The 1,153,433-nt window shown below is 45.3% G+C and overlaps 2 protein-coding genes across 2 annotated transcripts; both read right to left on the reverse strand.

The window, feature by feature from the left end:
- Positions 1-55,326: 55,326 nt before the first annotated feature.
- LOC144770295 (heparan sulfate glucosamine 3-O-sulfotransferase 3B1-like) lies at positions 55,327-107,288 on the reverse strand. Its single transcript, XM_078654694.1, has 2 exons — positions 106,146-107,288; positions 55,327-59,684 (listed from the first exon to the last, which is right to left on the reverse strand). The coding sequence occupies exons 1-2, from the start codon at positions 106,643-106,645 to the stop codon at positions 59,066-59,068; spliced, it is 1,119 nt and encodes a 372-aa protein (XP_078510820.1). The 5' UTR covers positions 106,646-107,288; the 3' UTR covers positions 55,327-59,065.
- A 175,452-nt stretch (positions 107,289-282,740) lies between these two features.
- On the reverse strand, positions 282,741-876,718 carry COX10 (cytochrome c oxidase assembly factor heme A:farnesyltransferase COX10). Its single transcript, XM_078650861.1, has 7 exons — positions 876,592-876,718; positions 783,642-783,778; positions 774,178-774,496; positions 738,039-738,163; positions 444,075-444,145; positions 311,556-311,788; positions 282,741-283,676 (listed from the first exon to the last, which is right to left on the reverse strand). The coding sequence occupies exons 1-7, from the start codon at positions 876,620-876,622 to the stop codon at positions 283,264-283,266; spliced, it is 1,329 nt and encodes a 442-aa protein (XP_078506987.1). The 5' UTR covers positions 876,623-876,718; the 3' UTR covers positions 282,741-283,263.
- Positions 876,719-1,153,433: the final 276,715 nt, after the last annotated feature.

Genomic DNA, 1,153,433 nt, shown 5'->3' on the forward strand with positions numbered 1-1,153,433 from the left:
CTCCTCTCTCACGATGACCAAGCAAGTCAACGCCATCTCATCTCCATGCTTCAACACCCTGCGAATGCTCCGTAAGATCTTCCGGTGGATCCCTACCGGAACCAGAAAGACGGTCACCCAGGCCCTCGTCACCAGGAAACTATACTACGGTAACGCCCTATACGCAGGAACCACAGTCAAACTTCGGAAAAGACTCCAACGCATACAGAAGGCATCTGCATGACTCATCCTCGACATCCCCCGCAACAGTCACATATCAGCCCACCTGAGAGACCTGCACTGGCTCCCCGTCAACAAAAAGATCACGTTCAGGCTCCTCACCCACACACAAAAAGTGCTCCACGACATAGGTCCCGAATACCTCAACAACCGCCTCACGTTCTTCACTCCAACACGCAAACTCCGCTCCACCAGCCTGGCCCTCGCCACCGTCCCACGGATCCGCAGAACCACCGCCAGAGGAAGATCATTCTCCTACCTGGCGGCCAAGACATGGAACTCTAGCCCCACCCACCTACAACCGACCCAGGACCACCTCAATTTCAGGAAACACCTCAAGACCTGGCTCTTTGAGCAGTAGCGGCACTCACCCCCCCCCCCCCTCCTCTCCCCCCCCAGCGCCTTGAGACCCTCACAGGTGAATAGCACGCTCTACAAATTTATTGATTGATTGATTGATTGATTAAGTAATAGTTTTATGTCCATGGCCTTACCACACTTAAACACATATATCATGATCCCCACTCACCTCTTCATTTGTCCCTGCCTGCCGCACAGCTCTCAACATTTCAAGGTTTTAATGAATCCTCACTTCTGACATAAAATTGGTGACGCTACTTATACTTTCCATTGAAAAACATTAGAGTGAGGAATACACGTGAATTTTTGTAGAGTAACAACTGTCATATTAAAATGAGTGGGACCGTGCCTATGTCTCTCCTTTTGAAAAGTGAACGTATATGGTCTCCAGTGACTATTTTCGTGGACATTTCTGCACAACGCTCTACCCGACATCCCCCTTTATCGGAAGAAGTTCCCAAGCCTCCATGATTTGTTTATATTGTTATTTTCCTGATTGTTATTTGCAGTTATATATTAACATTTTCTCTTTCGCTTTAAATGTTGCCATGTTTAATATGCAGCATTTAATGTTTGATGTTCTCTATAGTATATAACATTTTTCGCATATAGTTAAGAACTTTGCTGTTATTTCCCTTACCCATGTTTCTCTTTCCGTCATTATTATCATAACCTCCTCATGCAACTGTTTTCCCCCTTTAATTCTTTCAGTTTCTTTTATTGCTTTAATTATCATATGATATTTATTTGACTGTTTATACCTCACTGCATATTTTCAAAATAAAATGTATGTTTAAACACTATATTAAAATGAGTGTAAAATGCTGTTCAGTCTCCTGAATTTTGCACTTCGTTTCCATTCCCAGTTGATCATTTTCCAGCCCTGACTCTTTTAGTAATGCTTTCTAAACCCGCTGTTTGCTCTTTGGGACTTCAGAGACTCCGAAGGCCTCTCGCCAGCAAGCCTCTGCGTGTTGAATGCTCCCCCAAACCGCACTGTCCATACAGAGATGAATCGACGCCAGCAAAAACAAAGCAACGCTAAGAGAGTATCAAACAATTTTGTGGTCAGACATCAATCTGCGGAGGGAATCCTGAAATACCCACAATTCACACAATACCTTCTCAGATTGTTTACCCTTTGCCTTCTGACAAGCGTGTGTTCTTAGGCAACCGCAGATCTCGTCAAGCAGTAATGTCCTACAAAAATAAATAGAAATACTAGTTTGGAGCGAAGTCTTTCATCTCCGAGAGCACGGCATCCACCGACTGCACCTGTTTCAATTCGTGTGTGTGCGTGACGAAAGCAAAAAAGTATGACGCTTGTCGCCATGGTCAGTGCTAATTGGAAATGGACGGTGGCCTGAAAGGAACAGTACAAGTACAGGAGTACGGGAGATATCCACACGAAGCCCCAGCGGGAAGCTTGAGGTGAGGAGGAAGTTCTGAATAGTAAGAAGCAAGGAAGCCAAGCAATGGTAAGTAATGGTAAGTGTTGGGCATGTTTTAAGCCCTGTTTAAGCTTTTTTATTTATTACAAGAGATTTTGCAAGCCCTGTGCAGGCGAGACCTAAAAACTACTTTATGAAATCCTATCCAATCTGACATGCAAAGATATTTCACTTTCTTCTGTGTTTTGTTACTAAAATTAGTGAACATTTTTTAGTTTTTTTGTAGTTTCTAAAGTAAAGTTTCTCAATGTCTGTAAAGGAAAGAAACTTAAGGTAATAGAAGTCTCAGAATCCCACAGTCATATGAACGGTCATGAAATGTTGTGGCTCCTTAAAGCTGAACATTTTGCCCAATCTTCCATTCTGCGATACTACATGATATCTGTGCACAACTGTGAAATTCGTGGACATTATTGTGGAAAAATGATTCCTGAGTGGGTGAATACACTGTCAGGTAATTCGCCAGACCAAAGGAGGGTGGCACCAATTCCACAGAATATTTTATATATTTCTTCACTGGGTCGGCAAGGAAAAGTTAGAGTGAGATGGTTTTAATGTAACTCTTCCAGATATACCTACCTTTAATCATACTGTATTATAGCATACCATATTGCACTATTTTGTACTGTACCATACCACACCATACCACACCACACCACATAAAGGGGCACATTCCTTAAAAGCTGTGTTGCAATAGGCTCTCCCTGGAGTATGTTGGAGTCTTCAGAACACCGTTGATTCTCCCCAAGTGTGGAGGTTGTAGGATACAAATTGCTAGCCAGGTGTAGGAATGGGAGAGGAAAGGGAGATGGGCATTTAACAATCAAAGCCAAAACCTTTGTAATTGTATCGGTTTTATAAAAAAAAAAAAAAAATTAAAAGCCTCCTACCGTTGCTTAGAAGGAGCAGCAGTAAGTGAGAGTGGTAGTGGATGGCACTGGTTTGAATGGAGGCTTTTAGGGTTGCACATGCAATTGTCTGTCGTTTGGCTGGTGATGTTTCCTCCATCTAGATTCAAGCAAATGATTGGTTGGTTTTGTGTCCTTCATGCGCAGGTTATAGCATTGAACATGGTGACACTAAACTCTAGGGGCCTCATTTATGAGGCTGTGCGTCACTTTTACGCCGCCGGTGCGTCACTTTTTGTGACGCACCTGTGGCGTAAAAAATGCACCTTCTTGCGCCATATTTACAAAGTGACGCATCTAGGTAGATGCGTCACTTTGTAAACCCCCGTGCCACATTATACCTGCTCAGAACAACAACCAAGGGCTTTGACTCATCTACAGTAAAGCAGAGTCTAGTAATGTAATAAACAAAGAAGATGCCAATACTGCGTGTAATTTCAAACGAACCTTATGTTTCCAAAGCTAACAAATGATCAATTATTAGCCATATATTGAAATTAATCCATCAATATTTATTTCTTTTACGGAAAATGTATAAATCAACACAACCACAATGAAAAAAGCTTTCAATATATATATGCAAAAAGAATAATCAAAGAACAAGAAGCAATTTGGGGAAAAGAAATACATTCAATAGAATAGACAAAGTATACAGAAAAATCCATCCACTCATGAAAAACATCCGCCTTCCAATGACTCTTACACTCCTTTCAACTTAAAGTAAAAACATGTAACACAATAGACAATATGGGAAACAGAGTAGTCAATGATTTAATCCTAAAACTGTACAAGATAACCTAAAATGAAAAAACTGTTTCTCTTAATATTTAATATGTAGCAGTTTTTTACAAAGATATATACAATTATTTTGACCAAACCCAAAACAAACAAGGTCGACGCGTTTCGAACCGGACCCTTTGTCCGATTCTCATCAGGACCAGACAGTATCTGAAAGAGGAAAACATACTTCCTTTTTAGAATTAACAAAAATAAGATTTTTGAAAAAGGAGAAAAAGGCATCCAACACCATGCAGAGCTTCCTACCTGAGTGTGAGAGACTATCCAAGCTGTTAAGATCTTTGGAAAAGGAGAGATAGTCGGCGTTTCTCTGCAATTGCTTCCCGCATGATCCAAGATACGAATTACATCTCGTTTTCAACTCTTCCTTTCCAGTCTATGGCACGCGTGCATGGGTGGCAGACCTGCGCCTAAAATAATTCCACGGAGGTTCACGCTGAGCCCTACCAAGCTACGGACGAGGTAAAGAACTACTTTTGTTGGGTTAGCCCTTTCTGTCAATTGACAGCCTCTGTTAAGCAGTTTTCCTTCTTTGTATTACAGCCGCACATTTGATTTCTGATTATTCTTACACACGGCGTCCCGCTGCATTTCTGTGTAAACAGCCTTGACAGGAGACACGCTCTCACACAGCCCAATTTCAGGTACATTTGCGTTCGACATGTTTTCCTCAAAAAAGACGATTAGACATGACTCTTAGTAACTAACCTTTAGTCCACCTTTGTTTTTAGACTATCTCTCCTTTTCCAAAGAACTTAACAGCTTGGATAGTCTCTCACACTCAGGTAGGAAGCTCTGCATGGTGTTGGTCGCCTTGTTCTCCTTTTTCAAAAATCTTATTTTTGTTAATTCTAAAAAGGAAATAGGTTTTCCTCTTTCAGATACTGTCTGGTCCTGATGAGAATCGGACAAAGGGTCCGGTTCGAAACGCGTCGACCTTGTTTGTTTTGGGTTTGGTCAAAATAATTGTATATATCTTTGTAAAAAACTGCTGCATATTAAATATTAAGAGAAACAGTTTTTTCATTTTAGGTTATCTTGTACAGTTTTAGGATTAAATCATTGACTACTCTGTTTCCCATGTTGTCTATTGTGTTAAATGTTTTTACTTTAAGTTGAAAGGAGTGTAAGAGTCATTGGAAGACGGATGTTTTTCATGAGTGGATGGATTTTTCTGTATACTTTGTCTATTCTATTGAATGTATTTCTTTTCCTCAAATTGCTTCTTGTTCTTTGATTATTCTTTTTGCATATATATATTGAAAGCTTTTTTCATTGTGGTTGTGTTGATTTATAAATTTTCCATAAAAGAAATAAATATTGATGGATTAATTTCAATATATGGCTAATAATTGATCATTTGTTAGCTTTGGAAACATAAAGTTCGTTTGAAATTACACGCAGTATTGGCATCTTCTTTGTTGATTACATTATACCTGCGCCAGGTATAATGTATGCAAGGGGGGCGTATTGACGCAAGGAAGGGTCGTAGAAGTGACGCAGTGAAATCTATGAGATTTCACTGCGTCACTTTTAGGACATAGTTGCGTCAAAATCTTACGCCTGCCTCACAGCAGGCGTAAGACTGACGCAGGACCTTTCACATGGGGCTTGCCCCATGTGAAAGGACACATTGCTGGAGTTGCGTCACTTTTGTGACACACTCCAGCAATGCGTCACTTTTGCACCATACAGATACGTCAAAAATACTGACGTATCTGTAACTCCTTGCGACATGATGCGTCATACAGTAAATATGACGCATCAATCATGTCGCAAGGAGCGCGCACTGAGAAGTAACCCATCGCTGCTTTCACGCAGCGATGCGTCACTTCTCATAAATAAGGCCCTCAGGGCCTCATTTATGAGAAATGACGCATCGCTGCGTGAAAGCAGCGATGCGTCACTTCTCAGTGCGCACTCCTTGCGACATTCCTGATGCGTCATATTTAATGTATGACGCATCATGTCGCAAGGAGTTACAGATACGTCAGTATTTCTGACGTATCTGTAAGCGCAAAAGTGACGCATTGCTGGAGTGTGCCACAAAAGTGACGCAACTCCAGCAATGTGTCCTTTCACATGGGGCAAGCCCCATGTGAAAGGGCCTGCGTCAGTCTTACGCCTGCTGTGAGGCAGGCGCAAGATTTTGACGCAACTATGTCCTAAAAGTGACGCAGTGAAATCTCATAGATTTCACTGCGTCACTTCTACGACCCTTCTTTGCGTCAATACGCCCCCCCTGCATACATTATACCTGGCACAGGTATAATGTGGCGCAGGGGTTTACAAAGTGACGCATCTACCTAGATGCGTCACTTTGTAAATATGGCGCAAGAAGGTGCATTTTGTACGCCACTGGTGCGTCACAAAAAGTGACGCACCGGCGGCGTAAAAGTGACGCACAGCCTCATAAATGAGGCCCCTAGAGTTTAGTGTCACCATGTTCCATTCTATAACCTGCGCATGAAGGACACAAAACCAGCCAATCATTTGCTTGAATCTAGATGGAGGAAACATCAGCAGCCAAACGACAGACAATTGCATGTGCAACCCTAAAAGCCTCCATTCAAACCAGTGCCATCCACTAGCACTCTCGCTTACTGCTGCTCCTTCTAAGCAACGGTAGGAGGCTTTTAATTTTTTTTTTTTATTAAAACCGATACAATTACAAAGGTTTTGGCTTTGATTGTTAAATGCCCATCTCCCTCTCCTCTCCCATTCCTACACCTGGCTAGCAATTTGTATCCTACAACCTACACACGGGGAGAATCAACGGTGTTCTGAAGACTCCAACATACTCCAGGGAGAGCCTATTGCAACACAGCGTTTAAGGAATGTGCCCCTTTATGTGGTGTGGTGTGGTATGGAATGGTATGGTACAGTACAAAATAGTGCAATATGGTATGCTATATTACAGTATGATTAAAGGTAGGTATATCTGGAAGAGTTACATTAAAACCATCTCACTCTAACTTTTCCTTGCCGACCCAGTGAAGAAATATATCAAATATTCTGTGGAATTGGTGCCACCCTCCTTTGGTCTGGCGAATTACCTGACAGTGTATTCACCCACTCAGGAATCATTTTTCCACAATAATGTCCACGAATTTCACAGTTGTGCACAGATATCATGTAGTATCGCAGAATGGAAGATTGGGCAAAATGTTCAGCTTCAAGGAGCCACAACATTTCATGACCGTTCATATGACTGTGGGATTCTGAGACTTTTATTACCTTAAGTTTCTTTCATTCACAGACATTGAGAAACTTTACTTTAGAAACTACAAAAAAAACTAAACAATTTTCACTAATTTTAGTAACAAAACACAGAAGAAAGTGAAATATCTTTGCATGTCAGATTGGATAAGATTTCATAAAGTAGTTTTTAGGTCTCGCCTGCACAGGGCTTGCAAAATCTCTTGTAATAAATAAAAAAGCTTAAACAGGGCTTAAAACATGCCCAACACTTACCATTACTTACCATTGCTTGGCTTCCTTGCTTCTTACTATTCAGAACTTCCTTCTCACCTCAAGCTTCCTGCTGGGGCTTCGTGTGGATATCTCCCGTAGAACATGGACCAAATACAGCTTCCGGTCTGTGGCCAGTGTCCTTCTACAGGCCACAAGTTCCCGTAGACTCTTTTTTTACTTTTTAACATACACTGTTATAGATTGCATATATCTGCAGTCCGTCTACCCCCCTCCACCATCCTCCTACTTTTACTGCTCCCTCTCTCATGTTGCTTTCCCATGCCCACCTCCTGCTATTGTTATTTCTTCCCCTGACCTCTCTCGATATCTGTTGTTCACCACCTCCACCCTCTTCCCGCTGTTAGTGTTTAACTCTCCCCGTCCTCATCCCACTGTCTGTTTTTCAATACACCCCTCCAGCTGTCTGTTGTTTCCCGTCCTTCTCCTAGTGTTATTGTTCCCCACCTCGACCTCCTCCGCTAACCGTTGTTTTCCACCCCCTGCGTCCCTCTTTCTGTCCATTCTTTACCACCCCACCCTACTACTCCTGGCTGTTGTTTAACCTCTCACTGTCTGTTATCTCCCACCCCGCCCCCCTCTAGCTTGCGCTGCTTTGCAACATGTCTAAAAGAAATTGGCAAAGCCAATAGATCTCGCATAGCCAAATTTGATTGCATTCGCCAATGCTTGTATTTTTTCTGTAGCTCACAACAAAACTCGGAATTAGCGGTTATATTGGAGAAAACCCATTATCAAAAGACTAAAGTTATTAGCAGAAACGGCTCTGCCTATATACCATCCAACCTATATATAACCACATGGTGTTTGCATCTCTGTAATTATAGTATGAGTGTTTATTATGGTTAACCATACTACTCCATAGGAAATTCCATTTTTGATTTGGTAATACATTTGGTACAGTCAGGTGAATCTGCATGATATTTGGTAGTCTCCTGATGTGCCCAGCTTATTTTTGCAATTTCAAGCCCCTTGCAGATTGATAAATGGGGAGTAGATATTTGCAGCAAACCAACAGTAAGGTTCCCCATTTTAAGTCTCCACTGAGTTTTGGCAGTATCCTCCAAAAAAACAATGTCTGAAATCGCATGGAACTTGAAAGACTGGCATAAATGTATACACAGGTTTTAAGTTAATTCTCAAGATATTTCAGTTACAAAAAGATTAGTGGATTCTCAAGAAGGACCCATAGTTGTCTGCACTACTGTTATGAAACAGTGCAAACAAGAATAAAGGTAGCTAAAGTCCTTGAGATATAAAGATCTGCTTGGTCAGATATATCCAAATCAGAATTTTGGAAAACAACATCTTGAGAGCTAGTGTGCTCTTCTTGGTTTTCCATATTAGCTCCATCAACATCATGTCAAATGTACTAGACATCATCCACCTGGATGTCATCAAATAAATGATCGGAATGAACCACAATGTGAGACTACTTGGCAACCCTCCCAAGGCTCCACTAGTTCCCATCTTTGACATTTGACAACACAATTTGTCTTGACAAAACTTTCTTGGGTAATGGGTTTTAACCTTAGCGAAAGGCGCAACTACAAAACTACTTTTTAACACCTGATTTGCTATCATACCAGGCTTTCATCCTTCTTTGACCTGTTACAGACATTTTCATCCTCTGCCTCTTATTTTCCTTTCTTCAGTGCTCAATTTGTAACAAAATAAGGGGGTCATTAGGATGGCGGACGGACTTTGCCCGCCGCCATCCTCATGGTGATTGGGACCGCCCGCCATAAGGGCGGCGGTCCCGTGGTGGGGATTAAGATGCGCCCGGCACAGTGGAAGGCGCATCCCTCATTTTTAACATTGTGGTGGGCGGTGCTCTCAGCACCGCCCGCCACAATGCTAAAAATGCATTTATGCATTTGCATACACAAAGCGGCAGGCACAGCGCGGTGCCTGCCGCTTTGTCTATGCAAATGCTAGGGGGTACGCTAGGGGGTACCACAGGTACCCCCGTGTGCACCCCCACCTCTCCTTCACTCTGGGGGCCCACAGGGGGCCCCCAGAGTGAAGACCGCATGCCTTTCCGTGGCGGCGATAAAGGCCCATTGTAATATGGCTGGCGGTGTCTAATAGACACCGCCACCAAATTAAACCTTTTCCGCACCGGCCGCAAGGCGATCGGGGCGGAAAAGCGGCGGACGGTCTTTCCGTCCACCGCGGTCCCCCGCCATACTAAAATAGCGGGGGGTCATTTATGTGAGGATGGCGGGCGGATTGCCCCCGTCAGGCCGGCAGTGGCTACCGCCAGCCTGGCGGGGGCAATCCGCCCGCCATCCTAATGGGCCCCTAAGTGTCAGGGCCCTCGTCAGAAGGCCACTGCGGCTTGCACCACTCTTGACACTGCCAGCACTGCCAATGATAGTACCAACATAACTACTAACCATCACACTGCTACGTGTGTGACAATTCAGACTGTTTGAGGCACACAAAGCTATACTGATGAGTTGGTCGGCAGGTAGTAGTTGTTTTTAATGTATATTGCTTTAACAAACAACTATTGTTCTGTTCATCTCTAAATTACACAAACAACATTACCAGGTGGCAGCAGTCATAAGTGGTGGTGTTGACAATTACCATACGGTGCCGAGCACTGGAAACCACAGGCTCAAATTAAGCACTGCCTTTCCTAGAACAACCAAATTAGACTAAAATCCAAAAAAGGAATAAGAGTCCTAATTAAGCCAAAAGGATAAATATAATTTGAAAAGCAAGGGTTGTGGTGATATGACCAAAACATCTCTTGTAAGAATTTGTTAACACCGCGCCTATTGGAAAAGGCAAATTGTACCCCTTCTGTAATTATTCTATTGAGTTTCTCACCCAAACTATAGAAAAAAAAATATATATATATCAATGTCCATGGTATTACAGGTTGCAAAGCCCTCCCTAAAAGAAGCAGTTTCAGTTTTGATTGAACTCACAAACCTTCATTCCACCAGATTGGAGCAGTAATCTGCAGGTTTGAAAATGAATCTTTTATTTTTTTCTGACATATGATAGGGGCCAAAGACGAATAAAGCCAAATGCAACCATTTAACATTAAGATGGTGTCAGAACTAACAGAGATTTGGAACTAAAAAGGGTTTTAGCAGACACCGCACAGTCAGCAAATTCTTCACATGATTAGCGATCATACCCTTGATGAATGGCCACCCATATATAGATCTAAAGAATTTCTTAGTGGAACTCTCCCCTAAGTGTCGTATGTGGGATGTCTCAAATATTTTACCTCTCACATACTCGGGTGGAACAAATATATCTCCTCTGAGCAATTCTCCACTTTCAACTGTCAAGTCATCTTTGACCTTCCAAAATGACTTGTAAACCTTTGCATAACAAACTTTCTCTGGGCCACTGTTTGGTTAAGACCCAACCACATCATCTTTCAGAAACAAATCCTAATGCTCACATGCAGCACAATGTAATTGTGATAAACAGCTCTAAAATTGTTCTTCCCTGACATACTCAATATCAAAATTGGACTCAAAGAGTTTAGCTACAATTCTCATCATCCTTGAAGGGGCCTTTCCAGTATCATTCCTGTCATTAAGAACAAAAGTGGCTTGTGATGTGCTCTAAGGATAGAACATCTCCTCCAAAGGAAAGTTTCAAAATGCTCCACTGTCCAGGTACACCCCAGGGCCTCTCTCAATTTTAGAATATTTCTTTTCTATATCAGTTCTATCTCTTGAGTCAAAAGCAACAGAATGATATCCTTGAACCCCTTCCTGAGCACCCTGTATAAGAACTGATCCTAGCCCCATCTCACTGGCCTCCACTGGAACCATGCACTCCCAACATTCACCAAAAGGTCTGAGAGCAAGGACACTGATGATTTTGTTTTGGATTCTATCAAAATCTGACGTCTCATGTTGAGACCGTTCAAATTTGGCATTTTTTTCATCAAAGTTCTCATGGTTGCGGATAGGGACGAGAAATCGTCAATGAACCTTCATTAATACGTCCAGGAATGATGACATCTGCGCCCTGGCTTTTTGGTACCTCAGTCTCTTTAATGGCTTTGATGAGCCGTTCTTCAGGTTTGATTCCCTCAGACAATATACTGTAAACTACATTGTTTTCTTCCTCCCTCAAAAATCTACACAACTGCAACGTCATGCCTCTGCCTTGATTGATGTTCAATAACAATTCATCCATTCAAACCATGCTGGGTAGGCAAGCATTGTGTCTCAAGGTACAGGCTTATTTGGCAGGGCTACACTCAAAGAACGATTGTGTTCTCAGGGAGACCCTCCTGGCGGACACCAGTTTGGGTTTGTGAAATACATAAACTCGTGAATGTTTTCCCGCATTACGGGGATTATTCTCCACTGAACAACTAGAAGATTAGGAAGAGTACGGATCTGGCTGACCTACTCTCCTCTGAAGGCCCTGTGACCGCATTACGGAAGGGCGGACAGTGGCACTGATCGCGACAGTCCTGACGGAGACCGGGGTGACCTTTATAGGCACAATTCAAGCGGTCGAAACATGTTGACTTCAGCAGCGGTAGGAGGGAAGTCTTGAGGAACCTCATTTTCTCAACAAGACATTTCCCATCCTTTTCTTATTTTTAATCCTGGTAGGGGTACCTAACTGTGTCTAATAAAGTAATTCTTTCTATAGGCACCCTTAATCAATTTTAATAACATCCCTATACTGCACTTTTTTGTCGCACTATCAGTTTAGCCACAGGGTGTTCATTGCACGTCTTGCACCTCATTTGTGTTAGTCGTTGTACGTATTGACATTATTTGGTTGTACGTCTTGTGGTGTGGAATTTATTATTTTTTTCCCCTCCCTAATGCTCCGCCCTGGATGTGGCTACACCAGGGCGTCTGTAGCAGGCCCTATGATGAAGCATGTCACATACCTTGGTATGTGAGTGAGGGCAGTTTTTTCAAACTGAGAAATTTTCTTGGTTGTGTCTCTTGTGTACTCTACACATCCCTTATGTGTGAACATTTGATCGTATTTGGGGGACAGGGGTAGTGGAGTTTAAACAATAATGGCCCTCTCCCCTCCTTTGTGTTGATAAGCATTGATGACAGCCATGCAACGCAAGGACTTAGGGCCTCATTTATGAAAAGTGACGCATCGCTGCAAGAAAACATTACTGCGTCACTTTTCATTGCACCCTCCATGCAACATGATGGATGCGCCATCTTTACTGTATGACGCATCATGTCGCAAGGAATGACAGATACGTCAGTAAAACTAACCTATCTGTCGGCGCAAAAATAACGTATTGCTGGAGTTGTGTCAGAAGCGTGACACAATTCCAGCAATGCAGGGGGAGGGATATGGATATAGCACCGCATCACCCTTACACCTGCCATGAAGCAGGCGTAAGGTTTTGACGCATTTGCGTCTTAGAAGTGCCATAGTGATATCTCATAGATTTCTCTGCGTCACGTCTACGGGGCATACTCGCATGGGAACGCCCCCCTGCATACATTACACCTGACGCAGATATAATGTAGAGCATCAGTTTACAAAGTGACGCATCTGCTTAGATAAGTTACTTTGTAAATAGGGCGCAACAGGGGGCATGTTTTACGCCGCCGATGCATCAAAAAAGTGACGCAACGGCAACGCAAACCTGTCTCACGGCCTCATAAATAAGGCCCTTAGTCACTAGACATACATAAGGGAAAATGTATGCCAAGACAGACAGGGAAAGAAAAACGCACTAAACTAAAACATATGGTAAATAACTTCAATAAATGTAGTAAGGTCCTTCTCCGTAGACCAAGGTTAACATGAAAACCATTATGTTTTTTCGAACTGGAAAACGTTTATTGAAAGCAGTAAGTAAGGTACTGTAATATAATGTTTGATTGTCTGTAGGAGTAAACAGAAGAGAAAAGTATTTACCTATGTAGTTGAGAATCTCAGATTACAGATGAAATGGACTTTGCAATCTATAAAAATACATTCGGGTTATAACAATCAAAGATTGTTTCAGCTTCTGCCAGCCATCCAGGCAGAGCTAACAATAGGCCCTGATTGCAATTAAATTGTTCAGATTTCATGATTAGACTGTTGTTTGAACAATATGCTGTGGTTATGCACAGATATTTTTCATTTTAAAACTTCAAAGATAACCTTTACCATTTGTAACCATTGTGTGCAGCATACTGAACATTACGTGCTGATCCCTGACCCTTCACTATGTGCCTGGTCCAGGGCGTGCCAGTGGCGTCTCATTTCTTTTCCATGCTCCCCATCATGGTCTTTCTCCACACATCAGTCGACTTTGGTGACATTGCCATGTCTTCAACACATGTAGTTCCTCCATCCAGCTCCCACTTATGAATATGACGTTGAACCTCAAGCTGTAGATCAAGTCACTTTCACTGACATGGGCTCAGGAATATTTTCTTGGTCGTAAAAAAAAGTGCAAGTGGCCTCAACGTATTGTCTTCAAATTTGCATGGGAAAGTGCCTGTATTTTAAACTGCTTTTGCTGCATTTCTTTTTTAGTGGCATTGAATGGCCTCCTTTGCCTTGGAACATTTTGTCTATAGTCCTTTACAGTTTAGCACCATTTTCCATATTGACACCTACAGGATAACATTCCTGTCTCTGCAATCAATTTGACGGAATATTACCATTGATGGACATCCAGATGCGATAGAAGGATTAGCGCTCTGTGAAGCTTTCAATAGAAAGTGGCTGGAAAAACTCTTCCTCTCCAGTGTTTAGTGATGCACCGCTCTAAAGACAAATCTGTGTCCTCACCTTCAGCTTTTTACACAAGTTCCACCAAGCGCATGTTGTTTTTGTGGGACCTTTTCTCTCCATTCTCATCTTGGACTTCTAGTGCATTTGGGTTGTCTTTGTTATCTGTCTCTCTCCATTTCTTATTTCCTCTCTTGCGTCTCACTGTCTTCTTCTTTCTATTTTGTTGTTGTAGAGGTTGGGTTTTCCTTTTTCTTACTTACACTTTACCTTCTCCTCCTTGTCTTCTCCCATCTATTTCCTCGCTCTGCTCTATTTGCTCTTTTCCTTGATGTTCTCTCTGTCACTCCGTTATTCCTTCCTCGCTATCTGTCCTTTGTTCACTCTCGTTATATTTTATTCATATTTGGATTTGTGCTTCTGTTGGAAGGAAAGGTGACTTGTAGTATCCTGCATTTGTAATGAAATGTATTTTACACCTCCTGCTCAGCCAGTGACTGTGCTCTGAACACAATAGAATGTTGGAGTCATGATGTGCCTCGTGATGTTGGGATACAGAGAGGTGAAGTGACAGCTGAGCATGGGCTGAGCAGCAGACAGGCTGCTCCTGGTGGGGCTCCCCTTCACGGCTTAACTACATGTTATACTACTTGTTACCTGCTTGAATAAATCTTACTTAATTACAACCTTCCTGCGTGGACCTCCTCACTGCAATTTGTTGTTTGCAGGAATTCCATCATCTTTAGTTTCACTCGTATGAATGATTCTGTACTTGCTTTAGCCGGTTCTTGTCCTGGGACACCCTGTAGGCCACACTCCCAAAGTCTTCTAAATTGATCAGTCGATTTATAGAGAGCTAACTTGTCACCCGTGTGGGTATGCAGGTGCTGGCAGGATCCATGGTCTCAGTTGAATAGTAGGCTTTCAGTAGCTTTCAGAACTCCTGAAGAGTGGGGGTTGGGGATGCTCGGGGAGATTGTTCCAGGTTCTGGCTGAAAGAGCATCCTCCTGATCTGCTGCGCCTTATTCGGAGGTGTGGGCCAGCGCGAGGGAGGCGGAGCAAAGGTGTCTGAAGGGTGTGTGGAATCTCAGTCTGTGGTTGATGTAGGCAGGTCCCAAGTCATGCAGGACCTTGAACGCGGGGTGAGGAACTTGAACTGGCATCTTTTCTGGATCAGGAAAAAGTGGAATTTTCTGAGGTCGGGGAGGTGTGGGTGTGACGAGGGGGATCCAGGATGAGTCTAGCTGCTGTGTTCTGGATTGTCTGTAGTCTTTGAACAAGATGGGCCTCGATTCCCACATAGAGGGCATTTCTGTAGTCCAGTCGGCTGGTGACGAGGCCTTGGGTGATGGTGCGTCTTATGCTTTGGGAAAGACACTTAAAAATCTAACATAGCTGAAGAGTCTTTGCCTTCTGACCGTTGGTTGTGGGTCAATTTAGAGGTGGTCGAGACCCCCGTGTGCAGGGTGTGGAGTCCCGCCTGAAGATCCTGCGAGAAGGGGCGTCTGGGCTGGCTAAGCCTCTGCATGTTGTTGTAGGTGGTGGTGCGGTCCAGATTGGACAGTGGTCTACATTCACGTGTCGAGCTGCTGTGCCGCTGCTGCTGGTGGGCCCGGTCCCGGGATTCCTGACAGTTGGTTCGGAGAGTGTGGTTCAGCCGAAAGTGCTCTGCTTGGCCAAGGTTTGAAACTGCGACGATGTCAACGAAGACGGACCCCGAGCGGCAGGGCCTCAGGACCACCAGGGGGGCCCGGCAAGTCCAGTCCAACAAGCTGGACAGATATACCCTGCCTAGGGGTTTGCGGGCTGACCCTAAGAGGGGTCCGAGTGGCGGAGAGAACGATAATCCTGCAGCGGAGGAGCCTATGTTGACGGATTTGATGGCGGCGATCACTGGGGTCCGCACCTCCCTGGGGCAGCAAATGGAGACTCTGGATGCCAAGCTCGACATGGTGTCGATTGAGATGGGGCTGATCAGGGCCGACCTGTCGAAGGTCAATGAGAATGTTAAGTCGCTGGAGCTTAAGACGACTAGCCTTATCGATGATGTGAACCAGCTTCAGCGTGAGGTGGGTGATCTTCGCTCTGCGAGGGATGCTATGGACCGGCGACTAGACGACTATGAAGGGCGGGTTTGACGCAATAATGTCCGCATCCTTGGCGTTCCGGAGAAATCGGAGGGGCAGGCAACGGACTTCTTCGTGGAGAACCTTATCCTTGACCAACTTAAGCCTAAGGGGCTGAGCAAGTTCTTCACCGTGGAAAGAGCCCACAGAGTGCCTGGAGGCAGGCCCCGGGTCGGGGCGCCTCCGCGGCCAATAATTGCCCGAGTGCTGAACTTCCGTGACCGGGACGCTATCCTGCAGGCGGCCCATTCGGCAGATCCCTTACAGTTTGAGAATTCAAAGATCTTGCTCTTTCCAGATTTTACTCAGGCGGTCCAAAAGCAGCGACAACGGTTCATCTCGATTAAAAAGAAACTGAGGGACCGGGGTATCCGATATGCGATGATGTTTCCAGCCCATCTCCGTGTGGAATTTGAAGGGAAGGCCTGGTCCCCCATCACCCCTTTGCAAGACCTCTGCAACTCCCTCGCCTCCTACTTCCAAAACAAGATTGCGCACATACACAACAGCTTCAGCACTCAACTGACGCACGCCATGTCCGAACCACCGCCCCCCACCACCACCCTCCGCGCCTGGACCCCGATCAGCACCGAAGACACCGTCCGCACAATAAACTCCATCCACTCCGGATCTCCGACCGACCCCTGCCCCACCACGTCTTCAACAAGGCCGACGCTGTCATCGCACCCCACCTGCGGGACATCATCAACACCTCCTTCGACACCGCTACCTTCCCGGAGAGCTGGAAGCACGCCGAACTCAGCGCTCTTCTCAAGAAGCCATCAGCCGACCCCACCGACCTCAAGAACTACCGCCCCATCTCGCTCCTCCCGTTCCCTGCAAAAGTCATCGAGAAGACCGTCAACAAGCAGCTGGCCGCCTTCCTCGAGACGAACGGATCCCTCGACCTCTCACAGTCTGGATTCCGGGCCATCCACAGCACCGAGACCGCCCTGATCGCAGCCACCGATGACATCCGAGCACTGCTTGACAACGGAGAAACAGCAGCCCTCATCCTCCTAGACCTCTCCGCGGCCTTCGACACTGTCTGCCACCGTACACTAGTACAGCGTCTCAGCAACGTCGGAATCCAGGAGAAGGCACTGGAGTGGATCACCTCCTTCCTCGCCGGAAGGACACAGAGAGTCCGCCTCCCCCCGTTCAGATCCGAAGCCACCGAAGTCATCTGCGGCGTTCCCCAAGGCTCCTCGCTCAGCCCAACCCTCTTCAACGTCTACATGAGCCCCCTCGCAGCCATCGCACGCCAGCACAACCTCAACATCATCTCCTACGCCGATGACACCCAGCTGATCCTCTCCCTCACCAACGACCCCGCCACCGCCAGAGCCAAACATGACGAAGGGATGAAAGAGGTAGCCGAATGGATGAAGAACAGCCGCCTGAAACTGAACTCGGACAAGACGGAAGTCCTCATCCTGGGATCCTCACCCTCCGCCTGGGACGACTCCTGGTGGCCCCCCGCCCTAAGCAGCGCACCCAAACCAACAGACCACGCACGCAACCTGGGATTCATCCTGGACTCCTCCCTCTCCATGACCAGACAAGTCAACGCCGTCTCCTCGTCGTGCTTCAACATCCTGCGCATGCTACGTAAGATCTTCCGGTGGATCCCCACCGAGACCAGGAAGACGGTCACCCAGGCCCTCGTCACCAGCCGCCTGGACTACGGCAACTCCCTCTACGCCGGGACCACCGCCAAACTACAGAAGAGACTCCAGCGGATCCAGAGCGCCTCAACACGACTCATCCTGGACATCCCCCGTCGCAGCCACATCTCCGGACACCTGAGAGACCTGCACTGGCTCCCGGTCAACAAGAGAATCACCTTCCGTCTCCTCACCCACGCACACAAAGCCCTACACAACCAAGGCCCAGGGTACCTCAACAGTCGCCTCAACTTCTACGCTCCCAAACGCCAGCTCCGATCGACCGGCCACGCCCTCGCCGCCGTCCCCCGCATCCGAAGAGCCACCACAGGGGGACGGTCCTTCTCCTACCTCGCCGCCAAGACATGGAACTCCCTCCCGACTCACCTCCGCCTGACCCAGGACCACCTCGCCTTCAGGAAGCAACTCAAGACCTGGCTGTTCGAGCAGTAGCGGACCCCCCTCCCCTAGCGCCTTGAGACCCTCTGGGTGAGTAGTGCGCTATATAAATGCTCTGATTGATTGATTGATTGATTGATTGGTTCTTTGACAATCCTGAGGTGGTGGCGGACTGGTTGGACACGATTCATCGCCCGGACCGGGAGGCTGCGGACCGCGTGGAGACCGAGGAACAATGATGTGTTGAGTGGAGCTTGTCGGGGGGGCAGCATATCGTAACGGGGTGGGTTCCGTTGGGTTGCCGGGCCTTGACTATGGGCAGATTTTGGGTGTGTGAATTTGAGCAGTATTTTTGATGACCCATTATGTTAATGTGCCGGTGGGCTGGGGGTGGGTGGGCTGGTCGTAGGCCCTCCTCTGTGTTCTATTTTTAGATATATAGTTATTTGGGGGTTACAGGCACACTGCTAGTTGGGGATGAGTGCGATCTTTATGCAGGGGTGCAGGGAGGGGGGTTGGAGGGTTGAGGTTGGGGTTTGTTATTGTGTTTTTGTATGTATTTTTGTTTGGCACTGGGCACTTTGGCACTATAATCTTGGTCGTTTTTCTTTAAATGTCCTCCGTTTAAGGGGCTATGGGGATCTCCACACTGAGTTGGAATGTGAACGGTCTAGGGGACAAGATTAAGAGGGGTATGGTGAGTCAATTGATTCGTAGACACTCCCCAGAAGTGGTGTTGCTGCAGGAAACACATCTCATGGGTAAGCGATGTATGGCACTTCACAGAGGGGGGTACAGGTTGGTGGCGCATGCGGGTTTCACGACAGGGTCACGAGGGGTTGGGATTTTGATTAAGAAGGCCTTTCCACTTGCTATACAGGCTACGTGGATCGACAATAGCAGGAGATATGTCGGGGTCTCTGGCTTGTGGGAGGGGAGAATAGTAACTTTTTTATCTGTCTATGTCCCTCCAGCCCTTCAGTCAGACACATTTTGCGACCTTGGGAAAATTCTTTTGTCCTTGCCGGTTGGATTGTTGGTTGTTGGTGGCGACTTCAATGCAGTGATTGATGGGATGATTGATCGGTGCCCGGCTCGCGACTTGTTGCCCTCCCAGAGGTGGCTAGCTGAGTTTGTTGACACCATGGGTTTGGCGGATAGCTGGAGGTTCAGACACCCCGACGAGGTGCATTATACGCACGTTTCTGCGGCGCACAAGTCTCTCTCTCACATAGATTACGTTCTGGTTCCGGCGGCGCAAGCCGCTTGGGTCCGGGAAGTGCGCCATCTGGCTAGGGGGGTGTCGGATCACTCCCCTGTTTTGCTTACTCTCGATCTTGGCGGAGGTGATGTGGCGTGTGTTGCCCCGATAGGTGCTTGGAGATTTAGGGACCCCGGGGCCAAGAGAGAGATTGTGCGGGTGGCGGACAGGTACTTTCAGGAAAATGTTGACTCTGTGGTTTCTGCATGCTCCCTATGGGAGGCTTACAAGACAGTCCTTCGGGGGGAGTTGCTTTCGTTTATCTCGGGTAAGAAAAGGGAAGCGCGTGCTGAGATGGATAGGGTGGAATCGGAGTTGCATGCATTGGAGTTTGAAGTGTCGCGTGCGTCCACGCCGGAGGGGTTGCATCGCTTGAGTCTTCTTACAGAAGAATATCGGTCATTGGCTCGTGATAATGCTAGATCACAGCTACTGGACACTCAGAGTAGGATTTATGAACATGAGGACAAGGCGGGGAAATTGATAGCTTGGTTGGAGAAGGGAGACAGGGCGTCACGGCTGGTCCCGGTGCTTCAGTCCCCTGGGGCGGATAGGGTCACTGACCCGCAGGTAATCATGGATGTCTTTGCCAACTATTATGAGGGAATCTATTTATTTATTTATTTATTTAATATACTTATAGAGCGCAAGCCTGTCACCCAGAGGGCATCCTGGCGCTTTGATCAGAGAGCCACGCACTAGACTGGAGCAGTCGCGCAACCATTACTTAGGGAAAAGGTGCGTCTATGCAGCTGAGTGTTTGTATTCGGATGCTGAGAACGCGGAAATGATTAGGGACGTTACGATGCCCGCTCTTTCGGATGATGACAGAAGTTTTCTTGACTCTCCCCTTACCAATGATGAGGTGGCCCAGGCAATTAGGGGAGTTCGCTCTGGTAAAGCATCGGGCCCGAATGGGCTCCCAAACGAACTGTATAAAATCAATGCGAACAAGTTGGCTCCCTTTCTGAGGGGCTTGTTTTTGGAAAGTAGGGGCCGGCTTCCCTATGACCAGCGGGTGGCTAATATTATAGTTCTTCATAAGGAGGGCAAACCGAAAACTGAGTGTTCGTCATATCGGCCGATTTCTTTGTTGAATGCCGAACCCAAAATTCTGGCGCAACTGTTGGCAAACCGCCTGGTCAAGGTGATTACCACGCTGGTGCATCCGGACCAGTCGGGCTTTATGCCCCACCGGAACACGGCTCTTAATTTGCGAAGACTGCATGGGGTTGTTAGCGGGGCATCGCAGATACACGAGCCGATGATCTTGCTCTCTCTAGACGCCACCATGGCCTTTGACAGGGTGGAGTGGCCCTATCTTTTTGCAGCCCTGGATAAGTTGGGGGTGGGCCCGGAATTTATTTCTTGGGTTCGCCTTCTGTATTCAGGCCCTCTGGCTCGAGTAGTCGTAAATAATCATAGGTCCGCAGACTTTGTGTTGGGGAGAGGCACCAGGCAGGGGTGTCCTCTTTCCCCTTTGCTTTTTGCGTTGGCGCTTGAGCCGCTTGCGGCCTGGGTCCGGTGGGATAGGTCGATTAGGGGTCTCCAGTGGACATCTGAATGGGAGGATAAGATATCTCTCTATGTGGACGATATTTTGCTGTATTTTTCCTCCTCTCGGACATCGCTTACGGCATTTTTGGATGTCTGGGAAGTGTTCAGTAGGTATTCAGGTTTCGCCATCAATTGGACTACGTCGGTTTTGTTCGTTCTGAGCGGGGACCCCCCGGAAATCCCCCCGCAATGCCCGGTCAAGCTGGAAACTGTTGGTTTGAAATATTTAGGCATTTTCATATCACTAGACCCCCGGTTTCGGTATTCCAATAATGTGTTGCCTCCGCTGGTTCAGCTTAGACGGGATGTTGACCGGTGGAAGGCGCTTCCCCTTTCCCTTCTTGGTCGGGCGGTATTGTTTAAAATGATGGCCCTCCCGCGTTTTTTGTATGCGCTTCAAAACACCATGGACCCGGTTCCGCCGTCGTATTTCAAGGAGATCGAGTCTCTTCAGAGGCAGCTTCTCTGGGAGGGTAGACCACGCATAGCGTATGCTAAGTTGACATTGCCGTGGTACGACGGCGGAATTGGCTTGCCTAACCTTAGGAAATAGTATTGGGCGTCACAGCTGGAGGCGATTAACCAAGCTATTTATGGGTCACCGGTTGACCCCGGCTATATTTAGGACCGTGGTCAGGCTCCTGGGGGAGAACTCACGAGGGCTCTGTACGCTAGGCGGGGGCGTTTTCCACTGGTGGGACCAACGGCGGTGGCTGTTGGGGTCTGGCATGAGGAGAGCAGCTCCCTTGGCTGGGAGGGGAAAATTACATTGGCAACTCCCCTTTGGAACTCGGAACTATTGGGCAGCCTGTGGCAATCTAAAGGATTCGACAAGTGGGACCTCATTGGGATCTCCCGGGTTGGGGATCTCTGGGGGAATGATGGTATCCTCCCCTTCGAGACCCTGCAAGAACGATATCAGATGCAAGGGAGTGAGAGGTTCCGTTATTTTCAGATTCGGCATACGCTGCTGGCTAACATTCCCCCTGGAGGGATGCCCCCGGAGGCCTCCCCTTTGGAGGATAGGGTGCTCGATGGTCACCTCCCGACGAAACTGATTTATTTGGTTTATAAGAAGCTAGTTAATCATACGGAGGATCCGTTGGTGGCCCTGAGAGATCAATGGACGGCCGACGGTTTGTTGCTTGACGATGAGGATTGGAGGGAGGCGGTGGCCTCTCCACGGGTTGTGGCTGTCCAGATGAGGCTTCGCCTGGTTCAACTAAAGATTCTGAATCGCAGTTATGTGACGGGCACTCGGCTAGTGCGAATGGGTTTGGCTGACAGTGGAGAGTGCAGGAGAGGGTGTGGTGAGTTGGGAACATTTTTTCATATTTTGTGGGAGTGCGCCCACGTTCAAAGGTATTGGTCAGCTGTTCATGCCAAGGTGAGAGAGGTGTGGGGAGTGGGATTTGAATTGGAAGCAAGACGTTGTCTTTTGAATGTTTGGGACCCGACCGACCTTAACGCTCATGGAAAGGTGTGGACAACGTTGGCTTGTAGTATAGCGAAACGCAATATAGCTCAGCCGCCGACGGTTGGGAAATGGATGGATGATCTGGATTGGTGCATGTTCCCAGAGCGGGCAGTGTATGTGGCAAGGGGTAGACCCAGGAAATGGGGAAAGATCTGGGGGCCTTGGAATACCTATAGGGGCGACATCTGTACTCCCCCGATGTCTACGGCCGTTCCGAAAGTGTTGGAGGATCCCTGAACTCAAATGTCGTTATTATTGTTGACCTTTTCATGTTTCAGGAGGATGTGCATAGATTTGTGGTGCAGTTTGGCGACTCAGTGCAAGTATTGTACGTGTATTATTTTTAAAAATTAAAAAAAAATCAAAAAAAAATAAATCTAACATAGCATGCGCAGGATGAAGAAGCAGGAGGATGACACAGCAAGGATCTCATGGTGAGTTTGCTGTCCATGGTAAAGTCGAGGTTTCTGACAAGCTCTGCTGGGGTTGGAGTGTGGCCTAGTTCTATCAGCCACCAGGAGGCATCCCAGGGGGAGTTGTTGTTTCCGAAGATCAGGACCTCTGTCTTGTCCATGTTGAGCTTGGAGCAGTTGTCCCTCATCCAGTTGGAGAGGTTCTGGTGGCGGTGTAGATTTCAGAGAGGGATAGTTTAAGTTGCATGTTGTCAGCGTAGGATATAATGTTGAGCCTGTGGAATTTGACTATGTTTGCCAGGGGTGTTATGTAGATGTTGAATAGGATGGTCTGAGCGATGAGCAGAGGGACTCCGCAGATGATCCGTTTGGGTTCGGAGGTGAAGAGTGGAAGGTGGATTTGTTGCGTTCTGTCAGAGATGAAAGAGGCGAACCATCTGAAAGCAGTTCCTTGGATGCCTATGTTGTGGAATCTGGCGATGGGTGTGTGGTGGGAAACGGTGTCGAAGGAATCTGAGAGATTGAGGAGGATGAGGTTGGCAGTATCCCCTTTGTCGAGGAGGGCCCAGATGTCATCAGTGGATGAGATCAGGGCTGTCTCGGTGGTGTGGTTTCTATGGAATCTGTAATTGAGAGTCATCCAAGAGGTGATTGTGTTCCAGGTAGATGATGAGTTGTTGGTTGATGGTTTTTTTATTACTTTGGCTGGGAAAGAGAGCAGGGAGATGGGTCTGTAGTTGCTGAATTCATTGGGGTCTGCTGAAGGTTTCTTCAGGAAGGTTTTTAACTTCTGCATGCTTACAGTCATCAGGGAAGGTGGCTAAATTCAGTGAGGTGTTGAACAGGGTGGCCAGTTTGTTGCCGATCTTGGATGCTCCTAGGTTATAGATGTGATGGTGGGTCATATTGGGCTCCAGAGTGTATGGATTTCATAATGATAATGGTGTCCTGAGTGATGAGCTGGTTCCAGATGGTAAGCCTGGGGAAGGTAGTGGGGGTAGAGGTGTGGTCATTGAAGAACATTTCTGACTTGAGTTGGGTGTTGAAGTTTCTGTAGATTTTAGCATGGGAGAAATATGTGAGGCTGTTGCATAGGTCCCAAGAAAAAGTAATTGTGTTAGTTGCTGCTGCTGGGTTGGTGAATTCTTTGACTATGCAGAAGAGCTCCTTACTATAGTTGGGGTTGCCTTCAAAGCATGATGCCAGTGCTTCGTTTTTGGTCTCATGTAGTTAGCAGTGGTATAGATTGAGCGCGGTTATGTAGGTGGTTCTGTCGGCTGCATCTTTGCTGGTGTGCTATCATCTCTCGAGGTGGTGCTTGGCTAGCCTGAGGTCATCGGTGTACCAGCTTACTTGTTTGGTAGATCTTCTTTGGGTTTTTTTCTTGATGGGGGCAACGATGGTGGGCAGTCCGTGATCCAGGCGTTGAAGTATCTGATGCCCTGGGTCACATTATTGAGGTGTATTGGTGGGTTGATGACAAAGATGTGGTCTATTCTCTTTCTGAGGCCTTGTTGCAGTGGTGAAGGATGGTGTTGGATTGCGCTGGGTAACAGGGCTGTGATGCTGAAGTGGACGATCAAGTGGTCGATCCATGTGAATCTGGTGGTGTGGCTGTATTCGATGCTGTCGCATGATGGAGAGGTGCTAGGATTCAGTATGGGGGGCCTGGCGAAAAAGTAATCAGGTGAAGCAGGTAAGGAGAGGGGAAGGCTGGAGAAAGCACAGGAGGGGGCAAGGTGGAGGAGAAGGGAGCAGGAGAAAGAAGCGAGAAAAAAGGCAGTAAAGTGTGGGAGCAGCAGCAAAAAAGGGCCAAATGAGGGCAGAAAAAAGCAGAAATCAAGTGCAAATCAGGCAAGAAAAGGCTAAAAGAAAAGGCAATAAGTGGATGGAGAGTAAGAGAAAGCAGGCGAAAATGGGTGGGAACAGCAGAAAAAAGATCAGAAAAGAGAGCAGAGAAAAGCTCAAAAGACAGCAAAGAACAAAGGGAGATAGAGTGAAAGCGCGGGGGATGTAGCAGAAGGAGGCCTCTGATGCAGCATAAGAGAGAGAGAGGTCCTGGAGTAGCACGGTTCCTGGAGCGGGCTGCAGAGGTGGGTGTAGAGCTGGACCTGGGCACCTGCCTTCAAATTAAGGATTCTGGTAGTTGTTGCCTCTAAATTCCTCCCCAGGAGCTCTCAATCTGCCAAACTGTATAAGTCACCAGCCTGGTGTAGTTGCCCATTTTGTTGTGTCGAGGTTGCTTAGTGAGCCTTTTTTCACAATGTTGTCAAACTATGACAGTGCACCAGCATTGCACATTGTCTCATCAATGGTTAGTATCACTCCATTATGAGGTCTTTGGAATGTGGGTACCCTTGCTCTGCAACACAGTGTCTCAATGGAACCCATAAAAATCCACTTTTCCGTGATATTGGGGCCAGGGACCAAAGGGACTGATGTTGGACCTTGTTTATTATCCGCAGTTTTAGTGCTGAGTCTGCAGACTAGTAGCCATGGGTTAAGGGGGGTCATATAGGAAGTTGTCAAGCCCACAGACAATAGGTGCAATGTAGATATATCTGGTCCGTTGCCCTGAAAAAGAGACTGCAGGCTAGTTACACCTAAAATTACCCACATGCATCTGCCCTGGTACCACCTTCAACTTTAAGGTGATCATTCTACCAGTAGTCATGTTTTTTAAGCGCATCTCTCGAAAGACCATGGACCCATGCACTTAGCAATAAGGGCGACTTTCTGCATCGTTCTCAAATGCCCAGAGCATTCTGAGTTTATAATTGACTGCCACCTCATGAAACAAGCATTTACAATGCAACGGTTTCGCCTTTGCAAAAGTTAGAGCTATTGGCATTGTAAATGACAAAATTTTTATTTATGTGTTGGTTTTGAAAACAGATAAATAAATGGCATTGTAATTTACATTGCCAACAGCTTAATCTCTCGCAAATGTAAGACCTATTGTACCCTACTGGACGAGCTCAGCAGACAGCAATTACTACCACACACCCACCCCCAGAGCCACACACACACACACACCCAGAGCCACACACACACACACACACCCAGAGCCACACACACACACACACAGAGCCACACACACACACACACACAGAGCCACACACACACACACACCCAGAGCCACACACACACACACACACCCAGAGCCACACACACACACACACCCACCCAGAGCCACACACCCAGAACCACCCACACACCCAGAGCCACACACACACCCACACACCCAGAGCCACACACACCCACACACCCAGAGCCACACACACACACACACACACACACCCAGAGCCACACACACACACACACAGAGCCACACATACCCACACACCCAGAGCCACACACACCCAGAGCCACACACACCGAGGAGAGCAAGCACAGCGAGGGGGCAGGGAAGCAAACACAGCGAGGGGGCAGGGAAGCAAGCACAGCGAGGGGGCAGGGAAGCAAGCACAGCCAGGGGGCAAGGAAGCAAGCACAGCCAGGGGGCAGGGAAGCAGGCACTGCCAGGGGGCAGGGAAGCAAGCACAGCCAGGGGGCAGGGACACAAGCACAGCCAGGGGGCAGGGAAGCAATCACAGCGCCCCCTTGTGTCTCTTCCACAATCTCCAGAGGTGATGATTTCGAGCGACCTAAGGAAAGGTGACTTTTTGGTAGACTTATTTATAGGGAAAACGACTATCACAACATCCATTGATAGACTGCAAAAAATGTGATCATTTTTAATTCAAGATTAATGCTAGGGAATTGCACTCAAATTCGTATCATCAAGTATTCTCATGACTAAAGAGGCACTGCAGAAAGCGGAGCAAGATCGTTTGTTATGGAGGACTTTCACACTCAACAACGGGATGTCAACAGCAAACCTGTTGAATTTCAGCAGAGTGCTCGAGTATTAATAATTCAGCTGGAGGACAGGCTTGGAGGCCTGGAAAATGAAGAGGCATTTAATCTGAAATTGACAGGTTCGCTTGCTGTTGGCAGACCTGGGGTGTTAATTAAACAGGCGGAGGCTTTCCTTTCCTCAAATGTGAATCCTAATGACGAAGACTGTGTACAGCATTCTGAATGTAAATGAGGAACACAGAGAGTGATGAGAATGATGAAATGGACTTTGGCACCCAGTTTGACTGCTTTACACGAGGAATCCCCGAGCAAGGAGATTGTGAGACTGGTAGCCAAAATGTTTGCTGATGTTTCCAGAAGTGAGCGTGCCTACAGCAAGGAGGAGACAGTTACAAAAATCCTGAAATGCTTGAGCCCGTCCTGTTGTCAGTGAAGCAACAGGTAATGCTTGTTCAGAAAACCTTGTAGCTTACACAGGACGAAACAGCTGAGAAGCCTTTTAAGCGTCTCTGAACCAAACTTATTTAAGAAATCTTCTCTTTCCACATTGCTGTCATACCTTTCAGTGATATAGTTTTGGAAACTGGTGTCACATTTTATGTCTACGATTTCACCCTTCTGCTTCCCAATGGGGTCAGAGACTATTAAAGTGTTGTTTGTAAATGTTTATGTTCCGTAAGCACTCATTCCCTTTTACTGTCATTTTTTTAAATATAACAACAATTATGTATGTTCTACACAATAACTGCAAAGCGGTTCCCTCAGTCATTTATGCACAATTTAGGGCTATGATGTAATTTCATAGTATCTTATCTCCTTGATTGGTGCCTCTTGTTAAGCTAATACCAACATTTGGAAATAAGACAAAATTCTCTCCATCACGTTTTAATTCTCTTTCAGGCCATCATGTGCTTCTTTAAAAAAATATTTTCCTGCACAATCTGTCAATTGAATTCTACTTCTCCCTGAGCTAGGTAGACTACCTAAATTAGCAATGAATTTGGCAGAAGTGGGATAAGTGATCCCATACTTTGAAATATATAACCGGACGAAATCACCCAACCCTCCAGATAATTGTTAATATAAATAATCATGTTGTCATACACAACAGTCAATATGAAGACTCTGGATTTCTCATAAAGTTGCATTAGCCCACTTTTTAAAATACACACAATTCAAGGTCTTGCTTTGGATATGTCAAATTTGGCATTCAAAACAACATTTCGGGGCTTCCATGCTTGAAATAGGTTTTTACTACTTAGCCATAATAACCCTTGCCTGTTGGATAAGGGAAGGGGGTTATTGTAAGACTTTGGTAGCTTTATTATGGAACACTTATGGGTCTCTGGTTGGCGCAGTGCAGCACTGGCGACAAGCAGGGACCCTCTCCTCTAAGTCAGGGCAAAAGATTACTCACAGAAATAACCCCTGCTTACCCTCTAGGTAGTGTGGCGCAAGCAGTCTAGGCTAATCTCTGGAGCACATATGGTTAAACATTTGCAGTATCACACACAACAACCACCAACCCACCACACAATGACACTAGACTGTAGGTTGTGTAAAAATATATCTCCTTTATATATATTTTAAGCAGGCTTGTAAATACAGTCTTTGCACGTTTAAAAATGGTTCCAGTTACTTGTTAAATGCAGGGTAGACTTTCAAGTTGCCACAGTTCTTTAACATGCAATGCTTGGGGCCTTCTGCCCAGTTTTGATAAGGTACAGTGCCTGCCAATGCTCCCGTGCGCTTCGTTCCGCTTTAATCTGCGTGCCCCCCTAAACCTCACGCATCTCGCGTGAGCGGCGTACAGTACAGTACAGTTAATGGGAAAGAGACGTACAGGTCGTTCCGAACCGGCCTTACAAGCGCACAGTCCTCAGCGCACGCTTCCGGGTGGGGGCTGCAATGCGATGCGTACAGCCCTGAATCTTGGTGACAGCTGGGGGAGGCGTACGGCTCTCTTGTACGCTGCGAGGGCGGTTTGTTTACGGGGCCGAGTACGAGGAGTACACCGGAGTCAGGGAAATCCGGGCAGTTCAAGGCGCACAGTACGGAGCTCCAGGCAAGCGCACAATACCTTCTTTTGTTGTCTTGGTGATCTCGAGGGAAGTAGATGCGGGGTCAGCCTTTTCACGTCGTGGTGTTTCCTTGGGCGGCAGCTATGGCTCGAGGCGCTGTAGATGCCGCGCAGTTAACGATAGGTTGTGAAGGGGGCAGGCGAACCCGTACGCTTTGACCCATGAGGGGGAGCTGCTACAGGCGATGCGGGTGATGGTACGGTCACAGGGCGCGATGTACCAGCAGTTCTACGCCTCGCAGCGATTCCTCTAAACAGCTGCGGGGTGGATTTCTCAGGGCCCGAACCAGGGGGTATCGCCTTCCTGGGGTCTTTGAATTGGCCATTGTGTTGGGTGTTAAAACGGACCACGCCATGAAGGCTACTGCCCGGCCGCCATCTTCGGAGAAATGACCAAAACAAACCTAAAAAAAATAAATAAATAAACCACCGCCCACCGCCGCAATGACGTTCTAAAAGGCTTCTAAAAGAGGCGGAATGCGAAAAAATCACCGGAACGCCCACGAATCTGGTCCGACAATTACGGACAGATCTCTCTTCCAATGGCTAGCCTCCATTTATGGCTGTAGCCAATGGAAGAGAGAGGCGGGACAAAGCCCCGTACTGGTAAACATAAGATTTCGCCTGCGCGCGCACTGCTGCGCAGTGCTACGCCAGGCAAAACCTAAAAAGGTCATTTACTCAATTTGCACTGTTAGAAACTGAGTTATGGTTCTGGCTCAAACACAAATTTATTGAAAAATTGCTAGTTATGGTGTGTAGCATAAACCATAGCTTACATTATCCCCATGCACTGTGTATAACATTACAATGACGAAATCATTGGCGACCTGACAAGTTATATAATTGATAACATTGTTTATTACATCAACACTGACATCACTGCTGTTTGTGATTCTTTTAAGTGAAAAAGATTTTTATAAGTTAAAAACATATTTTTACAATCATAGTTACTGTGTTGTATGTTATTGTTTGTGAGGATGAGTTCAGTGAGGGATTGGGCAAAAAGTAAAAGGGTTTGGTGGTTGATGTTGTTTCCCTGGAAAAGCTGTCCACTTCTCCAGCAGTGCTATAATTGGCCCAATGAAGGTTCATCTTGTGGAGTGGGGGATGCTGTTTTTAGGGGGTTGCTGGTGGGTGGGTAAAGCTTGTATAATGCGTGGGTCTTACATACTGTATCAGCCTGGGACATATGTGTTGGCTTTCCAGATTGACACTGGTCATGTCACATGTCTCACTCTGTCTGTCCCTTCCTTGTCCTCTGTTGCTCTCTCTCTCTCTCTCTGCCGCCCTCATTTCAGTCCTATCTCTCACTTTCCATCCCTCTTCCATTTCATCTCTCTCTCTCTCTCCCCCTCTCTCTCTCTCTGTCTGTCTCTCTGGGTCTCTCTTCGATCCTCTTTGTTCCATGTTCTCTCTCTGTCTGTTTCCCTCTCTTTTTGTTACCTCTCACTCTCTCTCATTCTCTCTGTCTGTCGCTCTTCCTCAGTCATCTTCCCTCATTCTATCTACCATATAAAGTTCCTGTTTTTCCCCATTAAAATAGGTTTCATTTTATGTAACGATATTTTTGTTTTCTGCAGTGATGTAAGTGATATCATCAAAAAAAGTCACACACAGCACGATGGGGTGGCAGGAGTTATGGATTGTATCGTGAATTATAACTGGTGAATTTCAATGTTTTTTGGACTTCAGTCAGAATCCTAACTTATTTTCTATCTAAATTAGCGTTCGACTTCCATAGAAATGGCATTTTGAATCCGTTTCACAAATCTGCATTAAACGTTTTTAAAAAGTTCATACTTTTTGGGTTGTGCTTGACAAGTTTCGTGTTGATCCTTCAAAGGGATAAGACCAACAAATATAAGGTGTCCCCAAAGTGCCATTTTCCATTTTAATTCCCATAGGATTATTTGCTCTTCTGTTTAGAAAAAAACAGCTGAGCAGAGTTATACTAAATTTGGCATGATGGTAGAACTATAATCATGAATTGTCCTTCAGTTCAGTAATTTTTTAGGAATTAGTGTTTAAAAAAAGGTGTTCAGGTTGGGTATTAAGGGGCTACATTTCAGACAATTTAATGTCTTTCTGCACCATTTACCATCTGCGGGTATCCTAAAATCCAACAATTCAAATAATTCTCAAATCCTAATGGCTAAAGGAGTCTTTTCTTCCACTGGTGATTTCAGTTGTGTAATAATGTGATGTTCTAGCTGCCATTATTAGACAAAGGGACACCACGTGCATGTCCTGAAAATAAAACTAAAGGAGGAAATAAGGGAGTGGCCCATGTGATGGCATCCTTAAGTGACCCCATTTTAATCGACTTATAAAAAAATATTTTTTTCATTTGTCGATCCTCTACAAGTCCCATAGAGGTCCTCTGGTACTGTGGACCCAGAATTTGGTCTGCAGCCCGCTGTGCATGGCAGAAGGCAATACCATCAAACTTCTTCCTACCTAGTAGACCAACACTGGGTCAAGCTTTACAAACTGATGGGTCCCACCCCGCATGGCTCCAGGTGTTACAGTGAAGACTTCATCCCACCTGGTAGACCAACAATGTGGCAAGCTTCATGGACTGAAGGGCCCCGCAGCACATGGCCTTGGGCGATACCCACAAGGTTCAATGAGACGCTCAGTGACAAACACCTCAATAACTCCACCTTTACTGACTCTGTGGTAGTTTAATGGAGGAAAACAGTATGATGTACTAATAGGCACAGCTAGAGGCATGTGTAAGCACACTGTCCCTCCACTCAGGGTCACACTCAAAGACCTGAAGAAACACACTGTCGCTAACTCCTGACAGTCTAATAAACACAAAGACTCTATGATGTACTGAGTGTTACACCAAGGGACATATCTCACCACAATAGCACTCACCCAGGTCCCAGACACTGAGCCACAGACTCATACACCTCAATAAGTCTACCATCACAGACTCCGTGACAGTCTACTTGAGAAAAGAACACTATGACGTTCTTAGATTCACACTACGGCACATGTGTCACCAGAAGAAATACACCCAGAAATCAGTTCAAGCAATCTGTCTCTGAGTCTGTGACAGTGCAATGAAGGCAAAGACACTACGGTGTGTTCACACTCACAACCATGGACGTGTCAGCACAGTGACATTCACCCAGAAACAGAGATATGGATTTGAATATCGCTCCATGTTCAGCATCACATGGCAATCTAATGGAGGAAACCCCACGGTGATGTAGTTATACCCACAGGGACATGTGTCAGCACACTGCGACTCGGAAACACGAAGAAACAAATTGTCACTGACCAACTTGCGACAGTCCAATGAAATCAAAGACACTGTGATGCACTTAGATTTACAGCCAGGGAAACGTGTCATCACCCTGGCACTCACTCACACACTGAGGGACTTACTCATACTAACTCTGTGGCAGTCTAATGGAGTTAAAACCACTATGATGTACTTAAAGTTTCACCTAAGGCCATGTTTCCACACACTGCCACTCCCACAGACACTCAGATGTGCAGTCAGAGAACAACATAAACACACTGCCACTGACTGACAGTTTAATGAAGGCAAGTGCTCTTTGAGTCTAACCACATGCAGGGAACATGTGTCATCCTACTGGCACTCACGAGACACTTAGGGACAGACTCCGGCACCTCAACAAGTCCACCGTCATTGGCGCTGTGATAGTTTAATGCGGGAAAAACCACCATGAGGTACTTAGAGTCACACCTGGGGACTTGTGTAACCACCGGACATTCACTCAAAGATCTGAACAAGCAAATTGTTCCTGAGTCTGTGGCAGCGTATGATGTAGTCAGACTCACTTCTAAGTTACCCACCGTCCTGACTGCTTGACAGTGTAATATAGGAAGCACACTATCATGTACATAGAGTTACACCAATGCCATTCACCCAGACACTGAGGGGCACACTCCGAGACCTGAAGAAGCACACTGTCACTTACTCTGTAACAGGGTGGGCTAGGCGTTAGGGTCATAGGACCATAACCTCCTTTCGACCTCCCCTTTTTTTCTAGTTTTAACATCCCCCTACAACTCTGCTAATAAAGGGATACTTGGAGTCGCAGGAGGACTTTTAATCTTTAAAACACCCTGGCATTTTTCTCTTAAGTGATCCCTGAAATATGGTCATGTCCACCCTGACCTTTGAAGTCAGGGTGAACCCGATGGTGAAGCATGATACTACTAGAGTGTGTGAAGGTTATTTAACAAAAAAGGAACTGTTTCCTTTCCCGCGCTTGAGTGGTTGGTGCTTGAAGGAACATACCATCACTAACTGTAACGTTTAATTAAAGCAATATCACTGTGATTTACTTAGTGTCATACCCAGGGCTGTGTCAGCAGACTGAAACTCATCTAGACAACCAATCGTATACTCGAAGGCCTGAAGAACCACACCCTGTCAATCTATCCTTGACAGTCTAATGAAAGCACAAGATGTCCCTAGAATCACACTCAGTGGACATGAACCAACACACCTCCTAGGTAGGCACTAGACACTTAAAGGCACACTCTGAGACCTGTACAAACACACTGCCATTAAGTCTGTGACACTCTAATGGATGTGAAGACAATATGACAGTCAGAATCAGGAGAAGGACCATGTATCAGCAGACAAACAATCCGTCAGATTCTCAGATTTGAACAAGTGCACTTGCTGGATGAGTGACAGTCAGATCTAGGAACATATGTGACCATGCTGCCACTCACCACACACTCAGAGGTACAGTCACTGACTCAGTGACACTTAAATGAAAACAGAAGCAGTATGACTATAATGTAATGAGAGTCGCACTCAGTGACTTTTGTTATTAGGCTGACACTCACCAGGAGCATCAGTAGGACAATGAGGAGCAGCTCAGAACTGCAAACATTTGTGGTACACCTCATTGCACATGGCCAAAGACTATGCACAGTAGAGGTTGGGAGCCTGCAGTGGGTGAGCCACAGGGCTTGGTAGAGACCAGATTGCAGTCCACTCCTACTTTGCATGGCTGAAAATTGGGTGTGTGGGCGAGGCCCTGTTTCCCACCTGCAGTGCGCACGGCCAAAGGCTGTGTGTAGCAGAAATCTGAAGCTCTCATTGGGTGGGGTGCAGGGTCTGGCCAGAGATCAAGCTCTTCATCTCATTCTCACTGCTCTTGGCTGACTCTGCGATGTTCAGCCATTTATAAAGGTCGTACAGAGAGGCTGTTTAGGCATCACCCACTGTACACAGGTATACTTCATACACATCAAGGATTTCCACCTGTGGTGCATTCTTAGAGAGCTTTTATGCAAACCAGGCCCTGTGGCCAGCACCTATTGTGCAATCTCTCTCACTCTCTTACTTTGGGCCTGATTTAGATATTGGTGGACGAGTTACTCTTTCACAACAGGGACAGATATCATGTTCGATGAAATATAAATCCAATAGTAATCCTCCATATTTCGAATTTCAAATTCTCTTCAATATCTACATTCAACCTTTGATACATCTGGTACACTTCTTTGGACTAGAATGTGTGCCTTATGTAGACAACACTCAACTCAGCTTCAGTTTTGATAAACCTCTATATGAACTTGATAGTACTATTAAGTCTTGTCTACTAGTCATTGCATTTTGGATGAAGACTAATTCATTGAAACCCAATGTTGATTAAATGGAAATGTTGATCTGTGGCTCAGGCTTACCTTGGACTGCATATCTATAGTCTCCAGGAATGGGCCACTTTCCCGTTTCCTCAGGTGAAGTTAGGAATTCGAGGGCCCTCACTTATGAGGTTTTACCATAGGGCAGCTGCACTGCCCTATGGTAAAAGAAAAGGGCAGGAATGTGCTATGTCTATGATATACAGTGCATTCCTGTCCTTTTCCCCTGCGCCGGCGCACAATGGGCTGCCGTGCGCCAACGCTGGCACCTTTGCACCATGGTGCAAGGGTGCCTGCGTTGAGGGGATGATTGTTTTTGTGCAGGAAGGGAAACCTTCCTGTACAAAAACAATTACAAGAGCCTTTTTCCTTTTTCTATGTGCTGCAGCACAGATAGAAAAAGGAAAAAACGAAGAGAAAGATATTTCACCTGGTTGTGCCTCCCTTATGCCTCCCCTGGTGAGGCATAAGTTATGGGTGCTGCCTCAGATTTACGATTTCTCGTAAATTTGGGGCAGTGTCAAAATGCCATGAATATTGATGGGAACGTCCCCAGCAACATCCATTGCATGCCCCTTTAACACAGAAAACTGCGGTAAAGGGGACGATATTTACGAGGAAGCATTAAGCTAAACAAACTGTCAGTTGCATCAAGCAAAATACCTCCCGGTAAATTAGCGATTCGGTAAAACAGGCCGATACCGAACGCTAAACCTGAAAATGCAATGCATCAACCCCATATCCTTCAAAAATAAAGAATCGCTAAATAATCCCCTCAGAAAATTACCGAATCGCAAATTAGCCAATCGGTAATACCGAGAAAGAAATCAGCCTCCGGAAATACCGAACCGCAACGAAATGCATCAAAACTCGCAAATACCGAAAATGCCCAAAATAGCTATTTTGAATTAGCAAAATAAGGGGAATCACAAACTGAAGGTAAAGTTATTGGAAGGAAGAAAGCCTTGCGCTGCTTTTACGCCGCCGTTGCGTCACTTTTGTGACGCAGAGGCGGCACAAAAGATGCACCGTGGTGCGGGGTATTTACAACGTGACGCATCTCCCAAAACCCTACGCCTGCTTGAAGCAGGCGTAAGGATTGACGAGGCATTGTACACATAGGGCCCCCCTGATCATTGCTGGCGCTGCATCGCGCTTGCGACGCAACTCCAGCAATGCGCCACTTTTACGGCACAGATGCGTGGCGCATCTGTGTCGTTTTTTCCCCATGGTGCGTTGCATTGTAAATGCGGCGCATCATGGGTGGCGGAGCTGCGGCGCACATTACTGGCGCATCCTTGCCGATATGCAGGGTTGCGCCAGTAATTGTAAATCTGCCCCTGTATGTCTACCAAAATGGCTGCCCCCCTACGTGCTTGCTAGGAGGAGGAGAATCAACGCTCTTGCACAACGCAGGAGGATGATCCAGAACAGGGTCTTTAGGGTGCGCATCACATTGCTGGGCCAGACAGAGGAACTGATCTACGACAAGTACAGATTGAACCAGGTTATGATCATGCGCCTCATTGCTGAGCTGGAACCACTACTGCAGCACCAGACCCATAGGACCAACGCCATCCCAGCCCATGTCCAGGTCCTATGCAGCCTGTACCTGCTGGCGTCTGGAAGCTCCGAGGGGGTAATAGCAGAAGCCGGAGGTGTGTCGCAAAGCGCACTATCACGCTTATTCCACAAATTCCTAGATGCCATGCTGACATTGATACATCGCCACATCACCTTCCCCACAACCCCACAGCAGTTGAACCGCACCAAACGGGAGTTCTACCAGGTAGCACAATTTCCCCATGTGATAGGATGTGTTGACTGCACTCATGTCCCCATCTGTCCTCCCTCAGCCAACTAATACATCTTCCGCAACCGGAAGTCATATCATTCAATCAACGTGCAGGTCGTGTGCAATGCCAAGCACATCATAACGGACATCGTAGCCCAATTCCCAGGAAGCACACACGACGCATACATATTCCGTCACAGTGGCATCCACAGGCGTCTGATCAACTGTGAATTTGGAGAGGGACACCTTCTAGGTACATACTAATGCCTCATCATTAACTCCATCCTCACATGTATAATTGCATTCATGCTGCTAACCCTTTGCTCCCCAGCCTGCAGGTGACAGCGCTTACGCCTTGCGTGAGTATCTCCCTACCTCAACCCAGCAACACCTCAGGAGCAGCGCTACAACACAGCACACATCAGCACCAGGAATGTGGTGGAGCGAACCTTTGGCATCCTCAAGAGTCGCTTCCGGATACTACACAAGACAGGAGGTGCCTTGCAGTATGACCCAGTGACCTGCTGCCGGATCATAGCGGTCTGTGCCATGCTGCACAACATTGCCACAAGAAGGGGGATACCAATAGAAGTGGATGGAGAAGACGACTTACGTGCACAGCAACCCCCCCCCCAACACCAACAGGCACACGTGCCTAACACAGCAGAAGGCCAAAGGAGGCAGACATACATCACACGGCATCACTTCTGAGACAGGTAAGAATGAGACATCACAACATGATCTAGTTTGCAAATGTTTAATACTCATGAGCACCTGTCAGGTGCAGATAAATGAGACGCCAACATGACGCAGATACAAAAAAATAATGGGATACATGTCCATTGTCATCAGGGGTCTATCATGTGGCAGTATAGTTGGCCCATGGTTACGTCACCATGGCCAGGGAGCCAATGGAACATGGCTATTTGCACTTGCCACGTACCCCCAGCCTCCTGTCTCGTGACTCCTCCACATCGCCGCGATGTGTGTCAGTGGCTGTGGAGCTGCACGCACTGCGCCTCCTCTCGCTGGCCTCCGGTACAGAGATGCCGCTCATGCTTGAAGCAGCCTCACTCCCCTCCTCCCCTCCCAAACTGCTGGCACTGAAAGTCTCAGACTGCAGATGCTCCAATGGAAGTGGTCACTCTTTCTAAGGACTTTGCCACATCTCCACAATAATGCCCCAAGTCGACCTGCAGGGACACAGATCTGCGTGAAAGCACAGCTGTGCTGTTGCACAGCTTAGTGATGGCCCTAATGGAGGCATTGGAACGGAGCATGTTCTGCCGATGCCTCCGGCGCTCGCTCTGTTGGCCTGCAATGGCAGCACATGTGAGTTCCTGCAGGCACTGTTTAATGTCTCTGTTGCCCTCAGCAACGGCTGTGGTCATCTCACGCACAGCGTCAGTCATGGTGCCAATTTTGTTTGCCAATTAGGAAATGTTAATGTTAATAGCACCCATGTGTCTCTCCTGCAGGCGTTGGACACGCAGCATCCGTGTCTCAACCACTCCGTACCCGTCTGTTGGATCCTCAGATCTCTCTGCAGCTCTACCCAGGGGCCTGTCCCGCTGTCGAACTCGCACACGTGCTGGTGTTTGGGCGGTCGGAGTAACGACTGTCTGCTGTGGAACATTTGTGGCTGCTGGCCTCCGCTCTGTCTCCATCACCTGCAGGGAGGGGACAATTGCCCTGCGGCTTTGTGTAGTTGTCCGCGGTGGTGGTGGTGGTGTAGTTGTCCGCAGTGGTGGTGATGGTGTAGTTGTCCGCGGTGGTGGTGGTGGTGATGTTGGTGGTGATGGTTGTGGCGGTGATGATGGTGGTGTTGTGGGTTCACGTCCCTGCGGGGTCTCAGCATCGGCACCACTGGGGTTTCAGAGATGACGAGGCGGCCGCTGTCATCTGAATCAAGAGGTGATGCATCTGTGTGTGAAACAGTGCATTGTTATTATTTTGTCATGATGTATCTGTTTTGCATACTTTCATCTACATAAAGGACATATTTGGACTGACATTTGGCCCTGTGCTGCTGGTTTAATTTCATTCACATCAGGGGTCAGATATGCACTCTTTCATGATATGACTACAACTCCCATGATGCAACACTCTGGTGAGGGGATATGCGTTAGGCACGGCTACATATGCACTGTGTTTGGCCTGGGGGAATGGGCAGGGGTTGACAACACGCTGCATATCTGCACTGGCATGCATCTTACCTTGTCCTCCTGCCGCAGCAACGGAAGCGTCCAATTGGGTGACCCCCACAACAGCTTCAGGCTCAATGGTAGCCTCAACGACGTTCTCGAGGCCTGTGTTTGGTGTGACGTTCGATGTTACCCCACCTATGCCAGCTGCATCCTTCACCCCCTCCTTTGCCCTTTTCCTGAGGTCATACCACCTCCTTTTTAGATCGTCTATGCTGCGGTGGGTGACTCCTACAGCATTCACCTTCTCCTTGATGCGCAGCCACATCTTTCGTTTCTCTGCCTCAGGCACCTTTAGGGACAGCTTGCCAAACAGCCTGTCATGTTTGCTGCTCACCCCCTCAACGAGTAGTTCAAGTTCTTTGTCAGAAAACTTTCGCTTCCTCTTCCTGGGCGTGTCCTTGTCCTGGGATGCATCCTTTTCCATCCAGGAATGCTGTGCAGTATCTGGTTTGTGCTGGCACTGTATCACTCCTCAGCTCCTGTGCTCTGTCTCCTCCTCTGAGCTCCTCAGGGCACTGAATGAAGCATGGGCTGTGTTACTTCCTGGTTGTGATGTCATCAGCCTGCTTCAGATGCGCCGGGTATTTTTGCGATTTCGCTAATACTGAAATCGCAAATACCGATTCGGCATTTGCTCATTCGGTATTTGCTAATCTTTATTTTGGAGTCTCGCAGTCGTGGTTTCGGATTTATTTAGCGATTTTTACCGATTCGGTATTTAATACCGAATCTCTTGATGCATCGCGGTATGCGAGTCCTTATCAGCGATTCCTTATTTATCGCTAATAAGGACTTGTATTACCGATTTTTGATGCATATGCCTGGACATGGTTTATATTTCATATATACTTCAACAATTCTCCCGAAAAACCTTTTTTCACTGAAAAGATACTTTTACTGAAAGGAATATTTAGTGTAAAATAATTTGTACAGTATGCATTTCTTATTGAAAAATGCATTCATGATGAATTAATTATTATATCATTGTATAAACTGCGTGCTCGATTTATAAAGATGAATCACTATGATTAGCTAATGGATTTGAATAAGGCTATGTAAACTAAGAGTCTGTCTTTAGTATTCTTTACACTGTAGTTTTCATGTGACACGCACTGAAGTAATGTTTAAACGTTGGCTGGTAATTGTGCCTCGGAATTGGTGAGCAAGCCTGCTGTGCAGGCGAAACGCATACAATGGAGGCTGACAATTAAAGACCTAAAAGAAACATCCACACGTTGCGTCGTCATCCTTAGAGAGGGACTCTCTGTTGTGTGGTTCGTGAATGCCATCTCGGGGTTCTGGTGACATTTAATAAGCATGTAGCCTATACATGAATTGCTATGCTGTAATTATACTGGTTCGTAGTGGCTCATAAATTGTTTTGGTTTCTGGCTGCTATTTCCTTTGTATGGGGATCAGATGCAGAGAATTAGCAGCCTATTTAAAGATTGTTAAGTTCTAGTTGAAGCGGTATTAAGCAAGTGATAAGCATTTTTGCACACATTTAAACCTTGCATGCTTTTTAAAAATGATGTGACATTTTGACATTAAAAATGCGATATTAGCTCATTGTAGGATGGGAAGCCAGTGCAATCGCCACATCTTTAAAGACAGAAAAAGATGCAAAACAAATTGTGCTTCACATTTAAAGCTGCAATTTTAGTTCATGCCTGCATATACATGCGCTCTCCCATACAAGTGTTACTGTGTTGAATAAACGGCATGGAGCCCGCCCATTGCTTATCATTTCCTGCTTTCTAGTTGGGTGGTGGTGGGAGTTGGCTTTACTTCCTCTTTTTTCGGCTGGTGCATGGACCAAGTGCTGATGGCTTCATCTTGACCCGGGTCCTTCTGCTGCAAGCTGTGGGATTGAGGTGTTTTTTTAATACATTTTGTTTCTTCTTCCCCTGCCTCAATCATAGCACCAGCAGCAGAAGACTCGTCAGTACTGTTGTCCCTGTTGACTAATGGTGGTGAGTGCTCCATTTGTACTCTGAATTCTTGTGTACTGCTGCCACTAAAGTAGCAAACTGAAAAGTTGATGGACAGAATGCAGAACAATGTCATACATTCACCCCAGTACAGAGATCTTGGCCTAAATCCATCCATTTTTAGCTCACTATGCCATTCCAGTTTGGACCCATATGCAAATCAGTTTTGACCCTGCACCCAATGGGAACAGTCCAGCCTGAACTGTCGGGCCAGGTCCTCCCTGGACTGGAAACAAGCATCCTAGGACCGGATTCGGGCTTTCAGCCCTCATCAGCCAGGATAGCTTGACTCCAGGGGCATTGAGAGCACAGGACCAACATCTGGGCATACCCGTCACACTCTGGGTGACAAATGCAAAAAGAACAATTAATGGAGAGAATGCAGAAGTAGCTGCAGTCTGACCTGGTAATAGCTTTCATTTTTTATGGCTTCTTAGTTCTGCTTTAATACCAGATTTGGCTGTGCTGTATGAAAGTCACTGCTTCTGTGGGAGGTAGCCATGATGTTTAAATGAATATCTTCCTCGGATCAGTTCAATTTTTAAAATTTTCTGTTTTACCAGAAGGCTGCCAGGGCACAAGTATTCCTACTTTATCTCCTACTGCGGAGGAAGATGTATCTCAGTGCATACTTGATTCCAGGAGAATGTTGCAGAAGAAAAACCAATTGGTGTCTCAATATCCCGGCTCATTATCTGCTTCCTCAAGACACACCTATTTTTCTAACAAATCAGATGACATATCATTTACATCACTCAGCTGGTCACTAGTACTCTTCTCACAGCCACAGCATATTCAGGAGTTTGCACCTATTTTATCAAAAACCTGCCTTCAGGGCAGAAGCTGAAGACTGGTGGTAAGCATAATACAAGCATTGGCAAAACCGATATGTCTCACCTACAATACCTAATGGCTTTGTCAGTGTTTTGTTACCATGCCGTAGAGCAGCACTGCGGTTGCCCAGCACTGCTGTACAGCATGGCTTGAAGTAATAAAAAGCGCTATGATGCAGCCAGCACTAGCCACAAGCCGCGGCCCATGGAGGGAGTTACGGTGGGGCAGGGAGGCGGGGAGGGGGTGGGGCAGGGTAGAGGGTGCTAAAAACCGGCATATGGATAATTTGAGGTAAGTAAACAATTTAATTAATGAAACTAATTTCTTAGTGAGCCAAATGCAATGCAGTGCGCGCTACGAAATTTGTTTTATTAATTACATTGTTTACTTACCTGCAATTATCCATATGCCGGTTTTTAGACCCCTCCACCCTGCCCATCCCCCTCCCCGCCTTCCTGCCCAAACGTAACTCCCTCCACGGGCCGCGGCTGCTAGCCACATCATAGCGTTTTAAAAAAAAAGTTTATAAATTTTGGCTAGGCTTTGCAGCGGTATACAACGGTAACCACGCATTTTTTACAACGCGGTACCGTTACCACGCTACTTTTACCACGCAAGTCGATACAACGACTTGCGCTGGGGAGGGCTCCAGGATAGTAAATAGATTAATTTACTATCCAACTCCTTTCCCTAGAGTCCACGGGGACTGGAGTTGGAATAGTAAATTAAAAAATTTACTATCCAGCGCCCCTCCACGCAAGTCGTTGTAACGACTTGCGTGGTAAAAGTAGCGTTGTAACGGTACGCGTTGTGAAAGTACGCGTGGTACCGTCATATATCCCTTTGCAGCAGCCACGCTGCTGTACAGAATGGCTAAAAACATTGATAGTCAATAGCTCTCATAGGCGAGACCTATTGGTTTTGCCAGTGCTTGTTGGTACAGCAATTGGCAAATGTTATTAAGCTCTACTACTTTTAGTGTGAACCCCAAATGAAGGCCTAAGTGTGCTGTAGCATTTTTTGTGTGTGCCAGGCCATTCAGCAAAAGTCTTCATTTCACTTTAATTTTAGTCGCTCCATAGCCTCGGGTCACTCAAGTGAAAATCCCCGAAAAGGTTGTTACCCTTAGTCCTACTTCCAACTCAGATTATAAAACACCTCTCTGACATATAGTCCATGCAACCCCACATCTCCATGAACTGCTCTGAACATACATCAACCCCTCAGCAGTGGTGGGGTATGTCCTTTTGTTAATTCTAAGCCCAAACATAAACACAGCCCTGCTTCATGCAGGCACAGACAGGCCACAGGAATGCCCATTTCCAACAGTGCATCCTCTAGACACAGTGGTCTACACCACCCACAGCCTTCACCACTCATGCCACCAGCATGCTGGTCACGAACCGAAAATAGCCCTGAGGTCTGAGAAGACGCCAAGGAATGCTAGCGGAGTGAGCGCCATCACTATCCAGTACACAAAAAAGGACTTGACTGTTTCATGTCTGAGTTTCCGGAGAGCCCTTTTCCATCTTTCTGCCTGATTTTCAGCCAGTAATTGGGCTGGACTCCCAGACTGCTACAGCAATGGGAGACAGGCTGCCATATCCACAACTACAAAGCCAATTTCCATAACCACCTATCCTCTAAAGCAAACCACACCCTGAAGTTATTACAGTAAAAAGGACTTCAGCTCAATGGAATGGGCTAGCCAAGCGACCACGTGGCCAGCAAACCAGGAGACGACAGCACTCAAAAAGGAATGTATGAAAGCTTGGAAATGATAGCTCGACTACTAACTATTCATCGTTATGACACGAGACGGAAAATTGAAAGATGCTTCTTGGAGGGAGTTGTAGAAACTGGTCTTCGTAGACTTCTCGGCGACGATCTTGCCCTAATATAACCTAGGAGGACTTTGTTTTGAGAACGCGTTCCATACCCGTGCAAATAGCAGTTCTCAGCTTATTTGGGATCAAATAAAGCACATATTTACAAACTCCTGAGATTTTGCCCAGTGCAAATTTCGGTAGTTAGACCTGTCAAAATCTAGCTAGGGTAAAGACTTCAATAAGGTGCGCTAATTCAGGCACAACATGTAAAGCCTCATTCTGACCTCCTAATCTTGGAATTGGGGGGCATTACAGACCTGGCGCAATACCACGGTCTGTGGTATTGGTATTTACCATGGCAGAATTACTGCACTCACTGTGAGGCCCAAAGAGATGAACCTCTGAACATCGGTAGTTCACACCACCTCTAAACCAAGAAAGGCATCAATGGTCCTGTGAGGAGGACCAGCTCTCTCTTGCCAAGTATTCTCGGGGTGCTTGCAGTGAAGAGCTTCCTTAAATGAATGACTGTATAAAGATAGACTTGCATGACACCCAGCACCCTTTCAGTGAGAATTTATTATTAGTAAAATGGGGAATCCTTTTATTCAGAATGTCTGCAGTGGGACTACTGTGAGGCAAGATCTTTCTGAAGTGAGCATTGCTCCATTCTGCTGTTTGACATTGCGGAGGTAATAGTGTAGAGAGTGTGAACCGGGAACATAAATATATGGGGGCAGATTTCCAAGCCCCTTGCGCCACTTTTGCATCACTTTTCCCATGTTAAAAGTGACGTTAAAAAATGTGGCGCAAGGGGCTTGTAAATCTGCCCAATGGTGTGCCTGGCCTATGAGTTCTGGAGGCAAAATATTAGTGCTGTCTTTTCAGGTGTTAATTCATTAATCAACATCTCAGAACCTGCTTAGCCTTACAGGTTTAGTTTGGGGTCTGTCTTTATTTAGAAGGTAGAGGTCCTTCGCAGGCTTTACAACTTTATAGACTATTGCCACCACAACTTGACCACAGATAGCAACCTCTATGCAACATGCAAAGGATGCGTGATCACTTTACAGGATTCAATCCCTTGAACCATGGTTCCATAAAGTGTCTATGTGTACGTTTGTTAAATTGAATTATCTATTCTCTTTAGTCCTGTCAGAGGGATAGCGAAAGGAGATACAATTTTTTTATCCACTGTTTACAGAAATGTTGGAAATCCTGATTGAATTTAACACACATTATGCTTTCATTACGTTTGGTATCCTTAATCCGAGGATAAAGACTAAAGGAAATCTAGGTAATTAAAAAGCGTATACCTGGAAGACATACAAAGGCAGTAATGCTACCAAAGAGTAATGTCTGATCTAACATGTCTCTAAAGTAAGGTGCTTACTGAACGGGAGGAGAGCTGCTGCAAGACTTGGTTACACTGAGGCGTTTACATCATTGGTTAGTAGGAGCCTTCCAATTTCTGCCATGTGGACAGTCTACACCTCATTTCTTTGAGAGAACACATTGTGTGCAGTGAGTATTACCACTAGAGGTGTATTTCAGTGACGTTTGCAGCATTTCCACGGGCTGGACTATTCCCATGAGGCACAGGGACAAGACTGATTAGCTGGGTCTGAACTGGGGTGGCGAAGTGAGCTAATGAACAATGATGGAATCAACCCAGATCTGTGACTGGGGGTGAGTGTCTGAAAAGTTTTAGCACTCCTGTCTATCATCTCCTTGTGTTTGCTTTGTTCATCCTAACTTGGCAGGGTATGCCCAGACATGGGTCCCTTGCTCACTTTGCCACTGGATTGAAGCTAGCCTGGCTGATAAGGGATGTTACCCCAAATCTGTTCCCAGGATGCTTGTTTCCAGTACCAGGAAGACTTGGCTAGACAGTTCGGGCTGGACTGTTCCCATGGCACAGGGTCAAGACTGATTTGCATATAGTTGGGTCTGAACTGGGGTGGTGAACTGAGCTAGAGAACAATGATGGATTCAACCTTAGATCGGTGAGTGTCTAAAATGTTTCAGCGCTCCGCCCATCATCTCCTTGTATTTGCTTTGTATGCCCTAAGTTGGCAGGGTACACCCAGACCTGGGTCCCTTGCTCACTTTGCCACTGGATTTAAGATAGCCTGGCTGATGAGGGGTGTTACCTTGAAACTGGCCCCAGCATGCTTGTTTCCGGGCCATGGAAGACCTGGCTTGGCAGTTCAGACTGGACTGTTCCCATAAGGTTCAGGGTCAAGACTTATTTGCATATAGTTGGGTCTGATCTGGGGTGGCGAAATGAGCTAAAGAACCATGATGGATTCAACCCAGATCTGTCAGGGGGGGTTGTGGGGGGGTCTAAAAAGTTTCAGCGCTCCGTCCATCATCTCCTTGTGTTTGCTTTGTTATAACAAAAAATGTCAACAGTTTAGAATCGGGATTCATTACAATATGGTGGTATGCTGATTCTCATCCATTGACATCTTTTGTATCGCCTAAGGGAGCATACAGGTACAAGAGGAGGTTGTTTGGCTTAGCCTCGATGGCTGAAGTATTTCAGCAGGCTATGCACCATTTGTTCATGGCTGACTGGGAGAGGAGCTTCCTCAAGATCTGCAGTAACCCCGCTGCATTTACATAGTTGGTGAGGAGAAGCTCCCCATTTTACGCACCGCACAATGTTACCTCGAAGTAATGTGGATTAGCCTGTCCACACAGCATAATATGGCAAGCTCCTCTGCACCAACGATGTTAACACCGCGGGGTAACTGCAGGTCTTGAGTTGGATCTCCTCCCGGCCAGGAATATGTTCCTCGTAGCCAGTGGAAAAAGCAAGGGAGGTACAGAGGTAAGTTTATTCACAGCGCCTGGGAGGGAGACTTCCTGCAACTGTTGCCAATACACCTTACTTTTTTTTTATTTCAAAGTAGTTTTTGTTTTTATACAACATATAACATATAGTCATCACCGCTTTGTAGTTAAAGGGTGGCCCTTAAATTTAAGAGCCATAGGAGCATAATTAAAGAAGTTTAATTATTTTTCTTTCTTCTTCTCTGTTTATCCAGCTATACAGTGACAAAAAGAAAGGAGATATTTAAAGCAACATTTTTTTTCGCACTCCTTAGGTAATTATAGAAAGGTTAGAATCCTTATATTTCTACACATTTCGAGCTACTGTGTCCCTTTAAAAAAAAGTTAAACTTATTCTTATATCTCATCGGAAAATAGAAAGGGTCCCAAGTGGATAGGAACGGAGAAATCTGGTCAACCAAGAGTTTGATACAAAGGGGTAGACCAGAAATGAGAGCAGATCCACAAGTCTCAGGGATTGAAGGAAGATCGAGCTCCCAAGGAAGTTTGATGGGTTCTTATTGAATTAGACACAATATATTGTATACAGTTATGTAAGCAAATGTATTTTGCTCCTTTCCTTTCTGCTTTCGTTTCGGCATTATTTCTGCTGACTTTTCTTTTTTCTTACATATTTGTCAATTTTACGGGAGGGTGATGTGTTGAACTTATGTATGGATGGAAGGTTGGAGGTTCTAGAATGGAATGTGTGTTGGTGACAGTTGCAGGAAGTGCCTCTCCCCTCCCTGAAGTATGCCTTGCTTCTTTTCACCTCCAGAACCAGACCTGCCTTTACCTTATCTTCTGGCTTTGGCAGCAGCCATTGTAAGATCAGAACTCAACTGTAATAAATTATTGAAATGGGAGTTCTAACGTCATTTCTTTATAATCAGCGAGTCGATCACAAGTCGCTGATTAAAAAGAAATTGGAGGCTGGTTTTAAACAGGTATTGCAGAATCCCATGTATTATAACTGGATAAAATAACTGTATAGTGTTTGGGGAAGATGTCTGTGATTGACAGCAGTAGGAACTATCACATTATAGTGTCTAATAGATATGGCAGTTGTAGGAATTATCACTGCATACGTTCCGATATATTTGCCGGAATTATGGCCGTGCACTGTCTGATAGATCGGCAGGTGAATGACATCAGCAGGAATTATCAATGAATGGTAGGTATTATGGGAGTAGGAGTTAGCACCATCCAGTCAACGATAGATTTATCTGTGAACGACGGAAGAAGGAATTATCACTGTACAGTGTCTGTCAGATCTGTCTGTGAGTGGCTATACAATGAATTATAGCATCTGATAGAGCTGTCTGTGAATTATAGCATAAGGTATTTTCACTGTATAGTGTCTAATCTATCTGTGAATGACAGAAGTAGGAATTATCACTATGTATTCTCTGATAGATCTGTGACTGTACGCATTATCACTGTTTAGTCTCTGAAAGATAAAAGAATGAAGGTGCACCTTTTGAGATGATTGTCTCCCTGAAGCTGTAGAAGAATGAGTTACAATTAGAAAATATTGCCTAATTTAGATGAGACTCAATTAGCCTGACCAGGCCTCAGTCACCTTGTACTAAGCTATTCAAAGTTGCTGAATAATAGTACACATTCATTTAATGTGAGAAAGCCTTTCTTTTCCCGGTATGCTTGTGTGTTTTTCTTTTTCAGGCAAATCATTGAAAAAGAGCCCAAAACTGTGGTGTCTGTATGAATAGAAATGTAATATTTGTCTCATTCGAGGAGGCGAAGTGCAGGATGTTCCTGTAGTCTCTAACTGTCGATGTTCTGTGTATTTCATTCATTAGCTGAACATGACATTGTATTGCTGTGTTATATAAAATGTCAATTTGTTTCCTTAATTTGTTATGCATAACCAAACTAATGAGATGCTTTAATAAGTAGGTGTCTCTAGGAATACCTTGTTTACAAGAATAAGTGTTTGAAGCATTGACAGTTCAACTCTGTCATTTCAGACCACGAAATAAATATGTGTGGCATCAGTGCTCTGAAACATTATAGAAACTGTTTTAATTTGGAGAAGAGACCGTTTTCTCTGGGCCCTCTGTGTGAACAGTCTCTATGTCAGTTTGTCTTTTTAATATATATGTAGACTTTCCTTGATTTTTTCAAGTAAACAGACTGCGCTAGTATACTGATTCGTTCGGATTGTGGGTTTCCTTCTGAGTCTGGTTAGTCTCATTGTGGAATTATACTTTGACTATTTCATTGATGCCGATTTTTAATTGACTAATTACCTTTTTGTATTCTATTATGATCACATTTTTTTATAAACCTGTGAAGTTCTCACCTGGAATCCTTGCCTCGTGCAGGTTAGTTTATTAGCTTTGGAATCTTATGAAGACTCACAAGGTCTTATGAAGAATCAAACAATTCCGATCTTGAACTTCAACCTACTTAATTAGTTCATTAGAGCATAAACAAAGCTCAACTATACCTACAACAAGAAGCAGTTGGTACTGGTTTTTATTCATTCCTGTAGCCAGTGAGCATCCACAAAGTTGATTGTCCTGTTGTCCTCTCACCAACATCCACTGTTTGTGCATGTAAGATGACCTGTGATCTAGGTAATGGAGTTAATCTTTTCGATGAACAAGTGCATTATCAGCAAGCGGAGGAGTCACAGTACCTCGTGACTAAAAAGATTTCTTCAAAACGTTGAAGAAAAACAACTTACTCACTAGATGGCAGGAGTATACACAGCATGTCTATCTACAGCCACACATGCCCTGAACATTCATTTTTTGATCAATTATTGTTGTGGTTCTCCACCTAAAAAACTAATTTCCCCTCCTTTTGAGGTAGTTTTTTAAAAGCATTTTAATTTGGTTACAAATATTATGAGGTGGGTCATTTTCTTCAAGGAATTCCACGAAGTCTATAGAAGACATTTCTCACATCCTCACATAATACCAATCTAAAGGATCACAATTCAATTATTTCCACATCTCTCGATGGTCTGTTAGGGGTCTCGGAGTGTGCTACTGACTTCCTCAGTTCTGGGGCGGTTATGTGTGTGTGTTAGGGGTTACCTAGGTATTTGGGGGCCTGTCTCATACCATAATTAGGTCTGTATGAGGATCTAGAGGGGTGATATGAAGAGTGTGGAAGAGCCTTGAGCAAATACATTTTTCCAAGAATTCACCATTCCCGCCAGTGATTTGACCCCATTTCTCCCTACAGTATATCACCGAGTGAAGAATGAATGTGTGCATGTGAGTGTGTGTGTGTATCTGAATGCAGAGCTATGATTATGGATGGGAATGCCTATGCTTGCATGCATGTCTCTATGCCAGTTTGCCTATATTTGTGACTATCAAAGTGTACTTGTAGATGTACATGTGTAGTTTGTGTAAACTTTCAATGTATGTTTACTGAGACATCGTCGTACCTCCCATTTTTGGAAAATGAAAATTGTGTGCATTATTTGGGCACTTTTGAAATCTGCAGCTCGTGCTTTTTGGGGTGTTATATAGAAGGTAGGCAATGTATGTTCTACCAGGGCGGTAAGGAAAATAACAAACTGTGTGTTCTTGAGCATTGTGAAAGTTAGCAATGTGTGCGGAGGGATATTATGGTTGAATATTATGCACTAATGCAGTGTGGCGTTAAGATATTGCATATGGCAATGTTTTCTCCACTTCCTGGGTCTTTACTGCATAGAGAAATTGCAGTGTACGCTGATCATATTGGACAATTACATGTTGATATCATGGGTAGCATGGCATGTATGGTTCTGTGCAATCATGGGCGATGTGACCCATCGCATTTCAGAGGACCGGTGACCCACCTGCGATATATATAGAGTTTCATAACATATATAATTTAGTTTGAAGTTGTTAATGATGCATCTACCAAAAAATATTTTCGGATTGTATACAAATGTAGGAAGGCAAATTTAGGGGGTGATTGACCTGGTATGTCACAAAACTTTTGTATAGTAAAGAACCTAGAATCATTGATAAATTCCAGTTTACGGTGTTTGTACAGTCTTACTTTAGACTGAAATGGGACTTTACGCTTAATGCAATGTTGATCACTGAGGTAGCTGCACTGGAGAAATCGCATAAGTTGGTCAGTGTGGGGGTTAAAGCACGGACCCTCGTGCTCACAATCTGGTACGAACAGTGAGCTGGTACTTACTGTTAAAAGCTGTAAGTCTAGTGTAGAAAAATCAAACATTATTTGTCTAAGCAGTTGAATTATCCTTTAAAGCTACTTTTAGCACCCATCCACTTTTGCATTCATGCTTTTCGCTGCTGTTTTTAAAGTTACCTTTAACTTCGGTCTGATTTATTCTTACTAGGTAAGAATACTATAAAATGTACAATTTACCATATCTTTTTCCAGACTTCCTTGGAAGGAGTAGGAGACGCCATCTCAAAAAATTCTTGTAAAAGCGTATACAACTACTGTGCAGTTCGGAGAAATGTTACTGACTCAGTAACTGCTCCCTCACACAAAGTTCCCCCAGTTAATTCATCTCTCACACCATCTGCACCCCCAATTCCACAGCCCGACCGCATACAAAGGAACCTCAACAAACCAGAACGAACCAAATCAAGATGGACCAAACCAGTAAATCTCCCCCCAGAGGCAGCACCTTTCGTAGTCATTCTAACAGGGGTCCCAGAACTAAGCAATAATACTGAAGAACCAATTTGGTCCCTGCTAAACAAAACCCGGCACTGGTTGAATACCAACAGACCCAACCATCCCAATAACATCACTGGGATCACCACGGTCAGAAGGGTCCCATGGATAGGTTACCAACCAAAAACCATCCCTGGCGACTGCATAATAGTCAATCTTGTTAATCCTCGGGCAGTGGACTATATTTGCTCCTGGGATCCACTGGAAGGTAGTGGCGGAATAAACACTAAACCCCTATCCTTCTTCTATCCCCAACAAGGTCATCGGGACGAGGACCATAATTGGTCCTGGAATCAGTACGATCAAAGAAGCAGGAACCAAGGTGATTGGGGCTTTGGTAACAATCAAAGGAGCAGAATCCGAGGAGAATGGGGGTACGACCAAAACGTTCGAGATGACTGGAACTCTCATGGTAGTAGGGCTCAGCAAATACCACAGAGGGTACAATGGGCTGGAATACCAACCTTTAATTCCTACAGTTGCCTGGAGATGGTCGACTGACCACCACCACAGATCCTAGCTAGTCTCACTCCATGTAAATCGTCCGATAAAGAACATTACATCCAAAGTTTCAACTCAAATGAACTAATTAAGATGGAAAAAATTCATACGGATGGTACAAAGACACAGGACTCGCAACGTCCCTCTAAGGTTAACACGAGATTCTCATCAATCCTACAATCTCACCAAAATTGTCAGCTAACAGCCTCTAATATGACACCTGATTCACACCCTACTCCTAGCGAAGAAATAACTCCTCGGATCGTGACACCCACAACAACTCCAGGGAACCCCGACAAGAGGGTGCTTTTCTGGAACGTAGCGGGATTAGCGACTAAACAAACAGAAATAAGTTTCCTTGAACTGATAGAATCAAACGATGTTATCTGTTTACAGGAGACATGGCTAAATAACCCAATCCACCTATTGGGATACAAAACGTTCTTCTCCCAAGCAATAAGATCAAACTCTGGGAGAAGCAAAGGAGGACTAATAGTGTATATCTCTAACCTCTGGCCATGTCATGAAACAACTCCGACAATACTACATCAAAATTATCAGATTATCAATCTTCAGGGACTGAATCGTGAGGTCTATACCATCATTAACTTCTACAACAACATGAATACGATGGAATGGTCAAAAACGTTAAATGAAATTTTACACCAGACCAATGATCTCAAAACAAAGTACGCCAAGGTTCCCCACAAGATAATCTGGGGAGGAGATTTTAATCTTCATATATGCAAGGAAAACAACACCTTCATCTGTGGGACTCCCGATGAACATGGAAATTGTTTCACCCACTTCTCCCACACCGTCGAAGGTAATAACATGCAAGCTATCATGGCTGAATTAGATATGGGGTTTGCTAATTTATTAAAACATCCCATGACTCAATTTACTCCCACCTTTCATGGAAGAGGTCTTGAAACTCTGATCGACTACATCTTAATATCTAGCAATAAAGCTACACGTATAAAGACCTTTGAAGTGCTCAATAACGTACTCAGCGATCATTTTCCATTAAGACTAACATACCAAGAACTGATCCATCGAAAGAATAAAGATAAGGTGAAACTCGGAATGCTCAATCAGGAAGCACTGACACTGGACAGACTCAACGGGTTCACCCTCAAATGGAGTACAATAGACCAAGAGGCTATCAGCAAAAGAATAATCACTGCATGTAAAAACCAAATAGAAAGGTGTTTAAATACCTCCACATCACCAAAAGAGATCATGAGCAACTACGAAGTAATCTTGTTGAAGATAAGAAATGAATTAACCATCCCCCGCAAAGCCAATAAAGCCGCTAGAACAGGATGGTTTGATACAGAATGCACTAAAGCATATACTGAACTAAAGAAGGCCTTAACGAAAAAAGATAGAAATAGACAAGAGGTAACTAACTTACGAAAAACTTATAAACTGGCTATCAGGAAAAGAAAAACGGACCTGAAAACAAATCTTTGGACACAACTGTTAAAAAGCAGTTCTCAAAAAGATAGCGCAGCGTTCTGGAAAGTAGTAAAAAAACCCTTCCTAAACGATAATAATAATGAGCCCTCCCTGGATGTAGCAATTAATGCACAGGATTGGGTGGAACATTTTTCTGGAGTATTCGGACAGGACGAATCCGAACACTCAACTGCTCAGGGTTCACTTCCGCCAGTAAACTATCCAATTCCCATTCACTTTACACTGAGTGAAACAATAAAAGCCTTAAAATCGGCCAAAACAGGCAAAGCACCAGGACCTGACTCAGTCCCAATGGATTTTTATAAACTTTTACCTGATCTTTGGTCTCCTCTCCTCAACAAGGTACTAAATGCGGCAAAGAACACTAATCTCCCTGACTCATGGTCCACCTCGATACTGGTCCCTATTTTTAAGAAAGATAATAGGGACAGTCCTTCTTGCTACCGCCCAATCTCCCTCCTGGATTCGATCGGAAAGATGGCGGGCCGCATACTTCTCGATCGTCTCCAGGAGTGGTCAAAAGAACATGGTGCGCTCTCAGATCTGCAATATGGTTTCAGGGCCGGACTGAGTACCGTGGATCAAGTGCTAAATTTAACATTATTGGCCGGAAAATATGTCAAAGCAAAGAGTTCTTGCTTACACATGGTCTATGTCGACCTCACAGCAGCTTTTGACTGTGTCCAACATTCCAAACTCTGGAGAATAATGCTGCAAATGGGGATTGATCCATCAATTGTCGACTTTCTCCGCGAACTATATACTGGCGCCACCGGCAAGGTCAGATTTGGGACAGGAGGACAACTGACAGATAGTTTTCCTATACAGAAGGGGGTCAGACAAGGGTGCGTACTGGCCCCCTTCTTATTCACGCTTTATACCAATGGCCTCGAGAATGCAATGCTGAAGGAAGTAAAAGATCTCCCTGAAGTAGGTCGTCGGCAGATTCCTGCATTATTATATGCCGACGACGCGGTAATTCTCGCTCAAACCCCTGTTCAACTTCAACGGGCTCTAAACAATTATAGCTCTTTTATGTCCAGTTTAAATCAGAAAATTAACATCAAAAAAACGTACGTGATGCACGCAGGTACCAAAGGGAAAAAAATAAAGACTATACACGTGGACAACATACCCCTTGCAAGAACTAAAACGTACCCTTACCTAGGCATCATCATGGACGAGGCCTTTAACTGGAAAGATGCAGTAAATTCTCGAACCTTGTCCCTCATAAGAACTACAGGGGCATTAAAAGCTTTCTCCCTCCGTCTCGGAAAAAGGCCCCGACTGAAATGATCAAGATCTATAATGCCAAATGCATAAGCACTGCCACCTTTGGAGCAGGGGTTTGGGAACAACAAACGTCGAGCAACTGCAAAAAATCGAAAATTCATTTTTCAGATTTTTACTGGCTGTCCCAAGAAGTACAACAACGTATGGATGTCATCTCGAACTTGGGGTGGAATTTATCAGTGACATCATTAAAATTCAACCAATTATGCTATGGCGCAGAATATGGGTTACGGAGGAGTGTCACCTCACAAGGTCAATAATCCAGGACTGTCTGAAATTAGACAATAGGAGAAAGATAAAATGGCTGGCCTACGTGGAATCCTTTTTTGCAGACATTGGTTTCCGGAGGTTTTTTGACGATCCATCCTCAGTTGCAGACATATCAAAAAAAGAACTGAAAACAATCTGTATGTCGCATTTATCCCAACTTCGGCTAATGACAGAAATAGGGAAGCCATCAGTCCAGCACTGTCTAATGATTCAGCTGACCCCTACCATCCAACCCTACCTACAGTTTGACTTTCCTCAATATGAAAAGTTTCTTCTTACCCGTTTTAGGTTTAATCTGTATCACTATTTGGTCTTGTTTCCCAAACAAAACGACTGGACACATAACATTTCAGTATGCCCTTGTGACTCTATGGCACTACAGTCCACTATTCATGTCTTATTCTTTTGCAAATTCTACATACCATTACGTAACCGATGGATTATACCAGTACTTAAAGCTTTAAAAATTCGTAGATGCCGCCCCGCCTATATGGCACTACAATTCCTGGAGAACCATCTAATGTCCAAATCGGTTGTACATTATCTTAAACTCTGTATCAGACACAGACTGAATCTATGATCAAAGATGAAATACTTGATTTCTTTTTACATGTATTGTTTGGTTCAAAATGAATGCATTTTAAAATTATGTACTGTGTTTTTTATACACTTTTATGGTTTTCAAAGAAAAAGGAAACCGAATAAAGATGATTTGATTTGATTTGATACTGACTCAGTGTACTCCAAAATGGGCCGTTCACTGCACATTTTCAAAAATTCATTTAAGGAGACTGTCCTTTCCCTTAAAAATGCGTCTTTAAATAATTTCCAGTTCAGACCAATGTTAATAGAAGGGATACCTTAATCCCTTTACATTTGAAGGTTTGACAAATATTTCTTGGGCAATTTACATTTCAAACATCATCATTGCGAGTATAGTCTTCAGAAATACCTTGGAGGACAACTGCCAAACTCACTTTAAAGTGGTCTTTACATTCTGTTGCATTGTCTATTTGGTAAGGTCCAAATGTGTTGGTAACTCAAATTCCTCAATATTCACTAGCGTTCCATTGTTTAAAACAAGGGCTAGGGGTTGCACGTGCATATTCTCCCTTTGACACCACAAACGCTTCTGACATGCCTGACTGGAGAAGGGAAGAAACAACACCGAACAAGAACTTAACTTGGTAAAATATATATTTATTTGTTCATACAAAGAAATAGTATGAATTATCAGAATTGCATTTCCCTAGAAACATCTTTCTCTGTGTAAAATTAATTTGTGTCATACATACCACAAAATACTTGCTGTACATTTTTCATATATATATATATTTATATATATGTATATATTTTTAGAAACTTGCTATTCTAGAGTACCAGGTTACAGAGAACACATCACTAATAAAGTTTGTTTTTAATACTGGGCTGATTAAAACTCAGCCATAATCACAGCCGTGAGAAATCTAACCACACCTCTATGTCTTCCTTGGAGAATAAAAAGAAAATGATTATAGTGCTTTCTCGGACAGGAAAATAAAGAGTCTCTCAGTCACTCCTTAATGAGCGGTTAAGAAACAAGTGTGGGGCTTACAGGGGCATTGGAATTGGCCCTGGGTTGGCATGGCAAAAGACAAAGTTGCAGACAACTAACATATAACTTTTTACTACACCAACAATCATGCTCAAGTGAGACAACAGAAGAGCCCACAATCGCCGAAAACCAAAAGTGAACAAAGTCTACACTATTATCAGTTCAAAATGTTCATAGCTGGGGTGTTGAAGAAAGTGGAGTAACTAAGTCAGACAGGTGAACACTAATCCAGTTCTGATTTGTAATTTAACTTCCCCATGCAATTTACCAGTGAACATCACACTCACTTTATCAGCCAGGCAGTATCTCTCAAATACTGCGCTCCAGTCTGCTCGATGTGCAGACAGTCAGTAGCAGGAGTGGCCCGTGCAGGTAAGAGCAGTGGGGGGGATGGGGAGGCGGTGGGTCGACAGACGGCAATGAGGGAAAATTAAATATTTATTTAATTTCCCCTCGTCTGTCGAGTCCCCCACCTCCCACCGCTCTTACCTGCATGGGCCGCTTCTAGCAAGTAGTAACTCACCAAATGTCCTGACTGTTCCTTCAAGGAAGCCTGCACTGCAATGCCTCAGATTGTTCTAGAAATATAGACATTGGTGGAAAGTTCTACACTGTTACAGAAAAGCATCCATTGCTGTAAGGTTTCCTTTGATCATTCTCTATTAGAGCAGCCTAATAAAAACTGAGATTTGTCAAATCACCATATTGGCTGAAGGCAGCGCCTGACATATTTGTATATTAACACAACAAAATGAGCTGCTTTTCTTCATCTTTGAACCAGCTATCTTCATAATATATGCCGTTATCGCATTAAGTCGAACATCTAACAGAATCTATTGGTCAAAAAAGGCCATAGACGTCCATTTCTGCTTACTTAAAAATGTACTTAGGGCGAAAAATCAAAGGAAGACATCTTTTTTTTTTTTTAGAGGGGTGAGCTTAGCTGGCCCCACTTGAGGACAGGAAATAAAGTCCGGGCTAGCCAAGTTAGTTGCATCCTGCAATAAGAAGATATTCTCCATAAGCATCTTTCAATCTCTGGCTACCGATATAGACTCTACTACATTAGAACCGGTAATGGAGGTGTCTGAGTTGCTATAATCGATTTGCACTGAGGAACCTAAAAAAATCTCAAGCCTTACATGCACAATTATTTTAATTTTTACTTTGTGGTCTTTTATTGACAAATATAGTCATTAAAGAAGGTTAATTTTGTAAAAAGTAATCATCTTCTTTATCAGCTAAAGCAGACCCATTTATTGGGAAAAGGACCATCTCCAAACCGGTTAATATACCTGAAAAGCCAGTAGGGTTGAACAGAACTAGGGAGAAAGCCCATTCTGTGTGTAGCTCTGCCCCGGTCCTATCAACCTGGGAGAGCTCACCAGTGGCAAAGAAGCCAGTTATCTCAAACATAACCTCTTGAGGAGGGAGAGTGGGGGTCTAGTGGCCTGGTTCTTATATGAGCCCTTTGACTTTCATGGGAAAAAAAGTTGCCTAATCCGTGGAATACGTCATTTCTACCCAAGGACAAACACGTGGAACTTGGAGATAACTGCAGAGGAACGGTGTTTATAAAAAATATGTATGTTGGGAAATTTGAGGTGCTTTGTTTGGTGTTCTGGTCAGCACTGAAGATTCGTTCAGCGATGGAAGGAACCAAAAATCTCCCAGATTAAGATTGATCCATCGTAGCATTTAATCCATTTTACTTTAGCGACTGGCACCAAATCCACACCTTCAAATCTCCCGCTGGCCTAGAGACCAGCACGTTTCTAGTGTGAGCTAAAAAGTAAACTCTAAAACACTAGCATAATCATCAAAACACCCCAACCATGATTCTTCAGACTTTTAATGTTATTGGGAGATTTTCTTTCTTGTTGCTTGACCCAGTTCAATAAAATCCTCCTGTGAATTTCAGGACTCTTTGTTGAATATTTCCTCATCTCTGCAAGAAATAAAGAAGCAAGAGGCAACAGAGTGTGGCGATTCCTTGTTCAATAACAGCCACCCACTACAGGGAACCCTACAAAGGCCTCTACACCACGAGTCTCCAGCATAACCCAGCTAGATAATCAAAATAACAAAGCACACAATTCGTCCCATAGGGTGTCTAGGCACTTTACAAAGCATATAACAGAGCAAACTTTTTATTACCCAACATACTCATCCTCAAAAAAGGATGTATACGGCGGAGTCATCCAAACCTGCTGGGATTTGAGCCTGTTAAATACAGGTTGCACACACATCACTGCAACAAGCACATTATCCTAGTCAGCTGTCCTGCAAGAGAATAACTCCTTTTTTTACCGGTCTAATGGCTGTTACGTTCCAATGGCTTTAAATGTAACGGTATAGTTTCAAACATTAGATAAAACGAATTTCAGATAAGTAAACAAAAACTACTAACGGACAGTCATATTTGTGGTTTTATTACATGGAAGTACTTCACTGTTCTGTGCAGAGAACATTCTTTTATTTTTTTTTTCCTGTTGCAGAAACCCACATTTTTTACATTTACAAACTTGATTGATGCTCGTGAAATCCACTCAGTCAATAAGAAAGAGTGCTCAAGAGCAGTCAACCAAATAGAAAGGAGGATTTAATGCAACAGGGTTCCATATACATTGAAACTGGCATAACATCTCACTCTGTCCACACCAACAGAGGACATTTTGTAAATATGAGGTTTCAACATATTCGGTTGTTCTAAGGCATATGAGGTAACAAGCGGGCTTAACATTCTGCCAAGGAGCTGCTTATCTTTAGCAAGGTCTTCTTGGTGTAACAACTTCCTGAAAATCTTTTCTATATCCTCTCCCATTACACACAATTAGACAATGAAAACAGAAGCAGGAGCAATAAACAGGATGCACTTGGCAGCACAGAAGTCAGCCAGTAAGGAATCAGATTAGCTGTACATGGGCGGTCCAGGAGACCCGGTCTACAAAGCAGATAAGGGTCTCTGGAGAGTCCTAGTACAACTAAAATGAGTTATTAGAAGGCCAAATACCCGTAATTAAAAAAAAAAGGTTAAAAAAAGAAAACAATTGTGCTTTTTTTCTTTTTAAATATGTCCTTTGTCCAGGCATTTGGAAGCACCATCAGTTTCAAAACTGGCAAAGAAATGACACGTAAACATGGTGGAATGATAACAAGTCGTGGGATAAAAACTCTGTGTGGTTAGGCAGCTCAGTGAATTAATTGCTTCAGAATTAAAAATAAATTATTATAAAATAGATTTCTGTACATTTTACAGACATATATATATTTATCTATATATATATTTAGATAATAACTTCATGTGGTAGTACACTGCCAGTCTCAATCCCAGCCAAAGTTGTGTCCGGTCATTTGGTAAAATTTCAGATTAAACGGCCTGTAGAACTCACGAAGTCTCTGTACCACTTCCTGGTCAATGTTCGGATGGGTTCTACCCTTCGTTTTGCCCAGACAATGAGGCTTGCTACTCCCTTCAGCCTTTTTCAGACATGGGAAGCCCTTAGTCTTGTTGAAATAGAAGTGTTTGTCTGTAATGATCCTCTTGAGGCCCAAGAAGTCCTGCACACGGCCAAGTTCTCCCGACGGATCGGTGATGAGACGCTCACCGCTCACAAAGAGGATTTGGTTCATGGGGAAATACTGGAGCCAGTTCTCCAGGTGTTTGGCATAGATGCCAATCTGAATGGCACTCCACGAGGTGTCTATGAGGCCTGTAGTCCTGTTTTTGAAGGTCAGATTCTCAAAGGTGGGGATGTCTGGCCGTTTGGACAAAGTCTGGGTGTAGTCCGAAATCGCTCTTGTCACAGGGTCTCTGACCACCACAATGAGCTTTGCGTCCTTAGCCATGGCCGAGATTCGAGCCGGTGCCTCCTTAGTTACAAAGTAGCTCGGTGTTTTCTCCATGGTGATCTGTCCATCTAGGGTCCTTGGCATTAGGTCCCTGTTAGAAAAACAATGAGAGGAGAGATTATTAAGATTGTAGTAAAAAAGCCAACATTGGAAAATTCTTAGCAAGAATGGCCTTAATTGTGAACCATAACATGTCATTTTATATCATTACAAATCCAAATATTCTACAAAATCTCAAATATAGGCTTCAGAAACACAGAAGGTCAAACCCAAAAAGAAAGAAACTGACATATGTAAACACATCAAGACAAGTACATGTGCATCAGGATAATTTTGGCAAATAAAGACATTATCCAATTAAAAATATTGGAATTACTATTAAAGGTTTGCGCCATTCAACAGCTCCCTTATTTGCTCAAATTTCACAAATAAAAACAATTGTTCCCAATGGAGAATTGGAATTCTACAAACATAATGTATTTGGTATTGAGCGAGTGTTGAAAATGTAGGTTTAAAGTCCATGTTTTGGTGTGCTGTGACTTATAAGCCACAAAATACAAGCACACGAATACCTGGAAAAAGGTAAAAGTGCACCAATGGGCTGAGGTTTTTCTGCCCCTAATACAGAATACTATGAGAAGTTTTCCATTGTGAGTCAATTTTCTTTTATAGGTCAACAGAGTTCATATTTAGGTTTCGACCTGGCGAGGGGGCAAAGCCCCTCCCAGATCGAAATCTTTTGTTTTCAGTAGTGAGGTTCGGACCGCCTCTGTTTCCAATTGGCTAGCTCCATAAATGGAGACTAGCCATTGGGAGACAGAGGCTGTCAATCGCGCTTTCTCACGAAAACGCGATTCGGGGGCGTTTCTGGTGCTTTTTTTAAGCCCCGCCCCTTTGTCCCGGGCCGCGCTGCGATTGGCTGCCGGCCCGGGACACCCCCGTGACGTCATTCCCGGGCCGCGCTGTGATTGGCTGCCGGCCCGGGACACCCCCGTGACGTCAGCCAATCACAGCACGGCCCGGGACCTGACTTGTTTTTAGGTAGAAGGCCTAAAAGGCTACGTTTGTGCCGTGCATTTGCCCCGCTCCTTGGCGATTTTCGGGTCCCCTGGCAGGTGCCCACCCTGCCAGGGACTTCGCTGTTTAATTTAAGGCCGGTGCCCACCCGGCATTGCCAAAGACTTCACCGCCGGGCCCGGGATTCCCACACGCTGCACCCGCCTTCCTGCTCGGGGCCGCGCTGCTAGACAGGCAAGCGGAGAGAGGACGGAGGCCGGCCTACAAGCAAGCCGGCAGTCCCGCTGCGGAGGAGAAGGAGCCAGCGGCCGTCCCATCTGTGAGCAAAGGGCTGGTCTGTGACTTTTGCAGCCGGTTGTTTTCTGCCAGGGATTAGTGTAACTGCCCGATGCTGCGAGACGTTCTGACCCGTGCGGGAAGCCGCCCGGGTCCTCTCTGTGCCCTGAGCTCCAGTGGTCGCCTCTACCTCCGCCGCCCCCTGCATCCCGCTCCTATCTACCCCCCCCTCCTATCTGCCCCCCACGCCGATTAGTGTAACTGCCCGATGCTGCGAGACGTTCTGACCCGTGCGGGAAGCCGCCAGGGTCCTCTCTGTGCCCTGAGCTCCAGTGGTCGCCTCTACCTCCGCCGCCCCCTGCATCCCGCTCCTATCTGCCCCCCCCTCCTATCTGCCCCCCGCTCCAGCAGCTTCAAGTGACGCTGGCGCAGTGTCCACCGCCTGCAGACCGGGCACCGGCGCAGCCTGCGAGCGGAGCTGTGCATGGCAGCGGGCCTTCGCTGCTAACCTGGATCCGGAGCCAGCCTGGTGTGGAATTCGTGCAAAATTGTTAAGGGAGGACAGACCATGCCTGCGAGGGATGGGGTTGGTTGGCCGTGACTATTCTCTTACACTGTGGTCTGCACCCCCGCCCCTAACGCGTGGCACTACCTGCTGCTGCATTGTGTGACTAGCATTGAAAGCAGCAGCGCGGATCCGCGGACATGTAACTAACGTCACCACTTGTTTTTGAAATAATGACTCACTTTCAGTTTTGCGAGAGGCAAAGTGAGAGCCTCGGATCACCCATTTTCCCGCAAAAAGAAACGCAATCCGATTAATAAAATTCACGCACAAATGACTGATAGATCAAGCGTTTGTCACATTTGAAAGAGTGGAAACGGTGGCTTTGCCCTCGGATGTCTGTGGGGCTCGGGCATGGCCGCCACCAAGGGACCGCCTTACTGCTTCCTGGCACTCAGTAACACCTCAGCAGTGCTGCGTGAGAAGGCCACTTGCAGCTCGCTGTGAGCATTTGTAAGGTGCCTCACAAAGCGTTGAGGGCAGCTGCGGTTGCCACGGCCTCTCATGCAATGTTTAATTTGTGATAATAATACTGCACGTAGGGCCTCAGCGCTATCCCTATGAGCCTGTCCCAGGTGCTACGAACCTCCAGGCTGACGAGTCTTCCGTCTCATACTTCCTTTTCCGCACCGTTATACAGTTCTTGGCTCTAGCAGGTTATTTTCCATCCATGCCGCCTTCTTTTGATCTTCTGTTTTTGATTCTTTCTCCTCTACATATGCCTCGTTCTCACTTGCTCTGCGTGAAGACTGATGATGAAAAATACGTCTCTGTTCCCTAAAATGAGTGCCGGTGCCGGATGAGCGACTCATAAGGAATGTGACCGTTTCACCAGAGAAACGGGATACCAAAGATTTGGTATACTGACTGTTGTCCTCTCTCAGGCTACTAGCGCCACAATGCCAGTCGTTTGATTTGCAATTGCCGGTCTTTGTGCGAGAGTCTCTGTCAAATGACCCACTTTGCAGATCTACTCCGTTTTAAGTGGACAGCTGCCAAAGCAGTGTGAACCATACTCGGCTATCCACGTCACGTCATGAATTTTATTCTTTCCCAGTTAAGGTTTTACCAGCAAGACCTCCTTCTGTGAAACACTCTGTGTTGGGTTAACTGGGAAATAAATACACGATGTGACGTATAAAGCAGAGGCCACAGTTGTTTTAAAGTGGGATAAAGAAGGCACGTTCTGGATGACGTCAAAATTGCCCGTCTCATGTTGGATGTGACAGTAATAGGCTGGCTGATGAACTGGTTGAACCATATGTCAGATTCTAAAGCGGGGTGGGATTCGTTGACCATGTTGCCATCTGTAGTACCAGAAAGATTGTGCCACAGTCACAGCTGAGCTGCCTCAATTGTTCAAACGAAGTGCCTCTAGGCACCGAGGCAAGTTCTCCCTCTCTATCTGCCTCGGAAGCCCCACTAAGCCCCATGGACCCACCACGTCGTCACTAGAAGCCAAACACAATTATTTTAAAAAATCGCGCTATCTGCCGGCCGGGAAACCGGGAGACACCCGACCTTCCCCGAGTGCGCAAGGGGGGGGGGAGGATCGGGCTGCTGCAGCTGCGCAAGTGTATTTTTGGGCACAAACATGCCCGCGCATGCGCAGATCGTTTTCTTGTGAATTCCCCCTTAGAGAGAGGACCAGGGGGCGGGCCGCAGCCCCCGGGGTTACACAGGGCGACTGGGCGAGGAGTCATGGTGCCCCCCCCAGCCAATCCTGGCGCAGGATTGGCTGGTCACTACATAGCCCGGTTACATAACCCCTGACGGATAGCACGGCCGACTTTGGTGCTGGGAAACCAGGTTCGAGCCTCTTATCGAACCATAAAAATGTATACATGACTTACTTTGGTGTTAAATAAATAGATATTTTAAAAAACAAATAAAAATGATGTTCCGACTAAGGTGTGAAATTGGTGTTGAATAAATACATGTTTTTAAAAACAATTAATATTAATCATGTATCATTGGTGCTGGAGTACAAGGTTCGAGACTGGTATTAAACACTGACAAGCTGTGTGCAAGTTATATGGTCATAAAAATAAATGAATGATGGATGCAGGATGGGTGGATGGGTGGATGCATGAATGGATGCAGGATGAATGATGGGTGGATGAATGGATGGGTGGATGCATGAATGAATGATGGATGCAGGATGGATGCAGGATGGATGCAGGATGGGTGGATGGGTAGATGGGTAGATGAATGAATGATGGATGCAGGATGGATGCAGGGTGGATGGATGGGTGCATGGATGAATGATGGATGCAGGATGGGTGGATGGATGGATGGATGGATGATGGATGAATGATGGGTGGATGAATGGATGGGTGGATGCATGAATGAATGATGGATGCAGGATGGATGCAGGATGGGTGGATGAATGAATGATGGATGCAGGATGGATGCAGGGTGGATGGATGGGTGCATGAATGAATGATGGATGGATGGATGGATGGATGGATGGGTGGATGCAGGAATGGATGCAGGATGGATGATGGATGGGTGGATGGATGGGTGGATGGATGGGTGCATGAATGAATGAATGATGGATGCTGGATGGGTGGATGGGTGGATGAATGAATGATGGATGCAGGATGGATGGGTGGATGGATGGGTGCATGAATGAATGATGGATGCAGGATGGATGGGTGGATGGGTGCATGAATGAATGATGGATGCAGGATGGGTGGATGGATGGGTGGATGGGTGGACACATGAATGGATGCACGATGAATGATGGGTGGATGAATGGATGGGTGGACACATGAATGAATGATGGATGCAGGATGGGTGGATGAATGAATGATGGATGCAGGATGGATGCAGGGTGGATGGATGGGTGCATGAATGAATGATGGATGCAGGATGGATGGATGGATGGATGGGGGATGCATGAATGGATGCAGGAATGGATGCAGGAATGGATGATGGATGGGTGGATGGATGGGTGGGTGGATGGATGGATGCATGAATGAATGATGGATGGGTGGATGGATGGGTGGATGAATGAATGATGGATGCAGGGTGGATGGATGGGTGCATGAATGAATGATGGATGCAGGATGGGTGGATGGATGGGTGGACACATGAATGGATGCAGGAATGGATGCAGGATGGATGATGGATGGGTGGATGGATGGGTGGATGGATACATGAATGAATGATGGATGGATGGATGGATGCAGGATGGATGGGTGGATGCATGAATGAATGATGGATGCAGGATGAATGCAGAATTGGTGGATGGATGGGTGGGTGGATGGATGGATGGATGGGTGGATGCATCAATGATGTATGGATGGATGCAAGGTGGTTCGGGCTCGCTCGCTGCGCTCTCTCGCTACGCTCGCTGCAATATGCAAATTAGTTTACGCCCCACCACTTTCAAATGTCACCAGCCGCCCCTGCTCTATCCTCTTTTTAAGACGCATGGAGCCCTAAACAAATGGAGTTGGAAGGCTAGAATTTTGCTATTATAAATATATTTTTTTTAAACCTCTTCAATATAAAGGAGATTCAGTTATCAGAATGGAAGTTGTTTTGGTAAAATGTATGTTTCGACCAGCCTACATTTTACCAAAACAACTTCCATTCTGATAAATGTATCTCCTTTATATTCAAGAGGTTTAAAAAAATATATATATATCGCCTGGGGCCTGTGTGTGTGTGCGGCGGTGGAGGGGAGGGAGGGGGAGTTGTAAGAGAACATGAAATGATGTTTAGAAATTGCTGCCTTAAGCAATCATGTTCCGGACAAGGCTAATGCGTAAGGTATGGCATGCCATTTGGAAAAGTGGGGAGGGTATCTTCCCAACTTTGGCATCTCATCCTGGCAGACCCCCTAATGAGCGCTTACTAACTGCTGAATAGCGAAATAACAGCTTACAGACATCCACACACTCTGAGGTGGATGCCATTTGTGCATTATACAATTGTGCTGCTGATGCGTTAATTATGAATCAGCCGCACATGCCACTTAATCCATCCTCTGCGCATAATCGGCAGATTTTAACAGAAATATTGTTTTCAACCGAAACGGTTCAAAAGAAACTAAACATGCAGCAACTTGAGGCTGCCTTTGGAAGGCTCTTTGTGAAGGTTGACTGTTCACCTTTATTTCGCTTATTCCTATATTTGGTTGCTAAACTTGTACAAATGAGTTGCAACCTATGCATGGACTGTGTTAACAAGTGCAAAAATGACAAATTAATGAATAAATACTAAGACGTCGCAATGACTTCTACAGCGCTAGCCATTACATCGCATTACAGTACAAAAGCCATTACATCGCATTACAGTACAAAAGCCATTACATCGCTTTACAGTACAAAAGCCATTACATCGCATTACAGTGCAAAAGTGCTGTTTCACCACACGGGAAAATGCACGCAACGCATGACAGTGCAAAAGTGCACGATCACGAAAGTAAAATGCAAGATATCATATTAAACCAAGCAGAAAGTAAAATGCACGATATAATAGGAAAAATGCACGATATAATAACAAACGCTCACCATATATTCCAGAAACGGTGGAATATTCATAAGGGATGTAATATCGACAGTGCACAACAAAACGGAAATTAAACTAAAAAGGATCTCAGAAACCTATTCAACAAAACGGAAAGTAAACTTACGGAAATTAAAAAAAATTGATCTCAGAAACGATGTCATATTCATGTGCGAGGGCCCCAAATACTAGAAATGATTCACGACCACATAACGGAAAACTATGTGGTCTGAGGGCAACGCTGCCAACTTTGGTGCTGGGAACGTAATGTAATGTCAAGGTGTTGCTGCACAAGCTTCTAGAAACTCTATCCACCTTCAATACACTTTACTCTGAATGTATCTCACGATGCCTAGAAGGCGTAAGTATAAGTGATTCAAGCAGATTTTCTAATCTCTGTCAGAAAACACTATCAAGTGTCCTCTTTACATGACTCAGTTACATTTGTTCAGACTTACTTTTGCATATTGAGATCGGGTTTATTTTGCTCCATTTTAATCTAGTAAATTAGCTTTGTCCCTCGTGGCCTTTTTCATGATAGGCGACCATGACTCCCTGTGCCAGTTGTTCACATAACCAAATCATCAGCGACCACTGGAGTATAATGTTGTGCGGCTGAAATTTGACAACTATCCGTCCGTACTGACGCAGGGGCCATTTTGGTAGCAGGTACCTGTAACCGTGTAACTTGAAGAGACATTGTATTGTAATGCATGGGCAATATAGATCATTGTGCACGCAGTGTCCATAATAGTCCAACAGCCCAGTCCTCACCATGTTGGTATTTTGCGGCAAAGCATTACCAGAACCGGTCCTTCCGGGCTCCCACAATAAAACAGAGGTGTCGGTGAGATCAACTTTACAGCTACATAAGAGACAAGATAACTGAGAAAACGCTACAATACTTTCGCATTTTTTCCGCATTGATTCATGTAATTGATAGAGTGAAAATGTAGTTTGAGGGCAACCAGGACCAGTTACACCTTGCGCACCGAAAAGCCTGTTGCATATTGGCGAGGTTGAAATTATGCCAAAAGGGCAAAAGCGGGTGAAAGCAGCTATTGTGTAACTCCTGTGACGAGTTATGTTGCCACTCACCTCGTACCTTCTGTTCGTTAGACGCTTTTTACGTTGATATTATTCCTTCTCTATCTCACTCCGTAAGCCCCTTATAGAATCGCCTCACCGACGTGATGCACTTTTAGTTACCAAGCGCTTTATAAAGGAGAGCTTAAGTTCTGTTTACTTGGACAATGCACTGTATGGGCAAACCCTCGGGTCACAGCAGTAACTGAGGTGCAAGTCCAGCATGTTAGTGGGGGTCGATATCATTTAAAAGCAGGGGGTCTGTGTGGTGGGTGGGTGCGTGTGGCTCTGTGTGTGTGTGTGGGTGTGTGTGGGTGTGGGTGGCTCTGTGTGTGGGTGCAAATGCAATAGGTCACGCATTTGCGAGAGATTAAGCTATTGGCATTGTAAATGACTGCCATTTATTTATCTGTTTTCAAAAACAACACATAAATAAAATGTTTGTCATTTACATGCCAATAGCTCTAACTTTTGCAAAGGCGAAACCGTTGCATTGTAAATGCTTGTTTTGATATTCGTTTCCATGTTCAATCCATGATGGTCTGTTTTTTTATTGCAGTTCCCTCCAAGAAAACATTTTTTAGTGTGATAAAATTCTAAGAGTGTACAAGTGAACAAAAAGCAGTCCATGCTTAATAAGATGGTAACAATCTTTGCAAAATATCCAAGCCTCAGCAGCAAAAATCTAGGTTTGATCGGAGATGTGAACGTAGATTGCATGAAGAGGCAATTCAATTTCAACAAGAGAACTGTGTGTCTGAAATATTCATTTAGAGGCCCTCCTGCCACCAGTGTTTACACTTGATTCTTTTCTGTTAATATGGAAGGCATCGTGCCTAGGGTGGTGTTAATGTTTTGATGTTGGCTGCATGACATATGCCTGACTCTGTCCTTCAGAATGACCCAGAAGCAAGAGACTTCCCAATGTTGGTACATTTTAGAGCAGTCCAAGATCAGTTGAGGCGGAGGAAGAAAAGGGGTCTGAGGGAGGAAAGCAAAAACGAGGCCTGTAGAGAGGTTCTCGCATTTTCAAAGCGACCTCAAGCAGAGTGAAGGGCAGGTGCTTAGAGGGAGAGCAGACATTCTTGAGATCAAAGGCTGGGAAAAGGCTGCTTTTAGCTTCAGAACCATGGCTGAACACGGGCAAGAAAGAATGGCAGAGAGTAGAAAGAGAAAGAGTTTGGACAACTTTAGTGTCTGGTGCATACTGATGTGCACTACAGACTTATGGAGCACACTTACCCACGCACGAAAACTGGTGCATTCTAACCTGCTCTACAGAACTCTGGCACATACCCGGCCCATGCCAAAGAACTCCAGTACATACTGGGCAGCACTAGAGAACTGTGGTGCATACTCAGGCACTCTGGAAAACTTTGGTGTATATTGACCCACACTCAGGGGCGTAATGAAGGCCCTGCGGTGCTTCGATTCTGCGTTGCTTGGCTGGGGCCCTCCCTACAGGGGCCAAATTGTAAAAAAGCCTCTGCATTTCTGTGGTTTATGGAGTCTCAGGGGCCCCTCACCACCTACTGCAGGAGGGCCTCATCATCTTGCATTACACCACTGTCTGTGGAGAGACTACTGATACTAAATGGGCGATTGAGAACTCGGATACAAATGTCTCGCAGAAGAGAACTCTGGTGCAAAGTGCTTTAAATAGAAATCTAGAGGGGCAGGTAACTTCAAACTACCCGTTTGCTCCACAGAAGTGCTGGTACTCTTCTGTTAAATGTATTGCAGCAGTGCAGAAAAGTGGAAATACTTACCTTACCAGCTTCCACCTCTTATCCTTCCTTCTTGCCACGACACAGAAACAGGAAGTACCCAGGCTTCCAGACTCCTCTAGCGAATCAGGAAGCTGCTGATTGCTCCATGGTTCGGCGCTCAGACGGGGACTGGGGGCCTGTGCATGATCTACACCCAGGCTTTGCCTTACAGCCGGGGGAGAACATGCAAAGTGCGCATGACTGTTTGGCCGGCCAAAGACGGCCGCCGAAAGTGCCATGTGCACTTGAAGAGTGCCTATTAGCCCCCCCCCCCCCCCCCCTGTTCTGTGGGCAGCCCCACCCCACACCTACAGAGCCGCTAGGGAAAAATATAATACTAACATGGCGTTATCATCATTTTATTTTTCTTGTGGGCCGCCGCTCCTCCGCCTTAGCAAAGGAGCCGCCCCTGGTGCAGATACTCTGTATCGGACAATACCTGCCCATTTAAAGCACTGGCGGTACATGCAGCTCTGGTAAAAACCGGTCCACATCAGGACAAACTGGCGTGTCCTCCCCTGGGAAGTGTCTGACAGAAGGCTGAAACCGGCACCCAAAGGAGCGCACCCCTCTAGAACAGAGGTGCGCTGACGAGACTGGACTCTTAATAATAGGATGAAAAGAGGGGAAAAAAATTGCATCTGTGACAAAAGGAAGCAGGCTATGCTACGTGATCATCCGGCCTCCGCAGGTGCACTAGGGGGTGGATGCGCGGGGAGAAAGAAAAAGAGGGGATAACATTGGTGAGATATAGAAACGAACAACTGAGAAGGATTGGGGTGTGGGATTGTAATTATGGAATTTATTTTCAACAAACCTGAGTCTTTAATTTCTTTGGAATCAACTTCTACGCTGTTGCAGGGATGGTTCTTAAAGTAAGTGTTACACGCTTCTTACATGAGTATTTTTAGAGTAGCCATTTCTGATCCCAGGTCTCCAGACCACGGGGGGGGGGGGAGAGGAGAGAGAGGGGGAGAGAGAGAGAGAGACCGTAGCACGGGGGGGGGGGGGGGAGGGGGGCTCCCTCCCTCCCATGAAGTGCTGGGCACGCGTGTCAGCTTGCAGCCGAGTGCGTGAGCCGCGGGCTTAAGCCTAACGAGGGATTGCCCTACTTTACTCGTTAGCCACTTAGAAGCCTTAAACGCCTTTCCCTAAGTAAGTAACTGGTTCTCAGGTTGTTTCTAAACGTAAATACAATCCGGGGTGGGAGAAAACGGCCGCCGCAAAGTCACGGAACACCTCAGTTCACCACAACCTGCGAGAGACAGCTGGCGGCGCTAATCCAATCGAGGGATCTGTAATGCCACTCTGTGGCAGCTTTTTTTCTGCACAGTTTATCTAGCGACACATCTCGAGTCAAGGGGTACATTCTGTGGGGAAGGTGGGAGGGCAGTGGGAGAGGGGAGACAAGCTGCAGCCACTGGTTGTAGAAAAAGATTTGAGGGCACCGATGCCTTGGGGCAAACGATAACCACCGGGCACCATGGTCCCTTCTCGTGTGTGCCACCTACAGACGTGCCTAGTGTCCCGATGTAGCAATGGGCCATCAACTTCCAGCGAGGAGAGGGCAGAGGGTTAAGAAGCTGGGACAGGCAGCAGGCGTCTCAGATGAAACACGGGTACTTGGCAGCTCAGAGGGTTACATGCCAGCAAATTAATTTTCCAACTCGAGGTCCATCGAGATCTTACATTGCCCCCATCTCAAGCACGAGAATCTTGAGCTGTCCCAGTTTCTTCTTTGCATTCTGGTATTTGTAGTTCCAAACTTTACATAGAAATGGTTGAGAACCCCATACACCAGTAATGATAATGAATTACTGTGACAGGCCAGGAGTAAGACACCTTACCGAGAGATGCTGGCAAACAATGCTGTATTGGGGAAACATGTGCACACATTAAGCAATCAGGAAAGCTTTAATACAGGGCACGTGCAAAACTACCACAGTGCCTGGAAGCTGCAAGTAGTCCAAAATTCTGCGGCCAGACTACTGTGCCAGTTACCTAGAAAGGCCTCTATCTCAGGTTCCCCTTGCGATCTTCATTGGTTTAGGATGGAAAATCGCACTAAATGTAAAGCCCTATGCTATATGCATAAGATGAAATCAGGTGCAGCGCCACAGTATCTCAGTGCCTTGGTACACCTGTACCTCCCTACGCATCTTCTTCGATCCTCTACCCAGGCAAAGTTTCAAGTCCCCAGGATCAAACGAGTACTTATGGGTGGTCAGTGTTTTGTTTACTTAGCTCTTTCACTGTGGAATTCACTCCCCTTACAACTGCAGCATGAAACTATTTATTACAAATTCCGCAGAGACCTAAAAACGTGGTTATTTCACCAATAGGGTTTCTCTTTTTTCGTGCGTGGGTCCGATGGCGTGGGTCCGATGGCGCCGGTAAACCTTCGGGTAGCTGTGCGCCGCAAAAATGTAATAATGATCCCTTCTTGTGATATAAACAGCGTAAATGAAAAACGAAATTCTCTTGGAGAGGGAATAAAGAAACATTCACATCAACATTTGATCCACTGTTTGTCTCACCCACAAATGCTCAACTGCAGTTGACCATTTGTGGGTGAGACAAACAGTGGATCAAATATTGATGTGAATATTTCTTTATTCCCTCTCCAAGAGAATTTCGTTTTTCATTTACCTGTGGTACCCCGTCTCTTGGACAGTGGGGTCGCACCCTTCTTTTCTAAATATAAACAGCGTAGCCAGCATCCCACCACAGCAGCACCCTTATGTTTGAACGTTTTAAGGAGGGTTCCTGGAGTGAAACTAACCAGTGTGCGCCTGGAGTAACAGGTTTCCCAAAGTATGGCCCAGTCAATCAAAGTAAAAGCATTATTTACCATGAACACCTCTTAAAATGCTCTGTGCTATGGGGTGGATGGATCAGACGAGCCATGGTAGAGATGACAGATCGGGTTTTTTCTATGTATAAATGATGGATAGCACACAACGTTCTCTAGTGGCTAGCAACTGCACGGAGTCTGAAACCCTCGCCAAGAAATGACAGCGCTGAGGTTCCATGGTAAAGTGATCGCAACAAGACATCGCACGCCTTCCCCCTGACCAGAGGGAGGATCCAACCCACTGATATATCTTCTCAAGCAAACGCAAAGATGTAAGACATTAAACCTTGTGTTTTTTAAAAGGACGCTATTAACTCTTTCATTCATTTTTTGAAGCTGATCCTTCACGAAATCTATGAAATGCAAGCATATTTGGGAACACCGCCTTAGTGGCACTTCAGGCAAGCCACTGCCTATGAAAAGATGCAACTGGTAACAATAGAAAAGAGTAAGCTACATGTCAGGCTAATAAAACGTGATTGGGGCTGGGGCAGAGTCCTTCACGTGACAGATAACCTCTGACTGTTCCTAACCTGAGGAAGCTGACACAGACACACACTGCTTAGATATTCTCTTCACTGCATAGAGCCATGGAAGAAAGCCCCCTCACCCCTTTAAAAAAACAGCAGAGTATCAAACCTGTCCTCCCAGGCAAGGCTAACTGACAAGGAAGGACTTGAAAGGGCCCTACAGGAGCCCCGTCGCGTCCTTTGAACTGAGAGGCCTACCTGCATTGTCGAACCCACGCCCTGAGCAGCTGATCTTTGTAGTCTATTTTCCTTCCAGACATCAAAGAGTTGTGAGCGTTTTATTTTTCGGTAAACAGAATGTGCAAAAGGAAGAGATTCTTCTCAAGTACACTTAACAAGTGTCTGCTGGGAGGGCCTGAGAAGTTCCCTCCCACCCCAGCAGACCTGAGGACTGCCTCCCAAGTAGGCCTTAGTCAGGAGTAGGACTCGATTCTGCCTGGGCACAAATAGGCCTCAATTAGGACCGATCAGAAGTAGGCCTCATTTAGGCCCGATCAGAAGTAGGCCCAATCAGAAGTAGCCCTCAATTGGGCCCGATCAGAAATAGCCCTCAATTAGGCCTGATCAGAAGTAGGCCTCATTTAGGCCCGATCAGAAGTAGGCCTCATTTAGGCCCCATCAGAAGTAGGCCCAATAAGGCCCAATCAGAAGTAGCCCTCAATTAGGCCCGATCAGAAGTAGGCCTCAATTAGGAGCGATCAGAAGTAGGCCTCAATTAGGTCTGATCAGAAGTAGGCCCAATAAGGCCCAATCAGAAGTAGCCCTCAATTAGGCCCTATCAGAAGTAGCCCTCAATTAGGAGCGATCAGAAGTAGGCCTCAATTAGGCCCGATCAGAAGTAACTTTCAAACCTTCAGTCCTATGCAGGCAGCCCTTACTCAGAAGGCATCCTCAAGTAAATTTAAGTCAGAACAACAACCAAAGTAGGTCTCAGCTAATAGTAGGTCCCAAGTATGCCTCAGTCAGTGGTAAAACTTAACTAATTAGAAATGAAGTAGGCCACAAATAGGCCTCAGCAGTGCAGCCCTTCAAAATACACTTTAACAGGTAAGCAGCGTGATGTTTGACAATGTCACTCCACACTTTGAACATTTCCCGTCAACTAGCAAGCACAAGATAACACTCCCAAGAGCGCTATGTACAGGTCGCACATACAACGGAGTGTTTTTGCACTGAGAACAAACACCAGACAAGAAGGTTTTGTGGACTACAGAAGCCGATAATGAAGTAGCTTATATGTGCTCACTGGACTTGCTTTTTCAGAGGCGCACTGCACCAAAGTTTATACCTGAAGCAAATACCGCCTAATTCCCTTGTCCACTCGTAAAATAAAGCAAAAGAAAATTTGTGCCTACTACTCTCCGCTTGAGGGACAATACCACAAATCTTAGGTGAAATCGTTGACTATTTTAAAGGACGTTTCTCTCAAAAGATATTAAAACAAACATTAGATGCACATTAAGAAACATCCTATTAAGGTAACTTTGAAAGTGTAAACAATCCTGGCTAGGTGTATAGTATAGGTTAGTGTAGAGTACTGTATATCAAACCAGTGACATTAAATGCGCTAGTGTGGGAGAGATTCCAAATGCAAGTATATAAAGTAATAAAACACTGAAGGAGAGAATTTTAATTGGGGGAATTCTGCCTGGTGGTGGTCAGTCTGGAAGCCCTAGCCTTCCATAATTACCTCACCAGTTATCCAGATTTCAAGAACACAATTCAATGAGTATCAGGGGCTACCACAGGCATTAAAGCAGCGCGTTTATTTAAAAAAAATTGGAAATGGGAAAATGCCTATATGTAAAGCTTTTTGTGATGTTTTCCACTGTTTTTGTTTTGTATTCATATTTTTTCTTGAGTGATGGGTTTTGGTTGTTTGTAGGGTTTGCTTCTCCTAAAAATGATTCATGAATATGGGTAGTTACATTGTTTGCTCTCCTAATTCACCCCTGTTTTAAAAGGGCAGTTTACACTTCTGTGCTCTGACATGCTTCACGCTGCTGACCACTACTGAGGAATCAGGTGCGCATTATCAGTTCTCACATATTTTGTAAACTTATTTAAAATATTTTAGGAAAAGTGACGCCACAATTCTAGAAAGCAAAGAGCATTTAATTTCAAAAAGTTATTTGTAAAAAGTAATTTTGGCATTAAAGTATTTAAGTGAAAATCAAATTCGATAGCAGTGCATATATTTTTCTGCAAAAAAGAGCCACTGTGGTTCATTTTCAACCAACTAGCGCGTTTACATCAATGGAAGTTCAGAGCTTGTGTGGTTTACAGATTTTTGGTCTCAATAATCGTTGACTCATGTGCCCAAAACTCCAAAGTGCTGCTGTTTAACCCAATGTTCTAATTTTGAGACAGATCCCTCTTAAAGCTGGTCTGTTCAGAATTATTTGAACTATCATGAAACGTTCTGCTCACGTGCAGAGAGAGGTTACTCACTCCACGCCTGTAATGTCTACTCCCCTCTTGACTGAAGCTGAGAGTACTGATCTCCTTTGTACGAAGAATACTCACAAAAGGCCAAACACGCTGTTGCAGCTTCACATGTTAATGCGCCTGCTGCTGGACTTCAAGTCAGAACTTCACGGGGATTTCAGAGCGCTCACTTTGTTTGCATTGCGCACTGTTATGAATGATGGCAGGCGTGACATACTTGGGTTTCTCATAGTGGAGTACATTTCTGTTGTAGTGGATACCCAAGGGCTTATTTACAAGCGCCTTGCATCGCCTCACTTTTCCCCCCATATAAAAAGTGATGCACCAGCGGCGCAAGGGCCTTGTAAATAAGCCCCCCAGAGCCCTCACATCAGCAGCCCTGGACGCCTAGTATTATTACAGCATAGAGAGAGGTCTGGGCCGCACAGTTCAGTAAATAGAGAGACATGGAGGTCACACATCAACATGGCGTCAGCGTTGTAAGCAGAACAGTTGTGTTTTCTCTTTTACTCTAAAGCGGCTGAGGGAAGGTGCCTTGGGGATGTTCGAGGGTAGATCAGGGGCGGAGCCTGCAGCTGAGCATCGTCTGTCTTCTCTGCTTTTACAGATAAACTAGGGACCACTGGGAAGTTGTTAGGGGGATCCAAACAGATTGGTTTGTAGTGTGTGTTTATTACCAGACAGCGCCCAAAGCTGGGCCCTCTCCCCTTGTAGGTCTGGAAGAGTTTTGAATATACAGTGATCTGAAGAGTTCAGAGACTTGGTATGGAACTTTTTACTTTTTAGGATCGTGTGACATCTATATTTTGAAAGTTAACAACTCTACCCTCACACATACTTCGCAAATTCACTATTCCTGGCACATCCGCAGTCTGTATTGCTGGTGCTTTAACCACATAGCCAGACAAATGCAGCAATTTCACATTTAAGGCCATTTTGTAGAGATATAATTCCACTATCAGATATAGTAATTCTAGTATGTATATATTAATATGAAAAGGTGCATAGGATATTTAGGACATCTAAATCAATAAATTCACCATTCAGAATTGCCGTGCATAAGACTAAGGCTGCCTCCCTCCTGCCTTTCAGAGGCAGCGCCGTGTTGGCAAATGATGCGAGTTCCTTCAGGCCGCCTCTGCTCTCACGTGCACCGCGGCGCCGGCGCAGACCGGCCCTGCAGGGCCCGCCACGCGGATGTGGATAAATGTTCATTACAACACTAATTACAGAGCAGGTGAGTAATTAGAGGGCCGGCACCAGCGCTGCAGCCCTCCGCAGAGGCCGTCTTGCACTTGAAGTCTGAGAGAGAGGGTGGGGCAGCGAGACCACCCCGTCTAGGACGACCCATTAGTGAAGAGAGAAGGGGGAGAAGGAGCTCGAGGCAGTGGTCCAAACCAGGAGTGTAGAGATGAGGGCTGAGGCAGAAGGCAGAACTAGGATTCCAGGTGCCACACAACCCCCACTCCCCCCCCCCCCCTGCCTGCCCCAGCCCCCTCCTCCCCCTCCGCTGCACTAGGAGGATACAGGAAGCCTGGTCTGCATTGAAATTAGAGAGTGAGTTTTGAAGTTTCGAGATAGTATTGTAGCACCAGACCACGGATGCGGAAGTACCTATGAGGTGCACCGGAAGTATAAAGTGATGGCAGTGTGTGTACCTGGCCAGGGTGGAGCAGTCCCCACAGAGGTAGTGCCAGTACATAGCGAGGGCTGCACTGGCCAGGTAGCGGTGGTACTGCTAAATTAAGGGATAGGGGTAAAGATAGGGGAGAGGCTTGTTTGAGAGTTTGAAAGGGGGGCACATGTGTGAATGCACAGCTGCTGCCCAATGTGTAGAGTAGCTCATATTTTATCTTTATTGGTCAAAAATATATTGTGCCAATTTGTGTCCTTGAACTTAAAAAATAGGGGCAAATCTCCAAATCAATCATATGCATCACACTTCGAAAGAAAAAAGCATGAGCTCGCCTTACACGGACCCACCCTTTACTCTCTAGGTTACACGTAGACATCTAGAACGGTCAGCTATAGTCCTATGCACTGTTCCAACACCTATTCATTCAAGCAACGTCATGGGGTCAACAACCAAGGGATGAGGTTAAAGGGGTGTCTGCGTCTCAAGATGCAAGTATCCAAGGCAATGTCCCATACATGGACTATTTCACCAATAGAGTACCAAGAAAAAAAACTAAATAAAAAGAAAGAAGCACTTACTTTCCTTTTTTTAGTTTTGAATGTAGGTTTTAAGGACCATTTTCAGAAAGGACGCATATTGGCAAGACAGTTCAGAGAGATAATACCTTGATAATACCTTTGCTACTGAGAGCAACAGTACTGCAAAGCTGCAGCCATTAGCTGTAAGAGCAGCATGACAAAGGAAAAGGAAATCGTCTTTACAACAACATCTTTACCATGTAATGAATTTACTACCCATGCCTTTACCATGCCGGTATTTTTTTAAAATAACTATTATTATGTTCATTAAAAAAAGGAGTGGGTGAGGGTAGAGGGAGGTAGATGCAGGTAAAGGGAGGTAAGGGTAATTTTAGGGTTTGGGGGAGTGGAAAAAGGAGGTAAGGGTAGATTTAGGGATGGGCAGTGGTAAAAGGAGGTATGGGTAATTGTAGGGTTATGGGGTGGATAATGGTAAAGGGTAGAAAGGGTAATTTTAGGGTTTAAAGGTGGGTCGTGGTAAAAGGAGGTTAGGAGTAAATTAAAAACATGGGGGATTTTGGAGAGTATCCCCCCAAAAGAAAAACAAATGTAAATATATTGTGGGATTCCTCGCATCCCCCAAAATATAGCTATATATACTTACCTTATATATGCTTGACATGCGTTGTAAAGGCATGCTTAGTAAAGTCATCTGCGTGGTAAAGGGTGAGTGGAAAAAACATGCTCTGTGAAGGCATAAATTCCAAAGAAGATATTAAAATCTGAGCTAGTTCGGTTTTATGGACTGCTGGTGGTGTTTACGGTAAGTCAGGAGGGCACTGTCTGACATTAGAAGTAGAGAGGTCAGCAGCATGCGTGACCTGTGAGTGTCGTAGTGGTGCCAAAGGAGGATTCTTAAGGTATAGGACAACAAATACACACTATTCTCAGCCCTGGAATGACACCGATTGTGCACAAACTGGAGCCTTAGCCCTAAAAATACCCACCAAAGCTTGGAGGGCGGGTTCAGGATGGTGGGTTTGCATTCCTGGCGGCGCAGAGGCCTGTTTGCTGTTCTTTGGCCACAGAACGGCTCCAGCCAGCCCCTCTGGAGAGAAAGTGGCACATGTCCTCCTTGTCAGTCGCGGCCTTTCACCCACCGTCGCCAGCCAGTATGCAGGCCAGGTCACCGGAGGAGGAAGGTCACTAACATCTGACAGGCCTTGATGGCTCTTTCCAACAAAGTTGGTGGTCTCTGCCCATTTCAAAGTGAGCAGGTGATCAGGTGCACCCAGTGGCGGCCGGAACATTTACCGAGGGCGGGGGCACAAACTCATTCACACACATGCATTCACACATGCGCACACATACACATACCCATTCACAACACTCACTCACCAATTCACATACATTATCGCATGGATGCACCAAACATAAAAAAAAACATAAAAACTTACATTCACTGTAGGGAGGGAAGCCTCAGAGGTCCCAGGAGGGATAAGACTGCTTATTAGGGATAAGACTGCTGCCTTCCCTCACTGGCTGACCTAAAGTTCAGCAGTGGCCGGTGCAGGTAAGCGGGGGAGGGGGATGCCGACTGATGACGGAAAAGGGCAAATTAAATAAATAAATAACTCCTATTCTGTTGTCTTTCGACATCCTGCCCACAGCGCCCTGCCCACCCGCGCTTACCTCCACCGGCTTCTGCTAAAGTCAGCCAATGAGGGAAGGCAGCAGTCCCTCACTTGTCACAGAGTGGGATGGGGTCAGTGAGACTGCTGACCCCACCCCACTCTGTGATGAGGAGTCAGTGATTGACACTCGGCCCGGGGCACTGCCCAGGTCTAAGGCAATCGGTGACGCCCCGCCTCATCACGAGGGAGAGGACCTCGAGGCACTGTGGAGGTCACGCCAACAGGGTTGTGAAATTAGGCTGGCAAAGTTCAGCTCAGGCAGTCAGGAGCATGAGCAGTTAGCGCATTTCTAGCTCCTGAGAAGAGGGCCTGTCAAGCTGACGCCTTGTGGGGGGGGGGAAGGTGGTGGTGTAGCCCCTCAGCCCATGTGGATGTGTCGCGGCTCGGTGCACCCTCAATCACAGATAAAATGCTGCTGATCGGTAATAATACCCAGTAACACCATTAGGGGACATTTGTACTGCTTTGTGAGGTTACATAACTGTCCCCTGTTTTTCTACAGGATGTACTCTTGGGATAAGAATACGACCTGCCATAGTCTTCAGCTGGCTCCTCTTCCTATTCCACTAAATATTCTTTTTTTCTTTGCACACATTATGAGCATCCTTGTGGGCGCCACTCTCCTTATTAAAGATGGCCGCCCGCCCCGATTGTCTGGAGATCGTTAGTGTACAAGTAAGTGCCTTTGCCGAGTCTCGATAGCTCTTATAAATCAGATACCACAATCATCTTTTTAAATATCACCAAACATGTTTTAAAATAAAGCCTCGTTTGCCACATCACTATATTCCATCCCACTTCGTATTCAAAATAGCTCAGAAATTCCCCAACCCATCTCCCAGGCCCCACCCTCTGTGTGCCACATCAATCCCAAACCACACGGTCAGAAATTTTGGGTTGCTTTCGTGCCAGTCATAAACCTTCTATGTTATGCCGCAGAGCATCGCCCCATCAGAGGAAGACCGAAGCCTAGCCACTATCCGCGACCGCCATAAAGCGTGGCTTCCTTAGAACCGACGGTCAACAAATGTGAGTTGCAGCAATTCGACAGGCAAGGGGGTGGTGGCTACCATCTAAATGTTTTTTAGCCAAGGACATGTTGAGGAGGTCTTAACAAGGCATGATCAATAATGGATAACAGACCTAAAGTAACCACACACCAGCAAAATGCAACAGTGTGTTGCTGATCACTGGAACGATTGATGTACTGACTCAACACATATTGGTGCCCTGTTACGAGGCTTTGTGCTCTTGCTGCACAGGAGTTATTCTATGTGCCATATCAAATGAGTTTTGCAGTCTTGGTACAACTACTTGTGGGAGAGCCATTCCTGTTATGGCATTAATTCAGCCCATGCTTACAAAACCACCACCGAACCTGCAGGTTTTAAGTGATGCAGATGGCTTGTGCCTTAATTGGGAGACCAATGAAAATTAGGGCGATAAAATCACTAACCTCCAGTTAAAGAGATCCTACGAATCTAGGTCTCTAAAACAAAATTGATGGGATAAAAAAGTGAGGACACATCATGATAAACAGAGTTGTCTATTAAAACTATTGTACAAGGTACTTCAGCTTCCCAGTCCGTAAAAGCATGATCATGTAACAGTGCATAGTGATGGCAGTGCATAAAATTAACTCCACTAATAAGAGTTTTTTATTTAAAAAAATAATAATTCATAAAATACATGCCATAGACAAAATAACCTGCCACGTGGGGAAGGCCAAGAGTACATCACACCAGGGACACCTCGAAATGCTCTGCCTTTTAAGGTTTAAAAAAAGAACAAAAGTTAGTTTACAGCTGTCCAAAAAACTGTTCTATGACAACCCTGTTTCTTTTCTGTCTGTTGTGGCTTAATCGTGCTTAGCTATTACATTAGGTGAAAGGCAACTATGGAGTGACCCGTGGACAAGTAGAAACCAAGGACAGGAAAACATGATTCCCTGAATAAGTATTTTGGACTGAGACATTGTGCTTTTACAGCTGCTCTATCAAACTGTGCTCTAGGGTTCTCTCTGGAACCAGGTCTCCTCTGTAGGTTTTTGTCTGCAGATATTGAGTCACTGTGGTAGCTCAGGAGTCCTTGTCTGACGTTCTGTGCCTTCTCGGGACTGTTAAAGGCAGAGACATTTTAAGGCAAGTGCAAAGTGGGCAAATGTTGTGTTTCATGCAACAGCCATTAAACAAACGTTTCTTTTAGTTCAAAACAAGACGTTACATATGAGAAATGGGAGTGTGTCACAGAGATTATTTGTAGTAATATTCCTGAATATTAGATGTAAACACATTTAGAATTTGCACGAATGTGCCTGTGTACTCTTAGTCACCTGGCCAAAGAAGGAACAAAAGAGCTAAAATTGGATCATAAATTAAAAACTGTTCCAAACAAGGCCCTCTAAAACACATTTGGCTCAGGGTCCCTCAAATCCTTTAAATGTCCCTGGTTAAAGGTGCAAATCCCAAAACCTTTTCAAGTGCTTAAGAGAGACTACAGTGTTCCTTAGTCGCCGGAAACTATCCGGCACAGCTCGCCGAACACAGACTACCAAACACAAAAGTATTCGGTAAGGAGCACAAGCCAGGCTAAGGAGCTCCTTTCCACGTAAATATGGGATAATCCTATAAAAGAAAGCTAAATATTAATTACTGCAGAACAAACAGGGCTGCGCTGAAGAGTAATCCTTGGATTTGCGCCAGAGGCAGAAATTGGGAATTTAGCTTCTGCAATAGAAGCAATTGCTTAAGTCAAGTACACTTCAGTGGCTCACAGTGAATACAAATGGGTTTAGTTTACACGTTACTTTAACAGGATAAAAAAATCCCTGCAGAATGTGTAAAGAACAGCGGCGCTACCGCCTGCTCCACTTGTGTTTAGTTCTCCTCTAGATCTCTTTAGACTGGGTCACGTGTACTTGGATCATTTTCAAATATCCACCCAAAAACAATCTAAACAATGAGAAATCTAGTAGCAGCATTTGAAAAACGTAACAAATTCTATAGTGCACGCATTCTAAAATAAGGAACGTATCCTGCACGTAATTATTAATTTTATATTACTGAGCTTGATTTATGTTTTAGTTCACTGGATAGAATGCTTTATAAGCTGAAAGATTCTAAAATTGTAGAAACTGATTTTTTCAGGTCTGGGTTTTGACAGCCCGGTTGTCAAACAAATCTACTATTTACCACATGCACACTATTGGCTTTGTTTTGGGCCAGGATTTTGACAGCAGAGCTGTCAAACAGACCTATTTCTTACTCTGTGCACATTGTGGGATTTGACCTTTTCAACTAGCCTCTTTCAGCCAGGGGTTTGATACGATGTGACCAATGTCTTGGCTCAGACCAGTGGAGCATTTAATTTTCCCTCAAATCTATTTGCTGTTTGGGGTATCTTTCCACCTCCAATAGAGTGCTAGCATTAAACTGCAAGAGGGACTAATCTGCATCTCTGGCCCCGTCTGTCCACTCCTGCTGGTTCCCTCCTGTATATCTCACTCAAATGCACTAATGGTGAACGTGTTTGCACATTAGATCCAGATCTCTTGGTTTTGCCAATGCTTTTTTCAACTGGCACTACTTATGTTGACCGCAATAGAAAGACTGCAGAAGCTAAAGAGAAAACAATCTCACGTTGCTGTGAATGCTGGTGATCCGAGACCAGAAAAAAGTTTCTGAATTAGTTGGTGGACTGTTGGCATTATAGCTGGAATTTAGATGTACATTAATGGTGGGAGTTAATTTCTATTCTTAATGTCATTGTTGCTGGGCCAAACTCAATTTAAAACAAAGCGTTAAAATGTAACCAACGTTTTTTAATTGTTGCAATCCACGTTTCTCTCAATTTTCTCCCCCACATGGTCAGGTTGGGAAGGAAAAGCAGGGATCCTGCTGTCCAGAGTTGTCACGAGCCTCCAAACTTACTGTTGTGGATCACAGATGAAGGCGTAGATGGGATGACATGAAGGTAGGTTAAAAACAAATGCTGTTTCAAATTATTAAAACTGAACAGATTAAAGTTTTTGTAAAAATAAAGATCCCAAAAAATGCATGGTGTAGACCAACTTTCCACGTTGTTTGGAAGCTGTTTCAGTCAGCCTATGGGAATCTTTTCCGATTTGAGGCAGGAGCATTGTTGCATGGGTAAGCAGTATTTTAAAATGTTGGTTTGATTTTTGTTAATTTGCCTATAACGTAACCTCTATAGGGTATATGCGCACTCAAAGGTTTGGTGAATAGGCACACCCGTCCAGGCATGAAAGGCATAAGTGGTATCATTCTATTTTCTTTCAGCCATGAGCTCCAGTGAGAGACACCTCCATGAATTACTTCCAAACAGAGTCAACAATTTCACGGAATAACGTTTTCTTGAAGCTCAGTCACCTTAAATTACATATGCAAAACCGCCAGCAAATGTTCCAATACGAGCTCAGAACCAAGATGAGGGGCTCCCATATTTTCTTTTCTTGCAGCCTACAAGTACTCTAGAGTGCAAAAAGGATTGCACCTTAGATACACTGATTATGGAGAAAAAAATCTCCCATTTTGGTAAAGAGCAAGAAGACCCAGGTCAAACTTGTGAGAAGACTAAAGGCAGGAGCGGGATCTGGTGCAAATTGACATGAGAGTAACATTTACATAATTGCTCATTCAGATGTTTAACAGCAGCAAAACACTGACTATATGTTCAAAGTGTATGATCAGACTTTGTACTCCCTGCAACCAGAGGGTGAGTAGGTTTTGAGGACACACAATATTGTGGCAGGCTTAACGTGAATGCATTGGTGTTCTAGTGGCTACCCGGACATGGGGAAAGGGCGTGATTGTGAAGGCGTCTCTCCTGTGAGCAGGTTTAGAGTGGTGGCACTGCCCATCCGAGCACAAAGTAGAAAAATATGACTAGAGGTGCACCTTGTTATTCTAAGTCTGGACAATGTACAGCAGTTACTTTATTTTATGGACACTATCTGACCACTGTCATCCGTCAGTTCATTCACAGTACCGTTGCTGGTTTCAATGGAAAGAGAAGGCTGCACAAGAATATATAAGGGATAACCATGAACAGTGGATAATGATGAACATGCCAACCCATCTCAATATTCGTGTTTATCACCCGCTGGTTACCAATCTCGTCAAGAGAGGGGACGGGGACTCCAATGTACTTCTAGGGACAATGAAAAACAAGTGTCTGTGGTATTTCCAAAATTCATTTTCCACAACAACAAAAAAAGTCAATATCATAAATAAATCATGGTCATCCCTGGTTAGTGTCCACAGCTGACCACGTCGAAAGCATGAATTACCACAGGTACTTGGTGACAAAAAAAAAAAAGAGTACAAACTAATTGTTAATGCTTTTGAAGTAGAGAGTGGAATGCGCATCAACTGGGTGCAAAGTACAGTTATCCAAATTTAACCCAATGTCTATTTCACCTTTCAAAAGAAAAAAGTCTTTTGTATTCTTACATAGCTTTCCACTGCACATTTTGTGATATTAGTCTCACAGGGATTAAACAATCCGCTCATTGATATTCCACTGGAGCAGTGTGGAAAATGCTGCTTTTTATCCCGTGAAAAATTTCCAGCAGAACATTTATTTTCGCAGTGGTGGCAAGTACATCCATTAATGATGTTTTTTTTTTTTTTAACGAATTTGACATTAACCCAAATAGATTCTGTGGCAGTGCTGATAAACTTTATTGGGTCTATCGAAGTTTCAACAAATATTTTACCTGGTTGGTCCAAAACATTTTTCATCAACTCTGTAAAGTCTAATGGTTTCCTAGAACTTTGCAAAAACTGTTTCCATTTCACCTCTATTGAAATAAATTCCCACAATTCAGTCTGTATAGTTTTCATAACTGTTTGCGGCGAATATGTTTCAAATGCTAAAGCCTGCACAGAGATACCTTTGGTCACATTTGAACAATGGGACTTTTCAGCCTCAATCAGATTTTAACATTCCAGAAGAAACCAGAATTATCTTACTTAACCTCTCCAATTTAAGTGATCCGTTTACTTTTCGGGCACCTCGGATAAAAGGGAAACTGGCACAGTGGGTATCCAGTTCTCTTGGGTTTTTGTTGCTGTAATGTCTTTTAGAGGTATTTACTCCCACATGGTGGAAATGGGGTATTTACACCAGTATGAAGGGAAATTTTGATTTGTGTCCATTCCGGTCTCATAGCACAAACTGGGTAATTGCTTTAAAAGTCATCTTCGAAGTATAGTTGTACAAAAAAAGACGAGGCCCTCTTTGCTAAGTATCCTAAACAACTTTAAAAAAACTTTTAATAACGTTCATATATCTTAGTCTACATGGAAGACAGTCCCAGCTGTGCACAGCCTATGCAGATCAAGGGTTAGAAATTAAATGCACAATTAAAAAAAAATCTGGAAATTCACTGGAAAAAAACACTGCGTGAGTTATGTTGTGTGATGCTACTCATAACTCTCGAATTACAATGATTTGTGTGCATTTGAGAAGGAACAATAACTGACTGTTAACAGGTTTTTTTCAGTGGGCAAAAAATAATATACACACACACACACAGGGCCACTGGAATAATGCAACAGGGGAGGACTAAACTATGCGACTGCGTTGACAGTTATGCAGCGAGAAAAGGCAAGTTATGCAGCATAATGCTGCATATTTTTGAGACAGTATTACTTTATTATTTTGACATTTCTACACATACTAGCACTGTCTGGGCGCCGTTTTTTCCACATTTGTACCAGCTGAACACAGGAATACAGCAATAAGCATCAGGTTCTTCCACTGCCGGGCAGCATGTATCATTGAAATTTTAGAACTTATTGATCCATTTGAGCTAGTATATTTTTTGGGGGGTTAAAATGTGCAGATTATGCAGCAGATGGTGGATTATGTGGCAAATGTGGCAAATCCACAACTATGCGGAAAACGCTGGAGCTGTAAAATAGTATAAATCCAGCGGCCCTCCACATAGGACTCTAAGGGCTGCAACTTTGATATTTTTCCAGAGCCCTGTGTGATGGAAGGTTGGAGTGACAGCTTAGGCATGAATGGCCGTCCAACAGGCCTAAGACATCCTGGACTCTGCATTGCATGCAAATAGAACGCAGAGGGCTTGAATGATCCCTGGCCCCGGGGCGTAGGGCCAGAGGTGGCGGTCAGCTTTGGTTCCAGGTTCTGCAATACAGTTAGGGGCTAAGCAAAGCTTTCTATGAACGAGGCACTTCATGGCATGCAACAGGCGCTATACCGCCTTTCAGAGCCACGGGCTAGGCCAGTCCGCTCCTAACAAAAAGTGCCAATAATGTAATTTTAGGAGTGGTCTGCCTCTCCTCGACAGAGAACTTCTGAAGCGACTGTGGTTTTGCCCTGTCTGAATCCGAGACTTCTGTAACTCGCAGCATAATGGAAAAAAACGGAGATCCCGGAAAACACACAACAGCGCTAGCAAAAAAAAAAGCTGATGACGCTGTGCCAGAAGAATGACATTGACCATGTTTTCCCAGAAATCTTGAATGAGTAACAAATTTTAATGTCTGTAAGGTCCTTTACCTTAGCCTTTTGCTCTACTACTGACACATACAGATGTAAAACAGGGCTGCCGAGCCTTGTCTCAGAGGAAGAAATGCCTCCGCATGATAGGCCCAGTGTCACCTGGAGGGAGGCCTGCAGGGCAGGACATTACAGTACAGGGCTGTGGCAATAGTAAAATGATGCACACCCTAGTCGTCGACTGAAATATAAACCCACTTTAGTATTTAAAGTAAAAAACAAAAAGGCCTACATAAAATGCAAAAATCATAATACTTAATTCAATTCTAGAAAAAATGGAAGATGATGATATGTAAGAATACAAGTTCCAGAACGCACTGGGGTGTCACCAACACCCGTTTACAATTTGCAAATTTCAGAATAAACTGGGGTCTTACTAGAGATCAAAGCTGAATACTAAAACTGATTTGAAGTAAAAGACTTCAAGTACCAGAATTCTCTAGCATCTCAACGAGGAAGAGCATATAAATATTGCAAATTAATGTATAGAACTTGGGTGTCACTCTAGACCAGCCCCTGGATTTTAAAACTGGCCTGTTGTGAAATACTGCAAATACTACCATAGAAACTGTAATCTTTACTAGGGATCAACAGATGAATGCTAAAGGTGGTATGATATCAAAGAATACACATACCAGAATGCACTTGGGTCTAATAAGGACCAATATCTGAATATTAAAATTGATTTGATGTGAAAGACTGCAAGTACCAGAATACACTGGAGTCGCTACAGGCGGCCAACGACCAAAAGGCACAAATGCGAGGTGGTGAGTCTGAACATAGCATACCATCTCTGGAAGTAAAATGTAGACTTTATGATGTTATAGTAAACTGCACTTCTGCTTTTCTCTTTAAGTATGTGTATAAGTTTTACCTCATACCTAGTGCCATATGTAGTGCCTTAGAAGCGCACCAGACATTATACAATAAATTTAGGAAATGAGTGTCAAGGCATCATTAAAATTTCAGACCATTGGGGACGGTCTCCAAAGGAGACTGACCTTATCATACCCACGCTTCCATAGAAAGCGTAAACGAAGCTGGATCGTTTGTGAAATATATTGGGAAAATATAACAAAGCACAAGAAATGGAGTTTCTCTAAACATAAGGACAAAAGTGAATTATAGATGACACCATTACCTTTTGTTTAATTATAAACAGGAGTGATGTGGGCGATATGCTGACATTTTATAAACTGCATTTTAAGGGAGGAGATTTTCCACAATGCACTGCACCTAGTCTCACGATAGGGCTCATGCACTATGCATGAAGCACTGCACTCAAGATGCGGTGCATAGTGTCTGAGCCAGGAAGAACTGTGACCCACAGACAAAATGCTCTGTTCCCAAGGCCTATGATTCATTGTGCCTGAGACCCTTGTTGCATTATGCCCAAGACCCATAATTCATTGTGCCTGAGACCCATGGTGCATTATGCCTAAGACGCATGATTCATTGTGCCTGAGACCCATGTTGCATTATGCCCAAGACCCATGATTCATTGTGCCCAAGACCCATGTTGCATTATGCCTAAGACCCACTATACATTGTTCCAGAGGTTCACAGTACAAAGCTCACTGTGCACTCCGTCCAAAATTTATGAAGCACTGTGCCCGACAAACAATCATTATGCCTCCGATAGAAGATACGTGTCCAAGACCATGACAAGTTGTGTATGATACAGGTGCACTGGCCAGGAGAATGCTTCAAAATGAAAAATGTTTGTTGTGCAAGCTGGAAATTAAATACCTTACACAACCGGCACATGCAGTCCAGTTGCTATGCTGTCCTAATCTCTAAAAACGTTACCATCCGCCTTGGCATCATGTTACCTACCAGCCCAGAGGCACCCCCCAACCCAATACATGCCAATGGAATACCACAAAAACTCAACCCCAAGCAAATAAAAGAAAAACATAGACACTACAAAAAAGTGCTTAAAGAGTCTAGATTTTACCGGGAGACCTTTAGAAGAGGCTGATAGTAAATTTCAAAAAGATTCAAATTGGTCCTAAAAATAGTGGGGTGCTAAGTCTTGGCTTAGCATAGCCACTTTCCGTCAAAGACTGTAGCCTAGTGCATACATTAAAGGAGCGGCCACAAGGAACTCCCAAGGAATGAAGCCGCAAAACTTGAGCAGACTTTCTGTTCTGTATTAAAAATAAGCAGGGGAACAAAAAAGCAGAGCGCATTAAAAACTCACAGATTCCATCTGCCGTTCATAATTGTTTCCAATTATGGCCGTATCCAGTGTCTATGCTGTCATGGGAAGTCTATTCTCATTACCAGAAAACTCCAAAACACTTATAGGATTGCTTTCCATGGCATCACAGGCCATCCCCGCCTTCCTCTTCAACTATTTCTAACACATTAAACTATAACCCGACATGGTGCAGTACATTTTCAGAGCTATTCCATTTTTACTAAGCACTGTTCAAACTGTAGTTAGAAAATAAGGTCTAGGCACCTCCTAAAAAAGAAACTTATTTTCAATTAGGGGGCTGTATGAACTGCATTTAATCAAAATTTCTACCTCCTCCAATGGTAGCCTTAAACCACTCCCAAAATTTCCATTAATGATTAATTTGAAATCGCAGATATCACAGAAACTATCAGGCTCTTTCATGTGAGATTTTATCATTCTTTGCCAATACACTTTAAAGCATTTATTATTTCTGTTTAAGATTTTAAAAGTATGAAAATCTAAAAAGTCAAATGAAAATGGCATAATTCGACCAAGAGCTTCTGAGACGCTCTACATTTTGCCTTGTAAAACGTGACCAGCACTGGATTTTTATGCTTAATATATTCGGATATTCCCTAGTGCTGACTTTTATTTCCGCCACTTCCCAGTTCCATGTCCTTGATTCACTTGCTGTCCCATTAGACAGATTTTCTGGAAAGGCCTAAAACTATTTGTTTTTAAGCACACATTTTTATTGACCAACAACGAAATAGGTCACATACAAATCAATTGCCAGTTGATTTTATCCCAAAATTAGGTTTCATTTTCTATAACCTCAGACAATTTATCACTTCTTCAGATTTACCTCTTTTTTTATTTTAAAGTTTAAAATGTATAGTTTAACAAGTGTATTTCTGCATTTGAATGATTTCTTTCTTTCTTGGATTTTTATTAGTGAAATTCTGTGCTTAAGACATAACTTACAAAACTGCGTTTTGATGAACACAGAGAAATTCTCGAGGTTGTTTTTTCAAAGTATTAGATTTGTTTAGCCAAATTAAAACAACATGATAAACTGGAAAATACATAGGCAGGAAGATTGTCTACTAAAGTTTACACCAATAAAATATGATGGATAACCAAACACTGCAGAGAAATATTTTAATTCTGCTTCTTTAAGTTAATTTCTAAGTATATTCACATTTGAATAACGGTTACAATGGCCCTGTAAACGTGTACAAAAGTATTTTTTTCTCAATAATGAACTCTAAATGGCTAAAATCAAATCTCTCCACCCCTGCAACAGAAACTAGAAATAAGAATTCACAAACCAACCCCAGACTTTAGTTCATGCTGAGTCAAGTACATAAATCAGATGGTAATCAAATTTATTAACATGCTGTTGCTTTTGTATTTAAATACTTCGTCTAAAATCTGTCTCCTGTTCTTAAGCACTGGAGTTTAAAGTCTCTTATTCTCCTTCATAAAAATGTCAGAATCCCAAACAACAATTTGGTAACTAACCACAGCTCGTTTCTAAATTTGGCAGAACTAGGATGACTACAAAAAAAGGTAACCCTGGGGTTCACTATTTCATATGATCCTTCCAAGAGCAGCGCAATAAAATCTGGAAAAAATAAAGCACAGGTGCAAAAAAAAAAGTAAGCTACCATTTTATCATGGATGTGTGCCTTCAACTGGTAACAGATGACAAAACATTCTACGCCCCGCGAGCGCGAACTCGCCGTGTTTCTGATTCTCAGAGCGATACTGGTGTTTTTCTTGCAGGTTTTTGCGTATCGCTGTTGTTTTTTATTTCATCTGCCAGTTCATGTTAGGGGGAAGGAGAGCCAGTGGGTATATTTGCACTGTAACTCCAGAAAGGGGGTTTACGGATTTAGAAAAATATCAATGAGATTTGTCTGTCAGATTCCCTGAAAACCAAGGGCTCCAAATGTCCACTTTAAATATTTTCCTTACTTCACTGTGAGGAAATAACGTTTTGCCCACCCTGAGTACTGATCAAAAAGAGCCACCCAACTTGCCTCTGGAGTTTTAACCAAACAAAAAAAAAAACGATTTTGTCAAAGTACTTTAACACTGACTTTTTCCTTTAGGTCCAATATTGCAAGCTTTAAAAGGATAATTTGCTTGTCTATTAAAATGCATGTTGACATTTTTTTAAAGTGCTTTAAGAAATGGTTTCTTTAGAAAATTGTCGAAGACAGGGCCAAAGACATGCGCAATTAGCACAAAGTTGGAGTCCTCTGGAAAGAGCGACAAAGGACTTGGGAGCAGGAAACAAGATATCTGTGTATTTGGAAAGACAGGCAAGTGCAGACTCCAAACGGGGGCCAAGATAGAAACCATCATACAGGAATCTGGAGAAAGGACCAGAGACTTCACAGTTGGGGCCTTCTTGTAAGAATCAGGCAAGAGATTCACAAGCTCCGTCCTTGGGACCAGAGAAGAGGCAGGTTCACAGATATCTAGAGACATAGAGATGTGCAGACTCCACACTTGAGGCCAGGGTGGAAGCCTGGAAAGAGGGCCACAAATTCTAAACAAGAAGCAGAGACCATCTTGACTAAAAAAAAAAAAAAAAAAGCTTGGACCATGTCATAAAAAACTTCTTATGGTTTGTATGTTGGGCCCCAAAACTTGTATCGAGGCATAGGAACTTCCTCAACAAACAAGAATCCTAGGCTATTTTAGAAGGAGTAAACTCACAGATAAATATAAAATATCATTTTCCATTTTTTCAACAGTGTCTAATACTGAAAGGTAAACGGTTTTTCAAGGGCTACCAAGATTGGCAGATAAGGGAATTAATATCCAAGGCAATAAAGCGATGTGCCCGAGACAACACAATTTAAAAACGTGGGAAAGCTGGTAGGGATCAAGACTTCTATTTTCACTCTGCACAACTGGGTTAATAGGTTCCTTCAAAATAAAATTCGTTTTTTTCTCCCAGGAGTGAACTGAGTATTTGCACATTTTTAACCCAGATCCACATGCACTCTTAAATCCCTCAGTCCAATAAAATTTACTTAATTGGGTGATTGTGAAAACTTTAATTTACAGTGCTAGTAAACTGCTTGCATGTAGCAGTAAGTAATTTGTTCACAAAATTAATTGTGGGTGCTTGGATAGTTCAGTAATTTTGAAGGGCCCACATTTGCCAACTATAATCAGACAGAAAATACACATCATTTGTGAGTTATAACGTATTCTGCTCATTTTGATAAATTATAAATACTCAACTTAATTTTTGAGTTGGAATTATAATTAGCATTTTGGTCCTGGGCACCAATCTGGTCCCAAAATAATTACTTTTTGTAAGGTTATTGAATACAGAGGATATTCTTGCTCTGATTCCAAGACACCTGAAGCAAGAAATGACATCACCAGCGTGGGACAGAGTTTACTGATGGGAGGGATTCGATTACATGGGAAAATGTTTTTTTTTTAATTTGGCATATTTTATGTCATAGTCATCGTAAACTGCTGTTTCGTGTTAAAAGCATGACAGTTCACCCTGTAAAAAGGCGTGACAGGGATTTGGAAAGCATCACCAAAGGGGTTACGACCAAACTAAAACACACAACTACCCATAGACAATGCACCCCATTAGGAACGTTATGTTGATATATTCGTGCACCAACCTTCTGTGGTTCTCACCACCGGCTCGTGCGTAATGTGGCACATAAAATAATTCTGGACTCATAGGTTTAGCCAAAATAATCTCCTTTATTTCCTGCTAGGGACAGATGAGATGCATTTGTGTTTAAACGAAAAAAGTTAAAACATCGACTACTTTAAAAAAAAAAAAGCAAATGACACGTCTCAAAGTGATGACATCATAGTTTATGACAATGGATTTAAAGGGACAGACCCATGAAATATTGTCATTGTCCTTTAGAAGCTGTAACTCGGATTGAAAAACTCTGTATATGTTAAATGAAAAATTATGAGTGAAGAAATGTATGTTAATCAGTACTAAATTACAGGGAGCAAAGAAAAAAGCTGCTCATACACTTACTAAAAATCAGTTCTTAGTCCAGCATAACTTGGAAAAGAAAATAAACCGGGGTGAAAACGACTAAAACCAAGTGTAAGAGTCAAACTTTGCAGGCAGTTCATCAAAAGGGTTTCTCTAAGTTCCACACTTAATAGTTCAGAATTATCTGGGATTCCCGTGTACTATAAAAGAAAAGCTATACTTTCTCAACAAAATCCAGATATTATAAAGAATTTGGGAAAGACAGAAGTGTTGAAAGTTGGGTCTTGAACGTTGGCATATTGCAATTGAAGATCCATTTTTGGTACAGAAAAAAACTGATTCCTTGGTGTCCCACGGCATATTACTTTTGTTTTGTTTGATAGACACAAAAAATAAGTAAACGTTCTTTTGCAGATTGACAAACTATTTCATTGCACTTTTTAGAAAAGTAATACATTTCTGAAATGGCTGCAACAGTTATCTACAGTGTGGCAACACACTTATCGGAATATTGTTTATTATTACTATTTGCAAGTTTCTTTTATGGTAGCCTTTCTCCTGAGCTTGTGGTGGAGGAATGGCGGTGGAGCATCTCTCCTTATCCTGCCCAGTCCTACCAGCAACAATTTTTTTCTCCCGGTTTAGCTATTTTCTCATTCAGAATATATCTGGGCTCAAAAGTTACTGCAGGGTGGCATCGAGCGCTTTATAAGACTCAAAAATAATAAACAAATTCATATTAGGAGAAATATGAGCTTGAATAGCAGAAGTTGGTGTAGTGCAACTGGCACTGGTAGTAGTAGCAAGCCCTTTAGTAATGGTCGTAGGTTAGTAGTAATATGTACAAAAATCTTACAGGAGGGGCTAACAGTAGGAGGAAGAGCGCAGTAGCTACTAGCATTAGTTGGGAATATTATAATAGTGCTGTAGTAATAGTAGCAGCACAAGGCACAGTAGCATGTAGTAGTAACAGCAGGAGGGGTGGATGAAGAAGTGTTGGGACGATACTACTAGAGCTAAGAGTAGAAAAGGTTTACAAGTGACTAGGGCTCCTCCCACCCAGGAGAGAGTGAGATACATTTAAATCGCTGACGTGAAGTGCCAGTGGGGCGCTTCTTGGCGCCTTCCAGCACTGACCTAGATTCTGACTTAGCTGCTAAAATGCCTCTGGATTGCAGCCATTGGTGTGTAAAATGCAGGTCCCAAGTTTCAATCCCGACTGGGCAGACTCAGCCTTTCGTTTATCTAAGATTGGTGAAATGTGTTTCAGTGAGTTGGGTTATGGCCACATCTATGATTTCGGGACAAAGATTCAATTCATTTTGTTGTGTGCATTTATTAAATGTAATATACCGTTAATTTTTTTTCCTGTATCTATAACATGAATGTAAGGTATATTTTTTTCAAAATCAATTACTTATTATTAAATACCCCCATTATGATGACACTACCACTATAATATTTAAGAGTGATATAGTAACTCTATAAGTGAACAGTTCTCCCAGCAGTGCCTCTGTGGATTTTTTTTGGTCATCCAATTCTAACAATTACGTAAATCAAGTTAAACTCAGAGAGTCAGTTTCTTCCACTTCCTTAAAAAAAAATCATTAAAAAGCACGTCACTCCCCCACAGGAGCCTAAACCGACAGCTGGGTCCCACAGTCTTTGCTAGGCCCAAAGGAAACCCAACTGTACACATCTAAGGGAGTCAGACGGGTGAAGTGAGTGAAACTCAGAAGTGCAAGGTGAAGTGAGAATGTATTTCACCCACATGCACTTGATATCCTTCCCTTTGAGCAAAAGCAGCCACCGTAGACACGTCTACAACTATAGGTGGCCTGAAGACAGAGGTGTGTTTGAGACTCAAGCACTTTACAATGTAAACTTCTGCAAAGTCCCGAAACGTGAGCATGTCGCTGCAGGGTATAGTTTCTACATTAGTCACTGCTAAACTCCCAAGCACATAATATGCGAGAGAAGCAGGAGCTATACTGGAAAAGTAATCACAAGGCATTAGATGGTTCAACTGGTGGGTTTTATTGGCACTCTGAAGCAGAGGGGGGCTGCTACCCACAGGGGGCATTAGAGGGGGCACGAGGAGAGATGATACAGGCACTTATCTCAGAACTGTGAATGAATTTCAGGAGTGGGAGGGATATCACTGTGATATAAATAATTGAGAGGTGCATATGCAGTAGTGGGGAAATTTGAGAGATATTAAAATTCCTCCAGGGTTATAAATACAACAGCGGATCGAGAGCTTGGATTTAAGCAATGCGGAAACCACGTCAGCGGTATAAATACAGCAAGAAGGAGGGAGATATTTAAATACATCTGGGATATGATCTGGTACAAACAATTGCATAGCTCGTCGATAAATATACTCCAGAGGGTGGAATAGGGCAATAATGTAGGGGCATTAACATTTGCCATCGTATAAGGAATGAATGCCCTTGTATAGGAGTGCTCAGCGAAACAAATCACCAAAAAGTAGTTTCTGGTAGGATCGATGAACAAACAGAATGCATACATCACACATCATGAGATTTTCCTGAACGTGACGTGGTTGGCTTCTACACAAATTGTCATATGGAGCATGATTGGTGGATGGGGATCTCTAAACCGAGAGGCGTCTACCTCATTGCTAGCTGCAGTGTGTTCAAGGGCTCTGGAAAGTGTCTTTTCTGGAGGCGGCTATGGTTCAACGGGGAAGGGATACTGTCTGCTGTTCTTCAGGAAGGATGAAGTGTTGGAGATGAAGATTTTTCTATTGGAGGCTAATTAACTATTTTATGGGCGGAAGATTGAGTCCCAGTGTTTCTTGCCATTGGCCATCTTGCATAAGTAACTCAGCCATCTTAAAGACAGGAGACTTGGTTCTGGTCGGGTTCAGGTTGAGTGCCTCAGGGTTGGAGGTGGCACTCACTGCTGCGATAGAGAGGAACTAGACACGAAAGATGAACCAGAGTAAATAGAGATGAACTTTACTGGCCAAGGGCCCCATCTGGGCATTGAGAGTTAATTGTAGGTATACCTAGGATTTGACCTTGGTGATGAGGTGACTGGCCCAAGCTAAGATGAGGTGACTGAATTAACTCGAGTCTGGTAGCACGTGCTGTGCACGGAGGAACAGCCTTCAATTCTGGTTCCATTAAATTTTGGGAAACTCCTGCCATCCAGGAACCAAAGGAAGACAAGCTTCATTTTCAGGTTAATCCTGCATCAGCTTCCGCTAGTCAGCGAAGGACAGGTAGATACATATATTATAAACACAATGGACGAGCGAAAGTGATGTTTGATGGAGTCATTTATACTTCGCTGTTTAAACATACAGTATAGGAGGTATGCATTCTGAGATTGAGGTTCTAGACCACGGAGACCCCATGAAGACTCCTGAAGGCAGATTTCAAAGTAAGATCTTCACAGAAACGAGGCAAGTGCAAAGACCCTCCTAGCAGCAGGAGATCACAATCCTTTCTCTCATGTTTTCTTATAGGTTATCAATCTTGGAGCTGTTTGCTGTTCCCTAGCTCATTATGCAATTTACTGATACTTGTGAAGTAAGAAAATGTAGAAAGGCCATGGGTTAGACATAATGTTGGAAGGACTGAGCCAGGATGAAGTAAGGCCCACAGTAGCACCGCCGGCACAGAAATGAGAAGTGTGTATGATCCTGGCAAGACTGTGATTCCAGATCAGCATCTATGTACGCATATAGGCCAGAGAAAGGTCCCTCCTCTGGTACCAGGTTGTAGGTGGACACACGTCATTACTCCTATCGCAGGCCATCATTTTTATTGGGCGTAAAGCAAATATAACACAATTTTTTTATTTTTTATTTTAATTTTCCTGTTCTCTTTCAACTGTATATTGAATATGTTCTTGTGCTATCACTATGTAAAGCGCTCTGATACTCTCTGGTCCAGCAGTGCTATATAAAACCTTTTAAATAAATAAATAACAGATATGAATAAGCAGGTTTCTGAAAAGGGACAAGCAAGGTTGTGTCTTCACATAGTAGCAGGCTTAATACATGGGGTTCCAGCTCCTCAGTCCAATATTTAAGTTTACAAAACTTGAGACATAACTTAATTTCAGGCTAATAAAGTCCTGAAAACCTCTGACTGCCTCCCCCCACGCCTCCCACACTTCCTGCAGATTCCCACATATTATTGAACAGCGTAGCTTTTCTTTGCACTAAATAAAACCACATACTCACATAAAGATCTGAGAAACTAGCTTCAGAATCCATACTTTGGCCTTGATGCCAATGCACAGCTCTATTGTCCAACTTACGTTTTCTGTCCCTCAAAAAACATTGCAATCCTCTTAAAACACTGAGAACTCCTCCTGAACCAGCATGGTGGCGAAAAAAATATAGAAAGAATGCACGGCACCCCCCCCTCCTAGCGCCTTGAGACCCTACGGGTGAGTAGTGCGCTATACAAATGTCTTGATTGATTGATTGATTGATTGACTGTACGCCAGAGCTTGAAATGGAAATTATCTTAGAGTACCTGTTTACTGCTGAGAAGTACCAGTACTCTCCCATTAAAAGTACTGCACCTTTGTTAAGACGTGCTGGTACTCTTCATTTCAAATTAAGGACGTGCAGGTACTCGGTACCCGAAGGACCAACACTGTTGAGGCTGAACCCATGGACATGCGCCATAGTCAGGGCGACTGAGTTCTGCACTGACTGGATCATCTCTCCAAGCCGGTGGCAGTCCTTAGCGTCGGTGTGCAGAGCAGCTGATCTGTCAGACCAGCTAGAAGCCCTTGCACCCAGATTCTAAATGTCAGCATCTTTTCTACCATACTCTCTAGTAACACTGGACTGCATAGGGACTGCCATGCACGAGATGCTGAGCCAACCTAAAATTTGACTGACTCTACACTAGTGGATGCTAAGGTGTTAAATTTCTCTCTCAGATAAACTTCTTATAATCCTAACATTCCGCGCATACTGCCAGGAGTAGGGCCTTTCACACTACAGAAAAATAGCCAACCTCAATCCAGCTTTAAAGTCACATGGACAATGATTTTAAAGTTAAATGGCATAGCCTTTCTTAGCAACATCTAGTGCTTTTTGGAAAATAGTGGTACTCACGAGGAAATGCTGCCAGTTTGAGAGGTGATTAAACTATACGAGTGTCTAGACGCAAGTATCAGGATGGTCTGAAAACTACAGGTAGGCCAATAATAGCGACTACAAAACGACTTTGCACATTTAGTTCAAATGTTTCACACCCCAACTCTAACGTAGCGCTTTCAGTGTCCCCGCCTCCTATTTCCAACATAGCCCAGTGCCCCCGAGACTAGAGAACTCCCGAGCCCCCCCCCCCCCCCCCCCCGCCTCAATGTCCGAATTCAAGTCTGAGCCTGGAATGTGGCCACAGAGGCACGGAGGCCATTTGGGGCTAAACTTAAACCACAAGGCCTCAAGTGCTCTCGGAAAACAGAAACAAATCTGCGTCTTTGTCCACTCACAGGTTGCTTCGATTATCACTTCCAGTCTCCATCAGAGGCCGCGGGGCGAACTCGCGACTGAGAGCCCCTAATCCAACTCTAAACAAACCTTGGCTCGTGCAGCTACAGGGAGGATTTCAGAAACGTGTTGATGTTACCCCCCATCTAACGTTACACCAGGCCTAAACCAACAGGGAGCAGGCATATTCCCACCTTAGAACTTCCAAAAACAACACCCAAACAGCCGCCATTTTAGGACGCTGTTGTGTTTGTCTCAGACCCAAACAGACTCCATGTTGTGTTTGTCTAAGTGGCACCTCTTTAATCCTACAGAAACCAGAGTCCTCGCGCTCACAGGTCCTGTCCAGAGATTAGCAGTAGTAAACTGTTCCCACTACACGCCCAACGGGAGGTTTACTCACACTTGCCACGTTCACAGTGACGTACAGCTACCCTGTCGAAGGACAGGAAAATTAAAGAGGGGGTCACCTCTCGTCTATTGGTCCTGTCCAGAGATTACCATCAGCTTCGCTGACTGCAGGCCACACAGGAGGTTTACTCGCAAAGTAGTTAAACTTCCAAAGGCACAGTGGCTGAGAACTTCCTTCCACCCTCACCCCTCCCTCCCCACCCCATTCTAAATTTTATTTTAGGATTTTTCACTTCAATATAGAAACATTCAAGCGACGTTCAACAAGATTTAGAAGATACATAATAAAATAAACCATAGAAAGGGAGCTGCTATTTACTTTCATTTTCGCTAAACTATATACGGGCTTAAATTTAACCTCTCCAAGAGTTTTAAAAATGAAGGAGGGGTTCTAGTGTCCAGGCCAGAGATTACTAGCAAAGCCACGAGCTGCAGTTAGTGCAGACCACGCCGACTCCCGCTGCAGGCCGACTCTTACCTGCACAGGACGGGGGGACAAGGGAAGAGGGTGCTACTCCCCATCACATGAATAGACACACACTAGAGGGTCACAGAAGGAGGCTGGGAGACTCGAGACAGGCTCTGGATGTCCTGTAGGGCTGGGGCAGAGTCAGCAGCACCCTGGGCTTCGGGGTGCATGCTGGGATCAACGCCCCTCTGGCCAGGGGGGGCGCTGACCAGAAACACTGCTGGAAGAGGGCATGGCATGCTGCTGCACACACCCCACCTCCCCCCAAGCCCAACCCCCTCATTCAATGAAGCCGCCACCACACTGCAGTCCCGCTCGCAAACAAACTTTGTGTATTTCTGTCGCGGTTCTAATGTTTCGTTTTCGACAAGCCACTTTATAAGCATGGGGAGCGGGCGAAGATTGGGGAGGGGGGCTGAAAGCAAGAAGCAGTGGTTTTAGGATAGATGTTGAAAAGTCAAAGGTGGGAAATATTTAAGGAAAGTTTATAATGAAGCAGCAGAAACAAAAAAGTTGAATCATTTATGTCGCCATAATTTCTGACTAAAACTCGAGAGTTTCGTTGACCTGTGGAGAAATCCGTCTGTAGCGTGTCTTTTGCCCCCACTTTTGCAAGGCAGAAGCACAGTTTCTGTCAGGAGGGACACGTTATAGAAAAGAAAAAGAAAACACACGACACCCCCTCTCCACGCCCCGCCCTGTAGTAAAGACTGGACACAATGAAGCAATTCTTCTTTTCATGCAGTTTTCTCCTCCACTAATCCCGCCATTCAGCAGTTTAGCTAGCTTGCAAATTCAAGTTGCACGCTGCCTTCCATCCAGCCAAGCCCCCCTACCCACACCCCCACCGACACCCCCTCACACTCGCTCAGAAAAAATCTCGCTATTCACCGATGGACACCATCTCCAGTCCCGAGCAGTCAGGCTTTCAGAAGAGACCGTTTGTCCCAGCGGATAGCTCAGCAGACTAATGCGCGTGCTGCTGCGATCTGCGCGACACCGTATCTACGCACAGAAGGACTCGCTCATTTGCTGTTCCTTCGGAGTACGACACAATGCTCGCCATTTTCTTGGGCTGCAGCAGCTTAGTTCATATTTGTTGGCCGGCAGGTCTGAGGCAGCAGTCCGCAGTCACTGCTCCGACAGACACTTCTGTTCATTGTGCAGGGTTGTAGTTTCGGGAGGTGTGGGTAACACCGTGCCACTCACACCCCTTGCCCCTTCCCTCGCCCACAGCCCACATCCTTGCACCCTAAAGTAGTGTTCTGAACTTTCATGAGGGGACGGCCGGCACCCCGTCTGTTTAAGTTTTGTAAAAACAAAACCGAAACTATAAAAACGTTCTTACAAAAGGCTCTGGCTACGTATAGGAACTTTTTCATGGGGCTAGCGTCGCAAATATACAACCTGTGTTTGTGCTTGTCGGTGCATATAGAGTAACACCCACAGAGATCATCTGAATGACTGCACTTGGATGCTGTTTGCACTCTGAGTACTGTTTCTGTTGCGTCAGAGGGTGAGAAGCAACCAGTGTTTGACCTGGGGGCCTTGGGTACCCTAGAAAAGTAATACTAATGTTATTAGTAGTAATGGGCCTGTCAAATTGCACAGAAACAGCGGGAGCATTAACCCACTGAGCTATCTTTCCAGCACTGATGTGGTTAGTAAATGGAAATAAACTATATTTAGGGTTATGGAAAAGTCTCCCCTTCTCTGCCCAAAATAAAGAACAAATGGAGGGGATACAGGCACATAGAAGAGTTTAGTTTGCCTCTTTCTTGGTTAACTTGAAGATAACAGGATTAGCAAGTGTGAGTGGGGCACTATAATACAGGCTTGATGTTTCAATAGGCCTCCCACTTCGAAGTGCTGCGAGCCTTAAATTATATAGCGCTACATACCTCCGAAAAGCGCAAAGAAGTATGTTTTTGCCTCCCTCTGCCACAATTGTACAACTGGCACCATCGGAGGATTCGGAATGCAAAATAAGTAACTATGAAATGTAGGTAAAAAGAAAAACACGTGTTCCGCTGAGAAGCGCCTAGAAGCGTCTCGAGATGCATCCAAGTGGCGAATGAATTCCCTATCGACTGCCATGGTAGCACTGGGCCCTTCAGTAGAGTGCGGTAACTACGATACTGCGTGCCATAGCAGGAGCAGGGGAAAGGCAATATATTGAAATGTTTGGGAACCTGCGTTGGAAAAACGAACTGCCGGTGACCCGCTCCCTCCCCCAACAAAGTCCTCATAAACAGTCCAAGAGCCCCCGCCATCTACCGGGGAGGCTGTGGTATTATTGTGCAAACCCCGGATAGCCCCTCTGCTTTCTTTGTGAAGCCGCTCAGGCGTGCACGGAGTTCGCAGCTTTGAGGTAGGCAGACAAGCCGCCTTTCATCGCCCCAGATTTCAAGAGTTTAGACTTAATAGCACTAAAGGCACGCAAAAATAATAAATAAAATCAATTTCACTTCCCCGCGGGCAGCTTTGTTTGCATGCATTATGCGGAGGGCGGAATCTTAAACTTGTTAAGCTTCCCTCCACTTGTGGGCAGGCCGGGGCTGAGTTTACTGAACTCGACAGCACTCCACAGCTCCGAACACGAGGGCACAACAGCTCCAGGCAGCGAGCCGTGCCCGCCGCATGCGTGTCCGTCAGTCAACACATGTCAGAGATCAAGTGGACACATTAGGGCACCTTTAAAAACACAAGTAGAACTCGAGCCGTGAAACAAACATTTTATGACCGCTGCTAGGAGGTGGGGGAGAGCGGGGTGGGGGGATGCTGGCGGGACACGTGAATTTGTTACACTTTCATTCTCCAAAGCAAAGGAGCGGATAATTATTTCAACATGGTGGAAACCGCTTCCACGAGGCGAGGTGCCCCCTGTAAGAACGCGTTCTACTCCGGAGTGCAGAAATCGCGTTATTTTCACAAATCACTGGCGTGCAATATATCCTGGGGATGGGTGGCCCTTTTAGTGGAAGTGGCTGGAAATCCGCTTCAGAAAATAAGGCGATCGATATTTTCTGCCGTTTGGGTTCAAATCAGAGTTAAAAGATATGTTCTGGTCAATGTGCACAGCATTATTAAAAATATTTTAACTAATTCGAGATCCCCTGACTGAGATGGAGATAAATAAAATAAAACTTCTTGCAGCATATAATTGGCGCCCGTGGTGTAACACACCCAGTTCCAGGAGAGAGCGAGGGTGTGTCAGTTTATGAACTCAATCTGTTTGTTTTGTAAAGCGCCAACTTGCCACAAGAATAAGCTTGACGTTAAAGCGCTGCAAAGTAACGGTGCCCGGCTGCTTAGCGTGCGGGTAGTTGAAATGAACACGATGAAGCAAATTATATAACGTGTCACTCCTAATGACCCATGTAAGGCGCTCTAGCACCTTTGAATAAAATAAGCGCTATATTAGACTGCACAAATAACAGTATAGATCTAAAACTACAGGCGCTCCAGAAAACAGGTGAAAACTGAACTTTTAAAACTCACTCACGAGTGAGTACTGCTCAGAAAAGAGTTCGTGGCTGATTATCATGGATACTAGCGACCCTGGAGAGCCACCCTGCAGCCCCCTCTCCCCTGTCAAGACCTACAGCGCTGTGAAGCCAAGAAAGCAAACAAGCAGCACGTGCTGTAAATCCAATATGCATTCGAGGAGAGAGATGGAAGAGTGAGCAGAAAACGGAGAGAAAGGGGATATATATATATATATATATATATATATATATATATATATATATATATGCACATACAGAGAGAAAAGTTTAAAGGATGGGAGAGTAGAAAGACAATTTATAAACAAACATGCAAACATACGTGCAGGGAGGGGCAAGATAAAAGGCGATTGTTTCCAGGTCCACGCGAGAGGAAGTATATTTTAACTTAAAGGGCGACCTTGAAGTGGCAGAGTAAGAGGGCAGCTCCTAAGAGGGCGCGTAGACCGGTATTGGCGCTACGCGCTAGCACACGGGCGTGCACCGGGTTGGGACAGTTTTTGAGACAGTAAGCACCATGGGAAGAAGGAGCAGCGACGGGAAGGAGATGCGTTCCCGAAGCCGCCTGGGGGGGGGGGGGGGACAGGGGGACAGAGAGCACCGTGCCGGTGCAGGTGAGACAGGCACAGAAGGAGCACTATGGCAGTGTAGGTGAGACTGGCACAGAGAGGGTTTTAGATGGATCTTTGTAGGAACATTTGGATTGAGACAATAATGGCTGATGCCCGGGCTCCAACGTGAAAGTAAAGCGCTCTCCTCCTCAGACCAGCGAAACCCCCCCCAAAAAAACCATAAACCAACATTAGTTTAATTACGTGTTACCCGTGATTCTTTGATTTGGGGAGAAACCCCCAGGCCTCCCCTCTCACTGCACATCCCATACCCATGTACGCGCGTCCCGTCTGCTCCACCCTACACCCTCCCCCATAAATTTTGGTCAGGGGGTAGATTTTTCACCCCCATGTTCAGTGAGCACAGGGGACACAGATTAGCTGCGAGGGGTAAGACTTTAACGGGAAATGACGGGTCCATCTGGGCACAGGGTCTGCGAGTTGGTGGGCAGAGCCAGCACAGCCCCCCAGCTTCCTCACATGCTGCGATGAGGAAACTGAGCTGCAGCGACTGCAGTACCCCCGTGTTCCCGACAGAGGGCAGTGCTGCTCCCTGAAAGAGGCGCGCTGAGCCTCCCGAGCGTGATGGAGCCTGCGCCGGCCGGGGGAGGGGTCCTCGCAAGTGGGAAATGCATGAATACTTCTGCGGAAGCGCCTGGACCTCGGGTCTAGCTGCCGGTAGTCAGCAGTTCCGCAGCCTTACATTTGCTAAGCAACAACATGTATTGTGTAGACACTGGCCTTCCATGGCACTGTGCAGTGACCTGACACCCCAATCTCCCAGCACAGCCCTAGAATGAATGAATGAATAACTCGCAGGAATATGAAGAGAGCATCATCAAACACATCCACCTGATATTTAGGCAGTTTTATTTATAGCGCCATGTTACCTTACGACCCCCACGGAGTTCTTATGAATACTTCACGATTCCATATTAAAGTAAGCAAAGCGCTCCCTGGCTCGCAGACGCGTCACCGCGTGTTCGAGGGACAGTCTCCAGAAGTGCTATAGTGGACTCGGCCTTTAGCTATAGAAAGACCCCGGGTTCAGAGGCGTGTGCCTGTATGCGGTGTTGGCCTCAGGGGACCCCTCCACGGTGAGTCAGGGGACCCCTCCACTGGAGAGGCAACGACAGTGAATCTCACAGCCCTCTAGATACAGTGGTCATTTTGGACGTGTCCAAGCCAGGGTCTGTCACTGGAGCGTCTCTCTCTAGGTGAGGGCGGAAAGCGCAGCTGATCCCAGGCGCTGCCTATGTGTAAAGGCGCTTTAACGGCGTAAAAATGCGATATTGATTCTTTTTAAAGGGGAAAGCTACAGCAGGCTGCGCCCCTCAGACTCGTCGAACGTGTGTTTTTTCGCCTCGTTACGCACCCCTGCGCTGATTACAAGGAAGATATTCAGTATTTATTTAGCAGCCCGGTTTTAAATCATGCCGAGTGATTTCCCCAGGGGGCCCTGAAAGGGGGAAGAGGGAAAAAAACATCAATGGAATGGCTGTTTAATGTGGGACTGACTACAGTGCGCCCAGCTGGCGGGGCACTCCGGGGGTCCCCCTAGCCCCCTCAAAGTGTGCGATCGGCAGCCTGGAACCACCCCACGGTCTGAACCCTGCGCGAACCTTTCCCAAAACTCAGAAAGGGAAAATGTGAAATCACGTTACACATTTGTACACACAAAAAGGCACGATCCTGCGCGTGCTGCAGAGTGGGAATAAAGCATGATTGTTCAACCACCGGCGGGCTGATTAATCAGACCCCCCGCCCCCACACACACACACACCTACAGTTCCAAAGAACGAAGGGGGTGGGGCAGACATAACAAATGGTGGGGTGGAAGGGGGTATGAAGCATCGATATGTTTATATAATCACGAGTTATCGGGAGAGCTGAGGGTGCAAGCCAGCTCCGAGAGAGGCCAGGCGGGGTCTTGGAAACTGACGGGAAATCCCGATGGCAAATGAGCGGGGGGTGCAAATCCTGTGTGTGCCATGGGGTGGTTGTGCGAATACGTGTGAAACGCTGAAGGCAATCGTAGCTAAAACCATGGAATATCGTCAGGACGCTATGGTGCCTGGAATGAGGCTGCTGTATAACAAAACTCAGTTCTGATCCAGTCACGAGCGAGAGATCCCCCTAGCCCAGGACACCCCTGTGGGGAAAGTGAGTTTCACAGGAGACTGTTGGCGCTCCCTGTCCCACTACCTTCTCACTCTTTCATCGGTGTGATCATACGGTGCTGAAATTCGTGGCTCTCGACTGCAGCGATCGGACGGCTGAACTGCCCCGTAAGCCACCTTTGTCAATATAAGAACTCTTCACAAATATTAAATGAAAGGACTACAGCTTAAACATTGTTAATGTAAATGAGTACTTTGCTGCTCACTATAGTATAGCGTGTTTTGTGGCAGTGGTGGAATTCATAAGTTATAGTTTTACTCTCTTCCAGGAGTGAGAACGCGAACAGCTTCTCGGCGCTAACACCGGAGATGGAACTTTACTGCAAGCTCCCGCAATGAGAGGTACACGCCGAGGGACAGTGGTGAGATGTGGGTGACAAGAACTCTAATTAGCACACATGGGTGTCCCATCAGGTCAGGCGTGACGGATAGCAAGGTGCACCATATGGTACTCGCTCAGTCACACCAACCCCTGCGAGTGCAGAGAAGCATGAGGCGCTACAATGGACACAACTGGAAGTCGATTTACTTTCTAAAAAGTGTCAGGGCACAAGTCCTGACCACAATATGCTGCAAAAAACGTATTAAAAAAAGCAGATCAGAAAAAAACGCACATGCCTGCAGCGTATCCCAACGAAAATGAATGGATTAGTGATTAAATAAACAAAATGTATTCTAGACCCTGGTTTGTATTTCAAAGCTTAGGGGGCTTACTAATGGGGAAACAAACAGTGTCTTGCACACGTGCACCAGAAATATAATTGTTACTCTCCCATGATACAGCAATCTGCACAATGAAGGTTTTGGTACCATGAATTCCCAATTCTGGCATGATGTTTTCCGGTAGCCTAAGAGGGCATCTTGTGAATTTCTCCCTTGCACATCAATACCACATCAATACCAGCTGAAGCCCTTTAAGTGTAGTGCCTGCGGTGCAAGTGCCCGGGCGCCTGCTCTAGAAAGGTCAGAATTCTTTCACCAATTCGTTCTTAAAGCCTAGGACAATAATTCATCCGTATCCACTGAAGTCCATGGATTGAAGAACCTGGAGGTAAGTGGCTACGTGGAGAGTGTCAATTTTCATTCATCTTTGCTTTTAATTCATGGAAAAGGAATAACCCACCCCCACCAGGCAACTATTGTAGCGTTTATAGACGGTACGATTGGTGGCAAGCGCACGGTCAGTTTTAACAGTCATTCAGATAACCATTCATTCATTGCCTGGGCATTGACTCACCTGTACCAGCTGAAGCCCTTGTCGTAGTTCCTGTCGAAGAAGTGGGGCTCGGCGCCCACGGCTCGGATGTCGGGGTGCACTCTCAGGAACTCCAGCAGGGCACGCGTGCCCCCCTTCTTCACCCCGATGATGAGCGCCTGGGGCAGCTTGCGGCTGCCGGCCCCGTTGTAGAAGCTGGAGAGGGGCCCGGGCTCCCGGGGCTCGGGGTAGTCCGGCTCGTCGGGGGGCTCCGGGGACGGGGTCCGATCCTGGGGTACCTCCAGCGGAGGTCGCAGCAGCAGGAGCCGGGCGAGCAGCCCTGCCCGGCCCTTCGAGTCCTCGGGCCCTTGCAGCAGCACCCCCGGGTGCAGGGAGGCGCAGGAGCCGGCGTAGAAGAGGTAGAGGCAGAGGAAGAGCATGGCGAAGAGCAGCAGCGCCTTCCGCCTCACTGGGGGGAGGCAGAGGAGGCCGCAGGGGGCGGCATCCGGGGGGCACGGGCAGCTCAGGGGCGCGGCTTCCATGGGGACCCCCTCATGGCTCAGCACATGCTGGGCGCCGGCCTCAGGCCAGCGGCAGGGCTGGAGAAGATGGGGTGACGGGAGTGGGACCCCAGGACCTGCTACACTGTGGGACCGCAGACCCCCCGCGGAGAGGCAAGGGAGTCTGGAAGGGCGCTGAACTCCCTCGGAGAATGAATGGGACTGCTACGAGAGGGATGGAGAAAGCTCCACGGGGTGGTGCAGCATCCCACGGAGCGCAATGGGGAACCCCAGAATAGTGGTGGGCGCTCCGGAGGGCACGAGGGGTTTAGAGCTGGGTGCAGACTTCAGCAGAGACTCTGCCAACCGAAGTGGGACTGGCCACCCCTACAAGTGGGTGCATGGGGAGGGAGGGGGCTGCGAGCGCTAGGTATGTGCCCAGCAGAGGAGGGGCACTGGGAGAGTTGGGGCGGCTGGGTGGTGGGGGAGGAAACCCTGAGGATGGAGTCCCCACAGTGGGGGCGGCGCTCAGAGAGAAGTTGTCTTGGATGTTAAGATGTGCACAGAGCCCGGAACGTCGCGGGAAACCCCGGCTGCAGGATGTGTAGGAAGCGCGGAGCTTGGAAAGTTGTAGATGACTGCAGGCTGGGGGCGACGAGGTAGATGCACAGTCCGTCCCTCTCCTGAGGGGAACTGTCCTACCACTGCAAAAGGAAGCACTGAGACCCCAGGCGCAGGGGGCACCGGCAAATAAGGTTCACCTTAGCAACCCCGGTCCATGGACATGGTTGCACACATGTCATCACAGACGTCCTGGGCTGAGGCGCTCCGGGGGGCTCGCCGTCCCTGGCGCGGTCTGACTGCCAGTGGGTGATGCTGCCGGGGCGCTGGCAGTGCTGAAAGGTGTCGTTCAGTAATCCAGTGCTGATGCCTGTGCAGAAGCGTCCAATGCAAGTGCTGAAGCCAGTGGAGAAGGGTGCTGGGGCAGCCAATGCTCGAAGCGCAGCGGTCGCTTCTGTGCGCTGCAGTGAGATGCTGAAGCAGACCCTTGGAAAGTGTCTCGGTTGCGGCCGAAGCCGTGGCTGCTGGCTGACGCTGTTCTTCTGCTGCTGGCAGCGCCTCCCGGTCAGTGTTGCGCTCTCAGACGGCGGCGCGGACTCCGCCTGCAGCCCCCGTGCTCAGCTCCGCTCCTCCGGGCTCCTGCGCGGCTCTGGATCCCGCTGCCCGCGCGCCGAGGAAGCCCGGCCGCGCCCACGTGAGCCAGGGGCGGGTTCTGAGCGCAGCCACGCCCACCCGCGTGGGCCTGAGCGTGCGAGCGCGGGGCCAGGCCCTGACTGGCGCCTGCTTCCACCAATCGGGGCGTGGTAAAGGTGAGGCTGTAGGAATACCGCGGGGTGGGAAGTTCATGGCAGAGGCGACGCGGATTGGCAGAAGAACCTATATAAATACCTGTGGCCGCGCTCAGGGTACATTCTGTTCCGATACCTGGGTCTACAAGCTGCTTGATCAATGGATGCACAGTGTGCTGATGTCTTACTTCTGTCGCCGAGGATGCCTACGTCCAAGTAGAAGAAATATATTAGCTAGTAGATTTAAGAAAAACGATTAACGTTACACGGTCCAAAATATTATCCATGTTGGGACAGCGCCTGTGCTGTTTTCCACTGTCAAGTCCACAGAGCACTGCTGCTGTGCACTCGCCCAGCTCGCGTCATGTATGTGCAGTACAGCTGTAAGAGTGCCCAGCTGTCTCTCATAGATGTTTTATTTAAAAAATGGCTTCTATTTAAGATTTGCCAGAAGCATAGCTTTGGCACTAGTAATACGCGTGGGAGAGTCTTGGAAGCCTCTCATTTTGTCAGACTATTGAAAGTCCATAACTTTGCCCAGTGAAATGTTCATAACTTCTACCAAGGGTTGCAACATATTTAAGATGATGTTGGCTAACTATTTCTATAACTAGGTTGGCGTAGGTAAGTTAAACATGCAAGGCCTGCAGTCAAAAATGTACTGGATCTGGACGTTGTGGTGAATGGCATTATCCTTCTATGAGTATCTAACTGTATCAAATTATAACTGTTAAAGTAATAAGCTTTAAGTGTTCAATTTTATATTCATTTTTATATAGCAATTATTATTAGGGTTAATCTCCTAGTAAGTGGCCGTATTTAGACAATTAAGAGGAAAGAGACGCAGGAAGTTTAAGTGTCCTGCCCAAGATCACACAAGGTTGTCGGTTGTCGAGTGGGGAAGGCAGGCTTATAACATATTATTAGACTGAATGAACAATTTACATCCCTTGCATTTATGGCTAGGTGTAACATCCTAGTTAGTCACACAGGCCTGAAGCTGGGTGGCGGCTGCATGAAAGAGCATAATGTACCTTAAGCAACAGTTACTATCCGACTATTAATCGGGTGTGGCATGCTGTTTTTTTTTACTGTTACGTTCGCAATGAAATGGGGCATCAAGATTGGAAGTGTCACTGATGGCTTTGTGCAATGAGAACCAAGCCCAGGAAATAAAGCAGACTCGTAATTATTATTGCATGGCCAAATGTATGCCTGGGCAGTGTTTGCCTTTTCTCGGCCATTAGTGAATGCTGAAAAACTGAGAAATGGAAGAATTAATGATCATCCTCATTGTTTCAGAAATATGTGTCAAATGTCAGAATGAAAAGGCCCACAGTCCGTGTGCATACGAACCACGAGGCCATCGTGAGGCAATTGTGTCTTTATAACAACCACTGCTGTAATTCATTCAACTTCCATTTTCCGCATGCACCCAAGAGGTTATATTTTCTACTTTACGGTGACGTCATTACCATGTTGTGGACTCGTAAGGATCCTCTTGCGTGCATGCAATGCTTAATTTGAGCTGGTGGTTTCGGTGCTAGGCACTGGCACTTAATTGTGAACACCATCACTTATGACAGTCAGCCACATGGTGGCGCTGCCTGTGTAATTTAGAGATACACAGAGCAACAGCTGTTGATTAAGTCAATATATATTAAAACGATTAATTCCTGCTGCCCGAGCCATTCTTATCGCTTTGGGCGCCTGGGATAGTTTGAATTATCACACTTGTAGGAGTGCTAGGGTTAATAGTTGTGCTGGTATTGTTGGCAGCGCTGGCAGGGGCAGTGGGTGGTTATAGCTGCAGTGGCCACCTGACGAGGACCCTGGCGCACATTGTATTACTAATTAAGCACTGCGTGCATGCCTGCTGTGCCCCTCATGCAGGATAGCCAGGAACGCAGCAGTTCTGGTGTTTTTACTGAAAGTGTAAGAAAACAGCCCTACTGTGAAGTCAAAATCCATCTCTGTGATGCAAAATGCACCTTCTCGCGTTGTCTCATAATAGCCCCCCCCCCCCCCCCCCCCCCCCGAGATTCTTATGTAACTTCCACTGCGACAAATTATCTCACACTAGCACTTCAGTTATGCAAGAATATTAGATTTATTGTGATGTCATAACTCACCCTCCATGTCGCCTTAGTTCACAATTGTGATATCATAATAGCCCCCGGCCCACCTGAGATGCCACTGCTGATTCGTAGCAGAGCATTAGCCCTCCCTTTAAGAATAAACAGTGTAGGTGCCGTGATGCCTTATTGCACTGCTGTGAGGCCAACGCCCCCTCCTCTACTGCACTGTGGCAAGCTACACCGCACTGGTGCTGCCACCCCGCAGGATGGTAGAGCTATTGTGATCTCAGATCGCGCATTTGTGACGTCATACGTGATCTTTTTGGAAGTGCAGATGCCAGGCCCTGCGGGCCCATGTTCTATGTACCCCACTGCACTCGGGCAAGCAATACTGCATCAGCACTTACGCTGAACATGAATGGTAGAGTTACTGTGATGTCACAGCTCACCATCTGTGACTTCAAAAATCCAGTTAAGGTGATAGAATAATGGATGTTGCACTCTTTAACGCCTTCCCCCAAAGAGGAATGAAAAAGTTACTGGGCGGTCACTATCTACTTCCTATGACGTCATGATGACCCTCCTTGTTTCTCCCCGTGCCACTTGCACTCGACTTTGAGTACTGTCCAGCTTGCAAGTTTTCGAGCTCTCCATTATTCGTCCGTGACATCACCATGCCAGACTTTGTGATGGCCAATGGCCGCACTGTGATTTTAGAATGCTGGAAATGTGGCGTCATCCTACTCCCACTTTGATGTCATAACGCCCCTTTCACGACTAGTGGCTCTTCTGACAGTTACAGTATTAGACATATTGAGTGTGTAACCAGTGACAGCTCAGAATGCAGGAGTCATCCCTCCTACCCTCGTCCCGGGGTCCCCTCCCCTCTTACCTTTGCCGATCCCTCCCTCCCTCTCCTTCCCACCGCTGCCACCTTGCGGCCCCGGCTCTCCACACAGGCGCTGCGACCAGAGAAAGACTCGGTTAATTCCAGCCTAAACAGCCGAGTGTGTGTATTTATAAAAGCCGATAAGCGCTCCCGGCCTGCTGCTGTCTGGGCGGGGGAGGCTCACTGGAAACCGATCAGTCTCACTCGGCCGTGGAGTGCTTATCCAGACCCCGACCGGGAGGGCGGGGGGATGGAGAGGAGAGAGGGGCTACCGGAGATCCGAGGGCTGTGCGCAGGTCGGGGGAGAGCAGCCTTCGAGGGGAGGCCGTCAGACACCTACAGCCTTCCCTCGAAGGCCGTCAGACACCTACATTTGAAGGCCTCTTCCCACGGATCTTTGCGTAAGAAAACGGCCTGTGCTCAGGTGTCTACATAAGACGCCATGCATTTATGAGTAAAAAGGGACGTGTGACCTTACATTTGCAGGCCCCTTCCCACGGGTCTTTGCGTAAGAAAGCGGCCTGATCAGGTGTATACATAAGACGTCATGCATTTATGAGTAAATTGGTCCGCATATGCCAGGGGCTCGGTGCACAACGTGGGACTGGTGTGGTCCCCTGACTTCTGGCCGTGAGGGTCCCGGTGCACACGGCAGGGACTGGAAGGGCCTTGCTGGCTCGAAAGCCCCTGCAGTGGCATCAGTGCACGCCGAGGCCGGCCCTGGGCAGGGGTCGGGGGTCTGGAAGGTCCTCGCTGGCTCGAAAGCCCCTGCGTTGGCATCAGTGCACGCCGAGTCGGGCCTCTACCAGACTCCTCTAAACTCTTTCAAAATACCAATTTCCTTCCGCACTGTTATCAGCTGGGCACCTGAAAAACACCCAGTGCATAATTATCAGGCATGATAACAGGCCTGCGCGCCCACAGCGCCTCTGCAAATCCACAGGTTGCGTGTGGATTGCATAAGTATACCATGGACCGGCGCCCGCGCAGCCTTCGGAAGCGCTTTAAAAGGGGCTTTAGGCCGCTAAACAGTCATTAGCGTCTTTCCCAGGTGGTGGGGATGGGGAGGGACAGGTATTGGACGGTAGATCACTATGAACCCATATCTCACGCTGTGCACATCAGGTATCACGCACTCTACCACTGTTTTCCAGCAATACCTCCCTGTCTTAAGTTCACTTTAAAGGCCCAAAAGTGTCCTTTTCACATGTTCTGGCATGCATTATGCATATAGCGCTATCTTGTGTGACGCGACATGCTTTAACGCACAGCTGGCTCCAAAGTGCGCTGATACACAAATGGGTCTTCTGTGCGTCCGATGTAAGAAAGAATCGCATAAAGCGAATTAGTCTGTTAATCCACTGAGGATCGTCAATTCATACATTCAGCTATCCAGCCTCTTGGCACCTAGTCATTCCGCCACAAGCTCACCGAATTACTCATTCAAGCTATCATTAATCCATTCAGACATTTAGAGGTGTAGTCGCAAACCCATTATTAAAGTGTACACATCTCTCTTTAAGTCATACATTCTACGCTTTGTTCATATATTCATTACCGCATTAACTCAATCTCGAATTATTAAATTGATGCATCGAGCTGTCGACTCTGTCATTCACACATGTATGCATTTGGAAAATTAAGTATTCATTCTGAGATTCATCCATCCATACATACACCCCTTCAAATGCTCATCCATCCAGACACTCGGAATTGTAGGAGTGTCTTTTCCGAGACGGAGGGAATACTATTGTAAAGGCATTTGAAATCACTGATTTGCACAATGTTGCAATAACATAGACATGAACCAACTAAAATTGAAAACATAGCGCCATGAAGATGAGAAGCTTTGTGTCGCCTCCTCTCCGCATTTCTGCTTCCTGTGTTCACCTCAACACGTGCCACCTGCGGAACGTCTACTTTTTGAGTGTATGCGCCGTTCTGCGTGGGTCTAGGCACTTTGTATGGATGTATGTACGGTCTGGAAACTTTACACGAATGTATGCACTATACAGTGATACTCAAAGTACAGCCCGGGGGCCCCATGTGGTCCTCCTGACCTTTACACCCCCCCTCCCCGCCCCCACCCTGGTCCATAGTAGCACTGGGCTGCTGTTTTTCACCTCAGCACTAACGACACACATGTATTTACAGCTTAACTGACGTTAAAGGAAGTAATTTAGGTGTTGTGAAACACTTGCATGTAGGAACACCTTCATTTTAAAGACATGTTGCAACTGTAAAAATCTGATAGTCTTTAAAATTCAAAAAGAGTTTTTCATTAACATACAGAAGCTTTTCGTCTTAGTACATTAGATTATATCAGTGCATTGAGACTTTGCTTTCCTTTAAAGTGATAGTTTGCAAAGATGAATTTAGAAACCTTTATGCTTCCCGTCCACCCTGGCAACACTGCAAAGAGTGAACTAAGAGGCCAGTCAGTTGTTTAGTTTAACATCTGAGTGGCCAGTGTTCCTATTATACACGCATAACATTATAGCTCAGCAAATAAAACGCAGGAGAAGGTTTCGTACAGTGCTCATTCTGAAGTTGTGCATCTTCGAGGTCCTCTTATATGTGATAAGGAAGAAAAAGAAGGCAAAGTGAAGTAGAACAGTTGTCTAGGATCACACAAGTGGGGAAGCCAGCATTTATCGCACGTTATCTTGCATCATAATGTGCAATCCAACCTTTATATGCGCACTCTTTGCTTCCACAGTGCCCACTTACACCCCCCACCCGCTATCAATGCAGTCTTCGATCACACGACAGGGAAACCTATTGGCCCCTGGAGCATGTTTGCAAGTATCCATGCACTATCATACGACTCTCTGTGCCAGTCTGGAAGCTTCTTAAAAGAGTTCGTGGCTATCTGGGCAACTTGTATGGTTGTATGTGGTGGTCTGGATACTTTATTTGCTAATGTGTGGCGGTCTGGATACTTTACACAAATGTATGCGCTATTATATGCCTATCTGGGCCGAACTTGATACTTTATATATGAGTGTGTGTAGATCTGGATACTTTGTATGGATGTATGTGACAGTCTGGGTACTTTGTGTGAATTTATGCGCCACTATATACCTCTCTGTGCTCGTCTGGATAGTTTATGAGTGTGTTGTGGCCTGGAAACTTTGTATGAATGCATGTGACGGTCTCTATACTTTGTATGATTGTTATGTTATGTCTGGATACTTTGTATGAATGTATGCACCATCTTATGCCTCTCTGTGACAGTCTGGATACGTTATATTGAGTGTGTGGAGGTCTAGATCCATTGTATGATGTATGTGGTGGTCTGGATGCTTTATATGAATGTATGCCCCATTATATTCCTCTCTTTGCTTGTCTGGACACTTTATATAAGAGAGTGGTTGTCTGAATAGTTTAGATGGATGTATGTGGATGGATGTAGGTGGTGGATGCCTTGTATGAATGTATGCACCATTATATGCCTCTCTGTGTCTGCCTAGATACTTTATATGTGAGTGCTTGACAGTGGGCACTCTATATGGATGTACGTGGCGGTCTGGATACTTTGTATGAATGTATGCATCATTATATGCCTCTCTGTGTCTGCCTGGATACTTTATACGTGAGTGGTTGGCGGTGGGCACTTTCAATGAATGTACATGGACGGTCTGGATACTTTGTATGGATGTATGCACCGTTATATGCCTCTCTGTGCCTGCCTGGATACTTTGTACGTGAATGGTTGGCGGTGGGCACTTTATATGAATGTACGGGGCGGTCTGGATACTTTGTATGAACGTATGCACCGGTGTGTGCCTGCCTGGATACTTTATACGTGAGTGGTTGGCGGTGGGCACTTTATATGGATGTATGTGGCGGTCTGGATACTTTGTATATTCGCAGTGATACCCAGAATAAGGAAGACTAGAACAGGCTGTATATCATTAGCATTTCTGGGTGCCCCTGCTTGGAACAACCTCCCGTTAGATCTGCGGGCTGTTTCTAATCTGTTAGCCTTAAAAAAAAAAGAGCGATCACTTGGCTTTTCAATCAGGTTTGAGCTGCGGATACTATCCTCTGATCTTTGGCTACTGTGCCTGGACAATGCTGAGTAGCTGTGTGCACTATACGTCTAATTTTCATCATCATCAACAGTGTGTCTCGGTCTTAGCACTTTATATGAATGTAGGTGGCGGTCCTCATACTTTTTATGAATGTATGCACCAGTTCAGTTCAGTTCAACTTTATTCAGATACAACAGTACCCATAAAAGCACACAAAACACAAATACAATACAGCAATCATCAGATTTTTTTTTTTAATTCATTGTAAAACTCTCCAACGTATCAATACGTATTTAGATGCAAGTATGCACCAAACATGAGTTCGTTACGGTACTCATTAGGGAAGAATAAAATGTACAACATACAAGATTCAAAAGTGCCATGTATGTACCATTATATGCCTCTATGTGTTTGTCTGAATACTTTAAATGCGAGGGTGTGGTTGTCTGGATACATTGTATGGATGTATGTGGCGGTCGGGGCACTTTGCATGAGTGTCTGTGGCGGTTTGGGCACTGTGTATGATCATTACCATGTACTGGTTCGGATGCCTATTATGGATGCGATTATATATGCACGTGCCGGTCTGGATTCTTTGTATACAGCTATATGGCGATATGGATAACTTATATATCTGGATATGTGTATGTAGCTATGCGCCATTGTGTGTTCTTTGTAAATATGTGTACCGGTCTATACATTTCGTACATATGTATGATTTGGAGAGTTGCATTTACTTAGAAGTTTATGCCGGTATGCATATTGCATATGCAAAGTTGTGGCCGGTATGGATAGTTCATGCACGTGTCGTTCTAGATACTGTACACATATATTTGTTCCAGTCAGGGAACTCAGAGGTATGAGCGGTCTGTTAGCCGTATATAGGTCTGTTCCGAAGTGGCTGATCTGGACGCTTCCTACGTACGTCTGAGCTGCGCGGGATGCCTTGTATGTATGTATGTGCCACATGTAAGTAGTGTCGGCCTGCATTCGTAACTTTTGTACGTTAGTGTGTATCGGTGTTGACAATTTGCTGTGGATATGTCAGTATGTGCCGGCTCGGATACATTTTAAGTATGTTGCAAGTACGGCCGATAGTGTATAGTTCTTTCCCGCCGCTGAGTGCCTAGAAGCGGTATGCAAGAGCCGAAGAAGCTTTCTGTGCCCGTTCTCTCCAGCCCCAGTCCCGGGTCCGTCCGTGGGGCGGACAACTCGTGTTTGAAAGCCTCTTTCCACCGCCCCGGTTCGTGCAGCCGGCTAGGTCTGGGGGGTGGGGGGGCTGACGGGACCCCTGGGTGACCGGACGCATGGGTGACCGGACGCATCCTTAGCCCCTCACACCCGCTGTCGGGTCGCAGAAAGTGCAGCACTTTACCGAGTCAGTCAGCGCCGGCGCAGCAACAGGTCCCACTGCCGGAGGCGCAGCAACAGGTCCAGCCGCCGGGGCTTTACAGACCCCGCTGCAGGCGATGCAGTCCCACGGCTGGTTCCAAGGCCGGGGCAGCCGCGGGTCCCGCCGCCGGGCCGACTCTGCCTGTTTTCGTTTCGGGGGGGTCCCGAGAGGTCGGAAGAGGAGAGCCGGGGCGGCGGCCCCTCTAGATCCGAGCGACCGGCGACCAGTCGACCGATCATTATAAGACGTGCGGTGCAGGTCATCCCGCCCTGACCGCGCGGATATCAAAAGATCCGTTTTACCCAATAATAGGGATCGTTTCGGGGGCCCTTGAGAACGAGCGAGAGTGCACAGGAGCAGCCTCGGAGAACGAGGCACGAGGAGGGCGCGTGGGCAGGCAGCGAATAGATGGTGCCACCAGACCGAAAGTATTATGATTATTTTATTAATGGTATTATTAATATTAATGTTGTGATTGTTATTAATATTATTATTGTTTAATGTTGTTATTATTAATAGTAATAATAGCGATGCCGCTGGAAATAAGCGTTTGGATTTTTATTTTCATTATCAATATTAATTGCACAAGTAATAATATAACAGTTAATAATCATACTAATAAAGTCCTTATAAACCGCATAAAAGAAGTATGTATTATTATTAGTAACAATATCAATAATAATGGTCACTATCATAATAATAATAGTAATAATCGTATGTAACTTTTATTATTATTATTATTATTATTATTATTATTATTAGAAATGGTGCGATGCTTGTCTCTACAGACTACAACTAATAATTAAGCGTCTGGGTTCCTCCCACGCCCCAGTGACGTAAGCACGTACAAGGTCATACTAATCACCACCACCCGTTCTACTGAAGTTGAAATCCGGCCGTGGAGCCTGGAACATGGTGAGAAAGGGTGCGCGCTCGAGTTTCAGAAAAGGGCGTAAAACCTGTGGGTGCAACCCCGAGAAGGGGAACAGGTGCCCTCCAAAGAGCCGCCCCCCCCCCCCCCAACCCCCATTGAAACTCTGGGGATTTCAGGGCAGAGCTCGGAACACACCGAGGACCCGCTACAGACGAGGCACAAAAAAGAATGAGCAGGAACCAAAAAAATCAAAGTCTGGGGCCGGGAAACTGCAGAGTATTTGATAAAGGTTGAGGAGCTGACATTAAGCACGGCCTGTGCGCGAGGGTGTCCTACAGAACCCCCCAGGCGACTCATTATATGGAAGGGGCACGTGTGCTCCCCTTGAAACCGTATGGACTCCGCGCTGGTGTTTGAACACTTCATTCATAAATAACAAATCCACACTACACAATAAACCTAGGAACACCGGGGTTTTATTGAAACCCGCGTACACACTGCTGGCCAAATGTTGGAGGGCTGGAGGGGACGACTCAGCCATTCATCCTTCAGAAGCGGGCGGCATGTGTTCCACGGCGCTATCGCGTGAGAAGTGACAGGCCTCTATCGTAGAGATGGCGAAATGCGTGTGTTTTTACACTTTAAATGAACAGCGCTTATCGCCGGACGCAGATAATTAAGTGGCGTTTACTGGGGGTGGAGGGCAAACAACAAACATGCTGGGGTGCAATTACTGCCCTGTAATGGCCCGCCAGCCGTCGCCTCGCTGTGTGTCCTGGGACGGCTCTGCTTTTATTGCCCACTTCCTCTGGAGGCTCCTCTTCCCGGGCATCACCTACAACCCGCCCACCCACCCTCGCTCCTCAGGCCCTGGGGCAGCTCTGGCGGGAGCTCGGGCGGCTCGGGGGCCTTCAGGAGACCCCAGATACCGAGACACCAGCAGCCTGCTACTAGCAGTGAACTGACGAATTCCGCATGTGATATACATGTATGTATGTACATGTGCGTGCACGTGCATCTTGGGCGCACCGGGAAACCATGTGAATGCCGTTCGGCGGCGCGATCACACGACAGTCGGCCATCGAGCAAAGGAGCGGTGGATTTGTGAATAGGACCAGAACCCCGGGAATGCATTACTGGCCATAATACACAAGCGTATGTAAAGTTTATTTCATAGCTGGGCCCGTGAAAGTCCTCCACCCTAGATACTGTCAACAGAGCCTCTAGGACAGCTTCCCTACCCCCCTCCAGTACTGATGCGCCTCTGCCTGAAGCTTTATGCGGTAACAAATTGTGAGGTTTTTTGGACATGTTCGGTGGCTTCGCCCAAGAGAGGGGTGAAGGGGTAGTTAACTCCTTTAGTGTGCCCTGCTGTAGGGTTAGCATTGTTTTTGGGAAGGGGCGGGGAGTATCCTTCAACGTCGTTTCACTGTAGCGCTTTATGATATGTTTTCATGCAGCGCTTTAAATCACAGTGCGGAGTCCTAAGCGCTTTGGGCTGTAGCGCCCATTACTGGTGCACCCAGTGAAGGGCTAAGACCTGCCGGCTCTCTGTGCTTCCAGCACTCACATGGCAGGGCTGGGGGGAGGCGCTCTCCAGTGGAGTCAACAGACAACTGTACCCCCACATGGCTCCCTTTGACGCATGTGTGTCCCCCAGCGGGGGCGTAAAAATAACACTTCAGAAGGCAGATAATGTTCGTCCCTCTCGCCCCTCAAGACCCCCAGCCTCCCGGTTCAATCATTAGTCCTATTAAAAGGGGGCGCCCCAGGAGGGACCGGCCGCCCCTCTCTCCATGTGAAGAAAAACAAAGGGGCAGAACAATGGGGCCGTCCGTCCAAGGCACATGTCCAAAATAAACCCCCCTCCCCCATGCACGTCAATACAAAGGTCCGGCCTGCACCCTCTGTAGGAGGCCTTATGCATTGGAGCACATGTACCTCACAGGCCGCATGCATTACTCTGGCATTGTGCTTTAACAGGCAAAGAGGCAAGGAATGCACAGCGGTCGCTAAAGCCAGCTGGCCTGGCTGGCTTCTTGAGCTCCGAATAAAACATGAAAGTAGCCTGCTGCAGTGAAAAAGAAAGAAACACCGAGTGATTTCTGCAAAGCATCTATGAGATAGAACCTTTCATGGTCCATGAGTATTTCTTAGATGTAAAATAGTGCCTCCTGCAATGGAAACACTCAGTAGAGGGCGGAATGACACGAAGAATAACATAAGGTGGGAGAGTTACACTCAGGGCCACTGGAATTATGCAGCAACTAAGGGTTAAGTTATGCGGTACGGTTGGGGAAATTATTTAGCAAGAAAAGGCAAATTATGCATATTTTACGATAGTATTACTTCAATATTTTGTCATTTTTAAGCTTGTTAACACTGTATGGGCATTAGTTGTACATCATTAGCACCAGTTTAACAGCCAAATATAGCAATAAGTTATAGAAAGGTGACCAGTTAACCTTTGCAAAGGGCCTTTCACTACACCGCATCATTTGTCGCTGGATTTTTACTAACGTTGAAAACGTTTGAGCTAGTAACACTTTTTTTGTGAAAATCTGCAAATTATGCAGTAATGATGCATTATGTGGCAAATCTACAATTATGTAAAAAAACGCTGCAGCCGCACAATCGCATAATTCCAGTGGCCCTGGTTATACTCCTCTACCTGGAGCTAAAGCCCACTCTATGACTTTTAAAGAACTGGTAAGAACAGGTCTTCAGACAGCTATACAATGAGGCCTAAAAAGTAACTACTGGTAAAACAAGAAAAGAAGGAAAAGATGAAAGATTGAGTGAAAAAGAATACAAATAACCTGAAGAGAAGCCACCCAGGTCAAAAAAATTGTCCACTAAAATAACAAGCATTAGAAATGCAATCGGGCTCGGATTTATTTGAGTTTGAGCTAATGGCATTGTAAATGCCGATGTCTTTTTGCCATGTGTTATGGAGTGTGTGCATGTGGTGTGTAGTGGAAGTATGTTTGTTGAATTGTAATTTTACCAATGGTGGCATGCTGTGCTTTATATGAATATGTTTAAAAGTAAAGTGTACCATACTGCGATTGCTTGGTGGAAAAGTGCACTGCCGGCTGGAGGTGTGTGTGCCTGGTGGAAGGGTGCACTGACGGCTGGTGGGTGTGTGCTTGGTAAAAGCGTGCACAGATGGATGATGGTTGTTGGTGTTTGTGCATGGTGAAAGCATTCATTGACGGCTGGGGGTGTGTTGTTGTGTGTGTTGTTTTCTGTGTGCTGGTGAGTGTGTGGTGGTGAGTCTGTGGGGGTGAGCCTGGGGAGTGAGTGTGGTGGTGAGTGTGTTGTGTTGAGTGGTGACAAGTGTGTGGTGTTGAGAGACTGAGGTGTGTGGTTTGTGTGTGCGTTATGTGTGTGTGGTGTATGTGTGTGTGGTGTTTTCTGCACACTCACACACTGCCCCGTAACATTCACACACTGCTCACCCGCACACTCCCAATGTCACCCTGCATAGTCACACACTGTTTACCCTGCACACTCATTCTGCACACTCACACAATGTGCACCCTGACACACTGTCTCCGCAGTCACTCTGCACTCACTGTCACTCTGCACTCACTGTCACTGCACTCACTGTCACTCTGCACTCACTGTCACTCTGCACTCACTGTCACTCTGCACTCACTGTCACTCTGCACTCACTGTCACTCTGCACTCTGCACTCTGCTGTCACTCTGCACTCACTGTCACTCTGCACTCTGCTGTCACTCTGCACTCTGCAGTCACTCTGCACTCTGCAGTCACTCTGCAGTCACTCTGCACTCTGCAGTCACTCTGCACTCTGCAGTCACTCTGCACTCTGCAGTCACTCTGCACTCTACAGTCACTCTGCACTCTACAGTCACTCTGCACTCTACAGTCACTCTGCACTCTACAGTCACTCTGCACTCTACAGTCACTCTGCACTCTACAGTCACTCTGCACTCACTGTCACTCTGCACTCACTGTCACTCTGCTGTCACTCTGCACTCACTGTCACTCTGCTGTCACTCTGCACTCACTGTCACTCTGCTGTCACTCTGCACTCACTGTCACTCTGCTGTCACTCTGCACTCACTGTCACTCTGCTGTCACTCTGCACCGCCACTCTGCACTCTGCAGCGCCACTCTGCAGCGCCACTCTGCAGCGCCACTCTTCAGCGCCACTCTGCAGCGCCACTCTGCAGCGCCACTCTGCACCGCCACTCTGCACCGCCACTCTGCACCTCCACTCTGCACTCTGCACCACCACTCTGCACCGCCGCACCGCCACTCTGCACCGCCACTCTGCACCGCCACTCTGCACTCTGCACCGCCACTCTGCACCCCCACTCTGCACCCCCACTCTGCACCGCCACTCTGCACCGCCACTCTGCACCGCCACTCTGCACCGCCACTCTGCACCGCCACTCTGCACTCTGCACCGCCACTCTGCACCGCCACTCTGCACCGCCGCACCGCCACTCTGCACCGCCACTCTGCACCGCCACTCTTGCACCGCCACTCTGCACCGCCACTCTGCACCGCCACTCTGCACCGCCACTCTGCACCGCCACTCTGCACTCTGCACCGCCACTCTGCACCGCCACTCTGCACCGCCACTCTGCACCGCCACTCTGCACTCTGCACCGCCACTCTGCACCGCCACTCTGCACTCTGCACCGCCACTCTGCACCGCCACTCTGCACCGCCACTCTGCACCGCCACTCTGCACTCTGCACCGCCACTCTGCACCGCCGCACCGCCACTCTGCACCGCCACTCTGCACCGCCACTCTGCACCGCCATTCTGCACCGCCACTCTGCACCGCCACTCTGCACCGCCACTCTGCACCGCCACTCTGCACCGCCACTCTGCACCGCCACTCTGCACTCTGCACCGCCACTCTGCACCGCCACTCTGCACCGCCACTCTGCACCGCCACTCTGCACCGCCACTCTGCACCGCCACTCTGCACTCTGCACCGCCACTCTGCACCGCCACTCTGCACTCTGCACCGCCACTCTGCACCGCCACTCTGCACCGCCACTCTGCACCGCCACTCTGCACCGCCACTCTGCACCGCCACTCTGCACTCTGCACCGCCACTCTGCACCGCCACTCTGCACCCCCACTCTGCACTCTGCACCGCCACTCTGCACTCTGCACCGCCACTCTGCACCGCCACTCTGCACCGCCACTCTGCACCGCCACTCTGCACCGCCACTCTGCACTCTGCACCGCCACTCTGCACCGCCACTCTGCACTCTGCACCGCCACTCTGCACCGCCACTCTGCACCGCCACTCTGCACCGCCACTCTGCACCGCCACTCTGCACCGCCACTCTGCACCGCCACTCTGCACTCTGCACCGCCACTCTGCACCGCCACTCTGCACCGCCACTCTGCACTCTGCACCGCCACTCTGCACTCTGCACCGCCACTCTGCACCGCCACTCTGCACCGCCACTCTGCACCGCCACTCTGCACCGCCGCACCGCCACTCTGCACCGCCACTCTGCACCGCCACTCTGCACCGCCACTCTGCACCGCCACTCTGCACTCTGCACCGCCACTCTGCACCGCCACTTTGCACCGCCACTCTGCACCGCCACTCTGCACTCTGCACCGCCACTCTGCACCGCCACTCTGCACTCTGCACCGCCACTCTGCACCGCCACTCTGCACCGCCACTCTGCACCGCCACTCTGCACCGCCACTCTGCACCGCCACTCTGCACTGCCGCAACGCCACTCTGCACCGCCACTCTGCACCGCCACTCTGCACCGCCACGCTGCACCGCTGCACCGCCACTCTGCGCCGCCACTCTGCGCCGCCACTCTGCGCCGCCACTCTGCACCGCCACTCTGCACCGCTGCGCCGCCACTCTGCGCCGCCACTCTGCGCCGCCACTCTGCGCCGCCACTCTGCGCCGCCACTCTGCACCGCCACTCTGCACCGCCACTCTGCACTCTGCACCGCCACTCTGCACTGCCACTCTGCACTCTGCACCGCCACTCTGCACCGCCACTCTGCACCGCCACTCTGCACTCTGCACCGCCACTCTGCACTCTGCACCGCCACTCTGCACTGCCACTCTGCACCGCCGCACCGCCACTCTGCACCGCCACTCTGCACCCCCCACTCTGCACCCCCACTCTGCAGCCCCCACTCTGCACCCCCACTCTGCACCGCCACTCTGCACCGCCACTCTGCACCGCCACTCTGCACCGCCACTCTGCACTCTGCACCGCCACTATGCACCGCCACTTTGCACCGCCACTCTGCACCCCCACTCTGCACCGCCACTCTGCACCGCCACTCTGCACTCTGCACCGCCACTCTGCACCACCACTCTGCACTCTGCACCGCCACTCTGCACCGCCACTCTGCACCGCCACTCTGCACTGCCACTTTGCACCCCCACTCTGCACTCTGCACCGCCACTCTGCACCCCCACTCTGCACCGCCACTCTGCACTCTGCACCGCCACTCTGCACCCCCACTCTGCACCGCCACTCTGCACTCTGCACCGCCACTCTGCACTCTGCACCGCCACTCTGCACCGCCACTCTGCACCGCCACTCTGCACCGCCACTCTGCACCGCCACTCTGCACCGCCGTCATGGTCAGTAAAACTGGAGATCATACAGCATGGACTGGTGGTGCTGGTCCCCTGAGGGGCTGAGAGTGGAAATACAGGAAATGAAAGAGCCAGAGGAATGGATCAACAGATGGGAAGGGCAAGGGAGAGAATTCACTAAGACTAGCAAACGATGTAGGCATGGGAAGTAGAGGATGTATGGGTGGAGGAAAGGCCAAGGCCACTTGGGAGATAGAAAGTAACTGGGCAATATAAAGGAGGTACAAGAAATGGAGTAGTGGGTTAAGAAAAGGTTGTGAGGTAAAAAGGCTGAGTGGGTGGGACGGAAGGGGTGGTTGGGGCTGGGGGCTGGACGGAAGGGGTGGTTGGGGCTGGGGGCTGCAGAGTGGGAGCGCTAGACGGGAGAGATGGAAGAAAGAAGCCCAGGCTGGAGTCAAGGATGGAGGGAAGAGCAGCAAAAGAAAGAGGACGAAGCCTATTATTAACCGTCCAAGTGGCCTGCCAAGAGAGAGGGGACAGATTGATGTAAATATTCTGGGCACTAATGTACCCATTGCTGGAAAGACTAACATTCCATGCATCCTATGGATTTTATGTGGCAATGCTTGTCATGTACACACAGTGGCTTGTGCAGCAAGACGGGAAGCAGGAATGGGAAGGAGGGCGGGGTGGGGGATGCAGGGAGGGCACGTTGCTCCTGAACATTGAGCTCTGCTTTTAGGACATGTGAGGAGTGGAGAAGAACACAATGTGCTTGCACGGAGCATCAGAGCACAGACAGCATTGGGGAGGGGCGAATAGAGCAAAGAGGAGGGTATACCTGTAGCAACAGAGGAGGGGCACAACTGGCCGCCCTGGGCCATTACATAGAGCAAAAGCTGGTGAACGGGGGGGTGCATCGCCTGCAGCGAGGGGAGGGGGGGGCTGAGGTGATGTAGCAGGGGCAGAAGGAATCGCAGGGAGCATGAATCGCGGTGTGAGGTAGAGGGACGGGGGGTGGGGCGGAGCTAGCTGGCATCGGGTATTACTAGTAGCGGAGAGGAGAGAGTGCAACCAGCGATGGCAAGAAAATAGGAGGGGCGGGGGGAGAGTAGAAAAGAAGGGAGGAGGTGAGACGAACTAAGAAAGGAATGAATTGCACACTTAGGATGGCGAGTCTCTTTATACAAGCTGCAGCCAAAGTGCGAAAAAAGGTATGTCAAGGATTTACAACGAAGTGCAACATTAAAACACACACAATGTGTTCACAGCCTGTGTTTTTTGCAAAGTTCGGTCTTGCCCTCAATTACGAAACCAAAAAAACAAATATAGCTTGGAGTTGCAGTTCGGTTTACCTTACCTGAACTTTGAAATAAGAGTTGCGTGTGGAAGCCCAGTCTGAACTGGAACAGTTTAGATCAGCAAGGGGTGTGTTCCATCATGGTGAGGATCCGAGTTTGTGATCCGGATGAGTGAGGCTGATGAAGCCCTTTCCCGGCCTGGCATGCAGCAGCTGCGCGCTGAGCGCTGCTGAATGGTGAACGCGCCCGGCCATCTGGATTCACTTACGGAGGCACCCTGACAGCTCCTAATTATAATTAATGTACTTCTTTGCGCGCACACGAACGAAATATGCCCAGGATGGCGGAACAAAACTACATTTACCCTATCACTTCAAGCCTATTAAAACGACAACACAACGAAGACGAATCACTGGCCAGATGACAGAACACGCTAAGGAATGTGTGGAATTTGTCTCGCCAAAGCCCTAGGAGATACTTTTTTTTTCTCTTCTTTAACATTAGGATCTCGAAACTCCTCCCACTTACGTGGGCGGAGGCCTCGCCCTAAAAAGGGTACTTTCAGCCCAGTGTTCCACAAAAACGTCTCTTTGTCAAAAAACAGCTAAGAATATTGGATGGATATTTTGTTGAAGCATTGGGGCTACGGATGCAGGTGGTTAGGAGGTAAGGAGCACGGACATGAGGGTTAATGTGTCATCAGACAGGGATGAGAATAAGTAGCCGTTCCCAGCAATATTCAGCAGACCCTTATTATAGCTCTCTCTGTCTTCCCGCAGGCCCTTTGGTACTCTAGTACCAAGGCACTCTGATGATTGGTCTGATGATTAAATATTGTTTTTTGTGTTCGTTTTTGGATATCCAAGCTCCTTTATGGGTCGAGACAAGCAGACACCCGAGCTGTCTGTTTGCGAAAGACCAAATATCAGCTTACCAGACCTTACAGAGGGCTTAAAGCCCGTTCAGTGCTCAACATGTGTTATTAGCTGTCTCATTTACTTATTTCTTATTCAATGGTTTGCCTATTCCAACTTTTGACTGACCTCCCCTTGAGCATAACCCCTTTACTTGTGCCCTTCCACAGTTCACAATTAGAGAACTACTTTTTTCTTTTTGCTTAAGCACCTCTCAATAGAGCCCGGACCTCCTAGGATGCTCCCAGCCCCGCCCCCCATGAAAATCCCCACAATCAATACTTGATACCAAATTGTGGGTATAAACGGCCATGTTTAATTTTTAACATCATCACTCATAAACATGACAAAATGTAATTACTTGTTTACATATCGCACAAATCCATATTCACACTTTTAATATTGGCAATCATAAACAATCATCTTAACAAACTAAATTCATTATTCATAAGACATTCTATCGCTCCAGCACCAAGGAGGCCCTCTGGCTCACGTCCCCTAACTGAGAACCACGCAAGGCGCAACCCACCTGCGTCCTTGAGAGGTGAGCCCCAGCCCTCTGTTCCTTGTCCGCCATTTCTGGGCCCACCCCTCTACCACCAGTCTGACAAGGAGGCTGTTAGGGAATAACCAGGGGCCGCTGCCCCTTGCCCTAGCTTGTGACCTGGCGCCCTTGCCTCCCCAGATGGTGTCCCCATTCTCTCTGTGGAGAGCTTACCATCTCTCCCTCTCAGTGCTGGCCTAGGGAGTATGTAGGAGGACTCCCGTTAACCATGTGGTTCAATCTTCTGTGGCCTCTTTACCCCTACACCTACCCATTACCTAATCTCAGGCACGGGTGGGCGGGAGATTCTTTGGTGGCGACGTGACTGGCGCGGGATGGAGAGAGATCGGAGTCTGGGGCACCCCAGCCTAAATAGGCCTCCAGCTCCTCCCCTTCCCCCTGCCGCTCCCAGCCGGAACTACGTCACCAAGGTGGCCCGGAAGGACTTCCCCCATGCCGCTCGCCAATTGGGCTGCCCCGGCATGCCTGGAGGGCGTGGCTGGATTCGCAGGTGGCCAAGCCCTAATGGCACGCTCCTTGATTGTTCGCGCTTTCCAGAGTCCATGCGATTTCCAGCGGCTCCCTCGTGCTCCTCTCCCCACCAATGCTCGTTTTGCTTTCTCTGTCTCTCGTGTGCTTCTCTCCCCACCTATGTTGCTTTGCCTCGCCCATGTGCAACTCTACCCTCCCAGCTCCACATCACTCTCTTATGTGTGCTTCTCTGCCGCCTTTTGCTACACGTTGCTCTCTTTCCCCAGTGCGCTTCTACCTGCCCTTTGTGTTGCGTTTACCACACCATGTTTCTTCCCTCTGCTCGTACAACCCAGTTGCTTCTCCCAACCCATGCCCTCAATATTGTTTTCCCTAGCTTCACTCTCTGTGTTGCTTGCCCCATTTATTTGGAATGTGGAAGCAAAGGAGTTAGGTCCTAAGTGGGACTGAGGGAGGAGCAGGACCATATAAACTATTAAACATCAAAAGAAGATGCCCCAACCCTCGTGTATTACTACAGAAGAATCTATCAAATAGAGGCCAAGTATAACTGCATGAAACTTGGTCCGGTACTTTTATTTATACCAATTATTCTTGTTTTTTTATCTTATTTTTTAGCACAAAAAAGAACACAATAGAACATTTATGCAATATTTACAATTCATATGACAAGACATTAGGTCAATACAATATCACACTAACACAAGACAATATATACATAATATACACTTTCATCATTGTTTTGGAGATAACTCGATCAATAACTTGAAAAACAAAGCGATGTGAAATCAAGAGTAAGAACAAAAATACAGCATTTTTCGCTTAGTCATTCAATGACATAACTTGCTCTTGAGATGTGCCGACGCGTTTCAGGTTCGAATATTTAGTTTTCGAACCCTCTTCAGGGCTTTGTTATTCGTCTAAATTTTTCAAACAGGCACTTTACAGCAAGAGGTGGATGGTGAAGGTAGCTAGTGATAGCGGTCCGTGAACAGAATAAGTGCGCAAACAGTTGAAGCACTCGGGAGGCAACATCGGAATCGAGCCTACTCTCCAGGAAATTTTACACAGACACGGCGTGCGTGTAACGGATGTAAACACGAACCCGAACAAGCAATTTCAAGGCCAGCCCGATAGCCGCAATCTCTCCTCTCCACGAGACTGTGGACGCTGTGCAGCAAGAACCAAAAGCTCGAAGCCCCGTCCCCAGGTTCCACTCGATAAGATGTCCTGTTTGAAAAATATAGACGAATAACAAAGCCCTGAAGAGGGTTCGAAAACTAAATATTCGAACCTGAAACGCGTCGGCACATCTCAAGAGCAAGTTATGTCATTGAATGACTAAGCGAAAAATGCTGTATTTTTGTTCTTACTCTTGATTTCACATCGCTTTGTTTTTCAAGTTATTGATCGAGTTATCTGCAAAACAATGATGAAAGTGTATATTATGTATATATTGTCTTGTGTTAGTGTGATATTGTATTGACCTAATGTCTTGTCATATGAATTGTAAATATTGCATAAATGTTCTATTGTGTTCTTTTTTGTGCTAAAAAATAAGATAAAAAAACAAGAATAATTGGTATAAATAAAAGTACCGGACCAAGTTTCATGCAGTTATACTTGGCCTCTATTTGATAGATTCTTCTGTAGTAATACACGAGGGTTGGGGCATCTTCTTTTGATGTTTAACCATTTATTTGGAAAACAAAAAGTTTTTAATTTTTTAATTTTTTATTTACAGATCTATCTTAGATCAGTAAATAAAAAAAATGAGCGTGTCAGTGTGGAGGCATATGCATGCATGGCGATACATGCGCTCACCTATAGAATTATTTGCAGCGTCATAGAGACTTTTTCTTCTTTAGCCATGCTGCACAGCATTGGGGATGCTACTTAGCATAGCTATTAACCATTGTAAAGCCTGTAGGTTCAACAGGCAATTGTTTTGAAAACTGCATGCCAAACACCTTTATATAGATTTGCTTGTTTTAAGGGCAGTGAGAAAAAATTACTTGTATATCTAGGGACAACACACCTATACGCTGTGTGAAAAATTTGGATTTTCACCTTGCGAAATAGTAGGTGCCTCTATAGGTTGGTCACTGGTTGAAAGGGGCAGACATGAAGCCCACTCTATTTATATTGTAGGTAATAGCAATGCAACCCAGGCCTAAAACCAACCAACAGAACACGTCAGTCAGAACAATGCACACACCCAACCCAGTTCAGAGGCGCAACATAGTTGAACCTCACCAAGTTCAAAGGCACTTCACTTTTAATAAAACAATACCTCACTCTATGACAACACATGACACATTAAACTAACATCCAGCCAACACCCACCGTTAGTATGATTTCAAGGATTCCATCAACCCTAACTAGATGCCACAGCAGTCTCACTTCACACTTACATATACACCAATCAATGCAAATCATATACTAGTCCATCAAATGGCATATAAACAAACTGTTAAAAATCTCCAGTTACACAAACCTAACATAAGTAACCGCCATAGCAGAGATACAGCAAAACAAATATATGTAAGAAATTGGATTATCATTTGGGGAGGCTGACTAATCACTTCAAAGAATAATCCCAACCCACGTCAGGGTGAACCCTCAAAGTCACTAAATGAACCTGAGTTAAAACCCCTGGTACAAAAGGAGGTGGTGATAGATCTGTTGACTGGGTGTGAGTGTTTGATTGGTTCAGATGCTCCGTCCATCACCACCCCCTTTTGTACCACTTTGTTCGCCATAAATTGGCAGGGTATGCTCAGAGGTGAGTCCCTTGCTCACTTTGCCACTGGATTCAAGCAAGCCTGGCTGAAGACGGCTGGAATGCCAGAAACCGGTCCTCGGAAGCTTGTTTCCGGTCCAGGGAAGGCATGGCTTGGCAGTTCGGGGCTGGACTGTTCCCATGAGGCACAGGGTCAGACTGATTTGCATATGGCCATGTCTGAACTGGGGTGGCAGATTGGGCTAAAGAATGGTGATGGATTAAACCCAGATCTGTTGACTGGGTGTGAGTGTTTGATTGGTACAGATGCTCCGTCCATCACCACCCCCTTTTGTACCGGTTACAAGAAGAAGCAGGGCAGGGCTCCTCTCAGGCCACAAACAGCAGGACCAGCCCTCTTCTGTTCTTCCCCAGGTCCAAGAGTGTCCTGAAGTGAGTGCCTGGAGGCCCAATATTTTTGTCTGGCATAAGCCAGTGGATGGGAATGACCCCTGGGCATGCCTTAACAATGGGGTAAAAGTTCAAGGGGCCAACCCTACCCACTTTGGGCATTTTCAAGATGCCAAAAGTCTCCAACTACACTAAACTCAGGCTCCGAAGACTTGGGGTGTGTGGGGAATGTACTATGGTAATCCTGTGTCCTCCCATATCAAACACTAAATTCAGTTTAGGGCAACCTCTGTAGCCACAAACACAGAGATAGAAATTTGGTAGAAGAAAACAGGGTTCATCGGCAAACAGACAATGGATACACAATAATTGTCTTGCCATCCTGTTCCAGTGCTCCCAAGTATACCTCCAGTGTTTTCTGTTAAACCCAGAGACAGACGTCTAGAGGGACAAAGCAGGGTCCTTCAGCAACCAAACAGTGGATACATAAGAATTATCTTTCTATCCTGTTGTCTGCCTTTCAAGTGCAACCTAATGTGGTATATGTAAACCCGGCAGACCTGTCAAGCAGCCTTCGGCACTCAAGCAGGATTTGACACTGCAATGTCAAAAATGATGCTCATAGCCTAAAACCTGCATATTTTGGGAGGTTCAGAGGAGTCATCTCTGGCCAGACAGGTCAGATTATTGTTTGCTCTTAGGAGAGATTTATCACCTTTTTCACACTCATTCAAATGCTAATCAATGGCTTAGAGAAGTTTGAGAGCAAATTCCTATTACACCCCAGGAACTTCAGGCAGCGAAAACATAACTTTTCTGAAAAGTACTTTTCCTTAATGTTTACAAAAAAATCTGACTTCACTATTAAGTTGAATTTTTGATACCTATTACAATAGTTAATTATTTTTCTAGCTATTCCTGAAATAAAGTATTGCGATTTTTAATGAGTACTCTAGTTTTCTATATAGAATAGCTAGGCCTACAGCAGTGAAAATTATATATTTTTGTGCTTCTCACTATAAGGACATGTCAATATTACATTTCTACATGCCCTACTTTTAAATACTTTTCCGAAATGGGGAGTTAGGTCCTGGGACATGCAGTTGGTTGGACCATTATTAAATACTTAGACACAACATTACCATCTGCACATTTCTTTTGTGTCTCAAGTTTGAGCACTACAAACCAATATCCATTAAGTTTGTAAGGTACACTTTATTCATACCTGTTTTATTTCATTATTTTTTCATTATTTTCATTGTTTTTCAGATTCTAAGAAAAACACTGTACATATTTACACACAAATATACAGGTCGAATCAACATATATATTCAAAAAAATTCGACAATACATAGAGACAATTTCATCAACAGACATCAATTTCTGAAAAGTGTTCTGTAGTAACACCTAGTAACAAAGCTACGTCACATTACACTAAATATTTCATCCTTTACAAACTAATGTAGGAAAAAAACAAAAAGTTCTTAAAGCAAAATGATTCTGAAAGACCACACATAAATTAATTAGTCTACTGGACTTCCAAGTCAATCGCTTCTAAGTGTGCCGACGCGTTTCAAACCCTATAACATCAATTTTCGGGTTCTCATCAGGGCTCTGTTTTTTCTGTCTGTTTTTCAGCTAGTGGCAGTCAACAGGGTCGCTCATTTTCTAAAAAAGAGAGAGGAGGATCCTTCTTCTCTGTTACCTGCCTGTGGTGTCCGTCGCACATGCGGGCTTCTTTATAAATGTGCTCACACCTTGGTCTTGTTCACTTTCAGGAATTTACTTCCTGTTTATTCTTTGGACGGATCCTCAATATTCCTCGTGTAGTTTTTCGGCCCCCCGTTCCAATCTTTTCGACAAATGGCCACTATTTAAACAAACTCCTGTTAGTGAGTTCGCGTGAGCTACCCAATCTTCGTGTTGATTAACGCTTGTTTAACGGCTTCTTTTTCCGGGGGCCATGGTCTTTGCGATTTCGTTCGTCAACTGACCGGGACCCTCTGATTCTATCTCTGGGTCAGAGTTTGTTTAAATAGTGGCCATTTGTCGAAAAGATTGGAAAGGTGGGCCGAAAAACTACACGAGGATTATTGAGGATCCATCCAAAGAATAAACAGGACGGAAATTCCTGAAAGTGAACAAGACAAAGGTGTGAGCACATTTATAAAGAAGCCCGCATGTGCGACGGACACCACAGGCAGGTAACAGAGTAGAAGGATCCTCCCCTCTCTTTTTTAGAAAATAAGTGACCCTGTTGACTGCCACTAGCTGAAAAACAGACAGAAAAAACAGAGCCCTGATGAGAACCCGAAAATTGATGTTATAGGGTTTGAAACGCGTCGGCACACTTAGAAGCGATTGACTTGGAAGTCCAGTAGACTAATTAATTTATGTGTGGTCTTTCAGAATCATTTTGCTTTAAGAACTTTTTGTTTTTTTCCTACATTAGTTTGTAAAGGATGAAATATTTAGTGTAATGTGACGTAGCTTTGTTACTAGGTGTTACTACAGAAAACTTTTCAGAAATTGATGTCTGTTGATGAAATTGTCTCTATGTATTGTCGATTTTTTTAATATATATATGTTGATTCGTATTGTATATTTGTGTGTAAATATGTACAGTGTTTTTCTTAGAATCTGAAAAAAAATGAAAAAATAATGAAATAAAACAGGTATGAATCAAGTGTACCTTACACACTTAATGGATATTGGTTTGTAGTGCTCAAACTTGAGACACAAAAGAATTGTGCAGATGGTAATGTTGTGTATAACTACTTTTAAATATAACACAACCTGATTGGTGAGCAACACGGCCTACATAGGGGTGACTTTGTAATATTTGACAGGGAGGCTTTGACCCGTCAGAAGGGATTATTTTGACAGGTCATTTGCAGCGTTTAGACTGCCACACTCAGGCTACAATGACAGGACTGAAGTCATGTCTTACACTGTCACTGTACAGGTGGGAGACTGCAGTGAGACCACTCATATTGCAAACCAAGAAGACATTATACACACATAAACATATAGGTGATTCTGTGAAAAGGATCTAATCCACATTTCTTGCTTTCCATTCTCTGGCCCTATTTATTACACGTGTTAAACATGACACATTTTCCTGTTCCATATAAAGTTACAATATGGCAGAATAGCATATTAACATATGAACATAAGTAATACATGACTTTTCCTAGCATATAATCCAAAACGAATACAATACATTTCATAGCAAATACGCCAAATGAGATATGGTTGACCACCTCTAAGGTCATTGTGGCATTGACTAATCCAACTGACTTGGACCCGGGAGCAAACCCCGCAGGTACAGCCTTAAGTTGTCCTTTAGAGGGTGAGCTCACTTGCCTCCTCAAGACAGCAGGAGCTTGGGCAAGCATAACAGACGTTCCCCCAAACAACCATACCAGAGCCACTCAATACAGGGATGCCCCCTAACAGCCACGGGGAGATGGGCCTTGGCAATCGGGCCATACTTTGGTCTCCTGGCGCAGCCACCATCCCTATGTATCCCCACAGCTGTGAATGGAGTACTCTGGCCGGTTATGGACAATTGCTATTGTGCTCTTCCTCAACCTTCCAGTAAAGACCATAGTACACCTGCCCTGGCATGAGTTAAAGGCTAACTCACCGAATCCATCTTGAATTTGCCTGCAATAATATTCTTGATGCCACAGTTGCCTACATATTATGTGGCCAACCACAACTCCTGTCCCACCCATCACAAATGATGATCGAAAAAGGTACCTGACTCATTGGAACTAATACAGGGACAGGAGGGTGGGAAAAGAAGAACTCCGGTGCTGGAAAGAGCAAGCGGTGCCTATACGGTCGTCAGGGACAACCAGGCAGCATTGTGGCGATCAGGTAGCCTTGCCTATTATTTAACTTGCCCTGTCACCCCTGATGACTGCCCATGCGATCCCCTCCGATCCCATGGCAACTGATGGTTGCTGACAGCAGGAGATTGTGAAATTCATAAAGCAGCCACTGTTGGTCACTGACCTTGACCAATCGGTTCTGGCCTGCACCTGACTCTGAGGCCTGCAATCTTGTGCCCTGGTTCCTTGTCCAGTGGATGGCAAAGTAGGTGCTGTAGTCCACTCATGGCATTTAATTTACAGGCTATAGGTACATTTTGTACCATATACTATGGACCTACAGGTAAGTTAGATATACCAATAAGAGGTGTGTCTATTTGGCCATGTTTAAAGGAGGAAGACAGGCACTTTATCATTGGTTAGCAGGTTTAAAGTGCACAGCAAAAATAAAGGGTCCAGCAAAAGGCAAAAAATACAGAGTGACCACACGGCAAACACAGATTCCTTACAATACACAAAATATAAAGCACACTGGCAGTACTGATACCCTACTTAATCAGGAAACAGACTTCAGTCTGTGAGGGAATCCTTGAGACTACAGCATGAGAGCACTGCAAGGACCTGTTATACAAATCTCTGTTAACATAATTTATGAACCCGGTGTCACTGCACTGGAAAAGTAGTCATAACATTTTTAGAGTGCCCTCTAATTTTCTTTTCGTAACAAAACAAAACACTATGTATTGAAAAAAAAGTTCAATTTCCTATGATTGTAGACTAGCTGATACCGAAAATAAAGGACACGAATAAACCCCCCCTTCCTCTGGGATGTTAAAGGTGCTCACTGCAGTAAACTGGACCCACACAGTTCAAAGGTCTCTGGAACAATAAGATGGGTTCGAGGGGCAATCTCTGTAGATATGGTTGGAAAAAAACGTATTTCTACGGCACTAGAATCCTATGGAAAAAAGGTATCCGAGTATCAGATTCTATCGTATGCTGCCTCCTTGCACACAGCTGTGATTCAGCTTCAGCGGAATATCAGTGCAGGAAGGGTATTCTGAAAATGTTTCATCATATGGTTCTTATACTCATGTTATTGCATCTTGCTATGGCACACTGAAACGACGATTACTCTCTGTGTGCTAATATCACCCCTCTATCTGTCTCAACTCTATCCCTTCTTCTGCTTCTGTTATTGCAATGTTCTGTACCGAGGTCTGTCATTGAATCACTTTATGCCTCTCCCGCGCTTGTCAATTCAAAGCCTAGTACCGTACCATTGTGCGACAGAAAACACAATATAAATGAAAAATAAATAAACCCCCCCATGGTGCAATTGCCCTGGAATCTGCGATTAATCCAGTTTTTTTACCCCTACTTATTGATAATTGTGTATTTATGTCCTTCCTTCAGTCCTATTGTAAAGCGCTCTGATATCCCTTGGGATCTTGTTTGCGCTACATAAAACTTTATAAATAAATAAAACGGTGCCACTGTGTATCAGAGTCATCAGTTCCACTGCATCATGAGTTACTTAAACCACTATGCCTGTGAGTGAACCAAGCTATAATTCTTGAGCACACTGTGCCACCGCATGCTGGGACACGTAACAGTTGACACCTGAAAGAAAGACCCCTCCCTTTAACCACTACTAAACGATCAGAGCGGTTCAAGGCCGTTACACCTCCCTCTGGGTGAGGAACCCCTGGATTAGCCACACTTTACACGAGTTATGATGCTTCTCTGCTCATGCCCCTCCTAAGAGAATCATCAGCAAAGTCAAATGGACCACAACAAGTCAAAAGAAGTGCCCATTGGATGAGTTGGGGATTTGTCATCCTGGCCAATACTGGTGACCAGAGAAGTCAAAAGCAGTGCCGATTGGATGAGTTGGGGATTTGTCATCCTGGCCAATACTGGTGACCCGAGAAGTAAAAGGCAGTGCCCATTGGATGAGTTTGAGAGGTGCCATCTTGGCTAACACCTATGACCCGAGTGTGTTTTGACCAGTAAACCGTTGTGGGAGAGTTTATTGTTTCTGGGTAATGCTTCATGATATAACAGTATTGCTGATTTGTCTTTACTATACACAGTGACCTCCTATCAGACACTGATCCCTGGGTAACTTTCAGTCCTGTTTTAGGGTAGTCTAAGCAGGGGTACCTCGGCGTTCGGCCCTTAGACCCGTCTTCAATGTTATGCCTGCCCTTTGGCAGACTTGGTTGAGTCATCTGGACTGAAATTCTCCTCTTGGGCAAAAATACACCAATTATTCTCATACTGCACAGAGAAGGGTATCAATTCCAGCAAAAATTCACTAGCTACAGTCAACAAGTGGTCAATTGGATGAAACTCAATTCTTTGGCTCTGAATGCCGATAATACCGAACTTCTTATTTTTGGCAATCGCTCTCTAGTGGTGCCTTGACACTTTAGGACTCCTTCCCGCCCCGGCCCAACAGGCAAGAAATCTTGAGGTCATCTTTGATCGCAGACTTTCCTTTCAGAATCATATCAATCAATATCTTAACTTCTACTTTTTTCATCTGTTTAGAAACAATCTTCCACGCCTGACACCCTCTGTGTCTGTGAAAATATCTGGAACAAACTATATGCCCGGACTGGGCAACTGTAATTCCTTATTTGTGGGTCTTCCTTGTTATTTCACACAAAGATTGCAGGTGGTTCAGAATGCGGCTGCAGGTCTATTCCTGGGGCTAAATAGACATTCATCAATGTCTTTACACCAAGAGCAACTTCATTGTCTTACAGTTCCTACATGGAGTCTATTTAAAGCTTTGTGTCTCTTTCATAAGCTCATTCATGACCTTGCAAAGAGAAGTTACTTGTTTGCAATGTTTTCATGGTACATTTGTTCTAGGTCCCTTCATTATGCAGCGTTTCCCAAAGTTAGAAGGAACAGACTGGGAGGACGTGCTCTCTCTATGGTCACAACGTAGACTTGGAACACTCTTCCCTCCAATTTGCAGGCCAAGGAAACCCTCCTAAAATTCCACAAACAGCTGAAAACCCACCTCTTTGCTACCAGGGTGTAAATATCTCTGGTTTTTGGTTACCTTAGAGTGCCAGGATGCCCGTTTCCAGGGTAACCGCGCACTATACAAATTTTGAAATCATTCAGTCCCGTTAAACCTTTTGTGTACGCTCATGCATGCACAGCTCGTATTTGTGTGCATTGATTTTTTGTTTTACTCCTGTCGATGAAAATGATCTTTAACAACACTCTGGCACTGTTGCAAGCATTCCTTCTCATCCTCGTATTGGTAAAGACTTTCCTTATAGAGAGCAAACAGAGTCCTGAGCACTTAATACAATCAATCCTCAGTTTCCAAAAGTGTCCATAGTTGAGATATTCTTTAGGTTTTCTTATTTCATAAACATTCTTTAGTCCAGGTTATGTCAATACAAGGTACAGGCAGCCACGCTCAAACAGCCAACACGTTTCGTCGTCTGGCGATTATGCCTCTCGACTTCCTCAGGATTGCGTTAAATAGCAGCGTTGCATAATCAAAATTAGACAAATTACCAATCATCCAAACACGTCCCGTTCATCAACAGAACCATAACAGTAACATCATATCTACGCACTCCTCCACACAAACAGAATTGGTGCATCAGTGCACGCTTCAATCTGTGTGTTAGTCTACGTTGTTTCTAATGGTGTGTGAGCACACACCATTAAACACAACTATGGAGACTTGTAGAAACTGTTGATTGATACTGCCCTGCCCAGGACTCTGCTTGTTCATAATTACATTTACTCCGATTGGGGTTCTTGTGTTGGGGTTGCATGGTAGCCAACCTTTGTCCTTGTAGCATCATTCTACTAATTGTTGAGTAACAGATTACTTGGTCCCGAATATCCACTTAGCGCCATTCATAAACGTGGCTACCTTCTTCTTTTGAGCATTCTTTGTAGAGAGCTCTGAACTTGTTTCATCACGTTTCTTCTTCTTGTGTGGTTGCATCTTGCTGTGGGATCCAGGAACAATGGTTACTCCCTGTCTGCTGATGTTATTCTCTGTCCACCTCAGTTCAAGTCCTTCTTCTGTTTCTGCAATGATCTGTACAGAGCTCTGTCCTTGTATCACATTACGCTTCTCTTACACTTGTTAATCCAAAGCATAGTACCATTACACTTTGTGCGACAGGAAACAGTACATAAATTAAATATACAGTAAAACGGTGCCACTGTGTTTCAGAGTCGTCTGTTCCTTTGCACTTTTTCCACGGCATCATGAGCTATCAAAGCCATTTTCCCTGCGAGCAAACCATGTCACAGCATTTTTTGAGTGAAGTTAAATGTTGTTTTTTTTTAAACCAGCAAAGTAAGTCAGAATAGCTCAGCTTCTGGCTTGTCAGTTACTCCAGGGAGGAGGGAGCTGAGTGTGTAAACGAAATCCTATGATTGTTACAGTGGCCACCACTCCACCCCCCCACACCCCACACCCTGCTGCCTACCCTCGTGTAAAGTTTCTCTATTTCCAGCACTGCGGTTACTTTATTATTCATGCACTAAACAGACTAGTGCTTCGCAGGTTTTAATATGCCACAAAGATATACAAAGTAAATATATTTGTGCTTGGATTATAAAATGTGCTTTTAGTTGCTGTACATACAGGCACCCCAAAACATACAACCCCTGGAGAATTTGGACAGCATGCCGTTGCAGTGATGGAGGACCCACAGGCAGATATCCTAAATGTTTTGGAACACAGCATGGATCAACTCTCTACACTTACTCTACCAAAAAATTCGTGGGTAAACCCTAACAAAGAGTAGGATAGCTTTCGCTGCTCTCTCCAGTGGTGGCCTAAATTGGCAATGCTGTAACAGGAATGCCCCCAGCATGGCAAATGGCCATGGACCCCTGCCCGGAATGATCCAATTGCATGTCATTTTTGGTATTCGGACTTTTTGTGGCCCAGCTCACAAATGCGGAACCAGCGTGCACGCTGAGGTGTAGCCCTGTGCTTTGACTCTGAGGTTCATAGCACGGAAGGAGACCTGCAGGGGTGAAGGTACCCTCTAATAAATATGGCACTAATTTTGATTTGGCATTAAGTGTTGGTGGCAACGAACCATTTTTTAGGTGTTGCCTAAACAGCATGCATGCAGTTTCAGCAAAATCTATTGTTTACCCCCCAAAAAAAGCTTAAAACAGGCTAAGAGCCTGTCCATAAGTTACCTTTACTTACCATTGGTGGGATTCCATGTCACTCCTGTTTCCTTGCTGCTTATAGGTCACATCGCTTGCTTCCTGCCATCTGCTCGTTTCCTCTTGCTTTCTCCCGGGCCTTTTATTCTGCCGTGGAATATGAATCGAGCACAGCTTCCTGTTTGCAGCTAGTGTCCTTCCACTGGCTGCATGCTGCACCAGATCGTTTTTTTTCTTTTTGCAACAGTCTATAAAAGTTCATGACACTCTACGGTCGCCCCCTTCCCTCCGCTCACTCTTAATTGTTGCTTCTGCCTCCCCTAACCCCTGAAGTCCCTCATGTTACTTCCCCCCTACTCCCTCCTCCCTCTGTCCATTGATGCTCCCTTTTTCCTCCCACACCTCCTAGGTATTGCTTCCCCCGCCCACTATCTGTTATTTCTGTTTTCCCCCACCTTCTTCCTCCCCGCACTTCCTTTGTGTTGCTTTCTCACCCCACATTTTTTTAGACATATGGCACAGCAGCAGGGGCTGATATGCAACAAGGCTTAAAGAAAAAGAAAAACGAATTCTTTACTTTAAGCCATGTTGCACTGTGCTGCTGTGCAACATGCCTAAAAACATTGACAAAGCAAATAGATTTCATACATGCAAAACCTATTGACTTTGCAATTGCTTGCTATAATTCTAGCCCTGAACAGAGCTTTTTGGGTCCAAGCTTGTGAAAAGACTCCTTAGGGACATTCTGAAAGCCTCCCTGGGAATGCATTCCTCCTATTACTTACTCTTAGCTTTGTGGTTTGTAACTCACATTTGCTTGCTTTCTAGTTGTTGGCTTTATTTGTTTTATGCTGTCCAGCATGTCTTTGTCCTTCCCGTGGAGCATAGACTGTTTACCATCGCTCTTTGTATTCTTCCACTAGTGCTCGCTGTCGGTAAAGAGGCCTTTAAATTTTGTTAAATTGTCACATTTGCTGTGCATTCAAAGACAGAGGTCAAATGTCCAGCTCTGTCTTCAGAGGGAGCTTGATGTTTATTTTTCTTTTACTGACTTCCAAGTGAGAGGATTTAAGTGACAATCTTACTGGACACAGGGGGTGGGAAAGAAAAGGCTTTTTTCTAGCACACAACAGCATTTAAATGCCTGTAAATGAACGATGCAAATATTTCAGCACATATTAGACTTAGGAAAGCACACATCAAGGCAAAGTATTTGTAATTCTGAAGAGTGGTGGAAACAAATATTTTAATACGATCAAAACAAATCAATACACTAAGTGATACCACTTCCACACATCATCGTTTGCATGCTGTGTAGTTTTATAATTAAAACTGTATATGCAAATGTAAAGGCCATTCCAATTGAAAATGTGTTGTCTGTAATGGCAGTTTTCTACCACACCATGCATACTCCAATTTATACAAATCCACTCTATGCCACTCTACTCCAGTCAACGTCACTTCTTTCTGTGCCACTCTACAACACTCCACTCTAACTCTCTCTACTCTATGACACACATATTCTATGGCAGTGGTTCCCAAACTTTTGACTCCTGAGGACCCCCATTGAGTCACCACTGGAAGCCAGGGACCCCCAAGCAATTTGTATGAGTTAAATTTTAAACATTAAAACAGTAATTCGAAAAAATACACACGTGTGCACACAAAACAAATACTCAAAGTACTAAGGGTTTTGGGGCCAGATGTACGACCATTTCATTTAGCGCCTCGCAATTGGCGACACATTGCGAGTGGCAATTTACGAGTCGCTAAATGAAATGTACAACAATGTGTTTAACACTGTTTGGGATTCCCAATGGGGTTGCAAATTGTGAGGTTCATTAATATTAATGAGCCTCCCGCAATTTGCGAGCCCATTGGGAATGCCAGCCCTCCGAGCGAAGGTGGCCTGCTGGGCTCTGCAGGCCACCATGTCTCGGACTGCTTTTAAATAAAGCAGTTTTAAAAAAAAAAATGCAGCCTGTTTACCATGCATTTAAAAAAAAAAAGAAAATTAAACGTTTTCGTTTCATTTTCTAAGGGCAGGCAGAGGTCCCTTGGACCACTGCCTCCCCTTAAAAAATACATTTACGAATGCATTACCATCTACTTGAAGTAGGTGGTAATTGTGACTGTTTTGCGGCTGCAAAACATTTGTACATGGTTTTGAGACTCGCTATTTGGAAGGGAATGCCCCTTCCAAATAGCAAGTTGTAAAACCTATTTAGAGAGTCGGAAACAAATTGCGACTCGCGAAATAGGCTATGTACATGGCCCAATAGGTTTTTGCATGCGCAAACGGGTTCGCGAACCCGTTCGCGCATATAAAAACAGATCGTACATCTGCCCTTAGTATTTTATATTGAAGTAATAGCCCCTCTGTCACATGTATTTAATTTGTTTTATAGCATCTCTCATACCATTGTAGGATGTCAGAGCACTTTACATCACACACTTATAGAGACATTGAATCATAAATGTAAATCAGTGTGTATATAAAATGTTTAAAGAGTGCTTGGTCTAGAAAAGCACAAACTCAGGCTTCAGAACATAACACAGTGGCTAGCATTGACTTTAACATTAAAATGTATTTCCACCCAAATATATCATTTTAGCAGCATCAGGTTAATGAATAACTGGGACAAAATATAAGTTACTAACTGGTACCATGCAGTTTGCAAGCAGCTCTTTGATGACAGTTTATAGGTCCCTCTGCTGGATTACGATTGTCACTTATAAAGTGCACAGTCACAAAAAAAACTCTGTGACAAAAGCAGTAACCACGAACCTAGGCACATAAAATACTGCTTTTTAAGATGCATGTTACACGTTCTTTGCAGTAGGCACATTAACCCTCTGTGCTACATTAGTTAAATCAAAGCTGCCACTGAACAAAACTCTCCTCGCTCTCCAGCAGGTACATTAATCACTGGCATTCTCTTGACACTTTTATTGTTGCTGGAAAGCTGCTAATTATACAAGAAATGTTTCTGTGCTTTTAAAACTGTTGCTTATGGACCCCCTGGGAATGTGTCACGGACCCCTGGGGGTCCGCGGACCACAGTTTGGGAAACACTGTTCTATGGCATTCCACTCCACGGATCTCCGCTCTACTCTATTCCATACCACTTCACTCTAGGCCACTCTACGCCACCCCACTCCACTCTGTGGCACACCACAATACTCTCCAACACTTTAGTCTATGCTATTTCACTCTACGACAGTCTACTCTACCTCATTATGCCACTTTACGCCACTCCATTTTATGACACTTCTTGCCACTTTATGGCACTGCACTCTATGCCTCTCCACAACACCTTACTCCACTTTATGCCACACTACTCTATGAGACTCCACTCTAAGCCCTTCAACTCTATGACGCTCTACTCTACTCCACTTTATAACACTGTACTCCATTCTAGGCTATGTCACTCCATACTATGTCACTCCATACTACACCACTCCACTCACACCACTCTGCGCCAATCTACAACACACCACTCTATGCTTCTCCACTTAATGATACACTACTCAACTCTGCTCCACAACACTCTAATCCACTCTACTCTATGATACTTCACTCCACTCTACTCCACTCTTTGCCCCTCCACTCTACGACACTCTATGCTACTTCAATCTAGGCCACTCTACTCCACTCTACTCTAGAACTCTTCTCCAATCTATGTCACTCCACAGCACTGCACCCTACGAAACACCACTCTACTCTTCTCTTTGTTCAACTCTATACCATTCCACTCTACAACACTTTACTCTGCTCTACACCACTCCATGCCACTCCACTCTATACCACCCCACTCTACAAAACATTACGCCAATCTATGCCCCTCCACGCCGTGAGCTTCCACTCTCGACTCTCTACTCTACTCTACTCTACAACTCTATACTCCAGTCTACTCCACTCTACCTCACTCAATTCTACACCACTCAACTCTATGACAGTCTATTCCACTCCAATCTGCTCCTCCCCATGTTATGCCCTTTGCACTTTACACCCCTCTAAGCCACTTTAAGCCCCTCTGCTCTAAGGTAACTATATTCCACTCTATGCCACTCCACTCTATGACATAGTACTGCACTCTACGCCTCCCCACTCTAAAGCCACTTTATTCCACTCTATGCCACACCATTCCACTCCACTCTATGACACTTTACTCCACTCTGCGCCACTCCACTCTACACCACACCACTCCACACAATCTATTCCAAACTACGTCCTATATACTCTACTCTAAGCCCCTCCACTCTATGACTCTCCACTCTACAACCCTATACTTCAGTCTATGACACTCTATTACACTCTACGCCAATCCACTCTACTCAATTCCCTCTATACCACTTTACTCCACTCTACATCACTCAACACTGCGAGGCTCACCTCTACTCCACTCTAATCTACTCTACTCTACTCTAATCAACTCCACTCAACTCCACTCTATGTCCCTCCATGCCACTCTATGCCACTCTACGATCCTCCACTCTACTCCAGTCTATGCCACTCTGTTCCACTCTACTCTATACAGTTCCTTCTATGCAACTTTAATTCACTCTACTCCACTATACAACACTCTAAGCTACTCCACTCTATGCCACTCTACGTGACTCGACTCTATGCCACTCCATGCAATTCCCTCTACGCCACATCACCCCACTTTACTCCACTCTATGCCACTCAACTCTAATCACTTCTACGACAATCACTTCTACGACAATCCACTTGACACTCCACTCTATGCCACTCCACTCTACAACACTCATCTCTACTCTACACCATTGCAATGTATGATACTCTATGCCACTCCACTCTATGACAGTCTACTCAACTCTATGCCCCTCCTCTCAATGCCCCTCTACCCTACTCCACTCTACGGCACTCCACAGCACTCCATGCCACTCCACTCTATGACACTCCACTCTATGACAGTCTACTCCAGTCCACTACTGAACTCTAAGACATTCCACTGTACAACACTCTAAGCCACTCCACTCTATGACACTCTATGTCACTCTGCGTCACTCCATGCCACTTCATTTTATGCCACTCCACTCTACAACACTCTAATCCACTCTGACACTCCAATCTACGACACACTACTCAACCATACATCATTCAACCCCATCGAACTCTGCCTCACCCCAGGAGGAGCAAGGCCTCTTCTGTGGTTTACGGGCTTTGTGGTGTCTGGGGTCCAGGTCAGGGGCTCAGATTTCCAGCAATTCTGCCGATATTCCGTTTCTGCCACCCCCCCTCGGCACCCCACAGCATGGTCTTCTCTGTGCCCTGCCAGGAGCCTTGGTTTCAGATGTGGCTCGCCGGCCACATGGTCTTCAGCGCAGTTTCCGGCAGCCAGGTTGGGATTTTCTCTGGGAGGAAGGGGGAGGGCTCGCCAATAATTTGTTTCAACCAGTCCCTCTAATCATTGTTCACCTCGGACACCCTGTACACCTGAACCCGGTGGCTAGGCTTCGAGTTCTCCGCCTTGCGGCAACCACAACCGTACCCCTGGCCTCCTGATGTACTCTCAGGGCTCTCCGGAGCAGCTGGTGGTGCCTATTATGGGAGCCCGGTGCTGCAGCAGCAAGATTATGCAGTTGCCACAGTGAATTGCCCAGCCACAAGCCGCCCCCACACTGTTCATGTGCCGGTAGCACCACATACTTTGTCAATGGCACCTTTTACTTTACATGTCTCAAGATCCTCGTCTCTTGCTTTGTCCAAGTCCACAAAGTTGCTCATACTCATTGGCAGAGTGCCCCAAGTATATTGTATGGCGATTCTATTTTTATAGCGCTTTATACCCCTCATGAGCTACCAAAATGTATTAGCAAATGGATAACATGCAATCCCTTGGGGGAGTTGTTGGTTAAATTGCATGGGAAGCGTTTTGGTGCTGTGCCGGAATAAATGCTACATAGGGTTCACCTAGGAGCAACAGAGAAGAAACCCATGGCCATACACGGTTGCAAGCAGGTAGGGTAAGTGCAGTGTGGAGACAATTACACAACACAGTGGGCCATCCAAAATGGGTCCTGGGTCCAGTTGTGCTACAATTCACATTTTACACAACACACACTCTACATGGAGACAAGATGTCATCCCAAGGCTCTGAGCTTCTCCTTCTCATACAACCAGAATTTTACACGAGTGAAGCCAATAGGTGCCACACTCCTTCTGAATCAGGGAACAAGCATTGGCAAAGCCAATAGGTCTCGCCTATGCAAGAGCAATTGACTTTGCCATTGTTTTTTAACCATGCTGTACAAAAGCATGCCTGATGTTCAGCATGGTTAAATGTTAGTGGCATAGAAGAGAGTGGCGTGAAGTGACATAGAGTGGAGTGGCAAAGAGTGGAATACAGCGGCAAAAAGTGGAGTAGGGTGTAATGAAGTAGAATGGAGTAGAGTGGTGTAACGTACAGTGGAGAGCAGGAGTGCACAGTGGATGGGCTTACAGTGGAGATAGATTTCGATCTGGGCTATTGATTGGTAGGCAGGCTGCATGTGCTGCACAGCTTGGCAGTCACATTGCCAGCTGTTGCTAGCGGTCCTGGACTATCTCCCTTGCTCTATATACAGTGACTGCAGTCCCTTGCTGGCAAGTGAACCAAGCATCATGGGGCCTTCTGTTAAGTTAATCCTTCTTCCTGGCCCACTCATCAGCACTGTTAAGTTGTATTGATGACACAGCTTCTGGTTGACTTTTAAAGTATTTATTAAGATAAGCAGCAAATACCACCAACCCTTCCAGGCAGTGATCAACTCCCTACTGCCTGTCTTAACGTCCAACCCCCAGATCCTTCATTTGCATAGAACTTCTCCACATCACAAGACTACATGGTTGCCGGTCCACCTACAAGCAGCTGAATAATTCCAGTACAAGTTGTAACACATCTTCCCCCTTGACAATCAACCAATTAGATGGAAGAACAAAGAAAACAAGAAAATTAAAACTCAACTAAGTATTAAAATTGCATCCAAAAATACACATTTACACACCAAATGCATACAAAGTTTGACATGAAAAGAATAATATTCATTGTACGGTCATACAAAAACAAACATTCACATTAGGGATGAAGAGCAAAATATTTCTAAGTGAAACAATACTGGTTTCATTTTTAACGTACAACCATCACATAATCCTTGTGGCCTTACTCTCATCCTTCTTGTCTCCAGAACCCTAGTACCAGTAGAACCACCATGAGTATGATACCTTTTTGATACATCTTGATGACAGGATCTTTCCGCCTTCACCAATTTAGACACGCTGTACACATCACCAGAATCTAACACGACCACATTTTTCCTTAAAAGGTTGTTACAAAAGGACCCAAAACCATGATCATCCCTGTTTTATCATTCCAGGTTTCCTCATCCAGACTCTAGCTCCTATTTCCCATTCACAGCCTTGCTCACAAAGCTTTGCATCGAAACATACTTTATACTTGTTCTGATAATCCAATCTTCCCAAAGCCAAACAATCTAGAGTATATTGTTCCTCTACTGCAGTATTTCATTTTAACCATGCCAGACTCAATTTACAGTGAGGCTACCTATCACTGAGTGAGGCAAAAGGTGACATATATCACAATGTTGGATGTAACCCGATGTGCCCACCACGTTTCTCTCAAAACATTTTTCAGCGATTTCCTGTTAAGGAGAGAACGCTGTGCACAACTATTCACCACTTTATTCATGCTCTCGGCCAAACAATTAGCTTGAGGTGAGTAAAGAGCTGTCTTCAAGTGCACTATGGACATTTATTTGAGAAAACTTCCCATTTCCTGGTATACAAATTGTACCCCATTATCATTGGTAAGACTTTTGGGACTACACTTCCTGGAAAATTAATCCCTCAAGAATTAAATTACTGCTCTGGTATTTATGACAGGCACACATTTAGTGACAACCCACTTAGAAGTGTAATATACCTGTAAGAAAATATAACATTCCCCCACTATTAGCAACATACGGAGAATATGTTTTTCTCAGATTTTTTGACACTATCTTTGCTTTTAATTCCTCCAGCTTTATCACTGTCTCTATCTGTTTGTCTATCCGACCTGTTCACTTCATTCAAATTTGCATCCACTCCTGAGTTGTCTTTCCCATCCCTCATTTCACGTACCCACATGCTCTTTCAAATTAGAATTTTTTGCAAGCAGCTTTTCCTGAACCTTAACATTATTTGTGCATCTAGCAATTTGGTCTCTAACCAAGGAATCAATAAGATGATCAAACTCACATGTACGAGACAATGTTTTCAAAGCTATAACATAACTGCTAATGTTCTCTAATTTCCATTACATCCTAGTGAATAACTTGTGTCTCTCTAACACCACATTAATATGTAACTTAAAATGCCTTTCCAACACCATTACTGACATGTCATAAACATTATTGGGTTCGCCCTCACCTTCTCCATTGTCCATCTCATTAAGACTTTCATATATACACCTACCCTCAATACCCAAGTTATGTAACAAAATGGCTTGTTTGTGAACAGTGGACAACTTCCCCCCACCCAAAGCACTTACAAGGTATTATGAGTTCACCGTTATCCGAGAGAAAATGGGGCAATTCCAACATATTAGTACCTGACATGGCGTCTATTCCACTCCCTACAACTAATTCAAAATTTAGAACAAGGAAGTGATGCAAATTAGAATGACATATATGTTAAAAATATGGAACAATATTCCAGGAACACCCAGATGTACACAGCTAAATGCCTGTGGTATGGTCCAAATAAAGAAGAGTTTCTGGATGCTGTAGCTGTTTTCCAAATTTAGGTTTTATTCCAGAAAAGGACCCACAACCACTTACCACAGCAGCAGGACAGGCAATGAGCCGTAACAGTTCTACAATCTAGAATTCCCCACCAACATGACACAAGTCAATTCTATAGTCACTTATACCACGATAGTGAATACAATGTATGGCCAGTCATGTACTCTTCTGAGATCACACACCCTGTGTGCACCTCACATGTGAAATTCATGTAATTTAATCTTGCCCAACAAACTCTACAGGTCACCTGGGTGTGCACATCACCGCATGCACATCATGTCACAAAACGCTCAATTGGCACAATCTCTAAGGCAGCATGAGATGTGTACCTCGCCTTACCACAAACATGCACACTCTGCCACTTATTCCTCCCTGCCAACTGCGCAGGCTCTATTGCATTGACCGAAATGCAAAAATCACAAGAGTCACTGGTTTGAATAGTGTGAACATTTTCCACACAGAATTCAAGGTGTGCGCTTCACTGCATGCATAACCGGCTTTGGCCATGATAAGAAGCACTGTTAATGTCGCATCCTCACTGGTCTGAAGAAATGTGAAGGCGCATCTTTCCTTCTCCCGAAATTCAAGGTGTGCGCATTACCGCGTGAGCAACAGGCTTCTGCTGTTATAGGCCACACAGTTGACGTTGCGTCTTCTTCCAGTTGGCCGTCACTGGTTCAAGGACTAGTCGGTCCACTAGGTCTCTCCGTGTTTTTTTTTTTTTTTCCCAAAAACCTTTATTGGAGTAAGCATAGAAAAGTACAAGAATGGGCCTACAACCTCACGGGCTGGCCGCTAATAATAATGCACAAGGCGTGAATTAAAAATATACACCCGTGGTCAGGCACAAATCGAGCTCAAAGCATTACTTCCCACATATCCCAGAGCATTTTGAATTTTATTTTATACATAAAGAAAAAACAAACACTAAAAAGGCGAATGCATAGTAAGGAAGGTCAGCCCAAAGGACGGAGGGGATGGTCCACGACCAGGAGAACATACTCAGAGCCCAGAGGCTCCAACGAGGTCGGGGGGGGGAGGGGAGCAGAGGGGAGAACCGGAAATGCAAAAAAACAGTATGAAAGGGTTCCGGGAACGCCCGCCTAGGGAGACAGGACAACCTCGGCAGTGCCCACAAGGGGAGGAGTACAGATATCTCCACGATATTCATTCCACTGACCCCAAATTTTCGTCCACGCCCTGGGTCTGCCCCTGGCCACATAAACAGTCTTCTCACGAAACATGGACCAGTCCATGTTGTCCTCCCACTTCGAGACCTCCGGGGGCCTGGAGGCGCCCCAGAGTTGCGCTACATCCCGTTTCGCAATCATGTAACCCAGGGTAGCCCATCTGGTCTGGGCCACAGAGTAGTCAGTGGGTTCCCAAACATTCAGCAGACATCGTCGAGGCTCCGGCCGCAGGGCCACACCAGTCACAGCAGTCATCACCTCAAGCACAGCAGTCCAGTAAGCCGCCACAGCCGGGCACTCCCAAAGAATATGTAAAAAGGTAGCACTTAACCCACAACCACGCTTACATAACCCATCCAAGGAAAAGCCCATCGCCACCAGACGCGGACCCGTGACATACACTCGATGAAGGATCTTAAGTTGAACCAAACGGAGACGGGCAGGAATGGCAACCTCTTTGGGAGAAGAGAGTGCCGATTGCCAATCCTCATCGTCCAGTTCCAACCCATCGCCGACCCAAGCCTCCCGAAGTCGGACCAATAAGTCCGCCCGGTTATTGATCAGCTTTTAATAGATCAGGGAAATAGTGCTATCAGGAAGATGCCCATCAAGGACACGGTCTTCGAGGGGGGAAGACTCAGGCGGGGCCTCACCAGGAGCCAAAACCGAGGCGAGGGCGTGCCGGACCTGCAGATAGCGAAAAAATTCCCTACCATGCAAACCATATTCCGCCTGGAGGGCCTGGAAGGACTTCACACTACCCTTCGAGCACACATCACCCACCTTACAAATCCCAATCATATCCCAGCGGTCGAAACCCTTGGAAGACCAGAGTCAGCCCAAACGTTCCGAGGCATAAAGCGGCGTCGCCAGCGTCAGGCGATCCTCCCATCCCAAACTCACATTTGCGGCTCGCCACACAGTTACTGCAGTCCTGGACGGGCCCACAAGATGGCGCCCGGCCGAGCGAGAATAAAGCGCTCTATTAAAGTCCCCACCCGGAAGCTGGAGTCTATCCATCTCGAATGCAGGATTCCGACCCGGTGAAAACATAACGTGATTAATAGCAGACAACTGGGAAGCCCAGTAATATCGCTTGATATCGGGGAGCGCCATGCCCCCGTCATACCAAGGGATGGTGAGTTTCGCGAGTGCAATACGTGGACGCCCATCCCAAATTAATTGCCTTTGAAGACCCTCGACCTCTCGGAAATAGGTCTTGGGGATAGCGTCATAAGAGTTCTGCAGCGCGTAAAGGAACCGCGGTAAGGACATCATTTTAAACAGGGCCGCCCTTCCCAGAGGAGACAAAGGAAGCTTACGCCAACGGGCCACGTCCAATCGCAATCTAAGCAACGGGGGGAGGAGATTACGCTCAAAGCGGAGCGACGCGTCCAACGTAATAAAAATCCCTAAGTATTTGAAGCCAGACTGGACCACCTGGATAGGAAGTCTGCTCGGCAATGGGGGCAATACACCCGAAAGAACATACACACAGGACTTGGCCCAGTTAATAACAAGACCTGAGTTGGCACCAAAGGACGCAAGAACGTCAAATAAAACAGACAGAGATTTACACGGGGAGGTAAGATATAAAAGAATGTCGTCCGCATAAAGCGACACGCGGTCCTCAAATTCCGGAGACCAGCGAATCCCCTTGAGTGAAGGCTCCCACCGAAGCCAAGCAGCCAACGGTTCCAGGGCGAGTGCAAACAGCAACGGAGACAAGGGGCATCCCTGACGAGTACCTCTACCAAGGGCGAAAGGAGCCGAAACCCTACCATTCACCACTACTTGTGCCAGAGGTTCCGCGTATAGTAACTTGATCCAACTAATAAACTCAGGCCCGAAACCAAATTTCTCAAGAGCCGCCCAGAGATAAGGCCACTCCACCGTGTCGAAAGCCATGGAGGCATCCAACGATGCCAAAATGGCCGGCTCCGTCAAAAGCCCCGCCCTCGCAATCGCGCCGTGAAGACGGCGTAGGTTCAGAGCCGTATTGCGATGCAGGATAAATCCGGATTGATCCGGATGGACCAGGCCACTAATGACCGTCAGGAGACGGGACGCCAGGAGTTTCGCCAATACCTTGGGTTCAACATTTAGAAGGGAGATGGGCCTATAGGAGGAACAAAGATCTCGCGGTTTACCATCCTTGGGGATGACAACTATCGTGGCCAGTCGCTGATCATAAGGGAGAATACCCCGTTCCCGGGACTCCAGAAACATGGCGCGAAGATATGGAGCCACCCTGTCGGGACGCAACTTGTACAGTTCAATTGGCAACCCGTTCGGGCCCAATGCCTTGCCCGAACGGAGTGAACGGATGGCAGTAGCTATCTCATCAACAGTAAAGGGAGAGTCCAAAGCCACACGGTCTAAATCTGAAACACCGGGCAGAGCTATATCACGCAAAAGAAGGCGAGAGTCAGCCACATCTCTCACAGACACAGGGGTATATACCACACGGAAGTACTCGGCAAAACGGTCAACTATTCCAATCAGGTCCGTCACACTCTCACCACTCGCAGACTGAATCACGGGCACCACACGATTAGCTCTCTCCTTCTTATCCAGCCATGCCAGCAATTTACCCGCTTTGTCACCCACATCATACAAACGTCCCTGTTGCTCTCGAAACATCACTTTAGCAGCATCCGTGACCATGGACTTATAGGCAAATTGTTTAAGACCCAGGGCATGGAGTTTCTCAGACGTGACACCCGATTCCAAAGCCACCTCCAATGCAGAAATCTCCCCCTCAAGATCCACCACCTCTCTATTCCTCGCCCTCTTAGCATCAACAATAAGGGAGAGGGCCTGCCCACGAATCACCGTTTTAAAGGCCTCCCATAGGGACACAGCCGAGGAAACCGACCCCTCGTTGTCTAGAAAATACGCGTCCAAAGACTTAAGCAAAAGGCTGCGGGTCTCGGGGGAGGTAAGGTACCACGGATTGATAGGAGCCACCCGGCCCACTGCCTCCACCCCAACCTCAAAACGAAGCCAGAGCGGAGAGTGGTCAGAGATACCCCTGGGCAGGTGCACAATCTCACGCACCGCTGGCGACTGAGCCGCAGGCATAAGGAAATAATCCAGCCTAGACAGACTCCCATGGGCCCCAGAATGAAAGGTGTACTGAAGCTGAGTAGGATGCAAAAGCCTCCAGCAATCCACCAAGCCAAAGGTATCCAAAAATCCACCCAACCACTGCTGAGCCGCAGGAGTATCCCTAGGGGGGTGGCGATCGTGGAGACCGGAGAACACCGAATTAAAATCACCAGCCAGAAAGAGAGTACTATCAGGGAGGTCCAGCAAGACTCGGCCCAAATCCGAAAAGGTAGAAGTCTGCAAGCCGGGGGGCACATAAACATTGAATAAGGAGAGGGCACGGCCCTCATATCTACCCAGAAGGACAGCATACCGCCCCCGGTCATCCTGAATCACCTCATCAATAGCCAGGGGGAGGGAAGCCCGAACAAGGATACCTACACCCCTAGAACCCGAGGTAAACCCCGAATGCGCTACGAGGCGATAGCCCCACCTATTCATTGCATGACAAACATTGCCTATCAAATGAGTCTCCTGTAGGAAAACAATGTCAGGAGATAAACGTCGTATACATTTCAGCACCACACTACGTTTGATACGGTCTCCCAGACCGTTAACGTTCCACGAAACAAATCTCAACCCCCTACCCCCCATCCCACCCGACAAAGCCAAAACCCCCCACCGATGAGCATGACCACAGAAACATGTTCAAATACAGGATAAAGTCGCCTTGTAAACAGAACACACAAACAACGAACTTCCCAACCACCCTCCCCCAAAACAACAAGAGAACACCCCCCCCACCCTGCACCCCTGCAAAAAGCTAAAGAGCCACCCCAACCTGCAGTGTGCCTGTCGCCCAAGAACCCCTATTCTACACAAAGACCCCGGAGGAGGAAAGGCTCCGTCCCACCCGCCCCCCGATCAGACCAACGACGAGAAAAAGAAAATAAATCAAACACATAAGTAATAGAGGAATATAGGCATACACCCCTGGAGTAAGTATTCAAAACAAGGCACTAGGCATAGACGAAATGTTCAGCTCTCTACACCACCTTCAGCACCGCCCGGGTGGGCATCTGGCTCAGTCTCAGAAGGTCGGCTAGGCAGGGAATCTAGCCAGTCATTCACAGCATCCGGCCGATCAAAGAAGAAAGTTCGGTCATTATACTCGACCCGCAGCCTGGTCGGAAAGAGCATAGCGTAACGCATCCCCAAGTCCCTGAGACGCTTCTTAGCACCACGAAATCCCATCCGCTGCTTCTGGACCTGTTGGGAAAAGTCCGGATAAAAGTTCACCGTGGCATTCTCAAAGGCCACCGGGCCCTTCACCCGCGAAGCCTGCAGGATAGCGTCCCGATCTCTATAGTGGAAAAGCTTCGCGACAATAGGTCTCGGCGGGGCGCCTGGTTTACCCTGGCCCCCCGGAACACGATGTGCGCGCTCCACTGCAAAGAATTTAGTAAGGCCAGACGGAGAAAGGTGGTTCTGTATCAGGTCCTCAACCAGGAGATCAACCGAGTGGGGTTCTGGATTCTCCGGCACACCAACCACGCGAACATTACAGCGACGTGCCCTGTTCTCAAAATCCTCCAAGCGCCGGGTCATGAAATCGTTCACCCTACGGAGATTGCCAACCTCCGTCTGTATCTCAGAGACGTCCGCCGTGAGGCTGGATGATTTGATATCCAACGACTTCACCTTTTCGTTCGTCTTGGAGAGATCGGCTCGAATCAGATTTACCTCAATCGCCACAGTGTCAAGTTTGTGGGCCAAGGTTTCGTACTGCTGGCCTATGGATTCCCTCATGCCAGAAATGGCGCCCATGATGTCCTGCAAGGAGGGCTCCGTCGACGCATCCAAGACGTGGGCAGACGCAGCGGGACCGGGCAGGGCGGCTCCGGGGGACCCCTTAGAGTGGGTATAACGATCCATAACATTAGATTGGACCGGACCTCCGCGCAGAGGTGTCTTCGTCTTGCGCGTCTCTCGGTCCCCTCTGCCCGCCATTTTGTAGATGCGTCACAAGGAGATCCACCAGGGTCAACGGACCGGGCCCCAGAAATGGAGGCCTCGGGACCAGAGGTCTGCAAGAGGGGTACCACTAGGATAGAGGCGGCCAGTTAGGAGAATAGTCCAACCAAAGGCTCAACAGCCGACGCGTGTCCTGGCACAGCTCTGACCCGACCCTCTCACCAATGTCCCAGTCTGAGGCAGAATCGAAACCGAAACTTAAGAAGGGGACCCACAAGGGCAATCCCCCTGCCGTTGTTGTTCAACTCCAAGACGGCCACCGAACCTCACCCAGTCCCGGGCGCACCTCGGAGGTGGAGCCCAAAAGTTCAATTCGCCATATCTCAGGCACCCGGTGTCCAAATCGGTTTCTGAAAGGTTCCAGGTAGATCAGCCCAACGTCCTCTATACAAATCCTCGCAAAAAATCAGGATTCATGCAGGATATTATGCCGGGAGTGGCGGGGGTCCGGGGAGCGCTGTGCTCACGCGGCCATCACGGATGCCCGCCAAGCTCCTCCAGGTCTCTCCGTGTTGATGTAACTCCAGTGTCCCACACACAGAGAAGATTCGATGCTGATGCCGCTCCGGCCTCACAGCTTCGACTTCAGCCCTTAAAGTTCCATTGGCATCATCATTTGCTCAGCACACTTCTGCAGGGTCACATCTCTTAAGGATCTCTGCTCCAGGGTCCAGTTCTACACATACCATCTGTTTGTCCATCCTGAAAGCATGACCGAAGTCCCACTGCAGTGCACACAGAGTATGAGAACTTGTCCAGACCTGCAAGGTGAAAGTTAGGCCGTTCCAAAGGCGAAATCCTTTTTTCTCTCGTTTCTCGCTAGATCCAGTTGGCGGTAATCCTTCTTCCTGGGCCACTCCTCTCCACTGTTAACTTGTATAGATGACACAGCTTCTGGTTGACTTTTAAAGTATTTACTAAGATATGCAGCAAATAACACCAACCCTTCCAGGTAGCAGTCAACTCCCAAATTCCTGCCTAAACGTCCAACCCACAAAACCTTCAGTAGCATAAAACTCCCCCACATCACAAAATGACATGCTTGGTATTCCACCCATTAACAGCAGAATAATTCCAGTACAAGTTATAGCACCAACGAAACCCCCCAGCCCGGACCAGCACCCAGGCAACTGGAGTTGGACAAATTGAATGAATTTCTGAAGGCGATAGAGACCTTCAGCATTTCCTTAGAGACTAAGGTTGATTCTGTTGCTACTGATCTGACATTATTGAGGGACAACCAATCAGTCAGAAATAAACACTAATTATCTTAGCACCCCAAACTACTGTTTTTCAGACCTAGGTGGGAGAACTCGTGGAACAGGTGTGATTTCTGGAAGAACTTGCAGCAGACGTGGAGGGTCGCTCCTGCCGCAGTAATATCAGAGTTGTGGGCCTCCTAGAAGATGAACAAGGCCGCCATATGGAAGACATCCTGGAGGCATCGCTTTATGAGCAGGTTCCCACACCAGGATCTTACACCATATTTTTCAGTGGAAAGGGTGCACAAAGTACCCTTCCACTAGCACCCACCTGGGGCCCTACCGTGTCCAATAGTCACCAAAATACTACACTACAAGATTCATCACATCATTCTTAGGAGAGCCAGACAATATGCTCTGGAACAATTATCGGATCTTCATACTTCCGGACTACACACCAGCTGTCCAGAGATGACCAGCCTCCTTCTTTGGGAGGCTCAAACAAAAACTCAGAGAACTGGGTCTGAACTATGCTTTTCTTTTTTCAGCAAATCTACAAATTATAGCGGATCAACAGACCTGATCCAGCGGAGGCCTGGTCCTGGGTGGAAAGAAAAGACACACCAATGGACATGACCCCGTTACAGGACCCACCTCTGTGACCCTACAGGCAACAGCGCCACCACTCTAGAGATGGGACTTCCCAGGTAATATCTACTTCTATGTTCTCATTTCTGGAACACACTCAAAAGGCCCTTCAAGCTGCATTGGATGTTGCTGCCGCCTTCCAAGATACTCAGGCACACAAATCCGAATCCTCTAAGATGGCCTCTGATGACAATGTGGCCCGAACCTTGATTTCAAAGAGTAGAGTCCCCTCCAAAGTGATTCCAAGACTGGAGAAGGTCTGGTCTTACATTGTTCCTCGTGCATCAGTGTCCCACTTCTTCTAGACCGCTACCTGGCTGGCTGGCTGTCTTGACCTCATGGGCATCCTTCCCTGTATTTCCCCGTGCCTAGGTAGCGCACTTTACTCTCATTACCTGTTATCTTTGAACACTGCATTTTGGTGCCATCAGTCACAGCAGCTGGGCGTCTATGAGGGCTGGGATTAATTTCTACAGGTGTCCCCTCTGGAACCCATGGATCCTGAATGATGGGGGCCCAGCCCACCCTGCCGCCATATGAAGCCGCTCAGCCCACCCTGGTCCCTGGGGAGGTTCATTTAAGGTTTGGACGATGGCTGTCAAGCTTGTCGCACACTCTATTTGACTTGAATGTTTCTCAGTCTCTGTTTTGTTCATGGTATTCCTGTAATGTTTGGTATATCCCTCCACGCATCCTATTTGCCCTCCCATCCCCTAACCGCCTGCACATCCAGATAAAGGGGACTCACACACTCCTGTGTGGGACTTAGTGCGAACCTTAGAAATCCAGTGACCCTCACACAGGTTTTCAGATCATCCCAAAGCACTTTAACTAAAAAAGTGAATCTGGGTTAATCACTTTCTTTCGGTTTATCACTTGTAGAGTGAAGCAATATTGATTAAGAAGAAATTAAACATAAGGTCAACATCTAACTATTAAAATATGTAGGAGGTTGCAAAGCATCCATTTTAACTGTTGCCAGTTTAATGGTAGAGCTAAGCAAATTCCAATATAAAAACTCTTCCAATCCCTTGTTCAAACCAATGTAATTTACGGCTGTCGATCAGTTCAGGCATCATCATATACGAACAATAAAGCAGAGTAGATGTTTCAATTTTTTCGTATTTCTCAACAACAGTGATAATGAAATCTTGTTTTATATAGCGCTTCTTGCCAGTTTTACAGCTTCGTCACACTGTACATCACAAGTGCTATCATTACTCAACTGTACTTCATCATAGTAAACGCTGAAAGAATGATAGCCGGAGACAATCTGGGAGAGTTTTAAGCCTCTGATCTGCAAACTGCCCACAGATTTCTGCAGTAGCCACATTAAACTAACAAGCTATCATAACACCTTAGCCGTATTTGGCTGAGAAGACGTATAGAATTCAAGTACAAAAGCGCAGCAACATTTCCCCAGACGAAATGTGTTTTCTTTTAACTTTAATGTACTAAACGAAGGCTTCAACTTTTTGACAAACTGTTGATTTTGTATTTTTTGGGAAAAGCTGCCATGGCAAATTCCCGCTGCTGTTTCTAATTTCTCCTTCGCTGAAACATGCCAAAACCCACAATTAAAATTGCTGGTGGAAAAAAAAAATCCACAATTACGGGGTTTCCTGGACCTATTTTTTCACTTCACATACGCCGTGATGTGCAGGAAGAGCTTCTGAAACGGTGCAGGGTTTAATGTTAGAAATAGCAGGGAGAATCCTTAAATGTTAAAAAAGCAGCGGGATATGTGGACAGCAGATTATAGTACAGGAAAACTGCTTAGTAGGTTAGTGCACGTGTGTGAGAAACCTTTCACAGAGACACCTTTTACAATAGCGACCGGTATCGGGGAAAAAAGGGGGGGGGGGGGGGAGGTAAAGACTACCAAAAAAAAAAGAACTTACCTCTTGTGGCTCCGCTGCAGGCATAGACTCCTAGCCTCCCGTGCGTGCGGCCAATCCCGAAGCTGCTCTAATGCATGACAGCAGCTTCAGGATTAGCCTGAGCTTGAGGCTTTGCACTTCCCGGGAGACTGGGAGCCTGTGCTTTGCTGTCTCCAACCCTGCAGAGCAGCTAGGTTGTAAAGCGCTTCAGAGCGCATGACGATTTGGCCGGCCTGAGCCGGAGGGCCAAACCGTCATGCGCACTGATAGCAGTGCCCACCACTCCCGTTGGCGCCCATCAATCCCCTTGGCCCCGCCCCCAATACTCGGCTGGATATAAAATAAAACGCTAAGAAACCGGGGTTTATTATCGTTTTATTTTTATTAACGCTGCTAGCAGGAGGGAGGGAATGGTGACGCTCCTCTGACATATGAGGAGCCGCTGCTGGCCTTTTAGACAGAGAACAGCAAGTAAAGTTGGGTTTACCTTAATCTGCACTGTCATCTGGTGAGCCACTCCCGGTATTCCGAATTATCTTGAACCTGAATTCATGTGCAACTCAATGAGGAACAGCAAAGCCCTTCACCAAACAATTCATACACATAACTCACTACAAAGATTTTTTTAGCAGAATCAAAGTAATTTTGTGTTCACATTAACCAACACGAACTATCAGGAGCAATATACCGCAGACGGATGGAAATTCCACAACCACAAGAAAATGGCACTCAAAGTTAAGAAGGTGCAATGGCAGGCGGAGCTACACAAATGCTCATCATATAACATATGCATGTTGGTACTCATGTCACACGCCATGCACCTGAACCTCTACTTCACCAGCTCACTAACAAAAATCAAATTCACCTCCATTTCAATGTGCACTCAAAAATGTTCACATCATGTCTATGGTGTTCAGGTGGAAATGTCCTCTATAGGACGCAGGAGAGCGTGCACCCATGGCCTGTTTGTATGGTCACACTGTATCTCTGCAAGTCTGAGGGCCTGATGTAGATCTTGGTGGATGGGTTACTTCGTCAAACCGAGGATGGATATCCTGCCCGCCGAAATATACATCCTCTAGGATATAATGGGATTTATATTTTGGCGAACACGATATCCGTCCCTGTTGTGACGGAGTAACCAGTCCGCTGAGATCTAAATTAGGCCCTTTGTTTTTTCCTCAGTAAACACGACAATTATTTGTCTACTGAGGACATCCCTTGTAAATGCAGTCTGACCCCAGAGAGTGTCTAATGTCAGGAGAGGGGGTCCGGGGGGGTGGGAGGGGGTATTGTCATCAATGCTACTACATCACTGAAGTCACGAAAAATGTGAAAATTCCAAGCATCACACATACAACAATTATAACAAATGAGCCACAGTCAGCAGCTTTGCAGCCAAGCACACTGGTCTGTTGCAAATATATTACTAAAGCATGGTGTGGTAGCACACTGTCATTAAAATTTCACACATTTTCCATTGAAATGGCTACAAAATTCCGACAGACGAGCAATTTTACTGATAAAACTATATAGGGCACAAATATGTGGGGAATTTGGCTTTTCAGCAACTATTTATCATTTGTACATCACTAAGTAAAGTGTCTTGGTTTTAGTGATCCTATTAAAACTTTTGTTTCCATCACAGTTCCCTATTAGTGCTTCATTTTATGCTTTCCCAATTGCTGATATATTTGAAATAGTTATACAGGGCATTTACAGGTATTTAAATGTTGTGTGTTAGGAAAAAACGGACACCCTAAAAGCTTTTCTTTTATGCTCCCTGAACCTCAGCAAGATTGTCAGATGTTTCACTGTACAAATCCTCTAACAATATTTAAAGTTTTCTTTATTGTTCAATTACCTTCTGAAGACCAGCATGGTTATTTTGCAAGTGCTGCAGCACCCCTAGTTCCAGCGCCTATGGGTGAGGAACCCACAGTGCACCTTCCTTTGAAGAGTGACTGCTCTTCTCTGACTAGGTTTGGAGAGACTGGGAGTGGTGGCAGCATTAATGCTAGTAGAAGGTGCAAGCCTCTTTTGCCTCTCACCTTTAGGGGATAGACACCTGCTGGCTTCTTCTGTTAGAAGGTCTGTTAGTCTCCCATAACCAGGTCCTCCGCTCCAACCTTTTGGGTGCTGAATGGAGAGTATATATTATAAATGTGAGGTTGGAGAGTGTGGAGTGTGTCTGTATGTGCTTTAATAACTAGCCACAGGAATTAATTGTGGTGTTCCTTTGTGTGTACAGGTATACAAAATGGACTGGAGGGCTTAGCCAACGCAGCTTAGCTCTATGTTTGACCTGCACGTTGTCAAAATGGAATGACCCTTGGATTCTTCCAGCATCCCAGGATTGTCACTGCAGCCATGGTTCAGTAGCTAGTGGGTGGAGATGACTCTTTCTTTTATTTGAAATGTGGCCCCTATTCTCGGTCAAGGATTGTAAACTTCTCCTCTTTTTAGGTCGAGCTGACGTTAGCATTCATGCGAAGCATGAATGCTGTCAGCTCGACAACTAATGTGATCCGTTTTTAGGAGAGTGGACACCAAAGTGTTACGAGCGTTTTCAGTGCCGGATTTCACCTCGGGAGCGCGCAGCATTGTCTGCAGTGGCAGTGTCAGTTTCGCTTTTTTATTACTTTCGTTTTTCCCGAGGCTGGCTGAGGCTGGCTTGGAATGAACAGGCTTGCCCCCGCGCATGCGCAGAGTAACTCACAGCCCTTGCTTTTACAGACGCAGGCAGGCAGCCCCCACCCCTCTGCATGCACGCACGCACGCACACACAGGCGAGCGCATGCACACGCAGGCACACACATACAGGCACACAGACACTCGCTCACACACACACACCCCCCTCCCCCACAGTCACACGCACGCACACATACATACAAAGCCCGCCCGCCCGCACATGCTTTCCCCGCGCCCCCCCCTTCCCCGCGCCCCCCGCCTCCCCCTTCCCCGCGCCCCCCGCCTCCCCCTTCCCCGCTCAGCAACGCACTCACCGGCTTCCTTCGTGCGGCGGCTCTCCTCAGCTGCAGGGCCCGGCAGCAGGACTCTTCTTACCTCCTTCTGCACCGGGGCGCAGGGTAGGCTCCTGCCTGCTCCGGTGCTCCAAACACGGCGGCTCCGTCCAATCGCGGCTCTTCCGTGGGAGGCGGGGTAGGCTCCCGCCCTCCTACTTCCTGTTTCCTGTTGACGCGCCGGCCTGCCTGACTTCCTGGTCGCAGGCCGGCAGAGTGACGGCAGTGATTTGCGGTATGTATTTAGTTAGTTATTTATGCATTTTTATATAGCGCGGACTTTACCCGAAGGCGCTATTTATTTATTTATTTTTTTGGGACGCTACCTTTTTATTTAGTTTTAAACATTGATGGCTGAATTTTATGGCACTGTACTTCTGAAATCCCCTCGAGTTTGGTTACAATACTTTCTATCCAAGCCGATAGCGTAAGGCGTTTGGATATGTACTGATCCTGGACCCCATATCTGAACCGAGTCATCACATAATTCATAAACCGATCGAGCACTCGAAATCAAGACACGGCCCTTTTTTACACCCTTTTTAGTTGAAGTCATTTACTTTGTCCATTACCTCATAAACCGGCTTTAATAATGTTACCGCTCTTTAGGGGCTAACATGCAGAAACCCTGCAGCCTTTCGGGGGGATCCTATTCAGCCCAAGCTCATTACATATCTGCGAGGCATGCTTTATACTCAAGAGCCTCGGGGCCTCTTCGCATTCTGCAGGGGGGGCATCATTTTGCGCTCCGCCACAGCAGGCTGCCTCTCTGTGCCCATTCTGCATTGGCGAAGGCTTGTACCCCAGCTCTCAGGCAATTCACGGGTGCTCGGACAACGGCTTTTTAACTAATTTAAATGATAAGGTTTGCGGCTATCACTTGTTTGTTTAATATTACGGGCATGTGGGTTGTGTGATGCTGCATAAACAGATGCGTTTGGAGTTTATTTACCGATCCGCTATGGAGGGGCTTTTCTTTAATCTGTTGGTGGCTGTTTTTTTTTTTTAATTTATATTGCGTCTTCATGTACACATGATGTTTGACTTTTTTGAGCAATTCGTTACGTTGGGCTTTTGTATAATTTGATACTAGCTGTTATTTTATTTATATTGCGTCTCCCGATGGTTGTGTGATGCTGCATAAACAGATGCGTTTGGAGTTTATTTACCGATCCGCTATGGAGGGGCTTTTCTTTAATCTGTTGGTGGCTGTTTTTTTTTTTTAATTTATATTGCGTCTTCATGTACACATGATGTTTGACTTTTTTGAGCAATTCGTTACGTTGGGCTTTTGTATAATTTGATACTAGCTGTTATTTTATTTATATTGCGTCTCCCGATGCTGTGTTTGCCTGCCCCGCCAGCTCTCCAAGGTTGCTATTTGTTTCTTTCCCATCTGCGTACATCACTTGCGGGATACAGGTAAATCTGCATTCTAGAGTTGCCTTTATTGTTTTGAGGCCGGGCGCAGGGGCTGCTCCGATGTTATCAAGGCTGCTATCCCACTGCTAAGGCGGTGCTGCACTCACTGCCTTGTTTATATTTGTTTTAGTTCCGTGATGCTCCGATCTTTGCCCCTTCCGAGTGGAGCTTCCGAGTGGAGCTTCCGAGTGGAGCTTCCGAGTGGAGCTTCCGAGTGGAGCTTCCGAGTGGAGCTTCAGAGTGGAGCTTCCGAGTGGAGCTTCAGAGTGGAGCTTCCGAGTGGAGCTTCAGAGTGCAGAGTGGAGCTTCAGAGTGGAGCTTCAGAGTGGAGCTTCAGAGTGGAGCTTCAGAGTGGAGCTTCAGAGTGGAGCTTCAGAGTGGAGCTTCAGAGTGGAGCTTCAGAGTGGAGCTTCAGAGTGCAGAGTGGAGCTTCAGAGTGGAGCTTCAGAGTGGAGCTTCAGAGTGGAGCTTCAGAGTGCAGAGTGGAGCTTCAGAGTGGAGCTTCAGAGTGGAGCTTCAGAGTGCAGAGTGGAGCTTCAGAGTGGAGCTTCAGAGTGGAGCTTCAGAGTGGAGCTTCAGAGTGGAGCTTCAGAGTGGAGCTTCAGAGTGCAGAGTGGAGCTTCAGAGTGGAGCTTCAGAGTGGAGCTTCAGAGTGGAGCTTCAGAGTGGAGCTTCAGAGTGCAGAGTGAAGCTTCAGAGTGGAGCTTCAGAGTGGAGCTTCAGAGTGGAGCTTCAGAGTGGAGCTTCAGAGTGGAGCTTCAGAGTGGAGCTTCAGAGTGGAGCTTCAGAGTGCAGAGTGGAGCTTCAGAGTGCAGAGTGGAGCTTCAGAGTGCAGAGTGGAGCTTCAGAGTGCAGAGTGGAGCTTCAGAGTGGAGCTTCAGAGTGGAGCTTCAGAGTGGAGCTTCAGAGTGCAGAGTGGAGCTTCAGAGTGGAGCTTCAGAGTGGAGCTTCAGAGTGGAGCTTCAGAGTGGAGCTTCAGAGTGCAGAGTGGAGCTTCAGAGTGCAGAGTGGAGCTTCAGAGTGGAGCTTCAGAGTGGAGCTTCAGAGTGCAAAGTGGAGCTTCAGAGTGGAGCTTCAGAGTGGAGCTTCAGAGTGCAGAGTGGAGCTTCAGAGTGGAGCTTCAGAGTGGAGCTTCAGAGTGCAGAGTGGAGCTTCAGAGTGGAGCTTCAGAGTGGAGCTTCAGAGTGGAGCTTCAGAGTGGAGCTTCAGAGTGCAGAGTGGAGCTTCAGAGTGGAGCTTCAGAGTGGAGCTTCAGAGTGGAGCTTCAGAGTGGAGCTTCAGAGTGCAGAGTGAAGCTTCAGAGTGGAGCTTCAGAGTGGAGCTTCAGAGTGGAGCTTCAGAGTGGAGCTTCAGAGTGGAGCTTCAGAGTGGAGCTTCAGAGTGCAGAGTGGAGCTTCAGAGTGCAGAGTGGAGCTTCAGAGTGCAGAGTGGAGCTTCAGAGTGCAGAGTGGAGCTTCAGAGTGGAGCTTCAGAGTGGAGCTTCAGAGTGGAGCTTCAGAGTGCAGAGTGGAGCTTCAGAGTGGAGCTTCAGAGTGGAGCTTCAGAGTGGAGCTTCAGAGTGGAGCTTCAGAGTGGAGCTTCAGAGTGCAGAGTGGAGCTTCAGAGTGCAGAGTGGAGCTTCAGAGTGGAGCTTCAGAGTGGAGCTTCAGAGTGCAGAGTGGAGCTTCAGAGCGGAGCTTCAGAGCGGAGCTTCAGAGCGGAGCTTCAGAGTGGAGCTTCAGAGTGCAGAGTGGAGCTTCAGAGTGCAGCTTCAGAGTGGAGCTTCAGAGTGGAGCTTCAGAGTGGAGCTTCAGAGTGGAGCTTCGGAGTGGAGCTTCAGAGTGGAGCTTCAGAGTGGAGCTTCAGAGTGGAGCTTCGGAGTGGAGCTTCGGAGTGGAGCTTCGGAGTGGAGCTTCAGAGTGGAGTGGAGCTTCAGAGTGGAGCTTCAGAGTGCAGAGTGGAGCTTCAGAGTGCAGAGTGGAGCTTCAGAGTGGAGCTTCAGAGTGCAGCTTCAGAGTGGAGCTTCAGAGTGGAGCTTCAGAGTGGAGCTTCAGAGTGGAGCTTCAGAGTGGAGCTTCGGAGTGGAGCTTCGGAGTGGAGCTTCAGAGTGCAGAGTGGAGCTTCAGAGTGGAGCTTCAGAGTGCAGAGTGGAGCTTCAGAGTGCAGAGTGGAGCTTCAGAGTGGAGCTTCAGAGTGCAGAGTGGAGCTTCAGAGTGGAGCTTCAGAGTGGAGCTTCAGAGTGGAGCTTCGGAGTGGAGCTTCGGAGTGGAGCTTCGGAGTGGAGCTTCGGAGTGGAGCTTCGGAGTGGAGCTTCGGAGTGCAGAGTGCAGATTCAGAGTGCAGATTCGGAGTGGAGCTTCAGAGTGGAGCTTCAGAGTGGAGAGTGGAGATTCAGAGTGGAGATTCAGAGTGGAGAGTGGAGCTTCAGAGTGGAGCTTCAGAGTGGAGCTTCAGAGTGGAGCTTCAGAGTGGAGCTTCAGAGTGGAGCTTCAGAGTGGAGCTTCAGAGTGGAGCTTCAGAGTGGAGCTTCAGAGTGGAGCTTCAGAGTGCAGAGTGGAGCTTCAGAGTGCAGAGTGGAGCTTCAGAGTGTCAAGAGCAATGCCAATAGCTCTAACTTTAACAAAGGCAAAACCATTGCATTGTAAATGCTTGTTATTTTACCGAATCACATGCTCATGCTGCTGCCTGGTTTGTCTACATGCACACAGGCAGAATCACTCGGTACAAAATGGCTCCTGTTCACTCGTCAGTACGGTCTTGCGCCGCCCCACCTTCCCCCTGCCAAATACATTCATTCCAAATACTGCTTATTTTCATATCAGACTGACTTCTCACATCTGGGATAGCAGGGGCACCTTCCACAGTGATTAGTGCTTCACAAAAAATAATTCTCGGCTAGCGCTCAGAAGCCTTGAAGCTTTGATTGAATGACACTGCAGTTTGATGCCCCGCTCGTTTTTTGATGCTATGCGTTCCAGACACTGATTTTATTAAGACTCACTTGGAGCTCTAAACTGTCACTTGATCTTTCTTTGGGTCATTTCGTTTGCCCGGAAGGACTAACATATCTGTGAAACCCTCTTCTTTTATAGTTTGAGCATCGTCTTCGTTTAGCAGGATAACATTATACATTTGAAAATACAAATATCCGGGAAGAGCAGAGAGCAAATCTCCGCGATGTTGGGCATTCTCCTATCATAAAGGAAGCGTGTTGGTGGGACCTGTGGCATCTAACGCATCATTTAACCCTATATGCGTGGGCACCTACCACAATAATGTATAGGATGAGTTTGTTCCGTTCCCGTTTTTAATTTGATGTAAAACTCAAATCACTGCACACTCTCTACTACACACTCTCTACTACACACTCTCTACTACAGTCACTACTCTCTACTACACACTCCCTACTACAGTCACTACTCTCTACTACACATTCTGCTACACACTCTCTACTACAGTCACTACTCTCTGCTACGCACTCTACTCTCTACTACACTCTACTACACACTCTCTACTACACACTCTACTACACACTCTCTACTACAGTCACTACTCTCTGCTACGCACTCTACTCTCTACTACACACTCTACTACACACTCTCTACTACACACTCTACTACACACTCTCTACTACAGTCGCTACTCTCTACTACACACTGTACTACACACTCTACTACAGTCACTACTCTCTACTACACACTACTACCCACTCTCTACTACAGTCACTACTCTCTACTACACACTCACTACACACTCACTACTACAGCCACTACTCTCTTCGACACACTCTATACTAGACACTCTCTACTACACACTATCTACTACAGTCACAACTCTCTACTACACACTGTACTACACACTCTACTACAGTCACTACTCTCTACTACACACTACTACACACTCTCTACTACAGTCACTACTCTCTACTACACACTCTACTACACACTCACTACACACTCACTACTACAGCCACTACTCTCTTCGACACACTCTATACTAGACACTCTCTACTACACACTATCTACTACAGTCACTACTTACTACACTCTCTACTACACACTCTACTACACACTCTACTACACACTCTACTACACACTCTACTACACACTCTACTACACACTCTACTACACACTCTACTACACACTCTACTACACACTCTACATTACACACTCTACATTACACACTCTACATTACACACTCTACATTACACACTCTACATTACACACTCTCTACTACACACTCTCTACTACACACTCTACACTACACACTCTACTACACTCTACTACACACTCTGCTACACACACGCTCTACTACACACTCTACTACACACCCTCTACTACTCTCTACTACTCTACTACACATTCTCTACTACTCTACTACACACTCACTACTTTCTACTACACTCTACTACAGACTCTCCACTCTCTACTCCACACTCTCTACTCCACACTCTCTACTTCAATCTCTCTACCTCAATCTCTCTAATTCAATCTCTCTACCTCAATCTCTCTACTTCAATCTCTCTACTTCAATCTCTCTACTTCAATCTCTCTACTTCAATCTCTCTACTTCACATTCTGTATTACACACTCTCTACTACACACTCACTACTCTCTACTACACACTCTCTACTACACACTCTACTACACTCCCTACTACACATTCTCCTACACACTCTACTACACACTCTACTACACACTCACCACTCTACTACACACTCACCACTCTACTACACACTCACTAGTCTCTACTGCTCACTCTCTACTACACACTCTCTACTACACACTCTCTACTACACACTCTCTACTACACACTCTCTACTACACACTCTCTACTACACACTCACTAGTCTCTACTACACACTCACTACTCTCTACTACACACTCACTACTCTCTACTACACACTCTACTACTCACTTACTACTCTCTACTCACTCTCTACTACTCACTACTACTCTCTCTACTACTCACTATTACTCTCTACTACTCTCTCTACTACTCACTCTCTACTACTCACTCTCTACTGCTCATGACAATGCCATTTATTTATCTGTTTCCAAAACCAACACATAAATAAAACATTTGTCATTTACAATGCCAAAAGCGCTAACTTTTGCAAAGGCGAGACCGTTGCATTGTAAATGCTTGTTTTCTACTGTAACTGATTCCCTCCTCATGGTGCCGGGGAGAAACATGATGAGGAATAGGAATTACATGCTAATGTGACTGAGAAGATATCTGTGTGCCGGAGCCAGGATCCTGGATTGCTGGTTTCATTTCTACTTGCAGACAAGCCTAAGACAAGGAAAGCCGGGACACGAATCCTCCTGGAACTCCAGCCAGGATCTGTGTTGAGGGAAGAGGCCAGCTGTAAATGTGCCCTTGCAGAAGGACACTGTCTAGAAGAGAAGGCTACAGCTTTGCAAGAATGACAAAAAAACTAAGATCAATGGTGCGTGGACCCAGAGGAGAATCGCCTCTATGCGATCATTTGTGGTAAGCCCCCTCGAGCATTGACCATCAGGGTGTTCCCCTGAAAGCCCTCAATGGCCCTTGAGTTTGCTTAGTCATCTTTCCTGTCCTAGAAGTGTGAGGATGGATTTGCCATCCGACACTAACTTGAGGAAATCTTCATCAACTACTTGAAAATCTTCCCAGCTTTTTACGAGATATTTACTTTAAAGCCCCTGCAATGTGAGGGGCCCCTGAGCTTCAAGGGGCCCCTTCTGGTACTGTGCACGGGTGGCAGGCCACTGGTCTGAGAGCTCTTAACTGGACTCCTAAAGAACACTTCAATCATGGCTGCCAAAGATAGTCACAGTAACGTGGTGATGCAGACCAGCTTTTTAGCAAGCAGAAGGTGGAACCTTCATGGGCATCAAATGGGGAAACATCCAGGGATGGCAACATCCAAAGGGTTAAAATGCTATAGGGTCTCTGGTGTGCAAGCCACATGGTTGCTCAAAGGACATGGAATCTGTAATGCTATTAATCTAGATGGATGGAAACACATGCAGTGTGTTCTCATAAAGGAACCTTCCATCCCACACTTCTGACTCAAACACTGTAGATATAATGCAGTCACAAAGCACTCTCTCATGGTGAAAGATTCCAGATTTTGTAGCTTGTATCAGCTTTAAAAAAAGGGTAGGTAGACACCTCTATTAGGGCAAAAGGTACAAAGGACTATGACCCTTTGCATAAACTTGGCACCTTCTGTGATTCTTCCCATGAAATGTTGAAGGGATGGATGGTAGTCACCCACCACTAATGGTCGGGAAGCAATTTGAGAATACCCATGGACAGGAATATTCTTCCAAGCTGACAGGGGATCATCTGAAATCCACACAGATCAGTTCATTTCATGTATTTTATCTAAACACCTGTTAAGTGCATGCTATATTGGCACTGAAAAAGTCCATTGCATGGCTCAGAAAAGCATGTGCCGCCTGCTTGAGTTCCCCAAGTCTTTGGATAGTTCTATATTTTAGGCCTCCCAGCCCAAGACAATCATGCGTGTATGCTGAGGACCCACTGTGATGTGGAATATGACCCAAAACAGGGCTCTGTTGTTAATGGACATGTCAAGAGGTATGGCTTAATGCTTAAGACTTGGAGGATGAAGGCAAGTAATAATCCAAACCAGCTCATGTTGAGTCCATCAGAGGAAAGGAAGTGTTGGCATCTCTCACAGCATGTAGACAAGGACTGGCGTGAGGATTTCGAAGTGTGAAGAATACGCTACTTGACGGCACCCTGACAACAAACAACATTTGCCAGTTGTCCCTGAATCTGATAGGTTGAGAAGATTCAGCCATCTTCAATATCTGGGTATAACTTTCCATTAGTTTACGGTATCTGTTCTAGACAATCGTGATACAATGCCGCTGTAGCCAAGACCTTGTTACAAGGTTTAGGATTTTCTTCTGCAAAGAACAGTTCCTTCCTTTGGACTTTGAAAGTCATGGTGTGTTGTGAAAACACATTTTGAACTATTTTGAGCACTTAACTTCAAACTTTTCTAAAGACTGTTAGGATTGCTACTTTACATTTGAGATTTGATTCTCTGACAGAAGTGGAGGAATTCTGAGGTAAGACAATAGTAAACATAAATATATTTGATTATACATACCGTACTCAGAGTTCTAGGAGGAATAGAAGATTTACTCCAATGGCGTTTACAAAATATTAATGCTTGCTAATTTCTTTATTCCGTGGCACAATAGTCAAGTAGAAACCAAAACTCATCTCAGTCATGGAGTTTAAGGTACTTATCTTACTAATAGGGAGATATACTGATGAACATAACGTTAATGAACATATATTTAGGATATTCATGTCATTTAGAATTTAGTTTCAGGAATAGCAGGTTTCGCACCCAGCATAGTTCTCCACTTTATCCATGCGAGTCATGGATATTGCATGTATGTTTAACCTATGTATGTGTGTTAGTGTGAGGGTGAATCACGTGTTCTGTGCTTGACTACTGCAACTCAGGAAGCCATTTTGAATATCCCATGTGTGAGTGGTACACAAAATACCAAAGCACGGGATCTCAGTCTTGAGTGCCCAGCACGGGAACCTGGTCAAAAGGCCTCCCTAGTCTTCCTGGCAGTGCAGATTGATTGAGGTGCTACCACAAGACAACCGCAGTTCTTTCTGCACAGCTCCTCACAGCCTTTCTTTTCAAGATAGCTTTCGTTCCTGAAATGGTACCTGCAAAACCCCTACTAAGCAGCTGATAGGTTCCTTCCTGCATGATAGCCTTCAAGGGAGCTCTTCCAGGAAGGATGCAGAACTTACAAGTTCCTAATGCTGAGCCTTGCAAATGGAAGTTGGCAGTCAGCGACCATCAACCTTCGAGCATAGATGTCTGTCCTGGTCTACACTCGGTGGGACCTCTAGCACACATCAGTGAGAATTCCTGGCACACTTACTGGGGAGGTCTGTCCCATACTTATACCAGCTTTGCAGACAGAAAGGGGCATATTTATGGGAATTGTGGCACAGGGCAGCACAGCAAATCACCTTGCTGCGCTGCCCTGGGTCACAGGGAGAGGGCAGGAATGCTACGTATTTATCCAATGCGGTGCATTCCTGTCCTTTCCCCCTGTACTGGTGCCATTTTGCTGCATAGTGCCAATGCAGGCACCCTCGCACCATGGTTCAAGAGTGCCTGTGTTGTAGGCAGGATTGTGTTAGTGCAGGAAGGGGCATCTGCTCAAAAAGAATCCATAGAGGGTTTTCCTCTTTCTATCTGCAGCACACACAGGAAGAGGAAAAACAAGGAGAAATAAATATATGTATCCCCGTTACACCTTACCTGGGGAGGTGTATCTTTTTGGCGCATTCCCAGGTTTACCAGTTTTGGCAAATCTGGCAATTTGTCAAAAACCATGGGATTTGCATGGGAGAATCCAGCGCGACACCTATGGAACGCCTCCCTTGCGCAGAGTAATGCAACGCAGCGATTTGTGCTGCGTTGCATAGCTCCATGTTTGTGAAGCCATTCAAAGCCACGCAAAGTGGCTTTGCGTGGCTTCATAAATATGACTGAGAGGTTTGCTTCAATCATGTACCATGTTGCGTGGTGGAAGCATGACGCAAAGCCCTCATAAATATGCCCCAGACTGTACATTCCACAAGTTCAGCACTGGTCTCAGTTTATGACAGTTCCTTACTTTTGCGCATTACTCCAAAACTGGTCAAGCTACAGTCTTTGTCCTCTAGTGTCGGCAGGAGAAAAGGATGGGTCTAACAGCTCCCTGCCAGGAGAACCGAAAACAAAAGGCACAAAAGAGAGTGATGGTTCCCAAACAGCTCACGGACATCATTTAGAGATCGCCAGGTGTCACATCTGCGACCCCTGGCTTGCCCCATTGCAACCATTGGCACTTTCTTTTCAACTTTGAACCTCAGAGGTGCCAAAATCCTCGCCAAGAACAGATGGGTGGCTCACTTGTATGGGTCTTGAGGCGCTATCCTCTGTGTTTTCTGTCTATTTTTAACAACACTATTAGTAAATAATAGTCTAGTATTCGATTTTAGTGTAATAAAATCTAGCACCAGCAGCTGGAACAGGCCATCTGCTGGCTGCTGGAGTAAGTAAAGCATGCTATTAAATATATGCTGTGTGTACGTGTGCGGTTGAGAGCATGTTTGTGTGAACGAAAAAGTATGTGTGTGAGCAGGTGTCTACATGTGTGTGCTTGTTTGAGAGTGAAAGTGAGAAAATGGCAGGTAGTGAATAACAATGGATTCGAATAATTAAGATTGGGTGTCATTAAATGAGCATGAGTGAATCAGATTTAGTGAGAGTAAGAGTTACTGCAAGTGAGTGAGAGACAGAATAAGTGTGAGGGATGTTAGAGTGTTAGGAAGCGTGATTGAGAAAGAGTGGGAGATAGTGAGTGAGTGTGACTGTGAGTAATAACGAGTAAGCATAACTGAGAATGACTGAGAGCAAAAGTGAGTGAAACTGTATTTGACAGTGAGAAAGTGTGAGTGGGAGTAAGAGTGAATGTAAGTGTGAACAAATAAGCAAGAATGAGGGTGTCAGAGTGAGTGAGTGTAAAAAATGTGTCTGAGTAAGAATAAGTGCAAGTGAATATGAGTGAGTGAGAAAATAAGAGTGAATCAGCATGAGTCAACATGACTGAGAATGAGTGAGATTAAGAGTGAGTGCAAGGAAACTAGTTAGAATGAATGACTGCATTTAGGTGAGCCTGGTTGAGAATGTAGTGTTATGTCTGTGAGTCTACAGTTTGCCCAGGAACACTGAGGTACATTCCTGACTTATAAAGGCCCCCATAGTAAAATTCTGATGCACTAGAGGCAATTCTTAGCATGACAGGCAGCTGTGTCAAAAGAATGGCCCTGGCATGCTAGATGTAACACCTGATATATGGGACATCCTTGACAAAATGCTGGTACTAGCACATTGGAAGCAATTTTTTGCAATATGGGAGGGCACCTGAGGTATATGGGAAGGTGGCTACCGTAACAAAATGCTAGTCCTGACATACAAGAGTTAATTTTTACAATAAGAGTCACCCTTGGTATAAGGACAGCACGAATTTCTGACCAAAAATTCTAGCACTGGTATGTTGCACGATACAATGCTGGGGCACCCCTAGCACATTCTGACATAAAACAAGCTCTTGAAAATGTAATGAGTGCCCTTTCAGAGCCATTGGTGTTGGAGAAAGTGTGAAAATTGTGCTTTAAAAGACCAAATTTGACCACATTAAATAAAAACAAAGTTTGTTAGGGTAGAAAAGCCCCAAATCTGCCCGCGAAGAGTTTGATCTCCCTTGCTTTGTTTGCTCACCACAATGCAGGGCAAATAAAACCCTACGCCAAATTCAAAGATCATGATACACCACACAAGAACAAAAGCTAAACAGAGTCTTGATGAGCACTGTGTACTGTTGGCAGCTTCCACTGGAATTCAGACATTATGCTTTAGGTTTAGTAAAGTTTATAAACTGAGCAGCACAATCTGCACTCTTCTGATTAAATACAAAACTAAACAAACACATTTTTAAGTAAGTTGTTGCCATGCTTCATTATTGCAAATTCATGCAAAATAATGTGCTTGAATAAAACGTTAATCTCTATGATTCGCACATGTGAAATTACCTTCCCAATAGTCATAAATTAAAATGTATCACTATATGGAATAATTTAAACCAATAATAGTTCATATTCAATACATGCTCCATATCAATTAATACATATGGACATAGCTACCAGTGGTTTTTTTTAAAACCGTTTTCCCTCTTCCTATTATTAATCAATACATTTCTCGTTGCAATATACATTAGGGGAACAATTCAATCATGACAGTTTGAGGTTTAAATAATTTTGATTCCCAGTGCTGTTCTGAATTTTGTGTCACAGCGTATAGTGTTTCATGCTATACAAAGAGAAATGATTAAGGTTAACCTGGCATATCACATCAACATTCTATTATATGTGGATTCTAAAATTCACATTTGTCTGTGTTCCATTGTTATATTAATTATGCAGTCATTATGAAACTTCAGCAATGTTAATTATTGTGATGTCCTCAGGGTTACGGTCATGTGATATTATTTCTTGGGAAGATTCAGGGTCAAAGATCATATGATGTCATTTCCTGTGTTGTCCTCTAAGGCTACCTCCCAACCTGTGCAGGGTAACACTTCTGAGGTAGAATAGAGCATCAAGCGAGCAAAGGCCCTCTCTAAACATCAAAGGAGACCTCGGTTTCCTACTCCCACAGGCTAAAAAGCCTGGTCCACTACAAAACAGGTTAGGAATGTTTTGGAGAAGCCCTGCAATTTACATTGCTCTATAGTAGGCTGACCTGGCCAGCCTGCGGATTCCCATGGGAAGTGATTGGAAGCACCAGAAGCGTCCCTGAAAGAAATACTCACCAAAGAAGCACCTTGATAGCTCAATGCTATTAAACATTGCCACTGCAATGGTTCTTTGTTTTAGACCAGAAAAAGCAGCACCTGTGATGCCGGTCCTTCATTGTTTTTTTCTTACCTTCCGAACCATTACCAGTCTATTCACATGTGCACTTCTGGGTCAAAAAGATCCCTAACACCTGTGGATTCCCCCTGGGCTCCATTCTGTCTCCTGCCGTCTTCAAACCTTTCGATGGAGCTGCTTGCTGCTCTACTAACAGATGAAAAGGGTCCCTAATAAGAACAGATATGAAGAGATATTTAGTATGCAAACATTTTAATGACATTTACTCAAACGAATAATAAATAGCTTTAATAAATGGTGACAGGGAGGAAAACCTGCTTGGTGCTCAAACGTGACATCTGTATTTTTCTGATAATTTATATGCAAGGAGAAACCCCTCTAACTTTGGTATGCTTTACAAACCCTAGAAATTATTACTATGTTACATAGGGTTGTGTACCAAAAAACCTTATGTGCTCCACCAATATGAGCACGTTTGAGCTCATTTGCCTCACTGCCACCATTTATTAAAAGGTATTTATTTGTTTGATTATATGTCATTAAAACATCTGCATACTCAATATTTCTTCATATCTGTTTTTATTAGGGACTCCTGTTCTCTTATAAATACGAATACAACCTCGTTCCCTACCAATTTCAGGTTTGACCATTGTGGAACATTACAGTACTCACATATAACAGCATCAAGATTTACCAATATGCTGATGACACACAAATGTACTCAAAAGTCTCCTGTGCTTCAGACACTCAATGCCTCAAACATCGTTTGCACATCATCCAGTCCTGGAGGTACAGAGCTTACCTGAAGCTAAACCCAACCAAGCCAGAATTCCTGTAATTTGAAAACAAAATGTAACCTGGCTGAATGACATGAACCGTGAGAACTTTCACCTAATGCTAAGTCACTTGGTTTAACCTTGGACACCAACCTCTCCCTCAAGGAAGACCATGCCAAAAAAAAATAAAGTTAGTCTGGCACCAGATCTCTCTTCTAAAGAAACTCCAACTGTTTCTTCCAGAAAGCAACTTCAGAACTGCTATTCAAGCCCTCTTAGTCTTGCATTTGGATGCTACTACTACCTTACTCCATGGCCTCCCAGACTCCACAGTGGCACTCCTAAGGGGCATCCTACTCACCACTGCCTAACTTATCCAGGGCCTGAAGGAATATGATCCCTCCACCCCCATGCTGATGAAACTCCATTTGCTCCGATTGCTGGCCTGCACCATCTTCAAAACAAGTGGCCTTATTTACAACACCATCATGAACAGCACCCAAGGTTATCTTGCAGACCAGCTCACCATCTCTGGTGTTTCTCAGCACACCCACTACCAGGACACAATTAGACTACAGACTAAGAAAAAACAAGACAGCATGCCTATTCCACCCTTGCACCAGGATCTGTGACAACATCCGCGTATCCATCAGGACTGCCCCAATGCTGCTCCAATTTAGGAAAGAGTTGAAGACTCATCTCTTTAAAGAACAATTCACATTGCGCTAACCGTCCACAGCTCAGGTTGCTCTTCTATTATGCATTGACTTTATGCTTGTTTTTGACCATGTACAGCTCTACACTGCCTTTTGGCTAGGTTTGTGCTCTAGAAATGCCATGAACATGCATGCACAAATTGCATTTGGCAGTCCAGTGCATCAGCAAGCTCGCCAATGTGACCCAGGATCGGCTCATCATTTGTGTGGGTGGTGGGCAATATCTATGTAGTTTTCTTTGAACAGTTTGCAGTGCAGCATACATTCAGTCTGTTCTCTGCCTAGGATACCCTACTCCATAATTCAGCCTCTCTGCATATTTTCTGAGCAGGTCAAAGGGCATGTCAAGAGAGTGATTGTATGCTGTAATGTAAGCTGATCAGTGAACATGTCCAGAGACTGACTGTAGACTGCACCGTAACCTGAGCGGGGAACAGCTAAGAAGCTGAGCGCCTCCTTATTGTAAACTGGTCAGAGAACACACCAAGAGTATGCAAGTATAATAATAATAATTTGGGGCCAGATGTAGGTAGCCAAATACCGGTCGGTAACAGCCTGAAATCGGTAAAATTGTCCGTTACCGACCGGTATAGCGAGAACGAGATGTAGGTGACAAAAAAAGACCGAATCGGTAAATATGAATCGGAAAATTACCTACTCGGTATTTACTGAGTACATAATTACCGATTCGTAATTTACTGATACGATAATTACAGAGTCCTAATTCACCGAATCGGTAAATAAGAAATCGGAAAACATGTCCATCGAGATGTAGGAAAGCCGAAAAATACAGAATTCATCGAAATTCGGTATTTAAGAGTCGGTATTTACCATGGACTGAAAGCAGGTGGTAACCATGTGCATGCTATAAAAAGGGCCCAAAATGCAACAGTGTTGGCAACATGGCAGCACTCTATGTGATTGCGAGGAGGCGAAGGCTACAGGCTGCAGGTCTGAGGGTATGGCAAAGGGAGGAGCAGGTTTACAGGCAGAGGATCACTCTGTTCCAATTGACTGAGCCTGTGATACTCCAGAGGTACAGGCTGCACCCCAGGACCATCATGGACCTAATAAGGGACCTCCACCCATACCTGGATCATCCAACACCCAGGGCCCACGCCATCCCTCCCCATGTCCAGGTGCTGTGTAGCATACACCTGCTTGCCTCTGGGAGCTACCAGAGTGTGATAGCTGCAGTAGGAGGTGTATCCCAGAGCTGTCTGTCCCGTTTTTTCAGGAAATTCCTGGATATCATGACTCAGAGAATGGGACATTACATACAGTTCCCTGACACACCTGCGGAACTTGCCAAAACTAAAACAGACTTCTATGGACTGGCACACTTCCCGCATGTGATAGGCTGCATTGATGGCACCCACATTCCCCTATGCCCACCTGCAGCCACCGAACACATATACAGAAACCGTAAGTCGACGCACTCCATCAACGTGCAGGTGATATGCAATGCAGGGAACATCATCACCGACATAGTTGCCAAATTCCCTGGCAGCACACACGACTCCTACATATTCCAGAACAGCGGAATATACACCCGGCTACTGAATGGAGATTTTGGAGATGGATATCTGCTAGGTAAAAATGTTGTACACACCCTGAAATGGATCTCATCTAAAAGTAAAATGTGAATGTAACTCATGTACCTCTCCTTCTCTCCCAGGTGACAGTGCATATGCCCTGCGTTCCTTTGTTCTGACACCGTACCTCAACCCAACCAACAGAGCAGAAAGGCGATACAATGTGGCACACAGGTCCACCCGCAACATAGTGGAGAGAACCTTTGGACTCTTGAAGAGCAGATTCCGTTGCCTCCACAAAAGTGGAGGTGCGACAGTACACCCCCATCCTGTGTTGCAAAATAATAGTCACCTGTGCCATTTTGCACAATCTTGCTACCAAGGAAGGCACAGAGGTGGAGTTGACACATCATGAGAACATAGATGACGACCAAGAACATGCAGGGCCCCAGGCAACAGGACCTGCCGCACTAGATGGTAGATTGAGACGGACAGAAATAACACAACGATATTTCTAGGTAAAGTATGACACATACACAGGTATACTTCATGACATGAGTAGTTTAATCAGCACTACCTCACCATAGTCACATCTGAAGTGGATCGATAAATGTACGTCAATGTCACTGGCTGCACATTCTCAGTTTCAGTCACTGTGTGCAGTTGAGTCTGTCTCCCGCATAGGTCATTGCTTGCGTCCTCGCACTACATTGCGGGATTTTGGTGCCTGTCCTTCAGTTACCCTGCTGGTGCCTGACTCCGCATGGCTGTGCCTGCCGCTCCGGCGCACCTCCGGTACAGGTGTACTGGAGCCACTCCTGCTGGTTGACCCCTCAGTCTCCTCCACACCCGTGTCACCAGCATTGCCTGTGTTGGAGTTTAACATCTGCTCCATCGCAGAGGTCACTCTACCCATGCCCCGTCTTAAGTCCGTGCAGCAGTGCTCTATTGCTTCCTGCATTGAAATGGAGCGTCTGCAGAGGAGTGCTGTATTGGTTGCGAACCTATTCACGGCCTTTGTCTGTTGGCGCATGTCATGTCGTTCCCTGGCACGCTGGAGATGATCCCGGTCCAACTTGTCGGAGAGGACTCCCATGTAGGTTGAGATGTCTGTGATTCCTTGTGCAATCACCTCCAGGCTAGATGCCATTTGGCCTATGCCCTTGTCCATGTTGGACATTTTGGTGTTCAAACAGCAAACCTGCCTATGCATGGCTTGCAGTGATTTGGCCTGCTGGCGTTGTACTTTCACCATCGTGCCCTCTAGGCCACAGAACACGCCCTACCCTTCCTGGCCCTCCCCACCCTCACGTGCCCTCCTGCCAAGGACACTGGTGCGCGCTGCGCCTGCAGCAATAGTTGGTCTTGGCCTGTCACCCACTGGTGCACTCTTTTGGGGGACATCTTCCTCATCCTCTGATTCAGAGGTCTGCAGGATCCTCTGTGGGGGCTCCGCATGGCTACTTTCCCCTCCCGGCATGGACCCTCTGGACATTGCACTGGGTGTGTCTGTGATGTCAGGAGTTCCAAACAACAGAGGGGACATTGGGACAGGTGTAGTGGGTGGGTTTGGAGATGATGGCTCATGGGTGGGATCGTTCCCTCCTTCTCCTGCGCTGTGACAACTTTTCCTCTTTTCTTTCTACCCTCTTTTAGATGGTGCTGCCCTCTCCTCCCTCGGCGGTGCTGAACTGCGTGACGACTCTCCTGTGGAATCAAATTGACATAGGGTCAATGTTGTTGTTTGTCTGTGTGTGGTTCTTAATTAAATAGTCTGCACACCTTTGCACAGTCCACATTGCTTGTTTGGTGATGTGTGTGGCATGCCTTGCTGAGTCATGTGTGTTGTACTTAGCATCTATGTATACATGACTACGTCTACCATGATGCATTGCTGCCACAAAATCTGAACTCTTCTGCAGTGTGATGTGTGTACACAGTGGGGTACAGGGTTGGGTTGCTGGGGGTGGATGTGGGAACATGCCTCTTACCTTGTTTCTTGGCTGCTTTCGCTGTGCTATCCAGGTCTCCTTTCCCATGGATGCATTCTGTCTCAATGGTGGTTTCCACTAGCTCCTCTATTGGTGTCAGTTTTGGGGCTTTGCTCCTGCCACCTCCAGTCAAACCCGCATCCTTTTTCTGTGCAGCTATTTTTTTCTTCGTTACGATGCGCAGGTCATACCACCTCTTACGGATGTCCTCAATATCCCGGTGGGTGACACCAATGGCATTGAATTTTGCCTGAATGCCTATCCAAATGTTCCTCTTCACAGTCTCTGCAACATGCAGAGACTGTCTCCCAAATATTTGGCTGTAGTTGCTCACTATTTCATCCACAGTCACCTGTAGTTCCTCTGGGCTGAACTTCAGCTTCCTTTTCCTCTCACCACCATCCTTTTGTCCTTCCTGTGCCTCCATTCTTTCACTCTGCTTGCCTGTGGATGCTCTGCTCCTCTCTCCTCTGAAGATTTGTTTGTTCTGTTGGTTTCCACCTGCATGGGTGTGGCCACTCCCAGGTACTGGGGTGGGGTGCTTCACTCTCATTGGTTGGATTCATAGGGCCTTGGTTGTGGGGTGTGTAGGCTGTCCCTGATTGGTTGGCAGGCTCACATGGCGTGTTTCAAACTCCCGATTCGGTAATTACCGAATCGGTGAATTCCGAATCAGTAAATTCCGAATCGGCTTTTTCCGAATCGGTGAATCCCATTCATTCCTATGGGCCATGTGGCCCATAGGGATGCTTGGGTTTCACCGATTCGGAAAAAGCCGAATCGGAATCTTCCGAATCGGTAATTACCGATTTTGGTTACCGAGTCATAACGAATCGGTAACTTTTACCGATTTTTTTCTTACATACCATTTACCGATTCAGGAATACCGATTCGGTATGAGTCGGTATTTATGAATCGATAAATGGAAATTACCTACATCTGGCCCAAAGAAGCTTATAAAGCACACAGCTACTTCTAAAGGAGTGTCCCAGCACTAAATTCAAATACTCCGACAGCTCAAGTGTGCTGCTATAAAGAGACCTGGACAGAGCGCCCAACCAAGGGTGGAAATGCATTCTGTACTGTAACCTGCAGAGACTGAGTGTGTGCCGTACTGTAACCTGCAGAGACTGAGTGTATGCCGTACTGTAACCTGCAGAGACATTGTGTATGCCATACTGTAACTTGCAAAGACTGAGTGTGTGCCGCACTGTAACCTGCAGAGTCTGAGTGTATGCCGCACTGTAACCTTCAGAGACAGAGTGTATGCTGCACTGTAACCTGCAGAGGCTGAGTGTATGCCGCACTGTAACCTGCAGAGACAGAGTGTATGCCGCACTGTAACCTGCAGAGACAGTGTATGCCGCACTGTAACCTGCAGAGACAGAGTGTATGCCGCACTGTAACCTGCAGAGACAGTGTGTGTGCCGTACTGTAACCTGCAGAGACAGAGTGTATGCCGCACTGTAACCTGCAGAGACAGTGTGTATGCCGCACTGTAACCTGCAGCTACTGAGTGTATGCCGCACTGTAACCTGCAGAGACTGAGTGTATGCTGTACTGTAATCTGCAGAGACAGAGTGTATACCGCACTGTAACCTGCAGAGACAGTGTGTATGCCGCACTGTAACCTGCAGAGACTGAGTGTATGCCGTACTGTAACCTGCAGAGACAGTGTGTGTGCCGTACTGTAACCTGCAGAGACAGTGTGTGTGCCGTACTGTAACCTGCAGAGACAGAGTGTATGCCGTACTGTAACCTGCAGAGACAGTGTGTGTGCCGTACTGTAACCTGCAGAGACAGTGTGTGTGCCGTACTGTAACCTGCAGAGACAGAGTGTATGCCGCACTGTAACCTGCAGAGACTGAGTGTATGCCGCACTGTAACCTGCAGAGACTGAGTGTATGCCGCACTGTAACCTGCAGAGACAGTGTGTATGCCGCACTGTAACCTGCAGAGACTGAGTGTATGCCGTACTGTAACCTGCAGAGACAGAGTGTATGCTGCACTGTAACCTGCAGAGACAGAGTGTATGCTGCACTGTAACCTGCAGAGACTGAGTGTATGCCGCACTGTAACCTGCAGAGACAGTGTATGCCGCACTGTAACCTGCAGAGACAGAGTGTATGCCGCACTGTAACCTGCAGAGACAGTGTGTGTGCCGTACTGTAACCTGCAGAGACTGAGTGTATGCCGCACTGTAACCTGCAGAGACAGAGTGTATGCCGCACTGTAACCTGCAGAGACAGTGTGTATGCCGCACTGTAACCTGCAGAGACTGAGTGTATGCCGTACTGTAACCTGCAGAGACAGAGTGTATGCCGTACTGTAACCTGCAGAGACAGTGTGTGTGCCATACTGTAACCTGCAGAGACTGAGTGTGTGCCGCACTGTAACCTGCAGAGACAGTGTATGCCGCACTGTAACCTGCAGAGACTGAGTGTATGCCGCACTGTAACCTGCAGAGATTGAGTGTGTGCCGCACTGTAACCTGCAGAGTCTGAGTGTATGCCGCACTGTAACCTGCAGAGACAGTGACAGTGTGTATGCCGCACTGTAACCTGCAGAGACTGAGTGTATGTCGCACTGTAACCTGCAGAGACTGAGTGTATGCCGTACTGTAACCTGCAGAGACAGTGTGTGTGCCGTACTGTAACCTGCAGAGACTGAGTGTATGCCGTACTGTAACCTGCAGCGACAGTGTGTGTGCCGCACTGTAACCTGCAGAGACTGAGTGTGTGCCGCACTGTAACCTGCAGAGACAGAGTGTATGCCGCACTGTAACCTGCAGAGACTGAATGTATGCCGCACTGTAACCTGCATAGACAGAGTGTGTGCCGTACTGTAACCTGCAGAGACTGAGTGTGTTCCGCACTGTAACCTGCAGAGACTGAGTGTGTGCCACACTGTAACCTGCAGAGACTGAGTGTATGCCGTACTGTAACCTGCAGAGACAGAGTGTATGCCGCACTGTAACCTGCAGAGACTGAGTGTGTGCCGCACTGTAACCTGCAGAGACAGTGTGTGTGCCGTATTGTAACCTGCAGAGACTGAGTGTATGCCGTACTGTAACCTGCAGAGACAGTGTGTGTGCCGTACTGTAACCTGCAGAGACTGAGTGTATGCTGCACTGTAACCTGCAGAGACAGAGTGTATGCCGCACTGTAACCTGCAGAGACTGAGTGTATGCCATACTGTAACCTGCAGAGAGTGTGTGTGCCGTACTGTAAAGTATGCCGCACTGTAACCTGCAGAGACTGAGTGTATGCCGCACTGTAACCTGCAGAGACTGAGTGTATGCCGTACTGTAACCTGCAGAGACTAAGTGTATGCCGCACTGTAACCTGCAGAGACAGAGTGTATGCCGCACTGTAACCTGCAGAGACTGAGTGTATGCCGCACTGTAACCTGCAGAGACTGAGTGTATGCCGCACTGGAACCTGCAGAGACTGAGTGTATGCCACATTGGAACCTGCAGAGACTGTGTGTATGCCACACTGGAACCTGCAGAGACTAAGTGTATGCCACACTGGAACCTGCAGAGACTGAGTGTATGCCGCACTATAACCTGTAGAGACTGTGTGTATGCCGCACTGGAACCTGCAGAGACTGAGTGTGTGCCGCACTGTAACCTGCAGAGACTCAGTGTATGCCGCACTGGAACCTGCAGAGACTGAGTGTATGCCGCACTGGAACCTTCAAAGACTGAGTTTATGCCGCACTGGAACCTGCAGAGACTGAGTGTATGCCACACTGTAACCTGCAGAGACTGAGTGTATGCCACACTGTAACCTTCATAGACTGAGTTTATGCCGCACTGGAACCTGCAGAGACTGTGTGTATGCCGCACTGGAACCTGCAGAGACTGAGTGTATGCTGCACTGGAACCTGCAGAGACTGTGTGTATGCCGCACTGGAACCTGCAGAGACTGAGTGTATGCCGCACTGGAACCTGCAGAGACTGAGTGTATGCCGCACTATCACCTGTAGAGACTGTGTGTATGCCGCACTGGAACCTGCAGAGACTGAGTGTGTGCCGCACAGTAACCTGCAGAGACTCAGTGTATGCCGCACTGGAACCTGCAGAGACTGAGTGTATGCCGCACTGGAACCTGCAGAGACTGAGTGTATGCCGCACTATCACCTGTAGAGACTGTGTGTATGCCGCACTGGAACCTGCAGAGACTGAGTGTATGCCACACTGTAACCTTCAGAGACTGAGTTTATGCCGCACTGGAACCTGCAGAGACTGAGTGTATGCCACACTGTAACCTGCAGAGACTGAGTGTATGCCACACTGTAACCTTCATAGACTGAGTTTATGCCGCACTGGAACTTGCAGAGACTGAGTGTATGCCACACTGTAACCTGCAGAGACTGAGTGTATGCCGCACTGTAACCTGGACAGAAGCACACTCCGAGGAACTACACTCTGATGTGCTAGAGTGAGTCCAAGAAGGACATGAGAGGATGTACAAGGTGGTCCCTGCCTCCTAGTCCAGGCTCTGAATGACTTCAGACTGAAAGTAGGGCGACTTACTCCAGGTTATTACAACATTGCCTCCAGGATTATACCTTCCATCTATAAATACCTGACTAGTGTTTAAGGCTAATTAGTTAAAAAATGGTAAAAACCAAGAATACAACACCCAGAACGCATTAGGCTATCACAGAAAATATCAGAACTGGAAACAGCGTTCGTAATGGCTTGGAAGGCGTTGGTCACCCTCAACAGCCAGTGGAGCCTTTAATATCAGATAGAGACCGTACTGTACCCGCTACCACAGCCTACGTTTCTTTGTCTCTGAAGGGGGTCTGAGCGCAGACTGAGGGCCGATAACCAGAATGAATTCCGTCTATGTTCCCTTTTGACAATAAATTACATTTCTCTGCTTCATTTCAAGCTACATTACCCATTTGTCACAAAATATCGATTTCGTTATATTCGCAGCGATTCACCGTCGTCTGTTTGCGTTACTTCTGTGATATTTATTGCTGAACGAAATTGTTTCTGTGCGTTATCCTCTGTTAGGCCTTGTCAAGTGTCATCAACCTATAAACTCTCTCAGCGTGTGTGTGGGTGCAGAAAAACAGGCTGTGGAGGTGGGGGGGGGGCTGCCTCGGGGAGTAAGTGGCAGATTTCCCCCTCAAGGTGAGAGCTCTTGGGAGGAAAAACTCAGCCGCTTGTCAGGAGATTTGAAGATTGAACAGGACTGTAACCGAGTCAACCATTTTAAGGCCACTGCACAGGCCTTATTACAGAAATTTAACTCTGGTGCAAAAAAAACCACCAAAAACATTTTGCATCATGTTGCTGTTGGGTCAAAATGACTTTGCTTCAGTCCATCCCACAAGCAAGATTTATTGCACCAGAACAAAAATCAAATAAAAGAAACTACATGTAAAATATCTATTGCTTTAAAATACGTTTAATGAGTAGTAAAGTGAATAAATATTTGGATAGATTTTGAACTACCTTTTGCTCTTCATTTAAAGCAATGTAACAAACTGATCATGCTTTAAACTCAGACCTGTCTTTCACATTAAAAAGGGATAACATCTATTTTCTTCGCTTCTGATCATGTACACACAGAAAAAGAAACATAGAATCCGCTACATGTTTACGCCAGTGCAAAGACACTATTCCACTGCTTGTTACCCCAGAAGCCACCAAGGGCATGGTCAGCCATGCATCAGGTCTGGAAGCTATCAGAGCTGGTGTCGGGTCAGTCCGGTAATCTCTTCAGCTGGTTATCATTGTTAGAAAAAATGTCTTCCAGTTGTGTTGTACAAAGGGAAGAGGCTCCAGATGTGCAAATGGTTTGTCAAGACTTAATTTTGGCCTATTGATTTTTGGGCACGGGCATAAGCAGAAACATCAAGGGAATTTATACAGGTTAGGTCAAAATACTAATTGGAACAATTGACATATTCAAGTTTCACGTGAAATTAGCTGACATTTTCTTCATTGTGGCTAAGAATATTAATAAATATAATCATCATCATCATAATTTTAGAAATGGCAAAAAAAACCACTTAAAACACATTTAAAAATATTTTGTAATTAGATGTAGTTTGTTATTCATCAATGAAATGTCCACCCCTGCAAGAATTGATGCTAAGGTGTTGCCCCACTTGAGCCTAATAGGGAGGATCCTGCCTAGCCTGCAGACATGTTGACCGGCTGAACCGTGCAGAGGACTGTGGCAGCCAGGATAAACCGAGGAGGATCGAAAACTAGAATTGTGAGAAATTTGGTTATTGCTTGAGGGATGGGAAACCCTTCTCAAGCAACAATGCAATTACAATACAATCACAATCTTCGTCAGGGTGAACCACAAAAAGTCACCAGATTAACCTTGGCTTTACCCTGTGGTAGCTTGGCACAAAAGCAATCAGACTTAATTTAGAGGTAATGTGTAAAATATGTATGCAGCAGTCAAACAGCAATAAGGTGAAAACACAACACAAGAAAGACCCCACAACAATTTAGAAAAATAGAGTTAAATGTAATAAATAAAATGTTATTAGAACAACAAATGTCAAATCAGTAGAACTAGAGATATGCAATTTCAAAGTCTTAAGAGAAAGTGGTACCAACTGTAGTTATCTGGTCGAGAAAGGACCAAGACATGGTCACAAGTTCAAGCCAACTGCGATGGAGCATGGGCCAGGTACAGGACCAAATTTGGCCTGCTGGACAATGTACTTTGTTGTACTTAAATAGAGATGCGAGGTCCGGTGCTGCACTGCGCCGAGTTGCATCGAGATGCGTCGGCCCCGATGAGGCTACCAAGCAGGAGCTGCAAGATGCTGCGATGCGAGGTCCTGCACGATTCCAATGAGACCGCTGATCAGGAGCTGTGTGGTGCTGCATTGTGAGGTCCTGTGTTGAGATACGTTGTGCTGCATTGGTTCTGGAGAAACCCACAGGTGGGTCAGGAGGAGTACACTCAGACGCCAGCCAGGGGTCTAGGTCCTGGGGGCACCTCTTGGGGGATCAAGACTCACTCCAGAAAGAGATAGCATCAGAGTACAGGCCGGTCCACTTTAGTGTTGGCAGCTGGGCAGATGCAGGGCAGGTCTCTGGGGCTTATTATGTCCCATTAGCTCAGAACAGGAGGCCAGTCAGCTAACCCTTGGAGTCACTCTGGTGGTTCTATGTTCAAGGAGCACGTTCAGGGTAGTCATTCTTGCACCAGGGAAGCATGACAGTCCTTCCAGCAGGAGGGTAGCAGAGCAGTCCTTCTGAGTCTTCCACGGGTCCAGGCGTGATTTGCAGAATTGGGTTGAGGGTCCAATATTTATACGTGGTGGCAGCTATGAAGAGGTAGAAATGTCTAGACTTCTCATTTGGCTCTGGAATGTCCTTTCTTGTCCTGCCCTGGCTAAGAGAGGCCTGGGGATAGGCTACAGTGAAGCCCTTTGTGACAGTGCTGAGGCAGCCACTTTGAAGTGCAAGAATGGTGGGGGCGGCTATGCCTATCCCACTAGGTCAGGGTAGCCCAGCCTGCCAACACCCAGTTCCCCCTTTGTAACACTGTCTGGGAGTAATGCACAAAGGCCAAGTGCCAACTACACCTAGTGATGTGACCTAGGACACAGGCTGCAGGCACAAAACGGTTATGACAAAAAAATGCCAGCTTTCTAAAAAGGGCATTTTCAGAATTGGGAATTAAATCTGATTTTACTATCACAGAGGGTTTTAAATTACAATTCATTTGAGACCAAACTTGAGATTATTACCTGCTCTCATCAAAAGGTATCACTTATTAATTGTAATAAGGCAGCCCAATGCTATCCTATAGGAGAGGTAAGCCTTGCAATAGTGAAAAACGAATTTCAGAGTTTTTAACTAACAGGACATGTAAAACCTAAAAGTACATGTCCAATATTTTAAATTCATTTCACCCTACCCTATAGGCTGTATATGGTCTACCCTATATAACTTATATGTATTAAAAAGGAAGGTTTAGGCCTGGCAAAAGGTTTCTTTTTAAGTCGAAGTGGCAGTTTAAAACTACGCACATGCTGCATTGGCAGGCCTGAAACATGTTTTATACGGCTACTTAAGTGAGTGGCACAATAAGTGCTGCAGGCCCACTAGCTGCATTGAATTTACAGGTCCTGGGTACATGTGGTACCACTTTACTAGGGACTTACAAGCAAATTAAGTGTGCCAATTAGATGTGTGCCAATGTTACCATATTTAAAGGAGAGAGCACGCACACTTTAGCACTGGTTAGCACAGAGTCTGAATGCCAAAAAACTAAAATATTCTGCAATACTGGAGGGGTGAAGGCAACAGGTTTGGGGGTTACCCTGCAGGCCAGATCCAATATGAATCATATATTATTGTCACCAATCATTTTGACTTGATCACTTTGCTACCCATTGGCACTTGACATGCAGGTGCCATCATGGTTGTATGTCAATTATTATTAAGGCTAGCAGTGTTCTGTGTTTATTGATCTGTGCATACAAACACATGCAGAGAACAATGTGGTTCCCTGTCTACATTAATCATTAGAAGTGGAAAGAATCAGAAATGAGTGTCTCTCAAACTTGTAAGACATGGCTACCAAGCCAAAACTGTGCAAATTGACATCACAGAAAGTTGAACAAAGAAAGGTATTTCTTATTGAAGCTTAAGTAGCTGCAGATGTGCACGAGCTGGAGCTGCAGCGCTAATTCTTTCAGGTGCTGTATTTTAAAATGTATATGGCTAGAAAGCACACACAGAGTTTAAAATAGCAACTTCTTTGTTCGTTCACCTGTCAATAAATGTGAAACAATACCAAGATAATAATAAAATCAAGAATTATGGCTCAATACTGAGGGAATCGTCCAAAAGCTGAACTACTATGAAACTAGGAGCCCCAACAGTAATAATATGTTGAAAGTGCATTATTATTAAATCGACTTAGGAACTGATGTACCTTATACCTACCTATTCTATACATCATTTTTTTTATTGTTAAATCAAATCAAATCAAATCAAGGACATTTGTGTAGCGCACACATCACTCAAGGAGTCTCGTGGCGCTTGAAGGTGACTCTGAATGGAGATGCTAACTTAGTTGTCAAATAGCCACGACTTCTGCATCTTTTGAAAGCAGTTATGGTCAGGGATGTGTCATGATTTGCCTACCCCTACGCATGTCCCTGAGGATCATGCTACACATGCCCTCTAGACACATGCAGTATTCTCCCTATTGAAACCCGCCCCTGTCCCGTGCGCCCCGCACGCTTCATTGTCAGTGTGATTGAGTGTGTCTGATACTTTTGCACTTCGTACCTCTTGGCATTTTATATTATGATTAACCATGCCTTTGCTGTGCCATGCGATGTTTTTCCATTCAGTTTCAGAGGTTTGAACTTAGCGCGGAGTGAATCCGAGACCTAGCACTTTGAAGGTCTCGTCATTCTCTCCCTGCACCCCTCGCACGCACATTTTGGTGCGCATCCAAGAATGATTGAAGACTTCGTCTTCACGCACGGTCTTGTGCGTAACAGGGAGCGGCTGGGTGCGGTCCAGTATTTAAACCGCACCCAGCCTTCTAGAAGCCGCTTTGCCTTCGGATTTCCTCCAGCGAAGGTCGCGTCTGGTGGCAGCTCAGCTAGGGAACTTACCTGATGGCATTTCGGTTCCGGCTGGACTTTCAAGCTGCTTCTCTTCAAGGCGGTTCCTCTTTCTCATCGGAGCAAGAATCCTGAAAGTCAAGAGTTAGAAAGCTAAGTACTTTAAATATTTAAAGGCGCCCTTCGCAAGAAAGGTCAACAGTAATTTTTGGAACTCTAAACTTGCAGAAGAAAATGCAAAGAAGAGACTTTGGACATTTCTGATTTATAATGGTTATTGTATTTCTAAATTTGAGAGAACATTTGTTTACTGGATACATGTATGTATTATGCTGTGAAATAATTTAGATTGTGAATGTTAGTTTTTTGAGCTCAAAGGATAAGGTAATTGAGGGAAGACGTTTAGGATATTGTGTATTTTGGGTCTGTGCTTATTTTTATTTGAACAGAGGAGGATTCAAGAACCCCAAGACCAAGAAGCAAGAAGTTTATGTCAAGTAAGTGACAGGAATAGTTAGGTGGGTTTGCGAAGAGTCATTTAAAGAATTTAAAGTAATACTTCCTTTTATTTTTTAGTGTGCAACAATTTCATGACTAAACAAGCTGACCAACTATCCTAGAGGAAGTCTGACGACTTCATCATCTCAATCCTCGAAAGAAATACTGGACGAATGCCAACACCTTACTGATCGCAGGTAGGGGAATATCTGAACACCCAGTCTGACTTAGGTTTTAAACAAAGTTAGTTAGAATAGTTAAAAAGGCCACAGAATTGTTAGGAGAATTCCTCTTTGTTTAGATTTCTAAAGTCTTTTGTGCTTGTTGCTTCGCAGGTCGACAGCAAGAACAAAATTCTACACTTCAACGTCCAGTACCGGCCCTCCTCCCTAATTCCTAGTTTAAATCTTGCTGTTAACAATTAGAACCAGTAAGTTTTAGTTAGTGATTTGGGAAGTTGGTCCCTTGCGTCTCTGCGACATCATCTGCGTCATCCAAGAGGGCTTCAAGCAAGGACAAGGTAAGGGACGACGTGGATCGGTTTGACAGAAGGCAAAGCCCACGTTGATAATTTCGCCCAGACGCAATGGATCAAATTACCCTGCAGGACTTGGCCACAGTTTTAGACGCAATTAGACAGGATAATGCTGCTTTACGCAGAGATCTGTCCTCTCTTCAAGACTCTGTTCATCAGAAGTCAGTTTTGAAACCAGCCACTTTTCAGGGTTCATCCTCTAGCTCTGGCTCTCAAACTCAAATCCAAGTTGTAACTCCGGTTCCAACCCCTTTAGCCCCACCTGAGAGATTTTATGGGGATTGTAACAAATTCTCAGTATTTCTCCAACAATGTCATTTGCACTTTATAGCTAAAACTTCAGCCTTTCCTGATGATTCCTCCAGAGTAGCGTGTATGTTATCCTACATGGGTGGAGACGCAGCTCTTTGGTCAGTCCCCTTAGTGGAAAATAATGACCAGATTTTGTACAACTTCCAAAACTTTGAGAGGGCTTTAAAGAAGATGTTTGCAAAACATCTTTTTGTTCAGTCAGCAGACAATGAGCTTTTAGGATTAAAGCAAGGTTCATCTGATTTATTACATTATATTTCTACCTTTAACCGTTTGGTTTTAGAAGCAGAATGGCCTTACGACAAAAGAGTCTCAATCTTCTACAGAGGTTTAAGAGATGAACTAAAGGATATGATAACTCAAATTTTAGAACCTCCTGAAGACATTAGTGCATTCATTGACTTAGTGGTTAAGTTGGATCATCGTATTTCTGAGAGAAAGGGAGAAAAAGGGAAGCTTGAGCATAAGTTAGCTTTCTTCAAAGAAAAGTCAGTACCTAACCGAGAAACGAGCTCAAAATCTGATACTGTAGAACCTATGCAAATAGGTTCTATCCGTGGTCCGTTAACTAAGGAGGAAAAAGATAAGAGGCGACGATTAAATCAGTGCCTTTATTGTGGAAAGACAGGACACTTTGTAAAGGAATGCCCCACAAGACCAAATAAGTTTAAGACTAAATCATCTAATTTAGCCATCACACAAGAAAAGACGGAAAACTAGAAAAACTCGGTAAAGGGAGAGGTCAGTTTATCGGGTTTGTTCTCTAGTTTGGCCTCAACTCTTCCTCCCATCGGTTGTAGACACTTTTCTATTCTAGTAGAACTTCGTGGTCTGCTTCCTGAATCTCACACTAGAAAGGTAGAAGCCATTATAGATTCAGGAGCTACAGGAAATTTTATTGACTCTCATTTCTTCCTCCAGTTAGGTTTCAAGTCTCTGTTTAAGGACCATCCTGAAACTGTTAGAGCAGTGGATGGCAAGGAATTGACTTCGGGTCCTGTAAATAGACAGACTGAATGATTGGAAATGGATTGCTCTCCTATACATAGAGAAAAGATACAGTTTGACATCATTGATGCTCCTCAATTTAAAATGGAACTAGGAATCCCTTGGTTGGTAAAACATAACCCGCTTATAGATTGGGTAACCAAGTCAATAACTTTTAAATCTTCTACTTGTACTGATCATTGCTTCCTTATTAAAAGATCTAAGGACGTGATTCAAGGTTTTGACTTTGGAATAGAATCGCCTAATATTCTGATTTTGGATGGGGTTCCATCGGAGTATAATGATCTAACTGACGTATTTGACAAAAAGAAAGCCAACACCCTTCCACCACATAGGGATTTTGACTGTAGGATTGATTTAATGCCTGGAGCAACCTTACCCTGCAGTCGGATATATGCCCTTACAGAGGTTGAAAATGTCCATCTGAGAGAATACTTAGATGAGTACCTTGCTAACGGATTCATTAGACACTCAAAATCTCCTGTTTCATCAGCTCTTTTTTTTATTCCAAAGAAGGGAGGGGAATTGCGCACGTGCATAGATTATAGAGCCTTAAACAATGTCACCATTAAGAATAGGTACCCCCTACCTCTGATTCCTACACTTTTGGACCAAATAAAAAAGGCTAAGATTTATACAAAACTGGACTTGCGAGGAGCTTATCATTTAGTTAGGGTAAGAAAAGGAGACGAATGGAATACAGCATTCCGCACAAAATTTGGTCTCTTCGAATACCAAGTAATGCCATTTGGTCTTTGTAACGCTCCTGCCGCCTTCCAGTTTTTTATAAATGAGGTTTTACATGAATTCATAGACGTCTGTTGTGTAGTCTACATAGATGATATTCTCATCTATTCAGATTCAGAGGAAGAACATGTACAACAAGTTCGCGCCATTCTTCAAAAACTACTTTCGAACTCACTCTTTGTGAAATTGGAAAAAAGTCTGTTTCATGTCTCTAAGGTGGACTTTCTGGGCTATATTATCAGTCCAGATGGAATAGAAATGGACCCAAAAAAAGTAGAAGCTGTAACAACTTGGCCGAGCCCCACTTCTGTGAAACAAATTCAAAGTTTCCTAGGATTTGCAAATTTCTACCGCAGATTTATTCAGGACTTTTCTCAAATTATAACACCCATTACCAAGTTGTTGAGAAAAGGAGTAAAATTTTTATGGTCTCCAGCTGCTGATGAAGCCTTCCAGAAATTAAAGAAGAGGTTTACTATGGCTCCAATTTTATGTCATCCAGACCCCAGTCAACCCTTTATAGTAGAAGCAGATGCATCCCACTTCGCCTTGGGCGGAATTCTTTCACAACGAAATTCTGATACCGGCCAAATGCATCCTATAGCTTACTATTCGAGAAAGTTGTCGGAAGCAGAACAAAATTATGCTATTGCTGATAAAGAGTTATTGGCAATAAAGGCAGTGTTTGAAGAATGGCGTCACTACTTGTTAGGGGCTCGTCATCCGGTAACTATTTATACAGACCACAGAAATCTTCAAGCTTTAAGATCAGTAAAAGCACTATGTGCTAGACAATTACGTTGGTCTATGTTCTTCAATGATTACAATTTTGTAATGACATATCGTCCTGGAAAAGAGAACCTAAAAGCGGATGCTTTATCTAGAATAGGAGATAAGGGCCCTGATCAACCTGAAATTGTTCATCCTGTAATCCCAACTTCTTGTTTCCAGGGTAGTTTATCTGTTTGTGACATTATCGATGACATTAAAAAAGCTTTGAGTGAAAAGGATTCAGAGTTATGGAAAAAAGATCATCCTTTTCTACTTGAGAAAGACAGTTTAATGATGGTTCATGATTTAATTTTTGTTCCTAATGAAAAGATTCGAAAATCCATAATCCATCTTCACCATGATACTATGTTGTCTGCTCACCCAAGCATTTTGAAAACTATGGAACTTATTAAGAGGAACTTTTGGTGGCCTTCCATGTTCAAAGACATCCAACAATTTGTAGAAACTTGCAGCGTTTGTATTCAGCATAAAACTTCTCATCAAGCTCCTAGTGGTTTATTAATGCCCCTACCAATTCCACCTCAACCCTGGCATACTATATCGTTGGATTTTATTGTCGAACTACCTGAAACCAAGAAGGGATTCAATACAATTTTGACAGTTGTAGATCAGTTCACCCGAATGGCCCATTTTATTCCTTTAAAAAAGCTTCCTACAGCATTAGAACTTGCTCATTTAATCATGATTCATGTGATAAGGCTACATGGGATTCCTTCGGTAGTGATTTCTGATAGGGGTTCCCAATTTATTTCTAAAGTTTGGCAAAAACTGAGTTCTTTGTTACATATGGAAGTTCGTTTATCTTCTAGCTATCATCCCCAAACAGATGGTTTAACGGAACGAACTAATCAAACTATTGAACAATATCTTCGTTGTATGTTGCCTAATGTTTCCGAAGAATGGTCCGATCTTTTAAGTCCTTTAGAATTCGCCTACAATAACTCCGAACATTCTTCCATTAAAATGTCCCCATTCTTTTGTAATTTCGGATTCCATCCAAAAAGTATTCCCGAAGGTTCTAACAACGATGAGTCTGTACCTGCGGTTTCTGATTATGTATCCAAGGTATTCTCCATTCAGGAAGAAGCTAAATTCAACCTGGCCAAAGCAAAAGAATCTCAAAAAGAAGCCAAGGATAAACATCGAACTGAGCAACCTCGGTATGAAGCTGGGGAGAAAGTATGGTTGAGTACAAAAAACTTGAAGTTAAAAGGAAACAGGAAATTTAATCCAAAGTTTATTGGTCCCTTTTCTATTGAAAAAGTAATTAACCCAGTTTGTGTAAGATTGATTCTTCCTCACAAGTATTTGATACACCCTGTTTTCCATGTCTCTCTGATTAAACCTTTCCATCCCCAAACTCGTATTCCTAAATCTCCGCCTTCCATCATGGTTGAAGGTCACCCTGAGTTTGAAGTTAAATCAATCCTTGATTCAAAAAGAGTGAGGGGAAGACTTTTTTACCTCATAGATTGGAAAGGTTATGGCCCTGAGGAAAGATCATGGGAACCTTTAGAACATCTTAAAAATGCTCCTAGAGTGGTCCGACTCTTTCATTTAAGACATCCTGATAAACCTAAACCCGTTTCCACTGTTCTTGGGGGGATCTTGAGGAGGGAGTACTGTCATGATTTGCCTACCCCTACGCATGTCCCTGAGGATCACGCTACACATGCCCTCTAGACACATGCAGTATTCTCCCTATTGAAACCCGCCCCTGTCCCGTGCGCCCCGCACGCTTCATTGTCAGTGTGATTGAGTGTGTCTGATACTTTTGCACTTCGTACCTCTTGGCATTTTATATTATGATTAACCATGCCTTTGCTGTGCCATGCGATGTTTTTCCATTCAGTTTCAGAGGTTTGAACTTAGCGCGGAGTGAATCCGAGACCTTGCACTTTGAAGGTCTCGTCATTCTCTCCCTGCATCCCTCGCACGCACATTTTGGTGCTCATCCAAGAATGATTGAAGACTTCGTCTTCACGCACGGTCTTGTGCGTAACAGGGAGCGGCTGGGTGCGGTCCAGTATTTAAACCGCACCCAGCCTTCTAGAAGCCACTTTGCCTTCGGATTTCCTCCAGCGAAGGTCGCGTCTGGTGGCAGCTCAGCTAGGGAACTTACCTGATGGCATTTCGGTTCCGGCTGGACTTCCAAGCTGCTTCTCTTCAAGGCGGTTCCTCTTTCTCATCGGAGCAAGAATCCTGAAAGTCAAGAGTTAGAAAGCTAAGTACTTTAAATATTTAAAGGCGCCCTTCGCAAGAAAGGTCAACAGTAATTTTTGGAACTCTAAACTTGCAGAAGAAAATGCAAAGAAGAGACTTTGGACATTTCTGATTTATAATGGTTATTGTATTTCTAAATTTGAGAGAACATTTGTTTACTGGATACATGTATGTATTATGCTGTGAAATAATTTAGATTGTGAATGTTAGTTTTTTTAGCTCAAAGGATAAGGTGATTGAGGGAAGACGTTTAGGATATTGTGCATTTTGGGTCTGTGCTTATTTTTATTTGAACAGAGGAGGATTCAAGAACCCCAAGACCAAGAAGCAAGAAGTTTATGTCAAGTAAGTGACAGGAATAGTTAGGTGGGTTTGCGAAGAGTCATTTAAAGAATTTAAAGTAATACTTCCTTTTATTTTTTAGTGTGCAACAATTTCATGACTAAACAAGCTGACCAACTATCCTAGAGGACGTCTGACGACTTCATCATCTCAATCCTCGAAAGAAATACTGGACGAATGCCAACACCTTACTGATCGCAGGTAGGGGAATATCTGAACACCCAGTCTGACTTAGGTTTTAAACAAAGTTAGTTAGAATAGTTAAAAAGGCCACAGAATAGTTAGGAGAATTCCTCTTTGTTTAGATTTCTAAAGTCTTTTGTGCTTGTTGCTTTGCAGGTCGACAGCAAGAACAAAATTCTACACTTCAACGTCCAGTACCGGCCCTCCTCCCTAATTCCTAGTTTAAATCTTGCTGTTAACAATTAGAACCAGTAAGTTTTAGTTAGTGATTTGGGAAGTTGGTCCCTTGCGTCTCTGCGAAATCATCTGCGTCATCCAAGAGGGCTTCAAGCAAGGACAAGGTAAGGGACGACGTGGATCGGTTTGACAGGATGGTACGTAAGGAGAAAGACCTGCCTCCTTTTCTGGCGGTGCGAATTCTAAGAGGGGTAAGCAATGATTCGTTGCTGGATCTGAGCACCCTACATGGCTGGTACCAACATAGTTTTTTGGACCAGTATCTCGGGCCTTTGCCATACATATACTTGTATGTCAGACAAAGGATCTCGTTTTCTCACCAGGAGCCAATGCAGGGATCTTAGGCAAGGAGCGGAGAAAGATCTGGGCGGAAGATTTAAGACCAACCTAGCCGCAGTGTTCTGCAAAATTTGAAGTCTATTTAAAAGGTTTTCATTTATTGAGAACAGTAGGGCATTTCCATAGTCCATTCAATTTATTATAAGTCCCTGGACTAATGGTTTCCTAGCCTCAATAGGAATCCATTTGAAGACTTTTCGTAGGCTGCGCATAACTCTGAAACAAGTGCCGATGATGTGGTTGATCTGGCTTTTCATGGCCAATTGGTTGTCCATGTAAAAACCTTGGTTTCGTACTGTTGTAGTCCTATCTAGGACCCTAAATTCGATAGTCCTGATTTATGCCCTTATGTGGTTATAATAAATAATATCCTTATAAAGGCATAAGAATCATATCCATATTTAGTCATAGCCCATGCTGTCCAAATTAAGCAAGGCTACTTCCCCAGGCTCCTAGAAAGTACAACGAGTTCTGTAAACAAACCAAAACTCCAGCAACCTGGGAATTCCCCATTGCTTTTGTTTTGATTTCGTCCTAGAACTCCTGTGAGCACTCTAAGAACGGCCAGTTCTTAGTGACATCTTCATTGACGTCTTATGTCCAACCTTACGTCAAAACCCGGCACCTTTCAGGTATAAATATACCAACATTGCCTTTAGCAAACACACGGTGGTGGTTTTGGAGCAGAGCGGCTATCTACTTGCCCGAGAGCCCAGCTGATGCGAGAGCCCACGGACGCCGCCCCTCCTCTTTGACACACTGAGAGAGACGCTGTCTTTTCTCCTGCCGAGAAATCCAGCTCCGGTGTTTCCAGATACCCTCGCAGGTTACTGGGATATCGAGTCCTGAGAGAGAGATACCAGACCTCCTGCTTTCTAATATCCAGGTACGGAGCTGACTAAACCCTTTAAGAGAATTCTTGATTCAGATTCCTTGGCAAAACCAACTTAACTTAAACTGCTACTTACTTACTCCTTCCCACGTATTAGGCTTAGGTCAGGTACACCGGGGTAGGCGTATTTAGAAGCACCAGTTGAGTACTTTAGTCAATGTATATTTGTATGTATATATTTTATCTATTTTAAAGAAACATATGGCTGAGAAACCATAGCAATGCTTTTACAGTATTATTTTATAATACTCCTTTTACTGTACGGACTTTACTTTATGCTAAGTATTGCAATTATGGCAATTCATTTCTCTTGCATGAGAAAGAAGACTGCTCAATAAATAACACCTTTTATTGAAAACGCCGTCTCTCTTTTCTCTGCACTCTGGTGAAACTAAGTATGCACACTTGACTGAGTGAAATAGCTGTCTATTGTTTTCACACGGCTCTAGAGATACACTCTTATTCTGAGGGAGCAAAGTTGTCATGTTTTATGGTTGTCAGAAGCTAATCCCTTCTTGTCTATCCAGGGAGGTTAAACTCCTCCTCGTTTATTCGAGAAAGTTTATAGTGACCTCTGAGCTAGCTGGCAAACCTTAAGTCTAATATAGTCAGTAGAGACCTAGTCGACCGCAGTCCTACGTCTACACTGCTGAATATATTATTCCAATGCGCAGAGCCTATTGGGAATATAGGAACTACACTACATGGCGCCCAACGTTTGGTAAGGCGATAAATCTAACGCAAGACGTTAGAGTAACTCAGTCGTGCTTTTTCACACAGAACCCTTTTCCGGTAAATACTACAAAAGACGTCTGGAATCCGCCGGAACTTAGTAGGAAGAGATTCCTGTGTAAAGTTTTTGGTTTAGTCAACGTTGAAGGATACAGTGTTCCAAAATATTGTGCACCTAATCTTTGTTTCCTTGAAACCTGATCTGCAAACAAAAAAAAACCTTCTGTCAGTAAAATGCCTGACAGAGACGAAGAAAGAGATGCTACAGCGTCTCAACTGTTGTTGGATGACACAACTATCCAACAGAATAACCCGAATGTTATACTCATTCCGGTCAACGTAAGAAGAACTATACCTATTAAACTTATAGAAAATGGACTGACATCACGAGGTGGTATAGTCATATTCGTGATAGAGGCCCATGAATATCGGCAGACAGAGGTATTCTATTCATGGATACACTTTCTGGGTGAGACCAGTTTGTAGGGAGCTGGGGGTTAGAGATTTCCGGGTTGCCCTCCACATTATTATAACTAACACGTCTCCCCTTTTTATTGTTTGTGGTGTGGCAAAATACTTATCAAGTGCTTGGCTCATTCGCATGAGGATATGTAATGCTATCAATCCTTAGACCCTCTAGATACGGTTATTAACTAACAATATTTTTAATATTGATATATTTAGTATTGTCATGTAATCTGGTTATGTTTTATGTTTTTAAATGTATATAGTATTTTTAGCAATTTTTAACATGAAATGTACATTTTTAGCTTTAATGTTTTATGAACTAATGTACTTTTATGATATAACAATATCGAATAAAGTATCAATCAATCAATCAAGGATACACTTTCCAGCAGCAAATGCTGTGACACACGACTTCCACTATTACAAAATAGAGGAACCTCGGGATGAATACACTCCTTTCGAGGAGATTGAAATCCCACTAAATTACCAAGAGCACCTGCTCTGGTTTAAAGGCGCCCTAAAACATAACAATCACATCACCAGGCTCGGTCCACTAGGCAGACCAGGAGCAACGTGGCCGGTTCTAGCCAGCTACACACCACATCCAGACATCGAAAAAATGTCAGTACCAGAACTTTTAGCACAGCTAAAACTGATTAAAATACATAGACAATTAGTCCAATATGTAATGCAGACTACAAAAGTCCAACCAGCAATTAACATTCCACAGCTGACCCCTCATCAGGGGAACACAAACAAAATTACACCACAGAACATACAATCATGTCTTGGTAAAGTACCCACAAAACGGGAACAAATTCCATTCTGGTTAGCACATAAAATCACTCAAATAGAGGCAGTATTTCCTGATACTACACCTACTGAGAAACACAGAATTCTGACTATCTGTCTTCCAATGGGGATCGCACCACATGTGGAGGACTGTGACACTTAGGGCACAGTCTTTGCTTCCATTTACACAAAAACACATTGTGTTCCGTCCATGGCGGTAATACCAGATGTGTTAAGACAGATTCACAATGAATACGGTCCAGAACCTGCTTTAACTCTGGGTATGAAATTACTGAAAGACTTCAAGCAGGTCTCGGCTATATTATTAGCCAACATAAAAGGAAAAGCAGCATCTGTGGCGATCCGCCAGAAATTGAAAGAAACAGATATAGCAGAACAGCCATTTGAACTTGCCAGAATCATAGAAAAATCCTATCAAGAACTAGGTAGAGATAGTTTGGGTGGGAAACCAGTAAAACCCCAACTGACTGAAAATCCTGAAAAAACCTTTATTAAAAATAATCTAAATACTCCAAAAAAGAGCTGGGATGGAAATAAACAATCCACTCCAAAAGAAAAAAGATTCAAGTCCAGAGGAAGGTCTCCTCAACGAAGAGAAAGATCCCCTGACCGAGGAAACAAGTCTCCCCAGAGGGAGCCCTCTGAGAAAAGATACAACCTTAGAAATAGGGATAATTTGAAAAAACATGATAGATATCAAGATATTGATACACGTCCCTCTCGATCTTTTCAGACTTCCTCACAGAAATCGGAAAGAAGAGGACGGTCAGAACACAGGGAAGAGCACATCAAGTCCAAAGACAAGGAACCTGCTCATCAAAGTAAAACATTACAATTTCCAAGAAAGAAGGTAGCCAGTATTAAAATAATTAAACATGCCGAGGATATTGAGGACACAACTGAAAAACGGAGAGTGGGCCCAGACAATGCTAGACAGCGCAGCAGAAGTGACCATAGCTCGCAAGATCTTGATGAATCTTCTGGAGACAGTGGACACGAATGAATACATTCAGGTGGAAACTGCGGATACCAGGGTTAGCAAACCTCATAAAATATACGAGATAACTTTACGTATAGAGGGAGATAAGACCAGAAAAGTAAGAGGTCTCTTTTGGGATAATCTTTCGAAAGGCTATGACATCCTTTTAGCTGAGAAAGACTGGCCACCAGAGTTTGTCAGGGAGTGCCCTCATGGCGAAGAAATGATTATGCCTGCCTTCTCAAATCATATTCCAATTCATAGAAAATATACATATGGAAGAAAATGGGCAGTAGCCCAAGCTCCTGCATTATATAAAAATCATGTAGGATGGGATGAGGACTCTCCTCCTCACAAAATCCAGTTAAAATGTCAACCAACTGCACAAAGGCAGTACCCAATTAAACAAGAAGCTAAAAAGCAAGTCAGGGAGATCTTAGATCAACTTGAATACCAAGGGGTGATTGAAACATACACCTCACAAACGAACAATCCTTTGTTTCCTGTCTCCAAGCCAGACGATTCATATCGTCTAGTTTTGTACTACAGACATCTTAATTCATGTTGCAAAACATTTGCAGTACAAAACTCACACAGTGCAGCACTAATGAATAACATCGTGTGCAAAAATACAAAACGACATTAGACATCTCTAATGGATTCTTTTGTCAAAACATTGCACCTGAAAGCAGGTATTTGACCGCTTTCTCAATAATGGGGTCACAGAAAATTTCTGTCGACTCCCACAGGGATTCAAGAATAGCCCAGGATTATTCTCAGCAAGAGTAACAGAGTTATTACAAATATATGATGATGAGGCATTATCCTATGTCGATGACATCTATCTCACAGATGATGACCTGGATACTCACTTGAAAAGAGTGAACATCATAGTACTTGGGTTCGCAGCTGAGGGTTACAAATTCAACTTTAAAAAGTCATGAATTGCCCATCCAACTGTCCTGTTTTTAGGATATGAATTATCAAGTGAAGGTAAAAGCCTAGCAGACAACTTCTTAGAGAAGTGCGCTGTACTCCAAGCACCTAAAACGCTGAAGAACTTACAATCAATACTAGGTTTCCTGAATTTCGGAAGAACATACATTCTAAATTATGCAGAGAGGGTTAAACCTCTCTATGAATTAATAAAACCTGATTTCAAACCAATCAATTGGACTCAGAAACACACAGAAATTTTAAGATCATTGCAAACAGACATGTTAGCTAAAACAAAATTGCAAACACGCGAAAACATACGCAACCTTGTAATCCGAGTCATCCCAGGAAGATGCGGATTCACGTACCTGACCTCTAATGAGGGAGAAACGGTACCAATAGCGTACAAATGACACTTGTACACACAAGCTGAAAAAACATTCAGTCTTACAGAAAATATTGTAAATGCGGTTCAAACTGCTGTAGCAAAAGAAAGAGCCCAAAGCAAAAGGATAACGGTTTTTACAGCAGAATCAGCCTTTGAGGCATTAACAAGCCCACGCAATTTGACTAAGGTGGCATTAGATCCAAAATGGATACAATGGGAAAATTATCTTGCTGCAGTAGACGTGAAATACTATTTTGACCCGGAAATGAAAAAATTAAAAGATCTAAAATATGAATTAGAATATCCTCTGCCAATCGAAATTATGCCTCTACAACTTTACGCCTGTGTAATATACACAGACGGATCAGCACAACCCGCAGTTGGTGGTAAGCAAGCTTACAGTGCTGTGTGCGCGGTTGTTAAATGCCGGTGGCACGGAGGTAAATTGAGACCACTGGTAACTATGTCTCAATCTATAAAAGATAGTTCAGCCCAACAAACTGAACTACTAGCTTTAAAGATGGCGCTCGATATTGCCGATCGCGAATTCCCCACACTAATAGTGTGTGATTCGCATTACTGCGTCAAATCTTACAATAATGACTTGCAGAACTGGGTTCAAAACGATTACAAAGATGACACAGGTGCCACAATAAAGCATAAAAAGCTTTGGGAACAGGTAGTTGTTTTGCAGAAAGAACTACAAAAGACTCACGTGATACATACACTGAGTCATCAACGTGATGGCGTTCACGTTGCAGGGAATTCATTGGCTCACAGAGCCAAAGCGGAAGCAACTAATCCGGCTTCCGTAGCCACAAAAAAGCGTTCAGAAAAATACATAGACGGGGAAACCATGCCGGCGGTAAAAACGTCTTCAAAAGGCGACTGTGCAGCATTACCTGTGAACTATCCACTCAACTATACATACATAATTGATGCAAACTCCGTTCCTTTTGCTCGAATCCCTGGAGTGGGGGATAGAGTGATTCCAAACACGAACAGGAGAATCTTCTTGATTCAAGAAGCACATATGGGATTAGGTCTAAGGCACCAGGAGATCATGAAATCTCTGAAGAATTACAATCAGAACACTGGTGGCCAGGGATGAGCATGCATAACTACAAATTTGCGATGGGCTGTCAGAACTGCAACAGAAATCGCAGTGGCGAACCGGCCGGAGTAATGCCAGGACCCTTCTTTTAGAAAGCACAAGGCTATCTATACGCAAAAATCCAATAGGAGAAATGCATCCCATTTATGTTTAAGACTAGATTCACTTAAAATGCAGACACCAGCGCTCGGCTGACGCCAGAACTGTTATAAAAGATTTGCAAGTCTTTATCGGCACATACGCAATTGGCATGCTACATTCTGACCAGGGTCCTGCTTTTAGCTCTCGAGCTTATAAGGAGGCCATGACCAGCATGGGCATTGCATTGCGGTACTCTTGTCCCTTCCATCCTGAGGAAAATGGGAGAGTGGAAAGAAAAAACTGGGACATAAAGCAATCTATAACGGCGAGGGTATTAGGTTCGGGTGATGGGTGGGTCCAACATTTAACAAGTGTCCAACGTAGTCTTAATAATCTGCCAAGAAATTCTCTGAAAGGTTTCAGTCCGTACGAACTATTGTTCGGGACTAGAATGCATATTCAGGACCTCGATAGCCAGACTTCAGTGGTAGAAGAAAAATGCTTTGATATCAAAGATCGTTTGGCTATTTTACAGGACTTAAATGAAACAAGAAAAGGCCTGAGCAACGTAAAGTTAAAACAGCAGCCAACAGCCACTGAAGATAAACCACCTGTCCCAGCAAGGCCTGTCTGGATTCCAAAGATTGGGGATCTGGTCAGAGAGAAGATCGCGGTGAAGAAGGAATTTGGGCCTTCTTACAGAAAAGCAGTACCTGTCTTAGCTATCAGCGGAATGAGATCAGTTATACTACCGCCCCTTGCTGGTAAAAAGGAGAACCGAGTTATATCCATCGACCTAGTAAAACCACAATCATGTGGCTAATAATAAGTAGTAGGCCCAGTGGACTCCTAAGAAATAGCAGAGTACCAAAACTTGCTACAATACAAGAGGTTCAAACTGAGAGACTAATCACATTTGATAAACCTGCAGTGAATAAAAAAGGACTATGCAACAATGCCATGGAACTTGTGCCTCTTGAAACCCAAATTGCAACAGTTCGTCAAGAAACACCAGTCTACAACGATGTAGCCTCAGACTATGCTAATGAAACAAAAAATGAAAAAGCAACTAAAAATCCGGAAGCGATTCCAACAATTGACAGAACTGCATCTGGCAACTTCATCAATTTCGATGACTTTTCTGAAGATCCAAGCGAACCTGAAGAAACGACAGCAATAAAAACCTTTAAAGACAAAGTAACAGAACTTCTACATCAACTCAAAGAAACCTATCTGATTTCTCCGTGGATTGAATTTTGGATTGTGTTAGGTGTACTTTTCCTCCTGCTTTGGCTCATCATGGTTCTTTGTTTGGGAAAATTCATTGAAGGAAAATACAGTACAATGGACACAGCAAGTCAGAACATCAACTTGGTCCTAAAGCCACACAAGTCATCTCACATCGGGAAAAGAGAACTATCATCAGTGAATGTCACAGCCAATCCAATACCCGGTGGGGTAGCATGGGACAAAACGGATTATGAAATCTATGGCCCGGTTGAGCTCTTGAAATATCCACATCAGTTCAAGGTTTCATTAAATGACTTTGTAAAACCAAGTACATTCTCTGATGATTGGGACTTTGAAAGTATTAATGATATGATGTCAGATTTAGTAATGTCAGCAAAATTTACAAAACATGATTACTTACAGGGTTCATCATATTATGAAGAAATGTATTGTTATAATCACTTTGCACATCACTATTTGCATAAATCTGCTCAGCCTAGAAATGTTTTTAATTATAATCAATGGGAACATTGTGCAACTCCACCTCAAAGCAACACAAATTTGACAACAGTTTCTTAGAGCGCACAGCAAATTTAGGAAAATAGTTCTCTAATAACAAAGTACTTGGTGCTCCAGATAGATATGAGCCTGTTGCCTCAGCTACAAACAAGACCACATGTGTGGTCTGACAAGTTACCAATGATCCACCGAGCACTCAAAACATCAATTAAAGTCCACAAATCTGTATTCTCCTTCTTCAGTTTGTCTTATTCTTTATTCTTATACTTTTCTTCATCCAAAGTAAACCAAAACAGCATTCTTCATCCAAAGTATTTCAATATAACAGCCAACACGTGTTTCGTCTAGACCGTCTTGGACATTAAGACTTCTTCAGGGCTGTAAATAATTACAGTATGTAACTAAATGTCACTTATGTATTTTACATATTAATAACTTAATTTTTGAGTGACGACCACCCAGAATTCGTGGGGTATAGTAAAGTCATCTTTTGTAGACCCTATTACCAAGCGAAACTAGATTCACCGCAGTGCAATACAGTATAAAAATCAAGGAAAGTCTAAACTAATCAGTATAATCAGTGGGAGAACCTATAGATAAATCGCAAAGTAAATGTCATATTTTTGAAAATTTAACATACCAGTACAGGTCCAGTTTAAATCATTTTCATGGGGTTCTGTCCACTGTATCCTATTTGACGTTATAACTGTAATAGCAAACAACAACATGTCCCCCTGTCATGAGCCACAACCCAAAATATATTCTAGTGGATTATAAAGTACATTTCATGTATATCACACTTGCTCACCTTTTAGTAAGAAGTGGAAAATTCGTGGCACGGTATCGTTAGCGTCTCAGTATTTGAGTATCCTTATCCTCCGTTCTTTCTTCTAAAGTAATGAGTTATATGTCTGTTTTATTCTAATTTTACTGATAGTTCTAAGTAGTTAATATCACAGTACATTTATCTTATTGTGAAGTAATTTATTTCCGACATAACTCACAATCACCTCTTACTAAATCAGGTGTAGCCTAATAGTTAAATCCTAACGTCCCTTCGTAACGGGCATTATTATAAAGCTGCAAAATTACACAGTATTACCAACGACTAAACTCGATTATTACTCTATTTCAAACTGTAACGGTTAAGTTATATCAGATCTTATTTTAATATTATAATATTTTTACCTGTAGTTATATTCCTTATCGCAAATCCCGTAAATATCGGTTAATCCTGGTCCTTTGTTCTATGAAGCAAAGGTAACGACAGTAAGAATCTCATCCTTATTTTATATTTAAATCTAATGTCAATATGCGTATCTATTGCCCATTCCGCCTACCGTGTATCTTGGAAACCCATCGATAAATCTTCGCGTGCCACATCAGCGCCATCTTTGAATGGCTATTTATAGTCCTAAAGTATAGGCGCCATCTTTGCCTAGTTATTCCACTTGTAATACAACGTGCGCAAATCTTCGCGTGCCACATCAGCGCCATCTTGGAATGGCTAAGTGTAATCATAGAGTATAGGTGCCATCTTTGCCTAGTTATTTTACTCGTAATATAACATGCGCTATATCAGCACCATCTTAAAGTAGCTTATTATTATTTTCGAATACAGGCACAATCCTAAATTAGTATTTTGTGTTATCGTTTTCATTAGAGTAGCCAATATTTGTTATTGAAACCATAACATTCGGAATTCAAAGTTTATATCGCGACGCAAGTTGTGTCTGCTCCATATTTAAATGGTTTATTAGGCTCCCGGAACTTGAAGTTTATATTGCGACGCAAGTTGCGTCAGCTCCATTTTTAAATGGTTTGTTAGATTCTCAAGTCTCGAGTACCATCTTAACTCTGTATTATAATTAGGTATTCCCATTGTAAGATAGAAAATATCAATTTTAGCAACATTAATCCTAATACTTAGTACAACTACGATTTAGTTAGTAGCTGTACATCTTCTCATTCTCCTTACAAATTTAATCTGTTCACAGAGTAACAAAATAAACCATTTTTTGCGTTATATCTCTGCTAAATGAATAATGGGCAATCCAATTCCTTTATTGCTGCTACCTTCATCCTCATAGTTATTTATAATAAATATGATTGGTTGCGGCTGATGACATGGGGGAGAAAAATCTAGTATTATCTTTAATAGTTATCTTACTTGTATCCAAGTTCTGGGGTGTCAGATAGAGAGGGTATAGGTACTGACAGGATAGAAGAGAATAAGTACATAGCTATTATATACACAGTACACAATATCCAACATATACCGTTAATTACATTTCACTCCTGGCCCAAATAATATTCAAATTCATTATCAATGTTAAGGCCTAGTTCAACGGCTTTAAGTTTCATCAGCCACATAACTTCTCTGCGGCGTAATTGAATTGTTCTGTTGCCACCTCTAGGGTCTCTCTTAACATGATCTATGCCATGGTAGCTAAATGTATGTTTCTCTTTTTCTTCATGATTTCTTACCATATGTGACGCTATCGGGTAACGTGTATCTCCTGTTTTCAGTGCCCTAAAGTGTTCCACCATTCTTTCTTTCAGTTTCCTTATCGTACTACCTACATAGATCTTTTTGCAAGTGCACGTGATAACATAAACCACATGCGTGGTGTCACAGTTTATAAATTGGTCTATGGTATATTCATCAGTGTCATTATAACTAAATTTCTTAACTTTCTTCAATGCCCACCTACATGAGCTACACTTGCCACATTTGTGGAATCCTTTTGTACTCTTTGTTAACCAGTCTGGTTCTATTACTTTTGTAGGATAGCTAGGGCTGACATATTTGGAAATAGTACGCCCTTTTCTGAACGTTACTCCTGGTGTACTACCAACGTACGGAAAAAGATCTCTATCCATGCTGAGTAAATGCCAGTGCTTTTTCAAAATACTAAACAAATGTACACTATCTGAGCCATAGTTTGTAATCAGTCTTAATCTACTTTGTCTGGTAGTATCATTATAAGATTTTTTGCTTAGTGTTTTGTCTCTTTTCAGTTTCTTTGCTCTTTCAATTGCTTTCAAAATCACTTTATTTTGGTAGCCTCGTTTTATAAATCTTCTAGAGAGGTCTACTATGTTGTCCTCAAAATCAGTCTCATTAGTGCAATTACGCCTTGCCCTAACCATCTCACCGTAAGGGATAGCATTCTTTTGGCTGTTGGGGCTACCAAAATAAAGTGATTTTGAAAGCAATTGAAAGAGCAAAGAAACTGAAAAGAGACAAAACACTAAGCAAAAAATCTTATTATGATACTACCAGACAAAGTAGATTAAGACTGATTACAAACTATAGCTCAGATAGTGTACATTTGTTTAGTATTTTGAAAAAGCACTGGCATTTACTCAGCATGGATAGAGATCTTTTTCCGTACGTTGGTAGTACACCAGGAGTAACGTTCAGAAAAGGACGTACTATTTCCAAATATGTCAGCCCTAGCTATCCTACAAAAGTAATAGAACCAGACTGGTTAACAAAGAGTACAAAAGGATTCCACAAATGTGGCAAGTGTAGCTCATGTAGGTGGGCATTGAAGAAAGTTAAGAAATTTAGTTATAATGACACTGGTGAATATACCATAGACCAATTTATAAACTGTGACACCACGCATGTGGTTTATGTTATCACGTGCACTTGCAAAAAGATCTATGTAGGTAGTACGATAAGGAAACTGAAAGAAAGAATGGTGGAACACTTTAGGGCACTGAAAACAGGAGATACACGTTACCCGATAGCGTCACATATGGTAAGAAATCATGAAGAAATAGAGAAACATACACTTAGCTACCATGGCATAGATCATGTTAAGAGAGACCCTAGAGGTGGCAACAGAACAATTCAATTACGCCGCAGAGAAGTTATGTGGCTGATGAAACTTAAAGCCGTTGAACTAGGCCTTAACATTGATAATGAATTTGAATATTATTTGGGCCAGGAGTGAAATGTAATTAACGGTATATGTTGGATATTGTGTACTGTGTATATAATAGCTATGTACTTATTCTCTTCTATCCTGTCAGTACCTATACCCTCTCTATCTGACACCCCAGAACTTGGATACAAGTAAGATAACTATTAAAGATAATACTAGATTTTTCTCCCCCATGTCATCAGCCGCAACCAATCATATTTATTATAAATAACTATGAGGATGAAGGTAGCAGCAATAAAGGAATTGGATTGCCCATTATTCATTTAGCAGAGATATAACGCAAAAAATGGTTTATTTTGTTACTCTGTGAACAGATTAAATTTGTAAGGAGAATGAGAAGATGTACAGCTACTAACTAAATCGTAGTTGTACTAAGTATTAGGATTAATGTTGCTAAAATTGATATTTTCTATCTTACAATGGGAATACCTAATTATAATACAGAGTTAAGATGGTACTCGAGACTTGAGAATCTAACAAACCATTTAAAAATGGAGCTGACGCAACTTGCGTCGCAATATAAACTTCAAGTTCCGGGAGCCTAATAAACCATTTAAATATGGAGCAGACACAACTTGCGTCGCGATATAAACTTTGAATTCCGAATGTTATGGTTTCAATAACAAATATTGGCTACTCTAATGAAAACGATAACACAAAATACTAATTTAGGATTGTGCCTGTATTCGAAAATAATAATAAGCTACTTTAAGATGGCGCTGATATAGCGCATGTTATATTACGAGTAAAATAACTAGGCAAAGATGGCACCTATACTCTATGATTACACTTAGCCATTCCAAGATGGCGCTGATGTGGCACGCGAAGATTTGCGCACGTTGTATTACAAGTGGAATAACTAGGCAAAGATGGCGCCTATACTTTAGGACTATAAATAGCCATTCAAAGATGGCGCTGATGTGGCACGCGAAGATTTATCGATGGGTTTCCAAGATACACGGTAGGCGGAATGGGCAATAGATACGCATATTGACATTAGATTTAAATATAAAATAAGGATGAGATTCTTACTGTCGTTACCTTTGCTTCATAGAACAAAGGACCAGGATTAACCGATATTTACGGGATTTGCGATAAGGAATATAACTACAGGTAAAAATATTATAATATTAAAATAAGATCTGATATAACTTAACCGTTACAGTTTGAAATAGAGTAATAATCGAGTTTAGTCGTTGGTAATACTGTGTAATTTTGCAGCTTTATAATAATGCCCGTTACGAAGGGACGTTAGGATTTAACTATTAGGCTACACCTGATTTAGTAAGAGGTGATTGTGAGTTATATCGGAAATAAATTACTTCACAATAAGATAAATGTACTGTGATATTAACTACTTAGAACTATCAGTAAAATTAGAATAAAACTGACATATAACTCATTACTTTAGAAGAAAGAACGGAGGATAAGGATACTCAAATACTGAGACGCTAATGATACCGTGCCACCAAATTTTCCACTTCTTACTAAAAGGTGAGCAAGTGTGATATACATGAAATGTACTTTATAATCCACTAGAATATATTTTGGGTTGTGGCTCATGACAGGGGGACATGTTGTTGTTTGCTATTACAGTTATAACGTCAAATAGGATACAGTGGACAGAACCCCATGAAAATGATTTAAATTGGACCTGTACTGGTATGTTAAATTTTCAAAAATATGACATTTACTTTGCGATTTATCTATAGGTTCTCCCACTGATTATACTGATTAGTTTAGACTTTCCTTGATTTTTATACTGTATTGCACTGCGGTGAATCTAGTTTCGCTTGGTAATAGGGTCTACAAAAGATGACTTTACTATACCCCACGAATTCTGGGTGGTCGTCACTCGAAAATTAAGTTATTAATATGTAAAATACATAAGTGACATTTAGTTACATACTGTAATTATTTACAGCCCTGAAGAAGTCTTAATGTCCAAGACGGTCCACCTCAAAGCAGTTCGAAAACATTTTACGAGAAATTCCCATATTTCTCAGGGTTTAACACAAGTGATGCAGAAACGTTTTATTTCAAACTGTTAAATAAGACAGGGGTAAAAACAATGCTGACAAATACTAAGTTTATCTATTCGGAAACATTTTATGAAAACATGATTACATTTGGTTTTGAATTCTGGAAAAACAACATTGAAACAAAAACCATCTGTGGTACCAAAGATTGGCAGGTACAAGGTTTAGAAGCATTATTTAGAGCCTGCATGATCCCAGAACAAATAATATTCTTGAATGATACCATTCAACAGACTACTTGTCTTGGCCTAGCCAAGATAAACGATTTAAACAAACCATCTAGTCCAAAGCCAACACCTGACAGTAATAGCACTACAGATGTTGAGATAGACGTATCCCATATTTTTAACCAAAACAGAACACATCCTGATTGGAAAAAATGGTTGATCTGGCCCACAGACACAAATAACTGTCAAGATAGATTCCTGAACAAATTACAGGGGTTAAAAATGACCAGGCCAGACCCTAGATACTCCCAGAGACAACATTCAGGGATAGTCATAACATACAGTGTAGGGAAACTATGCCTCGAATGGCTACAAAAATCCACACTGGCTGAAATTAAGCAACACTTGACTTTACTTAAAGACGGTGCTGACTTGCGTGATTTCATAATGGGACCACGCAAACAGCGTCAAAAACGTTTCATAGCGGCCGGTATATACGCTGCGTACAACGAAGCTTGGAAAGTAATGCAAATTGAAACAGCAGAAAAAATACGAGAAATTGATCGTATTAATTTGGAAAAATCACTTTCTGTTGTGGACAATGGGTTAATGACTCTGTCCTCCAGAATATATTCACTGGACAGTATTGTATCATCTGCTATTGATATAATAGAGCAGGACTTACTAATGTTACAACACGGTCAGTCCCAATTACATTCTATTGTACAGCTTGGCTGAACGTTGCAAAATCTGCGTTCAGGCTACGTGCCCTGGCGTTTAATCAACACAACGTCATTATTCTCTATCTTTAACCTTACTGATAAACAAATCAGCTTGGCACAAAAAGGAGCAGACTATACGATTCTGAGCATTGAAAAACTTGAGAGATTACCATTGACAATGTCAGAAAGACCTGTCATTGAATGGATAATACACGGAATAATTACAATTCCGATAACAACTTTCCAATTTAAATACTGCCAGAAGTATATAGCAGCGGGCCAGTATGAAAGGTTGGGTAAAGGGTACATCAAGTCAACATGGAAACTACCTTATACACATACATGTCATAGTGAAAAGAAACAGAATGTATTTCTTAGCGATAACAATTGTAAACGATCACTAAGTGGTATACTTCTGTGTCAAGGTATTAACCTGCATGGGGCCTGTGAGGGGACTTCAAATAACCTTTCATGTCACCAGCACGGCACACCTGCAACACGAATAGAGCCATTCTTTAGATGGCTTTCTAACAGGAGCTATATTCTAATAGTGGACCACAGCTGTTGTGGCATGGTGCCAGGGAAAGCCTATCTCGTCAGCGTGAGTTCCATGGTCACTTGCTGTATGCAAGTATTGTATCCAAACAGCACTCCAGATACGGAGGCAATAATTTGGCCTTCTTTGAATATCTCTACTATTCAAATTGATACTTTAAGCAGAATAAAGTCTGTACTTTTACAGACAACTGTGCCCTTACGTCATCAAAAGAAACGTATGATCTGCAAGTTGCAAGGACAACGGCAGAGATACATAGCCTTTTATCAACAAATTGCTCCGTGCATTTTGCAGAAATGCTAAGCCAAATCCTAAATATGTCAGATACCAGTGGCATCCCACATGTATTTAAGACAATTTTTTCGGGACTGTTAACACCCTTCAAAACAGTTCTGGGCATTTTTCCTAATTTTGTCCATTCTGTCTTTGGCGGCCTACCACTTCTTTTGGGACTCGTAGCAGGAATTTTATTTTTGATCCTTCTGCTCCGATATGGCAACCAAGTCGCAGATAAGACTCCAGCAACGATGGAAGAAACGATCCTAGCTATACGCTATCGGGACTGCATAACTAAAGTCCTTGGATTAGCCCGGCTAAGAGATCTGAATATGACCTGGTTTCTTTCATTCAGACCCATCTGGCAGAATTGCATCTTACCTGTGCTTCGATGTATGCTATGCGGAGAAGAATGCGTGTTGGACGTTTGTCTTACACTACCATTAGCAGTACCATTGGATACAGATACTTTGCTAAGTCCTGTAACGGCTCATGCTTCGTGTTGTCCCCAGCGGCTACCCATTCTGATGACGGCATTCGTTGAGACTTCACCACTACGATTAGGGGGTAGTGAAGTACGAGGTAAGAGCAGCATCACCCAGGTACGACCTTCTGTGAGCATTGCTGATCCTGACATCGATGATAGCAATCATTCTCACGACTGTACTGTTATGGCATTTTCAAACTTGGTCGAACTTTCACCTGAAGCCTTAGACCAATTTTTTGAGAGTCTGTCTGAAATGATGTTCTCCCCTGAACAGAAAGAATAACTTCTTTAAGCAATAAGCACACAGCGTTCCCTGAACTCTGAGTTCGGCCTTCAGCTTTGATAAACAAAAGCTACTGAAAACTTTTGGAACTGTTTTTTCCCGTGAAAGCGAAATTATTTTTTCTCACTTCCAAAATATTTACTTTTTTTTAAGGCACAAAGTACTCTGCTTAAAGTAGAACTATTCTTAGAGAACAGAGCTTCTATTTTAGGAACTCTAGAGACAATATATTACCTCAGCCTCTAGCATATGTACAGAATTTGTATTATTATGTGATGGAATGGTCTCGGCCTTCTTTTCTGTATTAAGAGCCATTTCATGTGTAATTTTCGCAATTGATTCAGCTGATATATATATATGCATGTTTTTAGGTCTCGCCTGTCGATGCGCATGCGCATCGAGCTTGCGAGACTATTGGGGCTTAAACAGTCTTTAACCAACTTGCAAGGAATCGTGGCGATTCCTTGCAGTGCCCGTGAAATTCAAGCTCAATGCGCATGCGCATTGACATTAAAAGCGCGTGCACATGCCCCCAGCCGCCTGCCTTGCATGTCTTTTCCCTCAGCCGCACTCCTCCCACACCCCCGCTCCGCCCCCTCCCCTGTCTGCCGTGTCGCATATCTTCAGGGCACTTTCTCCACGGCCGCCAGGCCACATCAAAGGCTTCCCCAGCACTGCCCCACCCATCAATCACCATCCCACTGCCACCCCCCTCCCTCTCCATATGGTGCGCTCTGCCTCAGGCCTCTGAGCCGTCCCTACGCTCCCCACCCACCCCCATCCTTCACACCCTTTGTCATTACTTCGGCCCAAGCCTGAGCCATCCCTACGCTCCCCGCCCACCCCCCTCCTTCACACCCTTCGGCACCACTCCGGCCCCGATCCTGAGCCGTCACTTATTCACGGCCGCAGGCCATGACTCGCATGTACTTCCCCGGCTCTGCTCCCCGCCCCGCCTCCTCTTTATCCCTCGCTCTCCTTGTTTTGTTCTCATTCTCGCAAGCTTTTACCAAGTCTCAAGGCCGCACTTTCAAGGCCTGTCTCTTTCACGGCCAATGCTTGTTTACTTCGTCTCCCCCTAACCCCAACACTTCGAGATCGCTGTTATTTTTTATTTTTTATTTAATTAGTCGATTCCCGTGATTTGTGTATTTAAATTAGTAGTTTAGGAGATTAACGTTGAGCCAACGCCTAGGCTCGAACTCTGGTCTCCAAGTCTCTGGTCGGTGAAACTGTTTCAGCACAACAACAGCCACGTCACAACCCACCATTTGGAGCAATGCGCTCCCGCCATGCCCCCCACAGCAGTGCCAAGAGCTTGTTAATTCTTAACTAACTGCGCAAATTGCTCTGTACCACAAACTGCTACCCCCCACGCCTCAACTCTCCACGTCTGCACTTCTACTCTTCCCTACTCTCTAACACTACACCCTCTCACGCAGGCTCTCCACACTTTCGCTCGCTTTCCCTGCTCCTTCACCTGTCGGACTCCTCTTCGTCCTCTCACATTTATACCTGTTTAGTCCCATCTTTCCGGCTTTCCCTTCCCATCTCCTCCCTCTGCCTCATCTCCCTGACTTGTCATTCGACGACCCCCTCACACACAGCCCAAGCCTTCCATCCATCGTACTCGCTTGCTTCCTCCCACCTTCCTCACCCTTTAACAATGTCCTACCCTCCAAGGTATCTCCCACATGCTTTACCTCTTACACTCCCCCTAACACACATGCTCTCCCCTCTTCATCGGCTCTTCTCTCCCTGTTACTTCTTCCCTTCCAACACCTTCTCCTCCCTTACCCACTCCTTCTCTCGGCCCCATGCTCCCTTCACACTCTGCCCCCCCCATCTCTCTCTTTTTTTCTGCCTACGCTGCCTTTACTGCCCCGTCCTCGCCTTTACGAATTTACGCTGTTTACCGTGTGTCTCTTCTTTTACAACTTATTTGAGTGTTTTTTGTGTCTACACTCCAGGCTTTTGGGGTTCTGTTAACCCAGGGTCGTAACGCAGGCACCTGGAGAGGGGCATAATTTGAGCCGGTGGTTACCGGTACGCACATGGGGAAATGCCATTAAAATATAACAGTTACTCCACTGTATGGTCTTAAATGTAAGGTTAGGTGGCTATGGGGGAGAGGAGTCACAAGTGCAGTGAAATAAACTTTCACTTTTAGCTTTCGTGTGGCCGCGCTTGCTAAAGCCTCCTGCCCTACCCCTTCCTTATCCCCTCTCCTTTGTGCCTCTTTCAAGAGCCAGCTGAAACGGGAGGAGATGGACTTGTTTTCGAGGTGCAAATGGGTTTTATTTAAAGGCGGTTCTGTACACTGACTGTCCAGTTGTGCAGTGGGAGAGGTGACATTGTGTACACCGTTGCATCAGCCTTGAAAGTGTGCAGTGTTGAGTGTGCATGTGTTTGTTGCATCCACCACCACCACATCCACCACCACCACATCCACCACCACATCCACCACCACATCCACCACCACATCCACCAACACATCCACCACCACATCCACCACCACATCCCCATCCACCACCACCACCACATCCACCACCACATCCACCACCACCCCATCCACCACCATCACCCCATCCACCACCACCACCTCATCCACCACCACCACCGCATCCACCAACACCGCATCCACCGCATCCACCATCACCACCACATCCACCTCCACATCCACCTCCACATCCATCACCTCCACATCCACCATGACATCCACCGCCACATCCACCACCACATCCACCACCACCACATCCACCACATGCACCACCGCATCCACCACCACCACATCCACCACATGCACCACCGCATCCACCACCACATCCACCACCACCACATGCACCACCACATCCACCACCACCACATGCACCACCACCACATGCACCACCACATGCACCACCGCATCCACCACCGCATCCACCACCGCATCCACCACCACCGCATCCACCACCACCACATCCACCACCACCACATCCACCACCACCACATCCACCACCACCACATCCACCACCACCACATCCACCACCACCACATCCACCACCACCACATCATCCACCACATCATCCACCACATCCTCCACCACATCCTCCAACACATCCACCACCACTTTCACCACCACCGCATCCACCACCACCACCGCATCCACCACATCCACCACATCCACCACCACATCCACCACCACATCCACCACCACATCCACCACCACATCCACTATCACCGCGACATCCACCATGACATCCACCGCCACATCCACCACATGCACCACCACCGCATCCACCACATGCACCACCACTGCATCCACCACCACATCCACCACACCTACCACATCCACCACCACACCCACCACCACACCCACCACCACGTCCACCACCACATCCACCGCATCCACCACCACATCCACCACCGCATCCACCACCACCTCCACCACCACATCCACCACATCCACCACCACCACATCCACCACCACCGCATCCACCACCACCCCATCCAACACATCCACCACCGCATCCACCACCACCACATCCACCACACCCACCACACCCACCACCATCATTTCCACCACCACATCCACCACATCCACCATCACCACATCCACCATCACCACATCCACCACATCCACCACCACCACATCCACCACCACCACATCCACCACCACCACATCCACCCCCACATCCACCACCAACACCACCGCATCCACCCCATCACCACCACATCCACCATCACCACCACCACCACATCCACCACCACCATATCCCCCAGATCCACCACCACCACATCTATATGTGTGTGTGTGTGTGTGTGTGTGTGTGTATGTCGCTCTGTGTGTGTGGAGGTGCAAATGCAAGGTTCTTGGATTTTCGTCACAATAAAATACACTGAACATAATCTTCACAAAAGATATTTACAAACGTTTAAGCTATTGCCATTATAAATTACAATACATTTTATTTCAGTAATAATTATTCACAAAATTAAAAGCCATTGTTATTTGTAATATCAATACATCTAAGTCACGTAAATCCAACACACATTGCATTACAAATGCTATAGGTGTCACATTTGCGAAAGTTAAAACTATTGACATTGTAACTGACAAAGCTATTAATTTTGCTATTTTCAAAACCAACACATAAATAAAAAAAGTCAAACTTTCCTAATGCGAGACCTATTGCATTTCCAATGCTTGTTAACTGAATGATACCACTGCTTGATAAGCGTACAGTACCACTACTCATTCTCGTGTATTACCATATACCATTTCAATATGAAAATTTATGTATTTTGGGGTGGGGTGGAAAACACATGCATCATTATATGTTTATATGTTTACTATTGCCTAGTTTTAAGTAATGAGGGACATTAGATCGTGGAGTGGGTATTGTAGTTCTATCTAGGACCCTAAATTCGATAGTCCTGATTTATACCCTTATGTGGTTATAATAAATAATATCCTTATAAAGGCATAAGAATCATATCCATATTTAGTCATAGCCCATGCTGTCCAAATTAAGCAAGGCTACTTCCCCAGGCTCCTAGAAAGTACAACGAGTTCTGTAAACAAACCAAACCTCCAGCAACCTGGGAATTCCCCATTGCTTTTGTTTTGATTTCGTCCTAGAACTCCTGTGAGCACTCTAAGAACGGCCAGTTCTTAGTGACATCTTCATTGACGTCTTATGTCCAACCTTACGTCAAAACCCGGCACCTTTCAGGTATAAATATACCAACGTTGCCTTAAGCAAACACACAGTGGTGGTTTTGGAGCAGAGCGGTTATCTACTTGCCCGAGAGCCCAGCTGATGCGAGAGCCCACAGACGCCGCCCCTCCTCTTTGACGCACTGAGAGAGACGCTGTCTTTTCTCCTGCCGAGAAATCCAGCTCCGGTGTTTCCAGATACCCTCGCGGGTTACTGGGATATCGAGTCCTGAGAGAGAGATACCAGACCTCCTGCTTTCTAATATCCAGGTACGGAGCTGACTAAACCCTTTAAGAGAATTCGTGATTCAGATTCCTTGGCAAAACCAACTTAACTTAAACTGCTACTTACTTACTCCTTCCCACGTATTAGGCTTAGGTCAGGTACACCGGGGTAGGCGTATTTAGAAGCACCAGTTGAGTACGTTAGTCAATGTATATTTGTATGTATATATTTTATCTATTTTAAAGAAACATATGGCTAAGAAACCATATCAATGCTTTTACAGTATTATTTTATAATACTCCTTTTACTGTACGCACTTTACTTTATGCTAAGTATTGCAATTATGGCAATTCATTTCTCTTGCATGAGAAAGAAGACTACTCAATAAATAACACCTTTTATTGAAAACGCCCATCTCTCTTTTCTCTGCACTCTGGTGAAACTAAGTATGCACACTTGACTGAGTGAAATAGCTGTCTATTGTTTTCACACGACTCTAGAGATACACTCTTATTCTGAGGGAGCAAAATTGTCATGTTTTATGGTTGTCAGAAGCTAATCCCTTCTTGTCTATCCAGGGAGGTTAAACTCCTCCTCGTTTATTCGAGAAAGTTTCTAGTGACCTCTGAGCTAGCTGGCAAACCTTAAGTCTAATATAGTCAGTAGAGACCTAGTCGACCTCAGTTCTACGTCTACACTGCTGAATATATTATTCCAATGCGCAGAGCCTATTGGGAATATAGGAACTACACTACAGTACCGTTGGTTTGGAGATTGGGCAAGGGCCAAGGTTAGGTGGCCACCAGTCGTGGGATCACTGCTCCTGAGCCTTACTAAAAAGCATGATCTTCGACTTGCCTCCGTTCAGTTGGAGGTGGTTGGAACTTATCCACCTGTCGATGTGGGACATGCATTTTTTGAAACTCTGCTTTGTTTCTGCAGGGTCCGGGCCAAATGTGATCAGAATCTGCGTGTCATCCGCATAGGATATGACATCAAAGCCGTAAGATATGATCACCTTGGCCAGCTGCGTCATATACAGGTTGAAAAGAGTCAGGCTCAAAATAGAGCCTTGTGGCACTCCCATCTCGACCGGTCTCTCACATGAGATGATGTTACCTATTTGGACTGTTGTCACTCGGTCGGTTAGGTAGCTCTTGAACCACTTGAGAGTGTTCCCCCTGACACCAATCTCCCAGAGCCGATGTTCTAAAATGCTACGGGAGATGGTGTCAAAGGCGGCGGACAAGTCGAGCAGGACGAGAATGGCAGACTGGTGTTTGTCCAAAGCCAGCCTAATATTGTCTGTTACCTCAACCAATGCTGTATCTGTACTGTGTGCAGCCCTAAAACCAGACCGTGATGGATCTAACAGTCCATGGCTCTCAAGATAATCAACAAGCTGTTGGTTTATGAGAGATTCCAACATTTTCCCAAAGTAGGGAAGTAAAGAAATAGGGTGGTAGTTTAGGAGCAGTTTTGGGTCAGCTGTGGGTTTTTTTTAAGATAGGTCTGACCTTAGCTGCTTTCCACATTTTAGGAAAAGCGGTCTCCAATGGTGATTTATTAAATAAACCTGTTAAACTTTCTAATAGTACTGGTGCAATAGCGGGGAGAAGTTTTGGAGGTACTGGGTCTGTGGGAGAACCTGATTTAATCTTCTGCATGACAGTAGTGACTGACTTAATGTCGCATTGAACAAATTTGTCTAGAATATGAGGGGGATCAGAAGACATACTAGGCACATCTTCAGAGTGGGTGTTATTGTGTTATGGTGGAAACGGTGGGGGATTGTTGTGATTTTAGCTTTAAAAAATTTGGAAAGAGTATCGGTCCAATCTTGAGAATTGGGGATCGGTGTCTGATTGATAGGGGTCCTAAATTCTTTCAGAATTTGATAGAGTTCTGTTGGGACGGGAAGTCTCCTGCATGTCTCTGGAGAGAGTGCTTCCCCTGCCTTATGCAAATCTCCAGGCAAGTCACTCAAAAGCTACTGTATAGTTTCTAGATCCCTACCTCAGTGAGCATGACAATCATACATGTCCACTGAGGGTCTCCCTGTTTACATGGATTGAGACCCTAGAGTTTGGCTCTGAGGTCGAGGGGGCATGCCTAGTGCACCCCTATTTTTCAGAGAGTGGCTACTGCCCTCTCTATTATGGCTGTGGTAGACTGACAGTGGTGGCAGCAATAAATCTATAGTCAGGAGGGGTGAGTCCCTAGGCACCCTCCTGACCAAGTCTGTGCAGTTTGACATGCCTGTGGGCCTGTTGCCGTTGTCTGGCTGATGTGTGTTTGAGAGCCCGTGGGTGTACAGGGGAAGAATGGTGATTTGAGCCAGTGTGAGGAATGCGAGCTGTCCTGCTGGACATCCCAGCTCCCCCGTCCCCCTCCCTATTTCCTTGGAAAGGCCTGGTGGGCTGGGGGAGACCCTCAGCTCTTATCTGGGTTTAGCTGCACTAACTGTGTGGATAGGACCCTCCCTCACTTGTCAGGGCCTCCTGGGCTGGAGTTAATTAAAATTCCTCTCTAGAGGGTGGCGCAGCCTGATACCAGAACACGACCTGCTACATGCTTTACCCATGCATTGCACACGCGGGGAATGGTCTGTGATTGGAGGTGTGAAAAGTAGCAGACCCTCTGATTGGATAAGCCTATCAATCAGAGGTGATAAAAGTCTGGCCTGAGTGGTCAGCTGTTGTTCAAAGACTGGGCTATGACAGAGAAGATAGCCAGGCACGGACCCCGCTGGTGTGAAGATAGATGATAAGACTCTGTTCACTGCGGTCTGGAAGGAAGGTCATTAAGGACCAGCTGTTTGTGAGGCTTGGATGAGCGTTCGCTTTGGACCAAGGAAATTACAGACAGCTGCCCAGTGTGGGAAGGAAGCTTGCGGCACATCACCAAAGGTGTGGGAAGGAAGCTTACAGCACATCACAGAGGCTGGTGGAAAGAAGCTTGCAGCACATGACGAGAGCCAGAGAGGTGGATGCTTGATTCTAGTCTTTGAAGGTGAGATCAAATCCCCTCTAGGCTCCTCCCTTGCGCTGTGGGAGCCTGTACAAGCAGTAACTGGGAAGAGAGGCCAGTGAAGCAGACCCCACCTTTCTTTTTGTGAACTCTGAGGGTATCAGGGTGAACTGGCACTCTGCCCAGCCACTACCCTTCTTCAGCTAGCCAGTGGCTACTGGACTAGTGGGACTCCAGTAAACTGTGCCAAGACATCCGGCACCTTTGATCGGATCCCTGACACCACTAGAGCGGTGTCCTCACTCACAATGGGAGGGCACTTCTGTTGCTTTGGGTGGGGGATTATGGGGATGATCACGAACATTTGACTGTCACATCATATGCTGAAACTATATCCTTTCAATACAAAGTTTGGTATCAAGGCTCTAGTGAATGAGAACAGCCCTGTGTAACATGATCTGTAATATGCAATGCTTACTGTGTGTTTTCATGTTAACTGTGTTTTTATAGTGCTTGGCGTCTAGGCGCTCTAATACTGTTTGGGGTCAGAACTCTGCCCCAGAGGGTTGTAGAGACTTCTGGTTTTCACTGTTTATCCTAGTTTTATGTGTAGAATAATTATCTTATGTGTATTAAAGTACTTTTCTTTTATAAAAAGTAAAGCACTGACTGGACATTGAGTTTATCAGCTGGTGGTACGGTTTACACTGTATTCTGAATGTCTAACCCCACCTCACCTCCTTGAGTAAGCCTAGGACTGCTCTGTCTCGCTACCCTGAGAGAGTCAAGTGCTGGAGAGGAGTACTTGGTTATCCAGTTTTGGGTCCTTTAGTACTGAGGCCCCAGGACATCAGTGAGGGAACACTCCAGTTGATGCGATTGGAGCGCAGTTACCCTTGAGTGCCCTGGTGCCCAGGAAGCCGGGTCTAACAAGTTCCTTGCAGGAATTTTCTGCCTGATTTATCCGATTTCAGAGAAATCATTTTTTTGCCTGTTTGATGTCGGACATAAACCCTGATGGATTTTTTAATATGTTTCACGGTCGGCCATGTTTTTGCTTTTTCGCCACTTTCGCTCCGCAGTTCTACACAAGAGCTTTGTTATCTTTAATTGTTCTGTGAACCAGGGGGCAGTCCTGGGCTTGATTTTAACCTGGGTGAGGGGGGCAATTTTGTCCAGCGTGGTCACGATGGCTTTATCAAAGTCAGGTGCCATTTGGTTTACACTGACATCTTGACCTGGATGGTCGAGGCAGAAATGTTTTGAGAAAAGAGACGGAGTGACTTTGCGTCATGAGCTACTGTCGTGGAGTGAGTGTAGCGGGCCGGAAAAGCAGGCGAGGAGGCCGTATATAGTTGGCAATATTCGGTCTTTATTACTGATGTACAGCACAGATAGTCCCAACAGGTCAAAGGGGTAGCACCAGGCGATGAAGACAGAGGCGCTGCTTCTTCTCCTCGTGATGTCCTCGGACGGTCCGGATATATTCCGATGACGGGGAGGCTCCCAGGAGGACCGGAAGAGAGGAAACAAACAAGGGACCGTTAGTCTGATCGAGTAGACAGAGAGTCTCAACTGTACACCTTCACCCGGGTAGTGCAAGAGCGGGGTCGGAAACGGACAGTGGGGAAAGGACGGTACCGGGAATAAGGAACACAGGTCAGGGTAATAGAGAGGGTGCTGGGGTGGGGTGTGCGAGTAACGAAAGGGCTTTCTACAGTGAAGTGCTATATACGTATAATACAGTGCACGGGTAGTGTGACTATAATACAGTGCATGGGGAGTGTGACTATGGAGAGGGGGTATATATACAGGGGCTTTAACACGAACTCCTAGTGAGTAGGGATAAAGGAGGCAAAAGGCACTCACGCGGTCCGCCGTAACTCTCCTTTGAGTTACGGCCGCTCTCCAGCCACCTCCAAGGGACTCCACCACTCCTCCGTCCACACTTCTTCCTCGCACGTCTGGTCACCTTCTCCGTCTCCAGCCAGAGGGTCCTGCCATGAAACTCCGACGCCTTGTTGTGCTGAATCCGGGCTTTTATCCGGTGCTGACTCTGCCAGGGGGGCGGGACTTCCGGGGTCAGCTTGGTATGGTTCCTCCCTTCCTGTTGCTCGGGTTAGCTCCTGTGGGAGAGAGAAGGGCGGGGTTTCGTTGGTGATGGAGGTTGCTCGGCGTCCTCTCTCGGCGGTGGCGTGTCGGTGAGTTAAACTCAGTCCCGGGGGTGTCGGACAAGGCATGATAGGGGGGTTTTGGTCCTCGGGGAGGGGTTTACGGGCCGTTCCATCACAGCTACCCAGTATTAATTCATTTTTGTGGTCGTTTTTGGTCATATTGGTTGAAATAACAAATGTTATTAGATGGTGGTCGACCATAGTAGTGGGGCTGGGGGTTCAACTGTGATTCCTGGGAAATTAGTAAAAAGAAGGTCAAGTGTATGACCGGCATCGTGGGTAGGGCCAGTGACCAGCTGGACAAGTCAGAGATTATTCATGTTGGTAATCAGCTGGTCAGTGTCTAAGTTTGATAGTGTCTCAGCATGGTAGTTAAAGTTTCCGATTACGAGAAAGTTATCAGAGGCCAGTACATGCGGCGCAATGCTCCCTGAGAAGTCACTTTTGGGGCCAGGGGGTCGATATATTAAGGCCCCTCTCCAGGTACCACTGGATAGGCCTTCTATCTTAAAGATACATAGTTCTATGTGGCCTTAGATCATGGTTTCTAAGGCAGTGATATTAACATCCTCAGTGGAGGCTATTAGTAGACCTCCTCCTCTTGTCTCTTTCCTGTCCATTCTGATTGTCTTGTACTGAGGAGGAAAGGTGGTGTGCACATCTGGGGAGGCATGTTCGTGCAGCCAAGTTTCCGTGACAAAACAGATGTCTGGGGCTGCCAGATTTATGAGGCTCCATATCTGTACTGAGTGTTTTGGGATAGAGCGTGCATTGAAATAGATAGCGCTAAGTTGTTTGGAGATACTGGATTGGTTAAGACCCATGGGGTGTAGGGACAACCATTGCACTATTCTATACATCAATCATTAATAAACGACTGTTGGTCACATAAATGATTACTGCAAACTGGGTTAAAGTTTGCAAGAAAGTAACCACAGAGTGACCAATCTGCCTTGTTTAACTCTCTTTGTGTTTAAAGTACATTATTTCATGGGTTGTCCTGCTATCAAGAGGTTGTCTTTGCATACAAGAACAATGGGCGTCCTTAACCAGACGTCACACTGCATGATACACATACTGTATATGCTCAATTAGCACTGAATAGTTTTCAATAAAATAGTGATTATGTAATTTAACTTTAATATTGCTTTTGCCTTAACAGAAACTTAGTAGGAACATACGTTTGAACAATTCACTTTGAAAAACAGTATCTAGAAATTTTAAATTTGAAGAGATAATACAAAATTTGAATTCTGGCCATTTTCATATGGCAACATTAGCTTGACTTGGCCTTAAGCAGCCACATTGGCTGGGACTGGAGTTATAAAGGTATGTGTGACAAGTTGAAATATTGCCCAGAAGAGGGCAATGGCAATGTTAGTACCACTTCAAAACCATAAAGTTTGATAACAGTTTTAAATGTTTTTTATAAAAACAAATTTGGACTAAAGGTTTCAAATCATATGTAAAGTTCATATGAAAGAAACCATGTCAATCTTTACTTTCAAACAAAGGTGAAAATCACAAAGGTGAAATCTAGGCTTACAAGTCACTTTAGTCTAAAAAAATCCTCTAACTTACTTCTGCTCTTAGTTTTCGCAATTCACAAAGTGTTGTAAGATAGTTTGAAACATCTGGAAAATTGTATTACAAAAAAAACGCAACCTCCATATTTTTGCATAGGTTACGCTATTAGAATTACATACAATGAAAGTAAATAATTTTCAAGCTTCCAGGACAAACTATGAATATATAAGTATCACACATCATGTGAGTTGTGTATGTTATCCCTTACAGCGACTGCTACTATTTAAGAGCAGAGCTAAGCCTAATACATATGCCACATTCATTTTCAAAGAAAGCAGGCTGATCAAATTAAACATATTAGCAGTCATTATTAATTAACTGACCAAATATAGCAATCTACACACATATGCATTCGCTAGAAAACATGGAAAAGTAATTCCAGTTGGTGATCCGGTGGTTGTGGGTGGTGTCAGTTTATTCGAGGGGGGGTGTTGAGGTCGGTGGGATGGGGGTCAAAGTTGCTGTAGATGTCTGTGATTTTGTTGTGGAAGTAGTCTGCAAAGTGTCGCAGAGAGTCTGGGATGGGAGATTTGTGTTTCAAGTGGCGGCTGGGCAGGAGAACTCTCTCACAATATTGAAGACTATGAAATCAACTCACTCTGGGACCTCCACAGACCCGTGCCCCCACCACAGAGCCGCAGACCTCATCGCCTCCGAGCTTCGACAAATCATCAACCTCTCCTTCGAGACCACCCAGACGACTGGAAACAATCCAAGATCAACCACCCTGAAAAAACCCTTGGCTGACCTCACCGACTTCAAGAACTTCCAACCGATCTCCCTACTCCTGTATCCAGCGAAAGTCATTGAAAAAGCAGTCAACAGTCAACTTGCCTCCTTCATAGAAGAAAACAACATCCTCGACTCCTCCCAATCAGGCTTCAGGAGGAATCAAAGCACCGAAACCGCCCTATTCTCCGTGACAGACGATATCCTCTCCCTCCTCGACAGAGGAGAAACTATGGCCCTCATCCTCCTTGACCTCTTCACGGCCTTTAACACAGTCTCACACCCCACCCTAGCCCGCAGACTCCACGACGCAGGAATCTGGAACAAGGTCATCGACTGGATCCACTCTTTCATCTCCGGCAGAACGCTGTGGGTCAGACTCCCAACTTTCCTCTCAGAATCCACACCGACCACCTGCGGAGTCCCCCTAGGATCCTCCATCAGACCCACCTTGTTCAACACCTGCTGGCCTCCCGCCCTCTGGACCCCTCCCTTACAAACCACGCACGCAACATTGCAATCATCCTAGACTCCGAATTCAAAATGGACTGCCAAAACAAGGCTGTCACCTCTTCCTGCTGCCGCACCTTCCACCTCCAACGCAAGACCTTCAATTGGATTCCCCTCAAACACAGGAAAACCATCACCCACGCCATCATCAGCAGCAGACTAGACTACGGCTATGCCAGGATCAACAGGAACCTCACCTGCAAACACCACAACATCCAGAATGCCGCCGACACACTAGTCCTCAACCTACAGCATCACATCAGCCAACACCTACATACTCTACACTGGCTACCGGTCGTGAAGAGAATAACCTTCAAGCTTCTCACCCACACTCACAAAGCACTCCACAATACTGGACCCGCCTACATGAACCACCACCTCTCGTTCTACGCTCCCCAAAGATCCCTCCGCTCAGCCCAGCTCTCTCTTGCAACAGTACCACGCATCATGAAGACCAGAACAGGGGGAAGCTCCTTCTCCTTCCTCGTGACCAAGGCTAAGGGGAACACCCTCCCTCTCAACCTCCGACAGACACCATCTCTCTCCAAGTTCCTGAAGGACCTCAAGACCTGGCTCTTTGACGAATCACCATGAACTCCCAGGAACTGCACCCCCTCTACCCCCCCCCCCCCCCCTCTCCCTTCAGCACCTTGAGATCCTTTCGGGTGAATCGATTGATTGAAGAGTTCTATGGCGTAGTTGGCGCTTGCCTCAATGCCGTTGGGGAGGGCATCCTTCTTGGCCTCCCTGAGGTGGTGGTGGTAGTTGTTGAGGGTGGCTCTGAAGGTGCTGAGGTCCGATGGGTTCTTGCTGGAGCACTAGCGTCTTTCAAGTTTCTTGCAATAGCGCTTGAGGGTTAGTAGTCCAGGAGTGAACCAGCTGGCATGCTTGGCCGGTCTATTCCTGGTGGTGTTCTTCATGGGGAAGATGGTGTAGGCAACGGTGGCGATTCCATTGGAGACATTTTGGATGCTGAGTTTGAGTGTGTTGGACTGGACGAGCCTGGTTTCTTCCAAGGTAGTGATCCAGAGGGATTATGTTACTCTGCTCCAGTTATGGCGGGCTTGGTGGGAGGTCTGGTAGGGGGTCGTGGTGTGCCAGCGAGGGTGAAGTGGATGATGATGTGGTCAGTCCAGGTCAGCTTGGGAGAACTTTATTCTGTTGCTGGATGAGAATATGGGGTCCAGTGTGTGACATGCGATGTGCATAGGGGTGGTGACTAGTTGAGTGAGGCTGATGTTGCTCATGTTCTCCAGAAAGATGGCAAAGATGTCGTCATTGGAATCTTTAAGGTGGAAGATTAGATCACCCAGGAAGATGTACTTATTGGAGTCGGTAGCTAGGGGGGTGATGGAGTCCAGGATAGTGTTGCAGAACACTATCTCCAGGGTCCCCAGGGTCTGTAGACGAGGGTTCCTCTGATGATAGTTTTAGCATCTACTCTGATCTGAAAATTGAGGTGTTCCATGATTGGTGTACTGTCGTCATCTGAGGTAGTGCAATGGAGAGTTTCCTTGTAGATGATGTTGATGCAGTCTCTGCTGAGGCGGTCGTGGTGAAGTATCTTGTAGCCAGGCGGCGTCGCAGTGGAAATGTTGGCGCCGATGAGGGGGTTAGGCAAGTTTCTGTGATGAACATCACGTCGGGGAAAGTGTGTGTTTATGGTGTCCCAGATTTCTGTGGCATACTTGCAGAGGGATCGGACTTTGAGCATGGTGCAGTGGAGTGTTGGTGTCAGTACGGATGTCAGATGCTAGGTGTCGCTGGGGTCTTGACGACACACGTGAAGCGACAATGCTGGCAGCCGAAGGGTCCTTCTGTGGTTCTTCACGAGGAGATGAAGCTCGTCAGGGGTATAATAGTGGGAAAAGGGAGGGTCAGGGATCCTGGCGAAGGCCGCGGTCCAGGTCAGACAGGCTTGACTTTGGTGCGCTAGTGGCACGTACGCACTGTGGCCTCCATTAAGTAGGTCCTAGGGGTGGGAGGAGCACTGGGATGTGGGAAAATGGGGGGAATAGTGGGAAGAATGCAGCGGGGGGGGCACAACGGCTACCTAATCCAAAGAAGAAGGCTCTCTAGCAGAACAGAGGTTAGGGCAAAGCCTCTGTTCCTGAGTCAATGGCCCTGGCAGGGAATCAGCCAGGCACAGAGGTGACAAGGGGAGCTGGTGCAGGACCTGCCAACTTCACAGAACCCTGTGAACTTCATCACAATAAATCAGAATCTACCTGTATTTTACCACGCATCTGCTTTTGAAAGCGACTTACTACAAATGCTTGAAATATATTTGGAATCAATTACAAGATGCATAATGCCATTTTTTCCACAGCACAGACATATGTTATAAGGATATTACAAGTCACCTCGGAGGTCCTTGACTTTCTAAATGAGCTACGTGGGCCATTTAGATGGGCAGGTGGATCACCAGGCAAGAGGAGTTTTCTGCTCCATCAGTGTAGCTGCCGGTGCAAAGGCTTCTCGTTAGGCACTGAATTTTGCTGAGTGGTTGCCACGTTTGTTATGCCCATTTTTTTTTAATTTTAAGGAAAAAACTCTCAAAGCAGGAGTTTCCTTCTTATAAAAAAACAATGGTCCGGATGCCATTGTGTCAACTGCATGAAGCCACAAAACTTTGCTGAACGGGTGCCATATTTCTTGTACCTGCTTAGGGTTTTTTTTGTTTTGTTTTCAAGAAACAAGCTCCCAAACAATGTGCCTTCTTCTTGACAACAAAAAACAGAACCTTGATCAGAAGGAGGCTTTCTCCCTAAGCAGAGGGGCATTTTATGTTTTTCCTGTCCGGGACTCCCATACCTGGCACGGCAGTCCTGGGTAGGGAAAATAAGGGGCGGTATCCCTGTACTGATAAAGGGGGGGACAGGCTTGAGTTTGACCTGATGGACCTGTGGCGGAAAGTCCATTAGGTCAAAGATCCATGTGGGCAGAGCCAGTGGAGGTTCCACCTGTGTAAACCAAGCGCTACCCCTGACTCTACATTCAGTAGGGGAAGCTGGAGTTATTTCGGACGGTGCTCACGCTCAGTCAAACTTTAAATGACGCCCCTCAACTTTTGGTCTCATTCTTTAATATGCTCATTTAGCACCTACATTGTAAAGTGGGGGCACTTTATACCATATATACCACCACTCCCTTATATGTCCCCGTCTTTAAACCCTTCACACTGTCATCTTTTAGTGCTTGGCCTGGTGTACTAGCTCTATAATTACAAATTGTAGGCAATTCCAGCGAGTGTTAAATTTGTAAAAAGAAAAATCTGTGCCAGGGCCCTCATCAGGAATGGTTTGGGTGGCAGTTATTAGTCATTGTTAATGTATATTCAATTAATAAACAGCTGTTGTTGTGCTCATCTCTAATTAGGCAGACAGCGTCACCACGTGGCAGACTGTCATAAGAGCCAGTGCTGACATTTGAGTGCCGGTGCCGAGCACCGGAAACCACCGGCTCAAATTAAGCACGGATTCCAGCTGCCCCTCACTGCCTGTGGCCAATGCTTCTTGTAATTGTCCGCATAGGAGTGCAACTTGCCTAAATATACATATGCAAAAGGCATTTTATCACCAGCTGATACTGACAAAGATAGATCAAATGTTTATCTTTCCCTCCTCTTTATGTAGCTGGTCTACGACGTTGCACTTAGATGGCGCCATCCTTCTCTGATTGAAATATGAACTGGCGGTCCCTTAGAGGACAATATTTAATGTGCTGTCAGGACCCCCAGCCCCCTAAAGCGAAGACAATAACTGCCCCAAATCATTCTCGGTTGTTTGGGGGGTCCCCACTAAACACATTAACTTCAGAAAAGGTTAGGTGACGGGCTGTGCAGGGCCGGCCTTTCTGGCTGACAGCACAGAGACAATTATTGGGGGGCAGGGGGCGTGCCCCGAGAGGGACAGCAGATGTTTGTATTATTTCCGCAGCCCATCTCCTGTGGGGACCTTCAATGGGTTCGCCCCACGACAGAGTGGTCAGATCTTTTTGAAGTGGCCAGTGGAGTCTATCAAAGAGCCCCCGCCCTTCACCCTGAAAAAGGCCAAATTGAGGACACGGCCCACGCTGCACCTGCCGCAGAGAGACGCCCGCAGGGGGAAAAAAATGGATTAAAAAAGGCACATTAATAATGTTTATGCTAACGTAATTTATGGCTCAAAAACTGAATTCGTCACACACAAGCTTACTCGAGTTAATGTTTTCATATGTATTTATTTATAAGCACTATTATACAGCAAGCATTAGCCCAGAGTGCTGCAGACCGCTTTACAGACCGTGTGTTATGAGCGTTTTTAAGGAGCTTTAACTCTTTGCATTCCTCAATAAAACGGCATTTCAATTTTGTTCTCATTTTTTTCAGAAAGATTAATAATCTTAACGACGTTTAAATCGAGAAGGAAACACCATTATTTGGAGTTTTCAATAGATGTCGTTTCTAGTTAAAAGCAGAAAAATAAACATCTAGGTATATCACGTTTTCTAATAAAATATACATTTGAATGCGTAATTGAATGGTATGGCTTGAGGACTCAGGTACAACTGCGAGAGGATGTCTGGTAAAAGGTTTCCTAAGAACGAGAAGGAGGGGTAAAAGATGCCGAAAGTATTAAAACACACCATCCCTACCGAAACAAAGCGCCCTGTAGGTGCTTGCCCAGTTATACTTTTTTTTTTTGGGGGGGGGGAGGTTTTATATAGTGCGGACTCCAAGGTATCAGACCGCTTTGCATGAGCTCTGGTTGTGTTACAGACGGACACATTTTTGTTAGGCACAGGGAGATTATGTGATTTGCCCAGAATCACAGGATGTTGAGCGTCTCTGCCGTGACTCGAACCTGGTTCCACAGCTTCAAGGTCGACTGCTCTAGCCGTTAGGACATTTATGTGTCTGTTACGTTAGCAGGCCCATAGCATTGCATACCCTGTAATGTAATGTAAAAGGTACTTATAAAGCATATGGCTACTCCACAGAGTGTGGCGCCGCTAAAGGACCACGAGACAGGCACCAGCTCTCTATCAGAAAGAAAAGCAGAAGGTTATTGCTGGAAAAGCCACGTTTTTAGCCGTTTCCTGAAAGCAAGCAGATCCTGGACCTGCCTAAGAGACAATGGTAGACAATTCCATAAACGGGAGGCCAGCACTTGAAAGGAGCACCCGCTCAGATGGGAGCGGGAAAACTTGGGGATGGTCATCAAAAGTTGCAGTGAAGACCTCAGGGCTCTTTGCGGCACATAGTGCTGAATCCTATTCCTAATATAGAAGGCCTCAGTATCATGGAGGGTCTTGAAAACCAAGACCAGAGCTTTACATTGAGTCCTCTTCCGGACTGGCAGCCAGTGAAGGGACTACAGATGGATGGACGTACGTGCTCTGGACCCTGAGAATTGCTCTAGCCGCCGCATTCTGGACCACCTGCAGGCGGTTTAATAAGTACTCCGGTCGGCCCAGGTACAAGACGTTGACGTAGTCCAGCCTTGATACAATCAGGGCTTGGACTACCGTCTTCCTGTACGTAACCGGCAGCAGGGGAAGAACATTTTTTAACATTTTTAACAAGCCAAAGCAGGTACCGGCGACTGTTTGGATCTGAGCCTCCATAGATAAATTGTCATCTACTTTGACTCCTATTTTCTTTACAGTGCCTACTGTGGTGAGGGACCAAAGAAAATGATCTCAGATTTCTCCGGGTTACACTTTAATTGGTTCTGCATTAGCCAGAAGAAGACTGTAGTAAGTAGCACCAAATAGAATAAGGTGTATAGTTAGGATTTATTGCGCAGTACAGCAGATAAGGACCCAGCGCCTGCTGACCAGTCAACCAACTGACTCTGCAGAACTTGGAGTCCAGAACATACAACAATTCTAGAACCAAATAATAACCATAGAGAGTTACAGGTTGTAGAAACATTGAAAGCTAATGAATCATAGAGGAGGCAATTTACAACACATCTCCTATCTTTGCAAACAAACAATAAAATTGAAACATGCAAACTTAAAACATGCTAGCAAAAATAATCACTTAAATAAGAAGGAGGTTTGCGATACCTTTGGACTCTGGGAACAGAGAGAGATGGGGGAAGAAGAGTGTGAGAAGTAGAGGTGGTGTCAGGAGTAGGACATGAGGAGGAAGAATCCGAAACATCACCAGCTCCATAACACCGCCTGCCAGAGGAGGAAGAAGAAGAACAACCTTGAGGAAAAGGGGAACACTCTTGAGATATGAACATGTAACCACTACCACCTTCTTCACTTGAGGAAACAGAAGAAAAAGAATTGCAAGGAGTGAACTTTGAGACAACAGAAACGGGCTGGAAATTAGTTTTCCCGTTTTTTTGATAAATGGCAACCCTCCTCAAATTCCATTTCTCACCATTATCGAGAAGCACATAATTGGGAAAAACTTTCTTGACTGAAAAAGGTCCCCTAAATTTGCTTAGCCCTTTGGAACATCTCCCTGGTTTGACTTTAACTAAATCTCCTTCCGAAATCCCGCGACCCACAGAGGAGGAAGACAAAACTGGTCTCGAATCAAAGGTATCACCATTGTTAAAAATCTGCTTGACCCAAGAAGGAACAAGCTTCGAGCCAGGAGACCTTCCACGCAAAATTTCAAAAGGAGATTTTGTAGAATTCCCATGGATGGTTGCGCGATGGGCACAGACCATTTCCTGAACAAGATCAGACACACAACGTCCGCTGGAGACAGCCAGTTGTATTGTTCCTTTGACTAACCTATTGACCCTTTCGCATAGACCATTCCCTTGAGGGTTGTAAAGGGAAGTCCGATGGTGAGACACTCCTGAATGTGACAGAAATTGCTGCATTTTCTGAGAAACTAATTGGGTCCCATTGTCAGTAACAATCACACTGGGATAACCCTCAGAAAGAAACAAGGCCTTCAAAAATAGAATAGTGGTTTCAGTAGTGATGTCTTTGACAAATTTGACCACAATCCATTTTGAAAACACATCAACGCAAACAATGGCAAAACGCTGATTGATACTTAATTCGGACATAGGACCAATAAAATCTAAGCATATGGTATGCCACGGTATATCTGGACAAGCAATACGCCCCATGGTACTATTCATGGCCACCTTTAGACGTTTTTCACCTTCCTTACACATGTTACACTGCTCAACCCACAAAGCAACCTGCGCATCCATTGCAGGCCAGCAGAAATTTTTTCTGAGTTTTTGTTGAGTCAGAGTTTGTCCAAGATGCCCTTCATGAGCTATGTCAAAAAGTTTTCGTCGTAGACTGTTGGGTGGAACAAATTTGTCATTTCTCAAGAGTATGTCATCACCACAAGTAGATAATTCGTCCAAAACGTTAACAAAAGGACGAACAGAAACTTGTAGGCAACTCTCTCTCCTAGAGCCTTCCTTAAGCAGTCTTGTAACATCCTTAAGGACCTCATCAGTCTTCATGGCATCAATCCAATCTTGGTGCGAGAAAGAACCAACACCGAAAGAAACAAGATCTTGCACCCAGGCAATACTTTCATCCAACAAATCCAAAGTAACATCAGATTCCAAAGATTGCTGTGGTAATCTTGAAAAACAATCATCTTGGAGATTTCTCCACCCCTGAATGTGTTCAACCTGAAAATGAAAGTCTTGTAACTTTGCTGCCAATCTTGCCAACCTAGGAGAGCCTCTGACAGCGCCTCCAGGTGCAAGAATCCTGAGCAATGGTTTGTGGTCAGTTTTAATGACAAAGTTAATTCCCCAAAGGTAGGTGCGGAAATAGTATGCGCCCCAAACAGCAGCCAAGGCCTCCTTTTCGATGACACTATAATTTCTTTCAGCCACAGATAAAGTTTTGGAAGCAAAAGCAATTGGACGTTCTCTATGGCCATGCTTTTGGATCAAAACTGCTCCCAAACCATACGCACTGGCATCCACCATAAGGATTGAAGGAAGCCTAGTGTCAAAAGGAGCGAGAACGCCAGCTTCACAAATTTCATTCTTGACTAAACTAAAGGCTGAGTCCTGTTCGGGACCCCACAAGAATTTTGCCCCTTTTTTTAGTAAAATTCTCAATGCAATTGTTTTCTCTGAGAAATTGCTCACAAACTTGGAATAATATTCTATAAGACCCATGAAGGATCTCAACTGGTCTTTGTCACTTGGGGGAGGAGCTGACTTTATTGCTAATAGTAGATCTTTTTTGGGCTTGATTCCTTCCTCTGAAATTTCATGGCCAAGGTATTCAATTTGTTGGACAAGGAAATAACATTTCTCCCTACGCAAGGTGAGACCAGCATCATTAATTCTATGCAATACCTTTCTGAGAAACAAATTGTGTTCAGGAACAGAACTGCCAAATACCAGGATATCGTCCTGGAAATAGACAACCTTTTTCAAACCTCTGAACAATTCATGAACCATACGTTGGAATACGCTTGCTGCTGATATTAGCCCAAACGGTAAGCGTGTGAATTGGAAGATTCCTTCCGTGGTAATGAATGATGTAATATGCTTACAGGAATTATGTAATTTAACCTGATGGTAAGCGCTTTTTAGATCAAGTTTTGAGAAAAACTTCGCTCCCTCAAGTGTGGATACCAATTCATTGATGTTCGGGAGGGTAAAAGTATCAGCAACAACACATTTGTTTACTGACCTGAGGTCAACACAGAAACGCAATTTGTTATCAGGTTTCTTTGAGATTACTACTGGAGAAACCCACTCAGACCCCTCAACAGGTTCTATGACCCCACTCTGGAGCATTACTTCTATCAACTGCTTCACATCACTCCTAATAGCTAAAGGAATTCTTCGGAGTTTGTGTTGAATAGGTATACACCCTTCTTTCAATTTTATCAAGTGTGAATAACCTCTAAGTTCACCCAGCTCACTTCTGAAGACAGAATTGAACTCATTCAAAATGTCGTCTATAGAATCATCTTCTAGCACCATAACCTGGTCAGGAGCCCTCGGATTTATGATAATATATAAGTCGTATTGATGAAACCACCCCAAGATTGGTGGACCATCAATGGACACATATATCTTTCCAATTATAGACCTATTCTTGAAAACGATGTCAGATTCAAAATATCCTAGAATGTCTATAACCTCCCCTTGAAAGCCTTTAGGAGAAATATCACTTTTGAGTAAGGGCATGTTTGACCAAAGTTCTTTGAATGTGCACTGAGGAATGATTGTATGTCGTGAGCCCGTATCAACCATCAATTGGACTTCTTGTCCATCTATAGTAAACATAGCTTTAGGCCTGTTCAACCTTAGATCATCTAAGTTAGCAATTATATCAGACTCACAGATCACTAACAATCTCTCACTAATAGAAGATCTGTCACTGGAATAATCCTCTACTACAGCAATTTTCTGCTTGTTCTTTGTTTTGCACATTTTAGAGAAATGTCCAAATTTCCCACATTTGAGACACTCTTTGTTGGCTGCAAAACAGAATCGTGCCTCCGAAGAATGTGAATTACTGCCACATCTACTGCAAAATCTGTTAGAAGTTGAAACTTTCTTCGGAAATGTTCTGAATTGACTTTTGACGATAGCAACTGCATCATCAGAGTAACATTGAGAGTCGTGTTCTGCCTCTTTGTCTGACACAACTGAAACTTCTTCTGATTGTCTCTTTTTTGCGTTTTCAATAACTCTGATGCATTTCTCCGACTCCTCTATCACTTGTGCTAGTTCAATAACAACTTTAAGGGTAGGATTTTTGGCAGCCCACAGTCTTTCCTGAATTTTGCGGCTGCTACATTGGACTATGAGTTGATCTCGTATTAATTCTTCAGCCATATTACCAAACTTGCACTTTATTGATAATTCTCGTAAACGAGTGACGAAATCATCAATATTTTCCTCTGACCTCTGTTTTTGGGTATAAAATTTATACCGATGCATCACCAAATTTTCTTCCTTTGAAAATTTAACCTCTAAATGTGAAATAGCCTCTTTGAAAAGATCTGGTATTGCCTCCCCATTTGCCTGTAGCGCAATTGGTAAAAACCTAAAAATTCTCTGTCCCTCCTTGCCAAGAGTACTTAATAAAATAGCTTTCTTTCTCTTTGAGGAGAATTCTTGACCGTCTATTGCCTCTAGGTAGTTGTCGAACATCACATACCAGTCCTCCCATTGTACTGGAGGGTTCCCTGGTTCATTTAAAAATGGAGGGGGAAGTGTTATGTTGATGTTCTGTGCTGAAGCCATTCAAATAGTGTCAGTCCAAAGCAAAAATAACCTTTAATGTGAAACAAAATACCTGACAGTCACTGCTTTTCTTGCCTGAATGAGCGCTGTGATGAATGCTACCGAAACGCTGTTCAAAACGGTAAAATTTGACACAGTTCGACTTAAAATGGCCGCCGCACCACAACGAGGCTTGGAAGATGCTACAACGAGGCTTGGAGTAAAGGCAAATGACTTCCGGATGAGAGGTATTTCCCTTAGAAACAAAAGGGAAACAAAATGGCCGCTAACGAAAGAGAGGCTTGACACTCACGTTGCTGCGTTGATTTCGTCAGCTCGCGGCAGGGTTCGCTCGCGCTGACGAGTTGCTAGGAGACAGCGGTACTCACGGTTCCGAGTTGAAGCTCTCCAAAATGTATATTTAAATACCAATAAGAACGGAAGCTTCCCGATGTCCACCAAATGGTCTCCGATGTCGAATCTCTCATGCGCCGAGGATTGAAGACATCACTGGGTTCGGTTTGGCTGGATCCCTTCTCTGCCGATGACCAAAGCTGAAATTCGTTCCTGAAGCGATTTCTGGATACCGGAGGACAGCAGGCTCAAGTCGCCAAAATGTAGTAAGTAGCACCAAATAGAATAAGGTGTATAGTTAGGATTTATTGCGCAGTACAGCAGATAAGGACCCAGCGCCTGCTGACCAGTCAACCAACTGACTCTGCAGAACTTGGAGTCCAGAACATACAACAATTTTAGAACCAAATAATAACCATAGAGAGTTACAGGTTGTAGAAACATTGAAAGCTAATGAATCATAGAGGATGCAATTTACAACAAAGACCTCCGTCAAGCAGGTGTTCATTTTGCCGCCTCTAAAATCAGCGCCCTTGTCACAGGTGAACAGCAACTGAGTATCATCAGCATATGAAACTATTTTAGCGCTGTGTGCCTCAGCTAGCAGCGCAAGGGAGCCATATAGTCATTAAAAAGTGACAGGCTCAAAATAGATCCCTGCGGGACCCCTACCTTCATGGAGGGAATTGGGGCCGCAAAAGGGAGGGGACCAATTTGTTTGCAGACGGTCCCTAAGGAAGAAAGAAAACAACTTGAATACCGTGCCGCCAACGCCACACTCCTGGAGTCTCTGCAAGAGCTGGTCATGGGGCACGGTATCAAAGGCCGCGGAGAGGTCCAACAGTATCAGCACTGCTTTTCCCCCTTTATCTAGTGTCTCTTTGATAGCTACAGAGACTTCCAGTAGGGCTGTTTCTGTGCTAAAATTAGCTCTGAAACCCGACTAACTATGATGGAGTACATGGTTGGCTTCTACATATTTCGTAAAGACTAAATTTACACTTTTCTCCAGAACTTTGGAAAAGAAGGGCAGTAGTGATATCGGCCTAAAATTAGAGGCCACCACAGGATCTGCAGAAGGCTTCTTAAGTAGAGGGAGTATTTCTGCATTTTCCAGCTATCAGGCACCTGTCCCTTTTGCAGTGAGGTATTCAAAATCAGGTTGACAGCTGGATTAGTAATCCCAGCTACAGAAGACAGTACTTAGGCTGGACATGGATACGAGGGATAGCCTGATTTAATGGTTTTCATTATCTCCAGCGATGTTTCCAGGGGAATCGGAGGAAACTGGACAAGACAAGGACCTGCCACAGAGTTAGCAAGGAGTAATGACCCTGAGATTACTTCATTTGTCAGGGGCGAAGTCTCAAAAGAGTTTTGAATAATTTTGGTTTTATCGTGAAAGTAACCCGCAAGATGGTTGATCCACTCATTAGTGGGAGTAAACGGACTTTCCACCATACTAGAGGATGAGAAATCTTTTACAATTTTAAAGATGTCGTTGCTTTTATTCCCGGCTAACTCAATTTTAGAAGAGAGAACATTTTTCTTTTCCTAGCGAATTTTATTATAGTGGGCATTCAGGGCCTGTCTGTAGCTAGCTTTGTCCTCGGGTTGAAATTATTCCACCACACTCTCCAAGCGTTTACAGGCGCCTTTGCTCTTTCTAAGGGCTTCTGTAAACCAAAGGACAGAGGCGCAGCCGGTTTTAGACTCCAGATGTAGTGGGGGGGGGGCGGCTCCAAAGCACGGCGATCAAGCCAGTTCTGGAGGCTAAGCAAGTCATCCTCAAGATTGTCGCTGAAAGGAATAGGGTGCTGACTAAGTGCAGCATTCATGGCCTCAGGAGTGATCTGGCGAAAAGATCTAAAACTGCTGGGGCGGGGTTTGCCGTATGATTGAGGGACACATGAATCCTTGTAGAATCTAAAACCTAGGAGAAAATGGTCAGACACACTAATGGGAGTGGTGCGTCTATTTCTATTCTGGCATTAGAGAAAATCTGATCTAAGGTGTGTCCCTTCTCATGGGTGGGAAGGTGGACATAGGGAACCTAATTGAAAATGTATCTAGAGATTCCCACAGCCTAGTAGACTCCTGTTCAGTGGATTTATCCATATGGATATTAAAATCTCCTAGCACCAGGCAATGCTTGTATTTGGTGGCAATGGGAGAAATTACATGACTAATTGACTCAATGAAATTTACCGGCAGGGAAAGTAGCCCTATAGATAAGTACACCCGCAACAGATTGATGTACAGACGCGACAAAAAGAAGGCTGAGACCTTCAGCCCTATCTGCTTCCTCTGTAGGTAATATGGAGCAAGAAAAAGTATTTTTAGAAATTATGGCGACGCCACCCCTTCTAGCCACTGACTGATCCTTTCTTATGATCCGGTAGCCGGGGAGAATGGCACTCACAATGGTGGGGTTGGAGACTCCATTAAACCACGTTTCAGTTGGAAACATTAAGTCAGGGTTTGTGTCAAGCAGGAGTAGTAGTTCATGTTTTTTTACGGAACGGGTATTCAGGAGCAAAGCCTTAAGCTGGCCACCCTCCCGATGAGGCTGATCTAAGTGGGTGCCCGAGGTACGCTTCCCCTCGCTCCCCACTTTAATCTCCCTGTAGGGGGGAAGCCACCCAATTGCAGTGTATGCAGGCAAGCGTGTTTACATCAAGGGTTAAGAGCAAAGTGGGAGCGACAGCTCACGCATTTACTGATGTCTAGCAGCTTTGCTCTACTGTAGCGCAGGGGGAATCAAAGTTGTGGAGGTCAACTGGCAGCATGACCGGCGCGGGCCTCCTCCGGGATGCTGACGGGCGCAGACGGGCTTGCCTTAGGCACGCCAGTAGCGTGCGTCGGCTGCGCGTTTGCACAGCATCCCTCCTTATGGTGCCCAGGATTAACAACTAGACCGCTCACTCCACAAAATGGTGGTTCAAGTTCTCACACCAGATACTCCCACTCAGGGTTCAATTCCACCCTCCCACCTCACATCAAACCAAACAGTACAGAGTTTTAAGATTAAAGCTTTACACTAAAAACAAATCGTAACTGCTAAAATAACTGATTCTGCTTGAAGCAATTACATTTACTGTGCAAAATAGCAAGAGTCTACTCGAGAGCCGAGCAGAAGTGCAACTGACTGCACTGTCTTCCCTATGTTGTGCCCTGCAGAGTAATACTCCATATTTTCTGGTGCAATCTGGGTACAGAGTATCAAAAGAGTTTTAACTGGTGGGAGGCAAAGGCAAGGTGAACAGGCTTTGGCAAAGCCAATAGTTCTCGCCTGTGCGAGAGCTATTGGCTTTGGCAGTGTGTTTAGCCATGTTGTACACCAGTGTGGCTGCTGTTTAGCATGGTTAAAAGTTAGTGGCGTGGAGTAGAGAGTCGCAGAGTAGCATAGCATATCGTAGAGGGGAGTGTCATAGAGTGTTGTACAGTGGAGTTGCATAGAGTGGTGTAGAGTGGGGTGGATTGGAGTGGACTGGAATAGAGTGGAGTGAAGTGTATTGTAGTGGAGTGGAATACAGTGGATTGGAGTGAAGTGGATTAGGGTGGAATGGATTTGAGTGCAATGGGGTGGATTAGAGTTGAGTGGATTAGAGTGGGGTGGATTAGAGTGGATTGGAGAAACTTGGAGTGGAGTGGATTGGAGTGAATTAGAGTGGAGTGGTGTGGAGTGGAGAGGAGTAGAGTGGACTGGAGTGGTTTGGAGTGGATTAGAGTCTTCTGCTTTGGGGTGAGAAGGGCAACAGGCCGGGAGACATTGTATGCAGAGCCAACATGTGAGAAAAATTCCAGCCACCACAGCTAGGAAAGCAAGGATCTTCCAACCCGAGGATGTAAACATATCCCAAAACCACCCAGATAGGGTCCAAGTGCCATTTTCCTGGTGAATGTCAGATAAGAATCTATGCAATTTCTGTATGGCAGCATATACATTGGGGTGTGGTCAGGTATGTACATACAACAGCTACTGCCAATAACGCGGCAGGCCCCTCCCCAATCAGAAAGGATGACGTCTAACACCATCTGGTTCCGTAAGGTAACGAGCCTCGTGGCCTGGAGCTCAGCAGTGATGTTTGTCAGTATACCAGCTGTCGTATTAATAACCCCTTCAACAACCCTTGTTAACTGACAAATGTTAAGGCTATTAGACATGGGGCCCCAAAAGGGTACCATACCCTTCATGGCATCCTCAAACTGTATCTGTCTGATCTATATCCTTTGTGACAATGACCCTTCTGACTCAGGACAAGTATACACTCCTACCGTGCAACTGGTATTCTTTATGGTAATTTGGCAGAGCGACATACACCGGGTGAAGAAGACAAGAGAGAGTACACCTGCCACACCATCTCTAAGGAAGCCAGACATAAGCTTAGGATACACAGATGAAATAGACATTTGGGGTAAGATCAGAGGAGAACTATTGATCGTACTGAGTGGGCAGGTGAAATTGCATCTACTCTCCCCCACCTCTATCTCCCCCTTTCCCTGGACGCAAAAGGCAGCTGTTGAGCTGATCAGACACTGGTATTGGTTTGTCTTTAGTGACATTATGATCATGGAAAGATTGGAAATACTCAGAGGTGTTAAACTTCCCGAAATCGGCCATTTCCATTGGAAGCCTTGTATTGTTCTTCACCTTATCATATTTGCTCGTACAGTAGTCTGGGGGCAAAGTGCCAGAGATATTTTGACCTGCCATACCTATAGGAGTAAACCCATGATGAAAAAGTACATAACCAACCACAGTGCAAGAATCAGCGGATGTCATAACCTCAGTGGACTGGTGAAAATTGTAGTGTACCATGACAAACAATTCAAACCATCCCTCACAACTTCCTAGGTATGACAAAGGCATGGACAACAAGTTATCGCTTTTGTGAGTAACTGAGGGGAGCAATCCACAGACCCAACAATTTGTTGTATTAGACACATCATGAGCTTGGTGCAACATTTGTATAAAGACATTATCAGAGTAAGTCTTTCGGTGCTCCCCTTTGTGAGGGGCCAAAGTAACAAACGTGTTCAGGGGGGAGCAGGTTCTGTCCCAACCAAAGGATACAGGTACAGGATACTTTTCCTCCAACAGGCAAGATATTCCCAACACAAATATCAATGCAATTGCAATTATTGATGCAAAAACTATTTTACTTTTTGTGGACCAACCCCATTCTGGGCGCGGAGGTGCAAATGGCTTTTCTTCCTCAGTAATGGGCCGACCAAATGGATACATTGTGAAGCAAAGCAAAGGGAATGCAATAGAACTGATGACAAAAAAAGGGTGGGGCAACTGTTCCCAGTGTCCATCTGAGCCTCACTGGTAGACTCCTATTGTTCATCAACGTTGGCGCTCTTGAGCACCGGTAGTGGAGCTGCTCAGTCCTAGCTCGCAATGAATCCCATGTCGCCCAGGAAGATGTACCCCTTTCCAAGTGAGCACCTTCGATCTATCCTGTCCAATGTCCGAACAATGCATCAATCTCGCCTCTCCCTAAATTACTGTTGGTACTATAGGCAAAGTACACCCTGACATGCGCAGTCCATCCCTGCTAATATGACTTCTCCTTTGGTTCACTGTTCCTCCGTTGGGGTGCAAATTGTACCTAGATACTCCAGGCACAGAGGGGTAATTAAAAAGGGGCTCAGACATAGAGGGGCCAGTGGAAAGGGGCTCTTGAATGGCCTTGATCTCCGGTGGCACTGATGCATTTAGTACCTCATTATTCTCTGCCTCCGTTTGGGTCTACGTGAGCTTGGCATCCGAAAAGGGGCCGAATCGTGGGACTTGCTCCCACTCCCAGTCTCCTATTCCTTCCTTGACCCACTGATCATAGGGCAAGGGTAGTGGTACTCTGTGATGATGCTGACTATGAATCAAGTTATTTTGGCCAGTGACCTTTACCGCTGTTCGGTTGGCAAGGAGGACCTGGGCCGGTCCCTTCCACCGGGGCTCCAAACTATTCTTCCACGGAAAGTTCTTTACTAAAAACAAATCACCAGGCCAAATATCATATCCTAGCCCCTCGGGTACTGGCAGTAGGGAGTCTTGGATCTGTTGGTAAATAGAACACATATTTTTAGTCAACTCATACAGGTAGTTTGTCAGTATAGGATACTGGATTTCAGAAAACCTACACAGACGCAGGACGCCCCAGACATTTGCCGGGCGTCCGAACACGACCTCGTAGGGAGACAATCCTGTCCTAGAATATGCTGTTGTTCTTGTGGACAAGAGGGCTAATGGTAAAGCATCTGGCCACTGCAACCCTGTGGTCTCCTGAATCGTTCCTAATTTCAGTATGAGAGTACCATTGTACTTCTCAACCAAACCGGCAGACTCGGGGTGGTTTGCAGCATGAAACTTTTGTCTGATAGGTAGTCCCTCGGAAACTAGTTGAATAACCTTGGCATTAAAATGACTTCCGTTATCACTCCAGATACAACGGGGCAAGCCGAAGCGCGGAACGAATTCCTTCAGAAGTACTTTTGCAGTCGCCATGGTGGTATTTTCTTTTGAGGGATAAGCCTCAACCCATTTACTGAATGCACAAACAAACACCAACACATATTTCAAATTATAGACACGATTCATTTGGATGTAGTTCATCTAAAGGACTTCGAAAGGGAAAGTGGGAGGTGCAAAATTAACAGGTAGCGTAGGGGTACCTTTTCCGGGATTGTGCCTCATGCACACCATACAATATTTTAGAAAATGAGCAGTGGTCTTTGGGATATTATCATTTTTCCATACAGGGTCAAGCAACTTGCAAATACCTTTAGCACTGACATGAGCTGGCCCATGGGCCATAGTGACTACGGGAAGAACATATGCATCTCGTAACATCCATCTCCGTTTGCCTGACTTATCTGTCCAACACCACTCCTCATCCAAGGGTGCTGTGCTTTCCTGCAATATTGCTAACTCCTCTAGCTCAGCAGCAGCTGGTTTTAACAGGCAAAAAGGGCGTTGCCCTACTGGCATCCGAGAGGAAAGAGAGATTTACACCATGGAGCAGTTTTAAATAAAGTGCTCACTGCTTCGAGCTAATTGCAACACAGATTCCATTGATTTTTCAAGGAAAGAACTGAGGAGCGAGACAAGTCCTTGTGCGCATGTGCTGGCCGGGGGAGGGCTATGACTCGCCCTTGAGGCACACACGAGGAGAGTGATGTCAGCATGATAGGAGTGGTCAGTAGAAGCGGCAATGGTTAACTTTTAAATGGGGTGCTTATGCTGTGGCCCAGGCGTTTTCAGCAGAGCACCATTGAAAAAAATGGTAAGGGATAGGGCTGGCCTACATCGATGAAGTGAAGTGGGTGGCAACAACTGAAGGACTCCCTTCATTTTTGTACTCCTGTTTAGCCTCCTGATTGGATGTCTGAAGCTGGGGTAGTAGGCTGTGGAAGAGCTTGTATACGCAGCTCTGATTTTATTTCAGGCATAATCAGATTGAAACAGGTGTGCTGTTTCTACGTGTTGGCTGTTTATTATCCAGGAGGAACAGCGGCTCAAAGTATGAACTGTATAGCATTACAGATTGTTGGCAGGCTGGGGTGTAAACACTTGTTTTAGGTAGGTAGTCTTACATGATATGAAGAGAGCCTTTGGCAGTGACCTCAAGCTCAATTACTGTTTAAAAAGCTGATTTAGTGAGCTTTTGATCGACTAAGAGATATCATAGTTGTGCGAGGTTGTGCATGTGTTTTTCTCACAATACACTGTCAGCATTTCACAATTGTAACTTTTGTTAAATAGATCCTATCGTCGCAGTCGTTGGACTCCTCTTTCCATTGATGTTGCTCTGCTACTGATGCCAATGCAATTCTAGTCAAGAGCAATGTATCAGAACTGTACCACTGGATTGAGGCATACCTGTAGCGCTTAAAATCCACAGAGTCAATGCACAGACAGATATAAATCCAGCTTAGTGCAGACATGGTGTGAACGTGCATGTTCATTCTGTTAACCACCGCGCCTGAACCACAGGACTCACTTGCTGATTACAGCTTATAAAGCGGATTTGCACACCACAAAGACTTAAATGTTGAACATACTTAAAGCAAAGGATATGGGGTATTTTGAAATGTGTTTAACTCTTTCAAGTCTACAGATTCACATTTGCTTTATAAACCTTCTTGCTCTCAATTTTGCCTTAAATGCTCCATTTGCCCATTCATTTCTTCTCAAAAGTGTTGCGCCGTAGCACTTGTCCACGACTTTCACGCCCTACCACTTTTAAATGTCAGCAGCCGCCACTGCTCTAGCCTGGCCTCACTCTGGATTTCCTTAACATTCTACAGTGTATCCTCAAACATGGCGACCTCGGGCAACCACCTAGCAGGACCTGCTACAAACATCCTTTTCATCTTCGTTCGGGCTGTCTCCTTGGCTGTCTGGTCTGCAAAGGTGTTCCCCTTACCCACATTGTCAGTAACTCTCTTAAGAGTGCTGCAATTCACAATTGCCAATTTCGTAGGGAGTGTCAAAGCACACAAAAGCCTATGTATAAGAGGGCCATGCTGGATCTTCATCCCATGGGAAGTGAGGAACCCACTCTCTGCCGAGAGCCGCCCAAAATTATGGGCGACTCAGAAGGCATACCGGCTATCAGTATAAATATTGACAGCCAGTCACTCACTCAACTCGCAGGCTCGAATAAGGGCAAGGCGCTCTGCAGCTTGAGCCGACTGTTAGGGAACTTGTGAGGTCTCAACTACAGTGCGCAGTGTTGTGATTGTGTATGCTGCATTTGTAGTGCCATCTGGTAACTTAACCCCTTCGATGCGTTCGTCGGCCAATGGCCATCGCGAGCACTACCTCCGTAGTGCTATGCACGTCCGTTGGCCAATGCGGCCCCGCCCACTCCACTAAATGGCCGCACCAAGGCGCAATTGTCGCCGTTGTTAAGCGGTTAAAACAAGAGCCATCGACATATAGTTCCCCTTGGGGGTAAGATAAGGGAATATCAGACAAGTCTACCCATCCTTTTGTCTTTTCCTTCGTCCAGAAGATACAATCATGTATGTTAATTTCCTCATTCTCAGTAGGGAGGGGTAGTAACGTGGCTGGTTCAGCATGGCACATCTTTTAATCATGACATGTGGTGCAAAGAGAGTGAGCTCATAACCGTTCAGACATGTACTGGTGAGGTGCTGCGTCTTGATCTTAATCAAAAGGGTATCCACAGCATGGGGCACCATGACTGTGAGGTCAGTATCAAGTACGAGTCCAGCTAATTGTCTTATAGAGAGGGTCATAGCCGGGACCACTCTTAGACAGCTCGGGAGGGCTCTTGCAACAGGGTCAAGAAGAGCAGAGAAATAAGCACACAGATGTTGCTTACTTCAAAAGGCCTGTGTTAAAACAGAACGTGCACAACCAGCCGTCTTGTGTACATACAGCACGAATGGCTTTGCATAGTTAGGCGTGCCAAGCACAGGTGCAGAGCAAAGCGCAACTTTTAATTGCTCAAAAGACTGCTGACATTCAGGCGTCCAAGGCCAGGGTTCATGCACATCTTTAGCGGTTGGTGCGAGCAGAGATTTTGTTAATAACGAATAATTAGGGCTCCATTAACAACAATAGGATGTAATGCCAATAAAAGAGCGCACATCCCATTCAGTTTGAGGGATAGCCATTTTAACAATGGTACTGATTTCGCTTAGGGGTCAATCTCCTACCCTCCTTCGACAGTAGGTGACCTAAGCAGGTGACCTCCTGTTGACAATATTGAAATTTGGAAAGGGACACCTTATGTCTGTGGCGTGCCAAATGCAATACCAGTTTAACCGTACTGTCTTTGCAACCCTTTTCAGTGTTAAAAGCGATGAGAAGGTTGTCTACATATTGGAGCAAAGCATTACCTGAAGGAAGCATAAGAGAGTCCAACTGGGCTTTTAAAGTTTGGCTATATATACTAGGGCTCCCAGTATAGCCCTGAGGCACTCTACAGAATCTAAAGCTTCTGCCAGCCAGTGTAAAACTGAACAAGTACATGCTGTCCGGATGTATCAAAATACTGAAGAATGCATTTTTTAGATCAATGACAGAGAAGAATTTAGCAGTAAAAGGAATCATCGCCAACAGGGCAGTAGTGTCAGGGACCACCGGGAACTGGGGAACTACTATTTTAGTAACCTTGCACAAGTCAATCACAAAACGATAAACATCTGCACGGTCATCAAAGAAACTCAAAGTTGCCCTCTTATGAATGGGAAGAATAGGGCTGATACACACATTAAAAGTCGTTTCTTCAACAACTCCTGACTTAATCAAGTCCTGTATAATTTGCAACAAGGCTCGCTTCCCTGCTTGCGGTATTTTGTACTGAGCAATACAAGGCAAAATGGCATTGTCTTTAACTTTGATGGAAACTGGGGGTATTTGCAATAGTCCTAAGTCCGTGTCACCCGTTGCCCACAAAGTGGGCAGCACATCCTTAACTTCAACAGGGAGGAGCGCATCTTTGGACAGACACTATTTAGCGCTGACTACATCCGGGCCCATTGTCATACAAACACCTGCCGGGGAACAATAAATGGTAGCATGCAACTTCTTTAATGAATCCAAACCCATCAAATTTTCTCCGCAATTGGACGTCAACAAAAATAGCGAATCCACAGTGAAAGGACCTATAGTCAATTTAAGAAGTTTGGAAATGGGGCTCACAACCGGTACACCAGAAAAGTCAACCGAAACATTATTATAACCAGACAGAGCTGCCCTGGGGACCAATGAAAGAGAGCTATTTATTGCATCTGAGCCACAAAAAATTCCTTAGCTGAGCCATGCAAATCTGCAGTAACGTAAGGACCGCACTGATCTACAGGTATCTGAACTGGTCCCTCACTCTGTCCCTGGCTGTCCTAGCTGCAAGACATTCCCGTCACCTCGTCCATGTCATAGTCATATGATAATACTGTCCTCCCCTATTGTCATCCAAGTAGTTACTATCCGGACAATCCTGTTAGGCTGCGGCATGCTAAGCTCTGTCCTGTCCACCAGCTACATGACCCCGTCCACGAGAACCTCGTCCTCTAGGGGCCGTGCCCTTCTGCAACAACACCGGCACTCGCTATGCCAATGTCCCTACGCCTTACAATATGCACACTGATTCAGCCCTACAGGCATAGTATTTCGACTAGTAAGCATAAGCTGCCAGTCCGAACCACCACGTCCTCTACCATTCCCCTTAGAAGTCTGCTGCAACAACACCATCGTCTTCAAGTCTTTATGCTTTCTCTCCATCTTCTCCTTGTCCTCATTCTCCCTATGCTCATAGTACTGTGCTATGTTCAAAATAACAGAAGGGGAAGAAGTGGACCAAATTCTTTCAGAAGCCTGCAACCGAGTCGTGAACTCCAGAAGTAAATTCAATACAAACATATTAACAAACAATCAGACACCTCTGTCAACAGACAAGTCCTGCCCACTGTATTCCAGAAATACACCTTCAAACTGGGTGAAAAAATCTGACACACTTTCGGCTTTCTTCTGACGACAACCTTTCTCGACGGAATGAGAGAATGCATATACATGATAATACGGTCTGACAAGACGAGTATCTCTGCTCTAGACTTCTCACCAGGCTTCCTCTCCTGATCCAAAGCCTTTAATTCCGCAACATGATCTTGCTTGTGCACTTGTCTCCAAATATCAACCTTTAACAACAAACCAAAGAACATTTCAATATCCACATGAGTCATAACGGTCGAATATGCAGCCTAAGTCAATTCTTTATAATATGCTGTTTGGTTTTTCCTATGGTCAGGCAACTGAGTCTTAAGGGATAAAACTTCACTCCTTTTTCATGGAGTGTAAACCCACTGTTCTTGAAACCGGGCCTCTACCCGTGGTCTAGTAACATTATCATGCTGGTCCCGCAGCTCAGGTATTTCGGGGTGATATATGGGGTGGACCTCCCTCATTGGAAACCTTGGATACTGTCTTTGAGCTCTTATTAAGCAGCCTACTCCGATAAGCGATCAATGTCGCAACATTACCAAAAATTTGACCAACTGCCATATCAGCAGCGTATACATGATTCCTAATATCATGAACAATCTGCGGTGCTGCATCATAGAAACACTCATTGAAACACTGCTCCCACAGTCCAATCAAAGTAACCGACATGTGCTTAAGGGCATGCTGCTGCACAAAAGGCTCATAATCCTACATCCTACTCCACACATCTTTTACACTGTAAAAGGGATTAGGAGCCCACTAGCTGCCTGATTACCCACCTTTTTTTCTTCGTCTCCCACATCCGATCGTATCAATGACCACCAGAGTAGCTCCCTAGCTGTCGCCCAGTCTCCGTCCCCTAGTCCACGTACCAGCATACCACTGCTCAATAACATCAGGGTTGGAGGAACAGGGAAGGAGTAGCAACAGAAGTAACAGGCACCAGTGTAGTTGCTGGCTGCGTCGTAGGTGTAAAAGCTGGCACGAGGGATGCTGAAACAATTGGCGTAGCAGGGAGACTGGCAGCCATCGTATCAGCAGAAGGCAAAGTCAAAGAAAGGACAGGTGGCGCTGCAGCTGAAAAAGCTTGATCACTAGCAGAAGAAACAGAAGCAGCAGAGACAGAAAGAATGGATGACTGAGGCTGTGGCATGGCAGAGTATATTCTCTGCGGGCGCATGAAGGTGGAGGTCGAGTATCTAACAATTCCTCCACAAAGGAATCGTTCCCTTCTCGGGCCACATAAGACTTTTCACATTATAATCGAAATCTCCTATCTGCACCCCCTATTCCTTTATCTATCTTTTCTCTATCATGGGCTACAGCTTTCTGAGTCAATGTCTGCAGTCACCCCTTCCAGGCCTCTTTCACTGCTTTCAATCGCCTCTGTTTAGCCTCCTTTTGCCATGTTCTGAGGGAATCAAACATCAACTGCCTACTCCTTTTTCCAAACAATTTCTCCTGTAGAAAATTAATTTTCTGTGCATCAAATGTGCCAGTCAACGGCCACTGCAACTTGGTATTGTCCCTCGTATATTCGTGCCATAACATACTAAACATAATAGGGCTGAGGCAATGCTTCTCATACATATCAAAATTTGGAGTGCCTTCTGGAGGCGCTGGTTAACTTTCTTCCAATTGAGCATCAGCAAAACAACGACGACAGCACAAACAAAACAACAACGACAGCACAAACAAAACATCTTACTAAGACACAGCAATTTCAAAAGATAACAAGTTCACTACTTATGTCTAGCAGATATTTGCAAATATCTTTACCAAAGTCGGTCCTCAGACCTCATCAAATACAAATCAGAGTGGTACCATGTTCATAAAGAACAAATTCAAGCGCTTGTCAAAAGTCAGTCCTCCAGAATGTGTCACATACAAACTAAAATGGCGCCATCCATAAAGAACCAAAGCAAAAACTCACCTGATATATGCAGGTCAAACAAAGTTATTCACCACTGACGACTTTTCGGACCAAATGGTCAAATCCAAGGCTTTCGACGTTTAGGACCCCAGTCGGGATGATCGCTGTGCGAGGCACCTCCCGGTCAGACAGACAGGGCAGGTGCGAGTTCAAGGCCCTATCTGGCAGGGATCCCTGGTCCGCCCGTCCAATGATGGCCCGACCTCCTCATTAGTCCGGGGGCAAGGATGGGTCACCCGATGGAGTCCCTGTTCGGGGGCCAACTGAAGGAAGTGACCCATTTAGGGTCACCCGGGTCACTCGCGACCACCTCTCAGCCTTCCATACAAATGAAGTCGGTCAGACAGTAGAGAATACAGACCAAGTACATGCGTATTCAGTTACACTCGAGTGGAGCCCTGTCTGCCCAGTCTCTTGTGGTGCTGCAGAGAGGTCTGACTTCAGCCAGCGTAAAGATACATTAAGTACATTTCAAACCAACGAAGGCACCGCCCAGAATGGAAAATTCCAGGCTCATACAGCTAAAACAAAGGGGTACAATAGGATAAGTTTCAACTCTAATGCTGGGTACACGCTATCTGTAATTGAAGGTCATCCTGCCTGTGCCCGCAGCTGGGCTAGTGGGAGAAGGCCTCTATCTAGTGGGAAAAGTATGTGCTAGCGAGGACAATATACTCAGTGAAAGACCGGGTTAAACCATGAGAAAAGGAAACAAACGAAGGGAGATATTTCTCAGCATGCTAGGGTTAGTTTCAATCACAGTTCAAAATGGTGGCTCACCTTAAAATGGTGCAGTGAATGCTAACTTTACATAGAATAATATGCAAGCATAACATTTACATTTCAACACCTCCCTCAGTCCTGCCATCAGTTTGTAACTGTGGTAGTGTGAACCTTGCTGAAAGCACTTCAATCAGTCTGCCACACTTAGCAAGCTGTGCATTTGCAGGCTGGATACATAGGCCAAGTATGATGTAAGTCAACATGTTAGTAGGTTAGCCCCAGAGCTTTGGCTTGGATTATCCAGCATATTGCTCTCCTTCAAATTCTTCAAACACCAAGACTGTTTCAATGCAATCCTGTTGGTCAAGCCAGGCCTTTCTCTCACCATAGTGGCCCATATCAAGCCATAACGTATTTGCCCTTATTATAAACTGTATAGGAGACGTGATGGTGGAGCTCTATGCCCCGAAATTAGGTTTCCTGGTTACTATTTTTTCAACTTATTCAAGCATCTGCTTGCCTTCTAGTAGGCTGGGATGATTGGGAACCAAATAAGTTCTGTCCTCCTGTCCCCTATAGGATCCTCCCATATCAATGTGCCCACTGGAAGGCCATAGATTCTAGAGCAGATTAGGTTCATGCTGGCTTGTTGTGTCTGGAATGCAGGCTGGACAGGTCACACGGATCCGAGGTATGATTCTAGCCTATCCTTTATTTAATAGCCCTCTCTGTCACTTTATTCCTCTACTTCCGGGAAGCTTGCCTTCACCCATTCTGTTTCAGTGTTGCCCTACACTGGAATGCCTTGCTTCTCCTCACACTTCCTATCCAGTCCCTGAAACAGGAATTGGTTTCCAGTGTCCTGGGACAATGGAGTTCTCTTTATGATATGGGATCCCCCCCCTTTTTACAGAAAAATGACACATCTATGACATGGCATCTCCACCTTACTAAAGAACGAGAACACATTTTCCCCACTTGGGAATGAAATCCCTTGGTGCATTTCCCAGCATTTGAATCAGTGAGCTTGGAATTCATTTCATCAGCCAATCCGCTCCTGTTGCTGGGGATAGCACGTGGTCATGTTTTCGAGTGTGGTTTCAGCCGACATAGTGTATTCAGGTCAGTGGTAGAGAAGGATCACAGGAATAAGAGATGCTGCTCTCACAGTGGATGACAATCTTCAAATCGCATGTGCCTTTTGGTGATTTTCTGCAGGGGTGGTCTCTTGACCCTGGTGCTTGATTGCGGGGATGTTTTCTTGACCATGATGTTGCAGATGACTGTGTAGAACCCAGAGATTGTCATGACATGCTCTATGAGTCTGACGTGTCTTCTAGTAGAGATTTAGTCAATTCACCAGGACAAAATAGATGGCTCCTTGAGTGTTTAGGTGATTTTTCAGTTGTCTCAAATTTACCATGCATTCTGTTTCTCTCCAAGCCGTGCTTTGCGCTGGTACATTTAGCTCAAATCTGGTAGACTGATAATCTTTCTCATCCCCTTTTGATCACTTGTTGACGTCATTGATGAGCACCTCCCAATGAGCTGGACTTGTCTACATTCCAATAACTGATGACTGCCTCCTTTGTGGTACCCTATTTGTGTACATTTGCAGAGTTGAAGATGTGGCTCTCTTGGTCCGCATTTCTCTTAGGGTTGAAACGTGCACACAATGCTTCTTTGAGTCAGCACTCAATCAGTGCTTGCACCTCATATTGCTGTCCCCTTCATTTGTAATGGGTGCCTGACTGTTAAATGGCCCCTCAAAATAATCTGGAGAGATCAGAGTTCTCAAGATATTGCATCACTCTTTTGTGTTCTGCCGGCATGCCGTACTTTTTATGGGCATGCTACAGATGATCTTATAGCTTGCTCTTGGAAGATTTCGAAAGAAGGATCTGTGTGATCGGACCATTGAGCTGCATGCGCAGTACTAGTACGTGTTGTTGGGCCGTGTCTCTGCACTACAGATTGGTGGGAGTACCTTTTTTTGCTGCTATTGGTGTCTAGTCCATGCCAGTGTCTGATTTTGGGGAGGGTGATTAAAATGGGCGCAATGACTTAGTTGTCCCATTTGGTGATTTGGGAGTATAGCTGGTTGCTGTCCAAGTTAACTCACCTATCTAGCCTACAATCAAACTCCGGTCGCTGATCATCAGAAGGCATCACTTGAAATGACGGTAGGCATGTATATTGGCACTCATTACCCATGGATCTGTTTCTTTCATTTGTCACCAGTTGTGGTGTCTGGAGTTCAGAATGGACAGATCATACAGACACAAAGTATGATTCTAACCTATACATTCTTTAAGAGCCATCCCTATTACTTTGTTCTTCTACGCATGTGGAAGCTCGACTCCACCCACGCTGTTCCTACACTGCCCTCCAATGGAATGCTCTGCTTCTTTCAACAATTCCTGTCCCATCCCTGGAATATGAAGTAGTTTCCAATGTACCAACAGGAGGGAGTCTTCAAGGTACTAGAGCCCTTTTCATGATAAAATGGTGCTAGGAGACCGAACCAGTGTGGGTTCTCCATTCTAACAAAATGATCCAGTGAGGCCATCAGGGTTGGGGCTGCTGGTGTCTCTATATCAGTCATCTCTGGACTGGACAGTCCCCACTCTAGCATTAATTGCAAAAAGAAAAATTAGCTCTTGCATGACGCTAGTGAGAAGAAATCTGCCAACAGGAGACCCAAGCTTTGGAGGACACCAGTGGGGGCAAAACAGTACAAATTAGCTTCACCCTCTCCCAAGCTCTATCCACTACATGGCAGTTCGTGGGCACAGAGGATTGCCCATCAGTAAAGTTTAGTGCCTCACCAGCCACTAGTTATGGCAGGGAGTCTGTACCGAATGACCTACCATACCACACATCAGCCCAGGGTAAGTTAAGGGACCCATGAATGTCAGCCACTCCACTGACGTGTACCTCTGCAGCAGCACACTGGCAAGATAAGCACCACTGAAGCACCAGGGTTCTCTAGTCATCTTCCTTCCTCCCTGGAACTAGGGGTGTGAGAAATGCTGCAGTGCCACCATAAAATTACTTAGATGGAGAATGAGCAATAAAGGGGCCATTCAAATGTTTTTCTTCTGGCAACATTGGTTGGGTTTTCAAAAATAGACTGCCACGCATCCCTATGCCTTTAGTGAAGTGACGCAACAGGTCAGCACCCCCACTTTGTAAAATGTTGCAGCATCACTGCTTCCTTGGAATAAGGGACCTAGAAACTGCACAGGGTAGCACATAGGACAGGTTGCTCTCCTTGGTCTGGGTGTAATCAGCCAAGATGAAGGTAGGCCTCAACAATTCTCATGTGGAAAGGTAAAAGGGACAGAGTGTTATGTTATATCCATTTAATAAAGCACAGCGAATCACCCCCGAAGGTGTATCTCAGCGCTCGACCTCCACAAGACCCACATCTAATAATTAAAATAGCCCGGTTTTCAACAGTTTTTTTTATTTGAAGAAAGTCCAAGCAGCAGTGAATAAAGGATGGAAGCTGATTATATGTCACCAGGGCAGTGTAGGAGAATGCTCTGCCCCCCATATCTTGAGGCAGGAATGCGGGAATGGACAGAAGAGCCTTGTCACTGGATATTAATATGCGAGAAGGACAATAATAGTGTAACTTTTATTTAAGATACAGAGATTTGCTCCACAAAGATTTGTGGGCAAGACCGCATATTTTGAAGATAATGGTCTTTCTAAGCAGAAGCCATTGAAGGGATCTGAGGATGGCGCATAAGGAGAGCCAGCTGTGAAGCTGCAAACTAACCAGGCAGCTGTATTTTGCATCACCTGTAATTTAGTCAGGAGGGTGTTATTCGCTGCCATAAGCAAAGCATTATCGTCCAAATGGCTGATTATCAAAGTTTGGACCAGCGTTTCCCTAGCTAAAGGTGGAATCCAGGGGAAAACGCTTCCCAAGAGTCGCATGGTGGCAAAGCATGTCCCTCTTGTAGCGCCTATGTGGCTTTTCCTAGAAAGTTTCTGGCCAATTTTGATACCTAGGATTTTTGTTTGACTTGGGCAGGGGGTAGACCCCAATGATGTTGTGATTTGCCAAATAGCAGGACCTCCATCTTCTCTCTGGTCAGCTGAAGACAGTTCTTAGACATCCAGGCGGCAATATTTCTAATGCAATTTCGAAATTGGTGCACAGCACTCTCCTACCTGGCGGCCAAGACATGGAACTCCCTCCCCATCCACCTCCGGCGGACCCAAGACCACCTCGCCTTCAGGAGACAACTCAAGACCTGGCTGTTCGAGCAGTAGCAGCCCCCTTCCCCCAAGCGCCTTGAGACACTTCCGGGTGAGAAGCGCGCTATACAAGTGCTATGATTGATTGATTGATTGATTGAATGTCCTGTCCCAAAGAGATCTCAATCTCAATTTTGCCCAACAGATATCACAGCTACACACACTAAAGGGCCCATCTTGGACCAAATGTGGTCGATCAATTTAGCAGTGTCTGGAGTCTCAGTGTTACCATGTATTTGGTCAGACCATTATTTGATTAAATTCACTCTTCTTAACCTTCCTACAAGCAAACAACCTAGTAAAGGGGGAGCTGGGTAAGAAAATGGAATGTCATTGACAAAAATGACCTTTTCACCACACTGGTCAACACTATTCCCCATGACACACGTGACGTCACGCTCCAGGAGGAATCCATCTCCACTTGGCTACTTAAGGCCCGTAACACACATGCCCCATTGAAAAAAATAAGAACTCGTCGCCTCGAGGCCTAAAGGTGGTTCTCCCTTGAACTAAAACTACAAAAACGTGCCCTCCGCAAATAAGAGAGGAAGTGGAGGCAAAGTTACTTACCTAAAGACAAATGTAGTTACTCAACGGCTATGAGGGAATACAAAAAAGGTATTTTAAATGCTAAAGCTGCGCATTTTTCCTCCAGAATCTTATATTCCAACAATCAATCGAAAGAAATCTTCGTGATTGTCGATGAATTATCTAACCCTGATAGAGTTCTAAGTAAGCCCATCCCCTCTCAAATCCTATGTGACTCGCTAAATAACTTTTTCATCGACAAAATCTCCTCTATTAAAGCCAGTATCCCCAAACACATCATTGAGGAAACTTCCACCTCTAGGCACGCAAATACCTATTCCCTTGAATCATTCTCTGCCATGGATGTCCAGGCCCTTCAAGATCTCTTGTCCAAAGTCAAAACGGGCTCTCCGGTGGATTGCTGTCCCCCCCCATTTCTTAAAGGAGGTTTTTACCGCTCTCCTGGGCCCAGCTCTTGCCTTACTGAACAACTCTCTGTGTCAGGGCTGCATACCTCAGATCTTTAAAGAGACCACTGTGATCTCCCTCTTGATGAAACCTGGGGCGGACCCCAAGACACTGTCTAACTACCACCCGATATCACTGCTCCCATACTTAGCCAAGGTACTTGAGGCCCACGTGGATAAATGCCTATCCAACTTTCTAGAACAAACCAGGTTCTTTCACCCTCACCAAGCAGTCTTTCACCCTGCCCACTCCACAGAAACAGTAATCACAGCTGTACTGGATTCCCTTCGGGAGAAGGCTGATAAAGGCATTCCCCAGGCTCTGGTGTTATTAAACCTATCGGCCGCCTTTGACACAGTCGACCATAGGATTCTGGCACTGCGCTTGGCTGGATCCATTCCTTCTTAGAAGATCGCTCCCAGGCAGTCCGTCTGAGTCAGTTTATGGCTCCCAAGGTGAAACCTACGTGTAGGGTACCACAGGGCTCCTCACTATCCCCACACCTGTTCAACCTTTACCTCTTGCCACTGATTAAGTCTTTAAAGGAAAGGAATGTGGTCACTTTTTACTACACTAATGACCTCCAACTGCTTTTCACGATCGATAACTCGCCCCAATCAATTTCCGACTTCCAGTCCCCCATGCGACATATTTGCCACTTGATGGACTGTAATCATTTGAAACTGAACCCAGGAAAGACCGAATTGGTTCTGACGAGTGGTAGCAAGATAGCAAGAATCCTTCGGGCTCACACTACTGACCAAATGAACTGAGCCCCCCTCCTATCCCCTCCTCATCAGCCAAGAGCCTTGGGGTCCTTATATCCCATGATCTATCCTTGAAAACACTGGTAGGCTCGGTGATCTCCTCCTGCTTCTTCCAGCTTTGCAGGATCAGAATATTAAGTAGGCTACTCACCCAAGCAGCTCTAATACATGTTGTGATAGCCATGGTCCTTTCCCGCATCAACTACTCCAATGCAATTTACTTTGGACTCCCTCTCGGTCTTTCAACGTGCCTGCAGATGGTTCAAAACCAGGCAGCTTGATTGATCCACCATCAACCTAGATGGCACGAGGCCTCCCCTCCCCTAAAGAAGTTGCATTGGCTTCCCATCCCTCAAAGCTGTGCCTTTAAATTTTGTTGTCTACTGTCCAACTCTCTCCACGGCCATGGCCCAGGTTTCATAGACAGCCTTATATCACGCTACTCCCCATCATGCAACCTTTGCTCAGCCCATCTCCAACTCCTGACAATCCCCACCTTTACGCTGAAGCGACAAGGGGGCAGTAGGTTTGCTACTTTGGCCCCAAGATTCTGGAATTCCATTCCCTTGGAAATCAAGTCTAGCACTAATTTACTAAAATTCAGAAAATCTCTTAAAACTTGGCTTTATACTCAGGCCTTCGAACAAACTGTGACCGACCCAGTAACAGCCCCTCCTAGAAGCAGCGCCATGAAGCCAACCGGTGTACGAGCACTTTAGAAAACCCTTTTAACATTAACAGAGAGATCATCAGCTGAGTGTCGTCAGCATAAGAAATTACTCCAAAACTAGAAGTTTTAACAATTGGGGCCAAAGGAGTAACATAGATATTGAACAGCGTTGGGCTGAACAATGAGCCCAGCGGTACTCCTTTGGTGATGGAAACCAGATGAGATTTAAATGGACCAACTGTGATTATTTGAGTCCGATCCTCCAAGAAGTCAGCTAACCATTGAAGGGCAGTGCCTCTGACCCTGCTCATCAGTATTGCATGAGAAACGGTGTCAAAAGCCGCAGAGAGATCCAACAGCCCAAGTCTAGCAGGGGCACCCACATTCAAAAAGAGACAGATGGAATCTGTGACTGCAACCAGTGCAGTCTTTGGGCTGTGGGCTGCTCTAAATCCAGATTGAGAGGGCTATGGGATCACATGATCCTCTAGACATTGTCATGAGCTGTTTGTTCACACAGCTGTTGAGCATTTTGCCCAACCCAGGAAGGAGGGATATGGGGAATGAATGAATGAATTAATTTGAATTTATATAGCACATTGCTACCCTGAGGCCTCCCAGCCCTGGGGACGATAGTTAACCATGCTTTTGAGGTCTGCATTTGCTTTTTTACACACTTATTGGTTTCCCTTGTCAGGAGACCCTACTGTCGACACAATGACTCTCTATTAATGGGAGCGGTGCCCCACCAAGGCAAGATTTGTATTAATTAGTCCTAGCAGACTTTCTTCCGAGAAACTGGCTCTGTCCATCAGTTGTCATCTGAGTGTAGGGAGAGATCAATTAATCTTGTGGTATAGAGTTTATGAACAGTCTCAAGGGCATGCTAGAGGGAAAGGCTGTTGCTGAACTCTAACATCGTAGGCCTAGGACCTACCCTAAATCTGGTGATGAACGGTGCCTGTTGAGGGCTGCCTCCCACTACCTACACATTTAGCATTTGCTATCAGTGCATAGTGTCCCCGAATCCACAGCCAGCTCTAAGCCGCTTGTATAAAGGACTGGAAGAACTTGACATTTTAAAATAGCACTGGCAGAGAATGCTCAGAGGAAATCCATATTTACTGACCAGGGGTGGTCAGGAAGTCTACCCCGAGAGGAGGGAACTCATATCCCAGAGACTTAACAGGCTGTTCTTTGCAAAGGGTGACTACAGGGGCGCGTAATTCACATAGTTAGCCATTTCTCCAGGTTTCAGCTCAAGCACTTTGCTACTCCCGGCTGTCTAAGACGCTAGCCTTGGCCTTCAACCCTCTTCTACTGCCGATCTATCTTGAGATTAGGCAGAAGGAATCCCCCCCCCCAAGAAGGGCAGTGACCAAAGACTAGCAGATGAGGTATTTTGACCCTAAGTCTGCTGATTTTTTCTCAGACAAAAGACCATGAGAGTGACTTACAACCATTGAGCTGGGGACACCTTTGTTGACTGTAGTAATTCCATAGTGAAAGAGTTGTCACTTTCTGAAAAGCAGGCATTTAAGTAGAGCTTGATTGGTGTTTATACACACAACAGCTGACAGTACATCTCGTGCCTTGCAAGACAATTTTAATATATATGTTTTTTACATCACTGAATACAGGTAGCAACGGGCCAACCAGGGGATCATATACCAACCCTCTCTTTTAATATGCTAATATATTGTTCACCATACTCTCAGAAGCACCTACAGCTTTAAGAGAGACACGATGTGGCATCAGTGGCAGCTGCCCTCTTCTTCCCTGTCTTTTGGTTTCAGATGAGGATTGGGAATTATGTTTCAAGAAATGTAAAAACGCGGTGCTCCAAAAAGGACGCCTGCCATGGCTTGGCAATGGCAGTGCACATCATACTGAAATAAAGGGTGCTCGGCAGTAGACCTCACTACTCACACAAGCCACGATATGTGACGTTATATTAGCTACCTGCACATGGTGACCCGGAGAAACATAATATCATGCATGAGAACACAAGGTGAAATGGAAATCCCAACACAAGGGGGAGGGGAGGTTTCAAGACTGTGTTTGTAGTTTCTGCTGAACCTAAGTGCATTGCATGTTATGAAACTCCCATGGTTAATCTGTGGAAGCCTTCAGGAGGTGGGAGAGGAAGTATAGAAGTGTGTCTCAGGCATTGCCCGGCAAAAAGACCTACCCCTCTTCATGGCCCCACCTCCACCCAAGAGCTTCTCACTGGTTACTCAGTAACATGATCATGTGGCATAATGGCCAAAGCTGCTGACTTTGGAACGGGGGAACAAGGTCCGAGTCTCAACGGCAGCTCAACACTCTGCGTTTCTCGGCATATCACTTAGGGCTTGATGTACAAAGCATTTTTGCTGTTGCAAAAGGCCAATTCGTTTGCGACTGAATAGCTATTTGGAAGGGGTGTGTTCAGGGCGTCCCTTCCAATTAGGGAATCCAACTGGTATGTCCTAATGATTTGCAACCAAAAAGCAATCACATAACATTTATGCTTTACCACAAATTAAAAGTTGGGGGTAACCCAATCACAAATGGGAAGGTGTCCCTTTGGGAAGCCTTCCCCTTGAGAATGCTTAAAAAAATGTTTATTAAAAGCAGTCAGTGGTTCCACGGACCGCTGCCAACAAAAATGAAACATTTCATTTTTCTTTTGAAATGCATCCCGTTTTCCTATAAGAAAAAAGGGTGTGTTAGAGAAAAAAAAAGATTGATTTACTTAAAAGCAAACACAAGGAGATGATGGACGGAGCAATTGCCAATTTAGGGAGAACAAAGCAAACACACGAACGTTTCAGTGCTCTGTCCATCATCTCCTTGTGTTTGCTTTGTTCGCCCTAAGTTTGCAGGCTATGTCCAGATGTGGGTCCCTTGCTCCCTTTGCCACTGGTTTCAACCTAGCCTGGCTGATTGATGAGGGGTATTACCCTGAAACCAGTCCCAGGATGCTTGTTTCAGGTCCAGGAAAAACCCGGCTTGGCAGTTCGGGCTGGACTGTTCCCACAAGTGAGCTAGAGAACGATGATGGATTCAAACCAGATCTGTGACTGGGGGTGAGTGTCTGAATAGTTTCTGTGCTTCTTCCATCATCACCTTGTGTTTGGTTTGTTCGCCCTAATTGGCAGGGTATGTAAGTGTGGGTCTCTTGCTCACTTTGCTACTGGATTCAAGCTAGCCTGGCTAGTGAGGGGTGTTACCCTGAAACTAGTCCCAGGATGGTTGTTTCCGGTCCAAAGAAGACCTGGCTTGGCAGTTCAGGCTGTACTGTTTACATAAGGAACAGGGTCAAGACTGATTTGCATATGGCTGGGTCTGAACTGGGGTGGCAAAGTGAGCTAGAGAACAACGATGGATTAAACCCAGATCTGTGACGAGGTGAATGTCAGAAAAGTTTCAGTGCCCAGCCCATTGTCTCATTGTGTTTGCTTTGCTCTATTTAAAAGCCATCACAGACATTACAAATGGGGGTGGGGTCGCACACTACGCACACACCAGCGGGATCGCCCCTAAGGACTGTGGTAAGTGTAGTTCGTGTTCCGCGATGCAGCTTCTTTCGATTCTCTGCTATCTTCGCTATCTTCGCCATCCCTGGACAAGTGTTTCGGGGGTATTTACCCCTCATCAGCAGGGATTAGGCCGTGTTCTGGGGTAGCCGGTGGCTGCCAAATACCGCCAGGTTTAGTACCACAAAGGCGCGCAGGTGCGGGGTCCCAGACTCGTCAGCCAACTGCTCAAGGGAGCCTTAACATTACAAATGGGGGTGGGGTCACACACTACTCACACACCAGCGGGATCGCCCCTAAGGACTGTGGTAAGTGTAGTTCGTGTTCTGCGATGCATCTTCTTTCGATTCTCTGCTATCTTCGCCATCCCTGGACACGTGTTTCGGGGTATTTACCCCTCATCAGCAGGGATAAGGCCGTGTTCTGGGGTTGCCGGTGGCTGCCAAATATTGCCAGGTTTAGTACCACTCAGGCGCGCAGGTGAGGGGTCCCAGACTCGTCAGCCAACTGCTCAAGGGAGCTTTAACATTACAAATGGGGGTGGGGTCGCACACTACTCACACACCAGCGGGATCGCCCCTAAGGACTGTGATAAGTGTAGTTCGTGTTCCGCGATGCATCTTCTTTCGATTCTCTGCTATCTTCGCTATCTTCGCCATCCCTGGACATGTGTTTCGGGGTATTTACCCCTCATCAGCAGGGATTAGGCCGTGTTCTGGGGTTGCCGGTGGCTGCCAAATATTGCCAGGTTTAGTACCACTCAGGCGCGCAGGTACGGGGTCCCAGGCTCGTCAGCCAACTGCTCAAGGGAGCTTTAACATTACAAATGGGGGTGGGGTCGCACACTACTCACACACCAGCGGGATCACAGACATAGTGGTCTGCTGACCCCAGCAGGCCACCATTCATGAAAGGGTAGTGAACCCTAGTGGGACACAAATTGCGACCTACGTCATTATTATTCATGTGGTAGGTCTATTTGCGACTCACTACGAATCGCTAATTTGGAAATCAGAGCTAGTTTTTACTTTAGTACATTAGCAATAACTATTATCAAATACCAATTCGCTCACCCCAACTCCCAAAATAAATCGCTATTTAGCAATCGTATTACTAATATATGCACATCTAGCCCTTAATCTCCCTGTGCCTTAAAAATACAAAAATGAACGTGTCCTTGCATAATGTAATGGGTGCTCGTGTAAAGCCCTCCAATACCTTCGGGACGAGTTCGAGTTATCTAAAACAGTTCCCCTTCCAAGACCCCGCCACCTCTTCTCTCACACTGAAATGTGTTTAGAATGTGTCAGGGCTGTGCCAGATGTGATGCTGTGTGTCCCTCTGGATCAGAAAATGAATGCATTGTAGGAAGCCAGGTTTGTCTTGATGCCCTGCTCGTCATGGATAGTGATGTAAATGAAAGCATGGTAAGCTCAGGAAAGTGGCGGGTAATTTGATATGAGGTTTGGGATCCGACAAAGGATGACCTTAAAGTTTTGTTAAGCCACTAGTGTATACTTATTGGGCTGTATACTGGCACGGGAACAGTGATGGACATTATTTTTAAAACTGGGTTATTTCTCGCAGCATAGTTTTTTTAATATGTGATTGTTTCAGTGAACAAACTGTATCAGATAAGCAATGCCTCAGCTGTAACACAAACACATTCTTGCTGTACATCCAATGTTTTCTTTGAGGCATACATTTCTTTATAGGCGTGCATATGATTTTCTACCATGGCTAAATATTGCTTGTGGTTACTGTGGCAGAACCTTTGAAGTTCGATAGACCATATGGTTATACACAAGTCAGTTGCTCGCGGGCTTATGCTTGTGCTATATAAATTCCATAACTTTTCTTTTTTGTTCAATTTGAATGTTTTATTGGCTCTCTTTCAGAATGGCCTTAAACTCGTATAACTTTTTTGAAACTTATTTAGAAAATTGTACGGTAAAATGTGCGGTTTGCTATCATTTTGTCTGGTTCACTTGGTGCAACACGAGGTTAGAATTCATCACAAAAGAGCCCTGAAGTTAGACTGCTTATGACAAGAAGCCAGTTCAGGGCCTATAAGGGAGGGGTCATGTGTATGGTCTAGTGAAGTAACTAAAGGATCACGGTCAAAAATGGGTTTATGTAGTAAAAGCAATAATAAAGATGGAGAAAATATATTTTTACAGTGTGGCACTCACTGAAAGCTCTGCTTAGGTAATGAGTACTCTGCAGTGAAGGCACACCCCTTGAACTTAAAGTACCACAAGAGAGAATGTGAAACCAAGAGAACAGATGAGACAATCAATCCATAAGCACAGGGCATCGCCACATGGATATTCCAAAAGTGAGAGCATTGGTGCGCCGTAATGAACAAATTGCAGTGGTGCCCCTTGCTAGATAGCACCTTGAGGCACAGTACTCCCAGAAACGTGGAAAAGGACCCGACTATACAAGCCTGGCTTTAGAGATGCACTTGGTAAGATTGCTTGCAGAGACAAATGCTCTACTGTCTTAGTAATGAGCTGACCATCATGTATGGTGATCTGGTGCTAGAACTTCCGACTGGAGCGGATACTCCATCTTTAGATCAGCAGGAATGCTTCTTCGTGAAGGGCTCCATCAAGGCATACTTCAACACCAGCAGGATCTGAGTGCCTAGTTTAGCAGGAGAGCCAGAGAGATGACCGATCGAATTCCAAAAATGGCTAATGACTTTTCCCAAGAAGCTTAAATGTGAGAATCAAATTTCGTTGGAAAGTTTCAAAATAATTCAAGAAAGAATGCTGAAGGTCTAAAAGGGTGAAACTGGGCTCACATCTAACATTTTAAAGGTAATTTGAGGGAGGTTTTGCCAGATGTTGTTGAAGATCAGAAGGTGATCGGCCTCACAGAATAAAAGAGAACTGTGAACACAAAAGAATTCAAACTACAATAATAGGAAAGGAGAAGGAAAAAAGTTAATAAAAAAACCTCTGCAGCACACGCAAAAAAAAAATGGAAAACAAATTAACTCAACAAAGACTTTGCATAAGTCACACTGTGATGGTGATCCTCATAAGTAGACACAAGGCCACTTGGTGACTGTGGCTATCCGAAATGGTTGAAGATGTAACTGAATGTGGTGCATGGGCAAACTGTACAAGTAAAAAGTTTCTCTTTGTCGGATACTCTTCCTGGCTTGGAAGGATGAGCAAAGTCACAAAGGCCCTGTAGAGACAAGATGTTGAAGCAGACCTGGATATGCAGGAAGTGTAGTTGAGTTACTTCAAAAATAATAGATAATGTGATTTTGTACAGTGCATGTCACTCCTTTTTGGCATTGCACTGCTGAATAACAGAGGTTTACTCTTCTCTAACTTAATGTTGACCTGAGAAGATTGGAAAAGAAAATAGACCTGTGCGGGCACAATGTACCCCGAGGAAATGTATCTCTCAATAGCACGTCCAAACTGGGGGTGGATCGGGGACAGCGTCAACCTCAAATCATGAGATAATGTGTCCCAGAGACAAGCTTCAAACAGCATTTCAAATACAGTCAATAAGGAAAGGACTTACTCAAAAAGTGAGCTGTATAGCGTAATTTAGAAAATCATGAATGTTTATTACAAAACTTAGAACAGTAAATTCAGATGCAGTAAGAATTTAATTAAATTACAGAGAAATTATTTACCATAAAGACCACCAAATGCAGATAATATAATAATGGTAAAAATCAGAGAATGCAAAGACTCAAATGTGCAGCAAAATCAGTTAGAAAAATTACAGATCCCTAAATATTCAGGAAAGATTTCTGGCTCACCCCTAGATTGAAGGGTTTATAAATAATTTGTCTTTAATCGGAAATTAAAAACCTACAAAGCCAGAGGGGCATGATCACTACACCAACAGATCACAATTTTACATTATAAAATCTCATATAACCCTATCACCTAAGCACTAACCCACTACATGCACACTGATTGCACAATGATGAAAGTGTAGTTCAGAGGTGTTAAAACAAACTAGTTACATAAACAACAGTGAACCGTTGCGAATGAATGTAATATCACATGCAAGTGGAAGGACCTTGGAAATTTTATTAAAGCTTCCTCTAGCAGTGCCATTCAGAAATAAACAAATTCACATCTTGCTGCACGAAGTGACATACAAGAAATATAAATATAGAATAAACATTATGATAAGGCATCCATATTGAACAAGATTGCTTTGAGACCTAAGTCCTAATTAGCCTGAACTAGACAAAAAACACTTTTAATCACATTATAGCAAATTTGTTTCAAATGGAACAGCTCCATGGTAGTATACACATGTGAACTCAAATGTCGACTAATTGTTCTGGACACCGTTATTAAAGCACTTTTTGATTTAAAGCACTCACAACTTCTAGGATTCGAACCTGTGACAACGAGATCAAACACGGATTCCTGGATTTGGCTGATTAGTGTGCTCCTCTGGCAGCAAGAATGCTGGCCACAGTCAAATGAACAACATTGTGCTTTATGGCCACATTTTTCATAGTGCACAGGTACACAGGAACCCGCAGTCAACCTTCATCTGACTAGCCTACAGCCTTAAGAAAGGCGCTGCCACTTCTGTCCCCTCGTGCCCTGCCGGTACCACTACAACACCGTTTTTTTCAATCCCTGTACACGTGCTCACCTTGAGTCCTGTCGTGAAACCTACTGACCTGCTCCGAAGTCGACTGGCCAGCAGGAAGGCAGGTGATTTCCATACAGGCCACTGCTGGGCTGAGCAGTCTCAGAAATATTGTGCAGACTCAGATATTGCGTGTAACACGACACAAACCTACACGCATTGGACCAGCACTGCCTCTGAACCCTGGCAGAAGAAGGGCCTAGTTCTCATTTAAACCCGTGATGTATGCCCCGGCGGGGCCAGCACACCTGCGCCCTTATCTTAACATTAGGCCTTTCTTTGCCATTAGCTTGGCCGAGGGCTGAATGACGCTCTCGATGCAGGAACGCACGCATTACATTTGTGCCTGGGTCATGATCCCGCACTTGCCTGCGCCGAGGCCATTCACCGCAAAATTAAATTCATTTTCAGATTTCATCACCGAGGAAGGACGCCGCTCGATTCCCGGACAAGGGTCGCGGCTGAAAGAAAAGAGCCGGCCAAGCCTCTTACCTTATCAGACAAGGCCCAGATAGCGGCCGGCACACGGTGACCTTCTGGCCTGGACACCGCTTAGCATGAGAGGGGTCACCAGGCCTCCTGAATAGGACCGCTACAGCTCTTATCTGTTGCTAGGTGCAGAATTATTCGTCACGTGACTTGCGCTATAGGGACAATGCACAGAAAAAGGAAGCTCCCGGATGCTCTCTGTGTACATTACCATAGAGTAAAAAATGGAAAAAATTGATTTTGCACCACAATGAACGTTTGCTAAACGACGCAGGCGCAATAAAAGTATCACAGATGGAGACCCAGCTATATGAAATTGTCCCTTTATTAAGGTGGAAACCTTCTTCGCACGCCACAAGCTGACCCCGGGAGGAGAACATCACATTTATAATGAGAAGACCTGGCCACTTTTACCCCTCCGTAGCCTCCCAGCTCTAGTAGAACGGCAGGGCTGGGGCAGAACCAGTGACTTTGAGTTTGTCTGACTCTGCAAGTTCCACCTGCTACCATAAAACAAAAGCTTTGGAGGTAAACAAATCCTCAACTCTAAGGCAACCATGCAGGCCGCCATCCCTTAGATATTTATTTAGAGGCAGGTTTATCAATATGTAATGCAACGCAGAAAGACACCTTGTGGCGCTGCGTGAAAGGGACAGAATCCACATAATTTAACATTAAATGGCACATTCCTGTCCTCTCCCTGCACTTTAGCTGTCTGCACCAATGCAGGCACCCTTGCGCCATGGTGCAAGGGTGCCCGCAGGGCCGGACTGGCCATAGCGGGCACCGGGCGTTTCCCGGTGGGCCGGAAATGTGGGGGCTGAATTTTGGCCGATGGGGGGTGTTTTTGTTACCGAGGGACGGTTTTGCAGCAGTGCTGCAATATCAGCCCTCTGTAGCAAAAGTGACAGCGGTGTAAAGGAGGGCCAGAGATTCTCAGAAGCCCACTCCTTAGGGGGTCAGTCGAGTAGAGCTGCCAGGGCTGGCTTCCGTTCAGAGTCCAGCCGTGGGTGCCAGCCTTGTAAACAGAATTTTTGTGCAGGAACAGATACCTTCCTGCACAAAAACAGTCCTACAAGCCTTTTTCCTCTTTTTATGAGTGCTACAGAATGCAGCACATGTAGAAAGAGGATATAAACTAGGAGAAATAAAGTTATTTCTCCTTGTTACACCTCCCCTAGGAAGGCATAGCATTTTGTCGCTTTCCCAGGTCTATTGCTCAACCAAAGGAATGCCTCCCTAGGGATGAGTATCACAAGGCAGCAACTTGCTCTGACTTGGGTTACTTCAAATTTGCCAAGCACCGTAGGGTCACGCGAGGTGGCCATGCGTGTATTGGCAAATTGACTTTAGTGTTGCATGGCCCTTGTGTTAATTTGGGTGAACTGGCTGCCATCCCACGTATCTGCAAGACCACGGCCGGGGGAAGAGCCTTCTCGTACCTCACTGCAAAGACCTGGAAAACACTGCCTACCCCCCTCAAGCAATCACCGTTACTTCCCCAATTCAGGAAGGACCTCAAGTCCTGGCTCTTCGACTAAGCAACAGTGCCATGCGACAGATCTGCAGACCCCCTCCCCCCAGCGCCTTGAGACCCTTAAGGGTGAGTAGTCACGCTTTACAAGCCACTTGATTGACTGATTGAACACTTTGATAAGTCTGTCCCTTAATTCACAACACATTAAACAATAATTGATTCATTAGTAGTCAAGATCACAAGGGCTGTATAGCATTTCCAGTAGTTCGCATTCACCGGTACATTTTCCATTGTTGTGTTATATTAAAGTTGTAAATCAGAGAAGTGCTCAGATGATATTGACTCAAACAGTGTTAGATTTTGAAATGAACTGTGGTTTTCATTAGCTGTTTCCCGCCACACTGGAATGTGGGACCGGTTCAACGTATGTCGTCGCCGCACTGTGATTAAACTGCCTGAATTACAGCTGGGATTTTAATTTGATATTCCACTAGGGACGAGGTTATGGCCATTGCTCACCAAGCCCGATTTACAACTCAGTAGCATGCTGCTAGGACCGGAAGTAAACCAAACAATTTTCTGGTAGTAGTGGGGGCAAACAACGGATATGAGGGTGGCACAAGATGGCTCACTAACTCATGGAAGGAGAGTTGTGGTGCGAGATTCATGGTGCCAATATGTTGTCAATAGCACCTTCACCACAATCTGTCACTGGAAGTATACACATATTAAAAAGGGAAAGACAATAGAGGAATTTAAAAAAACAGTCATAGAAAAGAGGCTGGATACCTTGTATCAAAAGGCCCAAGTAGACCCAGAGTGGTTCAGATTCTAAGTATGCTCCCAATTTCCCAAGATTCATATAACACTAAGTGATGCTCTTAGCACATTGTGCAAAGCAAATTGTCCCAATGCACTTAAATAATAAGTGCTTTTATCCCACAACTCAATGGCGCTCATTTTACTTCCGTGGTATGCGTAAAATAGAAGCTTCCTTGGCTATTATTACAACCTGTGGACTCCAGGACGATGAGTGGGCGCTTCATCTGCTGATATTTCCTAACTACTAAATGTAAAGTAACTCTATACCACTAAGCTACCACATCGCCAACTATTTTATTAAGCTGGGAAAACAAAACTTTAGTTTCGACTTTAACATGGCTGACCCTTAAATCTCCGTAGTGTTTTTTGGTATGTTTTAGGATTCTCTAAAAAACCCACCTCCTTGCAACATATGCTCATTCATATTTAGCATTTGGGTTACACCTAATGTCAGTAGCCCAGGAGAGATCGATTCATAGCAAGGCTGTCTTCTGCTTGTTCTTTCGGCTACCACGTTCCTGGGATGAGCTCTAAGAACAGAGAACTTAAGGCCCCATTACGATCACGGGCGGATCGCCACCATCGGCCGGGCGGTGGCGATCCACCCATGGCGGTGGCGATCCGCCTGCCATCCAAAGCCCATTTACCCACTGCCACATTAGCATGGTGGTGGGTACCGCAGCAGACGGAAAGTCCAAACTGCCGCTTTTTCGCCGGCCGGATTGCCCGCAGGGCGGAAAAGGCACATAATATGGTGGCGGTGCCTGATGCATGCAGTGCTTATGCCTTTCCATGGCGGAGACTCCGCCATGGAAAGGCATACAGTAAATGGCTATGGGGGCCCGTTGCGGGCCCCTGGGGGGCTAGGGGGTTGGGTGGCTGCACTTTGGGGGTACCCATGGTACCGCTCTACATTGGCATGCATAAGGTGGCAGGCACCATGTGGTGCCAGTCACATTGTGCATGCCAATGCACAACATGCAAATTTTAAATTGTGGCAGGTTCTGCTTTCAGCACTGCCCGCCGCAATGTAAAAGATGCATCCTAATTGGTGATCGGCCCCGTTTTCCATTGCGGTGGTGGGCGGACTTTGCGTAATGGGGCCCTTAATCTGGGCAAGCCCTCACTAGGTTCCTTCCGCTGAATTTAGCTTTTATTGACTCCTTGTGCTTCAAAAAATGTTTGTATGGCCTGGGCTTGGCAAGTTCATGTTCACCTATCAAGTTCCTGTAGCGGCTGGTGTCAAGGAAATGTGGGGGTAGGGGACAGCTCGGTGAGGAAGGCGGTATTTTTTTTTCAAGAAATTTACCTGCGGGTCTTCTCTTTGCTGGTCTTCTCCTCCTCCTCTGGGCACAGGCTGAAGCTCCCAGCTTCCCCTGCAGCCAATCAAGACGATTCTCTCACCATGACAGCAGTGTCAGGATTGGGCGAAACTGGCTTGTTTATCGCTCCATTTGGAGCTGGGAGTCTGCGTCTGCAGGTTTCTCCACCCAGCAACACAGCTGGGTTGGAGCGATATCAGTGCACATGATAGTTTGGCCATCTTAAGATGGCTGGCCAAACCGCCATGCGCACGGACAGCAGGGCCTCTACCTCCTCACTCTGCAGCAGTGCTGTGGCCCAAGACTCAGCAACAGGCTGAAAAATAAAAGAATCTGCATTTAGATCATTTTATTTTTTGTTTGCCACTGCGTTGTTTGCCACTGCGGGCAGTGGGGCGACGCTCCTACGCCATAGCAGAGGAGCCGCTACTGTAAGTCCCATGTCATTCTCGAAATCCAGATATCATATTCTTTTTCCGGAGTCTCTTGCAACTTTATGAGGTGACCTGCAAGCGTTGCTGCCCCTTTTTTGGGGTCTTTCAGTGCGAGTTTACGATATGGGCCTGGAAAATTAAGTACCCTAGATTGGACACCTGGTACAGCATGTAGGCAACCATCGCTAGGTACTTTGAAACTTTATTTTTAGTATTATGAACAAAAGCTCTCTATAAAAGAGAGAATTCGGGTATCACATCTGGCAGACATATGTCCAGGAAGTTAGACTTGTTTTCTTTCCCCCAAGCCCAAATTCAAATCAATTGTCCGCCCAACATCGATCTGAAGTTTTGCCATTATTAAAATGCGGACTTTCCATTTGCGAAGCCTGACAGTCCAATGAATATTTTATGGATGGTGCATGACTTCTTTGAATGTTTCATGGATGGTACATGATTTTTTATTCAACATTAATAAGTAGCGTATAGTTTTCCACTGAATATTAATGGATGGATTGGTGTATTATTTTTCACTGGACATACCTAAGTTTGGGTCTACTATTTCAATGAACATTTATGAAATTTTCAATGGCGTCAATGTTGCAGGCATTTTTATTCAAGAACATATCGTTGTTGCTCCATGGTTCCTAGTGATCATTCTAACGTTTCTGTTTTATTTTCTATTGAACATTATATTCAAACATTCACTAAAGAGGTCAAGTTGTGACACAGAAAAAAATCTGGTCTAATCTCTCTACCCAACAATCTCAAACCACACTCTTGTATCTTCAGCCCATAGATATCCAACTATGGAACTTCCACTATACTTTTATTTCTCTTCTTGTCTCTAGCGGAAGGCTCTATGATTGGTCCAGCAGGGACAGCTATGGTTTGTAAAAGGTGAGGTTGGTGCTGGCTGTGCATTTATCTATTTATTTATTTTACACATTTATTAAGCGCACTGTTATCGAAAAGGTGTCCTGGTGCATAAAAAGTCCATGATGCTTTCATCAAAATTGCTTGGTAAACTGATGAGCTCTTTGGTCTTTGCAAGTCACAGCAGGTTGAGGAACGCTTCTTTTGTGTTCTTGGTTGCAGTATAGAAATACAAAAAATGGTCTGTGGAATAGTTGCAAAATGTCTCCGCAATAGGCAATAATTCAAGACGCATTTCAGTTCATTGTTTTTGCTCAATGTGGTTCTACAGACAGGGAGCAGCCCTGTACAAATCAGACTTGGTTTGGCTCAAACCGGAACGGTCTAGCTCAAACTTACAGACCAAATCCCTCTGCACTTGATTTCCAGCAACTCCAGCCCAGTTTCAACCTTGTTGAGCATCATCTGAGAGATGCAGCTTGAGACCTGTTATACAGTAAGCACAAACCCTACAGCTGACCATCCTCTAGCACTTAGGGCCATATGTATCATTGAAATTCGCAAAGGCCGAAATTCTGCGAATTTCGGCCTTTGCGAATGCGAGTTCCCAATATGGTATGTATTAAGCAAATATGGTTCAAAATAAGGAATCGCACAATGTGCGATTCCTTATTTTGCGATTGCACTTAAGGAATCGCAAAATGTGCAATTCCTTAAATGCAATGTATGATGCAAAAAAATATTGCTAATTGTCCCTAAGGATTCGCAAATTACCACCAACTTCAAGTTGGTGGTAAGTTGCGAATTTCTTTAACCCCTTCGGGGCTGATGACGAGCTCAGCTCGTCATGAGCGTAACCTGCCCTGCGCTCAGCTCGTCATGTAACGCGCTAATTTCAAAATTGCCACGTACAGCGGGAAAAGCCGCCGCATTGATGCAGTTAAAAAAGCATTTTTATTAAAAACAAAAGGTGCCATGTGACGCTCATACATGCCCTTAGGGCATGTATGTGCGCCATATGCGCACACATGTAATTTTCAGGGGTGCAGCAGGGTGTCCTTTGGACACCCCTGCATTCTTGAAAATATTCTCAATTTGCGATTAGCTAATTGCTAATCGCACATTTCCCCTTCATTCCTATGGGCCTCCCGGCCCATAGAAATGAATGGGAAATTATTCCTTAATTGCGATTAGCAGTTTGCTAATCGCAATTAAGGAATATTAAGAAATCGCTAAAAAGAAGCTGATTTCTACATACATACAATTTTGCGATTTCTAAATAGTGATTCCTTAAAAATCGCTATTTAGGAATCGCAAAACGGAATGTTGATACATATGGCCCCAAGACACTTACACTGAAGCACAAATGATCGGAATGTTTTAAAAAGTCTCAGCTACTGGCAATTGCCTTTGTCGCAGTCGGGTCCTTCTTTTTTGCCTTAATACCACTCCAGAAAGAGATCAGCCCTATGTAACCAAGACTTGGGTTTGCTCAAATATGAACAATTTAGCCACCACTTCCACGCGACTTCCCCTATGAAGGGAAACACAAACAGCCCCTTGTTGATATGTTGCATGGTAAGCTGATGTTTGCAGCAAAATACGTTGTCTAAAGTAATTGATGGAGACTGTGGTCATACGATTAGAAATCTCAGAGGGGTACACTTGGTTGGGTAATAGGTAAGTTGACACTCAGGATTTTGGAGAGAAGGATGTGGCAGGAGAAGAGTTCGAAGGAGCTGCTGAGTGGTTGTTGCAAAAATGTGCAGGGCCATGATGATCTGTGGATGACAGTGATGCTTCCACTAATGCAGGTTTGGCGGTCTTCTGTAAGTTGCAGCATACATGCCAACATATAGAAACTAGAAAGAGGGAGATTTTGCAAACAAAACATCAGGGGACATCATTTTCCCCATTGACGTACATTGGAGCACAGGCACTTTTAGGCATGAAACAGCTCAAAGAAAGCAATTTTTGACTTTAAAAATCAAAATTCTCCTGGCTGAATCTGGTCTGTTGACATGTATGTAGCAGTTAGGGAAAACCAGAACATTAACCTGTATGTGTGGAACATAACCAGAGGTAGGGTTCAGTTATGAAGTTGGCATGAAAGGAATGAGCTTACAGTTCTGCTGCATGCAGTATTTGTGTTGATGAGCATGAAATATAATGTGTGTTTGTTGTGCCTTGGGAGACGAATGTTGATGTGGTTGTTTGGGTTGTTGCTGGAGTGATTGTGGGGTATGAATGAGATAGTGAGGATGATGCCCTAAGGCATGCGTAGGAGGCAACTACTGAAATAATTTAATTTGAGAGCTTGTGTGTGTCTTTTTCTGGCCCTTATCAGGTGAAAACAGGCACCATCCTTGAGGATTTGCCCTTGTGGAATTGCACTTGCTAAGTTGCTCTTGTTGCGCGATTCGTTCTCGAAGTGTGTGGATTTGCCTTTGCCAAACTTTAGGTGGGAATGAACTTCAGGCTTTCCAGAAGGAGAGGTCCAGTACTTCCTGTGGCATTCGCTTTCAGTCAGTGGACTGAGATTAGTAATTTATAGTCCTTTCTGTCACTCCCTGATTGGCTGCTTCAGTCCTGGTTGGCTGCTTTTAGAATTGCCATACTAGGCAAGTGTCAAGTGTGCAGCTGTGTGAGGGTAGCTCAGATGCAGCCTAAAGTTGAAGCATGCAAACTAATTGCACCTATATAAACCCGCAAAAACTCATGTGATGTCCAAGAAAAGTAGAAAACAAACATTCCAAGGTAAGTGCACAATTTACCACTCAGCAAACTACATATGGCACATGTTTTTAACGAATACAAGCCTGATTCTCTTATACATGTTAAAAAGGGTAGCAAAGAATAACATTAAGATCGTTGCATGACTTTCCATTGAGTATTAAAAGGTTGCTGTGGTGCTAGATAGTAGGAGAGAATTTCTAGATGCCTACTCCCTTGACCAGATGCGAACAATGGCAGCTGGAGAGATTCGCTGCACCAGATTCAGTGGATCACGCAGGAGGTGTTATGCCACATACAACAGCAAAGGCGGATTTCTGTAGGGTATAAGCAGACCGTGTAGATGACTAGAAATGCAAATCTTTGAAGCTGGTGTTTGGAAAAACTCAACCAACTGGATGCAAAGCTGAATACATGACTAGGGTTTCTGGGGTTTCAATACATGCATTAGAAACAGGAATACATGTAAAATAGACCTTTATCCAAATGTAGATTTGGAGCCTGATCACAAGAGAACTGAGAAGGTGAATGTAGGATGACAGAGCCCGAGTCGCAGTTATAGATCGCAAAAATGAAACTAATTTCCTATTGAGAGATACAGATAGAAACTGCCCACAGGGACCATGAATTTAGGAATAAATACACAACAGAATGTTTGTAAAATTGTGTCTTTCAGTTCCTACACTCTTGCTACTCCTTTACTGGGCTATCCTACCCTGGACCTTATGTCCGCAACTTACCCAAGCACATTCCAAAAAGGCCACAGGAAGTCTCACCTTCAACATAAGACTCCCTCTACCAGCAGTACACCCATAGCTGACCTCCCCTGAACTCTGTGGATCATAAACTTCTGTTTATGTTGTGCGACCTCACTATCAACCATTCTTGTGTGAAATGGACACTCACCAAGCACAGAAGAAAAAACCTTAATGTACTTTTTGATTTGACTGCTGTACAGCTGTTTGAGATTATACATATATAACAACAGGCCAGCAGATATGACAGCTGTAAATGCAAGGCAGAGCCACTGTAGTTGAGATTCTGCACTGTAGGCGCAATTGATGGGCCCTGCCAAGACACATCTGACCGACGAGGACACAGATCCTGCTCTCGCAAGTTTGTCCCACAAAGATCAAAGAAGTAGGATGGGACTACAACAGCAGAGGTAGGAAGAAGTGCACAGCACAAACAACTTGTAGAAGGAACAAAGTAGTAATGTAAGTGCCATTCAGAGGGGGAGGGGTGGGAACAGACCAAGTGGATCATTTCACTCTTCTGGGTAATGCCCGGAAAATGACTGGCAATCGGGTTAACAGATATATTTTCTTCAGTCTAGAGTCTTACAAACATTTCTGGAAATTGCCAGGAGATATTGAATGCTAATACTGCACATGTTCCCTTGAGTTCTAGGAGTCCTCTAGTGTTTCGGACATTTTTCTGCTGTTAGGAGAGAGTTGCAGTAAAGACAGAGAGAAATAATGTTTTCACTGGATAACACCAAAAATCTCTGGAACTGTATACAATATGGTGAGATCGAATGTTGGATATCTCTAAAAATCTCAGGAATTGTATACATTATGGTGGGATCAAATGCTGGATATCGCTCAAAATCTCTGGAATTGTATACACTATGGTGGGATCAAATGCTTGCTGCCACTGCTATCCTACTTCAACACAAGTTCTACATTGGCCCATAGATTTTGATCCAATGTGCTGGAGATGTAAATCATGGCTCAACAAATGAGCAGTGCAATCTGATGCAACAAAAATGTAATACAACTCGCCTGCTACAGTTGGATGAATTCACGATATGGCTGCCTGACTGTCTGAGCTAACACAGACATGGCCACAAGCGAGTTAGACCACTATTGGAGTACGAAGAAAACTGCTGTAAGTCAATTTCTGAGGGGAATGCCAGCACCGTCGATGAATAACACATGCTGACTAAGTTTCCAAAGATGCCACAATGTCTTGGCTGAATCAGGTCATTCTACGTGCAGGAAAAAATCACAGCAGTGAAAACTGTGCATCCAACTCCACAGGTGACAGTGTAGGTAGGGCTCCAATAATAGCTACTTATGTTGTTTCAGCAAAACAAATTAGTCCTAGTCCAAAATACGTTAACAGCTGAAGTAAAGCAGACAGAGCTAGCAGGATCAGTGGCTATTCTTGGGCGACAGTCAAGTTGGCATTGAATGCAGCCATGTTCAGCACTCTTAGCATGGCCATGTCTTAACACTGCAGCAAGGTAGCACAGCTAAGAATCTCATTGTGCCAGTCATGCCAAAATCGGTTGCTGTGTAAGGATAATAAAAATAAGCAAGTAAAGAGTCTTTGGGCAGTTGGTGGCAGGCATAAGATGACAACAATGTTTAGTAAAGATGATTTCTTTATCTATAGTTCTTAAAGATGTATGTAAGTACAACGTCAGAATCTCAAGGTGCTGGTGGTTAGGCAGATGAGGAAAAACTGAAATAGATGAACAAGTTACTTCTCTGTGGTAACACTTTTTCTGGTAGAAATTCTAACCGAATATACCACAGGCGTCAGACTGGATCAGGAAAATCTTTAGCAGTCCCTTTGCGAGCCAGTTTGTGGTATTGTTTAGCTTTGTATCAGCATCTTCTGCGTCGGAAAGGATGTTGCAGTGGCCATATAAGTTCTACAATGGCGCACTGGTGTGCTTCTTTATGGACTATTTCTGCACCAAAAACACACAGCCATGAAAAAAACAATGTTTGACCAGTGTACAGTATCTAATTGGCTCTTTAGGGTGAAGAGCCTCGCTCGCACAACCACGAAGATCGGTGAGGAATCCGCGGTTAGATAGAGTCTCTACCAGAAAAGGATTCCCTTCCACTCCACCGCACAGGTATGTTGCCAAGTCTTAAAATAGCATTACCTCCATGTCATGGGGTATTATACACACTTGCTTTCTAAAGCCACTGTACATTTTTCTTTTTAACTAAAATGATATCATTTTGCTACAATATTCCGAGTATATTGCTTACGTCTCTTAAATTCATTGATGAATTCTACTCGCTCTCACACAATTCCTCAAAGTAGTGTCTACCGATATTATTCAATACAGAACATTCCGTTTCTTCCTTAAGGCTCCTAGTTAATTGAATTCTCCTTGCTTATAACTTGTCACTTACGTTTTCTTTTGTATGCACAATCTCCTCCGGCCCAATAATTTTCTTCTTGCTTCCACCAGGTTCAGCTTAAGTTACTGCAAAATCTTTTGACTTTCATAATCAGTGTCGCCCAAAATGTGGTATGACATTTTGTGAAGCTGTTTTAAAAAAAGAGTGGATATGAGGGTTGGTATAAAGCGAAGGGAAGTGGAGTTATTCCGGGCTCACTTCATGGCAACCTTCTTCAAAAAAGGCAATCGTAAACCAGCAAAACCAAATCACACCACCCCATAGGAGGCATCCCTTTTAACAAAAAAATGTTGTGAGACATTGTTACCAGACAACTCCATGCCCATATTGATGCCAACCAAATTCTACAAAACCACCAATTGGATTTCAAACAACGACATGAAATAGAGGTGGTCCTAGTCACTTTCTAAGATAATAAACTCAAAAAGAACACTAGGCAACCCGCAGCATGCTGATTCTCCTAGTTCTTTTTAAAGCTTTTGCCACGGTGGTGTGCAAAATTCTACAATCAGTGGGCACTGTCTCAAATGGAGCACTCAAGTCATTTCAATACTTCCTGCAGACACAAGGTGACTCGCCATTACCATGCAGGCCCGCCATCTATCGCAAGGCTTTGCACATTCACTCATGCTCTCAAACAGTAATTTTGCAACTTTCATGGACCTTTTCTACACCCACCCTCTTCACTTCGACCCCTATGCTAACCATATACAAATATACATACACAAATGTACCCACACTGGAACGACCAATTCCTAGCTATGTCCAAAGCCCCGGAGTCATTCAAGAAAGGTGAGGGACACAGCATCTAAATATTGAATAACTCAGAAACAGAACCTGGAGTCCTACAATCACCTAAACACGTGACCTGGTTCTGCCCACCACCCCTTTTGTAAATCAGTTCCATTAAGAACAAAGGTGAATAATCATGTGTGATTAAGAGCTCGGTCTCAGCACATAAACTTGTGCTGTAGTGAGGGCCACATTCTTCCAGATGAAACCCAAAAACAGGCCCAGCTATTCACAACACCAGAAAACCACTCCATGGCCGTCAGCAACTTGATCAATCTGTATCTCGACGACGGTGATACTTCATATGCAGGCTTGCCTGCATAGCACAATAAAAACTTCAGAAAGTCCAAAAGGTTGCAGGACGTCTCATTTTCAGACTATAAAACAGCAACCAGGAGCAACCCAACCAAAAAGCCGACGCTGGCAGCGAGGGGTGCAGCTTGGTCATAATAGATTGGGGCTGGGGTGTGATCTCAGATTTCCCAACAATCACGCAGGGGTATCTTGTTAAAACACATTATATGAGAAGCAGAACGATTTGCCAGGGGGCACTTAAAACACTACATTTAACAGGAAAGGACAGCAGAGGGGAGGGGAATGTTTTAGAGGGTGTAACATCTGAAGCTATGCCCCTGCTGGCACCCTGTACAGCGACATAGAGCCAACATATTTGGATTTCTTCATACAGTGATATAAACATGAATTTCTATAAACAGTGAAACAAAATATGGAAAATATTTTGATTCATTTTAATTTCTGAGTGTGCTCTTGAAATTACTGTTACAGATTCCTGTACTCCGTCCTTAATGATCACTAGCAGTAGCCTATGACCTGCTTAATAAACTCTCATTGGAAGAACATTTGCCGTTTCCCCCCTATCTGACAAAAGGCTGACAAGCAGGCCAACTAGCATGAATCAAGGTGTGGCCACTCAGTGTCTCTGTTAATTCTGCACTCACTATTCTTCGTGAAGGGCACAGTGTCCTTGCCAGTTTTAGGGCCCGATTTAGAGCATGGCAGATGGGATACTCTGCCACAAATGTGAGAGACATCCCGTTTGCCATACTACAAGCGCATCATATCCCATGGATATTGTAATTTGGCAGATGGGATATGTCTCTTGCTTGTAAAGAAATATCTGATCTAACAAAGTCTAAATCAAACTCTACGTCTCATCCTCAAGGGGCTGATTTACTCTATGGAATGCTGTCCCTGTGTACTCCGACTTAGGCTGTGTCCTCTAACATTGCCTTTTTTAACTCCTCAGTTGTGGTCTACCTTTCTTTAATCAGCCATGTGGCTGACATCCACTGTTCTTACCGTCACAGCTAGATGCCCATACACCAAAGAACCAGGATGATGCAACCGGATTCCTCCTCTCAGACACATCAATATCACCTGCCTACTGGTGCGCCAGCCCCTTTGCTAAACAGCACAATACCTCAAAGCTCCAAGGTAAACCCTGGACCAGCTAGTAATGGACAATGTTTTCCTCCTGGCTACATCTCAAGCAGCTTGGGGTGTTGTGGAGTCAAGTACAGTGGAGCAGAGTAGAGTGTCAGAGTGGAGTGGTGTAGAGTGTATGTGTGGAGTAGAGTGGAGGTATGGAGTACAGTGTAGGAGAGGAGAGTGAAGTGATGAAGAATGGAGTAAAGTGGCATAGAGGGAGTTGTGTAGAGTGGAGTACAGTGGCATAGAGTAGAGTGTTGTAAAGTACAGTGTCAGAGTGGAGGGGCGTTGAGTGGAGGAGTGTTGATTGGAGGGGCGTTGAATGGAATAGAATGGAGTGGCGTATTGTGGAGTGGTGTAGAGTGGTAGAGTACAGTGTTGTACAGTGGAGTGGCATAGAGTGGAGTACTGTGTAGTAGAGTGGATTATTGCAGAGTTAAGTGTTATAGAGTGGAGTAAAATGGTGTGGAGTGGCATATAAGGAATTGCATAGAGTGCCATAGAATGTCGAAGAGTGGAGGGCTGTAGAATGGAGTGGGGGGTAGGAGTCGTGGCGTGGAGTAAAGTGCCGTAGAGTAATTTGGCGTGGCATGGAATGGCACAGAGTGGAGTAGAATGGCGTGGAGTAGAATGGCCTAGAGTAGAGTGGCCTATTGTGGAGTGGAGGGTCAGAGTGGAGTGGAATAAAGAGGAGTTTTGTAGAGTAGAGTAAAGTGTAGTAGACTAGAGTAGCATAGAGTGGTGTAAAGTATCACAGTGGAGTGGTGTAGAGTGGAGTAAAGTGGCATGCAGTGTTGTAGAGTTTAGTGGCATAGAGTGGAGTATGCTTGATGTGGTAGCGCGCTGCTATTACAGATAAAATATTTTCAATTGAAATGACCATTACTATTGCACATACGGTTGTACTGATAAAACTATACAGCGAACAAACGATAATGTGTAGAAACAGTATCTCCTAGCATACTGGTTTGTGCTAATCATATTTAAAAATTTGTTTCCACCACACTTCAGAATTACAAAACAAAATGTGCTTGATTTGTGCTTTCCTAAGTCTGATATATTCTGAAATATTTGCACAGTTAATATACAGACATTTACATTTTGTTGTGTGCTAAAAAAAGCCCTTCCTTTCCTGTAACCAGCAAGATAGTCACATAAATTCTCTCACAATTAAGTCAAAGAAAGAACAGTAAACACCAAGCTCCCTCAGAAGACGCAGCCTGACATTTGACCTCTGTCTTTCAATGCACAGCACATATAACAAGATATGGACAACATTTTTAGGCCTGTTTGCACATATAACAAGATATGGACAACATGTTTACAAAAAGCGGGTACTCATGAAAGAATACAGTAAGCAGGCTGTCCTCCATGGGATGGACTAACTCAAGCTGAAAAGCCTAGAATATATAAAGCCAGCAAAAAGAAAGAAAGCAAATGCGAGTTACAAATCACAAAGCCAATGGTAAGCAAATTGCAGAATGCATTCCCAGGGAAGTTTTCAGAATGTCCGCAAGACGTCTTTCTACAATTAGACAGCTGAGCTGTTTGGTAAGCCTCGACCTGAAAAGGAGAGCAAGATTAAACCTTATAGTACGGGGCAACAGTTTTGCAAACTCTTAAAAGGAACACCTCTAAAGCAAAATGGATTGATATTTGATTACAGAGGGTCTGAGTTTGCATTGTTAAATTACGTTTGCGAATTAGTTACACATACAAACTGAGTGGTGTGTTTTTGGCTTTCAAAGTAGTAACCTGCTAGTGCTGAACATTGACATTGGAGATGGTTTTCTTATAGTTTTTTATAGAAGCTTTATGAGTTTTTAACAGTTTAGATTCCTCCATCTTCCAACGCCATGCTATTCATGGGGGTTCACATCATTGAGCTATATTGCCAGAACAGGCTTATGTACTCGTTCTTGATCCTATTTTTGGGGTCAGTTGTCCAGTGCAAAACTCATTGAACTCATTGACATGAAGGTCTCATGTAACAGTTAATCAAAAAAGACTGAACATTTTGATCGAGTACTGCACGGTTGCAAAACAATCTCGGTATGGCATTACTGAGGAGTAGCTTAAAATGTGAGTGAACTTTCCCCTGAATAATACCCATCAGAGGTCGGTGTTTTCTGTGCAATACTAAATTCAATATTCCCTTTAATATTGGTAATACAGTTTTTTTTAAAGTGTGGTGCCTAATAATCCTGGAGGCTATTGTGAACTTGAAAATCGACAAACTTTTGTATTTACAAGTTCACACAAGTGAGCCGAAGCATTGTGCGGCGCTTTGAAAAACAGACACAGATTCATTGTTGTACATTCACCATGAACGATGTAGATTTTATTTTTTAGGTAAAAGGTTCCAACAGGGAACACGCTTTGCACCTTCGGAGTTCTTGTACAGTTGCACACTTTATTTCAACTTCACCTGATTTGTAATCGTTTCGCTATCTCAGTGGACAGGTTCACCCAGAAAAGATTGTTTGAAATTCATTCACGTCCCCAATTCTAATCGCAGAAAACTGGGCAAAGTATGTTGTATTCACACTTGTATCCTGGCCTCAAGACTGCTTTGCACAAGTCAGCTTTTTTACAAAAAAAGTGATTTTCACACTCATACTGACAGGTGATAAGTGCATCCTGTTCTACGCCGGTGACACCTGCAAGGAAGCTTCTTGTGCATGAAGTAAATTATCCCACCTATAATTGTCACCACCCATTTCAAACGATGATTTGCTGAAGAGGGTACTGAAATCTACAGATGGCAGTATTTAACCGTTCAGTTGCTACAGCAGCTTTCATGATCTACATTGACAAGAAGTAAAGGCCTCTCCCACGAGCCACCCTTGACTTAGGTTAGTTTCAGCACAGCATTTGGACCTTATGGGATAGACCGACCCTGACAGATTTCTGCTGACCACACCTACCCATACTAACCACCAAACACTGCCCACTTCAGTTTATGATCCCTTTTGATATTTCTGGTGTTGAGGCTTCCAGAATTGACATCCAAATTTCAGTTGTCAATAATTTCAGGGCAAGACCTCAAAATACAGAATAACTTTTTCACAGGCGCCGATACTATCTAAACAAATGTTTCTAAAACTGCTGATTATAATCAGCAGTTTTAGAAACATTCTTTGTATATTTTATTTCATGTTTCCGAATAGCTTAGAAACCCATAATTTGCAGGAAAATGGCAAACTCATCAAGTACTACACCTTGTCATGACAAAATATCAAACAAAACTCAATGATTTATCAGATAACATATCGGGGTAATAGTTTCCTAAAAGGCCATCAGGACCTCTGAGAACATTGCAAGCCATGAGAAGAACAAAAAGAGATTTGTATATGTTACCAGAACCCTCGAGCCTTTATAGAACACCATCAAATATTACCATTATTTACACTTAACGGCGTGATTTTTCTTTCTCTTTTTCTATGTTGCTCCTAAGAAATCAATGGGAGGACATCATGACATTGAATTAAAGGTTTTCAAACTATTGTTATGCTTGAAATAAAACACACCACATGTGCTAACTCCATACAGACTTTAGCGAGCATATACAATTCAACACCACACAACAATGGCAGCAGGGAACGCGGCACAGGATGCTCTAGAGACATGGGTCGGATGAAGTACCGGGTTTGAGATGGCCACAAAAAGGAGACAACTCCTTGATGTATGCAGACAGAGAATGAATATGTTTGCCAAGACATTACTAAACAAATCAAATTTGGATGTGCACATGACCTCCAGTCTGCAAGAGGGTCAACATCTTCATTGTTCAAAATCAATTTAGTGATCTATGGAAATAACAAGGACGTCTCGTGCTGTTGTCAAGGGGTCGAATGTCCATGTGGGACTGGAGAGCGGTGTATGTGGGACTGGAGAGCGGTGTATACATATATCTGTGTATATATATATATATATATACACAGACGTTTAAAAACATGTTTTGCTGCCAAATATTGTGCCGGGCCTCGCCCACAGAGCAGTAAGTATCTATTGCATTGTTTTCCATATATATATATATATATATATATATATATATATATGGAAAACAATGCAATAGATACTTACTGCTCTGTGGGCGAGGCCAGTCACAATATTTGGCAGCAAACCATGTTTTTAAACGTCTGTAGACCTAATACGAGAGCGAGACAGGGCAAGAGAGACATGGAGAGGCCAAAGCGAGACATACGAGAGCAACAGAGAGGACAGAGTGAAAGAGGAAAAGGATGGTATGGAAAAACAGAAGGGTGAAATGTACAAAGTGAGCTGCATTGAGAAAGGGGGGAAATAGGACAGAGCGAGCGCTGGAGAACCAGCCAGCAGGACTAAATAGAGAAGAGATGGGAGAGAGGTGTAGAGGAGAAAAGGGAAAAGTAATACTTAGCAAAGGTAACCGTTTATTGATGCACTGCATTGCCATGTGGACGTTATGGAAACTAGTACAACTATGTTTTTTAGAAAATGTACGAATCCGGGGAGATATGGCATAGTTTGCAAAGATAAAGTGTACCAGTGTACAAACATTCACATACGTGTGATACATACACAGACGTGCCCGACAGATCTGCGCTTCATCAATAACTGTGTTGCTTAACAACGCACATGTGCAGCAAGCCATGTGGTACTTTTGCTGCACATCACCCAGACCCAACTGGTGAAGTGGAACAACTTATAAACAAAAAATAACTTAATTTTTATCTTACAAAAAAAGATGTTTTTTTGTGTTGTTTTTAAAGGAGCCTTTAAAACATGTACAGATGGTTCCTGTACAAGAGAACGGATGTGTTTGTCTTCGGGTAGGGGGCTTGACAGGAGGGGCCGCTGGTGTCACGAGGCGCTAGTCAGTCCTTCCTGTGACCACGCTTCAGCTGGCCGGCGTTGCAGCTGGTGACTCCGCCTTGCCCACCACAGACTTCTTGCACGTGAACATGAGCAGCAGGAGCATGGGCAGGTGCCAGAGGCTGCAGAAGAAGAGCCTGCGCGCGCTGGCGCGGTCCGCGTCCCGGTAGAACCGGAAGCCCAGGTAGGCGATGCAAAGGTTGACGGGCAACGAGATGATGGGGAATGTCCACGTGGTGACGTCGAGGGCTGGCGCCAGCGTGGAGAGCCCGATGAGGGCCAGGCAGTGGCGCAGGGCCACTCGCCGGCAGAGGCCTGGGTTAGTGACGGACATCATGCAGTATCCCCCGCGGGAGTAATCCTCGCGCAGGTTCCAACTCAAGGCGTTGAAGTGAGGGAACTGCCAGGAGTAGAGGATGCCGCCGAGCAGCAAGGCGCCTAGAGAGGAGACAAAAGCACAACAGAGAACCAGGTCAGGGTCTATTGGCAGGACTCGAAAAGCACACATCAGGAAACCCCCAGCACTGAGACCCACACGTACCCCCCCTACACACACAGGTGCACCTCAGCCCTATTCTGCATTATACAGTGCCAGCAATCCAGCACCGAGATCCACACCCGCCCCCCCCGCACCATGAACCTCAGTCCTATCCTTCAGTACCCAGATGTTCAAAATACTGAAATGCACCCCAGTCCTATCAATTCAATTCAAATAAGTCTTTATTTCGACTAGATGTCATAAAAGACAACATGTTTAAAAAAGAGAACAGAAAAGAAACAACAAGAATAAAAACACAGCATCAATTCCATAGTACATTGATAGAATGTGTGAATAATTATTTCAGCTTATGTGTTGCAAGATCAAAAGGATGTTATTGTGAGTTCTACTGAGTTGATCGCGTCTACTGATTGTTCCATACACGTCATTTAAAATCAAAAATATTATATATTAAGATTAAAACATACACCAATTTTAATACAAAAATGTACAGTACATTAATGATATTTAGGCAATCAAAATTTAAAACAGGATTAAACTGGTGGGGTATTCACTGATTTTAATTTATTCCTACGAATTGCCCACATTCAATTCAAAAATTTGGCCACTGCGATTACTAGACTCTCGGAACAGTCCGTTCTTAAAATCCTTAGCGCTTCTGTTCCTCTTTTGATGCCTTTCTGAATGCATATTGGCCTAAACCACTTAAAGCGTGGAGATTTATACGCAGGGCATATAAAGAGGACATGAGCTAAGCTTTCTGGTTGGGTAGTGCAGAAAGGGCACAAAAGACCATTACTGGTTGACCAATTACTGGTAAATGTGTTAATTGGGAGAGTTCCCACCCTATACTGGTGGAACCGTTTCCGATCCTCAGGAATGGTTATGACATCCCAATACTATTCATAGGCCGGTATGTGTTTGTGTTCCAAGAAATCCCTAGTTGTTGAAGGAACAGTACACTTTTGGAAGTCTCTTTGAATTACCATGGCCCAATATAGCTCCTTTAGGGTCTTGCGTGATGGTGTAGTGGATTATCCATAAGTCCCCCAGACCCATAGCTTTATAGATCAACCTAACTTCTCTGAACCAAGGTATTCTACTTCATTTGCCCATGTCTCTAGTTTCTAATAGAGCCTGAGCATATTGAGAGAGTTCTGGGGTAACCCAGATCCTCCTCCAGTATGCAATCGGTCTAAAACGTGCAACGTCCTAAATTCTCTGACAGCCCATATCTAAGTAGAGGGGTATCAGCGGTGTAGATGGAGGAAGCCTCGCCAGGCCCCTCATGAACTTATTTTGGGCAATTGTCAGGGCGGAGATATTATATGGCCCCCACAATTCTGCCCCGTATAGTACAGAAGCCCTTATTTTAGCATTGTATATTTTTAGGGCTGGAGCTATTGGTTGTATAGCCGAGGATCGTAGTTCTCTTAAGAGCACTCCTGCCAACAGTGCATGTTTAGTGGATAAGTAATTCGAATGGGGTTTCCATTCCAGTCGAGACCCCAAAGTAATTCCGAGATAGCTAAAAGATTGGGTCTGCTCAAGGAGCTCTCCATTCAATAATGCCCTTCCTTTCACAATCTTGTACCCGTGCATGACCATGAATTTTGTTTTAGATACGTTAATGGTTAAGCCATAGTCTATACAGAAATCCTCAAAACACCCAATTGCTCTCTGGAGTCCTTGTTGTGTTTTGGAAATTAAAAGGGTGTCGTCGGCAAACATTAACAGGGGTATTGGGACACCATTTAACTTGGGGGCATCTGTAGATGAGTCCTTAAAATAATCAATAACCCTGTTGATGTACAACGTAAACAGTGTCGGAGCCAAGACACACCCTTGTCTTACTCCTCTCAGAGTTGGAAATTTGTCAGTGGTCTGGCCATGGCCCCCCCACCTGACCTGCGCAAAATTATTATCATGAAATTTAATTAAAAGAGTGAGGTGTTCCGGTGGCATGCCTTGCTCCTGAAAAACTCTCCACATCCTTGTACGCGGCACTAAGTCGAAAGCCGATTTCAGATCTCTCCACATCCTTGTACGCGGCACTAAGTCGAAAGCCGATTTCAGATCGACAAAGGCTGCGCATAGGGTGCCTCCTCCAATTCTCCAAGAACTACCCACTTCCAATAAATAATAGCGAATCTAAAACCTGGTCCACGGTACTCGTGAATGGGCGAAAGCCAGCTTGCAGTGGTAACATAACCTCGGCGTCGTCTATCCAATTCTGGATCCTGAACAGCACGAGCCTAGCCACCACCTTCTGGATACAGGCTATCAGGCTAATTGGCCTGTAGTTGGCGGGATCAGCACGATCTCCTTTCTTAAAGATAGGGATTATTTCAGCTCCCTTCCAGATGTCTGGAATTTGGGAGCCTTTGGCGATGGCATTGGCAAGTAGCTGTATATACGGTGCCCAGACCTCTCTGCCATGTAAAAAGAGATCCGCGGGTATCATATCTGGTCCTGTAGCTCTCCCTTTAGGGACAGTAGTTAAGGCATATTCAACTTCGTGCAAGCTGAATTGCAATGGAGTAATAGTTACATCATTAAGGATGGTATTACAGCTTGTCCCTTTTTCCCAATCAGGGCATGCAAACTGAGTCTTAAAATGCGACACCCACAATTCAGGAGGGACAGAATTTTGCGGGTAGGCCTTGTGACACCCCTTACCCCATTTTACCAAGTCCCAGAAACCTACCATGTTTCTCAACTTGCTTGCTTCAAATAGCTCTTCCCAATATTTTTCATCCCAGGATTTTTTAGCTTCCTGCTGGGTAATTTTATAGTTGCGTCTTGCATCTTGTATTAGATCCCTGTTCTTCAATCTTATTGCTGCAGCAAGTAATTTGTATGCAGCCCTACAACTTTTACCGTACCAAGATTCAGCCTGCTTTCTATTGTTAAGTTGTGGGCCAGTTACCTCTTTAATAAAAAATGTACTGAGACTTGTAAAAAGTGTTGTGTGAATTGGAACAACCTTGGACATAAGATCACCATCAGATATACATCCCTGGAGCTCTGTGGTTGCGCTTGCTACTAGTTTGTCCATTTCAATAATATATTCCTGTTTCAGAAGGCATTCAGTCCATTTCAATCTCCTAGTATCATTTGTGGGAAAAATGTCGATAATTATCGGAATGGCTACAGCGTCCTTTGCTTTAAATAATTCTAACTCTAAACTAAGGGGGTTGTGGTCACTCTCTATTCTTTTTATAATAGCCATATCATGAATGAATGACCAGAACTCTAGGTTGACTAGAATATAGACTATCCGACTAGTAATCACCCCGTTATCAAATGTAGGTCTCCCCTCTTTGTCTGTTTTTGTCCTGCCATTTACGGCCCTAAGGCCCTGTTCAAGGCACAAGGCTTTAAGTTGAAGAGCAGTCTGAGTCCACCATTTGATGGGGGGAATGGTCAGTTGAGGAATCTGCCAGCGCGATCTTCTCCCTTGGTGAGTTCAATGTCATTTTGATCCAAGGGCTCAAAGGAACAATTAAAATCACCTGCTACCAATAAGTTTACCTTGCCGTTATATGTATCCAAATGTTGGCCCAGCTTTGTGACTGTCTCGGAGGGTTTACCTCCTAGTTTGCTCCTGGCAAAGACCTTGAAAATAAGTACATCTCTACAGTCAGGACATTGTAGCTTTACAAAAAGAATGTCATTGCAATTAGAGTTTATTTGTTTAATTGTATACCTATCATCCTGCTTAATCCAGGTGGCCAGGCCCCCCATAGGCCTGCCTCTTTTGGTGTGGACTGCAGGTACGAAAAAGTTCAAGTAGCCCTGCCTAAACTGGGGTACCGTCTGCCAGGTCTCCTGGAGTAGTATTACCGTATGCTTGTCAATGAAATATTACCAGTCCAGGGACTCTAGTTTGTTCTTAAGTCCTGCTATATTCCAGGACACCAATAGTTGGGCAGATTTGTTATTACTAATGCACTCCTCTGTCTGTGCGTGCCTCCCTGTGTGAATGTTCCTGAACATAGCTTTAGTCCTTGTGGGTGGAGTGTACTTTATATTTAAACTGTGTTCTGCTCTGGAATTTACATCTGTATCTAAATCTCTCCCATTTTCTGCTTGGGTCGTGGTAGGATAAGGGTCATTTCCTTGCCCATTTTTCCCCCTTCTATCTTTTGTGAGGATTTCATTTGCCCTGTCATGTATTCCCTTGGTGACCACAGGCGAATCGCTGCCTCTAGGCACAAGTCGGTTATAGGATATCCCATTTGTACGTCAGTCCACCCAGTCAAGACCAGACAGCAAGGAAAAACGGTTAAATGTTGGAATATTGAAGCCTGGGGTTCGTGCTTCCCTTACGCCATATTTCCTTGGCTCTCGTGTGTTAGTCATCTGGTACTGGGTGTAGAAGTATGTTAAATCCTTAGTGGATATTCCTCCCTCTCCACTTTCCAAGTACCAATCCCTTAGATACGCAGTTGCCCTACGATCCCTGAAGTTTACAGCTACCACGTCCCCCGGTAAGTCTTTTGGTCTCTGGTCCACCCATCCCAGTCTTCGTACGTGCAGGATCTCCCCGCTTATATTGGGCGGTAAGGGCTATTGTTTGTGAGCCAGTGAACAACCTTATTTTTGAGTTCGTGGTGCCCTTCTTTCCTTCCAGCTGTTAGTTCGGGGACCCCGGTAAGGACTGTGACATAGGCTGCCGATTCGGGTGGCAAATCTATTCTGCGAAAAGTACCTCGTTCGTCCCTATCTTGGGATCGGACGGTTTTTCCGTATTTGCTATCTGGGATAGGGTTCTTTGCGTTAATTGGTCCTCCCACCCTCCCTTCCCTATCTTTCTTGGCTGTATTAGTTGGTTTTGGAGGGGGACAGATTATTTGCCTGTGACTGAGATGTAATGCCATTATTGATTACTTGATTATTTTTTTGCCCATCAGATATTGGCACTCCGAGAACAGGGCTTGCTGTAGAGGCTGCCAGTTCATGTAAGATTTTAGTATGTGATGTGATTACCTCCTCTATACCCCCCAGCTGTTCGTTCATTTTTTTTACCTGCTCCGTTAGTGGTAATATGAGAGATCGAATTAGATGTTCGATGTTTCCCAATAGTTTTAAGTGAACGTCAGTGGGAGAAACTGAACATTGCGGGTGAGTTGGATTAGCGGCTTTGTCCTGCAAGCCCTTGGGGGGACTTATGGCTATTAAAGCCGTTTTTGGAGTCTTGGCACACCTGCCCTGGTGCCTGTTTCCCCCACGTTTCCTTTTATTTATTTGCCCCAAACAAGGTGAGTTTTGAACATTTGACTTCGTAGTAGGCTTGGGGTGTGTGTCCATGTTGGTATCACTTATCATGGGGGATTCTAAGTACGAAACATCAGTGTCAGACACCCCGCTGGTGTTAATAGAAGCACTACGCTCTAATAGTTATTGAGGGATGCCAATATCTCCTGTAGAGTCCCTTTCTGTGAATGTATTGAGGGGCAGAATAGATTGCTGAATGAGGCCCAGAGACGAGCGCTTATTATACAAAAGCTCTATGGATAAGCGACGTTCCGTGAGGGCTATTTCCTGTTCTAGAACACTTGCAGCCCATGTTATGAATAAGTCTAATGTCCCTCGAACAGACCCTCCTACCAGTGATTTTTTACCAGGACTCATTATTATCACCGCAGTATTCTTTCAAGCTCACAGTAGCTACCGTAGTGCCTTTACATAAAGATAAATTATTGTCCTTAACAATACTTAGCAGTGTTCAGGATTTGAGCTTATTCCCAAAACAGGGAGACTACAGCTTACTCAGATCGTTCCAGGTCAGTTGTCCAATGTCCCGTCGCTAATGTCAGAGGGGGGCCCCAGCCCGGCCCTTTTTCGGCCGCAGACGGCCCGCCCTTTGCCCGGGCTTCGCTCGGCATGACCCACGCGCGATCCCGCGACGCGGGTGCTGCATGAAGTTTTAATCGCCTCCGGGCGCAGGTATGACGGCGTCAAACAGCGCCGCAAAGGATCCTGGGTAGTTGAGTCCCCCACTCTGCGGCCGCAGGTGTAGGAAGAGCGGCAGCGGGGGGACTCACAGGGCAGGGGAGAGCGTCCAGCGCCAACAACCAAGCAGATACGAGGGGTAATCTGAGTGTCCCACAAGAAAGACCAGTCCTATCTTCAGCACGCACTTATACTCCCAAACTGGGGCCGAGGTAGTAAGTGCACCTCACACCCGTCCTAAGTACTAGAGTTCCAGCACTGAGGTCCACACAGGGCCCTCCCAGAGCACCCCGGGCCTGCCCTGCATCAGCCACTAATATACAGAATACTGAAGCCAATATCCCAGCCCCCGGACGCGCTCGGACCTTCCAACGCACCCAGTCCTGTCCGGCAGCACACACTGGTATTCCAAGGCTTGGACAAAAATTGACACGGGACTCTGCCAAAGCGCCTCGTTTTGCAAGTCACTGCTTTTCGATTGCTAATCAAACGCCGTTTTGAAAAGCTCCTTAATCCTAACTTTTAGCACATTAGTGCAGCCTTGATACCCACAGTCCAGAGCACAGCCAATACAACTCAACTCTTCCAGAGCAGATGCAGCCCACTTACAGCCGGGGAAATGAAGTTTTTTGTCTGAATTGACGCTTGGACTCTGTTTTGTGACAATCAGAATCCTGCCCCATCTGGCAGGTGCCACGGGGGAAGAGCCGGCGCATCTTACTCACTCGGGGCGTGGAGCCGAGGGGGCCGAGGGCAGGACATCCCGCGTCACTGCTGCTCTCGTGAGGATTCCACTCACTCGATCTTTCTTCGAGGGCTCAATTCGGCCATTAACAGTTTATTTGTAAGCATAACAAAAGAGCTTTAACTCGAGGCTGGGATGAATCAATCGGGTTATTTGTACGGCATCTAATGGGGCATTTTTTTTTTTAGGTGCTAATCAATTGCTCATCCACTCACCCAAGGCCGGAAATAAATGATGTATAGTCGATACTATGAAGTGATCAAGGGGCGGGGGGAAGTGCAAACTCAGGCTACCCCGATCACTATAAACACTATCTTAAGCTGCTATAAGGTATAACAAACTTTCCTGCCTTATAGGGGGACCTGTGGCCCTCTAGCGGTCTAGGCCTCGGCTGCGGAAATGGTTCTAATCCAGGCATTCCTACATGCACACATTGTGTTAGGGTGACCAACCGTCCGTAAATTTCACGGACAGTCCGTAAATTGGACCTCACGTCCGTTGTCCGTGAGGATCCTTTTAACGGACGCCGTTTGTCCGTAATTTTGGCCATCACCGGGAGCAGCGCTGCTCCCTGTGAAAAGCCTCGAGCCCCTTGATGCTGGCGCCTCGCACTCCTCCTCGGAGCACTAGAGCAGCCCCTCCCACCCATTGTAATTCTGTATGGGGCTGATGATTGCCACATACAGAATGACAATGGGCCCATCCGAAGTGTTACCACATGCGGTGGGCCTCCTCCTGCCTCGGTCAAGGACAGCGCATTTTGTTAGATGGAAGGAATGGCAAACACGCACAGGCTGCTGCAGAATCCAGTTCATTCAAAGAAGCTGGTGAAAAAAGTTGAAAAGAAGGGGCCCGGGCTAGAGTTCTTTCAGTCTCATCATTTTAGCAAAGTGCAGTTTCAATATTATATTGAACAAAGCCATGATTGCTGCATTTTTATTTTCTGCATCTAACAACCACTGACAAAGCCAATACTTCTGGCTTGTTGTAGGTGTAACGTTACTTGTGTTATATATCTGGATAAAAAGACAGAAGAGGCAAAATACCAGTCCGGTGGCACACTATGCTAAGCACAGATTTTTAGCTTAGTTGTTTTAAGCCACCCGCCCTTAATTACTCAAACACCCCCTTTTGAGAGACGCCCCCTCCCCCCCTTTTTTCATCCAGCTTAAAGCCCTGGAAACAACACCATATCTCAGTCGCCTCAAGTCCTAGCACTGCATCATGCATGACTCATGCCTTCCACTTTTTCAGATTGCCTATGTGCAGGAGCATAGTGAATCCTCCGCCACCCCACCCCACCCCTTGCTTTAGGAACTACAGCAAGGGTGACATTTTTGATGGGCCTCTTCTGTCTGGAACTCTGCAGATGAAGGCTCAGCTCATAATTATTATGAAAAGGTTTGCAAGTGAGTAAGTGAAGGGATGGATGGATTGGTGAATGGATGATTGAAAAGGTGAATAGATGGATAATGGGCCAAAGGATGGATGGATGAGTGAAAGGGTGGATGATCGGTGAGTGAATGGGTGGATGGATGAGTGAAACGATGGATGAGTGATAGGGTCAATGGATGGATTCACGAGTGGATGCGTAGATGGATAAGTGGCTGGATAGATGGAAGGAAGAATGGCTAAGTGAAAGGGTCGATGGAGAGAGAAAGGGAGGATGGATTGATGACTGAAAAGGTGAATGGGTGAAAGGATGAGTGACTGGATGGATGAGTAAGTGAAAGGATAGCTGGATGGGTGAAAGGGTAAATGGCTGGATGGAAAAGTGAATGGATTAGTGTACGGATGGATAGGCTGAAAAGGTGGAGGGATGGATGAGTGAAATGATGGCTGAAAAGATACACAATGGATAGGTTTTCAAATGGTTGAATATGTTTGGATATAAATGGGATTACTTATATCATATTGCGCGACCTCCTTTGATGTGTCTGTAAAACCTACCCTTTGTCCTGAAGATTTGTCCTGAATTTTGACCCCCTGTCCTGAATTTCGTCCTGAATTTTGACCCTTTGTCCTGAATTTTTACACTCACCGTCCTGAATTTGCACCCATGACAGTTGGTCACCCTACATTGTGTGATTCTGGTCACAGTTCTTACTCTTTCTGTACTCCAGTTCCCTTTCCTAGCTAAATTTGGATAATTTTCAGCTTCTATTTAAGGTGATCTAAACACTTGGTATGTAGATTCTATAGTTACTGTGGCACGGGCCACACGAGGGGTCACGGGTATATGCGACTCTCCTTCAAAAAATAGGAAACACATGAAATTGTAGTTCCTTCCTGCCACTCTCCCTCTCCAGACCCACTATGGGAACGCACTGGCGGAAGGGGAGTTATGCTGAAATTTTAATGTTCCTTTTCATAGGTAGAATACGTTTGAGTGAACAGGCATAAAGTGTTGTTTTTGGCCTAGTTATTGTACTCGAGGGTTGTCTATACTCTCCTTAGTAAGGAGCCATTGTCTCTCGAGGCCGCCAGCTTAACTTTGCCTTTCCTTCAGCGAGCAGCAGTCTCAAGCAAAAGATAAGCCATCTTGGTCAGATTTGGTTACGCTAGACTTAAATATTCATCATATCAAAGATGTAATTGGGAAACTATCGTATCAGACTATTATCCATAATATTTTATCGTAAAAAAATAAATAAACATTAGATGTGCTGGATACTTAGATCGCATGGGTCACGGAAGAGGTATTTACCGAGGGGAAAGCGCTGATGGGATCTTGAGGCTAAGCAGATCCTTGGCATTAGCCCTACTTTAAGGTCTATCTTTAAGTGCCCCTACCTGGGGCTTATCCTGTCCCCTGAGACCACCTTCTACTTCTGAGCCATAAGAGGAAGAAACTAGTTTACAATACCAACTGAAGCTCTGTGCCCCAGCCATCTTGGATGACCTCAGAATGCTGTGCTGTCTGTCGCATGCGCATGTCTGGGTCACATCAACGCCTCATTAGGGGTAGTAAGTGCTATTTAAAAAAATAAAATTTTGAGTATCTTCTGATTATGCTCCAGTCAAGCTCTTTCTCCATGGACTGGTGACATTGCAAGGCTGCCATGAGATGTTGTCAGGTGATACCAGATAGATCTGCCTACCCTGGCTTCCACGCGGTAGATGCCTTCTCTCATCTGCATAGGGGTGCATTTCTGTTCCTGCCTGCACAGGGATAAACGCCACAAGAGAAGTGGGTGCTTTCTCTTCCCTTCACAGCGTGAATGCTTGCAGTTTTCAGAAGCAGAGCGGAAGGTTGCTCAGGCTGGCACAGTGGTGAATGCTAGCTCTGTCTTTCCAAGAGGTGGAAGTTTGCTCTGGCCTGCAGAAAGGTGGATGGATGGACGTGTCTTCTCGACTGCAAAGGGGTGGAAGCATTCCTGTGCCTGCAGTGTGGTAGATGTATTCTCTGGTTTGCAGAGCAGTGGAAGTTTTCTGTGGCCTGCAGAAGAAGGAAAATTCCTCTCACCTGCAGATGGAGGTGGGGGGCATGTGCTCTGGTCGCTGAGGGGGAGATTGCTCTGGCTTGCAGAAGTGTCGAATACATTCCTGTCTGCAGAGGGTTAGAAGCTTTCTCTGAAATGCAGAGCTGCATGTGGTCTGCTGAGGGGTAGAGACTTGCAGAGGGATGGAAGTTTGACCTGGCTCTTTTTCTTTTATTCCTCAATCCCTCAGCACCAGGCCACTCTTTCATATAACACAGTACATGGTTGCTTTGTAGTTTCTCGGACCATCCGCTTCCTGCTGATGCTGCTTTGTACATCTGCAGACCAAATTATATTGGCATTTTCTGACTTCCACTGCAACTCCCTGGTGGATAGAGATCACCATAGCCGTCGGCCACAAAGCAACATATTGACACAGTATATGGACTCACCTTAAAAAGAACATGACTTTGGTATGTCCTGAGCATAAAGAGGACATGAAGAGCAACCCACAGTTAAACTAGAAGAAATTGAAGGTACATCTCACTGTTTAACTGCCATGGCAGCCTTAAATGGCTGTCAAGGGGTCCCAGCAACACTCAAAACTAATACAAAACTCTTAAAGAACACGCTAGACAACTCCTGGTTCCTGTCTTTCTCAAAACAAGGCTCCATACTATCTGGCTGGCTAAGCTTTGTGACACCTCAGTGATACATTTATTCACAGCCACAATCACATAAAATGGCATCAAAGATACAGTATGACAACAGGTGCCTCAAAGCATAACAACTACTTTAGGCCAAGCAGTGACCAACTGTACGCCTCAGCAGAATTAAAAAAAATAGTACTCTTCCCCTGGTGCAATCCTTGCAAATATATCCGGACCGATCCATAACGACATCGTCCGGCTACTATCTAACATTACGTTAGTCTTCACCGACTCTACCTTCTACTGTGCAAATATACAATGCACCTCAAACTATGAAACACAACAAACCAAAGCTGATCCCAACATAACATTCATTCCGGTCACCAAGAAGTCCAGCACTCAATGGAGCCTAAATATAGTTAACGTAAAGCAACATATAATTTAATATATTTTTACAATACGTATAGAACATGGCGTGCACATCCTTTACAGCACGTAAATGCAATGCAGTTTGATCAGTAAAAAAACATGAATATATGGTTCAGTGGTTGTCTGACCAATGCAGCTTCCACCAAAATGTGGATCAGATTAATATCAAAGGCAGGCCTCGAAACACAAAGTATTATCCCAACAAAATATATTGCTCGTTCTATACATCCTAATTTCACTCATTCCTTCTTCCCCTTTTTTTTACTGAATGCATATTGAAGTTTGTAGCCACGTCATCCTAGTGGCTGTGGTACAAACAGTTTAAAATTGTGATTTGCTATTTCTGGACTTCCTCGATTTGTCTGTATTCTTTTGGAGGGAAGCCTTCCAAAGTAGGCCACACAACTGCTCCATATGCGATTTAAATAAATGGCTACAAAACGCAAAGTGTTACAAATGATCACAATTCTATAAATCAGATCTAAGGAACTGAGCACAGTTATCTAGACTACGCCTTCAGAATTGGACACAATACTACAACAGGTAGGGGACCGGATCAAGACCTCATGGGGATAACGGAGTGGTGTGGCTCACTGGTTAGAGGCGGCAGACCCGGGAGCAGAGGACGGCCCGGGACCAGGGTTCAATTCCCGACGCGGCAGGGTCTTGGACCAGGGTCAACGGACTCGGTAATTCTCGCCTCGGTGCCTACTCTAACTAGGAATCACACTCGGCCACTCTGGGCATTAGCTTGCCTCATCTCCACAACGGCCCCCCACATACGCCGGGGATGCCTGGTTTCACCTTGGAGATACCCAGGAGGGACCATCTCACAGGGAAAGCCAGGATGGGTTCCCCAGCGGTCTACAGCGCAGAGATACTCCTTCGGGAGTCGATTCTAGCGCTTTAGAAACCCACAATCAATCAACAATCAAACGTAATACTCCTTCCTGCCACCCACCCCAATTTCAAAACCCCACAACCTCCCGGAAATGCCCAACTTGGTAGGATTTTCAGTCCTTATATAACCACAGACCAGACCACAGACTAGCACATTTAACTTTTCTGCGTTTGAGAACAAAGCTGTTATCAGATCATATTTATTATATTAACACAAGATACATTTGACAGCGAATTTGGAATATGACTTCACGAGGTAATACATTTACATGCTGTTACACAAATGTCTTGATTGAGAAGACCATAAGCAGACCAACTGCTAACACATGTACTCTCCTATCACATTCTACTAAGGAACCCTGGCTGGTCACACATCAGGCCCTTGGCACACAAAACAACTTGCAAGGCAAACTCACCTAGTCCCTCAAGGTAGAGTGAGCATAGGACAGCATGTGATCTGGACCCCCAACTACCATACCAGAGTCAACCCAGAAACTGGTATTCTCCTTGCACCCAGTGGGAGCAGTGGCTGGGCCTCCAGGTGACGATAAGCAAGATCAACCTTTTTTCCATATGACATGGCCGCCCTCGCTTACCTCCCAGGAAGACCCAGCAGGATGCCTTGCTGTCCATAGTTGCAGTGGCCGAGGCTGTGAAATGTGACATTATTTTGGAGGTTTCCTTTGGGTTCGACCACTCCCACTGCTCTCCCCCACTCCCCTACAGATCGGTCTGATCTGGCCCATGCCAGTCTGCTGGGCTCAGAATTGAGCTGCCATCACCCCTGATCCAGAGTGACCTCTAGAACTGGACACAATACTTATGTGGGGCCTTTAGAACAGAGCTAGTCTGCCTTTCAGGCTTGACACAATACTTCAGGTCCGGTCTAAAGAATTGGACAATATTCTTCATAAATCGTCCCCAGAGAGGACTACTTTAGATGTAAAACCCAAGCCTGAACAAAAAAACTACAGTTGTGAAATCCAAAGCTTTTTGTTTGGCACTTGTAAAGCATGTGATCACCTATGAGTCTCTAGGTGCTATACCTAGAGAATGGCACTTACAGAAGTAAAAGCAAGTCCTTTCATTTCCTTAGAAAGTGAATGAGTTTCTCCATTCTTGAAAGGATGGCTGTGGACTAATCTCTACTCAGTTGCTTTCTAGCTAGATGATACACACTTTATAAACAGCCAAACATGTAAACATCCATACAGAGAAAGCCGCTCATCTGAGTTCACTGAAAGGAAGAAACAGTTTATCTATTTTTACATTTCGCAGTGTGTGATAATTGTATAATCTTGAATTGTAGTGTGTAGGAAAGGAGGAGCAAAGCCATCGCAGACCAATTCTTAATTAGTAAAAGAATAAGTGTTGGACCCAAACCTTTGCTCATAAGCCCATCTTTCTCTCTCTTCCCTCCTGTGTGTTTTTCTCTTTTTGATCTCGGTCAAAGTCAGCTAAGAAAAATGAGTGCCATCGGGCACAACCTGCAACCTCCGGCTCAAATTAAGCATTGTCAAAGGCCCATTTACTGTCAAAGACTTGCAGTTTGTGCATTTGTCCACTGGGCTCTGAAGCACCCTCCACAGTACTTTGGTGATGTGGCCTCTTATCACTTTCCCATGATCAGCTCTTGCAACCGCTGAAATATTTAATTGGTCCGGCCTCCAACCACTGATAGATGCTATTGGCATAATCTGCTGATAGTATGTTAAATAACCTGTCAGGCTACCAACCCATGTCCGAATCTTTTGAGGCTAAGGAACTCACATAGACGTTACAAGGAAGCCCCTCTTGTATGACTGGCATTCATGTTAGGCAGGGACTTTGAATCTATGATCATTGTCATATGTCAAGCGCTACTAGGAGCCTCAGATGAAATCCAACAAGTAGCTTTCAGTAGTCTGCGACAATGCTGACTCATCATGTGCTGTTGTGTCCAGAACTGCATTCACATCACGTTGAGAGCCCTAGCATGATATAAAGCTCTTCCCCCAGGATAACCGGCCATGGAATATCAGATGGGGGCTCCCCAAGAATCAGTCCGCCTCCCTAGCGCTCTAAAAGATCTGTGCTACTCTCGTGTTTAATTTTCTTCTTACACGTGAATGACTCTGCCCCAGTCCTTCCAGCCTTTTGAGGGGTACCGGTCTGTGAGGAAATCCCCAGATTCTTCCACAGGCAATTCCGCATCCGACTGGCCATCTCTAAAGGTGATGAGAATAAATGGAACATTTTATCGAGCTCTAGACAAATGCCCCTGTATGCTCTGCACAAAAGACACTGCTGCTTTGTGTCTGCCAGGCAGCTACCAGAGGACTGGGAGTGATTTACAGGAAAAAAAACATTCCTTCGCATCACTAAAGTAGGAAAATTATGAAAATTGGGCTTCAAGCAAAATTGGCAACCTGACGTTGCCAAGCAGTAAACACGGGTTTTGGGGGGAGCAGCGCAATGTTCAACATCTGTTTTGTCGCTAGGACTTTTAACCATGCAACGTTTATTGGATATGACCGGTTGGCTCATGCCCAAACGAGCATATGGCGAGATAAACAGTCGGCGCATCGTTCATTTTTTTTTGTTGCTTTTGTCTCAATAAACCCAAATAGTCCTTCTGCTCTGAGACTTAAGCAGGTCGCTGCAACAAAGACGATGTCTGTTCCTCTTGTTGCATACCAGTAGCGGTGAATTAAGGCTAACAGTACAGATGCAAAACAAAAGTGAATAAAAGATTAATTAGTCCACTTTAAAAACCAGACAAGAGATCGAATTGTCCAGAGGTACAGACGACCGGTCACTTAAGGTGAGCAACATGTTTATTAGGCTTATATCCCCCCCCCCCCGCATCACAGTCTTTAAATTTCAACTCCTCAGACTAGAAGAGACCATGTATCCATATTTGTATCAAGTGTGATCAATCACACACGCATACCTCTCGTAACAGTATGTCAGTGCTGCCCAGGGCCAGCCTCATATGCATTCTGCGCAGCTTCTATTAGTGCATAATGCCGTAACTCGACTGATTTCGTGTAGTAGCGGATGAAGGTTTTCACTTGCAGTGTTCTATGTAAGCTATACCTGTTCCTACAGCCGTATACCTCATATTGAAGTAAAACTGGTTTGTTTGGGGATTTGTGCAGCGCCCTTGTATGCATTCAAGCGTTGATTTCCATTATTAACCCAAAAGTTGACCAGGAGACGAGAGCTAGCACAATTCAGATGGCTAATGCACTGAAACTGCATCATCTTCAACATCTTTGAAAGTTTTAGGTGACTTTCATTGTTGCAGCGAGAAGGTGGTTGTTCTTTCCAGAGGCAGAACACTTGCGTTGCCTAAGAGGGACTTCTATTCATCTACCCCCATCTTCCCCTAATCCTGTCCCATCAACGTGGTAAGGTGGGAGGTTAAAATTCACATGAAGAATTCATGTTAGGACCCTTCAGTGTTGCAGACTATGGCAGGCCAGTATGTTTGATGTCTGAGACCAGCCACTCCTCAATGACAATGCCACAGCAGGGTAGGCAAAACGTGTTTCTTTTTGTTAGCACTTTTTTTTATATAAGTTTTACATAACTACCTTGAGACATGAGTCACATGAATGGCAGAAGTTTTATGACTGGATCTTGGCATATAAGATATTGGTATATGCCTGCAAGTCTTACTCAGTACCCATCCACTTTTTTCGCACAAATGCGATGGTGATTCTTTGAGCAGGCTGGCTGTTTTTCTGCGTGATCCACATACACTTACTCTGTAATCTACCCTCCAACCTGCCGCAATGGAGCTGAAATGTTGATTAAGAATATGTGGCCTACTTTTGTGTACATTCAAATCTTACTTTATGAAAACAAATATTGTACCACACAATGTTAAGATGTACGTTTTTCACAAAGCTCTAGCATCTTGGGACAGTTTTGAAATAATGGATATGGATTCTGTTGCGCAGGGCGTGGGAGTACTGTATCCAGTTCTGAAGTTGTAACCTGGATAGTTATACTCAGTTGGATAAATCCTATATTAAGCATTATGTTACTATGGGACATCGCACCCGGGGCATACATAGTCTACGGAAGACTAGTCTGGAGAGTTGTACAGTTTATTTATGTCACATCTGGAGCACAATAATAAGCCCAGCTGTGGAGAACACAGCTCCAAAAGGATAAAGAAAAATCGAAGACGTCCAGAGATGAGTAATCAAAAAAGCAAAAGATATGATGAACTACAAACCCAATTAAGTGAGGTATAAAACTTGAATAAGCGTATTTAGGAAAAAGGGAGAGGAGTATGAATGAAGATTCTAATTTAAACAGTAAATAAACAATATATTTTAGTGGATAACACTGTTTTGTGTGTTTCGAGGTCTACCCTTTAAATATTAATCTATAGTCGTTATTTTTAAGGACTCTGCATAATTGGTCATGGGCGCAGTGAAGAGTAAACAGGACTAGAGGACACAATATCATATCAGGAAATTCAGAAGCACTATAAAAGATGATGTAAACTGAATGAGTATTGCATTTGTGAAGTGATGGAGACAAACTGAACTCATTAAAAAGGTCTAGGACAGTTACACAGCAGCAATAGTTTGTAAGTAAACATGGGTAGAGCTCTAGAATTTTCAGGGATTTTAAGTGAAGAACAGGCAGAAAACAGACAGTTATGACCCGCACCTTCATTTAAGCATTTTGGACGGATCTCGGTAATAAAGATTTGGGGAATATTTTGGAGGGCTTCTACTTCACCACCCACCCTGCCCAGAAGCTGTGAGAAGGCAGGCAGTGCCTGCGACGCCATCCCGGAACCCCTTACTTCTTTTCTTCGCAGTCGCCGGCAAGGAGGCGAAAGACAAGTTAATTAGAGGAGTCATTCCTTGGGCTCAGACAAAGGGAGCAGAATGGGCCTCTGATTATGGCATTCATAGTGCGAGGGGCTGACTAACCTTGAAAAGGGGAATAATGTGTCAAGGGCCTTTCTGGGTGAAGATTCTCACATGAGGTTTTCAAGCAGTGCACAATGGGGCCTGATTGTGAATGGGAGCCATGCAGAGCCTGTTGGCCCAACGCTTCCTCAGTACCTGCCGCTGATTGTGTCGTCAAGGTTATATGGTTATGAATAACGAGGTTAGGGGTAACCATTCATCAGCAAAAGTCTCTATGGTCATGTGTTCCGATGACTTCATCGTCAACAGAAGGTCCAGTGAAGCACAGACTGGCGGGTGCAGGCACAGGTCAAGAGGTCAGGGTGGACCTCCGCAGCCAACCGCATTCCTTCTCATAAAAAAGGCTCTATGTAGACTCTTATGTCCAAGGTTAGTCATGAAGGACTAAATTTGTCCTGCACATTAGGAGTCTGCTGTTCTTTGCACACCCCAAAAGAAGTGATGCTACAATATCGCAAATGGGTAAAAGAAGACCAATGTCAGAATAACCACACAGAAAAACAACATCAAACTGTGCCCTTGGAAACTCATTCCACTGGGCTAGTCAAAATGTACTCCACAACCGCTGGCCTCGCTGACGCTTAACGCAGGCCACTGATTCCCACTGAGGGCTCAAATTCTAAACTGCTCTTCCTAAGGATATCAGTAGTCACAAATACCTAAAATTAAGAAAGAAATTGAATATCCAACTAGTCTACTTTGTATGACTTCGTTTCTCAATTCACGAAAAACCTATTGCAAATTCAGTTACCTATGCCGGCTAAACATCTTGTTCATTCTTGAACTATTCTCTACATCTTCTCAAAATTGGAGGACAGAAGGGCACGATCATTAAATGGACGTACACGACCCGCCTAAAAGTACCACTGTCCTCAAAAAGACATGCCAGGGCTTTTACACTCACTTGGGTTCATGCAGTGGTAAGGATGAAAGGGTGGGAAAGATTTGCCTGTATACTGAAAGGCAGTACCATCGAGACTCTGAGCGTTTAGTTCCCCATGCTGCCACAGTGTGGGCTTGAGCATCTCTGTATCTCATTTACCAAATAACAACTATGCAGACCTGGTAGCTGACAATGAAAAAGCCAGCGTGAGAGTGCAAGGAGTGTGACATGGTTACTGAATGAATGCCTAAAAATGATTTGCAAAGCACATTATACACCGTTTAGCCTGTTTCTTTGAAATCTGCCAGCTATAGGACCTGATGCTCAGGGAGAGGATGTAACTTGGTACAGGTGACACAATATGGTCAAAGCCTGGAAGTCAGACAGCGTATTAATGAAATGAATGCTACATGCCCGCTGGGAGAGTGCAACTGCTACTTTAGGCCAGCAAGCATCAGTGTTACACAACTGCAGCAAGTGAATAAATTTCAGAGCCAGGATTCTCTCCCGGGTGATAGTGTGCTCTACAAATCTACATTACATAACATAGCTGCATGGGTCACAACATGACACGCTGCTGAAAGTTAGACACTGATGATAGACGCTTGTACAAAAATTATAGTTACCTCGCCACAACATCGCTACAAATTGTGCACTTTATACATGCCTTCACGGTCTCATGTAGAAGAATTACATTTAAACACAAAAGAAAGAAAAACATATTTTCATAAGTTGTCAACTTATTGGACAAAAAATTATATTACATATATTTTTGCCTCTTTAATCGCCTAAAGCAAGATTGTGAGGCATTCTAAATTAAACAAAAATAGCAGTACATGGTTAGGTGGGTTTAGGTGGTGCATCATCGTTGAAGGAATAGGGTGCTTTAATCATCCCAAACATGCTGTGGGTTGATTTTCCCCTAAATGTTCTTCTTGGTTATTGGTTCCTCTTTATTATTCTTACACTTCAGGAGAAAGCTGGTCACTTCATCTTAGCATCACAGAGTGAAAACTGTCAAAAGTCAGTCTCACACTGTGAACCGTTTCCATCACTATGCATTCTCTCGCTTTTGATCTGCATTTTAGCACGAAAGCTGAATGGGGCTGCATTAAAGAAGAGGTGATGCCTACCACTTCCTTGAGGTCAAGGATATAAAGACCTAGAGCTGAAAGTCAGAGAAAACCTTGTGCTGATGGCACAAAATGTTTTATGGTTGAAGTGAAAGAGGGCTGGCATCACCCTTGTGGGCTCTTAAGGCCAAAGACAACTGCTTGTGCTGCTTGTCCCTAAAAAGTTCCTTGTGTGGCGAGTAGGTGACTTTTTGAGGTGGAAAAGGAGTTGGTGCATTTTTTAATTTGAGTCTTTGAGAAAAACTCATGCTGGAATACTTTGACTCTGCATCCGGAAAGTAAGAGCTAGGGATAGAGAAAAGCCTCTTTTATACATCTTTGTGACCACGGCTTCATGCAGAGAACAGTTAGGCAGAACTTCTCAGACACTTTTTTTTTTACTTCTGAGCGCTTTGGGAAAATAGAAACTTTCTCAATTCCTTTGTTGTGGGGGTGGCATACAATGCTTGCAGTGCAACGACCCATTTGTGACAGCCCCCTGGTCTAAACATGTTGGGCAAAAATAAAAAAGAGCAAACTTCATTTTAGCTCCGTTCAGAAAAATGCAGAAAACAAAGGATATATTGGTGGGAGTTCAAAAGGCAAAAATGTGGCACATGATGGCTTTGGGTTCTGCACTGACAACAGGAAAAAAAGGAATTTATGATGGTATCTGGGGATGCCATAGGCTTATGGAAATCTTCAGTGGTCACTCGAGTTCTAAAATGGCCACTCCTGATGAGGTGAATAAAGTACAAATGTTTAATACCCGTATATTTGACATCAGGAGGTAGCTTGAAAGTGAATTTAATTTTGCAGAATAACAGTGTCACAATAGAATGAATACTGATGCTATGGCTGCAGGAACATTAGGACAAATAATGCTGTCATGCAATAATACTGTGAAGACCTGCAGAAAATGAGAAACACTTCTGCATGATGTCAAGAAGTTAACAGCTATGACCATCACAGATAACACAAAGAATGTATATAAGATATTAGAACCGACTATCTTGTCCTTACATGAGGCTCAGCTTAAATACCTACTCCAGGAAAACTAGCATCATACACTGCATCTGTTCACTCACACAAGCACTCCTAGAAAAGGGCAGCAACACGCAGTTCAGTATGACCCTAAAGACAGACCTCACCACACAGCAGGGATGGGTTAGGCAAAGCTCTGCAACGCCCACTGCGACGCATTCCTGACTCAAAATAAAGGGGCATCATTTGCACACAGGTCTGCTAGACAGATAGCAAGGATCTCCCTGCACCTTTCAGGAACACAACGGAAGGGAAAACATGCACCCAATACACCACCACAAACACACTGCTGAGCAACGTCTGCCCAAAGGCAAGGCTCTCAGTGAGGGAACCCACAAATGCAGACACATACTCTACATCAGAAACAATGGAATTAGGATGTGGGTTTATGTCCATTTTGCTTGTATCACACACACTACAAAAATGAACTAGTTACAGCTGCTTACATCACCATTTGTAGCTCAAGAGGTTGCATCATTTAATTGGTGCCAAACTGGTTTTGGTTACATTGCCATGTCATACATCATGAGAGGCCAGATTGTACTTACAGGGAAGGACCTCGTCCAACTGGTGCTAGAGTTGGGAGGTCGGGGTTACATTGACCGAGTCCAGTAGGCGTCAGCGAGGTTAGCGGACGCATACATAGGCAGCAGGCATGGTGGAAGTATTAATGTGGTTAGAACAGGTGTGGCCTAAGCTTTATTCTGATTTCCAGGTTTGTGCTATATAAGAAAAGTGTAAATAACATAGCTGCATGTAATATAACATAGCTGCATGTAATATAACACAGCATGTAACATACCACCACAACGCTGCTGGAATTGAAATGACTTGTAGAAAAGCAATACTACCGGATTAAGAGTACCCACTGAACGCGCACCGTGCCCTTAAGCTCCGGGGAGTGCTGATGAAAGCCTGACACCATGTCCGGACACATTCTATACACCGCACAGCTTCCCTTTGTATGCCTACAACAGCATGTAGGGCAGCAATTCCAGCAGCCTTGGAGATTACACACCACCACTGGTCCTGGCCACAATCTCTCTCTTTTTCCATCCCTCTTTTTGTTACCGAGCCCATTCATCTGCCAAATGTCGCCCCCTGATAAGAACTGCCCCTCTCTAAGTCCTCATTTGTAAATAGATGTTGGCTGACATAATTAATGTCTGTCAGACAACAAAATTTGAATTACAAAGTAAAAGCAATTTAAAAAAAGAGACGCAGCTACATAATTACCGGCGACTGGCATTCTGTAGCTCCCACGGCCTCGGGAATTATTTACATTTCTGGATCGGAATAATAGAAAATAAAGGGGGTGGGGAGCAGCTTGGGTGTGAAGAGGTCCCTTCAGCGCACAAGGAGAGTGGGGATGCTGAGATACAGTAGACAGGTCCTTGAGATAAGCACGCATGTAGGCGCTAATACCTCCACAGCCTGCGGATGTCCATTATCGCAGGGCGGGTATTTGCTGTGTCACCCCCGCCAACCGTGCAGAACAAATCCTTTTAAGTACTGAGCACGCGGATGACTGCAAATTATGCCACCTGGCTGCAGGGTGGCGGTGTTCTGCACACGTCATGCGTGCTGTCACGTGCAGACGACTGACTACCTCAAAAGCACGAGGAAGCGCGTAAGACCCGGAAGCAGTCACTCTGCCAGGCCTGGCGTTCCAACCGTAGAAACTCCTGTGTCGGTCCCTGCGACTCGGAAGCAGTCTTATTTCTATGCCTCCTCTGAAAATTATGGGCGAGGCATAGAAATACACCCACATATGCCAAGTCAGTATAATTTACCAGTCTAAAAGCTGCTCCCAAATATTTGTGTAGAACGTAATTTCAGGTGCTTTGCCATAATGGCAAGGGTGGGAGAGTGAAGATACGGGCATGTCTGTAGATGTGCGCGCTTCTCATATGTAGGCATAGCAGAAGCTGGAGCTGCAACAGATCCAATAGTGGCTTCATAGTGCCAGAAAAAAGGATTCGGGCCTAGCTTGGCGCCTTTGGGCACACATACTTGAGCACACCCTTGTTAAAGATATCGTATAGCCTGTGCAAGCCAGCACGCAACAGAGTTTATTTGAAACCGCCTGCGATATCTGGTGCGGGATAACAGTTACTACCACTACTCTCTTCTGAGTATTGGAGAGACCATTTGGCTTCCGCTGCTATTCTGAGAAGGGGGGAGAGGAGGAGAAAAGAAGGGGTTTTGTAACTTTCTTGTGGGAGCAAGAAAAAGGTGGGTCTTACTTCTAGGCAGGAAAAGCTTACCCTTTCGTTATACTCCCCTGGGCATGGAACAGAAGGACACTGCAGTGACGGGTAGGTCTTTGTGCAGAAGAGAAGTCAATAAACGCATCTGAGTCCGGAAGGAACTGTTTCCAGCAGGAACTCATTATATAAATGTAATTGTTCACTTGTTAACTCAATACTGCTGCTGAATACCGCGTGTGAAGTGCAGAGAGTAGAGGCAGAGGTAATCCCCTGCACCACCCACACACGCATCCCTTTGTGACCATCTTCGCAACTGGACTCCTGTCTTGTTGGCCTTGGCAATCTTTGCAATTTAGGGCGTAGTTAATATTTCAAAGCAACAAAACACAATCTTAAACTGAACCATCTGTGCTTAGCATATTTATTAATGGATGTATTTAAGTGTTTTGTATGGAGCTGTCAACTGCCTGCAACACTCTAAACAAACAAAAATATTGGAGCTGCAGAGTAAAGATGGTGCATTAAAAAATGTACGCAGAGCGGAGAGGTGAGTGCACGTATCTGAGTGATAGAAAAGATAAGTGAGGCTAGGTCAGCGTTACATGTTGTCACATCCTTGAGTCTACCACATAATTTTTTGATGTATGTATTTGGAATACTTATGCGTGGACACAGTGATAAGGGGACATTAACACTGCCAGCGTGAAACTGGATCGGAACAGAACCCCAGCAACAAAGATTATGGGACAAAAGGCTCCAAAACACTTCAGGATTAAGAGGACGACATCTCAGATTCCGATACAAAGAGAGAGGTAGGGAAGAAGAAAAGCCTCCAGCAGCACAGATACAACCCATTTCAGTAACTTAAAACCCCACTAGGTACCAACGAGTCACAAGTACAGAACAACAGATTGGCACACTCACGAAGATCATACAGAATGGCAGAAAATGAAACTCCGACCTGCTGAGGACGGGTTAAATGGAAGGTCAAGTGTTTCACATCCTCCAGTGGAACACCCTGCAGAGGAACCCCAGAACCTAACTCAAACGCCGAAGATTCACCAACACACACAAATTAGCACCACTGCAGGAAACATCCTCAAGCTACAAACTGCATCCTCGACAAGCCTCGGGGTCAGATGAAGATCTAAAGACCTTGCTTCCTCCCATGGAGAGCCTTCACAGGGTAAATCAGCAAATAGCAGACGACAATCTGACTCGGAGGCAACGGACTTAGCTAGTCCTGCGCTGCCCAAAATAAAGCACCCAAACCCGGCATGGCGACATTTAATGCAGAGCGGCAGGCACAGTCCAAATCTTGAATATTAATGTTCAACGGTTTGATATTTTTTGTTTTACAGATACTAGAATATGATATGGTCTTCATTATGAGAAGAGCTGAACAGTTAAAAGTAAGGTCTTGTAGGAGCACCTTATAAGCTTCCTGTTTCCTTGTTGAGGAGGCTGTCGAACATAGGATGCTATGTTCATTGCAATATTTGTGGAATGGAAGGAACTGAGGCGTATCACCACATCGGAAAACCTGCTTCACATGAACTTGGGGCATTTTTTATGATACACAACTATACATCTGGTCGAGTTGTAGGGTCAATGCTAATGAAGTCAAGTGATGTAAACCTGGGAACCTCATTTATCTGCCCTTATACAGGAGGTGCAGATCACTGCTAAATGCCACCCATGCCACACTGACGATCAGTGTAAGGTGAAGCAAATAACCCACTTTTATTGCTTATGTTGCTTTTGTGTCTGTCTAGAACCTGTGCTTTTCCTGTCTCGCAAGAACCCATATAATCTATATAAAGAGTGCTATAAGGTCATCCCAGCTATGGTGTGTTTAACGGCCATTCACATACTGATCAGCTCACACTTAGCCATTCACCACTGTAATACTCAGTGCTGACGTACTAATTTTGTCTGTGCATGGATATAGAGCTAGCAGTCATAATAGTCTGCATAGGGGGTTGCGTAAGAGTGGCTTACCTGATGTGCCAATTCTTCCTGCAGCCCTCATATCTCCCTGCCTGCCTGCATTCTCCCATTAGCCACCCGGCCTATCATCAGCACAAGTTGCTCCATCAGGGAGCAGCACACTCCAGAGGAGAGGTGGGCCTGCTGTATTCCATTACCTGGAGCTGAGCCCTATGCAGACCATGAGGGCTGGTGCAGCCATTAGCTGCCGGAGTTTGCTTATCGCTTTCTGCATGGCTTCACTGAAACAGCAGGCAGCAAGCTCTATGGAGGTGTGAAACATTACAAACTCAGCAAACTGGCCCGTAGTGAAGCACTGAGTTTAAAGGTGGCCGGTGGCTGATGGTGTTCACCCCTCCCCTGCCAGCCCATGGTAACTGTGGCTGCTGTGTGCCAGTGGGCAGGGGCATATCTTAGTCTGAGATTCGGAGGCGAAGAAGGGTTGCAAACTATTTCCCCGCTATAACTGCACTGTACTCAACAAAAAAAGATGCTGCAACAAGCAAGGACGGAAGCTCGGTGAGGGGGGAATGGGGGGATGAGGTCTGGGGAAAGTTAGAAGGACTGCCAGTGGGTGGAGGGTGCACTAGAAAGTAAGTCTTTCAATGGCCTACGGTTCCTTTTGAGTAAATCCTCTCGGTCTCAATCCGTATATGGTTGGACCGCTCCCACGTCGCCTGTCTGGTTGTGTTTTGTATGTGTGATGCATAGTCTGAATCTGCAGTACTCTTTGTATGGGACCATACTAGACGTCTTCTCTTATTCCTCTACTTTCTCTTTTTCCCACTGGTCTGTTTTCTGTCCTTTCCCTCTTCCAACATTCGCCTAAGAGTATACAGTACAGGAAATCAGTGGTGGCCACCAGAGTTGGGTGTCACTCCGATTCCTGCCTCTGGAGTAAGAAATCTAGGCATTTGGCTGGACTCTGCATTCACCTTTATGGATCACACCAAGAAGGTGGCGGCCACATGTTATGGCATCCTGCGGGGTATAAGGCCGGTTTTAAAGTATTTTGACCCCCCTACCAGACAGCTTGTAGTCCAAGCATCAATACTATCCCGGCTGGACTACGGTAGTTCGTTGATGTTAGGGATGAATCAAGCAGAGGCCTCTAGGCTCCAAAGGGTTCAAAACGCCGCGGCACGAGCCATTGTGGGCCTCCCCAGACATTGCTCAGTGTCTGGTACTATCGTGGCCCTACATTGGCTCCCGGTCAGACAGCGAATCAAGTTCAAAGCGCTGTGTCTGGCCTTTAAAATTCTGACGTTTTCTTCGCCGCCGGCACTTGCCAACCTACTTACTCCCTATATCCCTTTAAGATCCTTGAGATCCGAGGTGCTCCACTTGGCAGTATGCCCCCGTTTCAAACTGAGCAGAATGGGTGGCCGCTCCTTCCGGGTGCTTGCGGCAGGATTATGGAACTCGCTCCCGGTCCGCATCCGAGCTCTTGACGACCTGCTTGCCTTCAGGCAGGCGATTAAAACCTTCCTGTTTCCCGTATCTGAATAGCTGCCCCTTTCTTTTACTGTGTGTTATGTTGTAGTGTCTGTCATAGCGCCAGGACGCCCCTTTGCTGGGGCAGCTGTGCGCGATAAAAATATAATTAACATAACATAACATAACATATACCAGTCTACCGCAAGTGATGTATACGACTGATTGTACCACTCATAAAATTCCAATAAAAACGTTATAGTAAAAAAAAAATAATAACCCATGGTTGCACAGCAATCATACATGCTAAATATGCAGGGAGAATGACCTCTGCCTCTCCAGCCCCACCCCAGCTATCAGGCTGTTGAGTCATTCATCATGGCTTCCTTTAGAGACTTTTTTGACCTCTTTTGGTCGGAGGCATTAATACTTTTGGCAAAGGACTCAGCAAGTGTCATGAAGGTAATTTACTATTTGTCATCATCTTCCTTCGAGATCGTTGATACCCGAGCAGGAAGAAGCAGATCTGTAAACCGGGAGCTACAAATCACCCATGAAAATTTGCTTCTGTCGACACTTTGTTATTGTCACAGTTACTGGTCACTAATCAATATTAGTTGAAAGTATTATAAATGAGATCTTGGAAACGGGCTTCTGACGAAAGATGGTAACCCTGAAATGCTGTACCGAAGTGCAACTATTGGTAGGGGTTAAAGGTTAAGAAGCGGCACCTGGTGTCTTCAACCTCATTTCAATGCTGCTGCAGGAGAATCCGTGGCTTTGCTGATTTGAAGCTAGGATGCAGAGAGGTGGAAGAGTATTGATCAGTCTGACACCTCATTACTCTGAGAGCAGGTCATACACGAAGGGACCGTTATGAAAAAGTGTCCAGTGATTGGGCGTTGGTGCTACATATGCTGGCCTGGTCACTCCCTCGTCTACCTGCTCCATTCCGTGTGTTCTTATTTCTCGTCATCAATACCTGAAGGAGAAAAATGTAATGCCTGACTAGGCCACCACATACTGACTTCTTTTAGTGCCAAGCTCCAGCGTTAACCCCTATTCTATAAATTCAATGCCCTTTCAATAAATAAATACCATCTTGTGCCCTATATTCATATTCCTTATTCAGTTTAATAAAAACCAAGGTCCTTGTTCAAGAATTTGTGTTTTGTAGCAAACAAATGGCATCATTTGTAAATATCTCCCCTCATGGTTTTTTACATTCCTCCCTTATTCCTATTTGTTCCCTTGAGGTTATTTCTTAAACGCCTGTGAGTTATCGGCCATTTTTGATGTACTCCAATCTGCACTTTATAGTGAAAATCATAGTGAAATATCGATGCACAGCGAAACGCACACAACATTATTGGCTTCTTGTTGATTAGACCTACCTTGATAATCAAGTCAAGGCCGGGATACTACAGCTCAGTTTATCTGGATCTGTCAGTCCGAATTTTCCAGACTGTTGCATTTGTGCAAGTATGCTCACACGAGGCCTCAACTGGAAAGTCACCACTAGATCTACATATAAGAACAGATCTCTATCTAAACAGGTGGATGAGGTCCAATCGCATGAGGGGTCATCCGACCTATCTCTGACACTCTATGAAAAAGGCATCTTTGTTTGCAGCTTCATCCTGTTTGAAAGTCTTGTTTAAAAAAAATAATCTGAGAGGTTGAGCCTCCTTAGCGAGTGCATAAACATGGAATCTCTCTTCACTGCCACCCTAATTTCACATCATTGCCCATAATTTAGTTATCAACTGAAAAGTCAAGTAAACTTCAAGTAGGTTTTCCACCAGCAATATATTCACTCTTAGACAACTCACGTAGCCCTTTGAAACCTATGTTCATTCCATTTGGCTTCAAGTGCCCTAAGACACATTGAGGCATCTGGCACTACACATTCCCCAATATCTGTTTCATCTATTCAAAACATTCTCTCATTGATTTGTAATCCTTCCCGAGTTTACATGTGATAGTTTGATTTTCTAAAGAGGTCAATGCTCTTAGTACTGGAGGAAAGCAGCTAATCAAAGCATGCATTTTTAACCCATGATTGTACTGCAATGTCCCTTCCATTTACGAAACACACTTACCAGCATCGAGGCTGCCAGTAGCTGCAGTCCAGCCCATGACTGGTGGGATGGCTCCCACAACTGCACCTATCCACGTGTTGGTGATGCTGATCCGCTTCATTGGGGTGTAACAGCATGTGTACAAGAGGATGTTGAAGGCTCCCAAGAACCCAGTGAGTGGGTTGACACCAAACGTCAGCAGAGTGATCCCAGGTACAGCACAGGCAATGGCGAAAGAGACAGCATGCAGTGAGCTAGGAGAAACAAAGAGATCATCTTCATGTCAGCAAACTTGTGAGCAGGCAAGATCTACCAGAAATGTTGGAAATAACCTAGACATAGGCACCATTTTGTTTTCAGCATAGGCTAAATATAGAGTGGTGTGGCTCACTGGTTAGAGGCGGCAGACACGGAAGCAGAGGACGGCCCGGGACCAGGGTTCAATTCCCGACGCGGCAGGGTCGAGGACCAGGGTCAGCGGACTCGATAGTACTCGCCTTGGTGCCTACTCTAACCAGGGATCACACTCGGCAACTCTGGGCATTAGCTTGCCTCATCTCCACAACGCCCCCCCACATATGCCGGGGATGCCTGGTTTCACCTTGGAGATACCCAGTAGGGACCATCTCACAGGGAAAGCCAGGACGGGTTCCCCAGCGGTCTACAGCGCAGAAATACTCTTTCGGGAGTCGATTCTAGCGCTTTAGCAACCCACAATTAATTTTTTTTTTTTAATTAATAGAAGTTGGCGACTTGAATTACACTAAATAAAACTGATTAAAGGGGGGTTCTAAGTGGGGGTCTTTCCATTATTCTTTTACAAGATTGGAAGTGAAGTGAAGAAATAATGGGAGAAAGAATAGGGTGCAAACAGGTGCATCAATATTCTTGTTAACAAGGGGTAGAGGCGCGAAGAAGACCCAGCCAACATCCTTCACCTCTCTTTGGGTCATGTACAACACACATTCGATGAATGTGTTTAAGTGAAAGACATGATTTCTGATTTACGCAACTGGAGAAGCAATGGTTATACAGTTCTATATAACACCAGCATCATGGTGCATTGCACTCCATTTAGGAGCATGTGGCTATTCAAAGCAGGCTCCCCTCGCCTATAACAAATTTACAGGTGGTCAATCTTTTTTGTGATCCATTTGCTGTATGTGAGACAACCAAGTTTATGCAAGTTATTTATATATATATTTTTATATTTCCAATCCAATCCAAAAATTCTTTATTTCGGTCTTTTAGGCCATAAAAGATACATATAAAACACATAATTACAAAAATGCATGTTATGTTTAAAATGTTATGTTAAGACATAGTTTAAAAAGATAAATGAAAAAATACATTGGCAATACAATTTGTAAAAAGCCATCTTTTGGTGATCAGAGTTTTAAGAGCTTCCTCCTAATGTGCCACATGGCCATTAGAAATTTAGCAACAGCAAATACTATATGAGGGGAAGTATTTGTTTTCAATATTCTGTAAGAAGCCGCAAAGCTCCTGATGCCCAAATTCCTACATAAGGGGACTAGCCAGTGTTTCCTCGGTCTAATGTAGGCGGGACAAAAGAACAAAGCATGGATTTCCTCCTCATCATGGTTGCAACAGCCAGGGCATGTTTTGTCATCCCCCTTAGCCCATTTACCTGTAAAGGATTTAAGGGGCAAAGTACCGAACCTCCATTGGATGAATAATTTTCTTGCCAATGTCGGAAAGATGATGTCCATAAAATTTTCAAAGTAGTAGGAATTTTTGGATTCAAGGAAACGTTCGGTTAAAATCCCATTTTGGGGTGCAAGCACAAGGGAAGCAAGACTTCTCTCCTTGTGAATCTCTATAAGTCTTTTCCGCGAAACTTTTTGGCAGCCTAACTCGGGGGCCTCCCAGAGGTCGTGGAGACTCAGCCGGAACAGTTCTTTCTTCACAAAGGCCAGCCACGGGATTCTGTCGCATTGGTTCAGGTTCATTACATCGTTGAGGTCTTGCCTATAATGTACAAGGTCAGCAGTGGTCCATAGCCTGTGCCAGAATCTTAGTGGCTTTGATTCCAGATCCTCACCTATGGGGGGAAGACCCAGATCTAATCTTAGCGGAAGCAGGGGCGTGCCACGGGGGAGGGCCAGGAGGCGTCTCAAGAAGTGGTTTTCTACGCTCGCCAACGCTGACCCTGCTTTATACCCCCATAGCTCACTGCCATATGATGCAGCAGCTTTAGCCTGTGTTTTGTACATTTCAACTGCCAGGGCAATCGGTTTGAAGGAAGAAGTATTCGTGACCTTCAAAATCGCCCCAGACAGTTGAGACAGCCTTATCCGAGAACTTGCTATTTGTGGTTCCCAGGATAGATTTTCGTGCAATGTAACCCCCAAATACTGAAATGTTTTTACCCTCTCCAACCTTACAGAACTCAATAAGGGATTTGGTCTTGTCTTGGATGAGGGGTTAAAAATCATGAATTTGGTTTTCCCTGTGTTGATCTCTAGACCATGTTGTCTGCAGAAAAAACCAAATCCATCCAGGATTCGCTGTATCCCCATCGGGGATTTGGAGAGCAGGAGGGTATCGTCAGCAAACATGATGGCCGGCACCCTCCTGCCTGCCAAAACTGGAGCATCATTATCCCTTACATTACAGAGATGGGATATAATATTATTCACGTAAAGACAAAACAGGGTTGGCGCCAGAACACAACCCTGCCTTACTCCCCTAAGAACTGGAAACCTTTTTGACAAAGCACCACCCCTCCCACACCTTACCTGGGCGAAATTACCATCATGGAGGCGGATTATGGCCTGAAGGAGGTGTGTAGGAACCCCCAGCCCTTTTAAAACCTCCCAGAGTTTCTTCCGGGGGACCAGGTCAAATGCTGACCTCAGGTCCACAAACACCATGTACAGCCTCCCCCCCTCGATCCTCACGGTTTTCCAATAGAGTACGAGGCGGAAGATCTGGTCCATGGTGGACGTGTTTTTCCTGAAGCCAGCCTGGAGGGGGCTTAAGATGTCATTATCCTCCATCCAGTCCAGGAGATGGTCCAGTATAAGGCGTGAGATAAGTTTTTGGGGCACATCGATAAGACTAATCGGCCTGTAATTGGCTGGGAGAAGAGGCCAGCCCTTCTTGAAGATGGGTACTATCTCCGCCCCCAGACAGGTACAGGGGATCTCCATGCCTCCTGCAATTGAGTTAAAAAGAATATGGAGGTACGGGGCCCAAATTTCAGGATGGGTCCTAAAAAGGTCACCGGGCAATCTGTCAAGACCCGGGGCTTTACCCAGCGCCAGCCTCTCTATCGCGTTTACCACCTCCCCAAGACTAAACTCCAATCCGTCGCCAGGTTGGGATAGGACGGCTGCAGCCACATTATTGGTACCTTCATAGATGTCTTCATATAGTTTACCAAAATGGGCTTCCCATACAGGAGCTGCAATAGTAGGCTCTACTGCAGTTTTAGGTTCACCCGTGCCAAAGTTTACCAAGGACCAGAATCTCCTGGAGTCCCTCATTTGCATTTTTATTTATCCTCATTTATTTTGGTCTCAATGTAGTGGTACTTATGTATATTTATTTACAGACCGTTGAATATTTAAGGTGCAACTTGTACATTGGCACTTTTTCCAATTAATGAATGCACACTAACATTTAGATGTCTCTAGTAATTTTGCACACTAAGTACTGATATACTATAAAACAATCCACTCAACCTGAAAGCATTAGTGTAGGGCTGGCAGCTCAATTGACAGCATTAAAAAAATCCCAAGAACTAATTCCTGTTTTCCCCGTTTTTAAAATAAAATCCAGACTGGAAGTAATTTTGATTTTCAACTCTATACATACAATTTTATATAAAAGGAAAAAGGAGAGGCTTTACTATAACCAACACAGTGGAAATATTCCTCGAACCCAATGAGATAAAGCAATTTGACTTTGCTGACAATTGTTACTGTATGAAGGGGAGCATGGACAGGAAATTGAGGTTTAGAGTGAGATGTCGAAAGAAATTGTATACTATTCTTGCATTTCGTTCTTTAGGACTAAATACAGTTGTTCTGCATAAGAGAAATTCCTGGGTATCATGAGACATCACAGAGATTCTGTGGAATGTATACTCAGACTAGGGCAACTATATTTTTGAAACTCAGTTCTCTACACAAGCACCAATTTCACCCTGTGTAAAATCAATCAAAGAGCTTAGAGAGTGCTTTGCACAGTCCGGAACATTTTTTATCTTTAAATTCTGTAAATAAAATTCAAATTTAAATGGCTCTTGTGCCAGGCAGTGGATACCGTATTTTAAAATCTCCAGCTGACTGAGGAAAGGCAGCGGAGCACTTCTAAACACTACGATGTTGAACATTTATTAAAATAAATAAAAAATTATGTATGTTTGAAAGATAGATCTGAGCACTTCTGTAATGTCTAAATATTTCAGAGGGTGAGATCTCCCTTCTGTAGGATAGCCGACATACACCTGATACCAAGATACACACCGCCAAACCCTAAGAGTTATGGGAACTCGGACAGTTTGATAAGATCCTAGTTTGTCAAAAACTACCAGGTAGAACCATATCCTACTCAGCTTCAAGACAGATTCAATCTAAAGATCAATCTACCTTGTTTACATAACACCGGTGTGTGAAGATTGAACACAATGAAATCAAATGATAACCCGTCCAATAGCATGAAACATAATTGTAATTGACAAAGATATATTGAAGTAGAATTGAATAATATTAAATGATAGAAAGTTTTTATTTCTATTTCTCACCTCAATTACTTTCTTACCTCTTAAAAAAACATTTTTGAGGCTCCTTTATTTTTTGCATGTTTGGAACACACGGGGAAAGATTTAAGATCACTGCAGAGTAGCAAAAACAATTGTGTACATAGAGGCAGATTAAGGATAGAGTTGAACCAATTTGACAGTGATGATCCCTTACAACATACAAATGTTTTCGAGGAACAATGCATTGTGGTTCTGATTTTAGGACTGCGGCTTACAAACAAAAAAGACACACTTTGAGGGACAGTTTTAGGGTGGAAAGTATACTTTATTCTTACTGTGTTAAAGTTATTCCAAAATAATCTAAACAACCAGAGACAACGTATTTATGTGCACAAAACAGACACCATGCAAATCATGCTTAGAGACTGTGGGTATATTTGTGTGTATTAAAGTTTCTAAAAGCGCTAACAGTTGCCCCTGGAAAGTCCCAATGCACCCTTGATTACAAGAGTGAACAAACAGGGCAGTGCAAACAATAAAAACAAAGTACAAACAATTCAATAAAATCTTCTTATTACACTGCTTCTTCCTTTTAAATATTACCTCGGAAACAGGCAGCTGCCTAGTCACCAATAACAAAGATCCTCAGTGAACCTTCATGCAACGTTCAGTTTAAACTACTACCATGAAAATAACACCTAGCAATAATATTGTAGATACACCCAACACTTTCAAGTGTAAGACTAACAAAAGCAGTGTTATGCAGGAGGGAGACACGTCCAAGTAGTCAATTTTTTTTTCTTTCAATAATCTTTATTTAGTTGCAATAGCATCATAAAAGATACACAATTACAATCATTTCATTACAATTTATAATTTTCTAAAGCACAGAGTAGTCACTAAGGGGAGTGGAACTAGGGCATGTGGTCCTCATACCATCCCAGTCAATAACAACGTGGGACAACCCACCCCCATAGGATATTAAATATTATGCAACACAACGACACTCTGTAACATCAACTCTGAAGGCTCAAAGACTGAGTCACTGTTGCATGAACTGAAGGTCCTGGAGGTTAAACACAAGATTTTTGCAGCAGAGACTCATGATTCAGTAAATGCTATTTAGGAAAGTAGAGATTGGGAGAAAATTGGCCCTTTTCCGGTAAATCGTGAAAGCTGACACCCAAAGAGTTAAACAAACTACTTTATGTTCTGAGTTCTAAGGCAACACTCCTCAAAGAAAGCACATCTCGAGGTCTCCTCCACTGGTCCCAAACAGCACTGCATGAGCATGGTACATAGTCAGACCAGCAGGAGATACTAGTGTCAAGGGTGTTAACACAAGCTAACAACAGTGCTGTGTCAAATACTACAGAGTTTACACAAAATCACCAGCTCAGGGGTACATGGTGGTATCCAGTCAGTAGTTAGTCACAGACTGCTCTGTTTTTCTTCATCTCTCCATTCTACTGCCTAAAAGGCAACCACTGTCTCATAACCACATCATGTGGAGGTCACAGACCCTATGCAAATCCTGCGAGCCCACCGAGGAATCAACTTACCATCTCACAAGTAACCCCTAAGTATAAAAGTGCCCACCTGACACCCCAGCCGCTTTGTGGAGTGGTATAGATAACCTAATTGCTACCATGATATCTACATGCTACATGCAGCCATTGTGCAGGACACACGGACGTCATCAGACGGAGACTGTTCTTTCGTTTTCAAAAACAGCCCCCACATTTTGGCCAAATGTTACAATTTCTCCTGTAATGCCCTGTGCTGTTTTGTATTTCAACACACACGATACACCGTCATTAAAGATTTTTTCCATCAGAATTTTCAAAAGTTAAAAACTTTTTTTTTTTAAACAAGTCTTCACCTGAGGAACCTCTACACCCACTATCTCAGGTGCTACAGTTGTTTTGGTGGAAGAGAATTCTCTGAATCATATCTGATTATTGAAATCAAGTAAATAGCACTTGCCCGTGTTTATCATTATTACATGAAGCACTTAAGACTTGGTTATTAAGAGTATTTTACGAGTGCTCCCACATATCACACATTTGCTCACTCCACGACTCACTGCCAGGGGATGTACCTTTTCCACTGCACACTACAGTGATGGGATTCCTCCAGTTATTTCATTTGCCACACCACACCAGACAGGTTGCAGGTGCTGCCTAACCAGCAATGCTTGATGTGGCCAGTGCTTAATTTAAGCAGGTGGTTTCCAGTGCTCGGCACCAGCACTTAACTGTCAGCGCCAGCACTTGGGACAGCCTGCCACAAGGTGGCACTGTCTAGGTAACTTAGCGATGACCACAACAACAGTTAATTATTAATGCTATATTCATTAACAAGCATTGGAAATGCAATAGGTCTCGCAGCATTAGAGTTAGTGCTTTTAGAATTGTTTATGGGTTTTTTTGTAAATCTTTAGCATTTTTGTTTCCTGTAGCCAATGCTAAAGAATAAAAAAAAAAAAGCCATAAACATTTCTAAAAGCTCTAACTCAAATGCTCCGAGACCTATTGCACTGTGTGAGGGTGAGGGGTTGAGGGTGAGTGAGGGTGAGGGTGAGTGAGGGTGAGTGAGGGGTTGAGGGTGAGTGAGGGTGAGGGGTTGAGGGTGAGTGAGAGTGAGGGAGGGTGAGAGTGAGGGAGGGTGAGAGTGAGGGTGAGTGAGGGTGAGGGTGAGTGAGGGTGAGGGTGAGTGAGGGTGAGGGTGAGTGAGGGTGAGGGTGAGTGAGGGTGAGTGAGGGTGAGTAAGGGTGAGGGTGAGTGAGGGTGAGTGAGGGTGAGGTATTGAGGGTGAGTGAGGGTAGAGGGTGAGAGAGGGTGAGGGTGAGTGAGTGTGAGGTGTTGAGGGTGAGTGAGGGTGAGGCGTTGAGGGTGAGTGAGGGTGAGTGTGGGTGAGGGTGAGTGAGGGTGAGGTGTTGAAGGTGAGGGACGGACCCATATCATATTGTTTAGTACCTTGTGTATTTCCGGAAGCCATTCATATGCCCTATGTGTTTATTGAATGATCTGAAAAACCCACTGATGTCTTATGCATTCTTTCTTGTCAGTGAGTATCGTGCACCTAAATAGTGGTGTTAGGTTATCTTAAGAGGAAGTTGATTCCTAGGACACAGTAATATAACATAGCTTAACTCAATGGCACACATAAATGTTTGTATTGTCAATGAATTAGAGGCTTTTCACATTAATAAGCGCAATGGGAATCCATCTTTCTCTGTTCTTCCGTGCAGCTGTTCTACCCCATCCTATGAGTATTAAATAATGCGCCATTTTGTAACAATGGCTCACAGGAGGTTCAGTTTCTCTCTTAAATTGAAGCACATGGCACTTTGAGCCAACGAAAATCAGAACGTTCGGGGACTCGTGATTGCTTTGAACTTGAAACACCTGTTGAGTTTGTCATCACGTATGTTTGAATAAAAACAATTTCACAGCTTAGATAGCAAATAAACATCTTTGTATATTAGTTGCTCTTGTCATCATCACTACATACTTGTAAGTAGCGGATGCTGTACGCAGAGGTTAGCGAGTTTGGGAACTTCACGAGGACAGAGCTGTGCAACCTGCAAGAGCGCGCGGATGAAGGAAGAGAGAAAGAACAAAAGACGCAAGGCGTCGGAGCATTAATCATGCTCAGCTGCGAGAGCTCGAGTATGCACCGGCATGCATATATCGTAATTAAAGCGAGGCTTCCCCTGTACACCAATAAATAGAGTCAGCCCGGTAGCACACTTTAGATGAAGCTTCCTTCTGAGAATAGCGAAGAAATATTGCCGGGTGGCATGCGCGAGGCAGGAGGTCAAGCAGAGCTCCCTGTTCCCCACAGTGAATCCTATATCAAAAGTAAACTCGACCTACTTGCAGCGTCCCTGTTTATTTTTAAATGAGGTCGCAGTATTGATCCGGCAGCAGACGGAGAGCAATGGATGTGTGCCGGGCTCGCGGGGCGATCGGCATTCGTTTAGTGCTTTTGTCTCTAAGGTTGTCTTTTTAGGCAGTGTCGTTTTGACAAGCCTCCCTTTTGCATTACTGTCTTACACTTAGGAGGCGGAGGCACCGTGCCAGCTAGGTACTCATCCGGGAGACTAAATCATCTTGAAAGTGTTCTGTATGTGTGTGCTCGCGCCACGGTTGGGTCTGTCGTTGTTAAACTGTTGTTTCCTGCTGCGCGTGTGATGAACGGAGGGAAGAGAGGGGAGGGGGGAGGAGAAATGCGACACGGCGGGAAGGGGAGGGGGCGGAGCGGGTAAAATAAACAAACAAGACGGAGGGAAGAGAGGGGAGGGGGGAGGAGAAATGCGACACGGCGGGAAGGGGAGGGGGCGGAGCGGGTAAAATAAACAAACAAGACGGAGGGAAGAGAGGGGAGGGGGGAGGAGAAATGCGACACGGCGGGAAGGGGAGGGGGCGGAGCGGGTAAAACAAGACGGACGTGCACGCGCTTTTAAGCTCAATGCGCATGCGCATTGAGCTTAAAAGTCACGGGCACTGCAAGGAATCGATTCCTTGCAGTGGATAAAGAGTGGATAAGCCCCCATAGTCTCGCTTGCTCGATGCGCATGCGCATCGACAGGCGAGACCTAAAAATGACTATTACCTGCTGCCCAAGCTATATTTATAGCTTTGGGGGCCTGAATAGTCAGAATTGTGACACTTGTAGGGAGGGGTGTGACCATTAGTAGTTGTGTTGTTGCTATCTTTGGCAGCATAGAAGGGCAATGTGTGGTTGAAGATTTAGTGGCCTTCTGATGAGAGCCCTGGCACTTATATTTTTATAAATTAAGCACTGCTAGGGGCATAGCTTTAGGGGGGGTGTTTGGGGTGCTACAACGCCCTAATACATGTATTTCCTGGTTAATAGTTGGGTACAGCTGCTTTCAGTCGAGTATGGTGTTGTGCCAGTCGAAATTCACCAGGAAATTTTACATACACACAGACAAAAACGCACAAACATTTTCTCCCTCTAAGTTTTGAAAGTCTTCAAAGATGTTGGTTATTTTACAAAATATTTTGTTTTCTTTCACTTAGTACCCCTATCACTGCTCCTCTTCCTTTCCACTGCCCCTTAAGCCCCCCTGCTCTGCTCGTCATGTAATGTATTTTAACATGATATGCCAATATGATTGTTGGAAAATCTGACACTCGGCGCTCCTCCGATCTTACCGACTAGGCTACACCCATGGATGTGCAATGCCGTGTGAGATGCACTGAGAAGGTAGAATTTGAGCATGAGTAAGGAAGAGTTTTACCCGCACTCCAGACTGGTTAGCAGCACATAATGCACTGGAGGAGGGGAGGTTGTGATGTGAGGGAAAATGGCGTAAGACATTCAGAAAATCAATGAGCTGGAGAAAGCCACAGGATGGGTGGAAGCGCAATCACTGAACACTAGAAAGAATTTGGTACAGAATATGTGCAGCAACTTGATGTCTAAAGGGCTGATTCAAACCGGTTCATTTGCGGACAATCACCATGCTAGTGAAGCTTCATCTCAGGATGCAAATATTTGCTGGACCTGTCTCCGCGCAGCCTGAGATTAAATTTAGAAGAGCAGTTAATATGGCAACCAATCCGCAAGTGTGGTGGATTGTCCACAATACTAAGTTTGGTGATGGTGATAGTAAATGGTGTGTTACAGGGTCTGTTAGCCGCGTCAAATCAAGTAAACACCCAGTATCAAACTCGGGAAATGCACATAAAACTTCTCGTGCAGGAGTAAGGGCTTTAAAAGAGTGGTAAAGAGAATGGGGCACAACGCTATTCCATCTGTGCGGTTAGGGATTTCTATAACCTGGGAAAATGTTCATGCAAAAAGAAAAGAGTAATAAAAGTGCAGATGTAAATTTACATTATTCATGTTCCAGCAGAAAACCCACAATTGAGAACAAAGAGGGGAGTAAGAGTATGCACAGTCCTCAAGTGGCCAAAAAAGATCCTATGGAAAGATTCCTTTCTCAGTACTGAGGACGGTGATCCGAGCCTTGTGATTTCTAGACTGGATTATGGCAATGTCCTGTATTTGGGAGCCAACAAACCCACCATCGACAGCTTGTAACTTGTACAGAACACAGCCGCTAGGCTTCTTTATCAACTTCCCAAGTTCAGGTCGGTCTCCAACATTCTTCGTGATCTACACTGGCTGACCGTGGCAAATCGCATTAAGTTTAAAGCAATTTTCTAATTTAGGGTCAAATCTGGTTCTGCTCCGAAGTACCTCCAGGACTTAGTTCATCTCCACCATCCCTCCAGTCCCTTGAGATCCGCTCTGCAGACGCGGTTTGTTGTACCAAAAACCAGACTGGCTCGCATGAAAGGCCATTCCTTTTCCTACTTAGGGCCGTTACTATGGGACTCCTGCCAGCCTCCTTGAGAGACTCAACATCCCTTCTTGTTTTCCTTAGGGGTCTAAAAACCAGGCTTTTCTAATCTGTGATACAATCTCACCCACTATGTTCCTATGTCCGCCCTGCGGGGGGTAGCTGCGCACATTACAAGTCTCGCAATAATAATCATAATAATGTGCAACTTGCATCACCTACCAAGCTTCGTCCCAGGGTATCTTTATGAAACTCCAAAAATACAGAAATCAATGTAAATTGCAGACATATCTATAACGTGTATACTTCAGGCTTTTAAAACGATGTATGTATTTTAGACCAGGCAACGAACAATTAATGAAACTATTACTGGGGTGCACCAGGCTGAAGAAGTAAACTGTTATATTGGCCAGAAATTACTCAAATCCCCACTTGCTTCCCATTTTGAATGGACTTTTTTATAAAGATGACTGTGCTTGAAATTCTTTGCTATTGAGGGAAAATTACAGATAATGAATGGGATTTCCTTTAAGCCTCTAGCTTCTGTTTTGCCCTCAATCCTCAAATTCAAGCAGAGCAAGGCTGGCCTTGAGAGGCACTGGGGGATTTCAGAAAGGCTGAAACTTCTAAAAACAAGCATTGGGAAAGCCAATATGTCTGGCTTGCAGTTTGAAATCGGGTTAAATATTTAAAAAAGTGTGCAGCAGTAAAAAAAAAAAAATGTAAGTTGGTCTTCTATATATATAAACATTTATGAGATAAGGAATTGAATATATAAAGATTCAGCACACTTTTAAGCTGTAATATAGTCCCTCTTGCATGGCGATGCAAGCACTCCACAGGAGGTGGAATGGTACACCAAACAGTAGGTGGCATGTGGTGAGGGAGTGATACTCTTCTGGATGGAGCCAAGGACTACTCTAGGTATGTTTTAGAGATGTGTAGCAATAGGTCATAAGATACTAGCGTTGTCAAGTCAGACCGAAAAACTGCAAGTCTGGGGCAACAGTCAGTCACGTTTAAGAGTTTTGTCAATCCCTTTGGCACCACAGAGTGGAGGAAAAATATGACTTACAGATGAAGTGCACTAGCTTCAAGTCTTCACATCTGTCTAATGTGAACAATTATGCAAGAAAAAAAATTAGAACAATGTGAGCTTAGGTGCAGCCTATGAGGGAGACGATATTGAAAAAAGGTGAAAAAACGTATTTCACCCTGAACTGGTGATTATGTGTTGAATGGAAGCAGAGATAGACATACACTTCAAGTGACACAGAAGGCCACGCTCCTACACCTGCGGTTCAGGTGGGCCGCTTCTTTCCGGGCTTTGATGAAGAATGTACGCATGTCGCATGGATACTGGACTACCATGCATGATGTGTGTGTGACGTGGAACAAGCAGCCTAGCCACCTATCCCGCATGAATACATGCTACCTGTTGAACAAAGGCTGGATAACAACTGATGCGCTGAGGTGGCTTCGGTTTAAAGCAGTCACTTTTCAACAAGAGCACCGCTAGCGTGTGTTTTTTACCTTCAGCCGGTGCCTCGGGGCAGCAGTCATCGGGACTGCACTGGGATATTTCAACCACTGTACACAATATAAGGGACATTTTGACTCCCAACAATATTCTAGGACTGGAGTTAGAACAGTAAATGAGTCTCATGGGTGACCTTGCATTTCCCCAAATATTCTAAGAGAAGAGTTCGAACAGTAGTTTCCCGAAAATCGGCTAAACCTCTGTGGAAGGTACGACATCCACCAACGAGGTGTGGGGGTCGTACCACGTCACATCATCTCATCACAGCACAATCTAGTGGGCTGATGTGCCAGGCAGGCCGTCGTATAACCCAGGGAGGAGAGAGGCGTACACTGACTTCCCTTCCTACTGGTCCCAGGCATAAGGTTTTTAATTGTACGTGTTGGCCTGCAAAAATACCCTGCCAAATCGGGAAACTAAAACGCGTCCTTTCATTATTTCCCCTTATGGCTGGTACCCTCCGCCTCCTGGAAGAGCCTTTACATTTGCCTAAGTGCAGGAAAATGTATGCATGAGCAGCGTTAATAATTAAACAGGCCCAGCGAAGCTCTGAAAGCGGCTTGACATTTATCTATTATGGGGCAGATGAGACAGCCAGCTTTATAATCACAGGCCATCAACGAGGCCCGAAAAACAGCCACAACAACAGGGAAGAGGGGGGAAAGCCCCACCTAGAAACAAAAACAAATTTATTGGCAGGATCCCAAGCGTGGGGTTTAGGGGGGCCAGAGGAACCTTAGCCTGAACGCAGAGCTTGTTTAAGGCAAGCCTCATCCTAAAATCCAAATAAAATATTGTGTTTCGATTCGAAAAACAGAATCCTGCACAATCACCACTGAACCGGAAGTATTCGTGCTCTTCCAGAACCGATTCAGGAAGTGAGCATCTTTACTTTTGTAGGATTACTTTGCTAGCACGGTACAATTGCTGGATTACCTGAATAATTACTATAACTACTGTTTCTATTGTCTCTAATAACAAATTATATATTTCTATGTAAATACGTTTCAAGTAGGATCTCTATCAGTATACCAGCAAACTAACAGCAGAGCCAGGCCACCTGGATCCTAACCATACCGCAACACGTATCTATATCCCTGTATTATAACTCCCATACGTGTCCAAATCAGGAGCCCTCACACACCGACCCAATGGCATTAAGCGCTATGTTGAAAACAGCACCCTCACATTTAGACAAAGAGCTAAACAGATGTTAATCCAAGGGCTATGAACACCAGTTGTTGTTTTCTCTGCCTGACCTCATCTCTGTATCAACCTCGGAAACATGTACGGGGTTGGTGTCATAAGGTATTGGTGTCCTGCTGGGATTTGAATCCGTGACCTCCAAGAACAAATGGACACTGATATTAAAATATGGTGGGAATAGAAATTCCTCCAGTTTGCTTAAGTGCCAACTCCGACATAGAATGTGCTGAAGGAATTTACCAAACTCTACTCACAAGTGGATTATCTGCTAGATTGACCACTCCCATCACAAGTCCGAGGTTGTTCCAGTACCAGCAAAGGGAAATCAGACTCTCACACCTTTTCAGCCTGTGAACTAACTCACTAAACTAGAGCAGTGGTATTTCAAACCATCAGCAAATCTCTCCCACGTCTCTTCGCAACCTATACAACACGAGAAGGAGGTAGAGGAACTCACAGAATTTCAGAATTTGTGTATATACATTTGCTTTACATTTTAATTTATTCTATATCGATCGATATAAATCTCCCAAGTTAACATGTTGGATAGGGAATAATCGCTAATGGTGACTGGTTCTAGCAACCAGATTTCCTAGGCCACGTCGGACGAGCCTATTACAACCTTTTCCATCTCCCACTTCAGTCAGTCTTCCAGAATTCCCTTAACAGGTTACATGTAATTTTAACTGCATAAATACTAAAGGCAGATAGAAAATATTTTCCACTAAAAGGATGGGCACGGGCATATTACTTTTTTTTAACTCCAGTCCTGGAGTTTATGGAGCGGAGTGTTTGTCATTCATTTTAGATAGAACAGAGCAAAAATCTTTTAGTTACAACTATGTAATCTTGCATAATTCTTGAATTTCACATAATGAGAAATGTCCAACATATTTACCATCTAGCATATAAAAAATCATACGAGTTGTGTATGCAGTCAACTGGATTAAGAAGAAAATGTCTTGTAGATATTTTCTCCTTGAACCAGTCTCCTGCCTGTATCTTGTATGATTTTTTGAGCAAAATATAGCCTCATGTATAAGTTACTCAAGATATTGGCGAATTGTATTTCACATGATATGTGTAATTTCACAAACATTACGGGTATTCTACAAAAAAAATTCTCACATTTCACACACTCATATTTTTAGGCAAATTAGGGGTATACACTGAATAAAAAAACTGTATATGGGAAGTCTCATGGGAGGGGTGAAAGACAGGCAGGGAATGAGGGCAAAGAAGAGGTGGCAAGTGGCTGAAGAGGTCGCAGTGGAGAGAATCGCATCCACATGGACCCCGTGAAGAAATCTCCCCTGACTTTAAAACAGAGATGTGCTATGTGCCATGGTCCTCAGATGCACGCTGACACAATTAGCAACCTATGCTTTGCACACCAGTTATTAGTGCTCCGTTTGGTCGTTATCTATCGCTATCAGCGGGCTGTCAGACATTAAGACTACTGTAGCGCCGTTATTCATAGACAAGCTGGTAAGTTTCTATTAAAGTTTAATCCCCCCAAAAATGTACCCACAACTAGAGAGCGGACAGGTCTGAGCAGGAGACTTCCTGCAACTGAGCAATAACGTTGCTCAAAAGCTTCTGCACTGACAATTCCACATAATGAACGTGGCAAATGGAAGGAAGTATGAATACATAAGTGTATCATCGGTTGCCAGAATTGCTAGAGCAGGTATGTAGAATAAGTCGGCCGAAGTGCGACACAGCTCTTATTAGTAACTTTGCTTTTGCTTTGGCTGGTAATTTAAAAGAACTACCTGTCCTCCCGTTGAAATGCAGACATGAAATGCAGGGGGGGGGGGGGGGTCAATCAGGAGACAGGCCTTAAAATAATGGCATCGCTGACAGTTTTTCAAGAGCGTAGATTAAAAAATGTATTTAAGTGGTGCAATCGCATTTGCAGGTAGTGTTTCGTAGGTGCATTGGGGGATAGTGTGTACATAATGTATGTGGATTCACTTACACACTCACCTTGGTTGTGTATCTGCGCACCGGCACTGCTGTGTGTGTATATTTCCTGTGACAGCTGAAAAGAAAATGTTTATCCCCAATAACAATATGGAGGGGGGGGGGGGGGTAAAATAGTCCCTCAGTCGCGCAGGGAGCAGTGGATGGGCGCGGATTAACTTAGACTCAATCTGTGCTTGGTCCCTGCTCCACAGAAATGACCAGAAACTGTGTTTTGCCTGGACTGGCCAATGAGGGGGGCTGGTAAAGAAGAGTGAAGCAAATCCAGAAAATAGTAAGCAATGGGCGGGCTCCAAGCCCATTGTTTGTGTACAATAGTGTCTCGCAAACAAGACGCATGCACTAGCTCATGCTCTCACAGGCTCAACCCCAAAAAGATACCTTTCATCTACCTAGACATTGCAACCTGTATCTCCTAAAACAGGCTCTGCCCCCATTGCACTGTCTGAAGCTTGAGTAGTCAAACTGAACCATGGCTGTGCTACGTAAGGTTCAGGCCAGGCCTAGAAGACAGCAGTGATTTACAAATGCAACCACGTTCACATATATCGTGTAAAATTAAGCCCTACATTTCTGTTGCCTCTTAATCTCCCACCAAGACGTAGGATGTGCACAGAGGTAAAAAAGCAAAACATCAGCTCATTCTGAGATAAAGCAACCCTGATATGGCTCTTAACTCAAATAATAGGTCAACAAAATTGTGTACAATTATGTATATGCTGCTCACTATTGTGAAACTAGTATCAAGCCCATATACCAGACCTCATTGCCCAAAGGGGAAACAAAAACCTGTGAAAGTGGGGGATATATGCACGACTCCCCGCTACAAAGGGATCCTGCACACATACCACCAATACTAGCAATGGAGCCCTACCTCAGCTTTCATGTTGGCAATGTCATGTATCTGAATCTTCAAAACATCACCGGATGATTTATCCTGCACTGAATTCTTTACTATAAGAAAGAGGCACATTTGTAAGGTGCCACATTCTGGCAAGCAGAGCACTGGACTAGTTACACACTGCGAAATACACATAGGTTGGGATGCATCTGAGGGGTCTCATTGACAGAACACATTGATTATGTATTCTAAAATGAGCCTACTCTTTGTAGATACGGATATCCACAGCTGTTTGGTTTAAACTGAGAATCCGGCAGTTTATTATTTTTTCCCTTGAAAGTTCTCTTGTGTTTTTATGGTATGTCCAAATGCCCCCTAATCTAAAGGGTCTTACACATACCCACTTTAGAGCCATGGACTCCTGCTCATAGCACTAGAGACACAAAAGAGTCCTGCATTTGTTTTCAAGATGGCATCGTTCTCAAACCCAACAGACGGACTAGCTGGGGGTACATCTTGATTGTATCCCAGGTGTGAGATACAGTGATACCTACCTGTAAAGACAAGATGCTCTAGCAAAGAGCATAATTCCCTTTGCACCCAAGTATTTTGTGGGGAGATCATATGAATGTGGACTGAAGTGTGATCTGTGAATAGGAGAATCTGAGAGTGACAAAATGGTTCACATGTAAACAGGAAGGCAGTTTTCTATTTCTGCAGGTGACCCCCACCACCACTGGGCTTCTGTTCCTGTTCAGACTGCTATGATGTACACTGGGCTCATGTGTACCACTTTGAATAATACTACCCAGTGTCGGTTACCTTTTCCTGCTGTCCTGTCTTGGGGGAATGAACAAACTTTCTCACCATGGCAGCTGAAATAAGGAATCTGTGTTATCTGCTAAGCATCAGAACGAAGGGAAGCCCTTTTGAGGAGTAGTCTTCCTCCTATCTAGCTAGGATTTGGAATACACATTGGATCACACTCAAGCCTCTGACACTCAGAGAGGGAGCAAGCCTGTTATGAAGCGTTTCAACCCCAGTAACTGAAGCTTGATTGTCTGAAAATTGGCAATAACCAATGGCAGTGATATGCTGCGAACTGCCTAAAATGAGAAATACAAACTGAGCACCACTCCAGAAAGTTGAATAACACACTGAGCTTTGCGTGCGTGAAGGTTTGTGTGTTTCCTAGATTCAAGCAGCTTTCCCCCGAGAGGATCCGAGCCTGGCGTTCTTTCCTTGACCATGTTGCTCTCAAGCCTGCAGTTTAAAAGAAGATCAGTAGCCAGCAACAATTGGGATAGGAGGTAAAGCCCTTGCCCTGTTGACATCATTCTTATCGTAGAGGACTCAATCAGTGCACTTGGACAAATTCAAGTCGGCACCTTTTTCTGTCCCATGTGGTATTCCGCAAGGCTCATCATTGAGCCCCACACTCTTTAATATCTATGTGGCGGAATTAGCACCACTGATAAGAAGCTTCAATTTGATTCCGACATCTTATGCTGACGACACCCACTTGGTGATCTCGACAGTGGATAAGGACATCAATCACTCATCAAAACTTCACAACTGTATGCTGTCCATAAGCCACTGGATGAGCACTCATTGCTTAAAGTTAAACTCGAGCAAAACAGAGGTGATTATGTTCAGAAATCGTTCCCCTCCTTGGTCCCCAGCTTGGTGGCCAGACAATCTGGGCCCTCCCCCTACGCCTGTAGATAAGGCAAAAAATCTTGGGGTTATCATGGATGAAAAGCTCAGTTTTAAAGCCCAAGTCTCCAAGGTTGTTTTGTCCTCATTTTTTTATGATCAAGACTATTAGAAAAATGTTCCCTTTCATTCCCAAGTTGTGCAGAAAATCACTAGTAAGCTCCTTGGTCTTATCTAGGCTTGACTATTGCAATGGATTATACATTAAGGTGCAATCCACCCTTCTTAGGAAGTTACAGGCAGAGCAAAATGCGGCGGCTTGACTGATTTTGGATATTCCAAAATATTAGTTGGTTATATCAGCATTGCGAGAACTCCACTGGCTGCCAATCTGCCAGCAGATAAAATTTAAGACCCTCTGCATGGCATATGAGGCATTACATAAAGAAGGGCCGGAATTTTTAGAGGACCTGCTCAGATGGTACATTCCGAACAGAGCGCTGCGTTCAGCTAATGCCTATTTGATGCAGCCAGTTAGGATCAAAAAGATGAACTGGGGGGAGGAGCCTTACCTTCAACACCGTCAAGAAATGGAATTCTCTTCTGTTACACCTAAGAAAAATTATTCCCCATCTGGAACTTAGGAAACAATTAAAGGCCTGCCTCTTTCAGCAGTAGTGGTATTCAGTACAGTATGATATTCCGTAAGCGCCAAGACACCCGAGGGTATTCGTGCGATGTACACATTTCATTAACAATAACAAAGTGTAGGTGTGCTAAAATACCGGGCAAGGTTGTTCCTCCACACAACAGTATGACCTTTTTTTTATTAAAAAGTGGAGTCAGCCTCATACTCACCACCCGCCTTGATACTCTGGCTCACAAGAGCCACTATTCACAAAGGAGTGAGCACAGTTCTCCACCAGCTTTGGGCCCGAGTATCAGAGGAATCCTCAACAGCCAATGAGGGTGAACAACACCAGACTGTGAAAAGGTATAGCACCCAGCTGGCCACTAAGCACTGACAGAGAGAAATATTTCATACCCATCCAGGCTGGTATTAGAATTTTGGTGGGCTTGGTAGTAGTCTGAACTTCCAGCTTTCTCAAGGTCTCCCACTGAATCAAACCTGTGACTCTGTATGGTTATAGTATTACCATGGCCAAAGATACACACTCCTAAATTCTAATGGCCCTTAAACCTAAGAGGGTCAATGTCCCCCTTGCCAAAAACCGTGGAAAAGAACCTAATGTGATTACAGACTGTGATACAGGACCCTAAATCTAAAATTGCTTGAACAATTAAGTGTAAAGAATTGAGATCGCCACCGTTCTTCCTTTCTTTTAAGTACTGTAATTTTAATGCTATGATTAAATCGCTGCTACTTTTTTAATTCAATAACTCTGGCTGGACAGTTATGTTTGGGAGTAATAATTCAGCTATAGTTTTAACTTGATCAGCCATCAAACCACCTCCAATGAGCAAGGCTGCCAAGAAACCAAGAAGAGTCACAGCTTTGGAGGAGAAGCTTTATCTCTCCAACATACACAGCATCCTGGTGTGGAGGGAAGACATGCAGTCTCACCTTTGACACCACTTGGTGGTACCGCCTTCTGCATGCATCTGAAAAAGGTCCAACACTCTTTCATTCATAAATATTTGTCCATCCCAAAGGTACGTAGCCAGATGGGGAAATTGGGAATGATCGAAAATCCATTAATAACCTCTAGTGCCAATGAAAGGGCGAGATTTTGATCGATACCTCATCACTATTGATCCAAACCTCGATCTGGTCGACTGAACCTTTGTTGCCTGTCTTGGAGGATGAAAGTGCCCCTGTACCAAACCAGTTCACCCAAGAAAGTACTCTGCTCCCAAAGATCACAAACAACTTCTAGCTTTCAAAAGTTTATTGTAAAGATATGATAAGCTGCAAATACAGGCATCTCAGAATGAGATTCACGAGATACACAGGTCCAATTACATACATGTGCTCTCGGAAAGCCCTCAGACGAGCAACGGAAATCACTAACACAAGTTCTAAGAATAATAAAGCTATCAGCATTGACGCATATCTCTCCTTCATTTAAGCTGGAGGAAAACGCACAGGTTAGGCTGTCCCTACCCTGCTCTAGATGGTATCCCTACTTAACCAAAACCCAACCTAACAAAGGTGTCAGCAGTGAATGACCCCCAAGGGAAGTCACTCACTCTAAGTCTCTTGGTGAAAACCTATAGTTCTCCAGTCATGACCCCTCTCTGCCTACCCATCCGCTCTCTAAAGGGTCCTCAGGTATCTGCTCTAACTCCACCCAGGGGTGCTGTCCCTAATACAAAACAGTCAACAACATTTGAGACGCCCCTCGCAAGACGCCTCTCACGTGGTGTAGCTTCTGGCTTTTTCCATGCTGCTTTGTGTTGGGCCTCATACGTTAGAGTTGACCTTGCTTCTCAGACTCTTCTCCGGCCCGCTGATACCCCTTAAACATTCCGAAACCCTCCTCCATGTCTGGGCCGCCTACTGAACAGACCTCTATTCATTCATTTATAATTGGATCCCCCCTTTCCTTTCAGACAGACATCTGCTGCCAAGAACCCAACTCTCATAGACTTCCAAAAAGGCCTGCAACATTTCTTGGCCCAGACATGTACGTGTAAATCAATGTTAAAACATTTCAGGCCTATAATATTTCTCATCATGATTATAGCATTCAACTTCTTCATTAATTAAAGCATGTTAATACTCTTATTCTATTATTCAGTAAACATCTCTATAAATCATGGCCCATTTAATGCAATGACCAAAACATTAATACAATCTATGTCGTGAAAAGAAACACCTTCCCTTTTAGCTCTGGCCCTGAGGCCTACCACATTCTGCGTTTAACCACATACCATCTTATTTTTTAACAGCTACACGACATGGATTCAGAAATAATCACATCTACTAAAATCATATAGTGTCACACATTTCTGTATTAGTTCCACTTCTATTTAAATCTCTACATTAGCTATACATTCAGAATATAATTATAGATACTATTAGCACTCATGGCATTTCTCCTCATGATTTGTGCTTACTACAGGTAAGTGTGATGCACTCATACATTTAGGTCAGTTTGCGCTCTCTCAGTTCCCCCCTTTGATGACCTCTCGGGGTCATCACTAACATTTAAACTGCAGTTATTGGTAGCATAACTTGTCTCTGCGCTTCCAGAGCCCTCAGACTCCTGTACTGATTATCTTGTATGGCAGCCAATCTCTGCAGCTGTTCTCTTTGGGCCCTTTCTGACCTTCTTGCTCTGTACCATTTGAATACCCTCACCAATCCCCACAATATAATCCCACAGATCAATATTATGATGATAGGTTTTAGTATATACCACACAAAGCTTTTGCCTAAGGTGGAAATCCACCCTCCAACTGCACTCATTCCGTGGCCCACCTTTTCCCAGACATTTTCTCTACTCAAATCTTCGATCTCTTTGTGAATATTAGTTATGTTCCTAATAACTTTCTCAAGGGGCTTCGAATTGTCTGGAATGTAAGTGCAGCATTCCTGGACCTTCAAAGCCTTACAGACTCCGCCCTCTTTTGCTAGTAGGACATCTAACGCAAGACGGTTCTGAAGAACCATAGCCCTTATCGATTGCATCTCTCCTTCTACCAGCATTAAGGACTGAGCAGTGCTGGCAGACAACCTGTCGACAACTGTTGCCAGTCGTCTAATTTTAACATCATTAAGGATTACTCCCAAAAGAGGGAACATAGCTCCAAAGACATCTCCAACCATTTCTGCATCTCCTATATCCCTCCTTCCCCTCGATGATGTCTTGCCCTCAATGATCACTAAGTCTTGTGCATGATATATTTTGGGGAAGACAATTGCTAAGTAACATGATCCATACCAGTTGTCAGGTAGTCTCACGTAGGCATTTCTTCCACATACAAAATACACATTTGGAATTACTTGCATTCCCTTCAGGAAATCTTTAGTATAGTACTCTATATTGAAAGCATGTTCACAGTCAACTTCTCCCACGTATACATTTTCATAATACGTTTTGGCTCGGTGAAGACATAGCTTTCCTCTCTGCGTCTTATCTAAAGCTATTGGACCACTACTACCCTTTCTCTTGTGTGCCTTCTCTTCCTCGGTCCAATCTGTTTTCCATTGTCCTGATTTTTTCAAAATCTTTTGTCTCCTGTAACGATCATCCACCTGCCCTATGAACTTCTTCTCGACTTCTGACACCTTGCATGTCAGGTTATTCCTACGGGCATGTGAAGTATCTAAGGTAATCCAAGGAATGAAGAACTTGGCCAATCTGTCTTCACTCTTCCAGTAGTCCCATTTGTTCATCTGCTTATAATTTGGGACTTCTGGCAACACTGAATCATAATTGGAGAAATAATATTCAAAACTATCTCTCTCATAAAATATACTAAGCAATAAGCTACATGTAATGCCATATGTCAGCGGGAGGTGATGATATCGAATGCCCTCATCTACAGACGCCGGCAACTGCATGCAGACGTAACAATCCTTAACCTCCATGGCATCCACGTATTCATATAAGAGTTTAGCATAAGCATTTGACCTAAAGTCTCCTTGGGACTCATCTACGTGTAACCTACGGGCCTCTGCAGCTAATAACGCCTTCTCTTGAGTGTTTTCCCTTTTCTCACCAGCAACAGTAGGTGTAAGCGTTTCTACAGAATTCACATCAGTTACCTTTGCCTCTTCCTCATGTCCCTTTACATAAGAAATTGTTACCACTAAAGCTATTAATATTATCACTCCTACTATTAGTGTACCTATTATACATTTAGCTCTGCGGTTCTGGGTGCCGGCCTCCATTTCGTCAGACAATGTGGCTCTCTCTTATCTTAGCAAAAAGTTCTTTTCCTCCTTTTCCTTTACAGTCTCTTTTTAATCCTTTTGTCTTTAGAGTCCACACAACTGGAAGCTGACAACCTTCTTCGCAAAAGTCCTTTAACAGTTCAATAAAGACAACCCTAGCCCTTCTCCATCAACTCAAGGGAAGTTCCCTAAAATTCTCTGCTTCCTGGGCGCTAGGTAATCTTCTTTTTTCTGTTCACTTTATTTACAAAGTCCTTTAACAGTCTACTATCAAGCCTGTGCCTGCAGCTTCAATAGCATAGTTCAGTATTTCCAAACGAAGATTGTGCTCTTCATGTGCTGTTATCGTTGTACCAAAGTCGGGGAATTGCAATTCTGAAAGGAACATGTGTTTTAACTTGCTGAGGCGGGGAGGTCTGGGGAGCATGAATGTTAGTGACCCTTCTTGTTCGACTCCGGGTACCAACAGTCGTATTTCCACGGTGATAATGGGCTCAGAACTGGACACCACCACCGCTCGGATCCTCCCTGTCTCCGGTTTCACAGACATTTGTCGCCAGATATGTCCACTCAGGTGTGGAGTATCTTCTGTTAGGCACACGCACTCTTCTTGACCTTCTTCGGTCGGGTGCTTCAGCGCCCTGAGCACCTTCTTCTGGGTCTGAGTCTTCTGATATCGGAGGAAGGGTTACCTCTGGAGTTGACCTCAGGCTAGAGCTCCTTCTTTGCGGCCAATTAGCTTCTCCACGTGCCCTTCTACTCCTTCTCCTTCTTGTCTGTTCTCGCTCTCTGTCAGACCTGTCAGTGTCTGACTCGTATTCCCAGCTACTTTCCCCTTCTGTAGCGTCTTCCGTTTCGCTGTTGTACTGACCGTCCTCAGCTTGGTCAGACTCGTTCCCTGCTTCCGCTGGCACCTCTACAGCTTGGCTAGCCCCCTCTATGGCTTCTCGGTCCTCTTCTGGACGTCTATCCGAGAGAGGAGCTGTTTCTTCCCGAGGTGCTGGAACCCTTCGCGTATGTGACGCGTGGATCCAATTGGGCAGGCCTCCCACCTTCACAGCTGTGTTTGTGATCAGGATGATCTGGAAGGGCCCACGCCAACGAATATCCAAACAGCTTCTTCTCACATGTTTTTTCACCAGGACCCAGTCCCCAGGGTACAGGTCATGGCACGGGCCCTGGCACGCTGGAACCTCGGCAGCCTGCACCTGAAGGGACACAGAACGAATGGCGTCAGACAGCCCCTTACAATAGTCCAGGATCATATCATCTGTGATATTTAACAGTGCAGTAGTTGGGACAGATGGCAGCCTCATTGCTCTCCCCATTAACACCTCATGTGGTGATAACCCCGTTCTTCTGTCTGGGGTACTACGAAGGCTCATGAGAACCAATGGCAGGGCGTCAGGCCAACTCAGGGTCGTTGAGGAACAAACTTTGGCTATTCTGGCCTTGATCGTGCCATTGATCTGCTCCACAATTCCTGAGGCTTCTGGTCGGTAACTGCAATGCAACTTCTGATCAATATTCAGAGCTGCGCAAATCATTTTCACAAGCTCGCTGTTAAAATGGGTTCCCCTATCTGATTCCAAAAAGGCCGGCACCCCGAAGCGCGGAATGAGTTCCCTGAGCAGTAACTTGGCCACTGTGAGGGTGTCGCACCTACGTGTAGGGTATGCCTCAACCCATCTGGAGAACACACAAACAACCACCAGGACATAGCGGAGGCGGTTGCACCTTGGCATTTCAATGAAATCTATCTGCATTCGATTGAATGGACCTCCAGACCTTCCTATGTGGCTCAGCGCAACTGGTGTTCTTTTTCCTACGTTCAGCTGCTGGCAGGTTACACAACGCTGGCACACTGCTTCTGCTGCTATTCTAAACTTAGGATTGTACCAAGTCTGTCTAAACACTCTCAGCATAGCATCTCTCCCTAAGTGTACGGGACCATGTATGAGTCTAGCCATTGGACTCACCATCTCATTGGGCAACACTGCTCTGCCGTCTGCTGAGACCCAAAAATGGGACTCACCCATTACACATCCTGCCTTTTCCCATGTTTCTTTTTCAGAATCAGGAGCATTTTCTTGCATGTTTGACAGTTCATCCCAAGTATCAACAGTTTCCAGTATCATGGCTAATTCAGTCCTTACATTTATTCCACCCACTTCCACCTCTGTGAAAGAGTACCCTTGTTCCGCGCAATACCGCGCAACTTCATCGGCATATCTATTGCCTTTTGAAACGAAGTCCTCATTTCTGGTATGTGCGGTGCACTTTACAACTGCGATACCTGCTGGGCATTGCAACGCCTCTAACAACAGGCGCACAAACTCTCCATTGCGAATGGGAGAGCCTGAAGAGGTCATGAAGCCTCTTTGAGACCATAACTGTCCGTAATCATGAACTACCCCATAACCATATTGGCTGTCGGTGTATATGGTGACTCGAATTTGATTGCTTGCCAAACAAGCACGTGTCAAGGCAATAATTTCGGCTACCTGAGCGGAGTGTACTCCTTCCAGGCACCCAGCTTCCACAACTCCAGTAATTGTACACACAGCATAAGCTGCTCTCAACTGCCCAACTTCGTCTCTTACACATGAGCCATCGACAAAGAAAATTTCGTCTGGGTCGGTCAGTGGCTCATCTACGATGTCGGGTCTGGGTTTGGTGCATAGTTCAGTCACATCAAGGCAGTCATGGTCTGTACATTCATCATCATCCTCGATATCATTTGGGAGTGGCATCAAGGTAGCAGGGTTCAAAACAGAGCATCTCTTGAGGGTCACATTCTCTGCAGCAAGAATAACTTGCTCATATCGCGTGAGCCTGCTGTTGGTCAGATGCTGTGTTTTGGTCCTGGTCATCAACAGTTCAACAGAATGGGGCACGCACACCTCTAACGGGTGCCCCATGACGATATTTTCACATCTCTCAATGCTGACACCCGTTGCAGCAACGGATTTGAGACATCCGGGCAACGCTGCGGCTACTGGGTCTAAAGTAGCCGAGAAATAAGCAACTGGTCTACGGGCATTCCCATGGATTTGGACCAACACAGACAACGCGCAACCTTCTCTCTCACAACAGTAAAGAAAAAATGGTTTATTGTAATCAGGCATTCCCAATGCCGGAGCACGACACAGGTCCTCTCGCAGCTGTAGGAATGCCATCAAACAGTCTTTGTCCCATGGTACCGGATCGCTCACCTCCTTGTGTGTCAGTTTTTGCAAGGGCTTTGCTTTCAGTGAAAAGTTCACGATCCACTGTCGGCAATAACCCACCATCCCTAGGAACATCCTGACCTCTCTCTGTGTCTTAGGCGCATTCATTTTCATGATCGCCTCTATCCTGTCTGGTGACACCTTTCGTTTGCCTTTTTCTATTCTGTGTCCCAAGTACTGCACTTCTGTCAGGCAGTACTGCAATTTCCCCGGGGACACCTTGTGCCCATTGGCAGCTAGGTGATTTAACAAAGCAATGGAGTCTTCCCTGCAAGCTTCTTCTGTTTCTGACGCCACGAGGAGGTCGTCTATGTACTGGACCAGAACTGACTTCTGGGGCAGTACTAGACTTTCAAGATTTTTCTTCAAAAGCTGGTTAAAGATCGATGGGCTCTCTGTATACCCCTGAGGGATACGACACCATGTTAGGACGCGATTTTCCAGCTTAAATGCAAAAAGAAAATGGCTTTCTTCGTCCAGAGGGATCGAAAAGAAAGCCTGACAAAGATCGATCACAGTGAACCACTCAGCTTGGAATGGAATCTGAAACAGTATCACTGATGGATTCGGTACCACTGGACAACACGAAACGACTATGTTATTAATCTTTCGAAGGTCCTGTACTATCCGAAATTTCCCATTTGGTTTCTTCAGACCCATAATCGGGGAGTTGCATGGACTACCCACGATTTCTTTCAGTATTCCCTGTTTAATCATGGACTCAATCACGGGTTTTATGCCTGCAATCGTTTCTGGAGTCAATTTATATTGGGGTGTTCTTGGGAACTCAGCATGCGGTTTCACTACAATTTTCACTGGGTCCACCCCTTTGACCAATCCAATCTCCTCCCCAGTGAAATCCCATACTTCTGGTGCCACTGTCCCTCTCAAGTCCCAGGGGAGCTCGTCTACTGTCAAAGTAGGGTACAGCTCCACGCATATTCTTGAGTTTGCAACCTTGAAGTCTGCATCATCATCATTGGTCAATACCTCCACTCCCTGAGGTGTGCAATATATAGTACAATTCAATTTACACAACAGGTCTCTTCCTAGCAGACACACAGGACTTGAATCGCAAACCACAAACTGGTGCTCATCGCTGTACTTCCCTATTTTCACCTGTACTGGTTCTGTCAATTGGCTGGTTATTCTCCTGTTTGCGACCCCCACCACCTGTATGGTCTCTCCAGACATGGGCAGGTCTGGAACTGCAGCTGATCTGATCGTGGATCTAGTGGCTCCTGTGTCCACCAGAAATGTCGTAGGGCACCCTGCTACTTCTGCTTCCACATAGGGTCCCCTCTGGTCCACCTCCAATGCTGCCCCGAGGGTGCAGTCTTCTCTTTCCACTCTCTGTCCGGTTAATGGGTCCACATAATAGCACTCTTCCCCTTCTACAAACAGGGGCATTTGTCTATAGGTCTTACCCATAGTCCCTACTCGAGGAGGTTGCGGGAACTGGGCTCGGGGAGGAGCCCCCCCCCCTTTGAGCACCTTTCCTTGGTATGGCGTCACCCCTCTTGTAGGCGCGCTCTGGACCTCTTCCTCCTCTATCTCTTGTTCTCCTATCTCTACATTGTAGGGGCACTCGCGTTTCCAATGCCCCACCTCGTTACACTGGTGGCACCTCGTCGTTTTCTTCAAGGCAGCTATATCTAATCTGGGTCTAAAGGTGGAACTCTCCTCATTGCCCTTGTTCTGACTGTACTGCTTCTTTCCTCCTGTACCTGTTCCTTGCTGCTGTTGCTGTTGTCCCCCCTTCCCTGCTGCCTGCATCTGTACCACCATCAACTTTTCTTTTAATTTCTTAGCCTTGGAGTCTATCTCATCACAGCAGTACCTGGCATATCTCAGTATTTCGTCTAGGGGTTTACTTTGCCAACAAATCGAGTGTTGCTGAATCATTAAACTAATATCCGGTCTCAGTCCCAGGACGAACTTGGACACAAATTGCCCTATGTCTTTTGGATCCATTACATCCAAGCCGCTATACTGTTTAAACGCCTTCAGCAATCTCTCGTAATATTCGTGGACTGTCTCTTTGGGTTCCTGTCTTGTTCGGTCTATTCTGACCCAATCTATGTCTTGCATTGGCACTTTCTCTTTCAGCCAAGTCATCACTCTCTCGAATTTTGCCATCACAGTCTCGGACGGCCCATTAGTCTTAGCATCTCTCTCTGGCTCCGTTGTGGGCCACTCAGCGCTAACCTTGCATGCGGTCCACAGATCTCCTGGTACTACAATGTCAAACAGCGTGTTCAGATCTATCCATAGGACCTTTGAGATTTTTACAAATCTCTCCACTTGCTTGTACCACTCCACTGGGTTTTCCCGTAATTTGGGGAAGGAGGTGGTAAAAGCAGCTAAATCTCCCCTACTCCAAGGGACATGTACATAGTTCCCATTTGCGACTTCACGCAAAGGGTAAGCTTCTATTCCCTGCTGTCCTCCTGGTGTCATACCAAGCGTGCTTCTCCTGCCGGTCCCTTTCTTGGACCACCTCTCTTCCCACTTATCTAGTGCCCTCCATGTCCTTATTCCAGTGATCAGTTCCCTTATGTGCGTTTTCAGCCCAATCGTTCTCCTCTCATCTAGGTCCCGATCTGTATAATGTAGCCTGTGGTTACCCTGTAATGCTTTGGTTCTTGACAAGTCCACCATATATTTGCCTGCTAGTTCGACTAACTTCTCATGGACTGCTCTCGCTTTTCGAGTAATGTCCTTTGCCATATACAGTATTTCATCCTGTTCATACATTTCCATTCTTTCTAAAGGCAGGGTACCATCTACCATATCATCCAGGTCTGACCTTAAACTGGCGACATCGAGTCTCTTGGCTTTTATCTCAGCTCGCAATATGTCTTTCGAAGGGGGCTCACTGGTCTCCCTACCATCCCAACTTCGAGCTCTACGTTTGGGCTCGGGAGAGTTAAAGGGTGCCCTCCCTTGCTCCCATCTCTCCAGGTCCCATGCTCGGCCATCCGATCTTGGAAGGTGATGGAACACGGGCCTGTTACCCCTACTCTTGCTCTGCCCACTCTCTTCTTCTTCTCTCCTCTCACCGCACACCTCTCTGTTATTTTCCCTCTGGTCGCTACTCTCTCTTTGCCTAGTATCGCTCAGTATCCGATACGATCCTTCCTGGTTCCCCATATTCCCTGGGCTGCGCTCATTTCCGTCATCACAGGGACTATGGTGCGACCTCTCACAACTCCCATTCAGTTCTCTGGTGCCGGGCACACAGTGTGGACACTTAAAGCTGTTTCTGTACTCTTGCGCTCTCCTCTCCCCTTCACTGAGTATTGGGCGCGCCACCCCTCCACTCCCGGGGCCCCCGTTTTCCAGGTCTGTTCTATCTCCCCTCCGGGCCCAATGGGTGACTCCCCTACTCTCTCTCTCTCTACAGTCCCACTCCGGGCTGCTCTCCCCAGCCCCGCAGTGAGTCCGAGCTCGGCTGTCCTGACTTTCCCTTTCAGCTTCCGCAGCTATGATGCTCTTTTGAGCCTTCACTGCCTCATCCCACTGCTTCATGTACTCATTTAGCTCTTGAAAGGATTTTCGTCCAGATCCCCTCAGATCCATTGGCCATCTAGGGCCCCCAGGATCTCCTCCTGGGTCCCCTGCTGTGTGCATCGGGGTGCTCCACTCTCTCGGTATCGGCATCTGACTTGGGGAATTGATCGTATCATCCCTTCTTGCCTTCTCTGCTCTTTCTCTGTCCTTCCGTACCCGTTCTTCCCCTCTTGCTCTCTCTTGGTCATATATCGATATTATAGGACCTATGGTAACAGGTACCTGTAGTGCATCTGGTAATGCGTAGGATGTGGCGCTTTCCGTTTCCGGCGCTCTTTGTACCACAAACCTCCCGACTACCTGTTGCACCTGACTAGGCTGGGACAGCTCTTTCTTTGCCTCAGGATCCCACTCTGAACTGGGAAGCGGTCTATGCTCTCCTGTATTGCCCCCCTTTTCTCCTTCCGTATGCTCGACCTCTCCCCCTGCTCTATTATACGGGGGTGGCCTGTCTGTCAGTAATCTGTTTATCAGGCTGTCCTCTGTTTCGCTCTCATCATCTTCTTCTAGGGGGCTTTTATTTACGGGTACCTCTAACACTGGGTACAGTTTATTTACTTCCAGGTTATGCACTCTCCATCTTTTAGCATCCGCATCCCACCTGGCATCCTGTACTGCCCTTACCGATCGTTTCACCCTTTCTTGTCGTCTGTTCATATTCTTTTCATGCGCTGCCCTAACCCATGCTTCAAGAGCTTCAAACTGGGTCGGTCTAGGCAAGGGTCTCATTGAGGTCATGACTGATTTTAATCGATGTAACACCTCTAATCTGAACGTCCCGTACTTCGGGAACGTCAGTTCCTCATTTCCTTCAGTAATCTTACTCCACTCTGATATCCAAAGGATCGTATGCAGCCCAACATTCACTGCCATATAACGAGCTGGCGTACCCTCCGGCGGGGCTTCTTCCCCTTCATACGATCCCCGCTTCTCTTTTTTAAACACCGCTCTCAGCCATTTAAAACACTTCATAATTATGCGCACAATATCCAGCTTCGCTACTCTGTTTACTTCCTGATGACAATCCACCAATCCTGTCGCGGCTTTGCTAGCTTGGCCTATCGCAGCGCGGTCTTTCTCCGGTCGGCCAATCACGTCGCGACACTTTCTGACGTCACTTTTCTCCGCTTCGCAGCAGCACCCCTCCTTTCTCAACTCGTCTCCCGGTTATGCATGCGTCCCATTCATACACCGAAAAATGACTACTTCCGACCAAGCGGTCACTTCTCTCGACTGTACGTCCACAGTCTATATGTAATTGTCAACACAACTGACGAAATGTCTATCGTCTCTCTGATAGGTTCCTTACGCACACAGTAACTTCCGACCAGCGTCCGTTACTCACGCACTCACTCTTACGGTCCCCCTATCTCGGTCTTTCGGGTGATCAATGGTACCTCATGACCCCCTTCACACTAGTTGACAATTACTCTGGGTGTCCGATACACCCGAACCACTTAAGCTCTCCTTGAACTTAAGATTTCCACCGGTTGCGCGCGCTCACAACCTGTTCCGCAGTCACTCTACAGACATTCAACTCCGCCAGACATTACAACATAGATACAATACAAAACACCGCAATCTAACACGCATAACCCTTTATACTCACTCTCGACCGATACTGCTGCTTTTTCTGTCTCACGTCATCCAGATCTTCTTCGGCGGGCGGTTCTTCCGATCATCGATCTCTAGGGGCCTTGGGGTAAGCTAACCTGGCCTAGGTCACCGTCCTCAAGAAGGCAACCATCCTCTGCTACCAACTGAAAGGGCGAGATTTTGATCGATACCTCATCACTATTGATCCAAACCTCGATCTGGTCGACTGAACCTTTGTTGCCTGTCTTGGAGGATGAAAGTGCCCCTGTACCAAACCAGTTCACCCAAGAAAGTACTCTGCTCCCAAAGATCACAAACAACTTCTAGCTTTCAAAAGTTTATTGTAAAGATATGATAAGCTGCAAATACAGGCATCTCAGAATGAGATTCACGAGATACACAGGTCCAATTACATACATGTGCTCTCGGAAAGCCCTCAGACGAGCAACGGAAATCACTAACACAAGTTCTAAGAATAATAAAGCTATCAGCATTGACGCATATCTCTCCTTCATTTAAGCTGGAGGAAAACGCACAGGTTAGGCTGTCCCTACCCTGCTCTAGATGGTATCCCTACTTAACCAAAACCCAACCTAACAAAGGTGTCAGCAGTGAATGACCCCCAAGGGAAGTCACTCACTCTAAGTCTCTTGGTGAAAACCTATAGTTCTCCAGTCATGACCCCTCTCTGCCTACCCATCCGCTCTCTAAAGGGTCCTCAGGTATCTGCTCTAACTCCACCCAGGGGTGCTGTCCCTAATACAAAACAGTCAACAACATTTGAGACGCCCCTCGCAAGACGCCTCTCACGTGGTGTAGCTTCTGGCTTTTTCCATGCTGCTTTGTGTTGGGCCTCATACGTTAGAGTTGACCTTGCTTCTCAGACTCTTCTCCGGCCCGCTGATACCCCTTAAACATTCCGAAACCCTCCTCCATGTCTGGGCCGCCTACTGAACAGACCTCTATTCATTCATTTATAATTGGATCCCCCCTTTCCTTTCAGACAGACATCTGCTGCCAAGAACCCAACTCTCATAGACTTCCAAAAAGGCCTGCAACATTTCTTGGCCCAGACATGTACGTGTAAATCAATGTTAAAACATTTCAGGCCTATAATATTTCTCATCATGATTATAGCATTCAACTTCTTCATTAATTAAAGCATGTTAATACTCTTATTCTATTATTCAGTAAACATCTCTATAAATCATGGCCCATTTAATGCAATGACCAAAACATTAATACAATCTATGTCGTGAAAAGAAACACCTTCCCTTTTAGCTCTGGCCCTGAGGCCTACCACATTCTGCGTTTAACCACATACCATCTTATTTTTTAACAGCTACACGACATGGATTCAGAAATAATCACATCTACTAAAATCATATAGTGTCACACATTTCTGTATTAGTTCCACTTCTATTTAAATCTCTACATTAGCTATACATTCAGAATATAATTATAGATACTATTAGCACTCATGGCATTTCTCCTCATGATTTGTGCTTACTACAGGTAAGTGTGATGCACTCATACATTTAGGTCAGTTTGCGCTCTCTCACCAACAAGGGTCATTGTAACTCATGCGTCCAACGGCCCTTTATAGGCAGCTCCCCGTCATTAAAATCTTCGGATTCCCTGTAGGTCCAACTTCCACTGTCAAAAAAGGCCTCTAAAATGATAAGTTTTAACAAAACCCCAAAAAAGAGTTGTTTCTTTATTTTTTTTATTTTTTACAGTTAATGAATCAACTGCACAACAAATTGTGGTGATCTATGTAGACTTCTTTTTTTACGAAAAGGCAACTCGGAGTTTGACCAGTAAGTATTTTAAAACTGGTCTTTTGTGGCTACCTGTAAAACACTGTTAGGCCAGGAAAGCGGCGCTGGTCCTTGGTGGGGCTCATAGATACCCTTCCCGGTGAAGCAGTTTGCACATCTCTCGGGTTGGTATATACCCATGTCCATGAGCCATAGCATCTGTATTTCCCAGTTTTCTAGGGGCCGCAGCTCACACTTAGAAGGAGAGTAATTTTGCGGTCGCAAATAAACACAAGGGCATGTTGGCAAATAGAGCTGAAAGTAAGTAATACATTCCCGTATTCAGGCCTATCTATGAAATTCACACAGCCCAGATCACCCCGATGCACGCGCGCGCAGCCTTATCACCGCTTCACAAGCCTCCGACTTTCAGCCTTTCAAGAAAAAATGGATGTGTGGCCCTACAATGGAGCTACGGCGGCAGGAAATGTTCTCCGAATTTCAATTTCCCGTCATATTATTACCGTATTAGTTTTCCTATTAGAAGCCGGCGGTGAGCATGGTTCCTATTACCGACGGTATAAACAGGGGGGCACGGCTTGTCTGGGGTCTGCTTCTGCTGCAGCCGCCCCACCACGGCAGCCCACGATCCCATGCAGCCCTGCCTTTGAAAACTCTGATTATTTTCTCTGGGGTTGGACGTTATCAGCTGTTTCCTTTTATTGTGAAAACCAGCAGAGTATGTTCGGTGATATAAAGCAGCCTGTACACCAAGCCCTCTTTAAATGGCGCGCTTTGCATTCGGAGTATAGGTATGAGCCTACATTCAGGATTAGTAAAAAATCTTAACTCCTGAGCATGGCTCGAGTCGGGGTACCACACGGGTGGACGGTGTCCCCCTACTTATTTTACCGGGCTTTTACCAGTTGAACGCCGTCCCCCCTACCCAAAAGCTGGACTTTCAATTATGGCGTTACTTGCCCGCACGGCCGCCCCATCGATTTCCCTTTACCCAGTGACTCGAGAGATCCGTGCGACTGGAATTTAACCTGCATTATTACTATTATAATATTATGCATAACGCAAAGCAAGGAGAGTTGTAAAACCAGGACTGGCTGACATCACCCACATGACAGTGGAAAACTTGAGAGCTCGATAACTGGAGCCACACATTCACTCTTTGGTCTCTCTGGGGCGAGATCGGAGCTCATTCAGAACGCTGCTCACGCGCTGGCTTCTCTGATGCCATCGCATCTAAGGAGTGAGCGAGGGGAGGCAATGAGTCTGATGGTGCAAGCCACCCTTCGTGATGTCACTTCCTGTCGTGATGTCACTTCCGGTGACACCACCTAACTTGAACCGTCCTCCCACTTCTTTTTTTAGGACTTGTGCCCTGCTCCTAAGGAAAGATCTAGCAACTATTCGCAAGAGTTGACTGACTTCTGTTTGTCACTCGGACAATTTGAGACGTTCTCCCATTTGGAGATCCAGGGTTTATTTTCTTTTTCTTTCTTAAACCCTCCCATTTCAGTTGTGTCCTTTTTTTGAGGAATACCTCATCAAATAAACTTTGTTCTCATTATCTCACCTTAAAGGAGGTGCATTGTGTTGCTGCAGAATGCTTACTCATGCGTGCGCATTAAGGATTGTGATGAAAACTCTTTACACCTTATGATGAGCAAAATGTAATACAACATTATAAGCTAGGTTTCTCTTGTCATTGGGCCCTGGTTTAAATGGCCTAATGACAAGGCACGTACAGAATCAAAAACAAGGCAACTAATGTGCAAATATACATAAAATCTGCCTATAATGTGTTTTATCACTCCAGATGATTGGGTCTGATCCTAGGGACTGTCCTGCCATGCTTCGGGCTGGACAGAAGACCATCAGCAGGAGATTCACTGCTACAGGAGGAGACCATAGACCCTTCCCCACTGCTCTGAACACGGAAAGCAAGACAAACTGGGATACGAGGTTGAAATCAGACTGGAGGAACGTAGGGACCTCAGAGTTTATCACATTTCTGTATTGTTGAGCTGTGGAATGTCCTTGTTAAAAGTTTTCAAGTCAAGCACATATTGTGAGAAAGACCATTAAAGAAATATTACTCGACGAGTAGGAGGTCCTCGAATAACATCAAGGGCATCTTTTCATCATTAGAACCATAAAAGAAAATTACATCACACATGCTATTCTTGACACAACTCAGGCAAGTAAATGGAACCAAGAGCCTTCGATTACAGTGTATAGAAAGAACCCGAGGATACACGTTGGTGAATTCATCCATACAAAAACAGAGAAGTTGCACAGTTTATTTCTGTGAGTAGGGATTCTCTAAAGAGTGGACTTCACATAGGAGGAGCGACTGCTAAAGTAATCCGGTTTCAATTGGCCAACACTGTGGAGAGTTTGGTGAGCCCTCACTATGGATCACAGAGATTCTGGAAACATTAAACACTGAACATACACATACAATACATGTTCACTGGAACCGAGAACAAGAACAGAAGACTGAGGGAAAGAAGCAAAAGTCAAAAGTTACAGGAATTAGGGACATGGGCTGAGGTAGAAGACCCAACGGGGTACCGTCCCAGGCCAAATTTACTGCAGGAAGAAACAAGGAGCTGGATATTGCAATTAACCCCCACAGAAAAGACTGGTCAGCTACTAATCATCCCAGTTCAGAACATCGGATAAAGAACAATGAAACCAACATCACACACATTTTAATTTGTAAACTCACACTCTTCCTGCAACCTACACACAGAACACAATAGTAATCATGCTGTCCAGCTTAAGGCCCGACAAGACACCAAGTGACGGGGCCCACCTCCATGTAGGTTAGGTATATGGTTAGACAATTCACACTACCAATTAGCTGCACCTCACAGACACAACCCACAGACTCGGCAGACGGAACTAAACATCTGGTCGTTCATCCTAACCCTCATCTGGAACAAAACCATAGAAAAAAACCCTTCATCCAACACCCCTCCATGTTGTACCACATTGAACCAGTGTTTGTCTGTATTCTTCTACGAAATTTTCCTCAGCTGCAGAAGGTTATCTGCTCCCTTAGCAATAAGAGGCCAAGTCATTGGAAAATATGTGATCTACAAAAGCTCATGTAACATAAGAAGTCAATTTCAAATTTCATTAATTTAATTGAAGGCAGGTGCAGCGGTTCATGATCAAAATCCACACAATTCTGTCAAGTCTATCAGATTCTCTCAGCCCGTTAAGCATTTCAAAAGTGCCAGTTTATCTCTGAATCCACAATTTCACCACAGCCAGTGCCCGAATGTAACTGATATGACTTACTAAGTATCTGCTTAGATCGCCTTCGAAGTTAGGTACATAATTACTTACATCAGGACCAGGTTTAGAAAAAAAGAAAGCGCAAAGCAAACATAATTTATCAGTTACGTACGGAAGAACACTTAAACCACGCGATAATTAGAAGCCACGATGACAAACAATGCCTTAAAATTCAATTTCCATTTTAATTAGAGATACGGCGAGCATCTAGCAAGTGAGATATTTCTTACTAATTAAAAGAAAAATCACTGGCAGAAGAGTGGAATGAAGATGCTGCAGTCAGGTTCAGTCTTCCTTCGGGAGCCAAGGGGCAGATCTTTTTGTGAGCTTCAACAAGGAGAGATCACAAACTTTACTCAAGTAATAAAGAGATATTATCGTCCCGCATTGCGTTACAGTCCTCTCAACTGGCCAGACTGATGTTGGCTGTTATTATCTTGTATGGCCCACTTCGTAGGTTAATTAAAACTGGGACATACATCAATGAGATAAAAAAAAATTCTCCTCACGTGGCAGATTCTAGTTTAATGATGTCTGCATCGCACCTGGGAGAGAGTTGAGGGGTGTGTTGATCAAACTCACAATAGTCCCTCTTAGGATGCAGTTCCACTCACAAGTGTTGAACCTTTTCATTAGACAGAAGGCCTTTTGAGGTATTTAAAGCTTTCACTCTATGGTGCCAAGCCACTGTAGGGGAATTTATGTACTGGCTTCTGGGTCTGAATTCTAGCTACCCAATGACAAAGCACCGATTTATCTCCAGGGATCGTTTAAAACCAATTCACCAGCTGAACTGCCTCACTGCTGCCAACAGTAGAGATAGCAGTAGGACATCACCACCCCATCCCACCACCACCACCACCACTTGGAAGTAAGTCTCTAGGGGCCTAAACTTGAAACTAATCAGAATCCTTCCGCCATTGCAAACACAGGATTTCTGACTACGGGATGCCTATGGGGCTGAGGGTCTGACAGCTCAAGAGGCTCCTCAACATATTTTGTAAGGGAATCCATTTCGCATTATGATACTGCAGCCAAACTGGCCCTCTGCTGTCTATTGAAATGAACGGTCAAATCTAACCACATAAAATCAGCATGAGGGAGCGGTCACTAAAGTGCAGGCGTTTAAGTCACTCAGCCTACTCCACAGAACATATTGGAAATCCAGCACTGGGCAGTGGCGGCCTCACCAACAGAGAAGGCAGCTGATATCTCACATGGAAGATGGCTGCAAAAGGCCAAGAGTGATGATTTTATTTTATTCAAGTTTTTTAGAGCATTCTTATGCTGGGAGGTGTCTTGGCGCTAACCTATGATCCAAGAGGGAGCCCTAATTAAATGCAGTAAAGCCAGATTTTTAAAGTTTTTCTGAAGGCCAAAGGGACTTTATGGAATGAGGAAGACAGTTCCAGTGTTGGGCAGTACCTTTTAAAACTTTTGCCCATGAGCCCCCAACCCACCCCGCTCCCATCAACTATGCAGAGTCGCTTGTTAAAGACTAACAGGCTGCAGTTCATCAGCCATAAGTCATCATCACTTGCTTGCAGACGGGCCAAAACATATATATAATTTTGCATTAGCAATAAAACAAGCATATTAGAGAATGATCCATTGCTGTTATAACCCCTGCTGGTGACTAGCCCTGGGGTGAACTTTGCAGTTTTGAGGTTTACCTTGCTGGCCATCTGCTTTCCCTTACTAGCCGGCTCCAGCTGTGCCTGGGTTGCAAGTGCTATGTTTGCACTGTGCATACCCATGTCTTCCTTTCTTTTGAGGTGAAGTTCTGCAGTGTGGCTTCATATGGCTCATCGGGTTGAAGACCACCACCAAGTGTCAGACTCTCTCGTGACTGGGGAATATTTTGGTCCACAAGGTGTCTAGAGCCCTGCACCCTTTTGAGCGCCGGGGTCCTGGCCAGGACAGGCTCATTCAAAGGGTGCCAGTCAATTTACCCAGAACTCACTTTTGCGCGAGTTTCACCGGTGTTCCCGCTGCCAATTTAGACAGACTTCTTGGTGCCAAGGCTATCTGTCCCTACCGTCCCAATGCCCCGCAATGTGCTCTCTCCCTGATACACTGGCGCACTCTAGCTTATAGTGCGTGCGCCCAACACACTTCCATGGGCCAGCCCCCAAACCCACAGCCAGGTAAGTACTCTTCGCTCTTCTCATGGTAAGCTCTAATAGTTGTCCTCGCTCAAGAAAATAGTACTCATGTTATTGACCTTTAAGGGGTAAAACTGTGTGGATCCCACAGGAACTCTGAAACAGTGATTTGCTGGCAACACATACTTATCTACAGAAGACATATCAAACCTGCTGGCAATGCTTTCAGCTTATGTTAGACACTTAATAAATCTCATTACAAAGCAATTAACTCTGCTGATTGATTAGCCTGTAAATGCAGGCTTCTGTACACTAACCGTGCCCTCTGAGGTAAGTGCTAGTACTGGACCTGAATTCTGTATTTAGTTTATGCTTCGTGCTCAGTTGTCCAGCCATGTACTGTCCTCACGTGGCAGGGGAGAGGCTTAAAGGCCGATCCCTTCTCTATCTCAAACACCTTAATTACGGATGCAATAACCTCATGATCCCCCTGCCCCCCACCCCCAAAGCTCCCCATTCCGATGGGCTAGCCGCAGACTTGTGCCTGGGGTCCTTGTCAGCATTGATCCATTTCAGAGCTCGTAGCTGGGATTTGACATAATGAACCATCACCATGCGGGCCCTGGGGAACGAAAGGCCTGTACTAGGAGCTCAAGCGGTCCAGGAAAATGTGTACATTTTCACATATTTACATTTACATGCTTACAAGTTCAACCTGGGTCCGGGGAAGGGCAACAGTGGTGTTTGGAAATAATGCGGTAAGTTTATTGATCTTGTCGCTGTAACTCTTTGAGCTTAGAAACCCAAATGAACCCATTCATAGAAGTTTACCCACAATTTTCATTTTCTTAGGTTCTTCTGACCTCCAGCAGTGAGGCTAAATGGCTGCGGATGTGTACAGGGGTACCAGAACTCCCAAATCTCTCTGTTTCCGAAGGAGACGCCTCTATTTCTGATCAAATCACACATTTGGCTGGAGAATTTAACGTTTTTCGTTGTTCTCATCCAGACCACTCAGATTGCAACACTCCAATAAGAGGAAAGTACCCACTTTTGTTTACATCAAAATTATCATTTAATGCTGGTGCAAAAAACACAAGCACGGTAATTATTCACACCTGTTTTTACACTACCGCTGAATAAGAGCTGAGCACAGTGCAAATGGAATAATGAATGCTAAATTATGGAATATAAAAGAGGACTGTGTGTACTACATAAACGGAGACTGAGGGTGCTACATAACATCATGTGTGTACTACATAAATTCAAAGTGAGTGAAATACACAAAAGACTACATAAAATCTTGTATGTACGACATAAATGAAAGATGTCTGAACTACATAAAAGAAGCGTGTACAACGTCCGGTCCTATGTGTACAGCATAAATGAAAGATGTGTGAACTATATAAAACACTGCGTGCACTACATAAAATCCTGTGTGCACCAACTACATCAATGAAAAGTGTATGAACTACATAATAGACTAAGTGTACTACGTAAATGAAAGATGTGTGTAGTTCACACATCTTTCATTTATGTAGCACACACAGGATTTGATGTATTACATACTATTCTTGTATGGAGTTCACACAAGAATAGTATGTACTACGTAAAATCCTGTGTGTGCTACATAAATGAAAGATGTTTGTTCTTTTAAGCAGTTCACATATCTTTACCTTTACCATTTCAGATATATTACTCTGTTTCAGCCATATTTAATTAATTTAGGGTTTTATCTTTACCAAACCTGCTGTGAGGCTGCTCCCAGCATTCCTTACCCTTTCTGTGAAACATATTTTCTTACTCTAGAGCATTAGTCTTCTACTTCATTCCAAGACTCACAATGTCACCTCTACTGGATGCAGTCTTTAGTTACTAAATTCAAACTCTTGTTCTATGTATATCCACTTTGTAGAGGTAAATGACTCTATTATATCCCCTCTCACTCTCTTCTTCAGCGTTCGCATGTTTAGATCGTTAAGCCTTCTGATTTAGAAGTCTATATCACGGAACATCTTGCTCATCCATTTTTGTAAGTGTTCTCATATCTAGCTTTACCCAACATAACATGTAACTTTCAGAATGGCAGACAATACTCGCAGACTTTGGAACTGCCGACTGTACTACAAAATCGCAAACAATAACCCAGAAATAGACAGCAGTATCCAAGGGCAGGCGTTCAGGACAGCAGACAATACCCCAAATGTTTTCGTCCCACATCAAAGGGGCTCGCACCCCCCCACAAGCCGTGTGATTACTTTTTAACTGTTAATAAGTTTCCTCGAAAGAGAACATTTCTTTATAGAAATTGGGTCCACTGCGAAGGGCCAGTACTTCTAGAGAAGGAATACCCAAGATGTGCCCTACAGAACTTAACAAGAAACTCCAGATGATGTCTTAACAATGAAGTTACAGTGCGAGTGTGGGGAGGGCAAGTGCTCTATGAAGGCTGGGCACATTGGCACCAAGTTAAGAAATGAAATACAAAAATACCATAATTCTGAACAATACAGAAGAATATATTTAAAACATCTGAGGACCTCAGTAAGCTGAGCAGTTAAGAAAAAAAGTTATCCTTCAGGTTTTAGGCAACTCCATCATGCAGAACAAGCACTGGCAATGCACAGTCTGGCTCATAAATGAAATAACCTTGTTAATCATTCATGGGTAAAGGCACTCAATAAGTCAGATATGCACTCTGTCACTCATCCTTTTACCGATGCATCTATTTACTCACCCACTTACACAACCACAATAAAACACACACACACAAACTCAACAGCATATGTATGGCAGGCATCTGCTTGCAATACAATATATTATCAAACACGACAGTAGGTGAGTAAGTTGCAATGGTATTGTACATAGTGCATTTACGTTTTAGAGGTCGAGCATTGCCACCATGTTTTGAACCAACACACTAGTCATCTTGGAATGGTAAAACAATGATACACTATAGACAATACCATTTCATGGTCGTTGCCTAGTTTAAAGGCCGTAGCCACGTGGACAACACACTGCACATGAGCAGCAATGAAGATGAAAATTAACACTGTTTGGAGAGATGTAGTATGCGCTAAAAATAACTATAAAAAGGAAAGATGAAAATAAATGAACTGGAGCTCTAAAGGGAGAACACTAAAAACTAAAGAGCTGGCCAACCAGCCCTGGCACTGAAGCGCAAAGATTTTCAGGTGAATGCACATAATTGATCAGAGAAGTTCGGTCACCTTGCAAGAGGGCCAAATGCTGAAGTCGGCTGACCCATTGCTCCATTCATTATGCTACAGCAAACAAATGATGGACGGAATGCAGACAATGCAAACAATTTCCCATAATCAAAAGATCTGGGTTAAATCAATCGTTCTTTTGCCCACTATGTCACCCCAGTTTGGACCCAGTAAATCAGTCTTGACCCTGTGCCTCATGGGAACAGTCCAGACCGCTGCAACGAGGGGGGAATTTTGTTGCAAGAGTCCCGGAGTGGGGCTCTTAAGGCACTGTAGTGCCAAGGCTCATTTTCTCAGCTGCACAGCGAGAGCGCGGGCAGCTGCAATAATGGGGCATTTCTCTTCATAACAAGGAAGGGGTGAGACACCCCCTCACCCCCAGTGAATTGCACACATTCGTTTTGGTTGCATTGGCAGTCGGAGGGCCTGGTGAAAGGCCCTATGTTTACAGCGCCCTGATTTTTGGACAGAGGGCATTTGGGACAGCCCAGACGGGCCCCAAGGAAGGCCAGTTGGCCTTGAGTCATTTAGTGTTGTGGGGTGGCGTAAGGCCCCCAGATGACGTGTGCACCTTCCTAGTGTTACTGGGGTGCACGGCTAGTTAATAGGATGTATGCCTAATGTGATGCGTAATGCACAATGCGTTTATGTCTAAGATGATTCTGCGTACTGTGTTTATGCATAATATGTTTCCACTGAGGTCATTATTTTACCAGGAGTCACTGGTTGTGTTTTACTACCTGTTCTTATGGTTCTGACAGTGGGTCGATTGGCCCTGTCACGTAAATAATCCAGTGTAAATTACTGCCTAGTGCCAGTTGGCACAGTGTATATCTGTGATTATGATTCTAATGTGTTTTGGATAATACAAAGGCTATTTTTGATATAACCTTGTGTGAAGTTTCTTTTGTAGTGTGCCTAGTGTGTCGCGGCTGTGTGAGTATGTTGCGCAAACGCTTTACACATTGCCTCTGGGATAAGCCTGACTGCTGTGCCAAGCTACCAAGGGAGTGAGCAGGGGTTATCTTCAGCGTGTAACTCCCTTGCCCTGCTTAGAGTGGTGGTTTCTGCCAGGCTTAGGCGCATGCTCTAGCCAACCAGAAATCCCATTTCTAACCAACGTTTATTGGATTTAACATAAGCCTTTTATAAAAAATAAATCAGGCCTACTGCCTTTGTTGTAACTTTTCATAATAAAACAGATCAGACCCATGGCATCTGAAAGAACTTTAATCAATGAACCATTCAAGCCTATAGTCTTTATCATTGGCTTATAACATTAACCAACTCAGACCTACTGTATTGAGGTTAAGCATTCCCACAAGGCAACTATCAGGTATACAGTAAAACAATTAAAAATATGTTAACAGAGACAGGAGCCAAAACAATGTAATATCCCTCTAAGAGGATTTAATAAGGTTGATCATAGTGCAAATTTTCTATCCTCATGGTTTATTCAAATGGATCACTAACAGCGAAATCACTGCCTACTATGTTATGGTCAGTGAGATTCCATGTAACAAAATAGCTGCTTACAGGCTTTAGCACAGTTTAATAAATATTCATCCTTAACGCCTTAACCGCGGAGGCAATTCCGCCGCAGTGCGGGCGTTCTAAAAGGTGGGCGGGGCTGCGACGGCCGTTGGCTGTTCGCAGCACCAGGGAGGGAGTGCCCCCGTCGGCCGACGGGAGCACGGAACGGGTTAAGAGCCTATTGTCATAACTTTTCATAACAAATAGATCAGAGCTATTGAATATGACACAACTTTTCTCAATGATTAATAATGCCTATAGCCTTTACTAATGTCCTGACACCATAACCACTATAGGCCTAGTGAAGTGCACATAAACTGGCAGTCATTATACATATAGTTATACAACTACAAATATATACAAAATTACGTTTGCCAAAACAATGCACAACCCCTTTCAAATGCCCTAACAAGGACAATCCTAATAATATCTTCTCCCCATGGGTTAGTCAGAGGAGGTGACCAAAATCAAAACCGTTGCCTACTGCGGTAATCTGTGAAATTCCATGTTCTTTGTGCATAGCCCTTTATGAGAAAATAACACACCCAGGCAAAAATAACTGTGCTGGCGAGGTTCAAGTGGCGACAAATTGGTAAAAGATAATCAGGCACAAAGTTAGCATTTGAGGATTTAGTTTAATAAAATTGATAAAAGGAGTCATGAGGATAATCAATGACATAGAAGCAAATAAAAAATATCAATAAAAATTCTTTCATTTGAAATTCGATATATACAGATTATTGTGTGTACAGATATTCCCAATTATCTGAAGGGAAGATGGTTTTCGTCTATGCGTTTCAACACATGAAAAGTGTCTTCCTCAGGACGCTACCATCTTGTAGCTAAAAATAGATAAAACATATTTGAAAGAACTGTTTATGTTTATGCTAAGAATGTGCACATGATCAATACATCAGCTTAAGCATATAACTTGAACATATTAGCCAGAGAAGAATGATAATATCACATGATGTACCGCTTCATGACAATACATTGTATAAAACTAATTGTGAGATATAGTACAGTGCATAGCCCGTCACACACTGTGATAAAAATCCACCATTAATTAAAAACTTGTCTTTAAAAAGGGCTTTTCAAAATAAATGAACTAGGTTAATTGCCTTTGTGAGAACATTTCATGATAACCAGGCCAGATCTATAGCAGCTGGCATAACGTTTCTTAGTGATACAAGCAGGCCAATAGGCTATAATTGATTTATCACCATAACCACGCAATATGCTGAGCTTAAGCTGTCCCACAAGGCAACCATCATGCATACTGTGATAAAACTGCAAATGTATACACAATTATAGTGTGCAAAGCAAAACACCATCTCTCCTAAGAGCAGCCAACAAGGATTATCACAGTACACATCGATCCCCATGGTTTGTCTGAAGGAATAATAAACACCAGAACCCTAATCTTCTATAGTAATCTGTGAGGTTCGATGTAACAGAAAGCCACTCTACTGTGTTTAATAATAATAAACAGATCAGCCCTATAACCTTGCTTATTGGCATGCCACCATCATGCTGTATGGAGCAAAAGCATTCCCACAAGGAAAAAAGTGCAATATATCTAGTCTTTTTTTGAGGAAGGTTGGAAGTGGGTGCAGTGAAGCTGCACATGGAGGAAGAAGGCTTCAAGTGGGCCAGTCAGGCTGTGTGTGTGGGCATAGAGGGAGAAGATTTATAGCTGCTTAGAAAACAAGCATTTCAATGAAATAGGTCTCGCATTAGGAAAGTTTGAGCTATTGGTATTGTAAATGACACATTTTTTATTTATATTTTGTTTTTGAAAATAGCTAAATTAATAGCTTTGTCATTTACAATGCCAATAGTTATAACTTTCACAAATGTGACACCTATAGCATTTGTAATGCAATATGTGTTGTATTTACGTTACTTACATGTATTCATATTACAAATAACAATGGCTTATTTTTTTTCTCCAATAATTAATACTTAAATAAAAGTTATTGTAATTTATAATAACAATAGCTTAAAGTTTTGTAAATAACTTTTGTGAAGATTATGTACAGTGTATTTTATTGTGAAGAAAATCCAAGAACAGAAGTGAAATATTAACATCTTTTTGTTACATTTGTAATAAAGCTTGAAACATTGAGAGAACATATTTGAACCAGGTGTTGTTGAATGGTTGCAAAGATTGATGCTGTGGTGGTGCTGAGTGATGTTGTGATGGCAAACAAGTGATGCTGTGGCGCTTAGTGATGCTGTGGTAGCACATAGTGATGTTGTGGTGCCCCTGAGTGATGCTGTGGTGGTGCGGAGTGATGCTGTATGCTATGCTATGTTTTGTTTTGCTATCTATGTTTTGTTTTGTTATGCTATGCTATGTTTTGTTATGCTATGCTGTTTTGCTATGCTATGCTTTGTTATGCTATGCTAGTTTTGTTATGCTATGCTATGCTATGTTTTGTTGTGTTTTATTATGCTATGCTTTGTTTTGCTACGCTATGTTTGTTATGCTATGCTATGCTATGTTTTGTTGTGTTTGGTATGCTATGTTTTGCTATGCTATTATATGTTTTGTTTTGCTATGCTATGTTCAGGTCACGAGGGAGGCCAGTTCGAAACCCTGGAGAGAAACAATATAAAAACAAGAACTATACCGGTCTCATCTCTCTCCCCACAGCATCCCGAAAACTGTAACCGGGCGGAAACAACACTCTTCCGACCGGAGGAGGAAGCCGGACCGTGTTTCTTTAACTGGGCCGAGTTTGTCCCCCTGGGACATCACAGGGTTAGATGCACCAAAACCTGGAAGCAAGGACACGGAGGTGTGTCCGACAACCGAAGAAGAACGCGAGCGTGGAGGAGTTGTCGAGCGAGACGAGGAAGGACCGCTGACGGAGTCCTATCGACCTGCGACAGAGACAGGAGGCCAACGATTCAGCTCATCGCCAGCCACATGTCAGGAGACGCGTGGCTCACTCAGGTAGTGGCGCGTATCTCGGGTAGGGCGGGGAGGAAGGGTTTTAAACTCCCATAACTACACCGGAAGAAAAAAAAGTCACTCCCCCTGCCATAGCACTATCGGCACGGAGCACCCACTTACCTATTGTTTCGTTTTGAGCACCGTGTGACTCCTCACTACCCTTCCCTACCACTGATTGTAGTGAGACCTCCGACTGAATCCAATTTTTTTTTTTTTAAATTTGTATTCCAGAACGGCGACTGCCCCGTGAGCACACCGGAGTGGAGGAAGAAAGGAAAACCCCTTCTGAGAGGATGTCTATCTCCCGACAAGGAACCAGAAACAACCTTACCCTATTACAGACTCAGCCCTAGGCAAAAGAAACTGTTAAAGCCAATAAAAGCCGGGTTAAAACCATTTCCTGTCTCCGAGAGTTCCTCTAACCCGCTAACACTGGTGGAGAATGCGGGCATAAAGGCAGCCATCTGTACCGAAAAGATGGAAGACCTGTTGCAGCACCTAGAGAAAGGCCAAGAGCAACTAGGATGGGCCGTTGAGCAACAGTTAACCTCCGCCCAAGCAGACAGAGAAACTTTCAAATCCACGATTTTCGCCCAAATTGAGGGGTTGCAGAAAATGATAGTAGAGCCTCTGACAAACCCCTACTGGGAACCCCGAGCCCCCATCCCAGTCCCTCGGGGTATCCCTCCAAAAATACATACCTAGATACCAACGCTTTCTTATTGAACTTTGAGAGGGCTGCCCATGCTTGCGGTTGGCCCCTGGAGAAGTGGACACTTTTTCTTGCACCCCTTTTGTGTGCTGAGGCTCAGGCTGCATATCAGGTGGCCAACGCCTCGGGGAATGTCACTTAGGCCACCATTAAAACAATCATCCTAGACCACCTGGGCCTAGATTCAGAGGCCTATCGAGTAAGGTTTAGAAAGGAGAGAGGTACCCCAGGAGAAAACCCAAAGACTTTGTTTTTTCGTTTGAAAATGGCTGCTAACAAATGGCTCACCCCGGCAGTGTCCTCCAAAGAAGAAATTATGGACAACATTTATTTGGAGCAATTCTTAGAGGCGCTGCCATATAATACCCAGAAGTGGCTTCGGCAGCACACCGGTTTAACAACAGAACAAGCCGTGGAAATGGCGGTTACATTCGCCAGAGCTCAACCCCGGTTGCCACCCCGGGAGCCAGACAAATCCTCCCAAGGATCCGCGATAAGGGTGGAGAAGAAACTGCGACCTAGCAGTGAATCATACCAACCCCGCCCCCACACACCAGAGATTCCCATCTTCCGGGGGTCGCAATGTTTCGAGTGTGGGACATGGGGCCACATCGACAGACTATGCCCCCAAAGAAAGACGCCGGAAGAACCCATGGAAGTGGGATATCTCCCTAAAACTGTTCTGTACTCAGCGGAATTAGAAGGAGCCTATCACGTGAGAGTAAGGGTGAACGGGGAAGAAGTCAGGGCACTCCTGGATTCAGGCTGCAAACAATCTGTAATAAAAGGGGTATTTGTGGCTAACCAGATCCTCCCCAACTCCTGGGTGTATATCAAGTGTGTCCATGGGGATATAAAAGAGTACCCCATAGCCAACATAACTTTGGAATTGACTGGGGGAAAGGCTTGCTCAGTGAAGGTGGGTGTTCGAGACTCTCCCTGAAGAGATAATTATAGGGACAGATAACCCCAACTTCCTGGATTTGTTCACCCACACCCTCAATCTATCTGCTTCCCAGAATCAAAAGGAAAGCCAAGACCCCCCTCTGTACCAACGTTACTTTCCCCTGAACCCTGGGTCATCGATAGAAGTTTTAAATTTGCCCAGACTAATGACACCACTCTGTTCAATGCTTGTGAACAGGCACATGCGACACAAGATAACCCTGACCCCAGATTTCCTCGTTTTCTTATCAAGGAAGGTCTCCTCTACAGACAGGGTGATAAGGAGGCACCCCATCAGCTTATCACACCAGTGTGTTTTAGGGAACAAATCATGTTCTATGCCCATACACATCTGCTAGCTGGACACATAGGGAGCGAGAAAACAACTCAAAACGTATTGAGGCATTTTTATTGGCCAGGAATATATAAAAACATCAAGATCCATTGCCAATCCTGTGATGTATGCCAGAGGAATACCCACCGTCCACCTGCTGTACCCCTGCAACCACTCCCGATAATAGGCACCCCGTTTGAAATGGTTGGGATGGACTTTTTTAGGGCCCCTACCTAGAACCAGGAAGCGTAATCTGTACGCACTGGTCATCGTAGACTACGCCACCAGGTTCCCCGAAGCTTTTCCCCTGAAGGCCCCTACATCCCTAGTCATAGCTGAGAAGCTAATTGAACTGTTCTCCCGGGTAGGGTTCCCTTGGGAGATCTTAACTGACCAGGGCACGCCCTTCGTCTCCAGGCTGATGCGGGAGGTATGTAAAGTGTTAGACCTCCGTCACATTAAAACATCAGCGTATCATCCGCAAACGGATGGACTGGTTGAGCGCTACAATGTCACCCTCAAGTCCATCCTCAAAAAGATGCTGTCAGTGAACGGGACGGAGTGGGATCGCATACTGCCCTTAGCCCTTTATGTCATCAGGGGGCAAACAAAAAGTAGTCTCGGATGTTCGTTATTTGACTTGTTGTAGGGCCACCAACCACGAACACTCAAGCATGGGAAACCGAAGAAGCTGAAGAAGATCGCACTGTCCTGGAATACAGCCAAACCTTGAAAAACCAACTGGGCAAAATAAGAGAGCTGGCCTATTCCAACTTGGAGAAGAGCCAAGAGAAACAAAAGAAAATCTATGATAAGGGGAAGCTCTGGAGAAGACTAGAAGTGGGTGATTGGGCTCTAGTCTTGCTTCCTTCTAGTACAATAAAATGTCAGGCAGAATGGATGGGGCCATATAAGGTGACTGGAACAGTAGGAAAAACGAGCTATAAGATACAGCTCCGCCCAGAAAAACCAGATCTATCATATCAACTCCCTGAAAAGTGGATAGGTCCCTTACCCGAGAACACTCATCTTGCTATACCCATGAGGTCTCCCTCTACGTCAACACTAGAGATGCTAGTGATAAACGACAAACTTAGAAAACAAGAACAAGATGATCTGCAGAAAGCTCTGCTCCCTTTTCCCCCCTTATTTTCTGATCTCCCTGGGAAGACCTCAATCATTGAACACCGAATAAGGACCCCGACTCGGGCCGTGGTGAAACAGCAGCCATATCGGATACCCGCAGCTAAAAGAGCAGACGTACGTAGAGAAGTGCAGGAGATGTTGCGTTTGGGGGTGATAAGACCATCCAGGAGTGAGTGGTCCTCACCAATAGTGATGGTTCCCAAACCTGATGGGAGTACAAGGGTTTGTATGGACTTTCGGGCCTTAAATCATATATCGTCTTTTGATGCCTACCCGATACCCCGCATCGACGAGCTCATAGAGAAACTCGGAGAAGCCAAATATATAAGTATGTTAGACCTAACCAAAGGTTACTGGCAAGTGCCTTTAAGAGAGAAAGACCGGAAAAAGACGGCATTCATAACTCCTGACGGGCTCTATGAGTTCAATGTGCTCCCCTTCGGTCTACATGGAGCGCCCGCAACGTTTCAGCGCCTCATGAACGAAGTGCTACAGGACCACCAATCTTTCAGCTCCGTGTACCTAGATGACATCATAATCTTTAGTCCATCCTGGGAGAGCCACCTTAAGCACCTACAGACCATTGTAGGGTCCTTGGAAGAGGCTGGCCTTCACGTGAACTCAAAGAAGTCGCGCATTGGCTATTAGAAGGTGAAATATCTGGGGTATATTCTAGGTCACGGAGTCATTGAACCACAGATAGAGAAGGTACGAGCAATTGCAGAAAATCCCTTTCCCCAGAATAAGAAAGAAATGAGGGCCTTCTTAGGCCTTATTGGATATTATCGCCGATTTATCCCACTTTCTCAGAGATAGCAGCCCCTCTAACAGACACGCTAAAAAAAGAGTCCAAAACCACCACCTATCATTCCCCTACCCCTGCCATGTGGAATGCGTTCAATTCCCTCAAAAGAGCCATCACTACTAGTCCTTAACTTCTCCCGACTTTACCCGTCCCTTCATCCTACACACTGACGCGTCAGACTACGGGGAGGGGGAGGTCCTGTCTCAGTTAACGCCCGAGGGGGTAGAACACCCTATACTCTACATAAGTAGGAAACTGTTCCCTCAGGAGTTAAAATATCGAACCATTGAGAAGGAATGTCTTGCGATCAAGTGGGCAGTGGACAAGTTAAGATATTATCTGGAAGGACATCCTTTTACCTTCTACACAGACCACGCACCCCTTAAGTGGATGAGCCAGAACATCTCCCAGAATCCCCGAGTCTTAAGATGGTTTTTATTGTTGCAACCCTTATCCTTTACCGCCTGTCATCGGAAGGGAACCGATAATGTTAATGCTGACTTTCTCTCTCGGTTCCCTCTCCCCAATTGGGAGAATCCAGGGGGGGTGGTGTGTCACGAGGGAGGCCAGACCGGAACCCTGGAGAGAAACAATATAAAACAAGAACTATACAACACTCTTACGACCGGAGGAGGAAGCGGGACCGTGTTTCTATAACTGGGCCGAGTTTGCGGAAGGCCCCGCCCCCTGGAAGCAAGGACACGGATGTGTGTCCGACACCCGAAGAAGAACGCGAGCGTGGAGGAGTTGTCGAGCGAGACGAGGAAGGACCGCTGACGGAGGAAGCCAGCAGAGACGAGTTCTATCGACGTGCGACAGAACCAGGAGGCCAACGATTCAGCGCATTGCCCAGCCACATGTCAGGAGACACGTGGCTCACTCGGGTACGGGCGCATATCTCGGGTTGGGCGGGGAGGTAGGGTTTTAAAGTCCCATAACTACACCGGAAAAAAAACAGTCACTCCCCCTTCCTGAGAAGTATCGGCACGGAGCACCCACTTACCTATTGTTTGGTTTTGAGCACCGTGTGACTCCACACTACCCTTCCCTGCCACAGATTGTAGCGAGACCTCCGACTGAATTCAAGTCTTTTGTTTTTTTTAATTTGTATTCCGGACCGGCGACTGCCCCGTGAGCACCCTGGAGCGGAGGAAGAAAGGAAAACCCCTTTTGAGAGGACGTCTATCTCCCGACAAGGAACCATAAACAACCTTACCCTATTACAGACTCAGCCCTAGAAGAAAGAAACTGTTAAAGCGCCAATAAAAGCCGGGTTAAAACCATTTCCTGTCCCAGAGAGTTCCTCTAACCCGCTAACAGTTTTGTTGTGTTTTGTTAAGCTATGCTATGTTTTGTTGTGTTTTGCTATGTTTTGTTATGCTATGTGTTGTTGTGTTTTGTTACGCTATGTTTTGTTATGCTATGCTATGTTTTGTTATGCTATGCTATGTTTTGTTTTGCTATCCTATGCTTTGTTTTGTTATGCTATGGTATGTTTAGTTTTGCTTTCCTATGCTTTGTTTTGTTATGCTATGCTATGTTATGTTTTGTTGTGTTTTGCTATGCTTTGTTATGCTATGTTTTGTTATGCTATGTTATGTTTTGTTATGCTGTGCTATCTTTTATTGTGTTTTATTATGCTATGCTTTGTTTTGCTATGCTATGTTTTTATGCTATATTTTGTTATGCTATGCTATGATTTGTTATGCTATGTTTTCTTATGCTATGCTAAGTTTTGTTTTGTCATGCTATGCTATGCTATGCTATGCTGTGTTGTGTTGTGTTATGCTATGTTTTGTTGTGTTTTGTTATGCTATGCTATGTTTTGCTATGCTTTACAATGCTATGTTTTGTTAGGTATGCTATGTTTTGTTGTGTTTTGTTATGCTATGCAATGTTTTGTTGTGTTTTGCTATGTTTTGTTATGCTATGCTTTGTTTTGTTATGTTATGCTATGTTTTATCTTATGCTATGTTTTGTTCTGCTATATTTCGTTGTGTTTTGTTATGCTACACTATGTTTTGTTCTACTATGCTATGTTTTGTTTTGCTATGCTTTATACTATGTTATGCTTGGTTTTGTTATGCTATGTTTTGTTATGCTATGCTATGCTTTGTTGTGTTTTGCTATGCTATGTTTTGTTTTATTATGCTATGTTTTGTTTTGCTATCCTATGGTTTGTTTTGTTATGATATGCTATGTTTTGTTATGCTATGCTGGTGAGGGTGTGTGAGTGTGGGTGAGTGAGGGTGAGGGTGAGTGAGGGTGTGTGAGGGTGAGGGTGTGTGAGGGTGTGTGAGGGTGAGGGGGTGTGTGAGGGTGAGGGGGTGTGTGAGGGTGTGTGAGGGTGAGGGGGTGTGTGAGGGTGGGTGAGAGGGTGTGTGAGGGTGAAAGGGTGTGGGTGGGTGAGGGTGGGTGAGAAGGTGGGTGAGGGTGGGTGAGGGTATGAGGGAGGGTGAGGGGTGTGAGGGTGATGGTGTGTGAGGGTGAGGGTGAGAGGGTGTGTGAGGGTGAAAGGGTATGTGAGGGTGAGAGGGTGGGTGAGGGTGGGTGAGAGGGTGAGTGAGGGTGAGGGGGTGAGGGGATGTGAGGGGAGGTGAGGGTGAAGGGGTGTGAGGGTGAGAGGGGTGAGAGGGTGTGTGGGGGTGAGAGGGTGTGTGAGGGTGAGAGGGTGTGTGAAGGTGAAATGGTGTGTGAGGGTGAGAGGGTGAGTGAGGATGTGTGAGGGTGGGTGAGGGTGGGTGAGGAAGAGAGGGTGTGAGGGTGATGGGGTGTGGTGTTGATGGGGTGTGAGACTGAGGGGGTGTGAGGGTGAGGAGGTGTGTGAGGGTGAGGGGTTGTGAGAGGGTGAGGGTGAGTGAGGGTTGTGAGGGTGAGGGTGTGATGGTGAGGGTGTGGGTGAGTGAGGGTGTGAGGGTGTGTGAGGGTGAGAGGGTATGAGGGTGTGTGAGGGTGAGGAGGTGTGAGGGTGAGGAGGTGTGAGGGTGAGGGTCCGAAGTAAATGGTGGCAGGGCAGACATCATAGGACAGAGAGAAGAGACTGCGTTGGTCAGTTTCAGAATCAGGAGGGGCAGAGTCAGCACAGTCTGCGAGGGATCAACGTGTCTAGAGGCAAAGCATAGCGGATGTAGCATTGCAGGTAGCAAGTCAAGTGTTTTCAAGCTGAGTGTCCCTAGAGACAAGGCAACACAGCAACAGCATTTGAGAAGCAAGGCTACTGTAAACAAGCAAGGTAGGCTTTCACTTTCGTCCAGAAAAAAACCGAGAAAGGTGCAGAGAACGCCGAACAAAACACGGCTTCCCCGCAGAATGGATGCAAAAAAAACCAAGCTCTCGGCATTGCTGTGGCGGGGCGGGGGAGCGCATTCCTTTGAAGTCTGATGCCAAGGCTCAGACAAATGGTGGTGTGCGATGTGCACACAGAGGGCGGGGGAGCGGCAGCCTTTGAAGTCTGATGCCGAGGCACAGACAAATGGTGGTGTGTGATGTGGCTGGCTCTGTGCACGCGCATAGCTCAAATGAACTGTACGCGATCCGCAGGCTAGGTAGACTTTTCTTTTCCGCTTACTGTAATCTCGCCTATTTATCCCTGCGGGATATAATAGGTGAGACCTAAAAAAGAAGGGCCGGGGCCCTTGTCAGGAGGCCACTGCAGCTTGCACCACCATTTGCCCCTGCTTGCGCTGGCAATAACGACTACTAACCATGACACTTCTATACAAGTGTAACAATTTGGTCTATTCAAGGCTTCCCAAAGCTATAAGAATGGCTTAAGCGGCTGGTATTAGTCATTTCTAATTAGGGCTGGGCAGAGTTTTCGGAGTTCTGCAAAGCGGAACTTCCTGAACTGCCCGAAAAACTCTCCCACGCTTTAAATAATTCTGCAAGCTACGGAGTAAGGTAAGTAAGTTTGCTCGCACTGATTTTAAGAGCCAGAAGTTTGTCCCACTCTGTTAAATCAGCGTGAACGGCACCACATGCAGCTCAAGAGGGCGCTGCTTCTTTCTGCTGCTCAGGTAAATGTTCTATTTGGGCGGCAGCTTCTGCAGCGCAAGCAGCAGATTTCTTAAAGTGAGCGGTAGCGATCTGACGCGACTGCCCGCATTGACAAATCTCGCCACGAGATGTTTTAGTATACGATTTTCCTCGTTCGCGCTTGCATACTTAACTTAACAAAACACAACGAAACATTGGCGAGTCTCACAAGAGGAAAAACACAGCCATGCTGAGTTTTTTGTGACTCTGTGCTCTACGCAGAGCGCGGAGTTGGCAAGCCGAGCGGAATTTTACGCCCTGGCCTATTTTTACTGTATAAATAATTATTAAACAACTGTTGGGCTCATTTCAAAATTAGACCATGTGGTGGACTCTCCTAAGTACTGATGCTGGCAGGTGCCACCGGCTCAAATTAAGCACTACAGACAGGGAGAGGGTTTGAAGCAGGTATGGTCATGCTATATGTGCACGGAGGAAGAAAGCTTTAAGTAGGTTCAGTCAGGCTATCTGCACATCAACCAAAAATTCTTGAAGACGGATTGCCCGGCTGGGTGTGCATGACGGGCTAAAGGGGGTGGGGTAAAGTCAGGCTATGTGCAAATAGAGGAAGACGCAATGAAACGTGTGAAGTCAGGCTATCTATAAATAGAGGAAGACGGCTTGAAGCGGGTGCAGTCAGGCTTACTGCACATGGAGGTAGAAGAACTGAAGCAGGGGCAGACCGGCTGTGTGTGGATGGAAGACAAAAGCTTTAGATCGTTTAAGGCAGGCTACATCCACATACAGGAAGAAGACTTGAAGCGTAGCACAGAGGCTGTGTGTGCATGGAAGGTGAAAGTTTGAAGTGGGTGAAGTCAGCCTATGTGCACATACAGGAAGACGGCTTGTAGGCAGTGAAGTGAGGCTATGTGCACATACAGGAAGACGGCTTGTAGGCAGTGAAGTGAGGCTATGTGCACATACAGGAAGACGGCTTGAGGCGGGTGCAGTCAGGCTAACTGCACATGGAAGAAGAAGGCTGTTCTTTTTTTTATTTTTTTTAAAGATTGAGTCAGGCTGTGTGCGGACAGGCCCTGTGTTTTGCCTGCTAAACCTACAATCACCCCTCTCTGTTCTTTTAACCACTTGGATGCTAATGACAAGGGTAACTCGTCATGGAGTTTCCATTGATTTCAATGGAATTTACATTGACCCCATGAACATGCCTTAGCATCCAAGTGGAGAGCCTCGGTGGTTTTTGAATAGGAATGTTCCAAAAGTCAGAGTTTGTATGCTTCGCACCAGGCGGATTGTATTTACCTCTGAGGTCAATGTAAAGCATGTAAATCACCAGTACATACATGCTGCACGGTTTGCCTCTGCCTGGAGCCGTCATTTAAACTCCGTGGGATGTTCTCTGGAGAAGGAAGAGGGCCGCATGGCAATGCCTGTGTTTGTTTCAGATTCCGCCGGTGTGTTTTCGTGATCCGTCTCTTCTGAGTGCCCGATGACCGGTTGTTTACACTGGGGCCCTCCGTGGGGGGCTCTCGGGCCGGTCCAGGTGCGGGCCCTCAGAGTGCCGACGGCCGGGGGTCAGCTCAGAGGCACCCCCCCACTGCTGACCATACCAGGCTCACCTAAACAATGTACCCTCCGCTATCATCTGTTTAAAATGCCGACGTGTTGAATTTCTCCTGGTGTTTACAAGCGTAAGGCCATTTATTTGTCTTGGACCAGATAAGACATCTCAACCTCTCGAGGACTCGGCCAGCCTCGCCTGCCACCTCAAGTAGGTGAAAGCATCTCCTTAGTATCTGCTACCAAGGAACGTTTCCTGAAAACAAACTATCCTTCTCTTCCATTGGCCGTGATACCCTCCATAGACAGCCCTCTGTGGGCACCCACAGAAATTTTTGTTGTCAAGATTTTTGTCCGGAAGGCAGTTGCAGCCCGAAAAAATATCGCATTTGCACAGGCCCAAAACAGTGATGGAGATGGGTTTAAAACCAAAAATATAACTAATAACGTCCTTGGTGCTCCAGCACTTCAATAGTTTTCATTGTATATAGTTCTTTCAAGGAAAACGACTTACAAACAACTTTTACACACACATATAACACTATTGAATGTATTTCTAATGTTAATGCCTTCAAAAGGATAAACGCTGAGGCAACATTGCTATGGATCAGACCAGGAACCTGCATGCAGGCGCGTAAAGATCTCTGCAGCAGCAAGTGCTGAACTCACTGCGATATCCCAGCTTCTGTGCCTAACCTCAATACAGCCTGCCTCGCAGAGCATGCGCTGCCCAGGCTCGACCTAATGATATCTCCAAAAAGGAGCTTTTAGCCCGCCCATTACTTACCATTGGTTGGCTTCATTGCAAATCTTATTTTCTTTCGTTCCACTAGTGAGCGCATCTCAATGCCTGTGGACTTCTCTTCATCTCAGTTTATTTTTTTCCCTTCTTTCCTGGAGAATGGACCAAGTAATCCTTGATTTCTTCTTTACTGTTCTTCTGGCCTGCTTGCGCTCGGATTGTGGTACTTTTTTTGGGGTGGGGGTGCGGTGGGGTTTGCTTGAAAGACAAAATTCTTTACCACTTCCCTCCCCTGAACCCTCAAGTCATCTTCAGCCCCTTTACCTCGACCCATCTCTGAACCCTAAACTCCTTTACCTCTCCTCACCCTGAACTCACAACTCACTCTCACCTCCCTTTACCTCTAGCCACTGCTCAGCCCTCAAGTCATCCTCACTTTCCTTTACCTCTACCCACCCCTCAAACCTCATGTCACCCTCATCTCTCTTTATCTCTACCTACCCCTGGATCCCTAAAGTCACCCTTACCTCCCTTTAACTCTAACCATTCCTAAAGTATAAAATCACTTTCTATGATATAAAAATTATGTTATTTAAAAAAAAACTTGACCGCGTGGTAAAGTTACAAATATTTACCTCTGTGGTACTTACTTGTGTGGTACTTACGTGGGCTGTTTCCCTTCAGGCAGGACACATTGGTTCCCCTTCCTTAAACACTCTCCTGCCTTCATGCTAGCACCACTTAATGTTTTATGGGCACTGTCAGATGTTTTATGCCCTTAAAAAAGTTTGCCAAGGACCTTTATCTCTTTGGCAGTTTGCTCATTCCTCTCCCTCATTCCCGCTATCGCATGCAAGATGATTTGTTTACTTTCAGGGGACGTAGAGCCCACCCACTGCTTACCATTGGTTGGCTTCATTGCCACTCTCATTTCCTAGTTTCTCTCTGGCCAGCGAGTGCCAGTTTCACTTTCTTTTCGTATGTTTGTCCTGACCATGGAGCACGGACCATGTATTGCTTCTCTTGCCCCAGTTTCCTTCCACTGCTTGCCACTTTCAGAGGAACTTTTTACCTTTCACTTGCACCCCTTGCTCCCCCCCTCCAGCATTGTCGGTTGCTAAGGCCCCCCACCCTCCTCCTGTGTTGTTGCTTGTCTGGTCCACTGCTCCCCTATTGCAACTTGCCCCGTCCACCCCCACCTCGCCCTCCCACTTTGTTGCTTGGAAAAGCACCCAAAACCCACATCAATGGATTTTAAGATGGTAAAAAAGATGCAAACAATGCAGCGCTCCCTGCTCTGCACAGCCTTTTTGCAACAATCTTCACGTGAGGCTGATTAAAGCTTGGACGTAGGATAATTTAAAAACAAATTGCGAAGACAGAGAATAATCCCATAATAAGAAAATTGATCACTGCCCCTTGCGGTCAGCACTGGCTGCATGACAGCCCTTTATTTTGTGACTTTCACCTACGGTGCACAGCAATGGCGCTGGAGTACTACATGGCTAAAAGAAATTGAAAAAGTCAATAGTTTTTCCATAGGCGAGACACATTGGCTTTGTCTGGGCTATGTTGGGTTGTACCTATGGAAATTCACACACCCAGACATATGGACCTATGGAGAATCACACACCCAGACATGCAGGAATTCACATTTTTTCACATGGCCATTGATCATACTCTCAGATTGAACTCTTATGGGGTACACCAGTCATGGTGGAAAGTACAGAAGTAGTCACACACATTAAGATAACAGCCACAGACCATGCAATGGTGATGTGGGAGGAAAAACGGCAGATGTGTATCAGTAGGCGTCCCTACTGGATATCTGACAAATCCTTACTCACAGATAGCCTAACTCACCAAACCTTGAGAAATACCATCAAACACTGTTTTTACAAGAATTACACAAGCAAGGTTCTTCCTAATGTGGTATGGGATACCTTTAAGGCAGTCTTTATAGGGCAGTGTCTTGCTGAGAGGGTGCGACCAACTTTATCTATGGGGACTACAAAGCATCCCTGGAAGTGGAGTTCATGTTTGCATTGACCCGCCATACAGAAACAAACTTCTTAAAAGACTTGCCTGAGGCTATTTCCCTTAAAGGGAAAATTGATCTCCTTGCTACAGAAAAAGCTGAGACAGCCTCACTGTGCGTTCGGCTGAACTTCTATGAACAGGCCAATACAACAGTCTCACTCGTAGCGCGGTGGCTCAGAGGGCAGGCAGCCTTTAGACAGGTTCCCGCTGTGCCGGGGGATATCAATCACCCTCGATAAAACTGAAGACAAGCTGAGGGCCTTTAGGGACTTTTATGCAGCCTTATACTGGGAGGAACAAGTTCCCCCAAATGAGGTGCAATCCTTCATTGAAGGGGCAAACCTCCCAAAACAGCAACAGAAATAAACTAGAGAAATTGATAATGAGGGAGGAGGTCTCCGCTGCAAATTTAGCCCTCCCTTCAGATACGTTTCCTGGCTAGGATGGACTCACCAGTCAATTTTACAAGCACTTTACCAGAGCAACGGTTTCCTATCTGGCCTCCCTTCTTAACTTCTTTCTTCCTTCTCCTGTGGTGTCCCCCTCCATAGCAGAGGGCAACATAAATTTGAAGCCAGCTGATGAGTATGACTCTTATTGGCCCACTCCTTGCTAAACTCAGACGCAAATATTTTCACAAATACCTTAGCAAAGAGACTCCTACCCCAGATGCCTTACCTCACTGATCCAGACCAATCAGGCTTTGTCCCAAAAAGTCAAGCAGAGGACAACACCAGGAAGGTGCTTTATCTCATAGAGAAGGCCAATTATAGGTCTATTCCCACAGTGGTCCTGATGTTGGATGCCAAAGAGGCCTTTGACAGAGTCAACTGGTTGTTCCTGATCAATGTCCTGGAGGTATAGGTTTTTGCCCCATATGCTAACCTGGATAGAAGCTAGTTATATGTTTCCGACTTAACAGGTTATTATCAACGGAGATGGGTCAGGAGTGTTTCCATTGTTAGGGGAAAGAGGCAGGACTGCCTGCTGTCTCCATTGCTGGTTGAATTTGCTGTGGAACCATTCGCTGTAGCTTTGAAATGGTCCACAGGAACATTGGGCATGCCTGTTGTAGGGGAACAACACCCTATCCATTTATTCACCAACAATATCCTTCTCACTCTGACCGTTGCACTGTACTCCATAGCCAGGGTGATGGAAATCCTTGATATTTGTAAAAAGGTGTCTGGTTTAAGATGAACTTAGACAAATCATACATATGTAGTCTGCACTTGTCATCAGAGACTAGAACCAAGCAGGCAACTATGCTTCCTTTCCGCTGGGCCACCAATTAAAAAAATAAAATAAAATACCTACCAGTGTATATTACACTGCAACATCGCCTGCTTTCCGCAGCAAACTACCCTTCACTCCTTAATGCTATCAGAAACGCCCTTCTGTGGTGGAAACCATTATATATCTCCTGGTCGTGAAGGGTGGCGGTGGTTAAATAAAACACTGCCCGTCAAGCTTCCTAAGGCTGACAAAGAACTTTCAACAGTCTATAGACCATTTCATCTGTGGAGGGAAAGAAGCACAAGTGTTCAGGAAAGCACGGAGGGCATCCAAGGGGTCAGGAGAGCCGGCCCTTCCAGACATTCGAAAATGATATCAGGTAGCGCAGCTCTGAATTTTCTTTGAATGGTCACTTTATGAAACAGAGTGTCACTGGGTACATGTAGACGCGGCAGTGATGGGCTTGACACCCTGGGCCATCCCTTGACTTCCAAAATATGTGTGGCCCTCAGTTTGCTATTTTTGGACATCCTCACGGCTACTTTCGAGATCTGGGATTCCCTCACTGGAAATCACAAACGTACCTATTTCCCATCCCCTTAAAACTCTTTGCAGGGAAATATGGATTTCTCTCAGGACGCTGTAAAGGAAAACGTTCTTCGACGAGGAGATGGGGAATGTAGCATGTAGCAAGACCTTTTTCGGGAGAGAACAATAAACGATTTCATTCAGTCAGTCAAAATCACTTTATTCGGTTACTTTAAAACTATAGAAGTATACTACACAAAATATGAAAGAACCATTTAAAACATATACATATTTCTTTAGGAACATCATTTTGTATACCAAAGACATCAAAATAAAAATCATTTACCATCATTACAAAGGTTTTCACACGATTTTGGAGTCCTTGAAGTCAGAGTAGTCTGCAATACTTCAGGCTATGTCACAGGCTATGTCATCAAAAGACTGAGGAGAGTCGGTGTGGAAGGCTCCGTCCTTACCTGGCTCTCATCCTTTCTGGCCCAACGGACCTACCAGATCTGGGAGAATAACACCTGCTCCTCCGAAACTCCCCTCCAATGTGGCGTGCCTCAGGGCTCATCCCTGAGCCCCACATTATTTAATATCTATATGTCCCCATTGGAGGAGGTCATCACCCCGTTCGGAATGAGCGTCGTCACCTACGCCGACGACACACAACTAGTTGTGTCACTATCCCACCCCAGACATCAACCAGCAGATTTATTTAACTGCCTTACGCAAGTCCAATGTTGGATGAACAGTTCAGCCTTAAAACTGAACGGGACGAAAACTGAGGTTTTGCTCCTCGGCCAGAAAGGACTCACACTCTCCCCGAACATCTGGCCAGCTTGTCTGGGCCCCCCCCCCCCTGATCCAAAGGAAGAAGTAAAAAGCTTGGGTGTGTGGCTCGACACCGATCTTTCATTCACCGTGCAAGCAAATAAAGTAGCTGGGACTTGCTTCGGGCTCCTGAAATCGTTGAGGAAAATCCTGTCCCTCTTGCCCCCCAATTCCCAAAAACTGCTTATTCAAGGCTTAATACTCTCGAGGCTCGACTTCAGCAATGCGATCTACCTGGGTGCCCCCGAAAAGACGCTGAACAAGCTTCAGAGAATTCAGAACATCGCGGCCCGGATTCTTACAAATACCCCAGCCAGAGCCTCGGCCAAACCGGCATTAAAACTCCTCCACTGGCTTCCTATAAGGGAGCGGGTCAAATTCAAGGCCCTGTGCTTAGCTCACAGACTACTACAAAACCAAGGCCCACCTGTTCTCAGGAAACTCATCAAACCCTACAAATCCCCAAGACCCCTCCGTTCTGACATGGAAAACTTTATCACTATCCCCAGATTTAGGAAAGCCCGCTCAGGCGGAAGACGTTTTTCAGTCCACACCGCACGGCTCTGGAACTCACTCCCCCGCGACCTGAGACTCGAACCACAATATCTTCGCTTCAGGAAGCGGCTTAAAACCCACCTTTTTCCTAAATGAATCATGCCTGTCCGTAACCCTGATCTTCTGTTTCCCCCCTATCCTCCCTTTCCTCCCCCCTTTCTTCCGTGCCCCACTGACCCGAAGAGATAGGATCTTTTAGCGCTGGGATACCTCCGGGTGACTACGCGCTCTATAAAAATAAATAATAATAATAACAGGGCCTTATCGCCCAAGAACAAACTGGTGGCCAGCAGACCTTTGATGGGGTGGGAAAAGTTGTTTACTACCGATTCAGGCCCAAAAGACCTAATTTCCAACATATATGTCCTCTCAGCAGAGGTGGCACAGGACACAGATTGGCCCTATATGACACACTGCTCCCAGATTCTAGGTCCTCCTATTACACAGTTAAAAAAACTTCAATTAAAGTGAGGACCATCAGAAGTCCGTGTATAAGTTAATGATGTTGCAGCATGTTACACCTATCCATCAAAACAATTGTATGGGACAGCAGATGGGCAGTTTTGTCGTTTTTCATATTTAGTGGGTATGCCCAAGGTCAGTCATTTGGAAGGAAATCCTTAGCCATAATTGGGGAGTAATTGGATACTCACTGCTACTTGACCATGCTACCACCATTCTGGAGCTCTGGCTGGCAGGCTAAGACCACATGACACATGGGGAATGGAGGATTCTTTTCAATATGCTCCTGGCTACTAAACAGGTAATAGGGCAGAAATGTAAGACCTCAGTTATACTGACAGTCTTCGACTGGGCGGGTAAGGTCTGGGCGCTGAAAGCCATTGAGAGACTAACTTGGGGGCTTCACGGCGTGGACTATAAGCTTACCAGCCAATAGCAGGCCCTGGTGGATTACCTTGACAATACAACAAGTGGTGTGGGTTGTCCTGAGTAATTATGATCCCTCAGACTGACGTCTTAATGGGGGGGCCATGTGTACATTTTATGGTAATTTCTTAGGGTAACCTTTATGCAGGAGTTGGGGGGGTTCTAGGGCGGGGAGGTGGGAAGCGTGATCCTCTTTTTTTTGTTTAAATCACTGTCGCTTTGCTTGTTTGATGCATTCATTTAGAGTTAACTGTTGCAAACTGGCAATCCATATTTATGATTTATCTTGCAATATTTCAATAAAATAAATTTAAGAAAAAAAGAGAAATTCTTTATTGGGTTATTTTTTGTACAGGCACCTTTTTAGTGCAGATAAGCATATTTTAGGAATTAGCTGATTCTCCAAGTTTGGACTGTGCTTTTCCTTGCGATGCCATTGTATCCCTGTTCATTCCACGAATACCTCGCACCAGACCTTTGATACACCAGGTCCTGAAAACTTTCCATTGTTGATCAAATGATCCAATATGTTTCTCAAAATTGTGCTATTCATTCAGAGGATGCTACCATATGTGTGAAGCAGTGTAAGGGAAGGGCTGCATACTATGCGCCATTCTGTCAAGGCAGTATTTTTAGACACAGTTCTTGTGCTCAGGAAGAGTATACACTTCACTACACAATGCTTCTGGGTCGAATGCATATACGTTCTTATTTAGGAAGTTTTAATCCAAGGAGTTGGCATTTTTGAACTTTTTTACATTCTTCTCTAATCTGTTGTCCCAGAGTGCACCCGACACCCTCATCGTCAGTATTTCAGGGACAAGTTTCTATCCTTCATGGCGCTCCCCCTCGCAGCAACGCCAATCTGCTTCTAACTGGAACTAGAGCTCGATGCCAGCAATACTGGATGCCACCCCAAACAAATGCCAAGGAAGCCGTGTGCTCTTTGGGCAAAAAGTTAGAGCTATTCAATTAAACCAATGCCTGTATGACCTTGTTGCATATTTGGGTTTTACTGTCGTCCCTTTGTACTTAACAAAAAACAACTGAATGCGAATGCTATCAATTTCCTCATTTGCTTGTTGCTCTTGAAGAACCAGCTTGTCTTTCAAATCCTGATTTTTTTTTGCAGATTTATATAGCGCGCACTCGACCTGAGGGTATTTGAGCGCTTTACAGTTACGTTACAGTCAGACACATTCAATTTCTGGTAGGCATGGGGAGATTAAGTGATTTGCCCAGAATAACAGGATGTTGAGCGTCCCTGCCGGGACCACTGTCTTAACAGCATTATAGGCCCCCACGCAAAGCAGTGCACCAGACCCCCCGACTAAACAACCACTCACAGGAATAAAAATGTTTAACAGAAAATTTGTGGTAAATTCTAGTCTGCATGGGTCCCCTAGGCACTTGGGGCCCGAGCAACTGCCCAGCATGCCCATGCGTTAAGATGGCACAGCTCGAAACCAGTTCCCCATCTCCACAGTCGGCAGCTCTAGCAATGAGACCACATCCTTTCCCCCTGATTGGCAATCTCCACGACATGGAAAAGTTGGCTTTCCAATCCCTGACTGCCTTATTCCACTCTCAAAACTACTGACTCCTATTTGCCCAAACGTGGACTTGGTGGATGCCTGAGACTTTCACCTGGGTTTCTAGCCACAGCAATCATTTGTACTGCATGTTTCTATAGGCCCGGAGGTGAACCGCGAGGACAAAACTGAAATTAAGTGGACCACCAGCAGAGGGGCTGTAATGTAATGATACAAATCACTCTCTATGCGTCAGGGTCAAAACATCGACACTTTCCCCTAGGGGGCTTGTACCCTACTTCACCCCTTTTTACAGATGATTATACTCTGTACACTATCAAGAAACAGAAAATGACATACAAATCCATGAGAGACAGGCCCCACTGTAAGACTGGTGCTACTGTAAACCACGACCAGTTTACTAAGGACATTACTATACATAATTGATTGTTTAAATTACTCTTCGATTTCCCTCCCTATATATCTGTTCTATTCTCAAGAGCACACTCCTTTTTCACACTCCCCCTGGAGCAACCCTCTTTTCTGTTTTGAAGCATTCTCTACAGTGATCTGTTATAATAACTGTGAAAATAAAACAATAACTATTGGAGCTATTTATAGTGTTGGTGTGTCATTTTGAGCCTATACTTAATAACATTGAGACATAACTGGGGTACATTTAAGATGCAACTTGATTTCTATGTGTACCATGTTTATAGATTTTGACTTAATGAATACCTTCCTAAAGAAAATAGTCTAGGACCATTGTTTTCTATACCGATCATTAACCAGGTCCGTGGACTAGTATGGGTCACGGCACGTAGTGACGCACAACCGTACTGCCTATGGTCATTTATGAGTGACGCCTCTAGCTGTCGGGAAGAAGATACAATGAAATGTAAATATGGAATACAATGGACTCCCATAAGACAGTTGTAATGCATCGTTCAGCAAGCATGCATCTCGGCTTCCGATGCACTCTTATATCCCCTCAAAGTCCGAGAAGCCCGCTTTGTTCAGGAGGCAGCCACGGACGTATTCACCACCCATGACACGCAGCTCTGCACAAAGCTGCGGTGGCCTCAAGGACTGATCACATTACTCAAATGAATGTCTCCAAATGTGGGCAATATTCAGGAGCAGAGCACCTGGACATGACAAAACTGTCTGGATGAACCCTGGTACTCAACTATAACTAAGGCTCCCTGTTTTCCGTTTTTACGGATTTTTACAGATAAATACAGACAGAAAACAATGTTTTTTCTGTCTGCATTTATTTTTAAAAGAGGATAAATACAAAAAATTGTGCTTCTTTTAAGTAATTCTCCGTGCAGTCTTTCATGAATTATAGGCCAGCAGTTGAGCCGATGGACAGCAAGGGAAATTAAAAACCAGGATGAAATTTCATTAAATAACAGAATATGTCAACACATTTATTGTACAATGCTAGTATTTACCAGTAGATGTACTGTTATGTAATATTTGGCAGCTTAAATATATAAAAAACGATAGACATCATAGTGTGAGTGCACGTCTATCAGTTAAATAGATACGGAAATCCACAGTTTTACAACTTCATTTATACGAAAAACACAATATAAATATGGATAACATACAGATAAAATGGGCAAAAAAGAAATATGGATAAATACAGACGTAAATGGCCCAAAAATAAATACCATAAAACTTGGAGCCCTAACTATAACCCACTGAGCTGGACACTGTTCAGATGAAGAACCCTGATATTGGCACACGAGTCCAGAAGACCCCAGAACCGAGCATGCGCTTCCAACAGCACCCCTTACAATACAACAGAACACAATGCTCAAGGTCTGGCCTCCAACTGGACAGGACACGCCAGAGGCATGGAAGAGAGAAAGAGCGAAGAGAAATATAATATCTCATTTAAAAGTCAGGACAGATGAGAGTCAAGTAATATTACACACGATGACATACTAAACCTGTACAGGGAGGAAGAGTCCGTGGATAGATCGCTCAGGAGCAGAAAAAAGGAGAAAATAATATAAACAAACCAAATGAATACAGGTCACCCTCCCCCAAAAATCTGCACTTCAGCTCCTAGTTTCAGAGGGAGAAATCCAGCATTAACAATACATCCCTTCGAGTTCGACACTACCTCCACGCACTGCTCTGACAGCTCTATTATACGCTCTCTGCTGGGGATGCAGAACTACACCTGGAGGGCATTACTGGATGATAATGTCCTGGCTGTCAAACCACGCTGGCTAATTAATGCCCCTGGGATCTAACTTCTGATAGGCCGAGGGGGTACGATGAATCTTATTACAGCAAATAAGCATTACAAAGGCCCAGACAAAGAAAAACATGATGCCGTAAAATTAGATTACAGGCGGAGGGCTTCTCTCCCCTGCTGGGGTGTCCCGAGGACAGACAGAGACTTTATGAACATCCTGGGCTGTCATAGGCGTCTACTATTATGGCTGGGATAGACTGCCTGGAGAACCCATTACAAATGTTTACGTCATTACAATTCTAAGATTAATGCCCATCATAAGGACAACAACTATTCACAATTTTTGTTACAGAAGGCAGGGACGGGTCTTTGTTCTGTCACTGGACTAAGTTATCTGCTTAGAAACAGTGCAACATGCCAAGAGATAAGACAGCTCTGTGGGTTGAGGTCCTACTGCAGATAGATATCTGTGTACTTAGTTTAAACTGCACATCACAGGATTGAATCACCAATGAGTTTGGTTATAATAAAAACCTATCATTTAAGCACACGCATTATTATGCTTTTATGAACTACTCAAATTCTGCCTACTCAAAGTACAACCCTAAACAGGTAGAAGAAAACCCACATTTGATGGATTATGAACCTTCTTAAGAGTCCGATATCAAATGAGAAATTTGTTACAGGAAGTCTTTTTTTTCCCCTTTTTTTTAAAGAAGCATTGATTTTAATTTTCTCCAATTTAAATAATTCTTGATTTTAGGATTGGTTCGAAGCGGACTGTCCCGGATACCATAGCTTTTACTTGATTTGTTATCTGCATTATCTTTATTTTCATATTTTGGCATTCACGATCAAAACAAGCTTTTCCCTGCATCGTGGTAATGAAACATACATTCTACATTGCCATTTTAATTACAGAAAAATAGCTACTCCATTAGAAATAAATTGGATTACTCTTGAATCGCCCTCTTATTGATAAAAGCCTGCGGGGGTTTCCTCAGTGCTTTAGAATAATTTAGTGAGCAGAGAAGAAGAACGAGGGCGAATATTAAATCTGAAATTGTACTTGTGGCGCAGACAGGGATAAGCAAAAGGATGAGGAAGTGGTATGTACAATCAGTCAATACAGTTTATTGCGGTACGACACCAGAAAATCGTACATGTCATATTTCAGTTATTAACAAACACATAAAATAGCCACAAATTCTTCTACAATATTACATCATCAAACGTTACATAATAATAAAAAGGTAAAAATTATCCCCATCCCTACCCAGCAGCTACTATATTTCATCTCCAAATTCTCTTCTCACTTTAAGAGAAGCACTAACACATCTAGAAATACAATAGTTAATAGGGCATTCATCATTAAGAGAATTAAAAAACGCAGCTCTGCAGGATCTATGACCAATTGACCGCAATAATGATCATAGAAATCTCTTCATAGCTTAGTCATATGTCTTACAAAAGAAGAGAAATGCATTTTTTTGTGTATTGACAAGCCATCACAAGCAGAAGGCAGGCACATTTCTTCCGGACAGCTAGCTTATAGGAAACTCAATATACCCGTAACCATACCAAATCGATACCAAACCTAAAGATTGCTCCAACCCCGTCCTGTTGTCAGCAAAAGATTTTACAAATGTTTTCCATAGCTCCTCAATTTATCAATTAGGTTAAACACTTGTAAAATATAACACAACCATAATCTTCTTTTGAGAGGAGGCAATTCTATCGAGGCGAGTTATGCCTCTTCACATCCTGGATTCTATGGAGTTTGTTTGACATAAAATAGCGACGGAATTAACAGTGAATTTTCCAGGTAGGTTAATGTCTTCTAGGATTAATCCAGTAAATTTTAGTGGGACCCAGATTATTATTTTCTCTAAAAAAACAACCCAGACCCATCTCCTGATAACTTTGGAACCCTCCTGAGGCACAGCCGGGAGTAGCAAGGAAAACTGAGCATAACTTCTGTTTTAAAAACTGTAAAACTGTAAAATTTCACTTTGTTTTTAAAATCACTCACCTTCTCTGGTACACAACTACAGTGTGCAGGCACCCTTTCCTGCTGAAAAACGAGCACTGGTAAGGGCAAAATCACCGTTTTCCCGCCAACTTCATTCCCCGCTCCCTGACTGGGACACGCCCACTTCGAGGCCACGCCCCCTTCAAAGTTATAATAGACGCGCTGACTACTAGTGCTTTAGATAACTTTTGAACCCTCCTGAGGCACAGCCGGGAGTAGCAAGGAAAACTGAGCATAACTTCTGTTTTAAAAACTGTAAAACTGTAAAATTTCACTTTGTTTTAAAATCAATCACCTTCTCTGGCACACAACTACAGTGTGCAGGCACCCTTTCCTGCTGAAAAACGAGTACTGGTAAGGGCAAAATCGCAGTTTTCCCGCCAACTTCATTCCCCTCTCCCTGACTGGGACACGCCCACTTCGAGGCCACGCCCTTGCACTGTCCCCTCCCTACAAATATGTGCATGTTCCGGAAGCGCAGCGGACGAGCGCAGCGGGCGCGACGATTGCGCGCCGAAGGCGCGCATAAGGCAAGCTCGTCTGTGCTCGTTCGTGCCGAGACCGGGCCAAGGGCCAGAACCCCTGATCAATCCCCGCGACTGGCTCCCCACATCTACCCCAAATCCACATTGATGGCATTACGCACGCCTAACACCGACTGTGCTCAATACAATCCACACCTATGGTCAGATACCACAAAATTTACATGTCCTCACTGCAACGTGAAGTTACAGATAACCAATGAAAAAATCAAAACGCATGCTGTCACTGCATCTATGTCTACCGACATCACCGCTGCACTAATTAATGCACGATCCCTTGTCAAGCACCGGCAAGAAATACACGATCTTATTATCAATAACAACCTTGATTGTCTCTTTCTCACGGAGACATGGACGGATGGAGCATCCGATCCTGACATGGCAGTTGCGACCCCCCCAGCCTATAACGCCTATCGCCTAGATAGAATGGGGCAGCGCGGAGGAGGACTAGCCATCATCGCCCGCGGCCACATAACGGTCAGAATATCTAACATCCACTCCACCTCCTGCGAAGCCCTTCTTTTCGATCTTAAACTCACCCCATCGTTTCATTTTAAAGGCATCCTCCTATACCGACCACCAGGCTCTCGCACCAACTTTCTAGCAAATCTGGGTGCAATACTAGAAGCTCCATCGCTGGAAGACTCATTTACATTATTGGGCGACTTGAACTTCCATCTTGAGAATACATCTGACAAAGACACCTGTTCCTTGATATCAGACATGCACACCATGAGTCTTCGGCAACTGGTAATCACCCCCACCCATATAGCCGGTCACACGTTAGATGGCATCTTTACTAATATGCAAGGCGTTAATATAATAGATACCTTACCAATGCCATGGACCGACCACTTCGCCATTTTAATAAAAATATCAGTCACATTAAATAGACTCAGACCCCACTCTGTACTGAAACCACAAACCATCAAAGTTTGGAAGGACATCGATCACTCTGAGCTAACGACCTTACTTGAAAAAACCCGTCCTGATTCAACATTTTATCCAAACTTGGCCACCCGACAATTTCAGGAGTGGATAGGTACCGCCACCCACTCCTTCGCCCCAACTAAAAAACTCTCTAGAAATAGAGCAAAGCCATCAGCCCCATGGTTTACAGAGGAGCTCCGTATTAAGAGGCAATTCTGTAGAAACAGGGAGAGACACTGGCGCAGATCCTACAGCGCTGAAAGCAAGACCAGTTATAAGGAAGCACTCAGACAATACAAAGCCCTTATTGTCGAGACAAAAAAATCCTATTTCACTGAACAAATCAATTCTGCTAAAAACTCAAGTAAAAAACTTTTTGAGATAACTAAGGTCTTAACGGGAAACGCACCGGACCTGAATCCTCCAGAATCCCAAGTCTTTTGTGATTCTCTGGCTGATTTCTTTTTCACAAAGGTGAATGATATATATCAAGCATTCTCCACAAAAACAGTAATCAGCTCCCCCACATCTAACAACGGGATCAATAATATCGAACTATCTCAGTTCTCAGACCTTGGAGAAACACAAATCAAGGAAATAACGGCCACAATTAAATCAGGTTTAGCATTGGATCCCTGTCCTCTAAAAGTCATTCGTCCGATCATGGACTATCTCTCCCCTGACATTGTATCAATCTGCAACACAATGTTCAGAACTGGGATATACCCAGACTCCCTTAAAAACACCTTGGTCAAACCCTTATTTAAGAAAGCTAATCTGGACAAGGACCAACCAAAAAACTACCGCCCCATAGCCAGTCTTCCCTTTTTAGCCAAGGTAGTGGAAAAGGCTATGAACTTACAACTCTCGGAGTTCATAGAAAAACATCAACTACTGGACAACACTCAATTTGGTTTCCGCAAGTTCCATGGAACCGAAACTGCCTTAATAAAAGCTACAGAGGACATAAGAGTGATACGGGACCAAGGAGGTACAGCAATACTCGTATTGCTCGATCTGTCGGCAGCCTTCGACACGGTCGACCACAAGATCTTGGTCGACCGTGCCGAAAACCTGGGCATCCGCCACATGGCTAGAAATCTGCTTTTCTCCTTCCTGTCCGGTAGATCACAGGTGGTCACACTGGGGCCCTTCCAATCGCACAAGCTGTCACTACCGTGTGGGGTTCCTCAAGGCTCATCCCTCAGTCTGACACTATTCAATATCTACGTGTCGGACCTGGCCTCTGTCATCAAGGCCTATGGGATGAGCCTTACCTCATACGCGGATGACACCCAGCTTGTGTTGGCCATCAACGGGAATGGAGACAAGGTAGCCGAAAACTTCCAAGAGGGCATGCGGGCGATCGGTGAGTGGATGGCCTCTAACTGCCTAAAGTTAAATGCTGAAAAAACGGAGGTCGTCATATTTAGACATCTCTCCCCCGGATGGTCAAACACCTGGTGGCCCCCTACGCACGGAACACCACCTACACCAGCCATCACCGTCAGAAATCTGGGGGTGATTTTTGACGATAAATTAAATCTCATGGCCCACTCAAATAAAATAGCAGCAACAGCCCATCATAAACTCAGGCTGATCAAGAAAATCATGCCGTTTCTACCAACCTCAGCAGGTAAGACGCTGGTAAGCGCCCTCGTGTTGTCATCTCTTGACTACTGTAACGGCTTATTCATCAATGCCCAAGCAAGAGTGACCAACAAAATGCAGACCATCCAGAATGCTGCAGCCCGTCTCCTGTCTGGAATCCCAAAGTTCTCACCAATCTCTGAGACTATAAGGGACCTGCATTGGCTCAAGATTCGAAACAGGATCAAGTTTAAAGCGCTGTGCATACTCTATAAAGCATTGCACAACTGTGGCCCACATTTCCTAAAATCCCAACTCAGATACCAGTCCTCCATAAGATCGCTCCGATCTAACAACCTTAAAATCCTACAAATACCACGAACAAAAACAGTTAACTGGGGCGATAGACGCTTCCTTGTGGCAGCTCCCAGATTATGGAATTCCCTGCCAGCTTCCATCAAAGACAGCCCATCCCTGATGCATTTCCGCAGAAAGATAAAGACCTTGCTGTTTGATCAAGAATAGTTACCGGCCTAACCTCGGGAATACATTCAAAGTTTCTAGCGCCGAGACACCTACGGGCAATTGTACGCGCTGTATAAATCTAAAAAATAAATAAATAAATAAACAGCAAAGGTCACGCTGTACTGAAGTAAGCTCAAGGCGTGTCACATAAATCTGTCCTTCTCCACTTGAAGTAGGTGCACACTCATGTGACATCATACTGCTGTCCAGCAGATTGCCCCAGTAGCAGGGTCCCAGTGTACACATGGAGCATCGAGAGAATATGACTATCCTCTATGAAACTAAGAATGCCACCATTAATATTTGCAAGATTTGTACGTATACAAGACCCCACTCACCAGCATTATCTGATCACAAGACATCACCGTAATATCCTACTGAGATGACACCCAACTCATCCTCGCCCTAACGGACAACAAAACAACCAGCAGGACCAAATTCACAACTGTATGACTATGATAGCCGACTGAATGCGAACCAACTGCCTGCAGCTCAACTCCAATAAGAATGAAATACTGGGCTTTGGCAACAAGACCTCACTATGAGACTCCCAGTCGGAGAGAGGACCCACACCCACAGACCATGCAAGAAATCTAGGGCTCATCCTAGACGACAAACTCAACATGAGGGCTCAAGTCAAAGCAGAGTGTGCCTTCTGCTTCCACATCCTATGCATGCTACGAAAGACATGTAAATAGTTGCCTCAGAACACCAGACGGACTGTCACGCAAGTACTTATCACCAGCAGATTGGACTACGGCAACACTTTCTATGCCGGACTCTCGACACAACGCGTAGACAGACTCCAGACCATCCAGAACACCACTGCAAGACTCATACTCGATCTCCTATGCCACACCAACATCACACCAAATGTCAAGATGCTTCACTGGCTCCCAATTTACAAAAGCTGTCAATCCAAACTACTCACATACACTATAAATAAAAATACAAAGCCCTACACAACAAAGGACCAGAATTGCTAATTAGCCACATACACTTTCACCAACCCACCAGCCGCCTATGCTCGGTCTCACTATCACACATTCTCGGCATCCACAAAAGCAAAACTGGAAGTCACTCATTCTCCTATATCACACCCAAGACATGGACCGACCTACATCAACATATCAGAGCCTCATCCTCACTTCTTGAGTTCCGCAAAAAGCTGAAGAACCTGTTCTTCGTATAGTCACCTTGGGGACATCACACATACACACCAGCCTAAGCGCCTGGATACCCTCTCGGGTGATTAGTGCGCTATAGAAATCAATATAACTTAACATAATATTAGACAGGTGAGGCGTTCATCTCAGTCTGTCATTCAAAGTTGCTGGATCTAAAATAACAGACACAAATGCAGGAAGCAGTAATTCAAGGCAGGAGTGTTTGATCAGCTTGGTCTTCTACCGAATTCACAAAAATACGGGAGCCTTTTGACATGGGCTTCTCCCAAACTCTCTTGTGTTTGGAGAACGATCAAATCTTTGCCCACAAATATAAATAAAATACATAAAGATGCCAGACTAGGAGGAGGAGTTGCTTAGACCTTTAGAGGACATGTATATCCAGTTGAATACATCTGGGAACATCCTAAAATTGTGTGCATAATGAACACACAGCATACAGGGCACTGGATACTGCTTTTCCTTGGGTTCCCAGGGCAATCCATGCTTACTGGTCAGTAGTCTATATGGGCAATTTTGTTTGCAACTTGTGTCCCAGGGCCACAGCACTGCTGAACTCCAAGTTATTCCTTTTGGGCATTTGACTCTCTCACAGTAGTGAGGGCATGCAGACAGAACATACCCCAAGAGACAGAGTGGATTAGAGACTCACTCACTAGGTAACACTTAAAATGTTAAATGTTTCTGTTTTCAAAGCTAAAGTTCTCATTTTCTTTAACGGGTCTGTAGATAGTTTAACTCAAAATAAAATAGACACAAAGATCAGAAGGTGCAAACTTCTTTTGGATCGGATATATGGCCCTAAACATTATTATAGTTCCGTAATGCCTGCCACTAGATTCTCAGCACACTGGCCTGCAGTCCAGTCATAGTAGCTTGATTCTGGTCAACTCTGCGATGTTCTGGAGTGCTTCAGTAAGTAATCTGCTGCAAGAGCTTTTCTCGCAAAAAGGCACTTAGGAGGTTGCAAGGATACAGATGTGAGAAATCTCTCACACATTTTTTTACCTGGATCAGTTTTGGGTACCACCCCAGGATAAGTTAATGGGCTGAGGCTCTTCAACCAAGTTTTCATAACCAAAAACAAAAGGCACCACACTCTATAAGAAAAGGCCCCTTTATCATGGCTACTCTTTTTTTAATGAATTTTATTGCTGGTTTTTAGATTCTGAAAATTGAGGCACCGATGTCCAATGCCCAGCACGTGTTCTAACTCTTAAAACATGTAAACATAGCTAACACTGACTGTCATATTCAACTCTCCTGAACGTCCATACTATATGGTGTAAAAACGAAAGCAATGTCACATGTGGACTGCTGAACTTACTGTGTAATCCACTAGTGTGTCAAAGAGAATATGGCTTTAGGCTTACCAATGTAACCTGACTGCAGCAGTTCGCATTCTGCAGTCAGCCAGTCAAAATAAAAGTGTGACCGAAAAGCTTTCTTTTTAAATATGATCTAGTCACCCCTATCGCACCTGGTAGGGGTCATGTGATTTTAAATTGGGGCATGTAGAAATGTAATGCTGCCACATCTCTACATTAACAAGCCCCCGAAAGTTATGTTCACTGAAGAAGGCTCTAACTGCCCCCTGTGGAAAACGTAAGTGCAGATTAATAAATTCATGTTGCTATCTCTGGCTTGGGAAAGTGGGCTGATATATATATATATGCAGAAGTGAGGCCTGGCCATTCACAGTTTAGTTTAAGAAGAGACAGGGGGGTAGGTGGGAACTCCTTGATTCAAGAGCACATTATAGTCAGCCTGGCTCCGGCCCTGGGGGGCAGTTTGCTGACATTCTTTGTGGCTACAGGGGCATCAGACGATGCAAGGGACCTTTTTACTGGAGCAACCAGAGATCTGTTGCCACTGAAAGAGGACTGGACCCTACTGGTGGCCTCTATGGGTGCGGGCACTGACCCGTAAGTACATCCCAGCGGTTCTTGGAGCCTTAGAGGTGTCCAGAGCGTCTCATAAACTCTGAAAAATGTGGACTTAGAAAATTTTTGGGACTTCTAGTCCTCTTGAGGACCAGGGTTATCCATCCAAGGCGCGACTTTACTGGTAAAGAAAATCAGTTTGGTCTGCTCAAAGGTTTCTGCCACCTGAAAATCAAGTTAAGCGGACCCTCTCTGCAAGCCTATTTTTGACTTTGGTGCGTTATTCCTCACTATTGAGGGTCAACCTGAAATTGAGCCTCGGTCCCAGTCACACGATAACAGTACTTTCTATTTGTGGTTTTTGCTTTTAAATCTCTTAAAATTCATATTTCTGGTTACCTTATTGCATGTTTTGTCTTTTTGGTGTCATTCTGTTTATTACATTTTACTCTATTTTTATACATTGGAATAAGATTTTTATAGTGTTGTGTTTTTGACTTTTTAACTGTTTTGCTACTTCTAAATGCTCTACACATTTTCGTTTGGTGAAGCACGTCTGTTCCCTCAACATAGAAGGGGTAAGAGTGGGTACCGTATGTAGAGAACTGAATGAAAGTGTCATGCATGAGTCCCGCACCCTGCCCACAATAATTTCCACATCAAAATGGATTCGGAGGGTTATCAGATGTCCACAGAGGCTATTGTGAAGCCAAGCCTGAAATATAGAGTTAACCAAATATAAGGCATATTGTGCATATAGAAATGAAATCAGTGAGTTTTTACCAATTGGTTACTATATATGTACCTTAACAACTGTATCATCAATATAGGAAGATGTGAGAGATACTACTGTACAGTGTGTTACTGTTAAAAAAAAAACGAAATATGAGAGAGTGATGATATACACTTTAAGCTAGTGATACCCTGTTTTTCTCTTCATATACCTGCAGAGAGGGTGCCAGACGCCATTTATTCAAGTGATAAACCCCGAATAAAGAAGTCCTGAAGAAGGTGCCAATATATCAGTTGTTCTGCACCGAAACGCGTCGACGCATTCTTGTACATACAGAGAATCCAACCAGGGCCCAGTAAACAACTGATGTACATGAAATACTGTTACTGTTGTTTAAACTGATGTAAGAGAATTGCAAGCCTTTGGATCCAGTGATAGTAGTGGCAAATAGACCAAGTAGCCACAATTAAACTAGGGGTTAGATACTATTAGGCTTTTGTTCACCGTTTTCATATATGAGTTGTTGAGATGCTTTATGTGTTTTATTTTGTTTTTAATTTCAAATTTTTGAGTTGCACATTGTGATGAAATATTGCGATTTATTGTCTTTTACCGATTGTTTTTATAAAAGAAATGTGTTGAAATTTTAAAATATGATGTCTAAGCGCTTATATTTTTCATGTATATGGTTTTATTAAAAACAGATTGTAAACGATTCAATTTGGTTGTGGAAATTGATATATTTTTCTCGAGTACGGCCAACGGGCCATTTATATTAAGGTTTGTGAGTGCCCGTAATGGTATGAAAGTATAACGAGTGCTCCCCAGGGATTTCACTTTGACTTACTGTCTTCTGTACCCTGTTCCCTGGAGATAGTGGGGTACCCTCTCTCTCGAGATACGTGCACGTCTGTTCTGTGCCATAGCTACCAGGAATTGAGCTCAGGTTTAAATGATTGAATCAGATGTCTGGACCTAAGCGGCCAGTGAATTTACTACTTATGGGGGACGGTAGTCCACCCAAATTAATAAACCATTTTCTTACACACTCGAAAGTTAAATATTCCCAATAGCATTTGCCAAGTAACAATGCCACCACCCAGTGTGGCCAACAGTGATGCCTTTGTGATCTAATCGTGAAGGCAATGGTGCTTTGTAATCATTTTACAGCGGTCTGGTTAGTGATAAAGTCCAACATCTACTAAAGTACAGGAACCAACTAAGGGCTCAACTGGACTATATTCTTTTCAATGGGACACATGTAATGGTGGACAAGTTCCCAACTACCCAACTACGGAGACCCAAAGGATCCTTTAATTATAGGGGGCTGTATCTTGAAATTCAATGGCCATGGTCTAGATTCTAACATGACTGGGCATCTGCAGGACCCCTTGGTACCGACTTCAGTCACTGGAACTTGTTAAGTTAGGCTTGACAACAAATTCAAGAGTTGATATCTTCAGAGCTGTATTAGGTTGGAAGCATGATTCATATGGTTGCGGAATCCGTACAATCTCCTAAAGGCAACAGTGTCAGACCCCTTGCCAGGGTTGCAATAGTCAACTGCATTCTAGCCCTTGTGGGACAGAGAAATCTGGATACAGACACCTTACAGGGGCACAGGTTCACCTTCGAGATGACAGAAGGTGATGATGCAGTTTTAAGACAAAGATGATACCCTTGCTTCTTTCTGGTCAGGTGATCTGAGGAGATCTTATCAATTGGGATGAGCTCAGTTTGTTGCAATGTCCTCCACGTCTTTGGCTTTGAGCCAATCTTCCAGGGACAATGTCAGTTTCTCCTAGCAGGTGCAGTCTAGCTCTTCGTGCAGGCAAGTTCCCCTTCTCTGCACAGGTCACTGTGTCACAACGGTTGTCAGGCTTTCCAAACGTAAGCTCCGCCTCTAGGGAAAATGGCAGCAACATAGAAGTTCCTGTCCTGGCCCTATTGTCTTCTTTCTTACACTACTAAGCAGACATCATCAACACACAAGCCATGAGGATGAGCCAGGTGCTGTCTGAGGGGATCTGTACTGGTACCCCTTTGGTTGACAAAGTGGGAACATGGAGTTAATAAGTGGGTAACACTTTAAAAGAGAAGCTTATAATGCATGGTGCGGGGTGCTCAAAGCTATCCAAGATGCTAAGCATATACAGAACCTTAGAATAAATAATCTGTCAAGGCAAAGGTAAATGGTTTAAAAAAGTGCATCTTGGAGAAAAAAAAATATTGTACTGAAACTGGATACTATTGTGGCACTGGGAGTTTCTGTTGATGTCAAAGTCATACATTGGCAGTATACTGACAAAAACTGGTGGAGTATAAAGTGTTATCATAAAACTCAGACTACATTCCCTGAGCCATGCCCAGGCAGTTCTGCATTAGTCTCACAGCTATAAGGACGATTAAAATCTGGCAGCCGCACAAGTATGTTTAATTGCCTTGAATCAAAATGGCCCACAGGACCTCCAAGCAAGGTCACACCGTGTATGTATGAAGTCACATTGGAATGGTTGTCAAACAGGTGAGTCGGATGCACACCTGCATGTGGGGACACTGTAAATAAACAAAGTGGAAGACACTCAAGGTGATGGTGATCCCTAAAGTGATGGGGAGACACACAGTGTTGTTTAAATGCCCCTCACACACCAACAGGCCCCTTGGTGTCATGCTTCATCATCGGGGCCTTCGCACCCCTCTACGGGATGCGGCGTGCTACGACTCGCGGGTACGCAGGAGCACTTTGAAGTGAACCCTGTGTGGGGGTGTGTGTGTATATAACCAAGATGTGAGTGAGGTGAGGTGAAAAAAGTGAAGAGTTAAAAAATACCTGGCACGTGGGAGAAAAACAGGATTTTATTAATCCCCGGCTGGTATTGTTAAAAAGAAGTGCAGAGCGTGGTTAAGTAGATACGAGTTAAGGTATCGAAAACCACTGTGAAAGTGTCAACATGTTTCGGAGGTCACAGCCTCCTTCTTCAGGACAAGGGTTATGCACTTACCCTCCCCTTACTCACATGCAGAATGTAAAAGTGTTTCATTAAAAAAATGCTAAATTACCACAATGTGTAATATTCCTAACAATGTTATTTAGTGTTAGTGAATGTCGTTGCGCCCAGTTGGCGAGAGAACTTAGAGTTCTAAAATGTAAAACCTCATGAGCCTAAGCGTATATTGGGGATCCCTCCTTCCTGCTCAGAAAGACGGTTACTGCACTCCGATCGGAGCCGCGTTGAGGGAAGGCAGGCGAATGGCCAGTGCAGTAACCGTCTTTCTGAGCAGGAAGGAGGGATCCCCAATATACGCTTAGGCTCATGAGGTTTTACATTTTAGAACTCTAAGTTCTCTCGCCAACTGGGCGCAACGACATTCACTAACACTAAATAACATTGTTAGGAATATTACACATTGTGGTAATTTAGCATTTTTTTAATGAAACACTTTTACATTCTGCATGTGAGTAAGGGGAGGGTAAGTGCATAACCCTTGTCCTGAAGAAGGAGGCTGTGACCTCCGAAACATGTTGACACTTTCACAGTGGTTTTCGATACCTTAACTCGTATCTACTTAACCACGCTCTGCACTTCTTTTTAACAAAACCAGCCGGGGATTAATAAAATCCTGTTTTTCTCCCACGTGCCAGGTATTTTTTAACTCTTCACTTTTTTCACCTCACCTCACTCACATCTTGGTTATATACACACACACCCCCACACATAGTTCACTTCAAAGTGCTCCTGCGTACCCGCGAGTCGTAGCACGCCGCATCCCGTAGAGGGGTGCGAAGGCCCCGATGATGAAGCATGACACCAAGGGGCCTGTTGGTGTGTGAGGGGCATTTAAACAACACTGTGTGTCTCCCCATCACTTTAGGGATCACCATCACCTTGAGTGGATTCCACTTTGTTTATTTATACGTATAGGGAGACTGAATCCACTGACTCTCTCTCTCCCCCCTTCTGTTACAATTTGTGGGGACACTGTGCCAGGCATCCATACTGTACCTTCCCATAGATAGCATGTCTTTATTTATTAGAGCAATGCCAGGACTCACACTGTCTCCTCTCTGCCTCGGCTCTGTGAGGCTTTCGCCACTGTGCTGTCATGAAGAAAGCAAGGTGGCTAATGTTTTCCAGCCCATAAATGCAGGTGTGCAGCATGTCTCAGCTAGGGTATAGGAAACAATTTGGGTCTGTTGTCAGCTTGTAGAGGACCCACAGATTCCGTCCTATTCACAAGTTGTTGTCACTGCCGGAGATGGTGGACTCCACAGCTACCTCTAGTACACCAGCTGCCCGAGTCTCCATGAAGACAGAGAGCCGGCAGGTGAAGCGGTATGGAAAACAGAGGACACACTGCAGTAGTCCCCCTTCCCCGGTGAGGTCTATGCAAGCATGGCTAAATGGTGGAAGTTTTTTTAAGTCATTTAATTGAGAACTACTTTCTTTTTATGTGTCTTTGATGTAAAGTTTAACGTAAACATCTCCAAAATACCCTCAGCAGATCCAAAACATGATGGACAGCCCGTGCATGCAATGGTTGAAGAGGGGTGACCTAATGCTCCATTCTGTATGCTGAGTGTTATGAATGTTGTTTTGATGGGTTTGCTGATGCACAGCAGCCATCTTAGAATGCTTTTTCCTAAAGTTAGGAAAAAGCTGGTAAAGATGACCCTTGTGCATGTGTGACGGACATCTAGGGGAAAAAAAACACTGGCAAACTCAAAAGCTCTGCACCCACCTTTAAAAAGTGAGACCTATTGACTTTTACAGTGATTGTTCATACTGCTAGTAGACAAGAATGCTAAACTTACTTCAATACAGCTGCAGAGAGAACACTCTAGGTTGGATAATTAGTAGCCATATCTGGACAACCATGGGCTAAACATAGCTTCTAAGGTGTATTTTATAATATATTGACACAAAAAGTCTTCTTTCCGGAAGAACAAAATGCTCTGTCCTATTCACTTGTGCATGTCATCAAAACACAGGTTATCATGTATGTTAAAAAAATATTACTTGAATGTAATATTAGTAGGTTAGGGGCATTAACAACGCTAACTTCAAATATTGTATTGCTTACAATTCTTTTTTGTGTGAAGAGTTGACTGCCTTCCACGTTCCGGTTTTGATCATACTTGCATAAAGCCAAGATCCTAAGATCACCCCAGCATCTAAGGTGGTGCAGTGTATGACGGTACAAGATGAAGAAGTCATGATCAGGGAACACATTTGCTGATTCTAGACACAAATCTAAATGAGTGGGCTCGAGCAGCTTGGAAATCGCAACCTCTAGACACGTTAGATTGCCCACTCATTCACGTGTCATATTTAAATCCCTTGTCTTTCAATCCGGATGTCAACCAGGAAGAAAAAACTTTGGGAAGACTGGAAGACGACACGTCGTCTGTCATATAAAAGGGACATCCAATTTGGATGCATGCGAAAAAACAATTTGACGCAGTCTGCTGGGCACCCGTGCAGGTCCTTGAGATGTGGCTGACTGAGAACAAACCCAGGGGATTGGCAACACCGTGGAAAGCAGTATGAATTAACCCCATCCAGGGCAGGGTGTGCCGCTGCTCACTGCAGGTGCTGGATTCCAAGGTACAGTAGGCCATAAATGCGGTATATTGGGGTACAGTAGCAATACACAGACACTGACTGTTAAATACTTGATATCTAATTATTTTCAGTTCTTCAAGCGTATAACCATTCCACACACAGGAATTGGAGAAGGAAGAAACCTACACTTTGAGAGGTCCATTGGTGAGAATGCGGTAGAGCAGACATTTCCACCTATTACTCCACGCTATCCACAAACTAAGAAGATTTCACTAACCACTGTTAATATTAGGGGGCGCTTATTAGGACTACAACCAGGTATATATCCAAATTACATTTGAGGTAAGAATAATAAAGTTTCTGTGTGTGTGTGAGTGCATGTGTGCACGCGTGTATGCGTGCGTGTGTGTGTGTATGTATATATCACACATACCTCTCGTTTGGGTATTAACAAACTATGTAAGTAAATCTGAGGCCCTTTCTATTGCAATGTGTATATTTGTGTAAGTGTAATGGCATTTACATAGTGCTTCCTACCCTTGCTCCGGAACACAAGGCTAGTAGTTATTTCAGTAGTTTTAGTGATACCATTCCATGCACTTACCATAGTATTTTGTAGTAGATTACATTTGTAGGAGTTAGGAGTAAACATTAGTGGGGGTGGAGGCACAAATGTGTGTGGCGAGTTGTCATTAGAATAATGTACAGAAGGTAGGAGCTACTTCATGGCAAGACAGTGCAATATTACCTTTCTTGGATGCCTTGTATTTTGCCCTGCGGAGCCGAGTGACACTTGAGATCTTACCCTGAAAATGCCCCAAAGTGATCATCAAAATGACTTTGGTAATGCCAAGTGATAACTCCGTTTTCTTCTCCAGCATCCTGTGTCAATACACACTTGCCAGTTGAACCTAAGAGTCCAAAATGCTTAACACCATGATGTTCTCACTCATTGGAGTCTCTAATTCAAATTGGAGTAGTAAAATTGCGATACTCTTTCACTTATTGTTTCACTCCATTACTTACACCCCAGACACAGGCATAATTAAGCTTTAAAGCTCATCCATGGATGGACAACACCCATGGTAACATACATTCCTGGTTATCATTTGCACACTACGCAGCCACCTTGTGTCCTTTACTAAGGGATTTCAACTCAGAATCAAAGCACATGCAGGGAAAGAAAATGTTGAAAGAGAAATGCTTGTATTGTAGCCTCAAAGATTCCAAGATTACACTCAGAATAATGCCACTATATAGGATGGTGGCAGTGGATTATGGCTAAAAGCAGAGTATACCAATGCCAAACTACTAGTATATTGATATGAAAAGGGTAGCACTTATCAATGACTTCACTTCTTCATCGCACCATGTATTAGAAATGTATAATTGGCTCATAGCACAAGCCGTCCAACAATACAACAAACTTCCAAGTGTCTTTATGGCACCCAAATGCATCTTGTCCTTCAGAGAGAGCATAGATATCCGTCCACGATCACACACAGTAACTCGGCCATAGCTTTCATTGGATGAAAAATAGCTACCTATGACTGACCTGAGCAGAAACAGAGGTTACCCGTTAGGTAAAGCCCTAAAAACAGAAAGTTTTAGTGTTGCACACTTACATGCCACTTCAGCCAACAATGCAAGCATATGTCCTGCAAATTCACACAGAAGAGGATCACAGCAGGAAAATAGTGCAGGTCCAGACAATTAGTATGTCTAAGCTTAAAGAAACCAGGCACACCACAACAGCATCGCTAAAAAGCTTGCTTGTCCCCCTCAAGAATGTTTAACCTGGTCGGAAAGCTATTGGATGATGCACGGGTACCAAAATACATACAAAAGCTGGTCTATACATTGGGCCGGCTCAGAGGACTCTTTAGAAGTCAGAGCTGGAGTTCACTATATCTCCGTCTATGGACAAAAGCAAACGACTCCTTGATCACTGAAACAATGAACAGTTCAGGAAACACTTGACAACTCTGGCCATTAAACAAGGTTGTGCCACTTATGTCAACTAATAACAAAAAACATGAGAAACATCATGATAAGGCATGATCACATGTACCACTATCCATTACGTGTTGTCTTTAAAAGACTGTTCGTCCCAGGGCATTTTGAGACTGTCATAATTTAGGCACTATATCAAACAAATCAAATATAAAACATGAATTTGGGGGTCGTTCAACAAATTCTTTTCGATAAACCCTTGCACAGCATAAGGTTCCTGGGGGCTGTGACTGGTGAAAACTGAAGAAGGAGAGACAGTGAGGGTGGCCTCACCAAGCTCGATGACTCTGGGCCGGCACCGCCCCGCCCCCTCCCCCGCCGCGCGGCGCTGACAGCAGAGGAGACGGCTCCATTAAAAGCCGGGCCTGCCTCTCCGCCGCGCTCCCGGGAGCAGATGGAGAGGCCATTTTGCCAAATGCACCGTGACTCCTGGTTTATACATGAGCATCTGGGGCGCTTCCTAACGTGACGTGATGTACAATGTCCTGAAATTTATCAACTGTCCCCGCGCAATTAAAGATTCTGATAAATAATTCGTCCGGGATGGCCCGCCGCCCGAGAGAAAGGCAGCGGGGCGTGAGGGGTCAAATGCTTCCACAGCACGGATACTACAAGACGCCGGGGCGCGCGGGCTACAGAGGAATGCCTCCATTCAAAGCCGGCGAATGACCGGCAGACAGCGGGAGAGGGCGATGCCACACAGACTGAAAGGGCCACCGCCCTCCCCGGCCTTGAGAATTCTTGTAATGAAGTGAAACATGGACTGTGAGAGAACACTGTGGGTTTTGTTCCCGCGTTGGGGGACAAACACAACACGAGAGCGACAAAGGCCTTATGAACATCACCCAGAAGAAGCCTTGAGAATCAACCGGTAATATGCTGCGACCTTGTTAAAATGCACGGCTCTGGGGAAAAAGAAACAACGTGCAAACTCTAATCAGCCATTCGATGCTCAGCAGTCGGATGCATATGCAGCACGCGTTGACAAATAAACAATAACATGATAATGCTCCGAAAACTCTCTAGCAGAATAGAATTTTAGTAATCTATCTGAGCCACCGTATCTGCCCCACGCGGCCCAAAGCACCTCTTGCAGTGCCAAGCAGGTGCATGCGCAGTAGATTTATTTATTCATGTATGCGTTATTATATAGTGTGTACTTTACCCGAAGGTGTCAGAGCTCTTTACAATAGAACCAGTTACATTACATAAGTACATGGATTACATATAAGATACAAACCAGAGATACATGAGTCTGAGCACAAAAGGAAAACGATACAATGGTGTTTACGAAAGATGTGCAATTTAAACTAAGAGTGTAGATATAATCTGCCAGTATAGGCAGGAAGTGACTACACAGAATATAGACATAACATGATATTATATAGCATAACTCTATGATCTCAAGTGGTTGGTTAGATCGAAGATAAGTTCAAACAACATCCAAGGGCCCCAGCCACTAGCCCTGTCCCCACGGTCGCGCTACATAGGGGGGAGCAAGCTAGGCTGTAGCCAATGTGCCCTATTTATTTATTTTATTTTATTTTAGCTGTTTTATATCGCGCTCAAATACTACCAGAGTGTCCTGGCGCGTAAGAAGAAACAAGCATGTGGCCAGAGGGAGAGAAGAGAACAGAAATTAATAAGCCATTCTGAAAAGATATGTTTTAAGTGCCTTTTTAAATGTCACAAAATTTTCAGTTAATCTCAGGGAGAGAGGGAGGATATTCCAAGTCCTGGCCGCGGTGACAGCAAGTGATTGGCCTCCCAAACGAACTCGCTGAAATCGAGGTACTCTTAAGAAATTACCATCTGCAGAACGCAGAGCCCTAGTAGGGACATAGCGGGAAAATCTGTCTCTCAAATAAGAAGGACCAAGGTCATGAACTGCTTTAAAAGCTATAATAAGAATTTTAAAGGTAATCCTCTGTGCTACTGGCAGCCAATGTAGTTCCTTCATGTGAGCCCGAGGACTTTCTCTATATGGCACATTGCACAGTAGGCGAACAGTCGCATTTTGGATGATCTGGAGCTTTGAGACCAAAAAAGCCGGAGAGCCACACAACAGAGAGTTGGCATAATCAAGTCGTGATAGAATAAGGGCTCTTGCGACCGACTCTCTTGCTGAAGAAGGTAGATAAGGAAAAATCTTCCTCATGGCTTTTAGGGACCCGAAGCACACCCCAGTGAGTTTTTTTATGTGTGCCTCGAATCGCAAATCCTCCCCAAACCAGACTCCCAAATTTTTAGCAGGGATATTGACAGCGCCTGGCTGGGGAAAATCAGAAGGCCATAGAGTTTCTCTGAAATTGGACGGAAACTGGCCATATAGCAGGATTTCTGTTTTATCTTCATTGCACTTCAGCTGTGCTGCTGCTAACCAGTTAAACACAGCGGAAAGGCATGAACGCACTACCTCAGTGTCAGTGTTCGCATCTGGCCACGTGAACAGGAGCTGCGTATCATCCGCATATGCTAATATTTTCGCTCCCATTTCTTCAGCTAAAAAAATAAGAGGGGTGAGATATACATTAAAAAGGAGGGGGCTCAAAGTAGAGCCCTGGGGAACTCCTGTAGTAAGGGATTTAATCGAGGATGAATAAGGAGGAATCCAGACCTGCTGAGATCTTTCTGTAAGAAAGGATTTCACCCAATCCAGAGCAGAACTCACTATGCCGAGATCGGCCAGTCGTGCCAAGAGAAGTGTGTGTGGGACAGTGTCAAACGCAGCAGAGAGGTCCAATAAAATTAGGACCGCTCTGCCGCCACTGTCCAGGCACCCTCTAATCGCCTCTGTAACCTCCACCAGCGCTGTCTCCGTGCTATAGGCTGCACGAAAGCCAGATTGGGCAGGATGTAACGCCCCTGAAGTTTCCACAAAGGCATTAAGCTGGGAGAATGCCAGCTTCTCACCAACTTTAGCCATAGCTGGTAAAAGAGAAATAGGTCGATAGTTATTCGGCACAGCTGGATCCGCGCCTGTTTTCTTAAGCAGTGGCAGAAGCTTAGCCTGTTTCCATATTTTCGGAACTGTTGCAGTGGAAAAAGATAGCCCTATTATTTGGGAGACTTCGGAAGCCACAACTTCGGCTACTTCGGCCAACACCCGGGCCGGACAGACATCCCCGGGAGCACCAGATTTTAAAGATTTAATTGCTGTCAGGGTGTCCTCGACCGAAGGAGGAATAAGTCTCTCCATGATGATGGTGGGAGGAACCTTAGTTTCGTTGTTACCTATCATGTTATCGCCTCCTCCAACTGTTCTCAAACTGTGTTGAATATTAACAATTTTCGATAGGAAGAAGGAGGAGAGCCTTTCACACCATTCAGTAGAAGGACTCATGGATACCTGCTCAGCACAGGGAGAGAGAAAGCTCTTCACTATCGAGAAAATTTCCCGACTATTGTTACTAGCTCTCTCAATTCTTTTAGAAAAAAACTCTGTTTTTGCATGTTTAATGCTAATATAGTAATCTCGCTGCGCTGCACGAAACACTGTTTTAGCCTGTGGACAATAAGCTAATCTCCATGCTCGCTCCAGTTTTTTGCAAGCAAGTTTCAGAGTACGGAGGTGGGGCGAATACCAAGGTTGAGATGGCGTCATCCTATTTCTGCCTGGATCGGCCTTCTTCGAAGAAGAAGTCACCGCTGCATTCATCCATCTGTCGTAAACCTGTAGCGCAGAATCCATATCTGCCCCTAGGATGGGTCTGTTCAAATCAAGATGGGTCATCAAATTACCCACATTGATTTTTGGGGGGCCCATTGTTTTAGCAGACTTAGGGGGATCTCTCAAGGCGGACCAGGAGAATCTAATCAGCTGATGATCGGACCAGGTAACTACTTGTGGGGCCTCAACCATCAGTGGGAAGTTGGTGCATACAATGTCTAAGATATGGCCACCAGAGTGGGTAGGGGAGGAAACCCATTGGGTAAGGGAGGCCAAATCAAAGTAGTCATATAGCAGCTTTCTTTCTCGGCAGTCTTGAACATCAACGTGGATATTGAAGTCACCCAGCATTAAAAAGCGAGAGAACCTCAATGCACGGGGAACAAGAGTCTCAGAGAGAGCTTTAAGAAAGGGGCCAGAATGACCTGGAGGCCTGTAGATAAGGGAACCGCCCAGTGTGAAATGAGGGGATAGACCTAAGGCAAAATTTAAAAGCTCACCTTCCTCTAAAAAATCTGAGTCTTCCACCTTAAGAACCCAGCATTCTCGAAAAATAATTGCTAGTCCCCCACCCCTGCCATCCTTCCTGTCTTTCCGTTGGATTTTAAACCCTCTAGGAATGGCCAATTCAATATCAGGAGCACAAGACCCATTCAGCCACGTTTCTGTAATAAACAACAGGTCTAAAGTACCATCTTCTAGTAGAGCGAAAATATCTAGAGCATGTTTGCTCATAGAGCGGGCATTAATTAAAGCTGCCGAGATAGAAGCCAGCTCAGGAGCGGGTTCAGGACTGGCAGTATCATGTATACAGCAGGAATAACCGCAAGTAGTGCATGGGTAAAGATTAACAGGGTCGAGTATAGTACAGACAGCTCTTTTGTCTAAGGAGGGGCGAAACGCCATCAAAGACGCACGCGTATATGCGATGCTAGGGCTAGGCAGGAGCGACGATAGTCCGGCAGCCCGTCCTGCGTCCGCCACGTCCGAGGCGCGGACGGGCGCAGACGGGCTGACCTTTGGCTTACCTTCGGTGCGCCTAAGGCGCGCCCGCCATGCGCGACCGCTGCGCGTTAAAGCAGGCATGCTAATTTTATGGCGCGTCCTCTCTCCACCAGCTGCCACCAGTTCTGCTGGGGAGAAGGACTACCATCAAGATGGCCGCCCCACCCTCGCCACAATGGAGATAGCAGCTATGGTGAAGAGGGGGCCAGGAGAGGCTTAACAAAGATGAACGGGTGAGTAAAAACTCATCCGCGATGTACCTGCATAATTAAAAGGGGTTAGGCAAAGTAAAATGCAATTTTTAAAAAAAGTTCGGTCTATGCGCTAAAAAGCACAAAACACACAGTAAAAATCACCGCTGATCTAAATATGGCCACAAACTAAGCGGGAGTAGCAGGGAGCTGCCACCACCCTTAAACACACCGCAAAGACTGTTTCCCTCAGCTGAATTTATGGCGCGTCCTCTCTCCACCAGCTAGAACGCTGCCACCAGTTCTGCTGGGGAGAAGGACTACCATCAAGATGGCCGCCCCACCCTCGCCACAATGGAGATAGCAGCTATGGTGAAGAGGGGGCCAGGAGAGGCTTAACAAAGATGAACGGGTGAGTAAAAACTCATCCGCGATGTACCTGCATAATTAAAAGGGGTTAGGCAAAGTAAAATGCAATTTTTAAAAAAAGTTCGGTCTATGCGCTAAAAAGCACAAAACACACAGTAAAAATCACCGCTGATCTAAATATGGCCACAAACTAAGCGGGAGTAGCAGGGAGCTGCCACCACCCTTAAACACACCGCAAAGACTGTTTCCCTCAGCTGAATTTATGGCGCGTCCTCTCTCCACCAGCTAGAACGCTGCCACCAGTTCTGCTGGGGAGAAGGACTACCATCAAGATGGCCGCCCCACCCTCGCCACAATGGAGATAGCAGCTATGGTGAAGAGGGGGCCAGGAGAGGCTTAACAAAGATGAACGGGTGAGTAAAAACTCATCCGCGATGTACCTGCATAATTAAAAGGGGTTAGGCAAAGTAAAATGCAATTTTTAAAAAAAGTTCGGTCTATGCGCTAAAAAGCACAAAACACACAGTAAAAATCACCGCTGATCTAAATATGGCCACAAACTAAGCGGGAGTAGCAGGGAGCTGCCACCACCCTTAAACACACCGCAAAGACTGTTTCCCTCAGCTGAATTTATGGCGCGTCCTCTCTCCACCAGCTAGAACGCTGCCACCAGTTCTGCTGGGGAGAAGGACTACCATCAAGATGGCCGCCCCACCCTCGCCACAATGGAGATAGCAGCTATGGTGAAGAGGGGGCCAGGAGAGGCTTAACAAAGATGAACGGGTGAGTAAAAACTCATCCGCGATGTACCTGCATAATTAAAAGGGGTTAGGCAAAGTAAAATGCAATTTTTAAAAAAAACCCTAGGTGGGACAACCTTCCTGGTTGCCCCCGGCACTGCACCAGGCAGCAGCGCGACCTCTTCACTGAGGTTCAGTTGAGCGTTGCAGGCTGGGGGAAGCAGAATCTCAGAGGTGCGCAGTGATGTTTTCTTCACCTCCAATATGGCCGCCATACTCTCACCATACCCCGCACTGCCAGCATGCGGTGTCCCGGAGCCTGTAGAGTCAGCAGCAGCCCATCCCCACAGTTGGTCCCGGCTCAAGTTCATCCCCTTCCTGTGAGACAGGGACTCGCCTCTCCCCGGGGGGGCGTAGCGGGAAGAGCAGAGGAAGCAGTGCTGGCGGCCATCTGTAGGCACTCAGCATTCAGTGGAGAAGGCATTGGTGGACTCTCGCAATCCATCTGGAGGCACCCATTGGCCCGGGTTCCTTCTTGTCTCACCGCTGTTGCATGGTCTTAGCCGTGAACCCCGCCTCGCTCATCTCGGCCCTGCAGATGCCCCTATTGGGGTTGCTAGAGAGGAAACAAGACTACTTCTACCATATTGTTTATCCTGTGGGCAGACGAAGCACTGCCTCAGACCATGCACAAGAATCACCAATACCCACCATGCAGAGAAACCCTCCTCCTTCAATCTCATGCAGCGGAACCCTTACCAGGGCAGAGGCTCTGAATAGTCCAATAATTCACCACCCACCCTTTCCCACACATGCCACATCGACTCTGTTCTAAATGGAGATTGGACAAGTAACACGCAAATAAAGCCTGTACCTCCGACTGCAAAAGGGGTAACAAAAAAGGGGTAACCCAGTCACCCCATGGACCAAATTAAAAGGAAGAAAAGAATTTCACTGACGGACCGCTTCATCTTTTTAACTTAAACCTCAAAGGGTCGACCTTAAAATGCCCAGTCTGAAAATAAATCCCACTTGTAAGTTATATGCTTAGTTAAGCACATGTTTTCCACAAGGCATCTCATGTTTAGCCCCGATTATGCTCGCAATGCTCACCTGGCCTAGGAGTATAATCTGTGTACTCAATTAAGCACAGAGGGTGCAGTTACATCTACCGTAAAGTTAGGATCAGTGTTGCAAACTGTAATACTACAAAGGGCCCACTTGTACTAAGATGTTTTTCTCCATAAAGTGCTTACATTCGCCACACAAAAACGAATTTTCATGCTATATTTATGTGTTTCTCTTATATTTATAAATATATCAATAAATTAAATTAGAACAGAATCCAAATAAATCAATAATGAAAAGCATACAAGAGATTTGGCCTTCAATCTCAGGGAGTAAGGGATTTGAAGAAGAGAAACAATAGGCCTGAGTTATTAAATAGTCTTGTAGTTACAAAGCCTGCAATTTGCAAATTCACAGTCTTATTTTTTACTTAAAAACTACTAGTCACAACGTACCATAAGTGCACTGCGAGGCGGAAATGTCTTTCTGATTCAAAACGTTCACTCTGCAAAGCACAGCAATTTGGAAGGAAGAGGGAGAAAAACATGATACCTTGTTAAAACTGCAATGCAGTGCATTATTGGGTTGCAGCCATAATTGTAACCACAAACCACTGATTGGATACCAACATCCTAGACGTGATGGTATCCATTCAAAAGTCGAAATTGTCCTTGATGGACAGCTTCCACTGGGTGACTATCCACTTTCTGCATTGTGGAGCGCAAATGGCGCATTACCACCCCGATGCTATTCAGAGAATTCCTATTTTATATTTCACTTTTTAATTGTAGCCCCTGTCCCTTTGGTTTGCCAATCAAGCACTTACAAAGCAAGTAAGTCTGGCTGATATTTTAATATAAGTGCTCCAACAATGTTGATTTTGCTTAAGTTTTTTTGTTGACAGTTCCCGGGGTGAGTAAGAAAACTAGCCAACGAGTAGATGGATGAGTGATTAAATGAGTAGCTGAATGGGTGACTGAGAGCATACACAAATGGGTGAGTGAGTGAATACATGGGACAGATGGCTGGATAAACAGATGAGTTATGGATGGTTGACATCATAAGATGAGTGAGTGAGTGAATGGGCGGCTACCATCATCTTAGGGGAAGGAAGATATTTTCCTCTTTGGCTGCTGCTCACTCCTTTCTGTGCTCAGGTATTCATTGTTCCATTTCATTAGGTATCCTTTCGTTAGAAGTGTCTGTCACCCATTTATGCTCATTCATGAATCAGTGACAATAAAAACACTGAATATGGACTCGCGCAACTTGAGGCCCTAATAACCAGACATTCACTGACACCACATTTCTACTTCTATTTAATTTTACTCTACCATGGTAAAGAGGGGAGTAAATACAGTGCACAACACAACAACATTTCTTTACCACATGCTCAGAAAGGACACCTTGTTCTATAGACCATGCTCAAAATACAAGGCCTGGTAAGTGAACAAGTCAAAATAGTAGCCTGCTGCCTGCTCAGAGGCTGCAAAGTAACAGAAACATTGCTACATGGTCAGAGGGCAAACCGTAATCACCAGCAAATGGTTAGGGAAGACATAAAGCAATGGACATTAACAGCCATTCTACAGTTCCAGAAAATGTTCATATGTTTCGTGGGAATGCTCTTTCATTAGGCATCCTTGTGTGATCAGTGTCTGTCTTCAGCTCATGCTCATTCATTCCTTTCATGAATCAGTGGTAATGAAAGTACTTAATTGGCAAACTCATACAATCACTACAAGGTCACTGATGCTGAACGTCTGTTGTAATTTCTCTTTGCTATGCTATTGACATACATCTTTTTTTTATTTTAATTTTGATAGTTTTTATTATTGCAAGATACGACAAACCAAAGTAGTACAGATATACAAGTTCCATAAGTCTGAATTAACATAGGATTAACATCGGTATATTTTAACAGTTAGGAGTAAAAGTTGGAAGAAAGAGGTAAAAGAGGGGTAAAGGGAAAGAAAAAAAAAAAGACAAAAAGGGTTGTAAAACAACAGAGTGTTTCTCACTAAAAAAGGAGTTAGCAGGCACTCCCCACTTCTTGTACTTCAAAAAATTGTTTCCAGATCCTTTCCTTTCTAGCAAGGGCTTTTGGGCCTCTATATTTAGCTAGTGTAATTTCCATGGTTCTGATTTCCCTAACCAAGGCTAGCGGCTGCGTTTGGGGGATCCTTAGAGATCCATGCCCTAGCTATGATTAATCTTGCACATGCGAGCAGGATCGTTATAAGATCCCTGTTGAGACAATTAATCTCTTGAATATCTAATAAGACCAATTGTGGAGAAAGTTCCGGTATCGTTATCTGATTAATTTTTAGATGGTCTGTTATTCCTTTCCAATAGGTAGAGAGTGCGGGACAGGAAAAAAACATGTGCTCAATTCCAGCAGCATGTATATTGCATTTTGCACATTTAGATTTATCTGATAGTGAATTCCCTTGCGTCCATAGGGATATTCTTTGTGGTGTGTAATACAACTCAGTAATTGGCTATTGACATACATCAATGCTCCAAAAGAGCATATGCAATAAAAACAGTGGCACTAAAAACAGTCATTACCACATGCTTAGTGGATAGACACTAAAAAGCCGATTCCTAAAACATGTGACCAGGCATCCTGACAATGAAAGAGCTCTATAGGCAGACTCAGGCAACTAACCACCTCAAATGCCTCAAAGCTGGTACAGAAGAAACACATGCTCGGACGTAAAACACAAATCACTAAGTACATACCGAGGCTCATGAGCAGTTCTAGAATATTTTCAATTAATTTAAAAAAGTGTGCTTCAGTGAAAAATACTACCAAGCTTTATGCATAGATTGTATGTAGGGCGAATAACCCCCTACACCTTGAGATACACATTGATCATAGTGAGCACGAGAAGCGTACTGTCTCCTGCACAATTTTCATTGATCAGTGAAAATACAAATACTTAAGTAGATTCATCATCCACAAAAGAAATGCTTGAAGGCTGATGAAGAAAAACACATGTTCAGAGAAGAATCACTAATCTCCAGTAAATATTCAGACTAAGCAACAGGACATGAGCTACTGAACATTTACAGAGCATTTAAAAAGGCTACTTCAGTAAAGCATATCTCATAAAAGATTGGTTTATGTACAGAATGCTTGTATGACAATAAAAACTGAATGTGTGATGTATGAGCACACTTAGGCGATGTAAAAATGTCCTTCGCGCATTATGACGTAAACATTACATAGGAGATGAAACGATATGCTGCACAACCAATAGCATGTGAGAGAGAAATGCTCTTCTCCATGAGGCCAAATCCCAATCAATATGTGTATTTAAAAAAACCTGGAAACAGTAGGTATGCTCTCACTGTGCAATCAAGCCAAACTAAAAAGTCGGCATTCTTTAAATGCTAATGCTGGGATGGCGCATTTTGCAGCCTTCCACTTGTACACGGGCATCTCTACCAAAGGATTAAGAAATAGAATCATATATCATTAATATTAATGAGGAGGTATTTTGTGTATGGTGACTGGTCAGTTTGTGCTGAAACAGATTTGTACAACTGTCACAGAACAAAATGAAGGTCAGGTTACAGAGCAGTTGCTTTTTATTGCACAGCAACTGCTTCGCAAACCAATCTTTGGTACATCAGGACACAATCAACCTCATCTGCTGAGCTCCACAATCATCCTCACTAAGCCAGACTCCGTTCAATGCCTAGCTACCCACTCACCAATATCATCCGTACCCACAGAATCAACATCATATCCTATGCTGACAACTTCCAGCTTATACGGGCCCTCTTTGACAAGATGCCAAAAACCCAGACCAATTTCTATGCCAGCAGAATCGAATTCGCCTGATGGATTAAAACCAATTGCCTCAAACTTAACACAGAGAAGATAGAAGTAGTAGCCTTCGGCAAAGACAGCTCACTATGGAACTCCACCTGGTGGCTTACTTAACTCAGACCAACATCCCTCTCAGCAACCAATGCAAAGAACCGTGGAACAGTAATACAACCAACTCAACATGACCGGCCAAGTGAATGTAGTCTCTGTTTCCTGCTTCGAATACACTCAAGATGCTCAAGAAGGTCTTCAAATGGCTCCTCACCAACACCTGTGGAACCGTCACCCAAGCCCTTATCACCAGCAAGCTTGAGTACGGCAACACACTCTATACTGGAATCAATGCTCAACTGACCAGAAGAATCCAGACCACACAAAACTGAGAAGCCAGACTTACCACCAACCTCCCAAGCACACATCACCCACACCTTAAAGAGCTCCACTGGCTCCCAATGTATAAACGTGCACTCTTCAACCTCCATACACACATCCAAAGCCTTACACAACATTGGCCCCAGGTAACTTAACAACCGCATTAACTTCTACATACCTACTAAATACCCCCACTCAGTTGGAATTCTACTCGCACACACCGAGGCATATGCAAAACCATATCAGGCAGTCAGGCATTCTCAGACCTTGCTCCTAAAGCCTGAAATGACCTACGCCTGCACATCTGAGCCTTCTGCTCAGTTCTTGGATTCTGCAAGAAATTAAATCATCACCTAGCCCCGACTCTTGCTCGGTCAATAAAGCTCCTGCCTCAGTTGCAAGATACCCTACAGGGTGAACTGTGCGCTATTTAAATGCATACAATAGAAGTTTTCATTTTTGTTTTAAAGCATACTCATATGAGGTTCATTTACATACTTCCTCTTCCAAAGTTGTCACTTTATGAAATACACCACTTCCCCAACTAATATGCTGAAAAGCTAAAGCGAAGGATGTGAGGGCACTGTTGTGTCACCTCCTATCAGCTCTAATCACATCTGTTGGCCTGCTTCTACCCACAAATAACCAAAAAGGGTCCCTTCCGTATCAAAAAAGGAAGAAAGCACCTCTTGCATGAACTTGAGGAAAAAAAAATATTATTTCCAATAACCCTCAAGCACCTGGGTTTCCCCTTAAAATAAAGATGGAGTGGGTTTTATTTGAAGTGTGACAAACAAAGGTTAAAAATACCAAATTAGTGGGACCACAACAATTTTATTTCTTGCCCTTAAAGTGGTATACTAAAATCTCGGGATAGGCAGGAAAAACTCTAGGCGTGAATACCTATTTTTTCCCTGGTAGGCTAACTAGTTTTAAGCTCAACCCCAAGGCTTTTCATCAGGACCGTAAAGGAGAAATGATGCTCCTACTCCGTTTGTTACTGTGAACATAATAGCAGTAATAAAAATACAAAAACAAATATACAGCACCTAACAAAAATTCTGCAGGGGTATGAAAAGAAAGGAAAACGTTAAAAAATATACGACCCATAGCCCTATATTGAGTTAAACATCAGTGGTAATTCAGTGGTTGTGGTCATGAAAATACCAAAACCACGCCTCTAAAGTGCTAAAACCAGTGATAATGAGACTCACAAGACAGTACAAAGTCGTAATAATATAGAGGTTAATTACATACATTATATGTGACCATCATTTGGCCCCATGAGTCCTTCGAGGAGTTGGAAGGGACGCCTGTAGTCACACCCTAAAAATTACAGCCACAGTGTGAGACAAAATGGAACCTGCCAATCACAATACTGTCACAAAAGTGTGTGAGCGAACGCTGACGGAACGCAGGGTAGTGCACATCTACTTACTCCGTCAAGGTTACTTCCTCTCGGCAAACCTCTCTGCACTCGATCGAGGCTCCGATCTTACTGGAGCCGTGAGTGGTATTCCTATTTAACTGCGTGTGTTGCAATGCCCTTGTTGGAGTGAGCGACTAGACTGCGTGCTTGTCCTCGCTTGGGTTGCCGGCTGACGAGCGTGCTATTGTCGGTGCGAGAAAATGTTTTTTGATACCATAGCTATCATTTTAATAGTGCCTCGTATCAGGAGCTAACAAGTATCATTAATGCAATGCTATTGTAGAGCCACTCAGTAGGGGTTCCAATGGTAGCTGCAACAATAACGTATTTCATGTATTAGAGACCTTTTTACATATTTGGATTGCAAAAAATTGTGAGACGAATAATGTGCATATTATCCATCAAATTACGCTTACTGCGCATTAGATCACAATATATTTGTGAACCCAAAACTTACCATTTGGTCAGTGGCGGAATAGTGAATTATGAAATGAAAAAGAAACCGCTCCAGATGTGATGAGGGTGGGTTCTACTGTACGTACAAAGCTAGTAGGACGTAAAATCAGTGGGCATCAAAAAATGTCCTGTTCTACTCAATGGAGTGCATCAGCTGGGTGTTGTATGCTAGATTTGAATCACTAACAGTACATATATGATATCCTGCTCAGAAGAGAGGGACGCTGTGAGCGCCCTCTTCCAAAAAATGCCCGTTGGTTGTTGTGTTTCATAAAGGTGTTAAGTTTATATAAATTAGTCCCATGGTATATTTTCGTTCAGCCTGTTCTCGTGTGATTTAAGTCTGTAAATCCATCTCTGCTCTTTTTCAAACAGATTGGATTCATTACTGATTTGTTCGATCACTGTCCATCTCAGATCCTTCAGTGTGTGTTTCTGTTCCAAGTTATGAGTTGTCATTTTAGTCGTAGCACGTTGGCATTTCAGGTCGCTCCGGTGCTCGCATATGTGTGTTTTTATTTTCCTCGATGTCATGCCCATGGCCACCACAAGTGTGGAAGGGTATGCTCAGATGTGAGTCCCTTGCTCACTGCACCATCAGGATTCAAGCAAGCCGGGCCGAAGACGGCTGTAATGCCAGAAACCGGTCCCCGGAAGCTTGTTTCCTTTCCAGTAAAGAATTGGCTTGGTAGTTTGGTCTGCCCTGTTCCCATGATGCACTGGGCCAGGGCCAGACTAATTTGCATGTAGCCAGGTTCTGAACTGGGATGGTGCAGTAAGCTAAAAAACGGTGATGGATCAAGCCCTGATCTTTTGACTGGGTAGGAGTGTTCTGCTTAATTCAGATACTCTGTCCATCACCACCCCCTTTTTGAATCGTTTTAGCCACCACAAGTGTGGAAGGGTATGCTCAGATGTGAGTCCCTTGCTCACTGCACCATCAGGATTCAAGCAAGCCGGGCCGAAGACGGCTGTAATGCCAGAAACCAGTCCCCGGAAGCTTGTTTCCTTTCCAGTAAAGAATTGGCTTGGTAGTTTGGTCTGCCCTGTTCCCATGATGCACTGGGCCAGGGCCAGACTAATTTGCATGTAGCCAGGTTCTGAACTGGGATGGTGCAGTAAGCTAAAAAACGGCGATGGATCAAGCCCTGATCTTTTGACTGGCTAGGAGTGTTCTGCTTAATTCAGATACTCTGTCCATCACCACCCCCTTTTTGAATCATGTAATGGAGGTCAAATGGGCAGTTGATCATGTTCTATGAGTCGCAATTTGTAAATTACAAATTGCAGCTCGAAGAACATTGTATACGTGATCATGTATATGACGTTCTTCGAGTCTCAATGGTATCAAAAAACTTTATTGCTCGCACCAACAATAACACGCTCGCCAGCCTGCAACCCAACCCGGAAGTGAGGACAAGTTCCACGGTCAGCGGTCTAGTTGCTCACTCCAATGATGGCATCGCAACACACGTAGTAGTAGATGCGTGCTGCCCTGCGTTCCGACAGGGTTCGCTGACACTCTTTTGTGACAATATTGTGATTGGCAGATTTCGACTCCCATTTTGTCTCACACTGTGGCTATCATTTTTAGGGTGTGACTACAGACGTCCCTTCCAAGTCCTCGAAGGACTCATAGGGCCAAATGATGCTCACATATAATGTATGTAATTAACCTCAATATTATCACGACGATAACAAGATGATGTGCCAACAGACTTTATATGTTACATGTTTTTATACTGTCTTGTAAGCTCATTGTCACTGGTTTTAGCACTTTAGATGCATTGTGTTGGTATTTTCACCACCACAACCACTGAATCACCCTTGATTTTTAAATCAATATAGACCTACTGGTCGTGTATTTTTTTAACCTTTTCCTTTCTTTTCGTAGCCCTGCAGGATTTTTGATATTTAACACAGACCAATTAGGTGGTGTATATTTATTTTTGTATTTTTATTACTGCTATTATGTTCACAGTAACATCATGATTGGGAGAATCATTTCTCCTTTAAGGTCATGACGAAAAGCCTTTTGGTAGGGCTTGAAACTAGTTGACCTACCATGGAAACAATAGGTAATCACGCATAGAGTTTTTCTCGCGGATCCCCAGAATTTAGTATACCACTTTAATGGTAAGAAATACAATTGTTTTGGTCCCACTAATTTGGTATTTTTAACCTTTTTTGTTTTGCACTTTAAATAAAACTCACTCCATCTTCATTGGAAGACCACATAGGTGTATAGGGACACCCTTATTTTTCAATTAAGTGCTCCTGTGTATTCGTTGGTAGCAGCACGCCCCTGTCTGTAGAGGGCAGGGATAGACCCTATGATGAAGCATGCCACCAAGGGGAAACCCAGGTGGGTGAGAGTTATATGAAAGACATTTTTTTTTCTTTCTCTCATGTTCCTGCAAGCGGGTGCTTTCTTCCTTTTCTGATACGGAAGGAATGCTTTTTGGTTATTTTGCATAGTCTTGTGGAGGACGAGTCCCTTCTTTTTCTACCTCTACTATCCCTCTTCTGTTTTGATACTCCTTCTACCCACCCCAAACTGTTTAACGGCCACATCTGTAGCATTAAGACTCTTGAGACCTTGGTGTCTGACCACTCACCTCAAAACATGCTCTTAGCCCTGCACCTTTCCCACGGCCTCCGTCCTGCACCGCCACTGAAACCCTACCACAGAATATGAAGCAACTCAAGACTCCCATCAGACAAACCATCCACTCAGGAATCACAGCCACTCTTATGTGTCTTCAAGAAAAGTGACGTAGGCAACTAAATAAAACCAGATAGAATGCACCAGCCTACTCCTGCCATTTAAATAAACATGTGTGAACTCCCTCCTTCACCTGTGACTTTAGAATAACTGATAAGGTCTCAGGGACTTTACACCTGGCGACATTTTTCTTCGAAAGGCGCCATGAACAGGTCCCCTAAGACCGCAAAGCACTGAACCGACATCCTCTGCCAAGGAGAACATTGAGGCCTAGGCACTGCCATCCGTAGCCCCACTGGGAGCCAGGCACGGAGCGCTCTTATTCATTAGCCAACTCTTTCATGTGGGTTTTTCCTTATTAAATATGTGTTCGCCCGCAGGAGTTTGCTTTTCATTCCCCCTAACACGGTTACACGCAAAGCCTTGACATTTACTATGGCGGGGCTACAGTTTTGCAAGTAATTTCACATGTCAGAAGAAATTGGGAGCCTGCGAGCCTTGGCTTTTATGTTAAAATGCGCCGCAGCCAACTCTTTATGCTAGAAAAGGCAAAAGATAAAACGCGAGGACGAAAGCGAAAGGGATCTGACAGATCGGCTGCACTTCATTTCATGTGGAAACACACTGCTGGCGAGCAGCATTAAAACGGGAGGACCATGAAGTCTGCAAATTGGATTCCCTGGCTCCGCTCATCTGCGCCCTGACGCGCGCACGCACCAAAAACACGTATGCGTGTATCTGTGCCAGCCTGATGGGGCGCTGGCGGATCCAGAGCCACGTGCAGAAGCAGTGTGCAGGCTGGAGACCATGTAGGCTTAGTGTGAAGACACTAGGGTCACCGACCGCCAATGTTTATCAGCCAGCAAGATGGATCTGTGCTTTACCGCTCACTGCTAACATCTGCTGTTATCTTGATATCACACATTTCAACCCCAGCAAGCTGACCTGAGTGTTGCAGATTTCAGAAGTTTGTAGATTGAGTTGCATTGCATTTAAAAAACACATATCTCCTATTTCCAGTCCTTAGAAACAACACGAGTATGGTAAGAAGTGAAATATAAAAAGCAAGTGATTATTGTTATTACAATGGAAAAGGCAAAACTACGAGGCCCAGCTCGAAAAGCTGACAGAAGATGGGCCATCACTGCATAAAACCCTCATCTACTGCTACATTCAGTTTTTCTGTTCTACTAAAGTACTGATTTTGCAAAATGATTCCCATTTGGATTACATGAATGTAAATTGCATTCCATATGGACCTCCTGAATATCTGGCACTGATGGAGCGTTCATGGCTCAAGGGTCACCCTTGAACCTAGCTACAGAAAGACAGATTCCTTTCAACACTGGGAACACCAGTTAATGGTGCAATCGTCGTGAACAATAGCATATTAAACCTTTAGTTATGGGCCGCGCTCCCTGGTGGGAAGTCCACCTCAGTGAGCGAAAGGAAAGATCAAGGCACTTGTTCACAACAGGGCGACATAATAGAGTAAGATTATAGTTGCAGGAATAGCTACAAAGAAGAAATGAAAGGCATGAAGAGCGGCTGACTGCATGGAGATGAAGAGCCTGCGCATGGCACTAGACCGCAACTTAATGTACGCAACAGGCCTGCGGAGGGATACTTGTGGGAGACATGGGATAACAGACCTTTACGCGCCAGGCAACGTAGTCAATAACACATCCGTTCTGTAAATTTGCAGTGTTAATCATGGCGATAAAAGCATCCTCACTTCTGCAAGATTAAAGACAGATCACCATTAAAAACGAAAAGTAGCTCCATCCACCCCCCTTACAGGTGTAGAGTTGGGATGATTTTCACTTTTGTGTGGTAGAAAATAAACAAGATCTATGATCATTAGTAGCCCAGGCAATGTCCATATTCCATCTAACCTGGTTATTTGTACCTGCCTGCAATAATGTATTCTGGCAATCCTTCTGTGTTGAAAAGAGTGCCAGGAAGAATACAGGAGCAAATTATAAACAGCAAATCATATTCTTAATGACTTTACATCTAATTTAATTATGTCTTGCAGAAAAGCAAATGAATACAAATAAATTAAATTAGTGAATGAGCATAAGCATGGAATGATCTTGAATTGAAATTCGTTAGCACGAGGACTAAAACAGCAGTTGCAGATTTTGACGTTTAGATGCTTGTAATTTGTGTGGAGGGAATACTTTTCGGGTCACCCTTCACTCGCAATGGCCAACAGAAATGGTAAGCCGATACACGACACACACTCATACGGAGAATGTGTGTGTCCAAATAGGAGGTTTGTCCTGTACTACAGTAGCTGCTTATCATGAATGAATGAGGCGGATCTTGACTGAAACCTTTGCTCTAGTATGGCATCTCCAGAAGAACAGAATATTCGCTGTCACCCGTTAGAGAAAATAACAAGTTCAGACACCCTGACTCAGTAACTTGGCTTTTTGGAACTATCCCGATATAATTGTTGGTCAAATGAAATTGTCTTGAAAGAAAAAAATAGCTACGTTTATTTCCATTATATTTTTATTAATGTGAAAATGGATCAAGTGTTGAAAGAAGATGGATGAAGCCAGGCCAGGAATGTTTGGCATACACACGTAATCACGTAACTGGTTCTCGACACACCTGCAGCCAGGACACCATCAGACATCAGACTAAGAACATTAAAAAAATTAAAAAAAATTGAAAATAGCAGACCTTTTCCATCTATGCACCCAGAGTTGAAACAACTTCCCCATTTCTAAGAGGACCTCCCCGATGCAGCTCCAATTTAGGAAAGACATGAAAACTCACCTCTTTAAAGAACACTACAACCCAGCTACCTCTCCTATCACTGGTTGACTTTAGGCTGGTCTTTGACCATGTACAGCACTCGGCTGCATTTTGGCTAGGATCGTGCAATAAAATGCCATAGACATACATACATAATACTCTCCCTTATCTAGATTATTCACAATGATGAAGAACATATCTGAAATGTATATTAATTGAGGACGGAATTACCAATTCTCTTCTGTTTCAACTACTCAGCTAGCCTACGCCAAGCGACGTGCCAAGACCGCAAACTGATTGTTAGTGGTAGCAATAGATTGATTTATAATCCAAGTTAAGAATAAACTGATTTAACTTGTGGAAACTGCTCAATGTCTGCTATCGGGCTATGGCCATAACATTCTTCTTCCACATCAGATCCTTAAGACTACAGTTTGAGTAGAGATTTGCAGCTTGGATGTAGGTAAACCGATTCACTGCACCTACAGAAATCAAAGGTTCTCCAGTTTTGCAGCACATCTGCCGAGGTCATTTGGAAGATTCGGTTATTATGAAAGACAGTCAAGAATGTTCTCTGTCTTAAAGTACTGAAGTGGACCGGCTAGGTTTGGCATCACTTACAGGTAAAAGGGATCAGGGTGCAATAAGCAAGGCATGCTTTCACACTAGAGCCGGATGAAGGGTTAGTTGACCATGAGACTTGGATGTGCTTTCGAACAATTACCTTTGACATGTCCCGAGCCTCTTTCTAACCACTTCTGCATCTGCATTGAGAAGGGATAATTGTATGTGCAGGCATTTAAAGATTGAAGCCCGCCTACGCTCAGAATGCTGCACTCTGCAGCACATACCCTATGGGATCTTCAGAATTTGGAGACTGAGCACCATCTCCTGAACTGCAGCCAGTATTATACGAACATGGGGTCCCTGTTTGTTGTCGATATCTGCAATCTTATTTTTAAATAAAATGATGATTGGAAGGTTGAAATAATGAATTGTGGTTAGACACAAAATTCCTCCTAAGTTCAACAAAGCCACTGGTTCCTCAATGGAACTATCACTTCAGACTGAGACTTTCTCCATCTGTTCTTTCCTTTAATTACAAACACAAATAGAACTACTGCTAACAATGCACTATACCAACAGATATGTGATATAAATAAATGTGTGCATGTGTTGTTAATTGCATGTAGCACCCATCTGCTCTGCTCTGAATCCATATGGCAGAAATCAACTGGAGGACCTGTGCTACTGATGGGTAATGATGGAAAATTGAGAGGTACAATGTAAACCATCTAGGCAGGGCTCTTATTGGCAATGGACACAAGAAAGTTGCAAAGAAATCTCCTGGGTCGTAACTAAATATATATAATTTGAAGTGTTTACAGACTAAATTTTGTGAACTCAAACAACTATAACCAGCAGGTATCCACTGCAAGAAGAGAAAGAGTACAAAAACAGGCATAGAGATCTGGACGCTGAGGCTAGGGCAGACTCAGCAAGAACAGCACCAGGATCCATTCCACTCTCTGAAACACTGACGCATTTTGCTTCCCTGAAGCCTCAAGACCCGAGTGAAATGAAGGGTGTTCTTTTGGATGTCTCTTTTTTGGTCTTCATTACCAGACAGTGCAGGCTGTTTAGTTGCGGAAGATCTATAGTATGCTTACTAAAACTTACATTACGGTTAAAACCTGCACGTTGCTTACCATTGGTGGGCTTTACTCTCACTCTCATTTATTTGTTTTTTTGTAAAAAAAAAATAAAAAATGCTCGCCTTGTCCATTGTGTGTAGTTCCCTCCATTGGGGGATATCCTCTTTACCATCCTATTGCTTGGCTGACTTGCAGTTTTCCACTGCTCTCTTTTAGGGAACTTCTTTTTTTTCTGTTTCTTGCAACACTCCATAAGAGTGTTTGTGTTTTGTAGCTCTTTCCTTCTTGGGCTATTTCCCACAACTGGTGTCTGCGCTCTTTGTATTGTTCTCTCTCTCCATCATATGCTTCTCCCCTACGTCCTCTGCGTTCTCTCACTCCCTCATGTGCTGCTTTCCCCTACTTTACCCACATCTAGCTAAATTGCTATTTTTTCTCCCTGTTGCTCCCCCACCCTCTGTGGGCATATGAATTTTTTTCCCCATTTTTGGTGGGCTCAACAGCTGCAATTTGCTGTTGGGTACTCTTCTATTTAACAAAAAACAATGAAGCCTTTTGCACATCTAACAAACATTTTTTTTACCAATTTAGTTGGCATACACCATCTGAGATCTGATCAGTAAAAAAAAGAAAATGGCGCCTGCATCATTCTATAGGCACGCACATGTGTGGTAATCGATTTTCGGCTTCACGCACAAAAAGGTGTACTTAAGTCACATCAGCGGAAGAATTCGAGTTAGGCCTAAGCAAGAAGAAAAGCAGTTTAACATTTCCAGTGCTGTTCCATTAAAGATAACTTTAAGCCTTACTGTGTGATTCTTCACGGAGACCCACCTTTGGAATGGGAAATGAGCATTCAGTACTACGGCACACAGACTGTAGGACGACATACCAAAAATGTCTAGACAAGAACTAGGAGTCCAACATTCTCTAGCACAGCAGCCAGACTATGAGACAGCCTATCCACCACTGGCACACAACGACCAGGAACTGTGTCATCGCTTTTTTTTTTTTTTTAGTTTTATATTCAGCGAACTAGCCCCGAAGATATCAGGTATCAGAGCGTTTTACATGAGCACCTGTTTCGTTGCACAAGGACACATTCATTTTTTGTTAGGCAAGGGTAGATTAAGTGATTTGGCCAGAATCACAGAATATTGAGCATTGTTACAGAGACTCGACCCCTGTTCACCAGCTTCAAGGTAGACCTCTCTAGCCGTAAGGCTACATCCTCTCCCATCTCTTGTAAGCATCTAGACCAAGGAGCAACCTAGCAACCACATTGACCACTCCAGATAACAAGCAGGAAAGCACAGGTCCTTCTTTACTGCAGCATTCATTATTCATGGGGAAGGTAAGTTGTGAAACAACTGCTGCTCTGAGAGAGATTTGTCTTCAAGAATTACAGAAACATTCTAACTTTCTGGATAATAACCGCAAGTCCAATAACCCCACACCTGTTTCAGAGATATTTGAAGCATTTGACAGTCAGGAAAACTCTGTTATATCACCACTTTCTAACTAATTTTGCTTACCACTGGAACGCTCTCAATGGTACACAAAGTGAACTGGTCAACATTGGACTAGAATAACAACCAAAACCCTCCTAAAGAAATAAGAAAACTGATTCTCAGTTGCAGGTAACCACTAATGCCCTTCTGCAGCAACTTTCTTTTGTGCAGTTAACCATGGGTGGTTAGCATGGTTCTCCATGCAATGCATGTAGAGTTGAAGACCATGAGAGAACAAGCATTGGCAATGCCAAAAGGTCTGGTTTTAAAGGAATTGTATATGGAAATCTGGGGCTTTACCAGCAAATAGCATGGGTGACTATGTGTGTGTGTGTGGAAGCAAAGAACTGTAGAATAATATCGTTGTAGGTTAAAAGGTTAGATGACAGTTCCGCTGTCAAGCCAGAGCTAAGCAGCCATGCAGGTTAATGGCTGCCCTCCTCCCATCTGTGCTGCATCCAGAGGAAAAACACCATACATTATCTAGTTACCTATGACACTTTACTAAAATTATATTGTCAAGTAAGTGCCACTAAAGTTTTAAGCTCAGGCAGCTGCATAAATAAAGATAATGATCAGAGCTGTGAGGAGGGCAAACACTTATTTTGTGGAGGCACACAACTTCTGCCCAATCAAAACATGTACTCCTGGCTCCCAATTTGTTGGTGAAGCCAAAGCCACTCTTTAGTGATGCTCACACAATTGTCGGTTTGCCAGGTGCGCTGTCAAGTCAGATCATAAAAAGCTATGTAGAGACACCCACCTAAAAATAGGGGGTTCTACAGACAAATCAAAGGCAGTTGCCCAGTGTCGGGTGGGCTGCAGACGATGATTGCGCATTGGTAGAGCGAACACTAGCAGTCCATTAGAGGTTTCCCCACCACAAAGCAGGGCTATGGAACTGCAATTGTGATGCAGCGTGAGCCCCAGTGATTTACAGCAAGGCTCATACTCCTGCAAACTCTAAATGACCCCCTCCTTCCATACCACTGTTTATAGAGGAGTCGCTGCCAGAATTCTGAATTTGCCTTTCCAATTTAACTTGGAGAGTCATAAAATGCACACAATCAAATCTAGAGATGCAAGTCCATAAAATGTGCTGTAAATATTTATAAAATGTCTACTGAGCCACAAACATACTCAAAACTCTCCACGCAACCAGCAGTGTATGAGTGAAGCAAAAACAAATGTAATTCAGGCAAGGTGGAAGAACAATTCCCTCTTTGTAATGAAATTGTTTTGTTTCACTATTCACACAAATTTATGTTGATATCATTGACACAGGCCTCAAAGAAGTAGTTATTTCCAGAAGGCGTTCAAATTTTAGTAAGACTATCAAATATGTTTAATTCCTTTTAAAGGCTTGTTGTCTTCAATATCTTTCTCTCCCAGTGAACGACATAGATGATAAATATGAATGTACTACTCTGTTCTGCAAAGCTGTTTCCTAATGGAAAAAAGATGATCCCAGTGGTCTTACAGTGTGCACGCATGGTAAATCCGAAATGGAATGCACGTGTTCGAATATAAACGTAATGCAACAAATAAACGAGGCCCTCCTTTTATTAGGAGTCGTGTGAATATGCAGGCTTGCTGAGTGCTGCAACATACATGTTCTACCAATCTATTTTACTTTGGAATTTAAAAGGACAGGGTCAATAAAATAAAGTTCCCCGGTTACCAATTGATTGTGAATAACATTTAGAACAGGATTTGCTGAATTTGTACCATTTCCTAAAACACCTCTGTAATTTTACAGCAGAGAGATCCATTTTGGATCTGGTGTTAAAACATAAAAATTGGTAAATAATAATGGCACATAATAAGCTGCATAATGTGCTGAGAGGGGCTGTATTGGCTGTATCTGGTAGAATTAGAAGGTTTGGGGGATTCTTAGTACTTTTATGAAGCAGCGTTTGGAGGGAGTCAGTTGGTGGCTGGCTGGCTGAGGATGACTATGCTCTTGTTGTGGTGTCTCAAAAAATTATATTTTAAATAATCTACGTGTAAAGAATTATGCTTCGCAACCGATTTGGCGACGAGAAGCCAGCCTCAAAATCCACAATGATCAGAGGTAGTCCAGATACCAGGAATTGCTGTGGATTGCGGCGACAACTATGAGTTACCTTACCTGGGATTGTGCTGGGTAGCACAACCACTACATATCACCAGAGAAGTGCGGTCACAGCTGGTGGCGAGGTTTTCGGGATTCTACTATTGTATTTGTGTAATTTCACTTTGGTAGGGCCATTGTGTGTGCTGTATGCACGAGACAGTTGCCTCAGGCAATTTGCAAGAGATGTGATATTCACTTTTCATGTTGGAGTGACAGCTTCGGCGTCTCTCACGCAGATAATGTAGTTACGTCAGTGGCGGCAGCATCTTGCTTTGACCACTCATTGGTTGAAAAGCACATCTCAATTATTTGTACGCTTATCACGTGAAATCATAATCATGTCAGTGGCAGTGCCATCTTGTTTTGAGCACTCACGTCCATTCGGTGTTGCACACACTTGTACTATTGCCAGTGTATCATTACTATGCTCAATTGACACATGGACACTTATTCGGTGGTACGCACACATATCGACATAATAGAGGAGGCATGATCAGGCACTTTCTCTGGATGCGCACATCACACAAATCTTTAAGTGTTTATTTCTCTCCATGTTTTGGGGTGATGCATACATTAACTTCTGCATCCATTGCACAATATAGTCTGTACTAGCATTGCTTTCTATTTCTCCTACTTTGTTATTTCTTCACCATCAAGTCATTCAATTCTATTAGTACACCTCCTCTATTTTTATCGCTAACTGGACCACCAGTCATAGAGTGGGAAGATTGGATTGGAATGTTCAGAAACCATGTGAAAGCTTTGCGTGGTCAAAAATGTGCGTGGAATTGATGGTGGATTCGGGTTCCACATACACCATTATTCCACAAAGTATGTTTTAGGAACACAAGGTCCAGAGTTGTGTTACTACCCAATGATATCAATCCAGGTGGATATCACAGGAGGTCTGTTGATATCATGGGGTTTAAGTCCTCTACCATTGAGTTTGAGGAGAGAAAGATTGAGCATAACGCGTACACAGCAGTTGAGGGTCCACCTATTTTGGGTTGGATGCATCAGTATGATCGCAATATAGGTATTAACCCATGTGCACTCAATCAAGTAATGGCTGTTGAGGAAATATCTGTATCTACCATCTTGGATGAAACATAGGAGGTCTTCAAATAGAAGTTGGGGTATTTGAAAGGATATGTTCACAAAATTGTTTTAAATCTGGATGCTATTTTGATCCAGTACACACTCAGGAGGATTCCTTTAGTAGGTAGGGCAGCTGTGAAGGAAATGACGAAGAAAATGCTTGTGAGAGGTGTGATTAAACCCATAGTGACATCTGCTTGGATATCACCTGTGATTATTACAGAGAAGAGTCATGGTCTTTTCGGTTTTGTGTTGATCTTCGGTAATTAAATTAGAATGTGTTGGTAGATATGTATCCTTGCCCAACAGTAATGAGCTAATAATGTTGCTGCCAGGAGGTAAGTATATTATACACTTGACCTAAAGAATGATTTGACCTAAAGAATGAGTACCATCAGATCAAGTTACATGTTGATTCTAAACCTTTGACAGCGTTCAGTACTATGGAAGGTACGTTCCAGTTGACACGTATATTGTTCGGCTTATGTTCTGCTACAAGTGTGTTTCAACTAATGATATCGGAGATTTTCAAAGGATTGGCAAACATCTTGTATCTTCCAGAGGATATTTTGGTTTATAGTGAGACTGTTGCACAACATAATCTGGTACTTATGCTAGTTCTGCACATTTTGAAAGAAGCTAGTCTCATGGTCAGACAAGATAAGTGTAAGTTGAGCAAGTCTGAGGCACACAATTTCAGCGAAAGGTGTTAGGCCTAAAAAGAGCTTATTGAATGCCATTAAATTAGCACCACCACCTTCAGACAGGGCGATAACAGAGAGTTACAGGGTATTGTTGAGCAAAAGGTTGTAATTTTGTATGGGGTGCTGATCAACAAAAGAGTTTTGATTACATAAAATCGGAAATTTGCATGCAGGTATCTTAGTACGTTCATTTTGATGGTGGATGCCAGCGCCACAGGAATTGGAGCTGTGTTAACTTAACTTCATGGTAAAACAGAAAGGACTGCAACTTTTTTCTTCAAGGACATTGACCAGCTCAGAATGCAACTGTTCAGTTATTGAGCAAGAGGCATTAGCAGCAGCATGGGGTGTGGAGTATGTTCAAACTTATTGTGGAGAACAAAGTTCCTGTTACGTATGGATCACAAACCTTTGGTTAGGATCTTACGACCTTGTGGTGTGGATATAGGGTCTGCTCGGCTAGATAGGCAGGCAGCAAGTTTACAGGAGTATTGCTATATCTTCGAATACATTCAGGGGTGGAGAAACTGTCAAGCTAATTGTTTGTATTGGCTGCCTCTTGATTGGTATTTGGTGGGTGGTCCTTCTGTGATGGAAAGTGTAAGTGAAGGGGCTGTGACTTCAGTACAGGATTTTGTAGCTTGGAGTGATGGTGCTATTACTGTTGGTAATGGAAATGAGAAATCGAAGCAGACTGTACATTGAAGGAGGTGATGCGTCTTGTGGAAGAGAGAGTGCAGTTTCACCTTCAGTGAGGCCGTTTGTTAAGGTGCTAAAGTAAGTGACAGTCACTGATGTAATGCTATTTTTGAGAGGAGAATGATTTGTCCCTTCATTTGGGTTACAATCTAAACTAATTAGCATAGCACATAAAGGGTATCTGGGTCAAACTCGTACAAAGAAGATACTGAAATGTGAGTGGTGGTGGCCAGGGATGGGTGAGTAAGTCACTTTGTGGGTCGAAAATTGTGGTATTTGTTAGAGAAGAGGTAGAAGGTGGGTCATGGGTCACATATAGGAGCTGGGGAGATCTTGCCACACCCTGTGTATAGATTTTATACAACCTATGAATGAACTGAGGCAGGACTTAAGGTTTGGTATGGTGGTGGTGGGTGTGCACACCAAGTGGTTAATTGTGAGTATGTACGAGAGGTAACAACCCATTCTACCATTGGTCTTATGAAGGCCATCTTTACTGAAAAATGTTTTCCTTCTGTTATCATAACAGACAATGGTACTGAATTACTGTCCAGTGAAATGAAGGACTTTTTGCTGTCTTGTGGAGTTAGAAACAACTATACTTCTTTATATAATCCACAAGACAATGGCATTGTTGAGGGGGCAAATAGGATGGTCAAAGATATACAAATGGCGGTGGCAAATGGACAAAAGGATGAAAGGGTAGTTTCAGATATGATGTGGGCTTACTGTTCAACTGAAAATTTGAATACTGGGAAGTCGCCCTTTGAGATGATGCATGGTAGAGTACCAAGAAATGAGTTAGTTCCAGCATGGATAATTCAACAAGAGAATGGTTAGAAATCCTGTGTGATGGAACAGGGTCGTGTAATGGTTGGTGACTGGGTTAAAGTGAGATCAGGATAGACTGGCAAAGGTCTGACAAAGTACAGGGGGTCTTTCAAGGTAATCAAAACTCACATTTATTCAGTGGTACTTGAATATCGGGAGAATTGGAATCTTAGGAGGGCAATGCAAGGTTGGCAAGGAAATGTGTAGCAGTTTAATGTTGATGTCCGATGAGGTGTTATGCTCCCTAGTGCGGAAGGGTGGAGGACATGCAACTTCAGGTGGGGGAGATTTTAAGGAAATGGAAACCAATGTGTGACAAGGAATCAAAGGTTGTGCAGACCACCTGTAGTTTTACCTGATTATATAGAGTAAGAACTTTATGTTTTATTTTACCAATTGGTACGCTGGCATTTGTTTTTGTTAAAAGAAAGGAGATGTGTTGTATTGGATATATCTGTGGATTTAGAATGTCTAGGGGATTCTATGTTGTTTTCTGAGAGAGTGTTCTAAGGTGACTGGATGGCTGGGGATGACTATGCTCTTTTTGTGGTGTCTCATTAAATTATATTTCCAATAATATACGTGTGAAGAGTCGTGCTTCACAGCAAAAAGTTTGCATTTTCATAAACGTCAACACTGCTGCAAAATACCATCCTCCAATAACTCAATTCTAGTGGCCCTGAGCACAGGGCAACATAATTTACTGAACTAGAAGGACTTTCCACCAATTACAGGAAATGCTACCAAGTACACCAAAGCACCCGAGAAGTAAAAAAAAAAATACCACCCTGATACCAAAGATTCCTGTGACAATGTCATGACATGTGACCAACTCAGGTACAATAGGAAAAGTGTGCAGCAAGTGTCTGTCCAAAACCAGGAACACAGTATTCTAAAATCATGAAATACCCCCTCTGCGACAAATCAAGCACTGCTACAAAATCTTTGTTAGGAGAAGAACAGAAAACTCTACACATGGAAATTATATAAGTTCTTCCTCTGGGTATAAAAGGGGTCAGTAAAGAACTTGGTTGAACTTTTTCAAATCATATCTTGTTAGTCAAAATATGCAAGGTATGGTAATTAGTTTAGTGATCAGCACTAAATACCTAGGATGGTAGAGATATTTGCATTACAGGTGGGTATACACATAGATGTATATAAAATATATTTGAGATATATTTTTAGGTGACGACACATTTTGAGCTAAAAGAAGTAGCGCTAAAAATACAATTAACCATTATTACAGATTTCCTAATAGGATAAAGTTATCTTTACAGTCACTCAGTTACTCTTAGTTCTAGAAAATCTCCCGTTAGCAGTGTGTGGATGTCCTATGACCTAGTTCATGACAGCAACCTGCTGTGACCTAGTTCATGACAGCAAGCTACAGTTAAAAAGCTATTAAATCAGAGAGCTACATGCTGATGCTGCTCACGCCTACATCATACACTGAATGCCCTCCTACTTGAGCATGAACAATTGTTACTTACCTGTAAACAGGTGGTTCTCCAGTATTGGTGTCTTTCATAGATTCACATGCTTGAATATTCCCCGTCTTCGAAGTGGGAGTCCCACGGTAATAAAATAGCAATAAATGCTAAATATATATATATATATATCATAATGATAATAATACAAGAAAGAAAGGAAATACACTGAAATCCTCTAAAAAACATTCCTACATAGGAATGCAAGGCAAAGAGAAAAATCATTTGTAACACATTAGTGTCATTATGTTAGTCCAAACTGCAGCCAATCAGGCGCCAGCACCCTCTAGAACCTTCTCCTCAGAAGCTCAAGCCCTCAGATTTTCGTAGCACAAAGTAACTAAGAGCGCATGAGGAGAAAAGAGCCTCTGAGGGGAGGAGGGTGGGTCGCATGTGAATCTATGAAAGACACCAATACTGGAGAACCACCTGTTTACAGGTAAGTAACAATTGTTCTTCTCCAGTATTAGGGGTGTCTTTCATAGATTCACATGCTTGAATAGAATAGAAAGCAGTAACCTCCTAGAAAACTGAGATTGCTAAGCATAAGAAGTATAAAACCATACAGTACTATCATAAAAATAATACAGTACATACCAGCAAAGCAATCACAGGAGATAATAAGGAGGAGGGAACAGAGGCTCACCTTACTGAAAAAGATGGCGAAGCACTGCCTGCCCCACTGCGGTATCCGCTTCGTTGATGGCATCCAAACAGTAATGTTTGGTGAAAGTGTGCCTGCTGGACCACGTCGCTGCACGGCAGATCTGATGAAGTGGTACACCAGCAAACAGGGCGGTGGACGAAGACATCGCCCTCGTAGAATGAGCCCTCACTGAAGACTGCAATGGTCTGCCCGCTTGCTGGTGGCAGAAAGCAATGGCTGAGGAAAGCCACCTGGCAATAGTCGGCTTGGAAACTGGATGTCCTTTGCGCAATCGTCCATATGCAATGAATAATTGGTCGGACTTGCGGAATTGAGCAGTCTTTGCAATGTAAAACTTAAGACATCGCTTGATGTCTAAAGAATGGAGGCGTTGTTCCGCCGGAGATGCAGGGTCCGGAAAGAAAGTCTTAAGGAACACAGGCTCATTTAAATGAAAATCCGTAGGTACTTTAGGTAGGTAAGAAGGGTTGGTGCGCAGTGCCACTCCATTCGGTTTGAACTGTAGATAAGGGGGCTTGACAGTAAAAGCGTGAAGGTCGCTCATGCGACGAGATGAGGTCAAAGCCAGAAGAAGAACCACTTTCCAAGTGATGAATTTTATGTTGGCCTTATGAATAGGCTCAAATGGTGATTTCATAAGTTGAGCTAATACTACACTGAGGTGCCAAGCTGGTGGAGGGCGACGCACAGGTGGAAACTTGCGAAAGAGCCCCTTGAAGAATTGACGTATAACTCGCGATGAACATAGGGATGAAGAGCCATCATGTCGGAAGCGAGATATAGCAGCTAAGAAAACTCTCAGAGTAGCATGAGAGAGTCCTGACTGAGCGAGACTCAAAAAGAATGGAAGGAGCTGTTCAGGAGTGGAATGAATAGGATGGATATTGGCTGAAACGCACCAATGACAGAAACGCTTCCATTTAAGTTTGTAAGTCTTAATGGTAGACGGAGCTCTGGCTTGAGCTAGAATGTCTCTGCACTCCTGGGATATGTTCAAGTACGCGAACTCAAGGTACTCAGGTTCCATGCCCACAATTGAAGTGTTGAGGGATCTGGATGACACACTAGGCCCTTGTCCATCGTTAAGAGGTCTGGACGAGGACGTAGAGGAATGGGCTCGCACTGAGACATCAGGAGCAGTTCCGTGAACCATGCTTGTCTGGGCCAACGAGGTGCGATCAGCAGAATGTGACAAGGCTGCCTCCGCATCTTCCACAGTACCCGCTGTATTAACGGGAGCGGAGGAAAAGCGTAAGCGAATAGATCGCACCAGTTGATCAAAAGGGCATTCCCGCAGGATCCTGGGTGGGGATGCCAACTTGCATAAGACGGGCATTTCCGATTCTCCGGTGTTGCAAAGAGATCCAGATCTGGGTGACCCCATTGGCGGAACACCAGATCCAGAGTCGGTTGGTGCAGCACCCATTCGTGTGTTGAGGACGTGGATCTGCTTAAAGAGTCTGCTAGAAGATTGGACACCCCCGGAAGGTGGACAGCCGTCAGGGTGACGTGATGGCGGAGAGCCCAGTTCCAGATTGACTGGGCCAAACGGGACAAAAAAGGAGACCTGGTCCCGCCCTGTTTGTTTACGTAGTGCATGCTGGTGGTATTGTCCGTTTGGATCAGCACTGACTCTCCGTGAACAACTGGGAGGAATGATTTGAGCGCTAGAAAGATCGCCATCAATTCTAGCCTGTTGATATGCCACTTGCGCTGTATTGGTGACCACTTGCCCTTGATGGAGAGGCCCTGGAGATGAGCGCCCCACCCCTCCAGGGAGGCGTCTGTCGTCAGCGTCAGGTCCGGAGCGTGGTCGAGGAAAGACACACCCATTTTCAGATTCGCGGGCTGCGCCCACCAACGCAGGCTCATTCTCATACGTGCTGTGACGGCAACTAGGTCGTTGAAAGACCCGGAGACCTGGCGCCACTGTAAGTCCAGTTCTTCCTGAATAGGACGTGTGCGTAACCTGCAATTTGGGATCAGTGCGATACATGACGAGGCCAGTCCCAAGAAGGATTTTAACGTCCGGACAGAAATGGACTGTTTTCGTCGAATGAGTGCGACCAGACGAAGTATTTTCAGACGTCGCTCGTGAGAGACAAATGCTTTTGAAAGCTGCGTGTCTAGGATCGCTCCCAGGAAGGACCTGATTTGCAGGGGTGCAAACTGTGACTTTTTGACATTGATGGTCAACCCCAGAGACTGAAACACCTGTTGGCAAAGGCGTGTGTCCTGACCGAGTTGAAGGTGGCATTGAGACTTGAGAAGGCAATCGTCTAGATAGGGAAAGATCTGAATGCCTTGTAGACGCAGGTGAGCCACCACCGGGGCCAGTACCTTCGTGAACACACGAGGAGCTGAACGCAGTACGAAGGGTAGGACTTTGAACTGGAAATGCATGGTTCCCACTTTGAACCGTAGGTACTGGCGATGTTGTGCGATGATGGGGACGTGAAAGTAAGCGTCCTGAAGATCTATGGTGCTCATAAAATCCTCGCTGGACAGAAGACGCAGGACCTCCAGCAATGTCAGCATACGGAATGACTGAGACTTTAGAAACTGGTTGAGAGCCCTCAGATCCAGAATGGGTCGCCAATCTCCGTTCTTCTTGAGTATGAGGAAAAAATGAGAGTAAAAACCCTGTCCTCTTAGATGTTTCGGGACCACTTCGACTGCCCCTTTCAGTGCAAGAAGACGGACCTGATGGTAAAGCTCCTCGAGATGCGGAGGAGGTGGGCCACGAGGTGGAGTGCAAGGAGGAATCTCTGTGAATTCCAGGGAATGACCCCGTTTGACGATGTCCAAAACCCATTGATCCGAGGTGATCGAGGACCACTGGGAATAAAACAGAGAGATTCGTCCTCCAACACTTTGTGAGCGGCAAAAGTCATTGACGTTTTTGATTTGCGCCACGATAGGACGACTTTCCTCTGAATGTCTAGGCGGGTTGTTGGCGAAACTGTTGATTGGAGGTGTAACGTTGGCCGCCTTGATTGTATGAACGGTATTGCTGACCACCTCGAAAATTTGAGGAAGTGCCGCGTCCGCGCGCACCTCGAAAGGACTGCTTGCGAAATTGTAACGTGCCTAAGGACTTTGCCGTATCGGTGTCCTTCTTGATGGATTCAAGGGCATCATCAATATGGGATCCGAATAAAGATTTACCATCGTATGGCATATCCAATATTCTGGCTTGAACTTCCTGCCGGAAGGAGGTGGACTTCAGCCAGCCTTGACGCCGAAGTGCAGCTGCACTTGCCAGGAGGCGGAAGCCAGTGTTCGCAATATCGACAGCACAGTCGATGATTTCTTCCGCAGCTCTTTGTCCATCGCGGAGGATCTGCTGTGCGTCTGCCTTTGAAGCATCAGGAACGAGTGCCACATAATCTGCAACGTCCGACCACATCTGTCGGTCATAACGACCCAAAATGGCCACGGCATTGGCAGCTCGGACAGACGTGGAGGCCATAGTCGAGAACTTGCGGCCAATTGCATCCAGGCGCCGACCCTCTCTATCCGGAGGGGCTGTGATTTGGGACGCCGGATTACGTGCTCTACGCTGTGCTGCTTGAGTCACGACAGAGTCTGCCTTAGGATGTGAAATCAGGCAAGCTGGAGAACCTGCAGGGGCCTTGAACTTCTTTTCAAGGCGCGGAATCTGTGCAGGTAAGGAATTTGGAGCATTAATTAGCTTAACACCCTCTTTCCATACAAAATCAATTATTGGGATTGTGTGCACCTGCTTGAAAGGTTTGTCTTTAAAATCGTATAGAAAACATTCCTCCTCGCGTTGAGAGCGTGGGAGTTTGAAACGTTGAGCCGCCTTATCCATTAAAAGATGGAAGCTGGCGATATCCACTGGTGGAGACTCACTCGAGGTACCAGGTTGCGGAGAGGGCGTCTGCGCCTGGTAATCATCATATTCCGCCATATCTTGGTCGCCTGCATCATCATCGGTGTTGTCAGCAACTTCACCTTCCTCACATTCTGCATCCGCTTCCTCCGCCTCTGCATGGTGCGGATAGATGGTAGTATGGATGCTGACAGATCTATGAACCTGAGAAGGTGCAGGTGGTATAAGAGACGGCAATGCAGGTGAAGGTTGCGCCGCAGTAGCGGGTGTCGCCTGCTGTGAGGCAGGAAAACGGCGATTATAATCATCCAGCATACTTTGGAGATTAGATATTAAAGACAAAGGAATGGCAGCCACAGGAGCTTGATTGAACTGTTGGTCTTGAAATTCTGGGCCATTGTCATCATTAGAATCTGTGTCCTGACATTTTATAATCAAGTCAGAGGGACTATGTGCTGCTCCAAACATGCCCTCTTCCTGATCCGACTCAGTGTCATGCTCTGTACTTGTTGCAAACATTGGAGAAGGTGGTAGAGTCTCTGGATCAGAGATCTGTTGGCAAGGCACCGTAGTGCGCAGGTGCGACGATTTCGTTGTCTGCAATGGCACCAACGGGAACGACGTAAACGACAGTGGTTCCACCGTCGTCGGAACTGTCGTCGGTAGTGTCGACGAGGCTGATTTTGGCAATGCTGATGAAGTAGAATTCTTCGTCGACGGAGAGGTCGTCGACGATCCACTGTAGCTGTAGCCGTCGACGTGTCGATCGTCGACGCTGGCACTGACTCCGTAGGCGAGCCAGTCTTCGTCGACGGGCCAGTCTTCGTCGACGGGTCAGTCTTTGTCGACGGGCCAGTCTTCGTCGACGGGCCAGTTCTTCGTCGACGGGACTTTGGTCGACGGTGGCTTCGTCGACGAGGCTTTCGCCGACGGCGTCGTCGACGACGACATATGGACTTTCGTCGACGTAGACTCTCTCTTCTTCGTCGACGAGATGGGAATCGTCGACGGGACAGGTGCAGACGACGATGAAACCCTCGTCGACGTCGAGGCTGTCGACGAGACCGTCGGCGACGAGGAATATGCTGAAGAGGTAGTCAGCGTCGTCGTCGAAATTGCAAGTAAAGCTGCTCTCGTCGTCGGAGCGCTCGTCGACGCGTCCGTCGACGGTGAAACTTTAAGAGGCGTGAAAACCCCTCGAGAGGTTGCCAAAGACGCCTGAGAGCCAGGTCTCGTGGGCGTAGCTGTGGTAGGAGTGGCAGAAGACATCACAGGAGCCACAGGCAAAGCCAATTTAGGTTTCTTGAGGAAAGGAGAAGGAACCTCCTGAACACTACCACGCTTTGAGGCTGCTGAGGAAAAACCAGAATGCAAACTTTCTGCGTCGGACACAACAGAGTCTTTGTCCTTAAGACGCTGCAGCCAAAGGAGAAGACGGCCTTCCCTGTCCTTCAAAGTCTTAGTAGAAAAAGTTCTACAGTACTTGCAGTTGGCAGCCACATGATCAGGATATAAACAATAAATACACTTCTGGTGGGGGTCCTTTTCAAAAAGGCGCAGCTTCCCACAAGAAGAGCAGGGTCTAAATAAAGACTTCTTACTTGACATGTTTGAAGAAATTTTTGAAAGTAGAGTTCTGAAGAAGAAAACTGAGCAGAGCTCAGGGAGACTCCCTTCACACGACGTGCGGTAGAAAATCTGAGGGCTTGAGCTTCTGAGGAGAAGGTTCTAGAGGGTGCTGGCGCCTGATTGGCTGCAGTTTGGACTAACATAATGACACTAATGTGTTACAAATGATTTTTCTCTTTGCCTTGCATTCCTATGTAGGAATGGTTTTTAGAGGATTTCAGTGTATTTCCTTTCTTTCTTGTATTATTATCATTATGATATATATATATATTTAGCATTTATTGCTATTTTATTACTGTGGGACTCCAACTTCGACGACGGGGAATATTCAAGCATGTGAATCTTTTAAAGACACCCCTAATACTGGAGAAATATGTGTACTCTTCAGGTCTCTTCTTATAAAGGAGACAACATTTGAGGGCTCAGCAGAGGTTTATCATGGCGCTGTATCATTCTCAGTGTGAAGGTAGATTCCAGAGGACTAATGATGAAAAGGGCCAGGGAACTAGGAAACTTGGGAAAGTTTAGGCCACGCTGTGCAAGTATCGCTCGAAAGCACAACATAAGTGGGGTTGTCCTCGTAGAAGCCCCAATTAGGCTTCCGACAGGCACATGCATGGACAATGCCACATAAACAGTCTTAGCTCTAGTTTAAAGTGCTCAGACACCAGATGGAGATTAGGCCATTCGCAGATTATAGCAACTGTAGGTGCATAAGCAAATCCCTCTGGCAATGGTGGCTTTAACAAATAGTCACTGTAGGAAAGTGCCTCACTGTATGATCACCCCCAAATTTGTGGTCCAATGCTGATGGTTATGCCTCTGAAGGTGGACTGAAACTTGCTGCCCAGGCTCCAGTGTCAGTGCTCTCTCTCTAAAACAGATATGTGTGAAGCGGTAATCCCAACTGGCAGGGGCTTTAACCCTCTTGTAAGTCCATAGTATATGGTACCAGTGGCACCCAGGGCATGGGTGTTAAAGGGGTCGCCAGGGCCTGAAACACTGTTTGTGCCATCCTCAGTGACCCAAGTAAACCTCTGATAGCAGACCTGCCATTGCAGACTGCAGGAGCAGTGCAAACTGCTCCAATTCAACTCTGCCCTCACCATGTGTGGCAAGGTCAAAGCACTGAGCAAACACAGTTCCCATGAGGCACAGGATCAAGACTGATTTGCATATAGCTGTGTCTGAACTGGGGTGGCAAAGTGAGCTAAAAAACCATGATGGATTCAACCCAGATCTGTGACTGGATGGGTGAGTGTCTGAAAAGTTTCAGCGGTCCATCCAGCATCTCCTTGTGTTTGCTAAGGTCAAAGCACTATCTTTAATATATGTCAGTCACCCCTAAGGAAGGCGTCTTCAGCCCAAGAGGCAGGGCGCATCATATTAAGGGTTACAATAAATATGTGCAAGCCTACATGTCTCTATAGTTGCATTTTCAATTAAAGGCTACCATAAGTGTACAACGGTCCATAGGATAACAAGGGCTGGAACCTGGGCAAACTCGGGGTTGCCAACTCCATTATTGAACTGCCGTAATATGTCATGTTTGATATCAAACAACTTGCCTCTTCGCCCCTGACATGATTCTCATGCCAAAGGCGATATGCACCCAGATTGTTACCTTAGAGGTTGCCCACCTGGTTGCCCTAGCCTTTCTGGTGCTCAGTATGGCAACCCGCAGCTGCTGCTGCCAAGACAGGAACGTGACTCCCAGCCAGGATGTGTGAACTCTCCCACATGTCAGAAACAATGGCCTGGAGGTCACACCTTTACAGGGTGATTAGTCAAGTGGCACATCAAGGTGATGAGCTTCAAAGACTGCACCGCCTGAGATATACGACCAGATGGCCTCACAATGGAGGAAACAGCCTTCCCCCTGCCCCCAGGCACATTTGCACTTGGGCATGTGGGAAAATTAGGTATTCAGGACTTGTACACCCCAAAAGGCTAGCCACACCTCTAGGGTGGATTACCAGGGGCCATATAACACAAAGTGCCCCAGGGGCGAGACAGGTGTTTGCGCCCACTTTGCATGCCCCCGGGGCACTTTGGTATTACAGAAGGGGCTGCAGATGCTTGTGCGGACCTTCTGCAATAACGATAGCGATGGCACACAAAGTGCCAGCGCTATCTTCAGGAGGTGCTACCTCATTTGCATGGGGGCATACCCAATACAAATGAGGGAGTCCCTTTGTCTCTGCTCACGTGCCGTTATTATAGACGCGGGCGCAGAGGTAAAGAACCTCTCAGGAGGCGTACTGACAGGGCTGGCACACTGTCAGTGCACCCCCTGAGATCTGCCATCTGGAAGGGAGATAGTGGGTCCTATGGACCCCCAGACATCCTCTTGCAGGCGGGTGCAGGCGCAAGGGGATCTCTAATCTTCTTTAAAAGTGCTGGGGGGTTGCCGTCCGCACAGTGAAAATACAGGGCGACTTTATAGCAGCAGCTCCGTTTTTCACACAAATGTGCTGCCCCAGGGCAGCACGAGTTCCCGGATGCCCTGAGGGCAGCACATTCATCATAATACGGCGCGCTTGCCTTCAATGCACTGGGTGCACCTTTTAAAAGTTGCTTCCAGTGCAATGAAGGTAAATGCGCTGCATACATAATGCGGCCCGTGGTCTATACAGCTTAGGAAGACTTCAGCGATTTTTAAAAGCAATGCAATATAGGGTTCTGGGTATTCCTACCCAGAAACCTCAACTCTATCACTTTTAAAGATGCCAAAACGTCAGATGTGGTCACATCAGAGGCGTGTTAGCCATAGGGGCTAGCAGCCCTTTGGCGACTTGCACCCATACTCCTAATGCCCCTAAATCTACGATTTAAGGGCCACCCCTGACACCAGAACCTCAGTTCTGATCTGACTTGCAAGAGGACAAAGGAAATAATTGTGCTTACGACAACAGAATCTGCACAAAGCAAAGGCGTGATACTCTGCACCTGTGGCAACCTTCCTGGAAGACTGGTTACCCAGACAGAGGGACCCCGCAGAGAGCCAAAGGCACCTCCATTCTCCCTTGGACTGGTGGTACTCGTCCCCTGCACACCCTAGGTCGAACAACGTCCCGGAACCAAAGAATAGCTGACATCTGGCCCTCAGGGATAACCCAAAAGTAGATGGTCCAGTGTATTGTGGGAAGCGTAATCCTGACCTCCAGGAAGTTTCAGGCGGCTACCGTTTTCCCATGGACCTCCGGACGTTGAAACAACTTCTTGCTGACCTTACCGCTGTCATGGCTTAGAGGTCCACAGTCCGACAACCAGCACTTCTCGGCGCTGCACCTTGAGGGAACTCTGCAAAATCTTCATCCGATGTCAGCAGTGGCTTCTTTGTTAACTTTTTTAATCCATTTCTCACCAGCACCGCATAAGAGGTAAAACCTGCTCCCCATAACTCCCATTCAGCATCTCGGACATCCAGGACAACTCTGCACCCAAAAATGCAACTGACTGTTGAGGCCTGGTCCTGGGAACCGCTTCACCTTCACCTTCCTTGGTTTCCATGCAAATCCATCTGCAAGTGACCGATTTTCACAAGTATTTTTTACCATTGACCGCAATGAAAAAGTCTTGCAGTATTATTTTGTAATGATTTAATTTTGCTTCTAATATCTATAACTCCAGGTATACATATCTGATTGACTTTGCTTTGGTCTCTAAATTGCATAGAAATAGGCTTTCTTTCTTTAAATCGGTGTTGGATTTCTTTCGAGATTTCATTACTTATTGTCAATGTTTGTACTCTGAAATGGTTAACACATGTTCCTCTCTTAAAGCCTGAATACTCTTTGCCACATTACCAGGATTGAGCTAAGGATTTATTTTTGTGAAGTCAAGGACCATCTTTGGGGTATTAACACAGTATTGCATAGTGAAGCCTAACCACGATCACTACTTAATACTCTCCCTTCCTACACTCACTAGCATCACTGTCACTAAAATGTATCCAATCAGTGAAAGCTTTTAATCAAGACAAGATATCAAGGTGTGACTAACGCTCAAATGTTATTGTATTGCCTTAGCCAAAAAGGTATGGAAACATTGCAAACATTTTGTAAGATAAATCTGCTCATTGAGGAGAAAATCAATCAGCTCTTTATTTATTTATTTATAAAGGAATGAGTCCCCAAGGGCACCCTCTCCCAATTGGAATACAGTGCAGAGTTCTGATCAGTGCTTACATTGTTTAAATTTTTAAAAAAAAGTGCAAGGGTCCTTGTCAGAGGGCCACTGCAGCTTGCTTCAACCGTTGCCCCTGCCAGCACTGCCAATGACAGTACCAACACAACTACTAACCATCACACTCTACAAGTATGACCATTCAGACTATTCCAGGTCCAAAAGGGCCAAGAATGACTTAGGTGACAGGTATTACTTCTTTTTGAATGAATATTGATTTTAATAAACAACTTTTGTTGTGCTCATCTTTTAATCCGATAAAAACCACTACCTTGAGCACCAGAAAATACCAGCTCAAATTAAGCATAAATCACTGGTTCCAGTGTGCAGGAAGTGTGTGCAGCTCGTTAACAGGTCTGGTGGTTTAGTGGATCCACTGTAGGGGCCTGTTTTTGACCTATTGGTCACAGGTTCAGATTCTGATGGGTCCACTGAGCCTTTCATCCTTCTGAGGTCAATAAAATGAGTACCATTGAGTTGGGTAACAATAAACATCTGTTATTCAGCGCCAAGATACCATTGGGTGAACGTGCGCTTTACAATTACAAGTTATGCTACGCTAATATATTTTTTGAAGTTATGGCCACTAGCAAAACCGCAAAACATTCATCCAAGAAAGAAACTTTAGGACAAGGCCCTTGTGCCAGTTACCCCTGCGACAGTTGCCCTGTCCAGCTTGCCCACGGTCCGCTACCCTCTGCTGCCTGTCTACCTTCTGCCCTCTGTTTGTGCCTACTCTGCTTGTTTATTGCTCTGCTTTGACTTTTCTATATGTTTTTCTGCCCTCTGTTTTGCCTGATTCTGCTCATTTTTCTGCCCTTTGGTTTGTCTTTTCTGCTCCTTTCTCTGCCCTCTGCTTTGCCATTACAGCTCGTTTTTCTGCCCTGTGTTCTGCCCTCTTCTGCCTTGCCTGTTTTGCCTTTTCTGCCAGTTTTTCTGCACTCTGTTTTGCCTATTCTGCTAGTTTCTTCACTCTGCTTTTCCCTCTTCTGCTCTCTTTTGCCTTTCTGCTAGTTTTTCTGCCGTTTTGCCTTTTCTTCTCATTTTTCGGCCTTTTTTTTGCCTTTTACTGCTCGTTTGTCTGTCCTCCGTTTTGCCTTTTCTACTCGTTTTCTACCCTCTGTTTTGTCCTTGTATGCTCGTTTCATCCTCTGTTTTGCCTTTCTGCTTGTTTTTCTGCCCTCGGTTTCGCCTTTTTTGTTCGTTTCTCTGCCCTGCGTTTTGCCTTTTCTGCTAGTTTTCTGCTCTCTTTTTTGCCTGCTTCTGCTCGTTTTTTCCTTTCCTACTCATTTACCTACCCACTGTTTTGCCTTTTCTACTCATTTTTCTGCCCTTTTCAGTGTGTCTTTTGGTCCTGTTTTGCCTGTTCTGCTCGAATTGTCTTTTTCTGATAGTTTCTTCCCTCTTTCCGCCGTTTCCTCAAGATTTCTCGCAGCGGAGCAGACATGACGAAGACCTAGCACCCAAGTGCCCAGATAACCCCAGGGGTGACAGGGCAGCACTCTATAAATGCTGATTTATTGATTACAGGAGGCTGTAGTTGAATAGTTTATGCGTTTATCGTTTATGCGTTTATATAGCCAAGAAAAGACTCTGGTCCCTTGAGACCTTTTTGCATCTCACCAGAGAACGGACTGCATCAGATTAATTAATTGTTGTTTGACGACCTCATTGGCAGTGAAGAATAGCCTGTTGGGACAGACCCCAATGGCCACTAGGTAGATCTTGCATCTCTTCACCTACAGACTTGGCATAGTCGGATGTAGAGAAAAGGAAAATATCTTGCCCACATGGCAAGATAGTGCACTTATAATCTAAGAAAAGGCCCTGCAGTAGAACCTCGCCTACCGGCTACTATAGTAAGCTTCAGTGGAGCACTTGTTGGTGCGCACAAATAGTTGCCAGTAGCAACAACATGGTGAAAGGTACGAAAGAAATATTTAACTTTGCTACCAAATTGGGTACCAAACCCATTAAGGAAATGTTGACCCTTTATAGTGCAAAATCAGTCTCAGCAACACTGGATGGCCCAGGTGTATGGGCCCTAGGAAGTAGTTCATGGCTTCAGAGACAAGAGAATATATTCCTCAGGCAACTTCTAGCTGTTTTACAGTCAAGTAATGAAACAATAAATCATATAGAAGTTTGCTTCCCTTATATATCAGAAATAGTATATTCTAAACCTTTGATATTATGACACTCGATATGGACCAAATCTGAAATTGTGTTTCCGAGGGCAATCCTTAGAGATTGTTTAACTTTAGACCATATGCTTAAAACACCTTGGTTTGCAAATATTGCGGATATGCTGAAGAGAATTGGCGGCTAGGTAAGGGTTCTTCCTCGAGCAACGACCCTTCATCTTTCTAAAAAATTCTGGCATACCTGAAGTTTTTCCTGTTTTATGTGTTTTTTTAATTTACAGGGCAGTTTTTATTGAAGAGTGTTTTTTGGGGGGGAACTGTACTTTGGTGTAAACTGTTTGAAGAAAGCAGGCGGCACTTACATGACCTTAAAAGATCCTTTGGTTGATCCCCTTTTGTGCACAAAGGACAGTGATTCAAGCTGTCATCTCTAGACCGAATTACAGCAATGTGTTACACCTGGGAACTGACAAATCCACCATACACCGACAGCAGCTTCTGCAGAATTCTGCCGCTAGGCTTCTTTATCGGTTATTCAAATTTGCCTCCGTTACTAACCTTCTCTGAGAGCTGCACGGGCTTACTGTCTCAAATCGCATTAAGTTAAAAGCTCAATGTTACATGTTCACGAAAAAAGCTGTAGTTAGTCCCAAATATATTTTGGATTTGGTTCGTCCATATTACCCATCCTGTCCTCTAAGATCCTCGCAACAGACCCGGTTTATTGCACCGAGATTTCATCTGTTCCTTATGAAAGGCCATTTTTGAGTCTATCTAGGCCTGCAACTTTGGAACTCCCTTCCAGGGTAATTGAGGAACTGTGTCTCTCTCCCTGCCTTTCACAGGGGCTTAAAGGCCTGGCTCTTCTAGCCCACTCTCTTGGCTCTCTGCATCCTCTCTGTCTGCCATGTGCCAGAAAACCCTCAGGGTTGCTGTGCGGATTATAAATTCACAATAATAATAATTATTGTACTTTAAATGATGACTCTTGGAAGACCCCTGAGACAATCACCCGGTTCTCTAAAAGGGAACTTAATGAGAATATTATTGATATGAAAACTCAGGACAGAATCCAGTGAGACGGCAATAAATTCACTATTGTGAGTTGTATTTCCATTTCCAATCACATCATACATCTCATATATATCATTGCTATATTCTTACTCGTTTTTGATTATGTACCGCCCACCACTTAGTTGCATTCGGTAACAGGGTGCTGGGTACCGGATGGCTACATTCGCTCGAGTGATAACAGATCAACCTAATCAACTATGCATTAGGCATTTGTTGTGTACATTTTATACTGTATATAGGAAGCGTTTTTTAAAGTTATTACTTCTTATTATGTTTCTGTCCGGATTAAAAGATAGGCTAGTATGTAAAACTATTGTTACATATATTCTATACGTTTTACAAGAAGGAAAATGTTTGTCACCAGTAGAATCTTAATCAATTTTTTCCTTTTGAAACTTATATGTGATTATAGTTGTGAAATTAATTTGACCTTTGTCTGAAACTACTTTTAAGTAACTATGTGTTTTTAGGATGTGTGCTTTTATTGTTTTATTTCTTTTAAACTGAATAAAGTTTTACTGACTGGTTATTACTTTCACCCAGGCTGCTAGCAGATTCCCCCCACCTTTCTTCCATTTTCATGGCTGACAAAGGAGGACACCCAGGGCTGGGCCCATTCTTCAGTGAAGACAAGAGGACGAAAAAGAGCATTCTGGAACTTGCAGAGACATTCGCCTTGATAAATCTTAGACCCTTAAATATTGGTCTGATTTACAAAACGGTCAGCAATATTCCAGGCGGACTAGCAGTAAGGAGAGAACCCCATTAATAGGCTAGAGAAGATCTTCTCCTCACGAATTTCGAACCGGTTTTCTGTAACCTCAATGTTTTACCCAAAGCCAGAACCATCTTTTGTTGATGCAACACTACAGAGGGCTAGGAAAATGGAGGATATGAAGGAGTTGACTCCCACATCAAAACTGCCTAGATCGATGGGAAGGTCGGGAATAATACTGACAATACACTCCTGCACTAAAAAAGATACCCCAAGCCCCCAGGGTAATGCTGGTTAGCTTGGAAGCAATGTCACGCCCAAGACCAAAGAGTCCTCTAATAATCCCTCAACGAACCTGAAGGATGTGGCAACTCCATTAACATCTGGCAGCAGAGCAATGCCAACATTGGTCCCACCGACAAGGACAGTTAGACATCCAAACAAAACTTCCTTGAGTAACAAGCTGGAACAGGAGGCGAAAAGAGAGTCATAAGTGGAAGACCCAGGGGGATCTAACATACCTGGCACAACCATCAGGGACAATATTAGAACCTTGTGGAAAACTAAACAATCAATGCCCCTCCATAAAGGATAACATGACGTAGTCACTGGTGAACAACTACAAATATGTTCTTATCACTAGGGTAACAAAAGAGGAGGACAGGAAACCGAAGGATACCCATTGGCATAAAAGCCTTGACAAGCTAGGCTCAAAGGTGGGCCACACCCGAGTCAGGGGAAGCAGGATAAACACCCCTGATGGGGACAAGACCACTGAATGCATTGTGTTAGGGTGTGAGAACAGCAACTGTCCAGACGTCCTCAGAAGACGCCAACTCCAAATGTCAGCTAGCTCTACAATGAAGATGATTGTGTGCGGTTACCTTGAAACGACACCCCCATCTGTAGAGTGATCCTGAAATAATCCCACAATGGTTTATTTTTCACATATACATATGCTTTACAGTGCAATTCACATTCCACACATGACTTGTATTCTGTTCCTTTTCTTGGACATTTTCATAATGTAGTACAAAAGGGGGTGGTGATGGACGGAGCATCAGAACCAATCAAACACTCACACCCAGTCAAAAGATCTGGGTTCATAATGTATACTTTATTTGTGAAAGGCTGATTAGTTAAAAGGAAAAAATCAATAAACACTTATCTTCTCCTTGTATTTAAAAACGGATTCATGTGACTATGTACTATTAATTTGTACTTTGTATTGTGATTTGTATTTTCCTTAACAACGTATTTCTGAACTTAAAAAATCAATAAACAAACGCAAAAGCAACCCTTGGTAGTGGGTTAAAAGACTTCTTAAATTTAACAATGGGCAGTAAACTCTTTTGGTGCTTTGTCAATGGAGACAAAGGCCCTTATAGGCGAAAAACTACGGATGTTGGAACAAATATTCAAGAAAGGCCAAGCAACACCATAAACTAGAGAAATCTTTTGAAGCACTAAGTAGATTTGTAACGCTCCAGCTTTCTCATTTCTTGAACCAACTCACAAAGACCTAGTAGAACGTTGATAATTTATGTTCAAGGTGTGCAGCTGTGTTTCAGGTACAAAAACAACAAACACATGGAAGGGAGGGGGAAATATCTGCTTCTCAGCTGGAAAAAGAAGACAATTTATTTTGGTATATTTTTTAACTAGAATTTAATGCAAATAAAAGCTGAAACTGGACTTTGATTTCTGGCTCACATTTGGGAAAACACAATTTCAGCTTTCGTTTTGTGAGGACTGGCGAGTCCACGGTGATTTCTCGCACTGTGGCTCAAAGATGAGAAGGTGCTCCTCGAACGGAACTCTGGCTTGAAGGATTATTTATAAAATATGCTAGGTATCCCTTCACAGTACTATACTCAGGGCCATTGGAATTATGCAGCAGGAGAGGACAAAATTATGCAGCAGGGTTAAGTAAATTATGCAGCAAAAAAAGGCAGATTATGCAGCATTATGCTCCACATTTTAGGATAACATTGCTTCATTATTATGTCATTTTTTAATTTATTAAGGCTGCCTGGGCATTAGTTGCAACTCATTATTACCAGTTTAACACCCAAACCCAGCAATGTACTACAGAATGGTGACAAGTCAACCATTGCAAAGGGTCTTCCACTGAGCGGCTACACGTGTCGCTGCATTTTTAGTAACTTTTGAACCGTTAAACCTAGATACAATTGTTTGGGGGTAAAATCTGCAGATTATCCAGCAATTGATGGATTATGTGAGAAATGCGACCAATTTATTATTATGCTAAAATCGCTACTGCCGCACAATCGCATAATTTCAGTGGCCCTGACCATACTCTACCGTAGTAACACCGAGGAAACTTCACAATGAATTGATCTTATTGCAAAACGGATTAATGTGAACAATTCTACATGTTTCTTCCAATTGTAGTCCCTTTGTAATTCAATAAAAACAATGATTAAAACGTGCGCTGTGGGCATTGCGTAATGTCACGTTTTCATTTGCTTCCTTGACCCTGCAGTAGCTCTGTGTGATTACAAAAAACCGAATACATTATCTGGGTGCCCTCATTTTTTACTGTAAACGGTACTGAAAAAAGGTCACTGAGGCATTCCATGACCTCGGAGGGCGCAGGCCCAGAGGTCAAAAACTCAAAGAGGACTACTGAAGCGTCCCTAATGTTGATAGCGTGGGGTATATAAATATCTCCTTAATTTCACGAGCATTATAAATAACAACTGTTTGCTTGAGTAATAAGCATCTCGTGATCACAAAAAAAAACTGTTTAAAATTATGTTTTGAATTAATTCAGATGAAAATGTGTGCGTGACAAAACAAACAAGAACGCACACCACCTCTTTGGGAAAAAAAGCCTAAGCAAAGCAAGGCTGCGTGTTTGATCCATGAATATAATTACAGTCAATGTATGTTTACTGCAACATAAAAGCAGTTTAATGATTATGAACGCTGTAAAAAGACAGAGCAGAAAAGAAAGGGCATAAAAAATCAAAAGCTGTCGGGCGGGCATGACAGATGCACTGAAAAACAATGCATTTAAAGATATGTTTTGAAACAAAATGTGTTGAACTGGAGAATGTATTATTAGCACTTCCGCACCGAACGATTCAGAACAAGTTTGACGAAGCATCAAAACTGTTTACTAACTAATTGCAAATTTGCCCTGCGGACTCACTTTGCTACTTTGTAGCAATTTTCTTATAATTTTATCCATCGCTTCCTCTACCCTCATACCCCCTTAAATTCAACCCCCACCCCTTCTTGAAAAGATGATGAATAAAACACAGAAACAACTGTTGGCAGAACCTCCAGGGGCCCTTACAAATTACACTCTACACTAATCACCTAAATGTTCCGCAAAGCGCTTCTGCTTCGATGGTTTGCATTTGAGCAGCTGCTGAAGAAACATTTGGAGAACATGGCCGCTCAGTTGGATCAGGTGGGTGGCGGGGTGCACGCGGAGCGGACCCTTGTATGTGCTGCAGACTGCATGTTGGCATATCCACCTCCCATACACCTAATACTGTGATGTCAACTGTTCCAGTCTTGGGAACAGGCTCCACCATCTGATTGGACCATACATCCTCCTCTGTGGGGTCACTGGTTATCTTAGTTTGAACCATCTCTGCTTCTGGGTAGATCTCTTAAACCCACTACTTCTATCATCATTGAAGCCCGAAATCCATCACCGTGCTTGGGAGACTGCGGCCGAAGACTAAATGATATGGCAAGCCCGAAGAAAGCCTCAAACGATAAAGCTGCTTTTATAGTGACTCCAGAAATAGTAGTCACAGACTGGCTTCTGTCTGCAAGCTTTGGAGGTACACTTTGCAGTAGTGTTACTAGAAGGCTTCAAATATGCCAAGCCCAGTACCTCTACCTGCAATAGATTCACAACCTCCGCGCAAATACACACTATTAGCACAGCAGATGATAAAGCGAGTTCCAAATAAAAGTACCTTATCCAACTCTAAGTCAGAGTTCGTAGAAAAAAGGAAAATCAGAATAGAGCAGTCACGTGACTATCCTAACACATAGGATTAAACAGGATTTTTGGCAGAATCATGCATATCACTAGGAGGGTGCACTAATGTGTAAAGATGGGAGATGAGATGAGGCCTGAAGGCTGCAGCTGTGTATTCTGGAACTGGGGAACAAGCATTGATTCCCAGCCTCGGCCCAACATCTACAGAGTCTAAGCAAATCACTTAATGTCCCCCACGCCTAAAAGAATACCATAGAAATACTAAGAATTTGAAACGTCTGGTCTTCTTGTAAAGCGCATTAATACCTTTGAGTCAGATTCAAGCCTTAAAAAAACTGCATGTGTGGCGGCTCAGGTAGCTATCCTACAGCTGTTCTTGATTGGCACCTGACCGGAAAATGCAACAGATGGTGGCTGGTTTAGCATTCCTGGTACATTTACAGTGATGATAAGTGTAAATGATATAAATTATATATGCAAGAGACTATCACACAGTGATGGCAATGGGGGGGAGCGTTACTTCAACAGCTGCACTAATTTCAAAAGAGGAAGTGAGTCAGTGAGCTCAGCAATAAGCAGCTTGTTCTTACAACTGGCAATGCCTATCTTCTTCCTCCATCAATCCCTAATAGGTTGTAGGTGGTTGGAACAGCTCTAAATTCCCACCTCGATTAATGCAATGATCTGTATGCCGGGCTACAAGCGAATTCGCACTACCAGCTATAGAAAATACAGATCCTTTCAGTTCTTGTTTCAGTCCCAAAAAGTGAGAACATATTTTAGCTGCCAGAAAAGCCTTACGCTGGCAAAGAAAGGATCTCCTTTATGTTAAATTGCCTGATCTGGGACTATCTTACCGTCTCAGCCGTAATTACCCCAACACTCCTCCCAGGTATCTGAAATGTTCCCATTTCTAGCTGTTGGCTAAACCTCGCTTTATCGTGTTATCCGAAGGGGACAGGTCTTTTTCTATTCAGGGTCCCACTCCCTGAAATAAACTGCCTCTGGACAGTAGGAAGAGTCGCTCAGCTCCTTTAAGAAAAATTCAAGATTTGTTCCACTAAGACCTGATTAGTGTCACGTCAGAAGTCCATCCTTGGCTTACTGTGGCCATCTTGGGCAAAATTCTGGCCACCTTTGGCATAAAAGAGGTGAAAATCCTTGCCATACAATAACTATTGCAGGTATGTATTGATGATGATGATGAAGGTAAACAGGCATGAAAGTCAGATTCTAGCCATGTGTTCGAGTACTGTATGTGAATGCTTGGTGAAAGTAACAGATACTTGAATGAATCCTAGCCAAAGGTAACTCTGGGTCGCATCCCCGTCCACCATTATTTTGGCTCAGCATGCCACCTCAGATTTATGCAAATATCGCATGGTCCAGTACCAATGGGGACTGTCCCGCCCGATTTCTCAAACCAGGTTCTCTCTGAACCAGAACATAAACAACCCAAGATTGGTCTCGCGCTGCCTGTGTTCCGGTTCAGGGGGGACGGGCCTGGAAGTCCGGGCTGGACCGCTCCTATTGGAGCAGGGCGGGTCAGACCTGCCTCAAGCGCGCCATGGCGCAGCACTGCGGCTGAGGTTCAATGTGTAGCCTGCCACAGGCTGGTCGGCACATCTGGTAAAATCGGCGGGCCTTCTTGCTACATCTCTGCGCCTCAATGCGCCACTGAGGAGAAGATACGCTCGGTGCTGCAAATTGTAACATCCATTGTGAACATATTTTTCATTTTCGCTTCCAGTTTCTGGTCTATGTATTTCTTTTTCAAATAAGATCGCTGATTTTATTAGCGGCGCTTTGCGTTCCTGCTGTTCCATAGCGATTAGGAAATGTGTTCATATTTGATGCTCTGTACAAAATTATTAACATGAAAATGACACGGGGCCATTCATTCGCCGCTCACATGGCACACAATACCTGCGCGCGGCAGCGCGAGCCTCCACTTATCGCAAGGGATCAGGGTGGGCTCGCGGCATCAGCCAGCCTTACCTGATCTGTCCTCGCACCAGAGGCCTGTTCTTCGTTCTGTTCATGTTGGAGTCAAATGGAACCTCGAAGTACTGCAAGGGAAGCAGAAAAAGAGTCAAAAGGTGGACGGGGATGTAGAAACCACAATGGTCGCAGTTCAGTTCTTATAGGATCACATATATGTAGGTTTCAATTTGCGATAACCTAGTAGCACATTTTTGCGATTCGCTATTAGGTAAACACTTATGTACTAATGTATCTTTGACACATTTAGCGATTCCAAATTGTACTGTATTGTAATTGCATTTATATTCTAATGAGGTCGCAATTGACCTACCTCATTAATATTCATGACGTGGTACCTATTTGCGACCCATTGGGAATCACCAGAAACACAGGGATGATGTCCTCCTGGGTACAGCAGACAACCATGTCTGTGTATGCTTTTAAATAGCGCAATTTTTTTTAATGCCTGCTCTTAAAAAACATTTTTACATACATTCACAAAGGGGGAGGGGTCCTCTGGGGACCCCTTCCAGTTTGTGTATGGACTGGTGGTGGTAAAATGAAAATGTTTTGCGACCGCATTTCGGTGGCAAAATATTCTTACATACCACTGCGAGTCGCTCTTAGGAAGGGATGCCCTTAACACGCCCCTTCCTAATACCAAATCGCTAACCCATTTTGCAATTCAGTAATAGGTTACCGGATCACAAAATGGGCCTTTGTACATAGCAAAATGCATTTTTTCCAGCCGAAAACAACCTGATTGGCATAAAAAAGCTATGTACATGTAGCCATTTATCCTCAAGCTAGGGACAGGTGGATAAATGTACCGACCTGCTGGAGTTGGAACAGTCACATCACCAGCGTAGCCAGAGATGCCGTACATATGACTTCACCAACACAAACAGCCTTTCAACAGGCGCCTAATCCCAAATATTCAACAAGTTTTTATTAAAATGTATTCATTGCATTATTACACAAAAAGACACAATACACACATACATGAGTCTAGAAGAATAGTTGACGAAAAATAGTGCATTCATAAAAATACAGCCTCCTTATAAGGTTCTTTTTACTTCCGATGTGGATGGTAACTATATTACCCCTGCTGAAAAGAAGAATAGTCTCCAGGAAAAAAAACGAAGTGGAAAATGAGGAATTACTAGGAAACTTTAGACCCAAATTACTGTTTTGCTTGTAATTCCTCATTTTGAAGGAGTCGTTCGGGGTCTCACTTGTAATCCTCAGTATATCCTGCCTTGTCCCCTTTCCCAGGAGTTACTGGTCACATGGTACCTGCAATTCTAGGGCACAATTATCTAGGATTACTTTGGTGCTCACTAAATGAGGCCCTTAGACTCGAAGAAAAATACAATTTGAGCCTGGCCAGAGTTGCCAGCCCTAGGGACAAAAGTAAAAACATGGCCACAGAAACCTGAAACAAACTAGCAACTATATAGCTTTCCTTAAATTACCAAAGTGGGGCACATATGTAGTACCCAGCCCTAAACTAAATAGAAACAAAAAAATAATTAGACACAGTCCTCCCACAGTCAATTAAAGCCAAAACCTACTCCACTTTTGACATAATTACAATGAAAATAATATATCACTTGTCTTTGTGGTACCGGTCAGAATCGGGATACCTTTTGCAACGGTTAAGTTTGGAGGTGACTGCTCGACATTTAGACTTTCTCTACATAGTTGGTTGGCATCTCTATCAAAAACTGTGTTATTGCTGCCCTCTAATCAAAAGGCCAGGGCAGAAGAAATGTAACAGAGGCCAAAAGTTAGAAGGGGAGACCTGAAATAAACCTGCCTCATCTCCTTCAAACCTTCGCACGAGAATAGAATTTGGACCAATGTCTCTGCATCATCGACTGACTAAAGGAAGACGCTCATATTTTTCGCCCACCTGTTACCATTACCAATGAAACCTAAGAGTCAGAATATATTATCTAGTCTTCTCAAAAAATTGCTGCACAGATATTTGCACGACCAAAGGTACTTACAACAAAACAAACTTTTAGAAAATAAGCAATTTCAAACCCATCCAAACTCGAGCTCTGCTTGATAGCATGTTGATCTGCACTACTGTCCAATTGTCATATGCATTAGTAATCTAGCATTTTTCAAATTATACTGTTCTAGGGCATTAGAGAGTCTTTTTTGTGCACCAGTTTTAACACTGGTATCCCTAGTCATATGGGCAAGTAATCTCACTCTTTATACAACCCAATAACTTCAGGCATGAGTTCATGATGTGACAACACAGTGTTGGGAACAGGATTGTCCCCTGCACTGTAAATGGGCGTTTACCCCTGCCCTAGATACCCAACTGATTTACTTTTGTTTCAGTTTTTTTCTCCAGTTTTACTTTGGCCATACGGTCACGCTAATCTGGGTTGTCACAGAGGCCTAGATCTGTCCTTCAGAATACTAAGTCCCAAACCTGTTCTATGCCCTGGAGGGGTGCGCCAAGTGGCACTGAAATGCTGTCATGCTCTGGGTTCGTCACATAAAGCAGTGGGACAGAGTTCCTTGGTCTATGAATCTATGATGTGAACAGACCCATTTCTCTCTGTGGAGGAGAGGTAAGCCTATGGGCTCCTCTGGTGTAAAATACCACTGTTACGTGAAACTCAGAACGTTGTGCTGGCATCTCAAGGTCATGTCCAGTGAGTGCACAGGCAGTGAGTGTGTAGCACATATGTGGTAGAAGGAGCCTGTGTCGTATCAGTTTGAGTACTAGGATCTATTTTGCATGCACCTGATTTTAGCCATGGCGTAAAAATGGAGAATTGGGACAGCTTCCCCTATTCCAGTAGATGGAGGATAGAGGCACAACACTGAACTGAGAGTGAGTGGAGACCGAGTTACCTTAGAAATTAATTAAGGAGCTTGTAAGAAAAAGGCTGCGGATTAACTCTTCCTGAGCACTGCCACTTGGTGGATGATAGGAGTGAGGGGCTGGACTACAGATTCTACTGTTCAAGGTGAAAAGGTTTCGACAAAGGTCATTCTCTTTTGTCTTTACCTGATTACTTCTTCGGAAAGGCTATTGACAGACAGACACCGAGACCACACATTTTACTGTATCCTGTTTTTGCTGTCCCTGCTTGGTGCCATCTCCATTGCTAATTGCGGTGGGAGTATTCACTGTGGACAAAGGACGCGTCCGGAGAGCAGGCTGAGAATGATACTTGAAAGAGAACCAACCCAAACTCATTCTGAAACCTTAGAGAGTGGACTCACACCTCTAGTGCACAAAATGTGTTAAAAAAAACAAAAAAACAATGTGCAATCCAAACCATCCCACTTTATTCGAGTACCAGGTTCTTTTTGACCATGCTAGGGAGTGCTTCGCAGAGTACTTGAAGCGTTTCTGTGCAATGGAGGTGGCTGTCTGTCAGCCAGTCTCCAATACGAGAATAGACATCATCTGGTGTCTGTCTGCACAATCCGCTGGAGGGACTGACATACCTAGAAGCCTGCCTGCCTTCTGAGAGAGGGAAAGAGCGAGTCTGGCTCTACAGGAAGAGAGACAGTCTAGAAGGAGGAGGCCAGCATGTTCAAGGCATGAGGAGCACCGAGAGAAAGTGGACTTATTTATTTATTTATTTATTTCACTTGTATCGCGCAACAGCTACCCAACAAAGGGTTTCCCGGCGCTACTGATTCCGTGGTTTTCCTGGGAGTTGATAATTTTCAGATGTTGAACAGCCAGGTTTTTAAGGCCTTCCTGAATTTAAAATAGCTAGTCTCATTTCGCATAGAGAGTGGCATCGCATTCCACAAGGTGGGTCCGAGAAATGAAAAAGATTTTCCACCCATTCTTGACAATTTAATTTTGGGAATTACGAAGTGTTGCCCAGATAGTGAAACTAGGAGTGACCTGAGTCATGAAGTGGTCTCCCGGCTTCTCTGCACAGATTCCGTGTGAGCTGCACAACACTGTACAAGTATCCTGTGTTTTCTGCTGCCCAGCAGTCTGCCAGGACCTTAAGAGGCAGCTGCGGATACTGTGACTGAAAGCTGTTTCTCCACCAGAGTTGGAAGCCATGATTGGCCCAGAGGCTGCAAAGGGGATTTGTAAACAACATAAGGACTCATGAAAACTACTAAGTGGCATGGCTGTCGACAGGGGCTCAAGAGCATACCTGGATGTAAACTAAGTGAAAATGCAACAAGACTCTGTTGGCAGTTGGGAGCCATCTCTCTCAGAGGAGGCATGCTGTGAAGGAAGATGGTCCTGTGACCATGATAGACTAATCTGGGGTCGCCTACCCTTAAATCAACCTGCAAGTGGTGTCAGCTCAAGCAGCTGGGCAGAAGGTGCCCAGTGAGGAGGGAGAGCAAGGACTGCCAAGGACCAGGAGCTAGATGAGGGGAGTTACAAAGTGAGGAGATGTATCCAAGTCAATAGTCCTAAGCTTACAGACAATGTTATGGCAACTGTGTTATAAGGGCACCGCTGTGGAGATAGAGCTTTGGAGAGAGAGGGAAGAGACAGGGACTCTTCCCTGTCTCTTCCCATGGACAGGAAAGAGACAGTCTTTCCTGTAACTCTGAGAAGTAAACGCAAGTCTGAAATGACTCATGGAGTGTAAGATAGTAATACAGTTAACGGTGACATAAGGAGAACCATTTGTGAGTGTGCAGTAGGATTTCTCAATTAAGATAACTGTAGCAGAGTCCATGCCTTTGGAGACAGTGGTATTTTATGGCGCTCAGCCAGAATCACCAGAAGAGATGGTGTGGTTCTTGTCCGCGCAGTGGTCAAACGAATAGACTAAAAGTCTTGTGTCAATGCGTAGCACCAGGAAATCACGCACTTTCCTCTTCGGCACAGGTCAGTCGGCTCTGGAAGAAGTGTGTATGGTGTTTGGGGGTATAGCAGCACAACTTGCTCTTGAAAAAGCCTCATCAATGTCTTGAAATCCAGACCTGAATGTCAGAGTGGATACGCTGGCTATGTAGGTTTTGACATCATGCAGGAGGGTATTAAGCTAATGTTTGAATGGAACAGGTCTGGAGACGTTGAAGAAAGTCTACCCAAGGGCCTCCTGGTTCATTTATAAAAAGAAACAGTACAATTTCCAAGGACATGAAAAATGAACTAAACCAGATTGTTCGAGGTAAAACGGTGTCCTTAAGTCCTAAGAAGATCGGGACAGCAGTTTCTTGGCATTCATCCAAGAAAAAACTGCATCCTGAAGTTCCTGGAAAGATTTCAACAACATTTTCCTGGCATATATTAATTTAACAGGAAAAGATAGCTATCCAGTTATTTAATCTGAGGGGATATTTGGCATTATAATTTTTCACATTTTTCATTGTACTTCTGTTAAAAATGTGTCTTGGTTTCCACAAACTGCGGGGTTCATAAGGTTAAGCAAAAGTAAAATGTTCAATTTTCATGTATTAGCATGTGCTCTATACATCCTATTGTTAATGTGCGTCAGGTTAGTAAGCTTTCATGTGTAAGTGGACTGCTGTTGTTTGGGAGTTGCAGTTTGTGGAAGAGGCTGTTGTGTGGATATGTGCTGGCTGTGTGTGCCCAAGTGTCGCTGGTGTGTGGAAGAATAGTACCCCACTGCAAGAGATTGCTCATGTCTCTGTGGTTGGTGTGAACTGGAGGAAAAGCAGTCGCCTGTCACTACAGGTTGCATGGCAGAGTACCCCATAGTCTGCCAAGTTGGGGGAAAAGTAGTATTCTCTCCAAAGAAGTTGCAAGGGGGAGCACCCATGGACTGAAAATGTGGGGAGTGTAGTACCCAGTAGTGTTGTGGGTGATAACCACAAGTTTCACCTGAGTGTGCTCTGGTACCACTCTGCTTTCTGTTCAAACAGAAAGATTTGTCAGGAGGGTGGTACAGGAGGACGGGTACATTAGTGACTGTCTTGTGGAGCCTTTTATTCAGTTGGTGTATAATTAAGGCTTCTGGTTTTCCATTTTTACAGATAAAAACAGACAGAAAACAATGTGTTTCCTGTCTGTATTTATTTTTAAAAGCGGAAATATACTGAAAATTGTGCTTCTTTTGAGATACTCTCCATGCACCTTTCATGAATTCAAGGCAACAGCTGAGCAGACAGCATGGAGAGTTAAAAAACAGGATGAGATTTCCTTAAATACAGGCATATGCTAACACATATTTGTAGTTTAACACTAATATGTACCTGTGAGTGTAGTCTTTTGTTATACATGACTGCTTAATTTGCTAAAACAGCCATCCATTTGATGAGTGCACATCCAAAAGTTTGATAAACGTGTTAATATACCCTTTTACAGCGCGATTCATTTTCAAACCACAAGACAAATATGGATAAACACCAATGAGATGGCAAAAAAATAAATATGGATAAATACAGACAAAAATGTTAAAAAAAATAAATACCATAAAACTGGGAGCCCTATGTATTATGGAGTCAGATAATGTTGTGTTTGGATGGTAGTGTTTGATGTAGCTCTAGTGTGTTGTAGATGAGTGCTTCTTTATCTGATGATGTGCTCTGGTCTCAACGGTTGTAATGCCAGACTATTCTAGTGTTTGATTATTTTGTTGTGTCAATAATTGTTCAGTATGCATCTACTAGAGGCTTGGATCATTGTTTTCGGAAGATGTCCCAAATATTTTCTAGTGCCATTTTCAGAGGGCATTGTACTGGCTGAGACTATGTGCATTCTTCGACCTGGTACTTGGCCATGTTGATTTGACTAGCTAGTGTGACTGGGTGTGGGCCATATCTGTGTGCCTGGCTGCATGTTTGTTTGCAAATGTGTGGTGGATTGTTTTGTTCTTTGTGGGTTTTGTATGTTGTTAGTGAAAATGGCGACAGTGTGAGAGTTTATTGTGTCATCTGTGTCGTTTAGAAATGAGAGATGGATGTGTGGGGACATTGTGCATAAGTGAAGTTGTGGTGACAGTTTTTGAGTTGGAATCCGGTTAAGAGAGTTTTGATTTCACGGGATGCATTATTAAACTTTTCATTTTTGTTTGTCTGAAAAGTGTAGACGAAAAGAAAAAGGGAAACCCTTTGTTGAAGGTAGCTTCCATGCCCCAGCTGTCACATGTCTGAGTGTTTGAGACTAACTTTTCCTGCGTGCATAAACAGCGTATGGCGTCATTGTGAGGTTGCAGACATTTTGTGGTAGGGCCTAATGTCTGTGGAGGTCGCAAGGCGTGCAATGGTAGGCACAAACTAGCCGTTGTCTCCTTTGCTTGTCTGACATGAGGTGTGGGGAGTTTGCCCTCCAACTTCAGCAGACTACCATTGCGAGAATGATCTACCTTAAAAGCCATGTAGATTTCCAGATGTGTAGCACGTGCATGCTTGGCATAGTGACTGAGCAGGGGCTTTCTTATTAGTGATGCTGGAGTGCTTACTATGTTCCTCTCTGACCAGATACGCCCTCTTGCTTTCCTAATCCTAAATCAGCTTCAACAGCCAGTGGACATTATGAGAAATGAATGAGTACATTGTGGAACCTTCAATAAATCATAGGTATTTTTGCCATCTGTCAGTTTGATTACCGTAGTCATTATAGAGAAAGATCAGTGATAGACTGATGTACATTTAGAGATGATTTCAATTGTTTAAAGGAATAAACATTTTAAGTGAAGTTTTTTGTAGTGTACTTGTGATAGGGTAAGTTGAAGGACGTTGCAGTTTGGAAAAGTTCACAAGGCTCAACATGAGTTCATTCATTATGTAGGTGGGGGTGAGACTTTGCGCAGTCAGGAGTCCTCTAGTTAACAGACCCAAGGGTTCAATTGGCTAAGTGCAGGCTGACTGGGTGGGGAATGGGGAGTACCACAGTGGAGGGACTACTTTTGCCAGCTGCATAGCAGCGACACATCGTTATATGCTTGAGGGTGCAAATGGACTGTTCCAATGCCTTGTTTTGTTGTTGTGGGCATTGGGATGAGTAAGGTTCTGCTGCCTGGGCAGCATCGTTTTGCCATCAAATGTCTGTTCTGCCTTGTTATTCACCTGAGTGTAGGTAGGCTGTCTAATGTGCTCTGCTTCTGTTGTCGACAGTGGTACGTGTGATGACTATGATCTCCTGTTGGTGCCATAAAGATGAAAATTAAGGTCCTGGTCCATTATGCCAGTGTTTTCACAGGTGTGTCTAAATTCTCCTGGAAAATCCAAGTTAAATCAGGAGTAACTCAGAACTACCCTAAAAAAAACAGAATTGTGAATGAGACTACAATGCGTTGGAGCAGTAATAAGTACTTCAGCTTAATGGGTGGTACTTGTTAATTTATGTGGAGTTTATTTTGTTATGAGAGTTACAAATCAGGAAATGAAAATGTACATGCCACTTTTTTAAACATTAAAAAAAAAATGTTAAAGCCAAATGGGTGAGGTGGATTTGGCACCGCCACTGCTGGACCACCAATTTGAGTTCCTCATATTTCTGGCTGGTAATTTTCACCAACAGTGCTTTTACCATCATGACAGGAGAGTGGGGACATTGTTTTTTTACTGGCACAGCCATATTGGTCTGCAGTTCAACAGACCGACAGGCAGCTATGGTGTCTATAGAAAAGGGTGGGGGACTGACATATGGGTGGATGCAGTACCTGACGATTCTTGGCAAATGTCCCATTACTGCCCAACTCCAAATGGTACCTGTGGTATTGGAGTTCGGGAATTTGTAATGGGATTTTTGAGTCACAGGGTATGTGAAACACTATATTTTTTAATTTGTGTATAGCTTTTATTTTCTATTGTAATTCTATTGTATTGTAAACATAATGAAAACAACAATTATGACAAGCATATATATACACATCTCAATCAGAGTTAATAATGCGACAAACTCAAGTCTGAATTGTTGACATTGCATTTTTTCCAGTGGTACTATAAATTTGGAGTTTAAATAATTATCTGCGTAACAACTCGTATTTTTTTCTGCATTGTACTGTCAACTATATGGCGTGCTTTGGAGTCCTGGTGTGCGTATGAAGATGCTGCTGTGCTGGGAGGTCTAATGCTCTCTGTTGTTACAGTAGGCTCTGGGATGAGTTAGATGTTTTGTACTTTTAGGGAATATTGATTTGCCAACTATGCCACTCAATATGAATGGTCTATTAACACTACTGGGGCAAGCAGCTGAAGTTACCAGACCCATCTGAATACACAGGCAATACCAGTGCTCAGGGGCATCCCACTTTAGATTTCACCTGACGAAAGCAGGCCAAGGCTCTGGGAGGAATAGTGGGGGTAGCATGCAGGCAGGTATCGATACAGTAGGCCTGATTGCTGCATGTTGTTCCCCCAAATCACGCAATACTGTTATTCTCCCCTCCAATGGAACTGCTGCTAACGGTACTACCAGAAGGGTAGGAACAGGACGAAACAGAGGGCTTGCTCCTCTGTGTGAGTGCACGGTATTTACAGAACTGCTTCACTTGAAATGATGTGTATTGTATCATTAAATAATGCACAAAAGCTTATAAAAATAACTTCCACTTAAAATATAAAATAAATAAAGTGACATTAATCTAAAAGTACCAACAATATTTGAGAGAAGCATCAGATTTCTAATTTAAAAGTAACACTTCTCTCTCTCCGTAATAACGCTCTAAACAGAACGACCTCCTATCGAATTCTCTTTAAAGTAAAAAAAATAGAAATATGGATACATGTTTCACTATATGGTAGAATTGAGCAGGCAATTTACTCCTTTCTGTCCCTTAGGCATTTCCAATGCAAGTCAAATGTATATTTATTTTCACATGTGATTATCCAAGAACAGAAAAATTAAGTTCACTTTCCTACTCCCCTTGGCTTGTCATAACTCCTAGACAGCAGAATCTAAGAACTCTATAAGAAACAAGGATTGGCAAAGCCAATAGGTCTAGTCTAGCCTATGCTAGATATTAGCTTTTAGCCATGTTGCACAGCAGTGTTGCTGTGCAGCATGGCTGAAAATGTTTAACAGCGCCAGGGCACAAGTCCTAAAAAAAGAAGTGGGGGGACGCTGACTTCACAACAGGAAGTGACGTCACGAAAGGTGGCTTGTACCATCAGACATATTGCCTCCCCTCGCTCACCCCTTAGATGCAATTGTATCAGAGAAGCCAGCGCGTGAGCAGCTTTCTGAATGGGCTCCAATCTCGCCCCAGAGAGGCCAAAGAGTGAATGTGTGGCTCCATTTGCTCCAGTTATTGAGCTCCCAGTAAAATAAGTGGGGGAGTGCTGGAGCAGAGCCGAAGCAGGACAAAGACTCCGAGGCCGCCCGATGATGCCCTAATGAGTTTAACATAAGGTACCGACGGACCTTGAAGGAAACTGATTAATATATATTTTTCCTACTCCCCTTAAAGAAATCTTTTACGGTTAACACACATGGAGACACCCACAGTCTCTCACCACCGTTTGCACTCTAGGTCCTGAAGAAAGCCCACTTGAGCCCTAGGGGCAAAATAAGGGCTGAAACATGACAACCTTTTAAGGACACTTTAAGTGCGGGAGATCCATAATCAAATCTCATTGCGCACTAGCACTACATCAAACTTTTAATTTATATCTCGAATCCAGACCTATTAAAACTTCTCTCTGGCTGTACGAGTATTTTCAAACCACCTCTATTTCAACTCACAACCTGACCCCTGTATCACTGATCACTACTGCACTAACCAGGGGTACACCTCCGGGTGGAGGAAGCATGAGAACTAACCCCATGATGATGCTGTCACATTTTTAAGAGTTGGGCGGAGAATCAAGATATACCGCCAATTCCATCCTCTGTACGTGAATGAGGGTTTTTTTTTATTGGTACACTGAACGAAAAATTGAAAACCCTGGTTAGGCAGGACACTTGATTTTTTTGATACAGACTAAGGAAGCTGAATGGATTGCAGCTTCTTCTTTCTCCCCCCCTTTTGATTGTATGAGAATTAAAAGGTGGCAGGGGTCAAGGAACAATACCAAGACAGATTGGAGTTTGCGATGGGGCAAGCAACAACATGGAGAGGAACTGGAGAGTGTGGGGGTAAGCAATAATACAAAGCAGACAGGAAGGAGGGAGGGGGCAAGCTACAATACGGAGAGGTAAATAAACAACACAGAGGGGACCACGAGGCAAGCAACAACACAGAGAGGAGTGGGAGGGGGCAAGCAACAACACAGAGGGACGGGGTGGTGAGACAGAGCAAGCTACAACACAGAGCCGGACTGGAGTAGAAGTACATGGGGAGATCGTCTGCAAAAACAAGCACTATTATTGAGTGCTTCAACTATGAGAAAAAACTAGTTCCGAAAACATGAGCAGGGGAAGGACACAAATACTAGGGGCATCCTCCAGGGCACGGTCAAACACATAAAGAGGAAGTTAAGCTGGCATGCACTGACCAAAGACAAGCAAGGAAATGAGAGTAATGATGAAGCGAACCAATGGTAAGCAATGGGCTGGCTCTGAGCCCATTCTAAGTTAAGAAAATGTCTTGCAAGAGACACGTGCTGTCTCAGGGGAGACTTAAAAATGATCTTCTGACTTTATCGAGCAGAAGAAGCAGAGTTTTGTTCTTACAACAAGTACTGTGCAAGTACTATTTCAGAGAAAAAATATCAGTTAGGAGAATCAACATGATAAATAAGGCAAGGCCAAAAGGTTCCTAGAGAGCACATCCAGCAGCAAGTTATATGGGTGATCAACTGCACAATGAGTTGTCTCCACTCAAAAGGAGTTAAACAGCCCCCAGAAAACCTTTATGCACTCCCTATTCAAAAGCAAGCTGGACTAAGGGAAAACCCGGGATCAACACAAAAAACTCACCAGAAGGCTGCAGAACATTCAGAACTCAGCAGCAGAATCACTCTCAACCTCCCACACCACACTCACACCACACCTGAAGCTCCACTGGCTCCCCATACACAAACGAGCACAATCCAAACTCCTCACCCACACTTTCAAGGCACTACATAACATGGGTCCAGCATACCTTAATCTGCTTTCACAAACCTTCCAGAACACGTGGGATGCGTGCAAGTAAGAGTCCTTATGAGCACTAAGAGTCTGCTCATCCAGGCTCTTTCTTACACACACAGGGCCGGATTTTGGGGAGTGCATCCGGTGCAGCTGCACTGGGCACTGACCTGTGGAGGGGGCGCTAACCTCAGGGGAGGGCACAGGGGGGCTGTGTTGAGCAATAACTTATAATTAAAGAGGTGAGGGGCACTTTTGCCAGGTGGTAGTGAAAGAATCAGAGGAGTCAGTCATGGGATGCGGGGTCACCAAAAAGGATTGTCGCACTGGGCGCCGCCAGTGCTAAAGCCTGCCCTGTACCCACATCCCACACATACGGAAAGTCGATCCTTCTCTACACCACTCCTAAAGCATGGAATGACCTGCCACTGCACATAATAGCCCCATCCTCACCTCTTGAATTCAGCAAGAAGCTAAAGATCTGGCCCTAGGTTTGGCTAGAGTCACATCTGCTCAAAGCAAGGAAAGTGTCTTCTACAATGCTGCATAAGATAACTTTTCAACAGAAACATCCACATTTTTATAAAACAATTTACTATCTAGGCACATCGGACAAATTATGCAAGACTGTTTTTCAAACGCCTAATAATAAAAAGTGTAAGTCTTTAAGTTAGAGCTGTTCCAGAGAGTGGAAATTGTGTTGTAAGGGTCTGATAATTTTCTAAGAATTTTTTTGGGGGAAATGTAATCTTGGATAGGGGTTGTTTTTTCGGCAAATGTTATCAGACATTGAAAAGTTTTTCCAAGGCCCCTGGAGTCTGGACTCTGCCATAAGGGAGCATATTGGTTACTTGGATATTGTCCGCACTTCCCCTTTACCTACCCTCCCTCCTAACTTACCCTCCCTTATGCCCAGTCCCTTCTCAGGGGTTCCCCTTTATAATGACCCTATTCCTATTCCCCTAACCTCAGGGACTTCCCCTCCACCCATTGCTGCTTTTTTGCTGAACACTCGCTCGGCAGTACAACACCAGTCGGACTTGTTTATCTTTTTAGATACTCACAAGCCCGATCTACTGTTCCTTACGGAAACATGGTTCCGTCCTGAGTCACTGCCCAATCTACTGGCAGCTTTGCCCTCCTCGTATTATGCTCTGCGAGCTGACCGGCCTGGAAAATTGGGAGGGGGGTTGCCCTGTTGGTCCGCTCCACTATCCAGTTCCAGCTACTTTCATTTCCCTCTATATTGGATGTCGATTTTTTAGTGGCCCGCTCAACATCGTTCTCAACTCCCATTACTTGTGTTCTCATGTACCGACCACCTAAAAACATGGTTCACTTCCTCCCGGCCTTTCAAGAACTTATAGCTACCCTGGCTGTTAACCACTCAGCGGTCTTGGTACTGGGGGATTTTAACTTCTGGCCCTCCCATCCAGCTGAGGATGTACCTTCCAAAGACTTCACCGACTTTCTTAGTAGTCTGAATTTTGTTTCTCACATTCACACTCCTACCCATGCCCGTGGTCATATTCTGGACCAAATCTGGTCCCTTAACATTTCAATCCCTGTTCCTATTATCACTCCCTGTCTGTGGTCTGACCACTTTTTGATTTCCTTCTCTCTTGACCTGGGCCTAGCAAAGAAGTCCCCTTTGCCCAAAAACATCTGGGCACGCAACTGGGGAAAAGTGGACATGCCATCTTTGTGTTCTTCTCTCTTAACATCAAGCCCTGCCATCAATAATCTGTCCATCTCGTCCCAGGCAGTGGCCATTAACAGTTGGCTGTCCTCAACATGCGATCTTGTGGCCCCCCTTAGGCGTGTCAAAGTGAAGCGCTCCCACGATGCGAACAAATGGTTCGGCCCTGAGCTTAGGGCGAAAAAGCTGGCCGATCGACAGGCGGAGCGCACTTGGAGGCGTAATTACAGCGAGTCCTCCAAACTCCTGTACAACTCCATTCAGGCGGAGTACAAGAGAGCCATCCTCAAGGCTAAGACCGCCTATTTCTCCGATAAGATCCTCCGAGCGGAGAGTCAATCGAGGGAAATTTTCGCCACTGTATTTGAACTGGCCACTTCAGACAGAACTTCAGTTAAACCAGTCCCTTCTCAACCCCTATGTGATTCCCTCAATGATTTTTTTATAAATAAGATTGCAGATATTAAACTCAACATTCCATCCCCTTCCTCTGGTTTTGTTGACATTATTCCACCGCCCAACTCTTATCATTTTGACCACTTCACTCCGTTATCCGAAGACACCTTTCTTTCTATTCTCCCTACTGTGAAATCTGGATCCCCGGTGGATATCTGTCCTGCCCACATCTTGTGTAAAATTTTTCAAGCTTGTCCTCTCCCTCCCTTGACCTTCCTTAATGACTCCCTAAGAAGGGGAACTGTTCCCACGTCGCATAAATTTGGCACAGTTATCCCCATCTTAAAAAAGCCTGGGGCTGACCCTACAGTACTGTCCAATTACCGGCCCATCTCCCTCCTTCCTTACCTGGCTAAGGTCCTGGAGCGGCACATCACCAAAACACTGAGTGCCTTTATCGAAACTAGTAAGTTTCTTGCCCCTTCTCAAGCGGGCTTCCGTCCCCTGCACTCCACCGAGAAGGTGGTGGTATCCGTGATGGACACACTTAGAGAGGGGCTGGACTCTAATCTTCCTCAGGCGCTGATCCTTCTCGACCTTTCTGCCGCCTTCGACACGGTTGATCATACCATCCTTCTTTCCCGTGTCGAGGCGGCGGGCGTCAGGGGTTCAGCCCTGTCCTGGGTTAGATCGTTCCTCAACGACCGCACCCAGGCTGTTCATCTAGCGGATTTCTCCTCCACAGCTCACAAGGTACAATATGGTGTTCCCCAGGGCTCTTCTCTTTCCCCTCTCCTCTTTAATCTCTACATTTTCCCTCTTATTTTCGCGTTACAGCAGATGGAGGTCACAGTGTTTAATTACGCTGATGACCTCCAGCTCATCTTTAATCTATCTCACTCCTCCTCCTCTATCTCTAGCTTCCAGTCAGTGATGGTATTCATCAGGGATTGGATGAATTTTAATCATCTAAAACTCAACCCTGACAAGACCGAGCTTGTCCTGACTGGTGGGCATCTCAACCCTTGGTCCTCTGCTTTCTGGCCCTCTTCACTTGGCCCTCCCCCTCTACCTTCCTTTTCTGTTAAAACTTTGGGGATCACTTTGAATCAACACCTTACTCTCCATTCACATGTGAGCACGGTGGTTTCGGCTTGTTTCTTTATTCTACGCACCATCCGCAAAATTTCACGTTTTTTTTCCTTGTCAGCCCTCAAACTTGTTCTTATGGCAATGGTCCTTTCACGTTTAGACTATGGTAATGCACTCTATAACGGTATCCCCAACTATGCCTTACGTCGACTTCAGCTTGTACAAAACCAAGCGGCCCGGTTGGTCCTTGGTTTATCCAGATCCCAGCACATCACCCCCGCCTTGGGTTCCCTTCACTGGCTCCCAATTAAAGAGAGAGCTTTGTTCAAACTTGGCTGCCTCACTTTTCAAGCCCTGGCCGGAACAGCTCCGGCTTTTATTACGTCCATTGTTCACCCTTATGTTCCCAGCAGACATCTGCGCTCATCCGCCCTCTCCCTCCTGGTGGTTCCCCGCTTTAGGAGGAAGAGATCGGGAGGATGCAAGTTTGCTGTCCTCGCCCCTTCCTTTTGGAATTCCTTACCCTTACCCATCCGTTCCTCAGCCTCCTATATTGAGTTTCGAGGGAGACTTAAAACTTTTCTTTTCCAACAGGCATTCCCAGCCTGAGCTGGTTCCGAGTCTGTGATCTGAATTTGAGCCACCTCCACAGCGCCATGAAACCGTCCGGTATACGTGCGCTATACAAATACGTTTAAATTCAAATTCAAATTCAAGTTCTCGCACCTTTATACCCAAATACAAAGGTGATTCCGGCGCTTTTTTCACCAAAATAAACTGAGTGAAAGTTTATGACAGAAGCTGGAATGAACTATTTGAAAACGCAGAGTTACCTCTTTAAAAATATCAACACAACTCTATGATACGATAGGATTCGAAGCCTCAGCTGTAGTCATATTCCCAAGGTTAGATTGGCCGCGATGCATTTTGGGGAGTGAAATAGTCATTGCGCACTGTTCCCACACGGTTATAATATCCATGCTAAAGTTGTTTTTATTTCTCAAACGTCAAGGAGCCCGGAGCCCCGCCAGGCATCCGTCAGCCATGCTAAGTGCTGCCGCACTGAACCCTGGGAGGGAGCCATGTGGAATGCATGCGGCAACCCAGCTCGGTGTTAAGCACTGCACAAATCTAAAACGTAAACAGAACTAATGCCCGGGATTACTAGCTGGAATAAAACACGTTTTAACATATAGCTTTTTCAGCTGAATTCATTTTCGCCAGGGCGGTATTTTGGGGAAAGCTGTCTGAGTGGAATTCAGTGGGAATTCCATTCAGTGACGGCCAACGCCGAACTGGAGACCTGAGGGAAACCACCGGGGTAGTAATGAAAGAGCCGTGTGTGCCTCGGTTTTATTAAAACAAGATGCCACCCTTGGCAAGAGCAAGCAGAGTCGAGGCAAAGGGGTCTGATCGCATAGGCAGGGTTTGCCCAGTCTTTGCTACCACCCTTGATCTGTTAGACCGAATGTCTCCCCTCGCCAATGAGATGCGTCCTCAGGGCGGTCATAGCGCGTAGACCGGTAACATGTAGAGTGCAGAGGTCAGTCCATGATCAGTCCATGATCAGTCCATCTCCAGGTGAGCAGGCATCGTTTAACAGGCAATGACCCGGCTTTCTACGTACCAAAAGCATTCTGTTCAGTGCTCTGCCAAGGAGGACAGGTGGACACTGATAGTGCTTACTTAACATGACCTGTCAGGACGGATATATGGTTGAATTCAGACAGATTTAAGGCCTGATTACGAGCTTGGTGGTCCTCCCGCGGAGCATCACGCCAGTGCTCCGCGGAAGGACTGCCAAATCTGTAGTGAGCCCGCCCGCCGGATTCCGACTGGAATCCTGGTCAAGGGGACGGTGCTGCAGCGACCCCATATGCAGTGCCTTTCTAGGGCTCAAAGGAGAGCCTTAAAAAGGCACCACCATGAGACAGTCGCAACACGTTCCTTTACGGAAAGGAATGCACCATGTTGTGTATTTCTTCCCGTGCAGGAACTTAGGGGTGCAATACCAGGAAGGCGCACCATGTACCCTCCTTCATACACCCCCAGGCTCCCTGCCACCCATTCCATGGCAGGTTCACCGCCATGTAAAGGTTGGCAAAAGTGCAACCCGTAATATGCGTGGCGGTGCCGCAGTGGCACCACCAGCATATTACTCTGCCTGACCGCTGCGCCATCGCGGTGGGATCATGGATCCCTGGCGGTTGCAGCAATCCTGTGGCGGTCTGACCACCACACTCAATGTGGCGCACAGTGCCGCAGTGTATCAGTGGCAGGACCGCCATCACGGGTTCAGCAGTCCGATGGACAGCCAAACTCTTAATGAGTTCCTTTCTCTTACTGCGGATTCAGAAAGATCTCTACGTCTGCCGTATTTGACTCACTTTACAGATCTCTCCACAATGGTGCACTTACCAGATATACAGGAGCATGATACATGGAAACAACGCCTGCCTGGTTTGGCTACTAAGAAGAGGTTTCTCCATTTTCATAATAGACCCCTACCACTCACAAAAGATTTGTGGTAAGTGAATAGAAACCTTCAATTTAAAATCTTTGGCATGGGGGTTTTGTAGAGAAGAACCTCTAAAGCAAGGGGGTGATATGCAAGCCAGCATGAGAACTGTGGACAGGGGCTGCCATTGACGTCAGTCAGCTCCTCCTGATGGTGATGCTAGGCCTGTACAGAAGATGGATGAAGGGCTCTTGTGAGCAGGAAAAAGGGCTCTTCCAACTCAGGCAAAGGTACTGCTCACAATAATGTCATGATGATGTGTTCCTGTGTGAACTTGCTGCACAAAATATGCTCTGTTGGCCAAGAACCGAACTGAATCTATTGCAGTTGGAAAACTCTGGCCCATGAAAGTGACACAAAAATACACAAACAACCTTTCTTCAGATATCTATTCTGGAGTGCAAAACCACACAAAAGGGACTATGAAGAGCACGTGAAACTGAAACATCTCCTCTGTATGAACAGCCACAAGATTCTTGTAGTTTATCAGACTAATATCGCCCAAAGGCTGACAGTGATATTTCCAATGCCCGACACAGTTAGAAAGATTCATCAATATGCGTTTACCAACAATCTCAACAACAATGTATTGGGCAAATGCAGACTTAAGAAAATAGTACCTTAAATCCAGAAATTCTTGGGAACGGTTTGAGTATGGATTCCTGGCACCAGCAGCAACTGCATGTTTAAATAACTTTTTTTCTTTTTTTTTGCAAATAGTCACTCACATTCTCTGATCAGTTCTTGTGACTATTGTCTGTACGCAGTTGTAATAACCTACGTAGAACAAGGAACATTCAAATATGCAATGTAGATTTTGGAGCAGAAATTGCAGATTTACAATACTGACAGATTTTGTAAACTTCGCATATTTTCTTTGGATTTTGGAAATTCTGGAAAAGATTTGCAAACCTTTCATCTCTTAGGCAGAGAGAAAGGTGAAGAAATACCTCCAAAAGAGATAAATATATAAGGCCAAAGCCATAACTGAAGTATTTACTTTTTAGCAGCTGAGTTGCAAGCTGGGCTGAGTACTGGATCCTGCATGGTAAGTCTTTCCATGGAAATCTGTGTACTCCGTTAGGTGCATAAACGTGCAAAGTGGAGTGAGGAAAACGTTTGACTGTGGCCATGCAGAAATCAGGCAGGAGAAGGCTGGCATTAAGACTTTAAAAAATTGAGCCGTAGAGGGAAAAGCACAAGAGGGACAGAGATCCCATAAATTCAAGTAACTTGTTTTCCAAACGTTAAGTAATGCTGAAACTGAATATACTGAGTGGAGTTTAATGCACTTTCCTCATTATGTTTGGCATATGTCTACGACTTATTAATACGTGGTTTCATTTTATTGTCATGCCTGCAATTTTAGCTCTTTTTCCCGCCGCAGAAATGTGAAAATAGTTTCCACAGATTTTTAGATTTTTTTTGCAGATTTGGACTGGATCTACCGTGCTTCTAAAACGCCTCAGTATACATCCCCACGCCACAGAGTTAAACCTTCAGACAGGTAGTATTTTTAAGTATTTCAAATCTTATGCAGTTAAAGCCTCTCACTTATCGACATCTCTTGCATTACCATCTGTTCTACCTTCTCTGTGGCTTCTCCTTTTAAGACAAAACCTGCATTTCTAGGCCAATCATCTGTTTGTAATACTTCAGCTGATCCAATAGCGGGCACTGCCAACACCACAAAATATCAGATTTTTCAAAAATGATCCGAGATAGACACAGTAGGTTGGCTGCCTTGTGGTTTTCAGAGGACTGATTTATTCATTGCAGAAATCTATGTTTGTGTTATTGTTCCAATGAGCCTTTAATCCTCCCCAAGTTAATAAAATGAGCACCACTGAGCTGGATATGACCAAACAATTATCTGTCAATAGCGCCAAGCGACCCAGTGGGGTGTCGGTGTGCTCTACAGATACTACTGTTCAGTTTTCACAAAGCAGTGTTTTTTAGGTGTTAAAAAGTTGTTGCAGCTCTTTTCCTGCTTGGACCAATAAAGTTATGGTGTGCTTTCCTCCAGTCTGCATTCAGTTGTCCATCTCGTGGATGGAGCTTCACCTACATACTGACAATAAGCAACACACATTTTTGGTAGCATATCTTATTTTCAAGAATGGATTTCTAATCGGATTTGCTTACGCACAAAGAAGACGCAAGTCATACAATTCATTATAGATGTGTACATAGCATTATGTATGCTAGCTGTAATGAAGATGCTGAAATGGTATTGCCCATAAAATATGATCCAATCTCCCCTGCAGCCTCTCTCCTTACTCTGCACCACCACAACCAGTTTATCAGCTCACTGGAGGCAATAACTATAAGAGATGCAAAGTGGGTCACACATGCACCTCCCTCCTGACTTATATTTATATATTCATTTATTTTTCACATCTGGCCAATTATGTTTCTGGATCATACTGCTGCAGACATGCAGTCATGTCTATGACATTTTATCAAGACTTACTCTTTCATACAGAATGCAGATGAGGCGTGTTAAGCATACGCAGGATGAAAGCTGGTACCTTCTGGCAGGTAGAATTGAGGCTTCCCAGAGGTCTAGGCTCTGAGTAAGCTTTAATTAAATGTAAATATGTCTTCTTTCCTGGACTCACGCTGCCTCGAACATCCTGCTAAAGTACATCACCCACTTGCCTGTCACATGAAACAGTAATTCCTGCATTAGGCATCCTGAGGAGTTTATCTCCAGGAAGTCCAAATACATCAATAGAAGTGGCAGAGGGGGGGGGGGGGCTGTGGTGTTCACCTCTCTGCAGTCAGACATCCGAAAAACTGGAGATAAGAACAGTCAGTGATTTCAGAAGCACCTTAAACTGAGAGCAACTGGCACAGTTGCACTCCACATTAAAACCCTTTCATTGAGAATTTAGTAGTCATTTCAGATTTTTGTGGCAAGACAGCTTGAGAATCAGGGATGTTCAGAGGTTGCTGTATTTGTGTAGCATGGGAACTGTGGGACATGAAGGCTGGAGTATGTGTTTTAAGTTGAAATCCATAGACCCAGCAACTAAACTAATCAAATCACTCAACTTCACATGTGTTTAAATAACAGAAGACTCTATTGATTTATTATTATTATTAAGGGAGATTTGTAGAGCGCATGGTTACGCTAAAAGCGTGTCCCCGCGCTAACTGAAGCACTCAGGAGTAGCAGTAGGGGAAGGAGCCCAGCTATTTTGAAAATAGGTGTGTTTTCAATTTCCTCCAAAAACTAGATTCAGAAGGATCCAGACGGAGATTAAGAGGAAGAGCATTCCAGCTCTTAGCCCCCAGGTAACGAAAGGATCTTCCTCCCATGCGAGCCCTTTTCACCCTAGGGACCTTAAGTAGGCCTCCCTGCGAGGAGCGCAGAGCGCGAGATGGAACATACCTGGTGACTAGGTTCTGGAGTGGTGCTGGCGCCTTCTTAGCAAGGATACGGTGGCAGGTGCAGAGGGATTTGAATTCAACTCTGCTCCTTATTGGTAACCAGTGGAGGGACTGAAGGGCAGCTTTGGAGTCAGATCTTCTAGGGAGTTTTAGTATGAGGCGAGCTGCAGCATTCTGTAGCACCTGAAGTCGATTTATTGCCTTACAGGTAGCTCCCAGATAGAGTAGGTTGCCAAAGTCCAGGCGTGATGTGACAAGGGCGTGCACCAGCGTTCTGCGGGCGGCCGTAGGGAGGAGAGCTAGGACCTTCCGTAGGTTTTTTAAAACGCTGAAGCAAATGCCCGTCACCCTATCTATCTGGGGTCCGAAAGACAGGTCAACATCAAGCCAGACCCCAAGATTTCTGACTTCTTGCCGGGGTGTTGGGGCCTCACCTAGGCATGGTGGCCACCATGCCGACGACCAGACAGATGGATTCCCTCCCACCACGAGCACCACGGTCTTGTTGCCATTTAATTTCAGGCAATTTGTGGACATCCAGGTTGCAAGATCTTGCATGCAAGCCCTGAAACTGTCCATGGCAAGGCCGGGTGCACGCGAGAGGGAGACAACCAGCTGTGTATCGTCGGCATAGGATACAATTTGCAATCCATGCCCCGCAGCAATCGGAGCCACTGGGGAGACAAAGATTGAAAAGGGTTGGGCTCAGGGACGATCCCTGTGGAACGCCCTGACCCAGTCCCATGTCTCTGGAGTAGTGGTCACCTTGACGGACCTGGAAACTTCTCCCAGTCAGAAAGGATTGGATCCATTGGAGTGCGGCTCCAGATATACCTCCATTATTCAGACACTGTAGCAAGGCGGAATGAGCTACAGTGTCGAATGCCGCACTCAGGTCCAATAGGATAAGGGCCAGAGTATGACCCTCATCCACCCCCTGCCGTAGGGACTCCACAGCCATCAGTAGTGCCGATTCCGTTGAGTGGCGGGGGCGGAAGCCAAATTGGGTGTCGTGCAGTAAGGCAGCTTTGTCCACGAAATCCATAAGTTGGAGATTGACCGTTTTTTCGGCCACCTTGGCCAGGTAGGGTAAGAGAGAGATAGGCCGTAGGTTGTCTAGTTTATCAAAACTGATATTGGGTTTCTTCCTGAGAGGAAGGACCACCGCTTTTTTCCATTCTTTGGGCACTGTCTTTGTATTAAAAGACACATCCAGTAGATGCCTAATGTAGGGCTCCAGAACCCCTAGGCTATCCACTAGACGTTTAGGTGTAGTAGGGTCCCGTGGAGAACCAGACTTCACAGATCTGCAGATTTTTAAGAGAGCTTCTGGGGGCGGGGTGACAAAATTGGTCAGTCTAAGTGTGTCTCCCCATTCCCTTGGGCTTTCCACAAACTCTATCCCATTCATGGGTTGAGTTGGGAAAGCCGAGTAAATTTTAGATATTTTTTCGGCAAAGAAATCAGCGATTCTGTCGCAAGACTCGGGCGAGCAGTCATCAGGGACAGTGGCTGATTTTCCACTTGAAAGAGTTTTGTAAAGTAGAAACAGCTCCTTCGTTGAGTTACCAACTTTGCTGATCCTGGTCGCATAATATGTGGCTTTAGACTTTCTGATTAAGCCATGGTAAAGTCGTCTCTCTGACAAGTAGGCATCTCTAGTATCTTTTGAGAGAGCCCTACGCCATTGCCTTTCGGTTCTCTTCAATACGATTTTTGCGTCTCGCAATTCATTACTGAACCATGGTGCAGTTTTTTTAACACGGCCACCAGATTTGGCTTTTGACAAAGGGGCTGTAAGATCTAGTGCATCGTTGATGCGCTTACAGAGATATAAGTTAGCCGTGTCTGCATCATCCCCCCCCGGGGTCACCTCCTTTAGTCAGTTCCTGACAAAACTTAGACTGGGAGAAGGTAGCCCATTTTCGCCTGAGATGATACAGTGCAGTGGGTTGCAGAGATCTACCTTCAGGAATTCGGATGGTGAAAGGTACCAAATAATGATCCGACCAGGGGATGGGGATGGGAGTCGTCGCTTCTACTTCCCCCCAGTTAACGAATATGGGATCTAGCAGGTTTCCTAACTGATGGGTGGGACCACTTACGATTTGATTCAGTTGTAGAGCTCCTAATACTTGACAAAAGTTCTTACTAGCGTTGTCAGAAGGGTCATTATTTAGAATGTAGGATCTTTGGAAATTCTTCTTTACTATTCAGTTTCTTTTGGAAACAACAGCGGCACACAGCCAATGCGCTTCGTTCCCCCGTGCCTTGGGAACTTCGTCAGGGCTTGAGAAATAATAATAATCTGGGCTCCCAAATTCGACCCGAGCACAGTATGTATCCGTATTAAGGTACCGGAAAAAACCGTCACGCCTGAAGAGCAATCATGGCCCTTGAGAACAAATAATAATCTGGGCTCCCTCGACCCGAGCACAGTATGTATCCGTATTAAGGTACTGGAGAAAAACGTCACACCTGACCAGCAATCACAGTCCTTGAAAAGTCTTGCGATAATATGTTGGTATGGCAGTTGAAAATTCAACGAAATGGTAAAGTCAAAACTAATTTAGGCCACTCTTCAGGAACCCTATAGTTGGAAAGAGATATGAGGAAGTATATATAAGAGTGCGAATGGTACCACAGATATGCAGTGTCCTTCCCAGTCGCTCCCCTCAGAACAACAGTAACAAAGGGCAATAGATAAAGAGATAAATCCTGGCAAAAATCCTGGCAACGGCAAAGTGGCGGGCGTCTCCCTCGCAGCATCGAGGGAGACGCCCGCTACTTTGCCGTTCAGTTTCTTATCATGGAATTTCCGATTGGCCGTTGCACGAGGATTTTTCTCTTTATCTATTGCCCTTTGTTACTGTTGTTCTGAGGGGAGCGACTGGGAAGGACACTGCATATCTGTGGTACCATTCACACTCTTAAATATACTTCCTCATATCTCTTTCCAACTGTAGGGTTCCTGAAGAGTGGCCTAAATTAGTTTTGACCTTACCATTTCGTTGAATTTCCAACTGCCATACCAACATATTATCGCAAGACTTTTTAAGGACTGTGATTGCACTTCAGGTGTGACGTTTTTCTCCGGTACCTTAATACGGATACATACTGTGCTCGGGTCGAATTTAGGAGCCCAGATTATTATTATTTCTCAAGGACCATGATTGCTCTTCAGGCGTGACGGTTTTTTCCGGTACCTTAATACGGATACATACTGTGCTCGGGTCAAATTTGGGAGCCCAGATTATTATTATTTCTCAAGCCCTGACGAAGTTCCCAAGGCACGGGGAACGAAACGCGTTGGCTGTGTGCCGCTGTTGTTTCCAAAAGAAACTGAATAATAAAGAAGAATTTCCAAACATCCTACATTCTTTCGATTTGTTTAGTGCACCTTCCTTTTGTCTTTTATCCAAAGTGTAATGGTAGTTCATCTGTAGCAACAGCAGGGTTAATTTAATAAAAACTGCCATATGTGATGGCACATTTCATGCATGAATGCTCTAAAAGATGCCTCTATTGCAACATGTGCCATTAACACACGGATAAAATACAAGACATGGAAGTCTAGGCTTAAACATCGAAACACTGGTGGGATGGAGGCAGTGGTCATATTCAGATTTAGACGCTTAAAATGAATTTTAAAAAGTGCTACAGACTGCTTCGAGTGGTGGAGGAACACTCCATGATATAAGACTCTGGATTAATGAAGTGTTGGGGTCGTGAAAAACACTACAGCACATATATAATTGCTGATTGAACCCCTTCGCTGCGGCGGCTATTCCGCCGCAGCGCTAAGTGGGAGGCAGGGCCGCACGGCGGTCCCGCGCTGGTGACGGAACCGCTCTGTCACGGCCCGCGGGTGAGCTGTGCTTGAGACGGAACGGTTCCGTCATGGCCCCACCCACTCTTCAGAACGTCAGCGCAGGCGTGGAATTCGCGCCGCGCAGGCGCGGCGAGCGGGCCATGACGGAACCTTTCCGTCACCAGCACAGCCCACCCGAGGCTCGTGACGGAACAGTTCCGTCACGAGCATGGGAGGGGTTAAGGAAATAGTAGTGAATCTCTCTAGTAAAATAATATCTGAAATTTGAAATGCAATAGTATTGTGAAGGCAAATAAAGAGAAGAGGTAAAGTTGGAAGTAGTCGAGAATAGTCAGAAAATAGCCAGAGTGGATAGTCTAGATAGGCTGCCACCAGATTCTATGTTTCTACAATGAAATACTTTAAACATCACTGCTTGCACTGCGGCAGAAATGCTGTGGCTCCTGAGAAGAACACCGACAAAATTTTACACCGTACACAAACCAAAAGCAAAGATTAATCCTGGAAAACAGAAGATGAACACACGCATCTTTCTGCTTGTTTATGCATTCTAAAGGCTCACAATGACTCCAAGTTCTCAGTTAGGGAATAGCGCCGGTCCACAAATTTGTACTCTGCCACAAAGCAGTCTCGGTTCTTCTAAACTGCCCAGCTCGCTGCCCCAGACCGTAGGACCTCCTTCAAGCAGTAATTCCTATACTAGCACTGAAGATGCTATTCTGGAACCAGGCCTGTGCAGCCATACTCCAGGGCATCTGCACAAGCACTGAAAAAATGTTCGACTTAGAAAGCTGCTCATAGGCTGCTTGTGGTATATTCATTTCTATGTCATGCATGCTCTCCTTAGTTTTATGTCTACAGCTGCTCAGCCAGTGTGAGGTAATAGAATGCTGATGTATGCCTGGTTAAGTGAATGTCAGTTGGAGTGCGTAGGCAGAGCAATAGGGATGCTGGGGCCTTCCTGCTTCCTTCTTACCATCTTCTACCTATAACCTATTACTCTTATCCTAAACAATAATCCGTCAGTTATCACATGTACTACTGGTTATCTTGCATCTTCATTTACCACACTACTCTTTCATGACTGCAGGTCTTCAGTTCGAGTAAGTCTGGATTCAGTGACCAGACAGGTCTAAGCCCTAAAGAATCAACACACAAGCTCAGATACAAGGAAGAACCATAACGTATTCATCGAAAACTTAAGTCCAAGAATAGCTCAACTTTGCTGAGCAGCACATACCTGAATGCTCTTGCAATCATCCAACCAAAGTCTACATCACCCCCATCCAAAGACACTGAGGCTTAAAAGGAAGGCAGACCCTTTGTAGCAAAGGACCTCGGCTACAAAACACATGACCTGTGGTCTTCTGGAATAAGACTAGTCTCCTCCGGAGAAATAGTACAATTCTACTTTTCGAATACGCCACCATTTGTTTAACTAGAAAGCACCCTTTTCAGTGCGTACATTTCACGTTTTGCGAGGTTTCTCTCTTGTTGAGTGTTATTGCTACCCTTGCTCGCAGCTGTTAAGGGCACCCCTACTTCTGTTTTTAATTGTGCACCTTAGGTAATTCCGTTCTAGGGCACCCCCTATTCAGCCCGCTCCAGGTACGCAGTTTACATTCAAAGTTCATTCATTCATTGTTATACTTCATATCTCCTGTTCCTAAGGGCTATGTGTATTCAATGTATTCTGATTTTGAGGGGTTGACGGTGGGGAATTGTAATCTTTACACCCGATGAGTGCCTTAGCAAAAAGGGAAAGTCCTCGTAAAATATTCAAGTTGGACAAAACATGCGGCATCAGCCTCTCTCTCACACTTGCATCAACACAACGGGGTCATGCATCACTAACCTGTATTCAAAATGAACCAAACTTTTCAGGTGGGTAGGAGTTTTTATCTCTTGTGGTTGAACATGGGGGCTTACCTCGCACTATGAACAATGTCCCACCCTTTCCTGCACCTTGATTCCTGACGCCGCAGCTCAGGAAGCAGCCTCTCTTTCAAAGCTCACTCACCCCCATGCATGCAAGAAATATGAAATGGGAATAGCAAAGCAGCTCATGCAGGAGTCTGCGACCAGTCATTTTGTTATTTAATGAGGCTTTTAAGACAATGAGATCCGGCCACCGTGAAACCTAAATAGAAATTTAAAAAGCTGAGTGTGCACACTGGCAAACAAACAGGACCCTGATGGCTGAGAAGAGAAGGCATACCAATAATATATTGGACGCACATTAGAGGCATGACTGAAACTGAGAAGGGACGCTTGAGGGTCAGTAGGGAAGTCGAAATATGGGGTGCAAAATAGTGCGGGGGTAATAGTAACGTTTACAACAGGCATTGACAAAGAAAATTGGTATTGCCATTTGGGTTTGCTAATGCAGACTACTTCCTTTACCAATGCTCTTTGCCAATGCTGTTCAGCATAGTCAAAAAGAAAATAAGCATTGACCATGCCAAAAGATATGGCTTTAAAGGAATACTGTAAGGTAATGTGAAGCATTACAGGTAAATAGCATGAGAATGGGTATGTGGCAGTGTGTAAGCAAAGAGCTATTGCATAATATTGGTGCAGGTTAAAAGGTCTGGTTAAAGTTGCACAGTCAAGCCAGTCCTAAAAATCTTTGTACGTTAATGACTGCCACCTCCCATCTGTGCTACCAGAGAAAAAAAACCTTAATAATTTAGTCGTCTAAGACACAGTAATACAATTATGTCAGGTGTGTGCCTCTGTAAGTCAGGCAGCTGGATAAACCAAAAGATCACAGCTGTGAGGAGGGCAAGCAATTTTTTGTCAAAGCACACAACTTTTGCCCAATCTAAACATGTACTTCTGGCTCTCAAAATGTGAATGGAGTCAAAGCCCGTCTCTAGCGTTGCTCACATAATTGTCTAGGAAAAGCTGCATTGTCAAGCCACGCCATAAAAAGGATTATTGTTAAGGCTGTTCAGCATGCCAAACTCAGCCCTCCTAAAAAGAAAAAGCGCCAGACTGTAAGTGTGACCGAAGATGGCCGCTGAAAGGGAGCCCTAGTGTGGAGCTCCTGGGCTAGGGATCTCCAAAGTCGGATTAAATCCCTGAACAGCCCCAAAGTGCGTGCCCACACCTAGCGGAACTATAGAGAAGAAATCTGAGCCGATCCGAAGGTTGTGAAGGAATGGTAAAAACAGAAGCTGGCAAGAACATCTAGATACCTGATCGGCTGGGCCAGATGCCTCCTCCGTAAGAGCCATCCTGTGGTGAGCGACCCGACGGGAGACAGCAACCGCTGAAGACCCGCTGGACAGGCGACATCCATGATGCAGGGCAACGCGAGCCAGTGAATCAGGGGAATCCGAGAAATCATCGGCGGCGACCCCCCCTCGGTGCCTGCAGACACGGGCTGGTCGGCGCGGAAGGAAGGAGGAGCGGAGAGATCTGCGATGTCCGCCGGACGGGGTGCATCCGCCCCTTGCCCCAGACGTGGCCTCACCGGATAGCACAGGTGAGCGGTGTGTGGTCGCGGAGAAGGGAGATGCTGGGACGACGCGCCTGACCTTAAAATGGCGGCCGCGCGAGACCTGACTACCGCCATCTACCGCTAGTTACCGCTCCCGCCCTACACAAATGGCTTCAGATACTCTAGAGCACTGACAACGAAAGAGGACTGGGGCCTGAGAAGGAAGCCCACAGCGAAAGTGGACTGGGGCCGGAGAAGGAAGTGTACTTTGCCCTAACTGTCCTTGGAAAGCGAAAAAGGACTACCGAGCCTAACAGTGAAAAGAGAGAAGGGGCCTGAGAAGGAAGTGTACTCTGCCCTAATTGTCCTGGAAATTGAAAAAGGACTACCGAGCCTAACAGTGAATAGTGAGAAGGACCGAGGAAAGGAAAAAAGGACTTAAGAACTAGAACTAGAGTAGGGGAAAGAGAGAAAGGCTTCTCTCCTCAAGAGAGTGGAAAGAGAGAAGGGTGGAAGAAAAGGGAAAAGAACTAAAGATCTTGAGTTTTCCAGCAGAGCAGACTTAGGGGACATCGGGTACAGAAGTACTTTCAGCAGACAACCCCTCTTGATAACTAATGACCTCTATTTAACTATTCTTCCATCAGATAACCCGGGATTACCAAAGATTTTAAAGTTAATTAATTAATTAATTACTACTCATGCACCACAGCATTTTTTCGTCAGATAACCTGTGACTACCAAAGATATTTAATTAATTAATTACTACTCAGGCACCACAACTACAAAAGCTTACTGTGAACCACGACAGCGCAACTGCTAAGGGCTAAGTTAGAAGATACCTATTACAGAGCAACCATACCTATACTTCCGAAACTGCAGACCTGGAATAACCCTTACGTCTAGACCTTACACGACCTTACAGTATAAGAAGTATAAACCACACGATATTTTTAGCAGGGAACTATCAAGAACTGATAGACAAAGTCGTCGGAAGACCCACAACGAGAAATGGTTATGGATGGAAGATTCCGATGCTCGACCAGACCCAATGCAAGGAGTATAGAATACCCACCCACCCTATCCAAAAACGCTGCCAAAAAATTTAAACATAACATCTTAAGAAAAAATCCGGATACCTTATTCGTTGACACTTATTTCGATAGAGTTAAAGGCGCTATGATGAATGATCTGATATTCTACACTGACAAAACAGCTAAATGGCATAATGCCGTCACGAAAACGCTATTCACGAAAGCCATAAAAAACATACCTCATGGGACTAAAATAACGACCTCACTAACTAAAAGAAGCAATACCGATCTGTACATTACGCTATATAAAACAGGATTAGTTCTGATACAAGCAGCTAACAGAGAACTTGACAAATTTAAGAGAACTTTCCAAACCCTGAAGGAATCCATAGAAGGTACAAGCCACCAACAACACAGGACCCCATCTGTCGTCACCCCCGACTTCAACGACTCTACCACTAGGAACTCGAACAAAACGGTCGGCCAGGACAATCTAACCTCCAACTCCGGCGATATCACTGAATCTGAAAGCGCATTACCAGAGTTTGAGACAGAAGGGACAACAAAGTCTACTAACATTGGAAACAGAGTGGAGAATCTGGCCCTAAGCGAAGAGCAGAAGCTGCCTGGTCAAAACATCCCCGTGATTGAAGTGACTACCCCAACTCCATGGAAATCCCCCGATGAAGATAACCACGCCCCCCCTCAACAACTTGGGAAGGGGAGACTCGAATACCTTAGCTCCTTACCCATATATCTACCCCCTACACCACTCAACTTAGGGAATAATGAACACACCCGTAATATTGCCAGTAATGCCAACTAAATGAAGGACAAAAAAGAAAGATCGGCGCCAGTGAGAACGAACCAATCATGGAGAAAAACAAAAGGTAGAACACAGACAAGCAGGGCCTCGGCACTAAAGATAACTTCACGAACACAGAATGAAGTGAAAGAGCTCCAGAAACTAGTAGGTAACCTGGTACAAGTCTCGTCGAAACTCTCACAGACAACTGAAAAAATTTGGGAGATGACGTTAGGGACACACGCTAAAGTCTCTCATATCCAGAATGTTGTACTCAGGCTCAACAGACCAAACAGGACCGATCCCTTGTCAGATGAAGAAGCCCTGGCACTACTCCGATCTTATGAACAACCAGTCCGGGGAAGAGAGGAGAGCATTAAATTAGTACCTATTGACTTCAACCGACCGCCTAGAAAGAATGACAGGAAAGCAATCCACAATAACCTACGTCATATCCAGGTGACAGCATCTGAATCTGATTATGGCAATGTCCCAAACTCACATGAACCTCTGAAATGCCTACTACTAAATTGTCGTTCGGCAACGAAACATGCAGCTGACATAGCTGCTCACATCATTAACAATGAAATCGACCTGGCCTTCCTCACGGAAACATGGCTCAATGAATCATCTTCACCTAATATTGATCTCCTTGTTCCTCCACAATATAATATTGTCAGACTAGACAGACCTAAGAAGGTGGGAGGAGGCATTGCTTGCATCCATAGGTCTGAGATTGAGGTCAGCCAATTCCAATCTTACCCCCTAGAGTCTTGTGAATACCTCAGACTTAATATTAGATCAACAAACAACCAAAGATGTAACTTGCACGCGTTCTACCACCCTCCTGGAGATAACGCAAAGTTCACAGAGCAACTCATGGAGATCATAACAGCCAACTCTAACCCTGATGCCCACAATATATTCCTAGGTGACTTTAACCTCCACTGGGAGGACGGCAATGACAAACTAGTTAAATCTCTTAAAGATTTCCTCATCGAGTTAAACCTTACACAAGCCTGCACACATCCCACTCATTCACAAGGAGGGACCTTAGACTGGATTATCTCAAGGAATAAAGAGACCTCAATTCTCACCATTGACCCGTGTGATTGGTCCGACCATCACGCCATAACTTTTGCGATACCCACGATGAAAAAAGGCAGGACCATACAACCCCGCAAGGTAAAAAGACTGGTCCGAGACACTAAAGAAGCTAATATGGAACTATTGGTTGAAAGATGTGAGAATGTCTTGAAGCCACCAAACAACCGACTGAATGTCAACGAATTAACGGAGCACTACTTAACCTCAATAGGAAATATTGTCAATGACACCATGCCACAGACACTGAAAAGAGTATCAGAAAAACCCAAAAATCCATGGTTCAGTGAGTCACTGAATGAGGACAGGCGCAAACTGAGAATGGTCGAAAGGAAATGGAGGCAACACCCCTCCTCTCCTGAGCTAATAGCCCTAAGGAATACCAGAAGGCAATATAACAAGAAGATAATTAAATCCAAAAACGATTTTATAAAAGCTGAACTCGACAATGCCTCAAACAGACCTCGGAAACTCTTTGAGATTTTAAAACAACAGTCGAATAAACTAGCCAAAACAGTTCACGAGAACCCAAAAACTCCCTTAAGTTGTGAGGAATTCTCTACATTTTTCACGGAGAAAACGAAATTGCTTGAAGTGGAGCTCTCAACTGCGGCGATTAACATCTCGACCCCTACCGCACCTACAAAAGAGGCCAATGAGTCCATAGAGAGTCCACAAACTAAAAATAAGGCCAATTGGGACACTTTTGAATGCTATGACCAAGAAAAGATCGCCAAAACGCTAAGGGAAATCAGACCGAATAACCACTATCAAGACCCTCTACCAGCAAAGTGCGTAAGAGAAATTAGCCACACCCTAGTCCCAATCTGGACTGAGATAATAAATGCCTCACTTACACAAGGGACCCTACCCGACTGCCTAAACACTGGCCAGGTGGTGCCCATCATCAAAAAACCGACAGCGGATGCAACCGACCCGAACAACTATCGACCAGTAACCAATATACCCTTACTAGCCAAACTTATTGAGAAATGCGTACAATGCCAATTGAGTCAACACATCGCTAAGTTCTCACTACTAGATGATTGTCAATCTGGATTCAGAGCTGGGCATAGTACTGAAACCGCGATCCTGCACATCGTGGACGACGCCCTACAAGCGCTAGACAGAAATCAAGCATGCCTATTGATTCTCCTAGACCTGTCTTCTGCATTTGACACGGTAAATCATGAAATGTTGACGACCAGGCTACAAGAAAGGACGGGCTTATCGGGAAATGTGCTGAAATGGTTTAAATCTTTCCTACAGAATAGGACTCAACGTTTCCTGGTCAATCAAGCAACCTCTTCCCCTTGTCCTACTGCCGTCGGTGTCCCACAAGGTTCAACATTATCCCCAGACCTATTCAACTTGTATGTTGAACCCCTCACGGAGATCCTTCGGGAATCACAAATTCCCTATCACATGTATGCAGATGACACGCAAATATACATAAAGATCGCCTCCCTTGCTGACATTGACCTAATGAACAAGACACTAAAGAGAGCCCTACAATGGTTAACTATGAACCATCTGAAACTAAATGCCCATAAAACTGAATTCCTGTTAATTTCACAGACGAAGAACCGGCCTGAGGTAAGGGAATTGACGAAACTGGTGACCGCGCTGGACTGCACCCCGACCCTAGTCAAATCAGCAAAATCACTGGGAATTACCCTAGATGAGAATCTGAACATGAAAGACCACATAAACTCAATGGCCAAGAGCGCCCGCTTCCATCTGAACTATTTAAGAAAACTGAAACCGTACATCTCAAAGGCGGACCTAAAACTGGCTGTACAATCCCTAGTTATTTCAAGGATCGAATACGGTTGCACCACGTTAGCGGGTCTACCGAAAACATCCACAGCACCACTAAAAGCCTGTCTCAATGCAGCGGCAAGATTGATCACGGGATCGAGGAAATTTGATCACATATCCCCTCACCTCAAAACACTAAACTGGCTACCCTATGAGGCCAGAATCCAAATGAAGATGGCCTGTATTACCCACCGAGCAGTTCACTGCAACACGCCGAGATACCTGGCCAAGAAAATTAAGCTGTCGGGAGGCAACCGACCAACTAGAAGCGTCAACGAATTGCTACTGAGGCCAGCCTTTTTCCGGAAGAAAAAGGCTTACGACCGAGCGTTCTCAGGAGCCGCCCCCAGAGTCTGGAACGCAATACCTCCGAACATCAGGAAGATTCAAAATCTGATATCATTCAAACGCGAACTGAAGAACCACATGATGAGCAAATACCTTTCATAAGAGTAGCGTACAGATGATTGACGAGAACAGCTTTGCCAAAGAGAGAAGGCCTCAACCTAAACTTCCTGAGGATCAATTATCTGCCAACTGACTGATTTCATGTTTAAACATTGACCACACACATTACTACTACCTCAAACCTATGTGACCCTATATCGATAATCCCTCAGATAATATTATATACGCTCTACCTCATTATGTTTTATTGCCTAGGATCCTGGTTACTTGCCAACACTCCCTACTCCTTAATGCCGTTTACACATATTATTTTGCACTATTAGACTATATAACCATACCTCACCTACCTCCTACTACTAACTGGATGGACGAAAGAACTCTTACTTATAATCTCCCTTACAGCTTATCCTATCGTTTTTATATGTCATATATATTTGGTGTTACAATTGCCTCCATAATGTCTGTAATCTATCCCTTACAACTTACCTCATTGTCTTATACGTCATATGTATCTGTTGTTACAATTGCCTTCATAATGTCTGTTTTTATATTACATGTGAAGCGCTCTGATACCCACGGGTCTTGTTCGCGCTATACAAAACTCTATAAATAAAATAAAATAAAAATAAAAGTGTATGCTTGCATCCTCACCATGCATGCATGCACGTCATGAATCAGAGGCCATTTTGAATTTTTTAACTAACCGCTCCAAGATGGTGGAAGCCGGTTTTAGAGCAGTGCATTTAAAAAAAACACGTGCACAAAAGTGCATTTAGACAAAGGAGTAGCACCGTAGAAAATTGCGGCAGTGAGAACCGCCTAAAAAGTTAGAAATACATTTAAAAAAACAAGACAGGGAAGGGCAGAGAAGCAACAGAGAAGCGGTAGTAAATAGGTGTAAGACATGTATTATTAAACTGAGCGTAAATCAAGCCTATAGAGGTGCTGTTCGTGTAATTAACGGTGTCTCTTTTATTCTTAAAATCCAAGTTATGCTTAAGAAGTGGTCTGCATTCTTCGTTTTACTCCAAGGCACTTTAGAAGCACCTCTAGCAGAAAAATACGTTACATTAAATAAACACAATTGAAGGGTTTCTTTCTAGAAGTCACTGTAAGACTCAACAGGTCAGACATTACAAAGACAAGGTGAATGTTTGGGATTTTTGTTTCCCTGTGTGACACCTTAAAGTACCTGCTGCTTTGCGAACTGACTATAATGCCTGACAATGATTTTGCAGGAAGAATTAAGAACAATATTTCCATGAGAAAGAAGTAATTAATATTTGCATCCAGCTTGAATTGAACTTAAATAGGTCAGAATGTTTTCATACAGCAAACAAAAGGAAAAACCAATGTATTACCATCTTGGCAAAGCTTTTGTCACATTAGTACCTGAGCAACAGCAGAGGCGGGGAAGTCGATTAAGTTAGTGTCAGGGTCGGACCAAATGTTTGGCTCTTGGCCTAAGGGAACTTGCAAGCTTTCACAGAACCAAGCCAAACACTCGGGCATTATCCATCTCCTGCAGTAACACCATTTTGTTTGGAAACTATCATTTTCAATAAATGTCACTCAATGCAGTCCACCGCGGTCCTGATCCTACTTGACCTCTCTGCAGCCTTCGACACGGTCTCCCACTGCACCCTCACTGCCAGATTCTACTATGCTGGCATTGAGGGAACAGCCCTCGACTGTATCTGCTCCTTTTTCACCGGCAGAACCCAAAAGAGTCAGACTTCCCTCCTTCCTCTCCGAACCCACAAAGATCAACTGCGGAGTACCCCAAGGATCGTTGCTCAGCCGCACGCTCTTCAACATTACAGGGCCATCCTTTCCGCCATCGTCAGACAGCATGGACTCAGCATAGTATCCTACGTCGACGACACCCAGCTCACCCTCTCCCTCACCAAGGGCCCCCTCATCGCCAGACTCAGCTTCCAGGAAGGAATGAAGGACGTCGCATCCTGGATGAGCAGCAGCTGCCTGAAGCTTTACTTGGAGAAGACATAAGTCCTCGTCCTTGGACCCTCCCCCTCTGCATGGGACAACACCTGGTGGCCTTTGGCAGCCACCCGACCCCCACAGACCACGCCCGGAAACGACTCCTCCCTCACCATGACCCAACAGATAAACTCCATTGCCTCCACCTGCTTCAACACCCTCCGCATCCTTTGCAAGACCTTCAAATGGATCCCACCCGAATCAAGAAAGACCATCACCCACGCACTCATAACCAGCAGACTGGACCACGGAAACGCCCTCTACTTCGGGATCAACAAATTTCTGCTCCTCAAGCTTCAGACCATAAGGAGCACCGCAACCAGACTCGCCCTCCCTCGACACAAACACATTACCCAACACCTGTGAGACCTCCACTGACTCCCAGTCGAGAAGGGAGTAACCTTCAAGATACTCATCCATGCCTACAAATGCCTCCACAACACCGGACCCCAATATCTCAAAAAAAGAATCTCTTTCCACGTACCCAAGAGAAACATCTATCCCACCGACCTCGCTCACGCCGAAACCCCACGTATCCGCAGAGCCAGAACGGGTGGAAAAGCCTTCTCCTACATCGCGGCAAAGACCTGGAAAGAGCTCCTGATCAACATCAGACACAGCCCCCGCTATGCACATCTTCAGGAAGACCCTCAAGACCTGGCTCTTCGAATGAATGGAGCTGAAACCCCCAGCATCTTGAGACCCTTACGGTTAGGTAGCGTTCTTCACAATTCCCTGATTGATTGATTGATATAATCTAATTTATTAAATTGCAAAACGCATGTTGACATTTTTTTTTTAAGAGCTAGTTTCCTGATTGAATGATTGATTTACTTCTGAGACTCCTTTGTTAATCTGCTGGCTGCCCAACTTCTATGTGATATATGTACACAACGATTAACAATTCAAATCTGCAAATTATGCAGCAGATGTAGGAATATATTTTAAAAAATGTGGTGAATTAGAAATTATGCAGAAAATGCCACAGTTACAGAATCAATCAATCAATCAATCAAAGCATTTGTATAGCGCGCTACTCACCCGGAGGGCATCAAGGCGCTGGGGGAGGGGGGGTCCGCTACTGCTCGAACAGCCAGGTCTTGAGTTGCTTCCTGAAGGAGAGGTGGTCTTGGGTCAGGCGGAGGTGGGTGGGGAGGGAGTTCCATGTCTTGGCCGCCAGGTAGGAGAAGGATCTTCCTCCCGTTGTGGCTCTTCGGATGCGGGGAACGGCGGCGAGGGCGTGGCTGGTCGATCGTAGCTGGCGGGTGGGAGCGTAGAAGGTCAGGCGGTCGTTGAGGTATCTGGGGCCTTGGTTGTGGAGAGCTTTGTGTGCGTGGGTGAGGAGTCGGAAAGTGATTCTCTTGCTGATGGGGAGCCAGTGCAGGTCTCTCAGGTGTCCGGAGATGTGGCTGTGTCGGGGGATGTCCAGGATGAGTCGTGCTGAGGCGTTCTGAATGCGCTGGAGTCTTTTATGAAGTTTGGCTGTGGTTCCGGCGTAGAGGGAGTTACCGTACTCCAGTCGGCTGGTGACGAGCGCCTGGGTGACCGTCTTCCTGGTTTCGGTGGGGATCCACCGGAAGATCTTCCGTAGCATGCGTAGGATGTTGAAGCATGACGAGGAGACGGCGTTGACTTGTCTGGTCATCGAGAGGGAGGAGTCCCGGATGAAGCCCAGGTTGCGTGCGTGGTCCATTGGTTTGGGTGCGCTGCCCAGGGCAGGGGGCCACCAGGAGTCGTCCCAGGCGGAGGGTGATGATCCCAGGATGAGGACTTCCGTCTTATCCGAGTTCAGTTTCAGGCGGCTGTTCATCATCCGCTCGGCTACGTCTTTCATCCCTTCGTGCAGGTTGGTTCTGGCGGTTGCGGGGTCTTTGGTGAGGGAGAGGATCAGCTGGGTGTCATCGGCGTAGGAGATGATGTTGAGGTTGTGTTGGCGTGCGATGGCCGCGAGGGGGCTCATGTAGATGTTGAACAGCGTGGGGCTGAGCGATGATCCTTGTGGTACGCCGCAGATGACTTCGGTGGCCTCTGATCTGAACGGGGGGAGGCGGACTCTCTGGGTTCTTCCGGCGAGGAAGGAGATGATCCACTCCAGTGCCTTCTCCTGGATTCCGATGTTGCTGAGGCGCTGCACTAGGGTGTGGTGGCAGACCGTGTCGAACGCTGTGGAGAGGTCCAGGAGGATGAGTGCCGCTGTTTCCCCGTTGTCGAGCAGGGCTCGGATGTCGTCGGTGGCTGCGATGAGGGCGGTCTCGGTGCTGTGGTTGGCTCTGAAACCGGACTGCGAGTGGTCGAGGGATCCATTCGTCTCGAGGAAGGCGGCCAGCTGTCTGTTGACGGTCTTCTCGATGACTTTGGCAGGAAAAGGAAGGAGCGAGATGGGGCGGTAGTTTTTGAGGTCGGTGGGGTCCGCTGATGGTTTCTTCAGTAGGGCACTGAGTTCGGCGTGCTTCCAGCTCTCTGGGAAGGTGGCGGTGTCGAAGGAGGCGTTGATGATGTCCCGGAGATGGGGTGCGATGATGGAGTCGGCCTTGTTGAAGACTTGGTGAGGGCAGGGGTCGGTTGGTGATCCGGAGTGGATGGAGTTCATCGTGCGGATGGTGTCTTCGGTGTTGATCGGGGTCCAGGCGCGGAGGGTAGTGGTGGGGGGCGTTGGTGCGGTCGTAGGGTGCGTCGACTGTGTGCTGAAACTGTTGTGTATATCTGCGATCTTGCTGTGGGAGAACGAGGCGAGCGAGTCGCAGAGGTCTTGTGATGGGGTGATGTCGTTGTTTCCGGCTCTAGGGTTCGAGAGCTCTTTGACGATGTTGAAGAGTGCCTTGCTGTTGTGGGCGTTGTTGTCTAGTCGTTCCTTGAATGCGGTTTTCTTGGTGGTGTGGATCAGCTGGTGGTGTTTGAGGGTGGCGTGTTTGAGGGTGGTCATGTTGTCTGTTGTCGGGTCTCTGCGCCAGGCTCTCTCGAGGGCTCGGCAGTTCTTCTTAGAGCTCTTGAGCTCGTCGGTGAACCAGGCTTTCTTGTTGCCGGGTCTGATGGGGGGGGTCTTCAGTGGAGCGAGGTCGTCTACGCAGTTGCTGATCCATCTTGTGAGGTTGTTGGCGGCTTGGTTGGGGTTCGTTGAGCTGGAGGGAGGGTTCTGGCTCAGGGATGTGGCGAGCTGGTCGATGGTGATCTTGTTCCAGCTTCTGCGGGGAACCTGTTGCGGGTGGTGGTGGAGCGTGGTCCTTCTGAAGCTGAAGTGGACGCAGCTGTGGTCTGTCCAGTGGAGTCCGGTGGCGTGGCTGAAGGAGATGTCCTTGCTGGAGGAGAAGACGGGGTCAAGCGTGTGGCCGGCGCAGTGGGTGGGGGTGGTCACCAGTTGCTTGAGTCCGAGGTTGGCGAGGTTGTCCAGCAGGGTGGTGGTGTTGCGGTCGTTGTGGTTCTCCAGTTGGAAGTTGAGGTCCCCTAGGAGGATGTAGTCAGCGGAGGGGAGGGCGTGCAGGCTGATGAAGTCGGCGATGTCTTCGCTGAATTGTGTGCGTGGTCCCGGCGGTCTGTAGATGAGGGCGCCTCTGAGGGTGGTCTTGGGGTCGGTGTGTATCTGGAAGTGCAGGTGTTCGGCGGTAGTGAGGGTGTCGTCGGTGTTTGTCGTGATGGTGTTCTTGTGGACGATGGCGATGCCTTCTCCTGTCTGGTTGACGCGGTCCCTCCGGGTGATCTTGTATCCGTCTGGGATGGCGATGGCGATGTCGGGCGCTGAGGAGGCGTTCATCCAGGTTTCCGTGAGGATGGCGACGTCTGGAGATGTGGAGTCGAGGAGGTTCCAGAGTTCGACGGCGTGTCTGTGGACGGAGCGGGTGTTGAGCAGGATGCACTTCAGGTGGTTGCTGCTGGTGCTCGGCTTGGCGGGTGTGGTGCAGGTCCGGATGCAGGAGAACTTGCAGGATTGGCAGGTGAAGGGTCCGTGGGTACGTCCTGGGGTGGCTCGTTGTTGAGTGCGTTGAGGGTGGCTGCGTTGTAGGTCTGGCGGGTGGGCTGGTATCTGCGGGGGCCAGGGGGCCTGGCGCTGGGCGCGGTCCAGGCACGGACGTGCGTAGACGGGCTTGCCTTTGGCGCGCCCACTGCGCGTGAACGCTGCACGTACGCGCGGACTCTGCCATAAATGGAGAGTGGGGGGCGGAGCGGGGGAGGAGCAGCTGGGAGGTGGGAGCGGGGTGGCGAATGGGAGGGTCGAGGGAAACCAGCAGGAGTGGGGGTGGGGGCCGCGGGGGAGCAGCGGCAGGGAGCGGGGTGGGCAACAGCGGGGACAGAAGCGCTAGGGCAACAGGAACAGAAGAGTACAAATCAGGGCAAGACTACGGCGAAACAGGGGGCAGAACAGTACACAGCACAAGGCAACAGGAACAGACAGAACAGTACAAATCAGGGCAACACTACGGCGATCCTACAAACCACAGTGGGGGCACAATCAGGGCAGCGATGCGAGCGGCAGCAGGGAACCGGTGACTTCCTGGAGGGGCCATGCGGCGGGTGGAGCGACCGGCACTAAAGAGGTCAGGCTAGGTCACAGCTCCCCGTCGCTCGGTCACTCCCTTAAGTAATCAGTGGGAGGGAGGAGCAGGTGGGAGCGGGGTGGCGAATGGGAGGGTCCAGGGAAACCAGCAGGAGTGGGGGCGGGGGCCGCGGGGGAGCAGTGGCAGGGAGCGGGGTGGGCAACAGCGGGGACAGAAGCGCTAGGGCAACAGGGACAGAAGAGTACAAATCAGGGCAAGACTACGGCAAAACAAGGGGAAGAACAGTACACAGCACAATGCAACAGGAATAGACAGAACAGTACAAATCAGGGCAATACTACGGTGATCCTACAAACCACAGTGGGGGCACAATCAGGGCAACGATGCGAGCGGCGGCGGCAGCAGGGAACCGGTGACTTCCTGGAGGGGCCACGCGGCAGGTGGAGCGACCGGCACTGACGAGGTCAGGCTAGGTCACGTTTTTTTAAAGTCGTCCTATTGGCATTACTGATTACGCACTTGTCCAGGTAGCTGAAACAGTCAAAGAAGAATGTGAATAAGATGAAGCCTAACGGCTAGGGTGGTCGATCTCAAATCTGGGGAACCGGGTTTGAGCCTCGGCAATGACACTCAACAGCCTGTGATTGTACGAAAAATAACGTCATCTCCCCATGCCTAACAAAAATTAATGTGTCTTTGTGTAACGCAACTGGTGTTCATGTAAAGTGCTCTGATACCAGATACCTTCAGCTCAAGTTTTCGCTATATAAAACTACTAAGAAATTTTTTTTAAAACAGCAATACAGTTTGTTATTCATGTCAAATTGTATGATAGGCAGTGTATGAATTGGGGTATTGGTTGAGGGCGTGTGTACCCTAGTCAGTATGAACCACTACAGTCACTAAATAAACCAGAGCTCAACCCCCTGGTAGCTATGGCATAGAGCAGACAGGCTTAACTTAGAAGGTATTTTTAAAAAATGTTATTGTATTTTATTGATCAGGTAGAAAAAGTCTGTGACAAATCCATTGCCATGATTCCCACTACATGAATCCATCAGTTCACATACATATTATATAAGCTTTTGTATTAAGATCACCTCCGCAATCACAAATTTTAGATAAAACCAGCATCAATGGGTGGGAAAGAACAGTAGGCCTATAAACAAGCCTATGCCGGGAAGGGGGGTGGGAGGGGGAGGCTTCGAGGGGGTAGGTGGTCATGCAAACTTGCAGGCTCTCACTGATCGACTTGCAATATCTTCACCCAGAAGTGGACAAGGGCTGGAGAAAGATATATGGAGCCAAATACGTTTGTTGTGACCACATCTAAAGCATGAAACTGAGCTAGTGGAAAAAAAATTGGGATATCAAAAGGCATGTAGTACACCATTTAGAATAAAAGGCCCTTCTTTTAAAATTTGAGCCCCAGCTGGCTCGGTGAGCCATTTGATTTTAGCAGCCCGAAGTGTGATGATCTATTGTGCACCCTGTAGAAGTTGCGATCTAGATCAATGTGGCAGGGACAACCGTTTCACATAATGGCAGGCAGTACAAGTTGCCTATTCCAGTTAAACCGCAAACGAAGGAGGCTTGGCTGATATTTGCCGCTAGCGAATTGGCTGTCAGCTGATTATTCTGCATATAGTGGTTGATTTGAAGGTAGGAAAAAGAGAATTCAATAAACCGATTTATTAATATTTAAAAGCAAGGTTTAAGCCTTTAAAAAGGGTTCATTTTGATAGGTCGAATTGGCGGTTTAAAACTGCACAACCAGGTTACAGTAGCAGGCCTGGCGGCATGCTTTACTTTGTCTCAGTAGTTGGCGGCACAATGAGTACTGCACCCCACAGGTGATATTTAACTTACAGGCCCTGGGTACCCAATAGGTACCATATGCTAGGGGCTTATTGGTAAGTTATATATGCAAATCAGTATACTTATTTTACCATGTTGCAAGGAGGACCACAAGCAATTTACCCCAGAGTTCTACAGCTAGCAAAAATAGGATTACGCAAAAAAGGCCAAAATATTCAGGTTGACCCTGCAATAATGGCAAATTTCAAATAGGCAGTTACACCACAGGCTTCTTCTATTGCTACAATAGTGCATTTTCAGTCCCAGTTTGTGGTGTTATGTGGAAAGCAGGAGCTACTAGGGTTCAACAGTGGGGGGTTCAGATTGTCTTTAATGTCGGCAAACTGGGCCAGGCACGACCCTTTCAACACTTGATTCTCACGGATAGCAAAGGCAGTCAGACTTTTCAAGAAGGTACTAAAGGGTACTGAAGCCCAGAACCCAAAAATCACTCAACCATGCAATAAACAAATATCTAACCTAGTGCTTATCTTGTATCATGTATTTATTTACGTCTATGATATCTCTAGGGCACAAACCTAGCCTAAAAACAGTGGAGCTCTGTAAAGGGTCAATAACAAGCATAAAGTGAATGCGTGATAGGGGAGGTAGCTGGGCTGGGGACCATTAATGCACTGTGAGGCAGTGTACTTTAAAGAGGTGCATCTTTAATTATTTCCTGATTCAGTACGTAGCTGGGCGGTCTGATGCATACAAGCATGGTGTCTCAGTTCCTGGGTACATAAAGGGAAAAGGCCTACTGCCTTGTTTTTTTTGTTGTTTTTTTTACACTTCTCCATCTCCACTTTGAAACTGTCCTGGCTACGGGTGTGCCGAGGACCACTAAAGCTAGTGAGCTTAGTTGTACAATAAGCAAGAATACTGTTTGTGATGGCTTTGCAAATGATGTCGCTGGTTTTGAAGATTGGGTAGGTCAGCAAGGGGAGCCAACGGAGTTCCATCAGGATGGGGGAGATGTGATCATATTTCTTCAGGCCGTGGAAGAGATATGCTGTAGTGTGTAGGGTGCCTTAAGCGGGGAAATGGAGCAGGACGCTGCCACCATCCAGATGTAAAAGTGTGAGGACTTGACCAGTAGTTCTGAAGTCACTTTACGGAAGAAAAGGTTCTACTTTCTTTAGAAAAGAGATTATAGATGACAGGAAAAAGTATGGAACCTTGAGACTCCTTAGGTGATTGGCACTTCCAGATCGCAAAGATCCCTATGTAAACAAGCTGGTGTAAAAGTAGGAGGAGAAACAGCGGAGGACATTGCATGTGAACCCCATTTGAGACTCCATGATGCGCACAAGGGTGGGATGGTTGACTGTGCTGAAGGCAGCTGAGAAGTACAGCAATGTAAGGAGGCAGGGAACATGGTCAAAGGTGCACGTGAACTTGGGTTAGAATATAGACTACTGGTAGGTGAGTGCTGGGACAGTAGGAGGATCCGGCTTATCTTGAGAGCTACTGGGAAGATGCTTTCAGTGAGTGAGGCATTGACAATGGTGAGTAGGGGTGAGAGAGCATCCACAGAGATTGCTTTGACTTTCATAAGTGGCTTGAAGAGAGCAGAGTATGTCAGCAAGATCTGCAAGAGATATGGCTTTGAAGACTGACCATTGCGGAATTCAATGAGAGAGGGTGGGCATAAGAGATGAAACAAGCTTGGTGTTATCGATGTGCTGTCCGACCTTCTATATTTTTTCACTGAAGAGGTTCATAACATAATGTGTATTTGTACAGCGTAAGTTCACCCCCAAAGGGGCACCTTGGCACTGAATAACAGATGTTTACTTTTTACCCAACTCAATGATACTCATTTTATTGACCTCAAAAAGGATGAAAGGCTGAGTGGACCCACCGAGAATTGAACCTGTGACCATGAGGTCGAACACAGGCCCCTGCCACTAAGCCACCAGACCCGGCTATAGATGATATTGCACTTTTCTGTGTAGTGAGGAATAGGTGAGTCTGGCATGGGGCTGATAAAGTGACTTCTTTGCTTTCAAGTAAAAAAGTACTTTAATTCCCACGTAATTCTACATACGAACACAATCAAATACAATTTAGTGTCCCTGGGTGCTATCAGGCAGTGCTACGCCTCTACCAGCTATTTTTCCCGTTTCCCATCTCTGATCTATATGGTCCGTCCATTCAAGGTAAGAGATATTTGGATGATTAGAACTCAAGTACAGTTATCAATACTTGACAGGCTTGAGCTCCTTCTCTTATGGTTTAGTTTTACGTTTATTACCAAATGAGTCAGTCCTCAAGGCAGCTCCCTGGCTTCTTACTCAGGGTACTTGTCCTCCTCTCTCTTCTGACAGGTGGTACACTCCTTGGTAGCTCTTCTATCGTGCTCTGTGATGGCTGCTGGACAGCCCATTAGCCAGATGTTGAGTCAGCAGTCCTGATTCGCCAGAGGTAGTTGAGACTCTCTATGTACAGGCTGTTGAAGTCTTGTACAGGCTGGTTCTTCTGGTTACGATATGACCAGGCCCAGGCCAAGTCTCTGGTGATGCTGTGGCCACACACAGGCCGATATGCAGATTTCAATGAGTTCACACTCAGTCTGATACTCAGGTGATGATGCTGCCTTGCAGAAGCCGGTACACAGGTGATGATGAGGCAGGCATGCTCTCTTCATCACAATCACAGTTCTGACTGTGCCTCAGCAATCACAGTTTGCATCTTCACTGTTACCACATGGAACCTCCGAGAAGAGACTGCAGGCCCACATACACTGGGGTCTATAGATCACACTCCTCAGTATTCTTCATCTAGGTACTCCAAAGACACCGATGACACACTGCAACTCGCTTCCCTTGGTCAGTCACTCCTGCAGGGTACTTCCCACGTACACGAGGGCAGGCCTATAAGAGGTTCAGGACAGATATATAGCTCTAACAGCAAAAGGTCACACACGTGTGATAGCCCGCACCCCTGAGCAGCTGGCTATCAAGCAGACACCATTTCTGGTTGAACAGACGTTCTCTGTGGATCACTCCCGGTATTGGCCATAGGGGACTTCGAACTGGAACAAGTAGGGTATGAACTTTTAAGCACAAACATCAGACAGATTGATGAAGCAAAGCTTCGCATATTTTGCGGCTTGCCGAAATCAAGAACCTCATTTATGTGTAATAAGGTAACCCGTGTATGTTTTACTAACGTTTATATTTAGCTTAAGTAAAATTCCCGAAGCTTGCCTATGTGTATTTCTAATGAATTAATCCATGTCCTTTTAAAAATGGCCGTCGCTTGTATTTTAGTTACTGCGCATGCGTCAGCCACACTCACGTGTCCTGACGCGTCTGCAGAAGTGGAGGGAAAGTTATGCGCATGCGTAATTCATAGCTGTGCTTAACATGTGGTACTGCTCGTGCCACTGCTCTTGTGTCTCGTCTAAATGTAGCTAACATTTAAGTGCAATTAAGTTTATTTCTTGATGATGAGTTAAAAGTACAAACCCTGTGATGTGTTTTCATAATGACATTATTATGTATTAATTTGTTTTCGCTTACTTTTCATGTACCGCGGGAAATGGGGGTCTGAGTGAGAGGAGAGCCATATTGGAGGTCCCTTCTGCGCCTGTGCGACATTCGGCAGCACGAGGGACCTTGGCTGATGGAACATAGCCAGCTGGCAGTGATGGGCGAGATGCTCCTGAGAAAGTCACCTCTGCCCTGCGAGAACAGCGAATGTGGCTCCTTATATGATACATTGTAATGTTGCGCTACTGTTAGCTCATGGGAACCCCAAACCCGTTAGGCGGTACCCAAATATGTTAATGAAGGCTTCAATTCGTGTATTGTGATTGGTGTGTTACCCAAACCCTACCTTAGGACCAATCGAAATTGAGGGATTCTGACACTTTGCAACATTGGGGGGTGGTACACTGTCCCCAAACTGTATATCTACCCTGGGTTCACCTAGTGAACCGTCCGACTTGTCTGGTTTAGCTGACCTGTCACTGACCCAACGCACTCAATAGGTGACTGAAGATACAGAGCGCTGCGGAGCACTCTGTCCGAATTTGACCATAGACTAAGGTTTTACTGAACCTTAAAGTGCTGGCAAGGCACTTAGCTGGGAGTTCGCTGACCCAATCGGGGTCTTGATCGATAACTACAGAGCGGGTGGAGCGCAGGCGTTGCTTCCAAACTGTGGGTTCCGGTCCTGTCCTGAAGAGGGTCCTGTCCTGAAGAGGGTCCTGTCCTGAAGAGGGTCCTGTCCTGAAGAGGGTCCTGTCCTGAAGAGGGTCCTGTCCTGATTCCTATTCCGAGGGTATCCTGTCCTGTCCTGGGTGTCCATTCTGCACCTGCTGTCCTTTGAGGGGTATCCTTCCTTGAGGGTTTCCTGTCCTTAACTGACCCGTGGCCAGGGTTTGGTTTCCACACCTTTTTCTAGGTAAATATCACTCTGAACCTCTTGAAATTCTTGCACCTTCTGAATTTCTAACTTTTGCTTAAATAAAGATCAACATTGCATATGTTATATTTCCATGTCTTTCCGCAACTATTGAACAGTCATTTATAATTTTGCAAAGTTATTCCTATGTCTTCTCATTTGTTAGAAATCATATTTTGCATAGCAGTGTGTCATTTTCTGATATGGTCTAGAACTTCGTTGCCTAGATTGTTCAAAGGCCCCTTCACCTTAAGTGAAGCGTGTTATTCATTATAAGCTCTTCTATAGTCACACACACTTAGTCTATCACTGTCTAGATAATACTGACTTATATAGCATCTTTTCTCGTTACATTTTATTAGTACTTTGATGATTACTCTGTCATTATTTCTTTATGCATATGTGTTTTACGTTATCTTGGTTATTGATTGCCTTATTCTACTGTACCTCATGCAAGAAATTATTGAACTTTAGATAAACATTTTAAAACTTCTAGTTGTCCGTGGTCATTTAAACAGTATTTGAATGATATTGGTTGGGTTTGTATTTTGCTGCCTTTCCTTTACAGCTAGCTCCCTGATTCATTGTGGTCATTAGGCACCCGCATCGGTGGATGGTAAGTCGGGTGCACTGAAAATTGGTAGCAGGGAACACACACACACCAACTTGATAGAGCTCGTGAAGTCACCTGATCGATGTATATGGTGGTTTGAAAAGTATATGGGCCCTGAAGCCGGAAACGGCGAAAACTATTGGTCGGGTGGCCTCGCGCGCTCTATCAGTTTTCTGGTAGATCAGAGGATGGTTAGGGACTAGCTAAAGGTTAGGTAGGACCAGTTAGACTAGTTAAGTCGGAAGCTGCTATTATATTAATGCTGCTAAAAGAGCGGCTGTTCTGAGGGAACTGATCACTCTCTTGTGAATACGCTGCTGAAATTTATGAATTACTGTATTACCATTATTCTTGTTCTTATATTGTTATATGTACTAATCCATGCAATTGTCAACCGTCTTGTTTCTTGTTGTCCGAACTCCCCGGGGAATTGAAAGGGCAAGTGGTGAATAGAATCCATTGTCCTGAGGTCACAGGTTCGAGGAAAGTTAGGTGCAGGTTAGGATAACCGGGAAGCACTAACTAGGGTTTTCTGAATACGTGTGTGAATAAATGACAGTAACGGGGTTCATTGGCAAAATTCCCATAGTGGCGTAACCTAGTAAGGGTCACATCGGAAGAGTAGCAGGTTCCTCGGAGCTAGCGTGAAAGCAGAGGGGTCCGCTGAGAAACCTTAAACTCGGAATATATCCCGGAAAGAAGTGGATGAGTTTAGGGGAATAACAGGTTCACCGATGCTAGAGTGAAGGGTAGGCGGAAGAGATCTGCCCGCAGCGAATGAAAAGTAAATGGAAGTAGTTTACTTGCAGTAAAAGAAATCTTTCTCTGTCTAGACACTTGAGCACTGTGGCGAATGTGTATTTGTTGTAAAATAATCAAGCACTGAGCACTTTAAAAGAAAGAAAGTTTCCGTTACCTTGTGAAGGGAGGGAGTCAGTCGCGAAGCGCCTCTGACGTCACTCTGTGCCGCGCTGGGATTGGTAGAAGCAGCGGGCGGGTAGCGGAGCTGAAATTGTAAAGGAGGGGTGAGCGCCGGAGCGTGGGAACTGTCTCACGAAGGGGCCGCGCACCCATTGGCGGAGCTTATTTTGTGTCGCGCACCCATTGGTTGCACGAATTTTCTGAAGCGTATTCTGATTGGAGGTAGTTTGTAAACAAAGTTAGCGCAGAAGTCGTATGTGGCACTCGCGGACTACAGAGACGCGACCTGATCCAAGGCATCTAGGGTTTGAAAGGGATCAGTGGAAGGCTAACAGATACGATATTATGTACGGAGCCAAGAGAAAAATGTCCCTTGTAAGTAGGGTGAAAAATTATTTTAAAACGGACAAACCGATTAAATCTAGGGAAGGTGTTCTTGTCCCAGCACCTAATACTCCTGCCTCATTCATGATGTTTGACCGAGGGTACAATACCTGTGTGTGGTTGGAGAATTGGGTAAAGTACACAAAAGATGACGGAGTATTGGCTTTTCCGTTAGATGGTACTTTCAATGGTAGGATCTTATTTAATTTAAGAACCCGAATGAATGAACTGCATCCCAGACCGAGACTAACGCAGTATGAGGCATTAGAGGAATGGGAGATTGAGGCTTTTGAAAGAGAAAGACCCCGAATGGACAAGGGTTTGACCAAGTGGTACCCCAGGCAGAAACAGGAATCCAGGGATAAAAGGATGAAACAGTGGAGGCAGAGCATGATTGTTGAGGGTCTGTTTCCCATGATGCCGGCATGTCATAACGTTGGAGCGGGTGAGAAAAGTACTGAAAAATGTAAGCATTGGGGGGCCCCGGGGGACTCAGATGATGAACTAATAGATGACATCTGTACCAGAAGTCCGCCACCTTACAATGAGGGAACCCGACCTTCCAGTGTAGGAGATGTTCCCCGACGCCACTTCCTAAAGGAAGAAGACAGGTCCCTGGGACTGGGAGGGGGTGGTCAAGTATTGCCCTATCCTGAAAAACCCGAACTGACGGAAACAAGGGACATATATCCCAAAATGCCCGCAAGCCAGGAAGAAAAATATTCACGTACGAAAACCTTTTTTCCCCGACCCTTGTATGAAAGCGAAGAGAAGCCATCGAATTCAGGACTGCCTTTTGTTCAACCTCCATATGGGGAAGAGCGCAGGTCCTTTAATACTGGAACTTTATTCCCGAAACCAAATTATGGGGGAGGACCAAGTGAAACGCATCCTACTGCCCCGAGTTTTACTCCTCCATTGACCCCACAGATATTACATGACACAACTCTAAGAAGGGTACTAGTGGAAAAGGAGCAAGAGGCTCTAGCTAGACAAAGAACAGAAATAATTCAGAAAATTTCTCAGATAAATACCAGTCCTGAGGCATTGACTATTCCAGTAACTATTGGACCGGTGGTCCCGTTATACGGAAATGGTCAGGGAAATCCGATTACTCCAGTCATGACCCCAGTCATAGCAACCCCGAGACAGGAACCAATCATCATAGATGATCAGTCCAGTGAGTGTGAGTCTGAAGTTGCATTCTTAGAATTGCCAAACAAACAGACTGGAAAGGGAATACAGCAAAGGTATAACCCTTTTAATACAAAAGAAATTAAATTAGAGACAGCAACAGGTACTAGGAATGTCTCTCTGGTAACTCCGGATGAAATTGAGAGTTGGAGTCGTGAATTAGAGAAGCAGACTCCGCAAACAAAGCCTTTAGATCTCTACAAGCTGAGGGTCGAAATAGAAGAATTAATGGCAGGAAATGTGGGGTTGGATCGATTGAATACCTACTCTGAGGAAGAATTGTCGTTCATATGTAAAAGCTTTACAAGGAACACCAGAGTGCTCCATGAAAAACTGACCGAAACAGCAGTTAGTATGGGGGTAGATATCTCAAAATCCAAGCCCTTACAGAAACCGTACAGAGCAGACTTCTCAGACAAAGATATAGAACACCTGAATGTGGCAGGGAAGAAGTTGCAGATTAAAGAATTAATGGGGGTACTGCAGAAATGGGGAGATGTGGAAAAATGGAGAAGCAGGTGGGCGAAAAAGAGGGAAGAAGTTCGCTCCCGACAAGTGACTCCCGAATTTGCTTTAAGAGAGGTAGAAAAACCTGAGCAGTTATGCCCCATGCGCGAAGTTCCAGGAGGGAAATATGTGCATGTCCCCTGGTCTAGGCAGGATATTGTGTCCTTCACGAACGATTTTCCAAAATTACGAGAGAAACCAGTTGACTGGTACCGGCAAGTGGAGAGGTTCGTGAAGGTACAGAAATGCCTGTGGAAAGACCTGGATGGGTTTTTCGACATTGTGGTTCCAGTAGATTTATGGACCCAGTGTAAAATAGCCATAGATTGGCCCAGTGAAGAGTACCCCAGAAACAAGGAAACTGGAGAGCCATCAAAGGATGTCATGCGAAAATATGAGCAGGTAATTCAGCATTTGAAAGAAAAGGTGCCCGCTAAGGAAACTGATTGGACAAAAATAGATAGAACAACACAGGAAAGGGACGAGACGGTGCACTCTTTCTATGAGAGGTTATTGCAGGTATTTAAAACATACAGTGGTATTGACAACATCGACCTGAAGGATATGACGCACTTTATTTACAGGTTTGTAAATGGTTTAAGACCTGAAATTTGTCAGTGGATAAAAGACAATAAAATCTGTTGGCATACTAAGAAAATGGATGAGGTCCTGCGGTACGCTAAGTACTGCGAGGACGAGATGGCAGAAAAGAAAAAGGCCCTTAAGGAGAAGGTTATGTGGGCTCAGGTGAAGCTCGCAGAACAACAGGAAAAACAATTGAGTAACATGGTTAAAAATGCTGAGAACAAAAGTCCTGGGGGAGGGGGTGGAGGAAAGCCCCGGCCCAAATTTAGCAGGGAAGAGGCTATGAAAAAATTTCCCTGCCATCAGTGCGGCGAAATTGGACACTGGCGAAACGAGTGTCCCCAATTAGTCGATGTTAATGAGAAAACTCCTGATTTAATTCCACAGACGCAGAAAGAAAGACCAAGAAAGACTCAACCCCAGGTAAAAACAGTTCAGGTGCCTCGAGCACCCAAGCAGGTATACAGGGGAAGACAGGCAGAAAATGAAGAGATAGAGGTTTGGGAAAGCGGGGAGAACAGAAATACAGCAACTTCGCAGTATCTGCTGAATGATACCTTCCTTTGTAATGATCAGGACTGACGGGGCCTGAGAGGGGAGGACGAGGAGTGCGTACTTGGCGCTTCCTTGCCGGTAGACCAGTCTGGACCATATATTGAAGGAAAGGTTGACGGAAATGATGTCACCTTTCTGTTGGACACTGGCGCTACCCGTTCTACTGTAAGAACAGTGGACGTTCCAAACCTACCCCTCTCGGGAGAAAATATCCAAGTAGTAGGTGTATCTAATCAATTGATTAGTACTCCTGTTACCGAACCAATGGAGATTTCAATTGGAAATTTTAAACAGATGCATAGATTTGTCGTCTGTGACACCAGTCCAGTGAATCTACTGGGACGTGATTTGCTGTGCAAAATGAACTGTACCATCTTTTGCACACCAAAAGGTGTTGAAATACAGACCCCAGATGAAGACGGCATTTATAAATTATTGTTGCTTAGACCTGACTCAGAAATTAAAAGATTGACCCTGCAGGACTTGCCCCAAGAACTACAGGAAGCCGTAAAGCCAGAGGTGTGGGATTTCACTGGAAAAGATGTGGGGTTGATGAAAGATGTGGACCCCATACAAATAGCCATCAAGGACAATGCAGTATATCCTAACACTAGGCCCTACCGAATGAATGCTGAAGTGAAAGCAGGTGTCACTCTGGAAATACAAAAATTATTGGAAGGAAACATCATACAGGAAGTGATGAGCAGCCCATGCAACTCACCGATTATGGGCATCAAAAAGCCTAGTGGCAAGTATAGGGTAGTGCAGGACCTGAGAAAGGTTAACAAAATTGTAGTTCCTTGCTGCCCTATTGTCCCAAACCCTGCAGTGATATTGTACCAGATTCCTTGGGATGCTGAGTGGTTCACTGTGATTGATTTGTGTCATGCATTCTTTTCGATACCCCTGCACCCCGACAGCAAATTTCTTTTCTCATTTGCCTTCGAGGGTCACGTGTATTGCTGGAACCGGGTCCCTCAAGGGTATACAGAGAGTCCCTCTATCTTTAATCAGATCTTGAAAAAATGTCTAGAGACTTTGACCTTGCCTGGGAACTCTGTGTTAGTGCAGTACATAGACGACCTTCTACTGGCGTCTAAAAGTCACAGGGACTGTGTAGTTGACACCATTGCCCTCCTAAATCACCTGTGTGAGAAAGGGCATAAAGTGGCCCCTGACAAACTACAGTTCTGTGCAAAATCAGTGAAATATCTAGGACACCAGATAGAAAAGGGTGTCAGAAAAGTCACTTCAGAAAGAGTGAGAATAATTCAAAAGATGCAGTTGCCCCGTACTCAAAAAGAAGTCAGAATGTTCCTGGGTGTATTAGGGTACTGCAGGCAGTGGATTCTGGGATTTGCAGCCTTAGCCAGGCCCTTGATAAAAATGACCACGAGAGGAATGCCAGATGTTGTACAGTGGGACGATGAAAGTCTAATGGCTTTCACAAGATTGAAAAACTGTCTGTGTACAGCCCCTGCGTTGGGAATGCCAGATTATTCCAAAGAGTTTGCCCTTTTCTGTGACACTCGCGATAATTGCGCATTGTCTGTCCTGACTCAAGAACATGGCACGACCAGAAGGCCTGTGGCTTATTTCTCTGCCACACTGGACCCAGTAGCCGCTGGGTTACCAGGCTGTCTGAAAGCAGTAGCTGCTACCTGTGCAAGTTTAGAACAGAGTGAGTCCATTGTCATGGGACATCCTGTGACCGTGTATGTTTCACATGGAGTGGTAATTCTATTGACCAGAACTAAAACACAGTATCTCACCCCTAGTCGGCTGACTAAATACGAGAGGATTCTTGTGGGTGCAGCAAATGTAAGCATTGTTAGGTGCGGTATTCTGAACCCTGCCACCTTACTCCCCGACCCCTTGGAAATGGAAGGTGGGGATGATGATGAACATGATTGTATTGATCTGACAGAGTTCAGTACCAAGCCACGCCCAGACATAAAAGAAGTACCATTGCCTGAGCATGATAAAGAACTATTTGTGGATGGTTCCTGCCTAAGACATGAATTAGGAGGATTGAGTGCTGCTTATGCAGTAGTGTCTTTCACCAAAATTGAACAAGCAGGTTACCTATATAACATCAAGTCTGCACAAGTAGCCGAATTGATAGCCATGATAATGGCTTGCAAAATTGGGAAGGACTTACGCATAACAGTGTATACTGACAGTCAGTACTGTTATGGCGTTGTGCATGACTTTGGCCAATTATGGCTACAAAGGGAATTCATGACTTCCTCAGGTACTCCCATTCGGAATGCAAAGGTTGTTCATGACCTTTTGGAGGCCATCCAGTTGCCCAAAGAACTGGCAGTGGTAAAATGTGCTGCTCATAAAAGGAGCATGGACAGAGTATCACTGGGAAACGATTATGCTGATCGAGTGGCTCAATGGTGTGCCAAAGATCGGTATATTGTAAATCCAAAACGAGGGGGGCCAGGAACCAGCTGCCAGCTTCAGGTGTTTGAGGAAGTGCCTACATGGGATGAGATTGAATTAGAAGAAGTGAATGATCAGATATACAAAAAGGTGAAAACTTCTCACCCTGCTAAAACTGAGAGAGAAAAGTTAGAACGGTTGCTGGAAGAAATAGAACTTTATAAAGTGTGAAAGAAAGTTGGCATCTGGTTCCATTATAATTTGTGATGATAGTAAATATCATCAAAGAGGGGATTGATGAAGCAAAGCTTCGCATATTTTGCGGCTTGCCGAAATCAAGAACCTCATTTATGTGTAATAAGGTAACCCGTGTATGTTTTACTAACGTTTATATTTAGCTTAAGTAAAATTCCCGAAGCTTGCCTATGTGTATTTCTAATGAATTAATCCATGTCCTTTTAAAAATGGCCGTCGCTTGTATTTTAGTTACTGCGCATGCGTCAGCCACACTCACGTGTCCTGACGCGTCTGCAGAAGTGGAGGGAAAGTTATGCGCATGCGTAATTCATAGCTGTGCTTAACATGTGGTACTGCTCGTGCCACTGCTCTTGTGTCTCGTCTAAATGTAGCTAACATTTAAGTGCAATTAAGTTTATTTCTTGATGATGAGTTAAAAGTACAAACCCTGTGATGTGTTTTCATAATGACATTATTATGTATTAATTTGTTTTCGCTTACTTTTCATGTACCGCGGGAAATGGGGGTCTGAGTGAGAGGAGAGCCATATTGGAGGTCCCTTCTGCGCCTGTGCGACATTCGGCAGCACGAGGGACCTTGGCTGATGGAACATAGCCAGCTGGCAGTGATGGGCGAGATGCTCCTGAGAAAGTCACCTCTGCCCTGCGAGAACAGCGAATGTGGCTCCTTATATGATACATTGTAATGTTGCGCTACTGTTAGCTCATGGGAACCCCAAACCCGTTAGGCGGTACCCAAATATGTTAATGAAGGCTTCAATTCGTGTATTGTGATTGGTGTGTTACCCAAACCCTACCTTAGGACCAATCGAAATTGAGGGATTCTGACACTTTGCAACATTGGGGGGTGGTACACTGTCCCCAAACTGTATATCTACCCTGGGTTCACCTAGTGAACCGTCCGACTTGTCTGGTTTAGCTGACCTGTCACTGACCCAACGCACTCAATAGGTGACTGAAGATACAGAGCGCTGCGGAGCACTCTGTCCGAATTTGACCATAGACTAAGGTTTTACTGAACCTTAAAGTGCTGGCAAGGCACTTAGCTGGGAGTTCGCTGACCCAATCGGGGTCTTGATCGATAACTACAGAGCGGGTGGAGCGCAGGCGTTGCTTCCAAACTGTGGGTTCCGGTCCTGTCCTGAAGAGGGTCCTGTCCTGAAGAGGGTCCTGTCCTGAAGAGGGTCCTGTCCTGAAGAGGGTCCTGTCCTGAAGAGGGTCCTGTCCTGATTCCTATTCCGAGGGTATCCTGTCCTGTCCTGGGTGTCCATTCTGCACCTGCTGTCCTTTGAGGGGTATCCTTCCTTGAGGGTTTCCTGTCCTTAACTGACCCGTGGCCAGGGTTTGGTTTCCACACCTTTTTCTAGGTAAATATCACTCTGAACCTCTTGAAATTCTTGCACCTTCTGAATTTCTAACTTTTGCTTAAATAAAGATCAACATTGCATATGTTATATTTCCATGTCTTTCCGCAACTATTGAACAGTCATTTATAATTTTGCAAAGTTATTCCTATGTCTTCTCATTTGTTAGAAATCATATTTTGCATAGCAGTGTGTCATTTTCTGATATGGTCTAGAACTTCGTTGCCTAGATTGTTCAAAGGCCCCTTCACCTTAAGTGAAGCGTGTTATTCATTATAAGCTCTTCTATAGTCACACACACTTAGTCTATCACTGTCTAGATAATACTGACTTATATAGCATCTTTTCTCGTTACATTTTATTAGTACTTTGATGATTACTCTGTCATTATTTCTTTATGCATATGTGTTTTACGTTATCTTGGTTATTGATTGCCTTATTCTACTGTACCTCATGCAAGAAATTATTGAACTTTAGATAAACATTTTAAAACTTCTAGTTGTCCGTGGTCATTTAAACAGTATTTGAATGATATTGGTTGGGTTTGTATTTTGCTGCCTTTCCTTTACAGCTAGCTCCCTGATTCATTGTGGTCATTAGGCACCCGCATCGGTGGATGGTAAGTCGGGTGCACTGAAAATTGGTAGCAGGGAACACACACACACCAACTTGATAGAGCTCGTGAAGTCACCTGATCGATGTATATGGTGGTTTGAAAAGTATATGGGCCCTGAAGCCGGAAACGGCGAAAACTATTGGTCGGGTGGCCTCGCGCGCTCTATCAAGGATATGTACAGACACTCTTTGCAGCTTCGGGAGATTTGTAGGGTAGTTCTCTTTTCAAGTGTGCTTTCCAGGCTGCTCTCCACACAGCTTTTGTGTGGAGTCATGTGTCTCACAGCAGGTTGGGCCCCAGCCTGAAGTGCCCACAACAGACACACAAAAAGGTGTAAGGTTTCTGCTCTCTACTGTCGTCAGCCAATGGAAAGTGTAGTGAGGGAAAGGCAAAAGGCTGGGACTCACCTACAGTTACCACTCACCTTGCACTACAGAGTCTGCACTCCAAGCCCTCCCTACCATCTAGCAAATGGAAGTGTTCAGAAACAATAAAATGAAATTTCTTGCCAAACAAAAGGCCTAATCAAATTTCTAAATGAACACTGTCTCTACTCCCTGGGAAAACAACCTCACCTCCATGTTGTGCAACGGTCAGGCCTGGGTAATCCAAAACGAATCCCACAAGCCTCCATTACTCTGGTTCCCTCATACCCATCAAGCATGTAACATGCAAGCTACATATGTAAACATGCACAACATTCACTTGGTATGTTAGTAGTATGTTATGTTAGAAAATGTGTAAATCACGACGTATACCGTATGGTTGTCTTTGTGCTAGCTTAGCAGAGCGCACAAGAGAAGGTTGATATGAGTTGGATAAGCACACAGAAACATAACTTTGCGTTAATGATCCAGCAGGCCTCTACTCCAATTATGCAGACAAAAAAGTCTGGTCCAAACATGGATTCACAAAACATGGTACACTGTTACCACCGCTTTAAGTATTAAACCCACAACGGTCCACAAGTAGCCCAGTGTCTGCCAATGAGAGCACACTTGGTGCACTACTCCAGGCCTCAGGACAAGGGCCTGGCCTTACTCATGTTAAGGGTTAGGCCTAGGACTATGTACACATGCTTGATTAGAGTGATGCTAGAGCCCAAAAAATCCACAATCAGTATACCAGGTACAAGCAGGCTGGCACGCAGGGCAGGGGGACATGACTAGACACCATGCAGGGGGCATTCCATTCCCAACATGCTTAAACTACAGAGACAATAGAGTAGTAAGTCCTAAGATATTGTAGTTCACGAATGGTTAAGGATTCAATTATCAAGTAAACTGTTTTATAGTGTGAAATTAAGCCATACAGAGTTTTCAGCAGTATTAGCTGAGCAGTCTCAAGAGGCAGGCAGAAGTACACAGAGCTACTAGGAGCCAAGGACAGGGGGCGATAAGGCCAGTTGGCAGTGGCGTAGCTAGGCCATGACCCTATGTTTGCTGCCCTCGCACCGGCCATATGTAAGAGCGAGGGTGGGGGTTGCTGGTGATTCCCATGACAATCGCAGGTTAGACCGGGGGATGGAGGGGTTGAGGGGCCCGCTGCACCAAGAACGTGTGCCACCTGGGAAACCTTGCTACGTCACTGCCAACTGGCCTCTAAGGAAGGAGGAAAACATTTTGTATGGAGAGTGGGGCACATAAAAATAACATAACTTGTATCTGTAAAGTGCTCACTCTCCAGTAGGCATCTAGGTGCTGAATAACAAATGGTTATTGTTACCTAACTCAATGGTACTCATTTTTATCAGCCTCTGAAGGATTAGAGGTAGAGTGGACCCGCAGGGATTTGAACCTGTGACCATGAGGTCAAACACAGGTCTCTAAATTGGACGCATTAGTCCACTAAGCCACGAGTCCAACAGGACATCTAAATTTCACAGGTTCCATTTGTTGCTTAAGTGGTTCATGAGTCAAAGGGACCTCAGTCTGTTTTTAAAGGAGGACAACAGCGGCTCTTCTCTGATATCTTTGGAAGTGTTGTTCAAAACAAGAGTGCGTTGGTGTTCTCCGGGATGAAATGAATGGCAGAGTTGATGGAAGAAGTGGTCTGCCTTTCCAGCCATGCCTAACACACATGAGGACCTACACACACAGCTGCTCCGAGCAGCAGACAGGGACATGTCATCAATCTCCTGTTTCCTTTGGCCCGCTGTGCCATTTGGGCAAGCGATCCTCACAAGAAATAAGTTCTCCACCGAAAATGGTTACGTCGTGGGTTTGTGGTTTTGGCAATGTTAAAGCACTATAGCTCTGAACAGACATGGCCTGGCTCCCAACAACAGTGACACAGTGACTTTCATGAACACCACCAAAAACATAAGTCTGGGGAAACAGCTGCAATGGACCCAATAAGAGGAGATTAATTCATGAAACACCCAAACCTATTAATTGAACAAACCACATGAAGCTGCCATGTGTTCACGTTAAAACAGCAACACAAGGAGATGAAAACTAACCATATGAAATTAGTTAGACGATTAAAAGAAGGAAAAAAACTTCCTTTGCAAGTCTAAACAGTCTCAGACGGATTCGTCGACGGTAGCCGCAGCTTGGCGTCTCAGAAGAACCGGAGGCAGACGTGTTAAGGAGAGACACTGCCAAGACAGGAATAAACTCCTCACATTATGCAGACTGGCTCTGTTGTGCAGAATTATCGGTATCGCGAGGGTGGAGGTAGCGGGAGGGTGGGCACAAGAAAAATGGAGGCGGCCATGTGCTGGAGGTCGCTGTAACTTCATCAGGATATCTCCTCAGCCCTCAACTTTAATTAGCGCGTCATCTGTCGCGCGAAGATTAATGACATGCATTGTGCTCACAGCTCTAGGCCCCAAGGAAGGGGTGACTTGTTGCTACTTTGCAAACAGCCCGCACCTTCAAGGGCTACGGTGGTGACGTCACGATCCACAGAGGGCACCAAAGCGAAGCACTGCAAAGACAACATGTTGTTCCCAGTTTCCTTGTTTGTACCATGTCTTAACATGCATATTTATTTCACTTCTTTGTAATTATATACAGCACAATCAAGCCCCCAGGTGAAAACAAGACAGGCGTAAAATAGATTTTCTTAGTAACGTGAAGACCATTATAAAGGAACAAACCACAAATGTTAGTTGTTATGTATTCTGGGGTTACAAAAAATAATTTTGTACACATTAATGATAAAGAAAATTACTGTGTTAAAGGAAAAAGGTAAACAATATCAATAGCTTCAAAATCGACACAACAACAGCAAAGGTGCAGGTGTGATTTCACAGTCATAATACACATTATAGGCTAATTCACTCAGAAAGTGGGGTGGGATGGGGAGGGGTAAAGTAAAAAAAATTGACAATCAAATTGAATCTTCCTATTTATTTATTTTTATGAAGGGCTATCTGTCTCTCTTTAGTTATTTCAGCCCGCTGACATTTTTTTTTATGAATGGCTGAGCATTGCTTCTGATGGGCTTTAGCAGGGGCGGTTGCTCCATTGGAGCGGAGGAGTGTCACCCCACTTGAATGCCCCCCAAAGCCTCAGAGGTGAAAAATAGAATGATAATTCATTAACCATTTCCAGCAGCGGCTGGCACTGAACAAGGTATGGAGAGGCGAGGAGGTGGCTGGGTGGAGGGGGGATACAAAATACAAAAAAAACCACTTACCTCCTTGCCACATCTCTCCTTGTCATACTTTTGCTCCGGCCAGAACCAAAAAACACACCCAGGCTCCCCAAAGCCAATCACAACACTGCAATTCAGCGTTGTGATTTGTCTGAGCTCCGTATTTCGGCGCTCAGTCAGGCAGTGGGAGCCTGGGCCTATTCCTCACCAAGCTGTGCATTACAGCCTGGTGAGGAACATGAAAAGTGACGGTTTGGTCGGGCCAGGATGGCCGGCCAAACCGTCATGCACACTTGGTGTGTGCAAACCACTCATCCCCCAGTGGCACCAGGCTCGCCCTAACCCATCCCCCAACATAAGAAAAATAAAATGATGATAACGTTTTCCTTTTATTTTTCCTGCTCTAGGAGCACTGGGATAACGCTCCTCCACCTTAACGGAGGAGCCGCCCCTAACCATTTTATTTTTTATCAGCCTGTCCAGAACCGAGAATCAGGATGGGGCGAAGCCTGCTGAGTGAAAGCAGAGAGGAGTGGTGGGCAGAGGGCTGCCTTTGCACTGTTTAAAGTGAGCATGTCTCTTTGGCCAGCCATGTTGAGACGGCCAGCCAGACATACACACTTTAAACCTCTCAACCCAGAGATTAAGTGCAGTCCTCCAGAGCGCTGGGGAGTGCCAAGAGAGGCTGCTCCAACCAATAAGGGCTCTGCTGACATGCAGGTAAACAGCATGTGAGCAGGCCAGGATTGGTCAAGAGAGTTTACTGGGGCCCAAGCTACATTCCCATTAGAAGACGTTCGGAGTGGCGGTTTCTCGGTGCATCTGAGGAGAACGTATTCTGAGTTGTCACCGTTACAGGCTTATCAAGGCTTGGCTAAGCGGAACTGAGATAGTGATAGCGGATACATACCGGATCCCAGCACTACAGGTTTTTATTGACAAAGCGATTGTGATAGTTTTTTGAATATTCTGACTCTGAAAGTACGGCGTGCTCTACTAGTGTTTCTAGCCTTGAGAAAGACCTTTCGGACTAAACACGTTTCGGGTGCCTGTTTCTTATGTATTGGAATTATTGATATGGAATAAAGGACACACAGAAGGAAATTAAGATCGACTTATGGACTTCATCTTTTCGACTATGGCGGTCAGTGCCTGGTACACAGATTTGGACTAATTTTGGATGTGCCTTGGCATTTGTGAAATAGATTTGTATATCTCAAAGGGGGGTTTCTTTCCCCTCGTGAGTTGGTTTGGTCTCCCAGAGGCGGAGGGAGGCTATATGCCTGGAGAGCACCACAATATACTAAAACAGGAAAAGTACTTCCAGACGAACAAAGGTTGTAGATGTGCATTCGCAACTCGGCAGTTCTGCCTTCGCTCTTTGTGCAAAAAACAGCATGTGAGCAGGCCAGGATTTGTCAAGGGAGTTTACTGGGGCCCGCACTACAGTCTCATTAGAAGAGGATCGGAGTGAGGAAGACATGGTCTCGTCAAGAGGTGGCAAGGGTTTCCTTTTCTATGTATTTTTTTATTTTATTTGCCCGTGCGTGCACCCACCCATTTGTCCACCCCCCTCAGTAGTTGCCAACCTCCACTGGACTTTAGAATCTGAATACATAGGGAAGCACTTTCTGAAATCCTTCAGCCACATCAGTTCTTGAATGAAGTTCAGCTGCATGCAGAATTGAAGAGCCCCGTTTTCAGCAGTTTTCTAAAATAGGTTAATTTGGTTCAGCTCACAGCATTGGGTTGAAGGTGTTCCAAAGATGAGGGCCCTGAAATCCCAAGGACCTGTTTCCAGGCTTTAGCCATTTTAAAGTCTGTTGAGCTGTGAAGTGTGTGGTCGTAGAGCATAGGACAGTGAGCATAGATGCATACATCGAGTCTTTCACCGAGCAGGCTTTGTGAATAATGGAGAAGACCATTAACTTAATCCTCACACCCACTGACAGCCAATGTAGAGTTTTAGGGGTTGGTCCAATACGGTCAACGCTTGTAGAGGTTCAATCAGAGCCTGGTTTCTATTCTGTGAAAGTGGCTGCCCTATGGACAGCCCTGCCCAGGGAACTTATCAAATCCTACACTATTTGGGTTTAATAATAATAATAATAATCCACATTTGTAAAGCGCACAATCACCCGTTAGGGTCTCTAGGCGCTGGGGGCCGTCGGGAAGATTAAGCAAGCTATTGCCCAGAGTCACATGGTGCTGGGCTAACCTGCCGCCGGAGCCGGGGATCGAACCGTGATCCCCAGATTCCAGCGTCAGTCGCCCTGGCCGCGGCGCCACACCTCTTAAAAACTCGTCCTTTTAACAAGCAGGCAAGTGTGACAATGCCCAGTAACACTTAATACTTGCAAGGGCATCTTGCTTAGAGAGGGGACACGAAAAGGACCTTGTTCGGTGAAAAAAAAAATATATATATACAGATGCCTAAAAGCGGGGTAAGATGCTCTCAAGATCCGTCCCTCATATGTAGACCCCCATGACCCCTTTCCCATCTGCCCCTCTGATATTTTGTGTTGTGCTAATTCCCCTCCCTACACAAAAAACAGGGTCAAGTTGAAGGCCGAGTTCTTAAGCTTCTCATGATTTTTTTTCATTCAGGTACTTGTTGTGTTAAGTTTATTATTAGAGAAACAGGACGACAAGCATCAGAATGCACAGGGGAAAAAAAGTAACTGGTTGAGTTTATCATACCTGGAGCTAGGAAGCTTGAAAGCGCTGCTCAGCGACTAACTAACTACATCAGGTGACCAGATCAACTCTTGGCAGCACTAAAAGTGTTATTTTGCTTGTTGCATCTCTAGCCAATAAATATCACCACAGCGAAGCACACTGTGTCAAAAAGCGAAATGGCCCGTTATCTGGTGTCATCATGGATGTGCGTGTTGTTTCTGCCGCAGCCTTCAGCACCATCACCTGCCCGGCTTGTTTGCAAAAGCAGGCACTCCGCCAAAGTCGACTGCAGTGGTGAAAAAGCTCTAAAACCACAAACGCACAATGACATCAAAACGAGGCTGGCCAGGTATTCAAACAGCTGCGACGGTACCTGCTAATAGACGGTTTACTTTTCGTCAACATCATGCTCGGCTTCACAGCAGCCCGCCCGTGGGCGCGCGCGCGCTCATGGCTCCGCCATTTGTTTCCAATTGACCCGAGACACTTTGATATGACTGACGGACAAAGTATATAATCAGCGCGCGCTTGATGTTTTTCGATAACATGCCATCCGTGGAGGTTTAATGAAAGATATGAGCGTCGACTGCAGGCGGCTCTCGCTGGGAGGTCTGCGGCGGCGGGGCCGCCCCACCCCCTCGCCCCCACGCATCACTCAGTCCATGAACACGGGATGGCAAGACGCAGACGAGAACATATGACCGTCCGTGTCTTTTGAAGAAAAATTACACCCCAAGGACCCGGCTGTCATACACTGGAGCTGAGGGGCAGAGAGAGAAAAACACCCAGCCTATCCTGTTGCCTGCCCTGCACACGAATGTGAAATGTGTGTTCACGTGGGTGCTACCAAGGACCTGGGTAAGAAGGTGTGGGAAATACTGCACCACAGACCCCACTAGCATTGTCTGAGCCTCATCAGTGAGGTGCAGCTTGACTCCAGGGCACAAGTATTTCTTAAATGTATGTATTTATTGAGCAATAATAACTGCCCATTTCCAATACCCTGATTATATTATGCGCATCGTGTCCCTAGCGCAGCGGCCCCCACCAAAACGCTATCACTTAAAAGATAAAGTAAAAGAAGGGCTGCCTTACAAGGGGAGGAAGGGTAGGGAGCAAACTGGAAAAAACAACAGACTTTATACTGAAATCAATGCATTTTCCAGATGTGCTGCATCTGCGTGGCGGCGAGTGTATTGGAATAGACACAGCCCCCCATCAAGAGCTGGGCTAAGACCATGAAAGTCACTTCCCATATATACACGGAACACCTCCCAGCACAGGTAGGGGTCGAACCAGTGTGCCTAAACGTCGCAAATTCTTCATCTTACTTGGCACAACCTAAAAAAAAAATCACACCTGGATCTTCTGTGCACAAAATTAAAAACATCGGAAAAAACTACCACTCGAAAGCCTACGCAGAGTGAGACAAACGTGGGCAGTGCAATATCACAGTATACGGTTTCCTAATTATTTTTACAGTAACAATCTAAAGAAGGGTGCTTTTCAAAATGCATATATGAATAAACTACAGCTTAAAGTGTTGTCTTGATGCATCAGAAGTTGTTAAAAACCACTAAGGGAAGGTATCAGAAAGTACTTTCCAAATCTGGGCGTCTGCATAGTGGACATGCCAATAGGAGTTGCTTGTATGCGCACATCATTGGCCTAGGATTAGAACCTTCACATAGACACTGATGAAAGGCCACAAGAACCATGTAGTCTGGCCCACAGGGAAAGTGCAGTCTTCCAGGAGTCAGTGAAATCGTAGAACTGTCTCGAGTACGCCAATTATTTCAGGAAGATGCAGCTCATGGAAAAAGCTACACAAGTGGTTTTAAACCAGGATTGCTCCTTATTAAAAGACTTTTCTGGCACTATTTTGCAGTGTCACGCTGGGATGAATGTCAAGGTTGGCTTTCAGGGCTATGGAGACTCTCCACGTTCAGTAGCTCTACAAGTTAATGTACTAACAGTCCACCCTAGTAGGACCAGGACTTAGTGAGTAGCGAGGAGGCCTGCGATAAAGAGCAAGCACAGCCCAATGGTTTGTGGAAAAACGTCTCAAGCCGCATTGATTTCTACACAAGCAAAATCGTGTGGAGACAATGATTAATAACCTACCTGTAGTTTGCAGTTTCCTGCTTGTCCAGGTTTACGTCCCGGCATAGTTTTTGATCGCAAACTGGTGATGTTTAAAAAAAAAAAAAAAGTATTTCGTAAAAACCAAAAATACAACTAAAACCCCATGTCAGCACTTTGTATCATGCCGGAAACCACAATAATATACCTGGTAACCTCCCTGGATGAACCCCTCCAGACCTTCCCTCACAAGAAAAGGATATACTACATCTATGATGTACAAGAACAAATATACCCTTATTTCATCACCGATGGATCGAGAAGGCTCCTGTAGCTCTCCCACATTCACTGAATTTTTTCCCCACTTTCGGGGCATCACCTACCCTCATAGGCCTGGTGTTCTGCTGCCCTGCACCAATCCATATCCCTTTGCCACTGTTCTACACTCAGTGATTATGCCACCCCCCACATGCATACAATATTACGTTTTGTCACTGCGAATCCCAGAGCGGACAGGAGCAGTGGCGGAGGCTCCCAGGCAGCAGTAGTGTGTGTGTGTGTGTGTGTGTGTGTGAGATATCACCTGCTGCCATTCCTCCGGCCTGCCTTTTCCTTCAGGGTGAATAGGAAGCACTAAGCACCCAGGCTCCACTAAGCCAATCACAATGCTGCTGTCACCATGGCAGCAGCATTGTGATTGGTCTGAACGCAGTGGATCGGTGCTCAGACAGGGACAGTAAGTCTGGGCATATTCTCCAACCAGACAATACAATACAGCCTGTGGAGAACATGCAAAGTGCGCATTACTTTTTGGACTGCCCAAGCCGGCCGGCCGGCCAAACAGTCATGCGCACTTGAGTGCCACCAACCCTTCCCCCAGCTCTGCCCAGTCCAGCCCAGCCCCACAAAACTCCCTCAATACGTAAAAATAAAAATATAATAACATTACATTATTATCATTTTATTTTAGCTTTTTTGCAGTGCTGAAAAGCAGTGGGGCAAAGCTTCTCCACCTTAGCGGAGACGCTGCCCCTGGACAGGAGTCTGGGGAACTTGCCTAGATTTTCCTCTCCCCATATGTTCAAAAGGACCATTTTTACAGTGACCTCAGAGCCAAGACCCACTGCCTGTCCAAGATCCTCCTGAACCTCAGCCCAGAAGTCCCTCAACCTTGAACAGCCCCAAAGCGTGTGCAAGAAACCCAGTCCCCTGTAAACCACACCCTCTGATACATCTTTTGGAGGAAGCCCGTACCATCCTGTGCAGAAGTACCTTCGTGTAGTAGGATATGTGCAATAAGTGTAACTGCACTAGTTGAAAGCTCGTGCCATTGACCACCTCCCTGGGTTACCAAATCACTTCCTCCCACTCATCCTCCATAGCTCCCACATCCACCTCCCAGGCCTCTCGAAGTTTCACCAAGGAATAGGAGCGTTGTCCATCAGTTTACTATGAGAAAGGGAGATCGCACTCTTACCCATTGGTTCAATTAAGAGTCTATCATCTAGATGCGAGTCCTCTTCGATTGGCGTGTTTTGTTCCATATGGATCAGCAAGGTGTTCCGCAAATGATGGTAATGGAGGAACTCACCGGGTGCCATGTCATACTACTCTTGTAATGTTTTCCAGGCAACTAGCTCCCCCCCCATACATCACCCAGAGCGAAGATCCAGATAAACTCCCACCTAGAGAGCGCAAATTGGTAATGTTTACTCATGAGTACTAGTTGGTCCTAAAATTGGATGAGCAGTTTTCTCACAAGTTAATTTATAAACTGTTCCTCGCCATGTTAACATTAGATTGTAGATGGCAACTTTTGTCTCTTCAAAACAACGTAAAAGGAGCAGTAACCTGCAGATTTGAATGTGAAAATTCGACATGCAGAAAACTTTGCAGGAGAAAAACGTTTGAAAAGTATCCACTCACATGGAAGATATGCTATTGATACCCTGACATGACTTAGTTGCCCTGAAAATACTTCACGTTAATTGTATCTCGCTACAGCGCTTTAGGCAGCATTGGCAGTAACCGGTGGCCTAACAAGGTACAGGCCTAGTGCACATTTTCTCAACCTTCAAGTTCCTCAAGCATGCCTTCTGACTGAGGATGGGCTGCCAACCGTTTCCTTCACCCAACAAAGATAGGGGCCTAAGGTCAGCAAAGTACAGGAGAATGCAGCTCTCCCGGAAGGCAGCCAGCAGGGCAAATAAGGATCACGGGACACCAGTAGAACACAGGCAATCAGAAACAAAAGCAGCCTCGTTATTAATAACACTGGCAAAGCCGGAAGGTTATTTGTACGGCATGTTATTGGCTTTGCCAATGCCTTTTTATGTACTGGCTGGGGAACAAACATATAGAAAAGCATCTAATAAACAGGTGCTACTTAAAATATAAGAAGGCTTTCTTTTCTGAAGCATCCTTTTCTGATGCTTTTGTTGGCGCATGCTCACCACTGCTATGAATTAGTCCCACATGCGGCCCAACGGAGGTGGAAGGACAAACCAAAACAGCCAATCCAAGAACGATGAGATTGAAATGATTGTTTGGGCTGAGCCATGGGGTGATGGACCATTTCTCATGGCAATGGCTCAAGATTTCAGAGCAAAAGTAGGCAAGGGCTGAAAAAGGCTGACTCTCAAGGATTGTTAAAGTAGGCATATAAAACTATATTTTCACTATTATTGGTGCAAGTGCCATTAAATGTCAAACCTAAAAAAAGACAAATACAAGCGCAGATATGCTGGAAAAGATAGCATTAGTCTATATTATGTGACTGAATTTCGAGGAAGGACACTTGCATTACGTTTTCAGCTGAAACATCAGTGGGAAAAGTAATAGGGGCAGTAATCTTTTTTTTTTCTAAATAGAAAGAAAGCAACACTGCTCAAGAAGATTGATTGATAAATATAACAACAGGTCTTGTGGAAAGGATAATTTTTTTTTTTAAAGAATTCAAGATATCCTCGTGTTTCTTAAAGCCAAGGAGTCTGATATCACACCATCAGCAAAGAAAATGTGAATGACAAAACAATAGAGCAATGGATCAGGGGGCTTGTTGAAAATCTGTATAAGGAAATATATTATGTATATAACTGTAGTAAAAATGAAAGGTCTTGGCTAACGCCATAACTAAAAATAACTAGGATGGAAACATAATTGTAGCTAAATTATGCATGTAAGACTGGCCCCGAGTAAGTGACATCTGCACAAAACTGTCCAAATATAATCAAGCAAGAAAGTGCAATCTGTAAGTGGCTTACTAAGAATTAGGCGTGTTTCCATCATGTGAAATCGGTGCTGGCGATAGGGTCACTCTGTGCATTTAAATTCCTAATGCCTGATGAAGTGACGAAAGGACGTGGATTTTGAATGCCCAGAATACAAAGTAGATTAATTTACCCACTGAAAGCAATTTCGAAGTGGATGAAGGAAAAAAAAACAAACAGCAAATGCTTACTAGACCGCAAAGAAATACCATGTCAGCCCGAGGATGAGCCCATTACTAACTATCTGTCATCGCTTGTCCCCAGTGATAATGGTCAGATGCTGCTGATGAAAGAGTGACAGCACTGTCCGCCTCCCAAGCACACTCCATCTTACCCTGACATGGAGTTATGTGCACTCCCTAAAAGCGCTAAGTGACTGTTTAGACTGGAAGTCACTGAAAACCGTGACATGAGCTACATCCATCCAGGCAGTACAGAAAATTATCAAAAAGGGTCAGAGTTCAAACATTTGCTGGAATATCATCAGTTACTGTATCAAACATACAAATATGCCATGCAAGAATTTGAAAGGGGTACCACTGCAGTATCACCATGTTTTGGGCTCTTGCATCTGAAGTCTGGTGAGTTGGCTGACCAAGTCCTTTATGTTCCCAGTGGAGGCTCGCAACTCGCTCCCTACCCTTGCAACCCCTGAGTGGCACTAAAGTTAAGGTTCAGAGCAGCATCCCGGTGAAGGCTTGCAGAGCCGTTCAAGGCACGAAGAGGGCTCAAAGCAACTGCAGCTCCCTGAAATTACCATCAATATCTCGGTAATAGGAGTAAGAAAAAAGGTGTTAAAATATAGTGGACTCTGGTGCTCAATACGGAAAACAGTCTTCCAAAAGGAGTGATGGGCTACTACCAACTTTTCAAAAAGACCGAGACACCTTCAGGTGAAAAAGTTTGTGGAAAGCCTAGGCAATGTCAGAGACCAAGTTGTATCCGCTGGCGCTAGAAGTAGGAGGAACATAGGTAGTTTAGGTGGGCCCAGCTCTCCTTCCCAGCCATTACACATCTAAAATATTTCAGTTACATTGCTACAGAAAACGACGAAGTAGGGCACCAATTTAGCATGGATCCTGCTTCCATCGTTCACTTTAATTCTGACAATCTACTTGTTTGATCTAAACTTGTTAAATCTCTTAGCTCTACCCTCAGGAGTCCCAAGAAGAAAACAGATTTCAGGTGGCTCGCCTAGTCCTCAATGCCCCTCCAAGAACAGCATCTAAGCCCCTCCTAGACAAACTGCACTGGCTCTCGATTCGACAAAGGACAACATTTAAAATATGCTGTCTGATTCACAAGAGTGTAAATGGACAAGGCCCCACCTACCTGGAAAAGAAATTTACTACTTACATCCCCCCCAGATCGCTCAGATCCAGTAATAGCCATCTACTGGTAGTGCCTCGCGCCAAGAAGGCTAGGCACGGAGGCAGAGCCCTATCAATAGTGGGACCCACATTGTGGAACAGACTCCCTCTAACTCTCAGACTATGTTCTGAACATCTGAAATTCAGGAAACAACTTAAAACCCTGCTGTTTAAAAATGAGATCTAGTTCCAGCCTTACTCATTCCTCTGTGTATGTCAGCCGGCCCAAAAGCGCGGAGATACTCCAGCTGGAGTCGATTCTAGCGCTATAAAAACTCATAAATAAAATAAATAAATAAATAAATAAATATTTTGACTTGTTTGTTCACTCCCACTCCACACCGCCCAAAAATTCGAATAAAGAGAAAAGCCAGAAGAGCTGTCCACGTGGTTAAATTACATTTTAGGTTCTTCATTTGAAACATAATTATGCTCCTGTCAATGCACAAACATTCAGAAGAAATTAATTCAGCTGAAGGGTTCCACAGCAGCTAGTCACATCATAAGGTTTGAAACAAAATGTCACGCAAGTTGTAGGTCAGATTCACACCATACAAAACTGCACTAGTAGTAAACAGTGCAGAGGTAACAACTGTATTCTGGTTCGCTTAGAAACAGTACTTCACTCCCAGAACAACTGAATCAGGTAGAGTCGGAAGAAATTCTTTGTCTTTTGGATGAAATTATGACAGCTGTCTTCAGCAAAATCATACACCCCCAAGCAATGCTCAAGAACCAGGCGTTCTTTTTCAAAACAAAGTTCGCTGAGGTACATCCAGACACCGAGACAAAAAAACAACAAAAAAAACCAAAGGAACAAGGCCCCGGGACATGAGCTCTACTCAGCCAGGCAAGATTCACATACGTGGTCAAGACTCCTTTCTCTCATTCTCTACTTCTCTACAGGGCACGCTGTCCTATGTATAACAATAGCAAATATTGGCAGTCTGTCCCCGAGGATCCTTTTCAGCTATACTCTCCTGAGTAGAAGATGAGTCAACACCTCTCTTTACGAAACCTCTGGCAGTTCAAGAAGACATGGTAAACTATTGCCTCATCTCCAATAGGCCACTCCTGGATAACTGCTGCAAACAGCAGCAATGCAGCAGCTACAGTTCTACACACAGGCAAGCGGTGTTTCAGATTTCATATTATTGACAGTCCTTGGTGAACACAGACACAAGTAGAGCGGGAGTGTATTGGAGCTGTGGTCCTATAGGAGTGTGTACAGTGTACACACTCTACTTAGGCTGGACAGGACTTATGCCGGTCTTTGGCAGAAGTCCTGTATCCGCCAACACTCCCAAGACATCCCTGTATGTTTACCAGAGTTTGGAATCCTTGCCAGTGGCCTTCCAATTCTATGGTCCTTTCTCTCTGACAACTGCCAAAACTTTTTTTGCTGTAAGGCTTTAGCCCCCTCCATCTCCATCTTGCTGTAGGGTTGCCAATGGGATTACATGTGGCCATTTCTTTTAATGGTATATATTCACCTGCTTGCCTACCTATAAAGATACTAAGATATTATAGCACGACCGTACACAACTATGAAGAGTCTATGCACGCAATGCTGCTATTGAAACGTCCCCCAGCTCTGACTGCATTGCATTAACAGCTGGTTTAGGGAAAACTCTATTTATACTCAAATACACATTTTCGCCATTGTTTTGCGCTTATTTCCAACTTTGATTATGATGGCCAAGAACCTAGTTATCTTCAAGTTCAATGTGATTAAAGTCAACATCTACAATGGACCAAGTCTACACACTACACCTTACTTTTCAATGTTGGTACGACTACAATGTGGGTTTTCAAATTACGCCTCAAGGAAACAGCAGCAAAGTGTGATTGTTTGAGCCCTATATACCACTGCCAATCATGTCACTCCAGTTCTAGCTTCACTTAATAAGTTGCATGAACATGAGGGGGTTAATACTTGGCATTGTGCATTGCCCAAAAAACTGACTGAATTCGACATTGATTTCTTAACAGCAGTCTCATACCAGAGGCCTGTATTCATCAGAACACATGCATGTGGCGCTGCAAACACTGCAGTTCAGTAAAGTTGCCCGGGAGGCTACAGATTTACAGTTCTGGAAGCCTCTCTGTTGAACCCTCAGCATCTTAAAATTCGAAATAGTCCCCACCATAACGACTTGGGGAGGAAAACACATATCTTTACTAAATAACTGTTTTCTCCTCCAAACAAGAAACTGGTTGGCATTAGGTGGCCAAGGCAATGGTAACACAACACTTTACATCGATAAATTAACTTAAGAACAGTCAACAAATTAGCCTGCTTGGAAGCTATTAAACTCTCACACGTGGTGATCCCTGAAAGACCAAGTGAAGAACAATGTTGTTTCTATGAACGGCTCCATCCGATAGCCAAGCCACGGCTCAAAGAAGGTGTTCCATTATTCGGTCTTCAGGCAGAACTTGGAGCTGTGAGGGCTTCGTCCAAAAACCTAGGGGTACGGTTTCCGTTACGTATCGCACAGCTCTTCTAGCTCGCCCACCCACCTTCCTATTTCTTTTCCATTCTCTGATACAATACAATACACTATTGAACACACAAGGGATCTCAGGCCTTTACAAACCCCTTAGAGCGGAGGTACAAAAGTCTGAGTTTATACAGGGTTCTTGCAAAATAAGTGCTCTGCACACGTGTGACCTTTAAAGTGATGCGACTATGGGTTATGACATTATTAGGAGCTTTTTTTCTGCATTCGCAGGGCCTTTGCTCGGTGGAAATTGGTGCAGCCATATTTTTCACGGTTTCTTGATGTTGGGGTACAACTATTCAAAAGGGGCTGGGGGCCAACGTAAAGAATGTTTCTCGTACATCACATAATACAGCTTTCAACATATTAAAAAGAAAACGCATGGAAATACCATGCCTAACATTAAAGCAGCAGTTCTTTGGGGCATGAAACCTCAATTTCTTAAAGCTTGATTTTGTTTATCTGTGTTTATTTTCATTTACTTTCACCATTTTATAAAATGCATTGGACTTCGCAAGGGTATATCATAACACAGTAAAAGGGACCCCTAAAACATATTGTTTAATTTTTAGAACTTTTCTTCCTTCTTCTCCCCAAAGCTTCACGTTTTTTGTTTTCTCTTGCCATTTTCAAGTGGGGGCAAACGAGAGTGTTGACTGCAGGCATGCCCTTTCAATAACAAGGATTCTTTTTCTTTCTCACAGGGAATCAGTGAACGCCCAGTTCTCTGCTGCATCAAGGAAAGCTCCTCCTACGGTAATATCACTGCGACTCTTAACACAATAACATACAGCCAGTCTCCTAGCATTATAATAATGCAGATAAGAGGAGTTGCTATTCCGATCATATACTCTGCTGCCTTACAGCAAGATTTGCACTATACAAGTACCACATATATACATACTATTCCCAAACACGCGACACTCAGACATCGACTTCTGAAGAATAAACGTCTTAAGCAACCCTGCTAAATTCAAACGTGCTACCTTCAGAGTACAGATCGATCTGTGCTGCATGTGCATGATAGATTCGAAAAGCAAGGACAGAAACCAGGCTTTAGGCAAAAAGAAGGGACATTAAAGCCGTGATGTGACTTCTGAGCAGCATAGGAGCGGCTAATAATAATCTATCACAAGGTAAATTCCGAAGAAACCAGCAGACGAACAGCTGTTATAAAACCACTAATCAGCTTGTCCAGACACAATTCCAGAAAAACATCAAAAAACTGATATAAAAGGAGTAATAAAAACACAAAAAAGTAAGACTGCTAGAAATCCCAGATTCTGACGAGACATAATTCCGTTTATGGATTATCTCTATTTCAATTTGCAGACTAAGGTTGTACAATATATGTCCCGGTGACATGGAATGTGAGGGGGATGGATGCTGGCCTAACATATGCGGCTAACCCGTGCAGCACCACCCGGGCTTACAGCATGGCTGGCCGGCCCCTCCAGGCTAGTGCACACCGACTGTCACGCTGTTTGTGTTTCCCGTTTCATGTTGCTATCTGTATCACAGGCCCATTAGGAAGGGCCGGGCCTCGGGGCACCCTTGGCTTTGTGACGAGGTGGCTGACAAATTGAGGCTGTCACCTAAGATGTGGCCACCACGAGGAATTCCAGTCCAGGTGCCTCACCTTCTCCGGTAGCCGGAGGCCACGGGGTGCCCACACTCTGCAGGCCTCATTAGAAGGCCCGGACCCTAAGGCCAGCCCAAGGCGCAGCGTCGTCCATCACGCCCATGAGCCGTCACGAGCTGTTTGTCGTTCCCGCGCTGCTCCCCACGTCAAGCTGCCCAAAAGATAAGGCCTAAAGCAGAGGGCGTCATCAATCCCGGCCGGGCTGAGGGGCGAGCACAGGAAAAAACAAATGGCCGAGATCCGACCTTATCAAATTCAGATTGCTGACAGCATCAATTCCAACTGGGGAGCGGGTTTAGACAGCTAATCAGCCCGGGCCGAGCCCAAACCAGATTTGCTTGCCCTCGGTAAACAAATCTGTGAGATGCATCGATCCCCACACTTTGTCTTCCAACAGTATTTTAAAACAACACCTGGCGTGTTGGTTCAAGCATTCCATTACACGTTAGGCTTCAGCAAGTGAGAGGGTGCGAGGCTTAGCAACTCCGTCACCGCCATTTGTAGCCACTGGTGTTTGCGTCGAGCATGGTTGCAGCCGATGACAAGGCCTGGCCAAGTCAACAAAGGAGGGGGCTTTAGAGACCAGACGCACAGACTGGTGCCTCTGAAAAGTCAGGAGGGGAGAGGCACAGGTAGGTATGTCCGAAATGACGCTTTCTGCCCCAGCCCACTGAGCCTTGCCTTCAGACCGACCTGGAAGGACATCTGATGTCAGTTTTGTCTCTTGGTGTATGTCAATATATAGTGTTTTTCTGTTTAGTACATGTTTTTATTATACTTGTGCTAATAACATTTAATGTGAAATGTCAATTGATGTATTCGCTGTGCTTTTATGATTTTATTTTGAAATCGAATAAAGCTTATATTTACTTTACTTTACTTACTGTTTAGGTCGTGTTTACCGTTTATCTAATCTATTTGTTTGCATTTTGGCTATACTAAACCATTCCCAACAGGTGTAGGAGTTTGCAGTGTGCATGCTCTGTAGACATTTTCCCCGTTTGGGTTTTTTAAAGATGTTATAAAGAGACCACTCCACAGAACAGGGAGCTGGGACTGCAGCGAGGAATCCGAGGTTAGATGGAGTATCCACCAGAAAGAATGTTACTGAAGGTAAGTAACTTGTACTTCTCATGGACACTTCTAACCGCAGATTCCTCACCTTAGAATAGATAAAGCAGTGCCTCTCCAAGTGGAGGGCTCTGGTGAGGACTCAGCCCAAAATGCCTTGCAAGAATTAGTGGGCAGAATGCCTTTCCCGCCATACCTGGCAGGCAGTAGTGCTTCGTAAACATATGCAGTCACATCTATGTCGCAGACTAGTAGATGTTAAGGGCGGACACTCCACTAGCCCATGCCGGGGTAACAGCCTTAGCCCTGGTAGAATGGGCTCTCGGATCGTCCGGGGCCTGCTTCTTGGCCACTGTGTAGTAGATATTGATGCAGATGATCCATCTCAACAGGGTTCGCTTTTGCACTTATACCATCTATACCGGATCGGAGTCAGGATGCATGAGGACCAGCTGTGCTTTCGTAATCTCACAGGGCAGCATCCGAACAAGCCGAAGACAATTTGCTGCCAGACATCTGTATCAGTACCAGATCTTCTTCCGCTGTTGATGTGCGACATGGAAGGGACTGTAACTGGTCTTGAAGCCAGAGTGGTACTTGTACAGTATGGGGCTGAAATAGGTCTCCAGGGGTCAGACAGCACCAAGGACGGATCCACCGTCGCTAACAACTGAGAATCCTTTGGGCCCAAAAGAACACCAAAGGGAACCGGAAGTGCACCAAAAATCTGCAGTATGACCTCCTTGAAGCATTCAATCTACTGCAGGATTGCCAATGGCCCGGAAACTCAGTTAACTCGGTGCTCACCGGGATCAGCTGGGGAATCGTCTATTCAAATGGAGATATCGAAGGTGAAATACTTACACATGGTAACTTTGCGCTTTTCTCTTTAGGTTCCAGGTGGCAGGATGGGTTGAATCTCGCTTTTTATGTTTGTGCTTGCACTTCAATTTTGCCTTACAGGAGGATTTGAGCACGAGGATGACCACTTGCGGGAACAGTCTCTATAGTGGGTACAAGTTTGCGGCTGAAACTTGGAGTGGGACTTAAGTGAAGGTTACAACTACCTTTTGTGTTAGGCGACATATAGCTTTGCCTCCCGGTCTTGGATTGCCTTCAGGTGCATGAGATCACATTTATCACGTAACTTTGAGTCGTGGCCTTATCCCAGATATACACCTCTTCCAGTTGGTGATCGACTAATGTTTTCTGCAGTTGAGACATGGTTTGAAACCTGTAGTTTTGGGTGGAGACATGGTTCTCTAGCACACTGGAATTTGTATCTATTATCGCTGGGTGAGACAACAATATATACACCCGCTGTTAAAAGGGATGGGCTTTGTCCAAGCAAGACCTGCTTTACTATACTTTTTTGGATATTATATCTTGCTATTACTGGCTTTGTTTTCTATGATCTTAATTAATCAAATAAAGAATAACTGACTGACTTGTGGTTAGAAGTCATCAGAAGGCCATCAATATTGGGAGCTGAGCTCCAGATCCACGTCGGAAGGCACGTAAAGAAAGGAATGGACGTCTGCTCCATTCCATCCTTTTTGTGGCAGTATGTAGCCAACGCGGAGCCACAGGAGCACTGCCAAGAACAGTTACCAGATGCAGTCTGCCATCTGGGAAGTATTCTAATTGGAGGAATCCACGGGTTGGAAGTATTCAGTATTCATATCAGATCACACCATGCATGCATCACCTCAGTTGCACAATGAAGGAATTCACCTTCTGTTGGTTTCGTTTGCAGTCTTTGCGCAATCCAAAGTTCAAAATCACTCAAAACAGTCAACAGTAGTGTGGGAAATTGTGTAACCTGATTTCCTCAAAGAGGACATGTAGGAGGTTAGGAATAAGAGGCAGCCAGGAAACAATTGGGGCTGGAGATTGATCATTCCCAAGAGTGTACATAAGTTATCCCACAGTGTGATCAACTAAAGCACCCAAGCAGGACTTCATCAACTCCCTACATGGGTACAACATTTAGAAAGGGAATGATCTGTTTACAATTGCAGTAAAGCTTTTGTTAATATTGCAAATATAATTTTTATCATGCACAAATCAACCCCGGGAAGGGTATCTCGGCGCAAAGCAAACACACAGGGAAAAGCAGAAACTGATCACTGTCTTGAATAATCTTCTAAATTTGAGAAGTTCAGTTCACATTTGGAAATGAAGGGATGACCTATTCCAATACAAAGGGGCTAGTTAAGAGAAAGATCTGCCTCGTGTACGGGTCCTTCTGACATGTGGTTTGTCAGTAGAGTTTTATCACTGTTCAAAGAAGTCTAGGAGGGTGATAAAAGGTGAGGTTAGAAGATGTGTAGCTAGGACCTTTCCCTATTAGGGAATCATTGGTAATCTAAAGCAGCCATAACAAGATCAAGGTACAAGGACACCACAAACGTGGAGGGAGAGCAGGTGTCTTGTGTGTGACAATTAAAATCAAGAATGAACCTCGTTCAGAATAAATGGTTCTCGCAGGCAATAACGGTAGTTTGGCGACGCACACACAAGGGCCTGTTCTCTCTTGCAACCAACATGCCTTACATGGGCCTATAAATGGGTAATGCAAGTACTGTAAGAGCAGTTAATCAACAGAGCTTCGATACACAACCTGCAGCTCAGTAATAATAACAAGCATTTGCAATGCAATAGGTCTCGCATTAGGAAAGTTTGAGCTATTGGTATTGTAAATGGCAAAGTTTTTATTTATGTTTTTTTTTTTAAATACCTAAATTAATAGCTTTGTCATTTACAATGCCAATAGTTATAACTTTCGCAAATGTGATACCTATACCATTTGTAATGCAATATGTTTTGTATTTACATGACTTAGATGTATTGATATTACAAATAACAATGGCGTTTAATTTTTTTAAATAACTAATACTTAAATAAAAGTTATTGTAATTTATAATGGCAATAGCTTAAACTTTTCTAAAGAACTTTTGTGAAATTATGTTCAGTGTATCAGAGAGCGCAATAATACGAGATCAGTGTGAGATCCTGAACACACCTGCTGCCAAGATGGATACCGCCCAGGCTCTCTGTGACTCCATCCACAAATGTGTGAGGGGGGTCTCAGTGTGGGGAGCTCTAACCAGCTGAGGACAACCAGCAACAAGACTGGGCTAGTACCAGATATTCGGTCTCTCACACCATGTCCTATTCCCACAAAAACCTTACATTTAGATTTAATCTGAGGGTGGGAACGGGGGTGCTCTTTCATTGTGCCTGGGCCAACCCTCAGTCTTTTTGCTGAGAAGAATTTGGGAGGTCTTGTCCTTTTTTAAAGCTTTGACAATCTAGCTCTTCACTGGGACCCCTTCTGGGGTGCCCCAGCATTTTACATAAAAGTAATGACATAACTTGGGGTTGCAACATCACTCACAGTTGTCAGAGCTTGGAGATTCCCTCCAAGTGGTTATTACAACTGCATTTGTTTATACATAATATACAACATAGCCACATTCTGTTTACACTGCTTAAGTGTCTAAGCTCTCGTTTCTGTAGCAGGATGAGAACTCAAGCTCAAACATGACAGCAAAAAGTAGGTACTTCAAAAGCCGAACATGTGGACTTCTAAAACAAGCATATCGTAGCGCATTAATAAGATACAATCCACAGTCATCTAGAAACATCCTCAAACTGAGTCTCGGCTGTCCATGCATACGAACTATTGATTCTTCCAACTCTCAGATTTTGGGGCGCCTCCGGAGAGGCTTCAATAGGTTAAACTACCAACCTGCGGGCACCAATATGTAAATTTCTTAACCTCTATTAATAATTCACAACATTTTCTCCACACGCCCTTAAATATGAGGCTGATACTAACCTCGGGGCCAAGCATGACAGCAGGATCTGTGATTGTTGACATAACTTAAGCGCGTGCTGCAGTCGCGCCGCCGGCCTGCGACCAGGAAGTCAGGCAGGCCGGGCGGGACAACCGGAAACAGGAAGTAGGAGGGCGGGAGCCTACCCCGCCTCCCACGGAAGAGCCGCGATTGTTTGGAGCACCGGAGCAGGCAGGAGCCTACCCTGCGCCCCGGTGCCGAAGAAGGGAGGAAGAGTCCTGCTGCCGGTGAGAGCCGCTGCACCAAGGAAGCCGGTGAGTGGGGCTTGGCCTTGTTGCTGGGCTGCGAGGGCGGGGGGCATGTGTGTGTGCGCGCGCGCGCGGCGGCGGGCTGTGTGTGAGCGTGCGTGCGTGTGTGTATGTGTCTTGGAGTCTGTGTGTATGCGTGTGTGTGTGTGACTGTGGGGGGGGGGAAGGGGGTTGCCTGTCTGGGTGCCTGCGTGTCTGTGTAAGTGTAAGTGCGTGTGCGCGTGTGTGTGTGTCTGTGTGCATGCATGCGCGTTAGGCGGACTGGCTGGGAGTATGGGAGGGAAGTGCACGGCGCGGCGCAGGACGGAACGTGCGCGTTCGCGCACACAAATCCAGGGAAAAAGCTCGTAACACCCTCTTGTCCTCCTTCCCTCGAGACAGGCAACATTAGGTCTCCAGCTGGACACCTGCATCCTTCGGATGCAGTTTACCAGCTCGACCTAAAAACTAGGAGGCAACCTCAACCTTGGTAATTGTAATTGTATATGTATTCATATAGTGCTTACGATCCCTGATGAGGCATCGACATGCTTTTTTGGTGAGTAGCATGCTACTCCGGAACCCAAGTTTAGTCATTAGTAAAAGTCAAGTCAAGTCATAAAATTTATATAGCGCACTACATACCCAGAGGGTTTCAAGGCGCTTAGGAAGGGGAGGAGGATTACTTGTCAAATATCCACGTTTTAAGCTGCTTTCTGAACGCTAGGTGGTTCTGGGTGAGGCGAAGGTAAGCGGGGAGTGAGTTCCATGTTTTAGCAGCCAGGTATGAAAAGGATCTGCCTCCCATGGTGGTCTTGTTGATGCGAGGTACAGTGGCGAGGGCTTGGTTGGAAGAACGTAGTTGGCGGGAGGGGGTGTAGAAGGACAATCGTGAGTTGAGGCAATCTGGTCCAATGTCGTAGAGTGATTTGTGTGCGTGGGTAAGCAGTCGGAAAGTGATCCTCTTATTGACGGGTAGCCAGTGGAGGTCTTTAAGGTGACCAGAGATGTGTTCGTTGCGTGGGATGTCTAATATGAGCCTGGCTGAGGCGTTTTGGATTCGTTGGAGTTTCTTCTGGAGTTTTGCGGTAGTGCCCGCGTAGAGGGTGTTACCGTAGTCCAGTCGGCTCGTGACCAGAGCGTGGGTGATTGTTTTCCTTGTTTCGGAGGGGATCCAGCGAAATGTTTTTCTGAGCATGCGAAGAATGTTGAAGCAGGAAGAGGATACGGCGCTGACTTGTCTGTTCATTGAGAGTGAAGAATCCAGGATGACGCCAAGGTTCCGTGCGTGGTCTGTCGGGATGGGTGCTTTTCCGAGGGCTTCCGGCCACCAAGAGTCGTCCCATGCGGAGGGGGAGGTACCTAGGATGAGGACTTCTGTTTTATCTGAGTTCAGTTTCAGACGGCTGTGTTTCATCCATTCAGCAACTTCTTTCATTCCTTCGTGTAGGTTAGTTTTGGCGGTGCTGGGGTCATTGGTGAGAGAAAGGATCAGTTGAGTGTCGTCCGCGTAAGAGATGATGTTGAGGTTGTGTTGGCGTGCGATGGTCGCGAGGGGGCTCATGTATACGTTGAAGAGGGTGGGACTGAGTGATGATCCTTGAGGTACGCCGCAGATGACTTCAGAGGCCTCGGACTTGAATGGAGGAAGGCGGACTCTCTGGGTTCTTCCGGTGAGGAACGAGGTGATCCATTCAAGTGCTTTTCCTTGGATTCCGATGTTATTGAGGCGTTGTAGAAGGGTGTTGTGGCAGACTGTGTCGAATGCTGCAGAGAGGTCGAGGAGGATGAGGGCGACTGTGTCTCCATTGTCCAGTAGAGTTCGAATGTCGTCTGTTGCTGCGATGAGGGCGGTCTCAGTGCTGTGTTTTGCTCGGAAGCCAGATTGTGAGGAGTCGAGGGATTTGTTGGCTTCGAGGAAGGCGGCGAGCTGGTTGTTGACGGCTTTCTCGATGACTTTGGCCGGGAATGGAAGAAGCGAGATGGGGCGGTAATTTTTGAGTTCGGTGGGGTCCGCTGTTGGTTTTTTCAGAAGGGCGGTGAGTTCAGCGTGTTTCCAGTCTTCTGGGAAGGTGGCGGAGTTGAAGGAGCAGTTGATGATGTCTCGGAGGTGCGGTGCTATGACGGAGTCTGCTTTGTTGAAGATGTGGTGAGGGCATGGGTCTGTGGGGGATCCTGAGTGGATGGAATTCATCAGGCGGATGGTGTCCTCAGTGGAGATTGGGTTCCAGGCGTTAAGGGTGTTCACGGGGGGAAGATGGTCAGCAGATGGTAGGGTGGGTTGGTTTTCGGGTTGGTTGTCAAAGCTGTTGTGGATGTCTGCAATCTTGTTGTGGAAGAAAGAGGCTAGGGAGTCGCAGAGGGTTTGAGAGGGGGTGATGTCCTTGGAGTTGGCCGAGGGATTGGAAAATTCCTTGACGATGTTGAAAAGTTCCTTGCTGTTGTGGGCGTTGTTGTCAAGTCGATCCTTGAATGTTGTTTTTTTGGCTTTTCGGATCAGTTGGTGGTGAGTGCGGGTGGCGTTTTTGAAGGCGTCCTTGGTGCTGGTGGTTGGGTCTTTTTTCCAGGCCTTTTCAAGGGAGCGGCAGAGTTTCTTGGACTTCTTGAGATCATCGTTGAACCATGAGGCTTTCTTGCTGCCAGGTTTGCTTTGACGTTTTTTCAGTGGAGCTAAGGTGTCAGCGGTGTTGGATAACCATAGGGTGAGGTTGGCGGCGGCTTCGTTGGCGTTAGAAGAGAGGGCTGGGGAGTTTCGAAGGAGCGATGCGGAGATTTGGTCCGTGGTGATTTTGTTCCAGTTTCTTTGCAGGGTAGGTTGGGAGTGGTTGATGGGTTTTGGCTTGTTGTAGGTGAAGTGAACGCAGCTGTGGTCAGTCCAGAGGAGATCCGTAGTGTGGCTGAAGGAGACATGATTGCTGGATGTGAAGATGGGGTCGAGTGTGTGACCTGCGATGTGGGTGGGGGAAGTGACTAGTTGTTTAAGTCCGAGGTTGGCGAGGTTGTCCAAGAGGGTGGTGGTGTTGCGGTCGTTGTTCTTTTCAAGGTGAAAGTTGAGGTCTCCCAGAAGAATGTAGTCTTTGGAGGGGAGCACGTGTGGAGTGATGAAGTCCGTGATGTCTTCACTGAATTTTGCGCGGGGTCCTGGTGGTCTGTAGAGGAGAGTGCCTCTGAGTGTGGTTTTGGGGTCGATGTGGATCTGGAAGTGAAGGTGTTCGGAGTTGGTGAGGTTGGCGTCGGAGCTGGTTGAGATGCGGATAGATTTCTTATGGACGATAGCGATTCCTCCTCCTGTTTGGCTGGTGCGGTCTTTGCGGGTGATCTTATAGTCTTCAGGGATGGCAATGGTGAGGTCTGGTGCGGAGGAAGCATTCATCCATGTTTCCGTAAGGAAGGCGATGTCCGGCGAAATGGTGTCTAGTAGATTCCATAGGTCAATGGCGTGTCTGTGGACTGATCGGGTGTTGAGAAGGATGCATTGTAGGTGATTGGGGTCGGGGATCTGTGGTGTGGTCGTAGCGGAGATGTTGACGGTGCCGATGAATTTGCAGGAGTAGCAAGAGAAAGGTCCATGGGTGTGTCCAGGAGCGGCTTGGACGCAGTTGGGGTCGCGACCGGGGTCAAGGGCTAGGAGGGTGGCGGCATCGTAGGTAATGCGGGAGGGCTGGGCAGCGCGAGGGACAGGGGGTCTGGCACTGGGCGCGGTCTAGGCGCGGACGGGCGTAGACGGGCTTACCTTTGGCGCACCTTCGGCGAGGCCGTAGCGCGTGGACGCTGCGCGTGGGGGCATTGGCCATAAATGGATGGTGGAGGGGGCGGAGCGTGGGAGGGTCAGCAGCTGGGAGGCGGTAGCGGGGAGGAGGGGCAGGGAAAACAACAACAGCAAACAAAATGGAGTTCAGAGGGGAGGCGAGGCAGGGTCTTGTGTGTGCTGGTAGCCAAATAAAGAATCTTTGGCTTTGTACCCCCCTGTGAGTGCTGTTTCTAATTTCGCAGGACTGCGTATTGGATTTTGTAGCAGGAATCTATTGGATGGGCACACCCCCACCTAAGGGAGCACCCGCTCGTGAGTGCAGCAGGCTGGTGTATCGTTGGGAGCAAATATATATATATATATATATATATATATATATATATATATATATATATATATATATATATATATATATATATGTCCCTTTCTTGGAAACGCACTCGCAAAGGTTGGTGTCACAATCCTTTATTAGGAACAAACATCTCCCAACGCTGTAGGGATTACAGCATGTCGAAAAGCCTTACGCGTTTCAAAGCAGATTGCTTCTTCCTCAGAGGCTCGACTGATGCAATATATATATATATATATATCCATATTTACCTTGAAGTGGCAATATTTACATGATCTGCTGTGCACATTTATCTTTATATTAAACCAGTCTCAAGTATTTCAATTTAAAAGTCAAGTTGGTGCAGACTTTCCTTGCTAGAAGGCTCTCTGAAATTGTTAGCTCTTAGGCACAGGGTGTCATCTTGGGCACCTTGTAACAAGGACTCCTGCAACAGGATCACTTCTCTTGGGCACACAGTCTCAAGGTGCCCTGTAACAGGCACCTAGGCACAAGATGTCCTTCAACAAGATCACTTCCTATGAGCATGCAGGCACGAGTTGCCCTGTAACAGGATCGCTTTCTTTGGGCACCTAGGCACAAGATGTCCTGTAACGGGATCACTCATCTGAGGCACCTAGGCACAAGGTGTCCTGTAACAGGATCAATCATCTTGGGCACCTAAACAAAAGTGGTCTCTAGACTCTCGGTGTTCTGTAATAGGACCCCTCATCTTTTGCACCTAGAGACACAGCGTCTCAATAGGAAAATCGCTCATCTTGGGCACCTAGGCACAAGATGTCCTGTAACAGGATCCCTTCACTTGGGCACACAGGCACCAAGTGTCCTATGATGGGTTGTTTGTCTTCGGGACCTTTGGTACAAGGTGTCTACTTTAAAACCAGTTGTCTTGAACACATAGGCACGAGGTGTACTCTAATGAGATCGCTCATCTTAGGCACCTGGGCAGAAGCTGTCCTGTAATGGCACCACTTACCTTTAGCATCTAAGTACAAGGTGCCCTGTAATGTGATCACTCATCTTGAGCACCTAGGCACAAGGTGTCCGGTAATGGAATCGCTCGCCGTGGACACGTAGGTATAATGTGCCCTGTAACTGGATCACTCATCTTTTGCACCCAGGTACAATTTGTCCCCAAGCACTGTAACGGGACCCCTCACCTTTGGCAGGTAGACACACAGTGTCTTATAATAGGATTGATCATTGTAGGAGAGTAGGGTCTGCAATCCTATGATCACCCAGATTTTTGCTTTTTGCTGCACTGGTTTACGACTTTCCCTGGCTGTGGGCCTGCTAATCAGACCCACAGCCTAGCTGTTCTCTCTATCCAAATTGTACTCAGGTACTGAATTGGCACTGGGCCCTCTCCAAGTCCCTGTACCCAGGGCTGAGGTGCACCCAGAAGTCTCCCAGGGGCTGAAGCATGTATTATGCCACCCCTGGATTGACTAACTAAAACTGACACAACTGGCTGCACGACAGCTGGGGCAAGGTGGTGTACTCACCCTTTGCTTTAGATATAGTATACCTATATCTAACCCTAAAATGGACACACAGATCTCCTATCAGTCACTCCTATGGCAGGCCTTAACAATCCTGAAGGCAGAGTGCTTGGAATCGTGTGAGATGGTGCTCTGGCATGAGCTGAGCCTGTCTGCGGCTTTCGGGATCTATCCCTTAGCCGTTTCCATGATATCGCATACCATATACTCTTAAGTGCATTATAATCCTCGCGGTTAAATGCCAACTCTGGTCTCGCTTTATCAAAACATGTCGAGTAAGGTGTCATACGAATTGGAATACTAACCCCTCGCCAATTCTGGCGACGGGGTTAGCATTCCACCCTTCTAGAGGGACACGACATGCATGTAACCCCTAAACCCGGTTAAAGTCAAACAGAGCCTCAGCTCCACAAAATGGATGCTGCCACCGAGACACAAGTCTGCCCTCCTGCTGCTGGGAGTCCTCCCAGAGCAGGAGATAAGGACAAAGGGTTTCCTGCCAGGGGCGGTGCCAGCACCGTCCCAGACAGGGTTTTGTGTATTGTAGGTAGGCAGGGCTTCAGAGGAAGGTGACTGCACGTGGCACCCCGGTGCTCACTGTGCATAGGCTGGCTTAAACCAGTTCCAGGGACACTCCAGACCCTGTGCTGGGGAAAAGCCCGCCAAGGAAGTGGGTGTAACCACCCCCCTCCTGGTCCCACCCCTAGGGCAGGACTTAGTCGCGTGCCAGCCCCCTTTTCCAAGATAAAGGTAGAGACTGGCCCCCTTCCAAATCAGATCATCTTTGGAATCAAGATACCACTTTCCACGAAAGGACTTCACGATTTCCTCCTCAAGATTCTCCCTTGTGGCTAAGGAGTAGTCACCCTGCATCCGCAGGCACCATCCAAGAACACTGCGGTCTGCTGCACGTCCTTCCTCCGGAATCCGACTGCCCAGCTCGACGAGACCCGGCTTCCCTGGCACCTCTGACCTCTACCCACCTCTACAGCACAGCTGAGAACCGTGGGTGCGACGAGACCTCGAGGGACCGGCCATCGCCAAGACTTCACGACTTCTGCACAGCAAGCCCACCGAGTAATTTCCTGGTGAGTGCTTTGGGGTCCGAGAAGCCCCCACCCTGAGCAGCTCCAGCACCGAAGAGCAGCCCCCCAGCATCTCCACGATCGGCGTGGGGCCCTTCTGCTTTCTGCTGCTCACCGCGTTGTTTGGCTACTAGCCCGCTGGCTTGTGGCCTTCCGAACGACGCCCGACGACAACACTGCTGCTGGTCTGGTTGCTCCAGACTGGCCCTTGCTTCCCTCCATCGGAGAAGTACCCTGGACCCTCCTGGTCCGGCTAAGACGCCATTTTAGGTCCACCGCGTGGGCCTTGCATTTGCCAAGGCTTGTTGCCCAATCCTGGGTCCAGAAGAAGACTCAAGAAGGCCAGTCAAAAAGGTGGTGCCAGTACTGTAAAAGTAAATCTCACTGGTTTAGTGAGTGCACCAAAAGAGGAGGACAAACTCCTGCCACTACAGCCCCTAAGGCAACTGCACCCCCTAGTACAGTCAGTAGTGGTAGTGTACCTCCCAAGGCATTAGTTGGGTTAACCTTGGGTACTGAGGGGTCTGACAACTTAGTTGGCACACTCACTCAGGCTGTCCTTGTCTGTACAGGGGATATGGATATGTCCCCTGAAATAAGTCCCAATACTTTGGGCAAATACAGGCAGACACCTTTAATAAATGGCAAAATGGCTCAGGCCTATAGGGACACTTGTGCCAGTGTCACCATGGTGACACCTAACTTTGTGGACCCTGGACAGATCATGCCAGGTACTGATTTCCTGGTGACCAATGCCAGCAATGTCACTACTAGTCATAGTGTGGCAATTGTGGCTTTCTCCTGGGGTGGAGTGAAGGGACAAAAGAAAGTTGTAGTCAGTTCAGACCTCCCAGTTGATTGTTTGTTGGGCAATGATTTGGAGTCATCACAATGGTCAGAAGTGGAGCAGAGGACTCACATGGAGATGTTAGGCTTGCCAGCACATGTGCTTGCTGTGACTAGGTCACAGGCCAGAAGATGCCCCACTGAACAGGTGCTGGATCCTGAAATTATGGACGAGACACCTTCCAAGAAGAAGAGCAGTAAGGGTAAGGCTTTGCCTTCCCCCTTGCCCCAGGTTGAGGATCAAGTCTCTGAGGAGGCTGATCTGGAAGAGCTGAGGGAAACTGAGCCTAAAGAGCTTGAACTTGATCAAGTTGAGTTTCTGGGCTCAGGGGGACCCTCCAGAGCAGACCTGGGGAAGGAACAGTTGAGCTGCCCTTCCCTTGAACCCCTCAGACAGCAGGCTGCTGCTGAGGCTGCAGGGAATGCCACAGGTGCCCACAAGGTATACTGGGAAGATGGACTCCTGTACTCTGAGTCAAGAGACCCCAAGCCTGGTGCAACCAGGAGGCTGGTCATCCCCTTGTCTCTGAGAGGTTTCCTTCTCACCTTGGCCCATGAAATTCCCCTTGCAGGTCATTTAGGTCAGACAAAGACTTGGGACAGGCTTGTCTCACACTTTCACTGGCCCCATATGAATGAGAATACCAAGGAGTTTTGTCGCTCCTGTGTCACTTGCCAAGCCAGTGGTAAGTCAGGTGGCACAACAAAGGCCCCCCTCATACCACTACCTGTGGTGGGGGTTCCCTTTGAAAGAGTGGGGATTGACATTGTTGGTCCAATGGAACCCCAGACAGCATCAGGGCACAAGTTTATACTGGTGGTGGTGGACCATGCCACCAGGTATCCTGAAGCTATTCCCCTGAGGACCACCACAGCTCCTGTGGTGGCAAGAGCCCTAGTTGGAGTGTTCTCCAGAGTGGGTTTTCCAAAGGAGGTCGTTTCTGACAGAGGTACAAACTTCATGTCAGGATATCTGACTGCCATGTGGAAAGAGTGTGGTGTGAACTACAAGTTCACCACACCCTATCATCCACAATGCAATGGGCTTGTTGAGAGATTCAACAGGACCCTGAAAGGGATGATTCATGGACTACCTGAAACTCTTAGGAGAAGATGGGATGTCCTGATCCCCTGCCTCTTGTTTGCTTACAGAGAGGTCCCACAGAAGGGGGTTGGCTACAGCCCTTTTGAGCTTCTGTATGGGCATCCTGTAAGAGGACCCCTGTGTTTGGTGAAGGAAGGATGGGAGAGACCTCTCAAAAAGCCTGCAACCAACATAGTGGACTATGTACTTGGTCTCCGCTCCAGGATGGCTTAGTATATGGAAAAGGCATCCAAAAACCTTGAGGCCAGCCAAGAACTTCAAAAAGCTTGGCATGACCAAAAGGCTGTTCTGACTGTGTACCAGCCAGGACAGAAGGTGTGGGTGCTGAAGCCAGTGGCCCCAGCAGCTCTGAAAGACAAATGGTCTGGGCCCCACACCATCATTGAGCAAAAGGGAGAGGTTACCTACTTGGTGGACCTTGGAACTCCCAGGAGCCCTCTCAGAGTGCTCCATGTTAACAGGCTCAAGGCATATGTTGACAGGAAGGACATGAGCTTGCTCATGGCCACAGATGAGGGACAGGAGGAAGAGAGTGACCCTCTCCCAGACCTGCTAACTCAGAATCCTGATGATGGATCAGTTGATGGTGTTGTCTTTTGTGGCAGCCTCACTGAACATCAGCAACAGGATTGCAGACAAGTTCTGCAATCCTTCAGACATATGTTCTCTCTGACACCCAGCCAAACTGATTGGTGTACCCATGATGTTGACACTGGAGACAGTCTGCCTGTCAAGAGTAAAATCTACAGACAGCCTGATCATGTTAGAGACTGCATCAAAACTGAAGTGCAGAAAATGTTGGAACTGGGAGTCATTGAGCCCTCAGATAGCCCTTGGGCTAGCCCAGTAGTTCTAGTGCCAAAGCCTCACACCCAGGGTGGTAAGAGAGAGATGAGGTTTTGCGTAGACTACAGAGGCCTCAATGCAGTCACTAAGACTGATGCCCACCCAATACCAAGAGCAGATGAACTTATAGATAGATTGGCTTCTGCCAACTTCTTAAGTACATTTGATTTGACAGCTGGGTATTGGCAAATCAGGTTAGCTGAGGAAGCCAAACCCAAGACAGCATTTTCTACCCCTGGAGGGCATTATCAATTTGTGGTAATGCCCTTTGGATTGAAAAATGCACCTGCCACCTTCCAAAGGTTGGTGAATCAAGTCCTCACTGGGCTGGATGACTTCTGTGCAGCATATCTGGACGATATTGCTGTCTTTAGCTCCACCTGGGAGGATCACCTGGTCCACCTGAGGAAAGTGTTAGAGGCTCTGCAAAAGGCAGGCCTCACTATCAAGGCCACAAAGTGCCAGATAGGGCAGACACAGGTTGTATACCTGGGCCACCTTGTAGGTGGAGGCCAGGTTCAGCCACTGGAGAGTAAGATACAGGCCATCAAGGACTGGACTCCTCCAATCACCCAGACTCAAGTTCGAGCTTTCTTGGGCCTGACTGGGTACTATAGGAAGTTTGTCAGAAATTATGGGTCCATAGTGACCCCTCTTAATGACCTGACAAGCAAAAAGATGCCAAAGAAAGTTCAGTGGACAGCAAGCTGTCAGAAAGCATTCAATGACCTAAAGCAGGCCATGTGCACAGCACCTATCCTAAAGAGTCCAGATTACTCCAAGCCATTCATTGTCCAAACAGATGCTTCTGAGTTGGGTGTGGGGGCTGTTCTGTCTCAACTGAATTTTGATGGTAATGATCAGCCTATTGCTTTCATTAGTAGAAGGTTGACACCCAGAGAGAAAAATTGGTCAGCTATTGAGAGGGAGGCCTTTGCTGTGGTCTGGGCCCTGAAGAAGCTGAGGGCCTACTTGTTTGGCACTCACTTCACCATTCAGACAGACCATAAGCCCCTCTTGTGGCTAAATCAGATGAAGGGTGAAAACCCCAAACTGCTTAGGTGGTCCATTTCCCTACAGGGGATGGATTTTACAGTGGAGCATAGACCTGGTACTGATCACAGCAATGCTGATGGGCTCTCCAGGTATTTCCACTTAGAGCAAGAAGACTCACCTGGTCAAGGTTAGTTTATTGTCCCAAAGTTTGGGGGGGGTCATGTAGGAGAGTAGGGTCTGCAATCCTATGATCACCCAGATTTTTGCTTTTTGCTGCACTGGTTTACGACTTTCCCTGGCTGTGGGCCTGCTAATCAGACCCACAGCCTAGCTGTTCTCTCTATCCAAATTGTACTCAGGTACTGAATTGGCACTGGGCCCTCTCCAAGTCCCTGTACCCAGGGCTGAGGTGCACCCAGAAGTCTCCCAGGGGCTGAAGCATGTATTATGCCACCCCTGGATTGACTAACTAAAACTGACACAACTGGCTGCACGACAGCTGGGGCAAGGTGGTGTACTCACCCTTTGCTTTAGATATAGTATACCTATATCTAACCCTAAAATGGACACACAGATCTCCTATCAGTCACTCCTATGGCAGGCCTTAACAATCCTGAAGGCAGAGTGCTTGGAATCGTGTGAGATGGTGCTCTGGCATGAGCTGAGCCTGTCTGCGGCTTTCGGGATCTATCCCTTAGCCGTTTCCATGATATCGCATACCATATACTCTTAAGTGCATTATAATCCTCGCGGTTAAATGCCAACTCTGGTATCGCTTTATCAAAACATGTCGAGTAAGGTGTCATACGAATTGGAATACTAACCCCTCGCCAATTCTGGCGACGGGGTTAGCATTCCACCCTTCTAGAGGGACACGACATGCATGTAACCCCTAAACCCGGTTAAAGTCAAACAGAGCCTCAGCTCCACAAAATGGATGCTGCCACCGAGACACAAGTCTGCCCTCCTGCTGCTGGGAGTCCTCCCAGAGCAGGAGATAAGGACAAAGGGTTTCCTGCCAGGGGCGGTGCCAGCACCGTCCCAGACAGGGTTTTGTGTATTGTAGGTAGGCAGGGCTTCAGAGGAAGGTGACTGCACGTGGCACCCCGGTGCTCACTGTGCATAGGCTGGCTTAAACCAGTTCCAGGGACACTCCAGACCCTGTGCTGGGGAAAAGCCCGCCAAGGAAGTGGGTGTTACCACCCCCCTCCTGGTCCCACCCCTAGGGCAGGACTTAGTCGCGTGCCAGCCCCCTTTTCCAAGATAAAGGTAGAGACTGGCCCCCTTCCAAATCAGATCATCTTTGGAATCAAGATACCACTTTCCACGAAAGGACTTCACGATTTCCTCCTCAAGATTCTCCCTTGTGGCTAAGGAGTAGTCACCCTGCATCCGCAGGCACCATCCAAGAACACTGCGGTCTGCTGCACGTCCTTCCTCCGGAATCCGACTGCCCAGCTCGACGAGACCCGGCTTCCCTGGCACCTCTGACCTCTACCCACCTCTACAGCACAGCTGAGAACCGTGGGTGCGACGAGACCTCGAGGGACCGGCCATCGCCAAGACTGCACGACTTTTGCACAGCAAGCCCACCGAGTAATTTCCTGGTGAGTGCTTTGGGGTCCGAGAAGCCCCCACCCTGAGCAGCTCCAGCACCGAAGAGCAGCCCCCCAGCATCTCCACGATCGGCGTGGGGCCCTTCTGCTTTCTGCTGCTCACCGCGTTGTTTGGCTACTAGCCCGCTGGCTTGTGGCCTTCCGAACGACGCCCGACGACAACACTGCTGCTGGTCTGGTTGCTCCAGACTGGCCCTTGCTTCCCTCCATCGGAGAAGTACCCTGGACCCTCCTGGTCCGGCTAAGACGCCATTTTAGGTCCACCGCGTGGGCCTTGCATTTGCCAAGGCTTGTTGCCCAATCCTGGGTCCAGCGACGTCGACGTCGACAGCAAGAACCTTCGTGGGACAGCCCCCCTGGAGCAGCGACCCCTCGCTTGACAGGGAACGCCCGAAAGGGATAGCCACGCCCACTGCGAGGCCACGCCCACCCCAGGAGACTACAAATGTGCCGGCCATACCAGCGCAGCGGTCGAGCGCAGCGGGAGCGCCGTTTGCGCGCCGAAGGCGCGCCTAAGGTAAGCCCGTCTGCGCCCGTCCGCGACCGGCCGGGCCCAGGGCCTGACTACATGCCTGTCCCCCCCAGCACAAAGGTAAGCTACTCTCGTAGAGAGCTTCTTGGCCTTAGACCTAGTAAAACCAGCACATGCCCTGCCCCGCCTGATCCGATCATCCCTTACCTCAGCTGTAACAACTGCAAACCGGCGAAGTTATCCCTCCCTAAACCCCGGGTTTCACCGCCTGTCCTGAAAATGGCGACACTTAATTGCAGATCGCTCCCTAAGCATGCCCTGCATATTAATCACCTCATTGTCGACCTTAACCTGGACATACTTTTCTTGACAGAAACGTGGATCACTGAGTTCTCCAAATCAGATATGGCACTGGCTCTCCCGCCTGGCTTTCTCATCTTGTCCCAACCTCGCCCCCTAGGTAGAGGCGGAGGTATTGCCATCATCTTCAGGGACCACTTCGCCTGTCGCATCAAGAAAATGGCAACCCCGGAATCAGAGAGCTGTTTCTTCACTTTTCAGCTAACTCCGACCAGCTCCCTATCAGGCCTCCTGGTGTACCGGCCTCCCGGCCACTTCGCCCCTTTTGCTGCATCTCTCTTGGAAATTGTTTCCTCTTCAGCCCACCTGACATCAAACTTTCTTATAACAGGCGACCTCAACATACACTTTGACGACCCTCTGGATATAGGAGCTGATGACCTTATCTGTGACCTGGCTGCCCATGGCTTTCTTCTGGCCAACACCGGTCCAACACATGTGAAAGGGCACCTTCTCGACCCAGTGATCTCGAACATCCCCTCCCTCCAATTTATTAACTCCCAACCGATTCCATGGACGGACCATTTTCTGGTCACTTTCCATATACCGGGGGCTATCAAGAAACCCCATAAAGCCCCTATTCTTACTAAAGACAGATCGTGGGCTAAACTCTCTGCGGTGGACTGGTCCATAGCTCTGGACTCCTCAACCCCGAGCCTTGTGTCCGACCCGTCCGAGGCTGATACCCTAGTCAGAGGCTGGATCTCTTCCTCCCTGGATAGTATCATTCCCATAAAAAATCGTGAGATCAAAGTTAGGACAATGGGACATGCCCCATGGTACACATCCGAACTCCGAGACCTCCGTAAAGAGTGCAAGAAGGCTGAAAGACTGTGGAGGAAAGACTGGGCCCACAGCAATAAAGACACCTACAACACAGCGGTAAGACGCTACAAATCGGCCATTAAACTAGCCAAGACCACCTACTATGATAACAGAATCAAAAATGCGGCCAATTCGGCCAAAGAATCCTTCCTGATAGTAAAGGAATTGCTCAACATCCCCTCAGCCCCCGCTACATCTCCCCCCCCTCCGGATAGAAGCAAGGACTTAGCCGCATATTTTGATTCCAAAATCACGCGGATATTGGAGTCCCTACCCCCTATCAGCCCCCCTATCCCGGCTGATATAAATGTCTGCCCCACCAGCCCGCGGCTGTCCGTCTTCAGAGGAGTCTCCCTCGATGAGGTCACCACCGTGCTGGCAAAAATGAGAAGCGGATCCCCTTTGGACCCGGCACCTGTTAGATTCTTAAAAACTGTGTCTCTCAGCATATCTCCCACCATTAGGGACCTGATTAACACCTCCCTTGCCCAAGGCATAGTGCCTTCCACATGGAAGGGCGCAGTCGTCAAGGCCTTGCTGAAAAAGCCCCATCTGAATCCGGACGATATGGCCAACTATAGACCCATATCGCTCCTCCCTTGCTTCAGCAAGCTGGCTGAGAAATTAGTCAACATGCAACTCTCCCAATTTCTTGAGACCAATAAAATCCTACGTCAGTCCCAAACCGGATTCCGGCCGGGTCAAGGCACAGACACTGCACTCCTCTCCGTCATCGAGGAGGCAAGATGCATACTGGATTCAGGAGGATCAGTGGCAGTGATCCTCCTGGACCTTAGCGCTGCCTTCGACACGGTGGATCACCGTGTCCTCCTCCATCGCCTGACTAAGGCAGGAATTGTGGGAACCGCTCATGCTTGGATCAAATCCTTCCTTTCGGGTCGCTCATTTCAGGTGTGGGACGGCAACTCCCGCTCAGACCCTCACCCTCTCTCATGCGGAGTGCCCCAGGGGTCTTCGCTTAGTCCCACCCTGTTTAATGTCTACATGGCCCCGTTAGAAGATGTTGTGACCCCCTACGGGATAAAAATAGTCAACTATGCAGACGACACCCAACTCGTCGTCTCTCTTTCCCATCTGGACAACAATCCAGAAATCCTACTTAACTGCCTTCAAGATATATATACCTGGATGTGCGAATCCTCTCTGAAGCTGAACGGGACAAAAACAGAAATCATGCTTTTGGGCAATAAATGGTCCTCCATCCCCCCAACAGTCTGGCCGGATACTTTCGGCGATATCCCCACTCCCAAGACAGAAATCAAAACGTTGGGTTTTTGGCTGGAGCAGGACCTCTCCTTGAAGACCCAGGCAGCCAAGACCGCTGGGACTTGCTTTGGCCTTCTCAGATCAACTCGCAAGATCCTTCCCCTCCTCCCCCCCCTGTCCAGGAAACTCCTAGTCCAAGGGCTTATCCTAGCACGTTTGGACTATGGCAACGCCGCTTACCTCGGCGCGCCTGAAACCACCCTGACCAAACTCCAACAAGCACAAAATGCCGCAGCGAGACTCATTCTGAACCTTCCTCCCAGAGCCCCGACCAAACCGGCCCTTAAATCTCTGCACTGGCTTCCCGTCGGCCAGCGAGTGGAGTTCAAGGCCATGTGCACTACACACAAACTCATCAATGGGGCTGGACCTGCCGCTCTCAAGGACATGATCACCCCCTATAAAGCCCCTAGAAACCTCCGCTCTGACAATGAACATCTGGCCATAGTTCCAAGATTTAAGAAGTCTCGTACCGGTGGCCGCCGCTTCTCGGTTAAGGCCTCGGCTAACTGGAACGCTCTTCCTCGCATGCTGCGACTCGAACCTAGTCACGCCCTCTTCCGTAGGAAACTTAAAACCTTCCTTTTCCCCAAATAGTTCCTGATCTCCCCTTACTGGATTTCACTACCCTATAGCGCGGGGATGCCCTCGGGTCACCAGGCGCTCTATAAATCATAGAATCATAGAATCAATCAATCACAGCTCGCACCTCCATCCTGGTCGCCGACAACGCCTCCTGGTCCGAGAGACTGCAGAGCCCAGCAGCGCCCACTCACCTGACTGCGGTGACTTCGCCCGGTGCCATCCTGGTGCCCACTTAATCACTGGCTAGTGATTCAAGAACTTGGTCCCCTCTGCTTTCAGGTTTCCTTCTTCCTTGATCCAGGCTTGGATCCATCGAACTTTCCTTCACTGGTCGCCTGCCAGCAACTTCCTTCTTCCAGGCTCCTGGTCCGGCAACGAGATCCCCGACGTCTTTTCAGACCTATGCAGCTGCAGCCCCTGGGCTAGGTAACTTCGGCACTTCGGTGTCCCAGCATAGCCTCACTATCCAAGGGTCAGGATCCACTGTCGTTTTCTCCCTACCAGGTCGGGTTCGCCCGTGAACACTAACTTTGTGAATTCTAGCTTCCATAGACTTTGTCCCGCATCCCGCGTGAGAGTGCACACTCTGCACCCGAGTCCCCTAGGTCTCCTAGAAGTAATCTAACGATTCCCTAGTCAAGTCCTAGCGATTCCAAAGCCTATTAGTACTGTACTTACCTGCTAGTAATCTCGCATTCCACTTTTAAAGTATATGGTTTTTCGTGCCCCTCGGGCATTTGTGTATAACGTGCTAACTTAAGTATTTTCATAAGAGTTTTGTTGTGTGCTTAGCACCCTGTCCTCATAAAGAGTACAGGGTTGTTGTGATTCTAATAAATACATTGTTTATTTTCATAACACTTGTGTGGTGTCCTTTCACTGGGTGTTCAAGGGGTAATGTGATGGTAAAACAGCTGGCTTAACACGCCCTCTAGAGTCTTAGCCTTAGACTGCTCGTATCCATGCTACTAGGATAGCTGGTCTATAAGGTTGACTTACAACCAATCATCAATGAGGGTTGTTTGGACTGATATATAGTGATCACTAGAATAGTGAACACTGCACATCAGGCCAACTTCTCACAATCATCTTGGGCACCTAGGCACAAGGTTTCCTGTAACTGGATCACCTATCTTGGGCACCTAGGCACAAGGTGTCCTGTAACGGAATTCCTTTACTTTGACACCTTGGTACGTGCTGTCCTTTAATTGGATCGGTTCCCTTTGGCACCAAGGTACAAAATGCCCTGTAACTAGTTCGCTCACCTTTGGCACCTAGGTACAAGGTGTCCACGGGCACTAGGTGTTCTGTAGTGGGATAATTCGTCTTTGACACATAGGCAGCATAGTGTCTTCTAATAGGAAAGCTCACTTTGGGCACCTAGGCACAAGGTGTCCTGTAATGGGATCACTTGCTTTGGACACCTGGGCACAGAGTGTCAGTAAACAGGCCCGGGCACCAAAATAAAAGTGGCTCCATTAGTAAATTAGAAAGCTAGAAAAGTGACCATGCTTGCAAGTTGAGGCAGTTTCAAACTTGCAAAGACATACTGTATAGGTATTTTGCAAGGCATGGAAGTCTGCCCAGGTTTGAGCATGATGCAGACAATGTTTTAATATTAGGGCAAACAACAGGAAAAATACGGCTCCGCAGACCATAAAACAGGTCCACAAACAGCCAAAAAATACCGCCCCCCCACACTGACCTGTCAGACCAGCCCATCGGGCACTGCCTGTTTGCCAAATTAGCCAGTCTGGCCCTGGTGTTTTCCAACAGGATTTCTCCTCTCCCATGTGTTCGAACACTGACGGCCTAGTACTGCGCCATCTTGGGCATGAATGTAATGAGTTTGCTTTTAATAGCACTAAAGTTAGACTGGCAGAGCTCTATTTTCTGCGTAGTCATCTACATAGGATTCCTTTATACCCTTTACGCATTTCAACATTCAAGCCTCTCTAGGGAATCTAATCCTCGTAAATTGTCTGTGCCACAGCGATATTTAATAACTTCGCATAAATAATTATTGAAACTACTGAAATACTTCAAATGATTACTTTTGGGAGTCAATAGTGAAATGCATATCCATATGTATAACGTTACATAAATTAACATTAACATGCCTAATATGATTACATGCATCTAGTGAAAGGGTATTTATTATGGAAGCATGTCTTTCAGGGCCCCTTCAATGCATGTGGTAATACGGGATCTCAAAATCCAATCACACATCATCTAACAACTGGGCTGAAACCCAATCATACATTATCTAACAGGGTTGACATCCACTCAGACATCATTTATTGGCCATTTGGCAAATTATATCACAGTAGGTCTCAGCACCCAAGAATACATCATCAAACAAAGGTAAACACTGTAATGCCTACTGTTTCTGATTGTTAGGGATGCAGGACTGGGTCTAGAGATTTTTTTGTTCTGTAACTGGGTGACCTCATTCATCAAGAGGTGCATACTATAATCCAAAACCCAGACAGGCATCATAAACAAAGAACTTGCCCATATGTAAAACACAAACAGACATCATCAAATGAACATTATGGAATCCAAACCCCAGTATCAAACAAAGGAATAATCGTGAATCCAAAACCCTACTGGGCCTCATCAAAACAACAGACATTCAGGAATACCAAATAAAACAATATTTTGGCATTTAAACCCCATCATCATCAAACAAAGGAACATTTTGGAATCTAAAGAACAAGTAACTTACTTTCTGTAATGCTCTTTCTAGTGTATAATCCAACTGCAGATTCCTCACCCTGAACGCTCCCAAGGAGGTCAGAAGAGATCCAGAAACCACTCCCCAGCAGCCATTCCGGTGACTGTGAAGCTCTGTGTTGGCCCTGCACCGTCCAGAAGTGAGGGAGCAGAGCCGCACAAAAGCGCAACCCCTACACGCTGAAGTCACTTTTCTATTTCCTTTTCCACAGAACGCAAACAATTGTTGGCACCAGTATGCTAATCTACGATTCGGGACTTTTTTAGATGTTAAAAAGAGGCCACTCCATAGAATAGGGAGGTAGGAGGGTGGTGAGAAATCTGCGGTTAGGTAGCGCATCTACCAGAAAGAGAGTTACTAAGGGTAAGTAACTTGTTCATTCCACACTTTAGAATAGATACCAAGGCTGTAACTCCAAAGAGGAGGGTCTATAGTGTTGATGCAGACCAAAAAGTCTCTGCAGGACTGTTATAACTGTCATATATTTTGTGTTTAGTTATCCCCCTTTAATTATATGTGTATATGCTTCAAATATAAATGCACATTACTTAATATTATTCGTTGCAAAGGGATGATTCAACTTGCTTGGATATATTATTGATGTTTTTCTTCTGAATGGCTTTGAATTTTCTTTTCCTAGAATTTTTTTTTTTTTAAATGAACAGGGTTTCACATAAAATACTAACACAACTTACTTACGGTTTATAAACAATAGGTAAGGTTCCACCTTTGGCATTTGAGGTGCACAAGGCTGGCGCTGTCTGCTCTTTTAATAAACTATTGCGATCCCACAGTGGCAACCCCGTACAAAGCCTCATCTAGTGCTTTCTTCATCTTAAGTCCTGATGTTTTATCCCTGTCCACTCATGGCGGCACAGCACCCCTCTGCGCAAGCCATACCTTGCGACACGCAGAGCACCCATTCTATGTATGCAATGCACTGTGCTTCAACTCCCTACTCTTCAGTCACATATCACAGGTCTTTGAACAGGTAGGGTTACATCATTCAGACTAACAAAACAGCGCAGTGGCCGCCATAACAAAGTGCGGGAGGTGTTCATGAGTTCGAACAGCACTGTATTCAGCATCCTAGTTACAAAGTCAGATCCAATGCGATTTACCTCCCCCCACCCTACACAGACCCCGATCAAAATCTTTTTAATTACAATGAAAGTAGATTGAATTACGCCAGCTGTCTGGGGCTGGAAGAGCTAGCACGGTGAGGAATTGATTCCGGATTTGTACAGCGTTGCGATCCGAGCCGACCTAATTAAATTCCATAATGTGACATTTCCAGGTTAGGCCGCGACGACGGAGGGCTGGAATGGGGTTACAGCGGGATCCGCCGCGCCGAGAAGTCATGCTGATCAAGGGTCTATTTTAATCTCAAATAACATTTAATGCAAGTACTCAGCATGGGTCTATCTGGACTTTCGCTGAGATGAAACAATCATTAAGTAAAAGGTCTCATGAAACTCCATTTTGCAGCAATGGGAAATGTCTGCACGCGCATCGCTTTGGCTATTTGTGTGGTCAGTGCGGATGCCCTCTATGAGGCCTACATTTTGGTGGTAAATCTGAGCTACTATTGACTCATGATTTCTTTGGTGCTGGCTCTGAGTCAGAAATAGCAGCCAATTATCATTCTATTGTCTTTTTTCATTTCATTTTACTCCCATTCAGATGAGGCACAAGCGAACACATTGCTTCTTGAATGTATGTTAGGTCTTGTTTTTAGGTCACATAGTAAAAAAAATGTGGCATGTTCTCATTGTATGATAAACATAAAAATGCGCCTCCCTCTGGGTAATTGAGACACCTCTATAATACCACAATTTGTTGACTAGTCTCGACATGAACAGTTTTCAGACTGCTGGACACATTTTATTTCGGATTACACTCTTGGGCTGCTTTAATATTGCCTCTTTAGATCCTCAGATGCTGACAATGTTTTACCAACTTTGGATGTAACCTCTCTTGAGACCTTTGTGATATCTCAGCAACAGGCAACATCTGGGTAGCAGTGCACTTTATCAGCTGTCCAGTTCATTTTCAATATTTTGCACTAAATAGAACTTTATCTACCTTTTCGAGTCTTTCTAGTAAGAAAAAAACGTTAAATGGCTTCCTTTAAACAAACATGGGAATTAAGGAAAAAAACCTGAGCCTCTGAATTTGTATATTCTATTCCATGACACTGGCTATCGTGTGGAGATCAGAGACAGTCTCTGCAATTAACAGCCCCAAAAGCTCATTCAGTTCAATATTCTTCTGGTTAGCACACCTTCCAAAACTCAGTAATTGCAATCTTCTGTCTTTTCCTTGGACTTTCTGCTCTTTGCACTTTTTGCACTTTGAAGAGTCGCCCCTACCTTTTCCTAGCTTGAGGCCACTGTAAGGACCGGCTCATTATGAGACCACGGACCTAAGAAAATCACAGAGAACCCATCCTTCTAGACCTCAAATCTGAGAGAGACCTATTCAGATTTTGAGAGAGTAAATGTTGACATATTAAACAAAGCCTAATGGAAATTAAATCCCTCAGTAAAGAGGACTTCCTCAAGAAATACCTACATCCTCAGTCTGCTCCAGAAGTCCCTTGCCACTCTGAAGAGTATGCAGCCGACTGTAAACATAGAACTTGACACTGTATGTCCAGTTTTTAAAATATAGATTCAACCTGAAACTGCCTTGCGGGAATGAGAACTGTGAACTGCGCTTGCTACTTTCTCTGTATGACCTTAGAAATGGTCGAGTCAAAACACTGAGGGGCCGAATACCATGGCAGTCCGACCACAACCGATGGCTCGTCGGTTGCGGTCTGACCGCCATCTTCTGCTGCGGTCCGACTGAAAATTACAATGCGGGCGGTCTGAGGCAGAAGGCGGAGGGACCGTCCGATGCTATCCGACGGGCTCCATGAATCAGTCGATGCGTCGGAAACCCTTCATAATACCTTAATGATGGCGGCTCTGTCATTGGGATTATAATGTTGGTTTCCGAAGGAAACAGCCACTTCAACGCAGCTGTTTCCACGCATACCCTTAACCACACATGCATTACAACGCATGCATGGTTACCACGAATAGCCCTTACCATGCATACCTTTACAACGAGATACGTAGTAAAGGTATGTGTGTTGAAGGTACAAATCTGAAGTACAATGTACAGAAGTCCTCCTACAAAGCTCTTGTTGGATGCTACGGATGTCGAGTGCACACCTGGCATTTAAACAATGATTGAATACTGATTAAATGTGCCTACCAGCACCAAATCTTTCAGCCAAAACATGCGCGATTTCATTCACTTCGAAAAGATCTAATTCAATTAGAAAAAGAAACTCACCAGCATTCTCGGAGTATTTTGTGTGCTACGTTTTTAAACGAACCCTTCTAAACATGAGCATGTTGCCTCTTTCCATAGCCTGGAAAGACACAAAACATTTACTGATAAAAGATGGAGGCTTTCGGCATCGTTAGTGGAAACGGAAAGAGCATTCTGCTTCATCTTACGACGTGCACTGCACTCCGGAAGAGCTTGGAGAGACGTCGTGGAGAGGTAAGGGGATTTTAGTTTGGGGTTGTTTCGTGCAGGGGACAATTTTTAGGGTTCAGGGGAGGGGTATTTTTTTAGAAGGATTGGGGGCCGGGTGCGGGGGTCGCGTAGGGGTATAGGGGAGGGGTATTTTTAAATAAAAAATACGACAGCTGGAGGGAGTGGGCACAAGGGAGCAGTTATAGGAATTGGGACAATGGTCTGAGATAACCTTTAGCATGAATATGCCCTTATCATGCATGGTTGAACAATGAAATTTGTTGTTTAGTTATGCATCGTAAAGGCATGTTCGTAGAAAAGGTTATGGCATTCACGTTGTAACGCATGCATTGTACAGGTATGCGTTGCAACGGAATGCGTTGTAACGTCATACAACCGGTTTCCGACAGCCATTCCATGTAGGCCTTCCCGCCATGGAAAGGCTGTTGGAAAGTGACATTGTTGGCCCCTACCAGGGCCCCCTTCACACCTGGCCCTCTGCTCTAGGGCCTGGGGGGCACCAATGGTGCCCCCCTAAACATGCCTGCACAGTGTGTGTTCGAAAACATACATTTTTCAATGGAAGCTACAGCTGCTGGCCTTTCACACAAGCTTCTATTGAAAAATTAATGATCCCGACTGCCCTGTAGGCGGTCGCATCCAAATACTGCGGTCAGAACCACCGACCTAAGGTCTGCAACGGTGTCAGAAGGTCATGTCCACCCAACAACGTAGTAAGCCCCTGAGTTGGGATCTCAGGTCCCTCTTGTACATGGGAGGAAAACCTTGCACACAATTTCCGAGATCACCACTGCAAAACTCAATATTCTTACAATAATTAAGCACATTCCATGTGGAACAAATTATTTTTCTCACTCCTCACGAGAACCCATATATGCCATGCTCTCAAATCCAGCTGAAATTGTCCTAAAACATAGAAACATGAACTCTTCCGATGAACAAGGTACAAGCAATAAACATCTTTAGGACAACTGCAGGACTAGGGACCCCGATCTCACAAATGAGCAAAAAGAAAAACCTCTTTATGATAGTATTTCCTTATGTATATAAGCAAAGTATTACCCATTAATGCTTAACCTCACTTTTTCTAACTACTTCTAATCTTACTCCCCTCCCAATGCAGTCTTGCATGTTCTTTTCATCATTTTATTCCAAATCCTAACATTACATTACATTACTTATCTACCACCTTCCAGCTACTGCTGCTTCATTGGTGTGAAAATGTAGTAAGGTATAAAAGAAATGCCATCAATCAGTTCTTAATTTGAGACGGTGGTTGCTGGTGGGGTTCACAGCACTCATTTTTGGGGACCAGCACCTATTTTGTTCTGGATAAGACATTTACCGAGACAACAGAGGGAACACCACACAAAGCAGAAAGACAGAGGAGGGGAATGACGGACAAAATGTCACAAAGGGAGAAAGCAGGAACCCGTAAGAGTGAGACAAAAGGGAAGGGGCGCTTGGCAGTGAATTGTAGGCATGAATTAGATTTCAGACTGGGCAGCTTGGTATTATGCAAACCAACATTTAATAGCACTGGCCGCGGGCTTCTGAGCAGTGTTTTTAGCACCAATAGTCATCATTACACAAAATAAGCACTGCATAAGATACATTTCTTCATAGGCGTTACACAGTCTATGATCGTCCAAAATGCCAACACCTGAGTGGGAGATTTGATCACTCAGTCATTGTTCTCTTCTGTAGCATTTTGAAGAACTTAATATAAAAATGTGTTACAGAACTGGAAGAGTTCAGATTCTAGCACTTCTGGCATTTTCACTTGTACGGTGACAAACTGCTTTGAAATGCTGCATGCTGTTGCAGATTTTGTGTTCATTTTGCCAACAGTAATACTTGTAGTGGGATGGGGATGCTGGAGTGAATACCTTGGCCAGAATTGTCCTTGTTGAGCAATAGCCTTGTGCTCTAATATCTACTTGAGCGTAATGTGCCATTTTGCTCCTGTGCCGATTTTTTTTATTCTTATGATTACTCATAAATTACTTGCAAGTTAAAAAACGAATAAAAATAAAAAATCAATTTTTTTTAGATGGTGTTTAAATTGTCTTCATCTCACTTAACCCCTCTCACTTTGCCCCAGCTTCTGTCATTACCTCAGAGGAGTCAGAATTCAAGTGCCATTAAGTGCAAATACCAATGTTTCGCACAATAATAATCCGGCCATTCTCTCTATCTCACCATTACTACAATTTGGCCCACTCTTGCAGAAGCTACGCGCAGAGATACCCCTTCGGGGCTGATTCAGGCGCGCTACAAGACTATAAATAAATATAAATAAATGTGTTTGTTTATAAATGTCCCAGTTCAATAAGAAAATATGTATTTATTAAATCCAAGTCGAAGCAAATGAGCATTTGAAAAACTGCAGTGTCAAGTTTTTTGAAGTTCAAAGTTCTGGTTTGAGTAGGAACCGAACATTTGTTAATTTATGAGGATAGATACATTTTGCGAATGTTGTATTCAGGTGAACTTAATGGCATTTTGGGGCACGTTCAGATGGAATCCAGTTTTCGAAACCACACAAATGAAAGGCATCCATGTTACATTTTAAAGCGTAACACGTTTTTAGGAATTTAAAATGCTGCAGCACAAGTGGGCAGAAATGACTCTACCGCTCGGTTGTCCACAAACCAATTTACACCATCCCTAGAGATCTAGACCTTACTGCTAGTGGAATAGTCTATGGTTGGGTGAGAAAACATTTATGTAAAAGCGGGGCAAAGATTCTACCTAAATCTCTATAAATTATGTTTTTGAAACAAACCTTACAACATTTATAGAACTCAAGTTGCACGTTTTAAGCTTTCATGCTTGAAGGTGCTAAGATAATGGACACATTTAGCATTTTATCAAGATGAATTAATTGGCACAATTAGTCACCATAAGCAAGTTCAACAAGCATTTCTTGACTTAATACTTTATATAACAAATAAATCTGGAATTGTAAAAAAATGTTCATACATATGGCTCTGGGAGGTTGGGATTTCATTCTTGCAATGCACACATCACAACCGTGCATATATTTTGAAAACTACATAAGACCTCCTTTGCATGCTGTATTTCCATATCAGTATACGTACAGCAAATATTAGGATTTAATTCATCTGGTGACATATGTTCAACCATTTTACTTTATTTATAGTATTTGCGCATCTACATCTAGCCCAAAGGGCAAGAGCACCCTTACAAGAGAAAGATGAGTCCTCGGATATTCTATTTCATAGACACAGAGTTTTATCACTGACGAACTGCACCATAACCACTCTCACTTAGATCATGAAGAATCTGAGAATAACACTTCTACATGAAAAAAAATGAAAAAAATGTGGCTACTTTGAAAAATGTTTTGCTAGCTAATTTGTATTAGCAACCATACATTGGATCAATGTCTCACATTGCCACCAACATCAGTAATTCACAACCACTACATTAAGTGCCCGGAAAAGCTACACTGGAAGCCACTTGTTAAAAACGATCTAGAATCATTTTGATGCTGGTATTGTCTTTAACAAAAGCCCTTCCTAACGCCACTGGTTCAATCTCCAAAGACTGAGAAATGTTCATGTGGTTTGTTTTATTCCAGCTTCCTTGGGTTTCTTGCCAATGCAGCCTCTCTTGTGGAACAATGCCACAATTTTGGTACAGCATGCCCGATATCAGACCAACGACTGGTGCCACTTTGAGATTGCATCATTACTAGGAAGTAGAATCATGGTAAAAAGGTTCATTATGGATTTTTTAAAAATAAAAGCAACTCGTTATAAAGAAGTAAAAAAACAAAGTATATTAACTATATCACTGAAAAATCACCTCCCGAAAAAGCAACCAAAAGGAAACAATAATAGCAGGAAAACTTTCTGCCCACTTTTTTCATCTGTTATTTTCTCACCAAGAAAACCATCAACAGGAAATTCACCCTACAAAAAATTGCTAGTTTATTTAGAAGACCTCCACATTTCCATACTGTTTCCTCTGATTTCTTTCTTTCATTTCTTAACTCTTAATCTCTTTATGTAGACACACGTTTCTTTCCCTTGGACCTGATGCCCAAAAGATACTAACATGGTGACGTAGTCAAATATCTAACCAAGACCAAAATACATGTTCCAGAAATGATTCTGTCTCAATTATTCTCAATTTAAAAACTAATTGACTAATGACCTCAGTGGACTCCAAAGTGAGGTCTACCCAAACTCTGTTCAAGGATTATTTATTTGATGTTATTAGTAATATTCTGGAATGCCAAAAATCACCTTATGGACACTTTATGGTCCTAGGGTGGAAACAATTGACTGGCTGGGATTTTCGGTGTAGTTAGAAACCAATCAACTGCGAGGTGCAGCACCTTACCTTATGCTCTTCATTCTCTATTCATGTTCTAGCATGGTTTCAGTAAGAGTCTCGATGAAATGATAGGTTGTGAGAAGTCTTTCAAAGCTTAGACGGTTATGTTCTGATTCTGTGTTAGAAAATCAAAAAAGTGATGGGTGGAATGCTTGAATTAATTTCAGCCTCTAGTAGTTACTCATGGCCACAACCCAGTCCACCTGGCCTAGAGGTTCAGGATGAATGTGCGACCAAGGCTGATTTGCATATGGCAGGTTTCAGTCTGAGGTGGCATGGTTGGCAAAAAAGAGACAGACTGCAATGAGTCCCTGAGTGACCAGTGGTTGAGATTATTTCAAGCCTTCCACCCATTGCTTTTTTGTTTTCTCTGAAGGTGAGAGTTAAGGCATTTTAGAGCTTGGGTCCCTGGCCGCACAAGGATCTGCCTCCAGATTTCTGCCATATGGAGATTTGTTCATGAATCGAGTGTCAATGATGCTTAGTTGTCTATGCACAATTAAAATCCCTCCAGCGTCTCAAAAAATTGGCTCATGATGTTATTAACCAAATCTATTAAGATAAAGCCAAAACTAACACCATTCCCCATTACCTCTGTTACAGACATGCAAACCAGTGTACTCCTTCCACCTCAACTAGCACTATATAGGCGTCCTCAATCTAGGCCTACAAGCAGCTAAAAAATCTAGCAGAGATTTATTGCTCATTTACATCAATATTCCACAATGGCACCAGCTTTCCTAAACACCATGAAGTTCTGCATACATAAGTCTCTTTTCTGCAGTTGAGTGAAGACTACCTACAATATTAGCGACAGCTCTAAATTGACCAATAACCACACACAAAGAATCCCCTCTGACCACATTTGATTCAGAAACGCTTGGTGAACTCTCTATGAAATCACGTCTGGGCTACAGATGTTTTGAAACTCAGAAATATACATTTATTTTCTAGCAACTTATCCACCCTAGATCCTTCAGACCACAGCAAACCCGGAAAGGGGCTCTTCAAAGTGGCTCTTCTCTATGAGGAGCCCTAACCAAAATGAAGAATGCTGTAACAATAAGTGTAACTGTAGATAGCGTGTGCTTTATAGTATTTTTTTGCCTACATGGCACACATCATGGCAACAGCACTAGCTGAAAGTTTGTACAAAAAAAGTATAAACAAGTTCCTCCGACATCACGCTGATTCAACAAAGGCAGCAAGAAGCATCAATCAGATGAAACTGAACACTATCGAACTAGGGTGTCAGAAAAATGGAGAAAAAAACTAGCCTGGTTAATTTTAGAGGAGAAAACAACTAGAAGACATTGTCACAAGGTCCTGGGAAAAGGACAACACATCTAATAACGAGGAATGAGTGCAAGAATGCACACAATGAATAAATACACGCTGAGACTCAGACATTCTGCGCCACACAGAACAACATAAAAAATCTGCCTCAGGCTGCTTCTCAGTTAAGAGAGTGACAGCAGAAAGGTCCAGAGACACCTCAAATCAGCCGCAGGGGCCATAAACTAACCAAGAAAACTCTTAGTGCATTTTGTGCACAAAGCACATGCATCGTCGCCTTGAGATGTAGGCTGTGAGTTCAAGTACGCAATTGGGGTCTCTAGCTGAAGCCTACCAGCCCCATGCCCAAAACTGGGCCAGTAGAATGATTGGCTGCAGTTTTAGCTTTGAGTGACAGCAACCCAGGAGCAGAGATTTTTTGTCGAGCCTGCTACTTTACAATGGTCTACACCACTGAACACACCAGTGTCTAGGAGTCAACACTTCCCAGAACGCCCTTTGGCTGTTCAAGGCTGGCAGGGCTGGACCGCAGGCTGGAACATTTTTCATTGGGTCAGACAACGGTTCTACAACCAAAACCTTAACCAGTGAACCAACAACTGGTGGCACCCAGACAGACGTCCCACTATGATTCTGTATTTTGTTAAACAACTTATTAGTACTAAGGTCGATCACAAAATAAAAATGCAGTCGGTAAAAAGTCGTTTCACAAATTGCGACCCCTTTTACCTGATACATTAATCGTACATGAGGCGCTTTTATCACTATTTAACAAAATCGTACCGCGTTCACTTTGTACTGTGATGCGCACACACAGGCCGCTGTGGCTCATGCAACACCACACGCTTTGAATGTGGACTGCAAACCTGTGGATCAACACCAGTCCCCCCAGCCCGAGTGACTGTTTTATGTACACATCACAAGACTGGTATCAGGTTGGTAAAGTCAGACTTTTGAAAACAGCAGACATGGATTAGCCAGATCGGCGGTAATGAGATTTCCAGCTTGTGTGACAGCCGAGAGTTCTGTGCTGACAGATTTATCAACGTCACGCTTCTCAGGAGGCCAATCCGCCCCAAAAAGCACGTGTTCGATATGGGTCGAGGGCCCAATCACCAATGTGGGAGCTGAGGGTTCATTAGAAAAAAATAACCGGCAGCCAGCGGGCATCCGTTATCTTTTTTTCCTCCTACAAGGGAACCAGCAGCAGAGAGGGCAGGGTTATTCTAAAACGTGTCTGCTACCACTGAGCAAATGAGTGGCCTGGAAACACAGTGAATAGAGGCTGAAATCTGCTCAATTTTTGCAAGAGAATAAAACTTTGAAATTAAAACTTTAAACAAGGTCGATCTATGAGCTGGTAACTGTCTTCATCATGCCTACAATGGAGCCGAAGCAATCAATGTTTTAAGTCAAAATAAAAACACAGATTGGCCACGAGTATGATATCTATCTATCTATCTATCTATCTATCTATCTATCTATCCATATCCCGGTATGCCACAGTTCCTATATATCTCTCTCCCAGTGGTGGTCGTCACCGGATATTTATAGTTAGGATCACGTTTTCATAGGAAAGCGGTTTTCCTAATAACTTTGCCGCCATTTGACGAACACTCACAAAACTTTTTTTTTCTTTGTTAATATGTTCTTCCACCTCAGCTCCTTCCTGGAATGGTTCCGGGTAATCATTAATGCTGGGTACAAGAAAAAGGGAGGGTCACAAAACGTGTTTTTCCCATTCATTTTTTCAAATAAAAATCAGACACGCTAAAGCTCAAACGGATGAACGGAACTACTCCAAATTTGGTAAAAAGCTACATCTTCGTCCAGAAAGTATGCTTTTTGTGATTTGGTGTAAATTCATTCAGTAACTTTTAAGATTTGTTGTATATTTCACACTGTGGAGGATACACAATGCCGACAGATCAGATCTGATTGGCTGCCACCACATCCACAACGATGTGGTGGCAGCTATCTTAGGACTCGGGACCTTGAAAAAAGGTTAAAAAAAGATGCAAGGGAACATGGTAGGGTGTCCCAGAGGGATCTCCCCGGGGCAAAAAACATATTTTTTAAAACAAAAAATACAAAAACTCTGTGTTGGATACATAAATATGCGGCAAAAACATTTTTTAAAGTGCAGACTCTTGTGATTTAAAGATGTAAACCCTCCAGGGTCAGGCCCCAGACAGACAACGCAAAGTTCTTACAGGAGAGGAGCCTTTTTGAGGCTCCAGGGACCCCATCCCCGTGGATGAATGAAATAAAGGTAGTGGGACATGCGGCCTCCATCCCTAAGCCTCTTTTCATCATTTTACATTTGAAATATGCCAGGGGACACAAAATCCAACTGTTTGCTAGGAGAGTCCATGCATCTAAACGAAAAAGTTGTTTAGCTTCTTTAACACTCTTCCTGGTGGAGACTTTATCTAACCACAGATTCCTCCATTTGTAAATTTCCCTAGGCATCCGTCATCCAGAAATGTTTTGCAATAGCGCTTGCACTCTAGCAGGTGGCCTCCATTGTGACTATCTTGGACATGAAGACGGAGCCCCCTATATCGGCTCCATGGTATCACACTGACATAAGTTTACATATCACATCTTTCTAGGCCCTCACAAGACATGCAAGGCTGACATATTGAAATGATGTGGCAGGGTACAGATGTAGCTTGGAACCGTATTAATTCTAAAATGCCCACTCCACAGACGCGGGGGGGGGTGCAGGGTGGATGGTGAGGGATCAGCACTTAGAGTATCAACCAGAAATAGTGTTACGATAGGTACATCATTTGCTTTTCGGAAGATACTTGTAATTGCAGATTTCTTACCTTATAAATTAATGAATATGATATTTCTATAGTGCAGAGCTGTCAAAAGATGCCCTGGTGCTGCTGCGGGCTCACCCAATTAATATAAAGTTCAGCTTGATTGAAAAAGCAATGGTTTCAACCTTTTTTGAAAGAGGATTTAGCAGAGGTGGTCCAAATGACAAGTGGAAGAGTACTCTACGTTTTAGGGGCAAGAAGGAAAAAGATCGGCCACCCAGATGGGAGCGCCAAATAAGAAGAAGCTTGATATGCAACTGGTTGCAAGATCTCAAGGTTCTGGAAGGACCATAATGATGAATTCTCCTTTTAAGGTAAGCAGGGCCTTTATTGTAAAAAAAAAAAACCCCTTAAAGATCAAAGCCAAAACAATAAGGGTTTGCTGAGGAGTGGACTTTACACCAGAAAGTTCTGTAAAATCAAGCAAGCAAAATTGCACTCTCTGAGGACTTGAGAATGCTAGATCCCCTAGAGCCATGTAAAGTTTGCATTGACGGGGGCGCTAGAGGGCGCACTTGCTGAATGGCCGCACCTACGTGAGGCTCCAGCTGCCTGGCATAACGATCCTTAATTTCTCCTGTTTTCCCTGCGCGCACCTGCCCGAAAATCCCCACGGAGGGGCGGCGGGCCACTCTCCACACTCGATGCGAGTTCTGTGAAGCTACTCCATTGTGCCCCGGAGTTACGAGCTGCGGAGCCCCCCGGCCGGCGCGAGCCTTGCTGCGACGGAGCTTACAGCCGGCGCTTGGACGTGCGCGAGCCCGGGGATCCCCACGAGGCAGGTAGGCCTCTGACGCTGAGTGGGTGGCGCGGCCGGCTGTGGCGCTGGGACTGCCAAAGAGCGGCAGCTGTGAGATACTGGTGAGGCACACTACTTACTACGCGGGAGGGGAGACGGTGTGAACCTCCCACGGGGCTCGCGCTCCTAAGCGCTCCAAGATTGCCTTTCTGGGCGCGCTGTTTTGGCGCCATTGTGGACCGGCTGCACACGCTGGCGGGGGTCGGCGCTGCCAAGGGACTGCTATCCCGTCTACTTTGAAGCCTCGGACACTGCCTGTGCTGGTATCCTGGTGAGCAACCGACTCTGTTGCAGAAACTGCCTCTTCTCCTCTAGGCGCTACGCCTCTAGCTGCGCTTCCCGCGCTGTAGCGTTGGTGCTCTCTCATCCTGACCTGCACTCCTAATCGCTGCGGAGAGCCCCGCTGGGGATTGCTGTGCCGCCCCACATTGACTGGCGACTTGGCTGCGGAACACACACTGCTGTGCCACATAGTGAGAGCGAGCTGTCCCTCTTTCCACCTCCCCTTCGGCGGCGGTGCAAACAGCGCGTAGTCGCAGTGGGCTCACATACCTTGCTGGCAGGATGGGCAAGCCTGACAGTCGCCAACCCAAGCTGCAGTTTGACAATGCGGCGCAGAAGAAGACGACGCGACACACGGGGGACGCGGCGCCACTCAGGAGCCCGATTGCGGGGGCCTCGACATCGGCCCCACTGACCCCGGATATGGCCACCATGCTGCAAGAGATGCGCCAGGGCTTCGCAACGGTGGTCGACAAAGTAGACCGGCTAACATCTAGGATGGATGGAATAGTCCAAAAGATGGACGTACATGAAGAACGCATAACTGAGGCAGAACGCAGGATCTCGGTATCTGATGACTTGACTGCGGCGCATGACACTCGCCTGGCCAGGATGGACAATGTGCTGAGAGTGATTGCCGCCAAGAACGAGGAGTTGGAGGCGAGGAGCCGGCGGAACAACGTTCGCGTCACGGGCATTCCCGAATCGACCAACACTGGGAAGATGGAGCTTTACATCGAGAAACTGCTGACGGCGACGGTGGGGGCGGACGCGCTCTCGAGCCAATTTATTGTGGAACGTGCACATCGTTCCCTTGGTCCTCAGCCCAAACCCGGAGCCCCGCCGCGGCCCATCATAGCGCGCCTACTCAACTACCGGGATCGAGATGCAGCACTCAGGGCTGCCAGAGCAAACCAGAACCTAACATAGGATGGCGTGCCCTTCTCCATTTACCCAGACTTTACCCCGGTGGTCCAAGAACAGCGACGGAAATTTCTTGCGGTCAAAAGGAAATTACGAGACTTGAACATTGACTATGCTCTCCTGTACCCAGCCAAGCTACGTGTTACACATCAGGGCACGCAACACTTCTTTCTTAACCCGCAACAGGTTGAGGACTACCTTAAGACTTTGCCCAAAAGGCCCAGGAGAGCTGCAGACGCTGCGGACTTGAATGCATCTGATGTTGAGTAGGCCGCCGCTGGCTTGCTCAGGCTACGCTTCTTGCATTTCAATGATTTGCCTTCACTTCCCTCCCTGCTGAGGGGGTCTCATTCTACTTGGTGGTGGCTGCGGCCGCCTCTGGGGTGCCACGGACAGGTGTTGGACTGCAGGTGGTAATGTATGCCAGGCCCCCACCCCCTTATTCCCTCTCTGCTCCGGATGGAAACTCCAAGGGTGGACTTGTACAGAGTGGGATAGCTGGGGGTGGTGGATCGTGCACCTCTGATGACCTCTACTGGGTGTTCCCCAATGACATTTACTTGGATTCATGTTTATTGGATAGTTTTTAGTATTTTATTTGTTTGTGGGTGGGGGGCGGGACTACGGTACTGGCTGGTTGGGGTGGCTTCAGTGGGCGGGGGGTGGTGGGATACTTGTTGGAAGACTCGAACTTGCAATAGGCGAGATACGGCATCTGTTAGAGAAGCTGGTGACATTCGCACTGTGTGGTTCTGTATTGAGAAATGTTTGTCCTTTTTCCGGCTGCGGCTGGCTGTTGAGGCTGTTGGGAGGGGGGTGGGGTGGGTGAAATACTGGGAAGGTTGTTGGGTTTCAAGTTTTGACATGTGCATGATATGGTCTGAACTCTATTGTCTGCCCTATGGAGGGCTTCTTGGACAGCACTGGGGGTTGTGGGGGTGGGGTGGGTGGTTTGTACGTTATTTGTGGCTGGGGGGGGCACGGGAGATGGAGGCGCTTCGTTACTGTTCCATTCTGCTATCTCGTGGGGTGTCGTTGACCTGGGCCGATTGGCCAATAGCTGGTCGTTTGCTGTAGATTGTTTAGCTGTTTCCATACTCTATTCTTGCTACTGTTCATCTACCCTCCTACATGGCTGATACGCGCCTGAATGTTGTCACTTGGAATGTGCGAGGGCTGGGGGACCATAGGAAGAGGAGGCACATATTGAGGTACCTTGATCGCCATAGCATCCACATTGCTTTCCTCCAGGAAACGCACTTTGCGCCCCACAGAGCATGCACATTTGGGAATAGGTGGGCCTCTCACTCGGTATTCGCCAATTACTCCTCATATGCAAGAGGTACAGCCATCCTAGTTAAGAGATCCACACCATTTCAGCTGGTGGGCGCTAGGACTGATCCGCAGGGGAGGTATTGTTTGTTATGGGGCAGGCTGGGGCATATGTCAGCGACACTTGCATGTTGCTATGGACCCAATTCGGACGACCCGCACTTCTTCACGTCCTTATGGGCTGCGATAGTTGAGACGGGGCCACAACACCTCATTTGGGGGGGAGATTTTAACATGACCCTGCGCCCCCCTCTGGACAGGTCACACCCTGCCCCACACCATTATACTACTGGGCGAGAAGTCCTTAGTGCGACCATTGCCGATAACAATCTCATTGATGCCTGGCGCTCACACTGCGGGACAAGACAGGAGGGTACACACTTTACGGCGCAGGCCAAGTCGTGGGCACGGCTCGACTACTTCCTCCTAACCTCACAACTCTACACGGCGCTTACACACGCGTCACACCTCCCTAGGACATATTCCGACCACTCCCCTGTTCTTATTACATTGGCCGGCTCTGAGCTGGGCCCCCCAGTAATGGCGTGGCGTATGCAACCCTCTATGCTATTGGACTCGGTATTCCAGGAGGAGCTCCGAGATGAATGTCTTGATTTCTTTAAGCGAAATAAGGACTCTGTCCAAGACGTTGAAACCATTTGGGACGCCTTCAAGGCCACGCTCCGGGGCTTATGTATTTCAAAAGGCTCGGGGGTACTCAAGAGTATACTGGCTAAATTGCGCTCCATAGAGGATGACCTGCGCAGTGCTGAGAGCCGCCTTAGGACTAATCCTGATGGTGCTACCCTTGCTACCATTCGTGTGAAGTTGTCGGAGTTCTCCGAGGAGGCTGTTCGTGAGGTGAAATTTAGGAACAAGTACTGGGTGGCCAGGCGATATGGGGAAGGCGAGAGGCCTGGGAAGGCTCTGGCGGCGACGGTCAAACTGATGCGATCGCCGACGGTCATACTAGAACTTGAAACGGCTGAGGGGTTGGTACTCAGGGACACTACTCAAATCCTGAATGAATTTGTACAGCATTACGGTACGCTGTACACCTCTAACGGTACTGGCGGGCTCACACTCGACGAATATCTGACTGATGTCTCTTTAGGGTGGTTGAGCGATGCACAGCGACAATTCTTGAGCGCCCCCTTTGAGCTGGATGAGGTCAGGGAGGCTATCATGGGCATGAAGTCGGGTAAGGCCACTGGATTAGATGGTATTCCCATTGAGTTCTACAAAACGTTCATTGACTTCATGGCGCCAGTACTGCGGGAGGTTTATGAGGATGCGCTGGAGGTGGGACACCTACCGGCCTCCATGAGAATTGCCCTTATTACGTCACTGCTTAAGCCTGGAAAGCCCGCCTCTAGCTGCGATTCCTACCGACCGTTGTCTCTGCTAAATTGTGACGTTAAAATTCTTGCGAAGCTGGTTGCAACACGCATCAGCCTCCTCCTGCCGACCCTGATACTACCTGATCAGGCCGGGTTTGTGCCTGGCAGGGCGACGTCACACAATCTCCGCACTTTTTTTTCTGTGTATGATTCCGTTCATGAAGACCTCCCAATGGCGGCTATTTTTTTGGACGCCACCAAGGCGTTCGATTCGCTCGAATGGGACTATGTGTTCAGGGTTCTTGAGCGAATGGGGTTCCCGCTTGTGTTTATATCCTGGATTAGGTTACTATATACCCAGCCAGAGGCCAGAGTCCTCATAAATGGGAAATTGTCGTCAGCCTTCCCGATCTCCAGAGGGACGAGGCAGGGCTGTCCCCTGTCCCCCCTCCTCTTTGCCATAGCCACTGAACCACTAGCTGCCAAACTGAGGCAGAAGCATCGGGATAGTGCACTGCGTTGTTATCAGAGACAGTTACTCGTCTCTATGTATGCAGACGACATCACCCTTTATGTTCGCCACCCTAGCGATAACCTACATCCCATACTTAGGGAGTTCATACGATTTGGTGCCCTTTCGGGAATTCAGATTAACTGGAGGAAGTCATGTATCTTCCCTCTTACTGCCTCGACGAGCCCGTTTCCGCTGGAGTTCCCACTTGCATGGTGCTCAGGAGATTTCAAATACCTAGGCATACATGTAGAAAAGAGCAGAGAGGAGCTGATTCGTGCCAACTATGGCACTGTAATGGACAAGATGCGAGACAATATATCTAGATGGATCACGCTCCCCCTCTCCATGGCGGGGCGTGCCTCATTGATCAAAATGGTTATACTCCCTCAGTTATTATACCTCTTTATGAACATTCCGTTTCATCCCGGATCCCATTTCTTTCGGTTACTGCGTTCAGAATTGCTCCGCCTGGTATGGGGTGGTAAGTCACCCAGGCTCAAGTGGGATATTCTAATCCGACCATGCTCCCATGGGGGTTTCGGAGTCCCGGACTTTGAGCTTTATTACCGAGCTGCTCAGGCCCATTATGCGTATTTCTGGATACGCCAGCAGAGGTATATGCCGCAATTAGCGGCCGAACACTGGTTGGCCCATCCGATCCCCATTGAAGGTGCCCTCTACTCCCGGGTTGAGGGTAGGGACAGGACTCCTTCTACGGTGTCAAGCACGGTGACGGCGTGGCACTCCATTGTTACTATGCTTGACTTGGATTTTCTCTATGCCCCGCGGCTGCCGTTATCCTATCACCCGCAACTGCCACTCCTGCAAGAGGCTGGCTTTCAAAAATTGCTTAGGAAACTAAACGTCAATACATGGGGAGACCTGTATCTGGACGGCGTCTTCCGGACTAGAGATCAGTTTTACGGGAGCACACAACCCACACCTCTTGACGTGTTTTACTATGTCAGACTCCGGCACGGGCTACAAGCCATCACGCCTGACTTCCCTTGTGAGCCCTCGGTACTTCCTCCCCTGCAAAATATGTTGCTTCTTGACAACCCTATTAAACTGGTGTCCACACTATATAAATCTGTCAGGGCTAACATGACCTATACTGATCTGCCCGCTAGGCGTAAATGGGAACATGATCTGGCCTTCACCCTCACAGACACTCAATGGGATTTTTGCCTGCAACAAACCGAGCGCATATCCTCTAACAGCCGTTATAGGATACTTCATTATAAATTCCTGCACAGGCTATATCACACTCCAGCGCGCCTCCACAGGTTCCAGCTTAGGCCTACTGATACATGTGACAGATGTGGGGCCCCGGGGGCGGATTTCCTTCACCTTGCCTGGGGGTGTGCCGAAGTGAACTTGTACTGGACTCAAGTTTTTACGGCACTATCCAAAATGTTACACATGACGATTGATCCATCCCCGTTGGTAGCGCTTCTGGGGTATGTTGCACCTCTCCAGGCGGCTCACCGCAAATATGTGGCGCTGGCTATGCTTCTGGCTAAACGCAGGGTGGCCTGTCGATGGGGGAGGGGAAGGGCGCCAAAATTTAAGGACTGGATGAGTGACATGGTGTACTGCCAGGAGCAATTACATACCTATTCCGAGCTGCTGCCGCCCACTTCTAGGCCTACTGACATCTGGGCCCCGTTACAATGTTATTTGGTAACTGACCCGCTCGAGGGTGATAGCAATTGAGGTTGTGATATTGAGGTATTGAGAGGTTGTTGTTTCTTGATCTCACCTTGACACTCCTGGTCTGATGTACCTGGCATGCTGTGTGAGCTGCTCCTTGCCCCTGCCCCCCCCCCCGCATCCTCCCTCTTTGTGTCCCCCGGTCTCCCCGTTCCAATGTTTTCTTTATGTAAGGCCCCGGCCTCCGGGGCATCCTCCCGCAAGTCTCGAACGGCCTACTACCTCTGATAATACGACCCGCCTCGCGATTGGCTTGTGGTTGTGTAGCTCTGCTGACCATGTACCCCTCAAGATTGGATGCGCCCGATGTGCCTGTTCCCCCCCCCCCCCTCCCCCCCTCCTACTTGGGTTCGCATGGTCATTGCACATGTTACTGTTCATATTTAGTTTAAGGTAAAATTTGAAAAATTGCAAGACTCGTAGATCTCGCTGTACTGACGCTGCATTTGCCGCTCTGATTGTACTGGTGCTGTGATTGTTATCACACTCATGCACATCTGCTATGATTTATATTTCTGTATGCATTGATGGCGGCCGGCCTCCGGGTTGTTGGTGAGACGCTGTGTACTCCTGGCAATGCTAAATAAATGTTTTGCACTTTAAAAAAAAAAAAAAAAAAAAAAGTTTGCATTGACCATTAGACAGGTTGTGAGGTCCACTAGACTAGCCTCTAAATTTCCAGTATTGTTGCTATAATTGTCTAACAGTTTAAGCATAGCAAGGGTTCTGATGTGGAAGGGTCAGTCTGCAAGATTCCAGTCAAAATATTGGCTTTTGTTTCTTTTGTGGGAAGCTGCAAATCTAGGATAGAGTAACAATGAGGAAGTTAGAGATCCATCTTCTTGTTATTGTCTTTATCATTGGAAATGTGCTCAAGGCCTTAGAGCATGTTAGAATGTAAGCCAAAAATGTTCTCTAGCCTCTCGTATTTATATGATATCAAAGTAAAGGAATTGGAGCAGAGTCTTCCTCAACTGGAGGTTAGCCTTATTAATGATGTACCATGACTTAGGGCGGGCCGTTGCTGAAGATGATGCAGGATCCAAATTCTGACTTGGAATAGGATCCAGGCCAGTTAAGGAGCACCACCTGAGCCTTGGTTGAAGCAGTTGGGGTATGTGCCCGAGGTGAATCGAGCTGACTTCATGAGGGGCCAGTTGATACTGAGGGAGGACCCACTGGCAGAAATCCAATAGGAGGCTCTAGTGATTCCGTGGGTCCACAGGCCGCGATGGGGATCCAGAATCATATTGAACATTTTCAGCATGGCCTCAATGCAGGCTGCAATTTGATGTGGAGTAGACGATGACAACAGGGAACTGAGGCGCATCGGCTATAGACTCAGCCCTAAGCCGACACTGGAAGTAGAAGCTGGAGTCAGATTTTCAAAGGCTGACTAAGGGCCCGATTAAGATGCCGGTTGGACCGCACACCGACAGGTCGACAGTGGCAGTCTGACCGCCCACAGCCCTTTTGGTCCGACCGCCAGAATACTATTCCAGTGTTCGAACACACTGCAGTCGGAGGGAAGACCACCGCCTCCGACAGGATCTGTGATCCCATCAGGCAGCGGTCAGATTCGTATCCCTGACTGGCAGAGGTGCAGAGGCAGGCACCGTCGTTGGGATTACAATGCCCCTTTCAGACGGCCTTTTCATGGCGGGAAGACTGTTATGAAAAAGCTATCAGAAACGGATATGGGAGCCCCCAAACAAGGCCCCCGTCCGTCGTGGTCCACTGTAAAGTGGCCATAGGGGCACATGCAGTGTCACCCACTCACCTCCATGCACCATATGCCATGCATGACATGGTGCATGGCACACAGTTCAAGGACATGCAAGAGGTGCTCCTTATCGTGGTGGCTTGTGCTGCAGCCCTATTCTTTCGCTGCAGTACAAGCTGCCGTGATGAAGAGCGCATTCCGACCGCCAGCACGGCATTCACATCACAATGCAGCAGTTGTTCTTCTGCCTGATTGTTGGGTGATCTCCTGGCTGACGCAATAGCGGGCGGCGGTCCGACCGACCGCCATCGTAATCAACCCCTATGAGACCTCTCCCTGGAATGAGAGCATTAGAACGCCGAAGAACTTTATTTCGTTTTCTTGTGCTTCTTCTTTGCCTGAAGAAGGCGGGTGAGAGCAGTAGCGGCTTTAATACTTTGAATAGAGGCAGCCCTGTTTTTTGTTTTCAGTTACAGAGTTTAGTTTCCCCCTTGTCAATTGTTTTCAGATGAATCTGGGAGCATTTATTGCAGGACTCTCAGTCATATTTGGTGGCAGGGCACCAAAGACAGATGCCAAACGAATCTATGATAAACATTTGTCTGCAACACATGCAACGTGGCTTGAACCCTAGTGTCTTAGAGGAAGAAATCCTCAACATTTTGGTAAAAAAATAAAGGTAAAATACCGATCTTGGTAGGAGTGGAGCATAGGCTCTGTGTAAAAGGGTGAAGAAAAAGAGGTACGGAACTTTGGATGTCAGTACACAAGTGTGGCACCTATATATGACTCCATTTCATCATCTCTTGAGGCAATACAGAGTTTTACTGAAGGCAGAGTGGGCCACCTGCCAACATGCAGGAACTACTGCAAAGATTTTTCCGATCCAGTGTGGCACCTAGTTAGGGTCATAAAGCGAGGAATCGTTGCAAAAAGTGTAAGTCCCTTTCTTGTCATCTCAAACCATCAGTCTGCCCGTCAAAGATTCTCTATGCACAGGTCACCAGGGGTCATTTCAGGACAGGACAGAGACAACGAGCTGGGGCAGACTGAGGAAGTGAGAAAGACCTAGCAAGCCAGGGGAGCAGCTGTTGTTTGAACCAATACCTCAATTCCAATGGAACTGGCTTGGTCTTTCCTCCAAATGAAGAAGATGCTACCAGGAAGTAAAGATGTTGTCTCTTAACACTCACCACCAATGTTCATACAGCTTTGAAGTCCAACGCGGAATGAACGATGATATGAGTTTACAAAATTACTTTTTCGTTTTTTGGAAGCTAAACAGTGAAACCAAATTAAAATAAAAAAGCGACAAGAATTGTTTTTTTTCCCTTTTTTTTTTTCAAGAGACCAAGGCATTTACAGATAAAACATGAACGCCAGTGACATCTGCACTTAAGGGGTGCTCTGTCTGCAACACTTCAGAGAGCTTCAGGCCGGCAGCAGAAATGAAAAGCTTTTATCAAACACTGAAGACTGATTATGATAAGAGAGCAATTTAACTCCAAAGGCCTAAGACGTCTTTATCTGATAAATAATACCACACAGATTAAGCCACTTTGAACGTGGCTGGCTGGTGCCCCAGACAAGTCTACATAGCAGGGTAAAGTCGACAATGACCGTCTGCTTGGGATTAAACCTTACATCATTCAACTCCTGGTACCTGGCGTACTGCGCGTGCAAGTTGCAGATCTTCACAGCCTGTACACTTAACCTGCTGGCTGTGAGTCATCAAAGGCTGACTTCAGGTGAAACTAAAAATATCTTCAAAGTGGTAGGTGTGTGCCATTTTTTTTTCAGAAGAAGGACAGCTGTTCGCCGATGTTGATAGGGTAGCATTACAACACATTTTTGACTTCCCAGGGCCTTAATTTACAGAAAAACACTGATGGGTCTTGACTCTTAGGACTGCGTGGCTTCTTCCTAATTCCAAAACAAAGTTGATGCCACACAGCACACTGAACTGATGGTCACTCCGAGGGTCAGTAATCTCCATGGGCCTGCTGCTATACATCTCAAAGAGCACGGAGGCAAATTCAAACACTGTGAAGATAGTCCTAGTGCCTCCGTAGGGGAAGGTGAGGCAGCTTACCACACACTGTCTTCTGAGATGGTCAAAAGTTACTGCTACCGGATGGGAGTGGGGCGACAGGGGTAGGGGGACGAAGAAAATTAAAACAAAACACTTACCTGGGCCGGTCGCCATCTCCTTTCTCCGTCCTCTTCTTCCTGTCTCTGCCAGCAACAGGAAGCACCCAGGCTCGCGATAGCCAATCACAACGCTGCAATGCAGTGTTGTGATTGGTCTAAGCGCCGTGGATCGGCACTCAGACGGGGACTAAGAGGCTCTGCATGTTCCTCACCAGGCTGCGTAAAGCAAGCCTGGGGGACAAGATGCAAAGTGTGCAGGAATGTATGGTCAGCCTGAGAGGGCCGGCCAAGTAGTCATGCGCACTTAAGGGGTGTAAACCACTCCTCGCCCTGATCTGGCCAGCCCTGCCCGAGAGCCACTGACGCAATAGAAAAAATTAAATAATAATAACAATACCTTATTATCATTTTATTTTTCCTTTTGAGCAGTGGGGCGACGCTCCTCCGCCTTAGCGGAGGTGCTGCCACTGGAGAAGGTTTCAGTTGTAAAACTTGAGCGCGAAGCAGATCCCAGTAAAAATGTTCAGAAGTTGATGCAAACTCCTTTTTCCCCATTGGTGCCTGACCCATATATTGGTGGCTTACTTCTGTAGTAAGGGCATTTACTCTAACCCCTGACTAGACACACCAATGCACTGAACTGCACTAGACAGGCGTGTGGGCAATGCTAAGCCAATTGTCTCAGAGCCTCTCTCTGGAGTCACTTTAATGCATTCACGGAATGCAAATGCGTCTTTTTAAAAGTCCGGTCAGGGCGCACTCAGCTAGCCCTTAGGGGCGCCAGGACCAAAATACACGAAATTTCCACCCTCATATTTCTCACAAGGAACTGCAAAAATATTACCCGGAGGAATCCGCCACTAATAAAGATCATGCATGGACATCATTTATACTCACACTTGGAACACTCATAAACAAGTGCAGTCATCAAGGAAGCATTGTGATGGTGCAATTCCCAAGATTGTTGTATAAACATCGTTTGCTGGAAATATCCATGTTTTTAAAATCCTTCCATTTATTACATTTTAGTATATGCACAGTGTCTCGGAGTACAAAAAGTTACAGATTTGCACTTTACACCACACCGTAATAGGGTAATCCTCAAAAGGGTTGAAGAACGGTCATTGCTGCTCCGATTCGCTAAGCACCGAATTGCAGTGGATTTACTCCACTTGCGTCTTCTCTCAAAAAAAAAAAATTGAAGATGCTCATTCACTAGTCCACGCAAAGCCAGATTCGACAGCATTCACCAGTGTGCGCTGCACCAGGAATATGTACGACTGGTGCACTAATAATATCCAACCTCACCTGGTGTTTGTCAACACAATTTTGCCATACAAAACCTGGCGCCAATTGTGGAGGCAAACTGCACGAAAGGGGAGTTTGTGCGCCACAGAATGCGGTAAAATTCGCATTGTGAAGTGAAGTGTTGGTTTTGGTGTTTGTGTACTCTTCAGTTTTAATCTTTGTAATGTTCTATTTTGTACTACTTTTCTCTTGTAACGTAACTAGCTCTATTGTACAGCGCTCTGACACCTTCGGGTAATGTCCGCGCTTTATAAAAATGCACTTAATAAATTATCTTCCATTTAGAGGTCCAAAAATCAGAATGACGTGCATACCGTGCACCCAGTAAATATGACAACCCGCAGTATCCCTAATTACCAGGAAGAATGGCTGACCGTTGAATTATGGGTCACTCGTAATGAGGCCCTAGCTGCAAGGATTTCCCCAGAATGTCCAGAACCAAAAATAGTTCGAAGCGCTATGTAAAAACATGGACTAAAGAATGACGTGTCGGCGACCATGCCTTCTATTAAACACAAGTTAAGACTTCCAAAAGGCATGCCAGCATCACAAGTGTTGGCAGTCAGTGTTCAACAACTACCACTGCTATCCCGCTATGGCGTTGGTGCAGTGCAGAACAGCCTCCAGGTAACCGCAGAACTCAGACAAAAAACTGTAAAATCCCTTGCTGTAAAACAAAGGAAACAAGCCTAATCCCTGGGGATTGGAAGTATGGATTTCAAGGCGGTTATCATATGGCTCGTAAGGACCTGGAAGCACACAAAAGCCGCAGGGCGACACAGGATACACCCCTGTGAGCCGGTGGCTGCATGCCACGGGCGTGAAATCAGCCCTCTGCGGGCACCTGTTAGCTTTATGGGCAGCAAAGTCCGTCTCACCTGCATGAGCCACATCAAAAGGAAGGACAAGGAAGGGACAGCTCTGCGGCTGGAGAGAGAGTGGGTCCTCTTACACAGAGACTTCCACCCAGAGCGATGGACATTAAAGAGAGAATATGAAACACGGCGCAGAAAGAGCTCTGTGAGGGCGATGAGTTCAAGGAACGAGGGCAAAGAGTGCAGGTTACAGTGCACACCCCAAGCCCCACTGAATGGCTGTGAGTCTCTCCTCGTAGCGTAGAGTGACTCCCACATGGAGCGAGCGTGAGCCCCAGGGTCACACCGTGGACCTCCTTCTACTTCATTGGTGTTAAAATCTCATGCTGGAGCAGTCTCTCTCTCTTTCTTTTTTTTTCTTTTCTTTTTGCAACCTTTATTTTTTCGCATATCAAGAAAGCATTACAATAACCAAGAAACACCGGCCAATGGTGGCCTGTAGGCAGTGGCGGCTGGCATCTACGGGGAGGGCTCGCACGCATGCGCAAATAATATTTTTTTTTTTAAAAATACGAAGTCCTCCATTCCGGACCTCTTCTTTCACCTCAGGAACTGGGAGAGGATGCTGCAACTCACTTGACCAATCCTGGTGCTGCTCGCAGCACGAGAGCAGTGCCCTGATTGGAGGAATCAGTCTGTCTCGGAGCTCCACAGCACACTGGAGGCCTGCATTTACTCTCAACCCAGCTGTCTTAAGACAGATGGGTGAAGAGGTTTAAAGTGTGCATGTGTGGCTGGCCGTCTCAAGAGAGCCGGCCAAAGGGACATTAACAGTACGTAGACAGCCCGCCCTCCTCCCTGCTGCTGGTGCCACTCAGCAGGCCCCGCCTTGACGCTCTGTTCGGGACGGGTGGATGAAAATTAAAATGGTAACAAATTACCATTTTATTTTCATCTCTGGGGCTTTGGGGGCTTTTAAGTGGGGGGACGCTCCTCCCCTCCAATGGAGGAGCCACCCCTGCCTGCAGGATACAATGACATTTGAGGGAAGACACAGACAGTCTTCAGCTAGTAGGCGCAGAGAGGGTGCGACCGCAATGGTGTCTGACCTGTGGAGACTCCATCTGTGCAGTCCAGACCAGCTTTGTTCGGTGGGGGATACGGTGAAGATTGTCGGTCATATACTACATCAAAGAGTACCTAAGGAGGGGGAGGAAAGAGAGGGAAAACAAGGGAGGGGGAAGCTATAGAACTAGGCAGACCCTCCAGGATATCGCGATTTCACTCATGAACAGGTATTTATCATTCTTTTAGGTTATTTTTTAATTCATCATAGGTTCGTGACTGTTATCTACAGTTAAGCCTGCTCAATAAGTGTGCGCTGGACGGGCTAAAGGCCACGGGCTGGGCTGCACATTTATTTACCGTATTTAGGGGCATTAGACTTGAATAATTAATGGCGCAAGGGAGTAAAGGTGAATCTGGAAGCGGGCGGACAGCAACGAGTGAAAACATAAAAAGCCTTTTTCTGAGCACCGTAATTGAAACGGCCTGTTGCAGAAGGTTACAAGGCCAAGAAAATCACAAGCAGGCCTGGAGGCCGGCGCGGCAGGCCCCTATCACCACACTGTAGCTGCAGCCCATGGCCCCCCCCACCCAGACTGTCCTGGCCAAAAACACTTTCTGTGTCAGCCTTGCTGCAGTGATTAGAGAAGCACATATATCATGAGATCCGTTTAAATAACATGAAGTTAAAAACAACGTGTGGAGCTGAATTCTTCGTTTTTATGCAACTAACACAAATGTCAAGATAGCTCTGGTGAATGATGGAGGGCTGGGGCAAGAGCAGCTTTTATTGAATGACAGTTTTCCCATAAGAATATGAGCCACGCTTATTCTCAAAACTCTATTTTATGAGAATTAGCTGTGAGTTACTGCTTTTTATTTAGTTTTTGCCCTTCCATTTCTAGTGGTTTACAGCAGTTTTAAGATATTCCTAAAGTTTATTGTTGCTCAAATTGGTGTAATTTCTGATATTTATATGTTTTCCTTGTGGTCGTTGCTTGATTTTGCTCCCGAGAAAGGGTCACTCATAGTCGTTGAATGTCACTCATATTTATAGTAAAATTATAAAAATGTCACACATATGAAATCTGAACCCTTGGCAGCTGTGTATGTCGGCCCACGAAGCTGCAAACATGCAGCAAAATGCCCCGAGCCCTGTCTTGTCAGTGGGCGATGAACACACCTGATGTATCCCACCCACAACTCCCTCATCTGCTCTCCAGGTGCCCAGACTTTTACTTACACTTTCTTCCTTGGGTATACCGCACATCCCCACAATTCGGTTGTTCCCACCCAGGTGAGTAAATGCTAGCGCCAGGTACTGTCTCCAGGTTGTTGAGTATGAGGTGGAATTGGTGTGCAGATGGGTTGAGGCTGTGATGGTAAGAAGCACAATATCGATTTCAGCCCTGCTATCCTTGTTTCTGCCTCCTGCGTGTGGCGAGCATAACTTGAGGGGCATTCGGAAGATGATGCATGTCGGGTAGATATACTCGCAGCCGCTCCCTGCCTGGCAGTGGGGTTGGAAGTGCACTTCTGACCCCACTTCTCATATACATAGCTTCATGTTGTTAAATAACTAAAAAAAAACAAGATATCTGTGTTTGTTGTAGGAAAAATGGCCGAATAAAATGCCGCAAAATTGCCGCTAAATTTCCATATTTGTGCCGCTAAATTTCCATTTTTGTGCCGCTAAATTTGCTAATCCATGCCGCTATATCCTGGGGGGTCTGACTAGGGTACATATTGAGCAATTTACAGGTATGCAGGCATACCTGTCAATTAACGAATAGTGTGGGTGTGCCTTCAGTTCGTGCTGTGACGCAGCTAGGTTTTATCCAGCACAACATGGACAGCAGGATGCTGCTGTTAAATTCTTGGCAACCATAAACAATAACAATAAGCAGGAGAGAGTAAACAGTATTTGGGATAAAGGGTATAAGTCATGGTGGGATGCAGTGAGTTACCACTGGCTAGAGGGTAAGTCAGCCCGCCATATTGGGCCAGGGAAATACCGGCAGGAGTAGTAGGCCTTTGTTGGTCTGTCCTTTGTCAGGAGGCGGTTGCAAGGGGAGGGAAGAGGCAAGCAAGGGGAGGGAAGAGGCAAGAAAAGGGTGGCAGGTTAGAAAAGGATTGGGCGCCTGAGTCCTTGGTCTAAAGGCCCCTGCTAGGAGGGTCTTCGCAGGCAAATAGGCGCAGGGTTAATGGAGTAACCGACCCTGACAGTCCTTCTTTCTTGCAGCACAGTCTCATTTGTGAATAGGCTTAGAGGCAGTTTCAACCACTGTGATTTCGGCAGCGAATGCTCACAATATTAAAAATCCAGAATCATCCAGTCGTTTAATTTGTTTTAATTAACACCTGAATTTTTTTTTTTTTTAAACTTTAATAGCTGAACGGCAATATACCGCAACCACCGTCTTACTCCCACCTTGCTATTTTCTGGCACATTTCAAATGGAAAAGAGGTACATAATACTATGTAACTTTATATGGGATAATTTGTCTGAATGCTTCACATAAAGATCAAGTTACTTACCTTCGGTAACGCCTTGTCTGGCAGAGACTCTATCTAACTGTAGGTTCCTTACCATAGAATATTCCCCAAGTGTCAAACTGGATTCAGAATTCTTTTGGGTGAGCAGTACCTCTATGAGCCAGTTGGTGGTGTCGTTCAGCTCCACGTGGCATCATCAATGTCAAAGTGATGTGCGCGGTGCCTATATAGTAACACTATAGCACGTGGAAGTCAGTTACTTTTTGCGACTTTCCATGCCAGAACTGTGGCGCCATGAAGAACACAGACCACTGGTTCATTAAACTCGGGCTCCTAAAAGAGGACCAGCCTTCAACTCTAAAATCCATTCGGAGAGCGGGGACGATGGATTGGCCAGTAAAGAATCTGCAGCTAGATTGAGTCTCTACCAGAAAAGGCATACAAAAGGTAAGCATATTGTTCATCTGAATGAGACGTCTAGCCTCAGACCCCTTACCTTAGAATAGATACCCAAGCAATGACTCCCCGGAGGAGGGGCTGAGATACGGATTAGTTTAGTAGGTCCTGTAGGACCGAATTGGCGAAATACCCATAACGCCAGACATCACTGTCTAGGCAGTATTGCTTCATGAATGTGTGCAGAGAAACCCATGGCGGTGCCTGACATATTCAAGACAGGAACTGCAAGCTGATGCAGTGGTCACAGCCTTGGCTCTGATGGAATGAGCTTGTAAGCCTTCAGGAGGTTGCATTTTTGCCAATGCGTAGCATCCAGAACACTATCCATCATAAGATGGTCTGTTTCTGCACCGCGTTTCCTTTTTTTGTTCCAACGTACCCTACAAAGAATTGATCATCAACCCGGAACTCTTTTGTACAGTCAAGGTAGCACGACAATGATTCTTTTGAGTCTAGCTGATTGAGTCTCTCCTCTTCTTCAGAGGGGTGAGGCGAAGTATAGGAGGTAGGCAGAGTGATGGACTGGCCTATGTGAATCAGAATTACCACCTTTAGTAGAAAGTATGTTATAGTTCAAAGGACCGGTTTATTGGGGGTATGGTGTTAAGGTAGAGGATGTGCTGACAGTGCCTGTAGGTCACTGACCCTATGGGCAGATGTTATCATCGCCACTAGGAAGGCTGTTTTGGTTGTAAGAATCCTGAGAGAGAGCAGTTATGTAGTGGCTCGAAGGGAATATACATACAAATGTGAGAACTATGTTGAAGTTCCACTGTGGTGTAATGAAAGGTGTTGGTGGGAGCATTTGTAGAAGACCTTTCCAAAACCTATTTGCAATAGGGGATTTGAAAAGGGATGGCTGAAGTGGCAACCGCAGAGATGGCAGACAGATAACCTTTCTTTTTTTTTTTTTGTGTGAAATTTGTTTTTATTGTTGCCAACCCAATAACCATAGGTACATATTCATTGTATACCGCAGCGTCAACATTCAGCTGCATTCAATCAGTAGGGCAACTTTTCAAATTTTTCATTTTCTCCCCAACTCTAAACATACTACTTAAAAGGGTCAATTGAAACAGTCCGTTTTATATATCAATGATATCATTAGCGTTAATAGAGGCGCAACAAGCATTATCCACATTTTCTGTCAGAAATAATTCTGTAACATGTTCAGTACCTGGGGCTCGATCATTCCCAACCCTCTAAGCCCAACCCTTTATTCCTGACATCACTCCATATCCTCATCCTCCCCAGAGCTATCTGCATCCTCATCCTCAGGCAAAGGCTCACAGATATCCCCTCTATATGAGTTCCACGGTGACCATGTTTTGTTCCATTTGCGTGGATTAAGCCTCTGTTTGTAAATCGCCCTCTCTGTTACCATAAGCATATCCATGTTCCTGCACCATTGCGACAATGTCGGAGTAGTCGGCGCCCCCCAGTTCTGTGCTATATCTCGCTTTGCCAGCATCACACCAATGACCACCCAGCGTTTTCCATGCGGTGACAGGTCAGTTGGGCCCCACACATTCAGTAAGCATACCCGAGGGTCAGGTGAGAATGGTGTCTGTAGTGTCTGGCTGATCGTTCGTGCTACACGCCTCCAGTAAATTTGTAAAGTAGGACAATCCCACAAAGTATGGAACAGCGTACCCTCCTCCCCACAATTCCTCAGACAGTATGGATGTTCCGCCCTATGTATTTTGTGCAGTGTTGTGCGAGTATAGTAAACCCTGTGTAGTACTTTAAATTGGACCAGTCTGAAACGTGTGGATATACCCGCCTCCCTGGGTGACGCCAATGCTGCGTTCCATTCCGTTTCATCCAAGTCCCCAATCTCCTCTACCCATTTCTCTCTCAGACGCACCAGCGGATCCGGTAGATTGTTTAACAGTTTCCGGTAGGTGAGGGAGGTTGCACCAGCCTCAATATAGTCCGTAAGGAGCCGATCCTCCAACGGAGCCGACTCCGGGACCGTCGCTCCCATTTCCAACACAGACATGAGTGCGTGTCTAACTTGTATGTATCTGTACGTTTCAGTCATTCCAAGGTCGTACTGCTCCCTCAGGGTTTCAAAGGTTATCACTGCGCCCCCGGACCATAGATCTCCAACCGTGGAGATCCCTATGGTATCCCATCGATCAAACCCCTTGCTATTGCGCAGAGTACCGAGGGCCTTGGAGTCCCACAGTGGCGTGAGCTTAGTAATCACTCCCTCCCATCCCAGCCTCCTCTGAGCCCTATGCCATATAGATACCGTGTGTTTGGTAGGGCCCTCTAGCCTTCCCACCAGACCTTTGTTGTATAGCGGGGCCAGGAGAGTGGTCGTGCCCAATTGTCGTCTATCCGCCATGTATGCCGGATCGTCGTGTGCGCCATGTATCCATTGGTTGATCACCTTAAGGTGTGCAGCCCAGTAGTACAATTCAAGGTGTGGGAGTGCTATCCCCCCACTGTACCAATCTCTAATCATTTTAAGTTGCGCCACTCTAGCTGGTTTGCCACTCCACAGCAAGGCGGACAGTTGTGCCGACACTTGGCAGAAGAACAACAGTGGGACCACCTCCGGTGCGTTCTCTAGCGCATATAGGAAGCGAGGCAGCGCTAGCATTTTAAAGAGTGCCGCTCTACCCAGCAATGTCAGTGGGAGGGCCTTCCAATGGCGTACGTCCGCCTTCAACCTGTTCAGCAGGGGTACAAGGTTCAGCTCCAAAAAGGTCGCAGAGTCCCTCGTGATTTGGATCCCCAGGTACCTGAAGGTACGGGGCTCCACGACCAATTGGCAGTCCGGAGGCAGAACCGGGGGGTCGCCCCGCATCATATACAGTATGGACTTGGACCAGTTCAGTTTATATCCTGATGCTGCACCATGTTTTTCACACAGGGCTAGCAGTACCGAAATACCTCTCTCGAGGTCCATCAGGTAGATGAGCATATCATCCGCATACAGGGAGACCCTATCCTCCCATCCATCTCCCCACCGTATGCCCTTCAGCAGCCGGGTGGATCTAAGAACTACAGCCAGGGGTTCCAACACTAACGCAAAGAGCAACGGCGAGAGTGGGCATCCCTGTCTCGTGCCCCTCGCCAGCGGGAATTCTCTCGAGATACAACCATTGGCCGTCACCCTCGCCACTGGTTCGGTGTACAACAACCTGACCCATGAGATGAATCCGGGTCCTATACCCATGTGTTCCAGGACCGCAAAAAGATATCGCCACTCCACCATGTCAAACGCCATTTTGGCGTCCAAAGAAAGCACCGCCGCAGGTTCAGTCAATGTTGGGGCGCGTGCCAGCACTCCGTGCAGCCGTCGCAGATTCAGCGCCGTGCTCCGGTGCGGCATAAAGCCCGACTGGTCTGGATGGATTAGGCGCGGTAGATGGGGCAACAGTCTGGTGGCCAGTAGTTTCGCTAAAATTTTATTCTCGGCATTAAGGAGTGAGATGGGGCGGTACGATCCGCATTCCTCAGGGGGTTTGCCGGGCTTCGGTATAGCCACTATTGTAGCCATACGTTGGTCAGGGGGTAGCAACCCTTGCTCCAGGCTTTCCATGTACATTGCAAGCATGGGTGTGGAAAGCGTGTCGGACATGATCTTGTACCATTCAATCGGCACTCCATTAGGGCCCATTGCTTTCCCGGGGTGGAGCGCCGCTATGGCCAGCTGAATCTCTTCGGACGTCGGGTCCGAATCAAGTTCGTCTCGAGCTTCCTGGGAGAGAGTACGGGTCGGCACCCCTATGAGCGACCCCTCTACCATCTCACGTGTGACTTCAGTTTCAGGGGAATAGACAGAATGAAAGTGGTCCGCTAGGAGCTCCACTATCCGGGCCGGATTGGTCTGCAACACCCCTCCCGAATCCCTCAGCTGCAGTATCGCTCTTTGCCCTCCACGCTTCCTCTCCAGCCAAGCCAACAATCTACCCGCCTTATCGCCTACATCATAGATCCTACTTGTAGTCGCCACCATGTTGCCCACCACTTTGCATCGCATATGGTCCGTGTGTCTCTGCTGACACAACCGGAGCGTTTGATGTGTATCCTCACTTGGGTTACTCTCATGGTCCTGTGTCGCTCTGCCGAGCTGCTCTTCTAGGTCTAGTAGTTCTTGGCTCTGTGCGTGTTTATGTTGTGCGATAACCGAGATTGCCTGCCCTCGAAGGACCGTTTTATAGGCCTCCCAGAATATTACATGGGAAGTCACCGATCCTGCATTGTCAGCGAGGTAAGATCTCGTGCCCGTCTTTAAAGCCTTAGTTATGACCGGCTCTTTGAGGAATCCCGGGTATATAGGGTAGAGGCGCCTGTGAGTGCAAATTTGGCTGGACAGAGTTAGTAGCAGCGGGGAGTGGTCCGAGACCCCTCGTGGCTTGATGTGGGTGTCAGTGATATTGAGACGGCCCCCCCCCAGTGTGAGGAAGTAGTCAATCTTCGATAAGCTATCGTGAACTGCCGAATAGTATGTGTATTGGTGGTCCTCTGGGTGAAACTGCCTCCATATGTCCACTAATCCCCGTGCTTCCATAAAATCATATAACTTGGAAGGCCCTGATGAGCGCGTGTGCACGGGGTAACGGTCTAGAGAGTTGTGTGCCACCGCATTAAAATCACCCCCCATTATAAGATCTCCCGCCGGGAGGTTTAACAAAAAGGTCCCTAGTTCCGGGAGGGCTATGGCGTGCAATGCCGGCGGGACATACACTGAGACCACATTGAGTGGCCTTCCCTCCCATTGTCCATGTACCGCCGCAAAGCGACCCTGTGTGTCAACGCTAACGGATTGTGAAATAAACCTGGACGAGCGGTGCATTAGTATCCCAGTACCCCGGGACCCTCTAGTAAATTCAGAGTGAACAAGCATTCTGTACCCCTTCCTATCCAGGGCCCGGGTCGCCGTGCCAGTCAGATGAGTTTCCTGCAACAGGACCAGGGCTGGGTTCATCCTCTTTATGCTTTGTAAGACCAATCCCCGCTTTACCTTATCCCCCAGGCCCCTCACCTACCAAGACATTAGGCTCAACGGTGGTGCCCGCCCCACACTAGCGTCCTCCCCCCCCATGGCATAAGAAGCGGTTAGTCAGCCGACTTCCGCGGTGCAGTAAACAGCATACGAAGTGAACATGCATTCTCCCTTGCATTACCCCTACTCTACACACTCTCATCATACGGTACATTTTTTGACCCTGTGTAGTAATTAAGAACCAAAAACACATCCTACCCCCAACTCCCCCCCTCCCTGCCCCCCTGCTCAACGGACTCAAAACTGCCCGCCCCCCCAACTCAGCAGAGTGCCCGATCCCAACCCAAAACATAGTACTTGCTTGCTGGGGTGAAGGACCCTCCGGTATCAGCGGCCCCCAACTACAGCCGCGGAGGCCCTCAGCCCAGTGTCCAGGGCGACATTGCCGGTCAACATAGTAATCAGTTCAGCCGTTTAACAATTGCGAATTATTGTTCTTCCTCAGCATCGTCTTCCTGAAGATCATTCAAGGGGGAGAGTGCCACCGCCCCCTCCTCAGCGGATTGTGAGCTTTGTCGGGAGCCTGCAGTACGGTGCTTATTGTGCCTGTTAGAGCGAAGCGGGGGGTCCACCTGTCTCCAACCCTCCAGCCATTCCTGCGCCATTTCCGGGGAATCAAAAGACCATGTCTTATTATCAGCCACAATCCGAAGTTTGGCCGGAAAAAGCATTGAGTACGAAATTTCCCTAGCCCTCAATTCCTTCTTCACTTCGAAAAAGGTTCTCCTCCTCCGTGCGACCTCGGCCGTGTAATCTGGAAAAAAGGCTACAGTAGAGTTCTGGATCTTAAGAGGGGGCGAATTTCTTGCCGCCTGCAGGATGGCATCACGATCCCTGAAATTAAAAAGTCGTGCTATGATCGGCCTAGGGTTGGCGCCCGTCTGCCGGCGTCCTCCAGGGACCCTGTGTGCCCTTTCCACTGTGAAGAAGGCGGAGAGACCTTTGGGTTGAAGTTTCTGCTTGATTAAGTCCTCCACATATAGGTCCATTGCCCTCGTGTCTTCCGATTCCGGCACACCTACTATAAGAACGTTGTTCCGCCTCGAGCGTCCTTCTTGGTCATTGAGCTTTTCACGCAGTTCCTTATTTTCCTTTAAAACGCGTTCCATACCAATCTGCAGCTCCGACACATCTTCCACCAAGGACTTGGTCACCACTTCCATACTATTCACTTTCTCCGACATCTTATGGAAGTCTGCTCTTATGAGCGTAATTTCGGCGGAGATTGATCCAACTGTGGCTTGTACTTGCGTTAGGGCCCTCATAACATCGTCCAGGGTTGTCTTCTTGGTTCCCGCCGCCTCCGCTGACCTGCCCTGCTGTGACCTGGCGTCGGGGGGGGATGAAGCGGGTTTTTCATACGCAAATCGGTCAAGGCGGGATTGTGACCCTCCGGCCTTCGGTCCCTTGCCGGCCATCTCAGCCGTGATTGTCGTCCAACGTGTGCACAGTCAGTGTCTCACTCCACTGAGTCAGTGTGTCTGCGGCGATGCACCCACACCCGACGCCGTCCGGGCCAAGCCACTCTCAGGGCGTTCACAGGGAGTAGTTGCAGATCTTCGGGCAGCACCGGGCCCCCCCTCGGTACCCCGCAGGAGCAAGGAAACAAGGCTGCCCCACTCGTGCGTGGGGTGGGTGTGTGAACTACCACCCCTGGTAATGCGGAGACTTCCCCACCACAGCGTCCCACTAGCCACCACAGCCCCGCCGTCCTCGGGGCATTCAGCAGACTCTCCTGGTGAGGTTTTCAGGGCATCGGTTCCCGGCACATAGGGCGGCCCAAAACTGAGGAGCCAAGTCCGTGAGCAAGACCTCCCGCCCACGGAACAGGTCTGGGAAGATGTGTAAGGGGTCCCGGTTCCTGCCCGGATTTATGGCCACATTATCATGCCCCCTATCAGCGGAGGATCTCCGGCGGGCCAGTGTGCTCCGCCCAGCAGCGATCAGTACCTCCCGACCCAGCTCCGCCGGTCGAGATCGAAGCGGGGTCTGCTGCGGTTGGTTCAAGGCCGTCAGAGCGCTCCCAAGATGGCGGCTCCTCTTCCCGGAGTCACCGCTCCTCGCGCCTCCTCCCGATCCGGCAGTCCGACAGGATCAGAGCGGCCCCCTCCTCACCTCCTCTCCTCAGCGGGGCGCCTGGGCTCACACTCCGCGCCGGCAGATGCCGGCGGTGCCGCAAGGGTGGTGCGGGTCTCTCCTCTCCGCCGCCAGGCTCAGGCGAGCGCTTCCGGTGCCTCTCCGCCCGGAGCAGTAAACTTCCTGTCCGCTCGGCAGTGCAGGACACTCCCTGGTCCGGATGCTGAGCACGAGCCCACACAAGCGTCGGCCAGAACTGAAGATTCCGACCACTGATCGTAGTCCCGGTAAGCTAGGATGCCGCCGCCCGGTCCTGGGCTTCGTCGCCTTCCCGCCAGGGAATTATTTCAGGCGGATAAATGAACGGATATGCTAGGAGGCCGCTTCAATCACGGAGCTCTCCTCTCAAGCTGCCGCCATCTCCGGCTGCTAGCCACGCCCCTCCCGACAGATAACCTTTCAATGTGCCCAAAGTAGAGCCCTGCTGGACTAGGGCAAGAATAAACAAAACAACATGGGAAAGGGGTGCAGATAGAGGGTAAACTTTTTTATCTGGACACCATGCCACGAACTTGCTCCAACGGCACACGTATACCATCTTAATGGAGGGGCACCTGGCTGCCAAGATATCATTGTATACTTCGGGCAGAAGGTCGAAAGCTGTCAACTGCTGCGGTTCAATCCCTGTGCATGAGGGCGAAGAGTTTTCAGGTTCAGGAGAAGAACCTGCCCTTCAGCTGTGACAGATGACCCTCCCGAGGACACAGCCTGATCGGAGGACCCGTGCTCCTGCTTAAGAGCTTGGGATACAAGACCCTTTGCGCCTAAGCCAAAGCCACAAGAATGACTTGGGCCTAGCCAGTCCTGATTTTCTTGAGAACTCTGGTCAGGAGTGGTATGGACAGAAAGACATACAAGTGGCCAGAGCTCCACTGAACTGAGAGCCACCTTGGAAACTCCAGCACGCAAAACTGCTGGCATTGCATGTTCTCGATGCAGGCCAATAGATCTAACCAAGACTCTCCCCACTCTTGGAAGAGACCTTGCGCCACCTCCGGATAGAGACACCTTTCATGATCGACTAGGCATTGTCTACTCTGATGTTCAGAGATCCCACCAAGAGTTGAACCACCGGGGATATGTCCTGATGTTCACCCAAGTCCAGAGGTGCAAGACCTCTTCACAAACAAACCACGACCCCACACAGCCCTGTCTGTTGCAATATTACATGGTTTTGGTGTTCTCTGTACCACCGATCCCCTCAATGAAGGAAGAAAAGCTTTCAATGTCAATCTGATGGCCCACTGCTGTAATAGCGTGATGTGGAGCCAGGATTCAGCAGGAAACCAGAGATCTCTGATCTCCACCTCTCCCAGATGTCCAGCCCGACCAGGAGTGCATCTGTCACTACCGTCAGTTCTGGTTGGGGAAGGGAGTGAGGACTGACACTGACCAAATTGTGGTTCGTTAGACACCACTGCAGGTCTTTTGCAGTTCCCTCCAAGATCTGGACAATGTTGGCGAGTCACTTGATGCTGCGCCTACTGAAACTTCAGGTCCCACTGCAGAGCCCTCATATGCCAGTGGGCATGTGTTACGAGCAGGCTGCAGAATGTCATGAGGACCAGCAGCCTCAAAGTAATTCTCACCGAAATCCAGGATAGAGGTTGAACCATCGGTTTCATAGCCTGAATCTCCTGGACTCACCACTTGGGGAGATCAGCCCGAAACTGCAGGATGTCCAGAACAACTCTGTCGGAAGGGAGCATCTGATAAGGAGCCTGGTTTGACTTTGGCATATTTATAGTGAATACCAGCAAATGCAGAAGGTTCACCATAGTCTGGAGGTTGGAGATGACTACCATGACGAGCTTGCCTTCAACAGCCAATCGTCAAGGTACAGGAAGACTGGAACTCCTGACCTCCGTAAATGAGCTGAGACCACTGCCATCACTTTCGTGAACACCAGAGTGGCACAGGTAAGGCGGAAGGACAGCAAGGCAAACTGAAAGTGCTTTGTGCCAACCATGATCCGCACATAACGCCTGTGAGCAAACAGGACGGGACTGCGAAAATATGCATCCTGCAAGTCCAATGATACCATCCAGTATCCTGTGTCCAAAGCAGATAGGACTTGCGCAAGCGTTAGCATCTTGGATGTCTCATTTTTCAGGTCTGAGGAGACGCAGGTCTATGACAGGATGAAGGCTTCCGTCCTTCTTGGGCACCAGAAAGTAGCGGGAAGAGCAAGCACAACCTACTTCTGATGCCAGCATCTTCTCTACAGCTCCCTTGGCCAAGAGAGCCAACACTTCCAGATGGACTAAGGAGAGATGGTCCTCCATCAACTTGTCATAAATAGGTGGCAGGGGCGTGGGGGATGTCACAAAGGGGAGGGAGTAGCTACTTTGGACAAGCTGCAAAACCCAACAGTCAGATGGTGTTGATCTCCAGTGGTGCAGGTGATGGGGTATCTGCCTCCTACTGGATGCCCATGATGGTTAAATGGAAAGCTAAAAGGGGTTGGAGGCTCCAGCTGCCTGGGGGGTCATGGAATAGCTCGATTTCTGGCTCCTGTCCCATGTGGTCTGTGGAAATCGCTTCCTCTGCCACAAAAAGATTGTGCAATTTGCTAGCCCAGGGTGGCTGTGTATGGATACACATGGTTAAAAACACCTTCCATGGTCACGCAAGAGGCGGAAGGCGGACTGGGGTTGGCGAGGGGCCAGAAAAGGTCCATGAACCTGGCCGTAGCCCTTCAATCCTTAAAACACTCCAGCGCTGAGCCCCCCTTCTCTCCAAACAGACGGGAGCCATCCAAGGACATGTCCATGAGCGAGGCCTGGACATCCCTGAAAAGCCAGTAGTTCTCAACCAGGCACGACGCCCAAGGGCCACCGACGATGAAATCGCGTTGCCCAGAGAGTTTGTCGCGTCCAGTCCACATCTGATGATGAACTTGACTGCATCCCTCCCATCAGCAACTGATTGAGCGAGTAAGGCTCGAGCTTCCTCCGAGACCTTGGGCAGCACTTGCACAACCGAGTCCCAGATGGTATTGGAGCATTGGCTCAAGAGGCATGCGGTATTCACAGACTGCAGTGCCATGATGGCGGAAGAGAGCATCCTCTTCCCGTAAGCACCGGAGTTGACTATGGAGGTCAATCAATCAGTTGATTTGTAGAGAGCTTCTTGTTGCCCGTCAGGATATCCAGGCGCTGGCTGGGTCCAGTTGATTTGCTGAATAGCCAGGTCTTCAGGGACTTTCGAAACTCTGGAAGAGATGCAGAGGTCCGTAGATGAAAGGGTAGCTTGTTCCATGCCTTCGCTGCTAGGTAGGAGAAGGAGCGACCTCCGCATCTGTTACGTAGGAAGCAGGTGGAGGGTTAGAGAAAGAAAAGCGCAGTAGTCTGGTAGGCTGATGGAAATTCAAGGTGGTGGTTCAAGTAGGTGGGTCGGCAGCTATGTAGGGGCTTGTATGCATAGGTCAGCACCTTGAACTGGCATATTTTCTGCACAGAGTGCCAGTGGAGTTCCCTGAGGTAGAGGGTAATTTGGGTTTGTCTAGGGAGATCAAGGACAAGTGTGTCTGCAATGTTCTGTATGGTCTGTAGTCGCCATCAGAGGGGGTGAGATGCTATCCCTGAATTGAAGGTGTTGCCGTAGTCCAGTCGGATGCAGATGAGGGCTTGGGTGATCTTGGACCACCATGCTCTCCAAGATGAAATGCTGAGGAAAATATGGCCCATTGGGGAGGGGCAATGGCGGCGGGCAATTGTCCTATGCACAGGAGCCTCTGTACAGGGCTTGGACCAGGCCTTGAGTAGGATGTCAGTAAGGGCTTCATTGAATGGGAATAATGGTTCTGTGGGGGCAATTTCCAACTGAAGCACCTCCGTCAAGACAGTCTGGACTGCTCTCTAAACCACCATTGAGAAAAGACACCCTCCTTCTTAGCCAGAGTAGTGGGATAGACCAGAGCAGTGTCTGGGGAGGTGTGTGGTTCACTAGCATCCACCAGACCCTCATATCAGTTGTCCTCAGGATCTTCTAAAGGCTGGTATTCATAAGGGTCTGCAGACCCCTTCCAATCATCACCCAATCCAGGCCTGTCATAAGAATAAGGTACTGGCTCCATTATGGGGAATCTAACCCCGGTCGGCGCCGTTATTAAACGCTACTCATTCGGCTCAGTATCAGAGTCAGAAATGAATATGGGGGCAGCATCTCCGCTGGGTGTCGGTGGCGTTGGCACTGGTGCCGGAGCCTGGGAAGGTCGAGATTGCTCAACCGGTGCTGCTCCTGATCCGTCAATGGATCCCTCGTTCCCGACTGGAAACAAGGATGAATACACTGACAGAAGACCAGTAGGGGTCCACCCCAGACCCTTGGGCCCTGAAGGGACTCCAGACGGTTTGGGCCACTCAAAAATGAGAGATGCATAGCCTCATAGGAGATGTGTGGTGCAGAGGCCAGAGCAGCTGACTTCGGAGCATGGGGCTTACTGTTCGATCCCGGTGCCAGCAGAAGCTCAGCTCAGCATCATGCGACTTTGGGCAATAGCTCACTTCATCTTCCTGATGGAACCCAGTGCCTTGAAACCCTTAAGGCGGTGATATGTTCGCGCCTTACAAATAGGAATTTTTTTATTTATAAAATTCCTTTAGTTGGGTGGGTGTCGCTTCTAGAAATTCAGGGAGGCAAGGAGACTTCCCAGACGCAGGCTTCACCACAGAGCAAGGTCTCAAATGCTGATGCCTCGCGAGTCATTTAAAGACTTCTGCTGTGAAGTTGAAGACCTCTTTGACTTCTTTTACTTTTTTGTGGGACTTACCTGACGATTTGTAGTAGGGACAATGTTTACTGGGTACAACTTCACGAACGATCTCTGGACCTTCTTCGCGACTGAGAACTGGAGCGTCGCTGAGACAACCGAAGTCAGGTGGCGAGGAGCTTGAGGGAGCGTTCGCTTAATGCCTTAGGATGCATGGCGCGGCAGTCCTCGCATGTCTTGGCGTCATAGTCACGCTCAAACCACCAAAAACAAAACAAACACAGGCGTCACTTGGCTTAAAACCTTGCCTTTCTGGTGGTTCACACCAGGAGAAAAAGTCTCAAAATATTCTTTGACAAAAATTCTAAAAAAGGTCAGTCAAAAAAGACTGGGGGCAGTTCTTTTAAGGATCTGTGCTGACTGTCACAAAAGGAAAAGAAATGACATAGCGTGCTGGGGTGGAGCCTATTAGGCACTGTGCATTTCACAATCAGTGCACACAACACCCTGTGGAGTTAAACGATGCCAGTTTCCGGCGTGCAGGAGTACTGCTCACCAACTATTTTTTAGATCCAGTCTGATACCTGGGGAATAGTCTAAGGTAAAACATCAGTGGCTAAAATTCTCTATCAGATACAATATAATCAAGTGCCTCCTTTCCACAGACAAGCAAGGAAGGGAAGTATGGCATTTCCCAAAATATTAGCTTTAATGTGTTGCCAAAGATTAAATAAAGTGTATAGCATAATCTTTGAGATTGATTAATTCAACTGGGAAAAAAGCAGCAGAAAAAAGAAACAAACATCAAGTACAAATATTAACTAATCTGGATGATGAATGCAATGAAAATTCTGGAAACTGAAAAAGAATTGTGATACATTCTTCTCAGATCCAAGTTCCAATACATCTTTATAGAACAGGAAATTATTTCACAGGAAAATGGTGGAACATCATCTGGACTGGGATGCTCTAGACTCACAAACTGGGAAAATGACTATCTGGTTAAGGATGAATATAACTCTAACCACACCCATCGTCTAGGAAAATTATGTTGTATTTGAATGGCAGGCACAAGAAAAGAGACTGAATGGCTAAAATCCTGTGCTTCATCCAACTAATGCTGCTGATCATCTGAACCACCATACTTCTTCCAAACTCTTAACTGGATATCCAGGACTGCACACAGAGAATCCTGTGGCCAGCATACCCCCCTTTAGGATTACAGCGTCAGAAAGCACACCAATGTTGCCTGCTGTTTTGGACTAAGGAGATGGGAAATCCTTCCTGCACATCAAATATTTCACCTTACTCTCTGCTGTTGGGGGACCAGATCACTCCACCACCTCCGCAGAACCAAGGATACTCTCTGGTGACTTCTGTCCGCAGATGTATCACCATCATCCCATTTTTTCTCTGAGAGACAATGATGGTCTAACTCTAGGTAGTGATCCACTGGGATTCCTCCTAGAAGCTGTCATTTTCAGATCATGTAACTGCAGAGGTTGCCTTCCTCTCACAAAAAGGGTAGTCCCTTCTTTGCATTCAGGACATTGACAGGGTGAACGGTGAAAGGCCAATGGAACAGCATGAAAATGCCTCTCGATTAGAACTCCTCTCCCCCTGAAGGAAGTTAACCACCCTGCTGACACTGAAGCAGTGGAGAAACAAATCCAGGTCCGATTTGTGAGGGTTCTTTACACATTTGCTGGGAGATAATGGATGCCGGGTCACATGCAAGTTATTTGACCAAAAACGTTGCAAGCGGAGAAGAGGCTACTATCCTTCGGTACTTCTACCATGAGGCGATACCTCAAGTCCAAGCAAGAAAAGGTGCACTTGAGGTCACACGATGAGAAGTCATGTGCTGAAGTACAGGGGCGGAAACTCTGCATTTGTTCCTGAAAAGGTGCTTAATCAAGAAAACAGCAAAACAATATGCATATCTAAGTGTTCACACTGTACTGCAGGGAGTGCAAGGTGCACGTATGGTCCTTAAAACAAAACCCCAAACATGGGGAATAAAAAGACTGAAAAACATTACAAAAAATTCCATCATCAAAAAAAGTTGCAAAATAAATACATTAAAAAAACATGATCACAAATACAGATAATCACAAAAAATAATAAACTTCTCCAGCACCAAAAACAAAAAATAATCAAAAAGCTATCTCAATTCGCTGTTAGACCTTGTAAAATTGCTGGAAGCCAATCCCTGCTTTACGCCGCCGGGGTGTTGGCTGCAAGCTGTGTGTTGGAAGCTCGGCCTAGCCAAAGACTAGTCCCTATGGACAACTCGGGCTGCACATGGCTGCATTGTATTTGGTGTGCGAGTTATGGTCTGCATTGTTGTTTTGCAATTTATGGATTGTAGAGCTAACCAAAGCTTGTGCAGTTCAGTCGCTTTTCAATGTAATTAATCATAACTATACTTTGTGTTCATTAAGTACATTTCTCAGTTTTACTTTATACATATGTTAAGGTGTTTCAACGAAGGGCTAACCATAACTTCAATTTAACCTTGCTTTTTTTCACTGAATACATATTATCTATGATCAGGTGTCCCCGATACTGGTGATTGAGAGGTCTGTAAACTTACCATTGGTGACCTTCCTCCACCATTATTGGATGGGAAAAGTTAACTGAATCACAATGAAACACCACCAAAATGATGAAAAAGGACAGAGGAATGAGAATACTTGACCGCAATGGGACCGGACTAAAATCTAACGGCACCTAAGCACCTTTCCAAGTGGGCCTATAAAAGTAGTGCTTCCCATAGAGAAATGATTTTACTTCCAGTTCTGTATTTTCTCTTACTGGTGCTAATAGCATCATGGCCTGCTATTGAGGGCTATATCAGCTACTGGGACAGTGGAATGTTGAGAGCTCCACTCCAGACAAGGGGGTAGCTCAGGACCAGTTATGGCCCGAGTTTTTGACCAGAGCAGCAGGTGAGAAGCTATAGGGAGGAAGAGACCCTTTAATAATTGGTATATGCTGAGGCAAAAAGGCTATGATGCCAAATATTAGCAATAAGAAACAGATAGACACACAGAATGTTGGTGCAGATGGTCTATTCCACCCATTATTGCTCCAAGACACTTTATTGTCTTGACTGGAGCTCCCAACATTCAAATATCCTAATTATTTTTATGCCATCACTTCATCATTGGTAGATGTAACCCGTCAGTTGTGTTACATTTAAGGTCAGCATCATCATATTCTAGACTTTCACGAGATAGAGAATTCACAGGCTTTTACACCTACAAAAATGTATTGGTCTCGTAGACCTCACAAGGGCAGTAACCTGTTAGCACTCATTAGAAGACTGAGATGATCAAAGCGCCACTGAGGATAATAGAGCAGCAAAAGGCCAACATTCTTATGCTTTTCTTTCAGTTTCTCGCCGTCTACTTTCTGTCTATCATGTGTGTAATGGTTGAATAGGCTTTCCGCTTCAGGCTATGGCAATCATGAAGATTTCCCTCATAATAGACCCTTGCCTGCGACTCTGGTAATAACTCAGATAGAATGCCTTGAACGGCTGCCACAGTGCTCAGGAGTGGGCTATATATGGGATAAAGAACCCCACAGTAGAGTATAAGGATATTAGAAGTTACTGGGGAGTGCAGGTATCCAGTTTATCCGCGGCAATGCGGTGCAAAGCAACTGGGGTTATGTAAGTGCGATGAACAAAATTTAAATGGATCAGTTTGAAGCGGGCGTTACACGACACCTTCCTAGTAAGTGTCCCTATACGTTTGCATTGTCCCGGGCGACCCCTAGATCCGCCTCCCATGCTGCCCAGGACGGAGATATCGGGGGGATCGAATCGCATCTCATAGCCGTATAGAACAGCGTTATCAATCGCCATCCCCTGCCGCACGACAGCAGGACATTCAGAGTATGGGACACCTGGGGTGCCTCCGGATATTGCGGCCAGGTCGCCCTCGCCATGTCCTGTAGGGCCCTATAATGGAGAAACTGTCCCCCAGTGAGACCAAAGGCCTCCGTAGCCCTTTCCAGGGTCACAAAGGAATCATCGGGATACAGATCCGCCAAAGTGTCACAGCAGCCTTCACGCCATTCCCGGAACGACATGTGTTCTTCCATCAATGTCACCGGCGCTAATATCCACACCGGTAGCGCCCTATGAAACGGGGCCCGCCTTAACACTCTCTCCACTACTCGTTGCCAAAGTCCAGCCGTGTGTCGAACAATATATGGCAGGGAGTCATCCGCTCCCCTACCCCGCATCAGGGCCACCTGTAGGGTCCGTTCATCCGCTAGGAGTCGCAACTCCCAGTTGTCCGCACCCGCAAACCAGCGCGCAGCTGGTAGCAGTTGGGCCGCATAATAATATAGGTCAAACCTCGGGGCCTCCAGGCCTCCTTCCTTCCAGCGTCTAACCACCGTGCGCAATGCAACTCTGCTGTGTCTGCCCGCCCAAAGCAAGGAGGTGAGCAGCGTATTGAGTTTGTTGAATATGTGAGGAGGAAGAGGGCACAGGGTATTCTGCAAGGTATACAACACCCTGGGCAACATTACCATCTTCGAGAGTGGGAGCGTATTCCAGAAGGACACGGACTGTTGTAGGGAACTGAGCACCCGGTCGGCGTTCCGAGCCAGCAATTGCTCATCGGACACGGCCACCTGGATTCCCAGGTAGCGGAAGGCCTCCAGTTCCCATCTAAGTCCCAGGGGCGGGAATCCCACTCTTGGGTCCTCACCACAGCCCGCAAGGGGGAAGATCAAGGACTTCGCGGGATTAAGGCGCAGGCCAGAGGCCTCACCAAAACGATCCAAGTGGCGCAACAGGAGCGGCAGCGATTCCCGGGGGGAGGTCAGGTAGAACAGCGCGTCGTCGGCGTATAACGAGACCAAGTGCACTGTATCCCCCACCCGAATCCCCAGGGGGCCATCTTCGCCCGGAGCGACACTGCCAGGGGCACAATCGACAATGCAAATAGGAGCGGCGACACGGGGCACCCCTGACGGGTGCCCCTGCCCAGCTGCCACTCCTCGGATCGGGCCGCCCCGAGCCTGACCCTGACCGTAGGCGCACTATATAGAACTCGGATCCAGTTGCAGAAGAGGGGTCCCACCCCAGCCATTTGAAGTACCTCCAAAAGGTACCCCCAGCTGACCGTATCAAAGGCTTTAGCCAGGTCTATCGACACCAGGACCTGGGGATCCTCTCTATCACGTACCTCATGGAGAATGTGGTTTAATCGCCGAAGGTTCATGGCGGTGTTGCGGCCCGGGATAAACCCGCACTGATCTTGGTGAACTAAGTGCGTCATGTGCGGCGCCAGCCGCGTGGCCAAGATCTTAGTGAGAATTTTTGCATCGGTGTTAATGAGGGTGATAGGCCGGTAGACCGCGGGATCACAGTCATCCCCACCCGGCTTCAGAATCATGCAAACCTCACCCTGTTGCATGGTGGGTGGGAGTGTGCCACGCTCCAGTGCGTCATGGTAAATCTGGAGGAGACAGGGAGCGAGGGTATCTGCGAACGCCTGGTAAAACTCCGGTGGAAAACCGTCTCCACCGGGCGTCTTAGCCGTCGGTAGGGCGGCCAACGCCATTTTGACCTCCTGGAGCGTCACCGCAGCGTCTAGTTCCTCCGCATCTTCCTTAGGGAGGGTCTGGAGGGTCAAACCTCGGAGGTATGGCTGATACGATGCCTCCGTCACTAAGGGGTCCGCGGTATACACCGTCTGTAGATGCGTGCGAAGCACCGCAAGGAGGTCCACTTCTGAGTGCACCAGGTTCCCAGCGGGATCCCTCAATGTCACGATCCATGCAGGTGCCGATTCCCTACGGAGGATCCAGGCCAATAGCCGGCCCGATTTGTCCCCTTCACGGTGGAGCCGCTGGCGATAGCGGCCGAGAGTAAATCTATCCAGCCGGGTGAGGATATCGTGAACGCCCTCACGGGCCGTCCTTTCAGAGTCTAGGTCTGACCCATCTGGATCCGATAAGGATTGACACCGGCAGAGGCGCTCCTCAGCACCCTTGAGCTCACGGAGCAGCTGTCTCCGGACCCCATAAGTCAGGCCCATACATGCGCCCCGCACAACCGCCTTAAGAGCGTCCCTTTTGGTCGCAAAAGAGATGTTGCCATCTCCCCAATTCAGATCCAGATAGGCACAAAGGGTCGTCTCCACATGTTCCCGTCCCACCGGGTCATGTAGGAGATCCCCCGGCATCCTCCAGGTCCGGGAACGGGAGGATCGGTCCGCCCACTGCATTACGCACGTTACGGGCGAATGATCGGACAAAAACCGGGCCTGATGAGTGACCGAGAAAACAAGGGAAGCATCGATATTGGCAGCAAGGACTCTATCGAGCCTACTATGAGTGCTGTGCTTGGGGGTATAACAAGTGTACAGTTTCAGTCCCGGATTACCCAGTCGCCACAGATCTACAGCACCCAGGTTATCCATCACCTCCCGGAGACGTGCCGTCATCCGTGGTTTCGTGCCTGCACGTGGAGGATGCCTGTCTAGCAACGGATCCAGTACACAGTTAAAGTCTCCAAACCAGAGAAGGGGGGCATCTAAATCGGAGACTACAAGCTCCTGTAAGCCGGAGAAGAAATTCGGGTCATCTACATTGGGTGCATAAGAATTCAACAGCAGGAAATCCCTCCCATCCAGCTTCACCCGCAAAAGTACATATCTGCCCTCAATATCTGCCTCAGCAAACTGGACCGCCAGGGGAACCCCGGGTGCCACCCAGATCAGGACCCCCTTGCATAGGTAGAGAAGGAGGAATGGAACATTTGACCCCTCCACTTCTTCGCCAACTTAAGGGCACCATCCTCATTCAGATGCGTTTCCTGCAAACACGCCACAGAGACTCCATGACGGCGTAGAAAGGACAGTACCCTGTGTCTCTTGGTGCAAGTGCCGAAGCCCCGCACGTTCCAAGTTAAAAATTTGTATCCCATAAGCATTGAGCTTGCCCATCCGGGCAACCAAGTCCAGCAGCTGCAAGCAGCCTCCCAGGGGCCTGAACCACGGTACACTCGATGCCAAAAACAATACCCACCCAACCCCACAGCTCCCCCAAACCACCCGAACTCTAAAGAAATCCCCCCCCCATTCATGAGCAGGAGTAGGGCAACATCAAAACTCGCCCCCCGACCCACCCTGCCAGTGCCAGCCAAAAACAACAACAACGGAACCCAGAACCCCTCCAGAAACAGTTTCCCCACCCACGAGCAGGACAGCAACAACTAAAAATGCTACCCTGCCCTTCCCCTGCCAGTGCCAGGACGTACACAGCCACCCCATACAACCCACTAAACCCACACACACACACAACCAACCAGACCCACCGACCCTCCCCCCCCAGCTCCCCGAGGGCCCAATGTTCCAGGACAGTCTCCGGGTATGTCCATTGAATACAGTCTCTATGCTGGGCGACGATCCGCCATAGATTTGTGGGCCCCACAGCATAGCTCCCCGGGTAACGGGGCACCAGTTCTCCTCCACAGTCGATCACCCAGGGCTCCCAACACCAAGGAGAGACAGCAATGATCTGACAAAGACCCAGAAAGGGGGTGTCCCCACTTTGGAGGACAACAACGCATTAACAAAACAGTACCTCAGGTCAGAGCTCACTCAGGCTGTGGTTTAGAAAGGCCAGTTTCCGGGATCACTGGAGCAGTGGAGTCCGTATCCGGCAAGGTTTCCTGCAAAGTATCCGGGACCAGGACCTCACCAGGGGCAGATGTCTCAGGGGACTACGGGGCGACCCCCGTTGATGATGTTCTCATGCGCAGTGCTCCGTCCTCCCCCACAGTCACCCGAGGCTCAGCAGAACCCCGGGATCGGGATCGGTGTCGTCCTCTGCCTCGACGGCGTAGCTGGGGCCGGGTCCCCCAGGTCTCGCGGGGGCCGCCCCGCTCACCAGGCGGTAGGTCATCTCCCCGGATCTCTAGCCACTCCCACACCTCCGCCGGGCACTCGAAGAAGTGAGCGCGGCCCTGGGAGAGCACATTGAGTTTGGCTGGGTAGAGGAGCATGTATTGGAGCTTCATTTCCCGGAGTTTCTGCTTAACTCCCAAGTAGGACTTCCGCTGCTCCTGCACCTGCTGAGTATTATCAGGATAGATGGAAACTCGGCTATTTTCGATTGTGAGGGACTCCATTTCCCTTGCGGCCCTTAGAATACAGTCACGATCTCTATAGTTCAGGATCTTTGCGATCAGGGCTCTAGGAGGCTCGCCCGGCCGCGGAGGGGGAACACGGGCCCTATGTGCACATTCAAAGACAAAGACACTGGACAATCCGGTCGGGCACAACTGGGTACGGTTCCAGGTCTCCAAGAAGCGCTCAGCGTTTCCCGCCTCCAGGCGTTCCGGTACACCCAGGACCCTGATGTTACTCCGACGGGCCCTGCCTTCCGCGTCTTCAGCTCTTCTCTCCAGTGCACGGGTGGTGGACGTCAGATGTGCAACAGATTTTTGCAAGGAAGCCACCTCAGTTTGTAAATGGGCAATATTGCCCTCCGCATCGGTGACCTTGTCTGCCACTTTGCGGAGATCCGTCCGGAGTAGATTAACATCTATGGATACAGTCTCGATCTGCTTCTCCAAGGCAGAATGGGATCCCTGGATAGCCTTCAGGATCTCCGCCCTGGAAGGCTCAGGCGGTCCATCCCCTCCATCCTCCGGGCCCGTCTGCCGCGTGATCCTCTGCGATGGCAGACGCGGGGTAGTATACTGGACAATGGTGTTGGGTTGGGAGGATTTCGCGGACCTATCCTTGCGGGTCGCCATCTAGAGGGGTAGATCGTGTGCCCTCCCAAGGCGTTCCAAAGAGTTTCAGCCCGGTCCCACTAGCTAGTCGTAGAGCCCAGTGGCGGTCCAAAGAAAGGATGGCCAGACGAAGTGCCAGGACAGTGGGCGGCTCCTGGCGGTGACCAACCCAGGCAGGGGAGCAGCCGAGGCGACCTAAGGCAGTCCCCACGCAGGTTCCCCCATAAGGGCGGGAGCCCGGCACTCCCCACAGCAGTGTAAAAATGGACAAGTAACAATCCACGATGCACTCACCGGGCCAGGCGGCGGGATAGCTGACAACCCAGTTGAAATAGGCAAACAGGTGCCCTCGCCAGCTAGTGTACCCGGGCCGGTCGCCGCACCATCAAATAGGGCAGGAGAAGAATTCGCAGGTCTCCAGAGGCTCCCCCACCGGAGAGCGCAGAAGCACAGTTCAGCGCGGGCCAGGTGTATTGCAGTTCACAAGCCGCTGCAGTGCCTACCAGCCGGCGCAGTGCAGGCAGTCGCCGAGGCAGGCCAGGCGACCCAGCAATCAGGGCATAACGGAGGTAGCGTGTTCTGGCCTCCCCTTCAAGCCCGGAGCGCAGTGGTGGGCAGAGTCCGGCGCTCTCCCAGGCAACAAGGAGAGGGACAGTCGGGACACCCCCAACCGGGTGTAGGCCAGCCCCCGGGGCCCCGGAAGCACCCCCTCAATAAAGCACACAGTCGTAGTTCAAATATTGGGCTCCCTCGCCACGTGCACACACAGCGCCACCAAGGAATCGCCTGAAGGAGCAGTCAAAATTGCGGGTGAGTGGGGGAGGGGAGCCAGCGTGGTCGCATCCCCCAGGGCGCCGCACTCCGTGACCCCCTCGGGGGTATCCAGGCACCAGCAACCCCTAATAGGGGGATGGAAATCAGTCTGTGATTCGGGGGGGGGGAGAGGGGAGCGAGTCCACAGCTCCTGCGGGGCACAACGAAGGAAGCAGGCCAGGGCGACCGCCCAATACTGCAGGGCCGTTTCACTGGAGGCACGTCGCCATCAAGGATCAGGGCAACAGTACTCACGCTCACCACGCTCACCACCGTCTCATGTAGGTCTCCCGAGGCCCCGGAGGCTAGCCAAGCGGCCCCCGGCAGCGCAGCGCCCGGGGCGGAGCTCTGCCGCAGGAGCACAGCCCAGGATGGAAGGCGCTCCGCTCCCTCCTCCACGATCGCCACAGATCACCGAGGCCCTCAACACCTGATCTCCACTCTCAAACTTCGCATCGGCAGCCGCTGGTAAAGCGCCGGGGTCCGCCAAGGACTCGCCCGGCCTTGAACCCACAGGACGTCAGTTCTGGGCGGGTCGCCCACAGCTCGCCTCCGCGACCCAGGCCCAGACCACGGCGTTGCGTGAGTCAGCGCTCCGCTCCAACCTCCAAGCGTGCCTTCGTGTCCGCTCACGGAGGGATCCGGGACCGCTCCCTCAACCCGGGAGATCTCAGTCGAGTTAGGAGGTTACCGAAACGATTCCCAAACAATTGGACAGTCCGGGCAGGATTTATTAGCAGGATTTGCGGGTCCTCGGACGGAGCTGGTGGAGCTCATGTCCTGTCGGCCATGTTGCTTGGCCACGCCCCCTATCAGAGCGTGTTACATGAAAACAGTTTCCACCCACATGCAAGCAGATTACATCAGAACAAATATAAAGGAAATAAGCAGTTTACATCCTAAAACATCTCAAAGGTTACATATATAAAGCATATCAAAATAGTGGACTCATACCATAACCTGTATTTGTAAAAAGCACATTAACCCAGAAGGAGACCTTGATGCTGAAATAACAGATGTTCGTTATTACCCAACCTAATGGTACTCATCCATCGACCTCAAAAGGATGAAAAACTGAGAGGACCCGCTGGGATTTTAACATGTGACCACGAGGTCAAACACAGATTCGGGCAGTGGATGCATTAGTCCGCTGAGCCACCAGACCAGGCATCCTAGTTTATATAGTTTGAAGCAAGAACAGGGTACTTAGCTGAAGGGAAAAGATTGCGCACCACTGGATATTGGTTTGGTTTTCAGGAACTTTTAAGATGAAGCAGTGCTACTAGGAAAGGGGTGACCCTCACAACCCCTAGACAATGGAATACTTAAGTATACATTTGTAATTAGTAGGACAAAAAACCCATACACACACAAACTAGATACAAATATGTGATAATTTTTTGGTCTTTGTTCAAAACAACAACGAGGGGCAGTTGGTGTATCAAGCAATTGTATTTATTGCGCCAGCCGACACGTGTTTCATTGGAGTGTGATACACTCCAAATCTTCGGGGGTATGTCCTAATGGAAAAATTGGGTAATCCCCCAAAACTGGTGATAATTCCAACCCAGTCAGGGTATTGGTGGATATTCTGTTTGAGAGACGCCAAAAGTCTAAGCGCACTCGTGGCCCAAGTTGACAGAAGTAGTCTTGCGCTGATAATGAGCCAGGACAGATGAGGGCGATGCGGGTAATAATTTAAATTCTTAGTGAGCGAAAGTTCCGAGAGCGCCCTTCAGCACGCGGAGGACACTGAAAAGAGTGGCGGGACATCGCTGGAGGGCTGTTGCTGGAACTGAGCGCCCACTGTGGCTGCACCTTTCCGCCTGGATTACCAGTTTAAACATCTTCTGGGAACACTATTACAACATTATCTGTGAAACTTTGGACAGTCTCGGAACTTTCGCTCACTAAGAATTTATATTATTACCCGCATCGCCCTCATCTGTCCTGGCTCATTATCAGCGCAAGACTACTTCTGTCAACTTGGGCCACGAGTGCGCTTAGACTTTTGGCGTCTCTCAAACAGAATATCCACCGATACCCTGACTGGGTTGGAATTATCACCAGTTTTGGGGGATTACCCAATTTTTCCATTAGGACATAGCCCTGAAGATTTGGCGTGTATCACACTCCAATGAAACACGTGTCGGCTGGCGCAATAAATACAATTGCTTGATACACCAACTGCCCCTCGTTGTTGTTTTGAACAAAGACCAAAAAATTATCAAATATTTGTATCTAGTTTGTGTGTGCATAGGTTTTTTAACCTAGTTTATATAGTGTAGATGATGTCACAGTGTTTTCAGAAATTAAGGCATTGGTATGCCCCTCGAACACTGTTTCTAGCTTCTATATGAAAACAAGAAATTGTCCTACAACAAACATGTTTACCAAGTCTCCTGGTGATTCAGGAGAGAAGTAGGAAAGAAAATAAATGATCAGAGTAGTCTAGTATTGAAAATCCTCTATGTGAGAGGATCATCGCCTCATATGGGTGGTGGTGGGTGATTTATTGCCATTTTGTCTGGCTTCATCTTGAACCACTGCCTCAAATTTACATAGGCTCCTACCATGGAATTGCGGGTCATGGGGACACAGACCTCCAGCCTGCCCTAGGTAATGGGTTACAGTGCCCGTTGCTCGGAGACGTCACTGGGCATGGCCAGATTCACACAGAGGGCCAGGCGCTGTACAGCGAGCTGGCATGGGCAGGGCCAGGACGAGTGATAACTCCCATCCTCCAGTGATCCAATCATCAATGGGAGCCACAACATGGCTGGAGAGGAGCTGGGCAACACAGGAGAAGTAGGCACCTGCTGCGCTGGAGAAGGGAATCCCATGCTTTCCTCTGATCACCAGACAGTGCTGGAACCTCAGCATCCCTAAGGCTGCAGGGGCTCACCCAAATGCAGTGAAAGATCAAAGTCTTCCACTGCACCCCACTCCACACTACAGTCCAGACTCCATCAGAGGGACATCGGATGCTTTGGGGGAGGCGGCAGGGGCACAGACTAACCAGCAAGCAGCTATGTGAAGGTGGTCCCACCCTACTGTTGAAAAGTCAATTGGCAAGTCCATATAGATCACTATCATATAAATAAAGCCCTGAACCCAAAGCTCTACAACCTGCAGTAGGAAAAAAACAACCATTGGCAATGCCAACACATCTCGGTTTACTGCGCTAATGAGTGCAGCATGAGCACAATACAGCAACGCACCAGGGCGGGAGCCAGCAGGGCCATAGAGACAGCGCTTCAGTTCTAAAGCAGTCCCTCGTGGAATGTATGACGTTACAACGAATTCCGTTGCAACGCATGCCTTTACCACGCATGCGTTACAACGGAATTCGTTTTCCACGCATAACCTTTACCTCAAATACTTGCGTGGTGGCGTCATACGTCGTTAAGAGGAAACAGATTTTTTTTTTCCGATTTCTCTTAAACGACGCTGATTATCTTCATATCCCGACGTGACTTCTGGTGAGTTTTTTTTCTCGTAGTAAAGGTATGCGTGGTAAAGGCTTTAGTGGTAACCACGCATGCGTTGTACTGCATGCGTGGTTAAGGATTTCATGGAAACGGCTTCGTTGTAGTGGCCGTTTCCCTCCCTCCTGCAGGTCACTGCAGGCCTTGAGTGGAGGCGGAAGCATGCACCCAAACAGTTAATCGCATAGGGTGAGAGATCAATACTCCACTTAACTGAGCCAAAGCGTGATTGACAACGGTTTAAGCCAATTGCTGAAAGAGACTGGTTAAAGAGACCCACTGGTTGAAAGAGGCGGTTCCAAAGCCAGCTCAGGGTATGTTGTTAGCAAACTGTATGACAGCTGAGCTGTCGAAACTGAGACCTAGACAGAGGGAGCGCGAGCTTATTTTATTTATTTATTTTACTTATACAAACATCTTCGTCTGCTGTGGATTGGCAGCAACATTTCTGTGTTGCCTCATGCCAAAAATATCATATTGAATGTATTCCGGCTTCTTTGAGGTCGGTGTACAACAATAAAAAACGTTTTGGAGAGGTTTTTCCATGAGAACAAGGACTTCGCTTCTGACGAGGGGGCTACAAGGCGAAGCACTCTCGGAACAAGTTACAATCCATGGTAGACCAAGATAAAATGAGGAGCCAAGACCCGCAATAAAGCAGACCCCAGGGAGAGCATTCCCTGCACTCGGCCACATTCCGAGGTGGCTCGAGTCCGCGAGGGCGCCTCGCCTGGCCTCTGCTTGTGAGGAGGCAGCTGCTTGCCACCCATGAGGCCTCCCCGCGGGGCACCTGACTGCCCTCCAGACTCAACGAGACGCGCGCGGAGTAGACGGGCAGACCCTGGCACGCGGCGGGGACCACCGAGAGGCACCGCCCGCGCCTGGGTGGTTTACCAACTACAGCGCGTCACCGGGCGCCTACCCCAGCTGCCCGAGCGCTAAGGACATAACGGAAGAGGAGCTATTGTAGTTTAACAGACTGCCGTGTTTATTCACACCTCGCAGAAGGAGCCAGGAATAACATGCCAGGCGAGGGAGCCGCGAGGGCAGGCTGCCAGGGCAGCAGGCGCCACTGTTCCAGCACGAGCGAGCATCCCCGGCAGGGCGCTCCTTAGCCCTGTCTCTAGATATGTCTCAATGGCTTGACTGCAGGGCAAGCACCAATTAATTCTCCATACAGTGATATAAGTTAGGTCACAGATATTTCAATTGCTTCATAAAAATGGCAGTACATTCTTCCTTCTCCGCATATGTATTGGTAACATTTCTCGTGTCAGCTGTAAGCAGCTCCTTTATTTAGCCCAGTTGTTGTTGTTTTTTTTACTATTCTTGCTGGTAATTGTAACCCTGAACTCGAAATGGAAAATACAAAACTACAAATAGCACAAGAGAAATAAATAAAGGACTAAGCAGACTATAATGCCCAACACTGACCAACCTGAGATCTTTGAAATGAGGACCAAAGAAGGGTGAGGTTCATTTTGCTCACAAAAAGGTTTCTGACCTGTTCTCTGGGAAAGTTGAAAACAAACTTGTTACCTGAAAAAAAGGCTTCCAAAGAAGAATGCCAGGATCGGAAATTCCTTTATAGGGGTGCAAAAACAGAGATAATAGGTACATATTCCCAATGTCATCAAAAGTAATGTAAATCTGTTTTCCTGGATAACAAAAGGCACTTCAAAATTGATAAGGGAATAAGAAAAAGTATGTATTCAAATCAACTTTAATTCTGGTTCATCTTGATCACTCATTACGCATTGTGTGCCTTTGTTCGGCAAAGATGACTGAACTCCAACCCGATATATGTTCACGCTCTCTGCCGAGATGAGGTGCTGTCAGACCCTCAACATAGGATTTGGAGGGGCTGATCGGAGTTATGTTCTTAGGGCTGGCGCACCCATCCCAAGGCAGCAATCTGTGCCATCCCAGACCGGGTTCAGCCCACGCCAGATGAACCCACAGCCTGGAGGGGGTTACCTGGGCACCAGAATGACAGAGCACACCACTATTTCTAAGGCCTCATTCCACTGCGCTGTTCAAGGATGGGCAAAGCCAGAGAGACGTTTTCATTTTATACATTCATTCTTCTGTATTTACACCGTCTAATTGGTTAAGAAAAACCGGAAGAATAATTTTGTACATTCGATTCGAACAACCAACACACAGGGCCACTGCCATTATGCAACAACGGAAGATTTAATTATGTGGCAAGTTTCGCTAACTTATGCGAACAATAAAAGTCACATTATTTGGCACAAAGTGGCACATTCTGTGTCAGTATTGTACTTTTTTGAAACTTTAACGAACACTACCTCGGCAATATTTTCCTTTCAATAGTACCAGTTTACAGCCGGAGTATAAAAATAACAAGATGACCAGCTAACATTTGCAAAGGGTCTACAACTTTGGTACTTACTTTGAGGTACCTTTTAATATATTTGAGCTAAAAGCAACTTTTTGGGGTGAAATGTGCAACTTATGCAGTCGATGCCTGATTATTTGGCACATGCGGTAAATAAATATTTATGCAGAAAGCACTTCGAAAGCAGAAGTGCATCATTTCAGTGGCACCGCCTGTATGTCTGCAATAAAAACGACAAAGCACCTGTTTTGAAAACTGAATGCTGGTTTTAAATTGTGCAAAAATTCATAATTAAAAAAACATCAAATATGGTCATGGTGTTGTTAAAGTCAATGAAGACCAAGCCATTGGTTTATCACCATTTCCACGAGTCGACGAGCCCAAAGAAGACATCAACGACTCTGGCTGATGAAGCACGCGTTAAGAATGCACACTATGCACCACAATTTCGGTTTAAGTGCGAAGAGGTGGCTCCTCATGTCGTGTTTGCAGCAGGATACCGACAACACAGCAGAACAGCCTCAATATTACATGTAGATGCTTTACTGCTTACTTACTGCTGTATTTCTTTAACGATGTGTCTTCGTGTCATCAAGAAAAGAATGCTTAAGCGGTTTTTATTTTTCGTTTGCTTCAATGAACTTTGCCAAGATGAATACTCAATGTAAACAACACTCCATAGGGTTAGCCATGATATGAGCAAGATTCAAAGTAGGCACATTTCACAGAAGTAAAGATTAAATGGGCAGTGGCGCAAGACGTGTTAGGTACATGATAGGGGCAAGCCAAGATGGTGCAAGACTTGATAGCTCAGGGGACATGGGAAATGCCCGAACAAAATCAAGTGATACAATATTCAATAAAAGCAAGCTGTGGTCAGTAAGTCAACATATGATAGGGGAAAGGGGCTAGGCTCTTAGGTACAAGACATGGTATGGTTAAGGCTCAATGGGGACATCTTTCAAAATGTACTAAGCTGAGGCAAAATCTGCTATGAGGAAGACTAAATAGAGACTCAGAACGGGCAATAATTCATGTCACAATACTTGACATTGGCAAGAATAGACACGTACTTAAAAGAGGCAAAACTCAGTTGTTGATAGACTAAATTCGAAAAGTATTCGATAGGTAGTCAATAAAGCTCGAAGACGGGCAAGACTCTAAAAGGCCATTATTTGATATACTTAGTAGGGGCAAGAATTGTTAGGTATTGGATGTGTGCGAGACTCAATAGTACTCAATTCTGGCTTAGACTTGGAGATAAGATTTAAAAGGTACTCAACAGAAGAAGGATCTTTAGAAGCACGGCTTAACCGAGGCACAATTCTGTATAAGTCAAGACTTGATAAGGGTGTTAAATGTGATCTAGAAAAAAACATGATGTATAGTAGTTGTCTATTTTAGACAGCCTTCAAAAGAATTATTGAGATCTGGTTGTAGTCACAATATAGTTTTAGGGGTCACAAGAGCGTCCATCAAAGGTCAGTCATGCCTGTGTCACCAATTTCATTTAGGACATCATCAGTGGTTTTCCATACAGAAACAACTTTAAACTTAAGGTATCAACCAAAAAACCATGTACTTCTATCAAGCTGTTGTTCCAACTATCTATTTCTGCTCATGTTTGTAGAGTGTTTTAAGGGCATTATTGCTCATTTTTAGGCAGTCTGCTTGGAGGTTACATGTTTCGGTAAGCTCCTATGGAACAATTTACAGTGATTGCTCTCTTCTAATGCAGCTCACACCTAAATCCTGAATAAACTGTGAAATTTCGCCCAGAACCATTGCTTTACATGCCTTATGACAAAATAGCAGGGTAGAGACCATTCGTTTTTCAGAGTGAGCCTTGTTCTTAGTTTAGAACATATCAATGTGGCCAACAAAGTACACTCCAAGGCGCAGAAGGAACTAGAAGTGTGAGAAGCACAAAATGAATCTACCAGAGTTCAAAAACTACAACCTCCATAAAAGCCAGGCTCTAAAGGCCTTCATAAATCTAAGAGGAGTTCTCATGAAACAGAGGGCCATGAAAAAAGGTTCCAGAACTCTTGGCTGTGGATTTTAGTGAATAAGTATTATAAATAATGTTTCCAGACACAAGGCTCTTCCAAGAGGTATCAGTTGAAAATCTCAGCACCTACAGTGCACAGATTAAGAACATACACCAAAGATATTTAGGCATTCCATGATGGCGTTCTACACAGAGGCACAGAGGGGCTTACATTGGGTTTTATTAGTCATTGAAGGACCACCAGTATAGTTATAATGCCACCCATCTGCTACCTAGAGCAAGGCTAAGGAAGCTACCCATCTGGTACATAGAGCAAGGCAAATCAAGTTACGCCTCTGCTACCTACAGCAAGGCAAAGCAAGCCAAATTAAGCTACGCCTCTGATACCTACAGCAAGGCATAGCAAGCCAAATTAAGCTACGCCTCTGATACCTACAGCAAGGCAAAGCAAGCCACTCCTCTGCTACCTACAGCAAGGCAAATCAAGCTTCGGATCTGCTACCTACAGCAAGGCAAAGCAAGCTTCACATCTGCTACCTACAGCGTGGCACAGCAGCTAGGCATCGGCTACCTACAGCAGGGTAAAGCAAGCTACGCATCTGCTACCTACAGCAAGGCAAAGCAAGCTACGCATCTTCTACCCACAGTGAGGCAAAGCAAGATAACGCCTCTCCTACCTACAGCGAGGCAAAGCAAGCTAGGCATCTGCTACCTACAGCAATGCAAAGCAAGCTTCGCAACTGCTACCTACAGCAAGGCAAAGATAGCTACACATCTGCTACCTACAGCGAGGCAAAGCAAGCTACGCATCTGCTACCTACAGCGAGGCAAAGCAAGCTACACATCTGCTACCTACCGCGAGGCAAAGCAAGGTTTGCATCTGCTACCTACAGCGAGGCAAAGTAAGCTTTGCATCTGCTACCTACAGCGTGGTAAAGCAAGCTACACATCTGCTACCTACAGCGAGGCTAAGCAAGCTACGCATCTGCTACCTAAAGCAAGGCAAAGCAAGCTACACATCTGCTACCTACAGCAAGGCAAACCAAGCTATGCATCTGCTACCTACAGCAGGGCAAGGCAAAGCAAGCTATGCATCAGCTACCTACAGCATGGCAAAGCAAGTTACACATCTACTACCTACAGCAAGGCAAAGCAAGCTACCCAGCTGCTACCTACAACAAGGCAAAGCAAGCTACTCATCTGCTACATACAACAAGGCAAAGCAAGCTACCCATCTGCTACCTAGAGCAAGACAAAGCAAGCTACGCATCTGCTACCAACACCAAGGCAAAGCAAAGCAAGCTTCGCAACTGCTCCCTACAGCAAGGTAAAGCAAGATAAATATCTGCTACCTACAGCAAGGCAAAGCAAGCTACGCATATGTTTCCTACAGCGAGGCAAAGCAGGCTACCCAGCAGCTACCTACAGCGAGGCAAAGCAAGCTACTCATTTGCTACCTACAGCAAAGCAAAGCAAGCTACACACCTGCTACCTACAGTGAGTCACAGCAAGCTACGCATCTGCTACCTACAGCAAGGCAAAGCAAGCTAAGCATCTGCTACCTACAGCAAGGCAAGGCAAAGCAAGTTTAACATCTGCTACCTACTGCAAGGCAAAGCAAGCTACACATCTGCTACCTACAGCGAGGCAAAGCAAGCTACGCATCGGCTACCTACAGCAAAACAAGGCAAGCTTCATATCTGCTACCTACAGCGAGGCAAAGCAAGCTACTCATCAGCTACCTACAGCAAGGCAAAACAAGCTACGCCTCTGCTACCTACAGCAAGGCAAAGTAAGCTGCACATCTGCTACATACAGCAAGGCAAAGCAAGCTACGCATCTGCTACCTACAGCAAGGCAAAGCAATCTACGCATCTGCTATCAACTGCAAGGCAAAGCAAGCTGCACATCTGCTACCTACAGCAAGGCAAGGCAAGACAAATCAAGGTTTGCATCTGTTACCTTGAGCAAAGCAAGCTACCCATCTGGTACCTAGAACAAGGCAAATGAAGCTATGCCTCTGCTACCTACAGCAAGGCAAAGCAAGCTACGCATCTGCTACCTAGAGCAAGGCAAGGCAAGGCAAAGCAAGCTTCGAATCTGCTTCCTACAACAAGGCAAAGCAAGCTACGCATCTGCTACCTACAGCATGGCAAAGCAAGTTACGCATGTGCTACCTACAGCAAGGCAAAGCAAGCTACCCATCTGCTACCTACAAAAGGGCAAAGCAAGCTACTCATCTGCTACATACAGCAAGGCAAAGCAAGCTACCCATCTGCTACCTAGAGCAAGACAAAGCAAGCTACGCATCTGCTACCAACACCAAGGCAAAGCAAGCTTCGCAACTGCTACCTACAGCAAGGTAAAGCAAGCTAAATATCTGCTACCTACAGCAAGGCAAAGCAAGCTACGCATCTGCTCCCTACAGCGAGGCAAAGCAAGCTACCCATCGGCTACCTACAGCGAGGCAAAGCAAGCTACTCATTTGCTACCTAGAGCAAAGCAAAGCAAGCTACACATCTGTTACCTACAGTGAGTCAAAGCAAGCTACGCATCTGCTAGCTACAGCAAGGCAAAGCAAGCTAAGCATCAGCTACCTACGGCAAGGCAAAGCAAGTTTTACATCTGCTACCTACAGCAAGGCAAAGCAAGCTACGCATCTGCTACCTACAGCGAGGCAAAGCAAGCTACGCATCTGCTACCAACAGCAAGGCAAAGCAAGCTACGCATCTGCTACCTACAGCAAGGCAAGGCAAGCTACGCCTCTGCTACATACAGCGAGGCAAAGCAAGCTATGCATCTGCTACCTACAGCAAGGCAAAGCAAGCTACACCTCTGCTACCTACAGCAAGGCAAAGTAAGCTGCTCATCTGCTACTTACACCAAGGAAAAGCAAGCTACGCATCTGCTACCTACAGCAAGGTAAAGGAATCTACGCATCTGCTACCAACAGCAAGGCAAAGCAAATTTTGCATCTGCTACCTACAGCAAGGCAAGGCAAAGCAAGTTTTGCATCTGCTACGTACAGCAAGGCAAAGCAAGCTACGCATCTGCTATGTACAGCAAGGCAAAGCAAGCTACGCATCTGCTACCTACAGCAAGGCAAAGCAAGCTGCGCATCTGCTACTACAGCAAGGCAAGGCAAATCAAGCTGCACATCTGCTACCTTGAGCAAGGCAAAGCAAGCTACCCATCTGGTACCCAGAGCAAGGCAAATGAAGCTATGCCTCTGCTACCTACAGCAAGGCAAAGCAAGCTACGCATCTGCTACCTACAGCAAGGCAAAGCAATCTACGCATCTGCTACCAACAGCAAGGCAAAGCAAGCTACGCATCTGCTACCTATAGCAAGGCAAGGCAAAGCAAGTTTCGCGTCTGCTACGTACAGCAAGGCAAAGCAATCTACGCATCTGCTACCAACTGCAAGGCAAAGCAAGCTGCGCATCTGCTACCTACAGCAAGGCAAGGCAAATCAAGCTTTGCATCTGTTACCTTGAGCAAGGCAAAGCAAGCTACCCATCTGGTGCCTAGAGCAAGGCAAATGAAGCTATGCCTCTGCTACCTACAGCAAGGCAAAGCAAGCTACGCCTTAGCTACCTACAGCAAGGCAAAGCAAGCTATGCGTCTGCTACCTACAGCAAGGCAAAGCAAGCTATGCATCCGCTACCTACTGCAAGGCAAAGCAAGCTACGCATCCCCTACCTACAGCAAGGCAAAGCAAGCTTCGCATCTGCTACCTACAGCAAGGCAAAGCAAGCTTCGCATCTGCTACCTACAGCAAAGCAAAGCAAGCTACACATCTGCTACCTACAGTGAGTCAAAGCAAGCTACACATCTGCTACCTACAGCGAGGCAAAGCAAACTACACATCTGCTACCTACAGAAAACAAAGTAGGCAGCACTACTCAGACAGGCTAAAGACATGTTGCTTGTGGAAAACTCAAAGCATAAACATGATAAAAATACAATGATAAAAAAGCGAAGACCATGGAGACAGGAGAATATACAATGCATAATGTAGAGAGCAAAGAATAGCTGTACAACATATCGCCCAATGTAAAAGAAAAGGTGCATATCATGCTATCTTGATGAAAATATTCCTAGTACTGACAACGGAGGAGACATTCCAGAGGTTCCTAGAAGAGCTATATTTCTTATCAGAAGCGAGATGGAACACATTCAAGTGCTAGACACCAAAGATGTTCTAAATGACAAATACGTGCAGAGTGATTGATGCTGGATGGTAATCTCACAGAAATCGTAGTATTCAACCTACTGTTATGACAGTCCATCAGGGCACAAATTATATACAGTGACCACTCAGTGCATGAGTAGTCTCAGACGCCATAGATAACCATCGCCCAGACACTACCTGTCTAGCAAACAATGCTCAACGGTGCTAGCTGGAATCACTTCTGCTACAGGGGTCAAGGTTAAAAATGTGAATTTCACATGGAGAAAAGTGCTTTTGAAAAAGTCTTGGGGTGTCTCTAAATGGAACAGTTTGTGATCGTGCATAGCCTTACCAGACGTATAACAGCTGGGAAACCAAGACAAGACGCATACAGCACCAGCCTCAGCTACTCATCGAGTTGAACTCAGGTCATCTCCACACATCTTACTACAATTACTTGTTGCAAACATTATATGGAAACCAATATCAATTCTTAAGCGTATTTATTATGAAAGAAGGCATCCAATGAAAATAACTGGATACAATATTTCAATTGAAAATAAGTGGGTAAGGAAGCGACAGTAAACATTACCCTTCTCAGTGTAAAAAGGGGGGGTGGGGTCGCACACTACTCACACACCGGCGGTATCGCCCCTAAGGACTCTGGTTAATGTAGTTAAGTGTTCCGCGATGCATCATCTTTCGATCTACTGCTGTCTTCGCTGTCTTCGCCATCCCAGGACACGTGTTTCGGGGTATCACCCCTCGTCAGCAGGGATAGGCCGTGTACTGGGGTTGCCGATGGCTGCCAAATATCTGCCAGGTATAGTACCACTCAGGCGCGTAGGTGCGGGGTCCCAGGCTCGTCAGCCGGCGGATCAAGGGAGCTTAAAGTTACAAAAAGGGGGGTGGGGTCGCACACTACTCACACACCGGCGGTATCGCCCCTAAGGACTCTGGTTAATGTAGTTAAGTGTTCCGCGATGCATCATCTTTCGATCTTCTGCTGTCTTCGCTGTCTTTGCCATCCCTGGACACGTGTTTCGGGGTATCACCCCTCGTCAGCAGGGATAGGCCGTGTACTGGGGTTGCCGATGGCCGCCAAATATCTGCCAGGTATAGTACCACTCAGGCGCATAGGTGCGGGGTCCCAGGCTCGTCAGCCGGCGTCTCAAGGGAGCTTAAAGTTACAAAAAGGGGGGTGGGGTCGCACACTACTCACACTCCGGCGGTATCGCCCCTAAGGACTCTGGTTAATGTAGTTAAGTGTTCCACGATGCATCATCTTTCGATCTTCTGCTGTCTTCGCCATCCCTGGACACGTGTTTCGGGGTATCACTCCTCGTCAGCAGGGATAGGCCGTGTACTGGGGTTGCCGATGGCTGCCAAATATCTGCCAGGTATAGTACCACTCAGGCGCGTAGGTGCGGGGTCCCAGGCTCGTCAGCCGGCGGCTCAAGGGAGCTTAAAGTTACAAAAAGGGGGGTGGGGTCGCACACTACTCACACACCGGCGGTATCGCCCCTAAGGACTCTGGTTAATGTAGTTAAGTGTTCCGCGATGCATCATCTTTCGATCTTCTGCTGTCTTCGCTGTCTTCGCCATCCCTGGACACGTGTTTCGGGGTATCACCCCTCGTCAGCAGGGATAGGTCGTGTACTGGGGTTGCCGATGGCTGCCAAATATCTGCCAGGTATAGTACCACTCAGGCGCGTAGGTGCGGGGTCCCAGGCTCGTCAGCTGGCGGCTCAAGGGAGCTTAAAGTTACAAAAAGGGGGGTGGGGTCGCACACTACTCACACACCGGCGGTATCGCCCCTAAGGACTCTGGTTAATGTCGTTAAGTGTTCCGCGATGCATCATCTTTCGATCTTCTGCTGTCTTCGCGGTCTTCCCCATCCCTGGACACGTGTTTCGGGGTATCACCCCTCGTCAGCAGGGATAGGCCGTGTACTGGGGTTGCCGATGGCTGCCAAATATCTGCCAGGTATAGTACCACTCAGGCGCGTAGGTGCGGGGTCCCAGGATCGTCAGCCGGCGGCTCAAGGGAGCTTAAAGTTACAAAAAGTGGGGTGGGGTCGCGCACTACTCACACACCGGCGGTATCGCCCCTAAGGACTCTGGTTAATGTAGTTAAGTGTTCCGCGATGCACCATCTTTCGATCTTCTGCTGTCTTCGCTGTCTTCGCCATCCCTGGACACGTGTTTCGGGGTATCACCCCTCGTCAGCAGGGATAGGCCGTGTACTGGGGTTGCGGATGGCTGCCAAATATCTGCCAGGTATAGTACCACTCAGGCGCGTAGGTGCGGGGTCCCAGGTTCGTCAGCCGGCGGCTCAAGGGAGCTTAAAGTTACAAAAAGGGGGGTGGGGTCGCACACTACTCACACACCGGCGGTATCGCCCCTAAGGACTCTGGTTAATGTAGTTAAGTGTTCCGCGATGCATCATCTTTCGATCTTCTGCTGTCTTCGCCATCCCTGGACACGTGTTTCGGGGTATCACCCCTCGTCAGCAGGGATAGGCCGTGTACTGGGGTTGCCGATGGCTGCCAAATATCTGCCAGGTATAGTACCACTCAGGCGCGTAGGTGCGGGGTCCCAGGCTCGTCAGCCGGCGGCTCAAGGGAGCTTAAAGTTACAAAAAGGGGGGTGGGGTTGCACACTACTCACACACCGGCGGTATCGCCCCTAAGGACTCTGGTTAATGTAGTTAAGTGTTCCGCGATGCATCATCTTTCGATCTTCTGCTGTCTTTGCTGTCTTCGCCATCCCTGGACACGTGTTTCGGGGTATCACCCCTCGTCAGCAGGGTAGGCCGTGTACTGGGGTTGCCGATGGCTGCCAAATATCTGCCAGGTATAGTACCACTCAGGCGCGTAGGTGCGGGGTCCCAGGCTCGTCAGCCGGCGGCTCAAGGAAACTTAAAGTTACAAAAAGGGGGGTGGGGTCGCACACTACTCACACACCGGCGGTATCGCCCCTAAGGACTCTGGTTAATGTAGTTAAGTGTTCCGCGATGCATCATCTTTCGATCGTCTGCTGTCTTCGCCATCCCTGGACACGTGTTTCGGGGTATCACCCCTCGTCAGCAGGGATAGGCCGTGTACTGGGATTGCCGATGGCTGCCAAATATGTGCCAGGTATAGTACCATTCAGGCGCGTAGGTGCGGGGTCCCAGGCTTTGAGCCGACGAGCTCGGGACCCCGCACATGCGCGCCTTTGTGTGGTACTATACCTGGTAATTTTTGGCAGCACGCAGCAACCCCAGAAGATAAGAAGATGGCCTAATCCCTGCTGATGAGGGGTAAATACCCCGAAACACGTACAGGGATGGCGAAGATTTAAAGATACGCGAGAATTCGAAAGAAGATGCATCGCAGAGTACAGTACTACAGTTACCATGGTCCTTAGGGGCGATCCCGCTGGTGTAATAGCAGTGTGCAACCCCATTTTGGTGAATGTTTATGCTCCTTGGAGCTTTGAGCTGACGAGCTCGGGACCCCGCACCTGCGCGCCTTTGTGTGGTACTATACCTGGTAATATTTGGCAGCACGCAGCAACCCCAGAAGATAAGAAGATGGCCTAATTCCTGCTGATGAGGGGTAAATACCCCGAAACACGTACAGGGATGGCGAAGATTTAAAGATACGCGAGAATTCAAAGAAGATGCATCGCAGAGTACAGTACTACAGTTACCATGGTCCTTAGGGGCGATCCCGCTGGTGTAATAGCAGTGTGCAACCCCATTTTGGTGAATGTTTATGCTCCTTGGAGCTTTGAGCTGACGAGCTCGGGACCCCGCACCTGCGCGCCTTTGTGTGGTACTATACCTGGTAATATTTGGCAACACGCAGCAACCCCAGAAGATAAGAAGATGGCCTAATTCCTGCTGATGAGGGGTAAATACCCCGAAACACGTACAGGGATGGCGAAGATTTAAAGATACGCGAGAATTCAAAGAAGATGCATCGCAGAGTACAGTACTACAGTTACCATGGTCCTTAGGGGCGATCCCGCTGGTGTAATAGCAGTGTGCAACCCCATTTTGGTGAATGTTTATGCTCCTTGGAGCTTTGAGCTGACGAGCTCGGGACCCCGCACCTGCGCGCCTTTGTGTGGTACTATACCTGGTAATATTTGGCAGCATGCAGCAACCCCAGAAGATAAGAAGATGGCCTAATCCCTGCTGATGAGGGGTAAATACCCCGAAACACGTGTACAGGGATGGCGAAGATTTAAAGATACGCGAGAATTCGAAAGAAGATGCACCGCAGAGAACAGTACTACAGTTACCATGGTCCTTAGGGGCGATCCCGCTGGTGTAATAGCAGTGTGCGACCCCATTTTGGTGAACCCTTCTCAGTGTATGTGGTATGTAAATATACCACAAAAATGCAATGCCCATCACCACGATATTCAACATAATAACTAAGAGTTTACACCACACCCTATACTTAAATTAGAAACCATATTCCAAGAAAGATCATACTGCAGCCATAGTCCTGTTATTCTTATTGTTTATTGTTTACTGTCTCCTGTCACCTTGAACCTCTACATAAAGACACTCGGTTCTCTATTCCTAAAAAATACAGCATTCACTGTTCATCAATATATCGATAAAACACAGCTCTACTTGTAAGTGTCCTTTGTTCCAGACATCCAATGCCTCAAACACTGCCTGAACATAAACCAGACCTGGATGCCCAGTGCCTACCTGAAGCTCAACCCAACCAAAACAGAATATCTGTTATTTACCAAGAACAACAACTAAGAAACAGCACAAAACTGGCTCAAGGACTCCAGACTTGACGGCTTTGAAAACCAACTTTCATCGAATGCCAAGTCACTCGGTTTACCTTGGACACTTTCCTCAACCTCAAGTAACACTTTGCCACAAAAAATAAAGACAGCCTGGTACCAGCTCTCGCATCTAATGAAAGTGAACATGTTTCTTCCAGAAAGTGACCTCTGAACTGCTATTAGAGCTCTCCTACTCTCCTACCTGAATGGTGGTAACACCCTGCTTGATTGCCTTCCAGAGCCACACTGGGACCCCCTTGGGGCATCCAACACATCGCAGCGCATCTCATCAAGGGCCTGAATAAATGATCAAATCACTTCCATCCTGATGGAACTCCACTGGCTACCCTTGCCTGCCAGCACCATTTCAAAACCAGCTGCATCATTTACAAAGCCATCACCAGCTCCCCGCTTATCTTGCATACAAGCTCACCATCTGTGGGGGCTCTCGACACATCGCTGACAGGACATCACCAGACTGCAGACTAAGAAGTTTAAAAAAGAAAGGAAAACTAGGCATTAGGCCCTTTCCATCTATGCACCCAGGACGCGGACCATCATTCCTGGATCAGGACTGCCCCAACACTGCTCGAATTTAGGAAAGTGTTGAAGACTCGCTCTTTTGAAGAACACAACATCAAAATGCATTAACCATCTATAATCCAGCTACTTCTATCACTCATTACCTTTATGGTCGTCTTTGAACCTGACCAACACAGCACTCTACTGCCTTTTGGTTCGGCCTGCGCTATAATAATACCATATGTGTACATACATATGTATAAAATAAGTATTGTGTTAAAACTATATGCACTTCATTTCTGGTCTCATCTGCAACATACTGTGCAGTGGTCGAAGCTGCATCTCCGGCAACACACACCACTTTGGGTGGCACATCTGTACCACACTGTCCGGTTCTAGAGATAATATCTGGATCTGATGGAATCGCGCAGGCTACTGTGCCAAGTTATGCAGTCTGTTTGGTGTACTGTGTCCAGGTTTGGGGTTCCAGAGAGCACGTTAGAAAGCTTAAGACAGAGCAATGGCAGACCAGAAACAGGACAACGAGCGGTGAAAAACACAAGGCTTGTAAGGCGAGGCTTAAGATTCGATCTCGTCATATGTAAAAGGGTTTACATACATTGCTCTTTACATTCCCAGAGAATATCACGTGGCTGCATTTTCCAACAGAAGCGTGCACCCAGGAGAAGAGGAGGAGGCTTAGGAGTTGCATCACAAAAGAATTAGATGCAATAAGTGAGTGGTGAACGTATGAAAGAGTCTCCCCGGTCAGGTGCTGATGGCAAAACATAAGCTAAACATGGCCCTGGCTAGAAGAAGGGGAGCAGAGCTGGAAACGGTGCATCTCTGTGCTCCTATCAAGAATAGGCGGGTAGATGGGCATGGCGGTGGGCATCTGCTGCTATTTATCAATGTGAAGGTGATCAGCAGATCTGTCAGACACGTGTTCTTACTTATGTCCACGAACTGATTCATGACCTATTCGTTAAAATAAAACTAAACACTACTATTGTCTATTGTTATACTAGAGGCTGCGCCCTGGCCATGCTGTGTTTTTTAGTTTCATGAGGTGTTAGGACTGTTTCCTCGGCCATTCGGCTGCATCGATTGGGTTACAAACACTGCCCGTCATTTGTCTGGGAGGCTGCATTTATTATACCCATCACGCGAGACCTTCACCTTAGCTGCCGTCTGCTATGTCAATTACAGAGGAACACCTGCAACACAGCGCCCAATTAAAAGCACACACACCACCATTCAGAAATGTGCGCAGACTGCGCACCGCAGAAAATTAAATGTTCAATCTGCCCTAATTAGCGTGCCAGGCAATCACAGATCTGACGCAGAGATACGATGCACATCTATTACACAGAAATATTTTTATTTTATTTCCGGCATAGTGGTAATCGAATGCCACAAAGGTAAAACTACAGCACTTTTCTTTCAAATAATTGAGCCAGGCAGGTTAGTTACACAAAATCTGTGTTCTCTTTGTGTGCATCCCTTCATACCCTGCCAGAAGTCCTCCGAGGTGTCCGCTGCACCGAGTCATGCGCCCACTATCACGGCTGTGTCCGCCATAGTCTGCATCTTTCGACTCCCATCACACTCCTTCATCTGACCTATGCCTCTCCTGTCACTAGTATCTGTGCCAGTTTGCCAATTACCGTGCCTATGTCCTCTGCATTCCTGCACTCGGATGCATCTCATCCCTTTGTGTGCACCCTGCCTTTCTCGGGGTCCACCCCCTGCCCCGTGATGTCCCCTCCACATGCCTCTGCGTCCTTTGCTAACCAGCCCCTTGTGAAGAAATTGCAAAGCAACGTGTGCTCAACAGGGGGACAGAGCGAGGACATGTTCAAAGGCACACATCACTGCCGGTAACTGGTAAAAGTGGCATGATAATTTGTACTAAACTGGGCTACCTAGAAGCTGGGCAATGTGAAAAGCGACTTGCAAATGCATCGTAGCTGCGTGCCAACTAACATGGGCATGGCTAGGTGCCCTGAGCTGGGTACATCTGATCATTAGCAGTTATTTACCAAGAAAATGTAGAAACCAGCAAATGCGGAGCCAGATATTGCAGTGGGCGCATAACTGTGGTAATGGGGGAACTGGTATGGGAATGGCTGCTGCGCACTGGACATTTTGAATCTGGCATCATGATAATGTCTCTAACAAGAGGGATCATTTTTTGTCTGAACCTGTGATATCTGTAACCTGTAAAAATATCTGTAATAGTCATCACTCCTGGCCCCCCATGCATCGAAGAGACCCATATCTACCCCGGGACCTCCACTAGCATATTGAGTTGTCCTGGTAAAGCAGTGCCCCTGACAGAGCGGGATGTAATGCCCTCATATGTCACGGGGAAACATTTCTTCTACTTGCTCGTTAATTATCTCATCTGTCAAAAGTATGAGCTTTAGAAACAGTTAGGAAACCAAAATAAAGCACTGCAATACCAGTGCACCCTCACCCTGAGCCCTCCCACAACCATGCGGTGCCGGCACGCCTGTAGGCGTTTGGAGCAGTTCACCATGAAAGAGTCAAAGCTGCTGGGTTGGTCAGTGTTTGTGTAGGATGGCGTTGGCCAGATACGATTAGTGGCTAGTGGCCCCTAGGCATGCATTGCACCATATACGAACAACAATCAATGTTGTGGAGGTGCACCAGACAACCTGTAGGTCGCCTTGAGGCTTACTAAATGGCAGGAGAGCACCATACAAATGTTACAATTCAGCACTGAGGCGTGTATAAGGAGGATGGAGTGGGGGTCCCAGTGTATAGAGAGGTGCTAGATCAATCCCTGGGGGAGGGATACCAGTGAGTATTTAGAACAGGGCTGGATCAATCCTTGGGGTCCCAGAGTGTACAGAGAGTCACTGGATCAATCCTTGGGGTCCCAGTGAGTGTACAGAGAGGCACTGGCTCAATCCCTGGAGGGGTCACAGTGAGTATATAGAGATGCTGGATCAATCCTGGGAGGGGTCCCAGTGAGTGCATAGAGAGGCACTGGATCAATCCTTGGGGTGCCAGTGAGTGTGTAGAAAGGCGCTGGAACAATCGTTGTAGTGGGTCTCAATGAGTGTAGACTGATGCACGATCAATCCTTGGAGGAGTCCCAGTGAGTGTATAGAGAAGCGCATGATCAATCCTGGGAGGGGTCCCAGTGAGTGTACAGAGAAGCGCATGATCAATCCTGGAAGGGGTCCCAGTGAGTGTACAGAGAAGCGCATGATCAATCTTTCGAGGGTGTGCCAGTGAGTGTATAGAGAAGCGCATGATCAATCCTGGGAGGGGTCCCAGTGAGTGTATAGAGAAGCGCATGATCAATCCTGGGAGGGGTCCCAGTGAGTGTATAGAGAAGCGCATGATCAATCCTGGGAGGGGTCCCAGTGAGTGTATAGAGAAGCGCATGATCAATCCTGGGAGGGGTCCCAGTGAGTGTACAGAGAAGCGCATGATCAATCTTTCGAGGGTGTGCCAGTGAGTGTATAGAGAAGCGCATGATCAATCCTGGGAGGGGTCCCAGTGAGTGTATAGAGAAGCGCATGATCAATTCTGGGAGTGGTCCAAATGAGTGTACAGAGAAGCGCATGATCAATCCTGGGAGGGGTCCCAGTGAGTGTACAGAGAAGCGCATGATCAATCTTTCGAGGGTGTGCCAGTGAGTGTATAGAGAAGCGCATGATCAATCCTGGGAGGGGTCCCAGTGAGTGTATAGAGAAGCGCATGATCAATCCTGGGAGGGGTCCCAGTGAGTGTATAGGAAGCGCATGATCAATCCTGGGAGGGGTCCCAGTGAGTGTACAGAGAAGCGCATGATCAATCTTTCGAGGGTGTGCCAGTGAGTGTATAGAGAAGCGCATGATCAATCCTGGGAGGGGTCCCAGTGAGTGTATAGAGAAGCGCATGATCAATCCTGGGAGGGGTCCCAGTGAGTGTACAGAGAAGCGCATGATCAATCTTTCGAGGGTGTGCCAGTGAGTGTATAGAGAAGCGCATGATCAATCCTGGGAGGGGTCCCAGTGAGTGTATAGAGAAGCGCATGATCAATCCTGGGAGGGGTCCCAGTGAGTGTACAGAGAAGCGCATGATCAATCTTTCGAGGGTGTGCCAGTGAGTGTATAGAGAAGCGCATGATCAATCCTGGGAGGGGTCCCAGTGAGTGTATAGAGAAGCGCATGATCAATCCTGGGAGGGTTCCCAGTGAGTGTATAGAGAAGCGCATGATCAATCCTGGGAGGGGTCCCAGTGAGTGTACAGAGAAGTGCATGATCAATCATTCGAGGGTGTGCCAGTGAGTGTATAGAGAAGCGCATGATCAATCCTGGGAGGGGTCCCAGTGAGTGTATAGAGAAGCGCATGATCAATCCTGGGAGGGGTCCCAGTGAGTGTACAGAGAAGCGCATGATCAATCCTGGGAGGGGTCCCAGTGAGTGTATAGAGATGCAGGATCAATCCGTGGAGGGGTCCAAGTGAGTGTGTAGAGAGGTGTTGAATCAAACCTTGGGGGTGGGGGGGGGTCCCAGTGAGTGTATAGCGAGGCGCATGATCAATCCTTGGAGGGGTCCCAGTGAGTACAGAGAGAGGTGTTGGATCAATCTTTGGTGGGGTGGGTAGGAGGAGGGGAGGATCCTTGTGAGGGTATAAAAAGGTGCTGGATCAATCATTGGGGTGGGGGTCTCAGTGAATGTATAGTGAGGTGCTGGATTAATCCTTCGACGGCTCCCAGTGGTCAACAGGTCCATCACCACTCTATTGCAGCTGTGACATGTCCTTCCGTAAGTTTACTCCAAGGTGCCTTTGCCAACGTCTGAACCCTTCAATACCTCTTGCATCACTGGACCATTAGAAGAATGCAAGGCTCTAAATAGGTCTCTAAATATTGCAAAAGAGAAATGTGCACACATCAAAAAGAGGTAAAAAATGATAAGTTACTCAAATTCGAAAATGGACAATACAAACCTTTAATATGTGCTGAAAAAATACAAAAAATAATTCACTGCTCAAAGGGCATCTATTTCTAAACACAATAAACTATTATTTGCATAATCTGAGGGGCCAGTTTTTTTCTTAGCACTATTAATTTTCACCGCAGAGGGAACTAAGAGAGTAGATTGAGGTGGATTAATGTGCCCAGGATCACACGGCTTGGTCCAGTAGGGAAGGATAATCTAGTACTTTTCACAATGGACAACTTAGACACTACAACATCATGCATAGAATTCCAGTAACACTCATGACGGTGCAAGCAGAAGACAGGGAGGATCTGTGTCCCATTGGCTATTGGTATCCATAATTTCAAACAGACCGCCAAAATTAGTAAAGAGGGCCTGTACTAGGAGGGCCCCTTATGTCCCGCCCCCTCTGAATATGGTGTGCCCTCTTTCCTACCCCCAGCCTAAATATGACAGAGGTGGTCTGTCCACAGACTGCTGTGGGTACCAGACAAAGGCGAGGCCCCGCGTGAACAATTAGCGGTGGGAAATGGCTTGGGTACTGATTAGATTTCTATGGTAACCCGTTCATTAAATTGGCTGCCTAAATTTGCTCTCGAAGGTCTTTTTAATTTCATGCTACAACCCTTTTGTCGATCATTACATTTATTTCCCCATTGTTCTCTGATTTACAGGCAAATTAATTCACTAACGTTTAATGACTGGCGTGTTAAATAATTTCTTTGTCTTAGGAGAAAATATTTTCATAATGTTACACACACACACACACACTAAATAAATACATATGCAAATAAACTTTACAAAAGCAAAACTACTAAAAACATATTTTCAATTTACAACTTCAATTGGCACACAAATTGTTTATTTTTTCCTTACACGAGAACAAATCAATTAGAATCAGCGTGTTTGATGGCAGATAATTCTCTGTGGGCCCATCTTTTGTTCGTTTTTTCTCTCCCTCTTAATGACACAAAGACCCTAGACGGCCTCTACCCTAAACCTTGTTACCTTAGTACTGAGGAACCGGGATTAACACGACTGGTCGAACATTATGTGTTTAATGTATTGTGTCGAAATTTCAACGTTCAATTGTACTTGTTTGAATTTTTCTGTGCGAAAATCAATGCACAACCAATTAAATATATCAAATCTAGGCACAATATACACGAATTATAAAGAGAAGGGGTGTTGCTGTTCAGAGATGGGAGAGAAAAAGGTTTTCACCACGTTTGAACAATTTAATGTACAAGTTCATCGTACGTGTTTCAAATTTTTTTAAAATACATTTCGGCAAAATAATACTTTTAACAAAAATGTACGAGTCGAGCCTATTTTTGTATCAAATTCAAACAACAATAATAATTACAAAGATGGATACATTTGGACTAAAAGGCACAGATCAGTAATTTTAAATCAAATCAATCAGTCACGCCTTTGTCTGACACAGGCATGTTTAATTCACTCTCTAGTTGACACAATCACTTCCCCAGGAAAGCCCGTGGTGCGCGTGCACTCCTGCTAACGCTCAGCAGTGTTCCCTGTGAACAGGCCGCCTCTGCCAAGCGCGAGCAGAACATCAGCAAGCGCGCACTTAGGGCCCGGCCCCCCGGCCCCCGCCTCCTCCCTGAGCTAGATAGGGGCGGCCGGTCTGCCCCAATGGGCGACCGGCCGCTTATCACTTCCGGGGCAGGACGCACTTCCGGTGCGACAGAGGGCGGAGCCTGGTGACCTATTTAGGTTCTAGGGGCAGGGACCCCGGCCTCTCCTTCCTCTGTTGCACCGGATCGTGGCGGCCTCCCAGAAGCGTCCCCCCTTCTACAGCTCCTTTGTATAGTTTTAAACTCGTATCCCCTTGTCCGGAGCTGGAGGTCGGAGGTTCATCGGGCTGACGATTCAACCCAGCCAAGCGTGTGGTGGGAGGCGACGAGGAGGAGAGGCGCGTCAGGTTGCAGCCGTCCATCTCGCCAGGTAAGGAGTCGGGGGTGCCGGGGGGCCTGTGTGCAGCCGCGGATTGCGGGAGGGGTATCCGGGGTGGGCGATGGTATGGAGTCGGCTCCTGTGGTCTGCGGCTGCCGGCAGGGCTCCTGGGCCTACGGGCTCCTTTCTGGTCGACGTGGGCGGGCTGAAGGGGGGCGGTGAGTGTCCCCCATCGCATCCCCGGGATGGTTTCGGGCCTCGCCTGGCCGATAGGCGGACGGGGAAATCTGAACACGGGCCACTTAGGGCCCGGCAGAGAAGGCCCGGTACAGGCAAAGTGTAATTGCAGTCAGATTTGCGGGCGTGTCCTGCCCGCACGGACTCGGCTTCCGCGTTTCCCGCCTTAAGCGAAGGCTGCTTCTTTAAATGTCCAGACCTCCGGGAGGGGAGACCAGGGTTCGAGCCTTGGGATGGTGTGGCTTCCAGGCGAGTTCACACGCCTCTTGTGTGTATAAAAGGTCAGAGAAAGATCAGTTCAGCAGATGAAGAGAAGGAGGCTCCTGGTCACAGGGACAGCACGGGTATTGCGCTCGTGAAAGTCAGGGATACAAAAGCCTCTATCCAGCATCACAGCTGATGTCCCTCGGTAGATTTGGGAAGAAGGCGCATCTGCCCAGCCCCGACGACGCTCACAATTGCTTTTGGGCTAATGAGCGAGTCACGGAATTTGAGCTTCAACTAGTTTGAGCGACCATGTGTGTGTTACTATGCAATCGCGCCGAAGGGCGCAGGGGTCCCTTGAGTGAGCCGTCCATCATAGTGGGTAAATGGCGGGTAGACAGTGCATACCGCGAGTGCGTGGGCGGGGCCAAACGGGCGGGGCTTTCATGTTCTAAAATGAGAAAATACCGGATATACTTATTAGAATTGCTCTGCATTCTAGAATTTCTAGGTTTTTCTAATCATTTCTATATTTAGAATACAACTATTTATTGCAATAACAATTTGCAAAGGTTTGTGATAGGTAAGGTATGTTCAGATCTAGGCAGCAGGCACTCAACCTACTACTGCTGGGTCCCATCTCAGATAAAATATAGCACCGTTTACGAGGTACTTCATAGGACTAGTGAGCGCATGGTCCTTCAAGGCAGTGATTAATATCTCGGTTGTCAACTAAGGAGACGTGTTTGATAGTAACCAGTGCTGCGGGTCCCCGCCTCCTCCGAAGCGCGTGTGAAATCAGTGCAAAGCACACACACCGTTCTGTGCGGATTGTGTTGCCACAAGCACACACCTTGTTGGGGACTCTGTGTACTTCCTTCCATCCCTCCTCCCCCTCGTCCGTCTGTCGTGGTTCAATCTGGCACCACCTGGTCCCCGGGTGGCCGCAGCAACAAGTAGGCAGGGAAGAGGTGCTTCATTTCTGCGTGCTTGAAATGAGCCAAGTTACAACAACGCCATATTCTAGGCACTGCAGCAGAGACCTGAAGGGGCGTAGTGCAAGATTCGTCGCTATAAATAGTACGAATGTAACATCTAGCGGTCACTGTCACCCATTGTTATCCCAAGAGGTTTCGCACAGCAATTTTGGTGATAATGGCCATAATATAACAGGTTGCATAGTTGTGCGTGGCAAATGTTGCAAATTTGAGACTTCGTACTGTGGTACTCCGCAGAAGTAGCAGGATGACTCAGTGAAACGAGCTAGTGATGTGATATGCTGTGATGTGCCGATAAAGAGTCTGTTTTGCTGCTATGTTGACTCAGCCTTTCAGACATTAAAGGTGGATAAACTGAATACTAAGATTTTACCTAATGGTAATAGTGGATATCTATAGCACGTAGAAACGTCACTAATGCATTCTGAAGCGGTATTTCGAAACAGTTGGGTATCAGACATGGAATGTATGCATTCTACACATTGAATATCAAGTAAAAGGTATAATAATGGCCTTAATTTATGTCGTGAAATTCGTCACTCTGGGGGCTTTGGGATTGAATGATCGACAATTGTAGTTGAAAAGGTGCAACACGGAAATGGAGAAGCGTATTTTGGTTATATATGGAGTCTATGAAATGGCCCATGAGTTTGAAAGACAAAATATGTACTTTCTTTAATTGTCCATTATCAATTGTTTTGAAGGTAGTTACGAATTATGTAAGGAATTTTAACCCTCAGCTGCTAACATTTTGCGGACTCCATCGGTGGCGCCATCACTTACCTCATCGGGATGCCCGAACCCCAAGGTGCCTGCAAGGTGGCTAGTTCCTAGTCTACAGATACCGTGGTATGCTAACAGGGTGCCCAGCTAGGGGCCAATACATATGCCACATATAAAATTATCGCTGGTATAGGATGTAAAGCGCAAGCATGACCTAGAATACGAGTGATGATATTTAGGAACTCAGTAACGTGCCTGGACGTCATGGTGTTCGGTATGTATGTCTTGAGAAATGTTGCATCTTTATCGCTGTGCCATAAGAACACGAATGGATCAGCCTATCATGGTTCCAGGATAATGCATCAAAAAAGGGTACTGGGCAATGATGCATCACACTATGGTGCAAAAATCGATATGCTATTTGATTAGTGTGACTAAAATCCGAAAGACTTACGTTTATTACAGGAGAAAAGGCGTCATAATTTGCTGCGTTTCTTTTCTTTAGTTGGGCAACTGAAATGTTTTCATCCGGGGGTGAATGCAAAAATGTCCAGTGTTTGCAATCATTCTAAACTATGCTTCATGAACGATGTCCTCGGAGGAGTGGCTCTCGGAGGCGTAGGTGTTACAAGGCAAAGGCTGACGAGTTTTATCTCTTCAAAAATTGTGGTTTTAGCAATTTTAATGGACCCCCACGGAAGTACTGTGACCTTGTGTCTGCACCTATGAGAATTTCGGTAATCAATCCCATTGTTTGTTCACATCTTGCTCCCGATGGCTGCGTTTGGTTTGGTAAGTGCTTATGGTTTGCAGATCCACAAGAAGACCATGGAGGAACTTAATGGGAGCAGACTGTCGTAGGGGGCAAGTCTTTATTTGTTGTCAGTGGGTATTTATTAATGAACAAACGGATTAGGAGGGGCAGAACGTGCAAGAGTTGAAGTTCAGCTCTGTGTGATCTAAATAGGACAGGAGTGCTCCCTTACCAGCGAGTAAAGAGGTTTATTGCTAGTACTTAAGACAAATGAGGATAGCGCCATGGGGGTACCTTGCATAGTAGTCTCAGTGGCTTATAGTTATCGTGTACATACGGTTCACGTTACTGCTAATTCCGGAGTGGAAACCATATGATAAGCTGCGTTATTAATTCACTCCAAGACCCCCCCCCCCCCATATGTCAAGTATCATCCTGGTAAGTAGGCCAGATTCGGGTAAATAAGAAGTAGCTAGATTTCTCTGGTCTGGTCGCCTTGTCTGATAACATAGGACCCCGCCTTCAAGCGGCGTCTAGTTCCCATATACCCTAGATGGGCCCGTCAGGTTGGGATATCATAGACTAGGTTTTGTAGGCGGTCAGCCTCCATGCTCCCCCTTCGTATACATTAGGCTATATGGATCAGCGAGCTCAGAGTCTCTTGAATCTCCGCCTAGTTTCTAGCATCCCCGGAACAGGACGGCCCTGATCCCCAAGAGCATGGAAACCATACAGTCGCTCAGGCTCACTTAGTTTGTCTCAGGAATACACAGGATAAAACGGGCTGTCCGTTTCCATACAAATGTATATAACCGTTTCCCTGGCGCGCAGCAGGAGTTGGACAGGCCGGGGGTCCTACTTGTAGTATGTTGACTGTCTGTAACAGTACCAAAGCAAGCCGTTCAGAGTAGTGGTAGCGGGTCTGGGACTGAGCGTGTTGGGATACCCGGCCCTCTCTTAAGAAGGATAGGTAGGGCAACGCTAACTGCAGAGGCAGGCTTACCAGACAGCACAATGGAATAGGTCGGGCGCTGGTCGTCCAACGGTGGCATGAGACCCATTTGGCCAGAATGGTAGTGTCAGAAATGCTAATGATTTGCCAATGACCATACTTGACTTTTCTATTTCTCTCCTGTTCAGTAGTGTGCCCGCGAAGGTGGTGGTGGCACGAGGCACTCGTTCATGCGACAAGCTGCAAGGCGACTATGGCATTGGCGAGTGGGATGGCCGGTAGGCCTGAAGGGAACAGGGTTCCTGTGTCGGGGCGGGCGGCCCCAGAAAGATGTCGGGAGCCAGGAATGTCTCGGTGAGGTGGCTCAAGTAGGAATTGCCCAAGTCGCGCTCAGTGTGGGGCCGCTCGTGTAACATTCCACCCGAATGGTCTCCAGTCTCCGGAGAGGTGAGGTATCACAAGGTTGGAGGTGACCAGGTGGGCTCAGTGACGGGCCGCTGGTGTCACATCCCGCACCAAATGGATTTTCCGGTGAGGTGATGTATCGCAATGATGGAGTGCAGTTATCAGGAATAGGTACATAGAGCTGGGTAGAGGATTAGGGTCTTTCATGGAGAGCGCTGGTGGGGAAGGTGACGGACCTGTGGGCCCTGATCACCTTTGTGGCGGTAGAAAGACCTTGGAGCAGTACAATTGACCGACGGAATGGACGGGAGTCCGCCTTGCGTACTCCCTAGGCTAGCACTGAGGGGGGAGACGGTAAGCTCTCCGCTGTGAAATAGGGCCTCGGCTGGGGAGGCTAGGGCGACAGGTTACGAGCCTCCTGGGTTCCTGGTCAGCCTGGTGGTCGGAGGGTGGGCCCCTGGAGTAGGCGGACAAGGATCAGAGGTTGGGGGCCCACTCCTCATGGGGCGCAGGTGGGTTCCACCTCGCGTGGATGCACGGCATGGAAGAGGGGAGCCGGAAGCCCCCTTAGTGCTAGGGGATTAGAATCTTAATCTGGCGGATGAAGATCAGGAAGTCAAGAATAAAATTGTGTTGATAACTGTATGTAATGAATTTTGAAATGCCTTGTCATGTTTATGAAATGTCAAAAATATTAAACATGGCCGTTTTACACCCACACAAATCTCTGTTGTTGATTCTCATGTGGGTCGTCAGGTTATGAGGAGGGAGCGGGGAGCATGCTGGGGGATCCGGGTCCTATGCCAAGCGCGAGCAGAACATCGGCAAGCGCGCACTTAGGGCCCGGCCCCCCGGCCCCCGCCCCCTCCCTGAGCTAGATAGGGGCGGCCGGTCTGCCCCAATGGGCGACCGGCCGCTTATCACTTCCGGGGCAGGACGCACTTCCGGTGCGACAGAGGGCGGAGCCTGGTGACCTATTTAGGTTCTAGGGGCAGGGACCCCGGCCTCTCCTTCCTCTGTTGCACCGGATCGTGGCGGCCTCCCAGAAGCGTCCCCCCTTCTACAGCTCCTTTGTATAGTTTTAAACTCCCCCCCACCCGTCCCTTTAGCTCAGTGGATTGGAGGGGCGTGTTGCGGTAGAAAGACCTTGGAGCAGTACAATTGACCGACGGAATGGACGGGAGTCCGCCTTGCGTACTCCCTAGACTAGCACTGAGGGGGGAGACGGTAAGCTCTCCGCTGTGAAATAGGGCCCCGGCTGGGGAGGCTAGGGCGACAGGTTACGAGCCTCCTGGGTTCCTGGTCAGCCTGGTGGTCGGAGGGTGGGCCCCTGGAGTAGGCGGACAAGGATCAGAGGTTGGGGGCCCACTCCTCATGGGGCGCAGGTGGGTTCCACCTCGCGTGGATGCACGGCATGGAAGAGGGGAGCCGGAAGCCCCCTTAGTGCTAGGGGATTAGAATCTTAATCTGGAGGATGAAGATCAGGAAGTCAAGAATAAAATTGTGTTGATAACTGTATGTAATGAATTTTGAAATGCCTTGTCATGTTTATGAAATGTCAAAAATATTAAACATGGCCGTTTACACCCACACAAATCTCTGTTGTTGATTCTCATGTGGGTCGTCAGGTTATGAGGAGGGAGCGGGGAGCATGCTGGGGGATCCGGGTCCTATTGCACTGTGCCCCAAGAGGCCTTTGGGAATATGAACACCCACCGCCAGGCGTCCTCTCATCTCCTCGACAGCACATGGACTCAGACAAAATATCCTACTCTAGAGTCTAATGCACATCTTGAGTTTACAACCAGTCTTCACAGTTATCGTTTTTTCCCTTTTCGTAGTGTAAAATGACTGGGGTTTGTTTACATTGGTATCAGGAGGTCCAGGTTCTACTCCTAGCTTCCCCAAATGGCAAAGTTGTGTAATCCTAGAAAACATTTTCATCTCCCACAGCCCCTGTTCTCGTAGGTTCAAAAAGAGGCACCCAGACTAAACTATAACATAAAAACAAACAATCCTAACTTACTAAATGTGTTTTCAGTAGCAATTCATCTCTAGTAATGGTTTCTGCTTATGTATTGTGGGCGAAAAATCATGCAGCAAAAAATGATAGATGGAATGCTGATTACATCAAACATTCTCCCCCAGTCAAGATATCTGGGTGCGATCCATTGTTCTTTTGCTCACTAGGCCGCCCCAGTTCAGACCCAACCATATGCAAATCAGTCTTGAACATGTTCCTCATGGGAACAGTCCAGCCTGAACTGCCAAACCAGGTCTTCCCTGGACCAGAAACAAGTATCCTGGGACCGGTTGCGGGGCATACAACCTCTAATCAGCCAGGCTAGCTTGAATCCAGTGACACAGCGAGCAAGGGACCCACGTCTGGGCATACCCATCCCAGGGAGGACCAGGCCTGGCAATTTGGCTGGACTGTTTGGGGAGCAGGGTCAAGACGGAGTGCATGTGGCTGGGTTTAAACTGGAATGACACAGGGAGAAAAAAAAACAATGGAATTAGGCCCAGATCTCCGTACTGGGGTGAATGTTTGAAATTTTTCAACATTCTGTCACTCCTCTCTTCTTTTTGCATTTGTCACCCCGAGTGGGACCGGTATGCCCAGACGTGGGTCCTGTGCTCTCCATGCCACTGGAGTCAGGATAGCCCGGCTGATGAGGGGTGATAGCCTGAAACCGGTCCCAGCATGCTTGGTCCAAAGAGGCTCTGGCAGTTCGGGCTGGACTGTTCCCATAGAGAGTAGGGTGAAGACTGATTTGCATATGGCTGGGTTTAAACTGGAATGGCATGGGGAGCAAAAAAACAATGGACTTAGGCCCAGATCTCTGTACTGTGGTGAATGTTTGACATTCTTCAGCATTCTCTTCATCAATTGTTCTTTTTGCATATGTACTTTGGGCAGGCATTACATCTGAGGTCCCTTTGAACAGTGGATGATGGGGCAGAAACTTCTATGAGAGCATAAGTCAACATCCTAGTCCTTAATGACCACCTGTCAGTCTGACCCTCGAGTAAGGTGCTGTTCTTCCAGTGGTGGGGATTCAGAAGTGAAGAACAAGAGCCGAAAGCGTGGCCACTACTTTTTTGGTTGACATACAATAGAGACAACTGATTTCTCACTATTTTGGACACTGTCAAACACAAACTGAAACAGCCAAAGAAAGTCACAATCCTATAAAGGAGAGTCTCCTAGCACGTTCAGACACGTGATACAGATGTTCTAAATAATGGTCCATAGTAAATTCTCATGTGTACCTATGAACGATCTGACTACAGAATAGTCATTTGGTCTCCACAGGGCTGGCTTAATGCAAATATATCCACACTATAGTCTTTGAGATCAACAATTCTAACAGAATCCAATCTAAGATCCCTATCGCAAGTGGTGCAGCAGATATGTCTTAGTAAGTTTGTGCCCAGACTGCACAGCGTCAGGACTTAGAATCAGACTGATATCGGTCAGGAGGTAGGAAAGGTTTCATGCCTCTCATAAGATCTAACTGGCATGGAGTTCATCAAACTACCCTGGTTATATGATCTCAAAATTCAAGTTTGGAGTGCAGCACGAATCCTAGCACCTCAGTACATTTCACAATAGCAGGAGCAATACTCCCTGCTGACAGAACAGAGACCCAGGATTCAGACACAGGTCTGGACTTCCCTCGAGTGATCAGAAGACAGTGGCTGTGGGAACTTACACCTGTGGCTATACCTATTCATACTCCTCTTCTAAATCCAGGCACTGCCGAGCGGTTTCAGTAGCAGTGATGCTAATCCTTCAATCACTGCTGAGAGTGTCTCCAGTGTTCTTTCGCAGTAGCATCTCTCATCCCACACCATCCGTGCACTCCCGTCTCCACCACAAGCCACTTACTCTTCCTTTCTGTGTGCCTTTCCTCATTTCTTGCCTTTTGGAAATGCTTGGAGGAGAAATAGGCTAAGAGAGATACACATTTTTGGTTTGGTTAAAAAACACACTGCAGAATCGAAGAGAATTTTGTGTTGAACTTACAAATACCTGTCTTCGTATTCTCCCCATCTCGAAACCAAGCTTGATGAGGGTGTCTATAACAGATCAGCGTCTTGGGCAACCATACCCTTCATTGGGCTTGGCTGTGACCTGCCTCTTGGGTGAAACTTTGAGACGGAGAGGAAAAGCTCTCGTGATCTCAGGTTGGATGGTAAAGTTTTCTGGTCACTTCATCTTAGTGGTTTGAGGGACTGCACACTTTGCATATACCTTTCCCATTCATTGTTATGTCTATGCCTGTCGCCCCAGCTCCTCAAATCAAAGTGTGATAGGACAGCGCCACCCGGGATAGGGTTGGACTGGTAACCGCGTAGTTTGACAACTCTGGGCTTTCCCAGTTTTAATGCATGCCACTACCACTGCAAAGCTTAAAAAAGAGGGCAGTGCCCGAGGTAGGAAGAGGTTAGTGTTAAGTACCAAGGTGATTGCCAGGAGTACTAGCCCTGTAATTCCTAAAAGACGCCTCCGTTAGCCAGCAGATCATCTGCAGATGGTCACGCACTCTATAAGTATCTATCGTAATAAGCTATATGTAATGACATTGATAAAGCAAAGTGGAGTACATTCCTGGAGATGCATGACCATTGAGGTTTTCCAAAAATGATAGAAACAGGCTCTTAGCAACGCTCTTCTGATTCGGATATTTTTCGACACGAACGAACCTTTCTTTCTTTCTTCCTTTATATATGGTGCTTGAAGTAGACAAAAGGTGACATGGAGGCGCTACACAAAGCACAGAGAAATAACTATTTACTTAAGAGGTATTCTAAAGCGCAGGCACTTAAAATACAGACACGTGTCACAATCCCCATGAACGATGGATTGCTTTATGTGCAGTGCGCATTAGTAATGAATAGTTTCAGAATAGTCACACCACTTCTGGGTTGAATAATGGTTGTTAGTTCAATAAAGATTGTTCAAATATTGAGTGAGAGATTGGTTGTCAGGGTAACGAGGTGGATGACATTCTGGACCTTGAGCAGAAGTGAGGCTGTCCAGGCTTTAGCTGGTCTTGGCCTTCTGCTATTTATTTCACCTTCTATCCACTCACCAGTGGAATGTTGTCTAATTTCTGACAAAAGATGGTGTAATGAGGGAGCCTTTGTGCTTCTTTAAAAAGGACTAAGACAGTTCTGAGGATTTCCTTTGCTTTTTCTTGAATAATTTAAGAATCCCTGTTGGCAACATTCAACACACCCCTTCTAGCTTGTAACCAGGCACTGATATTTTTTTAATCTATTGTGGGAATTACATGTGACAATCGTATTTCATTTACTGTAACTATGTAATGAGTTGAAAGTGTAAATCCTATTTTTTAAATGTTTTTGAACAAAAAAGGAAAAAGTGCATAAACATTGGAATTATGTAGGCCTATAGTACATTTCCGAGCTACTAATGGGCAACTGCACAGCAGGACATGAGTGACAAGGTTTTGAAAACGTGGGGAAGGAGGAGAGAAGAAACTTTCAAAGGACCTCAAGAAATGTAATGGAAACCACAAGGCCAAGTAGAGATACCGAGGTATTTTAGTTCTGCTGCAACCGAGGATAAGAATGTTTGTCTCTGTGATACTGCAGAGCCCCCTGGCAAACGCAAGGAAGTGCAGGGAGTCTCTTAAAAGGTGCTTGATCAAAAAGCCACAATCTCCAGCCATCATTTCTCAAGGAATGGTGGACGTGTTGGCAGCTCTTTTTGTTCCCTCCCATCAAAGCGCCAGCGAGAAAGGCAAATGTTTGCAAACTCCCCCCAAATGTGTAATGCCTGAAATCAATCATGTGTCGACTTAAAAGATAATTGTGGCGATTCAAGTTTCCGAAATAATAGGCATATCAATCCAGCAAAAGCCAATGACAAGAAGCTCGATTTCAAGGCGGGGACTCAGGAAGGATTAAGCGATTAAAATAGCATGCAGGAATAACAAATCACTCCCAACACCTTTATATTACTGTGGGTATCAACAGATAAGGTATTCGTCTCCACACTCCGCGCGCCAACACCCCATTCTAGATAAAGGTTAAATAAACTGCTGCAAACATCTGCACTTCAAAAGAAGTTGCCACCATATCAAGCAAGCTAAGATAAAATGCCACAGCGTGTAGCTGTTGATTACATTTATATCAGCATTATTTACGTCTGGGCATTTTTACTGATGTTTTCAATTTCATTTACAAAGAAACAGGAAACTAGCATCTCAAGGTACATACTGCATGCCAGATAGACCTCTCATAGACGCCGGAATCACACACTCAAAGATCAGTGAACACAATACTACAACCCAACACGCCACTGACCACCACGAAAGCACCCATAAATAGCACCACTTAACACAGTCGGTGGTGGAAACCCCAGCATCCCAAGCTCCGGTACCTGGAGACAGCCAACAGCCTTACAAGGACATGGCCAAGGGAACCAGCACACTATACAAATGCCTAGAAGAGAGGATGACATAACAGCACTGCAATCTCTTGGTCCCACCTTAAATCTGATCCCAGCCCTTGAACGAGCACATGACGTGGCACCACTAGTGGAAAAGAGAGTTGACTCTTCTGTGATCTGTGTTCAGTTACCTTCAACTGAGGACAAGTTTTAAAATTGAGTTATTCAGATCAGGTTTAGACTAGGCATCGGCCTCATAGGGTGGTCTGACCGAAGAACCCTGGATAGAGGCCCAGTTCTCTCATCCAGCTGGACTCTAGGCCCATTCTCCCGGTACCTGATTCTGAATGTTTTCTCCTAGCGTTCTAAAGTGGCCAAGGTGACAAGTGGTCCTGAAACAAGTAATAAATAAAATAAATAATTTAAATTCATTTGTCAAGCCAGTTGGGAGCAACCGTTCTCCCTTCCAGCCAGTCCGATATAAGATTTATTTTCATAAAGCTACTGAATTGTGCATACTGGCCCGCTGCACCAATTCTGTCATTCACCGCTGATGCGTACTGCTAGTCACTGTGCATCTGGGGATTTACAGCAGGTGTTTTGTGGTACGCGTGAGTTCTAAAGAAGGCAGGACACAGCACTATTTGGCGTGGGGGTCAGTAGAAGGCAGGACACAGCACGATTTCTTGTGGGCCCAGTAGAAGGAAGGACACATCACTATTTGTTGTGGGGTAAACAGAAGGCAGGCCACAGCACTATTTGCTGTGGGGTCAGTAGAAGGCAGGCCGCAGCACTTTGGTGGTTAGAATGTGCTCCATAGAAGGAAGGGCAGAGTCCAATTTGGCGGATTGTGTGAGCACAGTATAATGCACGTCACAGGACTATTTGGTGTGAGGTCTGCAGAAGGCAGGACACAGCACTAGTATTTGGTGGTTTGTGCGAGCTCTAAAGAAGTCATGATACAGCACTATTTGGGGGTATGTGTGAGCAGATTTAAAGTAACGTGTCAATGACTACAGAAATCTTTAAGGATTGAAAAGGTGGGCAGAGAGTGCAGTCTCCACTGAACAGACAGATGCTCTCCGTTTCTCATGAGCACGTCCAATGGCCCAAGTCCCTACTGAGACTAGACTTGAAGACTAAAGGAACGATGCAAGAAGACAGACATGTTATAGTCATGGTCGCCCAAGTGCAAAGACTGGTTTGCTTAGCACAATAGTGAAAATAGTTTAGAATGCACTGTCCAGGTAAGAAAAATCGCCTAATCCAACAAGACTTTCAAAGAAGCAGGAGGAGGACTTTTGATCAGGCAGCGGTTAATTTCACACCTTTCATATTAAAGATATGCAAAATTAGCAAGAGGGAGTTGATTGGTGCGTCAATGTTGCATCATCAGGGCATCACTGACGTGGTGGCTCTCCAAATGCCCAATCTCACAGCAGTAATGCATGGGAACCATGCAGCTTCCAACTAGAGGGGAGATGTAAGAAGGCTTGATGGAGAGGATTATGGTTAGATCGCCTACAACTTTTAGGTCAAATGTCTACTCTAGGGACTGAGATACAATAAATAAATAGTCTGGAAGGGGGCATGGGTTTTGACTTTGGAGGATAATAGTTTTTGTAACGATATATACTCCCCAGGCCCCATTAACTTGGTTGCACCCAAACACCGGACCTGGCAGCAGCAGACATGAATAGCGACAGGAAGGAACCAGTATTCATCAGGGGTTAGCGCGGCAGAAAGGCAATGCTTTCCCTGGGACAGTTTCTTTCCAGGTTTCTGGTGCCAGTCCAAACTACCGAGTCCCTGTGGCCTGTCTTTACGGGTCTTCTCAACCTTTAATCAGGCCATAGGATGATGATTACTAAGATGACCTTGTGTTATGCTGCAAAATACACACTGTATTTAGGAGGGATGATGAAATGAAAATTACAGGACAGATGCAAAGAATATAAATGCATACAAATCCGAGTACCATATCATTGCTGTTTACAAATATGGCTGGGATAACAGGGCGGCAAGTCTTACAAGATGGTTGCATTTGATGTCAGGGCCTTGGACCAACCTCTTCCACCCTGTGGCATGGGCAGAGCCTGGTCACTCAATCTACTAATGACCTTAGCGAACGGTGCAAGCTAGGCACAGTGGGATTGTCAGTTTGGCACCATGAGGCCATGCTGGTACCTGTAAACTCCATGTTATCAGTTTCAGGTTTGCTCTCTCCTATGCTTTACCATGGTGCCCTCAGAAGCTAATAGGGAGCAATGTCCTCCTCACTCACAAGGTAGTCTTCTTCCAGCCTATGAGCTTTTTGAAACAGTAAAAGATGGAAAAGAAAACAAGAAAATAGGCTTCACTGTCTGCTCTGGGCATAACCATCTTCCACCAGGGGGAGACCAGGCACATAGGCACTGCAACCCCTGGTAAGCAGTAAACCCTTTAGGGGTTACTTTATAAGACAATAATACTGTGCGATACCTGCACAGGTCTGTACTCTTACTTCCTGAGATAAACTGTCAACCTTTCCACCGTCATTAATCACTACCACACAGTGCAAGCCTGACCAGGCGCGTGATCCCATCTATACGTTAGAAGTGATTGCCAGGCCATCCTTTTAAAAGTGACCTGCAGGCATTTAGCTATCAATGCTGTAGCAAATGCAGTGACACCAGGGCAACTGCACTCAAATGATGGACAACTTCCGCAGTCCAACCATTGGCTAGGATAGAAGAGGGCAATTTTTTGGGTCAGTCCTACTGACTGGCTGGCTTGTAGCCTCCAGAAATTCATTCCCTTGGCCATAAATCTATCAATGGCAGTAAGGGACATAGTATTTCTGTCCAATCCAACACTGGGTACCTTGATTGAGCCTTACGGCATTGAAAAGGTGCTGAACACTGAAATGCGTCTGCTGTTAATAAAGAAGCTTTCAACGATCACGCGAGAGCTCAGAACTGTTTTGTGTGGCTGTGTAACTTATGTGAGTTCCCACCCTCACCCCTAAATCCAATTGACTTAATTTGATTATTGTCCTTCCACTATCCATCCACTGCTCGCTTTGATTTAGGTACTATTTTTTTCTCTCTCCTGCTCCATTGCTTGTTGCCATTGTCCCTCCTGCCCCCTTGCTTGCTGCTCCCATCCCGCTTGCCCCTCCCTCGTCATTGCTTGCTTTATATATAACGTAAACTCGACCAATGGCTTCGGAGCACTTACGTGATCACCAGTAACATGACGCAAGCAGCTCTGCCGCTGTTGTCATTTTAAAAACATTTAAAATCCGGCTGCTAGTCTGGCAGTCAGGGTTCCAACACATACCAAAGAAAAGCTGCCGGAAAACTTTGAAAGGCGAATGGAGCCGAATTGTTCTCACCAAAATCTCCTTCCCAAGCAACACTGTTAAGAGAATCTCACTGAAGACAGGTTTCATTATCTGGGGTCAGTCATAACTAAAGTGAGGGACTGACATTTCCTATAAAATTCACTACAATATACAAATGGGGCATTTTCACAGCAGTCTTCCAATGACTGAAAGGCTCTCTCTGCCCATACCGTTTTGATGGGTTAGGAAAAAACACATTACTAAGCAGGTACAAGGGAGAGAGGATGTTTCCAACAAGCATACTCTGTTGTTTCCAGGGATCATGGGTAGCAGTGGGGTAGAACAGCACAGGCTAGCAACCAACAGTCAGCAAGAGTGCCAGAACTGTGTGGCTTCGCTCCTTTCCTCATACCATTTTTATTCTTTACAGTTTTGCACTGCACAAACTCGGCCCAAGGGCATTGAAGCCTTTACATGAGCACCAGGTACATCACACACGGTCAGATTCATTTGTAAAAAAAATGTTTAGGCCAGACACGATTAATTGATGTGTCCTGGATCACAGGCTATTGAGCAGACGCCGGGACCAAATCTATCTGCCAAGTGCCCAATAGGGCGGGGACATGCGTTCATGGCCAAAGCGGCTGATTTTGGAACTGGGAAACCAGGTTTGAGTCCCAGCATTGGCTCAACTTCCTGTGATTCTGGACAAATCACTTAGTCTTCAAGTGCCTATTAAAAAAACAACCATTGGCAAAGCCAATAGTTCTCCACTATTCAACTTATTGGCTTTGCAAATGTTTGTGGCCATGTTGCACAGCATGTTCACAACCGGGATACACGATTGGCAATGGGCCCGCCCACATCAACCACTGGCTCTCCTAACTGTAAGTGATTACATATTTCTTGGGTATATGTCTAGATCCACCTAAAAAGTAGCCACAGTTCCAATACTGGTGGGCAAATCTCTGCTTTTATTTCTACTTTTGATTTGTGTTTTGTTTAATTTATTTTTGTAATGATTCATTTTTACTTATTTTCTTGCAAACATAGCACGCCACCTTTAGATTGTTACCTTTTTATAAATTTAAAATTACTAATGCCTATTAGATAGGTATGCAAGCAAAAATAAAAACCACAGGAGGCTTGCCCAAACTAGACCCACTGACTTTACAAATGATTGTTTACATAAGATATCGATACAGACCAGGAGATGTCCTGCAGTAATGCACCACCGACACCAGCACTAGGAATGATACTACCTTATCTGATTAATTACAATGCATGTAAGATACAGAATATTTTAAATGTAGTGGTAAATCACACAAGTAGAAAACAATGTTTGACAATATATATATATAATAGACAAATAGAGTCAAGGTCATTCAAAAAACACTGCAGCTATACAATAACTTTTTCTTAGCAGTGTTTGCCAGCTGTAAGATCTGTAAATAACACATGTTGCACTAGTACCCTGTTAAAAGATACTCAATTTATTAAGCCCGGAAGGATGAAAAGCTGAATTTGTACCTCAGACACATACTGAACAAATTTGCTTCCATTTCAGTATACATTTCTACAAACACAAGAAATGGGAAGCGCGCCTTTCGATTGGCTCTCATGCAATTTCTCAGCCAACTTTATATGATCACCTTCGGGTCAGGAAGGCCCTATCAAGGAACTCGATGTATTCCTAGGCATAGATAAATCTACACATAGTTCCTTGCTCTTCAGCAGCAAGGTGTCTACGCACAAAAGTGACCTTCGGAAATGGCCTTGCTTAACATAAGACTTTGGGTAGGCGGAGAGGGATGTCTCCCGTCTCAGTAGGGCTCCCTTTGGCCTGCCAGACATCTAAGTCTACCACGTTCATGTATTTTTCGAAGGGCGTTAACCATCTGCCATGATTTTAAGTACATCATGCTTGGATTCAGCACACTGCCACCCACCCGTCCTCTCCTCCCCCCAATTTCGACCGCCTTCTTTCTGCAGCCCCACTTTTACCGACCAGCCAACAAACCACCTTCGATGGGCTACAAACAACCTACTGCACAGGCTGCTGATTTACAGAAAATTTGGGGTAAGATATTTACTCTGAGGTGGCCAAATAAAGCAAGAAATTGCTGGAACGCAACGTACCTCAATGTTACACAATGTTTTACTGAAAAAGCATTCTCCTTAATTAAGATGAACACATTTGGAAGTTCAATTTCAAAATACCTATCAAACATAGCAGACACATTACTACAGTGGTGTCAATAACGACAAAGCAGGTACACTCCTAAAAATGACGTGTTGGTTAATATGGTCAACCCTCAATCCGTCCCATACTAGTCGTAATTCGCTCTTCCCTTCCTGTTCGTTTTTTTTTCTTTTACAAACCGATATTTGTAGTACTTTAGTTTGGATGGGAAATGTAAACCTGTAAGCCAGAATACGAACAAAATAGGATGACTTTTCACATACCAACACAACTAAACAGCGTTGCCTCCCTGCAAAAATACAATCTTTTTGTAACGCCGAATTGCATGTATAGCTTCCAGACAGACCTGTGTGCAGTCTGAAAGCCACAACTCTGCTGCTGTTTAGTAAATCGGTACGTGCAGAGCCAACACCATACAGTTATCAAGGCACAAGCGAACGTTTTTTAAAAGTGGAAAGGACTCAAGTGACAGCTCAATCTTTCATAGAAAAAAAATAATCTAACATAAATAATGATAAACTCATCAAAAACGTAGGGAACCTAATATGTAATGCACATGAGACAAAGGTATCATCTTCATTACACTCCTAGTATGTTGTAATATAAATATATATATATATATATACACACACACACACACACACTTGCATGTATGCATATACACACACATATGTGTGTAAACACCTATATATACAGATATATATGTGTAAGTACATATATATGTGTGTGTATATATATGCACACACACACATATATATATATATATATATATATATATATTATATATATATATATATATACACACATACGCACTTGCCTATATCTAGTCTTCCTTTCCTTCAGCCATCCCCGCCCCATAGTCTCTAAGTAGACTTCTAAAGACAATCAAACTGTCTCAGTAACATGAAGTGGGCGATATAGTCAATGAAGCAAGCAGCGGGTGATTCAAGTTGTAAGTCTGTTTGCTTTCTTCTCCTGGTGTGGTTTACCGCAGTCTACAGAACGACACCCTGGAGGCAGCCGCCTGCACAGACCCGAGAAGCAGCAGTTCAACTCCCAGCAGACAGAAAAGACTGATTGTCCTACTGGCACAGATAAAGAGGAGATTGGAGTAACAAGACAGCGTTATGCAATCAGCCTGGGTAAGTGCACTATCCGAGCATGCACTATTAAACATTAAGATGGCGGCAGGAACAGCCATAACAAAAACAAAACCCTCTGAAGCGGTGCGAACAAGCTGGACTAATTACTTTGAACTTTTAGCACAAAGTTATGACTAGACTGTTTGTACATGTAAAGAGGAGCATCATTTTCAATTTGACTTGCTAGTGACATTAAGAGCTTCCGTGACTGCTGCCGCTTACAACAACCAGTGTTACTACACCTGTGAGTAAGAAGGGGCACAAGCCAAGCACACACCAAACGGTTACAACTATTGATCACATGAGGAAAAACAAAGTGTTAAAACCATTGCTGTACCCAAGGCTAGAGAAACAGATCATGTACCATCCCATAGAACCAGTGAACTAGAATAACTGGACCCCGAGGTAGTACAGGTGATGATGAATCCCCTTAACACTTCTTTTTTAAAGGACCACGTGCCACAGAGTTGAAAGCACGTATGGTTCTTGCACTCTTACAAAAACCAAACCTGAATCCGACTTATTGGTCGGACTTTAGACCAATTTACTTGCTGCCTAATTTCTCCAAGTTTTGAAAAAGCATGTGAATGCTCTACTCACTACACACGTGGAGGCCCAAAATCTTCTTCATCCCTCGCAGTTGGGCTTTTGGGCCAGGCACTGAAACGAATCTACCCTCCTAGGATACACAGATCATCTTAGAGGACTCCTGGATGGAGGTGAAACTGTTGCGCTCATTTTGTTAGATCTTAGAGCAGCTTTTGACAGTGTGTCCAATTTCATCTTGCTCAGAAGACTGGCAGTTTTGGGTCAAGAAGGTTCAGCCTTTGCCTGGATAACTTAATTTCTAAGGGGTCAAACTTTTCAAGTCTTTTTTAGGCCAATGGTAGATCAGAGACGTGGGCTTTGACTTCCAGAGTCCCACAGGGATCAGTGCTTAACCCTAAGTTATTTAACATCTAGGTTTGCCCTCTGGCGGACACAGTGGAGAGTTGTGGTTTGACTCTATTGTTCTCTTACGCAGATGACACCACTTTTATTTTCTCCTTGTCATCTGCACAGAATTGTGGACCATCCGAGATTAACCTGGGTTTGAAGCAAATCTCCGTTTGGATGAAAAACAACCCCCTCAAGTTTAATAGCGACAGGACGGAGGTCATGATCCTGGGTACGAGCCCACAACATTTGCCTGTTTCTGTAGGCCCTCTCTTGGACTCATCTCCTAAGGTTAAGAACTTGGGCTTTGTTGTAGAGGACCATCTCTCTATGAAGCACCAGATGAAGGACAGTTATTCAAGCCCTAATTCTATCTGGACTTGATTATGGTAATGTCCTCTATTTAGTTATAGATCAGGCATCCATTTCATGTCTGCAGATGGTTCCGAATTCCACCGCTAGACTGCTGTTTCGGCTCAAAAAGTACGCTTCAGTGTCACACCACTCTCAAGAGCTTCACTGGCTTATAGTTATGAAATTAATTCAATTGACGTTTCTGTGCTACATGATTAAGTCTAGAGTTGGATTAGGCCCACGTTATATCCAGGAATTAGTGGGGCCTTACCTGCCGCTGAGATTGCTGAACCAGGCCTTATGTACAGTACTTAGGTTTCGCTTGGCGCATATGGGAGGTTGTTCCTTTGCAGTCTTGGTTCCGAAACTGTAGAACCCTCTTCCCGAGTCTCTGAGGAAATACACTTCTGTGCTTGCATTTCGCAAGGGTCTAAAGACCTGGTTGTATTAAATGCTTAATTTGGTGTCCATCTCTTTTGCTCAGCACGGGAAGCCCTTCTGGGTAGCTGTTGTGCTTTAGAAGATTATAAATAAATAAATAAAACTAGTGCCTTAATCAAACACCAATGAATGTCTACAATGACTGTCCTACACAATCCCAGAGTCCTAGCACGATTACTACCCAGTGAAACTCTGCTCCTTAGATCATTTCTACTACACTCAAACGAGTGAAATAAAACTGCTGCCAAGCTGATCCCCAGCAAGCTAGTACAACTTCAATATGACTACACCTCCGTGAACAACAAGGAGATTTTAAAGTGACTCTCTAACTCTCTTTTAGTTTGAGGTCTCTTTCCTATTTGAGATCTGTAGGAATCTCTGCTATTAGAACAGGGACACATCTAAAATTATGTGTGGAGTGGCGAGTCCAGGAACAAACTCTAAGCGTTATTATTCTGGAGGCCAAACTACTGCAGCACACAAATACCTATTATCAAGGATAAACAAGACAAGCTGGTGAGTTTGAAAGTAGACTTCTGAAAAACAAAAACGAAATAGTCGTATGCTAAAAGTATGGCTTCTAGCACTGAGAAGCCACTATTCGTGGAAGGTGACAGCAGCTGGTTATCCTTAGGTTCTGTGACCGCAGTGCAGGAGGATCACACTGTATGGTCCCACAAAAATCAATAACAAGATACTTCTGGGTGAAGCTCACACTGCTGAGGTCCTACACCAGCACTAAGAGGGAAGCACTGCACAAAGGTCACACTATTAAGGCGCGGTAAGACTGAAAGGGCAATGTATGCTATGGCTAACACTTGAAACAGTAAGAGTGAGCCAGGGTCCGAGAGGTGCTGGTCGAACATAAATGACTACACTGTGCCACTGACTCATAAGGATTGAGCATGAAGCTACTGATGATCAGACTAACATCCTGTGTCTTGTTGGAAGTCGTACTGGAGGAAAGAAGTGAATCTAGCCTGTCAGGTACTCTTCTCTTGATGACCTCCTTAGCCATCAATTATGTTACAGTGCACTTCAATTGCCGTAAGATGGGCATACAGGTATTCGTTTGTCCCCCCTTTTTTCAGCCAGGTAGAGCAGAAAAGACATCATATCATCTACGGAGCGGGTACGTGGATTGATATTCATTGCTAACGTCCAATGACCGAATCAAAGTCATTCGGTTTTGCAGCGTGTTCTAGTGGAGAGCTTTAAGTAATCTGTCAGGGCAGAAGGTTCTCTGGGCATAAGTCTAGTTATTGAAAGGGCTTCTCCTTAGTAGCCATGCATTCAAGCTAAGGGATAGTAATGAGGAGTGTAGTACGTGCACTGCCTCGTCTGTGGTAGGCTTCTATGAAGATGGTGGAGTAGGTCCAAGTGCCAGACTTGGCACACCAGCATGGTGTTATCAGGATCACAGAACACCGTGGGTTCATGGATTTTCTCGATAATCTTTACAAGCAAAGGAGTAGGGGTAAAAGAATACAGAAATTCCCCAATCTAGTTCAGCCTCAGGGAACCTTTTCATGCGTATCATCCTGCTTGCATTTCGAGTTGAATTGGTAAACTCTCTGTGGATGGATGACTCAGGGCATTACAAATGGGCTCAATGACTTCTTGAGGGATTTCCAACTCAAGTATAGAACAGACACACCGACTTGAACAAAGAACTGTGTCCTGTACTGCTAATGGTGGTCTCCCACTGTGAACTGGAGATACGTCTTGTGCTTCTTCAGGACAGGCATGTTAAAGTAAGCCAAAATAGGTATCCTGAAGATTCAAAGAATGTCCACTGAGCAAGTCCAAACATTCCTTTTCACATCTGCAAATACATTTTTAACTTCTGGGGGATGTGGTGGTTTAACTGGTTAACAATAAAAATGAAAGACTGGGCCTAGTTTCCCTCCCTTTCTATCTATGAGGGAGTATTGAAATTAGTCCTTCACTAAAATGGGGGAGAGTTGCTAACTCTATTGGTACAAAAAAAAGAGGATAAACTCTTTGGGGCCAAAAATTGCTGGTCCCTTAAAAAGATGGTATTTTGCAACCTGGTTGTCCAAGTGACTCCTAGTTAGATGGCATGCCGCAAGGTGGGGCTAACCTCTTTGATGAAAGGGAACTAGACTGGTGTCTGATCCACAGAATCAAAGGGTTTGTGTGCCGACAAGCAAAGGGAGCTGTGAGCATGGAGAAGCTGCTCTGGGCCTTCTCAGTTTGGTTAATGCAGAGACCAGCCATATGCTGAACAGCTGCATGAAAAATGTAGGGTACAAAAAGGGGGAGAGGATGTAGGCCTTGCAGCTAGAGCGGTTGATCTCGGACCTGGGGAACTGGGTTTGAATCTCATCAGCGGCGCTCAACATCCTGTGATTCTGGGCAAATCACTTAATCTCCCCGTGCCTCACAAAAATGAATGTGTTCATCTGTAACGAAACTGGTGCTCATGTAAAGCGCTCTGATACCCAATGTCTCGGATCTAGTTCATGCTATATAAAACTCAGATTGTTTTTTTAAACTATATAAAGTGGTGCAGGGAAGGAGTGTGCTCACGAAGCAAAGGTGTCACCAAGAGAAAATGAACTTGAAGATGCTGGTAATCCTCTTTTGGTTTCTAGGTTCACGAAGGCAAGGTGATGTTGACTGCTTGTTCTCGCTCATGGTTTCAATGCAGGCAAGTTTATCAGGAGAAGGTCAGCCCAGTAGAGCTTCTGCAGTGCCTTCAGCCTTGTACCCAACCAAAAGCAAATAGGTAGTATATAGGTCGACATTTTGTTAGCACCACATCCAGGTACACGCAGGTCTCGAGGAGGAGTGGCGATCCAGATTACATGGCTAGTCCTGGGCAGCAACCCACTGCCTATCAATGTTCGGGCATTCATTTAGTTGGAAAACTCAACCAACCCCAATTTGGGCACTATTACCCCCACTTATTCTTCTCGCAGAATGCACTGTGGTAACCAGAGTATAGAAGTAAATGACCATGAACACTACCCACGGGAATTCTACAATAGGAAACCTCGTGTATATTAATCTGGTCAATAAGATGTTTGTGATCACTTAAGGATAACCCTAATAGCAAGGTTATAGAAGACAATTGTAAACTACTTTCAGGGAGCACACATTCTGGTGTTTGAGATCATTATTTCAAAATCCATGTATAACGTTACAAAAAGTCAGAGAGATCAAAAAATAATAAACCCAAAGACCCCAACACACCCGTTGTCACAGACTACAAGACTTCTTTTATAACAGATGAGGAGACAAACAGACATAACCCATGGGTGCATCAACAGCACCACAAAATATTTCAGATGCTGCCACCATTAGGGGCCCATGGAGAAGGGTCAAGTGGCAACCTCCTAAAGACTACATGTGAGGAGACCATTGGCTCATCTCCCTCATCTCATGGAGCACCAAGGCTGCCCCTGATGACTACAAGATGTGCACTAGGGGGCCCTTAAGGTCAGGGCACCCACAATGGTGCCAGCAAAAGAAAATGGAGACACTCCTCAGGAGAAAATAAAAAAATGCATATATATATATATATATATAGACCAGCTGCAGAGATAGCCATGATCTTTGATCCTTACAATATTCTTGTCCTGTGAGTAAAAGAGCTGAACAAAGAGACTGTGGTTTATGATAGGATAACTTGGCCCATAGACACCACTGTTAAAGCGATTACCGCTCCAAACTGTGTAAATGCTAGAATAACGTTTGTGGTCGTATCTCGGCCGCAGAATGTAGAAGGGCCTGATGGTTTATGGCATGATTTTCCCAATCCTAAATAATGGATCTACTGTTTTTATAAAGAATATCGTCATCTGCACCTAAACTGTTAGTGTGTGATCACTGTGTTCACCGTGTCCGGTTCCCAAAGTGCCACCTATAGGAGTAAGTTTTGCCTGTTTGTTAAAACTATCTATGGAGAGTCAAGAGTATTAAAGGTGTATCTGATCAATGCAACTGAATTGCAATAGTATGTAAGGCGCCAGGACACCAGTGAGAAAGAACAGTACATACGAACCGCAGACAATACACAGTAAATTACAGCATCCCCGGACTCTGTAAAAGGGCTTCCAGAAAATATATAACAACAAGGTAAACATAACGATATTTCAATATGAACAGTCCCTGAGCACAAGCGCCTCCTTCAGGTAAGCCAAAAGCCACCAAACAAACATCAGTTGAGAACCAAAGACAACAAAAGAGATGCAAAAACACAGTTTCAAAAGCATCTGAGTAGACCCAGCTATAAAAGCAGCTCAAGGTCGTTTGCCCAGGCACATTCTGATATTTCCTCTCTTTTTTTGCAAGCAGGCGTGGATGACATTGATCCGTGCATAGTTCTGTAGGAGCAAATTCAACATGGGCCATTATGCACTAATGTGGCGTGGGCTCATGCAGAACTGCTACTGGGGAAGACATCGTCACGAAGGCCGCGCGTAGGCACTATCTGTCTCTCATAGGCCAAAGCAAACTCAATAGTCCCCGATTCGATGACTGTCGCTCATGGAAAGCAGGGCATCGTTATGAGCAGTCCGCAGGGCATTGGGGGGGGTTTGGAGCAGCCCATTATGTGCGCGCGGCCGAACCCTGGCAGCCATTTCCACACTGCTACATTGAGCGGGAAAGTACATTTCCATTAAAAGCAGGTGCTTCGGAAGCAGTGGCGTTACATTGATTAAACAATGTAATGAAGCTCGAAGAAATCCACCATTCCGCACAATACTTCACATTTTCAAGGAGGGAGGGCACAGTAAATGCGTGTCCTTTAGATCCGAATCAATGAGCGCTAAAAAAAGTCAATAGATGAAAAAGGCTTGAAAATGGAAACTGTAGAGAAGGATGTGTGTTCTTTTTATCTGGGTCATAGAATCAGTTGCTTTTCAACAGCCTTCCTAACCATCAGTGATGGGAGGATCTGCTATGACCCATCGCGAGAGTCTCTGGTGAGGGTCTGTTGTGACCTACATGAATACCTTTGCCTACACAGAGATAAACGCAGTTGTCCCTGGGCGCTGTTTGTCCATGTAGTCATCTCTCTCACTGCTTTCTCTGTCTCTAGCTCACCCACCATCCGTTGCTGTTATTTCTACAGGTCAGGTCCTCCCACTTATGTCTAAAGCACAGTCGCTCTCCCTCACTTCCCTCTGCTGGGCGGGTTACTCTTGAACCCCAACAGGCTGCTCTGTTACGAGTCCTCTGGTAATTGCAGCCCTGTGCAGTACTTGGGTTACCACACATTTCTGGGACTCCAGTTGATTTGAAGGAACACAGTAATACCACTTGTCACTACGTCCACTCTAACCACATCCGGCAAACCTGGAAAGCATATGTAGCATAGTCCTCTGCCTGTTTTACCTTTGAGGAGCTTCTCTATGCAGAATAGCATTGTGCCCAGAAAAGAGCATTGTTTTATGCAAAGTATGTCTAAGGCAGCTGGTGCTAAATAAGGTTATGTGCAACATAAAGTGTCACAAAAGATTATGTTAATAGTTAAGCAAACAACTTTGCAAATATTGTGAAGTTGCAAAGTTTCCCACAAACTTTGCATAAAAACCCGGCAACTTCGCACACCTCTAGTTTAAGCTGAACACAAAAAGCGCGGGATTTGAGTTGTCTTACAAACACATCTTCAGCATTTAAATTTTAAAAAAACTATTCGGACTTCACCTTCCACAGGCTGCGGAAAACTCGGAGCAGCCAGCAGTCGTGACAACTCTGATCAATCGTAGTCAACACCAACAAGTTATATTGCAGCAGGTATAGGATGAAGGAGTTGAACTTTAGCCCAGAGTCAGGTCATGTTAGGATTATGTTCTGCATGTGAAGTAAAGGAACACAAGTTCCTTTCACCTGCCGAAGGCCCAGTGTACAACTTCTACCCTCTGGGGACTTCGTGAGACTGGGGACTTCGTGTTCTCTGGTTGATGTGGTAAGACCATAAACAGGATTTACTGGGAACTAACGTTACAACTAGGGTGGTGATTCACAGTGGCAACTAACTGATATAAACCACAGGAAGGGACAACAGTTCTCGTATTAGTATTGGGAAAAGGTCTAAGTAGTCAGAAGGGTTTGAAGCCAAGCCACCGGGCTCACACCCCTTGCATCGCGGAGAGCCCACAGGCCTACGCAGTCTGAGAGTGAGGCAATCAATGCGTTTACAGGGATAGTAAAATTCTTCAGGGCACCTGGCACCTGAACAGCATCGTTGGTAAGCTCTCCAGGCAGTGCGATGGTGGTTACATCTCAGACTGAGACAAGGCTGCCCTGGCAAATCGGAGCAGCATTCATTGTGGGCACCTTATTAGGTGCATCATTTTCGATGGATGTTCTGCTTTGTCATCTTTACTGTTTTACAATGAACTCCATGCTCTAGAAGCTACAGGCGCTAAGGCAATCATTATGCATGCCAACGAGAACAATAACACGGTGGCTATTACTGAGGGTATTACTGAGGGCAATGCTTTCTCAATGGCTGGCTGAATAATAATGCCATGGGGTTATGCGGTCTTTGTAGTTGCAGCGCAAGGACCTGCTTCGGAGTATGGGTCTTTTATCTTGACACAACAGATGGACACTGTGTCATGTAATTGTAATTGCATTGATATTGCACTTACTATCACTCAAGCTGCGTTAAAGGTCCTTACGGGGAGTTGCATGCTACTCCGGAAACCACAGTTGTGGTAATTTGGTAGCAGATTATTTTTGTTGTCTTCCTTTTAGGTGACTTGGTTACTGATGTGTAATCAAAAAGCTCATGCATTTACTTCAGTTTTATGATGGAAGTAGATTGATGGCGTTTGGATCTATCATTAATGGGAAATGAGTAACTTGGGCGACTGTTGGATGAGTAGTCAAACTCGGAGAAGCATGAAATGTAGTTATGCAAGTCTTTGGGAGCCTAGAACGATAAGAGTGAGTAGGTAATGGCAATGTGGAGAATGGAGAACATTTTTTGTAAAATTAAATATATATATATAAACACACACACATATAAATATATGTGTATATATATGTGAGTGTGTGTGTGTGTGTGTTTATGTGTATATATATATATATATCACGGATGGTGATTAGTATAATGTTACTGACCCACGACCTGGCGGACCTGTACCCTGCAGGTTGAAGCGGTACAGCGGGGACTCGAGGGGTTCTTACGCTTTTAAAAACTGTTGGAAGCTCGCCGAGTGCTGCAGACGCCTGAAAACACAAGATTTTCACCTTGGTTTCCCCACGTATTTTCAGCCCAGGTACGAAGAATGCTGGGAGTTGTAGTGTTTGCCACTCCACACTACAACCGACGATCACATGGTTGGGGGAGGCGTGCTCCTATCAATTAGGGAGTGCTGCAGAGACTTTAACTAGCTGGGCGCATGAACTTTCAGTTAAGCAGGGGCGTCTGAGGAAGGCTCACGCCGAAATGCATCACGCCTCACCTGCTAGCAAATAAAGAACCTCTCTATCCAGTCCTCGCTTGTGGCTCCTTCTTTCAGTTATTCACTGGAGGTGGATTGTGATATATATATATATATATATATATAAATATATATATATATATATATATATGAATATATATACACACACACACACACAAACCTATCTCAATAGAGGAGACTCTAAACATTTCACAAAACTATGCCTGTGGATGTTGTGTGTGCCAGGGTTTGTGTGTACTTTGTGTGTGGGCGGGGGCCTTCTATGACAGCAATGCCCCTTCTGTGTTGCACGGTTTGATACAGATTCAGTACCTTTAGCTGTAAGGTACTCTTTTGTTAGTATGTTTTCCTACTGCTATTAAGCTGGTTGAGTAATGGAATTGTTTTTCTCGTTAGCCTTGTGATCATGTAGAAAAAATAACTCTTAACTAGACTTCTGAAAGCCATATGGTTCACAGTAGCCCTTATCTTAGCTGTTAATAATTCCCTAATTTGGCTGCTTAGACGGAGAAAGAATTGCCACCAATGTTTTTTTCATTGCACACTGGAGCACACTGGGACTATTAAGATATTAAGACAAGGTTCAAGACTAGATAGAATATATGTTCCTGGGTTGGATGTATTTGGTGATTTTCTTCTTGAGGAATACTGGGCCTTTACCATGTATTGGCTTGGGGTGATGCAAAGCAATTGAAGGTGGCTCTTTTAGCAACTGGTTACTAATGGATGGCTTTGAAGGTAGAGGAGCTATGGGCTGTGCCTTTACATGTAGGGGTGGCCTAGCAGCAGACACCTGAATGCTCTATATTCTATGAATGGTTGACAGAGGACAGCCATGTATATAGGCCATTATCATAATCCAATTTTGATAGGATAAGAGATATTGTTGTTTGCACCTTACGAAGGAATCGTATGTGTAGGAAGATATCTTGCAGTGCTTTCATAATAATAGAGAGTGAGTGGGATAATTTGTACACTTGTATGTGCATGGGCAGGCTGGGGTCCATAGTAATTCCAAGGTTTCGTACCTCTTTTAGATATTTTTTGATCATAAAGTTTCTGTAACTGTGGAATAAGATTCATGACTTGGCAGCCATTAAATCATGAAGGCGGTAGCCTGGACTGGCATGAATGCATGGGATCACGCATAAGCAGATGTAGGGATTAGACAAAGATTAGAAATATGCCCGGTTACTGTTAAAAAAGGGGCCCAAAATACATTTTTGTTTGGAATTCAGTGGCAAGCACAGTAGAGAGGCAGAGAAGGAAAAGAAATCAGATACTAATGGAAAGAAGGTAAGATGTGTAGGAAGGCAAGATGTGTAGGAAGGCAAGGCAACAAGAAACCCAGGAAGAAGAAAAATAAAATTGGAAACATGGAGGTGTAAACCGGGTTCAAGTACAGTGGCCGTGGGAAACCCATGAATAATGGGTTTGTCACACAACAACACTCTTTATAACTATGTATTAGTTCTTACAACTTAACACAGTATACAGCTTCTGTAGTAGTAGTACGTTTATCATTTAGTTGATAAAAAACGTTACAATCAGAAAAAACTACGTAAAATCTGTTAAATATTAAAAATGTCTTGTGCAATGTCAGTATGCGGATTGGGTAAGCAGACAGTGCACTATATTTGAAATCTCTAGTGCAAAAATGCAGTGTACAATCAAGTGAACAGTCAGTGCATGCAAGAACAGTTCAGGGCTAAGATTAAGAAGCCAGCCCCAAGTGCCAGGGCAGGCAGGTTAACTCTTGTCAGAAAGCACTCGGCAGCATATTTGGTTATTAATGTTTGCCCTTGCTGTGGGCACCCACGGTGTGTGGGAGAGAGTTCCAGGCTAGGTATTTTGTCAAACTTGGCACATCTCACCATCATCCAAGGGGCAATGTTCGTAAAACAAATTGAGGAGGCTTCATGGCACGTATGGGCCCCTAAACCCAGGAAGACTGGTCTGCTCAATAATCTCCTCTGATGTGCTAAAGCGGGGCAGCAACATAACAGGTGTAAACTTGACTCATCTATATAGTTAAATAGCCTACAATCCCTTTTGCCTCTACGGCTTGCCTGCCCAGACTGGATTTTGAAATCTTTTATTGGCAGCACTAACAGTCGCGTTTACAGAATTTGTCTGCGTCTTTACGCATTTATGGCTTCCAGAATATACAGTTGTGGCTTCCCAGCAAGGTGTCATTTAGAGCTCAAACCAGCACTGGCTGTCCTGCTAAAAGTAGGTCCTGCTCCACTGAGATCTCCTTTCTGATGATTAATCATTTTTTTCCAGGTACAATATAGGACCCTCCCTGCCTGGAGGGTTATTTCTTTCATTTGGAGAGCCGTCATGGCATTCCTTACTTGACTGAACCAGGGATTACCTGGAGATTCAAAGACATGTTCTGGTAGGCCCTTTAATTAATTTGTTTGGGTGTTTCTGGTCTTAATATACAACGTCAGCATAGAAGCTTGACAATCAAGTGATTGGGGCACAAGCCGAATTTGGAACGACTGGGGTATCGTGGTTATTGGAAGATTTTTCTATACGAGCTGCAGTGAATTTATTCCATCACTGAGTCTAGGGCACCTGGGAAGGCGTGGTGGCCATGCTGAAGGGTTGGTAGGAGTGTCACATTCATTACCCTTAAAATTGGGGCCGCTGAGGCCCTGCTTAGTAGCCGATTTAGTTGGCCAATCCCATATGAGATGTTGCCCAGGCGCCAAGATGTATTCTTTTGGTTCCGGTATCTCCCAAATATCACAACTTCTTTTTTGTCCTGAATAACCTGGAGAAGGTTGGCCAGGTTGAATGTATTAAGAGCATTCAGTGCCTGCTGTATCTCTACTCTATTCTATGGGACAATACTCTACTCTGCTGCATTTCACTACTCCACTCTGCTATTCCACTCTCCTACTCTATTTCACTCTATGACAATCAACTCTGCTCTACGCCACCCTCCTCTACAACACTCTACTCCACTCTACTCTATTTAACACGCTCTATGACACTCCACTCTGTTCTACACTGCTCTATACCACACCACTCAGTGACACGCTACTCTACTCTGACACACTTCTCCACTCCACTCTACGACATTCTACTCCCTCCATGACACTCTACTCCACTCGACTCTATGCCACTCCATGACACTCCACTTCAATCCAAGCCACTCAACTCTACTCTATGTCACTCCACTACACTCCACTCTGACACTTCACTCCACACGACCAGCGGCGATTCCTCCGTTATGACAAAAGAGGCACTTTACGGTCATATAATTTCAATTATGACTCCAGTACAATTTAAACGGCAGCAGCCCCAGTCTTTTACCCGTCCAGAAAGAAAGACATAACACTCAATTTGAGTGAGGCAGCCTGCACTAAATATGTTGCTTCCCAGTTCCAGGAAGGAAGAAACCACCTTTTCTGAAGAAACGTGGTGGCTGCTGGGCATAAAATAATGTGACGCTCAGCAGTAATGTAGACTCTCTCATACTCCTGAGGGAGGGTGAAACATCTCCCATCACTAGTAAGAGCATCTCTCCCTCTAGGCCCATCACTTAGACTGGTAGAGTCAAGGCTGAAACTTGCCTCACCGGGAGACCATAACAGAGGGTACACATAATCCTCACCAAATAATGACTCTGCATTCAACACTAGCGCCTATCACTTCACAAAGGACACATTAAGGTTATTCTTTATGAAAGACCACGCCTTTCTAATCAATAGACACATTTTCCTTCGGTCCACATATTATGTATCTTTGATTGAGTGTTGTGTGCTAAGGTTTGGCTTCCTACTGACTTCTAACACTGCATCGGTATGCTCAAGCAACTTTATCCTAATAAAAGTTCTTGTCGCCTGTGCAGCATCCTCTCACTCTCTTGTGACTATATAGACCCGGGCCTTAGAAGCACGAAACGCATGCTTGCTATCTTGGATCTAACATCCTACGGAACAGGTAAGTGCCGACATTGCTACTCATTTATGGATGTGATGTTTAGAGGATTATCATTGAACCATTGAACCATTAAAAAAAACTAAAAGAAAAGAAAGACTACATGAAGGAAGTAATAATATTGCGTAAGAACCGCTGGTCATCTTTACTCGGGCGGATTGATGTGCTATGTGACCTACCACAGTTCTTGAAAGTGATACCAAGGGAACTGTCTATGGGATAATGGACAAGGTGGACCTGACATTCAGTTTATTCATTTATTAAGAGTTTTATATAGCGCTAGCTAGACCCAATTGTATCAGAGCGCTTTACAACAGTAAATGTTTAGTTACTGTGTCTCCAGACAAAGACAAGACTATGAAGTGGTGTACACCTTTAGTGTCACTGATCCCGAACTAATTTAACATGTTTCTAGTAACATTGTGACTCTGTAGCTAGGAGGCTTAGTGGGATGCGCGTAGGCTGCACCAAACTCGCTAGCTACATCCCTCCATCCCACCAGCAGATGAGGCGGAATCAGCAAATTCAAAGTGGTGAGCTCCGGATGAGTCTGCTTTGCCAGCAGCTTGAGTGGAGGATCAACCATGTGCCGTCATCCACATTGCACCACCTAGTGAGTGACACTTGAAGGTGGCAGAGGTCTTCCATTTCCTGATTGTTTTCTGGCGACGGTAGGGCCACAGGGGATGGATCACAACAAGAACAATATCGATATTCAAGCCATTGGAATTCAACGTGGAGTTGCCTCACTTAAATGAGGCGGAGCTTGATTTACTTGGGTCCACTTTTCTGGCAGAGATTATGTACAAGGACTGTAAGTGAAAAGACTTCAAGAGAACAATGGAGGAGGCGGAAGGACGCCTAGTGCCCTCAGCCAAGTGACCGGTGTGTTTCGTCATATCATAATACTTTGCAGTTGTAACAGCAAAGTCCAAAGCCATCGGGCATGAAAATCCAAAATGTGAAGGCCCCTGGTGGGTTTGGTTACACTGTGATAATCTGCTGTTGAAGAAGCTGGGGAAGACAAGAAAATGAAGGCGTCTCCGAGGTGTTCGGGCCCAAGAGAGAGCAGCAGTGCCCCTCATGTCTGCTGTACCCAATATAGCATGAAGACGTTAACACCTGGATCAGGAAATAAACTAGAGAAACCTGACAGAAGAGCAAGGCAGCAGAGATAGGTGCAGGGTCTCTGTCACATGCATCACGCTCCATCCTCTAGGTACCAAGAAAAATGGGGAAACAGAAAAGGAGGGCAGCCTTTCTAGAGGGGAGTTCCATGCCTCCACATAGCCATCTCCTCAAATGCAAGGATCGTATAAACATCTATAACGTCTATTCATAAGGATCTGTAAATTAAATTTGGCCTGGGCACACTGTACTTCAAGCAAGGATTCTTTCGCCTTTTCCAGGCCGCAAAAGTTGCCTTTGCTGTAGTTGCTGGGCTCGTCGGTGGATTTTGAGGGCCTTTCTTTTCTAGTCCCAGTATCCCATGTTTTTGAAGAGACAGTAGAATGTGAGGGTTCACCATACCTGAGAAGCAACTTGAGTTTTAATGGCATTATAAAGATAATATCTGAGATTTATTGTGGAAAGTGCATGTCAAGTGTTGATCTTCATATTTCTGTTAAAAGTAGCAACCAAGTTTCAAAGTATACACATAGAAATTTAATTTGAAGAATTTTAAGCCTGGCACCAATTTGAGATCATCATACTCTTAGCAGCAAGTGACCAGGTCCAGCTCTTTAATAGTTCAAATGATAAAGGACGATAGTTACTGTATAAAACAAGCATTGCAGGCGTCAATGAATATGACTAGCATTGTGTGCGTTCATCCAGGGAGCCATAATGACTATAAATACTGCACTGTTGCTATCATATACTTAGTGTTGACAGACATGTGCTAATAACTGCAATGCGTGCAGTGTGTACTTAAAAACACAACCTTTTAGCACATACTTGGTGTACTCACTACACCAGGCTTCTCCAACAGTAGCGCGTGAGCTACTGGTAGCTCAGCAGCTGCTTGTGAGTTGCTCTCCTGCCCAGCCTACTAAATTAGAAGCTTTTGCTTGGTTGAATTTCTATATATATATACATTAAAATAGAAAAGTGTGTTTTCAAGACGAAAATGTGTGTATTTTAAGAACTCATAATTTCCAAAATATGCTTAAATCTAATATTTGACTGATGATTTATACAACATTTCAGACACGTTATTAATATTACCATGGTGCCAGTGGCATTGCAGCTATGGCTGTTATGTATTATCCATGTAGAGGGACTTCAAACTGACAACCCCTTTTTAGGTCTCGCCTACGCAGCGTGCAAGCGCGGTTAGGAGGGACCTCTTGGCATCGCTCAGTACTTTGTTAGAAACTAGTGCATGTTTTTCACTGTTTCCAATGAGTACTTGTGCATGCAGAGCGTTTTCCTTCCAGGAGCGAGCAGCGGGCCATCCGTTTGCAATTATCGCGCTCGCACCTGCAAGGCAAACGTTCTGCATGCACAAGTACTCTTTCACCTTCAGGGCTGCGCTTGTCTTTCAGCGCTTGTTTTGTTGAGGTCACCATTTCAGTACCTTGGTGCCGTTTTATCAGCGCCCCACATATGTATTCTCTTTTTACCCAGGTGTCTCAAGAAGAGTTTATTCTGATGTCCGCTAGAAACAATAACGCAACTGTTACCTATCGACAGTTTATATTTTAACTAAAGAAACATTTCTACTGCGGGCATTGTGTATAGTTTATTTTTCAAATGCTAAAACTGCGTGCCTTTTTTTTGCTGTTCTCAATTGCGGCTGTTGAAGGACTAATTTGCATTCTTTTCATTGTGCATTTATTCATTCTAAGTATGGTTGTTCCACCCGTTGCTCAACGGTTTAGGATCCACGGCACATATTTTATGTTTCAGGTCAGTGTGAAATAGAGGGAAGAAAACCCGCTTTGCATGCCTTCAGCTGTAAATCACGTGTTTGACGGGTTGATTTCACTGTGAAGTGACATGGCTGTGCTTCGCACTACTAGGAGCTGAACCACAGGGATATTTTGAGAGGGCTGCCATTGTGCGCATCTATTTTGTCCTATACACAGAACGTACGCCCCTTCGTCATTGGCATCGTCTCCCGGGCGCCTCCTCCCCATCTCTCCAGCTCGTCACCCTCCCCCTGCTGTTAGCATCCTTGTAGGGATCCTGGCTGTGGTTGGTGGAAGCAGAGGAGGGAGGGCACTGGTATCACAGTACTGCTGCCGACAGTTGATGATTTATTGTTGGGTGCTTATAATGATAAAGCTGTACGTACATCGCACGGCCCTGATTCATGGAAACTAGCACCTTAATTTTTTTTCCCTGCGTGGCACTGAGACCGTGCAAATTAAAATATAACAAACTATTCAGCCGAGAAACTCGTCCCTGCGCTTTACGTGAAGCTAGTGTAGAACCTGCATACTTGATTGCATTCTGTGCCCAATCCGATTAGTAGCTGATCGTATTTAAAAAGCACACACAAAATAAGTAACTTAGCGTTCAGTAGAAGGTGACTATGAACTCTTGACAGTATGCTTTTTCTTACGTTTTGAGCATTGGGGGTACCACAGTGTGGGTTTGGTTATTTGCCACTGAAGATTAAACCTGGCAGTGTTCGAAAATCTTTTTGGAATGCTGTCAGCGATAACTGTTGAGTATAACTTCAACATTATATAATCGTGTCAGTATTGGTAACTTATGCATTTTTCAACCATTAATATACCTGTACTGACATGGTAGATACGTTAATAAACTGGACTAATTCTCCATCTCGGGCCTTCATGCTAATGAACTGACCCAGTATTTATGTGCCTTAACTCTGGGTTTGTAATCTTTGGACCGTGTGAATATGCACCGGGTAAAGCTGTGGCGGCAATACATAGTGACCTCGCCCCCACCACCTCCTTCACTTGATCCCTCGTCCTCCCTGCTTTGTGAATGAATTTCCCCAACATGTTAAGTGAATTCTCATGCAAATACTGCTTGCAATGTTACATCATTTTTATTTTTTGCAGCGATTTTGCAACATTTACATAGTGCTTACTACCCTACGTGGGGCGCCAAAGCACTTTTCTATATGGGTAGCACGCTGCACTATGTAGCTGGAATTGCTTGTTGATTGAATTGCCCGTTTTGTATATATTTTTCGAATTTGAGGCTGGAGCTTGTGGTTTCTCTTGGTTACTCTGTTTGGCCTGACAACCTCCCGTCCCTTTTCAAGATGGGCGCTGTATTCTTGTACAGGGTTGATTGTGTTGTTTTTATTCTTTACATCTCATCATCTTGCTTTACAATTGCATTTTACAGTTTGTTTCGGCGTGTGCACTCTAGTAGCCAAATGCATGTGATAAATGTATTGATTTATTGGACATTGGGTGTGTAGATAATGATGTCAAACGTCTACCACCTTTCTTGGGGCTCCTACAAGGCAGATGCTGCTGTTGGGGATACTCCTGTTCACCTTTTCTTCTGTCACTTCGTTACGTGCAGTAGATTGTGAGCCACGCAGGTCCTTTTTTAGCCAGTGATCCCCAAAGTCATTTTTTGGTCACGGCTAGACAGTGCAAGCTGTATTCACTCTGTAGATTCACGCCCACATGAAGTAACAATAGATGTTGTAGCACCCAGGATAAAGTGCTGCATGTCTAAACACTTATAAGGTCCCAAAGGCGAGACCTATTGGCTATGCCAATGCTTGTTTTACATTACTGCTGGCAACCCTGCAATGAGGTGAACACTGCTGCTAATCCTGCATATGTTGAACACTAATTTATTCTTGTCTGATGTAGTCACTGTTAACAACACTAACAATAACAGTAGCTTAGGATGATTTCCATTGACCATAAGTAGCTTTATTACTTAAAAGGTTAGAGACCCCTGCACTACACCATTTAAATCAGGCTTAGAGAGAGAGAGACTTTAAACTCTGCACTAACAGAATGGTTGTTTAAAGTAGGCAAACACAAACTGTAAGCACTACATTAGCACATGACTAGTTAGACACACAGACTGTAGACCACGCACATGGGTAACAAACAGGCAATTACTGTAGGCAGGCACATGGACATACAGGAAACAGAGCTGGACCCCACACCTTCCGCCTTTGTAGAATGTTTTTAGGATTTTTTGACACGTTAGAGTTCTCCCTCCCATCTCCCCTCTAGTCATATTATTAAAGGGCGTGGTGCCCATTCCTGGCGCGTCTGCGTATTGTCACTGTGTTCAACCAAATCATCAGTGAGTCCCATCATGGTTGAATTTTCAATGTGGAACAATTACAAAATAAGTGTTCCTATATGGGGCACAGGAGACAACAACACAGCAGTGTGTGACAGCCACATCTATGAAACGGAACACAGTCCGTGTATGATAGTTTTGTGGTGTGTACTTCGCACCACTCAGGATCCCAGATAACCCTGGACACCACCAGATGTGGCCTTTCTACGTCCACAAAGCATGGGCTCCAAGTAAGTCATGAAATGACAACATTATCACGGCAATGGATTTGACACCTGCAGCAATGCAGAGCGGAAATGACCCCCTAACGCCTGCACAGCTCACACCTCATCAATCACACATGAATTACAAGCCGTTCTAACTTCAAGAGCTCCTCCAGGTACAACCACAGGCCTTGTGCAAAGTCACACGTCCTGGCCAAACGCCATGTGTGTTTATTATCTTGCAGTTACAGCTGCAGTTTCGAGAGCCTGAGCCTCTTACACCCTCGCCAGTCAACTGGACTTTAGGAGGCCGCACTCTGACTAGATCACCCTGGTTCTTGATCCCACCAGGGAGAGGATGCGGAGCCAGCCCTGACCTCACACTGCTGGAGTGGTGCTGCAGCGCCGGAGTCTCAGTGGACACAGACACAGCAGGAAACAAGCGCCTTGCTCGTCCCATCCTGTTCTCAAAGAACAGTTACTGTTATCGGAAGTATATTATCCCTGTATGTGTGATGCTGCATTTCCATGCGTGCTCAGGCACTCTTGAGATCATGAATTTAATTTCGAATATATTTCACGGTTCTTGACACTGACTTCACAAGACCACCCACGTATATGTAATAAACTGTACATAGACAGCAGATGCATAATAATCAGGGGCGGCTCCTTCATTGGAGCGGAGGAGCGTCGCCAAACAAACTCCCGCCCCAAAGCCGCAGAGATGAAAAATAAAATGGCAGTTCATCACCATTGTATTTTTCATGCTCCGTCCCGAGCTGAGCGTCAGGACGGTGGCAGGGCCGCTGCCGACTGACAGCAGCAGGGAGTAGGGTGGGCTGTCCAATGCACTGTTTTAAGTGCGCATTTCTTTTGGGCAGCCATCTTGTGGCGGCCAGCCACAGATGCGCACTTTAAACCTCTCAACCCAGCAGTCTTAAGACAGCTGTGTTGAGAAAAAGTGCAGGCCTCCAGAGCGCTGTGGAGCACCGAATGCAGCCACTGCCTCCAATCAGGACGCTGCTCACATGTGAGCAGCGCCAGGATTGGGCAAGGGAGTACCAGCATCCAGTTCCAGTTCCCGGATGAAGAAGAGGCCTGGAGCATGGATGTCGCGTTAGGTAATTTTTTTAAATAACTTTTTGCGTGCGTGCATCCGTTCCCCTGTAGATGCCAGCCGCCACCTTGCATAGTATCCCTGATATAAACATTGATGCTTTTATGGCCTAATGGGTGGTAGATGAAGAGTGGGCCTTGCAATAAGAGCATAAAGAAGATAAAAGGAGAGATTTGAATAGCAGGGGTAGCATATGCTGGCAGAATTCTGGGAGACAGGAGGGATTAGAAACAGAATCTACATCGCATAAGCTGCTTGAGGGCCAGACAGTCTAAACACTGCCAGTAGAGATAAGAGGGATAGACAAAGTAGCGACTAGACCAACAGAAAAGAATGGGACAAGACGATGAACATTGAGTGGAAGCAGAGATAGAGATACGAGCTGGTCAGGAGTTATGGAAGGAACACTGCACTGAGATAAACCTTGCATGAGAAAGGGAAAGGTGCATAGAACAGACTGACACAGACACTTCGGATAGTTCCACTGAGCCAGTGGAAGAGGGAAAGGCCCCATAGGGACAGTGGTGGACAAGCAAGAAGATGAGGCGTTATCATGCACTATCTTGGAATGACAGAGGGGATATACAAAACAGTCAAATAAATCCAACACCATAAACCGCTCACAGTCGCTCCAAATCTCTCTGCTCTATTCATCACTTCTCCGTGATAATCAAGATAATCCGTGCACTGGCTTATTTTAGCACTACCCCTAGTGCTGGGAAGCCTTCACGTAGCTATGTGCAGTATAACGTTGTATAAGATAAGATCTTATTGGCAAATATGTACAATTTTGAAATGATGACGTGGAGGAGATGGGAATATCAGGGCTTACTACCTGGGCACATAAACATTAAAAAACACAGAACTCTATTTCTGCTAATCAATAGCTTTCGACTACAGGAGCAGATGCGAGGCATCCTTGCTCAACAGCAACTGAACCGTGTAGATTTAATACTCCCACTGCAGCACACATGTTGTGAAAGAATGCAAGACAAGTTTACTGATCCAATCACATGGTGAAGTAGTTCGAGCAAGTCTCCTTGAACATACGTTTTCTAAAGCTGGTTAATTTGGATTATTACTTCACAGGTCGCTGAGTGAAAAAGGTAGTGGGGCGCAAAAGAATTGTCTATCATTTATAGTATTTTGGGGGTGCCAAACCTGTGCTATTAAAGCCTTTTGTGTTGTAAAAATTTAGATCTGTCCTCTCCAGACTCTATTCTACAGTTTGGATTCTTCTTTAAAGGAGGAAAAAGCTCTCTCCCTAGTGGCCGTCGACTTGTCCAAGATGGATAGCCCTCAAAAGCCCAAGTGGGACGCTGCGAGATATCCCACTCCGCAGTTGATCTTCATATAACCTCAAGTCCTTAAGGAAGTTATTAAAACCCCACATTTTCTCAATCGTATTGCCCTCAGCTTAGCTGAACTGAGTCAGAGTTGGATGAGTCGGTCTAGATAGATGTGCTACATTAAGGTATTGATTGATTCATTTTCTGATGCTGAGGTGGGGTGGCCTGTGATGACTCATTAGATAATGATGTACCCTAAAACTTACTTCATTCGAGAAAGCAGGAAGAAACCTAGACCCGTTGTTCTAATGAACTATGATGGAGAGTAAACGCCAAAAAACATGTTTGAAAGAGCCTACTTCAAAGGTGTAAGGCCGGATGGAGACCAGGCAGATTATATTTTACCTCGCCCTCAGAGATCACCATTTAAAAGACTATGCTAGCTACCCCTGGTCACTACCGCAGTACTACAATTTTCTTTTGTGAATGTTCGGACGAGAGAGGGACTTTTCTTATTAGCACTAGCTTAAGCAAAGTTTGGTTATTTCCATAGCGGAAAGCACAAACAGAACACATATTCTCATCACAAATCACAATCACTCAAGAAAGGATCTTCTTTAATTTGTTAGTAAAAGTATATTGTAAACTGAGAGCACATTTCCTTCAAATTAACATCCCGCTTGAAAAAAGCCAAGACATGTGTTCTTGAGTATCTGGTTCGAACGCGAAAGTTGACTCGTGATATGAAGTCGACACTCCAACTGGCTCAAGGTGAGCATTTCTACTTCTGAAATGCTGCTAAACTGTCCATAATAACTTTAAACATTTCAAAAGGCCTGTGACTATGAATAGCTCCCGACACCATTGGCAAAGGCTGAAACTATTTAAAATAATCATCAATAGATTGCTGTATCACAATGCGAGTCAATCACTTCAACATAACAGCACCATTTCTACTACCATAATCCATGCGCAGCTATGAATATTTAATTCAACGACACCCTTTTCCTAAAAAAGAAAAAATAATAATAACCAATTACACAGGCGGTTCCAGCTGAGTTACTCTTTCAAACCAACACATGCGCCTTCTGGTCAACTAATGTCACAGAAATACAGACATCCACCGCACAGGCCTGGAGGCAATTAGTTGAGATGCAGGGCTTCGGAGTGAAGTGTCCCGAGAGAGGGCTACGACAAAAAAATAGGATTTCCTTTTGGCAGTGACACAAATCTAATGTAATGCTCCCCTGCCCTCCCCTCCCAAAAGGCACGGCATTAAAAAGAGGATAAAAAGAAAAATGAGCCAATCTCACCTTGGCCTGTTTAATCCGAGGCATAAAATCCTCTCTACCACTGATGAATGTTCATGGTGCTCTTCAAATCTCCATGACTGATGCAGATCCCTCACAGTGGAAGATTCATTATATTTACATGAATTTCCTCATTAGCATTGAGCGTGTAAGGGGATGGGGGGCAAGTGCCGCCACGTCAAAGCTTGTGCAAGACAATGACAGTCAAAAGATAAATAAAAAAACAGATATGACAGCAATGACAACTGAGGCATAGTCAAGGCGCATATGCATACCGAACTAACTGGTCACCATGCCCATGTCCTGATAGGTGATTTCAGTTTTTACTGGGCTTTCAAGCCACAGCCCTAAGCATGCCAAGACTTGTAGGCCTGTGAAACAAAATTGATACTACTGCAAGTCCTACAACTCTTAGACCCTTGTTACGAGTTCCCCCAGAACAGGATGGGATATTTATCACACGCGAAAAAATCCAACTACAAAGGAATACAAATGTATCAGGTGCGATAAATACCACCTATTACAACTTTTGCCCTGAATATGGGGCATTACATGCAGATTTTGGTGTTAACTGCACAAAAACCCACATGTTCAGATAACTACAGGGACTTTTTCCCCCGTTACATTTCTGTAGGTTTCACCTGTTGAGATTTAATAAGGGATGTGAATTTTATCAGACCCGGTAATTACTGGGTGTGATAGAGTACACACCATTCATAATTCCAATCCGTCTACAAACAAGGATGTGTGCCAGGGTCAGAATTTTCCAGCCCACTTGTAATGACAGCCATAGATAGCATCAAAGAATTACCAAATAAACACATACAAAAGAAATAAGGATCAACAGAGAAAAGCTTGGGAAAGCACACTGGCAGTGTATCTTTGGAAAGGTCTTTGAGAGTGCTAGAGTCAGTGAGTAGTGGGTTCCAAAGTAACAGTTTTTTTTCCAGAAAATGTACAGAATCCATGTGTGTTTATTTAGACATTGGCTCTTGTTCCAGGTGACCAGAACTGTCTTGTCTGTTGTTAAATGTAAATTATATCTCATAGTTAGAGGATACACAACACACCTTCCAACCTATGATCTCGAAGACAAAATCTTTTCTAAGCCAGAGGACAATAGAAAACGGGAAAGATGGTTTGTTGATAACACTGATGGAAGCATAAAGCATTATGTTCCAAAGCCGAGGGTTGTACTGATTGTTAGAGGCCCTAAACCCAAGTTATAGGTCCAAGCCACAGACAAGGGCCTATAAAAAGAGAGAGGGCCTTTAAAAAGCGGGTATAGTCTGAGGCAGAAGAGATATCAAGATATCAGAACATTCCACCCATAGGGGGCATAACATTCTAAATAATAAAGGGAAAAACAAATATGGGACTGTTGGAGGAGAAGGCTCTTCATTGTCCTAAATAGAACTATAAATATTCCAATGTTCTAATAATTCTTAATACTAAAATTGATATGTGGTTTCTTTGAGTTCTGGAGTAGATGTTCTGGGGTAATATATGTGCTGAGTAATAAGCAAAATAGAAAAAGTTACAAGAACAAAGAACAGAGGCCACCTTCCTCCTGCCTATGATGAATGAAAGCCTGTAGCCGCACGTAATTACCGTGTGCGCCTAAAACCACAAAACATGCAAATGACAAAATTGTAGGGGGGAACATTTTTTCCAAACACGGTTCCTTTCCCAAGGACCATCAGGTCCTCTTGGTACACACAACAGCAGAATTAAACATGGACCTGCAACACAGGGTGGTAACCCGCATACTTGGGTAAAATAGATTTCCTCCCTCCTCTGAAAAATCCTGCTCAACCATTTTTCTAGGAGCGATAACACATGGCTCATCTGAAGGTTGGTACATTCAAAGTATCCAGTATGGATAATTCATCCTCCTCTCATTACCTGCATTTGTGAAAGCATAACCAAGGCCAGAAAACCAATGATTGAAGAGGCCTGGTAATCTTGTGGTTCTACCCAGAGAAGCAAAACGCACAAAGATCGGTACCAAGAACATCGGGGTCTGCAAAAAGGACTAACTGATCCAAGCTCCTTTCCAAAGTCACGCCTCACTCTGAGCCCCACAATCCCAAAAAAAAATCACTAGAAAATGTCCTCAAAGATGACCCAGCTTTCAACAACAGAGCTTAGAAACGAGACTTTGGAACTGTATCGCATGGCTGACCAAATGGCAGAATATACATAACCAATTTATCACCATTGGCATTTTTCTCATTTGAGTTGCTTAACAAAGGTACAAAGTGTTCAAATGTTATCGTTCCAGCACATTAAGCGGACTTATTTTTATGTGGCTGCTTTACGTCCAGAAAAAGTGTGAAAATTGATGAATAAATGGACTCTGTTCCAGCAACAAAGGCATGAAATGGGATCCGCTTGAGTTTCGTGTCCGAGGAGCAGGGTGTGCTCATGTTCTGGAATAGCTAGAGGTGCCGCACTGGAAACAGGTGCAGCATCTCACCCAGAGCAGCGGGCCGACCAGCTTGTCTTTGGGGACCGGGGTCGAGCTCATGGCTAGTCTATCGAGTTTCAGTCTCTGGCGAATATAAAACACGATCTTTGCATTAATCGGCGTGCAAGAATCTAAACACAAAAAACAGATCCTAAGTTCACCTCTATCAACAAATGCTCGACAGCTATTAAACACCATATGCCTCCTGAGGCCATTTCACAGCACAAATTCTTTGGTTGCTTGACCGCAGTCAATGGGTTTGCCCAATCACACATTTAGGATTGTATTCACCCAAAAGTATAGAAAACAAAATTTAACCAGTTTCAAATGAATGTTGCACTGTGACATAAATTCAGCAACTTTCTGTCAATGCAGATTTGAGAAAAAAAATGTGTTCAGTGATCAGACCTGTAAGAAATAACGAATTACTACAGCAGAAATCAGATTAAAGGATGAATAAGGCAAGTCACGAAACTGGAATTTATGAGTAACTCTACTATCTTGAAAATATGTATTTTGGCGGGAGTGGAGTCCATAGATCCTTATTTTATCTCCTGCATTTTAATAATAATTTTAACTATATAATAACTGCTTTATTCTCTCAGCCCATCTTACTACAACCTGTCAAGATCGTTGAATTGTTGTACTGTAACAACATTTACTTTGGAAAACAAAACAGTTTACGTGTTTGTAGCAAATTTGTTTTTTCCTTGCATGCCAAATTTTTATTTAATCAAATTATACGTACACAGAATTTAAATGATTAGAGGAACAAACCCAAAAGTGATTTTAAAACTTCAAATGCTACCTTAATGTTTTGCTTTCGAAAATGACTCAAACTTCTCTAACAGTTCTGATCCGCATATCAATCTTACTGTTGGCTTAATTTTTATATATATTTAGTGAGTTCTGGAGTAGCATGCTATTCACCGCAAAGCACTTCAACTACTCGTCAGGAGTAGTAAGTGCTACATAAATACCAGATTTACAATTACAATAAAGATTTTGCGGCTCATTCATAGTAAGGCTAAAAAGTAGGTTACTTTGTTTAACAAAAGCCTTAAACATTTTTTCTTCATACAGTTGTGCAAAAATGACCCAGCAAACAAAACGTAATTGTTGTATTAATGGAAAAACTTGACAAATAATAGAAATCCCAGAAAAGCTGCACAATTTAGAAATTCGTTGGCCTATCAGAACCCTGAAACGGGATATCAAACTGACCAACATTTGGAATACTCAGACTCAAAGAGTTAATGTTTTTGACAGAATCACAGATGGAAACGTTCAGCAGGAATATTTCTATATAGAACTATTAAGAGTAAAATATAAAGGCACTTAAATAGAAGCAGCTTTCTTGTCTTCTAGTCAATATGGCAGCTGTACTGTTTATCCAAACTATGAATATTCAATTACCCACCCCATCATCATTCATATTGAGATGCATTACTAGGGGAATAGTGTATCCAGAAAATATACTCGTCTGTAATGAGAGGCTTAGTTGCCGATGATTAAACCAACAACAGGCAAACTGTTGCACTTTAAATTCTGCACATTCGTTTTCCCTGAATGTAAACATATATCAATCGGTCCTTCAAATGGAAATACAGAAGTGCAGATACTCACTGTCCACAGTACCCGTTTGCTTCTGAGAATTGCAGGCACTCTCCAATGAAATGTATTTCAGCAGTGCTGAGAACAGCAGGTACTCACTCAGCAGATACATTAAACAAGTGGTGGTACTCAGTACCTGACCTTTTAAAGCACTGGCACCAGCGTTAGTTCAAACAAGTATGCTTTTTTGGAGTAAAGAATTTTTTGAAGCAATTTATGGCTACTGAAATGCGACACTACTGATACACTTGGGGTTACTTTCGAGAGGCCAGATGTTCGTACATTGGATTCACTAAAAGTGTTCGCAATTTTTGCATTGACTTTCAGCAAATCCAACGGTATTTTGCAATCTGACCTACGTACTAATAGGTCCCTTCATCAAATACAGAATCTCAGTGGGTCACAATTCAACTTACCTCATGGAAATGAATAAGGAAGGTTGCAAATTGCTACTCACTACGATTCACTGCCATCCATCATATGGATGGCAGCCTGCTGGATTCAGCATTCAATCAATCAGTAGATTTGTAGAGTGCTTCTTGTCACTTGTGATGGTATCCAGGCACAGACGTAGACCACCATGTCTGTCATTGCTTTTAAATAAGGCAATTATTTTTTATTATTTTAATGCAGCCTGTTTTCAATAAAATAAAATAGCATACATTTACGAAAAAAAGAGCAAGGATTGTTAAACTATTTTTAAGAGTAGGTAGGGGCCCCAGGTGCCCCACTGCATACTCCTAAAAAATTGCTTTTGAACCATTCGCAAAAAAGAAGGGGTCCCCTGGGAACCTCCCGTTTTGCAAACAGGTTACCACCTCCATTGTAGCATCGGAAAAATATTAATGTTTTGGGACCATGTTTCAGTAGCAAAATATTAACATACTCTGAGGAATCGATATTTGGAAGGGGCGCCCCAAACATGCTCCTTTCAAACAATGATTCCTTATGGTTTCCTAAACCCATTTAGCGATATGGTAACATGTTACTGAATTGCTTAATGGGGTTAGTACATTCAAAAACCATATTTTCTTGTCACTAACCCTCTGATTTATTGAATCACAGGGTTTATGACAAAAAAATATGTAAGTACATCTTCGGTCCCTAGATCCCTTTTGTAACGCCATCAAATCCGCTATCCGCTGCTTTTCTGTTGCCATCCATGTAATCAAGTGTTTTAATCCCACTGGTTGATGAATGGTAAGAAGGGGCCTTATGTATCGAGTGGTTTTACCAACTCTGTGTCTACGCGGAATATATTAGTACCAAGGTTTGCTGACAACATGCAGAACAAGAGCAACACTTGGCATACATACTGTGTGTTAATTTCAAACTTCATTTCTACCTGAGTGATCAAACATACTCGTTAAGCAGTGCTCTTAGTTATATCAATTTTAATTCATTTTTCTAATTGTGTTTTGTGCTTTAACTTAAATTTGGTAAGAGTTATTTAATGGCTGAGGCATCGACTGTGGAACCGGATGCCCTGAGTTCTAATCCTACCCTTTTGCTCCTGAGCAAAATCTGTAATCCTGAGGAAATCACAAGGGGTGTGCCTTAATTCGAGATAATTTGTGAGTGCTTACAAACAGTCTATGCATAGCTGTAGGGCCTTACAAATACAAACAGTCTAGTGGTCCGCTTTCCCCAGCATTAATAGGGCTATTTAGTTCATGTTCACCTCTTTCATCTTCTTACAGCTTCACTACATCCAACAGGAAGAGAGTGAAAAAAGTTTGCAGCAGTGTGACTTCCAGGAAGGATAACTGGACAGCCAGTAAGGAGCATTGAGCATGTGATCAGTCAACAGTTTAGGGCTCAGGGGTATAAAATGCTAAAAGTGTGCATGTAGGCTTTTACCACACATTTCAAAGACACTATACACAAAGGCCAGAAGCACTGTGACTCGCAGAGTGTGCAATATGAAACAAAATATTGCTATTTTCCTTTTTCACAACTTTTCAAACTGTACAGTCAATTGAAACTAATGACTAGTGAAACACTTTAAATAAATACAAATACAACGAATACAGTCACAAAAAGTGTGACTAGTGTGACATTAAAGACACCATAGAAAGAAAATAAAGAGTTCATTTCCACACACCAATAACTGCTGTCAAGTTAAAATCGCGTCTTTTGATAAAACACATCCTCTAAAATAAAGACTGCAAACATTCTGATGCGCTTCTATATTTCCCTACAAACATGTCTCACTGGATTTAATTAATACACCCAAACAAACTCATTTCCAATATATTTTAGGACTGGCCTAATTTTAGTTGTGAGGTATTGATGTTAGATCGACTCTTTGTCACACTATATTTCTGCAGATTAATTTTAAATGTTACAATAAACATTTCAACAGCTCTTCTCGTGCCACGTCTTCAAAGTAACCAGCCAATCAATCAATGCTGGTGCAGAGGCTGATAGTCTTGACGGGCATGGGGGCTCCTAACTTTCAACACAGGATGAGCCTGTAATAGTTATTTCTCCGACACAAAATGCAAGTAGTAATGCGACATAATTAGGCTGCCTTAATTATGCGTCTGCATTTTTCTCAGGTGCCGTTGTTTCTTACAGGGTTTCATTAAATGACACAACCAACAATATATGTCATAATGGTACTAATTACTAGAATCAATATTTTCTATCAGGTACGTGAGATTAAAAAAAATACAACTTTATGTGACGCTCATGAAAATAACTAATTCTGTTTAGATAGAGGTTATGTGAGCAAGAGAAAGAGTATGTATTTCATACGTTTACGCTAATCAGGTACTACTGTTGAAACTTTCCGAAGACAAGTTTAAACTTATCCAAGAAGGCCCAATCCAGCTCAATTTGGAAGCTCTCCTAACCATTTTGCTACTGTTGGTTTTCTGCAAACCTCCAGTGTGAGTATATTTGTATTTCTACAAGTAATTTCTGTAAATAGAACTGTGGCCTCTCTTTAGCCTTTAAATTCTGACCTTTGCACTTAAGCCTCAAAACATCTCGATATGACTCTAATTGTATTAGTTGCAGAACAATTGAAGTTAAAGAACATGCAATTGAGAAACTTCCTTGAATTAGGTATAAATCCAATGACAAATTAACCTAGTAGTCTAAAGTTTCCATTATTTGGCCCTACGGTGAAATCTAAATATAATCTTCTTGAGTGGATATTTTAACACAAGTTCACATCAGGTCTCCTTTACACAGGTAACAATTCTGCTTGTAGGTGGTGGATATGTATGTGGTATTTATTATACTTTATATATATAAAAAGCATCAGAGTGCTGGATACAACGCACAACATTCCTAAACTAGTTAGCCCCTCAAAAAAGCACCTCACTAACTAGTGCTAGAAGGAAAACGCACAGACTGCCTTAAATTCCAGCACCGACCACCGGTGTGTGATATCGGTTTTCCTGAACGTGTAAGTGAACAGAGCTACACAGATGCATGTATGCTAGGGTTGCCCAATCGCCTTCACCAACTAGCGATATTTGTGTTTGTCTCCTAATACGCGACCCAACCAGATGCAGACGTATACTCGGACGATACCGTTCATCAAAAGAACCCCATACTTATAACAAGCCCCTCGTCCTCAGTGCCGCTTCCCTAAGAAAACAGATTTCATGAACACAAAGGTCAACCTCTAAAAAATTGCCCCAAACACTCAGTAAAGTGATGCCTGCACCCTATTTTTAAGGTCTCATTATATGACTTGATGTTTGTGTAAGTAAAAAACGAAACCCCTAGGGTAACCACGTGCTGTGAACTGATTCTTCAGGAATCCCCAAGACCCTGCCCTCCCATCCAACCTATTGACTTAAATACCCAGACGCAAAAACTCACAAAGCCCGCTTTGTACGGAGGTCTAGATGACAGCAGATGAGCATTTCCCCTTACGGCCAGAAGAATGAACATGGTTGTGGTAACTGTATATCCCACCACCTTTTCTTATTGGGCTTAAGAGTTTACCATCAACACCCAAAGGGCTCTACCTGTCTTACAGGAATTTTTATGTAGGTAGACGTGGCCCTGAGGCTTCTCGAGCACTTTGTAGTAAGACATCAATAACATGTGGAGATATTCCTTTGATCACTACAATGCTAAAGAGTAAAAGAATATGTCCTCACACTGCATCCAGCGGATACTCTTACATTTACAGCAAACCTGCCCGGCAAAAAATGCAGCATGGAAGGTGTGTCTGCTTGTTTTCATTTCAAAAATAGAAGGGAAAAAAAACTGCCGCCAGCCACCGAGCAGGAAAGGGCAAATGTCTGCACCGAAACAGCTGAGGGCAAGGCAATGCGTGCTGATGGTTTTTTTTTTAATGTAAATGACTTTGAGGTACATATATTTACTAAACGCAAATCAATAAAAAAATAACATACTGGAGACTTTTTTCAAATAAAGTAATTTTTAACATAAAAAGTTTAGAACAAAATGTACTGTAACCATAACATATGAACACTAATGACATTTTCACAGACTTTACCAGCATTTATATATTAAAATGCCCGGAGTTTCAAATGTTCTGCATATACTCGCCAACCCTAACAGGAAAGTGCAAATTTTGTTTTAAAGGTCGAACCTTCAGAACAGCGCTGTTTTCACCTTGTTAACACACAGCTTCATTAATATACTGCAGAAACAGCCATGCCAAAAGTATCCCATAAAATGCAACAAAACTGTGAGCGTGGATGAGCAGCCTCCTTCACACTTAGTCTTTTTTCTGTTTTTACATTGCATATCTTAACATAACTACGTTTAAAAATAAAAAGAGTGAAATAGGGCAGAGCCACCTTGCCCCCCTCACCATCTTCTCAGGTGAGACAAAAATATGATTCTAGCAAACCACAATCACAAAGCAGATGAAATTGCCCCATGCCTATGGTGGTGTGGATTGCACAAGCACAGCATCTGGACTGCGGGCATTCCACCCTAAAAAAACAAAAGTTAACCTTTTCACGACCTGCATGTGATTATTTTCGTTCCATAATTTATTCAGTACTGTACAAAACAAAGGATGGAGGTGGATAATGCACGTCCTTGAAATGTCACAAAGTATGTCTCACACGTTAGATAAAGGATAAGTAAATGTACATGGTGTACACACTCACCTACAAATTGTGTGTGTGCAGCTTATTACAGCAGAGTCCCTACACCGGATTTCGCATCTATGTATATATATATATATTTTTTTTTTCTTCAACACATACATTATCCCCACAGGGCACAAGAGCGCTTTTTAGAGGTTCTAGAAAAGATAATATTTGTTTTCTTCAGGATTACAGAGAACATTTATATTTAGCGTGAAAAGTGGAAACAGCAGCATATCGGATTTGTAATTTGCACTATGAAATTTGAGAAAGGGGTTAGAAAGATTGTCAAGTCTGATAGAGTGGAACGTTGTCGTATAAAACATGAACATTGGTGGAAACTAACAGAGTAGGAAAAGAGGTCAATAATTAATTGAACTAAAGGAAGGAGAAGGAACTGCGGAGGAAAGTTCCTATATAACATCTCTGTGAATTGGAAATTTGTACGGCAAAAAGGAGCAATAACAAAGTAAAAGAGAAAAATATAATAATAAAATAGCAGGGCCTGGGAGTGTCCATCATCTCCTTAGGCACAAGGTAGATGGTATGATTTGATGAAATATTATCTTGATTTAAATATAGATAGTTTTCCATGCATGCTTTGAAATGGGAGATAGAGCTGTCCTAACTGATATCGATGGTTAATTTGTTCTACATTCTGAGGCATATTGGGAGAAATAGCGAGATAATGCAGAGGTTGAATAGTGATTTTCTACATTGGGCGCATTTGTGCTGCGATGCTGTACTTTCTCCTAAGATGGTGTAGGTAAGTTTAGTTCACCAGTCCAAACAATAATGGAGACACAGGTTTATTGGACTTGTCTACTTGGGTGAGAGATTTTTTTCAGACGATGACCAGCCCTATGTTCAAAAGCAGTTTGCCTCCTTGATTTCTCATCCGGCGTCGCTTTTCACTGTTGCTTTTACTGCCATCCACCCATGGAAGTTTCGCATTTGCTCTTCCTGCGCCGTTCCATGCACCATGTGATAAATTCTACTTTGTCCTCCTCCTGTTGCCTGGCCTGAGACTCTTCCACCCAGCGTGGTCTTGTGCACAATTCAGTCTTCGACTGGCAGTGTTTATGCCACACTGTAACAGCCTCTTCAGGATCCGACAGGCCTGTGGTTTTCACTGGGCATTGCCCCCAATGGGTTGGAGCCCTTGGAGGTTGATTTTGAAAGCCCAGGGCTGCTCCACGTGGTTCTGTCAATCTCATCAGGGTTATTTGCAGCGGGTGGCGCGTGGTGGAGAGGAGATGATGGGAGTGGGCTGGTTTGAGATTATTTTGCCAGGAGTACTTTGGGTTCCTCAGTCCGGCCCTTGTTATTGCTACTCTGCCTCTTCCCCTAGCCACATTTTGCCCTCTTTGACCTTATATCATCTCAAAGTTGCTTTCAATGGGGAAGAAGGTAAGAGAGGGCTGGATCACATGGCCATAGTTCTGGCTAAAGATATCATAAAGATGGCTGCCTGGACATCATAAGACTACATTTCCAAAATACACAGTGTCCTTCACAATGGCATTGCAGCTTTAAACAGACCCATGCACTGTGGGGCCTACCCAGCATAAACAGAGAACTGCCCTGTAATACAACACACCTTCTACTTCTCCCTCTCTTAATTACTAGAGATACTAGAACTTGTACATGCACTCATACAGAAGGAGCCAAAAAGAAAGCAAGTAAGCACTGAATAGATCTGGTCTTGACAATTGTTATTTTATTTAATTGTGCAAGCATATGCAAAATGTAAAAATAAAAATACAAAATACAATTAAAGAAAGAAAAAAACATGATACTACCTAAACATAGCGGCCATGTGGGTTTTAATAAAAATGTTACATAAAAAAAATACCCATGGTGGTGGAGAGAAAAACAATTTGAATGACAGTTAAAAAAGGCAATGGATAAAAAGGGGTACCAACTTCCCTATATGGATAAATACAACAAAATGAAAAGGTGGCAGGACCAAATTTGCGATGGGTCGATACAAAGTATAATGCTCCAACTCCCAACATTGCTCGAAAGGATGAATAGAGACGGCCACCTGGCATTTCAAGGTTTGGAGATAATATCCCCAAATGACAATATAATCAAGATTTTATCCTGAGCACAGAATCCTCTTCAAAGTAAGTCTCATCACACGGTGTACTGGTGAGGAGGCGATATCACACGGTGGCTGGGAAAACTAGCTGAAATCCGCTGAAACCCACTGTAAAGTGGTTTTCCAGCTTGTTTTCCGAGGTTTTTAACAGCCGATGTCCATCAAGGGTGTGAAAATACCCCAGGACATCGGCACCGCAGTATTTTTGTTGGGGGAGGGGGCAGGGATCGAGTTGGGGTACCACGCGGGTGGACGGGGTCCCCCCACTTATTTCAACTTATATTACCGCATGGACACGGTCCCCCCTGCAAAGATGCCCTTGCTGAGGAATAACGTGTATTCTTGCCATTAACTGCATGCAAAAACATACCCAATATAAAGACACTAACCGCCCATAAGCCTTTTTATCAAAGCAGACTACTGACAAAAGACGGTGCACAGAAGATGAGTGCACGCTACTGCTACCTCTGCAACAGAGGTCAGACTTTGGGCCATTAGGCAAGACTCTTAAGAAGCGTGTGTCACAGCTACCTTGGACAGGAACTACCAGCCCCAATGCACCTCCATTAATAGAGGTCTATGTTTTTTTGCCTTTCGTGACGTTACTTCCAGTCGTGAATTCACTCCATGTCTTTGAGCGCCCCCCACGTCTATGTTTTACCTTTCGTGACGTCACTTCCTGTCGTGGCATCACTTCCAGTCTTTGAGTGTCTCCCCACTTCTCTATTTAGGACTTGTGCCCTGGGAGGGGGGATTGGGAGCAGGGGGTTTAAAAGTGCCTGGTAGATACTTCTCGGCACGAAGCCCCGCCCCCTCCTCACACCGTGAGATTGTTCCTCAAGTCTGCAGGTATGAATCTCTCTTTCAAATTAAGGAAGTGTAGATACTCAGTGTCGATAGCACCTGCCCATTTAAAGCACTGGCAACAACTCCACACGAAAAACCCTGAATGAGCATGCGCCAGGTGGAGGAAGTTCAGGGAAGAGGCGCCGGTGCTCCAGTGACAACCATAAACCGACCCTGGCCCATCGCGGTGTGCTGTGTGTCTGTCCATGGTTCCGTGGACGAGCAGCACCCACCGGCCGCGTGCAGCCAGCAGGCCCACCTTGTGAATGATCATCGCTCGGAAATAAAGCATGCGGAAGACGACCGGGCCGGGGTTAATTAGTATTCCCACATTAGGCTGCAAAGCTGCCACACAAAGAAAGACATCAAGTGTAAACGAACCTTGGAAACCGGTCCTTAAATTTGACAGCTGTTTGACAACCGCAAAATGGAAAAATGACCTCCAACAACTGTGTATAAAAGAGACTATTAAAGAGACGGCTTTCACATGGACGGGCACGCAGCGCGGGGCCTCGCCGGGGAATAGATAAATGCCGGCTGGAATTTTTATTGTCTTTGAAGGTGCTGACGTGGACGCAGCTCCATTTCAAACGCCAGGGCCGCGTGTTACATTATCGCTATTAATGGCGGTTTGAGAAACACGAGGCCCGCGGGGCACAGACGGGCCGCATTCATCTCCCGCAGCCGGTTCAGGCCGAGTTTACAGGCGCGCTGCGCTTTCACCTGTGGCTGCGCCTCGCCCCAGTATGTTTTCAATACTCCCGAGCTGGTGGCTGGCGGGGCTTGGCCGAGCGTTGCTAAACACTACTGTTGTTGTGCCCCGGGCCTTACTCGGAACGTCTCACAAACGGGCGCATTTTTAGGGGTATCTTTTGAAAACATTTTTTTTTATTCTGTGAACTTCAAATTAACCTCGGGGATGCCTTGTGATAATTAAGAGAGAGTGTCAACAGAGCAAAGATCTCACACGAATATTCCAGATAATTAATGACAGCTAAAACATGTAAGAGTGCAATCTGGCGACGTCTTCTCCTAAGAGAAAAAAAAGGTTCTGGTAGGATAGCCCAGTGGGCTAATGCATCAAGTGGAGATAAGCGTGTGGTTCACATGAGGCTTAGAGGTGCCCACCCCAGCTGGTCCACTACTATGTTTTGCGGGTCAATAAAAAGAGCAGCACTGAATTGGATAATAAATAGCCCTGGAAAGCAGCGCCTAGAGGCGAGACAAATTAAAGTGCGCTATGTAGACGTCGTTCTATTCTTATGTAAGAACTGCGGGCGATGTAAGAGTTCAATCAATGACATTTATAGAGCGCACTACATACCCGTAGGGTCTCAAGGCGCTGGGGAGGGGGGGTGCCGCTACTGCTCGAACAGCCAGGTCTTCAGCTTCTTCCTGAAGGAGAGGTGGTCTTGGGTCAGGCGCAGGTCGGTCGGGAGGGAGTTCCAGGTCTTGGCGGCCAGGTAGGAGAAGGACCTCCCTCCTGTAGTCGCTCTTCGGATGCGGGGGACGGCGGCGAGGGCGTGGTTGGCTGATCGGAGGTGGCGTTTGGGAGCGTAGAAGTTGATTCGGCTGTTGAGGTAGCTCGGGCCTTGGTCGTGTAGGGCTTTGTGTGCGTGGGTGAGGAGGCGGAAGGTGATTCTTTTGTTGACGGGGAGCCAGTGTAGGTCTCTCAGATGTCCGGAGATGTGGCTGGTTCGTGGGATGTCGAGGATGAGTCTGGCTGAGGCGTTCTGCGTCCGCTGGAGTCTCTTCTGGAGCTTGGCGGTGGTACCGGCGTAGAGGGCGTTGCCGTAGTCCAGTCGGCTAGTGACGAGGGCCTGGGTGACGGTCTTCCTGGTCTCGGTGGGGATCCACCAGAAGATCTTCCGTAGCATGCGTAGGATGTTGAAGCACGCCGAGGAGACGTTGTTGACTTGCCTGGTCATGGAGAGGGAGGAGTCCAGGATGAAGCCCAGGTTGCGTGCGTGGTCTGTCGGTTTGGGTGCGGTGCCCAGGGCGGGAGGCCACCAGAAGTCGTCCCAGGCGGAGGGTGAAGAGCCCAGGATGAGACCTCCGTCTTGTCTGAGTTCAGTTTCAGGCGGCTGGTCGTCATCCACTCGGCTACCTCTTTCATCCCTTCGTGCAGGTTGGCTCTGGCGGCGGCTGGGTCGTTGGTCAGGGAGAGGATCAGCTGGGTGTCGTCGGCGTAGGAGATTATGCTGAGGTTGTGTTGGCGTGCGATGGCCGCGAGGGGGCTCATGTAGACGTTGAAGAGGGTGGGGCTCAGTGAGGATCCTTGAGGGACGCCGCAGATGACTTCGGTGGCCTCTGACTTGTACGGTGGTAGGCGGACTCTCTGTGTTCTTCCGTCGAGGAAGGAGATGATCCATTCCAGCGCCTTGTCCTGGATTCCGACGTTGCTGAGACGTTGCACTAGGGTGCGGTGGCAGACAGTGTCGAAGGCCGCGGAGAGGTCTAGGAGGATGAGGGCCGCTGTTTCTCCGTTGTCCATCAGGGCTCGGATGTCATCGGTGGCGGCGATGAGGGCGGTCTAACCTCTGTCCCTTGAAAGAGTGGTAATGCTGGTCCATACCAGCCAATCACCAGTTTCAATGGAGAGATGGGCCAATCGGAAGAAAAGTATGGCTGCAACGGCTACACTACAAAGTGGAGACAGTGCCGTACTTGTTTACACCAGGGCACTGGAGGGTGAAAATATTCAAACCTGTGATCTGAAATTTACTCACAGCTGCCTGCAACAAGGTAAGCCCTTGATCCATTTTAGTGGGACTGGCGCATACTCCCTAGAGGTCCATCTGCGCAGCAGGTTAAATAACCCTGGTAACCACAGGGTTTGGAGCCTGCGATTTACAGGGTAAAACAGTAGGCACATCAAAATTGTGAGATACTTTACTACGACGGAGACATGTAACTTGCAAATGTTACATCCCTCAGCAGCAGGCACATTAAATACCTGAAGTTACTAAGAAATAACATGTCTGTAAGGATGCACCCTTACCAAGCATATAGTTACTGGAAATCTTATATTACAGGTTACAGACAAATATCTGCAGCAGATTGATTAATTCAACTGGCTAATTTATTCGAAGTCAACAAGGTGAAATCATATTTATACACTTTTCCGCAGCAGGTGCATTAACCCACCAACTAGGCTTTCAAACTAGACTTCCAAGTGAGAAGTGGGTTCTATTGGCAGCTTATTTTAAATCTGTTATATAATATAAAGGGACTGCAAGGCCTGGATACATTTGAAGAGCTCCTTTTTACGCTAATAGCATTCAAAAGCACATCTAAAGTGAAACAGCCAGAGCAGTTTATAGACCAGGTGGTTATTACTATACCCAATGCTGCTGATTTCTCTTCCATTGGAAGGATGAAAAGTTGATTTTCCCTTCGTAGGGGCTTGTCACTATAAACATGGAGGTTGAACAAATTGCAGCACCACCGCCTGATGAAGCGTGTTATTCTTCATACTGAATAGCATTGCGAAAAAAATAGATTTTTGAGGAGTAATGTGAGTTGGGGGTTCAGTACTGATATTCCAGCATGTACTGATAGTCAAAAGAAAAGAATATGGGGACGTTTTTTTCAGATAAAAAAAAAATCGTGTGGAGAAACAGTAAAGTGAAAACAGAGCAGAAAAAATAGGATGTTTGCAGATACGTAGTACGGGATAAGAGTAGTGCTCAAGTAGGACACAGAGTAAGGGACAGGTGCATATTAAAAGTTAAAGGGCTAGCGTTAGGTTTAGGGCATGGAGACTTCAGGGGTCTTTTTTTGTAATCAAAATACAATAAGGAAAACCTGATATTTAGATAGCGCTTCCTAAAAATGTAATTTTTGTTAAAAGATAAAACAGAAATGAATCACAAACGTTTAATCACTAATTATTAATCTTTAAGTCAGTCATTAACCTGAAACAAACATATGGACTCCTGACACCAGTGTGCCCTGTAAACCAGAGCAGAGGTGCTTTGGGAGAGCTCTGTAGACTCCTTAATCCGCATTCCTATAGTAGAAATGCTGCGAGACAGTGTGCTTTGTAAGAACTGCAAATGTTACTACTTCACTAGTACCAGAACGCGAGTGTGAAAAATAGTGCCAAGGCTAATTTCAGGGTACTTTTGACTTTTTATTTGAATTCACATGATGGTGAAGAGTACTACATAGAATGGGAGGGTTTTCCAGGTACATGAGGTTATAATGGTGGTCAAAAGTGCATATCCATTTATTTTTATGTTGCATGGCTGAGTCTGGTGGCTCAGTGGACTAATGCGTCCAATAAAGGGGCCTGTGTTTGACCTCCTAGTCACAGGTTCACATCCCAGCGTGTTCACTCAGCCTTTTATCTTTTAATGTCGATAAAATGAGTACCATTGAGTTGGGTAAAAATAAACATCTGTTATTCAGCGCCAAACTACCCTTGGTTAAATGTGAGTTTTACAAATACACGTTATGTTATGGTACAACTCTCTATTTAAAAAAATCAACAAAAAAAATCGACAGTAATATAAAGCTATGATATAAGGCCCACCCACTCATATTGGGATTATCTTTAAACACCAAATGTGTCTCAGCTCCACAAGTTAAGACAACTGAACCATTCAGGGTGTTCAATTCCAGAACAAGATGGAGCAGTGATGCAGACAAAGCCACTGGGATCATTCAGTCACATCCACTGTGAAAAGTGTGGCTCAATAGTTAAAGCGGCAGACCCTGATGCAGAGGTCTGGCCCGGGACCAGGGTTCAATTCCCACCTCGGCGGGTTTTGGGCTCAATTTCCCCGGACCTGATAATTCTCGCCTCGGTGCCTACTCTAACCATGGGTCCCACTCTGCAACTCTGGGCAATAGCTTGCTTAATCTCCACAACGGCCCCAACAGCGCTAGGATGCCTGGCTTCACCTTGGGGGTGCCCAGGAGTGGGCACTTCACAGGGAAAGGCCAGGAAGGGTTCCACAGCGGTATGTGTACAGCACCTTGAGACCCCTTCGGGGGTGATTCGTGCGCTATATAAGCACTACATTTACATTTACTGTTACTGTGCCATCATCCAGGAGGACAACTGAGAGAGCTAAAGAAAGGGTCATCAAGACCGACCAAGAGACGACATCAGAGGAAGCAAGTGTGGGTCAAAGTGCGACAGCTATCATCAGAAAAGAGAACTCCGAGAAAGCGGCCTACTAAGGTTGTAACGCCGGCCCCTTGGATAGCTGCACTCTAGGAAAGCGATGGGATGGTAGGACTCCTAAGATGGGAGCAACAAAGGGCGGGAGCCTAGAGGAGAACGATCTGCTAAAATAGCACAACACAACACTGCTCCATCACCGCCGCTGAGTGTGGATCTCATTAAGGCAAACACTATATCATCGATTGGCTTTCAGCAAGTGGGACACCAGGCCAAGGGAATCCAGACACAGGAGCTGAGTGATTGAATTTTCTGCATTTAAAGTGGTAGGCCGCGTGTACTTTTACATCTAGATACAACTCGAAGGGAGTAGACTGGCGTGCCTCCCTCTTTTCAGACTTTCAAACACTTCATCTGAATTCCTTTGCAACACAGACTCTGACTTTCATCTCCCCTTCGGAAAAATTGAACAGAAGCAATTCGCAGATGCAGATCCACGATAAACTGCAGCAACCACCTTTTGTCTGCACCTATCACTGCATTCCATCTCGGAAATCGCTTTTAACTCCTTGGCCCTGGCACAGCATCTGACGGGGAAACTCATGCTGGACCGGTGCCGGGGATAAGTCAGGCGCAGGTGAGCGATTCCCACGATACCGCAACCAACAGCAATTCCTTTGAGAAAGCCCTGCTTCCTGACTGTCCATGTGCCCTCTGGAGTTACAGCATGTAGACTGCTTGAAAAGGGTTCGGTTACCTGCTGCAAAACTACCAACTAATCACAAAGCCTAACATCCCTGGAGGGCACTGCAAAAAAATCATCAACTTGACAGTGACAAACTATGCTCACATACCAGATTTTCCTTAGAACTTACAACTTGCTAATCACGAAGTTTTTGGAGTCAGTCCTAAAGTGCCTGAGCTCCTAGTCCTCATCATGCCAGGTTGAGAGCGAGAAGATTCTGAACTTACAGGGCAAGAGATTTCGAAAATGACTGTCTCACCCGGAGATCTGTGCTGCCTGGAGAGGGAAAACATGACTACAGGAGTGTACACAGTGAACCACGTGTGGCAGATTTTATTTGTGGGTCTACGATACATCCACAAAGCCGGAGAGCAGCACTGGACTATACAACTGTGGTTGCTCCGCCTTCAGTGAAAGACAAAGCCCAATTTCAAAACGAAGACGTCTCCTCCTCACTGATCTTGCCTCCTCTTTGTGGGCGAAGAAGAGCGCTAATAGAGAATGAACATCTCTTACACAAACATATAGGTCCAAACACCACATATTTTAAGCCTTCCAGAAATTAGAATTTTGAAAACATCTAAAACTAGATGTTGGGGTCTCTATATGAGGGGAGAGGTGTGGCGCCGCGGCCAGGGCGACTGACGCTGGAATCTGGGGATCACGGTTCGATCCCCGGCTCCGGCGGCAGGTTAGCCCAGCACCATGTGACTCTGGGCAATAGCTCGCTTAATCTCCCCGACGGCCCCCCCAGCGCCTAGAGACCCTTACGGGTGATTGTGCGCTTTACAAATGTGGACTTTACTTTACTTTATATCTCACAACTCACCCAAGAATTAAGCTGATTTACAAGCATGTAAGTGGCTTTTATGAGGAGACACTCTTATTATTGAAGGCACAGCGGGGTGCTACACGGCTTCATCGGGTACAAAATATAGTTTTCATAAGTCATTCAAAACGGTTAAGATTCCTAAATACATGAAGACAATCTCAGAATTGGAGCTAGAAAAATAAAATTGTGAATTGAATAAAAAGTAGAATAGAGGGAACTACACAAAAATGAAGGTTGACCAGGAAGTTAGTGGAAAAAAAGCAAATAGGAATTACCGGCAGCGTAGTGCTTCATATTCAGAAAACAACTTGGCTGCGCAAAATGTACATTATTCCGATATCATTTCTGTAATTTTAGACATTTCTTGTTACGCTTGTTAGAGAAAATCCCCGAAATTATGCCATTACACAACGTTGAATAATTATGCTGCTGTTTACAGCAACATTATAGCGATGGAGAGGAGGAACACATGAACAACCAAAAAAACGAGCAGCTGTTATTCGGCAATTGTATTTTTCACGTTCTTTTCTTAGCGTGAAATGCTTCCTCATTTCAAAAATTGCCAAGGGGACGCATTTCGTGCTGAACATTTTTCTGCTAAATTAAAAATGTGCATGCCACCTAATTTCCCCAAAATTTTAAGTAATTACCGCGAAAGCAAATTACACAAATTTTGCACGCCCCTAACAACAACACAAACAATAACTATGCAAGTACCCTATGTCTTTTCATAGCAAAGAATAACTAGGCCGTTGCCCACCAAGTGGGGAATTGCGGGCATTCCCTCTCGTTCATGAAGCCTGTATTCTAAATAAATTTCAAAATCAGATCATGAAAATGTCACTGCACGCCGGCGACAAAGATCTCAGGCATCCTGTTAGAGTACAAGGCAGTCTGTTGTAGGCTAAGTGCTCAAAGGGGTACTATCAAGGAAGGGACTTCAAACACCCACGAAAGGTCATAAACAGAGGAAAAGATAGCTCGGGTGGTTGATGTGCGTGGTAGCAAGCAGCACGCACGAACTAATCCAGACTCAGCGACTTTCCGTTGAGGTCAATATTATGCGTGAATTTGAGTTGGGGAGCAGTAATGCGCTCATGCTGCTTGTATATCCATCTGGAGTTTAGGGGCAACATACACATATATAAATACCCGCTCCCTAGGGTACTTTGAAGAACTCAATAAAAGCATACTGGCCAAGTCATAGGGCCTCATTTAAAAATGAAGGTGGATAAACTACACTTGCAGCTCTACTAGCTCACATGGGTGTAAATCTACGATGTCCTATTATTTACAAAACTCTCTCAGATTGTTTATGTGCTAGACGCAACTTTCCAGGCTTCACCATGGTAAGGTTTTGTGAATTGCTCTCCTTCCAAAGGTTTTTTAAACAATGCACAACTGTATGTAGATATGTTGTATAATTGCACACAGTGGAAGGCAAGTGCAATTGTGCAAAAAATCCAGTTTTTCCTTCACAGTGGAAATCAAGGAACCTGTTTCCCCGTATCCCCAATAAGTGTGTTATTTTCCGGCCCATTACGGGAAGGATGTACGCCTGCCCTCGACACAAGTACATTTTCAACCATTTCCAGAGTGGGAATAGATCAGAGTGGAATTTTTCAACACTCACAAAGTTACGTGTGTGGGCTTTCAGAAGCACTGAAGGCAAATCATATCTTGGTATTCCCACTCCCTCCTTATGGTTCAAATTTATGTGGAAGTAAAAAAGGTCTGAACTTGCAAGGCCACCTTTTATGAATTCCTTGAGGTCAGAAATTCAGGTACTTGCAGGTGTAAATTAAATGCAAATCTTATTGTGTTTGCTTTGTCCATCCTAAGTTGGCTGGTATGCCCAGATGTGGGTTCCTTGCTCACTTAGGTACTGGAGTTAAGCAAGTCTGGCTGATGAGGGGTGTTACCCCGAGATCGGTCCCAGGATGCTTGTTTCTAGCTGATGAGGGGTGTTACCCCCGAAACCGGTCCCAGGATGCTTCTTTCCGGTCCAGGAAAGACCTGGCTTGGCAGTTCAGGCTGCACTGTTCCCATGAGGAACAGGGTCAAGACTGATTTGCATATGGCTGGGTCTGAACTGGGGAGGCGAAGTGAGCAAAAGAATGATGATAGATTCAACCCAAATCTAATAGTGACTGGGGGTGAGTGTCTGAAAAGTTTCATCCCTCCGTCCATCATCGCTTTGTGTTTGCTGCAGACTCAGAGAGCATGTCATCACAATCTCTGAGTTTACACTGTCATCTGTTCCCATCAGGCACAGGGTCAAGACTGATTTGCATATAGCTGGGTATGAACTGAGGTGGCGAAGTGAGCTAAAGAAGGATGATGGATTCAACCCAGATCTGTGACTGGGTGTGAGTGGCTGAAAAGTTTCTGTGCTCCGTCCATCATCTCCTTGTGTTTGCTTTGTTCACCCTGAGTTGGCAGGGTGTCCCCACCCGTGGGTCCCTGGCTCACTTTGCCACTGGTTTCAAGTTAGCTTGGCTAATGAGGAGTGTTCCCCAGAAACCAGTCCAGCATGTTTGTTTTCAGTCCAGGGATGACCTGGCTTGGCAGTTTGGGCTGCACTGTTCTCATGAGGAAAAGGGTCGAGACAGATTTGCATATGGCTGGGTCTGAACTGGGGTGGTGAAGTGAGCAAAATAACGATGATGGATTCAACCCAGTTCTAATAGTGACTGGAGGTGAGTGTCTGAAAAGCGTCAGCGCTCCGTTCATCATCTTATTGTGTTTGCTTTGGTAAGTCAAATGCATACACACAAATGGCATTGTGAATATGTACCAGAATTTTTCAAAACTATTTGCTGAAGTCAGCATTCTGGTGTGAACTTCTAGAAGAACTGGATCAGATCAACAGGCACCTTTACTCTTAATTTAATAAACAGAGACAACATTTGCTGCTCAATAATGTTGATTCAGAAATCAGAGATAATCACCATCATTCCACTAGTGATCGATAGTCGGCAAAGTCATGCACCTAGCGAAAGCCCAACACCAAAATGCTTCAGAAATCCCTATTTGGGCTACTTCGCTATTTTCAGAGCCTCTTTGATGACATGGGCGATCCTCGGTAAAGATGTGCATATAACTCCAGTTCCTATCTCCCTTCTGGTGTGAGATGCATCATAAAATTTCTGCATTGGCTGTGTTGATGAGCCTGGTGTTCAAGATCAGATATACATGACTCATGCAGGTCATCAGCCCTGAAGACCCATAGTGAGGTGAGATGTGATGTATCAGAACCTCCCTGTCAACTAAATATATAGAAAGTGGCTATGACATAATATAATCCCCCAATGTTTTTGAAGTACTGGGTCCCTTATTAACTTGAATGGGGGTTGGAAGCACACTGCCTCACAGTCCCAGCACAGTTCGCCCCTTTGCATCCTGGTAAATGCAGCACACAGTTCAAACTTACTTCAAAATTAGCTGGAGTTTTTCACCAAAGTTGGTGCAGACATTGCTGTATATCCCTAGGCACGTGTTTCTGGGTTGAGCCCGTCATCAGTAGAGAGCAGCAGTATTAGAGAGCAAAGAAAAATCATCTGGGGTTGCTGGAAATTCTGCCAAATTTCTCTCAGGTTACAGTACCCTCATTAACTTGCCCCTGATTTGTATCCCGACATGTGACAATTAAGCTGTCAATGCAAACATAAGTATGTACAGTATTTGGTAGGCGTGCACAGTCTTTACGTGTCTGTTTAACTCTTTTGTAAACCCATACCGTAAAAAATCATATGCATTTTGTGTAAATATTTATGGACATAATAGTAGGGTAGTTATAGAAATGAGAGAAATTTGAAGTGTCTGTCTGCAACAGGTATTTCATTTGAGAGGATGACGAGTCTAAGACATGCTTTTTCTGGATTTCACGTCATTTTTTTAGACTGAGGTGGCTGATATGGCTAGGGTTGGGTCTTTATGGTTTGTAGTTACAGGGCTTACCGTGCAAGATTTTGTATGGGGCAGAGCACAATAGAACAATTGAAAACATTTGGAGACTCTGCATTGTCCAAGTTTGGCAAAGACTTGTTTCGTGGATAGTTTCAGTTGCTATTTCTAGGCGATCTTTGCTATAGTGGTTGAGCAAAAAATTAGTTACAGGGGTTTTCCTGAGTGGGTTTGACTGTGTGTTGCATTCCAATTTTGAAGAGCAAATACATGTTTGCGGATCTTCCCCTGTAAGAAATAGATATCGGTAATTTTGGAGAACTGGATCTTTAAGAATACACCAGTGTCTCAATATATACCAAGGCTCTGCTGCCAAACTACCCTTTTCCAGAGGGATGCATCCCTGTGGTGAGAAGCAGCTCAGTTTTTATGGTGTTGAGCTTCAATACGTTTTAGACATCTAATAACGTGGCTATTATGGATGGGTCTGGAGTCTCTCAAATCTTGTGCAAACATTTGGCAATTCAAAGATCAGCGGAGTGTCCTCAGTTTATCTCCATTTCAGGCCCCTTCAGAGAGGAGATGAACGGCAGGAGGCCTCTTATAGACTTAAAACAGAAGGAATGGTAGAGACACGTGTGGGACACGAAAGCTGGCTTTCTGGGACCAAGACTGTGAAAACTCCAGAGGATACCTCCCTGTGACCAGGTTCCACCACTCACCTACCAGCCACCAATTCCAAGGCAATAGAAGAGGCTGGGGTACTGCCAACAAAACAGCAGGGCTTCTGCCCATACCAGCCAGAGGACAAACACTCGCCATGTTATGATAAGTGAGCCGTATTTATTTATTTTATTTATTTATTAAGTTTTATATAGCGCGAACTTGACCCAAGAGGGTATCAGAGCGCTTTACATTTAGGATCATTCTGTTACAAGTTACATCAGATACAAGAGCATAGTAAGGAACAGTACACATAAACAATGTTTCAATAATTCGTAGGAGGGAGGGGAGTAAGAAGTAATAGCGGGGAGACGAGGAGGAACAATGCCCAATGTCCAGCTGGGTAGGTGACGGACGGTCAAGGGGGAAAACCAGGGCCAGACTCCTCATTAGCTGTCAAGCACTGATTACATGTACAGTAGATTAGACAATATCCTGTTGATAAAAGGGGCTCTCAAAAGCTATAGCAATGCCGATTAGCTGGACCAGGTCTGCCAGCATAATAAGGAACCAATAAGAAGCAGAGCTGTCGAATGGGAAGCCTTTTAGGTGGCATCCAAAGGGAACTGTATGGTGCAAGTCTATGGTACTAAGATACAAATGAAGGGGGCGCGTGATGAGAAGGATGCTCTACTCCCGGGCACTGAATAATCTGGACAGGGTAGCAGGTAGCCTGACCAGATCCTAGTTGAAAGTCCTTTTATTTTCCCCCAAGACAGTCTGCATGTGTGAAAGGGAGATACGTCAAAGAATACTGAAACCAATTTCACACAAGGTCATTCTTGTGGAACTGTTTTACACAAGTCTGTCACAGAGTGGGGTGTTTGTAATTAATTTTCATCTAATTCTGTTTCAGGCATTTTGTTACATGCTAACACCTTAAATATATTTTGTTAACACAAACATTTTATAATTAAAACTGCAGGATAACATACAATCATTGATGATTTCAAAGTAATATGCGGCCACCAATCTCTCATTCTGCACTGTGTAATGCGGTCCTAGTCAGAGAAGGATAGGAGAGCACTGGCTCGCAGAAGCGGATAAAGGTTATGGAATCTCCAGGTCCGCCCCACCATCCGGTGGAAGGAAGAAGTGGCCAATCAGCACTTGGAAGGTATTTGTACAGTCTAAGGGGGCTAACTGGCCTGTCATATCAGTGGGAAGCACCCAACTGCTAGTTATGGGGCAAAAGGTCTAGCCTTTTATTGGCCCTGGAACAAAACATTGGCCCTTTGTGGGCAAAACAGTTGCAGTATAAAGGAGAAAGGCACGAGGCGATGCATGAGACCTGGGACAGGTCTTTAATTCTAGTACATGTGATTCTTTCTCTGGTCGGACTCTCGTGTCATGTCTCAGATCTTTTCAATGCAGTGGAAATCTGAAATAATTTCATGATCGAAGCTACAGATGCTGTGGTTGCACCTCTAGGACGTACATGGTACTGGTTGGCCATGCACAGGGAAAAAAATATTGAGGCTGCATGGACTTCTTACGGTCAACGCGGTCCTGCCCCTTTTGAGAATCACAGATTCTTGAAAAGATAATGGCCAAATCCGAAGTTTAGGTTGGTGATTAACAAGACCACCTCTGTGGAAGGCTGGAGAACAGTCACAACTGGTTTAGGGCATACAGACGAGGTCCACTAGTATTGATCTAAGGAGATCGATGCTTCTTCTCTCATATTCATTGTACAAAATCAAGTAAGCATCAACAGGACCCGATAGCACATTTTTTATACGTTTAGACAATAAATCCAAACTAGCTAAGGCTTAGCTAGTTTATCACGAACAGTGAGAACAATCAAAGTTGTTCCATTTCATTCCGAGCACCTCAGGAACCTCAGTGATATATAATTCATCCGTCTGCTGTTAACTTCAGAAGGCCCCCTGTGATGAGAGCCGCCTAGATTCAGAATATTATGAGTCATTATAACAACTTTCATGTCCTTCAACCTGGGTTTCTTTGATCCCTTTAATGTATCCAAGGGAGGCGGAAACTTAGGGCGGGCACTAATTACTTCAAACTCTCCATGTGATGATGGCCTGGCATTATGTTATGTTAGGAGGTGCTGAGAGCCCAACCTAACCTAACTAAATAACTAACATAAACTAACCAAATCACCAAAGAGCCACAACAAATTCGGAGGAAACACCAACAATCTGAGTTTTCAACGGTCTACAACGCCACACATATTCTGCTGAGCAAAAAGACAACAAAACACAATCTCAAACTGCACTCGCCACCACTGAGAACTGTGCTGTGATTCCGGCTCTCCACAACGTGTGACACTGACAAAATTCTCGAAAGGTAAACTTAACTTTTACCTATAGAAGTGTCACTGACATTTTCATATGAATAACACGGTTGGAAAAGAACACCATTTTAAACTGAAGGTGCATGCTCACTGGCCACCAATACTGCTCGAAATTGAAAAATGTGGGCATTACAGAAGACTCCGATTAGCTGACCTGCAGTCATACTTTTAACTTAAATCTTGAACAAGGAGTCAAAATATCCACATGATCGCTTAGTTCATCTGCAAGGTTATGAAAGCGGTCACAGCCATTGCCCGTGATGTCTGGAATATTAAAGGAATAGTGCCACAGAGTACTCAATGTTAATCTAATCAAAAGGAAGCCCCAACTTTAATCTGGTACTTAAGTGATGACGTGCTGCCAGTGACGGTGCCCAGGCTTTTAACCTGTGTATCTTTAAAGGGACAGGCGTCAAAAGATGATGGCCAAAACTCAGCCTTCCAAAGATCTGCACTGGGCTGTCTTGTTGCCCATCACGTGTGCTTCAAGCTTTAATCAGCAACCTGCTGACAATGTTTGTTGTGGAGAAACTAGTTATCCTGGCGCTTGCCCCTCCTAATATTTCATGTACTGTACCTGCTGATGATACATGATCGTCTTATGGATATGAAAAGTTATGCAAGCCAAATGCATTTCATGAGTCGAAAGAAGACATGAGAACCAAAAAGAGACAGCCCTATGGATTGAGTGCTGACTAGCTGCACCCACTAACTCATAAGGAGTGAATGCACTCGAGGATTGTGCCACTAAAGCCAGCTAATCCAGGTCAGCAATGATGCAAAGTGCTTCTACTAGATGTGATATAATAATATCCGCAGATTAACACCCCCTCCTGGGGTCCTCCAAAGATCGAGGAAGAGTGTAACCAGCATAGATTCTACCTCGTACCAGCATAGATTCTACCTCGTACCAGCATAGATTCTACCTCGTACCAGCATAGATTCGGTGGACAGATATTCATCTTATTGGGATCCAGAAGACCGTATGACTGACCAAAATAAACCTTGGTTCAGGGCAACCATGGCCTTCTCAAGGAAACTAGCAGGGATAACATGTTCAATATGTCTCAAAAAAGTCTCAAGTTTGAAATGGATCTACAGATCCCATTTTGAACAACAGGGAATTCTCTGCAGTCCCCAAGAGAGCTGGAACAATGTAGTAGTTTAAAGATGCATCACTAATCCCAAGTGTGTGTTTCCATAAGAACAACAAGTATCAGCAAAGACAAAAGGTCTCGCTTGAATATGTCAATACATGGAAGCATTCACAAGTAGGGTTTGCTACTTTAAAGTGTTCCTCACTGCTTTTCCAGTGCTCGGGAAAATGTTGCAAAACCATTGCTTTTGTAAAGAACTAAATGTAACAAACACTGGTATGATGGAGTGTACTTTTGGATGTAAAGTAGTCCCTAAAGCATTCCAAAGGAAGCACTTCTTGAAAGGCGAGATGGTACACCAAACAGTCAACAGCTTAAGGTGAGAGTAATACTGCTCAACACTGGTATGATGGAGTGTACTTTTGGATGTAAAGTAGTCCCTAAAGCATTCCAAAGGAAGCACTTCTTGAAAGGCGAGATGGTACACCAAACAGTCAACAGCTTAAGGTGAGAGTAATACTGCTCTGAGAAGAACCATAGCGCACTACGTATATTTAAAAAAATTAGTCACTATCAAGGCAGACTTACAAAGGTTGTTGAACAGCAGATCGAGTACTCCGCTCAGAGAGCAAACAAGCTTTGACAGCTCAACTCAGCTGATCTACTTTCCAGAATTACCAACCTGGAAGAAATATTTCTCTCTTTTCCATGATATGTTATGCTATGCAATGGTACGTTAATACAGCACAATGTTTCTTGCACTGTTTAGTGCCACTGAAGAGGTAGTTGAGCCATGGAGGGATAAAGCCAAATGCCTGGCTCTGCATCAGCTCGAGGTCCTCATGGACCCTCGAGCCCTAACAGAGCCAGGCTTTCAGATGCCTCTGTCCACCACACATGCTCTTATGCACCAAGAATTAAAGACAATGCAATAACCTTTTGACATGAAACAGGAGAACGAGACAACCAGATGAAGAGAGAAGGTGAAGGCGATCTGAACACTGGCAAACCAGAAAGCCTGGGATTAATCCCAGCTATCCACTTAACCAGATTGTGCGATACGAAGCAAATTTGTACTTCACTGTGCCTCAGTTTGCATTTATTCTCACTTACAGTAGTACAGTGAAGAACGTGAGTTCAGGATGAGTTCCTTGTACAGAATCGCTCCTGTATTTTATATTATAATGTTGCTCCATGTATAAGATTCCAGACCAGGTACAGACTCTCTTGTAGTCTTGTACACTAATGACATTGTCATCAAGGCGATGAGCAGAGGGGGGCATGAGTGTTTCTAAATTATTTTAAAAAAAATATTGCTTCTGATAAATGGCTCTTTGAAGCCGTGCAATAATCTAACGTACTAGGGCAAACTGCGTCTGCATTTTAAAAGAAGACGCTTTTTTGAATTATGAAAAGCTTTAATCATATGTTTTTACATATGTTTGGGTGGGCTCGATGACAATGCTAAACATTTCCATGGCCCAGCTCTTGCAGGGGCTGCTCGAGACAAGCCAGACCCCTGGCTCAGCGCTCTATGTTAATTTGTTGGGCCTCCCACCTCAGTGCCTCTGTTAGCAGTGTGGAGTCTGGGTGACTTGTCCTGTTGTCGGGGATTGCAAGAACGCGACCTCACGTGAACTAGCTGACATCAGCATCGCTCGTTTTCCACGCGTTTTGTCAATGAGTACAACTATGGTTCGTCTCCCTCAGTCGTGGTTTACAAATGTAAGGAGCTTCCAGCAATCAAAGCGACCTGCGGTTCACACTATCAGTGCAGCCCTGGGCGGAAGCCGTGACGCGCTGCGCGCGGCCGCGTTACTTGCGCAGCACCTCGCTGCGCCACTTGCAGGGCTCGGTGCCGCCGGGCCGTGCTGATCACGCCGGTTTTTAATCAACTCTCTGCCGACAGCTGTTTGATCGCAAGAGAGATGAAAGCCGGTGCTGCGTGCAGGCGGATGTCTGCTGCGGCGCCACAACAGAGGGACCTGAGGGAGGCGCGCGCAGGACACGGTGTCCTCGAGCCCTTCACGAGCGCACCGCTGGAGCGGGAGGTTCATCTGCGCGGCTCGCTTAACTTCCGCCCAGTCTGGAGTTCAAGTAGACAACACAGAAGCTTCAGGAACGCGAAGGAGGCATGGTATTTAGCAGAGCTCAGCCACAGTAAGGCCGTTCCGTGCGGGGAGGTGCAAGTCTGTGCATATACAAGCGACAGTTAACAGGTGAAAATTCCAACTCAGCAAATAGCGCCTTTACTCCTCAGGTGCGATGTAATATTCATCACATTACACACGCAGCTCTAACGAATCCATCGCCCTTACCAATATTCATAAACATTACCTTTCTTGTCTAGGTCCAATAGTGCTTCTTCTCTCGCAGTTTTCCACTACTCTAGAAAGAGCAGTTTATTTTTCACATTTTTTTATCTGTTGCCGGTGCTTTTGAAAGTTCCACAGCATGGGCATCCCTCTTCAGTTTTATCCGTCAGGTGCAAATCACAGGGTTTACTCCACCTCAATCCATTTCAAGCAATTGGGAGGCTAGTGGTGAAACTCAGGGGCTGGTGGTACTAGATGTCCCACCCTGACATTTAGGGTGTGGCCTAGGCAATCTCACTACGCTCATGTTTTCCAACATATTCCTAATAAAAATAAATGCATCTATTTATACATAAAAGGGCTTTCGGATCAGCCCTCTTCATCCACTGGTCTGTGCAGGTGTCACACACATTTTGCTTCCCTCACTACCACATATAGCTGAAACAAATCAGTACCCCAACTTCAGTCACTAGCTTTCTAGCACAGCGAGTGACAGCATTTTGCTGGTGCCCCTGTGCACGACTGCCAAAAAAGTAGTCCACTTCAGTGCCACGACTGCTTTCATGTCTATTTCAATCCATGTTTTTAAAAATGTATTTATGAGAATGGTAATTTTTTAGGCCTCACCTGCGACAGCGCAAGCGCTTCATGCACCATCGCTTGCGAGGGGTATCGTTTACAATACAGGGCTTGGAGCCCTGCATGAGGTCTTGCATGCAGGGTTATTATTTACAAGAAGGGGTTTGGAGCTTGCCCATTGCTTACCATTCATTTGGTTTCCTTGTCACTCTTGTTTGCTGCCTACTAATTGGCCAGCGTGTGTGAGTGTCACTTCCTACTCTTTTTACGGTGCATGAACCAAGCACAGGTTGATTCAATATAATTAGTGCCTGTCCGCTGATCACGCTGTGATAGAGGTACACATTTCAGGACACTTCCTCCATTTCCAGTACTCGTGCTGCTCATTCCATTTGTCATTTGTTCTGTTTTCAAAACAAATTTTCGGACAGTGTTTATCGACGCCTGCATCTTTTAGCTTACTAGTACAACTAAAATAAAGTTACATTTTACGTGGGTTGGATTGGGGGGGGGTGTCTCAGAGTCATGGGATTATCTTTCCCCGACAGAACACGTGTTGGCTGATTGCGTTTCCGGCACAAAAAAAAAATACGACATCACCAAAGAATTTTGTACAAATTACTTCAAATTATATTTGTATTTCTTGTTAAAATTATGTATGTGTGCACAGGATTTAGCTATACGTCTTAGTTGTAGGGTCTCCCTACATGCATTAAGGGGTTACATGGGTCTCCTCTTCCTAGGTAGCACCATAGCGACCCACACACACTGACGTTAATTTGCTGTGCGCCGTTACTTCCTATATAACAAAACCCTTAACCTTCAGTTTTAACCTGTGTGTGTGCATATATATATATATCACACTAACAACACATTTACACCTGCATGATGCTTGCCAACGCAAACCTATTTTCTTTGCCTTTAAGGCAATCTTCCCCTTTATGCCCCATACCTTTCAAGTGACTTTAAGTTTGGTACCTTCTTTAAGTTACTTACACCCACAACTGTACTACTATACGCTCCTCTACTTTATGCCACTTCACTCTTCCTCTTAATACAGGAATACTCACGTTGCTCTAGTTGTTTAACTTTCCTGGTGTCATAGGTGGAACTGGAGTTGGAATCGTAAAATAGCCTTTAATGGAAGTCAGTAGTAGGTCCCCAACATAATATCGGATTCCCTTTTCATGACAGAACTTGAGATCAATAGTGATTCAATATTGCTGTTGGTCGGTGATCAGAATAGGCATGGACACTGATTTCGAGTCACTGTGTTGACCATGAGTGGAAACAGGCAAAGAGCACAGTCTATAACTCAAGATCTGGTGTGCTCAGGGAACAAGTGAGTTAAACAACAAAATGGGGTACACCCGGTATACCTATGAACCTGGGCAATTAATCTATATTCAACAACAATTGGTTCATTGGGAAAATAATTTCTTCTACCGTCTCATAAATTATGTAGACACATGGTTACACTAAAACACAAAGACAGAATCCAAACACTGACTCAGTATTTATGTACTATTTTATAAATTTTAGTCATTCCTAAATACTGGTTTTATGAATAAATCACAATCAAGGCTGTACAAAATAGTGCGAGAGGTGCAAGGAGTGACTGAAAGTGCTCAGTGCTTACGGCGCAAAATAAGTGAAAATTGAAAGGAGGATATACAATTATATACAATAGAAAACAACCTGTGGTCTTTACGTGTTATACAATTATCAGAATGTACACAGTATTAATCACAATTGGTACATGATATCTATACACATAATCCACTTATTCGTCGACGTTTCGACCCTTAATTAGCAATTATGTAGAGTCAACAACGGGTCTTCATCAGGACTGAGGGGGACAGCAAATGTTTTCTATTGTATATAATTGTATATCCTCCTTTCAATTTTCACTTCTTTTGCGCCGTAAGCACTGAGCACTTTCAGTCACTCCTTGCACCTCTCGCACTATTTTGTACAGCCTTGATTGTGATTTATTCATAAAACCAGTATTTAGGAATGACTAAAATTTATAAAATAGTACATAAATACTGAGTCAGTGTTTGGATTCTGTCTTTGTGTTTTAGTGTAACCATGTGTCTACATAATTTATGAGACGGTAGAAGAAATTATTTTCCCAATGAACCAATTGTTGTTGAATATACAGGGAACAAGTGAGGCCTGGATTTCGCCACACCCTGACAGGAACTAGGACAGTCCTAACTGTGGCTCTGAGACACTTCTTCCGGCATCCAGAGTCAACTCTGGTGTTAAAACCATGCCAGATAGCAAATACGCTTTATGGAAAACGCACAATGTAGAAGAGGGCACCACAGTCAAATAAGTCATGTCTGGTCGCTCTGTTGACTAAAATATCCATTCTAGAAATCGGAGTTTGACATCATGGTCACGGGTTCAAATCGAAGTAGGTGCACTGAGGGGCAGATATACGACCATACTTGTGTAGTCGCAAACGGGAATTCGGCCCATTTGCGACTTCAAAATTGGTCTCCCCCATGCACAAACCATATTTTGCGACTTGTAAAATATGGTGTGCGACTCGGTATTAGGAAGGGGCGTGCCACGAGAGTCCCTTCCTAAAAGCAAGCCTAACACCAATGTATGATTGTTTTGCAACCAAAAAATGGTCGCAAACTAATCGCAGTTTACCACCTACTTGAAGTAGGTGGTAAACCATTCGCAAAGGGGAAGGGGTCCTCTTCCCCTTTGTGAATGGGTGCTGTGGTACCCAGGGACCACTGCCTGCCCTTAAAAATGAAACAAAAAAGTTTCATTTTTCTTTTTTAAATGCATGCTTCTGGGTTGATTTCTACGGACTCCTTTGGCTGCCTAGGCATTCTGAACATGCACGTCAGAAGACAGGCTTGAGAAAGAGCTTCAAGCTTGTTTCCTGCCTAGAACAGATAGAGTATGCAACTATAGGTGTTCAGCAAGGCACCAGGCAGGTGCACATAAACTGCTTTCAGGTGAGGTCAAGTTCTCCAAGAGTTGGCTGGGCAGAGTCCCGTCATCCAGAGCCACAGTTATGTTCAAGATTTGAGCAAAATTAGACATGGCTGGCCAAAACATATCATCATAAATCCAAGAACTATTCAAAATAAAATGAAGTCCATGCTTTGCAGCTCACTTTAAATCTCCATCCCGTAATACTAAGAATATTCCCATGTCAGAGAGGGTCATCTCACCAGGTTCGGTGAGAAACCTGTAGTCAAGACTTTGGAAAGGGCCAGACGCCAAGACCTATCGATTTCTGACCAGTTAATTTTAAAGCAATGCTGTTGTATTCAACATGCCAACTCTTCCTGTCTCCTTAGCAGTTCTTAATTCTCCCAGACCTTGTCACTAATATGACACCTTCTCAAGTTGAGTCATTTTATGTCCAGGAGAATTTAATGAAACATTATGTGAACAAACCACTTATATTGAGTAAGTGGTCTGACTTCCTTCCTCATGGTGTAAGAGTGGGAACAAAACTGTACTCCAAATTTCAGACACCACAAAATCTGAACATGCTGAAAATGTACCTCATACAGTTCTCCCACACATTTAAATGCTCACTAAGGCACATCCCCAAACATCAATTAGCAGAGTCAAATGGTTCACTAAATAATAGGGGTCCACTCAGTAACTGAGTTCTAGATCAATGTAAAGTTAAAAGTTTTTATTACAAACATTCAAAATAATTGGCACTTCGATGCAAATGTATACAAAACATGTAAAATCAGAAAAATATTCCAAGTATCAATGAGTAGCCAAATCATAAAAAAATTGGGTAGCATTGCTATCAGCATAGGAAAGTCTTTCCAAAATCTTTCAAAATTCTGGTTGACCCTCAAAATCAAGGGGTTCATATACACAATTCTAGCATAGCAAGTGAGAGAAACTGCAGGCACCAATGATATGAGACTGAATGTACGAATTCCGTGGATGTGCGTGCTAACTAGGTATATCAGTTCACTTCAGGCGATTAGCATACATCTGATATTATTACATTTTGCGGCTCACGGTGATTAGGCCTGCAGAGAAGGCTACTTTAAGAATAGTACTATTGGGGGTGGGGGGCACGGGGACTGTTAAGAGTAACTAGAGTAAAGTGCACACAAAATGTGGCATTACATGGATGCACATAGTTGATGGTTATGCACACGATTTGCTTCTGACAGTAGTCAACCGGGGCAGGGGTTTGGGTTCTTAGCAGGTAGGCACACATAGATGGATCCCATGACATTAGTACACACTAGTTGACGTACACAGTAAGATTTAGCCCTCTCTGATCATTCTCAGTAGCTGCTTGTGCCTTTGACGCTAGTACACTTTATGGTGTCAGCTGTTTGGTGTAAATAGTACACTCTGGGGAATGGGGTTGCATTGGTTGCGCAGCTGCTAAGAAGACAGTTATGAAATAAGCTTATTTGGTGGCTTTGAGCTATGGACCATGCACCAAAAGTGCCTCTAAAATTCGTGTTACAGGGGAGTGGAGGCGGATTAAGATCCCAGTAACTATGTGCACATCTGAAGGTGCCTATATTAGTACACTTCTCGGATCCCAGTGGTTTAGTATGTCCAGGAGAGACCTCTTATATTAGTACACTTTTGGAGTTGGTGCAGATCTCAACAGTTAAGAGCTCATAGGAATTGTCTATGAAATTAGCATTTGTGAGATATCCCAGCAGTGGGTGATTGTAGAAGGAATCTTTCCCACTGGCTGGGGGCAGAAGGTCGACGGGGGTTTCGCATCTAGACACACATTGAATGTGCCTATGACCTGCAAAAAAGAGAGGCTACCCTTGGTTGGGCTCACACCGAAGTTTTGTCACTTACAATACTGGTCTGCCCGGAGGTTCCCAGCAGTTAGGCTTGAACAGAAGGTCCATCTGAAATTAGTCTACTGGGACACCTAGGGTATAGCCATTCAGATTGCATTTATATTATCGGTACGCTTGGGGGCTGTCAGATGCTAGGCATACACAGAATTCACCTAGAACAGTGGAGAAGCTAGAATCTTTCATAAGCTGCATGTACATGAAAGACATCTATGATATTGGGTCACCGGGTCCAGAAGTGAGAGGTGTCAGTATTTCGGCATGAACAGAAAACTGTATACTTGAGAAGTTTTCAACAGTTGGTCATGCACAGCGTGGATGCCAAGCTACAGGTACTATGTGCCTCTACAAATGGCATTTGAGCTCATGCCAAGATTATCTCCATAATACCTGGGCATCCAAAATCTCAATAGTGCTTAAATGGACACTGAGAAAGTAATTCAGGCTCACTTAATTCATTATTTTTTATTTTATTCAACTAGGTGCAGTGTATGTCTATATCAGCTGGGCAAATGAAATGAGAAAGGCAACAGGGAACTATAGAACAACAGAACTAGAGATAGACTGCTTCCCTCAGAAGGCTACAGGAGGGAATGTTTTCTTGAGTTGAGCTGTATTGACAGAACCAACCCTGCTAGAAATCTGCAATGTTTAGATACTGGACATTTTCTTACGAATGTCAGGAAAACTGGGTGGTCCAATACCTGGTCTTGACACGAGAACATACCCAGTGTCGAAAACGTGCGACACTGAAGTGGCAAATTTAAAAAAGTTTTACAAATCACATGAAGTCAAGAACTTCCTCTCCCAAAGCAGGTTTTACTCCATGGTTTATGATGTGGTAACAACTAGATTAGACCAAGGAAACTACAACGTTATCACCATTTTCTTATCAACTCTTGTGCCACCGAAAGGCACATTAAATCACAGACAATTAAAGGGCACCACGTTATTCAAGCAAATCAAGCTCTCAACCTCCACTAACAGAATCAAAGATGTGCATCTTACAAACTCCCAAGGGAAAGCATAGCTCATAAAAAAAGGCAGGTTTAAACCTCCAACGCCAACATGCAGAAGACTAAAAGGATAAGCCTAAAAAACTGGCCCTTCAGTAAAACAGAGCCAATTCTCAGTTTACTGATACCCAACGTGCCTTCTCTGCACCACCTGAAACATTTCCTGAAACAAACCCCTACAACAAATTGTTTGTATACATTAAACGGATAGTAATTCATAGTTTTTATTTGCAACACAAAGTGAACTTTGTATGGTTAAAATCACTTTTACGTAACTACGAGTGGGAAAAGTGGCATCAGAAATTAACAGAGGGCAAAGGATAAGCGACATCTTCCACCCAACTCTCAGATTCAAGTAATCACAAGCTACCTTGAGTACAGGTTCAAACATAGGCCTAGGCTAAATGGATTAGAACATCTCAAAACCGAGACAGCACCATGGGGACACAGTACAATATACACAGAGGAGAGTGTGACTGGCAGATGAAAGAAAGTGTAGATCACTTTCTGCTCAAAAAGACCTCTTATGGCCCCAAAAGAGAGACAACCTATCACTTTTTTGGCATACGAGTCTGAGACAGTGATCATGAGCTAAAAGTTTAGAAAAGACCTGCACATCATTTATGAGACACACGTCAACATGAATCCAGCTATTTGTTTTGCCTTCACATCATATTCTCCACAAATCATATTGTGATTTCCTAATCTGACACTCTCTTTGCATCATATTTATTGAATGACAACAACATTTACCATTTCATGTCAAAGTCTTTCCTGTCTTTATTTACATTAAAGGCATTTTTCAAATACCCTATTTTAGAGCCGTTCTTAAACATGCTGGATGAATTAATAAATACATCTCTTATTAATAGCTGGCCATATTTAGCTGTAGGGATACTGGAGGCACAGAATATCCAATCCCGGATATTATCTCTGTGCCCAAATCCAACCATGCCAAGTTATTGAGCCCAGAAAGGGGACACGCCATGTAGATCTCGAATTATCAGGTCCTTTCCCACTGGTTTTCCCAGATTTCGGTGCATGTCAGGGTGTGAAGGGCAGATGAAAGGGAGGATGTACAGATCGAGGGGAATTGTGGCCTGGAGGGTGGAGGGGCACTATCTGGTCCCTCATTGTGCTAGCGTGGACGGACCGTGCCTCTGTCGGTAGCCCCTGTCCCTCTTCAGCCTTTTTCCTTTGATTATTTTTGCAGCATACTGGAGAGGAAAAAGCACACCAGAACTGCTGGAAAAAACGCTGTGCTTATAGGATGGAGAATATGCATATACACAACATCACCATAATGTGCTTCACTTAGAATATTTTCAATAAATGTGCCACTTGATGCAAAGGCACAGAAATACAGATGTACACGTACTGCCTTGAAGAAGCTGGACAGCATAAAGCATAACACCGGTTTTATGCTTATATCAATAATGAAGTAAATGATTTGCGAAGCAACTGCAAGTCATGTATGTAACTTCTTCTCTTTTGCGCTTCTACATTTACAAAAGCAAAAAAGAGAATGGGGCACGCAGAGTGAATTTCGTGAAAAAGTACTATATACTACCTTCTGGCCTTCACTACAACACAACACACTCTGCCAATGACTTCTGCTACTTAATTCTCTCAGGCTGGTTCCTCCTTTTAATCTCTCCTGAGCCTTAACCATTCTAAGAGCTTGTAGGGAACCTAAAGATGACATAAAACACAATACAAATAAGCAGCATAACATACTATGCACCCAGATGCCATTGGGATTAAAGTGAGCACCGTATAACGTGGTTTGTGTGGAAGTGATGTCCTCAGAATGTAAATTTTCCAATTCACTGCAGTACCCAGGTTCTGCAGCTTAGAAACCACAACATCGCTATGGAATGTTGTTCGAGATATTCTGGTCACTGGGCATGTTTTCATCACGGTGCCTCTAAATCACCTGCAATTTACACAGACTAAAAAATTGTCAGAGACTAGAGCCTGTCGACCTACCAGACGCATCTGCTGGCTGCCCTTTTAGACCAAAGTACAGAAGATGAAGGAAAATATGATGTGAGGAGTCAAACTCAATTTATCCCCAGATAACATCTAATTTGTGTGAGGTCTCTTATTTTACAGACGGTGGTTTTTAGACTACAGACAGAACACTGTGCTCATTATGCCACAAAAACAGGAAAAGTGATAAAATCTATACATGAGCTACCTATTGTTCCCATAACATGTCTCTACTTCTACACGCTCTGAATCCAATCACTGTGCTGTTTCTTGAGCCTATTGGAAAGATGAATGCACCGCAGACATTTTTAAGTGCTAGAGATTTATATATTCCTTCCAATGGGTTGGGCACAGAGAGAGCAGATACCGCTGCAGACTGGCACACATGGACATTAATAGATTTCCAGAGCGGTTTATGCCACGTTAAGGCTGATAAATCTAAGTAGTGTCTGTCAGTGGTCGCACATAAGGTGGCATCTCCCAATGGCGGAACATTCTTGCTTTACGACATACAAGAAAACGTGCTGCCCCTGAATACCATTTGCATGAAAGCATAATGGAAGTTGAGATGTGCCCTTTTTACACTGATGTCTGTTACTTGTTAGAGTTGGGAGTGAGTGGCCTGCTCCGGATTACACTTCTTGAACTCAAGAGTCCGACTGGGATTACACTTTCTACCATAGGATTTTCTTTCCGGTTATCCTATGGCATTTACCCTGGACTGTACTGTGGGAATTAAAATTCTATTCCTTTCACTGTAGAGGGCGAGGAGGCCTGTCCTGGTTCACAATGTTGGAGCTGTGTGGCTTGTTACTGATTGCCCTCAGTGAGAGGTAAGAGGTCTGATTACGGTTGTATCCTGCAAGGTGAGGTGCCTCGGATTCCCAGTGGGAGGTTAGGAGAGCACCCTTCATTACACTTGCCACATTTGGAACTCTAACCTATTGCTACATGTCTAGAATATCCAACTACTGTGTGATCCAGCACTACTCTTGCGTTTTCCAAATTTGCTATAATTCAGCAAGGATTATCGTGTCCTTCTAGAAATAATCAATGTATGGCTCATTTGAAAGAATTCAGTATTAGCTCAAACGGCCCATCATACTTATGAATCACAGATTTGTAATGCTGTCACACCCACACCGTCAAGTTTCTTTGCAAATTCTACAGGTTGTAGGGACCACAATGTAGTATGAAAAAGTTGAGACAGCTGTAAAGCAAGTCTAACTCAGGGTAGTGTGGTGTGAACATCGAGACCAAATACAGTAGAATAGAGAAGATGGGCAGGAAGGTAAAAAAAATACTGTTAAATGTCTCACGAAGGTTAGACTAGAAAAATGTTAGCTTATCGGATTTCAGTATCTGGGATTCGTTTAGGGCTTCCTTTAAAGCAGAAAACATTGAACATTAAATTGTATAGGCTTCGGGATGGTCAGTCTGATGGCAAATTTTGCGACTGTTTTTCAGTCATCTGGATATTTTGCACTCCTTTTACTTGTTTTTTGAGAAATCGTGTAGAGTCCCCCAAAAGAGTACAGGTCAATTTTTTACTAATTTCTACTGGCCGGGGATAAAATTGTTCACCCCACCCTGAGAGAAACTGAAATTGGTCGAGCGCTGGTTGATAAACTAAAATTAATCTGCATCATAGCAACACATGGTAGCAGTTGAGATGTCTGGTGGCCCTAAGGGTACTAGGGCATCAAAGAGCCTTAAGATAAGGATAGGAGCCTTTTGCAAACTTAAAAGCCTAATATCTTTGGAATGGACTGTTGGTTTCACAAGGATATTAGGACAGTGAGGCCTACAATAAGTGTTATCGCCCTAGGACTAGTCGGTCCTCCTCATCTCCCTGGTTATTACAAAGAGTCTAGCCCCAGATTGAATATCTGCAGTCTTTTGTGGTCCCATCACAGGATCCTTGCTTTGGCCTCGGGTCCAGAGAGAACCTGTTCGGATTGCTTGAGGGTTCTGTTCTCTGTTACAGAAGAGATGCACACTATTCTGCATGCGATACACATGGCCAGTAATTTGCAGGGCACTGGGAAGCTAGTGGTGTCTGTTAAGAAACTTGAAATTCTGGCTCAGGACACTCTTCTGGTACCATGGTCAAAATGTGAATTATCTGACACCATGCCCGACAGAAGCTACAGGGATCCAGAGTGAGTTAAAAAAAACAAACTTTAAACCATGCAGTTTGTGCTGCTGAGCAATATGTAAAATAAATCAGCGTGAGAGGGGTTGAGAAGAGGCAAGCAACATGAGGGAGGACGGTTGGGGGTGGGATACCGGGCAGTGAGTGGGAGGAGAGCGGGAGACAACGGACAGGTGGTGGGGGCAACAGACAATGGGAAGAGGGCTAGGAAATAACAGACAGCAGCGGAAAGGTGGCGGGGAACAACAGGCAGCGGCAGGAGACAGAACAGACGGGTAAACAATAGATAGTGGGACGAGGTCGGCGGAGAAGCAACAGACAGCTGGAGGTTAAACAGCGGGAGAAAGGTAGATGGGTGGGCAAACAACAGAGAGCAAGAGGAGGGCAGACCGATGGTCAAACAGACACTTGGAGAAAGATGAGCTGCTAAACAACAGACAGTGGAAGGAGGGCGGGAAAGCAACAGACAGCAGGAGGAGGGTAGGCTAACAACAGACAGCAGGAGGATGACGTGCAGAGAAACAACAGAGGGAGGAGGGCGGGCGGGGAAACAACAGACAGCGGGAGGAGCGCGGGCAGTGGGACAACAATAGTGGGAGAAGGGCAGTGGGGAAACAACAGGCAGTGGGAGGAGGGTGGGGCTGGGGGAAAGACAGCAGGAGGAGGGTGGGGAGGGGGAAAGACAGTAGTAGGAGGGTGGGAAAGGGGGAAACAGACAGCGGGAGGAGGACGGGGTGGAAAAACAGAGGGAGGAGAGAGGGGATGGGGAAACAACAGACAGCAGAAGGAGGGTGGGGGTGAGGAAACAACAGACAGCGGAAGGAGGGTGGGGGGTGAGGAAACAACAGACAGAGAAAGGAGGGTGGGGGCGCGGGGAAAACAACAGACAGCAAAAGGAGGTTGGGGAGACGGGGAAACAACAGACAGAGGAAGGAGGGTGGGGGTGAGGACACAACAGACAGTAGAAGGTAGGTGAGGAGACAACAGACAGCGGAAGGAGGGTGGGGAAACAACAGACAGCGGAAGGGGTTGGGGAGACAACAGAGAGTGGAAGGAGGGTGTGGGAATCAGACAGCAGAAGGAAGGTGTGGGAATCAGACAGCAGAAGGAGGGTGGGGTGAGGAAACAACAGACAGCGGAAGGGGTGGAGAAACAACAGACAGCGGAAGGGGGTGGGGAGACAACAGGGAGTGGAAAGAGGGTGGGGAAACAACAGATAGTGGAAGGAGGGTGGGAAAACAACAGAGACCGAAAGGAGGGTGGGGACACAATGGAGAGCAGAAGGAGGGTGGGAGAGCAGGGAAACAACAGAGCGTATGGGGAAACAACAGAGAGCGGAAGGAGGGTGGGGAAACAACAGACAACATATGAGGAAACAACAGACAACAGTGGGAGGGTGGGGTAACAACAGGCAACGGAAAGAGGATGGGAGGGTGGGGTAACAACCTGACAACCGAAGGAGAGTGGGGAAACAACAGACACCGGAAGGAGGGCGGGAGGGTGGGGTAACAACGGAAGGAGGGCGGGAGGGTGGAGTACCAACAGACAACGGAAGGAGGGCGGGGTACCAACAGACAACGCAAGGAGGGCGGGAGAGTGGGGTAACAAGAGACAACAGAAGGAGGGCGGGAGGGTGGGGTAACAACAGACAACAGAAGGAGGGCGGGAGGGTGGGGTAACAACAGACAACGGAAGGAGGGCGGGAGGGTGGGGTAACAACAGACAACGGAAGGAGGGCGGGAGGGTGGGGTACCAATAGACAATGGAAGGAAGGCGGAAGGGTGGGGTAACAACAGACAACGGAAGGAGGGCGGGAGGGTGGGGTAACAACAGACAACGGAAGGAGGGCGGGAGGGTGGGGTAACAACAGACAACGGAAGGAGGGCGGGAGGGTGGGGTAACAACAGACAACGGAAGGAGGGCGGGAGGGTGGGGTAACAACAGACAACGGAAGGAGGGCGGGAGGGTGGGGTAACAACAGACAACGGAAGGAGGGCGGGAGGGTGGGGTAACAACAGACAACGGAAGGAGGGCGGGATAACAACAGACAACGGAAGGAGGGCGGGAGGGTGGGGTAACAACAGACAACGGAAGGAGGGCGGGATAACAACAGACAACGGAAGGAGGGCGGGAGGGTGGGGAAGCAGACAACGGAAGGAGGGCGGGAGGGTGGGGAAGCAGACAACGGAAGGAGGGCGGGAGGGTGGGGAAGCAGACAACGGAAGGAGGGCGGGAGGGTGGGGAAGCAGACAACGGAAGGAGTGCGGGAGGGTGGGGAAGCAGACAACGGAAGGAGGGCGGGAGGGTGGGGAAGCAGACAACGGAAGGAGGGCGGGGAAGCAGACAACGGAAGGAGGGCGGGAGGGTGGGGAAGCAGAAAACGGAAGGAGGGCGGGAGGGTGGGGAAGCAGACAACGGAAGCAGGGCGGGAGGGTGGGGAAGCAGACAACGGAAGGAGGGCGGGAGGGTGGGGAAGCAGCCAACGGAAGGAGGGCGGGAGGGTGGGGAAGCAGACAACGGAAGGAGGGCGGGAGGGTGGGGAAGCAGACAACGGAAGGAGGGCGGGAGGGTGGGGAAGCAGACAACGGAAGGAGGGCGGGAGGGTGGGGAAGCAGACAACGGAAGGAGGGCGGGAGGGTGGGGAAGCAGACAACGGAAGGAGGGCGGGAGGGTGGGGAAGCAGACAACGGAAGGAGGGCGGGAGGGTGGGGAAGCAGACAACGGAAGGAGGGTGGGGAAGCAGACAACGGAAGGAGGGCGGGAGGGTGGGGAAGCAGACAACGGAAGGAGGGCGGGAGGGTGGGGAAGCAGACAACGGAAGGAGGGCGGGAGGGTGGGGAAACAGACAACGGGAGGGTGGGGAAGCAGACAACGGAAGGAGGGCGGGAGGGTGGGGAAGCAGACAACGGAAGGAGGGCGGGAGTTTGGGGAAGCAGACAACGGAAGGAGGGCGGGAGGGTGGGGAAGCAGACAACGGAAGGAGGGCGGGAGGGTGGGGAAGCAGACAACGGAAGGAGGGCGGGAGGGTGGGGAAGCAGACAACGGAAGGAGGGCGGGAGGGTGGGGAAGCAGACAACAGAAGGAGGGCGGGAGGGTGGGGAAGCAGACAACAGAAGGAGGGCGGGAGGGTGGGGAAGCAGACAACAGAAGGAGGGCGGGAGGGTGGGGAAGCAGACAACGGAAGGAGGGCGGAGGGTGGGGAAGCAGACAACGGAAGGAGGGCGGGAGGGTGGGGAAGCAGACAACGGAAGGAGGGCGGGAGGGTGGGGAAGCAGACAACGGAAGGAGGGCGGGAGGGTGGGGAAGCAGACAACGGAAGGAGGGCGGGAGGGTGGGGAAGCAGACAACGGAAGGAGGGCGGGAGGGTGGGGAAGCAGACAACGGAAGGAGGGCGGGAGGGTGGGGAAGCAGACAACGGAAGGAGGGCGGGAGGGTGGGGAAACAACAGACAACGGAAGGAAGGCGGGAGGGTGGGGTAACAACAGACCACGGAAGGAGGGCGGGAGGGTGGGGTAACAACAGACCACGGAAGGAGGGCGGGAGGGTGGGGTAACAACAGACCACGGAAGGAGGGCGGGAGGGTGGGGTAACAACAGACCACGGAAGGAGGGCGGGAGGGTGGGGTAACAACAGACAACGGAAGGAGGACGGGAGGGTGGGGAAGCAGACAACAGAAGGAGGGCGGGAGGGTGGGGAAGCAGACAACAGAAGGAGGGCGGGAGGGTGGGGAAGCAGACAACAGAAGGAGGGCGGGAGGGTGGGGAAGCAGACAACAGAAGGAGGGCGGGAGGGTGGGGAAGCAGACAACGGAAGGAGGGCGGGAGGGTGGGGAAGCAGACAACGGAAGGAGGGCGGGAGGGTGGGGAAGCAGACAACGGAAGGAGGGCGGGAGGGTGGGGAAGCAGACAACGGAAGGAGGGCGAAGGGTGGGGGAACAACAGACAACGGAAGGAGGGCGGGAGGGTGGGGGAACAACAGACAACGGAAGGAGGGCGGGAGGGTGGGGGAACAACAGACAACGGAAGGAGGGCGGGAGGGTGGGGGAACAACAGACAACGGAAGGAGGGCGGGAGGGTGGGGGAACAACAGACAACGGAAGGAGGGCGGGAGGGTGGGGGAACAACAGACAACGGAAGGAGGGTGGGAGGGTGGGGGAACAACAGACAACGGAAGGAGGGCGGGAGGGTGGGGAAGCAGACAACAGAAGGAGGGCGGGAGCGTGGGGAAGCAGACAACAGAAGGAGGGCGGGAGGGTGGGGAAGCAGACAACAGAAGGAGGGCGGGAGGGTGGGGAAGCAGACAACGGAAGGAGGGCGGGAGGTTGGGGAAGCAGACAACGGAAGGAGGGCGGGAGGGTGGGGAAGCAGACAACAGAAGGAGGGCGGGAGGGTGGGGAAGCAGACAACGGAAGGAGGGCGGGAGGGTGGGGAAGCAGACAACGGAAGGAGGGCGGGAGGGTGGGGAAGCAGACAACGGAAGGAGGGCGGGAGGGTGGGGAAGCAGACAACGGAAGGAGGGCGGGAGGGTGGGGAAGCAGACAACAGAAGGAGGGCGGGAGGGTGGGGAAGCAGACAACGGAAGGAGGGCGGGAGGGTGGGGAAGCAGACAACGGAAGGAGGGCGGGAGGGTGGGGAAGCAGACAACGGAAGGAGGGCGGGAGGGTGGGGAAGCAGACAACGGAAGGAGGGCGGGAGGGTGGGGAAGCAGACAACGGAAGGAGGGCGGGAGGGTGGGGAAGCAGACAACAGAAGGAGGGCGGGAGGGTGGGGAAGCAGACAACAGAAGGAGGGCGGGAGGGTGGGGAAGCAGACAACAGAAGGAGGGCGGGAGGGTGGGGAAGCAGACAACGGAAGGAGGGCGGGAGGGTGGGGAAGCAGACAACGGAAGGAGGGCGGGAGGGTGGGGAAGCAGACAACAGAAGGAGGGCGGGAGGGTGGGGAAGCAGACAACAGAAGGAGGGCGGGAGGGTGGGGAAGCAGACAACGGAAGGAGGGCGGGAGGGTGGGGAAGCAGACAACGGAAGGAGGGCGGGAGGGTGGGGAAGCAGACAACGGAAGGAGGGCGGGAGGGTGGGGAAGCAGACAACGGAAGGAGGGCGGGAGGGTGGGGAAGCAGACAACGGAAGGAGGGCGGGAGGGTGGGGAAGCAGACAACGGAAGGAGGGCGGGAGGGTGGGGAAACAACAGACAACGGAAGGAGGGCGGGAGGGTGGGGAAGCAGACAACGGAAGCAGACAACGGAAGGAGGGCGGGAGGGTGGGGAAACAACACAACGGAAGGAGGGAGGGAGGGTGGGGAAACAACAGACAAAGGAAAGAGGGTAGGAAAACAACAGACAAAGGAAGGAGGGCGGGAAGGTGGGGAAACAACACACAACGGAAGGAAGGCAGGAGAGTGGGGAAACAACACAACGGAAGTAGGGCGAGAGGGTGGGGAAACAACAACGAAAGGAGGGCGGCGGTGTGGGGAAACAACAGACAACGGAAGGAGGGATGGGGTGGGGAAACAATATAGAGCAGAAAGAGGGTGGGGAAACAGAGAGCGGAAGGAGGGTGGGTAAACAACAGTAAGCTGATGGAGGGTGTTGAAACAACAGGGAGCGGAAGGAGGGTGGGGAAACAATAGAGAGCGGAAGGAGGGTGGGGTGGGGAAACAACAGACAATGGAAGGAGGGCAGGAGGGTGGGGTAACAACAGACAACGGAAGGAGGGCGGGAGGGTGGGGTAACAACAGACAACGGAAGGAGGGCGGGAGGGTGGGGTAACAACAGACAACGGAAGGAGGGCGGGAGGGTGGGGTAACAACAGACAACGGAAGGAGGGCGGGAGGGTGGGGTAACAACAGACAACGGAAGGAGGGCGGGGTAACAACAGACAACGGAAGGAGGGTGGGGTAACAACAGACAAAAGAAGGAGGGCGGGAGGTGGGGTAACAACAGACAACAGAAGGAGGGCGGGAGGGTGGGGTAACAACAGACAACGGAAGGAGGGCGGGAGGGTGGGGTAACAACAGACAACGGAAGGAGGGCGGGAGGGTGGGGTAACAACAGACAACGGAAGGACGGCGGGAGGGTGGGGTAACAACAGACAACGGAAGGAGGGCGGGAGGGTGGGGTAACAACAGACAACGGAAGGAGGGCGGGAGGGTGGGGTAACAGACAACGGAAGGAGGGCGGGAGGGTGGGGTAACAAAAGACAACGGAAGGAGGGTGAGGTAACAACAGACAACGGAAGGAGGGCGGGAGGGTGGGGTAACAACAGACAACGGAAGGAGGGTGGGAGTGTGGGGTAACAACAGACAACGGAAGGAGGGCGGGAGGGTGGGCTAACAACAAACAACGGAAGGAGGGTGGGGTAACAACGGAAGGAGAGCGGGAGGGTGACGTAACAACAGACAACGGAAGGAGGGCTGGAGGGTGGGATGGAAACAGACAATGAAAGGAGGGCTGGAGGGTGGGATGGAAACAGACAACGAAAGGAGGGCTGGAGGGTGGGATGGAAACAGACAACGAAAGGAGGGCGGGAGGGTGGGGAAACAACAGACAACGAAAGGAGGGTGGGGAAACAACAGACAACGAAAGGAGGGTGGGGAAACAACAGACAACGAAAGGAGGGCGGGGGGTGGGGAAACAACAGACAACGAAAGGAGGGCGGGAGACTGGAAAAACAACAGACAACGAAAGGAGGGCGGGAGACGGGAAACAACAGACAACGAAAGGAGGGCGCGAGTTGGGAAACAACAGACAACGAAAGGAGGGCGGGAGGGTGGGGAAACAGACAGCGAAAGGAGGGCGGGAGGGTGGGTGGGGAAACAGACAGAGAAAGGAGGGCGGGAGGGTGGGGAAACAGACAGCGAAAGGAGGGCGGGAGGGTGGGGAAACAGACAACGAAAGGAGGGTGGGTGGGTGGTGAAACAACAGACAACGGAAGGAGGGCGGGAGAGTGGGAAAACAACAGATTGAGGGCGGGAGGGTGGGAAAACAACAGATTGAGGGCGGGAGGGTGGGAAAACAACAGATTGAGGGCGGGAGGGTGGGAAAACAACAGAACGAGGGCGGGAGGGTGGGAAAACAACAGACAACGGAAGGAGGGCGGGAGGGTGGGAAAACAACAGACAACGGAAGGAGGGCGGGAGGGTGGGAAAACAACAGACAACGGAAGGAGGGCGGGAGGGTGGGAAAACAACAGACAACGGAAGGCGGGCAGGAGGGTGGTAAAACAACAGACAACGGAAGGCGGGCAGGAGGGTGGGGGAACAGCAGACAATGGAGGGCGGGGTGGGAAAACAGCAGACAACGGAAGGAGGGCGGGTGGGAAAATAGAAGACAGAAGTAGGGCAGCTGGGAAAACAGCAGGCAACGGGAGGAGGGCGGGGTGAGAAAACAGCAGAAACAAAGAGAGGGTGGGGTGGGAAAACAACACAATGAAAGGAGGGCTGGAAAACAACAGACAACGGAAGGAGGGCGGGAAAACAACAGACAACGGAAGAAGGGTGGGAAAACAACAGACAACGAAAGAAGGGCGGGAGGGTGGTAAAACAACAGACAACGGAAGAAGGGCGGGAGGGTGGGAAAACAACAGACAACGGAAGAAGGGCGGGAGGGTGGGAAAACAACAGACAAGGGAAGAAGGGCGGGAGGGTGGGAAAACAACAGACAAGGGAAGAAGGGCGGGAGGGTGGGAAAACAACAGACAACGGAAGAAGGGCGGGAGGGTGGGAAAACAACAGACAACAGAAGAAGGGCGGGAGGGTGGGAAAACAACAGACAACGGAAGGAGGGCGGGAGGGTGGGAAAACAACAGACAACGGAAGGAGGGCGGGAGGGTGGGAAAACAACAGACAACGGAAGGAGGGCGGGAGGGTGGGAAAACAACAGACAACGGAAGGAGGGCGGGAGGGTGGGAAAACAACAGACAACGGAAGGAGGGCAGGAGGGTGGGAAAACAACAGACAACGGAAGGAAGGCGGGAGGGTAGGAAAACAACAGACAACGGAAGGAGGGCGGGAGGGTGGGGAAACAACAGACAACGGAAGGAGGGCGGGAGGGTGGGGAAACAACAGACAACGGAAGGAGGGCGGGAGGGTGGGGAAACAACAGGCAACGGAAGGAGGGCGGGAGGGTGGGGAAACAACAGACAACGGAAGGAGGGCGGGAGGGTGGGGAAACAACAGACAACGGAAGGAGGGCGGGAGGGTGGGGAAACAACAGACAACGGAAGGAGGGCGGGAGGGTGGGGAAACAACAGACAACGGAAGGAGGGTGGGAGGGTGGGGAAACAACAGACAACGGAAGGAGGGTGGGAGGGTGGGGAAACAACAGACAACGGAAGGCGGGCGGGAGGGTGGGGAAACAACAGACAATGGAAGGAGGACGGGGTGGGAAAATAGAAGTCAGAAGGAGGGCAGGTGGGGAAACAGCAGACAACAGAAGGAGGGAGCAATAGATAAATGGGGGTAAAGAAGGCTGGCAGAAGTTTGCAGACAGGAAGAGGGACGAAACACGATTCAAGCCCATGGAATGCCGAAACAAAACAAAATTTTTTTTTATATATATATATATATATATATATATATATATATATATATATATTCCCCTTACGTCAGCTGGGGCAGGTCAAACTTGAGAATAGGGAGGAAAGCCAATGAATAAGTGGCAGGAAACTGAGATGGAGAAAGCTATCCAATCATAAACATGCAACTGACCCAAAGCCCAATCTGTTCATTGTATTGTAGACAATGGGTCTTTGCAAACACACAGCTGTCAGAGAGGCGAGAGCTAAAAGAATTTGGATGAGATGAAGGTAACTGTGTGCAATGGGGCGTGGTACCTGTACACCTCACCATAGATCTCGCCACTGATGCTGGGGCTCCCAACTGTGGTGGGGAACGCCTCCAAACTATGCAGATATCACATAGCCCATCAGAAAGAACATTGATTTGTTTATACAATTTCCAAACAGTCTACATGAAGGCACAGGTGGTGTTTGATGAAGTTTAATCAGGCACACAAAGTGTCCTAGCATGATACTCTTAAATCGTAAAAACGATGGTTCTGTGATTTTGTGCCCACCTCTAACATCTTCTGTCATCTGCGAGTCATCTATTTGAATTCTTGGTAGCGCCAACTCAGAATCAATCATTCTTACATAGGTAAAAGCCACTAAATTAGGCAATATTAGTACTTGTCGTTTTCTTGATCTAAGAAAAGACTGAAGTGTGCTTTGAAGTGCTAGATAAAACATAAGTTATGTTTATTAATATCAAATCTGTTCTACACTGAGCTGATTTAAGCAGCTACTGCTTGGTATCAGGGCAAAGTACCTAAATGTTAAAAAAAATAGGCAAGGGGACAAAGAAATAACCAAACCCATGGAGGGTGAAACAGTTATGATATGCAACCACAGACTTTCGATGCTACCTCAAGTGAGTTATTACCAGTGATAACACAGTGAAATTACCACAATGATTCTCTCATTTCGTCCCTGCAGATTTGAGAGTAAGCTCCTAAACATATTAATCAGAGTACTCAACAGGGCTTCTCAATAACTCAAACAGTCAGTGATTAGAGTCACAACATAAGTACAAACTCTATCATTTTTTAAGTGTTGTTATTTCTCTGGAAAAAGCACCAATTTCTTCTACAAACCCAATTATTCTCTTATTCAATTAATATACTTCTTTCTTACCACTTCTGTTTCTAACCTAATATGTGCACATATCAACCATGACATGCTCCTAATCAGCTCTAGATAATTTTTTAGCCTAATAACCTCCTCCATAATTTTCCACTGAGAAGGGGTCAATCACAACTGACCGACATTAGCTCCCAGGATGAGGGACAATTAAAGCACTGATTTTTCTTGGTCTACAAAAAGCAGTTGGAACAGTCCACCACAATGTAAGACTAGGCATCACACTGCAGTGCATTACATTATTTCTGTCCTTCTTGAGCCCCAGGGTCAGAACAGAATATGCATTCAACATACCCCTTCACAAACGAGGAGAGACCTCAGTTTGGCATTGTGTCTCCAACACCTATTGGGCAGTTGCATGAATCTGACAGCCTAAGTAATTGATTGGCCTTCTCTTGGTTTCAGTTGTGCAAAATTGATGCACAACAGTCCTCTGACTACAGGGCAAACTTGCTGATATTTCCAAGTTTCTGAACTAAGTTTACATTTGGATAAAAGTGAGCTTTCATCCCATCTCAATGCACAACACGCTTCCTCAAGGTAGTCTTTTCACTCTGCATATAAGAGCATCTAGCTGATTGTGATATGTATTCATTACTATAGCTACATTTACAAGGGTAGGACTGTGGTGAAGCCCCAAAACTTGTGATTAATTTAAATCAAGGCAACAGTCTTTTTCCCTACGAAAACAAACATAACCATAAGATTACCGCACAAAAATAAATTTCCTCTATTGACTTCTAGTGAAAGTTCAAGATACTGGGTACCATTTCAAGGACTACTACGACAATTTGGGAGGAAAAGAGGAGATGTGGTCTGGCGGCTACAGCTGCCAGCTTTGAGACGAGGGGATCCAGGTTCAAATCGACCTCTCAGGGCTCAACATCGTGTGATTCTTGGCAAATCACTTAATTGCCTTGTGGCTACAAACATGAAATGTAAAGTCTATAAAATGTATTTGTGTAAATCTCACTTGGTCTACACGATCTTGTGGATTGTTTGCTATTCCCTCACCTAATGGATAGCACTTCCTTGCTTCATAGCTTGTTTTGCGCTATATAACTAGTGATACATACACATACAAACTGTTCTGCTCAATCTGCCTCCCACTCTCATGTTGACTCCACCAGAAACCAGAGGTCTAATCACACCTTTGTGGTCTTCCAATCAAAAGTTCAAATTAATACACACTGTACCACTGAAAATGCATTACTGAAACATCACTCTTCAGCTAACTTTCTGACACCAGATGTGGTCAATGCAGGACAGATGCTCCTCTCGCCCCAAGATTCCAGGACTCAGGCTCGACTGCAACAATGAAGACTGAATAATGTATATGCTAATAATTTGTATGTCTTCCTACCAGCATACAGAATTAGCTTCGTGGAGAAGCTCAACCTAACACTTTAATAAATAATATGAAATTATAATTTTAATACTTGCAGATTAAAATAATTCCTTTCCAATTTCAAATGATAATTTAGTTATTCAATGTTATGTCCCGGGGTTACAGGTCCACACACGGACAGGCCTCCTGTTCAATATTAATAGCTCCCACTCGTATTGCCTGACCCTTAACTGAGGGACGTGTTATTTCAGCAAGGATTGTCCAGATGGGAACAAATAAAGAGATCATTGTGGGTCAAGTTATCTGCGACTTGCAAATGTAATTCAATAAAATAACATGAGGGACAACGCATGGCAAGAGTAATCTGATTCTCTATGTAGATTGAGAGGTCTGAAAGCAGACAAGAAGTCTGCTTTACTGGTCAGGGTATTGAGCTGGGAGGGACAAACTCCTCTCTGGAGGACACCCGATGTGAGGTGAACATCCGCATGTACACAAAAATAAATACATAAATTAACTTCAATGAGCCCAAAGTCCCCAGATACCACTGTTTGAAAACAATAGGCAGCACCAAAGAGTCTAACAAATATATAGACAATTCCTGGCATTTTTCATATTTATTTTAAAAACACAGTTATTTGTGAATGAACCGATACAAATATATACAGGTACAGAAGAAGAAATGCATAAAGTCGGGTTGCCTTTTAAAATTACAAAATATCACTCTGTATTCCTTTAACAACAGCAGTTGATAGTAGTTCATTGTGACACTTCCCTCCAAGAGATATCACTAGTCTAGAAATTTTAAAAAGGGCACTAAAAGTATTGGATAGTAATTACTATAGTTGAAGAAAACTTCAAATATCGCTAGGGTCATTTACAAAGGCTGTCTTAAGGTCTTACTTTCTAATCAAACCACAAATAGTTTGCAATGGTACAGTGTAGGAGAATCTTAACTACAGGCAACCATTTTGTGTTTATATGACTATAACGGGACATAACTTCAGTTTTTGCAATATTTCGAGTCCCTGACCATGGATACAAACAATAAACCAATGCCTCGGCACGCCATTCTCCAGTATAGCCTTTTCAGTGAACATAAGGGCAGGAGTGTGTTGGCTCCTTATGCCTGTAACACCTACTCACACAGAATGTTCATAGACATCTTTCCTGGATAGACTGTACAAAAAAGTGCTCTACCTGCAACTGACACTTACTGAACGCTAACCTCTTGGCATGCTGTAATGTATAGCACATTTGTGGGTTGCTTTCTGAGTGCAGTGAATGAAGAAAAGGCATTATTGAACAGGCCATAACTCATACCCATTAGTTAAAAAGATTCCCATAGAAGAGTTCAGTCAACAGAGTCAAGGACAATTCTATATCAATGCAAGTGATGCACGAATGTGCCTCGTTAAAGAGTATGAGACTGACAACATCTAATGGCTCACTCACTGCTCAGGTCAGCGTGCAGATGCCAATGCTTTTAAAACTTGAACGGATAAGCACTTCAGTAGAGAAAGTATTTTGTATTACTCTGCATATGCAGTTAGCAGCGCTTTAGTTAACAACATTTTGAACGTATAAGAGCAAACAGAAAAATAGCCTCTACATACGTGACTCAGAAAGTTAAAGGCTCATTGTGTTCAAATGCTGCATACGTTTAAATTACGATTTTCAGATCTGGAGGCTTGAACATATTCTTAGACTGGCAAAAGTCAAGTTTCTTTCTCTCAATGACTTTAAACCCTTTGTTAACCCCCTGCACAAAGACTAGTGTTGCTGCATGTTCCACTGGCCTCCATCTTACTTTCAAAATTAAAATGTTACACAGGAGAATTCGACTGGCGCCTGCCCCAGCTATTCGTTTCTATTTCTCTGCCATGTAAATTCATTTAATCCCAAAATATATGGCTTGAAAGTATTTTCACTTTAAAAAAGAGTGGAACCACTGGAAAGATTTTAGGCCTGGGATTTTATGACTTCTTGTTTGAATATGTTAACTAAATCCCTCACCATCAAAACGGTTAGCCAGGGCAGATGAAACCTGTCTGGACACCACAGGACAAGTGACAATTTGACCTTCCTTCCCAGCAACCCCATCAGCACGGTATTAGGGCCTACTTTAATGCCTCTGAAATCAATCCAGCACCCTCATGCTGGTGATAACAAAGGCGGCTGCCAAGTATTGCCACACTGCAGAACCCGCCAACGTTCTCATGGGTGGAGTTCATGGAAAAAATACGGCATAAAGAACAAAAGACCTACCTTCATAAAAACTGGATGAATCTATAAAAAAGGACTTTTAGCCATATTTCAAGTGGATTACGATTTAATGAGCTAAATGCATACACTTATCTTGGCTCAAGCTGCACCATGGATACACAGAAATCCTAACTACGACCTGCAAGACGATCGGTTTTTGTCATCTCATATGTTTGACAAAAACCAAGAGGGGGAGAGTAGAGGTCAACATGAAAGAAGACCTATCCCCCACAGCCCTTTGTCAATAATCAAAAGGGGCAGCCCCAGGACAGGGAAGTATTCGGTACGCTTGCAGAAATATAAATAGAAAAGAAAAGGATTTTTCTTTTTATAAAACCCTCACCCACCCGGGTTTCCCCTGGGTGGCATGCTTCATCATTGAGCCCATCCCTGCCCTCCACGGACAGGGGCTTGCTGCTAGCTACGGAGACGTGGGAGCACTGATTTGTAAAAAGATTGGGTGTCCCTATACTCCTAACCACTTATGATGAATTATAAGAGAGTCGTGTTTTTTGCAAAAGTAAAGAAAACGGTTAAAAATACCAGATTAGTGGGTCCAAAAACTATTAAATTCCCTACCCCCAAAATGGTATGCTAAAATCTGGGGAGATTGAGGGACGCCTGTAATCAAACCTCCGTCAAGGCTACTCCCTCTCGGTACAGCTGACCGCTCTCTCCTGTGGCTCTGATGTTGAACATTGGGCCTCGATGGACTCATGGGGCCCAATGATGGTCGCATTTTAAGTCCTTTTGATATTTAAACGCAGGCCGAATTGGTGCTGTATGTATATTTTTTATTATTATTGTGTATAGTGTGACACCAGGAGTGGGAACATCATTTCTCCTTTCAAGGTCCGGATCAAGTGCCTTGGGAAAGGCATGAAACTAGTTGACCAACAAAAGGGAAACACTAGGTTTGAATGCCTAGAGTTTTTCCCACACATCCCCAGATTTTAGCATACCACTTTGGGGTTAGGAAACAAAATTGTTTTGGGACCTACTAATCTGGTATTTTTAACTGTTTTCTTTACTTTTGCAAAAAACACGACTCCCTTATAATTCATCATAAGTGGTTAGGTGTATAGGGACACCCAATCTTTTTACATATCAGTGCTCCCACGTCTCTGTAGGTAGCAGCACACCCCTGCCTGTAGAGATGAGGGATGGGCTCAATGATGAAGCATGCCACCCATATCTCACCTATGAGGATGTGACAAGAAAGAGACCTTGGTTGTGCCCTTAAGAGGCCAAAAGCAGGCCAGCAAGACTGCTATTTATCTGCCAACTGGTGAGAGACATGAATGTGGTGGCACCCTAAAAGCAAGCTGGCAATGGCGTAGTGAGCTTGGATGATCTGCGGTAGGCTCTTTCCTGCTCACCTTTATCTGAGTGCTTTGTTGTGGAATGTAAGCCAAGCGGTCTGTATACATTACTGTTCAGACACCTGCCTCCGCCACTTCCTGTGCAGAGTGCAATCGCTCGCATGTCGCCTCAGCGCCACACTTGCCAGTTACTAAATTCGGTCTGACCTAGACACTTGCCTTTCATCTAGGCAGGCCTGACTCCAGATGGAGGTTTTCTTACCTTCTTAGAATAAGGCAGTTCTCCATTTAACTCCACATCAATATTAGATTTCTTGGGGGGGTTATATTTTGAGCATTATTAATGATAATTATTGTGACTTTTCACATTTGATTCTGCATGAAGAGGCTGAATTAACTTGATTTTATATGATGCATAAAAATGTGATATCAATGTGTTATAGTTCTGCCACATTTTTCTGTTAGATACCATCTTAGACCAGATGAATGCCATCTGGGATGCGTGTTGGCGCCGACCCTTTTTTGCCTATTTACAAACGGGGTGATAGAGCACCTGTGTAGAATCGCCAACATTGATGCGTCACAATTGAACAGCAGTAGGGTGCCGGCGATTATGTTCGCGGACGACACCCTGCTGCTGTCAAAGACACCAATGGGGCTGCAAAGAATCCTGGATGGATTTTTGGACTTCTGTATTAAAAGGGGATTAGAAATAAACCCAACGAAGACCAAATTTATGGTTCTGAGCCGCAAGTATAAAAATTGCCCAAATCCACGTCTGGGGCCAACACCTCTGGAGAGAGTTAATGTGATTGAGTATTTGGGCATAACACTCAACCACAATTTAACCTGGCTGCCACATAAAACAAAAGCAACCACTAAATTAATCCAGAGGGCGGGTGCAATCACAAGAATCGCAAAAAAATCCCGCTTTCGTCCATTGGCACCAGCAATACAAATTTACAAGGCCCAAGCACGAGGCGGCATCATCTATGGGGCTGAATTATGGGGACACACACCGCTTCACTCCATACAAGTGGCTGAGAATAACTTTATTAGACACTTGACGGCTCTCCCCCCAAGTACTCCACTACTTCCGTTAAGAATGGACTTGGCATTGTGCCCAATCAGTGAAGAAGTGAGCCTCAAACCGTTGACATATTGGAGGCGCCTCTGGAGTAGTCAAGATTTGAGCCATTATAGAAGCGAACTGCAGGAGCTTCTCAGACTGATACCAGTATCTAAAATTCAATGGCTCAAGTATATAAGAGACATGTGTATGACCCTTGGAGTCCCAGAGCTATGGAATAATCCAGAACTAACATCTCTAAGGCTTTCCAGGAAAGCACTTTCTAAACTTTTTTATGGTTTCATGCTGCAGAGTTCCATCACCTCAATCCGGGAGGGCTCCCTAACCGACATATTCATCAAAACAAAAGACATTTATAGTTTTGAATATGTCCTCGACGCAATGTCTCCTGTACAGGCCAGAACATTTTTCCTACAATGGAGATATGGTTCTCTTCCCTTGAGGTCGCTCACTAAAAACTGGGATGGAAACCAGACCTCACCCAACTGTCCCGCGTGCAACTATAAACTAGAAAATGATGTACACGTGGTTTTATTTTGTAAAGCCTACTGTAAAATCAGGAGCTACTGGCTCAGACCGTACCTAAGGAACTTGGGCTTCCGAACTTATGCCCCAGCCTATAGAGTCCTCAAAACTGACCTTGCCTCCCCTACAGTGTTTGTAATGGCGAAGTTCCTAACAGCAATGTGGAGAGCTCGCGCTAGAATTATAAGTAACTCCACTGTGCCACGACTAATTTGTCCCTAACATACTCTGAAAATGTAACTGTAAAACCTAGAAAATGATTTTATCTTAAAGATGCACTTTTAAACCTAGAAATTGATTTTATGGATTTTAAACCAATGAATCTATTTTATATACAGTTTGTAATGGTGTAATGTTGTTTGCCTGCATATCTTTTATGATCGCAAAGATTGAAATAAAGATTGTTGAATTGAATTGATATTAGATTTCTTGGGGGGGTTATATTTTGAGCATTATTAATGATAATTATTGTGACTTTTCACATTTGATTCTGCATGAAGAGGCTGAATTAACTTGATTTTATATGATGCATACAAATGTGATATCAATGTGTTATAGTTCTGCCACATTTTTCTGTTAGATACCATCTTAGACCAGATGAATGCCATCTCTGCCACTCACACCTGCTTCCCCTCCTGCATGCATCTTCTCCCCACAGAGCACAGTCAGGCTTTCAATGAACTTTCTCCTGTTCCCTATGATTTGAAACATTATCAAGCTATTTTCTGCTCCCTTCGGTTCTTACTAGTTGCATTCACTGAAAGTTCCATTGTTTAAATGTTTCATATTTGTTAGAACCTCTCCGGATGGTATTGGCATAGACGGTGCTGTTTCCGTTATTTTCTTTTTAAATGTTACGGTCACGACATGTATTTTTCTGTGTTCTGATTTACCAAAGAGATAATGTTTTTTAATCAAACCATGATGATTTAACAATTTTACTTAATTGTTATATTATATATATATATATATATATATATATATATATATATATATATATTTTTTTTTTTTTTTTTTTTTTAAACTTGAATTTTGGGAGTCAGCCAGAAGACTTTCCTATTCTACTACAGATGCCATCCGACTTATGTTTGATTGTGCTCCTCATTTGGGACTTAGAAATAATTCTGTATTGACATACTCGGTATACCCTGTGCATCTAAGAACCTTTATGGCATCATTTGTGGACTGCTTTTAAAAAAAAAAATTGTAATAAATCCCTCACTTATTACTGGTCTAAAACTCACTTATTCAGTGGGCCAATTACTTATGTGAACTGTTCTAGTCTGCTAATTTAGGTTTGGGGGTGCCTTAATGGGCGATTCAACCTGTAGGAGAACCGGAAGAGGAAATTTTAGGTATCAACATTTCAGGGGGCTCCAATTTTGGGGTACGATTTTTCTCCCATCCCAATAGCAAAGGAACTTGGAATTGCCAGATTATTGTCTTAAGGATTTGCTGTTGCGTCAGTTACAGTCTAGTCCAGTTTCATTACTGCAAGTCGCACCACACTTACCTTGTATGTTCAATTGAGGTCCCCACATCATGCACAGCATCCGAGAGAAGAATCATCTGGAACATGGTTTGCGTTTTGGGGAAATGCCGATTACTATAGAATATACATGTATCAGGCTTTTCACCGGTGCGTGGGGTCCATGATTGACCGTCTGATACCTGCACAGGTGGCTGAGCCTAGGTAACTTCTAGGTATGGGAGTTCAAGTATGGTTCCTTACCCAGTGGACGGCTGGAAAGTGGGATGGGATACAGTGATACGTAGGTCAATCAATCTCTAGAGAGTTAGGAAGCCTTTATGTTATAGATCTGGAAGTTTAGAAAGGAAGATACATTCCCATGTCTTCTCAATTTCTAACGAGCAGCAGATTTATATTTGTATGGAACGGTTTGGGAGTGTGAGATCCACGTCTCTCCAGCTGCCACGAAAGCAAGCCACGGTTTTATGTCTATTTAATCTTGAGGGAAGCAGTTATATTTCTAAGTTTAGTAAATTTAGGATCAAGGATGGATGGCAATTCAGGTACGTTCCGTCAATCTGTGGGGAGCGGTAAGAACCTCCAGAGCACAGAAAAAAGCAGGGACAGGGGCAGCTGCACACATGATTGGGGAGCTTCATCCTTACAAACACTTTGTGGTTTTGTTAAACATGAGGTGATCATCTTTGTCAAGTGTTCACAGAGAAGTTCAACAACGGAATCCTCAAAGGGCCGCGGTCCGATACCTCTTTCAGTGAAATAAACTCATAAGGCGGAGGAGTGAAATTAAGCTGGTTACAGTTGATGGAATTAAACTGAATGTGAAGTCTGGAAAGAAAGACTGGGCCAGTCTCAGCATTCCTCATTGCAGACGTTTTGAAACGCAGGCCCTCATTACGATTAGCCCCTATAATTATGATGTGTGCAGTAACTACACATATTGGAATTATGAGTTGCGCAGATTTTATCACACCTAGTCAATACTGAATATGATATAACCTTCATTGATGGATTTATTTTGACGAGTCAAACCTGGCAATATTTACCAGAGGAAAAATCACTGGAAAGTACCAGGACATGGAGATTTTGATGCTGTACCTACCAATACCTACATGCCCCATTTTGCAGGTAAAACGTATAATAGGAAATAATTACCACACACAATAAAGTCTGACCTCCTCGGTGTCTGATTTTTTCGCATGCAATAATTGTCGCACAGGTGACCGGGCCACGTGTAATGAGAGTCTAAGTCTTTCTTAAAGTGAGTACCAGTAGAGAGGCCTCCCTGTGAATCTGGCTCCCACAGCTGAACTTTTTCAGATTAGGATAAGTAGGAGTCAGTGAAGCTGAACAGAAGCAATGAAATGACCAAAGACATAAGTGGCCTGCTTGAGGTGATGAGGACGCCGATTCTCAATACGTTTTGCATCAGATTTATTGATAAACAGTCAAACAAATATGTATTACAAGCACTGAGCCCGGAAGACATGTCCTGGTCCCAACCCCCTCACTCGGTTGCCTATCAGTGTTCCAGCTTGGCACCTTTACATGTCATCCTGGAACCCAGTAATGGCATAAGGCAAAGCTAATATAAGAACATACAACAATGCTCCAGCCTGAGGCAACACACTGAACAGGACACTGCAGCCAGAGTATCTATGATATATAATTGGTAGGACTCACTCCACTGGCTCTCTCTGTAAGGATGAGAAAGGTCATTATTTAGCACGAACACTGTGCATCGCGCCTACAAGTGAAACACCAGTGTCTGCTGTAAGGACCTGTTGGGAGGCAAGTGATTATCGTTTTCCGTATTTTGATGGCTGGAAGTAAGGTGAGGGACTATTTGACAGTATATTATCCTCTTTTGGGAGTCAAAGTCTGAGCAACCGTGTCCTTGGGGCTTGATCAAGGTATGTGTGTTAGTGTTTGTTATTGTGTGTGAGTCACAGTGTTTGGGAGTTTATGTCAAAGAGTGTGAGATTATAAATAGCTTTGGCAAACTTTGGGGGGTTATTGCAGGGTCAGATGGGGCCATGCATGGTCTTTTGTGGGTTTTGTGAGGGTTGGTTATGGACTATAACAGCATTTGTTTGGAATTATAGTTAGATATTTAAGCGACTGTTGGGAGCTGTGTGAGGGTCCCTATACAAACACTTGCTAAAGACAAATCTCCTGGTAATGCTCTGCCGTTCTCCAAAATATTAGAACTAACTTTCTTAGGTCTATTATCAGACCAACTAAAGAACAGCCCACAATTCTGTAAGAATTCTTTTATAGATTTTTTCAAATTAGCTCCTGTATGCAGGCTTTCAAGTTAGATGTGATGAATCAGGATACTACACAATACAGTCCTCTTCTCACCTCAAGCAAGCTTCATTTCTGTACAGCAGGGGCCGATTTGATGAGGTTTCTTCCTATTGGCTTGGTGCTGACTTGCTAGAAACCATACACCTCAAGTGCCCCAGTAAACCGGTAGCAATTCTGAGGCCAGATCTAGCAGATGATGATCCTTTTGCCAGAATTCAGTCAACCAGGAGACACAGAACTTTCCAGTTAAGACCAAACATATAGTTTGAGTGCCAATGTGGGGCAGAGCCTGGTAAGTCTGGTAAGGCTAATTTATTTCGAATAAAAAGACAGTCACAGAAAGAAGCAGGACATTGAGCATTTCAGAATTGCAAAGTGTGTTGATGGTGCACCTCGGTTAGATCTACCGTTTCCGATCTTTCATGTCCTTCATAGTGCCTCACTGCTGGATCTACGCTTGCGAATCCTTCCTATCATTCATAGTGCACCACTGAACTTCATTTGCCAATACTTCATACCCGTCATAATCCACTGAAGATGAATCAACATTTGCCAACCCTTCATAATATAGTACTATCAGTTCCATATTTGTCCATCCTTCACAGGACGTACCACTGGACGTACATTTGTCAAACCTTCTTACCCTTTATAATACACCATTGCTAAATTTACATGTGCTCATCCTTAATTTCTGTTACACTGCACTACCGATGGATCTCCTTTCCCAGTCATTTATATTCTTAACAGTGCGCCACTGTTGCATGTACATATGTCAATTTGCCTTAATGCACCATGGTTATAGAACTACATTTGCCAATATTTCATAGTGCATCACAGTTAGATTTACATTTGCCCATTCTTCATTGTGCACCACTCTCAGGTATCCATTTACCAATCCTTTATATTGCACCACTTTTGGATCTCTAGTTGATCATCCATCAGCAAGATTTACTCCCCAGAGTTGGCAAATCGTTGTGGGAGCACTACCGTACACCTCAAAAACTGAACACCCCAACATTTTACCTTACACAGTAAATGTACATGTAAATGTACAGGAATTTATATAGCGCAAATCACCGAGCGGTTTCTAAGCGCTTGCTTAGGGAACCCGTCCTGGTATTCCCCTGTGAGATAACCCCGGCAGGGTATCCGCAAGGTGAAAGCCAGGCATCCCACAGCGAGGGGCCGTTGTGGAGATTAAGCAAGCTATTGCCCAGAGTCGCAGAGTGTGAACCCGTGAATCGAATAGGCACCGGAGCGAGAATTGTCGAGTCCATGGACATTTTAGGACTCAAGACCCCGCCGAGCCGGGAATTGAACCCTGGTCCCGGGCTGACCTCTGCTTCCAGGTCTGCCTCCTCTAACCAGTGAGCCACACTTCTCCACAGTTCTCCCACAGATTGAATTGGATGCCAAGGCAACTCAGCAACACATCAATTAGCAGATTTAAAAAGTTCAAAAAGGGAATGGTGCCGATTCAAAAATGGAGTTCTAGATCAATAAAAAGTTAAAGCGTTTTACTAAAAATTAAAACAAATAAGCCGTCAATTCTACAGAGTATGTAAAAATCTGATAAATATTGTAAGTCCCAAATTAGCAGCAAAATCAGAGGGAAGTTGGACAGCATCCTTAGCAGAAAAGGAAGGCCTTCTCAAAATATCTGGCTTGCCCCCCCAAAGTCAACGGGTTCTTATACAAAATTCTTGCATAACAAATTAGTGAAACTGCGAAATCAGCAAGGTACATGCAAACATATAATTTCTTTAGCAAATCAGAACCCCCCAAAAATAGACATCATTACCTTAACACATAAGCAGCATCCCAGTTTCAGAGAACATTTGTTTCAACACCCGCTATGCTAATGTCATGCGGAGATGTTCTAACTAATATAAAACATTGAAAATGAACTTTCAGTGACTGCACAGACTAATGATCAAAGCAGACCGCATCAGAAGAGACCCTCACCAACATTACAAATCACACAAATAAGGAAAAGTTAATCAAATGCTTTGTATTCATAACAATGGAAATAAACTACTACAAGTCAACTTGACTGTGCTCTGTGAAGCCTGTGGAGAGAAGATGTGCGCAGGGGAAGCAGCAGTGAGTAACATAGATGGCATCCATCTTGTGTAAAATGATGTTTTACAGGAAAATGTGGCATAACTTAAACACAATTTTACACGTCATATGAAGTTAGTTTCAACTGCAATTCTGTCAATTCAGCCTTGAAATGTATTCATAAAAGAAAATCTTAATCATAATTTTTAAAGCACAGAACAGAAACCCCGGCAAACAATTTTAACAATATTACAACACTAAACGTGTGGTTTTGGATTATATGGTACTTTGTGATAGACTAAGAAGGTTTTGATAGACAATGTATCGAAATTCAGCATGCATCAACTACACACTATGATTTCCAGTTATGCGAGTCCCTTTTTCAACACTGATTTTGTTACCTAAAGTTGTAAGCTGGATGCATCTGATAACGTCCGCAAACATCTTACTAAATATGCATAGTCAGGAATAAAGCCAAAAGGTAACTACAAATTCAAGCAGTTGAAACCTGAGCAGGACATATAGCCCCTCCCTGCCACCAGCAAACAACACAGAAGCGTGAGTTACCAGCAGGGTATCAACTAAGACCTCTACACACAACTTTAACACACCCAGCACCACTATTCTCTCACATCTATACACTTGAAACTCGCTATACTGTCTCAGGAACTCAGTTCACCTTATTCAGAAGCCCCAAGTTGTGAGCTACTAAGGTCCTCTAGGTGATCATTTCCCATCTCCATTTAAGGTCACCAAGATGAATTCACTCCATCCACCCAGCCACTCCTCTGTTTAATTACTTCTATTGAAAAAAGGGCATTATATATAACAGCACCTACAGAGTAGCATTGTTAACATCTCATCATTCAGCAGTAATCCCATTTTAAGCATGACCATCGTAATGGCTCCAACTAAATATCCAAGGCCCTTCATTCAACCTGCAGACTCCTCTTCTAGTTCTATTCCCGAGGTACCTACGTCAGATCCCTTTGCGTTTTTTACAACTTCAATATCCTCTGCCATTTCAAAGGGCACCTTCTACCCTCGCATACATAGTTCTCTGCCAACATACAGCAGTCCATGTCCTTTTTCTATGGCGGCAAATCAGGAGTTGCAGCCATACCCCATAATATGACAACGTTTCTCCTTGCCTCTATAAAGCCTAGTCTATAGAATACCCTTTGATATTTCTGCACGATCGTTTCATCCCATATAAACAATAGAAATATTTTTGCTCTTGGTATTATATTGGATCCTGTAAGGTCTTTAGGACAATTGCTAACCCACTTCCAGAAAGGCCCTAAGCAGGGGCATTCCCACAGTGTGTGCCCAGATTCCCTAGAACAGGTGTTAGTTGGGTCCCCCCCAATATTGGCCAGGAGTGCTCTGGTGAGCTAACAGCTATGCAATATGTTTGATTAATCCAGCCTGACCCGTTCTTATTGAGACCTCTATTGGGGAGCTAATTCTCCCTCCCATTCCCTATATTGCAATGGTCCCACATTCTTTCACATTGTTCTTTTGAATTCAACAGTGGGTCCTTGGTATTACTTTTTATGTTTTTAGAAATGAGAATATTGCTTTCAGTGGGAGAGGTTCCAGTAGTATCCTGTCTCCTAATGGGAGAGAGTATCAAGCTTCATCTCCTTTGAGACATGGACCATAATAGTATGTCTAAACGGAAGGTACCTAAATGCTTCGTGTCAGCTAGGTCATATTCCTTCTTAAGCTGCTCCCACGAGACAAGCCCCTCCACACCCCATACATCCCGAAGCATACTGACTCATATTGTGCACAATGTTTCAAACCCTATAAACCTGCCCACGTCTCACAGCAAATCGTTATCCCAAAATAGCGATTTTTATTAAAAACCCTTTTCCATTTGAGCAACAGGGTAGCTTTCCCCTATGTTTTTGATGCAGCTTGTGTGTGACCTGGCAGAGTTGTTCTGTTTCTTCATCGATGCAAGGCAGCTCAGCAACCTTGCAGTTACCCCGGGACCTCATAAGCACCTCTCAAGCGTCTGGAAAGAGCATGCACAAGAGACAGTCAGAACCACTCCAAAGGCAAAGAGAATGTCTGAGGAGGTAACATAAAAGGTATGCGTTTGTTGGATCTTGTCTGTGGATGTGTTTGGAAGTTTGAGGATCTGTTGGGTTCTCTGTGATGATATGTTTAATCATGTGTTTGGGCTTCCTGAGTTCTATGTGAGGGACTATTAGGCTCTTCCCTGTATGATGCGCTGTTGTGTCCTGTGCAAAGGTCTAACGGGTCCTGTATGCGGATCTGTCGGGCATGTATGACAGACTGCTGGGTGCTGTGTGAGTTTCAGAGCCTGCTAGACTGTGTGACAGGGGCAGTTGGGGGCTTATACAAGGGTCTCTTGTTAGTCTATTTTAAAGTCCTCTGGTGTTATATGTGAGGGTCTATTAGGGCATCTGTGAAGGACTCCAGTGTACTTGAGAGTCTGTTGTCTATGTTAAGGTCAACTGGAAGCGATGTGATAAGCCAAGATCTATCTTCAGAGCTTTCAAATATAAAATAGTCTCAATTTAAAGCAATTATTATAGAGTTGGCGTCAGAGAATAAAACAGTAAGTGGTCTAAATTCACAAGCACTGTGACTCAAGTCAGGAGAGTGAGTGTTCAGAATTATCAGACTCCCTGAAATCATAGTGACTTTACTAATCCACATGGGCAAATCTTGCATAAACTCTTCTAAAAAGTGCTAAACTCTGCCTGCCACAGGTCTGCCACCTCTTTTCTTTGTGTGATGAATCAGCCAAGAAAAACTTCAGGAGATTGCGCCACAGGTGTCCTCAAAGTGAACTCCGGATTGGAAACAAGCCACGGCCCCTGCAAGAACTTGCTCAGCTTCAGCAGTGCATCGCAGGGGCACATACATGCACGTCGATTGCCAGGTTGAAAGAAAGTGACACTCCCAATTCGTTTGATTAAATAAAAGATCCTATAATTATTTTGCTCATAAGGCACCTGTCCGGCGCTCTTGATCTGGCAAAAACACTAAGAGGGTGCACCTTTTGATTCCACATTACAAAAAACAAACAGCTTTGTAATGGTTTTAAAACTGAAGATGTTGATCTGAGTGTGGGGGACTAAAAAAGGACTATTTTGTTGAGTCGCCAAACAGAAGTCAGTATTTACTCTGGAGCGCTTGGAAAACTTTGGCGCAGTCCAATCGTTGATGATTAGGAAAAGACTCAGAAGGCCACGCGGTTAGCAGTCAAACAGAGAGGTAAAGGGAATACAGAGTGGGTAGTATGGGCCTGGCACAGAATCTGGAACAGGTGAGATGGGATATGTCTTACCTTCATGCTGGGTCAATGTGATGTTAAAGGTTTTAAGTTCCCCAAAATCATCTACTCTGAATGACCCAAATTGTACTACACAGCAGCATGGACACGCAAGGGACCCAGGTGCACAGGGCCAAGGGCGGTTGGGGACATGAGCACCCTACATGGATCGCTGACACAATGGGTTACAAAGACATGTAAGCATAGGGACAAATAAGGAGAGGGAAAAGGCAGCAGAGAGACACAGAAATCAGATGAATACAAACAAAAAGCTGATTGATGGAATGCGTAAATTCATCTCAGCCACTGGCAATCACATGGGCAGTATTCCAATCAAACACTTTTCACCCACCATGCCACTTTAGACAAAGCCCCACCTTATTCAAATCAGTACTGACCACGCTCCTCATGCGAACAGTCCATCCCAAAACAGCTGGGCGAGAGAGCAGAGACACTGAAGCACAACGACAACTTTCCATGCACACACTGGAGCACAGATAAAGTGGAAGGCACACAAGCAGAAATATAAACACACAAGAGCGCAGAGACATTGAAACAGAGATACACTAGTGCACTGAGACATAGTAGAGGAGACGCACTGGAGCGAAGACAGATTGGAGTTCCTACACATTGGAGAGGGTATACACTGGATCATAGAGACACTAGATTCATACATTGGACCACAGACACACTGGAATGATGACACACAAATACAGACAGGTTGGAACACAGGTATGAAGGCGCACACACAGGCACAGAGATAATGCAAGGAACATTGACACAAAACACCAAAGCACTGGGATCCATTAATACAAAATGGAGATACAAAGGGTCAAAAACGGGGAACACACATACTGTAACTCTGTTACAGACATATGAGCTGATGAAATGGGCAAAGCAACATAGCAAAGGTACCATGGGTCTTTGTGCAAGCAGAGAAAATGCACCCTCTACTCCCCATTTGTGTAGTAAAATACAACCATATTTAGAGTATAAGGGGCCCTCACAAGGTCCTGGGCACACATGCTACTGAACTCCTACTAGCTAGGCCTCTGCAGACACTGTGATGCTGACCCCAAGATTTAATGGCATCAACCGAGATATTAGCGTAATGGCACTGACACAAACACAACACTAAAATGCTACACAAAATGGGAAGAAAGACGAGGACAAGACAACATCAATAACGACATGGGGACAAGATTAGGCACTGGAATACTGACACATGATCATCTGGAAAGGACAATCCATCATAAGCATGAGCACGGACACAATTACTATCAAACCATTAACATTTTTTGACAACCCTGAAGAGCAAGAAACCATTAAAATTGCAAATAATGTGCTTTACCAATAACACCCAACAATATCAATCACATGAATCAAAAGAGCATTTTGAGCTAGAGATACATCACCCAAGACGGACTACACCAGATTTGGAATAGAACCAATATTCTGTGCATGTTTGGCTTTTCCATGCATAGACTGCCTGGGAACGGGGAAGGGGGGAAGCTATCTACGCAGGAATTATTGAGAACCCTTGTGGAACTGGCCAACTGCAAATTAGCGTCCAATTGCATTTCACTTGCCATGGACATTTTATAAAGAGAAACACAGATCATGCAATACAATAGAATGGAATCGAGTTGTGAACTTGTAGGAAATTAAATGGTTTCTAGACGTGTGAAATTTAAGGCTAGTTCTTTGGCCTGGCTTTTGGGGTTCAGAAGAGTAGGTTTCACAGCTTTTCAAATGATGGGGTCTGGGTCCTTACTTTTAAAACAAATCAACACTATCCAATAGTTAAAATAAAAAAAACTAAATCAAGAATAGCTATCAACCAATTAGCACTTTTGCTGCAGTCAGCAAAATTCTGGAGTTTGCAGTAACTATACAGTTGTGGGAAGCTTTGGACCTTGTTCACTGGCTTGATAAATGTCACTTTTTTCAAGCATTTTCATCCATCTCTTTTTTGGTGTTTGGCAACTCAGGAAGTTGCGTTCGGTGGAATAGGTGTGCCCCAGAAGTAGGTCTTGGATATCGCTCTTCCACACAGACACAACACCTCACAATGAGACCCAATAAGGATGAAAGTGTCTTGAGCTGAATGCCTTTCTGTACAGAGAGAATAGGTCTAGCACTTTGAGCTGCAATTTTTGCCATGGGCCAAAAGATGACCTGCATATGTTTGTCTCCCACCTGTAACAGCAAAGACAACAGCATGGAATGTACCAACAGCAATTACCAGGGGATCATACCGAGTCAAACATTTAAATCCAGTGATGCTTTCAAAAGTTGGCCCTACTATGGCATAAAGACAACCCTCCTGAATATGTAAGACAAGACTGTGTGAAATGCAGACTTGACGAAGGTGGACATCACATATCTGTTAGCTGCTTCCTATAAGGTGGCAGGATCACTGCACTTTAAACCCATTTGCTCAAAAAGCACAGTGAAAGGACAGGAGATAAAAAAAAGTTTAAATCCTTTTTGAGAGATCATACTTCTGTGATTGACCTGTATTCTTTCTACTCCCTCTCAACACACCGCCATCTAAACTGAATGGCAAGACTCTGCAAGATGCGGCCCGGCTACACCTATGTCACCATTATTTAATATAAATATAAGTCCACCGCTTATGTTATGCAACTGATGTGGTCTCATTTCTTAATCTTTCCTCAATCGATCAATCAGGTGATGGTTAGGGTGCATGCCGCCGTGACCAATATTTCAAACGAAGTGCAAGGCTGGTGGATACAGTCTTTGTGACGCTCTAGCCTCAGTAAAGTGCAATCAAGACTAAGATGATTCCATTCAGCATCATAACAAACATCAGTAACTAGAGTCAAAAGGATGCAGTGCCGCCACTCAATAAGCAAAACATTACTCTCATTCACAACGCCAACATTAGGTGGTTCCAGTTTCAGATCATGTCCTTAAAGCTTCAAGTTCATTTCATACCTTAAATACTGATTTTCACCTTTTACGGTTGAGTAAAATGATCTGTCAGTTTTATAAAGTGGTGGTGGGCTTAGCAGTTATTACTAGGTTGGATTAAGCTAATGGTCTGCCTTTGGGGATAACGTCTAAACCTAACCAGGACGGCCAGGTGTCTTGTTCTTCGTGCACACATTGAAATAACAAAGCTTCCTGCTATATCCATGACAAAGTGACTCCCTCGCTAACAAATAAGGCATACTAGATTATTAGGTAGGTGACTGCTCATCCAGGCACACCTTCCTTCCAGGTTCCTAGCCTGCACGGTTCAGTTAAATAAAGGAACAGATGAAATTATCTTTCTCTCTGAAAGAACTAATGCCCAGACCGAAGAACTGAAGGCAGGTCTCTGAAGTCACAGGTAGGTGGGGAAAAGTGGGAAGATGGTTGGTACATGGTGTATTTCAGTTTCCTTCAAGCAGTCACTTAAATAAACAAGTAGCAAGAGCATACCAGACAAATCATATACACCACTTTCAATAAATCACTTCATACCTTCTAGCTAGGGCATAACTTTGTGCAAAAGCACAGAACACTGCATCTCACTATGGCTCATAGACCACTTCATAATTGCCCCTGACCAGGAAAGCAGGTGGCAAGAGAAATAAACCTCTGTGTTCAAAGTTGAAAATTCAACTCAAAATCTTTGGTTGCCACCTTTCCAAGCAAACAAATAGCCTGGTGACCTTCTGCATTAGAGAGATGATTTGGAAATGGCAATATCCTAGAAGTGTAGTAAGTTCCCCTACAGCCAGGGTACTATGGAAATTCTGGGTTTTTACACATGCATCCAGACTCTCTTGCACGTGAGGAACCGTTGGAAATTTCAAGCTGTGAGCTCTGATTATTTTTGTATTTGTATATTTTTGTTGCTGTCAAATTTGTACTTTAAGGATTATCAACCCGTAGATCTATCTCCAATTTCATTTAACACCCTTCATGCAGCAATGCCTAACAACCACGTCTGAAGAATACTGACCAGGTGGCAACCCTCCTAACGTGTGTGCTTAAGTTTCCTAATAGGTACAGTCACAGCTGTTTTTAATCAGCTTTTTTTCATGCAGTACACATCTGCCTTGGCAAGCTAAACAAAATACCAGAGTATATCTCTTTTGTGGTTTTAAATCAAACAAACAGGCTGTACTTTTCCTTAGCTTACAAATAGAAATTAAACAGGTTCCAAGACCCACCAAACACAATTTTACAGTCCTAACCACAACTTTAAAAGGTACACATTCCAATGACTTGACAGCAAAACATAGTTCAGAGAAGTCAGTCTAGGCAAGCAGTCTAACTCCACCACAATGTCTTTCATACAACAGGCATTAGTTACGAAACTTTATCCACGGGTGCTGCATACAGTAATCAGTCAAAGGCATCACAACAGCCATTCACAGAGGCGCAGAAATGGTGCGGCCCTGAGGGCAATGATGGCTGGATGCTTCTGCCAGAGGATTCAGGGGGGGAAGTAGACTCCTATGGAGAAATTCAAACAGAGGAGCAAGCTGGACTTGAGAGGAAGATAAATAGTGGTCAGAATAGTTGTCCCTTTCCCTAACCGTACTCCCTTGAGTGACAATGGCAAGAAACTTAGTAATGTGTTTTCGTAAGTAGGACATTTGAAGAAGCAATGCCTTGAACCCTCAGACTTCTAGACTAGAGACCATGAGGTGATCTTTGTAACAGTCCTCCTCTTACCACATCACTTCTTGTTTGGAAGAATTTGCACAAACCAGTCTCCCCAGTTATGTAAAAAGTAACCAGTACCACTTCATACTACAAAAGTGTGGAAAACAAACTGCACAGCAGAATTAGACCCGCATCGGCAAGGACAATCGGCCTCACCTAGGTGAGAGCTACTGACTTTGCCAATGTCCCTTAGCCATGTTGTACAGAAGCATGAAATGAGGCTACAGTGACCTAGAGTAGAGTGGATTGGTGTAGAGTGGTGCAGAGTGGAGTGAGACAGTGTGGGTGGAGTAGAGTGGCATAGAGTTGTGTGGCATAGAGTGGAGTAGCGTGGAGTGGAGTAGCATAAAGGATAGATTGGCACTGCATGGTGTGGAGCGGCATAGCGTTGAGGTTGTAGAGTAGATTGGTATGGAGTGGAGAGGTAGCATGGCATGGAGGAGAGAGGTGGAGAGTAGATTGATAAAGAGTGGAGTGGCATACAGTGGAGTGGCATAGAGCAGAGTGCCGTTGAGTGGGGTGGAGTGTAGTAGAGTGGCATGGACCGGAGTGGTGAAGAGTGGTACAGTGGCGAGGCATACAGTGGAGTAGAGTGGAGTTGCGTGGAGAAAAGTGGTGTAGAGTGGCATTGTGTAAAAAGAAGTGGCATAAAGTATTGTAGCATAGAGTAGAGTGCCATAGAATGTCATAGAGTAGACTGCATTGTGTGGAATAGATGGAACAGAGTAGAGTGGCATACACTAGAGCGTAGTGGGGAACAGTGGGGAAAATTAGAGTAAAGTGGTGTGGAGTAGAGTGGTGTAGAGAGTTGGGTGGCAAGAGTAAAGTGCATGGAGTGGAATGGGGTTGAGTGCAATAGCGCGGAGGGGAATAGAGTGGCGTACAGTGGAGTGGTGTAGAGTGGTATGAGCGGAGCACAATAGAGTGGAGAAGCATAGGGTAAAGTGGTATAGACAACAGTGGCGTAGAGTAGTACAGTTGTGGGTGTAAGTAACTAAAGCACCAATTGAGATGGCAGATAGGGTGAAAACAACATAAATAAGAACCCATATGTCTGTGTTAAAAGTAGGAAAGCACATTGACCATCCAGGAAAAATACCGAAATTCATATAAAATAAAAAATAGTGCTTTGCAAAAAGACGAGGGAGAACAAAGATGAGGAAAAACACATGCACTTGGTCCATGCTCCAAACAGGAGCTAACACATGAAAGGAAAGTAAGCCTATGGAAGTTAAGCAAACGAACAATTGGAAATGAGAGTGACAACGAAATATACAAACGGTATTCTGTGGGTGGGTTGTAAGCCTAGTGAATCGTAAACAATGTGTCTCGTAGAACAGCACATGCGCTGTGTAGGGAAGAGCTTAAAAAGAAACATTTAAAAAGGGCCTGTGCACACCACAAACACCCTGCAGTCCTTGATCTAGGAGATTATAAGCAAAACTCCAAGATACAAACCCATTTCCACAGACTACATACGTGACTGGTCAAAACGAACATGACAACATCTTCAGGTTACAATAATAATCAGGGCTGTTCCATCACATAGGTGAAGAGAAAAAGAGAGAATTAAAAAGGAGAAACCTAAAGATTCACCGTCTCTGCTTTTAATCTTTAGATATTCCCTTCTTTGACAGACGGCAAGAGAGTGCGATGGGAAGATCACGATGGAGAGTAGTTATTTTTCATTACACATAATTACAAAGCACCATTCCGAATTTGGCGCAATACATAGCTGTTCAGCAATATGACGCTATAAACCCCCCAACATTCACACCGCCAACATTTCTTGAATTAACTCTCACTGCCCCCTTTATCAGCTACTGAAATCAACATACCTACATTTTTTATTGTTTTTCTAACAATTTCTAACTAGGGATTTGAGGGGGGAAACGCAGCACTGAATTGTATCTCTTATTCCCAAATTTCTGATCCACTTACTAATAAATGTATTAAATATTTGTGTACTTTGATGATGCTTTTATTTTAAAGCATAGTTCATAAAAAATGCAGGCTCATCACAAAATTGCCAAAATATGTTAGTGGGACTAAAGAAGAAAACAGTATGCCTGCTCTGAGTCATTCACACAGTGATTCCTAATGTATGCTTTGGAGACATAAATGCTTGTATTCAACTTTTCTAAAAATGAGGCCAATAAATCCCGTTCACCCAGTAACCGATGTCATTAAGGTTAATTGCTGCGCTGTGGTGCTGCTGGGCCATAGCTCTGTGGCGGTGAAAAAGCACGTCACGGCCAGCGGATATTTTTGGGGTAAGAAAAACAAGCAAAATGTTGAATAAAATTGACATTCCTCTTGGAAACATCAATTGATCTGCGAGGGTCGGTCATAAGGAGCACTTAAGCAACCGGTTCATTCATGTTTCGGGGGGGGGGGGGGGGCAGTGGGGGGGATACATTGTGCTAATAACGCCAATGATTCGTTAGAGAATCGCACTAGAGCAGATTTCTAAGCACTCGCCTGGCAGTGGCTGAAAGGCACCAGGCACCATTTTAAGAAATGCCCAGAATTCGTGGTGACGTCTGAATATGATTAGAACGGTTAAAGAACTGTGGAACTCCACGTGCCTTATATGTTCTTTTATAGGTACTTTAGCGTATTTAAAAAAAAAAAACTTAAAAGATAAAACAGGCTTCTAAACTGACTGAAGGGATGGAACGGTTAGATTTTGAGACAAGGCTTCCACAGCTGAAGCAGGCTGAGCAAGTTACATTAAGCACAATGACTTCTTTTGCAAAATCATACTCAAAATGTATCCTGGGGTGTACTGATGTAGGTCGCTGCCAGTGTCTCGTTCCATTCACAGGAGGTCAATATAGATCCAGAGGGGAGATATGTCATAGTGTTTAGTCTCCTGGCTGGAGCCGGGACCCTTATCGTGAATGTATACGCACCTAATGTGTATGATAAAATCTTCTTTACATATTTGAGCACTGAATTTGTTTGGGCAGATGCTCTAAATTGTGTGATGAACAGTCGACTTGACAGATAATTTATTTATAAAGTTTTATATAGCGCAAACTTGACCCAAGAGGGTATCAGAGCGTTTTACATTTAGGATCGTTGCATTACAAGTTACATCAGATGCAAGATCATAGTAAGGAACAGTACACGTAAACAATGTTTCAATAATTCGTAGGAGGGAGGGGAGTAAGAAGTAATAGCGGGGAGACGAGGAGGAACAATGCCCAATGTCCGGCTGGGTAGGTGACGGTCAAGGGGGAAAACCAGGGCCAGACTCCTCATTAGCTGTCAAGCACTTATTACATGTACAGTAGATTAGACAATATCCTGTTGATAAAAGGGGCTCTCAAAAGCTATAGCAAAGCCGATTACCTGGACCAGGTCTGCCAGCATAATAAGGAACCAATAAGAAGCAGAGCTGTCGAATGGGAAGCCTTTTAGGTGGCATCCAAAGGGAACTGTATGGTGCAAGTCTATGGTACTAAGATACAAATGAAGGGGGCGCGTGATGAGAAGGATGCTCTACTCCCGGGCCTGGAAACGAGCCTGTGATAGGTCCAGGAAAAATGCCTCGACTAACGGAGGTTAAAAGTAGGCCTGGGCGGTTAACTCCGCTCCCTTCGCGGAGTTGCAGAGTTTTCTGCACTCCGCGGAGCTCGCGGAGTGGAGAAAACTTCGCTTTGCAATGTGAAATAGAGTTTTTTCCCCACTCGCGATCGTGAACGGTAAGTTAGCGATCGCAAATGGTAATATCGCGAGTGCGAACTGCCGCTCAGGTAGATTTTCTACCCGGGAGGCAATAATACCAGCACAAACTGCAGTTCGCACTCCACTCTGCCACCCACGGAACTTCTCTGAGTTTTTTTGTAACTTCGCGGAGTTCCGTGTAGCAAAACTCTGCGAACTACGCTGAGGCCTAGTTAAAAGGCATTTAAAGGACTCATGGACTGAACTGGACAAATATGCACATACAACATACAAAGGCTCCACAGGGATGGGAGCAAGTCAGGTTGCATACTTGCATGGTTATTAAAAACGGACAAGCCTTACTCCTAGATTATGCAGTTGAGGAACAAGGCTGTACACAACACTTGATTAGAGCGTCAAACAGATCTTACAAAAGCGTGAGATAATTAACGTACTTCGGGGCACTCAAAAAAGAAAAATGCTGGGTAGTGATGTCATCCCAGGAGATTTTTTTCAATTCACTCCTGGAAAGTTAGTGAATAAGCTAATTGAGGTGTATGAGGAGGCGTGAGTGGACAGCTGCCTTCTACCCTTTATGAAGGAAGCATGAGTGTGCTAATACCCAAGCCGGACAGAGAGACAGCAGATATCTCCTTCTATCGCCTACTGTTGATGTTGAATACAGACATAAAGATACTAAGCAAAACAGTGACACATAGAGCTTTTAGAAAGGTAGGCAAACTGGTCCTCAAAGACCAATCAGTCTATCCTTGGTAGAAGTATTGCACAATATAAGGAGTCTGAAAAATATAAGACAGCTGGGTGGAGACCAAGCTAAGGCCTCCCAGGTCTGAAGGAGCGAGCGTCCAGCCAGCCCACTCCATCCAATCCAGGCACTTCTCTCCTTCTGGTTAACAGCATGAGAGCAGTGTCCGGATTAATTAGGGGAGCTCTTCATGCATCAGAGAAAGAGAAGAACCGAGGAGGCCGGGCAGCCTGTGGGTAAGGGTGTTTTATTTATTTTATTTGTGTAATGCATGTAACTGTAGTGCTTGTGTTTTATTTTGCATTTAGTGTTATGTTTTTATTTGGGCTTTTGGAGGTAGGGGGTGATTTATTATGGGCTTTTGGAGGGAGAGGGGGTGATTTATTTTGGGCTTTTGGAGGGAGAGGTGGTTTACTTTAGGGTTTTGGAGGGAGGGGGTGTTTTATTTTGATTACTTCACTTGCCCCACCACTTTGAAAGGTACTGGTTGCCCCTGGAAGTCATAACCGCTAGGATGGCTTAAAGGGAGCAAGGCCTCAGAGTACAATGGCAAACAGGGAGCTTCGGTATCTAGGCATCCAGTTCTCATAGAATGTAGAGGCACAACACAAGAACAACATGGGCAAAGTACTGCAAGGACTAAAGCAATTGGCTGACTTCTGGATCACACTGACCCAGTCAATAATGGGTAAGATTTCACTTGCCAAAATCATCTTCTTGTCATGCTGCCTCCACATTGTCCAGAAATCTGTGAGCCCCAAGGCACAAAATGTAGTTAAAGAACAGGATGTTCTCCTGTGGTCTTTGATCTGGGTAGGCAACCAAAGTAGGGTTAAACTGGCCACTTTGAAACTGCCTTGGCTTTGTGAGGGACTGGAGTATTCTGCTCTTTTGCTGTATTATGCAGTATCCTATCTGCAACAGGCAACAAGCTGGTTTAACAATGGTCCCAACTGGGAGCAAGATCGTTTGACTGGAACTAACCTATCATATACACAAAAAGATGAAGGCATGTTGGGGTGCAGTATCCCATGTGACTACCAATTTGTGGTTTGGCAGGTAGGGAGCATATGAAACATAGTAAAAACAGTTCTATGGCATCCAGCGTTCATGTCAGGTAAGCTCCTGTGGCACGTCAGATCTTTTAAAAACATAATGAAGATGCAATAGCTTGTTGCTACAGATTTCTAGTAAAGGCAGCATTTAGGGAGGGCCGCGGGCAGTTTCTTCAACATGCTAAACTGACATGTACAGAGCGGGAACTTTGGACAACATTACTAGATGCACCAACCACAACCAGCACAGTGTCAATGGTGTCGAGTCAGGTGGGGGCAGAAGACTTGTGCTGAATATAACAAAATAAAATTGAAATGACTTAGTACCTCTGAACAATTTCAGTCATATTTGTGTTCTGAGCCATGAAATATAATCTAGAGTGCAATTTCTTTAGGGGCTCAACCACTGTACATACATCTGTGTTGTAACATGCCCTATGATGAAGCATGACACTGCGTGAGGGCACTGCATACTAAATAGAGGGATATCTTTCAGAAGATAGAAAAAATAATTTTTTATCAATCTCATTTGTGTGGAATATATTCACAGCTCTGGGAACCAGCGTTTACAACCCTGTTTCCACAACGCTGTACCATTACAACATGGTCGTTACAAAGACTGCGTGTTACCATGCATACCATTACATTGCAAGCCATAACTAGGACTTGCTGTAGCGGGCGCACTGGTGAATCAAACACCTTCCCTGCTGTTGCACAAACTGGGGCAGGAATAGTAAATAATACAATTCCTAAGTCCAGTGCGTCCCTACAGCAAGTCGTAGTAATTGCTTGCGATGTAATGGTATGCGTTCTAACAACACAGTTGTTATAACAACGACGTTGTAATGGCAAGCGATGTATTCGCATGCATTGTAAGGGTATATATTCACAGCTCTAGTCCAAGGTGGCAGGGGGAGGCCACAGAAGCAAGAGAAATGTGGTGGCTTGATGGCCAGTTAATTTCATAAAACCCATCTCACACCACAAAAACTCACCAGAATACACCACGGGAGATCATAGGCATCTATAAGATGCAGGATTCACATACCACACTCCCTTCACATAGTTTGTGGGTGCCCATCTATTAGTGAATTTTGGGAGACAGCGGTGACAGGATTGCGTAAGGCGACAGGGTCTTTACCTAACAATGCTATCAAACAGTGCACACTAGGGATTTTCAAAAGTAAATGGAATGACGATTTGTAGCATTAAGTACTATCTTAGCTTTAGCTTATCTTAGCTAAAAAGTCAGATGGCCATACATTAGACTTTAGACCTTAGCAGGAGAGGCATGCTGGAATGGGCACTGGGGGAGGAGCAACATATTAGACTTGCTCAGAAAGACAATAGGATTACGACAACCTGGTGGAGTGACTGGATATGCTAAAACAACTGATTCACCACATGACGTCAGACCACCACGACAGCAGAAATACAGTCTTGTGGATTAACTTTCTGAGAAGGGTTAAAATGGGGAATGGACTGGACATGAAGTTATGAGGATGAAACTATTGGTGGGCTTCCATAGGTGGGGAGTAGGAGGAGAATTTGGATAACGAAATACCACAACAAAAGGTCTAGAAAAGGCATCTAGAGATGGAGTAAGATTAGACTGCACTGGAGTAATTGTGATGAGTCATGAGCAACGGTATGAGATGTGGGCACATCGAGAAAGATATTAGACATGCTATGACTGCTATTTTCTTTGAATATGACAAACTTGCATTTATGCTGATGCAGATATATTATTCATTACAAAACATGGCTGTGTGATATATTGAAAAAACACTATAAAAAAACATTTGGACAGTCACATGCAAATGTAGAAATTGGACACTTCAAGATTTGCCACATAAACACTTTTTAGCGGGAACGAATAACTGTTAAAAGATGGAGTTCCAATCGGTATCATAGGAGTTCAGTCATTTATCAGAGGGAGCGGGATTTTGGAACAGGTGTGCTACAGCTATGGCCTTTGGTGCACACCAAAGACGCCACTTGGGGTTAGCCAGAGAAAGCAGACACTACACGTGGCTTGCTCTTCGGTACCCCAGTACTAGTTCTAGGGGTCAGGAAGGTAGGAGAAAGAACATAAAGTAAGCAGGGCTCAACCAGTTTGGCTGCTTTTCGGAGTTTCCACTACCTGCCTTTACCGACGCCCCTCAGCAACAATGACGAAACTGAAGGATGCTGAGGAGGAGTGCGGCAAGGGTTCAAACAGTGTGCAGCATTACTTCTACTATCCCTGGCATGTTGTTGGACATGGAGCACACGCTCTACACAACTGCACTCGACTAACAATAGATAATAGCAGCACAGCGGCAATGAAGACTATCAAAAACTGGTTACATTGTTTTATCCTATTTGCCGTGGATTATCATTACGAAATGACAGATTCGGCCACTGACAAGAAAGGTGAACTAAAGGAGCCTGGTCTCTTTTTCAATTATATCAATTTAAGGATTATAAAACGGAAATCCAAATATATGTATGACGACCAGTGTCCTAGCTGGAAACCACCTAAATGTACACAATTTTCATATTAGACATAGCTCAGAACTGGAAATCATTGCACACTCAAGCACTGCACTCTTTGCACACAACCCGCAGGGTGAAAAGGCGATCTCTCCAAGATCATGCAGTTTGAACAAAAAAGGTACTAGTATTAATGATCAAGTTTTTTGGCTTGACGGCTGTAAATTCATCCTACCCAAGTCCCCCACACAAAATGCTTTATAAATCATATATATATTTTTTTAATATATATATCTATATATATCTATCTATATATCTATCTATAAATATATTTATATATATAGATAGATATATATATATTGTTTATCAGGAATGTTGACACCACAACAAGATTTGCATTATGGTATGTGTTCATAAGTTTTTATTTATGTTTCTACAATTTTCACGATAAGTATTGTCCGCTCCCGGTGCGCCTGATGACACTGAGAAAGGCAACTGCCAAAATGCGTCTGTTTCTGCAGAGTTCACAATAAACTCCAAGATCCCCCCCCCCACCCCCCCTTTAGTGCCTTCCCTTGTGGGGGTGGGGGGAATTGATGCACTTCAAAATTATGTAGAATACCAACGAAGGTATCTCACCCACATCAGCCGCAACATCCCAGTTTAAAACAAAAACAAAAAAATACAAAACAGGCTACAGACATAGCCACTTTAACCACATTAAAACACTAAACTATCAATGACCCCGTAACATCATGCAAGATCATCCAGACAGAGGTGACCGATACAGATGTAAACGTAATAAAAAGTTGAGAACACGGAATTAAGTTTAGTTTTCTCCTGAATGCCAGGATTCAAGCCTTGTAGAGCCACCAGAGGGAGACACTGATGGCTGAGCACCAGACACGGGATGTTTTTCAGAGAAGTAGCCATAAAATGCTGGTTGCAAAGAGTCAAACAAAAAAGTATAGTAAATCAGCTGAGAGGCAAAAAATGAGAGCATCTGATCGCCAGTGTCCAAAAATGGGTCACAGCTTCCTTTAAGGAGGGCTGGATTAATATAAGCAAGAGCACAGCTGAAATGTCACCAGGACGAGCAGCAGAGCTGGCAGTGCTATGTGAAGGGTGGCAGGCGAGAGGGCTTCCTGGGAAAGAGAAGACCCTCTATCAGCAGTTAAGGTAATCAAGGACACACATTTCAACATGGCCCTTTCTTTGCGCCAGTTGCTGCAGAGAGACGAAATAGCATTGCTATTACACAGGACTAAAGTGGGTGTTGCAGTTGATAGATTAGACCCACCAACTGCCACTTGCTGCACTGGAGCTGTGAGCAAAGTGAAAGATGCACAGACTAATTTGAAAAGCAGCATATTGAGTTTCTGAGATTCAGGCGAGGAAAGAAAAAGATCTCTGGGGCTGAGGTGGAAAGGTGCCCAGTGTATTTCCAGACTCCGAGACCACCCTTGGCGCTACGGGCTCACGCCCAGCTCCATCCAGACCCGCTTCCTAAACACAGCAGAATTCCACCCCACTAGGGAAAGCCGCTAGCTTTATTTACATTTTTTAAGGCAGAATAATAGGTTAGGGTCTGGTGAGAGGTAAAACGAGAAACCAGAAAAAATGGTGGACGACAATCGGATGGTCAACAAAAGGAAATAATAACCATTTGAGATAACAAAGAAAGGCAGGCTATTCAGTGAACCAGACGGGGGTTTCCTTGGAGGGAAAGGAAACCTTTTGAAGAGATGCAATGGTTCATCTCTTCAAGCTCGAGTTAAAGAAAGTTCCACAATCTAAGATCTGGTACAGAAAGAACCGTCCCCATTGTCAGCTACTGAGTCATCGACTGATCAGGAGTCTGTAGACACTGTGCTGAGGAGAACTACTCATACATAATTCTCCTGCAAGTAAATGTGAATGTTATTCCATGTTCCTTGAGACAGTTATAGCAATATAATTGCTAAAATGAAATATCCTGATCTGTCTTCTCTTCAGCTCACCAAATAGAAGTGTTCTACTTGAAATGCACGTTTTACTTTTTTTTCTAAGTAAATGCAGTTAGTGTATTCCTAGAAATAAACATGTGCAGTAAAGAATCTTAATATAAAAACTCTATTAAATGCATACATAGTGCAAAAACACGAATGCAATATGTGTGCCTTTTTTCTACAGAGTGTGCTAAAACCAAATCTACGTAGTTCACGAGGTCTATGTGTATTTGGAGACGTGACACACAGCTATATTTATGATTTGAGCATGTGTCTGCTAATCTCATCATATCAGGAGGTGCAGATTATTCAAAACTTGGAAGAATTTGTTTAACTTGATAAAGATCCAACCCTTATGAAAATTTTCTTCAGCCAAATCTGTAGAACAGTGTGTGATTACACGTGCTGAGGGGTGTGCTTCGCCCAGCAATCATCATTTTGAACTCTTCCTCTGTACTTTAAAGGGCCTTATTAAAATTGTGAAGATCTTTCGATTTGCAAGTCTTTATTAGGATTGTAAACAAAGTTCTCTGGACATCACCAGATGTAGAATTAAAATATAGGAACAATAGCTGCAGTGATTTGTGAATCTATAAAATTAAAGAGCTTACTTTTGAAAGTGTTGTCTAATGAACTGTTTTGGCGGTGATAACTCGGGAGCAGTGAGCGACATTGACTTGTACCTGGCTGCAAATAATCTGGCAAAATTGTTGCACTTAATTTGTCAAACCTGAAGATATTGGTGGTTACTACAGTACACACAGTTTAAACCGATAGCAAAAAAGTGCCCTCAAAATTCCTTCTGCTTTGCATTTGATCTAGGAGACAGAAGTAGTACATTCACACGCCATCGTAAGCCAAGTGGGATAGCCCCTTGAGGAGCAGTCCAGACAAGTATTACCTCGATGATTCCATATCACTCTCAACATCTACATTCTCAAGCACTACAAACACAACACTCAGGTAACGCATTACATGGGATTCATTATTCTATGTCACAAGTTTTATTAATCGTTTTGTCCGATATGTTCACCACAGGTTGGTATGTACGTTTTATGCTGCATATAGCTCAGTAGGTCAGTGCTCATGTTAGACGTCTCCAACAGGCAGCACCCACATACATTGTGCATGGGTAGAAGATGCTGATGTCCAACTCCAGCAGCAGCTGCTGATGAGCAGGCTGAACAGCAGCCACAAATCTAGACCTCAGGTAGCAGCCGACAACCTCTGGAAGCCGCAAATATACAGCATGGGCAAAAGCGCCACACATCACCCTAAGGTAGTAGATGTGAATGTTCAGTACATGCAGCAGCCGAATATGCACAGCTCGAGCAGCAGCCGCATGTGCCCAGCTCGAACAGCAGCAGCATGTGCCCAGCTCTAGCAGCAGCCGCATTTGCCCAGCTCTAGCAGCAGCAGCATGTGCCCAGCTCTAGCAGCATCCGCATGTGCCCAGCTCGAGCAGCAGCCGCATTTGCCCAGCTCTAGCAGCAGCAGCATGTGCCCAGCTCAAGCAGCAGCCACATGGATCCAGCTCGAGCTGCAGCCGCATAAACCCAGCTCGGGCAGCAGCCCCATGTGCATAGCTATGGCAGTAGCAGCAGGTGCCTAGCTAGGGCAGCAGCGCAGCCACACGTGCATAGCTAAGACAGTAGCAGCATGTGGCCAGCTAGGGCAGTAGCAGCATGTGCCCACCTAGCGCAACAGTCACACACATCAAACTCAGACAGCTGACACGCACTCTCTGCTCAGATGAACAAGTCGTACACAGAGGAAATTACCAGCTTTACAAGCTCCATTTAAGCTGGCAGGTAGCCGTGAGCTCAAACAAGCTCTATTTCAAGTAAAACCTAAATAATTGAGAATGTCGGCACCAACAAATCGGGTTCTGCCATATTGAAGCAGTTACAATTACTATTTCCAGAATGTAAGCATTTGCAACAGTTTAGCAGATTAACTGCCATTTCCCTTAAACGGGCAACCAAGGACTCTTTAGGATAATGAGCTGTTTGATTAGATTGTACAAGATTGATCAAATAGGATCAAAAAGAGGATTTGGAAGAAAAATAGCCTATTTTTATGCAGAACAATAACAACAAACGATCATAACCACCATGCAGACACATTAGTCACTACAATCCAAGTGCATCCAACTTAGCTCCGAGGCAGCATATAACTGGACCTCACTAATTCAGAACAGTACTCCACTCCGTATAAACTATACCACTTCACTACAAACCATCAAACATGTAAATGAAAGCAGCACACTGATCACATCCACACTAGTGATTACGTAGAGGCAAAACATACAGTATGTCTTAGCAGAGTACATGACACTGATGCTGCTACATCTGCAGGCCTCAAGCAGACAAATCCCCCTTTTGTGGAGCCTAGATCTGAAGTTATAGGCTTAGCATAGGAGGCATACTGGGATACTGTGCTCGATTCCGACGGCCACACCTGGTGCAGTTTGAGGGCCATACGTTGAGCACGGCACCTAAGTTGGGGTAGGCACATCTGTAGTACATGCTCTGCACTGTGAGTGGTGTATGGTTTCCAGATCCATAGGCAATATTGGTGGACTGCACACTGTGTGTGTGGGCACTGCAACAGCACTGTGCCTGTTACTAGAACAATATGAAGCTAGTTAAGGGGGGAGGGAATTCTGGGATCCACATTTTGAGCACTATGGTCATTTCTGGAGGCATCTCAGAATTGTTGAGGCTATTTCTTGAAGTAGTGTAGCCAATTTTGGAAACAAGATCTGAAGTAATGAGGTGCATTTTGGGGGAAGTCACATCTAAAACATTCTCTCCAGCTTTAGAGGCCATTTACCGAGACCATGGCTAGTTCTGGGACACATTCTGGTACAGTGCTCAGTTGTCTAAGCTCATTTGGGGTGTCAGGTATAGAGATTGAGTCTATATTATTCTGTCCAATTCTTAACAACACATCTCCAGATGAATAAACCCTGGTGCTAGTCACTGGACATTGTGGAGAGAGAGGACCAGACTGAGGCACATTTAACCACAAGTCCTACGAGGAGAAGCCCAGTTCTGTAAAAACGTAAACTCTGAAGGAAAGGATGCAGGACAGCATTATGGCAAAAGCATTCGGATTTTTAAAGATAACTAAAAAGAGGCTGTTCCTTTAGAGTTGAACATATGCAAGGAAGAAGAGGTCAGGACATAAACCCGAATAGAGAGGATAACTTCTTAAAGTAATCACGAGATTTTTATTTCATACAAATGAGTGATACAGCTCCTAATCAGAAGTCATGCAACCCGCACTCTGTTCATACCCTCCGGGAACAGAAACGCAGAGTGTAGTGAAGTAGAGGCCTGGTAAAACTGGAGACCAGGTAAGGACGCCCATCGGTGAGGTCATGTAAGATCCGCAGTTCTGGGCATTGCAGACACGGCTTCATATTTGGCAGGAGAGGAAGCCAGGTTTCCTAATTGGAAAAGACATTGAACTGGAAAAAAGGTAACTGACCTGATTGATGCTGTTAGCAGCACAGGAAGCCAAGGCAGTTCCAAGGGAGGCAAACAGGAAGCAGGTCGGGTCAAAGGGCACCGGGGCCATGGCATAGCCCGCTGCAGCAGTGGTCACCACCAGGGCTAGGGAACACACAAGAGCAAAGCCTTAGGTTTCAGTTCAGACACATAGATTGAAGAATGTATTACAAGAAAGGGACACTTCCAATGGAGGCGGCTATCCTAAAGGGAGGCGGTCACACTTACCAAACAGGAAGACAGGTGAGGGGTAGGAATCAGACACATGGCAATGTGCTCAGTCTATTTTCAAGACAACATTAAAGTATACAAACCCACCCATCCCTCCCCCCCTTGGCATCATGAGAGACACGTCTGTGCAGGTCAAACTGGTCTGCTGGAAATACTGCAACCCTTTCCAGCATAGATTGGGGTGACCATCAAGTTAGAGGGAGACTGCTGATCTATCTGGTCTTTCGTTGTTCTGAGGTGTTAACAGTCATTGAGCAGTAACATCAGGTATTACTTACTGAGTGTATCTTATGACTCACCTGGCTGCACGCCAGATTCGGGGGCCATATTAAAAGTGCAGCACCTTGTGACTTATACTTTCGAGACACCTTCCTAATCTTAAAACATACAGATCACCGTCATTGGTTATAAGGTCACCAAAATTTCCGTACAATTGTGTCCATGAACTCTAGAACAGGTCAGCTCCAGAGGTGGACAACGTGCATAGCCCGTGGACAGCCTGACTTTACCCTTTACTTTCAACAGAGTTACTTAACTTAGCTATGATCAGAGCCTTAGAAAAGATCCTGAGCAAACAATAAAAATTGCTTATCATGAAGTTGCACTCGGCCCCATTATATGAGAATGCAAACTTTACAAAACAAACTATGCAAAAACCTCCCAAGTACTGTGACTATTAAAATGCAAAAACAACAATTGGTGGACGGAATGTTGCACAATGGCAAAACATTCACCCCCAGTCACAGATCTGGGTTTAATCCATCGTTATTTTGCTCACCACACCACACCAGTTTAGACATGGCCATATGCAAATCAGTCTTGACCCTGTGCCTCATGGGAACAGTCCAGCCCAAACTGCCAAGCCATGTCTTCCCTGGAAGGGAATCAAGCATCCTAGGACCGTTTCTGGCTATCAGCCGTCATCAGCCAGGATAGCTTGATTCCAGTGGCATGGAGAGCACGGGACTCACGTCTGAGCATACCCGTTTCCCTCGGGGGGACAAATGCAAAAATAACGTCCATCATCTTGTGTGTTTTACTATTAAAATCCAGCTATTTCTGTCCTCGTGGGCAGATCTAGAATTGTTTCCCCAGTTCTGAGCGCCAATCTTCTACCAGCTTTGACATTACATGGCAGCCAAATAATCATGCAAGAGTGGGGTCATCTACAAGGGCAAGAATAATATGTCTCTTTTCCAAGTGAAATGTGTTAGGGAACAGCAAGCAGTGAGAAAGATGAGGACTACCATATTGTAACTTAAATACTGAAGCAGGTGCAGTTACAGAAGCTACATTGGAAGAGAAATTAATTATTTGGGCGATGGTGACATTTCTACTATGGGCCAGTCAAAGCCACCAAAAAGAGCTGGGTGAAACTTCCCCATCTGGGCAAGCTGTCGTCCTACTCCATCTTGTGTACCACAAAGAAACTGGAGTAAATGCATAGACTAGTTTCCTTAAGAGCACAAGACTAATTCAAAAGCCTCAAATAATCAATAACCACTAGGTTTACCACTAACGTTGGGGCAGCGTGGTGCTCAGTGTAATTTGCTTCAAATCCTCACCAGGGATAGCAAGCACTCTTTAGATGCAATTACAATACAATTAAGGTTATGGGCATGTCAGTTCTGTCAGCAGAGCTACCTGCGGATCTGCAACACTGGAAGCTTATCAGGAAGAAGCTTAGTACCTATGCGCGCATAGGAAGTATTTCGCCAAATTCAGTCATATCAGTGGCTCAGTCACACGGGTGGGTCAAAATAATTCGTCTAAATTTAATACCTCGAAATTCAAGTACCCGGGATATCTAGCGCTGCGAGCCATGGAGACTGTCAAAGAAATCATTTTTGCAGCTGCAGGCACTGACAGCTTACGAATGATATGTCATTGACACAGAGGCCCAAATGGAGTATGATATGTATCTGCAAGCTTGCAGGGAGCAAAAACACACAGGTCAGTTCAACTGCTGCACCTTTCACCCTTCATGGCAGTATTACATAGTAAAGAGAATGCTGACAGTGGGGTCGCCACTGGGATAGGATGCTATGTTAACTGTGCACCGTTGCCAGTAGAATGGCCTCGATGAGTTGTCCGCGTGCTTCCAGGGAATTCGCAGTTTACTCTATGGAGACCGCAGAAGTTTATGAAAGACAACAGTATACATTCAAAGTGAACAGGAAATAACCGTGAGGAAAAAAAAGAGTACTGATTTTATTTGCAATTCTCTTGAATAAAGCTAGCAAGAAGTCCTTTTCATATCCACACATCCATCACCTTACGCAGACTTACGATGCAGGGAGAATTAGCATTTTTGAGACAGAAAACATTAATTTTGGAATTTTATGAATCACACTTTGACATGTAGACAAGATTTTAATTAAAAAAAGAAGTTATCACCATGTGCTTTACAGCCATTAATTAAAGCAAATTTAGCACTAATTTACAAAGAGAGAAGGGCGCGCTGGATCGACAAATCGTCTAGTTATGCAAACCTGAAATGGGATATTGCCACTGTGGTAATTACACTTTCAGCTGATTGATTTCTTCTGATTAACTTTATTAAGTAAATTGTGCAGGACTCGCTGACATCTCATTAAGGAGGCCGGCACCCCTGGTGGAAATTACATTTTTATTAGCTTTTCTTCATCAGGAGGAGTATTTTCCAAAACCACTTTTTTCGCGCAAGATGTTCTGTTTGTGAGATGAAATACCCTTGAAAGTTAATAGCCCTTCTGAGCAGAACCGGAAGCAATACAACCCTTGCTCAAGCGAGCCAATGAAATGAACTCTCTGCTACTGCCCCTTCCTTCCTACCTCACCTCTTGACCAATAAGCAAGGTAATAAGGAACAGCTTTATCCAGCCCTGGCTCGCCAGCCAATCCCACTTTGCATTCTGACATTTGCAGCTTCACGTTTCCCTTTATAAGAATGGGTCGACAAACCATAGCCCAAGTCAGAACGAGCCCCTTGAGAATCCCTGAGTGCCGAACTGCACCTACAAGGAAGTACAAAGTGGGCTCAAGAAACTAGATCTGCCAGTTGTCAAACGCAAACCCTTAGGGATGGGTCTACCTGGCCATTAACAACTGGCTGACTCGCAACCAATACCAGCGAACCTCGGACAGTACCCAAACTGCTCTATCACTGTCCTTGCAACAATGCCAATCATTTGCCTTCTCCTGCAAATTCTTGTAGAATTTACAGTCCACTGGCTGAGCTGCCTGGTATCTTGGGTAAACAGCACCTAGGGATTGTTAGGAACACACAGTCAACAACACAACTCTTCGCTCATACACCACACTTAACGTTAGAAGATTACGCCATCTGATCAGGGGCCCCCTGTTCCTCCTGTGAACTTCTTTTACAAATATTTTTTTTTTCATGTGTATTAGTCCAATTGCTTTATTTAAATGAACCAGGATTACTACATACAGCACTCAACAGATTGCTAAAGGATATCTCAGGACTTAGATATTGTGCCCTGATGGCAGAATTTGGTAATTTAAACCAAATTCTCAACACCATACCACACAAACCACCTCACCATCAAAAAATACAGTGCCTGGACGCCAGGCAACATCTAAGCTAGAAATATTCCATCACCGTTCATTGCATGCCTCCCTAGGTTTCAAACGGCTCATCTGGCTCTGGACACCAGATGTTGCACACCATATGTCATTCACACTTCTCACTAAGACAACATTTCTTACTATCAACGTGTCACTCCGTACATCTCAGACGTCACAAAGATAAATACCTCTTGCACACTGTCACCAACCCAAGTCTTCTGAAATATCCTCTTTACAGCACAATGAACCTGCCCAGCAACAGCCAACAAGCCTGTATTGCTCAACATCTCACACCCCAGATTCACAATCACAGGCACTTTTAAAGCACCATATAGAACAACATAAACAAACTACAGGGCCAATTCACAAGCTTTATTTTATAGCAGGTTTAGTAATGCTACAATAGTTCTAATCATGTTCTACAAAATGCTATTGACTATCCTACATGTGGAGGTCTCCGCCTCTCTCATCTTTTATGCGTCAAGATCTCCGTCCTGACTTTGGAGAGCTCTGTACACATACATATACGTCTGAATAGCAGTTGTGGAACTGAGTGGCTGGAAAATGGGGAATAGTTGCTACTAAATTGGAGGAGTTTAGGGAGAGTTAAACTGTAAGTTCATTCCCATTTACAAACTGCACTTCTAAAGTTCACTTCTACAGCAAAAATAACCCAAAAAGTCATAAATGTACTACAGTTCAGACATAAAGCAATCCAGCACCACATATGGCCAATCACTGGCACTGAAAAATATCAGAAGGGACTTCAAAAAGAACCCCATTTGAAATTAATGTTAAAGTAAATTAATTTACTTTGTCTTTAATAGATGGATATTTTAATTCTCTCTTTCAAAATGTAAATATAAATATAAAATATAGATTTATTAATACGTATTTTAATAATCTTTTGAATTAAAAAATAAATGTAACTATTTTGTTAAATACTTACATTTTAAATTAATTCCATACATACCGTTTAGTAATTTTAGGTACTTTTTAATTCATAATAAATATTAACATTTTGCTTTGGCTAGGATTTATTTTAAATTAATCTATTAAAAAAACTTAATTTTGTTCAAAACATTTAATTAATATTTAATACAAAATTTAGTTAACAGTCCTATATTATTTTGTTTCATTTAGCTTGTTCTACATTTAAAATAAATATATCAAATGAATTTACGTGAATTTTTAACATGAAATATGTTTACAACTTTCTTTTAGAGTTCAATTAACCTTTTAAACTTTAAAAATGCCCAGTCATAATTCCTTCGAGGTATATGATTGGGCTGGAAAGCTTTCTATTCAGCAATGATTCTCCAACACCACCAGACGGCACAACACAGATCCAGCTATAACTTCGGATGTGACATCGCTAAAATATATTAGGCAACAATCAGTGTGCTTTCATCAATTCTAGATATTTTTTTCTGAGCTGATCTGAGACATGTTTAGATGAACCAAAAGTCACAATAGTGACATATACAGCACATAATGTGTTTGCATTTCTTGAATAGGATAAAGTGTGACACTAGCTTATCGGCAAAGAGACAGATGGTGGTGCGGAAACTGCAGGAAGATTATTTTTTATCAAACAGAAGTAAATATTTTTCTCATGAATACATCTTCTCACAGATTGCTTAACTTATGAATGAGTCCTAAAGCAGTACCACCTTGGGAGGTGCTACTAAGGGGTGCCAGTTAACCAAGGGCATCGTGCAACACAGTTCGGGCAAAGTACTATCACTGCATGCCTGAGACGAGAGGCAGCAGTGCTTTGCAAAGTTATGCAATAACAATCACTCAGCAGCTTAGCAAATGTTACTAAAAGGAACGGAGGAGAGAGCTGTGGAAGCTGCAATTGCTCTGGTGGAATGAGCATAAATAACCTCTGAATGATCTTTCTTGGGAAGGGTACAGCAGATCTTGATACAGAGGACTGCTCCACTAAAAATATGCATTTGCCCTTTTTTAGCTCCATCAAAGCCCACACAGAGCTGGTCATCAACTCTGTCCTGTTGTGTTCTATCGATGTAGAACAACTAAAACATATGCCTAGGTTCTACCACACTCTATGCAGATGGCCCTCCTCCTTGGCAGGGGCAATGCAGGAAAGAAAGACAGAACACCAACAGACTGTCATATATGAAATGTAGAAACTTTCTTGGGTAAGAAAAAGGGCAAATCCAAATGACCAACTTATTCAGGTGGAAAATTGCAATGGGCAAGTGAACTGAATGGGCAAAAGCTCTTCAACCATGTGAGCAGAAGTAATCGCCACAAACAGTACGGTTTTTAGAGTAACTAGTCAAACTGGTCAAACTTCAAGATGTCAGACAAACATGTTGTAGAGGGAATAATGCCTTCTTCCCACACGACTGCACAAACGTGCTCCAATGACTTACAGAAATGGATTTAGAGGCAAAATTACTGGCTAAGATGTTGTCTGGAACCTTATCAGGAAGGCAAAAGAATTCTAGCTGGCATCACTCAATCTCCATGTATGCTGCCACAATGTCTGGGGACTGGAGTGTAGGACCTCACTATCTTGCCACGAGAGCAGATCTCCTCTGAATGGAAGAGGTAAAGGCAGCAGAATGTTGAGTACCAAGAGGCATACCAAATCGAATCTACAGTGATCAAAATCAGCACCCTGTACATCCGCCCTTTCCACAGTACTCTGGACAGAAGTGGGATCAGCTGGAATGCATACAGCAGCCTCCAGGACAGGTTATATTTGAAGATATCTAATGTTAACTCTAAAGAATAAAACCGAGGACACTTCCTGTTCTAAGCCATGGAGAAGACATCCATGAGTGGAAACCCAAATCTGGAAAAGAATGCCTTCGCCACTTTGGGGTGTAGCTCCCACTTGTGGTCCTCAGTCAATAGATGATCAAGGGAACCAACTATCACCTTGAGGGAGCTTGAGATAGGAGTCACTATTGGGAAGACTCCCCGTTGCTGCATCATGTCCACAAGCAAATTGCCTCTCAAAAGAGTCCATGATGACACAGTGTTCTGTTTGTTGATATAGTGGACAGTATGAGTGTTGTCAAAAAGTACTGGGGACTGGTCCTGAGAAGGAAGGGAGAAACGCCTTCAAGGTACGACAGATCATCTGCAGCTTGACCACACTTAGGTGCACGCACTGGACCAACACGAAATAAAAGACCCTTGCAAGCATGTTGAACAGATAAGCACTCAAGCCGTACCAGGAGGCATCCGTGACAACAGCAGACTAAGCAAGGGGGGGCTGAATAGGCAAACCCTCAGAAGGTAGGAGGGATCCATCCACAAGTGCAGATCCAGATGTACTAACTGGAAGATGCATACCTCACCCATAAATCTTCCATATTGCAAACACTGCCACCACAGATATCACTGGAATGCTTTCCTTTATCCGCTGGAAAAAGGCAGCAATGGGTTTCACAAGTCCACGATGCCCAGAAGAAGCAAGACCAGCAGGACTGGGATCTGAACTTGAGCCACACACATGTGAATCATCTTTTTAAAATTAATTATTTACAGAGTTTTATATAGCGCAAACTTGACCCGAAGATATCGGGTATCTGAGCTCTCTACACAAGCACCAGTTGCATTACATGAGGACGCATTCCTTTTTTTAGGCACGGGGAGATTTGCCCAGAATCACAGGATGTTGCGCATCAACTTCTGAATATCAGAAATACACGGAGTAGGAAAGGAGATCATAAGGGTTGTATCAAGCACTGCCCCAATAAAGGTCCATCTACATGTACAGAGTGACATTCGACTTCTAGACATCGATGGTTAAAACCCAAGTTGGAAAAAGAGCCATTGTTTGGGGGAAATGTGTTTTTACCCATCGTTGGAGACTCCACCTTCATCAGCCAGTTGTCCAGTCACGGGAAATACATGGACTCCAAACTTTCACAACAAAAAAGCCATAACTAACAGCACCTTTGTAAAGACAATGGGGCAGTTATCAGTTTGAAAAGTAGGACCGCAAGCTACAAGTATCGGGATAACACAGTGAACATAATTGTGGGTGTGGAGACTTGAAAGATTAAGTAGGCATCCTGGAGGTGTAAGGACACCAACCAATCTCCCAAGTTCAAAGCAATGAACACTTTTTCTGCAGCAGCATCCTGAACTTTCCTGCTGGGTGAACAAGTTCAGAAGATGGCGATCCAGGGTAGGCCTCAGGTCCCATCCTTCTTTGGGGCCAAGACATAAAGGGAGTAAAACGTTCTGCCACTCTCTTCCAGAGGCACAATTCCTATGGTCCCTATGTCCAGCAAGGGGACGTCTGTCTTTAGGATCAAGCAATGAGCTGGCAAGCACACTCAGAGAGAAGAGGGATTGTGTGGTGGAGATACTAGGGGAATGGCATAGCTCCATTTGATCAGATGTGACTCCCACCTACCCGTGGTGATTGCCTCCCTCCGAGAAGCAAAATGGCTTAATCCCCTCCACCCGGAGGTGATTTCCTGGGAGCTGAGAATTAGAAGGGTATAGATGCACAGAAAATGGTGGGGACTGGCTCTGCTGCTTCTGCAGTCCACCCTTGACTCCACATCTGTCTCGAAAGGACTACTATAACTGCCATGATGTTTGAACGGGCTAAGAGGGCTGCCGCTGTCAATATGCATAGCTCTAGAATAACTAGAAAGCAACAGGGGGCATATGTAGGTAGGCGTTTGCGATTCGCAAACGCCGAAATTCGGCATTTTGATATGTAGATGCCACTTAGCAAAATAAGGAATCGCAAAAAATCCAATTCCTTATTTTGCTCAAGCATTTAAGGAATCACAATTTTGCGATTCCATAAATGCTATGTAGGGGTGCATTTAAAATTGCGATTTTGGCTTAAGGAATCGCAAAATACCACCTACTTCAAGTAGATGGTATTTTGCAATTTCCTTTCAAAATGCATTTAAAAAAAAAATCAAAGTGCCATGTGGCGCACAGATATGCCCTTAGGGCATGTATGTGCGCCACATGTACTTACAGGCACATTCCAGGGGTGCAACAGGTGTCCTTTGGACACCCTGGCACCCTTGGAATTGCGATACTCAAATTGTGATTTTCTCATAGAAAATCGCAATTTGAGAATGTATCCCCATTCATTCCTATGGGCCTCTTGGCCCATAGGAATGAATGGGACACTCATTCCTTAATTGCGATTCGCAATTTGCTAATCGCTATTTAGGAATGTTAGAGATTCGCAAAAAAATTGCGAATTATTACCTACAACCCATTTTGCAATTCTCAAATAGTGATTCCTTAAAAATCGCTATTTGAGAATCGCAAAATGGAAATTACCTACATATGCCCCCTGGTATTATGATGAAATTTCTGTGCAGGAGAGGCCAAGCCCAGAACACGAGCCTTAGCCCCCTTCTAGAGAAATATCTAGGCAACTGGCATTTTTAAGTGCATGTAAATGGCAGCATCGGCATTCCAAGAAGGCCGGAGGTGATTAGCCTCTCATACATCATCCTCTGTCAGGCCACTTTTCTTATCTTCCATAACCAATGCATGCGAATCTCAACTGAAAACCTCCTCCAAGTGGGTGAAAATTTAGATCTTGGGGAGATGCTCGCAAGAGTCTACATCGCTGAATTTAGATCTGGCCTTCTCTTTTGTCATATGAATGATACTTTCCTGCACTGACTTCTGGTTGACTCCAGCATTAAAGTTGGCAGAGAAGAAGGACTCGAGCAAATGCGTGGAAGTCATCTTAGATGATTTTGACTACGCAAAAGGTGCAGCGGAGCCAAAGTCCATGGAGGTGCACAGTTGGGGTTGAAGCTGTCAGTTACCACTTGAGTATGAATGGACCGATCCTTGAGGAATAGCCCAGAGTGTTCCAGAACCGTCCTGAAAAGATCCAGGAGTGGTAGCCATAAGACCACAAACTGTGCGGGGGGCAGTCAAAAGGCTGGGAGACTCCAGTCTCGTGGTCTTAGAAGCCAACAATTGCCAAAGAATGGTCTGGTTTAGCGGAATGACATTGAGATTTTGAATCATTCCAGGAAGGAAACCACTTTCTCAAGAAAGAAAAAGTTTTCTCCTTCTTATGGAGTTTTTAATGTTTTTTCGTTGGAAGACCTTAAGGAGAAGATTTCTTGGAAGGCAACTTATGTGGGAGGGAGTCCGCTTGGGAGTCTCCCTGCGGAGTTTGACCATAAATAACAACCTCCTGCCCTCTGATGTCCTTCTGGTGCATTGAGACAAAAGAGTCACAGGTCACTGTGTCATGTACCATCCTCAGAAACACCGCATACAGTTGCTGTTTGGGCCCAAAAGGGACATATTCTTGCGGCACCAACTTAAACCCTGAGGCCCTTTGCGGAGAGGTTTGACTAAATTACTGTTGAAAGCTAGAGAATATGTTGATGATACACTGACCAAGAGCACCAGATTACATTGATGAAGCATAGAAAGGAGGAACTGACACAACTACACTAGTTAATGCCTAATATACGGTGGTACCATCACATTTTAAATCGGATTTTCACCACTCGGCGGCACTGGAGAATAATTGCTGGGGGAAACGTTTTCTAGAGAGGTTTGAAGCCTGAAAATAGTATTTATAGAAAGAGAAATCTGTGGTAGGATACATCCATCAAGCATCTGAAGCAAAAATTGCACTGACTTAAGTACACATATGTAGAATGTGACTGCAGTCCCATCCAGTCTGCAATCTCCTGCATACACAACGATATTATGTGGTTTCTAGATTGACTCTTGCCTAATCAGTGATACTACTCACCTCTGTGTCTGTGCAAGTATTAACTAAATGCAATGTTGATCCCTGTAAAGAAACTCCAAAATGAAGATACAGACTCATGCTTTCACCATAAGGTGCACCTGCTGTGCAAAGTGCTGCTCAATACCAATCACTGCTAAAAACAAACAAATACTACTGGAATTGTAAAACAGTGCTTTCCAAAAAGTGTAAAGAAATTCCACATTCCATTTCAAAGCCAGGATCCATTTCTTTCGATTCCTGAGCACAATCACGATGATCCTTAATGGAACGTCTCATACTACACGTGGCAGCCTGGTGAATTAAATCCTGCTTGTCAGACTTCAATATACAGAGATCTTAAGTATGCTTGAGTATAAGAGCATGTGATGTGTCCAATGTAGGACTCCTTGTTCATTCATAAATGTCGCTGCTCTTGAAGTGCGGCGTCAGCTGGAAGGGCAAGATTAATCAACTGGGTGAGATATCAGTGATTTCTTATCATACTTCAGCTGCTAAAGAAAGGACAATATACGGCAGCTAAAAAAGCTTCGGCTCAGCTACAGATTCAAAGCTACATGTCTAAACTACAGCAGGAGACTGCTGAACGGAGTGCCCTGTTGTACAGTGGCGCACGGGATGCAGCTCGCGCAAAGCTCTACTTCTCCAAGACGGAGTGGAATTTCCCACTTTGACCAATTTTTTAATGACCTCCAGGGGCTTCCTGTGGCCTTAGACTCGCATTCAAGTCACCATTAAAGAGAATCAAGATCTACAGGCTTATGAACTATGGATTTATGTCACTACCTCTTATTGCTACTTTCTCATCTGTCTGCTTATTAATTACATGTACAATAGATCCTTACCTCAGCAAGATCACCCTGTTAAAGTCTTTACCTCGTCACTGGTCCTTAACATTAAATCTAGTGCATAACCACCCCCTTTAAGGGAGCAAACATGAATAACAAATAAGGTAATGGTGAATGTTGATGTAAAAATAGTGATGTCATGGACTGTGAGTCATCAGTCATTTATACACCTCACTACACTGCAGAAGCGCATCGAAAGATTTCACCCCAAGATCAAGGCACAAGTAGAAGCTGTGGGAATACGACTGAATTGACTAGCTCATCAGGCACTTCCCTGGTATGGGAAACGGAAGGGGTGATGGAGGCTTTAGAGGCGGGATTTTGAAAATTGATGGCTCAGATCACCATCTCCGGTACCATGTGGTTTATAGGAGCAGGGGCAAGAGGAGAGAGAGCACGACGAAGGTAGAGAGTGAGAGAGAGAAGGTGAGCAAAGGAGAGAGAGAGATGGCGTGAGAGAGAGACAGCATGAGCGTAAAGACAGAAGAAAGGGGGTGGTCTGGATATTTTTGCCAGGGCTGTTTGTGGTTCCTAGTCCGGCACTGTGTGGGTATGAACGTTTTCATTAACTTTCACTTGTGCAGATCAGAAACTTCAAGCATAAATATAGGTCTAAAAATCAGGTCATTTTTTGACATTGTATTTTTAGGCCAAAGCAGACATGACTCACAGATGTTAAACATTCAAGGATGAATTTGGCCACTGATTGGGGCTTGTCAGTGAGATGAAGTGAACATGTTCTGGAATTGGAAGACAATTTGAGCAGATTCTTCAACTTCACCACGTCCCCACAATGCTCAAACTAGAAGAGCAGGTGGACGAGACTGTCAGTCTCACTAGCAGGTCGAGTCGCATTAATAAAAATGATTGTAATCCCAAAGTTCTTATATTTATTTCACAACATACCCATCCCACTCCAGAATAGCTTTTTTCTAACACTACACTTTCACCTCATTCGGTTGGTCGGGGGGGGGGTGGGGGGCTGGTGGCCCAGGGTCTGCTAGGATGCCATGACCTTGCAGTACGAAAGGGAGGGTGGGGGATTTGGAGTCCCTAATTTACAGATTTATTAACTAGTAGCGCAGTCGCGTAACGCGCATTCCTGGTACAATCCGGATTCACGGATCCCCTATGCCAAGCCTGGGGCCGACTTGGTTCTGCCTGCTACCTTAAATACTATATGTGATATCCAAACTGTTTCTAGTACCAGTTGGGCTTGGCGGAAATTGCAGAAAGTCACCAGGGCAGCCGCAATATACTCTCCAATGATCCCTTTATTGAACAACCCATGGATTCCCATTATGCAAGAGAAATTAGTGCAATGCACACTCACTAAATATTCCATAACGGCAATTGGGGACCTATTCACAGGGCGGCATGTTTTCTCCAATAGCGATGAGGGGTGGATTAGAGAGGTAACATTTATGGATCACTTTATTTTTAAGCGGATCCGCGGTGCACTGCAGTGTAGTTCCTATATTCCCAATAGGCTCTGCGCATTGGAATAACATAAACAGCAGTTTAGACGTAGGACTGAGGTTATCTAGGTCTCTACTGACTATGTTAGACTTAATTAGGTTTGCCAGCTAGCTCAGAGGTCACTAGAAACTTTCTCGAGTGAACAGGAAGGGGTTAACTTTCCTGAATAGACAAGAAGGGATTAGTTTCTGACAACCGCATAAACATGACAACTTTGCTCCCTCAGAATAAAGAGTATATCTCTAGAGTCGTGTGAAAACAATAGACAGTTATTTCACTCAGTCAGTCGTGCATACTTAGTTTCACCAGAGTGCAGAGAAATAGAGAGACGGGCGTTTTCAATAAAAGGTGTTATTTATTGAGCAGTCTTCTTTCTCATGCAAGAGAAATGAGTTGCCACAATTGCAATACTTATCATAAAGTAAAGTGCGTACAGTAAAAGGAGTATTATGTAATAATACTGTAAAAGCATTGATATGGTTTCTTAGCCATATGATACTTTAAAACGGATAAAATATATACATACATAAAAACATTGACTAACGTACTCAACTGGTGCTTCTAAGATACGCCTACCCCGGTGTACCTGACCTAAGCCTAATACGTGGGAAGGAGTAAGTAAGTTGCAGTTTAAGTTAAGTTGGTTTTTGTCAAGAATCTGAATCAAGAATTCTCTTAAGGGTTTAGTCAGCTCCGTAGCTTGGTAATAGAATGTAGGAGGTCTTGTATCTCTCTCTCAGGACTCGATCTCCCAGCAACCCGAAAGGGTGACTGGAAACACCGGAGCTGGATTTCTCGGCAGGAGAAAAGACAGCGTCTCTCTCAGTGCGTCAAATGGGAGGGTCGGCTTCCTTCGGCACTCGCATCAGCTGGGCGTCGGGCAAGTAGATAGCCGATCTGCTCCAAACCACCGTGTGTTTGCTTAAGGCAACTGTTGGTATATTTATACCTGAAAGGTGCCGAGTTTGATGTAAGGTTGGACATAAGACGTCACTAAGAACTAACAGTTCTTTCTGGACTCCAGGAGTTCTTGTGCAAATCAAAACAAAAGCAGGGGGATTTCCCGGGCTGCTGGAGGCTTGGTTTGTTTAAAGAACGCGTTGTACTTTCTAGGAGTCTATGGGAGTAGCCTTGCCGTATTTGGACTGCATGGGCTATGACTAGATATGGACATGATTCCTATGCCTTTATAAGGATATGTTTTGTTTTAACCACGTAAGGGCATCAATCGGGGATATCTTGATTAGGGTCCTAGATAGATTCACAACATCCACTCCACGTTTAATGTCCATCATTACTAAGCAATATTTTAAACATATAACGATGCATGCATGTTTTCCAACCCACCCCAAAAAACATAAATTGCATTTGAAATAGTGTATGGTATATACACGAAAATGAGTATTTATACTGTATGTTTTTCAAGCAGTGTTATCATTCAGGAAATGCATATATAAATATTGGCTGAATGAATTGCGAAAATTACATTTATGAAATGGCTCTGAATACAGAAAAGAAGGTCGAGACCATTTCATCACATATTTATACAATACTGTACATGTGCTAGAGGCTGAGGTAAAATATTGTCTCTAGTGTCTCTAAAAATAGAAGCTCTGTTCTCTAAGAATAGTTCTACTTTAAGCAGAGTACCATGTGCCAGAAAAAAGGTAAATATTTTGGAAGTGGAAAAAAATTATTTCGCTTTCAGGGGAAAAAAATAGTTCCAAATGTTTTCAGTAGTTTTGTTTATCAAAAACTGAAGGCCGAAATCAGAGTTCAGGGAACGCTGTGTGCTCGTTGTTTTAAAAGTTATTCTCATTGTTAGGAGAGAACATCATATCAGACAGGTTTGCGAAAAATTGGTCTACAACATCAGGTTGAAAAAGTTGAAACTGTGCATATGTGAGAATGGTTGCTATCATCGATGTTTGGATCAGCAATGCTCACAGAAGGTTGTACCTGTTTGGTGCTGCTTTCCTCTCGTACTTCACCGCCACCTACTCGTAATGGTGAAGTCTCAACGAATGCCGTCATCAGAATAGGTAGCCGCTGGGGACAACACGTTGCATGAGTCGTTACCGGACCTAGCAAAGTATCGATATCCATTGGTACTGCTGATGGTAGTGTAAGACAGACGTCCAACACGCATTCTTCTCCGCATAGCAGACATCGAAGCACAGGTAAGATGCAATCTTGCCAGATTGGTCTGAATGAAAGAAACCATGTTGTATTCAGATCTCTTAGCCGCAATAATCCGAGGACTTTAGTGATTCGGTCTCAGTAGCGTATTGCTAGGATCGTCTCTTCCATTGTAGCTGGAGCTTTGTCTGTGGCTTGGCTTGCCATATCGGAGCAGAAGGATCAAAAATAAAATTCCTGCTACGAGTCCCAAAAGAAGAGGCAGGCCGCCGAAAAAGGAATGGACAAAATTCGGAAAAATGCCCAGAACTGTTTCAAAGGGTGCTAACAGTCCCGAAAAAATTGTCTTAAATACATGTGCGATGCCACTGGTATCAAACATGTTTAGGATTTGATCTAACATTTCTACGAAATGCACGGGGCAATTTGTCGATGATAGGAAATGTATCTCTGCCGCTGTCCTTGCAACTTGCAGATCATACGTCTCTTTGGACGAGGTTAAAGGCACAGTTGTCTGTAAAAGAATAGACTTCATTCTGCTTAAAGTATCAATTCGAATAGAAGAGATATTCAAAGAAGGCCATATTGCCGCCTCCATGTCTGGATTGCTGTTTGGATACAAAACTTGCATACAGCAAGTGACCATGGAAGTAACGCTCACGAGATAGGCTTTTCCTGGCACCATGCCACAACAGCTGTGGTCACTTATTGGAACGTAGCTGCCGTTGGAAAGCTGTCAGAAAAATGGCTCTATCTGTGTCGCAGGAGTGCCATGCAGGTCACATGAAAGGTTATTTGATGAACCTTCACAGGCTCCATGTAAGTTAATACCTTGACACAGAAGTGTACCGCTTAGTGATTTTTTACAATTGTTACCCCTAAGAAATACCTCCTTTTTACCTTCACTATAACATTTGTGTGTGTATAACGTAAATTCCATGTTGACTTGATGTATTCTTTACCCAACCTTTCATACAGGCCGCCTGGTATATATTTTTGGCAATACTTAAACTGGAAAGTTGTTATCGGAATTGTAATTGTTCCGTGTATTATCCATTCAATGACAGGTCTCTCTGACATTGTCAATGGTAATCTCTCAAGTTTTTCAATGCTCAGAATCGTATAGTCTGCTCCTTTTTGTGCTAAACTGATTTGTTTATCAGTAAGGTTAAAGATAGAGAATAATGACGTTATGTTGATTAAACGCCATGGCACGTAGCCTGAACGCAAGTTTTGTAACGTCCAGCCTAACTGTACAATAGAACATAATTGGGACTGACCATGTTGTAACATTAGCAAGTCCTGCTCTATTATAACAATAGCAGATGATACAATGCTGTCCAGTGAATATATTCTGGAGGACAGAGTCGTTAACCAATTGTCCACTACAGAAAGTGAATTTTCCAAATTTATACGATCATGAAACGTTTTTGACGCTGTTTGCGTGGTCCCAATATGAAATCACGCAAGTCAGCACCGTCTTTAAGTAAAGATAAGTGTTGCTTAATTTCAGCCAGTGTGGATTGTTGTAGCCAATCGAGGCATAGTTTCCCTACACTGTATGTTGTAACTATCCCTGGATGTTGTCTCTGGGAGTATCTTCGGTCTGGCCTGTTCTGTTTTAACCCCTGTAATTTGTTCAGGAATCTATCTTGACAGTTATTTGTGTCTGTGGGCCAGATCAACCATTTCTTCCTATCAGGATTTGTTCTGTTTTGGTGTAAAATATGGGATACGTCTATCTCTACATCTGTAGTGCTATTACCATCAGGTATGGGCTTCGGAATAGACGGTTTATTTAAATCTTTTATCTTGGCTAAACCAAGACAGGTTGTTTGCTGAATGGTGTCATTCAGGAATATTATCTGTTCTGGGATCCTGCAGGCTCCAAAAAATGCTTCTAGACCTTGTACCTGCCAGTCTTTTGAACCCCAGATGGTTTTTGTTTCAATGTTGTTTTTCCAAAATTCAAAACCAAATGTAGACATTTTGTCATAAAATTTTTCAGAATAAATCAATTTAGTATTTGTCAACATTGTTTTCATTCCTGTCTTATTTAACATTTTAAAATAAAACGTTTCTGGATCAGTTATGTTAAACCCTGAGAAGTATGGGAATTTCTCATAAAATGTTTTCGAGCTGCCTTTTGGCGGTGTTGCACAATGTTCCCATTGGTTATAATTAAAAACATTTCTTGGATTAGCAGATTTATGCAAATAGTGATGACCATAATGATTATAACAGTACATTTCTTCATATTTTGCTGAACCCTGCAAATAATCTTGTTCTGTGAATTTTGCTGACATTACTAAATCTGACATCATATTATTAATATTTCCAAAGTCCCAATCATGAGAGAAAGTACTTGGTTTTACAAAGTCACTTAATGAAACCTTGAACTCATGTGGATATTTCAGGAGCTCAATCAGGCCATAAATTTCATAATCCGTTTTGTCCCATGCTACCCCACCGGGTATTGGATTGGCTGTGATGTTGTGAGAGGATCTGTGAGGCTTTAGGACCAAGTTGATGTTCTGACTTGCTGTATCCATTGTACTATATTTTCCTTCAATGAATTTTCCCAAACATAGAACCATGATGAGTCAAAGTAGGAGGAAAAGTACACCTAACACAATCCAAAATTCAATCCATGGTGAAATCAGATATGTTTCTTTTAGTTGATGAAAAAGTTCAGTCATTTTTTCTTTGAAAGTTTTTGTTGCTGGTGTTTTTTCATGCTCACTTGGATCATCAGAAAAGTCATCGAAATTGATGAAGTAGCCAGATGCAGTTCTGTCAATTGTTGGAATTGCTTCCGGATTCTCATTTGTCTTTGCATTTTCCTTTGTTTCATTAGCATAGTCTGAGGCTACATCGTTGTAGACAGGTGTTTCTTGACGAACTGTTGCAATTTGGGTTTCAAGAGGCAAAAGTTCCATGGCTTTGTTGCATAGTCCTTTTTTATTCACTGCAGGTTTATCAAATGTGATTAGTCTCTCAGTTTGAACCTCTTGGATTGTAGCAAGATTTGGTCTTCTGCTATTTCTTGGGAGTCCACTGGGCCTACTACTTATTATTGGCCACATGATTGGGGTTTTACCAGGTCGATTGATACAACTCGGTTCTCCTTTTTACCAGCAAGGGGCGGTAGTACTACTGATCTTGTTCCGCTGACAGCTAAGACAGGTACTGCTTTTCTGTAAGAAGGCCCAAATTCCTTCTTCACCGCGATCTTTTCTCTGACTGGATCCCCAATCTTTGGAATCCAGACAGGTCTTGCTGGGACAGGTGGTTTCTCTTCAGTGGCTGTGGGCTTTAACTTTATGTTACTTAGACTTCTTCTTGTTTCATTTAAGTCCTGTAAAACAGCCAAACGGTCTTTGATATCAAAGGATTTTTCATTCACCACTGAAGTCTGACAATCTAATTCCTGGATGTGCATTCTAGTACCAAACAATAGTTCGTATGGAGTGATACCTTTTAGAGAATTTCTTGGCAGATTGTTAAGACTACGTTGGACACTTGTTAAATGTTTGACCCACACATCACCCGAACCTAATACCCTCGCCGTTATAGATTGCTTTATGTCACGGTTTTTTCTTTCCACTACCGCATTTCCCTCAGGATGGAAGGGAGAAGTGTACCGCAATGCAATGCCCATGCTGGCCATGGCCTCTTTGTAAGCTCGAGAGCTAAACGCAGGACCTTGGTCAGAATGTAGCATGGCAATTGCGTATGTGCCGATAAAGACTCGCAAATCTTTTATAAGAGTTCTGGCGTCAGCCGAGCGCTGGGGTCTACATCTTAAGTGAATCTAGTCTTAATAATTATGGGACCGCCTTTTTCCTTCTGGATTTTTGCATATAGATAGCCTGATGCTTTCTAATAAGGGTATCTGGGCTGGTGTCCCGTCTGGTTCCCCATTGCAATCTCTATTGCAGTTCTGACAATTAGTCGCAAAGTTGTAAATTTGCACGCACATTCCCGGCCACCAGTATTGTGATTGTAATTCTATTACAGATGTCAAGATCTCTTGGTGCCTCAGACCCTGTCCCATAAGTGCTTCTTGAATCAAGTAAGCCCTCCGGTTTGTGTTTGGAATTACTCTATCCCCCACTCCAGGGATTTGAGCAAAAGGAACGGAGTTTGCATCAATTATGTATTTATTTCCGAGTGGATAATTTAGGTGGTAACGCCGCATAGTTGCCTGTCATTGAGGCTTTTACTGCTAGTAGCGTTTCACCGTCTATTTGTTTTTTAGTACGCTTTTTTGTAGCTACGGAAGCCGGTTGAACCGCTGCCGCTGTGGCTCTGTTAGCCAATGAATTCCCTGCAACGTGAACGCCATCACGTTGATGACTCAGTGCATGTATCACGTGAGTCTTTCGTAGTTCTTTCTGCAAAAGAACTACTTGTTCCCATAGCTTTTTATGCTTTATTATGGCACCAGTCTCATCTTTGTAACCGTTTTTGATCCATGTCTGCATGTCATTATTGTAAGATTGGACGCAGTAATGCGAATCACACACTATCAGTGTCGGGGAATTTGCAATCGGCATTTTCAAGCGCCATCTTTAAAGATCTTATTTCAGCTCGCTGAGCTGTACAGTTTCTGAGTGATTCAGTTTTGGTGATCATCGGTTTGAATTTACCAAAGCACCAGCGACCATTAACAATCGCGCACGCTGCATTGTAGGATTGTTTATCCACATCGTAGTGTTGGGCAAATCTGTCCATGTAGATTACACAGCTGTACTGTTCTAGAGGCAGAATTTCGATTGACAGAGGATATTCATGTTCGTATTCTAGATCTTCTAGTTTTTTCATTTTCGGATCAAAAGCGTGTTTCACGTCTTCTGCAGCAAGAGAATTTTCCCATTGTATCCATTTTGGATCTAGTGCTTTAGCATTTGGAATGCTTGCTCTTGTTGCTGCTTCTAGGGCAGGTACTGGTGTAACGATTATTATTCGTTTACCTTGTGCCAGGGCTCTTTCTTTTGCTACAGCAGTTTGAACCGCAGTCAGAATGTTTTCAGTAGAACTGAATTTCATTTCAGCTTGTGTGTACAAATGTGATTTGTAAGCTATTGGAACCGTTTCTCCCTCATTAGAGGTCAGGTACGTGAATCCGCATCTTCCTGGGATGACTCGGATTACAAGGTTGCGTTCGTTTACGCGTGTTTGCAGTTTTGTTTTAGTTAACATGTCTGTTTGTAATGATCTTAACATTTCTGTGTGTTTCTGAGTCCAATTGATTTGTTTGAAATCAGGTTTTATTAATTCATAGAGAGGTTTAACCCTCTCTGCATAATTTAGAATGTATGTTCTTCCGAAATTCAGGAAACCTAGTATTGATTGTAAGTTCTTCAGCGTTTTTGGTGCTTGGAGTACAGCACATTTCTCTAAGAAATTGTCTGCTAGGCGTTTGCCTTCACTTGATAATTCATATCCTAAAAACAGGACAGTTAGGTGAGCAATTCGTGACTTTTTAAAGTTGAATTTGTACCCTTCAGCTGCGAACCCAAGTATTATGGTGTTCACTCTTTTTAAGTGTGTCTTCAGGTCATAATCTGTGAGATAGATGTCATCGACATAAGATAATGCCTCATCATCATATATTTGTAGTAACTCTGTTACCCTTGCTGAGAATAATCCTGGGCTATTCTTGAATCCCTGTGGGAGTCGATAGAATTGTTTTTTCAACCCCATTGTTGAGAAAGCGGTCAAATACCTGCTTTCAGGTGCAATGTTTTGACAAAAGAATCCATTAGAGATATCTAATGTCGTTTTATATTTTTTGCGCACGATGTTATTCATTAGTGCTGCACTGTGTGAGTTTTGTACTGCAAATGTTTTGCAACAGGAGTTTAATTGTCTGTAGTCCAAAACTAGACGATATGAATCGTCTGGTTTGGAGACAGGAAACAAAGGATTGTTCATTTGTGAGGTGCATGTTTCAATCACCCCCTGATATTCAAGTTGATCTAAGATCTCCCTGACTTGCTTTTTAGCTTCTTGTTTAACTGGGTACTGCCTTTGTGCAGTAGGTTGACTTTTTAACTGGATTTTGTGGGGAGGAGAATCCTCATCCCATCCTACATGATTTTTATATAATGCAGGGGCTTGGGCCACTGCCCATTTTCTTACAAATGTGTATTTTTTATGAATTGGAATGTGATTTGAGAAGGCAGGCATAAACATTTCTTCGCCATGAGGGCACTCCCTGACAAACTCTGGTGGCCAGTCTTTCTCAGCTAACAGGATATTATAGCCTTTAGATAAGTGATCCCAAAAGAGACCTCTTATTTTCCTAGTTTTGTCCCCCTCTATACGCAATGTTATTTCATATAATTTATGGGGTTTGCTAACTCTGGTATCTGCAGTTTCCACCTGAATGTATTCATTCGTGTCCACTGTCTCCAGAAGATTCATCAGGATCTTGCGAACTATGGTTACTTCTGCTGCGCTGTCTAGCACTGTCTGGGCCCACTCTCCGTTTTTCAGTTGTGTCCTCAGTATCCTCGGCATGTTTTATTTTAATACTGGCTACCTTCTTTCTTGGAAATTGTAATTTTTTACTTTGATGAGCAGGTTCCTTGTCTTTGGACTTGACGTGCTCTTCCTTGTGTTCTGACCGTCCTCTTCTTTCCGATTTCTGTGAGGAAGTCTGAAAAGATCGAGAGCATGTTGGACAGGCCGCATGGTCGGGCTGCCCCCCCTCCCCGCAGTAGGACCTGGACCCTGGCTCTCCCTGCATCCCCAGCCAGAGTCCCTAAACGACCACCCGAAGTACCCTGCAATCCCTCCACTACAAGACACCAGCCCCGGACCCAGCTGGCCCGGGTCACCATCCACACCACGACATCGAACCGGCCGCCATCTTGGGGCACTGCAGCACGAGGCCGCGTGGCCTCAACCCGACCCTAACCCTGGGCCCGGCCGGCCCCGACATCGGGGCACCAACCTCCCCCCAGGAGGCAGAGTGACCACTTGGCAAATCAATGGGAGAAGGAATCGTCAACGGCTCCCCTCCGCCAGGTGTCGATCACCCCCGGCCGCCCTGGGCGCTGGCTCCACCCCCCTGCTGGGTGTCTGGACTCCCTCATCCCGGACCTCCCGGCCCCCAGGCGCGAGGGTCCGGACATCAAAGGGGACCAGACCTATAACTGGGGCAGTGCCAGACCAGGAAGGCAGTTGTATCCTGGAGTCGAGAGACCCGAGAAGAACTCATCCGTGACTGGCCTGCTGGCGCTGCCGCGGCCCTCTGCCTCGTAAACCCATCTTGGCCTGCTGGCGCTGCCGCGGCCCTCTGCCTCGTGAAACCATCGTCTTGGCCTGCTGGCGCTGCCGCGGCCCTCTGCCTAGTGAAACCATCTTGGCCTGCTGGCGCTGCCGCGGCCCTCTGCCTCGTGAAACCATCGACTTGGCCTGCTGGCGCTGCCGCGGCCCTCTGCCTTGTGAGACTACCATCTTGGCCTGCTGGCGCTGCCGCGGCCCTCTGCCTCGTGAAACCATCGACTTGGCCTGCTGGCGCGGCCGCGGCCCTCTGCCTTGTGAGACTACCATCTTGACCTGCTGGCGCTGCCGCGGCCCGATCCACAGACCCTCCAGCTCGAGGATTGTGAGCTCGCCCCTTACCACTACCTGTACCGATCCGGTACCAAGACTGTCCCGCTACCCCCTTTCCCTACAGAGACTAGAAGTGAGAGGACCCCCGGGTCCGAGATATCCTGTATCGCTGATATCCTTGCCTTAAGAACCTTATATAAAGCATTGAACTCGACTTGGTGTGGTGCCTGTTTGTGGGGAGGGAGGTAACTTGTCTGTACGATCACCGGAGACGGTCCCCCTCGGGGATCTCTCCCTCAGTATCCGGCCGACCCTCAGGGTCCCCGTCTAACATTGGTGGCCAGCGACGGGATCCGAACCTACGCATAATCGTACAGAAAGTCACCCGACCCACGACACACGACCACCATGACAACAGAGAGCGGAACAACGGAGAAATTCCAGATGGAAAAATTGGAAGACTACAACCACCGAGAACTGAAGCAATATTGCATGGAACTTGGTCTCCCAACCACGGGTCTGAGTACGAAGGAAGACTTCAAACGAGCCCTAGAAGCCTGGGCGGAAACGGGTACGGCCGTACCCCGAACACAAACGACCGAAACGAGCCCCGCACCAACTAAAGAAAGAGCGGGTCTCTCCCTGGAAGAGATCCGAGAAAGAGAAAAAACCAGACTCCACGAATTAGAACTAGCCCGACTTCGCTTGGATGGAGAACTCAAGCTGGCCGAACAAAAAATAACCCTGGAACACTTACGGCTCAAGGAAGAGCGAGAAGACAAGCAAAGACAGAGAGAGCTAGAGGAAAAGAAACTAGAGTACGAACATGAGCGCGATCTCAAAGCACTGGAGATCCAGAAACAGAATAAAGACCTCGGGCTCCCCGAACGACCGACCCCGTCTGCCTCGACCGAACCCAAGGTTCACATCCCCAAAGATGTCATCCGGGAATACCACAAGAACGATGATATACAGCAGTGGTTTAAAGCCTATGAGGTGGCAATGACCTCCCACCGGATTCCCCGAAGCGATTGGGGAGCCGGATTATGGGGGAGGTTTGTCAACGAAGGGCGGGACGCCCTGCTGCAACTCCCGGACCAGCTGATGACCTCCTACGACCACATGAAGGCCGCCCTCCTCACTCGATACGGGCTCACACCTGAGATGTACCGCCAACGGTTCCGCGACTGCAAACGGATTCCGGGTACAACTTGGGTGGAGTACGTGAACTTTTTTAGCCGAGCCTTCGAGGGGTGGATCAAGGGCAACAAAGTAACCACCTACGAACAACTCTTTGACCTTATCGTATGGGAACACCTGTCGAACAACTGCTTCGTGGAGCTCCGGCAACACCTCCTGGACAGTAAGCTAACCGACCCTCGACAACTCGCCGTCGAAGCCGACCGGTGGGAAAGCACCCGAGTTGGCCGGAACGCACCCAGCGAATTATCCAGACCGTATCGCCCCCGAGGGGGAGGAGGGAGTCAGGGTCGGGGGAGAGACCCCGGCCCCTCGTCACCCCCCAGAAACCCCTCGACCCCGGTTGGCCGAGGAAGCCCTGCCGTCCGGGCCGGTTTCCGGGCCAACATTACGTGCCACAGGTGCCAGCGACCCGGCCACTACGCCAGTGATCCCAACTGCCCAAAGAATCCGAACACTACCCCCCGCCAAGTTGCAGCGGCGGCCCTAGGGGAAGAACTAATCCCGGAAGACCAAGAAGAGTACGAGACCGATCCCTCTGAATGGGCGCCCGCCGCCATGGCACTGGTCTGCTTAGGGGAGAGAGACATGATTCCGCGGGCCCCCCTTCCCGCCAACACCCAGAAGTACGGTCAATGGGTCAACATTAATGGCCGCCGGGCGGAAGCCCTCCGCGACACCGGGGCCAGTGTAACGGCGGTCCGACGCCACCTCGTCACTCCCGACCAAATCTTGCCGAACATTCTTTGCCCTGTCCGATCAGCCGACAACTCCGAAAGCCTATGCCACATGGCCTGCGTCCCCTTCGAGTGGGGAGGAGTAACAGGGATGTTAAAAGTAACTGTCCGCGATGATGCCCCCGTGGACTGCCTCCTAGGAAACGACCTTGAAAGCTCTCCATGGGCAGCTGTCGAACGGAGGGAGCACCTGGGGATGCTTGGCCTCCCCGAATGGGTCTGCGTCACGACCCGGTCCATGACCGCCCGCGCGGTCCCCAGCCCAGAAGAGCCCGAGTGGCCAGAACCTCCTCCCGCGCTCATCCCAGAGGAGGCCGCCCCAGGAGCCAGTCCATTGACCCAAACCGAAGAAGGATCCGACCAGCTTCGGGACGTCCCTGACCTGGCACAATGGCGGCAGGAGGGAGGCCCCACGCAGGAACAATTCCGGGCCGAACAGAAAACCTGTCCCTCTCTCGAAGGACTCCGGCAGCAAGCCCTGGCCCAGAGCACCGGGGATACCTCGGGGGCCCACTGGATCTACTGGGACCAAGACCTGCTCTACAGCGAGCAGAAAGTGGCGGAACTAGGGGCCAGTCGGGTGCTGGTGGTGCCCCTTCGCTTCCGAGACTTCCTCCTGAACTTAGCCCACGATGTCCCCCTTGCCGGACACCTGGGGCAGGATAAAACCTACGACCGCCTGGTGACCCATTTTTTCTGGCCCCACATGCGAAAGGATGTCACCAACCACTGCAAGGCCTGCCCCACCTGCCAGGCCAGCGGAAAAAGTGGCCGAAAAATCAAAGCACCATTGCAACCCTTTCCTGTCGTCACCACCCCGTTTGAACGAGTGGGAATAGACATTGTGGGGCCCCTCGACCCTCGAACAGCCCAAGGACACCGGTTCATCCTGGTCCTCGTAGACCACGCCACTCGCTATCCCGAGGCCATCCCTCTTCGGACGGTGACGGCCCCCGTGGTGGGCCGGGCCCTGATGGGGATCTTCTCCCGGGTGGGGTTCCCCCGGGAGGTCGTCAGTGACAGGGGCACGAACTTTATCTCCAGATATATGAAGTCTCTTTGGCAACAATGCGGGGTCACCTACAAATTCACGACCCCCTATCACCCGCAGGGAAACGGACTGGTCGAGAGGTTCAACCGCACCCTCAAGGGGATGATTATGGGCCTAGAAGAACCCCTTCGACGCCAGTGGGACGTGCTACTTCCCTGCCTCCTGTTTGCCTATCGGGAGGTCCCGCAGAAGTCCCTCGGCTTCAGCCCATTTGAACTCCTGTACGGGCACCCCGTCCGGGGCCCCCTCAGCCTAGTCAAGGAAGGTTGGGAGCAGCCTCCCCAGAAAACTCCCCCGGACATCTACAGGTACCTCCTGGCTCTCCGCAACCAGACCCGGCAGTTCCGAGACACCGCCAAAGCCAATCTCGAGGCCAGTCAGGAGGACATGAAGAGGTGGTACGATCAGCACGCGTCCTCCATTGAGTTCGAACCGGGACAACAGGTCTGGGTGATGTCCCCGGTTGAACCCTGTGCACTCCAAGACCGATGGTCCGGGCCCTTCAAGGTAATCGAACGCAAAGGGCCCGTCACCTATTTAATCGACATGGAGACTGCCCGGAACCCCCTACGGGTCCTCCATGCCAACAGGCTAAAACCCCATTTTGTGCGATCCGAGCTCAGCCTCCTGATGGCTACCGATAATGGGACAGAAGAAGACTCCGAACCCCTTCCGGACTTACTGAGGGCCTTCGAGCAGGATGGCTCAGTGGAAGGGGTCCAGCTCTCCGAGGCCCTGTCCCCGGAGCAACGCCAAGACTGCCAAACGCTCCTGAGGCGGTTCGCCTCCCTGTTCTCCCTCACCCCCGGAGTCACCCCCTGGTGCCTCCACGATGTGGACACCGGGGACAGCCCTCCTATCCGACACCGGGCATACCGCGTACCAGACCGGGTACGAGCCTGCATCCAGACCGAGGTGTCCAAAATGCTGACCCTGGGAGTGATCGAACCCTCAGACAGCCCCTGGGCAAGCCCAGTCGTCCTGGTTCCCAAGGCGGCCGCCCCGGGCGTTGCCCCTGAGCTCCGGTTCTGCGTGGACTATCGGGGGCTGAATGCAGTTACCAGGACCGACGCTCATCCCATCCCCCGGGCCGACGAGCTAATTGACCGGATGGGGGCCGCCCGCTACCTGAGCATCTTCGACCTAACAGCGGGCTACTGGCAGATCGGCCTCACCCCTCGGGCCCAAGAACGATCCGCCTTCTCTACCCCAGACGGGCACTACCACTTTAAAGTCATGCCCTTCGGCATGAAAAACGCCCCGGCCACGTTCCAACGGCTGGTAAACCAGGTACTGGCGGGCCTGGAAGACTTCAGCGCCGCCTACCTGGACGACATTGCTGTGTACAGCCACCAGTGGACCGACCACCTCCGCCACCTGCGGGAGGTTCTACACGCCCTCCAGCAAGCCGGGCTCACCATCAAGGCCAGCAAGTGCCAGGTTGGCCAAGGGTCCGTGACCTACCTGGGACACCAAGTGGGAAGCGGGCTAGTGGCTCCTCTCCAACTCAAGATTGCTGCCATCCAGGCCTGGCAACCCCCTACGACCCAAACGGAGGTCCGGGCCTTCCTGGGGCTCACCGGATACTACCGGCGGTTCGTGAAGGACTATGGCAGCATCGTGGGGCCCCTCACAGAGCTCACCTCCAAAAAGGGCCCCAAAACCGTCAACTGGACCCTGGACTGCCAATCGGCCTTCGAGAAACTAAAGACCGCCATGTGCACGGCCCCCGTGCTCCAGGCTCCCGACTACAGCCGGGAATTCATTGTGCAGACGGACGCCTCCGATCATGGTGTGGGGGCCGTCCTCTCCCAACTCAACGCCGAAGGGGTCGACCATCCGGTGGTCTTCATCAGCAGACGCCTCTTGCCCCGAGAACAGCGCTGGAGCACCATTGAGAGAGAGGCCTTCGCCGTAGTCTGGGCACTCAAGAAGCTCCGGCCATACCTCTTCGGCACCCACTTCCGGGTGCAAACAGACCACCGACCCCTGCAATGGCTGATGCAAATGCGGGGGGAAAACCCGAAGCTGTTGCGCTGGTCCATCTCCCTGCAGGGGATGGACTTCACGGTGGAACATCGTCCAGGCCAGGACCACGCCAACGCCGACGGCCTGTCACGCTTTTTCCGCCTCAGCGAGGAGAGTCCCCAGGAAGATGGCTGACTCTCCCCGCCTTCAGCTGGGGGGGACGCATGTTGGACAGGCCGCATGGTCGGGCTGCCCCCCCTCCCCGCAGTAGGACCTGGACCCTGGCTCTCCCTGCATCCCCAGCCAGAGTCCCTAAACGACCACCCGAAGTACCCTGCAATCCCTCCACTACAAGACACCAGCCCCGGACCCAGCTGGCCCGGGTCACCATCCACACCACGACATCGAACCGGCCGCCATCTTGGGGCACTGCAGCACGAGGCCGCGTGGCCTCAACCCGACCCTAACCCTGGGCCCGGCCGGCCCCGACATCGGGGCACCAACCTCCCCCCAGGAGGCAGAGTGACCACTTGGCAAATCAATGGGAGAAGGAATCGTCAACGGCTCCCCTCCGCCAGGTGTCGATCACCCCCGGCCGCCCTGGGCGCTGGCTCCACCCCCCTGCTGGGTGTCTGGACTCCCTCATCCCGGACCTCCCGGCCCCCAGGCGCGAGGGTCCGGACATCAAAGGGGACCAGACCTATAACTGGGGCAGTGCCAGACCAGGAAGGCAGTTGTATCCTGGAGTCGAGAGACCCGAGAAGAACTCATCCGTGACTGGCCTGCTGGCGCTGCCGCGGCCCTCTGCCTCGTAAACCCATCTTGGCCTGCTGGCGCTGCCGCGGCCCTCTGCCTCGTGAAACCATCGTCTTGGCCTGCTGGCGCTGCCGCGGCCCTCTGCCTAGTGAAACCATCTTGGCCTGCTGGCGCTGCCGCGGCCCTCTGCCTCGTGAAACCATCGACTTGGCCTGCTGGCGCTGCCGCGGCCCTCTGCCTTGTGAGACTACCATCTTGGCCTGCTGGCGCTGCCGCGGCCCTCTGCCTCGTGAAACCATCGACTTGGCCTGCTGGCGCGGCCGCGGCCCTCTGCCTTGTGAGACTACCATCTTGACCTGCTGGCGCTGCCGCGGCCCGATCCACAGACCCTCCAGCTCGAGGATTGTGAGCTCGCCCCTTACCACTACCTGTACCGATCCGGTACCAAGACTGTCCCGCTACCCCCTTTCCCTACAGAGACTAGAAGTGAGAGGACCCCCGGGTCCGAGATATCCTGTATCGCTGATATCCTTGCCTTAAGAACCTTATATAAAGCATTGAACTCGACTTGGTGTGGTGCCTGTTTGTGGGGAGGGAGGTAACTTGTCTGTACGATCACCGGAGACGGTCCCCCTCGGGGATCTCTCCCTCAGTATCCGGCCGACCCTCAGGGTCCCCGTCTAACAGGGACGTGTATCAATATCTTGATATCTGTCAGGTTTTCTCAATTTATCCCTATCTCTAAGGTTGTATCTTTTCTCAGAGGGGTCCCTTTGGGGAGACTTGTTTCCTCGTTCTGGAGATCTATCTCTCCGTTGAGGAGACCTTCCTCTGGACTGAAAACGTTTTTCTCTGGGAGTGGATTGTTTATTATCATCCCAACTCTTTTTTGGAGTATTCAGATTATTTTTAATTAAAGTTTTTTCAGGATTTTCAATTAGTTGTGGTTTTAGTGGTTTCCCACACAAACTATCTCTTCCTAGTTCTTCATAGGGTTTTTCTATGATTCTGGCAAGTTCAAAAGTTTGTTCTGCTATATCTGTTTCTTTCAATTTCTGGCGGATCGCCACAGATGCTGCTTCTCCTTTTATGTTGGCTAATAATATAGCCGAGACCTGCTTAAAGTCTTTCAGTAATTTCATACCCTGAGTTAAAGCAGGTTCTGGACCGTATTCATTTTGAATCTGTCTTAGTAGGTCTGGTATAACCGCCATAGACGGGACACCATCTGTTTTTGTCTAAATTGAAGCAAAGACTGTGCCCCAAGTGTCACAGTCCTCCACATGTGGTGCGATCCCCACTGGAAGACAGATAGTCAGAATTCTGTGTTTCTCATTAGGTGTAGTATCAGGAAATACTGCCTCTATTTCAGTGATTTTTTGTGCTAACCAGAATGGAATTTGTTCCCGTTTTGCGGGTATTTTGCCCCAATGGCTGATTGTATATTCTGTGGTGTGATTGTATTTGTGTTCCCCTGGTGAGGGGTGTGTTGTGGAATTTTTATTGCTGGTTGGACTGTTGAAGTCCTCATGACATATTGGACCAATTGTCTATGTATTTTAATTAGTAGTTTTAGCTGAGCTAAAAGTTCCCGGTCTGACGTTTTTTCAATGTCTGGATATGGTGTGTAGCTGGCTAGTACCGGCCATGTGGCTCCTGGTCTACCTAGAGGACCGAGCCTGGTAATGTGATTTTGATGTTTTAGGGCGCCATTAAACCAGAGCAGGTGCTCTTGGTATGTTAGTGGAATTTCAACGTCCTCGAAAGGAGCGTATTCATTCGGAGGTTCCTTTATTTTGTAATAGTGGAATTCGTGTGTCACAGCATGTGCTGCTGGAAAAAGTATCCAGGAATAGAATACCTCTGCCTGCCGATATTCATGGGCCTCTACCACAAATATGACTGTACAACCTCTCGATGATAGTCCATTTTCTATAAGTTTAATAGTTATAGTTTTTCTTACATTTACCGGAATGATTATAGCATTCGGTCATCATTTTGGAGACTTGTGTCATCCGCTAGGAGTTGAGCTGCTTCTATTCTAGCTTTCTCCCTTTCGTCTTCACTATCCGACATTTTACTGACAGAAAGTTTTTATGTTGCAGAGCAAGTTTCAAGGAAACAAAGATTAGGTGCACAATATTTTGGAACACTGTATCCTTCAACGTTGACTAAACCAAAAACTAATACATAGGAATCTCTTCCTACTAAGTTCCGGCGGATATTAACCTTTTACCCACTCCAGACGTCTTTTGGAGTTTTTACGGGAAAAAGGGGTCTGTGTGAAAAGCACGACTGAGTTACTCTAATGTCTTGCGTTAGATTATCGCCTTACCAAACGTTGGGCGCCATGTAGTGTAGTTCCTATATTCCCAATAGGCTCTGCGCATTGGAATAACATAAACAGCAGTTTAGACGTAGGACTGAGGTCATCTAGGTCTCTACTGACTATGTTAGACTTAATTAGGTTTGCCAGCTAGCTCAGAGGTCACTAGAAACTTTCTCGAATGAACAGGAAGTGGTTAACTTTCCTGAATAGACAAGAAGGGATTAGTTTCTGACAACCGCATAAACATGACAACTTTGCTCCCTCAGAATAAAGAGTATATCTCTAGAGTCGTGTGAAAACAATAGACAGTTATTTCACTCAGTCAGTCGTGCATACTTAGTTTCACCAGAGTGCAGAGAAATAGAGAGACGGGCGTTTTCAATAAAAGGTGTTATTTATTGAGCAGTCTTCTTTCTCAAGCAAGAGAAACGAGTTGCCACAATTGCAATACTTATCATAAAGTAAAGTGCGTACAGTAAAAGGAGTATTATGTAATAATACTGTAAAAGCATTGATATGGTTTCTTAGCCATATGATACTTTAAAACGAATAAAATATATACATACATAAAAACATTGACTAACATACTCAACTGGTGCTTCTAAGATACGCCTACCCCGGTGTACCTGACCTAAGCCTAATACGTGGGAAGGAGTAAGTAAGTTGCAGTTTAAGTTAAGTTGGTTTTTGCCAAGAATCTGAATCAAGAATTCCCTTAAGAGTTTAGTCAGCTCCGTACCTTGGTAATAGAATGTGGGAGGTCTTGTATCTCTCTCTCAGGACTCGATCTCCCAGCAACCCGCAAGGGTGACTGGAAACACCGGGGCTGGATTTCTCGGCAGGAGAAAAGACAGCGTCCCTCTTAGTGCGTCAAATGGGAGGGTCGACTTCCTTCGGCACTCGCATCAGCTGGGCGTCGGGCAAGTAGATAGCCGCTTTGCTCCAAACCACCGTGTGTTTGCTTAAGGCAACTGTTGGTATATTTATACCTGAAAGGTGCCGAGTTTGACGTAAGGTTGGACATAAGACGTCACTAAGAACTAACAGTTCTTTCTGGACTCCAGGAGTTCTTGTGCAAATCAAAACAAAAGCAGGGGGATTTCCCGGGCTGCTGGAGGCTTGGTTTGTTTGAAGAACGCGTTGTACTTTCTAGGAGTCTATAGGAGTAGCCTTGCCGTATTTGGACTGCATGGGCTATGACTAGATATGGACATGATTCCTATGCCTTTATAAGGATATGTTTTGTTACACCCACATAAGGGCATGAATCGGGGATATCTTGATTAGGGTCCTAGATAGATTCACAACAGCACTGCTAGCAGGGATTGCTGAGTTTCCCCTAGAGCCTGCACAATTTACCCCGCTGTCCATTGTCATTGCTGATTCTGCAGTAGACCACTTGATCTCTAAAACGTACTGGGTGTGTTTGACCCTGGTCCCGAGTAGAGATGGCAAAATTAGAGAGGCGTGGGAGTGCAAACTGAGCCACCCGCTCCAGGACTCGCACTGGGAATTTTGCTAGACACAAATTAAGGAAGTCTCCCACACGATTACATTTTACGTTTTTATGCGGGTCTACACCCAATCACCCAATCACCCAATCACCCAAAGCACCCAATCGTGGCTTGCAAATAATCATCTCAAACTCAATGCTCTGAAAACAGAGTTCCTTTTGATCTCACCTCCCGCGAAGATCTCTACCACTCAAACGTGGCTTAAACAGCTAACTGCACTCAATGTCCTACCCACCATCGTGGACTCAGCAAAATCTCTAGGCATAACTCTCGACTCCAATCTCAACATGCAGCATCATATCAGCAAGGCTACTAAGGGTGCGAACTTCCAAATCAATACCCTGAGGAAACTTAAACCCTTCCTACCACCCAAAGACTTCCAAACTGCAGTACAAGCACTAGTAATCCCGCGAATTGAATACGGCAGCATCGCCCTCTGCGGTCTCCCGTTAACCACTACTGCACCCCTAAGAGCCTCTCTAAACGCTGCAGCGAGACACATCACTGGGTCAAAAAAACACTCACATATCTCCCCTGACTTGAAAGCCCTGAACTGGCTGCCTTTTGAAGCCAGAATACATTTCAAAATCGCCTGCATGACACACAAGGCTGTACACCTGAGATCTCCCGGATACATCACTCAGAAGCTGTCAATCTCTGGCGGCTCTAGATACACTAGAGGCACAAACAATCTACTGCTAAAACCTCGAAGATTCAGGAAGGAAAAAACGTATAAGCGCTCTTTCTCAGGAATGGCACCCAGGATCTGGAACTCACTCCCTCCTGAAACAAGGCTCATCTCCTCAGTCACACTTTTTAAGAAAGAAGTAAAAGCTCTTCTCATGGCCAAATACAATTGAGCATTTAACTTGGATCTGTAAAGTATCTGCACCGATCTATATTACCCAGCTCGATCCCGACGACTATGTGTTTTTTCTGTATTATTCTTCTAGAACCTTACCAATATGTGCTGTACCTGTATTATTGTTTCACTTACCTGACTATTTACTTGCATTATTGATTTACCTGTACTATTATGCTTCCTCACGTTTTCATTCTCTGGTTTGGTATTCCCTGCTTTGTAAAGCGCTCTGATATCTGCAAAGATCTTGTTCGCGCTATATAAAACTTTCAAAATAAATAAATAAATAAATACATGACCTTCGAAAAATTGCATAGGTTTAACCCTGACAGACCACATACATGCTTTAAATGTAGAGCTCCACACGGCGACTTTTCACACTTGGTCTGGAATTGCATTAAAATTGGGACCTATTGGTGGGCGGTCTATAATGAAATTGCGAAGATGATTGGCTTGGATGTTGAGACCTCTGCCCTGAAAACATCCTGCTCTCTGCAGTTCTTGTCTTTGGTCATTCCAATTACACTGTTATCTTGTAGTTGTGTTCCCCAGATATGTTATGAATGTGAAGGTTTGGTTGGGTGTGTGTGAGTAGGGTTTGAATGAGTTGGTGTGTATTTGTATTCCTCTCTACCGGGGTTTATCGTATTTGATTCAGTGGTATATATTGTCTCTTTAGTTGGTGATTATTTATGAATATATAATGTATGTTTAAAATATAAAGAAATAATAATGAAAAAAGTTTTGATAAACGAAATGAAATAAAAGAATCATATTTTTATAAATGTTGGAATTTTTTGTCTACTGGGTTTAATAAGTTGGGTTGGGTGTTCACTGTATGTATTTGGATTGATTTCGCTGTATAATTATTTAGGTCATGAGGGAGTTCTTTGTTGTGTCTTGATAATTTTTCCCCTCTTCTCCTTGACCGTTATTTGTTCCTTTAGAGGGGGTCCCCTACTTACTGCATTCGAGCCCACGCCGGAGATCGCATTGCTGGGGTATGTGGCTGGCTTTCCCAAGGGGGTGCGTCGGTTCACAGAAATGGCGCTATTGTTAACAAAAAGAGAGATTGCACTTGAGGGGGGAGGGGGCATAGGTCCTCTCGCAAGGTCAAATCATGGTTGCACAGTCTCACATACTGTAACATGAATAGTGAGTTATTCGCTAGCACCCAGCCACTGGCATCTCAGCTAAAAAATATTTGGGATCCTTTAAAAAGTTATCTACTAGAGTTCAATACTGGCCCAACCATGCAACTGCCCGATGGAGTGGTGCCCTCTGGAGTGGGATAGGTGGTCCTAAGCTGTGTAGTCCACATTTGGGATTTATGTGCCCCGCTATGCTTGAAGGGCATCATGATGTATTGACACGACCTAACACCTGAGTGTATTGCATGCAGGGGCACTCTAACTTAATGTTATTGTACATACCCAAGATGTGAATTGCCAGTTAATTGGACCATGCCAGATACAGGTCGGACTACTTTATACATGTAAATCCTTGTCTGTTGTATGAGCCATAACTGTCTTTTTTCTTTTAATGTCTAATTATGAATATGATTGGAAGCTAATTTCAAAACCACTGAAAGATGTAGTGAGCACAAGAATGAGGGGAACCCATTTGCTTTCATGTGTTATAGGGAATATTTTCTGGATGGAAGTCGGCAAAAAGGGCTGCAGCTTGTACAAACCTTTAATTGCAGACAAAGTACTACGAAATGTGTAACAATTACCTCCAGCTCTGATTGCCAAGTTGATTTTAGAATGTTTTCCATACTCCGCGTTTCTGCAAGCTGCTTGATAAGACTAAATAGTGCTAGAGGTGGCACCAGTAACCATCTGTGAGTCACATTTTTCGGGCAAAGGGGAAACCCTATATTCGAAGTAACAAATACTTCATCTGAAAAAACGTGATTTTTACCACATTGGAAAAGAAAATGTACCTATTGATCTTATAAACGCCCTAATGGAATACGCAACCTCTGCTTACCCAAACGAAAAGGAACACATTTACTTTGAGAATTTACGAATACATCCTAGGTGTTACTCAGCAGCGGTCGCTCCTCGTTGGTGATGTATGTATCAAAATAAATCAGGGACAAGACATGATGAATAAATAGCAAGGGAATGCATCTACATGATCATTTCCATCTCTTATTCTTTCACCAGTCCTCTGTGTCAAACAATGAACATCATAAGAAACGGATTAATACACTAGCATATACTAGCATACCACTGGCCAGTCATCATTACAATTTCTCCAGTTACTGACTCCATCTATCGTAGATTATCCTCCAGGTCACATTTATGTTGGGTTGATTCCATTTCCAATTGCCAGAGTTTACCTGTTTTCAGAAATGAAAAGGTACCTTCTGTAGCCTTTTCCAAATACAAATACTTGAAAATCGATGTTGACAAAACCTCCCGATCTATACATGGAGGCAATGAGTACCAATAAAGATCAGACTGAATCCATTAGGCACTCGAACCTGTAAGCCAGCTCGCCTAGCCAGCTCACCTGGCCATGGAATAAAACAACAACTACGAAAACACGGCACATGGAAAGTTTTGTGGCTGGTTATTTAACCAACAGCTTCATCTACTAATGCTTCCTGCAGTGAAAATGGTTAACTGCATTCATCTAGTTGGAACTCTAATTTGCCTTAGTGACCCTGCAACATACACTTTTGAATGCAAACTATGAGGGATAGGACCTATTATTGATATATAATAATGTGTATATTGACCAATAAGTTCCAGAAGCACAGTCACCAATAGGCAGCTATGCTACATCTTTAGGAAGATACAATTTCTAAAGGACCACAGTACCATAGGTTGGATGATACCCTCAGAATAGTATGGAAGGGAACAGAATATAGAGGATCAGAGTGGTAAAAAAGATGAAGAATTTGGACTCTCGGGATCTGTGGCTGGGAAGAACATAGTACTATAAACAAGCCACCAGCTATTAGTTGACCATTGGTGGTCAAGAAACAAAGAAAGCAAGGCTGAGCACAATTTGAGTGTAGTCTAAAATGCAGTAGGTTGTCTAATGTACTAACATTACCAAAACTGCCTTGCCATAGTGTTACCATATGTTGTATTACCTGTGAGTTTAAGTTTGAACAGCCGTCCCAAAATATCTGATAAACTTCCAGGTTCAATTTTCATCTCCTTCCACTGCTTCTCTTCTTTTGACTCATGGTGAGCCGTGGAGATGTCGAGGGATGCAGCCTCATGTTTCTTATCTTCATCAGTGCTATTTCTCGAGAAATTCTCAGATGGAATTGGACTAACTGAGGAAACTGGCTCGATCTCATGGAGGACTCTGCTTTCTGGAACCGAGGATTTTTCAATGAGAGGAAGCGTTGTTGATTCTGGCTTAGGCTTTACTTGCTGGTGCAAGTTCCTTAACTGCGTTACATACTAAAAAGAAAAGATAGGCAATGTTTGAGAAGATTACAAAGCAATTGGCCAGAGTAAACATTTTAAGTATTCTTGAAAACGGATAGTTATTGCAGGACAAACGCTACATTATGTAAAACCTAGTACTTTGGCTTTATCTACTGTGCATTGCCTCTACTGTCTTGGCTTCGGTGCTGCCCTCAATGGTCCTAGGCTCTATCTCACCCAAGGAACAAGGTGTCATCATATGGTACGGATGTGTCTCTGTCCTGTTCTGCAAAGTGACTCAGGCTGGCATGTGGTCAGACGTTCACCTATTCAACAGTCTAACTCAGATATGCTTCCAAATCTTACTCAGGTCCTGCCAAATCCCAATGTGTGCTCCTACTATGACCCAATCTCATAATTTACAGTACATTTTACACCCAATTGAAATGTTTTCCTTGAGAAATGGTCTAACAGGTAAGTGCAACTCAAGGGTGCATCTGAGCAGACGTCAACTAAAAATAATGAGTTTTGCATAGGCTGCAGAAGCGCTAGGTTGTTACTTATTTCTGTTGTGAGGTGACATGGAATACATAATTCTTCTGTCCCAAGCTCAGTAAGAAGAGTCAACACAATAAAAGATCAGAACCCACAGCATGCAATTATATACAGCCCTTAGGAGCAACATGATGAGGACACAGAGTCTGAGTGAAAGTCAGCGCAAACTGTAGAAAACGAGGGTAGTTTGGTAGAAGAGACCCATGCAACATCACAAAAGATTCTACATTGTGGAGTAGGTGGGCACTTCTTCGGCAATTAGATGAAAATATCCAGATAAAGTAGGTTTCCACAGTGGCAATACATTTGCAAAAATCCAAGCATCAAAGACTTCATAATGCTACAAGTAGTGTCTATTTTGGGTTTTCACTGTAGGTACTGCACTGCTCTGTTGCCAGACGGGACCAGCTAGCACATACCCTGTGTACGATTTTTTTCATGCACTTTCTGAAAATTGGATGGCTCTATCTCCAATCCCGTTTTATGTTAACATTTACCAATCCCCCTTCAGAGGTTGATTTACCCTCACATCACCATGAAATTCTTCCATCTCTTCCCACCCACTGCTAGCACCACCTCTCATTATGACCATCATCTTACTTTTACTCCTTCATTCTTTTTAAAACTCTACTACCAAGGACCATGATAGCCCATTTCTCTTCGAACACAGACCGTACTCCATTCCCATACCAGGTTTGGCTTTTCATAATCGCCACATCCATTCCTGCCTTTTTCTCTAATACTTCACCATTCAGGTTCTCAGTTCAGCTGGGTTAAACCACAAAAGTTCCATTGTCTATACATGACTGAGGCACTACAGGCAGGCTTGTAAAGGGTGTGATCTCTCAGATAGGCAGTGTCTGTCACTGTCTCTCTCCAGTGTGTTTCACCATCACCTTTGCAAGAATTTGACTTTAGCAACTTGGGCACTCTCCTGTGAGTACAGGTCAAAACAGGAGCTCTCATGTGGCGTCAGCCACTAACGTAAAGAGACGTACAACTAGATGTGACAAATCTGGTGTTCCGTGCCTATGGCCTGTAAGGATATGGAAGATGCTTGGTAAGAATATACAGAAATATATAATAATAAACCTATCTGCCTGAATGGTGGACTAGATCATCTTAATAAATAAAACGTAATTTCTATCAAAGACAGCAAAACACAAATTGTCTCTGCCTTTTATTTTCTATATTTGAAACAAGATCTATGATTTGTTGATATTATGGTCTGGCTCAAGGTCTTCAGGTTTCGTGAAAAGTCTAAATGACATGACAGTTGGTCCATGTGGGACAGCAGCACACAAAATGTTTAGAACAAGAAATAAGACAAATCATTCTCATATACTTTCATATCATGGAAGTGTACCCCATTTAGACATCCTTAACATCTAGCATGGCTCTAAACCTTGTGGATTACTGCTAAAGGTTCCTGTATATGGAATTCCAAACCTATAATTAACTTACATGATTGTGGCTCAACAAACACTGATAAATCACCCACCGTCAACAAATATATATCATAGCAGTAAATGATGCTTCATTTTCTGAGTGGGGCACCATGATCCTTTGACAAACTTGGAATAAAAATGATTCATTGCTAGCCTAACATTTGTAGGCCATGATAAAGCTAGTCTAACCAGCTTTTTAAAATGACGGATGAAAGATTACCCCAGAGAAAACTTTTCACTGACAGCTGTATGTGAAGAGGAACATATGGATACAAAGCATGCATCAGCAATATAATAATTCCATAGAAGTGGTGAGCTAAGAAGTGCATCACGTTCAAGTCGAAAGCTTGCAAACAGCCTTGGGTACCTGGAACTAAAACTACATAGCTACCAAAAAGGCTAGAGATGTACAACACTATCTGCACTAACTTTAGTGAAAAGATACATTTAATACTGAAGTAAGCACTAACAGCGTACTGCATTTACCACAATGAAAGGGGCGAACTGTGCTGGGATGTGAGGTAGTGTGCTCCCAACCCCCTTCTGTTTTAAAAGGTTACCTTGAGCCAGCAAGCAGACGAGCTTCGGAGATGCACTTGTGTGCCAGTGAGCGGTACTGAGACCTGTGAAGACTTTGGCAGCGTTTCCAACAACCAAAGATTAAATAGTTTTTGTTCTCTACTGATGAAGATGAAATTAAGAAACACATGTCTAGAGATGTACAGTCCTACCTGCACGAAGGTGCAAACTGTGCAGGGATGTGAGGTAGTGTGCTCCCAACCCCCATTCTGCCAAAAAGGGTCCCATATAATAGAATTATGAAGTGACGACAAACAGAAAATTAAGAGAACTTTCAGCCACAGAAAATCTTAAATGTAAGAATAGCATTTCTTAGCGAATTTCCACTCAAAGGTATCTTGGCACTAGGACTGGTGAAAAGGTTACTTGAAATGGAAGCCAAAATGATAACAAAATATGGGTCTTTAAGTCTTTATGGAAGGAGATGTGATATGTGATGCCGCGCAGTGGTGTCGTTGGCAAGCAATTCCAAAGCTCAGAGGCCAGCACAGAAGTTCAGCCTCCCAAACATGTCAGCCTAAATAGGGGTAACCGAAGCTGAAAGGTGTGATGCTAACCAAACAGAGGGAATGGGTGCATCATAAAATAAATTTGAATAGCAGGGTCATAAGTCTAGATTAAAGCCAGAATAACTATGCAAAGTGCTTTACATGTACTTATCTGCTCCATGGGAAACCAGTGCAATAAACAGCAGGCTTCATACAAGTGTTCCGATCGGAGTACCCCAATAAACATTTTACAGCCATGTTCTGATGCAGATGTAATCTGGCTAAGGTCGTGGTCAGGCACTCCAATAACAGCTGTTTTGGATAGCAGAGTCTAGACAGGATAGGAACACCTACCACTGAAGCTCTCATCTGCTGTGGGATAAGAGGGAGGACCTTTCTCAGGCTTCTTAACTGGAAAAAACGTCCACTGACTTAACATGGCTTTCCAACAGAAAATTCTTGTCAAAAACTCAAGAATTCTGACCGTGAGACCAGGGCAATGGGAGTGCTTACACTGGCACTCAATAGACTGTCAATGCACAGATTAAGAGCTCAGTTTGATCAATATTTCATTTCAGCATGCGGGTGTCTGGAAAAACGGGAGACACGATTGACAAAAAATTCACTAGGTGTCATTACCACAGGGTACACAGTCCAAGATGAAGGATCTGATGGTGCAGTTAGAGGTCTCATATAGATGTTGATTAAAATGGAAGAAAGCGAGGATCCCTGGCACATGAGCAGGGTGGATGTGGACCCAAAGCTGGAAAGGTCAAGCCATTAACTGCATTCAGATAGGAATTAAGTAAATGCAGTGTTGCAGAATCCATCCGCTGCAAATCAGTCAAGTAAGAGGGAACGGTTGACCGTATCAACCATGGCAAAGAAATCCAGCAAAATATGCCCAGTAGGATGTCCAACATCCCCAGTCAACCTCAACTCATCTAAACTGTGACCAGAGCAATTTTATATCAACACCTAGAAGAATCTGACTTGGAGGGCAACTAGCAGTTTAAGACTATCCGGGTGGATTGAGAGCAATTAGGCCAGGTACTAGCAGCTAGAGACTTTGATAGACTTGTACTGGGGGAATTGTCTGCATTAAGAGATTCACTTGAGAGTGAGCTAGGACGTCCTAACCTGCTCAATATGACAATGTTTGATTCTGATGTTGGATTAAGGACAGACTGATAGATACTGTGAGGGCGCATGGTAGGTGTCAGGCAGCACATCTGGAGCAGACCTTAACGTAGTTCGGGGAATCCAGTGACTAGCGCTACCATACAAAGCCCCTTATCAGATGACTCCCCTCCAAAACACAGAACATGACTAAGCTTTAGAAATGTTTTGAAGCTTCAACTCCAGTGACTTGAAAATGCGACATCAGCCCCCGATTAAGACTACAGAAATGCAAGTTATTATACTTTGGGCCAGATTAGCTTCGTAACACACCATAGTCTAATTCGCCAGGTCACACTTTGTACTCTATTAACAGTGTCTTCCAATTTTAAGAAAAGTAACAAAAAATAAATGTATCAACATTCAAAACACTATATGCCATCAATGGGAAACTTGTATTAACTTCATTTCTGTTTGTGAAACATTATACAGTAATTTACATGTAAAACATTAACAATAATGTACAATTCATAGATGGCATTGTCTTAAGTTTAAATTGCATTCCTCTATTTGCTGGCTCAAGCATACATTTTTTGGACGACCAATCGCTCATGCAGTGCACTAGATCCTCTAAAGTTTCCGAACATAAAAATCATTACACCTTTTGAAGCAACAAAGGAGCTCACACCATGAGCGGTTCAGCTGCAGACCACCACACTTTTCCTGAGCAACCAGGCCTTGCCCTTAGCCCTTAGTACCTTTGTCAATAGACAACAGGTAGGTTGCTGAATGTAGCAGGAAGTTGGATGCACAAAAATATTTTTTATCAGTGAAACGATCATCTTCCACAACTTCCTTAAAGAAAAGCCACAGGACACACGCATAATAAGCTGAAGAAAATTGGATCAGAAACTAAGAATTAAGTCCAGCACAGATGTGGGGGGCATCTTGAAAACTAGCACGAGATTTTAAATTCAGATCAATCTTAGACTTATTGCAGGTCTTTCGAACCAATGTGGATATAACAGTCTGAGGCCTAGATGTAGGTAATTTTATTTTACCACTTCTGAAATACCGAATTTTACCGATTCGGTATTTAAGAAGTGGTAAAATAGAGGGGGGGGGGATGTAGGTATTACAGAATCGGTAAATACCGAATCGTTAAGATTCGGTATTTACCGATTCTGTAAATACCGATTCGGTAATGCTCATTGATTCCTATGGGCATTGAAGCCCATAGGAATCAATAGGCATTACCGAATCGGTATTTACAGATTCGGTAAATACCGATTCCAGCAAGGGTGCAGGGGGTGTCACTTTGACACCCTCTAGCACCCAAAATACAGGCATGTGTGCCATGTGGCACACAGACATGCCCTAAGGGCATGTCTGTCTGTCACATGGCATAGGTGTGCATGCACACATGTGCATGCACACCTGGATTCGGTATTTTACCATCTAATTGGATTGGGTGGTAAAATACCAAGGGCCCGATGTAGGTAAATCTTTTTTACCACTTCTTAAATACCGATTCATACCGAATCGGTATTTAAGAAGTGGTAAAAAAGAGGAGGGCAGATGTAGGTAATTAATTACCGAATCGGAAGGAATCGGTATTTACCGATTCGGTAAATACCGAATCGGTAATGCCCATTGATTCCTATGGGCATTGAAGCCCATAGGAATCAATGGGCATTACCGAATCGGTATTTACCACATCGGTAAATACCGAATTTTGCAAGGGTGCAGGGGGTGTCACTTTAACACCCTCTGGCACCCCAATTACAGGCATGTGTGCCATGTGGCACACAGACATGCCTTAGGGCATGTCTGTGTGCCACATGGCACAGGTGTGCATGCACAGATGTGCATGCACACCTGGATTCGGTATTTCACCACCCAATTGGATTGGGTGGTAAAATACCGACTCCTAAAGGCCTGTGCCACTGTTTGCAGTGCGACCTACATGTGAGATTTACCGAATCGGTAAAATTACCGATTCGGTATTTTACAGAATCGGTAAATTTACTGATTCGGTAAATTTACCGATTCTGTAAAAAAGGTCCCCTACATCTCAATGACCCATTTACCGGTCGGTAACGGCCGAATTCGGCCGTTATCGACCGGTAATGGTCACCTACATCGGGCCCTAAATCTGAAAGGCCTTTGGGACTCAGAAGAGTCCCACCTACATCTAGAAGTTACCGAATCGGTAAAAATACAGAATCAGTAAATTTACCGATTCGGTAAATTTACCGAATCGGTAAAATTGGCCCCCTACATCCCAAAAACCCATTTACCGGTCGGTAACGGCACAAATCGGCCGGTAAATGGCCACCTACATCTGGCCCTTAGTCTATATTAAAGAGAGAGTAAGTTTCTGACATAGTACCCTCCGGAGGTGACAGTTGTGGTATTCTCAGCACAAGCTTCCATAAACTCTGCAATGTGGAGCTTGTGCGGGGAATACAGTGAAGGATATTGTTGGGGCAGAGAGGGTCCTCTTAGTAGCCGACCTACAAGTAAACTCAGGGTTACTGTGGAAGTATTGCACCTTCTTCGGCGTACTTCGTGTACACCCTTCCACTATCTAACACTAGTGACGAGCGGGGAAGTACAGGAGCCTCAGTCCGCCCGTATGACTCTGATGGGGATATCAGTAACTGTAGGACTGCGGTAGAAATGTTTTTAATTTCTGGACTAGTGGCTGTCGGCATACGCCGTTTCGCATTTCTGCATGTTGTATTTAGTTTTTGCGGCTGTTTTGAAGTACACTGGGAGTGCACTGCACATGCATGTGATGTGCTGCAGTGACATCAACAGCATCTCATAGCATCAAGAGGATTTGCGCACCTGCATTGAGGGCATCAGCACCTACATGTGATGTTGAGCATTTCACCTACGAACAAGTTCTGCGAGACAAGATTTTGATGACAACAAAGAGTGAAAATATCCAACAAAGGTTGAGGGTATGGGCAAATGTGTCATCAAATGCTGCCTCAGAAATAACTAAATAGGTGGAACACTCAGGGAGGTTTGTTCAAGAAAAAAGAAATGATTTAAAAACCCAGTTAAATGCTGCGAATAGAAAACACAAAGATGATAAGATCACAAAGAACAGCAGTAAATGGGCAGGCAGCAAGAAAAAAAATCCTTTGGAATGCTGCAGGTGTGGATGCCAAACACATTTATGGATTTCTAGAAACGGTCATTCATTTGACAAAAATCTAAATGTACAAAAAAGGTCATTTTAGAAGGGTGTTCAGAAGTTCTTCTGCTTATAAAAGGTCAACTTAGTGTTACACGAAGAACACGATGATTTTTTGTCAGACTTGGGGCATGTGGAAGCGTTTCCCCTTGTCCTGGTTTGTTTGTGTACACGCTTCCACTATCATACAGCTCTGCTGTATCCAAGGGGCACAGAAAAGCATAGCTGAACTTCTACTTACATAGGTGTTTTAGACTGGAAGAGGGGACACAACAGTGCACTTCTCTCTTCTCCCCTTATTTCTCTAACATCGCACAATGAAACACTGCACTTTGCACACAGAGCAAATCATCACTTAGTAATAGTTTGTTCCAAGTTTCGACCCAAATGAATTTGCTCGTACCTATTTGTATGCTAGATGAAATATGAACGTGCTCCATATTAAAAATGGCACACCCTACTGGGTCAAGATGCCAGCCAATAACTTGCAGAATTAGAACAGCTGAAGTCACAGTTCACCAATGATCTTCCCTGGGTGTGGCAGTACATCTCATACAAACAGAAATCCCATTTCAGAGTGTTGCCACTGCAAGAATCTCTAGATTCCAGATGCCTGCAGTCCTGTTCTAGAGTCAAACGGTCACACAACTTTCCTTCCAATATTGAGATAGCTTCTTTCACTGGCCGATTCATATCAAAGCTCCTGTGTCATAGGGCAAGTAATGAAGAATTAGCACCTTTCCCATAGCTGGACATGCCAGAGGAGTTCTTCTAGCCAAGAGTGTTTGAAAAGGCCTTGTCGCTCTTGATCAAACAGTTTCACCAAAAGATGGATACTAATTAAAACGAATTCGACTGCAACTAGGTACATCGTCCCGTAATTAGTTATTATTGCATAGTGGCAATGTGTCTCCTTCAGGTGCACCATGCAGCCTATTTGGATATATTCTATGGCATGTCTACTGTGGCCACCTGGTCGACTGCCTAAAAGAACTTCCCGGCAACTGATAAGTTCCCACCCGGCTGGTGTCCGCAGCACAATCAAACCATGGTGACAATTGGTGATTGCTGGTCCCCAAAGTCTGACCTGTGATCACAGGCCAAAGTCTGAAGGAATCAGAAGCCGGCCCCACAGCTCTTAGCTGGACTTTGAGTCAATGTTTCGGCAGGGTCAGGGCACTCACTGTCACACTAATGGACCTAATAAGTACCAACATGCAGTACTTTAGTTTTCAACAATCTGAATCTGGCACCATCCATGTGCAGCCTAAATTCACATAAGCGCAGACCAACGTGTTCCATCCACAGAATCATACACGATTTTCCAGGACTCTCTCTTCCTCTGTCCTAAGTCTTTGAAATGGTATACATGCAAACCTTCACTCGGACGACTGCGCTTGAACTGGATACACAAAGAGGCAAATGGAAAATGTCTTCAATAACAGCAAAAATCAGGCCGGGTAAGTAACCAGCAGGGATCCAGCTTCACAGAGCACAGACGTCTGGGGACAAAACACGGACGTGGTGGTTTTAATCATAAACACAGTTTTGCTGCTGCTCTTGAAAAAGGGTAACAAATTAGTATCTTCCACCATTTTATGGAAGACCACCTCTTGTAAAGTCCAGATGCTTGCCACATGCTCGCCCGTTTATAAGCAACAAAGGGCCTTTAACAGACTTCAGCCCAAACCACAGCTTTCCTAAGCCGTGCCCACGTGCTGCTAACCACTGCTGGGTGCCTCTCTTTAGGCATATGAAAGAGGAGTACACAGTGCACTTACCTTGCGATTGAGAAGGCGGAAGTGGCGAAATGAAATATGCCTTTTACTGGCCAGGCTGCACATGTGAAGGAGCCTGCACGGTGCCTGCTGCAACATGGCCGAACTCTCAAGGTGCCCAACACATAATCGAACCCAACCTGCAGAGGAAGAGAAAACAGCGGACATCTGTGAGTAACTTCAAGCACTGAGCTATACTTTCACTGCATCTAATAGGTGCATAGCTTGACTTGCAGAAAGGAATACTAAACTGCCAGATGAATGTCCAATTATTTTAGTGTAACTTTATATATGTTAGGGTATAAAAATGATACATTCAACAGTCCAATACGAGGTTTATGAAATATGCACCCCTGAATAGAAAAACCTAAGTAATATACATAAAAAGTTTAGTGTACATAATATATTGTTTTTGCATGCTCTTGTAAAACTGGGTAAGATTTGTCCTGCACTGTACCAATGTACCCCGCTTCACCGGGGGATGGAAGCTCCACAGAGAAAAGCTTCTACTACGACAGCCATGAAGCAGGTAACCGGACTCTGCCCACCTCCTAGCTTTCACTAACACAGGAATGGTTTTGTTTTATAACCAACTTTATTGTGAGATTTGCTGCAGAACACATTGTAACACGGTTCCAAAAATGATTGTGGAACATGCACAGCGTTACAGCAAGCCCAATCATCAGTGTTCTAAAACATTCCAGGGGTTAAATCGACACTCCATAGTAGATACACCATTTCCCCCATATTCGAGCATGCTTTTGCGGACAGTCACGAGCCTCAAATATCGGTTTCTTCTGGTGAGTCGATCCCTGTGCGCCAGCTTCTGACAGTCGGTGGCTTATGCTGTATCACGCACGGGTCACATCCTGTTGGCAACCAAACTGGCCATTCCCAAAAAGAGACGCTCAGCTCTAGGGCCACCAATCTGCTCTATCAGCTCCAATAGCGCGATGCGAGGTGTTAGCTCCAGGCTGCGGCCCAGGACAGAAGAGAGTAGTTGACCCATCCCCCTCCGAGGAGGACCTCAACACTGGACATTCCGAAGCCTCGTGGAAAAAATCTGCCCTCGAAGTGCGCAACATGCACACACTGCCCGAGTGTTGGGGAGCAAGTGGTGTAAGAGCAGCAGAGTGAGATATGTTGCATGCAGATAGTTGAACTTAACCATTCGCAGCCGCGAAGAACCCGCCAATTCTCGAGGCTACATACTCGCCTCTCGCCATTCCTCTTTATCCAGCTCTCCCACCAAGTTGGCCCACCGCTGCAGGGTCCTCTCAAGACCATCGGGTGCGTGGATTATCAGCAAGCAGTAAATCACAGAGGTTGCCCCTTTACCCAACCACTCTAAGAAAACCTTTGCTTCCAGCAGACTGAATTTGGGTAGTGAGTCAATCGGGAGTTCGTGAGCCTGCATGGTGTGGCGTAATTGGAGGTAACAAAAGAACTGCGAGATGGATAGGGAAAACCTAGCCTTTAAGTCTCTAAATGATACAATGCTACCTCCCCTGTAAGCATCTCCCAGGTAGGAAATACAATCCCAAGGGACAAAACTCTCAAGGGTCGAAAGCTGACCAAGCCATGTTCCCCGCCATAAAGGAGTCATCCCAGTAAAGCAGCTATTCCAGCCGGTGAGCCAAAGAGCCGCCCTCCAACAGGTGAGAGACACCTGCGTACATACAGTGCCCTGTACAGAAGATCGAGCATACCATTTATACCTAATGAATACATTTCTAGGCAATACGCTGGGTCGTCCCACCCCCATGAACAAGTCAATAACCGGCATAAAATGAGCTGCAATGGAGTATAAGTGTATATATCCGAAATACACAGGATACCATCAAATAGGGATCTACGCATCAAGTGAAAAGCCACCCTGTGCCTCCCACCTGCCCATTCCAAGTTAGTGATCTTGGCTGTCAAGAAGTGAAACCACCTGGGGCATGGGGTTGAGATAGTTGCCCAGAGTGTACAAATAACGCAGCAGGCAAACAATTTTAAAGAGGGCACACTAGCACATGAATTACACTTCCTCCAAACCAATAATGGCTGTAATCCACACAAGCCTGAGTACAAGCACTGACGACAACGTTTTAACAGGAGGCTCTTGTATTCGATAGCATTTTCCCCCTCCTTCCCTCTTTAATGCATCCTTTCATCCTTCTCGAAGATCACTCCTGGAAAACATTCTCTTGACTCACAGGCTCCTTTTATTTTCATCCCATTTCTCAGCCACTTTACTTCTCCATCTCCTAGAACACACAGCCCATCTTCAAGTGTCGGTATTCCTATAAACATATTCCTCACCAACACCCATCAAATTTCAAACAGTGCACTCTACTGAGACTGCCCTCTTGGGATTTACCAACAGACTTCATTTTTCCAGTCACAATTAACTTTTCACTTTATCTTCTTGGAGCTTTCTACGTTTCAGATTATCCTACATTTTTTCCCACAGCCCTCCACTTTTGAATGTTGGTTGCGGTGTTCCATACCAATGGTGAAAAACTTCAGACTTCATTCATAAAAACAAATTGTATTCTGCGTGCATTGATGTGATTTTATACCCGGTGCTGACTGCTTTAATTATCTTTGGGGCTGGTATCAGGGCCTGTTAGAGCCCGTTTTGCTCCATTGGGGGCCATCTTAGTGCACAACCACATTTATACGTTGCGCAGAGGGAAGCGTGCTAGTAGCTGATGCTCCACCACGCAGTATATGTCAGCCCCCGAGATTTAAACGCGCCGATGCACGGACTCTGGCCAGGTGAGGCTGTTGTGGTGGTGTCAGCCTTCCCAGGCTTTAATTATCTGTGGGACTGTGCTCAGGGTCTGTTAGAGCATGGTTTGCTCCATTGGTGGCCATCTTAGTGTGCCTATATAGCAACAGAAAAAATAATAGGGTCAACACACAGTGTGAACGCCTAAAGAAACCAACGGAAGTCACAATCTTTTCATTTACACCTTCGTTTTTCTGCACTGCGACATCAGTCCCCTTAAAATTTCTTTAACAGCCTCTCAATTGAGAAACAAGACCACGGAAGATCTGCCAGATCAGGCAAAGGTTTATACCATCTGTACCTTCCCTATGAACGGCATGTGGCATCCTTAATGGTGGTCTTGACAGGAAACCCAAATGATGAAGGGCGGTTCCGTGTGGTGACTGATGGGCATCCTTTTAAAACCACACTGAGGGTTGGTTTTAGGGGTGACCCTATCTAGAACATACACTAGACATGGTTTTGTGACTTCCGTTGGTTTCTTTAGGCGTTCACACTGTGTGTTGACCCTCTGATATTTTCTGTTGCTATATATATAAGATTGGGGCATATCAGAGCTTAGTCATTAAATCCCCTTTTGACCCTCAAGAAATATTGTTTTATGCATCTTAGTGTGCCACCACGTTTATAGGTTGCGCAGAGAGAAGCGTGCTAGTTGCTGATTCTCCCTCACGCTCTAAGTGCCTGCCCCTGAAATTTAAATGCGGCGATGCAAGGACGCATCGCTGACATGCCAAAGGTGCATCAAAGGCAAGCTCATCTGCTCCCGTCCGCGCCCAAACGGGACCAGAGGCCAAGGATGCTGCCGGTTTGACTACAGTGGAGCACAGGTTGAGCTACGCAAAGCAGGCCCTTTTGAGCTGCGAACATAAGGTGAAGTGTGGGGGAGGGGAAATGTTAGACCCTTGGACGGTGGGATGGTGGCATTGCACTTCGTATGACTGGACTACCGCGAGCCTTTAGGTTGGGGCTATGACGGCTCCACTGATGGTTCCCTCCAGGAATCTCTGGGAAGAGCACATGAGAGGTGGGCTTCAAGGACAGCGGAGGCCTTATGCTGTGAGTTGGTGAACTCCCACTCCCCGATAAAACACAGCGTAGATATTCGTGAGATGATTGGTACAGCACATATAGAGTGTCATCACTGAGACTTGGGCCAAGGGTAACAGTGGTCTGGACCTTGGTGTTGCCAAGGCCACCAGGTTATGTGGCAGTGATACTGGAAAGGAGGGTATGGGGGAGGAGGCCGTGCGACTATCTGTAGGGAGCAGCTGAGGTGCATGATAGAGCCCGTTAACATCATTTTTTCTGGCAGTGAGGTGTGATATTTTAAAATTAAAACCAAACAGGAGGTGATCCTGGTGGGGCTGTTGACCTACCATCCGCCTGGTCCAGAAAAGCATGTCAAACTGACACTAAGTCCTAGAGCCCTTTATTTCTTGTGATAACCTCACCCTTCTTGTAGATTTTAACCTGTACTTGGAGGGTGAGATTAACTGGGACACCAGGGATTTAATAGATCTCATGCTTAATTTAAGCTTGAGTCAACGAGATAATATCCCAACTCACAAAGCTGGACACCATTAGATGGATTTTTTTTCGAATCAAGAGACCCTTACAATAGGCGACTGTTTGCTGTTAAGTTGGTCAGACCATAGTTAGATATTTTTAAGGCACACAATGCACGGAGTGGTGGAAAGCGCGCAGAATACCACCAAAAGCAGGGGTAAAATTGGGGATGATGAGTTTGCCGTTGCCCTGGAAAAGTTTAAAGAGAAGGACCTCATGGGCCCAGGCTTACTGGCAGAGAATCTCAATAAATGGGTCAGGTCGGCAGTAGAGGATGTTGTCCCAGTAGGAAAGACCCACCCAAAGGGCAGGAAGAAATCTTCTGCAGTGTGAGGAGCTTAATAAACTTCAAAGGCAATGTAGGAGGCAGGAACCGAGTTGAAGACAGACCCAGGGCAGGAAGAGAAAATCAAACACAGGGAGCTCATTCATAAATATAAAAAAGAAGTCAAAGAGGCGAAATCAGTGTTTTTCGTCCAGAGGATTAGGTCAACTATTAACACTCCATAATAACTTTTTAACACAGTGCACCCCCATGATGTCACCTATTTATCAGGCAGTTGAAAACTCGCAAGCTTTCTTCAATAAGGTGTTTGAGTTCTTCAAAGATAAGATCAAAGATCTTTGCAGACTTCCCATCTCTTACTAATAGTTCCGGTGTGCCAGGGATGCAGGTGACTTGTGGCAAGGAAGGTGCAATTCTGGAACTTGTCAACACAAAAGGCCACCGATACACTTTCCAGTGGTCAGGGGGTTGGAGAGGGGAATAACTGGAGTATGTCCTCCCTGGGGATTATACTTCACAAAAAATACTCCAATAACACTGTACCAGGACAGAGTGTCTAGTGGTGTGTAATTTGAGGAAGGCTACAATATAGGTGGTAGTGAGGTTTATGCAATTACCCACTTAAGGTATGAGGGCCATGCTAGTCATGTCCGTGTGTCTGGGGGAAGAAACTAGTTCTTTTTAATTACCCTCACCCTAGTGGTGTCATGCTTCATCATCTGGTCACCCCACACCCTAAAAGTCGGGGTGGGCTCAACCACAGTGTTGGGTAGCTCTTCAGATAGATGAAAGAAGGGGTACTTAAAGATAAAAAACCTCAGTCAGACCCCTGGTTTCCCTTTATTCTTGGGTCTGGCTGGGTCATTAAAATTCTAAAAAACAGGTCTCTTTGGATTTTAATGGTCCTAAGACCCTAGTGCCGACATGTTTCAGTCCAAAAGGGCCATAAAGGTCCAGGACTTTCTTCAGGGCTGGAGATGAACCCCCATCTATGTGTAGGGAATTACAGGGTGGAAGGTCCCTATCCTATTCGTGTGATGAAGGAAGAGTAGCTTCTCCTCGTGTATGTTAAAAATGTCTCTGTGTTGCCAGGCTCCGCCTGTGGGGCAAAATCACAACGGGACAAAATTATAAACATATTATGTGTATAACTGTAAGTGCTTAATCCATGGTGATGCATGCCAAATTCAGTGTGCATGCCGTAACAGTGGAGAATTACCCCACTTATTGCCACTCATACAAATCATGCTGTGACAGGCTTGCATTATGTGACACGCCCGTTGGGTGGCTATATACATTCTAATGCCATCTCAGTATTAGGATAGTAAGAAGCAGACAGTAAAAGCCAGTAAAAGTAGTCTCAATTGCAAAATGGTAGACACGTTTCAGAGTATTCAAACAATAGGTATTTCATACATTCAACTAAGCATTCATACATACATACGAAATGCACGTTAGTATTCACATTAGCACTTACCCAATTTATGGGGGCTTCGCGCTTATCAAAGGACCGAGATATGTGGTTATGTGGTCCTAGTGACTACATTTCCCACGATCCTCCACTCCGGGACCGGAAGGAGTGAGAACACCGACCCCAAAGCCCAACGCAACATCCGGTTAGCGTGTTATAGCCGCGCTGAACCCGGAAAGGACTAGCGCTGCTTGTTGGAATATAATGCCAGTAACCAAGCAGTTCACCCTCGCCGAGCCGGGGACCGAGACCGCAACAGGTTTAGATGACGGGTGAGATCTCGATCTGAGTAAGTACCCAACGACGTTTTTATGGCCCGAGTTGGTTCCCATTTCTCAGGGCCAGTACTTAATTCTACTTTACTTAAAAACCACCATATCCTACTCCTTGGGGATACAACCTCCCACTATAATATAATGACTACCGCTGCACCTCTCGTTTTTTTTACAATATCACTAGGACCCCATAACCGCATATCTCGGTCCTTTGAGAAGCACAAAGCCCCCATAAATTGGGTAAGTGCTAATGTGAATACTAACGTGCATTTCGTATGTATGTATGAATGCTTGGTTGAATGTATGAAATACCTATTGTCTGAATACTCTGAAACATGTCTACCATTTTGCAATTGAGACTACTTTTACTGGCTTTTACCGTCTGCTTCTTACTATCCTAATACTGAGCTGGCATTAGAATGTACATAGCGAACCAACGGGCGTGTCACATAATGTAAGCCTGTCACAGCATGATTTGTATGAGTGGCACTAAGTGAGGTAATTCCCTACACATAGAACGGGGTTCATCTCCAGTCATGAAGAAAGTCCTGGACCTTTATGGACCTTTTGGACTGAAAGATGTAGGCACTAGGGTCTTAGGACCATTAAAATCCAAAGAGACCCGTTTTTTAGAATTTAATTGACCCAGCCAGACCCAAGAATAAAGGGAAACCAAGTGTCTGACTGAGGTTTTTTTATCTTTAAGTCCCCCTTCTTTCATCTATCTGAAGAGCTTCCCAACACTGTGGTTGAGCCCACCCCGACTTTTAGGGGTCGGGGTGACCCGATGATGAAGCATGACACCACTAGGGCATGTGAGGGTAAATAAAAAGAACTAGTTTCTTCCCCCAGACACACGGACATGACTAACATGGCCCTCATACCGTAAGTGGGCAATTGCATAATCCTGACTACCACCTATTGTGTAGTCTTCCTCAAATTACACATCACCAGACACTCTGTCCTGGTACAGTGTTATTGGAGTATTTTTTGTGAAGTGCAATTCTGAAACTGCCTAACCCCAGTTGGTTACCTAGGTTCCCCCTGCTGCCTGCATAAAAAAAAAATCAAGACTTTGGTAGGTGGTACCAACTCGGGCTCACCAGACGACCCGCTCCCTAGGGTCTTGTAGTTGGTCCTGGACCTTATGGAGAATGTCCTGGGAAAGGTCTATTCACAGGTCCTGGAGTCAGGGGTATACCCCCAGGATTGGAAGGAATCAGTGGTCATTCCCTTGAAGAATAAATCTGACAAAGACCGAATCAATCTGAAAAACTTGCGCCCGATCTCTTTGTTGCTAGCTCCAGCCAAGATCCTGGAGAAGAATATTCACCGGGAATTAGCTCAGTATCTCTTACATCAAGAACTCCTTGACCCTTCTCAAAATGGTTCAGGAGCAATCACAGCACTGAACTGGCATTTATAGCAACTGCTGATTCCATTTGAATGCAAGTAGATCAGGGAGGCGCAGCTATCATGGTGTTGCTGGGCCTGTCTGCAGCCTGTGACACCACATCACCATCTCGGTTGGTGCGAACACTGCGGCAGGCCAGGCTGAAGGACGTAGCTCTTAAGTTACTGGAGATTTTCCTCCGGGGTAGGACACTGCTAGTTAGCTGCAGAGACTGTAGAGCGAAAGCTTTTCAGCTCCCCTGTAGGGTGCCTCAGGGTCCTCCCTAAGCCCTACCTTAGTTAATGTGTATGTCGCACTTCTGTCAAAACAGGTGTGTTCCTTCAGATTCCAGGTATACTTTTATGTGGATGACACCCAGATCATCGTTTAAATCTCGGATGACTGGAAAGAGGTGGCTGACAGGTTTAGGGCTTGTATGTTGGAGATCAGCAGGTGGATGAGGGAGAACTGGCTCAAAATGAATGGGGAGAAAACGGAGATTGTGGCATTCAGAATGGATATCTCTATTTGGACCAACCGCTGGTGGCTAGAAATGTGTGGTACTCTACCCGTTCCAGTGGTTGGGAACAAAAACCTGGGTGTGATTTTTTACAACACCTTGACCTTTAACATCCAGGTTAATCGAACAGTGAGCTACTGCTTCTGGATTATTAAGATCTAGAAGAAGAAAAAACTGCCTCTTCTCCTGAAAGAGCGTAAAGGTATCAGTGTTCATTGCACTTATCATCTCTCGCGTAGTCTACTGCAATGCCCTGTATCTAAATGCCAACCCCCATTCACTCAAAAAACTCCAAATCATTCCCAACGCGGCTGCACGTTTGTTCCCAGGATTAGCTAAACTCTCTGTCAGGGAAGGATTGAGATCCCTTCACTGGTTGCCAGTAAAGAAGTGGTGCATTTTAAAGCTCTTTGCTGGATCATAAAGGTCTCCATTCTCAGGGGTCCTTTTATCTCAGAACGGCCTTTAATTGGAATATCTCGGTGAGGCCTCTGAGATCAGCTAGACGGTGGAGGTTCTTAGGTGAAAGAAAGCCGGGTGGTGGGGAGCGGGCCATCACAGTGGCGGCCACTAGGCTGTGGATCTCCTTTTCGGACCATATCAGGAATTTAGATTCGCACCTGATTTTTCACAAGCAAGTGAAAACATGGTTATTTGCAAACTAGCCCTCCATCCTGTTATAGGACACATTAACGTTTCTCTACTTGGGGTCCTCACTTCTTACACAGTCTTCTCAGTCTTTACCGCTTTGATACAATTGGTTTAATGCACTCTAGAAATGCTGCAATTTCAATTATGCCACGCTCAAAAGAGGAACTCTTCCCCTCCTGTTAAACAGAACATTACTTGCAACAGTTCTTAGCGAAAAGTAATTCTTAAACACTGTATCATCGAGAGTACCCAGCATTATATCTGGGTTAAAGTTACTTCCGCGGTGGCTGCGCATTCTTATTAGATTCAAGACGCCATTTACATGTATGCAACAAACTCCACTGTCTTCAACCAAGCAGAAAATGTGTATCACAAATGTCTCCACGAAAAAGAGCAACCATTTACAGAAGATCTTCACAATCAACTATATCCAGAATCTCAGCCGTCTGAAAACTAATTTTACTTATACTTATAGACATACTTATCCTGAGACATTCCTTCCCATTTACTGGCATTCTGAATCGGTTATTGAACTGAAAGGGTGTAGGAAGCTAGGGCCTTGTGCAAATCTTGGAGGTAGACAGATGAGGGAATGAGATATCTTTTACTTCTAGAACGAAGGCATAAAGAAACTCGTGAAAGCAATAAAAAACATAGAAGAGGCCTGGATGGCCTAAAATAGTTGTTGAGAGCTTGTAGGCACAAGCATTTGAGGGAGTAGTGATGTCACTGGGCATCATTTAATATCAGGGAAGCTCTGAAGCAGCCTAGCAGCATCTGTGATGGGTAGTTTATGATAGCAGAAATAAGAACAACATAATAAGTTACTTCTTTTTTTATAACAATCCAGCAGATTCCTCATCTTATGAAGATCTTCCAGGTCCCAGACTGGAACTGGAAAACTTTTTTACCCCAGCAATAACCCTCCAGTTGTGGCAGGTAGGTTCTCAAGACTCCAGTTGAGGCTCAGTCTGACCATGATGTGACGTCAAACTATGAATAGCGTATTTTCTGTCAGGCACGCTCACCATCAGTTCCTTGCAATTATTCCACGCCCAAAGCATGCCTGTGCAGAGGACCCTAATAGACAGAGACAATAACATTGTAGCCCTCACCGGGGACTTTAGATACATACACCAAATAGGTTTCGTCGGGCAGGGCATCCTCAGTCACAAGAGTGACAGAGGACCCGTCTCGACAGGAGGGTGACCACTCTTTCGCAGCCACAAGGCGGGACATAAGGAAGTCCAGGGAAGCCCTAAACGGATGCATAGACTGAGTGGGAACAGAAGTTTCCCTCCTGTGCCACAATCTTCAGAAAGTGACAGACTACATGACGGAGGTAGAGACCCTGGTTTCCTCAGCCCAAGTTGAGATACGAACCATGTAAGCTGATTCCTCAAAACTGTGCAGAGTGGCATTCCAACTGGAGAAACGCGCAGAAGAAGCCAAAGGTCGATCCTGGCGAAACAATGTAAGGATTGTGGGGATAGCTGAGGGACTGTAGTGCACCTGTCTAGGACAGTTCTTTACACAACGGTTCCACTCCTGGATCACTGAGTGGGTTCTTTCCCCCTATTCTGCTATACTAAGGAAGCAAAGATCTCTGGGTCCTCAACAGTCACTGGGTACCTACTCCAGATCAATCTTCTTTCAGCTCCTCAATTGTGGTGACAGAGATGCCATCGTTGCGACAGCCCTTAGCCAATAGACAGTGCTATTGGACTCAAACAAAGTGATGCTTTTACCAGATTACACGATGCAGTTTCAACAACAGAGGCGGACTTTTGCTAAGGTGAAACAGAGACTATGAAGCTGCAGATAAAATACATGCTTCTTTTTCCTGCCCAACTGAAGGTCATCTTCCAGGGTAAAATACTCATTTTTAGGTCGAGCCTCAGGCATTGCTTTAGCAATGCTTGTTTGGCGAGATTATAGTAAGGCTTTCAAAAGTGTACCCAAACTACGAATTAGGTACAGTTCATGTGAGCCAGGTGCGTGCACATCGCCAGCCACATCGCACACCATTTGTCTGAGCCTCGGCATCAGACTTCAAAGGAATCCGCTGACCCGCCCCCCATCAGACTTCAAAGGAATCCGCTCCCCCGCCCCCCCTCCGCCTCCCAATGACGAGAGCTTGTTTCTTTTCCTCCCTTCCCTTCTTGTATTTTCCATTCTATTCAGCTACAGTTCTATTTTCTCGTCATCCCACCTGCCTTCCCTTCGTTCTTTAGCCTCACATTCTCCTTTCCTTCTTCTCTCGCACTCCTTCCCATCTTTTCTCCCTCTCTCCTTCTATGTTTCCATTATACCTTCCTTCTTTAATTTGTTACATTCTCCTTTTTCTTCGCTTCTTCCCCTTCACTACCTTCCTCAATCTCTTGTCTCCACTTGTTCTCTTCCCTCACATTCCTTGTTTTCGCTCACCCCTTACTCCCTCACTCATTCTCCCATTCTTACTTCTTTTTGATCGCCTTACTGCCTCATTCCTCTCTATAATCCCTTCTGCCGTCCTTCCACTTCCTCTTTTCTCTCACTCCCTGCTTCTTTCCCGCCCTCACTCATTCCCTTGCGGCCTCCCTTCTCTTATGCATTTCTTTATATCACTCCCCTTCCCTGCTTGTCTCGCTCACACGGACACCGACAGATAGGTTTCGGCAGCATGCCCCCAGGGCTCACAGACGCTGAACCTGGGATTGCATCAGGAAATGTGATTTCTGTCCAGCAGCTTACTTCACTCCCCTGCCCCCCCAACCATCAGACTTCAAAGGAATCTGCTCCCCCGCCCCCCCACCACGCAATGCCGAGAGCTTCTTTTAAATTAAAGTGAGGGTTAAAACTTTACAAGAAGAGGTGTCTTGACTACTCCGCTATATGTATCAATTACCCTCTGCAATTCCTACTCCCATACCACTCCCCCTTGGCAATCACGAGGCCCCTCTCTATTGGAATAAAAAATTGGTATGCTCCTTCATACTGTGTATCTCCCTTAGTTTTAGAAGCTATCCCCTGGCAGCTGCCTCTGTAGCAACATTTAAGCACCAATGCCCCCCACCTCCCGCATTTTTAGGAGACGCTACCTCAAACCCAGGCCCCCTTTCTCCTCCCCTGGAATTCTCACTAGCCACGATCACTGACCCTTCAAGCTTCCCTACAGGAATCCCTTTTTTTTCCTCTCGGGAATCTCTGCTGCTCCTCTCCACTTTGACTCACCGCTCCGTCCCTCCTTTGCAAAATAGAACAGTGGTAAGATACACGCAAAGGACATGGGACACATGGATGTAATGTGTGATTTACATGACCTGTGACTGTCACTGTATGTGTTGCTGTAAAATATGCATTTCGCTTATCTCCACGCTTTAACAGCTTTGTTTTTTGCTTTGTATGTTTATGGCCCGGAGTTGTGCTGTTCCACAGGTATATTTTTACACATAGAACTGGAGTCCTCCACTCAGTATTCCAAAGAGTGGGTTGTCCCAGAACAGATGGCCCCCCTAAAGATAAGAAAGTCTCCAGGCACTACCCTGCACACAGTGGTCTCCTCGCTTAGCGCCCCCCCCCCATACGTCCGTTCAGGGAGCCTCTCCTCGCTTTAGCCCCCCACTTCTCCCCCCTCTCTCCCTGCCTCGGAGCACACGTAACTTGTTCCTTTTGTTATTTAGGTGTAGGACGGCTGTCTGTGCACTGCTGTCCTTTCTAGCCGATTCCAGATCTCTATGGGATGCGTGCTCGTAACATCTCATGTTGTGATCCCAAACATGCCTAGTATTATTGCTAATCAGGCTGTAAACACCCTTGTGATGTTATTATGACCTGACACTGTAATGCTAACAGATCTATAAAATCTCAATAGACAAACGGAACAAGAGAGAAGGAAATCAAATCTCTTGCCTTAATTCATGTACCTCCAGCTCAGGGTCACACACAATCACACACACAACCACACACACACACACACACACACACAAGCACACACAACCACACAACCACACTCAACCACACACACAACCCCACACACACACCCAAACCCCCCACACACACACAACCCACCACACACACACAACCCACCACACACACACAACCCACCACACACACACAACCCACCACACACACACAACCCACCACACACACAACCCACCACACACACAATCCACCACACACACAACCCACCACACACACAACCCACCACACACACAACCCCCCCACACACACAACCCACCACACACAACTCCACACACACAACTCCACACACACAACTCCACACACACAACCCCCCACACACACAATCCCTCACACACACAATCCCTCACACACACAACCCCACACACACACGCAACCCCCCCCCACACACACACAACCCCCCCACACAACCCCCCCACACACACCCCACACACACACACATCCCCCACACACACACAAACCTCACACACACCCCCCACCCCCACACGCCCCCACACACAACCCCACACACACACACAATCATCTATCTATCTGTCTATCTATCGTCCTCACTCTATCAGTCTATCTATCGCCCTCACTCTATCTATCGCCTTCAATCTATCTATCGGCCTCACTCTATCTATCTAATCACTCTGTCTATCGCCTCACTCTATCGCCCTCAATCTATCTATCGCCTCACTCTATCTGTTGCCTCACTCTATCTATCTGTCGCCTCACTCTATCTATCCATCGCCTCACTCTATCTATCCATCGCCTCACTCTATCTATCCATCGCCTCACTCTATCTATCCATCGCCTCACTATCTATCCATCGCCTCACTCTATCTATCCATCGCCTCACTCTATCTATCCATCGCCTCACTCTATCTATCTATCGCCTCACTCTATCTATCTATCGCCTCACTCTATCTATCTATCGCCTCACTCTATCGGTTGCCCTCACTCTATCTGTCGCCCTCACTCTATCTATCGCCCTCACTCTATCTATAGCCCTCACTCTATCTATAGCCCTCACTCTATCTGTCGCCCTCACTCTATCTGTCGCCCTCACTCTATCTGTCGCCCTCACTCTATCTATAGCCCTCACTCTATCTATAGCCCTCACTCTATCTATAGCCCTCACTCTATCTATAGCCCTCACTCTATCTATAGCCCTCACTCTATCTATAGCCCTCACTCTATCTATAGCCCTCACTCTATCTATAGCCCTCACTCTATCTATAGCCCTCACTCTATCTATAGCCCTCACTCTATCTATAGCCCTCACTCTATCTATAGCCCTCACTCTATCTACAGCCCTCACTCTATCTACAGCCCTCACTCTATCTACAGCCCTCACTCTATCTACAGCCCTCACTCTATCTACAGCCCTCACTCTATCTACAGCCCTCACTCTATCTACAGCCCTCACTCTATCTACAGCCCTCACTCTATCTACAGCCCTCTACAGCCCTCACTCTATCTACAGCCCTCACTCTATCTACAGCCCTCACTCTATCTACAGCCCTCACTCTATCTACAGCCCTCACTCTATTTATCTATCACCCTCACTCTATTCATCTATCACCCTCACTCTATTCATCTATCGCCCTCACTCTATTCATCTATCGCCCTCACTCTTATTATCTATCGCCCTCACTCTATTTATCTATCGCCCTCAACCTGTCACCCTCAATCTGTCGCCCTCAATCTGTCGCCCTCAACCGGTCACCCTCAATCTGTCGCCCTCAATCTGTCGCCCTCAATCTGTCGCCCTCAATCTGTCGCCCTCAATCTATCTGTCGCCCTCACTCTATCTGTCGCCCTCACTCTATCTGTCGCCCTCACTCTATCTGTCGCCCTCACTCTATCTGTCGCCCTCACTCTATCTGTCGCCCTCACTCTATCTGTCGCCCTCACTCTATCTGTCGCCCTCACTCTATCTGTCGCCCTCACTCTATCTGTCGCCCTCACTCTATCTGTCGCCCTCACTCTATCTGTCGCCCTCACTCTATCTGTCGCCCTCACTCTATCTGTCGCCCTCACTCTATCTGTCGCCCTCACTCTATCTGTCGCCCTCACTCTATCTGTCGCCCTCACTCTATCTGTCGCCCTCACTCTATCTGTCGCCCTCACTCTATCTGTCGCCCTCACTCTATCTGTCGCCCTCACTCTATCTGTCGCCCTCACTCTATCTGTCGCCCTCACTCTACCTGGCGCCCTCACTCTATCTGGCGCCCTCACTCTACCTGGCGCCCTCACTCTATCTAGCACCCTCACTCTATCTAGCGCCCTCACTCTATCTAGCGCCCTCACTCTATCTAGCGCCCTCACTCTATCTAGCGCCCTCACTCTATCTATCGCCCTCACTCTATCTATCGCCCTCACTCTATTTATCGTTCGCCCTCACTCTATTTATCTATCGCCCCCACAAATCTCTTGCCTTTACTCGTGCACCTCCAGCTCAGGGACATGCACAACCACACCCACACACACACCCACACACACAACCACACACACACAACCACACACAACCACACACACACAACCACACACACACAACCACACACACACAACCACACACACACAACCATACACAGACTCAGTCAAGGGCACCTCAAAATCACTCAGGGGCACCACAACATCACTATGCGCTACCACAACATCACTATGCGCTACCACAGCATCACTGAACGCCACAGCATCACTCGTCGCCACCACAACATCACTCAGTGCCACCACAGCATCAATCTGTGCAACCATTCAACAACAACTGGTTCAAATATGTTCTCAATGTTTCAAGCTTTATTACAAATGTCACAAAAAGATGTTAATATTTCACTTCTGTTCTTGGATTTTCGTCACAATAAAATACACTTAACATAATCTTCACAAAAGTTATTTACAAAAGTTAAAGCTATAGCCATTATAAATTACAATAACTTTTATTTAAGGATTAATTATTTAAAAAAATTAAAAGCCATTGTTATTTGTAATATCAATACATCTAAGTCACGTAAATAGAACACATATTGCATTACAAATGCTATAGGTGTCACATTTGCGAAAGTTAAAACTATTGGCATTGTAAATGACAAAGCTATTAATTTCGCTATTTTTAAAACCAACACATAAATAAAATATTTGTCTTTTACAATACCAATAGCTCAAACTTTCCTAATGCGAGACCTAGTGCATTGCAAATGCTTGTTGACGATCCGGCCGGAGAAATTATAGAGGTGGGCCATGGAAAATCCGTGCTGAAATCCCAAATTAGCGTGAACCCACCCCAAGAAACAGACTCTTGGAGGATGGCCTTGCAACATAGACAGTAAAGGCAAGGGAGATGGAGAAGAACTGAGCCAACACCCCATAGAACTGGGAAGAGAGGGGAGATGGGACTCATCTATATTGGGGGAGGACAGCAGCGGTGTTGCAGATACAACTCTGTCAAGGAACAGAGCATCCGGAGCTCTGGCCTGTTCCTGCCCTTCCCCTGCTCCAGGGGCTGAAGTAGACGACCAGCTGAGGGAGTGACAGCGCCACTGGTGGCACAGGGGGTGGTGAGAAGGAGCAGGGGACCGGGCCGGAAGCCACTTGGAGAACTACAACCTAATGTGCCACTGGGGGATCCCTAGGTCAATTGTGAATAACCGATAGGGTCTATATTTTGGGCAACATTTGTGTGGGGGGTGTTTTCAGTCACGGGTAGTGAAAACGCCTAATGTTTGGGGAAGTGCTGTGCTGTCATCGTTTTTTGTTCTTGAAACCACAGGCGATATACTTAACCTAATAGCATGTGTGACGGGCCCTCCGACAGTCCCAAACCCAGGATAAGTATAAACAATTCCTCGAATGGCAGATAGCAAATCCCAAGACACGAACATGAGTAAACAGCCAATGGTCATCAAAACTACCACAACACCCTGAGTGAAAGACAGGGACACCCCACAACCATACACACTCATGATCACACCTCCAAAAGGTGAAATAGACCGACTGAAAGTTTGTCTTAGAACGTCAATTGCTTGCTGAACAATGTCATGAGAGGGGTAGTCACACAATACATCAAGAGGCAGACATCAGATCGGGTATTACTTCAGGAACCACACTTAGCCAGGAGGAATCATTGCCCTGGTTTGAATAGGGGCCAATACACAGTGCTAGCTCATGTAGCATACACCAGAAGGTCACGAGGAGTTGCGATCCTCGTCAAAAAGAAATCCCCCCATTCCAAGTGGTACATATATGGCAAGAGCTATTGGGCAGATTCGTGGGGGGTGACGTGTACTACAGGTAGGAAATCACTACTAGTGCTTAATGCTTAGCCTCCCTCCCAAATGTACAGGCAGTTCTTTGAGGCATTAAGTCTCTTATTAGAGGCTTCTGCAGACACTCAAATAATGGGAGAGGACTTCAACAATGTGATGGATACATTTCTGGACAGATCCTCCCCACGACTACTCTTACATAGACTATCACCACTGGCACAGTTTGCGTTCTCGATGGGCCTTCTGGACATATGGATACGAAGACATCTTACAGCCAGAAAGGATTCCTTTTTTCAGAGGTCCATGGAACATTCTCCCGACTAGAATATGGCCCATATGTATGAAACTCCCAAATAACGATTCCCAAATAGCAAATCCTTAAAAATTACTATTTGGGTACCACAAATGTGAATGTATGTAACCTGCGATTTCCTAATCGCGATTCCTATGGATTCGCATTAGATATTCGGAAATCACAAATTTGCGATTTCTTGATAGGAATAGCTTTAGTGTTGGGAGCTCTCTGAAACTAAGTTGCACTTCTTGCTACTAAAGAGATTTCATGCATTGGAGATCTTACCTAGAAGTCTCTGAATATCTCTTCATTTCACGGACTAACCATTAATACCTCAGTTTCTTAGGGTCTATGAAATGTTTTAATGGCAGGTATGCCAAATGTTCTATCATTTTCTCATAATCTAATTGCAATGCGTCTTACCATCCAGGAATTCAACAGGGAAAGACAGATGCACTGTCATGACAAAACGCTAAGGAAAAGCCAGAGAAAGAGACAGCCCCATCCACATTGAGCAAGAAAGCTCTGGACTTTGTTACGAATATCTTGTTGTCTGATTTCCAAGCTGTGGCATGAACCATTTGCAGACATGTTTTTTTATGTATCCCAATACAGATAAAGCCTGATCCACATATGCAAAGAACTTTCAGAGGCATTTTGTGACCAATCATGATTCCAAGCACCCAGTTATTAAAAAAAAGGAATTCACTGTTGACCTCCCTTGATCGTAAGACTCTGCCGTGATTTTGGGCATTACTGATTACAACACTAAACGTGCCCACTTTGTCCCCTGTGAAAAATGGAGTACAGATTCTGAATTAGCAAAACACTTCCACACAGAAGTAGTAAAATTATATGGCCTTCCTGAGTTGTCACGGTCAGATGTGTTCTGTTCATCTCTACGTTTTGGAATGCTTTGCTGACCGTTTTGGGCACCATCGGTGAGCTGATCACAATTTTCAAATAGGTAACGCTAGTGAGTAGAGATATTCAGATGGAATAGGCATCGACAGTGAGCACCCTCATATATTTTTCTAGAGAGTTCATTTGAATGTTCCTGGGAGTCATCTTAGGTTCTTTCTTCTCTATGTAGGGCCTTGAAATATGGAATGTAAGATAGGAATGGGGGCAGTTAAACTTTCTATACTAGCTAAATTGAAGATTCTCCTGGTACTCAATCTATCTACTGTAAACACTGCCAGGAGAGGGCAACATCCCAGTCCCATAACCACTGTTCTAGTGAAGGGTCATCCTCAATTGAAAGTGGAGCCTATATTAGACTCCTTTTCTGAGGAAGAAAAAAGTTTAAACCTGGACACAGTAAAGGTCTCCTCCTCATCGCTCAAGGAAACAAACATTGGCATAGCCAATAGGTCTCGCTTTTGGGACCTTCTAAGTATTTAGTTATGCAGCACAATATTCTTGGTGCAAGAACAACTGTTGCATGGCTAAACACTTAAAAGGTCCCAAAGGCGAGATCTAATGGCTATGCCAATGCTTGTTTTATTAGCTCATGCAATGAAACACCGCATGTTGCAGGGGTTCTCCGAGCAATCTCAAAACTGATGAGTTAAGGTACATGTCACTCCACTGCCAGACAACACTTTGAGCAAAGTTAGCGGTGTAGTTATCCCTGGAATCCTGGCACGCTCCTGACATCGTCGCTGAGCACTCTCGTGCGGTCCCGCAGAGTCCCGCGCTTGCAGATCCTTGTATCGCCTCTGGCTCGGCTCTCTCAGTAAATCTGTTCACTCCCCCAGCTCTGTAGATAAGTACAGGGGGTGGCGGGGTCAGGTGGTGTGCATGAGAGTGGACAGGGTAATATCAGGGGGAAAGTGTGAGAAAGACAAAGTTAGGCTGGAGGCAAAGGACTTCACAGAAACATGGCAGTGATATCGAGGAGAGCAGGGAAAAGTAGACAGAATGAGAGCATTAAGTTAGAGGACAGGAAAAGTCACAACAGAAGAGGAATGAGGACACAAGACTGCACAGGGTAGGAAAGAGAGAGCTCGCCAAAGAACAGTAGCGCTTGTGTGAGAGTATAGAGAGACAACAGGAAAAGTTGGACAAATGGATTCCCAAGCACAAACCAGTGAGGCGGTGAGGTGCAGCGGGGAAGAAAATTGAGGTAGGGAGAGTAAACGAAATGGTGGAAGATAAGCGTGACTGGGATAGCAAAGTTCATAGAGGCTGTCGTAGGGTGGTGGTGGTAGGGACGGGGGGGAGGGATTAGAACGGGGATTCCACACAAGTGAAATATGGGACACAGGCGTTAAAAACGTAACTTGAGAAAATAGGAGATCCCAGAGACAAGTAAGAGAATGTGAGGTGGAAAGAACAAGAAGAAAGCGACCTGGAGCAGATATTAACAAAAAAGTTTACTATATGAAAGTATCCTATTTCTCTTTTTTGATGGGGAATTAAACACCAAAAAATAAAGCAGGCCAATAAAATATCTTAAAAACGTTAGATCCAGAGGCGACGAGCACTCTAAAATGTTGCACTTTAACCACTGTTAAATAAGCAGTGAACTGGAATAAAACTGTAGTGTTGTGCACCAGCAAGCTAATGTGAAACCGAAGGTGAGAGGTCACACGTTGAAGAGAAGACTGGTGCGGCCTTCCTGACTGTGGAAGTTGTTAACGTTCCCTCTCTGCGGGAAGCGCACACAACAGTGTTACACGTTCCTGTGAGAACAACAAGCATTCAGAAAAAGGGAAGCTCTCACATCACCGCTTCAGGCTAAGCACCCAAAGCAAAGCGCAAATAAGACTGACCTCGTTAATGAGAATGGAAAACAGGGCATTCAACAGATCATTAATACTTTTACAAAATGTTATATATAAAATACTATTCGTATAATAAGCACTCAGAACTAAAAAAACAAGCCTTGAGGCTTGAAGTCCACGAGCGATGAGCGGCAAAAATGAAAGTGATTTTGCGCGCACCATGACGAGAGAGGAAAGCCAGATGGCGCCTCCGCTCGTGCCTGTGCACATAAGCGCACGCTCCATGCCACAGAAAAAGCTGTGATTGGACTTTTAAAAGCCGAAATGTCTTGCCAGTGCAGAACATGCGCTGGCTCAGGCGAGACCTGAAAATGGCAGCTCCCATTAGCTGTAGTGCCACCTTAATAACACATGATAAACGTATGACAAGTCTCCTTAAGTGTCTCAAAAGGGAGGAAATAACACAAGGGTAAAAAATCCTTAGCACTCTGTTAGGTTCTTGACTGAATATGGAAATTAAAGTAGCAGCAGATAAGTTAGACACCAAACTCTCCCAGACAGAAGGAAAGAGAACGAGCCAAGCCAGGTCAAACACAAGACGACCCAAAAAGGAAATCTAGTAAAATTTGGAAACTGAGCACATATTTCCTATTAGTCCTAAATATTCCCATCCACAGAACAAGATCCTTCTCACAATAGGTTATTATGGCATATGTGATACACTTGATTAGTTGTTGATTCATGTAAAATCCAAATCCCAACATATCCAAAATTCCGCAGGATCAAAATATTGATGACAAAATATTCCTGTTATAAATTTCTTCTAATCATCTCGTATCACAAGACTCATGTAAGCAATTTCAAATTAAGTGACTCATTAAAATAACCAAAACAGTTTAGAACCAATCCATCATGAGTTCTGTTGCCTTCAGCCGCTTCCTAAGGTCTCTAAAGCACAACACAAAGTTCTTCTCGAAAGATAAGGGGTTACAAAAGAGGAAAGGGAGTAAAAGGAAAACAATAATTACAGTAACATACTTCAACTTTTAAAAAAACTTTATTTTACAGATACTATATCATCATATTATCTCACATAACCATGAGGAAGAACATTCCAACTCTCTTGCATTAACATACTCATTATATTTAAAATTGCAGGATCACATCACATTTATATCAATCTAAATACCTAGTCAAACAAATGGGGTGGCAAACCAGCACATTTATATGCTGATGCATTTTGGGTGCCCTTTTAAAGTTTGCACTTGGTTACAATCAGATCCGAGTTAATGGCAATACAATTTCCTAAATGTCCAATTAGGAAATGCTATGTACATGCGGTTACCGATTCCCAAATAGGAAATCCCTATTTGCGAATTCCTATTTTGCTAATGGGTAGAAATCACATTCTGGGACAGCGCATATGCCTTATATACATATCAAAAGGTAGTTTTGCATTTCTTAACGGCCTTAGATAGCATTTTGGACCGTCAAGAAATACAAAATACGCTCGTACATATGGGCCTATGTGTTTATCCCACAGCAGAATGTCCAAACAATATAGAAGCTCCTGTTAAACTAGCATCCGGTGCCAAAGGACGAGGATGAAATCGGCGACTGAATAGTTGGGAACTTCAATATGGCATAGACTCTGTAGGACCTCTACTCTGTACTTTATGGAAAATAAAGATTCCGTGAACTCACCAGGAATACTATGGGAAGCTTATAAACTGGTGCTCCGCTATAGGGCACAAAATATTATTTCCCCTAAGTCAAAAATATCATGCCACACTTGCGCTAGAGCGAGAAATTATAGCCGCAGAGCTAGAATAAGCTGCAACAGACGACCAGACAAAAATGCAGTGCATGGAGGCCCTGACCGGGAAATATCACGCTGTTACCCATCACTTAGCGAAACACTGTGTCCTTGCGACCATAAGGAAATAATACAGCAAGAGGGTTAAGGCTGGTCAGCCAGTGGCATGGTTAAGCAGAAGGGAAGCAGCGGTCAGAAGGGTGGGTGAATTGATGACTCCGGAAGAAACAGGGTCACTACAGATAAAGGCATTCCCAAAGTTCTGCACAATACTATCAACACGTATATAGGAAACAGGCCTCAGCGAGAGAAGTTTCTTGGGGAACTTGCTTTCCCACAGATCCTCACCATGGATATAAGATGCTTGGAACAGGATCCCTCCCTGGAGGAGATAACGGATGCAGTAGGTCTAATGCAAAGTGGAAAAAAGTCAGGGCCTAACAGCATACCAGTCGAATTCGATCATCTCTACCATATCCACAGCTGGTTAGACTACCGGTGAGACATACAAGAACCCTTAGCAAGAGAACGCGTTCATGTCCATACACTGGCAATACTTTTTCGAGGTCTTGGTCAAAATCGGTTTCAGACCAAATTGTTGCCATTTGGGTAAGGTTGCTATACAATCGCCAAGTAGTGAGAGTGAAGGTGAACTGAACATTCTTGGAGTAAGAATTCCACTGGAGAGGGGCACTCACAAGGGATGTCACCTCTCACTGCTTCTGTTCGCACTATGCCTGGAACCTCTGGTATGTTGGCTGAGGATCCCTGGAGATGTGACAGGCATCCGGAGGTTACGAGAGACCCTGAATACTGTCCTTGAACGCAGATGAAATTTTTTTGTACCATTACAACCTGACTACCAGCCGTACTGTCAGTATTCTGTAACTTTGCGAGATACACGAGATACAAATTTAACTGGTACAAATCGGTTCTGTACCAAATGGGTATCTGGCCCCAGGCAGTTCAGATTCCACCTGCAATAATGACCTCCACGGAAGGCTTCCACTGTCTTGGAATAGAGACTATGCCATGGCAACACCGGTTCATGGAGATAAACTTAGAGGTGGTTTATCAGAAATTTCAAGCAGATGTGGAAGGGTGGAGATGACTGCCTCTCTCAATCCTGGACATGTCTGCACTATTTAAAATGATCACCCTGCTCAAATTCTTAAACATACTTCAAAATACCCACTGGGCGGTGCCGGACAAAGTCGGTTGCAAACTGCAGACTCCCCTTTGTAATGGAAGACCCCTGTATAAAGCCCTTCAAACCTTATAATGGTTTGTATACAATGGTGACATTTCACTCCCAGATATCAGGGCATTGTATTGGGCTTCCCAACTCCAGACAGTAAATGAGTGCAGCTTTTTGCCTAGGACCTACCATGCAACAAGACTGATAGATCCCTTATGGGAACAAATCCCACACACATTATTTTTATGAGCAAATTAGACTTCCCCAGAAACCTACTCTTTTTCTGTGTGCTAGGTTTCATCCTAGTAAAGAGAGACATAGCTAGAAAGTGGGGGAGCCCGTCCCCACCAACCTAGGATCAATGGGTGATCGACATGACACACTGCATGGAGGCGAAAAAAGCAGTATACATCAGGAGGGGACACCCAGGGAAATTTTGGAAGGTTTGGGGACCGTTGAGAGGCCACTAATCCCTGGAATTGGAATCGCCAGATGTGCCAAAGAGGAGCGCAAGGTGCAAGCGGGGACATAGTCATGAATCCTCTCTCAAAATAGCCAGCTCCTGAACCATACAAGGCTTTATGCATTAATACCATGGCCTTAAATCGTATCCTCTTTTCACTGGGAGCCAGTGAAGGACCACTAAATGAGCAGCCATGTGAGACCTAGGGTAGAGTTTGAGTAAGAGTCTGTCTGCCGAATTTTGTACCACCTGATGTCTGCGCAGAAGATACTCTGGGAGACCAAGGTAAAGCGCATTACCATTGTCCAGTCTTGAGGTAATCAAAGCTTGGATAACCTTTTTCCTAGCAGATTCGGACAGAAGAGGAAGGAATCTTTTCAGCATCTGGAGTATTTCAAAGCAGGAACTTGTCAGAGCCTGGATCGGAGGTTGAAAGGGGAGGACACTATCAAATTTAATATTTAAGATCATGATCTTGGTCTTGTCTGGGCCGCATTTTAGTGGGTGCAAAGCCAACCACTGAAACATCTTGGAGAGGCAGTTTGTGATGGACTCCCCATCTAGCTCCTCTCCCTTTCCACAGGAGAAGAGAAGCAGTGTGTCATCTGCATATGAAATTGCTTTCGCATCCATCGACTCTGCAAGCGCCGCCAGAGGCGCAAGATATATATATATATATATATATATATATATATATATATATATATATATATATATATATATATATTAACAGAGCAGGGCTCAATGGAAATCCCTGGGGAACACCCAGTGTCAGCATCCGAGCTTTAGATGAGAAAGGAGGCATCCAGATTTCTTGGCTTCTGTTACTCAAAAAAGAGGAAAGCAATTTCAGAGCAATATTCCTAATCCCCATTGCCTGAAGACGATCGAGCAGCCTTTGATAGGGAACAGTATCAAAGGCTGTGGATAGATCCAGCATAATCAGGATAGACTAGCCTCCCTTATCAAGAGGGCCTCTAACATATTCCACAACTTCCAGGAGGGTTGTTTTCATACTGAAGTGTGGCCTGGAGTTGGATTGATTGTGACTTGTTCATAAAAACTGCATCGTTAGCAAAACTGGAAGTTCTAATTTAGAGTTCTGACCTGGACAGCTGGTATAAAGAGGTTCCTTGCAATTCACCTTGCAGCACATATTTTTTTTAATCACGTTACCAGAAAATGGTACATATTGCATTTGATGGCTTATGCAGAGTATAAAGGCGCCTGGCCAAAACAAGATGAGAGAATTTGTCCCAAGTTTTCTTTTAAAATACAAAAAAAATGGATGTTCTATTTTTATTGTTTGAAGAGAGAACACCTTTGAAATCCTGTGGAAACAGGTCTGAATTGCAGTACTTAGGGTCCAGTTTACAGAAGTCGAACAGAAGTCAAAGGCATGCTTGTTCTGCTGAATTAATAAACATTGCGTGTGAACCTTAGGTGTGAAATGTCCATAAAGTAATATTTTATTTGTTGACGGAAACCTATGTCCACCAACAGATGCCCCTAAGCTTGCTGTTTTTTGTTTTGGTAAGGAGGTAGAGTGGTAACCCGTCAACAGAAGTTATTAAAACCATGGGTTATTAAAACCATGGGACTCATCTGTGAAAACTGCTCCAGAAACATTAAAAAAAGAAACTTCTAAAGACTGGTAAATATGCATGTAGCCTCTAGCTCGAGAAGAGACTAAGCTCTATCATTTCTGAAAGTTAAAATAGCAACATAACATTAACATATCCGCGTCAGCCAACGGACGTGCGCAGCACTACAGAGGTGGACTTCTGTCGGCCATGCTTCTGTCGGCCAACGGCAGTCGTGAGCACTACCTCAGTAGTGCTGTGCACTTCTGTTGGCCGACGCGGCCCGGCCCACTGCGCTAAACCGCCGCAGCGGAATTGCCGCCGCGGTTAAGCGGTTAACAGTGACTCATGGTTTGAATGAAAGCGTTTACCTAATGAAGCACTATACAAAAAGTTACTGAAACCAAACTGACACTGTGGTACAATTTGTGTCAGCCTTTTTCCCAGCTCCTTAGATTTGCAGAATCACCCACCTGTAATAATGGGAGGACTGCGTGTGATCTCTGCTGACCAGGATGATGGGTGAAGAAAGTTTGGCTTCAAATGTTTCCTTGGCTCTCTTTGATTGCTTGGTCAGACAGTTAAAATTGCCAGGATTAAAATTCGATGTGGTATAACACCATTTTTCCCATTCAAAAAAGACAAATATTTGGCCAATGCTTAACTCACTATTGCTTCAAATAACACTTTATAAAATACAACAGAATCATATTACAATGAAGTGAAAAATGCTGGTGGTCTCATGTCTCTATATCCACGAGAATAGAAATAGCAAATACAATTAAGATCCTTTCACTGGTGCATGGACTCATTTGAGTATCTTGTTTGTTTTGGTGAAACATTTCCTGTAGGAAACAGACAATATTCTCCGAGTTCAACACCATGAGCAGCACAGAGGTGTTAATAGTGCGAATTCTGTGGTGAAATTCAAAAGGGACGTGTACCAAAAACTATACCAAAAATATAGACTCCTCACATCCAATGGTCGAGCAACAAGCCCATCAGGCAGTGGAATTACGGTTGGATAATACTCCAATTCTACCAGTTCCTGTTGATTGCAAAATATTTTGGCTTACCCTAGCACCCTGCTGTTCCACCGTATCTAGCAAACACAAAGAAATGATGGATGGAGCGCTGAAACTTTTCAGACACTCACCCCCAGTCACAGATATGGACTGAATCCATCATCGTTCTTTAGCTCACTTCGCCACCCCAGTTCAGACACAGCTATATAAAAATCAATCTTGACCCTGTGCATCATGGGAACACCCCGGAACCAAGCATCCTAGGACCGATTTCGGGCTAACAGCCCTCATCAGCCAGGCTAGCTTGAATCCAATGGCAAAGTGAGATAGGGACCCACATCTGGGCATACCCTGCCAACTTAGGGCGAACAAAGCAAACACAGAGATGATGGACAGAGTGCTGAAACTTTACAGACACTCACGCCCAGTCACAGATCTGGTTGAATCCATCTTGGTCTTTAGATCACTTCGCCAACGTCAGACCCTCCCTATTCAACTTGGTATTCTGTCACAGTTTGCTCCTGGACACACTGTTCCTAACTTTTGTTCTTTGTGTTCTCTGGTCAGGGAGGCCTTGTTTATTACTTTGTCACATTTTCAGGTAACTTTTGGTTTCTGGAATTTGGTATTTATTTAGTTGATATTTGCTGACAAGCCAATACAAACATTACACTACAAAACAATCCAAAAATGATTAAAACCCTGTAAAAAATCCCTAAATAATTAAAAGACTGCTACACCACTGCTTGAATTCCATTATTAGAAACTCAATTCATTATACTAATTCTATAGTTGTGCCAGGCAACTCAACCGTTCCGGATGCATGATAAAATATATTCTAATTAACATATAAATGTAAAACCATGATGACAACGTTTGCATGTTGTTCAAACAAGACAAGGTGCTAATAGTACATATACACTAATAGCTTTGACAAAGAAAAGGAGGGAAATTATTATGCCTAATAGGAAACAAGAGAGCGAAACAATAGCATAATAATAGAATGGGTCATGTCCTGTTGGTAATATGTGAATATATTTCTGTTACATGACGTTCTAGGACCGGTGATCCAGGTGGTGGGAGACAATAGCTAAAAAAAATCCTACACAGTGACATAATCTCATATTATTACAGTTCATGATAGTTTCATTAATTACTCTACACCATGGACCTAGAAGTCTCTAAAAACGGTTTCCTCTCTGTTAACGAAGGTAGTGCAAGAAACAGTTAAGTTAAGCAGTGTCAATGGGCAATGTTTGCAAAACGGGTAATAGGGGATGGCGGTCTTGTCCTGGTCGTTCTTCTTCCATTTAATGAAGGCTGGGACCTGGCCAAGCCTGACCTTCAATATCTACCTTCTAACAGAAGAACCTTGAAGGTCTCTTATGTATGGTTTCCTATAATTGGAGTCCCATAGATGAAGCAAATAGCTTCCTCTATCCACATTCTCTAAACCGCAGTTTCTAGATTTTTCTTTAACTACGTTTCATACTTGCTTTATTACTTTTTCAGAGATCCACTCGACTACTGCACATACTTGCTGTTAATCCATGATTTGACGAAGGTTTTCAATCCATGCAGCTTCATTTTATGACTGTAGATGACATCCAATGAAATGTCTCATTGAGCCATCCACGGAGTTGGTAAGACTGAACCAATAATTGAGACTTTTTTGCTGGTACTTGAATAATGTATTAATCGGCCCAGCTCGAGACTTGCTGCACTAATAACTACGCCTCTTTAGAGGCATCGCGGTCTTTTTCAGACATTCATTTTGATAATCGGGAGGCAAATGATGTTTTTCTCTAGGAGGATTTCACAACTATACAATAGTAAATGTGTTATTTTCAAATTAGAAGTCTCTTTAAAGGCTTCTACAGATTCATGCCCCAATTTGGCGTGCATTCTTTGAAAAATGCCCAACGCCACCGTTGATTCCTGTTGATCAATATGTGACTTGAACTTAGGACTGTATTCAAAAAGAATGCCTAGGTACCTGTACTCTTTTACCACCTTCAATGGTACCCCATTGAGCCACGGCTTCTGATGTGCCTTCTGCATAGTTTTATTAGAAAATATCATCAGTTTAGTTTTAGAAACGTTAATAATCAAATCGTTTACTGTACAGTATGCCGAAAATGCCTCTAATTCCCTCTGAACTCCTACAGGAGTAAGATCTAAGAAAACTGTGTCACCTTCATAAAACAATAAGAAATTGCCTGTCCTCCCAACTTTCCTGCATATCAGCGAACCCACCTTCGTTTTTCTGGGTATATCTGCAATACATATAGAAAAAAAAGGAGTTTGGCAAAATACACATTTGCCATTTGGTGTGCATATTTTCCTAGCTAGAAATCTATATTCCTCCCCAGTTCTGTTGTCGTCCATGACCCCTAATGGAGCTGAATCACCAATTTTAACAACCCAGGAGGTATACCACTACAAGGCAGGTTGGATGCTAGAAGTGAAGGTGACCTCAGATACGTCCATTCTGCTGGATGTGGTGTCTGCTCTGTGGGGGTGCCCTTCAGGTGGATGCAGTGGCCAATACCTTCTGAACCAGATATTGACGGAGTAAAAAACATGGACCAAATACACTAATGATTACTCCAATGTGTTTATCAATTGCCTGGTTATATTTTTAATGGATGGATGTTTACATAACATATGTTTCATATTATATGTATAGTTTATGTATGGTGCATATGATTTGCATAAACCCTAACGATTCTTTACAGTATTAAATATACTGCTGTAGTAGGTGTATAGAAAGGATCTCGTTCGGGTGTTCTCATTGCAATTACAAGTAACTTATTTGTCGCATTGCTTGACAATAAAGGTGTCAACATTGATGGAAGTGTCTGCGTCACCTCTTAAGTGCCTCCAGAAAGAATGTGTAAGCTACCTTACTTAAGAGCAACATTTAGAAGTGTTTCTTTCAACAGGTTTACATCCACAAATTGCATGCAAACATTATCCACCTGCTGTATTCCTTATAATCCTACATGAAAAATGTACATTCTATCAAACTTTTACTTACTTCCAGCCCCTATTTTTTTAAGTGCACCACGGTTTACCTTCTTCCTTCTAACTGAATCTTGCGTATACAAGTTACTCTAAATCTCACGCCTATCGGTCTTAAGCTTTTTCTGAAAACCATAATCTTATTAATTCCAGCAAGCAATTGCTTCTCTAATAGCCCCCTCTGATGATCACATCTATGTCAATAATATACCACTAGGAAATTGGTGTGAATGCATGGAATGAGCATGCAAATCTAATCCCAAAGACTAACGGACCGACCTCTAACTTTGGGCTCCCAGGTAGCATGCTACTCGCCGTAAAGTGCTTCTATGCCTAGTCAGGCATAATAAGCGCTATATAACTGCAATTTAAATGTAATATTCCAATTTATCATTTGTTTTCCAGATTAGGGCGCAATTAATGGTATCAAACATCGTAGATAAGTCTATATATGAAATATAAAGCGTCTGTTACTTCTAAAGAAATAATCCTCGGCCAGAGTTTAAATATTAAGCAACCATCCACCATTGAATACCCCTTCCTGAAGTTTAACAGCACTTTCGGAAACACTGCCTCCTTTGCCGTTACTCCTTCTAGTACTTGCAGAATATGTTTAGCAGGATTTGTGCTCAGTATATCCAACAGGGTCACCATACGGTAGCTCTCTGGAAACTCAATAGCCCTTTTTTTTTTTTAAACTGGACCCTTATGCTTCCTTTCCAGGACTCTAATATTTCTTGCCCGAATATTACTGCTGTAAACACAGGGGTTAGGACTTGAACCCACAGGCTTGGGTTAAGTTTATTATATCTGCAGAAAGTCCATCTAGTCCTTGTGCCTGTAGGCTTTTTAATTTTCTTTTACATAATTTACTCGATTCCACTTACTGTTGGACTCAAAGAAGGGTGGTCCAAATCGATACTGTTGGGCATTTGCATTTGAAAGAACTCACTAACGGCCTGGATATTATTATCTCCTTTTTCCTGATATAACTCTGTTGTATACTTAACCCACTCCTCTTCAGCCACTGGGGTTGCTACTGGTTTACTCACTGATCCCCGAATTTTGCCCACAGCATCCTAGTAGCATTGTGGTCTTCCTTTGCGGATGGCCGTTATGATCTTCGCCAATGCTATTTCTCTCTTGGACCAATTAATTCTTATCTTCTTTCTAAACTCCTTCCTATGTGGTCTAATTAGGGCCGTCCTATAGACTCGGCCACTATTAAAACCCTTTTTTTTGTTTTTAGGTCACGGTTTTCTTCAAAGTGCATTCAAAAATGGGCACGGACTGGAATTAGAATGTTTAGGGAGCCGTGCGCACACCTCTACATTTGAAAAAACCTCAGGTGATGGGGTCCCCGTAGTGTTTCCTTTTGAGCAGAGGGGGCGACGCTCCTCCGCTTTAGCAGAGGAGGTACCACTGGAACAAGGGGGTGGCTTTGCGTATAACAATAAAATATTACTTTACAGTAAAAAAAACTCTAGAAATTAGCTGAAAAAACAAGATTAAAGTGACGTTATAATTAGGTGAAACTTTCGGTGTCGTTTTAAACAAAAAAACAAAACTGAAATTCCACCGTTATTGGTATCCCTATGAACTCTAACTCGTGCCCTAAGGTAACAATAGCTGACGCCCTCACCATGCATTACTAACTACCCCACATATTACATGACTGGTGGCATATTCTACAACATCATTGATAACTTCACTGCTGCATCTGACATAATATAATTGATGAAAAAACTGTGCATGGCAGGGACGCATGTTCTAGTTACTTTACACAGGAGATAAATAATTGGTAACCATGAAATATGGGGCTACATTGCTATCAAAGTCTAACTTTTTGTGGCTAAATTATGGTTACACGACAGTGGCACAAGATATGGTTTAAGAGGCGGAACATGAACTGGCCAGTTTCTGGAGGGGGGCTTATGTTTAGAATCGCAACCATGACGTCACTTAAACTTTGTTCATACCAGTGACATTTCTGAGACTTGCTTCTCATGTAAACGTTGCATGGTCCTTGACTACAAGAGAGAGGTAGGATTTTTTTTTATTCGAACCCGTTGCAAACTAGCAGTGTTTGCTTCGAAATAAAACTCCCTCGTGTCAACTGTTACTGCTGTGTGTAGTCGGACGATCACTGCTGCCCGGCATTTCCTGTATTATATTCCTACAGCGAAGCAGGGCGCGTGCGTGCCCAATCACTGGGACTTCAAAGCCCCGTTTTATAAGGTGTGTTTAGAAGATCATAGAGAAAACCGGTGAGGAAAACAAACGTTGCGTGCAAGAAACACTACTTTCCAAAAACAGTAGTTTGCACCGGCAATCAGCCGACGCCTTGCCAGGCACCTTTTAAATGTTAACGCAAAGTAGCATTCACACTGTGTAATAAGCAGGTCTGTCTGATGAGAGGAACAACACAGGGCGCAAATAACAAGCCTGGAGACGGTGTGTGCTCGTTCTGCACCGCACGGGGAAATCAAAGGCTTGATGAAAATACGTGGAGTGCGGGTAGTAATTAATGCTCTCCAGCACCTCTTTGTCCAGACCAGAATAATATACACAACAAGTGCATTTATGGAAATTATAAAGCATCGTACGTTGCGGTGCCCTTTGGGTCCCTTGTCTGGCTGTGCACGGTGTACAGCTGAAGAATGAGCAAACTGAGGGGGTGAGAGAGGGTGGGCAGATGTGCTCCTTAAGGCGAGCACTTTGTGCTGTGCTGATGGACCAAAATGAGGTGCTTGAAAGTAGGTGCAATAAATCAAGGTGTCTCTTTGGGGCAACTGTGTGAGGTATCGAGGGGGTTGGCGACTACTCAAACACGCACACAACAAACAATGAGAGTAGGGTCTGAGGGCGAGTTTACCGACCAACCAGGTGCATGCCCCAAAATACAGTATTAACACAACAAAATACACCTGGGGGTCACAGAAAAGAGTCAAAACAGAGTGGATCACAACGCCAATGCTACACAAAAGACACCAGTGAGGACATCATCCGTGTTAGTAAAATGCAGGCCACGTTGAGGCTCAAGAGCATATGGAGAAATAGTTTCCATCAGAAGCCACACTGTACCGCCCTCTTTCTCATCATTTGGATTCTCCTCACCCAGGAGACAAAACGGCCGGTCAGATGTTACCGTGACCGATATGTGTGAGGTAGGGGGTGTTGTATATGGTACAAAAAATTATTAGACGTGGCTACTGTAAAGGCAGTGTTAAAGTGGTAAAAGAGTGTTAAGTGAGGGAAGATATAAAATTAGGTGATCAGGTGGACAAACAACATTTATTAGTGTCTCCCAATCCCTAAGGTTTAAAAAGCAAGTGTAAGTGCGGGTTTTAAATAATCACCGCGCTCATTAGTGGTCAACATGTTTCTGCATAATATTGAACATAGTTTCAAAATGCATTCTTCAGGACCGAAAAATAAAAACACTGCTGCTTAGATTAAAGAAAATAAGAACGATATCACCTGACCTTCAGGTATATACTCAACCGTATACTGTTGCATCACACGGTATTCGATCCACACGGCAAGACAGACAAAATAGAAAAAGAACATGAATATGTCATATTCCTATGGATTATATACTGTGATGAGTGCACATTCACATGTATAAAGACAAACATTGCCAATTGGCAGACTCACCCAAATATGATGGTTGAGAGGCTTCACCCCACCTGGCTACAGCGCAGGTATGAGGAACACCGCTCTACAAAGAATTCACAAGTAATATCTTTAGAGCAAAAAATCAAAAGGTAAATGAGTTCACAATGTGGCATATTGCTCTAAACGTCCTTCACAGTCCACATTAGTGAAAATGTGGACCATCCCACTAGTACTCGACTCCACCCGTCCGATAATGACAGACCAGGTCTGAGTTAAAGATGGCATTGTTATCAAAAGCTTAAGCTAAGCATTGAGCATGTCAGCGTATAAATTCACTGATCGAGTGAAAACCCCTTTAATGTCAACCTGATCGCTTCTAGACACCGCGCTTATGGTGTAAATAGTCAGCGTGATAGAAATCAGGCAGCCAAAGCGTGATGGGCGTACCAGAGTTTTAATACGCCGCACCTGATGGTGGCGCGATCGGTATCTAGCTGCGCGTTGTCAAACAGGCAGCGCGCTCAGAACAGGCTAGCGCTCGCTCACCTGTCCGTCGATGTCTCCTGGCAGTCAACTGTACTGCTTGGGGGGGCACCGATGTATCTCCCAAGAGGACTGATATGCACTTCCTCATTGCGCATAGCAAGGAGGCAATCACGTGGTATGATCACGTGATCACAGGCATGCTGGAATATATAGTCCCAACCAGGAAAAATACATAATTTAGACTACCAGACAGATAGGTCTATACGCAAGTTATATGTCCAGGGAATAGATAACCCCTAACAAAGATGGAGGAGTTAAGAGGTAGAACGAAAATGGAGGTATAGCAAAAACTAGCGAAAACCCATGTAGTTCACTATTACAGAGTTCATGTTTTTTAGTGAGACCTCACAGGGACATCCAGGGAATGGGTTCATTAAGTCCCTCTTTGTCACTGTTGAGGCGGTACACCCACTTCTGTTCAATTTTGAAGAGGAACCTGCTGATGTCAGTACAGGATAGGGGTATTTGCGGTTGTTCTAGAACAGTCCAACAGAAATCTTCAGGACCATGTCCCTTTTCCAAGAAGTGTGCGGTGAGACGGGTAGCTTGTTTCTTACACCGCACTGTGCTTTTATGTTCTTGTAACCTTGTCCTGATTTTTCGGGTCGTCATACCGACGTATCGCAAAAGGCATGGACAGGTTATCAAGTATATAAGATTACTGCTATTGCAGTTAGTAAATCTTTTCTGTGTCCAAGGGCGATTAGTCCCGATATCGACCTCAGTAGATTTCCTGGTTTGGGGACAGACAGTGCATGCCCCACATGGATGATGTCCAGAAACTGGAGGTAGGTCCCACAACGTACCCACTTGCCTAGGTTCTTTGTTTCGAGGACGCGTGTGGACCAATTGATCTTTTAAGTTTTGTCCTCTTTTAAAGGCAAAGATGGGTAAAGCGATGTCATCATTTCCAGTCTTCAAGATAGACCAATGCTTCTTTATGATTTTCTGTACCTGATTCGAGCGGGTATTAAATGTATTAACAAAAGCAATGCGGTTGGTCTTATCTTTTGGTGGCTGTATTTCCAGTAGGGACTCTCTGTTATTGTTGGACGCCCTCTTTTTTGATTGCCTAATGATCTTTCTCGGGTAGTTCTTTTCACTCAGTTGGGTTTCCAAATTCTTCGAGTGGATTTCAAAGGCTTCTTTGCTAGAGCAGTTCCTTTGTACCCTAAGAAATTGACCAAAGGGCAAATTGTCCCTCAAGGCTCGAGGATGACAACTGTCATACCTTAGTAGTGCATTTCTAGCCATCGGCTTCCGATAGAGTTCCGATTCAATGCCATTAATATTTGCATGTAGCCTCAGGTCTAGAAAGGCTAAAGATGTTCTACTGTGTTCAATAGTGAACTTCAAGTAGGCATTCTTTCCATTCAACCAGCCATGGAATAGTAATAAATCTGCTTCAGCGCTGAAGCAGATTTATTACTATTCCATGGCTGGTTGAATGGAAAGAATGCCTACTTGAAGTTCACTATTGAACACAGTAGAACATCTTTAGCCTTTCTAGACCTGAGGCTACATGCAACTATTAATGGCATTGAATCGGAACTCTATCGGAAGCCGATGGCTAGAAATGCACTACTAAGGTATGACAGTTGTCATCCTCGAGCCTTGAGGGACAATTTGCCCTTTGGTCAATTTCTTAGGGTACAAAGGAACTGCTCTAGCAAAGAAGCCTTTGAAATCCACTCGAAGAATTTGGAAACCCAACTGAGTGAAAAGAACTACCCGAGAAAGATCATTAGGCAATCAAAAAAGAGGGCGTCCAACAATAACAGAGAGTCCCTACTGGAAATACAGCCACCAAAAGATAAGACCAACCGCATTGCTTTTGTTAATACATTTAATACCCGCTCGAATCAGGTACAGAAAATCATAAAGAAGCATTGGTCTATCTTGAAGACTGGAAATGATGACATCGCTTTACCCATCTTTGCCTTTAAAAGAGGACAAAACTTAAAAGATCAATTGGTCCACACGCGTCCTCGAAACAAAGAACCTAGGCAAGTGGGTACGTTGTGGGACCTACCTCCAGTTTCTGGACATCATCCATGTGGGGCATGCACTGTCTGTCCCCAAACCAGGAAATCTACTGAGGTCGATATCGGGACTAATCGCCCTTGGACACAGAAAAGATTTACTAACTGCAATAGCAGTAATCTTATATACTTGATAACCTGTCCATGCCTTTTGCGATACGTCGGTATGACGACCCGAAAAATCAGGACAAGGTTACAAGAACATAAAAGCACAGTGCGGTGTAAGAAACAAGCTACCCGTCTCACCGCACACTTCTTGGAAAAGGGACATGGTCCTGAAGATTTCTGTTGGACTGTTCTAGAACAACCGCAAATACCCCTATCCTGTACTGACATCAGCAGGTTCCTCTTCAAAATTGAACAGAAGTGGGTGTACCGCCTCAACAGTGACAAAGAGGGACTTAATGAACCCATTCCCTGGATGTCCCTGTGAGGTCTCACTAAAAAACATGAACTCTGTAATAGTGAACTACATGGGTTTTCGCTAGTTTTTGCTATACCTCCATTTTCGTTCTACCTCTTAACTCCTCCATCTTTGTTAGGGGTTATCTATTCCCTGGACATATAACTTGCGTATAGACCTATCTGTCTGGTAGTCTAAATTATGTATTTTTCCTGGTTGGGACTATATATTCCAGCATGCCTGTGATCACGTGATCATACCACGTGATTGCCTCCTTGCTATGCGCAATGAGGAAGTGCATATCAGTCCTCTTGGGAGATACATCGGTGCCCCCCCAAGCAGTACAGTTGACTGCCAGGAGACATCGACGGACAGGTGAGCGAGCGCTAGCCTGTTCTGAGCGCGCTGCCTGTTTGACAACGCGCAGCTAGATACCGATCGCGCCACCATCAGGTGCGGCGTATTAAAACTCTGGTACGCCCATCACGCTTTGGCTGCCTGATTTCTATCACGCTGACTATTTACACCATAAGCGCGGTGTCTAGAAGCGATCAGGTTGACATTAAAGGGGTTTTCACTCGATCAGTGAATTTATACGCTGACATGCTCAATGCTTAGCTTAAGCTTTTGATAACAATGCCATCTTTAACTCAGACCTGGTCTGTCATTATCGGACGGGTGGAGTCGAGTACTAGTGGGATGGTCCACATTTTCACTAATGTGGACTGTGAAGGACGTTTAGAGCAATATGCCACATTGTGAACTCATTTACCTTTTGATTTTTTGCTCTAAAGATATTACTTGTGAATTCTTTGTAGAGCGGTGCTCCTCATACCTGCGCTGTAGCCAGGTGGGGTGAAGCCTCTCAACCATCATATTTGGGTGAGTCTGCCAATTGGCAATGTTTGTCTTTATACATGTGAATGTGCACTCATCACAGTATATAATCCATAGGAATATGACATATTCATGTTCTTTTTCTATTTTGTCTGTCTTGCCGTGTGGATCGAATACCGTGTGATGCAACAGTATACGGTTGAGTATATACCTGAAGGTCAGGTGATATCGTTCTTATTTTCTTTAATCTAAGCAGCAGTGTTTTTATTTTTCGGTCCTGAAGAATGCATTTTGAAACTATGTTCAATATTATGCAGAAACATGTTGACCACTAATGAGCGCGGTGATTATTTAAAACCCGCACTTACACTTGCTTTTTAAACCTTAGGGATTGGGAGACACTAATAAATGTTGTTTGTCCACCTGATCACCTAATTTTATATCTTCCCTCACTTAACACTCTTTTACCACTTTAACACTGCCTTTACAGTAGCCACGTCTAATAATTTTTTGTACCATATACAACACCCCCTACCTCACACATATCGGTCACGGTAACATCTGACCGGCCGTTTTGTCTCCTGGGTGAGGAGAATCCAAATGATGAGAAAGAGGGCGGTACAGTGTGGCTTCTGATGGAAACTATTTCTCCATATGCTCTTGAGCCTCAACGTGGCCTGCATTTTACTAACACGGATGATGTCCTCACTGGTGTCTTTTGTGTAGCATTGGCGTTGTGATCCACTCTGTTTTGACTCTTTTCTGTGACTACTCAAACAGCCATCTTGAAGACAGACAACCTGATGAAAGGTTTCCACATTATCATTCTAAGTCTAAAAACGTGGCCCGCTGCTTTGGTTTATGATTGCTGATTTCGTACTGTGCTGCATGGTGTTTGTTGGACTGCTTCTGGGACCCCTAGACTACAAAGCATTGCTCGTTGATGGATGAAAATGATTGTTAATGAATGAAAATTGGCAAGTGGGAACAAACTTTGGCAAAGTCAATAGATCTCACCTATGTGAGAGCTATTGGCTTTGTCAATGTATTTTAGCCCTGGCAAGGCGAAAAGTGGTACGGCGCGGTAACTGTTAGCTAAAAAAAATTGCTATGACGCAGTCAGCGCTAGCTGCGTCATAGCATTTTTTTAGGGTGGGTGGTTGGAGGGGAACACACAATGGAAGAATGGGGTCGGAGGGCATAAGCGACACGGATAAGAGGAGGGAGGGATGAGACGGAAGAAGCAATATGGAAAAGAGGAGGGAGGAGTGAGACGGAAGAAGCAGGAAGGACTTATTAATCACATCAGCAGCATAAGGACCCTAATAAGGATGAAGGAATCAGTTCTTGGTCCATGCTCCAAACGAAAGATGGGGGAATAAAGCTGGTATGCGACGCAGCCAAATTAGGCAATAAATAAGATTTACAACGAAGCCCACAAATGGTAAGCAATGGGCGGGCTCTAAGCACTTTCTAGCAAACAACATGTCTTGAAAGTGAGAGCACATGGGGTAGCAGTGCATAGTCTTTCACAGGCGAGACCTAAAAAAGTAGGACTGGAGGTAGCAACCCGAAAACATGGAAACACATTAAGTGTAATCAAATGCTTAGTCGGACACCAAAAAAGTGAAAGTTCATTTGTCTCCAAGTAAGGCAACATATGCAGACGGAAATACAGAATATGAAACAAGAGCTCAAAATAAACAGTAGTAATGAACAGGGTAATGAACACATAAACAGGTAAACACATTTAGCTGCGTGAAACCGTAAGCAGCAAGGAGATCTATATGTGTTGTCAGTGTGCCATTAAATAGTAACCTAAATATAAGGCTGTGAAACACACAAACACAGATCTGAAATTGTAATACTAAGTAATGATGCAGATGTATAAATAAAACATTTTGTTTGGAAGTAAGAAAAGGAGATGTAATGTCCGGAGTGGAGAGGAAGTTGGTTGGGCCCTGGATGGCTTTGCATGGTATTTATGCACAACAAAAACGTAGATCAATCCAGCAATACCGTAAAAAATATGGGTTGTGCAGATTCTCATTCCGTATGTGCAGTACAAAGCACATAAACTCCAAATGGGCTGCGTCAGTGTGACACACCACAAAAAGCATCTTGAAGCATTGGTACGTGTCTCCAGAGAAGAAAGTAGATGGGGCGAGTGGAGAGTCTGTCAGAGGCGAATAATATTCCACCCTGAAAACAATGGATCACTGCTTTGTATACTTTGTATATAAAGTATTTGTAGATCTCCTGGTTTACACGTCCCTCTCATAGAAGTAGCACTAACAAGATCTTGATGAAGGCTATGACACAAACAGGGTCATGGGTTGACATATGTTGATCTCTAAGCAACACAAGCGGGTCCAATGTCTCCTGCTGTGCTTTTTAGGTCGAGGACCTAAAGGCTGCGCTTGCGCAGTCTCCGGTCGGAGATTTAATATTTTTCAGTACGGGGCTTGAACCCGCCTCTCTCCTCCATCTCTCCTCCATTGGCTGGCTTCCTAAACGGAGGCCAGCCATTGGAGGAGAGGGCGTCACTCCAATCAAGCCCCGTCTCTTTTGGATTCGGGGCGTGTTTTTGGCGTTCTTTCCTCCTGTGACGTCATCCGTCACTCAAAATCCAAGAACACACCCCCGAATCCGAAAATGTTCGGATGTTTGCGGCGCCATTTCTGCCCGACCGCCTGATGCGACAGACCGTTTCCCTGCCCCTGCTCTCTCCCTCCATTGTCATGCTGCTGTATTTTCCTAACATTACTAATCTCAGCGTCCCCTCTTGTCATCCTGCCTCTGTTTCCTTCCTTCCGCCTTTCTTCTCTCAGCCTCCTCCTCTCCCTGCGCTCTTTCCTCCGCCGGCCCCACATCCCTTCCTCCCCCTTCCCCTTTCCTCTCCCCCTCCCATCTTCCTCTCTCTCCCTCGCTCTCTCTGCCTGCCTCCCTACCTGCTCCAGTGGTGACGCGCCCCCTCAGCCTGGCTGGCTCTGCCCCTCCTCCTGCTCCGGCTCAGGGCTCAGTGTGCTCGCTTTGGGGTTTGGGCCTCTCCCTGCTCTGTCGGGATCTCCGCTCCTAGCGTGCCTCCTCCTCAGAGCCTGGAGAGATGCAGCGCTGGAAGCCCCGTGCAGCAGGCGGAGGCAGTCCGAGCCTTGCCCCCTCCTCGCCCTAGAGAGCCGGGCTCTGGCTGCAGGGGGTGCCGGCCGAGAGTGCAGGTGGGGCCCTGCCCCCGCCCGCCGTGCAGCCTGTGGATTGGGATTGCCGTTTCCCCTGGAGGGGGGCTTGGCCAGCTGTGGTTTTTTTCGCATTATTTTTCTTTGCCCCACGATGGGTTTTCGGGTGGGTGGGGCCTCCCACGCTCTGCCCCAGCCGGATCCCGGTGAGAGAAAAATGAGCGGGGAGACGGCAGCTTCTACCAATGAGTGAGTGCCACATTCAGCAGGGTGTTTTGGGGGGGCGGGGGTTCAGGTGGGGACGGCGGTACAAGTGGGGTGTGGGTGTAGTACAATGCCTCCTCCTGCCCCGGGAAGCATTTCATAGCCAGACCGTTGTTTTAAAGAAGCATCAATAGTGGTGGGTTTGTTTTGTGACAGCGCCGCATGTGTGGGGTACGTCCTGCCCGAAGGGGCGCATGCACTGGGGCATGGAAGGGGTTAACGTTCATTTCAGAAGTCTGCATGCATGTGTTGCTAACATGGTGAACTGTAGGAGACGTGCAGCAGCTGCATTCCGGGCTTTGAAGACGGCAAGCATGTGCTGGTACAGCCTGTGCTGAGGCTGCCATGCAGCACCGCATTCCTAGCTCGGAAGAATGCATACGTCCGCGTCTCCTTCCAGCCATAGGGCCGCGTTGATTGCCTGTATGTTTTGAATACCAGCAGTTCCAGCTGCTGCTTGCTTGGGCTTCTTAGCACTAACAGTTGCATGCATTAGGCAGGAGTTTGGTAGCACGCATAGGCAACTATGCTAAGCTTTCTTCTCCCAGGAAGCTAGGCCGGTTTCAGCCAGTAACCCGGATAACATGACATGTGCAATGGGATGCAACGATCTACCCTATAAATCCCATCCAGAGGAATGCATTCCTCTTATAGTCCCGTGAATATGCTCACTGGGTCGGAGCTGTGCTGTTTGCGGTCGCTCACCCTTCAAACTGTTGTGTTGACTTGTGTTCTGCATTTGAGCCGGGTTTTACTGGTTAGTGTGAGGGAAGAGTGCCTAACCGAGCATCACTCACACCAACCAGTCTAACATGCGGCATGCATTTGACATGGGGCGTCTGGCAAAGCCCACTTGACCCCAGAGATGTTCTCACGATCCCTAGTATTAAAACTCATATTTCTAAAAGTAACCACACTGGGCTCCGTACATTTGATCAGATATGTGTCATACCTGCCCATCCATTGGAACAGGCGTGTGGAGCCAGCTGCCTGGGTTATTGGGCTGTTTAGGTGTAATGCAGATGTTGAGCCCTGCACTTGTGATGCTAGATTGATTAGAAGCACCATCTACACAAGCATACCCATCTGATGGCGTGCTGCAAGCAGTGGGGCAGAGATGTCCAGCCATGCATTCCTAGCATCAGCCCATTCATGTGCTGCATGCAGGATGGAGGAAGGATGACAAGCCAGGCATCAGTTGATGGTCTCCTTACCTTGGAGAATATGTCTATGGAGCCACATTACTAAACAATCAGCCTCGACACACATTGTTAATGTGCTCCCTGTATTGCGTGTTGGTGTCTTGGAAAGCATATCTGCTGCCATTCAGTGAACACAATTGAAACACTGCAGTGGTTGTGTTAAGACAAGCTGTGCTTATTCTCCTGCCCCCTCGCTGTGATTATTCTCCTGCCCCCTGGCTGTGCTTATTCTCCTGCCCCCTGGCTGTGCTTATTCTCCTGCCCCCTGGCTGTGCTTGCTCTCTGCCCCCTCGCTGTGCTTGCTCTCCTGTGTGTGTGGCTCTGGGTGTGTATGTGGCTCTGGGTGTGTGTGTGGCTCTGGGTGTGTGTGTGGCTCTGGGTGTGTGTATGTGTGTGTGTGGGGGGGGGGCTCTGTGTGTGTGGAGCTCTGTGTGTGTGTGTGTGTGTGTGTGGAGCTCTGTGTGTGTGTGTGGGGGGGGCTCTGTGTGTGTGTGGGGGGGCTCTGTGTGTGTGTGTGTGGGGGGGGTTCTGTGTGTGTGTGGGGCTCTGTGTGTGGGGCTCTGTGTGTGTGTGGGGGGGCTCTGTGTGTGTGTGTTTGTGTGTGGCTCTGTGTGTGTGTGTGGCTCTGTGTGTGGATAGCTTTTTTTGTAGGTGGCTCTATGTGTGGGTGGCTCGGTCTGTGTGAGGGTGGCTCTGTGTAGGTGGCTCTATGTGAATGACTGTGGGCGGCTGTGTGTGGGTGGCTCTATATGTGTGTGTGGGTGGCTCTGTGTGGGTGTAAATGCAATAATTCATGCATTTGCGAGCGATTAAGCTATTGGCATAGTAAATGACAATGCCATTTATATAACGATAAAGCTATTGACAATGTAAATGACAATGCCATTTATTTATGATTTAAATAAAAAAATAAAAAAATGTCATGAGCAATGCCAATAGCTCTACCTTTAATAATGCCGAGACCATTGCATTGTAAATGCTTGTTTGTCTTTGCTTTTAATCCTAGCACAAAGTTGCCTGAGTAAAGATAAGTAGCTAGTCTTAAACTCACCTCACTTTTTGCTCTGCTTCCCTCACCACGTCTGTAAATTCACATTGGGTAATTAGTTAATACCCTCTTAGCAAATAAAACATTCCGGAGCTCCTTCCTCTCAGTGAGGGGGTCGTAGCCTGCACCATGACTAGGCCTCATGATGAAGCATGCCATCTCTGGTGTGTGAGGGAAATCGTCCTTTAAAGGGACGCCTTTCAGTTTTGGTGTTGATTCCTGTAGCCGAACGTCTTTATCTAGACCCGAGGGTTCTTGTGTGTTTTATTAATTGAGTGAGGGGAGTATACCCTTGCTGGTCTCTAAACCTCCTCTAGCCCACATTTTGTGTATTTCTTACTGAAATCATGTCACCATCAGCATGCATCCAGGTCAGAAGCAAGACAAAAACAAGCATTTACAATGCAATGGTCTCCGGATTGTTAAAGTTAGAGCTATTGGCATTGCTCATGACATTATTTTTATTTATGTTTTTGTTTTTAGAACATAAATAAATGGCATTGTCATTTACAATGCCAATAGCTTAATCACTCGCAAATTCGAGACCTATTGCATTTGCACCCATACAGACCAACACACACAAAGCCACCCACACACACAGAGAGCCACCCACAGAGTCATTCACACAGAGCCACCCACACACACACAGAGCCACCCACCCACACACAGAGCCACTCACACACACATAGAGCCACCTACAAAAAAAGCTACCCACAGAGCCAGCCACAGACAGAGAGCCACACACACAGAGCCACACACACACACACACAAAGAGCCACACAAAAACACAGAGAGCCACACACACACACACACACACACACACAGCGCCACACACACACAGAGAGAGCCACACACACACACACACACACACACACACACACAGCCACACACACACACACAGCTACCCCCACACACACACAGCTACCCAAACACAGCTACCCCCACACACACACAAAGCCACCCACACAGAGCCACCCACACAGAGCCACACACACAGAGCCACACACACAGAGCCACACACACAGACAACGAGGGAGCAGGAGAGCAAGCGGACTGGGGAATCCCTGTGTCAGACCTCGCTTTCCACTGGACCATTTGGCCTCACCCTCATCACCCCAGAAGCCCCGGTCTTGCGTAGCAAACTGAGCTCAGAACACAGGCAAGGAGCAGAGCAAGTCAGGGCTTACCTGTCATTACTTTCTATGCCATCTTGGACCCACTTGTCAGCGCCCGCAAAGCATTGTGGGAAGAGCCTTTAAGTTGAGCTAGAGAAGCGGCAGAAGCAACAGAGGGAGCTCAACGGAGCCGGGCTGTCTTTCAATAAAGTGCGCAGAGACATGAAATTTCACACACCGCCTTATTTACTAAACACTGCCCCTGCGTTACATGTCACAGTGCACAGGAAAGGAAAATGACCAGATAATCCCCGTAAAAACTACTACTACCAGTATCGTGAACAAACTACAGATACGTTTATCCTGTTAAACACTAATAACTACGACGACCTGAAAATACTGCTTCAATCAATACCCAGTGCTTTAAATCGTCCGATACTGGGAGGTACAGAGTACCAGCTGCACTTCTTTCATTTGAAAGGTAAAGTACCTGCATTTGTTAACACTCGTGCAATACATTTAATGGGGCAGTACCGGCACTTCTAAGTAGTAAACAGGCACTCTGGAGTAGTGAGTGGCTAGACTTCTTTATATCCATTTTAGGCACTGTCAATACCTTTAAAGAAAACACGAATGCAGCTTGCCTGATCAAAAACGAACACAGCGAACTGGTCTCAAAAATAAATTCCAGCTTGCCCTACAAGTTACAGTGGTTTTAGGGCACAACCAACGAGGGGGCAGGAGAGCAAGCACAAACAACAAGGGGGCAGGAGTGCTAAGCACAACACAACGAGGGGGCAGGAGAGCAAGCACAACACAACGAGAGAGCAGACGCACAACGAGGGGCCCGGAGAGCAAGCACAACAACGAGGGGGCAGACGCACAACGAGGGGGCCGGAGAGCAAGCACAACAACGAGGGGGCCGGAGAGGAAGCACAACAACGAGGGGACCGGACAGCAAGCACAAGAAGAGGCAAGGAAAGCGAGCACTCACCGGAGGACTCGGCAGCTTCTCGACTTCTTCCGGCGGCAGTCGGGCAGAAATGGCGTCAGAAAAGCACCGACATTTTCGCATTTGGGGGCGTGGTTTTTGCTGTTGAGTGACGGATGACATCACAGAGTTAAAAACTACAAAAAACACGCCCCCGAATCAAAAAAAGACGGGGTTTGAATGGAGTGACGCCACTCTCTTCCAATGGCTAGCCTCTGTTTGGGAAGCTAGCCAATGGAGAAGAGGGGCGGGTTCAAGCCCCCGTACTAAGAAACATAAAATCTCACAAGCGCAGCTTTCGCTAGTCGAGACCTAAAAATAAGGAAAAAAGGGCAACAGCTATGGAGGGAGCAGCAGGCTAGGGTGACGAGGGGAGCGAGGGAGAAATAGAACCTCAATCACATTGGGAGCAGCAGACAGACGCAGATTCACTTAAATCAATCCGTCCTTGATCCCTGCTCCACAGCAATTATCGAAGTGATGCTGGGCCAGTACCAGTCAATTAAGGATGCTTTAAAGAACAGTGTCGTGAAGCCAACAATGGGCTGGCTTCAAGTCCTTTTTTGTATACAACAGTGGCTCACAGGCAAGACGCATGCGCTAGAGCATGCACTCGCAGGGTCGACCCTAAAAACAAGTTAGAAAATGTTGAAAAGATTACCAAAGTTTGGCCAGCAACACATCTGAGCTCACTGTGTTACATGGAAAAACACATTATTAGAACAGCGTTTATGAGTAACAATTTGACCTAAGAACAATTTGACCTAAACCACTAAATTGAAATCTTCAAATTGAATGGCATTTTTTATTTGGTAGAAACCATTTCACAGAGCCACTCTTTTTGCCATTTATATATTCTTTTTAAGATATAAATGTCTTCAGTCCTGGAAATGGATTCCATTTGCTGTTATTTAGACCTGGTTTTGAAAGCACAGCTGCCTAAACAGAACTATTGTTTCCAGTATATATCTATTGGGCTTTTCATCTAACTTTATCAACTATTCCCTGTTTTATACCCAGCCTCTTTTAGCCACCGCCTGAAACTTCGTCACAACATCTTGGCTCAGCCCAGATAACTATGACTCTACCGACTAATGATACTGGCTATTTGGTGTGTACTTGTCCAGCAGTGGAACTAGGACCAAGTACTTCTTCCGGTGGCCAGTGTCCTTCCACTGCCGACTTCTGCAGGTACCCTTTTTTAAAATTACTTTTCAGCATGAACTCAGATTGATTGGCTGACTCTGCAGTCCCTCTCCAAGCCCGCCCTTCTCCTGCTGATCTCAATGGTGATAACCCCCACCCACCATTACCCCATTAGTCCCACCTCAAGCCGTCCAATATTTTTAACCCTTCCTCCTCCACCTGTCCATTCTTTTTTTTTTGTTTTTGTTTTATATAGCGCAAACTTGACCCAAATCAGGTATCAGAGCACTTTGCATAGAACCAGTTGCATTACATGAGGACACATTGGTTTTTTTCTGTTAGGCACGGGGAGATTAAGTGATTTGCCCAGAACCACAGGATGTTCAGCATCATTGCCGAGACTCAAACCCAGTTCCCCAGATTCGAGGTAGGCCAACTCCTTCTTCTTCTTTAAAAAAAACCTTGGTCGTTCTCTTAAACCCACCCTGCTGTTTCCTACTTATATTTTTCTCAACCTCCTCCCTCTTGTTGTTGCCACTACCAACCCCCCATGGTGTTTAACCTCCAGCGCGCTAGCGGGTTTTCCCGCTGTGCGCTGAAATTTAAAAATCGCGCAGTTTGTGACAAAGCCAGCTCGTCATCCGCGTAGCGCAGGTAACGCCCATGACGAGCTGGCTTTGTCATCAGCGCGGAAGGGGTTAAAGTCATACTGCAAAGCAGCGTGCGCTTAATGCTGGCAGTGTCATAGCGCTTTTTTTTTAATCTACTTTAGTTGGCTTTGCCAATGCTTGTATTATTTTGAAGTGGGGTGCCGTCTATCCATCACCAACTTCTCTGTTCACGCCAGAATTTTTTTTTACATCTGTGTTTCGAGCCGGACTGGATATTCACAACTCCACTCCAGAGTATCATCGGCGCTTCACATGTGGGTTTCTGTTTCTGAAGGATGGCGCAGAGAGGTTCTTAAAGTAAGACCGAAACATGATACCTTACATTTATATCATGTTTACACTGCCGTCCATCAAGGTGCTAGTTATGAGCCCGAGAAAAGCACAATCAAGCACCGAAAACGAGTCAGCGCCCTCATATCTGCTGACTGCACTCATCGATAAGGTTGCGGTATTGCTAGTATTAAGAGTGCACACTCATGATTTCATGCTAAAAGGACCCCATGTGAAAACAAGCATTGGAAAAGTTGGAGCTATTGGTCTTGTAAATGACAAATATTTTATTTATTTGTTAGTTTTTAAAATAGCTAAATTGATAGCTTTGTCATTTACAACACCAATAGTTATAATTTTCGCGAATGTGACGCCTATAGCATTTGGAATGCAACATGTTTTGTATTTACGTGACTTAGATGGCAGCTCTGGTCGTTAGGCCACATCTCTAGAGAGCAGGAGAGTGCAGCAGGGGAGAGAAGCACAGCAATGCAATAGGTCTCGCATTAGGAAAGTTTGAGCTATTGGTATTGTAAAGGACACATTTTTTATTTATGTGCTTGTTTTGAAAATAGCGAAATTATGATGGGGTGAGGGTGTGAGAGCGTGTGAGGGTGAGTGAGGGTGAGATGGTGTGAGGAGGAGGGAGGGTGAGATGGTGTGAGGGTGAGGGTGTGTGTGAGGGTGAGGGGCTGTAGAAGCAAAAAAGGCAGCCATCTGGAACCTTCCAGATGATGTAAGAGCTGCGCCGATAAAAATAGGGGTATATATTTCCCCACTGACTCCTATTAAAACAGTTAATTTTAGGCGGGAGAGAGCATAAATAAAGCCATTGTTTGCTTTGAAACTCGGGAATAACCTGCCTGACTCGGGTCTGTTGAACGGTGCTGCTTTTGCAAGATAAGGGTGCATGAGTAGGAAGTGACTTGCCCAGAATCACAGTTTAGTGTAGAGGGAAGCCGAGATTACAACTCTTCTCACGTAGCTCAGACTATGTGTCGAATCGACTCTAGGCGCATCTGGAATCTATAGCCCGATCCCACCGCCCGGATTTGGGATCACGCTGCACTGCCATTAAATGTAAGCAGTAAACCGGATTGGCTTCCTGGAGTTGTTTACCTAGACGAGTGTGTGCGACAAGCACAGTAAATGCACAAGCGGGTATTGTAATAGCGGGTTGCTTGTTAATGTTATCAGCACGGGGACGGGCTGTGCAGTGAACAGAAGGGATACTGGGGTGTATTCACTTTGAGATTGGTTGGAGGCTGTGGAGACTGTCGGAGATATGGAGAGGTTTGTTGATTGGGGCTTTGAGCGAGTAGCCTTCATTTTGGAGAGATTTCTGTTCATGTTCCAACGCCTGGAGGTGCTTCACGGATCGGACTGGTTGGTGGAGGCGAGCCTGTCGGCAGTGGAAGTGGGAGATTTTGGTTCAAATATGTTTGTTCACACTTGACTTCGCAGCACTGTGTGACCCTGAGCAATCACTAGCACCATGTGACCCTGAGCAATCACTAGCGCCGTGTGACCCTGAGCAATCACTAGCGCCGTGTGACCCTGAGCAGTCGCTAGCACCGTGTGACCCTGAGCAGTCACTAGCACCGTGTGACCCTGAGCAAGCACCGTGTGACCCTGAGCAGTCACTAGCACCGTGTGACCCTGAGCAGTCACTAGCACCGTGTGACTCTGAGCAGTCACTAGCGCCGTGTGACTCTGAGCAGTCACTAGCGCCGTGTGACCCTGAGCAATCACTAGTGCCGTGTGACCCTGAGCAATCACTTTATCTTTGTCTCACAAACAAATCTGTCAATCTAGAGATTCGAGAACAATGCACGACCAGGCATAAAGCACTACATTGTCCCTTTACAGTCGCAATGTACGTCTATTCGTTTCCGTATACCAGTGCTGGTGTTAACAGTAATCTGAAGTGTATCTGTAATGCCTGCCAGGCTCTGAATATATATTTTTTAATAATGCCTGGCTTAGCAGGGCCTTTTCCCGGATGAGTCGTCTGCACTTAGTCATTGCAAAGAGGTGGGTGTGTCTTAATGCTGGTAGGATGGGGCGGACTCCGTTACTGATTACGAAGGACGCCTTGATTCTTGGAATGCACTGTATTCCCTGGGAAGAGTATCCCTAGACCCTGCCTGCACTGCACGAGAAGAGAGTTCCAGGCTCTTAAAACAAGACGGAGGGCATTGCTGTGGGGAGGGGGGAGGAGAAATGCGACACAGCGGGCAGGGGAGGAGGCGGAGCGGGGAGAGCGGCGATGAGGGTGTGAAGCAGCAGGGGCCTTTGAAGTGAAGCTAAGCTTCACTTCAAAGGTGTGGGAGGAGTGCGGCTGAGGGAGAGCGCACGATGGGGGAAGCTTGTGGGGTGGAGCGGGAAGAGCTGCTGGCGAACAGATGGCGATTTGATGATGTGCACGCGCATTTTAGGTCAATGCGCTTGCGCATTGACCTAAAAGCGCACGGGCACAGCACCAAATCGCCAGTTGGGTAAAGTCTTTTTAAGTCCCTATAGTCTCGCTCTGCTCAATGCGCTCTGCTCAATGCACATGCGCATTGAGAGGCGAGACCTAAAAAAGACCCAGTGCTACAAACGTGTGTGTTTTCGCTTAATAACCTAATGCATTTTGGGAAGTCTTTGTCCTGGTACATGTTAGCTGATCCAATTGAACTACCACAAATGAAACTGGTGCTTTGTAAAGGGAAAAAACAGGACCGTCCTAGAGCATTGCGTCCTTGGTGAGGCGTTATCTGCTAAACGCAACCTCGTCTTTCAGTTAACAGGATAGAACATTTTGGAACTTGTAGTCTTAGTATGTTTGGCTGTAATATCTGATATACCCAACGCCAATGATTGCATTATAATGCATGTTACTAGGTGGAGTAGACATAGACCTCTACTTGCTTGCCAGTCTTTACTTCAAGAATTAGGTGACAGGTAGATGCTTTCCCGTGACATGAGGGTAATGAATTCGGTAACATATCCTGTGATTACCTCGAACTGGGAAACACACTATGGCCTGGTTTACAGTAGACCAGGAGCAGTCTGATATTTATTGAGCATTATAAATAACACTTAGAGAGGGAGTCTCACCAATGCACGCATGGTTTCAATACATGGGAAACAGCAAATGTTTTATCCTCATAGACTAGTTTTGGAAGAAATCATTTTGACTCTTTATCAATGATTTGATACTGTCCATGTCTTTAAAAGCCCCCACTTGTGTTGAATCTGTCTCAACGTGCGTGCATTCTCTTTCCCTCCTCCAGCTCCCCATGACTTCACCCACTCTCCAGTGTCTTTCCCACCCTCCTCCCTCAAATTGCTTGACCACATCCAAACCCCTATGCTGTGTTTCTTTTTTACATATTGCACAGAAGTGTGGACTGTTGTCCAAAACACTATGCGCAATCAATGCTGACCGCGTCATAGTGCTTTTTGCTGTGCAACATGTAAAAAACCTTGACGCGGGGGCGTGGCTAGCAGCCGGCGATGGCGGCAGCAAACTAGAGAGGCTCCCGGAGTAAGGCGGCATCCCGCATCAATCCGCATGTTTATCCGCTTATCAATGTTCCCGAACGGGATAGCCCGGGTGCGGTGACCACACGGCCCCCAGCTGAGAAGTTTCGGAGCAGCGGCGAGCCCGGAATCGGCGGAAAACACGACTCCTGAAAGCGGCCTGGTGTCGCTCGGAAAGCAGCGGGCGCTGGTGGCAGAGGCATCCAGGCGGAAGTGAGACCCGAGCGGAGTGCGCCGACCGGAAGTGCTCGCACTACGGCGCGACTTGCGAGACGCTGTCGTTGAGCTACCCGACATTCACACAGTCCCTCCGGAGGTGAGATGCTCCGTCAGCGCCGACCTTAGTGCCATAGACATTGGCGGAGCGGTCTCAAAGCGGACCCTGAACTCGCTGCGTCACCGCCGCCATTTCTTGTATCCCACGCCACTTCGGACAAGACCTTCCCGCAAGTCTAACCAGACCTACTCGCACAGTACCCGAAGGGGAGCTCATCACTCGTCCGACACCGTGACCCAGTCGCTCCCCACCTCACGGACCCTTATCGGAGGCGCACACAAACGACCACCCTCCTGGCACGCGATGGCGGGCAGGGGTCCCAAGCACAACTCCACCCAGGCCAAATTGGACAAATTTGCTTATGACAAACAATCTCTCCCTGCGTCGGAGCAACGGAAATCAATGACCAAAGGGACGGAGGGCGACGGAGTGAAGAAAGCCACGCTGGAAGACGTTCTTAACGCCCTGGCCCAGGTGCAAGCGACGGTGGGAGCGACGGCAACGGAGGTAACGCTCATTCGGGCTGACCTACAGAAAATGAGCGAAAGGGTAAAGCAGGTGGAGGTAGTGGCCAAATCCCTGGTGGAGGACGTGTCCGATCTGCAGAGGGATGTAGAGAGACTGCAGGCGGACAACAAGGTACTTAAGGAGAAGCTGGATGATCCCGAAGGGCGCTCCAGGAGGAACAACGTTCGCATCCTGGGAGTTCCGGAGTCTGAGACGAAAGGCGCCATGGATCTGTATGTGGAAGACCTGATCAAGAACCAGCTTAACCCCAAGGGCCTCTCGAACTTTTTTTCTGTGGAAAGGGCCCACAGGGTGCCAGGGGGCCAGCCGAAGACAGGGGCTGCGCCCAGACCGATTCTGGCGAGACTTTTCAACTTCCGGGACCGCGACGCCGTTTTGCAGGCCGCGAGGGTGGCCCCGGCCATCCAAATCCAGAACTCGAGAGTATCCTTCTTCCCGGATTACACGGCCGAGGTTTCGCGTCGGAGGAGGACATTTCTGGAAGTGAAAAAGACTTTGAGAGAGAAGGAGCTTCCATACTCCATGCTGTTCCCGGCTCGGCTTCGAGTGGTCGCCGACAAAAAAGTATGGTTCTTTGACTCCCCGGAGGTGGCTAGAGACTGGCTTGACGGCTGGCGCACCGCGGGACCTCCGCGTAGGTCCAACAGAACAAACCACGGACATCGCGATGACAGCCGAGCTGGGTCGCCGTCGTCGGGCAGAGGGGAGCCCCACAGATCACCGTCCAGAGACCTGCCAGAAACTGAATGAGGGACTAGCTCGGACACTTACCTGCATAATGAACGCTGACTCCTTTGTTTAATTACCTTTACATGAGAGTCGTGATTGTACGCTGGCCGGGGTGACCCTGATGGGAGCAGGGATGCCGCCTGCTAAGGGAGACACTCTCCCCCAACGTGCGAGTATTCTAGTTCTGGGATGGGTAAAGCGCTCTGCTCAGTTGGGGAGGCAGGCAGTTGAAGGTCCGTTAAGCAGGGAGGCAGGGAGGGGGATGGGAGGGGGGGGTTGTTGGTTGTTTGTTTGGAATTCACAAAGATGGTCGAGAATTGGAATGTTCCCGATGTTTGCTTTGGTGGGCACGAAGGCCTTATGGGTTCAGGTCTTTAACCTGGATACACTTCACTATACCCATAGATTGACCAATGGCAGCTGGCCCGATACGTAGCCCGGGTGAAGCCGGGCTGAACTCCTGCGGCTCCCCCCTGCGCTTGCTGACGTGGAATGTACGGGGATTGGGAGATAAAGTGAAGCGTGGCCTGGTATTGACAGCTTTAAAGAGGCAGAGCCCCAGCCTGGCACTGCTACAGGAGACACACTTAACTGGGGGGGCCACTAGGGCCTTCGATAGGAGAGGCTATAAAATGTTGGTTCACTCGGAGTTCTCTTCGGGATCCCGGGGCACCGGCATCCTGATTAAGAAATCCTCGCACTTCCTTCCCCTGGGCACAATGACCGACGGACAGGGCTGCTTTGCAGCGGTACAGGGACGGTGGGAGGGGCGGCTTCTTAATGTGGTGTCTGTCTATATCCCCCGTCGCTTCACTCAGTAAAGCTCCCGGCGCTGGGCGACTTCCTGCTGTCCCTTCCCGAGGGTGATGTCATTATCGGGGGGGATTTTAATGCTATACTTGATCCACAACTTGATAAATTCCCAGTGTCGGCCCCGTCAGGGGGTCCTTCCCGGTTTCAGAGCTTTCTAACGGCGATGGGTCTGGTGGATGTTTGGCGATACGTCCACCCTCGAGCCAAGCAGTACACATATCACTCCACAGTCCACAACAGCTTATCCCGGATAGACTTCTTCCTGTCACTAGGTGACGGGATACAACATGTAGATACCATTGACATATGCCCTAGAGGCATCTCTGACCACTCTCCGATATCCCTCACGATCTCCACACAGGTTAAGTCCCGTAGACGTATTTACCCCATACAAGCTTCGTATCTCAAGATTCCTAGGATCAGGAAGGCCCTCCGTAAAGCGACCACGCAGTACTTTGAAGAAAATGTTGACTCGGTGGAGTCCTCCGGGATCCTGTGGGAAGCATACAAGGCGGTCCTACGTGGGCAGGCTATAAACTCAATCACGGGCCATAAAAGGGATGGGGCTGCAGAGCTGCACAGACTTGAAATGGCTCTTAACGACGCCACGACACTGCATGAAGCAAACCCTACATTAGACACGGCACACACCCTCTCATTACACCAGCAGTTGTATACGGATCACCTCCGGCATCAAGTGAGGGGCCAAATAACAGACTCGCAGAACAGGGTCTACGACGTTGGGGATAAGGCAGGTAAGATGCTGGCCTGGTTAGACAAGAGAGGGGGTAGCGCTAGGGGTATCCAGCAAGTGACGGACAGTTGCTGGCTGACCACTTCGAAGGGGTGTACACCCCCGACAGGGAGGTATCCTCCGATATGGCGGGTGCAGCTCTGGGTCAGATAATTACTCCGATCCTGACTCCGGAGGCACAGTCCGAGCTGGAGGCTGACATAACCGAAGAGGAGATTAAGATGGCTATCCGAGCGCTGAAGCCTGGCAAGGCGCTCGGTCCCAATGGCATTCCGGTGGAGTGGTACCAGGCTGAGACAGACAACCTCAGCGGCCACTTGTTGGCCATGTATAAGGACTGTTTAGAACAGGGGGAACTCCCACTGGACCAGAGGATGGCCGCTATAGTAGCGATTCCCAAACCTGAAAAGCCGCGGGAGGAATGCTCCTCATACCGCCCTATTTCATTGCTGAATGCGGAAGTTAAAATCCTGGCCAAACTCCTGGCCTCACGGCTAATGTCACACCTGCCAGACCTTATACATCCGGATCAGTCTGGATTTATGCCGCACAGGAACACGGCGATGAACCTCCGCAGGGTGCACGGAGTGCTGGCGAGGGCGGACGAGGTCCCAGGACATGCGGTCATACTGGCCTTAGACGCCAAGATGGCCTTTGACCTAGTTGAGTGGAATTATCTTTTTGAGGTCCTGGCTCACATGGGCTTTGGCCCCGTTTTTATCTCGTGGGTCAAATTATTATACACGAAGCCGGTTGCTCATGTGGTCGCTAATGGACATATCTCGCGGACGTTCCCCTTGGGAAGGGGCACCCGCCAGGGTTGTCCCCTCTCCCCCTTGCTCTTTGCACTCGCCCTGGAGCCTCTGGCGATCCTGATACGTCAGACCCCGCTACTCAAAGGCATACGGTGGAGGGAGGGATGGAAAGACCGGCTCTCCCTCTATGCGGACGACATGCTGGTGTACTTAACTGACCCTGAACAAGGGGTGCCGGCTCTTTTAGACCTTTGTAACGCTCACGGCGCTGTGTCGGGATACACGATAAATTGGAATAAATCAGAACTGTATGTTCTGAGAGGCCCGCTCCCTGAGTTGGGCGTGGACTGTCCACTGCGGATGGCTGGCTCCTCTTTCAAGTATTTGGGGATCCACGTAACAGGGGATCCTGTAGAGTTTGCGCGTATGAATCTAGCACCACCGCTGGAACGATTGAAACAGGACGTCAAATTCTGGGCGGGATTGCCTTTGACGATGCTGGTCAGAGCGGCGCTCTATAAGATGATGTCGCTTCCCCGTTTTTTATATATATTGGAGAACACGCCGTACCCGGTGGCTCCGGGTTACTTCAAGAAAGTGGCGGCCCTGGTGTCCGGATTGTTATGGAATAACCGGCGGCGCGGGTTGCACAGACCAAATTGCATAGGGGATGGTACGACGGTGGGATAGCGCTGCCGAACCTAAAGCTGTACTATTGGGCGGCCCATCTCAAGCCCATCAATCAGTGGATTCATGTCTCCCGAGCCGACCCGGCCTTCCAGGCTGACTGGGCTCAACTAGGCACTGATAGTATGTTGGCCCCGCTCTATGACCAACGTCAAGGGCGGAAATTACTGGGACCCACAAGACTCACCGTGGCATTGTGGCATTCGGCACTGGCAACGCTGGGTTGGAAAGGAAGGCTAACACTGCTCACCCCGCTCTGGTATTCCCGTGCATTGGGAAACCTGAGAAATAGCAAGGGTTTCTCCCAGTGGGACGCCATCGGAATATCAACGGTAGGGGACCTATGGGAAAAGGGAGAAGTTATACAGTTCGACCGTCTGAGGGCGATGTACGAGATGGGAACACGGGAGTTGTACAGATACGTACAGATCCGAAATGCCCTACTTGCCGCCACGACCCCTGGGGAAGAGGTACCAGACTCGTCCCCGCTCGAGGATCGGCTCCTTACCGATTTTATGGCTGAGCGGGCGACATCGTTGACTTACCGCAAACTCATTAATAACTTACCTGACCCGATGACTCTGCTGAAATCTAAATGGGAGGGAGAGATAGGCGAGATGGACGAGCATGAATGGCAAGAGGCAATGGCGTCCCCGCGGGAGGTGGCCGTCTCTGCTCGACTGAGACTAGTGCAACTCAAAATTCTACACAGAGTGTACTACACCAGAACGACATTGCACCTCATTCACAGAGCACAACACCCCTATTGTCTTCGAGGCTGTGGGGAAGGGGGTGCATTTTATCACACTATATGGGACTGCCCGCGCCTACAGGAATATTGGAGGCAGATAATGCGCACAATCTCACAGACCCTTGGGACCTCCATTCTCCCTGAACCGCGGGTTTGTCTGTTAAATGTATGGAGTCCGAATGATTTGTCCAGAAGTGGCCAGCTTTGGGTCACTTTGGGTGTAATGATGGCAAAACGTGATATTGCGCAGCGTTGGGGGGTGGCAGACTTACCGACGAAAACACAATGGTGCAAAAATATGTATAGAACAATGGTGACGGAGAGCCCAGTGTACCTGGGCCGAGCGTGTCCGAGGAAATGGAATAAAATATGGACCCCCTGGAATGTATACCGGGGTGACATCTGTGAGCCACTACCGGAGGAGGACCCCATGGATTCCGATGATGAAGGGGAGGATGGCTGATTGGACCTGAGAGTGGATGGTGGGTATGCTCAGAATGTAGTGGAGTGAATGGGCCGGGGTGGGGAGGCCCAGACCCGAGTAGAGTGGGGTGGGTCCCGTAGATAGCAATGTGTGGGAAATGCCTGGCGATTTCTACACCTTTTTGAGCCGACCAATTGAAATGTTGTTGATTCCACGATGACCACAATGTGATTTCCTAGTTGTTTGTTCTTTTTCTACAAAACAAAAAACGAAAACCTTTTCTGATCCGTTTCTTTCTCCTTCGTACTGTCCCTTTTCATTTATCACTGATTTGCCTTTTTCTGTAATCAATACTTTACACTGTGAATGACCCTGCTCGGGGCAGACTGATTATCAGTACATGATGGCGGCCGGCCCGGAGGGTTATAGGCCAACAGCTGTGTATTACTGCGAGGTGCAATAAAGGTTTTCTATAAATAAAAAATAAATAAAAAACCTTGACGCATAGGCGAAACCTATGGGCTTTGCCAATTCTTGTTTTAAATTGCTGTTCCTGGAGGGGATAGGGAGATAACATTGCTTTATTCCCTCCCGTGTTCCTTCTCTGACTCTTTTTTTAGGGGCTAATACAATCCTCTCCACATTCGTCTCCCATTTTTAAAACTCGTCTAATTTCACCCTCCCCAGTGCTCCTTCTTTTTCTCTCTCCTCTTTTTTTGTGGGAGACTTATTCCATACCCTCACTAGTATACTTAAACCTTTCCATATCCTTTCTCCCTCTCATTTTGCCTTCTTAATTCTATCTCACGTTAATATTAAAACTATGTTCACTTACTGGAATTTGCTATGGGGGGTCCACATTTGCTGTTTTTTAAAACAGTATTACAAAAATATATACATGATTTTTTAAATCTTCTTGCTCAAATCTCCTTATTTTAAAATGTTTAAAGTTAGGTACAATACATGCTTTGTCATAAAGGCACTGGAGATTGACGTAAACACTAGAAAAGGGAAAAAAGCATAGCGCATCAACACGCACTTGTTAATTGCATATGCGCCTAGGAGTACCTAGTAGAGTTGAAAACATTGCTAAGAACATTTCAGGAATAGTAATCTGGATAGTCACCTCCTTCTCCCAATTCCCAATCAATCACACATCACATTATCTAATAGGGAAATGGAGAATTTGGAAGGGAATCCGTTTTCTAAAGAGTATCAGGGTCCGTAGGGGCGTATTAGTAAAGGGAAGAGATCAGCCGGATGCCAGCATGGAAAACGGGTTGGCGAGGGTACGTAATATCCTGGTGGAGAAGTCCCGAGCTGTATGTACGTTACACCCAAGCAGTTCCCCGCCCCGTTTTTGAGTATCACGGAGCTAAAAGGTGGAGCGCGCTCAATCTGTTAGGAATAAAGCAGAGAAATTATGTCCTCAACATGTAAGTCGATAGGAGGTTGACAACATGCTGTGCATTTCTTTTCTGTTACAGGAAGTTTGTGAGAGATTTGTTCCATTGGCAAAGTGGGCCATAGGCGCTGAAACCACAGTGAAGAGGCTGGGGCCTCTGTTTTCCTCCAATAAAGGGCAATAACCTGCTTAGCCGCTTCAGACATATGACACATCAGCATCCAGTCAGCCTGTGTCATACCCCCTATTCTTATTTATTTATTTTTATTTATGTATTTATTTGTGTTTTAACCCCTCCCATGCTCGTGACGGAACCGTTCCGTCAAGAGCCTCGGGTGGGCTGTGCTGGTGACGGAACGGTTCCATCACGGCCCCACAGCCGCGCCTGCGCGGCGCTGATTTCGCACCTGCGCGGCGCGTTCTATTTAGCGGGCGGGGCCGTGACGGTACCGATCCGTCACAAGCACAGCTCACCCGCGTGCCGTGACGGAGCGGTTCCGTCACGAGCACCGGACCGCCGTGCCGCCGCCCCGCCCCCTTAGCGATGCGGCGGAATAGCCGCCGCAGCGAAGGGGTTAATAGAGCGCAGACTTGACCCGGTAGGGTATCAGAGCGATTTACAGGGTTAACAGGCTGTATACAAAAGACTTAGGTAGGGGGTGGAACATTTGGGATCAAAACAAGGGCATGCATTTTTACAAGAACTAAGGTCCAAAAGTCTAAAGGTGGGGTGCCCGGAGGTGCCGGGTGGATAGCACTCTGGCCTGTCCAAGGTGTGGTAGTAATAGAATAGAAACAAGGTCACTGAGGTGAGTAAGAGCATCGGCTGAAATAGGATATCCAATTATGTGGGTTTTATTTTCAACCCAACACTATTTCTATAAATGTTTTAATCTAAATGGGTATTCTCCTATGTGGGTTCTCAGAAAAGAGTGTTGAATAATTTCTTTTCCTATTAGTTTGCGTACTGCAGTCCAAGTGATGTTCCTTTTAATATCACATTCATGCATTTCTAACGAGCAGAGCTTGTGAGATGGAGAGGTGGTAACTAGCAGGTGTTACTATCTAGATAGAACATTTCTCACATTATCGATCTCAGGAGAACTGAAAGCCGAGTTGGCACTTCAGGCAAGCAGCTGTAAAACAAATCAGACACAACTCACATATCGGATTTCGTTTCAAACTTAAAGAACTCCATTTGAATTGACAGTTGCAAGATTACAAATGTATATTTGTTGTGTGGTATTCAACATCAGCTACATTGATCGTACTCGCACATAAAGGTCTTTCTGCCAGGATCTCTGGGTCACTTAGATAAACCTCACTACAAGTATTACCAGTGTTTGGTGGGGTTGGAATAAGGGAAGGGAGTTGGGACTCTATAATGTTATTTTTGTTCTTCTGTTCATATTCTACATACAATAGACTGTTCTGCATTGAACGTATATATTATGTTTCATCTACAAAATGGCTTGTACTGCTTATAATTCAATGCGGATTGTAGTCCTTGATAGGACTGTTGATCATTTCTATTACAAGCTGTCTAATAAAGAGATAACAAAAAAAAGTATTACCAGTGTTTCAAAGAAAGGGCAAGAATCAAACACTACTGCGAAATCACCAAAATACAAAGAACGTCATCGTTAGTAGTGGCACAACAAGTTGCAAAGCCCCAGAGATCTTAACTTCAAAAATTATTTTTGAACTTCTCCAACTCTATGAACCACAAGTTGGTAAAATGTAAAAAAAAACAACAAAAAAAAACAATGAAGGCAAATAAGGGACCCTGACCCACAACGTGAAATTTGCAGTTACAGATTAGGGCTGGGAGCGGGGGCTCAGGAGATGCTTATAGCCTTTTCCATTCTCACCCACATTACACTCCTTTCCCAGCTGCTGCAAGTCTCAAGGTGGGACTTCCAGTAGGGGGAATGGAGATGAGAAGTCTGTTAGCTTGCGGCTACAGCAGTGCACCATGGTGTGAGGGCTGGGGAATCCTCAAGTGACAGCAGGAAAACAATTCCCAACACCCTCATGTCTTGTCCCTATCGAGTGGGACATCTTGCTGCAGGGAATGAGTCATAATAAAAGTGGAGTATGGTTCTGAATCATAGAGGGGAATAACCAAGCTTCCTTTCCCTGCTCCTGCACTGGTGCGAAGACCACCGCAAGGTCAAAAGATGAACTAACAGTGTGGCTCACAAGGCGAGCATGTATTCAAAGTAAGCAAGAATTGGCACTAGGCAAACCAGGTGCTATGGCTGTGAAGCACCACAGCATTCTAGAATGATCACAATAAATCTAGCTTTATAGTGAGGGGAGGCTTCTCGTGAGATGAGCAGGGAATGTATATCTTCTTTAGATAGTCCCTTCGGGAATGTTGTCCTTCTTCCTGTGCTCAACAAAGGATGCAGGTGAAGGGCAAACAGCACATACTCTTATTTGCCAGGGAGATCCACGAGGGAGGTTCCGTAGGCAGCCTGTGCAATGGTAACTGCAAGTCAAAAAGGCATAACTTCCATATCACTATCAATCAGTTGCCACTAACTATTGGTTGTGAAATGACCTAGATTGGAGTATGGTAGCTGGCATGTAAAAGGGAGCTCAATTGTGTCCTTTTATGAAACCCCCAGGTAATTCACTCCCTTTAAGCATCCTTAATTTGGGCGCTTTGGGTCACTTCTACTTCATATTGAGTGGCAGGAACTCAATTTTGGTATTATTTCAAGCTGGGAGATAACTCTCTTTCGCAGAGTAGACTACGCTGCTCTCGAAAAATCTGTTGCAAAACATGAAGCACAGGTACATGGTATCAGGTCAGCCAGAAATGTTGATTGAGCAGCAATCTGTTACATGGCGACTATGCCGGCGGCTCTACAGCGCTCATTTCCAGTACAGACCATATGGACTTAAACCACAGGAGATCATGGGATCTGGAGGCAGAGATAAATATAAAAAGTCTGAAGGGTTGAGGGAGAACATGGCTAGCAGCCGATAGAGCGAGTTATGTTCTGTGCCATTTTCTCCACTGACCGCCGTGTAAGGAGGAATTATTCTACTGTAATGAACTGCAATGGGACCCCACACCACAGCCAGAGGGAAGGGAGAAGACTGGCATCAGCACAACAGATGATAATGGAGTGGCAATGTGTTATGCACAAAAAAGGGAATCTTGCTGTAGCAGCTAAGGGCAGATGGGCCTTGTCATTTATGAAAAGATAGCGATCTACAGCAGCTACTGAAAGGGCTCCCCTCCAAGTTGTGATTTACCTGTACTGCGCAATATACATGTGACGTAATGATAGAGGAGAAGAGCAGCTCAGTGGTGATGAAGAGTGCCAAAGAAGAGAAGTGGAGCAAGGAGATGATCTATGATGAGCAGACGCTGGCCTGCAGGAGGCAGTAGAAGGTAGGCAAGTTGTGGGACCTGTTCTCTGGGAATGCACTGCACTGCACTGCTGCACCAGACACCCAGTTTGGCAATAAGCGGGTATACTTGTGGAGACCATAGTGCCTAAAATGTTTGTTTATCCTGGCATGAGCTGAGGTGTGTTTGGACAATACCCCGACCTATATCGGGACAATGGTTTGTCTCACACGTGTGATCATCATCAGAATAAAAGGGGTATGACACAACTGTGCCAGCAGTTGTGTACGACACCTGAAACCAGCACGGACCCTCAAGTTCTGCAAGCGCAGTGGCTGCCAGCGCAAGCACGACGGTACCAACAAAGGAAAGACAACAGCTCTGTTTGAGACCACGAGGGAGCGGCACACAGAATGAGAAGTGAGGGTCTCACTATGTGCAACTGCTCTTGTCCCTCTCCCTGGAACATGCAGATTAGCTGTATCCAGCAGCAGCTCCTCCACTAAGGTGAAGGAGCGCTGCCCCACTGTTCTTTGAGCAGAGCAAAAAGGAAAATAAAATGATAATAGCTCAATGTTATCATTTTCTTTTTCGTACTGAGGCAGTTTTACGAGGCGTGGTGAGACTGGGCTGTCGTCATAGCCAGCAGAGGGGGAGGAGTAGTGGACACTTAAGTGCGCATGGCAGATTGGCCGGCCGTCTTGGGCCAGCCAAACAGTCATGCGCACTTAGCATGTGCTCCACCTGGCTGTATTGCATAGTGTGGGTGGAGAACGTTCACAGGCTCCTAGACCCCGTCTGAGCTCCGAACCACGGTACTCAGACAAATCACGATGCTGCTGTCATGCTGGGGACAGCAGCATCGTGATTGGCTAGGAGAGTCTGTGAGCCTGGGTGCTGCCGGGAGCCAGGAACCAAGGAAGGGTGAAGGTGAAGCAGCCGGCGTTCGGCAGGTTAGTCTTCTTTTCTTTTTTTTCTAGCCACCATTGGCCAGCAGCCACCACTGACTGTAAGTGCAGAAGGACCCATGTCCGCTGAGCAGGACAGCTGTCGAACAGGTAATTTAATAAAATCTAGAGCATCCTTCTAACACAGAGGTCTTTAAAGTGTGTGGCAGGCCCCCGTGAGGTTCCATGAATCTATTCCCAGGGAGCACAAACGCCTCAACACATACTTGAAAATGAAGATAGCTTGGAAGCACTACCTTGTTTAATCTCCATGTTCAATTTTGTATTCATTTATATGTGGTAATTAAAGTCCATGAAAAAAGGTTTTGGAACTGTGATCCACTCCGGCTCACTATCCGACCCATGCCCTCGCCACATCTCCAACAAAGCAATCTTCATCATCGCACCCCAACTCCGGAAGATCGTCAAATGCTCCTTCGAAATTGCCCCCTTCCTGTAGAGCTGGAAACACGACAAGATCAACGCCCTACTCAAGAAACCCAATGCGGACCCAAAGGACCTCAAGAACTTCCGGCCCAGCCCTGCTCTCGTTCCCGGCGAAAGTCATTGAGAAGATTGTCAACAGGCAACTGACCCTCTTCCTCGAGGCAAACAGCACCCTGGACTCATCCCAATCCAGATTTAGCAGCAACCACAGCACCGAAACCACCCTCATCGCCGCCACCGACGACATCAGGACCCTCCTGGACAACGGCAAACCTGCGGCCCTCATCCTCCTGGACCTCTCGCCGCCTTCGACACTGTCTGCCACCACACCCTATGCACACACCTCCACGACACAGGGATCTGCAACAAAGCCCTGGACTGGATCACCTCCTTCCTCACCGGCAGAACCCAGAGTCCACCTCCCTCAATTCTGATCCAAAGCCACCAAGATCACCTGCAGCGTACCCAAAGGATCATCCCTCAGCCCGACCCTTTTTAACGTCTATATGGCGCTGCTCACCAATATCGTCTGATCGCACAACCTCAAAATCGTCTCATACACCGACAACACCCAGCTGATCCTCACCCTCACCAAGGACCCCGCAACCGCCACATCCAACCTCCACGAAGGAATGAAGGCCGTCGCCGAATGGAAGAAGAACAGCCGCCTGAAACTGAACTCTGACTGGATGGAGGTCCTCATCCTTGGCTCCACCCCCTTTGCCTGGGACGACTCTTGGTGGCCGGCCACGCTGGGAGCTGCACCGACACCCAATAACCACGCATGCAACCTGGGGTTCATCCTAGACTCATCGCTATCTATTACCCAGCAAGTCAACGCCGTCTCATCCTCCTGTTTCAACAACCTCTGCATGCTTCGCAAGATCTACAGATGGATCCCCACAGGAACTAGAAGGACGATCACCCAGACCCTCGTCAGCAGCATGCTGGACTACAGCAACACCCTCTATGGTGGAACTATGGCCAAACTCCAGAAAAGACTTCAACGCATACAGAACGCCTCCTCACGCCTCATCCTCAACATCCCCCACCACAGCCCACCTGAGAGACCTGCACTGGATTCCCGTGAACAAGAGGATCACCTTCAAGCTCCTTACCCACGCTCACAAAGCACTCCACAACACCGGACCAACATACCTCAACAAACGTCTCACCTTCTACACCCGAACCGCCAGCTTTGCTCCACTGAACTCGCCCTCGCCACCGTTCCACGCATCCACCAAACGACCACCAGCGGCAGATCCTTCTCTTGTTCGAGCAGGAGTAGCACCCCCTCCCCCCCCCTCTTAGCGCCTTGAGACCCTCGCGGGTGAGTTGTGCACTCTACAAATTTTGATTGATCGATTGATTGAGTGCCTTGGAGGCAGGGGACAGTGATAATAGTAGCAGAGTAATTCTTTTGATGTTTTTTTCAATGGTATACTGCACACATCTACGATGAAAAAGAAATGCAAATTAAACTAATCAGTTGGAAATGCACTCTTTGCCATTATGAAACCAAAGTTAGTTAATATGATCACTACAGATTTCTGTGAGTGGTATATGTGATCAGAGAGTCACAGAACTGAATCCTGGTTGGTGCAGTCTGGGAGAAGTGACTTCTATATTTATAGTGCTACGAGGTCACTGTCTGTGACAGAAATCACTGTGAATATGTGATTCTTTTAAAATTGTATTACACATAGTATGAGACAGGCTGCAGTAAAATGACTTCGTTTTTAAGAGAAAACGTGCCTTTAAAGTATATTTTTTAGTAATATGTATTCAGATTGAACATAATACCATCATTTTATTGTGTTCAATAATAGAACGCAGGGCAGAATTCGACTGATAACACGATTTCTTGTATTACCTCTCACAAACAATAAATCTGTGTCAACATAAAGCTTCAAGTGACTCCATCACCAAAATCCCATACTGGCTCCCAAGCACCCTTATACTTTGTGATTAACCAATTGCACACATTTACATTTCTTTCAGGTACCAAGCACCCCGCACATCAACAGAATGGAGGCAAAAAAGCAGAAAAAAATGCAGGACATCGGGCGTTCTACATCTACGCACCCGGAATCTGAAACAACAACTCAGTATCCATCAGAACCGCCACAACCCTTCTTTAAATTTATGAAAGAGCTCAGGGCTCATCAGTGAACACTACATCACAATGTAGTGATGGTACACTTCCTCTTCGACAGATCAGCTACTGTTCCAATCATTTGTTTTCTATATCTTTTCCTTTGACACTGTACAGTGCTCTAATGCTTCTTAGCTTGCTTCGCAATACATCAATACCACAAACATAGACTACTCCAGAAGGTGCTTCTAAGTATGGGCACAATACCCACAGCTGGACATAACTGTACAGTCATGTGGCTGTACAGATTCGTGTTGAGCAGCAGCTGGTCCCTCCATAAACCCATGAAGTGAACATCAGATAACTGACATCCTTATTGTTCTTATTTGTAAAATCAAGTAATGCATGGAATCAGAACACCTAATCCCTACCTAGCATTTCCGCCAAAGAAGGTAGAAAGCTATGTGAAGCAGCCTGTATTGCAACCTTATATGAGCAATGAAACTGCTGCACTACGTATATCTTTTCTCCAGTAAAATCAAACTGCAATCTCAAACTCGAGCACTTAAACATCAGTCCAAATCAAATGACTGATGACCTTTCCACAACATGTTAATTGTTTTACCTGCAATAAAACACAAAAGGCTTTGTACAACTGTCTCAGAACTAGCTTGCAAACAGGACCCAGAGGTTATTGGGAGAACAATAAAATTTGGTACGTTTCTACCTACCAAATGTCTACCCCAAAACATACCGGTGGGTTTATTAAAACGTGATTGGATTACTAGACTTATTCAGGTATTACCAAGCACAATCCTCAATTTTTCTCAACTGGATATATGTAGGTCAAGGCCGGACATTTACTGCACTCTTTAGTTTCAATGTCTCATGCTCATTCCCTACTTACAGTCTAATATCCGAGGCTCAAGAAGACAATTTACTAAAACCACAAAGTGAATCTGCCCTAAACATAGACTGATTTCGAAATACGTCCTTAACTAGACAGTCAGGACCTTTGTGCCATAGTAGACAGTCCCAAAGGAAGGACAAGGGTACCCTACTCACAATGGAACCAGGGTGATTAAGTATTTTTTTTAAAAGAACATTGATTCCTGTGGGAAAAATTACTCCATAATGGTAAAGAGACGTAAATTACGTGTATATAAAACAGGATTACATTGAGATGTCAAAGAGAAAGAACTCCCAATATAAGCTTTCAATAAATTGTACTGAAAAACATTATTAAATACTGGCATACATAAGGCAAACTTATTTACAGTTGTGTGAGGTGTCCCAAGTGAAAAAATGAACCAAAGCTTTCGAATAACATAAGTGAAAAAATATGTGCAAGTTTTCAGTAGTTTGTTTGTTTACAAAAGCGACTACTGTTTGTCAAATAATTACATAACATCTATACAATCATAGAATGCTATTTTTCGAAGGTTCGCTTTTTTCAAAAGTCGACGGCGTTTTGACCCCAATATGGTTGTAGGGTCTCTTCAGGACCTACGATGTGGGGCCACTGTCTTTCAGGGATGCTAGATCACTGGTGGTGTGTGTGCAAACCGTGTAGGATTAAAATAAAAGTACTCACTAGGCAACCCAGCCGGGTTCCCTAATGAGGGTGTGTGTGTCTCTAGTGATTCACGACGGGCGCACAATAGCAATCCTCTTTCGTAAGGAAGCTGTATTCCGGTGCGCTTCTTGTGCTGTTTTATATACACGTAATGTACGTCTCTTTACCATTATCGAGTAATTTTTCCCCGCAGGAACCAATAGTAGACAGTCCCGGCAGTGCAAAGCACAACCTATCCAATTCTACATTAAATCAAAAAAACACCAGTCAGAATGACAATTGTAAAGAGGTGATAAAGATAGCTTATCCATCAGGTACTCGGATTCAGCCCCAAGACAGGAAATAAAAACATGTACTTTATAGTTTAATATATGTTCTGGCTCTGTGCGTCTGCAGTCACTAATGAAGTCATTCTTAATCAGTGTGTGGAGCATGTGGACTAGTTCAATAAATACTAAACTGTTCAAGCCTAGACCGTTCAACCCTCTGAGATTAAAATTAGGAGTAAAATCAAGGTTGTCAAAAACTTAAAATACGCCTGGAATACTTTTGTACAAACCTCTTATCACAGCGTCTGCTAATGTCAATATGAGAAGTATTTTTATAGAAATTATTCCAGTCACATATGAGACAACAGTCAGCATGCTTTGGACATGAAGAAAACCTCATGACCACTAAGACGTAAATCAAATAATAGGAAGACAATCTTTCATTGTAGTAAATAAAAGTATACTACTAAATCAACTCGAATGCTAGAATCAAGTGTGGAGCATTTGTCCATTGTAAGATTAAAGCGGGTGAAACATCCACTGGGAAGAGCAATTTATGTTAGACATAAGCACACAGCTGATGAAGACACTTGACTGGAAGAGTGTGACTGATTGAATTACCCTTGGCTGTGGGCGTTTCGAAACTGTCTCTCTCCAAAATCCATCTCTAGTCAAGTTAAACAACAATGTAATATATCTTGTTTTCATGTGATCATTTCATTGAAAATCGGACGGGGTTAGTTCGAACTTTATTGAAGAAGGCGGATATAAATCAACAAGGAAGAAACCTCTTAGGACATCATGAAAGCGGAGAGCATCAGCATGAGCGACCCATGACCCTGTTTTCAGGTTAGGTCACTCCCCACACCGCACAGCACCACCTGTGTGTCTCTGTCTCTGCCAGCTGTTGTCAGTTCGCATTCGCTGCTGCGTTAGCCCGCTACCCCTCCCCCTCTTCTTAATTTTGTGCCTTTCCTGTAATTTTTGTGGCTTATGCAATTGTAATCTGTCATTTGTATTTTGCTCATTTGTTCACTGTCTCCCCTTAAATCTGGTTTGTACTGCTTTTGCCTTTTTGCCTCCGTTTTTTGCCCGCTCGCTTTTTTCTTGCCGCTGCCTCCCCTGCAGCCCCCTCCCCTGCGGCCCGCCCCCCTGCACGCCCATTCGACGCCTTTCTACCGCCTCCCAGCTGCTCCTCCCTCCCACCTCACCAAAAATGGCGACCACTGTGCAGCCGTGCCGCTGGCGCTCCAAAGGCAAGCCCGTCCGTGCCTGGACTGCACCCAGCGCCAGACTCCCTGGCCCCCCCGAATGCCAGGACACCCGACGCCACTACGACGCCAATACCCTCCACGCACTCAACACCAGATGACCGCCTGCTTCCTGGCCGCACCAAAGGACCCGTTCCCTGCCGGAACTGCAGCTTCACCAGCCTCCGGGCCGCCACCCCGCCCACCAGGACAGGACGCAACCACCTCGGATGCATACTACTGAACACCCCTTCCGCTCGCAAACGCGCAATCGAACTCTGGAACGTGCTCGACACAGCCTCCCCGGATGTCGCCTTCCTGACAGAGACTAGGATGAATGAGTCCTCGGCACCCGACATAGCCATAGCCATCCCGGAAGGCTACAAGATCACCTGCAGAGACCGCACAAACGGAGCAAGAGGTGGAATCGCCATCATCCACAAGTCCACCCTCAAGGTCTCGGCCAACTCAGATGACACCCTCAGCCCCGCCGAACACCTGCACTTCCAGATCCACACTGATCCCAACACCACCCTCAGAGGAACTTTGATCTACAGACCTCCCGGACCCTGGCCTCCAGCGCCGACTTCACTGGACTATGGAATCGCCCTCTACGCCGGAGCCCCGGCCAAACTGCTGAAATGACTGCAACGCATACAGAACGCCTCTGCCTGCCTGATCCTCGACATCCCGCGACACAGCCACATCACACCCCACCTGAGAGACCTGCACTGGCTGCCCGTCAACAAGAGGATCACCTTCAAACTCCTCACCCACTCACACAAGGCACTCCACGACGCCGGACCAGCCTACCTCAACAGACGACTCACCTTCTACACCCCCGAACTGCCAGCTCCGCTCTGCCGACCGTGCCCTCGCTACCGTCCCCCGCATCCGAAGAGCGACCTCCAGCTGCAGTTCGCTCACCTACCTCGCTGACAAGACCTGGAACACCCTCTCCATCCTTCTTCGGCAGACCCAAGACGTACTAACCTTCAGGAGGCTTCTCAAGACCTGGCTTTTCGAGCAATAGCAGCACCCGGCCCCCCTCCGCCCCCCCGCCCTGCGCTTTGAGACCCTCACGGGTGAGTAGTGGGCTCTACACATTTCTTGATTGATTGATTGATCTATGCTCAGTATATTACAAAATCAATGTTGAAATACATTAGAACACAAGATCTTGTGAACAGGCAAATGCTTCATAAAATCTTTGTGTAAACGACAAGATGGGAAGGTTTATAAATTATAATACAAGTAATTGTTTATAATAATTTTTTTCAACATAATTTTGCCGTTATACATTTGAAAATGTCTTCTTCAGGGCAAATATGCTCTTCTTTAATGTCTATGAAATACAGTCAAAGTCCAGGGGAAGATATTATATATATGCATGTTTCTTATAAGGGAAACAATATCCAAACTATTTCAGGACAAAGCTCTTTTTTCATCCATAATCATAGCTTCACCTTCCACCAGTGCACTGTGATCCACAACCAATAGTAACTCAGGTGGATGTAATACCTCTTATAAATAATATTGGTCTCTCAAGTGTAAAAAACACCTCAGCGTGCTTAATGAATAAGCTCCCAAATGCCCTGTGTGCTTATAATTCAACATTCTAGTTTCATAATTCGTAATTCCAAAAACATATTTAAGATGCATGAGTACTATCCGAAAAAAGTATATCTGGTTATGATCTCGACTCAGCTGACCAGACCCCAATGGCTACTGCTGTGGGCAACATCTTAAAACAGGTCTTCAATGCCCAACATGCTCAATCTGGGTATTCACAAAATTATAATCATTTACTATTTAGGATGTTTGAGCTAACTGCCCATCATCTGACACTCATTAGATTCCATGTAGTATATCCGCAAGAAAGAAATTCGCTTTTTTCTACAAATATACATACACCCACCTAGATGCTGGCTAGAAAAGAAAGAACATTATCAATCAATCATCCATAAGAGATTGATCACTTTTTATCCTAACAGCAAATGGATACTGTTCTCTACCCTTCAGCTAAAACCAGTTAACGGATTTTTATCTATTGACAAACTGCCACATTTCAGTTTTATAACAAGAACTGCTGAGCCTTCAGCAGAAAATATTCAAGGACACAAACATTTTTGGAATATACAGAGTTTATCAATTCTTTATCAACACCTAGGGAAAATATATATAAAAAAATTATACTCGAGTAAGTCAGAGAGGTACATTAGAGTAGAATTATTCCCACAACTAAAGCCAGGGCCACACAGGGGACTCCACTCTACTATCCCAAATAAACATACAATTTGTATCCATTATTATGTTTTTTACTCTATTGTATTATATTGTGCAGCTGGTTGCTAAAACTGAAAAACTACGATCAAACATCAACAATTATCTTTGAAACAACTTTCAATGTCCCAATCACCTGACTATTGTTCTTGATGGAAGGTCTTTGCCATGAATATATGCCATGAATATAAGCAACCTACTAAAACTTCTAGGGCAATCTTGTTTTGATTGATGTGAACTACTTCAATAAGAGATAATCTAACGATTTTTTTAGATTAAAACTCTCAATATATCCCCGAATATTTTGCACAACTAAATGTAACTCTTATTCTCTTTTTACACAAAACTATAATTTGCTAATGGGTTACACTGTTTGTATACTGAGTCACAAGGTCATTTTTAATCTTGAAACAAACTTACTGAGTGGACCATATTACTTTTCATTCAGAACACAGTTTCTACAGCGATAATATATTCCTGTAAACATCCAGGAGTAAAAGATAGACTAGGCTTTATTTTAAGAGCTGTTGATATTAACGGAACTGGCACCCCTTCAACAATAATATTTTGCTCTGGGGAAAAAGTCACTGTATTTCATTCTTTTGTAGCATAGGCGTAATGCGCATGCACTTTCTACATCATTCTGAACATAGTCTATCCGGAATTTTACTAATGGCTTTCTGCTACCCTAAAATATACATCCTGATTCCTTTATGAGCAATGTCATTCTAAACTGCTCACAATCTTCTGTGAACGTGCTAGTGTTCTTCTCAGTATCCACTGCAAGGATTGCAGCAGCACCAAAAAGCCCCTTATAAAACAGTGCGTTTTACCTGGGGCTATAATTCCAGTTATGTGTACTATATTGCTTCTATCAGAAAACAATTATAAAATATTGAACAAAGAGATTTAAAAAAAATACAACTGTATGCCTTTTATACTCCTCTTCGTACTCCTGGCTTCAAAGTTTAATTAATATACTGCATCTCGCTTATTATGATAAACTCTTTGAAAACCCTGCAATTAAAATAGAGACTGGGTAACAGCACTGCATTATATGGTAGCAGTTCTGTTGTAGTCCTATGCTCCAGCCTTACAACGCAGTAGTTCCCACCTCTGAACTACCCAACTGTAATGTTCAACCACTTAAGCCTTTACAGCCTATTCTGAAATCGGCCTAGTCCATATCATGATGAGGTCTAAGATGTTTTGGTGCCCAGGCCATCAGACCTAGGGGCCGCATCCACTCCCTCCAACCACGTCAGAAATCACAGAATCATCATTAACAAGCTCACCATGAAATCACAGATCAACACTATCTCTTCCCCCTTATTCCTCACTCTGCCTGTGCTACGTAAGATCTTCAAGTGGCTACCCCTACACACGAGATGCACCGTGACATAAGCCCTCATCACCAGCCAACTGGACTTCTCAATGCACTCTACGTAGGAAATCGCCACACACCTCCTACAGAGAATTTAGACCATTCAGAACACCGCAGCCAGACTCCGCCTCAGCCTTCCCTGATAAACCCACATCACACCCCACCTCAGGCAACTCAACAGGCTCCCCGTACAGAAGAGACGTCAATTCAAGCTGTTGACCCACGCACACAAGGTTGCACACAACCTAGGATCTGCCTACATTAACTACCACCTAAACTTCCACCAACCGTTGAGAAGACTACTTCCTCCTACCCATTTCCTTGCCGATACCCGCATCTGCAGAAGCAGAAATGGAAGACGCTCTTATGTGGCTAGCAGCCGAGAGCAATGGCCGCAGTCTAGATGTGCTCCGAAAGACCTGTGGCACTGAAGAACGACACAGCCCACGGATCTGCATAAATTTCGGCGGAAACGGCGTGCCGTGCTGCCGGGCGCCCCTACGGAGCTCTAATGTAGGGTTGCTGAGCCGTGGACTCCGAGTGAAGGAGATAGGGTCGCCGAGGGGACAGGGGACCGACCCACGCAAAATGGCGGCGCCGGAGTAAGACGCGGATAGACGATACGACAGGAGCCGCCTGTGACCTAACGCGGGCTTGCCCATCTGCCTGCTCCCGCTGACTCAGGTCGCTGGCAGCGCAGGAGACGCGCGGTGAAGGGCTACTGGGAACCCTCTGAGGTTTTCTTCGGAGCGGTGCGGAGGTACGGTGGGGCCGGGCCCGGGGCAAGCTGCAAATTTAGGCCCCGGCTTTGGGGGCTACCGCCGGCAAATACTGGGCACGAGGCTTGAGTGCCTGGGACCGGAGTGCTGCGGGCCATCCCTCCCTCCCCCCTCCCCATCACTGACAATATCCCTGCGTGGTAGGGGGCGGAGATGCTCCGGATGGCGCGGGAGGACCATGAGACTGGCTCCCGGTGAGCGGAGGTGCCGGAAGTGAAGGGTGAACAGCGCCGCGAAGGGCCACCTCCCCGCCTGCGTCTTCCTGAACTTGCCAGCCTGACTGCGAGGGGGAAGAGATGTGGAGGGCTGCTGTGCACCCTCAGAGGTGCGCTTCGGAGCGTCGCAGACGAGAGGAGGAGCCCGCCCCGGGGGCAGCTGTAAATTGAGGCCAGGGCCTCGGGCCTACTTTCAGCGGAGTGCTGGGCACAGTGTTCTGAGTGCTGGGGACCGAGGTGCTACGTGCCATCTTTCCCTCCCCCCTCATCATTGGCAACTAACCCTATCACACCTGCGTGGAGGGGAGCGGAGGTGCCCCGGGCGGCACGGGAGGGCCTCGTGACTGGCTCCTGGTGGTGACGGAAGTGGACAGAGGTGGTGGGACACCAAAAGAGCGACAAAGGCTGTGACACGCACTGGTACTCCCCCCAATGTCGGCGCTGGGGCCGCCTGGATACGGGATAGAGGTTGCGGCGCCGACTAAGACTGACATAAGGCCTGCCTGAGCTTGGTGCCCTGCAGCGGGGATCACTGAACTGGGCCTGGAATACTGAAAGAGCGGACCGGAGGGTGATTGGCGACAGTGGCCCTGGGGTGAGGGTGCACCTCTCCCCCTTCCCCCTGTGATCGGATGCGACCATAGACACCCTTTTGCTTCCAGGTGCTATTGCTGCTGTTCAGTATCGTGATGGGTGGCATCTTTGATGTGTGACGCAGCGGTGAAGGGGACTGTGGACACTCTTTATGTTTGGGGCAGGGACTGGTAAGGCCCCTGTACAGCGAAAGAACAGGCCCCTGTACAGCGAAAGAACCAAGGTACAACAGCGTGGGATCACTTTATGTTTGCGCTTCCGTCCTAGAGCCCTCCTCTGGGGGACAGTGTTGTCTACTGCATGGAACTGCCTGTCCCTCCCTCCCTGAAACGTGGCGTATATTTGGGACACCCTGTTTGATCTTGACTGGTGACGTTGAGCTGATCGTCTGCTGCCCTGTGCTGCCCGACCTGCTCTGAAGCGCAGGTGTGGCCAGATTGCGAATGCACCAGGCAGATATAGCGGATATATTTTGAGGTAAAACCTGCTATTGAAAAGTGTTACTGAGCTCCGGAGCACCGCAGACAGTCCGAAGTGCAAACTGTCGCCCCTGACGATCTGTAGGTTAACACAGCAGGCTGCACAAATTGTTGGTGTACGCGCTCTTAGTTTGTCCTATATGCCGTCGAGGAAGATGGCTACAGGAGGCAGAGGTTCCAAGAGCGCCCCTCAGGCGCAATTGGCCAAATTTGCCTGGACCGGGGGAGGTGACAAAGGAGACTCGCCTAGACTGAATAAAGATAACACTGCGGTGTCGCCATCCCCAATCAAGGAGCCTACGCTCCGCGAGGTCATGGCGGCCATAGGAGGCATGCACACGTCGATGGACTCTGTCACAACGGAGATTTCCCTGCTTCGTGCAGACTTCAAACAAATGAACGAAAAAGTGAAGGAACTCAAGGTGGTAACGACGGCACTACAGGAGGATACTTCTGAACTGCAGCGACAGGTGTCGGATTTGGAGAAGAAACAGACCCGCATGACGCAGCAGTTGGACGATTATGAAGGGAGAGCTCGTCGGAACAACATACGAATCCTCGGAGTTCCAGAAAAAGCAGAAGGGCCTGCGGTGGACCTCTTTGTGGAAGAGCTGATCACGAAACACTTGAAACCGAAGGCTCTCTCCACTGACTTCTCCATTGAATGAGCCCATAGGGTACCTGGAGGTCGCCCCAAGCCGGGGGCTCAACCTAGACCCCTAATTGCAAGAGTTTTTAATTTTCGAGACAGAGACAACATCTTGCAGGCCTCCAGAGCGGGTCGGCCGCTGAAGATAGACCACTATGAGGTCCCTTTCTTTCCTGATTTCACAGCACGGGTTCAGGCGCAGAGGCGCAGCTTCCAGGCAGTGAAACGGGAGCTGCGTAGCAGAGAAATCAAATACGCTATGCTCTTCCAGGCCAAATTAAGAGTAGAAAGGTAAACCCTAGTTTTTTGACTCCCCAGAAGCAACCTGGGAATGGCTGGAGGGGTGGACGAGGGTCGGCGACATGAGGGGTACCTGCCGCAACAAGGCGGACCGGAAGACGGGTGAAGAACCTGGTGACTCAGCGACTGAGAATGCGTTGGAGGCTAGTGAACTGGACGAGCAGGGATGAGTGACATTAATCATCAACGGAAGGGCCCACTCCTGCGGACACTCGCAAGTAATGGGCGGGGGGTGGAGCTGAAGGATCTGGCGGGATCAGATAGAGGGGCATATAATTTTTAGGGGTGCTGGAACCCAGAGTTCCAGATATGTAACGGGTCAGATTTATGGTTTAACGTAGACATGTTATGATAATGTTCTAAAGGCTCTGTCTTATAATATCAAGTACTGTTTTACTGAAGTCAATGTAGGTGCCACGGGTCGGGTGAGCGCACATCACCTCTGCAAGTTAAGCACGGGTAGGGAACATATAGGCACTCTGCCATGTTGGGGGGTGGGCAGCTCGAGGTCCATGGGCAGGGAAGCAGGGTGGGGGGTGGAGGGGAGCTGGGTAGGGGTTTTCGAGACAATGCAATCTGATATTATTAATTACTGTGAAACTGTACGAATTCAGATTACAGTGTTGGAGGGGGGGACAGGCTGGTTGCACTATGTTCTGTGGTTTAGTTTTGGGCTATACTTCAAGGATACGGGCGAGCAAATGCGTGATGCAGTGTTGAGCTTTCAAGGATATTTTGAACGTGATGGCAAACGAGGTCTTGGACGACAAGATAATAGATGATACCTCCCCGGTTCTGGCCCCAGTGTCCCCTTTAACCCTGGTCACCTGGAATGTACGCGGTTTGGGAGATAAAATTAAGAGGGGATTGGTATTGCAATATGTACGTAGGGCAGCCCCAGCATTGGTATTGCTTCAAGAGATGCATTTGGTGGGGTCGACATGTAGGGCTCTGGATCGGTGGGGATACGCGATGGCAGTGCATTCTGAGTTTTCCTCCGGCTCCAGGGGGGGTGGGAATCCTGATACGTAAACGCTTTCCTGTGATAGTACAGCAGGTATGGAAAGATGCACAAGGACAGTTTGCAGCTATTTCCTGCTTGTGGGAGGGAAAGAGGTTCAATGTGGTATCGGTGTATATCCCACCTGCCCTCCATTCAGTCGCTCTCCCCGCCCTCAGTGCATTTCTACTGACACTGCCGGAGGGCGAGCTCATACTGGGTGGAGATTTTAATGCGGTTCTAGATGATGGACATGACCGCCACCCCAGCAGGGTGACAGGGCAGCATAAATCGCGGCTGACTGGTTATGTAGAGGCTATGGGTCTTGCGGATGGGTGGATGTTTAAACACCCCGGGGATCGAGGCTACACCTTCTACTCCGGGGTACACAATAGTCTCTCACGTATTGATCATTTTTTTGTCTCTGCAGACAGCTTGCCCCATATAACTGAGGTAAAGATAGGCCCGAGGGGTATCTCTGATCATTCCCCAGTCTCCATGATATACTCCTCTTATGTGAAGGCCCGGAGGCGCATCTACCCAATTTCGCCTCATTATTTACAAATTCCGCAAATTAGAAAAGACCTGGTTACGGCTACGAAATGCTACTTCCAAGAAAATATCGCTTCCGTTGACTCGCCGGGGGTCCTGTGGGAAGCATACAAAACGGTGCTAAGGGGCCAGGCTATAGCCTCCGTAACGGGTCATAAACGGACTGTGCAAGAAGACCTTAGAGTACTAGAGTACGACCTGGACGTTTTACAATCCAAACATGATCTTGATCCTACTGGGGAGGCTGCACGCCAGTTGCGCCTTAAACAGGCTGAATTTACGGAGTAACAGCGGGTGCAGGTTAAACAACGACTTATGCACACTCAACATATTATATACGAGATTGGAGATAAGGCAGGGAGACTTTTGGTATGGCTGGAAAAGAAAGAAAGGGCCCAGAGGACGATAGCGCAGCTTCCCAATGCCGACGGTAAGGTAAACACTACCCCTATGGATATAGTAGACACCTTGGCCAATTATTACGAAGCGGTTTACACCCCCTCCTCCTGTATGTCATCTGAGGAGGCACAGACCTACATTAAGGATATCCAAATGCCCTCTCTTTCGGACTCCGACGCCGAACTGTTGGAGTCGGATTTTACGACAGAGGAGGTACTGGGTGCTATTCATTCTTTGCAGTCAGGCAAGGCCATGGGGCTGAATGGGGTCCCCATAGAACTTTACAAGCGAGTCTCTGATCACGCGGCTCCGCACCGGTTGCGAATGTTTGAAGATAGCTTGGCTAAGGGGGAATTGCCCCGAGATCTGCGGACGGCTACGATTATAGCCATACCAAAACCTGGCAAACCTCTGGACGAATGTACATCATATCGTCCTATTTCATTATTAAATGCGGAGGCGAAAATACTGGCTAAAATGATAGCCGTACGACTAACCCCACACTTAGAGGCGCTTATTCACCCGGATCAATCGGATTTATGCCGAACAGGAGCACTGCTCTCAATTTAAGACGAGTCCATCCGGTGTTGGCGCAGATCCCGGCTCTGTCAGAACCGGCGGTGATCCTTTCTTTAGATGCCCGAATGGCCTTCGACATGGTCGAGTGGCCGTATCTATTCGCGGTATTGCGACATTAGGCTTTGGACCAAGGTTTTGTGCTTGGGTGAAACTCCTGTATACGAATCCGCTTGCACATGTTGTAGCCAACGGCCACATTTCCAGGGACTTCCGGCTGGGCCGTGGTACGCGTCAGGGATGCCCCTTATCGCCACTGCTTTTCGCATTGATCTTGGAGCCGTTGGCAGCATGGATACGGTGGGACCCCATGATAAGAGGTCTCAACTGGACTGAGTCTTGGGAGGACCGCATATCGCTATATGCCGATGATATCCTTCTTTACTTAACTCTTCCTAGGCGTTCACTCATAGTTCTTCTTAACATTTGTGAGATTTTTGGGCGAGCCTCAGGATACACAATCAACTGGTCCAAGTCGGTGTTGTTTGTCCTTAAGGGGCCCCCACTGCGCCTTCCGGACGGCTGCCCCCTGGTGATCACTGATGAACCCTTTAAATATCTAGGGGTGTGGGTGACACCTAGTCAGGAGATCTTTTACCATCGCAATTTACTACCCCCACTTGAGCGATTCCGCACGGATGTGCAGCATTGGCACACCCTACCACTGACCCTTTTAGGCAAAGCAACGTTATTTAAAATGATGATGTTACTACGACTGCTGTATATCCTGGAAAATACTCCGTTTCTCGTGCCTCTAAAATATTTTACGTCCATAAACGCGCTGGTTTCTGGTCTCCTTTGAGGGGACAAACCGGCGCGCATTTCCGGGCAAAAGTTGGTTCGGGGGTGGTTCGATGGAGGCATAGCGCTCCCAGATATCCAATTGTATTACTGGGCAGCCCAACTAAAGACTATAAATCACTGGCTCCACGCTCCGCAAACTTAGCCAGCGTTCAAGGCGGATAGATACGACCTAGGGGGCGGAGGAATGATGGCTGCGCTCTATGACCCCAGAGGTGCGGCGGCCCTGCTGGGCCCTACGGCTCACACGGTAAAGTTATGGTACTTGGCTTCTGCTCGCCTTAAATGTAAGGACACAATCACGCAGATGATGCCACTCTGGGCGTCGCGACGCCTCGGCCGTCTCTGTAATAGTAAGGGATTTGAGGCCTGGGACCAGATAGGCATATCGACGGTTGGAGACCTCTACAGGCGGAGTGCAATCCTCACCTTTGACCAGCTAGCGGCCCAATTCAACTTGGTGCAGGCGGAACGTTTCCGCTACTTACAAATCAGTCATGCCCTCAAGTCTGTGCTTCCGATTGAAGGAAAGCTACCAGAATCCACTCCTTTAGAAGATAGACTGCTAACGGAGCACATGCTGAAAAAGGCGACATCGTTGGTCTATCGTAAGTTGGTCAACAATATGCCCGACCCCATGGAAAGGCTTAGAGCGGCTGGACAGCGGAGATAGGGGAATTTGATGAGTCGGACTGGCAGGCCGCGCTCTCCTCTCCTCAGGAGGTCGCTGTGCCGTCGCGGCTCAGACTGATACAATTGAAAGTCTTACATCGAGTATATTATACTAGGGTCACACTACACAGGATAGGTAGAATCACACATCAGTACTGTTTGAGAGGCTGCGGGGAGGTGGGGGCATTCTACCATACTATCTGGGATTGCCCACTGATTGTTTGTTTCTGGTCCAAGGTTATGCGGACTATATCATAAGTGGTACACATTTTGCTGCTCCCTGAACCACGCCGCTGTTTGTTGAACATTTGAGAGCCTAATGAGCTTAGTCACACCCTACAAGATTGGGCCACGCTTGGTATTATGTACGCTAAACGAAATGTGGCTAGGGCCTGGGTGTCTCCCGTGTTACCGGCGCTTAATGCCTGGAGTACAGATCTGGACTCAGCGATGGTTGCCGAAAAGGCGGTATATTTGAATCGGAATTGTCGGCGAAAGTGGGCCAAAATTTGGGGAGCTTGGAATGAATATAGAGGGCATATTTGTGAGCCACCTCAGATGGATAGTGATACTGATTCGGAATGACAAAGAGAGGGGACGAGATAACCGTGGAACGGGGTGTTTATATTGAACTGATGTCATGATTGCATTACTGTTGTCTCCTTGAGATTATATGCTGTGTCCACTATTTTTCGCCTTCCTAATCATGATCTATTGATATGTACAATGAAAACCTTGAAAATGCCCATTGTTTACTTTCCATAATAATACTTTTTTTTTAAAGAAATGGAAGACGCTCCTTCTCCCAACTCGCAGCAAAGACCTGGAACAGCCTCCCCACGCACCTCCGGACCATCACCTCACTTGCGGAATTCCGATTGGCCCTCAAGACCTAGCTGTTCAAATAAGCCTCAAGGACCTTCAAGCACCTGTATAAAATATTGGGTGATTAGCCACACTTTATAAATCCTGATTGGGCACCTGGGAACAATATCAGAATAAAGGACCACATTTCTGTGTGTAGAAGTCTACTGTAAAAGGATCGGTGTATATACCCATATGTGAGAGATAACCAAGGGCGCGTCAGAGCTCTTTTAGTAAACTAGTTGTTGGTAGTAAGTCTCTACATCCTACCTCTCAATTCATATTATTGATGACTCTGAATATACTTGAATGGCCTGTCATTTTTTAAACTTTATGAATGATTGTGAAGGAAATTAACAGGAACTGAATAAGCTCCTGCTGTGGTTGACATAATGTTACATTAATCTAAGATAAGGGTCCGATTTAGATCTTGGAGGACAGGTTACTCCATCACAACGGCAACAGATATCCTGTCCACCAAAATATAAATCCTATTATTTCCTACGGGATTCATATTTTGGTGGACGGGGTATCAATCACCATTGTGACGGAGAAACCCATCCACCAAGATCTAAATCAGGCCCTTAGATTCAAGTCTTCTTTGATCCAGCTACATTAAATGGGAGGATTATGAAGGTGAAGAATACATTACAGTACGTGTTTATAATCATGACGTTATATACTATGTTGACATCTCACATACTTTACCTACTCTTTCATCCATCCATGAGTAAAGAGCAACCAACACTTACTGATGATAGTAAATTCTTCGAAGCTTTAGGTTAAATGAAGGCTAATGTTGCTAAAAGTTTTGAGCACTGCAGTTCTATAAAGTCTCTTCATGGCTCCACCTTACACTTTGAATAGCCCTTTACTACTTACGCTTGCTCTTTTATCTTTTCTGCCCTCTCCTTTCTCTTCTCTCCACCCCTGCACCCAGTTAGCCATAATTTCGTCTTGTCTGCCTCTTTCATTGACCCCCCTTATATTCTGTCACATCGTCCCTCTTATCTCTCCTCAATGGCCCTTACTCAATTGCCACCTCCATCCTCACTCTACCCGCCACCTGCAATGCCTTGATGCTATTTGAGATCTGAATAACCATTTTGATGATATGCAGCAAGTGCTTTCTCTTACATGGTGGTTAGGGCGAGCACCTCGCCCATGCATCCAAGAGACAATAACACACTTCAGTGACTTCTGTCTGGACCCTCCTTTGTGTGAGAGTGACAATGGGCCTTAGTCCCTACTCTGGGTAAGTGCAACTCTATAGCAGCTCTCAGCTGCCAGCCTTCCTGGATGCTCACAGATAAAAGTTCTGAGGTGAGAGCTATTGACAAGCTGTACTTCTAAAGGGCAATTCTTACCTCGAATAGAACATGATCAAAAGCAGGGCAGCCAATTAGAGGACATTTGCTAAACATGTATTAAGGTCCTTAGCTTATTCAATGATGGCTATGATCTGTGGCTGTAAAACGTGCATGGTCTCTTTTTACTTCACTCCCACAGAACCACCAGAAATCCAGCAGAGCATCTACACAAGTCCAAAAATACACACTGGGTGCAACCCTGGAACCCAAGTGCATACAATAGGTTCTAAGTAATATAGCAGGGTAAGCACTGGCTACCTCAGCAGCACATTTATTTCAAAGTATACTCACACTCTGGCCTAAAACAACAGTACACATTAGACAACTCCTGCCACAATCATGCACAACACAGTGCCAAGCCATAAATGTATCTAAGTCATCAAGAGTACTCAAAAGTGTAGATAGCCCAACAGTGTATAAGGAAAAGAGAATGCTCATGTCAGCTGAAGAACACACGTTGATGACTTGGTACTGTAAGCGTGTTCATACTGGTGGTATGTTTACCAAACCTGGCAGCTTAGTGATTTAATATGCTTGAAATTTCATCCACTTATTGCTAGGGAGAACAAAATAAAGATTCACAGCATCTAAAATATTTTGTAATGCGACTGGGCCCCTACCATATTAGGCAGATGCCATTGTTTTGGTATGTACCTTGGCAGACTTTCAAAAGTGTGTGAAGAAATATTTTACAGTATCGACGTGTATCATATTTGCCAGAAACCCTCATTCATGAAGCCCATGGAAATTAGCTGGCATATGCTGCTCAGGAAAGGAACAGTGTGTGAAGATGCATTGGAATAAGGGATGCCACGGACAACATAACCGGAAGGCATAGATCACGTAGAAAGAAGGCAAAGTAAATGTTGTACCATTAGTTTCTTAAATCATAGAACCCACGCACCATTTGTTGAATTCATACTAACATGGAAGACTATGAAACCCATTTTGGGATTTTCAGCTGCTTCAAAGTAGGACACCTGCAGTTCTTTCATTTTAGTGGAGTGTAAAACAGTGTTAACTGTTGTCTCTAGCCGGCATGTACTATAGGCAGTATTTTCACAAGTACAGGCAGGCGTGAAAGTGTCAATAGCATATGCATCATATGCTCTGAAGAGGGAAAACAGTACGTTACAGAATACAGGACGGACTGCCAGTGCTCATTGCTTAAGTCTTAAGTAGTTCTTATAAGCACAAGGTGGATCACGCTGTAGGTTAGTGAAATTAATTTAGTGGCGTAATTGTACCTTCTCAACCTCCCAAAAAAAAAAAAGGAGTATCTGGTCGTGATTAAAAATGACATATAGCTTGTAAAGAGAGCGCTCTCCATTTAATACGACGTTATAAAGTTCTTCATTCAAGCGAGATGTGTAACATGAGTAAGGATATCATTGAGTCCTGCCATAAATCTATTGTTAATCCTTCACAAGCACTTAACTATGCAACTGCCTTTAATATTTTTTTATAACATTTTGACCATTGATCATTATTTTGAAGAGCTCTCCTCCCCCTGTTTATAGCTCTTCTCTCTCGTGTATCACTCCGAGATACCTCTCTGGTCTGAACACCGCTCCATCTTACACTGGTCCGCAGTGTCCAAATAACTATCTTCAGGTCCCTGTGTACTTGCTATTTTAGAAGTCACAAGAAAGGTCCAGTCTTTATCAAGTTATCCTTTTCTCTCCTTCGAGAATTGTACACTCATATCCTGCTCAACTCATCCATATTTGACTAAAAATAAAAAAAAATAGGATTGCTGTTCACCAGTGGGAGCTGGAATCTATGGGGAGGAGGGAAGGGGCGGGAGCACGGACAGACAAAATTAAGCTTTACCTCACACGTCCTCTGCTTCGGATTTTTTCTTCCAACTGCAGTGTGGCACCAGCAAACACCCTTGCCCAATACAATGCTCACATGCAGCACCCTGGTTGGTAGGAGCGGCCGGCTCTCAAGACAGCTGGGGTGAGAGGTTTAAAGTGCGCTGGCCATCGCAAGACAGCCAGTCAAAAAGACATGCGCACAATAAACAGTGCACAGGCAGCCCTCTGCCCAGCATTACTCCCTGCTGCCACTCAGCAGGCACCACCCCGTCCTGACACTGCGTTCAGGACGGGGTGATGAAAAATAAAATGGTAATTAATTATTTTTCTTCTCTGGAGTTTGGGGGGCGGTTAAGTGGGGCGACAATCCTCTCATCAAACGGAGGAGCAGCCTTTGGTGTTCACCTACCATTGTTTCTACTGATCCCTCTGAACTTCTATGAATGCCTCCAGTGTGAGAACAACATACTCAAGGTAATAGTTGCTCTTGATATTTTTAATTCCGTTGTTGTTCATTCATCCAGGGTGCAGAAGAACAAAAGAAGTAATGTTGAAGTGGCATAACAGAAGCTATTGAGAAACATATGAAGGAATTAGGTGATATTTAACATTTACTACTGCAGCAGGAGAATGAAAATTGAGGTGAAGTCAGATGAATGAGTAAAAGTTTGATTGTCGAAGAACAGTCACAAAATGGAAATCTTTGTTTTCAACATGGAAGGAAGTGAACCATGTGGGAAAACTGTGTAGTACTGTGGGATGGGGAAAATGGAAAGAGGAAAACATTTTTGCAATAGAGCGCAGCTCACAGTTTTAGTAATTTAGGTTCCTGGCAGCCTTGGTGGTTTTGTAGTTTCCGAACAAGTGATAAAAGGTTAGAAGTGTTATAATGTCTACTTCATCCATTTTTCAGAGGTCGGGGAGGGCTTTATTGGGACATGCCTTTGGTTCCACAGAAGATCATCCGCAAGTGAAGGATGGCCTAACAATTGTGCCCATTAACTTGTAATGTTTGGTTTCCAAACTAGTGGTTGCCCAAGTTGCAAATTGTCTCAAGTTTACAGCATAAGAAGCACTTTTGAAAAGGTTTTTTTCTTTCATTGAAATCTTTTTTCACAGCGTTTTACACTTGTATTGCTCATAGAATGTACAGCAAACTGTACAGAAACATTTGTTGGAATCTGTATACGGTTGGTTGCAGTGAAGCGAATACTGACTGCATCAGAATTGATAAACTTTGCAAAGAAGTCTTGATGCAACAAGCAATAATCAAAAAGAAAGCAATGGAAATGTCAATCTGTGCATTTGTTGTGAAAATAAAGAGCCCACGTCACTCCATTTTGCACATTGTGATAACTAAGACATGAACAACTTTGCATTCCAAAAGTAGCTAGATTGTAATTGTGAATGAGACACCACTACAACACATTTGTACCAAACTATACTCTTATCTCTCCATACACAAACAGTACATATTAGAGACAATCACTGACACCAGCATGCCTACAACTTGACTCCGAGCCACACAGCTGGAAAATGTCAGGCACTCCGAAAACATATTCAAATCGAGCATTCTGTGCTTTTTTACCATACAGCAAAAGTTAACATAAGAAACAACTCTTGGCTCAATCAAATAACAGATCTCTAAATCCCAGCATCTCTACTGACCTTGTTATCAGCGCTATTTGACCCCCTCGACCAGCGGCCGGGCTTGGCTCCGCCGCATCTCTGTTTGCAGCGACCGGCCGGGCTTGGCTCCGCCGGTCTGCCTACATCACCCAGGATTCCAAGGGGGGAAGAGTGCGCCAGGCGGCGCATAAAGCAGCGTCAGGTCCCTCGTCCCGCGAGGATGCGCGCGGGACGCGCCGGACGAAGCCCGGACTAAGGGCGGACAGTCTAAGACAGTCCGAGACAGGTAGAGACTGGACTGGGCACGTTATACTGCCCGTATTGGCCAAAAATCATCTGGTCAAAGTAAGATTACCTGTACTTTGTTATATGCCATTTGTATTGCTCCCTTTGTTTCCCCTTTTTTACCCCCAGTGTTCACCTTGATCGTAATTGCCCGGTTTAAAAACCTGTTCCCTGAATATCTCCATCTAGGATGCCTAAAAAGAACACCACTGTCGTAGAAAACACTATGGACAACTACATGGTACATGTAGTAACTAAGATCAACAGTGATAGAAGACAGTCACTGGGTTTAAGTCAATCTCCCATTTTACACCCTATGAGTCCACCAGCTAACTCCCCATGGATAGACATTACATCTCAGGAAGCAGGAAATCAAATCCCAGACACTGAGACACTTGATAGTGAGATTCAAAATCACAGTGTTCTCGTAGAGCTTGACCAAGACTCAGTCCATGTCACCGACACTGAGTCGCAGCCTGATGACGTTGTACAGGATTCTCCTATACATGCGGACATACAGGCGGACAGCGTAGTTGAAGATCCCCCAGCTCTAGCGCTTAATACACTGGAGATTAGGAAATGTAGAAAGACACAGATAAATCGAGGAGGGAGGAAAAGGGTTGCAACACCCCCAAAAATTAGGGATAAAAGCGCGGGAAAAGGGGATGTTAGTAACAAACAGTTAGCTGATGATGAATTATTAAGTAGGATAGCGGACATGTTTGATAGTAAGCTTAAGGCTTTTATCAAACCGGTGGTGGCTAGACTCGACAAGCTTAGCACCGAAGTGAAGAAACTGGGTATGGCCCAGAAAATGTTAACGGATGAGTTAACAAACTTGTCAACTATAGTCACTAACTTAGCTAATACTACCAAAGAGCCTAATATGACAGAGACAGAAGGGAGGTGCAATTGTAACACAGTTTAACTCACCTGGACACACATCAGTAACACATAATAACCTTTTATTGTCAAGAGAAGACCCACCTTCAAATTCAGCTGAAATGCCAATAAACCCTGAAGGTGACTCCCTACATTTTATTGAAGAAGCCTCACCCCTAGTTTTGGTACTTGCAAACGTCCCATCTTTGGCTACTGGCCAGATAGAAACCCCTACATCACTGACAAGTAAGGCCCTCCATTGGCTGTCTGGCAATATGCAGATGGCCCCTCACGGGAAACACCAGTTAGCAGGAGAGGTTAAGTCAGCGAGAAGGGTACCCTGGATAGGACAAAACCCAAAAAAGTTTGCCGGTGACTGCGTAATCTTAAATTTCATGAACGCAGTCACACTACCAAACATCTTATTGAACATATTTCCCCCCCAACGCAGGAAAGGTACCATTGTCCCACTCACCTTAGAATTTTTTGGTAAAAAACAACGTAGCATGATTTACCCTAAGATAAATCATGCTTCCTCAAGATTAGCCTGGAATGACACATCAAATGGATGGGGTATAGTTGCGCCTGACAACAGTTGGGGGCGCAGATTAGATAGGTGGGAAAGACCCCAACAGATATATCAACATGAATATCAATATCCCACCCACTTTAATAACCAGTATAATATCCCTATTTCAAACAGGTTCAATGCCCTCTATAGACAGGGAGGCTTGGATGGGGTCGAATGACTACCGGACACACCTCTTTCCCCTATTCATGTGAATTACAGACAACAAGGGGTAGAACCGGGATATGAGGACTATCTAATTGGGATGCATGGACCTACCCATGAGTTGCCTGCCGTACCAGCTCAGACAAATAACTATCAATCCATCAGATATGCATAATTCCTTAACTATAGACACAATACATAACTCTGTGGTAGGTCAAGTGGACAGGCAATTAAGCGCAATGCAAGATATTTTGCCTGTTAAATCTGACACAGATATTCATACCAAAACCTCTCGTCCACCATCATCCTGCAATGAAAGTTTGATATCATGGGATATAGCAGGGCTCCGAGATAAATCTAATGATATCGGCTGGTTGTCTCTAGTTAAACAATATGCGGTAATTTGTCTACAGGAAACATGGCTGGTGGGGAAAAATGTACATATTGAGGGTTTTCAGAGTTTTTTTATTCCGGCTGTACCTTCACTCAGTGGTAGAGCAAAGGGGGGACTGGCAACTTATGTTAATCTGTCGCTTATATGCTCCAAATCTGAATACCACTCTGGTAATCGAAATATCCAGGTTTTGGAGCTAAAGAGGGGCAACACTACTCATACTCTGATTAATTTTTATAATGCGACCAACCACTTAGGTGATTGTAACATACAGTCTTTGTGCGACTTTTTAAGAGAAAATGCTGAGAGACTGCCCCGCCAGTTGCTGCTTGTTGGTGACTTTAATACACATCCATGCGGAAACCCCGGAGTTACTGCCATTAATGATCTAAGATGTAATAACCTGGATGGCTTCCACTTTGATCACTCGCGGCGTGGAACAGATTTAAACTCACTAATGAATGAAAATAATTTAATTTCAGCAATGTCAACAGTGGCGGACCAAACTCTTTTTCCTATTCCCACGTTTAAAGGTCACACTACTGGATCATACATAGACCATACTCTATTATCTGCCGACCTTGCCAACGCTGTTTTGAACTTCCACATCCAGATGAGTATTTATAGTGATCATAATCCTATGTGTATTAAAATGGGTGGGGGAATTTTTGAACAGTGGAAGCCACGAGTGGACTGTGGGTCCATAAAATGTATAAATGGGAAGCGTCGCTTAAAATGGTCAATGGTAAACCACGAAAATTTGTATAACTCTATTAACAGTACCTGTAGTTCTGAATTTTTTATATGCATATCACCTGTATCAGCACCGCAACAAGTCTTGGCATCCTTTGAGGGTGTCGCAAAGATAGTAGGATCAATGTTAACGGTGACAACTAGAGGGAACTTAAATAGTAATCCAAAATGGTTCGATAATGATTGCTCAAAGGTTGGCCGCGAGCTTAAGGTGGCACTAAAAACCAGACCTAGCGCTTAAAAAAGCTACGCGTGCCAGGTATAAAAAGGCTCTTGCAAATCGCAAAAAAGAAGTAAAAAAAAAAATGTATGGGAGTCCCTCTTAGACCCTGAAATATTAAGAAATAGTGCAAAGTTCTGGGATATCATAAATAAACCCCTTTTTGACAACCTAATCGATTCTACCATGGGCACAAATATCCCAGAAGCAGAGTGGGTTATTTATTTTAGCTCCATTTTTAAAAGTGACGAGTTGCAGGCAGAATGCACGCATGTTGTATCAAAGGGAAAACCACTGCATTTCACAATAAATGAGGTCGAAAAAGGAATTGACGGGCTCACTAGTAATAAGGCCCCAGGACCGGATAATCTTCCACCGGACCTTTTTAAATCCTGCAGATCACTATGGGCACCAGTACTCACCGCAGTATTAAACGCGGCTGTGGTTTCCGGCTGCCCAAAGTCATGGGGGGTATCTACCATCGTACCCGTGTTCAAGAAAGGGGACCGTAACAGCCCCCTTTGCTACAGGCCAATTTCTTTGATCAATTCTATTGTCAAAGTAGTGGGGGGCGTAATTTTAAACAGATTGGTCGCATGGGCAGACGAAAATAACGTAATATCGCCCATCCAATACGGTTTCAGACCTGGACACTACGATTACCCAGTGTTTGAATTTGTACCTTATTATAGGGAAGTATACCAAGGCCCGACAAGGTACAATTCACATGGCGTTCATGGATCTGTCGTCGGCATTCGACTGCGTGAGCCGTAGAGAGCTCTGGACAGCCATGGCGAAAATGGGCGTAGAGCAGAATTTAATTAATTTACTAGCAGACATGCATTCTGATACAAGGGCAAATGTCCGGTTCACACGAGATTTAAATGTGACAGAAGAATTCAGTGTGCGCCGGGGTGTCCGACAAGGATGCATCTTAGCCCCGTTCCTTTTCAACCTATATATAAACGACCTGGAAGAGCATCTTTTAAGTACAGGAGCAGATTACCCCTATATTGGCCGCAAAGGACTGCCAGTCCTGCTTTACGCGGACGATGCAGTCCTTTTGTCTGGAACCGCTAACGGTCTTCAAACATTATTAAACTCCTTTTTTACATTTATGAAATCTCGAGACCTGAGTATAAACAACTCTAAATCCTTCGTAATGAAGGTTGGCCAAGGTAGTAAAAAATCAAATTGTTTAACTGTAAATGGGGTAAAAATCCCGATCACAAAAACATTCTCCTACTTAGGGGTCCGGTTCGATCACCAACTGAACTGGGGACCCGTAGTCCAAAAAAAGAAGGGAGAGATAGTTAGGGCAAATGCTGCAATACTTATTTTTGCAAGAAGAATGGGAAATAGCCCTGTGGCAGCATTACTCCAACTCTATCAGGCCAAGAGTGTTGCCATAGCATGCTACGGCAGTGAGCTATGGGGATATGTCTCACTAGGGGCGCTTGAAATAGCAGAAAACAACTTTCTTAAAAAGATACTAAGGGTCCCTGGTGGAACAGCAAACTTCTCTGTACACGAGGAGCTAGGTGTACCATTCCTATGCGACAAAATAGTAGTAAAACCCTTAGTATGCTGGCTACAATGTTGGACAAACAGTGATGTCCCTCTTACCCAGCTAATACTGAGGGAAGCGCTAACATGGGAAAACAGGCTCAAGGTTCCCTGGTTAAAGTACCTAATCAACTGCTTTAGGGAAATCGGGCGCCCCGACCTTTTCCTAGATCCGGATTGCATTACAAAACAGGATGTTATTTCTGTGAAGAAGACCTTTATTACTTTACGGCACTTAGACAGGGAGGCCGGCGAAATAACGAAGGGAAGCGTACGCAAACATGTGGTATTACAAACAACCCTGTTCATGGAACCGTACCTGTCAGAGCCAATGACAAGTTACGATCGCTTCCTGCTGATAAGATTCAGGCTGGATTTATTTCATTTACTGCTGGCCGTGCCAAAGGGAGCCCACCGAGGACAAGTGTTGTCGGCTTGCGGCTGCGACGAAAAGTCTCCGCAAGACCTGGCACACTTTTTATTCTTCTGTCCATTCTATGACATCCCACGTAGGCTATATTTAAAACCATGCCTCAAAAAATTGAATTTCTCCCAACACAGACCAGCACTTTGTTACCTTCAGATGTTAGGATGGGACTGTACTTTATTTGTGTGTAGTTTTTTTAAATTGGCACTCAAATTCAGGAAAAGCATGGAAGGTTAATTGTCCTTGAAATTGATAAGTTTTTAGCAAAATTATTTTTAACTTCTTTTTTATGATTGTATAACAACTCCTTTTTAATATTCGAGTATATGTCTTGCCTGTAAATTTTCATTTTTATAATCATCTACAATGAATTTAATCAAGTCATTTTTTAAACTCTTTTATATCATTATGTGTTATTACATGTTTGTTTGTAATGCTTTTATGGTTAAATAACCGAATAAAGTTACTTGACTTGACTTGTCTTGAGATCTCTAAATCAGGGTTCTCCAGATTTGGTCCTGGAGGGCTGTATCCATGTCAGATTTTTAAGATAATTACATTTATCTAAACGAGGATATGCTTAAAATCTGGAATTGATCCGGCCCTCCAGGACCGACTTTGGAGCACCCTGCTCTAAATTAATGAACTGGATATGAGCACAATTACCCCTACATCAGTAGTTCCCATTAGACACAACTCTGGGCACTATCACATGCAAAACATGACCCCAGGCCATTCAGCTGTCTATGCATGTTCCTGAACAACATATCCATTCAAGTTTTACCAACACATCCACACCATCACACCAATATAAACATTAACCAACCTGAAGAAATTACATAGAATCAGTGCTTAATTTGAGCTGGAGATTTCCTGTGCTCTGCACCAGTATTTAATTGTCAGCACCGGCACTTTTAACAGTCTGTCACATGGTGGTGCTGTCAGTGTTATTTGGATAAACGTGCAACAACCGTTTATTATTCATATAATATACGTTTAAAATGACTAATATCTGCTGCCCAATCCATTTCAATAGCTTTGGGGGGCCTTGAATAGTCAAAATAGTCACACATGTAGGAGTATGATGGTTAGTAGTTCCGTTGGTACCATCATTGACAGTGCTGGCACAGGCACTAGGTGGGGCAAACTGCAGTGGCCTCCTGACGAGGGCTATGGCACTTGTTTTTTTGCAAATTGAGCACTGCATATAATGGTATCAAAGCTATATCTCAGGCTGACAAATGTATATGCAACCAGAACTAAACAAACAGCAATTACTTTTGTCAAACGCATCCAGTCAAATATTGCTTCATTCAGATCCAGAACAAGAACTAGTTGGTCACTACTGAACAAAATATATCTATAGAAAAAGTATATTGGCCAAATCTAACCTAACCTAATCGGCAGCTTTTCAATATTATTCACTTATAAACACTACGAAACACAGCCAAATGTAAGAGTAACAGACCACGTTAACTTGTGAAGCAAGAATCCTCAAACCATAAAGAGAACTTAGTTGAAAATATCAAAGAAATAATAGCAATTTACTATACAAATGCACTTAACAAGTCATAACATAAAATACTGTAACATAAGCCCCATTGGGAAAGAGTGAATTATTACATCTATTTAGCCGAGGGACAAGATGCTAGCTGATTTTTACCCGCCCCTCTAAATCTATTTCCCCTAATGAAAATGGCACTCAAAATTATCACTATAATATAAACGCTGAGGTACATATTACTCAGCAGTATGGACCGCCTGCTTGCTGATACCACTTACATCTGGAGGTCACGTGACCAACCTCTTCCCTCCCCCATTTTTCCATCATAGGGAGCTCCTGCGAAACTCACAATCTTGGCAAAACATTGACCACACTCACTCATTTAAAGCAAAGTTTGAAAGAGTCAACTCTCAATAAGCTAATTCCATCAACCCCATCCAGCATAGAGCTTCTCCACTGGAAAACTCTCAGAGAGTGCAGCAGGGCCAGACTGACTACCGGGCGTTTTGGTGTGCTGCAAGCTTAAAGCTTATTTCACAGTGGTGGGGGCTGATTTCGTTGATGGAGACCTCCTGTGCTTCTAAATCAACAAAGCAAAATGAATGGTTTTAAGCACACGCAGGTCCCCATCAATGAAATCTGCCCCAAGCACCAAAACGCCCGGTTGCCATTCCGGCCTTGGAGTGCAGATGATGCAAGGCTCTCCGTCCTATTTGCTGCAGGCACCCAAGTCCTTGTATTCAAAACGTTCGACTGCATACAGTGATATTCACCACAGGACCTGGCCTTTGGCAAGCCTTGAGCCGAACACGCAGCAGGAGTCAGACCCCTGCTGCACATGACCAAAAACCATGCACAGGTGAGTACTGCCAAAAGGGTTGCCCTATGGCTAGGCCCGGCCCCAACCTATGCTGGCACCAAATTTCCGCTGTGTACGCCATTTAGCAGTGGATAGAGAAGGTTGACCCACAGGGCTGAGCCCAACTAGTGCATAATCCGTTGTGGATGAACAACCCGCAGTGACCATGGCCTTTGCCCATGGGCTGTGGGTTGGCTACAAGGTCTGTAGCCAACTAGCTGGGCAACCAACCACTACTGGACACAAACCTTGGATATGGGCATCAGAGGTTAGAACAAGAGCCATAGGCTAGGCTCTGCGATCAACCTAGAGAAGTCATCCAAACCCCTCTGCACATTGCCTTTGTTGTTTGCAGGACCAGGCCTAGCTGTGCACAGCAGGTGTTGGCCAACATGCCACGGGTACCAACCTCCATTACAGTTTAACCCCACCGGCTCTATTTTATGTCTTTTTTTTCCAGATTCACAGATCCCTTCATAGGTTTCACGAGCCTCCATCAATCAGGCTGTGATCTGTGTTTGACCATACTTGGTTTTGAAAACCTGGGTTAACATCCACTGAACACAGGGAAGACCAAGCGTAGGTCCATGAAGTTTGCGAAAGTTCACTGTTCCTGGTCCACAAAGTTTGTGACAGGTTTATGGCCCAGTCAGAATTTGCATATGGCGGGGCATACAAGCCCAGGCAAACCCCAATGCAAATTGTTAGTGTTTTGCTATTTTATTACAGGGAATGCCTTTGTGATTACCTCAAGACCCCCCAATGAAGCGAGAGGAGGGTAACAGTGTACTCAAACTGCCTCCTTAATCCACACTTTCAGTTGTTTTTCAAGAAGTCAGAGACTTGGTCCCTCACCCCCGACCCCCTTCGGTAATGGCAGTCCGAACTTCTTTCGCCATGTTGCAGCCAGCCAGTCACATGGTTCCACAGATCCAGTTTTGAAACTCAAATTTTGTAGAAATTACCTTTTTATTACATTTGAAAGAGTTTCTAGGAAAATTTTACATTACACTTGATACGTTATTTACATTCCAAATGTTGTAATAGCTCGACTCGTACTTTAGCTCTTAGGGCCAAGTTAGACTCGGCTTTCTGTGTGAATTTAATGGATCTCATAAAACACCCCTCACACTCAATTATTCCATAAATTCGCGTCCTCTGAGCCAATCTTCTTCCACCTTCTGGTTAGCCTTTTTCTCCCACACAAAGGGGTCTGTCGCACATTTTTCAACATCTCATCTTCAGGGACAATAAGGGCTGAACAAATCCATTATACAAAACGTTGATGTATGTTCTATACCCTCCACTTGACCACTCTCCCTTGGTATGGAAATATCGCAGACTGACAGTAAAACCCAAGAGCAGTGTTCTCTAAGACGCAGCTCTCTCTTTCCCGTAAAAGGCTTAGACCGGCGAACTGACTAGATTTGCTCTGCACAGAAGCAACAATACGTTTTTCCTGGAAAGTCATCAGCATGTTAGAGAAACCACTAAATCAATTAACGTATACGATAAGAAGACACGAATGGGATAAATAGAAACGCCCCCTCCCCACACACACACACACACACACACACACACCGCAGACTTGGCAGGAAGTAGTGAGAAGATGCTTTATTCACGAGGTGGAGGTCTTTTCAGGGGTGTCTCCAAAAGAAGGTTTTGCAAAAGGAATAACGAGCTCCTAGACCCTCAGCTCTCCACCCTTCCATTAGCAAGGGTCCCCCGGTTGCATTGCTTCCACAGTACCTGCAGCTATGCGACCCCCGCTCATCTGCATAGCCTCAAAGTTGCAGCCTCGTCTTTCAGTCTATGTTCTCCTTCATCTGATGGGCGCTGCCATCTTGAAGTTCCGGCCGGAAGAATTTTCGGTGTTTGATTAACTCTACCTGCCTCAAGAGCCTATGTTCGCCATGCATCATCTAGCCATGTCTCAGACGTGCCTCGCACAAACAGACCGAAGCAACAGCACGCCGAGGTGAACTCTCAAGCAAGGCGGTGCAGCCAGAGGTCATTAGTACAGTAGCACGAATAGACCGAAGAAAAGTCATAGGTCGCTATGACAGACCAAAACAGTTGGGTAAAAGCTGAGCTGCTTGAAGCACGTTCGCCGATTATTTCCATTTAAAGCACCAACTTTAAATGGGAATATATCATAGCTAGGGTGACCAGAATTTTAAAGCCAAAAACCGGGACATTTCACAAAAATAGAAGAAGGACTACAATTTTACTTTAAGCGATGAGAGCGCTCCTCAGCAGAGAATTACAGAACAGGCATTAAGAACATACATAAAATGCAATTTTTAAAGCCAATAGCTTGCCTGTTAATCAAATTGCTTTCTTGAAACAATTGCTATCTATCCCTGCTATGTAAAACATAAAAAACACCTCCCACCGTTTTCAGTCGACCCTCTCTAAAAACCGGGACATGAGCTACATTTCTTGAAATTTGCTGGGACAGCTGGTTAAAAACAGGGACCGTCCTGGCAAAACGGGGACACCTGGTCACCCTAATCATAGCTGCCGAGTTTCCAGATTGCTATGTGTGACTTTTTCATTATTTCAGTGTAATGAGTAACATTTCAACTACTGTGATACCTTCTCGCGAGCAAAATCAAGCAATTAAAACAAGGTAAACATATAATTATCAGCAATTACATCCACCTGAACAACGAGAAACTCTAAGACGGGTTAACTACTGCAAAGTACCAGAAATGGAAAGGCACTAACCTAGTGCTCTTGTAACCTGAAGTGAAATGTAAGGAGCTCAATGGAGCTGACTGGTGATTGCTTGCCTATGGTGCAATAACAGGAGGACTCCAAACAGCAGAAAGTCGTCATTTAGAGGTGGCAGGTAACCTCATGTAACTTATCGTGTGCTTTTGTAATTTGTCCATTTGTAATTTTCTGTTCCTTTTGTGAAGCGCTCTGACGCCTTCGGGTAAAGTCCGTGCTATATAAAAACGCATAAATAAAATAAATGACTATTATAATCTGTCTACCTCTCAGCACTGCCCACCCCCACCCAGTCTCGCCTTTCCTCATTCAGAGGTTGGGTACCTCTGTGTGTTCGATTCTGAATATACAGTCCACCGTCATAGAAGCCTAAGGAGGGTTGTAGGGCGTCAGCTGCTGCAATTTGGCATGGCATTACATAAAAGGCAAACCAAATCTGCTGTGGTTTTCCTGCATCCATAATGTAGAACCTGGTGGTGCTGTTCATGGAAAAATGATCAATGGCTGCTGACTTTGGCACTGGGAACAAGATTCGAGTCTCGGCGACACTGGTTCAAAATCCTGTGATTCTGGGCAAATCAGTAAATTTCCACATGCCCAACAAAAAAATATATGTGTCCTTGTAATGTAACTGTAGCGTATGTAAAGTGCTCCAATACCATCGGTTTGAGTTCACGCCATATAAAAATCTTCAAAAGAAAGCACACCCTGGGAGAAAAGTCCCAGTGTGTTTGGAATACTGGCTGAATAGCGTCAACTAAATTTGGCCATGCCTGAAACCTCCTTCGCCCTGGAGTTCTCATGAAAAAGCCACTGTGACCACCCTGGCACAGTAGTTTGGGGGACACTGAGAAATTTCAATGAAAGTACGTATGTCGTTTGATAGGTGAAGTCTAAGTTGGGCACGTGGTTGCATGGTTAGCGGGTACAGGCCCTCTGACACTCCAAGTAGCTTGGTAGCTGGGCAGCTGACGTCTGAATGCGGCTGTAATTGGTTTAATATTTAGAAGTGACCAAAGTCGGATGCAATCATTTCGGTGGGGGGTAAATTAACAGTTGAGTTACAGGCACGGCACCAGCCCAGGTCGGTGCGAGATGCCTTCAACAGCGTTTTGAGCAGTGCCATCATTCAATTTGCGGCGCCACCCACAAACCGGCCAGCCTGGAGATTCACATTCCTCAAAACTCCCTGCTCTGGCAGCAGGATGTGACGTCCCTGCGGCGTAGGCCTGTAGCAATCAACCTGACTGTGCCCGGTAGTCTAGTCATTGGATCATGGCATCAGGCTGTCAGCCAGAGCGTGCCGCCGGGGAATGATCACAATAATGAATCTTGATACATTCGCAGCACTAGTGCAGTTGAGTGAATTGTCAGCCTACCAGCACTGCCTTACCTCACAGTGGGAGCACAGCGCGTGCAGTGCATGACACAGGCGACGCGCTGCCAGCTTGCACACATGGCGCTTTCAATATCAGCTGAGTCACAACATGTTAGACTTGGCATTTTTTGGCGTCTTTCCCCTGAGTTTTTGCTTTCTGGCCTCCCGGTTTTTACTCTGTTTGTGCTGGCTTAGTGTTTCTGTGCACTTTTCTCACTGCTGATCAGTGGTAAAGTGCAAGTGCTCCTGTGGTAAAATGTGTTGTGGATTGGTGTTTCCATGATTGGCCTGTTTAATGTATGTGTCAGTCCCTAGTAAAGTGCATTGTGTGTGCCAGGGCTCGTAAATCAAATGCTGTTGGTGGGCTGCAGCACTGGATTGTGCCACCCACCCAAACAGCCCGTAAATGTAAATCCGGCCTGTCATTGCAGAGCCTGTGTGAAGTCTGGTACTGCCATGTCGACTTGGCAAGTGCACCCACTTACCAGGCCCTAACCTTCCTTTTTCTTACATGTGAGTCACCCCTAAGGTAGGCCCAAGGTACCCCTGTGGGCAGGATGCAGTGAATGTGAAAGGTAGGACATGCTCTGGTGTGTGTGTGTGGCATGTCCTGGTAGTGAATTACTGCTAATTTAGTTTTTTACTATTGCAAGGCTATATGTTCCCCATAGGACAGAATGGGGAGTTTGTTTATAACATCTTATGAATATAATTGGCCCTGGGAACTTGTGGAAAAGTCAGCCCATAATGCACCTGATGCCCAGGCTGCTGGCGCAGGACGCCTCTGAGTTCCCATCTTGAACAATTACCAAATAAAGAGACGGGCGCTGGAGGCAGGAAAACAAGAACAGAGTTTTATTTCTCATGAGGAGAGCCTGTCATTTCGGACACTCTCATAGTGTCTTCAGGAGGTGCTCTAACAAGTTTCTCTGAGGCTTCGTCTTTTATACACATGTTTATGGCACAAAAACATCCTTCATTACAATCAAGACATTGTGAAGTATGAAGATATTCCAACACGTGGCTACAGTAGGGGCCCTTATCCTCCATACAATAGGAGGGGGCTGTCACGCAGCTGAGTGTTCTGCTGATTCCTTTGGAATGTGTGCGCCTGATCGAATCTCAGGGGGTGGGGAGGTCATGATCAATAGTAGCTCCCTTTGAAGAGGGGCGAGTGCATACAGTAGTGGGTAATAAACTGTATCCTCAGGCTGAGGGATGACCAGCGGTCCGTGCAGACAATCAGGCTCAGAGGAAGGGGTCATCAAAGGAGGGGTATTCATGGAAGAAAAGGAGGTGTTGGTCAGGCGCGGGGTGTGATTCCCAGAGACAGAGTCATGCGGGAGGGGAGGGTTCTTGACTTGTGCATGTGAGAGCGGGGGCGGTCAGGGTGCATTGGGGATGCTTGCAGGGTCAGGGAAGGGCGCTGATGATCGATCGCGAACAGGGAGACCATGGCACCTAAAATGGCTGTTGTATATATGTGCGCATGGGTCTATGCTGGCGGGATAACACAGTCAGTGTTTTGCAATATCCGTTCTGCTTACGACAAGAGGTACAGTGAACACAAATGAACGCCGCTTATGTGTATATACATTGCCAATTTCAACAGTCGCCGCTTTTTAACATACGCTAGTTCTTTTGTGTTTACCCTAACTGACGGAGTGTACATATAGCCATGTGTGGCCAATGAAATAACGTTCGTCAATGCTAGCAGATTGAGTATAACCATATGTAGTCACAACGATTGGCGAAATGTGGTACGTATGAATTTACATTTGTTGGGTTATTCATACAAGTCTAGAGATCGACATAACACTTTAGTCGGGGGCAATCAGGAAAAACGTTCCGACACATTATAGACTCAGGTTCTGACTTTCTCTTCAGTGACATCAACATACAGTAAAAAGTGCTATATGAGACTTTTGGACTTAAGTGACCGATGAAACATTTTTGAAAGCAATAATAAAAAAATAGTTGAGGGAGGAATTCAGTTTGATGTAAGCAACTAGTCAAGGGGTGGGTAGAAAGTTCAGGAAGGGGGGGTCTTAGTGAAAATGTCTTTTCAACGATGAGCCACCACTGGTAGACTCTGGTAGTCCGTTTTCTTTTCGTTGGCGCTTTTGAGCACCGGCGGTGGAGCTATAAGTCCAGCTCGGAATCATCCTTACGCGTTGCAGGGTGCGATCAGTCCTCTGCTGTTAGATCACAGTCCTGTTTCCTAACTGATCTTCTTAGGGGTGCCTTATGCTGGGCACCTGCGTGTCTTTCTTCTACCGTGGCAAAACCTTATTCTATAGTCAAAACTTATGTGAAAAAGGGTGAGTTTGTTGAATAATCGAGGGAAGAGAGGGCGGAGTGGGGCCAGATCTTTGAACACACCAAGGGACCAAGGGAGCAAAGGACAACGAGCAGGCAGGCCCATCAGTCGGACTCAAAAGGGGACGGGGACTTCAGGCACGAGTGGGTCAGCAAGTCGAGGGCTTCAAGGCAGCCCTTCATTCCTTCATCTGCCGAGTTTGAGAGTTGTGCCTCGTCCCGCGTCTCGTTGCTCTGCGGCTCCACCTTTGGTTGCGGTCACATGTGCTTCATGATCTGTGGCCAGGCTGTGCGTCACGTCCAGCTCCTCTCCTCCGGTGATTGTATCTTTGAATGGGTACAAAACAAGTTTTTAGAAAAACTGGCAGGAGAAGACATTTATACATCTCAATTCCGTCCCCAACCCTAAGTAGGTAGGGAATAAGTTCATCGGTCACAGTCAGTAGTCACCACTTATGGAGTATGTAGGAGGACATTTCCACTGAATTCGTACTTTCTATCTGGCGTTCATTCATGACGTACGCGGAGAGAAGTCGGATTCCCATCGACAGTGTATTCTATCAAACTCAAAATCGAGTCCTTAACCCAAGTACTAACGATCTTACATCTCCCTTCGGGGTCGGCTAACTCTCGCAAGCAGGAGGTGTTATCGTCATGTGGGGGGGGGGGCAAAGACCAAACATGCTTTTCTTGGGGAGTGACGGTTAATCAAGGTTATTAATTGTGCTTCGGGGATAGCTGATATGGAGCCGGGGTCAATCGGGAGAAGCGAGGACGCTTTGGACATCCGCACTTAAGTGCAGAGGGGTGGGACAATCTGGGCATTGGGGATCGCATTTCTGACAAACTGAAAAACAGAAGACCATTGACGTTATAGTCCCCCTATAAAAAGGCCAGATTAGGGGACATCAGTCGTCTGACCTGTCCTTTCTTTCATTACCAACTCGGGTTCTATCGTTTTGCAGAAAGGAGAGGTAGTAATATGGCAAGTTACAATCGTTTTAGTTCCTGTCAATTTTGCCGAACACCTTTGTGTTCGAAGAGACCCAATTAGGTTCGTGCCGGTGGGGCACAACGTTCTTGCACAAGGGGGGGGGGACAGGGGGACCCTCAGAGAGAGAGAGAGAGAGTCGCCCGCACTCTAAACGAACCATTTGGTACACGTATGACGTGGAGAGAGAGAGAGAGAGAGAGAGAGTGGGAGAGAGAGAGAGAGAGAGAGAGAAGCGTGTACAATAATGGTCCATTCAGTGCGCACACAACACAGAACAGCGGGGGTTAAGCAATACGGAAACACAGGCAGAGGGATGACGTAGATCTATACATCACGTACACAAACTCAGACGGGGGAGACAGTACATGTATTATATACAAAAATCCAAGACAAAACATAGAACAGTTATTGGCCAAAATGATCTCTTCCTGTACGCTGCGCATTCTCAGCATCCTAAGCTCTCTTTACTTTTTTTTTCTTTGTATTGTCGGCTGCCTTCACTGGAGGTTGTGGTTGCACACACTTACACCTCTGCCAATTGGTCATGAACTAACCTGGTCGGGCTAATGCTCACGGTGGGATTTTTGAGTCATTTTAGCAAATGTGTTTCCAGGCTGAAACAACAGTTGGTGTCAGTTGGAGAACAATGGGGCAGCTTTGAGTTACATGTCTATGAGGATGCGAAAAAGGAGGTAGTAGGTTTTTAAATATTGGCAATATTCCTAGTCCTCCCGGCGGAGGATACTTGTGTAAACCTTACCTCGGAATATTCCTTAAACTTTCCCTATTTAGTTAAACGTAGGAATGTATTCATTATTGTACGTCATTTTTGGTTGCATTATTCGGGGTACCAAGCGAAGTCATATTTTGTAGTTTCCGCTTCAGGCTGTCCTCCCAAGCGCTAAGTTCAGGGAGAAAAAAATAGTCATGGTTTGCTTGTCGCGGTTAGGTACCATAATCAAACCCTCTTTCCCGTCTCTTCGTCCGCTAGATCACCATTTTCGTACATTAATCGACATTCCGATGTGACCTGCAGAGAGAGGGAAAAAGAAGGGGGCAGGGGCTACATTGATAGACACATTAGCGCGCATAAACCCAGAAAGGCTTTTACTTACTGCATACTCGGCCTATCTCCGCGGGATGCAGTCCCTGCCAACTGGGCGTTCAAGCCCAGGTGGACCGTTAGTGTGACTTTTCTTATACAGGTAGCATATAAAGTATAGGCTAAATACCAGGATCTTTAGCGGTTGCTTTTGGCTGTACAAAAAGGGAAAAATACACAACTAAAACTGGGACCCTTCATATCTGCAATATCTCTATATATTATACCTTTTAACCCTTAACTAATCGAGCTGAGTCATTTCACCTGTATTTTAGTTATATCGGAAATAGTGATCATTTATTCGAAACTTATCAATCTACGCGTGACAACTACGTTTGCTTTTTCCAAAAATCTTTAATAAGAATGTCGGTACACAAATACGGGCCTACAACCCCGTGGGCCGGCCACGGAGCAGGCTGGAACTGTAGATGTGGGGATACTTTATTAGTGAAAAACCTAATGGAGTCGGGGGTTGTTTATTTTATAATAAAAAGTGCGACAAGTGCAATAAAATCATGTCGAGAATTCAGTGTGAGCGAGTATCATAAGTGTTGAAATTCGAACTTGCAATAATCATGAGGCGCCAAAACTTAACAACAATTCATTGTCCGAATGTTCAATCAGTACCCATCTGATGTCAATTCACTGTCTGAACACATAATCAGTACCCATCCTATATCAATTCATTGTCCGAACATATAACCAGTACCCATCCCATATCAATTCATTGTCCGAATTGACAGTACACATCCCATATCAAGTTACTGTCCGAACATATAATCAGTACACGTCCTATATCAATCCATGTGTTTTTTTTTTTGTTGTTTTTTTTAAACTGCATACATATCTCATGACACCAGGGCTGAACAATCGGAGTACAACAAGGAGTTGAAAGTTTCATTTGCATCGGCGCCATTTTGGGTGCAGTCAGGCAGATCCAGGCATAGTCTAAATCTCCGCTAACTCGTGGTTGGCCCAGAGTCTCTTTCGGTAGTCCAAAAGTTCCGTTAAAGGGCAAAAGAAAGGATCGGTGGTCTGAACCATCAGTCAAAGGGGGAGGGAGGCAACAATTTTCCTACCGGGTCATACTAGGTTTTCACCGGAACTGATCCGAACTGTAGTCTGCAGGATTCTAGTCATTCAAACTGAGGCTGGAGACAGCATGGGAGCGACGACGTTTTGTGGCCACATTTTCATCGTTCCGTGGTCAATCATGGCAGTCATTCCCCATCGGGGGTGTCTGCGGGGGTCGGGGACTCCCGCGGCTCCTATAGAATCTTCAAGGTCGAGGAGAACTTTTTTATGATGGTGGGACTCGTTTCTTAATCAACAAGCAGCCGGGCCATCTCTTCACCCCGGGCCCGCTCCAGCAGGATCGTCCGCCATTTTACGAGTGGGCGAACCCATGTCGGGTGAGTGGAGCGTTGGGGTTGCTGCTGGGGGCCTCCACCTGGGGAGGTGGGAGAGGCCCGTTCGCGCCGTCTCTCCCTCCCAGCGCACCCCACGCCGTTTTCCTCGGCGCTAATATACATGATGGCCGGACCAGGCGATGAGAGAGGGGGGGGTCGGAGGCATAGGCAAGACATCCCCCCCCCCCCAGGTTGTCGTAGCCATTATTGAAGAAGGGGCGCCCAGTACGTTTCGGGCCGGGCCTCCGGTTGATGGCGGCCGGACGCTCTTCGCCACGGCCCCAGGAACGGGTCCCGTGGTTCATCCCGGGAACAGACCTTGGCGCGTGGTGCCGCCTTCGGGCTATTCGCGTAGTGGCCTCTCCACCCCCAGGCCTCTTATGGAAGCCGGCCCAGGCTGTCTGAGAGAGGGGGGGTCGGAGGCATGGACATTCCCCCCTCCAACTCTCCAGTGTTGTCGCAGCCGCCACCGCGGCCTGATCCCGTCGGCCCCGGCCTCTCCTCAGGCCCACCTCATGCGATGACCTCCGGCCGACGGCTGGCAGCAGGACCCGCCCTACATGTGTTGAAGATCTCGTCTTCCGGCTGGGCGTAGCCGCAAACCTGTTGCACTTTGGGAGTTTCCAGAATGGGGGCGGATGTCTGCTGACTTGTATCTTTCCCAGGTTGCCGTTATTGGGGCGTGGCAGGCGGTGGGACAGACATGTTTGGAGCAGTGAGGGGCGATGAAGCCTCGTTGCCTCGTGGCCGTCGCAATGTCAAGCTTGGCTTCTCTTATCATTTTCATGTTTCTTATTACGGGCTTATTTCTAACGTTTCTTGTTTCTAGGACAATCATATGTTTTATCATTAAGTATTGTTATCGTTTCCTTATTCGTTATTTAATAAAAATTTCATCAGTGGCCTACTGATTTCGTTTTCCTATTCCTTTCTTTCTAGTTTGTTTCATGCTAAAGTTTCTGTTAACAGGATACAGTGATCACTTCGTTATTATTGCATATGTCCTTTTCACTAGGGGTGCTCTCTGGTCGGGCCAGATGACCTACCTCTAGTAAATGGTCCGGGTGGAACTGGTTTATCAATCAGTGGGGAGTAGATAGGCATGACAGATTACAACGGGGGACAAAGGTCCGCATTCCCTACCCTTCACTACTTGCAAAGACTAGACAGAGTATTTCTTTTCTATGTTATTTGCAAACAGAGAATACCTCCAAAAAGAACAAATTCCAAACAGTCAATGTTCGGACAACCAATCAATCAATGAGGAACGAAATAGGCACGACGGGTTACAACGGGGGCAAAAGCCTGCGTTACCTACCCTTCACTATCTGCAAAGGGAGAGAGAATATTCCTATTCTTCCCCGTTTGTAGGCAGAGAAGATCCTTAAGAGAACCAACTTCGAACAATTCAATGTTCGATCAAACAATCAATCAATGGGGGAGAAAAATAGGTATGACGGATTACAATGGGGGACAAAAGTCCGCTTTACCTATCCTTCACTATTTGCAAAGAGAGAGAGACGTTCCTATCTGTTGCTGTTTGCAAACAGAGAATGTCTCCAAGAGAACCAATACTTCAAGTAGCACCCAAGGCTAAATGAACCAATCAATGAACAATACCAGTATCTAAATACCGTTTCCAATATCAATAATCAATCAATCAATCAGATGGATAAAGCCATCCTACCAATTAGACGTAAAGACGTCCTACTTAACCTTACCCGGACCGGACCGTGTGGGCAATTCTTCGCCTTCCTTTCTCCAGCGCCCGATCGTTCTCTTTCTCCATGTTTTTACCGCAGCATTCCTGTGGGATTCCAGTCAGGACAATAGGTCACTTGAGAGAGGTCCGTTCGGAATCGGTGAAGTTCATTCAATCGGCAGCTGGACGAGGGCCCTCTCAAGGCAGGTATACTCCAATCATTTAGATGTTCACCCCATCGTCTGGACCTCTCTTACCGGACCTTATGTCGCTGATGGACCCCGCGTTGGGACGCCAATTGTGGAAAAGTCAGCCCATAATGCACCTGATGCCCAGGCTGCTGGCGCAGGACGCCTCTGAGTTCCCATCTTGAACAATTACCAAATAAAGAGACGGGCGCTGGAGGCAGGAAAACAAGAACAGAGTTTTATTTCTCATGAGGAGAGCCTGTCATTTCGGACACTCTGATAGTGTCTTCAGGAGGTGCTCTAACAAGTTTCTCTGAGGCTTCGTCTTTTATACACATGTTTATGGCACAAAAACATCCTTCATTACAATCAAGACATTGTGAAGTATGAAGATATTCCAACACGTGGCTACAGTAGGGGCCCTTATCCTCCATACAATAGGAGGGGGCTGTCACGCAGCTGAGTGTTCTGCTGATTCCTTTGGAATGTGTGCGCCTGATCGAATCTCAGGGGGTGGGGAGGTCATGATCAATAGTAGCTCCCTTTGAAGAGGGGCGAGTGCATACAGTAGTGGGCAATAAACTGTATCCTCAGGCTGAGGGATGACCAGCGGTCCGTGCAGACAATCAGGCTCAGAGGAAGGGGTCATCAAAGGAGGGGTATTCATGGAAGAAAAGGAGGTGTTGGTCAGGCGCGGGGTGTGATTCCCAGAGACAGAGTCATGCGGTAGGGGAGGATTCATGACTTGTGCATGTGAGAGCGGGGGCGGTCAGGGTGCATGGGGGATGCTTGCAGGGTCAGGGAAGGGCGCTGATGATCGATCGCGAACAGGGAGACCATGGCACCTAAAATAGCTGTTGTATATATGTGCGCATGGGTCTATGCTGGCGGGATAACATAGTCAGTGTTTTGCAATATCCGTTCTGCTTACGACAAGAGGTACAGTGAACACAAATGAACGCCGCTTATGTGTATATACATTGCCAATTTCAACAAACTAGGCAGGAAGATGAAGTTTAGTATGCCTGAACTCGGAATCTAAAGATGCATCTTTTTGTGAAGGTGATTTTTACATTCGGTGTTTGAAAATACCACTTTTAGAAAGTAGGTATTCTCTTGCCTAACCATCCAGTGTGCCTCTGCTGGGTTTGTGGATTGACTGTCAGGGTTTTGGATGACAGGGACTGGGGAGCAGGATGGCTCTGGATAGTCTAGGTGGGTCAGGAAAGGTCTGAATAGACCTGGGCTGCATTTAGAGTAGGGAGAGGAGATTTCCTTGCACTTGAATAGGCCTGGTCTGCCTTTGACAATGCCGTCTCCACCTCCTCTCAGGAAGCCACACCAGAGAAGGCAGAACTGGTTTTGGCTGGGCACAGACACTCTCTGCCTAAGAGATCAAAGGATTTTGGGATATAAATATTGGGGCCCAGACCCCTGAACTTTAGAACTCTTTTGGACCAAGAAGACTGCCAAGATAAAGAACTGGAGAAGCTGTGAGGAGGAACTACCACTTTGCTGTGTGCTTTGCTGTGTTGACCTGCAGTGGCTGCTTCTGTCTTGGGCAGTGAAAGGACTGGACAGAACTTCCTGCAATCTACTTTTGTGAGTTTCTTCAAGGGCTTGAGGTAGAGCTTGCCCCCTGTTCAAGAAGGAACAGCAAAGACTTCAAGCTCTTCTGCCCTCATCACTGGGAACTGTGTGTTTTGTGCTGCAACAGAAGAAAAAGCAACCCAACGACATCGACGACAACGCTGCAGACTTTGTGTCTTGACGACACCGCAGAAGGCACCACCCCAACGCCGCACCGTCACCCTGGTCTCACCGACGCCACCTGCTAATGCCGCCACCGAGCCGCTGCTCGCACCGCGACCTGTAGGCACCACACTCGCACCGCCTCGCTTCATGATGATGCCTTGGTATCCCCAACAATGCCAATCAACGCCAAAATCTATGCCGCTGCTTGCACCGTGGTTCAAGGGCACCACTCGTAAAGTTACACAATGCACCGCCCTCATCCCGCACCGTGGCCTTGGCCTACAGACGCCGGCACTATTGACTCCAGTTCGTCAGCTGACGTCAGCGCTTCAGCAACGATGAAACCGATGCTTGGACTGCGACCTACCAGCCTCGCGACGAGCACCGCATTCACCTCGCACCGCTACCCTGGTCTCACCAATGACTCCACCTGATGCCACCACCGAGCTGCTGCTTGCACCGTAAACTGATGGCACCGAACGCCACACCACTGCACTGTGCACCGCAGCACCCGACATCTGCCAACGCCTGCGCTCCTGACTTCAACAAAGAGGAGTTCGATCTGCAACGCGTGTGACTTCGAGGGCCCGACGACTCCTGCACCGACCTCCGGAACCGACACCTGAGGACGTTATGCTTTCGGAAGCTCAACGAGAGGTAGCCGACGCCCTGCATCTCTAAAGATACTGTTTGCGGGTCTCCCCGATACTGTAATTGACCCACGACACCGCAGTCAGGCAGAACTGTTTGGATTTGTTTGTTCATGATGCCATGATAGCCCCGGATGGAGCTATCGACATCAAGGAACTGTTTTTCAAGCATATTGTGATAACTGAAGATTTCTAGGTACTGTATTGTGGATTTTTATCGTTTTTAGGTCTCGCCTGTCGATGCGCATGCGCATCGAGCTTGCGAGCCTATTGCGGCTTAAACAAGCTTTAACTAAGAAGCAAGGAATCGTGGCGATTCCTTGCAGTGCCCGTGACTTTTAAGCTCAATGCGCATGTGCATTGAGCTTAAAAGCGCGTGCACAGCCGCCCGCATTCCTCCGACAACTTTGAAGTGAAGCTTAGCTTCACTTCAAAGGCCCGGCTTCTTCACACCCACATGCCGCTCTGCCCCGCTCCGCCCCCTCCCCTGAGTCATCCTGCCTGCCCAGACTTCTCCTCCCCCCTCGCCCCTTGCTTCTCGCACGTCAGTGTTTATTGTGCAACAGAAAAAAGACGGAAGCAGCAGAGTTCACGGACCTCTGACGGGCTTGTTTAAAAACAGCACAGAGCCCGCTCACCGCTCCCGCTTCCCCAGCGCCACACGTCTTATCGGCTCCACCAGCCTGCTCTGTAGCCTTGCACTGTATATCTGTGCATACCCGGCTCTGATGCCTGAAACCCTGAACCCCCCACCGTGCACATTCACACAGACACATGCGCTAGGCTTTGCGTTCATAGTTTCAATCACTTTACTCCCTCCACCCACTCGGCTTTGCTGTTCCAGCCTCTTACCTTCCTTGCACCCAAGGCTCTGCCGCTGCATCCAATCATAACCCGTTGTCTCCCTCTGGATACCTGGCTCCTAGCCCACCCACACTAACAGTACACTACCCTCTCTACTCTACCCGTCCCAACCGTGTTCTGTCGTCTGTGCCAGTACTTTTTTTTTTGTTAGGTCTGGTTTTATTTAAGCAGCCGCCTCAGACTCGCCCCTTGCTTCTCGCGCGTCAGTGTTTATTGTGCAACAGAAAAAAGACGGAAGCAGCAGAGTTCACGGACCTCTGACGGGCTTGTTTAAAAACAGCACAGAGCCCGCTCACCGCTCCCGCTTCCCCAGCGCCACACGTCTTATCGGCTCCACCAGCCTGCTCTGTAGCCTTGCACTGTATATCTGTGCATACCCGGCTCTGATGCCTGAAACCCTGAACCCCCCACCGTGCACATTCACACAGACACATGCGCTAGGCTTTGCGTTCATAGTTTCAATCACTTTACTCCCTCCACCCACTCGGCTTTGCTGTTCCAGCCTCTTACCTTCCTTGCACCCAAGGCTCTGCCGCTGCATCCAATCATAACCCGTTGTCTCCCTCTGGATACCTGGCTCCTAGCCCACCCACACTAACAGTACACTACCCTCTCTACTCTACCCGTCCCAACCGTGTTCTGTCGTCTGTGCCAGTACTTTTTTTTTTGTTAGGTCTGGTTTTATTTAAGCAGCCGCCTCAGACTCGCCCCTTGCTTCTCGCGCGTCAGTGTTTATTGTGCAACAGAAAAAAGACGGAAGCAGCAGAGTTCACGGACCTCTGACGGGCTTGTTTAAAAACAGCACAGAGCCCGCTCACCGCTCCCGCTTCCCCAGCGCCACACGTCTTATCGGCTCCACCAGCCTGCTCTGTAGCCTTGCACTGTATATCTGTGCATACCCGGCTCTGATGCCTGAAACCCTGAACCCCCCACCGTGCACATTCACACAGACACATGCGCTAGGCTTTGCGTTCATAGTTTCAATCACTTTACTCCCTCCACCCACTCGGCTTTGCTGTTCCAGCCTCTTACCTTCCTTGCACCCAAGGCTCTGCCGCTGCATCCAATCATAACCCGTTGTCTCCCTCTGGATACCTGGCTCCTAGCCCACCCACACTAACAGTACACTACCCTCTCTACTCTACCCGTCCCAACCGTGTTCTGTCGTCTGTGCCAGTACTTTTTTTTTTGTTAGGTCTGGTTTTATTTAAGCAGCCGCCTCAGATGAGATAATGGCGGACGTGCTTTTCTTTTGTTTGTTTTTAAACGTTGACAGCGGGTCAGGCCTGCTTTTACTTTAATAATAGCGTGCACACCATGCTAAATATGTAAAGTGTTGGCCGCACTCTTGTTTTCTTATGTGCACATCACCAAAAAGAACTTACAAACATTGATTTCATACTTTATAACAGCGCGGCATACCGTACTTTCACTTTCTTTGTATCGGACGCGCTCTGTGCCTTCCAACACTGCTGCGTCCCCGGACTCACATTACACCCCCTGACCCGCCCCCACTACTCGGCAGCAGAAGCCAGAAGTAGAGGTGCCATAGTAAGGTATAAGGAAACAATTTATTGGTTGTGGCAAAACGAGGTCACTGTAGAGAGGCTGTGTAACTACAACTAGGGACAGAATTGTTTTTTGCTCATTGGGTCAGTATACGCGGAGTCAAAGTGTGGGTTTGCGATTGGCTGTGGGAACCAGCATAGTCGTTCACTGCGTGACAGTTTTAGAGACAGTTGTGCCACTGGTCAGGAATTTGTAGTACTTCCCAGTCTTCCATAAGAGCGCCAAGAGGTAATCAAAAGCTCTGCAGCGACGCTGCTTCACCAGACGTCGACTCTGCCCGAAAAAGAGTTTGTAGTATCATCCGTTTCAACACCTAGAGTGCATCTAAAGCAGCATCGATTTATTTCTCCCCACCCCGCGTACTGTAGTTCAGCACACAGACTGCACCCACCACAAAAGATATGACTAACATGCAGAACTGCACCTACAAGCCTCCAGTAGCGATTTATTGTTTCTTTTTTCCAACAGTACAATACATTTGTCCTCTGCCCTCTGCCTCACCATCACTCACCCTCACTTACCCTCAACCGCTCAGCCTCACCCTCACCCTCACTCACCCTCAACCCCTCAACCTCACTCACCCTCACTCAGCCTCAACCCCCCACTCACCCTCAAATCCTCATCCTCAATCACTCTCAACCCTTCACCCTCACTCACCCTCAACCCCTCACCCTCACTCACCCTCACTCACCCTCACTCACCCTCATCCACCCTCACTCACCCTCACCCACACTCACCCTCACCCTCACCCTCACTCACCCTCAACGCCTCACCCTCACTCACTCTCAATCCCTCACCCTCACTCACCCTCAACACTTCACCCTCACCCTCACTCACCCTCAACCGTTCACCCTCAACCCCTCACTCACCCTCACTCTCACTCACCCTCACTTACCCTCAACGCCTCACCCTCACTCACTCTCAACCCCTCACCCTCACTCACCCTCAACACTTCACCCTCACCCTCACTCACCCTCAACCGTTCACCCTCAACCCCTCACTCACCCTCACCATCACTCACCCTCACTTACCCTCAACCTCTCAGCCTCACCCTCACCCTCACTCAGCCTCAACCCCTCACCCTCACTCACCCTCACCCTCACTCACACTCAACCCCTCACACTCACTAACCCTCACCCTCAACTCCTCACCCTCACTCACCCTCAACACCTCACCCTCACCCTCACTCACCCTCACCCTCCCTCAACACCTCACACTCAATCACCCTCACCCTCACTCACACTCAACTCCTCACCCTCACTCACCCTCTCACCCTCAACCCCTCACCCACCCTCAACACCTCTCCCTCACTCACCCTCCCTCACACTCACTCACCCTCACTCACCCCCACTCAACACCTCACCCTCACTCACCCTCAACCGTTCACCCTCAACCCCTCACTCACCCTCACTCTCACTCACCCTCACTTACCCTCAACGCCTCACCCTCACTCACTCTCAACCCCTCACCCTCACTCACCCTCAACACTTCACCCTCACCCTCACTCACCCTCAACCGTTCACCCTCAACCCCTCACTCACCCTCACTCTCACTCACCCTCACTTACCCTCACCCCCTCTGCCTCACCATCACTCACCCTCACTTACCCTCAACCTCTCAGCCTCACCCTCACCCTCACTCACCCTCAACCCCTCAACCCCTCACCCTCACTCACCCTCACTCACACTCACACTCAACCCCTCACACTCACTAACCCTCACCCTCAACTCCTCACCCTCACTCACCCTCAACACCTCACCCTCACCCTCACTCACCCTCACCCTCCCTCAACACCTCACACTCAATCACCCTCACCCTCACTCACACTCAACTCCTCACCCTCACTCACCCTCTCACCCTCAACCCCTCACCCACCCTCAACACCTCTCCCTCACTCACCCTCCCTCACACTCACTCACCCTCACTCACCCCCACTCAACACCTCACCCTCACTCACCCTAAACCCCTCACCCCCTTACCCTCAATCACCCTCACCCCCTTACCCTCAATCACCCTCACCCTCACCAATAACTACAACTTTTCTAATGCTATACTTATTGCATTCCAACCCCACTCATCCACGCAACGCCACTCACACACGCAACGCCACTCACACACGCAACGCCACTCACACACGCAACGCCACTCACACACGCTACGCCACTCACACACGCTACGCCACTCACACACGCTACGCCACTCACACACGCTACGCCACTCACACACGCTACGCCACACACACACGCAACGCCACTCACACACGCCACTCATCCACGCAACGCCACTCATCCACGCAACGCCACTCATCCACGCAACGCCACTCATCCACGCAACGCCACTCATCCACGCAACGCCACTCATCCACGCAACGCCACTCATCCACGCAACGCCACTCTTCCATTTGCAAAAAGAAAAAAGTCTAACTATTCTATTGCGAGACCTATTGCATTTCCAATGCTTGTTGGTCTTGTCTTGATTACATACAAATATTGGATATTTTTCTAAACTGGTGTGGTGTCATTTTGTAGTGCTTACACTGTATTACTGTTGATTATTTGCACTTGCTTTACACACTGCCTCTATAATAAGCCTGACTGCTCGTGCCAAACTACCAAGGAGATAGGGAGGGTTTGCAGATCCTCTGTATCTCAATTTGTATATCTGAGAAATGGTTACATTTCTCAGGAACTACTAAATGGATTTACACCATTTAACAAAAAGAGTGCACTCTGGACCAATAGCTACCTTTCTGCCAAATTTGGTGTAATTCCATTCAGCAGTTCGGGCTGTAGCTGCGTCAACAGTTTCCAATGGAAATTAACATGGAAAAAAACATTTTGGTGGCCCCCATTTTCTCAGCCCCCCCTTGACAGATCACCCCAAAATGTTCAAGACAGCATCAAAGTGAGTGGGCCATTAGTTTTGAAACTTTCGCGAAGATTCGTCAAACGGCACCAAAGATATTGGTAAAAGAAAAAATGCTTTTTGAATAGAAACAAGGTCAAACTACAACTACCCACTGGCGACCGACGTAGGGATTATGATATCCCTTTCCGACAGCCTTACCATGGCGGCCCAACTGCTATTGAAAGGCTGGCGGAAAGGGACTTTGGTGGCCCCTAGCAGGGCCCCCCTCCCCCTGGGCCTCTGCTATGGGGCCTAGGAGGCACCTGTGGTGCCCCTGAAACATCCATACTCCCTGTGGATTGTAATTTAGAGGTCAGGTCTGCCGCCTACTTGTTGCGATCCCGATCTCAAAACAATATCGGTTGGATGCTCGTCCGACCTGCATCGTAATGTGAGCCTACATATAAAACATTATAAATAAAACCAAAATTATCGTTTACCATAGAACGACATAACTGATGAGAAAAAAGTCCAACTAAACCTAAACTAACCAATAAAATCAAACTGAAAACAACCTTAACCATTAAAATCAGACAATAAAATCAACAATAAAAAAGGCTACATACTTCGAAAGAGACAAACGCTGCAGGAGGAGGAATCTCTGCCGGAATCTCTGAACAGACCATTAAAGAAGAAAGATATACATCTCAACAACTGCCTAACTAAGTGGGTACAATTTATATTTAAACTAAAACTTACTTTTAAAGAAAATGTAAAATGTAAAATAGCAAATAATTAACAAAGCACTCTACAACTTCTATCTCTTTATATGTTATCCTAAAAAAAAACACGACTGCGAAAAGTGATAACCTGCCAGTAAAAAACCCATTTCACAAACAAGCAATAAGATATACCAAAGTATAAATTCTTCAAAAATAGAAGCTCACCCAATAGCGTATAAGAATAAAGCTAACGACTTCATCCTCTACAAAGTACCAACAAATAAACATTTTAAATGAGTCTAATACTTTTTTTCTTCAAACAGAAAAGAAAATGCCTGCTCCACATAACAACACCCCAACAGAAAAGATGCAAAACAGAGTGAAACATCTAAAAAGAATATACATGCAACTATAAAAAATTGAAGTAGTTGCATAATGTTATATGTAAAGAACAGATGTATAAACTGAAGAAAATTGTGTGTTTTTTTATTCTATTACACTACTTTCAGATACAATATCAGAGATATCTAAATATATAATATCCCTGAAAGGATAGCAGTTACTAAGTCACATGTGCTACACCTACAACCAAGAAGCCACTACAAAATATGATGTTGCAAATAATTTGAGAGACCACAACACCCCCCAAATGTGACAGAAATAGAAAGGAGGTATTGCAGGATATAAGAGAGGCAAGTACTAACTCCCAGGAACCAATAATCAAAATTCTAAAATATATACTACCTAAAGTACCATAACACATAAAGGCCAATTCCCACCTATACCCTTTTCTAAAAGTGTAAGTGCACAGACTAAAAAAGCCACCAGTGATGCTCCTACTGCCCCTAGAAAATACAAAGGCATAGAAATACCTGAACATTTAAAAATGACAAGGGTCGATTACGATGTCGGGCGGACCTCCACTGAAAGGCTTTCGGTGGCGTTCCATCTGACATCCAGAGTATTAGCCCCGTCAGATCAATTTGGGCTATGGGAAAGACCGCCGCCTCAGAAAGGCTCAAGGAGCCAGTCGGAACCTAATCCCTACAATGGAGGCAGTGCCTGCGGAGGGAGCGCCATAGGGATTAGGATGTCAGTGTTCCACAGCCTTTTCATGGCGGTTTCATTGCGGCACCATCGTCATGAAAAGGCTGACAGAAACGGACTTTGGGGCCCCCAGCTGGGCCTCCATACCCCGTGGGCCTCCACTATGTAGCCAGGTGGCCGAATGTAGTGCCCCCCAAACATTCATGCACCGTGTGCCAGGCACCACATGGCACATGGTGCATAGATGTATTCAAAATGATTTTTACTATTGCTGCTTGTGCAGTGGATCTTTACCTGGGCCGCTGCACAAGCCACAACAGTAAAAAGCATTTGACGACCTGGTACACAGCGGTCTTATCATAATTGGGCTATCGGGACCGCCTACTCCTTGTCGGTGGTCTTGTGCCGAAACGATGTCCGACCGCCATTGTAATGAGACCCATAATGAGGAACCTTTCTTTTTATGTGGGAATTCCTACAATGAAAAACGAATCCTAATATTCTCTACAGAAGATAACTCACTAAAAATAACCCACTGTCAAAACTAGATGATGGATGGAACCTTCAAAATGTGTCCCAAACCATTTACTGATATGCCTTATATATATTCTCTACTACGAAATAAACAAAGCAGCACTTTCTACGAAACCTTAAACCACAAAAAACATAAAACAAATTACTACTACCCACAAAAAATAACCATAGACTTTGAACAAACCATGATTCAAACTAGATTAAAAATGTACCCCAACACTGCCATACTAGAAAAGTACTACCATTTCAATCAAAGCATGTAGAGACACTTCCAACAATCTAAAGTATGTAGAATATGCTACAAACAGCCAATTTGCTTTTGAAATAAAAAAATGAGAGCAATAGTCAAAGTCCCTGTCATGGAGGTAGCTAACCACTATAATTTACTAATAGAAAGACCATTCTACCTACAAAACGAAAACAAACTAAGCCCCGTAATGGAATATTTTGAAGACACTTGCGTTGGCAGACTGTATCTCTCCAGACACAGATGCCAACTCAAATTCCAAATATCATTGTGGAATGTCTATGACAGCACCTTGACACAGGAAGCCAAAACAAACAGCACAGTGGAAAGATGGCACAATACCTTCCAATCCACACTAGGTAGGCAGAACACAACCTACACTGCATACATCTTTAAAAGCATTACACAAAGAGCAAAACTACCAACAACTACGAATGGAGCAAAACTACCAACAACTACGAATGGAGCAATCTGTTACCCAAATTGCTCCTAAACTTTGCAAACAACCTAAAGAATGTACTACATGCTACAATTTAAAGTCAAACTATTAATAAACAACAAGGGATTAGATTACTTAAAAATAACAGCTAAAAGCATATTATAAAATAAAGAGTAACCTATAAAAGTGCTACAAATTGCTGTGTTGGATCATGTTTATTTATAGCCAAAGCTTAACTGCAATGAATTAAGTTAAAGGATCCCAAGCTCATTAAAGATCAATGTTTCTTGGTGGGAATTATCTTAGATGTCCCCATACGTCAACAAAGATGAATTTTCCCGGGATTAATGTCTATTGACAACTCCGTGCTCTTACTATGAATGGACCTAGGATGGTAAATGTGCCTTAGCATTAAAACAAAAGAATGATTCACAGTCTTGGGGGTCTATGGCTGGCAGGTAGGATGGAAGTGGCAAGCCAACATAAATGGTTTCCTTGATTGTGTCGGATGGGCTCCTCCTATACTGGGAGTGACCCCTTCCCCAGTTGTTGAAAACCTGCTAATTTAAAGCAAGTTTAGCACTCTCCCTTGACATTCTAGAAATAAGTTTGTGCATAATATGAATTCTCTATTTATTTATTATATTTTCTTAACATGCACTAATACCACAGTAGTTATCATCTTACTCATGGCAAATAAATGCAGGTATTTCTCAGACTATATTTGTGTGCCTGGAGCAGCATTTGCCAGCAAGCTTTTTCGAGGCATGTTTAGAAATTTGAATAATGTCTCTGATTGAAGTTACTTTTGCTATTCCACCAGCTATTTGGTTTTGAAGTGCCAGAGAAGATGACATAATGTGGGTTATAGAGAATTTAAGACCAGATGTACGTAGATTAGATTAGCTAATAGTGGTCACAAGCTGCACACCGACTTTGACCGAATTCAAAGGTATTTTGTGAACCCACCTATGTACTAGTAAGTTGGTTCACCAAATACCGAATTGCAGTCAGTCACAGTTCGACCTACTTCAAGAATATTAATGAAGTAGGTCCACTATGATTCACTGCCACAGGAATGGAGGCTTGCTGGGGTCAGCAAACCACCATGTCTGTGATTGCTTTTAATTAAATCATTTTTTTTAGTGTAGCCCATTTTCCCTAAAGAAAATTGGGGTGTGTTTGAAAAAAGAAAGAGAAAGGTTTGTAAAACTGCTTTTTAAGAGCAAGCACTGGTCGATGGATGACTGACTACTCCAAAAAATGATATTTGGACTATTCATAAAATCGAAGGGGTCACTAGGGACCCCTTCTTGTTTGGGGATGTGTTACTACCTCTTACTTGTCGGTAAAATATTCATGTTTTGGGACTGCATTTCAGTCGCAAAACATTCATGAATACAATAAGGAATTGCTATTTGGAAGGGACACCCTAAACACACCCGTTCCAAATATGGATTTGTAAATTCATTTAGCCATTCAGTAACATGTCATTGAATCGCTAAATGGGTTTAGTACATTAGAAAACCACATTTCCTAGTCACAAACCTTGCCATTCTGTGAATGGTAAGGTTTGCAACAAGAAAACTCATTATTACATCTGACCCTTAGGGCCTTACTTAGAGTTTTGCAAACACAGTACTTTGCCAAAACTGTAGAGGATGTTCCATCCTCCCTTATTCAAGTGCATTATTATTAATTGCACTTAAAGCAGTAGCATGTCTTAACAGGGTCTTTTGCACTGCTTTGATTGCATAAGAGTGTGATGTTAGCACATTTAAACTGTTTATTGTGTTGGTGGTTACTAGAAATAGGTTTGGCTAAATTTCAAACTAATAAATGTTATAAATAAATCGAGGTGCAGCAGGTGGGAGTCATTGCGTTTGTATTAACCCATTAGGAACTATTTACTTGACACTGAGCTCCATTGGCATGGAGGTCTTGACAAAGCGCCTGGCATCAGAGTAGCAGGTTCATGTTGTAAATAAACAAAGATCCATCTTCCAGGGCAGCTTAAGTAGTATTTCTTAGAATAGTAAGATCAAGAGTAAAAGAACAGAGAGCCCCACCAGGAGTGCCCTTCCGGCTGCTCAGCCCATTCACCAACTGTCAACCTCACTCATCCAACATTCCACAGCATCATCACGCTCCAACATTCCACACCGCACTCAGACTGGCTGAGCAGCAAGTACAGCAGTTCACTTGCCCCCTCCCAGGATTGGAGTGTGAGACTCTCCCACTGTTGCTCAGGCGGATGTGGCATTCTTGAAACTGACAAAATTGCGTCAATGACCCCATGACGTCAGTTGCAGGACCGGTACCCAGTATAGGTTTGCCTGTGAGCGTGGAGCGTGCTGAAAACAACCCCGTTCTCCGCTTGAACAGGGAAGTGTGCCAAAAAAATAGGTATCGCTGGAAAGCTGAGAACCTCAAGTCTTCAGCGATGCCGCTCCAGGCCTGCAAAGTGCCTGTTAAATATATGTGTGTAATGTTTTTGGCATAGGCGTTTTGTAGCTATTAAAGTCGCACAAGGGATAGAGTTAGAATGTCTGAGAAGTCCCAGCTGTCTGGAAAGACTGCTGTGCGCCATACCTTGCACTCCTGGATTTTAAAGAGGAGTGTCCCAATGTCCATCTTGTGGGCCGATAGCTGCATGTTGACTCTGGATGAAAGGACATGGCCCCTGCCCACTTTTCAAGTATAAAAGTCGCCACAGTCCTGACAGACAGAACACATTTGTTGCTGCTGGTAATTTCATCTTGTAAGTGAATGGGTGTATGGTAACTCTCACTGGAAGCACATTCCCGCCCTTTCTTAAGCATACCACTGAAAAGGCGGGATTTCACCTCTAGAGTCTGCTTATCATTCTCCAGAATCCCGTCACAGGTCGACTGGACCTTTTTACCTGTCATAGAATAAATTTAGGTAATCTAATCACAGCTAAACAGTTCAATCTTCAAACCCAAAATACTTTCCCCAAAGAACCACTGACTAAAGACTGAATTTAAAAGGTTTATTACATAACCAAAAATAACTGGAGATACAGGCACCTCAGCAAGAGGTTCAGAAGATATACAGGTACTAATACAAACATAATCCTACGGAAAAGTCTCAAACGACTAATAAAAAGGACAAGAATCAACTCCAGAACCATCAAACTAAACAGGATAGCTATAACTTGAGTTCTGGTACTCATCAGGAGAAAAGACATAAATTCAGATTAGTCTGTCCCTACTCTATGCTAGATGACATCCCTACTCAACAGCAGCCCAACCTAACCAAAGGTGTCAGCCGTGGAGACTTCCAAAGAAGTTCACCACCTTCCCTCTTAGACTAGAATTTCCATCACCGCTGCTAAGCTCTTTGCCCATGCGACCGCTCTCTCTAGCTCCTCAGCCGTCTGCTCTGTCTCCACCCTCGGGGTGCTGTCCCTAATACGAAACCCCAAAATGTTAACGACACGCCTATAGACACACCTCCCTAGAAGGTGCTGGATTCTGTAAAGTTCCACATGGCGACGGTCCATTCTCGTCTGTTCAAACGTCCTTGGGTCTCAGGCTCTTCGTTCTTTGAAGTTGCTTCTGTAAATTCTTAGTCTACTCCTCCATGTCTGGGTCTAGCATCCTAACCTTTATACACAATGGGCCCTTCTACTCTACTATCTGCTCGATGAGGCGCCTGCAAAGGAATACACGAAGATAGCTCACAGTCTACCACTATTGCAACATTTTCTAAAAGCTCTTTTATAAATCAATTCTACAGTTAAATGTTTAAGCAAGACATTTCTTATCCGGCCTGCAGCATTTCATGAATTCGGCCTCTGCTTGAATTATAGGCCCAACGCTTTACATTAGCTCTTCTTCTTAGTCCACTAGGCCTCAAACCTTAAACAGTAAATGCATCCTAATTTAAGCTAATTATCGGGAATATATGAAGTCGGTTATTTCTCATTAGTCAATCTAAAGGCACATTAGTAAATCAATTAAACACTCTAATCAATGGTGTAAGGTTTCATTTCAAAAGCATTTCTTATTGCAGCAAGTATAAATTGCTTTGTAACGTTGGTTCTGCACCTTTCCTGATGCCTATTTACTTTAGCGCTTTTCATACATTGCATCTAAACATGATTAACAGGCCTCTACATATGCGGGTGCTGACTACTTGTACATATGCTGCACCCCTACAAATTTCACTGCAAATGGCGCTCTCTCAGTTCCCCCCTTTGATGACCTGTGTCATCATCACCCTCACATCATCCTCAGGGTAAGAACTGAGCTAAACTGAGCTTGTAGCCATTTTTCCTCTCTTGAGCATCTCCAATGCTCTCAAACTGCGGTATTGATCATCTTGCAGTCTTTCCATTCGCATCTCCTGCGCTCTCATTGATCTTGCCAATCTATTTGCCTTGTACCACTTGCACATCCTCACTAAACCCCACAAGGCAATCACACATGCCACTGCTATGATAAGGGGTTTCAGTACGTATCCAAGGAAACCCTTTCCTAGGTTGGCAAACCAGTTTCCAACCTTCCCAAATCCTTTACCAACGGTCTCCCATGCATTCTCTTGGGTCAAATCCTCAATCTCATAATGGATCGCAGTAATGTTGGATATATATGTCTCCAGATCCTTAGAGTTGTCTGGTATATAAGTGCAACATTCCTGAATCTTCAAACGTTTACAGACTCCGCCCTCTTTTGCTAGTATGACGTCTAGGGCAAGACGGTTCTGTAAAACCATTGTCCATATCTACAACATCTCACCCTCAACCAACACTAATGACTTGGCGGTATTCATTGACAATTCATCCACTACAGTTGCTAACCGTCTTATCTTGATGTCATTTAATATGATTCCCAACATAGGTATCGCTGCTCCAAACACATCTCCAATCACTGCTCCAGCACTCTCCCCTCGCTTTACCCTCCTCTGGGACCCTCCCTACAAGAGAGCAAAATCCTCAGTATGGTAAATCTTGGGAAAAATTATTGCTAGGTAACACGTCCCATACCACTTCTCTGGCAATCTCACATACGCATTCTTTCCACAGACAAAATATACAGTAGGGATCACCTGCACCACGCTCTTCAAGAAATCCTTTGTGTAGTACTCTAACGTAAAGGTGTGTTCACACGTGGTATGACCTACATACACATTCGCATAATAAGTCTGTGGGCGGTGAAGGCATAACTTCCCTTTCTGTACTTCATCTAGAGCTATTGGACCATAACTTCCTCTTGATTTGTGTTTCTTCTCTTCTTCGGTCCAATCTACCTTTCCTTGTCCTGAATCTCGCAACTGTTTCTGCTTCGTGTACCTATCTTCCACCTGCTCAATGAACTTCTTTTCTATCTCTGACAATGAACAAGTCAAATTGTGTCGGTGTGCATACGGGGTGTCTAACTCTTGTGTTGGAATGAAAAAATATCCCAATCTGTCTTCTGATTTATAATAGTCCCACTTATTCAAGTGCTTGTAATTTGGGACTTCTGGCAACACAGCATCATAATTGGAAAAATAATATTCAAAATGATTTCTACCATACAATATACTAATGAACAAACTACATGAGATTCCATATGTCAATGGAAGGTGATGGTATCTAATACCCTCGTCTACTGAAGCTGGCAACTGCATACACACATAACAGTCTTTCGCATCCATCGCATCAATGTATTCATACAGCAGCTTTGCATAGGCGTTCTGTCCAAAATTGCCTTTAGACAGATCAGTATGTAACCTACGACTTTCTGCAGCCAACAAGGCCTTCTCTCTTCTTTCTCTTTCTTCCTTCTGGCTAGGGGTGTTAGGTGTCGGTGTCCCCTCAGCCTTCTCTACTTCTTCGTGTGGTGCAAAATATGATACTGAAACTACTATAACTATAAGGAGTATTACTCCTGCTAAAAGGGTGCCTACTATGCACTTGGCTCTACGATTCGGGTTTCCAGGCGCCATGGTCTCAGCCCAAAGTGGTTAGTTCTCGAAAAGCACCCAAAGTCTCTTTTCTTTGTTACTCGAGTTTCTTGAACCACATCTGACAACACAAGTTCCCGTTTCAGTTCTTCTTTTACTTCAGCATCAGACAATCCTAACCCTTCTCCGTCCTCTGTGGAAAGTCCCTACATTTTTTTCTTCTTCCACTCGGCTCTAGGTTAGTTTTAACAGTTATTTACAACAGTCTTTTCAAAGTCTCTCAAAGCACATTTTAAAGCTCAAAGTTCTTTTTCAAAGTTCAAAGTTCTTTTTCAACGGTCAAGCAAAATTAAAAGTTCAAAGTTCGATACACAGTTCTTAATAGTCTATGATTATACTTGATCCGATTGCCTGCAACACATAATCCAAAAGTTCCATGCGAAGCACAACTACATCATACATGGGCATGTCGGGAACAAATGTAGGAAAAAACAGTCTATCCGGGAGTAAATCACGTATCTTGCTTAGGAGAGGGGGATTAGGAATGGTGAGTGTCAGTTTACCTTCAATTTCAAGTCCCGGTATCAACAGCACCACTTCCAGCTTAACATTGGGGATTGTGCTGGTCACCTCCACTGACCTCACCCTCCCGGACCTCAGCACCCCGGGCATTGGTAATCCTAACATTTGTGAAAGGATAGGCCCACTCTGGAGTGGCATATCTTTGGCAAGGTATTCGGACCCTCCTTGACCTTCTCGGACCACTCTGCTCAGCTCCTTCGTTTTCCCCTTCCAGATCGGATTCTTCGGACACAGGGGCAAGTTCACTTTCGGAAGCAAATCTCACATTCATTCGCCTCCGTCTCTCGGGCCACTGAGCTTCTGCACCTCTTGCTCGCCGGCCTCTTGTTTGCACACCCTGTTCGTCCTCTCCATCAGTTTCTTCTGCACTCAGATCACCTTCTCCGCCACTTCCTTCTTCTGGGGTGGATTCAGTGTCACTGTCGTCATGGTCATACACAGCCAGACCAGGGGAGTCCCCAACTTCCACTGGCACCACCACAGCTTGACTTGTCCCCTCTCTCGGATCTTCTTCTTCGTTGTTGTTCTCATCTACGAGAGGAGCTGTTCCTTCTTTAGGTGCTGGAGCTCGTCGGGTGTGAGAAGCATGAACCCAATTCGGCAGTCCACCGCACTTCACAGCAGTAGTGGTTATGAGGATCACCTGGAAAGGTCCTCTCCAGCGTACATCCAGGCAGCTCTTCCTCACGTGCTTTCGGACGAATACCCAATCACCTGGGCACAGGTCGTGACAAAGGTCGCTAGCAGCCGGAACTTCAGCAGCCTGCACCGATCGCTTCACTCTTTCCTGTCTCCTGTCTCTGTTCCTGTCGTGGGCAGCTCTGATCCATGCATTTAGTGCTTCAAACTGCGTTGGTCTGGGCAAAGGTCGCAATGCAGCCATAATCGCTTTCAACTGGTATAGCACTTCTAGTCTAAACGTTCCATATTTAGGAAACGTCAATTCTTCGTTTCCGTCTGTTATCTTACACCAATTCTCAAGCCACAGTATGGTATGCAACCCAACATTCGTTGCCATGTAATAAGCTGGAGTATCCTCGGGTGGAGCCTCCTCCCCGCCCCGAGGTTCTATCTTGTTTTCTCCTTTGAAACATTTTCGCAACACTTTAAAACATTTCATGATGAAAACCACAACGTTTCCCTGTTTACAACACTCGTTGTACTTCCTGATGACAATCCACCAATCTCAGCGCGGCTTCACGCTAACCGCCCTATCACAGCGCGGCTTCACACCAACCGCCCTATCACAGCGCGGCTCCTTCTGACGTCACTCGCCTCCGTTCCGCAGCAGTTCCCCTCCTTTCTCCGATGTCCCGCCGGTCACACATGCGTCCCAATCATACTCTGAAAATGATTACTTCCGACCAAGCAACCACTTCCCTGACTGTACGGCCACAGTCTAACTGTAATTGTCACCAACCCTGCAAAGGTCAACACCCGGTATCGTCCGACCAGCGTCCGTTACCCACACTCCCTTTATCTTCGTCCTTCGGGCGGTCAATGGTACCTCATGACCCCCTTTCCCAACGGTCGACAATTACTCTGGATGTTCAATACACCCGAACCACTTAAACTCTCCTTGAGCTTAAGATTTTCACCGGTTGCGCGCGCTCACAACCTGTCCTCATTCGCTCTACAGGCATTCAACTCCGCAAGACATCACAACATAACAACACAACATAACACCGCAATCTAACAACGCATGACCCTTTTCATACTCACTCTCCTTCGACCTGCTGCTTTCCGCCGCACTGTTACTCTCCGTCAGATTCCATGGAACGCCATCCTCCGTCCGCGATTCTCTGGACGCTCTCCATTTTCTTCTCTATGGGCCTCGGGGAAATCTCAACCTACTTCTAGATTACCCTTACTCCAGAAGATAAACCATCCTAAATTGCTACCAACTGAAAAGGCGGGATTTCACCTCTAGAGTCTGCTTACCATTCTCCAGAATCCCGTCACAGGTCGACTGGACCTTTTTACCTGTCATAGAATAAATTTAGGTAATCTAATCACAGCTAAACCGTTCAATCTTCAAACCCAAAATACTTTCCCCAAAGAACCACTGACTAAAGACTGAATTTAAAAGGTTTATTACATAACCAAAAATAACTGGAGATACAGGCACCTCAGCAAGAGGTTCAGAAGATATACAGGTACTAATACAAACATAATCCTACGGAAAAGTCTCAAACGACAAATAAAAAGGACAAGAATCAACTCCAGAACCATCAAACTAAACAGGATAGCTATAACTTGAGTTCTGGTACTCATCAGGAGAAAAGACATAAATTCAGATTAGTCTGTCCCTACTCTATGCTAGATGACATCCCTACTCAACAACAGCCCAACCTAACCAAAGGTGTCAGCCGTGGAGACTTCCAAAGAAGTTCACCACCTTCCCTCTTAGACTAGAATTTCCATCACCGCTGCTAAGCTCTTTGCCCATGCGATTGCTCTCTCTAGCTCCTCAGCCGTCTGCTCTGTCTCCACCCTCGGGGTGCTGTCCCTAATACGAAACCCCAAAATGTTAACGACACGCCTATAGACACGCCTCCCTAGAAGGTGCTGGATTCTGTAAAGTTCCACATGGCGACGGTCCATTCTCGTCTGTTCAAACGTCCTTGGGTCTCAGGCTCTTCGTTCTTTGAAGTTGCTTCTGTAAATTCTTAGTCTACTCCTCCATGTCTGGGTCTAGCATCCTAACCTTTATACACAATCGGCCCTTCTACTCTACTATCTGCTCGATGAGGCGCCTGCAAAGGAATACACGAAGATAGCTCACAGTCTACCACTATTGCAACATTTTCTAAAAGCTCTTTTATAAATCAATTCTACAGTTAAATGTTTAAGCAAGACATTTCTTATCCGGCCTGCAGCATTTCATGAATTCGGCCTCTGCTTGAATTATAGGCCCAAATGCTTTACATTAGCTCTTCTTCTTAGTCCACTAGGCCTCAAACCTTAAACAGTAAATGCATCCTAATTTAAGCTAATTATCGGGAATATATAAAGTCGGTTATTTCTCATTAGTCAATATAAAGGCACATTAGTAAATCAATTAAACACTCTAATCAATGGTGTAAGGTTTCATTTCAAAAGCATTTCTTATTGCAGCAAGTATAAATTGCTTTGTAACGTTGGTTCTGCACCTTTCCTGATGCCTATTTACTTTAGCGCTTTTCATACATTGCATCTAAACATGATTAACAGGCCTCTACATATGCGGGTGCTGACTACTTGTACATATGCTGCACCCCTACAAATTTCACTGTAGATGGCGCTCTCTCACCACCATGCTATCACATTCCTGACAACACATTTCAGTGACTGCTCTTTCTCTGCGTGGAAGAGGTATTCACTGATAGCGTCTCCACTGTGGCTATTCTGAGCTGAAAGTTTGCACTGCTCTTCTTTCTAAAACCCAACAGCGAAGAACGTAGACCCGTAAATCAGATTTGAATGTTGCCTAGAAGTGGAATCCAATTTCCAACTATTAAAACCGACTAATGTTGTAGAGGTGAGATTTCTACACCAGCTTACCTTTAGTAATACCCTATCTTGACTGCGTGAAGTGGGGTTTGTTATGATTCTTTCCTGTTCAAAGATTATTATTGGTCACAATTTGGGGAGCCGGATCAGAAGAGGCTTGCTACAGTTGACGTGTGAGATAACTATAGCTTGATTTCCACCTTGAGGTCTAGTAGAGAAGGACTGAAATTCATGAACAATTTTTGCTGGAATCATTTGCAACTTAAAGTTGAAAAACATAAATAAAGTGGTAATAATAAAAATAGGCACACAATATGTCTGAGTGGAGCTGCCCATCTAACATCACCTATTTCTTCATTTTAACAAGCACACTGGAAACTACCCTGCAAAGAAGTAGCTGTCGGGGTATGAGCATCTGCAACATAATGTGGAAAATGTGTATAATTGAAATACTTTTGTAGTATCCTTTGTCCCATTTCCCTGTATGTCTGAGCTGGTGACAGAGTTCTTGAGACAAAATTTGCTATCACATTCCTGACAACACATTTCAGTGACTGCTCTTTCTCTGCGTGGAAGAGGTATTCACTGATAGCGTCTCCACTGTGGCTATTCTGAGCTGAAAGTTTGCACTGCTCTTCTTTCTAAAACCCAACAGCGAAGAACGTAGACCCGTAAATCAGATTTGAATGTAGCCTAGAAGTGGAATCCAATTTCCAACTATTAAAACCGACTAATGTTGTAGAGGTGAGATTTCTACACCAGCTTACCTTAGTAATACCCTATCTTGACTGCGTGAAGTGGGGTTTGTTATGATTCTTTCCTGTTCAAAGATTATTATTGGTCACAATTTGGGGAGCCGGATCAGAAGAGGCTTGCTACAGTTGACGTGTGAGATAACTATAGCTTGATTTCCACCTTGAGGTCTAGTAGAGAAGGACTGAAATTCATGAACAATTTTAGCTGGAATCATTTGCAACTTAAAGTTGAAAAACATAAATAAAGTGGTAATAATAAAAATAGGCACACAATATGTCTGAGTGGAGCTGCCCATCTAACATCACCTATTTCTTCATTTTAACAAGCACACTGGAAACTACCCTGCAAAGAAGTAGCTGTCGGGGTATGAGCATCTGCAACATAATGTGGAAAATGTGTATAATTGAAATACTTTTGTAGTATCCTTTGTCCCATTTCCCTGTATGTCTGAGCTGGTGACAGAGTTCTTGAGACAAAATGGAGCACCAGGTGAATTTCCTATCCTGTGTGAGTCAGCCGGTACCTGAAGAAGAATATCTGGTGTTTGGTGGTATTTCCATACAACTTGCTCATGAATGGACCTCACCGGTGTCTTGGATTCTAGACCTGGGTATCAGGGTGAAGGCACTGGTTATGTAGACTTGGACATCATGAGTGAGGGTAGTTAGTTGTTGTTTGATTGGAGCAGGTGTGTAAATATTGAACAAAGACTACCCAGTGCCTCAAGGTGAGATTAGAAAGAGAAGTTAGACTATCCCCATGGACACTGGGAGATAAAAATCAGTGTGTGTTGTTTGGCTTATACTATTCCGTGAAGTGAGAGGAAGTCAGAACATTGCCTGTCTGGCAGTTGTCCAATTGCATTGTTAAAATATGATTTCAGTTAATTAATCATCTGGGTTAATCATGGAGTTTGTACTTTACGGACTGCATGCCACTGTGACGTTTATTAGGTTGGATGACATTTCGGTTGGCGATTCATGTGTTTGACATGCGCCATAAACACCTGGTTGGTAATGCTTTCATTCAGTTTGTAGGTTAATGTGTCAATTGACTTATGTTGTTTGCGAATTGCAGTTTATGCTGTGGTTTTCAGAATGTTTAGTACTGCAAGACAGGTTGGGAAGATTAAATGAACGACCTGCAATTTGTTTTGAGAGTTATGTATGAGCATTTTCTTTTGACTACATACAGAGTGTAGTTCGCAGTTTAGGGAAGAGGGTGTAGCACCCATCTGAATTTTGATGCGTAGATATGTGCTGGTTGTGCGTGTCCAAATGTCGCAGATGTGGGGAGCAGTACCTGGTCGGGAGAGATAAACGTGTAGTATACCTATATGTATGTTGGTGCGAACTGGGGAAGGAGAAGAACACTGTAGCTGATGTGGTGTCCAGGGAGTATACCATGGTGTAACCAATTGAGGTAGATAATTACTCTGTTGTGAGATGTTGCATGGGGCAAGTACCACATGATGTGCCAAGTTGTGAGCGGTCAAATGGGGAATTACCCCATGAAGTGAAAATGTTGGTACGTATAGTACCTTGCCATGAGACTTTGTATAGAGGCGGACAACTTAGTGTGCTAAGTTGGGGAAGAGTAGTACCCTGTTGTGAGAAGTTGCCTTTGTATGTGCCCCAAGGTGTACTTTATGTTAGTAGAGAAGTATCTTGTCTCAAGAGGCTGTAAGGGGAATTACCCAAATAGAGTGAAAATGTGGGAGAGGGCAGTACCCTGTCGTGTTGTGGGTGATAACCACAAGTTTTACCTGAGTGTGCTCTGTGACCAGTCGCAATTCAGAAGAACTGGGAAGATTTTAGAGATTTGTGGTAGAAGAGGAAGAGTGCGTTTGTTTTTTATTAGGTCCAGTGTGTTGCAGGTGAGTACTTTTATAAATGCTGATATGGTGAGGTGTCATTGGTTGAATTGCTTGAATGCTCTAGTTTTTTTGATTGTTCTATTTTATCAATGATTTCTCAGTGTGTGTCTACAGGAGGCTGTCATCATTGTGTTTGGAAGATGTCCTGACTTTCTTGTGCAGTTTCCCTTGGGTGCAGTACCGGGTACAGATTAAGTGTTTTTTTCATCCTGGCACTTGATCATGTTGGTTTGGCCAGTTAGTGTTTCCTGATGTGGTGCCTGTTGGCATGCTGGGCTGCACTTTTGTCTGGGCATGTGTGGTGAAGTCCGTTGTCCTTGTGAGAATGTGTGGGCTGCTTGTGGAAGATGGAGAAGGTGTGAGAGTTTGTTGTGCTAAGTAGCTTCGTAAAGTGAGGTGAATGTCTGAGGACATTGCGTATGAGTGAAATTGTGATGACAGGTTTGTGTGAAGTATGGTCAAGGGAATTTGGAGATGAGGTAATGTCTAAACTTTCTGTTTGTGTCTTGTTTTGTCCCTCAAATGTGCAGACTTAAGGTTAACAGGGAACCCTTTGTCAAAGAAAGCCTGTGGGTTCTGTGCCTTGGCTGTCACAAGACTGGGCATCCTTTATGCATGTCCTGCACACATAAATATTATGAGGTGTTCTTGTGAGTTTGCAGACATGTGATAGTTGGCCCTCATAACCAAGGATGTTACAAGTGGTGCACCTCTTTGACCTTTGTGCGATGGCTGTCACAACCCAGTTGTTGTCTCGTTTCATTGTTTGACATGAGATGTGGGGAGCCTCGTGCCTTTACCTGACTATCACAGAGTTTTTGTGACTGCTGTTTGTTGCCTTTGTGTGTCTTCTCGGGTTTTGGTGCGTTTTAACAGGTTGTTGTCGGGTGAATATGTAAGCCAGCCATGTCAGAGGTTACGTCATTGTGAATGATTGTCTTGTACTCTTGGTGCAAGGGAATTACTGTTCTTTGTTTTGCTGTTTGTAAGAAATGAGATGCGTGTTATCCTGTTAGCCTGAAAGAGCTGGTGCTTGGAAAGCTGAGAGTGAATGATGTATTAGAATGTGGGTGTGTGGTCTACAGTGGAAGGAAGGAGACAAAGACAGACGGAGGAAGGCTGGAGCCCAGACAGGGTCTACCTGCTGTTGCTGAAACCTAATGGCCTAGCATGGAATGACCGCCTTACCTCCTACTAGCGTGGGTTCAGACTCTTGTATGAGGACGCTGTCCTATGACTTCAAAACTTTATCAACTTTTTCTATTTGACAAGAGCTCACACTAACTCTCCTAACACACACTCATCTCCCCTCTCAAAGTCCTATAAAACAAATACCTATCCTGCCTCCATTTCTACCTTTCTTGCAAGGATGTGATGGTTGAGTCCAGCCGTAAACCACCCCTCCCACGTGCATTCCACTTTCCCGGGAGGGAGGTATGGTTTTTCCTCATTTCAAATTCATCCGGTAGCCCTGTGTTTGGCAAGAATAATGGGTTGTCGGCATGATCATCATTAATGACCTCTGAAGCCTGTCTCAATTATTCCATCATGGTAAGTATGGAAATGGCAGACATTGCAGCCTTATGAGTAATCCACATTAGACACTGAGTCGTGTCGCCCTTACTGTATATTATCCTAATGAGATCATACAAAAACGTTTGATTATATGAAAACAACCGCAGGCAGCAGTCCTGCAGTTTTGTGACTGATTACATTTAAGCGAATTACTTGCATACAGCTGCTGTTCCACGGCAGTGATGCCATTTCCTGCTGAGTTATTCACCAGGAGGCCTGGTGATGTCACAGTGTCACGTGTTGTATAACTCTCCAATAGACTCGCTAGCGTGAGGTGTTATTTGGACCCAGGGATGCTTTTCAGCAGCTGGGCTACCATACTGTCCTGCCAACATAGAGAGCGCTTTATTGCTGGTGAGTATCCAACTGCGCCCTCCTAATGTCATGTTCTATAGCCCTGCGGTGGTGATGGCGCAGTACTTGTTTAATCTTTTCCTGTCAACAGCTACTCAAAATGGCTGGTGCGAGTTTCAGACGGATTTCTGTCTGGAGTAAGGGATATGTTTAGGATTATTAGGCCAAATTAACAGAAAAACTCGCTTGGAAATGTTGGTCTTGAGTACGTAATCAGCCCTTTCACCATTTAACACAGAAAAAGCTTCTCACTTTGAGCCAATGAACTATATGACCACAGAGACGTTTTAAAGCATTAGAAAAGTGAGCAATTGCCCAGGGCCACAACCTTTCAAGGCACCGCCTTGAGTCTTTCTCTATCTCTCTCTATGCCAAGCGGCATCTTAAAGATTTGGGGGAAACTGGAAATCGTGATCCTGGTTTTTTGAAGTTCATTTGGCATCATACGGGTTTCAATTAGTAACACATGGTCAGTAAATTTATAAGCGGGAAGGGGTGCAAAACTTGGCTTGCTTAGGGCCCCAAAAATCCTTAGGGGGACTCAGTTTGCCTGGGAGCCACTAATTGTGCTTGGGCCCAGAACAGCATCACCACTAACAACATTTTTCTACCGGTTACTAGGCCTGACAAGAATAGCTGCTAAATTCAAATGAATACCTTGTTTCTAATAGCTTATTCTACAAACACATTTTTACTACATAGTGAGACACGTTACGACTCCTATTCAATCATTTTTGCAAGTCACTAACAATTCTTAGAATTTTGATTTTTAAAAGTTTAAATTGAATTTTAAAAACGTGTAAAAGTATCGTAGTACGGAAAGCAACTCATAGCTACTCCTGCAACTGGTCTCCCATTCTCAACCTGCAACTTAGCACTAGGAATGTTTCTTTATTGTAAACGTTTTTATATTGGTAGTAAAAATATACTTTAACAGAAAATAACTAAGATAAATTGTATAAATGTAAATTCTAGGAACTGGCCCTTGTTTAACAGAAAGTTGAAGCATATTAATGACAGTTACTGGTAGAAAATAGAAACACGCTACAATGAAGTAACTTCCAACATTTGAACAACTGATTTTAAGAAGCTTTATAGGACGAACTGATTAAAATGTAATTGCTCAGATGAGATCTCATTAGAGGATCATTTACAGCAGAATTAAACTGCTTATTTGACGGTTCTGCCTCCAGCATGGTTAAATTTCACATGTAGGTAATTTAAGTTTTTGTTGGACACTGATTTGTATATAAAAAAAGATTTGTTGATGCAGTAATTTGAAGAAGAATAAGGGGCATATTTACAAAGGCTTTATCGCTGCTTTTTGGCTTAAAAAATTAATGCCCTATTTACAAGAGGGTGCAAACATGCATAATCGCACCTCCCTTTGCATCTCTAATGAGATGCAAAGTGGGCGTCACTGGGCGTACCGTGGATGGACTACCTTGCAAATACCGCTGATGTGCACATTGCGATATTTACAAGGCAGCCCACGGGATTTTAGCAAATGTTAGATTTTGGCGAAAACGGCCGCTTTCGCCAAAATCTAACGTCTGCTAAAATCCTGATTTACCTATGTTTGGCATAGGGGGTGGATTATGCTGATACGACCACAGGGTCGTATCAGCAAGGTTATCGCTGTTTTGCAGGGAACATTGCTTGAAAACTAGCGATGTTCCCTGCAAAACGACGATAACCTCGCTATCTCTGGAATTTTTATCGCCCTGGAGAAATGCGTTGTAAATAACATGCGATAAATTCCAGAGATAGCTTACGATAAGAAATTTATCGCTAAGCACGGCCTGTAATAATAATAGCTTGCCGTTGATAATGTGCCCCCACATGTGGGAGCCCAAAGCTCTGCTGAGAAGCCCGTGGCCAGCCCTGGGTCACTGAATACCGGGTGCTTAGTCTGGAATCCACCTTATGTGTCCTTAATCCAAGGCCAGACAAACCCTGTCTCTTTATTTCACTCTTGCAGGGTCCTGCTTTCTGTCTTTATGACTGATTATCCGTCTTTCTCTTTCTGCTTCTTTCCCCTTTGTGTGTTTTTTTCCCTCTCTTGCTCTTGGAAATGTCGGATGAGGAAAACTAAGTGCCGGCCCCGAAAAATAAGTGCTGTGGGCTCCACCAGCAATCACCTGCTCAAATTAAGCACAGGGTACAAGGAATGACAAAGACATAATAGGTGCTCACTTTACTGTGCTCTTCACATAACCAACACAGTCTTTTCATTTTAGTGAGAGAATCACATCCGTGTATGATTTGTTGTAAGAGCAAGTACAGTAATAGGAACCTCAAAAGTTTACTTTTGACTTTAGCCATTAGATTAGAACCAATATATTGTTGTCTAGTATTCACAAATATATTTAATGTGTATTCAGTACATTTTATAGATGTAAGTACTCACACATCAAGTGTTTAAAAAGATTGCTTGGCTTGACTCTTTAGAAAAGTTTTTATCTCAGAAATCAAAGTACTATTTAGATCATTTCATGTTGTTATGCGAAGCCTAGACAAACATGAGTTAAGGGCTGCAGAAATATAAACAAACTGCGTATCATAAAATGTCATAGTGATTTCACTACTCAAACTGGTAATACATTACTAAGAGGCACGACCAGAATCTGCTTCTATGGCTGAAGATTTACACTTTTACTCTGATAGTATAAAATTATGGATGGACGGAACTCGTGGAGTTTCACTCTGCAGAATGCCGCAGAGTTACATAAAAACTCCACAAGATTCCCAGGAGTTCCGCGTGCAGAGAGGATTCGGCACGTATCGCTGCTCGTGCTCATTTTTGGCACCAGGAGTTTGCGAGCGACACTACACAGTGTGCCAGAGGGCGCTCCTTCTTTCTGCCACTCAAGAAGATTTTTTTACTATTTTACATTTTACTCGAGAGGCAGCTTTCTCATTGCGAGCAGTTGCAACTTACTGTGACCGCCCACAATGAGAAAATCTCACAGGGTGTTGTTCTAGTGCCCAAACAAATCGCAGAAGGGGATGCAAATCCTCACTTACGCTCACCAACTTAACATTGGCGAGCTGCACTCAAGAAAAAACTTCACCACGTGGCGGTCGGCTGAGTTTTGCCAGAACTCTGCATTACAAGTGTAAAGCGGAGTAGGCACAACTCCTCTAATTCTATGTATCACCCGCCCCTATGTAAAATATAGCTAATGCATCAATTGGTCATTCCTTTACTCCGCTGAGGGTGCACACACTCTACAGTTTCTCTTTTTCACCCACTTGTCAATATTGCAACCTACGTTTTTCATGCTTGGCCACTACCTAATTTCTTTCTCTCAAATTATTTTCTGTTATTATTCTCCTTTCCCCTCTTCCTATGCTTGGGCAGTTTATGTGGCAAAGCACTGGAATTAAGCAAGCCTTTAGTGCCAGCAGTCATTTGCCAGCATATCCTCAGCATCTGATGTTTGAGCAACAGTCATCCATTGCAAGCTTGAATTCAGTGTTCTGCCATCAGTCTAGGGCCTTTGCAGACCATCTGGTGTACACGCAGAACACGGATGACCATGTTCCAATGGGAATACCAGATTTCATAATCGGAGTCAAAAGGTTAAATCAGAGACTTGGGAACTGTGTAATGTGTCAGCCACTCTTTCTGTCGCAGTGACAGCCAGGTACCCTGCCCCTTTCAGTGTGGAGGTCCACTTGCTGACCTTACACCGGTTGTGCATGTACATCCGTGGAGGGTGAAATTACTTGGGTTACAACGACTTGCGCTGGGGGGCGCTCCAGGGTAGGGAATAGTTTAATTTACTATCCAACTCCTTCCCTACTATCCAAGGGGACTGGAGTTGGAATAGTAAATTAAACTATTCACTATCCAGCACCCCCCAACGCAAGTCGTTGTAACGACTTGCGTTGTAAAAGTTGCGTCGTAAAGGCATGCGTTGTAAATGCATGCGTAGTAACGACATACATCCCATCAAAGATGTAATTTGTGATGCCATGGGAAAGGATTCAACATTATATCTTCTGGTGGTTCTACTGATGACTGCCTCTCTGTCTATTGTGTTGCCAATGCTATCCTAGTACAGGAGACAGCCGCCTCCAGTGCTGCAGGACAGCCAGTATTGTGTGATTCTGAATCCGCCCTAACGCTTGCTTTGAACACCACTGTGCAGTCTGTAGCGGTTGCAGTAGTACAAACTTTGGAAGTACTGCTGTGGACACAACTTATTTATGAAATATATCATGCAGATATGTGTGCTAAACTTCTTAGGAAAATAACCAATACTAAGTGAAAATCTTTTTGTAAGGGACGTTATGGAACTCTAAGATCACATATGAACTGTCAATTCTCTATAACTAAGTCAGTTAAAGTGATATAATGTTTTTATGCTAAAATGTATAAAATGACTAATATTTGCCAGTTATTGAATCATGATGCAACACATGAAATGTTTATGTCCTCGAACCTGATACCACATACGACGTAAAAAATTATCTTGAAGTCAGCATTGATGATATGACATTTCTCATCTCCAACTAAGGGCATCATTAACCCCTTCCACGTGGGGCTAATTGACCCACAATGCGGGGGGAGGGGCTGCGCGTGGCGGCGTGGTGCTCGTGACTAGCCCAGCTCGTCATGCTGACGACCTGAGCTCATCATAAGCACGCAAGGGGTTAAGATGCTGGATGGGCAGACTCCCGCCATCATGGGAACCGCCTGACCGGCAGTTGGCGGTCTGACCACTCAAGTATGATTTGACTGCCATGGTGGTGGTCGGAAAAGTGCTGTCTAACACTACGGCTTGTACTGCGGGCCAGGAAGAGGGCCACAGCACACAAGCCACAGTCCACTTTGTGCACATCCAGGCACGTGTGCCATGCACCAGGTGGTACAAGGAGCACGGTAAATGGATGTGTGTGGGAGCACTATGTGTCCCCGGGGTCACTTTGCAGTGGCCCACGAGGGACAGGTGCCCTTTTTGGCACCCCCAAAGTCCCTTAACGACAGCCTTTTCATGACGGTGGGACCACCATGAAACGGCTGTGGGAAATGGACATCATAATCCAGATGGCAGTGCCTGCCTCGGCACCACTACCATTCTAGGAATACCAGTCCGACTGCTGCCCCGATGGGATCGTAGATCCTGTCGGAGGAGGTGATCTTCCCTCCGATGGTTTCTGTCCAACTACCTGCATCATAATGCAGCGGTCGGACTGAAGGACTGTGTGTTGTGGGACTACCACCAACAGCTTGGGACCGCCACCAACAACTTGTTGGTGGCGATACCACCGATATCATAAACAGACCTAAGTAATTGACAATGGCGACCAAGTACATAGGGCCATATGTGCAATAGTTTGAAATAGCGAGTACCTAATTGCGATTTCCTGTGAATTGCAATTAGGAATTTGTTATTTCAAATGTATGAAACTCTGATGAGTTTCAATTGCAATTCATAGTATGTAGCAAATAGACCAGCTCATGAATATTAATGAGGTGGGTTAAAGTTTGCGACCCATTGCGAATCTCTAAATTCACAGGAATAGTAGCCTACTGGGGTCAGCAGTCCACCATGTCTGTGACTGCTTTTAAATAAAGTATTTTTTTTTTAATTCAGTCCGTAAAGGAAAATGGGATGTGTTTCAAAAGCAAAAATGAAAGCTTTTTTTTATTTAATATTTCAATAAAGTAGGCAGTGGTCAGTGAGACCATTGCTTGCTCTTGAAAAATAATTTTACAAAAATTCACAAAGGGGGAGGGGTCTTTTGGGGACCCCTTTCCATTTGCGAATGGGTTACCACTAAATTGAAATTGGTGGTTAAATGCGAATGTTGGGCGACTGCATTTCGGAAGGATCGCCCTCAGCACCCTATTCCGAATACCGAATTGTAAACCCAAATTACAATTTGATAACAGGTTACCAAATCGCTATTTGGGTTTGGTACGTGTCAAAATGCATTTATGTGTTCTCAACCTACCTCAAAAAGACGGCGTATATGTGGCCCCTAGGTGCTTAATGCATCCCTATTCACTGCACAGATGTCATAGCCAAAACCAAGGACCTGTGCATGGAACCTACAGAGCAAGCCCGCGCTTTGCATGCTCTGCTCACAGGAATTGTTTGTGTGAATGTCATGTCTTCTATGTGGGAATACAGCCTAGAGAAAAAGGTCCTCGAGGCTGCTCCGCCAATCGGGAGTAAATCTGCCAACAACCACGCATTTGGGGGATCAATCTGCATAAAAGACATGCATCGGAATGTCTATGCTGCTTCTGGGGAACTTTTAATTACATACATCAGTGCTTGGCGGCGAGTAAACTGCTTGAGAGGTGCGGCGACGGGGAGTCAGATCGGCACTTCCAAGATGGCGACTGCGAGAGCACAGTAGCGGTCGAATCCTATAAAGTATGGTGCGCTATCAACCGAGGGATTAATCTTTTAAACAGACATGGCCCCTTACATCGGAAGGCCTGCGCTGTAGCTGGGGGACTTTCAATTTACCAACTAAGCGCTTGGCAGCGTGAAAACTGATCGTGTGGAACGACGGCAGGGAGTCTGATCGGTGTGCCGAAGAGGGCGACTGTGAGAGCTGTACAGTGGCGGAACAAGTAAACTATTGCACGCTGCGAACTGGCTGGCCGGTCAAAATATTGCGCTGTAATCAAGATAGTTATTAACAAAAGGAGGGGGTGGCTCTAATCAGCAAGGTTGAGCACAATATAACTTCTTAACAAAAACAATTGCCAGTGCTGATAATTATTACAAACCATCAATTTTATTTCAGAATGTCCAATTTATAAACATCCGAAAGCTACAAAATTGCTTTTTATTTGCTTTTTTCAATTTTCATATCACAAACAACATGATTACCACATAATTTTAGCATCAAGGGGAACCATTACTGGTAATTGAAGGGAAAAAAAGATATAATAAATATTCATGTAATCAACCATTCATACCATCAGCAATCCACATTTATTCCCATCCGTCCACCATACTATACAACAATATATACACACACTCCATAAATGTAACTAAACCTGTGGAGTGAGATAGGTCTGCCAAATCAACTTGTCCAAATATTAGGTTACCGACAATATATTTTATCAGTACATACAAATTAAACATTTAATATGTTTTAACAATTTATCCCTAAACCAATTATTAATCCAGGGGTTCTTTTTTATATAGATCTTTTATAGCAGCACCAGAAGTCTACGCGTTTCGAGTCCCAAGGTTTATAGGGACTCTCGTCAGGACCATAGATTTCTGAAATGATAAAGGAAATATGGTAATTTCCTGTTTAGAGCAACACTCTATATGGTTGGCAACACTACTTTCTTTTTTAAATGCAAACAACGGCTGTTGCGCGAATCTGCTATCCAAGTTTTTTATAAGATGCCAGTTCTGGGAAATTACTTTTTTTACTTTGTTTGAATTTGGACAAAAAGTTGTCACGCACATTTGGCGCTCATTCATGGTTTTGTCCCTTCGTTCTAGAAGAGACTCCCTTGGAGTCCAACGTGCCCGCTTCATCGCATTCTTTACTAGTTTACGTGGATATCTGCGATTACCTAGCTTGTCTGACAGTTTGGTGGCATGGAAGATAAAATCCTTATTTTCACAGCAATTTCTCCTTATTCTTAAAAACTGGCCGTAAGGCAAGTTATCCCGCAGGCTTCTCGGATGGTTGCTTGTATAAAGCAATGCTTTATTCCTATCTGTTGTCTTGGTGTATAATGTTGTTTTGAATCCACCTTCGTTTGGGTACACTTCAACATCCAGAAATGGAAGTTTACTTGCAGAATGTTGAATGCTAAACTTGATGTCAGCAGTTCTCGCATTTAGCCACTCATGGAAGAGTAATAGTTGTTCCTCTGCTCCCGTCCACACCATTAACACGTCATCAATAAATCGCAGCCAGGTGGAAATAAATTGCGAAAAAGGATTATTGTTATAAACAAAGGATTCCTCATACATTGCCATAAAGAGCACTGCCAATTCAGGGGCAAAAGGACACCCCATCGCGACTCCTTTTATTTGAAAAAAGAAGTCGCTGCCAAATGTGAAGTAGTTTTTCTTTAAGGCGAACGTTGCTAGGTCCACAATGAATTCTGTTGGTACCTGGACAGGTCTTGATCTTTTATCCAGAAAATATGTAAGGACTGATACTGCCTCCTCCTGTGGAATTTGAGTGTACAATGAAGTTACATCCAGTGTAACTAGATCATCTTTCCCTTGAACAAATTCCACTGAGACAACCGGAAGACTCTTCGGATCACAGAACATCATATGAAACCGGTAAGCGCTAATTCGCTGTTGGTATAACGCTGCTGCAAAAGACTCTGGTAATCATGCCACCAACAATGAAATTACAAGGCACTGTTTTGGCATCTGTTACAGATCAATCATACGGCATAGTCAACGATTGTGAAAACAAGATGTATACATGACCAGTGCTCCGCGCCAACGGGCATTAGGAGGTAAGATGTTGGAAAGGAATCTCTTATATACTTGTGGGACTTTCACGAGGACCGACCACTAAGGATTTCCATACCCCTTTTTTCTTTTCTATGAATAGACGGTCACCAGGCGAAGATATTTCATTGCGTGGGTGTTTCTGATTAAGAGGCCACATAGGTAAGACAGGCGACGGGAACTCGGTTGAGTTGAGTAGTCACATCTTGAATAATTGTTATGGATGTGATTACATTGGATTTTTTTCTTTTCTTTCTTTATGTTTTTTAGTTCTTCTGTGGGGACAGATAAACGCACGCTTACACCTTGTGGTGTTCAATCAAAGTGGTAAGCTGAAGCTTGAGAATAGTGGTAGTCACTTAAAATTGTTGGAAGTAATGTTGCTCTAAACAGGAAATTACCATATTTCCTTTATCATTTCAGAAATCTATGGTCCTGACGAGAGTTCCTATAAACCTTGGGACTCGAAACGCGTAGACTTCTGGTGCTCCCATAAAAGATCTATATAAAAAAGAACCCCTGGATTAATAATTGTTTTAGGGATAAATTGTTAAAACATATTAAATGTTTAATTTGTATGTACTGATAAAATATATTGTTGGTAACCTAATATTTGGACAAGTTGATTTGGCAGACCTATCTCACTCCACAGGTTTAGTTACATTTCTGGAGTGTGTGTATATATTGTTGTATAGTATGGTGAATGGATGGGAATAAATGTGGATTGCTGATGGTATGAATGGTTGATTGCATGAATATTTATTATATCTTTTTGTCACTTCAATTACCAGTAATGGTACCCCTTGATGCTAAAATTATGTGGTAATCATGTTGTTTGTGATATGAAAATTGAAAAAATAAAATAAAAAGCAATTTAGTAGCTTTCGGATGTTTATAAATTTGACATTCTGAAATAAAATTGATGGTTTGTAATAATTATCAGCACTGGCAATTGTTTTTGTTAAGAAGTAATCAAGATAGTGTCATCTGCTGCTGCCGAGGACTGGGACACTTCTACCCTGAAGAAGCGCCCGATCTGTATGAGCACAGTAATAGCCGCGAAGGTCATAAAATGGCGGACATGGGCGGTGAATGGTCCAACGGTGCTCCGCGAAAGTAAGCTGTGTGGGCGATTGAACTAAGCTGCAATACGGCTTATCCTTCAGGCAGGCAAGTGCGCGCGAATTCCGGAGTAGTGCCCTGTGTTAGTAGCGGCGGAACCTACACAGCACAGCGTGGGATATACTGTGAGTTTGTCTGTTCCACCACGCATTGCCCTTAAATCGGTATTCCGGTGCTGTAGCTGGGGCGCTTTCATATGGACAATTAAGCGCTAGGTGGAGAGAAAACGAACCGCGTGGAGCCGAGACATGGAGGCTGAATGGTGCTACCAAGATGGCGACTGCGAGTAATCAGCAGCGGCAGAACCTGTAAAGAATGAAGCAGGTTAAACTATGAGTTTGACCGCTACACCATGAATAGCCCTCCACATCTGAATGTTGGCGCTGTAGCTGGGGCACTGTCCTATTCAAAACTGAGCGCTTGGAGGAGAGTATGCAGATTGTGTGGAGCGGTGGCAAGGAGGCTGAACGAAGCTCCTTACATGGCGGCTGGGTGTGCGGGGCAACGGCGTCGCCAGTAAAATACTGCAAAAACAGACTTGCTGGATGATCGGAATCTTGCGCTGCCAGCGAAATAAAGTAACCGCCGCTGCCACTGAGGAATCGGACTCTACTACTCTACCATCGGTCGGCGATTGACGGAGTTTCATAATTGGTCAGTAAAATACTCCGAGCCGAGGCTGCATATCATCGGCCCTGGCTGGTGGGGAATGCTTCCCCTTATGAAACCGCTAAGTAACCAATAAAGGGAACAACGCTTCACTGGAGGAATCACCGGAGCAGACCCCATAGTGTCATGCTGCAACTCGGGACCCTCCAGCAAAGTTCTACAGACAGTGACCATCCACGGAGGGTTGCCCGGATCACGGGGGACGCACCCCAGAAATTGAGGTAGTTGTCACGCCTGATTCACGCTCAATACACAGTACGGCCTCACAAATACCAAAGTGGGGAAGCAGTGGTCTTACAATTCTTCGCTACTACCGTCTCTAGGTAGAGAATGTGCCTGGGACCAGAGCACCTGTTGGGACCCTGGGGCAGAGTAAAATGACCAAAGAGGCAGCAATGGAGCTAAGGTGAACGAGGGGTGGTAGTGAGCACTACCTAATCAACACAAAATGACAATCTCTGAGCATATTCCTGATCCCCATCCTGACAGCAGAGTCCGAGCACTATGTCTGACGCCCGGTGGAGCTGCTCTATTCAGCTATTGAGGAGATCTGCCATGGTTCAACCCCTGACCGTCACCTACCCAGTCGGACTTTGGGTACAGTTTTTCTCCCTGTCTCCCTGTCCTTCCCACCCCCTCCATCGTATTTCTGTGACTCTGCTTTTTCCTTGTCTCCAACCAATCTGGGCTCACAGCTTACTGGACTTTGGCTGCAGGTTTGACTCGCCTACCGGTTTGTGGTCCCGTCGCCCTCCTCCTCCTCTTGCCTTGCCATGTCTCTAATCCTCCCCCCCTCTTTCCCTCTGCCACTCTCAGTCTACTTCCCCTGCTCCTACCCCCCACTCCCCCGAATATCTCCCCTTACCTGCTTTCACCACCTAGCCCCCTGTCCTTTTGTGCCCTTTGACTGAGCACTCCTTTCCCCCTTTTTTATGGAAAGATCCAAGTTATATACGCTGGAGTCTCAGCATACCCCCTGAGAGAGTCCACTGCGCCAAGGGAGCCACTCAAAATTGAGGTATGGTATGGCACCCCTCGCCAAAGCACTACCTCTCCCCTTTTTGGGGGAGGATCCAGTAAATAGGCCTTGGAGTCTCAGAGACCCCTCTGAGAGAGTCCACTGCGCTTAGGGAGCCTCTCACCACAGAGATGGGGAAATGATACCACTCCCCCTGGGATCACAGCTTCTGGACATTGGGAGCAGCTCTGACTCGTCTACCGAATTGTGTCCCTGTCACCCTCCCCCTCCGCTTGCCATGCAGTGTCTCTAACCCTCCCCTCCTCTTTCCCTCCTCCACTCTGTCTACTTCCCCTGCTCTTACCCCCACACTTCTAGGAATTTCTCCCCTTGCCAGCTTTTTCCCCTACCTATATCTTCCTTTTTGTTTGTCTCAACCTTACCTGTAACTAAAATTGCCATGCTCTAATAATTGTGTAACCTTTGTAAAGCTGTAACCTGCAATTTATTATCTGATACCCATGTAAAGCGCTCTGATACCTCCGTTTCTAGCCAGCGCTATATAAAACCTTTTAGATAAATAAATAAATAAATAAGATATGTCCTCTGGTATTGTATCGAAGGTGATGAGGCGAAAACTACAGAAGCCAAAAAAAGGACCATAGAGCTCTGTTTACATGCTTTTGTTGCTGCTGAATTTATGACCCCTGAGACCCGTGGCATAGCAAGGGGTGTGTGGGGGGGGTGTTAGTTTTAGGGAGGGCGGGCTCCCTCCCCCACCTGCACTTACCTGCGGCAACTCCAGTACCCCCCCTCTTACATACGGACACGGGGTAGCCACCGCAGGGACTTCCATGGGCAGCAACTGGTCTAGCTACACCACTGTCTGAAACCAGGGTTAACAAGAGCAGTGGCAAGTGTAAGAAAGGGCGAAAAATAAGGTTTGCAGTAAATACCCCCGCATATGTGTCTATTGAATACTCTCCCCCTTTTTTTTGCGCTTCTTAAACAGTTTTTTAAAAAAGGTTTCTGATATTGTTTTCTTATCATTTTTGTATATATTTGCATACATGCCAACGTTTGGAAGCAGGAAAAAGGGCGAATTGAAAAATAAATTTGGGGTATTTATTTTCCACATACACTTGATTTGAAGTGGGAGGAGATTTTCGCAGCTGAAAGGTAAAATAAAATATTTTTGCTCAAATGCTTGGGAGTCTCCTGTCTGAACCTTGAGTGTTGCCTTTTATGCATTCACCTCCATACATACAATGCACAACAATGGCTGCTCGACTCTCCTTAGGCCCAATTTCTCCTTGCCCGCTGCAGAATTCGCCATCTCAGCATAAAGCAGAGAATGCCTTCTGTTTTCACATAAGCTGCATGGCGCAGTGCATTAGACTGAAAGGGTAACGAGACTCCTGAGTCCGATAATTACGCTAGGTGATGCTATTATGTACCTGATCCAGGGATTTCATAAATTATTTTTATGCTTCCAGGAACACCCAAGGTCAAGCAGGGAAAGTCTTAATTCAAGTGCTTACCTACCTGTACCAAAATGACGCTCAGAGGAAAGAGATAATTTTTTTTTTCAAAGTTAACTTCTTTTGAAACACTGGCCCAAAACTATGAAAAGAGTTTGTTTTAATGGAAACTACTCAATAATTTGCAGATATCCTGCACTGATTGTCTTCCTGGGTCGGTTTGCAAGTGATTCTCCCCCAAAAATGAAAGAAAGTATTTAAAATACAATCATTTTGTTTACACACATAAAACATGAGGATACTAAAAAATACGTTTTGCTATTTTCAGCATGGTTTTGTTAAATTGTTTCTATTTTTTGAAAAGTACAAATCTTAAGTCGGAATTTTTACACTCTGCTTGTCGCCCACTCTTTTCTAATTGTACACCGACTGGTTTAAGAAGAGAGCTTCGTTTTGCGGAGGGTAACCTGAGGACGAGAAGAGGCGCCCAGCTCCGAAACCGAGGGCAACTTCCGTCATCCGCCTAGAGGGGTGCACCGGTAGGAGATGGCTGAGGTTGGCGATTGGGATCCCCATTGACGCTGAGCTCCCCCTTGATATTGAGAGTGTGTGCCCCTCAAGATACCCTGATTATGGGACAGGCAGCGTGGGCCGACTAGATCCTAGCTGCCTGACCTTAAGATGCTGGCCGTCGCGACCAGGCAGTGCATGGAAAATAAGCATGGATGAGGGGACCACAACGGGAGACTAGAGACTCGTCACCCTGCTTGAGATGCACAGGAGGGAATGAAGCAAGGGCCCTGACACACAGAAAGACACAGCCCAGAGTAGTGGCTGCGCATAAACCCTCACTGCGCCTGAAGACCTGTGCAGGACCCGGGACTTAAACATGGCGCCCGACGCTTACAATGCCTATATGCGTTTTTGGCACGCTAGGCCTGCCGGGGCCTCACTGCGGGTGCTTGAGCCAGGCGGGAGACCTGACTTCATGGCACAGTTCCACCTGCCCTTGAGCGCCCTTCTCTATCCACAAGATGGAGCTTAGCATGACTTCCAGATCAGCCCAGGGATCCAGCATGCTGCTTCCCCCACCACCATCCGGCCTTCTACCCCTATGGACATCTCCAACTCGGGGATCCATCCAGACCCAAGACCACCACCCTTGAGTGCAACGCCACCTGAACATTCGGCTGAAGGATGGCAAGAATTTCCTGCTCTGTAAATACGTAATATATAAGTGTCCAAGCCTAATTGCTGTTAAAATGTAATCCTGAATGAATTTGCAATTTGTATATATATATATATATATATATATATATATATATATATATATATATATATATATATATATAAATATTCACAGAAAAAACCATAGGTTATAGACCATATATAGTTAGGAATTAGCATTTACAAAACCTTGAAAATTCACTGAAAAAACCATAGGTTATAGACCATATATAGTTAGGAATTAGCATTTAGAAAACCTTATTTTACTCACACAAAACCATTGAAATTCCATATATAGTTAGTTGCACTAACTATATATCGCGCACCCGCAATCCACTGCTGATGATGTCACATATTACATCATTCATGACATGGTCAGTGACATCACTGATGACATCACTGATGACATCTCAAATGACATCACTGATGACATCATCTAGTGTCTGTGTGTTTTTGTAAAGTTTAAATACGTTTTACATATTGAAGAATGACTGGATGTATGGAAGACTGAGTGTGTGTGTGGCTGGCTGGGAGGTGTGTGACTCTGTGCATATCAATGTGTACTTGTATCAGTGATTGTATAAGAGAGTAAGTATGTGTTAGTATATGTGTGAAAAGTATGGTGTTCTGTGTTTAACTATAGATGAGGAAATCGAAGTGTGATTGATTCTTCACAGGACTGACTAGGTGTATGAGTGCATATGATAGTGTTCTAATAATAACTGACTGTATGTATGAGTAATTGTATGGGTGAATGAGTGAATGTGTGTGTAGACGTACGAATCAGTGAGTGCGTATGTAGTAACTGGTATTGGTGTGTCATGATGTCATCAGTGATGTCATTTGAGATGTCATCAGTGATGTCATTTCAGATGTCATTAGTGATGTCATCAGTGATGTCACTGAAGTATGGTGTTCTGTGTTTAACTGTATAGATGAAGAAATGGAAGTGTGATTGATTCTTTACAGGACTGACTTGGTGTGTGAGTAACTCCATGGATGAGTGGCAGTGTGTGACTGTCTGCATAGGTGTATGAGTGCATATGATAGTGTTGTAATAATAAGTGACTGTATGTATGAGTTATTGTATGGGTGAATGAGTGAATGTGTGTGTAGACGTAGGAATCAGTGAGTGCGTATGTAGTAACTGGTATTGGTGTGTCATGATGTCATCAGTGATGTCATTTGAGATGTCATCAGTGATGTCATTTGAGATGTCATCAGTGATGTCATCAGTGATGTCACTGACCATGTCATGAATGATGTAATATGTGACATCATCAGCAGTGGATTGCGGGTGCGCGATATATAGTTAGTGCAACTAACTATATATGGAATTTCAATGGTTTTGTGTGAGTAAAATAAGGTTTTCTAATGCTAATTCCTAACTATATATGGTCTATAACGTATGGTTTTTTCAGTGAATTTTCAAGGTTTTGTAAATGCTAATTCCTAACTATATATGGTCTATAACCTATGGTTTTTTCTGTGAATTTCATTGGTTTTTTAACAGCTAATATCTGTAGCTGTAAAATGTATTCTTCTTTAAATCCAAAAATATATTTTATATGTTTATGAATAATTTTTTTTTTTAATATTTTTTTTTCTTCGTTCCCGCTTCGCGAATCGGGAAGCTTCCCGTTAGCTGACCTTGATGCCGCGAAATAGACCGCGAGCCGGTAAACGTTTCTTTACCGCAAGTGCCGCGTTAGAAAACAACATCGTGACGCCTCCCGTCCGCATGACGTTTCATGTTCTCGCGTGATACGTCATATGACGTGCTACGTTAGCGAACTGGTACGCGAAGCGAGTCGCAAAGCGCAGGTTTCTGGAAGCAAACCGGGAGGCCCTGCAAAGCGCTTAACGTAAACACAGCAAGTCATGTGACTTGGTAATAACACTTTTCATTGGTTCATTTCACTTTTGGTTTCCTAATGATGTAAGACTAGGTCATATAATCTAAAATGAACACTTTTGATTGGTTGAGAACTCTTGTTTTTCCCAAATGATGAAAATCCCTCCTTCTTTCCTCACTCTGACTTTCATCATTGTGAGAGAAAGACCCTTTGTGATCACTGAGCAATGGCTTCTTTAGTAGCTTCAGCTGGTGCTTCCCCACCACCTCCACCACATCCAAGGAAGAGTGGACCACCTGCTCAAGTTATAATTCAACAAGAAGAGGAAGAAGAGGAACAGGACGACGAGCACGAAGAGAGGCAGTTTTTGCCTGAGCAGCCCAGGACGTCTCACCGGAAAGAAAACTTCATTTGGCAATTTTTTAAAATTCCCAAAGGTCAGAAAAAAGTAAATGCAAGATACGTAACTTGCCTTATATGTCAAGATAGACTGTCCAGAGGAACCGAGAAAAAATACAGTTTCGGAAACTACACAATGCATCGCCATATGACTAGGTGGCATCCTAACAACTACAGTGCTGCACAGTTTCGGAACGACCTAGATAATCTCCCTATTATGGCCAGAAGATCTGTTGTACCGGAAGTAACGGGACCAGAGGGCAGGGAGATGGTGCCAAATATACAAATGAAATTTGGTGAAGTAAAACACATCTGCGTATTTTGCGATGGATTCATTTCCTACGGAGAAAGAAGCATCACTCTGATCAACAGAGCTATTGACTATCATATGCAAGTTTGTACGAAACGCCCAAAATAATAAATACTTCTTTTTTTGTTTTGTTGCTCCTGTTGAGCCCTTTACAATGAATCGTTTTCATTGCCCCCTCCAAGAAAAACCCCAAAAAATATAAAACTGTTCAGAAAAATTCAAAAAAAGTAAAAAAATGTTCCGAAAAATAATAAAAAAAATATAAAACAACAAAAACAATAAAAAAAAAGTTCTTTTCAGAACTACCTCCCCGTTATTAAAAAATTGGTACAATATTTGGAACTGTGCCAACCTCTATTTCTCTTAGTTCGCTTCCCAGTTCGCTCGCCGGTATGCGAACCGGAAGCGAACCAAAAACAGTAAGTATAAGGGAAGGAAACAGACACTTATGTTAAAAGAAAGACAGCTATAGGGGAGTAAACTAGAGATACTATTACCCGTAATCCACTGCTGATGATGTCACATATTACATCATTCATGACATGCTCAGTGACATCATCAGCAGAGGATTGCGGGTTTTTTGGCAACGTGCCTTATCCACGGTTTAATAACGCTGCCTTTTGCTTTATATAAGTTTTCAAATTGTATGAAATATATACCAATAGGTCGTTATGAACCTTTAGGTAGTGCTTTTCTTCATGAGGTCTGGTCGCTTCCATACACATACAGATGTTTCAAAGATGATCAAGAAGTTTATCTGAATGGAGAGGAATGCACTGAGACGCCAGATCATTCACTAATGTGTAGGCACATACAGTTACACGGTTCATGCAACAAACACCGACCAAATATGGCTTGCGTGTTGCAAGGCACGCCAGTTCCTGCTATCATCCCCACGTTCAAGTTGTTGGAAAATGGTAGTTATTTGATGCTCAATAATGAAGATTGTTCTGAGTTAATTAAAAGTATTCCTTTTATCGTAACAGTAAGTGAACGGGTTATTTGCTGCAGAAATGTTCTATTTCCTCCCACACATGAACATAGGGAGTTTTCAATCTGGCCACAAATACCAACCTTGGGACAGATTTCAACGGCATGGCAAGAATAAGAGCTCTTTTGTCTCAGAGAGAGGTGGCCTTGAGTTCGGCCCGTGAAACTTTCGTGCTTCACATAGCGAACACCCGTACAGAGGTGCAACCCTTTTCAATTCAGATTTGCCTTTCAATTTCAGCAAGATGGTTCCGACTATCTTTAACGCATCCTCCACAAAGGCCCTGGCGCACTTTTTTAAAGTTGTTACCAGTGGTCTCGTGACTTCATTTGAGAAAATCTTTGGAGTCATCCCTGCTTCCTTTCATTCTATTTTCTCCACTCTGGTTCGTGGATTGGCATTTTTACTTGCATTACCAGCGGACGCTCTTGTGCTTCTTTACATTTTTAAATATGGATGTCCCTCCTATGCAACCTCCCACCCTGCAGCTGCTGACACTGTTCCGCAATCGCATGCTAGAATATTATGGCACAATGCCGTTGGCGATATTAAGCACGGCATATGGATTATCTTTTCGATTCTCCTACTTCACCTGTGTCCAGCCTGTATTTCACTGCCTGACCTGTGATTTCGATTGGGCCATTGATTTGTGTCTCTGCGGACCGGTTTCTCCTGACGTCGACTTTAATCAGCTGATGACTCCTATCATTACTCACGAGTTGGTTTGTCCTGGCGAAAGGATTATGGCTGTGGCATTGATACATGGACTACTTGGTCCCTGGAATTTACTGGCGGCAGCACAGTCTTTCTTGGAACAGAGCTTTCTTGAAAACCCACCGAGCTGTCCTCTGATGGTGATAGAGGATCCGGTGCTGGGAGAGCACGTATGTTCTTTTCCGCTTTTAAATTGGATGGCTGAACTGTTTTTCGGATGAAGACGGTGACTTCCTATTGGAGGCTGTTGCAGCTTATTTTGCATACACAGTTATGTCATAGACCTTTTTCATGTTTGATATGCTGAGTACTAGCATTTCATTGACAATTCATTGACTTATTTGTCAAGTTTTGATTATTTACCTTGCCTATTGGCTTAAGACTCGATAAAGTACTTGGCTGTTTTATTTTTCTTTAGCATTACATTTTCCTAGTTTTTAATGCTTTACCTTGCGGACCGTCCACATATAAACTTGCAATCTGCTCTCATGAGATGGCACTTCTATTATCTTATTCAGTTCGTTTCCGGATCATGGGGAGGTGTCATCTAGGTCCTGGATATCTTTACACCGTGTTAAGTTAGCATGGGCTCATTACCGGTTTAAACGCCATTTTTCCTTTTTTGCAACTTCTGCACACGACACTTAGTTGTTGCTTTAGCTTTCCACCTAGTAGTTCATCGTGGTTTACATGAGAATAATATGTTATTGCTCTACTATCTGCTTTGCTTGTTAAACTATATCTGTACAGCGAGTGCTAAAGTTTCAAGAACAACACGATACAGAATTGTTATGAGGTCTGATCTCCACGACTTCATACTCATAACATAAGTGCAACTTCTGCCAATTCTGGGCATGAGGCGGGTTTTATATTGCTTTGCCGAACACACATACACAACAGTTGATGCGGTTCACATGAAGAGAGAGCTGGTATATGCTGATGTGATTCCTTCAAATCTAAGACACTAAAGTATGGGCACGCCCTAAACCAACACAAAGAGACCTTCTTAGCAAATAATATAATATGTGTATTAGGGAGGGTGAGATATAAGCAGCCGCGGGCCGTGGAGGGAGTTACGGTGAGGCAGGGAGGCGGGGAGGGGGAGAAGCAGGGTGGAGCCCTCTCTACCTTGCCCCTCCCCCTCCCCGCCTCCCTGCCCCACCGTAACTCCCTCCACGGCCCGCGGCTGCTTATAAGTGTTGCTAACTCTTATTCATTTACAGCATGTTAACATACTGTCACCATTCGCTTTTTATGTACTAGTAACTATGCTGGTAATTTTGCTACTGATAATATGTGTACTTGTATTCTCCACCCTGCTTCTCCCCCTCCCCGCCTCCCTGCCTCACCGTAACTCCCTCCACGGCCCGCGGCTGCTTATAAGTGTTGCTAACTCTTATTCATTTACAGCATGTTAACATACTATCACCATTCGCTTTTTATGTACTAGTAACTATGCTGGTAATTTTGCTACTGATAATATGTGTACTTGTATTATCTAAGATACTACGCCTGAGAAGACGGCATTAGTAAATAAACATTTCAAATACACATGTGTTCTTCTTAACTCCATGTTCTGGTTTCTAAGAAATATATAACGACCGACTGTTCATGAGTTCCACGTATCCTGAGGTACTATAAGTTCATATTCTGGATTGTCTAAACATTGAGAGTTTGTTATATCCAATGTGACACTGTACCTAGCTTGCTAAGGAGTTTTTGATTACTAACGTGAGTTTTGGGACACCCTAATTCGCCGAGGTTCCAATCCTCTGTCCACAGTTCTGTGTGAGAACAGAAACCCTGCGACAGGGGCACCCCCGACCCTTGCTGGAGCTTCATCACACTTGCGATACAACTCCAGCAATGTGCCACCTTTACGGCACAGATACATCACGCATCTGTGCTGTTTTTGCCCCATGATGCGCCGCATTGTAAATGCAGCACACCATAGGTGACGGAACAGCGGCACAGAATGACTAACACATCCCTGGTGATGCGCCAGTCATCATAAATGTATCCCTATGCTTCTTATCTTGTTAGAGATGAACCTCCATATGTATCATCAAAGTTTTTTGCATTTCCTAAATAGCGAACTTTAAGGAATAAATAGCGATTCTTTACCATTCCTAGTTTGCGATTAGCTATTTGCTAATTACAAATTACCCATTCATTTCCTTCATTTCCATAGGGCGGTTGGACTCACTTTTAGCTCGAACGGCTGAATGGATTTCCACGAAACTTGGCAAAATTGTAGGGACTGGTAGCCCGATGTGCCTTTGCTATGTCTCAAGATATATGCTCCAGTGGTTTTTACGAAAATTAACTTTGAAAAATATATATTGGGCTACATTGGCCTATATATATGTTGGAGCCCAAATGTAGCCCAATGTAGCCCAATGAAGCCCAATGTAGCCCAATGTAGCCCAAAGATGGCCGCCAGACACACAAAAAAACAAATGTAGCCCAAATATCAGCCAGATGTAGCCCAACTATAGCCCAGTGACAGAATGACCAATCAGCTTCGCAAACCTCCGTTACGCGAAGCGGAGCGCTGTTACAGATATATATCTTTTTTTGAACGTTAATTTCTCAAAATCCACTGGAGCACATATATTGAGACCTAGCAAAGGCACATCGGGCTACCAGTCCCTAATATTTTGCCAAGTTTCGTGCAAATCCATTCAGCCGTTCGATTATTATTATTATTTTTTTTTTTTGCCCCGCGGGGCCCTTTTAAAACCTCCACATCAAACCTAGGGGGTCAGCGAGGATCTACTATGCCCCCTTATAGTTATTTCCCCCTTTGTTTTGACCTCCTCTTGTCTCTCGATCCTACCGAGAGACAAGATGGCGGTCGCTACGGACTTTTTGGAATGTTGACAGACGCCGGAGAACCAATCAGCTTCGCTTCACAAAGCTCCGTTGCGCGAAAAGTACGCGTCCTGGGACGCTGCCAGGTCCGCTGTTACAGATATATATCTTTTTTTAAACGTTAATTTCTCAAAATCCACTGGAGCACATATATTGAGACCTACAAAAGGCACATCGGGCTACCAGTCCCTACAATTTTGCCAAGTTTCGTGCAAATCCATTCAGCCGTTCGGGCTAAAAGTGAGGCCAACCGCCCTATGGAAAACTCAATGTTAAAAACACGTTTTGGGACCCCCCTTTTTTCTCGCCCCCCCCTTGACGAACCCCCCCCAAATTTTCAAGGGCTGCTCAGAAACAAAATGTGCCATTTTCCTGAAAATTTCAGCCAATTCCGTCCACAAACGCCAAAGTTATTAGACATAGAATTTTCAAAAATCCCATAGAGAAAAAATCCTAACTATATATACCTACTGGCGACCGCCAGTAGGTAATATATATATATATATATATATATATATATATATATATATATATATATATATGTATATATATATATATATGTCCAGCTCCAAACACCAGCTAGCTGCACACATGAGCGGGTGCACGCCAAAACGGGGGTGTGCCCGTTATATAAATCAAAGCTCCAAACATCCACAAACGATAAGTCTGTATAGAAAGCAGCACACGCAGGGGGTGATTCCTCAGAAGATTTTAATGAGGAACCTCACAGCATACGACGCGTTTCGCCAGAGGGCTTCGTCAAGTAATGCAAAGAGCAAAGGCGCTCAACTCATTTTTAAACAAACAATCGTGCATCCACATGGTTGTTGAAAAGCAAAGAAGGACAATAATTGTGGCATCAAATGGATCGGCCATCTTTAGATGGTAAACTCAGGCATGTGCGCATATATAAACACACAAAGATCGAAAGCACTACTAAGCACTTTATCGCTATAACCCCTTACCCTGAATCTCTGAAGACTAGCAGCCGCTGCCTTCTTGAAATCATCAGGATTTGAATTATTACGCCTTAGCCTCAAAAGTTCCCCATACGGTATACTTTCGACCAATTGGCGTGGATGGCTACTGGTGGCAAACAGGGTGGAATTACCTGCCGTCTCTTTTCTGAATAATTTGGTTTGCACCATACCCTTGTCATCAATATACACTGTCAGATCTAAATAGTTGACGGATCTCCTACTGATATGCCCTGTGAATTTTAAATTCATGTCATTGTTGTTAAGCATATCTATGAACACATTAGCAGATTCCACAGGACTATCAAGAATAATGAATAAGTCGTCAATATAACGATGCCAGCCTATGATTCTGTTATCCCACTCCGGATCAATTACTTTCCAGGTGGCCTGTTCTTCCCATCTCCCTACAAACAGGTTGGCAAAGCTGGGAGCCGAGCAAGCTCCCATGGCGACTCCTGAGATCTGCCTGTAAAGCTGGTTGCTGAAAAGAAAGATGTTATTTTTCAAACTGAAACTCATAAAGTCAAGCAACATCTTATTGTGTTCATAATAACAAATAGGACAAAATCGAGCCAATAAGATGCAGAGGAAATCACTGTTGGAGACGAAAAAAACTGTCAAAACCAAAAACGGTGCATTTCGTTTAATCACCACTTTTTCCAGTAATGCTGGGCAAATTAAAAAGATACTCAAAAAGAATTGGAGTATTCTTATGTCAGACAATATCATCAAAGCTGAGTTACCCAGTAATCCCCTTGTAACGTTCAGGAAGGCGAGATCTCTCAGAGACCAGTTGGTCTCGAGTCATTACATTGCTCCTGAGAAGAAATCGAAACTCCCTGTCCTGAATGGTTTCTATCCATGTGGCCGGTGTAAGGCCTGCAAATATAGCAAGCGGACGCTTGCTTATAATGTGCCAGGTCTTTCTACACCTAAAAACATAATGAAGTTCCTGACGTGCTCTACTGCATATGTAATCTACTGTCTCACCTGCCCTTGCGGTTTAAACTACATTGGCAGTACCACCAATGCTGTGAAACTAAGGATACTAGAGCACATGCGTGCAATAGCTAAAAAGGGTGTCACTTACCCCGTAGCGAGGCACTTCGAGAAAAAACACAAGAGCAACAGGGATCTGTTAACTTACATCTGTCTCGATAGTGTAGCAGCTAGTATCAGGGGGGGTGATCGTTTACAAAAACTGCGGAGATTGGAGTCCCGATATATTATTGATCTGCAGAGCAAACACCCGAACGGCCTTAATATGCATGAAGAACTTTCGGTTCATTTGGGTTAAACATGTCTGTTCTGCTTGTGATTCTTTTGTATCGCGATATTCTCTCATATGTAAATAGTTTCTCATTAGGTCTCTTTTCATGTCAGTAATTCTGGTTTTAGATATTTGTAAATAGATAATATTCGATTTGATATTTGTGGGTGCATCCACTTGATATTTTCTTTCCTACAGGAGTAGCAGTTGATACATAGCCCAGTGTGGGCACTGATATTCATGAATCTGCCAGATGGCATGTTATTGCAGTATGAATATATCTCTAAGATTAGCTTTACGATCATTTCAACACTGCTAGCATAAAATTGGGGGGATATTTGTATACCAGCAGAAGTTAATGTTGCCCCTCTACATTGTTAGGTACTCTGATCAATGGTACCTTTATCACTGCTTTCCTGTGTTTTGCCCATTCAGGGCGGTATTGTGCATTAAAGGCTTATGGGACTAATGTTCATGCCCATTCGTGGGCTAGATATATGTATACATTCAGAAACGATTGTTTTCTGCTTGTGTCTATATATGCGCACAGGTTTGGGTTTACCATCTGCTGATGGCTGACCCATTTGTCACCATACCGACAGCCCTTCTATGCATTCCCATGAATATCATTGTGCATTGAAGGCTTATGGAATGAATGTTCATGCCCATTCTTGGGCGAGATGTTTCATGTAACTCCGAGCATATTTATGTTGGATTTCATGTAAATAATGTATATATATCTAGTAATGATGGTTTTCTTTGTGTGTTTATATATGCGCACATGCCTGAGTTTACCATCTAAAGATGGCCGATCCATTTGATGCCACAATTATTGTCCTTCTTTGCTTTTCAACAACCATGTGGATGCACGATTGTTTGTTTAAAAATGAGTTGAGCGCCTTTGCTCTTTGCATTACTTGACGAAGCCCTCTGGCGAAACGCGCCGTATGCTGTGAGGTTCCTCATTAAAATCTTCTGAGGAATCACCCCCTGTGTGTGCTGCTTTCTATACAGACTTATCGTTTGTGGATGTTTGGAGCTTTGATATATATATATATATATATATATATATATATGTATAGCAGCAATCTTCAAAACCTCCACCACAGCGGCAAAATGAAGAGACGGACCCCACGGCTCAGCAAGGTAAGATTTATTGATGACCTTTCAACAGCGACGCGTTTCGAGCATCAAGTGCTCTTGTTCACACACCAAGCACCGCGTTAACTCTCTTTTTTATATGCTTTTTTTTAACATCGGTGTTCCACCTCTTTTGTGAGTCAAATGGTAATCAGCTATAGACATAGACACAGTACTATCGTTCACAAAGGTTTTGAACAGCAAAGCCATCAACAGTGTTACTATGTTTCTTTTTGCGAAACTAATTGCCTCTATATTGAGCAAGAAAGATATATTCACCCTCTGGCGGTACATAAAAAGCAAAAGGTGTTAGATGTAGTATTTTGTACTGCCTCAATGCATATTCTATAATAACATATTGAGACAATACTGATTTGCGATATTGACAGCAATAATCATAAAAAAGTATGTATTTTACAAATTTACAATATATATATAAATTATTTACAGGAACATATCTATTTTGAACCGCATGAATGCACAAGTAAAGGCAGTATTATTTAAAGCCACCCTTACGTTCAAAATATCCCGACCCAATAAATTGGATAAAAACATTTAATAGCTGTTTGTTATACATAATATCGCAACAACCAATAGTTTTTACACAAATCCAAATATGTATTTCATCCTTTCAAATCAACACCTTATGAAAATAATAACTGGCTAAATCCAATGGTCATGCGTTAATTGTACTGGGACTATGAAACTGATATAACATGTGTATGTAAAAATAAGTGCCATAAAAACATAATACCCTTTAATCAATTATCTACAGCGGTCAAACGACCAATTATTTCTACTATCTTAAATTCTCGAATCTATGTGCACTTATACCTATCACAAAAAATATGTGCACGGTGTATATACAATTATTTACATGTATTTAGAATACAAACAAAAAAGATTTTTTTTTTAATATGTGCATATGGTCTGATAAATATCAGGATAATTGTCTCAACTAAATTGGTATTTGACCAAAAATAAAACGATTTCATCATATATTGTATTTCATGAGCCTAGTCGTACCCCAATGGTATTTATTTTGTCAAGCTAATCTGGAACAAGCTCATCATATGTAACTATATATATATAACTCTAACCACTAGTATATGTAGTAGACCTTTGTACCTATGTGATTTTAGAGTTTATCTGTTTGTATCTCTTCCTTGAGTGACTTTACAACTTGTAAATTTGTATTTTTTTCTGTAATCTAATCCAAAGTCCTTATGTAACACAACTGGTTCTTTTGTAAAGCGCTCTGACACCTTCGGGTAATGTTTGCGCTATATAAAATCGCATTAAATAAATAAAAATAAATGTGACTAATCTACTTACTAGTCAGTCACATGCAAAATGTATTTACTCATGATCATCAATGAATTAGAAGACACTATCGTGCCTACTATAAAAGTAGGGATGGAGGCCCACAAGGATTCCTTCTAAGTGAACTTTTATTTTTAAGCCACCCATATTGCTTGAAGGGATACAGGCTACTTTAAAGAAAAGGAAAAAAAACCTTTACTTCATCAGCAGCAGCATGCAGTGGTCCCACTGTCTGCTTCCTCCTCAACCGCTCGTCACTATTCCCTACTGAGAAGCTGTCCCCCGAGGACAGCTTTCCCAATGCAAGTCAGGTACCTCCCCAAGTGGGGTACTGGTAAATGATAAATAGTTTGTGGCTGCAACTGTACTCTTAAGTAATTGATATAATTCATTGCAACTTCAAAACTGGAGGGTAAGGTCCTCTTTTATGCCTCCTCCATTCTGCGTTTTGGAAGGCTTTGCAAAAGTTACTTTGGCAACCTGAAATATTTCTCTGACTTACAATGTAACTTCTGTATATTGAGATATAGCTTTTTGTGGTTGCATAGCCTGTGATTTAGCCAATCTCAGGATTTGTGAGCACATAAACATTTGTAGACGGAGCCCCCATCTACAAAGCAGGGAGAAATGTACAGGAAACAGAGAACGGTTAAGGCACATATACAGATCTGAATCGGATAACAGTTGTGGCATATAGTCATTGGAATAAGTAAGAGGAAATGGGAGGAACGGGTTAGCAGAGAGTAATTGCATTTAATAACTGTGGATGAGGTGCTCTGTGAAGAGGTGAGTACTTAGGGCCTTATTATGACTTTGGGGGTCTCGGAGCAGGGCCGCAAAACTGCCGCCCTACTCTGAGACTGCCAAAGCCATTTAAGACCGCCCACCAGAGTACAACTTATTTTTACTCTGGCGGCTGGTTCTTTGGCAATCCCACTGCAGTGCCTTTGAAAAAAGCTCCGCAATGGGAGCATCAAAGGCAGTTCCTGCAGGGCATAGACTACCGAGTCCATGCCCTGCAGGAACTGGGGGTGCATGCACACAGGGGGGCGCAACATGTGCCCCCTTGCATGCAACCCATGGCACAGAGGCAACAGGGGGGGCCTAAAGGGCCCCCTTTGGTTCCTCACAGCCACAGTTTTCATAGCAGTCGTACCACCATGAAAAGAGTGACGATGAGGAAACTCCTAATATGCTTGTCGGTGCCCCAGTGGCACCGCCAGCATATTAGGGGCCTCAGACCACTGCGCCGCTGCCAGAGATCGTGGATCCCTGGTGGCAGCAGCGGTCCTGTGGCGGTCCAACCAACACAGTCCTAATGCAACAGGACCATTGGACCGCCAAACTCGTAAGAAGATTCAGAAAAGGGGGTGGTGATGAACAGAGTGCCTGAATTAAGCAGACCACTCTTACCCAGTCCAAAGATCAGGGCTTGATCCATCACCGTTTTTTAGCTCACTGCACCATCCCAGCTCAGAACTTGGCTATATGCAAATTAGTCTGTTCCTGTCCCAGTGCATGATGGGAACAGGGCAAACCAAACTACCAAGCCAATTCTTATACTGGGAAGGAAACAAGCTACCGGAGACCGGTTTCTGGCATTTCAGCCTCGTCGGCCCGGCTTGCTTGAATCCTGATGGTGCAATGAGCAAGGGACTCACATCTGAGTATACCCTTCCACGCTTATGGTGGACAAAATGATTCAGAAAAGGGGGTGGTGATGAACAGAGTGCCTGAATTAAGCAGACCACTCTTACCCAGTCCAAAGATCAGGGCTTGATCCATCACCGTTTTTGAGCTCACTGCACCATCCCAGCTCAGAACTTGGCTATATGCAAATTAGTCTGTTCCTGTCCCAGTGCATGATGGGAACAGGGCAAACCAAACTACCAAGCCAATTCTTATACTGGGAAGGAAACAAGCTACCGGGGACCGGTTTCTGGCATTTCAGCCTCGTCGGCCCGGCTTGCTTGAATCCTGATGGTGCAATGAGCAAGGGACTCACATCTGAGTATACCCTTCCACGCTTATGGTGGACAAAATGATTCAGAAAAGGGGGTGGTGATGAACAGAGTGCCTGAATTAAGCAGACCACTCTTACACAGTCCAAAGATCAGGGTTTGATCCATCACCGTTTTTTTAGCTCACTGCACCATCCCAGCTCAGAACTTGGCTATATGCAAATTAGTCTGTTCCTGTCCCAGTGCATGATGGGAACAGGGCAAACCAAACTACCAAGCCAATTCTTATACTGGGAAGGAAACAAGCTACCGGGGACCGGTTTCTGGCATTTCAGCCTCGTCGGCCCGGCTTGCTTGAATCCTGATGGTGCAATGAGCAAGGGACTCACATCTGAGTATACCCTTCCACGCTTATGGTGGACAAAATGATTCAGAAAAGGGGGTGGTGATGAACAGAGTGCCTGAATTAAGCAGACCACTCTTACCCAGTCCAAAGATCAGGGCTTGATCCATCACCGTTTTTTAGCTCACTGCACCATCCCAGCTCAGAACTTGGCTATATGCAAATTAGTCTGTTCCTGTCCCAGTGCATGATGGGAACAGGGCAAACCAAACTACCAAGCCAATTCTTATACTGGGAAGGAAACAAGCTACCGGGGACCGGTTTCTGGCATTTCAGCCTCGTCGGCCCGGCTTGCTTGAATCCTGATGGTGCAATGAGCAAGGGACTCACATCTGAGTATACCCTTCCACGCTTATGGTGGACAAAATGATTCAGAAAAGGGGGTGGTGATGAACAGAGTGCCTGAATTAAGCAGACCACTCTTACCCAGTCCAAAGATCAGGGCTTGATCCATCACCGTTTTTTAGCTCACTGCACCATCCCAGCTCAGAACTTGGCTATATGCAAATTAGTCTGTTCCTGTCCCAGTGCATGATGGGAACAGGGCAAACCAAACTACCAAGCCAATTCTTATACTGGGAAGGAAACAAGCTACCGGGGACCGGTTTCTGGCATTTCAGCCTCGTCGGCCCGGCTTGCTTGAATCCTGATGGTGCAATGAGCAAGGGACTCACATCTGAGTATACCCTTCCATGCTTATGGTGGACAAAATGATTCAGAAAAGGGGGTGGTGATGAACAGAGTGCCTGAATTAAGCAGACCACTCTTACCCAGTCCAAAGATCAGGGCTTGATCCATCACCGTAACTCGTAAGAAGGGCATAAGACATTTTTGGGAATTGCAGAAGTGATAACTTCAGTGGAAATCTGACTTGATTCATTAGAAATGATTTCCAGAGGGCTCAGTGCGACATGCGCTTTTGGGCGTTGGACCATATTTTCCTACTGAAAAACAAGAGAGACTTTAATGAAAAATAAACAACTAACTGAAACTAATAGTCACCATCAAAATAATTCCAAGATGCAACTGGAATCATTTACATATCTTTAAGCAGATGTTAAAAACCATCTGGCCGCAACTGGTTCCAGTAGAAAATGCTTGTAATTGGTCAATTGAGATTTCCACAAGGGAAATTTCTCACTCTGCAGAAGGTACCCCACAATATCAGCTAATGCTTAACTGAAAGTTTCTATTGCTGTTGTTAAAGCCCCCTAAATCTTTAGATATCATTCTTTGTGCTTTCTTATGCATATACTCATTAAAGAGAAGGCTCACAGGAACAAAGTCTACTGGACTTTGGCTTCAAAGAAATTATACAGAGACAAAAACTAATGTGAGTGAGCTTGAAGGGCGCCATCCTTGCTGTGTTGATCTCCTCATTATACAATTGAAGTTGCGGGCCCTGTCCCAGATATCTGAGGGGGCGCATGGACCGTGTTACTGATTGAGAAAATACTGAATTTTTCCTCAGCAAACATAGACAAACAGAACTTGGCTACCAGCCCGCTCTTCCAAGATCCCATCTAAGGCTATCGTCGGGCTTGCCACTAGGGCTAGGGCCCAGCATCCACAAAGGAGTTTGTGGGAGACTGCATAATGTCCAGACTCGCAGAGTTTGTGGCCCTGCACTTGTGACAGGGCATCCTCACCCAGTTACTGTACATCTCAGGAAGTTGTGGGAGCTGTGTACCAAGCAGTCTGGGAAATCTCATCAAGTGTTCCCATCACAGGGGTAACCGATCAATGCCTCATGATAGGCCTTGTTCTTACTGCTCTGGGGCTACCCCTGACTCCTGTTCCCGCTGTGAGGGGACGCCTTCCAGCTGAAGCCCCATCCTGAGGCACTTCCAGGGCTGTTCACAATATCACCCACTTCCAAATCCTCCTTCCCCCCCGAGCCATAGCAACTATATTTGACTCTTCCAAAGCATTCGGATCCAGACAGATGTCAGGCAGTTCCACACATTCATCTGGCCAATCACAGACCCACTCTTAGCACACTAGTAGACAGGGCAAGCTGAAAACTCTTAGGTGGCCTGGGGCGGATTTCCTTAGAGTGACCTATGTCCCTCTAGTGGCCTATACTGAATGTCTATCAGGTGTCCATGCCCTCTGTAAACCTTAGTTGTGCAGAGGTGCCAGTGAAGAGCCATATTTTGTTTACAATGTAAATGGGAGGGTGGAGCTGTAAAACACGTGTCCTTCTAAAAGCATTTTTGCTTTTAGGGATGATAATAATGATACATTTGAATACCTTCAATGAAGCTTCTCTAAACCAGGAGAAGAGCAGCCCAAAAGCGAATATTGCTGTCTGACCATCTGGCAATCACTAGATTGAGTGAATGGTCAATTCACACCTTCTGTGCCAGCCCCTGCCAAGGTAGACTATTATTTACCTTACTGCCACCAGGGGAAGCCTCCTGAGGCAATGAGTGCACTTCCACCCAAGGGGATAAACTGGAGCACACACAGAGCACATTCACCCTCCTAATAATTCCAGGCACGCATATGGCCTGCTCGGAGCACTCGGCCACCTATTCATTTTGTAGGAGGGAGGCCCTTGCAGGGCCTATAATGTGGAGCATGAGTAGGCCAGCAAAGGAAGGACTGCCATGTCTTCTAATCAGCGTAGGTGATGTGAATGTTATACCCCTTTGTTATTTATGAAACACGCTCCGGCCTTGTGGCAAGGTTCATGCTATAGAAATAAGAATTATAAAAAAAAAAATATATATATATATATATATATATATATATATATATATATATATATATATATATATCCAAAATGCAAGTTGCTCCAAAGGTTGCTGGTGGCCCCGTGGGAGGTGGCGTGAATGCCGGCAGAGCATGCCGGAAAGTCAATCCAAACACAGTCGAAAACAGTGAATCACGCTCTCAGGTTCCCAGAAACAACACACGAAAAAGCAGGTCCAAGGGTGTTTATTAACACCTACAACATGTTTTGGCTTCCACGAAGCCTTGATCACGTAAGTGCAGTGCATAAAAAGTGCAAATTAAATACATCTCACAAGTGTTGACGAAATAAACATAGGACTCAGGTCTCCGATTAGGAAAAGTGTGTCAGCCATCTTGGAACAGTCAAAATGAAAGGAAAATACATCGTGGTTGATGGACAAAGTTGTAAGTACAACTGGGACATGAATGATGCAAATGAAATGAAATAAAATGAATACATCAGATCTTGTGCCAACACGTAATAAATGACAACTGCATTCATGTATAAATAGTATACCTACACGCAATGAGGTGTATGTGAGGGCAATCTACACAAATACCAGGTGTAAATGCTGTAAGTCCAAATAATATAAAATGGAAAACCAACGAATAGCCAGGTAATGGCAGCCGGGAAAAGGAGCCAATAGCCCTCCAATACTCCCTAAGAACACTGTGTTTGAAACCGCATATAGTCAACACAGGCAGGCCAAATGGCTAAAGTTGCAACAGTTACCAGGTAGAATACCTAGGAGTGTGGAACCTTACTTGGGCCACTGAGTACTTCAAAAAACATCAAAAAACAGTCCCAAAATATTAAATATCATGTGATAAAAAGGAATGAGAGACTTGCTTGAGACCTGGTTCAGCAATTGTCAAATGCTTGAAGGTGATTCCTTAGTAGGCGTGCTCTAAGTGCTAACAGGAACGTGAGGGAGATGGAGAGCCTGGCACATTGCAATGGGGGGCCGCAGTCCCTATGGCGTTCCTGTGAAATTAAAAGGCAAAATTTAAAATCAAACATGACAAACATCATATGCATGTCATTAATAAACGTTCAAACCATGGAAGAAGAAATGAGCAAGGCAATGCAAATAACATTAACGAGAGGGTAAAGTTACAAGATGAATGTGAAATAAATGCGAATTGAAATGCAGTTATAAATATTCGTCTTTCAAATGAACTGCCAGTTCCTCATCTTGATTCAAACCCCCAGGGGCCTTGGTTTGGAAATTGAGGATATGTCTGGATTCTGTCTGTCTCAGCTTCAGTACTCTGTTCCCACCCCTGGGACTCTTGTTAACCTGCTCTAGGATAAAGAATCTCATGAGTGCTGGATCTAAGAAGTGATGTTCACTGAAGTGTCTGGCCACTGGATATTTCACATCATTATGGATGATGGCACAATAGTGTTCCAGTATTCGTTTCTTGGCATAGGCAGTGGTACTGCCAATATACCATAAGTCACAGGGGCAGACAATAACATACACCACAAACATGGTGGTGCATGTCAGAAACTGGTTGATCTCTTTCTTTATGCCATTGTAATCCGCAAGTTTAACCAGGGTACTGTTCTTACAAGCTTTACAGTGTCCGCATGGAAAATACCCTTTCAAACCAAGGCCTTGGTTGCCTGGGTATTTTGTGATGTCACTGCGGACACAAATGTCTCTGAGATTTCTGCTTTTTCTGTAAGTGATGCTAGGTCTTTCTGGGATAAGCTTTCCTATGACATTATCACTCTTCAGAATGTTCCAATGCTTGGCTATGATTTTCTGGATCTGCTTAGACTCCTTATTGTAGGTAAGTATGAGACGTGTGGTCTCATCACCCGGCATGGTATCATCAGAGATGTTTTCCTTGAGTGTGTCAGTGCGTATGACATCATCTGCCTTTGCTTTAGCTTTTTTCAATACCCATGCCGGGTAATCCCGTTGTTTGAAACGGTCAAGCATTTCTTTCGCTACCTGTTGATAGCCGGCCTCAGTGTTGCAATTTCTCTTTGCCCTCAACAGTTCTCCGTAGGGAATACTCCACTTCAGAGGTTCAGGATGGCTGCTGAGGGCATGGAGTATACTGTTGCCTGCGGTCTCTTTTCTGAAGAGTGATGTCTGAATCTTGTTATTGATGATGTCAATCCTGACATCAAGGTATTCTGCTTTGCTTTCACTGATGGTATAGGTCAGTTTGATATTTCTGTCATTGGTATTGAGATAGTCAATGAGGCGGGAAGCTTCTTCCTCTGTACCTTTCCACACCAGGAAGAGATCGTCAATGTATCTCCACCAAGTGACGACCTGCTTTGCCTGATCTTCCAACAAAGGGTCCAGAAAAATATTCTGTTCCCACTGCCCCATGAAGAGGTTGGCAAAGCTAGGGGCAAAGCTAGAACCCATCGCTGTGCCAGTATCCTGTTTGTAGATCTGGCCATCGAACAGAAAAAAGTTATTGGAGAGACAAAATTCTATCATTTCAAGGAGCATCCTGTTGTGCTCTTTGAAACGCAGAGGACGGTTTTTCAGGAAGTATTCACAGGACTCCGGGCCTTGTTGGTGATTAATGATTGTATAGAGGGCCTGGACGTCCATGGTGATGAGAAGGTAATTCTCGTCCCATGTGAGATTTTGAAGTTTAGCCAAAAAGTCTTTGGTGTCTTTTATGTAGCTGCTAAGACCTTGTACCCACTCCCTGAGATAATGATCTACATACTTTGCTACATGTTCTGCCACACTTCCTCTGGAGGAAACTATGGGCCTCCCAGGTGGATTCTGTTTGTTCTTATGGACCTTGGTTAAGAGATATAGAACGGGGAGAATAGGGTTATTGTTCTTCAAGAACCTATATTCTTCCCATTCCAGAATGCCCTGCTCTTTCCATGTGTCCAATTTGACCCACAAAACAGTGATACTTTTGTTATATGTTTCAGGATTACTGGTGGTATAAAATTTGTCATCTGCTAGTTGCCTCATCACTTCCGCTACATACTGGTCTCTGTCCAAGATGACAATATTGCCCCCTTTATCAGCGGGGCGTATAACGATTGTATCGTCCTCTGTGAGAGTTTTGAGAGCTTTTTTCTGGATCATAGTCAGATTTTCTTGTCCTGATCTGTGTTTTTTGTTGTTCTTAGCTCTATAAGTATTGAGCTGTTTACTTACACACTCGTGAAAAGTATCTATGGCATCGTATGCCATGGTGGGAATAAATGTCGATCTGGGTTTGAAAATGGAGGGTGTGCTGCTGTTGGTAATGAAACCTGCCTCACAGAGAAGCTGAGTGTTGTTAATGTGAGTGGCAGCAGCTGCAGGTGGTGTGGGTTCATTAGTGGGTTGAACTGCCTCTTGTTCCAAATGGGCAATGTTAATAAGGGCATCAATGTCACTGATCAAAAAGGTGTCTCTTGTATTAGCCTCAGGTGTCATATTCCTGCTGTCGTTGTGGCCTCTCAATTTGTGCCACTTCTTGAGTTTCAACTTGCGAACATATTTAAAAAGATCAATTCTTGATTCGCTGTAGTTAAAAACGGTAGAGGGACAAAATGATAAGCCCAAACTCAAAGTGGTTTTTTCAGTGTCAGTAACAGTTCTCTTAGATAAATTAATGATAGTCTTATTTACCCTTGACATATCCATTATTGTCCTTTTTTGGAGCGGGTGTTCATATATCCCATGTTGCCCCTTGTGTTGCCTCTTTTGCCACCTCTGGAGAAGCCTCTTTCCCCGGTTCCTGCGTTTCCTCGTCGTTTCGGTCGGCCTCGTCCTCTCTCTGTGCTGGGTGATGTTGCCGGAGTCTCCTTGTTCATCCGTCTGCTCCGGCGCAGCTGATGATATTCCTCTAAAAAATTCGTTTTGCGAGTGGTTTTCTTCGCTGTATTTGTCTCTTCCACAGAAATATTGGAAACATCAGATTCCGTTTCACTCAATATGATTGAATTTTCTTCCCCTCCTTGTGTCACTGATTGAGTTGTTTTGCTTCCATTGTTGTACAGATAATCGTATTTACGACTGAAGGTTAAGATTCTACCTGTGTCGTAATCTTTGTAGTCACGGTTCAATTTCCTCTCCTTCCATGCTTTAATGTCCTCCTCATATTTTCTCAGACGTTCTTTCATATCTGCGACCAATTTGGTAACGGTGTCATCATCTGCATGTTTCTTTATGTCTTCCATTAGATCATTGATTTCTTTAAGTAGCAAGTCTCTGTCTATCCAGGCATACTTTACTAGAATCTCTAGCATTCTCCTGGAACTGTTGGCTGAGTTGTCTGACCATTCAGCCAGCATATCAGAGTTCGGAGTTTCATAGGTCGGGGTAATGAAGATTCTAAGTCCTCTAGGAACCATCTCCTGATCGATATAATTCTGGAGCGAATTGCCTCCCACCATTTGGAAATTTCTCCTCTTTTAAGTTTCTCCAATTTGTTGATTTTATCTTTTGTTGTCTGTGGCGAAACCGATTTTGCTACGGCAGTACTGACCGAATCATTCTTTTTCCTTCTAAACAACAATTGTGCAGCAGCTCTTCTTTCATCTTCTTCTTCCATGGTAAACCCCTTGGAGTTCTTAGTGTCTGCTGATGTGTGTTTCCAAGTCCCCCCTCTCAATAGTGAGAGGTTCCTCCTGTTCGTGGGTACTGGGGAAATGAGTGAAATAGCTCGAAGGACTGGCTCAACAAATAGACAGAAAACAAGCGCTATGTGCACTAAGCGCCTGCGGAGCACCGGTGCGCTGGGGTCGCGAAGCAAAGCAACTCGCCAGCAGAGGTAATCACCGAAAACGGGGATGCACAGCAAGAGGCGCTACGCCGTTAACCCCGGGGAAATGTAGTGTCGCGTGTAGACCCACCCGACACACCCAGTCCCCAAAGGACGGACGCCGCAACCCCAGCATGCGCTCTTACCCCGTATGTAGTCACAGTAAGTACCCGCTTACCTTGAGTTCACGATGGAACTCGAGGTAAGCGGGTTACTTACTCGAGTATAATTCCTTAGGCGCTACCAATAATTTAAGTTGGTTACTTACAACTTGCCCCTTCTCCGCAGGAGCCTCATTACAGGTCTCCGTCGCGTGGATTACGCGTGCATTGTAAACGCGATACCGGCAACCCCCGGGTAAGTTAGCCTTGTTTATAATTATTTTTGTTTATTTTAGTCGCCCGTACCTCCGTTAATTACCGGTCAATTGCGGGTTCCACAATTTACCCCTCCTTACCCACAGATGCCGCATAGATCATTCGGCTCCCTACCCTAGAACATTGCAATTTTAAACTAACGGGTCCCTCCCGCGACACCGTTCAAGCTGCGCTCCATCCCTACAGCCCTTGTCGCAGCGTGGGGAAGCATCACGAGGTAAGCCCCCTCTTCATAGCCTCTGGTGTTTATTACTATTGGGTTTGTACTTAATAAGGTTTTACTTTTGTAGGTACTGTCCTCTCCCTCAACCTCACCACTCACCCTTCCAATTCCTTCATAGGTAAGCTCCTTTAAATTTCCTTATATGCTGTCTGTGTCACCCGCACTTTTTAATTTTGGGCATAACCTTCATAGGCTCCAAAATTGGAAGCCCTGCCACCTGTGGTCCTGTACACGACCCTGCCCTTCAGCTATATCAATCGTGAGGTAAATATGTCATTCCCCTAACATGAGAATAGATATTGCACTAGCTTAATTCTTCTACACCTGACCGGAATGTTCACACGGTTGGTTGATATGTGTTCCACGAGTCCTTACGCAAGCGCCGTGTTCGCCTGTCACTACTGCCTGATACTGTTTACATGAATGGGAAGCACTACTCTAGGCACGGTTTGCTCACCGGATTGGTTTTTCGCCGTGTTCGGCTGGCACCTTTTACCTGACACTTCTGTGCACAAATGACGGGAACCACCATAAGCATGTTATGGTTGTCTGACTGGTTTTTTTTTTTATCTGGATGGAATGCAGCTTGCTAATCAACGTTTTATGTGTCCTATTGTTTCTCCCTGTAAATACAGGCTTTTAAATTCGGGCAAGTATCGAATGTCCTGATGATGATCCACAATCTTAGATGGATCGAAACGCCGTCAACTAATTGTGTAGTCTAAACACTAGTTCACAATCGTGTGCAAAAATTATGTTTTTTCTACATATGTGAAGCAAATAGACTGTAAAAATTTCAAATTTTGCTCCTTCATTTTCCAAATGCCTGAAAATATTTAGTTAATTGTAGTGTGTATTGTTTGTCTAGCCTTGTGGATACAGGACTGTGTCCCACTGCTCAATTGTTGGTTCGTGTATTCTGACTTATTCTTGTTATTAAATAAATTGCGAGGTCCGGCTGGACTTCTTGTTCATTATAGTGCACATTAGAGCCTATAATTATTTTGAAGGTTATTCTTTCTGGTCAAGGACCATTGTTGGTTACTTTAATTGATACCCCAGGTCCTTGCTTACTTAGCGGGTTTCCTTGTTTCTTGGTAATAGTAGAGCTTAAAGGAGCAGGTCAGAGCAGGATAGAGCAGCTAGATGAGGAGAAGCAGTTAGAGCTCAGGAGACAGTGCCCTTTGTCTTGACCTTCCAGCTGTCTGTGAAGCTTAATATACTGTTAGTTGCAAAGAGTAAAAAAGAAACATAATAATACACTGTTAAATTGCCCTGCTGCTGGTGAAGCATAACTCTGTTAAAATGTAGCATGATGTAGGCATGGGGCGTGGGACTCTGTGCAAGGGAGCTGGTGGCCAGAGGTGGAAGTTGGTTAGTGGGAGAGCTAGTGCCCAGTGAAGAAGGCTCCCCGCCAAGCCCTCTCCAATTGCTGATATGCTTACTTTGGTACGACCATCATAAAATCGCCCACCTGGAAGAAGAAAGAGAACATATGTAGTGGCAGGAACGCACTCACGTGGCCTCCGCCCAAGAAGGAATAGATGTGGATGGCAGGAGTGTCTGTAGGGTTCATTAGTATAGTAGAGACAGAATCCCGACCCAACTAAGCCTCCACAGAATTTTGTCAGTTTCACCCTCCATGTCCTAATTATAACCGCCTACCCTTCAAAAACAATTAAAGATTGCAGGAAGGGACGACTTTCCAGAACAGACGGAATCATCAACAGAACTTCAACAGATGTTGAATGCCCTTCCATCATGCAACTATGATCTTTGGTCTTCCCTCTTATCGGAAGATATGCCCATAATGCACTTAACCTTTCTGGAATTTGTTTGAAATCACCAGGTTTGATTGAAAGAATGTAAACTAGTCATCATCCATCCATTACACACCCCTCTTTGTTTTTCCTTTCCTTATTACACCTTACTTAGCTTTTGCTGAGCACGAGACATGCCAAGCCGCTCTCTCCCTTCATACTGAGTCTAGCAACCCACTTCTGAAATGTTACTGTCAAACTGCCGCTGCAAAGCACGTTCAACCAGCATTTCCTCATTTGTATGTATGTGTGAGCGTCATGGAACAATACTGTAGAAGAGGAAGCATACAATATATATTTTGCTGACTTCTTGAATTCACGCTTCACTTTTTTCTATGAATGGCCACTAAAATTACTGTTGCAGCGAAAACAATTAATTTTGAATTCAACCTTAACACTCCTATTGGTCCCATATAGGTAGGATTTTTATTCCGATTCAATACTTCACATCAGAGGCGATGGTCCACTGGTGGAATTGTTCTGTCATTGTGAGGGATGACAAACAGTGGTGGGTCCTCCGCTAAGGCGGAGGAGTTTTGCCCCACTGCGCAAAAAGGAAAAATAAAATGACAATAACGTTTCCTTATTGTCATTTTATTTTTCCTATTGCATGCAGCCTGTGTGCTGTGTGGTGCGGGGCTGGCCAGGGGAGGAGTGGTTTGCACTCCCAATGTACGCATGAACTGTTTGGCTGGCCCTCTTGGGCCGACAAAACTGTTCATGCATTCTTTGCATGTTCCTACCAGGCTGCATTACACGGCATGATCAGGAACATGCACAGGATCCCTGTTCAAGTCTGAGCGCCAATCCACGGCGCTCAGACCAATCACAACGCTTCATTGCAGCGCTGTGATTGGATCAGGAGAGCCTGTGTGCTGGGTGCTTCCTGCTGCCGGCCGGACTGCAGAGGAAGAAGGAAGAGGAAGCAGGGGAGGCTGCGGCCGGCCAACTGGCAGCTGTAAGGTAAGTATTTATTGATTAATAACCCTTCCCACACTCCGCCCCCGCCCACCCCTCGCCCCTTAACCCCCATCCTGGAGGCAGCCGCTACTCGTGAGAAATCAGGATGTCCAACTGTCAGCCACTCAATGAGGACCATTAATTGGTAACCAACTCACAAATTGGTGATCAGGTTCAAAAATATTCTTCTATAAAACCATTGGTTTCTTGAAGGCTGATTCATGCTCCTATACTGAAAGAGCGCTACTGGATCTTTTACTTATGTTAGCAGTAAAGATGGTGCTTAATAATTACCTCATAGAAAGGATGGGTGAACTGGGTTACTCACCTTAGAGGGGCATATAAAATTTCTTTGTTGAACTCTCCATAGAACCCCCCGTTTAGACCACTATGTGAATTCCGAAATGAGTAACTGTCTTCTGTGAATACCAAAATTAGTAAGTGCCTTCTGTGAATATCAAAATGGTAGTGCTTTAGGATTTTGTCTTAACTCAGTTCTATGAATCTGGCCCATTGTCTCATGAAACTGAGGTTTAACACTGTCTCCGATTCATCAACCAGTGTATGAATTGTTGAGGTAAATATTTTGGGGTGTAAAAATGTAGGGGTTTCCTGTTTTCTCATGTGTCTAAGAACCATAGGGCCCTGTTGCTGCATTGTAATTCATATGGACTTTGTAGGGCAGTCTTCATGTGGATATTTGTCCACCAATGCCTCTTCTTTTTCAATCCCACTTCTTTCTCAGTTTACCCATGACCCAACTCATGTCCCAAGTATTATTTTGCATTACGTCTGACCATTGAAATTCTAAATTGTTATTATGTTCCAACTTTACAATAAGGCAGCCATGTTACCTCTGCACACATTTTAAGAGAAACAGATCACTCGTACAACCAGGTAAGTTTGTTTTCCAAGTCCTCTGTAAGCCTGTCTCATATGTGGTCTGCCCACTGAAGAAAAAGAGGCGAAATCAGGAGAGAAGATGAATAAATTAGTTAGGATCTCGGAATAAATCTATGTTGACCAGAAGAAAGTCATAGCAAAGATCAAGTGTTTCACGAGCTTCTCATAAAAAATCTTCCTGAAACAGGTTGGCAGGCAATAGTCATCAACAAGGGGTCAAATGCCTCCTAAATACATTTACCTATATTTTCCAAATCCTTAGCATTACAACAGTCCTTGATAATGCCGAATGGTCTGTGTGATACAAAAGAAGTAACACAGAAAAAATTTCACACAGTGAAGCTTGCAATGCTGCTTTCTGTTTTGCACTTGTAATACATGGTAAGGAAGGATGAATGCCATTTCACTGTAGGAAAATGAAAAGGTTTGGTACTATTGGAGTGCTAAAAGAGCTGAGCAGGGTCCAGCTGGAAGGAAGTAGATCAGGTCAGGGTCAAAGGTGAAGGAGGGAAAGAGCAGTCTATGGTCAGGAGTGGAGGGGAACAGGTCAGGGCCCTAATGGAACCCGTCAGCCTGTCAAGGGAATGAGATGCAGCACAGTATCAAAGAAGTAGCACAAGCAGCACAAGGCCCACTGGGCGAATAGCAGTGTGGAGTACTGGGGAAGAGAGCGGGTTACAGGGAAAGTGACCTAGGCCTCAGTGGAGTTCTGCAAGCGGCTGGGTGCAATAGGTTGCTCCATTCATGCTTATTTTTAGTGTCGGGTGCTTGTCCTGCACTGGAAAATCAGCGTTAACGGCACCATGTGCTGCTTCTTTCTGCAGCTCGAGTAGATGTTCTACTTGAGCGGCAGCTTCCTTAACTTGAACGGATGGTTTCTCAACGCGAGCAGTAGCGGCCGTCAGGGACCTCCCGCGTTGAGAAATTTTGCCGGGAGGTGGTCTGGGGTAAGATTTTCTTCCACAGAGTTCTTCAGAACTCCGGGCGCCGCACAAGCATAGAGTGGGAAAAACTCTGCACACTCCACGAGCAAAGAGCAATTTCATTCCCACGCAAGTCACAACACAAGATCAATGTAAATGCAGTATAGGCTCTGGAAGAGCTCTGAAAGAGTATCACAGTGTATATTTTGGAGCACTGCAATGCACGGCTTGAAGGGGGTGGAGGGAAGAAGCAGTGCAGGGATAGTGCAGAGTCTGTGTGTGGGAAGCAGGTAGGGTCCATTGGATGTATAATCTGAGTGCAGTATTACAGGTGAGTGGACAAGAGCCTGTATTGGCAAAGAATCTACTTACCAGGCAAACACAATGAAATGTCCTTTACTCGCAGAAAAGGTACATTATTGCAGCAGCACTGTAAGTTTCTTTACCATATAGAAAATGTACAGACAATCAAATGGGTGTCAAGTGATGCGGTATGCGTTGGCGCCTGCTCGTGTGTACGTGTGCATGTGGACGATAACAGTGCGAGACGGTGCCACAGGCAGGGGGATAACCCCAAACCCCCAAGGCAGACACTAGGTCTTAGAACAATTGATACAAGTCACCTGTGCACACGTGATAAATAGAATCAGAGCAAATACTGTAAATCTAGAATATAGATATACAAAAACACAACAATCACAGTAGTACAATGTTGCGTTTCTTCTTTGTTTAATGCCGATCAGATGCCCAGCCAACATGTGTTTCGTCAGGGTAATGGACCCACGACTTCTGCAGGGCTAAGAGGGCCGATGGGCTGGGAGGGGATAATATCTCTCCACCGGTTGTACTTCCGTCCCGGCTGATGAGGGTGAGTGTCTCCAAAGAAATGAGCATCAGATTGTGAGGTGGTCAGTACCAACAAAGAGTACACTGGTAGAACGTTAGAAGGAGCAGCGAGTACGCCGACAGGATCCTCAGACCTACGGATGAAAACGTTCTACCAGTGTACTCTTTGTTGGTACTGCCCACCTCACTATCTGATGCTCATTTCTTTGGAGACATTCACCCTCATCAGACGAAACACGTGTTGGCTGGGCATCTGATCGGCATTAAACAAAGAACAAATGCAACATTGGACTACTGTGATTGTTGTGTTTTTGTACATCTGTATTCTAGATTTGCAGTATTTGCTCTGCTTCTATTTATCACGTGTGCACAGGCAACTTGTATCAATATTAAATGTACAACTCGACTAGCAAAAGTGGAAGCTTCCCTCTCTGCCAGAAGAGGGGCAAATTGGGCTGCACAAGCTTCCCTTCCTTTGCAGGACAGGTACAGACAGCATAGTGGCAGTGCTGAGACCTTTCTTTTTTTCCACCAATACTGATCACATTCACCTGGGTCAGGGTGTGCATGTAAGGCCAAGCAGGGTTTGGAAAGAAGTGGAACAGTCAGGGAGAGACAAGCGGACTGAGACAAGGCAGCACACCAAGGACACTCAATGGCAGGAGCTGCGAAGGTAACACAAATTATGAAACTCCTGCTCTTGCAACCTGTCATCCATGGGAAGTTATGCTATTTTTCACTTCAGGTAGGATATTGTACTTGTTAGCCAGGGTTGCTCTGGGCACCAGATGCATGTAGCCATTGTTGTTTAGGTGACTGGAGGACCGATCTCAGTGTTGCCCTACTTTGTAGGTTATTCATCCTCGTCGCCAATATTATAAAGAACTTGAACACTGTTTCTTAAATTAAAAGAGTTCTTTATTCATAAGTGTAGCAACAGCCTCTATGCCACAACAGCTGTTCAGTCAGCATCTCTAACACCAAATCTCAACTGACATTCCAGCTTTCAATGGAATGTTGGTAAGTACCAAGTCATAGCTAGGAGAAGGGGAGCAGAGAGATGAGGGATTAGGTAATATAAGGAATAGGAGGAAAGGTGTTAAAGATATATTGAATGCTGGATTATGCACTACAACAGGGTGACAGCAGTTTTGTGGAGACAGAGACGGGAAGCTTTCCCCATCAGGAAACCCTCAGTTGAGTGTCCTCTTTCCAGGAGGCAGAAGAGATCTCTGCCTTATGGCATTGGTTTCTGGTGGTGGTCAACAAACGGACGTGCTTCCTACGTGGTACATTCAGGGATTCATTCTAAGTTTGGCAACTGGAGTGATGAGGGTAAATGGTGACGACACTTTGTGGCTGTTCAATGCACAATTTAGCCATTCATTTCTCGACCAGTTGTGATCTGCATCTCAACTACAGGCTGATTGATTGGAAAGTAGTGTCTGGTGCTCCCATAGGCCAGGACATCCTTTCGCCCCAGGACCACTGCTTTAAATGGGCAGGTACTGTCCAGTACGGAGTACCAGCACTTTTTTTTATTTTGAGAGGGGGAGTACCGGCATTTCTCAAGAGAAATGTTATACTTTTATTTGGAGCATACCATCACTTCTCAGAAACAAGCAGGTACTCAGGTAATCCCTCATCTCTCATAACACACTATTTTAGGGGATTTCAACTTCCACCAGGAAATAGACAACGATGGGGATACATCTAATCTGATAGATTTAATGAGTACCTTAGATTTAAGTCAACAGGTCACCGAGGCCGCACATATAGCTGGACATACACTTGATGGCATCTTCTCCAATAATGAGCAGCTGAGGTTCACGGACACTCTCCCGGTGATCTGGTCAGACCACAGGATAGTGTTTTTCATGGTGACACCATCAGCTCAAGACATCATGAAACCAGTGCTGAAACAAACGACCACCAGAGCATGGAGTCAAGTAAAAGCCAATGAACTGCAGGATCAGCTAGTCTCCACGTCCCCTTCTTTACCAGGAGATCTAGATGAGGCCACTTTGGCCTACACTAACTGGTTAGAAGCAGCGACGAATAAGTTAGCACCCGTGAAGACCATCTATAATAATAGGGAACGTCCAACTTCTCCGTGATACTCCCAGGACCTGAGAGAAAGTAAACTCCTCTGTAAACACCAAGAAAGAACATGGAGGAGGGATTATAATGCAAAGGAAAAACCAAATTTAAACTATGCTTATCACACTATAAAAAACTATTGCATAAAACAAAACAAGATTACTTTGCAGAGAAAATACGATCTGCAAAGAACTCTACCAAAGAATTATTTAAAACAGTTACAGCCTTAGCTCACCCTCCCTCCAATCTCATTGTAGCTAGTCAAGAATTGTGTGATAAGATAGCCAACTTCTTTTTTAAGAAAGTTGATGATATCTATGCCACATTTACAGGACCTACAAATCCTACCCTTCCAACAAATAAGGTAAATGAAGACGCTATGCCTCAGCTCTGTAATTTTACACCTACTACAGCCTCGGAAGTCCACACTATCCTGGTGAAAACTAAATCAGGATCACCTATGGATCCCTGCCCGCCTTCCATATTGAAGCTTGCGCCCGAACCAGTCACATCAATTTTGACAGTGATTATCAACAATCTGTTTTTAGAGGGCTATTTTCTGAAAGCATGGAAGACAACATCGATTCTTCCCCTGATAAAAAAGCCCAGGTTGGATCTAATGGACTCGAACAATTTTAGACCCATAGCTAGACTGCCACTCCCTGCTAAAATCACTGAAAAAATAATGAATAACCAACTCAGTCGATTTCTAGAGGATGGACGTGTGCTTGACCCTACTCAGTATGGCTTCAGAGGGGGTCACAGCACAGAATCGGCTCTCATCAAGTCCACTGAAGAAATAAGGGCCATTCTGAATCAAGGAGGGAATGGAGCCTTGGTCATGCTGGATCTATCTGCGGCGTTTGACACGGTCCATCATGCACTATTGATGGACCGGCTGCATGAGGTTGGTGTCAAAGGTAGGGCCTGGAAACTGATTAATTCATTTCTGTCCAATAGGGTACAGACAGTTATGCTTGGCAATTTTGCTGCTAAATCATTCTCCCTCCCTTGTGGAATCCCACAGGGGTCTTCTATGAGCCCTACTCTTTTTAATGTTTATGTCTCGCAGCTTGCTCCCATCATTGAATCCTTAGGGTTCAAGTTGACTTCATACGCAGATGACACACAGATTGTTGTCTCTCTGCTACCAAAAGAAACTCAGGAGCTAGCACTCCGCTTTCACGATTGCATGACAACTGTGGGTGACTGGATGGCCCGGAACTGTCTGAAGCTCAACTCTACCAAAACAGAGGAGATACTGTTTGGAAACAACCCTCATTTTTGGACCCCAGCATGGTGGCCAGATTTTCTTGGCCCTCTTCCAACAATGGTCAGAAAGGTGAAAAACCTAGGGTTCATAATTGATAATAAACTTTCCCACAAAGAACAAGTAAATTCAGTTGTTTCAGCTACCTCATACATTTTGAAATTGTGCAAAAAAATACTGGCCTACCTTCCTATAGAAAGCCAAAAAATAGTCATCACGGCTTTAGCCATGTCCAAATTGGACTACTGCAATGGCCTATATGTAAACGCCCAGGAAGGTCTTTTAACAGAACTTCAACTCGTACAGAATGCAGCGGCCAGATTGTTGTCAGGTATTCCAAAATATGAATCCATTTCGGCAGAAATTAGAAAGCTACACTGGGTGCCTGTTAAGAAGTGAGTTTTGTTTAAGGCCTTGTGTAGTCCATAAATCTCTCCGTGCCACTGGACCAAATCATCTGATCCAAAATTTCAATTGGTATGTCCCAACAAGATCTCTGCGCTCTTCAGAAGCTGAACTAATCTGTGTACCGTTGGCAAAAAAGTCAATTGGGGCGGTAGGATCTTTTTTGTGGGCGCCGCCAAAGCATGGAATTCCCTTCCACTTTCCCTCAGAGGCATAACAGATCTGATTTTTTTAGGAAGGCTCTGAAAACCTGGTTGTTCAATGCCTAATGCCCAAAGTAATCCCCCCTGACCAGGTCTTAGGTGGACAACTTACATAACGCCAGGACACACTTGGGTAGCAGCGCGCTTTATAAATGGCAGTAACATTAACATTAACAGAGTACCTGCACTTCCATTTTCCATTTAAAGCACTGCCCAGGACTGGAGTTGCGACTATGCATAGACATGAAGGTGTCACTGGTCAAGGTCACTGTGTCACTCTCCCATCCATGCCCACTCATTCTGGAGCACGGACATGGAGTCAGTGTACATCAGGGTACCCTGGAACAGTCTGATGGGTCTAGGTAGCAGAGATACCGAAGCCTGGGTGCAGCAGTTCAGGGACACCCACCAGGACCCCCACCCAGATGCGGATGGTGCTGGTGGGCAGCAGGGCAGAGGAAGACTAGTTGCTGAAGGGGGAAAGGAAGAGAGAAAGGGGCACTTGTCAAGGAATAAAACACGGGGGCCGACGGGGCTACAAGCTGGGTGGTGTGGAGACAAGAACCGAGTACCATCAGCTGCAGCCGAGCCTGCACTATGTTCTGGTGTCTGTGTTTGGCGCCAGATGCACTGATAGTAACACTTGTATCCGAAGCAGTTTCGCTACTTAGAGCAATACACAATGGCCAAACTACCTTGGCAGGATGGTGTAAGCCAGTTGCTTAAAGTGGATAGTACCACACATCGTTGCACTAAATGAACTCTTCACATCGTTTCTAGGCAGGATAGGTGATGGTTAATGTCGAGTTCTCTGATAAATCGTCAAGCTGCTCCCTGTCAGATAGGAAATGTCAGGAAGGATGCAGTCAAGCAGTTTCAGACTGGTAGCACCACGTAGGAAAAAAAACATCCAAAACAGGCTTCCAATTTCTTTTTATATCCCATTTATTGTTCTCCCTACATATCCCTTCCACACTTTAAGCATAGCAATTGTATTTTTCTTGCAAAAGCACATTGCACCATATGAAATGACAAGCTGAGCCCAAAAACATTGGACTCGTAGAATGAAACTACATCTCTGTGCCCCTCACCCATCCATGTGGGCACGAGTACCAGGGCCAATGAAAGCGCTTTTATCCTATCAAACAAAGTGACCTTTAGCTCACCCCCATCAGCGATGCTCTATGCTGATGTGCTAAAAGTGAATAAAAAGCCTCGCAACAGGCCTGGTGTGTAGATAAAATGCTGGAGGGCCGAAAATGTAGTGTCTTTGTCTGGAAGTGGCACCCTACGCCTTACCCAAGAAGTGGAACTGCCGTACACCCAACAATAGCCCCCAAGCACTTCTTCACACTAAACCATTCATTTTCTGCGACTCCTCTGAGGTCTTGGTCGAAAGTGAGCCAGGAGTGATGTTTATGTATCCCTGCGCCCCATCATTCATCGCCCCCTACTCCTGGGTAGACAGTCTGCACAGCGGCTCGTAGCATTTACATCTCTCTGAGACTGTTAGTGCAAGCTGTGCTTGGCTCCATCCAGTGGAAAGAAACTCAAGACCCCGAATGGGACTGAATACTTTATTTCAAACTTTTTATTCAGCCTTTCAAGATTTTCCCAAATGTATCTAGTACTTTAAATAGTGCATCTTGCCGGGGCTTTTTATTAGACCTCCTACTGCTACTACAGCAATAAGGCTGCAGCCTGACGAGCGCCCTTTCCCCGCTGACCCACAAACGTCGGGTACAAATCGCCTTCAATTCAAAATAATGGACACCGACGTCATCGATGTCCAGGTGTTGCCGCTGATTTGCCCTTAGCTACCCCTGGCACAGCCTTCCCTCCCTGGTCGCAGGAGTTACGAAGGCAAGGGCAGCAACAATAAGCATTAGCAAAGCCAATAGGTTTCGCCTATACAAGATCTGTTGGTCTTGTCAACTTTTTTAGACATGTAGCACACCAGCACGAGCTGCTGTGCTCAATTGCTCAAAGTTAAGAAACATATGGCGCTGTGACGCGGCCAGCGTTGACCACGTCATAACGATTTTTTTCCCATTACTATAAGCCATGTTGCACACACATGGCTTAAAGCACAAAAAAAACACTTTTTATGTGGCCAGCATTGACCATGTCATAGTGTTTTGTTTTTTAAACCATGCTACACTGCGGTCCGTGAGGCTGTGCAATATGTTGGAAAAAAAAGCGCGAGGGGGACAAGCCACACAAAGGAGGCATGGGGGGAGGTACTGAGCAACAACAATGGACAGCTAGGGGGACAGCAACACAAGAGGGGGAGAAGGGCAGGAACAGCATCAACAGGAAAGGGGAAAAGAAACACGAGAGAGACACATGGAGGAGGGTGGGAGCACCAACCATGGACAGTGATAGAAGTGTTTAGGGGACAAGCAACACGAAGGGGGGGAGGGGCGGATGAGGAGGGAGGGAGCAGCAACGCAATGGACAGCAGGAGGTGGGCAGGGGGTGAAGCAACAAGAGGGAGGAGTGGAAGACAAAATGCAGACATGCACTCTTCGAGAGTGCATGTCCAGAAGTAAAAAGAAAGTACCTGCAGAAGCGTGGTGGGACGGAGTCACACTCAGGAAAGACATAGAAATTAAAAAAGAGCAGAGGAGCTTACATATATAAATGTTCCCCAATTTTGACGATCTTGACAGAAGATTGGGAAGACTACTCTATTAATTGTTTGGCAATAATGATGAACATCTTAGTTAAACATGCCGACAGGAAGTATGCAACACTAATAGAGGATATACAAAAATTGGAGGAAGAGAGAATTGGATTGAATTCTAAGGAGGCAACTGGAAAAAACAATGTCAGCCTAAAAGAGGAAATACAAAAACATCAAAATGGGAAAATGCGCAAATTTGCAAGGGATGACTGAGATTACAGTGAGATTCGCGTATACACATTTGCGAAGAAATTTGATCAAGCAGCTAATCTATAAAAGCAGGCTCAACAGGAATATTTAGTGAGACTCACTTGGACCAGGAACATCCAAACGACTTTTAATCCACTTGATTCATCTACTTTTTTAGACGAGCTAAAGCGATACAGAATGAGCCTCTAACAGAACCCCGCATATGGCCAACAAGGAGAGGTTTATAAACAAAGAGAATCCACCCATATAAAGTAGGTGAAACGCGGGAAGGAGAGAAGGAAGAAAAAAAAGGGGAGTGTGCCTCCTACGATGGTGGGGCGCACACAGTGTACTTTAAATACCTCTCACACACCAAAAAGGCCCTTGGTGTCATGCTTCATCATAGGGGTCTTTGCGTCCCTCTACAGAACACGGCGTGCTACTGACCAGCGAATGCGCGGGAGCACTGATAAATATACTATGTGTAGTGTGTGAAGGTTGTGAAAGGTAGGGTCAGAGGCAGGCGCGCAACACCCATAGGACTCACCGGGCTTCAGCCCCCCCGTCGTGTGTGGCAGCCCGGGATGAGACAGATCCCGGGCACACACACAGCCGCACCCGAACGTTTCACAGGTCTTTAAAAGACCATTTGAATGTTAATTAGGCCTTGCTGTTGTTTCACCCCTTGTTGAAGGCCCTGCAGCTCCACTCTGCCTACTGATTAAAGGTTCAGCCCCCCCCCGAAATTTTTTCTTAGCCCCCCCCCCCGAAATTTAGCTCTAGTTGCGCCTCTGGTCAGAGGTGAATGCTACGTGAATATTAAAAAATACCTGGCAAGTGTGGGCTAAAAAACCTTAATATACCTCTGTGCTGGTATTGTTAAAAGGGGTGTAATGGAGGTGTAGTGTAATTAATGTTCAATACCTCCTGAGTGCGTCAACATGTTTCGAGGCCTAAAGCCTCTTCTTCAGGACGGGTGCACAGATCCCTACCTTACTCGAATGTGATAGTACATTATTGTACGGACAAAAACATTGTTCATATCTGAAATAAAGCCTAGTGTGCCTACTATCGTACCTGGCCTTGAGATGGATCCTCAAACAATATGTAAAAGAACACAAAAAATGGAAAGAAAGGAAATTCATTGAGGCACTCAGGTGGTCGTGACCTGCAACAAGTGACTCATACTGTATCCTATCACAATTATCAGTCTATCAGGGCAGTGTCTGAGCCCTGTAAAAAAGAAGTGACGTACAGTAGACACAACGAACATATACCATAAAGCACGCACTCTAGCTAGGTCCACAAGGTCGTTTAGTTGAACCTACTTGTTAATAGTAAAAAAGAAAACACAGTGGGATGTGAAAGGTAAAAGGCATACTTGCTAAAATGAAGCCAATGGCATCATGAGCCTGTGGAGGGGAAGGAAACTGTGCTCAATGGCTCATTGCTGTTTGATTAAAAGCGGTGGTAAGTAGGCTTCTAGGAGTTAAAGGTTTAAGATGATAATTTGTTCATGAGAAACATTTTCGTTTCCTTTTTGAAGGTGGTAAAAGAAGGGATTCTGCGTACGTCTGGGGGAAGGTTGTTCCAAATCTTCGGTGCGATACCTGAGAAGGCTCTGCACCCAGTTCTCTTTTTGTGGAAGGATTGAGGTTTTAGTAGTAGTGAGCTTGTGCTTTGCAGATGTCTACCACCTCCCGACCGCTCTATGTTTTGTGCTAAGTAGCTGGGGGTGTTGCTATGTAAGGCTTTATGTGTCATGCAGGCGATCTTTAGTTGTATTCTCGACTCATATGGTAGCCAGTTCAAAGCCTTCAGGGCCGGGGTGATGTGGTTATTTCTTTTTATTCCGGAGACCAGCCTGGCCGCGGCGTTAAGTGATGCCCTGAGCGGTGCTAGTTTGTACTTTGGAAGACCGCAAAGAGTGGTGCTTCCGTAGTCCAGTCTTGATAGTACTAGGGCTTGGACCGCCATTTTTAGATCAATCTGTGGGAGGAAGGGTTTAAGTTTCCTTAAGATACTCAGCTGAAAGTTGGCTCCTTTGGTAGTATTGTAGAATTGTTCCTGCATATTTAAATGTTTGTCAAAGGTGACTCCCAAGGATTTTCCGGAATCAATGATGTGAGGGGCGCAATCAAAGGAAGTAAGATGCTTCAGCCATAAGTCTATGTTGGGTGCATGTTTGGGAGGGGAGATGAGGAGGAACTCAGTTTTTTCTGGTGTTAAGCATGAGGTGGTTGCCATTGAGCCAACTTTGGGTATTATGAAGAATGGCGTTGAGGGAGATGAAGTCATCTGGTGAGGAGATTTTCAAATAAAGTTGAATGTCGTCCGCGTATAGATGATATAGAATGTTTACAGAGCTAAGCGCATTAGCAAGGGGTTCCATGAGTAGATTAAAGAGAATAGGTGATAATGCTGATCCCTGTGGGACTCCTAGTGTGACCATGGAAGGTTGAGAGAATGATTGCTTCAACTTGATTCTTTGGGTTCTGTTGCTTAGGAAGCAGGTAAACCATTGTAACACTGGACCGGATAGGCCCATCCTTCGTTCAAGTAGAGACAGTAAATTGTCATGTTTAACCGCGTCGAAGGTGGAAGATAGGTCAAGGAGTATCAATAGGCACGATTCATTGTGATCCAGCATTTTTAAGATGTCATCCATTATGTGGGTGAGAGCTGATTCAGTACTGTGACCTTGACGGAAACCGGATTGGTGTTTATCCTTGAGGTTGAAGTTCTCTATGTGATTGCAAAGTTGAATTTGTACACATTTTTCCATTAACTTTGCCAGCGTGGGGATGCTGGATATAGGTCGATAGTTGTTGAGGTCTGTGGAGAGGGCGTTGGCTTTCTTTAGTATAGGTGTGACCTGCCCTATTTTCAGACAGTCCGGTATGGAACCTTGCCTAAGAGAGGTGTTGACAATTTTTGCCCATAGAGGTAGAATAGAGGACTTTATCATTTTGAATACAGATGGGGGTAGGGGATCGGAGAAATGATTGGCAGGGTTGATTGCTAGCAGGGTGCTATATAGTTCTTGTTCAGTGATGGGCGAGAAGGAGTGCCAGATGGTGTTGTTCTTTGGAACTTCGGTCGGCAGGCAGAAAAGGTCCTTGATCTGTGAGTAGAGAATTTTTTCTTGGTCAGTAGATGGTTGGGGTTCTTTCTTGGATTGAATGTCATTTTCAATGGTTCTAGACTTTTCTAGGAAGAATTTGGCCAGCTCGTCGCAGTTAGGGGTAGCCGGGTTGCTAAGCTCCACTATGTTTGCTGGGTTGTGCGATTGTTGTTTTACGATTTCGAATAGCTTTTTAGGACGGTTAATGGCTTGGTTCAGCTGTGTTTTGAAGAAGTCTGCTTTAGCTTTTATGATTTTTCTGTTGTACTTGTTTCTCAGTGCCCTAAGTTGCTGTAGATGATCAGCGGAAGGTGCTGCTTTTCATGCTCGCTCAGCTAGTCTTAATTTTCATCGGTCCGAGTTAAGATTCTCATTGAACCATGGTTTGGATATTTTGGTGGAGACATTTTTTTCTTGAAGGGGCACTGTGGTATCCAGGATTTCAAGCATAATGGCATTGGAAAAGTCTGTGAGATCTTGGACGTCTGCCATATCTGCTGATGGTATCAGGGTGGAATTGCATTGGGACACCAAGGCATTGGCATCGATATTCCTGATATTCCTTTTCCATTGTTTAGTTTTTGTAGGTTGGTTTCGTTTTGGAGTTACCTCACTGTTGATGGAGAAGAGGATACTGTATTGATCAGTCCATGTCACATGGGGCGATAGATTCTAGCGATATGATGTTTCTTTTTGCTATGATGAGGTCTAACGTCTCCCCCTTGTTATGGGTTGGGCTGTCACAGAATTGTGACAGTTCCTGGTCTGCCAGAAAGGATTTGAGACCGCTTAAATCATGATCGCTGGTATTGCTCCAATGGAGATTGAAGTCTCCCAGAAAGATCTGCAGCACTTGTGAGTTGGCATTGGTTGTAATGACTTCCATTAGCTCATCAATGAACTTTGGATTGTCACCCGGGGTGGTATATTATGTGAAGTTGGCCGATGATGCCCTTGTCGTCCGAGATGTTGGTGCATAGATTTTCACAGGAGGATAAGGAGATGGAGTCTGCTTGTTTAACTGTGATGGTGTTTTGATGGATGCAGGCAATCCCCCCTCCGGGTTTCACAGTTCTATCCATCCGTAATATATAATGACTAGGGGGGACCAGTAGGTCAAGGATAGGAGCAGAGGAACTCTTAAGCCATGTCTGTGTGAGGATGATGATGTCCAGGTAATTTGCAAGAATTAGATCATCAATGACCGTTGCATGTTTGTTAGCCGATCTGCAGTTGATTAGTGCACACTTTAATTTGCTAGTCGGGTGAGTGACGGTTGATTGCATTATATTGACCTTTGTAAGGTTTTCCCTGATTATGGATCTGTGGTTGTGGGAGGGTTCTCTATGTGGGTTGGGTCGGGTGGCTTGGATGGTGCCAACTTGAGACTTGTTATTGCCATTATGACTTGTGCATGAGGTGAGAAGGTCATGTAAGTCATTGTCAGATAGACCACCCATAGTTCTCATTGGTCGATCTGGGTCATATGGGGAAGATATTTTACTCTGAGTTATAAAGTCTGGATGTGGATTTGAGGTTATATATCTGCTGGTGTTCTCACTAATTTCGTTCACTGTGGTGCTAGTGGCTTTATTAGAGTTTAGGAGTTCGTTGGTGATTGATAGTAGATTTTTCATTTCATCCTTGAGTTGGGCTAGACAAAGGGTTAACTCGTTGAATCGAGCGGTCCAGTCATGGTTAGGGCACTCAGTTAAGTGTGTGGGCCTGTGCTCCCCCATACTGGTAGTTCCACCATTGTGGTCTGATAGCATGGAGAACTGGGTAACGGATTGGGTAGGGATATCTTTGTTAGTTTTTTACGGGGTTGGATGAGCAAGAAGGGTAGAAGGTTGGTCAGAGAGGAAGTGGGGGATGGTCTTAAGAGGTACTAACATGCGAGGGGGTGTTGCACGTGGAGGGGGTATAGACGCTGTGTGTAGAGTTTGTCTGAGCGCGTAGGGAATCGGGGGTGTTAGGAAATGACCGGGGGTCAAAGTAAGTGTCAGATCAGGGGGGGTTATCAGATGGCTCATCTGCTAGTTGGGTAGTAGGAGTGTCAAGGATGTCATTATGGAGGTCGTTATCAGAGCTTATGACTGTCTGAATTGGAGCTGCTAATAACCTATGTAGGTATATGTAAACAATATATGCTTTGCTATCAGCCACTTTCTTGATTTCATACTCTTGAAGTATTAACTTACTCTTGGGTCAGTATCTTCAGAGCAGGATGCCTAATCATGATCAGAACCACAGCTGCGCATGGTAGTGGACACCAATCCATCTGGGGACATTTGAACTCTTGCCCTCTTTCTTTCCTTTTAACCAGGCACCATTTACTGCCCATTCAGTGCCATCTTCCTTCGAAGGAAGCCAGGCAGCAGCATCATAAAAAGCTATGTCTGTCAAACTCTTGATTTCCAGCCATTAAAGTACTACTTGACAGCCACTATTCTTTTCTCACCATTCAAGCAGCATCAATATGGTAGTAAGTGTCTTCCTGGTGAGTAACATCTGCCTATCCATCTAGTAGACAACCTTAACTCTCAAGACAACTGAACTTGGAGCCCACCTTTTCTTAAACCTTTAAAATAATATCAGTACAGTAATGGGGAACAAGCATACTAACAATTGACATGTACTCTATCAGTGATGTGCACTCTTAGCTATAGAAGAAATTAATGAAGGTGCAATGTCTACTCACCTGGGGTAAACAAGTAAACTTATGTTGAGTAATACATGCCATTGATGTCCATTATATAACACATATTTGATATTGGTGATTTCAACTTGGTCTCCATGTTTTTCATTGTTGTACACTATTTAAAAGGTTCTAAAACTATGTTGCATTATCTTAAATGTGATCTGAAGATAGTGTCTGACACTGACAATGTATATGGAAGCCTTTTCAACAGGATTTGAATAAAGTATATTTGTGTGAAGAGTATTTCATTTTTAGTTGCTAGAGATTTCCAGCCTCTTTGTGTAGTTCGACCAAACAAAAGTTATGCGTTAGATGCCAATGAATTAAAAAACAGTGTCACGCCACTTCCTCTGCCTGACAACTTAGAGCCCGAAGGTAACATGATGCGACTTCCTACGATGCCATCAGGTCTAAGGTCTTGTGATGTAATTCCTGTGACATCATTAAAGGGGGGTCAAAGGGCCTGTGATATCACTTCCGCTACCCCAGGCATTTTGTTGAATCCACGTCCATGAGGAGGTATTTGCAAAGCAGAAGCAAGGAAACATGACTGATATGAAGCCAACCAATGGCGGGCTGTTGTGCATAAAGTGATATGACGCGGCCAGTATTAACTGAGTAATAGCACCGTTTTTTTAAAGCATGTTGCACAGTCACCACTCTGCTGTGTAATATCTTATAAAAAGCATTGGGGGAAAACCACGCAAGGGTGGAGCATGGAAGTAGGGAGGGAGCAGCAACAACGGACAGCGGTGGAGGGAAAGCAACAAAAGGGAGGCACAGGAGAGATGGGTGGAAGCAGCAACTGGAGGAGGGAAAGCAACACAAGAAAGGGGCATGGCAGCATGATCGGAGCACCAACCACAAACAGTGGGAGAAGCATGGGGGTGACAAGCAACATGAAGAATGTGCGGGGGAGGAGGGGTGGAACCGCTACACCAGGGACAGAGGGAGGAGGGCTGTGGTGCAGGCAACATGAGGGAGGGGCAGGAGAAGGACTGCAGACTTGCACTTTTTGGAAACACATGTTCAAAAGTAAAACAAAAAATAATTGCAGGAGCGCGCAGTCAGTGGAAGGACAATGGCCACTGACAAGAAGCTGTACTTGGTCCATGTACCTTGAAGGTACCAACAATGAAGAGCCTGTTGGAAACAGGAAAGAGCAGGAGGCACTGACCATGCAGAAGCAAGGAAACCAGAGTGATGTGGAAGTCAACACATTTTAATCGTAATTGTATTTATATAACGCTTACTACCCCTGACAAGGAGTTGAAACACTTTATGGTGAGTAGCACGCTACACCGGAACCCAACATTAGAGATTAATCTAGAAGTTATTGTTGGTTATTGTGATGAGTCATGTACTCCCAAGGGGAAAAAAGTGCATGCATTTACTCCAGTTGCTTTGTGATAGGCTTTATTAATACCAGCTAGATGTGATCATTAGTGTGGGCTGTGTGGTTTCAGATAAATGGTTGGTAAAAAAAGATAGGCTGAGGAGGATTAGGTAATGTTAAGTTGCTGGGATAGGATTTTAAAGAGGAGAGGTTCTGATCTATGATATGAGGTATCAGTCAATTGCAGAATGACAATAAGAAGTACTAAGGCAGACATGCATGAGACTGAGAGGAGGCTATACTCAGAAATAGAAGGCATGCAGATTATGGAATGTAAGGAGAGAGTTACTCTGAGAAAGAAAGGAGAGCAATCAAGTGGAAGTAAGTGAAGTTCAATTTTTCATGCAAGGTTTTAGGACTATAGTGGGAGAAGGACTCTCTGAGATAGCAAGCAACCAGAGGATGTAAGCTGTGGAAAGAAACAACATTATACATAGTCCTCCATATCAGGTGCAGGCAGCTTAATCACGCAAGTTCGAGTGCACACATAATTTAAACATTAAGAGCCTGAGCCTGCTGCGTGACAAGCCTAGGGCAGCCCTTTTAAATTTGGTTTGGAGTATCCCAACCTTGGTACAGGGTGTGTGCGCTGCCCAAGGGAAATTGGCACAGAAAAATGAAAGGTCTTATTAAAAGATCTTTCATTACTATTCTGTAATGAAAGCTGTTTTACTCACTTAGTAATAGTGTGTTATTTGGTACTGTCTGAGAGTATCTCACCAATGCACAGTCAAATTTATACCCTTGTTTGCCACCTAATTCCATCCAAGTGTATGTTGTGTGCATCTTTATGCATGTGGTCCATGTACTATGAGCATGCTACCTATAAGCGAAGCAGAGTGTTGGAGGCTTTTGAGTTCCATTTCAGAAGTTCCGGGACTGTTCCTGTGCAAAAGATGGGATGATCTGGTTTTCCCAGACAGTGGAAGTGTATCACGAGAGATGCAGGAGTGAGACCTAGACAGTGAAGTGAGGACAAATGTGACATGGCTCCTACAAAAATCCAATTAGGCCCTTCCGTAGCACTGCCACTTGGTAGATGGTGGGGTGACGTGAGTTGCAGTCTCTGTTCTTCAGAGTTAGAAGGGTATTTTATTTAAAATCCTTTTGTCTCTTTCCTGAGCACTGTTTTTGGGGCTGTTCATAGCTAGGTGCAGACAGTTCACACCTCTTTGTGCCTCTGTTGTAGGTTCTCCAGGCTGCAGACTAACCTGCTATGATGTGAGGAGCATCACCCACACAAAGGCAGTGTCTACAGAATTGCATAGAGAGGCACTTGAAAGGGGCGTAACTAACGCTCAATGGGAATGGCCGCTTTGCGTGAGAGCTCAGGGCGTAAGCATTTTATAACCATTGTATACGCTTGTTAAGAGGGGCGGTAAATTAAAAGAATTGATATGCCCAACCGCTGGGCTCCCTGAGTTTATCAAAGAATGTAGACAAGACACCTGCAGGGACGCTCAGAAGCCTCTTTCTTTGCCAACTCGGTCTAATGCGAGGAATGTGGTAAGAATCAAGATGGCGCTGGTGACTGAGGAGCTCCGGATTACTGGCTGACGCACAACTAGCCTTGCTACAATGAACGCAGTAATGTACATGTGCTGCCTACATGCTAACTCTTTTGAACCTCTGCCAGCTCCACTTTCTCTGTGCTACCAGTCAGTTATGCGGTGGTGTGATATGGGGAGCTCACTTGTTGACAGCCCATGTGTTTGCTCTCTTCCTTAAATATGAGAGGGACCCCTTGGTATAGTCAAGGGAAATGAGGTACACACCTGATTTAAAAGAAATTCCTGTGGCAACAATACACTGTAGTAACAAGTAGTCAAATTAATACAAAAAAAATTAAACAATTACTAATTCATACAATACACTTTTTGGTTGGTACATTTATTCAAAACATTTTTAAAAACACAAATTAGTTAATAGAACACAATAATACATAAAACAGTCTCATAGCAGACCTTCATAAAAACAATTTTTCTTATTACAATCACAATTCTTGATCACCACAACTAATGTCCTGTGGTGACAAAGATTATAAATCCATAGGATGAACAACCACTATTTCTAATTATGACCAGCATAAACAGAAACAAGAGAGACAATACAACAGTATGACATAACCCCTTTGTCTAATACCACTGCACATTCAAAGGAAAGTCTAACACCTCCTGTTTGATGTATATATTTAATTAACATTCAACTTGGATTGGTGTCTCCTTGAATTGTGCCAGACCCTGCGTCGACGCATTTCGATGGTATATAATGATTATACATCCATCTTTTACAAGACTCAAACAACTTAATTGTCTCCTTTTCTGGCTTTGTTGAACAACTGTTCGTTATTGTCCTTTGCTTTATGTATCCCTTCCCCAAGCGCTGATCTTGTTCTGTCTTCAATTTTGACTAGAGACACGCTTTTTAGGGCTCGGCTGAAACGCGCGGAAGCGCGTCTCCGCCGAGAACTTATTGTGGCCGTGTCTCCTTCCCAGGAGACAATCCTGGCCGCGCGCAAACTGACACGCGCACGCGAACGAGCGCTGCGGCCAGGCGCTGTCTCCTGGGCGTTTTCAAACTTAAATTACCCTTCTCAGCGGTAGGTGTACGCAATTACTGGCGTACCTTAAAAATGAATGTCAACAAAATGTCCGCAAATGCCCCTTTTCAATTGCATACATGTAGGGGAGGCAACAGTGGTCTTAGAAGAGCTTGAAGCAGACAGCAGAGCGTGTGAGCTCCCGGGTTGTGTGTGTGCTTACTCTAGCCACACGTCAGCACGGGCCCCGCCTCCCCCTGGCTCCAACCCAGGACGGCGCTTTGCGGCAGCTGCAGTAAAATGAAACGCCGCTGACTGCACGAGGAGCACCACTGCCGGCCAGGCCCAGGAGAGAGAGCAGACAGGCCCGCTGTCAGCCGCCCTCGCCCGCTCAGCTGACTGCCTCCCTGTCGCTCTCCTCCTCTGCTGGTCTCGCTTTCCTCGGCCCCCACCCCCGGCTGCCATGTCTCTCCCCCGCGGGTGCATGCTGCTCCTGCTCTGCCTCTGCCCGGCGCTGCTGCCAGCCCGGGGGGAGACCGAGGACTCCGACCTGGCAAAGGAGGAGGAGGAGGACCCCCACGGAAAGCACCTCTACAACGGCGAGATGTTCACTCACGCCATTACCGAGGCGCCGCATTTCATCATGTTCTTCGCGCCCTGGTAAATATGAACAGATACTTTGATGCGAAGAATAGCACACCACCTTTAAAAACAAAAATAATCTCCCACGCAGGGTTGCTGACTGCAAAGTACATGCATTCCTTAACTAACGTGACGTCTTTGAAAGTCGCTCGCAGAATTTCAGCCGAATTGCAATGTGTGAAGTAAGAACAAGTGTCCCCTCGATTTATCACTAAATTAAGTTGATTTCGAGTTGTGTTTAACTAATTGGTATACTAGAAGACTAATTGCAAAGCATATAACTGTCTGATTGTAAGGCTCGTAGGCGAACCAAGGTGTAGTGTTAGTCGTTAAGCCAGGAGCTACACCCCTGCGGTGTTTGCTCGGGCATTGGCTGCTAACGTGGCGGCTCTACAGTCACTTCCTCTTCAGGCCAAAGGGGGACCGGGGTCTGAGTAAGCGTCGGAAAGGCTCCCTAAACGATCGCACTTTGAATACTTTGGTCCAAGTCCACGCGCACACCTCCACGTCATAGTGTTCTGTTAAACCGGAAGAGACTTCATTTTTCGCCTGACTTAGTTATTTGCAACTATATTTCAACTTTCTCTTCTAAAATATCCTTCAACGCATCCCAAATACTTTTCACACTTTCAGTACTGCAAACACCTCTCACATCCAACTTTTGCAAGGATCTCAAGATCCAAGTGTGCAGCAGTGGGATTTAATGACTTTTGCCCAGGGGATCATTTCAGAGGCTACTAGGCCTCCGAAATGACCCCCCTGGGCAAAAGACATGTCAAGTACAGTTATGAATTGTCATTGATCAATAACATTTAAAAGAGGGCGTTTATACACTCACAATGTGGTAGACTTTCCATGGGCAAAGTGCCATAGGAACATTAAATCTTGGACTGAAGCAAATATGGTAAGTTAAACTGGTCGTGTGCGGCTGTCGAGACTTGTAAAATGGGACACTGAGTGAAAAAGTTGTCCAAGCTTCGAATGACATTGAGACTGATCTAAGGTGTGGGATGTTTTAAGTGAGTTTCGAAATCTCTGCACCTAGCTATTGTCGTATACGTTAACTGAACTATTTTACCATAGCCAACAAGCGTATTACACGTTTATACATTCTGGTCACCCTACCAATAAGCACGTGTCGCGTTGCTATGTCCACGTTTGAAGTGGGGGCTCTAACTTTTGCAATGCCGAGACCGTTGCATTGTAAATGCTTGTTAGTTTATGTCCTTGGGTTCAAGGTAAGAAGCCTTTTGTCTGCCGTTTTCTTTGTAAAACATGAGGCTTCTCAATTGCCCATCCGAAAAAACCTCTGTTTAATTCTACACCGATTTCAATAATCTCTTCGTCTATATCTTGCGCGCTCTCTGCCCGCTTGCGGCTGTTCTCACTTCGATTTACGGACAGGGATCCGACGATGCCACTCCTTATTTTGGCGTTCTAGGGACAATTTATCTTTATATTTCTTTGTGTTTTCACTCACAGCGCCTTATCGCGTGCCGAGTGAAATGCCGCCTGTCCGCAATCAACCTGTTTCCTGTGGCCTCCACATGGCCTGCAGATCTTGTGGGCATACCTATTTCCTCACAAACAATTATGACAGGTGCATGACGAGTTTATAAGATTCCTGAAGTTTCTGCCCTGTGGCTATCGCTCCGATTACTACCTACCTAATAGGGTGGTCCCGCAGGGGCTTTTTGCGCCTCTTAAACCTCTTGCGCTTTAGGTGTTTCCATGAAATCAAGTGGCCCTACACCACCTAATTTGGCGGCTACTGTACATACCCCCACATCAAAATGTGCTTTCCACAACTTACCTGCCTCATACAGGGTACCACATTCGTTGCCCTCTGTGCTATGCTACGTACTCATATTTGCTACCTCTCAGGTCGTGCATTCATACTCGTCCGCCACGATCACCCTTTTTTTTGTTGAAATTTTTTTATTTCAGGATTCAAACATGGACAGTGTCAAATATGAGCAGTGTATCAAACACATATCATGAATTCACAGTCCGTACATGTTACAAATATCAAATATAATAGTATGTTACTTTTCGTTTAGGTTCCCTTCAGTTACAACAACTCCCCCCTCCCGCTAACTATCCCGGCACTTATACATTTCAAGTCACAAATCTCTCATACTGCGTTCGCATTATCTTGGAAAAAATACAGCCTTAATGTCCAATAGTTCCCTGCCATTTCCATTTCACTCCCTATGTTAACAGATCAACATGTTCTTATTGTTGTACTGTCCTTTCGTTCTGTCTTTCTGCACCTGGTTGCACAGCCTCAGTTGCCTCTATATGGTATTTATCAGGGAAAGGGGAGGGGGGAGAGGATGGGGGGGAGGGAGAGGGGGGAGGAGGGGGAGAGGGAAGGAGGGGAGAAGGTTGGGGTGTGGGGGTGTGGGGGGTAGGGATGATAGTCTCTACTTAGCTAATTTCGCAACTCTTCACCGTTGTCTTCATTCGCTGTTTGAGGCAGGCTAACATCAGCACCTGATTCAAAATCTATTAGTATTGCATTCCATTCCAATGAAATGTGGTTTCTACGTAGGCCTCTACGCTCCTTCCGTTGTAATTCTGCACTCTCTGCTTTCCCCCACCGCAGTACCTCCCCGCGCCAAATGTCTGGCTCTGGTGGTCTAGCCGATTTCCATCTCATATTTATTGTTCTCTTTGCCAGTAATAGTGCCATGTCAGCGAAGCAGGACGCCACACTCCTTTTCTTTTCAGTAGGGCCCAACCCCAGTATGCAATATTCTACAGAGGTGTATGGTCTTGCTGGTGCTACCCTGGTTAGGTCTTTATGTACCGTTGTCCAATAGTACCCTAACTTTGGGCATTCCCATAGCATGTGTAACAGTTGTGCGTCATCCGCCTTGCAGCGGTGGCACGTGGCCGCAGCATCAGGAAACATGGTGTGTATCCAATGCGGAGTGAGGTATGCCCTGTGTATAATCATTACTTAAATAAATTAAAATTTTGGGTTCCTCGAAACCTTTTTAGGGAATTTCAGAATTCTCTCCCACTCTTTGTCTCTAAAGGCTCTTCCTATGTCTCCCTCCCAACGTTCACGTGTGGGTTGAAGTGAAATGGCCCTACCAGTTCTGATGCCATTCGTTAACCATTTCGTCAAATGGGTACCCGCTCCCATTAAATATTGCATAGTAAGCAACGAGTTTGTGGGCGGTTCCGTACCAGTTGGTGCCCATGTCAGTGCCCATGTCAGTGTAATATAATGTTTAACTCTGGCAAATAAGAGAAATAACCTCTCAGGGGTCTGATGTGTTCTGTTAAAGTCCACAAATGGCATGATATTGCCATCCACAAACAGGTCCCCCACTTGCATGACGCCTGCGTCATGCCAATCAGTTAGTTCGTGGTCTGTTAGTGCGTTCGCCCCAAGCGGAATCCCCAGCAGTGGTATCGTGGGTGCATAGGAGGTCGCCGCATTCGTATACCTCACTGCTTCCCTCCAGCAGCCAATAGCGAGTCTAAGCAGAAGTGGTGCCGAACCAGGGATTTTAATCTTTGGCATCAATAGTTTATGAATGGCGCCGTTTGATCTGTCCGCCTCTGTCATGTTTATCTCATGAAGATTGCGGCCTGCCAGCCAGTAAGCTAGCCATTGCAGTTGGCATGCGTATCCAGATGCCAACATATCCGGTACTCCCATGCCTCCTTGTGTAGTCGGTAGTTGTAGTTTGGTGAGACTAATGCGTCGTCTACCCGAACCCCACACCAGTTCTGTCAATATAGTATTTATTGTTTTAAATGTATGTGTGGGAATCATAAGTGGTAAATTCGTAAAGAAATAAAGAAGACGGGGTAGAACTACCATTTTAGAGATGGCCACTCTTCCGGCCACCGATAATGGCAGCGTGTTCCAAAACTGTACTTGCGCCTTTAAAGTGGTAATTGCTCTACCCAGGTTTCCGTCCAACATGTCTTTCGTCTCTCTGTATATTTGTATCCCTAAGTACTTGAAGGTCGTCGCTGCACTCTGCAAGCGATATGGGGTGAACCGCATCTGTGCGTCCTCTCCCGCGGTACTAAACCAATACCCATATGACTTAGCGTCGTTTATCGTGAGGCCCGATATGACTCGAAATTCCTCAAAAATGTTTGGTATCGGGTCAAGACGGTCCCTCATGTCCCCTATGTACAGTATGATGTTATCCGCATAAGCCAATACTATATGTGTCATTGCATTCCTCCGTATACCTCTGTGTTGTGCAAAAGTCCGGAGTTTATGTAAGAGTGGTTCCAATGCTAGGATGAACAGTAGGGGCGATAGCGGGCAGCCCTGTCTGGTGCCCTTCTCAATACTAAGAGGTCTGGAGATGTATGTATTAGTGCGTACCCGGGCAGTCGGATGTGTATATAACAGAGTCACCCATGCCACAAACTCGGGCGGGAGTCCGAATTTATTGAGTGTTGCGAGCATATAATCCCACCTAATGGAGTCAAACGCCTGTTTCATGTCTAAAGATATGCAGCCCTCCACACCGTTTACCGCGTCTTCATGAAGCATTATCTGGCTGAGCCTCCGTAGGTTCATCGCCGTACTCCGACCGGGGACAAAACCGCACTGGTCTGAGTGTATTAAGCGTGGGATATAGGGGGCCAACCTCGACGCCAAAATCTTACTAAGGATCTTGTAATCCGTGTTTAAGAGCGAGAGCGGTCTGTAGTTCGCGAGGTGGAGCCCGTCCCTACCAGGTTTTAAGAGTGAGACTATCAGCACCTGTAGCGTCGTGGGTGGAAGTGCAGTAGAGTTCAGTGACTCTAGATAAAGCATGTGTAATTGCGGCCCAAGAATGTCTACATTTGTCCCGTAAAACTCAGCCGGTACGCAGTCAGTCCCGGGGGTTTTACCTCGCGGTAGTGCTCGGATCGCCAGCCTTATTTCTGCGATCGTGATGGGGCGAGCAATGTCATTACTCTGTTCCGCCGTGGTACATCGAGATCCGTCATAAAAGACTCAAATTGTTCCTCTGATAATTGCGGATGTCGCCCATATAGTGCTTCATAATATTCCTGAAACGTAGTGTTTATGCCCATTTTTGTCCGAACCGGTGTGCCCCGTTGGTCAGTCACTTCCATTATGGGAGTATATATGGGTGCATCTCGTACCAATCTTGCCAGTAAGGGGCCCGTTTATCAGCTTGGGCATGTTGTCTGCATGTGTATTCTTTATAGTCTAGGATTCTCAACTCTTCAAGCAATTCAGCGTGATGGATGTGTGCCTCTTGTAACTGCGTGAGTTGTTCATTCGTCCCCGCTGCCTCACGCTCTAGCATCGCCAGCCTCCCCTCTTCCCTCCTCAGTCTTTCCATTACTGTGTACCTCATGCCCACTTTCGCACTCATCGCAACGCCTCGTATTGACACTTTAAAGGCGTCCCACTCAATTTGTCTCGAGCTAGCTGTGCCAGTATTTAAGGTGAAATATTGTGTAATAGCATCTGACAGCGTAGATCTAAAAAACGTATCCTCTAGTAGTTCCGGCGATAGGCGCCACGTTGGTATAGGAGTAGGGATCCTACCCCAGTGCATCGTGATTTCTACTGGGTTGTGATTGGAGAACATCTTCCCCATGTGTTCAGCAGTCACCATAGACCCCAACAAGGCCCTAGAGCAGAAGATTCGATCTATTCTAGTGTGTAACTCATGAGGTGGAGAATAGAAGGTGTATTCTCTGTGCAATAAATTTTTGTTCCTCCATATGTCATTCAAATCCCAACCATCTGCCCACTGAGTTAGCTCTTCCGCTTGTTTCCTACTTTCTGCTGCATGGAGAGGGGGATGGGACCGGTCGAGGGATATATCTAGTACTGCATTACAGTCTCCCCCTATTATCCAGTCATATTCCGACCATTCAGCTAGCACTGTACTAAGTGTGGTGAGGAACGTTATCTGATCCGTGTTCGGCGCATATACACTGCCGAGTACAATATGGGTACCATCCAATGTCCCCCTCACAAACACATATCTACCCTCTGTGTCCACTCATTGCTCTATCATTTTAAAGGGAACAGAATTTTTGAGCCACACTGCTGCTCCTCTCGAGAATGCGGAGTAAGTAGTGGCAAACAATTGGCCTTTCCATTTCTTTTGTAGTTTAGCACCTTCTGCATCATTAAGGTGGGTTTCTTGGAGATATGCTATATTCACCTGCCTTTCGGTGCAGTTGCGCTAGGATTCTATGCCTCTTGTGTATAGATCCCATACCCCTTACATTCCAGGTACATATCTTATATGTGTTAGGAGTCTCCATGGCAGGGTGTATCCGTCTCATATGTCAAACCCAGTACAAGTGTCGTGTATTGTATAGCATTAGAAATCACAAGTGCCCTCATTGTACCAAACTTTCTAACCATGAGGTCTCCATCTGAAAAGATCCTGAGACCAAACATCAATGCCCAACTTGGGCAACAAAGAAACGAAATCGTGACTGCGCCCTGGGGGGTGTGGTTGGGCACACTCACTCACTAAGTCTCCGCTGACAGTTACAGCGGTTTACCCTGAGCCTAAAAAGTACCCTGTTCCTGCTTGCCCGCCTCCGCCTTACACATCAGCATCATACATTACCAAATGATGCCTTCAGTAGTTACACTTAGAGTTCGTTCGCCTCTTGTGCAGTGATTTTCGGGAACAATTGCACGCTAGTGACAGAGCCTGACAGTTCTGTGTGTGAGTCCGAGTTGCAGCCTGAGTTTGTTTTGTCTCTGGCATCATGCGCTGCCAGCGCATCTGTCGTAAGTAAAGTTATCGCCGAGTTTGATCTTGATTTGTCGGGCACCCTCCGTCCTCTCTCACCGGGTTCCTCCATGAGGCTGTTCCGTGCCGTGGGTTGGACCTTTCCTTGGTGAGATGGTCCCTCTTCTTGATCATCCTCCATTGGATCTTGTGTGTGCAGCGGCGTAAGTGTTACTTCCATCCACTCCGAAGCCTCCTCAGGGGAGTCAAAAAAATAAGTCTTGTTACCGTGGACAATTTTTAAGCGGGCCGGGAAAAGGAGTGCATACTTCAGATTATGGTCTCGTAGCTTGCGCTTCACTCCCAGAAAAGTCGATCTGGTCTTTTGGACTGCCGGTGTGAAATCTGGATAGATAGACACCGTTTTGTTTTCAAATTTCAAAGGAGCTTTCTCACTGGCCGCCCTGAGTACCGAGTCTCTATCCTTATAATGCAGGAGGCATGCAATCAGAGGTCGCGGTGGGGCCCCCGGTTTCGGTGGTTTCGGAGGTATTCTGTGCACCCTCTCCACACTGTATAGTGGAGTAAGATCCGTAGGCCCCACCATTGATTTCTTCCACAAACTGCGTGGGGTTTCTCCCCTCACTGCGTTCCGGCACCCCCAAAATGCGAACATTGTTGCGGCGTGAGCGCCATTCCGCCTCAACCACTCTGTCTCTTAAAGTCTTAAGCTGCTGTTCCATGTTCTCAAGTTTCGTTGAGTGTTCTGTTTGCTGCGGAATCAGATCATCCAATGCAAGTTTGTGTTCCTGGACTTTCTCAGCCAGTTTGTTGTGGCCGGCTTTCAGAAAGGACATGCCCATTGCCATTGCATCCATCCGTGCTTCCAGTGCTTCCCTCGAGGCCCGTATTTCCGTTAAAAAAATAAAAATAAAAATATAAGGTCTAATTTAGCCTCCTGAGTGTTCTTGCCCGTCGGCGGTATAATTTCGTTGCTGGAAGAGGCCAGGGGGTCCTCAGATCCGGTAGATTGTTCTTCGCCGTCCGCCACAGGCTCCTGGTGCTTGAGTCTGTTTATACCCATGATTGTGCGTGGGAAGTGCGCCGTGTTTCGGTTTCTCATGTAATGCTCTGTTTCCTATAGCGGCGGTGTCCGTGCTAAGCAGTTATTGTCACTATCTGGTTTGTGGGCTGGTATTCAGGATACGTTGCGTGAGGCCAATCCAGCAGAGTCACCAGCCGTAGTCATATATGCACTTGTGTTATTCAGGCAGCCTTTACTGCACACACTTCCCGCCTGACAGCCCTGAATCTCCTGCTTCTGGTCAGAGGGGAGGGCGGGGGAGGTCTCCCTGGTGTTGCTCCCAGCGTCGTCGTGTCTCACATGGGATAGGTGTATACTCTTTTCAATATGAGGGATATAAATCACCAAGTCTGGTGTGATCAGAGTGTAAGTCTTGTGTGGCCGCTCTATGCTGGTAGGCAGCCGGTCGAGTGGAAAGCCGCTATCCAGTGGCGAGTTTGCAGGTTGTGTCAGCCCAATATGCCGTATGCCCTTTATGGGGAGTATCAGCGTGGCTCTCCCCGACGTATGAAACAGGGTCTCAGTATGTCTCCTTGTCCTTAGCCACATTGATCTCGTTGGTTAATACACCCTTGCCCCTCAATTGCTCCCGGCCTTGTGGGGAGACTCAGGGAACCTCATGCTCGTTGCGAGTTGTTGCAGCGCTTAACAAGATGGCGCCCGTCTTTTCCTATCCTGAGTGCCAGCGTATTTACTCCTCCCTAGACCGGTGCTCCGGGTTCGGTGTGGCTCCCCGGGGCTCCCTCTGTCAGAAAGCTCCCCTCTGCCACTCCACCTAGCGCCGCTTACCGCATAGGTCTCTTCGGAGGATCCGGCGTCGCAGAACTGCGCTCTGCAGTTTTCCCATCAGGAGCGGGCCTCCCCGCCGCGGCGTTTCTGGAGTCCGCCGCACTCCACCTCCGTTCACCAACCAGCAGAGGTGATCCCAGGGGCGCAGATGTCGCCTTCCCTTCTCCTATCGGGTCGCGGCGCACCCAGCTCCGGACGTCGGGGTCAGTGCTCGTCCCTTACAACGTACTCGGATCGGCTCCTCCCCTCACTCCAGACCGCGGTCTCCGATGATCCACAAGGCCGCTCAGTTCCCGGCGGTGTTCCTCCCTTGCAGGAGTCGGGATCACCTCCAGAGTTGCTGCCGCTGATTCCCAAGGATATCCCAAGCAATTGAGCGAAGGTGGGTGTCGATTTGGAACAGGGCTCACAGGATAATCAGCTTATGTTCAGGGCACGGGACGGAGCTGGCTCAGATCACGTCCTCCATGCTTGGCCCGTAGCCACGCCCCCGTCCGCCACGATCACCCTTAAGAGCAGTTTTTCATTTTGACAACAGCATGTTGTAATTTACAACCAAACGCTCCCTTCCTGATAAAGGTGCGATTATCTCCTCTCTCATCACATACCTTGGATAACCAAGCCATGGCAGTTACAAAAGAGAAGGACCACAGGGGGAAGCATAAATGAACCAAGGAACTGAGGGGCATATTTACAAGAAAATGTTAGAGTGCGGAGCTTCACCAAATTTGGCAGCGCCACGCTTTGACATTTTCATAACACAGGGACGCGCTGTATTCACAAGAATACAGTGCACTCCTGTGTTTTCCCTAGCGCTGGCGCTAAATTTAGCTTCCTACCAGAAAATCAGGCACCTTTGCACCATAGTGCAAGGGTACCTGTGTTGCAGGGAACGATTGTTTATGTGCAGGAATGTGTCTTCATTCAAATAATCATAATGGCGATTTGTTACTTCTAGATGTGTTGCAGAATGCAGCACACATAAAAGTAGCTAATCGTCATCATTTAATGATTGTTTATGTGCAGGAAGTGGCATCTTCCTGCACATAAACAATCATTGATGGCATTTTGCTCTTTCTATGTGTGCTCCAGAATGTAGCACACATTGAAAAAGTGAAAACAAGGAGAAATAAAGATATTTCTCCTCGTATTGCCATTTTAACGTCTGCTCTTGCATGGTGTTAGTTTTTGGCTGCATCAGATTTACACCTCCTTGTAAATCTGGTGCTGCGTCAAAAGCAATGGGTGTTGCGGGAGATCACCCACACACGCACAGCAACACCCACTGCACCCCCCTTACATGCTGAGTGATGCGTGTATAGGAGTCTAATTTACAAGGCAAAAAGTGGCTTAACAGCCGCTTTGTATATATGGAGAAGGGCATATCGCCACCAGAACTTCACTAAAAGTGACATTCTGCTGGCGATATCCCCTTGTAAATATACCCCTAAGAGTGAAAAAGACAGATGAAATGCCCTCCAAATCTGGCAATTCCCTGCCAGACTCCCCAGTGAAGGGGAAAACAAGACCTCCCAACAGCATAGATAACATATTATAACGGCTTAATTCCCTGCATGATCTGACACAGTCAACGAAAACAGATACAGAATTCCTACAAGCAGAAATGGTGGGTCTGCAGTAAGATGTTAACTCTCTGGCTAACCGTATGGTGAGGCGGATATGAGAATCATCAGAATTAAAGGCACAAAAGGTGGAATTCCTCGAAACGGAGTTATGCGACTTGGAACACAGAAATAGAACAGGTAACTTAAGGATTTTAGGCCTCCGCAAAAATACAGAGAGCAACGATAAATCATGTGTGTTGTTCCTTGAATCCTGGCTCCATCAAGTTCTTGAAATCTCATTTGCTAAAGACTTAGAAATCGAGCAGGCCCTTAGAATTCTGACAAAAGCTGCTTCTTACCTACCAAGAACCCTTATTTTCATGCCCCTAAGATACCAACATACAGAACTGATCCTAGACTACATGAGATGGATTAAAACTATAGACTGGATGGCCATAAAGTTGGGATCTCCCAAGACTATGCGAAACCCAGGGTGAATTGCAGGAAAAGATTTTTGGCACTAAGCCTGGAACTGAAGTCGGTTAAACATTGTGTTCTCCTTTATTGGCTCAGCAAAATTGAAGATCATGTCATATGGCTCAGTTAGTCATGGGTAGAAATGCTGCCAATTTAACATGCACACATTTCTTAAGTTGCCTTTTCTTTCACACAATGACTTTTGACACATATTTGCATGTGTGACAGTGCAGGATTAATTTCTCTGAAACTACAGTACTTACAAACTCACAACACCTTGAACATCTAGTACAAGGCCTGAACATACATTGTGGCCTGAACATACATATGGGTTGTTTGTTATCCATCCGTGCGGTGATGCATCTATCAAATGAACAGAAAACAACGGCGTCTTGACTAAAGTCTCGGCTCAGGAGCAAGAATGCTTTTTGTTATAAATAAACAAGCATTTCTGGGTTGGGTCAGAGGAGCACTTTCAATCATTGCGAAGTCACTACATGCTGAAACCTCGGCCCAGCCGCTTGCTGATCCCTCTGCAAGGAGGGATGTCCAACCTGTGACCAAGACGGGGACCTACATACTTTATATTAGGGGATTCTTGGCAGAACACACACACACACCATGGCATCTAGGTTAGGGAATGCATAGTAGGAGTATGCTATATACTGTTTTATATGCTTGCAAACATACATTGTTTTAGCAAGATGGTGGATCTATTTATTTTGTTTACTTTTCTAATACTGCTAATTGCTTTTATCTGCTTCTGTCTTTTGATCATTGCAGCACATATATCCTATAGAAGAATCACGATGGTCCAATAAATAGTGAAAACACCCTTCTGTGTATTCTTTGTATATTTCTCTGAGTGAGAGCACGAGTGACTGAGTGAAAGGGTTCTCGATCAGTTACCGTGAGTCCTGGGGTAGTCAGGGTTGTCATGTTATGTGGTTGCCAAAACCATTTGCAAACTCTCTAGGTGTAGGGGTGCTTATGGTGGCACTGTGAGCTAGCTGGTATATAGGACAACATATCCTGCGGGAGTGCACTGAATCAGTCTGCCACCATCCCAATGTTCTTGTTGCCCAACAAACATGCAGTTCCTGCTGGAAAGGGAAACTACATAACAATCACACATGAGAGCTGCACGTTGTCTGTCTATGATATGAGCCTAGAGACTTAGAAACCTTTCTGAAAGACTTATTGGATTTATGTGTGTCTCAATACCTCAATTTTCTTACTATCATCTCACTACTGTTTTCTTCCATTTTACTCAACAAACAGGCCCTGCCTCACACAGCTAGCACCGTGCCTGTGACACTGTGCTTTACCCACTGTATTAGTGACAGCTGCCTATCTCATGCATGTTTGTGTGGAATGCTATCTGTAGCTCCTCAGTTGGTTCTCTCCTTGGGTAAATGTTGATCCTGTTTTTCATGCCCTGTGCTCACCTAACATTACAATTGTTTCCTTGCTCAGGCCTTACCAGTCCTATTTAGGTCAACTTTCTGTTGAAGCCTACAGCGCTCCTGTCTTTGTGTTTTGGAGATGTGGCAAGATTCAAGGGTGGATAAAGGGTTGGGGGGTGTTCTGAGTTTGGATATTGAATATAGGGATTTTCACAGCACACCATTTCAATGCTGTGATGTATGCATTTTCCCTGTCTCTTAATCTTCTCTTTCTCTTTCCCCTCTCTTTAGCTCTTCCCTTCTTCCCCACCTTCTGTCTTCCCCCATCTCATCCCCAGGAAATTCATGCTGGTTGAGCTTTGGCTATTTTTAGTTTGCAAATAACACAAACCGTTAGGGCAGGGTCCTAGGGAATGTTTAGAGACCTTGCATGGACACAGCCCCCAAATACTGACTATACTACACAAAAATGTCCACGGGTCTAGAGACAAACGAAAAATCTACCTCAAACATATACTAATCCAAAAAACCTAAAAGATCTTGTGTGGATGTGAAAAAATTTTTTTTTCACGAATAAGGATACCCATCAGTCACCGCTCGGTGCTGCCCTAGTCATCATGTGGGCCTCCTCTTGGCACTTCCATCGTGAAACATAAATGATGAGCGTAGGGACCTGATGGTTATGTCCCACACTAAATAATGAGTCACTGGATAGCCCCTAGATGTCAACTGGTAGTGATTTGTGATGGGTGAAATTGTTTTTAAAATTATATTGCAGTGCAGAAATTTTTAAAAAGTGACTTAAAATTGGGCAAATGAGAGAAACATTATGTTTATTGATATCACTCAAATGCCCAAGGTTAAAAACAGTGCAAACAAGGCAGTTTTAACAAATACCTGCCAGAATGGTTATTAGGTCGACATGTTTCGGCAGTATAAATGGACACTTATATCCTCTGCCTTCCTCAGGACCTCAAATGGGATTGCTACTGCAATGTGCAGCATAAACAACGAAAAGTGTCAAAAAAAGGAAGAAATACCCATATCACCTGAAATCCTAGGTGTATAGTGAAATCCTCTGCATATGGGCTGTTTGTCCACTATTCAGCAGGAGGATTGAGCCCCACCTCACCTGGCTGCGGCTCAGGGAGATGAAGCACCACTGTATCTGTCGATACTCCAGACCGTCTTCCAAGCCATCTCAGGGAGGCCCAGATGATGACTAGGGTGGCACCAGGCGGTGACTGATGGGTATCCTTATTCATGAAAAAAAAACAAATTCACATACACACAAGATCTTTCAGGTTTTTTGGATTAGTATATGTTTGAGGTAGATTTTTAGTTTGTCTCTAGACCCGTGGAAATTTTTGTGTAGTATATTTTTAGTTTGCGCCAGGCTTTTGGCTGTATCATTGTAAAAACAGTTTCAATCGGGTCGGGGACAATCGATATTTGCCCGGCGGTATTGCCTCTGTGACCCTCTAGTTATTTAAATCAATGAAGAGGCAGGCGCTGGAGACTGGAAAGCAGGAAACAAGGTTTTTTTATTCTCTCCGGAGGAGAACACAACGAAACGGACAGAAGGTATCGTTCTGAGGTGCTCTAACTGTATTTCTGAGGCCTGGCCTCTTATATCCACATTTATGACTTTATTGCAGATTACACATACATGTTTAAAGCTTTGATGTGCGGAAAAGACATTCTCGGAACTCCCCTTTGGGCCCGTTCCCACACACATTTACAGTTAAAGTCCCCACCCTAGTCACAACAGGTGATGAGCATCGCGCAGCTGGATAATCCGCCGATTCACGGAATGTGGGGAGTCTAATCGGATCTCATGGGGTGGGGGGGGGGCTTTGATCAACCCGGGGATTCTTTGATGGGGGAAGCTTTCTATTGTACGGGGAGGGGCAAGGATGGTATCGGCAGAGCTGGGTGTCGGCTTGGGAACGGGGAGGACAAAACGGGCACACGGGGAAAAAGGGGGTTTGCATCTAAGGGCCGGAGATCATGAAAGGAAAGCAGGGAGGTGTCGCGCTGGGAACAGGATGAGGGCCGGGGGCAGAGCAGCGCCGAAGAGGGGTTTATGACTCAAGGCAGGTGCAAGCAGGGGGTGGTCAGCGTGCAGGCTTAGTGAAGGCAAAGGGCTATGTCAGGGGCCAGCGGCATGCAAAAAGGGTTTGTTCTGATCGGGGCATCTTAAAATGGCGGGCGCGCACGACAAAAGTGTGGCATCAGGGGAAGAGGCAAGATGGCGCAGATAATGTTCACCAAAACGCACTAATTTTCCACAGTCCCTCCTTTAACATATTCAAGACATCTTGCTGGTTCATTTTCTACTCGGGTTTATTGTGGTGGGCATGAGAAAGAAACCGGTAGGAACCCTAGAAAAAGAGTTGTAAACAATACATTTTGAGGTTTCTAGTTTTTAGGAGGTGCACCTATTTGATAAACTTTGATAAATTTGTTCAGCAGGAAAGTCATAGGAATGCAATACAAAAACGGTTCTGCAGCGAGAGCAGCAAGTACATATCACAACGTGAACTGGCAGGTTATTACATATTTCGGATTCGGATTGGAGCAGGATCAATACAATGGCGGCCGGGAGAGAAATGAGGCGAAGCAAAACGGTGGTTGAGGATGTCGAATGTTCGAAGTTTTATGAGTTCTCATTGTTCTTTGTGGTCTTTCGTTGGCGCTGTTGAGCACCGGCGGTGGAGCTACAAGTCCAGCTCTGTTCTAAGTTCTGCGTTGCAGGGCACGACCCTTTCCTCGCGTTTCTGGTCGGAAAAGGTCCTTTTCGCCCTGTGTCCTTTGATGTGATTGTCAGAAAGTTCCGATGGAAGAAGAGCGTTCAAAACAGTCCATAGGGTAGGTCAGAGGAAAAAGGGGGATGGAGCAAGGCCAAATTAGGAACAAACTAGGGGAACGAGAGACTTCAAATAGGCGGGCGTGTGACGGAATTCAGAGAGCGGGGACTTGTCGACAGGCACTGGACGTCGAGCAGGGGCATCAGGTCGACCCTTTCTTTTCATGCTGTCGAAAACAGTGCCTCGTCCTGCAGCTCTTTTCAGTCGTGGTTTCGCCTTGGCTAATGTCGCAGGTGTCCCTTAGTCTGCAGTCAGGCCTCGTGCTCCCACATCCGGTCCTTCTCTCCTCCAACAGCAGTACCCTTAAACAAGTTTGAAAAGACAGTCTTTTAGAAAATTTGCGGATGAAGATAATCAAAAAGTCTATTTCTCTCCCAGCTCCAGGCAAAGAATGAAAATGTCCGTTATTTTTAACGTTCACAACTGGCATATGAATGACCGGTGGCGGACCTGCTGGATTTACTATGACTTTCCTTCATAATCATTTATTACAGGCATGACAGTTCATCTGATGGTAACCCACCTTCGGGAGACAAATCTGGCAAAGATATGCCGTTCTCTAGAGTTTCACATTTACAAAAGGGTACAGTGAGTCGTCAACATGGTACTACACAGGTATTTTGCTGAGAGACGAACATGGCTAAACATTTCCTTTCTATCGGTGCATCCTGTTTTTCAACTACTGCGGGGTTCATTTTGATGATTTCTTTACCTTGGTCTAGTCTGTTAACCTTGTAAAACATCATTCTGGGTCCTACGTAACCTTTTACAGCCCGGTTACTTAACTAGGAAGGACAGGGGTTTTATGGGAAACAACCAGGGACATAGACAGGGGAGGTAGCGGGGGTGATCGTTTTTCTGGTTTGGGTATTGCGACGATTCGGGGAGGGGAGGGTCGCGTATTCTGAGGTCCTTGTTTTATACTATAGGAGCCGTTGACATGTAGTTCCCTTATTTCGGGCCAGATTAGGGAACCTCTGTCGTCTTACCTGTCCTTTCCCTTACGGCCCAACCTGGGTTCATTGACTTCTAGCGGAAAAGGAGAGGTAATGACGCGGCCTCAGGGTGATTGTATTTAAAGACAAATGTTTGTGCAAATACTGACGGTATTTGAAGCCAATTAGGTGGTGTGCTAGGGGTGGCAATCTGCCAATTTCGGGGCTAACCACCCGGAAGAGTGGTAGTGAAAAAAATAGAGAGAGAGAGTGAGAGAGAGAGAGAGAGAGAGAGGGAGAGAGAGAGAGAGAGAGAGAGAGAGAGAGAGAGAGGGAGAGAGAGAGAGAGAGAGAGTGCAACGGCAGGCTAAATAGTACACGTGCAACAGAGAGGGCGGCAGTGCATTCAAGAAAGGCTATTTAGTGCATTACACAGTAAAGGGTATTCACGAGTCCGCGTTAGAATCTTGTAATCACGCAGTTTGAGCATTAGACAGGGTAGAGGGGACGTACTTTGAGAAAAGGAAAGAAGAAAAAGGAGGTACCATTTTGTCGCACTTTCTCGCATTCTCGGTCCTTTGACCAGTTGGGTCAACGTCTCAGTCACACACACACACATTCCCTCACAGTTTCGCATCATACGTAACGTGGGTTCATTCGCCCGGTCTGGTTTAAGGGCGATCACTTTTTATCAGGTTGTGTTTGTTCGATACGTGAGTAGTTTGCAGGCGTGCTTAGACGCCACCCTGCGGCGCTAGTCCGTTTCGCGTATTTAGACATGGCAAGGTCTCAGATCTTCGCCACACCTTGGCTGTAATCTCTGATGTACCCTGCAGAGGGAGGAAAAAAGGGGGGGGGTGGGGGAGACAGCATTCGCGCGCATTCAAATACATGGATTCATAAGTCTTTTACTTACCTCTTACTCGTCTTTCCTCCTTGGGGTAGTTTTCGGAGTCGGGGGGGGGGGGGTAGTGTGTTCATGTAGGGCGTGTGCGGGGAAACATAAGAAGGAAACCAGAGGTGCCTAGTGCGAGGTATCTAGTCAAAGGATATATCTCACTATCGGGATCCTTAAGCCTCTTTCAACGCCGTGGCGTTCTAAAGTTCTTCGGTTCTTGGGTCCCTGCTACTTTGGAACGTTGTACTTTACAATATTTACATTATTTCATTTCACCCTCCTTTTACATTCCCTCATTTACACCATCCGTTTTACCCATCCTTGGAAGTCACGGTCTTCCTCTACGTGAGAGTTCATGAGTCAGTCGCGTACTTTTAAGTCGGAGTGTCGTGTTGTCGATCCGATCCGTCCTCCAGGGCTGGGCAACCATCTTCCTTTAACCTTAAAGAGAGAGCAGAGTAGGGTGCACAGAAAAAGAACTTTCCTACCCATCCCATATTGTTTTAAAATAAAGCATGCAATACCCGTCCATAGTTTCAAAGACTTTATTTTGCAAATTCATTTCAGCATATGGATTAGGAGGGTGTGGTCATATTTGGTCGGTCGTGGCAATGGCTAAAGTGCGTATAGTGGGGGGGTGTCGTTTGCAACAGTAAAAACATCGGAAAGTTTTACTCATTCATTTGTGAAAACGTCTATTAATTGGCTGGGGGTTCGGGGGCATATATTTTCATAATTTAGAAACATAATCATAACAGTTGTAATCAGATTTCCTATATGCATACCGTACGTATGCATCGTAAATGAGGTTTACATCAGTTATAAAAATATAATACATTGTATATTCGTAGTCAACATTTGTAACGGGGATCTTTTCATACTGTTCGTCGAGTGAGCTCTCCTTGTCTTTTCTAGCCAAGTGTACAAAGGATCACAAAAATTTCAGAACATCAAGTTTATATTAGTGCAAAGGAACACCACGAGGTGTTCGTAAGTTCCGATTGATACCAGCGCCATTTTGGGCGGGGCCGGCACAGTCCGGAAGCAGCATCAGGGGGAAATGTTTCCATTACTGGCAGTTTGGACCAGAGTCCTTTTCGGCAGTTCTAGAATTCACGCTAACAGAAGGTGTGGCAATGTCATGTTTGTTTCGTTGGCGATCGAGGCAGCCGTCCCTTACCGGAAACCTGCAGAGGCCGAAGGCTCCGCCGGGGACCTTTGTATGATCTTCAAGGCTGCGGAGATGCTGTCGGAGATGGGGGCTCGTGCTCCATGGGACAAATGTTCGAGTTGTATGGCTGGCCAAAGTTACTCTAGTGGCCGGGGCCCGCCTTCCAGCGGACCCAGACGCCATTTTGAGGCCCTACAGGGGCCACTCTCGTCGAGCTTGCAAGGATGGAAGAGACCCTTCGGAGCGAAAGGAAGAGGTCCCTGTTTTGTGAGAGCGGGACGTTCAGCTGGGGTGCAGCTGTGATGCCCCCCACCGGGGGGGGCGAGGGAGACTCGTTCACATCGTCTCCTTCTCCCGGTGCACTCCATGCCGCTCCTTTTCATCGCCCCGCATGAAGGCCTCTCCACATCCGGTGTTCCCCAAGTGCCACCATTGTACGTTCGGTGCTGCGCAAATACTGGGGTGCCACCATTGTGTGTTCGGTGCTGCGCAAGTACTGGGGTGCCACCATGGTGTGTCCGGTGCTGTGGAAGTATGGGCACCATCGCCTGACTGGGGGTGTTCGGCGCCGGGCTGGGGGCTGGGAAACCTCCTACCGGTGGAGGTGGGGGAGGCTCGTCCGCGTCGCCTCTCCCTCCCAGCCCAACTTGGACAAATTGTTGTGGAGGTACGTGCAGGACATCCCGCCGTCCAGGACTGCTGCGGCTGTGACGGAAGAGAAAAGGAAGAGGTGCCTCGCTCTCCTCTTGACATGTGGCGGGACTACCTTAGTCTTTCCAGGCCCGTTGCGGCCGGCCAAGGAGACATGTGGCGGGACTACCTGCAAATGCCCAGGCTGCGGGCTCCTGCCTCTCCTCCGGCTCCCCCATACGTTAAGATTTCCTGACCAAGAGTTGGCGGCGGGGCTCGCCTTATATGGGTTGCCGTTGGTTGGGCGTAGCCGTAACCCTGCCCTACTTTGGAAGGTTCCAGAATGGGGGGGGGGGAATGTTCTGTTTGACTTTCATTTTCTACAGTTTATCGTTATTATTCCTTGTTTGTTGTGTTAAATTAAAAGTTCAAGTTTATTAATGGTCTACGGATTTTGTTTTTACCATTTCTTTCTTTTCAGGTTGTTTTTATGCTAGGTTTCTGCTAACAGAGGTTGAGTAACACGGAAACACGTGTAGAGGGATGACGCAGATTCGCACATTACATACACACAAACTCAGACGGGGGACAGTACAAGTACGACATACAAAGACCCAAGACAAATATAAAAACAGTTATTGGTCATAATTATCTCTTTCCGTCTGTGAATTTTAAACGAGGCTGGGTTCCCGTCTTGACATTGCCCGACCTAGGAGAACTTGATCGTGCCGCTGAGATTTTCCTGGCGAAATCTGTGCCATCGGGCATAATCAAACGTGGTGGTTCTGTCTGGTCTGTCTATGTAAGTCGGGTTCTTCTCTGTCTCGCGCCTTTTCTCGTACTGTCGGTCTGTCGTTCTTGTCGGCCCTTTGCCTTTACTCACGCTCAGTAGAGTCGGGCATTGGGCTTTCCAGTGTCCGACATACCTACAAAAAGCGCATTGGTCTGACCCTAAGTCTGGTCGTCCTGTGTATAGTGTCGGGGGATAAGTTGTGGGTAGCGGTGTCCTGGGGTTGTCCTGTCGGTATATTTCCCTACTTGGTTTATCCTCGTCTTTTCTCTGTCGTTTCGTAGCCTCTCTGCGCCACATACCGAGACTGTCGAGCATAATTGGCGTCGTCTTATTATTTCGAAGGGCTATTTCTAACGTTTCTATTTTATCAAGGTCAAAGGATCCTGCCAGTGGCCACTGTTTGTCTTGGCTATCTTCGGTATACCTGTGCCATAATTTATTATAAGCTATGGTGACTAACCCATAGTTTATGAACATGTCCTTGTTAGGGGTGCCTTCTAGTAGAGCTATATGGTCCACCTCTAGCACCCGGTCCGGGCAAAACAGGCTATTTATCAATGGGGAGAAGACAGACATGACGGCTCGTAACGAGGGACTAAAAAGTCAGCACTGCCTATCTTATCACTAGGTGCAAAGACTAGACAGAATATTTCTATTCTACGTTGTTTGCAGGCAGTGAATACCTCATGGATCCAAAAAAACCAAAAGACCAACAAAATAACAATGGGGAGAATGAGTAGGACCGCAAAGATCTGCGTTACCTACCCTTTTCACTATCTGCAAAAAGGATGGTCTCTTCCCTGCTTGCAGACAGAGAATCTCCAGGAAACAATAGTTTGTGAACAACAGTTCAGTTTCAAGCAATTATTGAGTGGGGGAGAAAAAGAACAAGCACGGCTGCTACCCTACTTATCCTCCACTGCTTGCAAAGGGAGAGAGAGCCTGTTGCTTCTCCGTTTGCAGACAGTGAATCTCTAAATAAAAATAAACAAGGCAATACTAGTATTTTTGAACAATCAAGCAATCAAAACAAATTCTTTCGCAACTTGTCGTGGCAACACGACCTTACCCGGACCATGTGGACAGTTTCTTGTCTTCCGAATCCAGCGCCCGATCGTCCTCTTTTTCTCGTATTTCTCACGGCACTCCTGATGGTTCCCAGTCAGGACCGTAGATCACTCGAGAGAGGTCTGTTCGGAACTAGTGAAGTTCGGATGATCGGCTGCCAGACGAGGGTCTATTGGGCAAGAGCTCTCCCGATCGTTGCAGTCGTTCACTCTGTCGTCGGGACCTCTCCCACTGGATCCACGAGTCGCTGATGGGCCCCACGCTTGGGACGCCAATTGTAAAAACAGTTTCAATCGGGTCGGGGACAATCGATATTTGCCCGGCGGTATTGCCTCTGTGACCCTCTAGTTATTTAAATCAATGAAGAGGCAGGCGCTGGAGACTGGAAAGCAGGAAACAAGGTTTTTTTATTCTCTCCGGAGGAGAACACAACGAAACGGACAGAAGGTATCGTTCTGAGGTGCTCTAACTGTATTTCTGAGGCCTGGCCTCTTATATCCACATTTATGACTTTATTGCAGATTACACATACATGTTTAAAGCTTTGATGTGCGGAAAAGACATTCTCGGAACTCCCCTTTGGGCCCGTTCCCACACACATTTACAGTTAAAGTCCCCACCCTAGTCACAACAGGTGATGAGCATCGCGCAGCTGGATAATCCGCCGATTCACGGAATGTGGGGAGTCTAATCGGATCTCATGGGGTGGGGGGGGGGCTTTGATCAACCCGGGGATTCTTTGATGGGGGAAGCTTTCTATTGTACGGGGAGGGGCAAGGATGGTATCGGCAGAGCTGGGTGTCGGCTTGGGAACGGGGAGGACAAAACGGGCACACGGGGAAAAAGGGGGTTTGCATCTAAGGGCCGGAGATCATGAAAGGAAAGCAGGGAGGTGTCGCGCTGGGAACAGGATGAGGGCCGGGGGCAGAGCAGCGCCGAAGAGGGGTTTATGACTCAAGGCAGGTGCAAGCAGGGGGTGGTCAGCGTGCAGGCTTAGTGAAGGCAAAGGGCTATGTCAGGGGCCAGCGGCATGCAAAAAGGGTTTGTTCTGATCGGGGCATCTTAAAATGGCGGGCGCGCACGACAAAAGTGTGGCATCAGGGGAAGAGGCAAGATGGCGCAGATAATGTTCACCAAAACGCACTAATTTTCCACATCATCTTTTAAGATCTTACCCCTTATTACAAAAGTTCTTAAATCACCTAATCAAATGAAAAAAGTCCTAGACTACTGTTGTAAACTAAAAGGGGATATCATCCTACTTCAGGAAATGAGAGCGGGCCTACAAAGGCCTGCAGTAGGCAAAGGACTCTTGGATTAATCATAGTGCATGTTCTCCAGCAACAAACAAGAATAAATAGGGTATTTACTCTAATCTCCAAGGGCCCGATGTATCAAGCGTTTTTCCCGTTCGCCGTCCGCGGACGGGAAAAAGACTTTTGGGATGCATCATCCCAAAAGGAATTCACAAAATTTGCGAATGCATTGAAGGAATCGCAATTTGTGATTCCTTAAATGAAATGAAGGAAGCCCAAAAAAATTGCGACCTGCCTTTAAGGAATTGCGAATGCGAATTCCATGAAAAATGCACTTTTTGCATTTTCCAAGGTGCCATGTCCTTAGGCGCCACATGTACACACATGCATATTGCAGGGGGGGCAACAGGGTGTCCATTTGGCACCCTTGAAATTGCATGCATAGTTTGCGAGTATCTATTGGGTACTCGCAAATTGCTCATGCAATTCCCATTCATTCCTATGGGCGTCGAGGCCCATAGGAATGAATGGGAAGCCATTTGCAAGTCACAAATAAGGAATATGTAGGAATCTTAATTATTATTGCAAAACCTACAAACATTGCATTTTGAGATTCCATAATAGCGAATCGGTAAAATTCGCTATTATGGAATCGCAAAATCCAATATTGATACATCTGGCCTTAAGCAAGATAAATGCACCAATGACTGTGATAGATGGCTGATTTTCAAAATTACTAAAGATGGAGTATATTTTTTCCTTGTTAACATATATGACTACGATGGATGAACCCTCTTTTTGGGGCTCCCAAAACAGTAAACTGCATGAACTGCCTTAGGAGGGGATTTCAATCTGCCATGTGACACAACTCTAGACCTACGCTCATGTTGCCCTTATAAACCCAATTGCTCACAGAGATGTATGCACAAACTCTGTGAAGACAATGATATGGTGGACATATCAAGATTGCATTACTCAACATGCAGTGACTCTACCTTTTACTCCCATTCCCCCAACATTCTGCCCAGAAACAACTACTTACCAGCTAGCAAAAATCTACTTTAAATGGCCTCCAATCCTACCATAGAGCCAAACCTCATTTTAGATGAAGCATGAATTACCCTTATCATCAACCTTTCCAAACAGTCAACCAAACGCTGTTCATGGAGAATGCAAGAGGCCATTCTTACAGACCCAGAATCCAGAGAACAAATCTCCAGCTCTAGTTCTCAATTCTTCCAAACAAATAAAACACTAGCTATGGAGACAGAGACTGCCCGGGCTGTCATGAAGGCAACTATTAGAGGGGAGATGCTGAGCATTGTGGTAACCAAAAATAAACATCTAAATACAAGATTGAACCTCCTAGAAAGTTAGCTCTGGATTCCAACATTATGATAAGGATGAAACAACTTAAATACGAGTATAACAAAATCCTAAGTGAGAGAGCTCATGTATTGTTCACTGAAACAAAGGCCAAAAATCTTCTTGAATGAAATAAGGCTGGTAAAATTCTAGCTCTATCCCTTAAAGAATCTAAAAACTCAATAAATATACCTGCCATTAGGGATAAAAATGGTGTGATACAGGTCGACCATTGACAAATTGTAGACGCCTTCGAGTCCTTCTAAATGGATTTGTACAATCCACCTCATTTAGGTAGTAGGCACATCCCAAGGCTGATCCAACATACATGGACTCGATCCAGTAAACCCGTCTAGTGGATAAAGATGTAGTCGTTCTTAACAAATCGATTGATCCAGATGAAATTGCAAACACTAATAATTCCCTAAAACCCGAAAAAGCACCTGGTCCGGTCAGATTCCAAGCCTCTTTTTACCAATGCTGCCAACGTATTTTAACACCTCATCTGGCTGACCTGTTTAAAAACTGTAATCATCTGTAGAAATCTCAGGGTCAGTATCAGAAGCCCATATAGTAGTGATACTTAAAGAAGGCAAAGATCTACAAGAGATGAAGAATTTCCATTCCATTATCATTGCTCAACACCAACTATCAATCAATCAATCGATCAGGGAATTTTGAAGCACGCTACTCACCCATGAGGGTCTCAAGGAGCTTGGGGGGGCAGCTCCAGTCAGTCGAGGAGCCAGGTCTTGTGAGTTTTCCTGAAGATGTGCAGAGTGGGGGTGCGTCTGATGTCGATCGAGAGCTCGTTCCAGGTCTTCGCTGCGATGTAGGAGAAAGGTCTTCCAGCCGTTCTTGCTCTGCAGAGTCGCAGGGCTTCGGCAAAGCCAAGGCCGGCGGATCTGAGGTTTCTCTTGGGTTTCTTTCATTGAGATATTGGGGTCTGGTATTGTGGAGGCATTTGTAGGCGTGGGTGAGTATCTTGAAAGTTAATCTTGATGGGGAGCTAGTGGAGGTTTCGCAGGCACTGGGTGATTTATTTGTGTCAAAGGATGCCGAGGACGAGTCTGGCTGCGGTGTTCTGTATGGCCTGGAGTTTGCGAAGCAGAGACTTGTTGATCCCGGCGTGCAGGACATTTCCGTAGTCCAGTCTGCTGGTTATGAGTGCGTGGGTGACGTTCTTCTTGATTCGGGGGGATCCATTTGAAGGATTTCCGAAGGATGTGGAGGGTTTTGAAACAGGTGGAGGCGACTGCGTTGATCTGTCGGGTCATGGAGAGGGAGGGGTCGAGGATAATGCCGAGGTTCAGGGCGTGGTCCATGGGGGTGGGCGGGCTGACGAGGTGGTGGGCCACCAGGTGTTGTCCCATGTAGTGGGGGAGAGGACGAGGACCTCTGTCATCTCCGAGTTGAGCTTCAGGCAGCTGCTGCTCATCCTGGATGCAACTATAAAATGTATACTAAATTACTAGCCCTTAGATTGGATAAAATACTCCCCTCTCTCATACATCTATCCCAAACTCGTTTTATAAAGGGAAGATTGGCTGCAGACAATAGTCTAACATTTTGTCATGTAATAGAGAAGGCTAAACTGCCCCCTTCTCCCACCATGGCCAAGGCCGTGGATGCAGAAAAGGTTTTTGACAAAGTCTCATGGTCCTTCCTCAAGGCTGTCTTGGAAAAATTTAACTTAGGAGGCCATTTCATACATAAGGCCATGGAGATATTCCATAAACCCTCGGCTCACATCAAACATGATGGTCACTTATCAAATAAGTTTCTCTTTGCGCAAGGAACTAAGCAACAATGCCCTCTACCCCCCCCCTATTATTTTTCCTCTCAATAGTACCACTTCTCTACTCCATCAGAACAAGAACAAACATAAAGGGTGGGAGCTTTACCAGCGGCCCTCAAAAGCTGGTGGCCCACGTAGACGATGGCTTTATCTTCTCATCCGAGGCAGAGTCGGTGGTCCCGGAAGCATCATTTCAAACTACGGTTCGGTGTCAGGTTACCTCTCAAATACAAAAAAAACAAATATTTCCTTTAAACATGCTATGCCTCTCAAACATAGCTATACATGCAAACCTAAAATGGCAACCCTTTAGATTAAACTACCTAGGCATTGAATTTGCTGATGCGATTGAAGTCACCATAATGCATATAGCAGACACCATACTGGCTAAGATTAAAACACCAAGTGACATGTGGTCACCTAAGTTTATTAAATTGATACTTGTATAGCGCACTACTCACCCGCAAGGGTCTCAAGGCGCTTGTACGAATACCGCTGTGGAACCCATCCTGGCTTTCCCTGTGAGGTGTCCACTCCTGGGCACCCCCAAGGTGGAGGCCAGGCATCCTTAGCGTTGTGGGGGCCGTTGTGGAGATTAAGCAAGCTATTGCCAAGAGTTGCAGAGTGGGACTCCATGATTGGAATAGGCACCGAGGCGAGAATTATCAGGTCCGTGGAATTTTAGAGCCCAAGACCCGCCGAGACGGGGAATTGAACCCTGGTCCCGGGCTAGACCTCTGCATCAGGGTCTGCCGCTCTAACCATTGAGCCACACTTCTCCACAACATGGTGGAGATTGAGCCACACTTCTCAACATTACATGGCGGAGATGTATAGAAACGGTTAAGAGGATGATAGCCCTGCAAATTAACTTTTTCTTGTTCCCAGTAACAGTCTCTGACTCTCTTTACAAATCTATTAATACACTAATATCCTCCCTTATGTGGAAAGATAAGAGAGCAAGAATTTCACAACAGAAACTCCAAACAAATAAATTAAAGGGTGGCCTGAACTTTTCAAAATGTTAACATTTCCAAATTGCTTTTCTCACCAGACAAGCTTCCTGGTGGATAAACTCAAACTCCCCTGCCCGACCTGCTTGGTTGGACATTGAGGCTGACCCTCTCTCCAATCAACATCCTTACAATTGAACAACTTAAGGTTCCTCACTCTTTTTAAATCATTAAGGACTCAATACTTGTGGTAAAAACCCTAGCTAAATGCTTCCACAACAAAATAAGAGGGTCACAATGTACCTCACTTTGGTTAAACAAGGCCATCAGAATTGACCCCACCCTGGCCTTCTGGAAAGACTGGGTTGCTCTTGGCATACTTTATATTAAAGATCTTGGCAAAACTAAGAAACCTCTCTCCTTTGCTATGCTTTTTATGAGATTCTACCTTCAACCTTATGATTTCTATAATTGTCTGAAAGTCAAAGCCGCCCTACGTGCTTACAGTTCCACCTCGCAGATTGCCTATGCTTCCTCGAGAAACTCTAAACCAAATCTCATACTGCTTCCCAGTTATATAAAATCTTACAAAAAAATCTAAACCAAATAATGCCTATTTCAACAAGCATGGGAGGACCCTTGCTCTAGAAACAATATCGAGTCCATCCCTCCCTCCTCCTGGGAAGAAATATGGGACTCGCTCCCACAGATGTTTCTGGTCCCCTGCATGCCTAAATAAACATGGACAATCAATCAGTTGGCATCGTGTTTCCACATCTGGTGAGCTTGATCATCGGCTCTTCTACTGCGAACATGTTAGACCTCTTTGGAGAGGATCAAGGTGACCCTTAATAATATTTTAAAACTTACTCTAAACCATATACTTGTTTTCCTAGGAATTCTTCCTTGCTTGAATGCCCCACTCGTAGACACCATTTCTTGATAGATACTGTGCTTTCTTTCCGCGTAAAAACCATCCTGGCAAACTAGAAAAACGACAACAATATCTCTCATAATAGATGGTGGGCTTTGGTATGTTTTACAAGAAGCACAGACAACAGCTTACACAACTATCTATTATGGTCAAAACTGAATCTTTATTTGGAAGAAACCAATCCTCTATAACTAACACCTTTGCACAGCACAGATGCCTGGTATTCTGCTATAGAACATAATAGTGTCCAACCTTACCTTCTCCCCTCCCCCTCATTCATCTTCTCCTCCTTTATCTCTATATTCTCCTTCTTTATGGCACAATCTCTAAATCCCGTCATCCTTTTTTTATACCCGGTTCTATTTATGTACCATTACATTGCTTTTATTATGTTCTACGAGTATTTTTAACTGATCAGGTTTTTACTGTGCAGTTTTTTAAAATACGACTCCCAGGCTATTATTTCTGCATTGTTATATGTTGGATCGCTCCAATAAAAATGTGTTAAAATTAAAAAAGAGAGTCGATTGAAATAGGAAGCCACACCAAACCAATTGTCCTGACTGCAGATTTCTGGGAAAACAATTGCACTTCCCGGAGAGGGTAGACGGACTGAGAGGGAGGCATGTTTATATGTGCTTGTCCAAATGTTCCTTCGATATTTGTTTAGGGATTGAGAAACTGGTAGTTCATGCCACTAGTCTTACACCCCAACAGTGACAGGTCAGTTTACATAGACTCAGATTATAAAGAATCCATTACTCCATTCTTTTCCTTTTGCAAAGAGGGTTCGATAAATACAATTTATGTAACATTTCCTTGGAAAAGAATTAGTATTACTGATACATAACTTTCAGGAGATCTTTAAGTCATGAGCACTAACTAAAATACCAATCCCATAAGGAGCAGGGAAAATGTAGAAAGACAATAATGCAATATGTTCAACAATGCCTGTCCTACATGCGCATCCGCAATGTGGTTTATTCACACATTCTCAAGGCATTTCTGCCTTGAATTAGACTTCTAGGAGGCAGCTTTGCTGACGTGTGCCAATAGTATGATTCATTATAGCAGTAGTATAGTATTGCCACTTAGAGTGAGGTTTTTGTTTTTAACTTTGCATATATTTGCTGAACTTTCTGTAACAAAAAGGGCAACAAGAAACAATGCTTAGTCAAAGCTAATCTTGCCCTGGCAGGAAGATAATTGCCAAAGGATGCTCCTCTCCTAAAGTATTTAGTTCAGTCTAGCTAAAACTTCAATTCTCTGAAAATAGGTAGGCAAGGAAATAATCGAATTAATTAACTCAGAAACTACCTTGGAATAAAATTAGGATGTACGCTCATCACAAAACACCAAAGGAGGCATTGTGGATTAGTTCCAACAGAGGGCCCATGAATTTAAGGTGAATCAATTCACCGGAGTGTCCCTTGCATGGCGTATATTTGTGCTTCCCTGAAGAGAGACTATGGGCCACATGGATGTACCATTTTAGGGTCGGAAATGACCCAAAAAAAGGCTTTCCCAATGTACCAAACCCTTTTTTGCAATTCAGTTTCCTATTACCAAATCGCAAAACGAGTTAGCGATTCGCTATTAGGAAGGGGTTTATTTAGGGTATCCCTTCCTAATACTGAATCGCATCAGTATATACTAATGTTTTGTAACCGAAACGTGGTCGCAAAACATTCACATTTTACCACCTACTTCAAGTATTTGGTAACCTATTTGCAAATGGGAAGGGGTCCCCAAGTAACCCCTTACCCGTTGTGAATGTATGCAAAAACTTTTTTAAGAGCACGCAGTTGTCCCAAGGACCACTGCCTACTCTTAAAAAATGAAAAAAACATTTTATTTTTTTTCTCTAAACTCAACCCGTTTTCCTTTAGGGAAAACAGGCTGCATTTAAAAAAAAAGTTTGTTTTATTTAAAAGCAATCACGGAAATGGTTGTCTGCTGACCCCAGCAGGCCACCATCCCAGCGATTTTAGCGAACCCTAGGGGGTCGCAAATTGCGACCTACCTCATTAACTTTAATGAGGTAAGTCGATTTGCGAATCTCTATAAGACACTCTTGGAGTTTCATACTTTTGTAATAGTGATTACCTAATTGCGATTTGCAGAAAAACGCAATTAGGTAACCGCTATTACAAATGTTGATGCATGTGGCCCTCTATGCGTATGTATCTAGTGTAAGTAATTGGCAGGCTCTATGCCCGTTTATGCCCTTTTTTTTATTAACAATAGATTTCGTAATTTTATCTTAGGAAAAACCTAAAGTTTGCAGGATTCTAAGATCCTTCTCTTCTGTCTATAGCTTCCCTTCTGTAAGTTTCCCCTAACCCCTGAGCAGTCAAAAGGGGCCTGACAGTGTGCCAACATGAGGTCAGATGTCAACACTGTGATGTCACCGGTTCAACTGGTACTTTGCCTACCCTAAGTATTTTCATGAATGGTGCCCCCAAGAAAACGTCAGATACGAGGAGATTATATAGACTGAAGAAGACAGCTCTTTCGTAAATCCGTAAACGCACAACCTACCAACGCACACCACAAGCACGCAGCCAAGACTAAGAGAGCACACCCCCACTCCCCTCTCCACCTTTCTCTTTTCCTTTCACCTTCTCCAGGGGAAAATCAGCTGCTTAACTATGTATACTCGGGGCAAACATGGAACCAGGGAATACCAAGAACTCCCCGCTGTAAATATTCCCCCCCCCCTGCATTACTACTGTACTGTATTGGAAAATCTTCTAAAAAAAAAAAAAAGGGAAAATGTATAGGGCTTCATCTGGCGTTAATATGAATTTTCATTTTAGTTAAATATTATTAGGTTCCATCGTTTGTAAAAAAAAAAATACAGTCTTGAAACTTTTAATTTTGTGATCCTCCTGTAACCTCCTGTACTTAACAACCCTACTGTGTTCTCAGGTTTCAAACGGGAATATAACGTAGTTTGCCTAAAGTTCTTCTAAAATAGTTTTAAAGCAAGATATTTATTTACATGTTTTCTCATGTATGATTCCATGGTGTATACACCTAGGGCTAAAATACCTATTAAGTCATGCATATCCCTGAAAAAAGGGTAATTTGCACATGCATAAATACAATATTGAAGGTATAAGTACAGATCTATGTGTGTGATGTACCAGAGACCTGTGTCACTGTCAAGTATTGTATTTGTATTGTAATTGCATTTATATAGCGCTTACTACCCTGACGAGGCATCAAAGCGCTTTTTCAGCGAGTAGCACGCTTCTCCGGGACCCATATAGGATTAGTGTTATATTAGTATAGTGAAACATGCAAGTACATTTTAAGTGGTGGATAGGTTAGTCAGTTATTTGGATTTGGAATGATAGCAGAAGGATAGAGGAGGACAAAGGTTTGTATTTATATAGCGCTTGTTGACGCACGCTATTCAGGAAGCCTATAAAGGATTAGTGGTGAATTAATATGGTGAAATATGAAGTAATTTCAGTGGTGGATATTAGTCAGTTACTTGGAGTGAGAAGAATAGCAGAGGGATAAAAGGGGAAGAAAGATTTGCATTCATATAGCACTTGTTCCCCTGATGGGTGTTGAAGCGCTTTGCTGGCGAGTAGCACGCCACTCCGGAACCCATAAAGGATTAGTGTTGGAAATTAGTATAGTATAAATATGAAGTCATTTGAGAAGTGGATATGTTATTCAGTTATTTGGGTAGTATATTAGTATAGTTGAATATGGAATTTGAGAAGTGAACATGTTAGTCTGGTAATTTTGATTGAAAAGGATAGTGGAGGGATAAAAGAGTGAAGGATTTTTTTTTAGGTCTTAGCAGTAGGAGGAGGCTTTTCGATGAGTAAAAAGAAGTTTTGGAGGGGAGGAGTCAGAGGGAAGAGTTTAGAAAGGTTTGTTTTAGGGGATCGGTATAGGAAAAAGAGGTGTCAGATGATGCAAGGAGGGGTAGAGTAGGAAAGAGTTTAGAAAGGGTTATTTCGGCGATCATAGTAGTGGTATGGGGTTTGGGATAAATGAGAGAGTGGATGTAGAGGATGTATTGATAGATGTACACGATGAGAGATAGGGTAGTGCATTGGAAGGAGTAGTAGAAAGAAGTTTGAGATGAGTCAGAAGGTTGGGCAAGAAGATATATTGAGCGAAGTATAGGCTGAGAAATAGGGTAGTGCATTGGAAATGCTAAATTAGAAGAAAGTGATAAATATATAGATCCATAAGTACATTGAAAGTATATAGATACATAAAGGAGGTAAGTATATGTAGATTAAAGATATTGATAGAGGCACAGGATGAGAAATAGGGTAGGGCATTGGATATTCTTTTTCAGGAGAAAAGTAACAGACACACAGATCCAAGTACATGGAAGGTACATAGATGCACAATGGAAGTATGTACATGTAGACCAAAGATGATTTTTATTTATTTATTATTATTTTTTTCTTAACATAATATTATTTTACATGTTTATACAAAGTAATACACAAAGATAGGTACATATCTATAGTGAAAACAAATGCTTATATACAGGGGGATATGCTGTAAATTTCTGTTTGCTTATGGTGCAAGAGCCAAATCTTGAGTAGTTTTCTGAAGATAAGGTGGTTGTCGGTGGACCTTGTGTTGGGGGGTAAAGAGTTCCATAGTTTGGCCCCTTGAACAGAGAAGGATGTGCCACCCATGTTTTTTTTCTTGTATGGTGGGATTTTGAGGAGAGATGCTCCTTTAGAGCGGAGGTTCCTTTGTTGAATGTGTTTGGTGATTTTATTCCTGATGAAGAGTGGTCCTATTCCATGTATTGCCTTGTGGGTGATACAAAGCAGCTTGAACATGGATCTTCTGGCAACCAGTAACCAATGCAGGGCTTTCAAGGCAGGGGAGATGTGGTCTTGCGGTTTGATATGCAAGAGTTGTCTGGCAGCCGAGTTCTGAATCCGTTGTAGTCTTTTCGTGGTCGTTAAAGGTGATCCGTGGTAGAGGCTATTGGCGTAATCGAGTTTGGACAGAACAAGGGAGATGGTAGCTTGGACCTTGTGTGGTAATCCCAAATGAGGGAAAATTCGTCGCAGCGTTTTTATAGTAGCAAAGCTTGATCTTGCTAGTTTATCCACTTGGGCATTCATCGACAGCTTGGAGTCCATGGTCATTCCGAGGTTTCTTACTTCCTTTGATACTTTAGGCAGTGATCCCAGTTCATCAGGCCATGCGGCAAGCGGGTTGTAATGTATCCAATCGCCACACGTGAGTATTTCAGTTTTTGAAGAATTCAATTTTAGATGGTTCCAAGTCATCCACTGATCCACGGCTCTGAGACAGCTGAAAATTGGTGATTTTCCAATGTCTTTGGGGCATTCCAGTTGAAGGAGTATTTGTGTGTCATCTGCATAGTTATAGCACGTGAGGTGAAATGTATTGATCAGTACTGGTAATGACTTCATCTAGATGTTGAAAAGCATGGGCGAGATGATAGAACCTTGAGGGACCCCTGCTTTTGTAGAGTACAGTTTGGACGAGAAAGGTGGGGTATGGATGACATTAGTTCTGTTTCGAAGGTAGGACGCGATCCAGTCTAGAGCAGTTCCCTCTATGCCAGCTTCATAAAGTCTTTGTTTCAGAGTGTCATGGTCAACCGTGTCAAAGGCAGCTGAGAGGTCCAAGAGAAGTAGCACAGTAACCCCGTTGCGGTCAACTGTATTCTTTAGGTCATCCCAGATGGCAAGGAGGGCAGATTCAGTGCCTCTTCCCGGACGGAATCCTGTTTGGAAGTCCGAAAGTATTTCATTCTCTTCAATGAATTGTGACATCTGGGTGAACACTGCTCTTTCTATCAGTTTGCCCAGGAAAGGTCAATTTGTAATGGGTCTGTAGTTATCAGAGTTCAGCGGGTCCAAGTTTGTTTTCTTCAGTAAATGGCGTATGTATGACTTTTTGAGTTCTTCTGTAAATATTCCTGTAGTTAAGGAATCGTTGATGATTCTTCTTACTGGAGTGGCAGCAGAGGTTGTTAAAAGAATTGTCTTGAAAGTTTGTGGAGGACTGGGGTCAGAAGGGCTGCCGGCAGGCCTGCTTGCTTTGACCAGGTCCATAAATTCATTGTGTGAGATGTGTTGGAAGGAACGGAGAGATTTGAGTGGAACATTCTTGGATTGATGTTTTGTGCAAGGGTTAATGCTGGTGCTTTGTTTCTGTTTTAAGTACGAGTCCAACATGTCTGCTTTATCCGTGTAATGATTTGCCAGTTTGTCTGTGAAATCTTGAGTAACAGGATGAGTTCCTTCTAGGCAATTTGGTTTGCGAAATTTATTGAGTATTTTATAGAATTCTTTATTTGCACATATAGCGTTTTGAATTCTGTCTAAATAGTACATTTTCTTAGCTTTTTTGATAGCCGACTTGTATAATCTGTTAATTTTCTGTAGGTGAAGTTTGTCTTGTTTGGTGTTTGTTTTGAGCCAGGTACGTTGCAGCTTTCTAATTTGTTGTTTTATCTCTTTTATTTCTTTGTTTCTCCAAGGATCTTTTTTTCTTTTGTACTGTTGTGTGGTTTGAGTAGTATCAGGATGTCAAAAGTTTCCTGTAGCCACTCATATCGATTTTGAACAGAATTTATGGTTTCCAGATTTGTACTGGATGTTAGTTGTTTTTCCAAGTGTTCCAAATTGAGTTTGTTCCACAGCCGATAGGTGGATGGATGTAAGGTAGTTTTAGGTGAGTCGCTTAGCGTTGTTTTATGTTGGAAAGGAAGCAAATGGTGGTCTGACCATGTGACTGGAGTTATAGTTTGAAAGGTAACTAGTTCAGTATTAGCAAAAATGACATCTAGGATATGTCCAGTGGTGTGTGTTGGATTGTGGACAATCTGATGCAGGTTCAATGCGTCTAGGCCGGTGATTATTGTTTTTGGATGGGTCATATTGGGTTTATCAAACCAAATGTTAAGGTCACCCAGAACGCATAGGTTGGAGTGTATTGTTATCAGGGTTGAGACTGTGTGTAGAAGTGCTTCTGGGTATGTTGCCTTGATAGGTGGAGGTCTGTAAAGGAGCAGGAAGTTACAGGAGGAAGACGGTGTAGGATTGCATCTTGTTAGAAGAGCCTCACAATTCTTTATGGAGATGTTGTCAATTTTAGTGATATGTATTGTTTGCCTGAATGCAACAGCTAGACCACCTCCTTTTTTGGCTTCCACACGAGCACATGTAAACACCAAGGAGATCTCTCATGTGCCAGGGACTTCTATGGCAATGTGTGCCTCTTGAGACCACAAATATATTTTTTTGATTTTAGCTAATTTGTTTTAGTTTGATGAGGACAGGCACCTTCTCCAACAATAACGTTTTGCAAAACACATATCAGAACCAGCATTGACAAAGCCAAAAAGCTCATGGCCAACGCCAGACCTATTGACTTTGCCAATACTTGTTAGCTTAGTTGCTGCCTTTTTCTTGTGGTCATCCTCAGGGGTGTTTAAGAGGAGTGACCACTAAAACTCTATGCAAATATGTTTTGTGTGCACTTTGCGGTGGCTCAGGGACTGTTGTGAAGATGTATTTAAGCCTCTCTTCCTGTACATTTAAATTATTCTTGCTAGTGTTGAAAAGTGCTCTAAATGCCTCATTTTTCTCGGTGGGAATTGCAAGAGTGTAAAGAAACATGTCGTGGAAATATATTTTACACTAGAAAAGCAGGATTTTAGTTTCAAGGTACATTTTGCTCAAATTTAAGAACATAATGAAATCAACAATATAGACCAGATCGAGGGGTTTAATCCCCCCATTCTGTGCCTATAGTTTGCAGCCCTATACTGGCGACAACACTATTGAAACAAGGTGATAATAAAAATATAATCAAAAGCAATTATCAGGGGAAAAGGATGCCAGCTCTCTCTTTATGACAAACTTGATAGCCAATTTCTCTGCCTCCTATTGCATTGGTAATGGATGATGTGGAGATTCTCATTTGTTTTTATAATTGAAATCGCTGATACAAGTGAAGACATCTGAAAAGTTCACATCCGCCCCAACGTGTGGCGCTGTCAAACCCTACATCAGATGGGAATTTGGTGTTCATTTAAATTTTCTTTCAATACAGGAGATATTTGGCTTCCTCTTAGACAAAAAGTGAAAATTATATTGTCTCCCTACTGCTTATTATTATTTGTGAGGTTATATATTATAAGTATATTTTACATTTTGCACGCAATGATTTTAATAAGTAAACTCCCACACGGCCTATGGGAGGGATTTACACATCTAGACCATTCTACTGCAGCTTTCAGTCTTCGAGGAAAGACTGGTCTTCCAGTAGAATAAATCTTCAGATTATCATTAGATCATTAGCTGCCTTTCCTACTACATTCAAATTTCTTCCCTACCTACAGGATCACAATTGCTGCCCTTTCTGTCAGGGATGAATATCCTAACAGAGTCGTTACCATGAATATAGGAGTTTTAGATATTTGTCTTTCCATTACACCCAGAGTGCTCATACCACTTAACAGTCATGCAACGAGCTTGAGGGAAAATAATTAGCAAAAGTCAGTGTCTTCGCTTGGGCTTCTGAACAGAGGAGACGTGTGGCCAGGGCAAACTGTGACATCCTTTAAGAAACATTTCACAAAAGGCTGACTGGAACAGGTGAGTACTCAAACTTTTCCCGAATCTCAAAAGTAATTGTGGAACTCGATCATTAAAGGGAATTTGATTCCAGGAGAAGGGGATGGTCTGTGGGCATTGAGGGACCTTCATCAGACTCGCTATAATATACATGAAAAGATGAATAGTAGTTTCAGGGATGTCAGCTAAAGAAGTCTGGTCTACAGATATTTCTGCAAAAATTTAGAGAGGAGAGTCTTACAGATGATATGGAATAAGTATATTCCTACCTTTAAAGATAGACAATGGAGAGACATCAGCACTCAAGTGATGTGACCAAAGTGGCATGGTTGAGGGTGGGGATGCGGTGTAGTTCTAGGATAGGATGGCAAGGTTACCCATACTTGCGGGAACAGTGCCAGCGTTTTTTTCAATATAAATCCTAGCAAATTTTCAGTAAATTTAGTTCATGTCCTAGTTTTCATAACAGGTTGACGGAACACAAAGGGAGGCACGTTTTCATATGTTTAAATTCAGGATTAGTTAGCAGCCTCTGGCACAAAGCAATATATCTTATAAATAAGATATGTGTAAAAGTGTAAAAGTTTAATTTAATTCCCTCTTGCGCCTCACTATCTGTGTTTTCTATGGTTGTGACTCATGCTGTGTCTCGTCCCTCAGTCGATGAAAAATTGTAGTCCTACTTTAGGTTCGTGAAATTTCCTGCATTTTGGTTTTCAAATTTGGTCATCCAATTCTAGTTGCTTTCTAGTGTAACAATGGATTTGTCTGGGAGCCTGATGTAGGTAGTGTTGAACATCCTGGGTTTGATGTGACCACATTGAAAACCATTGTGATACTTTGAGGTAAGTTATAAGGGGCATTCTCATTAGAAAGATTAAATGGTGGAATATACCTTTGATGAACTTGGAGGTTAACACTCTTATTAACATGTCCCTCCACACCGCCACTGTTCCACGAGAGGGGAAGCAGGCCAAACTTCTTCCTTTACTTAAAAAGCTATCTCTGGATCCTTCCACTCCTGCTAGCTTCCGTCCTATCTCCCTTCTTCTGGTGGTGTCCAAAGTGTGCGAGAAAGAGGTCTTCAAACAGCTCGCCAATTTTGTTAAAACATCTGGCTTGCTCCATCTAACCCAATCTGAATTCAGAGACACATATAGCACTGAGACGGCGTTTGTGGAAATTTCAGAAGATTTTAGAGAGTGCTTAGATGCTGGCAGCAGTGCGGCTCTGATTTTATTAGACCTCTCTGCAGCCTTCGATACGGTGCCACACTCTCAGCCTTTAGCTCGTCTCTCAAATATTGGTGTCTCTGGTCTAGCGTGGCAATGGCTTAATTCATTTTTAGAGGATAGATCACAACAAGTATGGCTACCTCTGTTCTCTTTGGCCCCTCAACAGGTGACTACTGGAGTGCCGCAGGGCTCTACTTTGAGCCCTCTTCTTTTTAATTTATATGTCACCCCCTTGATTTATCTTGCAGAAGAGCTGGGAGCAAAGATAATTGCCTATGCGGATGACACCCAGCTCCTCTTTACCTGGAGGGATACAGATACATCCCCAGTCCAGGCTAAAAACTGTCTCACTGCACTTTTTGAATGGTTGGCATCGGCTCAGCTTAAGTGCAACGAGGATAAGTCGGAGAGTCTTCTGTATGGATCTTTTCCTCCGCAGTTCAGGGAGGCTCTTTGGCCGACAGACTACCCTCTACCCAGCTCTTTGGGTCAGGCAGTCAAGAACTTGGGGATCTGGTTCAATGAGAATCTCTGGTTCTCCATGCAAATAAAGAAATTAGCAAGCCAGTGCTATGGCACATTGAAACCTTTTAGAAAGTTTGTGCCTTTGCTACCCAGGACGAAATTGCAAAAAACACAGTTGATGGACAGAATGTAGAACAATGTCATACATTCACCCCAGTACAAGGATCTGGGCCTAAATCCATCGTTTTGTGCACTCCACACCACCCTGGGTTAGACACTGGCTATATGCAAATCAGCTCTGACCCTGTGCCTCATGGGAACAGTCCAGTCCGAACTACCAAGCCATGTCTTTCCCAGACAGGAATCAAGCATCCAAGGACCGGTTTCTGGCTATCAGCCTTCTTCAGCCTGGATAGCTTGATTTCAGTGGTGTGGAGAGCCTGGGACTCACGTCTGAGCATCCCCAGCCCACTCGGGGTGAAATTGCAAAAAACACAGTTGATGGACAGAATGTAGAACAATGTCATACATTCACCCCAGTACAAGGATCTGGGCCTAAATCCATCATTTTGTGCACTCCACACCACCCTGGGTTAGACACTGGCTATATGCAAATCAGCTCTGACCCTGTGCCTCATGGGAACAGTCCCGTCCGAACTACCGAGCCATGTCTTTCCCAGACAGGAATCAAGCATCCAAGGACTGGTTTCTGGCTATCAGCCTTCTTCAGCCTGGATAGCTTGATTTCAGTGGTGTGGAGAGCCTGGGACTCACGTCTGAGCATCCCCAGCCCACTCGGGGTGAAATTGCAAAAAACACAGTTGATGGACAGAATGTAGAACAATGTCATACATTCACCCCAGTACAAGGATCTGGGCCTAAATCCATCGTTTTGTGCACTCCACACCACCCTGGGTTAGACACTGGCTATATGCAAATCAGCTCTGACCCTGTGCCTCATGGGAACAGTCCAGTCCGAACTACCAAGCCATGTCTTTCCCAGGGTGGTGTGGAGTGCACAAAACGATGGATTTAGGCCCAGATCCTTGTACTGGGGTGAATGTATGACATTGTTCTACATTCTGTCCATCAACTGTGTTTTTTGCAATTTCACCCCGAGTGGGCTGGGGATGCTCAGACATGAGCATATAAGTACAGATCTATGTGTGTGATGTACCAGAGACCTGTGTCACTGTCAAGTATTGTATTTGTATTGTAATTGCATTTATATAGCGCTTACTACCCTGACGAGGCATCAAAGCGCTTTTTCAGCGAGTAGCACGCTTCTCCGGGACCCATATAGGATTAGTGTTATATTAGTATAGTGAAACATGCAAGTACATTTTAAGTGGTGGATAGGTTAGTCAGTTATTTGGATTTGGAATGATAGCAGAAGGATAGAGGAGGACAAAGGTTTGTATTTATATAGCGCTTGTTGACGCACGCTATTCAGGAAGCCTATAAAGGATTAGTGGTGAATTAATATGGTGAAATATGAAGTAATTTCAGTGGTGGATATTAGTCAGTTACTTGGAGTGAGAAGAATAGCAGAGGGATAAAAGGGGAAGAAAGATTTGCATTCATATAGCACTTGTTCCCCTGATGGGTGTTGAAGCGCTTTGCTGGCGAGTAGCACGCCACTCCGGAACCCATAAAGGATTAGTGTTGGAAATTAGTATAGTATAAATATGAAGTCATTTGAGAAGTGGATATGTTATTCAGTTATTTGGGTAGTATATTAGTATAGTTGAATATGGAATTTGAGAAGTGAACATGTTAGCCTGATAATTTTGATTGAAAAGGATAGTGGAGGGATAAAAGAGTGAAGGATTTTTTTTTAGGTCTTAGCAGTAGGAGGAGGCTTTTCGATGAGTAAAAAGAAGTTTTGGAGGGGAGGAGTCAGAGGGAAGAGTTTAGAAAGGTTTGTTTTAGGGGATCGGTATAGGAAAAAGAGGTGTCAGATGATGCAAGGAGGGGTAGAGTAGGAAAGAGTTTAGAAAGGGTTATTTCGGCGATCATAGTAGTGGTATGGGGTTTGGGATAAATGAGAGAGTGGATGAAGAGGATGTATTGATAGATGTACACGATGAGAGATAGGGTAGTGCATTGGAAGGAGTAGTAGAAAGAAGTTTGAGATGAGTCAGAAGGTTGGGCAAGAAGATATATTGAGCGAAGTATAGGCTGAGAAATAGGGTAGTGCATTGGAAATGCTAAATTAGAAGAAAGTGATAAATATATAGATCCATAAGTACATTGAAAGTATATAGATACATAAAGGAGGTAAGTATATGTAGATTAAAGATATTGATAGAGGCACAGGATGAGAAATAGGGTAGGGCATTGGATATTCTTTTTCAGGAGAAAAGTAACAGACACACAGATCCAAGTACATGGAAGGTACATAGATGCACAATGGAAGTATGTACATGTAGACCAAAGATGATTTTTATTTATTTATTATTATTTTTTTCTTAACATAATATTATTTTACATGTTTATACAAAGTAATACACAAAGATAGGTACATATCTATAGTGAAAACAAATGCTTATATACAGGGGGATATGCTGTAAATTTCTGTTTGCTTATGGTGCAAGAGCCAAATCTTGAGTAGTTTTCTGAAGATAAGGTGGTTGTCGGTGGACCTTGTGTTGGGGGGTAAAGAGTTCCATAGTTTGGCCCCTTGAACAGAGAAGGATGTGCCACCCATGTTTTTTTTCTTGTATGGTGGGATTTTGAGGAGAGATGCTCCTTTAGAGCGGAGGTTCCTTTGTTGAATGTGTTTGGTGATTTTATTCCTGATGAAGAGTGGTCCTATTCCATGTATTGCCTTGTGGGTGATACAAAGCAGCTTGAACATGGATCTTCTGGCAACCAGTAACCAATGCAGGGCTTTCAAGGCAGGGGAGATGTGGTCTTGCGGTTTGATATGCAAGAGTTGTCTGGCAGCCGAGTTCTGAATCCGTTGTAGTCTTTTCGTGGTCGTTAAAGGTGATCCGTGGTAGAGGCTATTGGCGTAATCGAGTTTGGACAGAACAAGGGAGATGGTAGCTTGGACCTTGTGTGGTAATCCCAAATGAGGGAAAATTCGTCGCAGCGTTTTTATAGTAGCAAAGCTTGATCTTGCTAGTTTATCCACTTGGGCATTCATCGACAGCTTGGAGTCCATGGTCATTCCGAGGTTTCTTACTTCCTTTGATACTTTAGGCAGTGATCCCAGTTCATCAGGCCATGCGGCAAGCGGGTTGTAATGTATCCAATCGCCACACGTGAGTATTTCAGTTTTTGAAGAATTCAATTTTAGATGGTTCCAAGTCATCCACTGATCCACGGCTCTGAGACAGCTGAAAATTGGTGATTTTCCAATGTCTTTGGGGCATTCCAGTTGAAGGAGTATTTGTGTGTCATCTGCATAGTTATAGCACGTGAGGTGAAATGTATTGATCAGTACTGGTAATGACTTCATCTAGATGTTGAAAAGCATGGGCGAGATGATAGAACCTTGAGGGACCCCTGCTTTTGTAGAGTACAGTTTGGACGAGAAAGGTGGGGTATGGATGACATTAGTTCTGTTTCGAAGGTAGGACGCGATCCAGTCTAGAGCAGTTCCCTCTATGCCAGCTTCATAAAGTCTTTGTTTCAGAGTGTCATGGTCAACCGTGTCAAAGGCAGCTGAGAGGTCCAAGAGAAGTAGCACAGTAACCCCGTTGCGGTCAACTGTATTCTTTAGGTCATCCCAGATGGCAAGGAGGGCAGATTCAGTGCCTCTTCCCGGACGGAATCCTGTTTGGAAGTCCGAAAGTATTTCATTCTCTTCAATGAATTGTGACATCTGGGTGAACACTGCTCTTTCTATCAGTTTGCCCAGGAAAGGTCAATTTGTAATGGGTCTGTAGTTATCAGAGTTCAGCGGGTCCAAGTTTGTTTTCTTCAGTAAATGGCGTATGTATGACTTTTTGAGTTCTTCTGTAAATATTCCTGTAGTTAAGGAATCGTTGATGATTCTTCTTACTGGAGTGGCAGCAGAGGTTGTTAAAAGAATTGTCTTGAAAGTTTGTGGAGGACTGGGGTCAGAAGGGCTGCCGGCAGGCCTGCTTGCTTTGACCAGGTCCATAAATTCATTGTGTGAGATGTGTTGGAAGGAACGGAGAGATTTGAGTGGAACATTCTTGGATTGATGTTTTGTGCAAGGGTTAATGCTGGTGCTTTGTTTCTGTTTTAAGTACGAGTCCAACATGTCTGCTTTATCCGTGTAATGATTTGCCAGTTTGTCTGTGAAATCTTGAGTAACAGGATGAGTTCCTTCTAGGCAATTTGGTTTGCGAAATTTATTGAGTATTTTATAGAATTCTTTATTTGCACATATAGCGTTTTGAATTCTGTCTAAATAGTACATTTTCTTAGCTTTTTTGATAGCCGACTTGTATAATCTGTTAATTTTCTGTAGGTGAAGTTTGTCTTGTTTGGTGTTTGTTTTGAGCCAGGTACGTTGCAGCTTTCTAATTTGTTGTTTTATCTCTTTTATTTCTTTGTTTCTCCAAGGATCTTTTTTTCTTTTGTACTGTTGTGTGGTTTGAGTAGTATCAGGATGTCAAAAGTTTCCTGTAGCCACTCATATCGATTTTGAACAGAATTTATGGTTTCCAGATTTGTACTGGATGTTAGTTGTTTTTCCAAGTGTTCCAAATTGAGTTTGTTCCACAGCCGATAGGTGGATGGATGTAAGGTAGTTTTAGGTGAGTCGCTTAGCGTTGTTTTATGTTGGAAAGGAAGCAAATGGTGGTCTGACCATGTGACTGGAGTTATAGTTTGAAAGGTAACTAGTTCAGTATTAGCAAAAATGACATCTAGGATATGTCCAGTGGTGTGTGTTGGATTGTGGACAATCTGATGCAGGTTCAATGCGTCTAGGCCGGTGATTATTGTTTTTGGATGGGTCATATTGGGTTTATCAAACCAAATGTTAAGGTCACCCAGAACGCATAGGTTGGAGTGTATTGTTATCAGGGTTGAGACTGTGTGTAGAAGTGCTTCTGGGTATGTTGCCTTGATAGGTGGAGGTCTGTAAAGGAGCAGGAAGTTACAGGAGGAAGACGGTGTAGGATTGCATCTTGTTAGAAGAGCCTCACAATTCTTTATGGAGATGTTGTCAATTTTAGTGATATGTATTGTTTGCCTGAATGCAACAGCTAGACCACCTCCTTTTTTGGCTTCCACACGAGCACATGTAAACACCAAGTAGATCTCTCATGTGCCAGGGACTTCTATGGCAATGTGTGCCTCTTGAGACCACAAATATATTTTTTTGATTTTAGCTAATTTGTTTTAGTTTGATGAGGACAGGCACCTTCTCCAACAATAACGTTTTGCAAAACACATATCAGAACCAGCATTGACAAAGCCAAAAAGCTCATGGCCAACGCCAGACCTATTGACTTTGCCAATACTTGTTAGCTTAGTTGCTGCCTTTTTCTTGTGGTCATCCTCAGGGGTGTTTAAGAGGAGTGACCACTAAAACTCTATGCAAATATGTTTTGTGTGCACTTTGCGGTGGCTCAGGGACTGTTGTGAAGATGTATTTAAGCCTCTCTTCCTGTACATTTAAATTATTCTTGCTAGTGTTGAAAAGTGCTCTAAATGCCTCATTTTTCTCGGTGGGAATTGCAAGAGTGTAAAGAAACATGTCGTGGAAATATATTTTACACTAGAAAAGCAGGATTTTAGTTTCAAGGTACATTTTGCTCAAATTTAAGAACATAATGAAATCAACAATATAGACCAGATCGAGGGGTTTAATCCCCCCATTCTGTGCCTATAGTTTGCAGCCCTATACTGGCGACAACACTATTGAAACAAGGTGATAATAAAAATATAATCAAAAGCAATTATCAGGGGAAAAGGATGCCAGCTCTCTCTTTATGACAAACTTGATAGCCAATTTCTCTGCCTCCTATTGCATTGGTAATGGATGATGTGGAGATTCTCATTTGTTTTTATAATTGAACTCGCTGATACAAGTGAAGACATCTGAAAAGTTCACATCCGCCCCAACGTGTGGCGCTGTCAAACCCTACATCAGATGGGAATTTGGTGTTCATTTAAATTTTCTTTCAATACAGGAGATATTTGGCTTCCTCTTAGACAAAAAGTGAAAATTATATTGTCTCCCTACTGCTTATTATTATTTGTGAGGTTATATATTATAAGTATATTTTACATTTTGCACGCAATGATTTTAATAAGTAAACTCCCACACGGCCTATGGGAGGGATTTACACATCTAGACCATTCTACTGCAGCTTTCAGTCTTCGAGGAAAGACTGGTCTTCCAGTAGAATAAATCTTCAGATTATCATTAGATCATTAGCTGCCTTTCCTACTACATTCAAATTTCTTCCCTACCTACAGGATCACAATTGCTGCCCTTTCTGTCAGGGATGAATATCCTAACAGAGTCGTTACCATGAATATAGGAGTTTTAGATATTTGTCTTTCCATTACACCCAGAGTGCTCATACCACTTAACAGTCATGCAACGAGCTTGAGGGAAAATAATTAGCAAAAGTCAGTGTCTTCGCTTGGGCTTCTGAACAGAGGAGACGTGTGGCCAGGGCAAACTGTGACATCCTTTAAGAAACATTTCACAAAAGGCTGACTGGAACAGGTGAGTACTCAAACTTTTCCCGAATCTCAAAAGTAATTGTGGAACTCGATAATTAAAGGGAATTTGATTCCAGGAGAAGGGGATGGTCTGTGGGCATTGAGGGACCTTCATCAGACTCGCTATAATATACATGAAAAGATGAATAGTAGTTTCAGGGATGTCAGCTAAAGAAGTCTGGTCTACAGATATTTCTGCAAAAATTTAGAGAGGAGAGTCTTACAGATGATATGGAATAAGTATATTCCTACCTTTAAAGATAGACAATGGAGAGACATCAGCACTCAAGTGATGTGACCAAAGTGGCATGGTTGAGGGTGGGGATGCGGTGTAGTTCTAGGATAGGATGGCAAGGTTACCCATACTTGCGGGAACAGTGCCAGCGTTTTTTTCAATATAAATCCTAGCAAATTTTCAGTAAATTTAGTTCATGTCCTAGTTTTCATAACAGGTTGACGGAACACAGAGGGAGGCACGTTTTCATATGTTTAAATTCAGGATTAGTTAGCAGCCTCTGGCACAAAGCAATATATCTTATAAATAAGATATGTGTAAAAGTGTAAAAGTTTAATTTAATTCCCACTTGCGCCTCACTATCTGTGTTTTCTATGGTTGTGACTCATGCTGTGTCTCGTCCCTCAGTCGATGAAAAATTGTAGTCCTACTATAGGTTCGTGAAATTTCCTGCATTTTGGTTTTCAAATTTGGTCATCCAATTCTAGTTGCTTTCTAGTGTAACAATGGATTTGTCTGGGAGCCTGATGTAGGTAGTGTTGAACATCCTGGGTTTGATGTGACCACATTGAAAACCATTGTGATACTTTGAGGTAAGTTATAAGGGGCATTCTCATTAGAAAGATTAAATGGTGGAATATACCTTTGATGAACTTGGAGGTTAACACTCTTATTAACATGCCCCTCCAGACCGCCACTGTTCCACGAGAGGGGAAGCAGGCCAAACTTCTTCCTTTACTTAAAAAGCTATCTCTGGATCCTTCCACTCCTGCTAGCTTCCGTCCTATCTCCCTTCTTCTGGTGGTGTCCAAAGTGTGCGAGAAAGAGGTCTTCAAACAGCTCGCCAATTTTGTTAAAACATCTGGCTTGCTCCATCTAACCCAATCTGAATTCAGAGACACATATAGCACTGAGACGGCGTTTGTGGAAATTTCAGAAGATTTTAGAGAGTGCTTAGATGCTGGCAGCAGTGCGGCTCTGATTTTATTAGACCTCTCTGCAGCCTTCGATACGGTGCCACACTCTCAGCCATTAGCTCGTCTCTCAAATATTGGTGTCTCTGGTCTAGCGTGGCAATGGCTTAATTCATTTTTAGAGGATAGATCACAACAAGTATGGCTACCTCTGTTCTCTTTGGCCCCTCAACAGGTGACTACTGGAGTGCCGCAGGGCTCTACTTTGAGCCCTCTTCTTTTTAATTTATATGTCACCCCCTTGATTTATCTTGCAGAAGAGCTGGGAGCAAAGATAATTGCCTATGCGGATGACACCCAGCTCCTCTTTACCTGGAGGGATACAGATACATCCCCAGTCCAGGCTAAAAACTGTCTCACTGCAGTTTTTGAATGGTTGGCATCGGCTCAGCTTAAGTGCAACGAGGATAAGTCGGAGAGTCTTCTGTATAGATCTTTTCCTCCGCAGTTCAGGGAGGCTCTTTGGCCGACAGACTACCCTCTACCCAGCTCTTTGGGTCAGGCAGTCAAGAACTTGGGGATCTGGTTCAATGAGAATCTCTGGTTCTCCATGCAAATAAAGAAATTAGCAAGCCAGTGCTATGGCACATTGAAACCTCTTAGAAAGTTTGTGCCTTTGCTACCCAGGACGAAATTGCAAAAAACACAGTTGATGGACAGAATGTAGAACAATGTCATACATTCACCCCAGTACAAGGATCTGGGCCTAAATCCATCGTTTTGTGCACTCCACACCACCCTGGGTTAGACACTGGCTATATGCAAATCAGCTCTGACCCTGTGCCTCATGGGAACAGTCCAGTCCGAACTACCAAGCCATGTCTTTCCCAGACAGGAATCAAGCATCCAAGGACCGGTTTCTGGCTATCAGCCTTCTTCAGCCTGGATAGCTTGATTTCAGTGGTGTGGAGAGCCTGGGACTCACGTCTGAGCATCCCCAGCCCACTCGGGGTGAAATTGCAAAAAACACAGTTGATGGACAGAATGTAGAACAATGTCATACATTCACCCCAGTACAAGGATCTGGGCCTAAATCCATCATTTTGTGCACTCCACACCACCCTGGGTTAGACACTGGCTATATGCAAATCAGCTCTGACCCTGTGCCTCATGGGAACAGTCCCGTCCGAACTACCAAGCCATGTCTTTCCCAGACAGGAATCAAGCATCCAAGGACTGGTTTCTGGCTATCAGCCTTCTTCAGCCTGGATAGCTTGATTTCAGTGGTGTGGAGAGCCTGGGACTCACGTCTGAGCATCCCCAGCCCACTCGGGGTGAAATTGCAAAAAACACAGTTGATGGACAGAATGTAGAACAATGTCATACATTCACCCCAGTACAAGGATCTGGGCCTAAATCCATCGTTTTGTGCACTCCACACCACCCTGGGTTAGACACTGGCTATATGCAAATCAGCTCTGACCCTGTGCCTCATGGGAACAGTCCAGTCCGAACTACCAAGCCATGTCTTTCCCAGACCGGAATCAAGCATCCAAGGACCGGTTTCTGGCTATCAGCCTTCATTCAGCCTGGATAGCTTGACTCCAGTGGTGTGGAGAGCCTGGGACTCACGTCTGAGCATACCCAGCCCACTCGGGGTGAAAATTGCAAAAAACACAGTTGATGGACAGAATGTAGAACAATGTCATACATTCACCCCATTACAAGGATCTTTGTATGCTTGATTCCTGTCTGGGAAAGACATGGCTTGGTAGTTCGGACTGGACTGTTCCCATGAGGCACAGGGTCAGAGCTGATTTGCATATAGCCAGTGTCTAACCCAGGGTGGTGTGGAGTGCACAAAACTATGGATTTAGGCCCAGATCCTTGTACTGGGGTGAATGTATGACATTGTTCTACATTCTGTCCATCAACTGTGTTTTTTGCAATTTCACCCCGAGTGGGCTGGGGATGCTCAGACATGAGTCCCAGGCTCTCCACACCACTGAAATCAAGCTATCCAGGCTGAAGAAGGCTGATAGCCAGAAACCGGTCCTTGGATGCTTGATTCCTGTCTGGGAAAGACATGGCTTGGTAGTTCGGACTGGACTGTTCCCATGAGGCACAGGGTCAGAGCTGATTTGCATATAGCCAGTGTCTAACCCAGGGTGGTGTGGAGTGCACAAAACGATGGATTTAGGCCCAGATCCTTGTACTGGGGTGAATGTATGACATTGTTCTACATTCTGTCCATCAACTGTGTTTTTTGCAATTTCACCCCGAGTGGGCTGGGGATGCTCAGACATGAGTCCCAGGCTCTCCACACCACTGAAATCAAGCTATCCAGGCTGAAGAAGGCTGATAGCCAGAACCCGGTCCTTGGATGCTTGATTCCTGTCTGGGAAAGACATGGCTTGGTAGTTCGGACTGGACTGTTCCCATGAGGCACAGGGTCAGAGCTGATTTGCATATAGCCAGTGTCTAACCCAGGGTGGTGTGGAGTGCACAAAACGATGGATTTAGGCCCAGATCCTTGTACTGGGGTGAATGTATGACATTGTTCTACATTCTGTCCATCAACTGTGTTTTTTGCAATTTCACCCCGAGTGGGCTGGGGATGCTCAGACGTGAGTCCCAGGCTCTCCACACCACTGAAATCAAGCTATCCAGGCTGAAGAAGGCTGATAGCCAGAAACCTGTCCTTGGATGCTTGATTCCTGTCTGGGAAAGACATGGCTTGGTAGTTCGGACTGGACTGTTCCCATGAGGCACAGGGTCAGAGCTGATTTGCATATAGCCAGTGTCTAACCCAGGGTGGTGTGGAGTGCAAAAAAACGATGGATTTAGGCCCAGATCCTTGTACTGGGGTGAATGTATGACATTGTTTTACATTCTGTCCATTAACTGTGTTTTTTGCAATTTGCTACCGAGGACAGCAAAGGAGATGGTTGTCTGTGCATTGATTGTATTACAGGACTGGAGGCTTCAGATTATGCTTCTCTTTCTTTTATTTGCTACTCACAGCAGCCAATGAAAAACGTTTTGTATGCAAATAAAACTACATTTCCCATGATGCTTGTCCATACATCACATCCTGTATAGCGCTATAAGAGCTACTGTAGCCTGTTTCTCCTCCTCTTTCTTTGCTGCTCACGCAGACAGTTAAGTGCTCAGAACATTATTTTATGATTTATGTTGTAATTGACTGTTGAATTATCTCGGCGATGTTGCGATTATGTTTGCGCTTATATGGCGCTATGTTGAATACTGGTGTTTAAGTATGTGTGTTGGCTGTATTAGGGACCATTATGCTTTCCTTGTAAATTGCTGGCGCTATTGTTTTCAGACTATTGATGGCTTGAGATGCTCCCGATGGGAGCGGTGTGATTTTGTGGGGCGCTCCCACTGAAGCATTGCATTTGATTAACTGGGCGGCCTCTCCGGGCATGTTTTACTTCCCCGATGGCCTGCTGGCAATTTAGAGGTTTCCCGCTGGGAGTGGCGTAATGGTGATGCGCTCCCACCCGGAGCAGAGCTTAAACATTGCATCGACGGCCCATTCGGGCTTCGCTTCACTCCCTGCTGCCGCTGAGTGCCGCGCTGCTTTCATTGCTCATTTAGATCTTTAGCAGGCGTGCGCCGCCATTTATTATTCTTGACTGCGGTTACGGCGGTGTAACTTTAACGCGGGTTGGCTAATCAGGCTTAATTATGACCCTGCTGACCTCACAATGCCGCGCTGCCCTCGGTAGCCTCCCCCCATTGACAGGGTCCACAGACTCCTCAGGTTTACGTGCTTATTGGTTTGCATGGAGTCAATGTGGCCTAGGGGCAAGGCTTTTGCCTCCTATCCCAGAGGTTCAAGGGTTCGATTCCTGGTTCTTCAGGTTGTGTTTTTACAATTACGAAATTATATTTAAATGATATTTAAATTACAAATTAGGATTGATATTCCTCTGATGAATGTTTTCAGTATTTTACTGCAATGGTTTGTGTGCGCGTGGTAGCGCTATTGGTTTCACCCACCAGAGTCCACAATACGATCTCCCGCGGGCGTGGAAATGTCGTGCTGATGATACCTGCGCCATACCTGATTGGGCCTGTGCTTGATCTTCATGACAAGGCCTGGGCTTGGCCGCACACTGAATCAAACGCTCTTTCATGAGCTGCAATACTGCGCTGGCGTTGCAGCGCTACAAAATGAGTCACTGTGGTTTGTGTATAGATTTTTTGCTCAAAGATTAGGTGTTTCAATGATTATGATTTCTGAATTAACACTATTCCTGTCACTTCCATAGGGTTGTTCTGATCAGTGCGCGGTCTCGCGCTTTCTCCGCCAAAGGCTTTCCCTAGTAGCCGAGTGCGGTTATGGAGTCATAACGCTCCTGTGTGCGTAACCCAATTGGGCTTCATTGGGCGATTTTGGTCTACGCATTTCGCATGCGTCCCCCGTTTTTGCTTCGAGGTTCACAGTGCCTCGTGCTTTACATGAGCAAATTTCCTGGTACGCCTTCCAGGTTGTAACAGAAGGCTGGCCCTTGGAGTGCGCACATGCTCTTGATATTTAACTATGACTCGGATGCCCGTTGGACTGGTATAATTGACTACAGCTTTGCGGAGGAGCCGATACATTATTAACTTTCAATTTTAGTGTGCACAGGGTTGGCTCCCCCTCTACTCCTCCATTACGCTGTGCTTTGCACTACAATATTGAATACAGATATCCCTTGAGGATGATTGACTGGGAAATATATATGGAAGATGCCACCTAGTCGAGAGGAGAGCACAAGTCTCCTAAATAATTCTGTTGACACTCCGGTTTTCCACGTCCTTAAGTGGTCAACCGGGCCCCAGGTACGACAATCCCTAATTCAGGGTAACAAAGCTTGATTGACGCCAATCACCATTTTTTCTACCACAGATCCTTGGGCATGATTTTATTTTGTTTTATTTTTATTTTCATTTTTATTTATTTTATTTCTATTTTTATTTTTTCCTACCTCACCAACAAGGCGGATATTAGGACATCCGAGCGCGCTCGATGGTTTAGACAAGGGCACATTAGCTTACGGTTAGAGGCGTTGCAACCTGATTTTTTGCTTACGGTTGAAGAATTGCCCGACGTCGACGACAGCCTCCTTTTTCTGGCTGTCTCAGAAAGGGTTTACCCGGTCTTGACAGGATGCAAAGACAAAATTCTTGTCATAGTCGGCCACAAAGGGTCATAGGCGTCGGTATAACGCCATCTGCACAAGCTCTCCCGAGAGTTGCAACTCTCTTCATAAGGATGGACAACTTGACATCCTGACTACGCTGGCCAGTTGTGACAGTTCCCCTCTGGGACAAGTTCATTATTGGTCGCATATATAATAGGTAGACATATTTTTGCGTATGGTCACATCCTCTGGAATTAGGAGGTTCTTCACGATGTCGATCCTTGACGGGCTGTTCAGGAATTCCTACTGGCTTTATCAATTTCTGTCCCATCATATTCCACAAATTCTAACATATAGCGTTCAGGAGAGCGTCTAGTTGTCGACACCTTCCTTTCCCTTCATTCGTGGCCGTTCCGATGTCAGGCCTGATGGTTGATGATATATTTTCTCACAGGCCCCTTCAGCTCTCTAGTGCTCACCAAGTTGCTAAATAGGTGATTATTTTCCAAGGGAACAAGGCATCTCACCTTTGTGTTAATGGGATTTATATATAGGTTTATCTTAACTCAGGCATAGGCCTTGGCCTCACACCTTCCCGACGTCAGATTCCCTCTTCGGCTACATCATGTGCTGGACTATTCCGGGTATAACCTTGATTCACTGTGTCTCTTGGATTAGATTTCAGGGTCATCTCATTCCAACACGTCTCAGTTACAGATTGCACGGTCTAAATTAAAGAGCTACGAGGAGTCTTTTTCCGATGTTATCCATGCAAAAGGTTCCATTCGGGCGACTGCCAAAGTAGTGGTGCGTTAGCATCGTCAATCAAACAGTTTTTCCGATCTTTCAGTTATTCGGGTCCTTTACCGCACAGATTTCTTGACACATAATGCTCAGCATGCGCAATATCTCGGCTGCGAGACTTAGCGACAAGTATAAGAATACAAGGTCACCTTCCTGGTGGACTTGGCCTGGACCAATGGCATTCCGACAACATTTTCAGATATAGGTAATTGCAGAATGCATTCCATAGCAAACAGGACAGTGATGGACTGGTACTTCGGGTATCTCCAGATGGAATTGGGTGGCAACTTCACCGAAAGACAGTCAGTAGTTGTATGCCTTTTCGGGTTCTTGCTCACAGACCGTTTGTGGCAGGACTGATTCGTCAGTTACAGACGTTCCAGTTGGAGGTCAGTACCATTAGAAAAGCATGTGGGTCTTGCTTCACGAAAGTCAGTGGGACTGAATTATGTTCCCCTCCGTTCCATAATATTTTTGGCGAATGGGGACACAAATTTTGCGCCAATTATGCGGAAGCGATCTTTGCACTTCTCACATGGAGGTCTCCATTTTGTATTTCCAGTACTCCTTGAGATGGCGCTGTCCCGTTCGGAGTTCCTCCCTTACCTTTACATTATTTCCCAGGCAGCAGTGCTCATGTAAATTGGGGCAGCTGTCCTTGATAATAAACCAGGGAGCTGCAGCTTGCAGGTTAGTCGTGTGCCTTTAGATAGCAAAGGGTCAAGGTTCGACACATGGCAATGCGGTAAGTACAGTTTTCCACAGGTGGTATATTTCACACATTTATTGGTATGTACACCAAGCGTCAACTCTGTGAGGACTGATTTTTTCGAATTGTGAATTGTTTATCAGATAATGTACTTGGATTTCAGTAGCGTTCACTTCACAGCGGCCATGTCGTCCGTTTCTGCGACTCTCTCTCGGATCGAAGCAAGTTGTTAAATCTGCGCCGGGTTTTTATTTCGGTTTCTTGTTGGTAGCGTAAAATCCCAGACCAGAATAATTCTCTTGCTTTCCTATTTGAAAAGTGGCTAAATAATAATATGTCGATCAGAGATCAACTATTGTCAGGCTGTGTTACGAGGCCTTCCACCTCTAGGTGTTCCTACGGCGAGACAAGCCCCCGATTTACAGGTACAGTATCTACTCCAGGAAGTTTGCACTATAAGTAATGGCAAGAATACATATGGTCAGGGTCTGGTCTCATGAAGTCCTCGAAATAATGCTGTTTATGTGTGTTTCTCCATACCTTAGGGTTTACAAGAATGTCCTCGGCTTTACTATCTGAGGTTTTTCGTATAACTGTTCATTTTACTGTTGATTATGACAGATACTTTTACATGTGTGTCTGAGGCTATTAGCCGGTGGTTGAGGGCAATTTTTTTTGCCAGGATATGGTATTCATGACCAAATGTTGAGACGCAGTCTGTTCGAAAGACCATACTTATCAATATTGTTTGATGATTTCCATTGTTCAAGACGTTTCTAATTCTACTGATTGATTTCTCAGTCTATATTTAAACAATTTATTATGTACCAGTGGGAGATATGCCTGTGGTTGTGTGGATTAGCATAATCTGAAGCCTCCGGTCCTGTAATAGAATCAAAAATTAGCTAGCATTCGCGCCAAGAATTTTCGATTCTATTAAGGACACAGAGGCGAGGATAATCCCACCCGGTTTTATTACTATATTGGTAATAATTGCCCACCCGCATGTACTTGATATTCTGTATCAGCAGAAGTTACGGGTTTTCCCTGTCTCATTCCTTTCAGGTTCGGAAAAAGAAAAAGGAGCAGGTGTACTTCTGGTTTAGAAGACGCAAACTTTCCAGTTTGAATATGGTTCTTCCACGTTCGAGGATGATTATTGGGACTCATATTCCTTGGTTTTTGGACTGAAATTATTAATGTTGACTTTTAAGGTTAGAGCAAAGAAAGAGGAGGAGAAACAAGATACAGTAGCTCTTATAGGGCTATACAGGATGTGATGTAAGGACAATGAGGTTCCGTAAAAATTATTACGACGTTCTGGGCATTACCAAATATGGACGAGTTTGGTATCTATGAACCGTAAATGATGAGTTCGGTAAGTGTACGCATTTTCGCTACACTACCTGATAGGGTTCGCCTAATATTACGTGTTCTTCATCTGAACCCTCGGGTTCCATTTTAGATACGGCATCCATTTTGTTTCTTGCCCTCACGTAGCCAGCGAGCAGGTAATCTGTTCGCCCCCTGACCTTCTAGTTCCCAAGCCTTGCGGAAAACGCATATTCCTTTCATGCATCTTTATGGCCGGAGGAATGACACAGCGGAGGCAGATGGCTCAGCTTGAGGGTAATCTGGTCGTGCCGGTCTATTGTGACAGCCGTGCAGGCGATGGGATCCAGCTCTTTGATCCTACGATCATGCTTCCGATATTACCCCCACACTCTTTTCTCTACACGTGTCTGACTTCCTTGCAGCTGCTCTTGTCTCTTCTTCTTGGTCATTTACAACTCTAATGGGTGTGTCTAATGGTGGGAAGATGTGCTTTTACAGTTGGGAACCGGCATCGCTACTGTAATTATGTTCCGGGATTCTGAACACATGAAAACGACCCTTTTGAAGTTTACTGTGGGAACTGAATTGTAATCTTTTGTTCTCATGTTGTGCAATGGCAACATTTTGTATAAAAGAGAGCGACCTACATATGCAATTGGAAGCAGACTCGCAGAACCTACATGCCGATGTACTTCTAATGACTCTTGTTTTCCCTGCAGTAAATAAACGCTGACCTTTGACGCCGAAGGAAGTGTCCCGTGTCTATGTCATTGTTCGCCGAAACAGGTATCCCATGAAGGTTATAGGTGTTGTTCCCTGGCACCGCTGGTTCTGTTAAAAGTCCAGTCCTTCAGTTGGCGCCCAACGTGGGGCAACATCAGCGGTACCGGTCCAAAGCCTGACGATCGTGAGGAACTTCGTGTGAAATCTCCGAGGGAAGGTGCACCCCGCTTCATCGATCCTGTTGTCGAAATAAGTGGCCCGAAGATTTTCCCTGCGAAGATTCCCGCCTCCTGACGGCTACGACGGACCGATGCCCTGACTGTCGACCTGTCTTCGACGCCCGGCGCAGACCTTACGTACAAGCGAGACGATAGACGGGCCTTCCTGGTGACGCCATTGAAGTTCTGAGTTAAGTATTTGTGGGTCGCTCCCAGTCCTTAGTGGTTGTTCTAGCTTCTTGAAGCTTTGTTGTAGCCTTTTAAGGCTTTGTTGTATTGCATGGTTCCATTGCATTTGTGGTTCTTAGTTGTGGTTCTTAGTATTTTATTTGACAGTTGCAATTGCCAAAAACCGGGGGTTTTGTCTTACACGAAGATTTAGCACTTCGGTAACCCTTGAAGTTTGATACTAGGTTAGTGTGCACGATGCCTAGCCATAGTGGTTTGTTTGGTATCTTCAAATGTTGCGCAATGGATTCCCGGTTGGAGGACTCGTGTCCGATACCTCCAGTTGGAACTCCGATATATGAGCTCTACAGTCGACATGGTGTGGGTCCTATTATATATAATGAATACTGGGTCCGCTACACGAAGAAAGACGGTGTCCTTAGTTGGCCACCACATGGAAGTTTTGAACTTACGATTTTAGATAATCTTGAAGCTAAATTATTTCAAAAGAAAGCTAGGCCAGCTATGTTTGATTCTTTTCGGTTGTGGCGTAAAGAGGCCAAGCAGAAGGAAATCAAACAGCTTAAAAAGGATCGAAGAGAAGGGTTTGTTCCGATAATGCAAGTTGTACAACAATGTAAACGAGAAAAAGAAGAAAAAGAAATGGAAGTTTCCACTAGACTACATCACATGAGTGTAGATAAATGCTATCCGGTTTTACCGACTAGTCTAGATAAGAAAGAAGAAGATTCGAAGAAGGATTCCTTGTTAGCTTATTTGATGAAATCGCCACCTCCTTATGCACAGGGTGCTACGGCTCCTGTAGTTCCTCCTGTAGTTCCTCCTGTTGTTCCGGGGGCTGCGGGTCAGCCCGTTGTTAATCCTATGTTTGTCCCACCACCTGTCCTTGTTCCTACTGCTCCTGTACCTGTACCTCCTGAATCTGTTATTCCTGTTACCCCGACTACCTTGTCTGTTTCTACTATGCCTTCCTTCGCTTCTAATGTTGTTGCTCCTGCTCTTCTCTCTTCTTCTCCTTCTGTTCGTAATCGTATCCCTAACACTGTTGCTACCCTTTATTCACCGCTTTCTGGTCAGTTATTCCCATCCGGTCTTTCCGAAACTCCCCAGAGACGGAGTCAGATCCCTAGTGGAAGGGAAAAAGAGACGTTAGTGACCATGGCACATAGATGGATAAGACACCCTGCTAACTACACTCCACGTGTGGTCTTCGACACGTTTTCTCAGTTTAATGAGCCTACGCAGAGATTCGTGTTCGAAGAAATGTGTAACTTTTTGAGGGAAGAATGGTATAACGATGATCTAGATAACGTACCGCCCGATATAACTGAACTCCAGAGTCATTTTTCGAACGGTATGATTGTAGGGGGTGATGTACGACGTGCCTTGGAACGTTTGTTAGCGTTCAGATCCACAGTGCATTCTCGAGTGCCGTTTGATGATGCCACTGAGAATTGGAAAGCGGCTCCTGGTCAGTATCCTATGAGAGAGGTTCCGCCACTTTGGGTGCCTGGTAATCCACAAGCTGTCCCTCCGGTTTTACCGCATTTCCGAAGAGTGTGGATACACCTCCCATGGAAACGATCGGAAGTTTTGCAAGTGAAGCAATCCTTGCCTGATCCGCGTAAGAATCCGGCTGGTTATTATAAGGAGCTATCCCAATTGGTGGAAGCTTCTGTTATGAACCCTGCCGACATCGACATGTTGTTTGGTAATGTTGTACCACAACCAGTTTGGGCGAAAATTCGTCAAGCAAACCACGCAAATGAGTTAGGTGGTGATTGGGCTGCACTGATAGCGGCTGATGCATTACAAGTCGGTGGGGCTAAGCCTGAGCAGTTGATCTTGGATTTACCACAGAAAATCATTACGCTCATGAAAACTCTCATGCCAGCGATGAGGGTGAACTGGGATAAGTTATCAGCTTGTAAGCAAAAGAAAGACGAAAGTGTCTCGGATTTCTTCACAAGGTTTGAGGAAGCGTTTGTCGACCACAGCGGTCAGGACATGGGCGCTGAGGGAGGCCAGCGTTTATTTGTCGACAAGTTTGTGTCGAATTTGTTGCCTGAACTATGCAACAAATTGAAGAATTCAGAAAGTGCATGGGCGGTTTCAACCACTGCACAGATATTAGCAACGGCTCAATACTATGAGATAGGGAAAAGGAAGAAAGTGATCATGTAGATAAGAAAACGAAGGAGCTCAAAACGAAGGTTTTGTTGCAGCAAGCGTATCCTCCACGATCAAACCAAAATGATTCGCAACAACAGTATCGACCGCGAGCACAGCCCGATAGGATGCAGCCGCGTTCTGACAACTTTGACTATAGATCTTCACTTGGGTATAATCAGTGCGCATATTGTAGAAGAGAGGGACACATAAAATATGATTGTCCTGCTTTACGGGACCGTCTAAATGGTGTGTCGATACGAGGAAACCGTGGTGGTGGTCCTCAACAAGCATCACGAGGTAGAGGTCGCGGTGCACCCCAAAATCAGATTGATCGCCATCAAAATCAATCAGATACGAATAATTGTTTTGACCAGCGAAATGTGGGGTCAGTTCGATCTGCACAATATAATATGGATGATTATTACGTAGAACATGAGACTGTTGCAAACGACCATTACTAGGACAGCCACCGACAAAGAGAGGGAGTAGTATCAGTTCCGGTTGATCAGAGTGGGCCTTACGTTGCAATGGCTACATCGGGCGTAGTTGAGCCTTTTCTGTTAGACACTGGTGCGACGAAAAGTTCCATCATGCATTCGAAACTCCCTGGCGCACCTTTGTCTGGCTTAACAAACGTTTCCGTTGGATTCTCTGGCGCCCCGGTTAGCAATCCTGTCTCTAGTTCTTTGCCCCTTACGATTGGTCCTCGTGAGCTGAAGGCTCCGCTGATTCTATCTACCGGCTGTGGTGAGAATCTTTTGGGTCTGGATTTGTTGAAACGACTATATGCGACTTTGTATTGCTCTCCCGAAGGAGTGGAGCTTACATTAGGTCGGGGAGTGATCTCTCCTATGTACTTGTCGATCGATAAATTCCCACCGGAATTGAGTTCCCTTCCTGCGTCTCTATGGGCCACAGGTCCCAATGATGTGGGTCTGTTAGACATTCCACCTTATGTGATTCAATTGAAACCAAATGTGCGATTACCACGTTTACCTCAATATCGTATCTCTCTTGATGGTGAGCGAGCGCTGTTAGCAATCGTTCATGATCTAATTAAGAAAGATGTTGTTGAAGAAACTCGTGGAAACGTGTGTAATAGCCCTGTATTGCCTATTTTGAAACGAACTGATCCATCCAAACCTCCTGTGTATCGTTTCGTAATAGATTTGAGAGAAGTCAATAAAATAGTGATTCCACAATTTCCCGTGGTCCCTGATATCACGGCCTTGCTAACAATGATTCCGGCCTCTGCCTCCTGGTTCACGGTGATCGATCTAAAGAATGCTTTCTTTAGTATCCCGATTGCTGAGGAAAGCAGAGACCTGTTCGGATTCGCATTAGGTGGTCGCAGTTTTAGGTTAAAACGCGCTCCACAAGGCTACTGTGAGAGTCCGTCAATCTACAGTCAAGCACTTAAAAGTCAGCTTGATGCCTTTGTTTTACCGACGGGTGCGGCTTTGATTCAATACGTTGATGACCTGCTAGTGGCCGCTGATACAGAAGCTATTTGCAAAACGGCTACAGTGTCATTATTGCATTATCTACATGACTTACATCACAAAGTGTCACCTTCTAAGCTACAATATTGTTGTCAAGAAGTTACCTATTTAGGTCACTTATTGTCAAAAAAGGGGAGAAGGTTGACCCCAGAAAGAATCGCAGCGATTTCCCGAATGACTGTGCCAAAAACCCAGAGAGATGTACGTGCCTTTTTAGGTATTACGTCCTACTGCAGACAATGGATTCCAAATTTTTCATTGTTGGCGAAACCATTGATAGCTCTTACGTGCAAGGATGTTTCATCTCCTTTGCCTTGGACTGAAGAGTGTCAGAAAGGTTTTTCTGAATTGCGTGATGCGTTGTGTTCGGCTCCTGTGTTGGGTACTCCTGACTACAGTAAGCCGTTTACACTATACGTTCACGAGAGGGATGGTTGTGCATTGAGTGTTCTGACACAACCTTTTGGTGGCAAACAACGCCCATGCGCCTATTTTTCTTTGACTTTAGACCCAGTAGCTAGAGCCTTGCCGAGTTGTTTAAGAGCAACAGCGGCAGCTGCGGCGTCCATTCGACAGTCCGCAGGTCTGGTCATGGATAATATGCTTACGGTGATGGTTCCACATGCAGTTGACACTCTCTTGAACCGAACGAAGACTCAACATTTGACGAGCGCAAGGTTGTCTGGATATGAGTTGACGTTACTGGCCAGTCATATACGGATAAAACGATGTAATGTGTTGAATCCAGCAACATTGCTGCCGATCGACACGGAGTCAAGTGGTGAAGCAGTACATGACTGTTATCTTCGAACTGAAGAGGAAACAAAGGGTCGTATTGACCTAAAAGATACTCCATTGGTAGACCCCGATGGTACTTTGTATGTGGACGGTTCCTGTTTTAAGTTGCCGAATGGTGATGTGACGACTGCGTATGCTGTAGTAACATTGAGTACGGTTGTAGAAAGCGCAAGATTGAGTCAGAATTCGGCTCAGGCTGCTGAGCTGATCGCATTGACAAGAGCGTGTGTGTTGTCTAAAGATAAACGGGTGAATGTGTTTACAGATAGCCAGTATGCGTTTGGTGTGGCCCATAGTTTTGGGCGATTGTGGAGAGAAAGAGGATTCCTTACGTCGCATGGCACGAAGATTCAGCATGGTCAGCTTGTGAATGACCTTTTAGATGCACTCACATTGCCTAAACAGGTGGCCGTAATCAAATGTAGTGCGCATCAGAAGGTGACGGATGATGTGGGTCGTGGTAATGCGTTTGCTGATGAGACGGCTAAAGAGACAGCTAAGGATTTGACGAATCGAATGTATGTTACGAGTTCAGTGAGATGGCCAACGGAGACTAGTATGTGCGAAGACACGATTGAGAGTGTGAAGGGAATACAGAATGAAGCCACTGAGACGGAAAAGACTAAATGGAAAGAGAGCATGGGAAGATTGGATGAGAACGGATGTTGGGTTGATTTGTCAGAGAAACAGAGATGAATGTTACCGGATGCATATGTGCTTGCTGTCGTTACAATGGCCCATGGTACAGCACACATAAGCGCAAAAGGCATATGCAAGTTGTTGTCTCATGTATGGAAGAATGATGGGATTACTAAGTGTGCAGAGAGAGTGGTCAAGAATTGTATGGTGTGTTTGATGCACAATCCTGGTAAGGGCACTCCCACTCCACCTGGCCATTTTGCCCCTCCTTCATGCCCTTTCGAAGTTATCCAGTTGGACTTCATCCACATGGAGAGATGTAATAACTTGAAGTATGTGTTGGTCGTGGTATGTGCATTCTCCAGATGGATTGAGGCTTACCCCCTTAAGGATAATACTGCCTTATCCACGGCAAAAATTTTGCTCAAAGAGTATTTTCCCCGATATGGAATGCCTCGGGTTGTATGGTCAGACAACGGAAGTGAGTTCGTGGGAAGTGTGATGAAGAGTGTATGTCGTGGCCTCGGTATAAATCAGAAATTCCATAGTGCAAATCATCCACAATCAGCGGGCTTGGTGGAAGGATACAATGGCATCCTAAAACTAAAATTGGCTAACATTCAGGCAACAACTGGTTTATCATGGCCCGACGCTTTGCCTCTAGCTCTCCTATCGACCAGGGCAACTGTACACTCACGGGTAGGGCTTAGTCCATACGAGATTGTGTTTGGCCGTCCTGCTAATATATGGGGAGTCCCAAGGCCTAAAGAGTTTGATAGAATCGAATATCCCATGTTGATTGATTATCTTTATGATCTGACTGCTAAATTGAGTTTGATTCATCAACAGGTCTTTGAGGCTCTGCCATCACGAACAGAGGGTCCTGGTCATCGGCTCCAACCAGGGGACTGGCTTCTTGTCCGCAACTTCGGACGAAAACGGAACCTTGAGCCGAGATTCGTGGGACCATTCCAGGTGCAACTAGCTACGAGGACGGCAGTTCGGCTGGAAGGCCGGAAGCACTGGGTACACGCTACCCACACCAAAAGAGTCCCGCTTCCTTTGCCGTCGGACACCTGGATGAGAAGAGGTTTTACTTCATCTGAAACCGACGTTCCACAACGTTTTGTCCCATTTAGCGAGGCTCAGCTTGTCTCTGACACCCTTGTTGATCCCCCTCAAACAATTCCCTTTCCGTCAACTCTGGAAAATCCGAGTGCTGAACAATCATCTGAACAATCGAACACTCGTTTGCCATCCAATCCACTATTTGAAGATCAAACTCGCCCTGGGAGCAGCCGATACTTTCTTCGTCCACGTACAAGAGACTAAATAAAAAGATTTTTTTGTTTTTAGGTTTCACACTTGCCCTGAACATAGTGGACATTGTATATTATATATCTTTTTCCCTCTTCGTACAGCCAAGAACATTATAATAAATTGAATGTTCAATTTAGCTAGAACCTATCATCCAGGTTGGCCGTAGGGCCGTGCGGGTACTTCCTTCTGTTTAGCAGCTATCGACACTAGGTCGGTTTCTTTTGTCGATTTCTGGGAACTCCTGGGAATTGATAATCGCTACTCAGAACGAAGTGCGTCAAAAACGTCACGGACGGTCGTTAGGGGATGGAATCGTCATTGTCTGAGCTGTCGAGAAGAGAGAAAATGTCGGCGCAAAGATCTGCATTAGATAAAATGTTTCGTACAAAATGGGTTTTGCTACAGGTTTTCATATTGTTCCTGACTGTATCTATGTTACTGGTGGGGGGAGTATATTTTGGGTCCAAATTCTTACTGCCTTCTACTATACCTACTCTTCCATCTCATGATCTAAATTTCGTTTCAACTGTCTCTCCACATTCCTTTCATCTTCTGCCTCTACACGAACAAGCCAGACGTGCAGAGTTTAGAAACAACTCCTTTATTCAACTCTTGCATCAGCATCAGTTAGTGGTAAACACTACCAATTGTTGGGTGTGTGGGTTAATGCCACATACCATGGATAAGGGTATTCCGTACTTGGTGCTGCCTTATAGTTCCCACGGGTCAGCTCGAGCATTGCAAACTATGTTCCGTAGCGCACTAGATTCCTACCCCCATCGAGAACCACGCTCAGCAAACTTTGGTCCTGGCCCGTACCACAAGACTCTGGCGAGAGCTATTGCTGATTTAGATAGAGATATTTTTGACGCATCGCTTATCCCAGAGGAGGAGGTGCGAGCATATAAGGAACTAAGTGAGGCTGAGTATAGTGTATCAGTGGGTGATAGGCAGCTTAAAAGCTCATCACCGATATGGATTGTACCTCACCTTGGTAACTTCTGCCTGAAAGGTCTCGGTTGAAATCCAAGAGCTCAGTTTGGGGAGAGTGCGTGTACTGAGACATATGTCTTACCAACGCTCTCATCCCCTGTCTTCCTAACTGCCAAGGGTACCTATTTTGTATGTTATGATCGAGCCTATACGTGGTTACCTCATGACTTCTCGGGTACCTGCTACATTGCAAATCTCTTGCCCCCGACTTTCACTGTGGCCTCAGATTATCACAGAACTAGGGTTGTGAGAGGTGTTGTCGACAAAGAAGATACTGCCGGTCAAGAAGCAGGAGACTTCTTTAAGGGTTTCCTACCGTTTTGGGGCCCTATGGTAAATAGCAGGAACCTGAGGCAGTTAACTCGTGTAGTAGAATCAACTGCCAACATAACTGCAAGTGCCCTTGGTAATTTGACAGCCGAGCTTCAGGCGGATAGACTGATGACGTTACAGAACCGTATGGTTCTAGACGTTGTTCTAGCAGATAGAGGTGGTGTTTGTAAGGTCATCCATTCGAGCTGCTGCATATTCATACCTGATAACGCTCCAACGGTTTATCAAGCCATCACTAAGTTGCACAAAATTTCGGAGTCCATACACGTGGGCGAAGGAAATTGGACGCTTCTGGGATGGTTTTGGGGCCTGATATCGACTTGGGGTTGGAAGATTCTGATGATCATAGGGGTTGTTGTGACGTTTCTATTCACATGTTGTCTTTGTGTGCAATGTGGTCCTGCTTTATGTGGCCTTTGTGCTACAACGTGTATAAGACAGCCAGTTGTCACCAAAGAGGCATTGATGGATAGAATAATGTATCAGCAACATCTGAATGATCTGATGACTATCGAAATCGATTATGATTCCGACTAGTGCTTGCCTACATGAGGGCAAAAGGACCGTCTGAGGTTCCGTAAAAATTATTACGACGTTCTGGGCATTACCAAATATGGACGAGTTTGGTATCTATGAACCGTAAATGATGAGTTCGGTAAGTGTACGCATTTTCGCTACACTACCTGATAGGGTTCGCCTAATATTACGTGTTCTTCATCTGAACCCTCGGGTTCCATTTTAGATACGGCATCCATTTTGTTTCTTGCCCTCACGTAGCCAGCGAGCAGGTAATCTGTTCGCCCCCTGACCTTCTAGTTCCCAAGCCTTGCGGAAAACGCATATTCCTTTCATGCATCTTTATGGAATGACACAGCGGAGGCAGATGGCTCAGCTTGAGGGTAATCTGGTCGTGCCGGTCTATTGTGACAGCCGTGCAGGCGATGGGGTCCAGCTCTTTGATCCTACGATCATGCTTCCGATATTACCCCCACACTCTTTTCTCTACACGTGTCTGACTTCCTTGCAGCTGCTCTTGTCTCTTCTTCTTGGTCATTTACAACTCTAATGGGTGTGTCTAATGGTGGGAAGATGTGCTTTTACAGTTGGGAACCGGCATCGCTACTGTAATTATGTTCCGGGATTCTGAACACATGAAAACGACCCTTTTGAAGTTTACTGTGGGAACTGAATTGTAATCTTTTGTTCTCATGTTGTGCAATGGCAACATTTTGTATAAGAGAGAGCGACCTACATATGCAATTGGAAGCAGACTCGCAGAACCTACATGCCGATGTACTTCTAATGACTCTTGTTTTCCCTGCAGTAAATAAACGCTGACCTTTGACGCCGAAGGAAGTGTCCCGTGTCTCTGTCATTGTTCCCCGAAACAGGTATCCCATGAAGGTTATAGGTGTTGTTCCCTGGCACCGCTGGTTCTGTTAAAAGTCCAGTCCTTCAACAAGCATCATGGGAAATGTAGTTTTATTTACAAAACGTTTTTCATTGGCTGCTGTGAGTAGCAAATAAAAGAAAGAGAAGCATAATACTCGCCTCCGTGTCCTTAATAGAATCGAAAATTCATGGCGCGAATGCTAGCTAATTTTTGATTCTTACTTGCCTTGATTATACCAAAGCACTGTACATCGGCCTGCTTGAAGAGACTCCCAGTTATACAAAATGCAGAGGCCAGATCTTTGCTTAACATCCCTGGCAGTTCTAGCGTAAAACAACACTTGCTTGATCTGCATTGGCTTCCTGTGGCGCAACAAGTCAAATTCAAAGCCCTTACTTTGTCATATGCACCTCTCCATGGATCTGGCCCACTCTATCTTAGGAAACATTTTAGTTTCTATACTCCACGAAGACATCGGCGTTCAGCCTAGCAATGTCTGGCAGTGATCCCCCGCTTTCGTCTTGCAAGAGTGGGAAGCAGCTCCCTGTCTTTCAGGGCGGCTGTGGTGTGGAATTCCCTTCCATTCAAGATGTGGAACACTCAAGATCCCAGACTGTTTAGGACACAATTAAAAACGTTGTTGTTCACCTAAATTTGCAGTTGCTTTCAGCTCCTCATCGTTTTTTTGGCTTCCACGCTGGGCCACTCTAGAGTACCTGTGCACGATATAAATGTATATAACATAACATAACATGAGCCTTTCAATATGGTGGATGGAAAACAATAAGAATCTAAGACAGTCCCAGTATTCTGCACCTGATGTACAATTTGTAGGGAGAGGGGTTGGTCTGACCTAAATACAAAGGGCCTCATTTATGAGAAGTGATGCATCGCTGCGTGAAAGCAGCGATGCTTCACATCTCAGTGCGCCCTTCTTGCGACATGACGAATGCGTCATATTTACTGTATGACGCATCATGTTGCAAGGAGTTACAGATACGTCAGTATTTCTGGCGTATCCGTAGGCGCAAAAGTGACACATTGCTGGAGTGTGTCACAAAAGTGACGCAACTCCAGTAATGTGTCCTTTCACATGGGGCTTGGGCCTGTGTCAGTCTTACTCCTGCTGTGAGGCAGATATTGACGCAATATCACCCTAGAAGTGGCGCAGTGAAATCTTGTAGATTTCACTGCGTCACTTCTACGAGGCTTACTTACGTGGTAACACCCACCCTGCATACATTATACCTGACGCAGGTATAAGGGCTTTACAAGGTGACGCATCTCCTTAGATGCGCCACTTTGTAAATAGGATGCAACAGGTGGCATGTTTTACGCCGCTGATGCGTCACAAATAATGATGCAACAGAAGCGCAAAACTGTCGCAAGGCCTCATAAATAAGGCTGTAAATATCAGTATTGCAAGCATTGAAGCGAAGTTACCCGGCAAATCCAGTCTTGAACCCTGACCAAGCAGGATCCGATTTCCTGTCCATTAAAGCCTTCATTCAGCTTTTGGTGCAGTTAGGCGTGGCCAGTGTGTAGGTGAAATCTGATGTAAAATTGTATGATACAGACCTACAGGACTTATAAACTGATTGAAAATGCCATGTCTGACACAGTAGATCATTCCATCTTCTATGTCCAGAATTTAACAAATTTACTTTCAAGTTATATACAAATGCTTGTTTAAAAGTGCAGAGATTGTCAGCATGTTTATTTTTCTCACGAATTGTAAAAGTTAGACGGGTGCTACTTCTATAAAGCTCATCGTATAAGTAGAGGAGAGGGACTTTGAGCCTGTGAACTGAAGCAGGAAGCAGGTTTCTTACTGAAGAACAGCTGAAAATAAATATTTGGGTGATTTTTGTTAAAGTGCAGGCAGATATCACCTTCGCGTGATGGGAATAAAAGTCGCAGACGGTGATGTGTCTTTTCAGCGAGAGTGGTAGCTCAAGTCAAGCCTTACTTTCGTAACCTTGGCCCATCAAAGCGTGTGCCCTATGCGGAAAAGGCAAGAACAGACCAACAAGCGGGATTCCCTAATGGCTGCATGTTAATGTCTGCTGTACAATTTGTATCGCTCTGCAGTAATTAGAGTTAATTACTTCACATTAATTCGCACAGTTTGCATTGTTATTTAGGGAGGAAGTCAGGAAGCAGCTCTCTGAATTTTATGGCCTTCAGAGAACACTCGGCGATGACTGCCTGTGAGTCTTGATTTAATGTATTCAGGAGCATACAAAACTTTAAGGGCATCTGGAGATTTCCACAGAGGCCAAAGATCCTGAAAGGCTGCTAGGTCTGGGGCAGAGTCAGCCTAAAGCCAGGCAACGACACTACAACCCCCCCTGACCAATAACAGTTGATTCTTTCGAATCCACAGCTTCAATTGTTACTAGACTGCTGTGGAAATCCCACCGACATCTGAGCTTCTACTGGGCCATGCTTAAAATGAGGAATCTGGTGTATAACTCGTCTACGGGTGATGGCAGAATTTGGAATTACGGGAAGCGTTGTGTCAGTCTGTATAGGTTGTTTGGCTTCTAACAGTGGCCCTACCTTCAAAGGTGCCAGGATATTTGGTGATTTAGTGCATGGCCTTAGTTTCACGCACTGGTGATATTCTGGTGGTAACCAACTTCCATAAAGAGCAGTGTAGAGGCATTGACAAATGCATAACCACTCGTCACAAGGCTTTGGGCTCCTATCGGAGCAATGCAGGGAGCCATAAGCGATGACAGAGCTACTCATTTTGTTTCCTGATGCGAATCTTGGCCGCCCCTGTAGTAGTCTCTTGACTCATTACCCTTAAGAATTTCTTCTAGGCTTGCAGGCCCAAGAGAACAGACAGGCTCCCCCTGGTCCCTCCCGTGAGCTATCCCAGGGCAAGTGCTGGCACCTAGACTGAAGCAAACCTGCCAGAGGCTCAGCAGACTCTGGGAAGTCAGTAGATACAGAGAGTATGTATTAAGCATGTTATTATACACGAACCTAGGCCATAACAAATAAATAATAATTATAGCCATTATTAGATCTTTAGCGATCAGAAAATTAAAATCCCCAACATGCTAGATGATTTGTACTAGTAGGTTGTATTCTGCCATTGAAGGAATGTATCATGTAAAAAACAAAACCTTTCCCCAACGATGGCTGCTCAGAGAGCAACCCACAAATTCTCAGTAGTTCGAAGTCCATGAGTGTGGATCACTTCTGCTTGGCAGATAGTCCCATAATGGCGATCTTGCGCTGTAGTAGTCAGTTCCCCACTGGCTACACGTGGGATTTTACACTATTATGAGTAGAAATACATATGAAAAGGCATCCCTTTCTTCCCAAGATGTAAGAATTACACATGCATGAAAATTTACTTAAGAAAATTGCGCATGAAAAAAACACAAGTATGATGTTGACTCACCCCAGGCCCAAATTGGCCCTATCGGGCACACGTCATTTTCCCAGGAGGCTAGAAAGTTGGGGCTGATTTAGTGCAGGTGGGGTGTGGGGCCTGTAAGGCTGCTGCTGACTCGTGATCAGCAGGTTTCTACGTTCTCCATACCCTATGGCTTCAGTTCCTCTCTGAAAGGCACATGGTTGTAAAGTATGTTTGGTCAATCAGTGATCAGTTGCCTCTCACCTGAAGTTTAAAACACAGTTGTTTTCCCAATTGGTTGTATAACCCAACAGTAAGGGAGATAATTACTGCATGGCCCCTTCTCTCCCAGCAACGCGTAGTCCTCCCTCTACCCTCTGGGGAGGAGATGAGGGGTGCTACTGATGTGTCAATCCCTGCTTGGTTGTGTCTCATGCACAGCATCACCAGGTAGGTGAAGAGATGCAAAGTATCCCAACAGTGTGCACCACCAGAGTGGTCACAGGGATAAGCTGGCACAAGTACAGAGGCCAGTTAAAATGTGTAGAAGGGGACTCTGCCACACTCTTTATAAATAATATGGAATAGTTCTTTATTTACATGGAAATAGTTTGAACTAAACATGAGCAGATTCTCTGCCACACTTGCAAGCAGGGCATTAGCCAGGGCCCACTCGAGGCCACTGGTTAGGTAGATGGCGTGTGAACTGCCTAGGTCAGGTCTTCTCTGAAGGCAGCAGTGCTACCATGTTTTCTTGTGTGATACAGCAAAGGTCTATCCTGATAGTCTTAGAAACAATGGGCATCAGCTGCTCACAGCGAGTTTTTGGAGTTGGATTAATGAGATAGTGGAGAACAAGGCCAGACACGAGGATAACAAATGGTCTTAAGGAAATTTATCATTGGACAAGGTCAGAGAGATGACTGGACACATAATGACCAGATCTGCCCCTTGGGCCTTTTCTCTTCAATCATCCTGCGCCTTCCATGAGCTGCTGCTGATGGAGCACTCTGATCAGAGATCTTTGCACGGTCAAAATAAACTGCCTCCTGAAGATCTGTATGCTGCCCTCAGGTGTTCATCAGCACCTAATGCTAACGAACAAAGAAAAGAGAGAAAAAAATAAAGCGAAATAAGCAAAACGGTGGAAGGATGGCATTTCATAGAATGACAGAGAAGAGGGAGTGCAGGGAGAAGTGGGAAAAGGTAAGAAATGGCAAAAGGAGACATCTACAATACTAAAGGGACATGAGGGAGACTTTCAGATAAAAAATTGGAGATAAAAAGTATGATGCAGTTCATCAAGGAGGGGAGTGTGTGTTTGCTAAATAAATTACTCAGAATTGCGTAATTCAAAATGTGGAGAAATTTTGAAAATTTTATGAAATACAAAAATAGGAAATTTCACCTGAGTAATTAAAATTTAAACTAGGCATAGCAATTTGTTAATTCATTAATGTATTTTAAAAATATTCTTGGCGATGCGCCATATGAGAGCATGAACAAACAAAATAAATTCAGCACAGTGGGTTTTGGATTCTGTTATTAAAAGTGGTTAGCTTGTCGTCTCTGTGACCCGAAGATTGGAATACCCCAGGCTTGCCAGATGATAATATGTTAAATTCAGTCAGACCTTGTAGCCACTCTCCAGTACATTGGATATGGGGGAGTTGTCTACCATATCTTTGTGGGTACTGCCACAGAGCTCTAAAGTAGAACTAGAGCCCTAGCATTCTATGCAGTTGAGAGGGTAAAAGTGAGGGAGTCAGTGACTCCCTGCTACTGTAATAGAAACAGTTAAAGTCATGGCATTTCTTATTCTATAGGTTGCGGTAAATTAATATTGTTTTTGAGTTCTAGATTTTAGTACTGCCCCTAGCTTGCACAAAATGAGAAAAAAGGAAGATTTTAAGTTAGCCACTGCAACCTCCGAGTTTTAAAAATCTGGGCATAATTATAGATTTGCCATGTCTGTCCATTGCCATCATCCTACAGCTTTATCTGCATGTAATCCTTCTTCCCTGTTATAGTTATAAAATACTGCATTTAGTGACATTCGAGCATAAAAGCATTTTAAGGCTTCCATTTCCAATTTCTGGGGAATGGAGTATTTTCAAAGAGATCCTATCTAATAATGACCAATTTTGAGATTAAAAAAGCAAGTATTTTGTTTTCATATTTGCATCGCAAAGACTTTTATGTCTTTAACAAAAGGGCTTCCTTGCCTAAATGAGAAAAGGAGGAACATTCTCTGGACAATAAATAAGAGGAGGGGTGGAATTTTTGACAGTGTTTGCATCACATGTGCCCATCAAGTGTTATGTTTTTGGGCACAAGGGTAGATGGACAAGAGGAAAGTGCGTTTCACCTAACAGTCTCCTTCATAAAAAAAATATTAATTTGTCAATGTATTGTCATCTTCCACACACAGAAAGGAAAATGAGGAAAAGTGAATATTCTAATAGGGTAAACATATCACAAAGCAAATGTGAATATTCTAAAAGGGTAAGAATATCACATAGGAAAGATGCAAAGTGTTTTTAAATTGCCATCACCCACTAGTGGCATGCTTCATCACCACCCCCTTTTGTACCGCTTTGTCGCCATAAGTTGGCAGGGTATGCTCAGACGTTGAGTCCCTTGCTCACTTTGCCACTGGATTCAAGCAAGCCTGGCTGAAGACAGCTGAAATGCCAGAAACCGGTCCTAGGAAGCTTGATTCCGGTCCAGGGAATGCATGGCTTGGCAGTTCGGGCTGGACTGTTCCCATGAGGCACAGGGTCAGACTGATTTGCATATGGCCATATCTGAACTGGGGTGGCAGAGTGGGCTAAAGAACGGTGATGGATTAAACCAAGATCTGTTGACTGGGGGTGAGTGTTTGATTGGTCAGATGCTCCGTCCATCACCAACCCCTTTTGTAATGCTTCAGCAAAGGCCAACGCCTAAGATCAAGCAAAGGGGAATGGGAGAGACAATACAAACACACATACAGGGATCTACTAATCAGAACAAAAGAGATAAAGGTGAGAATAAAAGTACCTCTGGGATGGCTCAAACAATCTTTATTATTTGACTCCCAGGATATGGTTAAAACCCTACAGATGGAAATGAAATGGGGGTAGTTAGTGCCCCTTCCTCCCTACTTCCTGGACGTATTCTTACCCTTTTAGAATATTCACATTTCTTCCTTTTCCTTTCTATGTGGCAAAGATTTCATGTTGAGTGAGGATCAAAAAGGAGATGTACATATCTCCCCTTTTTTGCGTGTTGGAATGTATTGTCATCACCTCATCAAACAGCAGTGTAAAACACTTGGGACAACCTTCTTAACGAAGAGTTACACTTGGGAAAAGCATTCATGCTCTAAGTCAAACATTATTAACACCATCTTGAGGGATAAACATAAGTTAGTGTTCTGGCATAGAAATATTTAGGTGGGAAATTCCAGTTCAAAGTCTCTGTCAAAACAGTGGTTGCAAAAACAATAGAAGTTGATTTATATCAATAAAATCACGTAATTTACTCCTTTTAAAACCAATGATTACAGACTTAAAATAACATATTAATGAGTAAACTGTACAAGGAAAAATACTATTTTATATGTGCTGCTTGTAAAGGTGTTGACAGCAAAGACAACACTTTTGCAAATTGAGTGATAGAAGCAATGATTGATTTAATCTCAGTTACTAGTAATTACTGAGGATACACCCCAGTCCACCATCCTTTTGTACACCATGCCACCTCAGTTTTGACCCATCAATATGCAAATCAGTCTTGACCCTGCTCCAATCGGAACAGTCCAGCCCGAACTGCCATGCCAGTCCTCCCTGAACTGGAACACAAGCAGCCCAAGACCTGTTCCTCCTGATTGTGGCTCTTCATTCAAGTGTAATTTGATTCCAGTAGCACAGTTTCACTTAGGGTGTTGCACTGAAGTAAACAAAAAGTGACAGATGCCTTGCTTTAATTGAACGTTTTGTACATTCACTTGTTCGCTGCAACATGGGGCTGGTTTGAACATTTTTGTCACCGCTGCTTTTGGTGTCCAGTCTGGTCCTGAATCCTTCACACAAACACCTGTACATCGGAGGCCCGAGGCATGACCCCCCAGCTCTCCCAGACATCGGAGCTCAGATCTTTCTTCCCTGACCCCTGGTCTCCGGATTGATCTCCTCTGCCCCAGCTCCTCATGGATGATGAGGCTGTGACTTTACTGCGAACTGCCTTTCTCCCCCACCCCCGGACTTGCTGGCTATGGCAGCCCTCTTCCTGGACTTTCGGACTTGGACCTTTGTGCTCCTCGCCATTTTCTTTTATGACTCGCTTCTTCTTCTTCCTTTCTCCTCCGCCATTTTAGTGATCTCTGACCTCCCCCCTCTGTCCTTGCGACCTTTCTATTGTCTCTCCTGTTGCCTCTGACACACTCCTCACTGTCTCACTCATTACTATCTGCTTCCCTCTCTCGTTTGTCTCACTTTCCTGCCTTTCTCTGTCCCCCCCCGTGTGCTGTGACTGCATCCCCCCTCCGACCCCACTTCATGGAACTGTGCTTTTCTTTATATAGAGATAACTCTAATCACTAGTATATGCAGTAGACCTTTGAATATCTACCATTCCTACGTGACTCTTAGAGTATATCCATTTGTATCCCTTCCCTATGTATATAGAGATAACTCTAATCACTAGTATATGCAGTAGACCTTTGTACTCTCTACCATTCCTATGTGACTCTTAGAGTATATCCATTTGTATCCATTCCCTCTGTATATAGAGATAACTCTAATCACTAGTATATGCAGTAGACCTTTGTATATCTACCATTCCTACATGACTCTTAGAGTATATCCAGTCATATCCCTTTCCTATGTATATAGAGATAACTCTAATCACTAGTATATGCAATAGACCTTTGTATATCTACCATTCCTACGTGACTCTTAGAGTATATCCAGTCATATCCCTTCCCTATCTACCATTCCTATGTGACTCTTAGAGTATATCCAGTCATATCCCTTCCCTATGTATATAGAGATAACTCTAATCACTAGTATATGCAGTAGACCGATGTGCTCTCTACCATTCCTATGTGACTCTTAGAGTATACTGCAAATATTAAAAGAAGGGAGGTCTCCTTAGTAGTCCAATTGGGGACAAGGAGGATTTAGCTAAAAAAACTATGCACAAGTCCCAATATTCAGTCTTTGACAGAACCTCTTGTATACACCCCTCATAACTCAAAGAACCAAACTTGATAACAACCAAATAATCAAGACAATATACCATTTAGCACATAAAATACAAACAATAATAATCAAAAAACAATTTCTTAAAAGATAAACAGTTTATTACACATGGTACAGTAAAATGTTTGATAACAACAATGCACAGTTAATCAATTAAAAAGGTTATTTTAAAAATGTGCCATTTCACATAAGGAACATTAAAATTACAAAGTTCAAGGTAGTCGACGCAGCGTTTCGGTTTAGATTGATAGCACCTTCATCAGGACACAGTTCTTAAATTGATAGTTCATCCTCACTGTTAAATTGGAGGTTTCTTTTTCTCGGGGCCTCGATAATTAAAGGCTTTGTTCTTATACTTCTGCCACAATTTGTTTGCTTTCACTTTCATGTGCTTTGTGAATCAGATGGAACCGGAGGGAGGCCACCGTCTTATTTTTGAAAAGTCACTATTGTTCTGTTGAATGAGAACATCAGGAGTGAATTATACGTCGTCTCAGGTACACAGGGATCCTGAAAACAGGGATATGTGGCCCTCAACGCAGCGTGACTGGATTCTTTTTGACTCTACCAGGGCTGTGTTTTGAGTTGTGGTCTCTCTTCCACCAAAACGAAGGAAACGGAGCCGCGAGGGTAGCAGGGATGCCGAATTGAGAGGATAAGGTCAAATTGAAAGAGAAAATCCACATGCTTTTCCATGGCGGAAAAGCCGCCGCGGAAAAGCATGCCTTTCACACCATCCTAATATGGCTGGCGGTGTCTGATAGACACCGCCAGCCATCTTAAAGCTTTTCTGCCGCGGTCGTAAGGCAACCGCGGCGAAAAAGCTGTGGACGGAATGCCTGACCCACCAGCCATCCTAATATGGCGGTGGGTCTTTCGAGGCTCCGCAGCGGTTTTCCCGCATCCTCCGGGCCGGCGGTGGCTTCCGCCGGCCCAGAGGATGCGGGAAAACCGCAATCATAATAGGCTCCTTAGAGTTAGAGGATGGTTTACTCCGCCACAAACGTGTCAGATATCCAGTCCACCTTATTACAAGTGCCATAGGATCTAATATAGTTGTAATAAGGTGACAGGATATCCGTCACATTTATGATGGAGTAATCTGCTCTGAAAACTGTAAATCAGGCCCTACGCTGTAGCAGCATACCCAAATGGCAGAGGATGAAGGTCAGCTCACATAGTTGGGGAGAGGATGTAGTCTTATGGCTAGAGCAGTTGACCTCGAAACCGGGGAATTGGGTTCGAGTCTCGGCAACAACACTCAACATCCTGTGATTCTGGGCAAATCACTTAATCTCCCCGTGCCTAACAAAAATGAATATGTCCTCATGTAACAAAACTGGTGCTTATGTAAAGCGCTCTTGTACCCGATGTCTTGTGTCTAGTTCGCACTATTTAAAACTCTACAAATAATAAATAGTTTATAGATAATACAGGTGAATAAGTAGCACACTATGGGCTCATCTGAGAGCAGCACGGTGCCAAAGAAAATTATATCCACCCTCCACAAAGCTTTGAACACAACTAAGAACAGTGCAGACACCTAGATACCACTCATCTCAAGCTTAAGGCTCCTCTAGGAGCAGTTCAGCACTGCAATGACTGCAAGAAGTCACTGCACTTCTCCTCTCAAAGCAATGCAACACCATGGTCGACTCCATAACCACCTCTGAAGGAGGTTTCCTAGACAACTTGTCACTGGTAGCTCACTTAAGTCTGTCATCCATCGCAAGTGTCAGTGCTTCTTTTCAGTAAAGCTATCACACACCCTGCCATTCATATCCTTGTTCCAGGGTGACCTGGCGTCAAAGATTTGCCAGAAAAGTCCCAGGTTTTCACAAGCTGTCCCAACAGATTCAGGCAAAGTCAGCTCATGGCTCGGTTTTCGGAGACGGTCGACTAAAAACAGTATGAGGCACGTTTTTCTGTGTTCCAAAGCAGGACTAGTTAGCAGCTTTTATCCGAATGCAATTTAATTTGCAGGTATGGTAATGGGTTTAAAGGTTGCATTTAATTTATTCCCATGCTGCTTCGTTGTTCGTATTTCTATGGGGATGAACGCTGTCATTCTGTGCACCTTGGTTGTTGTAATATTGTAGTCCTTCTATTTTTGTAAAATGTCTCGGTTTTTGGTTTTCAAAATCTGGTCACCCTAACTTGTATGAGAGAATGTCTGACAATATGAAACTTAAGAGTGAGGAGCAAGATGAAGAGGAGTTCTGTCATCACCAGATGCTGGTGGACTTGTATGTGTTTTTTTGGGATCACTGACTAAATATCGAGGGACAAAATATAGACTTCTCAAAATATAGATTCCAAAATATCGACAGACAAAATATCGAATTCCTATCTACAAACAGATAAGTACCAAAATATCGAACCCAAAATATGGTTTAGAAATATATACTTTGTAAAAATATCGAATTTCTTAAAAATAATGTAAAATTAAAAAAATATAAAAAATAAATAGCTAAAATATACTTAAAAATACTTAAATTACCTTAACATTATTAAATAATTAATTTAACTTATAAAAAAACAATACAATCATATATGTTAAATATATATATATATATATATATATATATATATATATATATATATATATATATATTAACATAATATTAATAAACAATACACAATATTATTACCGTAGGATAGCGGGAGTGTAAAAATACTATTCCCACTCCTGGAAGTGCAACAGTAGGGAAAGCGTTGGATAGCGTAGGGGTAAAAATTACTATTCCCACTCCAAAGAGTGCAACAGTAGGGAAAGCGTTGGATAGCGTAGGGGTAAGAATTACTATTCCCACTCCAGAGAGTGCAACAGTAGGGAAAGCGCTGGATAGCGTAGGGGTAAAAATTACTATTCCCACTCCAGAGAGTGCAACAGTAGGGAAAGCGTTGGATAGCGTAGGGGTAAAAATTACTATTCCCACTCCAGAGAGTGCAACAGTAGGGAAAGCGTTGGATAGCGTAGGGATAAAAATTACTATTCCCACTCCATGAGAGTGCAACAGTTGGGAAAGCGTTGGATAGAGTAGGGGTTAAAATTACTATTCCTAGTCCAGAGAGTGCAACAGTAGGGAAAGCGTTGGATAGCGTAGGGGTAAAAATTACTATTCCCACTCCAGTGAGTGCAACAGTAGGGAAAGCGTTGGATAGCATGGGGGTAAAAATTACTATTCCCACTCCAGAGAGTGCAACAGTAGGGAAAGGGTTGGATAGCGTAGGGGTAAAAATTACTATTCCCACTCCAGAGAGTGCAACAGTAGGGAAAGCGTTGGATAGCATAGGGGTAAAAATTACTATTCCCACTCCAGAGAGTGCAACAGTAGGGAAAACATTGGATAGCGTATGGGTAAAAATTACTATTCCAACTCCATGAGAGTGCAACAGTAGGGAAAGCGTTGGATAGCATGGGGGTAAAAATTACTATTCCTACTCCAGAGAGTGCAACAGTAGGGAAAGCGTTGGATAGCGTAGGGGTAAAAATTACTATTCCCACTCCAGTGAGTGCAACAGTAGGGAAAGCGTTGGATAGCATAGGGGTACATTTTACTATTCCCACTCTAGTGAAAATAAATTAATATAATTCACATAATTATCAATTAATCAATTACATTTTTTTTACCAATTAAGAATTAATTAATTACCAAATAAAAAGTAATTAACAATTTATTCAAAATAAATACCAATAAATAAATTAACATATTTAATTAATTATAATTAAATTACTTCCCACCCTATTCCCCTATAAACCCACAACCCGCTACAGAATTAAATTATACACAAAAATTAAATAACATAAAATTAATTACTTCAAATACATTACAAAAAAGCAGACACTTTTCACACATATACTAACATACAAAACACTTTAAAAAATTCGATATTTTTAATAACCTATATGATGTATTTCGATATTTTGACTTTCTATATTTGTAAAATCGATATTACATTACTTACCTTAAAAACGATATTTTTGATGTCTATATTCTGTCCATTCGATATTTTGTCCATTCTATATTTTGGAGTCGATATTTGTATTAGTCTATATTTTGGAATCGATATTTTGACCATATACCATTTTTTTGTCCTTGTGAAGACATTTAGTAGGAGGTTTATTTGCTGTTGGTTAAACACAAAAGACTATATTTTCCTCTGATACAATGTAATCCTCCAGACAAGTGAAAGATCCACCCGTACATAAGATACAATGTAGAGTACTGCTTTTCAGAAAGAAATAGAACGTATTCCTGCGCTGCTTTCCAGGAGCGTTTAGTGTTTGCACAAGCCCATTTCCGCCCCTGTGGTGACAGAAGTGATCATTGTCAGACCATTAACTAGGTTTGAGAGTGCAATAAAATCATAAGTTGGTTTGAAGTTGTTTAAAGGTATAGCCGAAACTCAGGTTTGTGGTGAGCCTAAGTTTGGCCTTTCTCTATGTAACCCAATATTTTGCAGATATAACGTGTCTGGAATATCCCTACATTGGTGGGATGTCCTACTGCAGTGGTTTATATTTCTTTATACCATTGATGAGAGTGTCTTAATGTTATGACGAGGAAGAAAAGCCACTCATATTAGATGTATCAAAGAAGCAAACCCAATGGCAGCCCTGGCACACAGGTATCAGGACTGCCTTAGTTCTGGAGAAAAGAGCGACTCTTCCACTAACGTTTTCCACTGCATTTTTTGCAGTGGAAAAAGGAAAAATAAAAATGATAATAACAGTAGTTATTATCATTTTATTTTCCCTTTGTCATGCAGCTTTGCAGGGCGGGCCAGGGCTTGGCTGTCATCACAGCAAGGGGAGGAATGGTGGGCACTTAAGTGAGCATGATGGTGTGGCCGGCCCTCTTGGGCCGGCCAAACAGTCATGTGTGCTTTGCATGTTCCCCACCAGGCTGCATTACACAGCCTGGTGAGGAACATTCACAGGCTTCCTGTCCCCATCTTTGCACTGATCCACGGCACTCAGACCAATCACAACACTGCATTACAGCATTGTGATTGGATCAGGGGAGCCTGTGTGCCCCGGTGCTTCCTTCTTTGGAGGAAAACACGAAGCGAGGGGAGGCGGCAGTCCGGCGGTCCGGTGGTCCAGCAGCAAGGTAAGTCACAATTGAATTTATTTTTCAATCCGACCCGGCCGCACCCGTGCCACTCAGTGGAAGCCGCCACTGGAAAAGGCAGTACATGCTTTTAAAGTAGCAATGTTTTCCAGCAGGAAATGGGCCCTGGGTGTTGCAACAAAAGGTAAGCAATTTAGCTCCAGTTTCTCTGATATAAAGTAGGGATGATGATCCACTTTAAGAGAGTTCCAATAAGCTTCTTCAAGGGCCATATGTCACACCATTCATGGTTGAGCCAGATATCACATGGGGAAGGTTTTCAGTTCTCCAAACAAACATTCAGACATTTCACTAGATATTCTTTCTGGTCAGTCACATTACTTCTTACTTTCCAAGTGTTCAGCAGCGACTGAACATTGCAATAAAATCAGATTGCCTCTTCATAACCTATGCTTAGTAATAAAGAAATATTTTTGCTTCATAGTTGGAGTCGTCAGAGTCATTGAACTATCTTGGCATAAATTGCCAATTTTGGGTGCATAAGCTAGTCAAGCCCACTACATAATATGATACTCCTCTACGGCATAATGCCAGTTACCATAGCTATAATAAACAAACCTAAGTGATTCCTAGAACTGGTTGTGCAATGGCTGTAGTTGACTCAGTCCACATAATTGTATCGTACTAATCAAGAGCTTAAGAAGAAGCAGTCTCTACTCTCATTCTTTTGTTTCTGCTGTACCACTTTAGCTGAGGAACAAGAAGGGGCACAACAAAAATCAACTAAATTACATTGGGATGGAATGAAGAGGTCTCAGATCTTTCATCCCTGTGTTCTCAATTTGATGATGCTCAGCTTGAGCAATACAGACTTGTAGCATCAGTACTGAAAATGTGAAGGAAAGCAAAGAAACCGAATTCAACAAAGCATTCTCTAAACCATTAAGTCTCACCTGTTGGCTATGCTTTAGGTCAATACTATTGATCATTGGCAAAAATAAATAAGCCAATGCGATGATTAAATATGTGCATTCTTCATCATATATGATGCTACAGCGGACTCAGCTTGATGACATATGTGTGCAATCATTGCCATGCTTAGATGCAGGCAAAAAACTACATAATAAAAGGTGAAAACATAATTACAGAATGAAGCAGTCCGATGCCAAATTGCAGTTGCTAAAATGTTTTTTTCTTAAATTACAGAATAAATGGGAGGGGCAAGGGAGCAACAGAGAAGCAGGAGGATGGGGATTAAGTAAGTGTCACCAATGAGCCGCAGAAAACGGCAATCAGGGAGAAGCAGGGGAACACCAGAGAAGGGAGTTATATAAAGGAAAAAAAGGAGCTCGTCCCGGAGGATGGAGGAAGCAGTAGATGAAATGAGGGTGGGAGTGCAACATGGAAATCATGGGGAATGTAAATGGGGAAGCAGCACACAGAGGATAGGGCGGAGAGAAGGCAAGTAAACACATGCACTTCCACAGAGTGCTAAAAGCAAAAGAAAAACTTCTGGGCCCCCAGAGTGAAGACCGCATGCCTTTCCGTGGCGGCATCGCCGCCGCGGAAAGGCACCTGAATACAACCATCATAATATGGCTGGCGGTGTCTGATAGACAGCGCCACCATATTATTCCTTTTCCTCCCCGGCCGCAAGGCGACCGGGGCGAAAAAGCGGCGGACGGTCTTTTCGTCCGCCGAGGTCCCCCCGCCATACTAATATGGCGGGGGGGGGAAACTAGTGTGGATGTCGGGCGGATTGGCTCTGCCAGGCCGGCGGTGGCTACAGCGAGCCTGGCGGAGGCAATCCGCCCGACATCGTAATGGGCCCCATAGTTCCTGGATGTGACTATTGAGAGGATACATGTCATCCCATCAAAAGGATGGTGAGGAAGCTGTTCTCCAGTGGAGGGACAAACAGAAGGAGAGAAAGGAGGGTCATCTAATTAGAAGCAAGTAGGACACACAAGAAAGCCAATGATAAGCAGTGGCCTGACCTAAAATCCACTGTAAGTATTGACATTGTCCACAATAGGTCTCTCATCACAAAACAGGTTAAGCTGCACTTAGGCCAGACTTAAAGGAAATGTCGGCTTACAAAGGGCATTAGGACTTGAGTCACTCAGGATAAAGCCAGAGACTCAGTAGAGCCTCTGGGTAATAACAACAAGCATTAGAAATGCAATCGGGCTCGGATTTATTTGAGTTTGAGCTAATGGCATTGTAAATGCCAATGTATTGTTGCTATGTGTTATGGAGTGTGTTCATGTGGTGTGTACTGCCAGTGATCTCCTTGTGAGTGTGAGAATAATGCACCGTTACTGCCTGTGATGTCCTTCTTGTGAGTGTGAGAAGCTTGCACCTCTGCTGCCTGTGGTCTCCTTGTGAGTGTAAGAAGATTGCACTGCTGCTGCCTGTGATGTCGTTCTTGTGAGTGTTAGAAGCTTGCACCGCTGCTGCTTGTGATGTCCTTCTTGTGAGTGGGAGAAGCTTGCACCTCAGCTGCCTGTGGTCTCCTTGTGAGTGTAAGAAGCTTGCACAGCTGCTGCCTGTGATGTCCTTCGTGTGAGTGTGAGAAGCTTGCACCGCTACTGCCTGTGAGTATGAGAAGATTGCATTGTGCATCTCTGTGCTGTGCCTGTTCTTTGTAAGGGACTCTTGCTCTGTTGCTGCTGCTGCCTTGGCACAGTACCTGCTGTGAGTGTGTAAGGGAAGCTTGCACCACTGCTGCTTGTGATGTCCTTCTTGCGAGTGTGAGAAGCTTGCACCTCTGCTGCCTGTGGTCTCCTTGTGAGTGTAGGAAGCTTGCACTGCTGCTGCCTGTGATGTCGTTCTTGTGAGTGTGAGAAGCTTGCACCGCTGCTGCTTGTGATGTCCTTCTTGTGAGTGGGAGAAGCTTGCACCTCAGCTGCCTGTGGTCTCCTTGTGAGTGTAAGAAGCTTGCACAGCTGCTGCCTGTGATGTCCTACTCACTACTCTCCTCTACTCACTACTCTACTCACTACTCTGCACTCACTACTCACTACTCTACTCACTACTCTGCACTCACTACTCACTACTCTACTCACTACTCTACTCACTACTCTGCACTCACTACTCTACTCACTACTCTACTCACTACTCACCACTCTACTCACTACTCACTACTCTACTCACTACTCTACTCACTACTCTACTCACTACTCACTACTCTACTGACTACTCTCCTCACTACTCACTACTCGACTCACTACTCACTACTCTGCACTCACTACTCACTACTCTGCTCACTACTCACTACTTACTACTCTGCTCACTACTCACTACTATACTCACTACTCACTACTCTCCACTCACTACTCTACTCACTACTCTACTCACTACTTTCTACTCACTACTCTACTCACTACTCTACTCACTACTCACTACTCTGCACTCACATCTCTGCACTCACTACTCACTATTCTACTCACTACTCTACTTACTACTCTACTCACTACTCACTACTCTGCACTCACATCTCTGCACTCACTAATTTGCACTCACTACTCTGCACTCACTACTCACTACTCTGCACTCACTACTCACTACTCTGCACTCACTACTAACTACTCTACTCACTACTCACTACTCTACTACTCTACTCACTACTCTACTCACTACTCTACTCACTACTCTACTCACTACTCACATGTCTGCACTCACTAATTTGCACTCACTACTCTGCACTCACTACTCTGCACTCACTACTCACTACTCTCCACTCACTACTCTACTCACTACTCACTACTCTACTCACTACTTTCTACTCACTACTCTACTCACTGCGTGCTCGTTTGATTTGAAAATGTGATGTTTCCAGCATGGGAGAAAGAGTTTGTCATTAAAAAAAAGTCTAAGGGCTCCTGCTCGGGCGGCTGTTCATGCGCGCACACAGAGCTGAAGGGAAATAAAACACAGCAGTGCACATGCTCCCAGCACCATCTGCCTTCAATTACCGGCACCTCGGACAGCTGGTAATTGAGGATTTATGTATTCTTCTGCGCGTGTCCGAACACAATATGCAGGCCACTGATTCGCTATGCCTGTGTGCACGTGAGGAGGACGCACTGCTCTATGGTGAGACTTCTGGGAACTTTTTTACTAGATAGACCCTGTGCTATTCTGGACTAAAATAAATTCTAACCCATTGCTCACTGACTGATCTGAACACTCGCCACTGACAAAGGTGGTGTTATGGAGGTCATGAATATGAATTCTGACAAGGCACACATCCTCCCAAGTTGGGTACATTGAGTACAATTGATTGTGTATTGGTCACATCTGGTATTTAGACAGCAGAAGTGTGGTAGTTAGCGCTATGTGATTAGGAAACACTATACTAAAAATAATTTGACATAAGGGAAATGTGGCAGGTGGCGTTTCGCTGTCAGGGTCCATAATGTATATTTTGTCTCTTCGAGTTTTCTACCTCACACTTAACAGACATGTCACTCCATTTCTCATTTGCTCTCTGTCGCCCCCTGTCTCTTGTAATTCTCTAGGAAGCAGCCCTGAGTAGGGCCCTTGTCATCTGAGAACAGTCGATTTTATAAATTAATGCCTCCGCCATTCCCTGGTACCCTGAAGCCTTGCTGGGGTGTGACTAGTTTTTTCTAAAAAATCCAAATATAATCGCAGACGCTTAAAATCGATCATGTTCGTCGGACACCTAGTGTTCACTGGTGCCATTTGCCCACCTCAAGGCACTAGATGGATGCCTGCACTGCTCCATGTTTACCACTAGTGCCATGTACGAGTCGGTGACTCATATTCCAAGGTCACGCACGCTGTACACCGCTTTATTGACATTTTCTGCTGCCTCGTTTGGACTAACCTAACAGCTACACTTAGAAACAACTCATTTTTATGGTTTTCCTTTGCTTCTTCGTAAATATGGGTTGAACGGTATACAGCTTCAATGAAACTTTAGGTATGTAAGTATCAAAAAGGCGCTGGAAATGAATAGCGAGCAAGAAGCACAGAGCAGATTCACTCAGACTTCTGAAACACTAATCGTTTGCAAGCAATACGTGTCCATAAAATAGATAACACATAATAGGTAGCAGCACATTATCGTCCCATAATGCCCTCGTATAGGTGTGAAGACGGTCACCAAGTCAAAAGTACTCATTGTATCTAACGTGCCTTTATGTAGTTTGTGTTTTAATAAATCGTATCGAGTATTCAGATGGGAACGGGATAAGCGTTCCTCGCGCCGCTGCCTGTACTGTGGAACACAAACTCGACTCGACAGGTCGTGCAGAAGGACATTTTGAATTGTTTGATGTCCACAAAATGTTGCTTAGGCATTGCCTCAACTTAAAAGCGCCACGAGGCGATGTTATCACATTGTTGCAAACAGAGTACATTAATATGCACACAAGCATGAAAAACGCAGTTATGAGACGCCTGTAAAGAAAAAGTCTCGTAGTGAGGTGCAAAACGAGACGCACGCAAGGTGCATGAACCTTACAAATGTGAAAAGCTTGCAGCATGCCAGATGCTAGGATGCGCGCGCGCTTGTGTGATACAGGTACACGCGCCCGGTGTGGAGCGAAAAATGCACAATGATGAGCATAGTTCGATATACAGAACGAGGTGGCTGTGTGTGTGGGTGGTGCTCAGAAGTGTGTTTGCCATGAACACAGCACGAGAGCCCGAGGGAGATACTTGTAAACCGAGAGAAACATTTTCAAGCGAGTACACCGCACAAGGTCACAAAAGAGCAGTGCATGCTATGCTCACAACACAAGCACAACAAACTCAAGTATGTGGGAGACTTAAACACATGAAGCATTTTGTATGTAATGCGTGGTACGGACCGTGTGTGTGCAGTGCTCCTTAGGCAGAGGCACAAATGCCCAGAAACAGCCCTGTTTACTGACACACAAAGCGTCACGACTGAGTAAACTAATTTCAAGGCACTGATTGCACACAAATACACAGCACTCAATTTGTGTTCCTTTTCAACGCCATCTAATTGCTGGTGAATAAGAAAACTAGAGTGAGCGTTATTGGTCTCGTGAGGAGTTTAACACGGGAAACTGGTGCAAGGTGCCAACAAACGAGCCCTGTGTGTAATTTTACCACACAGGGTAACCCTGGCGTGAGAATACGAGCGTGTAACAGTGCGTGTGAAAGGCAGCCAGGGGCGCGAGAGGCTCACAAACACGGGTGTGAGATACACATTACTTACAGCGCCTAGACGCAGGTCCGCATGGGTTTGTGCTGTACTGATGACGGACGTAAGCGTGCTCGTTTGATTTGAAAATGTGATGTTTCCAGCATGGGAGAAAGAGTTTGTCATTAAAAAAAGTCTAAGGGCTCCTGCTCGGGCGGCTGTTCATGCGCGCACACAGAGCCGAAGGGAAAAAAAACACAGCAGTGCACATGCTCCCAGCACCATCTGCCTTCAATTACCGGCACCTCGGACAGCTGGTAATTGAGGATTTATGTATTCTTCTGCGCATGTCCGAACACAATATGCAGGCCACTGATTCCCTATGCCTGTGTGCACGTGAGGAGGACGCGCGCCCGACAAACGCACTGCTCTATGGTGAACGCGCGCACACCATCTGGAACGCATTACACGGCCACCCTGACAGCTCCTAATTGATATTTATGGACGGCCGTGCGCGAAACCGCCGAGAAAATGCCAACATGGCCGCCTAATGCCCTATGGCATCAAGACTACTACAAAAACAGCACCGCGACGACCAATCAACATTCAGATAAGAAAAAACTAAGGAATGTGTCTTTCCCCAAGCCCTAATGAAACTTTTTTTTTTTTCCTTTAACATTAGGATCTCGGAGCTCCGCCCCGAGCCCTAAAAAGCACGTAAATACAATATACAGACTTAGGGGCAGATTAACAAGCCCCTTGCTCCTCCTTGCACCGCCCTTGCATAAATTCTTTTGATGCAAGGGCGGCAACATTATACCTGCGTCAGACATAATGTGATGGAGTGAAATCTAAAAGCTTTCACTGAGCCACTTTTAGGACGCCACTGCGCTTGAAGCACGCATAAGGAGTGACGCAGTACAGTAAGTATAGGCCTCAAAATACATTGCTGAGGTTGTGTTGTGTTTGCGACACAATTCTAGCAATGCGTTATTTTTTGGCCAACAGATGCGTCAGAATTTCAGACGCATCTATTAATCCTTGCGCCATGGAGCACTGTATTAGTAAATACAGCGCATCCATGATGGTGCAAGTCCATTTGACGCTGGCGCAGGAAACTGACGCATCTATGCAGATGCGTCAGTTCCTTGTAACTCTGCCCCTTATTGCGTCTTTCTATATAGCAATGAATGACTTTGAAGACTGAGCTCCGTTGAACCCGAGATCGGATTCCAAAGTGCCCGGTGTTGTAAATACACCACACCACATGAAGATCTGCTGTCAATATTTATATGGCTATGGATTTGGCAACAGGAAAGTTACTGAAGGGACCTTTCCCCAGCACAGGCTTTCTTAGTCCCCCTTTCACTCACCCTTCCACTGCACACCATTTGCCAGCGACTGCACTCCGCCTGTCACTAACACACTGTTTAATTAAAAGTTTCCAAGGGAGGCTTGTCCAAATGGCGGCAGGAGGTGTGGGAGTCAATCGCGCGGGAACAGTGTGGGCCTTTCACGATGGTTTTTACAGGAGCGGCCGCAGGGTTGGCGCGAGGCGGCCGTACACTGACGCACTATAACCTGCCGTCAGAGTGTGGGGCCAGCGGGGAGCTCCCGGGCCACTGAGACGCTCTTTATGAAGTTTACGGAAAATACACATATTTTGGACACATTTCCATTACACTCCCGTGTGTTTCTGAATGGCCGTATTTTCCTTGACGGCATTGAAAGGATGCACGTAGTTTAAAATAACAGGCATACATCCTACGCGTGACACTGGAGAAAGTGTGTAACCGATTGGATGTCAGCGCCCCCCACATTCTCCACAGGTGAAGTAGAGGGTATGTGATTAGTATGTGATGCTTAGCGTGTAATTGTGTATGGCAGAGAATCCCCTATATTATTCAAGGATCGCCTGTACTGTCATAGTATTTCTGACCAAATAACATGTGGTGTTGTCTGACAGGACCTAGAGTGAAATCAGATAGCATGGCAACTCTGTAAAGCCAGCAGACCAGGAGCAGAGTCACCACCCCTGCTGATGCAGCCTTATTATAATGAGGCTAACCCCCCCCCCCCCCCATTCCTATCAGACGCATGAACTTGTCATGTGTCAGACTGTGCTTATGGCCATTTAGCAGTTAACGCCTTTTTGAGAAGGTCCCCCAAATTCCTGCTAAATCAATTTAACAAGAAAGACCAGGAAGTATATTGTTTACCGTTTCAAATAATGCACTCTCAGGCCAAGACATGCAAAATAATAGATTCAGCAATATCTCACATGTAGCTTGGTCAATAAGACTTGGGGGTGGGGTGGGGGCGAGGGGGGCTGTCATATAATGTTAAAACACATCAAAGGTGCATCATAGGGGATTAAAGGTCAGAGGAAAGGTAGAGGAATGCAGATTGGTATAAGTACTAAGTGAGAGAAACAATATTTTTCAAAACAGAGATGAGAGAGTGGGTGTGTGTACATGCAGTAATTCCAGGTGAAATCCAACAGACACCTCACCACACCCGACTGAATGCACCTGTATCCAACTATTCATCAGAAAATACATTTATTGGAGGGATGTAACACCCCAAACAGCCCCCCTGAAGCTACGCCCCCGCTTACAACAATGCTTGTTCACTTTTTTCTGGGCTCCACAATGGAAGCTGAAGAAAAACTTGGAACTCAACATCTCTCGAACAAAGCTACTAAGGCTGTTCTGTTCACAAACATTATGTGTACATTCATGGCCTAAATATTTAATGTTAATTTTCAATTACCTTAATACCAAAACCCAAGCTGTATCCTTCTATATGAAATATATGTACATTTCAAAGCTAATATAGGTGTTCTACATATGGCTTTCCAAAGGAACGCCCTGCCCCTCAGTACAGAAGCTCCACTCTTCTTATGGACTCAGACTCGTCAACGAATGGACTTAGGGCCATATGTATCATCATCACCATTTGCGATTTCTAAATAGCGATTTTTAAGGAATCGCTATTTAGAAATCGCAAAATGGTATGTATGTAGAAAATCGCTACATTTTAGCGATTTCCAATGATTCCTTATTTGCGAATTCGCAATTTGCGAATTTGCAAATAAGGAATAATTACCCATTCATTCCTATGGGCCAGAAGGCCCATAGGAATGCATGTGAAATGCATTTCATTTTGCGAATCGCAATTTGTGAATTCGCAGAATGAGATTGATTTCAAGGGTGCAGGGGTGTCTCAAGGACACCCTGCTGCACCCCTGAAATCAGCATGTGTGCATATGGCGCACATACATGCCCTATGGGCATGTATGTGCATCACATGCCACATTTAAAAATTTCAATTTGTGCATTTTTATGAGAAATCGCTATTTACCACCAATTGAAAGTTGGTGGTAAATTGCGATTTCTTAAGCTAAAATCGCTATTGAAAATTGCATCATACATACCATTTAAGAAATCGCAAATTTGCGATTCCTTAAATGCTATAGCAAAATAAGGAATCGCACATTTTTGCGATTCCTTATGATGCGATTTTTACATACATAGCAAAAAATGCTAAACAGCCTTTTGCGATTCGCAAAGGCCGGAATTCGCAGAATTCCGGCCTTTGCGAATCCAAAAAGGCTTGATACATATGGCCATAGTCTCTTTACAAAAGGCTTTGTAGTGAGAGTGGTCCCTTTGGGAAGCCAAAATGTCTGTTTGTGTATCAAAAGTGGATACTGAAATATTCCCCCTGGAAAACAGTGTCAATATCCCCAGAAGTAAAACATTCTCCTGCCCGCCAAGTCCAAATTCTAATACCAAACTCCTAGTGGGCTTTTCAAGACTAGAGTTGTCAAACTGGAGCACTGAATTGGAATTTACAGGATACTGCATCGTAGGTGAAGAAAAACTGCCTCTATTTTGTTTTTAGGTCTTGCCTACAGACAGCTTTATCTTTCTGTTGGCAAACAGGACTATTTAATTTGAATGTTACTTAGGTTATTGCATCTGCCCCTTCCTCATGATTCAGCGGAGTTCTCATTTATCCCAGTTCACTGCTCCTGATTCAATGACTTTCCTTCTTTTCTTATATTAGTCTTGACCAAGAAGAATTTTGGTCTCACTGTGTTTTTATTGGTAGCATTTTATCCTTCTTCTGCTGATGTCAGAGCCTTGCATTGCTTTGCATGTAAGACTGTTTTTTCTCCTTCTATCTGTCCCACTCTACTTTAACCCTCTTGCGTTTGGCATCTCTCTCTCTTTTTTTGTTTAAATCTTTTTATTGATTTTGTACTTTTTTCCAATTACAGAAATGCCAAGAACAAATTATACAGTAGCAATGCCAGTTGACAAGGATACATTATGTATTGGCAAGAGCAACATTGGCATGACAGGCTGCGTTGTTAGCTACGCATTGCAGGGTCCTAAAGCGCCCGCCACAGTACCTGTAGAATCAGTTGAAAAGAAACAGGCAAAAGGCATACATGTAGTCCATGAAAATGAGCGCAGCAATACAACTGAGAAACTTCAGCAAGTGAGAGCTTATATTGTTCACAGATTAGCACCCCTCTCTCTTTATAACTTATTAGCCCCCAGAACCCGCATGCCTTCCACCCCTGCGTGCTGTACCACCACCAGCCACTGTCTCATCAGGCGATCAGCATTAATTGGAACCAAACCATTCCAATCATGCTGACCATCAGAGCACATAGGCACAAATGCATGGTGGTGATCCAGCGCCTGTCCAACCCTCTTACCATTGTTTAAATTAAAAAAAATATATATATTTTATTTAAACGTTTACAGTATTACATCAACACGTTGCGATAGAAAATCACATTGGCTAGCTGCAGTACAGATCCATATTGGGTGCTTGACGCACAATGAAGATCACAACTAGACAAATAATGTAATATAAGCATACAATAATAGACAGTGGGATTATGCGCATTTTAGATAAATATTATTGAATTCCCAAGGACTCACCCGATCTCCTCCCAACACATGACACTCCTGAACAAAAACAAATCTATTCAATATTCATCAGTTCTAATTATCATTGGCTCCCCGTTTCCTTCCCACAAGATATTTCTGATATAGCCCCAAAAGCCCTTTGGTCGATTCTGGGGCGGCAGTAGCTCATTGTAGACTTCTGACTGTGATACAAGATGTCTTTTGACCAGTCTTCTGTAGTTGGAAACTGGGCCCTTAGCCAAGCGCATTTCTATTCTGCAGTTGGCTATTAGCAGCCCCATCGCAACTAGTTGCCTGACCTCTTTGCTCAATTTTTTGGTGTATTCCAGCAGAGTGAGTAGTGGGTCTGGAGTAAGTGAGAGCCCTGTGACCTCTCTCAATGTGCAGAAAACCTTATACCAAAATTATGCAACCTTTGGGCAATACCAGGCAATATGCATGAACCCTGCTTCATTTTCTCTGCATCAATGGCACACACAGAGTCTCGCAGTCCATACCGATACAGTCTCTCTGGTGTGTAATATACCCTGTTTAGAAATCTAAAATGGATGAGGCGGTGCCTTTCGTTTAGCAATATGTTTTTGGTTATGTCACAAAAATACCTCCAAATATTGTCATATATAATTATGCCTAGATCGCCTCGCCAGTCTAGTCTAGCTTTGGTTGAGCGTATCCTCTTAGTCTCCTGCAACATATTATAAATGGTAGTCACTATCTTAGAGGGGTAGGAGGAATGCAGTAATAAAATGAGGGGTAGTAGCTCCGGCAGCTCCTGCATATCATCCCCAAGTAATTCCTGCAGCGCATGCCTGACCCTAGTAGTGATATTGTGTAAGTATCGAGGCGTTGTGTCCTTCGATCTCAATGTCTGCCCACTTGCGGACCACTCCTTCCAAAAACAGATCTCCCATCTTAGTAGTGTTTAGTTTTTTTCAATGCTAGTATAACTTCCTTCTCTTTACTAACTGTGAGCCAGTGACACCAGTCTAAAGGTATCAAGGGTGAGTACATGAGTGCGCCTGCCTGTCTGTTTAGTAAATCAGGTCAAGCATGAACCGAAGAGTTAATGAAGTCCAGTATGCCAGATCTCCTAGAGGGGGCTTGAAAGAGTGTCTGGGGAAGAGTGTAGGTATCTGCTCCCACCCCCTCAATTTGTAGGGGCAGAAGATTCTGTGGGCTGTGTACCCAGTAGTAAGCATGGGAACACTGTGCTGCTTTATAATATAACTCTAAGTCTGGTGCATTGAGGCCGCCTATGGTGTAGGGCAATGTTAGTATTTCCCATTTAACTCTATGTTGCTTCCAAGTCCGGTCAAGCTTTATTAATATAGTGCAGAGGGTTTTAAACAATTGTTTCGGTAGTATCATCGGGATGTTTTGAAATAGAAATAAAAACCTGGGTAGAACTATCATTTTCATGAGAGAAATGCGTCCCATGAATGATAGTGGGAGACAAATCCACTGATCGACATCATCTTCTTATCTGGAGATAGTTTTCCCATAATTCTCATTAAACACCAAGGGGCAGATTTACAATAAATGGCTCATCCCTGCATATCACCAGGAATGCGTCACTTATTGTGCGCCATGCCTCCGCCACCATTGATGCGCCGCATTTACAATGCGGCGCACCAATGGGCAAAAACGGCACAGATGCGTGATGCATCTGTGCCGAAAAAGCGGCGCATTGCTGGAGTTGCGTCACATGCGCGAAGCAGCTCCAGCAAGGCTCTGGGGGGCCCTATCTTGTTAATGCTGCGTCAATCCTTACGCCTGCTTGAAGCAGGCGCAGGGTTTTGATGCAGGATGGGCCCCAAAGTGACTAGGTGAAATCTTGTAGATTTCACTCAGCCACTTTTAGGAGGCGTTCCTGTGCCAGAACACCCCCCCCACGCAGGAACGCCTCTTTCTCCCAGATGCGTCACGTTGTAAGTACCCCGCACCATGGTGCTTCTTTTGCGCCGCCGCTGCGTCACAAAAGTGACACAACGGCGGCGTAAAAGGGGCGCAAGGGGCTTGTAAATCTACCGCCAAGTCTGAATCCGTGTGCACTTAGATATCTAAATAGCAAACAGGATCAGGACCATTGTAATGGGTAGTCCAGCTCAATTGGTGACATGGAAGGGGTCAGGGGAAAAATAATGGATTTAGCCCAGTTGACTTTTAGGCCTGACATAGCACCAAACTTCAGTACCTCGGTTAGCACTGGGGTGAGATTCGTTATCGGCTCTCGGACATACACCAGCATATCGTCAGCATACGTTGATATGATGAGGCAATACTTGGGAAAGCGAATTCCTATATATCCGTGGTATTGTCGTGGTGCTTACGCCAATGGCTATGCCACAATTGTGCATAATAACAGGGACAATGGACAACCCTGCCGGGTGCCTCTCGTGATTGCAATAGGAGATGTAACTGTATCGCCCACCCTAATTTTGGTGACTGGGGAGTTATATAAGACTGTCACTAGTTTGAGGAAAACGTCCCCCACACCGACTCTTCGTAGAACTGCTTTCATAAATGCCCACTCCTCTGAATCAAAAACCTTCTCTGCGTTGAGGAAGATTGCAGCAGCTCTAACCTCTGGATTTATATGTTGTATGGCTCCAAATACGGTTCTAAGGTTATATGTTAAGCTGTGCCCCGGGACAAAGCCCGCTTGCTCAGGGCTGACTAGTAATGGAACTATCGATGCAAGTCGGTTCGCTAATATTTTGGCAAAAAATTTGGTGTCCACGTTCAAAAGTGATTAAGGCCTATATGAGGAGCATTCATTCAGTGTTTTTCCCGGTTTCCGCAGGCTTACTATCAAGGCTTCCCTCATTGAGGGTGGCATCATATCCATTTCTACCATCTCCTCAAATAGCGCCACTAAATGTGGTATGAGTAAATCAATTCCTTAAATGCTTTATAAAAGGACACTGTAAGTCCATATTGGCCAGGAGCGCTGCCCTCACGCATAGTGCTAAGTGCAGATCGGATGTCGGCAGGATCAAGAGGGCCCATAAGATGCCCCCTGTGTTTATTAGTGAGCCATGGCATTTGTATGTGCTCAAGATAGTCTTTCATAGCTGCTTCGTCAGAGACCAACTTGGAGCTATAAAGCTCTGTGTAGTATCAGCAAAATCTATTGGCAATCGCTGAAGGATCGTGTAGCATACTACCATCCTCGGCTCTTAGTTCAACTAGCTGGCTTCCCTCCTGCGGCGTTGCATGGCAGCAAGAACGGAACCAGGACATTCACCCTTGCCATATGTCCTAGCTGTAGTGTATTTGCCCATGTGTTTTACCTCATCATCCGCCATCTCCTGATATTCCTCTAGGGTCTTTTTCAGATCTACATCCCCCCACACCGGTGAGCAAGTTCCAACCGATTCAGCTGTCCCTCAATAGTTGTCAGCCTGTTGCGTAATGACTGAAGTACTCCCTCATGTTTGGAGATGCCCACACCTCTAATGAATACCTTACATGCCTCCCACACTGTAGAAAAGTGGTCAACTGAACTGATATTATCACTAAGTTTTCAATGGAGGAGGCTAAATCTGCCTTAAAGACTGAATCTAATAGGGAGTATGGGGAAATCTCGATGTGAAAGGCGCTCTCTTCTTAGGAGGATCATCTATGTATAGCTGTACCGGGGAGTGATCAGAAAACGTGCGGGGAGCCGATTGCAAGCGATAACTCCGGAAAAAAGCAATCTTTTGTGTCAGAGGATCTCATACGCTAAACATCCAAGAGACTCAACTGTTCACTAATGTCCACTATAGCTCTAGCAGCCGCAGCGGGCAGCGAGGAGGGCCCTCAGAGGGATTTATGGATGGGTCAAGGACACAGTAAGTATCACCCCCTCAAACCTGTGGTAGGCCAGGTTTTTTCAGCAAGCGAGCTGATAATGCATGGAAGAATAGTGGATCATCATAGTTAGGACCATAAACGTTGACTATGTGAATGTTCAGTCCTTCCTCGTGGCGCCTCGAGATCGCATATCTACCATTAGGGTCTATGTCCAGTTCTCTAAGAGTGATACTCGGGTTAACCCATGTGAGCCCCTCGCATGTGTGTTGAATCCCGCTGCGTTGTAGTGTCCCTGCAATCACTTGCGAGTAAGCATGCTGCTGTTGAGAGGTAGGTGTGTTTACTGTATTAATGCGACATCCACCTGATGTTGCTTAGAATATGCTAAAACTTTGCGCAGCTTCCTGAAGTTGTTGGGACCCCTAATATTCCAGGTCAAGAATCTGAGTCTGTTGTGAATGTCATGTGGTGTTGTGCTAGAAGCCATATCATCCGCCAACACGCACATATCATCTTTATACTGTAAATTTACAAACAATAAACCTCTCACCCACGCTATGCAATCCCGAACTTTGTATGGCCGGCACATTTCCCACCCTCCTACAACTAAACGTTACCAAAATTAGAGTGAACACAAACAACAGCTTTCTTACTAACATGTGAGTAACACACAGGGGCGGATGTTGCCGGAACAACTCAACATATCTTTGCCGGTTAAGACATTTTGAAACATCGAAGACACTTTTCAGCCAGAACAATACAGCAGTATAACTTGAAACTGCAAAAGAGATCACATCAACGGCCCAATACCCAACAATTACGTCTGTGTATCTGAGGCAGTAAGGCCAGGAGGAAGGCAAAAAAGATAGTACCTCTGTCTGTCTAAGATAGTGATTATTTTATCTCCAATGCATCATCACCTGCCTGTGAACAGTCCGTGTAATGATGCAGCATAACAACATGTACTCCCCTTAAGTCATCACCCATCCCAGTCCCTGAGGCATATCACCTTATTGAGAGATAGTTTAATGACTACTGGGTTACCATATTTTGCAGGCAGGAATAGTGCCCCGACACAACAGAGCTGAGGATCTCCAGAGTAGTACAATGAACAAGGTTACCAGATAGAGTTATTGTTCATCACTGTCCAAATCGGATCCTCCCTGAGATGCAGTAAAGCTGGAGGTTTCCTTGCAAGGTTTTTCATTTTCTCTTTTCTTTAAGAAGTGGAGTACCTGCTTAGGGTCCGTCAATATATGCGCTTTCCCATCAACTTGGACACGTAATTTAGCAGGTTACATCATGTTATAATCTAAGTTTAAATACCGGAGCTTCCGCTTAATCGGCAGAAACTGGTGGCGGGCCTCCTGCACCTGCTGCGGGAAGTCGGGGTACAGAGACACGTCCATGCCTTCATAGTGCAACAACTGTAGCTATCTAGCCTTGCATAGGGCAGCATCTCGATTCCTATAGTTAAGTAGTCTGGCTATGATGGGCCTCGGGGGTGCCCCGTGAACTGGTCTGGGGGCCAGCGATCTATGGGCACGTTCAACAGTAAACACCGTTGAAAACGTATCTCTGCCAAACAGGGAGACTAGCAAGTGTTCTATGAAGAGTTCCATATTCTGAATATTGGTGGATTCTGCAATGCCAGTTACTCTAATATTGTTGTGCCTAAAGCGCACCTCCAAATCCTCTGCCTTGGCTTGCACGGACTGCAGCACTTTGTCCATCTTAGCATGGGCAGGAGCTCCCGAGATTACGACGTCTTCTGCTTCCCAGGCCCTCTTTTCAACAACATCCAGCCTTTCCGTACGTTTGTTTAGGTGCTCCGAAATTCTATCCATTCAGAGCGAAGAGGCATCAATATTGCCATCAATTTTGGACAGGATATGATGCATCGCTGCAATAATTTGTTTTAGGTCCGGATCTACTGTAGGGTCGCCCGTCTCTGAACCAGGCTCCGAAGCATTTATATCCATATCCTGCTGTCTTGGCGTCTTGCGAGCCTCGAAGTGCAACTTTGACTGTGATTTATCTGTTCTCCCCATAGTCAAATCTATCTAGTCACCTCAATTGCGGAGCACAGCAGCAAGGGAAAGGAAGGGGACCACCCGACGTCTGATTTTAGTATCTGGTATAGCTGAGCCGTCGCACATTGGGATTCCAGGCCATATTGCATAGGCATATCCACCTCCAGTCTCAACTGTCGTGGCTTGTGAAGAGTCAGCAGCCAGGGAAGGTCGACGGTCTTGCTACACCCAGCGAGCACCGTAAGGAGATGACTTTCACAGGGCCGAGCAGTTCCTCCTCGCTCCACCTCCCTTAGGCCCTATGGAAGGCTGTGTTCAGGGCTTGGCGTCGGGATCTATTGGACCACAGTTCCTCGAGGAAAACAGTTCTCGCGGCACACTATCATCTCTAGAGTGCACCTCAGGGCGAAATTACCAGCAACAGAGCGGCTGGAAAGCAACATAATGCAGGATAATTCACCAGGCTCACAGAGCTCACTTAAGGTGAGGCCATCTTGGATCCAGGCAAGCTCCGCCCCCTCTTACCATTGGTTATCCAATGGATCTTTGTTTGCCACTGAGAGGTGATGGGAGTTGGCACTTGATCATAAACATTTTAATTAACAGTGTAACCCATTTGGCTACACAAAAGGATCAGGATTCGGTAAATAAAGTCAAGAGTTTTATTGCAGGTTAACAGTCAGGTTAATGTAAATTAATCTCGGTACAATACTATAACTGTACAGAATAACATCTGGATAGCCAAACCTCCTAAAGATGTTCAGGCACATCAATATGAGACAAACAAGAAGTTCAGTCACAGAAATACAAAAAGTTCTCAGCACAATCTGATGATCAGAGGAGGGTCTTCAATCGTTTCTCCTAACGTGAGTAATATCTAAAGTCATCCAATTTTTAGTCTAAAACTAATGAGGACGGTTAAGTCTAAGAAAATGTCAAAAAGCTGGGGAAATCCATAAAGGGTTGTGGGAAGGTGTCAGCATTTTGGAAGCTCAGTTAAGAGTCTTCTAGGGATTAGAGAAATAAGTGCTAGCCTAAGCCACACTCAGCTAAGAATCAAAGGGGTAAGCAAAGAGGTCTGTATCTCTAAAAATCCAAGGGAAAAGTGGCCAACATCAACCTGTGAGAACAATAGTTAATACCACACAAATCTTTGGGTGACACCTATTGATCAGGAGCCCCATTGCCCTGTTGGAATGGGTGAATATGATGTAAATAAATACCATGATATATGCAGGCCCGACAACGGCAATACCATTAAATGTAATATCAACGTATGCTCGCATAACAGTGCCAATACTAATAAATGCAATGTCAGTGTATGCCATAATCTATGCCCGCATAATCCTTGCATGCATAACAATGTCGTTACCAGTAGAAACAATGTCAATATATGTCATGATCTAGGCACGCATAACTATGTCAATATAAGTATACACAATATCGATGCATGCTATGACAACTGTATGCACTATGTTGAAAATGTCAGTAATAATGATATTAGTAACTGCCATATTATTTTCAGAAGTTCTAATTAAATCACATCATTGCTGTTGGATTCACCCAAGGTGACCTCCCCCTCAACCCAGAGTCATTGATATGTGGTCAGACAGGATCTGCGACCCCAACCCACGCCTATCGAGTGACAGGTCACAGGTGGGTTCTCACTTAGCCCAAAGACAAACGTGCAACCAGGGAATACCCTGATCGATCCCACAGATAGATAGTTGCACCTCAAATAGGTCCAAGGAAATTGGCCCCAATAAAACGCGTTTGGCCAAAGGTGAACGTTCCCCAAAAATACCACAAAGCTAGATGCCACATGTAGATAGAAACACTCAGCCAATCTGGACACGACACGCACACCACACGTAGTGATCACGAGCTCCCCACACTAGACATCTGGGCACATACACACTGGCTTAGACTAGCTCTCCCCGAGGTCGAGAGCCATCTGTGTCCTTATCAAATGCCCTAACTTGTAAATTAATGGCCAAGATGCTTTTTCAAGAATGCAGAATTGTTTTATTGTACCTCAGAAGATGTACATATTGTCAGCTGAAACTTTGTACAACAAGAGACTTTCTTCAGATGCACTATGTCAAGACTCTCCCGATTGTTGCATTTAATTAAACCAACTTGTTCATGTTTTGCCAAATAACTCTTGTCTTTTAAATTCTTTAAGGTAAATTTATATGCAAGCAACAGTTCATTCCATTCTCACGTTTCAAGCTGCAACATTAGCAGATTTTAGTCCTGAGAACAACTTCATCCTTGGATACCTGGAGCTCCTCACAACATTGCTAAATAGAACATGTCAGTTAATGCTCTGGCTCTCCATGTTCTCTGTCAAGGTCTTCATTTCAAGTTCTCTGTCGATAGTACAGAGTTACATCTGTTCTCAAACTAACATGCCATGTGAACAAACCTGCAAGAGAAAAGTCACATAAGCAGAAAAGGAAAACAGTTTTTTATGCAGAAAGAAATATAGGTCTATTCATGCTAACTTAACGTGTTAACTCAATGGTGCACATTTAATATGCATGTGCACATACAACTATAAATGAAATGGTAAATGTTGGTACATTAGATTCAGAATTACATTCATGTTACATTTAAGTAAATGTGAAATAACTTTGAATGCACGAATAACAAGTGTGACTAAGAACTACATTATGAATACCCATGTGAAAACATTAGTTCATATATTTACATAAATCATTCTCGATTCTAAAGTAAATACATTTTAATAGTGTGCGGATGGTTTTTATCAAGTGTCTTAGGAGTATGTATCATTTTCAATAATGTTAAGGCAGACAGTATATACGATTCCTAATTCTACAGTGAATGCACTTCAGTACTAAGTTCAAGTGCAACCCTTTACATTAATCACTTTAGGACACAAAGTATGTAGTACCAAGTGCTCATATAGGTTGCGTATTTGAGAGTTGGAAGGGGGGAGCCAAACTTACACTGCTCCAGTGACCATCCTTGAGTGATTGTTCTTAAAACAAAAGAAAAAACATTTAAAGATGGCCACAGCACCTGCGTGCACATGAACACTAGCCATATGGGAATAAAAAACAAGCAATGGCAAACCTAGTAGGGCAAAACCTGCTTACTTTGCCAGTCCTCGTTTAAATAGTATTAACAGTCCACATAAAAAATCTAAAAACTTTGTCATGAATAATTATTGTAGAATGATTCATCATCAGGTACATAAATACACAATGCATGTTATCTCTAGCTTAATTGTGTTACTTAGCAAAGAGGTAAGACACTTAAACACCATCTCTTTTGTTCCAATTGTTCCCCCCTCGTTCATACACTCTTATATTCACTCAGTTCTGTAACTTGTAATAATCATTCACTGTAGTTGTGATAGCAAATTCAGATGTTCATATTCATTAGCTATGAGGTTACAAAATCTAAAAAGCATCCACAGTGGTATTTTAGTCCACTGTGTTAATATCCATGGCCTGTCACAGGGCATAAAAAACCTTAAAGGGATCATCCAGTGTAGAGAAAAATCCCTAAAGTCCTGAACCTCTAACAATCACCAGCAATAAATATTCTAGATTAGAAAATTGGAATGTTGAGAGCTCCATTGAAGGCAATAGAGTAGCTCCAGGCTTATAATGCCCGTAAAAGCCAGCAGCTCCAACATTCCAATGTTTATCTTCATGTGTTTCCCTTTTTAATTTACAACATTCTACCCTTAGTGGGTTGGAATGTTCTAATAACCTAATAGAGCTCCAGACTTGGTCTACACTGGTTGTTAAAGGCCCTCTCCCTCTTAATAGGTCCTTGCCCGCGGCTTGGGCATATAACTAGTGTTCAGGGCCTTTAACCACCGGTATAGGCAACAGTAGCGGGCTATAAGGCAATAGTATTATTTTGTTTGGTGATGTTTGCTGGGTTTTGGAGATGTATTGTGACATCATTAAAAGATGGCTTCCTTAAGCTTCAATTAGAAAACTCATCCAATTACCAAGCAATGACAGAGTTCAGGTGTGTCCAATATCATGTGCTACATACGCAAAAGTCATCATGGATCCCTAACTGAGCGCTATTACATCATACACTATTTTGTTTTGAAGAGTGTGATAATGCATTCCCTATTCTTAAACCAAAGAAGATGAGAGTTATCAAGGTTTATCGAGAGACATGTTACAAGGGTATTTTATTTTGGAAAGTCTGCGCACTCCTGTTTCTCATGTACTGCTGTATATACCAAAATGTTTCACTATTGTGTGTACTTTCCTGGTGTCACCACTCTGGTCATGCCCGCACTTTTCTTAAATTGCAAGTTGTCTCCTTTCACCTACACTCAGTCCCAGGCAAAGTTATGGGTATTCCATTAGCTTTCAGTAAGCACTTCTATACCCTAAATACAGACTCAGTAAAAGGAGGTTAATCGTCCTCTGGTATAGGCAGAATCCAAGGGACATTACCTCAATCACAGAAGCCAGCCAAGGCCGACATCCACCCATATTTACAGGCATGTCAGAATCTAAGAGCCCTTGCTGAATTCCCGCCCTCTCACAGATGTAAGGAATGGGATAAGGAAGACGGATATATAGGTAATATAGTATCCCATTTGCAGCTCATTTGCATTTTTTGCTCTATTCTGGAATGCTTCTGTATCCAAAGCCTTGAGCCCTTTGTCTCTGAAGTCCAATGCCTTATGTGAGCTGGCACTGCAGATGGTGCTGGTTCATGTGGCGTTTTCATTTTGAAGGGTAATCCCACTACAAAGCCGGAGGCAACTTAGGGTCTGTGTTACCTTACACATAGTGCACCAGGAGAGGTAAGAAGCATGGGGGGACAGACAACATTTCAGAAGATAACGGTTTGTTTTGAGGCTGGGTTTGACTTGTGAGTTCGGAGGTACAAGTGCGCTTCACAGAGAAGAGTGCAGCTTGAATGGTATGGCTCTCAATAGAGATGTGTGATGGTGTGTAGATCTATCCCTTGTGGCTTGAGCCGGTCAGGGAGATTTGTTCGATACATTTAAAGGGACTTCGGCATTTGTTTCTCAGATTTCTTGCTGTCCAATGATGTTTTCTTCAACTTCAATGGGCGTCGTGCAGTGAAAATTTGCCACAGCCACCACTACGGAACCTCTTTTACTGAGGTATTTACTAGCCGCTCAGTCCATATATTGCAGCGATGTTTCTTTGACCTTCTTCAGTCGCCAGAAAGCTTTTCTTTGCCCACTACATCTTTGTGTGCATCATGAAGCATGGTGAGCTATATGTTTAATAGCCTGTTTATTTATACTTGAGGCACTATCTATAGCTATGTAAAGAACAGCACTGTTTCAATATTCATTTTCTTACATGGAGATTTTCACATTAGTGCTCCTGCATGTATCTGCTGTGGGAAATTCGTGGTGCATATTTCTACCACTATAGACTTAGCTATTTACCGCACTCTACCTGTGCTTATTTTTTTTGTGTTTGGGAAGGACAAAGAGTTCAAGATCAAGGTACAGTAGCTGTGCTTCCTAACAAGTACTTCCCTGTATTCCACGTTGTAATAGGATGGAGCCTCGATGGATTGAATACCAAAGCAGCAAGAGGCTGCCAATTTGTCACCTACTTTCAATGCTCTGCCTAACGCTTTGACTGGCATTAAATCTGGGGGGAAAGGTGTCATTTATGCTCTCACATCAGCTCATGAGAGAGTTAAAAAAGACTCACCCACCCCGGTCAAGTTTTTAATGCCTGTCTCCAAGGAGCTTCTACTAGATGAAATGAGGGCACCTAAAACATTTATGGAGGGGAAAAAAAAATCATCTTCAAAGTCTTGATGACAAAAGGGCATGGATGGATAACAGTGTCACTGAGGTGGAATGCAGCGTTGGTGAATTGCAAGATGTTACCCGAGAGTTCAAGCAAATTCAAACTGAAGTCACTCAACTTAAAAAACATGCCAAGAACCTCGAAAATGCCTCAGAAACAACTTCCATATTTATAGGTTGGCAGAGAGTTTGGGAGGTTCAGGTCCTATTGCGTTTTTTCAGCACTTTCTTCCCAAAATTCTAGATGTGCCTCCTTCTCCCACCCTCAACATACAAAGAGCACACCAACTGGGTCGTAGTATTCATACTTCATCACAGAAACTCAGAGGAGTAATACTCTATTTCCTAGAATAAACAGATGTATTGAAAGTTATCAGAGCGGGGAAGGCTAAAGGTCGAGTTACTTGGTCTTGTTTCAACTTATATTTTTTACAGCATCTGGCATAACTATCGGGATCCCATCAGGACCGGAATAGGTAACGAAGGCAGGCGGGCGGATAGCCTTGAAAACTGTATGACTACAGGAGTCCGCCCCTCCAGGATCCATTACAGCTACCCAATTCACGTAGCTGGTATTTTAACCAGACGGTGGGGTCCATAAGTACGGCTACATCACTGCATGCACACCTCACCTTAGTGTGTGTGCTGAAAAATTCACGTGGCTGTATTCCCTTTTGCCACATCACATTTCACGTCTTTATGGTCCTGAAGAAAGCCGCATTATTATAGATGAGGCTGAAACATGTCAATCAGTTAAAGGGGATAACGAAGACCAATTTTTCATCTTCCCAATATCTCCGCTCTGTTTTTAACTCTGTCCTAGGACCCCAGGAATAAACACTATCAGTGGGGGACCCAATAGACATTTTCAATATCACCACTTTGAAAACACTTCACACCCAAAAACCAAACCCGCTCCGCTGAAATTCAGGCGTCGAAGCACAGCTGGGTTGTACTTGGCAGCCTAGCTAGGAACCCAATGATGAAGCATAGGTTGGTGGGTGAGGGTTCTTCTTAAAAACCTATTGTTTTTTTGCGATTCCAGTGTATGATATTGAGTCATTCTAGTATGTGGATTCATTAGTGGTCCATCTACGCTGTTCTCTATTAATAACCCAGAGTGGATCATCTGAAATTATTTCTAGCAATGCAGCCTGTTTTGAGATCTCCAAATGCTCGCTTTCATTTCATTCATGTTTATTGAAAGTGACATATAAAAACAAGACTACTACTTATGAGGATCCAGATGTATCAAAGAAATTCTTGGATAATTGTCAAGATGATCAAATGGATTCTTCAAGATTTTCTGCAATTTGAATTCAACACTGTCATATGTGGTTCTGGATTTATTGTTCCCTCTACTTTCCATTATTATTGTGCTTGTACCTTTATTTAAAATCAACATAGATCTTCTTATTGCTGGTCAGTTACAGTTCCTTATTTCATATTTAATATTCATAAACACTATATTTACAAGTCTGTCTCTATGTATAACTTTCTGGAATATTAGGGGCTGGGTTCAACTATTAAATGGCAAAGGGTTTAATAACATGTAGCTCAATTGCGAACTGTTGTGTCACTGTTACAAGAAACCCATCTGGCACAAACTGAAGTTAATAAGCTTACTTATGCTTGGGTGGGTCAAGTGTTCTCATGTCCTGGCTCAGGTAAGAAGAATGGAGTTATTATTCTATTTAAAAAATATCCTTTGATATTCATTCATCCTAGTATTGTGATACGGATGGGAGAAGGCTTTTAGTTAAATTGACTATTGATAAAATCCATTTCTCTACACTTAACATATATGCTTCGACACAGCCAGTCAAAACATTTGCAAAAAGAAAAATTGATGGACAGAATGCAGAACAATGTCATACATTCACCCCGGTACAGAGATCTGGGCCTAAATCCATTTTTCTCACCATGCCATTCCAGTTTGGACCCAGCCATATGCAAATCAGCCTTGACCCTGTGCCCAATGGGAACAGTCCAGCCAGAACTTCCAGGCCAGGGCCTCCCTGGACTGGAAACAAGCATCCTAGGACCGGTTTCAGGCTTTCAGCTGTCATCAGCCAGGATAGCTTGACTCCAGTGGCATGGAGAGCACAGGACCCACGTTTGGGCATACCTGTCCCACTTGGGGGTGACAATTGCAAAAAAAACAATTGATGGACCGAATGTAGAACAATGTCATACATTCACCCCAGTACAGAGATCTGGGCCTAAATCTATAGTTATTTTGCCCACCATGCCATTCCAGTTTGGACCCAGCCATTTGCAAATCAGTCTTGACCCTGCCCCCAATGGGAACAGTCCAGCCCAAACTGCCAAGCCAGGTCCTCCCTGGACTGGAAACAAGCATCCTAGGACTAGTTTCGGACTTTCAGCCCTTATCAGCCAGGATAGCTTCACTCCAGTGGCCTGGAGAGCATGGGACCCACGTCTGGGCATACTCGTCCCACTTGGGGTGACAATTGCAAAAAGAACAATTGATGGACAGAATGTAGAACAATGTCATACATTCACCCCAGTACTGAGATCTGGGCCTAAATCCTTTTGCTTTTTTGTTCACCATGCCATACCAGTTTGGACCCAGCCATATGCAAATCAGTCTTGACCCGGCCCCAATGGGAACAGTGCAGCCCAAAATGCCAGGCCAGTTCCTCCCTGGACTAGAAGCAATCATCCTAGGACCGGTTGTGGGCTTTCAGCTCTAATCAGCCAGGATAGCTTGACTCCTGTTGCATGGAGAGCACGGGACCCACGTCTGGGCATATCCGTCTCACTCTGCGCCAATAATCTGTGAAGCTCCACTCTTCCCTGCACCACTCCACTCTACACCTCTTCACTCTACTCGGAATAAATGTACTCTATGTCAGCCTATTCTATGTTGTGCCTCTCTACACCCTCTACGCCACTCTACTCTAAGCCACTGAGCTCTGTGCCACTCTACCACTGAACTCTACCCAATGTACTGCATAACACTTTCCTGAAAACCAATGCACTCCATGCCACTGCACTATATGCCAACTACTTTGCACCAGTGCACTCTATGCCACTATGCTCTATTCTGCAACACTCCATGCCTCTATATTCTATGCTACCACATGCTACTCCACTTTACAATATTGTGCTCTATATCCTGGCGCTCTATGCCACTCTATTCTACTCTGCGTCACTGTACTGCATGTCACTGCTCTCTAAAGCACTCTACTCCGCAGCATTCTTCTCTACGTCACTCACTCTATGACACTATGCAGTTTATGCCAATACACTCTATGCCACTTCACTCCATGACATTCTACTCTCAAAGACTGCACATTCTGCCACTGAACTTTCTGCTGCTCTGCACCGCTGCACTCTACTGTGCACCACTAATCTCTATGCCAATGCCACTACACTCTACACCACTCTAATCTACTCTGCACCACTGCACTCTATGTCACTGCACTGTATGCTACTCTGCTCTACACCTCTGCGCTCTAGCCTGCACCACTCCACTTTACCTTCCACTACTTCACTCTACTCTGAAACTATCTACTCTACACCACTGCACTGTACGCCACTGTAATCTACACCACTCTACTCCACCCTGCGCCACTCCACACCATTGAACTCTAAACCACTGCAATCTACGCTGTGCTACTTCACTCTTCTCTACTCGGCACCACTCTACGATGCACCACTCTACTCTGCAACACTGTACTCTACGCCGCTGAACTCTACATCAATGCACTCTACACCACTGTACTGAAAACCAATGTACTCTAAGCCACTGCACTCCATGCCAATCTACTCTACACTACTATACATCATGCCACTTCAATCTAAGCCACTCTATTCCACTGTACATCACTCCACTCTACGACGCATTACTTCAATATACTATACTCCACTCTATGACTCTCTTCTCCATTCTATGCCACTCTACTCCACAACACTTTATGCCACTCCACTCTATGACACTCTTCATCACTCTGACACTCTACTCCACTTTGACACTCTACTCTACACTGCACTACTCAACTCTTTGACACTGTACACCATTCCACTCTACGACTCTCTACTCCCTCCATGACACTCCACAACACTATGCCACTCCACTCTAATGCGCCACTCCACTCTACTCAATCTGACTCTACACTACTCCACAGCCCTCTACGCCGCTCCATAACTCCTTATCTCACTCTACTCCATGACACTCTACATTGCAACACTCTACTCCACGGCACTCTCCTTTACGCCACTAACTTTTAGCCATGCTGAACAGCAGCCAAGCTGGTATACAAAGTGGTTAAAACATATTGGCAAAGCGAATAGCTCTTGCATAGGTGAGACCCATTGGCTTTGCCAATGCTTATGAAAATGTGAGAATTTTTAAAGCATTACTCTCTTTCTTTACGAGGCCTAAACATGCCGCTTGGATTGCCCAAAGTTTGATTCTTTTTTCAGTTGCGGAGCGTTTTGGGATGCCGAACGTTTACTTTGGAGCCGTCTCGCGAACGAAAAACTTGTAGCTTTGGGTCCCCGACATCAAGGGCACACAGCTCCTCTGTTCGGAGTTAATGAAAATCCCATTTAAAGAGCGACTTTATTGGCTATTAGTCTATTAAATAAAGCCGGCATAGTTAAAAGGGTACCTGTGTGACTGCTGCAGCGAGCCGGGACCCTAAAACTGCCATTTTCGCTGCTTAACTAATGAAGGTACAGTAGCAGCAGTGAATAGGGCCTTTTACAGACAGGGTGAGGGCGCGCAATCAATCTGCTTCATTATGCCTAACATTTTTTGCATTTCCCCCATAATCTCTTTCCGTTTTTGTTTTCCTTGCACCCTTTGTCTACCAATAACCATTGCAACCTGTACTTCTCGGGGTGCATTTGACAGTGAAGGAACCACACCACATCTGTACTAAATGAAAATAATATTCGTATGCAAGAGTGCATAGGTGTAGGAAGCAAGGCGGATATGAGGATATCCTCCCCCAGGGAATGAATATGGTGGACGAGTGTAAGTGGGGTACAATACAACTTTAAATACAAGAGACCAATTGATAGGTGTAGAAGAAAGAGGATGGGTAGGATAGCAATCCCAAAGCGAAACAAATGGAAAGTTTCGCTTCAGATAGAAAACCGCAGGCAGATATCCAGCAGATCCTGTTCAAAACGTTATTCACCAACTATTAAAGGTTCTGTTCCATGGAGGTAAAGGCACACCATTTTTGTGCGAACAGTGCCTTTCTCCTGCCCAGAGTTAAACAAGAATTGGCAAAGCGAAAATATCAGGCCTTTACAAGCTGGGGAAATGGATAAATGATTTTACTGTAGACACATTGTTGTGGCTTAGATTGCCCTGCTTCTAGAATGATGACCATATTATGTTTTACAGTATAAAGCTCTATGCGCTTATTGTGTTCTAGAGTTTGAATAAAAATGAGTTAGTTGCTGTTTTAAGGCTGCCGATGTGGGTTGGTGGTCTGTTACTGTGCATCATCAAAATAAACTTTTGGGAAACCTACCTTGAAGTGGTTTGTTTGAAGCGGAACTTAACACACATGCCACAAAAATAAAAAGATAAATAACATGAAGCCATGTAAATGAGCCTGCCATATGGTTGCAAAAAAATATGAGATTATTGTTTTTTTTTTTTTTTAAATCACTAATTGAGCAACTTTTCTAGTGATTTTTTTCAAATAGGACTTTCTGTTATTATTATTTGAGAAAGAGAAAAGAATAAATAATAACCTAACAAACCACTCATATCGCAGGAATCAATAATGTTGCACTGTCACTTGCAAGCTGTACACCTACAACCTTAACAGTATTGGCAAAGATGATAGGTCTGGCTTTACCTGACTGCCTTTTGGATTGTCAATGCTTGTTCTGCTTTGTCATGGTTTATGCAAAACTTTATTGTTGGGGAACCTGCCGGGGTTTTGAAAAAACATAAAGGGCTAAAATAAAGGACTGGCAGGGAAGAGAACTACTTCCTGTGTGGATGTGCAACTTGTGAAAGGGCTGAATGACATCAGTCACTAGAAGGAAGCCAATGGCTGAAGTGGGCCAACTCATTGCCACATGCTGTATGCTGTATGCTGTAGTGGGTGAAAGAAAATTGTGAATGACATAATACAAAACTAATGAATAAAGAGGCTTGGCTTAAAGCCCCTATATGTGAGAATATTATACACATAATTTTTGAAGAATTATAAGGTCTTGGCAGACCTCAGACCTATCAAAGAAATCAAAAATAAATCACACAAAGTGCAGGAAAAATAAATAACAGTTATCTAGAGAGAAATCTACTTTGTCACTATACAGAAATTACCTATTTTTAGGATGTGAACAATGTGCATAGGGTTCATGCAGTCACTCAAAGTGAAGGAAGCCAAAAGGTTATGTGAGCTCAACCATTGCCCTATGGTGTTTGATGTGGTTGTTAGAACCAAAATGGGAATGAGAATTTAATAGAACAATAAAAGAAACATGTTGACCAAAAGCCCGCCTATGTACATGTATTTGTATGAATTGTTTGGAAAAAAACAAAAGTCTGACAAGACAATGGAGCGACCTCAAAGGCCAGACATAAAATTGTTTAGCAAATATTAACGTATTTTACTTCCAATTCATAAACAGTAATACAAAAGCTTTATAAACAACTTAAAAGAAAAACGTTTTTTGCCCACAAAAACTGAAACTGAAACGGAATAGTTCCCTTCATTAGGGGCCTTCTGTAATTACAGATGTGCTAGCTCTTCGTGATTGGGAATTTTGTGACTTTAGCTATATACAGTGCAGCATTACCTCTCAGTAATGCAAGACGCCTTTGATACTGTTTTTAGTTTATCAACCCAAAAGCTTGCCCTTGTTCTACGTTACCCCCTCTCAGTTTGGGGTTTACTTGTTTAATTCCTATACATTTAATTGATATCTCTATTGCGAAGGTATGTATCTCCTTCTAGTAGGTCGCAATTAGGTATTTAACATCCTAATTTTCAATGGCTCTCAGGTGCTCTCTCCAATTTCCTTCAGTTTTCTCACTGTAGAGCCCACATATTTTAAACCACAGAAGAATATAATCAGATAAGCACATGATTTTGTGTTGCAATTCACAAAATCATTGATCTCATATACTGGCGTAACGAAACGTGAGGCCCCCCTGCAAACTACATGGAGGGGGCCCCTGCGGACTCAATCGGGAGCTCTCTAGCCAGAGTAGTGTGCTGAGGGCCCCCCCTGGAGCCTGTCGCCCCCCGCACTTCGTGGAGTGAGGGGGCCTTTGTTACACCACTGTTCTCATATCTCTCCATATTGTCACAGTCAGTGAAACTGTTAGTGCCATGATTTGCAACAATTGCAAGAACCACATTTATGGCACCCAGCAGGGAGAGTTGGAAGCCATTGATTTCCTTGGTTTGATTTGTATATAGAGATGTATCACTTGGATTTAGGATTGCCTTAAGAGCAGGAGCCTCAGTATAAATGACACATGGATTCTATGTTAAGAATTTTCAAGAATTGGTATTCGAAAATAAAGAATCTAATTGAAGGGGAACTTACACATGAATGGGACTCTTTTGTCTTCATTATTGCTTCCTGTAGGACTCTATGCATCCACCAATGTGTCACCTATTTAAATGCATGACTGCTGCAATTTATTGAGAAATTCTGCAAATGAGGCGAGGAGACAGTGTCTTATGTAAAAGTGGGCCAAACAGGGGCTGTGGAACCACGTTTATCTAGTGGTTGCCCCTATTCCTTAGGAGTAAAAGGAGAGTGGTGGGAAAAGGGAAATGTGCGAGCGAGGTTTAAATACCTTATTTAGTTCCATGAAGTATTATAGGTGAGTGTATTGCAGTTTTGGTTTGGAATTATGACAAGGGCTCATAAGAAAACAATTTTGTAGGGAGACTCATAAGTAATATTTGTTGTAGAAAACTACATTAATAAATTCTGAAACCCATTAAAAGTGGGCTGAACATCTGTAACATAATTAAACAAGCATTTGCAATGCAACAGGTCTCGCATTTGTGAGAGTTAGAGCTATTGGCATTGTAAATGACAATGTTTTTTATATATGTGTTTTGGTTTGGAGTGGAGTGAATGTATATGGTTTGGAGTGGTTGAATTGGAATTGTTTGTTGTGCAATTGTGTGGGGTGGAATTGTGTGGTGTGTAGAGTATTTGTGTAGTGGAATTATGTGACAAGGTGAATAGTTAGGCGCCAGAACTGCACAGAATAGATAGAAAGGAAGATAGAGAATGATAGGTAGCTTGTACATGAATCGGTGAATGAACTCTAGATAGAGGTGGTGCTCAGGTGGTGTTGAGTGATACTGAGGTGGTGGTGAGTGATGCTTTGGTGGTACTCAGGTGGTGCTGTGCTGGTGCTTAGGTGGTGGTGAGCGATGTTGAGTTGGTGCTGTGCTGATGCAGAGTTGGTGCTGCACTAGTGTTGGCGCAGTACGGAGGAGGTGGTGCTGTACTGATGCTCAGGTGGGGCTGAGTGATGCTGAGGTGGTGCTGTGCTGATGCTCAGGTGATTCTGAGTGATACTGAAGGTGTTTTAGTGATGCAGTGAAGGTGCTGAAGTGGTGAATGAACTCTAGATAGAGGTAGTGCTCAGGTGGTGCTGGGTGATGCTGAGGTGGTGGTGAGTGGTGCTGAGGTGGTGCTGAGTGATGCTTTCGTGATGCTTAGGTGGTGTGCTGTGCTAGTGCTTAGGTGGTGGGGAGTGATGTTGAGTTGGTGCTGTGCTGATGCTGAGTTGGTGCTGCACTAGTGTTGGTGCACTGATGAGGAGGTGGTGCTGTACTGATGCTCAGTGGGGCTGAGTGATGCGGAGGTGGTGCTGTTCTGATGCTCAGGTGATTCAGAGTGATACTGAAGGGGTTCTTAGTGATGCTAAGTGATGCTGTGGTGGTGCTGAGTGATGTGGTGTTGCTGAGTAATGTTGAGGGGGTGGTGCTGCGCTGGTGCTCAGGTGGTGCTGAGCTGGTGCTCAGGTGGTACTAAGTTAGTGTTGCTGCTGAAGTGGGACGCCACTGTTGGTTGTGCACTGATGCAGAGTTGGTGCTGTGCTGATGTCGAGGTGGTACTGCACTGGTGCTGTGCTGGTGGTGTGGTGGTGCTGAGTGATGCTGTGGTGGTGCTGAGTAATGTTGTACTGGTGCTGCACTGATGTGGAGGCAGTGGCGCTGCACTGATGCTGAGGTAGTGCTGAGATGGTGCTGCACTAATGCCAAAGTGGTGCTACTTTGGTGCTGATTTGGTGTTGTGGTGAGGCTGCGCTGGTGCTGAGTTGGTCCTGTGCTGGTGGTGGTGCACTGATCCAGAGGAGGTAATGTGGTGGTGTTAAGTGATGCTGAGGCGATGCTGGTGCTGAGGTAGTGATGAGTGATGCTGTGCTGTTGCTGAGGTGGTGATGCTACACCGACGCTGAGGTGAAAGGATGCTGAGGATGAGAAAGGTGATCCTGGAGGTTAAAAAAGTTTGGAGTTTATCATGGTGTGTTGACACAATATTACTAATTTCCAAATATGCACAAAAGATGTAAGATTATTTGAGCTCATGTACAGACTATGTGAGACCATGACCATGTGAGGAGCTTTTGAAAACTGTTTAGGGGCGAGTAGTAAGATAGTGGGTGGAGGCGGGGGCATGTGGGGAGAGAGAAAGAGAGCATGGGGTGTGTACAGTGTGAGGAGGCCTGGAGAGAGACTGTGAGGAGAATGGAGCACATGGAAAGGCTGTGCATGTGAGAGGAGATATGATCAATCAGAGAGACCATGTTAGATGGAAGCCTATGAACAGTGTTAGGAGCCTGCACTGTCATTACAGCTTTTAGCCTCTGGACCGCAAACGCCATCATATTTCGTTGCCACTAGGGCCCAAGTGCAAAGAAGCAAATGTGTTCATAGAGTGTCTAAGCTCTATTACTCTTATTTGTGTTCTCCTAACCTAGATAGATCCCTGACACCACTAATTGCTAATGACAAAGTGTAATGAAATAAACGTCATTTATATGGAATTAACAGTTTTTCATCATGAAACTACATTGGAGTGCTTTTTGCAGCATAAATGCGGCAAGCACATAGACATGTGTGAGGGATGTGTGCGTACGGTGGGAGCTACAGGGATGGGGGATGTTAATTTGTGAATGACAGAAAACTCCAAAACCAAACAAGATGTGGAGGAGGTCTGGGTTTCCACTGTAACCACTGACAATAATCCAGAGATGCAGGTTAAACAAGAATCTGACGCGACAAGCAGCAAACGGAGCATGCTCACGAAGCGGCGATTACTAAAAAAATATATATTGGCATGTAAAAAAAAAACATGCTCCGGCCATCGTACCCTGGAAGGCAACAACTGTGATCTTTGTGCGCGTCGAATGAAGGATGGCCTAGCTCAGTAATCTGGCTGTGCTGTTATCTGGATATCTGCGGACCCCTCTCGTGAGTTTCTTCGCACCGCTCGTTCTCACATCCAGAATGTGTGCCTTTGAAGCCACAGCCCCTGCCATTGTGAGGCGCGGCAATGACATTGGGAGCTTATTAGGGGCTAGGTTGCCAAGCTCTCTGCACAGGAGGGTCCTAAGGGGTAAATGTCTGTGGGAAAAATGCTCAGTTTTATTTAAAATACTCTATCCCCTTCTCTGAGCTGTTGAAATGTCACCCCTGTCGGGCGGTTTAACTTTCCTGCTGCTTCCCCACCCTGCGATCGAGAATCACGCATGGCCACTTTCCATGTGTATTTGAATATAAATGGAAAATATATTAAAAAGTGACAATCAAAAAAAGTCAAATGTTATTGTGGTGCATAATTTCCCGAACAGCTTATCCTGTACCTATGAGATTATTATGCTTGATGTAACCTTTAACCAAATCAGTGACGTCACATCTGCAAACTCGGCCTTTTTAACATATGTAGATGTTAGCATGCACTTAGGGAACAGTTACGGAGTGAATCAAAGTGTACACATCCTTCCCTGCAGGGCTCGTTTCTACTTACGAGACGGGGCCAGGAAGTGTTTTGTGAACATGATTCTCCCTTTCTATTCATCACTGGCTCGCATTCACCCCACAACTAAAGCTAGTCTCGGAAGAAGATTCCTTCCCAGTCCAGGTGCCTGGGTGTTAATGTACTCTTGCATTATTAATGTAATGGTATTCTACCATAGAGTGAATTTTTAGAAGACCGGGGCAGATGTAGATTTTTAAAAAGTACACACACGCCCTAGGCACATCTGACATTTGATCGCATGAACAGCAAATGTGACGAGATAAGAATTGCGGCCCTGTTTAAATCTCAGAAGAGTGAATACACAGAGCGCTTTAATGGGTGTGAACTGCAGTTTAGACAACTAAAACAAGGTATTGGAGCGCTAAACATTGCAACAGTAGTCAACACAGAAGAAAATGCCAGAAACCAGTGCCGAGGGAGAGGATGTAGAAAAAGGCAAACAAGCGGCACTGAAAAAAAAAAACACGTCCGCGAGTGGTGCGCGCGCCACAGTGAGCCATATGTGTTTTCAATTATCGCGCCCGTGCCTGGGCACGATAATTTAAACCACATGGGCTTTGGTGCGCGTAACAGACACCAATAGGCTATGGGCGGACAACGTGCCCGCCTTTGGCCTATTGCATGCGCTTTTTAAAAAAGCACACACTCAAAGCCCAATAACTGAGGCCAAAAGGAAAAGCACATGCACAAGCGTGTGCGATTCCACGCTCCGTTTTCAAACCCCAGACAAAAGGGCTCTCGCCTGCGCGAGCAGGGCTGCGCACTGCATCGCTAGGGGCAAGCCCTAAAAAGCATTGCTTTTTAAAAGGTGTTAGCCAACCTTCTATCCTTGCTAATGCTTGTTACCAATGGTGCATAAAACAACAATATCTCAATTGGATTCACTTGAGCAACATATATATTTGCATGTACAAGACATTACAAAGGATCTGGACATAAAGTAAGGGAGACTCAGACTTTTTAGTTTTTGCAAGTGCATATAGAATCATATATTAAGGGACAATATTTACAAAACAGTCAAATTAATTTTTTTAAAGAATCAGTACTTGAGGCATATAATGCGGTGGCAACCCAAGGGGGCTTTGTGCTTTAAGTGGTAGTGAGACAAACGGTGATGGCGCGAACGACATATGGGTGAGAAACAGCGATAGGTGCAGAAAGACAAAAATGCAAACACTATATACAAAATTGTTGGTTCATCCTTGATGAATGGGTAATTGTAGTTAGTTTGGGAACCAAAGTGGGTAATGAGCCATGAGTTGCGCTGTGGTGCGGGTCGACGGCGTTTCGATCCTATTTATTTACGATCTTCATCAGGACCGGGTTGCCAATTAACGGAAGTGCTGTAAGGAAATGCAGGGGTAGGTAAGGGGTCAGAAGAGGAGTGAGGTACGCGGAGTGTCAGTGATGGAAAGAAGGGCGGGTGGGCGGAACAAGGGAAAGGAAGGAGGTGAGGTGTGGCTAGCGGAAGTGGGGAAGAGGGGGGGCGGGTGGCAGGGTTCAGAAGATTTGCTGAAATGGCCGTGCGAGAGTGGCAACAGGGAGGTGGGACAAGGTTGGTGTAAAGAAGGGAAAGTGGGAAAGGCGGGAAGAAAAGAGGGCGGGAAGAAAAAGGAGAGGGAAAGGGGGGTCTGAAGGGGGAGGGAGGGTGGAGGGGGGTTTTAGGCAGGGGGGTGTTGGGGGTTGGGCTGGGGTGAGTAGCAGGATAGTAGTGTTGATGGGTCCAGGGTAGAGGAAAAAGGGGGGGAACTCACAGGGTATGAACCCAAGAACGGACGGAAGGAAGGGGCGAAAATGAGAAACAAGTATGTTCCTGGTGCGGACTTTTGCAAAGTAATCAAAGAGCGGAGGAATAAGACACTTACAAATGGGGGCAGGCGCAAAAACAGAGCCCCGTTAATGTCCCAGGAGGACTATAAATTCGGCAGTATAAGTAGGAGTGGGTCCGGTGGTTACGTCTGGTAATGCGTTTCCTACATTGAGAAAGGAGGCAGGGTGGGGATTAGTGGAAGGCAAGAAGGGAGGATGGGATCGCGGGGAGGGGGAGCGCAATGCAATGGTACATTTACATGCGAGGGTGGGAATAGGTTCGAGGATACACCCCCGTCACGGTCGAGGCGAGGCAGAGTGCGGGAAAATGTGGAGAGGCCGGTCCAGTTCACGTTATTTGTGAGCCCGGCAGGTCCTGTAGGGGAAGGGAAGGCAGGACGGAAATCAGTGTATTATTGCGGGGGAAAAAAAGACCGGTAGCTGCCAGAGGGCGGGAGCATAAGGGAACACTTACTTAGGGGCACGTTGAAAACGGAGCCCCGTATCTGGCGGGTATGCTGATTTAATTTAAGTGAGGGTCAGGGCTTCCACTGTCTTCTCCCAGTAAGGGCACCTAGAAAGGGGGGAAACCAGAGGATCAGACAAGGGGCTGGCCTGAGGGTGCTGGTCTGAGGGTGACAGAACGGAACGGACGTCCCAGGGAGATTTGGTCGTGGTGGCGGGCTTACCGTGAGGAAGTGCTGCGTGCCGTCAGAGTCCGGCAGTCAGCGGGCGGCGTGGGATCTGTTCAGTTGATCTGCTTCCCGGATACTGAGAGGGGGCCACGAGAGAATGAACAGCTCCTGTTTGGGCGGGGCCAGGTGACGTGGAAGTTACGTCATGGAGAGGGCGGGTCGCAGCAAGGCGATCGGTCCAGTGGGAAGATGAGGAATGGAATCTGTGGGAAGTGGTTGTGGGTCTCCAGGGGCGAAGAGAGTGCATGGAGAATGCACACTGGTTAGTAACAGTACCAAATAGAATACATACGAGCATTTATATACAAGGGTATTATGTACACGTTAAAGGCAATGTGCGAAAGGGATGCAAAACTTTCAGGCCGCAGAGTCAAAAAAGCTGGACTGAACACATGTACTTGAGGGAAAGGCAATTTACGAAGTACAGAAGTGCCTTTAAAGGCCAAAAATGGGGGTCATAGTATAGTGTGCTCCCCCTCCCCGCAATCCCACGCTCCCTTCTTGCCTTCCACTAATACCCACCCGCCTCCTTTCTCAATGTAGGAGATGCATTACCGGACGTAACCACCGGACCCACTCCTACTTATACTGCTGAATTTATAGTCCTCCTGGCATTAACGGGGCTCCGTTTTTGCACCTGCCCCCATTTGTAAGTGTCTTATTCCTCCGCTCTTTGATTACTTTGCAATAGTCCGCACCAGGAACATACTTGTTTCTCATTTTCTCCCCTTCCTCCTTCCGTTCCTGGGTTCATACTTACCCTGTGAGCTTTTTCCCCCTGCTTTTTCCTCTACCGTGGATCCATCAACACTACTCTTCTGCTACTCACCACCCCAGCCCAACCCCCAACACCCCCCCTCCTAAACCCCCTCCACCCTCCCTCCCTCCTGAGTCCCCCCTTTCCCCCTCCTATCTCTTCCCCGCCCTCTTTTTCTTCCCTCTTTCCAGCTTTCCCTGCCACCTGCCACCCTCCTCCCCGCTTCCGCTAGCCACACCTCACCTCCTTCCTTTCCCTTGTTCCGCCCACCCGCCCTTCCTTCCATCGCTGACGTGCCGCGTACCTCGCTCCCCTTCTGACCGCTTACCTACCCCTGCATTTCCTTGCAGCACTTCCGTTAATCGGCAACCCGGTCCTGATGAAGATCCTAAATGAATAGGATCGAAACGCCGATGACCCGCACCACAGTGCAACTCATGGCGCATTACCCACTTTGGTTCCCAAACTACAATTACCCATTCATCAAGGAGGAACCAACAATTTTGTATATAGTGTTTGCATTTTTGTCTTTCTGCGCCTATCGCTGTTTCTCACCCATATGTCACTCGCGCCGTCACCGTTTGTCTCACTACCACTTCGTGCACAAAGTCCCCTTGGGTTGCCACCGCATTATATGCCTCAAGTGCTGTTTCTTTAAAAAAAATTGACTGTTTTGTAAATATTGTCCCTTAATATATGATGCTTTATGTCCAGATCCTTTGTAATGTCTTGAACATGCAAATGTATCTGTTGCTCAAGTGAATCCAATTGAGATATTGTTGTTTTATGCAAATGTACACCCAGATCTCAATCTGGTCTACGGGTTATACTCCTGTTGTTTTATTCCCTGTTACCAATGGTGAGCAGCACCAGCGGAAAAAAAATAGCCGACCCCAGTGTGATGTTGTATGCATGTGTATGTGTCACCACACATGTTCAAAAACTGTCATGATGCTGTGGGTTCTGGATTTGTTTTTTTTCCATTCCAAGATGACGGATAATGGAGTTGTCATTTAAAAAAACAAGACAAGGTGTTCAAATGCACATTATAAAGCAAGGATCAAATAGCAGCTGCGGCATCCTCTATAAATGTTAAAATATAAATACCAAAACAGGGCAGGTGAGCAATGGAGATGTGGTGAAGGTGGGGAGAGAAACTTAAAGTGGAGGGGCGCAACAATGCTGAGCAACCGGGTACATTGGATCTGAGTTTGTGATTGCTCTCATGCGTTGCAGTATTCTCTTGTGGACCTGGAGCTTCGTGCTGCCCACGTACTGCAACCCACAAAGAGCACTCCAAAATGTATATTGCATATTCTGTTTTGCAGGTAAGCAATTTATTTATTGTGATAGGATCTTTCCTGAACGGAGTTGAGTAGGATGCTTTGTTGACACCGCACCTACATCCATGATAAGTAGTGCATTTCACAAACCCTTCACGTGATGTCAACCAATTGTTTGTGGATTTAACCTCTGGACTGCTGCTGACTAAAACGTCCTTCATCGAAGTACCTTTTCTAAAGGTGATACTGTTTTTTTTTGGTATAAAATACCCTTTAATTGCGTCACTCAGTACAATTGGCAAGTTTTTGTTAATGATTTTACGTAATGTATTCTGTTGTTTATTATATGTCAATATTAATCTAGTATCCTGATCTGTCTGGTGGGTGCCTGCTCTATTTGCTTGAATGATAGCAGGTTTGGATAGAATTTCTGTTCTGTTTAATGCACCAGCTTTTTTTATAGCATTATCAATTGTACTTTCCGAGTATCTTCTAGCCATGAATTTTACTTTGCTTTGTGCTTGGCCCTCAGCCAGATCTATGTCGTTACTACAAATCCGCTTGATTCTCAACATTTCCCTGTAGGGAATTCTGGGAATCAAGTGTTTGGGATAGTACCTCGTGGTGTGCAGTACACTGTTTCCTGCTGTTGTTTTGCGGTGTAGCTTTGTCTCTATTTTTTTATTACAGATATATACTCCTACATCCAAGAAACATACTGACTGTTTGATAACGGTGGCTGTGAACTGTAGGTACAAGATATTATTATTAATTGCATTGACAAAAAACATGCACTCTCCTCAGTTCCCCTCCAAATAACAAACAAATCGTCAATGTATCTTAATCAAGCAATAGCATCGTTTTCCACTTCCAACATATGCTTCACATTTAAAACCATTTCCTCCCACCATCCCATGTGGAGGCAGGCATAGCTAGGTGAAAAGCATGTCCCATTGCTACACCCCGCGTTTGCTGAAAGATTTGGTTTTGAAACATAAAATAGTTATTCTCTAGGCAGAATGATATCATGTTGACTATCATTTTGTTGTGTTGATAGAGATACATAAGTCTGGACCCCAAGTAATGTTCCATGGCCTTTATACCGTCCTGGTGGTGGATACTTGTCTATAAAGAAGACACGTCAAGGGACATTAAAAGATATTCTTCTTTCCACGCATAGTTACCAATGTTCCTGAGAAAATCACCAGTGTTTTGGATGTATGATGGTAATCCTCGTTCATACTCCTGCAGAAAAAAGTCAATATACTTGGAGATGTTTTCAAGTAGACTTTTTCGTGCTGAAATAACCGCCTGCCTGGAGATTTCGTAACCTGTTTATAGTAAAGTAAAGTAAAGTCCACATTTGTAAAGCGCACAATCACCCGTAAGGGTCTCTAGGCGCTGGGGGCCGTCGGGAAGATTAAGTGAGCTATTGCCCAGAGTCACATGGTGCTGGGCTAACCTGCCGCCGGAGCCGGGGATCGAACCGTGGTCCCCAGATTCCAGCGTCAGTCGCCCTGGCCGCGGCGCCACACCTCTCCCAGGTATAACGTATATTACTGGCATGGTAGGATGGTCATTTATAAAAACATTTAATTCATCCATGCTCAGTAGGCCAGCACTTTTCCATGCTACTAGTTTGGAATAGAATTGTATTTCGTATGTACACGTTATTTGGTAATTTAATGTCTTTACTTCTGAGGTTACATGTTCGTTGAAGACATCTAGTGAGTCTCTTAACATTATTGTTTGGAATGTGGATTTGGGTTTAAAGTTTGTACGGAATGTTACAAAAGTGTTAATTGTTGGATTCTCCAATTTGCCGCTTTCTTCCCTATTTTCATGTTTCAATTGTTGTAAATTTGTGAGTAATTCAGCATCCACTGCTGTCAAAATGTTGGGCCTGTGTGCCTCCATAGGTTCATCATGGTCTCATTCATGTTGTTTGTCTTTTGCAGAAGGGGGTATTTCCTCAACTTCAATTTACGAATGAACTAATATACGTCTATGCGTGTATGAGCACAATTGAAGTTGCTTTCTGGACAGAAAGATAACTAAAGAGAGCAGTTGTGTTTCAGCCTCATTTAGGAAAATTGATGACAAACTGATTATAGTGTTTGCATAATTGTTGGTATGGATTACTTTTGTTTCCATTTGTTGTTTGTTGGTTTCTTGTAGTTGTTGTTGTTTCTGGCAGCCTTTGTGTCTCTCCCTGTGCTTTTTATTGTGTCTTTGTTTTGCTTCGCGTTTTGAGTCCTTGGTCGAAGCGTTTGACGCCTGACCTGCCTCAGGAAGTTTACTTCCTCTGCTAGAGAGAGCTTTTGAAACCACAAATGAGAGGCCCCTCTGCCTTGCTCCATTTTGGATTTACTCTCTACAGTTGAACTCGTGTCTGAGGTGGAGGAGGAAATCTGGGCGCTTAAGCTACTGCTCGCTTGTTGTTCTTCTCTTGGGATTTCTTTTCTTCTGGATTTTAAAGAGTCAGATATATATATAATATATATATATATATATATATATATATATATATATATATATATATATTGTTTGCCACCAAGCACAGCGACCGCTGTGCATATGCAACTCCAATCCAGTAAATCCGATAAATTCCATGAAACAGTACGTTTGCTCAAAGAAGAATTTATTTCATTAAAGTTCCAGCATGTGATACACGGCAAGTATGGAACAAAACCCAACGCGTTTCGGCGATGAACTCTCGCCTTGCTCACGGGTAACTCGTGTATTGAAAACAAACAATTTAAATAAAGTTTAACCAAAGTGCATACGTGGTCAGTGAACCGGCCATGAACATAGATAAAGGACATAGTTGTGGTGACTGTGGTGGCCATCTTTGCATGGTGTCTATGACAATATAAACATAGTGGTTTAGCTAATAACACATTTCTTCATGTGATAATGGCACACCAAATGCAGCAAAAACATCATCTCCAGGTGCATGCCAAGTGGCTGGTATAGAACGAACCATCCTATAAAGGAGTGTATGCGTGGTCGGTGTTCCAGGCCATAAACATAGACAAAGGACATAGTTGTGATGACACCGGAAATCTTTACCAAAAGGATGGAAGAAATCAACAAAAGGATCAGTAAACATGAAGATGAAATAATAGCCAAGAAAGAACGTAAATTCTTAAGGGACCAAATTGACTATAACTCTGGAAGAGTATTCACGTTCAGCAAGAAATATGACCACATGGTACGTAAGGGAATACAAGCAAATATTGATAAAACCCAGATGGAAGCGGAATCTGGGGAGGAAGTGGTAGAGAGTGATGTGTCTGTGGAGGAACAGGCATCGGGTTCTACAGAAAATGTAACAAAAGACCCAACCAAGTTGACACATTTTTGGATGGAGTTCAAATGTATGAACCAAAATCAACAACAACAGAATTGGCAAATAGATCGGGGCCGAGGAAGGGGCCAAGGATTCAGAGGAAGAGGCAGAGGAAATCAAGGAAAAGACGACAACAAGCCCAACCAAAAGACAGGCGGGGCGGAAGCGGCAAAAGGAAACATAGCCCCTATGGGAGTGGAAACACGGGGCCAGAAAAGAAGAGGAAAATGAATGTACAAAATGTGATAAATTTGTCATCCCGCTCTTTATCCAAGAGTGAGCATGAGGTACTCCAATTTGGCCTTTTTTTTTGTCCTACAACTAACTTCTGTTACTCACAAGAGCGTATAGACCTTTTTAAGTTCACAAGAAAGCTAAGACTACACAAATGGAATAAACTTAAAGTAAAAAACACTACCTCTGTTCCATCTAGCATAAAACCTGCTAATGAAAGTATAATTGAAGTAGAAGCATTGATCACCTTGAAAAGTTTAGAAGAGGGCATGCCTACAAATGAATTGATTGATGCCAAATCCTTAGGTTTCAATACGAATTTAAACTGTCCTAATTCTTTCAAGCCGAAATCCTCATTTAACCCCTCATTACCTACATGTGGTATTGATATATTTGAATCTCTTATGATTGCTGATTTCAAAAATTTGGCAAAACAGAAACATTGGTCGGGAGACAATCTGACCAAATGTGAACGGATTGCCATAAAAACATTACGTGAGGACTCTTCCATTGTAATAAGACAATCCGACAAGGGGGGCAATGTGGTGGTCATGGATGCTAAAGCTTATATTGTTGAAGGTATAAGGCAACTGAAATGTGCAGACTGCTATGAGATTTCATCTTTGCAAAAGATTGAAGAAACGAATACCACATATTTTGAAATGTTGAAATGTTGGAAAGAGCAAGGACTTATTGAATGGAATGAGTATTCATTCCTTCTGAATCGTAATCCCATGATAGCAGTTTTATATTTGTTGCCAAAACTCCACAAGAATTTTAAAAATCCTCCAGGAAGACCAATTGTTTCTTCAATTGGATCTTTGCTGGAGAACACATCCAGATATATCGACCATTTTTTACGCCCCTTTGTGGAAGAAACTCCATCTTACCTCAAAGATAGTAGGGATTTCATCAACAAAATGAAAGATTGTGTTTGGAATGAGAACTATCTGTTTATCACACTTGACGTGTGTAGTCTATATACGTCAATCAGACACAATAATAGTATTGAGGCCTGTCGTATGTTCCTGAAAAGAAGATCCATCTCTTATCTTGAGCATACGAATATGATCATCACAATGATGCAGTTCTGTCTTGAGCACAATTACTTTGTGTTCAATGATACGTACTATCGTCAGTGCCAGGGGACAGCGATGGGGACTTGTTTTGCTCCCAGCTTCGCTAATCTATTCATGGCGAGCTGGGAGCAACAAGTAGCCAGGACCAATCATCTATATCGCAGCCATGTGAGAGTATGGCTGCGATATATAGACGACCTATTTATCATCTGGGAAGGTCCGAAGAATACTGCAGAACTATTTATCAAAGAACTTAACAGAAATGATCTCAACCTGACCCTAGAAGGTAATATCAGTGAAAATGGGGCAGTCTTCCTTGACCTATCTGTGGAGGTTGTAGCAGGCAAACTTGCGATGAAACTATTTCGCAAAAAGACTGCAGGTAACACCCTACTCCATGCAGAGAGTAGCCACCCGAAAGCGTTGATAGAGAGCATTCCGTACGGAGAATTCCTCCGGGCTCGGAGGAATTGTAGTAGAGACTCCGACTTTGTTAAAGAAGGAGAATGCATGAAAAAACGTTTCAGGGAAAGAGGTTACAACCAAGACATCATAGATTGTGCTTTCGACAAGGCCAGTAAGATCAGTAATTTGTCCCTCCTGACTCCAGAACAGAGAAAAGAGAATGAGGGAAATGAAACGATCAGATTCATTTCCACTTTTCACTCCAAGTCATGGAGAGTACAAAAAAGTTTACAGAAACATTGGAAAGTCCTTAAGACTGAACCTACTCTCAATGACATCCTCAAGGAAAGGCCCAGTAGCACCTACCGTAGAGCAGACACACTGAGGAGTAAAGTGAGCCGTAATGAGGTGAGCATGATTAAACCCAATACCTCTAAAATCCAGGGCTTCTATACTTGCATGAAATGCAAAGCCTGTAAATATAGTACTAATGTCAAAAAAGTGTACTTCCCTGTCGAGGATAAAGAAAGAATTATTGAAAAACATCTTACGTGCTTGTCAGAATACTGCGTTTATGTCCTCACATGCCCCTGCCCCAAGAAATACGTAGGCAGTACTATGTTCCCAGCTAAGACCCGTATCTTACAACACATGAGGGCAATTCAAAATAAAGAACAGAATTCCCCTGTTGCTCGACATTTTGAGGAACTACATGGAGGGAATCGTAACCTTCTGAAATTCTTTGTGGTAGATAAATTACAGCCAATGAAAAGAGGGGGAGACAAGATTCGCAAGCTACGACAATTAGAGAACAGGTACATTGTAGACTTGGATAGTCTGATTCCGGGGGGTCTGAATTCTGAGGAAGAAATGGGCTGGCATCTGGGAGAGTAGATCATCAATCACGCTATGGCTGCATTGGGGGTTTCCTTGCCTTCGGTTTTCTGTATTTATTGAGTATTGGTGGTATTTACCAACCAAGATGATTCATATTGTGTGTTCTAATTCCTGCAATAATTTTAATCATTTTAATCACACTGGTATCACTTAGGCACAGGTTGTGTAACCGATTTTGTTTGCACATAGTTTGGAGTGTAAAAATAATTGATTATGTATTGTATGCATGAGCTGACAGGCTGTATTTTGTTTTGTCTTACCAATGTACAGGTTCAAGAAGATTTGTCACCTGAAGAGAATAGGTGGTTTTCCCACTGGGGAAGAAAAGATGTGAATATAAAGATGAGCGTAGCAAGGTCTTGAAGCCACGTATTGCTCAATGGAAGCATCTGAGTCACTTGATCTGCTTTAATATTATTTGGACTTTGATCTGTACTCGGCCACTTGGCTCAGAATTATATAGTTTCACAAATCTCATCAAAATATTTGCGTATGCTATGATATATAGATCCACTGGGAATGGATGACAAAATAGAACAGCCTACTAATTTTGTTAGGTACTATGGCTGGTTGTTTATAGCTATTTATCAATGTTATATAAAGCCATATGGGTCACAGGATGGGTCGTTTCATATTAGCCACTAGGCTTGTATCTTGAGATCAAGTTGTGTTTGCAGGTGTGCCATAAATATGTTATTATGTTGATTTGCTAATAAGCCAATCCACTTGGTACGTGAGAATTTCTTTGGTAACTATACCATGCAAAGATGGCCACCACAGTCATCACAACTATGTCCTTTGTCTATGTTTATGGCCTGGAACACCTACCACGCATACACTCCTTTATAGGATGGTTCGTTCTATACCAGCCATTTGGCATGCACCTGGAGATGATGTTTTTGCTGCATTTGGTGTGCCATTATCACATGAAGAAATGTGTTATTAGCTAAACCACTATGTTTATATTGTCATAGACACCATGCAAAGATGGCCACCACAGTCACCACAACTATGTCCTTTATCTATGTTCATGGCCGGTTCACTGACCACGTATGCACTTTGGTTAAACTTTATTTAAATTGTTTGTTTTCAATACACGAGTTACCCGTGAGCAAGGCGAGAGTTCATCGCCGAAACGCGTTGGGTTTTGTTCCATACTTGCCGTGTATCACATGCTGGAACTTTAATGAAATAAATTCTTCTTTGAGCAAACGTACTGTTTCATGGAATTTATCGGATTTACTGGATTGGAGTTGCATATGCACAGCGGTCGCTGTGCTTGGTGGCAAACAATTTATACAGGGCGACCTCCGCCCCTGGATTGCACCGCAGTTAATAGGTCCCGGTGTAAACGGAGGAAGTGGGCTGATTTTATATATATATATATATATATATATATATATATATATATATATATATATATATATATATATATATATTATCACCAGCCATACTTCATAATTCAAAAGAATATATATGTAGTTATATATATTTTCAGAAATTCTTCCCTCACGCATATTTATTCAATGGTAAAACAGCATGAGGCTCAGTCCTGACGCGTTTCGTTCCTGCCTGGAACTTTTTCAAAGGTAGGCCAGCACCATAACATGCCGATTTTCTTCACAGGCTGATGTCCTCATTTTTAATGCACATCCTCTAGTGGACAGCTTTTCTAGTTGCATTGTGGGGTCTGTGGTCCAATTGGCAGTGTAGAATTTTTTTCCTCTGATGGGCGGTGTTTGTTCATGCTGTTGAGAGTAACAAACCCAATTTTAATTATTTTTTTATTTCAGCAATCAGTTTCCCTGTGTCAAGCCCACTTTTCAAGCATGACTCGAGTCCAATACCGAAGACAGTCTTCGGCGGCACTGCATTTCCCTTTGCGTTTTCACGGGCTACAGAGTTTGTTCAGTGTCGGGAAATGATGGCGCTCTTGTGGTGGTGCGTCGCTCTTCGGCAGGATCAAGCCGATGCTATATTCACAAATTCTTCCCTACGGGAAAGAGGTTGAGCCACACTCGAAACTTTTGATTTGCATATTTATTCAATGGTAAAACAGCATGAGGCGCAGTCCTGACGCGTTTCGTTCCTGCCTGGAACTTTTTCAAAGGTATGCCAGCACCATAACACGCAGATTTTTTCCACAGGCTGATGTCCTCATTTCAAATGCACATCTTCTGGTGGACAGCTTTACTAGTTTAATTGTAGGGTCAGTGGTCCAATTGGCAGTGTAGAATTTCTTCCCTCTGGTGGGCGGTGCTTGTTTATGCTGTTGAGAGTAACAAACTCAATTTTAATTATTTATTTATTTCAGCAATCAGTTTCCCCATGTCAAGCCCACTTTTCAAGCCTGACTCGGGTCCAATACCGAAGACAGTCTTCGGCGGCACCGCATTTCCCTTTGCGTTTTCACGGGCTATAGAGTTGGTTCAGTGTCGGGAAATGATGGCGCTCTTGTGGTGGTGCATCACTCTTCGGCAGAACCAAGCCAATGCTATATTCACAAATTCTTCAAGCACGGGAAAGAGGTTGTGCCGCACTTGAAACTTTTGATTTGCACATTTATTCAATGGTAAAACAGCATGAGGTGCAGTCCTGACGCGTTTCGTTCCTGCCTGGAACTTTTTCAAAGGTAAGTCAGCACCATAACACGCCGATTTTCTCCACAGGGTGATGTCCAGATTTCAAATGCACATCCTGTGGTGGACAGCTTTCCTACTTGCATTGTGGTGTCTGTGGTCCAATTGGCAGTGTAGAATTTCTTCCCTCTGGTGGATGGTGCTTGTTCATGCTGTTGAGAGTAACAAACTCACTTTTAATTATTTATTTATTTCAGCAATCAGTTTCCCTGTGTCAAGCCCACTTTTCAAGCCTGACTCGAGTGATGTCATCAGTGATGCCATTTGAGATGTCATCAGTGATGTCATCAGTGATGTCACTGACCATGTCATGAATGATGTAATATGTGACATCATCAGCAGTGCATTGCGGGCGCGCTAGTTATAGTTAGCAGAACTAACTATAACGGAGGAATTTCAATGGTTTTGTACGAGTGAAATGTCCAGCTAATTATTACACCCTTGAAACCTATGTTTTTTTTGAGTGAATTTCTAAGGTTTTTTAAATGCTAATTTCTAAGTATAACACTCCTGAAACCTATGGTTTTTTCAGTGAATTTCAAAGGTTTTTTAACTGCTAATTTTGAAGTGTAATATTAGCTATATCTATTTTTAGGTCTCGGCCTATTCCCATTCCGCAGGAATGGAATAGGACGAGTCTATAGCAGTGAAACCAAGAGTTAAACTAAGCTCTCCCAAAGAGGATTTTCACGAGTGCATGTGCTCTCGTGCACGAGCTTGCCCGAGCCTTCCTCCTGCCAGCAGCATTTCTCCTCCCCTTACCATTTGCTCCTGTGCTTCCCCGCCCACTGCTTCACACTTCATTCTCCAAGAGCTTCAAAGCTCCCCTGGGCTTCTTCCTAGATCAGAATTATGCATGCCGCTCCCCCTTGTTAATTCCTTTTCGTTTTGCCTCTCTCTTTCGCAGACTCCCCTGGCCTACCTCCTCTGTCTCTCTCTGCTTCTGCTCTCCTTTTCTCTCCATCTCTCAATCCCTCCCATTTTCTATCTCTGCCTGTCTCTCTCTGTTTCCTCCCACACTCTGTCCCCATCCCCATCTCTCTCCCCGAGTGTCCTCCCCTCGCCTCGCTCATTGTTGCTTCTTTTGCAGCCATTCTGTAAATCCCTCATTGATTTCCCGCTACCTCCACTTGTTTAATAGAGCGTCGATAAAAGCGGCTCATTCCGTGCTTTTGTTGTCTTGCAGCACATGAATATTGACAACTTATCACCAGGAGAAATTACGTGATTTTCCCTGAATCACAAGATGTTGCGGAGCAGAGACTCATGTCGGGATCTCCCACTCTCGCGTCAGCAGGCCAAAGCCTCTCCACTAATACTTGTTTTATTTATAATGTTTGCTTGCTCTTCGCCATATGCGCGGTTATAAAAGGGCAAGTAGGTGCCTTTGCAGAAAAAAAACGTGAATCCGAGTAGTGCTGCTGAAGTAGACATAAAAAAACAACACTCTTTTGACAAGATTGCAGGGCTAGCTAGTGGTGTGATGTCACCAGCACAGCTCACTTTAAACAGCTGAGCAGCATATCAGAAGCATGCTAGTAGAAACGTTGCATTTCGAACAAAAAGGGTAAGTAGAAAATCATAATGTGGGCAAAGCAAACAAATGTCATGTACATTAAGGTGCTTACATATATTGCTGCCCGCAGTTCCGATCATGCTCTCTATGGTGTGTCTACATATTCATACATAGGCGGTGCTATAAAAGGGCAGCGAGGCCCCTTTGCAGAAAAAAACGTGACTCCGAGTCGGGCGGTTTATCATATTCCAAAAAGGTTTCTGAAGTAGACATAATAGAAGGATGCCCTTTTGGCAAAATCACAGCAAGCCAGTGGTGTGACATCACCAGCGCAGCTCACTTGAAACAGCTATCTTGTTTGTCAGAAACGTTGCACTTTCAACAAGAAGGGTAACTAGGAAAACATATGTGCACAAAGCAAAAAATTATCTTGTGCACATTAAGATGCTTACAAACATTGCTTTGAAGAAATAATGAACTGCAGTAATTTTGACTATTTTCGGAAGTGGGAAAAAACAATAATTGCCATTCATGTATCTATTAACCTCCTTCTACTTTGTAAGAGTATCTAGTCAATCAGTGTTGCTTAACATTTATCATTCTAAAATGGCCACTCACACCCGGTTTTCTGAGGCAGCCCTTCTCCAGGTTAGTCCTTCTATTGTTTGCTTGTGCACTCTGGAGGCTGCTGTCACTTTGACAGCAGTGTGAGGCGCATTTTTCACCTCTAACAGTCTGGTTTAATCATACATAAGCGCCTTTTGGGGTCCAGACAAACCTATTTTTATCTTTGCCGAGGTCTGTCTGTATGGGAGTAACCCAATTTTCAATGACAGCCCCGTGATTACGGGAAGGAATCACAACAACCCCCGCTTGTTAAAGAAGCGTGAGTGGGTATTCTGCACAAGAGAAAGGGTCTATTTCGAACATAAGACGAACTCGTCCTGCATTAACGCACTGAACTAGGCGGGCATCTACTTGGAGTCGTTTAAAAAAAGCATGCGTCTGGCGTGGGGTCTGTGAGGTGAAAGTTCCGAGTGCTGAATTATGTTGACGTCGGAACCCACAGAGTTCCTGAGGGTTCAAGAACTACCATTGTCCCTTTCAGACACAGCAAGGCTCCTCCCATTAGGCAAGGATGAAAGCAGGCTCACAGGCAGCATCTGAATGAAGAGAGGCTTAATCCCAGAAGAAAACCAGAACAAGTACGCGCCTCACCCTCACCCTCACCCTCACACCCACTCACCCTCACACCCCCTCACCCTTACACCCCTCACCCCCTCACACCCCCTCACCCCCACAACCCCTCACAACAACCCTCACCCCCACACCCCTTCACCCTCACACCCCCACACCCCCTCACCTTCACACCCCCTCACCCTTACACCCTCACCCCCTCACACCCCCTCACCCCCACACCCCCTCACAACAACCCTCACCCCCACACCCCCTCACCCTCACACCCCCTCACCCTCACACACACCCTCACACCCCCTCACCCTCACACACCCCCTCACCCTCACACCCCCTCACCCCCTCACACCCCCACACCACCTCACCCCCACACCCCTCACCCTCACACCCACTCACCCTCACACACCCTCACACCCACTCACCCTCACACACCCTCACCCTCACACCCCCTAACACCCCCTCACCCCCACACACCCTCACCCCCTCACACCCCCTACCTCCACACACCCTCACCCTCACACCCCCTCACCCCCACACCCCCTCACCCCCACACACCCTCACCCTCACACGTGCTCACTCTCACACACCCTCACCCTCACACACCCACACACCCCCACACCTCCTCACACCCCCTCACTCTCACACCCCCTCATCCTCACACCCCCTCACCCCCCTCACCCTCACCCTCACACTGCCTCACCCTCACCTTCACACCCCCTCACCCTCACACCCCCTCACCCTCGCACCCCCTCACCCACCCTCACCCTCACACCCTCACCCTCACATCCCCTCACCCTCCCTCACACACCATCACACACACCCTCACATCCCCTCACACCCCCACACCTCCTCACCCTCACACACCCTCACACACACACCCTCACACCCCCTCGCACCCCCACACCCCCTCACCCTCACACCCCCTCACCCTCACACCCCCCTCACCCTCACACCCCCTCACCCCCCCACCCTCACACCCCCTCACCCACCCTCACCCTCACATCCCCTCACCCTCCCTCACACACCCTCACACACCCACCCTCACCAGCATAGCATAACAAAACATAGCATAGCATAACAAAACACAGCATAGCATAACAAAAACAAGCATGGGATAGCAAAACATAGCATAGCATAACAAAACAAAGCATTGGATAGCAAAATAAAATAGCAAAGCAAAACATAGCATAGCATAGCATAACAAAACATAGCATAGCATAACAAAACATAGCATAACAAAACATAGCATAACAAAACATAGCATAACATAACAAAGAATAGCAAAACAAAACATAGCATAGTATAACAAAACATAGCAAGCATAAAAAACACAACAAAACAGCATAAGATAACAAAACAGCATAACATAACAAAACAGAGCATAACAAAACATAGCATAACAAAACATAGCAAAACACAACAAAACATAGCAAAACACAACAAAACATAGCAAAACACAACAACGCATAGCATAACAAAACATAGCATAACATAACAAAACATCGCATAACAAAACAAAGCACAAAGCATAACATAGCATAGCAAAACACAACAAAACATAGCATAGCAAAACAAAACATATAATAGCATAGCAAAACATAGCGTAGCATACCAAACAAAACAAAACATAGCATAGCATAACAAAACATAGCATAGCAAAACACAACAAAACATAGCATATCATAGCAAAACATAGCATATCATAACAAAACATAGCAAAGCATAACATAGCATAGCATAGCAAAACATAGCAAAACATAGCATAGCATAGCAAAACATAGCATAGCATAACAAAACACAGCAAAGCATAACAAATCAAAGCATAGGATAGCAAAACAAAGCATAGCATAACAAAACAAAACATAGGATGCAAAACAAAACATAGCATTGCATACAGCATCACTCAGCACCACCACAGCTCACTCAGGGGCACCACAACATCACTATGCGCTACCACAGCATCATTGAACGCCACTGCATCACTTGTTCGCCATCACAACATCAATCTGTGCAACCATTCAACAACAACTAGTTCAAATATGTTCTCTCGCTGTTTCAAGTGTTATTACAAATATAACAAAAAGATGTTAATATTTCACTTCTGTTCTTGGATTTTCGTCACAATAAAATACACTTAACATAATCTTCACAAAAGTTATTTACTAAAGTTTAAGCTATTGCCATTATAAATTACTATGACTTTTATTTAAGTATTAAATATTTAAAAAAATTAAAAGCCATTGTTATTTGTAATATCAATACATGCAAGTCACGTACATACAACACATATTGCATTACAAATGCTATAGGTGTCACATTTGTGAAAGTTAAAACTATTGGCTTTGTAAATGACAAAGCTATAATTTCGCTATTTTCAAAAACAAAACATGAATAAAAAATGTGTCATTTACAATACCTATAGCTCAAACTTTCCTAATGCGAGACCTATTGCATTGCAAATGCTTGTTTTTACTGATTTTCTACAGTATTTTAACTGTTTATTTTTAAATATTTTATTCTTTAAATAACATTACATATTTTTTATAAAAATTGCAAAACAATGTTTAAAAAATCAAACGGAAATATTGTTTAGATTTTTTGTTTTATTTTTTTAATTTAATATATTTATATTATTTTTCTTTTCAAGTTTTTTTGTATTTGCACACCCATCACTATGGGTGCGCGGATTGAAGCCGCAAGTTTATAAAAGTCTTGAAGGATTCGCGTACGGTGTGTGATGGCTGCGTGTTTTTTTCCGTTACGTCATATACATTTAACATTACGTGATGTGCTCGATTGGTATGCGACCGGTCCACGACTCCTGCTCCCACGCATTCACGACACATGCGCATTATGGTACACGTTACATGAACGGTGGCGGGCCCCGCGTAACATCATATACGTGCTGGTGCACGCTGGGTGCGCGAATCCCGCAATTTTTTTTATGTCTAAAATGATATATATGTATATTTAATATACATATTAGGGCAAGAGATTATCTAAGATACTTATAAAAGCAATATATTTGTACTTATAATAAACTTATATTACTTTTAAATATATTTTCGCGAAGTCGCTTGCTTCGTGATCGCAGGGTGCGCGGATCCCATATGACCTCAAAAAAAAGATTTGATTTGTTCATAACATTTCCCACTGTTACTATTGAAGGACCCGACCCATTTCAATCATTCTTGTTGGAGCATCTTTAGAGAGACATCTCTTTTCCTTTTTTGCTTATTTTTTGGGTGTTTATCAAAAAAAATTCAAAAACATGGCTTCTGGACAGCAGCAGCAGCAGGAGGAAGGATCTTCAGAAGAAGAATTTTTGCAGGAGGCACACCGTCCTCAAAGGCCTGAGTCCACCGTGTGGAAATTCTTCACTTTTCTACCTGGGGAGAAAAAGGTCAACGCAAGGAAGGTGACATGCAGAATTTGTCAACGAGTGCTGTCAAGAGGCAGTGAAAAGAAATATTCTTGTGGCACTGCCTCCATGTATAAACATCTAAGAACCATACATCCTCTGAATCTGGCTAGGGAGGAATGTAGGCGGACTGCGATGAACCCCTCACCTGCTGTGCCAAGTATATCTGGAGCGTCATCAGCCACACCTGCACCGGACATTAGGCCAGAGTTTGCCTTCCTTGAACAGCACCGTGTGAAGTGCAAAAAACTAATATGCTTCGTAGAGCAGTCTGTGGATGTAGTTTGTGCTGCGCAATGCAGCCATTGCTGTTAATTTTTTGTTTACTTTTGTTTTTTGGAATGAGAAATAATTCCTGTTTTATTAATTTTATTTTTTAATTTTGTCCTTATTTGTACTCAGCCGATATATATTTGAGAGTTCAAGTGAGAAAGCAGAGACAAGACGCACAGAGGAAGAAGCCCGAAGTCTAACGGCTGTAGGTTCGCCAGAGTGAGGGCACCCGATTACTCCATTCACCATTCACTGAAGGCATGTTCTTGACATTTCGAGCCCTCACCTGGCCTGGACCTTTATCCTCATAGTCTATAACTCAACCTCCCAAACCCCCTCTCCAATATGACAGGTCCCACAGAATACTCTGCTCCAGGATTATCAATCCAGACCTTATGGACTTTCCCTGGCCTGTATGGCTAAACATAATCATTGGACTGAAATCACCGTCATACCACAATTGTAGACTCTTTTTTATTTTTTTCCCAAATGCTCCCCCACCCTTTGTGATTGCAATTCTGCATTTTTTCATTCTTTTTTGTTGTTCTTTTTTTGAAAAAACACCAAAGAAATACTAAATTTTTCCCCCAAAAAAAATATATATATAAAAGAAAAAAAGAAGGAAAAAAGTTCTTATCAGAACTACCTTATCTGGTTAAAGAAAGAACTATAATTGCATGGTAATGTGTGAAACTTTGGTTCAATATATGTGTAGAGCATGATTGACTGAAAGAATGTATTAGTAGTGTATGGTGAATTTATAGGTAAAGATTTATGAGGAAGTACTGCAGCGTGACAGTGCAAGCTCTTTAGCTGCATTGCGCTGTGGCACATACGAAGCACAGGGATGTGACATATGTTCATAAATGTGTTGCAACTCTATGCTTCCCTCTGCACTGCTGCGCAAAGTGCAGCCATGTGGTGACACAGACATCCTTGCACCATGGTGCAAGGATGTCTGTGTCATGGGGAGATTGTTTTTTGTGCAGGAAGGGACACTCTCCTGCACAAAAACAATCAGTAAAGGCATTTTCCTCTTTCAACGTATGCTGTGGAATGCAGCATGCATCGAAAGAGAAAATAATGAGGAAAATTGAAAGCAATTCTCCTCGTTGTGCCTTGCTAGACTAAATCTAGGATGCCACAGCATTCACGCACATCTCCAGATGTATGATTTCTCATAAATCTGAAGATGTATCTTGTTCAATGAGTGTTCTGTGGGAACATCCACACCAACACTTATGGAACACCCCTTCAAAGCAAAGTGCTGTCTATGAAGGTATTGTATTTACAAGGAGAAGAAAAGTTACGCAAGATGGCTTTTCTTCTCTATGTAAATAGGAAGGAGTGTCTGGTGCCATCACTACGTGGCAAAAAGTGACGTACTGGTGGTGCAGGGTGCTTATAAATCTGCCCCATAAGTGCTTAGGTATTGGCAGACTGATACAATAAGAACATAGTACTGGTTGGGTGGTTGAAGAATTGTATGAGAGTGACAGGATGTGTCCAACGTTGCATGGGTATTACTTCAGTATTTAATGGAGTGAACCAATAGTATGTATCTACTTAGAAATTTGAAGGAATTATGCACATTATATTGTAGGTATAGTTGTGTTGGTGCCTAAGTCATTTTATAAGAATACTACTAGTAACTGGAACGTTGACAGTGCTGCAAACAGAGTGAACACTTAATTTATAAGTGCTTACGTATTGAAGGAGTGATAGGATAAGTAGATACTGGTAGATAAGTGATTAAAGAAGTGCATGGGACAGACTGGACGATTCCTACACTGTATAAGTACTAACTGGGTATTTAGAAGAGTGTATCAATAATATCTAACTAGTTAGAGGTCTGATTGGATAGTGCACAAAATAGTATAGCTGTATTTGTTTTAAGAACATGCTTCTGTCAGGATGATTGTAGGAGTGGACACAGACTCACAGTGTGATTCCAGACAAGCATGACTATAGCCTGAACTTTTGCAGAACTGAGTCAGTAGTCTGGAAGGGATTAGGAGACCGCATACATTCTGCACATTTGACTGTAGCACTGCTTGTCTGAATGCCAGACTCATTCTCCAACAGCATAGACAGTGACAGGGTTCTAAGACTGCTAGTAGTTGACAGCAGGAAAATTTTTTACGTGCTTATATGTCAGCAGAGAGATTAAATAAGGACATGATTCTGACAGGATGATTTTAGAAGTGGACACAACCTCACAGTGTGATTCAAGACAATCATGACTATACCCTGGACGTTTGCAAGACTGGCTCAGTAGTCTGCAAGGGGTTAGGGGACCACATACATTCTGCACATTTGACTGTAGCACTGATTTTCTGAATGCCTGACTCATTATCCAACAGCATAGACAGTGACTGGGTTCTCAGACTGCTAGTAGTTGACAGCAGGAAAAGTTTATAAGCGCTTATATGTCAGCAGAGAGATTAAATAAGGACATGCTTCTGTCAGGATGATTGTAGGAGTGGACACAGACTCAAACTGTGATTCCACACAAGCATGACTATTGCCTGGACGTTTGCAGAACTGAGTCAGTAGTCTGGAGGGGTTAGGGGACCGCATACATTCTGCCCATTTGACTGTACCACTGCTTGTCTGAATGCCTGACTCGTTCTCCAAGAGCATAGACAGTGACTGGGTTCTCAGACTGCTAGTCGTTGACAGCAGTATAAGTTTATAAATGCTTATGTGTCAGCAGAGAGATTAAATAAGGATATGCTTCTGTTAAGATGATTGTAGGAGTGGACACAGACTGACAGTGTGATTCCAGACAAGCATGACTGACTCAGTAGTCTGCAAGGGGTTAGGGGAGTGCATACATTGTGCACATTTGACTGTACACAAACACAGTGCATAGAGAATTTTTAAGTACATAGGTATAACTACACTGAATTAATTAGCACATGGTGCTCAATGGATGATCGGAGGAGTGTTTCACTACCAACAAGGCAATAACTGCTCAGCAAACAAACTCTTTATAGAATAAAACTACTGCAGAAATCTCTACTGCTACATTACCGTTCTACAACTACCTTTTTATACAACATGCAGCTAAATACAAATCAGAAACCTTTCACATTCCTCTACTGTAACTCTCACCATATCAATGAAAAAGATAAATGAGTATGTATATGCAGAACTCTATCTACACCACATAAATTCACAATACAAGCTTCAATTTGAAACCAAACACCAAGAATGATGTCACATATTTTAACTATACCTCTGTAGACACTTATAAAAACTCCTGTCATCACTAATACCTTAACTCAACACATACATTTCCAATTTCAAATCAACACCTAAAATAATGCACTATAATACCAATGTACATATGCACACATTAAAACAATCAGTCATAGTCAGCAATCCCTATTGCAAAACATACATAATAATATAGAAACTGTATATTAATTAACATTGAAAAACATTACAAAAAACTGTAATAAATATTTCTTCATTAGAAAATATATCACTAACTCCAAATTTTATGAATAAAATGTTATGACTAAAACCAAAGGTACCACATAGAACACCTCACAAATTAATCACTTACCTTTAAAATTGATTTGTAGATTATGAAGTATCTGAATCACACACCAGATTTTCGTATGCACACAGTGAATGTAGTTCACTGCTCGTAGCAAAACAAAAAATGGCAAATTTTCCCTCTAGTTCTGCACACATCTACATGTAAATATCAAATCACATTGCTTCCCAGATTAATTCAAAGTCTAACACACATTTCTATTGGTTACACATATCAACCTTTGCCAACTGACCTCTAACTGAACCAAAATTGGCTCTGGATTTTTTTGGGAGTCACACCCGATCCGTGCACCATAAGCGGTGGAACCGCGGATCCAGACGAGACTACAAAAAATTATGACAAATAGTTTTACCATTTGTTTTTTCATAGCACACTACTTTTAACTATACCAGTGACTTGGGAAATCTCACTGCAATTACCTATTACTGTAATATTAATAAGAAATACACATTTTAATGCCACACATAACTTCGAACCCTACCCCCATTCTGCTTAATGCCTCTTACCATAGTAAGAGTTCATGGAACTCTCAACTGAACACATAGGTCACAAGTTCAGCACACAATTTTGCAAATTCAAACAGCAAGTTTGCTTGACTTTCCAAAGTACAAGCTTATCTTATCTAATGTACCTTTCAAAAAGTTTTTACTAACCAATAAGAAACATGCTTTTTTAAACGCATAAACATGCACCCTATTTTTCGGTGTATAATGTTCTCAATCAGCCAATCATTTCTCCTCTTTTTTTTAAACTGCATCTTGTCCACCATTTTAGAAACATCCTATTTTACAAACTGCCTACTTCAGCTACAGACATCTTCTGAGTGCATCCAGACTTTCCTTCAAGATGCTTAGAGTGTGGATTGTGGGACACAGCTATATTTTCTGGTGCAAAATGTATGCTGAAACAGAGGTATTGACAAACACCTAGCTTTGCAAAATGTAGACATTAAATGGTTTGGACAGAGAGGATTAAAGTGGCACCAATTGATGCCATTGGTTAAACCCTTTTTGCATCTCCAACACCCTGACCTCATAATTGTGCACTGTGGTGGCAATGACCTAGGCACTTTGACTAGGTAATGAAGAACATCTTTGCAAAATTAATGTTACTTTTCCCCAAAACTGACTTTTTCTACTCTAACATATGCCGAAAAGACAGAAAAGGAACTGGTCCAATGAATTTTGTCCACAGATTGAGAAAGCTAGGAAACATGTCAATAAAGCTGTTTCTGCTTATCTCAGAGATTATGGGATGGGGTCCATTTACAACAACAATCTGCATTTTAATATGGATGGCATCTACGGGAGAGATGGTGTACATTTCACATTTAGGCTCTGCATAGGTGTTAGACCTGTCAGCCCTAGGGTGGCCTTTCCCTATTTTTTTCGCCCTTGCCTCATTTTTCCCACCTACTTTTTGTTGGCCTTAGGTCTCTGGGCACCTTCTCATTGTTTCCCAATGTTAAGGTGCAGGTGCTCTCTTCCCCTAAGATGGCTGCCACTGACCCCTGCTACTGCAGTGTGGTCTTTTTAGGCGCACTCTAGTAGCCAGGAGCTGGCTGGAACCCTTAAACAATGTAGCAATACCAGCCTGCCAGCCTGCCCATAGCTAGAATGAGGGAAGCTCCTGGAACCTTCTAGAACAGGGGAGGTGACACCAACTTCCACTGCCAACTGCCAACTGTCGCTATATAAGGAAAGGGAGGAAAACGTTCCTGTCAGAGCAGAGCAGTTGGGGCATCACTGACCTGGGGGACCCACACAGGAGATTTAGGTGGTAGGGCCTAGTCAGGGGCCTATGCCACTGGGAGTGACAGGTCTTAGGTGCTGCCTTCCAAGTAGAGTGAGGAACCCTGAACTAGCCCACTGATCTGGCCCGGCGGGAGGGAAACCCAGGGACCCATCTACAGTGACCCTCTGAAGGAACTTGACCAGCCTTCAACTCAACCACCCCCCCTCTTCAAGAAACCAAGAACCACTTCCTAAGGGCGCAAGATCAACCAAGCGCCGAGAAGACTACTTTCTTGAGTTACAATACTAACTAGAAGGGGGTCAGAGGGAAAGTTTAACGACCACAATGCTACGTCCCTCAAGACTCATGGAAACCAACTAATGAGTAGCATTAAGTCAAAGCCTCAAAGTGAGGGTTAAATGGATGCGTGTGTGCTGATAGCAAAATCGCTCATGGGGCACCAATAAGTTATTGATAGTGTTCCCATCAGAGTTCCATCCTGTACCGCCCTATATCATTTGGGAATGTCGCCAGTAGTACACAAGGGAGGACCCAATGTGCGATTTGGCTCAGCGTTTGCCTTGTAGGGGTTTGATTACCCAATGAGATTTTAGATAACAGGTAGGTATCAGGGTGTAACTGGTAAGCAGTGCTAACTAGTGTAGAAAATAAAAAAATTTCAAAAGGTGGTGAATTAAAAAGAGGTAGAGGAAGAAAAATAAATTTAATGGAGACCTTCCACTCCCACTACTTAAAAACAGTGCAAAAGGTAGTGTCAACAAATAACTACCTAGACAGTTTTCATAGTCATGGTCGACATGTTTCTGCAGTTTTATCTTGTGCCTCGGGGTCACCTACTGCTTCGTCAGGACCTACAATGCTACTGCTTAATTATGTGCATAAACAAAAGAGAAAGTGAATAAATTAAATGTCACCTTTGATTCTCCTGGTGAGAAGACCGGAGGATTTCACAAGACAGCACACACATGAGAAGAAAAAGAGAACACGCCCATTAGCAAGTATCTCTTGCGAGATTAAGGTCATACATATTACCTCGCTCTTATTAATAATCCATGGATTAAATTTAACACTAATCATGTTCTCTCAAAGAGTCACAGGAGAGCGTAAATACTGCTCGTTTGAAACACTCACCCGTTATAGAGGAGAATGTTGCCCCACCTCACCCGGCATTAGCTCAGGTACAAAGGAGCCCCGCTCTGTGTCAACATACAAAAACAAACAAACAAAATTACCGAAGTTGAAGGAAGCACAGCCAAGCTGAGACAGGCCACCAGGTACTCAATGGTAATTAGAAGCGCTGGTTACAATCACCAAACTCACCTCTCCGTCGGTACTCCAGACGTCCATCTGGGCTGTCTGTGGGAGGTACCGACGGGGTGAGTCTGTGCGCTTTTATGAGTATCGGTGTATCTCCCGAAAGGTAGGCGCGGCGCTGTGATGTTCCTAAGCCGCGCGGAGACATCTGGGTATTGTGGTGTCTCCCGAAAGGCAGGCGCGGCGCTATTACGTTGCTGCTTCGCGCTGAGATCGCCGGGTATTGTGGTTTGTTTCCCGGAAAGGTAGGCGCGGCGCTAACACGTGACTGCGTCGCGCAGAGACCACCGGGTATTGTAGTTCTTATGCGCACGCTGTCACTCGCAATTAAGAACTATTCTTGATCATAATAAGTATTATGAATTCTGCTCGTATTATGATTTGTTGGCCTTATTCAACCTAGAGACGATGCATTGTGTCTAATTTTACGGAGGGGTTTTATGAACATGCTCAAAGGGGACGCCTATCTCCTAGCGCTCCAGACGCCTCACTCAGAGAGCGCATAAATCCCTTTGTATGACTGGTATTCTGTCTCAAACCAGAAAAAAGTCCCAGGAAAGAGAAAGTACCGGAGATTACTTGCGGCGTCAATATGTTATCGCGCCGCCTGAAATCTATGTCGTCCTGTTGTTAAAATTATAACGGTCACTCCATGGTGTCAGATATCAGTTAGGACGTGTATAGATGGTCCAATTATTGTCATAGAGAAGCATTGCTAAGGGCAATCCAACTCTTGTCAAAGCATTGTTGTAACACGATGTGTGTGGTACATGTAGCTTTATAGTGACATCCAAGGAATATCTTCGTTCATTCCTTGCTTATCTGTCCCTAATTTGTACACCCACCTCTGTTCACGCCTAAACAGAAATTTTGTGACGTCCGTGATATGAGTAGGTATCATAGGTTGCTCTAGCACAGTCCAATGGAGATCGGACGGTGTATGTTTGGTTTGTCTATTCTTGGACGATAAGGACTTCCTAAGGGACTGGTATCTCATAGCGTGGAGATGTACACGCGATTGGCTAGTCTTGATTATCAAGACAGCCAAGAAAACAGCGGATAATATTCTAGTGGAGATCCAAACCCTGGAAGGACAAATCAGAGCGACTTTATCCTCCAGCAAAGGTTTCTCGAAAAAACAGGAAGAAGGGAACAAGACTAGCAAGGAGTTTCGGGACTCCATCTTGTTCACGAAGCTAGAGAAATTTAAAAAAGATCTAGCGAACTTTAGCACTACAAGGATCTACCCTTATACAAGTGATGACTACTCTCCCCCGACATATAACAAAAACAACCAAAAAACAGGTTCCAACTATGGGACCTCTAGTTCGGAGAATGGCTCGAGCGACTCAGACACTTCCAGACAACTGGTATCTGACACCATGGAGTGTCCGTTATAATTTTAACAACAGGACGACATAAATTTCAGGCGGCGCGATAACATATTGACGCCACAAGTAATCTCCGGTACTTTCTCTTTCCTGGGCCTTTTTTCTGGTTTGAGACAGAATACCAGTCATACAAAGGGATTTATGCGCTCTCTGAGTGAGGCGTCTGGAGCGCTAGGAGATAGGCGTCCCCTTTGAGCATGTTCATAAAACCCCTCCGTAAAATTAGACACAATGCATCGTCTCTAGGTTGAATAAGGCCAACAAATCATAATACGAGCAGAATTCATAATACTTATTATGATCAAGAATAGTTCTTAATTGCGAGTGACAGCGTGCGCATAAGAACTACAATACCCGGTGGTCTCTGCGCGACGCAGTCACGTGTTAGCGCCGCGCCTACCTTTCCGGGAAACAAACCACACTACCCGGCGATCTCAGCGCGAAGCAGCAACGTAATAGCGCCGCGCCTGCCTTTCGGGAGACACCACAATACCCAGATGTCTCCGCGCGGCGTAGGAACATCACAGCGCCGCGCCTACCTTTCGGGAGATACACCGATACTCATAAAAGCGGGCAGACTCACCCCGTCGGTACCTCCCACAGACAGCCCAGATGGACGTCTGGAGTACCGACGGAGAGGTGAGTTTGGTGATTGTAACCAGCGCTTCTAATTACCATTGAGTACCTGGTGGCCTGTCTCAGCTTGGCTGTGCTTCCTTCAACTTCGGTAATTTTGTTTGTTTGTTTTTGTATGTTGACACAGAGCGGGGCTCCTTTGTACCTGAGCTAATGCCGGGTGAGGTGGGGCAACATTCTCCTCTATAACGGGTGAGTGTTTCAAACGAGCAGTATTTACGCTCTCCTGTGACTCTTTGAGAGAACATGATTAGTGTTAAATTTAATCCATGGATTATTAATAAGAGCGAGGTAATATGTATGACCTTAATCTCGCAAGAGATACTTGCTAATGGACGTGTTCTCTTTTTCTTCTCATGTGTGTGCTGTCTTGTGAAATCCTACGGTCTTCTCACCAGGAGAATCAAAGGTGACATTTAATTTATTCACTTTCTCTTTTGTTTATGCACATAATTAAGCAGTAGCATTGTAGGTCCTGACGAAGCAGTAGGTGACCCCGGGGCACAAGATAAAACTGCAGAAACATGTCGACCATGACTATGAAAACTGTCTAGGTAGTTATTTGTTGACACTACCTTTTGCACTGTTTTTAAGTAGTGGGAGTGGAAGGTCTCCATTAAATTTATTTTCCTTCCTCTACCTCTTTTTAATTCACCACCTTTTGAATTTTTTTTATTTTCTACACTAGTTAGCACTGCTTACCAGTTACACCCTGATACCTACCTGTTATCTAAAATCTCATTGGGTAATCAAACCCCTACAAGGCAAACGCTGAGCCAAATCGCACATTGGGTCCTCCCTTGTGTACTACTGGCGACATTCCCAAATGATGTAGGGCGGTACAGGATGGAACTCTGATGGGAACACTATCAATAACTTATTGGTGCCCCATGAGCGATTTTGCTATCAGCACACACGCATCCATTTAACCCTCACTTTGAGGCTTTGACTTAATGCTACTCATTAGTTGGTTTCCTACTTTCTTGAGTTACCAGGACTACTGGGGATCAGCCAGGTACTGTGCTGTGCCACCTCTGCGCCCCTCTGTCTTCATCTGGGCCTGCACTGTCCTGCCTTGCCCCCTGGCCTCCCTGCCTGGACTGCCTGCTAAGCGCTTCCCCTACTTAGCGCTAGCCCACTGACCTGCCTGAAGAGCTGTGAACCTGCTAATTGCCCCCAAAGCGCTATACCGGCTCTGCACTGTGTGTGTGCCTGGAAGTGCTGCCTCCACGAAGGGCTAATTGCCCCCAACTCACCGCCGCAGCCCAGGACTTCTGTGCAGCTAAGGCTGCTCTGTCGGGCGTGGTAATTCCCCCCGGGCGGCCCTCGGTGCCAGGAGAGGGCCGCCGCGATCGCCTGAGGCTCCTGCCCCGTCGAGTGACCCGTTGCGGCGGCCCCCGGTGTCAGGAGAGGGCCGCCGGAATTCCTGTCAGGCCGCGCTAGCCATGATGAAACGGAGCCTTGATGTGGAACTCAGCGCGGGATTGAGAGCGGACATTGTCTGTTGTGGCCTATCCAGAGGTCTGAAACCTGAAAGAAATTAGTGCCACCATTGAGGAGAAATTAGCCGAGACCACATCTCCCAGAATGCCGTGGTGATTGCACAACCTATTAGAAGGCGTGATTAGCATCTGGGAGAAGCTGAGACGGCAGGCATGCATTCATTCCCAGAGCCAAGCCTCTGAAGAAGAAGGAAATAACCTTTGAAACGCGTCAGGCAACCGCGAACAATGACTGTCCTAACGTAACAACGGACAAGAGCCTGCTCATACCCTGAAATAAAGGCTTGCCACCTTACGCTGAGTTTGCGTGCTGTTCAATTGTGGGCAAGTTGGAGCTGTGATATTGGGCGGCTGCCCAGCCGCCGAACACGCACCACCCCATGAACTAAGGGGACCATGCGGCACGATGAAACGGAGCCGAGATGTGGAACTCAGCGCGGGATTGAGAGCGGACGTTGTCTGTTGTGGCCCATCCAGAGGTCTGAAACCTGAAAGAAAGTAGTGCCACCATTGAGGAGAAATTAGCCGAGACCACATCTCCCAGAATGCCGTGGTGATTGCACAACCTATTAGAAGACGTGATTAGCATCTGGGGGAAGCTAAGACGGCAGGCACGCATTCATTCCCAGCGCCAAGCCTCTGAAGAAGAAGGAAATAACCTTTGAAACGCGTCAGGCAACCGCGAAGAATGGCTGTCCTAACGTGACAAGAGCCTGCTCATACCCTGAAATAAAGGCTTGCCACCTTACGCTGAGTTTGCGTGCTGTTCAATTGTGGGCAAGATTGAGCTGTGATATTGGGCGGCTGCCCAGCCGCCGAACGCGCACCACCCCATGAACAAAGAGGACCACGTGGCACGATGAAACCGAGCCGTGATGTGGAACTCAGCACGGGATTGAGAACGGACATTGTCTGTTGTGGCCCATCCAGAGGTCGGAAACCTGACAGAAATTAGTGCCACCATTGAGGAGAAATTAGCCGAGACCACATCTCCCAGAATGCCGTGGTGATTGCACAACCTATTAGAAGAAGTGATTAGCATCTGGGGAAGCTGAGACGGCAGGCGCGCATTCATTCCCAGCGCCAAGCCTCTTAAGAAGAAGGAAATAACCTTTGAAACGTGTCAGGCAACCGCGAAGAATGACTGTCCTAACGTAACAACAGACAAGAGCCTGCTCATACCCTGAAATAAAGGCTTGCCACCTTACGCTGAGTTTGCGTGCTGTTCAATTGTGGGCAAGTTGGAGCTGTGATATTGGGCGGCTGCCCAGCCGCCGAACGCGCCCCACCCCATGAACTAAGGGGACCACGCGGCACGATGAAACGGAGCCGAGATGTGGAACTCAGCGCGGGATTGAGAGCGGACATTGTCTGTTGTGGCCCATCCAGAGGTCTGAAACCTGAAAGAAATTAGTGCCACCATTGAGCAGAAATTAGCCGAGACCACATCTCCCAGAATGCCGTGGTGATTGCACAACCTATTAGAAGGCGTGATTAGCATCTGGGGAAGCTGAAACGGCAGGCACGCATTCATTCCCAGCGCCAAGCCTCTTAAGAAGAAGGAAATAACCTTTGAAACGTGTCAGGCAACTGCGAAGAATGACTGTCCTAACGTAACAACGGACAAGAGCCTGCTCATACCCTGAAATAAAGGCTTGCCACCTTACGCTGAGTTTGCATGCTGTTCAATTGTGGGCAAGTTGGAGCTGTGATATTGGGCGGCTGCCCAGCCGCCGAACGCGCCCCAGCCCATGAACTAAGGGGACCACGCGGCACGATGAAACGGAGCCGAGATGTGGAACTCAGCGCGGGATTGAGAGCGGACATTGTCTGTTGTGGCCCATCCAGATATCTGAAACCTGAAAGAAATTAGTGCCACCATTGAGCAGAAATTAGCCGAGACCACATCTCCCAGAATGCCGTGGTGATTGCACAACCTATTAGAAGGCGTGATTAGCATCTGGGGAAGCTGAAACGGCAGGCACGCATTCATTCCCAGCGCCAAGCCTCTTAAGAAGAAGGAAATAACCTTTGAAACGTGTCAGGCAACTGCGAAGAATGACTGTCCTAACGTAACAACGGACAAGAGCCTGCTCATACCCTGAAATAAAGGCTTGCCACCTTACGCTGAGTTTGCATGCTGTTCAATTGTGGGCAAGTTGGAGCTGTGATATTGGGCGGCTGCCCAGCCGCCGAACGCGCCCCACCCCATGAACTAAGGGGACCACGTGGCACGATGAAACGGAGCCGTGATGTGGAACTCAGCGCGGGATTGAGAGCGGACATTGTCTGTTGTGGCCCATCCAGAGGTCTGAAACCTGACAGAAATTAGTGCCACCATTGAGGAGAAATTAGCTGAGACCACATCTCCCAGAATGCCGTGGTGATTGCACAACCTATTAGAAGGCGTGATTAGCATCTGGGGGAAGGTGAGACGGCAGGCACGCATTCATTCCCAGCGCCAAGCCTTTGAAGAAGAAGGAAATAACCTTTGAAACGCGTCAGGCAACCGCAAAGAATGACTGTCCTAACGTAACAACGGACAAGAGCCTGCTCATACCCTGAAATAAAGGCTTGCCATCTTACGCTGAGTTTGCGTGCTGTTCAATTGTGGGCAAGTTGGAGCTGTGATATATATATATATAGACCGCAGTCAGCTTGGCTTTGAGTTTATTCATAAAATCGAACACTTGCCAGCAGTCTTTAATCCTCACGCCTGACAAGGAAGACTCACCGCGACCATGCGGGTCTGACACGGGTTCGTCAGAAGCCTTGAACTATCAGAGACAGCGACGCACATTGCAATTCAGGACCGCAATGTGCGCTGAGTTTGCCATCGAGCGCTTTATATGGGGTGGTCTGGGCCTCAGATATAGAGCATCATTCCACTGGGAAAAGAAATTTTTTTACTGAAGAGAAAGAGGCTACATCGACCCCACTAGGGGTTACAAGACTACAAGCACCAGAAGGCACAAGGAGTGCCAGGCCCACAAGGGCAGGTGTGTTCAATGCACGTAAATTGAGAAGCGATGCTTTTTCCTTTTGCTCACTGCCACTGATGAAGGAATGCTGAATTCCAGAAACGCGTCTGGCAGTTGAAACTAATAAAGATGCCTGCCTTGAGGATTAAAGACTGCTGGCAAGTGTTCGATTTTATGAATAAACTCAAAGCCAAGCTGACTGCGGTCTTCCTTATTTGTGCTTCCTGGTTTGATGGATATATATATATATATCTATATATTTTTTTTGCTGCAGTGACAAAGCCCAAAAAAGTGAAAAAAAGAATAGGCTGCGAGCTACGGTATATTGTTTTGTGCGAATGCATGATGATGCATACACATGCATGTGTTATCATGTAAGCTACCATGTGTGACCATGTTTGAGCGTTTTTTAAATTATGCAAGTGCACTTTTTTGCTATGATTACCTATCCAAGATGGGCCAGTAAGTAAGAAAAAAAGGAATATCACAAAAGTGCTTTTTTTCAGCATAATAAATAATAATGTGGTGTTGAGGTGAATGGAAGATGGGATGGGAAAAAAGGGGGAGTGCAAAAGTAGAAGGTGAGGGAGAGCAAACTCGGGATGGAGACGAAGCACACATAAGAGCAAGAGCATCACGGAGTGTGGGGGAAGGAGAAAAGCACTTGGATGAGAGCAACATGGAGCACATGGTGTAGGAAGCACGTAGATGTCAAAAAACAACACAGAGCGTGGCGAAGAATAGCACAGAGAGAGACAGCTGGGAAATGTGCACTGTCATGGAGTTCTTAAGTAATAATAAATATGTAGTTCCTTAAAAGTGAGCAGTGGAAGGACACAAGTAAAGAGGCTATGTTCCCGCGGAGAGACAAACATATGATCGACAAGGCAAGCCATTGAATTAGAAGCAAGCACATGAGAGTGACAATAAAACCAACCTTTGTAAATTCTTGCACTGTCTAGAAGGCTCGACCTAAAAATTAATTTTAGCACTAGATTGCAAGGCCAGACCTAATCAATTGGTCAATGTTTTTTTCCTAAAACCGCACAGTGGGGATATATAGAATAGGCAGATAATAAGATAATAATATTCCTATATTCTCTAAATAAGCTCATTTGGCCCTGGATATTGGTGCCCTGTGATGCATTGCTGAGGTGTAGCCTTTGTGCCCTGGGATGCTTTGTTGAGGTGTAGCCTTTGTGCCCTGGGATGCATTGTTGAAGTGTAGCCTTTGTGCCCTGGGATGCATTGTTGAGGTGTAGTCTTTGTTTTCAGCACTCTCAAGTTTACCCAAACCATGTATTAATAGCACATGTAGTCCATGGCTTTTCTTTTCTAGCTTAAACTAGTTATTGGTGTTTTCCTGTTAATAAAGCACGTGTACAAATTCCAGAATCCAAAAGCAAGCCTGGAATGGATTAGCCCCAAATGGATGGAAATGGGAAAACTTGAGAGCTCTGTGTTTAACTCTAACAAATGTTTTTATAACAGAAGAAAGAATTTACTTGAATGTTAGAAAGTGAACCACCCTTGAAGCACCATCTCCATGTCAACTGTTTGTAATACAGTTTACAATGTTCTTAATGTGTAAGGGAAGTCTTGTGCAAGGTCGGTGGCCTTTTTACTTTGGTAACAAATATTTGTTGGAGCTAGGGTCTTCCATTTTATTGGGTACAGTTCATCACAACTGCAGATGTTCTGGCTTAACTGTTCATACTTGGCCGCACTAAAAAAACAAGCATTGGTAATGCCAGTAGAGGTTGCCTAGTAACCTATTGGCTTTACTAATGCGTTTTAAGCAAAATGGTTTTAGCCAATGCACCAGCAAATAATAAAGGAAAAAAAGACATCATGATGTGGAGCATGCATGATTGTCTATGCATCATGATGTTAATGCAGCCAGTCACACAAGTGCACATATGCCTGATGACATATGAGTGTGCATAAGCCACCACCACCCATGCCTAATGAATGATGCTGGGGCCATTTTTTTTTTTTTTTTATTTTCTGGTCAAAGATAGTGAACGCTGCTTAGAGCATTGAATACAAACATGACATTTCAATTGCGCATAAGTGCATTGTTCAAAACAGAGTAGCCAGGCAGCAAATGGTTGCTGCCGAGCCCTCCAGAAAATATAAAAATAAGTATTTTAAGTGGTTAGAGCGCAGCTAAGGAGCAGGGAGTGGGTTGTGGGGAAGCAATAGAAGAATGCCAAACATAGAGGATTAAATACTATTTTATAAAAAGCTAGAATAATGGGGAGAAGGGAGCAGCGTAGAGCACGTGGGGGTGGGGATCCAACAATAAATGCCGCACTCGAGAGAATAAGCAAATGGTGGGACAACACAAAGCATGGGACGGGTATTTGGAGGGGTAAGCAGCACATGATAGAGAGAGCTGGAAAACACATGCACTCGTATGGCTCAGGGAGAGCTTAAAAAGAAACAAAAAAGTTTCCTTAATGTGAGGAGGAGAAGGATACAAATCAACTAATCAAAAGGATGATTAATAAGCCATTACCCCCAGGTCCCTCCGTCCTCGACACCTTCATACTTAACAAGTGGAGATGACCATCTCCCGACAGAAAAAAAAAAACAAGAGGAATGCTGGGACACTAATACTGCCCCTCCCCCCGGGAGTACATAAGCAGTACTTACCCAGCAGACCTCCTGTTCTTTTTTTCTGTCTGTCGACAGAGTTGATGGTGTGCTGGTGCTGCTCCTGCTGGGCTTGAGTGGCGGTGCTTTCTCTTCTCCCCCCGCCCTGCTGCCTGGCTGTGTGGGCGTGGGGTTCCCTGGACTGCCTCCTGGCCTGCCGGGCTTGCTTGGAGTCAGTCTTCCTCTGGAGCCGGTGTTTGGATTGGAGAGTTCCCGGATTTGCTGTGTGCTGCCTGCACCTACCGGCCCTTTGTGGCTGGTGCTAGAGTTCCCGGTTGCTTCCGGGTCGCGGGCTCGGCTTCCCGAGCCTGGCCGGGGAGCCGTGCCTTGCTGGATGGGCTCCTGTTGGACTTCTGCTCGGCGGTGCTGTGGGGGCCTTGTTCCTGGGGTTGGCCCCCACTCCTGGTGAGTCCCGATTTCGGGATCCCTTTTTGTCTCTCTGCCTGGCGCTATTGTCCCGTTTTCTTTCTGTTTCTGGGGCCCGGCGCTGGCAGCAGCAGGCTCCTAGCCTCGCTTCTTCTCTCTGTTCGCAGCACTTCTCTTCCTGCCCCGGAGGGTGGGGGGCTGCGGGGTCCCCCGCTCGGCCTCTGGTGTCATCTGCGGTGAGATTGTTGTTCTGGCAGTCTCGTTCCATGTCTGTTTCTTCTCTTACATACCATTACGTAATTGTGGATGTATATGTTGAATCACAGACTCACTTTCGGAAGTGCCCTGCATTCGGTTCAATGCGCATCCTGAACGAGCATTACCTTTGGAATTGTTGGCGCCAACATGGAGCTATAGCTCGAGGGTAATTCTCGTACCTTTGGTGTGGACGGCCCTCACAGGTCAGGGTTCGATTCCTGCCAGTGCTGTGGAATTAGTCCCCGGTTCGAAACCGGGCTGAAACACTTCTTATTTTTTTCTTGGCTGCAATGTTGAGAGTTGCCGTTTTACATGTAATTGTCCAGGCACTGAAGATGGGTTCATGCAGTCTCGTTCCATGAGGGTGAATTCTCTTAAAGACGTTACCTTGATTGGCATGTGGATGTTTCTGTTGATTTACAGTCTTCACTTTCAAAAGTGTCTCAGTGGACTGTTGCTTCCGCTGCAGGGTCCTGTGTTCGGATCGTGGTCTCAGATTCAGTTCCCGGCGGCTCCACTCGGCCTTTCATCCATCTGAGTTCGATATACTGGGCCAATCCTCTTTTCCCCGCCTTGCAGATGTGCTCGTGTTTTTCACTTTCTGTCTGTGTGGTTGGAGATTGCTGAGTGTTTGTGCCTGTTCACTCGGTTTGGTGTCCTTGGCGGGCCGTGTGGTCTTGGGCGCCGGACTCCAGTGGGCTTGTCCTTCGGTGTGGCTGTGCCTTCTGGTCTCCTCCTGTGCCCCCGCCTTTCCCTGGTTCATCCTTTTTTCTGACGGTTCTGTCTTTTCACAGAGGCTTTCTCCAGTGGCCTGTGCTGCGTTTGCATGTGCCCTGGGCTTTTCGCTCGAGCCGGGGGTTGGGTTTTCGGGGTGTTGCGCACCTTAGGTTACCTTCAATTTTTTGGAGGGTCCATGTGGCAACCTTCTGTGGCGTGGAGCGCTGGGGTGTCTTGTTCCTTTGCTGCATATGTGTGTTTTTTCTCACATTTGCGGTGGGGGCCTTGTTGTGTTGTTGGCCCCCGCTCTGGCTTTTTTCACCCTCGCCTTTTTTTCTTCTAGGTGCTGCGCGGCGCTGGGCTCCGTGGTTCTTCTTGTGCCTCTGGTGTCGCTGGCGCTCCTGCCCGTGGGTTCGAGTCCGGACGCTGCTATCCTGATGTCCGGTGTCGGTGGGTCCTCTGTTCACCTGCTGGTGCCGGTCCTGGGGTGGTGACGGGTTTGCCTTCTGGCGTACAAAAAGTGTCTTGTCCCTGGGTCGGTGCCTCCTGTGGGTGCCGGGGTTTGTTGGGGGCTTGCGTTCAGCGCTGTGCTACGTCCCGTATTGATTTTTGGGGTGTCCTGCTGCTGTCTCTGGAGTCCACGCTGCTTGCCCCCTGTGTGGCTTGTTCCTGGTCTACGGCCTTGCTGCTGGCCCGCCCCGGGTCTTGCTGTTTTTGATTGGTGGGCGTTCCGGGGTCTGCTCCCTTTGGCACTCTTCTTCTGGATGGACGGCCTGTGGGGGGTGCGTTCTGTTTCCCCCTCTGCTTCAGGTTGCCTACCTCGCCTGGTGGTGGGTCCGTGTTCCTGCTCCTCGGGCCGCTGTGGGGGTGGGGTCCTGTGGGCTCCTCTGGTTCCGGTTGGCCTGCCGTGCTGTTTTCCCTTTGTGGCCTTGCCTCAGCTGTGGGCTGGCTGTTGTGGCCTCTGCTCCGCTTGGGTGTCCTGGTTCTTCGCTTCCTGGCTTCTGTGTGGTTGGTCGCCTTTGGGGCTCCTGGTCCTGTTCCTCCCGTCCCTTGGGCTGTGCCTGGTTCCGCTCATGGGTGCTTGCCTGTGTCTTGCCGGAGGCTTTTTGGGGTGGTCTGGCCCCTCTGCCTGCGCTTGGGTGGCTTGTGCTGCCTTGGGTGCAGCGGTTCTGCTTTGGCCCTGCCTGCTCCTGTTCTCGTCTGTTCCCTGCTTGGTGCCTGTTTCTGGTGCCTGCCTGGGTCTTCCTGTTGGTGTGGGCTTCCCTTGCTCCCGCTTGGGGATTCTGGTGTTGTCCGGGGGATTTTCTGTGTGCTTGGCCTGGCTGCTTCTGAGCTGGCTCCCCCTGGGCTGGCTTTTGGCTTTCTGCCCCTCCTGTTTCTGCTGGGGTGCCTGCCTGGTTTGTTCCTGACTGGGGCCTCCGGGCTGCTGCCGGTTCCTGTCATGCCTCCTGTTCTCCAGGTTCTTGTGCTGTCCCCGTGCTCCGCTGTCTGCTCTGTGTTTTGCTTGGTCGGGCCGGGTTGGTCCTTGCCTGGCCTTCTGGGGCTGCTGGGGGCTGTTGGCTTCCGGGTCCGTCTCCTGTTGGGGGTGTTTGCTCCCTGAGTTGTTCTGGTCTCGTCTGGTTCCCTTGGTGGGTGCCTGGCTGAGGTTTTGGCTGGGGCGTGCCGCTCCTGGTTGTTGGGCTCCTTTTTGGGCTCAGCTTCCCTGCTGGTGTCCCTTTGGGTCCTGGCGGGGTGTTCTGCGTTGGGCCGCTTCCTGGTGGTTCCTTCTGGGCCTTCTCCTGCTGTTGGTTCTCTTCCCGGGCTTGTTTTCCCGGTGTTGTGGGGTTCTGTGGCTGCGGTTCTGCCGGCTTCTTGCTGGTTGTGTGTGGCTTCGGGCTGTGCCTTCTGGGTTTTCGGGCTGTGCTGACCCTTTTTGGCTTGCTCTGGGGGTTTGTTGCCGGCCTTTTCCGGGTTCTTTCCTGGTTCTGTGGTCCTGGCTCACTCCTTCCTCCCTTGCTTTCCCGGGCTTTGTTCCCTGTGTGGGTCTGTTTGGTTGCCCCTCCGTCTGTGGTTGGGGTGCTGTTCTGTGGTGCTCGTGCCTCTGCGGGTCCCTCCCTCATGGCTGCGGGTTGTCTGTGGTTTCCTGCTGCTTGGTCCTCTGCTCTTCTTCTGGGGTTTGCTTGGGCCTGCTGTTCCTCCTGCATGGTCGGGTTGCTTGGCTCTGGTCCTGGCTTCCCGGTTCTGTTGGGGTTTGTTTGCCTCTTTTTTTGCGGTTTGCTTGGCTCCTCCCCGGCGTTGCTGGGTTGGGGCCTTGTGGTTGTGGTCTGGGTGCTGTGCTCCCTGGGCTTTCTTTTTCCCGCTGCTCCTGCCCTTGCTGCTTGCCTGGCCTGGGTGTGGGGTTCCTGGACGGTCCTGTGTCTTTTGGGCGCCTTCTTTGTGCTGCCCTCTGTGCCTCGTTGGGCGGCTGCTGGGGTTTCCCAGTTGCTCTGTGCTCCCCTCCTGCCTTGTGTTCCTTCCCTTTGGGTTGGGGTTTTCTGGGCTTGTGGTCGCTTTCTCTGTTCCTGTCCTGGTTGAGTTTTCTTTGTGCTGGTTTCCGGTCTTGTTGGCCTCTCCTTGTTTGGGGGGCTTTCGGCTGGGTTCTGGGGTTCTTCCCTGTCCCTGTCTTTTGGGTCGGGTTCTCGGTCCTGTTCGGCTCCTGGGTGCTTGTTGCTTCCTGGGCCTCCTCGGCAGGGTTTCCTCCTCGGGTCTCTTGTGCTCGAGTCCTTTCTTTTTGGGAGTTTGGCCGTGTTTCTGGCCTGTGCTTCTCCTTCCTTTTTGGGCGGGGTGTTTGTGCCTGCGCTCTGTTGGCCTTTTCTTCTTTGGCTTTCTTCCGGGTTGTCTCGTCTTCCTGGTGGGTCTGCCTGGTCCTGTGTGCCTTCCTGCTGGTTTTGGCCTGGGCGGTCTTCTCCGGTGGGTTGTTTTGGCTGGTCTTGATGTTCTGGTCCGGGTCCCGTTTGCCGGTTGCTCGGGTTGGCGGCCTCCTTTTATTTGGAGCCCTGGGTTTTTCTTTCTCTCCGGCCCTTGTCCCTGCTGTCCTGTTCTGGGTTGCTGGCCGGATGTTTCCTGCAGTCTTCCTTTCCTCCTTCTCGGTGCTCCCTTGGGTGGCTGCTTTTGTTGTGGTTTCCTGGGTGTGCTTGTGCGTGCGGAAGGCCGGGTTTCTGCTTTGGTATTCTCCACTTGTTAAGTATGAAGGTGTCGAGGACGGAGGGACCTGGGGGTAATGTCCTATTACTTACCGGTAATCTTCATTACTCCGGGTCCCGTAGTCCTCGACACCTTCATACGCCCCTCCCTCCCTCCCGGGCGGCCGGCCTTCCTGTCTGGGCTTGTTAGTACAGGAGATCTGCTGGGTAAGTACTGCTTATGTACTCCCGGGGGGAGGGGCAGTATTAGTGTCCCAGCATTCCTCTTGTTTTTTTTTCTGTCGGGAGATGGTCATCTCCACTTGTTAAGTATGAAGGTGTCGAGGACTACGGGACCCGGAGTAATGAAGATTACCGGTAAGTAATAGGACATTCTCCAAGGGAGGTACAAACACAAGAGAAAAAAGGAAAACGATCGAATGAGAAGCAACCATCGAGAGTGACAATAAAGTCAATCAAGGGTAAGCAATGAGCGGGCTCTGATCCCAGTGTAGGTTTTTAGTATGTTCCTCAAGAGGCTTCAGCAACAGACAGAAAAAAAGCCACCTGGTAGGCTAGACCTAAAGATGGTCTCTGGGGCAGGGCTATAGCGCTTACACCCGCCACCTTACAGGAATAACACCAGATTGATTCTGCTGTGAAAGTGCAAAGCTCTGTAACCGCCGCTCTGTGCCACACCGTGCAGTGCTTGCATGAATGCCAGCAGGGTCCCCGACCAGCAATTAAACCAAGGTGCAAGACAAGAAGCCGGCTGCTTTCTTTGTAACACTATCTGGTGCCATAACATGGACGGCTCCAGCCTTGTAAATCAAACAGGTGGAGCTGGTTTAACTAAACCTCTGCTGTGGCCCAGCAGCTGGAACTCAGGACAGGAAGGCCGTGCGTTCCAGCTCTTCAATGTGAAACGCAAAGGGCGGCATAGAGACGAAAATCCAGCCATGAGCGACTTGAGTCGCTGCAACTCCTTGATTCTCCCCCATTGGACCTGGAATTCACTGACCAGGGAGATTTCCTGATAGGCCAGTATCGAAGAAAGGCAAAGTACTGAAGTTTCTATCTCCCCCACTTTTATGTACTAAGTGGCCGAAAGCTAACACGCCAAGACCCACCTTCGGGACCAAAAGAATGGCAAATCTTCCATAAAGGCAGAATAGAGCTGGTACTGCATCCCAGCCACCTGGATGAGGCTTTACTAAGAGTTCTACTAAAAAAATCGCAAATTCGCCTGCTCCCTCATAGTTTGAGTGCGTGGAAAACAATTTGCAAATTATTTGGGTGTCTATATTTAAAAAATGCTTCGGGGCAGATGTATGAAGCTCAAATGGGTTCGCAAACTTTCGGCGTTCGCAAACTCATTTTCGCTAAAAGGTATGTATGTAGCAAATTTGAGTGCAAAATAAGGAATCACAAATTTGCGATTCCTTATTTTGCGATTGCATTTAAGGAATCGTAAATTTTGCGATTCCTTAAATGCAATGTATGAAGCACCCAAGTTGTGCGATTTCTCATTGAGAAATCGCAAATTACAAACAACTTGAAGTTGATGGTAATTTGCGATTTCTTTCACAAAAGTACTTTTTTGCATTTGTGAAGGTGTCATGTGGCGCACATACATGGCCTTAGGGCATGTATGTGCGCCATATGCGCACACATGAATTTCAGGGGTGTATCAGGGTGTCCTTATGACACCCTTGCACCGTTGAAATTATTCTCAATTTGTGATTCTCAAATTGCGAATCGCAAATTGAGAATAACTTCACATTCATTCCTATGGGCCTCCTGGCCCATAGAAATGAATGGGAAATTATTCCTTAATTGCGATTCGCAATTTGCTAATCGCAATTAAGTCATTTTAAGAAATCGCAAAAAAAATACGATTTTCTACATACAATACCAATTTGCAAATCTCAAATAGCGATTTCTAAAAAATTGCTATTTTAGATTCGCAAATCTGCATGTTGATACATCTGCCCCTGTATTTGTTAAAAAAAAAAGGACACATTTTTTATGGTAGGCCTTTGCAGCTGAATGTCGCGTTTGCAGAATATCCAGGCTGCTTAGTCTTGATTCTGTCTCATGCTTCTTTCTTCCATCACCATATATATACTTCCTGTAGCTTTACCTCACTCTAATAGGTTAGTTTTTTAATCCCTGCTTTTTCCTTTTGTTGCTGCTTTCCTCTCTTTCTCTTCCTTCTTCTTTTTCCCTGTTTTCTGCTTTCTCTCTCTTACTTTGGGTCAAGGTCTTAAGACGAATACTGAGTCCTGATTCCCAAAAATGAGTGCTGGTGCCAAACTGCAACTACTGGCACAAAATAAACTCTGACAACTCAGCATAACCTCCATCATTTCACTTTCACGTTAAAAGTACATTCTAAATGTAAGCTGTTGACAGCCAGCCAATTTGCTAACCTTCAAATTAACTCTGTTCTTTTTTGGAGTTTTAATATTTTCTTACATTTTATAATACCGCCATGAACTGCAAACACACAGTCACATTGACTGAGCAATATTTCATATTTCATATTTCAATTTCTATTTTCAATGTTGCAAGCAAACAGGATCGGAAACTTAGGGGTATATTTGTCAAGACTTTGGGCTGCTGCAAAGTGATGTAAAACAATTGCAAAGTCTTGATATGGTATTTACCTTCCAGTGCAAAACTTTTTTTTCACCGGAAAGCTAGCCTTAAAGTCTTGAAAATTGCACTTTGCACTGCTTTGCACTACTCTAAGTTAATGGGGTGTTCTCAGGGTTGTACTTGGGTTTCCCATGCTATTATATTTTTTTGACACAAAGCCACATCTAACAAAATTGGCAGACCGGCATTGCGTAAAAAAGCTAATGCCTCCTGGAATTAGGCATTAAGTAGGAGAAATGTTGTAACTTCTCATAAAATTTCAAACGTTGAATGTCCACTGCACTGTAAAGCATATATCTAGTGTGTGAAATGCTAATAAATGATATACGCATAGTATTTTGTACTGGAAGGCCAACATTCCAGTGCAAAACATATGCTAAACAACACATACATACCTTTGAACTGTGGTACTTCAGTGCTTAATTTGTAAAAGAATGAGTTCTTGTGCCCCAAGCTCTGCTCTGGCAGTGCTATTGAAAAGTCAGCACGCCAAATGCCAAGTCTGTGCACTCTCAGGCCTCTTTAATCCACTGCCAGAAAATGATGCCCCTCTAGCTCTTCGTTCTCGGTCCCTGATTTTCCCATTTGTGCCCGTTGTTCTGTCTTTCTTTTTCTTCTTTTTTCCCGTTTGTTTGTTTTTAGATTTGCTGCTCCTGTTCAATATCTAATGTGGACAAATAAGTGCTGGTCTCCAAAAATGAGTGCCGGTGGGCCTCACCGTCAACCACAGGCTCAAATTAGGCACTAGTACTAATGTGTGTGCTTGGCCCTAGGCAGCATTTTTATATGCACCACTGCATGGGAAGTGTGCAACATTACACAGCCTGCTCTCACAGACTACAAATCACACCAGAAATGCATGTTGCTTAACTGTAGATCATATGTAAAACATGCCAGGGACCTCACTGATCTCATCCTAGATAAAGAATTCAAACTCCTAATCCTCCCTGAAACTTGGCTTAATGACTCCTCAGGTCCTATTCTTGACATCCTAGTCCATCCTAGCCACAACATTATCAGACTCAATCGAGTTAAGAGAACTGGACGAGGCATAGCCTGTATACACCATAACAGTCTCTCAGCAAAGCAGTCCCCCTCTGCAATTCTCTCATCCTGTGAATATCTGTGCATAGACATCATCAGCAAACATAGATACTTATGCAACCTGCACAGCGTTTACAATCCTCCTGTATACAATCCCCCTCTGATCGAACCATCTATGGAAACCATCTTGTCCAACTTGGGTCTCCATTGCCCCCCAGATCTTCCTTGGTGACTTCAATCTTCACTGGAATGACCCAAATGATTAGACGGTAAACAGTCTCAAAAACTTCGTAGCTGACCTGAACCTGACTCAATTATGTGACAGCCCAATGCATAACTTAGGCTCGACCCTTGATCTAATCGTCTCCAATCCCAACTCCATTCAAGGAGAATCTATTGACCCTTGTGACTGGTCAGATCATCACTATATCACCTTCCGAATCCTAGAAAGATGGAACACCAAAAGATTCCAACCATTGAAACAAAAACATTGGAAAAGAACGCTGCAAAATGAAAACGCAAATGAGCTCATATCTTGTTGCAATCTGTCCCTACCTCCTCCTGCGTGCATGTCCGACGTCCACGAACTCACTAAACACTACCTCCATGTTGACAGCCTTGATAGCAATTGCCCCCGTACAACCAAAAAGAAAGTCCAACAAAGACTCCAAATCATGGTTCAATGATAGCTTAAACTCAGACAGACACAACCTGAAACTAGCAGAACGCTCTTGAAGATCCTCTCCATCTATTGATCTCCTTAAGATTTTAAGACTGAAAAGGAATATGTACTACAAACACATCAGAATGGCGAAAGCGACCTTCTTCAGAACCCAACTGGACAAAGCCAAAATTTCCCCAAAAATGCTGTTTGATCTGATTAAGCTATAATGCAATCACCTCTCATCTCCTGCCCTCAGCCTAACTGCGAAGACTTTTCTGACTTCTTCCTTGATAAGGCGAGCAAGATTGAATCTGAACTAAGGTCTGCCCTGATCGATCTATCACTCTCTCCTGATTCCTCCTTACCCTCGCTGCCTCTTATTGTGCCCTGTCTCTCCCCTAAAAACAATGCCTCTTGGAGTCAATTCACACCCTTCAATGACACATCCATCTTCAACATTCTTTCACCCCATAAACCTTCAAATCACTTCAATGATCCCCTTTCCCCTAATTTCTTTAAAGAAATGATAAGGTAATTAGTCCCACTCTGGACCAAGATTATCAATGCTTCAATTCTTCAAGGTGAGATGCCTGCCTGCCTGAAGTCGGGCCGGTTCTGCCTATTCTCAAAAAACCTAGGGCTGATCAAGAAGATTTGCCTAATTTCCAACCAATCACAAACATCTCTACTCTGGCAAAACTACTTGAGAAATGTGTTCATGAACAACTATGTAACAACATTAAGAAACTCCAACTTCTTGATCAATTCTAATCGGGCTTCCGTCATGGCCACAGCACCGAAACAGCCATCACTCATATAGTCGACAGCGCTCTCACAATGCTTGACCTGAGCGAATCCTGCCTATTAATCCTACTCGACATCTCATCTGCTTTAAGACACTGTAAAACTGAGCCTTCTAGAACGTAGGATGAGGCTCTCACTCTCTGTACTAAAATGGTTTGCCTCTTTTATCAATGACAGAACTCAGAGAGTCGCCACTTCCAGTCCCTGCACTCTGGGGGTGCCCAAAGGGTCCTCTCTCTCTCCCCACGCTTTTTAACCTATTCATTGAACCTCTTACTAGAATCCTCAAAGCATCTAAGATCCAATATCACATGTATGCAGATGACACCAAATTTTACATGAAAATCTCTTCCCCTGACGATATCAAGACGCTCAATGGAACCCTGCACACAACCCAGAATTGGTTAACCTTCAACCACCTCAAACTAAAAGCCCTCAAAATGGAATTACTACTTATCTCACTGACAAAGCATACTCACATTGTTGAGAAATATTTGAAAAACCTCACTGCTCTGAACTGCACACCACACAGCATAGACTCTACGAGATACTTGGGAATTGTGCTGGATAAAAACTTAAACATGCAGGATCACATCAGCATATGTACCAAAGGAGCGAACTTCCAACTAAGCACCCTAAGGAAACTAAACTAAAACCATTCCTTCCCCAGGATGACTTCAAATCTGCTGTGCAAGCATTAGTCATCTCATGGTTGGAATACAGCAGTGCTACCCTCTACGGCCTACCGCGATGCAGATTAGCCTCTCTCAGGGCATCTCTGAATTTGGCGGGTAAGCTCATCACTGGCTCCTAGGAAACCAACCACATTTCTCCGGACCTGAAATCTCTTAACTGGCTTCCGTTTGAGGTAAGGATTCAATTTAAACGTGCATGTATAACACATACAGCGCTGCCTTTCAACACTCCTCTGTACCAGGCAAATAAGTTTGAACTGTCAGTAAGTGCCCATTCCTCAAGGAGCTCCAGTACCTTGCTGCTCAAACCGAAGAAGAAATTCAAAAAAATGAAAACATACCATCGTACATTCTCAGGTATTGCCTGAGAATCTGGAACTCCCTACCTGTGGAAACTAGATTGAGTCCGTCCACATTTCGATTAAAAAAGAAAGTGAAAGCTTTACCGACGAGCATGTCACTGAGTTAGAAGCTTTTGTCTTTCTGTCGCGTATCATGCATCACTGCTTACTTTGTTACTTGGCAATTGTGGGGCACCAATACCTGCCTATATTATGTCACTATGTACTTGTTGTCATTTCTATATATTGTTGCTTTTCTCCCACCTATGTGGTCCTCAGCTTGTCTGTAAAGCGCTCTTATACCCCCTAGGGTCATGTTTGCCCTATATACATTTTTTAAAATAAATAAAGTAGTTTAGAAGATATGACTTTATGCTGCTCTTTCCCCCATTTTTAGTTGCTGTGTTGCGCTATTTTTTAAAGACAATGTACCATGTTTGTTACCAACATAAGAAAATTCAAAGATCCCCCCACTTAGTACATTTCTCAGATCATAAGGACACATGCCCTCCTCTGACTCACTCTTAAGTCCACACATAAACCCTGAAGGAGAGCTGAAATGCCGGTGCTGCGCAGGTCAAGGCTGGAAATGTTGGTCGCCTGCATGATTGCCATCAACAGACTGTTTTGAGTGAGTGAGTTTAAATACTTAAAAAGCACACAAATGCTGGACCTTCAAACTTTATTCTAGGCAGAGGTGACATATCTAGCTCCAAAGCAGCAGTGTAGGGTGATGAGACGTCCCGGATTTCCCTTGACATTTCTGGTTTTCAGAGGAAGGGCCCTGTGTCCCGGCTTACCTCTTAATTTTAAATGCATGTCCCAGTTTACAGGATAACGGTCAAGTCATTTTGCAAAGCAGAAATTAAACCTATGCTCTTATTTTCACAGGCACCTCTAAAGTCTAAAATACTTCGACATTCCTCTGTTGCTTTCATACAGTGTAGGAGGAAGTCGACGGCATGCTCCCAGCAGAGGGTAGACAGAGTGGGGAGGAGGGCAGGAGACTCAGGGGATCCTGCCATATAGGTAATGTTATGTAAATATAACCTTGCAAATGAAGGCCCACGTGGAGATGTGGAGATTTGTTGAAATTGTGTTATTTCCTTAAAATGTTCAAATTAACAGAATAACCCGGTCCTGTTTGGGTTTACTTGTCCTTTACATTATTATATGTCATTTGTGTTGTCCCTCATGGTCATATTTAGAACCCTGTAACATGAAGAAAACATAGACGTGTTGTGTCCAATAATATTAGGGTCAAAACATAAGAATATAAAGACATACATGTTGTGTGGATCAAGGACCCTAAAGACTTTACATTGTTATTATAGTTTATATCGCTCTGGACAGGCACACTTAGAACCCTGCATTATCATGGATAATTACAAATCTTCCTTTAAACTGCTGTCTGTGTTAATATGTCATGTCTTGCATATGAAAGAAAAATATATATTTTATCAGCATACTGCATTGCAATGGACATATGGAGAACTCATTGAATGCTTACATGCACTTTACAGCTTAACATTACATGGATGATGTGGGGTTCTTTATTGAACACAGAAACGGGTGTAGAGTTCAATAGGATGTCTTTAGGAAAAATGGCAACATGCTTTTTGCCATACACCTTGAGAGCATACGCTCTGGTTGTTTTTAAACTAACATGGTCGATGGTGATGGAGCCTAAATGTTAAATTATAGTTTCCTTTATCAAATCTCAATATTAAAAGATTTTTACGACAATTATGACATGGTAACTGGCTAAGCCCAAAAACGTGAGATCTCATAATGCATCGTAAAAGCATGCACAGTGTTCTAAAATGATAATACGAAAACGCATAAAAGAGAGAGAAGCAATGATTATTACACATGTACGTATTTACGTGTTATGAGGATTTAAATACAGCTAACATAGAGTGTTGTGACAACAATATTCCAATATGCATTAAAAATGAAATAAATGTCTGCATAAATTGGCTCCTGAAATGCTAAAATGCTTATTTGGTAATATACAATATTATGCCAACCTGCAGCTTTCTGAAACGTTTATGTGGTAAACGTGTATTTCAGATTAATAGTCATAAGTTACCGACTCGCCAAATAGGGTTTGTAAATAGGGCAGACCTATTTTGCGGTCGCAAACGGGCCGATTTCCCGTTTGCAACCACAAAATACGGTTGTATATCTGCCCCAACGTGCTTGTTAAGCACGACACCCAGGAGGCAAATTCTGCCTTTGATTCAAAGCAACACCATGGACAGTCATAGCCATCAAAGCCACTATGATTACCACCAGAAAAGGAGCGGAAGCCATCACCCAGAATGTCTCCCTCTTCCAGAGGGCGCCAATATTGGGCGATAGTGAACTCTAAGTACATGACTCCATGGACAATACCACCTTGGGTAGCCCGAAAAACCCCAGAAGGAGCAGCCGAGGAGAGACAAGGTGACACACCAGCTCGGGATAGATCGCCTCCAGCACTGCCAGTTCCTATGCCTCCATCCAGTGGGCCAAACCCCTGCGCCATGAGATACCCTGAGACAGTCCAAGCCGCCCAAGCACCAACCCAGAGGGGAGGGATTGGACGATTTCACCTGTGATCTCAGACCAAACCCATCGGGATGTTTTACAGACTTCGCAGCTGACTAAAGTGAGAGCCAGAGCAGCTATTCTAGGGGCGAGCAGTCCCCTCCACCCTCTGTCAAGTGTATGATGTTCAGTGACTCTAGTCAATGGATGTTCTGCCTTGTTGAGTTTCTACTACCCTACGATAAGGGAGGGTTGTAATGCTGCAGCCTGTTAGGACACTACCACTTGGAAGGCTCTGCCGGGGGTTTCCCTGCATTCCCCCCATGAGCTTCTATACCATTATTGAGCCTGGTGTCCTTTGTGGGGCATTTAATAAATAGAACCCTTCTTGGTAGGTAGTTTCTGACGTCCGTGTCTGTATTGCAGCACGCGCCGCGCTGCACCGCCATGGCGTTGTTCATCTCTCTGCTGGTTTGCTACCTGCCTATACCCATGCCAGCACGACAGAACGGAGACCCCCACCGACCAGAAAGCGGTCACGTCGTACCAGCGCGAATGTGTAATTAACAATCACCTGGAAGGCGTAACAAGGAGACATTTAAACCGGATATTCTTTGCCAGCTCTCAGCTCCCACAAACTGCAGGAGCATCCATTATCCATTAGGCGTCGATGTGCGCGCGCGTCTGTGTTTGCAGTTTTTCAGAAGGGCAGATGTTTGCAAAGACATTCCATAAACAGAAGGCGCGCGACAAGGGTGTCGGGGCACCTGCTAGCTCGCGTGCTTCCTGACACTCCGGATCTTTACAGGGAAGCTGCCAATGAGGCATGGCAGATTCATTTGTAACCTGTGTCTGTGTTTGGGCTATAGACGATGCGCGCGGGCGTTACGCATACAAATGTACCAAGCATCTTTGCCAACCTGGTAATCGAGAGTGGGGGAGAAAGAATCTGCAAATTCAAGCAGCCCATGGGGGGTTCCTTCAGCCCGCTGGGAGGCCTGCTGGGAGGGTTGGCCGACACTTGACTTGTGTTTATAGAAAGTGAAGGACGCAGAGTCCAAGGCTGGGACAATCACATCTGACGTGTGACTTACTCTTCCTGCCCCTCTTTGCCTTTTACAGACACTTCAGTGTTTGACCTCTAACCAGCCCGCTTCTGAGAGTCACCAAACGCTGCCCAATAAAAGCCAGAGGACTGGGTTTACCAACCACTACCCTTGCAGATCTCAGCTTCACCCACATTGCTCGGGTGGTTCTGCTGCAGTCCAAGGGGTGCCGCCCACAGAGGCTTATTTGGTATAATATTCAGGGCATTTGTGTGGCGCAGCCCTAGACACAGGGCCAGAGGGGGTGCTGTGCATGGCACACTGAATCAAGCTTAGATCCGCGACGGAAGTGCTATGAAGGCCTTATCCAACGAGCAAACATTTTCTGTAATAGCTTTATAATGGCGGACTGTGCAACCAAGCGCTAAATTAAAAATTTTCATAAGAAGAGGGTATTTTTACCAGGGCAGAGGAATACACAGCACAATCATTCCATCTAGTCTAATCAGGGCTATTGGGAGAGGGCACTGGGCTCTGTGGCCTGTGTAAAGGGTGATATGTCAGCAGCAGTACCAGACAGTCGACCTACTTTTGGGGACACAAGTTGATTTCCGGCACTGGAACAGGGCAAGTTAACTTTCAGGTAATTCTAGAAATGGCTGAGGGGCAGAGGGGGCGATCAGGTGTTCCTCAGTGGACTGCCGATAGGGCTTCCTGTTAATTCCCATCCTGTAAAGTTATAAACCTTAGGAGGGTAGAGACCCCAGAAAGAGCAGCCGCTCATCCCTGCAATGTTCCAGATGGATCCTCAAGGCCTTCCAAGCTGACCAGGCGACCGCTAGCCTTTTCATTCTCAGAATTAAGATGATAACAGAGACTGATATGTGCAGTAAACTATTATTAAACAGCAGGTGCTACTTCCCCTTGGAATGTCTGTTTTATACCGCAGTCCTAGTGGAAATGCCATTTGACCAGTTGTAAATGGTTTCCCTTGGATCAAATTCCATCTGATGGGTTACTCGGCCTGTATATGACTGGCAGAAAACAAAATATGAAGTCTTACTGATTAAAAACCAAGGGCCACTATTACACACCAGTTTGTTTTGAACCCCATAATGGGTTTTTCCATGTTCCTCTTTGGAACCCAAGCCCCTAGAAGCACCTATCTGCCTGAGTCAAGGAGCCGTCTATGTGTTTCATTCATTCACAATAATCGCAAGAGTCCAGCAGTAAAATACTTTACATTTGTGTGTTAAGGTGGGGCTCAACTAATCATTGTCAAAGACCAACTTTTTTCTCCTTATCACCTAGGCATGAGAAAAAGGAACCGGTGTCACCTTCTCTCTTAGTGTAAACTGCTGTTTTCCCAAATTCTAGTATACTGTATGCCTAGTGGCATAATTGGCTTATGTAGAGTGCAGTGGGCGTTAATGGAAAATAGGCCCACATATACGCATGTTGTCTAATGCTAGTCAGACATAATTGGGGGTCCAGTGGGTCCCAGTGCCACTGCACCTGCTGCACCAGTGATAACTTCGACCCTGGGTAACATAAGGGAAACTGCACTTACATGAGACTTATGTAGGTCTTTCTTTTGATTGACACAAGGAGCACCTTTCTAACATCATCGAAAAAGGACTATCAGTTCCTTAGGAGTCTCTGTTAAGTAGTTGCCAATAATAACCGTAGGCTGCTGAACATTGCAATGTGCAATGCACTAAAGAACCCTTTTATAAAAAATAAACCCAACTTGTTTTGTAAATAGGTCTTCTTTCCCCATTGATGCCCTACACGGATTGTTAGTAAGACCGAAAGGTGCTCGAAAAAACACAAAACCCTGTATAGTTCAGCCCTCTGTTGGATCAGAAAACATTCATTTTGTTCCAGTTTTTAGTCTCTTTACCATCTTTGGAAGTATTGCATGCCAGATGCCACTGCCAGCTAACTCGTCGAGGGAATGTGGGGGAACAATAGGAATATTTCAATTTCAGAAACATCTGATAACTGTAGGTTCGTGAACAGATGTTGAAATTCATAATAGTTGTTAACACGGAATGTACAACACAAATGTGTCAGCCCCCTGATGGTGGTGCAGATGCCAGACGGTGTGCACAGCGCAGCTTCTCATTCCAGGCGGTAATTGAAAACTCTCGACATGCCTTTCCTATCAGTTGAATCATGTTTCAGTACTAATGCCCACTTAAGTAACCGGGTTTCAGAGAGATTACATTGTTTGGCGAAGATCATGTGGGGTGCTTGCTGCTTTGCTGGGACTTGCACTCGCAACCGCAAATACACTGGGCTAGGAGATAATACCTTCTGTATGAGGATGGGTATTTGATATATAGAAATGTGATGGCAGCTAGTGCTCAGCAACTGTTCTCTAAAGTACAATGTATAAATATAGTCCATCATCATCCTGATTAGGTTTCTGCCAGAAACAAGGGCCAGAATCTCCCATTTGTGTCCATTTTCCTTGTTTCTAGTACCCATTCTAGGTCCTGCAGAGGTGTGCACAGGTGTGAAAGGTGTTATTGGATCATTAGATGGATTACCTGATGAGACACCTCACACCCTTAGATGGAATAAATACATTTTATTCGAAGCTGATGATGTTACAGAAATTGTTGGAGTTGAGTACCAGGATGAAATACTGAATCAATTCTTTCCTGGGCATCACCCTTTGAGACAGCCAACAGAATGAACCAAGGCATCAGTAGGCACGTATATGCCCGGGCTCTTAACCAGTATAGAAACAGATTTGTGCTCGTGGCCATGTGCTCAAGAGATCCAAGCTTGAAATAGTGCTAGTACATGAGAAGGTACTGACGATGTACCTACTCATCTCCCCAAGCAAGCATTCAATGCTATCACATCTCATTAGGTACCTTGAACATTCTTGAATATTGTAATTTATGAGAGTAGATTAGAGAAATTATGTTTTCAGAGAAATGTCAGGAAATGACATTGCCTAGGAGGCTGACAGAGCTGAGACAGATTCAGTTACATGTCAATCTAGTTCAACCAATCAATGACTTCCATGGCTGTAGCCCAAACTTTGTTACAGAGGAAATGGACTATTGGAACAACTCTTAAGATCTTCGCTGATCTCTATACTGCTCCAGGAGGAATGTAATAAGACTACAATGAGACATTTTCATTTTAAAACCAAGAAGCTGACGGCACAAGTTCTTTGTTGTTTCATATTTTATTCTGCAGTCACTAATTTTTCGATGATACAAGTTAAACACGTGCTCCACTCTTCTCTTCAGTTTCCCCTAATTGATACTTCTAGGTAGACGTGTAATCCAAACATTATAACAAAGCACTTTTCTAAAAATGTGGGAGGATGACAATAGGAAAAAGAGTCGCTCTGTCCACTTTCTAATATTCTTTGGATAATATATCATGAGAGGGCCTTCTTCAAAGCTCTCATGGTCTCAGGCATGTGTACCGGAAGTAGGCCGCGGGAAAGTGGGATTTTACGTGGAATATATTCTATTTGCTACTAATCCTTAGAAATATCACCATTCTTGTAAATTTCATAGGGTGAGGTGGGATCTATTGTGAATCACATCAGGACAGGGAGGAAAAGTAGATCCAACACAGCTGAGCGATGGGAGCTAGGTGAGGAAAAGGGAGAATGTTCATTTATGGCTGCAGTAGAGCCCATGAGGGAGAGGAGACACAAGACTCAGCACATGGTTCTTGAATGTTGGCTATGTAGAGAAATCACATACATTGACACAATAGACTGGTGTACGAGAGAGTAAATACCAACAGAGTGAAGCTGATACAAGGACCCAAGGTGGGGCAGGTGAATATTACAGTCCCCTGCACCTGAATCCCAGGTTCAGCGGGAACAGAGATAGCCCATCTTCTCACCTCTAGGCTAGCCTTACACACAGAATAGGAAATGATTATGAGGGATTAGCTTTAAGGGGAAAGTGGGAAAAAGGTATAGCAGAAAATAACTCTCTTAGATACTTGGCGGCTCTCAGTGTGGTACTCGAAACAATGCCTATAAGGAAAGACATTAAACCGGACGCTAGTCTGTACATCCAGTTCGCACATGTCCCTTAAACAAAACAGACATACTATGGGTTACAAATGTAGACCAAACATAAGCACTCATTCTGTAGCCCCGAGGTCAGATCCCTCATAGTTCACGAATCTTACTCACCAGTGTTTATGAAGGGAGGGGGTACAGGGTAAACAATTCCCTATTGATTCATAGGAAATAATCTATGTATTCCTATACCAATCATAGGGAAATGACTAGGATGCGCAACCCAAGAATTGGGAAGAGAAAATACTTCTCTGGTAGTCGAGATGTAGAACAAAAGTCCTATAACAACAAATGTAGGAATAGAATCAAAAGTAATGAAAAGGCATCACACCCCAGTTTGATGGGGAGGGATAGTGCTAGAATAAAGGACCAACAGAGCGAGTTGGCTACTCTAACTAAAGGCAGACTATGGTACAGTGCACTGACCTACACGACCTGTAAGAAAGGCAAAGAAAGGATAGGAAATAATTAGCTAAACCTGACAAGTCCTTTGTCTGGCAGTGCAGATATCCAGCGGGCTGCAGGGAACTCTGTCAGGCCATCGAGCAGGAATCCGGAAGGGAACCAGGAAGTCTGAGGAGCCACAAAGTCAACAACCTACTCCCTGATTGGAGAAAGTAAGTCAAGCATCATGGGAATGGAGGACATGCTCTATATAGAACGTGCTTCCTCCCACATGACGACTGCAATTGAAGAAAGCACGAGTACTTGCAAAAACTCGCATTCTGCAGTTACAAACAGAAACAAAACGGAGACCTTAACTGTAAGTCAGTATTTCTTCCTCATTGACACCTAATTACCCTTTTAAAGAGGGTGCCAAATCCATGGAACATTTATGCCAATACAATTATAATCAGAAAATTGGGAGAGGAGGGTCAGAGCCTAGGGGATCATTTCACCAACCCTGGAGAAGTCATTAGGGGATCAGTCAGCACATGAGGCGTGGGTTGTGACAGCAGCCCCCTCCCCCCACAGGTTGACATACGGGATGGGGCTTAGTGGGGTTGCAGACATGGGAAAGATGCACAAGGCGGGGAGAATGTACATCAACAGAAGGTTCTCAAGAATGATCCTCTGGAGGATACCCTTTCTAAGTCACAATAAAAAAATGTGGTTAACCTCATACTCCTCATGGTCCTTGACCACAATCGGGGGTGGAGGCAGTAGGGGTTGTGTAACAGGAACATAGGGCTTGAGTAGGGAATATGAAATACAGGGTGAATCTGATATTCCGTAGGTAACTTAAGTATCATGGCAACGGGATATACGATCTTTCTTATTTTGAAAGGCCCCACATAACAGGGATGACATTACTTAGATCCCTCTAAGTCACAATTCTTGGAGGCCAACCAAACAAGATCAAGGGCATAAAGAGGGGCAGGTTGTCTATTCCTATCAGATTGAGACTTCACATAGTCCTTAGTTTATAAATGTGTTTGTGCTTGTTTCCAAAAGTGTAGTAATGATGTACAAAGACTGTTTCCTGTGGGTACCTTGTGAGTAGGCTGTATGAGAGTAGTTTTGAGATGAAAACCCATCGTACAATAAAATTAGTCATGCCTAACGGTGAATGATAGCTATTGTTATACGCAAATTCTGCCACAGGTAATGGTCTAAACCAACTACTGGTAATTGGGGGCAATAGAGATCACAGGTACTGTTCCATAGACTGATTGGTTTGCTCCCTTTGCCCATCACTTTGTGGATGATACACTGATGATAACAAAAGTCCATTTGTTGCGCACTACATCATTCCTGCCAGCATCTGGATACTAATTGCAGCCCTGATCAGAAATTATGACTGAAGGGATTACATGGGATCTTATTACATGTTGAACTAATGTAATAACTAGGTCTTTAGTGGTAGGAACCTTAGGGAGTGGAACAAAATGAGCCAAATTGGAAAACAAATCCACTACCAATAAAATGACGGTCTTTTGGGAGGTCAGTTGCGAAATCCATGCTAATCATGTGCCATGGGCAAGGGGGTACTGCTAGCAGATGGAAAAGATCTGCAGGGAGAGTGTGGAAAGCCCTGTTAGCAGCACAAACGGAGCAGGACTTCACAAAAGTCTGCATATCTCGAGTAATAGTCTCCCACCAAAACCATCGAGCACAAAACTCCCTAGTCTTTGTAATCCCAGGATGACTGGATAGAGATGAGAAATGACAACAGCTCATTACCTGGTCTTTATACTCAGGAGGAATGAACAACTTCTCATTATATAGAAACCCCTCCTTGTAAGAATACAAAAGATTAGAGAGCCACATATTGTGATCAACTGACTCTAGTTTTTTCTTTATCTCTTCAAGGAACTCTTCTATGGAATAACTACCAATCACCCTATCACTCAATATCATGAGTATGGTTTCTGATGTATCATTCTTGAGTAGATGTGGTGTACAAATACATGAAAGATCATCTACCTTTGCCTGTTGTTCAGTCAAATGTGCAAAGTCAAATGCGTTAAAAAAAACAAATCCAACACATTTGATGGAGCGTGAAGGCTCATGCAGAGTGGCAGAACTTCAAAATTGTGTGATCTGAGTAAATAGTGATAGGGTGTCAAGCTCCCCACAAGCAGTGTCTCCATTCTTGGAATGCCAGTTTGATTGGCAATAACTATCTTTCCACGATGGTATAATTTTTCTCTGAGCAGCACCCCTCCCACAGCATATTGGGATGCGTAAGCTTCTGTATAGTAAGGCAATGAAGGGTCTGGATGTACCAAGACTGGGGCTGAAGTGAATCTTCATTTTAAAACGTCAAATGCCTTTTTTGGCATCTGTTAGCCAATGAATGAAACCATTTCTTGAGCAAGCTAGTTATTGGTGCAATGATGTCAGAAAAATGTGTATTAAAATGCCTATAGAAATTAGTGAAGCCCAGTAGGGCCTGCACTTCCTTTACACCAGTCGGGATAGGCCATGTCAGTTTTGCTTTGATTTTCTTGTTATCCATCTGGATTCCAGCAGAGGAAATAGCAAAGTCTAAAAAGTTTACTTGGGGGACATGAAACATACATTTATCAAGCTTGACAAATAAGTGGTGGTCTCGCAGTTTCTGTAGTACCTTCATGACATGCTGTTCATGTTCCTGTATGGTATCAGATAATATCAGAATGTCGTCAATATAGACAATCTTGAAAATACCAAGAAAAATTCCCTATAACAAGGTAATCATACAAACCAAACTTGGTACGAAAAGACGTTATCCACTCGTCCCCTTCGCAGACACGAATAAGATGGTATGCCCTGCAAAGATCTAATTTAGGGAAAACCGTGGCTTGCCGTATTTGATTGAGCAGCACGGGTATCAATGGTAAAGGATATTTATTCTTTTTGGTTACCTTACTAAAAGCATGGAAAATGATGCATGTGGGGAGATCCCCCATCTTTTTCAGCACAAATAAATCGAGGGGGTGAAACTGGTGAGGAGGAATGTCTTATGAATCCACAGTCCAGCATTTTGTTATGATAGGTTCACAAACGTTGAGTTTCTGTTTCTGAATAGGCATAAACCCCACTGCATGGGAGAGCAGCTCCTGGCACAACACCTATTCTACAATCAAAACTGTGATAGAGTGGTAACTCAGTAGCTTTCTCTTTTTCAAAAACATCAACCTATTGCTGATGAGTATTAAGGTTACTGTGACTGCCCAAAATGACACACGGTGCACAGGTGAGAGGGGAAGCTCAGTCAATGGCTTTCTGATAACAGTGCTGTAAACAATACTTAGAATCCAAGGTGACTGTAGAGATACCCAATCAATCATAGGGTTATGTAGTTGCAACCAAGGCACTCTTCGGATGGCACTGAATGTGGGGGTATCAATCAGATCAAAACAGATAGAGTGTCCATTGTCACATATCATAGTGATGGGTTTAGTATGAAAGGTAATCAATCTTGACGATAATTCCAACCCATCCACCACGCAGACTGGTTCAAGTTCCTTCCGTTGAAGACAAGGAATTGCCAATTTCTTTGCCAACGAGATATCCAAAAAGTTACCGATTGCCCCAGAATCTAACAGAGTGGGAAGATATTGCTAATAACCATAGTAACAGTAATGGTGAAATGCCATGGAACACAAGTGACTATTTTAGCTGGAGTACAGTTATCCTTAGTCATACCCAGAGAGTTGTCTCCTAAGTACTCCTTTATTTCTTGCGTGGTATCACCACAATCCACTAAAGCTTTGGCCTTCTTGAGATTTAGGTTTTTTGGGTTAGGGGGACATTCTCTGGCATAATACCCTTCTTACCACAAAAAGACGGTGTTTTAAAGAACCGATCTTGTCCTTTTTCTTCCTTTGTAAGAGGCCCTCTTATCCCTCCTATTTGCATAGGTTCTGGTGCATTGCTGGGTTTGATGTGATCCTTTTTAACCCCTCTGAACAGATAAACCTGAGTAGTTTCTGGAGCTTTGCTTATAATTAACACTGAGTTAATTGCTACATGGACTAAGGTACTTCAAGACCAACTTACACTAGACATTGTACTTGCAGAGAAAGGCAGAGTCTACAAAATGCCTAAATTAATTCACTGAATTAAATTAATTCACTGCTGTTCATACACACTTGACGGAAGTGAGGAATTAGAAATCTATGCAAATAACATTTCAGGTTTAAAACCTGATTTATATGAATTGGAAACACCAAGTGTTTTTGCAAACTTTGGGAAAGGAGTTTATACAATTGGAAATTGGTTATAAATACCAGGCAAGGGCATTTTGAAAGCGATTCTAATACCAATAGTAATTATAGAACTTTTGATAATATTTCTTTATGCTTTGTTTGTGAATTGTAGATGCATTTTATGCAAAAGACAGTAAAGGATGCAAAGACATTTATATGAAAGGATATAAGTTTGAGGGGAATCATGAATGATGATTACATGAAGTCACGGAAATTTAAAGATTAGAAAAGAAAGAGACAAGACTCAACTGATGAAGAATGTGCAATCTCCAATGAACTCACATTGGAAATGAATTTGTGTGATGGTTAAGATAACCATCAGATGGGGGATTGATGGAGTAGAAAATGTAGCTTAAATAAGTGCCATACTTTACACTAGACATTAACACAAAAATGCTTAATAGAATGAAACATAGGAAAAAGTGCCTTTTCTAAATTTAGCAAAATTAACGTGTAGCATGATTTTTGCAGCAAGCATTCATTTCTATTGTAGCTACACTTCGTAATAGTGTCATCTCGGTAGAATGTGCTGACTTTCTAAATGTATTTCTTCTTTTCCTAAGCTGCATTTTCTTATCGTATTTAGTTAGTTTACTAGCTAGCACCTATTCACAGTTCTGGATACTGAATAGTATATTAAAACAATAATACATGAAGACATGAATCTCATAACTTAATCTCATAGGTTACATATAGTTCATTGTTATGCAGTGGAATACTGAATAGCTAATAGTTTAGACAGCAGGGTTATTGTGGAAACTCAGAGTGAAGCCATCGCACATGAATGTTTAGCAACTAAGTTGCCCCTTGTAGCTAGCACCTTGCTGATTTGGTATGTTTACCGTGGGAATGAAGGAAGAAGCAGCAGACCACTGGGTGATCCGTCCTCATTGGCTTAAGATGACCTAACACCAATATGAATTGTTACATATGTTGCATGCTAGTTAGAGTCAAGGAAGTGCAGTCCAGTCTGGTCAAGGCCATTCTTCTGTGACCATTCCTTTTTCCCTTTACACTTTTTTCCCTATTTGCTGTGAGCTACTGCTGGCGGGGATCTCTGTCACATACTACATCGTGGGTGTCCATTTTCTTGAACGGTTATGGCTACTGCTGTGACTGTTTTATATGTAAACAGTTGTTTCTGTGACTGTTTGCTGATTCTGATTTGAGAGAAGAGACTCAGACGAGTTTCTGGAGCTATTCTTCATAAGGAGTTCAACTTCAGTCTGATTCTATTTAAGTGTTCCTTTAAATCTTGCTCTTTTCCAGAATGACTCAATATGGGTTCTGGTAGTCTAGGATCCACTTAAAAGAGTAGGGATTAAAGTCCTTTATGGAACAAGCTGTAGTTTACTTGATTAACTCTAACAATGATTTTCTTGACATTTCTGTAAACAGATTTATCTGATTTACTCATTTGAATAAAGGGACTAAAACAATATCTAAACACTAATTTAAAAATAAAGGTTTTCAAACTGATCCAAAACTCTCATCATTGATTGAACTAAATGATTAAATTGATAATGTTTATTGAGATGTTTTCGATTGATGCTCCATTCTGAAGTTGTGGCAGAGATCCATTGCAGAGAAGAATATTTCAGTGCGCAGTTGGAGACTCCTATTGTAAGTTACGGGTTGAACTGAACTTATTAAAGAAATACTTTTCAGTGCCAGCAACATCGTGGGTCAATGAAGGTTTCTTCTTTGCCTCAATGTTCACAAGAAAGTAGATGAAGGTCTTCAGTAAAAGAGCTTCCAGGATTATTGGAGCACTAAACAAACACCTGAATCCACAGATTGAACATTTGAATAAAACAGTGTAGTCTGAAGTGTAATCAGAGTAGATATCGCAGCCCAAAGTGCAACTCCTCCTTTGCTGTCTGCATCAGAGCAACGAAGCTTGGATGTGTGGAAAAATACAAACTGGGGGGCACTACCAACCAGAATATAAGATCCTTAATTATTGCCCGGCGATGTCGCCTCTTGAACCCACAAAGAAGTTAAACTATTGAAGAGGCAGGCGCTGGAGACTGGAAGGCAGGAAACAAAGTTTTTTATTCTCTCCGGAGGAGAACACAACGAAACGGACAGAAGGTATCGTTCTGAGGTGCTCTAACTGCATCCCTGAGGCCTGGCCTCTTATACACAAGTTTATCTCTTTATTACATGTAACACATTCTCGTTGATACTTTGATGTAAGGAAAGACATCCTCAGAATCCCCCCTTCCCAGCCCGTTCCCATGCAAGGCTACAGTGGAAGTCCCCGCCCCGTTCACAACAGGTGATGATCATCGCGCAGCTGGGTATTCCGCCGATTCACGGAGTGTGCGGGTTTCGATCGGATCTCGTGGGATGGGGGGGCTTTGATCATCTCGGGGGTCCTTTGAGGAGGGAAGCTTCCTATTGTATGGGGAGGGGCAAGAGATTGGTATCGGCAGAGCTAGGTGTCGGCCTGGGAACGGGGAAGACAAACGGGCACACGGGGAAAAGGGGGTTGCATCAAAAGGGCCGGGGGTCATGACGGGGAAGCAGGGAGGTGTCGCGCTGGGAACAGGATGAGGGCCTGGGGCAGAGCAGCGCCGAAGAGGGGTTTACGACTCAAGGCAGGTGCAAGCAGGGGGGGTTGCCAGCGAAGTTAGGAGAGAGAGAGAGAGAGACGCGCTGGCTCTCGGCGAGAGCAGGGAAGCCATGGTGTCCAAAATGGCGGCTGTTTTACGCGCACAAAAGGTTTAAGGAGAGCAAGAGGGCGCCGATAATGTTGACGGTTTTCAGCCTAACTTTTAACAGTCCTCCCTTTTCAACATATCTAGCCAACTTGCTTACTCAATGTCAATTTTCATCAAATTCCTAACTTCGGTATCATATAATGCCCTCATATGTTCGCTTCCAATGTCCACAGTTTTGGGAAAAATACAACTCGCACATAAAGAACACATAGGTGGCAAACATTGAATTCCTAAGCATAGGCCACATATTACAACTACGGGAATCAGGATAATGGTGAGCAGTCTCCAGCCCCAGCTTTTGACGGTGTCCCAGAACCAACCACCAAGCGACCATTCTTCTTGCTCTTGGTGAACTTCCGAAGAGAGTCTGTGAAGATGTTCGATGGCTTTGTACACTGAGGGTGAGTTGTCCGGTATGTATGTACAACAGCTGGCCCCAATAATGCGGCATGCTCCTCCACGGTCCGCCAGAACCACATCTAGAACGAGGCGGTTCTGAAGAGCCACCAAACGGACCGCTTGGAGCTCGGCAGTGTTGTTGGCAAAGATGCCCGCTGTGATGTTCATGGTTGTCTCGACTGCCTGAGTCAAATGTCGGATGGCACGGCTGTTTGCCATCGGGCCCCAGAGGGGGACGAGTCCTTTCATAGCATCGAGGAACTGTGCCCCTGTTGAGTCGGCTTGCTCAACGTCTTTGGCTCGTTTTTGTCTGTGGTGATTCGCTGGGGCCACATAAGTTGGAGGAAGGACGAAGGAGATGTAGCAAGTGCCCCCCCAGCCTTTGGGGAGCCAGGTGTAGGCCTTCGTGCCACAGATGAAATACATGTTTGGGGATGACACAAAGGAAGGTGGATCCGTGGAGTCCAAAGTTCTGGTAAAGCGGCAAGCGCTGTGACCCACCAGCTGTGTCCCAAGTCCTTCTACACACATGTGGCCTGTGATGTTGATGACCGTCAGGGCCACAGTCAGAGTGGCAGCCGTTCGTTTCCGCAGATAGGAGAAGGTGGGTCTGGTTGGATTGTTGAACACCTGCATTTCGATTCGTTCTTTGGCCGGAATGTCCATTTGGATTGAGTCGCTGGGGGTCAGCGGGCAGAAGTGTGTCTTTGTCTTGTTTCGCCCGGCCCCATGAGAAGAATGTGCTGCAGCTCTGCTGGAGGTGGTATTTCCCGTATAGCTCTCTTGCAGGAGGATCAGCCAGGCAAGGCAGGAGCCGTGGACGGAGAAGGGTGAAGGGATGAATGGTATTGAATGTCCAGTGGCATGGGGTAGCAACCCACAGATCCAGCAGTTGGTGGCGTTGGTGGCAAGATTGTGCTGGTGAAGTAGCTGCACGAAAGAGTTGTTCCAAAACTCCTTTCGCCTCTCTCTTATTTGAGGAGAGAGCGAAATTAGATAATGTTCCTTCATGGTGGTAGGCTGAGCAGTGGTTAGGAATGTTTCGTGAGCAGGTGCGTGTTCTTCCATAATCCAGAGCGTAGTCATGAGGAGAAAACAGAGGAGGATTACGATGAAGAGTGCAATTGTCTTTGAGCTATGGAGTCTGTCTGTTCTCGGATTTCTGTAGGGGGTATTTCCTGTTGTCTCAGTCGGCTTCTTGTTTGGCGCTTCCATCATCTTCTTATCTGGCGCTTCCATCATCTTCGTCTTCAAGGTGCTCGGTAGTGGGCAGGACCACAGACTTAGTTTCAGCCTCTCTCCAGGTAACCCTTGGTAGTTTGGGTCACCGTTCTGAGATCCTTTAACCTAGTCCGTGGCCTACTTAGCCGAAGCTCCCTCCTTTCGACGCAGGAAATACCCTTCTCGAGATGGCACAGTGGGGTCAGGATGTTTTGAAAGTTCAAGTGTCTCTGTGTCAGGATAGCAGTTCAACGATGGTCGGTCCTGGTTCAGGAGCTCTTCTTGGGTGTTGACGGTGTCTGTCGTGGCCAGGGTTGGAGAGACCTTTTTGCAGTGATGGGCGTGCAGCCAGTGTTTCTTCCCCTCCACTCGAAGTGCGGTCCGAGTGGTGATCAGCACTTGCCAGGGGCCCGTCCACCGGGGTTCCAAACTCTTTGATCGCTGAAAGTTTCGGATCAGCACGAAGTCCCCCGGCTGGATGGCGTGACCCGGACCCCTGGAAGCATCGGGGATGGCCTGCTGCACCTGCTGATGAAGGACAGACAAAGTTTCAGTCAATTTGTACAGATAATCAGACATTAGGACATCCGGAACGTCATGAATGGACGTTGGTTTCGGGGCAGACCAGACGCTCATGGGTCGACCGAAGACAACTTCATAAGGGGTTAAGTGATGTCGGGTGGGAGTGGAGCGCATCGATAGCAATGCCAGTGGGAGGGCGTCTGGCCATTTCAGGCCCGTCGTAGCCACTATTTTGGCCAGTTTAAGCTTTAGAGTGGCATTGTGTCGTTCGACAAGCCCAGCAGATTGGGGGTGGAAGACTGCGTGGAATTTCTGTTTAATACCCAGCCCATTTAGGATGAGCTGGATAACGTTGGCTACAAAGTGGGGGCCATTATCACTCCATAAAACACGACAGAGGCCATAACGGGGGAAAAACTCTTTTAACAGGACCTTCGCAGTGGCCATAGCGGTGTTGTCACGGGTTGGATATGCTTCCACCCATTTGCTAAATGCGCACACCACGACAAGTACATATTTCAGGCCTTGGCATCTGTCTAGCTGGATGTAGTCCATCTGCAGGACTTCAAATGGGTGGTTTGGGACCCCAAATCCCCCCCGGGGTACTACAGTTCCCTTCCCGGGGTTGTGTTGCAGGCATATTAAGCATTGTTGGACCAGGCGTTTGGCGGAATCTGGGATCTTGTCGTTGTGCCAAACCCTGGAGACAAGTTCGATCATGGGGGCTGATCCTATGTGGGCAGGGGAGTGTGCCATGGTTAATATGGGAATCAAGTATGAATCAGGTAGCAGCCATCTGTTCGCATCTTTTGTCCGCCAGCAGCCTTCATCGTCTTTCAATCCCACCCGTGCCCATTCAGTCAATTCGTGTTGTGTGCTAGCCGTTTGTATGTCCCTAATTGTGTCCTTGGCGTCAGTCCAGTTTTCTGCTTGTGACCTGGTCACGTACATATGTGTTGTCGTTCTATTTTCAGCTGTCGTTCGGGCGGTGATGTCGGCTAGTGCATTTCCCTGTCCAATAATGTCTGTCACCTTCTTGTGTGCCTGGCATTTGATAACGGCAAGTTTGTTGGGGAGGAGGACAGCTTCGATTAAGGCGGAGACTAAATCCCCGTGCAAAATGGGTGTGCCGTGTGAGGTCAAGTATCCTCTCTCCCTCCAGAGGAGCCCAAAATGGTGAACCACCCCGAAGGCATACTGGCTGTCGGTGTAAATGTTCGCCGTGGTTCCTGTTGCCAGGATGCAGGCTCTCGTCAAAGCAATCAGTTCCGCTGCCTGGGCAGATCGCTGGGTGATGCGGGCTGTTTCTACTACAGTTCGAGCCGTGGTGACTGCATAGGCAGCGGAAGTGGTACCATCGGAGAGTTTGATGCAAGAACCGTCCACCCACAACTCCCCGTCGGGGTCAGGGAAAGCTGTGTCTCTGAGATCGACCCTACTCCTGGTCTGTTCGTCCGTAAGAGTCACGCAGTCATGTACGGGGTGCACATTGGGGTCGTTCTCTGGCAAGGGTAACAGAGTTGCTGGGTTCAGTGTGGTGCATCTTTTCAGGGTGATATGGGGGGCAAGCAAGGTTAGTTCGTATCCAGTCAGTCGTGCACTCGTCAGATGTTGCGTCTTGGTTTGGTTCAGGAGGGTGTCGACTGCATGGGGTACCAGTACCGTGAGGGAATTCGAGAGTACAATCCCCTCACTCTGTCGGATAGAGACTGCAGCAGCAGCTACAGCTCGAAGGCAGGCAGGCAAGGCTCTGGCGACAGGGTCAAGAGTGGCAGAGAAGTAAGCGCACGGTCGTTGCTTAGGACCGATGGCCTGGGTCAGGACAGATAAAGCGCACCCCTCCCTTTCGTGAGTGTAAAGGGAGAAGGGCTTTCTGTAATCAGGGGTACCCAGGACAGGGGCTGAGCAAAGGGCATCTCGTAGTTCCGTGAAGGAAGTTTGACACTCAGGAGTCCAAGGGAGTGGGAAAGGGACGTCTTTGTTTAGGAGAGAGAGCAGTGGTTTTACAACGAGGCTGAAGTTTGGCAACCATTGTCGGCAGAAGGAGGTGAGGCCTAATAGGGAGCGAACCTGCTTCTGGGTTTTAGGGACAGGGGTGTCTAGAATGGTCTGGATTCGATCAGGGGTGAGTCTCCTTCCATCTTTGGACAGAAGGTGGCCCAGGTAAGTGACCTGGGGTAGGCAGAATTGCAACTTCTTCTTGGAGACCTTGTGGCCATTTTCCGCAAGGAAGTGCAAGAGTTGAATGGTGGCGGTAACCGCTAGAGGGGTGGTGTCGGCTGCCAAAAGGATGTCATCGACATATTGTACCAACACCACCCCGTCGGGTAACCGGACTTGGTCTAGTTGCCTTTTGAGGGCCTGGCTGTAGATGCTAGGGCTCTCCGTGTAGCCTTGAGGGGCTCGGCAAAACCTATATGAGCGGGATTTTAGGGTAAAGCCGAAGAGATATCGGCTGTCTGGGTGGATGGGGATGGAGAAGAATGCGTTCTTGAGGTCGATGACGGAAAAGGTGGTGGCAGTGGATGGAATCAAGGTCAGGATGGTGGTGATGTCTGAGACCACAGGGTACTGGGGTACCACCACTTTGTTGATCTCTCGGAGGTCGATGATGAAACGGTATGCTTTCTCATCTCCCTCTCCCTGCTTCTTGATAATGGGCAAGATAGGGCTGTTGCAAACGTTGCTAACCACTTCCTCTACCACTCCTGCGTCTATCAGTGACTGGATAATCATTACCAATGCCTTCTCGCCCTCTGGCGATATCCGATATTGTGGGAGTTTTGGGAGTGTTGCGTCTGGTCGGACAGTAATGTGCACTGGGTCAATTAACATACGCCCTACGTCCGAATCCGCTTTGGCCCACAGATACGGAGGTAGGGTGTCAAGCAGGGACGCGTCGACGTCGGTGATGGAAAACATGTGTCGGGGGGAACAATGTTTAAGCAGAACGGAGTTGTCGTAAAGAAACACTCGAACTCCATCTTGAGAACACCTAATCGTCGCTCGGAAGTGTTTCAGTAAGTCAAGTCCCATAATGGCGTCAGGGCTATTGGAGGAAAGCAAGAACGTGGTGTCGGTGGTGTTGTTTTCTACGTCAAAGAGAATCGGGGCAGACAAAGGGTTGGTGGAGGGCGTTCCATCGAAACCTGTCGATGTTATGAGTGAGCCAGACAAGGGTGCCCTTGGAATCAGTCGTTTAGATAACGCACTACGTGTTGCGCCAGTGTCTACCAGAAATGGAGACTTGGTACCCAGGACCTTAGCAGTGACATAAGGGCCCTGCTGGTCAACATAGAGCTCGACTGGATCCCTCCCTCGCCCTTGGCTGTCCTATGCAAAGGTGTGAGTGTCGTCATAGTCAGATTGTTGATATTGGTTCTGTCTGGGTCGATCGAACGTATTCGGTCTGCTTGATCTGTCATTAGTCGCGTCATTTGGGGGCCCTCGTTGCGGTCCCTTAGGTCTCGGTCCGTTTGCTACATCCCTGGGGTCTCTGTTCCTGATCATTTCCAGGAGAACTGGGCACTGGGATTTCCAATGGCCAGTCCCTTTGCAGAAAGCGCACTGGTCATCTCTAAGGTCTGTGCGTCCACTGTAGGGAGTCAGAGTGCGGTCCTGGGGAAACGCAGTCTTAGGGACGTTTGTCTGGTAGTTTCCCCGGTATTGGTCCCGTCCTATAGTCACCCCTTGCAGTTTGGCAATCATCACCCTCTCTTTTAAGTCTTTCTTCTTTTTCTCTGTCGCCCTATCGTTTTCATTTTTCTGATGCTCATAATATTGGGCCATTTGGAGAATCGCTGTAGGTTTGGAGGCTGCCCAACTACTCTCGCTGGCCTGTAGTTTCTGGGAGATGTCCAATGATAGGCCCTTAACATAATTCTGGACAAACAGATGGTGTCCGGTTGCAGTGGTCATGTCCTGGCCGCTGTAATCGGAGAACACCGTTTCAAACCGGGAGAAGTATTCCGATACATCCTCCTGGGGTTTTTGGCGACAGGCTGTTACTATCGACCAGTCCACTTTCTTTTCTGGGATTAGGGTTTTTAATTTCTCTACAATTTTATCTGGGAGGTCTAGAATGGATTTCAACGGCTTTTGTCCTGGTCCCCGTTGTTTGTCCAAGTCATCGAGTTGTGGCCAGGTATGTCCGAACAGCTCAAGGTGGTCGACTTTCCGGATTTGCTTCCACACATCAGCTGGTAGACATAACCCGAAGAACAAGTCGATGTCAGCCAGGGTCATGATAGTTGAACCCAGGGCTGTACCCAATTCAGTATAGAAGGCAGTGGGGTTTTTTCGTAGGTCGGGTAGAGATTTCCGGAATGTCAGTATCTCTTGCCGGTCCCATGGCTGGTAGACCCAGTTGTATACTACCCTTCCCTTTGCATCTTGGTTGTTTGCATCATCGTGAGTCCCTGTACCTCGAGGGGGAACCCAGTAAGGGGCAGCCTCACGTATCGGCATCATGGTGTTAGATTGCTCGGTTGGTGGTTCGGTCACTACGGGGGCCGCGGATTTAGCTCCCGGCTTTCGTTCAGTGAGGTGGCGGAAAACCTCAAGCGTACGCGTAAGGAGGTCCGACACATCACACTCGCCCTCATCCCCGATATCGACCTTCCGGTACAGAGTCCTTAGGCTCTCGGGACCTTTGTCTCGATATCGGTCCTCGTATGCATTCAAGACATGATAACACAGTCGTACGGTAAAATGTCGTCTGTGACTCCCTGTATACGAGCTGAACATATCTGTGATGTACTCTTCATCATCCTTCCTTTCTACCAGTGTCCTTGCTATTTTGTCGATCCCCGCTCGCTCATCTTTGTCTAGCCTGTTTGTTCTTGCAAGGCCAGCCCCTCGAGTCTCATGCTCGTTTAACGTTGTTGTTGATGCGGGTTTTAATACAAGGGGTTCGGCTGGCACAGAGGCCATTGGGGCCGACGCTGTGGCGGTACCTTCGTTTGTACCTGGGGGTGGCGCGTGCTGCGCCAAGGGTTGAGAAGGGGCATATGGAGGGGGCATGTAGATGATAGGGGGACCTAACAGCAGGTCCTCATTGGCTTGTCGTTTCGAGGGTAAATCAGGGTAGAGCATGGAGGGGGTTCTAACCGGACACTGGCTTGGCGTTTCCCTTTCTAGTTTCTGTTTAGCTTTCTCTCTTTCCTCTATCTCCTTTTTTAGTTTCTGAGCAGCTAGGTGGGCTGCTTTTTGCAGCTCTTTTTCCAACCTACTCTCAGTTTTCTTTTTACGCTGTTCAGTTTCTTTTCGCCACATGCCGAAGCTATCAAGCATAGTAGGTGTTGTCTTGTTTTTACCTAGGGCAGTTTCTAGCGTTTTTATTTTATCATCATCGAAGGATCCTATCAGGGGCCATTGACTTTCTTGACCCTGTTTTGTATATTTATGCCATAGTTTACTATAGGCAATAGCGGTCAATCCATGCTTCATGAACATGTCCTTATTAGGGGTGCCTTCCAGTGGGGCTGGATGGTCCATCTCTAATAAGCGGTCCGGGCTAAACAGGCTACTAATCAGTGGGGAGAAGACAGACATGACGGCTCGTAACGAGGGACTAAAAAGTCAGCACTGCCTATCTTATCACTAGGTGCAAAGACTAGACAGAATATTTCTATTCTACGTTGTTTGCAGGCAGTGAATACCTCATGGATCACAATAACCAAAGACCAACAAATAACAATGGGGAGAATGGGTAGGTCCGCAAAGATCTGCGTTACCTACCTTTTTCACTATCTGCAAAAAGGGTGGTCTCTTCCCTGTTTGCAGACAGGGAATCTCCAGGAAACAATAATTTTGCGAACAACAGTTCAGTTTCAAGCAATTATAGGGTGGGGGAGAAAAAAATAAGCACGGCTGCTACCCTACCTATCCTCCACTGCTTGCAAAGAGAGAGACCTTTGTTTCTCCGTTTGCAGACAGTGAATCCCTCATAGATCAAGATAACAAAAGACCGATAAATAACAATGGGGAGAATGAGTAGGTCCGCAAAGATCTGCGTTACCTACCCTTTTCACTATCTGCAAAAAGGGTGGTCTCTTCCCTGTTTGCAGACAGGGAATCTCCAGGAAACAATAGTTTGTGAACAACAGCTCAGTTTCAGGTGACTATTGAGTGGGGGAGAAAAATAAGCACGGTTGTCTGCCCTACCTATCCTCCACTGCTTGCAAAGAGAGAGCCTGTTGTTTCTCCGTTTGCAGACAGTGAATCTCCAAATAAACAAAAAGAGCAATACTAGTATTTAACAAACAAGCAATCAAGCAATTTTTTCGCAATTTGTCGTGGTAACACGACCTTACCCGGACCGCATGGACAGTTTCCTGACTTCCGAATCCAGCGCCCGATCGTCCTCTCTTCTTCGTTATCCTCGCGGCACTCCTGATGGTTCCCAGTCAGGACCGTAGATCACTCGAGAGAGGTCTGTTCGGAACCAGTGAAGTTCGGATGATCGGCTGTCAGACGAGGGTCTATCGGACAGACGCGTTCCCGATCGTTGCAGTCGTTCACTTTGTCGTCAGGACCTCTCCCACTGGATCCATGGGTCGCTGATGGGCCCCACGCTTGGGACGCCAATTGTGGAAAAATACAAACTGGGGGGCACTACCAACCAGAATATAAGATCCTTAATTATTGCCCGGCGATGTCGCCTCTTGAACCCACAAAGAAGTTAAACTATTGAAGAGGCAGGCGCTGGAGACTGGAAGGCAGGAAACAAAGTTTTTTATTCTCTCCGGAGGAGAACACAACGAAACGGACAGAAGGTATCGTTCTGAGGTGCTCTAACTGCATCCCTGAGGCCTGGCCTCTTATACACAAGTTTATCTCTTTATTACATGTAACACATTCTCGTTGATACTTTGATGTAAGGAAAGACATCCTCAGAATCCCCCCTTCCCAGCCCGTTCCCATGCAAGGCTACAGTGGAAGTCCCCGCCCCGTTCACAACAGGTGATGATCATCGCGCAGCTGGGTATTCCGCCGATTCACGGAGTGTGCGGGTTTCGATCGGATCTCGTGGGATGGGGGGGCTTTGATCATCTCGGGGGTCCTTTGAGGAGGGAAGCTTCCTATTGTATGGGGAGGGGCAAGAGATTGGTATCGGCAGAGCTAGGTGTCGGCCTGGGAACGGGGAAGACAAACGGGCACACGGGGAAAAGGGGGTTGCATCAAAAGGGCCGGGGGTCATGACGGGGAAGCAGGGAGGTGTCGCGCTGGGAACAGGATGAGGGCCTGGGGCAGAGCAGCGCCGAAGAGGGGTTTACGACTCAAGGCAGGTGCAAGCAGGGGGGGTTGCCAGCGAAGGTAGGAGAGAGAGAGAGAGAGACGCGCTGGCTCTCGGCGAGAGCAGGGAAGCCATGGTGTCCAAAATGGCGGCTGTTTTACGCGCACAAAAGGTTTAAGGAGAGCAAGAGGGCGCCGATAATGTTGACGGTTTTCAGCCTAACTTTTAACAGATGCTGAACAGATCGTTGCTGTTTCATAAATGGAAAGACCAGGAACTACTGGCTCTTTGCCACCTGGTACCATTCCTAATTCTGCCCTTGCCCAACCTATGACTTGTACTGAACACCCAGAGTATATGCCACTGGAAAGTTCACATAGGGAAGCCCAATCGTGGAATGGACCTCGCTTGTCACACTCCTGCCACATTAACTACAATAGGTATAATATACAACTATTGAGAAACTTGATGTGGAGGAGGCTACCATCTTATTTGATGAGAGAGGTTTCACTTATGCTCTAACAGTGCATTCTTCTGTTTATAGCTATATACAATGTGAGGTGGTATGTTTAACAATGATGCCTTACTGCCCAGTGTAACTGTGTTGCATTCCTCTCTTACTAGCTCCATGGAAGACGCTAGGTTCATGGAGAGGAATGTGTAAGGGTGGGCCTTTCAAACCCATACGGGAGGACCGTAGAGCTTGTAATGGGACTCCCTTACCGGTGTGGCATTCATGAACTACATTTCTCCCAGTAGATTGGGCTGTCATCATCTGCTTTGCTTTGGGAAATTCAGCAGTGCTGCAGCTGCTGTCACAACCATGAACCCTGGAACCCTTTCTCCCAGCCAATGAAGAGCTCATTGGGGCCCAGGAATCCTTAACTAAAACTGTGCCTGGCCAGAAAAGAGTAAATTGCTACTTGCTTTTAATTGACTTCCGGATTTAGATGATTGGTGACCCCCATAGATTTGTTCCAGGACAATGAAGGAATCCTTAATCCTGCCTTGAGGGGGTCTGGTGGCTTCACTGTAATATTATGGCTATGAGGTGGCCCCTCATGTGTAGTGCTGCAACTCACTGCATTGCAAATTCTGCCTCTTCCTAGGATTTACTGTTCCTGCTATCAGTCATCTCTGTGAAATGTATTTGAGGACATTGCTATCTATATGTCTCCCTCTAGTCCACCCTTGCAGCTGAAGCGAAGAACTGAAACGTGCAGTTTCTGCTGTGTCTTCAAAGCTTGGAATGATCCCACAATGCTCGACAGCCAAGATTACTTGAGATATGCCTCCAGTGTAATGACCTTCCCAGACTAGCATATGTTTCCTCATACCCATACCCCTCAGTGCTCTAAATTCTGAGACGACCTAGTTGGGTGCCATCCTCACATGGTGATCCTGCATTATCACACTGGAGGCCCGCTGCTGGAAACTGCAGGATGAATCAGACTAGTTTTCCCTTCAGGGGTCAGATAGCAGAACATAAAATGACAAACCTCCATGCATGGGCATTGGCCACACCACACATTCCACTGACTGATATTTCCTAAT

The sequence above is a fragment of the Lissotriton helveticus genome, chromosome 7 (assembly GCF_964261635.1).
Source record: "Lissotriton helveticus chromosome 7, aLisHel1.1, whole genome shotgun sequence".
In the NCBI taxonomy this organism is placed as follows: Eukaryota; Metazoa; Chordata; class Amphibia; order Caudata; family Salamandridae; genus Lissotriton; species Lissotriton helveticus.

Excerpts from the sequence above, each read along its gene's own strand:
- LOC144770295 (XM_078654694.1), bottom strand. The coding sequence starts at position 106,645 with ATGGAAGCCGCGCCCCTGAGCTGCCCGTGCCCCCCGGATGCCGCCCCC. Across the intron at positions 59,685-106,145 it reads AAGGGCTTCAGCTGGTACAG|GGACCTAATGCCAAGGACCC; the intron begins GTGAGTCAATGC and ends TTTTTCTAACAG.
- COX10 (XM_078650861.1), bottom strand. The coding sequence starts at position 876,622 with ATGCAGATGAGCGGGGGTCGCATAGCTGCAG. Across the intron at positions 774,497-783,641 it reads TCCGCCTTCTCAATCGCAAG|TATGTAACGCAGTTAAGGAA; the intron begins GTAAGTGCACTG and ends TTTTCTTTTTAG. Across the intron at positions 311,789-444,074 it reads CTGGTGCGAGGACAGATCAG|CTCACTGCATGCTGTCTCTT; the intron begins GTAAGGCTGGCT and ends TGTTTCTCCTAG.